This window comes from Schistocerca nitens, chromosome 6 (assembly GCF_023898315.1).
Source record: "Schistocerca nitens isolate TAMUIC-IGC-003100 chromosome 6, iqSchNite1.1, whole genome shotgun sequence".
In the NCBI taxonomy this organism is placed as follows: Eukaryota; Metazoa; Arthropoda; class Insecta; order Orthoptera; family Acrididae; genus Schistocerca; species Schistocerca nitens.
In genome coordinates, this window is record NC_064619.1 from 560,149,859 (window position 1) to 561,146,303 (window position 996,445).

General features: G+C 42.9%; 2 protein-coding genes, 1 non-coding gene and 1 pseudogene across 5 annotated transcripts; all 4 read left to right on the forward strand.

Moving 5' to 3' along the window:
* The first annotated feature begins 261,784 nt into the window (after positions 1-261,784).
* Positions 261,785-261,902, forward strand: LOC126263992 (5S ribosomal RNA; annotated as a pseudogene).
* A 67,891-nt stretch (positions 261,903-329,793) lies between these two features.
* LOC126262391 (venom dipeptidyl peptidase 4-like) lies at positions 329,794-935,239 on the forward strand. Of its 3 annotated transcripts, none has more exons than XM_049959000.1 (16): positions 329,794-329,939; positions 858,210-858,438; positions 877,780-877,874; positions 879,152-879,226; positions 879,811-879,863; positions 879,999-880,210; positions 882,958-883,127; positions 890,827-890,921; positions 891,009-891,132; positions 896,748-896,983; positions 901,094-901,319; positions 917,288-917,469; positions 930,585-930,779; positions 930,893-931,053; positions 933,223-933,434; positions 934,512-935,238. In XM_049959000.1, the coding sequence occupies exons 1-16, from the start codon at positions 329,853-329,855 to the stop codon at positions 934,605-934,607; spliced, it is 2,448 nt and encodes an 815-aa protein (XP_049814957.1). In that variant the 5' UTR covers positions 329,794-329,852; the 3' UTR covers positions 934,608-935,238. The 3 variants fall into 3 exon arrangements, with proteins under 3 accessions (XP_049814957.1, XP_049814956.1, XP_049814958.1); XM_049958999.1 differs by lacking the exon at positions 329,794-329,939 and adding an exon at positions 745,667-745,787 and having other exon boundaries at positions 934,512-935,239; XM_049959001.1 differs by lacking the exon at positions 329,794-329,939 and adding an exon at positions 830,102-830,369.
* Positions 585,205-585,279, forward strand: Trnas-uga (transfer RNA serine (anticodon UGA)). Its single transcript has one exon. It is a non-coding gene; the product is annotated as a tRNA-Ser (tRNA).
* Positions 935,240-963,811: 28,572 nt separating the features above from the next.
* On the forward strand, positions 963,812-965,927 carry LOC126263465 (dynein axonemal assembly factor 1-like). The gene is made up of 3 exons (XM_049960557.1): positions 963,812-964,766; positions 964,885-965,097; positions 965,275-965,927. The coding sequence occupies exons 1-3, from the start codon at positions 963,812-963,814 to the stop codon at positions 965,925-965,927; spliced, it is 1,821 nt and encodes a 606-aa protein (XP_049816514.1).
* The last annotated feature ends 30,518 nt before the right edge of the window (positions 965,928-996,445 follow it).

A 996,445-nucleotide genomic window follows, 5' to 3' on the forward strand; every position in this document is an offset into this window, starting at 1 on the left:
CGCAGGGTATCATACGGGAGAAGGGCAAGTTGAGTTTCGCATGAGCGATGCTATCTAATACCATGATGATTCGTGGACACAAATATATACAGGGTGTAAATTTTAAGTTAGCAAACCAGAATAACTCGAAAAATAATCTACACACAAAAAAAAGTATAGAATCAAAAGTTGATTATTTTCGAGGGGGACATCTGCTGGTGCTAAAATTAGCCCGCCACCCCAGCCCCCACGGCAACTCTCGCTGACAACAAGATCCCCAGATCTGCTCCCAATAGAGCATCTTTGGGACCAACACGAACTCCATTGCAGTACCAGTATCCAGGATACCCAGAAACACTTAAAAACATTGTGGGCCAGCTTCCCTCAGGAGAGAATACGACGGCCTTATGACGCCCTACCCAGCCGAATCGGTGCATTCATCCGGGCCAGACGGGGGTGCAACTAAAAAGTGGGCTCATACCGAAGTTCTTTGAAAATATGAATCGAGCTTGATATCACTGAAATAACATCACAAGCCCTCAAGTTGTGAAGCTTCCTTTTTTTTTTATCTTCGCCTTCTACACTGAAGAGCCAAAGAAACTGGCGCACCTGCTAATATGGTGTAGGGCCCCCGCGAGCACGCAGAACTGCCGCAAGACGACGTGGCATGGACTTGACTAATGCTTGAAGTAATGCTGTACGGAATTGACACCATGAAAATCCTGCAGGGCTGTCCATAAATCCGTAAGAGTACGAGGGCGTGGAGATCTCTTCTGAACAGCACGCTGCCATGTATCCCAGATATGTTCAATACTGTTCATTTCAGGGGAGTACGGTGGCCAGCGGAAGTGTTTAAACTCAGAAGAGTGTTCCTGGAGACACTCTGTAGCAATTCTGGACGTGTGGAGTGTCGCATTGTCTTGCTGGAATTACCAAAGTCCGTCGAAACGCACAATGGACATGAATGGATGCAGATGATCAGACATGATGCTTACGTACGTGTCACCTGTCAAAGTCGTATCTGCTGTAGACATATCAGGGGTGTCATGTCATTCCAACTGCATACGCCCCACACAATTACAGAGCATCGACAGGTTTGAACAGTCTCCTGCTGAAATGCAAGGTCCATTGATTCATGAGGTTGTCTCCACACCCATACATGTCCGTCCGCTCGATACAATTTGAAAGGAGACTCGTCCGACCAGGCAACATTTTTCCAGTCATCAACAGTCCAACGTCGGTCTTGATGGGCCCAGGCCAAGCGCTAAGCTTTGCGTCGTGCACGAATGGGTCTTCGGCTCCAAAGTCCATATCGCTGATGTTTCTTTCAGTCGTTCGCACGCTGAGACGTGTTGATTGCCCAGCATTGAAATCTGCAGCAATTTGAGGAAGGGTTGCACTTCCGTCACGTTGAACGATTCTCTTCAGTCGTCGTTGGTCCCGTTCTTGCAGTATCTTTTTCCGGCCACAGTGATGTAGGAGTTTTGATGTTTTACCGGATTCCTGATATTAACGGTACACTCGTGAAATGGTAGTACGGGGAAATCCCCACTTCATCGCTAACTCGGAGATGCTGTGTCCCATCGCTCGTACGCCGACTAGAACACCAAGTGCAAACTCACTTAAATCTCGATAACCTGCCATTTTAGCAGCAATAACCAGATAATTGTTATCTTATATAGGCGTTGCCGACCGCAGCGCAGGATTCTGCCTGTTTACATATCTCTGCATATGAATACGCATGGCTGTACCAGTTTCTTTGGCGCTTCAATGTATATGCTTTTTTTTCAGGCAGTGTAACTTCCCGCCTCGTGTTTGTTACTATGAATTGGAGAACGAATGAAATCCTTTTCATTGCAATGGATTTAACATTTAAACAACGTGAACTCAAAATTACCCCCAAATCGTGTCATTATGCTAGTGTTAAGTTACCCATTTTGTAGCCTAGCTTCCTTCAACATTATCTGTATGCTTAATGTCGCTCTACGTTATTTGGCGGCTGTAACATCCGATCTACGTTTTTGGCGGACAGTACAAATTAATCTGTAGGAAGGGAGTGCAGTCAAAATGACTAATTAGTAATTACAGATTGTTTATTGAGAAACGGTGCTTTTAGGCTGTACACAGCATATTTTAAATGTAGCTGTCCCGTTCGCGAACATATCGATAACAGCTGTTGTCAGACGTACCTGCAAGCAAATAATTTCTGTAACTGTATTGTCATGGCTACCACTTGATGCGTTTGTGGGAGTAAGCAGTGTTGTTCATGACTCGTATTCGAACCCACCTTCTCTAAATTTTAACAGTAAAGCTTTTCGTGCAGCATAGTAACTTCTTCGCACAAGACGTATTATAGTCTTACGTTCCGTCGACGACTAGGTCTTTGGAGACGCAGTACTTGCTCCCACTTTGAGAAGAATGAGGAAGACAAATCGGCCATGTTCTTTTCGAAGAAACTGTCTTAGCATTTGCGATTTATGGAAACCTCAAAGATCAAACCTTGCTCAATTTCTCTGTAGCGTCTCCCATGGAAACTTTGTAGGGAGCGTTGCGGTAAACCGTCGAAGAGGATGTGTATGCTCCACGACAACGCACCAGCTAAATCTGCACAGGACACAACTACATAATTTGCTTCTTTGAGATACCGAATTTTACATCTCAAGCCAGCATTCTACCTACTCTGTGACACCTTTCTTTTTCTCCCAATGAAGAAGCCATTGTGTGGAAGGCATTTCCTGAAGACGGATAAGTGTTTTTCTGGACTGAACGTTCCCTGAATAGCCAAAATGCAGATTTCTACATCTAACGTTCCCACCAAGTTATCATCGATATGATGATGTCTACGGTGAATACTTAAAGTTGTGGTCTCTATTTTAACTGACGTTATCCATAGGATGATGAAACAACACAAAACAACGTTATAACCAAGTAAAACTCGAAAGCACTCTCTCTGGCTAACACCCACGTCTACAGTCACGCAATACGAGCGACTGCAATGCTCGTTTCTCTCTCTGTTTTATAAGTAACTGATCGTTGAAATTGTCCCCCGTGCACAATGAAAACAATGTCACAGTAAGACCAACAGCTTAGGAGCACAGTAAGTTATTTTTACGAGAGGCGTTTTATACCCCACATTATTGCCCACTCTTTTGACTACAAAAGCCTATTTTTGTACATAATCTCCGCTCAGTGTGACGGCCTACGCCACCTTACTGGGACGGCCTGTAAGCCCGCATGGTACCACTGTGTAGGTCGACGTTGGAGCCAAAGTCTTGCTTTGAGTAACCTCCCCATTATCCGCGTACTGCTTCCCGCGGAGTGCGTCCTTCATTGGGTGGATCGCCTCGAATGAGAGTGTCAGCGCGTTCCGATATTGCAGGAGTCAAGGTTGTGTACGGCCGCTTGGCACGCGTGAGATCGGAGTGGTTTGCGCGACCTTGTTGCGATGATGACAAACGCCTCGCCCAACGACTCTCAGTGCTTTTGTTCACTACCAAGTCTCTGTTTGCCGCCAAGGGAAACTCTGTGACAGTTCTCTGCTTGGAACGCAGCTCCGTTACAGACGCCATTTTGAAGGAGACATACAGCGCCTCCACCTATCGCAAGGTTTTTGGTTCAAAATGGTTCAAATGGCTCAGAGCAGTATGGGACTTAACATCTGAGGTCATCAGTCCCCTAGAACTTACAAGGGAACCTCCCCATCGCACCCCCCCTCAGATTTAGTTATAAGTTGGCACAGTGGATAGGCCTTGAAAAACTGAACACAGATCAATCGAGAAAACAGGAAGAAGTTGTGCGGAACTATGAAAAAACTAAGCAAAATATACAAACTGAGTAGTCTGTGTGCAAGATATGCCACAACAAGGACAATGTGAACCCAGGAGCGCCGTGGTCCCGTGGTTAGCGTGAGTTACTGCGGACCGAGAGGTCCTTAGTTCAAGTCGTCCCTCGACCGAAAATTTTACATTCTTTATTTTCGCAAAGTTATGATCTGTCCGTTCGTCCATTGACGTCTCTGTTCACTGTAATAAGTTTAGTGTCTGTGTTTTGCGACCGCACCGCAAAACCGTGCGATTAGTAGACGAAAGGACGTGCCTCTCCAATGGGAACCGAAAACATTTGATCGCAAGCTCATAGGTCAACCGATTCCTCCACAGGAAAACACGTCTGATATATTCTATACGACACTGGTGACGGCATGTGCGTCACATGACAGGAATATGTTGTCGACACACCTAACTTGTACACTTGGTGAATGGGTAAAAAGATTCTTCTACCTTGCCCAATTTAGGTTTTCTTGTGGATGTGATAATCACTCCCAAAAAAGTGTGAAAACATAAGAGTTTGTCACATTAACTGCAACAAATGAATACAACAGTTTCACAGTCGCACAGTTTTCCCTGTGCTCTGTCAAAACATATGTTTTTAACGTTTTCAAATTTTTCCGTGTGTAGACCGTCAAATCCTGCATATGTCCAAGCAAATCTGAACATGTCCTGGAATTTTGGAGAGCGAAGTTGATTATATGTGAGTGCCTGAACTTTGATAATTGTCTGAAAACAAAAAATTAAAATATTCTCTCGAGGGAAGACTTGAACCAAGGACCTCTCGTTCCCCAGCTGCACACGCTAACCACGGGACCACGGCGCTCGTGGGTACACATCCACCTGTGATGTTGCCTATGTTACACATGAACTACTCATTTGTATATTTTGCTTATTTTTTCATAGTTCCACACAACTTCTTCCTGTTTTCTCGATTGATCTGTGTTCAGCTTTTCAAGGCCTATCCACTGTACCAACTTATAACTAATTCTGAGGGGGGTGCGATGGGGAGGTTCCCTTGTTAGAACTACTTAAACCTAACTAACCTAAGGACATCACACACATCCATGCCCGAGGCAGGATTCGAACCTGCAACCGTAGCGGTCGCGTGGTTCCAGACTGAAGCGCCTAGAACCGCTCGGCCACACGGCCGACAAGATTTTTGGCAGACTGGAAATTTTTCCCTGATGCTAAACACAATGTCTTTGCCTGGTTTGTTGAATATTTGACTCTCTTCTTCTGATCAGACTCAAGGCCACTGATATACAGGAATTTATCGACTCTTCCTCATTGCAAGATTGAGATCTGAAGTCTCATATGGGACCCAGGTAAGGACTGTCAGTGCACAAATATCTGCTTGTGATTTTCCAGACAGGTTAAGAACAGAAAATGACGATGAAGAATACGCACTCAAGCCGGTAACAGAATCACCTTATGGAACAACACAGTTGGGAAAACCAAGTAAGGCTACAAAGAAAATAGACTTTAATGCAGACTGCTGTGAGAGTACATTTTAGAGTGTGATAGAGACGAAGCGTTATTTGGTGTAACTTTTTCTTCTTTATTTTCTCCCTTTTTTATTTCATTTTTAAAGTTTAAGAGTTAGCAAAGAGAATATGTTTCGCATCTCACGACTAATTTTATTATGTCTACAGTTTTCTATTTAACAAAATTCGGACAGATGACGTTCATATATAAAAAACCTGAACAGACATTCCTACTCCCTTTGTCAGAAAAGTTCCACAACAGTTTTTTTTTTAATTTCCGAGTCTTCATTTCTATAAAGGAATAAATGTTTTTATGTTGCCTGGTAGTGTGCGCCCTTGAAATGACCTTGTCATGTTTCCGTGGAAACTCAATAGGTGGCGGGGTTATGATTAGCATCAGATTGATGCTAACTGAGAGCAAAGAGTGAACATTGAGTTCTGCGTTATGCTTGGGAAAACGCCTAGTGGAACGTGGACTATGATTAAGCAACCATAGGCAGATGAGGGACTTTCGAGAAGTACACTCCTGGAAATGGAAAAAAGAACACATTGACACCGGTGTGTCAGACCCACCACACTTGCTCCGGACACTGCGAGAGGGCTGTACAAGCAATGATCACACGCACGGCACAGCGGACACACCAGGACCCGCGGTGTTGGCCGTCGAATGGCGCTAGCTGCGCAGCATTTGTGCACCGCCGCCGTCAGTGGCAGCCAGTTTGCCGTGGCATACGGAGCTCCATCGCAGTCTTTAACACTGGTAGCATGCCGCGACAGCGTGGACGTGAACCGTATGTGCAGTTGACGGACTTTGAGCGAGGGCGTATAGTGGGCATGCGGGAGGCCGGGTGGACGTACCGCCGAATTGCTCAACACGTGGGGCGTGAGGTCTCCACAGTACATCGATGTTGTCGCCAGTGGTCGGCGGAAGGTGCACGTGCCCGTCGACCTGGGACCGGACCGCAGCGACGCACGGATGCACGCCAAGACCGTAGGATCCTACGCAGTGCCGTAGGGGACCGCACCGCCACTTCCCAGCAAATTAGGGACACTGTTGCTCCTGGGGTATCGGCGAGGACCATTCGCAACCGTCTCCATGAAGCTGGGCTACGGTCCCGCACACCGTTAGGCCGTCTTCCGCTCACGCCCCCACATCGTGCAGCCCGCCTCCAGTGGTGTCGCGACAGGCGTGAATGGAGGGACGAATGGAGACGTGTCGTCTTCAGCGATGAGAGTCGCTTCTGCCTTGGTGCCAATGGTGGTCGTATGCGTGTTTGGCGCCGTGCAGGTGAGCGCCACAATCAGGACTGCATACGACCGAGGCACACAGGGCCAACACCCGGCATCATGGTGTGGGGAGCGATCTCCTACACTGGCCGTACACCACTGGTGATCGTCGAGGGGACACTGAATAGTGCACGGTACATCCAAACCGTCATCGAACCCATCGTTCTACCATTCCTAGACCGGCAAGGGAACTTGCTGTTCGAACAGGACAATGCACGTCCGCATGTATCCCGTGCCACCCAACGTGCTCTAGAAGGTGTAAGTCAACTACCCTGGCCAGCAAGATCTCCGGATCTGTCCCCCATTGAGCATGTTTGGGACTTGATGAAGCGTCGTCTCACGCGGTCTGCACGTCCAGCACGAACGCTGGTCCAACTGAGGCGCCAGGTGGAAATGGCATGGCAAGCCGTTCCACAGGACTACATCCAGCATCTCTACGATCGTCTCCATGGGAGAATAGCAGCCTGCATTGCTGCGAAAGGTGGATATACACTGTACTAGTGCCGACATTGTGCATGCTCTGTTGCCTGTGTGTATGTGCCTGTGGTTCTGTCAGTGTGATCATGTGATGTATCTGACCCCAGGAATGTGTCAATAAAGTTTCCCCTTCCTGGGACAATGAATTCACGGTGTTCTTATTTCAATTTCCAGGAGTGTATTTTCGAATGGCACAAAAGGTTTCGTGAAGGCAAAGATTCAGTGCAAGAAGATCCCAGAGCTGGTTGCCCGTCTACAGAACATACCGATGCAAACGTAGAGAGTATAAGGTAGTCATTGCAAGAAGACCATCATGTAACTGTGTGTGCAATACCAGCAGTACTTAAGTTGAATCGCGGTGTGTGTCATAAGATTTTATGCGAAGGTTTAGAGAAATGGAAACTTAATGCAAAACTCGTTCCTAACACGCTAATAGATGAACAGAGAAAGGGAAGCCACTGAGACTGGCAACACGAATGTGCATTTCGTGGAACTGTTTCAGCGTCACGATCGGCCTCATCTTAATACAGCCGTCAGGCGTAATAACATGAGACTTGGGGGTGCGCTGATGACAGAAGGCATGAGTCACATTTCAGTGGTGTCGGTGGAGTCTATCAGCAGGACGGGTTTCACTAAACATGGCCTGCACCTCAACAGGTATGGGAAGGGGAGGTTGGCAAAACTTATAGGTGACGGCATAGGTGGGGGTGGTGGGATCACTCATGGGAAAATTCCGGTAGTTGTGGATGTTAGCGCTGTACCTTTTTTAGATTGAAGTCAGCTGATAGGTATTCCTGCTTAAGGGAAGTGTCCCTAACAAAGAAACCACTTTCTACAAAGCTTGGGTATCCGATTAATGAGGGAATTAGTATATTTCATCAAAATATACAAGGTATTAGAGATAAAGTTAGTGAACTGCTTATAGATGTTGACTCTGAAATTATTGGTATATCTGAACACTTCTTAAATAAGGAGATAATTCAGAGGCTTCCTTTACCAGGATACAGGTTGGCTGGCAGCTTTTCTAGGAGCTCTTTGCGGTGTGGGGGAGTAGCCATGTATGTGAAAAACGGTATCCCATTTGAGTCAATTGATGTTTCAAAGTACTGCACTGAAAAGGTGTTTGAATGTTGTGCAGGTGTGGTTAAATTTAGTGGAGCTAAACTTCTTACTGTTCTTATTTATAGATCCCCAGACCCCGATTTCACAACATATTTGCTAAAGCTAGAGGAGGTTCTTGGTTCACTTTATAGGAAATACAAAAAGTTAGTTATATGTGGTGACTTCAATATTAATTGTATAAGTGATTGTGCAAGGAAAAGGATGCTGGTAGACCTCCTTAATTCATATAATCTCATGCAAACCGTATTCTTTCCAACGAGAGTGCAAGGGAACAGTAGAACAACCATAGACAATATTTTTGTTCATTCGTCATTATTAGAAGGGCATTCTGTTAGCAAAAAGGTGAATGGCCTTTCAGATCATGATGCACAAATTTTAAGTCTAAAAGATTTTTGTGCTGCAACACATGTTAAATATAGTTACCAACTTTTTAGGAAAGCTGATCCAGTTGCTGTACAGACTTTTTTAAACCTTATCAAGGAACAAGAGTGGCAAGATGTTTATAGTGCTGATACAGTAGACGATAAATATAATGCTTTCCTCAAGACTTTTCTCGTGCTCTTTGAAAGTTGCTTTCCGTTAGAACGTTCAAAACAGGGTACTAGCACAAACAGGCAGCCTGGGTGGCTGACTAAAGGGATAAGAATATCTTGTAGAACAAAGTGGCAATTATATCAAAACGTTAGAAACAGTCACAATCTAAATGCAGCAGCCCATTACAAACAGTATTGTAAGGTGCTTCAAAAAGTTATTAGGAAGGCAAAAAGTATGTGGTATGCAGATAGAATAGCTAAGTCTCAGGATAAAATTAAAACCATATGGTCAGTCGTAAAGAAAGTGGCTGGTCAGCAGAGACAGATCGAGCATATAGAATCAGTGCGTAGTGGGGATGTCCGTGGTACTGATAAGTCGCATATATGTACAGTACTTAATAATCACTTTCTGAATATAGCAGGTGAACTAAATAGAAACCTAGTCCCAACAGGGAATCATATAGCGCTCTTAGAAAAAAGTGTTCCGAGACTGTTACCTGAAATGCTCCTCCATGATACTGACAAGAGGGAGATTGAGTTAATAATTAAATCACTAAAGACAAAGAACTCTCATGGATATGACGGGGTATCTAGCAGAATACTGAAGTATTGTTCCACGTATGTTAGCTCAGTACTTAGCCATATCTGTAACTTTTCCTTTAGGAGTGGTCGGTTTCCTGACTGATTAAAGTACTCGGTAGTGAAGCCATTTTATAAAAAGGGAGACAGGGATAATGTTGACAATTATAGACCTATTTCTATGCCATCGGTGTTTGCTAAAGTTATCGAGAGCGTTGTATATACAAGGTTACTGCAGCATTTAAATTCACATAATTTGCTGTCAAATGTACAGTTTGGTTTTAGAAATGGCTTAACAACTGAAAATGCTATAGTCTCTTTTCTCTGTGAGGTTTTGGACGGATTAAATAAAAGGTTGCGAACTTTAGGTGTTTTCTTTGATTTAACGAAGGCTTTTGACTGTGTTGACCACAAAATATTACTGCAGAAGTTGGAACATTATGGAGTAAGGGGAGTAGCTTACAATTATTTCGCCTCCTACTTTAAGAACAGAAAGCAGAAGGTAATCCTCTGCAATATTGAGAGTGGTAATGATGTTCAGTCCCAATGGGGCATTGTTAAATGGGGCGTTCCCCAAGGGTCGGTGCTGGGGCCACTGCTGTTTCTTATTTATATAAATGATATGCCTTCTAGTATTACAGGTGATTCAAAAATATTTCTGTTTGCTGATGACACCACCTTGGTAGTGAAGGATCTTGTGTGTAATATTGAAACATTATCAAATAATGTAGTTCATGATATAAGTTCGTGGCTTGTGGAAAATAGTTTGATGCTAAATCACAGTAAGACTCAGTTTTTACAGTTTCTAACTCACAATTCAACAAGAACTGACATTTTAATCAGACAGAATGGGCATGTTATAAGCGAGACGGAACAGTTCAAGTTCCTAGGCGTATGGATAGATAGTAAGCTGTTGTGGAAAGCCCATGTTCAGGATCTTGTTCAGAAACTAAATGCCGCTTTATTTACCATTAGAACAGTATCTGAAATAAGTGACATTTCAACACGAAAAGTAGTATACTTCGCATATTTTCATACGCTTATGTCATATGGTATTATTTTTTGGGGTAATTCTTCTGATTCAAAAAGGGTATTTTTGGCTCAAAAACGGGCTGTTCGAGCTATGTATGGTGTAAGTTCGGAAACCTCTTGTCGACCCCTATTCAATAGTCTGGGAATTTTGACATTGCCCTCACAGTATGTATTTTCTTTAATGTCGTTTGTTGTTAGCAATATTGGCTTATTCCCAAGAGTTAGCAGCTTTCACTCAGTTAATACTAGGCAGAAATCAAATCTGCATGTGGAATGCACTTCCTTGACTCTTGTGCAGAAAGGAGTGCAGTATTCTGCTGCATCCATTTTCAATAAGCTACCACAAGAACTCAAAAACCTTAGCAGTAGCCCAAACACTTTTAAGTCTAAACTGAAGAGTTTCCTCATGGCTCACTCCTTCTATTCTGTTGAGGAGCTCCTGGAAGAGCTAAAAAATTAAGCAAATTCCAGTGTTACATTCTTGATTTTCTTTATTTAAACTAACGACTTGTCGCCTGAATATGTTTCTTATATTTCATATCATCTGTTTCTACAATCGTGTTATAATTTCATGTATTGACTCGTTCCATGACCATGGAGACTTCTCCTAAATGTGGTCCCACGGAACAATAAATAAATAAATAAAAAATTAAAAAAAGAATTGCTGCTGAACTGCTCTATAGAACCAGACGTGATCCGACATTTCCGTCAAAGATTATTGTTGGGGATGAAAGTTGGTGCTACGAAGCATGACCCTCATACGAAGCTTCCAAGTGGTTAACGGCGGAATCCTGGAGCACCAGCCTCAAAAAAAGACAACCTTCGAGAACAAAGACAATGTTGATCGCACTCTTTGACAGCAAAGGATTACTTCATCTTGAGACTGTTCCTCCACATCAATCAGTGAAGAAAACTCTTTATATCGAAGTCCTGAAACGTTTGCGACCTCGCCGCTCTGATTTATGGCATTCTCAGGTCTCGTTCTTACTGCATGACAACGCAAGACCCCATACTGCTTTATCTGTTAGCGAGTGTCTGGCCAGACATTCTGTTTATGCCATCCCACATCCGCCATATTCACCGGACCTCTCCCCCTGCGATTTTTTCTTGTTTCCGCGGGTGAAAAGGCGATTGAAAGGAAAGCTTCATCAAGATACCGCAGACTCCCAACTGCTGTGACATATGAGGTTACAAGCATAACAATTGAAAATTTCCCTGCTTGCTTTCAAGACCTCCAAAAACGTTGGCAACTGTGTGTAGATAGGCAAGGGACTACTTCGATAGGACCAAGAATCATTATTTGCCAAGTGCAAATTTCTATTTTAAATAAAATCTGTCCTGGAACTCTGCTGACAAAGGGAGTATTATCAACATGAATATTACATGTTCACTTTCTTGTATGCATGTGAAAGTCTTAATTTTTGAAAAAATCAAATCCTGTAGCAGCTGTCCCAATTTTACTGTTTTATTTTCTGTAACTTACACCTAAAATCAGCTAGAACAATATATTAACACAGAATAAAGATGTTCTGCAGGAATCCCTAAATCGTTTTTCAAAATATTGCGTATTGGTGGATACAAAATTAATTTGTCTTTTTAGTATTGTTATTATTATTATGAATTCCTTTCTTATTGTAAATAATTTGAAGGGCGTTTTGGTAATGGTTAAGCTAATCTTCAACATTTCTGAAACATTGTAATCATTGTATTTCACTACAATGAAAGAGACAGTTTTAAAAAAGTGTCTCATTTGGTAGAGTACTTGCCCAACAAAGGTGAAGGTCTGAGGTTAGAGTCCCAGCCTGCTACGCAATTTTCATCTGCCAGGAAGTTTGAAGGCCATGTTTTCTATTGGAATAATATGTATTGTATTTAACTGGGGACCTAGAAATGACGGAGAGGCTTCGTTCCCGCCGTAGCCTCAGTGGTACACAACCCTACAATAGGCTGCTGCAGGCAAGGGACTACTTCGATAGGACCGAGAATCATTATTTGCCAAGTGCAAATTTCTATTTTAAATAAAATCTGTCCTGGAACTCTGCTGACAGAGGGAGTATTATGAACATGAATATTACATGTTCACTTTCTTGTATGCACGTGAAATTCTTAATTTTCGAAAAAGATCAAATCCTGTAGCAGCTGTCCCAATTTTCTGTAACTTACACCCAAAATCAGCTAAAGCAATATATTAACACAGAGTAAAGATGTTCTGCAGGAATCCCTAAATCGTTTTTCAAAATATTGCGTATTGGTGGATGGAAAATTGATTTGTCTTTTTAGTATTGTTATTATTATTAATTCCTTTCTTATTGTAAATAATTTGAAGGGCGTTTTGGTAATGGTTAAGCTAATCTTCAACATTTCTGAAACATTGTAATCATTGTATTTCACTACAATGAAAGAGACAGTTTTAAAAAAGTGTCTCATTTGGTAGAGTACTTGCCCAACAAAGGTGAAGGTCTGAGGTTAGAGTCCCAGCCTGCTACGCAATTTTCATCTGCCAGGAAGTTTGAAGGCCATGTTTTCTATTGGAATAATACGTATTGTATTGAACTGGGGACCTAGAAATGACGGAGAGGCTTCGTTCCCGCCGTGGCCTCAGTGGTACACAACCCTACAATAGGCTGCTGCAGTCCACTCAACTCTCCGCCGGCCCACACCCAGTAGACACCCCCCCCCCCCCCCCCAAGGAACGTTTCACGCCAGACGTGTGGAATAGTAATTAATAACAACTTGAATGCTTTTTTGCAGTAAATTTAATCAGTGGGCATAACTGGGTATTGTAATGCTGTTGTTAAAATATCTACATCTGCATACTTTTTCTTTAAGACGATCTAAAGTAGGCACTGGTTATAATTCTTAATTCACAGAGCTGTGTGTTGAAAATTTCCCGTTTACCGTTGAGTTACACCCAGATACAGTTCCGTAACATGTCACTAAATGGAAACAAGCGGAATATGTTAACTTAGCTGTTTGATTCTCTGACATGAATTGCGTGTGTGAATTTCTTATGACCTTAACCAAAATGTGCGCTAAAGCTTTTAAAAGGATCTATCTTAATAGTTAACTTAAATCGAGATACCCCTTAATATGTATAATTTAAGCCATTATAATCTTATTTCTACAAACTGTAAGAGGTTATTTAAACAAAAAATTATTTTAAAGACTGTTTTACAATTTCTCCTTTCGCAGTATGCCTCCTTGCATAAATTACAGTAACTGAGTGATGCAAAAAACTAATTCTACTTTTTCTTTTTATTAAACAGATTTGTGTAGAAGAAGGAAACCTGAAACTTCCTGGCAGAATAAAACTGTGAGCCAGACCGAGACTCGAACTCGGGGCCTTTGTCTTTCGCGGGCAACTGCTTTAGCATCTGAGCTACCCAAGCACGACACACCACCCGTCCTCACAGCTGGTAGTTGGTCCTCAGATGGTAGAGCACTTGCCCGCGAAAGGCAAAGGTCCCTAGTTCGAGTCTCGGTCCGGCGCACAGTTTTAATCTGCCAGGATGTTTCATATCAGCGCACACTCCACTGCAGAGTGAAAATCTCATTCTAGAAGGAAACGTGATTTACACATTTTTGTGGCACAACGATTTGTGTGAAGAGGCTATTAATAGATCAGGAGTTTACATTGATGAATCTACTGACATTCCCTTCACACAATTATTTTCTTTTAACGAAATTCAGCTCACGTTTATGGAGGAAAACGACGACAAATGCAAACGAAAGGAGTCATGGTGAGGATGTGTTGTAAGAAACGGCACTAATTCTTTTCCTCATAGACTTCAAAATTTCGCCTTAATGCAGCACTAAATATGAATTCCATAATCGGTCACCACCACGCACAACCAGTAGTATGCCTCACATTAAAACATAATTTGATTACATGAAAGCAGTGAACAGAGTCCCAGATCCACGGAAGTTGTTAAATCGAGTCCAGGAGCCCGCCTGCCACGCTGCGTTGCACTCTCGCTGTGTTGTGTTACGTCGGAGACTCTTTTTAACTGCCGCCGGCTGTCCCGTTATTAGCGGACACCAGACCGGAGACTCCCCTACAGCGGCGCTAAAGTCTATAAACTGTCTTTATCGCCCAGTTAATGCTTCGTTAATGGGTCGTAAGAGCCGCAGTAACACCATCTCTCCTCCTTTAATAGAAATTCTTTAATTTGGGAAGGAGAAATATATCCGAGGCGTTTTCCTTTTTGTGCCAAATATTGGTCTGACTCGCTGGGAACTCTGTAGACTGGAAATAACAAACTTTTAATTCGATACAAATTCCACTTCTTAATACAGCAAATGTTCTTGCATCACTTTTATTCCGTCCCCTTTCCAAAGGATTTTCCTGTGCTATCTATTATTTTTCTCTAGTGTATTTCTATTCGTTTAATTCCTCATGTGTCTTAAGAAACTTTATCAGTTTTACCTGCTATAAGTGCTCCAGACTCGGCAGTTACCTTCTTTCTTCTAACTCAGCCATTGTTTCGCTGTTCCACCATAGATTTTTTTGATGCTTTTCTCTGTTTCTGTCGCTTGCCAGCTATCTTCCTCACTTCTACAGAACTGGTCAAACATGCATCATCTAGATATAGAGAGCAGACCAGAGCCCCATCGGCAAAATTACCGAGGATGTTATGGCATATGCTTTCATATTCTGATATAAGGTATCAGTACTCTCCAATAGCTCGATACAGAGTAAAAATACAATTATGATTTATTCCCTCTGTTACTGAGAAAATGCCTCCACAACACTCAAAAAAGCCAGTATCACCAATCCACCAAAATGTACAACCCAAAACACAGACTACTGGCACACGTACACTTTCATCACAGCATATTCACTGTGTTGTGTCAGTGAGTCAGTGTACAGTACAGTACATAAAAAATACAGAACGGTTCAAAATGCCGACTGCAAAACCACCGCATTCTGTCCAGCGGCACATCATCGATTTCATTATACGCTCAAGAAAGGTGTAGTACTTCGGGAGAGACAATTTTAGCAACCACGTCCGTAATCTCGTAAATTAGGTTCTTCACAATCTCTCAGAAGAAGAAGCCCGTCAGTGAAACGTCTGCTGACCGTGCCGGCAATGGAGAAAGACACCAGCTACCAACTCATTGTTGCCCAAACTGTATGTACATCAGAATGAGATTTTCACTCTGCAGCGGAGTGTGCACTAATATGAAACTTCCTCGCAGATTAAAGTGCTCTACCGTCTGAGCTACCCAAGCACGACTCACGACCCGTCCTCACAGCTTCAATTCTGCCAGTATCTCGTCTCCCACCTTCCAAACTTCACAAAAGTTCTCTTGCGAACCTTGCAGAACTAGCACTCCTGGAAGAAAGGATATTGCGGAGACATGGCTTAGCCACAGCCTGGGGTTGTTTCCAGAATGAGATTTTCACTCTGCAGCGGAGTGTGCACGTTTATGAAACTTCCTGGCAGATTAAAACTATGTGCTGGTAGAGCACTTGGTCCCGAGTTCGAGTCTCGGTCCGGCACATAGTTTTAAACTGCCAGGACGTTTCTGTATGTACATCGGTCCGGCTCCTAACATCGAGTAAAACACACACCGACCCCCTTCATGCTGAAACCAAATAAACCTACGAATTATCAAAAAATGTTCAAATGTGTGTTAAATCTTATGGGACTTAACTGCTAAGATCATCAGTCCCTAAGTTTACACATTACTTAACCTAAATTATCCTAAGGACAAACACACACACCCATGCTCGAGGGAGGACTCGAACCTCAGCCGGGACCAGCCGCACAGTCCATGACTGCAGTGCCTAGACCGCTCGGCTAATCCTGCGCGGCTACGAACTATCAAAAGCACAGCTAAGAATTGTTCGGGATATGTTGAGGGAACGTACTGTACACGACGTCATCCAGTTTATCGGTAAAAGCTTAAAAGTTCAATCACATAATCTTTGAAAATACCACCCCTCATAATCACACTGAACTTGTGCTGATAGGATCAACACACCAGTGGGTGTGGACTAATCATACTGTTCAACACTCCTACTGTTGTAAACATGGCTAGTTTGTAAAGAGCGCCAATCCACATTTTCGAAAAAAGTTTGACGCGGTGCCCGTCTGCAGACTTACCGAGAGTACGAGCATACCAGATCCGTGAGTGGTTCGAAGACTTCTTGAGTAATAGAACCGATACATTGTCCTGGTTGCCAAGTGTTCATTACAGACGATTATACCGTCAGGATTGCCCCAGGGAACTATAATAGGACCGCTCTTGTTCTGTACATACATAACAAAAAAATGGTTCAAATGGCTCTGAGCACTATGGGACTCAACTGCTGAGGTCATTAGTCCCCTAGAACTTAGAACTAGTTAAACCTAACTAACCTACGGACATCACAAACATCCATGCCCGAGGCAGGATTCGAACCTGCGACCGTAGCGGTCCTGCGGTTCCAGACTGCAGCGCCTTTAACCGCACGGCCACTTTGGCCGGCCATACATAACAGATTTGATGGACTGAGTGAACAACAATTTCGTGAGAAGATCCCGCTGCAACGTGAAATGCCTTTGTTTTAATGGTGCCCTATCATGTCCGTGACACTCCGCTATTTCTCGATAATACAAAACGTGCTGTTCTACTTTGAAATACAATTTCTTTTTGTTCTTTCCAATTTAAGTGAGTCGTATTTGTAATTCCTCGGTACATAGTTAAAATTACGGCCTTTAGATTCGGTTGATTTAACCTATAACCGAAGTTCGACCCCTTTAGCACTCATGTGGATGCTCTTCACATTTTTAATTATTTAGGGTCAATTTCCAATTTTCGCACGACACAGATATCTTTTCTAAATCGTTCTGCAATTTGTTTCGGTCTTATAATGTCTTTACTAGACAATAAACGACAGTGTCATCTGCAAAAAACCTAAGACTGCTGTTCAGATTGTCTCCAGAACTGTGTATATACATAAGGAACAGCAGAGGGCTTATAACACTACCTTGGGAAACGCCAGGAATCGCTTGTGTTTGACTCGATGACTTTCCATCAGTTTCTACGAACTGTGACCTGTTTCACGGGAAATCACGTATCCAGAGGCATAACCGAGACGATATTCCATAAGCACACAATCTGATTACGGCCGCCTGTGAGGTCCAGTGTCAAAAGCCTTAATCTAAAAATGGGAAATCAATTTGCAGTCCCTTGCTGATAGCACTGTACACTTCGTATGAGTAAAGAGTTGAGTTTCACAAAAATTATGTTTTCTAAATTCTTGTTGACTTTATGTCAATAGACCGTTCTCTTCGAGGTAATTCATAATGCCTGAATACAATATATGTTCTAAAATCCTGCTGCATGCCGACGTTAATGATATGGACCTATAAACTTAGTGGATTACTCCTGCTGCCTTTCTTGAATATTGGTGTCACCTGTGCAACTTTCCAGTCTTCGGATACTGATCTTTCGTCGAGCGAGCGGTTGTGTATGCCTGTTAAGCATGGAGATATTGTATCGGAATACTCTGAAAGGAATCTAACTGGTATTCTGTCTGGACCGGAAGACTTTCTTTTATTAAGCGATTTAAGTTGCTTCGCTACTCCGAGGATTTCTACTTGTAAGCTACACTTGTTGGCAGCTGTTCTTGATTCGAATTCTGGAATAGTTACTTCGTCTTCTTCGGTGAAGGAATTGCGGAAGGGTGTGTTTAGTAACTCTGCGGTTCTAGGCGCTACAGTCTGGAACCGAGCGATCGCTCCGGTCGCAGGTTCGAATCCTGCCTCGGGCATGGATGTATGTGATGTCCTCAGGTTAGTTAGGTTTAATTAGTTCTAAGTTCTAGGCGACTGATGACCTCAGAAGTTAAGTCGCATAGTGCTCAGAGCCATTTGAACCTTTTTTTCATCCAGCAGTTGTCAACACTGCTGGTGATAGAAAGGAACGCACTACCTTAAAAATCATTATCACCCCTGTGGCCAACATGAGAGCACGTTGCAGAGCATACATTGACCATACACTCTAATAAAAACTATGTCCCGCCGTTTGTTATGTTGGCCGGCCGCTGTGACCGATCGGTTCTAGGCGCTTCAACCGGAACCGCGCTACTACTACCGATACAGGTTCGAATCCTACCTCGGGCATGGATGTGTGTGATGTGCTTAGGTTAGTTAGGCTTAAGTAGTTCTAAGTGTAGGGGACTGATAACCTCAGATGTTAAGTCCCATAGGGCATAGAGCCATTAGATCCTTTTTCTTTCAAGGGACCATCATTAATCACAGTGATATCAGTGTAATTACTGTCTTTGAATATAATATCATTTCTGTTCGCCTAATTGCTACTTCTTTGAGTTACCTTCTATAGTGCACTGTATTGTAGCTCCTCTTTCTAAGTTTCGTTGAACAGTGTTAGCTGGCAGTGACACATGACGCGAAAGTTATCTCGTCCTTATGTTTTGCACACCAGTGTAGATGCACAAGTAAATTGCTGCCAGAACCGATTTGCAAACTCCACTAGTGATGAGTATTCTGGCTGCAGTGCCTACACCTTCTGTGGATGATAGGGGTGTTGTTCAAATAAGAGTCTCAAGATAGTTATCTGATTTGTGTTTAGAACTGGTGCAACGCACCGATTAATGGTGGCACAGTTGTCATACACCACGTGTAACACATTCGCTTTCAGTTCGTTTGTTGCGGCATCTCTCACAAGCCAGTACATGTTGCATTCTAACACGGAAGGATCTAGTTCCTAGTAGGCGCTTATGTGCAGATGCAAAAGTACTGTGATATGATTCCCGTCGCTGTGGGAACAGTTCAGCATACGGTCTTTGTGCCGTTCTGCCATGTTTTCGGTGAACCCATACATGAAGTTGGTCGACCAAGTCTCCACCAGTTGCAAAAAAAAAAAAAAAAAAAAAAAAAAAAAAAAAAAAAAAAAAAAAACCACACACACACACACACACACACACACACACACACAGAGCACCTAGAACGACTAGAGATAGGGCCTTCATAGTCACAGGTTATGTGCATTAGTATGTTCTACAGAAATGTAGCACCACAATCCAGCGTGGACCCTGATGACTTGTTCCATGCGTGACAGCATTGACGCGTATAAGGCGCGAAAGGCGTCCGGTGTTATAGCCACCAACGCTGCTCTCGTCTGGTTCCAAAGTCCATCTGTGGTGGTTGGGATTGGGTCGGCGCTGCTCCTGTCGTTTCACCATATCCCACACATTTTCATTTGGTGACAAATCTGGTGATCTGGCTGGCCAGGGGAAAAAGGCTGACATCTTGTGACACCAAGAAGGCACGTTCTGGTGCAGCAACACGTGGTCGTGCGTTATCTTTCTGCAGTGCCTTGTGTTGTGCAGTGTAGAGGTATAGCTACGGATTGCAGGAAGTCATTCACGTAGGTCACACTGGTCACTGTCCCCTGGACATGCAGTAACTAAGATTTGTGGTCGTACTTAGTAGCACCCCACATCACAAGGCCTCTAGTTGGCGCTGTATGTCTTCTGCGAAAGAACTCATTGTGGTTCCGCTCCCCCTGTCTGCGGCGAACAAAAATGCGGTCATCATTTTCAAACTAATGCAACCTGGATTCGTCAGAAATTATTGTTTCATGCCATTCCTCTCCCCAGTGGCGTCGTTCCATACAACACTGCCGTCTAGCATGTTTCTGCTCACTCGCCAAATGTAGGCGGAGAAGTGGACGACGTGCACATAACCCACATCGTAATAAACGGCGACAGACTGTCGCCCCTGATAGTGTACGATGTGTGACACTGTTTCACTGTTCGACCAGAGCCGAGGAGGACGCAGATTTGTCCTGCAATGTCATTCGGATGAGGTGTCTATCTCGTCGGGGGGTGGTCTGGGTGGTGCGGCCTGACCCATCTCACCAACGGCCATCCCTAAACCGGTCTCCACAGATCCGTTGCACTGCCGAAACATTTCGTCTCTCACGAACAGCGATTCCCCGGGTGGATGAATCATATTCTCTCATGCCAATAATGTGCTACTTCTAAGCATAGAACCATGGCGGTATGGTTCGCGCATACGTCTGCGAGGCATCCTGCACGTCTGCTCAAGCCACATTGGTCCATTTACCTTCGGTTTACAGTGACAACGAGAGCCGCAGGCACATTTTACCGGTAGGCGCCGCGATATCGATGTTGACCTAGAACCCGCATTCCGGCATGGTTCGAATGCTAGTAATTTTTGCAGAACATACAATTATACCTGTCCTGTGAATATGAATGTCCTTTCTCTAGTCGTTCAAGGTGCTCTGTTTCTTTCTGAACATGAGTGTATTAACGTAGAGCTAAACTGCTTGAAAATCAATCCAAGACAGAACCGAGCAGTATTAAGCGCGAACTATAAAGTAGGCATTGCTGTTGTCAACAGTAGCTAAGTACCGTGAATGAGTGGAACAAGTTTGTTTCCAAACATCAGACACAGGGCATACCGTCTACATCTGCCCTGCTGTGCAGGTAAATTTCAGAGCAGTACAAATAAAGAGGTAAATATGGGTAATAAAGTGAAACGAAACTGAGGTTTGCCGTGAAAGGACCAGCGAAAACGACAGGTTCCTCGTACCAAGATACTGTGAAAATATCACGGACCAGCCTCCGAAATTTTGTCCGTGCAGCTAGCGTTAAACCTGGATGCTCATAGATACACCAGTCCCAGCTGTTCTTTCGTTTCACAATCCCACCGGCAAGTTATCAGCAACATATAATACGTAGAAGTTGGAAGTCCGTGACGCACAGACTGTGATCAGGCACTAGGAGGGGGAGGGTGGCGAGCCGGACGCCTGTTACTCCCAAAAAGATCTCCGGCAGTCATTTGATAGCAGGATGAGCGGTTTTGGTGCCGTCCGTTATAGTATACTTCTGAAAAGAATCAGAGGAACACCTGTATCAACGACCTGTGTGTTAAATCTATTTTTATACAGGCGGTACCTGGGGTCTTATTGCAAAGCCTGAGACCTTCGCTTTCAACGTGACTAAAGTCATTGACGATGTATCGGCTGTGTTACGCGCTACAGTATCATCAATGATCGCTCAGGAGAAAGTGAGTTCCGGTTCCCAGTGTTCCCTAGTGGTGTACACGGAAGGTGTTTGTCATTTGTGGACGTTGTGTGCAACCAAGCACATACATTACGAAATCTTGCAAAGGCTGTCTGTTTGATCCAAGAAGACTGGACTTTCCTTCGTGTTGCTGTGCAGATGTGAACTCCTCTCCACGCGCCATCCACAGGTTGTCGAGATGCTACAGAGAGACAGGGCAGTACGCGGTGACGTTGGATAAGGTTGCTGATACACTACGTGAAGACGATTATATAGCTATCTCTGCAGTAGGACGTCGTACGGCTATCGGCGGGGCACTGCACGACGATCTCAAAAGGGCCACTGTGAGGAACAGGTTACGAGAAACGACCTTACTACCACGATATCCTGTTCGAGTACTCCGCTTGCTACATCATAATCTAGCAGCTCGCCTCAGTTCTGCCTTTCTGATGTCAACTGCTGACTTCGTCATTGGCGAAACCTTTTCCTAAGAAACCAGTCTAGATTTCTTCTGACGCAAGGTGACAGTCATGTTCGTGTGTGGAGACGCCTTGGTGAGCGGTACCTACCAAATGATGTTCAGAAAATCGACAGATTCGGCCAACGTTCTGTGGTAAGGTGGGCAGGCTTCAGTGCTGACTGCCGTTTGGATCTTGTCGTTGTTCGTAGTCGCCTTACTGCCAGGCTGTACATCGAACAGATCCTGATGGATCATGTGGTGTCTGCTGCGTTGGTGGTGGTTCTGAATTCCTGCCCATGCAAGATAATTCCAGAGCCTATGCTGCGGGCGTCACCTGGGATGTCTTTCAAAACATGGACACTAAACTAATGAAATGGACAGCGGTGAGTCCCGACCTAAATAGCACCGAGCATGTGTAGGACATGCTTGGCAGACATGTTCGTAGCCGTCCTGTCCCACCACAGAATTTTAAGTACCCTTACAGGCTCTCATTGAAGAATGAGAATGAATACCACCGCAGACAAACGGAGCAAGCCAAATTGGTGTGTCAGGCGTTGATACATGCTCAGGGAGGGCATGTACATTTTTTAAGCTCTCACAGTCCAATAAAAAACACACAGGATGACGGGATGAACGATTGCTTCCCAACACCTGTTGGACTTTTCAGTTCTTGTAATGCAAATTAATGAGGATAAGATGATCTTTTGTTGCGTACTTAATTTGTGAATGGTCAGGGTATAATTTGCTAACATACGTAGTCCTCAGTTATTTAAATATTCGTAGATGTCTAGTTAAGCTGGCTAGGTCGCATAAAAAGTCATACAAGGAAGAATGACTTTATTCATCATGAAGTACGCAAGACACGTTTCGGGATTATCTCCATCTTCAGAAGTCCAAGTGGAAAGACAGAACAAGGACAAGAGCGTTATCGATTGTAGACGGAACATGAGATGACAGGTAGGCTTTACTAGAATGCTCGGAAGCCTCTTACATGACATTATGTAATGTTACAGCTTTGTTCCTCGAGTATTGCCCAGTGGAGTATGCCTAGTGCCCAAAGTCATGTTCCCCTGATTCTTTTGAACAGTGTATAATCTTCATCAGATTTTTTTTATCGTTCACTCGTTGGAATCCGTCGGATCTTCAACCGTCTGCTGTAACACTATATTTCAAAGGCTTCTAATATTTTTTCTTTCTTTCTTCCTCGTGTCCATATTTCGCACTGAATCAGAGCGATGCTGCAGACATAGCTTTTCATTAATCTTTTTCTGTTTTCAAGGTTATATTTTGGGGTGCTTGAAGAATTGCTCTTCATAGGGAGCCTCTTTTGCCTTGTGCGATGCCTGCTACACTGTTGTTGTTTCTTATAGACTATCTCCTTTATCTGTTATAGACTGCTAGCTATTAAAATAGCAACACCAGGGGGGGGGGTGGATAATAAGCAACGAAATTTTACTTATTGTGCTTATAAAGTATAGTACAAAGTACATATGATTAAATTTGTAGGTCATTTCTGGATGTAAACTGTGAAAAGTTTAGTACAAAGAAAAGCCATCTCAGGCAGATGGGCATCGATTCGAACTGCAGCTCCACCTATACGTCAGAGTTCATCAATCACTGTGTCTGGTAAGCAGTGGGATGCCAGTCTCTGAGCAACCAGTGAGCGGATGTTTTCAGTTGGTGGGAGACCTATAGAACGTGCTGGCTAGGGAAGCAGTGTATTGAGGTGGGTCAGGACGGCACGAGATCCTGCGGTCTTGCAGTATCTAGTTGACAGATAACTTCACAGAGACCTAGAAGATAGCGCACAGCCATTGGCATTAACACATCATCATAAACATAACACTCGCTGTCCAAACCACCGGCGGTGCAAACCACAGATGGGAAAGTATGGATGATGAACGAAGTCCACCAACGTCTCTCATCCTCACAGCCGGCCGCCATACATGGGTACTGTACGCGGGAACCGACAACTGTGGTGCCACAGATGTGTCCAGTGTAGTCGCTGGACACTGCCGCATGAAGGGACGCCGCAACAACAGTTACCGTGCTGTGGTGAGTCCGTGGTGCTCCAGACGCCGTCTCATTGTCCGTGTGGGCCCTTGTCTTGCTGGAAACTTGCCCATTTTTGACTCAAGGTGCGTGACGTGGCTGTGCTACACTGTGCGGCGGACCGAGTGATTAGTCTGTCCTCTCGGGCGGTACTCGTGTGGCACTGTTGGGATCCTGTATGACGTTATGGCCCACCAGAACACACCCATTCGTTATTCACATGACAGTCGTGGTATAGCAACCAACAAGAGCAGTAATATCATAGAATGATAAACCACTGCCTCGATACGCCACAATACTGCCGCCGTCGAATTGCAACATTTTCTGATAGGTGTTTGTCTTTTTATACGGGTCAGAACACAGTTGCTGAAACAACGAAAAAAACACGACAAATTTAAACGAATGAAAAATCTCCAACATTGCCAATCTTCTACAGAAGCTCGAAATTTAGCGCGGACTTCAATACTAGATGCTTATAATAGTTTCCATAACGAAATTTCGTCTCAAAACCTGACAGAAAGTCCAAAGAGATTCTGGTTGTATGTGAAGTATGCGAACGGCATGACAGAATCAATGCCTTCTCTGCGCCATAGTAATGGAAATACTATCGACGGCAGAGCTGCCAACGCAGAGTTACTAAACACAGCCTTCCGAAATTCCTTCACCAAAAAGGACGAAGTAAATATTCCAGAGTCCGAATCAAGAACAACTGCCAACATGGGTCACGTAGAAGTAGATACCCTCGGAGTAGTGAAACAACTTAAATCCCTTAACAAAAGCAAGTCTTCCGGTACAGACTGTATACCGATTAGGTTCCGTGCAGAGTATGCTGATGCAATAGCTCCATACTTAACAATCATGCACAACCACTCGCTCGACGAAACCATACGTACCTAAAGACTGTCGCTCAGATCACACCAATATTGAAGAAAGGCAACAGGATAATCCACTACACTACAGGTCCACATCATTAAAGTCGATATGCAGCAGGATTTTGGAACATATAGTGTAGCCTCCCAAAAGAAAAATAATTATAATATTCACATTTAGTGTAACCTCCCAACAGAAAAATCTCGTTTAAGTTCCCAATAGATAAATTTTTTCCAATAATGAAATTTCAAATTTTAATGCGACCTTCCATTAAAGACTGACTGCATATCGAGATCAATAAGTTTTGACGTCAACAGCGCTGCGTCATGGCCCTGTGGAATCATCCCTAATAAACTGAAAAATTCTTACCTCACAATAATGTCGCCGGATAACGCTATCTACATATATGCTCCTATAAGAAATTTTTGGCACAGCCCAGTGCAATGCTGGCCACTAGACTTTCATTTCCAGGAAAACAACTGATTTTCTTTTGCTTAATCAGTATGAGTATGCACAGAAAAAATTCGTAAAATCTTTAAACTCAGATAAATGACTGGTAAAAGTTTTCTACAGAACAAAGGTTATTATTGCAACATTTCTGCAAGGAATTACATGGGACTTTAATATTACAATTGTGGTTATATCAGTTGTGGCAATTAACATATGCGCGCGGCAACAAAGAACAACAATATATTTTTTTCTTTTACCTTATAGCACATCCCTCAGTCACCGCCATCGTTCTGCACGACCGGCCCAACACAAGTCAACCGCGACACTGCTCTGTCCGAACTCCAGAACTCAAGTGCTCTGTGCGAGCTACAAAACACGACTGCTCTTCGCGAGCTACTAAACTCGACTTACTGCCAACACTGCTCTGACCTGCGATTCTACTGTAGCATAGATATTCCATATCGCAGGCAGCGCGTGAGCAGTCCATCGAAATTACATCTGGTCAAGTGCGCTAGCGAATAGTAATGAACCCCTAATGAACCTCTTACAATACTGTTTTCTAACATTATGAATTACTTAGAAGAATACGGTCTATTGACACACAGTCAACAAGAATTTGGAAAACATCGTTCTTGTGAAACACAACTAGCTCTTTACTCACACGAAGTGATGAGTGCCTTTGACAAGAGAATTCAATTTGATTCCGTCTTTCTAGATTTTCAGAAAGCTTTGACACTGTGCCTCACAAGCGGCTTGTAGTGAAATTGCGTGCTTGTGGAATATCGTCTCAGTTATGTGACTGGATTTGTGAATTCCTGTCATATAGGTCACAATTCGTAGTAACTGACGGAAAGTCATTGAGTAAAACAGAAGTCATTTCCAGCGTTCTCCAAGGTAGTGTTATAGGCCCTATGCTGCTCCGTATCTATACAAACGATTTAGGGGGCCATCTGAGCAGCCGTCTTAAATTGTTTGCAATTGATGCTGTCGTTTATTGACTAGCAAAGTCGTTAGATGATCAAAGCAAATTGCAAAAGATTTAGAAAAGACATCTGTATGGTGCAAAAATTGGCAATTGACCCTAAATAACGAAAAGTGTGAATCATCCATATGAGTGCTAAAAGGAATCCCTTAAACTTGGTTACACGATAGATCAGTCAAATCTGAAGGCCATACATTCAACTAAATACATAGGAATTACAATTACGAAAAACTTAAATTGGAAGAACACATAGAAAATGTTGTGGGGGCGGCTAACCAAAATCTGCGTTTTATTGGCAAGACACTTATAAAATGTAATAGATCTACTAAAGAGACTGCCTATACTACGCTTGTCCGTCCTCTTTTAGAATGCAGCTGCGCGGTGTGGGATCCTTACCAGATAGGATTCTCGGAATACATAAAAAAGTTCAAAGGAGGGCATCACGTTTTGTATTATCACGAAATAGGGAAGAGAGTGTCACTGAAATGATACAGGATTTGGGGTGGACATCATTAAAACAAAGGCGTTTTTCGTTGCGGAGAAATTTTCTCACGAAATTTCAGTCACCGACTTTCTCCTCCGAATGCGAAAATATTTTTTTTTTGACGCCGACCTACATACGGAGTAACGGTCGTCATAATAAAATAAGGGAAATCAAAGATCGCTCGCAAAGATATAGGTATTCGTTTTTTCCGCACGCTGTACGAGATTGGATTAATAGAGAACTGTTGTGAAGGTGGTTCGGTGAACCCTCTGCCAGGTACTTAAATGTGATTTTGATAGTATCTTTTACATCAGTGAAACGGGGTAGCAATTTATTTAAAGGTTTCATTACGTCAGATAGCGAAAGTAGAAATAAATGTTGAGAGTCATCAGGTTTTAAAACTTTGGTGGAATAGTACAGTATATGCGCCACATTGTTCTGTTCATTCAATAACTTTGTCTCCAAAAAGCCAAGTGTAAAAAAGCCTAAATAGTTCTAAAGTTGGCAAGGTGCGTATAGGACTCCCGCATTAAGGCTTCGGAACAAAGCTAATTATGTGTATAGACAGTTCATCCGTTCCGGGAATCGAGACCCTCGATCATTTTTTCCTTTTATCGATATTCATACAAGTATTCTATCGGCCCCAGGGATTCAAAGTCTTTCGAAAATGTTTTAATTTCAAGTTTTGATAACAAGTGACCAAAGAATTTTTTTCGTGTGATATAATTACAAATTAAGAATTTTCTGATTTTATTTTCCTTTACTTGAACTTTGAAACCTTACTTCTTGCAAAATTTCATGATTCTACGTCAACAGGAAGTGCCCTATAGGTTTTAATGAGTGACTTTTGGAGGACAAATTTTACCTTCGCGAGCGGCCATTATGCATGCACCTGCGCACAATATTCGAAGAGGGAGCGAAACTCCACATAGGTCGTTCGTTCACGTAGCGGCAGTCTTTGCGCATACGTCTCCGCGCCAATTTTTAGTATGAAGTTAGAGATGTGATTTAGCAATGTCCAGTGCAAAACGCTCACCTGAAGGTAACTGAATGGTTGTGAGCCGAAATGTCGAGGCAAGAAGTCGACGTAATCCGGTTGCAGTCCCGAAACGTAATTGAATATATCATATGAAGCTAACAGAATTGGAAGTGAGACACTAGTAGACGCTTCCTTCTATTAGTGGGGTAAAATAACTGATGACGGCAGGAGTAAAGAGGATATAAACTCAGATTTTCAACGCAAAAAAAAGAAAAAATTCTGAAAAAGACAAATATGTCAGTATCAAATACGAATTTGAGTGTTACAGATTCTTTTCTCAAAATATTTGCATGATGTTTAGCCTTGCATGGATGTGGAACGCAGAGGTTAGCCAGTACAGACAAGAAGTAAGTAGAGGTTTTTGAAACATTAGACGGGGAGGTACAGTAACTAATGAACACGTACTGAATCGAATTGGAGATTAAAGAGCTTTATTGCACAACTTGACTAAATGAAGGGATACTTTGATAAAATACAACCTGAGGTATGAATTTTGGAGGGAAGCGTGGAAGACAAAGACTGTAGAGAGAGACTGTGGCCAGGCTACAGTAACCAAGGTCAAGCGGGTGTAGTTCGCAGTAGTTAAGCGGAGATGAAGAAACTTTCACGGGATAATCTAGCATGCAGAGCTGCATCACATTAGCTTCTGCCTGAAGGTCACAATAACAAAAACGACAACAACGTGTTTGCATTATACATATTTCAAGACTACAGGCTGTTTCCTGTTGAATATTGTACGTAATACATTTATCAGTGCAGTATTTAAACCCAAGTTCCGTTTGTTTTTTTACAGGTAAGCCGTGTAACATCAAGTTACATCAAGCAGTACTAAAGCCAGTCTACCTATTCACCAATGACAGGTATGAAGAGTTTATAAATATGTTTTACATTTTTAGCAATACAGTAGAGTCCCGTTAATCCGAACTAATTGGGACCGGAGCTTGTTCGGATTACCGATTTGTTCGGATTAGCCGGAATTACGGTGACGAGTTTCTAGAATGAAGTATACCAAGCAGATAAGTAGGTACACCTTGGTAACAAATGGGAACAAGTGTAGGAGAAATGGCTCACTCTCACTCCCTGCCCTTGTTGTTGTGCACTGTTGAGACCTTTGTAGTGTCTGAGGTGAGTGCACTGCAAGTTGGCTCGCAAAGCGCTTGGTTACGTTAGTTATCGATCGCTGGCACGCGTAATAGTTGCACTGTATTCGTTCAGGTGTACTGGTGTACGTATTTTCGTCACGAGTAAATGGAAACGTACAACGTTAACTCTCAAAGAAAAACTGAGTGCTTTGAAGCGGATAGACAATGGTGAGAATGTATCTAAACTGGCAACCGAACTGGGTGTCGGTAAAGCAACCATTTGTGATTGGAAGACGAACCGAGAGAAGCTTGATCAGTCCTGTGCAACTTCTTCGGGAAAAACAATCGAAATTCGGCAGACTTTGAAAGAGTCCCAGTACGATAAAATGTATGAAGCTCTTTTCCTTTGGTTTACGCAGGAAAGAGAAAGGGGAATTCCTCTGAGTGGAGCATTGGTTCAGGAGAAGGCTGTTTACCTGAGCAAGTTAATGAATGATGATGAGTCTTTTAGTGCGATTACGGGTTGGTTGGACAGATTCAAAAAACGTCATGAAATCCGTCAGCTAACAATTACTGGATAGAAGCTTTCTTCTGACCGTGATGCAGCGAAGGAATACTTGGGTGAGTTTGAAAAAAAAAAGATGCCGGCCGGTGTGGCCGTGCGGTTAAAGGCGCTTCAGTCTGGAACCGCGTGACCGCTACGGTCGCAGGTTCGAATCCTGCCTCGGGCATGGATGTGTGTGATGTCCTTAGGTTAGTTAGGTTTAATTAGTTCTAAGTTCTAGGCGACTGATGACCTCAGAAGTTGAGTCGCATAGTGCTCAGAGCCATTTGAACCATTTTTTTTTAAATGATAAGAGAGGGAAAGTATTGTCCCCAACAAATTTATAACGCTGACGATACTGGCCTCAATTTTAGGGCATTGCCAACAAAAAGCCTGGCATCAAAAGCAGAAAACCATGCTCCTGGTTTTAAAAAGAGCAAAAAGGTGTGGCTTTATCAGCGTGTAGCAACACTGCTGGTAATCAGTAACTGCCTTTAATGCTGATCGGCAAATCTGCTAGGCCCAGAGCTTTTGAAAACTCCAACATGAAGTCCTTACCCGTATATCGAAACAAAAAAAAAAAAAAAAAAAAAGAGCGTGGATGGATGGTAAGCTGTTCAAAGAATTGTTTTTTATTTGCGTATTAATTTGAAATTACACTGATTACGTAATTTCCTCCCTTTTTCCTCACCCATGCACTTAACAGATTTACAACGTCTTATAGTATAATGCCACTATAGTGAAATGTACCTGTCACTTTTGAAACGAAGATGGCCAGAGATCTCTTCAGTGAAGATGGACACCATGCTCGAGCCCCTATGGGAGTCGGTAAAATGCCGCGAGTAATGTGGACAAGATGAGAATTTGGTCTGGCAGGAGGCGTGCTATGGTAGTCTGCGCAGTTGTGTCCGGATGACGCAGTGGGCAACGCATCTGCCTGTTAAGCAGGAGACCTGGGGTCGAATCCCAGTCTGGCACTGATTTTCTACTTTCCCTGTTGATTTGAATTAACATCCGTTCATAGTCAATGTCTGTAAGTCCTTTGTGTCTCATCAAATACATAAATTCGTAACGGAGATATGTTAGTTTATGATGACAGCGTATTATACTTTCCTGCCTGCTTTGGGAACATATTGTGCTACTATTTTTCCTTGACATTTTTCTGGTAACAACTTCCAGTCCCCATCAAAATGAAATGTTCGACTCCATTAACTACCTGAATAATTTATGTCTCATCATATATTCTTTCAATTTCGTTGGCATTTCCAGAGAGCGTTGGAGTAAAAACATGTACTACCGTGGTGGATATCGGCTTTGTGTCTGTCTTGGCTACGATAATGCGTTCACTGTGACGTATTTAACCGTATTCCTGTTTTCTTATTGATTATTAGCTCTAGCTCTGCATTACCCATATTTGCTTATGTATTTGTAACCCTGTACTGCCTGGCCAGAGGTCCTGTTCGTCCTGCAATGCAATTAGCAATTCCCGCTATATTTGTCTTCAACTTATCCATTTCTCTTAAGGGATCTCTAACATTCTACTCTCTCTCTCCTACATGTAGAATTCCAGTTTTGTTTTTCCTCATGACGACATTCTCCTGAGTAGTTGCTGCCCGGAGATCCGAATGCGCGGCTATCTTGTCACTGGAATACTTTACTCAAGAGGATGCCATCATTATTGAGTCATACAGTAGTGCTGTTTGCTCTCGAGGAAATAAAGCGACTGTAGTTTCCTGTTATTTTCAGTCTTTCAGGTCATACTGGCTATTGTTTCAAGCACAGATCGATCATTAATACTGTTGCCCCTGAAACACCTGAAGAGGCTGCTGCCCCTCTACAGGAACCATATGTTTCTATGACCTCTCCATAATATCCCTTCGATGTGGTTATACGTATGGCATGTCTATTGCATCGTAGAGGCACATAACCCAATCCACCTTGACAAGGTCCATAGTTAAAGCAGGCAATGTCAAATTAATAGTACGAATGCAAATGGCGGGTTGAGATTTAACTGAAGAATTCTCATGATGGAGGAGGTGGCTTACAAAACCCTAGTTCGATCGGCACTTGAGTATTGCTTCTCACGTCTTCGACCTTAGCAAGTACCATTGGCAGAGGAAACAGAGAAGATCCAAAAGAGGAACGCGATCCATCATGGTTTTGGTAATGCCCATCCAAGTCCAGTAGCAGATGCCGCAAAAAAGGTGAGGTATATCGCAGTGTTGTCGCAGTGGTTAGTTAGCACACTGGACTCGCATTAGGGAGAACAACGGTTCAAACCTGCATCCGGCCATCCAGATCTAGGTTTTTCGTGATTTCCCTAAATTGCTCCAGGCGAATGCCGAGATGGTTCTTTGAAAGGACACTGCCGATTTCTTTCCCCATCCTTGACACAATCCGAGCTTCTGCTCCGTCCCTAATGACCTCGATGCCGACGGGATGTTAAACCCAATCTTCCTTCCTTCTTTCTTTGCTGTGTAGTTTGCCGTTAAAATTCCGAGAGCGTACGTTCCTAAAAACCAAAATACTGCTCCCTCATACACGTACCCCGTGAAAAGACCACAAAGGATAAGTTAGTGAGACTTGGGCTCACACGGAGACCTACAAGCATTTACGGCTCAAAGACATAAGCAAGGGGGCGGGTGAATTGGCCACACGGCCCTGTAAGGAGACTTGCGGAGTATTTATGTAGACCTCGAAGCAGTCGCTGTCAACTAATTGGTTTTATAGTTTTCATTTATCGCAGTATCAGTCACCGTAACTGAACATTCCACATGTCTGACTACCACATGTACCTCAGAGGCTTTGGCTGTTGATCCGAAATATTACCAAAAATTTTTATTTCTGTTGAGGGCAGCTGAGAACTTACTGAAGAAGAAGTGTCGCTTCCGGATTTCAAAGGCTCTCGTTAGAATTCGGAAGAGCTGAAATCTCATTTCCTGTTGGTTCAATGCTGTCGTCATTTGCTATGTTAAGACAAAAATGGAAGCAACGATTAATCGGTAGGAAGAGTCCCTTCCGGTAGTTGAATAACTAGTAATTAAGTGGTATCGACCGGTATTGAACGCTTTCTGTTCAATGCCAACGATAGCTAGCTCACAGCACTGTGTTTAGAGAGACTGCGTCTACGAACGAGAAGTGACAAGCGAAGATAACCAGCACTGAAATGTTGTAATTGTGTTTGAAATAATCTTCTTTTATCAACCTGTTAGTCTGTTATCTGCTAGATAAAGTTGGAAGTCATTGGGGGACATTCAGTACTGATCAATGTATTTCTATTTCTATCAATTCGGCTTCTTCCTTCGGCTACCGCCACAAAATTCTTCTGAGTACGTGAATAGTACTGGATCTCTTCCTTCCAAGCTACCGTTTGTTTCGTCTGTATGTTATCTTCGGTATTCGCACTTCCGGTGTAATTTTTCCAGTTGTTTGTCTCTCGTTTCCTAGCTCTGCTAAAACCAATTATTTCTTACTATTGTTCTGAATAGTGCGTATTTTTCAGAAATTTATCTTCTTGTATTCGTTTTATTCAGAGAAAAAAAAATAGAGAACTAGACTTGGAATATCGAGACGTTATTTAATCTTTTCAGAGCACAGCAGTTTAGCCTATTCAAAGGTTCGACAGGAGCGATGCAAAGACTTGCGTGGGACATGGTTAGATCATGACACTTATGGATATGAATTGGGTACTTTTATTGCAAGATTAGTTCTCCTGTATTCTTAAGAGCTCTGTCTCTTATAACGCTTCTGTCAATGCGGCATTAGACTGTGACCGTATCTTCCTCTTCTGATATCACATAAAACTTCAGAAAACCAAGTGAGGTCTTGAAAATTAATTGAGAACTCACTTAATACGAAAATATCCTTTTCTGTCTATCGTTATCCAGACACTTTGGTACTTATTGTTAATTAATAAACTCTGATCGTCAAACTCACGTCCATCGATATACAGTTTTATTCTTCATTGTCTGAAAAGTTTGGTCAAAACAGAGAATGTATTTATAAGTAATACCGGATCTTAAATTTCCCGCTGGCAGAACGTTCTGTGTCAGCGGAGTGCTGCTAATGTATTGTTTGGTAGACAGGTGGCAGCACTCATCGCGAACTAGAGAGCTGCACCGTCTGCACACTGTTAGTGCCGCATTCTGTCCGCCGTTCGTGGAACCTGTGACAGCGGTCTATTCCACATTCCCTTTTATGTGCTATGCACAGTAAGATATGTTTAAATGGATATGAGTAAATCGCACCCCGTATTCAAACACGGAAACGTCAAGCATCAGAGACAAATATCCGCCTGAATTATTCGTAAAATACATGAACGTAACAGGTTCTCTTAAGAAATCAAATATTATTTTAACTTCCGTTATGTACTTAATCTGTGAAGTTTCTCAAACGCAGTGCGATGACGAGACGGCAAAGTTGACTGCAGATAACGAGCTATTACCAGAGAAACAACGTAGTTTTACGGAAGATAATTTTAATTCCGGAGATTAGTTAACCGAAAAGAAGTGGTATGAAAATATTTATTCTCGAGGGTGGCATCCTTCTACGTGACAGTGAAAAAACATGGACATCTCAGCTGCCTTACAGTAATAATACCACACTAGCAATAACAAACATATGCAGTTACACCCTTCCGGTGGGGTAAATAGCAGTTATAGTGTACCAGACTATGCATACGGAAATTAATTTCATCTACTTTACCAAACTTATTCTTAGTATTCTCCACAATTACTGCACTTCGGAAAAATGTCGCAGGATATGTCACCTTCCATATCGCAGTCCGAATACAGACAAAAAACCTTTGGAACGATGGAAATGTGACGTTCCAGAACTCTAGCAATGAGTAGCTGCACGCAAGGAAAATCCAATGAAACTGGCTTGAAAGAGGTCATAAAACCCTAAAAGGAATGCAAAGTTATAGGAAATTTGTTTAGATACAATAACTTTTTAACATGCAGATTGTTAGTGTGGTCTTCAGTCCGAAGACTGGTTTGATGTAGCCCATCACGGTTGTCTAATCTGTGTAAGCTTCTTCATCAGTGAATGGCAACTCTGCAACCTACATCTATCAGAGCATGCTTACTGCAGTCAAACCAAGAAAGACGACTGAGGAAGATGTTTTGTCGATCACAATGTGGCAAAATTATCAGGAAAGGAAGAGGGCAGCTCAGAAAATAAAGAGTCGTTGCACCAACAATTCACAGCCTTAAGAAGAGGAAGAAGATGATGAAAGTAACGATGATACTTAAACAGTATTGAAAAGCTAAATGGGATTAACAACACAGAACCGAATTACGATAAGTTTGCAGTCAGTATATACACAATGTGATCAAAAGTATCGGGACACCCCCAAAAACATACGTATTTCATATTAGGTGCATTGTGCTGCCACCTACTGCCAGGTACTCGATATCAGCGACCTCATTAGACATAGTGAGAGAGCAAAATGAAGCGCTCCGCGGAACTCACGGACTTCGAACGTGGTGAGGTGATTGGGTGTCACTTGTGACATACGTCTGTACGCGAGATTTCCACACTCCTTAACATGCCTAGGTCCACTGCTCCCGATGTGATAGTGAAGTGGAAACGTGAAGGGACACGTAAAGCACAAAAGCGTACAGGCCGACCTAGTCTGTTGACTGACAGAGACCACCGATAGTTGAAGAGGTTCGTAATGTGTAATAGGCAGACATCTATCCAGACCATCACGCAGGATTTCCAAATTGCATCTGAATCCACTGGAAGTACTATTACAGTTAGGCGGGAGGTGATAAAACTTGGATTTCATGGTTTAGCGGCTGCTCATAAGCCACTCATCACCCCGGTAAATGCGAAACGACGTCTCGCTTGGTGTAAGAAGCGTAAACATTGGACGACTGAAAAGTGGAAAAACGTTATCTGGAGAGACGAATTACGGTACACATTGTTGCGATCCAATGGCAAGGTGTGGTTAAGGCGAATGCCCGGTGAACGTCATCTGCCAGCGTGTGTAGTGCCAACTGTAAAATTCGGAGGCTGTAGTGTTATGGTGTTGTCGTGTTTTTCATGGAGGGGGCTTGCACCCCTCGTTGTTTTGCGTGGCACTATCACAGCACAGCCCTACATTTATGTTTTAGGCACCTTTTTGCTTCCCACTATCGGAGAGCAATTCGGGGATGGTGATTGCATCTTTCAACACGATCGAGCACCTATTCATAATGCACGGCCTGTGGCGGAATGATTATACGACAATAACATCCCTCCAATGGACTGGACTGCACAGAGTCCTGATCTGAATCCTACAGATCACCTTTGGTATGTTTTGGAACGCCGACTTCGTGCCAGGCCTGACCGAGCGACATCGATACCTCTCCTTAGCGCAGCACTCCGTGAAGAATGGGCTGCCATTCCCTAAGAAATCTTCCAGCACCTGACTGAACGTATGCCTGCAAGAGAGGAAGCTGTCATTAAGGCTAAGGGTGGACCAACACCATACTGAATTCCAGCGTTACCGATGGAGGAAGTCACGAACTTGTCATTTTCAGCCAAGTGTCCGGATAATTTTGATCACATAGTGTAGAACATATCATATCGTTATAAATATTTCCGTGTTCTCATTACGCACTTCCAGTGTCAGTTGGATATGAGATTATTTTTTAATCAATTTTTAGAGATTCCGTACATATTATAAAAATGTATGCAAGTATGTTTATGTATCTATGTACGTTCCACATCTCCTCCTAAACCAATGGACTAATTCCAACCAAACTTGGTATACATATACTTTGCTATCAGGCACGAATAGCTGTAGGTATAAGAGCCACCTACCTACGAATGGGGTGGCGATGGGGATAAAAAAGTATAGTAGGACGCGAAAAGTGAATTACTGACTTGATTCACCCAGTATTTGAAAAGGAGAGCACTTAGCGACTTGCAACAAACTTTACACATAATTTCAAACCTTAACGAAGTTTTTTCTCGCTGGCAGCTCCTTAAAAATGATGAATGGACAAAAGTTTGTCGATTACTGCTTTTTCGCTGTTCATTTAGTAGAAGCGCCGCGTGAGGCATAACGTTATAATTTATTATTTCTTTACTACTAACTGTATTCGCGGCGCATTTTGCATACAGCATGCACATATAGCATTGAATGTAACTGCAAAATTATTTCATTGTACAACGTGTAGTTTAGGAGATATGACTTAATTAACAATGAGATACGTGAAAAATTGCCGCATCATCTATTACTTCTGTACTACTAACTCTTTTCGCTATAAATGTCGGAGGTAGTAACTACCTATATCGCTTAATGGACCTACAATATTCAGTAATTGTACGACAGATAGTTCATAAGAAATGCCGTCATAAATAGTAAGAAGTGTGGAAAATTGCCGCATCGTGCATGACGTGTAAATTTGTTACTTCGTTGCTACTAACTCAATTCGCAACAATAGTATCCACATGTGCCGTTGAATCTACGTACAAAATTGTATCAATGTAAGACTCATACTCCAGAATTTTTTAATGGTATGGCTAGGCCCCCAACCCCCCCCCCCCCCCCTCCCCACCCCCCACTCCCCGTCTGGCAGATCGTTCGCCGGGCGCCGGTCTTTCAATTTGATGGCACTTCGGCAGCCTGCAGTCGATGAGGATGACAGGATGATGATGGGGACAGCACAACACCCAGTCCCTGGGCGGAGAAAATTCCGCGACCCAGCCGGGAATCGAACCCTGGCCCAGAGAATTGACAATCCGTCACGCTGACAATTTTTTTTTTTTTGTCATTTTGTTCGATATAGTTCGTTGCGTTTGGTCTGGGCGGACGTCACAAGACATCCGTTAAAGTTGATCGTTGATTCCTTGACTAAGTTTTTTTTTATTACATAGGGCACGCAGCCCTCTGGCCGAACACGCTGAGCTACCGTGCCGGCAAACCATTCTGCTGCCTGGGGCGGACATAGTTTAGACGATATGATGTAATAAACATTAAGTACAAGGCTGGAAGCTGCGTGGCACGTGCCTGGACGCACAGCTACAAGTACGAGTAATTACCTGGGCAACGCCACATTTCTCTGCTTGTAATGCATAAACCTTATGGAATGTAAGTAACACAGCTTCGTCATTTGTAGTCCGTCGCACAACAGATGCTTGCGTTCTGCTCTGTGGAGCTTAGGCCCTCGACCTGAGACGTACTCTGCATCAGCTTTATGTCCAAACAGTAACAGTACTTTCTGAAAATGGAAAAATACAAAATGTAAGGAGACATATACTGAGCTTTATGATAAAGAAAAAGTATCACCACTTCCATGTTTAGATTATTCTTACTATCGAATTCGGTTATGTATAATCCTCCTAAAGTGTAAACCCTGGAATGTTTCATCTAGGTGCACATACAGGTTGATTCTTATTAGCGTTTAAAAAACCCCCGAAGCGACGAAGATGACGATGAGACAAATAATTTAATGTAAGATACATGGGGTCGCAAACGTCAGGAAACACCCGAAAAGTGGATAATATGTGACATCACCAGATGACGTACCTAGCCCCGCATACAGTGGTTGAGCTCATTAGTCTGTTGCGCTTGATCTTCACAATCCAAGTCAAGTACCCAAATTGGTATGGTTCCAGGCCTACATGCATGACTATAGAGCGTTAGGCTCAGGGTTCGAATCGTGCTTGTGGCAGGAAGTATCTTTTCTCATTTGGTTAGACAATTTGTGTTTACACTAAGGTAATATTTATTATTTCATTCAGCTGTCTCGCGGTCCCCGCTGTTTTACTGAAAAGTTCAGTCCAACAAAAAATAGCGTATTGCGTCACAAGTAAATGATTATAAGCTTCCGAGCTTCATCGCTACTAGTAAATAACCTACGTCTTCTATACTAAATGAAGCCCGTAAACAAAAAAAGAAGGGACAAAAAGAAAGAAAAGCAAAATAAGAAAAGCTTTAGCCTCGCTACAGCGAGAACGATAATTTTGCAACTTCCTTCATTTACAACAGATCACATTTACAAAAGGTGTTCAAAAAAATAATAGCCTAGCGGAGCGATGTGTAGCATTGTCGCCTATAGGCGAGGGTAGAATCGACAACAGTAATCGCTGCAAATATGGCGAGGTACGTCATTTGGTGATGTCACATGTTCAACTTTTTTTTGGGGGGGAGGGGGGATGTATTTCCGGACATTTGCGGCCCCATGTGTTTTATATCAAATTATTTGCCTCAGTCTACGTCGCTTCGGTTTTTTTTTTTTAATGTTAATAAGAATCAGTCTGTATAGAATGTTACAGAAAAATAAAGTAACAAGACTTTGTAAAAACGTTTGACAATTTAAGCAAGTAAAATCTGAAGATTTGTAAAAATATTTTCTAGCCTCGAGCTCTCACTCTCAGCGATTCTGAGTTTTTAAATCTCTGCTCAGAACTCATGTTGTATGCGAGGATCATACCACTGTTTGGGCATTACGAATAGTCAGCGCTGAAGGGTGAATACTAGGTTCCAGAACACCATTTCAAGTGTGAAGTTATTTGTTTCCAAGGGATGCAAGCGGACAAAGGCATATTATGGAGACGCAAGCAGCACGTCAGCTACTTTCTATTTCTATTGCAAACTATGAATGAACTATTAAGATTTTTATTACTGTTGCCGTAATTTTTTTCACTTTTATTACTTCACAGAAAAATCAGACAAATAATAACATTATGTGTAAACTTAGTAACGATCTTTATCTTTAATTATTTGGAATGAAAAATCCGGTTTCAGACAAATGTATATCATTTTTTTAATGGTAATTTGAATACAATTGATTTCTTTACTGACAAAACCTAAAATCTTCTTCCGAAAAATTCAAATGAACGGTTTAGATAGTGCGCAAAACACAATATTTAACTGGGACAGTTACATGACGTTAGCTACAATTTCAATAACGAATGTATCCACTCGCCAATATTTATAATTCAGTCTGTTCATAAATACTCGTTCTGTTATGTGTCCATCAGTAAGTTGACTCATTTCATCAGAAAGAATATGATTGAAAGACGACACCAGTCTTTGAGAAGCCACAAAAATCCCTGTAAAACTTTTTTTAATGAAATTTTTTTTAAAAACCAAAAATTTTAGTATAGCTGCTTTGGCAAATTGATATATCGGTTTTATAACTGACCAATAAAACATAACAATACCTGTTATAACAGGTACCAAACAAATACCGATTATTAAAAACTAAAATACGGGTATCGGTTTTAAAATGGCGGTTTTTCCCACCTCTAACAGTGGGTGAAACTTATCAACATCAGCACAATGTGGCAGCTCTACGGGTCTAACGTTAATGAGTGACTGGATGTGGCATAACTGACAAAACTTGAGACCTCTCTTCCCTGTCGAAATGAGGCCATTACCTAGAGGCAGTGCTGCAATGTATTTACCTGATGTCTCCTGCGGTTCCTAATTTTTTTGGCTGTGTACTTACGTTTGTCAACAGAAACCGACAACAAAGATGTTAAGATCTCTCCGAGCAAACTTTATTGTCATTCTACCGGTGTGTAAGTTGTGTGGTTATTTAAGTGTTGTGTAGAGCTAGAACTGCGAAGGTACAAGTGCTTTTTAAAATGCACTCATGTTGAGAAAAAGCAGAACACCTTGAACGACTAAGGATAGAACGTTCATATTCACAGGACGTGTACATTAGTATGTTCTGCAGAAATGATTAGCATTTGAACCATGTCGTTTGGCCCATTAAAGGTCAACATGGATTTCGCGGCGCAGCATCGCCTACCGGTAAACATACCTGCGGCTCTCGTTGTCGCTATAAACCGTAGGTAAAGGACCAGTGTGACTTAAGCAGACGTACAAGACGCCTCGTTGACGTATGCGCGAACCGTACCGTCAGATCAGTGATTCTGAAAGAGGGCGCATTATTGGCATGAGAGAATATGATGCATCCATGCGGGGAAATTGCTGCTAGTGTGGGACTAAGTGTTTCGGTATTGCAACAGGTGTCGACCGAATGATTCACGGAAGGCCGTAGAACTTTAAGAGATGTGTCAGGCCGCACCACCCAAACTATCCCCCGAGAAGATACGTCATCTGAATGGCATTGCAGGACAGATCTGCGTCCTTCTCGGCGCTGGCGCAACAGTGGATCAGTGTACACTATCAGGGTTGACAGTCCGTCGCCGTTTATCACGCCTTGGGTCACGTGCTCATCGCCCACCTCTCCACCTACCTTTGACGAAGGTGCAGAAACGTAGTAAATAGCAATGGTGTATGGAACGACGTCACTGGGGACAGGAATGGCATCAGATAGCGTTTATGGACGAACCCAATTTCTGTTTGTTTGAAAATTATGGCCGCATTTTGGTTCACGGCAGACAAGGGGAGCGGCATCACAGTGACTGCTTTCGCACAAGACATACAGCACCAACTCAGAGCGTTGCAGAGTGGAGTGCTATTGGATACAGCCACAAATCACAGTTGCTGCGTGTAGAGGGCACTACGACCAGCGTGACCTACGTGTATGACATCCTGCAACCCATAGCCGTATCCTTGCAGCACAACACCTCAGACGCCATTTTTCTGCAAGACAATGCACGACCACATGTTGTTGCACGAACACGTGCCTTGTTGGTGTTACAGTATGTCAGCCTATTGCCATGGCCCGTCAGCTCACCAGACTCGTGGCCAATCGAAAACGTGTGGTACATAGTGAAACGACGGGTGCAGCGCTGTGACCCATGCCACCCACCACAGATGAACTTGGGAACCAGGTGAATGCAGCATGGATGGCTATACCACAGGACTCCATTCGACCTGATACGCGTCGATTAGATTAGATATACTTCCATTCCAATTGATCCGTGGTGAGGAGGTCCTCCAGGATGTAGAACATGTCAGAAAAACAATAATACATGACAAATATTTACAAGTGAAACTGAGAGGCACCCACATGCCTTGCTCATACTGTGGCATCAAGCACTCAGGCCTGCAAGATGAGTGGTCTGCCAAGCGAGTGGATTCATTCTTAATTTATCGAGTAACATGAACTCTCGTATCTTACTATTTAGTTACAAATTATCCTCCTGTATGAATAACACGCAACGGAAACACGCATCTGACTATCAGTAATTTACAGAACTCTGACTGTACACTACGCACTGGCAATACCACATTTACTTTTTGTCTTTTATTTAACGGCTTTTGTTTACACGTGGCCACCGCACTGAATATGAATGGCGCACACATTATAAATTCGGGACATCATGGCAACATACAATTCGAAGGGACAGTCCACCAATCTTTTTCTTTTCACTATCTTATTTATTCCGATAAATTCTCTAACTTAAACACACAAATTCTATAACCTACAACAATAACACATGAGAAATTCCGCCCAGTGGGCATGGCTTTACATAGGTGAATCTCTAAATTATGGTCTCGTAATTTATTTAACGCTACAGTGCACTTTCTGGATAGGATGGTGGATCTTTTATTATCTCTCACACTTCGACTCTCACAATCATCATCACGAAACTATCCTCCAGACCGAGCGGTACAGAAGGAACAGCATAACCCACAAATCTTTTGAAACTACCTTGCTACTCTCCCATGCAAACCACACATACCCAAATTACATGACACACATCACACTGCAATAAGAAATATAAAACACTAAATAGTCACAACACTATCACTTTCAGCTTTCCCACTTCAATTAATATTTATCCCAGTTTCACACGACACTGCCCCACTTTGTAATTCTACTTTCCTACTATGAACTCTGGAGATGTATGCACGTCTTCCTGTGCAATGCAAGCCAAGTGGCGTTGCTGGATAGACGGCCGACTCACCTTGCTTCTCTCTCAGAGTTTGAATCTAGCGTCACACGGAATCATATCACGCAAAGTAATATTAAGAACGTATTCATCACACACGCGAGTCCTCAACTGATACCATGGACGAGTACTTCTCTTTATCCTTTGTCTCATACACAGATTGAGACTCACACAGTACTCACCACGTGGAAGTACTCGTCTCTAATTTCAAGTCCTGTACACGCCATTTCTTAAATATCTCAGCTTATGGTACACACGCTATTTCTTAAATATTTCAACTTATTGTACACACGCTAGTAATTCAGCTTAACTTAAGCACACGGAAGTATTTCAACTTAGTGCTACACGTGGTTTCATTGTGACCGTTGGTCACTTCCGAAGATTACTACAATCCCATTAATATTACCTGCCTGACATTTAATTCTCCCCACAAAAGTTCCTGAGATAGAGAAATTATTATTTCAAACTACTCTTAAATATTCCACATGCATACCATGTCTCCACTCTTTCGTCATCACGGAGCACAACTAAACAGGTCTTAACAGCACAAGATCCAGCGGCAGAGTGCTGAAACATGGCCGTTCTCTAGGTCCTCTCACACCTCTGTCGAAGTGGGGGAGCACCTTGCTACCGTATTGGTCAGTCACATTTCAGGCGCTCAAAGCTCAGGTAAATTTCATCTCTTTGGTCCCACCAAAGGTGGCCAAAGGATCGTCTCAAAGATGATCATATATTCACATTCACTATCTGCGGTTAGCAGACGACCATACATTCATTCATTTCACAGATCTCACCAAACTGGATGTAGGGATTTATTTTGTGGGAGTGCACATGTGATCAATTAAATAAATAAATTGTCATTCCTTCCCACACTTGTATCCGGCTTCGCTGTATTAATTGAAATTGAGTTATTTTTTACACAAGAAATGTGTTGTTCTGACAAAAATAATGAAGTAAGTTGTACCTATTTTCAACGTCGGGCGGTACTGTACCCTTTCAAAACAAATAAGCTAATGTACCTTCCACAGGTCCCAAGTGGAATGATCGCCATTTTTAAATGAACACTATATGAAAGAATCATTTTACAAACACTAATGCAGTGAATTTAAAATTAAAAAAAAGTTTTTGTTTATAAGGTAATAAACATATAATAGAACTACTATAATACTTATTTACAATGAACACATTACTGCACTGAAATGGTGCAGAAGTTAGATTGTACTTAGACACACACACACACACTTATTTACAGTGTAAGACGTATGCTTTGCCGGCGATGGGAGAGGCATGGCAGAGTCTCTGACCAGAGAGTAGTATGTCGTTAGTTGTTGCTTGTCGCTAGTCTGCGCTTGTCTGCACGAGTCGACAGTAGTAGTCTTGAGTAGTCTGTGTGAGTCGGCGGGAGTCGGCGCGTGTCGGCTGTCAGCTCTGCTCGGGACTCTGGTCAGGACTCTGCAGGATGGGTATTATTGTAGAAGGTAAAGAAGCAGCCTTGCGCATATCTAATAATGTATGTTAATTGTCATTTAATTTGTTCCAAAAAAAATGCCCCAATAATAATTTTTACAATATAAAGTAACTTTTTTAAAGAAAAGCATTCATTTCAATTTAAAGAATATTTCCAATGCATGATCATTCCTTCCAAGAATCAAAAAAAATGTACGCCAGCATTGCATGAAGCTGTGTCGAAAATTATTTTGTAAGAGCAGATATATTTGCAGTTTTTATTGAGGTAAGAATTTTTGCTTTTTTATTCAGAATACAGGGCCGAAGGGCAGCGCTGCTGTCCTCATAAAATTTATCAGGTTACTAATTTGGTTTTTATTATTATTTTTGGATTTACGAATTCAATTTTGAGGTTACTTTAAATGTGAATGCATTTCAGCATAGACATCATAAATGGGAACTAATTTTGTTCAGAGGTTACAATATTAGAAAAATTCATTTAATTATTAATTTTGTGGGGAGTTTACGCTTGGTTCATGGTTCATGGTTTCATATAAAAATTCTGTGGGGAGGTTACACTTGGCGACATCCGGCCAGGATCGTATTTCTTTGTGAATCTTCTGATAAGTAGTCATATATCTGCTCTTATTTACTTAAACGTAGTTTGCATCTGGCGCAGCGCATTTACTAATTTGTCACTCTTTCTTTCACAGATCATCGGCAATTTGTTGCTCTTTGTTGTAATTGTGTTTGTTGCATTTTGCATTGTCCTTGTTTCATTTGTGCTTAATTTTGATTAGTGAAAATGCCGCGAAAAACTGTTAACAGTACATCGCGATGTGTAATGAGCGAAATAACCGACTCTAATAATTTGACCGATAATATTTGCGACACTCAGTGTAATGATGACAATTCTCCATTTACAGGCAATCAGTGCGTACTGATCACTAGTAATGATTTTAATGCTAATGATGAGCAAACAAACTCAGTTGTGTCCTCTGTTAATTTAAAGACAACTGATGACGCGGTACGTTCTCTTACAATGAACGCTGCCCAGTTTAACACACCCGGTTTGCAAAATTTGCATAGTGAACAGATGAATTTTCTTAACGAAAATGAACAGTATACTCAAAATAGGACAGATTTATTTGATTCCGAGGTAGTGACTAACAGTGCACATCCGATTGGGAAACCTTTTTGAGAATCACAGAATGACCAAATGCTTACACAAAACGTGACAATTGCATGTACGCCATCAAACAGCACAGAGAATAGAGTAGATAATATTGGGTTGGATCAAATTATGGCACTATTGCTACAACATAGTGCAAATTTCAAACAACTTAATGAAAATAATGGAAATCTCAAACATCAGCTTAATGAAAACTCCACACAACAGAGTGAAAGACAAGACTTCAATCACAAACAACTTAGTGAACAGAACAAACAGCTTAATGAAAATCTCAAACGAGTTAATGAAAAATGCGACAAACTTAATGAATCGTGCAAACGACTTAATGAAAAATATGACAGGTCGATCAAACAATTTAATGAAAGTTTAAGCAGCCGAACGAAAAACACGACAACGTTAATGAACAGAACAAACAACTTTGTGAACAGGTTACAGCTGTTACCGTGCAACGTCATGATACTAAAGAACAATTACGTAACGAAATTAAGGCTTGTGCTAGTAACAGTAGTGATGAAATTAGATCTGTTGCACAAGAATTAGGTAATAGACATGCAGACATAACAGAATCACTTAGAGATGAAATTAATGCAGTCACTGACCAATGTTCAGAAAACGCAATACAGATACGCCACGAGTTTAATTTAAAGTCACCATAACTTTCACACACTCTGGATACGGAAATTGATAAAAAGTTGAACAACAGATCAACCAAATTGACGAACGTATTAAAGTGACAAAAATGAGAAATGTTTCAGTCACTAACACGTCACAGCATACGGCACATTGCGAACATTTGTCACACTCACAGAGCCAGTATAATTTATGTAATTTACAGAGAGTACGTGACTTAGATTCCGAACAATCACAGACAAACAGATTCTCATGCAATCCTGAACCTGTTCACACATTCAGAGACGATAACGTTGATTACGAGCAATTTTTATCCGTAGAAAAATATAAGGTATTTGAAAATGACAGAGTACAGGTACACGCTTTGAACTGGATACGTCGATTTATTTTTGTACTTTTATCAGCATTGCCTGTAATGCAGAAACTAAAATTAGCTTGGATACAGCAATTTGTTTTTGAATTTTCACCGCCATTGCCTGTAATGCAGAAACTAAAATTTATTTGTAGCGCGTAACTGACCTCAGGGGATTCATTACGCTTTGATGAATATGTGCCATAGCGTGCACAGGGCCCCGAGCCGTAGTAGTGCTGTTTCATCTTTAGTTTTCTGCACTGCTGCCTTCTCTTCTACTATCCTTTATATCTATTAAAACAGCTCTTCAACTATCGCTCTACTTAGAATTAAGAAAAGTGTAAAGAAAACCTGATACGACAAGTTTTACCGAAAGTGACAGTTTTCATTAGACGCTCCAGAAATAACTACCAGCCTAATTTAAATATCAGAGAAAATTTTAATCATCAGTATGTACAAAATTTTCAGCAGTCGCAAACACATTTTGGTAACAATAGACGTTTTTCTCCGCAACAGCATGAAAACCAACCGGCTAGCATACCTAACCAACAATGTAATGTACAAGGTCAACCAAGCTTTAATGTTTCGCCGCGTGCACGTATAGCATCAGCTCCAACAAATAGTAACGCACAGCAACAAGGGAATCACTACGTACAGAAAACACATCATTTTAACTCGTATCGCAGTGCACCGTATAGAAATGACTATCAGGACAGACGTAAAAATAATGAGCACAATTTTCAACGTACATTTAATAACAGTCGGTCTTATCAGCAGCAAGAACATCAGCAACAACATATTATCATGAATGAACCAGACAGTAGGTATCATCCCGAACGTAATTCGTCAGGAAGAAATAACAGAACAGTTCAAATAGTGGAAATGCCACGGTATCCTCCTGAAAACAATAACACGTCAGATAGAATTTGACTAGATACAGTACAGGTTGCATCTTCCAGCAACGTAAGCAATACTTCAGATACACAGAATCTTGTTCACGAAAATGTTATTTGAAACATGCCTTGTTGAATGCACTACTTTTATCGCACCCAGATCTTACCAGGAATTTTTCCATTGCTACCGACAGTTCTAACACCGCTTTAGGCGTACACATTTTTCAGGAAATTGAAGAAGATGGCACTACAGTAATTAAAAACATCGCTTTTGCAAGTCGCATTCTGTCACCTGCTAAACGCAATTATTCTGTTACAGAACTTGAAACATTATGTGTTGTATGGGCTTTTACGAGATTTCGGCATTTTCTTTATGGAAGACATACCACCGTTTACACAGACCGTAGAGGGATATAGTTTTTAATTTCGGCTAAATTTACACACGACAGATTAAGTAGATGGAAACTTTATTTGCAGGTATTTAATTTTACAATTGTTCACATTCCCGGCTTACAAAATATTGTAGCAGACGCACTATCCCGTTCTCTTAACAACAATCAGCAAGACATCGCAACCAACTTCTGCAAAGCAAATTTCAGCGTCATGTACATTCAACAAGTTGCATTTGAAAATTTCATTTCGTCGTCATTACAAGACATAGCACAAGAGCAAAGTAAAGACAACGTGTGGAAAGAAATTAAACCCCTTTGGCAAGATAGGAATAATGTTACCATTAGAAATCAGTACACTGTACGCAATAACATTCTGTTTCGCCGCTCTCATCCTGACAGCAACAATTGGTTATTGTGTATTCCTGACGAACTTGTTAACAAATTAATCTGGTATACTCATTTAAGTTACGCACATTACGGAGCCAGAAAACGTTTTCTTATACTGAGACAGAACTGTTATTTTGCCAACATGGAGAAACGTATACGACGAGTTTTAGCGTCATGTAAAATCTGCCAGAAAGCTAAATCAGACACGACTTCACATGTTCCTCCGTTACAGCCCATTGTACCTGTTAAATTGAGACATATGGCCGCTGTAGACATTTTTGGTCCGATTCCCAGAACTAATAGAGGTTTTTGCTACATCTTTGTCGCTGTTGAACTCACTTTAAAATTTGTTACCTTCACTCCATTACGCAAAGCTACTGCTGAAACTGTTTTGAAAGCATTTGTAAAACATTTTTTATTTCATGTAGGGCATGTGTTGAAAGTAATTTCCGACAATGGATCACAGTTTCGATCTGCTATATGGACACGTATGTTGCGAGCTAGAAACATTTCTCCGATCTATATATCCAGGTACCATGTTTCTTCGAACCCTTGTGAACGATTAATGAGAGAAATTGGTAAACTGTGTAGAATATACTGCCATAAAAAAACATATTGATTGGGACACATACATACTCTCATTCCAGGATGTAATTAATTCCATACCAAATGAATCTACTATGCTATCTCCGTCTGTTATATTGAAAAATGTTGAACCACCTAACAAAATTAAAGAATTAGTAACCTTTCCTACATCTCGTCGACTACGACACCATGAAATAATTGACATTGCGCTGAACAACATCAAACGTGCCGAGAATTAGTAACCTTTCCTACATCTCGTCGACTACGACACCATGAAATAATTGACATTGCGCTGAACAACATCAAACGTGCCGCAGAGCGCCGGAGAAGACAGCAAAAACAGGTTTGTATACGCCGTGACTTTCACATTGGACAGAAGATATTAGTACGTACACACTATTTATCCAACAGAGGAAAGAGTAGATGCAGTAAATTTGAGCTTCTATACGCAGGTCCATATTGAATTCGCAGCATTCCTCACCCCAATATAGTACACGTCGAAACTTTGAGAACCAGAAAAACCATTGGGAACCACCACGTCTCCAACATCAAACCTTTTATTGAATGAACATACTTTATGATTTATCACACTGTAATGCCATTTCCTAATATTTTTATGACCACTTATGCAATAATATTCACATGAACACTTACTGATGATTATCGTATTTCTTCTTGGCAAGTGCCCGGCAAGGTAAGGTTAGCAGGTCGCTTTTCTTGTCGTTACACATCAGACTGTGCATATTTTTCCAGATGAACTTACACATTTTATGACCACTTATGCAATTATATTTATGTGATAACTTACTGATGATTATCGTATTTTTTCTTGGCAAGTGCCCGGCAAGGTAAGGTTAGCAGGTCGCTCTTCTTGTCGTTACACATCAGACCGTGCATATTTTCCAGATAAACTTACGTATCTTATGAATAATTATGCAATTCTATCTAGTGACATATTAATTTTATTAAATTCTCTCTCCATTAAAGTCTACAATTCTCGCCTCTATTAACTACACAACATACAAGCTAAACACAAAGAGGGTCACATTTCTTGTCGTTATATATCAGACCGTATGCATATTTTCCATTTTTCATGTATATATGATTGTTTTCCTGTTTTGTTTGTATGCACTATGAAATATTTAAGATATAACAAACACCAGTTGACTTTGACATTTTTGCATTATGATATCTCAACATCGTGACTATTTTACATTTTTTTTTTTTTTTGCTGCTACATTGTGATACTCAGTGTACATTTTTTTTTTTGCACCTGCACACTGTCTATGTTTTATGACATATTACGTTTTCTGTCATGCTATGCTGTATGCTCAATTATGTTACTATAAACCAGTTCTTATTTAGTGGGTATATGATTTAAATGCAAGACATTAATCTTTGTTCATCATTTTCAGAAAGAAATAACGTGTAAAAGAAATAAATTAAACAGAAATGGGAATTTCACCTTCGGAATGAGGGAAAGAAGATGCAATACCTCGTGACGAAGGGTAAATGGATCAGAATTAACAAGCATTAACAAGAATATACTATACACATCGTAGAATAGCAGTCTTAACTAATTTTTTCTTTCAGAATACGAGGCGATTGATGCAGGCTGTCAGACAGAACTACACATCTTAGTTTTAGTGATGAAATATGCTTGAAATAAGGAATAGTTGTATAATGAATAATGAAGTGCCTTTTTTGCAGATGATAATGGATGGTGATGAATAATGATGAAAAATATGCTAATATGGATAATGAAGTTTTTCTTTACAAGTGTTGATAATAATGGAGTTATGATGATATGGATCATGAAGTTTTTTCTTTGCAGATGAGGATAATGTTGAAGTTTATGTATTTATGCTATGTAGTTATTTAAGTATTTGTTGCAGTTCGTTTTGACTGTATGTCTTATGTCGCATGGTATGATGACTGAAGGTTTTGGAAAGGACAGCTAGAGAAAATATATATTTTATACACATTTCACTACCTGTTAATTCGAAGTTCACTACTTTTCAGCATAATATGCGTTTCTTCTTTCAGTTTAATAATCCATTTTGTATTTTTTGCAGAAGAAATTATTCATGAAATTAATGTGCTATAAGCAGTTGTCCATTAAACCTATGTCATTTATGAATGTGATCACATATACTCTACTTGTTTCATAACCTTGCTACAGCTGACTCATGACGAACGACGTTACACATCAAATATTGTTATGCCCCAGTAATTAATTATCGATCTCAACGCAATGCATAGCTAGCACAAAAACAAAAAAGGAGTTCTGAGTAATTCTGAGTAATGTTTCTAGTCACAGACATTGAATAATAGTTACAGTATGTTACATTTTCAATACGTTCTAAGTCACTGGAATGATCATTTCTGAGTAACATCTCATTTGAATGATGAATTCTGAGTAATACTGAATAATGTTTTCTAGTCACAGACCTTGAATAATAGTTATAGTATGTTACATTTTCAATATGTCCTATGTCACTGGAGTGATCAGTTCTGAGTAATACTGAATGATGCTTTGTAATAATGCATAAATACTATGCCCATAATTTCTGTAAATAATATTTTGTTATACTCTATAAATGCTATGCCAATAATTGACTCTCATTTTGAATGGTAACTTCTGAATAATACTGAATAATGTTTTGCAAAACTATATGAATACCTTGTAACTGGCCAATGAGTGCCAATAATTATTTTTAAATATGTCATATGTCACTTGAATGATGAAAAATGTTTTGTACTATTCAATACTTGCTATATGGTTTGTAACTGGTCAATGAATGCCAATAATTATTTTAAATATGTCGTATGTCACTTGAATGATGAAAAATGTTTTGTACTATTCAATACTTGCTATATATTTTGTAACTGGACAATGAGTGCCAATGATTACTATAACTAAGTGAATTATGTTAATACTATGCCATTCATTAGCTCCTGTTTTGAATGATGACTTCTGATGGTTTGTAACTGGCCAATGAGTGCCAATGTTCTCTGTAAACAGATAATTTATGAACATTATTCTGTAATAGTTTATACATGGTACAGAAATGTTCAGTAACTGGGCGATGAGTGCCACCAATTACTCAAATCAGTTGTTAGGCTAGTGTAATTCTCAATGAAGACTAGTATGTGACTTAATGTCCTTCACCTTCTGACCTAATTACCAGAAATTACTGCAATATCCGTTTGTCCTGTCTATCCTCATGATCATGGAACACTATATTTGGTTTTTGCACTAATTCTACGTTGGTGTACCTTGCAAGAACGTGGTGTTGACACGACATGCTGTCCACCACCTTGAGCGATGGAGATGTTATTATGGTCTCACTGTTTGGTGTGCCTAATGTACTACCAAAATGATAACATGGAATATTATTACGACATTTTAGTGTCTTGGCTACACTGATTAATACTTCAAGGAAAAAAACTTCAGATTGTCTCACTTGGTGTTGTGCTTCTGTAGAAAGATATGGACTTTCAGTGCAGCTGCGTGCAACCTAAAGTGCTACAACCATGATGCAATCCTTCCCATTCCTTTCCTAGTTCTTGTAAAATGGTAAACACTTATACAATGCGTTTAAATTCTTGTAAAATGATAAAGACATATAGAGTGCGTGTGCACTTCATTTCATTTGTTAACAAGATCAGCTGTCCTAAATATGCTAAAGACTTATACTGTGCGTGTTTACTTTATTTCACTCCATGATATATTATGTAAAAATGCTAAAGACTTCTACAGTGCGTGTGCACTTTATTTCACTCCTTGACATGTTTATTTGTTGTAAAAATGCTAAAGAGTTTTACAGTGCATGTGCACTTTATGCCATTTGTTAATATGATTTGTACTCAATACGTATAAATTTTGTGATTTCCTGATATGTTCTGTACTACAGTGCGTGTGCACTTTTGTCATTTGTTAATATGATTTGTACTCATTGTGTATGTATACATTTTGTCTTTGCTTGATATGTTCAGTACTCAGTGCATGTGCAATATATTTTATTTCATGTTCTGCACCTATATATATGTATATATTCTGTGATTGTAAAGTTAGTTAATTAGGAAAAATTTGTTGCTCATGGCAAGTCCAATTGACTCACAATCGCTGCCAAATTTTTGCCCCCACAGTGGAGGGTTATGTAAGACGTATGCTTTGCCGGCGATGGGCGAGGCATGGCATAGTCTCTGACCAGAGAGTAGTATGTCGTTAGTTGTTGCTTGTCGCTAGTCTGCGCTTGTCTGCACGAGTCGACAGTAGTAGTCTTGAGTAGTCTGTGTGAGTCGGCGGGAGTCGGCGCGTGTCGGCTGTGTGCTCTGCTCGGGACTCTGGTCAGGACTCTGCAGGATGGGTATTATTGTAGAAGGTAAAGAAGCAGCCTTGCGCATATCTAATAATGTATGTTAATTGTCATTTAATTTGTTCCAAAAAAATGCCCCAATAATAATATTTACAATATAAAGTAACTTTTTTAAATAAAAGCATTCATTTCAATTTAAAGAATATTTCCAATGCATGATCATTCCTTCCAAGAATCAAAAAAAAAAAAAAAATATACGCCAGCATTGCACGAAGCTGTGTCGAAAATTATTATGTAAGAGCAGATATATTTGCAGTTTTTATTGAGGTAAGAATTTTTGCTTTTTTATTCAGAATACAGGGCCGAAGGGCAGCGCTGCTGTCCTCATAAAATTTATCAGGTTGCTAATTTGGTTTTTATTATTATTTTTGGATTTACGAATTCAATTTTGAGGTTACTTTAAATGTGAATGCATTTCAGCATAGACATCATAAATGGGAGCTAATTTTGTTCAGAGGTTACAATATTAGAAAAATTCATTTAATTATTAATTTTGTGGGGAGTTTACGCTTGGTTCATGGTTCATGGTTTCATATAAAAATTCTGTGGGGAGGTTACAACAGTGAACACATTACTGCACTGAAATGGTGCAAAAGTTACATCAGTTGGTTCTACTGAGAAATTCATCAATAGAGTAGGAGGAGTTGGCCATCAATAAATCCCCTAGGCTTCTCTTAAACTGAATTTCATTGGTTGTTAAGCTTTTCATGGCTACTGGCAAGTTATTGAAAATGTGTGTTGCTGAATAATGCACACCTTTTTGTGCATAAGTTAGTGACTTTATATCCTTGTGAAGATTATTCTTATTTCTAGTATAGAACTGAGCTGTTGGTTTGAAAACGTGATATATTTTTAATGACAAATTTCATTAAGAAATAAATATATTGGGAAGCAGCAGTTAGTATCCCTAGTTCCCTAAACAAGCTTCTGCAGGACGTCCTTGAGTTCACATCACACATAACTCTTACTGAACGTTTTTGTGCCCGGAAAACTTTAGCTTGTCTTGATGAATTACCCCAAAAAATAATCCCATATGACATTATGGAATGAAAGTAAGCATAGTACGCCAGCTTTTTCATTTTTATATCCTCTATGTCTGAAACAATTCGCATTGCAAACAGAGATTTGTTAAGACGCTTCAGCAGTTCTGTGATGTTCTCCTCCCAGATGAATTTATTATCAGGCTGTAATCCCAAGAATTTAACACTGTCCACTTCTTCTATCTGCTTGTCATCGTATGTTAGGCATATACTCGTGGGACACCCCTTACAAGTTCTGAACTACATGTAGTGTGTTTTTTCAAAGTTTAGTGACAAAGAATTGGCTAGGAACCAGTGACTAATGACCATAAATATTTTATTAGCCGATCTTTCTAAGACTACACTTGATTTGCTATTTATTGCAATGTTTGTATCATCGGCAAACAAAAGAAACTTGGCATCTGGTAATGTTACTGATGAAAGGTCATTGATATACGCAAGAAAAAGTAAGAGCCCTAAAATGGAACCTTGTGAGACCCCACATGTAATTAGTTCCCAGTTGGGTGATGTCTCTTTCCTAATAACACCCTTTGTTTCCTGACAGAGGTATAAGATTTGAACCATACCATCACGCATGGAACAGGTTAGCAAGGCCCATAGCAGACCTTCTGCCTACTAGGTAACAGGACACAAGCTGAACCGAGGTGATTGAAATGCTAATCATTTTTGCTGAACATACTAATGTACATGTTCTGTGAATATGAAAGTCCTATCTCTAGTCGTTCCAGGTGTTCTGTTTTTTTCTGAACATGAGTGTATGTAACGAGTGAAACGCTTTGGAAGTCGCGGTTTTAGATCAAGGTCGGAGTCGCGTCAGCGTTCGCCGTTAAAATGGGTGTTTCCTTTACGCATCCAGAGTTCAAAGGAGCTGGCCTGAGAGGCCTTGCAATGGAAGGGAAAAGGGACCGTTACGTGCTTTATACGGTGCAAATTGGAGAGAACAAGTTAACGAGGCTGTCCGGCGCGGGGGCGGGGGGACTGCTTGCAGTTAGTGTACCGTAACAGGTAGAGCTAACTTTTGCGATAGGGAAGGCAGCTGATCCCATTTCCACTGTACGTGCCGTATTAACGGCCATTGACCTGGAACACTGGGCGGCGTGATTGCGTCTTTTAGACGGTTTCCCCACGCCCCTTTAAGCAAATATCGAGCTGACTCGCCTAAATGTAGCAGACGCGTTGGATGCAGTGGCTACTAACCGAGGCAGTACAGAAGGAAATTAAAGAGCTATTTCTATGCTAACTGCCCATATGTGGTGTATGTTAACGTTCTTTGATGGTACAAAAATTTTGTTAGTAGATTTTTAAGTTATTGCTTTATTTGTACAAAAATGCCATTACCACGGAACTTCCTACCTAGTTACTATAAAGTCCGAACAAACACTGCTTCGGAAATAAATCAGAGTTAGCCTGCATCACTATAATGAATAACAAGTCAATACTACAGCTCCCATTAGACGTCATCGCGACAGCGTAAAATTCAACACAAAAGAGAAGTCAATCATGGAGACTCCATAGTACCAAAACTGTTCTCAGTTGCCCTACACGAAGTTTTGAGATACGAAGACGGCGAAAACGATAAACGATTATGTGTTGACGGGACATTATTGATTCACCATCGTTTAGCTGATTACGTTGCACAGTTTGCTAATATTTCAGATAAACTTCAGCAAGAAATGAAGGATCTTAATAGAGCTAATTTGATAATTGGTCTTTAACTCAATTATAAACGACATAATCTATGCACCTAAGTGACTATGCCGAAAACCGAACTGAATAACAGTTGCTGGTTGCCTATCTAACGGCATCAAGGGGCAACACAAATTTGGTTTTCAGTATTTCACGTAATTATTGAACGACTTTAAAAACTTAGCCCAACTTTTGTCATAGCCTGCTCGTTAAGAGGTATAATCTTACGTCAAAACTTTCACGCGAGCAGAACAGTATTACCGTTAGAAGCCGCTTGTCTGTCTCTAGGCTCTATAACTGAAGGCGCGCAAATACCTGGACTTGATTCATCCACCATTCGAGGATCTGAGCACTTATCCACTTCCAACAAACTTTATACATAATTTCAAACGTTTATGAAACTTTTGTCACTTACACCCGTACAAAATGATGAAAGGAGGAAAGTGTGTCATTTACTACGTTTTCCCTATTCATGTAGTAAAACTACAGCATCAGATATGATGTTTTAATTTATTATATCTTTATTACTGATTCTATTAGCAACACAGTTTCCACACAGTATCCACATATACCACTTAATGTACGTGCAATATTATATCACTGTGCGACACATAATTCAGTACCTATGACGTCATAGACATTTAGATGCCTCCAAAACTAGCGTCTGCTTAAAATGGCCCGCAGTAAAACTGCAACATGAGGCTTGAGGTTTTAATTTATTACTTTTGTACTAGTAATCTATTCGCAACACAATTTTGAGACAATATCATACATTACTGAATGCAACTGAGAAATTATATCAATGCACGACACATACTTCAGGAGATAGCAGTCATAAACATTGAGATATATGAAAAACTTTTTTTTGCTTCAAATGGAGCGCAAATTACCCAAGCTATACTCATGTAGTGTTTCGTAATGAGACAACTTAGCGACTTCCATCAAACATTAAGCGTAATTTCAAACGTTTCCTCAACTTTTTCTCGCTTATATACTTAATGTTGAATGTTCAACACATAGCTCAGTTGTACAGTAATCAGACGTTTGAACCTGTTTTATAAATAGGAGTTCGATTCATTAAAGAATCAAGTGTCTACTGGTGTATAACCGATACATCGAGAAGAAAACAGCACAAGTCGAGAACGAAACCCTAGAACATGTTTATTACTTTTGTATTTACGCCAGTTTAAGAATGCTAGTGGCTGGACAGCAAAGAAGTAACCGGAAAAATACAAATTGCTTGCTGTTGGCAAAGTGATGAGTTTTTCCGAAACAAAGTTCCCGGCTAACGTGAAATGGAAAGTTTACAATCAGTGTGTACGAGAGAGAGTCAACCGAAAATCTTAAAGTCGTAAACATTTCAAAAAATGGTTCAAATGGCTCTGAGCACTATGGGACATAACATCTATGGTCATCAGTCCCCTAGAACTTAGAACTACTTAAACCTAACTAAGCTAAGGACATCACACAACACCCAGTCATCACGAGGCAGAGAAAATCCCTGACCCCGCCGGGAATCGAACCCGGGCGCGGGAAGCGAGAACGCTACCGCACGACCACGAGCTGCGGACTCGTAAACATTTGATTTACCGTGCCATTGCTCCGCAAGTTGGCAGTACAATTTCACGTGTTTTATATGAACGTCCAACAGGTGGCAAGCGGAACGCTGCGAGAATACAAGTTTCGATCTGGGATGGGAAAAACGGACCGATTAATTCGGAATAACCGCTATTTTTTGGTATCTGTCTGCTACCGGTTATAATAAGTGTTTTTAATTTTTACTAATGACTGAGTAAGGAAACCGAAATTTTAATTATTCGTAGCAGCTGTGCTAAAATTGTTCGTTTCTAAATAAACTGTTTTTAAATAACGAGTAATTTTTATTCGTAAAATTTACATTGATGTGAAATTTTCCGTTATTAGAGAAAACGGTAAAAGCCATCAGAGCTCTTTTAATAACAATGCCAACAGAAACGAGCAAAAAATATATGACAAAGGAATTGGTACAGCATTGCTGAGACAATAATATACCTATTACCATGAGGTGTGATCTATTGGATGCATCGCGAGTACACGCCCTATTTGGCCTATATGGTAGTTTCTCGCTATCGTCGTCGGACATCAGTTGTATTACAGAATGGCACCATCCCTAGGCTGGAAGTTTTCACGAAGTGCTGTATCACTGAAGCACAACGCTTGATTTAATTTAAATGATTAAAAACGTGAGGAGCCACAGCAAACTTGTAACGTAATAGTTAGCAATAAAATCAGGAAGCAGCTTATCTGCTGCTTGTGTCTACATAACATGCCTTTATTTACTTGTAGCCCTCAAAAATGGACGAATTAACATTAAAAATAGAACCCTTCAACGTCAGTTTTCATTTTTTAGCACTCACTACTCGTAATGTCCAGTTAGCGGTATGACCCCCGATTACAAAATGATTTTTAATCAGAGTTACAAAAAATTAGAATCAATAGAAGGATACTGATGATTTTGTGTACTAACCAACCACTTATCACTTTCCTAGAAAAGCAGCGAATGGTGGACGTAATAATTTTTCTTTTATTAATCTACTGAATTTAACATTTTGATTCTACACATCTTAAAACCAAGGGAGTCAAAATTTTTCAGTCTTTGTTCGATTTCTACGTTTAGTACAGGAATTAACGGAAATAAAAAACTGAAATTCGTTTCTTTTCAGAAACCATTTATTTTCAGCGGTTTGAATAGTCTGGTTAAATTGGCATTGAAAAAACGATATAACCTAAAACCGGTTGTTTTAGCGATAACTGCCATCCCTAGTTTACGTAGGGATAGAAAATACCGACCGGTTAAAACAGATACCAGTATTTCAGTTCTCAATAACCAGAATTTTTCTGTATTTCTTTGGTCTTGGCTACAAAGGGTGTCTTTTTCTTATTGTTTACTAACAACGGAGTAAAAAACCGTAATAACCATTAGCCATAGCAGCAGTGCTAAAATTTTTCGTTTTAAAAATAGTAATGTTTATTAGTGAAATTTCCATTGCTTTGTAATGTTGTGTTATTGCAGAAAATGGCAAAAGCGATCAGAGCTATTTTAATAAAATCGACTACTGAAACAAGGAACAAGAACGTGACATATGAATCTGTATAGCATTGCTGAGACTGTGTTGTACCTGTTTTCCTTTTCTATCTGGAAGCTGTGATCCTTTCGTATTTTGAGAGCAGTGTACAAGCTGTATGCAGGGTTGTAGCCCAGAAATATTTATCGTTGGTATGAGGTTATGTTCCTTCAGGTCTGATGAAACGAGTCGACTTACTGATCAACATTTTATACAATGAGTATTTATGAACATAGTAGACAATAAATATTGCCCAGTGGGTTATTTCATTACTGAAATTTTGACTGCTGTCAGGTAAATGTTTCTGGTAAATGTTCTATTTTTCTGCTATCGAAATTATTCATTTGAATTTTTTGAAGCACCATTTTTAGTTTTGTCATCGGAAAAATCAGTTGCATTCTTATTCCTGTCAAAAAGTAAATAAACGTATTTGACCACAAAATCGGTTTTTCACTCGCAACAATTAAAGAAAAAAAACAGGACAAATTATTCCTCTGCCATATCTATAAAATAAAATAATGGAAAGGTAGTTAAGGCAATAGCAATAAATTAATAGTAGTAACCTAACAATTCATTCATTGTTTGTAACAGAAATTGAAAGTACCTGACTTGCTGCCTGCGTCTACTTAGTATGCCTTTATCTGTTTGTGGCCCTTGCAAACGGACAGCTTAACACGAAAAACAGAGTTCTTCAAACTCAGTTTTCATCCTTTAACACTGAATATTAGTAATTCCCAAACAGTACTGTGGTCCTCGATTACAACATGATTTTGGAGCAGAGTTTCAAAAAATTGGGATCAACAGGAGAATACCACTGATTTCTTATAGCATGTAACCCTCATTACTTTACTTGAATAACAACGAACAGTTTATGAATTATGTCTTCTTTTATTTACCTATTTTATTTACCATTTTGATTAGAGGTGTCTTGAAACTTATAATGGAAAAGTCTAAGGGATTCCTACCATTTTTCACTCATTGTTCGATGTCTACGTCTACAACCGGAAATGATAGCAATAAAAAGACAAAAATCGGTTATTTCAGAAAACGGTTGTTATGAATGGCTTTAACAGTCAGTTTAAACTGGAGGCAAAAAAAAGGTGTAACCGAGAACCGTTTGTTTCAGCGATAACCGCCATCCCTACTTTACAGTGGCTACGCGGTTTGCGCCATGAACAGAACAGTACAGCGTTCGTCGTTCGTTTTGTGAGCAGCAGGGGCACGGCATCTATTGGAATGCATCGGCGACTCAGTGTGCAGTATCATGATGCATGTTTATCACTATGGTTCGTGTACGAGTGGAGCAAGAAGTTATCAAATGGCGTGACTTGCGGCAGATGCTTTCCCCCCAGGTCAGGCACACCGCGTTATGGAATCCACACTGAAGTGAAAAAAGTCATGGGACACCCCATAGTATCGTGTCGGACCTCCTTATGCCCGGCGTAGTGTAGTAACTCGGAATATTGAGACATTTCTCCTCGATAACCGTTCATAATTGCGAAATCATTGCCAGTAGAGGATTTCGTGCAAGAACTGACCTCTCTATTACGTCCCATATATGTTCGATGAGATTCATGTCGGACGATATGGGTGGCTAAATTATTAGTGCGAATTGTCCAGATTACAACTTGGGTCCACGGTTTCGTGGGTTGTGCCAAACACCCGAACCCTACCGTCGTCTCTTCGCAATGATATCGGGACTCATCTGGCCAGGCCACTGTCACCCAGTCGTCTGCGATCGACCCGCTATGTGGGTCCATGGTTTCGTGGGTTCTGCCAAACACACGAACCCTACCGTCGTCTCTTCACAATGATATCGGGACTCATCTGGCCAGGCCACTGTCACCCAGTCGTCTGGGATCGAACCGCTATGTGGGTCCATGGTTTCGTGGGTTCTGCCAAACACCCGAACCCTACCGTCGTCTCTTCGCAATGATATCAGGACTCATCTGGCCAGGCCACTGTCACCCAGTCGTCTGGGATCGAACTGCTATGTGGGTCCATGGTTTCGTGGGTTCTGCCAAACACCCGAACCCTACCGTCGTCTCTTCGCAATGATATTGGGACTCATCTGGCCAGGCCACTGTCACCCAGTCGTCTGCGATCGACCCGCTATGTGGGTCCATGGTTTCGTGGGTTCTGCCAAACACACAAACCCTACCGTCGTCTCTTCACAATGATATCGGGACTCATCTGGCCAGGCCACTGTCACCCAGTCGTCTGGGATCGAACCGCTATGTGGGTCCATGGTTTCGTGGGTTCTGCCAAACACCCGAACCCTACCGTCGTCTCTTCGCAATGATATCAGGACTCATCTGGCCAGGCCACTGTCACCCAGTCGTCTGGGATCGAACTGCTATGTGGGTCCATGGTTTCGTGGGTTCTGCCAAACACCCGAACCCTACCGTCGTCTCTTCGCAATGATATTGGGACTCATCTGGCCAGGCCACTGTCACCCAGGCGTCTGGGATCGAACCACTATGTGGGTCCATGGTTTCGTGGGTTCTGCCAAACACCCGAACCCTACCGTCGTCTCTCCGCAATGATATCGGGACTCATCTGGCCAAGCCACTGTCACCCAGTCGTCTGGGATCGAACCGCTATGTGGGTCCATGGTTTCGTGGGTTCTGCCAAACACCCGAACCCTACCGTCGTCTCTTCGCAATGATATCGGGACTCATCTGGCCAGGCCACTGTCACCCAGTCGTCTGGGATCGAACCGCTATGTGGGTCCATGGTTTCGTGGGTTCTGCCAAACACTCGAACCCTACCGTCGTCTCTTCGCAATGGTATCGGGACTCATCTGGCCAGGCCACTGTCACCCAGTCGTCTGGGATCGAACCGCTATGTGGGTCCATGGTTTCGTGGGTTCTGCCAAACACACGAACCCTACCGTCGTCTCTTCGCAATGATATCGGGACTCATCTGGCCAGGCCACTGTCACCCAGTCGTCTGGGATTGAACCGCTATGTGGGTCCATGGTTTGGTGGGTTCTGCCAAACACCCGAACCCTACCGTCGTCTCTTCACAATGATATCGGGACTCATCTGGCCAGGCCACTGTCACCCAGTCGTCTGGGATTGAACCGCTATGTGGGTCCATGGTTTGGTGGGTTCTGCCAAACACCCGAACCCTACCGTCGTCTCTTCGCAATGATATCAGGACTCATCTGGCCAGGCCACTGTCACCCAGTCGTCTGGGATCGAACCGCTATGTGGGTCCATGGATTCGTGGGTTCTGCCAAACACCCGAACTCTACTGTCGTCTCTTCGCAATGATATTGGGACTCATCTGGCCAGGCCACTGTCACCCAGTCGTCTGGGATCGAACCACTATGTGGGTCCATGGTTTCGTGGGTTCTGCCAAACACCCGAACACTACCGTCGTCTCTTCGCAATGATATCGGGACTCATCTGGCCAGGCCACTGTCACCCAGTCGTCTGGGATTGAACCGCTATGTGGGTCCATGGTTTGGTGGGTTCTGCCAAACACCCGAACCCTACCGTCGTCTCTTCGCAATGATATCGGGACTCATCTGGCCAGGCCACTGTCACCCAGTCGTCTGGGATCGAACCGCTATGTGGGTCCATGGTTTCGTGGGTTCTGCCAAACACTCGAACCCTACCGTCATCTCTTCGCAATGGTATCGGGACTCATCTGGCCAGGCCACTGTCACCCAGTCGTCTGGGATCGAACCGCTATGTGGGTCCATGGTTTCGTGGGTTCTGCCAAACACCCGAACCCTACCGTCGTCTCTTCGCAATGATATCGGGACTCATCTGGCCAGGCCACTGTCACCCAGTCGTCTGGGATTGAACCGCTATGTGGGTCCATGGTTTGGTGGGTTCTGCCAAACACCCGAACCCTACCGTCGTCTCTTCACAGTGACATCGGGACTCATCTGGCCGAGCCACTGTCACCCAGTCGTCTGGGATTGAACCGCTATGTGGGTCCATGGTTTCGTGGGTTCTGCCAAACACTCGAACCCTACCGTCGTCTCTTCGCAATGGTATCGGGACTCATCTGGCCAGGCCACTGTCACCCAGTCGTCTGGGATTGAACCGCTATGTGGGTCCATGGTTTGGTGGGTTCTGCCAAACACCCGAACTCTACCGTCGTCTCTTCGCAATGATATTGGGACTCATCTGGCCAGGCCACTGTCACCCAGTCGTCTGGGATCGAACCACTATGTGGGTCCATGGTTTCGTGGGTTCTGCCAAACACCCGAACCCTACCGTCGTCTCTTCGCAATGATATCGGGACTCATCTGGCCAGGCCACTGTCACCCAGTCGTCTGGGATTGAACCGCTATGTGGGTCCATGGTTTGGTGGGTTCTGCCAAACACCCGAACCCTACCGTCGTCTCTTCGCAATGATATCGGGACTCATCTGGCCAGGCCACTGTCACCCAGTCGTCTGGGATCGAACCGCTATGTGGGTCCATGGTTTCGTGGGTTCTGCCAAACACTCGAACCCTACCGTCGTCTCTTCGTAATGGTATCGGGACTCATCTGGCCAGGCCACTGTCACCCAGTCGTCTGGGATCGAACCGCTATGTGGGTCCATGGTTTCGTGGGTTCTGCCAAACACCTGAACCCTACCGTCGTCTCTTCGCAATGATATCGGGACTCATCTGGCCAGGCCACTGTCACCCAGTCATCTGGGATTGAACCGCTATGTGGGTCCATGGTTTGGTGGGTTCTGCCAAACACCCGAACCCTACCGTCGTCTCTTCACAATGACATCAGGACTCATCTGGCCAAGCCACTGTCACCCAGTCGTCTGGGATTGAACCGCTATGTGGGTCCATGGTTTCGTGGGTTCTGCCAAACACTCGAACCCTACCGTCGTCTCTTCGCAATGGTATCGGGACTCATCTGGCCAGGCCACTGTCACCCAGTCGTCTGGGAACGAACCGCTATGTGGGTCCATGGTTTCGTGGGTTCTGCCAAACACCCGAACCCTACCGTCGTCTCTTCGCAATGATATCGGGACTCATCTGGCCAGGCCACTGTCACCCAGTCGTCTGGGATTGAACCGCTATGTGGGTCCATGGTTTGGTGGGTTCTGCCAAACACCCGAACCCTACCGTCGTCTCTTCGCAATGATATCGGGACTCATCTGGCCAGGCCACTGTCACCCAGTCGTCTGGGATTGAACCGCTATGTGGGTCCATGGTTTGGTGGGTTCTGCCAAACACTCGAACCCTACCGTCGTCTCTTCGCAATGATATTGGGACTCATCTGGCCAGGCCACTGTCACCCAGTCGTCTGCGATCGAACCGATATGTGGGTCCATGGTTTCGTGGGTTCTGCCAAACACCCGAACCCTACCGTCGTCTCTTCGCAATGATATCGGGACTCATCTGGCCAGGCCACTGTCACCCAGTCGTCTGGGATCGAACCGCTATGTGGGTCCATGGTTTCGTGGGTTCTGCCAAACACTCGAACCCTACCGTCGTCTCTTCGCAATGGTATCGGGACTCATCTGGCCAGGCCACTGTCACCCAGTCGTCTGGGATCGAACCACTATGTGGGTCCATGGTTTCGTGGGTTCTGCCAAACACTCGAACCCTACCGTCGTCTCTCCGCAATGATATCGGGACTCATCTGGCCAAGCCACTGTCACCCAGTCGTCTGGGATCGAACCGCTATGTGGGTCCATGGTTTCGTGGGTTCTGCCAAACACCCGAACCCTACCGTCGTCTCTTCGCAATGATATCGGGACTCATCTGGCCAGGCCACTGTCACCCAGTCGTCTGGGATCGAACCGCTATGTGGGTCCATGGTTTCGTGGGTTCTGCCAAACACTCGAACCCTACCGTCGTCTCTTCGCAATGGTATCGGGACTCATCTGGCCAGGCCACTGTCACCCAGTCGTCTGGGATCGAACCGCTATGTGGGTCCATGGTTTCGTGGGTTCTGCCAAACACTCGAACCCTACCGTCGTCTCTTCGCAATGATATCGGGACTCATCTGGCCAGGCCACTGTCACCCAGTCGTCTGGGATTGAACCGCTATGTGGGTCCATGGTTTGGTGGGTTCTGCCAAACACCCGAACCCTACCGTCGTCTCTTCACAATGACATCGGGACTCATCTGGCCAGGCCACTGTCACCCAGTCGTCTGGGATCGAACCGCTATGTGGGTCCATGGTTTCGTGGGTTCTGCCAAACACCCGAACCCTACCGTCGTCTCTTCGCAATGATATCAGGACTCATCTGGCCAGGCCACTGTCACCCAGTCGTCTGGGATCGAACCGCTATGTGGGTCCATGGATTCGTGGGTTCTGCCAAACACCCGAACTCTACCGTCGTCTCTTCGCAATGATATTGGGACTCATCTGGCCAGGCCACTGTCACCCAGTCGTCTGGGATCGAACCACTATGTGGGTCCATGGTTTCGTGGGTTCTGCCAAACACCCGAACCCTACCGTCGTCTCTTCGCAATGATATCGGGACTCACCTGGCCAGGCCACTGTCACCCAGTCGTCTGGGATCGAACCGCTATGGTCCCGAGCACAGAGGACTCCTTGCAGGCGATGTCGTGCTGTTAGTAAAGGCAGTCGCGTCTGCTCTCTGCTGCCATAGCCCATTATCGCCACATTTCGCCGCACTGTCCTAATGGATACGTCCGTTGTACGTCCCATACTGATCCCTGAGGTTGTTACACGCAGTATTGCTTGTCTGTTAGCACTGACAACTCTACGCAAACGCCGCTGCTTCGGTCGTTAAGTGAAGGCCGTTGGTCAGTGTGTTGTGCGTGGTGAGAGGCAGTGTCTGAAATTTGGTGTTGGCACACTCTTGATACGGTGGATCTCGGAATACTGAATTGCCTTACGATTTCGCAGATGGATTATACCATGCGTCTAGCTCCAACTACCATTCCGCATTCAAGTTCTAATTCTCGTGGTGCGGCCGTAATCACTTCGGAAACCTTTTCACATGAATCACCTAAGTACAAATGACAGCTACGCCAGTGTACTATCCTTTTATACCTTGCGTACCCCGTACTACTGCCATCTGCATATGTATATATCTCAATCCCATGACTTTGTCACCTGAGTGTCATGCAGCAGCTGAAGCCATAGCGTTCGACAACCGTCGTGTGACGTTGGACGAAACAGCAGCTAATGTGAACAGCAGTCATGGCTCCGCACATCAAATTATTGCTTAGGTATTGCAACGTGTCCGTCGGAGGGTTGCACTGACTCCGGAACTGAAAGAGCATTGCCTTTACGTCGCGCTTTGAAGCAGCAGTCGATGGCTTCATTGCGAGAGTAATGGGACAGCAGCCGACAGTATAACTATGAATTCTGCCACCTCCACGATCTACGGTAAATTCTTCTTCTTTCTCTTGTTCCTTTGTCCTGCATCGCCGCAGCGTTGGCAAGATAATTAACTGATTTAACACGGTTAATTTGATGGGTGGTCGGATGCCCTGCCGGCCGGAGTGCCCAACGGTTCTAGGCGCTACAGTCTGGAGCCGAGCGACCGCTACGGTCGCAGGTTCGAATCCTGTCTCGGGCATGGATGTGTGTGATGTCCTTAGGTTAGTTACGTTTAGTTAGTTCTAAGTTCTAGGCGACTGATGACCTCAGAAGTTAAGTCGCATAGTGCTCAGAGCCATTTGAACCAATCGGATGCCCTTCCTGTCGTTAGCCCTTTACCTCAACCCCTCCCCACTCCGCCACCCTCCCCCGTTAAGGGACGGAATATGCGGTACCCCAATTGTAACGAAATAGTGGTTCTAAAGTACATTGGCAATTTCATATTTAGTCGCGAACACAAAATTATTGTGACTCAAAACTACATTACATGGGTTGTAACATCTTCAGGAGACTAAGCTAGCATACACTACCAGCAACCCTAAAAGAAGAGAGCGTCATTACTCATCAACAAAATCCAAGAAGATCCCGGCGCAACTAACTTCAGATAAGTGTCCTCTAACTCTTTTTTTCTGACAAACTAGGTGGAATAGGTTATGCTGACTCCCTTCTGGGATGAACGATACGTTATCTTGGAAAACTACACACATGAGAGAAACATCACCAGTGCATCATATTTTAATTTGTTGAAAATTCGTCTTTGGCCTGCAGTCAGATCAAATCGATGTGAATATCAGACTGCAGGTGTCACTTTCCAACATGACAATAGTCGAACTCATATTGCCTAGCCATAAGTTGCAACCATATTGCACATTCATTTTGACGTTCTTCCGCATTCGCCATAACCTCCAGACCATGCTTCAAATAACTACTACACACAATGAAACTCAAAGAGGCGATGGGAGAAAAGAAATATTGTGGACATGAAGAGGTGGACTAGGAGGTGCTCAAGTAGCTGCCCACACGGCCACAAGAATTTTTTTCCAGAGGAATTCATTCGCTTCTTGAGTGCTGGAGGGAGTGTGTTGAACGTCAGAGAGATTACAGTGAAAAATCATACACTTGTGTTCCGTTTTTGTTCAATAAAGCATGTGTAAAAAAAAATAACTGATGTTTTCATTTGCCTCAATCTCACATTGACTTACGGTAATGAGCAAACAATAAAAACATTGAGGGTTATTTAAGCAGAAACTGACATATGAAATTTGAGGATTAACAGGAAGGAATATTGGAGTTTAACGTATCGACGAAGACGACGTCGTTAGAGACAAATTTGTCGCTGAGGATCGGAAGTCATGGGAAGGATATCAGCCGTGTCATTTTAGAATGACTCATATCGGCATTTGCCGTAAGCGATTTAAGAAATTCACGGAAAACCTAAATCTGGACTGCCGGACGGAGAATCGAGCCCCGGCCCTCCGGAATGCACTTCAGTGTCTTAATCTTTGTGCCGCGTGCTGCGCAGGAATTACTACGTGAGACGGAAAAAGTATAAAGCAGCTTAATTACAAGGTAGAGTGGAGGATGTAGTTGTGGCAATAATGAAAATGAAATATGAGTTGCGTAGGACATACAGGGTGAAACCAAACTCAACTGACAAGATCTGAGGTTGTTCAGGGATATTTTCTGGATATTCTGGTATAGGTACCAGTGGTCTCCTGTGGCTCGTTAGAGAGCAATTATTGCATTGCGTTTGATTTATTACCTGCATTCATATTTTTATCTGTGTCACACTGAAAATATCTCCATAACATAGTGCGACATTAGGGCTTCGTTTAGTATTGATTCTTATACAAATATTGATTCTTGTCAAACAGACAGGAAAAAATGAAAAACCCTTTACCAAATAAGTCGAAAAATTCTATTGTTTGGTAGTAGAATGGCCTACACTGATAATTCTTCAGTCTTAACGATAACATATGTGACCGTGCTTTACCAAACTATGCCACTAAATGGCTAAACCGGACACCCAATTCTAGTTGCGGGCTGCCTATCTAAAGTCTTCCATGGGCAAAAAAAAATGACTTACAGTATTTCATATAATATTGACCGAATTTAAAAATTTAAAATGCTATCACGATCTAATTCTTACTAAAGATTTAGAGCAATGATTATAATCATCCCGAGATTGAGATTGAGTGAATTCAACGAATTTCAACCAACTTTACACATAATTTCAAAAATTTTTCTCGCTGACACCGCTCAAAAAATAATGACTGGAAACAGTTCATCACTTACTAGATTTTCATTGTTCATGCGGTATAACTTCAACATGAGGTATGCCTTTTTCACTAGTCCATGTAGGAGTGATGCAAAACTAGTAAAACCATCACAATTAGGAGTTTACGTTTTCAATCATAAAAATTTTACACGCCCAACGTCAAATATTTAACAGATTAACTCATTTGTATAGTAATCGAATATTTGAGTTGTATTATGCGTCGGGGTTCGATTATTTGAAGTCTCAGACGTGTGTGTGTGTGGGGGGGGGGGGGGGGAGAGGAGTGCACTGATATCCTATATTCCAGGTAAATCACACAATTAAAAAAAAACAATATTTCATTTACGGAATCCGTGTTTCCTCACTTCTTCTTAATATTCTTATCCTATACAAAACTAACGTAAGCGAAATTTTTTTAGTTGCTTTTAGGAGTAATAATACACAGCACGTAAGAACAAAAACGAACACGAACTTCTCCTCACAGCAACCACAGTGATCAAAACAATCAGACATGTAAACGTACAAGACACTACAAAGCCGATCTATAGAAGCGATCTGTTTTAAATAATACTACTAAAATGGACGTAACACACACTGTTGCTGCCCTATCTCTTCTGTATTAAAGGTAATGTCCTTACTTACTGACCGAATGACTCACCATTGTCCAGCACAAACTGCTAAGGACAGAAGCTTGAAATCTGGAGAAAACATTAATCTTATACTGTAGGCATCCCTTTGTAAAAAAGTAGGTGTTCAGAATTTTTGGAAATTCAACCACTAAGGGGGTAAAACAGTGGGTGAAAGATCATTATTAAAGTATTTCTTTTTAAGGCTACATCAATGAAAATTGGTATTTGACTTCTAGATTAGAAACGAAAATTGCATGTTTCATTGTTTTTGGAAATTCAGCTCCTAAGGGGGTGAAATAGTGGATGAACATTTTTATGAAAATATTCCTTGATGATTTTGTGTTTGACTTCTCAGTTACAGTAAAGAAATAGGTGTTTCGATGCTTTTAGAAATTCAGCTCCTAAAGGTGTGAAATAGGGGATGAAACTTTACGGAAATATTTCATTACGAAAGCATTTTTGGAACTAAATCACGGAAAATTTGTATGTAGCTCACCGCTTAGAAATTTAATTAAACGGCCGCGGAGTGTCCTTATGGTTAGAGGCGCCATGTCACGAATCGTGCGGCCTCTCCCGCGGAAGGTTCGAGTCCTCCCTCGGGCATGGGTGTGCGTGTTGACCTTAGCGTAAGTTAGGTTAAGTTATTTTAAGTAGTGTGTAAGTCGAGAGACCGATGACCTCAGCAGTTTGGCAGTTCGGCAGTTTAGTCCCTTAGGAATTCACACACACATTTTTGAACAGAAATTTAATAAATACGTGTTCCAGTGGTTTTGTTTTTTTCTTTTTTCAGCCCGCAAGAGGGTGAAATAGGAGATAAAAATTTCTATGAAAATATTTAGCTTTATTAGAACGTATTTAAAGCTAAGTCTATGAAAACTGCTATTTGACTTCTAAAGCAATATATATTAGGGGATGAAAGTTTTTATGGAAATATCACCACGAAAATTCAAAAGGCAGGATTAACAAAGACCTGTAACTGCAGCTACCAAAATCTCTTTTTGGTCAGAAGTACATTGGGACAAGACCATTCTTCTATGACGTTAATTAGTGTGAAAAGTTTAGAACAAGTTGCAGTGTGTGAACATAACAATTCGCTAACAGAAGTTGCGAGGCGCCGGGGCTAGCAGTGTATTTAACACTAAATTCTTCTGGAATCTACATATGTAAATGATGGTCTAAGCCCCTCCCCCCCCCCCCTATTCTAACTCCGACTTTTGCTGCTGCACATGGATTAAAAAGTTACGCGAACTAACTGTAATCAACCCTGCAAGTGGAGTAGAAAAGAGTTTGGCACCTGCAATAATTTAATTTGATAAATAAGTTAAATAAAGGAAGGTTTCATTAACGTAGTGAGAAATGATAGGGTTGCTCTACCGATTAACAGAATGAAAGTTCTGTCCAAAATAACAATATGATTTATTAAGACTAAACACAAAATAATAAACAAAAACACATGAAACATTTACAATACATCAAATTGGCTCAAATTGGATACTCAAACAAACGCTGTGAAGGTGAAGTTGTCCCTAAACTAGATCGTGACGTTTATGACGAAGTGGTATGTGGAGCCAATTCCTTGCCACTCAAATCCTAAGAGAGACACACCGCTAACCCAACATTAATTGCTGCTACATTAGTGGGAACTCAGACAATGAACACCCAAGATAGAACAAAGTTAGAAAAGACGAACAGGCGCGCTCTGCTGAGCTCTGATTATCTCCTACCAAAAATGCCTGCTTTGCCGGTGCTGCGGACGTACATTACCTAGCTGTCTTCTTAGCTGCAAGGACACGATCTGGCGTACTGGAAGCGATGGCTGGTTGCTTCGACGTCCCGTCGTGGTGGTGATAATGTCGCGAGTATAGCCCGAAACAAATTATCCTGGCCTGGTTGTTCCAGACTAAAGACTTCCTAGCAATACAAATGCGCCTCTGAGGGAGACGAAGAAGGCTCGCCACACAATCACTGACGGTACAGGGGCAGACGAGTACAGCTTGTCTTCCATTGCATTTAGCGGTCCTATACAAGAGACGCTTATCGGACAACCATTAATCAGAAAACCTTTTCTGCTGTGTATCACTGTTAACGTATAATCGACACTGCCGGAAAAACAAACGCGAAAAAGTCGAAACTTCAGCAACTTCGTCAAACAGTTACAATTAAATAAAAGTATATTAGACAGCCAACGGAAGGCAGGCTGACCCGCGCAGCGAAAGCTCAGTCTTGTAACCTACTTCGACTACCCCTAGAGCACCCGTACAGGCCGAACACCGAACATTCCCGCCCCCACGACAGTGGCCGTGGTTAAACGTTCCAATCAACAACTCGAAAACCGGCGGAAAATTCCACTCTATTGCCGGAGCACTACCTTTCCACCAATGGAGATTCTTGGCGCCAATTTCTGCGCTGATTTTGCTACGTCACGGAGCTATGCCCTGAGCAAGCCAATCATAGTTACTATTTTGCAGAAAGCGCGGGAATTTTCCCGCCACAATTGCCTGGGTACACAAGTCATTCCCACGCCTCGCTGGTAGCCCGCCAGAAAGTGTTTTCGCTAAGTTTCTGCGAAGTAACGGAACCTCTAGCCCAGCCGCTACTTCAGGCCCCTCCGTGCGTGTCTTTTGACAATGTCGGCGTCTGGAAAGCATTCACTCGACTCCCTCACACCCGTCGGCTTACCCTTTCAGGATCAGCAGAGCCCGCCTGTCACCGGACCACCTGGGTGACGAGAGACACTGCGTGGGAAGTCCGCGTGTGAAGGAATAGCAACTTTTCACCGCATGCAATTAGAGAGGAAAATCGTAAGATAGAAATATGAGAGGGGGCTCATGCCACCTCTCAAAGTACAAAATAAAGCCCCTACGGAGACAACACAGTCTACGCTAGCGAAGCAGCGGATGCTAGGCTAGTTATTTGTAAAATGAAGAAAAACAACCATGAATACATTGCAGAACGCACTTCAAGGTGAACAGCCTTGATACGTTTGAAGTGAAAATTTCCACGGTATGCGCTCTATATCTTGTTTGGAGACGAACTTGTTCCGTTTACTCACGGTACTTAAAAGTGGCAACAAAGCCTACTTCATTCTCCGTCCTCAGATTTGCTTTCAGTACATCTGTTTCGCGTTTGTTTTTCCGGCAGTGTCGATTATACGTTAACAGTGATACACAGCAGAAAAGGTTTTCTGATTAATGGTTGTCCGATAAGCGTCTCTTGTATAGGACCGCTAAATGCAATGGACGACAAGCTGTACTCGTCTGCCCCTCCAGCGATGGCAAACATATCGAAGTACTTTTGGGTCTGAGAATTGCGGAGTTGTACGTTTTGGTGGTCGCATATTGCGGTACGTTTCACTATCGTGAAGGTGGTTCCATAGAACCAGCGGTAATTGGTACAAGGGCACTTCAGAAACTATATTACACATTATTAGGGCAGGCTAAGTAACTCTTATTGAATGCTGCACTACACTTCAAAGTGACAAGGAAACATGTCACTATTTTTCCACACGGTCACAAATTCTCTATAAGCAGCAGTCGGAAAGCTCTACCAATCGTTCTGTTCATCGACGACAGAAATCCGTTTCTTGTTCAAGTAGCCATTACATAAACGCTGTGTGAACATCGTCATCGTTCGAAAATCTATCGCCCCCTCCCCCTCCATATTTTTTCAGCTGGCCGAAAAGATGGAAATCGCATGGTGCAAGATTTGAAATTTCCCGATCAGCATCATCCATGTTTCTGCGGCCTTAGGCAAACTGTTGGCACCATTTCACTTTGGCTGGATGCGACATCACATTTGGTCGACATGCCGCCACAATTTCACGGTGAAGCGGCGTGCAATTTTGACGTTTTTCCCACAAGAATCGTGCTGTTCCGGGCACTTCAACTTCAGGGCATTTCACCAGTAGCCACGCCGTTTCACACTCACAGCATGTGTGATGCATGTGTTATCTCTACCGCAGAGGAACTGTCTCTGCATGACATCCTGAACATATACTCTCTTCTCACAATCCACCACTCTTGTTGCGCAATGGTCTTAGCGTTGGACGACATGTCTTACTTTCTGAAATCAGTAAGTACACTCATGTTCAGAAAAAAAGACAGAACACCTTGAACGACTAGAGATAGGACGTTCATATGCACGGAAATGAATTCTGCAGAAATGATTAGTATTTCAGTCACGTCGGTTCAGCTTCTGTCCTGTAGCCTAGTAGGCAGGGGGTCCGCCTTGGGCCCTGATAACTTGTCCGATGAGTGATGGCATCGACGCATATCAGGCGCAAATGGCGTTCTGTGGTATAGCCTTCCGTGCTGCATTCACCTGGTTGCAAAGTTCAACTGCAGTGATTGGCATTGGTTCACAGCGCTGCACCCGTCGTTTCACCGTATCCCACACATCTTCGACTGGCGACAAGCCGAGTGATCTGGCGGGCCACGACAATAGGCTGACATCCTGTGACACCGAGAACGCACTTGTTCGTGCAGCAACACCTGGTAGTGCTTTGTCTTGCTGAAAAATGGCGTCTCGGGTGTCGTGCAGAAAGAGTATGATGTCGCTCCCACTGTCTGCGGTGAACCAAAATGTGGCCTTCATTTTCAAACAAACAGAACCTGGATTCGTCCTGAAACACTATCTAATGCCATTCCTGTCCCCAGTCATGTCGTTCCATACACCATTGTCGTCTAGAATGTTTTCGCACATTCTTCGAAGGTAGGAGGAGAACTGGACGACACACACATAACCCCTACGGTAATAGCCGGCCGAAGTAGCCGAGCGTTTCTAGGCGCTACAGTCTGGAACCGCGCGACCGCTACGGTCGCAGGTTCGAATCCTGCCTCGGGCATGGATGTGTGTGATGTCCTTGGGTTAGTTAGGTTTGAGTACTTCTAAGAACTAGGGGACTGATGACCTCAGAAGTTAAGTCCCATAGTGCTCAGAGCCATTTGAACCTACGGTAATAAACGACGACAGACTGTCACCCCTATTGTGGACATGGTGTTGCGCCAGAGCCGAGGAGGACGTAGATCTGTCCTGCAATGCTTATCGAATGAGGTGCCGATCTTCTCCGGGTTGGTCTGGGTGGTGCGAGCTGACGTATCCCATCGTGTCCTGCGGCCTTCGGTGAACCATTCTGCACACACCCGTTGCACTGCCGAAACACTGCGTCCTACACGAGCAGAAATTTCCCAGGCGGGTGCATCACATTCTCTCATGCCAACAAAGCGCCCTCTTTCGAACGCCGAAATTACTGATTTGACGGTACGGGTCGCGAATACGTCTGCGAGGCATACTGCACGTCTGCTCAATTTCCACTGATCCATTACCTTCGGTTTATAGTGAAAACAGAGCCGCAGGTACATTCCACCGGTAGGTGGTGTTGCGCCGCGATATCGATGTTGACCTTGAACCACCTGCCGACATGGTTCAAACGCTAATCAGTTCTGTAGAACACACCAATGTACTTGTCGTGTTAATATGAACGTCCTGGCTTTAGTCGTTCGAGGTGTTCTGCCTTTGTTGAACATGGGTGTAATACCAAATCGAAAAAAAATCATAATTACGTTACTACTCTGTAATGAAAGACCGGTGACCGCGAGCGCTTACACCAAATACTCTATATGTTCAGGATGTGTAGCCAGACGAATGGAAAAATGGTTCAAATGGCTCTGAGCACTATGGGACTCAACTGCTGTGGTCATAAGTCCCCTAGAACTTAGAACTACTTAAACCTAACTAACCTAAGGACAGCACACAACACCCAGCCATCACGAGGCAGAGAAAATCCCTGACCCCGCCGGGAATCGAACCCGGGAACCCGGGCGTGGGAAGCGAGAACGCTACCGCACGACCACGAGATGCGGGCCCAGACGAATGGAAAGAGTCTTCAATATTCCATGGAATTATTCCGATGGAATCCAAGAGTCGATAACAGAAAGAGATGAAGACCTAAGGACATGTCGTAACGCGACGTGGGTAGTGACATAATTAATTCAAAAGCACACTCTAGTATCAGAGATACCACCGGACTTTTGGTCATCCGTTTCTTGGTACATGAGCATCTGCGTACAGGAGTGGCACGGCGACGGGATCAAGCTGATATTTCTTACATCTCTATGGTGAAGGCAGTGCAAAATGACTCGGATGTTAGGCTAAGGACGTAGATAGGGTAATGATTGGGGAAATGAGACTCTTGGTTGGCTTGATTGTCTGCTTTTCACCGCTTCTTCATATATTAGCAAGGAACATCGAGAAGAGCACAGACACTGGTTTATAAAAACATAGATGAAACTCACTAGATTCTCCAAACAATTACCAGAGCAAATAGCCACCCCGGCTTATAACTTTATTTAGATTCGGGTGTACATAGTAATCTATGGTACTACAGACCACAGACTATGAAGGCAGCAGATTCTATTGCTTTAATCCAACCCTTAGGTTCAAGTACTCGTCACACTTAGACACTGGACTCGCATTCGGGAGGACGACGGTTCAATCCCGCGTCCGGCCATCCTGATTTAGGTTTTCCCTGATTTCCCTAAATCGTTCCAGGCAAATGCCGAGATGGTTCCTTTCAAAGGGCACGGCCGACTTCCTACCCCGTCCTTCCCTAAGCCGATGAGACCCATGACCTCGCTGTCTGGTCTACTTCCCCAACAACCCAATCCTACCCAACTCGTCACACTGTTAGTTACACACAGTCATTGGTACACGTGCACAAATTTTCGGTGGAAACTAACCACCCTAGTCCAGAGATAAGTACAGGTAAGCTTTTGGAAGTCCCTGGTAGTGCACAAACTTAACTGAGTCTGACTGCTCACTTATACAGTAATTGCTTAGGCTCCTTAATCCGAGTTGTCTGTCGCTGAATCTCTTCTTTTAATTGGAACTCTTGAATTCTGTCGAAATCTCTCCTACTTGGAATTTGAGAGCATCTATACATGAAGTTGGAGCTGCCTGTCTATGGATCAACGTAGCTGCGTAGCTTTTTATCAGTGTGCGTGAAATATGCGGTTTCTCACTGTGTATGACTTCTTAATGGACTGACGAAAGTGGGTTGCACTGTGCGCCCTCTAGCTAAGTTACAAGACTTACAGCCAATATTCAAAATTGGCTTTTTTTCGTTTTATTGGCAACCTTTCATGATTTCATCTTTACAGAAGTAAGGTTACATGTCATTTTGAACTCAAGCAGGAGTCACACTCTGTCAGCAGCTGTTCATGGTGGTGACTGTGGCGACGATATTGACTGCGGAAGCTGCAATGGACACAAGCAACGGTGTTCACCTGCAGATGAAGCGCACCAGGATATTTGCTACTTTTCAGAGCATGGGTACACGTGCCTTGAGTGTGGACGTTTTGTTTACTCCCTCCAGAGACAGGTGCCGATGACTGCTGGCTGTTGACTTATCGCGCCAAAAATAAGTCGCCTTTGCGCTCCGCTCCCTGAGAAATGCCTGCGGTGCTGCACTCCAGCGCTCGAATATGTACCGGGCTACTCTGTTCTGTCAAGAAAGTGGCCGTATCGTTGAAGTACTGTCCGATTTCAGACAACGATACATTACGCAGCCGCAGAACATAACGTCTTCGGTTACAGAAAATTTTTGTGTTTATTAAATCACCCGGTTTATTTTGGACCCTGTGGGATCATCATCGGGTACAAATCATTTACTTCGTTATTTTCGTTTGCTGTTGAGTGAGAAACTTAGATGTTGTGAGAAAGTTAGATGTTAAATTCAGAAATTCAGATATGCTTGGAAATAAACATGTTGTCAACGAGATAGAAAACTATTTTGGTATTATGTTAATACCCTATAACTGTGAATTTTAAAATTTGGAGAATAGTTTCAGTTCGACATCACTACTTTTTTCAGCAGACGAACGGGGGCGCCAGGGCAGCCCACTGTCTCCCTTGGAGGTCAAACTTTTTATGAAGGATTTTGAGGAGGAAGTGCTTGAATCAGCCCTCACAACAATAATTGTATTTTGGAGGTACGTGGACCATACTTTCATAGTGTGGTCTCATGGAGAAGTAAATTGATGGAGTTTCTTCACCACCTCATCTCCATTCATAGCAACATTCGGTTCACTGTGGAAATAGAGAAAACTGATTGTCTGCCTTTCTTGGATGTCTTGGTTAGACGAAAGAATGATGCCTCTCTGGGTCACTTAGTGTATCGTAAGTCCTCTGATACTGATTTCTATTTGCAAGCGTCAAGTTGTTATCATCCTTGGCAGACAATGAGTGTGCTTAAAACTACCATACACAGAGCTCACACTGCATGAGATCCAGTTAGTTTGCCTAGAGAGCTCACCCACCTAAAGACAGTGTTAGAAAATGGGTATTCCACCTAGCAGATTAACTGGGCACTACCAGTTACAATCAAGAACCAGGAAGTGGATGAAAAGGAGAACACATCGACAAAATCTTTACTTTTCTTCCTTTTATGGGCCACATTTAGTTTAAAATAGCAAGGATCCTCTGTAAATTTGAGGAGAAAGTGGTTTTCCGTCCACCATCTAATATTACAGACCTTCTTCGATCAATGAAGGACGACTTGTTATTGAGGAAGGCCGGAATTTACAGAATATGTGGTATGGCTTACATAGGACAGATCACACACACTGTTAAAGAGTGCTGACTGATCTTCAACGTTGCACTCGCCTTTTGAAACCAAGGAAATCCTCTAATGCCGAACACTATTTCCACTGGACATTCGATGGAGTATGATAAGACTATGATTCTGACCACAGTAACATCTTTTTGGGATTCCATTATTAAACAATCCGTGGAAATACGTGTGGCGGAAAAGCTGATGAACTGTCAAGAGTGTCTACTAGGTGAACACTGCATGGAAACCCATGATCTCCACAATATGTTCTAATCGCAGACGGAGTGTGCCAACGGCCGCGAAGTCAGAAATGCAGAGGACAGCTGAGTTCGCGGTTCCACCAGCGAGGGCATTGCCGCCGGGAAGTGTGGTCCGTCTGTCAACTTGATCTTGACGAATGAGCGGAATACTGCAGCGCGCTTTATATTGCGGAAAGGAGCACGTTTTAGTCAGTTTTCGATGGCTCATCTGAAGATGACTTGCAGGTGTCCAGTCGGAATGTCTTGGGATGAATTAAAGGACGACCGCTGCAACACCGAAATTTGTTTGAAACCCCTACATCTGTTGGCGCAAATGAAAACATACTTCCATAAAATCACAAAGCCTGAAACGTTAAATGAACGAACAGATCTCGCTAGCCATGGTTATTTTAATAATTTTAAAGATTTATTTTAAATTTACTACCTTTTTTTGAGTCATCATGCTTCTGATTAGTTTGATGCGGCCCGTGACAAATTCCTCTCCTGTGCCAGCCTCTTCATCTCACAGTAGCACATGTAACCAAACGCCTTACTTATTTGCTGGATACATTCCAGTCTCTATCTTTTATACAGTGTTTACCATAGATTACCAGATGTCCTACCATCTTGTCCGTTCTTCTTGTCAGTGTGTTCCATGTACTCCTTTGCTCTCTAGTTCTGCGCAGAACCTCCTCATTCCTTAACTTATCAGTCCAAATAATCTTCAACGTTCGTCTGTAGCACCACATCTCAAATGCTTCGATCCTCTTCCGTTCCGGTTTTCCCTCAGTCCATGTTTCACTATCATGCAAAACGTACATTCTCACACATTTCTTCCTCAAATTAAGCCCTATGTTTGATACAAGTAGACTTCTCTTGGCCGGGAGTGCCCCTTATGCCACTGCTATTCTGCATTATGATGTCCTCCTTGCTGACCATCAATCCTGAAGTTAAGTTTCTCGCTGTTCTCACTTCTGCTACTTCTCGCTACTTTCGTCTTTCTTCATTTTACTCTCAGTCCATACTCTTTACTCATTACATTGTCCTTTACATTCAGCCCATCATGTAATTCTTCTTCACTCTCACTGAAGATAGTAATGTCATCATCAAATCGTATCACTGATACCATTTCGCATTTTAATTCCACTCTTGAACCTATCTTTTACTTCCATCATTGCTTCTTCGATGTATAGATTGAACAGTAGGACGGAAAGACAACATCCCTGTCTTGCATCCTTTTTAATCCGAGTACTTCGTTCTTGGTCTTCCACTATTAATATTTCCTCTTGTTTCTTCTGCATATTGAATATAACCCATCTCCCTACAGCTTGCCCCTATTTTCCTCAGACCGTCTAACATCTTGCTCTACTGCGATCGTCTAACGCTTTTTCCAGGTCGACAAATCCCGTGAACGTGTCTTGATTGTCTTTAGTCTTGCTTCCACTATTAACCACAACGTTAGAATTGCCTCTCTGATGCCTTTACCTTTTCTATAGCCAAACTAATCCTAATCTATCACATTTTCAATTTTGTTTTCCACTCTTCTGTATATTATTCTTGTCAGCAGCTAGGATGCATGAGTTGTTAAGCTGATTGTGCGGTAACTGTCGCACTTGTCAGCTCCTGCAGTCTTCGGAATTATGTAGATGATATTTTTCGGAAAGTTAGACTCATATATTCTACACACCAAAGTGAATAGTCGTTTTGTTGCCACTTCCCCGAATGATTTTAGAAATTCTGATGGAATATTATCTATCCCTTCTGCCTTATTTGACCTTAAGTCTTCCAAAGCTCTTTTAAATTCTGGTTTTAATACTGGATGTCTATCTCTTCTAAGTCTACTTCTGCCTCTTCTTCTATCACTTCAGACAAATCTTCCCCCTCAAGAGGCCTTCAGTGTCTTCTTTCCACGTATCCGCTCTCTCCTCTGCATTTAACAGTGCAATTCCCGTTCCTTTCTTAATGTTACTTTTAATTTCACTCAAGGTTGTTTAGACTTTTCTATATTCTGAGTCAGTCTTTCGAACAATCGTTTGTTTTACGATTTCATTACATTTTTCCTGGAGCCTTTTCGTGTTAGCTTCCCTACACTTTCTGTTTATTTCATTCCTCAGCGACTTATATTTCTGTATTCCTGAATTTCCCTGAACATTTTTTTACTTCCTTCTGTCATCGATCAACTGAAGTATTTCGTGTGTTATCCACGGTTTCTTCGTAGTTACCTTCTTTGCAACTGAGTTTTTTTCCCAACTTCCGGGATTCCTCTTTTTAGAGATGTCCTTTCCTCTCCAATAGTACTGCTTACTGAACTATTCCTTATTGCAGTATCTATAGCCTTAGGGAACATCAAGCGAGTTTCATTCCTTAGTACTTACGCATCCCACTTCTTTGCGCATTGATTCTTCCCGAGTAGTCTCTTAAACTTCAGCCTGCTCTTCATCGCTTCCAGATTGTGATCTGAGTCTATATGTGCCACTGAGTATGACGTACAACCCGATATCTGATTTCAGAATCTCATGATGTAATCTAACTGAAATCCTCCCGTATCTCCTGGCCTTTTCTAAGTATGCTTCCCCCTCTTGTGGTTCTTGAACAGAGTATTCACTATTACTAGCTGAAATTTATTACAGAAGTCAATTACTCTTTCTTCTCTCTCATTCCTTGCCCCAACCCCATATTCTCCTGTAACCCTTTCCTCTACTCTTCCCCTACAACCGCATCCCAGTCCCCCATGGCTATTAGATTTTCGTCATCCTTCTCGTACTGAGTTACATGTTCAATATCCGTATACACTTTTTCCATCTCTTCACCTTCAGCTTGCGTCATCGGCATATGTATCTGAACTATCGTTGTCGGTGTTGGTTTGCTATCGATTTAGATGAGAATAACCCTATCACTGAACTGTTTACACACACTCTCTGCGGTACCTTCCTATTCATAACGAATCCTAGTCCTGTCATACCGTTTTCTGCTGTTATTGATATTACCCTATACTCATCTGACCAGAAATGCACGTCATTTTTCCGTTGTACTTCGGTAACATGTATTAATTCTAGATTGAGTATTTGTGTTTCCCTTTTCAGATTTTATGCCTTCCCTACCATGTTCAAGCTACTGACATTCCAAACCACGACTCGTAGAACGTTATCCTTTCGTTGATTCTTGAATCTTTTTCTCATGATAGCCCCCGCCCCCTTGGCAAACCCTCCTAGAGAGACGAATGGAGAGGGGGGGGGTGGCTATTCCGGAATATTTTGCCAATGGAGAGATTATCATGACACTATTTCAATTACAGACCAGATGTCATGTGGATATTCATCATGGTCTTTAATGCAGTGGTTTCCATTGCCTTATGCATCCTCATGCCGTTGATCATAGCTGATTCTTCTGCCTTTAGGGGCAGTTTCCCACCCTATGGGCGAGAGAGTATCCTGAACCTCTGTCCTCTCATCCGCCCTCTTTGACAATGAGGGTGACTCCTTATGCCGGAAGTCTTCGGCTGCCAATGCCGATTTTTATTCAAAATTTAAGGGTGGCAAGGTTTGAACCCGGGACCGATGATGTTTTGATTACTAAACACAGACGCTACTACTTTTTTTGATCACATTTTTTTCGTTGTTGTTAGTTGCATTTGTTCGGGTCGGACGTCCTATGACACCCGTTCAAGTTGTTCGTTGATCCATTCACTTAGGTTGTTTTTTTTTTGTTTTTTTTTACAGAGCGCAGCTAAGTCTTTGACCGAACACACTGAGCTACCGTGTTTGACACCCATAGACCACGGGTGCTTTAGTGACTTATTTATCAAATTACTTTATCACTCTGGTATCCGCCACTACACAATAAGCTTCATCTTTTTTCGCCTCGTATTAATACTGTACCTGTGTAGAGTTTTGAACTTCACTCTAAATGACGCGACGGATAATTACGGAATGCATAAATAAACGTTTAGTGACATTACAGCGTTAAAAATCTTCTTCATGAGTCTTCGGTAACTTTTACACTGTTTTTCGTCTTATTTTCCATTCTCTGATTCGTGAATTTCTAAATTTAACATATAACCTTCTCACAATAGGAATGTACATTTCGCATCGCTTCTCTCAAGAGAAAACGTCAATAATGTATTAAAAATGATTTGCAGCTGATAATGGACCAACAGGTTCCGAAGTGCATCGTGTGATTTAATAAAACGTGAAAATTTCTGTAACTGAAAATGTTATCATTCATATTCTTGTGTGGGTAGTGAAACAGTCACTCCACAGTTGTAAAATATGGATAAAACTACAGAGAACACTTATTACTGCTATTATTATTTTAATGTTGTGGCACCTTATTTACCGTCATTCACCTTCTTGCTTCCCAGTAAGTGTTGTTAAGTCTGAATTACAATCACTTAATTTGGTACACCGTTTTAAAGGTTATTATTTCGTGAGGCACAGAATACACTCTGGATACGAGAGGATAGAGGTTTCCAGTAGTAGACTGTTGCACCTGAACCCGCGCCACGAGATACTATACTCTCTCCCTCTCTTTGCGTTTTGTTGTTATTGTTAGTAGTGTTAAGTATATTAAGTATTACATGCGGCCCAAATATACTTTTGTTCCATTATGGCCCAGGTAAGCTAAAAGGCTGTGCACCTTTGATGTAAGCCGTAGAGAGATGGTATCCACTTAACAGCAATTATTATTCTGTTGTTGGACTTCTTTAACTTGAATGATTTTTGGATATTGTGTTGTGGGGCGGCGAGTAGGAAATTTGTCAATTTTATGTTGTTAATATAAATGTTTGGTTTGTAGAATGTAAAACCAGTTCGTATTATTTAGAATGTTATTTATGCTGTCTTTCGCCGTTCTCAACACTGGCTCTCTAACTACAATATTGGCAACCAGAAAGTGATTAGCAAAACGTGAAGCCTGTAATTAGAATTATTAGTGCCCACTTCATCTGAGAATACATTTATAGTTACAGCTTATAGCTCTGAGGAATTAGGAGATTGCCTGGGATTTATAATCAAAAACGGTCGTGAAAAAACGTTCTGTATTCTGAAAGTCACAGATGGAAACAAATGAATCCACACAATCTAACTAACAGAGCAGTTCAGAGTCTAATGCGCTGATGCAACTATAAATGTCCAAATTAAATGTTTAAATGAATGCTCGCCAAAATTTGATGATTAGGTTCATCAAACGCCACGCTAAATAATGGTAGAATGTTTGTCCCGCGGCGGCACGTGAAAATACGACATACGCAAACTGAAGATAGATAATTGAAGTCAACCCAGAATTAACACTTCACTCGATAATGATTTCATGGTTACGCGTATCCCGAGTAACTTAATACGGCATCCGAGGCTGTTTGTAGCAATGATACAGACGCGACGCGACTCCCGACACAGATGGCGTGCTATTCAGCGTCTGGAGAGAACTGGGGCCTTCCTTCCTCGCGCAGCGTTCTTATATATAAAGCCGCGGTGCGGACGGCTATAAGGGAACGCCTGATCAAATCGGCTCTCCCAACTAGCCGCTGGGCTAGTAATGCATCACATTAAGTTACCAAATAAATCATAGCTTCTTTTGCTGATGGCCGATGAAGCTCTCAATTTAAATGTGAATTCAACACACAGGTAAGTAATCATAATAAAAGTTTGACGTGGCTAAGTTAAATATTTTGGGCGAGAGAATTAATTTAATTACACTGCAGGCAGTAGACGAACTCTGAACTGGCCCTTTGGAGATACGCTATCGCTATAGTTTTATAGGTATTCAAATGAAACTTCTCACATCCTTATGGTTATAGCGGATCTCCATTCTACTTAAATATAAACATCCTAGCCTTATTTATTAGCCTACATAATCTACCTTGCTTCCTTAATTTTTAAGACAAAAACCAGAAAATCATGAATTTCAACTAAAATCTTAATTTGTGAGATCCAGAAGACTGTTTCTATTAAATATTTATGAAAAAGGAATCTAATTATAAATTTTGAAGTCTCTAGCTCTTTTCTGTTGCGCCAATGATTTTTACAGAAAAACGTCCAAATTTCGAAATTGGTTAAAGTTATTGAACTGATATTCAACACATATTAATTTAGTATTACTCCTGACATGCTAGAAACATTTTAGATTATTTACTTGATTTTTATAGTATTGCGCAACATTTATGACGTCAGAGCTAGTTACAGCGGACTGGCTGGCACACAATGGAAAGACTGATGTGAATTTACTAAGGCGTGAGTAGGCTGCTTCCCTACAGTGTGTTGATAACTGTTGATATTGCTGCTCTGGAATCACAAAATATGACTGATTCCCCGGATGCGTGTAAATAGTTGTTTCGCTGACTTATTGCAGTTCTGATGGCATCAGCTTCACCTTCAAAAGGCCGGCCGAAGTGGCCGTGCGGTTAAAGGCGCTGCAGTCTGGAACCGCAAGACCGCTACGGTCGCAGGTTCGAATCCTGCCTCGGGCATGGATGTTTGTGATGTCCTTAGGTTAGTTAGGTTTAACTAGTTCTAAGTTCTAGGGGACTAATGACCTCAGCAGTTGAGTCCCATAGTGCTCAGAGCCATCTTTTTTTCACCTTCAAAATTTAAGCGATGTGATCCTAAATTCTGATAGAAGGAGAAACTTTTGTTGTATTTTCTACGCAAACATTTCCTTCTTTTTCCATTAAAGAGGTATCTTTGTAGAAGTCTAGATTTATTGTTTCCAATGCTGCAGCTCATTATTAATTTATGTCCCATTTTTTAATTATTATCCATTACGTCTAGTTTTGTTGTATTTGAAGAAACATAATTGGAGAAAGTTGAAAAACAAAAACTTCAGCATCAGTTTTTGGCTGCTTATATTGAAATCTTATGACTCCTACAATTTGGATGAAGCCGATCTATGTTTTCAACTGCCTAGATTGCTATTATGTGAATCTTTAAATAGCAGCCATTTAATATAATTTGGTTGCTGAGTCAGTTTCTCACACTGAAGCGGGGCTTTTGAATACTTATTTTAGTAGCTTCTAATCCAGTAGGAATTGTCATGGATATTAAATTGATTTTATTTACACAGTTGTAATTCTTAATGTTTCTTTCTGGACTCTCTCTAACATGTTAATACTCCTCGTTGGTGCTGTCACAAGTGGTTCGCTACCATATGTTAAAACAGATCTTACGTAAGTTCTGTAAGTGTTGTTGAGCACTTTTCTTCAATGTGCCCATTTACCACCGGCTAATCTCTCCAGTAGGTTGAGTCAGCTTTTTTTTTTGCTTTCTCAGTATTTTTATTTCAGTTTATCTGTCAGTTTAATATGTAACCTATAATACTTAGGGTATTTATTCTGCTGTATATCTCCCCTCCCCCTCACCCCCCCCCCCCCCTGCCCTAGATTTGGAGTTACGTTTGGATGAAAGTGACAAAGGATATGTTTGATAGTAGGCTTTCAGAGGTTTTATTCCTATAAGGTTTTCATCTGACCATTCTTCAAGGCGACTTATCCCTTGATTAATTTTATTTGATAATTCCTTCCTTTCGTTGATTATTGATGAAATCCAAATAACAAGATCATCTGCATACAGAGTAGCTAGTACTTTATCTGTCGTAGATACGTATGAGGAGAGATCGTTGCTGGAAGTATTAAATAACATCGTACTGGTCACAGCACCTTGAAAACTCCCTTCTAGGATTTTACATAACGGATTATTTATCTCTGTTGCACATAACCTTTATTGTGTGATGTCACACATCCAGTGTAATAGTTTCCAAGAAATGTTTAAGTGCCATAGATTTCTAGCAATTTTGCTCTCCATGTATTATCATACACTTTTTTTAAAATCAACATATAATGCCTGGGAATTTTTGTTGTTATTCAAAGCATCCTTTACGTCTTCAAAGATGTTTAAAATCTGATTTGTGATTGAACTGAATTTTCTAAATCCTTGTTAGTTCACAGAGAGAATGTTCCCTGTTTCAAGATACGTCGGCAATCAAGAATATATCATCTTCTCCATAGTTGCAGCTGATATGCTGGTTAAAGCTATGGGTCTGTAATGGTCAAATTATTGCTTGTTTTCTTGGTTTTAATGTTGATAAATGATGGTCATTTTCCAGATGGCGGGTACGTGTGATTTCCGCATTTGGTTCATTAAATCCAGTACTGCTTGCAGTTGGACCAAGGCGTTTTAAGAACTCAGAAATGAATTATCTAGTCCAGATTTCTTCCAATGCTTGAAACTTAGTCACTTGTATATGTTTTTCTAAAGTGAAGTCATCATGAAATAATTTGTTGCATGTATCTAACCATATTTATCTGCATTTGTTTGCCCTTTCCTTTAAACCGTTTAAACATACATTTAGATTGAAAATATAGTTTATTGAAGGCCTTTGCTATACATTGGCCTGTGCATTATTTGCTGTAAATATTACGTACCGTTATTGGTTCCTGTTTTCTAGATGCATATTTCTCAAGTTTTCCAATGAATTTGTGTACGTTTCCAAAGTCTTTTCTGCACTCAAAGTTTTTAATGAATTTGTTAAAAGCACATCTTTTGCGTTCATTTATTGTCTCTTCAAATTTTATTACTATCTTTCTGCATTCTACCATGTCGGTTTTTTCTCCTGTTGATTCAGCTTTCATCCTTGTACTGTCTCTGTGTTTTCAGTTTTGCTAATGTGTCATTCCAGAAAGGCCTATATCTTTATTGTTTTCATTTGGAAATACCGCTTTTGGCTGGCTCAAAGATGCTATTACACAGATTGTAACACAGATTGCTAGTAAGCTCACGCAGGAGAAGAGAAACTGAAATAAATCTGAAATTTATCATGAGTATCTGTGGTACTCTAATCAAAATGTTGCCCTCCAGAAGTCTAAGATTATGTACATTTTTATCACTATGTCACGCTATTTTTATAACTGTTGAGGAGGTTTGTCACTTAAAATTCATACTTGGATATAATGTGTATTTTATCCATAGCACTTTGATGTTGTAACACATGGTTCATTACTCCATTTTGAAGTTGTAACATATCTGCTTCCAGACATAAGATTAAATTGCATTTAGTGGCACGCCAGCAAAGTAACTAATAAAATAAGTAATAGACACAGAGGCACATCACAGCTAATTATCTATCTTAACTTTGAATGTGTTCTTTGCTAGAAATTAGAGCAGCTGATTTCTGCCGCAGTCTCATGTGGAAGTCTAGTAGTTTGCACATGAGGTGAAGCGGTTATTTGCTTTAAGTACGATGTTTTCTATAGAAATTCAGATGCATTATTCCACGTCTAGACGAACATAAGAATTCTTCTTTCGACTTATGCCATAGCACGTAGTGCATATAGCGTACTGCTTATGAATAAGTAAGTAATACTGCCTCTACGAAATGTAAACACAATTACATTTATGTTTAATGATATTCCACAGTGTATATATTTTAATGTAATACTCGCCCATGTTCATTTGTTTTTGTAGGTGCTGGAAAATGATTTAGAGTCGAAATTTGGCAATCGTACTACAGACAAACGTTAATTTACAGTCTACTAAAAGCAGTGTTTTCCTTCACAATTATTTTGGAGGCTGTGGATCCATATATAAATAAAATATCTACAAAGTGTTCTAAACCGATTGAAAAATTTCACAAACACGAGTAAAAAGCAGAAAATAATTTGTTTAAATGAAATTCAATTTTTAATATACCACGTTAGAAATCGGACTAAAAATATAAGACAAAAATCTTCTGGCACCGCACAGATCCGTAAGACCATACAGATAACACTGAAAGTTTGTGATTGTGAATTTTTTAATAGTTTTGAAAATACTTTTAAGATTTAGAACAAAAAACTTTGGTCGCATTAATGGGTGAATAGTTCATCTTCTTAGTATTATCTACTGCAAGCACCCGACGTTCTCCGTTTTAAATCTTACAAGTATATTCATAGTCATTAAAAATTCACAATAACAAATTTTCAGAATTTTCTGTAAGGGGTTATTAGGAATCTGAAATTTCCTGCCAGATTAAAACTGCGTGCTAGTCCGAGACTCGAACTCGGGAGTCTCGGCCCGGCACACAGGTTTAATAATCCAGGACGTTTCATTTCCGCCCACGCTCCGCTGAAGAGTGAAAAATATCATTGTGGAAACATCCCCTAGGCTGTGGCTAAGCCATATCTCCGCAATATGCTTTCTTCCAGGAGTGCTAGTTCTGCAAGATTCGCATAAGAGCTTCCGTGAAGTTTGGAAGGTAGGAGACGAGGTACTGGCAGAATTGAAGCTATGAGGACGGATCGTGAGTCGTGCTTGGGTAGCTCAGACGGTGGAGCACTTGGCCGCGAAAGGCAAAGGACCCGAGTTCGAGTATCCGTCGGGCACACAGTTTTAATCTGTCAGGAAGTTTCATTTCAGCGCACACTCCGCTGCAGAGTGAAAATCTCATTCTGTTTAGGTGTTTGAAAACGCGGTGTATTAATAATTGTTGTTGTTGTAGTCTTCAGTCCTGAGACTGGTTTGATGCAGCTCTCCATGCTACTCTATCCTGTGCAAGCTTCTTCATCTCCCAGTACCTACTGCAACCTACATCCTTCTGAATCTGCTTAGTGTATTCATCTCTTGGTCTCCCTCTACGATTTTTACCCTCCACACTGCCTCCAATACTAAATTTGAGATCCCTTGATGCCTCAGAACATGTCCTACCAACCGATCCATTGTTCTGGTCAAGCTGTGCCACAAACTTCTCTTCTCCCCAATCCTATTCAATACTTCCTCATTAGTTACGTGATCTACCCATCTAATCTTCAGCATTCTTCTGTAGCACCACATTTCGAAAGCTTCTATTCTCTTCTTGTCCAAACTATTTATCGTCCATGTTTCACTTCCATACATGGCTACACTCCAAACAAATACTTTCAGAAATGACTTCCTGACACTTAAATCTATACTCGATGTTAACAAATTTCTCTTCTTCAGAAACGCTTTCCTTGCCATTGCCAGTCTACATTTTATATCCTCTCTACTTCGACCATCATCAGTTATTTTGCTAACCAAATAGCAAAACTCCTTTACTACTTTAAGTGTCTCATTTCCTAATTTAATTCCCTCAGCATCACCCTACTTAATTCGACTACATTCAATTATCCTCGTTTTGCTTTTGTTGATGTTCATCTTATATCCTCCTTTCAAGACGCTGTCCATTCCATTCAACTGCTCTTCCAAGTCCTTTGCTGTCTCTGACAGAATTACAATGTCATCGGCGAACCTCAAAGTTTTTATTTCTTCTCCATGGATCTTAATACCTACTCCGAATTTTTCTTTTGTTTTCTTTACTGCTTGCTCAATATACAGATTGAATAACATCGGGGAGAGGCTACAACCCCGTCTTACTCCCTTCCCAACAACTGCTTCCCTTTCATGTCCCTCGACTCTTATAACTGCCATCTGGTTTCTGTACAAATTGTAAATAGCCTTTCGCTCCCTGTATTTTACCCCTGCCACCTATAGAATTTGAAAGAGAGTTTTCCAGTCAACATTGTCAAGTTTTCTCTAAGTCTACAAATGCTAGAAACGTAGGTTTGCCTTTCCTTAATCTTTCTTCTAAGGTAACTCGTAAGGTTAGTATTGCCTCACGTGTTCCAACATTTCTACGGAATCCAAACTGATCTTCCGCGAGGTCCGCTTCTACCAGTTTTTCCATTCGTCTGTAAAGAATTCGTGTTAGTATTTTGCAGCTGTGGTTTATTAAACTGATTGTTCGGTAATTTTCACATCTGTCAACACCTGCTTTCTTTGGGATTGGAATTATTATATTCTTCTTGAAGTCTGAGGGTATTTCGCCTGTTTCATACATCTTGCTCACCAGATGGTAGAGTTTTGTCAGGACTGGCTCTCCCAAGGCCGTCAGTAGTTCCAATGGAATGTTGTCTACTCCGGGGGCCTTGTTTCGACTCAGGTCTTTCAGTGCTCTGTCAAACTCTTCACGCAGTATCGTATCTCCCATTTCATCTTCATCTACATCCTCTTCCATTTCCATAATATTGTCCTCAATTACATCGCCCTTGTATAGACCCTCTATATACTCCTTCCACCTTTCTGGTTGGTTGGTTGGTTGGTTTTTTGGGGAAGGAGACCAGACAGCGAGGTCATCAGTCTCATCGGATTAGGGAAGGGCGGGGAAGGAAGTCGGCCGTGCCCTTTGAAAGGAACCATCCCGGCATTTGCCTGGAGCGATTTAGGGAAATCACGGAAAACCTAAATCAGGATGGCCGGACGCGGGATTGAACCGTCGTCCTCCCGAATGCGAGTCCAGTGTCTAACCACTGCGCCACCTCGCTCGGTCACCTTTCTGCTTTCCCTTGTTTCCTTAGAACTGGGTTTCCATCTCAGCTCTTGATGTTCATACAAGTGGTTCACTTCTCTCCAAAGGTCTCTTTAATTTTCCTGTAGGGAGTATCTATCTTACCCCTAGTGAGATAAGCCTCTACATCTTTACATTTGTCCTCTAGCCAGCCCTGCTTGGCCATTTTGCACTTCCTGTCGATCTCATTTTTGAGACGTTTGTATTCCTTTTTGCCTGCTTTATTTACTGCATTTTTATATTTTCTTCTTTCATCAATTAAATTCAATATTTCTTCTGTTACCCAAGGATTTCTACTAGCCCTTGTCTTTTTACCTACTTGATCCTCTGCTGCCTTCATTACTTCATCCCTCAAAGCTACCCATTCTTCTTCTACTGTATCTCTTTCCCCCAGTCCTGTCAATTGTTCCCTTATGCTCTCCCTGAAACTCTGTACAACCTCTGGTTCTTTCAGTTTATCCAGGTCCCATCTCCTTAAGTTCCCACCTTTTTGCAGTTTCTTCAGTTTTAATCTACAGGTCATAACCAATAGATTGTGGTCAGAGTCCACATCTGACCTTGGAAATGTCTTACAATTTAAAACCTGGTTCCTAAGTCTCTGTCTTACCATTATATAATCTATCTGATACCTTTTAGTATCTCCAGGGTTCTTCCATGTATAAAACCTTCTTTCATGATTCTTAAACCAAGTGTTAGCTATGATTAAGTTGTGCTCTGTGCAAAATTCTACCAGGCGGCTTCCTCTTTCATTTCTTAGCCCCAATCCATATTCACCTACTAAGTTTCCTTCTCTCCCTTTTCCTACTTCCGAATTCCAGTCACCCATGACTATTAAATTTTCATCACCCTTCACTATCTGAATAATATCTTTTATTTCATCATACATTTCTTCAATTTCTTCGTCATCTGCAGAGCTAGTTGGCATATAAACTTGTACTACTGTAGTAGACATGGGCTTCGTATCTATGTTGGCCACAATAATGCGTTCACTATGCTGTTTGTAGTAGCTTACCCGCATTCCTATTTTCCTATTCATTATTAAACCTACTCCTGCATTACCCCTAATTGATTTTGTATTTATAACCCTGTAGTCACCTGACCAAAAGTCTTGTTGCTCCTGCCACCGAACTTCACTAATTCCCACTATATCTAACTTTAACCCATCCATTTCCCTTTTGAAATTTTCTAACCTACCTGCCCGATTAAGTGATCTGACATTCCACGCTCCGATCCGTAGAACGCCAGTTTTCTTTCTCCTGATAACGACGTCCTCTTGTGTGGTCCCCGCCCGGAGATCCGAATGGGGGACTATTTTACCTCCGGAATATTTTACCCAAGAGGACGCCATCATTATTTAATCATACAGTAAAGCTGCATGCCCTCGGGAAAAATTACGGCCGTTGTTTCCCCTTGCTTTCAGCCGTTCGCAGTACCAGCACAGCAAGGCCGTTTTGGTTAATGTTACAAGGCCAGATCAGTCAATCATCCAGACTGTTGCCCTTGCAACTACTGAAAAGGCTGCTGCCCCTCTTCAGGAACCACACGTTTGTCTGGCCTCTCAACAGATACCCCTCCGTTGTGGTTGCACCTACGGTACGGCTATCTGTATCGCTGAGGCACGCAAGCCTCCCCACCAACGGCAAGGTCCATGGTTCATGGGGGGAGGTAATAATTGTTATTTATTCAAATTATGTTTATTGTTTCTATGCGATTCACCTTTAATGACATCAAATTTACATGAATTCAATTTCTCTCCCTATTCTAGATATTGATTCCATTTTGCCTTCTTCAAGTTCCAGCTACTTTGTCGTAATGTACTTCGTGAGTTTTTGTCTTTATTTTGTATCAGAATGTTGGAAATTGTCATATGGTGTCCACTGCCAGAGTCAACAATTATTTTCCTGGTTACATCAGATGCAATAGCAAAAGATTCCGAACTTAAATTTGGATCTGTTGTATTACCATTATAATGTATGTAAGAAGGTATCTCACTGGAGTTATGAATAGTTCTATCACATTCGAAGATATGCATTGTTCAATAGCTTAACCAGCTCCACTATATCTTCATAATCGAGTGAGCATTATGATAACCACTAATCAGTGTTTTAGGAGAAATCAGGTTTGTTGTTTGGAGGATTTCATAGGCCTTAAACAACGAAATGCTGACTATATATGCATACTTATGTTTTAAAAACTTCTCATTTATCCCGTAGATTTCTAAACCTTCTCTGTGGCCGGACTCTCCACACCTCTAACAACAAACTGAGTTGTCGTTAGAGGTTTCTAGAGTCGACGTCCAAAGAAAAGGTTTAGAAAGCTACGAAAACCAGCTGAAATTAGTGATCCTGTAATAGCACAGACGCTTAGATGAGTTATCTGGCTACATGCCAATGAGGCACCGAAACCAGCAGTCAAATAAAATAATAAAATTTATTTTCTTCAAGTCTTTCACCATCCGCATTTCCACTCTATTTACACAAGATGGAACTACAGAAACTTTATTAAGGTAGTCATGGTCTGCATATGACTACCAAAGCCTCCGCGTCTGATCCTGTCATCCATCCGGCAATCTTGCAGGAGTATATGGACACAGTTGCCACTTTCTTTTGTAAAATCTTCACCACAGTGCTCTGAGGTGTGCCCCCTCCTTTAGAAGAACAACCCGTCCTTTCCGCGGACTGCGCTGAAATGCTGTACGCACGGTATCAAAAGTGTTGTGAGTCACTCCACGTCTACCGCTTCTTGCCTTGCCGTCAACACCGGCAGTCTCTTTAAACTTTTCATGCTGTCCTTTAAAGCTCTTGACATCCAGCGGATCTCGAACGCAGTCACTTTGCAAATGTCGCTGAACTGTTAACAGGCGATTGTGTTTAATGAAACCACAAAACACATTGTGCTTCCTCCCTCGCAGATGCCATTATGACAGCAGCACTCCTAAATTAAGGTGCCTGTAACAAAAGAGAGAGTAAATATATCAGTACTGTTGAGTTGAGAGCAAATGTAGAAATTTATCCACAAAAACTTTATGAATTGAGATACTACAGTGCGCAAGAAAATTAAAAGATCACATTTTCGAAATAGTGTAACTATCTCCCATTATGACGTATAAATTTAATATTTTGTTCAAAGATGACTACAACCTTCATCTGTTATGGTACAAAAGCGACGCAGCCCTCGGCCTTGGCCATTCAAACACAAAGGCGTCGATAGATGCAAAATAAAGAAATAACAAGAATAGGGCCACAGTTCAGAAGTTGATGTGAACAGTCGCAACTCTGTCCTACGAGACCATGCACGTTTCACACTATGGTAAGGTCGTCACACCACCTCCTACCCTTTCACATATGGTAAGGTTGTCACACCACTTACCCATGTTTCACGCTTCCTTTGACGCCTCAGCAATGGTTAGAACCGTGACAACTAGCGTTGAAATCACGCGGTTTCCTTATGGTTGGCTCAGGAAAACATTTCAGACACACCGCCGCTCAGAATCGACAAAAAAAAGAAATCTCAAGAGGTTGGCATAAAGGGCGTCAGTGAAGCCACCTCTTCGTTTGGGGTGTTGATTCCTACACTTTTCGCATACGAGAACGACAGTTCCCAGTGTGATGAGAAACAGGACGCCGTTCTTGACAACGTTAGACACTGCTGCCAATCTCCGACCGTTTCTACCTTACTCTAAGGATATATTGAGGCTGTAAGCCACTGAATGTCATCTAATCCCGTTGGAGTGTAATGTGACCGCAATTTTTTCTCTGTTGTACAGCTTGGAATCACTAGGGATTGTCAAAAGACATTCGACGAAATTTGAAGGTCATCTGAAGCAGCTAAGGGTTCGCACGCTTTTCCATCCTTCCTTTTAAACCCCCTCCTATGGTTTGATCACAGACAGGGGGTCAGGGGGATGCAACATTAAGATATGCGTGAATAGAATGGCAAAGGATCCCTCCAAGACCTCCCAGTTCGGTAACATCCTCGGTGCGACCCACATACCTTCTTTGAGCACGTTGTAAATGTACCTGTCAGAAACTTGAGCACACTTTCAGCCTCATGGCTCCTCTAGCGCCTGAAGCATAGGCAACCTATTCGACAATTCTCAGGTGATGTTTGCTTGCCTTCAGGCGCTAGAGCAGGCGCAAGGGCAGGATCTGTGTCGAAATTTCTAACAGGTACGTACGTAATGTGCTCAACTACAGTGTTTATGTGGCAACGAGGGTGTTGCCAAACTGGGACGGCCTTAGAGAAACCCTTTGCCGGCTTATTGATGCACATCTAAATGTTGCAGCTCCTCCCCCCTCCCTATCACCATGATCACGCCATACATTTCGTCAAATGGTTTTTAATGGTCTCTCGTGGTTCCAGCCTGTATACGAAAGCAAAACTCACGTCGCACTATACTGCAAAGCAGTCGAATCACGTTCGGTGGGGTAGCAGCCCCATAATATTCTTGGAGTAGGGTTGAAACGCCCAGAGGGTGGCAGCAATGTCGAACGTTGTCAAGAACGCCGTCGTATTGCTTATCGTTTTAGAACGCAAAATGTATGTGAATCAACGCCCCAAGGAAAGGAGCGCTTTCATTAATGCCATTTACGCCACTTCTTGAAGCCTTTTTGTGTCGGTTGTGAGCGGCGATGTGTCTGAAATGTTTTTCTTAGCCACCCACAAGAAAACTGCGTGATTTCAAAGTTGGTTGTCGTGGTTCTGACCTGAATGAAATGAATGTCGTGTGACGAGGGCCTCCCGTCGGGTAGACCGTTCGCCGGATGCAAGGTTTTCGATTTGACGCCACTTCGGCGCCTTGCGCGTCGATGGGGATGAAATGATGATGATTGGGACAACACAACACCCAGTCCCTGAGCGGAGAAAAGAAGGCGTGAAATTGGGTGAGAGGGGCTGTGGCGACCTTCCCATCGTGTGACACGTGCACGTGGCGTTGAGCGGAATTTTGGTGAAATTTGGCGCCAGTGTGACACCAGTAATCCATCTTACAACTCACATTATCATCTGAACTGTGGCTTTTTTCCGTGTGTCGACGCCTTGCTGTCTGAAACGCCGCCGTCTCCGAGCGAGACGTCGAAGAGCGTCACACTTTTGTATCATAACAGAGGAAGGTTGAGCCAAATTTCAAACTTATGCCTCGGAGTGGGAGACAGATACGGAATTTCGCAAAAGTTATCCCTTAATTTTGCTAAGCAGTGTATTTTCAACGAACCACACAGCTGTATCTATCATAGTTTCTTAAAGATATTTTTTTGTAATCAGGGAAAGACTTTATGTTCACGCTGTACGTTCACTATGACAACTTTTGCTGTAGCAATGACTTATCGGCAATAGTTGCCTCTGAAAGTGGAATGTACCATTATTTAATCCAAGCGGAAGTTTTGTGTCAAATCAGGGAGCTAACAGTTAAACGGAGGAAGAGCTAACCAGATGGAAAGAACTTGATGTGGCTGATTCAAGTGTAAATAAAACGTATTGTTTGTGAGGAAACTGGAGTGTTTCATTTAGGTGCGATTGTCTAATTTCAAATGTTTTAACTGGTATCCTGAGCTTTATTTCTTTGTTGAGATAGCCGCGAACATTGATGTAAGGCATTTAGATGTTGAACGGAAACTGTAGCGGTTCCGCGTATCCGTCCTATTTTTTTTTTAATTCTTTATCTACACAATACAATGAAAACAATATGAAGATACAAAACAACCCACCACCTTAATAATTAGTGGGTCTACATATTATACTACACATTTTACAGCATTGTTACATTTCATTTTTCCGTCCTATTTGTCGTGACTTGGAATTTGTCAGGGGGCACTGGATTGATGTGGGGTAGGTATTGCTTGTTAGAGCGTCATTCTTTCACTTTATGTTGCGGGTTGCAGAGAGGATGGCGTCCCCTATTATAAACCGCCTCACTGATGCGGTCCGCCGATTAACAGTCTCTTCGCCGACAACAGGGCTGTTCTGTACAATTATGTCGCGTAACGTAGCGGGGATCGCGTGTGCGGCGGCTACCTTGAATGCCTGCGGCGTGGCACGACCGTGATTTCGCGACGTCGCGCTGTTGTAAGCAGCAGGAGTGGACTGGTACGCGACACATGCTCTTAATCTTTCGAGAAATTTCATTGCAACATACACTTCGTTGCAGAGGAAAAAGCTTCGTACTACATAAGAATAAAAGAGCTCTGGAAGACTTGAGATCAAAAAAGGCAGAATAGATTGATAACACTCCATCGGAACTTCTAAAATTATTGGAGGAAATGGCAATCAAACGACTATTCAAGTTGGTGTGTAGAATCTGTAAGACTGGTGTGGCGGAACCGGTTTATAGTATTTCGTGACTTTACTTACCTATAAACGATATTTCAGGTAGATCAAAAAAAAAATTAAGACCAGTTACCTATCGTCAGCGTAACAATTCGTTTGATCTCGAAAATGATTATCCCGGCTAATATTTTTCACTTTGCTAAAGAAATCTTCACTTGACGTTGTGTAGAAATGTTGTCTGTAAAGTCGTGTGAGTGGCACTAAATTGCATATCATTTATCAGATTTTACACAACTGTTACTTAAGATGGAAGCACTTTTCTCTAGCAAAAGGAACGTTTAGTCACAAAATACTACCCGCGCACAACACTGACGTATGTCTCCTATTAAAATATTTCATGTAAATCGTCCGAAATAATTAGGCTTCATACATCAGCAAGTAAGAAATTGATATTACGTAACGTGCTGTGAGCACTGTATTTAAGGATTCAATCTGAGTTGAATTCTGTCTTTTAAAATAGATTCGGGACCACTGGTGCACATTTATTTCCATTCATTTATATCTAACAACATTTATGTTTGTTAAAATTCTCGATTCAAAACTGCCGCGGAGACATTTTTGCTAAGATGGCGGCAGACAGACGATAGTCAATTTGTCTATTGTTATTCTCGATTTATGTTATCAAGGTAATATATTTAGATAAAACTCTTTAAGCCTTTTATTTCTATTATTTAGCATTTAAAATCATTGTCAATGATAAATACCGTCATATTTTTTATACCAGCTACTAGTAAACTCCGCTGTAAGTTAGCGCTAACGGCTTGCGCAGCTCACACGTCTCACGTCCGAACAGTTCATCGGTTAACACAGGAAGAACAGCTGAACCACAATTATCACAGATAACAAAAAAAGGATTATAATTGTCGTTGTCCATGAGTGTAGTTCTCTGATAATAGTTTTAATTCACACAGAAATTAAATTATTACAGAAATAATGAAATAATTATCGTCATTTTTACACGATACACTCTTTTATACGTAGTATCGATAATATGTTGAAGTTTGTACACTTATTTCATTTTAAAATCTCGTGGCTAGAACATACTGTCGTGGATATTACACTGGCAACGTGCCTTTCGGAAAAATATCATCCACAGAATTCCGAAGATAGCAAAGGCGGATAAGTACGAGAATTATCGCACAATCAACTTAACAGCTGAGGCATGAACTTAACACCTCCAGCATCCAAATTGCTAAGAAGAATAATATACAGAAGACTGGAAAAGCAAAGTAAGGATCCGTAAGATGACGAACACCTTGACTTTAGGAAATGTACAGGCACCAGAGACGCAGTTCTGACTTTGCGCTTGATAATGAAAGCAAGATACGCTCATAGAGTCTGTCGATCCAGAAAAAAGCATTCGACAATGTAAAAGCGTGCAAGATGTTCAAACTTTTGAAAGAAATAGGAGTAAGCTGTAGGGATAGACGGGTAAAATGCGATGTGTACAAGAGCCAAGAGAGAACAAGAAGACGAAAAACAAAGATATCGCCCACATACTGTGGCTGATATTGTTTCTGATATTTTTGTAAATTTTATTGAATTACAGTTTTTTAAAAGTAATCTGCAGATTTCAAATAAAATTATCTTTTATGAAAGGTATATGAATATCTCGATAATTTCATACAATGATAAGAAAGAAGAACCAGTTTCTGTCACTAACCTTTTTGTCACTATTCATTCCAAATTAGTGTTTGCAATTGAACATGAGAATAACAGAAGTATAATTTTTCTCGATTTGACAATGTCGAATTGTAATGGTAAATATCGTTTCACAATTTACAGAAAGCCAACTGCATCTGATATTGTCATAAATGTGTCATCTTCCACCCACTTCCGTATAAAAAATATTTTTCCGATCTAATAAATAAATAAATATACGATTCAAAGACAGTTGACATTGCCCCTTGAACCCATTGATATCCAGAGAGAATTACTTATTTTAAAGCAAATTACCACAGCCAATCATTTCAGTAGTGATATTGTTGGCACTTTATTTCATAAACTGCACCTGTCCCAGAGAACCTCTGAAGCTGCTAATAGAAAATTATGAGGGGACTACCAGGGGACCCGTGCGAAACTTTCACACTTTTATACTTTTAAATAATGACGCATTTGGAATAAGTGTAGTCGTTCGGATAAGGGCGGATGTGGGGATGAAGAGAAAAATCTTTAAAAATGAACCGAACGATGCGAAATAATAATGATGAATCTATAATACATCCTTGTACGTACATTTCCATGCACATAATTTTGAACAAAATTCTTTATCGAGCACGACAATACCTCGGTGAAAACGATATTTGACGTAAGAACGTACTCTTCATATACTTTTTGTTTTTAATTTTCGTTAAGGGGACAAAAATATTAGTTGATTAGTTACCATTGGAAACGCTACATACAGTTTAACGTGAGTAAAGACGGGATTTGATAAATACAATCCTATTGTTTGATGCGTTTGTTCCTCTGACTTTTTTATAATGATAGCTAATTTTCGACTGTAATATTTACATCTACCTTCTGTTGAAAATAAGTTTAATGAGAAGTAAGTATACAGGGTGAGTCACCTAACGTTACCGCTGGATATATGTCGTAAACCACATCAAATACTGGCGAACCGATTCCACAGACCGAACGTGAGGAGAGGGGCTAGTGTAATTGTTTAATACAAACCATACAAAAATGCACGAAAGTATGTTTTTTTAACACCTACGTTTTTTTAAATGGAACCCCGTTAGTTTTGTTAGCACATCTGAACATATAAACAAATACGTAATAAGTGCCGTTTGTTGCATTGTAAAATGTTAATTACATCCGGAGATATTGTAACCTAAAGTTGACGCTTGAGTACCACTCTTCCGTTGTTCGATCGTGTGTATCGGAGAGCACCGAATTACGTAGGGATCCAAAGGGAACCGTGATGGACCTTAGGTACAGAAGAGACTGGAACAGCACATTACGTCCACATGCTAACACCTTTTTATTGGTCTTTTTCACTGACGCACATGTACATTACCATGAGGGGTGAGGTACACGTACACACGTGGTTTCCGTTTTCAGTTACGGAGTGGAATAGAGTGTGTCCAGACATGTCAGGCCAATAGATGTTCAATGTGGTGGCCATTATTTGCTGCACACAATTGCGATCTCTGGCGTAATGAATGTCGTACACGCCGCAGTACATCTGGTGTAATGTCGCCGCAGGCTGCCGCAATACGTTGTTTCATATCCTCTGAGGTTGTAGACACATCACGGTACACATTCTCCTTTAACGTACCCCACAGAAAGAAGTCCAGAGGTGTAAGATCAGGAGAACTGGCTGGCCTATTTATGCGTCCTCCACGTCCTATGAAACGCCAGTCGAACATCCTGTCAAGGGTCAGCCTAGTGTTAATTGCGGAATGTGCAGGTGCACCATCATGCTGATACCACATACGTCGACGCGTTTCCTGTGGGACATTTTCGAGCAACGTTGGCAGATCGTTCTGTAGAAACGCGACGTATGTTGCAGTGCTCTCAGATACACACGATCGAACAGCGGAGGAGTGGTACCCAAGCGTCAACTTTAGGTTACAATTTCTCCGGATGGATTTAACATTTTACAATGCAACAAACGGCACTGATTACGTATTTGTTTATATGTTCAGTTGTGCTAACAAAACTAACGGGGTTCCATTTAAAAAAACGTAGGTTTGTGTTAAAAAACATACTTCCGTGCATTTTTGTATGGTTTGTATTAAACAATTACACTAGCCCCTCTCCTCACGTTCGGTCTGTGGAATCGGTTCGTCAGTATTTGATGTGGTTTACGAAATGTATCCAGCGGTAACGTTAGGTGACTCACCCTGTATAAAGAAGTGAAGCAAATAAATACGAAATATATAGGTTACAACGCACTGTTCGCTACTCGCCTGGTACATTCGCTAACGTCACAATACCCTCTAACTGTATTTTGAGATTTTAATTACACTTCGCACTTTATGTAAGCACGTTAGACCTTAGTAACAATACGTAGATCACAATTTAAGGTGACAATGACAAGTAATCTAGTATGTTCATGGTTTCGGAAAGTACATTCGTTTAGAAAAGTCAACTTGGGCGACAAGCAGAGGTAATGGATAACAACAGTGGTCACGGTTATTATCTATGATAATATTGCGTAGAAGTTATGCAGTTAACAAATACTTTAAAACAAGCAAAGTGGTATTTGTAATAAGATAATATGGAAAGAGAATCTTTTATCCGTGATTAATAATTTAGCTTCGTAGAATATACCCTTTTGTCCAAAATATTTAAAAGTCTCTTATTTTAAAGTCTTCCATAAATAGTAAGTTTCAGCGCAAATTTGGTATGCAATGTCAGAATCTGGTTCAATAACCAGTGTAACAATACCTCATTCATCCCTGCTGAATTAAATTGTGTCGAGGAAAACGGGTGTTGCCTTGAGAAATGATATATATGATTTCAAACAAAACAAACAGGTTAATTAAAAATACTGAAGTGACCATTGCGTTCACTACTAATAATCTGCTGCAAACTAGGCTGAGGCACACGACTGACAAGTGCAATGATAATTGTTTGAATTCAGATGCATATTAAATACTTTGACAAGTAATATATTGGCCATTCAAGGAGAAACTTCGCTTTGTACCTTACGGAAAGGTGATCTCTGGGCCATTTTCTGTACCTCACCTTCCCAGGATAGCAAATGGGAAGTTGTGGTACAGAAAATGACCCAGAGATCACCATTGTGTGTGTGTGTGTGTGTGTGTGTGTGTGTGTGTGTGTGTGTGTGTGTGTGTGTGTAGTGAGTGAAGTGTTATGAAACAATGTGGTTATAGTGTATGCAGTGACTGATAGTGTGATATGAGTGAACAGTGTGGCATTACATCATTTAATAAGTTATTTGTAAAAAAAGTATTGCTTACCGGGTGTAAATCTAATGATTGCCTCTAACTAGAAATCTGTATATGTATGTGTATACGAATTAGCTTATTTTAAATTGGTCTTAACTTGTAAATACTTTGACATGTCTTATATCCTTGTAAAAAGAGATCTACGGATGAATAAAGCTACTACTACTGCTACTACTGGCCGGCCGCGGTGGCCGAGGGGTTCTAGGCGCTTCAGTCCGGAACCGCACGACTACTACGGTCGCAGGTTCGAATCCTGCCTCGGGCATGGATGTGTGTGATGTCCTTAGGTTAGTTAGGTTTAAGTAGTTCTACGTTCTAGGGGACTGATGACCTCAGATGTTAAGTCCGATAGTGCTCAGAGCCACTTAAACCATTTTGAACTGCTACTATTACTACTAACATATAGTAGGCGCCCTTCGCAACAAATCACTATTCGGTTACCATTTGACTCAGAATAAGTATTCAGAAGCTTCCATCTCCAACAGCTCGAGAATTCTTCGTAACGTACTAACGCAACTACTTAATCCCCTTGAGCAGACGGAAATTTATGGACATTTTAAAAATAAATCGCTATCGTTGTTGAACGAACAGCTTGATTTCAGGGAAGTTACTTCTTTGAACTTTTGACGATTTACTATAAGACTGTTGCAGCCTTCTCACTGTAATTTTATAATAAAGAAATCTAGAGCTGCATTCATTACCACTCACAGTCGGAACCGAGACAGGTAGTTAAGATTAATATTGCTGTACGTATTATCGTGCCACAGTTATACCCATGGATGCCCACTTAAATAAATACTCTTTTTTAAAATTTTTTTTAGGATTTGAGAGATTTTAATATAAACACTAAATGATTTGACAAACTGTTTTCTGTAACAGTCAATAATTCTTTCACTGCTGCAACTAATGCATAGTTTACACATACTAAAAGCGCTTGTTTTGTTACATGATTTTCTGTCGCCAGTAAACGTGGTGACGATATATCTTTTTCTGGATGGCCTTACTTTCATGTTATTTCATACAGAAATTTATTTACAGGGCATTTACTACTTTCATTATAGGGAACATTTCGTGTAATACTGAATAGTACGGAGAGACCCTGAAGCCAGAACTAGTCAAAGTTTTATAACCAAGTTCTTTGGCAGCAGTGTAAAGATTTTGCACGTGATCGCTTCAGTTGTTTCTTCTGACCACTGGAGGCCGAATTGTGGCAGTCAGTTTATTCGCTGCTATCGTCTATCTGCGCTGAAACATGACGATGGACTGCCAAACCATCGGATAGCTACCGCCTCCTCAGCGTTCCGTCCTCTGCCACGGCGTCACTGATGAACATCGCTGGAGCGTGATTACGGATACACGGAATGCATTGGTATGGTAACCAGTACAGCCACCTCTGTTAGAACTACTTTCGACGAGAACACAAAAATGGCCGCAGAGGGCAGAGTACACATTAAACCGATCAAATCATGTCTGTCACTAGTTTTCTTTATTTTAAATATATTATGACAGCATTGGTGTGAACCATTATAAGTACAGTTTTTGTATATATTTTATATCTGTCTTTCTTGTAAATTTCAACCATAGCATTTAGTGCAGAATAACTCAAATAATAAGTCGAGAATTTTTGTCAGTGAATGTCGTATGCGGTGGGCAGAGCTTACAGGATATATTCTCGAGCAGTGCTGCTCTTTGTGTAGAAATGGTTCAAATGGCTCTGAGCAGTATGGGACTTAACTTCTGAGGTCATCAGTCCCCTAGAACTTAGAACTACTTAAACCTAACTAACCTAAGGACATCACACACATCCATGCCCAAGGCAGGATTCTAACCTGCGACCGTAGCGGTCGCTCAGCTCCAGACCGTAGCGCCTAGAACCGCTCGGCTTGTGTAGAAATCCCTCTGAATATGTATTACCATAGAATTGCAGTGCTTACGGCCTGAAAATGGCCTAAATTATAGACCGAAAAAAGGTTGCCACCACAATAAAATGTTTTAATACAATGCTAATAACAATAAGTTTACATTAATGTTTAGTATATCACTGTAACAGAACTTCCAATAAATTGCAAATCAAATAGGTATATAATTTGTAAACGCTCGTCCCAAAATTTAAGATCACAATAATTGATTTAAGAACTATTGTAGCAAATACCTCTTACACCACTGACTGGGTCATAATTGACACGATATGAAGTCGAAAAGTGCACTGACCATTATTAGAATATATCTTAGCACTACGACTGTAAACACAGGTCTGCAAGCTATGGCTACATAATGGGAGAATGCTATAATTTTTTAATCAGTCGTTTAGGATAGCGATTCCTCATATTAATTTGTTTTCCTTAATTGTGAGTCTTTCCACATTCTTGCTTTACTCAGTTTCCTGTCGTTTTTGCAGTGGACTCGAGAACCTGATGCAGGATGCGCAGGATTGTCGCTATCAGCCGGTATGGTTGTTCAGCCTGCGAGTGGTTGCCTTTTACGGCTAAAATTGTACTTACAGCAAACCAGTCTGCGCTCGTAGTGCATGGAATGAGACACAGAGGAATGAGATATGGCACTGCGGTACAGAGACCTTCGAGCCACGTAGAGAGTGCTGCAGGAAGTGAAGCCGTGTCAGTAGGCCTGCTTGTGTAGTCGGCTCATGAGCCAAGGAGCATGGCCAAAGCGGCCAGTCGACGTCGCCCGCCAGCAAGGTGACGTTATACCCACTCGGCAGCTTCTCGCTCTAGGGCCCTGGCCGAGTACTAGGCTCCCATTTGCCTGCTGTTCATCACTGCTGGTCTTATTCGATCTCTATGCTATAGGTCCCAGGAAACTTTTACGTGGTTACAGTGGTTTCACGGTCATTGTAGCACACATATGTAATTGTATCGGATTAGATTTTTCAAACTACTGTACGCTATGGCAGACTATCATAAGTAAGCGTAGAATACTGTAGTTCTCCTAGTGGCCTTGTTCAGTTAAAATCATAACCACATTACCTGTAAGTTAGGAGTGCTGCATACCTATCAGGCGTTACTTCAATTCGATCGCTTTGTTTGTTTATGTGCTCAGTGCGTTACCCTATCTCCTAGAAACCGGAAGCGGCGAACCGCCTGGAAACTGAGTGAGGATGTCACTCCTCTCTGTTACTTGAAAGTAATTCAGGCTTTATTCGAAAGTTGTTGCTTTGTAACGTGAAACGAAGGGATGTTGTAGTAAAATTTTTTAAAAAAATGTAGATTCATCATACAGCGCTTGAAAACAATTTCCTATTAAAAAGGTAAAATAAGGGAAAATGTGAGACAAAAACCCATCAGACATCACCAAAATACTTTGCCGAGCTTGAATAAAACGTGTTTCTGTTATTCGTAAACAGCTTTCGCAGTGATCAACAGTAACAGCAAAACTTTCTATTGAGCACAAAACAAGAGCAATAATTTTATAGATTTTCTAATGTTCGTGGATGTATACTGTACTTGCAGCAAAAGTAATTTAGGTTAGATAAAAGCACAGAAGTTACGCGATCAGCAATTTTTTTACTTATAACATACATTTTATTATTTGTAAGGATATAAAATACACACTAGACTAACAATGAACAATGTGCGGTTCTAATTATGTGGAGAACAAGCAAAGAAACAAAAAACCAGAGAACATGTCGGCTCCCTGTTTCTCTCTCACACATTCAATTATGTTTTTTCCCTACCAGTGCTACCAATATTACCAATAATCATACCATTTACTAAGTCATTTACGTGCTGTGCCAAAACAACAGAACCCTAGTTTTGGTAGAGCGCAACTCTATAAGGAATCTATAAGAATGCAGATATACCATATGAGTTTTCCGAAAAAAAATCCACAATATCCTGTAAATAACAAGGGTAAGCAAATGCCCGCACAGCTAAACAGCGCATACAGCCGAAGAGCTGAGAAGAATAATGTACAAGAAAATGGAAACTGAAATCGCAGGAGTTTTCGGTGAATATCAGTCTGTCTATGGGAAAGGTAAAGGCACCAGAGATTCACTTCTAACTTTGCTCTTGATCATGGAAACAAGACTTAAGAAAACTCAAGACTCCACCAAGGTCTATGTTGAAGTCTAGGAAGAGCATTGTATACTCAATACCTGTGCTATATATATATATCAGCCTAGAAAAAAAATTGCTCTGAGCACTATGCGACTTAACTTCTGAGGTCAACAGTCGCCTAGAACTTGGAACTAATTAAACCTAACTAACCTAAGGACATCACACACATCCATGCCCGAGGCAGGATTCGAACCTGCGACCGTAGCGGTCGCTCGGCTCCACACTGTAGCGCCTAGAACCGCACGGCCACACCGGCCGGCCAGCCTAGAAAGATGGAGAAAAACTGTGGGCAGCCAAGATACTGTTAAGTCATATCCAAGCGCCCGCCCGGTAAGCAGCGCTCTCTAACACACTGCTTCCCGAGCGGGAAGGCGTGCCGATCCCCGGCACGAATCCGCCCAGCGGATTAGTGTCGAGGTCCGGTGTGCCGGCCAGCCTGTGGATGGTTTTTAAGGCGGTTTTCAATCTGCTTCGAAGAATGCGGGCTGGTTCCCCTTATTCCGCCTCAGTTACACTATGTCGGCGATTGCTGCGCAAACACTGTCTCCATGTACGCATACACCATAATTTACCACGCCAACATTAGGGGTTACGCTCGTCACGTGTGAGACGTTCCTAGTGGGCTCCACTGGGAGCTGAACCACACAATAACCCTGGTGTGGGGCGGCGGTGGGGTGAGTGGACTGTTGTGGGCTTGTGAATTACTGAGGGCTACGGCGGGGACGAAGCCTCTCCGTCGATTCTAGGTCTCCAGTTCAATACAATACAATACATATCCGAACAACGTAAACCTACCAGAACTGCGATTGCAGTTGGATACAACTTGGGCTGGACCACATGGAAATCGTTGAATAGGTTACGAACAGACATTGGCAAATCTAAGGACAACCTTATGAAACGGGATAATTATAAGGGCAGTCAAATGAAAACGGGACAGGTAGAAAAAAAAACTTTATTATTTCAAAAGGAATCGCCATAACTGTTAATACATGTATTCCACTGTGAGACAAGACAGATAATGACTTCATGGAAAAACGTTTCCAGTTGTCTGCTGAACCATCATTGTACACGGCTCTCCACCTCTCCGTCCGAAGCACGAATATCTTTCTCTAGGGCTACAAAAGCATAGAAATCGCATGGAGGGAGATCGGAACTGTGTGGAAGATGTGTGAGGGCTTCCCAGCGATACTTCTGCAGCCTCTTCAAAATAACTTTGACAAGCCGTCGGTCTGCCCAGTAAGATGTGGACGCCTGGGTACAATCTGTACGCAACTACAAACATTCCTCCATAAAGATATTGACTACCTTGTCTCACTGAGGGATAAATATATTGACAGTTGAAGTGATTATTTTTGAAATGTTTCCTTCAGACAGTTGTCAGCAGGAGAGATATGTTTCAGGAAATTTATGACACTTAGCTGCATTAGAAAAATGTATTAATTTGCTACCGGGTTCGGTAACTATCATCTGCCACCTGAATCAAAGTTAGGAAACAGAAATGACAATGAAACCGGATGTGTAAAACGTCATAAAGACGTTAATTACCATAAAATTGGCTACTGCAAGTCACATGTTAGTTATGTTGACACACACAGTCGTATTCACTGTGAGTCTCATGATTAATAATATGGGAGAACAATACTTTTCATGCATCAGCAACTTCTCATGGAAACTCGCCATAAGTGGTCAGGACATAGCATGACAAGCTAAAGCACTTTCAACCTCGAAGACAACACCAAGAAATTGTCCAGTCGATGTAAATCATGACATACAATGATAATTTTAAGATAAAAACCACCATAATTACAATAATTACAGTATAGTCATAAGTAAAAAATGTACGAAAACCACAAGCGTCAATATCAAAAACAGCTTTTTTACTGCTGTCCTTTTCGTAAGCATTACATGACACATGACAATAATGTAAATAATGTGCCGCCTGTGATAAAAACTTTGAACCGAAATTAAAACAAGGTTGTCAAATCCTAGGTAAAAGGTATAAATCACTGTATCACATGTGCCATCAGAAAGGGACACAAGAACAAATCTTAATCATTCAGATTTCCAGTATACCAATGAGAAGCTACATCAACGTGGAAATAAGAAAACCAGGGTTAAACACTACAAGGTACACAGTGTTACAACTCAATAACTTAATGCAGGCTACCTTACTGATAGTATACAAAATATCTGTCAATAAAAACATTATTTCATGTCCATATGCGTGGCTGAAATAGTGAAGTACACACGCCTAACTTATAGCCAAACAGGAGTTAAATGGAATACATTTACTCAGAAGGATCATTACACAATACCTAAATGTGCGAGATCAATATGGAACATCAGACAAATAACTAGTGAGCTTATAAAAGTTATTGACTGGAAGGAAGGATCTGGGTGATCAGGTTTAAGCAATTTGACATAGTACTGAATGGGATAAATACCTGACCAATAAACGAATAGCTAAACAATATAAAATCAAAAATATAAAAACAGTTTTCAGCCACTACAACCTACTGACGCTTTTGCATAACTACCCACAGCAGAGACGAAAATACCTCAGCTCCAACAGAGCGTACAGCCACAACAAAGAAATTATAAAACGTCTCCTGCTTTAATGGAGGGACGTGAGTGGGTAATATAACTCATCAAGGTATCTGTAATGGTATCAAAAGTAATAAAACAATAATCAAGAAATAAAATGAGGGTAGTATACGTACCTGATACCAGACAAGTTTAAATAATCAGAAAGCAATCCTATAAAAAGTACTGCACAATATACTGCTTCAATGTTCCACATTCTTAAATTGTGATTCTTCAGTGACTATGAGGCCCATCAATAGGGGGCTCGTAGAAAGGGGGGCTGAGCTCACGGCACCCCCCCCCCCTTGCGCTGACTAGTGCTGACCTCTGTACAGGAACAAACCGTTTGCAGTGGTATTGGGCACATTCGTCCTGGAATCTCATTGACGGCACTATAATTTTCTTCCGTGATGAGTCCCACTTCGAACTGAGCCAGATGACCAGTGAAGGCGCCACGGACAGCATTGGGATACCAACCTGGCTGTCGACCGCCATCCGGCCCGATGATCAGGAGTGTCGGTCTGGGGTGCCATTTCATTTCACAGCAGGACTCCCTTGGTTGTCGTGCGCGACGCCTTAGAGCACAGCAGTACGCGACGATACCGTACACGTTACCGACTTTCTTAATTTTTGAAGCTCTTTCTCTTGAATAAATCATCTATTTTCCCTGAAACTGTAATGGTTTGTTTGTCTGTACATGCACATCACACATACCGATTTTCATCTTTTTTTTTCATAATTTCAACATTTGCAAGAACCAAGGGGAAAATGAGAATGACAGATAAAGAACAAAGTTCTCGGATGAAAAAATGAAAGAGAGCATAAGACAAAAATGAAATATGTCCCTCCTTCCATGCAGCTTGTATATCGTAGAAGCAATGACGGAAGTAAAGGAAAGATCCAGGAGTGAGATTAAAATTCAGGGAGAGAATATCAGTTATACGATTTCTTGATGACATCGGTATCTCCACTGAATGTGAAGAAGAATTACAGGATACACTGCATGAAAGAAACAGCCTACTAAGCACAGAATATGGACTGCGCGTAAACCGAAGAAAGCCGAAAGTAATGAGCAGTAACAAAACGAGGCCGCACACAGCTGAGACTCCTGCAGTGTTGGAACGTGCGGGCACTCTACGAGGTGCATTCAAGTTCTAAGGCCTCCGATTTTTTCTCTAATTAACTACTCACCCGAAATCGATGAAACTGGCGTTACTTCTCGACGTAATCGCCCTGCAGACGTACACGTTTTTCACAACGCTGACGCCAGGATTCCATGGCAGCGGCGAAGGCTACTTTAGGAATCTGTTTTGACCACTGGAAAATCGCTGAGGCAATAGCAGCACGGCTGGTGAATGTGCGGCCACGGAGAGTGTTGTGTCTAGACCATACAGCCCAGACACAATGCTGTAGCCGATAGGGTCCTCAAGTCTAACGCAGACGGGCGTGAAGTCTGGAACATGAAACCTATAAATGCACTAAAGAAAAGTACGTAGCGTTTTTAATACTTATCTTTTAATTAGTCCTTGGAATACATCTCTCTTGAATATTAGTAAGCTATAAGCACTGATACAAATGACGCCTTGCTAGGTAGTAGCTATGGACTAAGCTGAAGGCTATTCAATCTGTCTCTCGGCAAATGAGAGGAAGGCTTCGTACGTCTGGTCGCAAGCTATGTCTTCCGTACAATTGGGGCGAGGTCTAGTCCGTGTCTTGTGACCTGCCATGTGGTGGCGCTAGGTTTGCGGTCACACAGTGGCGACACGCGGGTCCGACATGTACTAAGGACCGCGGCCGATTTAAGTTACCACCTAGCAAGTGTGGTGTCTAGCGGTGACACCACAGAGAGTGTCTTTCATTGTTGGAAAAAGCCAAAAGTCACTAGGAGCCAGGTCAGGTGAGTAGGGAGCATGAGGAATCACTTCAAAGTTGTTATCACGAAGAAACTGTTGCATAACGTTAGCTCGATGTACGGGTGCGTTGTCTCGGTGAAACAGCACACGCGCAGCCCTTCCCCGACGTTTTTGTTGCAGTGCAGGAAGGAATTTGTTCTTCAAAACATGTTCGTAGGATGCACCTATTACCGTAGTGTCCTTTGGAACGCAATGGGTAAGGATTACGCCCTCGCTGTCCCAGAACATGGACACCATCATTTTTTCAGCAATGGCGGTCACCCGAAATTTTTTGGTGGCGGTGAATCTGTGTGCTTCCATTGAGCTGACTGGCGCTTTGTTTCTGGATTGAGAAATGGCATCCACGTCTCATCCATTGTCACAACCGACGAAAAGTAAGTCCCATTCATGCTGTCGTTGCGCGTCAACATTGCTTGGCAACATGCCACACGGGCAGCCATGTGGTCGTCCGTCAGTCAGCATTCGTGGCACCCACCTGGATAACACTTTTCGCATTTTCAGGTCGTCATGCAGGATTGTGTGCACAGAACCCACAGAAATGCCAACTCTGGAGGCGATCTATTCAACAGTCATTCGGCGATCCCCCAAAACAATTCTCTCCACTTTCTCGATCATGTCGTCAGACCGTGTTGTGCGAGCCCAAGGTTGTTTCGGTTTTTTGTCACCCGATGTTCTGCCTTCATTAAACTGTCGCACCCACGAACGCACTTTCGACACATCCATAACTCCATCACCACATGTTTCCTTCAACTGTCGATGAATTTCAATTGGTTTCACACCACGCAAATTCAGAAAACGAATGATTGCACGCTGTTCAAGTAAGGAAAACGTCGCCATTTTAAGTATTTAAAACAGTTCTCATTCCCGCCGCCGGCGGTAGAATTCCATCTGCCATACGGTGCTGCCATCTCTGGGACGTATTGACAATGAACGCGGCCTCATTTTAAAACAATGCGCATGTTTCTATCTCTTTCCAGTCCAGAGAAAAAAATCGGAGGCCTTAGAACTTGAATGCACCTCGTAGTTCGAGGTGATCGCCGGATCACAAGCAAACGCCTCGCTGCAAAGTGGGGAGGGTACTGATGCAGCAAGACTTTGGCTCCGACGTCGGCCAGTGGAGTGGTACCGTGCGGGCGTAAAGGCCCTCCAGTAAGGTGACATAAGGAAGTCACATTGAACGGAGATTATGTTGAAAAAAAAGGGTTTTGTAGGCAAAATAGTGGGAAATAATATAGTGTATTGGAATACTGAATAAACCCAACCCGCTTTCAGGAAAAAAGTGTTGAATTACTTTTTGAGCGCTCTCGTATGTTTGGAATACGTCATTGTGTCTACGTCTGGTAAAACCGGAAACGAAGCGAAACCAAGCGTTTTTGTGGAGTTACAGGAAGATGCTAAAAATTGAATGGAATGATAAGATAAGAAACATGGACTTCTCAGAATAGTCAGGGAATGGAATTGGTGGTAGAAGGGACAGGATGATATAACGTATAGCTCCGCGAAACAGATTCCATGGTACTAGAGGGGGCCGCAAAGGGAAAAATGTTCAGGGGTAGATATAGATTTGAATATACCCAACAAATAATTGAGAATGTTGGTTGTGAGTGCTGCAGTGAAAAGAAGTGGTTGGGAAAGCAGAGGAAGTAGTGGCGGACCGCATAAAACCAGTCAGATGACTCAGAAGACTAACGACACATAAAAAAGAGGGAAGGAGTGAGACGCACACACACACACACACACACACACACACACACACACACACACACACACACACAGAGAGAGAGAGAGAGAGAGAGAGAGATGTATCATCGAGCGACCAGCAATGGTTTAAAAATTTCTTCTCTATTTATGGGATTCAAAATCCGCGATAGCTTTCTACAGATCCGACTGGGCACGCCTATTAGTAGTACGCGACACAAATCTTACACGACTGAAGAACATTCCATAAGAAATCGCACTGCTGGTTTGTAAGTAGTCTCTCTTACAGAAGAACCTCATTTCCGGAAGTGGCCGCAAAAGAATCCATCTATCCTGTTGGTCTACTCTCAAGCAAGACCGGCATTCTTGTAAATCCCTCGTTCTCCACAAGAATTTGTAACAGATGACGTTCCATTTCAATCTCAACAATACATGGTTCTTGCGGACATCAGGTTTTCACTGTGGTTTTAATTTTGCGATAGGTCGGAAGCTGAAAAAAAAAAGTTGCCCAGGTATTTTGGCTTCGTAAACTCTCCCGGCGTAATAATTGGTTCTATTCAGGTCGGGTCTCCAGCCGGATTATATCGTCATCGGGACACAATATTTCGGCGGTCCACCTGGCCGCCATCTTCAGGTGAGTAGGCAGCCCACTAACTCGCCGGAACTAAAATCAAACACGTCGCGGCGGCTCCTTTATATACCGACCGTGGGTCCACAGCGCATGCGCGTACATAACTGACTTCTAGCGCGGCCGTGAAAGCTCGCGGAAACGATAAATCGGTACCAAACACTACTGACAACTTTTGGTGACCGAAACAAGAATCGTTGTTTCTTAATGTCAGACAGAACAGGGTTCCAACTCTTGGTGAAAGGATACCAATGGGTATCATAAGATAACCGGATTTCAATGGCTTCTTTCACTACACAGTCCTAATACCGCGTCGCAGGGGCAACCACTTGTGTCTCATCGTACAACAGTTTATGTCCTTCAGAAAGACAATGTTCCTCCACTGCACATGTTTCTGGCTGAAAGAAACACGTGTGGCGATGATGCTACACGCCACGATCCTGGACCGTACGAATCGTTTGTCCAATGTAGGCTTTCCCGCAACGGCAGGGAATCTAGTAGACCTCGGGCTTTCTCATACCCAAATCATCCTTCACTGAGCCTAGCAGAGCTCTGGTCCTAGTTGGCGGACGGAATACACTTTTAATATCAAATTTCTTCAGAATTATTACTATTTTTGAAGATATGTTCCCCGCAAAAGGTAGGAATACCACTGATTTGTTTGTATCTTCTGTTGGTTCCCGTGAAGATCCAGTCTGTAGAGTACAACGGATCTGATTGTCAATGTAACCATTCTGCTTGAACACAGCTTTTAGATGATCCAGTTCTAGTGTAAAACTACCTGCACCTGAGATGGCCTAAGCTTTGTTTATCAATGTGCATAGGACCACACTGCGCTAGTTCGATGGATGACAGCTTGATGCATGAACATATAGGTCTGTATGCGTGGGCTTACGATAAACACTATGTCCTAATGTCCCATCATCCCTTCTGTAGACCAAGACATCTAAAAGCGGAAGTTTTCCATCCTTTTCAACTTCCATCGTGAACTTAATAGTGCGATGCAGACAATTGAAATAATCTAGGCTCTGAGCACTATGGGACTTAACATCTGAGGTCATCAGTCCCCTAGAACTTAGAACTACTTAAACCTAACTAACCTAAGGACATCACACACATCCATGCCCGAGGTAGGATTCGAACCTGCGACCGTAGCGGTCGCGCGGTTCCGGACTGACGCGCCTAGAACCGCTCGGCCACACCGGCCGGCGAAATAATCTAGGAAACGATCTACAGCTTCCCTCCCATGTGGCCATACCAAAAACGTATCATCGACGTATCTCCAGAAACAATTTGGTTTTAAGAACGCCGTCTTCAGTGCCATGTCCCCAAAATTTTCCATATCAAACTTGCGACTATGGGGAGATAATGGACTCCTCATAGCCACTCCGTCATTCTGTTCAAAGTATTTGACATTTAATAAAAAATACGTCGACGTCAACACATGGCGACAAATCTTAGTTGTTACTTCGTACAATTTTTCACCAGTTAACTGCAAAGAATCATCAAGAGGAACTCTTGTAAACAGAGACACAACATAAAAACTAACGAACAGATCCGTGATTGCAGTAAATTTCTTTTTCAGATTACACTCGAAATAGCGCCCTTTGGACTTAACCTAAAATGCCTACATTCGAAAAAATGAATTAATCTCTGTCGATACGCGATTGTCGGGCATACATTTTCTGCCACTGATTACGAGCGTGAAATACTTTTTACAGAATTCTTCTATGGTAGAAGATTGTCATATGACACGTCTCTACTTTAATTCAAAAAGTATATACAGTGACCTACATGCGAGTGGGGAGTACTTCATGTGCGACTGTCATCGGTGCCAGTCACTGCCGTTCCAGTCGCGAGTACCGCACGACCTCATTTCTCCAGCGACAACGATAGAGTGCTGCTTGAACAGGAGTAAGTTCTTTCGCACACTTCAACCAGAATCGTATGCACTCACGCCCGTTTGGAGCAGCTGTAGTTGATTTGTAATCGCAATGTCATTTACGTCGCCGGCCGCGGTGGTCTCGCGGTTCTGGGCGCGCAGTCCGGAACCGTGCGACTGCTACGGTCGCAGGTTCGAATCCTGCCTCGGGCATGGATGTGTGTGATGTCCTTAGGTTAGTTAGGTTTAAGTAGTTCTAAGTTCTAGGGGACTGATGACCACAGCAGTTGAGTCCCATAGTGCTCAGAGCCATTTGAACCATTTTTTTCATTTACGTCGATATCTGAAATTTTGGTGATCTTGTAATAGTTGAAACGGGGAATCGTAATCAATCTTCGCCAGTGAAGTCATTTGGGAGCATGTAATTTAGTATTTTGACATGTTCAGTGCCATTATGTATTTCAATGTCAATATTGCTGCTGGCTGACAGGACGGATTACTTGGACCCGTTTCCTGACTTACCTTAAAGTCAAAACATTTTAGTATTGCCGTCAAAACGGAAGACAGACTTTCGAATTCGTTAGACCAATCTTAGTCTTGCAGTAAAAATGTTGTTTGAGGCAGCACTGTTAGAATTGTTTGTGATTGTCGCAAAGATTTATTTCCCTTTTTTATTTATTTAGTAGTTGGTTTTCACTCGCTTCTCTAGTGATTTTTTTTAGGACTATATCTTCTTCATTGGGTCATGTAGGTAGCGAGAACTATTAATCGTTATCATCATCTTCATCTTCTTTTTCTTGTTCTTGTTCGTCCCAACAATGCTTAGGTCTTAATGATCTGTTCCGGCTTCGTATGATTTATTCCCATCTTTTCTTTGTTCTTCAAATACTTCTTCTTCCGACTGGCTTGTATCTACTTCCTACTGTTGATAGTCTTCTTTTGCTCATACGTCCTAGATAGTCTTTCCACTTGATTATGTAGCTGTATTTTTTCGTTTAGGCTAGACATTTTCAACTCATCTCTTCATTTCTAAATGGATCTCGTTTAGAACATCCGGTTGCAGACCTTAGAAATGTCATTGGCGCTGTCTTTGGGCGTCTTTCATATCTGTCATTATCCGTCACTCACCTCTATAAAGCAGCATTGTCAGCCATTAGATTATAAAACCTGAGATGGTGTTCTTCCACGTTTTGTTTTTTATTGTCACTTGGAACTTATTTGATATCTATGTCTCTGTACTCGTCGAGCCGCGCAGGGTAGCCGCATGGTCTGAGGCGTCCTGTCACGATTCGCACTGCTCCCCCACGTCAGAGGTTCGAGTCCTCCCTCGGGCATGTGTGTGTGTGTGTGTGTGTGTGTGTTGTCCTTAGAGTAAGTAGTATGTAAGCCTAGGGACCGATGACCTCAGCAGTTTGGTCCCATAAGATCTTACCACAAATTTCCAAATTGTAACCGTCGAAAGATATATTATATGCAAGGTAGCTGAATTTAGAGATTTGTTCAGTTTGTGGCGTAATGAGTGGTGCTCTGGCGTTTCTGGGGTTTCCTCTTAAAAAAATCATATCCTTTGTTTTAGTTATAGAAACTGCGCTGGAAGTGTAAATCGTCACATGCAAGTGTACGAGTGGTGTCATTTAGTATATGCAAGTGTTAGAGAGAGACTATATCATTGTCTTACCCTTTGGCATATAATTACGAAGGCTGTTTTTTTTTTTTTAGGAAAAAGGAAAAAAGGCTGATTGGTGGCTAAATTAAAACCACAGTGAAAATCTGAATAAACTTGGCAGATATGTTGCACAGTGTCTCTAGAATGCCCGTTGAGCGCGTCACGTCGCACTTCACATTTCTGAGTGCACAGTAAGCAAGTAAAGGTGTCTAGAACAACAGAGAGTTCCACAAAGTGTGAAGTGCATGCTGTCATGCGGTTTCTTCATGCCGAGGGGTTCTGGCTGATTTCGTGCAGCCTACATAACGTAACTGTCATGCTTGACAGTAAAGTACTCCAATGGTGCAGGAACTCTGAAGCAGGACGCATAGACGCTCGTGATGCAAGCGGTCGGGGAAGGAAGCGTGTCAACCGATGATAACTGTTCAGCAAGTGGCTCAGGCGATTTGATAAAATCATTTACGAAGGTCTGAGAAGAAAGAAGAATGTGGTCATCATGAATTTTCCTTCTTCATGACAATTGATGGTCGCGCAATGCAGCTCCAACAAAGATGCTCCTGCAGCGTTTTCCGTGGGAAGCGTTTCGTTTGATCAACCACCATAGAGTAACGACTTCGCTGCCTCTGATTTTCAACTCTTTGCTCACATGAACCGCTGACTATCAGGACAGCATTTTGGCACTGACAACGAGCTGCAGACCAGGGTAGAGAAGCGGCTCCCTTCTGTGACGAGGGTGTTGAAAAGTTAGTAAAACGCTACGATAAATATCTAACTCGGAGCAGCGACTATGTAGAGAAATAGCTGGGAGGTGTAGCTAACTGCTGCAAACAAAACATTTTTTATTTTCATTGTGGTATCCACTTCGCGATCGATCGGTCCTCGAAAAAAAAAAAAAAAGGGAATAGCACTCTAATACCTGCTGTTCGTTGTTCAAACACAGGCTCTTTATTTCTGACATAAGATATTTAGGGTATCTATCTCTTTGTAAAATTTCACGTCCTATCCTCTCTTTTACGTTGTCGAAATTTCAAAATCAACGAAAGCAATATATGTCGGAAGGGTATATTCTCACCGGCTATTTGAAATTATATTTATTTTGTGTATATTATTTGAGCAGGATCTTTCTTTCCTGAACCCATTTTGAGCTTCATATAACTTGGCCTCTGCTATGTGTTGCAAACGAGTGTTAAGCATCTTAGCATACATGTTATATCATGTTTTCAAGGTACCTATTTCTCTGCAATCATAAAACACGATTTCTTTTGCAGATATCAACCATTCTTTTGTTCCCTTGAGGGCTAATGGTGAAAAAAAAGAGCATTTTGCCATGCTTTGTCACTTTGGTTCACTCTCAATTGTTGGTAGTATTCCCGTTGTGTAGGAAGCCGTCTCATGTTGGAGCTTTCGTGCTGCCGTGCCTGCGTTTTTTCACTCGATATTTCGTAAGTTCTCTCTTACGTTTAGGCATTGAAAAGTTAAATTTTCTAACTCACAAAATATCACGTTAATAAACCTCGCTTAAACAATCGCTTTGAGATTTCATTCATTAATAAAGTAATCGAACAGAACTCCACTTTGTAAACTCTCAAGTAACCGAAACTTCTAGAACATAGCATTGGGGATTTATAGTCACCTAGATCTTTATAAAATATCACGATTCCGATCGAAGAACATTTGATAATACTGCTGAAATGTACAGTACATTCTAAAACTGTCCCAGAGTTTCTAGAATTTTTGAGAACATCCAATAACAATCTCAAAATTTATAGAACCTTTCATAACTTACCTGTAACATCCATAACATTCAGAATCATTTGAAAGCTCTCTTTAAATTCACAGAAAATCTGTAAAAGGTATCGGTTACTTCACTTCGTTTTCACCTTTTTAATCTTGTAAGATTAAGAGACACAGCTGCGTCACCGACCACTTGCTACCCGTAACTTACACAAGATCCAAACCATCCAACTCAGACTCCCTTATGCAGAATGTGACATACAGGGCAACAACACAGCCAGAAGTGAGGAGATGTGGATGATTGGGGAGATAAACCACTCCTTATAGACGTACGTGTTTACTTTGATTTATGTATAGATTAATTTTGTTGTTTTTCAAATGTGATTCTGTTCCACACACTTTCCTACCATATGCTGCTGTTCGCGTACCTGTTATTTCTGTGTTATATACTCCTGTTTTTAAATTTCCTCATCTCTTACTGACTAGATTTTTCGCCCACGTCATTCTACTTCACTGTCTTCCTTGCTCCTCCCACCTTTCTCAGTCCTCTCTAGAAACTGTAGGCAACGATCAAACAGCATGTTGGTTTACGTGTGCCAACACGTAAAGAGTTGTTACCGAGTGCGAATTTACTTTGCTGCCAAAGGATGTTGCTGTGGCTACAATTAACGGAATTACTCCGCCAGCTCTGGCCAAACAGTACACCGAAGGAGGGAAATTATTGCGTCCCTGTTTTGTTTACCTTCAGCGAAGCTAGAGAAATAGCAGTAATAGCGCTGCTCCCTGCTACAGAAACCTGCTTCCGGTGATTCTATGTTTGATTGGACCGGGTGGCGTGTACGACTTTGTTCCCACTGTCAATAAAGGCAGCGTTTTCCCACGGTCCGGATTCGGCACTCCGTGTTTTGTTTGCTGCGCCAACTGTGTGCTGCGGCAGACGGAGCCGCAGCACTCCACAGTGTGGCCTTGTGGGCTGCCGTTCCACGCTGTACGCTTTGGTCGAAGGTCGTGGTTTCTCACCAGGACGGTTTTTCTGACCACGGATGATTAAAAAAAAAAACTGGAGTACCTTACAAACAGGTCGAAGATTTCATTTCCATTTGAACTCATGTGGCTCAATGGCCTGCTGCAAGTCTTTCAACTGGACGCCACTTCGGCTACTTGCGTGTCCCTAACCTACCCCAGTTTTCCAACCGGGGAAAGGGGACCACAGTTTAAAGTGAAACCCGAAGCACGTGTCGTTTGTGGCGTTTCCCCTCAACGTTGAGAGATGAAGGATCGGTTAAAGCGAAAACTGAAAAATTCCATGATCCGAGAGAGAATCGATCCCGCGACCTCTCGTTTTCCAGTCAAGCGCTTTACCGCGAGACCACCAGGCTCTACACTACGCATTCAATTTTTTGTCCTTTGCTTTGCTTCCCTGGTGGAGATTACACTGCTCCACACAAAGCGCGAATACCGTGTTCTACACTCATGCTCATAAATTAAGGATAATTGCAGAATGTGATGCCACATAACGTGGCACTACACAAAACTGTCGCTAATATCAGAAGCACATAGGGAACACACACGACACAGATCTGTAAGTCCACGGTATTTGTGTTAAGTTGAGGTAACCGTTCCGAAACACATGTGCTACAAAACGCCACTGTTTCCTGCGCATGTATCCCGACATCAATATGAGATGTGATCACCACACATACACAAGCCGCACAACGGGTTGGCATACTCTGAATCAGGTGGTCGAGCAGCTGCTGCGGTATAGCCTCCCATTCTTGCACCAGTGCCTGTCGGAGCTCCTGAAGTGTCGTAGGGGTTTGAAGACGTGCAGCAATACTTCGACCGAGAGCATCCCAGACGGGCTCGATGGGGTTTAGGGCTGGAGAACAGGCAGGCTACTCCATTCGCCTGATATCTTCTGTTTCAAGGTACTCCTCCACCACGGCAGCTCGGTTGGGCCGTGCGTTATCATCCATCAGGAGGAAGGTGGGATCCATTGCACCCCTTAAAAGGCGGACATACTGGTGCAAAATGACGTCTTGATACACCTGACCTGTTACAATTCCTCTGTCAAAGACATGCAGGGATGTACGTGCACCAATCATAATCCCGCCCCACACCATCAAACCACGACCTCCATACAGGTCCCTTTTAAGGACATTAAGGGATTGGTATATCTGGTTCCTGGTTCCGCCAGATGAAAACCCGTCGAGAATCACTGTTCAGACTATACCTGCACTCGTCCGTGAACAAACCTAGGACCACTGTTCCAGTGACCATGTACTGTGTTCTTGACACCAGGCTTTACGTGCTCTCCTGTGACCAGGGGTCAGTGGAATTCACCTTGCTGGTCTCCGCGTGAATAAACCATGTCTATTCAGTCGTCTGTAGACTGTATGTCTGGAGACAATTCGTGGCTGAGGTAAGGTCCCGACCAAGGCTACCTGCAATACTCTTTGGCTGTCTGTGGGCACTGATGGTGAGATATCGGTCTTCTTGTGGTGTTTTACACTGTGGACGTCCCGTACTGTAGCGCCTGGACACGTTTCCTGTACGCTGGAATCGTTCCCATAATCTTGAGATCACACTTTTTTGGCACACGGAGGGCCTGTGCTACGACCTGCTGTGTTTGACCAGCCTCCAGTCGCCCTAGTATTCTACCCCACATAACGTCATTAATATGTGTTCTTTGAGCCATTTTCAACACTCAGTCACCATTAGTACGTCTGAAAACGTCTGCACACTTACTCGCTGCGCCGTACTCTGACATGCACCAACACACTTCAGAGTATATGGACTGCTGCCAGCGCCACCATGCGACGACCGCAGGTCAAATGCACCGAATGGTCATACCCTGAGGTGATTTAAACCCGCAAACCGCCCACCAGAGCGTTGTTTCACCATGTATCAGCATTATCCTTAATTTATGAGCATGAGTTTAGAATGTGGCAGCATAGAATAATTCGAATAAAAAATTCCACACTGCAGGACAAGGTGATTTTACTGACACAAGTAGTTCATAATTGTAAGAATGTACGATAACAAATTGAAACCAAAAGAAACAACCTATTATAATAAAGGGCGTCCAAACAGCCGCGTCAAACCACAGAGGACCCCCTCTGGAGGCAACGCAGTCGCATGTCCTCGCATGTAAACGATCATAAAGGTGCCGAATGCCATCCCGCATCTTGCAAACTTTGTTACAATTTGGCAATGGTTCTTGTAGGCTCTCAAGAACGAGTAAGTTCCAAATTCACCATGTCCCACACATGATAAGTTAGCGAGTGATCTGCTGATTTTTCTGGCCAGGAATCTCATTGACTGGAGTAGAATTATCTTCAGTGATGAATCCCGCTTCGAACTGTGCCCCGAAGACAGGGAAAACGTGTCTAGGTATGCGCCAACAGCGGTGGGTACCAACCTGACTCGCCCGCCATACGGCTCAATAATCAGGAGTGATGGTCTCGGGTGACATTTCTTTTCACAGTAAGACTCATTAGGCTGTCATCCGCGGCAGCCTTACAGCACAGTGATACATCAACGATATTTTAAGCCACGGTTTGGGGTCCTTTATGGCAATCCATTCTGGGTTTACATTTCGGCAAGATAATGCCCGCCCGCACAGGGCGAGAGTATCTACTGCTTGTCTACGTGTTCGCCAAGCCCTGCTCTGCCAGTAAGGTCGCAGGATCTCTCCCCAATTGAGACCGTTTGTAGGATTATGAGCACGACCTTCCAGCCAGTGCGATATTTTGACGACGCAACACGTCAATTGGACAGAATTAGGCCGATAACGCTCAGGAGTACACCCAACGAATTCATCAATCAATACCAAGCCGAATAACTGTTGCATAAGGGACTGAGGTGGACTGATGCGTTACTGACTTGCTTAATTTGTGAAGCTCTTCCTGCCGAATAAATCACAAAATTTTTCTGAAACTGTATTCATTGTTTGTCTGTACATGTACATCCCATCTACTGGTTTCCGTAGATAATTCCTTCATGGTGAGTCTTTTTTTTTTTACCTTCATTCATTACATGTTCCGGCTTGTACCATCTGCTGAAGCAGACCTTTGAAATCAGACACAGGAACCCACGATCAAAATAAGTGACTAACGTGCAACGTTTTCACCTTTCGTCCATCATTCCATTTGTTCAACGATCACTCTTCAGCTTATAGGATAATAATCAAAAAATTCAGTTTACACTTACTTATGGAATACTTTGAATACGTCACTTTGGAAAAGCAGTTAATTTAATACTCATTTCTGTCTAATTCCTTGCTCATAGGGTGCTACCGTTCGCGCACTGCGCCGAACTGCCACGTAAGTGCATGCAACTGACCGATGACAGTACCACTGCACTGAAGCGCTTGCTTTTCAAATTATCTATGTCCGATTTCAGTAATATCTTACCTTTTTGCAATTTCTTCAGTTTCATTCTAAAGTTTGTAACCAATAAATTGTGACCAGAGTCTTTATCTGCCCCTGATAGTTTCTTACAATTTAAAAATTGCTTCCGAAATCTCTGTCGTTCCATTCTATAATCAAGCTGAAACCTTCCGGTGTGACCTGGTCTCTTCCACGTACATAGCCTTCTTTCATGATTCTTAAACCAAGTGTAAGTGATGATTAAATTATGCTCCGTGCAAAATTCTACCAGGCGGCTTTCACTTTCATTCCTTTTCCCCAGTGCTTATTCACATACTATCTTTCCTTCTCTTCCTTTTCCTACTATCGAATTCCATTTCCACGTCGCAATTAAATTTTCGTTTCCCTTAACTATATGAATTATTTCCTTCTCCACATTATATATTTTTTCTCTCTCTTCATCATATGACGAGCCAGTTGGCATATTAACTTGTACTACTGTAGTGGGTGTGGACTTAGTTTCTATCTTGGGTATGATAATACGTTCAATAAGCCGTTCATAGTAGCTTACCCGCATTCCTGTTTTCTTATTCATTATTAAACCCACTCGTACATTACCCCTATGCGACATTGTATCTGTAACCCTGTTTCACCTGACCATAAGACCTTTCCTTCTGCCAACGAACTATAAAAACTAAATTTTAACGTTTATTATTATAATTCTTATAACTGTTCACTTTTTATGCAGTTATAAATATACCTAATGGCAGTATTGAACTTTAAGCTGTAGCTTTTTAAGAATGTAGTTAACTATCTTAAGATGACTTGCCAATCATGAAACATCTAGAATAAATAAATAATGATTACAACTATATCGTCACCTAAAGATAACGTATAGGGAATTTTTAAACCTTCGTTTCGAGACGACGCTGTTACTCGGCAAATAATCCTATAAAATGTTACCAGCTAGGTGAAAGTAAGTTTGCGGATATGTAACCCCTTCTAAAGCTGTACTGACGAAGGCGATGTCCCTTCCCTGCATCTTGAACGCTTAGGCTACGGAAGCCTCTTGAAGAGTCTCGGTTACAGGAAATTACGCCCCTGGTGTGCCTGCCGCTTCCGCCACAATTAATGAGCATACAATTATTCTCCAAATCATAGCCCTGATCGGGAAATTTACTACTATGAAATACCGTTTCCTAAGAGACTGGATATTGGTACCATGTCTTCAGTCCTTCGCATATGCACTTGGGGCATTGGCTCAAATATCTTCAGGAACTAGGTGGGAATGAAGTCCAAACCAACAAAATCTCTTCCTACAACAGCTAGAAAATTTTTGTAGGTGTTTGTGGTTAATGTAAAAGTACAGGGTGTCCCACTCAAACCTCCCTGGTTCCAAGGACTCAGGAGATAAAAACCACAGAGCATCTCAAAGAATTTATATTCCCGCATCATAAGTGCCAAGTATTGTCGCCAGAGTGCAGCATGGTCGCATGAAGTGAAAATGGCGACTCCACAGCAGTGTGTGCAAGCAGTAGTGTGATTTGCAGAAGCAAAATCGCCGATTACTGTGCAAAGAAATTATCGTTGTGTGTACGAATGTGATCCACCTGATGTGAAAACAATTAAGGAATAGTATAGGAAGTTTCTGGCAACAGGAAGTGCTCTGAAACATTCTGGCAGTGCAGATGGAGTTTCAGAAGAGACAGTGGAGGACATCAGACAAACGCTTCTCAGAAGCCTACGTAAGTCAATTCGTCAATCATCTAGGCAACTTGATGTACTTCGATCAACATTGCATCGTGTAGTTCACCAGCGTCTTCATATGTGTACCTAAAAGTGCAAATTCTGCAACATCTGATGCCGACAACAATTTGCCGCAGATATGCTGCAGCGTATTGATAAGGATGCCAGCTTCCTGGAAAGATGTTTATTCTCAGATGAGGCAACCTTTCATCTATCAGGAAGGGGCATTAGGTATAATTTCGGATTTGGGGTTCCCAAAACCCGCACGTTTCATTGAACATGTTCATGATAGCCCTAAACTAAATGTCTGGTGCGGGCTAATGCACGACAGCATTGTTGGACCGTTCTTCTTTGCGGAACAAACAGTGAATGAGTCAGTGTATCTGGACACATTGGAGCAGTCTGTGTACCCTTAGATACAAGACTTGCAACCCAACATCACCTTTCAACAAGATGGAGCTCCGCCGCATTGGTCAACGGCTGTTTGCAAGTTCTTGGTTAGGAAATTTCCCAATCGTTGGATCGGGCGCGGAGGTTCCATTGCCCGGCCACCACGTTCATCTGACATTACGCCGCTTGATTTCTTCATGTGGGGATTCGTGAAGGACCGCGTGTATGCGACCAAAGTGGACGATATTCCTACGTTGCGACATCCTATCACTAATGCGATTGCAATATTATCAGAGGAAATGTTACAAAGAACTTGGCAAGAAATTGAATATAGACTCTATATTCTTCGTGCTACAGATGGTTCACATGTAGAGGTGTACTGATGATAAATAAATTTTTTGAGATGCTCTACCATGTGGTGCATTTTTCATTGTCCTACCTGCTGTGGTTTTTTTCCTGGGTCTTTGAAATCAGGCAAGTTTGAGTGGGACACCCTGTATAATCCAAAACCCAAATGCCATTGCTGAGACACAGGATCTCTGCAAATTCGCAATGCACCGCTATCGACAGATGGTGTTTTTGGACACTCTTGTTAGCCACCTTTATTATATTTTCAAATTATTTAAAATGCCTGTTGCTTGTAGAGCTTTAACTCTCAACCTACCGAAGCATTATCACGTACGTTCTAGACATTTTTATTCGGAACTGTCCGTTCCAAGTAGTAACAGTTATTCTAGGAACGTTCCGTAAAAGCGCTGTTTGTTAATGTTACCTGTTTACAGGTCCCAAACTGATACCTTTGACATCTCCACTAAATCCCTCGCAAGGAACTTTGTCACCCTGATGACTCTGTCACTCTCGACACTCTTCATCTGACCGTCTGTCGCGCAGCACGTTTGGATCCCGTAAACGTTTCGTTAAGAATAGCATTAGGTGCTTTTGATGTTGTGTATGGTCTTTTTCCACTGTAAATTCAGGGATTAAAATATGCTCTGTCCACTTTGCGCGCAAGAAGGAACAAAGGTTGTCTTGACAGAGGCATGACAAAATTTTTACAGTACGTTACACTGAAATGCACATTTGAAAGTTATCTAAATAAATAAAATTATATTGAAAGTTATCTAGATGAATAAAAATGTAGACTGAATGAAAGCAAAGCTGCACTGTGATAGTGATTAATTGTCGTAATGAAAAGGGAAGCCTTTCATACTGTAAATGTTAGCGATCTGACTGCAAGAACTTTGAACGTTATATATTTCCTTAATAATTAGCCTGGACATGAAACCTAGAGTTATTGGCTTCGGAAAATTAATCACAAAAACTGTCTCTGAATAACATAAGTTGGTCCTGATTGAATAAATAAAATACATCATAATATTTTCTTCTTACCTGGATAAGGCATTGCTGTACTGCTCTGTCTTGAGCGCCGCTAAGCTAAAGCTGCAAATTACTGCATCTCTGTTAATTGCAAATCAAACTGTTTATCGAACATACTTGGTTGGACGATCCATTAAAAAGAATTATAAGCGAATGGTTGGTAAGAAAATGAAATATGCGCATAAATGACAACACTAAGTTTTTTGTATTATGTGAAAAAGTACTCAAGGCAAATTTTACATTTAATGAACTTCTTAACATTCAAACAATACACTTTCTATCTCTCAAATCTAGCAAGTCTCAGTACAACAACCAAGTTAGTCCGATGGCGCAGCTATAGTGAAAAAAAAGCAACATCATTATAACATTTAACTGATATTCCATTAGACTTCCTGATTCACAAAAAATAAATTAATAAATTGAGACTCCAAATTTGAAATATGATATTGCCATTGCTTCCTCGCTCTGGCACAGCAAAACATTGTCTGCATCCTTACACAAACACTGCTTAATATTGTCAGCCTAACTCTAACACAGCTGAACTTCGACTGCTCTCTAACAAAGCCAAATATGCTCTGTCTGTCTGCCTGCTCCACTACACCATCGCGCAGCCCAGCGTTACTAGCTGAACTTCTGCGGTACAGATTACAACATCGCTGCTCGCCCACCGTCGATCCAGATACCATAAGTATACATGACACCTATCACAGTGTGATAAAAAGTAGTGATAGCCCATCAGTTCATGATGTTCAGTTAGCAACATTGAAAGGAATCAAGATTGGGTCATACTGCAAAGTACTGAACAAAAGTTTGAGAGATATGAGTCTACTTGCAACGGACCTTGAAGAGAAACTTGGCAGGAAGTCTACAATACAGCCGCGCGGGATTATCCGAGCGGTCTTAGGCGCTGCAGTCGTGGACTGTGCGGCAGATCCCGGCGGAGGTTCGAGTCTTCCCTCGGGCATGCATGTGTGTGTTTGTCCTTAGGATAATTTAGGTTAAGTAGTGTGTAAGCTTAGTGACTGATGACCTCAGCAGTTAAGTCCCATAAGATTTCACACACATTTGAACTTTTTCTGCAATACAAACAACTTGAACGACATATGTAATACGTTTCTTCAATCCTGTTATCATGTTCTTTGATAACTCCCTCCGATTAAAAAACAGCAGGCAGACAAGCAGTACTAATAAAACAAACCGAATGGAATAACGGATGGGATTAGAATAACATGCAGGAAGAAAGAAGAGTTGTCTGACATTATGACAGGAAGTCAGAGTTCGGTAAGAGAATTTCAGTACAGACAATACAATAAAGTGCTGAGGAATGTTATCAGGCAGAAGAGAATTAGTAGCTCTCAGAATAAAATTAAATCTATACGGTCAGTTGTGAAAGAGAGTGGGTGCTCGACACGCCTCTCTTGTATGAGAATGAAGCTGTTAGTGATCCACCAGAGTTGTGGAAAATATTTAATAATCATTTTTTGTCGAGGTCGACACGTTAAATCAAAATTTTATTTGTATAAGTAAATATATAGAACTCTTGAAAGCTGGTGTTCCGAGTTCACTACATCAAATGCAGCAACAAAAAATAAGCAAAGATGAAATTAAATAAATTATTACGTCATTTACGAGTGAAGACTCCCAAGGGTATGATGAAGTTTCAAGTAGCATTATGAAGATTAGCGCCCTGTACGTTAGTTGTGTAGTCAGTCACCTGTGCAATGTGTCTTTCAAATGTGGTTAGTTTACTGACAGATTAAAATACTTTCAATGAAACTACTTTACAAAAAGTTGCTGTAGTTCGATCTTGTGTGATGGTATGGGACTGCGGCTGGCCAGATAAGTTATCTGTTTGTTGCTCTTATTGTAGGGGCCATTATAACCAACCGACTTCCGTAGACTTCTAACTTCTCAGTCAATGTGGACCCTTCACGCCTCTATCGCGTTATAGTGGTCCCTTCAGTAATACAGACGACTAGATGACTTGCGTAGCTTCGTGTATAGGAGTCTGAAGATGGTGCGAATGAGGCACTGAAACTGGTAGCTAAATAAAATTATTAAATAAAATTATGGCTGGTGGTATCTTTATTCTTCAAGACTTCTAAAAAAGGTTCTGAGAGAGAATATAGGCAATCATCTGCCATTTTCGTTGCTACCAGTGTTTCCAAAGTTCTTCAGAAAATAATTTATAGGAGAGTAGTTGAACGTCCCAGTTCACGTAACTTGCCGTCAGTCTCGCAGTTTGGTTTCAGCAAAGAGTTACCCACAGAAAGTGCAACTTCTCCCTTTGCGTATAAGGCCCTATCGGGGCTAAACGATAGGTCGAGGACAGTAGATATTTTCTTTGATTTAACACAAGCATTTATTGTGTACTTCTGCATAAGTTGAAACATTATGGAATTACGGAAAAATCTCAACAATGGTTCACTTCCTATGCGGGAAGACGGAACCAGAAATTTGTGCTCTAGTGTCAACAAACAGGGAAGAGGTTCGAATATGACAAGGGTCACGTGAATTGCAGGTGCCACAGGGGTCTCCTCTGGATTCATTGTCTTTCTTGATGTATGTCAATGATCTGCCACTGAACATGACAGCGAAGTCAAAAAAAATCTCTTTAAAAATGACAAAAGTCCTCTCGTGAAATATATGGAATGTAATATAAATGATGTACGGTAATCAGTAACATCAGCTCCTGGATTTCAGAGAACAGATTAATGCTTAACTGCAACAAAACGCATTGCATGTAGTTTTTGGCACGCCAGTCTTGTAAACGCGGAATTTCATTGACCCAAGCTGATCAAACAGTGAGTGAATTCGACCATTAGAAATTCTTAGGATAGAGGGTGTAAGGAAGAGTTTTTTTTTTTGAAGTATTCATTCACGATACTATGCACAAACTGAATACTGCTACCTCCGCTAAAAAGAGTGACTTCCACTACCTCTGACACTAAATCGCGCAGCCTTGTTCCCTTTTTTTCAGTGTCACCATTTCGTGACAGGGAACCGGCAACCGTATTACATTTCTTAAAACGTTTATTAACGGTTTTGTCAGCAATTGCTGTATTTATACTAGGTGACTAGTTTCAAACCTTAAAGGTTCATTTTCAAGCCTGGCCTAGTGAAGCTGCGCTGACATGCCTGAACTTAATAATAAACATCAAAGTCGCAACGGATGCTTTATAAATGTTTGCAGAATGAATGTCCCAATACACACGTTGCTCTTACTATGTCAAAATCAGGAGAGGTAAGAGGCATGTATGGATTATCGCATCATTATGCAAACATTTATAAAGCGTGTATTGGAATTTTGATGTTTACTATTAAGATCAGTCACTTTCAGTGCAGCCTCAGTAGGCCAAGCTTGAAAATGAACCTGTACGGTTCGAAACTAGTTGCCTTGTATAAAAACTACAATCGTTGACAGAATCGTTAATAAACGCTTGTTTACTTTATTTCCTTTCACTGTGGACACAGGCCTTGGTGGCCTTCGGATTTGCAGGAAAGGACCTAGATGGAAGGACTGGACTCCAAGGGTTCTCTCTTCAATCACATTCACCGTTCGATAAAAATATGAACACGTCTTTATTACATAAATAACAAGTGGCAGCAAGTGAGAAGAGCAATTGATTAATAACAAAACTGAAAGGACCCACTAAAATTGTTAACTGAACCAGTTCTGACAACAAGAAAACAATTTAAAGCCGCACAATATTGTTCCTTAAAACTAACAAGAAACAAGAAAAAATAATCTTTTAATAACAGCACAACATGTCTCCAAAGAGGTTAAAACCAACAAACAGTATAACACTCATGAAATAATTGCCTTTATGAGGGTACTAACACGGAAAGCATTTACGGCCACAGTTTCTTAAGTATTCAATGTTAATTCAGGAAATAAGTGTTCTTCCCAAAAACAAACAAGTAATTACTTAGAAAAAATGCAGAGAGGCCCTAATAATAAGTAATTGGCACCAACTTGCCAAGAAAAAAATTGAAAACCTTCAATATTAACATTTTACTTTTGAGGAAACTGACAATTTGAACAACTTCTTTCGCTTATACACTATAACAGGAGACACACGACGATCTAACAGATATTATTTGTAAAGTTCCAAGTTTTATCTTAAAAATTACTTTAGATGGGCGTTACGAAGCTCCAGCGCCTATGATTATTGATGAGGACGTTGCTTGTTTGCGTTGTATTTGCGTAATTCCATGCAACAGAACGACATGTTTTTGCGACTGTGTATTCATGTGACCAAGATTAGCTCTTTGTTCATATCGTGTCTTAGAATATCCGAGGTTCAACATCTTTTTTCAAGTTACTTTCCCACTTTCTGAATAGATCGGACTTTAAAGCATATCGAGTTATTTTTTTCTGATTTTTGTGAATGTGTGGTACTGTACACTTACATGGTCCATGACAGGAAATTGTATCTGCTATTCACAAAGTTTCGTATTTGTTTTCTGAATTATAACTGAAGTTATTATAAAATTTATCGCGAATTATTTTCTTTTTGGAGTTACTTTTAATTCTAAGAATTTTTATGCCCATTACCGCATGTGCACTCTTATCCTTTGTTCATACTATAGTTGAATTCTTTTATCTTGGCGGCTCGCGCATGCCCGCCCAGAGGCGGGAGATTGCTGCGTTGCCAGTTGCACACGACGCACGCGCCAAGAGAAGCAGCGCCATAGTATAGTTCGCAAGCTTACGTTTAGGGGGGAGCGCGCAGTTTATGAAGTAAAGCCACCACGGCCGCATTAACCCTTTCGCTGCTACAGATACGTGCTCCCCGCATTCCGCGCTGTGCGCGATTTTGTCACTGCACTGCTCGCCTGTGCTGACACATGGTGTTTCCGACTGCTTTGACACACTTATCATTCGATTCCACAAAAACTATTTGCCCCAAAAATTAGATTTTTTCACATCTTCTTGACTGATACCTTCCCCCCATTTCCTTTGACTGATTGAAGTGCTTTAAAATAAAGCCAAACGCGCCCGGTGTAAATAAAACTTTTATTATAGTCGCGAAAGGCGGAATATTTCCCAATATTACATACGACACCTATGTGGTACTTAAATTAAATGAGATATTGTTATACAGTAAATTTTATATGAAATTTAGGTACCTTGTCCACATTTCATTCTCAACATTGTGGCAACTAAAATCGACCATACGGAAAGTATACGGTATGGACTTTTACCTCTGCAAACTCTTCAAAATTTCGTGCAATGGTTTACTACATTTAATGCTGCACAATAACTGGGTTGAACATCGAAACAAAATTAAGTCATTTATGGGGGGAAGGTATCAGTCAAGAAGATGTGTAAAAATCTAAATTTAGGGCCAAATAGTTTTTGTGAAATCGAATGATAAGTGTGTCAAAGCAGTGGGAACACCATGTGTCTGCACAGGCGAACAGTGCAGTGATGACAAAATCGCGCACAGCGCGGAATGCGGGGAGCACGTGACTGCAGCAGCGAAAGGGTTAATGAAGATAAAAAGCACTAGAAATTTCAAAAAATTGCATTCAAACGAATAAAATTCGTGAAGTAAGACACTTCGATGTTGTTTTTAAATAAAGAGAGTATTTAGCATCGCACTAGGTTTGAACTCATTACTTTTCGCTTACTAACCCAACGCCTTAACCGTCACGCTAGCGCAGCTCGTACTGCAATGTCTCTCCATAAGGACTATAACAGGTCACGCAAAATTCTGACAAACACTGTTGGTATGCCTATGAATTACTCGCACTTCGTCGAAGTACAATAGGAAATAAACAATTACTGCTATTCTTTATTGCGAAAAAGCGGTTCGTGAAATTGATACAAACACTTTTCCTTGCTATCGCCTGAATTAAGAGTCTTATTGCTTGTTTGGTTTAATTAATTAATAGAAAATGAAGCAATTGGTATAAATAATGGTTTTTCCAAACTTTCAGAAAACAAAGTCTGCTATCAAGACATTGCTTTTGTTCTATTACTTTATTTATGACTGAACGTTTCTAAAACTGAAGACACTCGTCCGTGCTCTGCTCTGCAGTCGAGATCTGGCAACGTCGTTCTCTGTTCATTGACTGACTGTATTTTTTGATGTCAGATGCGCAGAACGAACCTAAACTCGGCCGCCAACATAAATGACGCACACTTTAGTGGCAAGAGCGAGTACAACGAATTTAAAAGTCAGCTGTATTCAGCACACATAGTACACTCATCAAAAAAAAGTTTTGCATCATCCTGGTTCCTAGAACTGCTGAAAATAGACGTTGACAGTGGATAATATACTTCAGACACAGTTCCTTTGAATGTTCGGAGATGTCACTTAATCCACTCAGATTCGACGGAGGGGGTACGACAGCAGATCAGTTCCAGTCATTCCACCAGGAAGGACGTACACGGCTCGTGTTGTCTGTAGTTCAACCGTGTCTGGACGGTCAATTCCGCGGTTCGATCGCGTCCGCATTGTTACTTTGTGCCAGGAAGGGCTCTCAACAAGGAAAGTGTCCAGGCGTCTCGGAGACAACCAAGGCGATATTATTCGGACATGGAGGAGGTACAGAGAGACGGAAACTGTAGATGACATACCTCGCTCAGGCCTCTCAGTGGCTACTACTGCAGTGGATGACCGCTACCTACGGATTATGGCTTGGAGGTACCCTGGCAGCAACGCCACCATGTTGAATAATGCTTTACGTGCAGCCACAGGACGTCGTGTTACGACTCAAACTGTGCGCAAAAGGCTGCATGATGTGCAACCTCACTCCCGACATCCATGGCGAGGTCCATCTTTGCAACCACGACACCATGCAGCGCGATGCAGATGGGCCCAGCAACATGCCGAATGGACCGCTCAGGATTGGCATCACGTTCTCTTGAGCGATGAGGGTCGCATATGCCTTCAACCAGACAATCGTCGGTATTGGGGTGGCATTATGTGGGGCCGACGTACGCCGCTGGTGGTCATGGAAGGCGGCGTACCGGCTGTACGATACGTGAATGCCAACCTCTGACCGATAGAGCAACCATATCGGCAGCGTATTGGCGAGCCATTCGACTTCATGGACGACAGTTGGCACTCCCAGCGTGCACATCTTATGAATGACTTCCTTCAGGATAACGACATCGCTCGACTAGAGTAACGAGCATGTTCTCCAGACATGAACCCTATCGAATATGCCTGGGATAGATTGAAAGGGTGTTTATGGACGACGTGAGCCACCAATCACTCTGAGGGATCTGCGCCGAATCGCCGTTGAGGAGTGGCACAATCTGGACGAACAGGGCCTTGATGAACTTGTGGACAGTATGCCACAATGAATACAGGCTTCCATCAAGGCAACAGGACGTGCTACTGGGTATTAGAGGTACCGGTGTGTACAGCAATCAGGACCCCCACCTCTGAAGGTCTTGCTGTAGGGTAATATAACATGCAACGTGTGGTTTTCATGAGCAACAAAAAGGGCGGAAATGATGTTTATGTTGATCTCTATTTCTATTTTCTATACAGGTTCCGGAACTCTCTGTACCGAGGTGATGCTAAACAGTTTTTGATGTGTGTATTTTCTTCTTTTATACGCAATTTTCAGCCAAACAACAAAGTGTGAGCAGCAGAGAACTGCAAGATACCTGCTGCAGCAATGAATACATTGAGTCTTTGCATTTTGGGGAACCACTTTCCTGTCATTAGGTATTAGGACACAAAGTGCACTTACACCTGCGTAGTAGGAGAAGCCGGGGTAGGGCGCAATCATGGGGCAGAACGGAACTACGTGTTTAGTTTGGCTGATAAGTGACGCACTCTAGAGTCACTTTCAGGAACTATTATCGAAGCGACAAGGTTCAAAATGGTTCAAATGGCTCTGAGCACTATGGGACTTAACATCTGAGGTCATCAGTCACCTAGAACTTAGAACTACTTAAACCTAACTAACCTAAGGACATCACACACATCCATGCCCGAGGCAGTATTCGAACCCTCGACCGTAGCGGTCGCGCGGCACCAGACTGAAGCGCCTAGAGCTGCTCGGCCACAACCGGCCGGCGAAGCGACAAGGAAAGCAAGATGCCATTGTAGAAGAGTTTGTATTTGATTGTTGTGCCAGGAACGCGTTTGTGTTTGTTTTCCACGTACATATTGCAATATTAGTAACTTTTTGTCAGCAGTGGAAGCCAAGACTCTTTTTCTACTTACTTTTTTTACTTAAAATCTCAAAACGCGTGTTAGGCCCTTTAATTTAGTGCGTTTAGAGGACGCTTATTTTTCAGAGCACTGTACCTAACCTGACAGGCGGACCGAGGTTCCATTCTGCTCCATGTAGCATACCATTCTTTCCTAGTGTTTATTTTTTAGTATTCATATTTATTGTGACACTTCGAAAACAGATTACAATATTTTCAGGTTTTTCATAGTGATGCTACTGACAACGCAAAACTATCTGCAGGAAACATGGAAGGGGCAGCGGCAGCTACTGTGAAAAAACAAATGGGTTTAGGGAAGCGAGTTGGTTGTTCATAAAACAACTTCAGAGAGCAGTTCAGAGTAAACTTCAAAATGAAACTTTTCAAACTGTCAAGTCAAGAGAAAAATTTTGTCGTGTTTTCTGGAAAGAACAAGAGCCAGAACTTGTCGGTTATTTGAAAGACATGCTTGGCAGATTGTTTGGATTGGCAACGAAGGAGTTCAGAGCGTTAGCTTTTCAACTGACAGAAAATACTGGATGACTCAGTTCCTTTCGAGGCATTTGACATTCTGCCACTAGTAAACTTACATGCTTACAGATCTTTTGTGAATTTTAGAATATACGATTAGATTTTAAAGTTAAAATTGTAATAAAATGTAAGTTCGTAATAGCCCTTACACTATCTTCAAGTTACGAATCTGGCTCCGTAATGCCTCAGGCTTGGGGATAACAGAACAATTTTCAACCTTTTTTTAAATTTTTTGTCGTGTTTACCTATTTAAAGTATATATTAAAAGTCACACAGAATTTTTTTTTTAGCTTTACCTTTGCCATTTTAATCGAACTACGGATATTTTAATGCTGGCGTTTTCGTCCTGCCCCGGGTTCCCCTACGCGTCTTGCTTATAAGGAGAGACACATTTACACGGATAGTTGTACTAGGACGGTTGAAGATCTTGGCTGCAATTTATCTTCCTTTAATTTGTGTTAAAAGTACCTTTATGTATTACACTGCACAAGGTATGTTTGCTAAGTACCTCATATTTCATTAACTGTTGTCAGAACGCGTTGTTGTTCATTCGTGAGTCAAGTTTCATGCAAAGGGAAATATTTTCAGAGCGTTAGTACCGGAGTTAAAACTTGCTATGCACTCAGGTTAGATTATAGCAATATATAGAATACGCAGTTAACTATGTTCTGATATTAAAAGTTTTATATATGGGGTTACAGCGTACACAACATTCAAGACTCTTTGTTGATGGACTAGAGCCAGTAAACCACCAGATTTTGACTAATTCCTGTTGTAGGTGTTCAGTAGGAAAACTAGCTGATGGAATTGGCTGATAATACACGTCTTTGTCCTCTACTCCTTCCAGTCTTTCTTCTGCTGAAGCCCATTCTGTAGGGATGCTTTTCCCATACTTACAATTGCTCTGCTAATCAGAAGCAGAATTCAACAAAATTCTTGTGAGTGGGTGACCACAGCGTGAGGTGATAAAATCAACAATGTTTCCCCTGCTGTTGCAGGCAACCTACCACATTAGCCGAAAAGGAGTATAACATTTAGGGCTACTTGGCCACGTAAAAACTATAATGTTGCGCATTATGGTTTCAGTTTCAATATTGCGTAAGATATTGTATAGTGGTCACGAGCTAATATGTGGCTCCTCACTTGGACACGTCTCCACGTCTCATTGGTTTATCGTGACATAGTCTTTGACTAGCAGAAAATGAGGGACAGAGACTCGAATGCAGCTTGACAAATGTCGTCGCGTCCGCTGTGAAGAGCTGTCCTGAAGTTCGTGGACTAAGAAAAAGTGAGTTCAATTCTCAGGATGTTTATTACTGATCCATTGACATCAAATGTTGTTTGCATTGCTATCAACGAGCGAGAGCGGTCGTAATTCAAGCATTACTGATCGTGGTCTGAGCAAAAATGTTTTTACTGCTCAGGATATTTATTTTAATACTTTATGATTCAACCTTAAATTTATTCGTTTTAATGATTGGGGTATGCGTTTAGACAATGAAATCAAATCAAACGATCACTCATGTGAGGAAACTACATTGTAAAATCATTTAGAAGTGTGTAGCAGGAGGTACTGGAGATTGTATCAGTTTTTGTAAATGTTGCTACCAGCATCGTAACGGTGGAATAAATTCCTTAAAAATTTTCGCACTCATTACTGGAAGGTACGCCTGCACATTCCTGTAACAGCTGGTACCACGACGTTGCGTGATCTTGTGCGAGAGTGACTCTGCTTTAGTAGACGCTTGGTGTAATATCAGAACCTAGGCAACGTGAGGATGATGTTGTTTATGTCCACCTACTAATCCCATATGCCCTGTTCAAGTTGTTACGACCATCCACACTCTAATGACGACTTTTAAGTAGAGCTCATGCAGCAGGTATTTCATCGTCTCGTGATACGCACACAGTAGGAAGAATTTTACTGAAATGGTCATCGACGTCGAAAGCGTATGCTCTTATGTAAGAAGAGTTGTTTTGTATCGTAATACTGCGGTTAACAACCGTAGTTGTAAATCAGAGCTTGCTCCAACTAAGGTTGACAACCTTCGAAAGTCAAAAATGGAAAGGTCTTTTAGGAAAAAAATTCCACCGTCCTGCTCAAAAAGGCAGGAAAAGGCTACATCGGATTCGGTGGGTAGTCAACTAGAAGACAGCAACGAATCGGAGCGTTTGCAACCATCAAAAAGCACACTAAAATACAAAAAGAAGATTAAACATGAGCAAATAAATTATATAGCAACACACAACATAAACTCGCCACTTCACGCCGGAAAACTCAAGTAGCTCACAGATGAACTAAATAAACAAAAAATTTTAATAACAGGGATCCAAGAAATGAGAAACACCACAGAGGAACCATTCGAATCACAATGATACATAATTTATAATGGGAAACCAGGACCGAGGGCAATGAAACAATGTCCCCAGTTTGAAACATAAAAATAATAGATTCAGTAACGGATTTCCAAGCAGTATCACCAAGAATTGCGACTCTAAGCTTTAAAACAATGAATAAAACCTGTACAATAATAAATGCTCATGCCCCAACAAATGAAAAAAATTGTCTAACAAAGACAAAGGAAGAGGTAGATAAATTTTGGGACCTACTAGAACAAACTGTGAACAGAGTAAATAAAAAGAATGTAAAAATCTTACTGGGAGATTTCAATGCTCAGTTGGGAAAAGAAAGGAAATATAAAGATATAACTGGAAAATTGAGTCCACATAAATTTACAAACAAAAACGGTCAAAGACTTGTAGAGCTCAGCAGAGAACACAACCTTATATCTAAAACAACATACTTTAAGAGGAAGCCAAGTAAACTTAACACATGGAAACATCCAGACTGGAGGAAGGGGGAGTGGCACCTAGACCATGTCTGTACGGACAAAAATTTTCATAAGGAGATCCACAATGTTAAAGTACTGAGAGGAGTAGACACAGGCTCAGACCATTATATAGTTAAAATTAAAATCAAATTCACTCCGTTCAAGAAGAGGACCAGAAAAAATAATAAAATGAAAAGGAGGTTTGACCAACATCAGCTAATTAAAAATAATAAATACCAAAAAATAACTCAAATCATCAAATTAACATATGATCTAGAACAACTAGTGCATAATCTTAAAAAAGAAGCAGAGAATCTAGCTCCCTTGAACTCCCGAAGGAAACATGCATGGTGGACATCAGAATGTGACAAATTCCATGAAGATAGACACCAAGCATGGTTAAAGTTTCAAACACATAAAACTGATGATAATGCCATTAACCTAAAAAATGAAAGAAAAAAATTCCCACAAAATATTACCAGAATCAAGAGAGGATTCCATAAAGATATTATAAACTCTATAGAAGATAATTATCATAAAACCAACTCCAGGAACTACTTTAAAATCTTTGGGAAACAACTACAACACTATGAGGCCTCTACACCAATACTTAAAGATGAAGATGGAAGAATGACACACAGTAACAAGGAAAATGCAGAAATCATGGCAAAAGCGAGGAACCCAAAGAACCCTTACAAATCAACATAAATACCCCAATAAAAACCAAACCTAACAAACTAGACCCTCCAACTTTCCAAGAAGTAGAAAAAATTCTTAAAGAACAAAACAATTATAAGGTATGTGGAGAAGATCAGGTTTTTGTTGAAATGTGGAAATATGGAAGTGACACAGTCAAGACCTCCTTACACATGGCTCTAACAAAACAGCTATCATCTACCCACTACACAAAAAGGGAGATAAGAGCAATCCAGACAACTACAGAGAAATCTCTCTCCTAGATTGCACATACAAAATTCTATCCAAGATCCTATATGAAAGAATCAAGGAGCAATTAGAACAGGAGTTAGGGGAATATCAGGGAGGTTTCAGACCATGGAGAAGCTGTGCAGAGCAGATAATTAGTTTAAAATTGATTATGGCATGCTACAAGAAACGGAACAAACCTCTGGAAATAACATTTGTAGATTTTAAGAAGGCATATGACTGTCTCCACTGACCTTCAGTATTAAAACTTTTAAGAAATCTAGGACTCCATCCAAAACTAATTAAAATAATACAACTCACTCTAACCAACACCAAATCAAAAGTGAAGTTTAGAGGAGAAATTTCGGAACCATTCCTCATAAAAAAAAGGCTTAAGACAAGGTGACTGCCTATCACCATTACTGTTCAACTGTGCACTGGAATACATAATGAGAGAATTGTGGTGTCACCGCCAGACACCACACTTGCTAGGTGGTAGCTTTAAATCGGCCGCGGTCCATTAGTACATGTCGGACCCGCGTGTCGCTACTGACAGTGATCGCAGACCGAGCGCCACCACACGGCAGGTCTCGAGAGACTTACTAGCACTCGCCCCAGTTGTACGGACGACGTAGCTAGCGATGCACACTGACGAAGCCTCGCTCATTTGCAGAGCCGATAGTTAGAATAGCCTTCAGCTAAGTCAATGGCTACGACCTAGCAAGGCGCCATTAGCATTACGTAGCTTGTATCTAAAGAGTCTCACTTGTATCGTCAAGAGCGATGTACCACAAGGATGGATTAAAGTTAAGTATTCCAGGAGCTACGTACTTTTCTTTATAGCATTCATTACGTATCCTGTTTCAGACCTATCTACTAGCCTGCGTGAGTTAACGCGTGCCGTTCGGCTACTTCCGAGTGGCGTGGCTTTGTTACGCCACAACAAGAATGGTACAAGGACAATCCAAAGATGATAAGAACTGGAAGTGCAAAAGATGATATTAGCTTAAACTGCTTAGGATTCGCTGATGATGTTGCTCTCCTAGCCAACACCGTTCAAGAAGCCAGGCAACAAGTGAAATCACTACAAGAAACAGCGGAGAAAGTAGGCCTTACATTTCATTTGAAAAAACGGAGATTGTGCTAACTGATCCACCATTTGCAAACAAAATTACAATAGGAGAACAGGAAATCAAAATTGTTGATAAATTTAAATATTTAGGCGAAATAATAACATACAATCTAAATGAGAAGCCATCATGGCAGAAAGGAATAAAAAAACTGAACTACACAAATTACATTACCAAAACTACATACAACAAAAAAAGCCTATCTATAGATGCAAAATTAAAACACTATAAAACAGATACACAACCAGAAATAACGTATGCAGCTGATACTATCTTCAAAACAACTAATACAGCAGAAATTGACAGAATACTAAAAATAGAAAGAAGAATAATTAGGACATGTATAAATAAACTGTATAAAATAAATGGACATTGGAGAATAGCATCAAATGAAACAGTATATAAGAAAATGGAACCCGTCATGAGCACGATCAGGAAGAAACGCATCTCATTCTTTGGACATCTGATGAGGACTCCAGAAAACAGAATTAGTAAAAAAATAATCCAAAAATTGTGGAATAGCAAGAGTGACTTCAAATGGATCACAGAAATTAAGGAAGATATAAAAGAACTCCAAATTACAGTAGATGACCTAAAAAACAAGACAGAGAAAACCAGAATACTGCAAGAGCCGCAAACCGGACTACAAATGAAAATCAGTAAAAGGAGTACAGGAAGAGTGGTCTCAGATGAAGAAAGAAAGAAAATATCTGAAAGAATGAAGAAATATTGGGCAGACAGAAGAGCAAAACACCTTTCATATAAGAATAGACTCTAATAATTATATTACCTAAATATCATATTAAGTTATTGTTGAGCCAAGTTGTATCCCTGTGTAACAACTTGTTTACAACTTTGTATTTTTGACTAGAGTGGTCCAATGAAGGCCATGAAATAAATAATAATAAAATAATAAAAATAACTGGGAGGATAAGAGTACTTAGACTGGAAAAATCTCAGCACCAAGAAGATGTGCCACATAAACGAAAGTTGGTATGTGGCTGAGCGGTTCTAGGCTCTTCAGTCAGGAACCGCGCTGCTGCTACGGTCGCAGGTTCGAATCCTGCCTCGGGCATGGATGTGTATCATGTCATTAGGTTAGTTAGGTTTAAGTAGTTCTAAATCAAGGGGACTGATGACCTCAGATGTTAAGTCCCATAGTGCTTAGAGCCATTTGAACCATTTTTGATAGTTGGTAGGCGTCTTTCTACATCTGGAAGATGACACCTGTTCAAATTTCGCGCCAGATGCATAAGAGTGGCACTAGCAGCGACGGTATAAGGATGTAAATCAAGTTTACTTTAAATACAGCTTGTAACGGTTGAGAGTGGTAGTTATCTTTGAGATTGGACTTGGTGAGTTGATGTCAGTCGAGAATGCAACAAAGACGACAATATCAACACCTCACCGAGTTTGAACGAGGTCGTGTAATATGGCTACGAGAAGCTGGGCGTTCCTTCTGTGATACTGCAGAAAGACTTGGCAGGAATTTAGCACTGCACATGATTGCTGGCAGCGGCAGTCACGAGAATGTTCGACCGCAAGAAGACCGGGGTCCGGACCACCACGTGACACTACCAACAGGAAAGACCTTCGTGCTCGGCGTATAGCTGTGTCGCATCGTACTGCACCTGGAGCAGCAGTCTGAGCCGCAGCTGGCACCACAGTGACACAACGAACTGTTAGAAATCGGTTACTTCAAGAACAGCTCCGAGACCGACGCCCTGTAACGTGCATTTCATTCACCCCAAACGACCACCAGCTGCGACTTCCGTGGTGTCAAGCGAGAGCTCGTTGGAGGGTAGGGTACAGGTCTGTTGTGTTTTCTGATGAATGGTTGCACCTCGGTGCTAGTGATGGCTGTGTGTTTGTTAGAAGGAGGCCAGTTAAGGCCCTGCACCTAACCTGTTTGCGTGCTAGACATCCTGGACCTAAATCTGGAGTCATTGTCTGAGGTGCGATTTCGTATGAAAGCAGGAGCACTCTCGTCGCTATAACACACACCCTGACTGCAAAACTGTACGTGAATCCGGTGATTCGACCGGTTGTTCTGCAACAGGGAGGGTGTGGGGGGTGTTTTCCAACAGGATAACGCTCGCCCACATACCGCTTTAGTAGCGCAACATGCTCTGCAGAGCGTTTACGTGTTGCCTTGGGCTGCACGATAACCAGATCTGTGTCCAATCGAACACGTATAGGACATCATAGGACGACAACTTCAGCGTCATCCACAAACAAAATTCACCGTCCTTGTATTGACCAACCAAATGTAAAGGATTGAACTCCATGTACGTTTGCATGTTTGTATTCAACATTCTGGCGGTTACAACGGCTACTGATGTACCAGAATTTCACGTTTGCAATGGCTTGTCCTGCGCTTACATTAATCAGTGATCCTGCGATATTAATCACTCATATACACCCATGTTCAGAATGAACGGAACACCTTCAACGAATAGAGACGGGACGTTCATATTCACAGGACTTGTACATTAGTATGTCCTGCAGCAATGATTAGCATTTGCACCATGTCGGAACGAGCGTTCAAGGTCAACATCGATATCGCGGCGCAACTCCACCTACCGGTAAAATGTGCCTGTGGATCTAGCTGTCGCTATAAACCTAATGAAATGGATCAATGTGAAACGCAGACCTGCAGGATGCCCCGCAGACGCATGTGTGAATCGTACCGTCAAATCGGTAAATTTCAAAGAGGAATGTGATGCATCCATCCGGGAAACTGCTGCTCCTGTGGGGCGAAGTACAGGGTGATTCAAAAAGAATACCACAACTTTAAAAATGTGTATTTAATGAAAGAAACATAATATAACCTTCTGTTGTACATCATTACAAAGAGTATTTAAAAAGGTTTTTTTTCACTCAAAAACAAGTTCAGAGATGTTCAATATGGCCCCCTCCAGACACACGAGCAATATCAACCCGATACTCCAACTCGTTCCACACTCTCTGTAGCATATCAGGCGTAACAGTTTGGATAGCTGCTGTTATTTCTCGTTTCAAATCATCAATGGTGGCTGGGAGAGGTGGCCGAAACACCATATCCTTAACATACCCCCATAAGAAAAAATCGCAGGGGGTAAGATCAGGGCTTCTTGGAGGCCAGTGATGAAGTGCTCTGTCACGGGCTGCCTGGCGGCCGATCCATCGCCTCGGATAGTTGACGTTCTGGTAGTTACGGACAGATAAGTGCCAATGTGGTGGCGCTCCATCCTGCTGAAATATGAATTGTTGTGCTTCTTGTTCGAGCTGAGGGAACAGCCAATTCTCTAACATCTCCAGATACTGTAGTCCAGTTACAGTAGCACCTTCGAAGAAAAAGGGACCAAAAACTTTATTGGCTGAAATACCAACGTTTAATACACCACCTATCAGGAGGTTTAACACCATACTTCGTTCGAAATGCACGCTGAACAACTGTCGTCGATTCACTTCTGCCGTACTCAATAACACAAAAAGCTTTCTGTTGAGCGGTCGCCATCTTAGCATCAACTGACGCTGACGCCTAGTCAACAGCGCCTCAAGCGAACAAATGTACAACTAAATGAAACTTTATAGCTCCCTTAATTCGCCGACAGATGGTGCTTAGCTCTGCCTTTTGTTGTTGCAGAGTTTTAAATTCCTAAATTTGTGGTATTCTTTTTGAATCACCCTGTATTTCTGCACTGCGACGGATGTGTGAGGAATGATTCACTGAAGGCGGAAGAATACGACGAGATGGGTCGGGTCGCAAAACGCAGCCCCCCCCCCCCACCCACCCCTTCCACGAGAAGATCAACACCTCATCCGACTGGCACTGCAGGACAGATCTGTATTCTCCTCCTCTCTGACCCAACAGTGGAACATCGCACAGTATCAGGTATGACAGCCCGTCGACGTTTTTCACGGTATGAGTTACGTGAGCACTATCTTTGACGAACGTGAAAAAACTTGCTACACGGCAGTGGTGTATAGAACGACGTCACTGGGCACAGGAATGGCGTCAGATAGTGTTTGTAGACGAATGCAGGTTCTGCTTGTTTGAAAACGATGGCCGCATTTTGATTCGCCGCAGACAGGGGGAGCTGCATCACAGCGACTGCATTAGCACAAGACATACAGAGCCAACACATGACCTTACGGTGTGGGATGCTGTTGGGTACAGCCACAAATCACAGTTGTTGGGTGCCCAGGCACAGTTACAAGTGTCACCTACGTGGATGACATCCTGCGACCCGTAACCATGCCCTTTCTGCACAACGTACGCCATTTATCAGCAAGACAAAGCACGACTACATGTTGCTGCACGAACACGTGCCTTTTTGGTATCACAGGATATCAGCATTTTGTCCTGGCCCACTAGATCACCAGCGCTGTGACCCAATGCCAACCACCACAGATGAACTTTGGAACCAGCTGAATGCAGCGTGGATGGCTATACCATAAGACGCCATTCGCGCCTTATACGCATCTATGCTATTATCACGCGCGGAACAAGATATCAGGACCCATGGCAGACTCTGCTCCTACTAAGCAACACGACACATGCTGAAACGAAGTGTTTTTTTTTTCTGAACACGGGTGTATACTACCTATACAAATGTTTTCCCGCAATTTCTTTACTCCTACATTAATTACTTTTGGGTTTTGCGACTTTTTTCCATCTGTGTACTTAGGAACAAGAATCCAAGTGAGTAAAGATAGCATCCGCGTTTTTTTATGAAACTGGCTGTAACAATCAGTTCACCTGGAAATAAGAAATGCTTAGTAAACAAGTAGCTGTTATTGGTTATCAGATATTAATAATGAAATTAACGTATTTTGGCGTAACTGAATCATTCATTATCATTGAGGTAACTTCTTTTTTAAGAGTGGAAATTATGGAACTAGAAATACCTATCTGTCTTCCAGATACACCATACTTCACATAAATTAAAATAACAGTAGTAAATTATATTATATAGGAGCTAAAGAAGATCTATGCTGATGGAATTTATTCAGTGAAAGAGATCTGCTGTTGAAATAAGGATAAATCACTGGTCCATGTTATTGCTGTGTCATCATATAGACCACTCGTCACTATCATGATTTTGTAGAATGTCAGTATTATTTACTCCATTTGCCCAGTAGTCTACTAAGATACCATATGTGTGTTTAATGTCTTATATACACCTGAAATTCTCAAGAGGACAGTCGGTAAATAAACTAGGAAAGATGCAGCAATTACACACTACTAAACTACGGCTGAAACGAGCCGCCTACATGGCAGTGAATATTCGATTTTACAAGGGTGGGATGAAAAGTAATGCCTCCAAAATTTTTATGTAAAAGCTCTATAGGCTTGCTAAAAATAAAACAAATTTTATAAAAAATTCTATATCTTCAGTCTTCATATCCACATATTTATTTCTCAACATAGTCACCTTGGCTACGAACACATTACAAACTTCCAACTTTCAATTGTAATCATGACTTTGATAAAAATGGCAAAGGTAATGTTAATCAGAACACTGGGAGAAGTTGTGATCTAAACAGCAATAGAAGTATTCATTTTTCACAAGACAAAACGAAGGATAAAGAAACGGCACACAAACATTTTTTTTATTGGACAAACGCTTTCAATGATATGCGGTCTATGGTGACAAAGTGACCAGGTGGAGATCAATACACGACACTAACCAGAACTAATCGCTTTACCTGACTACATACATGCGAATCCATGGTGTGGCCCAAAGACTGCGCTACTATCAATCATCTGTACTCTACTATTCCGTAAAGAAAAATGTGGTGCCACCGCCAGACACCACACTTGCTAGGTGGTAGCTTTAAATCGGCCGCGGTCCATTAGTACATGTCGGACCCGCGTGTCGCCACTGACAGTGATCGCAGACCGAGCGCCACCACACGGCAGGTCTCGAGAGACTTACTAGCACTCGCTCCAGTTGTACGAACGACGTAGCTAGCGATGCACACTGACGAAGCCTCGCTCATTTGCAGAGCCGATAGTTAGAATAGCCTTCAGCTAAGTCAATGGCTACGACCTAGCAAGGCGCCATTAGCATTACATAGCTTGTATCTAAAGAGTCACTTGTATCGCCAAGAGCGATGTACCACAAGGATGGATTAAAGTTAAGTAATCCAGGAGCTGCGTACTTTTCTTTATAGCATTCATTACGTATCCAGTTTCAGACCTATCTACTAGCCTGCGTGAGATAACGCGTGCCTTTCGGCTACTTCCGAGTGGCGTGGCTGTCTTGTTACGCCACAACAAAAAATATAGTTCCAAAGAACAGGGTGCTGAGAAGCATATATTGGAGCCCTATGCCGTAGCAGCGAATACTTTAACCTCCTGCTGGTCAGGGCACCACACCACGATGCGTTCGGTAACTAGTCACGGACGGCAGCAATCTGTTATTAATGGCGCGCGGTCGAAAAAATGCAAGTACGCGGTCTTATGTTCGGCTAATTCGGAACGCAGGTACTTTCCTATGAGCCTCTGAAACCCCGGTGGCTTCCAGTGTGCAGGTGGACCCGTTTGCTGGTCTGCCAAACGAATTTGACTCCGTGACATGACTATGCGTGACGGAATACGTAAAACGTTTAGACAGCCGACTCAAAACAAATATGTACAACCACGCATCATTCGTTGTGTGCGTGATGCTGGAAGCAGTACCTCTGACGGTTCAGATGATGACTGGCACAGGCTCTAAGTGGCACACGAGTCAAGGACACAAGTCTCAACATTTAGGTAAAGACCTGCAGTTCTTTGCTAGCGAAGCACCAGTACAAGAGTGTCCTCTTCTCTTTCTCTCAGCTATCCTCGCCAGGTCGGTAGCATAGCACATTTATATCTTAGACTACTCCCACTTTAGCACAAGCCAATCACGAGCTGGAGTGCGGCACTCGAAGCTAGGAGACTGCCCCTTACTCTACACAGACTTGACAAATCAGTAACTTTAAAAATTAATTGGGAGAAAAGGAAAGAAGATTCAGGTTGCCGGCCGCGGTGGTCTCGCGGTTAAGGCGCTCAGTCCGGAACCGCGCGACTGCTACGGTAGCAGGTTCGAATCCTGCCTCGGGCATGGATGTGTGTGATGTCCTTAGGTTAGTTAGGTTTAAGTAGTTCTAAGTTCTATGGGACTGATGACCTCAGATGTTAAGTCCCATAGTGCTCACAGCCATTTGAACCATGACCTGGATGGAACCACAGCCCTCCATAGAAAGATCGTTATCTCCCCTGTTGCCTTCATTTCGAACTTTCGAAAGAACGGCCATAAACTCGCTAAAAGCCTCGTGCCCTCACAAATATGTTTTGTAGCAGAGTCTGAGCCAGCCAGGGGGACCGAGCAGTTCTAGGCGCTTCAGTCTGGAACCGCGCGACCGTTACGGTCGCAGGTTCGAATCCTGCATCGGGCATAGATGTTTGTGACGTCCTTAGGTTAGTTAGGTTTAAGTAGTTCTAAGTTCTAGGGGACTGATAACCTCAGATGTTAAGTCCCATAGTGCTCAGAGCCATTTTTGAAGCAGTCTGGATGTCTGGGCGCCACTGACCTGTCCCACAGAAATTTGCAGAAACACACAGTCGTCTCATCGGCTTCCTGCCGAACAAGGGCCCGTCTTCTGCTTTATTGCCGGTCATCAATGCTCTGCCCATAGCAGTGGCGACTCCTCGGCGCTAGTCAGCCTATCTGGACGCGGCCGCTGACTGACTGGCGCCATCCAACGTGTCTGCACAATGAGACTGAGGGTCTGCACAGTCTGCAAACGTTTTTACCCAGGTTCCACCGAAAAAACGCTCCCCTAGTCCTCAGCCGCCGTACGCCTTTACTGCAGTCATTTCAATCGGCACCCTATCCATTTGAATGCAGGTAAAGCTTACCGCTATTCACTAGGGCACACAAGCAAGAGCGTTAACTACTGCCAACCATTTCATCATATGAATGAAGTCAGGTCGCATCCAGATATAGCAACCAAGTAATAAAGATCAACTTCCCTAAGAACAAAGTGCAGCATAACACCATATCAGAAGTGAAAGTGTCCTGTAATCTCTCAATTTCTCCAAACGAGATGAGGAAAGACAGTATATTTGTGTTTCTACGAAAATGCCTGTAACAAGCTGTTTACCTTCACTACAGAATGTTTGGCTTTGTTGACGGAAACACAGAACTTCACTCTTTTTGCACCACTTCATCACTATCAAAGTCAAGTCCTCGGAGGTATTCTCTAAGTTTTGGAAACAGATGGCCAAGTCGGAATTGTATGGAGGATGATCAATGACAGCGAACTCAAGGCGTCGGATTATTGCAGGTGTCACAACTCTCCTGTTTGGTCTTGCACTGTCATGCTAAATAAGATGGTGCTCCATGTGTGGATGAACTGTCCGAATTCGAAACTCGATTACACACCGTCATATTATAAACTGCAATTCAGAGCCCTCTAGCGACAGAGGGGCTACAAAAATGTAGAAAGAAAGCTAAGACAGCTGACCACAAACTGGAGCGTCGTCTTCTCTGAAATAACTTAGGGAAACGGGCTCGAGTGGCATGGAAAAGACGGCAGGTGTGATCAGGCAACGTTTTTTTTTATTTATTTATTCTACATCAGAGCCTGTTAGCAAGTGTTCAACGTACACAGTATTTTCTCACTACTATTCTACAATCACACTAGTTTACAAATAAAGTAATCATTTTATCTATATTACTACTGTTACTTCTGCCTCCATCAGCATTTATTTCTTCTATGTCTACTGCATTTGCAACTGTCATAACCTCTACTACAGTGAGAGGTCAACAGTCATGGGAAAGCACTGGATGCGACGTCTGTATCGAGAACACTGTATGTGACGTCGGTATCGGCTGTTGAAGCATCTGCGCTATATTACCCTTCATACCATTCTAGTAGAAATACCGCGCGAGGTGGTGCAGTGGTTAGCACTCTGAGGTCATACTGGGGAGGCCGGCCGGGGTGGCCGAGCGGTTCTAGGCGCTACAGTCTGGAACCGCGCGACCGCTACGGTCGCAGGTTCGAATCCTGCCTCGGGCATGGATGTGTGTGATGTCCTTAGGTTAGTTAGGTTTAAGTAGTTCTAAGTTCTAGGGGACTGATGACCTCAGATGTTAAGTCCCATAGTGCTCAGAGCCATTTGAACCATTTCATACTGGGGAGTCCGACGGTTCAATCCGAGTTCGGTCATTCACATTAAAATTTTCCGTTATTTTCCTAAATCCCTCATAGCGAATGCTGGGATAGTTTCTTAGGAAGGACACGACAGATTTCTTTCCCCATCCTTCACCAATACGAATTTGTGCTCCATCTCTAATGACATCGCTGTCGAATGTACGCCGAACTCTAATCTTCATTCCTTTTCCTTTACTAGTAGATATGAGTTCCAGATATTCCACCCATATTCAGTTTGGCTGTGATCTGACGCAGGGCAGACCGGTAATCGCCCCGAATGGCTATGCAGAGGCGACGTGACGTGAACACGCGACTGTTTACGCAAGTGATAACATTGCCTCAGCGTTATTAAGAAATTACCCTAGAAACTACCGTCCTCGTAAACCCGAATTCTTGCATAAGCTCCGGTATACTATAACCCATGTGTCTTGCACCAGTTACCATCCCGCGTTCAAAGTCGGTTAGCTCGCGACGTGCCGTTTTGTTCACTACCCACCTGTATGTGACAGCCTACTCAGATGACGTGCATACACTCACGCGCACTACACTAGACTACACGGCACATCTTCAGATGAAAAAAATCGCTCTCGTCACTGGTGGTCACTCACTTTAAAATTATAGATCATCAACCCTTACCGTGCTAAACTAAGCACTACTGGCTGCTTAAGAACAGGTTTTGTTTCGGATCTTCCTCACGGTTACTCCTTGGGTACCTCGGTTTCGTGCAATGTTTGTACCACTTTAGCGCAGACATTATAACGAGTGAATGTGTGGGTGTCTAATTTTGTCGTAGTTGATTTCTACGAGGCGTAAACATATAAAAGAATGTGGTGGTTATAATCTAAAACTGCTTCATCGGTATTACACATCCACGAGGATCTCCTCAGCACGGATCTATGGAACGAAAAACTAATCTAATCTATGCTATCTCAGTTCTTATTCTTCAAACAGAGAATAAACTGAAATTCCTTAAAGTTTAGCTTTCTCTTTTCACATAACATTACCTTGAGCGTATCATCACGTCACATTGCTCATCACACGTGGGGAAAATGAGCTCTTTAATTTCATGTGTCATAGTTCGAAGATATACGTAGACGCGAGCCATTAGTTCCTTCTTGTTCCTTTAATACCTTTCCTTCAATAAAATAGAAATGACTTTTGTAATGGCTACCTGTTAATGTTCTCGAATTATCTACCCCGGTATGGGCGAAATAACCGAAAATTATTATAATATTTTGTGATAAACATTTAAAGCTTTGTCAAAGTAAGGAAATTCGCCAATTATCTTCTGATGATAAAGCTCCTTCAAACAAAATCCTGTTTTATGCCGTAATGACTGCCAACAATCAAGTAATGCAGATGCGCTGAAGGCGTTGTTATTGATAGCAAATATTGTTAATTAATCTAGTATATGGCAGGGGATACTATTTCACTCGAGTGAAAAACGTTTAGGATTAACAATACTTAAAATATTTTCACACTGACTCACAGATAATACACCTTACAGACCTCAGCAGATAACAGCGACCGGGCGTTTTGCACAATACCAATACAGCTCATACCAGACAATTGATATCGGCGCTCTTTTCTTTATAGAAATATTGATGTTATCTGTTGCTGTACGTTGTCACTGTTTGCCATTGGGTCTTTGACCTTAGGACTCTTTATACTTGACGCAATAGGACAGTATTTACTTTCATTTATGGCATTCCAGGAGACTGTACGAGATGTGACTTTACGACAGCTTTTATAACGAATTGGGCTATGTGACTTTCAGAGTCGAGTGTACGCTGGTTTAATCCAAGATGCTGTTATTATTCATCTGGAGGTTTGTATTATGTCGTGGAGTCCACAATTAACATGAGGAGATGCTGGTCGAAGAAACAGACTTGGTGACATTTATTAAATCTGGAATAAATGGTATTGATCGCGATGATCTGAAGTGTTTCATACTGGTGTTATTTTCTCACTATCGTACCTTTTAACAATATTTACCTCTCTATTACTACCGAGGACGTAGCGAATAACACATGGAAGGCAAACCTGACATTTTTAACGTTATAAGTAGTCACTCCAGTGGTCGGATCCTGAAATTTATCTGAGAGAAATCTCACAGGGTGGTCAGTTATGGAACTTGCGGCTTTTTAAACTTGTCACGCGAGCAACTGCGAGGCTGACGACGCGTCCGAGATACTAATAACTGATTCGGGAACCGATTAATAAGACCTTGGCTAACAGCTGCGCAATTACGTCTTGTTGCCAGATTGCGTGCGTACAAAAGTTGGAGCCCTTCGGCCGCAGCAGAGACTTGTTTCACGAGAGCGCGCAGCCCTGGGGTGAGTGGAGATCAAGATTTTTACTACACGTAGTCACGACCCTGAATATTCACAGGCCGAGAGAAACGTGGACTCTGCCTCATCCTCACGGTTTAGGCTTACTACGAATTAACCCAACAAGTTTTTACTATCGCTTCCTGCTGGAAATACAAACATTTCCCCAGAACTGGAGAAAACATTGCTAGTGAACTGAAAGTAACTGACATGTCTTTAATCCCGTGTTATTAAAAGGTATCTGAACTCCTGGATTTCACTTTATTATAACCAACTACCAGAGCTAGTGAGAAGCGTACAGTTACCTATAGAGGATGGTTCCAGACCGTTTGAACAGAGACTATAAAATGATAATACCAAAATCTTACGAATTTTATGTTATTTGCGACGCGTTACGATGAGATAGTGCTCGTCCTAACCAACTACATAAGAATATAAAAAATTTACTGTCGTGACTATTAATTAAGCTGAAATACTCTACCTATTCTGTATTGAAACAACTGTCAATAGCCTATTTATTTCTACGAAGCATGGTTTAAAAACTCAGAAGTCTGTAAACTTATCTCTAGTTCTCAACCAATCAATTAAGTGTTAAAAATACCAATGGCCTTGCCGCAATGGTAACACCGATTCCCGTCAGCTCACTGAAGTTAAGCACTGTCGGAGTGGGCTAGCACTAGGATGGGTGACCATCCAGTCTGCCGAGCGTTGTTGGCAAGCGGGGTGCACTCAGCCCTTGTGCGGCAAACTGAGGAGCTACTTGATCGAGAAGTAGCGGATCCGGCAGAGCGGGGTTTTGACCGCATGCCCTCCATATTCGCAGTCAGTGACGCCTGTGGACTGAGGATGACACGGCGGCCGGTCGGTAGCGTTGGGCCTTCATGGCCTGTTCGGGTGGAGGTTTTTTAGTTTAATTTAAGTGTTACAAATAGCGTGGTTATCAGTCCGACCATTGTTTTAAGCATCGCCATGCTGTACTAAGCTGGACCATACGAAATATCTGTCTTCCATCCAGTCAGTTATGGGGAATCTAACATGGAATTTGAAACACTGTGCAGCTCTATTTTTTTACTGACAAAAATTATTACCAATCATAAAAGCAGCGGTAACTGAATGAAGAAACAATATTTCGATACATCAGATGTCAATTTCAATTTCTGTTACATTCTTATCGACCAACTGCTATTATGTAACAACTCCAAATTCTCTCGTGCCTTTGACAGTACCCCTTCATCTTCTCTCCATGTTGTATTTTTCTTTCTTCTGTCCACGTTGTTACTGTTTTCTAATTTTATTTACTTTGAATGCCTCCAGAATTTGGCATTTTACTCTCAGAAATATCTCTTTGATATTTCCAGTTCTTTGATGTTATTTCATTGTAGATGCTTGCTTAATTATGTACTCCGTGCTATGGTTCACTCTTTTTTCAAGAAGTACTGGAATATATGCTTCATTGATCTATTGTCATTCACCGAGCGAGGTGGCGCAGTGGTTAGACACTGGACTCGCATTCGGGAGGACGACGGTTCAATCCCGCGTCCGGCCATCCTGATTTAGGTTTTCCGTGATTTCCCTAAATCGCTCCAGGTAAATGCCGGGATGGTTCCTTTCAAAGGGCACGGCCGACTTCCTTCCCCATCCTTCCCTAATCCGATGAGACCGATGACCTCGCTGTCTGGTCTCCTTCCCCACAACAACCAACCAACCATCTATTGTCATTCATTCAGTAGAAATTTCCATTGCCATTCATTTTTCCGTTACTTCCAACATTTTCTGTATATTTTGGCAGATATCCTCACTACTGCTTATTTTCCAACTGCTACTTTTAATCTTCCAGGAAGTCCCAAGCATTTCTTGTTGTATATATTTTCCTCTAAGATATATCAATCCCAATTATTCTCATGAAACCAGTTATCATCTTTCTTATTTTATTGCTCAGTATTTATGTTTGTTTTTGCTCATTTTTTATGTAGGCATTTTCTTCCTTGATATTGTCAAAAAAAATGGTTCAAATGGCTCTGAGCACTATGGGACTTAACTGCTGTGGTCATCAGTCCCCTAGAACTTAGAACTACTTAAACCTAACTAACCTAAGGACATCACACACATCCATGCCCGAGGCAGGATTCGAACCTGCGACCGTAGCAATGGCGCGGTTCCAGACTGTAGCGCCTAGAACCGCTCGGCCACCACGGCCGGCCTTGATATTGTCTTCCGTGTGTTTACTGACGGACTGTCGAGCAATCATGGCTTCAGATTGGTTAAAAGCTAAACAGACTACCTACTGTCGACTAATTCGTACTAAAATCGAGAGATAGGTTGTCAGGTAAAGATTAGGTAAAAAGGTTAATTCAAGATCAAGAACTTTTTCCGTGTACGTAGTGTAGATTGAGATAATAATACCGACTGATGAGCTCTAATTTAATTGTTAATAGTCCACTCTGGAAGACGCAATAATCGAATTTTCGGTTTCTCGTTTGTTTCAAATAATAATGCACCTGAAGTGGTAGCAAGCTTCCATCAGTTTGAAAAAATGGTTCAAATAGCTCTGAGCACTATGGGGTTTAACTTCGAAGGTCATGAGTCCCCTAGAACTTAGAACTACTTAAACCTAACTAACCTAAGGACATCACACACACCCATGCCCGAGGCAGGATTCAAACCTGCGACCGTAGCGGTCGCGCGGTTCCAGACTGTAGCGCCTAGAACCGCTCGGCAACCCCGGCCGGCATCAGTTTGAAGGAAAGTAAAGTAACGTTTGGTACCGCTCAAAACGTACTCCGCCGTGATAAGAGAAAGGGAAGTTTTGATTTAATTGAATTCATCACGAGAGCAGAGATCACTCGCGTTACAGCTCCACATGACACTGCAGAGAGGTTTGAAATTTAATTCGGAATATTGGCACATGTTCTGTCGATCGGATACTGGACGCCACGATATCGTTTTTTTTTTTTTTTTTTTTTTTTTCCAACAGAAGTCCGCTGATGAGAACTTGCTCCGTTTTCCCGTGTTCGAGTGAATATAGCAAACTCTTGCTCTTAAGCCGTCCTCACACGGGACGAATTACCTGACGTGAGCTTTGTGACTGATTTTCTGTTATTTCACACTGAGGAGCCACTGCCGCGCGTGAAAGACAGCGTAAGTCCTGCAATGCTTCTGCAACTTGGCTACGAAACGCTGAACCAATGAGAGACAAGAACGCGCTCTACGTCACAAGCAGAACACGGAGCAATTTCGTTATTTTCAGTTGATGACCGTATTTGGTGGGTTTTAGATAATAACTTACGTCCCATGAATTTTACTTCAACTGCTATTCAGAAAAACTACGAAATGCGAAATAAAATAAACTGTTGCTTTATGCTCCAGTTGCCTGTAATCACCTGGTAAATGGGCAAACTGAGTTAACGTGTAACACATAACAGTAAATGGGTAATTGTAAAGTGATGACGGAAAATAGGTGTGGGAAATGGGTGATAGTAAATGTGTAACACTAAAAGGGTAACAGTAAATGGGTAACGGATGCTGTCTAACCATTCAACCGTGTGCCTGGTGAAGACGTTCTTCGGTACCCCCATTTAAGTGAAAAACGCGCTGGAATCAGTATGGACATACTACTGACAACAGTGCTGATATTGCTTTGGTTCAGGATGGTCACGGGACGATGAGTATGCCTGTGCGACATTATGGAACTGCAGGTAGCGACTAAGAGTCATTGAGGGGGAGGAAGGTGGGGAGGGAGGAAAGTGGAAGGATGGTATGCAGTGAGGAGTTGTGACTGGAGCTGGAAAAAAGGGTACATCTCAGCAGAGATTTCATTTTTGTGTAGTTGGAGTGGACTAAGTTCTGACAAGGGAACCTCCCCATTGCACCCCCCTCAGATTTAGTTATAAATTGACACAGTGGATAGGCCTTGAAAAACTGAACACAGATCAATCGAGAAAACAGGAAGAAGTTGTGTGGAACTATGAAAAAATAAACAAAATATACAAACTGAGTAGTCCAAGTGTAACATATCCAACATCAAGGACTATATAACTCGAAGAGCGCCGTGGTCGCGTGGTTAGAGTGAGCAACTGCGTAACGAGAGGTCTTTGGTTCGAGTCCTCCCTCGAGCTAAAATTTTACTTACTTTATTTTCGCAAAGTTACGATCTGACCGTTCATTCATTGACGTCTCTGTTCACTGTAATAAGTTTAGTGTCTGTGTTTTGCGACCGCACCACAAAACCGTGCGATTAGTAGACGAAAGGACGTGCCTCTCCAATAGGAACCGAAAACATTTGATCGCAAATTCATAGGTCAACCGATTCCTCCACAGGAAAACACGTCTGAAATATTCTATACGTCACTGGTGACGGCATGTGCGTCACATGACAGGAATATGTTGTCGACCCACCTAACTTGCACACTTGGCGAATGGGTAAAAAGATTCTTCTACCTTGCCCGATTTAGGTTTTCTTGTGGATGTGATAATCACTCCCAAAAAAGTGATGAAAACATTGAGTTTGTCACATTAACGGCAACAAATGAATGCAACAGTTTCACAGTCGCACAGTTTTCCCTGTGCTCTGTCAAAACAAACGTTTTCAAGTTTTTCCGTGTGTAGACCGTCAAATCCTGCATGTGTCCAAGCAAATCTGAACATGTCCTGGAATTTTGGAGAGCAAAGTTGATCATGTCTGAGTGCATGAACTTTGATAATTGTCTGAAAATAAAAAATTAAAACTTTTCACTCGAGGGAGGGTTGAACCAGGGACCTTCCGGTCCGTAGCTGCTCAGGGTAACCACGGGACCACGGTGCTCCTCAGTGAACAGGTACCTTGATGTTGCATATCTTACACACGGACTACTCAGTTTGTATATTTTGCTTATTTTTTTCATAGTTCCATACAACTTCTTCCTGTTTTCTCGATTGATCTGTGTTCAGTTTTACATGGCCTATCCCTGTGCCAACTTATAACTAAATCTGAGGGGGGTGCGTGGGGAGGTTCCCTTGTGAGGAAGAGGATGGATAAGGCACGAAGGTGCACGGAGTGTTGTAAATGGATTAGTGGTGCTGCAGGGTTGATAGTTGGTGGATAGGATACTAGGTGCTGTGACTGTTTCTGCGGGTAGTGTACTGGATTCGAAGATGCTCAAAGGAGACAAGAGGGTGTGGGAAGTAGATGAGTTGATATAGAATGAGGGTTAAGGAAGGTAGGGGGACGCGGATGGCGCAGCGAAGTGCATATCCTTTCAGAGTTTCAAGGGTGTGGTTGAATTTAGGGGAAACGGAGATCCAGCAGTGTTTCCATATGTTACGATGGTGTGGAAGAGTGAGTGATTTATAGGTGAGGATAATGGTTTCAGTGTGTATACCCCAGATACAGCCTGTTGGTTGTTTTAGCAGTTTTAGTCGTTTCTGGTTCTGAGTTGGGTGGTTAGGATGTGTACACTTCGGTTTAGTTTACTGTGTTGCTGTGTTAGTGAGAGGGATGGTTTGGTTGTAACTGGAGAGGTGGAAATATTAACTACTTCTTTAATTATTTTTATTAAACACTGACTTGCAGAATTTTCCCTGACAAAGACGACTCAGACTTAATCTATTCATTTATTACCCACAATATTCAAGCCCAACGTAGTCTGACTGCTATACATTGACAACATGACTTCCCATAATTAATACAAAAGAATGGCCCTGAATTGCAAGAAATCCTAACAACAATACAAATCCAAAAAATATAAAATTAAATAAATATGAAACTACCTCGAACTCTGTCAATTGCCTAAACTCATTTCAATCACGAATCCCAACAGTGCAAACCCCATTCTTTTTCATAAGTCACTTACCTCAAAGAAAATCTTCATAACACGAACTACAGCAATTACAGCAAGTAGCAACTACGCCAGCTAAATAAAAAAATTCTAACTACTATAGACATTAACTACTAGGAGGCATATGGTTAGCGAAAGAAATATTTTGTTCAGGAGCAAACAATGTATTTAGAAAATTTTACTTTATTCATGTGACATCCAGTTCCAAAAATTATATAGTTGTCAATAATTCCACTTCCCAAACATTATCAACCAAATATCCATCATCATGCATTTCCTCGCGTGTTTTCTTATAAACACATCATTTCATCTCAATTTACACTGCGTGCCCTACCAACACAGTGTCTCCACTAAGAATATCATGTCCATACACTTCTGTATCCACTCGCTAACTGCTAGTCCGTCCAACCACAGAACCTCTTGCCGAAGGCACAGGGCGCTGTCAGCGATATTAACACGGTCCATAGCGCTGCCAACATACAAACAGGCTACTTACAATCTGAACGATAGGAACGGCGAGTTGTGCGACCAAAGATGGTTGGCTGGCTTTTCAGCAGGTGAAGTTTCCACTTATTGTACCACTCAACCAGGAGATCAAGTGAACTTGGAGGCATGGGAGAGTTAGAAGGTGTGGTGAGTAGCTAGGTAAGCACCTAAATTACTGTTTTACCTAACTTCGATGTTATCACTGTTCCCAGTCAAATGAATGAAACTGGAGTGTTCAATGCCTGCTGTGACCTCACCATTATGCCGAAGTTTGTTGGTCGAATGCGCCCATATCTGAACACTTCTGTTGCGGAGTGACCATCTTGAAAGCCGAAACGAAGTGCTTTTGTTTCACTTTCAAACAGCATTAGGGAACCCAGCGAGCGATAAGTGATTAGCACTACGATTGGCTGACTCCAGTCAAAGCTTTAACCTCGCAGTGAAAGACTCTTGCACATCCCTGTTTGGGCTAACACTGATACGGACGTCTAGTGAACGACTGCGAATCAATAACTGAGCAACGCATAATGCAGTTTCGCGGCGTATGAAAGGAACTCCCTACAAAGCTATCGCCCGTCAAAGTAATCTCGCTATCGGGTACTATTTGATTCTTTTTTTATTGTTATATTATGCTGCGCCTGCCCACTATAATTATCCATTTTGAGGAAATGTTCAATTCCTATTGACTTCACTCTTTTATTTCCTTTTTGCCTGCGGGAGTTGTATGGATCAGCGTCACACTAAACCCACATCCATCTTGTTTCAGATCTTCCTGACGTTAAGGTGAATGCTAGGATGGCATTTTTGATAAAGAAGCCGCTGATTTCTTTCATCATCTTAGATCTTTGTCCACTTCATCTCTCTGCTCTGTTCTAATAACGTCATCGCTAAAAGCTTGCTGAGATCTACTTACTGTTTATTGCAAACTGGCATTAAATAGAGACCCCAGCAATAATGTAGAATCCCGAATGTAACACTCCAGTGGATATACTTAACTTGTAGTCCTCCCTTTTTTTATGATTGCAGGTCCACGATTTCATATGTAAGTTGCAATAATCTTGGGTTTATTATTCTGCACGTAAACCAAACCATGAGATCGATGCAGTAAACGATTGCCGTATCCAGCTTCTTCAGTGAATCATTGTTGCCACCTTCACCCTAATTAGATAAGATGCAGCGCCAAGTTGCAAACATACGCGTGTCCGTCGTCTGCGAAAGCAGTTACCAAGACTCCCACTACAGACGTCTACGTAGGCTCTACTGCCAAGGAGAACCCCCTTCCTCTGAAGCTGCTACATTTTTTTCTAGTAACGTAATTCCCATGGCGTCAGAGAAGCCCTACGTCATGATTACGTTGATGGCTACTATACAGATACTTCAGTGTCTCCAAATGACATTTACAGTCCCTCACAAACTAGCTGTTCTGATCGCTTGCAAATTGTATTTATAATGTCTGGATTGAAGCGGGAGAAAAAAAGAAGATTGGGTTTAACGTCCCGTCGACATCGAGGTCATCAGAGACGGAGCACAAGCTCGAATTGTGTCAAGAATGAGGAAGGAAACTGGCCGTACCCTTTCAAAGGAAACATCCCGGCATTTGCCTGGAGTGATTTGGGGATATAATGGAAAACTAAATCTGGATAGCCGGACGCGGGTTTGAATCGTCATCCTACCGAGAGCTAGTCCATTGTACTAACCACTGTGCCACCTCGCTCGGTGATGGAATCGTGTTGAAAATGGTGGAAATGGGTGAAAACTTACAAGATAAAAAATCATTAAAATTGCAGAATAAAAATCTAACAGAATGTCGTACAGAACTGTACATGTTGTACGATTCCGTTTTATCAAAGGATTGCAAAACTTTATTCGGATTTTGCTTAAGTCAAGTATTATGAAAGTTAATAACATCTCTTCATCGATGTTTTAATAAAACATTAGTAATGGAAACATCATCTTCTAAATGAAACTAGCGAGGTATTTTGACTTCCTCTTTCCATTGAAAAACAATTGATTCAATTGTCTTGTCTACAAAAGCGTCAAAATTACAATAAGCAGTGCTCTCATATCAATTTTTGCAGGATTAGATGAAAAAAGCCATCCCTCTCAAAACCTGTTACATTACTCTGAAGAAGGGACGGTTCGGTCTTCCAATACACGTTAGTAAATCTGACGACAATTTTTAAAGGACGAACCAAATAAGAAACTTTAATCACATGAAGAAAGGTAACAAAATAAACATAAGTAAAGGGATCAATATGAAAATGGACAGATAATTTCAAGCGTTTTTGTGTAGTGGCCGAAAGTACCTTGTCAGAAGCAACTTTAATTAGGTAGAATTTGGGTTGTGATGAACAAAGCGATTTTAATATCAAGCTGTCGATTTGGAAAAGATAGAGTGATTACAATCGCCTCAGATTCGTAAAAAGCCTGGCGAGGTCAAACTAAAATGAGGACAATACAACCAAGTTCGGCTGCCGTTGGACCGATACTAGAAATCAGTCACATGCTGTACCTTGCTCACTGTTTTGGAGACGCCATTGAATTTCATCTTATTTTGTTGTTGCCATACTACAACGTGCGTGTTACGGCAGTACGCTGTTTCAGGGCAATGCCACACTGAAGATTTATCACAAACACGTCAGTCTCGATACGAGTTGTTACAATTAAAGGTCATCAGGTTACCTTCCATTCGGAAAGCGGGTGCACTCAGCGACTGTTATATGGCTTATAAATTATAGAGTGCAGCAATCAGTCGTCCTTTTTTAGATTTTATTACGCATATCCAGATTTCGGCTAGTGGCTAGCCATTCTCAATGCACTATCTTCTATTCTCGATGCACTAATATCACTGACGCACGAACAACAGGGACTTTCACGCATCGAGAATAGAAAATAGTGCATTGAGAATGGCTAGCCACTAGCGAAATCTGGATTTGCGTAATAAAATCTAAAGAAGTACGACTGATTGCTGCACTCTATAAATTATAAAAATAAAAAAAATTAAAGGTCAGTTACAAACATCGGCAGTAAAAGTGTGGAGGAGATCCTAAGATAAACTATAATAATGTATACATTCCTGTTTGTGTACGGATTGTTGGACTTCGTTAACCCTGTAATAGAAGTATGTTCTGCAATAATCGATGTTATTTACATTTAATATCACGCTCTCTCAGGAATGACGTTCTTCGATTTTGTGACTTCAGTCTGATTAAAAAACGAAAGATGACATTTCTTGCTTGTCACAATCATCTATATGCTTCTCCGGATGTGTCGCGATTTCCGAAGATGTGGTTCGGCAGGAATATAAGAGTAAAGATTAAATCGCTGCGAGTGAAGTGAGTAGCTGCGACATTTATATTGTTGCTTGTCGCAGATATTTAGTTGCAATCGAATCCGTAACAACTCCTTCGTAAACTAGACGGTCAAGACAAAGCGCCATTAAGGGAGGGATGTTACATAACCTGAACCCCAGCCAAACGCTATTGTAGCGTCCTCAGTTCATTAGCTTGTCGATTTGGGTAGAATTATATCACATTGTTCTTCAAGTACACTACTGGCCATTAAAATTGCTACACCAAGAAGAAATGCAAATGATAAATGGGTATTCATTGGACAAATACATTATACTAGAACTGACATGTGATTAAATTTTCACGCAATCTGGGTGCATAGATCCTGAGAAACCAGTTCCCAGAACAACCACCTCTGGCCGTAATAACTGCCTTGATACGCCTGGGCATTGAGTCAAACCGAGCTTGGATGTCGTGTGCAGGTACAGCTCCCCATGCAGCTTCAACACGAAACCACAGTTCATCAAGAGTAGTGACTGGCGCATTGTGACGAGCCAGTTGCTCGTCCACCATTGACCAGACGTTTTCAATTGGTGAGAGAGCTGGCCAGGGCAGCAGTCGAACATTTTCTGTACCCAGAAAGGCCTGTACAGGGCCTGCAACATGCGATCGTGCATTATCCTACTGAAATGTTGGGTTTCGCAGGATTCGATTGAAGGGTAGAGCCACAGGTCGTAACACATCTGAAATGTAACATCCACTGTTCAAAGTGCCGTCAATGCGAACAAGAGGTGACAGAGACGTGTAACCAATGGCATCCCATACCATCACGCCGGGTGATACGCCAGTATGGCGATGACGAATGCACGCTTGCAATGTGCGTTCACCGCGATGTCGCCAAACACGGATGCGACCATCATGATGCTGTAAACAGGACCTGGATTCATCCGAAAAAATGACGTTTTGCCATTCGTGCACCCAGGTTCGTCGTTGACTACACCATCTCAGGCGCTCCTGTCGGTGATGCGGCGTCAAGGGTACCGCAGCCATGGTCTCCGAGCTGATAGTCCATGCTGTTGCAAACGTCGTCGAACTGTTCGTGCAGATGGTTGTTGTCTTGGAAAGGTCCCCCTCTGTTGACTCAGGGATCTAGACGTGGCTGCACGATCCGTTACAGCCATGCGGATAAGATGCCTGTCATCTCGGCTGCTAGTGATACGAGGCCGTTGGGGTCCAGCACGGCGTTCCATATTACCCTCCTGAACCCACCGATTCCATATTCTGCTAACACTCATTTTATCTCGACCAACGCGAGCAGCAATGTGGCGATACGATAAACGCAATCGCGATAGGCTACAATCCGACCTTCATTAAAGTCGGAAACGTGACGGTACGCATGTCTCCTCCTTACACGAGGCATCACAACAACGTTTCACCAGACAACACCGGTCAACTGCTGTTTGTGTATGAGAAATCGGTTGGAAACTTTCCTCATGTCAGCACGTTGTAGGTGTCGCCACCGGCGCCAACCTTGTGTGAATGCTCTGTAAAGCTAAACATTTGCATATCACAGCTTCTTCTTCCTGTCGGCTAAATTTCGCGTCTGTAGCACGTCATCTTCGTGGTGTAGCAATTTTAATGGCCAGTAGTGTATTTCTTAGGGAGATCTAGCCTTCCCTACCACCTGGTATCTCAACAACCACTCCTCACTCGTCGTTTAGCGAAAACACACCGACGGAAAAAAGTTGCAACATCAATAAATAATTAGTGTATACTACAGATTTTTCGGGAATACGTTTGTAAGTGATTAACAGTGCAAGATCATAGGTTAATGTGGGCGCAAAATAAGCCATTGCAAATGCAAAGTGCTGGTACATTAATAGCAGGTGTAGCAGCCAGAACGTTGAATGCAAGCATGGAAACGGGCATGCATTGTGTTGTACTGGTGCCGCTTGTCAGGTTGTTGGATGGAGCACCACGCATGTTGCAAATGGTCGGTCAGTACTGCTTGTGGATGGCGCTGGAGCTGTCGTCCGATGATGTCTCATGTGTGCTCTATTGGAGACAAATCTGGTGATCGAGGAGGCCAAGGCAACATGTCGACACTTTGCTGAACACGTTGCGCTACAACAGCAGTATGTGGAAGAGCGTTATCCTGTTGGAAAATACCGCCTGGGTTGCATTTCATAAATAGCAGCACAACAGTTCGAATCACTGGACTGACTTACAATTCTGCGGTGAGGGTGCGTGGTATAACCATGAGTGCTCCTGCTGTCAAACTAAATCGCACTTCATACCATAACTCCAGATGTAGGTTCAGTGTCTAGCATGCAGACATGTTGGTTTCCACCCCTCTATGGCCTCCCGCTAACCAACACACGGCCATCACTGGCACCGAGGCGGAACCAGATTTCATCAGAAAACACAACAGACGTCCACCCTTACCTCGAATGAGATGTAGCTTGACACCACTGGCGTCGCAAACGGCGATGGTTTGAGGTCAGTGGAATGCACGGTAGAGGGTGTCTGGCTCGGAGCTGTCCTCGAAATAACCGATGTGTAACGGTTCGTCATGTCACTGTGGTGTCAACTGCTACTCAAGCTGCTGCTGCAGATGCAATACGATGCGCCAGAGACATACGTCGAACTCGATGGTCTTCCCTTTCGGTAGTGCCACGTGGCCGTCCGGACTCCGGTCGTCTTGCGACCGTACAATCTCGTAATCAAAGTTGCCAACACTCACGTGCAGTGGCTACATGGCTGCCACGTCTTTCTTCGGTGTCGTAGAAGGAACATCCAGCTCCTCGTAGCCCTATTACACGGCGTCGTTCAAACTCACAAGGGGAGGCCGCCAATTGTGAAATTCAGATTCGATTCATACTGCGCATAATAAAAGCTCATGGCCAGAGGTGTAATGTGGCAAAGCACCAAGATGCACTTCTCAGCCGTTGTCGAGAAAATCGACAGCTAAAAGAAACCGTTGCGTTGTAATACTCTCTACGATTAATAGTTTTCTACAGCGTCGTGGCGCAGCGGTAAGCGCCCGGGTTCGTAATCCGAAGGTCACCGGATCGAGTCTCGCGCCATGCAATTTTTTTTATTATTAGTTTTTTGCAATTTTTATATATATATATATATATATATATATATATATATATATATATATATATATATATATATATATATATATATATATATACGAGGCCTGTTCAGAAAGTAAGCTCCGATTGATTGCCAAATTGAAACCACAGTGAACATCAGAAATGTTTTACTTGTAACAATTAGCTACACCTTTCAGCTACGTCTCTACGTAGTCGCCGTTCTGACTTAGGCTTTTGTCATAGCGTTGTACCAACTTTTCAATAGCCTCATCATAGAAGGCAGCCGCCAGTGCTTTCCGCCAATTCTCCACGCTGGCCTACACCTCGTTGTCTGTGTCAAAATGTTGTCTTCAAAGACAGCGCTTCATGTGACCAGAGATGAAACTCAGGGGGAGACAATTGCAGACTGTATTGTGGGTAATCTAACATTTCCATTTGAAAATGATGCAGGAGCATCTTCATTGCCCCTGCAGAATGCGGCTGAGAATTGTCTTGAAGAAGAAACAGCACGACAGTTATGTAATGTTAGCTGCATAGCTTCAAGCGAAATTTCTCACCAGGCTCTCGTACTTGGCGGCAGACACTATTTTCTAGACATCTTTACGCACTCACTGCGAGCTCAGAAATGAGAAGAGCGACGTGATGCTAACTGGGGTTATACTAGAGACACTACCCAACACATCTGTGCAAAGCTTTATCGGATTTTCATAGTCGTTTACATTTCGCGACCGATCGGAGCTTACTTTCTGAACGCCCCTCGTATATATATACTATTAATGAATTGCTTATGCATGTTGGTGAAGGTGGATCGCTCTCCAATTGTACTGCCTCCATTTTTCCTTTTTTTTAACAGGGTGTACCAAAGCTCTCCCGTCCGCACTGATTTTCGACGATGTTATAAGCTGCGCTAGGGCCCGCATCTACCTTCTTTCGAAGTTAGCAGACAACTACGCTGTTATGCGGCGGCTCGTTTCGGCCCATTCAACATCTGTCCTTCAAGTGTAACGAGCGAGTAACGGAGTTTATATTTCATTCCATGCCGCAGAAAATTTGTGTTCGTGGGGTCTCTATTCTAATTCGAACGTTTGACTTACGCTATACGTATTCGTTTTGGAATACCGTTTCTACGTCTTGCGTTAACTATATATGGTTAACATTATGAAGACAATTAATAACATTTGTGAAATACAACTTTCTTTGCGGAAAACATAATGATGTTCGAAGTCGCCAGTTTTCCCACGACAAACGACTTTCAACAACTTATTATATGCGTAATTGTTGCAACTGATTGCCGGGATATATATATATATATATATATATATATATATATATATATGTATATATATATATATGAATTACAAAAAACAAATACTAAAAAAAAGGTTCCATGGCGCGAGATTCGATCCGGCGACCTTCGGATTACAAACCCGAGTGCTTACCGCGGCGCCACGACGCTGTGGAAAGTTATTAATCGTAGAGAGTATTTCACCGCAGCGGTTTCTTTTAACTGTCGATTTTCTCGACAACGGCTGAGAAGTGCATCTTGGTGCTTTGCCACATTACACCTCTGGCCATGAACTTTTATTATGCACAGTATGAACCGAATCTGAATTTCACAATTGGCGGCCTCCCCTTGTCAGTGAGGTGTTGATAAAGGCCCTTGTCAGTCTTGACTAACATCAACTCACCACGTCCAATCCCAAAGGTAACTAACGCTCACGACCATTACAGTGTGTATTTAAAACAAACGTATTTCTATCCTGATAGTTACGCAACTAGATTCATTCTCATGCGACTGACGCGAAATTTTAATAGACATCACCTTTCAGATTAAAAACACGCCTACCAACTTTCGTTTATGTCGCACAACTCCTTCGTGATGCTGCGATTTTTTCCGTCAGTTTATTTCCAGTTATCTACTGTCAGTCGCGTACATAACTGTGCAGATCCCGAGGAGAATGACGTCAGCATGCCACTGTAGTTTCCAGGAGAAACTATAACGTCGACTGGTAGTGAATCCGACGCTTCCACCCGGGCAGGGAGGTGCGGTCCGCGGACATTGAAGCTCTGGGCGTGGCAGCAGCTCAGAATAGCGGCCCACGCTGCCCTGCCCTGCCCTCGCAAGTTGGCGACCCTGTCCGCCAGTCGCCTGCTAGCGAATAACGGCGGCGCCTGCCAACGGCTGCAGGTGGATGGAGACTCGCTTTGTTCCCCTTAACCGGATGCTCAGAACTGCCTGTTAGGAGGCTTTGGCGCAGCCGGAGCAGCCTATTGACGGATAATTGGATTCGTCTGGTCCATTGCCCGCGGGGTACGCCTCCTGCAGAGTCCGTTACGCGTATACAAAGCATCGTTATTCTAAAAATAATGACGCCAGTATCAGTCTCAAACCAAGAATAAAATTTTTCTCTAATGAGCCACGATATTTTCCCGGTCTCAACTCGCCGTCAGATGTGCATTCGTATTTACGAACACACAAATGATGTGTGACTGTCAAGTGACAGTGCTCGATGAAACGTGGGCCATACATGGTAAGAGCTGCTACAATATAGTGCCTAACGTAGCTGAAAGAAATACGCAAAGAGAGGAACAGAAATGGCACTTTTATTCAAAGACAAGAAATACACTGAAGTCACCGTTATTGACGGTGGTCCTTTGGACGCTGCAAAAGGCGCTGTATAGTTCTTAACAAGGTTTGTGATTGCCAGGAACTGCAACGGATCCCCTACAACATGCTTCCACGCTGGCCACAAGGCTGGCAAGGAATTCTTGGGGTAGGGATCATCATTCCTCCAACAGTGCGGTTGTTAACGCTGGGTGGTCGTTGGTGCCTGTGGAAGTGCTGCAGCAGGTCTCCCCAACTCCTCCCACGCGTGATGGAAATCGGGGGAACGAGTAGGCCAGTCCATTCTCCGAACGGCCCCTCGTTTCGAGAACTCCTCCACCTACGCTGTTAGATGCGGTCGCCCACCGTCATCATAAAAATGAAGCCAGGTCGAAAGCATCCCTGAAAAGGCGAACGTGGAGAAGGAGTACAGTGACATAATAACGTTGACCGGTGAGTTACTGTGTTCAAAGATTTTGTTAGTACGCCCATGTAACATTATTCCTCCCCACGTCGTAATACCTATACGACCAAACTGATCAAGTTTGGCTCACCAGAGTACATACATTTAAAGTCCCCGCCGCGTTTTTCAGTCTGTGTGTCAAGACTAATCTTAGGAACGAACATAGCGATTCTGATAACACGGTGGTCTAGCGGTTCTAGGCGCTCAGTCCGGAGCCGCGCGACCGCTACGGTCGCAGGTTCGAATCCTGCCTCGGGCATGGATGTGTGTGATGTCCTTAGGTTAGTTAGGTTTAAGTAGTTCTAAGTTCTAGGGGACTAATGACCACAGATGTTGAGTCCCATAGTGCTCAGAGCCAATTTGATTCTGATAACATTTTCGCTAGTAAATAAACTAATTAATGAAGGAGATTTGTGTGCATGATTTTTTACTGCTACACCAGGCAACTCCTCTAGCCGTACATACTTAGTGCGACCTGTGCGAACCTGAGGCGGGTCAGTGATATACAGCGCGTAAATTTTATGTTGACAGACCAGAATAACTCGAAAAATAAGCTTGACACGAAAAAATGTCTAAAATACAAAGTTGATTATTTTCAAGGGGGACATCTGCTGGTGCTAAAATTAGCCCACCCACCCAGCCCCCTGGGGGTGGGGCGGGAGACAACTTTAAAATTTCAAATGGGAACCCCCATTCTTCATTGCAGAATCAGATTCTACATAAAAAATTACGTACATTTTGTCTTAAACATTTGTTTTGATTCTTGGTAGTTGGCGCTGTAATTCAAGAAAATACATTTTCTCATATTTACTTGGGAAATGGTTACGGATAAATAAAAAATACTTATTACTTCGTAAATTTTGATTCACTAAACCTAAAACTCTCCATCTCTCCCCATAGGGTGTGGTTTGAGAGAGAGGAATTAGAGTTTTACAAATGCTGAAGGTTCGTGAGTGAGTTAGTTTTTTAGGTAATGAGTTCATTCGTTAGTAATTAGGATGTTTGGTTAGTTAGTTAGCTAGTCAGATGATTTGTTTGATAATTAAAAGTTGTGTGGCCTCATGACCACGAAACAAAAAAAACTTATCCGAATCTGCGGAAAAAATTAATGTTTGAGTCAACATTTGTAAAACTCTAATTCCTCTCTCTCAAATCCCACCCTATGGGGAGAGATGGACAATTTTAGTTTCAGCGAATCAAAATTTACGAAGTAAATAAGTATTTTTTATTTATCTGTAACCATTTCCAACGCAAAAATGAGAACATGGATTTTCTTGAATTACAGCGCCAACTGCCAAGAATCAAAACAAATGTTTAAGACAAAATGTACGTAGTTTTTTTATGTAGAATCTGATTCTGCAATAAAAAATTGAGGTTCCCATTTGAAATTTTAAAATTGCCTCCCGCTCCACCCTCAGGGGGATTGGGTGGCGGACTAATTTTAGCACCAGCGGATGTCCCCCTCGAAAATAATCAACTTTGGATTCTACACATTTTTTCGTGTGAAGCTTACTTTTCGAGTTATTCTGGTTTGTCAACATAAAATTGACACCCTATATATTATATGGGGGATAGACAAAAACACAGATACACCCAAAATACAACGCATTACCATACCTAATATGGTGTAGGAAACTCACTGACATTCAAAACAGCTTCCGATCGTCTCGGATTGGATAAATACAGGTCGTGTGTGGATAGCAACGACATGTTATACCATGCTTCCTGTAAAACAGTGGCAACTGCACGTAACAATGATAAAGATTAATAGCGATCACGCAACCTTCTCTCCGAAGCAGACCACAAAGACTCAATAATATTGAGATCTGGTGAATTTAGTGGCCAGGGGAGATGCGACAGTTCATCCTCGTGCTCACAAAACCAGTCGTTGGCGATGCGAGCTGTCTCAACAGCGACCTTCTCGTCTTTGAAAACAGCATTAACTTTGTTGAACGAACCATGAGATGGATCTTGACACCAAAAATGATCACTTGATCCTTGCAAATATTGCGAACTTACAAAATAATCATGGAACACATGGAATACCACGATTTGCCTACCCAATCACAGCCATGTTTCACTCTCAGTATGTAAACTCGACCAGAAGTTAAAAACAGTGCAAAACAAGACTCATCCTGTGCTGGCGTAAGCTGTCGCCGGCGCACTAGTCGGCAAAGATGAAGCGGAGATCAATCAGAAGGTGCTGGATCAAGCACGCCTATCACGAGAGAGGCCAGAGACATACTCACAAGCAACACGCTGCCAACGCCCTCTCGACAGCAAGTACTTAGGCCGCCGCCGCTGACCGGAGGGCCTCACTCACTCACTCACTCGCTCACCCAGTTTGGCGTCTGTCAGTTTACTCGCAGAGTGGGTTTAGTTCGTCGCAGGCTACGGCAGCACATAGCGACCAGATTAGTGACTACAACTGGACTACTACTGATGAGCTTCTACCACAAGTTACGTAACAAAATGGTTCAAATGGCTCTGAGCACTATGGGACTTTACTGCTGAGGTCATCAGTCCCCTAGAACTTAGAACTACTTAAACCTAACTAACCTAAAGACATCACACACATCCATGCCCGACGCAAGATTCGAACCTGCGACCGTAGCGGTCGCGCAGTTCCAGACTGAAGCGCCTAGAACCGCTCGGCCACTCTGGCCGGCGTTACTTAACACTATTCAGGTTAAGTAACTGTTCCAGTTCATATAAATAAAGAACCGTATTAATCCACGTGAGCATTTGTGTTGCAGAAAGAGGGTACTGGCCACCCATAACAACATCCTCTCCCTTTCCCCCTTGTGGAACAAGACTACACATCCGACCAAATGACTCTTCCATTGTTCCACAGGTCCAGCTTTTATGGCTTCGGCAATACGTTTTCCTATTACGGGCACTTGCATCATGGATGAGTAGCTTTGGAATTCCAGGTCGCCTTGTAATTCCCTGCGTACGGAGCTGCCTTGTGTTGTTTTGGTACCGACGGGGTCCGCGAGTGCGCCATTCAGTTCTGCAGTGACTTTGGCAGTTGTCCTCTTGTTTCTCGTCACAAACCCGTTCACTGACCGTCCGTCGCGGTCACTCATCACGCACTTTCGTCCGCGTTGTGACTTCGCGAATTATGTTTTTCAGCTTCTTCTATATTCGGTAAATATCTTCGATTCTGTACCTCTTGCAACAGCAAACACTTCGGCTACTTTGGTTACGGAAGCACTCACCAAACGGGTACCGACACTTTGCCCATGTTGGAATTCACTTAAGTCCGGCATAACGCACTCTAAGTACTCGGAATAGTGTTCTGTCGACGACTGATAGTTGCAGCGTGCTGAGAACGTGGCACAGGCGCCGTTCGTGATGAAATACAGCAGCGCAACCTGCTGGCTTGGCTAGCGTCTTGATGTCTGTTCAAGCAAGCAATTGGTGTTTCCAGATTTTGTCCAATGCCTGTATATTTTAGATGAGATCAAACTGTTATACTGTTCATCTCATACAATTTCAGGGACCTGTTAAATATTTTAATTCTGTTTTCTCCCTGATAATGTGTGAAAGTGTACTCCAAACGATATACACTATGTGATCAAAAGTATCCGGACACCTGGCTGAAAATGACTTACATGTTCGTGGCGCCCTCCATCGGTAATGTTGGAATTCAGTATGGTGTTGGCCCACCCATAGCGTTGATGACAGCTTCCACTGTCGCAGGCATACGTTCAAACAGGTGTTGGAAGCTTTCTTGTGGAATGGCTGCCCATTCTTCACTGCGTGCTGCATTGAGGAGAGATATCAATGTCGGTCGGTGAGACCTGGAACGAAGTCGGAGTTCCAAAACATCCCAAAGCTGTTCTATAGGTTTCGGGTCAGGACTCTGTGCAGACCACTCTGTTACAGATATGTTATTGTCGTGTAACCACTCCGCCACTGGCCGTGCATTATGAACAGATGCTTGATCGTGTTGAAAGATGCGATTGTCATCCCCGAATTGCTCTTCAACAGTGGGAAGCAAGAAGGCGCTTAAAACATCAATGTAGGCCTGTGCTGTAATAGTGCCACATAAAACAACAAGGGGTGCAAGCCCCCTCCATGGAAAACACGACCACACTATAACTCCACTATAACTCCACCCTCTCTGAAGTTTACTGTTGGCACTACACACGCTGGCAGATGACGTTCACCTGGCATTTGCCATACCCACAACCTGCCATCGGATCGCCACATTATGTACCGTGATTCGTCCCTCCACACAACGTTTTTCCACTGTTCAGTCGTCCGATGTTTACGCTCCTTACACCAAGCGAGGCGTCGTTTGGCATTTACCGGCGTGATGTGTGGCTTATGAGCAGCAGCACGATCATGAAATCCAAGTTTTCTCACCTCCCGCCTAACTGTCATAGTATCTGCAGTGGATCCCGATGCAGTTTGGAATTCCTGTGTGATGGTCTGGATAGATATCTGCCTATTACACATTACGACATAATAGAAGGGAGAACCGATAGAGGTACTCAGGGTACCCTCCGCCACACACCGTCAGGTGGCTTGCGGAGTATGGATGTAGATACGATCCTCTTCAACTGTCGGCAGTCTCTGTCAGTCAACAGATGAGGTCGGCCTGTACCCTTTTGTGCTTCACGTTTCCACTTCACTAAACAGTGGACCTATGGATGCTGAGGAGTGTGGAAATCGCGCGTACAGACGTATGACACAAGTGACACGTAATCACCTGACTACGTTCGAAGTTCGTGAGTTCTGCAGAGCACCCCATTCTGCTCTCTCACGATGTCTAATGACTAGTAAGGTCGCTGATATGGAGTACCTGGCAGTAGGTGCCAGCACAATGCACCTAATATGAAAAACGTATGTTTTTGGGAGTGTCCGGATACTTTTGATCCCATAGTGTATAGTCTTTTTCATAGCTCCGCTAATGACAGAGATGTGGATACGAACTTCACTTTTCAAAATGGGACCATATTAATTTCTATTGCTAATATAGTAGTTCTAAAAGAGACGAATTCGGCTAGTTTCGGAGTTAGTACAAAATTCAGAACTTGGGATTTATCTGTTCTAAACGTGAAACCGTTTCCTGTCTTCCGAGTAAGATCGGGATTTCATACGCAGATAAGAAAATACGTCATGTTGGATAAAAAGGAAATATTGTGTTGCGCGATAACGATATAAATGGGACACAGAAGAAATATAGTGCCGTGTCTAACAAAGATAACAAACCAGCGAAAGTGTAAAAAATTGTTACTCGAAGGGCGCTGGAATGCCGCACGGAGGGTAAGGAGAAAGCCTGCAACAAAATAGGTGTTCTTGCATCTGTTCCTCATAATCTTAGCCATTATCTTGAAAGTTGGACGTCTATGATTCTTCTGTGTGCATATACAAACTCTGAGTCTGAATTATTACTATCACCAGTAGCAGTGAGCGAGCAGTTGTCGGGGGAGTCGGAACTGGTCGGACGCATGGTGCGGGGGAGAGAAGCCGAGCGACATCCTTAGATGTCACGTCTTTGATTTCCAGTTAGTGTGTCGACGCAATCAGTTAGTGTGTAAACATAGCGGCACAACCAAGTGTCATTAGTATCAGTTTTAAACTAAACTTTTCTCCACTATCCCTCTCTTGTAATCAGACTCTCTCATCTGCGTCGTCGTAACTGCCGTCTGCTTCACGTCTGCTGTGCAGCGAGCTACGTTAATTTAAGTATTAGCTGTATTTTTCTTACATGTCACTTCTTCTTCCGTGTGTTTTTGCTTTTAGGAAGCTTTGTCGAGTGCTAGTAATAGTGTTCCATAGATTTCGTGTTTGTTTTGAATACAGTCAGAGTGTCCCTTTAGTCAACCATAGTGCCAGTAGTACTAGTGTTTGTTTTCTATACAGTCCAGAGACAGGTTGTGCTATTTTCATTGTTTTCTACAGGAAGTGTCTAGCAACCACAGTTTAGTCAACAATTAGCCGCCTTTAGCGAATTAGCAGTCTAGTTAAAAATTGATTAACTCTCTACAGTAAATTGATTTCTTAGGATGGATAGGATGTGTGACTGCTGTGTAAGGACGCAGGAGGAGCTGCCCACTGCTCGCGAACAGCTGAACGTGTCGATGGCCGCGGTCAGCCGTCTTCAGGCTGCTGCCTCGGAGTGTAGCGGCAGTGGGGAGACTGGTGCGTCGCATGGTACACCCCAGGTGTTACATGCTTCACCCACTGTCCCTACTGTCGAGACATCTTCGCGGGTACCGGGCGCCGTTGGGCCACCCTCTCCCCAAGGGGAGTGGCGGGTTCAGCGGCGTTCGCGGCGCACGAGGCGGAGGGTCAATGTGGAGGCTGGCCGTGTGGCATCGCCCGCTCTGCCTGTGAGTGGAGGTGTGGCCGCTCCTTCAGCAAGGTCCGAGCAGGCACACTGGGGGAGGGGTTTATTAGTTATTGGGAGCTCCAACGTTAGGCGAGTGATGGACCCCCTTAGGGAAATAGCGGAAAGGTCGGGGAAGAAGGCCAGTGTTCACTCTGTCTGCTTGCCGGGGGTCTCATCCGAGATGTGGAGGAGGCCCTGCCGGCGGCGATAGAGAGCACTGGGTGCACCCGACTGCAAATTGTTGCTCACGTCGGCACCAATGACTCCTGCCGTCTGGGTTCAGAGGTCATCCTCAGTTCGTACAGGCGGTTGGCGGAATTGGTGGAAGCGGCTACAAGGGTAGCGGAGTACGTGTGGAGTGCACGTGTGGATTTTTAGGTTAGAGAATTCCGTCCCTAGGCCCGACAAGACGCCACCTGAGACGGGGTAAGGTAGGAGTAGGCAAAATGCAACAGGGAATAACAATATTAATGTGCTAATAGTAAACTGCAGGAGCGTCTATAGAAATGTCCCAGAACTGCTCTCATTAATAAACGGTCACAATGCCCATATAGTACTAGGGACAGAAAGTTGGCTGAAACCAGACGTAAATAGTAATGAAATCCTCAACTCAGATTGGAATGTATACCGCAGAGACAGGCTGGACAGTGAAGGGGGAGGCGTGTTTATAGCGATAATAAGTGCAATAGTATCGAAGGAAATTGACGGAGATCCGAAATGTGAAAAAATTTGGGTGAAGGTCACGGTTAAAGCAGGCTCAGACATGGTAATTGGATGGCTCTATGGGCCCCCTGTCTCAGCAGCTGTTGGATAATTTGGAAAATATTTCGAGTAGATTACCCCACCATGTTATAGTTCTGGGTGGAGATTTTAATTTGCCGGATATAGACTGGGAGACTCAAACGTTCATAACGGGTGGCAGGGACAAAGAATCCAGTGAAATTTTTTTAAGTGCTTTATCTGAAAACTACCTTGAGCAGTTAAACAGAGAACTGACTCGTGGCGATAACATATTAGACCTTCTGGTGACAAACAGACCCGAACTATTTGAAACAGTTAACGCAGAACAGGGAATCAGTGATAATAAAGCGTTTACTGCATCGATGATTTCAGCCGTAAATAGAAATATTAAAAAAGGTAGGAAGATTTTTCTGTTTAGCAAAAGTGACAAAAAGCAGATTACCGAGTACCTGACGGCTCAACACAAATGTTTTGTCTCAAGTACAGATAGTGTTGAGGATCAGTGGACAAAGTTCAAAACCATCGTACAATATGCGTTAGATGAGTATGTGCCAAGTAAGATCGTAAGACATGGAAAAGAGCCACCGTGGTACAACACCGAATTAGAAAACTGCTGCGGAAACAAACGGAACTTCACAGCAAACATAAACATAGCCAAAGCCTTGCAGACAAACAAAAATTACGTGAAGCGAAATGTAGTGTGAGGAGGGCTATGGGAAAGGCGTTCAATGAATTTGAAAGTAAAGTTCTATGTACTGACTTGGCAGAAAATCCTAAGAAATTTTGGTCTTATGTCAAAGCGGTAGGTTGATCAAAACAAAATGTCCAGACACTTTGTGACCAAAATGGTACTGAAACAGAGGATGACAGACTAAAGCCGAAATACTAAATGTCTTTTTCCAAAGCTGTTTCACAGAGGAAGACTGCACTGTAGTTCCTTCTCTAGATTGTCGCACAGATGACAAAATGGTAGATATCGAAATAGACGACAGAGGGATAGAGAAACAATTAAAATCGCTCAAAAGAGGAAAGGCCGCTGGGCCTGATGGGATACCAATTCGATTTTACACAGAGTATGCGAAGGGACTTGCCCCCCTTCTTGCAGCGGTGTACCGTAGGTCTCTAGAAGAGCGTAGCGTTCCAAAGGATTGGAAAAGGGCACATGTCATCCCCGTTTTCAAGAAGGGGCGTCGAAAAGATGTGCAGAACTATAGACCTATATCTCTAACGTCGATCAGTTGTAGAATTTTGGAACACGTATTATGTTCGAGTATAATGACTTTTCTGGAGACTAGAAATCTACTCTGTAGGAATCAGTATGGGTTTCGAAAAAGACGATCGTGTGAAACCCAGCTCGCGCTTTTCGTCCACGAGACTCAGAGGGCCATAGACACGGGTTCACAGGTAAATGCCGTGTTTCTTGACTTCCGCAAGGCGTTCGATACAGTTCCCCACAGTTGTTTAATGAACAAAGTAAGAGCATAGGGACTATCAGACCAATTATGTGATTGGATTGAAGAGTTCCTAGATAACAGAACGCAGCATGTCATTCTCAATGGAGAGAAGTCTTCCGAAGTAAGAGTGATTTCAGGTGTGCCGCAGGGGAGTGTCATAGGACCGTTGCTATTCACAATATACATAAATGACCTTGTGGATGACATCGGAAGTGCACTGAGGCTTTTTGCAGATGATGCTGTGGTGTATCGTGAGGTTGTAACAATGGAAAATTATACTGAAATGCAGGAGGATCTGCAGCGAATTGACGCATGGTGCAGGGAATGGCAATTGAATCTCAATGTAGACAAGTGTAATGTGCTGCGAATACATAGAAAGATAGATCCCGTATCATTTAGCTACAAAATAGCAGATCACCAACTGGAAGCAGTTAATTCCATAAATTATCTGGGAGTACGCATTAGGAGTGATTTAAAATGGAATGATCATATAAAGTTGATCGTCGGTAAAGCAGATGCCAGACTGAGATTCATTGGAAGAATCCTAAGGAAATGCAATCCGAAAACAAAGGAAGTAGGTTACAGTACGCTTGTTCGTCCACTGCTTGAATACTGCTCAGCAGTGTGGGATCCGTACCAGATAGGGTTGATAGAAGAGATAGAGAAGATCCAACGGAGAACAGCGCGCTTCGTTACAGGATCATTTAGTAATCGCAAAAGCGTTACGGAGATGATAGATAAACTCCAGTGGAAGACTCTGCAGGAGAGACGCTCAGTAGCTCGGTACGGGCTTCTGTTAAAGTTTCGAGAACATACCTTCATCGAAGAGTCAAGCAGTATATTGCTCCCTCCTACGTATATTTCGCGAAGAGACCATGAGGATAAAATCAGAGAGATTAGAGTCCACACAGAAGCATACCGACAATCCTTCTTTCCGCGAACAATACGAGACTGGAATAGAAGGGTACTCAAGGTACCCTCCGCCACACACCGTCAGGTGGATTGCGGAGTATGGATGTAGATGTAGATGCGTCAGGCTGGAGCACCTCACCAGCCTGACATGACAGTTCCGGATAAAAACAAGAATTTCCTCGTAAAGCGTGTTCAAAACTGACAAATCGTAAGTTCTGAATATTGTAATTTCCCCGAAACTAGTTATGGATTTTGAAGAGTTCAATTCAGGTAAATCAGTCTCTTTTGGAACTAAGATACTAGCGCCAGAAATTACTATACTTCCATTTGAAAAAGTGAAGTTGCTACCAACAGACTGCAATTAATACAGCTATGAAAAGAACCTGCGCGTCGTTTAGTGAGGAGTTTTTTACAGCTTGACTGTGTGAAAACAGAATCAAGATATTTTAAAGGGTCCAAGAGATGTTTGAGGTAAACTGTTGCTAGCGCGTGACGCGATAAAGTAAAATGGTCATCAGTCCGGAGATTGTTTTGAACTCTACAGTGCTGTACTAGATATGCTCCTGTTGGAGGTGATGTGTCATTGCCGTCTTCCGATCTTTGAGGTGACTTACCCAGCCAATTATAGGCGGACTACCAACTTAATGTGGATTCCGAACCACGATTCTAGTCCGCATTCTCCACATCAACAAACGTTGCCAGAGGTAAAATACACTCCTGGAAATGGAAAAAAGAACACATTGACACCGGTGTGTCAGACCCACCATACTTGCTCCGGACACTGCGAGAGGGCTGTACAAGCAATGATCACACGCACGGCACAGCGGACACACCAGGAACCGCGGTGTTGGCCGTCGAATGGCGCTAGCTGCGCAGCATTTGTGCACCGCCGCCGTCAGTGTCAGCCAGTTTGCCGTGGCATACGGAGCTCCATCGCAGTCTTTAACACTGGTAGCATGCCGCGACAGCGTGGACGTGAACCGTATGTGCAGTTGACGGACTTTGAGCGAGGGCGTATAGTGGGCATGCGGGAGGCCGGGTGGACGTACCGCCGAATTGCTCAACACGTGGGGCGTGAGGTCTCCACAGTACATCGATGTTGTCGCCAGTGGTCGGCGGAAGGTGCACGTGCCCGTCGACCTGGGACCGGACCGCAGCGACGCACGGATGCACGCCAAGACCGTAGGATCCTACGCAGTGCCGTAGGGGACCGCACCGCCACTTCCCAGCAAATTAGGGACACTGTTGCTCCTGGGGTATCGGCGAGGACCATTCGCAACCGTCTCCACGAAGCTGGGATACGGTCCCGCACACCGTTAGGCCGTCTTCCGCTCACGCCCCAACATCGTGCAGCCCGCCTCCAGTGGTGTCGCGACAGGCGTGAATGGAGGGACGAATGGAGACGTGTCGTCTTCAGCGATGAGAGTCGCTTCTGCCTTGGTGCCAATGATGGTCGTATGAGTGTTTGCGCCGTGCAGGTGAGCGCCACAATCAGGACTGCATACGACCGAGGCACACAGGGCCAACACCCGGCATCATGGTGTGGGGAGCGATCTCCTACACTGGCCGTCCACCACTGGTGATCGTCGAGGGGACACTGAATACTGCACGGTACATCCAAACCGTCATCGAACCCATCGTTCTACCATTCCTAGACCGGCAAGGGAACTTGCTGTTCCAACAGGACAATGCACGTCCGCATGTATCCCGTGCCACCCAACGTGCTCTAGAAGGTGTACGTCAACTACCCTGGCCAGCAAGATCTCCGGATCTGTCCCCCATTGAGCATGTTTGGGACTGGATGAAGCGTCGTCTCACGCGGTCTGCACGTCCAGCACGAACGCTGGTCCAACTGAGGCGCCAGGTGGAAATGACATGGCAAGCCGTTCCACAGGACTACATCCAGCATCTCTACGATCGTCTCCATGGGAGAATAGCAGCCTGCATTGCTGCGAAAGGTGGATATACACTGTACTAGTGCCGACATTGTGCATGCTCTGTTGCCTGTGCCTATGTGCCTGTGGTTCTGTCAGTGTGATCATGTGATGTATCTGACCCCAGGAATGTGTCAATAAAGTTTCCCCTTCCTGGGACAATGAATTCACGGTGTTCTTATTTCAATTTCCAGGAGTGTAAATGGTTTGCGACAAATAACAGCGCCTGTCAACGCGACGAGGGACGAGGAGATCGAATCCTCCCAGAAGATTAACGTCGAGGAGTCGATGTGCTGGCCAGACTGTATGTGGTTTATAAGCGTTTTTCCGCATCCCAGTAAGTGAATATTGAACTGGTTCCTATGTGTTCCGTGTCAGATACACGCTACGCAAACATTTAGAACACTTTCTCCCACTTATACCCAAATTTACTCTAGACCCATACCGAACGGTTCACTGCTTCCATCGTGGCGAGAGGGACAGGTGGGGGGAGGGGGGATGAATAAGAGACTGATGACCTTAGTTGTTTCGTCTGCTTCAAAACCCAATCAGCATAAGCAGTAAGCGACAGAGGAAAGTCCTAAGATCGACCAGGGACTGAACTCAAGACCTTTCGATATGTAGACTGGCACTCACTTTTTTCTCATCATCTTTCTTCCAATATGTTTCTTCTTCATTTATCGTCAGTAGTTCTGTGCAGAAGTCGCATGCCACATCTCAGATTCCATCGATGAAAACCTCACTCAGTTATTTTGTTTTATCACATAGGGTGCCCAGTCCCCTGACCAAACGCGCTGAGCTACAGTGCCCACTCTTAAAACTGACAAATTCTTTGTTCGGCCGAGATTTAATCGCGCTTAGATTGCTATGGGCTGACTCCTGAGAACAGGCATCTCGGAGACGACCAAAATGGTTGGCTCTTCTTGTGCTAATGTCGTGAGCATCTGTGGAAAGCGGTTGAAGGGCGGTGAAATCACAAGTATTCCAAAAGGAGTTGGGCGTCCACACCACTCCACTCCTCAACATAGAACGTGGATGTCGGAGGCTTGCCCACTCCATGAAGCAGGATAGGTGGCGATCTGTGGTAGGTCTGACATCAAGATACAATGCTGGTACGGGCACAAGTGTTTCTGAGCCGACCGTTCTGTGCACGCTGTTGAACGTAGAGTCCCCATAGCAGACGAAGCAAATGTCTTTCTGTTTTGACCCAACGACATCGTGAATTACGAATGCAGTGGACACGGGATCATCGAATCGGATCTTCGATCATTAGAAACCGGTCTCTTTGTCGAATGAATCACACTTCTTGTTACACCAGGTCGATAGTCGAGTCTGGATATGCCGCCATCTGTGCGAACAGCTTGCTCGAGACATGCACTGCAATACCAATGGAGACTGGCGATGAGTTTTGTGCTATGCACGACATTCACTTCGGCTTCCATGGGGCTTATGGCAGTAATCTAAGGCACCGTGACAGCTGTAGACTACGTAAATATTATTGCACGCCACTTGCATCCCTTCATGCTTTGTGTTCTCCAATCGCAATGATTCTCCCAGCTTGATAACTGTCCCTGTCACAACGCCATAATCATGCTGCTGTTGTTTTGAAGAGCATGACAGTGAACTCACGTTGACGTATTGGCCACCAAATAGTCTGATCTGAACCCGATGAAACACCTTCGGGACGGTATCGACCGCGAGTTCCGGACCCACAAATCACCAGCCGGTAAATTACAAGAATTGTGCGTAGACATCTGGTGCCATATACCTGCACGGACCTACCAACGACTTGTCTAAGCCATGCCATACAGCATCGCTGCTGCTATAAGTTCCTAAGGTGGCCCGACACGCTGTTCAGCATGTCCCCATGATGTGTTTTGGCCCACCGACGTATGTGTAACAACTCTATAATGGTTTCACTTGGCACTCACCGGCAGTAGAAATATGTATCATACGAACCAAAGTCAGTGAACTTTCTGTGTTTCTATCCTTTATTTAAATAATTACCAACGATATTTCATCCAAGATAACGTTGGAAGCTGAAGAAGTGAATTAAAATTTATGCTGCGGCCGGGACTCGAACCCGAGTTTTCTTGCTTACTAGGTAGATATGTTAAACATTACACCACCACAGCATTATGGTCAGCACATCTGCGGGAACTACGCAAGTCAAATACTCCCCCCCCCCCCCCAACACAAACTCTAATTCACATCTCCGCTTATATTGTCTCTACTACCAGGGCTCTCCGACATTGGCATAGCACCCCAGCATTGGACGTAATGGGGAAGTGCTGTACTACATGTGAAAGCATAGATCTTAAATTAAATTTTCCCTGAGACATTTAAGTCTAATTTATCTACGATAGCGTTGGAAACTGAAGAAGTGAATTAAAATTTGTGTTTCATTCGAGTAATTACCACTTACATGCTGAGACCATCCAGCATTGTTGCTGCCGTATCAGTTACGAATGATCACCATTTACTAACAAGGGAACCTCCCCATCGCACCCCCCTCAGATTTAGTTATAAGTTGGCACAGGGATAGGCCTTGAAAAACTGAACGCAGATCAATCGAGAAAACAGGAAGAAGTTGTGTGGAACTATGAAAAAAATAAGCAAAATATACAAACTGAGTAGTCCATGCGCAAGGTAGGCAACATCAATGAGAGCGTTGGCTTACGACCGCCGTGGTCCCGTGGTTAGCGTGAGCAGCTGTGGAACGACAGGTCCTTGGTTCAAATCTTCTCTCGGGTGAAAATTTTAATTTTTTATTTTCAGATAATTATCAAAGTTCAGGCACTCACACATAATCAACTTCGCTCTCCAAAATTCCAGGACATGTTCAGATTTGCTTGGACATATACAGAATTTGACGGTCTACGCACGGAAACATTTGAAAACGTAAAAAACATATGTTTTGACAGAGCACAGGGAAAACTGTGCGACTGTGAAACTGTTGCATTCATTTGTTGCCGTTTATGTGACAAACTCAATGTTTCATCACTTTTTTTGGAGTGATTATCACATCCACAAGAAAACCTAAATCGGGCAAGGTAGAAGAATCTTTTTACCCATTCGCCAAGTGTGCAAGTTAGGTGGGTCGACAACATATTCCTGTCATGTGACGCACATGCCGTCACCAGTGTCGTAAAGAATATATCAGACGTGTTTTCCTGTGGAGGAATCGGTTGACCTATGACCTTGCGATCAAATGTTTTCGGTTCCTATTGGAGAGGAACGTCCTTTCGTCTACTAATCGCACGGTTTTGCGGTGCGGTCGCAAAACAGAGACACTAAACTTATTACAGTGAACAGAGACGTCAATGAATGAACGGACAGATCGTAACTTTGCGAAAATAAAGAAAGTAAAATTTTCACTCGAGGGAGGACTCGAACCAAGGACCTTTCGTTCCGCAGTTGCTCACTCTAACCACGAGACTATGGCGCTCATCGGCTAATATTCTCCTTTATGTTGCCTATCTTGCACATTGACTACTCAGTTTGTATATTTTGCTTATTTTTTCATAGTTCCACACAACCTCTTCCTGTTTTCTCGATTGATCTGTGTTCAGTTTTTCAAGGCCTATTCACTGTGTCAATTTATAACTAAATCTGAGGGGGGTGCGATGGGGAGGTTCCCTTGTCAGTACAATGGTGTGCACAAAACCTGAGTCTCCAATAAACGTTAAGGCCGCCTCGATAGCTGAGTGGTCGCCGGCACTGTAGCTCAGCGTGTTCGGTCAGAGAGCTAGTTGGCCACTGTAATAAAAAACTGAGTGACAGGATCAACAACGAACTTGAGCGGATGTTATGTGACGTCCGCAACGACCAAACACAACGAACAAAATGAAAAAAGAAAAAGTTGTCAGCGCAGTGGAATGCCATGCACGGGGCAAGGTTCGATTTCCAGCTGGGTCGGAGATTTTCTCCGTTTGAGGACTGACTGTTGTATTGGTTTCATCATTTCATCCTCATCGACGTGCAAAACGCCGAAGTGGTGTCAGCTAAAAAGACTTTCAACAGGCCGCCGGGCTTCCCGCAGGTGGGGCTCCCAGCCTGCCCTCATACACAATAATTATTATCATTAAACCCTAAGAAGTTAAAGATCATCTTTTTTTTTTTCTTTTTCTTTTCTTTTCTTTTTTTTTTTTTTTTTTTTTTTTTTTTGGATCATCAGACTGGTTTGATACTGCCCGCCACGAATTATGTTCCTGTGCCAACCTCTTCATCTCAGAGTAACACATGCAGTCTACGCCCTCAATTATTTCCTGGGAGTATCCCAATCTCTTTCTTACTCTAAAGTTTTTTACCCTCCACAGCTCCCTCTAATACCATGGAAGCTACTCCGAGATGTGTTAACAGATGTTCTATTACCCTGTTCCTTCTGTCAGTGTTTTCTGTATATTCCTTTCCTCGTACATGTTGTAGAGAACTTCCTCATTCCGTACCATATCAGTCAACCTAATTGTCAACGCTCTCCTGTAGCTCCACATTTCAGATGCTCCTATTCTCTTCTTTTACGGTCTTCCCACAGTCCATATCTCACTGCCATACAACGCTGTGCTCAAAACGTACTTTCTCAGAAATTTCTTCCTCAGATTAAGGCTTATGTTTGATACTAGTAGACTTCTCTTGGCAAGGAGTCCCTTTTTGCCATTGCTAGTCTGCTTTTGTTGTCCTTCCTGCTCCGTCCGTCATTGGTTATTTTGCTGCCTAGGTAGCAGAATCCCTTAACTTCATCTACTTCGTGACCATCAACCCTGATATTAAATTTCTCGCTTTTCTCATTTCTGCTATTTCTCATTACTTTCGTCTTTCTTCGGTTTACTCTCAATCCTTATTCTGTACTGATTAGACTGTTGTGTGTGAGTTCCTAACGGACCAAATTGCTGAGGTCATCGGTACCTAAACTTGCACACTACTTAAACTAACTTACGCTAAGGACAACAAATACCCCCATGCCCGAGGAAGGACTCGAACCTTTGGCGGGACGGGCCGCGCAATTCGTGACATGGCGCCCTAAAGCGCGTGGCCACTCCGATCATTCCATTAAACTGTTCATTCTACTTAGCGTATCATGTAATTCTTATTTACTTTCACCCAGAACAGCAATGTCATCAGCGAATCGTATCACTGATATCCTTTCAACTTGAATTTTAATTCAACTCCTGAACCTTTCTTTTATTTCCATCACTGTTTCTTCGATGTACAGACTGAACAGTAGGGGTTAATGACTACATCCCTGTCTTGCACCATTTTTAATGCGAGCAATTTGTTCTTAATCGTCCACTCTTATTATCCCCTCTTCGCTCTTGTATATATCTTATATTACCCGTCCCTCTCTAAAGCTTACCCCTATTTTTCTCAGAATTTCAAACAACTTGCACCAGTTTACATTGCAGAATGATTTTTCTAGGTCGACAAATCCTATGAACGAGTCTGGATTTTTCTTTAGTCTTGTTTCCATTATCAGCCGCAATGTCAGAATTGCCTCTCTGGTGCCTTTACCTTTCCTAAAGCCAAATTGATCCTCATCCAACACATCCTCCATTTTCTTTTGCATTCTTCTGTATATTATTCTTGTCAGCGACTTGGATGCATGAGCTACTAAACTGATTGTGCGATGATTCTCGTACTTGTCAGTTCTTGCAGTCTTCGGAACTGTGTGGATGATATTTTTCCGGAAGTCAGATGGTACATCGTCAGACTCATATAAACTACACACCAACATAAATACTCGTTTTGTTGCCACTTCCCCCCAATGGTTTTACAAATTCTGATGGAATGTTATCTATCTCTTCTGACCTTTTTGAAATTAAGTCCTCCATAGCTCTCTTAAATTCTAATACTGGATCCCATATCTCTTCTAAATCGACTCCTGTTTCTTCTTCCATCACATTACACATATCTTTCCCCTCATATAGGCCTTCAGTGTACTCCTTCCACCTATCCGCTCTCTCCTTTGCATTTAACAGTGGAATTCCCGTTGCACTCTTAACGTTACCACCATTGCTTTTAATTTCACAGATGGTTGTTTTGACTTTCCTATATGCTGAATCAGTTCTTCCGTCAATCATCACTTTTTCAATTTCTTTCCCTTTTTCTTCATGCAGCCATTTCGTCTTAGCTTCCCTGCACTTGCTATTTATTTCATTCCTCAGCCACTTCTATTTCTGCATTCCTTAATTTCCCTGTTCATTTTTGTGCTTCCTTCTTTCATCGACGAACTGAAGTATTTCTTCTGTTACTCATGATTTCTTCGCAAGTACTTCTTTGTACCTATGTTTTTCTTTCCAACTTCTTTGATTGACCTTTTTAAAGATGCCCATTCCTCTTCAACTGTACTCTCTACTGACCTATTCCTTATTGCTATATCTATAAACTTAGAGAACTTCAAGCGTATCTCGTCATTCCCTAGTAATTCCGTATCTCATTTCTTTGGGTATTGATTCTTCCTGACTAATCTCTTAAACGTCAGCCTACTCTTCATCACTACTACATTGTGACCTGAGTCTATATCTTCTCCTGGGTTCACCTTACAATCCAGTATCTGATTTTGGTATCTCCGTCTGACCATGAGAGAATCTAACTGAAATATTCCAATATCACCCAGCCTTTTCCAACTATATCCCCTCCTCTTGTGGTTCTTGAACAGAGTATTCACTATTACTACCCGAAATTTATTACAGAACTCCAATAGCCTTTCTCCTCTCTCATTCTTTGTCCCAAGTCCATATTCTATTGTAACCTTTTCTTCTGCTCCTTCCCCTACAACTGTGTTCCAGTCCCCCATGATTATTACATTTTTTTTCTCACTTTACGTACTGTATTACCCTGTGAATACCCTCACATACTTTCTCTATCTCTTCATCTTCAGGCTGCGATATCGGCATGTATACTTGAACTATTGTTGTCATTGCTGGTTTGCTGTCGACTCTGAACTTTCGCAGTAACATACTCTCGGCCCTACCTTTCTATGCGTAACGACTCTTATTCCCGTCAGACAATCTTCTGCTGCAGTTGATATTACTCTGTACTCATCTGACCAGAAATCCTTGTCTTCTTTCCAAATCACTACACTGACACCCACTATGTGCAGACTGGGACTTAGCATTTACCTTTACAGATTTTGTAGCTTCCCTAGCGTGTTAAAGCCTCTAACATTCCACGGCCCAACTCATAGAACGTTATCCTTTCGTTGGTTATTTAATCTTTTTCTCATTGCCACCTCCCCCTTGGAAGTCCGCTCCCGGAGATCCGAATGGGGGACTCTTCCGGAATCTTTGGCCAATGCAGAGATCATCACACTTTTTCAGTTGCAGGCCACATCTCCTGTGGATACACCTTATGTGTCTTTAATGCTGGTTTCCATTGGCTTCTGCATCCTCCTGCCGTTGATTATTGCTGATTCTTCCGCCTTTAGGGGCAGATTCCCACCCCAAGGACAGGAGAGTGCGGTAGATCTCTGTCTGCTTGTCCGTCCGCTTTGACAAGGACGTTGGCAGAACGAGGATGACGTCTCATGCAGGAAGACTTCGGCACCCAATGCTGATTATTAAGCAGAATTTAAGCCGAGGCGGGTATCGAACGCAGGACCTAAGACGTTTTGATTACTAGCCAAACACGATACCCTAGACGCGGGTGTGAACTTCGTATCACGCCGAAAGGAAATAAGCGGACATTTAGTGAAACAGTTCCTCTAATTTATGAGAGTTCTAGAAAATTCTTTGAAGATATCGAACAGGAGAATTTTAATATTTTTTTATTTATAAGTATGCAAGTATAACATAAAATTCAAGCAAAATTACAAGCACTTCGCTCCCTATCTCTGCTTAAACCTAAAATTTCCAAATTTACTCTAGAGATAACATTTATTGGATTGTAGAAATAACTATACAAAATTTCTTAATTCTATCCTTAATAGATTCTGAGAATAAATACTCAAAAATATAATTTTCACGAAATGCAATTTAAATTTCAACCTAACGCTTTCTTCTCATGACACATCTTCATGACGCCTCGGATTTGCAGTCAGGGTCCTCTTTCCCCTCAATGTTTCTTTTCCACTTTATTGTTTTCTGCCTTCTTTACTTTATGTGGTCATCAACTGACTTATCAATTGCAGAGAGACGCTGTAAATCTATTTTTCTCAAGATGTCTTGAGTTAAATTTCCTATCTTAAAGGCCATTATCTCCGATTTCTTCATCTTCGCCACATTTCCATCATTAAATGCAAGAACTGCTTCATAAGATGCAATTCTGGCAACTGTAGCAGATGAGAAGATGGTTTTAGGCCATAGTTTCCATATGAGTGAATTTAGAGACTAATTCGTATTCTGGGCTTTGCCATGAACATTCTTTTTTACAAGTTTAGATCGACCAGAAACCTGTAAATGGGCTTGACAACATCCAGGATACAATTTGAAAGCCTCTCCTTGTGAGTATTAGGGGTTGTTATATCTCTAAGCCAGTATTTACTGTACTGTTACTTCAAAAAGTGGACGTGGCAGAAAAGGTCGCGTCACACATTTAAATATTTTCCAGGCACTTCGAGTGTGATTTCATTATTGAAACTTCGGGAACTTATTGTTCGTGACTTCTATTAAAAGAAAAAAAGCTGAAATTTGACATTTGAGGTCAGTTTCATGTACGTCCACCCTCACCCCTCTTAAAGGTAGCAGAAGGCGAATCACCTACCACAAAAAATTGTTGCTGTATTTAGGTGGTGTGCTTGCACGATTGAGACTAATCTTTTTGTTGGGCGAATACTACTATGAAAAATAGGATAGGCAACACAATAAATAAACATTAATCATTTATTAACATAAAATACAGTAGGACCGGCTTAAGAATTTCTGCAGAAAAACATTTTTGTACAAACATTAAAAACGTACCGAAATTTACGAAGACAGATAAAGATTAAAAAATTCAAATATTTTGCTGACATAATCCAAGAAAATGGTATGAAAAAAGCTGCTACAGAGGAAAGGGTATGTAAAATGGGAACGGAATATGGTGTCACTAAAGAATTTTATAATAAAAAATGCCTATCTAAAAATGCAAAAATAAAGCATTATAATACAATAGTGAAGGCAAGATGCACATATGCAAGCGAATGTCTGGCAGAAACTAAACTATGGAAAGTTGGAAATTACGTAATAATGATGAAATTTTTCTTAAGACAGAAACATATCACAAGTAATTAGAAAAATAAGACCAGTGCTTTTGGACACTTACATTAAACGCAAGGTAGTATCTTGACGGAAAAAAGATCTTCAAATATTTGTCAGATAAGGTCAACGAGTTGTACCTATGAAAAAAATTAAATAAGAGCTGAAGAAACAACTGACAGAGAAGTGTTTAGAGAAAAATATTGAATATGGAATGATTCGAAGGTGAGAGAGCGAATAAAACTGATCTGAAGTGGCCAGAAGACAGGAAGAAAGATCATAGAGAACAGTCGATAGTGGGAGAAAAGAAGGGAACAACGAATAAGAAACTGAGATTGACACGTGGTCCTATCTGAGAATAAATAAAATATACAAGATACATATTCGTCGTCAGTTTGATGGACAGACGTGACACTGATGTAAAATATATGAAAATTGTTCTCAGTCATGACTAAATAATTTAATAGTTTAGTTTGGACTGCTGTTAATTTGTAGTTCAGGCTCATAATGTGATAAATACTTAAAGACACACTATTAACTAGCCAATAATCACTCACTGATAGTTGCTGGGCTACCGTAGATTGGCGACAACTGTGGCAGTTTCTTTGGCGACTGTGGCGGTTTCTTTGGCGACTCGCCAGTAACTGGAACTGGTTGGTAACTTAAATTGGCCTGCAAATGACCAGTAACTTGAACACTGGAATTGATCTGCAAGTGGTCAGTAATCGCATGGTAACTCGAGCTTTTTGGCAGGGGACTGAGCGGAGGTGTGTGGCCACTTTTATCTGCGATCAGTGGGTGAATTCTCATCTGCGTTCTATTTGACGAAAAATAGGAAATAGCCTGTGGTTTCAGTAGCGGGACATAACTAGCGGGAGATAGATTGAACTATTTTAATATTATGTGGTGGAAGCGTAATAAGTTTCCTGTTACGTGTGCCATCCTTGTGGTGACTGATCGATATTCCCCGGTGCCACTCTGGAGAATATCCGGCTGAAGGTGCCGTCTGTGGTAATACCTGTGTACCTTATGTGACGGTATTCATTGCAGTATCCAACGGCCCTACCAAAAAAACAGTAAAAGATCTCGGTATAGTCTTATATGAGCGTCTTATATGCAGGAAGTCTTTCTTGGTTGGAAGCAGTCCAAAAATCTGGAAAAAATTTCCTACCTCGAATGTAACGAAAATACTAGAGTCTTTAGTCATAGCACATATTTAATAGTGTAATGCAGTTTAGTATTGCAAAAATAACTCAAGCTCCACACTACTCAAACTGCCTACGAATGTTTCTGTACATAATTTGTAATACTGGTATTTGCTTGTTTAATACTTTCTATGCTTTATTAGGATGTATGTGATCACATAGGCGAACTGACTTTTTCAGTGTCTTTTTGCTTTCTTTTTTGCAGGTGTGTGCCATACTGAGCTCCTGCCTGCTTGGTCAGTTACTGGCTTCTGTGTTTGATACCGCCTGTTCCTTGGGTATCTGTAAGTAGCTACAACAACACAATGATTAAACATTTCTGACAGAATGAAACTGTCTGATTGCACAGGACTCGAACCCGGAATTTTGTCGTTCATTCAGACGACCGAGTAAAATTTTAAAGTAATAGGATTACTCACACATCTGCAAACAACAGCTGTGCATTCACGACAAGATTTTAGCTTTACCTGCTGTTATCAATATAGCTTCCGTCTCGTCATTACCAGCGCTTTCGCTCTCTCGAACTGTGAACCAGAATCTCTGTCGCGTTGTTAGCTTTTTTCAACCCTATCTATCGCTCCTTTCTTCCTTCCATCTCACATGCTAATCTTACTCTTTCGTTCATTACCCTTTCCTCTGACCAGTCAATTCCTTGTCATCTTCTGATTCCTTCTATACCGTTGCATACGTTGGTCTCGACTGTCATTATATTCGATAACAATGTAACGAGGAAATTGCTTAACAGAGTAACAATTAAAGAGACATTTCTGAAATTACAGGTGCTAATAATCATTTTAAAACGTATTTTCACTGTAGAAATATTACTGCTTATGGAGCACAAAAAGCAAAAGTTAGATGCTGGCAGCGTAAGCTACGATAAAATTCTGTAATAAAGGTAATAATACATCGTGGTGGGATGGGCTATGTAAAACTGCCTACTGTGTCGTATCGTCTTGTAAAGAGATATCCTGGCTGGGTAAACTATGTAGAACGTATCTATGGTACTCTGTAAATAAACTTCATCCAAAAAATGATTCAAATGGCTCTGAGCACTGTGGGACTTAACATCTGAGGTCATCAGTCCCCTAGAACTTAGAACTACCTACACCTAACTAATCTAAGGACATCACACACATCCATGCCCGAGGCACGATTCGAACCTGCGACTGTAGCAGTCGCGTGGTTCCAGACTGAAGCGCCTAGAACCGACCGGCCTGGTTTGAACCTGATAATACTTCTAGTAAAACGCATCAGAAAAAGTTCTCACTCGGATCAAGCAATGGAAAAATCACAGTGCAACATCTACTTTTATCATGAAAATCTACCTCGATATTAAGTAAGGATTTCATGGGATCATAACATATAGGACCTGGGATGTTTTTAAGTATTCCATTAAAATATCTTATTTGTGAAGCCTGATTGATCTGACTGAACATACACAAGAAAGTGCTCTCTACGACATAATGTACATGCATGGTCCTAACTTAAAATAAAAATAAATTTGCCAATGCATCAACTGTGAATAGTTAACCCTTCACAGAGTACATATATTATTGCGCAGGACATAATGGTTTGGTTCATGAATATGTACACAAAGACACATGGGGTCTAGGATGGAAAGTAATGAAATAACATTATCTTTCATTCATTAAAAAAAAGAAGTTATTCTTCGCTACCGATGACGGCTACCATGCCTACTGCATATTCAGCGGAGAACTCATGGCTCAACACTAAGCATATGACAGTAAATTACATATCACAAAGACAAAACAAAAATCACCTACACAAGTACGTAGTCATTCTACTATGGAAGTTTAGATCTACCAATGCTTAACAAGCAACTGTATTTCGATTAATTCTGTGTATCATTCAGCTTAATGTATACATTGTATGCACAAAGAAAATTGTTCTGTTCCACGAGAAAAATCAACCTAAATTTGGAAACTTTCAAATTGTTACAAGACAGTTTTTCTGGAAAGTCTCACAGCATATGCAGTTTAGTAATGAAACTTCCATTTGATCGAAATAATTTATATCGATTAAACTGATATGCCGCAGTACTAGTGATTGTAGGTAAATAACTAACGCAGTCTTGCTATTCTCTTTCTTTTTGTGTATATTTGCATACTGCGTAGCTGTGGGAAAATGGTGCAAGCACCCAGGATGATAAGTGACGTGGACCTGCTAGAATCCGTAAGAGAGCCGCCCTCAGTGCCCGATTCCTGGAAGGCTTAAGGGGGAGGACTGAGAGCCACTGGCCATCAGCCAGCAGCTTCTGCTGTGTGGAACTGCAGCGGTACATCAGGCCATTGTATAGACACACAGATAGCAACTCCTGCAGAGAAAACGCCTGTTGAAAACATTTTACGGTCAGGAAATGGAGTGAAGAGACTCGCCTTTTTAGAGGCCGGAGCACCTTTGTACTCGCGATGTAGAAAGCTGGCCGTTTCCCCAGAAAAACACAGAAAACTAAAGATAAACATCTAAATGATGTGTAGAGGACGCTCAGTCCTGAGCCCTTGAAAACATGAGAGACCATCGAATGCTTTGACTTTGCAAAAAACGATGTTTATTTGAGGTAAAACCTGCCAGTATTGGGTAACATGAATAAATTCTAAGTTAGAAATAGACACTGAACAGTGACGAGGCAGAGCACATCATTGGCTAAGAAATTTCATGTATATAAATGCAAAAATTGAAAGTATTACGACACACTATCTTCGTCTACAGGTAGCGAGTGGCAACATAAATAGGAATTACTTAATAAAGCAGCAAAATATACGAGATGGTTCTCACGGATCCGTCTCAGTTTATATTATTATTACCATTATTATTATTATCATTAGATTTTACTGAAGGGCTGTGCATCTTGTAATGTTACCTCACGATAATGATGTCTGGCTAGATGTAAGAGAGTGCGTAAAGCCTCTAATCTTTCCAGTTCAAATAAATGCATAAATAAGTAAATAAATAACGGTATTGCGGAGCAAAAGCTCCATCTTCAGATCTTAAAAGTTGAAATCGAAACTCCTAGTTATGGTTTTCTTATTATATTGACAGATACGTAAGTAAGTTGTGAAATAAAATAATGCAGAATCGTGGCGAACGGTGTGGAATGATGATGTAAGAGGGAGGTGCAAATATTAGACAGAGTGGTGGAAATACTCCGGGGAAAGATTTGCGTGCTGAGGTACTGGTGTGGATGACTTCAATATTTAGAATCTGTTTCATATAGGGGATTTTAAAACAAAAGCGTCGAAAATTTTTAGAACTGTTGCTAAAAATTGTTTCTGACAATGGTGGAATTGTTACGCATTGCTAAAACTCAACATAAGCATCACCATTACCGGACAGCATTCATGAAAGGATGTGGATGTTTGCGACATACTTTTGCAGATAATCCAAAGGTACGTTTCCAAAAACTTGGTGAATTCGCTCCTGCAGTTCGTGAGCCCAATGGTCTTGCAAGTTATGTCCGTTTTCTAAACCACAGAATAAATTGTTTCTGCAGTATCATTTTTGATCAGCAGGCGGTGGGAAACAGACAAAAAAAAATACTAAACAATTTCTATGTAAAAACAGCACAGTGGTAAACATAAACGTGAAGTAATTTATGTACGTATGAAGACCTCATGATGTATACCCAGAGTTGCGAGTAATTTACCATGCAGTGGCACACACTAACATTGCTGAAACTACAGTACAGCAAATCTAGAGCCACACAACTTACTACGGGCTACTACACTAAGATTAATGTTTAACTACACTGCTATGACACAGAAAGATATCAAATTTCTCAGTCAATCTTTGGACCTAGCAATAATACAGCGACTACGCTCTCAGCCGTTCCTATGAACAAGAGTTCATTTCTCAGAAAAGATTCTTTTCCGAACCCATATTGAAACTGACTTGTTTTTCTTATTTCGGTGAGTATTAGCATATCACGAAGGTCATTTGACATCCGATACCAAGAACACATTTCGACTGAAAATTCAAGAGTATCCTACAGTGAAGAATTTCAGCTCACCTTTATGAAAGTAAGTAGTGTCCCAAACGAAATAAAAAACCCCGACGACCTGATACGAACAACTTAGGGGTACGAAAATCATCTTAGAGCCACTGACGAAACATAGACAGCAAGTCACGCACACCAGACACTGTCAGTCATTCGACAGAATGCAAATGTAGTAGATTGTTCTCGTTGTTCGAAAAGGACTGATTCCACAGAGCTGAACAGTACTGCTCATTGTGTTGTACTTCAAGAATCATTTGGTTCAAATGGCTCTGAGCACTATGGGACTTAACATCTGAGGTCATCAGTCCCCTAGAACTTAGAACAACGTAACTAATCTAAGGACATCACAAACATTCATGCCCGAGGCAGGATTCGAACCTGCGACCATAGCAGTCTCACGGTTCCGGACTGAAGCGCCGCTCGGCCACTCAGGCCGGCTCAATAATCATTTGATTCGGTGCGATACGCCTGTTATATCACAACCCATCTGAAAGCTACAGGGCGCTGTTAAGACCAGCTGAATACTATCAGAAAGCTATACATTACATATTTCCACATGTGCATCTTCATCCGTATGCAACAATTGCTGCCACTCATCCCCCCACGCTACACACACATACACACCCGCATTCAGGAGTAGTCGGATTCAAATCAACGTATAACCACGATGGTTTTTCCTTTCCCATCCGGGTTTAGTCTGAACTTGTACTCCGTCCCCTAATTCTTCGCCGTTGATGAGGTGCTAGACTCTAGTTTTCCTTCCTTTCCTCCTTTCTCTTATTGCCGTCTTATCTACCAGCACTTACAAGGTACACAAGTTCCAAAATTAGCTCTCACGTCCAGTCCATCACGCCACGTATCTCTCCCTCACTAACTCACACCTCAACCATTTCTCTCCATGTATCTCTACTCTGCAATACTTTATTTTGTCTCTCTTAACTGTACATTAATAATAAGGCCCATCAATGTAATAGCTAATTACATCCGATGGCAGTTTTAAGCAAACAGTTTAGTACTGTAGTGAAACAAATATCACTTGTTATTGGCGGGAATTCCCGTCACGCGATTCAGAAAAGTTCGTCGGAAGTTCGGCCCACATATTGTCACACTGATTTATTTTTTTTATCTAAGAGATCTCTTAATGTACAGATATTAGTGTACACATTCCTTGTGACCGATTGTTCCTGACAATATTATCCCCCATTCCCTAATACCTGAATCACATTACAAATAAATATTTATATCAATCACAACCACTGCAAATGAACAGAATGAGTATAGTATTTATTAATCTCAAAATGTTAGTGGCGCGGTTTGCTCTTTCTCGGATCCAGAGTAATAGCACGTGCGATGCATCAGCGTCCTTGGACATAATCGTGGTTTGGTCCCACAGAACTTACCACAAATTTCCAAACATAGTCCTGGAGACAACTTACTCGGAACACTTTAATGTTCTTACAAGGGGACAGCGCCTATTCGTCATTTTGTCCAGATTCATGTTATATGCAGGGGTTGACCAGAAATGAAAGAGACAGAACTGGAAACTCCAGATGGTCAAGCGTTTAGAAAAAAAAATAGCATTTCTGCCACGGGTCGGGCGATGCATGAGCCATATCAGGATAGTTTCCAACCAGCGGTTGGTGCAGCGAGAAGCGTTACAGAACTGTAATCCGAGGGTCGTGGAGTAGGGTCCCTATACGAATACTTTCTTATTTTCAATTTTTTATGTTACTTACACTGCAGGTAAACCAGAATAATACTCAATATACTTTTCTTATTAAGATCTTCGTAAAACGCAAGAGAGGAATAGTGAAAGGAAAATTTGGGAAGGAAAATAAATTTCCGAGAAAGAATTGTCCTTACAGAGTCCACTGGGACTCTGCAAATACCTTTCCATGAAGGTTTCATTTTGACTTTCGAGCAGTGTTACACGTTGTTTGCTGCCAAACTGTGCAATGAGAGAGAACCTTTTATACACACATCAAAAAAAGTTTTGCATCATCCCGGTTCCCAGAACTCCTGAAGATAGACGTTTACTGTGGATATTGTATCACAGACACAGTCCCTTTAACTGTTCAGAGATGTCACTAAGCCCGCCAAAAGATGTAAACAACAATGCATGAGCAGCGTCTATGAGACGGAGGGTGTCCGACAGCCGAACAGTTCCAGTCATTCCGCCAGGAAGGAGGTACGCGGCTCTTATTGTCTGTAGTTCAACCATGCCTAGACAGTCAATACCGCGGTTCGATCGCGTCCGCATTGTTACTTTGTGCCAGGAAGGGCTCTCAACAAGAGAAGTTTCCAGGCGTCTCGGAGTGACCCAAAGCGATGTTGTTCGGGCATGGAGGAGATACAGAGAGACAGGGTCGATGACATGCCTTGGTCAGGCCGCCCATGGGTTACTACTGCAGTGGATGACCGCTACCTACGGATTATGACTCGGAGGAAACCTGACAGCAACGCCACCATGTTGAATAATGCTTTTCGTACAGCCACAGGACGTCGTGTTACGACTCAAACTGTGCGCGATAGACTGCACGATGCGCAACTTCACTCCCGATGTCCATGGCGAGGTCCATCTTTGCAACCACGACACCACGCAGCGCGATACAGATCGGCCCAGCATCATGCCGAATGGACCACTCAGGATTGCCATCACGTTCTCTTCACCGATGAGTGTCGCATATGCCTTCAACCAGACAATCGTCCGAGACGTGTTTGGAGGCAACCCCATCAGGCTGAGCCCCTTAGACACACTGCCCGGCAAGTGCAGCAACTGTTTTGGGGTGGCATTATGCGGGGTCCACGTACGCCGCTGTTGGTCATGGGAGGCGCCGTAACGGCTGCAAGATACATCAACGCCATCCTCTGACAGATAGTGCAACCATATCGGCAGCATGTTGCCGAGGCATTCGTATTCATGGACGAAAATTCACGCCCCCATCTTGCACATCTTGTGAATGACTTCCTTCAGGATAACGACATCTCTCGACTAGAGTGGCCAGTTTGTTCTCCAGACATGAACCCGAACATGTCTGGGATAGATTGAAAAGGGCTGTTTATGGACGACGTGGCCCACCAACCACTCTGAGAGATATACGCCGAAACGCCGTTGAGGAGTGGAACAATCTGGACTGACAGTGCTTTGATGAATTTGTGGATAGTATTCCACGATGAATAGAGGCATGCATCAATGGAAGAGGAAGTGCTGCTGGTATTAGAGGTACCGGTGTGTACAGCAATCTGGACCACCACCTCTGAATGTCTCGCTGTATGGTGGTACAACATGCAATGTGTGGTTTTCATGAGAAATAAAAAAGGCGGAAATGATGTTTACGTTGATCTCTCTTCCAATTTCCTGTACAGGTTCTGGAATTTTCGGAACCGAGATGATGCAAAAAATTTTTTTGATGTGTGTATATGTAAACCAAGTCTGTTTTTATACAGAAACAGACATGTACGAGGGGTGTTTCTTAAGTAAGTACCGTTTTGAAATTAAAAAAAGACGTGCTAAGATATCTCAATTTTATTTTTACATGAAAACCTGTACCTTAATCAACTTTTATACATAATTTCCGTCAATATTGAGGCACTTGTCATAACTTTGTACCAGTTTTTGAATACCCTTCTCATAGAAGTCTGCCGCCTGACTTAACCATTGCATCACCACTGTTTTGAATTCGTCATCGTCATGAAGACGCTGACCACCCAGGTGTTTCTTCAAGTGCAGGAACGGATGGTAGTCACTGGGCGCAAGATCGAGGCTGTACGGAGGATGACCTAGAGTTGTGATGAGATCTTTGGTCTGATTCGCACCATGCGGACGGGCATTGTCTTGCAGCAAAACGATGCCTTTTGCTCAACTTCCATGGACAGTTGTTTTGATTCTGCTGAGACGCAGGCCACCCATGTTTCATCGCTCGTAACAATTTGGCTTAAGAAATCATCACCGTCGTTTGTGGTACCACTCAAGGGAAGTCAATGCACTGTCTATACGAGAAACATTAGGAAAGTCATTCCGCAAGGAGGAAATCGTAAAGTGTCTGTTTTCTCTCACCTTATTGTCCACTTCCTACACCAAACTTTCATTAACGACCGAAGGACGACCACTCCGTTGTTGATCATGCACATTTGTGCGGCCATCTTTAAATGCCCTCACCCACTTTCTTACCATTCCATCACTCATAATGTTTTCTCCGTAAACTGCACACATCTCACGATGAATATCGATCGCTTTTAGGCCTTTAGCACTAAGAAATCTTATGACAGCCCGTACTTCACAGTCCGCAGGACTCACGATTATCGGAGGCATCTTAAACACTCAGTACCCAACGTAAACAAGGAAGAATCAGACTGTAATGGCGTCAGTGCGTAGATTAAGGTACAGGCTTTCATGTAAAAATAAAATTATTGAAATATCTTAGCACGTCTTTTTTACTTTCAAAACGGTACTTACTTAAAAAACACGCCTCGTTATTGTAGAAACGCGACGTTGCTAACGTGTACAAGAGGACTAGAATATTACTGATCCCCCCCCCCTCCCCCCCTGTTTCTACGATAACCCCATGTCGTGCAAATCATCAACTGCAATATAATAAAAGGATCTAATTTTATGTGTGAAGTTCTCGTGTACACCTTATATAATCCTTTCGTGAAAATTTATTTTCGGAGTCCTCGTGGATGCTGTAATTTCAGTCCTTTCTTGGAAATTTATCTGCAGTCCCAAATTTTCCTTCGCGTTTCCTTCAGTGGCTTTGGTGAAAGCAACGTAAAAATTCAGAACGGTAGGAAAAAGTTACCGCTTAGGGACACGACCCCACGACGCTCAGATGAGGGTACGACCCCACTGCACTCGGATTACAGCTCTGAACCCTTTCCGCTGCGACAAACCTAGCCTACAAATTACCCTAACGTAAATTACCCTGTCGCTTTCATTTCTGACCGAGCCCTGCAAATACCATAAATTTGGACGAAATCTGTGAACACGAGTAGGCGGAGCCCCCTTGCTAGCGAAAATACCAGCACAGCATGTGAATTACTCTGCTTACTTTCCTTTAATTATGTCGATAAGTTAGTTCACTGCGGAAGCTGCACATAACTCTCAAGTGTGTGTCAATCGAGCTACTTTTTTGACCTGGGCGTTGAAAAACCTTTCATTGTCGTGTATATAGTTAAGAGCCGAAATACTTGTTACCGTTACACTGCTTTGACGGCCATGCCGGCGACCTTGCGGCGACCTCGGAAGCGGCCGAACCGGTCCATCTCGGAAACGGCGTCGTTGCGTTAGGGCAGCCTGCAGCAACCGCGTAGGCAGGTGTGGAGACGTACGACGGCGAGTACGGCGTGTGTTTATGTTTACTTTTAGGACGGCACCGCGCTCAGTTACATGTGGGTGTAGGGCGTATTCGCATTTACCCCTGCAAACACACGAGACTCAGATGAAAACTGCAGGGAGCATCGACTGCTCTGTGCACACACTAACAAGCACCTACTACATGTTTTCTTACTGTAGAAGGAGGGAGGGAGGGATGGAGGGACGGAGAGAGAGGGGGGAAGAAGGGGGAGAGAGGGAGAGAGGGAGAGAGAGAGAGAGAGAGAGAGAGAGAGAGAGAGAGAGAGAGAGACCTGCACGACTGCTTTAACTGTACTGGCTATGTTTCTCTCCAGCAACACCACTTTGCAGTATATATTAAACGAACACCAAGAATCCTACCATTACCCCTTTAGCCTGCAGGTTACAAGAAACCCCTGCGGCCACTGTTCGAACAAGCAGCGGGCATGTGTGCTACACTACCAAACAACACATCGGACTACCGCAATGAGGAAAAAACCGGGTCCAAAAGCTGGCTCTTATCCTGGATATCCACTGGGGCCATATTCGTCCGACTAACAGGTTCTCTGCCTGGTCGTACAACTGTAGCCGACCGCTGAAGCTCGTTCAAATGTTCGAGTATGTGGTCCTCTGGGACCAAACTGCTGAGGTCATCAGTCCCTAGACTTACACACTACTTAAACTAACTTATGCTAATAACACCACTCACACCCATGTCCGAGGGAGGACTCGAACCTCCGGCGGGAGGGGCCGCGCAATCCGTGACGTGGCGTCTCAAACCGCGCGGCCACTCCGCTTAGCGAAGCTCGTTCACTGCAGCAGAATGTAGCATCTGTAACATCCGGCGCACGGTAGCCAAGCAGTCAGTCGCGGGGTAATTGAACTGAAGACATACCCGATGAGACCCGCCCCACTGTCGAAACTTAGACCAATGCGAACAATTTGAACTGGTGTCTTTCTAAGATCCGACATGTCATAGAATGTATTGGAATTGATAAGCCTGATGATGCTGACATTATACCCAAATCTATATGCTGGTTATATAAATCGTAACTGGACCAGCATCTGCATTCACTTGCAGCTAACAAATGGTTCAAATGGCTTTGAGCAGTATGGGACTTAACATCTGAGGTCATCAGTCCCCTAGAACTTAGAACTACTTAAACCTAAGTAACCTAAGGACATCACAAACATCCATGCCCGAGGCAGGATTCGAACCTGCGATCGTAGCGGTCTCTCGGTTCCAGACTGACGCGCCTAGAACCGCACGGCCACACACGCCGGCTGCAGCTAACACAATCGCGAGAAAGATATGCTTCTGTTAGAGAGAATCGCGGTGTCAGTATAGCGTATTCCATACGATATAAATATGACGTTCTTTTGCTCCGGGAACGAATGAAAGCGATTTGAATACTTCAGAGAAAACTAGTTACGTAGGGTGAACGTATGATTAAAGGTGTTCTCTGTTTTTATTTGAAAAACAGTTTTTAGAACTTTTTGCCGGCCGCGGTGGTCTCGCGGTTCTAGGCGCGCAGTCCGGAACCGCGCGACTGCTACGGTCGCAGGTTCGAATCCTGCCTCGGGCATGGATGTGTGTGATGTCCTTAGGTTAGTTAGGTTTAACTAGTTCTAAGTTCTAGGGGACTGATGACCTAAGATGTTAAGTCCCATAGTGCTCAGAGCCATTTGAACCATTTTTTTAGAACTTTTTAAGGTCTTATTGAATGGAGTGTTTGCATTCGGAATTTGATGTAGAAAAAGAACAGAGAATTCAATAGAGAACTATCACGACATGTAGTTTTTTCAAGCCCTGTACTGTTTCTATCACCACGCCGCACTAAGATGATCTGACAGGCGTAGGCAAGAGGGAGTTGTGGAGTGCCCTTAGATTCTTCCCAGTTTCGATTTTAAATACAGTTTCTGGAATTTTTTTAAACATATATTTGGTACCGGGGTTGCGTAGACAAGAGCTTGAAATGCCCCCATAAATGAAAGTCAAGAGGGTTGAGGACAGGAGACCGTGGAGGCTATGGGATTGGTCCGCCTCTACCAATCCATCGGTCACCGAATCTGTTGTTGAGAAGCGTACGAATACTTCGACTGAAATGTGCAGGAGCTCCATCGTGCATGAACCACATGTTGTGTCATACTTGTAAAGGCATATGTTCTAGCAGCACAGGTAGACTATCCCGTATGAAATCACGATAACGTGCTCCATTTAGCTTAGGTGGAAGAACATGGGGCCCAATCAAGACATCACCAACAATGCCTGCCCAAACGTTCACAGAAAATCTGTGTTGATGACGTGATTGCATAATTGCGTGCGGATTCTCGTCAACCCACATATGTTGATTGTGAAAATTTACAATTTGATCACGTTGGAATGAAGCCTCATCCGTAAAGAGAACATTTGCACTGAAATGAGGATTGACACATTGTTGGATGAACCATTCGCAGAAGTGTACCCGTGGAGGCCAATCAGCTGCTGATTGTGCCTGCACACGTTGTACATGGTACGGAAACAACTGGTTCTCTCGTAGCACTCTCCATACAGCGATGTGGTCAACGTTACCTTGTACAGCAGCAACTTCTCTGACGCTGACATTAGGGTTATCGTCAACTGCACGAAGAATTGCCTCGTCCATTGCAGGTGTTCTCGTCGTTCTAGGTCTTCCCCAGTCGCGAGCCATAGGCTCGAATGTTCCATGCTCCCTAAGACGCCGATCAATTGCTTCGAACGTCTTCCTGTAGGGACACCTTCGTTCTGGAAATCTGTTTCGATACAAACGTACCGCGCCACGGCTATTGCCCCGTGCTAATCCATACATCAAAGGGGCATCTGCCAACTCCGCATTTGTAAACATTGCACTGACTGCAAAACCACGCTCGTGATGAACACTAACCTGTTGATGCTACGTACTGATGTGCTCGATGCTAGTACTGTAGAGCAATGAGTCGCATGTCAACACAAGCACTGAAGTCAACATTACCTTCCTTCAATTGGGCCAACTGGCGGTGAATCGAGGAAGTACAGTACATACTGACGAAACTAAAATAAGCTCTAACATGGAAATTAAGCGTTTCCGGACACATGTCCACATAACATCTTTTCTTTATTTCTGTGTGAGGAATGTGTCCTGAAAGTTTGGCCGTACCTTTTTGTAACACCCTGTATATACAGGGTGAGTCACCTAACATGACCGCTGGATATATTTCGTAAGCCGGCCGCGGTGGTCTAGCGGTTCTAGGCGCTCAGTCCGGAGTCGCGCGACTGCTACGGTCGCAGGTTCGAATCCTGCCTCGGGCATGTATGTGTGTGATGTCCTTAGGTTAGTTAGGTTTAAATAGTTCTAAGTTCTAGGGGACCGATGACCATAAATGTTAAGTCCCATAGTGCTCAGAGCCATTTGAACCATTTTTATATTTCGTAAACCACATCAAATACTGACGAATCGATTCCATAGACCGAACGTGACGAGAGGGGCTAGTGTAATTGGTTAATACAAACCATACAAAAATGCACGAAAGTATGTTTTTTTTAACACAAACCTACGTTTTTTTAAATGGAACCCCGTTAGTTTTGTTAGCACATCTGAACATATAAACAAATACGTAATCAGTGCCGTTTGTTGCATTGTAAAATGTTAATTACATCCGGAGATATTGTAACCTAAAGTTGACGCTTGAGTACCACTCCTCCGCTGTTCGATCGTGTGTGTCGGAGAGCACCGAATTACGTAGGGATCCAAAGGGAACCGTGATGGACCTTAGGTACAGAAGAGACTAGAACAGCACATTACGTCCACATGCTAACACCTTTTTATTGGTCTGTTTCACTGACGCACATGTACATTACCATGAGGGGTGAGGTACACGTACACACGTGGTTTCCGTTTTCAGTTACGGAGTGAAATAGAGTGTGTCCCGACATGTCAGGCCAATAGATGTTCAATGAGGTGGCCATCATTTGCTGCACACAATTGCAATCTCTGGCGTAATGAAGGTCGTACACGTCGCAGTACATCTGGTGTAATGTCGCCGCAGGCTGCCACAATACGTTGTTTTATATCCTCTGGGGTTGTAGGCACATCACGGTACACATTCTCCTTTAACGTACCCACAGAAAGAAGTCCAGAGGTGTAAGATCAGGAGAATGGGCTGGCCAATTTATGCGTCCTCTACGTTCTATGAAACGCCCGTCCAACATCCTGTCAAGGGTCAGCCTAGTGTTAATTGCGGAATGTGCAGGTGCACCATCATACTGATACCACATACGTCGACGCGTTTCCAGTGGGACATTTTCGAGCAACGTTGGCAGATCATTCTGTAGAAACGCGATGTATGTTGCAGCTGTTTGGGCCCCTGCAATGAAGTGAGGACCAATGAGGTGGTCGCCAATGATTCGGCATCATACATTTACAGTCCACGGTCGCTTTCGCTCTACCTGTCTGAGCCAGCGAGGATTGTCCACGGACCAGTAATGCATGTTCCGTAGATTCACTGCCCCGTAGTTTGTGAAACCCGCCTCATCATTAAACAGGTAGAACTGCAACGCATTCTCTGTTAATGCCCATTGACAGAATTGCACTCGATGATTAAAGTCATCACCATGTAATTGCTGATGTAGCGACACATGAAACGGGTGAAAGCGGTGACGATGCAGTATGCGGATGACACTACTTTGATTCAGTCCACCGGCTCTCGCAATGTCCCGTGTACTCATGTGTGGGTTCATGGCAACAGCAGCTAACACACCAACTGTACCCGCTTCTCCTGTGACCGGCCTGTTACGGACCCGTTTGCGTGCTACGACCATACCTGTTGCATACAGTTGGTGGTAGATGTTTTGCAATGTGCGGCACGTCGGATTCTCTCTGTCCGGGTACCGATCTACATACACCCTGCAGGCTTCAGCTGCATTTCGTCGACACTCGCCATAGATGAGTATCATCTCCGCCTTTTCAGAGTTCGAATACACCATGGTCACAGTTCCTACGACACTACACTATCACAGACGTCTGGTAACACGGTGTACTACAGTTGGTCTGCGTGCGGAGACGAATGCAGAATAACAATAGCAGCAAGCGCTACATGCGGACACTGCGACAGGTAGACCAAACCACAACAGTGCACTACAGCCACACGCGTAAACACGGTCGTCGTGTTAAACATGACCCTGCAGATGCTGCTCGCCGACCGTGGCCCTTGTTTGTTACAACACGCAACTGAACGTCGGAGGTTTCAAGCGTCAACTTTAGGTTACAATATCTCCGGATGTAATTAACATTTTACAATGCAACAAACGGCACTGATTACGTATTTGTTTATATGTTCAGATGTGCTAACAAAACTAACGGGGTTCCATTTAAAAAAACGTAGGTTTGTGTTAAAAAACATACTTCCGTGCATTTTTTTATGGTTTGTATTGACCAATTACACTAGCCCCTCTCCTCACGTTCGGTCTGTGGAATCGATTCGTCAGTATTTGATGTGGTTTACGAAATATATCCAGCGGCAACGTTAGGTGACTCACCCTGTATAGTTGAGGCTCACCGGCCACTTGACCGTCTTCTTCCTCTGTAGGACGCACAAACAGTGCCCGAACTCTTACGGGAATCGGCAACGCGCCGCGAGTAATGAGTGTAATGGGCGAGGGCACTACGAATGTAGTGCGGGACCATACGTTGAGAATGTGGGTTACGCGGGAGGCGTGCCAGAGATAAATCCCTGCAGTCGCGCTATCCTCTGTCAGCTCGGTGGCTCAGATGGATAGAGCGTCTGCCATGTAAGCAGGAGATCCCGGATTCGAGTCCCGATCGGGGCACACATTTTCATCTATCCTCGTTGACGTATGTCAACGCCTGTAAGCAGATAAGGGTGTTCATTTCATTGTAATTTCATTCTAACGAGCTGCATGGTCACCGATGGTATCTGTTCCGAAAGAAAAGATACCATCTCAGTATATAAATAGTGCACTGATTAGGACCGCGCCACGACAGGAGCGATAGCTGCAAGAAGTGAATAAAAGAGCCGGTCCTGCCAGCCTAGGTCTGACATTAGTGGACAGTATAGGCACAGTGGTAGACCGACACTCGCAGATCAGATATTAATGACGTGTGTCAAACTAGCAGGAACATCGCATATAGCCAAGGACTCTGAATTACACTCCTGGAAATTGAAATAAGAACACCGTGAATTCATTGTCCCAGGAAGGGGAAACTTTATTGACACATTCCTGGGGTCAGATACATCACATGATCACACTGACAGAACCACAGGCACATAGACACAGGCAACAGAGCATGCACAATGTCGGCACTAGTACAGTGTATATCCACTTTTCGCAGCAATGCAGGCTGCTATTCTCCCATGGAGACGATCGTAGAGATGCTGGATGTAGTCCTGTGGAACGGCTTGCCATGCCATTTCCACCTGGCGCCTCAGTTGGACCAGCGTTCGTGCTGGACGTGCTGACCGCGTGAGACGACGCTTCATCCAGTCCCAAACATTCTCAATGGGGGACAGATCCGGAGATCTTGCTGGCCAGGGCAGTTGACTTACACCTTCTAGAGCACGTTGGGTGGCACGGGATACATGCGGACGTGCATTGTCCTGTTGGAACAGCAAGTTCCCTTGCCGGTCTAGGAATGGTAGAACGATGGGTTCGATGACGGTTTCGATCTACCGTGCACTATTCAGTGTCCCCTCGACGATCACCAGTGGTGTACGGCCAGTGTAGGAGATCGCTCCCCACACCATGATGCCGGGTGTTGGCCCTGTGTGCCTCGGTCGTATGCAGTCCTGATTGTGGCGCTCACCTGCGCGGCGCCAAACACGCATACGACCATCATTGGCACCAAGGCAGAAGCGACTCTCATCGCTGAAGACGACACGTCTCCATTCGTCCCTCCATTCACGCCTGTCGCGACACCACTGGAGGCGGGCTGCACGATGTTGGGGCGTGAGCGGAAGACGGCCTAACGGTGTGCGGGACCGTAGCCCAGCTTCATGGAGACGGTTGCGAATGGTCCTCGCCGATACCCCAGGAGCAACAGTGTCCCTAATTTGCTGGGAAGTGGCGGTGCGGTCCCCTACGGCACTGCGTAGGATCCTACGGTCTTGGCGTGCATCCGTGCGTCGCTGCGGTCCGGTCCCAGGTCGACGGGCACGTCCACCTTCCGCCGACCACTGGCGACAACATCGATGTACTGTGGAGACCTCACGCCCCACGTGTTGAGCAATTCGGCGGTACGTCCACCCGGCCTCCCGCATGCCCACTATACGCCCTCGCTCAAAGTCCGTCAACTGCACATACGGTTCACGTCCACGCTGTCGCGGCATGCTACCAGTGTTAAAGACTGCGATGGAGCTCCGTATGCCACGGCAAACTGGCTGACACTGACGGCGGCGGTGCACAAATGCTGCGCAGCTAGCGCCATTCGACGGCCAACACCGCGGTTCCTGGTGTGTCCGCTGTGCCGTGCGTGTGATCATTGCTTGTACAGCCCTCTCGCAGTGTCCGGAGCAAGTATGGTGGGTCTGACACACCGGTGTCAATGTGTTCTTTTTTCCATTTCCAGGAGTGTATATTGCATGTCGCCCATCGTTTGCGACTACATTTTGTACATTGAAGTTAAGTATTGTTAAATCTGCTTTATAGACATAAAACTACTAATTTTATTTGCTTGAATTGTTTTATAGCATTCCGAGAAGGCAGCATCCTTTAAGGCACCCTATACGAGTCGAGTGCGCAAGACCCAAGAGAAAATACACTTCACTCCAAATTTTTACAAACAGAATGAGTCCATTCATTGAAAGAAAATGAATGAACCGAACTGTATCAATGAATTACGGACATTAAATCATTACAGAACGATTCCTGCGCAGATTTTACTGTTCACAGCACAACATCCGAAAACAAATAAAAACAGCAACTGAGCGGTGGCATTTTTACCAACAGTAAGAAGGTCACAAAAATTGTTTTTCTGTCGGAAAAAAATGGAGCTTTTACGTTCACGATTTCTCCGGGGCGAGCTCGTGGTACAAGTAGATTTTGTGTCGACTCAGCAAACATAATGGCTTATCTGCCGGCTCTCAGAACTCCTTAACGCTGGGATGCCAGCTCATTGTAGAGGCGCGAGAGCAGATTAAATTTTGCTGTCGGAAGGCGCCTCAACCGTCATTTAATAAAGTCGCCCGTTCCTTTAGTTTAGCTGACACGGACAGCGTTGTCACATCTTGTTACTGGCCACTTCCTTGTTTTCGAGTCCTATCGAATATCTGACGCAAATATCGTGAAATCCCGCAATGCAGCCGAGCTGATGAAATGTCTTTCAATAAATATACATACAGACAGACAGACAAACAGAAACACACCCACACACACACACACACGCACACACACACGCACCTACACACACACACACACACACACACACACACACACACACACACACACACACACAAATAGGGCCCGTTGCTTAGCACGCGCAAACTTTATGCCCTGCATATAGCTTTTTTTTCTTAAAACGAATTTTTATGTTGTTTATGAACAGCAACGTCATCTAAACGTTTCAGCCTCGTTAAGGTCACATAAGCACGGTTTTTTCCGCATGTACTTCTGACGAAAGCTGGAGCCAGAGATCTTTGTTAATCCTGCCTTTTGAGTTATTGTCGAATTATTTTCATATAAACTTTCACTCCCTAACACAAATTTATATACAACTCAGATACCAATTTTCATACACTTAGCTTTAAATGTATTTTAATATAACGAAATATTTTTATAACGTTTCATCTCCTATGCACCCCCTCAGCGGATGTGTTTCCAAAAACGCTTAACCCCTATTTTTTTATTTGTAACCGAGAAGGGAAGTATCACTTTTCATAGATTTAGCTTTAAAAATGCTTTTGTAGTTCTTATTAATGATTTTTCTTTAAAAAAAAAAAGGTTTCAGCTACTATTTCACTCCTATGGCGATTAAATTTCAAAAAATGCTGAAACAGGTATTTCTTTATTTCTGGCCGAGAAACCAGACACCAATTTTTGTAGTTCTAGCTAAAAACTTGCTTTAATAGCTACATATTTTCAAAAATTTTTCATTCTCTGTTTCACCCGCTTAAGGATGGACTTTTAAAATCTCTCTTCTTAAACGATGCCTACAGTAATAGGTCAACACCTTCTCCAAATTTCAACCTATTTCAAGCCCCTGTCCTTAGTGGTTTGGGGATGGACAGTGATGAGTCAGTCACTCCAGTCGGGAAATCTCCTTATAATGGGGCATCACGTGGCCGACTTCATAGACCTAATGACGTTATCATCGCCGGCCGAAGTGGCCGAGCGGTTCTAGGCGCTTCAGTCTGGAACCGCGCGACCGCTACGGTCGCAGGTTCGAATCCTGCCTCGGGCATGGATGTGTGTGACGTCCTTAGGTTAGTTAGGTTTAAGTAGTTCTAAGTTCTAAGGGACTGATGACCATAGATGTTAAGTCCCATAGTGCTCAGAGCCATTTGAACCATTTGACGTTATCATCCTTATCAGTGACGTCATGGATGACATCATCAATGACCTTGTTATGACTACCTTGCACGCTTTAGTGGGTACAGGAGCGAGGAACAGATGCCGTTCATGAACACAAAATTCAGATGTTAATTTATTCCACATCTGATATCAAACAGATAAAATAATACGTAGCTTTGTTGCCGTAGTTGCAGCGTCAGTCACTAACAGTAGCTCTGAACGTTGAAATGTATACAGATACCAGAGATTTACAAATCAGTCTTCAGTACGATCATTATTCAGTAGATCACGAGGCCTGGCCACTTTGGTACTCTGTAAATGTTATTCAACTGGGGAACACACAGAAAAGGCTCAGTGCATGAATGTTCGAAGTGAAGTATACCCGCCGTTGGAGCTCCAGAGAGGGTATGCTTGCATCTCATTGGCAGCGGCGTAAACGTTGGTGGCAGCTCCCTCGTGCCGTAGTGGTGGCTGTAATAAACGCGGCGGCGTGGCTGGAGGCGCGCGTATTTGAAAGTGAGGCCGCTCGGATAGCCACTGATACCGCAATCAAGAACTGATGACATCACCAGTGATGTCATCATCCTTGTCAGTGGGAAGCCACAACCCTCCCTACTTCCAGCCAATCATAGTGCAGTGTTAACCCAGGATGCCAGAAATAGTCCAATTGCATACGTGCAAAATTAATAAACCCTTTCCCCATCTCCAGCTAATACACAAAAAAAAATCCTAGATGGTGGAAAAAGCGCAAGTTGTGTTAACGAGAAATTTAAAACCCTTCCCTCGTCTTATGGAAAGAGGGGTCAATTGTGTTCTTTATAACCTCTCCTCCCTCTTCTCTTTTCCAACCAGTCACACCGTAGGCTTAAAATAGCGTCATATTACATTTTATTTTTGACATTACACTCAAAGTGATGCCCCCCTCCCTATCTCAAGAAAATCATAGTGAAGTATTTAAAAAAAATTCAAGATATGTTGGAAACAGATCAATTGAGCGCTCCCCCTCATGTTTTCCCAATCAGTCGGAGCGTAGTATTTAAATGATGTGTAAAAATGGCACTAGATATGTTGTAAATTTACGTAACCTTCACTTGAGAGTCAAAGATAATCATTATTTACTTTAAAGTCAGAGATGTTCAACTTTAATGTCTCATTATTTCCTTCAGAATCAAAGATAATCATTATTTCCAGCATAAAACGGTGTCAAGTTATTTGTATGTACTATAACTCTACATCCCTCCTCTCTCCAGCGCGTATTAAAAATCCAAAATGATTGACTAATGGTGTGCGCGCCTCCTCCAGATAAACGCTAATCACTAAAGGGTAAACGCTAAATGCTGAACATTTAATGGTAAAAGTGTGAAGTTATTAACATGAATACTATAAGAAATCAGCTAAATTTCGATTACGCGATAAGTCACACAAGTCTGAGGGCTGTAAATTCAACTAAATACTTAGGGATTACAATTACAAATAACCTAAATTGGAACGACCACACAGATAATATTGTGGGTAGAGCAAACTAAAGACTGCGATTCATTGGCAGAACACTTAGAAGGTGCAACAGGTCTACCAAAGAGACTGCTTACACTACGCTTGTCCGCCATATTCTGAAGTATTGTTGTGCGGTGTGGGATCCGCATCAGGTGGGACTGACGGATGTCATCGAAAAAGTAGAAAGAAGGGCAGCTCGTTTTGTTTTACTACGAAATAGGGGAGATAGTGTCACAGACATGATACATGAATTGGAGTGGCAATAACTAAAACAAAGGCGTTTTTCGTTGCGATGGGATCTTCTCATGAAATTTCAATCACCAGTTTTCTCCTCCGATTGCGAAAACATTCTTTTGGCACCCACTTACGTAGGGAGAAATGATCATCACGATAAAATAAGAGAAATAAGGGCACTCACAGAAAAATGTAAGTGCTCGTTTTTCCCGCGTGCCGTTCGAGAGTGGAACGGTAGAGAGACAGCATGAAGGTGGTTTATTGAACCCTTTACCAGGCACTTTACTGTGAATAGCAGAGTAATCACGAAGATGTAGATGTAAACGCTAAATGATGAATGCTAAACAACAAACGCTAAATGATAAATACTAAATGGCAAAGCTAAATGGTAAAAACTAAATGCTAAGTGCTAGATGGTAAACCATCAAATACTAAATGATAAGTGCTAAACGTTAAACACTTGACAGTAAACACGAAATATTATATGCTAAACATTAAAAGATAAACGCTAAATGGCAAACCCTAAACGCTAAATGCCAAAAACTTAAACGGTAAATGCTAAATGGTAAATGCTAAATGCTAAACACTAAACACTAAACACTAGACGCCTAACAGTAAACGTTTAACGTTAAATGTTAAATGGTAGACAGTAAACGGTAAACTCTAAACATTGGACGGGATGCGCTAAACGGTAAACAAAGCGATTCCGAAAGGCCTCTTTAACTGGAGCAGCGTACCGTTACTTTCGACAGAAATCTGCTAGCAACAAAATCACTTGCTGTTCGTATCAAACTCTGCAGTTCCTGGCAGTCCTATACTGTTAGCAGTATCCCATGGACTCTCTTCATTTCAGCATGGCCGTCTGAAACGCAAGCGATATCTAATTCATATTTCTGCACTTCACTAAGGACAGCGCTATTGATTCTCTATCGTGGCATAATTTTCCTCTAATAACTCTCAGCATGTGTTACATTCATTATCAGTTCGTGGACTTTCGCATCAAGTCTTTCCACGTACCCATCACTTCAATTTTGTCCATGACTGGATGTGAGGTCGTGGCTGTAGTTAGCTTGAATGCTAAACTGTAGGCTCAACCATCATTCACAATGCAAAAGCAAACCAGTTCTTATTCGTTTTGAATATGCATACCTTCATAATCAGAAATATATTGACAAAAAAACCTTCTGAGCGTGGAGAACAGTAAGGTTAGTCCCCCTCTTTTGTTGTTGTTGCAAACTTCAGGCCGCAAACTAGTTTGATGCAGATTTCCTCGCTACTCTACCCTGTGCAAGCCTCTACATCGCCGAATAATTTCTGCAGCCAACACCCATTTGAATGTTTCACATCCACACAGGGCCGCAGTCCGGACAAATACCTTGAGAAACGACTTCCTATCACTTAAATTTATATTATGTGTTAACAAATTTCTTTTATTCAGAGACGCTTTTCTTGTCACTGCCATTCTATATTGTACATCCTTTCTTTTTTGTCCATCATTAATTATTTTCTGTCCAAACAACAGCTTGTAGTTCCTCATTTTCTAATCTAATTTCCTCAGTATCACCTGATTTAATTCGACAGTATTCCATGACCCTTATATTGCTTTCGTTAATGTTCATATTATATTCTCCTTTTAGGAATTGTGCATTCCTTTCAACAATTCTTTTCCCTGAACATTATTGCTTCTTAAAATTTTTCTTTGGTTTCCTTTTTCGGCTTACTCAATGTGCAGATTGAATAACATCAGGGTTAGGCTACAACTCTGTCTTCTTCCTTCTCAATCACTGTTTCCCTCTCATGTCCTTCAACCCTTAATAACTACAGTCTGGTTAACGCACAAGTTGCAACTAACCTTTCACTCTCTGTATTTCACATCTGCTACCTTCAGAATTTCGAAGTATCTATTGACTAAAGCTTTATGTATCTACAAACACTACATGTAGGTTTACCTTTCTTTAACCTCCCTTCCAAGATAAAACATAGTGTAAGTACTGTCTCCGTATTCCTACATTTCTCCAGAATTCAATTATTTCCGAGGTCGGCTTCTGACAATTTATCCGTTCTTCCACAAATAAGTCGTGTCAGCCTTTCGTAAACAAGACTTATTGAACTAACAGTCCGATAATAATCGCATTTGATAGCACCTGCTTTCCTTTGGAATTGGAATTGTTACAGTCTTCTTAATGTCTGAGAGTATCTCGCCTGTCTAATATGTCTTGCACACCAAGCGGAACAGTTTTGTCGTGGCCGGCTCTGCCAAGGTTATCAGTAGTTCCGAGGGAATGTCTACTCCAGGGTCCTTGTTTCGACTTAGGTCTTGCAGTGCTCTGTCAAATTCTGCTCGCAGTATGATATCTGATATCTTGTCTTCATCTACCTCCTCTTCCCTTTCTCCAATATTGCCTTCAAGTTAATTTCCCTCGTACAGCCCCTCTATGTACGCGTTCCACCTTCCAGCTGCCCCTTCTATGTTTAGTAATGGTTCTTCACCTCAGCTCTTGGTATTCATACAGTTGCTTCTCTTTTCTCCAAAAACGTCTTTAACTTCCCTATAGGCGGTATCTATTTTTCCCGTAGCTATACATGTATCTATAGCCTTTCATTTGTCCTCTGTCCACCCCTGGTAGCTGAGTGGTCAGTGCGACGGAATGTCGCACCTACCGGCCCGGGTTCGATTCCTGGCTGGGTCGGAGATTTTCTCCGCCCAGGGACTGGGTTTGTGTTGTCTTATTCATCATAATTTCATCCACATCGACACGCAAGTCGCCGAAGTGGCGTCAACTCGAAAGACTTCTATCAGGCGAACGGTCAACCCGACGGGAGGCCCTAGCCACACGGCACATCCATTTGTCCTCTAGCCATTCCTGTTTACCCATTTTGGACTTTCTGGCAGTCTCATTTTTTAAACGTCCTTACTGTGTTCACTTTCGGTTTCTTCACTTGCTCATCGTCTGCGCAGGATATACTCCTGTTTTATCTATTGACCACGGTCTTTCAGCCTGAAAGTTTCAGTAGAAGTGAATGGAGGATGTAGACGCCTTCATCGTGTTAGTATTATAGTCTGTTAAATCTGTTATTGCCTTCGAGTCACAGCATTTGTTAGCATCTGCCGCGTGCTGCAGAATATGCATTTTCTTAGAAGCCTGATGGCTTGCTGCAAAGTCTCAGAAGTGACCCCCAGTGCAGGCAGTGGGCAGGTTCGTGCCAAGGACGGCAGCGCAGCGAACTGGGTCACTGCAACGCAGGGAGGTCACCGGTTGTGTTCTCACACAATGACTGCATCCCACGAGGTCCGCCGCGGAACATGTGCAACGATACCAGCTCGTAAATGGCAACCTCTCAGGAAGAACGGTATGTAATCCGTAGCTCATTAAAAATTCCGTTAACATCTCTGTATCGATCTGGAATCGGTGTGTACTTTACCCTGCAGTCCCTCTCCTCTGTTATAGGTATCCGTAATGTATCGAGGCTTCCTCACTATGTCACTTGAAGCTCTGCATGTGGTCTTGGGAATATACCCGACAGACTACAGTACCAGATATCGAGCCGCAGCTCATTGGTTCAAGGTGGGTCAAGATAACTACCATCAACACTAGAAGGAAGAAGAGATAATCGCTATGTAAAGAGATGGCAGGTAACGGGGATGGGATAGCAGTGACGAGGACCGGAGACTTTACACCTTATCCATCAACATCAGCAATAAGTCATATCAACCCAGGCAACGGGACGAGGGAGAAGGCGAGACAGACACAAGCAACAGTACGAACGATGATGACAACTTCGTTGACCAACTTGCCTAGTACATAGAAGTAGGTACATAACCCCCCCCCCCCCCCCCCGTCGCAACATCACCGCACACCTCCGCTGAGCTTTGGTAGCGGGAGTCTAACCTCACCTCTAATCTTTCCTGTCATCTCTGATCCTCCTTTCGTCATGTAGTATAGCTTTTAACCGATCGAGGTGGCGCAGTGGCTAGCACACTGGACTCGCATTCGGGAGGACGACGGTTCAATCCCGCGTCCGGCCTTCCTGATTTAGTTTTTCCGTGATTTCCCTAAATCGCTCCAGGCAAATGCCGGGATGGTTCATTTGAAATGGCACGGCCGACTTCCTTCCCCGTTCTTTCCTAATCCAATGAAACCGATGACCTCGCTGTCTGGTCTCCTCCCCCAAACAACCCAACCCCATATAGCTTTTCTTTGGAACTCACTATCATTTCTTCTATTTTTTATTGCTGAAAACAATATTTACTTGTAATATTGAACAACTTTTGGAACTTCCACGAACTATTTCTAAAACACTAGGTAACAGGTCTTTAAATGGGCAATGAATGATGTTAAAAATATTCATAATGTGTTAAAAACGACTGAGACTAACACAGATCATTTTTTTGGAAGGCTTTGATTCCCGTAACGAATTTCTCCCCTGCGTCGGTCTCTTTATCATAAAGTAGACTTTCACCCAACACCTTCAATTATTTATTTGACATGTTCCAATTTATGTCTTCCTCTACCGTTTTTATCCTCTCTAGAGCGCTGTTAACATGAAAGTTGTTCCCTACTATCTTAACACAGTCCCATTTTCCTGTCCCTTCTTTTACTCAGTAAAGCGCATCGTGTTCTGGAACAAGTACGGCATGCTGCTCATTTACTTCCTGCCCAGAGGTGAAACACTGAACGCTGACCATTATTGTGAAACAGTGCGGAAATTGCAGTGGGCCATTCGAAACAAGGGGCGTGGAACGCTCAATGCATGTTGTAATGGTTCTTTATTTACGTGACCATTACGGCACTCCAACCCCAGTTCTCGATACCAGTAATATCGTAATACTTTTCTGCGAAGTAACAGAAATATTTTTGTGACAATATTCACATATGGTTTTATTAATGTATATGGCACTCCAATGTATCGATATATTATAGTGATATGGTTGTTGTGTGTATTCATTTCTGTGAGACTGTCATTATCTTTGACATACTTGTAACCGTTTTGGCGCGAATGGGCACAGAGCAGTGCTTGTTACACTTCGCAGAAGTTGTTATTTCGCTTTGTAAAATAACAGTCAAGTCTTGTGTTTGGTTAAAGTGGAAATTAAATATATGAAGATTGATACAAAACTGTTTTCTTGATGATGTGACAATTAACAAGAAGTATATGTGAATTTACAAGAAGTTTAATAAAAATGTGGATCGTGAACACCAAGTCAAAAATTATTTCTACCATACCATTGTTCTGATCTGGGATTGTTTGATCATTAAGAATTTCCTGAAAAACGCATTTGTTAGGTCTTCAAATATTGCTAAAATACAGACCGGGACCTTCTAACAGTCAAAGTGGAATCACCCTAGAATCAACAAATGAGCCATAACAACTTCGACGAAATCTACGTGGGAATCCATTCAAGATAAGTGTCAAAATTAATGATTTTTTTACAGTGACTTCATTATTTCCAGTCTGACGATACCATCCACAGTCAATAACTTTGTTGTTGCCCGATAAAGCGAACATATGCTGCGTGAGCAACATTATTAATCTGATTTCTAACCTACTTTGCAAGTGGTGGTACTGTTAGAATGTGTTGTGTTGATACGTAACATTGCTCACCCACATACGACTCGACGGGCACAAGTGTTCTGAAGCAGTTCGGCCGGCATCTGTTCGATCGTCCACTGTACAGTTCTGATCCTGCTGCCAGCGATTTCCATCTTTTCGTGTCCAGAAAGAAATGTCTGTCCTCCGGTCAGCATTTACACAACGACGAAGAACTGAAGACGCCTGACACACCGCTGTTCCCATTTCCAGGCAGACTTCCACGGCACATCAGTACAATAGTTTATCCCTAGATATGATTAATGTCTCATTTCTGGTGTGATTCTGTTGAAAGTAGATGGAAACTGAGTTTCTGGATGATCCTCGTATATTTCAGTCGCTATCTTTGCTTACAGTGTTTGCCCTCTAGTATCAAGAAAGTTATTTGCAGATGGCTTATCACAGATCCTATAATCCTGTCCGATCCTCTAGTTAATTTTTTTCACATATTCCTTTTTCCCTGATTCTGCGTAGGACCTACTCCTTCTCCAATCATATTTCAAAACTTCGATTCCCTTCTTTTGTGGTTTTTCCCACAGCGCATGATTTACGTCAGTGCTGCGTTCCAGACATGCAGAGAAATTTCCTGTTGAAATGAAGGTTTCTGTTCGATACTACTAGGCTTTTCTTAGCGAGGAATGCTCCCTTTGCCTGTGCTACTACGCTTCTTAATTCCTTCTTTCCTCGTCCAGAATATCTTATTTGGACTACAAAGTAAAGCGTTCGTCTTTCTTATTACTTTTAATTCATATTCGTGCTCAATAGATTGTAGATGCCATTTAATGTGGGGTCCTGCCCACTCGTCTCGTATAGAGTGCCTAAAGCATGCTGCGTCTTCGTAATGCTATACAACAATTGAAGCAAATCACATTAACAATTTTTATTACAATACAGAAGATAGACAAGACTTTTTTACGAGAACGTGTCCCAAGCGATGGGCGACATGCAAATAGTCTATGTCTTTCTCTGTATACTATGTCCATACAAGCAATTGATACGGATCACTAATAACTGCTATCGCAGTGCTCTCCTAGTGCCGGTCTAGTAGTGTGCGGCCGAGGCTGGAAGGAGCGGCGATTATATTCTCTTCTTGTAGAGGCCACTCCTGCCGTTGTGCGGTCCTAGTCAGCGCACCATTGGCCGACGTCGTCTCACAGCCTTCTCTGCTCTTGTGTTCTCCATCTTCGAGCCGGCGCTTGTCGATACGCCGGAACATTTAACACCTCCGGTAATTCTTTCACACTTTCACAGAAGATTGCAGTGTCAGAAGCGAATCTTTTCACTGATATCCTTTCAGCTGAATTTTAATCCCGTCTCTGAATCCCTTCTGTGTTTTTCGGACGTACACAGAAAACAGCATTTTTTAAATCTCTTATTGCTTCATTCTTGTTCCTTCTACGCTATTTTACACTACTGGCCATTAAAATTGCTACACCAAGAAGAAATGCAGATGATAAACGGGTATTCATTGGACAAATATATTATACTAGAACTGACATGTGATTACATTTTCACGCAATTTGGGTGCATAGATCCTGAGAAATCAGTACCCATAACAATCACCTCTGGCCGTAATAACGGCCTTGATACGCCTGGGCATTGAGTCAAACAGAACATGGATGGCGTGTACAGGTACAGCTGCCCATGCAGGCTCAACACGATACCACAGATCATCAAGATAGTGACTGGCATATTGTGACGAGGCAGTTGCTCGGCCACAATTGACCAGACGTTTTCAATTGGTGACAGATCCGGAGAATGTGCTGGCCAAGGCAGCAGTCCAACATTTTCTGTATCCAGAAAGGCCCGTACAGGACCTGTAACATGCGGTCGTGCATTATCCTGCTGAAATGTAGGGTTTCGCAGGGATCGAATGAAGGGTAGAGCCACGGGTCGTAATACATCTGAAATGTAGCGTCCACTGTTCAAAGTGCCGTCAGTGCGAACAGGAGGTAACAGAGACGTGTAACCAATGGCACGCCGGGTGATATACCAGTATGGCGATGACGAATACACGCTTCCAATGTGCGTACACCGCGAGGTCACCAAACACGGATGCGACCATCATGATGCTATAAACAGAACCTGGATTCATCCGAAAAAATTACGTTTTGCCATTCGTGCACCCAGGTTCGTCGTTGAGTACGTCCCCCTCTGTTGACTCAGGGATCGAGACGTGGCTGCACGATCCATTACAGCCATGCGGATAAGATGCCTGTCATCTCGACTGCTAGTGATACGAGGCCGTTGGGATCCAGCACGACGTTCCGTATTACCCTCCGGAACTCACCGATTCCATATTGTGCTAACAGTCATTGGATCTCGACCAACGCGAGCAGCAATGTCGCGATACGATAAACCGCAATCGCGATATGTTACCATCCGACCTTTATCAAAGTCGGAAACGTGATGGTATGCATTTCTCCTCCTTACACGAGGCATCACAACAACGTTTCACCAGGCAACGTCGGTCAACTGCTGTTTGTGTATGAGAAATCGGTTGGAAACTTTCCTCATGTCAGCACGTTGTAGGTGTCGCCACAGGCGCCAACCTTTTGTGAATGCTCTGAAAAGCTAATCATTTGCATATCACAGCATCTTCTTCCTGTCGGTTAAATTTCGTATCTGTAACACGTCATCTTCGTGGTGTAGCGATTTTAATGGGCAGTAGTGTACTTGTATTTATTTGCCTTTGCCTACAGACTGTCCTATTTTTCTGTGGATTTCTAACATCGTTCTCAACTTTACATTGTCGAACGCGTGTGCTACGTCGACAGGTGGTGTAAAGGTGTCTTGATTTCTTTTAAGCCAGACTTCCATTATCAAGCGTACCTTCAGAACTGCCTCCCTGCTATTTTCCCATTCAGGAGGTTAAACTGATCATAAGGAAATCTATAACTTCCATACTAGCTGTAGTAATAAGCAGGTTTGACATTTTCGTAAAGAAATGCAATAGCAGTATATGGAATATGAAGGACAGTTCAAGTTATTAGAGTACAGAGAGCGGCATTTTGTTCGTAGGATGGATGCAGATGGAGGGGCATAGAATTTTTATTAAAAAGTCCGGTTTCAAGGTAGCGTCGTGCGCCCTTGGAGGCGCGCCTCGTCTGTGGCCAGAGGGAGCGGAGTATCTGGGCGTGGCCGACGTCACCTGTGCCGCTCCTTACGTAAGCCACCAGACTGGGCGTGGCGCGGGTCAGGGTCGTGACGTGGTTACCTGATCTTAGCCGATCGTAGCCCCCCCCCCTCCACCTCCCCCACCTCCTCACACCTTGACCGTGTCCTTGAGGGAGACGCCGCAAGCTAGGGGATCACGCGTACCCGATGCTCTGGAAGACTTCATCTCGCCACACGTCGCGCTCCACCCTGAGGTCGGCATGTTGCTCCAGGAAGAGGTGTGGTAGTCGCTGTCACCGACACCGCTACAGCACTTAATTAACTGCGCTCTTGTTGAGCCCTTACTTCAAACAAATCTGACTGTCTATGATGACATTCACGTCATCAGATACTGCTCGTTGTTCCGGTAGCCCGCAAACGTAATAGTCATAATACTCCTTTTTGAAGCCATTTAGACTATTTTTTATTGTATTACTTATTTATTTAGCGACATGTTTCGAAGGTTAAGCCTCATCATCAGGCTAATTGGCATTACAAAAACAACTTTACAATAAGTCATACTGATACTACATAGTCTTTTCGTAAATGCTGTGGTCATCCTGAGGAAGAAGAAAGAGAAAACTTAGTAAGAGGGGATGTCAAGATGGACCACTGCACTACAGAACTGTTTGTGATCGCTTTTCCATGTTACTGCCATGTTACTGTCATGTTAGTGACAATTTCGTGAACAGTGACCAAGAGAGCCACGGAAATGGATACACCACAACACAACGAGACTGCCACGTCAGAGGAACAAAGTGAGTGACCGTTACACAACATTTTCGTGCAAATATTCAGTCCAGCTTCCACAGTGACATCGCCTCTTACTAACTTTTCTCTTCTTCCACAGGATGACCACAGCATTTACGAAAAGACTATGTAATATCAGTATGACCTTATTGTAAAGTTGTTTTCGTAATGTCATTTAGCCTGAAGATGAGGTTTAACCCTCGAAACATGTCGCTAAATAAATAACACAATAGATTACAAATTTTGTGACTGGTAGCGGTAATTTAAAAAAAAAAAACTTTACATAATACTCCTGTCCGTCCCCGGTAGCTGAGTGGTCAGCGCGACAGAATGTCAATCCTAAGGGCCCGGGTTCAGTTCCCGGCTGGGTTGGAGATTTTCTCCACTCAGGGGCTGGGTGTTGTGTTGTCCTAATCATCATCATCATCATCTCATTCCCATCGACGCGCAAGTCGACGAAGTGGCGTCAAATCGAAAGACTTGCACCCGGCGAACGGTCTACCCGACGGGAGGCTCTAGTCACACGACATTTACATTTTATAATGCTCCTTAGCCGAAATTTGTTGACAAGGATGGCGTTGATTAACGTACAAGAGGTGGACAAAAGTACTGGAACTCCAAAAACAATTTCATTACCGCACGCAAAGTGGTGTAGGAAAACAGTTGGCATTTAGAATAGATTATGTCGTCTCGGAATGGATAAATACGGGCCCTGTTTGTTTTTAAGGGAATCTTGTATCGTTTTTCCTGCAAAATAGTGGCAGGTCTAGTTAGTGATGATGGAGGTGAATAGCGATGACGAGCAGACCACAAAAGCTCATTAATATTGACATCTGGTGCTCAGGGATATGCGAAAATTCATCCTCATACTCACGAAGCCGGTCCTGGACGATGCGAGCTATGTTAAGAGGGATCCTGTTGTCTTGGAATACCATTGGGATGGACCTGATCAGCCGAAATGGTCACGTAATCCTTGGCTGTAATGCGACCTTGGAGAGTAACAGCGGGAGCCATGGAGTTCCACATTATGCCTGCCAAAATCATCACCGAACCTCCGCCACGTTTCACTCTTTGGACGTAAACTCGGCCACAAGTTACAAACGAGTGAAATAAGATTCATCCTACGAAATAACATTCTTCCATTGTTCCCAGTTTTATGGCTTCAGTACCACGTTTGCTGCTACGGACTTTTGCATCACTGGTGAAATGTTTCGGACTTCCAGCTCGCCCTGCAGTTCCCTGCTTATGGCTATCCCTCCGTATTGTTTTGGTGCTGACAGCGTCGGTGAGTGCGAAATTCAGTTCTGCAGACTTTTGTAGCAGGCGTACTCTTATTTTTCGTGGTAATCCTCTTCAATGACACTCTGACGAAATCACCGAACACACAATTACGTCCGCGGTGTGACTAGGCAGATGTTTTCCCGTTTTCCCTGAATACGGTATAAATCTATGACACGGTGCCTCCTGAAACAGCAAACACTTTGGCTATCTTAGTTATGGAAGCATAGATAGTACGAGCACGAATAATTTTCCCACGACAGAATTCACTTAGTTCCGACATGATGCACTCACAGCTACACTGAACGCTGTTCTGGTCACGAGTGACACTCGCAACGTATTGAGGGCACTGCACAGATACCGTTCGTGATAAAATACGAGTAGAAAAGCGCGACCTGCAGGCATGGCTAACATCTGCATTTGCGTTTAAGCGTTTGTTTTCCACGATGTTTCCATTTTTTGTCCAGTCACTATTAACACTTCGTTTTCCACGATATACCAAGTGTGCAGGACCTCAACTACCCGCTACTGCTAATTTTGGTAGCACGGCACCGCCACACTTCAGGCAGCGTACATGCGCTAAAGGTCTTTGTCCAATCCCACAATTTGACTTAATTACAACGGTAAGTATATTAGTCGCACCTTAAGAGAACAGACTGTGTAGAACTGACATAACTCATGGCGTGTTTGTGTGTGTGTGTGTGTGTGTGTGTGTGTGTGTGTGTGTGAGGCGCCGGTTTGAGTGGCCGAGCGGTTCTAGACGCTACAGTCTGGAACCGCGGGACCGCTACGGTCGCAGGTTCGAATCCTGCCTTGGACATGGATGTGTGTGATGTCCTTAGATTAGTTAGGTTTAACTAGTTCTAAGTTCTGGGGGAATGATGACCTCTGAAGTTAAGTCCCATAGTGCTCAGAGCCATTTGAACCATTTTTTGTGTGTGTGACTTTTACGGATTCAGTAGAGTAAGATGGATCGGCGTGAAAATGCGACAGAATCGAAGAAAGAAGCTATCGCGTTTGGACGAGCCTATGACCGCACCGTAATTAAAATTTCCAGATTTGTCTCGAAAACTGGCAGAAAATCCAAAGAGATTCTGGTCGTATGTAAAGTATGTTAGGGGAAAGACACAACCAACGCCTTCTCTGCCCGATAGCAATGGAAATACTATCGATGACAGTGCTACTAAAGCAGAGTTACTAAACACGGCCTTCCGAAATTCCTTCACCAAAGAAGACGAAGTAAATGTTCCAGAGTTAGAATCAAGAACATCTGACACCATGAGTAACTTAGAAGTAGATATCCTCGGAGTGGTGAAACAAGTTAAATCGCTTAATAAAAGCAAGTTTTACGATCCAGACTAAATACCAATTAGGCTCCTTTCAGAATATGCTGATGCAATGGCTCCATACTTAACAGTCATATACAGTCGTTCGCTCGATGAAAGATCCTTACCCAGACTGGAAAGTTGCACAGGCCACACCAATATTCAAAAAAGGCACTAGCAGTAATCAACTAAACTACAGGCCCACATCATTAACGTCGATATGCAGCAGGATTTTGGAACATATATTGTGTCTGAATGTTATGAGTTACCTCGAAGTGAACGGTCTATCTACACACAGTCAACTCGGATTTACAAAACGTCGTTTTTGTAAAACACAACTAGCTCTTTACGCACACAAAATGTTGAGTATGTTGACAAGAGATTTCAAATAGATTCCATATTTCTAGATTTCCAGAACGCGTTTGACAGTGTACCACTCATGCGGCTTGTAGTGAAATTGCGTGCTTATGGAATATAATCTCAGTTGTGTGACTAGATTCGTGATTTCCTGTCAGAGAGGTCACAGTTCGTAGTAAATGACGGAAAATCATCGAGTAAAACAAAAGTGATTTCCCGCGTTCCCCAGGATGGTGTTATAGTGCCTCTGCTGTTCCTAACCTATATAAATGATTTAGGAGACAAACTGAGCAGCCGTCTTAGGTTATTTGCAGATGATGCTGTCGTTTATTGTCTAGTAAAGTCATCAGAAAATCAAAACAAATTGCAAAACGGTTTAGAAAAGATATCTGAATGGTGCGAAAATCGGCAATTGAAGCTAAATAACGAAAAGTGTGAGGTCATCCTCATGAGTGCTAACAAGAATCCGTTAAACCTCGGTTACACGATAAATCAATCAAATCTAAATGTCGTAAATTCAACTAAATACCTAGAAATGTATAATTATGAACAACTTAAATTGGAAGGAACACACAAAAAATGTTGTGGGAAAGACAAACCAAAGACTGCGTTTTATTGGCAAGACAATTAGAAAATGTAACAGATCTGCTAAAGAGACTGCCTACACTACGCTTGTCCGTCCTCTTTCGGAGTACTGCTGCACGGTTTTGGTCCTTACCAAGTACGATAAACGGAGTACATCGAAAAAGTTCAAATACGAGCAACACGTTTTGTATTATCGCGAAACAGGGGAGAGTGTGTCACGGACATAATACAGCGCTTAGGGTTAACATAATTAAAACAAAGGCGTTTTTCGTTGCGGAGAAATCTTCTCACGAAATTTCAATCACCAACTTTCTCCTCCGAATGCGAAAATATTTCGTTGACCCCGATCTACATAGGGAGAAACGCTCATCGTAATAAAATAAGGGAAATCAGAGCTCAGACGGGGAGATATAGGTGTTCGTTTCTTCCGCACGCTGTTCGACATTGGAATAATAGAGAATTATTATGAAGGTGGTTCGGTGAAACCTCTTTCAGTCACTTAAGTGTGATCTGCAAGTATCAATGTATATGTAGTTGTAGATGCATCAACGCAGTCTGCCCAGTGTGTCTACATGAGGAATCGTATACCGTTCTGAACCGTGTAGCCCGGCGTGACAACGTGGTCATATGAAGATTCCTACTGACAGATACTAGAGATGAATGTCACATCTTGTCAACGACGATGGACTGAGGTTCTATAAGTTATCGGATATCCATTTCAAGCAGTTTCTGAGCCAACACTGCGAAGGAAACTGAATCAGGTGTCTCGCAGATCCTCGTTGCTCATAGCGGCACATATTTAGTGTACGAGACGTCACAGAAATTGGACGCTATCTAACGAGACTTTAGTGTGCGCGACACGTCTAATTTGCCTCTTTCCTAATGATTCAAGGTTTAGAGAGTGCCGACAGTCCAATGAGGCGTTTAACGCGCTGTGTATGGAGATTTATGCAGTTAAGGCTGGAGCTGGCACTGTGATTATGTGGCTGTGTTTTCTTACCGTTACATGAGTCCAAAGATTCAGGTTACGCTGAACACGAACAAGGATTTCTTTAACAGTATCGTTGACAAAGCGCTATCCATGTTTCTACTTCTTCATAGTGAGTATGTTGTCAACTCTCCCATGTTCCAAGATGCGAACAGCCATGTGCGCATATACGTTCATGGTTTGACGAACAGTAAATTACCCGACCTTAATCCCACAGAAAATGTCTGCGATTATTTGTAACAGTGGCCGAAACGTTGTAATCACCATCCCCATAATTTTTTGTTTCTACACGATCTAATAGTCAATGAGTTACTTCAGTTAGGTATGGCATACTTAAACTAAGTGCTGGACTCTCTTCCTCGCCGAGTTGAGGAGGATAGAAATGATGTTATACTATGTTAAAGTGATCCATATCAACCCTCAGCACTCCTATATTAGGAAACAATTTCTGTCAAGTGTTGACAACCTCGAAACTAAATTAAAAGGCACAAATCTGACAAAACTGATCTCTGCCTTGTAACAATTCCATTACTCCCACAAGTAGAAGTTTTTGAAACCATCTACACGGTGATGTTGGTTAGGGTCGCAGGTAGCACACCATCCAGCATTTCACCGAGGTCAGACAACTGATTGTCAGATAGTTGCAAGATCTGGTCTCTCGATTGGGAACAAAGGCGTTAACAATCTTTGTTCAACTTCCACGTAGTTCTCTGTCACCTCTTGTGTAATCTCAGGAAAAAAGTATCTATAGGGTAACAGTTCAAAGATATAATCATAAAGTCTGGCCATGTGCTTTGCGCTGTTGACGTATTGGCTTGTATGTAAACTGGGTACTTTCCTGCATCCCATAATTTTGATACAGTTGTTGTATAACGTTGACCTGGATAAAATTTGTCATGATTCGACACATGTTCTCCAATAAATTTTTTTACTGTCGATGGTCTCTTTTTGAACGAAATTGGTAGGTTTACTGTACTGATATACAGCTGTTGTAACCAATAATGATTTTTTCAAAAACATGGAAAAGCTGTAAATGATAGTCTGCTTAAAGTAAATTAATGTTTCATCTGACAGTCTTTATTTTGGTTTGCTCAGTTGGACTGAAAAAAAAGCAGAATAATTGTCTGAAGGTCTGCCTCAGAGCCATGGAACGTAAGCCAACTTTACCATCCGCGACTTCAGTCAAAAAGAACCTTGAGTTTCGGTTCATGCTGCATATGCGAAACAGTGTATGATAGGTGTGGAATCGTAAGCGTACAAGAACACAGATATAAAATGAGATGGACTGCTGGGGAAACGCCGGCCGCTGGTGGCCGAGCGGTTCTGGCGCTACAGTCTGGAACCGCGCGACCGCTACGGTCGCAGGTTCGAATCCTGCCTCGGGCATGGATGTGTGTGTTGTCCTTAGGTTAGTTAGGTTTAAGTAGTTCTAAGTTCTAGGGGACTTATGACCTCAGCAGTTGAGTCCCATAGTGCTCAGAGCCATTTGAACCATTTTTTGCTGGGGAAACAGGACAAACGGAAACGAACTGGAAGCGCTTTAACAAAATCAGACAACACCAACAGGAGCAAAATGGGGAGGTGTCGTGTGACGGAAGTAATAAATTAAAGTTTGAAGGCCACATTGCCGCAGCACTGAAAAGCATGAGAGAGGCGCTCACGTGGAATGAAGTGTATAGACGCCTAGGAATGCGCGTGGGAAAATAAGTTCCCCAGTGACCGCATGAGCTTGTGAAATCGCTCTTTTATCTGGCCTGTGCGACTGTTTTCTCTGTTTTCTGGTGTAAGAAAAATTCGTGAAATAACAAGTTTGTTATTCACGCGTAACCAGATACCGTGTAATCGTTTTTTTATGGCGTTTCATATAAAGTTTCTAAGGCTGACCTTAGAGTGATTATGTAATCATTTGTATTTATTTTTCTACTTCAGTTCTACAAATCACGCGACGTAGGAACATTCCAGCACAACCTTTGTTGTTCTTGTCGACTACCAACTAATCACGATTACATGCATTTGTTTCGCTACCCGCCTTTGAATCCGATGAAACTCGCATTCGGGAGGACGACGGTTCAATCCCGTCTCCGGCCATCCTGATTTAGGTTTTCCGTGATTTCCCTAAATCGTTTCAGGCAAATGCCGGGATGGTTCCTTTGAAAGGGCACGGCCGATTTCCTTCCCAATCCTTCCTTAACCCGAGCTTACGCTCCGTCTCTAATGACCTCGTTGTCGACGGGACGTTAAACACTAACCACCACCACCACCACCACCACCACCACCGATGAAACTGAAACTGTCCTTTATTAAACACTGACAGACTACAGTCATTTGCATCGAAATCTCGCTCAGATTTCTTTCACATCGACTGAGAACCAGTGTATTCGTGATTTTTGAGAAAGATACGTAAAGATTTCTGTTATTCTAGCGATGTACACTTCCCCACATGTAATTCGCAATCATTGTATGCCGCCTGTCGAATGGTACGCTTTTCAAAGATTCTATTTACAGTCGTTCATTTTCAGAATATACAAATTAGCCAGTAGCATTAAAGTAAAATATTATGTGGAATATTTTTTCTTTCGTTACCAAGCACTGAAGATTTCCTCGTACCCGGCCGCTGTGATCGAGCGGTTCTAGGCGCTTCAGTCCGGAACCGAGCGACTGATGACCTCAGCAGTTAAGTCCCATAGTGCTCAGAGCCACTCACATTACCAATCTTGCTACGTCTTGCTCCACGAAGGACATGGCCACGCACGCATGCGACTTCAAATTGAGCACCACGGTTGTAAAATCGCCCAGTGTCATAGTACAATCCCCATCACTTTATCCTCCGCTGTGCAGCTCGCCACCAAATTTTCGCCTCACGCGGCGAAATCACCTACTGCAGAACCAGCAGCCCAAAAAGGACAGAAAGAATACTCCTGTGAAAACTTTTTATGTCCCTCCAGCCAATAAACGTCTGAAATATCATCTGACAACTGCAGAGGCTCCAAGAAATCAAACAAAGGCAAACGGTCTTCTTGGCTAAATTGGAGGTCCTCTTCAACGGTGTCGCCGAGTGATACCCACATCCGGCCGACCTCCATGACGCCGTGCGAACCGCCAACCGTTTTTCTGTACTGGGCTCCACTGACGGACCGAGACAGAATGCTGACGCCTCTGTAGATCTCATGCAGTAGGATCTTCCAGCCTCTGCACCCTGTAGCAGAGAATCTTCGAAGGCTGGCACTCGACAGCGGCCGAGGTGAAGCCCTTTCATTTTATTTCCTCCTCCCCTTTCCCTGTTATGACTCTCCTACAGTGGAATGTTCGTGGTCTTAGATCCAACCAGGAGGAATTATGGCTGCTGTTGGAATTTGTAACAACCACTTGTTCTCTGACTTCAGGAAACAAAATTGCGTCCTCACTACCACATTGACATCTCGCATTTTTTCCCTGTCCCACATTGATCTTCCCCTCATGGAGGCGTCATGTTGCTCATTTGGGATGACGTTCATAGTCAAACCGTCTCCCTGAACACCCATCTGCAAGCTGTTGCAGTCTGCGTTTTTCCGTCCTCGCTTCACCTTTTCGCTTTGTACCATTTACATCCCTCCATCATTCAGTGTCACAGGGCAGACTTCCTCCAGCTCATTGGACAACTCCCTGACCCCCTTTTGCTGCTCGGTGACTTTAACGCATACCATCCCCTTTCGGGCTCTCAGAACCTGTCTGAGAGGTGCCCTCTTGCCTGACCTTCTCAGCCAACTCAGTCTCATCAGCTTTAACACTGGAGCACCCACGTTCCTTTCAGACTCCCTGCACAGTTATTCCCATTTGGATCTCTCGTTCTGCATTGCCCAGCTTGCCCATCGTCTCGAGTGGTCCGCTCTCTCTGACACGCACTCAAGATACCATTTCCCAAGAGCTATCCGTTTGCTGACTCCTACCCGCCCTACGTGAAAATGAAACTGGCAGCTTTATAAGGCCAGTTGGAGGCTTTACTGCTCCCTGACGACCTTCGACGAACAACTTTTCCCCATTTGTGATGACCAGGTAGAACACCTTACAAACGTTATCCTCACCGCCGCAGAACGTTCCTCGCACTTCATCTTTACCATGCTGTGGCCCAGTCCCTTCGTTTAATGAGGCGTGCTGCGACTGGATTCACGCAGAGACGTGCTCTCCGCGTTTTTAACCGTCATCCTATGATGGCGAACTGTATTCGTTGTAAACAATTGTGTGCGCACTGTCGTCGCGTTCTTCAGGGTAGCAAAAAAGCTAGCTGGATTTCATTCACTAGTTCCTTTAATGGTTCCACATTCTTCCGTCGTGTGGACCAACATCTGACCGCTCTCTGGGACTAAGGCCCATTCCCGAATTTTCGGCATGGCCGTAGCAGATGATTTCATTGTGGACCCTATTGCTATCTCCAATACCTTGAGCAGCTATTTTGCGGAGATTTCGAGTTCATCTTCAGCGTTGTCTCGATCTTCTTTACTCGTGGAGCATCGACAACAGCTTCTAGTTTTCCACTGACAAAACCGTTTATATGAATTTCTAGGGGTGCAATGGGTTTCTTCCACTGTCTTTACATCTTGGGCCTGTTGCTCTTCTGTCGTTGAAACTACAAAATTCCTGGAGCTCAAGGTCGATAGGAAACTTTTTTGGTCCTTCCATGTGTCTTATTTGGCTGCCAGCTGTACCCGGGCCCTCAGTGTTGTATGTGTCCTCAGTGGTACTCCTCTGTTTGTACCGATACCTTGTCCGTTCGAAACTAGACAATGGGTGTTTATGCATTTGCTCGTCCATCCATCTTACGCCGTCTCAATACAGTCCATCGTCATGGTATCCGGTTGGCCACTGGCTCCTTTTACGTTAGCCCAGTTGAGAGTCTGTATACAGAACCTGCATATCGACGTGTTGTTCACTTCGGCGGCTACGCATACCGTTTGTCTGCCATGCCACCCATTCTATGCCACTTTCTTCGATGACTCCTTTGACCGACAGTGTGGGGCGCATCCCTCCTCTATTACCTATCTGGAGTTCACTTTCAGCTGTTGCTCCAGCAGCTTTACTTCATGCTACCTGCCACTTTCCCAGTGGGTGTGAACCCCTCACCACCTTCGCTTCGTGTGGCGGCCCGTGCACACCTTGGACTTCATTCGCTTGCGAAGGACACTACTGCAGACTCGCTCTATCGCTATAAGTTTCTCGCCCTTTGCACAGAACTTTGTATACAGGGATGGCTCTCAGACTGACCGTGGTGTCAGGTGTACCTTCGTCATTGGCATCTACGATTTTCGGAATCGGCTTCCGGAAAACTGCTCAATATTTACAGCGGAGCTCTTCGCCCTGTATCAGGCCACGGATACATTCGGCGAAACAGGCTTCTCAATTGTGTCATTTGCTCCGACTCTTTCAGAGCCCCTATGTGCTGTACACCATCTATTCCTTAGTGCAACGGGTCCAGGAAAGCTTTCACTTTCTCACTCTTGATGGAGCCACTGTGATGTTTCTGTGGGTCCCTGATCACGTCGGTCTGACGGGAAACGAGACCGATGATGCTGCTGCCAAGATTGCAGTTCTCGTACGTCGGCCCGCTAGTTCTTCCATTCCCTCCGATGGTCTCTGTGTTGCCGTCTGTCAGCAGGTGGCGTTACTTGGGTATCACCGCTGGTCTTCCCTTCATGGGAATTAAACCTCTGCCAGCGGCTTGGCCGACCTCCTCTCGTCCCTCTCGCTGCGAGATTATTTTAGCTACGTTGCGCATTGGCCACTGTCGTTTTAGCCATCGCCATTTTTTAAGTGGTGTTCCATACCACGTTGTGCTCATTGTCATCAACCTTTGACGGTTCGCCTTTTCCTGACGGAATGCCCTTTTTGTAACCACTTACGTTCTAAGATTTTAAACATGGCTGAAACAGCAACTGTTGAAATTCTTCACGGTAAATGATGACAACCAAAGCTGTTGCAGGATAAAGATTTATTAAAATTCTTGACCACGGTTTCGGTATATCTAAATATACCTTCATCAGAAGTAAAATACACTAAAATCACATCCTGTAGTGCAGATTCATAAAACGTTTGTGACAAAGGCGCCGTCAGTAGTTAAAACAGATGATACTATTACCAATAGGATATTATTGTTTTCTTGGTCGCCGTAGAAAAAATATCGGTAGACGTCCATCGGAGAATGAAAAACGTGCATGTGGAAGCATATATGTCGAAAATAAGCGTTGCGGAATGTTGAGCCAAGTTCGTGCAGGTCGCGATTCGAAACAAGACGCCTCCACATCGCAAGTGTAACGCAGAAGTTACACCATCTCTAGTGGGTGACCCTCGGGCTACCGCTCTTTAGTTTTGATCTCTCCCAATGCAACTGCCACACATTCGGTCCCTTAAAAAAAGCCTTGAAGGGTCGACGATTCCCGTCGGACGAGGATGTACAGCAGGCAGTTGCGGACTTCCTCCTTCAGCAGCAAGCGATGTTTTAACCAGAGGGATAGCTTCAACCTGGCGCCTCGACGGGATGCTTACCACAATGCTTGTGGCGATTTTTCCTGATCAGCATACCGATTCTGGACTATACGCCCTTCGAACGGATACTTTTTCATCGACCTTGTATAAAGGCTATGGTTCCTCTCTGCTTTCAGCTCTTCTCTGTACCAACATAGCAAGACCATGTTGACTGATGTTACAAGGCCAGATCATCCATCCTCTAGATTGTTGTCTCTAGTTTGTGAAAAGGCTGCTGCTCCTCTTCAGGAACCATATATTAAATTGCCTCTCCATGTATATCCTTCCGGTGTGGTAGCGCCTACCTTACAACTATCAGTATCGTTGAGGAACGCAAGCCACCTCACCACAGTAAGGCCAATGGTGCCGCAAATGACAAGCATTTCTTACAAGTGCGCTTTGTCCCCATTAACTCCTTCCAGTCACGCGAAAGTCGTTCCCCGATGTCTTGACACATTTCCTATAACCCCTTTCTTTTTCTCCGCGGTTCTGCGAAGAAGCGTCCATATTATTATCATTCCACTCATCTGTCAGCATACTACTGTAACACAATCTCTCAAACGCTCCAATTCTTTCCTTATCCGGTGCTCTTGCAATCCAGGACTCACTTCCACAGAAATCTGTGCTCCGTAGTTACACTCTGAGACTTCTTTCTCATATTAAAGTCTGTGCTAGTTGCCAATCGACCTTCAATTCTCGGGTGATTCTCACTTTGCACTTGCTAATTTGCTTCTTTATTCACCTTGCCTGCAATATTTTGCTGATTGCTTCATTTCGCCTACTATGTCAAGTTTGCATCTATTTCTCATCTCTGCTGCTCCGTAACAATTACGTCCTTCTTTGAATTATTCTCACTCCATATTTTGCGCTCATTGAACTGCAAATTTCATTCATCAGATTTTGTAATTGTTCCTCATTTTCACATAGGATAACAGTGTCATCAGCGAATCTTATCAGTGATATCCTTTCACCATTTTAAATTCAGTCCTTATCCTCTCTTTCATTTACGCCATTGCTTCTTCGATGTACAGGTTGAACAGTAGTGGAGAAACACTGCGACCCTGCCTTCCGTACTTTTTAGTCCGCACATTTTTCTCTTGGTCTTTAATTCTTGTCCCGTTTTGGTTCGAGTAGGTATGGTGTATTTTTCGTCATTTCGTATGGTACATACGCACATTCCTCAAACTGCAAATATTTAGCTCTTTATTATGAGTACTGAAATTTTGTGGTGGACTTCTTTACATCCTGTTTACGAAGATGTGCTGAAAAGTAATTCCTCCGAATTTTTTATTTTGTTCTAAAGATCAGCTGATCTCTCGCATATTACTTGGTCGACTTTCCTGCTTCGATGACGCAAATTGCAACACTCTACCACTAGAGGGCTCATAATTGCAGCGTGAAACACGGCGGTGCCTAATTTAACTGTGTCGGTGTACTGCGAGACGCTCAGAAGACAGAAAGCACCAATTAAAAAAAGTTCGCCCCCTCCCCTTCGGCGTTAGAATGCCAGGCTACACACGAGCGCTATGACATCTACAATAATCCTACATCTTGGAATCATTGTCATCGATCATACTCCATATAGTCTCGACTAGGCCCCATGTGATTTTCATGGGGCACTTTCGAGGAATTCGCTTTGATAGTGATGAAGTGGTGCAAGCAGAGGTAAGGTTGTGGCCCCATCAACAGAGTCAAACATTCTACACTAACGTTATCAACAAACTGATCTATCGTTGACAGAAATGTGTTCGTCGCCAGGGTGACTATGTTGAGACACAAATACGTAGACACGAAAAAATATTGAAATGTGTGTGAAATCTTATGGGACTTAACTGCTAAGGTCATCAGTCCCTAAGCTGACACACTACTTAACCTAAATTATCCTAAGGACAAACACACACACCCATGCCCGAAGGAGGACTCGAACCTCCGCCGGGACCAGCCGCACAGTCCAGACTGCAGCGCCTCAGACCGCTTGGCTAATCCTGCGTGGCACGTAGACACGAAGAATCAAGTATAACGTTAATGAAGTTTCTTTTTTTGAAAAAAGCTTTAAGAGTTTTCACAAAAAAAATCAGAGGCATTACTTTTCAGCATGCTCTCGTCCGTGCCTACCGACTGAGAAGGTGTTCATATGCGAAACTATTTTTTTGGCTTTTATGCCACAATGACCGGGAACATGACATAGCCGTAGACGTATAACAAGTTTTCATTTTAGGACTGGATGGGTATAGAATGACGTGGAGTGTTGGAAGGTGTGCGTGTAAATTTTTGTTGGAATTTTTCTTGTTTTGGATGTCTGGTGTCGCGCTTGTAAAGACTGAGTTGCTTAGACATACGCACGCAGCCTCGGCAGAGAAGGGGCGCTGTACAGGGATGAGTTACAGGAGATATTTGTTCTGCGAAGACGCGTGCCAAATTTATCGATTGATCACGAGGAGAGGAGAGGAGAGGAGACAGACAATAGAACTTTCGAGTTAGATGTTAACAGTCGAGTTTTGGTTTAGTAGTAGTAAGCAGCAAACATTGGAGATTTTTGGGAATTGTGTTACGGTTTAATAGAAGATTTGTTGTAGAGGGAAAAAGAATTGGATTACAGGTAATGATTAAGTTTCTTTTATTTGCGGCAGAGGTTTGATAATGCAGAATTCTTGATTAGTCAGACTTCCAGATTAGGAATCTCTTTGCTTTTCAATAGTTTGTTAGGATTTATCTATCGTTGTGAGAGAAATTGATTTAAGAATTAGTTTTTGAAATTTTGTTTGAGCTATGAATATACATGTGAAGAAGTTTAATTTTTGTAATTCTTCGATAATAGTTACTTGACTTCAGAGAAAGCTTAACTATCATGGAAGTTTCATTAAATGTTATTAAGTCAAATACTTTGATATTGCTATTGAGTTCATTTAACCCAGAGTCAAGCTCCACATCCCAATTTTCAATTTATTTAAATCCCTTATCAAAAATTATGAACGAATAGTTACAGCAATGATTTTAGGGAACGCATTTCAGCTTTGCGTGTCTCAACAGTTAGATAAATTATTATTGGCTTTTCAGTCTTGAGCATACTCCAGTTTAATTGAAGAGAATTTTTTCACTAGGTGCGTTTCGCTTTTATTTATGAACCATCTTCCATGGGTACTGGTGTTTCTTTTCATATTCTCCAAACCATTGCTTCTTCCCTCCTTGCTAGCAGCTGTTGATGTCGAAAGACGTCGTTTCACGTATAAACTTGGCAGTGCAGAGTGAAAAAAAAAACACATAACTTCATATCGATTTACAAAGGTGAATAGCCCAAAATTCAGGGCAAGAAATACTACAGATTGGCGAAAACTGCCAAGCATATATATGAAACGAAGTCTTTCGACATCAGCCGCTGCTAGCAAGGAGGGAAGAAGCAGTGGTTTGGAGAGAATGTAAAGACAAGCCAATAACCACGGAAGATGCTTTGTAAATAAAAGCGAAAGGCGACTGGTGAAAAATTCTCTTTAATTAAAATGCAGTAAGTTGAGTACGAGAAAACCATTAATGACTGATTTAACAGCTACTGCGGGAGATGGCCATGCAAAAAAACTTGTATAACGTCAGTTAGATTTTGCAACTCTATTATCGAGACGCGCTATAGCTACATTCGTACAATTATACAGAATGGATTACAGGTAATGATTAAGTTTCTTTACTTGCGACAGCGGTTTGATAATGCCGAATTCTTGATTCGTCAGACTTCCAGATTAAGAATCTCTTTGCTTTTAAATATTTTGTTAGGATTTATCGATCGTTGTGAGATAAATTGATTTAAGAATTAGTTTTTGAAATTTTGTTTGCACCGCGTTATCCAGTGCGACTCAGGTAAGCCAAACAGTGTAAAAACAGATTATTTGTTTAATTAAATTTCACAGAGAGCAACTTTAGTGTCCAAGTAATCAGTTTTTCACCAAAGTTCATAGATTTTGTGGTAACAAGAAGTTCCAGCCGGCCGTTGCGGACGAGCGGTTCTAGGTTCTTCAGTCTGGAATCGCGCGACCGCTACGGTCGCAGGCTCGAATCCTGCCTCGGGCATGGATGTGTGTGATGTCCTTATGTTAGTTACGTTTAAGTAGTTCTAAGTTCTAGGGGATTGATGACCTCAGAAGTTAAGTCCTACAGTGCTCAGAGCCATTTGAACCATTTTGAACAAGTTCTAGATGTTGTTGTTGTGGTCTTCAGTCCAGAGACTGGTTTGATGCAGCTCTCCATGCTACTCTATCCTGTGCAAGCTTCTTCATCTCCCAGTACCTACTGCATCCTTCTCAATCTGCTTAGTGTATTCATCTCTTGGTGTCCCTCTACGATTTTTACCCTCCACGCTGCCCTCCAATACTAAATTAGTGATCCCTTGATGCCTCAGAATATGCCCTGCCAACCAACCCCTTCTTCTAGTCAAGTTGTGCCACAAATTTCTCTTCTCTCCAGTTCTATTCAATACCTCCTCATTAGTTATGTGATCTACCCATCTAATCTTCAGCATTCTTCTGTAGCACCACATTTCGAAAGCTTCTATTCTCTTCTTGTCTGGACTATTTATCGTCCACCTTCCACTTCCATACATGGCTACAGTCCATACAAATACTTTCAGAAACGACTTCCTGATACTGAAACCTATACTCGATGTTAACAAATTTCTCTTCTTTCCTTGCCATTGCCAGTCTACATTTTATATCCTCTCCGACTATCATCAGTTATTTTCCTCCCCAGTTCCAGATAGGGCCTTATTTTCTTAGAATTCTCGCAGCTAGATTTCTCTGTGTATTCTCGCAGTTTAATTTTGTTACCACAGTTAGCGTTACGTAAGCTATTAGCTGTTAATTCTGGTATGTGTACCATTCAAAACAGGAGGCCCGAAGCTTAGCATCCAATTTAACGTTAAAAACACAATCAACGTTACAGATCCACGTTCACTAAAATAAATCTGAGTGTGAAAGACAGAATTTTTATCATATTCCGCCGGAGAAAGCTCAATACTTCATAATTCTGGACTGTATATGAACGTGAAGGAAACTAAGGTGGTGGGGTCTCCAGTCAGTAACTTAACGAAACCCACTAAGCATTACCGTAGTGGTTCCCTTTGTGGTGGTGAGAGATCTTCCGATCGATGCTGCGGTGAACGGATGCGTTGAACGTGAAGGTTTCCGTCGGCCGAGGCTGTTCTAATTCCCCGGCGGATCGTGCTGCACGCCATCTTGGGCAAAGGTCGCCCCCCGGCCTGCCTGTTCCGCGACCGCTTTCCTCTGCGTGTGCACCCATCGCTAAGCGGGCGCCTCTCAGAGCATATAGCAAGGCCGGGTCGAATATCTTATAACAAGTAGGAGCACTGCAGAAGTAATTTTAGCACTGTCGTTAACAATAGCGGATGGAACTCCGATAAAAAAGGAATTATACATCGCATATAATGGCAAGACAGAGATTTAGGAACCAGGTTTTAAATTGTAAGACATTTCCAGGGGCAGATGTGGATTCTTACCACAATCTATTGGTTACGAACTGCAGATTGAAACTGAAGAAACTGCAAAAAGGTGGGAATTTAAGGAGATGGGACCTGGATAAACTGAAAGAATCAGAGGTTGTAGAGAGTTTCAGGGAGAGCATAAGAGAACAATTGACAGGAATGGGGGAAAGAAATACAGTAGAAGAAGAATGGGTAGCTCTGAGGGATGAAGTAGTGAAGGCAGCAGAGGATCAAGTAGGTAAAAAGACGAGGGCTAATAGAAATCCTTGGGTAACAAGAAATATTGAATTTAATTGATGAAAGGAGAAAATATAAAAATGCAGTAAATGAAGCAGGCAAAAGGGCATACAAACGTCTCAAAAATGAGATCGACAGAAAGTGCAAAATGGCTAAGCAGGGATGGCTAGAGGACAAATGTAAGGATGTAGAGGCTTGTCTCACTAGGGGTAAGATAGATACTGCCTACAGGAAAATTAAAGAGACCTTTGGAGAGAAGAAAACCACTTGTATGAATATCAAGAGCTCAGATGGCAACCCAGTTCTAAGCAAAGAAGGGAAGGCAGAAAGGTGGAAGGAGTATATAGAGGGTTTCTACAAGGGCGATGTACTTGAGGACAATATTATGGAAATGGAAGAGGATGTAGATGAAGATGAAATGGGAGATAAGATACTGCGTGAAGAGTTTGACAGAGCACTGAAAGACCTGAGTCGAAACAAGGCCCCGGGAGTAGACAACATTCCATTAGAACTACTGATGGCCTTGGGAGAGCCAGTCATGACAAAACTGTATCATCTGGTGAGCAAGATGTATGAGACAGGCGAAATACCCACAGACTTCGAGAAGAATATAATAATTCCAATACCAAAGAAAGCAGGTGTTGACAGATGTGAAAATTACCGAACTATCAGTTTAATAAGTCACAGCTGCAAAATACTAACGCGAATTCTTTACAGACGAATGGAAAAACTGGTAGAAGCCGACCTCGGGGAAGATCAGTTTGGATTCCGTAGAAATGTTGGAACACGTGAGGCAATACTAACCTTACGACTTATCTTAGAAGAAAGATTAAGAAAAGGCAAACCTACGTTTCTAGAATTTGTAGACTTAGAGAAAGCTTTTGACAACGTTAACTGGAATACTCTCTTTCAAATTCTGAAGGTGGCAGGGGTAAAATACAGGGAGCGAAAGGCTATTTACAATTTGTACAGAAACCAGATGGCAGTGTAAGAGTCGAGGGGCATGAAAGGGAAGCAGTGGTTGGGAAAGGAGTGAGACAGGGTTGTAGCCTCTCCCCGATGTTATTCAATCTGTATATTGAGCAAGCAGTAAAGGAAACAAAAGAAAAATTCGGAGTAGGTATTAAAATTCATGGAGAAGAAGTAAAAACTTTGAGGTTCGCCGATGACATTGTAATTCTGTCAGAGACAGCAAAGGACTTGGAAGAGCAGTTGAACGGAATGGACAGTATCTTGAAAGGAGGATATAAGATGAACATCAACAAAAGCAAAACGAGGATAATGGAATGTAGTCAAATTAAATCGGGTGATGCTGAGGGAATTAGATTAGGAAATGAGACACTTAAAGTAGTAAAGGAGTTTTTCTATTTAGGGAGTAAAATAACTGATGTGGTCGAAGTAGAGAGGATATAAAATGTAGACTGGCAATGGCAAGGAAATCGTTTCTGAAGAAGAGAAATTTGTTAACATCGAGTATAGATTTAAGTGTCAGGAAGTCGTTTCTGAAAGTATTTGTATGGAGTGTAGCCATGTATGGAAGTGAAACATGGACGATAACCAGTTTGGACAAGAAGAGAATAGAAGCTTTCGAAATGTGGTGCTACAGAAGAATGCTGAAGATAAGGTGGGTAGATCACGTAACTAATGAGGAGGTATTGAATAGGATTGGGGAGAAGAGGAGTTTGTGGCACAACTTGACTAGAAGAAGGGATCGGTTGGTAGAACATGTTTTGAGGCATCAAGGGATCACAAATTTAGCACTGGAGGGCAGCGTGGAGGGTAAAAATCGTAGAGGAAGACCAAGAGATCAATACAGTAAGCAGATTCAGAAGGATGTAGGTTGCAGTAGGTACTGGGTGATGAAGAAGCTTGCACAGGATAGAGTAGCATGGAGAGCTGCATCAAACCAGTCTCAGGACTGAAGACCACAACAACAACAACAACAACATCGCATTCATAGATTTGAATAAGGCTTTTGATAGTGTGGAATGGAAGAAAATACAACTTTTTTTATTCATTTATTTTGAAGCAGATGGATCCAGTTAGCACAGACGGAATGCTGCAAAAGGCCAACCTTAGGAAAGATGTGAGGCAGCGTTGCTCATTGTTAGCCTTAATACCGATATTTAATTTGTACGTCTTCCCCCAGCGTGGGGGCAGAAAGTGAAAGTGATAAGATTCGCTGTTTACGTAGCTATGCTCGCCTACAGTGAACAGGAATTGAGTCAGATGCTTTATGAATGTGTGCTGCCTAGTGACTATCCCTTCCCCTCCTAACCCCCACTGTTGTGCAGGTTAGGTTTTTACTTTTTTCTGTCGGACTGGCTTCCAACAGACTAGCTTCCAACCGTCCTGCAACGATTGTGCACGTTATGCGCTTCTATTTCTCTTGTTTATGATGCCATTCGGCGACAATACTTTTCATCGCGGCACATGTGATAAGAGTTTTGTTGAAAGGAAGGTTCATGCCGTCGCCGGATCAGTATCTCGCAATTACGTTAAACTGAGTTGTTTCGGCGATTTACAGGGTATTATTGTTTGGAAAGAAGTATTTAATGTTATACTGCGGGCATTTATTAGTAATCTCTGGAATCTCTCTATGCATACGATTTTGCCTTAAATACATGAACTAGCACGTTTGTGTTTACTACACAGATTTAGCCTTGAATGGTCGCGCTGCTGTGCTCGAGCTATTTGTGACTTTTTTGTACATTTTTTAATAGGAAGACTTTGTTCTGACTTGAGTGGCTCTTTCTCAGTGTTTACTTCACTTCATAGATCTTCAATTTTCAGCTGTTGGCTTCTCTATAGAGAACACTGACGTTAAAACCAGACTGCGAATAAGAACATTATGGATCTTGTTAAGTTTAGACTGTCTCTCGAAGTGTCTCTTTTCCTGCTCAGACAAAAAGGAGAGGGCGGAAGTGTGGTTCAAATGGTTCAAATGTTTCTGAGCACTATGGGACCTAACATCTGAGGTCATCAGTTCCCTAGAACTTAGAACTACTTAAACCTAACTAACCTAAGGACATCACACACATCCATGCCCGAGGCAGGATTCGAACCTGCGACCGTAGCGGTCGCGCGGTTCCAGACTGAAGCGCCTAGAACCGCTTGGCCACAAAGGCCGGCGCAGAAGTGTGTGAGGCACTGTTAGAACTTGAGTTAGACACCCCAAAAAAGGCAAAATAGACTAACCTCACCCAAAACAGTGTAGACAGGGGATACGACGAGCAGTAGCCCACAGTGGATGACATTTTGTCACCACAAAATCGTCAATATGAATGTACTAAAACAAAATGCATAAAATACAATCAGTGTCTCTATCCTGCAACGGGAAAGGGTTGTTTAAAACTTTCATAAAAAGTGGAGCAGTCTGTATCATACCTTTGTATTGCAAAGTTATAAATTCGTTGTGATTATTATTCTTTTTGCCATAAAATGTGAGTTGTAAAGTACATAACGTATTGCTAGAATTTTTGGTAGAAGTGAAATAAGAAAGCAGTTTTATTCGTTACTGTTCGTCATAATATCAGTTTCATCTCACTAGGACAGATAATAGTTAAGTTTAAATAAAACCTGATCCCACAATATCGTGTTAGTGCTTTTCCCATTGACAGTTTAGTGAAAATTTTTTTTGATCTTTTTCCGTCCTGTAATAGGCCAAAATATTCAGAGAATTCAACCAAATTCGCCAATTCCTTAAAAAAGTTTTCAGATTGGAAATGGCTATTATACACACATACACAAAGAGGAAACAAAGGTAATAGAGTGTGCAGTAGGTGTGGCAAAATGTTAAACTTTGACAAAAGTCTCTTCAAACAGTCGAGGCGGGTTTCTAGTTTTTTAATATATTAACCAACGATTGCTGTCGCGCTGCGATGTTGAAGGTTCTCTTCAAACAGTCTACGAATTTTGCTATCCTACAAAGAAGAAATATGTGACGCTGCGTGGTAGCGAGGATTGTATAACGCAAAAGGGCCTTCTAAAAAAAATTTAAAAAATAAATAAAAAACCAGCTCTTTACATCCAGTGCTATAAATTTTGAGATGAGAGAAATGTTTGGAGCACAGGTCTGTAAGAGTGACTGCGAAGCGTGGATAATGGGGAATGCAGTAAGGAACGATATGAAGCCTCTGGAACGTGGCGCTACAGGAAGCTGTTGAAGGTCAGGTGAATTAATCGGGTAAGGAATGGAAGATATTTCGCAGTGAATCAACGATAAAACGTTCCTATTAAAGACATATTTAATCGAAGAGATGAATGATTGCATACATGTCAGAGCCTGAGTCTTTCCGAAAACTGCGGGTGAAGGGATGGTAGAAGAAAAGAAATGCAGAGGCATGTGTGGATACGAATACATAAGGTAAATCCTCGAAGACGTCGGACGCAGCAGTTAGGCTCCAAATATGAGGATAGCCAGCAAGCGACAGCAACTGAGAACATCAAACAAAGCTTAGGGTTTGTCACCAGTACAATTAAAAAATACCCCTCCAGTTTGAAAGCGAACAATCAGTAAACACAACGCGAGACTAAAAACCAGAACAAAACGTTACGTAACTGACAAGATCGCCAGCCACGTTTTTACATTAGAATTTGTTGCGTAACGCATTTTTACAAAAAAGAAAAGACAATAAGGAAAATTCGTGCATAAGGAGAAATAACTCTCGTCGTATGATGTTCTTACCAAAATCTATTTATTTCTAAAAGAACTTTCGGCAAGGCGATCATTACGGATGGATCACAAACTTAAATGCGCCACTGGTCAAAATCAGCCGTACGAGGTACTAATGTGGTTTACGAAAAATTACACCAGTTCATTGAATCAGCTGACTTCCCGCGTATCATCCAAAGCGTTTTTAGCAACTTCGTTTTTTATTCCTTTTCCTCTTCTTGCTTCATTACGCTCTTTACTTGATGCAAACACGATGAATATTTTTTCCTCGTCGTAGATCGGGAACTTGTTATACGTCCGGGTGAGCTTCTCTATGCCACAAGGTCAACAGTATCTAAGGGGAGGAATAACCTGAGTGGCAGGTTTCTCAATACTGTTTGCATTGGCCAGCGTTTTGACTTTTCCGGCGTGATTGACACGAAACATGCTTATAGAAGTCCAGCTGGGATAAGGATTCCATTCTCTTACACTACGTTCAGTCGTTCGATGCCAATCATCAGCATATGTGTAAAGAGACGCAATCGGTATTCAAAGTGATACCAGGAAATACAGTGACGGAAAAAATAGGAGTACATTTGTCTAGTAAAGTATTTTAGTGATTAACATTGCAAGATCACATGTTAAAGTAATCGCTAGATAAGCAATTACAAATGTGAAATGCCGCTACGTTAACAACCGGTGTAGCCATCAGAATGTTGAATGCAAGCAAGCAGACGTGGATACAGTGTCTTGTATAGGTGCCGGATTTCAGTTTGTGGGACGGAGTTCCATGCCTGCTACACTTGGTCGGTTAATACAGGAACGGTGAATACTGGTTGTGAATGATGCTGCAGTTGTCATCAGGTGATGTCCCATGTGTGTCCGATTGGAAACAGATCTGGTGATCGATAACGCCAGGCCAACATGTAGACACTCTGTAGAGCGGTATGTGGGCGAGCGTTATCCTGTTAGAAAACACGCAATGGAATGCTGTTCACGAATGGCAGCATAACAGGTCGAATCACCAGACCGGCGTACAAATTTGCAGTCAGGGTATGTTGAATAACCGTGAGAGTGCTCCTGCTGTCATGCGAAATCGCACCCAAGATCATGACTCCAGGTGCAGGTCAAGTGTGTCTAGCTGGCAGACACGTTGGTTGCAGGCCCTCAACTGGCCCCTTCTAACCAACACTCGGCCATCACTGGAGCCGAGGCGGGAGCAGCTTTCATCGGAAATCACAACAGACCTCCACCCTGACCTCAAATAATTTCTCACTTGACACCACTGAAGTCGTAAATAGTGGTGGTTTAGGGTCAGTGGAATGCACGCTACAGGGCGTCTGGCTCGGAGCTGTCCTTGAAGTAACAGATATGTGACAGTTCGTTGTGTCACTGTGGTGCCAACTGCTACTCACAAGGGAACCTCCCCATCGCACCCCCCTCAGATTTAGTTATAAGTTGGCACAGTGGATAGGCCTTGAAAAACTGAACACACATCAATCGAGAAAACAGGAAGAAGTTGTGTGATACTATGAAAAAATGAGCAAAATATATAAACTGAGTAGTCAATGCGGAAGATAGGCAACATCAAGGCTAGTGTGACCTCAGGAGCGCCGTGGTCCCGTGGTTAGCGTGAGCAGCTGCGGAACGAGAGGTCCTTGGTTCAAGTCTTCCCTCGAGTGAAAAGTTTAATTTTTTATTTTCAGTTTATGTGACAAACTATTATGTTTTCATCAGTTTTTTGGGAGTGATTATCACATCCACAAGAAAACCTAAATCGGTCAAGGTAGAAGAATCTTTTTACCCATTCGCCAAGTGTATAAGTTAGGTGGGTCGACAACAAATTCCTGTCATGTGACGCACATGCCGTCACCAGTGTCTTATAGAATATATCAGACGTGTTTTTCTGTGGAGGAATCGGTTGACCTATGACCTTGCGATCAAATGTTTTCGGTTCCCATTGGAGGGGCACGTCCTTTCGTCTACTGATCGCACGGTTTTGCGGTGCGGTCGCAAAACACAGACACTGAACTTATTACAGTGAACAGTGACGTCAATGAACGAACGGACAGATCATAACTTTGCGAAAATAAAGAAAGTAAATTTTTCACTCGAGGTATGACTTGAACCAAGGACCTCTCGCTTCGTAGCTGCTCACGCTAACCACGGGACTACGGCGATACTGTGCCTACGCTCTCCTTGATATTGCCTATGTTGCATATGGACTACTCTGTTTGTATATTTTGCTTATTTGTTCATAGTTCCACACAACTTCTTCCTGTTTTCTCGATTGATCTTTGTTCAGTTTTTCAAGGCCTATCCACTGTGCCAACTTATAACTAAATCTGAGGGGGGTGCGATGGGGAGGTTCCCTTGTCAGGCTGCTGCTGCAGATGCAGAACGATGCGCCAGAGTCATACGCCGAAGACGATGGTCTTCCCCCTCGGTAGCGACACGTAGCCGTTCAGAGCCCGTTCTTCCTAGCGTACATTCTCATGACCACCGCTGCCAGCAATCATCTACAGTGACTACATTTCTGCCAGGTCTTTCTGGAATAATGCATAAGGAACATCCAGCTTCTCGTAGCTCTGTTACACGACCTCCTTCAAACTCAGTGAGAGGTTGTTGATAATGACATCTTTGTCGTCTTAAAGGCATTCTTGACTAACATCAACTCACCACGTCCAATTTCAAACGTAACTAACGTTCGCAACCGTTCCAGCTTGTATTTAAAGCAAACCTGAATTGCATCCTGATAGTGACGCTACAAGCGCCACTCTTGTGGCACTCGCGCTAAATTTTAATAGACATCATCTTTCAGATGTAGGATCACACCTACCAAATTTCGTTTATGTTTACAACTCCCTTCTGCTGTTGCAATTTTTTTCCGTGAGTGTACGTGTAGAGAGATGCAGTCGGTTACTGGAAGTGACACCAGGAAATACGTAGTGTATTTCTTCACTATGTTTTTGTATTTAAATGGACTTGTCGGCAACTATTAAACTATATGAAAAAAACGTAAATTCGTTACAAACTACGGCGTGCACACACTTTATTCAACATGTAAACATCACTACAGATATTCGGATTTAGGTCATGACATGTTCGATATGCCTGCCATCGTTGGCGATGATGTGGCACACACCAGTAGCGAAATTCTACACGACACGCTGCAGCTTCGGAACATCGATGCTGTCGATGACCTCCGGAATGACTGGTTTCAGCTCAGCAGTGGTTTTGGGATTATTGCTGTACACTTTAATATAGCCCCAAAAAAAGGTGTCGCATGTGTTCAAATCTGGAAAATACGACGGCCAATCGAGGTCCATGGCAGTATCCTCTGGGTACCCCAGAGTCAGAATGCAGTCTCCAAAGGCTCCTCCAGGACATAAAAAACTCTCCTGCTTCGATGGGTCGAGCTCCGTCAGGCGTGAACCACATCTTGTCGAAAGAAGGGTCACTTTGGATAATGGGGATGAAATCATTTTACAAAATCTTCACGTACCGTTCGGTAGTCAAATTCTTGATTTTTAGAACACTTGGACCGGTTGTCTTCAGCTTGAACTCTTCCGCAAACTTCCTTTGAGACGCAGTTGGGCTGTTACTGCTAGTGTATCAGGCCTTCACGAGCGCTGTACGCTGACATTTTCGCATGCAAATGGCCGACAACAAAACGGCGCGCGCGCATTCGCGTACTAATTCCCATCATGCCCCGCGGCCAACCGTGCAGTTTGAACATCCTTACGCAAACCGTTCAGAAGTTACGACGATTTTATTTCATATAGTTCAGTAATTGTCACCCTGAATAATGGGCTGGCGTTGGTTGAGATGGGAAGCCAGTGGGCATTCAGGTAAACGAGTGTGGGGAATAGACCAAAAAGCGACTGGCCAGTGTATGACACCAGAAGTCGTTATTCCAGCGACCGGATTCGATCGGAATGGCGCTAACGTTTCTGTCACTGCACTCACGTTGGACGAGCAGGTCGTTGTCTTGTAGCGTATGGTATTACATTCTGCACCACATGAAAAGGTGGCTTCTCAAAATGATACGACTGTAATCTCTAGCCAAAAGATCACTAATGCAGCTATGGAGTCCGATGCGAATCTTCAGCAGGTATCTCCAGCGTGCGTTGTTGCGACACAGCCACCTATTCAGGTGGCAAGATCAGAAGATTCGCTGCGACTCTGCGTTCTACATCTGGCCCACTGGATGCATTCCTATCTTTCTGTGCTGCTTGTTACCATTAACAAGCTTCAAAACTATGAAATCCCTTAGCTGCTGCTGGTTTCACAGTGCTGTCATAGCTAGTTCTACCTTGGCATTTAATTTTCACCTAAGTTACATGTAACAATTTCATAGCTTCTCTGATAATGTCAAAGGAACGTAATCTAAGTCTTACGTAAGATCTTTGCCTGTACATTTTCCATTCTCCTTTCTTACAGCGCTCGAAGCTCCTAGTTGACGGCATCGTTTCGCAGTGAACTCATCGGCTCTGTATGAGGCGTGACACCGGAATGAGGCGCCTTAAACCGACTATAAGTGTCCGCAACTGTACCTTCAACCCAAAGTGCAGTTTTTATTTATCCTGTTCAGATATCTTTACAAAACGTAAGTGGATGAAGAATATATGATTCTCAGCATGCGGAGCAGGGACTGTGTTCCCATTTAATGCCGGCAGCATGTGGTATTCGTGATAACTTACTTCGTGGCTCACTTTCTTCTCCAGAATGATTCAGTGAACTGTTATATATAAGAAAAATCCTTTTTGTCTTATAATCAACAAACAGTTTCCAACTTTTTAGTTTTTTCCGCTAAGCCCTACTACACAAAGGAAACCGACCGAGCCGTAAGTCTCTTCATATTCACGTAATGGACCATTTTTAAACATCCACTCATCTACTTTTTTAATTTACTTTCTAACGACATTTAGATGTCCTAACAAGAATTGTCAGCATTAATTTTAATGTACTTTGCAGTTATCAATACGTTGCGTATTACACTTCGAGGTTTAAAATGGGCCACATGAAATACGCAAAACTAGTTGCAGCACAGCAAAATTGTGTAACGGCTTTTTGGTGGTATCTGTAAAATAAAGTAAGTAACAATTCATCAAGAGTGTTACCACATTATCTTGTTAAAAACATTCGTACATGAAATACGCAAAACTAGTTGCAGCACAGTAAAATTGTGTAACGGCTTTTTGGTGGTATCTGTAAAACGTAGTAAGTAACAATTCATCAAGAGTGTTACCACATTATCTTGTTAAAAACATTCATACATAAAATTTAAATACTAGATCTTCTGTTTTCACAATCACATAACACAAGAATTTACCGTCTTTTGTTGCAGGTACGTGGCTTTCATTTCCGTCCTCATGGAACGCCAACAAAGGTATGACATTAGAACAAGACTTAGATACGTAAAATGCTCGGAAATGCATTTGCGGTTTGGTAAACAATTATAATTCCACATCAGATTTTACTAGCCCGAACTGCAGCCTATGATCTACAATTTCTGACCGCTTAACTCCTGTTTTCCCTTTGTTATTCTATCAGTTTACTGCAGACAGAGCCCTTATGATAGAAGCACTATATTAAAGGCGAATGTATGTATGTCACAAAAATAGATTGCTTCATGACGGGAGAAGGATGACAATTACCGTAACCTTACTTTTAAAAACCAACCCTTCACTCATGAAATAAGATCGTACCTAGGTTTTTAGCTAGAAAGTGGTGGGGGGGGGGGGGGGGGAAAGCTGAGAGTTAGGGAGGGGGCGATGTGGAGGCAACTCGTTTTCGTTTCACGAGAACGACGGTTAAAATCTCCTGCGCGGCGATCCAGTTTTAGATACTCTGTGAATTCCTTAAATCGCTTAAAGCAAGAGGCGGGATGGTTCCTTTGAAAGGCCATGCCAAATTCCTTCCCCATTATTCTGCATTCCGAGCTTCTGCTTCCTGTGATGGCCCGGTTTACGACGGGACGTTGAACTCTTAATCTTCCTTCGTTTCATGTTCGTTTCGCGGTGAGTGACACAATAGTTGACCTTCCTCGATAATAGTTGTGGGTACAGTTGCCACCAGTCTATTCCTTTAAATATCTGGCTTTCTCCAAGCTAAATAATACGTCTATACATTTGGCGGGGCAGGACGCAAGTATGGTTTCAAAAAACACAGAGAAGAACGTCTGGAGACGCCCCGAATGCCGGTGGGATACGAACGATTGTCGCCCCCCATAGAACCAGACAACCAGGACTGATGGTCTGGGACGCCGTTTCATTTCACAGCAGCACTCCTTTCGTTGTCATCTGCGGCAGCCTTACAGCACAGCTATAGGCAGACAGTATTCTACGCCCTGTTTTGTCGTCCTTCATGGCAACCCATCCTGGGATTACATTTCAGCAAGATAGTGCCCGCCAACACACGGCGAGAGTTTCTACTGCTTGTCTTAATGCTTGCTAAACCGTATCTTGGCCAGAAAGTTCGTCGAATCGCTCCCTAACAACGTTCGGAGCATTATGCATAGGGGTGTCCAACCAGCTCGGGATTTTGACGATCTAACGTGCTAATTGGACAGAATTTGGCACGATATCCCTTAGGATGAGATGCAACAACTGTATCAATTAATCCCAAGACGGGTAACAGCTTGCATAAGGACCAGAGATGGACCAGTGCGTTATTGACTTGCTTAACTTGTGAAGCTGAACGCTGGTATGCTACAATTGTAGTGTAAACCATCTGCAGAAGCCACATTATTGCAACCTTTCTGCTCATCGTCCAAGCAGACATTAAAGCAGAAAATCTGAAAAATTAATGTATTAAAAACGAAAAAAATCTATATTTTATTAGATAAAATTAATGATCTAAGCGTGATGATGAATGATTGCAATCTTCATGCAGTACAGTTTTAAGGAGCAGATGTTGCTGATGGCTTTCATTAATTAAAACTGGTGACGTAGACGTCATGACGAATGATTGTTGTGTTGGCGCAGTTGGTGTTTTTACCCTGCAGAGTATGTTGATGTTTGAGCTGCTACGATTATACTGGAAGTACACTGCCCATCCAAAAAGTTCCGAGACTGATTTACTTCCTGGTGCTTAATCGACGTCAGGGCAGTAACTGCGGTGACAATTTAAATTAACAGCAGCTGTAAACAACAGAAGTGCATTCGACCTGTCTGCTGTGAGCAGGCGGTGTTAAGTACAGGACGAGCGCTCGTAATATGTCAGCGTGGTTGTCACAAACCGCAGTGAGGAAACGAAAGGAATCAAGTGTTAAAGACATTCTCCGGGACGTTCTGAAAAAGGGAAAAGTGGGTAAAGATTGTCCCGCATACTTTGACTATCGAACAATAACAACGACGCATGAACGCCTGCCGTGGCTTGATTGAAATGAGAAACGCGGACAACTCATTTCTGGAAGAAGATCGTCACGGGTGACGGGGCTATCGATACGAACCTACAACAAAACAAGAAGATGCAGAATGGGCCTCTGATGGTTTTCCAGGACCGAAGAAGGTACGAATGTGACGCGCGAGTTGAACAGCATCCCTATGAAGCACTTTTCTGACGGTTTCACATGTTTGTACGAACGTTCTGTGCGCTGTACTCAAATTGAGGGAAGACTACGTACAACATCTGAAGAGTTAAAACCACTGTCTTAACTTTTCTCTATTTTTCTTATTAACCCAGTCCCGCAACTTTTTGCACTGACGGGGTAGTCTATCTGCGGCTTGGTGAATAGCTCCGGGTAAACAGAAGGATGAAGTGGGATTCAGGCAGGAATACGCCACCCGCGTAATAACAGTTACAAATTAACGGTAAGGAACCATCTTGCATATATGTTGACAGAATGTCTCATAAAATGACTCCCTATACAGATCGGAAAAGGCAAGGCTCCTGTACCTCTGTATTTGGGGAAAAAAAAAAGAAAACTATTGGTATGCATCTGACTCTTCTAACCATTCTGCCGTAACCTGCGACACTGACAAGTTTCTGATGACTCAAACATTTTCCCAGTATATTAAGTATATACACTCCTGGAAATTGAAATAACAACACCGTGAATTCATTGTCCCAGGAAGGGGAAACTTTATTGACACATTCCTGGGGTCAGATACATCACATGATCACACTGACAGAACCACAGGCACATAGACACAGGCAACAGAGCATGCACAATTTCGGCACTAGTACAGTGTATATCCACCTTTCGCAGCAATGCAGGCTGCTATTCTCCCATGGAGACGATCGTAGAGATGCTGGATGTAGTCCTGTGGAACGGCTTGCCATGCCATTTCCACCTGGCGCCTCAGTTGGACCAGCGTTCGTGCTGGACGTGCAGACCGCGTGAGACGACGCTTCATCCAGTCCCAAACATGCTCAATGGGGGACAGATCCGGAGATCTTGCTGGCCAGGGTAGTTGACTTACACCTTCTAGAGCACGTTGGGTGGCACGGGATACATGCGGACGTGCATTGTCCTGTTGGAACAGCAAGTTCCCTTGCCGGTCTAGGAATGGTAGAACGATGGGTTCGATGACGGTTTGGATGTACCGTGCACTATTCAGTGTCCCCTCGACGATCACCAGTGGTGTACGGCCAGTGTAGGAGATCGCTCCCCACACCATGATGCCGGGTGTTGGCCCTGTGTGCCTCGGTCGTATGCAGTCCTGATTGTGGCGCTCACCTGCACGGCGCCAAACACGCATACGACCATCATTGGCACCAAGGCAGAAGCGACTCTCATCGCTGAAGACGACACGTCTCCATTCGTCCCTCCATTCACGCCTGTCGCGACACCACTGGAGGCGGGCTGCACGATGTTGGGGCGTGAGCGGAAGACGGCCTAACGGTGTGCGGGACCGTAGCCCAGCTTCATGGAGACGGTTGCGAATGGTCCTCGCCGATACCCCAGGAGCAACAGTGTCCCTAATTTGCTGGGAAGTGGCGGTGCGGTCCCCTACGGCACTGCGTAGGATCCTACGGTCTTGGCGTGCATCCGTGCGTCGCTGCGGTCCGGTCCCAGGTCGACGGGCACGTGCACCTTCCGCCGACCACTGGCGACAACATCGATGTACTGTGGAAACCTCACGCCCCACGTGTTGAGCAATTCGGCGGTACGTCCACCCGGCCTCCCGCATGCCCACTACACGCCCTCGCTCAAAGTCCGTCAACTGCACATACGGTTCACGTCCACGCTGTCGCGGCATGCTACCAGTGTTAAAGACTGCGATGGAGCTCCGTATGCCACGGCAAACTGGCTGACACTGACGGCGGCGGTGCACAAATGCTGCGCAGCTAGCGCCATTCGACGGCCAACACCGCGGTTCCTGGTGTGTCCGCTGTGCCGTGCGTGTGATCATTGCTTGTACAGCCCTCTCGCAGTGTCCGGAGCAAGTATGGTGGGTCTGACACACCGGTGTCAATGTGTTCTTTTTTCCATTTCCAGGAGTGTATTTATCACTCTTTCAGTACCCTATCTTGCTCTAAAATGTTACTAGCAGTAGAGGTAGACGGAATTAAGGAAGATTAGGGCTTAAACTCCAGTGACAAAGAGGTCATTACAAACTAGAGCAGAGCACTGCATTTATGGGGTGCATAGAAGACGTAGCCTATTCTGGCTATGAAAGTAGCAACGCTGTACAAGGGAAGTACAAATCAAGTGCAGCGCTGGATGTTTTTACAGTGGACAGACAGGAATGTGTCTAGGTATAAGGTACAGTAAGCATGGGTATAAGGCACATTAACAATTACAAGTTAGTAGTTGCAATTCATTTGTATTACACTTCAGTGTAATTGAAAACATTGACATGACATACTTCACGCTCACAATAAAAGCCTCCAACTACGTACGTTATAAACGACTGAAATATTAAAGCATTAAGATGAAATCTGACTAGGTCCCCAATAAAAAAAATTAGACATTGACGACAAAAAAATGAGCTTCAAAAGGAAAAGCCTCTTTCTTAAACCATTTTAACTTACGGTGGACTCACCTTAGAAACTGAACTAACAGAAAAGATGTATCTATATTTCCCTCTCTATTAAGAAAGCAAACGTGTAATGTAATTACATCGAAACTCCTAAAAATTATAAACAATAAACTTCTTTGTTTTGAAAGCCACTTACCTAAATCACAAAGCAGTCCACTGCTAAAATCGTTCTGTTAAAAAAAAAACATTGTTATCAGTTACTAAAGATTCCAGACAAATTATACAGCAATATTTGTTCTCACTTGGCTCAGCCATACAGTTACGAGAACACCAGTTACGGTACGTACGCCAGCACTCGCCAATCCCTCCCCCTCCACCACTACTCGAAGGTCGTTTGAAATTCTTGTTTATCTTCGTCTTTGGGGAACAATCATTGTACCATGGAATGAACCTTATCAGCCAAAATGGTTACATAATCCTTTGCAATAACGTGATCTTGGAGAGTAACCATGGGGATCCATGGAATAAAACCTTGTGGCTGCCCAAACCATCGTCGAAACCCTGCTATGTTTCACTCTTGGGACGTAAAGCCGGTCAGAGGCTAGAAACAGTGTGCAACAAGACTCAACCAACCAAATTACTTCGACTGCTTCCTGGTCCAGGTTTTATGACTTCTGTACCATGTTTCTGTTACGATCATTTTCTTAACTGATGTGGGTTGTTCTGGAATTCCAGTTCACCCTATAATTCCCTTCTTATGGAGTTCCCTCCGTGTTATTTTTGAGCTGACGGTGTATGCGAGTGTGACATTCAGTTCTGCAATGACTTTTACAGCTGTCGTCCTCTTATTCCTTGTCACAGTCCTCTTCATCTGCGTTGTGACTTAAGCGGATAATATTTTTACGCTTTCCCTGTATGTGGTAGTACTTCCGATACGGCGTTTCTCGAAACACGAAACATCTGGGATACAGTGGTTACAGAAGCAGCCAGCATACGACCATCAACAATTTGCCCACTTTCCTATTCACATAGTTCCGACTCAATGCACTTACAGCTAGACAAAATACTGTCCTGACCTCGAATGACACTCATAACGTATTGAGTACATTGCACGGATGCCGTTGGTGGTAAAATCCAACAGAACACTCAGCAGGCTTGTCTATCATCCTCATTTATGTTCAAGCATGTATTTCTCACGGTTTTTCCATTATTTTTCCAACACCTGTACCTTCAGTAACGCTTACTAAACGCAGTATCCATATACAGCGTCTGGAATATTAATGATCGAGGTACGCAATTTTAATGGTGTCTTTTCGTATGTTCAGCCGACTTATCGATTACATTTTATGCACAATATTTCGATGATTGTTTCAGCAGTCTTCTCCAGGTTCTGCGAACTGTGTTTTTATGTACTCTTGGACCCGTACGACACCCCCCCTCTTTTTTTTTTGCGCATCTTTCATTTTCGTCTTCTGAGAGTTCTTTTCAGATAAACATCCCAGTGGACTAGAGGTGTGGCGGATGGCTTTCTAACTGGGGACATTTGCGATCGGGGTTCCAATTCCGATTTTCGCCTGACAACCAACGGAAACCCGTCCCAGTGAAAAATTTAATCAATACTCGCATCTAGCTCGCTCGATACTGGTGACCTCCCTGCTGCTCGGGAGTAAGGTAATGACTATTTGGTAGCACGAGAACACTCACTTGAGAGCGATTCGACTGGAATTGTAGCGGACAGGAAATCGACGAAGTGTTATAATGAATGAAACGCAATGAAAACAGCATGCATGACAAGGACCCGTTTCGTGAAGACATTTTGTCACCATCATAATATTTTGGCCTTCATATTTTCTAGCCCTCTTGCTGACATTCGCTTGGGCAGACTGGCATTGGCCCCTTAATACCTTAATAAATTTCTGCTTGAAAGAAAAAATAAAAAGATCATGTTTTATGATCAGTAGTGAAGTTCTATACAGCACATGAGGTCAAATCTAAGCAATACCTGTCAGGTATAATTGAGTTTGTCACATACTTGCAACAACAGCTATTTGAGAAATTGAACGTCGACAACACTTTATGCAGTAAAAGATTTTTATTCCATATTTTGATAATACGTTGATTAGGTTCACGTGATTAAAAATAAAAAATACATGGTGGCATACATTTTAAGTAACTATATGTAATACAATGTTATTCGTTAATTTTTTTCACATACAGTTTACTTAAACGAATGGAAAGTGTTTCATATTGGCCGGAGCGCCGTATCTTAGCAAAGGCACAAGTATTTGGCAGGCAGATCCGCCATAGAAATAGCCGCCCTCTGCACAGAGTTAATAGAGCACGTCTGTGGCTCAAAAATGTTCAAATGTGTGTGAATCTTGTGGGACTTAACTACTAAGGTAATCAGTCCCTAAGCTTACACACTACTTAATGTAAATTATCGTAAGTACAACCACACATACCATTGCCCGAGGGAGGACTCGAACCTCCGCCGGGACCGTATGCACACACATCAGTGTGTTGGCTTTTTTTTTTTTTTTTTTTTTTTTTTCCTGCATCGAACAGTCTACCCACAAACGCGTCACAAACTTTGATCTGATGTTTTCCTCATGGCCATAACTGCACCATTAAATGGACTATGCCAGTCAGTGTAGACTATCAAATGGCTCTGAGCACTATGGGACTTAACATCTGTGGTCATCAGTCCCCTAGAACTTAGAACTACTAAAACCTAACTAACCTATGGACATCACACACATCCATGCCTGAGGCAGGATTCGAACCTGCGACCGTAGTGGTCACGCGGTTCCAGACTGAAGCGCCTAGAACCGCACGGCCACAACGGCCGGCAGTGTAGACTATCCATTTTGCGTCCACTAGTCTACATTTCAACACGTGACCTGCTGCCAAGGGGAAAATAAGCATTAATGACTTGTTCTTGCCGCTTGTACTTGGAGGTACAAACCAGCCTATAAATATACTACTCCTCAAAACTATAATTATTAGTCTGCAGATGAAGTGATTACCGGTCTAATGTTGTTCAGTACAGCGTTCTCTGTCACCAGCATAAATATCTGCAGTTATTCGTGTTACATTCTATATATGTCCCGGAAATGTTGCGACAAGAATATGTACCTTTTTCTGGAAAAGTCGTCTAACGACGCTACAGGGTGTCTAAGTTATACGTGCCGGCGCCTGGCACTGGACCACGCCTTAAGCAAATGGTTCTAATGGCTCTGAGCACTATGGTACTTAACATCTGTGGTCATCAGTCCCCTAGAACTTAGAAATACTTAAACCTAACTAACCTAAGGACATCACACACATCCATGCCCGAGGCAGGATTAGAACCTGCGACCGTAGCGGTCGCGCGGTTCCAGACTGAAGTGCCTAGAACCGCTCGGCCACATCGGCCGGCCCACCCCTTAAGCAACAAACGTGACTTTGTACATTGACGGTCTATAGGCGGATCGTCTCGCAATGTTGTTTATTATTCAGAGAGCAGCCTCCAGCCAAGCAAAAGCAGCAACAGGGAAGTGAACCACTGTGTGACATTTTACGAGATCCTAATCAGTTTCAAATTATGTAGTCTCATCTGTGTACTTTTTCAGTTTACTTTATGAATCACTGCGTATTAATCTAATTTACTTGGTACAGTTCTTGTGTTTTCATTAGTATCTGTAATAGAGTTCTGTAACGTGTGTCGACAGTCGTTTGTCTGTGTAGTGTAGTTTTCCACCGTCTTTAGTATGAACGGCTGCTTGTCGCTGCAGTTGATAGGCATCACTGTTGCTGACCGGCCGTAGGGATCCAACGTACGTCCAGCACGATCCATGAGTCCGCCCATCTGTCCGCACCGCTGGCCAGCCCGGTTACTGCTCGCAGTTAGGTTGATCCCTCATTCGCGGTGGAGTGAAAGGTTGCCAGGGCGTGGCAGGCTGCGAAATACGAGGGCAGTTCAATAAGTAATGCAACACATTTTTTTTCTTGGCCAATTTTGGTTGAAAAAACCGGAAATTTCTTGTGGAATATTTTCAAACATTCCCGCTTCGTCTCGCATAGTTTCATTGACTTCCGACAGGTGGCAGCGCTGTACGGAGCTGTTAAAATGGCGTCTGTAACGGATGTGCGTTGCAAACAACGGGCAGTGATCGAGTTTCTTTTAGCGGAAAACCAGGGCATCTCAGATATTCATAGGCGCTTGCAGAATGTCTACGGTGATCTGGCAGTGGACAAAAGCACGGTGAGTCGTTGGGCAAAGCGTGTGTCATCATCGCCGCAAGGTCAAGCAAGACTGTCTGATCTCCCGCGTGCGGGCCGGCCGTGCACAGCTGTGACTCCTGCAATGGCGGAGCGTGCGAACACACTCGTTCGAGATGATCGACGGATCACCATCAAACAACTCAGTGCTCAATTTGACATCTCTGTTGCTAGTGCTGTCACAATTGTTCACCAGTTGGGATATTCAAAGGTTTGTTCCCGCTGGGTCCCTCGTTGTCTAACCGAACACCATAAAGAGCAAAGGAGAACCATCTGTGCGGAATTGCTTGCTCGTCATGTGGCTGAGAGTGACAGTTTCTTGTCAAAGATTGTTACAGGCGATGAAAGATGGGTTCATCACTTCGAACCTGAAACAAAACGGCAATCAATGGAGTGGCGCCACACCCACTCCCCTACCAAGAAAAAGTTTAAAGCCATACCCTCAGCCGGTAAAGTCAGGGTTACAGTCTTCTGGGACGCTGAAGGGGTTATTCTGTTCGATGTCCTTCCCCATGGTCAAATGATCAACTCTGAAATGTATTGTGCTACTCTTCAGAAATTGAAGAAACGACTTCAGCGTGTTCGTAGGCACAGAAATCTGAACGAACTTCTCCTTCTTCATGACAACGCAAGACCTCACACAAGTCTTCGCACCCGAGAGGAGCTCACAAAACTTCAGTGGACTGTTCTTCCTCACGCACCCTACAGCCCCGATCTCGCACCGTCGGATTTCCACATGTTTGGCCCAATGAAGGACGCAATTCGTGGGAGGCACTACGCGGATGATGAAGAAGTTATTGATGCAGTACGACGTTGGCTCCGACATCGACCAGTGGAATGGTACCGTGCAGGCATACAGGCCCTCATTTCAAGGTGGCGTAAGGCCGTAGCATTGAATGGAGATTACGTTGAAAAATAGTGTTGTGTAGCTAAAAGATTGGGGAATAACCTCGTGTATTTCAATGCTGAATAAAACAACCCCTGTTTCAGAAAAAAATGTGTTGCATTACTTATTGAACTGCCCTCATACTTCTGTGGGGGCAAAACTTAAGGCTTCCCCAGTTAGTCTGAAGACAGGTCCCAGCTGCTGTCTGTGGCTGACAACTTACTTCAGAAAGACGCATTAGTTTGTCCTGTTTCAGAGGAAACCTCTCAGCCTGCAAGATCGGAGCAGTTACAGTGGATGGCATTATTGGTAGTTGGGATCTCCAATGTTAGGTCGTGTTATGGGGCCCCTTAAGGACATGGCTCCCAAGGAGGGGAAGAAAGCAACTGTGTGCTCTGTGTGCATACCAGGTGGAGACATTCCAGACGTGGAAAGGGTCCTTCCGGATGCAATGAAGAGTGCAGTACGTAGCCAACGCAGGTGCTGGTTCACGTCGGTAGCAACAGTGTGTCACTTTGGATCGGAAGTGATTCTTTCTGGTTTTGAGCAGCTACCTGAAGTAGTGAAGGCTGCCAGTCGTGCTTGCAAGATGAAAACAGATCTCACCTTTTCCACCATAGTCGACAGGACCCATTGCAGATCTCTGTTACAGAGTGGAGGGCCTGAATCAGAGGCTCGCACGATTCTGCGAAAGTGTAGGCTGAAGATTCCTCGACTTGCGCCATAGGGTGGTGGGGTTACGGGTTCCCCTAAATACATCAGGAGTCCATTATACACAAGAGGCGGCTACACGGATAGCAGGGCCTTTGTGGCGTAGACTGGACGCTTTTTTAGGTTTGAGGGTCTCGGGGAAAGGGCTTCATACTCAAAGGGTGCAGGTCGAACATAGAAAGAATGCAGATCTAGGAACCTTCGGTGTAACAGTTGTAAATTATTGTACTTGCGCTGGGAAAGTATCAAAGATCCAAGCATTAATAGAGAACAAGGATGCTCAAATCGGTATAGGCGCTAAAAGGTGGTTAAACCTCAAGATAAGTTCAGCCGAAATTTTGGCGAACGACCTAACAGTCGTCAGAAAGGACAGGCTAAATACAGTTGACAGTTGCGTGTTTGTTACTAAAAAAAAAAATGGCTCTGAGCACTATGGGACTTAACATCTATGGTCATCAGTCCCCTAGAACTTAGAACTACTTAAACCTAACTAACCTAAGGACAGCACACAACACCCAGTCATCACGGGGCAGAGAAAATCCCTGACCCCGCCGGGAATCGAACCCGGGAACCTGGGCGTGTTTGTTACTGTATACGTAGTTTATCTCGTAGCGCAATTGAAAGAGATAGCTCCTGTAAGTTAGCATAGGTAGACATCATTCTTAGCAGCCGGAATAAAATAACAGCTGGATCGTTTACTGACCTCCCAGATCCGTTGATACGATTGCGGAAATGTTAAAAGAAAACTTGAGTCAAATTTCAGATAAGTACCATACTCATACAATAGTAGTTGATGGTGACCTTAATTTACCCTTGATATGTTGGTGAAAATACATGTTTAAATCGGGAGGTACGCATAAAACGTCTTACAAAATTATGCTAAACGCAATTTTTTTAAAATTATTTCGAGCAGTTAGTTCAGGAGCCCACTCGAATAGTAAACTGTTGTGAAAACATACTCGACCTCTTAGCAACAAATAATCCTTAGCTAATAACGAACATAGAAACGGTTGCAGGAATTAGTGAGCACAGGGTTGTCGTAGCGGAACTGAATCCTAAATCCACAAAAAATAAAAGAAAAATATATCTTTTCAAAAAATCGGATTAAATTTCGCTTGACGCGAATTTAGACTCCTTCCAAATTAACAATGTAGGTGTAGGCCAGATGTGGTTTGAATTCAGAGAAATGGTATCGACATCAATTGAGAGCTGCATATGAAATAAATTAACAAAAGACAAAGTTGACCCCCAGGACCAAAAGAGGTCAGAACACTGTTGCAGAACGCAAAATCCCGAAGATTGGGGATCTTTCACGGAAGCTCAAAATTTTCATGGACTTCAATGCGAGATGCCTATAATAGTTTCCACAACGAAACTTTTGTCGAACCTGGCAGAAAATCCAAAGAGATCCTGGTCGTATGTAAAGGATGCTAGAGGCAAGACACAATCAATGCCGTCTCTGCGCGATACCAATGAAAGTATTATAGAATGACAGTGCTGCTAAAGCAGAGCTACTAAACACAATTTTCCGAAATTCCTTCACCAAAGAAGACGAAGTAAATATTCCAGAATTTTGAATCAAAAACTTTTGCCAGCATCAGTAACTTAGAAGCAGATATCCTCGGAGTAGTCATGCAACTTAAATCATTTAATAAAAATAAGTCTTCCGGTGTAGACTGTATACCAGTTAGCGTCCTTCCATAGTATGCTGATGAAATACCCACACCTAACAATCATATGCAAGCGTTCTCTCGACGAAAGATCCGTACCCAAAGACTGGAAAGTTGCACAGGTCGCACCAATATTCAAGAAAATCAATAGGAGTAATGCACTAAATTGCAGGCCCATATCTTATCGTCGATATGCAGCAGGATTTTGGAACATATACTGTGTTCTTAGATTATGAATGACCACGAAGAAAACGATCTATTGACACACAGTCAACACGGATTTAGAAAACGTTGTTCTTGTGAAACACAACTAGCTTTTACTCACAGAAAGTGTTGAGTGCTATCGACAAGGGATTTCAAATTGATTCCGTATTCTAAATTTCGATGCTTGTAACAAAACTGTGTGTTTATAGAATAACATCCCAGTTATGCAATTGGATTCGTGATTTCTTTTCAGATAGCCCACAGTTCATAGTAACGGACTGAAATCCATTGATTAAAACAGAAGTGATTTTTATATGTAAGCTATTTAAGTGACAATCTGAACAGCCGTCTTAGGTTGTTAGCAGATGATGCTATCGTTTATCATCTAGTAAAATCATCAGAAGATCAAAACCAATTGCAATACGATTATACGATTTAGATAAATTATCTGTATGGTGAGAAAATTGGCAGTTGATCCTAAATAATGAAAAGTGTGAGGTCATCCATATGATTACATAAAGGAAACCATTCGACTTTGGTCACACGACAGATCAAATAAATCTAAACTTTGGTCACACGATAGATCAATTAAATCTAAAGGCCGTAAATTCAGCTAAATACCTAGGAGCTACAATTACGAACAACTTAAATTGGAAAGAACCCCAAGAAAACGTTCTGGGAGAGACGAACAAAAAACTGCGTTTTATTGGCAGAACACTTAGAAGATGCAACAGATCTACTGAAGAGACTGACTACGCTACGATCGCCTGTCATATTTTGGAGTACTGATGCACGGTGTGGGATTCTTACCAGATGGGACCAACGGAGTACGTTGCGAAAGTTCAGAGAAGTGCAGCACGTACTGCATTATTGATAAATATAGGACAGAGTGTAATGGACATGATACATGATTTGGGATGGAAATCATTAAAACAAAGGCGTTTTACATTGTGGCAGGATCTTCTCACGAAATTTCAGACACCAGTTACCTGCTGCAAATGTGAAAATATTGTGTTGACGTCGACTTACATATGGAGAAACCATCATCAATAAAAGAAGGGAAATCAGAGCTCGCACGGAAAGATATAGATGTTCTTTTCTTCCGTACGCTGTTGGAGATTGGGATACTAGAGAATTATTGTGAAGGTGGTTCGATGAACCCTTTGCCAGGCACTTAAGTGTGATCTGCAGAGTATCCATGTAGATGTAGATGTGAATGGCTAATGTTCCTATCCCCGATTTGTTTCTCAGACACTCTCTTCAACTCCTCTAAGTTTATTGCAACGTTTCTGGATGTATATACAATGGGTGTTAAGGTTATAAGTGCAGAAATTGTGAGCATTGGTACCTTATGCGTACCCACTTAATTGTTTTAGTTGTTTTTTTTCCCTGCGCCCAACAGTCTTCCCGTAAACACAAATTTCACTACCAAATGTTTTCTGCAAGGTCATTAACTGTGCCACCAAGTGGACTCTGCCTGTCTGTGTAGACTAAGCGTGCTGTGTCCGCTCTTTTAACACCTACCTGCTGCCCAGGGGAAACGAAGTGTTGAATGCCTTGCTCTTGCCGCATGTACTTGGAGGTAGTAACAATTTAAAAACATATTACTCTAAATATCTACAATTAGTCTGCAAATGAAGTAAATGCTGATGTAATGTTGTTCAGATCACCGTCCTCAGTCACCAATAGAAATATCGGCACTTATATATAAAGAACACAATTGGTCACTGAAGTACTGTGGTGCTACAAATCAACGAAAATATTTGCTTTCATTTCACTTGATTTTATCTCTTGCTTGCACCGACGAAGGGTGACAAAGGGCTGAAGAAGCGTGATTTAAACATAAAATATTTTCGAATTAACTTACACATGCAACTGGTTTATTACATCAAAATTTGATTTACGACACCTCACAGATGCTATAGAGCAATTAAATGACTTTCAGAAGTAAACTTTCCTCTGTATCTAACTGTAATTGTCCTAACATTGACGATAGCTTCTATTGTGTGTGTGTGTGTGTGTGTGTGTGTGTGTGTGTGTGTGTGTGTGTGTGTGTCGCGATCAGCAAGTCGTTCTCAATCTAAAAACACACAAATTAGAATAAAGTAGTGCATCGCTGGAGCATGTCCTTTTTACGTAGATCCTGTTTTGCTGTAGGCTTTCTGGCAGGTCTAGGAATAGAGATGGTCTCCTGATTTAGGCCATCAGTCCTCAAATTAAAAGAGCGGAGCCACCATAAACAAAATGAAAATATGAACTATTATACAACCCAATATACCATAACCCCCATTCCAAAACTTGCAAATACGATACTGCAGTGCCTATGTTATTCTGAATTACGATGCGAAGATCATTTGGACGTGCATACATGTGCAAAGGAACAGGCGCTGCGCCGACTACAGCCGTTATGAAATACATTAAATGTATTCCCGGTTGCGAATATGGACAACCATCAGCTGCAGAATGGAATGACTACAGTGAAAATTTGTAGCGGATCGGGACTCGAACCCGGATTTCCAGCTTATCGCAAGTGGTCGCCTTACCAGTTGGCTATCAGTGCACGACTATCGTACACTACAAGCCATTAAAATTGCTACAGCAAGAAGATAACGTGCTACAGACGCGAAATTTAACCGACAGGAAGAAGATGCTGTGATATGCAAATGATTAGCCTTTCAGAGCATTCAAACAAGATTGGCGCCGGTGGCGACACCTACAATGTGCTGACATGAGGAAAGTTTCCAACCGATTTCTCATACACAAACAGCAGTTGACCGGCGTCGCCTGGTGAAACGTTGTTGTGATGCCTCGTGTAAGGAGGAGAAATGCGTACCATCACGTTTCCGACTTTGATAAAGGTCGGATTGAAGCCTATCGCGATTGCGGTTTATCGTATCGCGACATTGCTGCTCGCGTTCGTCGAGACACAATAACTGTTAGCAGAATCTGGAATCGGTGGGTTCAGAAGGGTAATACGGAACGCCGTGCTGGATCCCAACGGCCTCGTATCACTAGCAGGCATCTTATGCGCATGGCTGTAACGGATCGTGCACCCACGTCTCGATCCCTGAGTCAACATATGGGGACGTTTACAAGACAACAACCATCTGCACGAACAGCTCCACGACGTTTGCAGCAACCTGGGCTATCAGCTCGCAGACCCTGGCTGCGGTTACCCTTGACGCTGCATCACAGACAGGAGCGCCTGAGATGGTGTACTCAACGACGAACCTGGCTGCACGAATGGCAAAACGTCATTTTGCCAGATGAATCCAGGTTCTGTTTACAACATCATGATGGTCGCATCCGTGTTTGGCGACATCGCGGTGAACGCACGTTGGAAGCGTGTATTCGTCATCGCCATACTGGCGTGTCAACCGGGGTGATGGTATGGGGTGCCATTGGTTACACGTCTCGGTCACCTCTTGTTCATTTTGACGGCACTTTGAACAGTGGACGTTACGTTTCAGATGTGTTACGACCCTTGGCTCTACCCTTCATTCGATCCCTGCGAAACCCTACACTTCAGCGGGATAACTACCGCATGCTGCAGATACTGTACGGGCCTTTCTTGACACAGAAAATGTTCGACTGCTGCCCTGGCCAGCACATTCTCCAGATTTCTCACCAACTGAAAACGGTTGGTCAATGGTGGCCGAGCAACTGGCTCGTCACAATACGCCAGTCACTATTCTTGATGAACTGTGGTATCGTGTTGAAGCTGTATGGGCAGCTGTACCTGTACACGCCATCCTAGCTCTGTTTGACTCAATGCCCAGACGTATCACGGCCGTTATTACGGCCAGAGGTGGTTGTTCTGGGTACTGATTTCTCAGGATCTATGCACCCAAATTGCGTGGAAATGTAATCACATGTCAGTTCTAGTATAACATATTTGTCCAATGAGTACCCGTTTATCATCTGCATTTCTTCTTGGTGTAGCAATGGCCAGTAGTGTACATGCGCAAACTTCCATATGTGGTCAACATACGTCTATGACCTGTACTCGTACATCCATTATGTATATTCCCGGAACTTTGTATCGAAATTCAGAATAGGCAATCTGGTATTTATCCACCGACACTGGGCAAGCGACTTTCAAGTAAAATATCTCACCTGTACGGGAGTATACGTAATGGATGTTCCAGTACAGATTGTAGACGCATGGTTGAAGATATACGGAAGTTCGGGTCGGGCCGTGAGTCGTGCACGGATAGCTAAACGGTAAGGCAACCGCTCGTGACAAGCGGGAAATCCAGATTCTAGTCCAGGTCCAGCACAAATTTTCTCTGTCGTCATTCCACTCTTCAGCTGATGGTTGTCGATATTCGCAGTTGCGAATACATTTACTGTAAAACTTACTAATCTCCGGGCTTAAGGCCGTGCCAAACATGGATCCGAATGAAGTTACATAGGCGCTCTTTCAAACACTGAAATGAACAACAACGGGGGAATGTAGTCCGTGCACCTACAGGCGTGTGTGAGTACACAATGTGACTCCTGAATAAAGGCTGAGACTTACGACTGCTGCATACACACCCGTCAGGCCCGTGCCAACTCGCCTTTACTCGCGGGTCACATTGTGCACTCACACATGCCTGTAGGTGCACGGACTATATACCCCTGTTTTCTTTCATTTCAGTGTTTGAAAGACCCCCTAACCAATTTTATGTGAATCCATGTTTGACATTGCCTTAAGCACGGACGTTTGTATGTTTTGGAATTGGGATTGTGGGATGTTGGATCGAATAATAGTTTATATTTTCACTTTATTTACGGTGGTTCCGCTCTTTTATTTTGGGGGCGGGTGTCCTTTTACGTAGGTGATGTTCTGCTAGAGAATTTCCGGCAGTCCTAGGAATTGAAAGGGATTCCTGTTTTATGCCATGTACCAGGGATGAACGATTTTAACCTAACTTAACTTCTTTATTCGACTTTTAGGGGTCCACATTTCATGTACGTATCTGGTTTTTTTTCATTTGAATTTTAGTATAAGTTTCCCTTAGTTTTTTTTAATGTTAAGAATTTGAATAGGCGTCATTATTTATTTACAACTTTGCAGATGCACCTGGCAACGGCCTTGCCGCAGTGGATACACCGGTTCCCGTCAGATCACCGAAGTTAAGCTCTGTCGGGTGTGGCCAGCCCTTGTATGGGTGACCATCCGGGCCACCATGCGCTGTTGCCATTTTTCGGGGTGCACTCAGCCTCCTGATGCCAATTGAGGAGCTACTCGACAGAATAGTAGCGGCTCTGGTCACAGAAAACCATCAAAACGACCGGGAGAGCGGTGTGCTGACCACTCGCTCCTCCTATCTGCATCCTCAGCTGAGGTTGATATGGCGGTCGGATGGTCCCGATGGGCCACTTGTGGCCTATTGACGGAGTGCGTTTGCAGATGCACCTGAAGAAGGGATACTGGTCCTGAAAATGGGTTGTGCTTTCCTTATAGGAAATGAAAAATTTTACAACTGTAGCGAATCTTATTGCTGATGATATATGCAGATGCTAGCCAAACCTGCTGGTTGCCCTGTTGCATTCGACCACGAACAGCACCCGTGCTGTGTCCTCAGTAAGTTGTATCAGTCGTGCTCAGAACAATGTTCTGTGTACTTGTGCGTGTGTCATGTCGGATGTAAGTACATCCGAGCGTGGGCAAACTCCTGACGGTCGTAAGGCCGGTCCTTCCGTTACCAAGGTAGCCGAAGTGTTCTGTGTTTCCCAAGGCATCGTGTCGAAGATTTATGCAGCATACAGGGAAAGTGGAAAAACATCATCCATTACGTCACCACGCGTAAGAAAGTGAGTGTTGAGTGACGGTGACGGATGGTCATTGAAGAGTATTGTGACAAAAAATAAGGAGACGAGAACTGCAAAAGTCACTGCAGAACTGAAAGTCGCACTCGCGAATCCTGTCAAAAACAAAACGAAACGAAGGGAGCTTCAGAAACATGGAATTGCAGAGCGAGTTCGACTTCCAAAACCACGTATCAGTGATCCAAATGCGCGTACTAACAGGAAAACGTGGTACTGAAGCCATTAAAATCTAGACTGTGGACCAATGGAAGAATGAAAGAAGATTCATCCGATCAAGTGACACACTGTTCCAAACTTCTGGCCGAGTTTACGTCCCACGAGTAAAACATAGCGGGGAGTTGGTGATGATTTGGCTAGCCACATCGTCGTATTCCAAGGCACCACGGTTACTCTGTAAGATCGCATTACTGGCAAGGATTATTTGAGCATTTCAGCTGATCGGGTCCATCCCATAGTACAATCTTTGTTCCCCAATGGTGACGCTGTGTTCCAAAGACAGCAGGGTCGCTGTTCCCACAGCTCTCATCGCCCAGGAATGGTTCTGTGAGCACGAGGATGAATTGTCGCATCTCCCGTAGCCAGCACAGTCACCCGACGTCAATGTTATTGAGCCTTCGTAGTCTACTTTGGAGAGAGGGATGCGTGACTGCTTCTTACTTCCATCGTCATTACCTGAACTTGCCACTATTTTGCAAGAAAAGTTGTGTAAGATTCGACTTATAACCGTACAGGATCTGTTTTTGTCCATTTCGAGACAACAGGTTGCTGTTTTGAATACCTACGGTTTTTCTACACAGTGTTAGGCATGGTAATGTGTTGTATTAGTTGTGTTTCTATGTTTTTCTGTTTACAGAGACAACCAGTGTCCCTAAATTGTCGATAACAACACAAAATGATCTTTTAACATAGCGGTTATGTCGGTAATTCCTTTAGATGAAATTTTCACTGTTGTAACACACAAACATCTCGCATGTTACAACACACAAAACTCTTTTCTTGCTTTGTCGCCATTTTGTCAAAGCACTGAACTCGTAACGCCAACTGATGGACACCACGCAAACTCGGTGAAGTTACGGTTCTATACATGCATTAGTCATACACTCATACTAGAGATATCCCCGGGTGTGGGACCTACTTTTGGAAACCATCTATAGGGTGACAGGTTAGTCTCCCAAGCAGCACGCCCTGGAGCCATTTATCCTGGTGGGCCCTCACTTGCGAGTAATCGACGAAAAAATTTCGGAATTTCGCGTTTCTATGTAGACCCCTTGAAAACAGCATTATTATGCAGAGTGATGGCATAGAATAGTGGTTAGGATACATTCTTGACATGCAGAAGGTTCTGCGTTCGAGTCCTAACAGGTGTTTCGGAATCTTTCATTTTAAAATCATTATCGAAATGACTTAGACCACTATTTTTATTCTATTAACTTGTTAAAGTATATTTCCTTATTATTCGCGATCCTTGGTAACATTATTTTAAACATTCTTTTTACTTTTCCTTAGCTCTCATTTATTCTTCCTATCATTAATTTTTCAATTCGAATCCTTGTGCATGTGCTTTAAACTATTTTTATTTATCTATCACAATATTTGTTCAAATATGCTGATCTGTCGCTTAAAAAACAAAAGACGACATAATCTCTTTCTGTTAATTGTGCAGTCCAGTCAAAAATGTTTTCTGTGTTGCACGATGTAAAGTTTTTTTGGATGATAATTGTCACACAAACATTAAAAATATGCTCTTGCTGCACTATGGACAAAAAGTGTAGATGTCGATTTAAATGAAAGAAGGGATTATAAGTAAAACAAAGTTCAAACAAAATGAGAAGCAAATAATCAATGCATTAATATGGATGAAAATATAATACTTTAAAATGGAAGATATTAAATCTAAATTAATACATAAAAGTAACATAAATCACATGCACATGGTTACAATATGAAAAAAGAATGACAGGAAGATGAAATGAAAACTAATGAAAAGGTTAGTTCGGTGTTTAAATGAACGTGACAAAGGATTTAAAATAAAAAATTTTCATTGAAACTAGTTAATTGAATAAAACTAGAAATCAAAGTCATTTCGATAAAGATTTAAAAATGATAAATTTCGAAGCACCTATTAGGATTTAAACTCACAACCTTCTATCCACTGGACTACGCCATCACTCTTCATAACTTTAAGGGTCTATAACGGATCAAATAAATAGTTGCAACTATTAATGTTCCAGTCCTCGTACATAAAGCGTTTTTGTCACGTCGTTTATTTGCGCTGCTACCGAACATCAAACCGTATACCACCGACAAACGTGCTCCTGCTTTCTTTTACTCCTGTTACATGTACATATCGGAAACACAGCGCAAGTGCATCTTTGCGGCCACTAATTGGAAAACGTGGTACTGAAGTCATTAAAACCTAGACTATGGACCAGTGGAATAATAAAACAAGATTTATCCGATTAAGTGACACACTGTTTCAAACTTCTGGCCAAGTTTACGTCCCACGAGTGCAACATGGCGAGGAGTTGGTGATGATTTGGCTAGCTACATCGTGAGCACGAGGACGAATTGTCGCGTCTCCCGTAGCCAGCACAGTCATCTGCCTGCTGTGGAGAGTGGGATACGTGACTGCTCTACGTGACTGCTATCTACTTCCATCGTCATAATCTTAAGTTGCCACTATTTTGCAAGAAAAGTTGTGTAAGATTCTGCTGAAAACCGTACGGGAGCTGTTTTTATCCATTTCGAGACAACAGGATGCTTTTTCGAATTCCTACGGTTTTCCTACACCGTGTTAGGCATGGTATTGTGTTGTATTTGTGGCGTTTCAGTATTTTTGTCTTCCTCTGTAGCTACACATGTTATAAACTACAGTCCGTCGTCGAATTTTTCTCTCTGTATGTGAAGGGTTATCTCAGGAACTATGGCATGGAATTTGAAATGATTTTCCCTCATAGACAGGCTGATTCAAGGAGAAGTTTTCTGACTGTCATTGCACATTATAAATAAGACGTCCGGCCATAGATGTTTAGTGTTACCCGTGCAAAGCCGAACTGGGTCGCTAGCTGTGCATAAAATGGAATCGGCGACTCGGTTTAACACATGAAAGCACGCCGTTAATGAGTCACACCGAAAACGTGAGAGACCGAGTACGAACTTTTGTTTGTTCCTGCCATACGTTCTTACAGCACTTACTGGCACTGTGGTGTCTCTGTCTGCACCAAAAGCAAATGGTTTTAAGATATTTTTAATAGTTTGAGAAGGTTCGTTTTTCTCCATTTTTTAAGGGTACGCGAAGCAAGTTTCACTCTCCCGTAGTTTCCACATTCACATGTATCTCCATTGTATTCATAGCAAGGCACTACACCATATTTCAGGCCACTTCTGAATAGATATGTGCGCCATGTGACGCCGTCTACTACGAAGAGTTTCCACATTTCGTCAGCTACTTGATTCGTCCCCATATTCTGTGGCTACATGATGTTTCTGTTTGAGAAACTTATTTTCGGCAGAGCATTTTCTCAGTCTGGCTCTATCACACGCAGACATATGCGTGATAAATGATAAATTTCGAAGCACCTATTAGGATTTAAACTCACAACCTTCTATCCACTGGACTACGCCATCACTCTTCATAACTTTAAGGGTCTATAACGGATCAAATAAATAGTTGCAACTATTAATGTTCCAGTCCTCGTACATAAAGCGTTTTTGTCACGTCGTTTATTTGCGCTGCTACCGAACATCAAACCGTATACCACCGACAAACGTGCTCCTGCTTTCTTTTACTCCTGTTACATGTACATATCGGAAACACAGCGCAAGTGCATCTTTGCGGCCACTAATTGGAAAACGTGGTACTGAAGTCATTAAAACCTAGACTATGGACCAGTGGAATAATAAAACAAGATTTATCCGATTAAGTGACACACTGTTTCAAACTTCTGGCCAAGTTTACGTCCCACGAGTGCAACATGGCGAGGAGTTGGTGATGATTTGGCTAGCTACATCGTGAGCACGAGGACGAATTGTCGCGTCTCCCGTAGCCAGCACAGTCATCTGCCTGCTGTGGAGAGTGGGATACGTGACTGCTCTACGTGACTGCTATCTACTTCCATCGTCATAATCTTAAGTTGCCACTATTTTGCAAGAAAAGTTGTGTAAGATTCTGCTGAAAACCGTACGGGAGCTGTTTTTATCCATTTCGAGACAACAGGATGCTTTTTCGAATTCCTACGGTTTTCCTACACCGTGTTAGGCATGGTATTGTGTTGTATTTGTGGCGTTTCAGTATTTTTGTCTTCCTCTGTAGCTACACATGTTATAAACTACAGTCCGTCGTCGAATTTTTCTCTCTGTATGTGAAGGGTTATCTCAGGAACTATGGCATGGAATTTGAAATGATTTTCCCTCATAGACAGGCTGATTCAAGGAGAAGTTTTCTGACTGTCATTGCACATTATAAATAAGACGTCCGGCCATAGATGTTTAGTGTTACCCGTGCAAAGCCGAACTGGGTCGCTAGCTGTGCATAAAATGGAATCGGCGACTCGGTTTAACACATGAAAGCACGCCGTTAATGAGTCACACCGAAAACGTGAGAGACCGAGTACGAACTTTTGTTTGTTCCTGCCATACGTTCTTACAGCACTTACTGGCACTGTGGTGTCTCTGTCTGCACCAAAAGCAAATGGTTTTAAGATATTTTTAATAGTTTGAGAAGGTTCGTTTTTCTCCATTTTTTAAGGGTACGCGAAGCAAGTTTCACTCTCCCGTAGTTTCCACATTCACATGTATCTCCATTGTATTCATAGCAAGGCACTACACCATATTTCAGGCCACTTCTGAATAGATATGTGCGCCATGTGACGCCGTCTACTACGAAGAGTTTCCACATTTCGTCAGCTACTTGATTCGTCCCCATATTCTGTGGCTACATGATGTTTCTGTTTGAGAAACTTATTTTCGGCAGAGCATTTTCTCAGTCTGGCTCTATCACACGCAGACATATGCGTGATAAATGATAAATTTCGAAGCACCTATTAGGATTTAAACTCACAACCTTCTATCCACTGGACTACGCCATCACTCTTCATAACTTTAAGGGTCTATAACGGATCAAATAAATAGTTGCAACTATTAATGTTCCAGTCCTCGTACATAAAGCGTTTTTGTCACGTCGTTTATTTGCGCTGCTACCGAACATCAAACCGTATACCACCGACAAACGTGCTCCTGCTTTCTTTTACTCCTGTTACATGTACATATCGGAAACACAGCGCAAGTGCATCTTTGCGGCCACTAATTGGAAAACGTGGTACTGAAGTCATTAAAACCTAGACTATGGACCAGTGGAATAATAAAACAAGATTTATCCGATTAAGTGACACACTGTTTCAAACTTCTGGCCAAGTTTACGTCCCACGAGTGCAACATGGCGAGGAGTTGGTGATGATTTGGCTAGCTACATCGTGAGCACGAGGACGAATTGTCGCGTCTCCCGTAGCCAGCACAGTCATCTGCCTGCTGTGGAGAGTGGGATACGTGACTGCTCTACGTGACTGCTATCTACTTCCATCGTCATAATCTTAAGTTGCCACTATTTTGCAAGAAAAGTTGTGTAAGATTCTGCTGAAAACCGTACGGGAGCTGTTTTTATCCATTTCGAGACAACAGGATGCTTTTTCGAATTCCTACGGTTTTCCTACACCGTGTTAGGCATGGTATTGTGTTGTATTTGTGGCGTTTCAGTATTTTTGTCTTCCTCTGTAGCTACACATGTTATAAACTACAGTCCGTCGTCGAATTTTTCTCTCTGTATGTGAAGGGTTATCTCAGGAACTATGGCATGGAATTTGAAATGATTTTCCCTCATAGACAGGCTGATTCAAGGAGAAGTTTTCTGACTGTCATTGCACATTATAAATAAGACGTCCGGCCATAGATGTTTAGTGTTACCCGTGCAAAGCCGAACTGGGTCGCTAGCTGTGCATAAAATGGAATCGGCGACTCGGTTTAACACATGAAAGCACGCCGTTAATGAGTCACACCGAAAACGTGAGAGACCGAGTACGAACTTTTGTTTGTTCCTGCCATACGTTCTTACAGCACTTACTGGCACTGTGGTGTCTCTGTCTGCACCAAAAGCAAATGGTTTTAAGATATTTTTAATAGTTTGAGAAGGTTCGTTTTTCTCCATTTTTTAAGGGTACGCGAAGCAAGTTTCACTCTCCCGTAGTTTCCACATTCACATGTATCTCCATTGTATTCATAGCAAGGCACTACACCATATTTCAGGCCACTTCTGAATAGATATGTGCGCCATGTGACGCCGTCTACTACGAAGAGTTTCCACATTTCGTCAGCTACTTGATTCGTCCCCATATTCTGTGGCTACATGATGTTTCTGTTTGAGAAACTTATTTTCGGCAGAGCATTTTCTCAGTCTGGCTCTATCACACGCAGACATATGCTGCCTACTAAGTATAGTGTCAACAGTTTCACGTTTCCACTTAACCGACTACTCTTCACTGCCTGATCTTGGCGAAAAACTGACCTTTGCCGTCCCATAAAAGAGAAAACTCTTGTGCCTACAGTCTTCTTACAGCTGATGCGCTCTTCTAGGCATATGTTCTTTTCAAAAACATCGTTTTACATCATTGCACCCTCCGCCTTTCATCACTAATCGTGCTGCTCAAAAACTATGGCGACTTCCGATACTCTCATCACGTAGGTTACGAATACCTAATGTTTGTCAGCCAAATGGCGTTGCGTTGCGTTGCACCTGTCCGCAGTAATACTTTACGCTTTCTAAAGCAAGTGCTAGGTTGTCCTTAATTGGAACGAGGTGAATTGCAGCTTTCCAGGCTCTCAAGATGCCCCAGCTATTTTACTATCGCAATTATTATCATGAAAATAATTTCTGAGGGACAATTTCTCTTTTATCTGTTAGCGAGCATCTTCGCAGTATACGTAAGAATGACAGTACGCACTATTTCTTGCAGTGATGCTGGCCAGAGAATATGATTGAATGTAACACTTAGACTGTATTCTTAAACTGGTAGTGAATTCTACGTAGCGTGCATCTCAGCACATCGAAGAGGTACATCATCCCGAATAAAGCTCTTCCTTAACGAAACTGTTCGCATAAGTATCTGGAATATGTACAAGTTTTCATCACTTCCACTTACTGTAATACACCCAAGAGCAAAGGAAAATCGTACACCAGCCAAATATCGTATAAGCCCCACGCGAGCACGCAGAAGACCGCAACACGACGTGGTATGGAATTGACTAAAGTCTGAAGTAGTGCTACAGGGAATTGACACCATGAATCCTGCAGGGCTGTCCATAAATCCGCAAGAGTACGAGGGGGTGGAGATTTCTTCTGAGCAGCACGTTGGAAGGCATCCCAAATATGCCCAATAATGTTCATATCTGAAGAGTCTGGTGGCCAGCGGAAGTGTTAGAAAAGTTTTCCTGGAGCCTCACTGTAGAAATTCTGGACTGTTGGGTTTCGCATTGTCCTGCTGGAATTTCCCAAATCCGTCGGGATGCACAATGCACATGAACGGGTGCAGGTGATCAGACAGGATGCTTATGTACGTGTTACCTTTCAGAGTCGTATCTAGATGTACCAAGAGTCCCATATAACTCCAACTGCGCACGCCCCACACTGTTACATAACCTCTACCAGCTTGAACAGTCTCTTGCTGACATGCAGGGTTCATGGACTCGTGAGGTTTTCCCCATACCCGTACACGTCCATCCTCTCGATACAATTTAAAACGAGACAAGTCCGACCAGGCAACATGTTTCCATTCGTCAATAGTCCAATGTCAGTGTTGACGATCCAGGCGAGGCGTAAAACTTTGTCGTGCAGCTTTCGCCTCCGAACACACATATCGGTGATTTTTCGTTGAATGGTTCGCACGCTGACGCTTGTCGATGGCCCAGCATTGAAATCTGCAGTAGTTTAGTTAAGGGTTGCTCTTCTGTCACGTTGAACTATTCTGTTCAGTTGACGTTGCTCTTGTTCTTGCATGATCTTTTTCCGGCCGCAGCGATGTCGGAGATTTGATGTTTTACCAGTTTCCTGATATTCACGGTACACTCGTGAAACTGTCGTACGGGAAAATCCCCACTTCATCGTTACCTTGGAGATGCTATCTCATTACTCGTGCGCTGACTATAACATCACGTTCAAACCCACTTAAATCTTGATAACCAGCTATTGTAGCAGCAGTAACCGATCTAACAACTGCGCCAGACACTTGTCTTATATAGGCGTTGCCGAACGCAGCGCCGTATTCTGCCTGTTTACATATCTTTGTAGTTGAATACGCATAGTTATACAAGTTTCTTTGGCACTTCAGTGAAATTTTCACTGTATTTTACTTTTGTTGTTAATGTTGAATTCTAGTGCTGGGTCTGAAATGTCTATGTTTGTGGTTTTCAAAAAATGGTTCAAATGGCTCTGAGCACTATGGGACTCAACTGCTGTGGTCATAAGTCCCCTAGAACTTAGAACTACTTGAACCTAACTAACCTAAGGACATCACACACATCCATGCCCGAGGCAGGATTCGAACCTGCGACCGTAGCAGTCGCACGGTTCCGGACTGCGCGCCTAGAACCGCGAGACCACCGCGGCCGGCTTTTGGTTTTCAATACATTCTATGAGTATTTGCCTGGCCGATAACAAATATCCACGGTATCTTGGAGCTACATTTAACAAAACGCTGTCATTTAAACAGCATGAAACAAAGACTGTATGTAAATTGATTTCAAAATTCTGCAAAGATAACGCAATACCGCATGGAGTTTTGACCCTTGGCCTTGTCTACTCAGCGACAGAAAATTCGAGCCCTGCCAGGAAAAACAGTAGCCACATGGAGCCAGTACATGCGCAACCAAATCAGACAATGCGGATTGTTACTGGTACAATTAAGTCCACATTAGTGTATTAGTTACCTGCCCTGAGCCACATGCGACCACCTAACCCTTCCGTTGCGTCTCACCCAGTCGCCGCTGCGCTGAGAATCTACATCTTTACTACACAGCTCACTGTGCGGTGTACACCGAGATGACAAAAGTCGTGGGACAGCAATGTGCACATAAACAGATGTCGGTAGTACCGTATACTTGAGGTATAAAATGGCAGTGCATCGACGGAGCTGTCATTTGTACCCAGGTGGTTCATGTGAAAAGGGTTCCGACGTGATTATGGCCGCACAACGTTAATTAACAGACTTTGCACGCTGAATGGTATTTGGAGCTAGACGCATGGGACATTTCATTTAGGAAATCGTTAGGGAATTCATTATTCCCAGACCTACCCATAACGACCGAGAACAACGGCGTTTGCGTAGAGTTGCCATTTCAACCAGACAAGTAACATTGAGTGAAATAGCAGCAGAAATCCATCTGGAACGTATGACGAACGTTTCCGTTTGGACAGTGCGGCGAAATCTGGCGTTAACGGACTGTGGCAGCAGACGACCGATGCGAGTGCTTTGCTGACACCTGCTGCGCCTCTCCGAAGCTCGTGGCCATACTTGCTGGATCCTAGACGACTGGAAAATCGTGGCCTGGTCAGATGACTTCCGATTTCAGCTGGTACGAGCTGACAGTTGTCAACGAGGCGCTATACAAGCTGCTGGGAGCTCCGTAATGGTGTGGGCCGTGTTTATACGGACTGTACTGAGTCCTCAGGTCCAATTGAACCGATCATTGACTGGAAATGGTTATGGTCGGCTACTTGAAGACCATTTGCCGACATTCATGGACTTCATGTTCCCAAACCACGATGGATTTTTTATGGATGACAATGCACCAAGTCACCAGGCCACAATCATTTCCCATTGGTTTAGAGAACCCCCTGAAAAACTCGAGCGGATTATTTGGCCATCCAGATCATCCGACACGAGTCTCATCGAAGATCTGTGGAGCATAATCGAGAGGTCAGTTCGTGCATAAAGTCTCGCACCGCCAACACTTTCGCGATTATGGGCGGCTGTAAAGGCAACATGGCTCAGTATTTCTGCGGATGCCTTCCAACGATTTGTTGAGAACATGCCACAACGAGTTGCTGCACTACGCCTCGAAAATGAGATGCGACACAGGAGTAGGGGGTATCTTATGACTTTTCTCACCTCGGTGTATAGCAGAGGGTGCTTTATCTACCACTGTCACTTTCCCCCTATCCTCTTCAAGTTGGGAGTAGTGCGTGGGAAGACTTCAAAATGGTTCAAATGACTCTGAGCACTGTGGGACTTAACATCTGAGGTCATCAGTCCCCTAGAACTTAGAACTTCTTAAACCTAACTAACCTAAGGACATCACACACAAGATTCGAACCTGCGACCGTAGCGGTCGCGCGGTTCCAGACTGAAGCGCCTAGAACCGCTCGGCCATAGCGGACGGCGCAGGAAGACTGTGTGAGCCCGAATCTCTGTAATTGTACCTCATTGCCCCCTAGCGAGATGTACTTACGAGAAAGCTATGTATAGGTTGACTCTCCCACCTGACGAAAATTTTAATAGAAAATCACACCATGTTGCACAACACCTCTTTTGTATAGTCTGTCACTGGATCTGAATGATCATCTCCTTGACGCTTTCGCGCTTACTAAACGAAACAGTGACAAAACTCGCTGCTTTTCTTTGGATCTTGTTTCCTCTAGCCATACAGGGCTAGTGCAGCTGATTCTTTCGTTTTCAGAGCTCCGTAGTATTGCCATCGGATCGCCAGATTGTGTACCAATATTCGTCACTCCACACAACGTTTTTCCACTGTTCAATCGTCCAGTGTTTAAGCTCCGTACACCAAGTGAGGCCTCGTTTGGCATTCACCGACGTGATGTGTGCCTTATGTGCAGCCGTTCGACCATGAAATCCAAGTTTTCTCACCTCCCGCCTAACTGTCGTAGTACTTGCAGTGGATCTTGATGCAGTTTGGAATTCCTGTGTGATGGTCTGCCTATTACACGTTACGGCCCTCTTCAACAGTCGGCGGTCTCTCTGTCAACAGACGAGGTCAGCCTGTACGCTTTTGTGCTGCACGTCTCCCTCCACGTTTCCACTTCACTATCACATCGGAAACAGAGGACCTAGGGGTGTTTAGGAGTGTGGAAATCTCGCGTACAGACGTATGACACAAGTGACACTCAATCACCTGACCACGTTCGAAGTCTGTGAGTTCCGCGGAGCGCCTCATTCTGATCTCTCACGATGTCCAGTAACTAGTGGGGTCGCTGATATGGAGTACTTAGCAGTAGGTGGCAGCACAATGCACCTAATACGAAAAACGTATGTTTTTGGGAGTGTCCGGATACTTTTGATCGCGTAGTGTATATAGTAAATTTGATTGAAATCGTCCCAGGGATTAAGGATGAGCTTTTTATCCGTTGCGTTGCCAGCATACGCATGTATCAAATTTATTTCACATATATTTAAAACATTTCACACGTATTTGTTCACATATTTCGCCTGTTGTCTGGAGCATTTCGCCCTGCGGTTTCATTTTCAGGCAGCTCAGTGTTTATGACATTGTATCTCCTAAACTAAGTGCTGCACAATGTCATAATTTTGCAGGTACATCCAGAGTTATAAGTGGCTACTGTCTGCGAAATGTGTTGTGACTAGAGTTAGTAGTAAAAAAGTGAGTAATGATGCGGGGGTTTTTAACGCGTATTGTGTTTATGACGTCATATCTCCCAAACTAATGTTCGTTCAGTGACGTAATTTTTTGAATTTTGTATACAAAATGTTACACTAATACAGTTAGTAGAAAAGAAGTAATAAATTAAAACGTCATGCTACATGGTGACCGTCTAATTGAACAACAAAAAATGTAGTAAGCCATAAACGTTTTACTTTTCAGCATTTTGAAGGGCGTCTTCAGTGATAAAAAGTTTCTTAAACGTTTGAAATTGTGTATAAAGTTTGTTGCAAGTATATAAGTACTTTCATTCTCAAATGCTGGGTGACATGGGTATTCTCCCGTTGTGGGCTACACTGCTTTTTCAGCCCCCCCCCCCCCCCCCCCCCCCCCCCGCATTTTGATAGGTGGGTGGTTCTTACGCCTACAGTGACTGTTTCCAGACAGTAAATGATATATGTACTTAGACTGGTTGAAATCGGTCCAATGATTAAGGAGGAGATGTGGAATATAGATGCATACATATAAACGTACATCCATGTTTATAATTTGTATGGATTATGTTAAACTGTTTCACAGTGATACACAGAATACTTCCCTCGATTTAACAGTGAAATCGCTTTTGCTCTCTTAATGTTGACGCCTTTACGTCTCAACTACCTGCTACGGTACGTACTGTATTATCGCAGTATCTACAGCCTCGAAGAATTTCGAACGCATATTCGTCCTATCTTCAGTATCTCAATTCGTTGTCCTTTGATTGCTCATCACGATCCTCTAAAACATCAATCCACTCTTTATTGAAACTAAATTATGGTCTGACTCTGCATTTTTACCTGCTTGCCTTATAATCTTTCCGATTTAGGAACTTATGGCTCACTGTGATGTGAAATGGCTGGTATCTTCCTGAGTCTCCTGACCTCTCCTTGTGATTTTGAACAGCGTAGAAACAGTTAGCTTCTTGAGGGGATTGTCCTGATCCTCTTCAGGAAGTACACTAAGTACGCAATCCGCGAAAAGGGCACGATGGAGTTTATATCAAAATTGCCACTTTAGTCTCCAAAAGGAGTGGACTTCCTCTTATCCTTTATATTGTGGCCTGATAATTGTAGAGTTGTTGACAGTCCCAAATAATTTCTCGCCTTCCATCAGTTAGTATGTCAACTCGGCAGCGCTATTGTTGGTGAACCATTCTTTTGTGATGAACTATTCCTTTACATTGTCGTCAAAGTCCATTAGAATCCAATTTTTTACTTCAATAAATTTTCTTCAGAGCGGTTCATTGTCGTTATCACAGTTGAGACACAGGTACAGGAGGATCATGACGAACGCCTGCCATCTACTCTCGGCTCTCAGCGAACAGTTTAAAGTTTCATAGATCCATAAAAATTCCCAACTTCCATCACTGGCATTAGTTTCAACAACAAACAAATTTTCGGTTAATAGAAATATATTTAAATTATCAATACAAGAAGAAAATACATACTTCGGACATTTCACTAAGCTACTGTATTGGCTAGTGTTTGGTGATACACTGTGTACCTGAATAGCTGAAACGTTTAATTCGTTGCACAGAATCAAGGAAATTAGCAACCCTTTCCCATTCAGATCTACATACATCAGGAAAATACATATACATTGGCAGGCTTTGTATCAAATACATGAGATTCAGTGTCCTTAAAATGTCGCAGAATGGTTGACACATTCTAGAAAAATGCGCCTCGGAGACAGGATGAAAGACAAGGTTAGCCTGCATCAAGCATTCGCATCACACACTGTCTTGGCACTTGCTCTGGAGCTGTTGGAACAAAATGGACACGCCCTTTGCGATTGGCGGCCTGGAACCAATGCTTTTACTGGGAGGCGATGTATGTCTCATTCTATTGAAAGAAATAAAAAAAAAGTGAAAGCCAAGATAATGTAGCCAACTTTATGAAAGGGAAAATTGGCTCACTTCTTCGGTGATGGTGTCCGAAAATTGTTATCAGAAACCGTAAACATTACTTTTTGTTTTGTTTTGTTTTAAGGTGTAAAACAATTGCGTGAAGTTAATGTAATAGTATGTCACCCGTCTTTTAAAAGAAATATGACATTTTTTGTAATGCATGATTTTTTTAAAAGGATTTAGCTAGAGGTGAAAGAGTAAAATAAAAAAAGGGTCTTAATGATATTAGACGTCCAGAATAGTCGTGGTCCGGTTAACCTGCAGAGAATAACGAAGTGTACACTATTAGTAACGAAAGTTTGAAAAACTATCTTCAATGCTATTGGTATGTATAAGAGAACTGTATTATCAAAGAAGAGAATTAAATTTACACTTGATGAAATAATAAATATGAGCCTCGGACACGGTTCTCAAGACTTCAATGGTAGTTATAAAAACCTTTGCTACGCGCATGTCTTCACAATATCCGAAACTGAAAACTTTTTATTTGAAAATAAAAACACCTTGCTAACAGTTCTTGCAAACATTAAGACTCAGATATTTATATTGTATAACTCAGCTTGTTTTAATTCCCACGTACTTTGTAAAGAGCTAGTTGCTCATACTATTGTGTTTTTCTTAGATATTAAGCTACAATTTCGTAGTGCACATGAGCATTATCATACTTGACTATTTGTACATGCATGATTCTTAACCACAGATGTTAGATGGTTAAAGGAAATTCGTCACAGATTAACCGTGGTACTTCTATGCTATTCAACGAGCCAGTTGCTCACAAAGATTCGAATTTCTTTATTAATAATCTCTTTTATAGTAGATTCCCGAACTTTTATCAGCCTGTACTTATGTACTGTTAAGAATGTGTTGTGTTATTATGGCCAATTGCCATAACAATCCTGCCAAATTCTTCAGAAGGAGGCAGCAGGGTTATGAAAAGTATATACACAGGACAAATTAATTCAAGTTTTCTAGGAAAATATTATATTGAACCAGAGATGGTCAAATGTGGTATCGATTGTGTAGCAGCGTAACTGCTCATTAGCGATCGCTGATTCAAGGTGTTACGGATAATGTGTTAGAGTAACTTTAGATCGACAGATGTATGTAGGACTCTTATGTGTAAAGACATGATGTTGTATGTGATGTGTGCTGGCTATATCCTTACTTGCTACGGGCAGTAATGATTTTTTATTTGCAAGATACTATGACGATTGCTAACTTTAAAAGGAATCTCAACAGAAGCTGGAATTAATTAAGGTAAAGAAAGTTATTTTGTTACTAACGCAATGCGCGTATTCTTAAGTGATGGCTGAGACAATGTTAGAACTCACATCCAATAATTTTGTAAAATTAATTGTTAATGTATAATCAGTTTATTGAGATTGTTAATTGTGAGCATTATTAATTTTCAAAGAGTCGAAATACATGTTTTAAAGTTGGTGCTCTGTTGTTCCGTACCCCAAGACAGTACCAATTCCCAGATCCATGTCATTTATCTTTAACTATTTTTCTCAATAAGTTACTGTCTCAGTCATATTCGATTTAATTAAATTGTATCCTAAGCAACAGCCTTGCACAATAGCTGTTTGATAACTATACAATTTAAAGTAGTAACAGAGAGCAGTGCGAAGAGCGTTACGATTGCGCAGATAAGGGTAAGAAATTTTATTAATCCAGGGATGGCATTTATTAAGCACAGAGACCATTATTATCAAATTGATCAAGTTTTGTTTTATAACTAGAGCCAATTTCAGATCAATAGTGTTGCATCAGATTCAGTTTTTGTGTTACGTAAATTCATGGAGTTTTGGTTTGGTTTTTTTGAAAGTTTACATTCTCGCAGCGAAATTAAATTTACATTCTCGCATTCAGAAATGTTTAGTACAGAGCAAAGCGGATAAGCGGCGAGATAAAATACACGTTCACATGTAATTCCCGTTCAAACAGTTGTGTTTCACACCACGGTCAGCTACGTAATTACGCCACCCTCGGGCTCGAGAACGCTCTCAACAGCAAGGTGTCAACACAGGCGAAAAAATGGCCACAACGCAGTTTATGTGACGTGTAAGGTGTATTAAAAATGTCATGTTGGGCACCTAGTTTTACCACAATTCTTCCCAATGCCACAGTGGACGAGTCACAGTGACACCCTCTCTTACCGTCATTTGACCCCTTCGTTTAACGCCTCTGCGATGGTGGTCACAACCGCGCCGCCCAGCATAATCACGCGGTTTTCTAATGAGTGGCCGAGGAAAATATTCCAGACTCACCGCCGCTTAGAATTGGCACAAAAATGCGGCAGAGGGATCAGTGAAGCCACTCCGTTTCCCTGGGCCGTTGACTCCCACACAGTTGGCGTTAAAACGACAGTTCACAGTGCGTCGAGCAACAAGAAGAAGTTCTTCACACAACCTTTGACACTTTTGACATCCTCGGGCGCTTCAATTCTTCTCTAACGACATTGTGAGGCTGCATCGCCATCGAACGTGATCGCACCCTTTTGGAGCACAGGGCGATCGCAATTTTTGCTCTCGTGTACGTTGGAACCACTAGGGACCGTTCAGAAGCACTCTATGAAATTTGGACGTTATCTAATCGCGAGGAGATACGACACTGACACAAATGTGAATGAAACTGAAAAGGGTACCTCTAAGACAATCCCAGTCCGGCAAAACCTTAGTTGCCACCTGCCTACCTTTATTAAAAAATTTAAAAATATATCTGTACAAACAGAACCCGGGATAAGAGTACCAGACGCCCGTAGCCAGGTTATGCTGCTGCTGCTGGCCGTTGTGGCCGAGCGGTTCTAGGCGCTTCAGTCCGGCACCACGCGGCTGCTACTGTCGCATGTTCGAATCCTGCCTCTGGCATGGATGTGTGTGATGTCCTTAGGTTAGTTAGTTTTACGTAGTTCTAAGTTCTAGGGGACTGATGACGCCAGAAGTTAAGTCCCATAGTGCTTAGAACCATTTGAACCAAGATCCTCCTGCTCTTTCCAACTACAGTGTTGCCCTTGAGCCTGACAGTGGGCCATGCGGGATCAGAGGGTTTTCAAGGGGCTGCCTGCTTGCAGGTACCCAGTATTTAGTCACAGTTCCTGCCTGTCGAAGTATATTTTTAAAATTCTTAATAAAAGTGGGTGAGTTGTACCTAGGGTTTTCCCAAACTGGGGTATCTTAGAGGGCCCTTTGCCATTTTATTCAAGCATGTGCCAACGTCGCATACCTCCACGATCATGCCACAGGAGGATACAAGATAGGAGTGCTGAGAAGGAACCGCCCGACCGCTACCGTCGCAGGTTCGAATCCTGCCCTGGGCATGGATGTGTGTGATGTCCTTAGGTTGGTTAGGTTTAAGTGCCATAGTGCTCAGAGCCATTTGAACCATTTTTTAGTGCTGAAAAAGCGTAAGCATCCTTAGCTGCTTCGGATCACGTTAAAATTTCGTCGAATGGTTTGAGCGGTCCCCAATGGTTCCGGGCTGTACAGGAGAGAAAATATTGCGCTCCATACGGATGTGTTCACGTTCAATGGTAATGCAACACCACAATGTCCTTAGAAAAGCGTTGAAACGCACGAGGGTGTCAGCAGTGCCAGAGGTTGTGAAGAACGTCGACCGTGAAATGTGTGGTAGTCAACACTCTAGGGAGAGAGGATGTTTCATTAACGCCCTTTAGTCCACCCCCTGCGGCGTTTTTGTGCCGATTCTGAGCGGCAGTGCGTCTGGAATTTTCGTCGGCCACTCACAAGAAAACTGCGTGATTTCAACGCTGGGCGCCACGGTTCTGACCTCCATCGCAGAGGCGTCAAAACAAGGGGTGAACTGTAAGTAAGATGGGTGTTTGGCGGTCTTCCTATTGTGTGACACGTCCACGATGGCATTTAGCAGAACTGTGGTGAAATTTGGTTCAATGGGGCATCATTAACCTATCTTACACGTCGCATGAACCTCTGTACTGTTCCTTGTTTTCTTTTTTTTTCCCTGTATTGTTATCTTAAACACCTGTACATCAGGTGGACTGGCCGCAGCATCCTAGCTGCTCTTCAGCCACAGATTTGACAATGAGAAAACAGAAAGAAGACACATAAAAGACTGAACAAATTGGCGGGCGAAAAACAGTAGACACAGAATACAAAAAACACAAAGCCGTTCACACTCGAAGAAAAACACACTAAAAACTGTCGGCACAGCGCACAAACACTGACGACTTCGACGGCACAGGTGAACGTAGGAACGTGACGGCGAACACTAAACACAAAGACGATGGCATACACACGAGAAACTGATGGCGATGATCTCCAGCACGCGAATGTCCACGTAACGTGTGCGAGTCCGGGGACCTGCCAAGAGGGGAAGAAGGGGGGAGGATGGAGGGAGAGGGGAGAGCAAAGATGCCAATGGCAGAGGAGATGGTAGGAGGAGTGGAAGTATGGGGGTAGGGGAAGCCCGGGCGAGGAGTGGGGAGAAAGGGAGGAGGGAGGGAAGGGGGAGAGAAGGGAGATAGGGTGCCCATAGGAACAAACGTAGGAAGAGGGAGGGAGGATCAAAGTTGGTAGGAGGGGTAGATGGAGGGTAGGAGGGCATCATCAGGGAGGGGGAGGTGGCGGAAGCCATCTAGGGAGAGGGTATGGAGAGTGGAAAGATAGAGAGCGGGTGGGATGTGGAAATACAGGCACGGCAGCAGACGGGGGCGGGAGAGGTTGGGAGAGAGCAGCGGGTGAGGAGGATCGAGTTTACAGGAGGTGTAGAGGATCCATATCCGTTCGAGGAAGAGGAGGTGGGGCTACGGAATAAGGTCGTACAGCATCCGCGTGGGGGGAGGGAAAATGGCTCTGAGCACTATGGGACTCAACTGCTGTGGTCATAAGTCCCCTAGAACTTAGAACTACTTAAACCTAACTAACCTAAGGACAGCACACAACACCCAGCCATCACGAGGCAGAGAAAATCCCTGACCCCGCCGGGAATCGAACCCGGGAACCCGGGCGTGGGAAGCGAGAACGCTACCGCACGACCACGAGATGCGGGCGGGGGGAGGGAAGATGGATGCGATAGGCGACGCGAAGAGCATGGCGTTCTAGGATCTGAAGGGATTTGTAAAAGGTAGGGGGGGCGGAGATCCAGGCAGGGTGGGTGTAGCAAAGGATAAGGCGAATGAGGGATTTGTAGGTATGGAGGATGGTGGAGGGGTCCACACCCCATGTACGGCCGGAAAGGAGCTTGAGGAGACAGAGTCGGGAGTGTGCCTTGGCTTGGATCGTCCGGAGGTGGGGGGTCCAAGAGAGGCGACGGTCGAGGGTGACACCAAGATATTTAAGGGTGGGGGTGAGGGCGATAGGACAGCCATAGATGATGTAGAAATCGAGGAGGCGGAAGGAAGGGGTGCTTTTGCCTACAATGATCGCCTGGGTTTTGGAAGGATTCCTTGTTTTCGAATGTGTCAGCTATTTGAAGCGAGGGGTCTCGAAAAAGGGATCCCTTATTTCTGTTGCGCAGTGTATATTATTTCGATTTCTGGAATCAGTCTCGAGGTGCTCAGCAGCAGACTTCGGACCAAACGCATTCTCTAACAAATTAACGGGAAAACTGAAGACTAAAATCAACAGTATTGATTTTATCATGAATGCGATGAACAATTCCAGTAAAGTTCCACGTCACATCAGAGATAAGGTGAAAAGGTAAGATGAACTATGGAAACACACGACGACGAAAACGAATTTATATGCACTGTCAATCATGCACGTTACGGAGGCAGAGTTAAATAGATAACTGCACAAAAGACATCTAGAAACATTAATTTAATGCTGGTGAAATTTTACCAAAGTACCTTGTCATATAAACACAAACATTATGTTAACAAACACTTTCTTCTCGTAGTTGCATAGTGTTGTTCCAAGAATAAATACCCAGCATTCAGATACGTTGTTGGAATGATTGCCAACGATCGAAAGTAACTGCCTTGTCTGCTGAAGCTGTACCAGTGACTTGAATATTTAAAAATGTGTCTAGAGGTCAGCGTATTTCCTACCCAGTCTCTGTTTCCTGAACTTGGACGTTGTCATACAAGTAAAATGTGATTGTAATACCAAGAACAGATTTCAATCCTTTATTATAGACAGACTGTGAAACATAAAAACATACCGCGCACGTAGCTGGATAGAGTAAGGTTCAAAGTTTTATGTTCGAACAAACACTCACCGTGACTGCCATGCGTTGCTCGGGAAACATCGAAACGGTAGTCGATTTACCTCCACACCCGAATCACTAGGTCCCTGTTATTCAATCGACAGCTCCAACAATTCGATTTCTCAGATCCTGAAGAGCCACTGCAACACGTAGACCAAAGACTGTCTTTTATGTGCCCCCACACGAGAAAGTCGCAAGGTATAAGGTCTGGTGACTTGGGAGGCCAAACCAATTAACAAGATCTTTTTACCCACCTCCTTCAATCGGACGTTGTGGGATGGTGTTGTGAAGATAACGCCGCACTTTAAGATGAAAATGGCCGCGTGGTCTAGGGCACCTTGCCACGGTTCGCGCGGCTCCCTCCGTCGGAGGTTCGAGTCCTCCCTCGGGCATGGGTGTGCGTGTTGTTCTTAGCATAAGTTAGTTTAAGTAGGGCGTAAGTCTAGGGACCGATGACCTCAGCAGTTTTGTCCTTTAGGAATTCACACACATTTTTGTCCTGGTTTGGCATTCCTGTCACAGTTTCCTCCGCAAATAAAAAGGCCCATAAACTTTGTGAACAGAAACGACACAAAACACACCACTTTCAGTGATTTCTTTCTTTTTGCACGGCGACGATGTGCTTTTGTGACCCTCCAAGTTCTTATATTATGGCGGTTTACTTTACCGGATAAATGGAAAGTCCATTCGTCCGCAGAAGTGAGTCGTTCGTCTGCCATATTCTGGAAAATTGACTTGCATAATCCGTACTTTCTAGTTATGATCGCCGGAACGCAATTGCTGAAGTTAAATGCAGCTTGTAAGGCTTCATATGCAGGTTCTGTAGTTTCAAAACACGCCACGCCGTTGTTTGAGGAAGTCGAAGTTCTCGGCCTGTCAGTCCTGTGGACCTCCGATGGCTGCGGGTGTTCCGCATCTCGGAAACGCTCGACGTTTTCATCAGACGCACGTGGCCGACTAGTTCTCTTCCCTTTGCATGTGCAACCAGCTCCCAAGAATTTTTCATGCCAGTCGTAAGTCGGGTTGTGCACGGGCGGCGTCTTTGCTGAATCGGCAGTGGAATGCACGTTTCACTTATGAATTGACTTCTCGCAAATTCCAGCACACAAAAATGATGGTGTAGACGCTATGTTTCTACAAACAAGCAACAGCCCAGCTGGGTAAAAACTCTGAACCTTGCTCCATCCAGCGACATGCCCAAAATGTTACGATCTTTTACAGTTTGTCCGTAGTAAACAATTGCAATCTGTTCTTTCCTTTTGGTGTCACCCTATAGAATGAAAAATGGAGTAAAAGGTAATTTACTCCTCAAATACGAAAAACTTCACAATCTATAGCAACCTAGCGAGGTGACGCAGCGGTTAGCACACTGGACTCACATTCGGGAGGACGACCGTTCAAAACCGCGTCCAGCCATCCTGATTTAGGTTTTCCGCGATTTCCCTAAATCGCTTCAGGCAAATGTCTGGATGGTTACTATTTTCAGGGCACGGCCGACTTCCTTCACCTTCCTTCCCTAATCCGATGGGACCGATGACCTCGCTGTTTGGTTCCCTCCCTCGAATCAAGCGATCTGCAGCAAAGACTGTTACGACACTGAATGAGTGAGCTGTTAGTACAAGATGCTCAGAGAGATCGCCGCTTTCATAAGCAAGTTCCCAGGATTTCTAATACTCTCCTTTTTCAGATTAAATTGTTGCAGATTTTGAACTGATTCAATTTCAAGAAATAACTCCTCCACAGGTACATATTATTTCTTTACTTATTGTGTCACAGTTGACTTCAGGAACAAAGAATTTTTATTAAGTCATTCGTATTAGCTGGCATACATACGAATTGGATCACATCCAACATGTTTCACCATTGGTCAAGTTTAAAATAAGAAGTGTTTGCGGTACAGGGTGAAGTGGGCTGAGGGTGTTCTCTCATGAAATAAGTAACTGTGCTAGGTTTCTTCTGTTTATATGTATTGTCCAGTTTAGCAGAGGAATAGTTTCAGTGTTGCTGCTGTTTTGTTCATTTGTTGCTTGAATATTTGCACCATTCCCTTTTCTTTGGCGTTACTCGGTGGATGGAATGGTAATGTGAATACGTGTTCGATGTCTTTCTTCCTTAAGAACTCTTTGAAATGATTTCATGTAAACTGCGGTCTGCTGTCCTTAACAGTCCTTTGTCAATTGTATCTCAGTTGGCACTCGGGTGGTGATAAACTGTGTGGAAAATTAGGCAGTTTGTCTAGTAGCTCTACCACAAGGATGTTAAAAAGAACTCCGCAAAGTCTAACACTCCCGGCGGTGACTGGGTCTGTGTCACGATGCGAGTATTCCCGGTAATGCAGACTGATGTGCAGATTGACATACAGTCACAGCTTCTATACATACCTGTCAGCAAAACTGTTCCTAGTCAACGGCTTTTTTATTGTGTTTTCTTTCTGGTTATGCGCTAACGACTTCTGTGTAGTTTTCATAGGGTCTGCTGTCGTCGTTTCTCCAGAATCATCAACCGATGCTGTTCTAGATATGGTGTCAATATCCACACTTCATTAACTAAAAGTAGTTGGAGATTTTGTGCAAAGAAGAAGCACAGCGCTGGTTCAACAGATGCATGGTCTGGCTATCTCTGATGCGCCCGCTGATCACTGACGTTAGAATACAGTCTTTGTTGATGCCTAGAGTGACTTTATATTACTGGGAAGTCATCTGATGCTTGTTGCAGTCCTATATTTGATTTGAAATAGGTAATCTACTTTGCATCCAGTGCTTAGTATCACGCAGTTAGAAGTCTGAATGGAATATTCGCATCATGGTAAACATCTATTCAAAAAACGTGCTATATTATTATTATTATTAGTTTCGTCTATTATTTTCATTATCGTATTATTGTTAATTATCATTCTCTTTATTTTATCATTATTATTACCATTACCATTTTTTATATTATTATTATTCTTGTCAATGTTTTTGTAACATTTTTGGTATGTGCTGTTCCTGGTCAAATGTAATAGAGGTGCTTAAGGCTCTAATCTGGTCAGGCTAAACAAGAAATAAATAAATAATAAATAACATTTAGCGGTAACAGAAGCAAGTATTGTGTGTGCGTGTGTGTGTAATTGAGGTGTTGCATCCGTGCCTCATCTACCCACTGCTACGAGTGCAGTTGCATAATCACGAGTTCTTTAACCTTTGCACTCATGTCTGTGAAGCTGCAGTCAACCAGAAGTATGGTTGAAACTGGTACCTACTATACTCGAAATTTACAAGAACATGAGATGATCAGCGATACATGAGTATAAATACCGACCTGAAGTGTAATTTTTGCTGAAACCTCTGCGAAATGATGTGCAGTTTAGACAAGTGGCTGCCGGTACATCCCGGAAAAGAAATGCACATGCTCTGCCAGAACACACTGATCTAATCCCTCAAGAGCGTCTCCAAAGAAACTAAATGTGACTGACACTGATAGTTGTTTTAATTAGTATGTTATATCACAAACCGTCTCAGTTTAGAAATCATTGTTCAAAAGGGATGGAACAAGATAATTTATAACTATTCACCTCCAGACCTAACTACGACGACCATCCGACAAATCTTGCAGTGGTTGGTGACCAGTACCCGACGCCAATGATACAGGTTTCATTCCACGTGTTCCTTTTTCTTCAGATCAGGGTGGAACCATCTGCTCCTGACATTAATATTTTTTTTTACTTTATGTCATTTAATTTTGGTAATAGTATATGCACTACAGTTATTATAAATAGCCACTTCATTATTTAAATCGAAACCTCATTATTCACTGCGTAGGTTCTCAAATGGTGGAATAATAATACAATTAGTTCATATGGAAATATTTTCTTTAAGGAAATGTTAGTGATGTACCTGTTATACACGCAAACCACGTGAAGGTGAAATTTTCAGTGACCAACTAGTTGTTTACATTCTTCAGGTTGTCCTGGCATTCTTTTGACATCTTAAGGTGTCGGTTGTTCTTCTGGACATTGTCGTCGATGCACAGTATTTCGACAACGAGATTCGTTGCCTTCAGAGGTGCTACCCAAGACTGCTGTTGTGCGTGAACTGTCAGTCTCTGTTTATCTACTAGAAGACAAACATCAGGTAATAAATCAGTCGCTTGTTAGAACGTCATCTAATTTGCAGTTAGTCATATGAAATGTGGAAATGGGAAACAATATAAGTGCAATTTTTTCACGAAACACACTTTCTGTGCTCTTGTGTTGTCGTTACTCTGTTGCATGTACCTAGATTTGATCCAGATGCCAGACCGTGGAAAAAGTCTTTGAAACATGCATAAGTAGATGGCGCACCGTCTTTGTGCCAAAATTGTGCTTCCCTCCGGAGTTCCAAAATTTGAAAGATATGTCTATAGTTCTACTAACTAAAAACTTTTTGCTGTATTCCTGTACTTGTATTACCCCAGTGCCTCATTATCAATGGCATTTGAAACAAAAACTTTCTTCCTGTTATTTTGTTGAAAACCGACATTTTTGAGACCGTAACAATGTTAGTAATGTTGTCTACTTACACAAAATAGCGCCGTTATTGTTGTCAAACCCAAAAGTGCATCTTCAGGCTTCGACCATCATGCATAGCCCATGGTTCTGTAGCTTTCTGTCTTCGCTGTTTTTCTTGATAGAGCCAGAATTTATCTCGAAATCTTTCTTTCTTTGGTCTCGAGTTTCTTCGTCAGTTCTTTCTGCTTCATTTTAAGAATATCTGCCGAATATAGAGTGGTGTCTAAGTCAGGCGTTTAAGGATATCCATCTCTATCGTAGATGCCTTTAGTTAGTTGCTAGGTCATTTCCATTTTTTTAAAAAGCGTGACACGAAAGCTTCTTTCTTTGAAATGTTAGGGTCTATCTGCTCACGTAAATATTTCAACTTTTTTGCCTGTTTAATATTTTCTAGTACGATCTCCAGTTCTACCCGAAAATGCGTCTTCTCAAGTGTTATCTGAAGGCCGACTTCGCTGCCCGTGCCTTCAGTTGTTTGTTTTGCCGCCGTATGCATGGAGTAAGAGACCTTTGGAGATAAGAGAACGACTTGTATGAATATCAAGAGCTCAGATGGAAACCCAGTTCTAAGCAAAGAAGGGAAAGCAGAAAGGTGGAAGGAGTATATAGAGGGTCTATACAAGGGCGATGTACTTGAGGACAATTTTATGGAAATGGAAGAGGATGCAGATGAAGATGAAATGGGAGATATGATACTGCGTGAAGAGTTTGACAGAGCACTGAAAGACCTGAGTCGAAACAAGGCCCCCGGAGTAGACAACATTCCATTGGAACTACTGACGGCCTTGGGAGAGCCAGTCCTGACAAAACTCTACCATCTGGTGAGCAAGATGTATGAAACAGGCGAAATGCCCTCAGACTTCAAGAAGAATATAATCATCCCAATCCCAAAGAAAGCAGGTGTTGACAGATGTGAAAATTACCGAACTATCAGTTTAATAAGTCACAGCTGCAAAATACTAACACGAATTCATTACAGACGAATGGAGAAACTAGCAGAAGCCGACCTCGGGGAAGATCAGTTTGGATTCCGTAGAAACACTGGAACACGTGAGGCAATACTGACCTTACAACTTATCTTAGAAGAAAGATTAAGGAAAGGCAAACCTACGTTTCTAGCATTTGTAGACTTAGAGAAAGCTTTTGACAATGTTGACTGGAATACTCTCTTTCAAATTCTAAAGGTGGCAGGGGTGAAATACAGGGAGTGAAAGGCTATTTACAATTTGTACAGAAACCACATGGCAGTTATAAGAGTCGAGGGACATGAAAGGGAATCAGTGGTTGGGAAGGGAGTAAGACAGGGATGTAGCCTCTCCCCGATGTTGTTCAATCTGTATATTGAGCAAGCAGTAAAGGAAACAAAAGAAAAATTCGGAGTAGGTATTAAAATTCATGGAGAAGAAATAAAAACTTTGAGGTTCGCCGATGACATTGTAATTCTGTCAGAGACAGCAAAGGACTTGGAAGAGCAGTTGAATGGAATGGACAGTGTCTTGAAAGGAGGATATAAGATGAACATCAACAAAAGCAAAACAAGGATAATGGAATGTAGTCTAATTAAGTCGGGTGATGCTGAGGGAATTAGATTAGGAAATGAGACACTTAAAGTAGTAAAGGAGTTTTGCTATTTGGGGAGCAAAATAACTGATGATGGTCGAAGTAGAGAGGATATAAAATGTAGACTGGCAATGGCAAGGAAAGCGTTTCTGAAGAAGAGAAATTTGTTAACATCGAGTATAGATTTAAGTGTCAGGAAGTCATTTCTGAAAGTATTTGTATGGAGTGTAGCCATGTATGGAAGTGAAACATGGACGATAAATAGTTTGGACAAGAAGAGAATAGAAGCTTTCGAAATGTGGTGCTACAGAAGAATGCTGAAGATTAGATGGGTAGATCACATAACTAATGAGGAAGTATTGAATAGGATCGGGGAGAAGAGACGTTTGTGGCACTACTTGACCAGAAGAAGGGATCGGTTGGTAGGACATGTTCTGAGGCATCAAGGGATCACCAATTTAGTATTGGAGGGCTGCGTGGAGGGTAAAAATCGTAGAGGGAGACCAAGAGATGAATACACTAAGCAGATTCAGAAGGATGTAGGTTGCAGTAGGTACTGGGAGATGAAAAAGCTTGACAGGATAGAGTAGCATGGAGAGCTGCATCAAACCAGTCTCAGGACTGAAGACAACAACAACAACAACATGTATGGAGTCTGAAAAGAATACTAGATAATCGGCGGGGGCCAGACAGTCCATAGTAAGACACTACTTTTGATTAAACAGCATATTCTACTACTGACGGTAGTGAAGCAGGATGGTTTTAATTCACGAGGTGATCTACGGGAGACAGATGATTTTCAGATGGACAGTAGTATGTTGTTTTTTAATGAAAAAATCTTTTATATACAGGGTGGTCCATTGATCGTGATCACGAAATAAGCGTCAAACGAAAACACTACAAAGAACGAAACTTGTCTAGCTTGAAGGGGGAAACCAGATGGCGCTATGCTTGGCCCGCTAGATGGCGATCCCATGGGTCAAACGGATATTAACTGCGTTTTTTTGAATAGGAACCCCCATTTTTATTACATATTCGTGTAGTACGTAAAGAAATATGAATATTTTGGTTGGACCACTTTTTTCGCTTTGTGATGGATGGCGCTGTAATAGTCACAAACATATTGCTCACAGTTTTAGACGAACAGTTGGTAACAGGTAGATTTTTTTAAATTAAAATACAGAGCGTAGGTACGTATGAACATTTTATTTTGGTTGTTCCAGTGTGATACATGTACCTTTGTGAACTTATCATTTCTGAGAACGCATACTGTTACAGCGTGATTACCTGTAAATACCACATTAATGCAATAAATGCTCAAAATGATGTCCGTCAACCTCAATGCGTTTGGCAATACGTGTAACGACATTCCTCTCAACAGCAAGTAGTTCGCCTTCCGTAATGTTCGCACATGCATTGACAATGGGCTGACGCATGTTGTCAGGCGTTGTCGGTGGACCACGATAGCAAATATTCTTCAACTTTCCCCAAAGAAAGAAATCCGGGACGTCAGATCAGGTGAAGGTGCGGGCCATGGTATGGTGCTTCGACGACCAATCCACCTGTAATGAAATATGCTATTCAATATCGCTTCAACCGCACGTGAGCTATGTGCCTGACATCCATCATGTTGGAAGTACATCGCCATTCTGTCATGGAGTGAAATATTTTGTAGTAACATCGGCAGAACATTACGTAGGAAATCAGCATACATTGCACCATTTAGATTGCCATCGATAAAATGGGAGCCAATTATCCTTCCTCCCATAATGCCGCATCATACATTAAACCGCCAAGGTCGCTGATGTTCCACTTGCCGCAGCCATCGTGGATTTTCCGTTGCCCAATAGTGGATATTATGTCGGTTTAGGTTACCGCTGTTGGTGAATGACGCTTCGTCGCTAAATAGAACGCGTGCAAAAAATCTGTCATCATCCCGTAGTTTCTCTTGTGCCCAGTGGCAGATCTGTACACGACGTTCAAAGTCGTCGCCATGCAATTCCTGGTGCATAGAAATATGGTACGGGTGCAATCGATGTTGATGTAGCGTTCTCAACACCGACGTTTTTGAGATTCCCGATTCTCGCGCAACTTGTCTGCTACTGATGTGCGGATTAGCCGCGACAGCAGCTAAAACACGTACTTGGGCAACATCATTTGTTGCAGTTCGTGGTTGACGTTTCAAATGTGGCTGAACAATTCCTGTTTCCTTAAATAACGTAACTATCCGGCGAGCGGTCCGGACACTTGGATGATGTCGTCCAGGATACCGAACAGCATACGTAGCACACGCGCGTTGGGGATTTTGATCACAATAGCCATACATCAACACGATATCGACCTTTTCCGCAATTGGTAAACGGTCCATTTTAACACGGGTAATGTGTCACGAAGCAAATACTGTCCGCACTGGCGGAATGTTACGTGATACCACGTACTTATACGTTTGTGACTATTACAGCGCCATCTATCACAAAGCGAAAAACGTGGTCCAACTAAAACATTCATATTTCTTTACGTACTACGCGAATATGCAATAAAAAATGGGGGTTCCTATTTCAAAAAAACGCAGTTGATATCCGTTTGACCTATGGCAGCGCCATCTAGCGGGCCAAGCATAGCGCCATCTGGTTTCCCCCTTTAAAAAAAAAAAAAAAATGGCTCTGAGCACTATGGGACTCAACTGCTGAGGTCATTAGTCCCCTAGAACTTAGAACTAGTTAAACCTAACTAACCTAAGGACATCACAAACATCCATGCCCGAGGCAGGATTCGAACCTGCGACCGTAGCGGTCTCGCGGTTCCAGACTGCAGCGCCTTTAACCGCACGGCCACTTCGGCCGGCTGTTTCCCCCTTCAAGCTAGACAAATTTCGTTCTTTGTAGTTTTTTCGTTTGACGCTTAATTCGTGAGATATTTGGCCCGGTCACTATCAATGGGCCGGCCGTGGTGGCCGAGCAGTTCTAGGCGCTTCAGTCTGGACCGCGCGACCGCTATGGTCGCAGGTTCGAATCCTGCCTCGGGCATGGATGTGTGTGATATCCTTAGGTTAGTTAGGTTTAAGAAGTTCTAATTTCTAGGGGACTGATGACCTCAGAAGTTAAGTCCCATTATGTTCAGAGCCATTTGATCAATGGACTACCCTGTATACAACGTCAAAGGTTTATATTTTCTATTTGATTAACATGGTCACTCACGAAAAATTGTGCTATCCAAATGGTGGCCCTCCTATCGAGTACAATTTTCAACTCTGTTAGAAAATATTAATAGCTCAGGCCAACATGCGTTGGTAAATCAAAGCCCCCGCATCTTTAATGACAGCTTTCAATTTCATTAAACTTTGAGTTTGTTAATACAGACACGTTCTTTCAAATATCCCGATAAGACAAAAATCACAAAGTGAATATGTTTGGTGACTTTTGTGTCCAAGCCACGTCACCAAAATGAGAAACGGAGCGTCCAGGAAAAATTGAAAAATTGCCATGGACACCTTTGCAGTGTTGCACCATCATGCTGAAAATAAACTCTCCTCGTGTTTATCCGTCGCGTACGCGCTTCTGGTAGAAAGAACATATTCAGCAGGTGTACGTAACGTTTGGAGTTCTCTGTTACTATTATGCTGTCTTCTTAAAAAAAATACACCAATAACAGCTACGGCACACCACACTGCCATATGCGAGAAGTGAAGATGTCTTCGATCAACTACGAAACACGATTAAGCAACCCAGAAACAACAGTTCTGTATATCTGACCCTTTTCAGTGGAAACGCGCGTCACCACTCGTAAATACTATTATATTTGACTCTGATGAATATGATATACGTCTGGAATTTTAAATCCAAATGTAATATTTTGCCGGCCGGTGTGGCCGAGCGGTTCTAGGCGCTTCAGTCTGGAGCCGCGCGACCGCTAAGGTCGCAGGTTCGAATCCTGCTTCGGGCATGGATGTGTGTGATGTCCTTAGGTTAGTTAGGTTTAAGTAGTTCTAGGTTCTAGGGGGCTGATGACCTCAGATGTTAAGTCTCATAGTGCTCAGAGACATTTGAACCATTTTTGTAATATTTTACCTTACACACTCGCTGATTGTCTCAGACTCTTGGTGACTGCCTCACTCACAATGCCGATGTTTTCAGCTCTCCTCACTTTTTCATCGGCACCTTTCAACTTCATAAAAATATTTTTTGTTGCTCTGTGAGCCGCAATCCATACTAGGATCGTACTGCGAAATGCAGCTTTGTCGTTATAATGACAACGAAATATACGACACACTCAGCATTTACGACGAAGATATTGGAAGCCATACGCGATTTTCTACCGTCCACTGTTTCATTGCTACTGAAATGCTCTTCTTGATGCCTCAAGAGGAACAGATGACCGAAACCGGTAGTAAATAAAGATTTATTTTATGGGCCGCTATGGCGGTTTGGTATCCCCGCCAGGTTCGTGTATGTCGGCCGAGAACTTGTTCATGTTCGAGAGTTGGAACGATCCGCGACTCTACGGTAAGCGGCGTAAGTGTCGCCTACCTTGGGCAGTGCCTGTGAGGCACGGCAGTGAAACTCATACAGGGATTTCCAGTGAAACGACCTTGGTTCGTTGCCAGGCCACGTGGAGCGCTGCAAGTTTGTCAGTCCCTCGGTGCCTCTTCTTATTGGCTGATTTAAAGTCTTCCATAATTTTGATTCAGGTCCAAAAAAATGTATCCACTGTTTAAAAGTCCATAACTTGCAAACTAATTGACGGAGTTGTCTCATTTTTGGCTGAAGTGTAGCTGAAAGTCCAACTTAAAGATATCACTGTAGGTGCTCGAAATGGTCACCATTGACATCGACACACAAACGATGCCGCCGAACCGCAGCACGAACTACTGACTGCAACGTGTTCAGTTGGATATTTGCACATGAATGTACGATGGATTCTGGAAGTTCATCCAATGTGCGTGGCTTTTGTGGATAAATGATGTCCTTTAGTGTTCCCCACAGGTAAAAGTCCAGAGGAGTTTCGTCTGGGGAACGTGGTGAATACTCCACAGCACCTCTATGGCTTATCGATCTTCCTGGTAGATTTTCGTCGATATACGTCCTAACACGATTTTGGTATTGGGCTGGGGTACCATCGTGTTGAAAGTAAACTCTCCCGTCTCCATACAAGTCTCTGATGGCAGGTAAAATGGATGTCTGAAGCTTGTGAAGGTACACCTCACCGGTAACTGTGCCGTCAAAGAAGAATGGCCCAATCAAGCCCCGGTAAGACAACCCACACCACACATTTACTCCTGGCAAATTCACGGCTGTGCTACATGGACGTTCGGATCTTCGGCTGCCCAGTAGATGCAATTGTGGCGATTTACTGTATCATTGAGTTTGAACTGTGCCTCATCGGACCACACAATCACCTCTGCAAACTCTTCATCGTTGCGCACCATGTTAGTAAACCACTCGCAGTACTCCATTCTACGATCTGGGTCGTCCTCGTTCATTGCGTGTAGCAATCGTGGGATGTAGCACTTCCACTTTGCTGTCTTCAAAATTCGCCGAACACTTGAGCGACTCTCTGCAGTTTCACGGGCACACTGTCTCAGACTTCTGTGGTGAGCGAGTGAATTGTTGTAACACGCGACGGGAGTTACCTGGACTTATTACTGTTACAAGTCGTCCAGATCGTTGTTTGTGTACATCTTTAACACAGCCTTCGGCTTCTAATTTTGTCGAATGCGACAAATCGTTAAACGTGTCGGTGGCTCTGTTTGATACTCATTTCGCCATTGCCGTTGAACCTCATTAATGTCTTCTTACTTAAAATACCACTTCAAAACTGACTTCCTTTCATCGAATGTAAACCTTGCGCCAGCCATGTTTACTCGAGAAACTAGGTGCAACTAAGAACAAAACACTATCTGGCGACTGTCATCTGACAAAACAAAACAACGCAATACAACGCTTGTGTGGCGATTGCCGGAACTACAAACTATTACACTACCAAAGATGAGACAACTCCGTCAATTAGTTTGCCAATTATGGACTTTTAAACAGTGGATACATTTTTTGGACCCCTCTGTGCTTACGAATCTATATGTGAATCGCTCGATTTAAATGCGTTCTAAGTATATTGTCTTTATTCTACTTTATTTTTGTTTGCAACCGTTTTCTGTAGTTTCCTGCATTTAATGGCTAACGTATTAGCAGCTTTCGTCATGATAGGTATTCAGCTTTAATACATCCTGCCATGAAATGAGTATATAATTCTGCTTTGAATGGTGTTGCTTCTCGCAACAGAGTGCGACGCATTTCACTACGATTTGCATAATATGGATGTAGATGTAGATGGGTATGCTTCATAGTATTAGTGACTAAACCATACTTCCTCATAAATACTACAGTAGTTATGCAAATGTGTTCAAACGTTACTAACAGGTACTACCAAGAAGGCATTGTAGGAGACATTAATTTAGTAGAGTTATTCTCTCATTGCAGTGAAAATTTCGAGACCTCCATTAACACACATACAGTGCATTCAAATCGAGGAATTCACACAAGAATTCGTAAGCAGCAACAAATAGAGATGAGTCCACAAAATACCATGCAACGAATTTAGCTTCTGTTTTATACGAATCAGAAACAAAGGTGGAGTCACTTACCCCACCTAGTACTGTGTTATGGATGCGAGCAGACATTAAGGAGATCTACAATACACACAAGAAGATCTTAATGACGAACAGACAGAAGTAAATCTTGCTTCTGTGTAACGTGATGTCACATGATTTTTAGGTTTTGACAAGTGCTAACGCGCAGCTGTTTCCACTTTATGATGGCCACATAGTCGAAATTGCAGTATTGGATTTACAAACAACTAATTTTACAGTCAAATGGTGACCTCGATCTCACTTAGAAGATCTTGCATGGCCGTGAACCGCAGCTACGAGTTGTTAATCGCCTGGCATTGAACTTCGAATACGGGTAAATATGGCGCGAAAATCCGTATTCTTGCTTTGCGAAATACGCGTATTCTTGATAATATTTTTCATTTATAGTTTATGGGTGGTGTGGTGTGCGTACTGTAAGACCTTCGGTACACACACCATCAGATTATTTGACTTGTCGCTCTAGAAAAGGAGGCGAGTGTCAGCAATATGTCTCGTGGTCTTATCGTGGCGTGTTTATCTTCTGCCGTTAGGTCAGACGATAGAAATGCCACTTGCACGCCTAGAGGAGCAGATTGACGGTGACCAACTTTAAACAGAACTTGATTAATTTTTACACACATTTATTAAAATAATAACAATCATAAAAATAACTTAACTTGGTTCTGGATGCTATTTACAATTGACAATCTGAAGTTTCTTTGGTCTTGGTATGTTAATCTTATTCTCACATATCTCTGATACTTGACAAAGCGTCTATACATTTATCTTCATGGCTATGTACAGGAATATGATAATCTTATTAGGCGCAGACTGAAACTTGACTATAGGCTAATGCAGACTAATGCAGACTGACTAATCGGAGGTCTGTACACTCGTTATAATACCTCGAGCGTTCAGGTATCACTGCGCGAGTGTGATCCATGAGGAAAAAAGGTCCTACGTTAGCAGCAATCTCATTGGCTGCGTTACATATTAATACGCGGATCGGCGGAAGCAGAATTTGGTCCGTCTCTAAGACAGCGCCATCTCGTAGTGCGGAGACGGACGAGCACTGCGCCTGCGCTGTTGTGCTTAGCGGGGCGCGCTCTAGTGGGGAAGTTGTGTACGCGCTGACTACGCGGAACTATGTACACAACAGGTGGGCCTCATAATCTGGTGGTAAACTGGGTACTTGTAAAAGTTTTTGTAGCCTTATAAAATAATACAGGATGGGGCAAATAAAAGTGGCCCAGAGAATTGGATACGATTGGACATGAATGTACGGCAGCATTAAAAGATGAGGAAAAAACCTGCAGTTACTTCTAACGGGATGGAGCAACTGCCCATACAGCCGGACGAACCTTGGACGCCGGCCGAAGTGGCCGTGCGGTTCTAGGCGCTGCTGCAGTCTGGAACCGCGACACCGCTACGGTCGCAGGTTCGAATCCTGCCTCGGGCATGGATGTGTGTGATGTCCTTAGGTTAGTTAGGTTTAACTAGTTCTAAGTTCTAGGGGACTAATGACCTCAGAAGTTGAGTCCCATAGTGCTCAGAGCCATTTTTTTGAACCTTGGACACATTTACACAATCTTCACGCCTGACAGAATTGTTATCAGAGGTCAGTCTGGTCGCAGATCTAGCTGGCCACCCAGGCCACCTGATATGCCAGGGTGTGATTACTTCGTGTGGGGAGCCAATACTAAGAAGTATTGCAAAAACCCTCGTAGTCTTTAAGAACTGCAGCAGAACATTTCGGATGAGATTGCAGCAATTCCAACAGTTCAGTTTCATCGCCTTCAGCAACTTGCTGTCCAGGGCCCATATATGCCAAGAGATGAATGGTGGTCACTTTCAGCATCTGCTATAGTCAGGTTAATACTGTATTTCCTTTCCTCTGCTATGCTTCTTTGCAACCTTCAACGTTGTTCTCCGAGACGCTTTTGTTTGCCCCACCCTGTATTGCTTTGTGTGGTGTCACCGCCAGACACCACACTTGCTAGGTGGTAGCTTAAATCGGCCGCGGTCCATTAGTACATGTCGGACCCGCGTGTCGCCACTGGGTGATCGCAGACCGAGCGCCACCACACGGCAGGTCTCGAGAAACGTACGAGAACTCGCCCCAGTTGTACGACGACGTTGCTAGCGACTGTACGGACGAAGCCTTTGCTCTCATTTGCCGAGAGACAGAATAGCCTTCAGCTAAGTTAATGGCTACGACTTAGCAAGGCGCCATTAGCCTTACATAGTTTGATAGTTATCGTATGAAATGTCTCATCAAGAATGCTGTATTCACAACAAGGATAAATAAAAGTTAAGTATTCGAGGAGCTGCATACTTTTCTTATTAGAATTCACTACTTATCCTGTTCCAGAATTCACGCCCGTCTGCGTTAGATAGCGTGCATTTCGGCCTCCTCTATCTACAAGGTGTTGGCACATTCACCAACACATCACTTTGTAAGGCTACAAAAACATTTCCACGTAACCATTTTTCCACCAGACTACGAGGCCCACCCATAAAATATAAATGAAAAATATTATCACGTAATACGCGTATTTCGCAAGGCAAGAATACGGATTTTAGAGTCATATTTTCCCGTATTCGAAGTTCAATGATAGGCCACTAGGAGCGCTACTGTCGTTCTGTTTTCGAATCGTAACACGGGCATTGCACTTCTTATCTGCCCTTCCAACTCCTTTGCTGTCTCTGACAGCATAACAGTCTTATCAGAAAAGACCAAAGTTTTTATTTCTTCTTTCTGGTTTTAATTCCTTCCCCACATCTTCCCTTGGTTTCCTTTTCTTCTTTCTCAGTGTACAGAGTAAATAACGTGAGGCAGAGGGTAGAATCCTGTTGCGCTCCACTCTCAACTACTGCTTCTACTTCAGGTCATTTGACCTATATAATTGCAGTCTGGTTTTTATACAAGTTGTATGCAACTTTTCGGTGCCTGTATTTTATTCCTGCTACCTACAGAATTTCTGCCATTTTTCCATATTTTACAAGTTGTGACGCATTCATGAAAAGATTGCAGCGATCCAGGAAATTATTTGCTTTATTGTAATTACACTCTTGGATCAAAATGTTTATTTATAATCAGTTCATTAATTTTGGTAGGTAATGATCATCTTCAGACCTAGAAAATGTAAGAGCATTTATAAATAAACTAATGGCTATACGAATTTAAAGCAGAAAACAACTATAAAACCACTGTACAACATATCAACATATCAATATCTCAATGAAAACGTGTTACATTACACATATCACGCTATTACTTGTGATGGTGCACTCAAATCATTAGCCATTTCTGCTTCGTCAAACAAATAAACATTGTGATGCAAGGCTGGAATTACAATAAAGCAAATTTCTTACCTATCTTATATGATAAATGATTGTGTCAGTGCTGCCTTGCGTATTCCTACATCTCTCGGGAACCCAAACTGATCTTTCCGTTGGTTGGCTTATACAGTTCTGTAAATAATTCTTGTCAGTATTTTGCAACTACGAATTATGAAACTGATAGTTCGATGGTATTCACGTCTATCAGCATCTGCGTTCTTTGGAATTGAAATTATATTACAGTCTTCTCGAAGTCTGAGGCTACTTCAGCTGTCTTTTATACCTTGCACACGGAGTGAAATAGTTTTGTCGTGATAGGATCTCGCAAGAATCTCAGATTCAGTCAGAAACGTTCCTTCGTTAGCACAGATACTATCGGATCAAAGGTAACCGCATACCACTATGTAATGCGAAATTGACCACTAGATGTCCCGAGGGCAGACCCACCAGTATAAAAAGAAGTATGGAGTACTGTGTTGCACTTAGGGAAGTAGTAAAGGCTCAGTGACTTGGATGTCGCCTGAATAACAAATGAGTCAGGCACATTTCAATCCTTTTAAAGTTATCTAACGTGACCCTCGGTAACGTGATTGGAGGTGGAAAACGAAGGAGCAAGCACAACTAAACCAAAATCAGGCAAACCTCATGTGCTGGCGGACAGGGACGTTGAGCATTGCGCAGGGCGGTTGTAAAAAATCATTTGGAATCAACGAACCACTCGTGGATTCCGATATATTACTAACAGACCAGCCCGAATAACCACTTTCTTTCTTCTTTCTTTCTTTTGCTACTGCCTTTATCCTGCATTGCGCGCAGGGTCAGCAGGGTTAAGTACGGATTTGGCATGGTTAAATTTAAGGGGTGGCCGGATGCCCTTCCTGCCGCCACCCCATACCCCCCGGGACGGAGTTAGTGTACCCCAGCTGTCTGCGTCTAGTGTAAATCGTGAAATAGTGTGAATGTGTTTCAAATGTCTGCGAGTCGTGTAACTGAGGCGGGACGTGGGGACCAGCCCGGTATTCACCTAGTAGGATGTGGAAAACCGCCTAAAAACCACATCCAGGCTGGCTGGCACACCGGCCGTCGTCGTTAATCCGCCGGGCGGATTTGATCTGTGGCCGGCGCGCCTACCCAAGTCCAGGAAGCAGCGCGTTAGCGCTTCCGGCAGCCAAAACAACCACTGTGCGTATGAAATTAAACCAACTGAAAAATGATTTAGACAAGACATCAGTAAGGTGCCAAACGTGACAATTTACTCTAAATAATGAAAAGTATGAAGTCATTCACATGACTGTTGAAAGGAATCCTCTAAACTTCTGCTACACGACACACAGCACGAATCTAAGGGCTGTCAATTCGGCTAAATACCTACAGATTACAATTTCTAACAACTTAAATTGGAAGGATTACATAGACAATGTTGTAGGTGTGGCGAATCAAAGATTGAGTTATACTGAAGAGGCATCAAATCCACTAAAAGGATTGGCTACATTACGCTTGTCCGTTCTCTGCTACAGTACTGCTGTGCGGTGTGCGACCGTTACCACTTACGATTGACGGAGGACATCGGAAAAGTTAAGGTAAGGGCAGCTCGTTTCCACTATGGCGAAACAGGGGAGAGAGTGTCACGGACATGATGCACGATTTCGGATGGCAACCATTAAAACAACGGCATTTTTCGTTGAGGCGAAATCTTTTCACGAAAGTTTAGTCACCATCTTTCTCCTCCGAATGCGAAAATATTCTGTTGACGCTCATCTACATAGGAAGAGATGTCCAGCGAAATGAAATAAGAGAAATCAGCGCTTGCACGAAAAAATTTAGATGTTCGTTTTTCACGCGGACTACTCGATAGAGAAACGATATGAAAGAGATTTGATGAACCCTCTGACAGCTAAGCGTGAATTGTAGATTACTTATGTAGATGTAGATATAGATGCAGAATGGGGTGCAATAGTTGAACAACTCGTCATAAGCCACGCATTTCTGTAATCGGTAGCAAGCGACGCTTAAGGGGGAGTAAAGAGAGCCACCGCTGGATAGTAGATGACTGGAAATGAGTACTTTGAAGTGGTGAATCGTGCTATAGCTTGTCGTAATGCATGGAAACGTTTGGGTATGGCGAATGCCTGGACAACGTTATCTGCAATCTCGTATAGTGCCAACAGAGAAGAGCGCAGGAAGGGGTGTTGAGCTGTGGGGGTGTTTTTCGTGGTTAGTGTGTGGTTCACTTATCGCGCTTAAGAAAACGCTAAATGCGGAAGAACGTGAGTATCTTTTACATTGCGTCTGTATACTATAGAGTAGGCCTGTTCGCCGATCTGTTTGTGCGAGCTGACTCGCACTCACGCTGTAGCAGTGAGCAGCCGGCGTGTAGTAGGCTGGGAGGAGGAGGGGAGCGGCGAAGGGGAATCGGAAAACGGCAGCTCGGCACGAGAAACTGCTGTCAACGAGTGTATTCTACGGCCGCTGATAGCTCTACGAAAATCTATTGCTTCACGGTAGCTAATTAATGCCTTGGGCAAATTTATTTCCTAAAACTGTTGCACCGATGAGAAATTGTAGTGAAATGAAGCTTACTTTTCTTTTAATCGATGAAGCAAAGAACGTGGTACAGCTAAGTTCGAAATTCGATGTGTGTTACAACTGATGCAGGCTTGTGACGAATATCGTTTCCCAAGGAAGATTAAATTAACATCAGAGTGTGTTTCGGGAGTATTTTATTCACATTTTAAACTCAGACACACTGCATGTCAATGAATACGACTTCTTTTACTTTTCAGTGTCTTGTACCACTTTCTTAGCACTGCTAAGTCAAAGATACCTTTTTCTAATTGAGGTCCGTCACTGACCTTCTGTGAGTAAATTTCGTTGTTTTCGTCGCGGAAAAAAGTTGCTCGTACAAAAATGTAGATCTAAACACCACAATAATCATAGCTGCAAACCCATAGAGGTGTGGAAAATTATGCAGAAACAAAGTTTTAAACGAATCAACGAGATGCATGTCATTATGGAACTTATTACTCAACTGCCTGTCACACTTTACGGCATAAAGTCCACCGCTGTCACGCCAGTCGGGAACAAAAGAGGAGAGACGGCTGTGAGAAGAAGTGAGCCAATCGCACGCTGATCGACCTCCCTTCCAGGACGACAATGCGACAGCACCGGCCCCAAGGTGAAGAAGACATAAGCGCCTCGCCCGACTGGTGACGGCCCAGTTGGATAGCAGCTTTAAGATTAGCCCCTTCGATTGCAGTTCAGGACATACTTTTGTCAGTTAGAGATCAGCATTCACTGCAAAGACTGATTATTTCGTATGACGCCCTTTGTTTCAACATATCTGTGTAATTGCCAAAGATAAGTATTGTATTTGATTAATTGTAATAAAACTCATTAATATACGAGTTGTTTGATTGTTTGTCTAGCGAACCGAGTTGTGTGTGTGTGAAATCTTATGGGACTTAACTGCTAAGGTCATCAGTCCCTAAGCTTACACACTACTTAACCTAAATTATCCTAAGGACAGATACACACACACACCCATGCCCGAGGGAGGACTCGAACCTCCGCCGGGACCAGCCGCACAGTCCGTGACTGCGAACCTAGTTGTCAGGATTCCTAGACACAACAACACTGCAGGTCTATAAGCTCAAAATATAGCTAGGCTTCCTACACTGACGTTTTATAAATGGAGACTAATTTGTCTGACCGTCGCTTGGAAGTTCCTAACCGGGCCATAGTGCTGCTTTTCATGAATTTTAAAAGAGCGACTTCACTTTTAGCACTGCGCCATTAAGTATATACGCTTGTAATTGAAACTACGGCCAACTTAACGTATTGCCATACATTCCTCTGAAGACAGCGTACAGTTTGCACTTCTCCTGCGCTCTTAATGACTTCTGACAGCCGCATTTTATCGCAGTGGCTCGCTACCCAAGCAGCGAGCGTGCATGAGCTCTCGTGTTCGCCTAGCCCCTTATGAACAGGTCTGCACCAGAGGAACAGTTCAGAGCCGATGATTGTATGGTCATGAAAATGCATCCTGAAACAAAGCAGTATCTCGACATAAAAGTTTTCTGGGTATGGTACCGCGTCATAGTGTAAAAACTACTACTGCTGGAGAAAAACCAACGTTTAAGCCACGGTTGCAGCGGCCTTCTTGGTTTTTCTCCAGCAGCAGTAGTTTTTACATTATAACGCGGTACCATACCCAGACAACTTTTATGTCGACTGACTCTGGCCGCGGAAGCCTACGCAATGGTTTTTGGACGATGACATTCCTGAAATGAGCTGTCCTACCCAGAGTCCTGACCTAAAAACAATGGCACACCTTTGGCATGAGTTAGAAAGTAGACTTCGCTCCAAACGGCAGTTCCCAACGTCATGACCTTCTCTAGTGCCGGTGCTTGTGGAAGAATGCACCTCCCATTTCTCCGCAGACATTCAGACCTAACTGAAAGCGTCCCCCAGCAGAGCTGAATCCGTCATGAAGTCGAAGGATGGACACACCCCACATTAATGGCCACTAATGCGTGCCCGGATACTTTTGATCAGGTATTATAAGTAGCCATACGGACACCAGGGGAGAAGTGCTCCTATTGGAGTACAAAAAATGCTGATATGTTCCTGTTTATTTAAATGGCTCTGATTGAAAGTAGGGTACCAGCTGCCTCATTCTACCTTTCCCAGCATCTTTAAAAATTTTCCCAAAAATTTTGGCGTGCGAACATATTCTCGCAGTTTGTAACATGCAGCTCACCTCAAACTCTGAAAAGCTCCCCTAATGGTAAGACACCGACACCCACTAGACCATCACTACAATTCGCTCATACCCATTCACTCCCAATTTCCCTTTCTCACACATTCAGCCCAACTCATTGTCATAATCTCTACGTGTCTCTCTGTCATTGCCTATTGTCTCACAGCCACAATCTCCTTCATTCTGTCCTACTACTACACTCACTGTCACTGTCTCCTCTTGCTGTCTCATACTGCTAATACCTCATTCTTTCCTTCCTACTACTGCTGTCTCTTCTCACTGTCGCTATTTCTCTGTTCCTCGCTGTCATTAGTTGGTTGGTTGGTTTGTTGATTTCGGAGAGAGGACCAGACAACGAGGTCATCGGTCCCATCGGATTAGGGAAGGATGGGGAAGGGAGTCGACCGTGCCCTTTCAAAGCAACCACCTCAGCATTTGCCTGAACTGATGTACGGAAATGAAGGAAAACCTAAATCACGATGGCCGGACGCGGCTTTGAAGCGTCGTCCTCCCGAATTCGAGTCCAGTGTGCGAATCGCGGCGCTACCTCGCTCGGTCCGCTGTCATTCTCACAAGGGAACCTTCCCACCGCACCCCCCTCAGATTTAGTTACAAGATGGCACAGTGGATAGGCCTTGAAAAACTGAACACAGATCAATCGAGAAAACAGGAAGAAGTTGTGGGGAACTATGAAAAAAATAAGCAAAATATACAAACTGAATAGTCCATGCGCAAGATAGGCAACATCAAGGAGTTTATGAGCTCAGCAGCGCTGCGGTCCCGTGGTTAGCGTGAGCAGCTGCGGAATCAGAGGTCATTGGTTCAAGCCGGCCGAAGTGGCCGTGCGGTTAAAGGCGCTGCAGTCTGGAACCGCAAGACCGCTACGGTCGCAGGTTCGAATCCTGCCTCGGGCATGGATGTTTGTGATGTCCTTAGGTTAGTTAGGTTTAACTAGTTCTAAGTTCTAGGGGACTAATGACCTCAGCAGTTGAGTCCCATAGTGCTCAGAGCCATTTGAACCATTTCATTGGTTCAAGTCTTCCCTCGAGTGAGAAGTTTAATTTTTTATTTTCAGTTTATATGTGACAAACTCTTATGTTTTCATCACTTTTTTGGGAGTGATTATCACTGTTCGACATGGGTTCTATTTCTGATATTAAAGTATGTGCTTCTAGACCATTTTACCGTGGGAAATTCAAATATGTAAACAAAAAATCGTTGTCAGGGATACTTTTTATGTAATATGTATATATATATATATATATATATATATATATATATATATGTATATTCACAATTCATGGCAAACACAGAGATGTTTTGGAGAAATACGGGTATGTTGCCGCATCCAGTAGTGATAGAACGTGATAATTTCTTGTGCAACAGCAGGTGGGAAGAATCAGACATCATTAGGTTACCCCCACCACACCTATGTCATTAAGACCACCTGAAACATCTCATTAACTCGAACGGCGACAGCCGGTCGCTGCCTCGGCAGTAAAGCTTCACGCCTCCTAGGGGCAGGGGCATCGAGTTTACAACAGTGGTGTTAGCCGCAGTTTGTGTCAGTCTTAACGAGTGGGTGTTTTGGCTGACAAGTAACTGTCTGTCGTATTTCCGAGAACGGATGAATTTTTTAATTCCTGTGTGTAAACTGATTGAGCCTGGTGCTGAAGGTAAAACGACTGCTTGTTTTTACACATCAGCGTTCCTCTAGTTCCCTACTATTAAGTTAATACAGGTGTATTACCAAAGCGGTATTTTTAAATTTGCAGAAATGCCACGTCATCGTGGATGTCGATATAAGCCGGACAACTTCTGCTACATTTGTGGGAAGTTCGCTTTTGCTAGAAATAGGAAGAAAATTTCTTCAGTCATAAAGAAAGCATACAAACATTACTTTGGACTAGAGGTGGAGACCAAGATAAAGAATGGGCACCACATTTCTGTTGTGCTACATGTTACTGCAAACTAATTCAGTGGTGGAAAGGTAAAGAGAATGTGGCGATGTTTGCTGTTCCCATGGTGTGGAGGAAGCCTAAGGATCATGTTACTGATTGTTATTTCTGTCTAACAAAAATTCAGGGTTTTACAAACAAAAAGTCGAAGAGGCACATTGTTTACCCAGATCTGCCTTCAGCGAGAATGCCAGTGCGGCATTCGGACAACCTTCCAGTACCTTCAAAAGCTCGAGATCAAATTCCGAGTGGCAGTGAAATAAGTAGTACTGAAGAAATCACAGATGAAGATTCTTTATATCACTGCACAAGTGAGTCATCGCCACATTTGTTAACACAGGCAGATTTAAATGATTTAGTGCGTGATCTAGGGCTAAGTAAACAAAAGGCGCAGCTGCTTGGTTCAAGATTACAAGAGTATAATCTACTGCACCAAAGTACTAAAATCAGTGTGTTCAGGCACAGAGAACATGACTTTATTTCTTATTTTTCAACTGACGAAGCACTGACATTTTGCAATGATGTGGCTGGCCTGATGAAAGTGCTGAACTTCACTTATATTTCACAGGAGTGAAGACTTTTCATAGATGCATCGAAAACAAGTCTGAAGGGTATTTTGCTCCATAACGGAAATAAAATACTCTCTGTTCCAGTAGCTTACGCTAGTTTGACAAAAGAGAATTACGAATTCGTACAAAGGATGCTAAATTCATTAAAATACAATGAACGCAAATGGAAAATATGTGCAGATTTCAAGGTAATTGCTATGGTACTGGAAATGCAACAAGGCTACATAAAGTATGCCTGTTTTCTTTGCGAGTGGGATAGTCGAGACCGAAATTCTCACTTCGTGAAAAAGAAATGGCCTAGGCGGAGATGGAAAGTTGGCGAAAGTCTGGTAGCTCCTGAATACATACTACTTCCACCGCTTCACATCAAACTTGGCCTGATGAAACAATTCGTGAAGGCCATGGATCCAACAGGCTGTGGGTTTGCATATCTAGCTACCAAATTCTCCCGTCTTTCAGCTCCAAAAATAAAGGAAGGTGTATTTGTGGGCTCACAAATCAGGGAGCTGCAGAAAGATGCAAATTTTGAAGCATGTTTAACTGATAAAGAAAAAACCGCATGGGACTGTTTCAAGATGGTGTCGGAAAACTTCCTCGGAAGAAAAAGAGCTACTAACTACAAAGCAATTGTGAAGGATATGATCAAAGCAGATCAGGATTTGGGGTGCAATATGTCTTTGAAGGTACATATGATGGACTCTCATCTGGACTACTTCACAGAGAGTTGTAGTGACGTATCACATGAACATGGGGAAAGATTCCATAAAGACATTTCTACCATAGAAAGGCGCTATGAAGGGAAGTGGGTACCTTCTATGTTAGCAGATTATTGCTGGAATATCATTCGAGAGAAGAAAGATTCACAATACAAGAGAAAAAAGTGATGTGCATTACAAGGCAGTTGTTTGTCAATTTTCTGCAAAAAAATGGTTCAAATGGTTCTGAGCACTATGGGACTCAACTGCTGAGGTCATTAGTCCCCTAGAACTTAGAACTAGTTAAACCTAACTAGCCTAAGGACATCACACACATCCATGCCCGAGGCAGGATTCGAACCTGCGACCGTAGCGGTCTCGCGGTTCCAGACTGCAGCGCCAGAACCGCGCGGCCACTTCGGCCGGCAATTTTCTGCAATTTCTCATGTCAAATAAATGCTTCAAAGTGTATACACATAGGTTAATGTGTTATATGTTAGATCCCACCCTCCATTAATGTGATGAACTTATAACATCATAAAGATGTGCATTTGTTTGTCGAATTTCACCTCACGTTTGCTGCACTATATCAGAAACTGAAAAGAGAAATAAAATTGCGATTACTAATAAACTATCCCTGACAGAATAAAACCAAAAACAGTTTTCAATTCAGCACTCAAAATACAACTAGGATCACAATATTTTTTATCAGAAATAGAAAAAAAGTTTTTTTTTGTAGAACAGTGTTATCACATCCACAAGAAAACCTATATCGGGCAAGATAGAAGAATCTTTTTAGCCATTCGCCAAGTGTACAAGTTAGGTGGGTCGACAACATATTCCTGTCATGTGACGCACATGCCGTCACCAGTGCCGTGTAGAATATATCAGACGTGTTTTCCTGTGGAGGAATCGGTTGACCTATTATCTTGCGATCAAATGTTTTCGGTTCCCATTGGAGAGGCACGTCCTTTCGTCTACTAATCGCACGGTTTTGCGGTAAGGTCGCAAAACACAGACACTAAACTTATCACAGTGAACAGAGACGTCAAAGAAAGAACGGACAGATCATAACTTTCCGAAAATAAACTATTCACTCGAGGGAAGACTTGAACCAAGGACCTCTCGTTCCGCAGCTGCTCACGCTAACCACAGGACCACGGCGCTCCTGAGCTCACATTCCCCTTGATGTTGCTATCTTGCACATGGACTACTCAGTTTGTATATTTTGCTTATTTTTTCATAGTTCCACACAACGTCTTCCTGTTTTCTCGATTGATCTGTGTTCAGTTTTTCAAGGCCTATCCACTGTGCCAACTTATAACTAAATCTGAGGGGGGGGGGGGTGCGATGGTGAGGTTCCCTTGTCAGATACTGTCTCTCTCATTATCACCACCTCTCACTCACTTCCATTTTCTTTTTCTCTTTGTTATCCTTCCCAACACCCCCCCCCCCCCCCCTGGCACTGTCACCTTCACTCTTTTTCTAGCACTGTTCTGACACTGTCAGATATATTCCACTGTATAAATATCTTCAACATTTAACGGCACTGTCAGCTACTGTATAAATATTAATTTCAATTTTAATAACCAACAGTCTCAGTTGCACCTTTTACCTAGAATTTACCTAGGTTTCAATCGGGATAACCCATTCGTCTTCAGAATAACAGTAACTACCGTTTGTCCATAGTGGACATCGTCAAGCTAAACCTACAAAACCATAAATTATCGTCAGACTGTAAAAACTTATCTGAAACTGCCTCGGCCCCACTTCGCGACCGCGATGCAGCAGCCACGAGTGCTGTACTGGAAATGACCGTAGCGTCATGAGGCCCGCCTAGGCGGACACAATACCTTGCGCCTGCGCATAAACTGTATGATAGTTACTTGTTGGGACAAGACGCAAACTTAACTCCTGATTTATGAATTTATTAGTAAAGTGAAATAAAAGGTATAGGTGAGGAAAAGGGCGTATACGGTATCATTTGCATAACGTACTTAGGTCGACTGTCTTAACATTGAAACGTCCCCTTAAAAAAATGATACACGACTGTGCTTAAACTGACACACAATATTTTTAGCGCAACGCAATCTGACTTTCAAAAAATCCCTACGAAAGAATGGCCCTGACTAACATTAAACTATACCTTTCACAAATCACTAAATCACTTACCTCACAATAATCTTCGTTTCTCGCACTACTGCAATACAGCAAGCGCCACTACTGCCAGCTAAATAAAAGATTCAAACTATGGAAGGCACTAACTACTGATAGGGATAGTTAGAAAATGAAAGATATTAATAGAGAACAAACAATGTATTTACCTTGATATCATCATATATAAATATAGCAGTTCATGACAAATTTCAAAACTCCGCCATCTCTCTCCCCACATCCACCACTGCTGGCGGTTCACCTCCAACTGCGCAACGCTACGCGCTGTTCACAGCCAGCTGCCTAACGCTACAATGGCGAGTATTACAACAATGCAAAGCAGCCACAGACTGCACACAGCACAGCCAGTGATTTTCATACAGAGGTGGCGTTACCAATAAAAAAACCTAAACAGCCTACTTACATAGCCCCCATGCTCCCCACAAAAAATTTTACAAAATTTTTTGGGCACTGGCCAATACATATTTGTTAAAATTTTTCATAATCGTAATTACAATAACAAAGAAATCAAATGCACACACTTATTGATACAATGTTGGTCAAAAGCTAAAATTTTCTCACAGTCCATAAAGACAGTCCTGATCATTCATCACATTGCAGTGTGTTTCTCAAAGTCTGAGCAGTAAAAGAAAATGCACACGGAAGTAGGGGATTTCTATGCAGTCTTGAAGAAGTAGCGTTGTCCTTCCAATGGAAAGACAGTGCTGACTCTTGACATGCTGACAGGGAATGGGCCACAACAGAGTAAACCCACAGCAGAGTCAGTCGACGTTTTGAAGAATATTGGTAGTTAGGTCATCACAGAGCTGACCCACTGCAGTCCTGGCAGAGATTACAGTATTGGTGCAGACCCACTGCAGTCCTTGTAGAAATAATGGTAATGGTGGGCCATCAAAGATGCAGACCCACTGTAGTTCTTGTAGAGACAATGGTAATGGTGGGCCATCAAAGATGCCGACCCACTGTAGTCCTTGTAGAGACGGCCAGCAACCATCTGTTGCGACTGTGCAGGTGCACAATCACCATCGAAGAATCTTGCAGACAATATAGCAAGTCCATAAACCACCACTTGTGCACTCACAATTTTTTTGGAATGTCCTTAGAACCAGCAATGCTGTTAACCAGTCCCTTGCTGAATTATTAACACATGTGCAAACACTAACAGTCCCTACTTCTCACATATTGTCCTTATACTATGACCAACAGAAATGTGTGCAGTGAAATGTAACTTACAAGTTAATAATATGATGAACTGGTGTCAATTACAATTGTATAACATAAGAATACAATTACAAAGGTACAAAATACATCATTAAAGAACATAACAATGCAGATAACATTCGTAATAAAACAGGCTTTACAAAAGAATAGAAATAGACATATACGTCAGTGTTACAGGAATTATGACAAGAGTACATACATAAAAGATCAGAATAACTTTCGAAACATCAACTTCACACATGAGCATTAACACAAAACAGAATAAATAATGTCTAAACATCTTTACAAAGTAAATAACATATTATTAATGCCAATTGTATTTGAGGATAACAGTATTCCTCATCATAGTGAATGTAACTTAGTATTAGAAGAGAAAAAAGTTCTATGAAACAGTACACAGAGACAGGAAGAAAACAAATACGCAAGGGTACACAAACACATAGGGGGATAACACAATGGAAAGGACAGGGTTCGTTTTCAGTGTAACTTTTGGTACTGCAGTATTTTGCGAACAAAACCTTTTTTGTTCTTGGAGATCTCCCTTCGTTCATCATTATTCCCAAAAAGTCCTATCTGTACCTCTTTTCTGTATTCTAACCATATTTCTTTCAAAATAAATATGGCTCATTGTACAATACTCATTTAATCCCAAATCGTTTTCATATAACTTTCAAAGCATTCTTTCCATATTCTCCATAGTTAGGTTCTTATATAGTCTACCCCCTCTTAAGCTAACTTAAATCTACTGAGCTCAGATATTAAACTAAGGGACGAGGCAATGCAGCAGCACTAAACAATTAACACAAACAGCAATGACAAAAAAAATGGAAATTTGCAAAGCAAGCTACAGTAAATCTAAATTACCAAGCAATTCACATTACAACTAACATGAGGCAATGCGCAGCAAACAAGAAAAATTAATCTGGCTTAGTAGAGTAACACAAATTAAAATTCAGTAGCACTATGCCTGGCAAACAGCAGCAGAAAATGAAAAACTTATACCTAAACATGACAAAGTTCAAGCAGAAAAAATATTACACTGAAAATGGCCATATCTAATACCTATGTCACATCTTAACACTAGAGTGATGCATCACAATTTATTCTACAAAAGAAATTAACAAGTACTTGAAAAGAAAACGATGATTGCAGTTCCTGTGAAGGTAAATGTCTTTTTGTGCTCCCTCATTTTTTTTGAAAAAATTATTATTTACTCGATCTGTAGACAGAAAATATTTATATTAGTACATCTATAAAATTTTATTTTTACCAATGCTGCAGTGCAGCTAGAAACTATATATCAAATGAAATAAGCAATTACGCAAACCAAAGCATAAAAATATCATTCAATAGTCATGTGACATTTCGTAAGTCAGTAGCTCTCAACTCTCGTAGAAAGACACTTGTCATTATCAGGTTTGCAGATGTAAGAATATTTCCCATCAACTCATAATCATTTCAGTAAGTAGCACAAAGTACGATATGTTTCCAAGTAATGAGCGTGTCGTATTTGCGATGCTTTCTACAAAGGAATGTCAGAAGCGAGGTTAATGGCCTCTTTTTTTTTCTCCACCTAACGGCTTTTTCTCCAGGTGGCTGGCACAGTTGGCCGCTCAAGATGCATTACGTCAAGGTCACTTACCTTTCTTACCGAAATATTTACGACAACAGTTTCCGCTACAGTGGCAGTCTCGTATAAAAATATTTCACAGGTCAAGAATTTGCGTTGGAAACGTGTAGAAACAAAATCCTATAAATATAACGGTGTCCCATAAATTTTCGTCGGCATTGTAATACATTCACGCATTTACACGCACTTCATAACTCTTAAAGTACGATTCTTGGTTTCCAACAACCTTTTCCACAAATCAGGGTTCCTAGCCACTACTCATTATTCCTTACCTTATTCGTCGACACTTCTTCAATATTTTATGATAACAGATACGTAGCATACTCAAATAACTCATATAGCATCAGCTTATTGATCATAAACATACCGCAACAGCATAATACACATAGTCATCGTACTAATAACATCATAACACCTCAGTCAACTCTCAAAATCGTCGTAGCTTCCTCCAATAATTTCAAAACCTAAAAAAAATTCTCTGCTCATTTCAATAGTATCATCAACTTCAAACGTACCTTAAAAATCATGATCTCATACCAAATACATCATTCAAAGCTCTCATAGTATCACAATGGTTCTGAAAAAATATGAACAGTTTACAAAGTACAGACAAAATACAATTTCATAAGTGTGAAGGTATCCAACTGTGTAATTGCGTAAACATCTGTCACTGACGTAGTAAAAAAAATGTTTGTCTCTCAGTTAAATGATCTGATAGCTGTGTAATACTGTGTTGGAGAAATATGGTACTGATGTGTAAAGTTGTATAAGCAAATACCATATTAGCTAGGGCTCCTTGTGTTTGCCACACACATGGTACACAAAGTAAGCGTGTACCCCCCTGAGGATTAATGTAATTATACCCTCAGGTGTTACAGATTACAGCAACGGAATGAAATATATCATAGAAAACTTTCTTTGTAATTCAAAAATCTTGAAAAATAAATGGCTTAAGTACAAAATTAATCACTCAAATACGTGTACTGTAACGCTAAACTGTGCGTCTTGTAACATAATCTCTGTGGAAGTGTCGTAGTTATCGTCCTCCGAAAGCTAAGTTCTGCAGATGTCAATGTACTTACCTCATGATAAACAAAAATGAAATGCTTTGCGTATAAATATCGTAGTTATTACGCTTATTGTTGTGATGAAGAAAGAACTGTACTGTAACGTATTGTTGTGCTACGGAAAACCCTGTCTCATTGTAGCTATACTACAAAAGTTACTACTAAAATCTGTTTTACTTTCCAGAAGAATTCAGAAAATCTGTGCAGATATAAAACAGAAACACTGCAAAAGCAACATTGTAAATTGTCACTCATTAGTAGCGTCGTGATATAGTCGCGTAACTGTCAAATAAACTAACCACTGTGTCATCTGGTATCTCTCAAAAAACACCTTGAATCCATAATGTATTTTCAAGTAAACCAAAATGTTGCACTAAAATCTCATTACCAGTACTGGTAAATGTTCTAAATATGTAAGCCTTATAGTCGTTACATAATCATGCAACTAACAAGCAAGAATGTACACACACAATAACACTGTGTCGTCTGTTCACAATAACAATGCATTCGTAATTTCTGTTTAAATAAGTTCTCTTGGTTCTTGACTGGATATTTAACTTCAAACATTGTTGCATGTTAACAGTTTCTTAAGTCTTACAAAGCATACTAGAAATGTGAAGTGAAAAGTTTTACGGCAAAGACAAAGTTAAAAAACAGATTATCTCTCAATAAGCGGCTTTATATGTGAAGTGTGGTGTAATCCTTTAGTCTTCATAGTACTCAGAGTTTGAACTTGAATGCAATTGTCATGCGGTATACGTCGGTAAAGAATACTGGAATTTTTCTCAAGGTTAGCGTCTATGTTATTTTTCTTGGAGCCAGCCGGCGCACCTGGCTGCCTGCGGAGAGAGTCGTTGTCTGTTTCTTTGTTGGCGCGCGTCGTTATTGGGATTAGGAGACCTAACTTCTACAAATTCGCCTTGCCGAGAGGGCCCTGCCCTGTTTAAATCCCGCCAGTTCTGATGCAATTCAGGTCTGTCGTTACGAATATATCATCTGTCGTCATGTCGGTAGGTTGCGTAGTTTCTTCCTTGTCCGTCACGTGGTGGAGAATTTCTCCCTGAATCGTAACTGCGCGCTGGACCGTTGCGTCTAAAGTTATTCTGTCTCCCGTAATAATATTTATTTTGGTTCCCATATTGTCTGTTTCTCTGATTGTCTCTGTAATAGTCATTACCACGGAGAGGTGATCTTTCCCTGTAATTATTACTACTCTGCCAACGGTTGTCATACGGGTGGTGTCTGTTTTGGTCACGATTTACGTTATAAGAATAGCCTTGTCGTGTATTATTTCTGTCATCGCGGAATTGTGACAGATGTGACCTGTAATTGTTGTGCTCGTGCGTTCCGCGATTGTCAGTGTCAATTTCCAGTTCTTGTAAGAGTCCTTGAAAAGCTTCAATGTCGTCTTTGCAACGTCCTGCCAAAATAATATGTCGTAGATGTTCAGGCAGTTTGATTAAGCAAATGCGGATGAGTTCTGAGGGGCTGTATGGGTTTGAAAGATACTGATTCTTGTGTAACATGTCTTCAAAATATTTCACAAGACTGGAAAATTCCGATTGTTCGAAACGTTTCATCATTATGATGCTATGTTTTACTCGGTCTTGTGTGGCTTGAGACCAATATGCTGAGAGGAAGGCATGGTAAAATTCTCCTTCACTGTGGCAATCGTGAATGACCGATCGCATTCTTACAGCTGGTTCATTCTCCAAGTAGCCACACATAAATTCTAATCTGTGTTCTAACGACCAGTTGGGAGGAAAACAATGAGAGAATTGATGGAGCCACGCTTGTGGATGAATGTCGTTGGCAGAATTCTTAAACGTTTTGAATTTACGTGTAGTAATGAACAGCTTATAGTCAAAATCATGTCGGCGAGTCGCATATCGGTCATTGTTAGGTCGTGTCGGCCGTTCCATCTCAAAATTCGGTGCACATTGCCAGTTTCTTTCATAACTTCCGAAGTGCCCTGTGTTGTTATTTTGTGTCTGTTCCGTATTTCTATTTCCCTCTTCCCGTACTGGAGCGTGAGTGTCCTCTGAAATATGTAATTCTTGTATTACTTGTGCCAAATGATCTTGTACTTCCCGGATTTCTCTTTTGTACTGTGTATTGATTTGATTTTGATTTTGTTTGAATTTTCTAATTTGTTCATACACTTGTGTGTCAGTGAAGGCTACAGGTCTTGTGTCATTCAGATCATCATCTACCTTTGTAGATAAGTTAGTGACCTGATCCGAAAGTTTGGCTACTTTCTCCGATAGTGAACACATTTCCTCAGTGTGTTTTTCTGAACCAAGTTTCAGAGTGTCCATTTGTGTTGAAATCGAATCTACTGTGTCCTTCAAGTTTTCCTGAGTTTTTGCAAGTTGCGTAACCGAATCGGTAGATGCAACTGAGTCAATTTTAGCTTGCAAGGTCTCATGATTTTCATGAACAATAATTTGCAGTTCTTTTATGGCTGCTTCGTGATTCTGTAGTTCATTTTCATGACGCGAAAAAATATGTTGGAAATGCTCACAAATTTGTGTTTTTACGTCATTACAGACTTTTTGACATTTCGATTCAATGTGATGTAACTCAGTAGTTAAATCCTCACGTGTTTGTTCAAGAGTTTGCTCCAATGAGTCTAAATTTTGAAGATTTTGTTCCATTGCGTCTAACTGTTGCTGTGTTTGTCTCTGGTGTTGTTCCATTGTGTCTAACGTTTTAAGATTTTGTTCCACTGTGTCTAACTTTCGAAGATTTTGTTCCATTGTGTCTAACTTTTGAAGCTTTTGTTGTGTTTGTCCCATTTGTTGTATTAATTGTAATAACAATGCACTGGTGTCTGGAACATGTTCCTCAGTGCTTTTCGGCAGTGAAATTGCACCGGAAACGTTCACATTTTGACAAGCAGAAAATGTGTCTTGACTTATTTGAGAAAACGGTGAGGATCCAAAACCTGAATCTACAGTATTTGCAAAATTGTGTCCTGTCATTTCGGATTCCTGAGGCGAGCTGTTGCCGACCGATCGATCGATAATGCTTTCCTCTTCACTAATTGTTTCACTGCCTACACCATTGTTTGCCGCCCGCTCCATTTCCCTATGCACAATTACCAAATTACTACTTTGAACATTAGTTAATTCATTACTCTGCGGCGCTAACACACTGGTTTCGTCTTCGCTGTCATTTCTCAATTTACTTTGGAGCCTAGTGTTACGTTTCTCACACGCCATTATTGTCACAATATTTCACACGACAACACAGAAAACCACAATTTGAAGAGCAAAATAAGAAAACACATTAACATAGCACTCAAAATAATATCTAGTTAATTGCAGCTGCGAAATACTTGGTGCAAATCTACATGCATGCCACAACTGTTTTACTGCACAACAATGAAAAACTACAACTACAAAGGAAATTCTCTCTATAATTACGCGCTAGCAATAAACAAAAGCTACACTAATTACACAAACTACAAGAAAAAAAAAATCAGAAGAGTCCAGTGAGGTATCCTCGGCTTTGGGTCGACATATGAAACGTCCCCTTAAAACAATGATACACGACTGTGCTTAAACTGACACACAATATTTTTAGCGCAACGCAATCTGACTTTCAAAAAATCCCTACGAAAGAATGGCCCTGACTAACATTAAACTATACCTTTCACAAATCACTAAATCACTTACCTCACAATAATCTTCGTTTCTCGCACTACTGCAATACAGCAAGCGCCACTACTGCCAGCTAAATAAAAGATTCAAACTATGGAAGGCACTAACTACTGATAGGGATAGTTAGCAAATGAAAGATATTAATAGAGAACAAACAATGTATTTACCTTGATATCGTCATATATAAATATAGCAGTTCATGACAAATTTCAAAACTCCGCCATCTCTCTCCCCACATCCACCACTGCTGGCGGCTCACCTCCAACTGCGCAACGCTACGCGCTGTTCACAGCCAGCTGCCTAACGCTACAATGGCGAGTATTACAACAATGCAAAGCAGCCACAGACTGCACACAGCACAGCCAGTGATTTTCATACAGAGGTGGCGTTACCAATAAAAAAACCTAAACAGCCTACTTACAACATTTATGAAGTATTCGTTGGTCATGATATGCTTACAAGGTATGGCCTGTCTAGGAAGACTTATCTGAAGCTGCCTCGGCCCCACTTCGCGACCGCGATGCAGCAGCCACGAGTGCTGTACTGGAAATGACCGTAGCGTCATGAGGCCCGCCTATGCGGACACAATACCTTGCGCCTGCGCATAAACTGTATGATAGTTACTTGTTGGGACAAGACGCAAACTTAACTCCTGATCTATGAATTTATTAGTAAAGTGAAATAAAAGGTATAGGTGAGGAAAGGGGCGTATACGGTATCCTTTGCAGAACTTACTTAGGTCGACTGTCTTAACATTTATGAAGTATTCGTTGGTCATGATATGCTTACAAGGTATGGCCTGTCTAGGAAGATTTTTGTGCTTAAGCACAAGTTTAATCACCTAAAAAGAACTTATGAGTGGGAAGGATAATATAAAGCCAAAGTCGTCATTATTATGACTAGGTCTAGAAATTTTTAAGACGTAATTGTTAAGCACTTGCTTAGCTAGTGTTACATCGCATGAACATCCTATTGACTTAGCACACAAATGGTCATGATTGAACTTATGAACAATTCTATATCTAATCTGTAACATCCGGCAATACGGGCCATATAAAATAGATGGTCAATATTCAAGATTAGTATATTTGACCTGAAATGGTCTAGAATCAAGTCAAAAACTAATGCACGTGCCTGATTGAGCTTGACGAAGTTATGGTTATGATTTGCAGAAAACACTATAATAGGGGATAATGTGGCGGCAATGGGGTACTCAATGGAGGTTGTAACGCCGGAAATGCATATCCTTCTATTTCCATCTATTGTACTATAAATTTTTTTCCTTATTTTGTTACCTGAATATATGACATTTCTGTGCCTGTATAAATTGTAATTGTTTTACTATTTGTATATATATGCATTTATGTCGATGTATAATTGATTTGTTGTGTAAAGATTATTTGTATTTATACGCTGGGTCTGGCCTAGGGAAAACTATACTATCGAACGAATACATCGATAGGTCGTGTGGAGAACGAAAGTGTGTAGGATCTTTGGTAGTGTGAACTCTGCCGCGTGGAGCGCGGGCAGAGAGAGAGAGTCTGGCGGGAGTAGCGAGTGGAGCAGGTGTGTTGAGTGACGCTCCCGCGAGTTGCCCGTTTCGTCTGGTGACCTTGTCGAGAAGAAGGCGCGCCAGCATCCAGCTTCTGCAACAGCGACGGCCGACAATGAATGACTGTCGCCACCTCCTCGATCAACGACTTCATACCTTCAATCAACCAACAAGGAAGACTAAAAGCACGTAAAGTTTCAGAACTGTATGGCAGACCTCAGCTTTTCAAACTGTTCCATTTGCCTCGCAAAATTACAGCAACTTAGCATGAACCTTTGTTGCTCATTGTCCCAATTGCATTACCAAGCAGGGTCCCTTCCTTTTCCGAAATGAATCCGAGTGTCGTTGAAATTCAGACGCCAGCATTAAAGTACAATCATTCCATTTCACTGCTTTAATTTCAAAGTTCAGTTTAAGTATTCATAGCTGGCTACAATATTTAGATTACACAAGCACAAATTAAGAGTGCGAGTTTTGTTACCGTATTTTAGCTTACCTGTGACTGCAGCTCAGCTTGGTACGTACTAAATTTTACTTTTGTTAATTGTTCAGAATCATTTAATTCAAGTTCAAAGCTAAATCTCTTATTTCTAAATTGCGTAGCTTCAAGTAGCTTTTGAAATGATTGTTGAGGTAGTCAAAGACTAACCGTATTTTACTGAATTTCGATGTGCTTAAGAAAGAAAGCTTCATATTAATTTCAGTCACTAAATTAACTTTCAATTTTCCGGTTTTATTAATTCTTTTGCTAAATTAAGTCAGAGTGCAGCGAAATTTATTACTTCTGACAAACTTTCAGTTTTCACACTACACGTGTCAACCTTCAGTTGCCACGCTTCTAGTGCTAATTATATGTGTAATAACCTTTCTTTTTCAGTTACTATAGTAATTGTCCATAGGACTGGCGACCGTAATTTCCCCCAAATCTCAAATATCTAATTACCGCTAGTTAATTGTTGACGTAACGGCCGCACATTTACTTTCTTTATTAACTTTACCCATTTTCAAAATTAATTTCCACCAGTTTCATTTGCAGTTTTCCTTTCATTTAGATGTAACCCTTTCCTCCCTCTTTAGCGACAGATTAACTTCGGTGACGATTGCTTTTCCCAAATTTCCATTAGGTACACGCGGTTTAATTTTTCACTGTCATTAAGGTCGATAAGTGAGGGGAGGTTACAAGGTGATCCACAAACATACTGTAAAAACTGTGTGTGGACCACTGCGATCATAATTCGGGCCTGGTGACAGCGGAATGGCAGCGGAACTATGTTTAAAGCTAAAGTGTGACTTGGCAAACATCGCTCCAGTCAACACACTTAAAATAATTGACCGACATAGGTCAATATGTACGTAAAGAACTAGTTTAAATTATGGGAGGATGACTGGAAAATGGTTAAATTATGATGTGATTTGGCGAGCAACGCTCGAAGGACACTTTTAAGCGCCATTGAGTAACATCAATTCTAACTGATCCGTCTAGTCTGAACCAAAACTTCGTATCCAGCTGATTGTGACAAGGTGACGTTACCTCTCGTGATACTTATATGGATATGACTGCCATTAATTAAGTTAGTAAGAAGTTGTGTATGAATAGGTGATGGGATCACTGCTATCATATACACATAGTATTGACCACAATCGGTCATATTGACGGATTATGTGGTAGCACCTATAATCTGTAAAGGAGTAGTAACTTCGTGATTGTCATTCCGGTTACTATACGTACATGCTATTGACCGACGAAGTTTTATACACTAATTAAATCAAGTGTTGAAACCGTTCTTAACTCTAGAACGTGTATACCGAATATCGTTTGACCATCTGTGTGCATGTTGAAACGTCCCCTTTGAACAATTGTACATGACTGTGCTTAAACTGATACACAATATTCTTTACCGCAACACAATCTGACTTTCAATAATCCCTACAAAAGAATGGCCCTGACTAACATTAACCTATACCTTTCACAAATCACTTACCTCACCAAAAATCTTCGTTACTCGAACTACTGCAATACAGCGAGCGCCACTACTGCCAGCTAAATAAAAGATTCAAACTACTGATAGGCATAGTTAGCAAATGAAATATTTTGATAGAGAACAAACAATGTATTTAACTTAATAGTCATAATTGACATCCAGTCTTACAAATTTCAAAACTCCGCCATCTCTCTCCCCACATCCGCCACTGCTGGCGGCTCACCTCCAACTGCGCAACGCTACGCGCTGTTCAGAGCCAGCTGCCTAACACTACAATGGCGAGTATTACAACAATGCAAAGCAGCCACAGACTGCACACAGCACAGCCAGTGATTTTCATACAGAGGTGGCGTTACCAATAAAAAAACCTAAACAGCCTACTTACATAGCCCCCATGCTACCCACAAAAAATTTTACAAATTTTTTTTTGGGCACTGGCCAATACATATTTGTTAAAATTTTTTTTCACAATTACAATAACAAAGAAATCAAATGCACACACTTATTGATACAATGTTGGTCAAAAGCTAAAATTTTCTCACAGTCCATAAAGACAGTCCTGATCGTTGAATTGCAGTGTTTTTCTCAAAGACTGAGCAGTGAAAGACAATGCACACAGACGTAGTGGATTTCCATGCAGTATTGAAGTAGTAGTGTTGTCCTTCCAACGGAAAGACAGTGCTGACTCGACATGCAGACAGGTAATGGGCCACAACAGAGTAAACCCACAGCAGAGTCAGTCGACGTTTTGAAGAACATTGGTAGGTAGGTCATCACAGAGTAGACCCACTGTAGTCCTGGTAGAGATTACGGTATTGGTGGGCCACCAGAGGCGCAGACCCACTGCAGTCCTGGTGGTAATGGTGGGCCATCAAAGATGCAGACCCACTGCAGTCCTTGTAGAGATAATGGTAATGGTGGGTCATCAAAGATGGAGACCCAATGTAGTCCTTGTAGAGACGGCCAGCAGCCATCTGTTGCGACTGTGCAGGTGCACAATCACCATCGAAGAGTCTTGCGGATAATGTAGCAAGTCCATAACCACCACTTGTGCACTCACAAAGTTTTTGGAATTGTCCTCAGAACCAGCAATGCTGTTATCCAGTCCCTTGCTGAATTATTAACACACGTGCAACTACTAACAGTCCCTACTTCTCACATATTGTCCATATACTATGACCAACAGAAACGTGTGCAGTGAAATGGAACTTACAAGTTACTTAATTTGATGACCTGGTGTCAATTACAATTTTATAACCTAAGAATACAATTACAAAGGTACAAAATACATCATTAAAGAACATAACAATACAGAGAACATTTGTAATACAGGCTTTACAAAAGAATCGAAATAACATATACGTCAGTGTTACAGGAATTATGACATGAGTACATACATAAAAGATCAGAATAACTTTCGAAACATCAACTTCACACATGAGCATTAAAACAAAACAGAATAAATAATGTCTAAACATCTTTACAAAGAAAATAACATATTATCAGAAAAATTCTACAACATAACTCTTATTAGCTAAACACATAAAGATAGGAAAAACACAAATATACAAGAGTACACAACACATAGTGGGATAACACAAGGAAAGGACAGGGTTTCTTTTACTACAGTATTTTGCAAACAAAACTTTCTTTACTTCTCGGAGATCTCCCTTCGTTCATCATTATTCCCAAAAAGTCCTATCTATACCTGCTTTCTGTATTCTATTCATATTTCTTTCAAAATAATTATTTCTCAGTGCACAATACTCATTTTTGCCAACTCTGTTTCATATAACCTCTCAATGCATTCTTTCCCTATTCTTCATAGTCAGTTTCTTATATAGTCTACCCCCTCTTAACTTAAATCTACTGAGCTCAGATGCTAAACTAATGGGCGAGGCAATGCAGCAGCACAAAACAAGTAACACAAACATCAATGACAAAAAATACAAAAGGCGAAGCAAGCATCATAAATTACAACTAATATAAGGCAATGAGCAGCAAACAAGAAAAATAAATCAGTAGTAAACTGGCTTAGCAGAGTAATACAAAGTCAAATTCAATAACATTATGCCTGGCAAACAGCAGCAGAAAATAAAATAACTTCTACCTAAACATGACATAGCTAAAGCAGAAAAAATAATACACTAAAGATAACAATGCAGATAAGGGAAATGTATATTCACATCTTAATATCTATGTCATTAAAGTGGTGCACCACAAAAACTAATTCTACAAAAAAATTACTAAGTACTAGAAAAGAAAATTATGTATGCAGTTCCTGTGAAGGTAAATGTCTTTTTGTGCTCCCTCATTTGTTTGAAAAAAATTATTATTTACTCGATCTGTAGACAGAAAATATTTGTATTAGTACATCTATAAAATTTTATTTTAACCAATGCTGCAGTGCAGCTAGAAACTAGATATTAAACAAAATGAGTAAACAAATACATAAAGCAAGCCATATGGCATTTCTCTCAATTAGCAAGACAATAGCTGTGAAATGTGTAATCATATGTTTTCAAGTTCAACCGTGTCGTTTTTGCGATGCTCTCTACAAAGGAACGTCAATAGCGAGGATAATGTCCTCCCCTTTTTTTTCTACCTGTGCCGCTGAAAAGGGCTCGCAATAATGGCTTTTTCTCCAGGCGTCTGACACAGCTGGGTGCCCGCGACGCATTACGTGCAGGTGGTCACTTAACTTTCGTACGGAAATATTGATGACTGCAGTTTCCGCTACAGTGGCAGTCTCATATAAAAATATTTCACAGGTCAAGAATTAGCGTTGCAAATATGTAGAAACAAAATCCTATAAATATAAGTGTCCAAAAAAAATATTCGTCAGCATTGTGATACAGTCACACATTTACACACATTTCATAACTCTTAAAGTATGATTCTTGGTTTCCAACATCCTTTTTCACAAGTCAGAGTCCCTAAACGCTATTCATTACTCCTTACCTTATTATACATATACATATTCGTCGACACTTCAATATTTCATTGTAACATACGTAGCATAATCAGATTCCTCATATAGAATCATCTCATTGATAATAAACATACCTCAACAACATAATACACATCGTCGCCGTAATAATAACATCATAACACCTCAGTCAAATCTCAAAAACGTTGTAGCTTTCTGCAATAATTTTAAAACCTAAAAAAATTCTCTGCTCATGTCAAATGTGTCATCTACCTCAAATGTACTTTAAAATCATGCTCCCTTACCAAATATATCATTCAAAGCTCTCATAGTATCACAATGGTTCCAAAAAAATATGAACAGTTCACAAAGTACTGACAAAATGCAATTTCATACATGTGAAGTTATTCAATTGTGAAATTGTGTAAACATGAAGTTATCCAACGGTGTAGTTACGTAAACATCTGTCACTGACGTAGTAAAAAAAAAAATGTTTATCTCTCAGTTTCATGATCAGATAGCTGTGTAATTTGTGTGTTAGAGAAATATGGTACCGATGTGTAAAGTTGTATAAGCAAATACCATATTAGCTAGGGTTCCTTGTGGTTGCCACACACATGGTACACAAAGTAAGCGTGTACCCCCCTGAGGATTAATGTAATTATACCCTCAGGTGTTACAGATTATTGCAATGGAATTAAATGTATCACGGAAAACTTTCTTTGTAATTCAAAAACCTTTAAAAATAAATGTTTTAAGTATAAAATTAATCACTCAAATACGTGTACTGTAGCGTTAAACTGTGCGTCTTGTTGCAACCTAATCTCTGTGGAAGTGTCGTAGTTATCGTCCTCCGAAAGCTAAGTTCTGCAGAAGTCAATGTACTTACCTCATGATAAACAAAAGTGAAATGCTTTGCGTATAGATATCTTAGTTATTACGCTTATAGGCGTGATAAAGAAAGTACTGTACAGTAACGTATTGTTGTGCCACGGAAAAGGCTGTCTCATTGTTGCTATACCACAAAAGTTACTACTAAAACATGTTTTATTTTCCAGAATAATTCAGAAAAGCTGTGCAGATATAAAACAGATACACCGCAAAAACAACATTGTAAATTGTCACTCATTAGTAGCGTCGTGATAAAACCGTGTAGTTGTCACATAAACTAACCACTGTGTCATCTGGTATCTCACAGAAAGTACTTTAAATCCAGAATGTATTTTCAAGTAAACCAAAATGTTACATTAAAATCTCATTAGCAGTACTGGTAAATGTTGTAAGTATGCGAGCCTTATAGTCGTTACGTGATCGTGCAACTAACAAGCAAGAATGTACACACACAATAACACTGTGTCGTCTGTTCACTATAACAATGCACTCGTAAATACTGTCTAAATAAGTTCTCTTGGATCTTGACTGGATAGTTAACTTCAAACATTGTTGAATGTTAACAGTTTCTAAGTCTGACAAAGCATATTAGTGATGTAAAGTGAAAAGTTATATGGCAAAGACAAAGTTAAAAAGCAGATTATCTTTCAATAAACGGTTTTACATGTGAAATGTGGTGTAAACCTTTACTCTTCCTAGGTATACGTCGGTAAACAATACTGGAATTTTTCTCAAGGTTAGCGTCTATGTTGTTTTTCTCTGAGCCAGCCGGCGCACGTGGTTGCCTGCGGTGCGAGTCATTGTCTGTTTCTTTGTTGGCGCGCGTCGTTATTGGGATTAGGAGACCTAACTTCTACAAATTCACCTTGTCGAGAGGGCCCTGCTCTGTTTGAATCCCGCCAGTTCTGATGCAATTCAGGTCTGTCGTTACGATCATATCGTCTGTCGTCATGTCGGTAGATTCCATAGTTACTTTCTTGTCGGTCACATGGTGGAGAACTTCTCCCTGAATCGTAAGTGCGCGCTGGTCCGTTGCGTCTAAAGTTATTCTGTCTCCCTTGATAATATTTATTTTGGTTCCAATATTGTCTGTTTCTCTGATTGTCTCTGTGATAGTCATTACCGCGGAGAGGTGATCTTTCCCTGTAATTATTACTACTCTGCCAACGGTTGTCATACGGGTGGTGTCTGTTTTGGTCACGATTTGTGTTGTGAGAATAGCCTTGTCATGGCCAGTTATTATTTCTTTCATCGCGGAATTGCGACGGATGTGACTTGTAATTGTTGTGTTCCTGTTTTCGCGTTCCGCGATTGTCAGTGTCAATTTCCAATTCTTGTAACAGTCCCTGAAAAGCTTCAATGTTATCTTTGCAACGTCCTGCCAAAATAATATGTCGTAAATGTTCAGGTAATTTGATTAAGCAAATGCGGATGAGTTCTGAGGGGCTGTATGGGTTTGACAGGTACTGATTCTTGTGCAACATGTCTTCAAAATATTTCACAAGACTGGAAAATTCAGATTGTTCGAAATGTTTCATCATTATGATGCTATGTTTTACTCGGTCTTGTGTAGCTTGAGACCAATATGCTGAGAGGAAGGCATGGTAAAATTCTCCTTCACTATGACAATCGTGAATGACCGAATGCATTCTTACAGCTGGTTCATTCACTAAATAGCCACACATAAATTCTAATCTGTGTTCTAACGACCAGTTGGGAGGAAAACAATGAGAGAATTGATGAAGCCACGCTTGTGGATGAATGTCGTTGGCAGAATTCTTAAACGTTTTGAATTTACGTGTAGTAATGAACAGCTTATAGTCAAAATCATCGTGTCGGCGAGTAGCATATCGGTCATTGTTACGTCGTGTCGGCGGTTCCATCTCAAAATTCGGTGCACATTGCCAATTTCTTTCATAATTTCCGAAGTGCCCTGTGTTATTATTTTGTGGTTGTTCCGTATTTCTATTTCCCTCTTCCCGTGTTGGAGCGCGAGTGTCCTCTGAAATACGTAATTCTTGTATTACCTGTGTCAGATGATCTTGTACTTCCCGGATTTCTCTTTGGTGTTGATTCAGATTTTGTTTCAGTTTCCTAATTTGTTCGCACTCTTCTGTGTCATTAAAGACTACCGGTTTTGTGTCGTTCAGATTATCATCTACCTTCGTAGATAAATTAGTGAACTGATCCGAAAGTTCGGCTACTTTCTCCGATAGTGTACTTATTTCCTCAGTGTATTTTTCTGAACCAAGTTTCAGAGTATCTACTGTGTCCTTTAAATTTTCTTGTGTTTTTGCAAGTTGCGTAACCGAATCGGTTGATGCCACTGAGTCAATTTTAGCCGACAAGGTCTCATGATTTTCATGAACAATGGTTTGCAGTTCTTTTATGGCTGCTTCGTGATTCTGTAATACATTTTCATGCCGCAAAGAAATAGGTTGAAAATGCTCACAAATTTGTGTTTTTACATCATTACAGATTTTTTGACATTTCGATTCAATATTATGTAACTCGGTAGTTGAATCTTCACGTGTTTGTTCAAGCTTATTTTCCACTGTGTCTAACTTTTGAAGCTTTTGTTCCATTGCGTCTAACTGTTGCTGTGTTTGTCTCTGGTGTTGTTCCATTGTGTCTAACTTTTGAAGCTTTTGCTGTGTTTCTCTCTGGTGTTGTTCCATTGTGTCTAACTTTTGTAGCTTTTGCTGTGTTTGACTCTGATTTTGTTCCATTTGTTTCTGATTTTGTTCAAGCGTTGTGTCTAACTTTTGAAGATTTTGTTCCATTGTGTCTAATTTTTCAAGCTTTTGTCCCATTTGTTGCATTAATTGTAATAACAATGCACTGGTGTCTGAAACACGTTCCTCAGTGCTTTTCGGCAGTGAAGTTGCACCGGCAACATTCACATTTTGACAAGCAGAAAATGTGCCTTGACTTATTTGAGAAAACGGTGACGACCCAAATCCTGAATCCACAGCATTTCCGAGATTGTTTCCTGTCATTTCGGATTCCTGAGGCGAGCTGTCGCCGACCGATCTATCGATAATGCTTCCCTGCTCACTATTTGTTTCACTGTCTACGCCATTGTTTACCGCCCGCTCCATTTCCCTATGCACAGTTACCAAATTACTACTTTGAATATTAGTTAATTCATTACACGGTGGCGCTAACACACTGCTTTCGTCTTCGCTGTCATTTCTCAATTTACTTTGGAGCCTAGTGTTACGTTTTTCACACGCCATTATTGTCACAGTATTTCACACGACAACACAGCAAAACACAATTTGAAGAGCAAAAATAAGAGAACACATTAACATAACACTGAAAATAATATCTAGTTAATTGCAGCTGCGAAATACTTGGTGCAAATCTACATGCATGCCACAACTGTTTTACTGTACAACAATGAAAAACTACAACTACAAAGGAGATTCTCTCTACAATTACGCACTAGCAATAAACAAAATCTACACTAATTACACAAACTATAAGAAAAAATAAGAAGATTCCAGTGAGGTATCCTGGCAGGGTCGCCATATGAAATGTCCCCTTTTGAACAAATTTACACGACTGTGCTTAAACTGATACACAATATTCTTTACCGCAACACAATCTGACTTTCAATAATCCCTACAAAAGAATGGCCCTGACTAACATTAACCTATACCTTTCACAAATCACTTACCTCACCAAAAATCTTCATTACTCGAACTACTGCAATACAGCGAGCGCCACTACTGCCAGCTAAATAAAAGATTCAAACTACTGATAGGCATAGTTAGCAAATGAAATATTTTGATAGAGAACAAACAATCTATTTACCTTAATAGTCATAATTGACATCCAGTCTTACAAATTTCAAAACTCCGCCATCTCTCTCCCCACATCCGCCACTGCTGGCGGCTCACCTCCAACTGCGCAACGCTACGCGCTGTTCAGAGCCAGCTGCCTAACACTACAATGGCGAGTATTACAACAACGCAAAGCAGCCACAGACTGCACACAGCACAGCCAGTGATTTTCATACAGAGGTGGCGTTACCAATAAAAAAACCTAAACAGCCTACTTACAATGTCAAGGTGTTCAATACGCCAAATATTAACCATTTGCCCTGCTACCCTATATAATAATGAACAGAGATGGTCAACCGCTATTCGGTATGCACTGTATCTAGGAAACGGATGAAGATATCAAGAAAATTTTCGAGGTTACTCCAGGTCGGAATCTTAGGAATATATCATAAAAATTTTAGCCATTTCAAGTGCATACCCGTCTTGGAAACCTCGGTTGGGTTATGGTCCGCTAGTGATGGTGAAAACATGGGCAAAACTCTTTTTTGGAGGCTTTTTCGAGGAACCGCCCATGAACTAATGATGCCTCCGTAAGTTCTATCAATCTCACCGTAGACCACATCAAATACAAAAAGAACCAACAGATTTGCTCCATTTAGTTATCAGGAGGAAGTGTGTAATATTCATACTTTGACCCTATAATGTAGGACAGTTACAGTACGACGAGTCTACTGTTGGGTATGCAAATGGTCCCTAGCTCGAGGGCTATCACAGCACTTGGCCCTACCTTTTCATCACCAGCGGTACCTGAGGTATGAGCACAGAGAAATACTGTCTTTATGCGCGGCATTTTAGAACATACACTACTGGCCATGAAAATTGCTACACCAAGAAGAAATGCAGATGATAAACGGGTATTCATTGGACAAATATATTATACTAGAACTGACATGTGATTACATTTTCACGCAGTTTGTTTGCATAGATCCTGAGAAATCAGTACCCAGAACAACCACCTCTGGCCGTAATAACGGCCATGATACGCCTGGGCATTGAGTCAAACAGAGCTTGGATGGCGTGTACAGATACAAGCTGCCCATGCTGCTTCAACACGATACCACAGATCATCAAGAGTAGTGAGTGGCGTACTGTGACGAGCCAGTTGCTCGGCCACCATTGACCAGACGTTTTCAGTTGGTGAGAGATCTGGAGAATGAGCTGGCCTGGGCAGCAGTAGAACATTTTCTGTAGGCAGAAAGGCCCGTACAGAACCTGCAACATGCGGTCGTGCATTATCCTGCTGAAATGTAGGGTTTCGCAGGGATCGAATGAAGCCCACGGGTCGTAACACATCTGAAATGTAACGTCCACTGTTCAAAGTGCCGTCAATGCGAACAAGAGGTGACCGAGACGTGTAACCAATCGCACCCCGTACCATTACGCCAGTATGGCGGTGGCGAATATACGCTTCCAGTGTGCGTTCACCGCGATGTCGCCAAAAACGGATCCATCCATCATGATGCTTTAAACAGAACCTGGATTCATCCGAAAAAATGACGTTTTGCCATTCGTGCACCCAGGTTCGTCGTTGAGTACACCATCGCAGGCGCTCCTGTCTGTGATGCAGCGTCAAGGGTAACCGCAGCCATGGTCTTCGAGCTGATAGTCCATGCTGCTGCAAACGTCGTCTAACTGTTCGTGCAGATGGTTGTTGTCTTGCAAACGTCCTCATGTGTTGACTCAGGGATCGAGACGCGGCTGCAAGATCCGTTACAGCCATACGGATAAGATGCCTGGCATCTCGACTGGTAGTGACACGAGGCCGTAGGGATCCAGCACGGCGTTCCGTATTGCCCTCCTGAACCCACCGATTCCATATTCTCTTAACAGTCATTGGATCTCGACCAACGCGAGCAGCATTGTCGCGATACGATAAACCGCAATCGCGATAGGCTACAATCCGACCTTTATCAAAGTCGGAAACGTGATAGTACGCATTTCTCCTCGTTACACGAGGCATAACAACAACGTTTCACCAGATAACGCCGGTCAACTGCTGTTTGTGTATGCGAAATCGGTTGGTAACTTCCCTCAAGTCAGCACGTTGTAGGTGTCGCCACCGGCGCCAACATTGTGTGAATGCTCTGAAAAGTTAATCATTTGCATATCACAGCATCTTCTTCCTGTCGGTCAAATTTCGCGTCTGTAGCACGTCATCTTCGTGGTGTAGCAATTTAAAGGCCAGTAGTGTATTAGGTACAGAAACCGTCGCATGCGTACGGATAATGTGGACTGGGACGAGCCAAGTACTGATGAAAGGAGGAGGAGCATAGGAGTGTCGGCAGTGGCCGCGCTCCGCTGCTGCCGGCCTGCTCGCGTTGGCGTGTCGCGTGGCGAGGAGCGGCGGCAGCAACAGGAGAGCGCGACCACTTTCACCGCCGCGGAGTGGCGAGGCGACGGTGGCTGCCGATCCGCTCGCTGGAGGCGCGCCGGTCGCCAGGTGGGAGCGGCTGCCGTCCGCCCAGGCCCGGCCAGTGTCGCGCCAGACGCCGACGCGAGAGGACGTGTGTGTGGAGTGATCCGCGGAACAGGAGCCATGGTCAACGAGAACCGCACCGCCTCGCAGGGGACGCGCGCCAACCGCGGCTCCGCCGACGCCATCGAGATGGGCAACAGCTTCCAGGTGAGCGCGCCTCCTACGCGAACCAGAACCGTTTTCCCATACTCCACTCGCGTATGTAAAGCGCGAAGAATGGTTACCGGTAACTCTCCGTAAAGCCCAGATTTCTGCAACTTAACCGTAGTGGTAATACTGTGAAGTGCGTGGCAGAGGGTACTTTCCATTGTACCACATCTACACCTACAGTTCGCAAGGCAGCTGACGGTGTGTGGCGGAGAGTACTGGCAGTGGCGGACAAGGTCCGGGCCAGCAAAACTAAATGCGGCCTCCGATTTGCATGTAATTTGATGTCAATTTAATGACGTTTTTGTGAAAAATTATTAATATGGAGATAACTGCTGACAAAAAATTCAAGTATTTATGATTTGTGTACTCTACGCTCTAGTACAGTGGTTCCCAACAGGTGGGGGTCCGCGAGCTATGCCAGATGGGTCCGCAAGATGCTATTACAATAAGAAATATATTAAATATATTTCATATGATAACAGCTTTTTTGTTTTGGCCCCTCTATATTTTGTCACTAATGAATATGTCACTGTTTTTTCTAAGTGCCAAAAATAGAAAACGTATGAAAAGACTCTTAATTTGGCTTTTTTTTAGGTTCTTTATACTGTGATGTGACAAGGTACCAATCATGCTCGATGAGGGGGTCCTCGAGAAATTTTTGTTGGGAACCCCTGCTCTAGTAACTCAAATATACATACTTGAAGATTCAGGTGCGAACATTACAAAACGAATCAGTATTTACCGCAACAACCATCAGTTGGTAAAGAAATAATAAATATCAGAGTAAGAAAATGACCTTGTACGGTTATAAGACCAACTACTTTCGTAACCTTGGTACCAGGCGTAATTATTACTGATATCATAGTACATATTTTCGTGCCTTTATTTTACTAAAATTCACAATAACGTCGTTAACATCTATATTTCTTCAAACTTTTCTTTCGACTGATGAAATTGACAGAATGGCTAGTCGTTCTTGACTCATCGTAGAGCGAAGACAATTTTTTATTGTTTTTAGTTTAGAAAACCTGGAGCATGATGCGACTGAGACACTTTTTTTTAAGGTGTGAGCCCCTCCACGCTCGCACAAGCATGGTGACCAACTCAAAAGGTCTACTGTCACCTCTGCGTTGTTAGTATTTAGAATCGAGGAGATCGCAGGAGCGAGGAACTGCGATGTTATCCGTACGTCTGGGTAGGGTTACCCATTAATACGGGCGCATCTGGGTGATAGAAGTGGTCCCAATTGGTCAAGAAGCATTGGACTGTATGTGGTATACATGGGAATGATTCGCTAAAATCTTACGTTGCTCGCGCGGATGACACTCGCCATCCACATGACTTTCCCACTCAATTTTGTCTGACAGGGCTGGACTGAGTTCGCGCCATTTTCAGTATCTTTCTGTTAAGTCTCCGGCTGTTAGCTCCAATCATTGTTGTCTTTCAGTTACGAAAGATACATTGTTTATGAAACATTATTATAGTCCGGAGGACACTTGTCGTCCGCGCGACCTCTGCTGCCTCAATCTGAAACAAAGTAAGTCTGTACTACTTTATTGCTTTCCTAGATTCAATCGATCTTTCATGTGCGTAAATTTAGACGTATTGAAACTGATTGCAGTTACCTTCCATGTTACCTTGTATTCTCTTTGTTTTTAAATTGTGGAAGAAATGTCAAAGGCAAAAAACCTGGGACAGAATTTAGTAGAGATCCTAATGTATGGTTGGAATGCTTCAATGAGCTGAGTGATGAAGATGCTCACAGTGATAGCGCTGACTCAGAGACTGAGGATTGTGTTCATGAAAGCGGTCATGATTCAGGAACAGAACAAAAAGTGTCATTAAATGATTAATATGAATCACAGGAAGAAGTAACTCAAGAGGACGCATTTTTTAGGGAAAGATGGACTAACTATACGGAGGTAAAATAAATATCCTACCAGTATCAGAAGCAGATCTTGCAATTTTATTACGCATTTGCCAGGACCAAAAAATCAAACTCGTATAAAAAAACACAGAAATAGAAATTCTGAATTTGTTCTTGGATGAAAACATAATAAGCATTATCGCAACATGCACTAATATATACATGAATTAAGTTCGTGGTAACTTCTCTAGGGAAAGGGACCCTAAAGAACCGATAGAGGTCAGAGCTTTCATTGGTTTGCTTTATCTAAGTGGATCCTTGAGATGTTCTAGGAAGAGTATATCGAAATTGTAGGATAACTCAAAGAGAAACGGACTTGAATCATGTTATTTATGGATAAGTGAAAACAGATTCAGGTTTCTGGTGAGATATCTGAAGTTTGATAATATCCGTGATAGAGGTGTTCACAGAGAGATTGACAAGTTGGCTGCTATCAGAGCTATCAGAGAGGTACTTGAACTATTCACGAACAATTGCCAAAAATATTTTTCACCTAATAAATACCTTACTGTTGACGAACAGCGTTTGGTATTTTGAGGAAACTGCCCGTTCAGGCAATATATTCCTAGCAAACCAGCAAAGTCTTTGGTTGATGTCAAAACAGCTTACACTCTGAATTTAGAACCGTACGTCGGTAAGCAACAAGAGGGACCATGTAATGTCAGTAATTCAGCTGAAGATATTGTTCTTCGAATGGTCAATCTGTTTCAAACGTTAGAATATATTTCACTGTGTACAAATATAAATGTAGTATATATATATTTAAGAAAAAAATCATAAAACCAGTCATTAAGGCCGTTAAAGTGTACGAATAGACCACTTGCTTTGTGGATGACACCAGTCATCCGCGCGAGTGACGATGTCACGAATTTTCGCGCGAGTAACGGAGGGTTAATACTAAACTGAAGGATTTCTTGGGCTATCCACCTAGCAGCAACGCCCACACTCTTGTCGGTTGCACATAGATGCCTACGATACATTTTTATTTTTTGCAGCACCTGCTCCTTATCAAACTCATCGTAAATTTCTACCAGGTTCTCCAGTGCTACAACCAGAACGTTCCATGTAGAATAACTGCATCTAGTACACGCACGGTTAGCATTCTAGTTTTTAAGTTTCATGGAACGTTTTGCTGAAAATCTGAACACACCCATTGACAACTGCCATGGCCTTATAATAGGTAAGTAGCTACCTACGTTTATAGTATGCGTACGTAAGAGACCTCTAAGTGCAAACTGTCTCTTATTTGCTGAACCCATTTTGGTTATGTTAAGTTTGATTAAAAATGGTTCGGTTGTGAGGGGGAGGAGGCTGGGTCCGGGGTTCCAAATATCGAAATTTGGAGGACACAAGATCGGAGGCCTGGGGAGGATCTCCCACTCCCCTCCCCCCGTTAGTCCGCCACGCCACTCGCTACTGTTGGCAGAACTATCTGATCCCTCATACCTGTTACATTCACGTATGGTGCGTGGGAAGAATGACTGTCGATGAAACTTCTTATTACACTACTGGCCATTAAAATTGCTACACCAAGAAAAAATGCAGATGATAAACGGGTATTCATTGGACGAATATATTATAGTAGAACTGACATGTTATTACATTTTCACGCAATTTGGGTGCATACATCCTGAGAAATCAGTACCCAGAACAGCCACCTCTGGCCGTCCGCAGCTCGTGTGGTCGTGCGGTAGCGTTCCCGCTTCCCGCGCCCGGGTTCCCGGGTTCGATTCCCGGCGGGGTCAGGGATTTTCTCTGCCTCGTGATGACTGGGTGTTGTGTGATGCCCTTAGGTTAGTTAGGTTTAAGTAGTTATAAGTTCTAGGGGAGTGATGACCATAGATGTTAAGTCCCATAGTGCTCAGAGCCATTTGAAAGTCGGAAACGTGATGGTTCGCATTTCTCCTCCTTACATGAGGCATCACAACAACGTTTCACCAGGCAACGCCGGTCAACTGCTGTTTGTGTATGAGAAATCGGTTGGAAACTTTCCTCATGTCAGCACGTTGTAGGTGTCGCCACCGGCGCCAACCTTGTGTGAATGCTCTGAAAAGCTAATCATTTGCATATCACGGTATCTTCTTCCTGTCAGTTAAATTTCGCGTCTGTAGCACGTCATCTTCGTGGTGTAGCAATTTTAATGGCCAGTAGTGTAGTTCTAATCGCTCGAATTTTCTTGTTGAGGTCATCCGAGAGACGTATGAGGAATTAATATGTTGTCCAGCTCTTCTCAGAACGTACTCTCTCGGAATTTCAATAGTAAACCTCTCCGTCACGCACAACGTCTCTCTTGTAACGTCTCCCACTGGAATTTTTTTAACATCTCCGTAACGCTCTTCCGTCGGCTAAACAACCCCGTGACGAAGCGTACCGCTCTTCGTTGGATCTCGTCTACTTCTTCCATTAATACAACATAGTGAGGGTCTCACACTGATAAGTAGTACCGAAGAATTGGTCGAACGAGGGTTTAAGTCACATCTCGCATTTCCTTATGATTTTTCCTATGAATCTGTCTGACATCCGCTGTTTCTGAAACTTGTTTTATGTGGTCATTCATCTTAAGGTCCTTCCGGATGATTTCAGAAAAAAAAAAACAGTCTTGGTTCCTAACTTATGTAATATCAGTGAAGCGTTTCACCCTTTACGTGCATCACCAGATTGCGTAAAAGCAGCTGGATGTGTAACCCATCCGTCATAGTAACTGTTACAGTTAGTTGCTGTAGTGCTTTGTCACAGTGGAAAGGAATAATTTTTTGTCCTTCCAGATGGTCACTCCTAGATATTTCACGGCCGTTTCTGTTCCCAGCAGTTTTTCACCGAGTGTACAGTATCAAAGTAGTGGATATATTCTATGTTTACGTTGACTGTCAACCGCCAGTCCGTGCACCGTTCATCAGTCCTCTGCAGGGCTTTCTGTAGTTCGCCACAGCCTTCTGAGGTTGCTATCCTTGTGTGGACAACTGCACCATCTGCGACGCTCTCCCACGAACCAACAAACCTGTGACCTTTCATGCGACACTTCTCTCTATACGTTCGATATTCCCTGTTAGGTCTGTTTGGTATGGGACCCATACTGGAGCAATGATCCAGAACGGCTCGCATGAGTGAATTGTGAGCAGTCTCCTTAGTAGACTTACTGTATTTTCCCAAGTTCCTTTTCAATAAACAGAAGTGCGCCATGTTTTACCTGCGACTGAGCCTATGTGTGGATTTCATTTAATTTACCCGCTAACTGTTACACCTAGTTATTTTTGCAACTTGGCCGATTCCGATTGTGACTCATTGCTATTTTAGTGATAGAACACTACATTTTTGCGTATTGTGAACTGATCAGTATCACATTTACCCATCTCTGGACTGCTTTGAAATCTTATCAAGATGTGACTGCGTATTTATGTAGCTTTTTGCAGACAATACTTCGATAGCTACATCATTTGCAAAAAGTCTGAGGTTACTGTCAGTAGAGGAGGATGTTATAAAGGGTGTAACAAAAAACTTAATGCCAGATCTTTCAGGAAACATTCCTCACACATAGAGGAAGAAAATGTATTTCATGCACACAGATCTGGAAAAGGTTTATTTCCATGTCATAGCTGAGTTTCTACACCTCAACTCATTAATCACACATTGGTGAACAGCACGTTAGCAGCGGGGGGACAAGCTATGTTCTGGCAGATTTTGTTAGTGCAGGTTGTCTACATCAGAGGCAGGTATGCACCCAGGGGCAAACCTATTATTCTCCTTTGATTGACAGGTACTTAACCTATTGTTCTCCTTTGATTGACAAGTACATAACCTATTGTTCTGTTATGTGCTTTTCCATGTCACCCCCATTTCCTTTGATTGACAGGAAATGGGAGTGACATGGAAAAGCACTTAACAGAAATACAGATTAAGTACCTGTCAATCAAAGGAGAACAATAGGTTTGCCCCTGAGTGCAAACCTGCCCCTGATGTAGGCAACCTGCAGTAACAAAATGTGCCGGAACATAGCTTGTCCCCCTATTCACATTTTCACATTTACACTAAGGTGAAGGTTGACACGTTATTGAATGAATCATTTGCAGAATTGTCCCCATGCAGGTGAACCAGCTGCTGATAGTGCCTGAAAACGCTGTACATGGTACTGATACCAGTCTCTATAAAGTGGTAAACATTACTTGCCGTAGGTAATTGTCTTACGCTGACACGAGAATTGTTGTCAACTGCGCGAAGAAGTTCCTCCTCCAGTTGGGGAGTCCTTGTCCTTCTATGCCTTTCCAGGGGCGAGCAGTAGACTTAAATATCCCATGCCTCCCAAGCAGACTATCAGTTGGCCTCCTGCCGGGGCACTGGCGTTCTGGAAATCACTCCCGACACAAATGCTGAATGCCCCGGCCATTAGCACTGGCCAGTCCATACAGCAAATGAGCATCTGCCAACTCAGCATTTGACTATGGTTGCTTTGCTCTTTACTGGAAACCAAGCTGTGAGGTACACTGCACAACTGATGCTATCTGCTTGATGCCAGTAGAACTGTGAAATAAGTCACAAGCAATGAAGTGAGTTCCACGTCAACATCACTTTCGTTCAGTTATGGCAATAAATACTGACGGTGAACCTAAGAATTAAAACTTACTCTACATTCTAACCAAACGTTTACATTTCCATTTCATGTTTAAAAAAAGTGTCACGTAATGCTCATACATAATGTTTCAGGTGTTACCCATGATTAAAGTCATTGTGTATAGACGTAGATAATGAGCCCTAACATGGAAATGAAGCGTTTCCGGAGCTATGTCCACTTAACACATTTTATTCTTCTATATGTGAGGAAAGTTCCTGAACGTTTGGCTATATCCTTCTGCTATATACTATATTTTTCTTGGCGCAACAGGAAACGTCGGCTCTCGTTGTTTTGTAAGGAAATCATCTAGAGTCTTCTTGTAGAGTTCGCTGAGGAAATCTGTGGCGCTCTCCTAATGTCTAAACATATATCTCACGAATCGAGATGCTACTGTATCGCGTTTTCTTTATCTATTCCATTAATCTACCTTGTTAAGTGCAAGACCGACCAAAAATACTGAAGAATTAGTCGAATGAAGTTTTCACAAAAGGCGTGTATCGGGAGTGCATGTACACTTGGGATTACCGCAATAAATGTCCTTTCTAGCATTAGCCGTAGATACAGACAGTTAATCTTAATTGTTTGATGTTTATGACTGATTCTAGTGACTGATCATCGCTCGTGTAGTTAAAATCCTATAAAGACAATTTATACCCAGAGAGTTAAGTTTATTGCGCTGCGGGTCAGATGCATGTCCTTGGACCAAGTGCTTATAATGTGCAAGTGCTCCTGTGTTTCATGTCGAGTTTCGAAGAACGTTATCTCGCTACGCACTCAGCAGCGTCACCTATGAAGAGCATTAGAACATTGCAATTGTATACTGGTTTATCTGTATAATATTGTAATATGTAGTGGTGCAAGAAACTTTTCGGCAATTTCTCTCAGCAGTAAATGACATATTGGAGCCTTTCCGATTAGCTCTCTAAATAAACATCCTGTTGTGTTAAATATAAGAAAATCCTGCTGCGCCAGTTTAACATTAGATTGTGAGCTAACGTGACGAAAGTAGATACAACATTTGGCCCGACACAACGAACGCCCTTCCTTGATCAAATCAGACACTCTCCCGTGAGAGAGAGAGAGATTCAGATTCTGCTGACTTGAAAACCAGCTTATTTGCCAACTACAAGAGAGAAAAATTTATACCGAGTCAGACCTCTGTCCATCTGGAGATTTTTACAGGCATAACATATATTAACAGTCAACAAGAATTGTATGACTAGTCGGGGATCGAACGCTGAGCCTTTAGTTTATTGATGTGGCGCTTCTGTACCTTACCTACTGGCCATGGAAAACTTCGAAATTACATTAGGCCTTGTGTAAACGAAAGCGAGCATCACCATGAGCCGGAAACTTGGTTTTCTTCATGCTGAATGTGTTCCAGATGGACGATTTGTTTACCATGACGATTCAGATATTCAAATAATATTAATAAATATGTTACGTATAAATAATATTTGATGTTTGTGACAAATATGAAATGCCATGAAAGTTAAGTCAAAAAGATTAATATGATCTGTATCTGAATATAGGCTTTACATTTCAATGAAGATATCTTCTTAGGTTATCAGCTGGATAACAAGGAATATGAAAAGTGAGCTACTCGTTACTTGGTAACACGTAAAGATATATATTTGTGACTTTTTATTTTCGCTGGAGGGAGGGGAGTGGATGTCCTTGCTGAAACGGGTGTTTGGGAAAATGTTTCCTGTATCCTTAGGGGAGACAGCACCGATCGAAAGCAGAAAAAATGCTCTAAATATGTCTCTGGGAGCATACGCTTGTTGGGATTTTGCTTTGTTCGGAATGGTCAGGGCTCAGCAGCGTTGACGTTCATACCTGTTGACGTTAACTCTCATTAGTCTTTCTTGTTTCTATATTAACCGGTAGTCCCCTTATTTCGAACCTGTTGTACCGTCGCCTCCTACATCCTGAATGAGAAAACAATGTTTATCAGTTCTATGTCTGCCGTATAATGATAGGCATTCAGAATTTTAAAAAGTCAGACATAGAGAACCACAAGTTGTGATAATGGGCCTTGTGTTGTTTCTAGTACACATAAACGATCTTCCACATGAATTCGGAAGATTTTGTACCTTTGTGCAGATCGTACAAAAATGGGAATAAAAAATGGTACTGTCCTCTTACCGAAAAGGCAGCTAATTAAATACTCGAAAATATCAACAGAGGTTCAACGCACGTAGATTATTGCTGAATTTTGACACAATACATACATTTCAGTACTTCTCATAGTGCTCCACGATCTATAACAATAAATTTCTCAAACAATGAAACACAATGTTCAAAGTTTTAAGTTTTTCCAACTGTAGATAGATCAAGACATTAACTGAAACTTCCTGGCAGATCAAAACTGTGTGCCCGACCGAGACTCGAACTCGGGACCTCTGCCTTTCGCGGGCAAGTGCTCTACCACTTGAGCTACCCAAGCACGACTCACGCCCGGTCTCTGCAAGGTTCGCAGGAGAGCTTCTGTAAAGTTTGGAAGGCAGGAGACGAGATACTGGTAGAAGTAAAGCTGTGAGACCGGGCGTGAGTCGTGCTTCGGTAGCTCAGTTGGTAGAGCACTTGCCCGCGAAAGGCAAAGGTCACGAGTTCGAGTCTCGGTCGGGCACACAGTTTCGATCTGCCAGGAAGTTTCATATCAGCGCACACTCCGCTGCAGAGTGAAAATCTCATTCTGAAGATATTAATTGCAAAACCCGCTTCCTAGAGTTAAGCGCCTTGGTTCAGCCCTGTTTACAATACGTATGGTTACTGCTATAGACGACTTAAAAATGAAGAAACTAGATTATTCTGCCTATTTCCCTTCACTAATGGGCTATGAAATTATTTTCTGAAGAAATTCAAGTTGCAAAGGTAGTTATCTCACAATACAGAAGCATGTTCTGAGAATTATTTTCTGGAAAAAATTCAGAAGCGTGTTCTTAGAATTACGTCTGGTGTTAATCCAATAACACACTGCCGTTATCTCTACAGAAAAAACTTTGTGTTTTGACAACTGCGTCACAAAATAGCCTACAAAATGAAAAGTCCAGGATGGAATAAGATCGGTATTATGAAAAGGACAGAATACTACTCACCGCATAGAGGAGACGCCGAAGCGCCGACAGGCACAATGGAAACAGTGGGGACACAATGCTCAGACGCAGCAGGTGTGTGTGTGTGTGTGTGTGTGTGTGTGTGTTTGTGTGTGCGCGCGCGCGCGAGCCATATTATGACAACAATATTATGAGAAGGATACACTGCTACTCCCCACAAAGAGCAGTCGAGTCGCCGATAGGCGCAATGAAAAGATTATTAAACATTTACTCTTCCGGTCAAAAGCCCTTATTTGTAAATAGGAAGTCGGGTTTGATCATAATTCTTCTTTGTTAAGGATGCAACTTCTACGTAGTTCAGAAATCATCTTCTGCTCAGTTTGGAAGAGCACAGAGAAAAGAAGACACGGAATGATAAGCATAAATTAAGAAAACAAGCGGAGAGAGAATTCAAGCTTCGTCAGCTGAGAGGCCGTTAGAAGCGGAGTTTCAAGATAACCGGACGAGGAAACGCCCGTGGCCTTCATGGAGCCTTCAGCCTGGCGACATCCGAAATTCCAGACAAGAAAACGTTGGAGACTAAATTAAAACTAGTGATGGAAAATTCAGCTCTGTTCCTTCCGAATTCGAGTCAGTGACTTAACCGTGCGACACGTCTGACAGTCTCAAAGAGAGAAACGTGCGCCGAGGCAAGACTGGTTAATTGATTGGTAAGATACCAGAAGCCACATGCAAAGAAAAAAGTCCTTTTTTAATCCAAAACCGTCACTCAAAACCTTTTTCTCACGATCTCCGGGATTTTAATCGTTCTCCGGAAGCCTGAAGCAACTGAAAATCCTGTAAAATTCAGGTTTTTTTTCCGTCTTCTGACTATTTGATACGGCCCACTACTGATTCCTGCCCTGTGTCAGCCTGTTCATCTCAGAGTAGCACGACGTCAACAATTATTTGTTGGTTATATTACTCTCTCTTTCTTCCTCTACAGTTTTCATCCTCTACAGTTTCTTCAAGTGCCATGGAAGTTATTGCTTGATGTCTTAACACATGTTATAACGCTCTGTCCCTTCCTGTCAGTGTATTCCACTTGCTTCTCTCCTCGTAGATGTTGCGGGAACTCCTCATTTCAAATCTACATCCATACTCCGCAAGCGATCATGCGGTCCGTGGCGGAGGGTACCCTGTACTACTATTATGTTATATTAACTGGGTACCTAGAAACGACGGAGAGTCTCCGTCCCCGCCGCAGCCGCAGTGGTCCACAACCCCTCGACGACTGCTGCAGTCCACTTCACCCCTCCGCCGCCCCACACCGAACCCAGGGTTATTGTGCGGTTCGGTCCCCGGTGGACCCCCCCCCCCCCCCCCCCCCCAGGGAACGTCTCACACCATACGAGTGTAACCCCTATGTTTCCGTGGTAGAGTAATGGTGGTGTACGCGTATGTGGAGAACTTTTTTGCGCATCAATCGCCGACATAGTGTAGCTGAGGCGGAGTAAGGGGAACCAGCCCGCATTCGCCGAGGCAGATGGAAAACCGCCTAAAAACCATCCACAGACTGGGCGGCTCACCGGACCTCGATACAAGTCCGCCGTGCGGATTTGTGCCGGGGACCAGGCGCTCCTTCCCGCTCCGAAAAGCCGTGCGTTAGACCGCCCGGCTAACCGAGCGGGCCTGTACTACTATTAGTCCTTTCCCTCTTTGTTCCACTCACAAATAGAGCGAGGAGAAAAAGACTGTCTATTTGCCTCCTTATGAACCCTAATTTCTCTTATCTTTGCGGTCCTTGCGCGAAATGTATGCTGACGGAAATACACTCCTGGAAATGGAAAAAAGAACACATTGACACCGGTGTGTCAGACCCACCATACTTGCTCTGGACACTGCGAGAGGGCTGTACAAGCAATGATCACACGCACGGCACAGCGGACACACCAGGAACCGCGGTGTTGGCCGTCGAATGGCGCTAGCTGCGCAGCATTTGTGCACCGCCGCCGTCAGTGTCAGCCAGTTTGCCGTGGCATACGGAGCTCCATCGCAGTCTTTAACACTGATAGCATGCCGCGACAGCGTGGACGTGAACCGTATGTGCAGTTGACGGACTTTGAGCGAGGGCGTATAGTGGGCATGCGGGAGGCCGGGTGGACGTACCGCCGAATTGCTCAACACGTGGGGCGTGAGGTCTCCACAGTACATCGATGTTGTCGCCAGTGGTCGGCGGAAGGTGCACGTGCCCGTCGACCTGGGACCGGACCGCAGCGACGCACGGATGCACGCCAAGACCGTAGGATCCTACGCAGTGCCGTAGGGGACCGCACCGCCACTTCCCAGCAAATTAGGGACACTGTTGCTCCTGGGGTATCGGCGAGGACCATTCGCAACCGTCTCCATGAAGCTGGGCTACGGTCCCGCACACCGTTAGGCCGTCTTCCGCTCACGCCCCAACATCGTGCAGCCCGCCTCCAGTGGTGTCGCGACAGGCGTGAATGGAGGGACGAATGGAGACGTGTCGTCTTCAGCGATGAGAGTCGCTTCTGCCTCGGTGCCAATGATGGTCGTATGCGTGTTTGGCGCCGTGCAGGTGAGCGCCACAATCAGGACTGCATACGACCGAGGCACACAGGGCCAACACCCGGCATCATGGTGTGGGGAGCGATCTCCTACACTGGCCGTACACCACTGGTGATCGTCGAGGGGACACTGAATAGTGCACGGTACATCCAAACCGTCATCGAACCCATCGTTCTACCATTCCTAGACCGGCAAGGGAACTTGCTGTTCCAACAGGACAATGCACGTCCGCATGTATCCCGTGCCACCCAACGTGCTCTAGAAGGTGTAAGTCAACTACCCTGGCCAGCAAGATCTCCGGATCTGTCCCCCATTGAGCATGTTTGGGACTGCATGAAGCGTCGTCTCACGCGGTCTGCACGTCCAGCACGAACGCTGGTCCAACTGAGGCGCCAGGTGGAAATGGCATGGCAAGCCGTTCCACAGGACTACATCCTGCATCTCTACGATCGTCTCCATGGGAGAATAGCAGCCTGCATTGCTGCGAAAGGTGGATATACACTGTACTAGTGCCGACATTGTGCATGCTCTGTTGCCTGTGTCTATGTTACTGTGGTTCTGTCAGTGTGATCATGTGATGTATCTGACCCCAGGAATGTGTCAATAAAGTTTCCCCTTCCTGGGACAATGAATTCACGGTGTTCTCATTTCAATTTCCAGGAGTGTAGATTCGTTCTGCAGTTAGCTTCAACTGGCGATTCTTTAAATTTTCTCTTTAATGTTCCTCGAAAAGAACGTCGCCTTCCCTCCAGGGATTCCCATTTGAATTTCCGAAGCATCTCCGTAAAACCTGCGTGTTGTCTGAACCTACTGATAACAAATGAAGCAGCCCGCTTCTGAGCTGCTTCGATGTATTCCTTTAAGCCGACGTGATGCGGATCCCAGATACTCGAGCAGTACTCCACAACAGGTCGCACTAGTCTCCTATATGCGTTCTCCTTTACAGATGGACTATACTTTCCTAAAACTCTCCCAATAAACCGAAGTCGACAATTCACCTTCCCCACTTACAATCCTTACATGCTCGTTCATATCGCTTCGCAACATTACGCCCATATATTTAAACGACGTGACTATGTCCAGCAGCATATTACGGGTTTGTTAGCCCTACTCATCGCCATTAACTTACATTTTTCTACATTTAGAGCTAGCTCCCATTCATAACACCAGCTAGAAAATTTATCTAAATCGTCTTGTATCCTCCTCTAGTCCCTCGACGATGACACCTTCCCTTATACCATAGCATCTTCAGTAGAATTGGACCTACTAGATTTCCGCCTGCCCTGAACGCCAGATCATTTATGTACGAGGGCAGTTCAATAAGTAATGCAACACATTTTTTTTCTCGGCCAATTTTGGTTGAAAAAACCGGAAATTTCTTGTGGAATATTTTCAAACATTCCCGCTTCGTCTCATATAGTTTCATTGACTTCCGACAGGTGGCAGCGCTGTACGGAGCTGTTAAAATGGCGTCTGTAACGGATGTGCGTTGCAAACGACGGGCAGTGATCGAGTTTCTTTTGGCGGAAAACCAGGGCATCTCAGATATTCATAGGCGCTTGCAGAATGTCTACGGTGATCTGGTAGTGGACAAAAGCACGGTGAGTCGTTGGGCAAAGCGTGTGTCATCATCGCCGCAAGGTCAAGCAAGACTGTCTGATCTCCCGCGTGCGGGCCGGCCGTGCACAGCTGTGACTCCTGCAATGGTGGAGCGTGCGAACACACTCGTTCGAGATGATCGACGGATCGCCATCAAACAACTCAGTGCTTAACTTGACATCTCTGTTGATAGTGCTGTCACTACTGTTCACCAGTTGGGATATTCAAAGGTTTGTTCCCGCTGGGTCCCTCGTTGTCTAACCGAACACCATAAAGAGCAAAGGAGAACCATCTGTGCGGAACTGCTTGCTCGTCATGTGGCTGAGGGTGACAATTTCTTGTCAATGATTGTTACAGGCGATGAAACATGTGTTCATCACTTCGAACCTGAAACAAAACGGCAATCAATGGAGTGGCGCCACACCCACTCCCCTACCAAGAAAAAGTTTAAAGCCATACCCTCAGCCGGTAAAGTCATGGTTACAGTCTTCTGGGACGCTGAAGGGGTTATTCTGTTCGATGTCCTTCCCCATGGTCAAACGATCAACTCTGAAGTGTATTGTGCTACTCTTCAGAAATTCAAGAAACGACTTCAGCGTGTTCGTAGGCACAAAAATCTGAACGAACTTCTCCTTCTTCATGACAACGCAAGACCTCACACAAGTCTTCGCACCCGAGAGGAGCTCACAAAACTTCAGTGGACTGTTCTTCCTCATGCACCCTACAGCCCCGATCTCGCACCGTCGGATTTCCGTATGTTTGGCCCAATGAAGGACGCAATCCGTGGGAGGCACTACGCGGATGATGAAGAAGTTATTGATGCAGTACGACGTTGGCTCCGACATCGACCAGTGGAATGGTACCGTGCAGGCATACAGGCCCTCATTTCAAGGTGGCGTAAGGCCGTAGCATTGAATGGAGATTACGTTGAAAAATAGTGTTGTGTAGCTAAAAGATTGGGGAATAACCTGGTGTATTTCAATGCTGAATAAAACAACCCCTGTTTCAGAAAAAAAAATGTGTTGCATTACTTATTGAACTGCCCTCGTACATTTAAAATAATAGCGGTCCTGTCACACTTCCCTGGGGCACTCTTGACGATATCCTTCTCTCCGAACACTCGCCGTTGAGAACAACGTATTGGTTTCCATTACTTAAGAAGTCTTCGAGACACATGTCTGGGAACCTACTGCGTATGCTCGTACCTTCGTTAACACTCTGCAGTGGGGCACCGTATCGAATACTTTTCTTATTAGTGAACCTTAATTCAATGTCCCTCTGTAGCATTATACCTCAAACGCTTTCTTCCTCAACTAAGTAGAGTTATTCTGACCAGCAGTATCCTGTTTGCCTGGCGATTACTTTATGATACTTGAATAAAGAAGCAGCTGCATCAGACAAAACACAGTAGAGCTGTAGGTACCTAACCGACAGAAGCAGCAGAACCAGCAGAAAACTTAGAGACTTTACTATGCGGACTTATACTTCTTGGCTGTCAAGTCTGTCTGGTTGGCCAAATTTTCTGCAAGCTTTCACTGACTCTCTTTTTTGATAACGAGAGAAAAGTCATGTCGACTTGTGTCGCTAAACCATTTAATCGTGAAGTTTACAAACCGAATTGGTGAAATTGTGTTGGCGCTATAAGTAGTGTAGGTGAGAAAAGTAGCTAAACTTGAGTGAATGTGCATGCTCATATTACGGACTTTCTCAACATTTCGCAACCTCGTGAAGCTGTCACATTTCCGTCCCAGCTGTCGTCCTTGGGATCTCTCTCAACCGCAAACTCGTTAGTTTGCTTTCTGCTACGATCAAATAAGAATAAACGTGCCGTGTCTGTAGTTGCCGTCGGCTGTTTCAGAAAAGTTCTGAATATGACCAAATGCAAGGAAACCATCGAACTTAACTGGCCTACGAACTCATAGACATAGACGGCCCAGCGATACCATTTAACAGTAAAAGTCAATGCTGATTCGTTGCAGTTCGTAGCGGTATCCCGTCTGATTTTGTAATATGAGTCAAAACATTCCTGAGTGAATTGCACTGTTGTTCATCTCAATATCGCAGTGCTGACTAGGTGCACCGATGCAACACTCGGTATATACTCTCAATAATCTTAATCACTCGAATACGCCATTAGTAGTCAGTAAAACCCTCTCGGTTTTCAAAGCTGTATCACTTCAGTTAAAATTAACGAGTTTTCGACAGCTGTCAACGTTCTCGCCTTCGTGTGTGAAAACCGCTGCCGCTCTTGTACGTGGCGTAATTTCCTGCCTCCACGAAACAACGAAGACGAGATTGTTACTTCTCGAACGATACTGTTTTGCCAGATGGTGCATTGGCTGCAATAGCTACCGCAAACTACGTATAATGATAACTGTTGTGGTTGGCAGGAGAGCCAACACCGGGTAATTAGAGGAAGCCGAAAGGCACGCGTTTTAGCTCACGCAGGCTGGCGTGAGGTCTGGAACAGGACAAGGTAATTAGAATTTAGAAAAACGGACGTAGCTGGTGGAATACTTAACTTTAATCCACAAATGGTGAACGTCGCTCTTGACGTTACATGATTCACAGTATCAATAGTAACTGGTACTGGCACCTTGCTAGGTCGTAGCAAATGACGTAGCTGAAGGCTATGCTAACTATCGTCTCGGCAAATGAGAGCGTATTTTGTCAGTGAACCATCGCCAGCAAAGTCGGTTGTACAACTGGGGCGAGTGCTAGGAAGTCTCTCTAGACCTGCCGTGTGGCGGCGCTCGGTCTGCAATCACTGATAGTGGCGACACGCGGGTCCGACGTATACTAACGGACCGCGGCCGATTTAAAGGCTACCACCTAGCAAGTGTGGTGTCTGGCGGTGACACCACAATAACTTAAGCGAAAACCAGTTACATTCACAAACGATTTGATTTGTTTTTTAACAACACATTCTGGCAGACCAAAGATCAAAATGTCCATAGTACAATCCCCGTTTCGTTTCAGGAATTTTTTTCGCCACTTGATAACACTTTCACCATCTTTCTAATGAAAGTCCTAATTCTATTCCACGGTGAGTCCAATTCTATCGCTAGGTCGCGCTCTGCTCCCTGCTTGGAGCAGTGTTCACAGTTCAGACGCAGGTGATACTGGTTCGTGTGTAGCACGGCGGAGTGGTATTACGACCAACTTCTGCGTGGGTAACTGATCATCTTGATAATTTTTTTCACTGTCATTTTAGAACAGAAGCAGTGTCCGGAAATTACAGTTACGGCATTTGGTGGGGTCACTGACTTCGAATAATCACTGTGTAGTGACCGCGCACTACGTCTGAGGTGTTGTTCTTATACACTCCTGGAAATTGAAATAAGAACACCGTGAATTCATTGTCCCAGGAAGGGGAAACTTTATTGACACATTCCTGGGGTCAGATACATCACATGATCACACTGACAGAACCACAGGCACATAGACACAGGCAACAGAGCATGCACAATGTCGGCACTAGTACAGTGTATATCCACCTTTCGCAGCAATGCAGGCTGCTATTCTCCCATGGAGACGATCGTAGAGATGCTGGATGTAGTCCTGTGGAACGGCTTGCCATGCCATTTCCACCTGGCGCCTCAGTTGGACCAGCGTTCGTGCTGGACGTGCAGACCGCGTGAGACGACGCTTCATCCAGTCCCAAACATGCTCAATGGGGGACAGATCCGGAGATCTTGCTGGCCAGGTTAGTTGACTTACACCTTCTAGAGCACGTTGGGTGGCACGGGATACATGCGGACGTGCATTGTCCTGTTGGAACAGCAAGTTCCCTTGCCGGTCTAGGAATGGTAGAACGATGGGTTCGATGACGGTTTGGATGTACCGTGCACTATTCAGTGTCCCCTCGACGATCACCAGTGGTGTACGGCCAGTGTAGGAGATCGCTCCCCACACCATGATGCCGGGTGTTGGCCCTGTGTGCCTCGGTCGTATGCAGTCCTGATTGTGGCGCTCACCTGCACGGCGCCAAACACGCATACGACCATCATTGTCACCAAGGCAGAAGCGACTCTCATCGCTGAAGACGACACGTCTCCATTCGTCCCTCCATTCACGCCTGTCGCGACACCACTGGAGGCGGGCTGCACGATGTTGGGGCGTGAGCGGAAGACGGCCTAACGGTGTGCGGGACCGTAGCCCAGCTTCATGGAGACGGTTGCGAATGGTCCTCGCCGATACCCCAGGAACAACAGTGTCCCTAATTTGCTGGGAAGTGGCGGTGCGGTCCCCTACGGCACTGCGTAGGATCCTACGGTTTTGGCGTGCATCCGTGCGTCGCTGCGGTCCGGTCCCAGGTCGACGGGCACGTGCACCTTCCGCCGACCACTGGCGACAACATCGATGTACTGTGGAGACCTCACGCCCCACGTGTTGAGCAATTCGGCGGTACGTCCACCCGGCCTCCCGCATGCCCACTATACGCCCTCGCTCAAAGTCCGTCAACTGCACATACGGTTCACGTCCACGCTGTCGCGGCATGCTACCAGTGTTAAAGACTGCGATGGAGCTCCGTATGCCACGGCAAACTGGCTGACACTGACGGCGGCGGTGCACAAATGCTGCGCAGCTAGCGCCATTCGACGGCCAACACCGCGGTTCCAGGTGTGTCCGCTGTGCCGTGCGTGTGATCATTGCTTGTACAGCCCTCTCGCAGTGTCCGGAGCAAGTATGGTGGGTCTGACACACCGGTGTCAATGTGTTCTTTTTTCCATTTCCAGGAGTGTATTTTAAAGACTAGAGACGGTCCCTTAAAGAAGGCCTTGAAGAGCCGACGGTTGTTGTCGGACGAGGATGAGCAGCAGGAGTTAAGGACTTCCTTCACGTAGCAGGACACAGTGTTTTACTAAACGGGCATCTTCAGCCTGGTGTGTTGATGGGACGATTGACCCAATGCTCACGGCCATTTTGGCTGATTGGCATACGGTTTCTGGACTGTACCGCCTTCGAACGAAAACTTTTTGATCGCTCCTTACATCACGAGCTTATTAACAGTGCATAACAATAACACACACACACACTTTTTACGGATTCAGTTATTTGGCAGCACGTGTTCAGTACGAGTTTCCAAAATGCGTGGTACTTGAGATGACAATGGTTTCCGCACGAGCCTCGCTAAGTAGGGTATTCACTGTGCAGAAGCGAGACTAAAGGCCTGGCCACACGCTACCATTTGTCTGTCGAAAAGTGCCTGCGCTAACACAGATCTTCTCGGTTTCCGTGCTTCCTCACGGTTAAGGCTTCGCGTCTACTGCCTGCTCACTACCTTGTCGCCCCAGCCTACGATTTCCATCTTCATGGCACGTAAACTGACGAATTAAGCCAACATTAAGTAATTATAATTACAGTGTGTCTACTCTTTCTAAATCTTCATAATAGAGGAAATGTCAATATAGTCAATAGCTGCAATACCTCTTTTGAAAAACGTGAATTGGCCTGCGACACAAGGTACACTATGTGATCAAAAGTATCCGGAAACCCCTAAAAACAAACGTTTTTCATATTACGTGCATTGTGCTGCCACCTACTGCCAGGCACTCCATATCAGTGACCTCAGTAGTCATTAGACATCGTCAGAGATCAGAATACAGCGCTCCACGGAACTCACGGACTATAACGTGGTCAGGTGATTGGGTGTCACTTGAATCATACGTCTGGACTGTACCGCCTTCGAACGGAAGCTTTTTGAGATTTCCACACTCCTAGGTCCACTGGTTCCGATGTGACAGTGAAGTGGAAATGTGAAAGGAGACGTACAGCACAAAAGCGTACGGGCCGACCTCGTCTGCTGGCTGATAGACACAGCCGACAGTTGAAGAGGGTCGTAATATCTAATAGCCAGACATCTATCCAGACCACCACACAGGAATTCCAAACTGCATCAGGATCCACTGCAAGTATTGGCGGGAGGTGAGAAAACTTGGATTTCATGATCGAGTGGTTGCTCATAAGCCAAACATCACGCCGGTAAATACCAAACCACGTCTCGCTTGGTGTACGGAGCGTAAACACTTGACTACTGAACAGTGGAAAAACGTTGTGTGGAGTGACGAATCACGGTACACAATGTGGCGATCCGATGGCAGGGTGTGGGTAAGCCGAATGCCCGGTGAACGTCATCTGCCAGCGTGTGTAGTACAAACAGTAAAATTCGGAAGCGGTGATGTTATGGTGTAGTCATGTTTTTCATCGAGGGGACTTGCACCCCTAGTTGCTTTGAGTGGCACTATCACAGCACAGGCCTACATTAATGTTTTAAGTACCTTCTTTCTTTCCACCGTTGAAGAGCAATTCGAGGAGGCGACTTCCTTTCAACACGATCGAGTATCTGTTCATAATGCACGGCCTGTGGCGGAGTGGTTATACGACAGTAACATCCCTGTAATGGACTGGCCTGCGCAGAGTCCTGACCTGAATCCTATAGAACACGTTTAAGATGTTTTGGAACGCGAAATTCGTGCAAGGCTGCACCAACCGACATCGATACCTCTCCTCAGCGCAGCACTCCGTGAAGAATGGGCTGCCATTGCCCAAGAAACCTTCCAGCACCTGATTGAACGTATGCCTGCGAGAGTCATCAAAGCTAAGTGAGGGCCAACAGCATATAAAATTCCAGCATTATCAACGGAGGGCGCCACGAACTTGCAAGTCATTTTCAGCCAGGTGTTCGGATACTTTTGATCACATAGAGTACGTTCTACCGTCTCAGTACTGTGACTACTACAGCATTCCATCAGACTATGTTACCTTACAGGTAAACGATTTCTTGGGTCGACGATAGTGACGTGGGCGCACTGCACGTTTCAAGCAGATCATCTGTATAAAGAAAAACAGATACTTTCACACACACTAGGCTCTAATGTCTTTGTCTCGGGCACACTGTTGCAGAATTAAATAAAAAATAATTCCCACGTCCCGTTGCGACAAAAGCTTTCAGAAGATTTTACTTGCTACTAAGGGAAAGGTCCAAATTGGCAATATCAACTTCCATTAACAGTTCGCGTGGTATTTGGCTGAAAAGAACTGAGTCTTCTATGGGTCAGAAAGAGGAATAGTCTGCTCTGTCTTTAGGCGAGAAAATGAAATGTACACTGCCTGACAAAAAAGAACGACGCATCCTGTTGGAAAGGAGGAAATGAAACGAAACTTCACGCGTTTAAAGGTGATAACACAATCGAGTCTTTTGAAAGGACTTGGCAGTATGAGGCCACTTTTCAGTACGATATTGCACCGGCTCTGGCCCGGAGGCATGCATTGATTCGGTTGGAAACAGTATCATAAAGCCATTGCATTCGCTCCTGGAGCAAGTTGGCCCACAACTGTTGTACCTAGTATTTGATATCCTCGATTCTGGCTCTGAAATGTAGTTAATGTCTTAGCTGGTCCCACACATCGGAGACAGACCTGCGGATCTTGCTAGCCACAGGAGTACCTCAACGTCAAGCAGACAGTTCATAAAGACACCACCTTGTGTGGACGAACATTGTACTTTTGAAAAATGGCACTATAATAGTATACGTAACGCATGAGGGCTAAGGATAACCGTGAGGTACCATCGTGCCATCAGAGTTCCCTCAGTACCACCACCAGCCGTGACCTAAAGTCATACTCGATGGCTCCCCACAACAGGAGTCTCACCTCTGTGCCTCGCCAAATTGTTAGAAGAGTGGGACCTCTCCCATGGCCGTCGCTATACTCGTCGATGATGGCCGTTCGGGGCAGTCCAGAACCGCCATTCATCGTTGAACACAGTGCGACGCCATTCATCAGCAGTCCATGCTTCTTAATTGCGGCACCACTCCAGACGCAGCCGTTTGTGCAGTGTTAACATCAGCATGGTACATTAATTCCTTAGTCCAGTTAGCTGCTAGTCACCGACCTATGGTGCGGGATGACGCGGAATGTTGTTGCGATTCCATCACTTGTTCTCGGATGGCAGGCACAGGTGTGACGAGATTATTACGCGCCTAGTGCACAATACGGTGAACCTTCCTTATCGTGGTCAGACGCGGTCAACCGAAACCTTGACAACGAGTATGCCTGTTCTAACGCTCCCATGCAATCCAACATCGGGTCGTTGTCAAATACGAATGCCCTACAGATTTCGACTAGTCGACCAAACCGAGACCTACGAAGAGATACCTTTCAAACTGTTTCAGGTGCTGATAACGCTGTCTCTCAGGAGTACGCGGCTCCTCCATATCCTTCAACATCTGATACTGTTCACGTCCCTAACATGCCCTATCAGGCGTGGTAACAAACAACACCGAACACCAACTACACTAATGCACACTGTTGAGCTTCCTACCCGTCATTAGGAAATGCAACTCTAATCAATTACATACCTGCCGATGTATAACAGTATAATGTTACATTGACATCTGACTGCCCGCATCTCGTGGTCGTGCGGTAGCGTTCTCGCTTCCCACGCCCGGGTTCCCGGGTTCGATTCCCGGCGGGGTCAGGGATTTTCTCTGCCTCGTGATGGCTGGGTGTTGTGTGATGTCCTTAGGTTAGTTATGTTTAAGTAGTTCTAAGTTCTAGCGGACTGATGACCATAGATGTTAAGTCCCATAGTGCTCAGAGCCATTTGAACATCTGACTATATCTTCTGGGCACTTCACTTTTTTTTTCGGCATTGCCTTTCCTTCTGTGGCCACGAAATCATCCCTGAGACCTAATATCCAGTCCACTGTAACCAATCCTGTTCCTTTCTTACCCAGTGAAGGCTTGAACCCATTCTTTAACTACGTGACGTCTATAACCTGCATTCTGTCTCTAGGCCCTTCGCAAAGCTCATCCTCGATTCTCTCTCATCCCACTCCCCTCCAGTCATATAAGCATCCAAATACCGCACATACAAAACGTTACCAGGAGTCCGCAGGAACATCATCCTTCCTGATTTTCAAGACTATGGCGTAACGAGTCTAGGGATAAACATTTGGCTGGAACTGAACATAGCGGGCCGCGGTGGTCGTGCGGTTCTAGGCGCTCCAGTCCGGAGCCGCGCTGCTGCTTAGGTCGCAGGTTCGAATCCTGCCTCGGGCATGGATGTGTGTGATGTCCTTAGGTTAGTTAGGTTTAAGTAGTTCTAAGTTCTAGGAGACTGATGACCACAGCAGTTGAGTCCCATAGTGCTCAGAGCCATTTGCACCATTTTTTTGGAACTGAACATTACAAGCCGTTAATGTTTGTTGAGCGGTCTGCAAGTGCGACCAGGACGCCCTTAAAATGGAAGATTTAACGAGTCTTGGGAGAATCCCGATGCAGCAGTGGAACACAAGTATTTTTTTTTTTTGAGTAAATATGAACAAAATGCTAAAGGCTGGAAATGGTTTGCACCGAGCAAGTACGGTGAGGGCCTACGAACAATCAGAGATTAGCAGGAGCTAGCGACTGGGTTCTGCCGGTATGGCGTGTACAGGCGCTCGCAGATCGGCCACGCTGGCCCACAGGTAGCTGAACACAAAGTAATGGGTTACGGCAGACATAGCACACGCTTTAACAACCTCAAACGAGGCCAGAAAAACTGGCGCGGTAAATGCAACAGCACTAAGTCAATAAGCTGCGTGCAATACATCGTGTAAAAAAATTAGTAGCTGCAATCATACACATATTTCCAATCAAATCATTCATGACACGCAATATACCTTATGACCTGTAATGGCATTGCACAGTAGCCATCATCGCGACAAACAACGAATATTGCATTATAATTAAATGTCTCCCTGAGACATTTAAGTCCCTTTTTGTTATTTACGATAATGATCGAAGCAGATGAAATGAATTAAAATCTGTGCTGCGGCCCGGACTCGAACCCAGGGCTTCTTGCTTGCTAGGCGGAAATGATCTATAAGATCACCAATGGTACAAGAACGCCCCTTTATGTCCAATGCTGGGGTGCTTGCCAATATCGAAGAGCCCTGGCAGTAGTGACAATATGTAAGGGAAATATGAATTGAAGTTTGTGTTGGGGAGGGTACTCACCTTAGGTAGTTCGTGCAGCATTGTTGACCATCGTATTGCGGTGGTGTAATGGTTAGCATTTCTGCCTAGCAAGCAAGAAGACCCGGTTCGAGTCCCGGCCGCAGCACAAATTCATTTCGTAGAATATTACATTGTTGTTAAATATTCTACAATATTAAGTTTATTTATCTGAGGCTAACAAACCAGACCGTTCTCCACACTTACACTGACAGTATGAAGCAGTATGCAGCTATAAGAGAATAGATTTATTATTCGAGGATCATTGCTGACTATAATATAAAAGAGAGGCGCTAGAAACGCAAATATGTCGATGTTAATCAAATACGTAATAAAAAATTACAGGAATTGGTGTCAGCAGACACACCATGATATAACCTGTCGATGAGAATACCTATTTTAGTTATATAATCATTTGCGTAGCAATGGTGGGTCTTTTGGATGTTTGTCCAAGTGTTGAACGAAGTGTGTAACTTAGTTGGGATCTGCTCGAGCCCCATTCGTTGAAGTGTTATGACGCTTGTGGAGGAAGAGGTGCGCTTGGGAGCAGGAGGGACGGAAGAGGAGCAGTTCGAGACATCGTTCGAGAAGGAGAGAAGCTAGTTTCCCTGGTATCCGAGAGTACGGCAGAGCAGTGATTTTATTTATGTAGACACAGTTTGGATCGCTTATCGGATCTTGGTTATGGGCATTTAAAACTGCGGGTGAGGGAATTTATGTATCGAGTGCACGGCGCGGCTTGATCGTAATGGGAATTCTGTTGTCTTCCGCAACACTCTAGATAATTAAAGCGTTGTTGACATACTTCAACAATTAATTTTATTACGTACAAAACCGCTTGTAGGTCCATCATTCAGTAGGAGTTTGGACCATACTGGATAAACGATATGCTCTTAAAAGTTAAATTTGAGGTGTTGCCTCGTGATGACTGGGTGTTGTGTGATGTCCTTAGGTTTGTTAGATTTAAGTAGTTCTAAGTTCTAGGGGACTGATGACCATAGATGTTAAGTCCCATAGTGCTCAGAGCCATTTGAACCATTTGAGGTGTTGCCTAAGGTTATTGCAAATATTTTTCTGTTTATGTTCATTAATTTACAATTCGCGTAACATGTCTACCTCCAATTATTCGACCGCAGGATCACATTTTAGCTAAATATTTGGCAAATACAGCAACAGGGCGTAAAGCAGATCGTGTGCAGCTCGTGTCTAGGACATTTACGAGCGAAGCTTTATTCAGAGCCTACATTTGCCGCCGGCCGAAGTGGCCGTGCGGTTAAAGGCGCTGCAGTCTGGAACCGCAAGACCGCTACGGTCGCAGGTTCGAATCCTGCCTCGGGCATGGATGTTTGTGATGTCCTTAGGTTAGTTAGGTTTAACTAGTTCTAAGTTCTAGGGGACTAATGACCTCAGCAGTTGAGTCCCATAGTGCTCAGAGCCATTTGAACCATTTTAGCCTACATTTGCCGCTCTGTCTAATTATACGTAGAGCAGTAACGTATCAAGACAGCACATATTACTTTATAAAGTTCATACCATCAGTTCCATTCCTATAAATGTATATTTTTACCTACTTTAATTGTTTTAAACGAAGGCTGTTGTCCGGCAACATTGTCATTGGCAACCCCTGTCCCCTATTATTTCGAGAACGTAAGAAAAGGATGAATGAAAAACAATTGGTATATTGAGCAAATATTCATATGTTGTGTTAATAATTCTATTTCTGACGATGAGTGAATTGTTTGCTTTTCCCTGCCGATCACTATTTTCTTAACTTTTCACCCTGCACAGACATGGCTGGTTTCTTTTAATACTTCCGTATTCCGCATTAAAGTCTCGATAGTGTAACAGGCACTGGATCCAGCCCACGGTACGTTTCACCCGCCAGCTCTATCAAATCTGCTGCGATCTCCGGTCCACACGCAACAACTTAGCGTGTGGACCGGCATTAAGCTGACGTGTCTACCTGTAGCATGCATTTCGCGAGAGGCAAGTTGGCTCACACTAAAATCTCAAGTGCAGCAAGTATCTGTCCCAACCACACACCTTGCCGATTGCAGCTTCACAGAGCCACGTGCCAAGGTCAAAGGACTCATGATTGTGCAACTGCTCTCGGCGCCGCTAATGCATTAAGATCGGTTGCAAGGCTGCAGAAGGAAACGCCCCCCCCCCCCCCCCACACACACACATGTTTAGAAAAAAAAAAACCAGAACACATTGAACGACTAGAGACAGGACGTTCATATCCACAGGACATATACATTACCATGTTCTGCAGAAATGATTAGCATTTCAGTCACCTTGGTTTAGCATGCCTAGTAGGCATAGATTCCGCCATGAGCCCTAGTAACTTGTTCCATGCGTGATGGCATCGACACATGTAAGACGCGAATGGCGTCCTGTGGTATAGCCATCCATGCTGCATCCATCTAGTTGCAAGGCTCATCTGTGGTAGTCGGCATTGGGTCACACCTGTCGTTTCACCATATCCCATACATTTTTCGTTGTCGACAAGTCTGGTGATCTGGCGGGCCAGGCCAAACTGCTGACATCCTGCGACACCAAGAACGCATGTGTTCTTGCAGCAAAAGGTGATCGTGCATTGTCTTGCTGAAAAATTGCGTCTGGGGTGTTGTGTAGAAAAGATACGGCTACAGGTTGCAGGATGTCATTCATTTAGGTCACATCGGTCACAGTGCCCTGGACACGCACCAACTTTGATTTGTGGTTGTATCCAGAAGAACTCCAAATCCATAAGGCCTTCAACTGGCGCTATGTCTCTTGCGAGTGCAGTCACCGTAATGGTGCTCCTTCTGTCTGCAGCGAATCAAAATGCGGCCATCATTTTTAAACTGTCAGAACCTGGATTCGTCCTGAAACGCTACCCGATGCCATTCCTGTCTCCAGTGACGTCGTTCCATACACCATTGCCGTCTAGTATGTTCCTGCACATTCGTCAAAGATAGGCGGAGAAGTGCGCTGGCGAAACACTTCGTCCAACACGAGCAGCAATTTGGCGGATGGGTGAATCACATTCTCTCATACCAATAATGCATCCTCCTTCAAACCCACTGATTTGACGGCACAATTCGCGCATACGTCTGCGAGGCATCCTGCACGTCTGCTCAAGTCACATTCATCCATTACCTTTGGTTTATAGCGACAACCAGAGCCGCAGACTCATTTACCGGTAGGTGATGTTACGTTGCGTTACCGATGGTGACCTTGAAGCCACAGGCCGACATGGTTCAAATCTAATCATTTCTGCAGAACATACTAATGTACATGTCCTGTGAACATGAACGTCCTATCCCTGGTCGTTCAAGGCGTTCTGTTTTTTCTGAACATGATTATGAAGATGTAGCATATTTCTGCTACAACATGGAAAAGCAATCGTACAGGTATGTGCAAAGCCATTCACATTGCCTTCTACCAGTGTAAAATTTTGTACATGGCTTCACTTTCAGAGACCGTGAATAGTTACAATTAAAAGAAAACATTCCTCGGTCACTAATTTTTAACGAATTTACCGGGCTTCAACACTGCTAGGAGTGTCTTCCTCAGAATTTAAACCAAAGAATGGTCTATAACATGATCACAGAATTATGACTAAAAACGTGTGATACAAATTATAAGTACGGAATTATCGTGAAAGACTGGCAGTACTTAAATGTCATTTATAAAATAATAAATATGCCAAAAGGGCATTAGTCACAAAGATATTTAAGATAAAAAACTGTGACGGCGAGCCACTAAGGGCTGCTCGTTACTTGCATGGTGCAGGTTGTAAACGGAATACAACCTTGGCATTATTATTATATAAATGACATAAGTACTGCCAGTCTTTCACGATAATTCCGTGCTTATAATTTGTATCATACGTTTTTAGTCATAATTCTGTGACCATGTTATAGACCATTCTTTGATTTAAATTCTGAGGAAGACGCTCCTAGCAGTGTTGAAACCCGGTAAATTCGTTAAAAATTAGTGAACGAGGGCTGTTTTCTATTAATTGTTCTACCAGTGTGCTTCAAATTCATGTCTCGCCATGCGCGTGCCTCTCGCAGATCGACCTTGAGACACATCAGCACTGTATTTTCTTGTCAGACGCGCCATGCTACCGACGACAAAAGTTTTTCTTAAAGTGTAATATCTTGTCTGGTCCCAACTTTGACACTCACACGAAATGAAGCTCCCGTTATGAGTTTCAACCTTCTGAGTCTGCAAACAAAGATAATTCATCCGTGATTTCCACACTCGTACCAAAACAAAGCAATGATAGTAGCCATTCCAACCTTCTGCAAAGTATCCAAATGCGTGAACACAGTACAAATAAGGTATGACTTCAGTTTCTTCCACACTGGAGCAACCAGGGAAGGTGTGTTCCTAGCTTCCATTGTGCAAAGGTAAAACTAAAACGTAAAAGTATTTTACAAACTTACCACAATACCGCTGGATCCGTTACATCTGATATATGAGCTACACTTACCCAGAACTGTGAATACGGTTTACAGTAACAACAGTAACAGAGGTTTCATGCATGGACAATAACAAAGAAATGTACCCTCACTTGTTTCCTGCAAAGAGCTTGCATAGAAGAGGTATGTTTCGCAGTAGCAATATTGGCAAGTGCTCTTATCTCTTAAGATATGAATTTTAGAGTCCACGTTTACTGAATGTCATACCTAACAGCCCGGGTTCAATTTCCGGCTGGGTCGGAGATTTTCTCCGCTCAGGGACTGGGTGTTGTGTTGTCCTTATCATAATCATTTCATCCCCATAGACACGCAAGTCGCCGAAGTGGCGTCAACTCGAAAGACTTGCACCAGGCGAACGGTCTACCCGACGGGAGGCCCTATCCACACGGCATTTCCATCTCAAATGCTTCGATTCTTTTCAGTTGCGGTTTTCCCATAGTCCATGTTTCGCTACCACACTATTAAGTGCTCCAAACGTATATTCTCAAATATTTCTTCCTCAAATTAAGTCCTGTGTTTGTATTAGCAGACTTCTCTGGCCGGAACACCCTTTTTGCTATTGCTAGTCTGCTTTTATGCCGTCCTTGCTTCGTCTGTCACGGGTTATTTTGCTCCCTAGGTAGCAGAATACCTTAACCTCATCTACTTCGCGATCACTCCTGATGTTAAGTTTCTCGCTGTTGTCATTACTTTCGTCTGTCTTCGATTTACGCTCAGTCTATGCTCTGTAGTTATTAGACTTTTCATTCGATTCAACACATCCTGTTATTATTCTTCACTTACACTGACGATAGCAATGTCATCAGCGAATTTTATGACTGATATTCTTTCCCTATCAACTTTAATCTCATTCTTGAAGCTTTCTTTTATTTGAAATTACAATGAAATCCAGACCTTTAGCTGCTTACTTGAAAATGTGTTCCCCGACCGGGACTCGAACCCGGGATCTCCTGCTTACATGACAGACGGTCTATCTGACCGAGCCATCCAGGTCACGGAGGATAGTGCGACTGCAGGGACTTATGTCTGGCATGCTCACCGTGAGACCCACACTTCCAACTTATAGTTCACACACTAAATTTGTAGTGTCCCTGCCCACTGAACATGATCATTGGCCGGTAAGCCTTATTTATATGAAGATGGTATCTGTTCTTTCGGACATGTTCGGAAGAACAGGTACCATCTTCATATTTCTTTCATTTGGCTCATTGCTTCTTCGATGAATAAATTGAACAGTAAGGGCAAAAGACTACATTTCTGTCTTACACCCTTTTTAATCCGAGAATTTCGTTCTAGGTCCTGTTCGCTCTTGGCTTTGTACACGTTGTATAGCACTCATCTTTCCCTATAGCTTACTTATCTTGCAGCATTTGACATTATTGAACGCTTTTTCCAGGTCGACAAATCCTAAGAACGTGCCTTGTTTTTATCCATTATCAAGCGAAATGTCACAGTTGCCTCTCTGGTGCGGTTACCTATCCTAAAGCCAAACTGATTGTCATTTAACAAATCATCAATCGTCTTTTCCATTCTTCCGTGTATTATTCTTGTCAGCAACTTCGATGCATGAGCCGTTAAACTGATTGTGCGATAGTCCTCGTACTTGTCAGCGTCCAAATTAGTTTGTATATAACTTTTTGAGTCGCTTGTGTGCTCAAGAAGCTTTGCACAAACCGATGTCCGCCTGGGAGATTTTCTTTTTTTCTGGTGCCGAATAACAGGAGGCTTCCGCGACACATTTCTCGCGCTCCCCTTTTTTTTGTGGCAAGCTTGCTGTGTGACGTAAGGCAAGGTCACGTTTTTTAGCGTGTTCACAGTGACGCATGGCGCATACCAGCGGCGTTCCCTACTGTGCTGTGCAATAGTTGTTTATTATTCGGAGGCGCTGGCCTGTGTGTACCACAGTGGGCGACGCTCGTGGAAATCCGTCTCAAGAGAGCAATGCGTACTCTTGCGGTGTGCGCACTTCTAGAGTGCTTCAGGGTAGACTAAGCATGGGAAAACCGTCCGCTTAAAGCCGATACCGGTATTTTACATCTGAATAACAGGTATTTTTCGGCATTTGTTCGATCTCGGCTATAACGTCTTTTTTTCATTTTTTACTAATAACCGGGTAAAAAAACTGGCATATCCCGCTTGCCATAGCAGCAGTGCTAAAATTTTTGGTTTTTAAATAAAATTTTCTTTAAAGATCAGTAAATATATTCGCAAAATCTCAATTCCTTTGGCATATTGGATTGTCATAGAAATTGAGAAAGGCGATCAGCACTATTTTAATAAGAACTAGCAACAAATACATGACGTAAGAATCAGTACAGCTTTGCAGGGACAATAACGCAGCTTTTGCCATGTGGAGTGGTGCCTAAGACGGTACACGTGTACCTACTGTGTGCAAGACTTGGCCCCCACCTGGTCTATACCGGTCAGGTTGTTTCTTGCTGCGATCCTCGGACTTCAGTTACATTGCAGAGAGGTACCATGCATAGTTTGGAAGTATTTTACGTAATGCAGTAGCAATGATATTCAATGCCCCTTTCACTTTAAAAGATTAAAAAGTGAAGGCACTACAAACTTGTGACATCATATGAGGAGAAAGCATCCACAATGTCCCTGGGAAGGTAAGTCAAATTTCATTGATATACCTACAATTTTATTGACGTACTATAAATCTCTGGAATGGTAAGAGAACTCTACGAGATGAAAAAGTAATACTATTGATACAGGAAAGTCACCAACTTGCGACTTTTGGCTGTCGTTGCCACCGGGCCCGTCTCCTTCACCCTCACAATCTTTGCTCTGGACAATGAGGCCGATTTCTACCACAATCTCAACCCCACATCGCTCGTGATCTCCCACTCTTTCACCTTCACTACATTTTTTTCAATCTTTGTTCGAAGTTTACGTTTATTACTGAAAACAATAACAATAAATAAACTGAAAATCGGTTATTGCAGAAACCGGTTAGTTCGAGCTGTTTTAACAATCGGGTTCGACTGGAGATCAAAAGAACCGGTGTAACCGAAAACAGGTTGTTTCAGCGATAAAAGCAATCCCTAGCGTAGATCCACAGTCAATGAACAGTAAAAGTTCGCGGAACAAGTCGTGGAAAGGCGGAGAGAGTTTAGCTTACAGACTCGTACTGCATTTATTTATTTATTTATTTTGAAGAGGCTTCAGAACTAGTAGAAACAGTTAATGAGAGAGACACATTCCAAGGTATCTGGCAGGAATTCATCAAAATGCGAGGTGAAACGAGACTCGGTGTAGCCTCCAGTAAAAACGAATCAAGTTCTGAACCAAAGGTTTACTCCCGACAAATATTTATTCAGCCTGATCATATCGGTAATATATAGCCTTCTTACGACATAATTTGATATGTATGTTGACATTATTCAGGAAAAATGCGAGATTTAATCAGAACAAAAATGTCATCACAATGGTGGATGGTGAGGATGATGATGATGATGATGATATGTTTTCTGAAGGCGACACTCCTGCAACTGAATCTAGTGTGTAATAAACTCACTACGCCAGTGCCAACATGGAAATCGGAATTCGTGACTCTTTGATGGAGTGCATAGAATACCTCAAAGGTATGAATTAACAGCATATCAATATGAGTTGACTAGTCATTGGATATTTGAGTAACAAGTCCATCAGGAACAGTTCAAACCGTCTGTAGCTGCCCAAGTCGACTGCTGATGTGGTTGTGAAGTGGAACCGCGGAGGAACAACAGCAGCTAAAACGAAATCAGACATACCACATGGACTGACGGACAGGAACCCTCGAGCAATGCGGACGGCGATTGTAAAAAATCTTCATCAGTCCACATAGCACAATGACTGTGCATTTAAAACGAATGGGTTACAGTGGCCGAGCACCTTCTAACAAGCTACACTTTTCTACAGTTACTGCTAAGCAACATTCCAGGTGGTGTACAGACCTACGTCACTGGACAATGGTCGATTGGAAACGAGTGATTTTCAGTGATGGGTCAGGCTATACTCGCTGGCAATCAGTCAGAGGGTTTTGGGTTTGGCGAATGCCTGGAGAACTTTACCGGGTATCATTTGCAGTATGAACAGTGAGGTACGGCGGAGGTGGTGCTACGGTATGTGACTCTTTTTTTATGTCGCCCCCGTAACGCTTAAGAAAACGTTAAATGCGGAAGGTTGTGAAGCCATTTTACAGCACTGTGTATTGTATACATTAAAGGAGCAGTTCGGGGACGATGACTGGTGGTTGTTCGTATCGGCATGCGACAGCACCTAACGTTTACTGCTGAGTAGCTGAAGTTCGGAACAGCAGCCCATATGAGCAAACCTGTTGCGCCTTTACCTGAGGTTACTCGCACTTCAGGTAATGGGGCTATGCGCGGTTCTGTTTGAAAAGAACAGGTCGATGTAGTCATGAGGTTGAGCCGCACACCTATGCTTTCATGCCCCACAGCTAATTCGCTGCAAATAATAACCAGTACATGTAGTACTGCACTCAAATAGCCTATGCATTGGCTGGAATTGCGAATTGATAAAATACACAGAAATATAAAACAAAAGATACAGAAATAATTTAATACCAATAATTGTACCATCTGGTGAGCAAGATGTATGAAACAGGCGAAATATCCTCAGACATCAAGAAGAATATAATAAATCCAATCCAAAAGAAAGCAGGTGCTGACAGATGTGAAAATTACCGAACTATCAGTTTAATAAGCCATGGCTGCAAAATACCAACACGGATTCTTTACAGACTAATGGAAAAATTGGTAGAAGCCGACCTCGGGGAAGAACAGTTTAGATTCCGTAGAAATGGTGGAACACGTGAGGCGATACTGACCCTACCACTTATCTTAGAAGGTAGACTAAGGAAAGGCAAACCTGCGTTTCTAACATTTGTAGACTTAGAGAAAACGTTTGACAATGTTGACTGGAATACTCTCTTTCAAATACCGAAGGTAGCAGGGGTAAAATACAGGGAGCGAAAGGCTATTTGAAATTTGTACAGAAAGCAGATGACAGTTGTAAGAGTCGAGGGGCATGAAAGGGAAGCAGTGGTCGGGAAGGGAGTGAGACAGGGTTGTAGCCTCTCCCCGATGTTATTCAATCTGTATATTTAGCAAGTAGGAATTAAAATCCATGGAGAACGAATAAAAACTTTCAGGTTCGCCGATGACATTGTAATTCTGTCAGAGACAGCAAAGGACTTGGAAGAGCAGTTGATCGGAATGGACAGTGTCTTGAAAGGAGGATATTAGATGAACAAAAGCAAAACGAAGATAATGGAATGTAGTCGAATGAAATCGGATGATGCTGAGGGAATTAGATTAGGAAATGAGACACTTAAAGTAGTAAATGAGTTTTGCTATTTGGGGAGCAAAATAACTTATGATGGTCGAAGTAGAGAGGATATAAAATGTAGACCGGCAATGGCAAGGAAAGCGTTTCTGAAGAAGAGAAATTTTTTAACATCGAGTATAGATTTAAGTGTCAGGAAATCGTTTCTGAAAGTATTTGTATGGAGTGTAGCCATGTATGGAAGTGAAAAGTGAACGATAAATAGTTTAGACAAGAAGAGAATAGCAGCTTTCCTAATGTGGTGCTACAGAAGAATGCTAAAGATTAGATGGATAAATCACATAATTAATGAGACGATATTGATCAGAATTGGGGAGAAGAGAAAATTGTGGCACAGCTTGGCAAGATAGTGTATGCATACAGTGTGATTCTTATTAATGTTTAAAAAACCCCGACGCGAAATAGATGACACTGAGACAAGTAATTTAATACAAGTCACAAGGGACTGCAAATGTGAATGACAAATGTTGAACATTTGACGTCACCAGATGACGTACATCCCCCCATGTGCAGCGGTGCGGCCCGGACTATCGGTCCGTTGCAATCGTTCATCCCAGCCCAAGTCAAGTTTTCACGTCTGTGTATCTCCGGGCCTACGTGCGCGGCTATAGCGCGAGGAGATCAGGGCTCGATTCTTCAGTCTGGCAGGCAGTATTTTCTTTTTTGCATTGTGTCAAAAAGTTATGTGTTTACACTGAGATACTGCTCATTAGCAGGTGTCGCAGCTTCTGCTAGTTAACTGCAAAGTACGGTACAACAAAAACCTACCACATTGTTTCAGAAGTAAGTATGTATAAGGTTGCCGAACTGTATCGTTACCAGTAACTAACCTACATGTTCTTTGCTAAATAAAGTCTGTAAATAAAAAAGAAACAAGGGGCAAAAGGAAACAAGCATAAAGTTAGGAAAGTCTTTGCTTGGCTAGAGCAAGGACAATCATTTTGTAACTTCTGCCTTTACAACTGGGCACATTTACAAAAGGTGTGCGCCCGCATCTCGTGGTCGTGCGGTAGCGTTCTCGCTTCCCACGCCCGGGTTCCCGGGTTCGATTCCCGGCGGGGTCAGGGATTTTCTCTGCCTCGTGATGGCTGGGTGTTGTGTGCTGTCCTTAGGTTAGTTAGGTTTAAGTAGTTCTAAGTTCTAGGGGACTTATGACCACAGCAGTTGAGTCCCATAGTGCTCAGAGCCATTTGAACAAAAGGTGTGCAAAAACAGAGTAGTCTATTGCCCCCTGCCGGAAATGGTAGGATAGACAACCCTAATCGCTGCACATGTGGCGAGGTACGTTATTTCGTGATGTCACATGTTCAACATTTATCGGCAATTTTTTGTGTATTTTCCGACGTTTGCGGCCCGATGTGTTTCATATTAAATCGTAGGGAGCACATTGTGCTCATGTGGGAGCGATCTAGATGCATCTAAAACAATAAACTGGCAGCCAACATCGCAGTAATTCTTTTTATTCCATGATTACCGGTTTTGGCGAAACTAAAGCCGCCATCATTGGATCTAGGGTGGACAGAAAACACTATAAAAGTGGGCTTGGATTCCACCTATATAACAAGTATACATATAAATTTAGTTACATACCCTAGGACACATACAGATTACAACAACAAGGCAAACAATGGTGATATTAATAGTTGCCTATAACACGCAGACCTTACAAAATTGTCGGAACTAGAATATAGGCGTCCAAAGGAGATGGCATTATAAATGTTTAGTGTCTCCATCACATACAAGCGCAAGCTAGGTACTACCGCAACTCCGACTCTGCTCTTACACTACAGGCCGCGTCGCGAGATGGCGCTATCAGAAGAGGCGCCAATGAATGTCACAGCTCGCGTCACAACAGGCTCTGCGTGTGTGGTAACACTACGTCACTAGGGCTTGTACATAAGTCTAGAGGTGACTGTATCACGTAAACATACACAAAACTTATGAAAGCTGCAGACCTACACAATTGCACATCTGCCTGGTCACATATACGACATACCGAAAAGCAAATGCAAATTTCATGAGAAATAACCACCATTGTTTACCTTGATGTTGTAACCTGTATGGGTCCCAAGGTATGTAACTAAATTTATATGTATACATGTTACATAAGTGGAATCCAAGCCCACTTTAATAGGGTTTTCTGTCCTCCCTAGACCCGATGATGGCGTCTTTAGTTTCGCCGAAACCGGTAATCATGAAATAAAAAGAATTCCTGCGATCGTGGCTACCAGTTTATTGTTATACTAAATTATTTGCCTCAGCGTCATCTACATCACATATTTTTAAACTTTAATAAGAACATTATAATGACTCCACAACTTACTGTGAAGCACGTGGCAGAGGGTATTTCGTATCAGTACATGGATTTGCTCTGTTGTTTCATTCGCCGTCTGGTCGAGGGAGAAATGACTATATACCTCGGACGTGCCCCAATCTCTCGTATCTTATTCTCATGCCCCTTACACAGGACATCAATGACAGCAGCGCACAGTTTTCCTCCTTCTTCGACGGATTCTCATTTAAGTTCCTCGATAATTGCTATTACACTTTGATGTAGGGTGTACCCAACCACTTACGATCCTAGCAGCGCAACTTTTTTGATAAAGATTTTCGATGTGATTTCCCAGAACCTTTCTAACAAATCAAAGCTTTCCATTCAAATTCACTAGTACTGATTTTACGCCATAGTAAATGTGTCTGTTCGTTTGTTCAAAATCATAAGTGTCTGAAAGTTCTTCACACGTTGCTTCGAAATTTTGACACAGCGTTGCATTCGAATACGCGCGTGTTTTTATACAGTTATTTTTAATATATGCTATATATATAGGGGAACACAAGTTCTCTGAAGTTGCGACATTGTCGTGGATTAAAATAGTGATCCAGGAAGTGTAGAATTAATTTCTTTTATTCCCACCGCTGATGACAAATTATAAAACAGACCTGAAGATGTTCAGCCGGCCGAAGTGGCCGTCCGGTTAAAGGCGCTGCAGTCTGGAACCGCAAGACCGCTACGGTCGCAGGTTCGAATCCTGCCTCGGGCATGGATGTTTGTGATGTCCTTAGGTTAGTTAGGTTTAACTAGTTCTAAGTTCTAGGGGACTAATGACCTCAGCAGTTGAGTCCCATAGTGCTCAGAGCCATTTGAACCATTTTTGAACCTGAAGATGTTCATTGTTTACTGAAACCCGAAATCTAAAGACCAAAGGTTTTTTGAATAAAAGGGAAACGTTATTACAAAAAATTACGAAAATTTCTTGACTGATGTATTTCAGATTTCTGCACAATACTCTAATTAACGTTCGGACAAACCAAGGCTATATATATATATATATATATATATATATATATATATATATATATATATATAAAACCATACATATTATAAAAAATGTGTTTATCTTCTCCTAAAACAACGGACCAATTTCAAGCAAATTTGGTACTCATATCAACAGGGTTTACATATAATTCCATACGCTCAAGAAACTTTTTGTCGCTGACAATCCCCACAGAATAATGCCAAGAAAATTTTTTATCGTTTATAACATTTTCTTTGTTGACGCAGTAAGACAGCAGCATCAGGCATGACATTTTAATTTGTTACTTCTTTCCTATTAAGTCTGTGCGCAACACATTTCGCAGATAGTATATACATGTGCCACTGAATGTACCTACAAAAAAAAATCTATCATTGTACGACACACTGTTCAGAAGATATGGCGTTATAAACATTGAGCAGTGTGAAAACGAGACACCAGGGCGAAATGTAATATAGATACAGGTGAAATATGTGCACAAATAAGTGTGAAATATGTTAATTATATGTCAAACATATGTGACATGCGCATACGGGGGCAAAGTCACTGGGAAAAGCTCTTCTTAAACCGCTGTACATGTTTCAAGCTCAGTTGGTGCACATATTACTTACTATCTGGAAAGAAGTACTATAAGGGTAAGAATCAACAGCTTCACATTGAAGTGGAGGTGATAACGTGTACAGAGAAGGGGGAAGGAAATGGACAGACAAGAAGGGGGGGGGGGAGGAGAGGGACATAGATTGGAGAGGAGGAGGAGATGGAGAGATAGAGGCTAAGGGGAAATGGACAACGGAAAAGAAGGGATGTAGAGAGGGGGGGGGGAAGAGGAGGAGATGGACAGAGAGAGGGGGAAGGACGGGCGGGACTAATAGAAGACCAGAAATACGTACCTAGGCACTGTTGTATACTTAGTTAATATACATTTAAATTTATAATAGTGGAGCGTGTGCAAGCAAGAAAGTTGTATTTTTGGCTTATCGGCTTACGATTAGAATACTACAACAGAATCTGAATTTTCAATAACAATAAACATGGCTGAAGGTCAGAGAGGGGGAAGAGGAGATGGACAGAGAGCTGGAAGGATATATACAAAATAAGCGGAAAGGAGGACATGGACAGAGAGGGGGACATGACGAGATGGACATAGATAAGGGTAGGAGGTGATCGGGAGATAGAAGGGGGAAGGAGGAGGAGATGCATTGGAAATGAAATGAGCGTTTGGCATTATTGGCCGGGAGGCCCCTTGCGGGGCAGGTCCGGCCGCCTCAGTGCAGGTCTTATTACATTCGACGCCACATTGGGCGACCTGCGCGCCGGATGGGAACGAAATGATGATGAAAACAGCACAATACCCAGTCCGTGAGCGGAGTAAATACCCGACCCAGCCGGGAATCGAACCCGGGCCCGTAGGACGGCAATCCGTCACGCTCACCACTCAGCTATCGGGAGGATACAACCGTACCAATGAAACTTCCTGGCAGATTAAAACTGTGTGCCGGACCGAGACTCGAACTCGGGACCTTTGCCTTTCGCCGTCAAGTGCTCTACCAATTGAGCTACCCAAGCACGACTCACGCCCCGTCCTCACATCTTTACTTCTGCCAGTGCCTCGTCTCCTACCTTCCAAAATTCACAGAAGCTCAAGGTTCGCTGGGAGCTTCTGTGAAGTTTGGAAGGTAGGAGACGATGTATTGGCAGAAGTAAAGATGTGAGGACGGAGCGTGAGTCGTGCTTGGGTAGCTCAATTGGTAGAGCACTTGATGGCGAAAGGCAAAGGTCCCGAGTTCGAGTCTCGGTCCGGCACACAGTTTTAGTCTGCCAGGAAGTTTCATATCAGCGCCCACTCCGCTGCAGAGTGAAAATCTCAAACCGTACCAATGTTTGACCATAACGTATTCAATAACGGAACTAGCGCCTCTGGTACTGAAAAGCAAGACATAAGGCTTCTCAAAACAAACAATGCACCAGAGCCTGGCGGAATTCTTATCGGATGTTACATTGGCACGGAAACCTAAAGGAATTTGAAAGTACGTTTCTAGGCGGCGAGGAATTCGGTTTAGTCTTTTTAGGCTTTGTGGACCAGTCTTGCGATGTAGTAAGAAAGTACAGCCTCAGTAGGCAGACGCTCATATATGGACGTGCAGCCATTAGCTAGCTGGAGATGATGTTCGATAAAAAACCAAACTTGGCGAGGTTCAGTGAAAGACAATAAATTATGTTTGCTGTCGAGGAAACTTGAAGAGGCTTTTATCTGTGCGTTGTAACACTACGCTACTGCGCACGATACTTATTAAAGCCTGTACTATGCTAAGTTGACGGGCTTCACCTTATAAGAAAGGATTTTGGTATATATGTTGACCGCGTGTACCAGAATGGAGGCAAAATCAGACTTTCACCCACTCAGTAACAACAATGATACGTCAAGCAAGTCTGAAGTGCAACTACACGTTAGGACGGACAAGAAACGACACAGCAGATGCTACCAAATTGTTAATAATACGGTCGCCAGCCTAATTAGGCATTAATTGAGTTTCTTCCCTTTACAAGTTAAAGTACGTGTATGCAAAACAACACGTAATAACACTGCATAATATGGTAAATTTTAGGACCAGAAAATCTACTGAACTAATAATTTCACTTTCTGTACTAATATGGACAAGCCATAAATACACAACAATATACGCCGGCCGGTGTGGCCATGCGGTTAAAGGCGCTTCAGTCTGGAACCGCGTGACCGCTACGGTCGCAGGTTCGAATCCTGCCTCGGGCATGGATGTGTGTGATGTCCTTAGGTTAGTTAGGTTTAATTAGTTCTAAGTTCTAGGCGACTGATGACCTCAGAAGTTGAGTCGCATAGTGCTCAGAGCCATTTTTGAACCACAACAATATACTATAATGTTTACTACAAACTTCGTACAGTCTATTGATCTGATTAAAATCGGGCATAGGTTACCCTAGAAATAGCACTTTAGAAACACACATACAATGTCAATTTTGAAAAAGGTAAAACACTAATAACTTTTGGTTTTATCTCGACTTTAACTTTGCTGGTCAAATCAGTTCAGTACATTTCAGTATTTACATGAATAGAAAAGAAAAGGGGGGGGGGGGGAGACCCTGAAACTGTTATGATCACTGTACTGAAATTTTTGATTATCGAAATCGTTAAGTACTCAAGATTTCCAGTATATGAGTTACTACTCTTTTTGTCTTACTTCTTGCTCATTTAACTACCATTATTTTTATCAGAAATTAATTAGCCTTCATTACTAAACCAATTTCAACATTATCTTCCAACTTTGTCAGACCTATATTCTTTACTTGTATATTCATAAACAATAAAGTTCCTTAAACATCATTCTAGCATAGATAGGTCTGCAGGTAATTCTTATTAACATAAACTTTAAATCTTCATTTCGGGACACTCGGATTGCACAACATGTGGAAAGGACCCTGTCTAGGTTAGTGATGAGGATAATTAAATGATGGGACAGTTCTGGTAAAAGTTAAGTTGTTATTGAACAGTCAGGAACAAAAGTAACACTGGTCCACACGAATACAGTACTAAAAGTTTCAACCTGTTCGTGTCGATGCGGCGGTTGGCGGACGGCGAGATGGCGAGGCGCAAAGCACACATACAATCACAGCTATGGCTCTTGATGTATCGGCACTTTGCTTCTTCTTAGCGTCGCAATACATTTCCATTTAGTGCCTATGGAATATAGCCATGCCGTATAGTCGTCGGAAACGGTACATCCGAGGCTCAATGAAATCACGTTTTCCAGGAGAGCCTCCTCGATCTAGAGCGTGTTTCTCAGACCGATGCCCAACTCCGACTACTACTGCTGAGCCCGTTATGCCGTACAGCGCCCGTGTGCATTTTCCCGCGCTCGCCTACCATCCACCTTTTACCGCTCCCCTACAGACAGGGTATTCACCCGAGGTTTTGCATTCTACATATCCTAATACATTGCCTACGTATGGACCAGACGCACAATTACAACTTTGACGTCTTACAATAGTTTCAACGTTTCTTACATTTCAATTCTGTTATAATATTGCTTGAAATTTGACATAAATATTAATATTCACCTCGAAAATTGTTTACAGTTTCTTTAACATAATGGCAAGAAAAGAAAAAGAAATGAAATCAGAACATCGATTACACTAATTTATCGAAAATCAGAAGAAAAAAATTATTATATGTACAATAGTATAGCGTTGGTGTTGTTACAGCGTGTGTGCAATTTTTCCATTTTCTGACTTATCTGCAATCATGCTTCATTTATGGAGTGTTAGAAACCAGTTGTTTACGGTCTAGCGATTATTTGTTGGGCTAGTTTAAACAACCTAGTGGTGTGATCTGACAGTATTCTGAGAGCAGTTGAATTGCTACATTGCATTTATCACTTACATAGGAGTAACGACAATTTTTATCCGTTTTGGAAATGTGGAGCCCCTCCACGACCGAACTTGAATGGTGAGTTTCACAGAAACTTCTTCTGTCACTTCGCGTTCTCCGGAAATCGCAGGGTGCGGGTCTATGGTATTGTGCTTATGCCTGAGTGCCATCAGGGACACAGTACAGCGAAACTAGTAGCGGTAAGTTGCAGAGGGGGAAAAATACCACGATAAGCCGTGTAAAAAGGAAGAAAACCATCTGTGACAAGTTGTTCCAGTGGCAGGTACTGCTCTTGGCGGAATCATACTCCTAAAAGAGATGGTTCATGCAACGATTATTTGTTGTAAGGAAGATACCGTTCTTACTTGGCACCTCGTGGGCGAACCACAGCGGTTTCGGTCCTGAAACACGCCTATGGTCAATTTGATTTATAAAATAAATTGCTCAGTGTAAATCGTCGAGTGGGGTTGGTTTGTGATGTGTGTGTGTTGTCAGTTTACTTACGGCAGCGAGTTGTTTGGCTGTTTAGTTGCAGCTGACAGAGGTAGGCAGACTAGCTGTGATGGGTGTCACCTAATTTCTCAAGCTTAGCACGTGAAGGGGTAATTCGAATGTCTCGAGTTCCTTTAGAGTAGTCTGCAAAGTTTCTTGAGTAACTTCAGGATGGTCTGGAGACGGAATCCGTCGTGCTTGTGTTTCGTGGAGCATTGCTGACGTTTCGTAAAAGCTTGTTTCAAATGACATGCAGGCGGTGCAGACGGGTTGGAGCTACATATCCGCTGACTAGGACAGCGTACGGTGGGTGCACAAAAATATGAAAACACCAAGAACACAACACATTACCATGCCTAATACGAAGAAAACCTTTGGCATTCAAAACATCTTCAAGTCGTCTCAGAATGAATAAGTACAGGTTCTGTATGATTTTCAGGGGAATCGTTTCAGTGGCTGCTGGTATTCCTTTTCGTTGGTGGGGCCCATGTAAAAAGTCAAACTTTATTAAGGAATTTTGCTAATTGTTGTTATGCAGCCTTCACTTTTGTTATTTATGTCAGAGGAAAGGAATCTTTCAACGGATTTCTTTCCCTGTGCAGGTGCCGCAGTATAACGACAAAGTAAGTTTCACACGTAATACGTGTGTTTCATCTGCCTGCGCAGAAACAAAAGTGGCAGTTCTTGAATGTAAGCTTCATACATGCTGTCTAAAAGTTCATTTTGTATAGTGTGTAACGTATATTCACAGCTGGAGGTACTAGAGCTGTTTAAAGGGTCATCTGACACACCGTCAATGTTTATAGAAGATATAACAAATCTATGAAATTACTCGAGCCCTTAGTATTAACTAATAAGTCAAGAACTCTACTACTCTTTGATATGTGTCTATTCTTCGAACCTGGTTCATTATGTTTCTGAATCTACATTTTATCTCGCTGAAACAATCTGAGCAGCAATGTGAACGGTCCCAAAGATTTTGTATTTACAAGCATTTTCTAAATGAAGTCCACTTTCCCTAAATGTCTTAGTTCGATCACTTAAAAGTTTTAGATCCTTACAGCTGGCCACTCACTTTTAACCACAGTGTTTTGCAGAACAGAGTGTTGCAGAAAGTTGTGTTCTTTTTTTCGGTGCAGGGTAGCTCCGCGGTGTGGGGTGTCTTGTCACGGTTCACGCGGCTCCCCCCGTCTTCGGTTCGAGTCCTCCCTCGGGCATGTGTGTGTGTGTGTGTGTGTGTGTGTGTGTGTGTGTGTGTGTGTGAGTGTGTGTGTTGTCCTAGCGTAAGTTACTTAAGTTAGATTAAGTAGTGTGTAAGTCTAGGGACCGGTGACCTCAGCAGTTTGGTCTCATGGAATCTTCCCACAAAATGGTTCAAATGGTTCTAAGCACTATGGGACTTATCTGAGGTCATCAGTCCGCTAAGCTTAGAACTACTTAAACCTAACTAACCTAAGGACATCACAAACATCGATGCCCGAGGCAGGATTCAAACGTGCGACCGTAGCAGCAGTGCAGTTCCGGACTGAAGCGCCTAGAACCGCTCGGCCACAACGGCCGGCTGCTTACCACAAACTTCCAAATTCTTTCCATCAGGTTGAGACATTAGGCAACCTTTTGGTTGATGTGCATCTTACAACTAGATTCCTATCTTCTCTTCCATACTTTAATAAATTAAAGGATTTTCTTAGCAAACAATTTATTAATTTTAGAATCATTGTGAGAAGGAGTTTCAACCACACTGCTCCAAAATACGGAATACTACTGAGAGATGGCCACTTTTTGCTGTTTTTTACGTTTCCCATCGACGTATGGTAAGGTAAGGTAAGGTAAGATGCAGTGAAAATTGAGCTACGGGCCTAAGTCGACTGGCGCAAGACACTGTGTAGAGAGGGGAACAAGTGGGGAAGCGATAACGTGACAAAGACAGCAGGGTTAGCTGAGGTGCAGGGAAGGAGAGGTGTGAGTAAGCTGGTCCGCCCTTTGGGACTGCTCTGTGTGGCAGCAAGCACGCACGCACACGCGCGCGCGCACACACATGCAACACTACAAACGCCAACAGCATTTCAATTCCTCCACACCAACACGAAACAAATAAACATTGCACAGCCACAACAACACGCAATTAGGGGCGCAAACTGTGCTATGCAAACTAATTGTGACAACAGCGAAAGAAATAAGCGTGTTGCCTCAACACAAACAAAGGAAAAGAACACAACAACTTCAAAAACTGTAAGTAGCATGCTAAATAAAACTATCCATGGTGATTCTCAGTCGGAATTGCATAACAAATAAAAATGAAATAACGCTTGCGTAAGAGACCTAAACCCACTTGCATAACCACCCAATTGCGTCAAGTGAGGTATCAAACAAATGCATGCATCAACTTTATTTCCAGATGCACTATAAAAGTAGAACTTTCAGACTTAGCATAAATAAACAACTTAGAATGTCTGAACTGAGTGATACATGTCTCAAGTCTCTACTGTATGCAAACCACACCGTTTTAATCTGCCAGGAATTTTCACTTTCCGCTTACACTGTGTGGAAAATTGGAAATTTGTGGCAAGGTCTTATGGGACCAAACTGGTGAGGTCATCAGTCCCCAAGCCTACACACTATTTAATCTAACTAAAACTAACTTAGGCTAAGGAAGACACACACACCCATGCCCGAAAGAGGACTCGAACCTCCGACAGGGAAACACTGTCTGGATTGGAGAGAAATTCCGCCTTATGCAAGACACCTTTGTAGTTTTGTTTTTCATTCAACGTTTCAGCACGTTTTGTGCTATCTTCAGTGGTTTTTTTTGTTTATTTTCAGTCCGCAAAATTGTTGTTACATGTTAACGTTTGAAGAAACTTTAGGTACAAAATATTTAGATTTGTAAAATGAACGATTACTGTCGAATATTTTACGGTGGTTTGGGAACAGTACAGACTTAAGACATTTATCATTCAGTTCAGACATTCTAAGTTGTTTATTTATGCTAAGTCTGAAAGTTCTACTTTTATAGTGCATCTGGAAATAAAGTTGATGCATGCAATTGTTTGATACCTCAATTGACGCAATTGTATGGTTATGCAAGTGGGTTTAGGTCTCTTATGCAAGCGTTATTTCATTTTTATTTGTTATGCATTTCCGACTGAGAATCACCATGCATAGTTTTATTTAGCATGTTACTTACAGTTTTTGAAGTTGTTGTGTTCTTTTCCTTTGTTTACTTCGAGGCAACACGCTTATTTCTTTCGCTATTGCCACAATTTGTTTGCCTAGCACAGTTCCCGCCACTAATTGCTCAAAAATGGTTCAAATGGCTCTGAGCACTATGGGACTTAACATCTATGGTCTTCAGTCCCCTAGAACTTAGAACTACTTAAACCTAACTAACCTAAGGACATCACACACATCCATGCCCGAGGCAGGATTCGAACCTGCGACCGTAGCAATCGCGCGGCTCCGGACTGAGCGCCTAGAACCGCTAGACCACCGCGGCCGGCCACTAATTGCGTGTTGCTGTGGCTGTGCAATGTTTATTTGTTTCGTGGTGGTGCGGGGGATTTGAAATGTTGTTGGCGTTTGTAGCGTTGTGTGTGTGTGTGTGTGTGTGTGTGTGTGTGTGTGTGCGTGCGTGCTTGCTGCCACACAGAGCGGTCCCAAAGGACAGACCAGCTTACTCACACCTGCAGTTACTCACCCTGCACCTCAGCTAACACTGCCGTCTTTGTCAAGTTATCACTTCCACACTTGTTCCCCTCTCTACACAGTGTCTTGCGCCAGCCGACTTAGGCCCGTAGCTCAATTTTCACCTACATTTTACCTTACCTTACCATACGTCGACGGGAAACGTCAAAAACAGCAAAAAGTGGACACTCCGCTGCAGAGTGAAATTCTCATTGTAAGTGGAAGGTGGTGTGGTGTTGGGGTGAACGTCTGGTAACCGATGGTGGATGCCGCGGTTACAGGCCTCGTGAGATTGGCGGAAAGGGGTCAGTGCTTCACACAAGACCTCCTCCCCCCCCCCACTCCTTTTGCGTAACTGTCAATCCTAACGTAATTTTTGACAGACTATAGTGTCCAACAGGCGGTCTCTTTTAGAGATAAGCTATAATTTCCTAGAATTCCCCCAACAAAACGGAGCGAAACATTCCACTTTAACACAATTTCCACTTCGCGAAGTGACTGCCAACAATACAAACAAAAAAAGAGAAGAAAGCCGGCAATATGCGACTCCTCGATTACCCATCTGTTTCCGCTAGAGGCTTGCTGCAACGCCTGGCGGGCCTCGCCCCCCCCCCCCTCCCTCGTCACTGTGACTGGCGGGTCTTCACGGTGCGGTACGACGTGTCAGCGCTCGATGGCTGGTGCCCCGTTCGCTCGCTCGCTAGCGCGCGACGCGTTTACGTAATGAGGCCGTCACCGCGTGGACTGGCGCGCCGTCACCGCCGCGGCTGCTGCGTGGCAGACGCGCGGCACTGCACGGGGCTAGGCTGTGCGGGCTTTACGGGCCTTTCTCTTGTTTGTGGCTGTGGGTCGCCCAGCCAAGGCCGCAGCACCCTTTGTGTGCGCGCGCCTCTACTCCACTGCGTGCCGGAACAAGAGCGCCGCGCATTAGACCGCGTCTACACCTGTCGGGAAAAGAAGTGCGAGCGCGCGCGCGCAAAAGTGGTTCAACGTATTCTTAATGCCTTGTTTACTGGCTGCAATAGAATAACAAGTATGTGAGAGGGCTGGGCCCTGTACGGCCAACTCTCTCAAGTCATTATTTACCAACCATCACGCGACTGCTACGGTCGCAGGTTCGAATCCTGCCTCGGGCATGGATGTGTGTGATGTCCTTAGGTTAGTTAGGTTTAAGTAGTTCTAAGTTCTAGGGGACTAATGACCACAGATGTTAAGTCCCATAGTGCTCAGAGCCATTTGAACCAACCATCAACGCACACTGCTGGCCTCTAAAATTGCCACATAGTAAAGAACAGCAATGGACTGTGCGGCTGATCCCGGCGGAGGTTCGACTCCTCCCTAGGGCATGGGTGTGTGTGTTTGTCCTTAGGATAATTTAGGTTAAGTAGTGCGTAAGCTTAGGGACTCATGACCTTAGCAGTTAAGTCCCATAAGATTTCACACACATTTGAACATTTTTTTTGAAAGAACAGCAATGATCTACATTGAGCTTGGATCCGCAGCAGCGATAGATTAAGTGATTTGAAAATGCAAGTTTAAAGGGACGTGAGGCACGAATTACACGCGTTCGGCCATCTTGATTGTAACGAAACTGGTTACATGGGGAGACAGTGAAAGTTTGCTAGGGCGAAAACTTTCAACATCGAAAAGAGATTATTTGATTTTAACAAAAAAACCTCAAAAATTTGTTGTTGTTCTTGTCTTCCATAGACATCAAGAAACGTGTGATCATGGGTATGTTGCTTACTGATCACATTCACCTCCACCAATCAAAGAATTACTTTGAGACAAAGTCAATTGTTTACTGGCTCTGAGCACTATGGGACTCAACTGCTGTGGTCATTAGTCCCCTAGAACTTAGAACTACTTAAACCTAACTAACCTAAGGACATCACACACATCCATGCCCGAGGCAGGATTCGAACCTGCGACCGAATTGTTTACTGCTAGAACAGTTTCCAAAACATTACACTTTAGTAATTACTTCCGCAGTGACACTTATATAGTTTAGTTGATTTCTTATACGTATCTTGCTGCACTGTCGGGACAGTGTGTCTAAGGCGACCAGCCTGACTGGATTGCCTCCAAACACGTCTCCGACGATTGTGTGGTTAAAGGCATATGCGACAGTCATCGGTGAAGAGAACGTGATGCCAAACCTGACCGGTCCATTCGGCATGTTGTTGGGCCCATCTGTACCGCGCTGCATGTTGTCGTGATTGCAAAGACTGACCTCGCCATGGACGTCGGGAGTGAAGTTGCGCATCGTGCAGCCTATTGCGCACAGTTTGAGTCGTAACACGACATCCTGTGGCTGCTTGAAAAACACTATTCAACATGGTGGCGTTGCTGTCATGGTTGCTCCGAGCCATAATCCGTAGGTAGCGGTCATCCACTGCAGTAGTAGCACTTGGGCGGCCTACCTCTCATTATCTCCTCCATGTCCGAACAACGTCGCTTCGGTTCAGTCCTGGACGCCTGGACACTTTCCTTGTTGAGACCACTTCCTGGCAGAAAGTAACAATGCGAACGCGATCGAATCACGGTACTGACCGTCTAGGCATGACTGAACTACAGAAAACACGAGCAGTGTACCTCCTTCCTGGTGGAATGACTGGAACTGATCGGCTGTCGGATCCCCTCCGTCTAATAGGAGCTACTCATGCATGGTTGTTTACATCTTTGGGCGGGTTTAGTGACATCTCTGAAGAGTCAAAGGGACTGTGTCTGTGATGCAATATCCACAGTCAACGGCTATCTTCAGGGGTTCTAGGAACCGGGGTGAACTTCTTTTGATGTGTGTATTTGTTACTTTTCTTTGAACGCTGTTAATCGTATTGTAGGTGCAGAAATCTGAAATACACTGCTCTGAATCTGCCGCATTGGGCTATATTGCTTCTCCAGAGTCAGTGAAGCTTTGCATCAAGGTGGCGAGAACACCTTCACTTGTGCACGTTTTAACTACGTGACGTAATTGCTTTACAGACCAAATACATACGGATTTGACAACAATGTGCACGGTTTACGGCGTACACGGCTAGTCCTTACCACTCAACTAAACGTTTATGTCAATGCCAGCAGATGGTAGAAGAGTGCACCAAACTTTTATCCACGTTCGCTTGGCATAAACCCCGCTAGGCGTTAGCACACTCCACAGATATGCCAATTCACTCACTACATAGCAAAATTAGATCGGACATATGAAATAGTTAAACTGATAGAAAAACCTGTTTTTTGGGATTCTGGATAAGATATAGACACTGAGTTTCGGATTTTATCATATCGTAATCCATTCGAGGCGCTAAGAACCATAAAACACATCATCGAGACTGTAGCATTTATTCACGCTCCTGAGATCTGTTGCTTTTATGGTGGGTCAGGTTTATCTGTACAGTAGGCCTACATTGTACGCATATCTGAACACTCACGAAAACCTGTCTCACTGGTTTGTCTCATATTCACTTAAAGACAGTGTGCTTTTGACCATTATGGAAAAAAATTGGAAATTTGTGGTATGGTCTTATGGGACCAAACTGCTAAGGTCATCGGTCCCTAAGCTTACACACTATTTAATCTAACTTGAACTAATTTACGCTAAGAACGACACGAACACCCATGCCTGAGGGAGAATTTGAACCTCCGGGGGGGGGGGGGGGGGGAGCCCCGCGGACCGTGACAAGACACCTCCACCCGCGCGGGTGATCGTTATGGCTCTCAGCTCCTCATTCTAGTCTCGTGACCTTGTTGGTAGATAATACTATTTCAATTTACTAGTTTCTGCAAACGGCGGTTTGTGTTTAGAGTTGGTTGTTTATTGTACAGGAATCAGCTTTCAAGTGCAGTGTCAACATGAACTCTGTTGAACCTGTCTTAAGCACAAACAGAAAAGAAAATTACGGGGAAAAGTTAGGTGCAAAGGAAATAGGGTCTCCCAGACGAGATATGCTCTCTGAGAAAGTGACGAGATCAAATAAGCGTGACTCAAGCGATTATTTAAGGAAGACGAAGAATAGTAAGCTTAAGTAGTTGTGTGGGTGCAACGTGAAAATGCCTGATTTTCAGCCCGGAAGCTAATTTGTTAACTAATACATGAATTAGAGAATTTGTACATTTTTCCGAAAAAATAAAAAAAGCTCGAAAACCCCGACTTACACAAAAATGCGAAACGGAAAGTAGCGAAAGCTTAAACGTTATTTCGTTCTTGCCATAACTATGCTTAATTACGCACAAAGGCAGAGTGGTTCTAGGCGCTACAAAATGGTTCAAATGGCTCTGAGCACTATGGGACTCAACTGCTGAGGGCATTAGTCCCCTAGAACTTAGAACTAGTTAAACCTAACTAACCTAAGGACATCACAAACATCCATGCCCGAGGCAGGATTCGAACCTGCGACCGTAGCGGTCTTGCGGTTCCAGACTGCAGCGCCTTTAACCGCACGGCCACTTCGGCCGACTCTAGGCGCTACAGTCTGGAACCGTGCGACCGCTACGGTCGCAGGTTCGAATTCTGCCTCGGGCATGGATGCGTGTGATGTCCTTAGGTTAGTTAGGTTTAAGTAGTTCTAAGTTCTAGGGGACATTACCTCAGAAGTTAAGTCCCATAGTGCTCAGAGCCATTTGAACCATTTTTTCGCACAAAACAATAGAATTCCACAAAAATAACTCTTCCTTTTTTCCAGACGTTGTGCATATGATTATTATTGACAGCGGCTGAAGTTGTATAAATATGATGATAAACGTAACTGTTATACAGCACGTGCTATTAATTTCGCCCTTTCGTAATTGTCTGAATTTAAAAATTGTGAACCCACAGAATGTATATCTACGAACCGTTACTGGCACTATCCGTAGCGTGCAAGTTTTTACGAAGTGCAGTATCACTGAAGTATAGTTCTCCATTTGCTTTAAAAGATTAACAATGGGGCGAGCCACAACGTATTTGTGGCTTAATATAAGAATAAAGTTCATTCATAAGAAAACAGTTCATTCACAGTTTGCAATAAGAATAGAAAGCAGCTGATAGCTTCCTGTGTGTACAGGTCATGCCTTTATCCGCTTGTAGCCGTTAAGGACGGACAAATTAACACCAAAAATACAGCTCTTCGGTCTCAGTTTTTACTCTTTAGCACTGACTATTCGTAATGTCAAATAGTGGTATGATCCCCGATTACAACATGATTTTTGAGCAGAGTGTCAAAAAATTAGAGTCAATAGGAGAATACTAGGGTTTTTTTTGTAGTAGCCAACCACTTATCACTTCTAGAGAAAAGCAGCAAACGGTGAACGGTATGTTTTCCTTTATTCGTTTATTTAATTTAATATTTTGAGCCTATTTATCTTAAAACTGAAGAAGTCAAAATTTTTCAATCTTTGTTCCTAGGAAATAATAGCAATAAAAAACCGAAAATAGGTTATTTCAGGAATCGCTTATTTTGAGCGGTTTTACTAGCCCGATTAAACAAAGAAGATATAACCGGAAACCAGTTGTTTCAATTATAACCGCCATTCCTACCATGAAGTCCAACATCACACCACTGTCACATCCGAATACTCCACAAATCTGAAAAGTGCACGAATCGACCAGGCGGCAAAAGCAGACCCACAATGAGGCCCCTTTCAAACTCCTCAGCAATGTTCTATAGCACCACATTTCAAAAGTTTCTATTCTCTTCTTAACTGTACTGCTTATCGTCCTCGTTTTACTTGCATACAAGCACTAATACTTCAGAGAATACTTCTAATACTTAAATTTATATTAGATGTTAACAGATTGCTCTTTTTCAGAAACTGTTTTCTTGCTATAGCCAATAGTCATAACGCAGTCACTGGCACACACGCATACACGACACCTCCGCGTCCTTCACAGAGATCAGTCAACATCTGACGCTGTTGTATACCCTACCAGGTCTGGTAATAACGTTAAACAGAAACAACACTAACGCACCTGGTGGCCGTTTTGCATACCACAGCCAATTGAAACACTAAACCATTCAGTACCCGCCCATGGTACATACTTGTAAAAAGTTACATTGGAGTACTGTCATGTGTTCTGGGTTTTTCAGTTTCTTTGCGAGACAATGTAGTATCAGTGAAATATTCAGGTTTTGCATAAAGTACACAAAGGTAACGAAAGGAAGTGATGAAGGAGATAGAATTTTAAGCCCGTCTAAGGGACCTATCTGGTAGATACTGTGGCGTCGATAGTTAGCCGGCCGGAGTGGCCGAGCGGTTCTAGGCGCTACAGTCTGGAGCCGCGCGACCGCTACGGTCGCAGGATCGAATCCTGCCTCGGGCATGGATGTGTGTGATGTCCTTAGGTTAGTTAGGTTTAAGCATCGACGCGCAAGTCGCCGAAGTGACTTCAAATCGAAAGAATTGCACCAGGCGAGCGGTCTACCCGACGGGAGGCCCTCGTCACACGCCGTTATTATAGGTTTAAGTAGTTCTACGTTCTAGGGGACCGATGACCTCAGCAGTTAAGTCCCATAGTGCTCAGAGCCATTCGAACCATTTTTTTTGTCGATAGTTACGGTGCCACTACGTAGGTACTACGAGAGAAGACGAACTATGCCGACCACAGCAACCTCTGGCCGACGCTGTGCAGCTCAACGAGTGCCGTCTGGATTTCCGCCCATTTCATGAAGAACAGACGGCCTGGAAATATAGCTTCTACTACGGAGTGGGCTAGCTTGATATTGAGACTTTGTATTAGTTACTTTCAGTTAAAGTTTGGACAGCAACGAGGATTAAACACCAACGTGCTCAAGCTAGCCAAAGTTATGTATGCATTTGATATTTACTTGTGTTTTTGACTCTGTTAAAAGTGTTTAAGTTACATGCAGTACCGAAGAGCTTCACCTCTCCTGCTCCTACTTGCTTCCTTCACTCTCGGCCTATATTACAGAAGCCTATCCAGGCGGATTACAAAAGATACTATATAGCAGGGCCTGTGTTATTGCGAATTAAGATTCAGTGTCCTTTGGACATGCATGCACATCGTATTTATCCTTCGACACAATGCAAGCGACTCCCAAGCAAAATGTCTCACATGCCCGGGAATATACATAGTGGATGTGAGAGCGCAGGTAGGAGACGCATGGTTGACGTCGTATGGAAGTTTGGGTCTGGTCCTGAGTCGTACACGGATAGCTGAATGGTAAGGGGACCGCTCGCGATAAGCGGGAAATCTGGGTTCGGGTCCCGGTTCAAAATGGTTCAAATGGCTCTGAGCACTATGGGACTTAACAGCTGAGGCCATCAGTCCCCTAGAACTTAGAACTACTTAAACCTAACTAACCTAAGGACATCACACACATCCATGCCCGAGGCAGGATTCAAATGGTTCAAATGGCTCTGAGCACTATGCGACTTAACTTCTGAGGTCATCAGTCGCCTAGAACTTAGAACTAATTAAACCTAACTAACCTAAGGACATCACACACATCCATGCCCGAGGCAGGATTCGAACCTGCAACCGTAGCGGTCACGCGGTTCCAGACTGAAGCGCCTTTAACCGCACGGCCACACCGGCCGGCGCAGGATTCGAACCTGCGACCCTGCGACCGTAGCGGTTGCGCGGTTCGAGACTGAAGCGCCTAGAACCGCTCGGCCACACCAGCCGGCTCGGGCCCCGGTCCGGCACACATTTTCCCTATCATCATTCCATTGTGCAGGTGATGGTTGTCCGTATTCGCAACTGCCAATACATTTCATGGAACCTGATAGAGTTCTGAACGAACGAGAAGACTTGCGAAATGGAAAATTTCAAGACAACTTTGGACCTTTTGTGCGACGAGGCGTTGCACGACTGTAGGATTTCGTCACTATGCTGACACACACCCATGTCCGCAATAGAGAGGACCGTGAAGCTATGTAATCAGAAGCCAGCTGCAAGCATTTTATTTTTCTCGACTGGTAATTTATACACCTTGGCCATTTTATCTAACCCATCCGTCAGTTTTAACTCTGCATCAAGGAAGTTCATGGTCATATACTGTTCATGACACCTGTGTGGATCATCTCTGTATGTCGAGTACAGCCGCGCGGGGTAGCCGCACTGTCTAGGAGTCTTGTCACCGTCCGCGCGGCTCCCCCCGTCGGCGGTTAGAGCCCTCCCTCGGGCATAGGTGTGTGTGTTGTCCTTAGCGTAAGTTAGTGTAAGTTAGATTAAGTAGTGCGTAAGCTTAGGGACCAATGACCTTAGCAGTTTGGTCCCATAAGACCTTACCACAAATTTCCAAATTTTTTTGTCGAATACATCATCCCCGTACGTCTGCTGTGTAGTTTTGCATAAACACTTTGTAACAGCATTATGTGTAGTGCAAGGCCCATACAAATCAGTGTGCGGTCATAACGAGTAAGCCGCGTACAAGTGTCACGTGGAAATATATATGCTTTTAAATGTATGACGTCGTCCCTTATTAATGATGCTCGTAATACTCAGTTTTATTACGACGAAATTTATAATCTCTAGGACAATGACAGTGTATGACATTCAAGTATAACATAATGTGCCACCGGTGAGTTTTTGTAACTTTTTTTATTAATTGTAGCACATTGGATCTTATGATTTGTTACTGCTTTTAATTTTTAATCGATTGTTAATAATCGAAGTACGTATTGATTCCGTTTGTCAGGGTACTTCAAAATGGTCTAACACCGAACATTTTACAATATTGCTGTTCTCTAATGGTGCAAGGTGCCGCAAGGGTGCAGCAGCGAGTGGTTACTGTCACTGTAGGTAAGAATTTCTACGTGGCCCTCCACACAGAGGGATGGCCGAACGAGAGCAGAAGTAGGGGAGATATTTATTGTTCTTTGTGGAGGACCGGCGTGACCGCCAAGCCGCTCGGCCGCACTTGTGTCTCACAATGTTGTGTTAAACATACAGTCCACTGTTTCCAACCATGTATTTTTATTTTCAACCGCCTTTCCTTTGCAACGAGTGTAAGCATTCGTCTGAGCTGTGGAAAGAGCGAGGCGACGCAGATGTACCGTGCTTTTCTTGCAGCTGCCCACTAGCACACGAACAAGGAGAGGACGGCAGCTGTAAGGATAGAAAATAACAAAATTTTATTTGCTGTCCCCATCCGTGTTAACCAACATGGATTCCGAAAACTTCGATAACGAGAAACCGGACTCGTTCTTTTTTACCATGGCGACCTCAAAGACACGGATCGGGGCAGTCATGGTAGATGCCGTATGGTGTGTTGCGACCGTTGTGTTCGCGTCGTATACTATTGACCGGGCAACAAACAAATGAAAACCACAGACTTTTCCCAGATGGTGCAGTTATCTATTAAAACAAACCAACAAACAAACACCGTCCGAATAGACATCGAAGGCCCAACGGTACCGACCGGCCGCAATATCATCCTCAGCTCCTTAATAGTCACCGGATGAGGATACGGAGGGTCATGTGGTCAGCACACCGCTCTCCTGGCCGTGTGTCAGTTTTCGTGACCTGGAGCCGCTACTTCCCAGTCAAGTAGCTCCTCAGTCACAACGGCTGAGTGCACCCTGCTTGCCAACAGCACTCGGCAGACCCTGACGGTTTGCCATGTATTTGAAAAAAAAAAAAAAAAAGCTGCACTAACATCAGTTTGATCTTGATGAGATTCTGATATGGTGAAATGATCATTAATGTGTTTTAAATATTCAGAAATTTAAACTAATGCACTTTACTAAATAAAAAAGTGTGGTCACCTTTGACTACAACATCAATAAGTACCAATTGGACACCGACAACACAACATATATGAATGCAATAATTTGTAGAAAGATAAAATGGAACGATTAGTCATAGGTAAACCAAATGGTACGGTTTGGTTCATTGGTTGGATACTAAGAAAATGCAATCAGTGTATCAAGGAGATTACTTGCAGAATACTCATTCGACGCGTCCTATAATATTGCACCGGTATGTGGGACCCGTACCGAATACGACTTCCAGGAGATATTCACCAAATGGTCTTAACTCTACATGACTAGTGATACAGAGATGCTGAAAAATATGACTGGCAGACTCTTGAAGATATACGAACGCTATCCCATGAAAGCCTGCTTAGGAAGTTTCAAAACCAGTTATAAGTAGGGAATAAGGAATATACTGCAACCCTCAAAGTATCTCTCCTTTTTTAGAGACCGCGAGAACAAGATCAGAATAATTAGAGAGCACATAGAGACGTTCTGGCAAGCATTCTTCACGTGTTCCATGTGTGGATGAAATGTGAAGCAGTCATAATAAGTGACACAATCAGAAGTACCCTCTGCCATGCACTTTACAGTGGATTGCGTAGTATAGAAGGTGTTAGGGATATAGGTACAGGTATTGTGATACTTGGAACCTTAATATGTACCCACTACAATGAATTAGTTGTTTTTTCCCTGCAGCCTTCCCACAGAACAAACTTCCAATTTACTATATGATGTTTTCTGCACAGTTACAACTGCGCCACGAAGTGAACTTCAGTACCTGATCTTCTGTTCAGGGGAAAATGAAAAGTAATGGCTTGGTTGTGCCGCTTACAGCTGGAGGTACTAGCCAACCTAAAAACACCCTATTCGTAATAACTATAGTTATTAGTCTGCAACTCAAGTAGATACTGGTGTAACGTTATTCTGTAACTGCAATCAGTCATCGGTAGAAATATCTGCACATATTCACCTAAAACCATGTAGGCGTAAATATACAGTCTAGCAGAAACAATAAAAGATAAAATTTGTAGGTGATTTGGAACAATGGCTCTAACGCTGCAAGGCATCAAACTGTGCTTGGATGACAGATCCTGACTGTCTCCACTCTATGTAGGAGTTCAGCAATCATAGTCGCTGGCGAGTGTCAGCGAGGCTGTCTCTCGGAAACTCGAGACAGATGTTGTCAGTGGTTGTGATATCTGAATAATGTGCTGGTCAGGGCAACAGTCGATCACCCACTGTATCGAGGAAGGTCAGGACAAGACAAGTTATATGGTGCTGTCTTGTGTTATCTCGTTGAAAAATAACTTCAAAGATACCTCGAAGATAGGGAAAAGTCACATGTGAGGATTCTAAAATGCCCGCATCTCGTGGTCGTGCGGTAGCGTTCTCGCTTCCCACGCCCGGGTTCCCGGGTTCGGTTCCCGGCGGGGTCAGGGATTTTCTCTGCCTCGTGATGGCTGGGTGTTGTGTGCTGTCCTTAGGTTAGTTAGGTTTAAGTAGTTCTAAGTTCTAGGGGACTGATGACCATAGATGTTAAGCCCCATAGTGCTCAGACCCATTTGAACCATTTTTTGATCTACCCAATGGCGTCCAATAACATCAGATTAACTGTTGACCCATATGACGATGACGAATTCAATATGGCGACTTTCATTATCTTCAGAGACTGGGCCACTTGGTGCCACTCTTGTGTTAAATGCTTCTGTTGGCCGCACAGCTGTCAGGGCGCCTCTTTGTGCTGTCACGTTAAGGGGAGCCGCAACTGGTCACCGTGCTTAACACTCGGCGGTGTTCCAAACGTCGTCGCACTAGAGGGCCTATACAAGGTGGTCAGAAACAGACCGAAAAGCTTGTAAGGATGATGCAGAGTAGTTGCGATTAAGAAATAATTATTAAGAAAACTATTCTTTATGTTGTGCCGTTTGCGACTCAATTAGTATCGAAGTTAGCCAATCAGGCCATGTTGTTGTTGTGTTGTTGTGGTCTTCAGTCCTGAGACTGGTTTGATGCAGCTCTCCATGCTACTCTATCCTGTGCAAGCTTCTTCATCTCCCAGTACCTACTGCAACCTACATCCTTCTGCATCTGCTTAGTGTATTCATCTCTTGGTCTCCCTCTACGATTTTTACCCTCCACACTGCCCTCCAATACTAAATTTGTGATCCCTTGATGCCTCAGAACATGTCCTCCCAACCGATCCCTTCTTCAAGCTGTGCCACAAACTTCTCTTCTCCCCAATCCTATTCAATACTTCCTCATTAGTTATGTGATCTACTCATCTAATCTTCAGCGTTCTTCTGTAGCACCACATTTCGGAAGCTTCTATCCTCTTCTTGTCCAAACTATTTATCGTCCATGTTTCACTTCCATACATGGCTACACTCCATACAAATACTTTCAGAAATGACTTCCTGACACTTAAATCTATACTCGATGTTAACAAATTTCTCTTCTTCAGAAGCGCTTTCCTTGCCATTGCCAGTCTACATTTTATATCCTCTCTACTTCTACCATCATCAGTTATTTTGCTCCCAAAATAGCAAAACTCCTTTACTACTTTAAGTGTCTCATTTCCTAATCTAATTCCCTCAGCATCACCCGACTTAATTCGACTACATTCCATTATCCTCGTTTTGCTTTTGTTGGTGTCCATCTTATATCCTCCTTTCAAGACGCTATCCATTCCATTCAACTGCTCTTCCAAGTCCTTTGTTGTCTCTGACAGAATTACAATGTCATCGGCGAACCTCAAAGTTTTTATTTCTTCTCCATGGATTTTAACACCTACTCCGAATTTTTCTTTTGTTTCCTTTACTGCTTGCTCAATATACAGACTGAATAACATCCGGGCCGGCCGGAGTGGCCGTGCGGGTCTAGGCGCTGCAGTCTGGAGCCGGGCGACCGCTACGGTCGCAGGTTCGAATCCTGCCTCGGGCATGGATGTGTGTGATGTCCTTAGGTTAGTTAGGTTTAATTAGTTCTAAGTTCTAGGCGACTGATGACCTTAGAAGTTAAGTCGCATAGTGCTCAGAGCCATTTTTGAATAACATCGGGGAGAGGCTACAACCCTGTCTTACTCCCTTCCCAACCACTGCTTCCCTTTCATGTCCCTCGACTCTTATAACTGCCATCTGGGTTCTGTACAAATTGTAAATAGCCTTTCGCTCCCTGTATTTTACCCCTGCCACCTTTAGAATTTGAAAGAGAGTATTCCAGTCAACATTGTCGAAAGCTTTCTCTAAGTCTACAAATGCTAGAAACGTAGGTTTGCCTTTCCTTAATCTTTCTTCTAAGATAAGTCGTAAGGTCAGTATTGCCTCACGTGTTCCAACATTTCTACGGAATCCAAACTGATCTTCCCCGTGGTCGGCTTCTACCAGTTTTTCCATTCGTCTGTAAAGAATTCGTGTTAGTATTTTGCAGCTGTGGCTTATTAAACTGATTGTTCGGTAATTTTCACATCTGTCAACACCTGCTTTCTTTGGGATTGGAATTATTATATTCTTCTTGAAGTCTGAGGGTATTTCGCCTGTCTCATACGTCTTGTTCACCTGATGGTAGGGTTTTGTCATGACTGGCTCTCCCAAGGCCGTCAGTAGTTTCAATGGAATGTTGTCTACTCCGGGGGCCTTGCTTCGACTCAGGTCTTTCAGTGAATCAGGCCATTGCGCGAACAAATTCAAGCGGACCGACAGATACAGTTATTAGTATAAGTTATTCTCGTAGCGTGGATGGAGCGCAAGACACTACTCAGCCTTTGACTTGGGTTCGATCGTTGCTACCGTCCCACGTCAAAATTTTATATCTCTCTCTTGTTCAGTTTTAGGAAACCAGACGAACAACAAGTTTGGCGACACTACCTCTAGCGGGGCACTTGAATTTCCGCGCGCTATGGCCTGATTAGCTAATTTCAGTACTAATTCACTCGGAAACGGCGCAACATATCGAACTTTTTTAAAAGTTATTTCTCAGCACAACCTACCCTGCAACACCCTTTCAAGCTTTTCAGATTCTTTCTGACCACGCTGTATACAGAGAGACTGTGACCAAGGTGAGGTCGGACGTGACTGGCTTGATCAGCTGCGGTGCCGTGTTTATGCCACGGATCTATCTCATGTTCGCACTGCTTTCAAAAAAAAAAAAAAAAAAAAAAAAATCATATGGCTCTAAACACTATGGGACTTAACATCTGAGGACATCAGTCCCAGAACTACTTAAACGTAACTAATCTAAGGGCATCACACACATCCATGCCCGAGGCAGGATTCGAAGCTGCGACCGTAGCAGCAGCACGGTTCCGGACTGGCACAGATTTCCGGAGTTGGAACATTGCTTTCAAAACCCTTGAAAATCACGTCTACGCAGTCTGTATGTATTTCTACTTTGGTCAGACAGCTGGTTGTGGAGATCTTACGCCTGTGATCATAAGTACGAGCTTTCACCTGAAGAGAGCACTTTACGGACTGGCTCTCGTCGATTTTATTTATATTTATAGGATTTGGAAGTATGTCTCCACTCCCCAGGCATAAATTTCCTAAAGCAATGCGACACAGTTCTAATGAGGAAGAGCCCGAATAAAATCACCTTTCAAGATTCGACGATTTCAAGCGGTGCTAAATACAGACATTTCGTGATCACGTACTGAGTCGCCGGTAGCCAAATGCATGACGTCGTAGTCAAGTCTGATGAGAGAGGAGTCCATGGTTCGAATCTCATTTATGGCAATTTTTTGTTTTTTATTTGAATTCTATATTTATTGCCAAATGGAAATTGTAATAAGTAAATACTGAATCGTTATTTTATAATGAAAATGACATCTTTCCGTTTTTAACTACTAGTCGATGAAATAAATTACAACTAAATACAGACATGCGACCGGACTTAAATATATCAAAAACTCTGGTGGATTTCACTCGCTCGTATGTTTTACGGAACGGAGCAAAAGGAGACGATATAAAATACACACGAAAAAATACGTTTGCAGTTGACTAGCTGGTCTATCTGTAAATACTGTCTAGCCTCTCGGATCTCTTTTACACAAGCAAACGTTATTAGATGACTCCTGTGACTGATGCCTATTACGATGGTTGTTTGCTCTTTGCATCACTCACAGTAACTCTCAGAGCTTTACGCGACTATTTTGGTTCGTTCCAGTGAAAATCATTCGCTGCACCTAGTATCAGGAAGTACAGATTTTTTGATGCACAATAGTTCCTTAAAATTTCGTTCACACTATCATTAAACTTTACGAAGCCTCCAACTGTTAGTACTTGCTAATAACGAAAAGTTTCAGTCTCAGTTTTAATACGACGTGTTGTTACTTTTTGTTCACTTCGATTTGTCTTACTGCGTTGATTCCGTACAACCGGCTGACACACAGAATCACTTCACTAACCATGAATAACAACAGCGGTGGTGGGGCACCGTGACTGCTCTCCAAAGCGACCAGTGAGCGCTTGTAAGGGAGTGACAAACGTTAGCTTCTGACACACCGCGCCATATTTGATATTTCATGATAAGCTTTGGCTTTTGCGGAACGGTGGACTAGTGTGCAATGCGAGGGAATGCGGGAGCATATCCCATCCAGTAGCATCCACCGTACCAAGATAGGTTTGCCAGGTAGTGTCGGAGAGATAACGCAGGATAGAACCTCACCCTCCATGAGATTGCAGCCGACCCAGGATCAACGACCTCAGGACAAGGCGGGGGCTTTCACCGTTGGAGTGCGGTGCGGGTCGGCTTGAGGTGTGGAGTCCGTCCGCTCACCTGTGTTGCCGACTCATTGGTCAATCAGCCACAGAAGACGCCTGTGGCCAGTCGGGCTTTCCCTCAGGTTGCGTCATCACCCAGTAGCCCAACAAGTGGTTATCGAGTTGACGTTAATACACTACTGACCATTAAAATTGCTACACCAAGAAGATATGCAGATGATAAACGGGTATTCATTGAACTAATATATTATACTAGAACTGACATGTGATTACATTTTCACGCAATTTGGGTGCATAGATCCTGAGAAATCAGTACCCAGAACAACCACCTCTGGCCGTAATAAAGGCCTAGATACGCCTGGGCATTGAGTCAAACAGAGCTTGGATGGCGTGTACACGTACAGCTGCCCATGCAGCTTCAACACGATACCACAGTTCGTCAAGAGTAGTGACTGGCGTATTGTGACGAGCCAGTTGCTCGGCCACCATTGACCAGACGTTTCAATTGGTGAGAGATCTGGAGAATCTGCTGGCCAGGGCAGCAGTCGAACATTTTCTGTATCCGGAAAGGCCCGTACAGGACCTGCAACATGCGGTCGCGCATTATCCTGCTGAAATGTAGGGTTTCGCAGGGATCGAATGAAGGGTAGAGCCACGGGTCGTAACACATCTGAAATGTAACGTCCACTGTTCAAAGTGACGTCAGGTGACAAAGACGTGTAACCATTGGCACGCCATACCAACACGCTGGGTGATACGCCAGTATGGCGACGACGAATACACGCTTCCAATGTGCGTTCACCGCGATGTCGCCAAACACCGATGTGACCATCACGATGCTGTAAACAGAACGTGGATTCATCTGAAAAAATGACGTTTTGCCATTCGTGCACCCAGGTTCGTCGTTGAGTACACCATCGCAGGCGCTCCTGTCTGTGAGGCAGCGTCAAGGGTAACCCGAGCCATGGTATCCGAGCTGATAGTCCATGCTGCTGCAAACGTCGTCGAACTGTTCGTGCAGATGGTTGTTGTCTTGCAAACGTTCCCATCTGTTGACTCGAGGATCGAGACGTGGCAGCACGATCCGTTACAGCCATGCGGATAAGATGCCTGTCATCTCAACTGCTAGTGATACGAGGCTGTTGGGATCCAGCACAGCGTTCCGTATTACCCTCCTGAACGTACCGATTCCATATTCTGCTAACAGTCGTTCGATCTCGAACAACGGGAGCAGCAATGTCGCGACACGATAAACCGCAATTGCGATAGGCTACAATCCGACCTTTATCAAAGTCGGAAACGAGATGGTACGCATTCCTCCTCCTTACACGAGGCATCACAACAACGTTTCACCAGGCAACGCCGGTCAACTGCTGTTTGTGTATGAGAAATCGGTTGGAAACTTTCCTCATTCCAGCACGTTGTAGGTGTCACCACCGGCGCCAACCTTGTGTGAATGCTCTGAAAAGTTAATCATTTGCATATCGCAGCACCTTCTTCCTGTCGGTCAAATGTCGCCTCTGTAGTACGTCATCTTCGTGGTGCAGCAATTTTAATGGCCAGTAGTGTAATATCGACGTGTGACGGCAGCTACAGCTACATCAACATACACTCCACAAGACACTGTTCAGCGCTCGGTGGACGGTACTTCGTACCAATATTAGCGATTTTCTGCCGTGTTCCATTATTGTATCGTGCGAACCAAAAATGACCAGATACCTGTGTGTTGTTACGGTCTTCATTCCGATCCTCGTTTGAAGAAGGTCTCCGTGCTAATCTATCCTGTCAAAGCCTCTTCATCTCCTCATAAAGCTGCTACTTTTATCTATTTGAACCTCCATACTCGTCGCCCTCTACAACTTTGACCACTCCTTCCCCCACCCCACCCCACACCCACATACATACACATCCTACCATCGTCAATCTGACCATTTCTTGATGGTTCAGGATGCATCCTATCGGTCGATGCCATCTTGTCAAGTTGAGGATCCTATCAACCGATGCCATCCTCTCAAGTTGAGCCGTAATTTTCTTTCCCAATTCGATTCAGTAACTCATCTGTTATTCGATCTACACACCTAATCCTCAGCAATGTTCTATAGCACCACATTTCAAAAGTTTCTATTCTCTTCTTAACTGCACTGCTTATCGTCCTCGTTTTACTTGCATACAAGCACTAATACTTCAGAGAATACTTCTAGTACTTAAATTTATATTAGATGTTAACAGATTGCTCTTTTTCAGAAACTGTTTTCTTGCTATAGCCAATAGTCATTTTACGTCCTCGCCGCTTTGGCCATCATCAGTTGTTATGCTGACCACTAAGCAAAACTTTTCTACTACTTTTAGTGTCTCATTTCCTAATCGAATTCTCTCAGCATCGGCAGATTCAATCTGACTACATTCCGTGACCGTTGCTTTACTTTCGTTGACGTTCTATCCACTCCGTTCACCTGCTCTTTTAACATCGTTATAGCATCTCTGACACAATTACAATAACGAAAGCGAATTTCAAAGCTTTTAATTTCCTCTGCCTGAACTTTAATTTTCTTTCTACATTTCCCCTTGGTTTTCTTCACACCCTGTTCAACGAACAGATTGAAAAACATCGGGGATAGACTACAAGCTTGTCTAACTTGCTTCCCACCTACAGCTTCCCTTTCATGTCTAACTGTTATAACTGAAGCCTGGTCTCTGCACAAGCTGTAAATAATTTTTTGCTCCCTGTATTTTGTCCTTGCTACCTTCAAACTTACGTTTGCCTTTTTTCAGCCTATCTTCTACGATAATTCTTAGGGTCAGAATCGCCTCGCGTGTTCCTACGTCTCTCTGGAACCCAAACTGGTCTTCGCCGAGTTCCGGCTCTACTAGGTTTCAGATCGGGCTTTACTAGCTTTCCGTTCTTCCGTAAATAGGTTGTCAATATTTTGCATCCATGATTCATTAAACTGATGGCTCGACAATATTCACCCCTTTCAGCCCCTGTCTTCTCTGGAACTGGAATGATTATATTCTTCTTGAAGGCTGAGGGTATTTCGTCTGTCTGATATATATTGCACACTACGTTTAGTTTTCTCATGGCTAGCTTTCCCAATTATCTCAATAATTTTGAGGGTATGTCGTCTACTCCAAAGGTCTTGTTTCCACTTAGGTCTTTCAGTATTCTGTAAAATACCTCTCATAGTATCGTATCTCGCAAGTCATCTTCACATGCTTCCTCTGCCCTTTCTTTATAATATTTCCTCCAAATTCATTTGCAGTGTATAGCCTCTCTATATATTTCTTCCAATTTTCAGCCTTGCCTTAATTTTTGAACACATTTTTATGGTGACAAAATACGTTCTCTGTGGAATATTTTAAAATTAAAATTAAAACTTTTTTGGTCGTAGTAGAACATTTATTAAAAATGGCAATTGGTTTTGGTCAAATACCGACAATCTTCAGACCATATGGACGAATGGACGTATCACGGATAAACGTACGTTAACTGTTACGCAGCGGTTGACGTTCGTGCATCCATGATACCTGCTCCGTTCACCGCCACCACTTGTCATCATAGTGCATACCTCCCGGAGATCGTCGTTATTTGACCGAAGCCGGTTGCCAATTTTAATAAATGTTCTATTGCGATCAAGACTGTTTCAGTTTCTTTGCTTATTATTGTGTCATATATTGACGACATAATGACTTGTATTTTGCTACGCTTGAGGCTATTTAGAGCCATCAAGCGCAATCCAAGGTAGGAAATCAGTCACACAATGCAGAGAGCAGGCAAAAGTGGTAGCGCTTAGGCTACCGGAGATAAATAGTAACACTACAACCTTGGAAATGGCAGACGCTCTATGCAGCTGTCCCAGGGGAGTAGTTGCACTTCACAGAATTAGGGTAATTCCGTCCGCCGCCTAGTCGCTGACGTAATGTGTCACTGTAGAAGATGGCAATGAAAAGGCCTTCTTAGTAAAGGCAGCAAACTTGTTACTTGCACCTGAAAACTGCAACTTCAGTGGGTTTACACTACCACAGTCACCACCCAAAGAAGGGAGCAGGACAGGGCGAAATGATGGAAAACACTATTGTTGCTGTCCATAATAGGAGTGGCAGCGAAGCTTAGCTTTCAGCTGAACGCTGTTGATACCAAACTTGGAGTTTGTTAACGTAAAATCCAAAAGCATCCCTACCTACCGGGTAGGAGTAGGGGAGAAATAAAAATATTGTTGGCTAGAGGCACCCTGGAGGTGCAGAGCGACTCGCAAGATTGGCTGAAGCCTGTTAAGTGCCGTTGGATTGGTGGGTCGACTATAGGAAGGGAGAAATAGTGCGCGGACACGGTTCTTTAAAATCCCGTATTTTTGTATGCAGAGAGAGTTCGCAGTCGGATCACTGGGGCGCCCACTCCATGTCGCTTGTGGACAGCCTCGGTAAGCTCCGACATCTCTGTTTTTCTCACTTGGAGTGCTGCTCTATAGTTTATGCTTAAAGTGCTGCTAGTGTTCGCTACTTCTGTTACCACCTGCCCCCGTGCCTTCAGTTTCTGACTTCTGTTGTGCAGCCAACTGCCTCCTTTGCTTTTTCTAATGTTTAGAATTAGCCTTCAGCGTAGTAGTTAGTCTGACAACAAATAAATAGTGTTAATCAGACCCATGAATTCCATGAGTCTCCTGCTCCGGCAAGCATCCTGTCCATTCACAACAACCGCGTCTATCGTAGGTGCCCTGTGAGACTGTTTGGCGCTGATCCAATGTATCAACCTGCCTTCACTGGGAATTCATCTCTCTGCATTTGCTTCTCACCGCTCGGAAATTGGAGACTGCCCACAAACCCCCTAACTTCCCTCTATTCTGTGTCAGGACACGACAACTGGCTTGCCATCTGAGCTCCTGATATTCACACAGTTACTTCTGTTTTTTATAAAGGTCTCTCCTAATTCATTTTATTTGAGTTGTTCTTTTTGTGAGTGAGGAGATATGTGATCCGTTGATTAAAAAACATTTGTGGATAAAAATTCTGTCAAGATCGCAAATTTTCTTTATTAATTACCGGTTTTGGTTCACTGACACGCCTTCTTCAAATCTTGAGCAGTTTTATAGGCACATTTATGTTGTTCTTTAACACTGTCAATAGGAAGATACGCGAAGCGTTGTAGAAAACTGCCCAGGATCTGAAGATTGCTCGTCAGCGAGCCGAAATCAAAGAAAATTTCCAATCTTGAGGTACGATTTTTATCCAGACATGTTTCATTTAATTTGAGTTTAGTAGAGGCTACCTGATGTATGCTCAAATTTGTACTAAGCATCATACAGTGATTGCGGAGATTAGGACGTCAGTTAAAATCTTACTTCTCTTTATCTTTATACTGGTTGTTGTATGCAAATCTTTCTGCAATTTTCGCGAATGGAGAGTCACAGACTGAAGCGCCGCCTGAGAATCTTTTTTTTTTCCACAGCGTAGCGAAGTCACTTCCAGCACTCACGAGGAGAACACAAAGTGCCATAACCCGCTTTCCCAGAAACTTTGCTTAGTGGAAGAAGGGTCAAAAGAAGCGAACACGTGTCTCGGCTTATCCGTAGATACTCGACCGTTTCTGAGGAAGCAACGATCAAAGTTGTCGACGTAATCTCAGCCGAAACGGTGGCACAGTGACTAGCGTCACGGCCTCTCACTTTTGCGTCTCATGTTTGAAACCCGATCATTGTTTACATTTACCTCATTTTATTTTATTTTAATTTCTCTATCCATGCCCGTTGAAGGTTACTACACAAATGCTTCTTGTCGAGTTAGGTGATGCAAGGGCGTTATATTAACTGTAGAATTACATTTAAAGATTAAAAACAGTCTTGATCGCAACTTTTTATTTTTATTGGAGTGACTGGTTTCGATTCTATTTAAGAACCATCTTCAGACTCCAGCAGTTATTCCAGCGTCGAGGGTCGGCACAACTTGCTCCACGGAGTCCACCCACCGTTCTGGAGCTTGAAGATGGTTCTTAAATAAAATCGAAACCGGTCACTCCAATAAAAATAAAAAGTTGCGATCAAGACTGTCTTTAATCTTTAAATTTAATTTTAAAGATCGCTAATAATGTTTTCAAAAATTTTATGTAAAATTACAACTGGGATTCACAATAAGTGTCATACATTTATGATATAAGATATGTGTGTAGACTTGTAGAGTGTTTACGGGAGTTATGATCCGTTCAAATTCTCATTTTCTTGTATTTCATTCTTAAAGCAATTCTTATATTAACCCTTATATTTTATTCTTATGCTTATTCTACAAGAAGATTTGGTGCATTCCCTCGGACGATGCCGGCCGGGGTGGCCGAGCGGTTCTAGGCGCTTCAGTCTGGAATCGCGCAACCGCTACGGTCGCAGGTTCGAATCCTGCCTCAGGCATGGATGTGTGTGATGCCCTTAGGTTAGTTGGGTTTAAGTAGTTCTAAGTTCTAGGGGACTGATGACCTCAGATGTTAAGTCCCATAGTGCTCAGAGCCATTTGAACTATTTGAACCTCGGACGATACCGATCGTAGAAACATTAGAAATACAGAATTTCCGAACACCGCGAACATCGCGCGACGGCAGGTTTGCCACTGTGATATTTCTTCGTATGAATCTTAGTCGGGAAAGAAACGTCGTTACCATCGTTGAAGATTTCACATTTTGGGAATACTTTCGCGGCAGTTCACTCATGACAGATCACTTGCAGTCGACTATAAATCTAGATATACTACAGGAATTTCATCGAGAACAATTTTAAATAATTTTCTCATTCATTTATTGTTTTTTCTTTTTTTAAAAAAAATTATTATTCCCTAGAATACAGTCAGTAGACGAATAACGACAACGTTATTTCAATATACACTGGAAAACATTCGAAGAGTTATCTTCTACGGACGTGGGTAAATAAACGAAATATAAAAATAAAATTAATAATTGGGTTTCTGACACGGCAAGCGTGAAGCCGCAACGTTAGCCACTACGCCACCGCTTTATTTGAGCTTTGTGCTCGCTAAAAAGGACATAAGGTACCTGAGAAGCTTTGACAGTCGTTTTCTCACGAATAGTCAAGTATCTACGGATAACTCGAACACGTTTTCGCTTATTTTGAATTGGGGAATCAGTTTATGGCAGTTGCCGTGTTCGCCTCGTCAGGAGCGACCACCCTTTGTACCAGGGTCCAGGTACCGGAACGTCCAGTACGGCCGAGCGTATAAGCCGCTTGCCACAGTATTGTCTGAGACCTAACATACCGCTGCGGACAAACTCCGAGCGGTCGTCATGCCATTTTTCGCACGAAGTGTGGTCCAGTGACTTCCCAGTAAATCGGATAACGTAGCAGTAGAATATTTCGGACGAGTCGCTGAGCTTAGCGAGCCTGCGCAGCGAGGCTTAACTGTTTGACAAAAGGAGTTTGTTTCAGGTTGGAAGGTCCTTGCCAGAAGCGAGTGGTGTGAAGCGTCGAACACCCTGTGGGACCGTGAGAAACAGCCAGGCCTAGGCCTAAGTCTTCACACGGCACAGCCGAGGAAGTTTGTGGAAAATACAGGAGACACTTTGTATTGTATTGTATGTTAACCGGGGACCTAGAAACGACGGAGAGGCACCGTCCCCGCCGCAGCCGCAGTGGTCCACAACCCCACGACGACTACCACAGTCCACTTCACCCCTCCGCCGCCCCACATCGAACCACTCTTTCTGGGTTATTGTGCGGTTCGGCTCCCGTTGGAAGTTTTTGTGTATTGTGTCTCCGGATAGACAAATATTCAAAAGCTTGTAGCAACTAAAGACTTAGTGAAATACCACTTGACGCTAAACGAATGACATCTGCGCAACTATAAACGTATAAACACAGTTGAGAATGTGAACTATCACCTGAAACCTATTGCGTGTCCTACAGAATACTCGTCTTTCTCTTTGTTTGCCCACTACTTTTGTATGGCATTTTTCATAATAGCTGCACTGTTGTAACAATTTATTCACGGCATTCCTCTCGTCATAACTTGAATATGTGTTCATTCTGGTTTCTCCTGTTGACATTCGTCGTAACTGTCTTATGACCTAAGGGCGTAAATTTCGCAGTAAATACTACACAAATTTGTTTCTGTTTCTTACGAAGTTGCAATTAAATTGCCTAAGCGTTGCAGCTTCTAGTACAGAACTGTATTGTTGAACACAATAAAACTGTTTAATGTACATTTAATACCACTTAACAAAACTTCTGTCATTAAAAACAACCAAGTTTATGACACAAGTTTACCACATATTATGAACTAAAAACTTACAGTTTGCTTACGACACAAAACATTCTGCAAATACCTCCGTTCCTAAAACGAATACACAACACAGACACGGGTATTTACGGAGAACTGGTTTTCCGTCAAGCAATTATGCATCGCGGTGTTCTTGTTTTACTGCACTCGTTTGACCTTCCTCAGCCACATTCGCTTTTGCTTCATAACAAAGTGGTTCCAATTTAGGAATTACGAGTAGCATAAGCAGTTCATCATTCGCTTAGCGGTGTGTTTCGTTAATAATCTGATGGTTTAGTGGAACAGTTCCACCACCACTGGGTCATCCTTGTTCCGTTTACTGAACTTCCGCTCAGGTGCATTTAAATTCAGTGAAGAAAGCACGTGAATCGCTGGCAAGCTAGAGACACCAAGTGACATGAATGTTACATGAAACCGAATATTTCCAATTCATCCTACAAAACTCAGTTCTGTAAAGAGTGTGATACAGTTAGAAAGTTCTTTTTTTTCTTCAAATGTCAGTGATTATTAAAACCTAAATAAATTTCTGTTTTACACAAACAAAATGTTACTTGCTTACGGAAAAGTTTAATTGCGTTTGACATTTAAAGAAGAAATTCCTGCATCTACACATTTATTATACACGACTGAATGGAACGTTGGCTGACACCGACCATTAAGCAATACAAACAGTATCAGAATTAAAGATTATTCACAGCGCATTAACGCAGATGGCAATTTATTTATTTCAGAATGGAACCTCGTTGATCCAAGGCACCAGTTCTTCCCGGCTCTCTTTTCGTTGACGACTTTGCTATTTATTGCAGCTCCCAGCGGCCGTGTCTCCTGCAACGCTGTCTTCAGCGTTGTCTGGACCGTCTCTATTCGTGGAGTGTCACAAATGGTTTCCGCTTTTCTGCTACCAAATCGGTTTGCGTCAACTTCTGGCGGTACAAGGCGTTTCTTCTACCGTCCTTAAGACTGGATCAAAATGCTCTCCCGTCCGTGGATGCAACGAAGTTCTTAGAGCTTACGTTCGATAGGGCACTCAGTTGGTCTCCCCACGTGTCTTACCTGGCTGCACGCTGCACCTGGTCCCTCAATGTCCTTCGTGTATTGCGTGGTACTTCTTGAGCAGCTGACTGGACTGTCCTCCTCCGCCTCTATCGATCTCTTGTCAGCTCCAAGTTGGATTATGGATGCATTGTCTACTCCTCTGCACGGCCGTGTATCTTACGCCGTCTAAATACAATCCACCATTTGGGGATCCGTCTCGTCACTGGTGCCTTCTGTACTAGCCCAGTTGAGAGTCTATACGCAGAAGCCGGTGAATTACCACTGTCATACCGGCGCGACATCCTACTCAGTAGGTATGCGTGTCGGCTTTCTTCCATGCCAGGCCACCCAACCTTTGACCCCTTTTTTTTCTTTTTTGATGACATTCTTGACCGTCAATACGAAATGTACGTTTCTTCTCTGCGGACTCCCGGCGACCGCTTTCGTCAACTGCTTCAGCAGCTGTAGTTCACATTTCCTGCCACTTTCCGAACGGGTGAGAGCCCTTCACCACCTTGGCTTCAGGCACAGGTTTGTGTTCAATTTAACCTCAGCTCGTTCCCGAAGAATTCAACTCCCTAGCTGACCTATCGAACTTCGCTCACAACTTGTCGATACCATATTTTTGTACACTGATGGTTCGAAGTCCGCCCACGGCGTTGGCTGTGCTTTTGTCGCGGGGATGATAAGTTTCAACACCGGTTCATCGAGCGGTGCACAATTTTTACCGCAGAGCTTCTTGCCCTCTATCAGGCTGTTCACTACGTCTAGAGGCACCAGCTCTCTGGCTGTGTGATCTGCTCTGACTCCCTCAGTGCTCTTCAGAGTCTGGATAATTCAGATCCAGACTACCCCATCGTTCGACGGATCCAGGACTGCCTCCATTTTTTTCCCGAATGGGGGAGCCCAAGTGATGTTCATGTGGGTACCTGGCCATGTTGGTGTGCCTGGGAATGACGCTGCTGACGCTGCAGCCAAAGCCGTCGGCCCGCCTCTTACTCTGTTCCATCGCAAGATATTCGTAACTTTCTCTATCGGCGTATCACGTCACTTTGGCATGACCACTGGTGCTCCCTTCATGGGAACAAACTCTGCAGTGAAACCTCCCCCAACAGCCTGGTCGTCTTCCTCCCGGCCGTCTCGCCGTGAGGAAGTAATGTTAGCTCGGTTGCGAATAGGGCATTGCCGCTTTAGTGACCACCACTTTTTGAGTGGCGACCCTGCACCCAGCTGTCCTTTCTGTAGCCAGCCATTAACAGTCAGACATTTTCTGATCTTCTGCCCCTATTTTAGTCACTTACGTCTCAGGGTCGGGCTGCCGCCCGCTTTGTCGAACATTTTAGCGGACGACGTGCGAGCTGTGGCTCGCGTTTTAATTTTTTTAAATGCAGTAATATGACAAAAGAGATTTGATTTCTACCTGGTAACGCCGGTGTCTTGTCGACGTCTTTTAGATACCCTTCCGTAACGTCTTGATGTTTTGGACTTGTTTTATCTTTCTTTCTGTATTGGAATTTGAAACGACTTTTTACCCTCGCAGTCCCAGCATTCTATTGTTCTATATTGGGCGCTTCTGACCTTAGATGTTTTGCGCTCTAAACCCCCCCCCCCACCCTCCCCCCCAAAAAAGGCACCAGTTCACTCTGCCATCTTCATTACATTACATGGCATTTTTTGCGACGCGTGTAGGAGTCGACACAATCTTTTATCAGCATAGATTGAATTGTTGCTATTGGTCTTGGCAAGAGATAGGTGACACGGCCTTTATAAGGCCAAAGAAAAAGATCAGTTGGATTGAGGTCAGGAAATGTTGATTGTATGGTAAGTGGACCATGTGCTGAAAGCAGAGAAAAGTCGCCAACCAGTCTGTGTCCGTATTTCACACAACCAATGAAGTTGTACGCCACACTCCTGTGGACAGAGTGTCGGTTGACAATGGAGGTATGCCGGCCGCGGTGGTCTAGCGGTTCTGGCGCTACAGTCCGGAACCGCGGGACTGCTACGGTCGCAGGTTCGAATCCTGCCTCGGGCATAGGCCGGCCGCGGTGGTCTCGCGGTTCTAGGCGCGCAGTCCGGAACCGTGCGACTGCTACGGTCGCAGGTTCGAATCCTGCCTCGGGCATGGATGTGTATGATGTCCTTAGGTTAGTTAGGTTTAAGTAGTTCTAAGTTCTAGGGGACTGATAACCACAGCAGTTGAGTCCCATAGTGCTCAGAGCCATTTGAACCATTTGAACCTCGGGCATGGGTGTGTGTGATGTCCTTAGGTTAGTTAGGTTTAAGTAGTTCTAAGTTCTAGGGGACTTATGACCTAAGATGTTGAGTCCCATAGTGCTCAGAGCCTTTTGAACCATTTTTGAACAATGGAGGTATACACGAGACAGTTCGTACATCTGTCTCCTCTGCAAGAAAAGTAATGAGATGTCAGGTGACAACATCGAACATTAACTGTTGTTTTATGACACACTATTCCTCAAAAGCATGCGTTTCCGCACATGTTTATTAATAGAAGAAAATCGCATTTTTTAGGAAATGTTCATCCTTCTCCAAATGTAAAGGGTTCTCTGCAGAATAATTCCTCCACTTTTTGGTTTAATTAACTGCAGTAATTGCAGTCGGTATGGATAAATTTGAAGACATTTCCAACAGTTCTCGCGCAGTTTCTAACAATTGCTGGGACATTATTTGAACGAACTTCTGTGGCGAATGCTCAAACACCTGTTGTCTACATTTTTCTCCGTGAAGTTTTTGCACCAACTTCGTCATGACGGCCAAGGAGATATGTCTTCACCGTATTGTGTTCCATGGTTTATCAGAATCTGCGACTCTGATCAGTTGTCAACATAACACTTCATAGAATGAACAGTATTCTTTCTTGAGCTGATACCATTATGGTACGTGGTAATGCAACACATTTTTCCGGAAACCAAGTCGCTTTCATTCATGATTCCAATATACCACATTATTGCCCACTCTTGTGGCTACAAAAACCAATTTTTCAACATAATCTGCGTTCAGTGCGACGGCCTTACGCTACTTTACTGGGAGGGCTTATATGCCCTCGTGGGACAACTCTATTGGTCAACGTCGGAGTCAACATTCTGCTGCGTCAATAACCTCCCCATCATCCACGCACTGCTTCCTGTGGAGCGCATCCTTCATTGGGCCAAACAGGTGCGAGATGCGGGCTGTAGGGTGAATGAGAAAGAACAGTCCAGTGAAGTTTTCTGAGCTCTCTCGGTTGCACAGACTTGTGTGAGGCCTTACATCGTCATGGAGAACAAGTTCGTTTGCATTTTGTGGCGACGAACACGCTGACGTCGTTTCTAAATGGCTTTGAGCACTATGGGTCTTAACATCTGGGGTCATCGTTCCCCTAGACTTAGAACTACTTAAACTTAACTAACCTAAGGACATCACACACATCCATGACCGAGGCAAGATTCGAACCTGTGACAGTAGCAGCAGCGCGGTTCCGAACTGAAGCGCCTAGAACCGCTCGGTCACAGCGGCTGGCTGAAGTCGTTTCTGCATTTCCTGAGGGTGGCATAAAACGCTTCGGGGTCGATCGTTGTACCATGAGGGAGGACATCAGACAGAAAATAACCACTTCAGTCCCAGTAGACCGATGCCATTACTCTACTGGCTGAAGATGCAGCTTTGATCTTTTTCTTCGGAGGAGAGGTGGTGAGGCGCCACTCCGTGGATTGTCGCCTGTGATGATGTTCGACAAAAAAATTTTGCGATCAGTCTCGTAACGCTCAGGTAATTCCGGCATATGGTCCTTAGTTACTCTTGATCTGTCAGCTGTCGAGGAAACCAGCGGGCACACACCTTTGAGTAACCCAACTGGTGGACGAGTGTGTCAGCACACCAACAGAGACGTCCAGTGAAGCAGCAAGATGTTCCATTGTGATCCGTCGATTACCTCGAATAAGGGTGTCCCCACGCCCCAACATTGCGGGAGTTAACAGCTGTGTGCGGCGAGCCGGCACGCGGGAGATCGGACAGGTTAGCACCACCTTGTTGCGATGATGATTCACGTCTCGCCCAACGACTCGCCTTGCTTTTGTTCACTGCCAGGTCTGTTTTCTGCCAAGAGAAACTCAGCGACATCTCTCTGCGTCGAACGCACCTCCTTTACAGACGTCATTGTGAAAGTTAACGTGTAGCGTCGACACCTATCTCAACTTCATGAAACTATAGCTGCTGAAGAGGGATTGCTTCGTGATATCTCACAACAAATTCCGCATTTTTCCACCAAAATTAGTCGAGAAAAAGTGTGTTGTGTTATTTATTGAATGCCCCTCATATATTCCTTGTACCTTGCGCCCCCCGCCCCCCCCCCCCCCCCCCCACACACACACACACACAAAGCCGTTTCAGTTTTTGCAGCAGAGCCTTCATCCTTTTGTTACTCTACTACTCCATGAAGGTGTTTAATATTTTATGGGGCATCTTGTGTTACGTGAACGCAGCACCCGACAGAAGCCTAGCCATTAACTGCGGACCGGAAAAACACAGATAGCAGTGGCGTCGCAGTAGAAGTAGACCGGTAAGGAAAGTACCCAGGCAGGTGGAAAATATCTTATCTGGAAAGATAAATACTAAGTGAAGCATGCTAAACGGGGAAGTTGGTGTCACTAGTGAACGGCGAACGGACTCCAGTCTAGTGCAGAAAAGTGTTTGACGAAGAAGGCATAATTACGTGCAAAGGGGAATGGAAAACTAAATGATTGAAGCACTGTATACAGTACGAGATCATAAAACAGTTACCAGACGGCATCTAGTGCAAATCAATTCACTATAATCACTTTTAGTTATGATAGTGGTTGATACAATAAGCATCGAATGAAAATTGTGTTTGAGAAAGATATTGTAGGCATAAGATCTAGGCTAAATCAAATGGATTCATATAGTAAAGTAGCAAATTATTTCTACATTTATTCCCACATGTTAATAGCGGAGGAGTTACTACGAAGAAACGAGAAGTATACTATTATCATGTACCACATTCCCAAAATGAATAGATAACATCATTTGCCTGTAACCACTATGAAGTGTTCACCAATAAACTTCTAACAACAGTATTAAAATAAATGTCGTGGGTCGCTAATGGTATCATCTCAAACGTAATTGCTTCATTTCCGTGAACTCGCCAGATTGCGTGGTGACCCTGAAGAATGAGAATTTTTGTATTCGTTGCTACCGCCAGTAAAAATGTCTGCTTCTTATTGACATAAATTTTTCATTTATCTGCTAAACTAAACTTCACTGCTTCATTACAGAAGTTTTCATTATATTTATTCACTGATCTTGAGTGGCACCAGCTTCAAAGCATAACGATAAAGATATAAACAACTTTTATGTTAGTTAGGGACGTTACAAAATTTTATAGCATGTTTTCCTACGCAAGTCTTCTCCTGGTTCCCCCACATCACGATTTCCACATTTTGCCCTCCTTGCGACTTTCTGCCGAGGGTGAAGACTCCTTGCTTAAATTGCGATCCATCGTCATATCCAATAAATGATTCAGAGAGGTCACAATTATTTTTTAAAAATTAGTATTATACTTAAAATTCGTACCTGTACATAAAAGAAGGTTGTATACTTGGAAGAATCCTGGAGATACTAAAAGGTATCAGATAGATTATATAATGGTAAGACAGAGATTTAGGAACCAGGTTTTAAATTGTAAGACATTTCCAGGGGCAGATGTGGATTCTGACCACAATCTATTGGTTATGAACTGCAGATTGAAACTGAAGAAACTGCAAAAAGGTGGGAATTTAAGGAGATGGGACCTGGATAAACTGAAAGAACCAGAGGTTGTAGAGAGTTTCAGGGAGAGCATAAGGGAACAATTGACAGGAATGAGGGAAAGAAATACAGTAGAAGAAGAATGGGTAGCTCTGAGAGATGAAGTAGTGAAGGCAGCAGACGATCAAGTAGGTAAAAAGGCGAGGGCTAATAGAAATCCTTGGGTAACAGAAGAAATATTGAATTTAATTGATGAAAGGAGAAAATATAAAAATGCAGTAAATGAAGCAGGCAAAAAGGAATACAAACGTCCCAAAAATGAGATCGACAGGAAGTGCAAAATGGCTAAGCAGGGATGGCTAGAGGACAAATGTAAGGATGTAGAGGCCTGTCTCACTAGGGGTAAGATAGATACTGCCTACAGGAAAATTAAAGAGACCTTTGGAGAGAAGAGAACCACTTGTATGAACATCAAGAGTTCAGATGGCAACCCAGTTCTAAGCAAAGAAGGGAAGGCAGAAAGGTGGAAGGAGTGTATAGAGGGTCTATACAGGGGTGATGTTCTTGAGGACAATATTATGGAAATGGAAGAGGATGTAGATGAAGACGAAAAGGGAGATAAGATACCGCGTGAAGAGTTTGACAGAGCACTGAAAGACCTGAGTCGAAACAAGGCCCCGGGAGTAGACAACATTCCATTAGAACTACTGATGGCCTTGGGAGAGCCAGTCATGACAAAACTCTACCATCTGGTGAGCAAGATGTATGAGACAGGCGAAATTCCCTCAGACTTCAAGAAGAATATAATAATTCCAATCCCAAAGAAAGCAGGTGTTGACAGATGTGAAAATTACCGAACTATCAGTTTAATAAGTCACAGCTGCAAAATACTATCGCGAATTCTTTACAGACGAATGGAAAAACTGGTAGAAGCGGACCTCGGGGAAGATCAGTTTGGATTCCGTAGAAATGTTGGAACACGTGAGGCAATACTGACCCTACGACTTATCTTAGAAGAAAAATTAAGAAAAGGCAAACCTACGTTTCTAGCATTTGTAGACTTAGAGAAAGCTTTTGACAATGTTAACTGGAATACTCTCTTTCAAATTCTGAAGGTGACAGGGGTAAAATACAGGGAGCGAAAGGCTATTTACAATTTGTACAGAAACCAGATGGCAGTTATAAGAGTCGAGGGGCATGAAAGGGAAGCAGTGGTTGGGAAAGGAGTGAGACAGGGTTGTAGCCTCTCCCCGATGTTATTCAATCTGTATATTGAGCAAGCAGTAAAGGAAACAAAAGAAAAGTTGGGAGTAGGTATTAAAATTCATGGAGAAGAAGTAAAAACTTTGAGGTTCGCCGACGACATTGTAATTCTGTCAGAGACAGCAAAGGACTTGGAAGAGCAGTTGAACAGAATGGACAGTGTCTTGAAAGGAGGATATAAGATGAATATCAACAAAAGCAAAACGGGGATAATGGAATGTAGTCAAATTAAATCGGGTGATGCTGAGGGAATTAGATTAGGAAATGAGACACTTAAAGTAGTAAAGGAGTTTTGCTATTTAGGGAGTAAAATAACTGATGATGGTCGAAGTAGAGAGGATATAAAATGTAGACTGGCAATGGCAAAGAAATCGTTTCTGAAGAAGAGAAATTTGTTAACATCGAGTATAGATTTAAGTGTCAGGAAGTCGTTTCTGAAAGTATTTGTATGGAGTGTAGCCATGTATGGAAGTGAAACATGGACGATAACTAGTTTGGACAAGAAGAGAATAGAAGCTTTCGAAATGTGGTGCTACAGAAGAATGCTGAAGATAAGGTGGGTAGATCACGTAACTAATGAGGAGGTATTGAATAGGATTGGGGAGAAGAGAAGTTTGTGGCACAACTTGACTAGAAGAAGGGATCGGTTGGTAGGACATGTTGTGAGGCATCAAGGGATCACAAATTTAGCATTGGAGGGCAGCGTGGAGGGTAAAAATCGTAGAGGGAGACCAAGAGATGAATACACTAAGCAGATTCAGAAGGATGTAGGTTGCAGTAGGTACTGGGAGATGAAGAAGCTTGCACAGGATAGAGTAGCATGGAGAGCTGCATCAAACCAGTCTCAGGACTGAAGACCACAACAACAACAACAAATCTGGACAGTTGCGAAGATCAGACCAATACAAAAAAAGAAAAAGAAGTTATCTGCTGAATTAAAGAAACATATCACTGACAGCGATATGTAGCAGTGTTTTAGAAGATACACTGTGTTCCAACATTATAAACTGCCTTGATGAAAACTGTTGGCATTCAGAAAGCACGGAATCGAAAAATATTGTTCTTATGAGATATAACTGTCTCTCTACTGAGCGCTGTCGACAGGGAATATCAAGTTGATCCCATATTTCTATATTTCCAGAAGACATTTGACACCGAACCTCAGAAGAGGCTTTTCGCGAGAGCGACGAGTACCGTCTCAGTTGCGCAACCGGCTTCGTGATTTCCTGTCAGAATGGTCACGGTTCGTAGTTCATCGCAAGTCGTCTCCTGACACCGGTGTGACATCAGTGGTTCCGCAACGATGTGGTTATAGACCCTCTGCTGATCTGCATCTACGCTGCCTGAGAACAAAAGCTGAAGCACCCAGAAGAGGAGGTGGAAACAACATGAAACTCCACTGGTTGAGAGGAAATGGGTAGTTATTTTAGTGATTACAAACTCGAGTTAAATTTACAAAGAGCTTTGCAGCATAAGCCCACCTATCAGAATCACGCCGCACTCTGTTCTGGATGCATGCACTGGATCGGATGGAAAGCTGTCGTATCGTCCCCTTAAGCAAGCTGGCCCACAGCTATTGTAACGGATCCTTGACATCTTGTATACTGGTGCTGAGTCGCAGTTGACATCCTAGCTGGTCCCACACACTTTCTATCGGGATCAGATATGTCTATCTTGCCGGGCACGGGAGCTCCACAATAACACACAGACATTTCATGCAGGGCGTTTCCGTAAGAGCATGCAAAAATTTAACAGGGCATGAAACGTCTCCTTTGAAAAATTAAAAGTGACTGTGCTGGTAAACTTCTACGTTATTTGATTTTCAAACAGCTGAGCAAAAGTGAACGTACTCAGACAGTTCTCTCTTTACTTATTCTGATCATCACTAAACTGACACACAATATTTTTAGCGCAACGCAATCTGACTTTCAATAATCCCTGCAAAAGAATGGCCCTGACTAACAATAACCTGTACCTTTCATGAATCACTTACCTCACAAAAATCTTTGTTACTCGAACTAATGCAATACAGCGAGCGCCAATACTGCCAGATAAATAAAAGATTCTAACTACTGAAGGCACTAACTACTGATAGGCATAGTTAGCAAACGAAAGACTTTGATAGAGAACAAACAATGTATTTACCATAATAATGTTCAAAAGTCATCAAATGTATATCTATCAATTCTTGACATCCATCTTTACAAATTTCCTTTTTCTGGCGGACACACGTCCAGATCGACCTCTCAAAACTTGGGCGTCTCTCTCTCTCTTTCCACATCCGCCACTGCTGGCGGCTCACCTCAAACTGCCCAACGCTACGTGCTGTTCACATCCAACTGCCCAACACTATACTAGCGAATATTCCAACAATGAGTCCATCCAGCCACATACTGCACACATCCCTGTCAGCGATTTTCATATAGAGCACTACGTGGCTTCACCAACATAAAAACCTAAACAGCCTACTTACAGGCATAGAGGATGCTCCACTGAACAGTTTCAGGTACGGAATCTGCGGTCGGAGAAGCTAGCTTAAGAAGATAATAGGAATAAAATCACGTTACTGTGTGCTTTTTTATTTACATTAATTACAGTTAACTGCAAATATCATCACTGACTCAATGAATGTACCATTTGTACTGTATCTTACAAAATGTGCTGAAATTGCCGGCCATCAACGTCAATGCAAGCATGTCATGGCTGAAGAAGATTCTGACGCACCCTAACAAACATCCCTGGTGTGTTTCGAATCACATCACAGGCAGGTACAGTTCTGGCAGCCAATTCCATCTCTGTATCCACTGGGGTCTCATACACAAGTGCCTTTAGATACCCCCATACGAAATAGTCAAGGGTTCAGGTCAGGTGACCTCATAGGCCATGGAATGGAACCTACCATTACAGTCCAGCGAACAGGGAATACTGCATTGAGATGCTTGCGGCTATACACACTGAAGTGAGGCGGCGCATGAACAGCCATGGAGACGTTCTCCAAGAACTCAGAACTCTTTGCGCGAACCTCAAGTGCAGGTGACCATTGAGACTTCATAGTAGACTGGCTCGTCCTCCTTGTTTCCTTGCAGGAAATAAAAAATGTGCATCTAAATAAACAGCACAGTATGTATGAACTTGTACGCATGTTAGTAAATGATAATTAATTGAAACCCTCAGCTGCCGACTGGTGTTGCTGATATACCTCGATGGGGACAGCTGAAAATGTGTACCCCGACCGGGACCCGAACCCGGGACCTCCTGTATACATGGCAGACGCTCTATCCATCTGAGCCACCGAGGACACAAATGAATAGCGTGACTGCAGGGACTTATCCCTTGCACGCGTCCCGTGAGACCCACATTTCCAACTTTCCACAATCTACATACGTAATGTTCCTAATAGATATTTGCCCATTCACTCATTACTGGTGCCAACTAAGATGACGATTCCAGTAAGAGTTCGGGAAACCTGTGCGCATTCGCACAGACGAAGGTCAAAGGCCAGGTAGCCTTTAACTATATATATATATATATATATATATATATATATATATAGTAACTGTTCCTGAAAGAACAGATACCAATGATCACCGTGCAGCTTCTCTAGAATAAATGATAATTAATTGAAACCCTCAGCTGCAGACTGTCCGGTTCGGGTCCCGGTCGAGGCACACATTTTCAGCTGTCCCCATCGAGGTATATCAACAACACCAGTCTGCAGCTGAGGGTTTCAATTAATTATCATTTATTCTAGAGAAGCTGCACGGTGATCATTGGTATCTGTTCTTTCGGGAACAGTTACTATCTTTATATAAACGCATGTTAGTTGTAAATAAGCGGGAAAAGAATAATGCTAGACAAAGAGGTAGACAAGTTTACTTCCATATCTGTTTAAGCTGGCTTCTCCGACCCCAGATTTCGTACCTCGAACTGTTCAGTGGAGCATTCTCTATGTCCCGTTACATTTTAGCATTCTCTTACGGTAACACACAGTAGAGACACATGCCACTCGTGGACGAGCATTGTCATGTTGAAAATCAGCACCACGATACTGTCCCATGAAAGGTAGAAAATTAGCAGGCAGGATGTCCATGACACCGCTGTGTCGTCAGAGACCGCTCAAGGACTATCAGCCTTCCTCGATGGCTCCCCGCACCATGGCGCCAAAACACTGGGAGAATGGGACCTCTCCCTAAGTCGCCGTCATACCCGCCGTTGATAATCTGAAGCCAGTGCAGATCCACGTCATTCATGAGCAGTCCATGCTTCCTGTTCACAGCACCACTCCAAGCTCGGCCGTTGTGTTGTGGTGTTAACGGCAGCCTACTTGTGGAACTGTAATTCCCTAGTCCGGCTGTTGATAATCTCCGACCAACGACGCGAAATGCAGAATGTTGCGGGGAGTCCGTTACATTTTTCTCGGATAGCAAGAGCAGGTTTGAGGGGTTACAGTGTGCCTGCCGTACAATACGACTTCCTTGTGGCGGTCAGACGTGGTCGACCGAAACTATGACGAAAGTGTACCTGCCCTCACGTTTCGGTGCAGTCCTCTAAAGGATCACTGTCACAAATCCATACTCCATAGATCTCGATATTGCACGATTCGATCAGCCACCCAAATGGAGACTAAGCTTTCCAACTCTGCCATGTCCTGTTAACGCTGTCTCACAGAACTACGCAGTATTTCCGTATCTTTCATAGTGATCACCTTCAACCACCACAAACCAACCAACCAACCAACCACCAACCACAGTGATCACTCAACATCTGAGGCTGCTCACGTCACTTATATTAACCCATCAAGCCTGGTATCAGCAACAAACATGAGAACGTGATCAACACTGGTGGATTCTCGTGGCCGTCATACCTGTTGCAGAGAATTGCAATTCTAATCATTTACTTACCGCCGGAAGGTGTATACGTGTGCGAAGTAACATTAATATAAGTTCAATTCCTCTGGATGCTTCAGTTTTTTTCGTCAGGCAGTGAGTGTAAACAATTTACGAGAAAAATGAGCAGTTCTCTTAGATTGTTTGCAAAATATGCTACCGTTTACCGTCAAAAGAAAAAAAAAAGCACTCTGCCGTCAAGCCACGAGTGATCTAATGGGAGCATCCGACCGCCGCGTCGTCCTCAGTGGAGGATGCGTATAGGAGGGGCGTGGGGTCAGCACACCGCTCTCCCGGTCGTTACGATGGTATTCTTGACCGAAGCCGCTACTATTCGGTCGAGTAGCTCCTCTATTGGCATCACGAGGCTGAGTGCACCCCGAAAAATTGCATCAGCGCATGGCGGCCTGGATGGCCACCCATCCAAGTGCCGACCACGCCCGACAGCGCTTAACTTCGGTGATCTCACGGGAACCGGTGTATCCACTACGGCAAGGCCGTTGCTAAAATGGTCAGAGGACCAATACGAATTCCAAAATGATTTAGACTAGCAATCTGTCTGTGTGGAGCGCAAAGTGGCAATAGACACTAAATAATAAACGGTGCGAGGTCATGGACTCTAAAAAAATCATTTGCACTTCAGTTAAACGATATATCACACTAATTTAATGGCTGCTCATTCAGTCACTAAATAGCTAGAGATTACAATTACGGACAACTTAAACTGGAAGCACCACATTGAAAAGGTGCGTTTCTGACTGAACGCTTAGAAGACGCAACAAATCCATTAAAGAGACCACCTACACTGCGCTTGTTCGCCCTCTTCTGGAGTGTTTCTGCGCGGTATGGGATCCTTACCAGACAGGATTGATTGGGGACATCGAAATAGTTAAAAAAAACTGCAGTTTGTGAATCTCAGAATGGTCATGTTGGATTTCATTCGGTATATTTAGATGTCCTGCATGTACTTCAGTTCCTCAGTTTTGCTGTTATTTCAAGACATATGTCATTGGCTTTTAACCTTTTCCCGATATCCATATATGTACTGATTGACTTAACTGTGACAGTTTCTTGTGGCTGTTAGCATTAGCTCTCATGGCGTCATACACCTTGAGCGTCGAATCTAATTTTGCTTTCGCCATCGCGACGTCCAAGCTAGGGTCTTGCAACAATTCGCTGAATCTCCTCGAAAGTCACTATTACTGGAAATATACGCATTAACAGTTTCCCTTACTTAACTCGTATTACAGGTATGGGAAACTATTGTTCCTTTTTTCCACACAAAGTTTTCTCACTCGTTAGCCAGCACATCAAAAGTGAAATCTCTGCCAGATTTATCTGTAATCATACAATGTATTTACTGCATCATCATCGTCAGCAGCAGCAACAGCCACACTTGTTTGAAATCCAGCACTTAGTGAAAGCCTACATTTTTTTCTGTTTTTATCTATGCCCCATATCATCCCCCTCCTTGTTTTATAATTTAAACTGCCCGGCTTCCATTGAGGCGTCTTTTCGGTCTTATCCTGTATCCAGAAAAGAATTTCCTTGTTCTATGTCCCACACATCCGCCGGGCATCATTTATTGGTAACTACTTTTTCTTTACCGTCATACTGAGCAGTTCCACATCAATCTGCTGCCAGTTCATTGATTTGTTTTCTTGTCTCTCGCAGTAATCTCCAACGCGCATCTCTCCTTTCGTCAACAAGCAATCTTCAGTTTATGTGTGTGTGTGTGTGTGTGTGTGTGTGTGTGTGTGAATTCCTAAGGGACCAAACTGCTGAGGTCATCGGTCCCTGGACATATACACTACTGAAACTAACTTATGCTAAGAACAACACACACACCCATGCCCGAGGGAGGACTCGAACCTCCGGCGGGAGGGGCAGCGGAATCCAGTACATGGCGCCTCTATCCGCTCGGCCACTCCGCGCGGATCAGTTTTTGTGTGGCCCATGTTTCACTGCCGTAACTCAAAACTGGCAATACACACTGGTGGTAAGCTTTCCTTTTCAGGCTTAACATAAACTTAGTTATGAACATCCTATTTAGTTTACCAAAAGCACATCACGTCAGTTTTACTTTCCTGTTTACTTTTTGTTTACCAAAGCTCATCAGTTGGTTTTATTACTACGTTCTTAATTTTACATCAACATCTACATACATACTCCGCAATCCACCATACGGTGCATATCTGCCACTATTATGTCCCTGCCCTGTTCCACTCGCATATCGAGCGAGAGGACAAAAGACTGAATATATGCTGCCGTACGAGCCTTGATTTCTCTTGTCTTCGCGGTCCTCACACGAATTGCACGTTGGTGGCAGAAGAAACGTTCTGCAGTCTATCGCACAAGTCGGTTGTCTAAACTTTCTCAACAATCTTTTTAACTGATTCAGCTGTGGGTTCACTGTGAAGCATTGTACAAGGTGGTCAGAAACAGTCCGAAAAACTTGCACAATACATTGTGCTGAGAAATACATGTTAAGAAAAATATTCGATACGTTGCGCCGAGTTAGTTAACATTGAAGTTACTCAATCAGGCAGTTGCGGGCGCAAATTCAAGCGGCCCGCCAGGTATAGGTCAGTTGTTCTCATAGCGTACATGATAGCGCACCATACTGCTCAGCTTTTGGCTCGGGTTCGATTCTTACAACCGTTCGATGGTCAACTTTTATATCGCTGTGTTGTTTGATTTTAGGAAACCAAACGAAGAACCAGTTTGGCGACACCGTCTCTGGTTATTGACGAAGCACCTTTGAACAATGCGTGCCACGTGTGGTCGCGCATTATCCTGTTGAAATATGGCTGTGGCCGATCCCTGAAGGTAAGGAAGGACAACTGGCTCCAGCACCTCGGATATGTAGCGCCGGCTATTTAAAGTACCGGCAATGCGTACTAGAGGCGTGCGAGAGTAATATCCAATACCGCCCCATACCATAATACCCGGTGCAAGACCAGTGTGGCGATGCATAATGCAGCTGTCCAGCATCCTCTCTCCACGGTGTCTCCACACTCGAATCCGACCATCGTGGTGCTGCAGACAGAAGCGTGCCTCGTCAGTAAAGACAACGTCATTCCATTCTGCCGTCCACATCCATCTGTCATCACACCATTGGCGACGGAGACGTCTGTGGTTCTGCGTCAATGGTAGACGAAGCAATGGACGTCTTGCGGACAGACCACTCTGCTGTAAACGGCGTCGAATGGTACGCGCAGACACTGGATGATGCGTTACAGACGCATTGTGTCACTGAGCGATCCGTCATTGCCATGCGCACAATTTGCCTATCAGCACGTGCAGTGGTGCACCGAGGTGAATGCGATCGACCACGTCGGTCCGTCGTACCCTCCTGCATCCAACGGTCACATATCCGCATTACAGTTGTTTGGTTTCGTCCAACACGACTAGCGATTTCTCTGTATGATAATCCACAATCTCGGTAAGCCACTATCCTTCCTCTGTCGAACTCGGATACTTGATCAAAAGATGTTCGCTGTTGTCTACGAGGCATAACTGATCGTCTTGTGAAACAACCACAAGGTAAACACACGTGCCGAACGTACACTCGTCGAAATCGCCAAGCCTTAAATGGCGCTATGAGGTGGCGCCACAGGCGCGCGTGATGTGCGTCTGCGCTGAAATTCTAATAGGTTGCATATCTCATCGCTGCAAACCCATGGTGTAAATTTCACTTGATTCGGATGCTTCCTTCAGGGTGTTGCATTTACGGTGGCCAGCAGTGTATATAACAGTTCATGATATCTAGTATTACAAATTTATTCTTTCTGGCGGACACACGTCCAGATCCTCCGCTCTTAAAATTCTGCCATCTGTCTCCTCACATCCACCACTGCTGGCGGCTCACCTTCAACTGCGCAACGCTACGCGCTGTTCACATCCAACTGCCCAACAGTACAATAGCGAATATTCCAACAATGCCAACCAGCCACAGACTGCACACAGCGCAGCCAGTGATTTGCATATAGAGCGCTACGTGGCGTTACCAGCATAAAAACCGAAACAGCCTACTTACACACTTTTCTGCTTGTTTAACAAAATTTCTAGTTTCTTTACGACCTATGTTTCGAGTTAAAGCCTATTTTCCAGAGGACAACTGATTCCAAAGATGGCAACCAAGGAAAGATAAACATATCTCAGCTTCTTAGTCTATAATTTCTCGGCTACAACCATTAAAGTTACCTCTGTTGACTATTTTGACACTGTTTTGTTTATATTGTACAGCCTCATGTCATTCATTACGACTGCATTTACTCTAACTGTCAATAATCGTGTAGTGGAGTATATCTTTGTGCCAGGAACCGGTATCTGCATTGTTACCTATTTGTGACTCAGACAATTACGCATTCCCGTGTTCGTGGGTGTATTACAGTGAGCATTTTAGTAAGTCGAGAACTGATAGATTAAGAAGCTGATATTGTTTCATTTGCTTGGTTGCCATCTCTGGAATCACCTGTGTACTAGGAAATGGTGTTACAACTGGAAATAACAACATTCTGTAAACAAGCCAAAAAAGTGTTTCTTTTAGTTTTTCAATTATGTTCGGCGAAAAGAATATCTGCTTTCCTCAATGGATCGCCATTTGAATTCACGGAGCATTTCCGTAATACGTGTTGATCTAACCCATCGATAATAAATGCAGGCGCATGCCTCTGAATTGCTTCGATGCCTTCCTTTAATCTGACGTTGTGAGGATCCCAAACACTAAAGCAATGTTCAAGAACTGATCTACTTTATAGGTAAGATACATTCTCCTATAATTCTCCAGACAAACCGACGTCTACTATTCGTTCCCTACATATTCGTTTCATTTCATGTCACTTTGCGACGTTACACCTCTCTAATGACGTGATCGTTTGTTTTTTTCTTTGTGACGTGTTCATTTATCATTATTTCAGCCGGAACTCTGGACTAAATATATTTACTTACCTCAAGTGGAATCATTATTTTTCATTTGTACATCTCACACCAATTTCAAGCCAACGTGGTTTATTAACTATACTGTAACATACACTCCTGGAAATTGAAATAAGAACACCGTGAATTCATTGTCCCAGGAAGGGGAAACTTTATTGACACATTCCTGGGGTCAGATACATCACATGATCACACTGACAGAACCACAGGCACATAGACACAGGCAACAGAGCATGCACAATGTCGGCACTAGTACAGTGTATATCCACCTTTCGCAGCAATGCAGGCTGCTATTCTCCCATGGAGACGATCGTAGAGATGCTGGATGTAGTCCTGTGGAACGGCTTGCCATGCCATTTCCACCTGGCGCCTCAGTTGGACCAGCGTTCGTGCTGGACGTGCAGACCGCGTGAGACGACGCTTCATCCAGTCCCAAACATGCTCAATGGGGGACAGATCCGGAGATCTTGCTGGCCAGGGTAGTTGACCTACACCTTCTAGAGCACGTTGGGTGGCACGGGATACATGCGGACGTGCATTGTCCTGTTGGAACAGCAAGTTCCCTTGCCGGTCTAGGAATGGTAGAACGATGGGTTCGATGACGGTTTGGATGTACCGTGCACTATTCAGTGTCCCCTCGACGATCACCAGTGGTGTACGGCCAGTGTAGGAGATCGCTCCCCACACCATGATGCCGGGTGTTGGCCCTGTGTGCCTCGGTCGTATGCAGTCCTGATTGTGGCGCTCACCTGCACGGCGCCAAACACGCATACGACCATCATTGGCACCAAGGCAGAAGCGACTCTCATCGCTGAAGACGACACGTCTCCATTCGTCCCTCCATTCACGCCTGTCGCGACACCACTGGAGGCGGGCTGCACGATGTTGGGGCGTGAGCGGAAGACGGCCTAACGGTGTGCGGGACCGTAGCCCAGCTTCATGGAGACGGTTGCGAATGGTCCTCGCCGATACCCCAGGAGCAACAGTGTCCCTAATTTGCTGGGAAGTGGCGGTGCGGTCCCCTACGGCACTGCGTAGGATCCTACGGTCTTGGCGTCCATCCGTGCGTCGCTGCGGTCCGGTCCCAGGTCGACGGGCACGTGCACCTTCCGCCGACCACTGGCGACAACATCGATGTACTGTGGAGACCTCACGCCCCACGTGTTGAGCAATTCGGCGGTACGTCCACCCGGCCTCCCGCATGCCCACTATACGCCCTCGCTCAAAGTCCGTCAACTGCACATACGGTTCACGTCCACGCTGTCGCGGCATGCTACCAGTGTTAAAGACTGCGATGGAGCTCCGTATGCCACGGCAAACTGGCTGACACTGACGGCGGCGGTGCACAAATGCTGCGCAGCTAGCGCCATTCGACGGCCAACACCGCGGTTCCTGGTGTGTCCGCTGTGCCGTGCGTGTGATCATTGCTTGTACAGCCCTCTCGCAGTGTCCGGAGCAAGTATGGTGGGTCTGACACACCGGTGTCAATGTGTTCTTTTTTCCATTTCCAGGAGTGTATAAACAAGGTTCAAAATGGTTCAAATGGCTCTGAGCAATATGGGACTTAATTTCTGAGGTCATCAGTCCCCTAGAACTTAGAACTACTTAAACCTAACTAACCTAAGGACATCACACACATCCACGCCCGAGGCAGGATTCGAACCTGCGAGCCGGCCGGTGTGACCCTGCGGTTCTAGGCGCTTCAGTCTGGAACCGCGTGACCGCTACGGACGCAGGTTCGAATCCTGCCTCGGGCATGGATGTGTGTGATGTCCTTAGGTTAGTTAGGTTTAAGTTCTAGGGGACTGATGACCATAGATGTTAGGCCTCATAGTGCTCAGACCGTAGCGGTCGCGCAGTTCCAGACTGTAGCGCCTAGAACCGCTGGGCCACCCCGGCCGGCTATAAACAAGGAATTCGCAATAATGATACATTTGAAACCCTCATGGAAACATGAAGCAGTATAGCGTTTTGCAAGTATTCAGCAGCTGTTTCTTAAACTGCACTGCAACTGCATCTTTGTTATCAAATATTGTTCCGGTTTATTTAATATTCCTTAATCTTTCTCTATACTAAGGAAGATCGTTTTTTACTTACTATACGCGATACGTCAGTGATGCTTTTAAAATTACTGTAACGCTCTCTATATTCGCCTATTTATTTATATTCTATGAACGGAATACAATTGCACGATTTCTCCTACTCAAACTATCCTGCTCTCTCTCTCTCTCTCTCTCTCTCTCTCTCTCTCTCTCTTTCTCTCTGTCTTTCTCTCTCTTTCTCTCTCTCTCTCTCTCTCTCTCTCTCTCTCTCTCCCTCTCTCCAAAGATAGTACTCTCAAAAGTGCTACGATTCTCTTTGAGTAAATTGCTCGTTTGCTGCAGTGACTACGGCAGTTCGCTGCTCCTGACCTGCCGTCTTCTGAGGTTTAATAAGTTTCGGACAGAGTAAATCCGGCCACAGCATTTCTCTTCTGTTGTACCCTGAGGCTCACTCTCTACAGCGCACCCGGAAAGTTGCAGCGCGGTCACGTACTGATGGAGGCACTTTCAGCCCGCTTTTGCGCTGGTCACTTCTTGCGCCGAACGCCGTTCCGAGGCGTGATCGGGGATTAAGTTTGCCACCCACACGCCGTTCTCTAGGCTGGTTGGACTCAACGAGTGCCGTTACAGGAAAGCGTCGCCAGCCAGCCCTTACTGAAATAGCGAAAAGGCGCGCTAGAGCTAGTAACGGGCAACCTACATTCGTCAGCACAAATAGCATCAGTGTTCGTCAAGATTATTTCTGTTCTGTTCAAACGTGACAAATAAGTTCAATTACGAACACCTAGTGCGTAAGGTACTGAGTCAGGCCAAAGACTTACACATTCACGTGCCACCCGCCGACGACCACAGTTGAAGGTTCATCAAGATATTTGTTACATGTCATTACGATAAATCTGCACTCTTGTCCAGTAAAAACGGGCCCAGAAGCGACCCATTAGCTAAATAATTGCAAATGTATCGTTACGAGGAACCACTGACTTCAAAAATGGCTCTGAGCACTATGGGACTCAACTGCTAAGGTCATTAGTCCCCTAGAACTTAGAACTAGTTAAACCTAACTAACCTAAGGACATCACAAACATCCATGCCCGAGGCAGGATTCGAACCTGCGACCGTAGCGGTCTTGCGGTTCCAGACTGCAGCGCCTTTAACCGCACGGCCACTTCGGCCGGCCCACTGACTTCAGTACGAAATAATCTCCCAATTATTTCAAATGGTTCAAATGGCTCTGAGCACTATGCGACTTAACGACAGAGATCATCACTCGCCTAGAACTTAGAACTAATTAAACCTAACTAACCTAAGGACATCACACACATCATGCCCGAGGCAGGATTCGAACCTGCGACCGTAGCGGTCGCTCGGTTCCAGATTGCAGTGCCTAGAACCGCACGGCCACTCCGGCCGGCTCCCAATTAGTACAAGTCTCTCTGAAATGTAAACCTTCAGTCCGGAACCGCGCTGCTGCTACGATCGCAGGTTCGAATCCTGCCTCGTGCGTGGATCTGTGTGATGTCCTTAGGTTAGTTAGGTTTAAGTAGTTCTAAGTCTAGGGGACTGATGACCTCAGATGTTAAGTACCATAGTGCTTAGATCCATTTGAACCATTTTTAATAAGTAAACTTTTTGATTAAGTCCACATGCAACTGTACTAAAATTCCACTCAAAGCAAATGAAGGAAGAGCGTAACCGTACTGGCTGCGTCGCAGTATTCCAATGGTTCAAATGGCTGTGAGCACTATGGAACTTAACATCTGAGGTCATCAATCCGCTAGACTTAGAACTACTTAAACCTAACTAACCTAAGGACATCACACACATCCATGCCCGAGCAGGATTCGAACCTGCGACCGTAGCAGTCGCGCGGTTCCGTGCTGAAGCGCCTAGAACCGCTCGGCCACCGCGGCTGGTGCAGCATTCCCACCCAAGACCTTGCAGTTACACAGAACTTTGGACATTTGTACTCTTTCAAACGCAATAATCAACAGAATGCGCGTTCTTACTGTGCTCAGACAATGGCAGATGCCTCAGCCAATGAGAGATCGTCCTGTCACTCCCTCCTGCCTCCCACCTGCCGTCCACAACATTTATTGCTACCACAGTTTCATAATTTACACACAATTCTAACAACGCTTTGTCTGGAACATGTTAGAAAGGATAGGCTCTATTAACTGACGTTGTCTCATCGTTTTCTTTGGGCCTTTGTGCTACCTTGTTACTATGGATTTGGCGGTGTTAGTGTCACAGGGTGGCCAGATGCCCTTCCTGTGGCCACCACAACCCCCACGGGACGTAATTAGTGTAACCCTGCTGTCTGCGTCTAGTGTAATCCATGAAATAGTGCGAACGTTTTCAAATGTGTGCGAGGCGTGTAACTGAGACAGAACGTGGGGACCAGCCCAGTATTCACCTAATGGGATGTGGAAAACCGCCTTAAAACCACATCCAGCCTGGCTGACACACAGGCCGCCGTCGTTAATCCGCCGGGCGGACTCGATCCGGGGCCAGCGCGCTTACCCGAGTCCAGGAAGCAGCGCATTAGCGCTCTCGGCTACACTCGTGGGTACTATTAACTGACGTTTTGTTTTAAATACTTACTTCTCATATTAAATTAACAATATCAACAGGCATACTTCTTCTTATCTACATCTACATTTACATAGTGAAAACCACTGTAACAAATGGTACTTCCCACATTGTATCACTTAAATGGTTCAAATGGCTCTGAGCACTGTGGGACTTAACATCTGTGGTCATCAGTCCCCTATAACTTAGAATTACTTAAACGTAGCTAGCCTAAGGACATCACACACATCCATGCCCGAAGCAGGATTCGAACCTGCGACCCTAGCAGTCGGGCGGTTCCAGACTGAAGCGCCTAGAACTGCTCGCCCACCACGGCCGGCTGTACCACTTACTAGGGCTTTTACCACCTGCATGAAAGTACTGAACATGGGGAGAATGATTGTTTAGATGCCTCCGAGCGCCCTGTAGTTACGTTAAACTTGTGTTCACGTTTCGTACGGAAGCGTTACGTTGAGAGTTGTAGTATATTTGTAGTCATCACTAAATAGTGGTTCTTGAAATTTTGTAAGTAGGCTTTCACTGGATAGTTTCCGTCCGTCTTCAGGCATCTGTCAGTTTGGATCTTTAAGAGTCTCTGTGAAGCTCCTCCATGGGCCAAACAAACCTGTCACCGTTCGTGATGCCTTTCTCTGTGAACGTTCAGTATCCCCCTGTCAGTGCTATTCGCTATGGGTCCAACACACACGAGCATTATTCTAAGGCCCACAAGTGTTTTGTAACAGGTTCCTTTGTACACAAACTTCGTTTCCATAGTATTCCACCAATGAAGTCGGCCACTTGCTTTACCTGCGACTGAGAATATGTCATCGTTCCATTTCACAACTCTACAAATTTCTGCATCAAGGTATTTGTACGAGTTCCAACTGTGACTCATTGATGTTGTAGTCATAGGATACTACGTTTTATTCGTTTTGTAAAGAGCAAAATTTTACCTTTTCTGAACATTTAAAGCAAATTACCAATTTTTGCAGCACTTTGCAATGTTATCAAGAACTGAATGAATATGTGTGCAGCTTTTTGCAGGCAGTACTTTATTATAGACTAGTTGAGTACCCGTCGTTGCCCGGGTCTGTATTTATTTCAATTCCACCAGTCCATTTCCCCCCTCCACCTCTCTCCATCTCCTCCGCCCTCCTTTCTGTCCACCTCGTTCCCTCCACCCCTCACTGTCTGTCCGTCTTCTCCCGCCCCTCTCTCTTTCGGTCTGCTACTCCCGCTGTAGTGGACTGACAAGGCAGCCAGTCCACAGAGACGGGTAGCCGAGAGGGCACACGTACACACACGCCGACTGGCGCGAATTCGGGAACAGGATTCGTAATGAATGTGATAAAGAAAAGAACGTAGCTACTAGAACACTTAACTTTTATATCGTCCTTTGGTATACAGCATTCTTGATGATACAAGTGAGACTATCTTGAGATACATGCAATGGTACAAATGGCGCCTTGCTAGGTCGTAGCCATTAACTTAGCTGAAGGCTATTCTAACGTCGTCGTACAACTGGGTCGAGTGCTAGTACGTCTCTCGAGACCTGCCGTGTGGTGGCGCTCGATCTAAATCCTGACAGTGGCGACACGCGGGTCCGACATGTACTAATGGACCGCGGCCGATTTAAGCTACCACCTAGCAAGTGTGGTGTCTGGCGGTGACACCACACCCGCCTCACTTTGTCCATCTCGTTCTGCCCCCCTCTCTGTCCATCTTCTCTTTCCTTTCTATGTCCATCTCCTCCTCCTCCCCCTCCTCCTCTCTGTCGTAGCACATTCACCGACATACGTATCGGGAATACTTAGTACCAAAGAAGTAATAAATTTAAACGTCATGACGTCATGCCTGACGCGACAGTCTTATTGCACGACCAGCGAAAAAGTAGCAAGTGACGGACTTTTTTCCTTTCACAGTTTTTTTAGGGATTGTAAACGAGAAAGTTTCTTAAAGGTTTGAAATTAGTTGTAAAGTTTTATGCAAGTCACAAAGTGCTTTCATTCTCAAATACTGGATGGATTAAATCAGGGTATTCACGCATCGTGGCCTACATTTCTTGTTCACACTCACACCGCTCCCCTCCCCTCCCCCAGTTTGATATGTAGGCACCCCACAGCGATTGGTTCCAGACAGTGACTGGTATATGCATCAAGTTTGCTTGAAATCGTTCAGGTGGTTTCGAAGGATATGTGGCACACATTTTTATAATACGTTTGGCTATTTTTTTCCGTAATCTGATTTTGATGAAATAAAGCCTATACGGTGCCCAAATCTATACTCAAGTTACCTGCGAAAACCGCATGAAAATTCGTGTAGTAGTTTTGGAGACCAATGTGTTCAAATAGACAGACAGAAAAGAAAATTTTATTAAAACTTGAAATTACGATATTTTCTCCGTGATTAGATTTTGATGAAATAAAGCCTATACGTTGCCCCAAGCTACGCTGAAGTTACCATTGAAAACCGCACAAAAAGCCATCTAGTTGTTTTGGATATAAAAGTGTTCAAAGACGGAGCCGCGCGACTGCTACGGTCGCAGGTTCGAATCGTGCCTCGGGCATGGATGTGTGTGATGTCCTTCGGTTAGTTAGGTTTAAGTAGTTCTAAGTTCTAGGGGACTGATGACCATAGATGTTAAGTCCCATAGTGCTCAGAGCCATTTGAACCATTTTTTGTGTTCAAAGACAAGCATATAGACGCGACGCTTTCATACCAGGGTTGGAACTTTAATAGTGGCAACTATTTATGTACAGCTCGTACAAAATAGATACGTGTTTCAAAGTTTTGCTGACCTTCAGAGTAGTCACCAGCATTGTGTATAACCCGTTGCCAGCGATGTGCAAGTCGTAGGATACTCTTAGCAGTGCCAGTTGGGTTGACAGTTTGAGCGGCGTAGTCTATTGCCCGACGAATTTGCAGCAGTTCTGAAGCGAATGCCGTGAAGTGTTTCCTTCATTTTAGAAATCGCGTTGAACTTACGAGGGCTTAAGTCGGGGGAGTGCAGTGGGTGGTACAGGACTTAGCAGCCCCCTCAGTCAAACAAATCAGTAACAGCTTGCACTGTACGTGCTTGTGCATTGTCTTGCAAAATGATGGTCAGGTCCTGCAGAAAGTGTCATCACTTCTGTCTCTGTGCTGTTCATTTTTGGAACACAACCTACGACCAGCTTAGAAGTGATGACACTTTCTGCACGAACTGACCATCATTTTGCAGGACAATGCTCAAGCACGTACAGTGCAAGCTGTTACTGATTTGTTTGACTGATGGGACTGCTAAGTGCATTACCACCTACTGCACTCCCTGACTTTAGCCCTCGTGAGTTCAACTCGATTTCTAAACCGAAGGAAACACTTCACGGCATTCGTTTCAAAACTGCTACAAGTTCGTCGGGCAATAGACAGCGCCGCTCGAACTGTCAACATAACTGGCACTGCTAAAAGTATCCTACGACTTCCACCTTGCTGGCAACGGGTTATATATAATGCTGGTGACTACTTTGAAGGCCAGTAAAACTTTAAAACACGTATCTATTTTGTACGAACTGTAAATTAATAGTTGCCACTATTAAAGTTCCAACCCTCGAAGTTTCGTTATTAGTACAGATAACTGCATGACCTGTGAAAAGTTTGAGGGTACTATTAATATCGTCTCTAAGGTCATTAATATGCAAGATGAGCAGTAAGCGTCCCAGCACACTTGTTGGTTTTGCTTAACACCTAAATTATGGCAGACAATATCATTCAGAGCGTTTCGCTCTTTATTTCAGAGATACGACACGTTTTGTGGCCGGCATTTTCATTCTCCGCAGAGCTCTTTATTTCTGTATAAATGTGTGTACTGGCAACTTCACTGACTGCTCGCCCGTGTCAAGCAGCTAGAGACGTGGGCACTGCAAATCACCGAAGCATGCCATACAAATAATTAACTTAGTGCCTATGAAGCCAGAATACCCTTTACACAGTAGAATTAATTGCGCACTACTTCGTCACATTGCAATACTACTACTTTTTCTATAAACTCTGCCGGGAGCTGTGGCCGAGCGGTTGTAGGTGCTTCAGTCCGGAACCGCGCTGCTGCTACGGTCGCAGGTTCGAATCCTGCCTCGGGCATGGATATGTGTGATGTCCTTAGGTTAGTTAGGTTTAAGTAGTTTAAGTCTAGGGGACTGATGACCTCACATGTTAAGTCCCATAGTGCTTAGAGCCATTTGAACCATTTTTTCTATAACCTGTCTGTTGGTTTGAACCTAACAGTGCTTGTCTCTGAGGGGAATTCTAGAGAGCTTTGCCCGACGGCGATAAATTTGGCGGGGCCGAAACTGGACTTCCGTGTGCCAGAAAGATAACTTCGTTTGTGTCCGTTCCCAGTGCTGGCGTCACACGCCACTCACAAAAAAAAAGTCGGCGGTAAAAATTTGTACGGAAAACGTAACAAAGTTGTGTTCTTATAAAAGGATTCTATTTTAAAATTTAACTTAACTGCTATTCGTCAAAAGATAAATGTTTCTATTTAAGTAACGGAATCACGAAACCAGCAAAACCGCCGTAAATTTTCGGTCAGCCGAGCATCTTTGAGCCACAAATAACATTACATGACGTTAACGGAAGGTTCCTTCACGTAGGGTACGTCAATACTATCACTTTACGTGAATGGACCCTTCTTTAACCTGATGTAATGTTATTCGTGGCTCGAATATGATCTCCTGACCGTCACACCGTTATTTAAATACTCTCTAAAACAAAAGAAAAACCACGCACCACTAAGGAGTTACGCAAATTGGTCACAAATTGATACTCTTACAGGTATCGAGGAAAAGTGCGAAATTGGAAACTTTGGAAGTTGATGACTAAATGTGTGACGCTGCAGCGCAATTTCACCGTGCATCTGGCAAGGATAGGAAACCGGGGACACATCGGTAGCAAAGCATAAGGCCTTCGCGAATTGCATCCCGTGTACTCAGTTGGACAGTAACTATGACCCGCAGAGAGGTGCATGAACCATATAAGTAGATGTCAGCATTTGAGAGAGGACGTGTAGTTGGAGTCAAAGAAGCCGGTTGAAGTAACCGCCGAATCACATTCTAATAGGAGAAAATCCACTGTTCGATGGGGTTGGCAGGAATGGATGAACTTTGCCCGAACACAACGCCAAGAAGGAAGAGGTCCACCTAGAGACGATACAACGAAAGAACGGAGAAATCGTCAGATAGGCCCCGGATTCACCATTAGCAGCGATCCGACATGTAACTCGTGCATCAGTGATCAAAAGGACCTTTAATAGGGGACTCACACAAAGGGGCTAGAGTTCAGGGTGCAAGGGGCGCCGACTACCGTTGATCTCTTTTCACCAACAAGCCCGTTTGCAATGGTGTCCGTCACAATCAGTCTAGCATCTCATTGACTGAAATAGCATTGTTCCTCTGCGAACTGAGCCCCGATGACCAGGGAATACTAGTCTGGAGACGCCTCGGATGGTAGTGGGAGCTCGTCTTCGTACCTGCCAGAACCTACCTTGGCCATCAAGGTCGCTGGATCTCGTCCCAACTGAGAACGTTTGGAGCATTATGGGCAGGGCCCTCCAACCAGCTCGGAACGTTGACGATCTGACGCACCAATCGGACAGAATTTGTCACGATGTCCCTCAGGAGAACATCCAACAATTCTGTCAATCAGCGCCAAGCCGAATAACTGCTTGCATAGAGGCCAGCAGTGGACCAACTCGTTATTGACTTGCTCAATTTGTGAAGCCGTTTCCCTAGAATACATCATTTATTTTGCTTAAAATGTAATCATTTGTTTGACTATATATGTATATCACATTCACTGATTTCCACCCCATTCGGATAATTCTTTCACGTTGCGTCTTTCTTTTCTTGGGGTAGTGTTCATTGAAGCTGTGCAGCACGATTTCCAGAAAAAAATACTACACGCGCAAACAAAGTTGACACTCGGCACAGTGGCTGATGGGAGCGACCGTAAAGGCAGTTCCCATTTGCAGTCGCCCCATCAGCCACCGCGCCGAGTGTCAACTTTGTTTGCGCGAACAATAAATGTCCGTGCAAGCTGAAGACTAACATTCGTACACGACTCATACGAACGAGTTTTAGAGAAATGGCTAAGGATGTCAGATGGTTGATACGATCATAGCTGCTTCTTCCGTTGTTTCTATTAGCGACACAGATTGCTGAGACAGGTGCTGTTGTCATTTTCCTTGATTTGGACGGCTTGGCTGGAGGGCGGCAGCACTTAAAACAGGTTTCTCGCTGTCAGTGCCACGCTGCTGGATGTGGTGGCTGCTCCCTTAGGACTTCGCTCGTGTCCAAGTAGACGCTGCCACTGTGCAGCCGTGGATGAATTCTGGCCCTGGTAGGAAGGTGAAGGAAGCTTGAGGACTGCTTCTGGCAATAAAATACGAATCTCACAGCGCAGAAGTGATCTCCGAGCACACTGAAGTCATCGACATGTCGTCTGGGCGAAAATCACGTTTTCGATAGTAGGTGCCGTAAAAAATGTATCTTCTGTAACGAATGAAAGCACGATGAGTTGGGTTTATCTTCCGATCGGAAACGATAGCCTTAGAATCAAGAGCGCAATGAAAAATTACCAAAATTCGATAATCCAGTATCTACAGACAAATCTACCTTATTTAATCAAGTGCGTGCTGCGCTTCAGCATCACGCTGAGTTACGGAAAACATACTATGATAAACATTGAACTTAACTCGTTACGTATCGAGTTGGAGAAAACATTGAAACGTCCCCTTATTAACAATTATACAAGACTGTGCTTATCCTGACACACAATATTTTGTTAGCGCAACGCAATCTGACTTTCAATAATCCCTACAAAAGAATGGGCCCTGACTAACATTAAACTATACCTTTCACAAATCACTTACCTCACAAAAATCTTCTCTACTCAAGCTACTGCAATACAGCGAGCGCCACTACTGCCAGCTAAATAAAAGATTCAAAGTACTCAATAGTCATAATATATATATAGCAGTTCATGACAAATTTCAAAACTCCGCCATCTCTCTCCCCACATCCACCACTGCTGGCGGCTCACCTCCAACTGCGTAACGCTACGCGCTGCTCACATCCAGCTGCCGCTGCCCAACACTACAATGGCAGACAACAATGCAAACTAACCACAGACTGCACACAGCACAGCCAGTGATTTTCATACAGAGGTGACGTTACCAATAAAAAAACCTAAACAGCCTACTTACATAGCCCCCATGCTCCCCACAAAAAATTTTACAAATTGTTTTGGACAGTAGCCAATAATGATTTGATAAATTTTTTTTTATAATTACAATAAGAAAGATATCAAATGCACACACTTCTTGATACAATGTTGGTCAAAAGCTAAAATTTTCTCACAGTCCATAAAGACAAAAATGGTTCAAATGGCTCTGAGCACTATGGGACTTAACAGCTATGGTCATCAGTCCCCTAGAACTTAGAACTACTTAAACCTAACTAACCTAAGGACATCACACAACACCCAGCCATCACGAGGCAGAGAAAATCCCTGACCCCGCCGGGAATCGAACCCAGGAACCCGGGCATGGGAAGCGAGAACGCTACCGCACGACCACGAGATGCGGGCCCATAAAGACAGTCCTGATCATTCATCACAGTAACATTGCAGTGTTTTTCTCAAAGTCTGAGCAGTAAAAGAAAATGCACACAGAAGTAGTGGATTTCCATGCAATCTTGAAGAAGTAGTGTTGTCCTTCCAACGGAAAGACTGTGCTGACTCTTGACATGCAGAGAGGTATTGGTCCAAATGGTTCAAATGGCTCTGAGCACTATGGGACTCAACTTCTGAGGTCATTAGTCCCCTAGAACTTAGAACTAGTTAAACCTAACTAACCTAAGGACATCACACACATCCATGCCCGAGGCAGGATTCGAACCTGCGACCGTAGCGGTCTTGCGGTTCCAGACTGCAGCGCCTTTAACCGCACGGCCACTTTGGCCGGCTATTGGTCCACAACAGAGCAAACCCACAGCAGAGTCAGTCGAAATTTTGAACAGTATTGGTAGGTAGGTCATCACAGAGCAGACCCACTGTAGTCCTGGTAGAGATTACAGTATTGGTGGGCCACCAGAGGCGCAGACCCACTGCAGTCCTTGTAGAAATAATGGTACTGGTGAGTCAGCAAAGACGCAGACCCACTGTAGTCCTTGTAGAAATAATGGTATTGGTGGGTCATCAAAGGTGCAGACCCACTGTAGTCCTTGTAGAGACGGCCGGCAGCCATCTGTTGCAAATATGCAGGTGCACAATCACCATCGAAGAGTCTTGCGGACAATATAGCAAGTCCATAAACCACCACTTGTGCACTCACAAAGTTTTTTAATTGTCCTTAGAACAAGCAATGCTGTTATCCAGTCCCTTACTGAATTATTAACACACGTGCAAACACTAACAGTCCCTACTTCTCACATATTGTCCATATACTATGACCAACTGAAACGTGTGCAGTGAAATGTAACTTACAAGTTACTTAATTTGATGAAATGGTGTCAATTACGATTTTATAACATGAGAATACAATTACAAAGGTACAAAATACATGATTAAATAACATAACAATACAGATAACATTTGTAGTAAAACAGGCTTTACAAAAGAATAGAAATAGACATATACATCGTGTGACAGGAATTATAAGTACCTACATAAAAGATCAGAATAACTATATTAGTACATATATTAAATTTTATTTTAACCAATGCTGCAGTGCAGCTAGAAACTAGATATTAAAGAAAATGAGCAAATATGTACAAAGGAAGGCATGAAACATCATTCATTAGCCATATGGCATTTCATAAGGTAGTAAAAAATTCTCTCAATTCTCGAGAAAGACGGTTGTCATAATCAGGTGTGCAAATGTAAGTATCTTTCCAAGTAAAGAGCGTGTCGTATTTGCGATGCTTTCTACAAAGGAATGTCAATAGCGAGGATAATGGCCTCTTTTTTTTTTTACACCTAATGGCTTTCTTTTGTCAGACGACTACCTCTCAGCTGGGCGCCCAAAACGCATTACGTGCAGGTGGTCACTTAACTTTCTTACCGAAATATTTACGACACCAGTTTCCGCTACAGTGGCAGTCTCATATAAAAAATTTCACAGGTGAATAATTTGTGTTGCAAATGTGTAGAAACAAAATCCTATGAATATAACAGTGTCCAAAAAATTTTCGCCAGCATTGTGATACATTCACGCATATACACACATTTCATAACTCTTAAAGTACGATTCTTGGTTTCCAACAACCTTTTTCACAAACCAGAGTCCCTAACCACTACTCATTATTCCTTACCTTATTCGTTGACACTTCTTCAATATTTCATCATAACAGATACGTAGCATAATCAAATAACTCATATAGCATCAGCTTACTGATCATAAACATACCGCAACAGCATAATACACATAGTTATCATAACAATACCATAACACCTCAGCCAAACCTCAAAAATGTCGTAGCATTCTGCAATAATTTCAAAACCTAAAAAAATTCTCTGCTCATTTCAATAGTGTCATCAACCTCAAACATACTTTAAATATCATGATCCCATACCAAACACATCATTCAAAGCTCTCATAGTATCACAATGGTTCTGAAAAAATATGAACAGTTCACAAAGTACAGACAAAAATACAATTTCATAAGTGTGAAGTTATCCAACTGTGTAATTACGTAAATATCTGTCACTGATGTAGTAAAAAAAAATTTCTTTCTCTGTTAAATGATCAGATAGCTGTGTAATTCTGTGTTAGAGAAATATGGTACCGATGTGTAAAGTTGTGTAAGCAAATACCATATTAGCTAGGGCTCCTTGTGCTTGCCAAACACATGGTACACAAAGTAAGCGTGTACCCCCCTGAGGATTAATGTAATTATACCCTCAGGTGTTACAGATTACAGCAGTGGAATGAAATGTATCACGGAAAACCTTTGTATCATTGTACTCCAAATATCTTTAAAAATAAATGATTTAAGTGCAAAATTAATCACTCAAATACGTGTACTGTAGCGCTAAACTGTGCATCTTGTTGCAACATAATCTCTGTGGAAGTATCGTAGTTATCGTCCTCCGAAAGCTAATTTCTGCAGAAGCCAATGTACTTACCTCATGATACACCAAATTTCAAGTAAACCAAAATGTTGCGTTAAAATCTCATTAGCAGTACTGGTAAATGTTCTAAGTATGTGAGCCTTATAGTCTTTATGTAATCGTGCAACTAACAAGCAAGAATGTACAAATAAAAACATTGTGTCGTCTGTTCACTATAACAATGCATTCATAATTACTTGTCTAAGTTCCCTTGGTTCTTGACTGGATATTTAACTTCAAACATTGTTGCATGTCAACAGATTCTAAGTCTGACAAAGCATACTGGTAATGTAAAGTGAAAAATGTTATAGCCAAGACTAAGTTAAAAAGCAGATTATCTTTCAATAAACGGTTTTACATGTGAAATGTGGTGTAAACCTTTACTCTTCCCAGTACGCAGACTTTCAACTGAAAAGCAATTGTCATGTTTTATACGTCAGTGACGAATGCTAAATCTTTTCTCAAGGTTAGCATCTGTGTTATTTTTCTCTGAGCCAGCCGGCGCAGGTGGCTGCCTGTGGTGCGGGTCATTGTCTGTTTCTTTGTTGGCGCGCGTCGTTATTGGGATTAGGAGACCGAACTTCAAATTCGCCTTGCCGAGAGGGCCCAGCTCTGTTAGAATCCCGCCAGTTCTGATGAAATTCACGTCTGTCGTTATGTCGGTAGTTCCTGTAGTTTCTTTCTTGTCGGTTAAGTGGTGGAGAATTTCTCCCTGAATCGTAACTGCGCGCTGAACTGTTGCGTCTGAAGTTATTCTGTCTCCCTTGATAATAATTGTTTTTGTTCCCATATTGTCTGTTTCTATGGTTGTCTCTGTCACTTTCATTACTATGGAAATGCGATCTTTCTCTGTAACTATTACTCTGCTAACGGTTGTCATACGGGTGGTGTCTGTTTTGGTCACGATATGTGTTGTGAGAATAGCCTTGTCGTGTCCAGTTATTATTTCTTTCATCGCGGAATTGTGACAGATGTAACCTGTAATTGTTGTGCTCCTGCGTTCCGCGATGGTCAGTGTCAATTTCCAGTTCTTGTAACAGTCCCTGAAAAGCTTCAGTGTCGTCTTTGCAACGTCCTTCTAAAATAATATGTCGTAAATGTTCAGGTAATTTGATTAAGCAAATGCGGATGAGTTCTGAGGGGCTGTATGGGTTTGAAAGATACTGATTCTTATGCAACATGTCTTCAAAATATTTGACAAGACTGGAAAATTCAGATTGTTCGAAGTGTTTCATCATCATGATGCTATGTTTTACTCGGTCTTGTGTAGCTTGAGACCAATATGCTGAGAGGAAGGCAAGGTAAAATTCTCCTTCACTGTGACAATCGTGAATGACGGATCGCATTCTTACAGCTGGTTCATTCTCTAAGTAGCCACACATAAATTCTAATCTGTGCTCTAATGACCAGTTGGGAGGAAAACAATGAGAGAATTGATGGAGCCATGCTTGTGGATGAATGTCGTTGCCAGAATTCTTAAATGTTTTGAATTTATGTGTAGTAATGAACAGCTTATAGTCAAAGTCATCATGTCGGCGAGTCGCATATCGGTCATTGTTAGGTCGTGTCGGCCGTTCCATCTCAAAATTCGGTGCACATTGCCAATTTCTTTCATAACTTCCGAAATGCCCTGTGTTATTATTTTGCGGCTTTTCCGTATTTCTATGTCCCTCTTCCCGTGTTGGAGCGCAAGTGTCCTCTGAAATTTGTAATTTTTGTATTACTTGTGCCAACTGATCTTGTACTTCCCGGATTTCTCTTTTGTACTGTATATTGATTTGATTTTGATTGAATTTCCTAATTTGTTCGCACTCTTCTGTGTCATTAAAGACTACCGGTTTTGTGTCATTCAGATTATCATCTACCTTCGTAGATAAATTAGTGAACTGATCCGAAAGTTCGGCTACTTTCTCCGATAGTGTACTTATTTCCTCAGTGTGTTTTTCTGAACCAAGTTTCAGAGTATCTACTGTGTCCTTTAAGTTTTCCTGAGTTTTTGCAAGTTGCGTAACCGAATCGGTAGATGCAACTGAGTCAAATTTAGCTTGCAAGGTCTCATGATTTTCATGAACAATACTTTGCAGTTCTTTTATGGCTGCTTCGTGATTCTGTAATGCATTTTCATGCCGCAAAAAAATAGGTTGAAAATGCTCACAAATTTGTGTTTTTACGTCATTACAGGCTTTTTGACATTTCGATTCAATGTTATGTAACTCAGTAGTTAAATCTTCACGTGTTTGTTCAAGAGTTTGTTCCAATGAGTCTAACTTTTGAAGCTGTTGCTGTGTTTGTCTCTGATTTTGTTCCACCGTGTCTAACTTTTGAAGATTTTGTTCCATTTGTTGCATTAACTGTAATAACAATGCACTGGTGTCTGAAACATGTTCCTCAGTGCTTTTCGGCAGTGAATTTGCACCAGCAACATTCACATTTTGACAAGCGGAAAATGTGTCTTGACTCATTTGAGAAAACGGTGAGAACCCAAAACCTGAGTCTACAGTATTTGCAATATTGTGTTCTGACATTCCCGATTCCTGAGGCGAGCTGTTGCCGACCGATCGATCGATAATGCTTCCCTGTTCACTACCTGTTTCACTGTCTACACCATTATTTGACGCCCGCTCCATTTCCCTATGCACAGTTACCAAATGACTACTTTGAATGTCTGTTAATTCACTACACAGTGGTGCTGGCAAGCTACGCTCGTCGTCACTATTATTGCTCAGTTTACTTTGGAGCCTAGTGTTACGTTTTTCACACGCCATTATTGTCACAATATGTCACACGATAACACAGAAAAGCACAATTTGAAGAGCAAAAATAAGAGAACACATTAACATAACACTGAAAATAATATCTAGTTAATTACAGCTGCGAAATACTTGGTGCAAATCTACATGCATACCACAACTGTTTTACTGTAGAACAATGAAAGACTGCAACTACAAAGGAGATTTTCTCTACAATTACGCGCTAGCAATAAACAAAAGCTACACTAATTACAAGAAAAAATCAGAAGAATCCAGTGAGGTATCCTCGGCTAAGGGTCGACATATGAAACGTCCCCTTATTAACAATTATACAAGACTTTGCTTATCCTGACACACAATATTTTGTTAGCACAACGCAATCTGACTTTCAATAATCCCTACAAAAGAATGGGCCCTGACTAACATTAAACTATACCTTTCACAAATCACTTACCTCACAAAAATCTTCGCTACTCAAGCTACTGCAATACAGCGAGCGCCACTACTGCCAGCTAAATAAAAGATTCAAAGTACTCAATAGTCATAATATATATAGCAGTTCATGACAAATTTCAAAACTCCGCCATCTCTCTCCCCACATCCACCACTGCTGGCGGCTCATCTCCAACTGCGCAACGCTACGCGCTGTTCACAGCCAGCTGCCGCTGCCCAACACTACAATGGCAGACAACAATGCAAACTAGCCACAGACTGCACACAGCACAGCCAGTGATTTTCATACAGAGGTGGCGTTACCAATAAAAAACCTAAACAGCCTACTTACAACATTATGTTAAGATCTCATCTGAAATCATCTGCCATGAAAAGGTTAAACAAAAAGTGGCATTTGAAATATGAAGGTCCTTTCAGAATAGTGAAAATACCTCATCCTGGAAGTTATGTTCTGTCTAATCATAAGGGTGTGAACAAAGGCATGTATAGTCACCAAATTTAAGAATGGCCTAGTTTCACTGCCATGTCTATAACGTTCATCGCTAAATCAATCATAATATAGCATAACAATAATATTACGAAATCTGTACAATCTTTACTTTTTGTTTTTCTTCTGATGCGACGCTCGGAGAGTGGGCAAACAGTGCGTCTGGGAGAAAGATGGGAAGGAATATGGCCGTGTCCTTTTCGAAAGAACCAGCCTGGAATTTGTGTTAAACGCTTTAGGGAAGCCATAGTAAAACTAAATCTGGATGGCTGGAGGTGAAGTTGTACCGCTATCTTCGAGAATGCAAGGCTTGCCTTCTCGGTAGCGTCCTCTAAAATCAGGCTATTACCGTGTCATTACGTTTCCTTCTTACAGATTCTAAGTTGGCTCCTCATTTCTCGATAAATTTGAGTTCTTGATGCCTCCACAATATCTTCAATTATCTTCCTCCATGGATTCCATCAGTCTTTTTCTTCATAAATTTTACTATCAGCCATTTGAAAAACGTCATCTGGGGACGAATAAACCAGTCACCTGAATTCTCTAAGCTTTTACTTGAGAGTGCTCACTGCTTTCTCAATGAAAAGGCTTAACAAACACGATGATGTGGAACAACCTTGTCTTACTTCAATTCTAAGTTTTGCTTTTGACTATCAAACATTAATTTCTACTAGGGTCAGACAAAAAGTAATGCCTTCTATTTTTTAAAGAAATTGTCAAGCATTTCAAATGAAATTACACAGTTACAACGTGATCTGGGGACGAACAAACCAGTCACCTGCATTCTCTAATCTTTGGCTGTGAGGATGCTCACTGCCTTCTCAATAAAAAGGCTTAACAAACACGATGCCATGGAACAACTTCGTTATACTTCAATTCTAAGTTTTGCTTTCGACTATCAAACATTAATTTCTACCAGGGAAAGTCAAAAAGTAATGCATCCCATTTTTTTTAAAAAAAAAGTCAAGCATTTCAAATGAAATTACACAGGTTGAAAACAATAACATTGGCGATCAATTTGACTTTTCAGCATAATATTTGCCCATTTCCACAGTTTTGGTCCATCTCTTAACAAGGACATGTATTCTAGTGTGGTAAAACGTAAGGTCCCGGTTGCAGAGCCAATGACGCACGGGTGCTTTCTTGGCGTTACCATCTTCAAAGTTAATCCCACGTTAAGCTTTTTTTTAGCAGCTGGAACAGATGGAGGTCTGATGGTGCCAGGTTAGAGAATGAGGCAAGTCTTCTCAAACAAGTTTCACAATCTCTTCAGTGGTTGGACGACTGGTGTGTTGTCTTTCATTGTCATGCAGAAGCACAGTATCCGCATGGCTGTTGTTGGGCGTACTCACTGAAGTTGCTTTAAGCTATTTGAGGGTTTTGACGTATTGGGGAGAATTTATTGTGCATCCCTGCTCGAAAAAATCAACCATAGTCACACCATCTATATCTGAGAATACTTGGTCAATAACTTTCCCTGGCGATCGCACAGTTTTGAACTTTTTCTTCTTCGGTATGTTTCTGTGATGCCAGTACATCGACTGCCTCTTCGATTCTGGTTCAGAAAAATCAGTTCATGTTTCGTCTCCGGTCACAGTTTTTTTCCAGAAACTCTTCTTCCTATATCCGGAAGCATTGAAAGGATTGGGAGGCAATTGCTTTTCTTGTCTTTTTATTCTGGTCTGTTAACATTCTTGTTACCCAAGTTGCAGAAGCCTTTGAATATCCTAGTTGCTAAATAGTCATCATCACATTGTCTTAACTGAAGGAGGAAATGCCACACAAATGATCTGCAGTCACCCGGCGGGTGCTACGAATGATGTCAACCGCTTCCCGTCAGCCAGTGGCGTTTGCCCTCCAGTTTCGTTACAGCGACGAATATATCGCCTATAAAAGTACTGATGCACATTGCTGCATCACCGTACACATTTCTCTGTTACGTAAGAGCGCGAATGGGCGTTTCACTTTCTGCGTTCAAGAATTCTATCACAGAACGTCAAAATGCATCACCGTTCACATTCATCAGTCTTGCATGAGGGCGAATTGGCGTTTCACCTTCTGCAGTCAAATATTCTATCACGGAACGTTGTCTAATACGAACATTTTGCAAGCTACTGCAGCACTGGCATCTGTTGACGCAGAAAGTTACTGCTGCAGTGTACTGGAGAGGAGCGTTGTGGAACAGAGCCAAATTCAAATTTTTAACGAACTTCATTGTAGAAGAAAAAATAGGCGGCGTTACTTTTTCACTGACACTCGTAAACTCACACTGTGGTCCCTTCATATTCAATATCATTATCCCAATCTTTCTAACGTCAGGAAGCACCTTGGGGTGTCGTCCTGTCAGATGTCTCTTGTAAACAATGAAGGCCATGACCACAACAAATTAACAGTGTTAAATGCTGTCTCATACTTGTTTTGTATCACATTAACGCAACAGCCATTGTCTTACGATGTACCGATGCTACGTTCATCTGCCGCCTCACCGTGACTGTCTTGTTGATCTGACGAACGTGATAGATACACCTAAATGTCAGGAAACCGCTACAGATAAATCGTGAGACTTGGAGTATGAATTTTCACTATCTCAGATTACGTCTCGTCGTAACGACCCCCACTTCTCATAAAGACTGCCAAAAACCACTGAAAATCAATCTATTGAACAAAATGACGTTACAGATTCATCACAAATTCCAAGCGACCTTGAAACAGCAACGCCGTTGCAGCCAGCGGCTAATTCCTTTACGAAACGCCTCTTCGGTTGTAAACAAAACGTTTCACTCTTAATATCTTCCTCGTTTCAGACACGGTTTCGTCTACGAGAAGATAAAACAAGTCCGCAGATGTGGTACTGCGCCATTAACATACCTCACTGATTGCATAAAAAGCCTCTGCAGACGTTAACAGCAGTGCCGTTGTTTTAGCTGCTGCATGCTTCTGTTATCACACTACTAATGTGATACATATTCCAGCAGTTTGAGTAAGGCCACAGACATCGTTCCGCCAGAAAGCGAATAAGACGCGCTTTCAGTGCTCGCCCTTGTAGGCTGTCTGTAATTTTATCCATATCTGACATTTCAAAGACGGAAATTTAGAAGTAGATTCAAAACTTGAAACTAGTCGTTATCGAAGTCGTGATGCATTTTAGCAGAATACTTCTGTCGCTGGGCCACCTAAAGAAAACGTATGATAAAATTCTCGGATGTCTTAATAAATATTTTTTGTCAGTCTAATTTGATTATCTTTTGCATTTCACTATAGTAGACAAAGAGATCATAAATATTCACTGTTAAAGATGTATTTCAAAAATATAAACGTATGTAATCGGCCCAGTCGAAGAGAGTGGTTTCCTTCGTTGAACCAGGCTCTTTCCTTGAATGGGCTGTAGTGTAACAGTTGTTAATTATTACACATATAAATGTCAATACATTGCATATTTTTCATTTTTATGAGTTTTTTGCTGAGATCTGAAAACGATCAACATATTTTCGAAACCAAAGGGGGCTAAAATACGAGGGTTGGAAGTTAAATAGTGGCAACTATTGATTCACGACCGATACAAATAAGTTACATGTTTGCACCTGTTACTGTCCTTCAAAGTAGTCACCAGCGTTGGGTAGAACCCGTTGCCAGCGATTTGGAAGGCGTATTATATCGTTAGCAGAGCCTGTTCTGTTGATGGTGCGAATGGAGCGGTCTACTGCCTGTCGAATCTCTGCAGCAGCTCTGAAGCGAATGCCACCAAGTGGTTCCTTCATCTTCGGAATCAAATCAAAGTCACAAGTACTTAAGTCCGGGGAGTATGGTGGATGGTACAGTACTTCCCAGTCCCATCGACAGAATAGAGCAGCCACGCGTATTGTCCTGCAAAATGATGGGTGGGTTGCGCAGAAAGTGTCGCCGTTTCTTTCGCAAAGCTGGTCGCACGTGATGCTCCAAAAACCAACAGTAACACTGTGCATTGACGGTCTGCCGCGGAGGAACGTAATGCGTTAGGATAACACAATCACAGTCGTTCGTTAGTCCGCTCGCTTACAAGTGACAGTTTTTCCCTTGATTGTGCGCAGGCCGGTGACGTGGGCCGGGCGAGTCCATTTGCTCGGAGGTAAGGTAAGTATGTCAACAACGTGTGCTATCAGCGACAATAGTAGATTCCACTGCATAGTGTCTCCTCAGCAGTGTTGCCACTAGTTTAAAAAAAACCGCATTTGGCTGAGTGTCAAAACACAAACTTCTACAAAACATGTAGTAAAAACCATTGTTTAAATATTGTGCGCAGTGGCCTACTTAGGGCTAAGATTAGACAGAATTCGAGGTGAATCATAAAGGCTACTCGCACTGCATCACTTAAAAATACCTAGTCTTCGTGCACATCACTTTATTTTCTGAATATGACAGAATGGTGAGAATTTCTCGCACTTTCCAATGACGCCTGCAGAAATTTAATCACTACTACGACATTAATATCAACAATTAATACTAGCCAGTTACATGAACATAGTGCAGATCGTCTTCGTCGGACGACTCACTGCCAAGGTGGCGAATATTTGGCAACACGACGCACACTTAATGACCAGTAGTAAGTGCCTATTGTCAATATCCACAGAGAAACAAATCCAGCCGGCCGCTGTGGCCGAGCGGTTCTAGGCGCTACAGTCTGGAACCACTCGACCGCTACGGTCGCAGGTTCGAATCCTGCCTCGGGCATGGATGTGTGTGATGTCCTTAGGTTAGTTAGGTTTAAGTAGTTCTAAGTTCTAGGGGACTGGTGACCTCAGATGTTAAGTTCCATGGTGCTCAGAGCCATTTGAACCAATTTGAAACAAATCCAGCCCATTCATGGCAACCTCACGCTACGTACGAATGCTAAAGGTAAGTTTAGTAGCCTGGCGAGTCCTGTTGATCCGAACTGGTAGTTCCGTAGAGAGATTCAAATTAGCTTTCTGTGCGTTCTCTGTCATGACTAATCATATACATATTGTCATGAGTCTAATGCGTCGAGTAAAGTCCACTTAATCCGCTTATATCTTCTAGTTTTCCAGTTTTCCGAAAAGTTTGTGTATTAATCTCGGAAGAGAAACTGTCAATCATTTCGTTGCCCTGCCTTCAAGCGTATCACCGGTGCAGTTGCTTTCGGCTACGATAAATGTACTTCTCTCTATACAATTACACTCATAAAAAAGTTAAGCGTATTTTCAGATTACCCACCAACAGACGCTATGAATTTTCGTTTTGTGTTTATGTAGGAAGGTGGTTGCGTACATAAGCGAACTCGTTGGTCGTTGCCACTTTGCCTCATGAGGGGTAGTCATGACTTATAAGCAAACGCATTACACCAGCTGAGTTCTTGTGAATGCACAGTTGTCCGTGTGCCTCCTAGTGCAGCACGATGCCTTCGGAACAGGCTCTCCATGGCAAATGTATCAAAATCATCACGCTGTTGGGACAAAACATGGGACACGTTGACATTGCTAATAATGTTCACGTTAATCAAAGTGTTGCCTCCAGACTGTGGAAAAGGTTCCAGGAAATGCATTCAATAGCGACTCGACACCGCGGAGGTCGTCCACGCAAAACTACAGCAGCTCAGGACCGATACGTAACGACATCTGCACGGAGACACCTTACAAAGACGGCGACTACTCTGCATCGCGAACTTAGAGAGGCCACACGGGTTACCGTAAGAACCCAAACTGTGCGCAACGGACTCCATGATGGACGGTTGTACAGCCGAAGATCCCTCAAGACAGGACCACTCCGTCCACATCACAGGGTGCTCGTGTAAGATGGGCGAGAGCACATGAACATTGGACACGAGACCAATGGACCTAAACACTATTCACAGACGAAGTGCGAATTGGGCTGCACACTCACAACTCTGTTCGCATAAGGACGCGAACAGGGGAGCGCAATCATCCCTCAATGACTGTGGAATGTCACCAACAATCCGATGGCCTTATCCTGTTCTGGGCAGGCCGCACACCACTCGTTCCAACAACTCTGTTCACATAAGGAAGCGAATAGGGGAACGCAATCACCCTTCAATGACTGTGGAAATTCACCAGTAATCCGGTGGCTCAGTCCCATTCTGGGCAAGAATCATGGATGGCCGCCGCCGCACACCTCTCTTTCCAATCGAAGGCATCACGACTGTTCCAGTGTATGAAAACAACGTTCTCCGACCCAAAGTCAATGGTTTTGCAGAGACTGTAGGGGAAGGGTTCTCTCTACAGGATAACGCCCGACCTCATCATGCTCGCAGTGTGTGTCGGTATCTGACAGGACGTGGGATGCGAAGAATGGATAGGCCAGCATGCTCACCGGATATGAACTGCATGGGGCTTGCTCGTCGTCAACATCCTCCATTAACAATTGAAGCTCTCTGGAGTGCTACCATTGAGGAGTGAGGCAATAAGAGGCCTGCAGTGAGTTGGTGCTGAGCATGCCCCGTCGCATTAGAGTGCTTGAGGGTTCGTTGAGGTCCTACACGTTATTGAACAGTGCACTGAACACACTATTTTATGTCTTTGGATGTTGTGGGAAATTGAAGCTTTTTGTTTATTCAAATAAGTTTCCTTTCTCGTTTCGTAGTCGGTTCAAAGGGAAGGTTGTTTGTCATTCTGTATTATCAAAGAATACGGTATAAGACATCTATCTCATTTCAAGATAGGAGAGCCAATTATTATGCTTAACTTTTTTTGATGGGTGTATACGTGTGGTGTCTGTCCTTTCGGATGTGTACAAAAGTACGGACGCAACACACATAATTGCATAGATGCACCTTGATGGCCGGCCGCTGTGGCCGAGCGGTTCTAGGCGCTTTAGTCTGGAACCGTGCTGCTGCTACGGTCGCAGGTTCGAATCCTGCCTCGAGGACGGATGTGTGTGATGTCCTTAGGTTAGTTAGGTTTAAGTAGTACTAAGTCTAGGGGACTGATGACCTCCAATGTTAAGTCCCATGGTGATCAGAGCTATTTGAATCAATTTTTGAATTCCTTGATGGGTGATACAACTAATTCAATGCGGATGCATATCATAGTTCGTCCCCTTACGGGAAGTCAGTAAGGCTGCGAGCAAAACGGAAAAATGAACGGGGTCATAACGCCAGTGGTGAGCTGTACATGGGAATTTGAGTCGGACGGCAAGCGTTCCCGGATGGCCGAGGCGGTCAAGGCGAAGAATTCATGGTCGAGTCCTGATCCGGTCACAAATTTTCAAATGCAGCTGTTGAATTTTTTCAACCCTCACAGGAGCTAAGCCACACAAATTTTCACTCTGTTTCATTGGCGGTGAAGATGCTCAAAAACAATTATACAATAAAGAAAAAGCGACTTCTTTATTTACGAAACTACTCAAACATGATCCAATTTGTCGACAGTTTATCTAATCCTATGGGACAAGTCACGGCTCGACGAATCAAAGGTGCATTTGACTGAAGGTGCGGGGTCATACAACTCCTTCGAGTCCAGATAGTTGTGAACCGGCGGCGTTAATTGCCAGTGGCAATGTCTTGCGCTTGATGTCTAAGAAATAGGCAAGAAGTTTCAGTCAAAGCTAGGGTACATTCGTGGCCTACTAGCACAGTGTAACGCACTAGCTTGCGATACAGGGAGGTGACCAGATCGAGATCGGATCCACAGGACGGATTATCGACTGTTAGTGTGGTACTACGGCCGGTCTTAGTGTGTTTTTTAGGTGGTTTTTCCCGTTCGCAGTTAAAATGCGATAACAAAGGGGACACATATTGGGTATTATTAACCGCTTCAGCTGTATTTAGCCCTCGATGGTTTTGACTATCAGAAACTCATGTAAGAGACTTCGGTGAAAGTAGAATCAATGGGCGTAGTGATGTTTGCGGCACTTTGTGCAAATTTGTTCGAATTTATCGGTTCATAATGGGGCGTTCATCTAGAAGTCATGTTAGTGATAGATATCTAGAATGTTCGAATGTTGAAATGTGTGTGAATTCCTAAGGGACCAAACTGCTGAGGTCATAGGTCCGTAGTCTTAGACACTACTTAAACTAACTTATGCTAAGAACGACACATACACCCATGCCCGAGGGAGGACTCGAATCTCCGGCGGGAGGGGACGCGCAGTCCGTGACATGACGCCTTAAACCGCGCGGCCAATCCACGCGACGATAGGAAAAAAAAATGCTGTTAACTGTTGTAAAACACAGCATGATAACTGTGGTAGGTGTTAAAACATTAACATAAGTAGTCACCCTTTCCCTCATTTACTGCTTAACATTTGTTTTTTGTTCTCCAGATATGCAGCTGTTGTTGTGTGTCGAAATCCCTAATTCCTTTCCTCCACGTAACGACGCGAAAGGGCCTCAAGTGTCTCGTTTCCACACCATGGCCTGTGATTTTGCGTCTCTCGTATCATCCATTACCCACTTCCATGTAGGGAACGTTTTACTGTGACTTTTTTTAAAATTTTCAGCACTATATATTTCTTAGCTACTTTTCTCAGAATTTTTCTAACATACGATCAAACTTTCCGGGCTGTTGACATGCATTACGGTAAATTGGGCTTGTGATATTCGTGTCTAGGATTTTCTTGTATTGTAGAGGTAAGAATCGTGTACGCTATAGAAATTGTGATACTAGGTAGTTGTAAAATCTTATTTAATTTGGACAGCCATAATAAAATTTTTTCCTGGTCTGATACGTTAACTTCAGTGTTTGCAGTCATGCATACCACGGAAATAAAAAGAAGAAAAAATGCTGGTTTTAAAGCCATTGCAAAGTATAATTTGAAAAGAATGAGAGATAAAGAGCATCCTTTCTCATTATCGTGTTAGTTATTTCCATTAGATATGTATCATCTCTTTTTTGTATGTATGTATGTTTCTGAGTGTCTGTATAGGACCCCAAATGCCTTAATCAAAGAACGTAAGTCTCTACGAATAAGGACGAACCATATGACATTGTTAACAGGTTTGAGTCGGTGCATACAGTATTTGTAGAATATTGCAGAAAGGGGGTAGAACTGTAGAAAGAATTTGCCAGAAGTGGAATAACAACTGCAGTTATCACGTTGAACAGGAAGAAACTGAAACGTTTGTGCGATACGTCGCCGGCCGCGGTGGTCTAGCGGTTCTGGCGCTGCAGTCCGGAACCGCGGACTGCTACGGTCGCAGGTTCGAATCCTGCCTCCGGCATGGATGTGTGTGATGTCCTTAGGTTAGTTAGGTTTAAGTAGTTCTAAGTTCTAGAGGACTTATGACCTAAGATGTTGAGTCCCATAGTGCTCAGAGCCATTTGAACCATTTTTTTTGCGATACCTCACAGTATACCATGCTTTACAGTGAAAAATTTAGTGAACAAGTCGTAGAGCAGCAGGGGTCATACTACCAAAAGTGAAACCACAAAATTTATCATAAAAACTGGAGCATAAAATTTACAGCCCAAACAGTATTTCAAATGGCTAAACGAAAAATCAGTATTAGGGTAATAAGTCCTACTAGTTCCGTTAAAACAGATAAGGATCTTCCCGCCTGTCTGAGGGCCGCAAGTAAAAAGCGAGAAAACTACACTATATATTTTGAATGAACGATACTACGCATGCTATTTTAACCATTTCGTTGGAAAATCATCCATCTTCAGGTAAAAGATTATTTGATAGTTTACTCATTGTCACTTTTCTGCTGATACTGATATTTTATTTGAATGCTTTCATATTTTATGCGAATGTCTTCCTATACTGCGCCCACATCAAGAGTCAACAAGTGTATTCTGCCGAAACTCTGCTCCGTGCACAACCACATAGCTTTTTGACCTGTGTAATAACTCAGAGAGCACCGTCATTGTACCATAAATTAAATTTATTCACCTCCATGAAAAGCATATGAAGCGGCGTCACATTCGTTTTTGAGGGATGCCGATGAGTTTCAACAACCCTCCGGTGACCTGGCATAGAGTGGAGCAGAGTGCGGCGCACTATTGCTTGTGAAGTGCAGAGGTGCAGGTGACGTCACATCAGCTCCCGACAGCATCGCCCTAGCACCCGCACTATGTTAATGTGGGCCAGGTGTGTTTTAAAATCTAATTACATAAACACACACCCATCAACAGCCCGCGTAGTTTTGCATATGCCGCTGGTCACGAAATGGGAACTTATTATACAGTCGACGATTTGGCTCGTTGATTAAAACATTGGACACGTACTGGTGAGAAGCAGAGTTCGGATCTCCGTACTGCCCTAAATTTGCTACGGGTTCTCTAAATCACTTGGGACGAACGACAGGGCGATTCCTTGGAGAACTGGCACTTTTCGCTTTCTGTCGTTGTGCGTTCTGAACTAGTGCTCCACCTGTAACGAAATCGACATCGGCGGTACTTTCTGCGAACTGATAATGAATGGTATTTGGCCTCCGTTTAATGACACCGTTGGGTCACATTAACAGCGGAAACTTTTTAACCATTTTTACTCGTACGCGGCATGCTGTTTCCATAATCTCACTCACTTATGGACCACTACTTTTTTTTACCTGTTAACTTCCAAAATTTGGGACTTACGGCAACTGCCTAGTGTGTAATTAATCGGTGACGATATGTCATAATTATGATAATGGTAAGCGATATACATGCCACTGATCGAATAGCCGGCCGGTGTGGCCGTGCGGTTAAAGGCGCTTCAGTCTGGAACCGCGTGACCGCTACGGTCGCAGGTTCGAATCCTGCCTCGGGCATGGATGTGTGTGATGTCCTTAGGTTAGTTAGGTTTAATTAGTTCTAAGTTCTAGGCGACTGATGACCTCAGAAGTTAAGTCGCATAGTGCTCAGAGCCATTTGAACCATTTTTGAACTGATCGAATAAGAGGAAATAACACCTGTTTCCAGTCGGCAGCGATTCCATTATTATTATTCTTATTATTTATTATTCTTAAACGGGAATTAAGACTGTCGTGTCGTCCGAACAAGGCACAGCCAGGGCAAAAGCACCACAGTCGCAGGGGTGCGAGCTGGCGCCAGTGCCATAGAGACTCGCCACTTACGCGAGGTCTACCAGCGGCATGGGCGGCGCTGAGGATGAAGATATCGACTTCACCTCGGCCAATTGCCGGCCGAGTACAATCCGCCAATGAACGGACGACAACGGACAAAGCCTACCCGGAAATGGAAGAGCAGCTCTCGCGCTCTTGGTTATAGATCATTGTCCAGGGCTGACTTAGATAAGGAATGTCGTTTAGTGAAGTCTTAGAAGTGAACAGATAGTTGTTGTAAATTGCATTTGCTACGTACTGTGAAGTTTACCCACGATCATTTGTACTTAGCCATTGAGAACCTTTTTCGTGTTATATTACAGTGCTGTGGGCTTCATTATTCAACAAGTCACAAAGATAAGTAAACTTACTATCTCATTTGTGTGACTTTGTTCCTGATTTGTTGGAGTGTTGTAGAGCATTTCTCCTATCCTGTTACCTGACCCTGCGGCATAGCTGTGTAACAGTGGTAGGGAGAAATTCTCTGCCGCTGGTCTCGGCGGAGGCTCGAGTCCTCCCTCGGGCATGGGTGTGTGTATTTGTCCTTAGGATAATTTAGGTTAAGTAGTGTGTAAGCTTAGGGACAGATGACCTTAGCAGTTAAGTCCCATAAGATTTCACACACATTTGAACATTTATTTTGAGAAATTCTCTAAGCGGTGTACTGCACCAGAAGCCGTTTCACGAACTCACAAACTCGGCTTACCGTAACAACAGCGTCAACTCGACATCCACAACAGTAGCGACTTGGCCTTTACAAAACTGGCGACGAGGATTTACAAAAAAAGATTAAGTTATTTAACAGCAAACGTGAAGATTTCCGTAAGTATCGAAAAATGAAAAATGCAACACGGGAATAAACGGGATGGCAAAATGGTTAAATGGAGAATATGTTCAACATCAGCTCATTTCCAAGATGCTAATTAGATTTTCCTTTATCTTTAGTATTAATTCACAGCAGAGGCCTTGCAGTATTCATTTTCAGTACCAATATGAAATGTAAGTACGCTCTGACGGTCACCTGTGTTGCTGGCGACACCAGGAGCAACACTTTATATGAACCATTCGAATTCTAGTATGCCTTACTAGTGAAGGAGGTAGCAATGAAAAATATCTTATTTGATTCAGTTGCGGGCTCTTGATGAAATACTGAATACTGTGTTAACTACATGAAACACTTTTTGAAAGAATACACTGCCATTTAACTGTATACTATACGTTTTCTTCTGGACAACGCTACTTTGGGCTGACTTTTTTAAATACGAAGTGTTACTGCTCTAAGAACACCACACCCGATAATGGCGTAAAAGCTGAAATATAGATTTTACATAAGAAAACTACAGTAATACACAGTCAAATGCCTGTGTATTCTTTCAAAACATGCTGTAGGACTGCGGCTTAGCACCATCGAAAACTTTTACACTTTGTCTCAAAAAAAATTATTGTTTGTGTACAACCTATGTTTCTGTTGTAAGCTCATTTTTCAACCTTCAGTTGATTCCAAAGATGGCAACCTATTAAGGTAAGCACATGTCAGTATTGGAACAACACCGATTCTATTCCAAAGTCCGCCATCTTGAATGACGTCATCACTGCCATCTTGGATAACGGTACTTTGGAATAGAATTGGTGTTGTTCCAATACTCATGTCAACCTCTTAATCAATCAGTTCTCAAGTTAAATTGTAAAATTTATCTCTCAGCAGGCCGGAGTGGCCGTGCGGTTCTGGGCGCTGCAGTCTGGAACCGAGTGACCGCTACGGTCGCAGGTTCGAATCCTGCCTCGGGCATGGATGTGTGTGATGTCCTTAGGTTAGTTAGGTTTAATTAGTTCTAAGTTCTAGGCGACTGATGACCTTAGAAGTTAATTCGCATAGTGCTCAGAGCCAACCAAAATTTATCTCTGGTGAATATTGTGACGCAGTTAAGTTTGTATTACACTAATTTATGACATTCACGAGGACAGAATTCACAGTAGTAATGAATAAATGTACGTTGGAGTAGTTATGGGTACATTAATCGGTATTTGTGTAATTACCCATTTATGAATGAGTGTGCCAAGGTTCTTTTCTATGTAGGAGTTGTAACATTATCTAAAATGGATGAATAATTCATCTGAGTGTACTCTGAATGTGTTCTCACTATATTTTAGGTGTTGTATTCCAAAATACTGGACTTCAGCGAGGATGATGGCAGCTGCTAAGAATGGATTATATACGTAGCAAGTAGTTTAAATGCTACTTTCGCCACGATAAATAGGACGAGAGGCGGAGTCGTTAGCTCTGTGTCTTGACGGCCGCGACCTTCAGCTGCTAGCCGACTTCGCTCTGAGTCTCTCCCACCTCGAGCTCTGTCAAAGGTCGAGAAATGGACGCGGTTCTCTCACTTTCACACAGTGTAGCGTGGCAGAGTAGCCTCGTGCAAACCGCCCGCGAGTAGCCACTGAGAGAAACACAGCTTTCTCTTTCTGCGCCACCCACACCGCTGCAGTGACTTTCGTCTCCTAGGTCCTGAACGACACAGAGCACGAATACAGTGCATTGTATGGAGAGGATTTGCGGACCCCATCCCAATACAGTTCGAGCACTTTACGTTTTGTGCATTACCTTCAAATATAGCTGTTTCGTTCGTTTGAAGCGGAGCCATTCTACGCTTTTATAACACGTATATCCTCTGTTATGACTATCGCAAAACTATCTCTACAACAACAAATATAGATTTCACTGAATTGGATTTTTTCTCCCATCGGTTGATATTTAATTTCCTTGCTCTTTACCGGCGACTGTGAGCTGCCTAAGTATCGGTATTCCATTCAACCAAGCAGTTCTAAATACAACTAATGTGAGATAAAAATTTAAGAATGATGAATACTTACCTACCATTTAATGAGCACCAAAACATCGTTTACATTTATGATCTTCCAAATTGCTGATTGGCAATACTGTCTTTGTTTAAAACGGTCGTGATGAGAGATTTTAAAAAAAGTGGACTACACTGTAGAAAGGTTTCCATTGACTAGAGATATTTTACGAGAGGGATTGGCTGACTGGTTATGAGGTTGGTAAAGTGCACACACAACGGGGTCGGGAATATTTGGATGTGGAGTACGTGTTGCAATGAGGCAAGTTCTGTAGTAGGACACTGGAGTTTGGTTAAAGAGGAAGGAAGGGCCTACGCGTACGAATTGGTCGTGGTTAAATGTAGTAACGCGAGATGCAATATTGACCCTACGACTCAATTTATGTCGGTTAAAGAAAGGCAAACCTGCGGTTATAGCATTGTAGGTATAGTTGGCAACGGTTGTGAGGAGACATACTTTGAGGGTGGATTTCATAGTGTGGGAAATTGTTGAAATTCCGTTGAGCGCTGATGCAGAATGTGTCTAGTTGTATGGGGGAAGTGTAGGTATAGGTGGAGGGGTGCAATTAGTGGGTTGTTCTAATCTGACTTCCGGGATTCATAGATGTTTTTTGTGGTCGAGAAGTGAGAGGAAGTTGATAAATTGACTAACTGATGAATAATATATATAGGTAAGGATAGGTGGGTACAGAAAGTTACGCATGAATGTATGGCGTTTGTAAATTTAGCGTAAATGCCGGCAGCAGTGTTGGTAGTGGAGACGGTATGTAGTGGAGACGGTATGTCAGTTGAAGTCTTTTTTGCTTGTGAATGTGGTGGAGGGAATCGTCTCAGTGTTAATATATTTAGTTGGTGTGGTTCTTCAGCTAGATGGGTAATAGCCGGTGTTTCCATGTTGATTTACTGTTGGTTGTTAGTTCAAGGTATGTAGTATTTAAAACAGTCTTCGACAGCAAAGTTGTTCTTTTGTGTTATAACTGGTCTCGATCTAGATGATCATCATCAGATATTTCCAGAATGAGATTTTCACCCTGCAGCGGAGTGTCCGCTGATATGAAACTTCCTGGCAGATTAAAACTTTGTGCCGGACCGAGACTCGAACTCGGTCCCGAGTTCGAGTCCTCGGTCCGCACACAGTTTTAATCTGCCAGGAACTTTTTTCATCAAATATGTCTCTCGCTAAACCAGTTACAAAACATTAAAAATCTTTAGCCAAGGTAGGCATCCTTAAAAGATAAAAACATAGTACAACAATAATGAATATAAATGATCCGCAGTGCAAGGTCAACGTTAGCAAACGGTGCACCAGAGCGGTTTGGACAAACATGAAGGCATGAACCGGCCGTGGTCTACTCGAAGGAACCACCCCGACTTTCGCCAGGTGTGATTTAGAGAAATCAAGGTAACCCCAATCAGAAAGATTGGAAGCGGATTTGAAGTCTACTGGTCCCAAGTAGTAATACAATGTCATAAGTACACCACTTCGTTGGGTACGTTAAATGTGTGTCGCGATTTCGCTTATGCCAGTTGAAACACCCTTTTTTCTTCAATGAGAATACAATTACAGTTATTCCATAATTACATGAGATGCAGCCCAAGGCAACTTGATTATTCGAAGGAGCCCTGCCAACTTGCCTGCTTGTAGTTTCCAAGTAGATGTTCCGCTTTATATTCATACATTCCATAGCTTTAGTTACAGTGGACGCATTGAGCTGATATTTGAATAAATGTGAATCTGAGAAGTTTGTCATATGTCTCCACTAGTGGCGTTACTAAATTAGCTGATGCCCAGGGCACTCTTCAAAATTGCATCCTCTCCTCACCGTGCCTGCCGGTATCTCGTCATTGTCCATTTCCAGCGCTGCTTCAATTGTTGCTTATTGAGACCTGCACGACTTCGTCGAAATAACATAAAAAGTAGTCATTTTAATAATACTTGTCATCACCGTTGCTTGGCCAGTTTATTTATTGAGATCAACACATTTTTACATTGATGATGAAGTACACATTTGAATTGTTCGAAATTGCTTTGCTTGCTACAATAGCACGATTCTCATTGTTCAATTGCCGCTGAGTCCAAAATCGTAATATCAAACAGCAAACACAAAGTATAATCTTTACCGTTACATTGTCTCACTTAAACTTGTTAATATAACGAGCCTGACTAATTCTAGCAGCCAAAGATTAGAAACAAGCTTGTCCGTTGCATTGAAAGGTAGCACTTATGGAAATGTTGTTCAGCACAGTCCAATTCCATCTCCTCGTGATTTCCTTCCATACATCTCGGCCCTCTTACCATTTCTTTTATTACTTTCGCATTTTACGCCATTAAAGCGGGGAAAGAATTTTCTAGAGGCCTTCAGAATAACTAAAGAACTGACACTAGGACGCTGTCTGTCTTTCGGACTCTTGAAGATGTATGTGCAGAAGGCACTGGATCTGTGGTGCAGAAAGTGTATGGGCATTAAGACTGAAGTAGGGAACCAGTGAATGTACACACTTTTGTTCGCTGACGATCACTTCGTTGCTGCAAACGGCGAAGAGGATATATTTTACATGCTTAGGAAGTTGTTGGAAGGGTATAAAAAGTGGGGATTGAAAGTTAATTTTGAGAAGACGGAATACCTAGCTCCGACTTTGGTGGACATCATGTTAAAGTGTGTATGAACGTAAGTACAATGATAGGATACTATCATGTGATTGAAGATTGGACAGAGATATACAACAACGGATCATGGGGTAAAGTTCAAATGGTTCAAATGGCTCTGAGCACTATGGGACTTTACTTCTGAGGTCATCAGTCCCCTAGAACTTAGAACTACTTAAACCTAACTAACCTAACGATATCACACACACCCATACCCGAGGCAGGATTCGAACCTGCGACCGTAGCGGTCGCGCAGTTCGAGACTATAGCGCCTAGAACCGCTCGGCCACCCCGGCCGGCCATGGGTAAAGGGTGGGTATCCAAAATATTGAACCCTGTGCTTTGGTCCACAGAAATGAGTTTAAAGATTGAAATTCATTTATACAAATGCATCGTGGAACCAGTAAAAAGGTAAAAGAATGCGTGCTGGGATCTCAGAGAGAGAAATAAAAACAGACATAGAGTTTTAAATGGGCCACTTGAGGAGAGCATGTAGAATTTTCCGACTTGGCCACGCAAGTTACGAGGAAGTAAGATAAAGGATGCAGACTCATTGTAGTACTACGGATAGAATAGAAGAATGACTGATAGGTGGTTTAGGAAATGTCAAAAGTATAGAAAAAGAAAGATGGCCGAAGAGAATACCTTCATAGCAACCTCGTGGAAGCAGAAGAAGAGGAACCAACGGAAAAGGTGGATAAGGGTATCCAAGAAGTGATGGAGAGAAGAGGAATCGAAGAGGACGAGGAGGAATGACGAGAGGCGTCTGACGACAGAGATGCGGGATGCAGGATGCGGGGATAGCTGTAGGACGCCCGCACCAAGAGGAGGATTATTTTCGCCGATCACATAACTGCATCCACGTGGCGCACCGGATATACTCCAATTACGCCCCTGGTTCCCACGTAGCAATGGAATGAAAATACCAACAGACAATGAAATGTTTCTTGAGCCACTTACGACATGATGCGGAAAGTCTCTCTGAATCTTCTTGAACCTGTTACTCTGGAACTCAGTGCGTAATCTGCAGATGCTCCGCGCTGGTTTTCTTATAGAGAATACACAGGGCGTATCACCATTAACAGCGAAATCGTGTTAACTCACTCTTTCTTCGCTAGAACAACAGTATCATTGTAGAACATACACAATAATGTACTTTTCATTCATAATAGTGGAAACTGACATGGGCAAGGAATTTGGTAGAAGCAGAAACGTAACACTAAACAAGGGACCTGTCTCGCGGTTCTAGGCGCGCAGTCCGGAACCGTGCGACCGCTACGGTCGCAGGTTCGAATCCTGCCTCGGGCATGGATGTGTGTGATGTCCTTAGGTTAGTTAGGTTTAAGTAGTTCTAAGTTCTAGGGGACTGATGACCATAGATGTTAAGTCCCATAGTGCTCAGAGCCATTTGAACCATTTTTTTGTTGTATGGATGGTTTGCAGCTGTTCAGGAAGAATCCGCAGGGCTTTAAGCGTCGTTTCGTCACTGTGGATGAAACATGGATACATTAGTATACTCCCGAGACCAAACAACAATCTAAACAATGGGTTACCAAGGGAGAATCTGCACCAAAAAAAGGCGAATTTGTGTGAATCGGCCGGAAAGGTTATGGTGGCTGTCTTTTGGGATTCGCAAGGGATAATCCTCATAGAGTGTCTGGAAGAGGGTAAAACTATTACAGGTGCATATTATTCATCGTTATTGGACCGTTTGAAAACCGAGCTGCAAGAAAAACGCCGGCGACTGGACCGCAAAAAAAGTCCTTTTCCATCACGACAATGCCCCAGCACAAACCTCAGCAGTTGTGGTCGCAAAATTAATGGAAATAGGATTCCAGCTCGTTTCACATCCCCCTTATTATCCAGACTTGGCTTCCTCGGACTACTATTTGTTCCCCAGTTTGAAGAAATGGCTGGTGGGACAAAGATTTTATTCAAACGAGGAGGTCATTGCAGCAACTATTAGCTATTTTGCAGACTTGGACAATTCTTACTATTCGGAAGGGATCAACAAATTAGAACAGCGATGGACGAATTGTATAAGTCTAATAGGAGACTATGTCGAAAAATAAAAAAGGTTTAACCCAAACATGTAAGTAGCTTTTTAGATTTGCACGGACTTTTCAAACGCCCCTCGTACAAATGTATTTGAAATGTAAGCTTTTCGATCAAATCCCCATCTAATAGGGCTCATATTTCACCCACAGCCTACCTTAACAGATCATACAATGTTGTTTGTATTCAGACTGAAGTGATGAATGAAAACTTGTATCAAGGCCGGGATTCGAATCCGGGTCGCCTCCTCACTAGGCGGATGCGCTAACCACTACGCAACCCTGGCACAGTGGCTTTGCACAACCGCATAGAGTACCATAGCGGGCCTACTCCCTTCAACCTAAATTCCCATCCACACCTAAGCCCGCTTGATATTCACCCTAATAATGGTTCAAATGGCTCTGAGCACTATGGGTCTTAACATCTACGGTCATCAGTCCCCTAGAACTTAGAACTACTTAAACCTAACTAACCTGCCCGAGGCAGGATTCGAACCTGCGACCATAGTGGTCACGAGGTTCCAGACTGAAGCGCCTAGAACCGCACGGCCACACGGCCGGCTCACCCTAATACCAAGCGGTCTTAGATGGCATTGCAGTGGCTCTCCAAACTTACTGGAATAGCATCTCAGTACCGAACGATCGTCGCTGCAGTCTACATATGTCAGGTGTCCCAAACCACGCCGATAAACTATAGGGACAGGTTCCTTATACGGAAATAACTAAAAATTGCCTAGTAAACTTTGGCTCTAAACTTCATATTTCAGTAGGTATGAGCACTTGTTCATCTTCGCAAGTGTGGTACACATATCTTCTTCTCAACAAGTGCTCATAGCTCTTAAGGTATGCATTATAGAGTCCTTGGTTACTTAATTGTTTTCTTGTTTTAATGTAAGAAACCTGTCTCTAAAGATTGTCTCGCTTTTTTTTTGGGGGGGGGGGGGAGACATTCTGTGTACATCATAGGTGTCTGAGACTTAGAAAGGTCTCTGGAACCACAGTTTCTTGCTTAAAACAACTACACTTGGGTTTCAGGGAGGATGCTCCGTTACATTGGATGCTGTGGTGATATTCCTATACAGTTAGAGAGCCCCTGCAGTGCTGTTAGAGTTTAGGGAGAATAACAAGTGGGCTGATTGTGGAGGAAGTCATGCTAGGGTAGTCCGTGCAGTTGTGCAAAGCGCCTGTGGCAGGGTGACGTAGTGGTTAGCGCATCTGCCTTCTGAGCAAGAGACCCAGTTTCGAATCCCGGCCTTGATACAAATTTTCATTCGTCGCTTCAGTCTGTTTATATTTACAACATACATGTTTTAGACTTGAAAAGGTCATTGGAAGCGTATATTTTCATTGAAGTACAATGCTGCTTCAGCATGTTTCTTGTTACAATATACTGTACACTCGTTCTCTTTGATGTTGTTCCACGTCTAGTCCTCCCATTCGGCTGCAGTACTGCACTCGTCTTTGCAGCGAGTTACGAATTCTTTCAAACACTCCCCGGATTATCTCGTAAACCCTGACAAGTCTGTACGCTTCGCTGTTAGTTTTTCGTCCTTATCAGTGAGAGTGCTACAGGAGAATGCAGATGAATGAAGTTAAGTGGTCTTGAAGTTGAGGATACACGTCCAACTCGACGGATTCATCTTCGTTGCTGGTAGCGCATTATATGTCGTCCTACATCAGCAGCAAAATATAAAAAAATCAGGCGACTGCCACATTCCCCAAATATGGGCCACGGTGAAATATGAGCTCAATGAACTGAAAACTCAATTGAAAAGTTTACATTTTATACAGGGTTTTACAAAAAGGTACGGCCAAACTTTCAGGAAACATTCCTCACACACAAAGAAAGAGGATATGTTATGTGGACATGTGTCCGGAAACGCTTACTTTCCATGTTAGAGCTCATTTTATTACTTCTCGTCAAATCACATTAATCATGGAATGGAAACACACTGCAACAGAACGTACCAGCGTGACTTCAAACACTTTGTTACAGGAAATGTTCAAAATGTCCTCCGTTAGCGAGGATACATGCATCCACCCTCCGTCGCATGGAATCCCTGATGCGCTGATGCAGCCCTGGAGAATGGCGTATTGTATCACAGCCGTCCACAATACGAGCACGAAGAGTCTCTACATTTGGTACCGGGGTTGCGTAGACAAGAGCTTTCAAATTCCCCCATAAATGAAAGTCAAGAGGGTTGAGGTCAGGAGAGCGTGGAGGCCATGGAATTGGTCCGCCTCTACCAATCCATCGGTCACCGAATCTGTTGAGAAGCGTACGAACACTTCGACTGAAATGTGCAGGAGCTCCATCGTGCATGAACCACACGTTGTGCCGTACTTGTAAAGGCACATGTTCTAGCAGCACAGGTAGAGTATCCCGTATGAAATCATGATAACGTGCTCCATTGAGCGTAGGTGGAAGAACATGGGGCCCAATCAAGACATCACCTGCCCAAACGTTCACAGAAAATCTATGTTGATGACGTGATTGCACAATTGCGTGCGGATTCTCGTCAGCCCACACATGTTGATTGTGGAAATTTACTATTTGATCACGTTGGAATGAAGCCTCATCCGTAAAGAGAACATTTGCACTGAAATGAGGATTGACACATTGTTGGATGAACCATTCGCAGAAGTGTACCCGTGGAGGCCAATCAGCTGCTGATAGTGCCTGCACACGCTGTACGTGGTACGGAAACAACTGGTTCTCCCGTAGCACTCTCCATACAGTGACGTGGTCAACGTTAACTTGTACAGCAGCAACTTCTCTGACGCCGACATTAGGGTTATCGTCAACTGCACGAAGAATTGCTTCATCCACTGCAGGTGTCCTCGTCGTTCTAGGTCTTCCCCAGTCGCGAGTCATAGGCTGGAATGTTCCGTGCTCCCTAAGACGCCGATGAATTGCCACGGCTATTGCCCCGTGCTAATCCATACATCAAATGGGCATCTGCCAACTCCGCATTTGTAAACATTGCACTGACTGCAAAACCACGTTCGTGATGAACACTAACCTGTTGATGCTACGTACTGATCTACTTGATGCTAGTACTGTAGAGCAATGAGTCGCATGTCAACACAAGCACCGAAGTCAACATTACCTTCCTTCAATTGGGCCAACTGGCGGTGAATCGAGGAAGTACAGTACATACTGACGAAACTAAAATGAGCTCTAACATGGAAATTAAGCGTTTCCGGACACATGTCCACATAACATCTTTTCTTTATGTGTGTGTGAGGAATGTTTCCTGAAAGTTTGGCCATACCTTTTTGTAACACTTGGTACTAACTAGGAAAATGTTTCATACTGATGTCAGTGAATAACGCGGAGACTTTTTGAAGGCACACAACGCGCACGGTGCGCCCACAACGGCTGTCCATAGTAGTCCCTATCACAAAAAAGAGCCAAATAAAACTAATTTCGTAATACCGACCACAGACTCTGGTTACTACAAAATTTCGGGTAATCGATAATCATCTCAGACCAGACGTATCATGAATTTAAGACATAAAACTTAATCGATCATTGTATGCAATTAGATAAATTTTCCCCGGCCAACGCATACCACCGATGGATTGCCCAAATAGAGAATCATGGAACGGAGGGGGCGACGTAATTTCCCATGTTCACCATTTGTTTAATGTATAAAGCAAAAGTTCCTGGTACTTTGAAACTTCTTTATTAAAATTCTTTTCTGCTTCTATTGCTCAATGAAATGGGAAATTGTAGCCTCTACGTTATTTGATTCTGAAACAGCTGAGTAAAATTGAACGTACTGAGCCTACTTTCTCTTCACTTTTTTTATTATCATCTCAACACTGACCCACAATATTCTAGCGCAACGCAATCTGACTGCTCAACAAAATTACAACCTGACTTCAAATAATTCATTCAAAAGAATGGCCCTGACTAAAAAAATATCTTAACAATAACCTATACATTTCACTAATAACTTAACTCACAAAAATCTTCATTACGCGAACTACTGCAATACAACGAGCGTCAATACTGCCAGCTAAATAAAAGATTCTAACTACTAAAGCCACTCACTACTAAAAGGCATGTGGTTAGCAAAGGAAAGATTTTGTTGCAAACCAAATAATGTATTTTTACCTTAATAATCTGACATACAGTTCAGGCACGAATCTAAATCGTCATTGACATCCAGTACAAAGATATATAATCATGAATAATTTTCAATCTCCAAGTCGGATACTTCCTGGTCGTTAGCCTACGCTAACACTTCAGACCTCAACCCTCCATCAATGCTAACTTCTCACACTTAACATCCATCACTGCTGGCTGTTCACCTCCAACTGCCCAACAGTACTTCCATCTCTGGTGGCGACTAACTTCCAACTGCCCAACACTACCAGCGATTAACCTCCAACAACAAGTCCGACCAGCCACAGAGTCTCTTATAAAGAAAGCGCAGTCAGAGATCCAATGCAAAGCGCTACACAGCGCTGCCAACACGGAAGCAGCCCACTTACAAATTACATTTGAATTAAAGTTGAAGCCACGCAGTAGCGGAGGCATACCAGTTCCTCCCTCGCTCGGGGAACTGGCGTCCAAACAGGTGTCCCAACTTTAAAGTCAAAGAGACTGTGCCGCCCGCGGAAGCGAAGCTACACCAACGGTTCGTTTCGTCCTTCTTTCATCGTGGTTGGAGTAACCTATAATAGTTACCAATGGGCACACATTATGGTGCGGCACCTGAGTTTGCAAATAGCACAGAGACTGACTTTTCAACCCATTCGGTTGCTGAACTCGGACGAGTACACATCGCTGATATATCCAAGCCATCCATACTGTGGATCCTTTCTGTAAAACACTGTGACAGGCTACTTCGCATTTGTGTGTCTTCCTGCAGTATACATTGTCCAGTCACATTAATGTAGCCACCAACTATGTTTTCAACGTGAAATAAGCACTCACAGACGGCAGGTGTCCGCACTAGCACTGAGGGGTATACAAAACCCGTCGAGGGAACGTGGAAAGCAGCTCAGTCGCTGTCGCAGTGCGGAAACGGAGTGGTATATCTGGCGTTCAAAAGGGAATGGTAACTGGTTGTCAGGTCAAGGTTTGAAGCATTTCCGAAACGGCTAAGTTTATAAACTACTTGCAATTGAAGTATATCGTGCATGACAAAATGGCACTATCCAAAACCAGCGCCGAAACCGACACGGGCCATAGGTGTTATTGGTGAACGACGGCTACGGATATATGTACGGGCGAACAGATGTACAACTGTTGGGCAACTGACCGCCAAGGCGAACCAAGGGGTATCAACAGCGCCTCATCAACGGACCGACTAGCGAATTGACCGCCAAGATGAACCAAGAGGCTACCAACAGTGCCTCATCAACGACCGACTAGCGAACTGACCGCCAAGATGAACCAAGAGGCTACCAACAGCGCCTCATCAACGACCGACCAGCGAACTGACCGCCAAGATGAACCAAGAGGCTACCAACAGTACCTCTCATCAACGACCGACTAGCGAACTGACCACCAAGATGAACTAAGACGCTACCAACAGTGCCCCATCAACGACCGACTATCGAACTTGCCTGCGTATGATCCTCTGCAGTTGGCGCCTGCTTCGTGCACCCTTGCTGACCGCTGCTCATCGGCGACGATAGTTGGAATTTGGATGTCAATATCGAAACTGGAGACCTACTGATTGGCGGTAGGCGCCCCTTTCGACAGATGGGCGCTGGCACGTACGGTGGGAGAGGTCTGGAAGCAAACCCCCTGCAGCAATTGTCAGAAGTGTCCAGGCTGGAGGAGAGAGCGTTATGGTCTGGGGAAAGTTTTCTTGAATTTCCTGGATGATTTCGTCATTCTGGTAGGAACAATGGAGCAACAAATGTAGGGATCTATCCTTGGGGACCTTGTCTATCCCCTACATGCAGTTTGTTTCTCCTCGGCGCGCTGGAATCTACCAGCAGGACAATGCAACTTGTCACACAGCTCGTAGTGTATGTGCGTGGCTCGAAGAGCACCAGTAGGAGTTAACCGTACTCCTCTGGCCACCAAACTCCCTGGATAACCTCGATAGGGCAGTTCCCACGGCACTGGAGTCGGTGAAGCTTTTCAGAATCTCATTGATTCTCTTCCTACAGGCCTCACAGTGGTCCGCTCTGCAAAAGGATTTTGGCAGATGATTACATTGTGACTTGACAGTGTTTATTCAAATTCAATCATAGTTAGTCGCTATCATTGTTGTATAGCTTTCCCACCGTCCTTATTTCTTTGGATTAAAGAATCAATTAGGCGATGAAACATCTGCCAATAGAAGTCCGACGTCTTTACGGCCAATGAGCAGCGGACTGGCAGCTGACTGCTGCTTCAGTCTAATAGGGAAACTACTGTATGACAGGCAGCGATTTTCCCAGCTTCATTCATCTCGTTCAACCACAGACCAGCCACTACAAGTGGTGGCGCGTCAGCTGATATTCACAATTGTCTCGCAGACGGTTAGTTTGCTGATCCATGTGTGCTGGTAGTTTTTGCTTCTATTGTCATACGCTTTCAACCCTGGTTGTTAAATGTATCTTGTATGAACTTTTTTTTCGTTTTAGGCACAAAACGGCCACGCTGGTCCTTTAATCTCTTCCTGTGTAAACTCTCGGGCTGAGTGGATGTTTCCTTAGTGACAGTTCTCCGATAGGATTTCAGACAGCGGCACACTTGCTGCCTAGAACAGGTTCGGATGGGAGCGACCTCGACGCGCCGCGGAGGCGAACACTTGCCAGCTGAGCAAGCTGTAGGCGCTCTTGCGTCAGCTGCGCGCTGCTCCCAGCCGATACGCTATGCCAGCTGCTACAGTTGTCACTGTTCTCTCACCATATGCTGCAAACATGGCTGCTTACGAAAAGATTTTTATACTTCACTTCAGTCGTCCGTCTCTTTGCAACGAGGTACTTTTTCTGTTGATATGAAAACTGGAGCTCAGTAAATAAGCGAACACGGCCGAAAACTAATGGGAGCAGTAACAAACTAAAAGTCAGCATTACCCACTGGGAGACAAGTAGTTGTCATATGCTCCTCCAATACCGCCGTTCAGTGACAGGGGATGATAAGGGGTCGGCAGGTAAGGGATTCAATTTCCAATGAAACGTAACTAGGTAGGTGCGTGCGTTGGCAGGTGACGGAATAATATCGGTGTGCTCCGACACGCGTGGAGAAATAATACACTTTTGCACCGTGAGCAATTGAAGAAATATTAGAACATCTTGTCGAACACACCTGTGTCCTTTCCTTATAAAGAGTTTTAAAGTTTTGTAATACTGGGAAGTACTAAGCAATTAGTGTCTCCACCTCTCTCTCTCTCTCTCTCTCTCTCCCTCCCTCTCCCTCTCCCTCTCCCTCTCCCTCCTTCCCTCTCCGGAAATGACTGTTATAACGATATTGCTGGTTGTAATATAAACTGAAATCTATCTGAAGGAATGGGTGTGGTGCTGTATGGTAAATTTCCGTTACTGTGGTAGTCGAGACCAATGTTTATAAAAGTCCTCGATACTAACTGCCATGTGAGTTATGAAATCCATGTGATAACATACGAATAATTATTTCGTTCATTTCTTTTTAGCTGTACACAAGCAAAACACTCATGTTTTTTTAATATATAAGATCGTCATTACATCATTAATTTTAAATCAGAGGAAGTAATTGAAAACAAACGGGACAACTAATGATTCTAATAACACTTTAATTTTGTTCTGCATATCAGATACGTAGTATTGTCTTTTAAACACGTAGAAATTGTCGAAATTTTAGTTATGATGTTTCACGTTAAACTTTATTATTGTGCATTTAGTCATCAGTCTTCTGACTGTAATACGGTAGTTAGTTTTACTAAAAACATTTTACTTAAAGAAATGTGGTGAAACTGCAGTACCTACAAAGTATGTGTTGCCTAAAGATTTTACACAGCTGAAAGCTGTTTTGTTAAACTTGACGTAACTCAACTGAATCATCCGTTTCTCCACTTCTTCCAAAAGATAAGTTGTTTGAAAAGCTATTGATGATAAAAACTTCCACATTCTAGAATATTCTTTTGTAAAATTAAATAAAGTTTGGATAACCAAGGCTGTCTTCCCGTAACCCCGCTTCTTTGGTCTCTAAAAATTTGTACCTTTGTCAAAATTAATGTACTAAATACAAAATTATCTTAATTAGCAACTTCCTCTGTTGTGTTGGCAGAAGAGCCAACACCGTGTTACTAGTGGGGGCCGAAATGCACGCGCTTTAGCTCACGCAGGCTGGCGTGAGTAGGGAAGAACTATACTGACGTGAGGTCTGGAACATGACAAGGAATGAGAATTCAGAAAGCGGACATAATTAGTTTGATTCTTAACTTTAATCCATTAATGATGAACGTCGCTCTTGACGGTACATGATTCACAATTTTATCTGTTCAGAATACATTCAGTAACTCAATATGGCGCCTTGCTAGGTCGTAGCAAATGACGTAGCTGAAGGCTATGCTAAACTGTCGTCTCTGCAAATGAGAACGTATGTAGACAGTGATCCATTGCTAGCAAAGTCGGCTGTACAACTGGGGCGAGTGCTAGGGAGTCTCTCTAGACTAGACCTGCCGTGTGGCGGCGCTCGGTCTGCAATCACTGATAGTGGCGACACGCGGGTCCGACGTATACTAACGGACCGCGGCCGATTTAAAGGCTACCACCTAGCAAGTGTGTTGTCTGGCGGTGACACCACATCCTCATTCTCACGGGAAATGTGAGACTATGCATATTGTCGTTGCACACCATTTCCCCGAGTCTGTGTTTAGCTTTTGATACGTAAAGACGCTATGCCAGTCGGTCCTCAGTTAACTTACTGCTTGAGAGATGCTATGCCACTCGTCCGAAGATTTTTGTCATCTGTCTCACTTGTCTTTAGAAGCGTAATAAATAACTAAAAAAGCGAATAAATGTGATTCAGTCATCGTGTAACAAACAAGATCTTAGACAACGAACAGGAAGCAAGAGAGAGAGATAAGTAAAATACATTTTGATTGTAGTGACGTGCCGGCCGGTGTGGCCGTGCGGTTAAAGGCGCTTCAGTCTGGAACCGCGTGACCGCTGCGGTCGCAGGTTCGAATCCTGCCTCGGGCATGGATGTGTGTGATGTCCTTAGGTTAGTTAGGTTTAATTCGTTCTAAGTTCTAGGCGACTGATGACCTCAGAAGTTAAGTCGCATAGTGCTCAGAGCCATTTTTGTAGTGACGTACTTGTATAATGTCTGTGGAGATGTAACAAAGAACGTGAGCAGAGCGCACGATACCCAACACCACGCCACCATAATGAAACTGGCACGGTCGTAGCGTGGTCCATGTCGCAAGTGCTACGCGTTGGGTGGCATTTCTCTCCTAGACCACCACCCAGCGCGGCCGAGACTGCGGTGTCATAACACCGTCACTTGAACTGCTTGTGGCTTCTCTTGTAACCGCTGACGACCTTTTTCTTTCCTCCCTCGACATTCTACTGTTGAGACACACACTTCTCTCTCTCTCTCTCTCTCTCTCCCTCTCCCTCTCCCTCTCCCTCTCTCTGGCAAAGAGAATTTTTCAACTTCATCATCTGTTTTAAATATGGTAATATGTAATTATGCTGTGTCCAGTGCTCAGAATAGTCAACAGGTAATCCTGTTTACCTTTTGAGGCGTAAACTTAACAAGAAGCAAGAAGATATGTCAACCAACTAACGAGAATTGAGCCAGATAGCTTCCTCGACAACAGTCGGTATTTCTTCAGGTGAACGCTCTAATTTTCAAAACACAAATGGAAGAGACGTGGCAGTGCATAAAATCATCAATTCGTGAGCGCGGCAACTTCAGTGAGGAACCAAAAGGCGAGGTATGCAGAAAGACAATAAACAGCGCAAACAAGCACCATCACCCGACCAAAAAATAACTTCAGACGTTATCCTTGGTACAGTATTATTTAACAGCGAGCGAGCAAGTACTGGTAACTCCGTCTCTCTCCTATTTAACCGGAACCAGAATCTCTGCCTGCCACTTAAATTTAATGAGACAGTGTTATTAAGTTGTTTACGGTGTGTATCTCTTTCTTCATACCTCTTCTTTTGGTTCCTAGTTGATGCTGAAATTCACAGCGAACTCTCGTTTCATTTGTGCCTTGAAGATGGCGGTCGAAATATAAGCTGCAGTCCTGAGTTACTTGAGCATGTTAGCTACGTTGGGAACAGTTAGTTTCACGATAAGATATGTATTTTCCAAAGTTGTATTATTTGCAATAAAAAATACAGTACCGTATATAAACAATACGTAGTAGTTTTCTACGAATTTTTAGCCAAAATCCTGGAAGTAATACTGGTAATTGAAAGTCCATTGATATCTCATTCCTTACACTTAAGAAATACGTGTATAAAACTGAAACTATTGGCGGCTACATTCACAATAAAAATATTAAAAAATATATTTTGACTGTGTCTAGTAAATATCATTGGCTCTTGAATGAAACAATGAAAAGTCTTTAAATGACATCCTGAACATTACAGACGCTACATAGATCTTGGGTGACATCATGGTCACGAAAGCGAATATTATGAGCTATATGTATGTACACACACACTCTCTCTCTCACACACACACACACATCAAAAAAGTTTTCCATCACCCTGGTTCCCAGAGCTCCTGAATATAGACGTTGACTGTGGATATTGTACCACAGACACAGTCCCTTTGATTGTTCAGAGATGTCACTAAACCCGCCCAAAGATGTAAACAACCACTCATGAGAAGCGCCTATTAGACGGAGGGGGTCCAACAGCCGATAAGTTCCAGTCATTCCACCAGGAACGAGGTACACGGCTCATGTCTGTAGTTCAACCATGCCTAAAAGGTCAATACCGCGGTTCGATCGCGTCCGCATTGTCGCTTTGTTCCAGGAAGGGCTCTTAACGAAGGAAGTGTCCAGGCGTCTCGGGGTAGACCAAAGTGATATTGTTCGGACATGGAGAAGATACAGAGAGACAAGAACTGTCGATGAAATGCCTCGCTCAGGCCGCCCAAGGGCGACTACTGCAGTGGATGACCGCTACCTACGGATTATGTCGCGGAGGAACCCTGACAGCATCGCCACCATGTTGAAAAATGCTTTTCGTGTGGAGACAGGACGTCGTGTTACGACTCAAACTGTGCGCGATAGGCTGCATGATGCGGAACATCACTCCTGATGTCCATGGCGATGTCCATCTTTGCAATCACGACACCATACAGTGCGGTACAAATGGGACCCACCAACATGCCGAATGGACCGCTCAAGATAGGCATCACGTTCACCGATGAGTGTCGCATATGGCTTCAACCAGACAATCGTCGGAGACGTGTTTAGAGGCAACCCAGGCTGAACGCCTTAGACACATTGTACAGCGAGTGCAGCGACGTTTTCTGCGGTTCTGGGATGGCATTATGTAGGGCCGACGTACGCCGCTGGTGGTCATGGAAGGCGCCGTAACGGCTGTACGATACACGAATGCCCATCCTCCGACCGATAGTGCAACAATATCGGCAGCATATTGGCGAGGAACTCGTCTTCCTGGACGACAATTCGCCCCGCGATAGTGCACATCATTTGAATGACTCCCTTCAGGATAGCGACATCCTCGACTAGAGTGGCCATCATGTTCTCCAGGCATGAACCCTATCGACCATGCCTGGGATAGATTGAAAAGGGCTGTTTATGGACGACTTTACCCAACAACCACTCTGAGGGATCTATGTCGAATCGCTGTTGAGGAGTGGGACAATCTGGACCAACAGTGCCTTGATGCTGCGACGAATACAGGCATGCATTAATGAAAGAGGACGTGCTACTGGTTATTAGAGGTACTGGTGCGTACAGCAATCTGGACCACCACCTGTGAAGTTCTCGCTGTGTGGTGGTACAACACGCAATGTGTGGTTTTCATGAGCAATAGAAAGGGCGGAAATGATGTTTATGTTGATCTCTATCCCAATTTTCTGTACAGGTTCCCGAACTCTCGAAACCGAGGTGATGCAAAACTTCTTTTGATGTGTGTGTGTGTGTGTGTGTGTGTGTGTGTGTGTGTGTGTGTGTGTGTGTCTGTGTTTGTGTATAGATATATACTCCTCGCATCAGTTAAATTATCTCGGCAGAATGAAACCTTACATTTATTGGACGATAATACTAAATTGTTGCTTCAAGACGTTACATTTCTTTGAAAGGGCACGGCCGATTTCCTTCCCAATCCCTCCCTAACCCGAGCTTGCGCTCCGTCTCTAATGACCTCGTTGTCGACGGGACGTTAAACACTAACCACCAACCACCGTTACATTTCTATTTCAAGAAACGTAGCGTGGATTCTCAAGTTCAGTGGAAACATTGTTAGTGTACCATGTTGTAAGGCCTATGATCAGATCTCCAGTCAATTGACAGTAACTACTGGACACACATGTATCATAACGCCTGCACTCGCCCTCCCCCCCTCCCTCCCCCCCCCCCCCCGGGCCCCATGAATATGTACAAACTTAACTTACAAATGGGTATACAGTTCACGACTTCCCGCGACAGCTATAAATGTCCTCCATGAGAACTCAATTGTATGTACTGTTTAAGTTGTGCTGTCTGAAGAAATAATAGGACGTACCATCCCATCGAGGTTAGACAAGGGTGGGGAATCTAATCGGCTACTTTACAGGGTGGTTATAACTAAACTATCGCTACTGGAGCCAGTGTAGACGAGAAATTATTTACCATATAGGGGTGTGTATGTATTGTGTATTGAACTGGGGACCTACAAACGACGGAGATGCTCCGTCCCCGCTGTAGCCCTCAGTGGTTCACAACCCAACATCAGGCTACAGCAGTCCACTCACCCCACTGCTGCCCCACACCGAACCCAGAGTTATTGTGCGGTTCAGCCCCCAGTGCCCCCCCCCCCCCCCCCCTAGGAACGTCTAACATCAGAAGAGTATAACCCCAAATGTTTTCGTGGTAGAGTAAATATGGTGTATGCGTACGTGGAACAGTGTTTGCGCAGCAATCGCAGACATAGTGAAACTGAGGCGGAATAAAGGGAACCAGCTCGCATTCGTCGGCGCAGATGGAAAACCGCCTTAAAAACCATCCAGAGGCTGGCCGGCACACCGGACCTCGACACTAATCCGCCGGGTGGATTCGTGCCGGGGTATAGGTACTCAACTATAAGTGTGTACTCTTCAGCCTGTGCGCTGGAGTATTTGCGTTGTCAGTAGCGCTAGTGTCAAGACTTGCCGTTAGGCGCCGGTACTGCTACGATGACGTAGAAGGAACTCGACCCGCAAGGACCAAGGACATGCAACGTGAACGGCCCACGTTATTCGTCAACACGTGATCCCTGCTCTACGGCAGAGACGGTAGAGACTGTTTTGATGCGATGCGCGATGGAGCTCCACCTCACATTGCTCGAGAGGTCTCTCGGTTACTCAGTAACGCATTTGCAGGAAACCGAATCATTGGCCGGTCGTTCCAAACTGCTTGGCCACCGCGATCACCTGATTTGAACCCTTGTGATTATCTAAGAACAGGGTTTATCAGCGGGACACTAACACGTTGGAGGCTGAAGGTGAGTATAGCGATGGAGGTAGCCAACATCCCACCCGAGATGTTTCGGACAGCAGTAGAGCAATCTCTTGTGCGGTTCCAGGCTGCCGTGGATGCAGATGTTTGTCACATTGAGCAATGTTTGTAACCTGGAACGTGAAGATGGTACTAGTTAACAGATGTTACCCTCTCATGTGGAGATGAAGATGTGTGTCTCTCAGCGGTTTATTCGTTACGTATTTTCCACATCTTTTTACAGATGTTTCCACAAAGTTTCATTTTCCTACGAATACTCATTTTTAGGAGGCCCTCGCAACTAGTGAAAGTTTAATTATAACCACCTCGTATTTTTTAAGGGAATCGTCCTGTATTTGCCTTCAAACTGTTTAAGAAAATCAGAGGGAATAGAAACTGGGATTGGCAAGTGAAGACTGGAAATCAATTATTTCCTATTGTAAAACCATTGCGCCACGTTACAGTGTATTATGGAATGAATTTTATTGAATGAAAAAAAGAAAGCTTCTGACATGATGTATGAATCTTACGTTACTACCGAGCGAGGTGGCGCAGTGGTTAGCACACTGGACTCGCATTCGGGAGGACGACGGTTCAATCCCGTCTCCGGCCATCCTGATTTAGGTTTTCCGTGATTTCCCTAAATCGCTTCAGGCAAATGCCGGGATGGTTCCTTTGAAAGGGCACGGCCGATTTCCTTCCCAACCCTTCCCTAACCCGAGCTTGCGCTCCGTCTCTAATGACCTCGTTGTCGACGGGACGTTAAACACTAACCACCACCACCACCACCACCACCATCTTACGTTACTGCGTTAACAAAAGTACGAATGACTCAGTTTTACCTTGCACACTTGAATTTTCGTTTTTCCGCATACTTCTTGTAATGTGTATTTATAAAACGAGGCTACAAAGACAGGAAAGAGTGTATCATGCGAGATACTGGTGCCCTAGTCACCTCGAGAGATGCTGCAGTTGCAGGAGGTACCTCATGCTTGTTTTGATCTGACGGTTAGCAATAACGGGGAAACCAGAGATCGTTCGAAGGACCAGTATTCTTTATGACCTCATGTGACATTTAATTTTGTGGGAGAGGTACTGGATACTTGCGTACTATGCTATAACGGATTTAGAGACGGATATCTTTGGTAAGTGTGCGTTTTGCGAGCGGGGAATGTGGATGTTAACGAAGAGCATCGATCATTTCTAATAAATAATTCGATTGGCTGGACTCGAAACCAATTATGACATGTTCAGAGATATTTTTTGTAGAGTACCAGAGAAGACAAGAGATTTTTGTTATATAGTAGGAGACTGTTGCTTCGCTAATGTTAAACACTTCAATTTACGCTCAAAATTTGGAGCGTAAGAGATGACCCTGTTGCTGTAGTTACTTGCATAAGTAAGATTTGTTCTCTTTTTGTCCTTACATTGTGAAATGTTCAGTTTAATGTGGCAGGCATTATTGATTGTACAGGGTATTGTAAATAATAAAGCTGTGAAGCCCTTTTTTCTAATTTTTGTTGTAACTTGCAACTGTAGTTTATGAACTTCAGATTTGCTAGACAACTGAAAATTGTGGCATCGTGATGATGATCTGGTGTAGAAACAGGTCGTTGATTACATATATATTTTCATACATGAGCATCATAAAATAATTATTGGCTGTTGATGACCATCTTATATTTAAATTAGTATGTATATTGTAGTTTGCTACAATGAAATGCATTGTTTGTAACTCACAAATGTCCTTAATTTACTTAAATTATCTCCCTCAGCTGAATACCATAATCAATTCATCATGACGTAAATGAGTTGGCCATATAACAACCAAATAAAAGTATACATAAGGGTTAAGACCTAATCGTTTCTCTTGAATTTACCCATAGAAAAATATGTCGGACATTCAGCACCGCACGTGGATATATAGTAATTACCTCCAGCTTTCACTAACAAACTGAAGCGCCAAACAAACCGGTATAGGCATGCGTATTCAAATAAAGAGATGTGTAAACAGGAAGAATACGGCACTACGGGCGGCAACGCCTATATAAGACAATAAGTCTCTGGCGCAATTACTAGATCGGTTATTGCTGCCACAATGGTAGGTTATCAAGGTTTAAGTGAGTTTGAACGTGGTGCTACAGTCGGCGCACGAGCGATGGGAACAGCATTTCAGAGGTAGCGATGAAGTGGTAATTTTCCAGTACAACCATTTCACGAGTGTACAGTGAATATCAGGATTCCGGTAAAACATCAGATCTCCGACATCGCTGCGGCCAGGAAAAAGATCCTGCAAGAACAGGACCAACGACAACAGAAGAGAATCGTTCAACGTGGCTGAAGTGCAACCTTTCCGCAAATTGCTGCAAATTTCAATGCTGGGCTATCAACAAGTGTCAGCGTGTGGAACGTTCGGCGAAACATCATCGATACGTGCTTTCGGAGTCGAAGCCCCACTCTTGTACCCTTGATGACCGCACGACACAAAGCTTTACGCCTCGCTTGCGCTCGTCAGCACCGACATTGGACTGTTGATGGCTGGAAACATGTTGCCTGGTCGGACGAGTCGTCTTTCACATTGAACCGAGCGGATGGACGTGTACGGATATGGAGACAACCTCATGAACCGATGGCCCCTGCATGTCAGCAGGGGACTGTTCAAGCTGGTAAAGGCTCTGTAGTAGTGTGGGGCGTGTGCACTTGGAGTGATATGGGACCCTTGATACGTCTAGGTACGAGTATGACAGGTGAAATGTACGTAAGCATCCTGTCTGATAACCTGCATCCATTCATGTCCGTTGTGCATTCCAACGGACTTGGACAATTCTAGCAGGACAGCTCGTCCAGAATTGCTACAGAGCGCCTCCAGGCACACTCTTCTGAGTTTAAACACTTCCGCTGGCCTCCAGACTCCAAAGACATGAAGATTATTGAGCATATCTGGGATGCCTTGCAACGTGCTGCTCAGTCGAGATCTCCACCCCTTACGGACTTACGGACAGCCCTGCATGATTCATTGTGTCACTTCCCTCCAGCACTACTTCAGAAATTAGTCGAGTACCTACACGACATTAGGCAGGTGTACCAGTTTCTTTGGCTCTTCAGTGGATATCCCTTCGTGGATAACGACTCTCTCTTTCCGTCGCTATATGCTAAGATAACTTGAACTAAACTTTCAACCTGTATTATGGAATTTTCTTTTTCATCCTAGTTTACGTCTTTTGGCCATCTAACGACATTCCTCTTGTAGCCGCTGCTTCTTCTCTGTAATGCCCCCATTCTGTCTATGCACGGGTGCCTCCAAGCGTTACCGGCACATACAAAATAACATAGAGTAAAAACTTGGCCAGTTCTTCTACATACGGATAACTTTGTGAAATGCAACAAGTGAGAAATTACAAAACAGACTACTCAGTTAAAAATTTCTTCTGCGTCAGTATTCCTGTCTTTACATTAGTCCTCCAGGACAGTGTAATAAATAAAAGCAATTACATTCACATAGAATTTTGTTCCATTAGAACGAAATAAGTTCTCTACTCAACCAAATTCCGTTTTACGGACACTGTATTCGTCACGGGACTGCAACCGTACGCCATTTGTTTATCCATTCGCTTGTGCACTTGTGATGTTTCCCTGAGCAGGAGAACCACTTAATGCCCAATCGATATCGGTACTATTGGTCACGGACGGACAACTCACATCAACAAAACTGGGAAAATGAATCCGATGTGGCGTGGTTCACGAAACCAACCCAGCATCCGTATCAGGCGCCCCTTATCCTGCTGAAGGCGAATGACTCAGCCAAAGCGTCAAAACGCTTCCGTCCCTGGGAGTGGCACCACTTCCTCTAGCGTTTAGTGTTCCCTTTTACCTAACTGTCTCCTACTTCTGCCACTAAATGGGAACTGCTACTACGCCCTCCATAGGGGAGACATTTCTCGAACACAAGCTGGCAAATTTACCCATAACAGCATCACACTTTCACAGAGCAACAATCTGCGAGGCATGACAGCAAAACAACTATTGTTGGTTACTGTTCATTTCATTTGAGCGAGCTCCGTGTACAATTGAAGCAGCCCATTTTATGATCTGTCTTACAGGTTTCGCCTGGACGTATTATGAAACATTCTCACTGACCTGAAATATACAGACATTTACTGTATATTCTGTACTTTTCGAGTGCAATTTTAATAGCGTGTAAATATTTTTTCCATCCTGTTCTGTGATGCTACCACGTGTTGAATGTGATCGTTTAATGTGATGATTCAAATGGTTCAAATGGCTCTGAGCACTATGGGACTTAACATCTATGGTCATCAGTCCCCTAGAACTTAGAACTACTTAAACCTAACTAACTTAAGGACAGCACACAACACCCAGCCATCACGAGGCAGAGAAAATCCCTGACCTCGCAGGGAATCGAACCCGGGAACCCGGGCGTGGGAAGCGAGAACGCTACCGCACGACCACGAGATGCGGGCGTTTAATGTGATCAACCATTTAATTGCTTATAAGTTGGGTGTTATAGTGTAGGAATTTCAACTGCTGGCCATTAAAATTGGAACAGTGTGAAAGTGCTGTGCAATAAACGTCCAGTTGCCATTAAGTGTACTAAGTGATTGGATATGCAAACGATACGCATTTCAGTGCAACCGCGCAAAGTAGGTAGGTGTAACACAATCTACAATCTGTGTATAAGGAACGATTGTGCAACGGGTTTCTCATCCGAAAATCGTATTTGAATGTTTGTGTTTTTGTAAGAAAAATCTCTACCAGCACATGCTTGTCTTCTAGATGCGGCAGGGTCGTGGCCTATCTAGATAGCAGTTAGTGTTGCGCGATACTGCTGCTCCCGTTGGTCGAAAGGACAGACCTACGCATTTATATTACTGATTCGCCTCAGTGGGCAAAGGATCCACCTTCTTCTCTGTGGATGCACAAATACAGCCGACCACCTGCGGGAATCTCAAGGTAGTGAGCATGGAGCAAACGGAAGGGGACTGAGGATAAGTTCCGTTCCGCGGGAGTGTGGGTCGGCTGTGAGACGAACCGATATAGTCTGCGCAGCTGCGAGAACACTGTGTCCCGGATGGCGATGTGCATAACCCACCTGCCCAGTAAGCAGGAGATCCCAGGTTCCATTCCCAGTCCGCTACACATTTTTATTCATCGCTGCTGATTCCGCGTAATGTCCCGATGCTAGCTGCCATCAGTATTCCCTTCCATTTCCTTTCTTCTACCCCCCCCCCCCCTTAAATTTACATGTATTCACTCATCAAGAGGTATAGGGTACTTCCCATTGGCCTAGAATCGTTAAATTTGGCAAAAAAGGAAGGTTACACAGTACAACCAACGAAAAAATCCGAACTCTGTAAATTTGTATTTAAATAATACGCATAAAAATTTTTGTCATTTCACTTCTGACTCCGTTTCTTCGTCAGTTAAGCCCTCTTTTTCTTAGAAACTGGTGTACGTATCGAGCTGAAATTTGTGACATTTTAAGTTCTATGGTCCCTCGGCGGTGTAAAAAATCGAAGCTCTGAAGTCAATGCAGTCAAAAGATATGGCAATTTATGTCACTTATGTTGATACGTGCAAACTCATCCATCAGAACATATTGTGTACCTACCTTTGGCATAGAATCATGAAATTTGGTAATAAGCAAAGATTCACAGTAAATTCAAAGGTGCGCAGCTCGTGGTCGTGCGGTAGCGTTCGCGCTTCCCACGCCCGGGTTCTCGGGTTCGATTCCCTGCGGGGTCAGGGATTTTCTCTGCCTCGTGATGACTGGGTGTTGTGTGATGTCCTTAGGTTAGTTAGGTTTAAGTAGTTCTAAGTTCTAGGGGACTGATGACCATAGATGTTAAGTCCCATAGTGCTCAGAGTCAGAGCCAAATTCAAAGGAAAAATCCTTAAATTGTAAATCTGTACTTATATCATATGAAACAAATTTTTGTTATTTGTTATCAGACTGTCTGTCCGTTGGTCTGTTAAAAACCCTTTGCTCAGGAACAGGTGGAAGTATTAAGTGGAAATTTGGCAGATACTAAGATATACAGTCTTTTGGCGATGTAGTAAACGTTAGCTTCTAAGTCAATGCAGTCGAAAGGTACGGCCACTTACGTCCCATATTTTGATCCTCACAAACTCGCTCATCAAAAGCTACGGGACCTACAGGAAAACCTACAGGACCTTTGCTCTATAATGATCAAATTTGGCAAGAAGTAAGGTTTTACAGTACAAGTAAAGGAAAAATATCCGAAAATTTTTAATTTCTAATCGCATAACACGATATATTTCTTTTGTCGTTTGTTGTCCGACGTGAAACTTGGAATTAAAAGAATCAGTAGTTCTGCATTCAAGCTGGCTGGGTCGCAACGGTAAAAGTCAAACATCAGACAAGGAATGACTTCATTGCTGCTATGGTGCTTTTCGGAATTTAGCCATCAACAGCTATCCAGGAGCGCTTACTGCACATAGATATGCCGTTTCAGATTGTGTGTGAAACAAACATTCGCAGACTGGTTTGGAATTCCGAGACGCGTCATGTGAGGCATAATGTCATACCTTGTTTTACTTTTACCATTGCGACCCAGTCAGTCTGAATGGAGAACTATTGATTATTATAATAACGGTAGCCTGCCTCCTGCATGACTTTGTCACGTTTACGTCATTGAAATTAAAACATTTTCGAAAAGCTTGGAATCCACGGGACCGGTATCTTACCAGTATCAACGTCGCTAACACGCAAAAATTGTCGAAATTGTCGATTCCCAGAATGAATGAATTGCCTTTATACATCGTTACGTTTGTACCGACACTGCGTGCGCGAGTCCTACTCGCTCCTGGCCACTTTTTTTTTTTTTTTAGAACTACTTGTTATTCACCTCTCCTTGAAACAAGATAATTCGTATATGAAGATAATAACTGTTCCCGAAAGAACAGATACCATTGATGACCGTGCAGCTTCTCTAGAATAAATGATAATTAATCGAAACCCTCAGCTGCCGACGTGTTTTTGATGTACCTCAATGGGGACAGATGAAAATGTGTGGCCCCACCGGGACTCGAACTTGGGATATCCGGCTTACATGGCAGACGCTCTATCCACCTGAACCACCGAGGACACAGATGAACAACGTGACTGCAGAGACTTATCCCTTGCACGCTTCCCGTGAGACCCACATTCCCAACTGTCAACAATCTACAATCGTAATGTTCCTAATAGATATTTTCCCATCTACTCACTACTCGCACCTACTAAGGTGATGATTCCCGTAAGAGTTTGGGCAGCCTGTGCGCATTCGCACAGACGAAGGTCAATGGCCGGGTAAGCGTGCAAGGGATACGTCCCTGAATCGCGCAATTCATCTGTGTCCTCGGTGGCTCGGATGGACAGAGCGTCTGCCATGTAAGCAGGATATCCAGGATTCGAGTCCCTGTCGGGGCACACATTTTCAGCTGTCCCCATTGAGGTATACCAACAACACCTGTCGGCAGCAGAGGGTTTCGATTAATTATCATTTTAAGATGCAACGGCCTTGCCGCAGTGGATACACCGGTTCCCGTGAGATCACCAAAGTTCAGCGCTGCTGGGCGTGGTCGGCACTTGGATGGGTGTCCATCCGGGCCGCAATGCGCTGTAGTCATTTTTCGGGGTGTACTCAGCCTCGTGATACCAATTGAGGAGCTACTCGACCAGATAGTAGCAGCTTCGGTCAAGAATACCATCTTACGACCGGGAGAGCGGTGTGCTGACCCCACGCCCCTCCGCATCCTCCACCGAGGAAGACACGGCGGTCGGATGGTCCCAGTAGGCCACTCGTGGCCTGAAGACGGAGTGCTTTATCATTATACGTTATTCGTCCCTAAAGTAGTTCACAACCATAGTCATGGTTCGTGCATAGTCGAAAAGGCTGAGAAAGCCTGTAAGTGAAGTAGCTCAAACACGGAGACGGAGTCAAAAAATTCATATAACTGTCAGAGATCTACGTCAGTCACCTATTTCGAGTTGAGCTAAACCACTCAAAACGATAGACTGAGAGAGAAAGATTCATACAGACGACGAGCCGTTGAGACTAGTTTCATTGCGTTATTTCATTATACTGAAGAAAGGGAGTTCGGGAAGAAACTTGTGAAAACCAGTCGGTTGTCCCGTCAGTAGGTGTGACGCGCCAGAGAGCGCGGCGCGGGACAGGTTAGATAACCCAGTGTATCCTGCTACGAGAAGTGACACGTCTGCTAATTTGTTTGAGAGACCTATATGTGCAAGGATTCGATGTGTGTCTGTGTGTAAACTTCGAAACATGATTCTACAGGGTGAAAAGTATTTAAACCGACAAACTCTGGGAGGTTCTAGGGGACATAAAAACAAATATTTTTCCCTAATGTCATTTTTTCCTATGAGGATTATTTAAACCGGTGGAGGCCGTATTACGATCTTCAGTTGTTCGAGGCGGTATTACGATCTTCAGTTGTTAGAGGCCGTATTACGCTCTTCAGTTGTAGGCAACTGCTGTCCACCAGTGTAGTAGTGCATTGTCTCTGTTTATTAATGTAGTGATACACCTGGAGTGCGTACACTGATACGGTTGGTGCGTACTACGTAGCGCACCACAACGGACAAGCTGCACAGCGGGCTTATCGACAACAATATCCTAATCGCCGTATCCCGCATCATACGACCTTTTCTGCTCTGTACCAACGTCTGCATGAGACCGGGTCATTTTGCAGATTACCTGGACAGGGACACCGTCGCATGGTAAGAACGCTGCTGTCTTTCAGCATGTGGAGCGGGATCCTTCAATCAGCACTCGTGCAACTGCACGTAACATGGGGACGAATGAGACGAATGTAAGAACAGTCCTTCGAGAGCAATTGTTACGTTCATTTTACTTACAGCGTGTCCACAACCTGGAACCAGTTGATTATCCACCCAGAGCACAGTTTTAGCAGTGGTATTTGGAACAGTGTGAAATGCATCCTACATTTCCAAATTTCCAACCTCTGTGTTGTTTACCGATGAAGCAACGTGGGGGGGGGGGGGGGGTGATGGAGTCTTCAACATGCACAATTCGCATGTTTGGAGTGAGGATAACCCACATGCCGCAGTTACTAGCGCTCATCAAGTGCGGTTCTTCGTTAATGTGTGGGTCGGTGTTGTTGGGGACTGTTTAATTGGGCCGTATCTGCTACCTAGTTGTTGTCTCTTGGTCATAAAAAATGGAAAAGTGTTACTTGGTTTAATTAATTTGCCGCCAGCGAAATCTTCCTCTGCCGGTTTAAAAACTCCTCATGGGAAAAAATGACTTTAGGGAAAAATATTTGTTTTGATGTCTCCTACAACGTCCCAGAGTTTGTCGGTTAAAATACTTTTCACCTTGTATATTTATTTTCCTTAGGGGTCGTGGGATTGATATGAAACTAGCACGTGGGACGCGGGTAAACCAACGGCCTGTGGTGCAGGTAGCGGCGACCGGCGCCGCACATGAGAGCAGAGCGAAGCGCGGCAGGGAGAGCGGGAGCTCGCACACAGCTCAGCGGGACATCCTGTTTTGGGAGAGACAGTCAGTGAGCGAGCGAGCCGCGGCTGCGATCCCGCCCGGCACTCTGCAGAGTGTGCGCCGAACCGCGACCCGCGCCAGAGGGGGCGTGGATACACAGCAGCCGCTCTAGCCGACAGCTGCCGGCGTCGCAGCACGAGAGCCGCGAACGCGTACCTCACAGCGCACGGCTGATGTTTACAAAAAAAAAAAAAAAAATGTCATTTCGAAACGTCCCCTTAAAAAAAATATAAATGACTGTGCTTAAACTGAAACACAATATTTTTTTTAGCACAACGCAATCTGACTTTCAATAATCCCTACAAAAGAATGGCCCTGACTAACATTAACCTATCCCTTTCATGAATCACTTACCTCACAAAAATCTTCGTTACTCGAACTACTGCAATACTGCGAGCGCCAATACTGCCAGCTAAATAAAAGATTCTGACTACTGAAGGCACTAACTACTGATAGGCATAGTTAGCAAATGAAAGATTTTGATAGAGAACAAACAATGTATTTACCTGAATAGTGTTCAAAAGTCATAATATGTATATCAGTTCATGACATCCAGTCTTACAAATTTACTGTCTCTGATGGACACACGTCCAGATCATCCGCTCTCAAAACTCCGCCATCTCTCTCCCCACATTCACCACTGCTGGCGGCTCACCTCCAACTGCGCTACTAATGATGGGGAGCTAGTGAATGAGTCGTTCAAATGAACACTTCACTCCAGTGAAGTGTGAACTAACCACTCAATTTCAATGAACTGGCACTTCAAACTCTTCACAGATAGCACACTCCACACTTTTGTCTAGTTCACTCACTCTCTTCCACTCTCCCTTTTCCACTACATCGGCGCTACGTCACTCATTCTCCATTCACTTCAGTCCTCCCTCTACTGCCTGTCGACGAATCGCGCGGTGAAATACACTTAGAGCAACAGTTGCACTTTGCTTTCCCATCACCTAAACCGGCGAAGAAACCCCAAATTTCACTACTTTTAGGCGATCGTGAGTTGCTAGCCATTGTATAAGCGTGAACAGAAACAAAAACTGCTTTCCGAACAAAATAATGAGGGATTTTACCTGAAATCGTACCAATGACTACAGGTGACAGTTTACGTTTTGAATTTAGAGGGTTATTATTCTCAACAAAAATAAAATATACAGGAAAACTTCTGAATAATTACGTAACGTAGGTATATAGACTTTGTGACAGTGGTAAACATACTCATTCCATTTTTGATTAAATTTTAAAAGGAACATAAAATTGGACTGCATTTCGTTGGTAGCCCTAGTTTTCAGTCCATGAATAAAACAAATAAGGTTTCACTTGGTAGATGAAGACTTATTTTGGCGCTTCATGAGAAAATGTCGAGCAAGATTAAACGTAATACCTTCTTTATATGTGACAGGCTTCTCTGTTTATCTTTCCTTTGTCCCCTTCGACCATGCTCTATTTAAGTTAACTCACGTCAGACGCTGTAAGACGCAAAACGTTGCGTGCACGTTACTGCAAAGTTCGGCCATCTGTTGGTAAAATTATGAAGTATTACGAAGCTTTATTGTAAGAGCGAGGCGAAGCGAGCGTAGCCGCGGCTGAGCGGCGAACTGGGCAACTTCGCCAGGCTTCCGTACTTCATGAATGAACTACTTCATTTGAATGCTTCACGGCTAAGAGTGAAATGAATGAAGTAGTTCACGGGAATGAACGAGTTCGACCCATCTCTATGCGCAACGCTACGCGCTGTTAACAGCCAACTGCCCAACACTACAATAGCAAATTCGAACGATGCCACCCAGCCACAGACTGCACACAGCATAGCCAGTCATTTTCATACAGAGCGCTACGTGGCGGTGGCGTTACCAATATAAGAACCTAAACAGCCTAATTACAATTTTTACAAAACACCAAGAACTACTGATAAAATAAGGCTTAATTTGCAAACATTTCGAAACGATCATCGATCAACAGATAAGTGTTTGCGGTTTACACTGTGGGACAAAAGTTACGTGAGAGCGATATGCACTTACAGAGATTGCGGTAGTATCGCGAACGCAAGGTATAAAGGGACAGTGCATTGATAGAGTTGTCATTTGTACTCAGGTGATTCATGGGACAAGGTATTCGACGTGATTATGGCTGCGCGACTGGAGTTAACAGACTTCGAACGCGAAATGGTAGTTGGAGTTAAACACATTGGGCATTCTATTGCGGACATTTGTGGAGAATTAAAGTACCGGGTGATCAAAAAGTCAGTATAAATTTGAAAACTTAATAAACCACGGAATAATGTAGATAGAGAGGTAAGAATTCACACACATGCTTGGAATGACATGGGATTTTATTAGAACCAAAAAAAAAGTATTGAAAGATCTCTTGCGCGCGTCGTTTGGTGATGATCGTGTGCTCAGCCGCCACATTCGTCATGCTTGGCCTCCCAGGTCCCCAGACCTCAGTCCGTGCGATTATTGGCTTTGGGGTTACCTGAAGTCGCAAGTGTATCCTGATCGACCGACATCTCTAGGTATGCTGAAAGAGAACATCCGACGCCAATGCCTCGCCATAACACCGGACATGCTTTACTGTGCTGTTCACAACATTATTCCTCGACTACAGCTATTGTTGAGGAATGATGGCGGACATATTGAGCATTTCCTGTAAATAACATCATCTTTGCTTTGTCTTACTTTGTTATGCTGCCAGCCGGTGTGGCCAAGCGGTTCTAGGCGCTACAGTCTGGAACCACGCGACCGCTACGGTCGCAGGTTAAAATCCTGCCTCGGGCATGGATGTGTGTGATGTCCTTAGGTCAGTTAGGTTTAAGTAGTTCTAAGTTCTAGGGGACGGATGACCTCAGCAGTTAAGTCCCACACTGCTCAGAGCCATTTGAATCATTTTTGTTATGCTAATTATTGCTATTCTGATGAGATGAAGCGCCATCTGTCGGACATTTTTTGAACGTTTGTATTTTTTTGATTCTAATAAAACCCGTATCATTCCAAGCATGTGTGTCAATTTGTACCTCTCTATCTACATTATTCCGTGATATATTCAGTTTTCAAATTTGCAGTCACTTTTTGATCACCCGGTTTGTGCCTATAATACCTAATTTCATACATGACAACGGACGACGCAGTGTTCGATGGCCTTCACTTAACGACTGAGAGCAGCGGTGTTTGCGTGGAGTTGTCAATACTAACAGACAAACAACACTGCTTCAAAAAACTGCAGAAATAAATGTGCGACATGCGGCGAACGTATCCGTTAGGACAGTGCGCCGAAATTTGCTGTTCATGGGGTATGCCAGCAGGCGACCAATGCGAATGCCTTTGCTAACAGCATCAGTTGGTTGCCTGGCTGGCTGGCTCGTTGATCTGGGGGAGAGGACCAGACAGCGAGGTCACCGTCCCCATCGGGTTAGGGAAGGATGGGAAAGGAAGTCGGCTGTGCCCTTTCAAAGGAACCATCCCGGCATTTGCCTGACGCGTTTTAGGGAATCACGGAAAACCTAAACCAGGATGGCCGGACGGGGGTTTTGTTGTGTTGGCAGAAGTGCCAACACCGTGTTGCTAGAGGAGGCCGAAATGCACGCGTTTAAGCTCACGCAGGCTGGCGTGAGGTCTGGAACAGTTAAAGGAGTTGATTCTAGTAAATAAAGTACGGAGCTTCTGGAATACTTAACTTTAATCCATAATTGCAGAACATCGCTCTTGATCATACATGAATTACAATCTCAATATAAACTGGTAATGGCGCCTTGCTAGGTCGTAGCAAATGACGTAGCTGAAGGCTATGCTAACTATCGTCTCGGCTAATGAGAGCGTAATTTGTCAGTGAACCATTCCTAGCAAAGTCGGCTCTACAACTGGGGCGAGTGCTAGGACGTCTCTCTAGACCTGCCGTGTGGTGGCGCTCGGTCTGCAATCACTGACAGTGGCGACACGCGGGTCCGACGTATACTAACGGACCGCGGCCGATTTAAAGGCTACCACCTAGCAAGTGTGGTGTCTGGCGGTGACACCACAGGTTTGAACCGTCGTCCTCCCGAATGCGATTCCAGTGTGCCAACGACTGCGCCACGGCGATCTGTTGGCATCATCTGCAGCACATCTCCTGGGCTCGTGACCATACCGGTTGGACCCTACACGACTGGCCAGATGAGTCCCGATTTCAGTTTTTACGAGCTGATGGCAGCATTCGAGTGCGATGTAGATCCCAAGAGCCATGGACCCAAGTTGTAAGCAGGGCACTTTGCGTGCTGGTTGTGGCTCCATAATGGTGTGGGCCGTGTTTACATGGAAAGGAATGCGTCTTATGGTCCAACCGAAGCGATCATTGACTGGAGCCGGCCGTTGCGGCCGAGCGGTTCTAGGCGCTTCAGTCTGGAACCGAGTAACCGCTACGGTCGCTGGTTCAAATCCTGCCTCGGGCATGGATGTGTGTGTCATTAGGTTGGTTAGGTTTAAGTAGTTCTAAGTTTTAGGGGACTGATGACCTTAGATTGTAAGTCCAATAGTGCTCAGAGTCATTTGAACCATCATTGACTGGAAATGGTTACGTTCAGCTACTTGGAGAACATTTGCAAGCATACATCGATTTTTATGTATGACAAAGCGCCATGTCACCGGCCCACAGTTGTTCGCGATTGGTTTGGAGAGCATTCTGGATAATTCGAATGGCTTGGCCACCCAGATCGCCCGACATGAACCCCATTGCAAATTTATGGGACATCTAGAAGTCAGTTCCTGCATAAAATCCTGCACCGGCAACAGGGGTACCATGGCTCAGTATTTCTGCAGGGGCTTCCAACGACTTGTTGGATCCATGCAACATCGAGTTTCTGCATTAAGCCGAGAAAAAGGACGTCCAACACGACATTACCATGACTTTTGGCCACTTCAATGTATATCGTCTAGTATGCAGTCAATAGGAAAACTAAAATTAGTACTTGCTACTCTAAATTACCGCAAAATTTGAATATTCCGCCCAAACAATCACCAGCACAAACTTCCGCTGCTAGGCCGACACATCCGCATACCCCTAAGCAGCGCGGAAATGAAATGAAATGATCGCATGGCATTTATTGGCCGGGATATCCCCTTCGGGTTCGGCCGCTGTATTGCAAGTCTTTTTAGTTGACGCCACTTCGGCGACTTGTGTGTCAATGATGATGGACACACAACAGCCAGTCCTCTGCTGGCAATGGAACCCGGGCCCCCTTGCTTGGTAGGCGGTAACGCTACCGCTGCACTACGGAGGCGGACAGCGCGGAATTAACCGCTAGAAGTCACGAGAGGTGGACCTACCCATATAAATGGTGGCGGGGAATCAATGTGTTGTCGGCAGAGAAGAGTGAGAAAAGTGCTATCAGCAATCCAGCTAACATAGTCACTATGCTTATGGAGTTAAAAAGAACGGGGTACATAGGTCAGGCAGCTCCTTATAACCCACTCATTTCTGTGTCGAGTGCTAAGCGACGCTTGAAGTGGTGTAAACAACGACAGCACTGGACAGTGGATTAATGGAAATTCGTGATTTGAAGTGATTAATCGCGTTAAATTCTGAGACAACTGGATGGAAGAGGGACTATATCTGGCCTCTTGCTACACACCTAACCTACTTCTCCAATGAACTTGCAGCCAACAGAACGCAATATTTTAAAATTCTTGTTCTAATTCTTTTCCTCAACAATATTATGCGCTCCACGACCCCAATTTACTTCCTTTGTTCAATGCTGTCACCGTCCAGATGCTAGCGATTATCTTCCCCTGCTCTGAGATGTCATTTATTTATTTATTTATTTATTTATTTATTTAACCTGATCAGATTAGGGCCATCAGGCCCTCTCTTACATCGGACCAGTGTTCCACACATGCAGCATTTCACACATCAGAGTTACATCATGAACATAGTTTAAATGAGAAAATTAGCTTACTCTAGTGACAATATGAATAAAGAGTAGTGACTAAGACCTAATAAAGTAAATGCGGAAGTATTTTTACAACAGTTGCTATACATACAGATTATGATAAAAGCAATAATAATAACAGTAAAACAAAAAAAAATCAAATAATAATGATAAACATGACTAAGACATAATAAAGTAAATGCTGGCAGTATTTTTACATCACGTGCTATACATACAGATTATGGTGAAAGCAATAATAATAACAGTAAAAAAAATCAAATAATAATGACAAACATGGGAAAGATTGGCAATAGTAATGAAGGTTTGTGCAGATGTACATTAATATCTTGGTGTGTAAAGTAGATGTTTACTAGTATAGCGAGTTTTGGGTAAGGGAGGTTTAAGGAGGGGGAAAGAGGGAACTAATGAGGTGAAGTGCACTCATGTACAGAGGATGGCATTACTGTTGCTTAAGTAGATACGTCATTAACTGTTTTTTGAAGCCGGTCATGTTTTTAAGTTCTCTAACATAACGAGGGAGGTTATTCCAGAGTCGGGTTCCCGCTACTGTAAAGGACTTGGAGAAGGTGACTGAGTGATGCAGTGGAACGGAGAGGATTTTATTATGATGGGAACGTGTGTTTCTGTCATGTTGTTCCGACATGAGTGTTAGGGACGAGGAGAGATATGAGGGACAGTGTACATTTATAAGGCAGTAGATGAGACAGAGTGTATGGAAATCTCTGCGTTTGTCTGCACGCAGCCAGGACAATTTTGCATATGCTGGTGAAATGTGATCAAAAAGTCGAACGTCACAGATATATCGGACGCAGGCATTCGTGACCAGTTCTAGACGTCGGGAATTTTCCTGAGAGAGGCCTTGTAGGATAATATCGCTGTAGTCAATGATTGGGAGTATAAGCGTTTGTACTAATTTCTTTTTCAGATCGAAAGGGAAGAGTTTTTTATATTTTTGTAGGACATGAAGGGATGCTGATGCTTTTTTGCACACTGCAGTTACGTGCTCTGTCCAATTTAGATTTTCATCTATTATTACTCCCAAACTCTTTGCTGAGGGAGAGAATTTAATATTTGTTCCATTTAGGATAAGAGGTGGTACGGATTCCCGATGTTTTGGGCTAATGAGCTTAGAGTGACCAACAAGTACCGCTTGGGTTTTAGATGGGTTTAGTTTTAGACCTATGTCCTGTGCCCATTTTGACAGTGCATCGAGGTCAGTATTGAAATTTTCAATAGCTTTCTTGAGATTGCTTGGTTTCGCACTTAGATACAACTGAAGGTCATCAGCATACATATGGTATTTGCAATAGGTCAGGACCGATGACACATCATTGACATAAAGAGAGAAGAGTATAGGACCTAATACTGAGCCTTGGGGAACGCCTGACACTACCTGCCGCCATTGTGATTTTATATTCCCAGACAGGACGCGTTGCTGACGAGACGTCATGTATGAGCGAAACCATTGCACTGCGCTTGGTGAGAAATTTAGACCGCTAAGTTTGGCTAGTAAGATGTCGAAGTCGACAGTATCAAATGCTTTGCTGAAATCTAAGAAGCAAATGATAGTCGTTTCTTGTCTGTCCATGGCAAGTTTCAGGTCATCTGTCACCTTTATCAGAGCGGATGTGGTGCTTCGATGTTTACGGAAACCTGATTGGTATTCGTCTAGTAGGTTGTTAGTAGTTAGGTAGTTGGTGAGCTGGTCATGAACTATATACTCTAAGGCCTTTGATAGAGCAGGAAGAAGGCAGATGGGGCGGTAGTCAGAGGGTGCTGTGGCGATGTCCTTTTTAGGCAGTGGCTTAATTTGTCCCAGTTTCCAGGCCTCAGGGAAAACACTTGTGATTAATGAATCGTTGAAAATGTCTGTTATAGAGGGCAGTAGTTGGTCAATAATAAGTTTTACCATCTGGATAGTCATACCATCATGTCCAGTAGATGCTGATCTAATCCGCATTATGGCTTTCTTGACAGTACTGCAAGTGACGTGCTGCAGATAGAATTTTTCTTTGCTACAGTCGTTCATCCCCATGAAGTAATCAATGATTTTCTGTTTTTTTTGCGGATCAATTTTGGTTGCAGGTAATGTGAAGAATCGGTTTAGTTCTTCAGCTGGGACGATGGGATTTTCTGCAACTTTTATTTTGCCTAAACCGAGACTACGGAGATTTTTCCACAGGATAGCTGGTCTACATCTATTGTCAGCTAATGTACGGGCATGTCTGAGATTAGCGTTTCTCACCGCTTGACTGACTTTGTTTCGTTTCTGCTTGTATACAGCGTGATTTTCTGGTGTAGGGTGCATCTTGTATGCTCGATGTGCAGCATCTCTGAGATTCATGAGCTGTTTTAGTTCATCAGTCAGCCAAGGTGCAGGTTGCATTTTTACTTTTCTGGTCTTTATTGGAGCATATTTGTCATATAGTTGAGTAATTTTGTTAGTGAAATCGTGGAGTTTGTCGTTTATGTCCATGAGAGGAGTAGAGGTCATCCCCCAAACTATTTCTTGTGCCTCAGTTTCGAGTTCAGGCAAATTTATGCGTTTGAGGTCTCGGTATGTAGACAGTTTTTGTTTCTTTCTAGGGCATTCTAGTGAATACGTCATGGAAATGATGTCATGGGCAGACATGCCAGGCGCAGATATTTGAGAGGTGCGGATTATTCTGTTCGGAGATTTCGTTGCGAATATATCTATGAAAGTGTGACTGGTAGTCGTGTGATGAGTAGGTGCCAGCTGAAGTAGCGTCATATTTGAGGAAGAAAGCATCCTCTTAAATTTCCCAGTGGAAGGACTATTGCACAGAAAATTAATGTTAGTGTCACCAGCTATAATTACATGTTCATATGACGATTCGAGACTAGAGAGGGCAGTTTCGAAGCAGGCGAGCCCACCTACTTTAGGAGGTTTGTAAAGGACACATATTAAGCACTTTCTGTTAAGTGATTTGATCTCTATGAACATATATTCCACTTGTTTATCCACATTGTTGTCGGATGTGTGTAGTACTGTAGGTGACAAATCAGTGTGTATGTACGCCCCTACTCCGCCCCCTCGTCTGTTGCATCTGTCGTGCCTGAGAAAGATATAGCCATCTAGGTTTACGGAAGTTGTAGGAATACTTGGTTTGAGCCAAGTCTCTGACAAAAGTATTACGTGTATATCAGCAGTTTGAAATATATGTCTGAACTCGTCGAAGTGAGCTGGCAGAGACTGGACATTTGCATGTGCAATATGCAGCTTGGTGCGTTCGGGTGTTGATTGCCCGAGGAGGCTGCCTACAGATGTTTGCGGGTCGTGGTTGGCGGTAACAAGAGGGTCTGTCATGAGGAATGCGGAAGGCGTGTGAAGGAGAGGGGGGTGAGGGAGTGTCCTCCCAGCTCTGTGCAGTGAAAGCGGCCGGGAGGGGGAGGGGGTAGGTCCCCGGGGAGACAACGGGATCTGCGGCCAAGGTCAGCGAGGTCTGCAACGGTTCTGGAAGTAGCCGTGGGCTGGCAGGGGAAGGAATTTCGCTAAACACAACGGGAGTAATCTGCACGTTATGACAGAGTGTGATATTAATTGCACTTATGAGGATAACAACTAAAGTATGATGGTGGGTTGCTAATTAAGGATGGAAGTGAGACTACCTTATGTAATAATTAACAAAATTACATGAGAAAAACAATTAAAAATGAAAATAGTTATGTGGAGAAACGAAAAGTTGATAATACAAATAATAACAAATATTACACGAGAAAAAATAATTAGAGATAAAAAAAATAGTTATGTAGAGAAACGAACAATTTGATAATACATTAGTTACGATATGGTTGACAGTGTAAACAATATAAACATACAGGTTAGTGGCAGCAAGGTTAGACATGATTTAGCTTCTAAAGCACAGGCTTTCGAGTTCATTAACACTGCAAATTGTTTTCTTTCCGTTTTCGGTCTTAACCATTATCCTGCCGTCATTTGTCCATACGTTATGTAGCCCAAATTTCGAAATCGCGCTCTTCAAAATGTTTAGTCTTTCAGAGGTCGGATCCTCGCGTACTGTCAGACCCGACTTCGCGAGATTCTTCTTTGCTCTGAAGATTTCAGATCTTTTCCTATACGACATAAATTTCACTATTATAGGTCTTGGTTTTGTAGAACCTGGCGACTTACGACCCACTCTATGACTTCTGTCAATGTCACTCAGAGTCACCTGCACGCCTAGCTTTTCTTGGACAAGGTTTATCACAAGTTCATCTGTGTTCTCTCTGCTGCTCTCTGGAATGCCGAACAGTCTGAGATTATTGCGTCTCTGATATTGTTCGAGCTCGTCCGTCTTCTCGATCAGTTTCTGTTCGAGCAGTCGTACCTTCTCCTCGCTTGCTTTTAACGATGTGTCCAGCGCACGGATCTCGCTCGCACTCGCCTCCAGAGTTTTCTGTATTTTGTCCGTTACTGCTGCAGTGACGGCATCAGTGATGGTTTGAACAACGAGCCCGAGCGTCTCCTTAGCCTGCAGCGCGGCACTCACCTCAGCCTTCACGAGAGCGGCGATGTCAGCGATCCCGGGCGGAGCGACCGCAACTCCCGGTGTGGACTCCACGCCTGCGCTGTCGCCGGCCTGGCCGTTGGCTGCACTGCGCGTTGTTCGGCGATTTTCCATTTTTAGTGCGATTCCGTGTAATTGGTGCTCAGTATGTGATGTAAAATACGACACTCGGCAGTATATATACGGCTTTAGTATATGTAGACTAGCCTAAATGCTTAAAACACCTCCAGATTTCACGTAAACTTGCGAGCCAAGCTAACGCACGTCACTCACTCGCCGCCATGTTGAACTCCTTTATGAAAATATATTGGCATTATATTTTGTTATCAACGCATACCCAAAACTTTCTCTGTCACATACTAAGGATCCCGATACAGGCTCTCAGCAAAATCATTAACATCAAATATTTGCGAAAACGATGGGGCTTTCAATAAGTAATGCAACACATTTTTTTCTGAAAAGAGGTAGGTTTTATTCAGCGTTCCAACACATCCATCTCCATTCTTTTCGCCACAAAACACTATTCTTCAACTGCCGAGAATTCTTCCGGGTTGTATGGCTATGGTACATGGAACTCTTCTATCCCTGACGTTTCGTCCAAAGCTACGTTGGAGATCTTCGGAGGTGCTCCTGGTTGTCCAACGTAGCTTTGGACGAAACGTCAGGGATAGAAGAGTTCCATGGACCACGGCCATACAACCCGGAAGAATTCTCGGCAGCTGAAACATCCGGTCGTGAAAGCCTTGATTGTTTGACTATTCTTCAATATGTTCTCCGTTCAGTGCGACGGTGTAACGCCACCTTACGGAGAGGGTCTGTATGCCCGCATGGTACCACTCTACTGGTCGACTTCGAAATTAACGTCTTGCCGCGTCAGTAACCTCCCCATCATCCACGTGCTGCTTCCCGTGGAAAGCATCCTTCATGAGCCAAACAGATGAAAGGTGCGAGATCCAGGTTGTAAGGTGGGTGAAGATGAACAGTCGAACTTGTGTGAGGCCTTGCGTAGTCGTGGAGAAGTTCGTTTGCATTTTTCTGGCGACGAATACGCTGGAGCCTTTCTTCACTTTACTGATGGTAGCACTACACACGTCAGAATTGATGGTCCGATATGAGGGAGGATATAAAACAGAATAAACCCTTCAGAGTGCCAGAAGACAGTCGTCATGACTGTACGGCCCTTGGATGCGACTTTGAAACTTCTCTTCGGAGGAGAGGTGGCGTGGCGCCATACCCTGTATTGCCGTTTTGTTTTCGGTTCGAAGTGATGAACCCATATTTCATCGTCTGTGGCGATGTTCTACAAAAAATAGTCACGGTTCAGCCTCGTAACGCACAAGCAATTCCGCATAGAGATCTTTCGTTGCTCTTTATGGTCTTCTGTTAGGTGGCGGGGAACCCACTGGGCACACACCTTTGAGTACAACTGATAGACGAGTGTGCCAACACAGAGATGTCCAGTTGTGAAGCAAGGTGTTTGTGATCCGTCGATCTCCTCGAATAAGTGTGTCCGCACGTTCCGATATGGCAGGACTCACAGCAATGTCCTTCCGGCCGGTACGCAGGAGATCGACCTTCTTGCGATGGCGACAGACGCCTCGCCCAACGACTCGCCTTACTTTTGTTCATTGCCAGGTCTCCGTAGGCATCCTGCAAGCGCCTCTGAATATCTGCGATGCTTTGGTTTTTCCGCCAAAAGAAACTCGGTGAGACATCTTGAAAGGTGGCTACACTGAGCCACAGCGCCAGAGATCGCGCTAGAGAGTATTGTTCCGCCGCCTCCACTGGCAGTGATTATTGAGAACTCGTAGTAGTCAGTGCTTGGGGAGAGCTCGTGGTAGTCAGTGCTGAGATGTCGTAGTGAGGAGTGTTTGTTGAGATGAGCTAGTAGGCAGTGCTTGCTGAGATGTGATTCTGAAAAGTTCTTGTTGAGATGTGATAGTAGCGAGTCGGTGTGGAGAGATTGTAATGTCTAGAGTGCTTTTCATCAATATAAATTAAGGTAACAAACTACTTTTCTTTTCTTTCTCATTATTTCAATGTCCTGAATAATGCGTCATTACAGGTTCAGTCAACAAAGCATCTGGCTTGTGTTCTTGTATTAGAGTGTATTTCTGGTTTTCTTGAGTAATTATGGTATTTCTATTTTCTTTAATTAATTCAGTATAAATGATATTTAAAATTTCTTGTGTTGTTGAAGAAGAACCGTGCCAGATGCGTACGTTGAGTCATACTTCCACACACAGAACAGTTACACTTGTGCTTTGGTTTCGTAGGTTTTATAGTTGCTGGGGACTTAATTAATTAATTAATTGTGTTAATGAAAATTTCCATTGCATTCTTTGTTATTGTTCTATGCAGTCAGATAGCGTAATAATACTAGTCAGGGCCAACCGTTACGAGACTTCGTAACTGAACAGACAGCTACTAAAGCAAAAAATTAAAATTATTTGCATTTTTTTTAATTAAGCCCCCATGCACGTTGTAAATTTAACTCTGAAAAATTTTGTACTCTCACGCGATCTTTTTCTTCCCGTTCTCTGTCCTGTTCCTCTTGTCTAATTATTCAGGACATTGAAATAATGAGAAAGAAAAGAAAAGTAGTTTGTTACCTTAATTTATATTGATGAAAAGCACTCTAGACATTACAATCTCTCCACACCGACTCGCTACTATCACATCTCAACAAGAACTTTTCAGAATCACATCTCAGCAAGCACTGCCTACTAGCTCATCTCAACAAACACTCCTCACTACGACATCTCAGCACTGACTACCACGAGCTCTCCCCAAGCACTGACTACTACGAGTTCTCAATAATCACTGCCAGTGGAGGCGGCGGAACAATACTCTCTAGCGCGATCTTTGGCGCTGTGGCTCAGTGTAGCCACCTTTCAATCTATGCTTGGAGCGCACCTCCATTAAAGACGTCATCTTGAAGGATACTTATGGCGCCGACACCTATCGCAACTTCTTGAAATTATAGGAACTCAAGCAGGAATATTTTCGCGATGAATTCCACATTTTTTCCACAAATGGCTAAAAAAACTTGTTGCATTAGTTACTGAATAGCCCTCGCAGTTTCGTTTCTCCTGTAGTCGGTGACAGAGAACAAGACTGATCACTCGCTACCACAACAGGCGGCGCCACATACCTGCAGCAAGTAGCGAGCACACCGCAACGGGGTGGAACCACGGCCTCCTCGGCGACGTCACGTCACATCACATGGGGTGATCCTATGCTCTCCGGAGCGAGATCAAACTGCCCCACAGTGACAAGAAGTCACTGCGTATTCAGTCTACTTGCTTACAACCTACTCGCCGGCCGAGATCTTGGGCCACCTTTCTTGTTTAGCTGGATTTTTCATTACAGTCTGACGGACTAGTGCTTGACTCATTGACTTTAAGTATCATAATGTACAATCATTGGGCAACAGCCGCAAGCCAGGATCTAGTGTTGTCCGTCAATTTCTCAACCTGCACCGAGATTACAGCAATCGTTTTTCTTAAAGAACAAGGACGACAACTATCCCATGAAAGCCTACTTCAGAAGTTTCTAGAATTATGAGATCCCCTGCTATACCCGCAGGACAGGACAGATAGTTTAATTTGTGGAAAGGGGCCAAAATGAGTGGCTGTCAGTTGCACTCGAACATACTACTTTATTCATTTGACAAACATTACAAGGGTAAATATAACATTAAAAAACAGAGCAAGCCGAACATTAATTTTAGAACTTAATTCCCGGCTAAATGCGCCATTCAATCTCACGCCTCAAGGACAAAACAACATTAATTATAATCCGCTAGAAGCCATACATAAACAACAACAAGGACAAATAAGAAAGACAGCACATCAAACGACGCTCTGAAGTTTCCAAGGGTCGGTCTGGAATTCAAACACTAACGCTCGCTTAGGTGAGACAGGCAGTCGGCCCAACAAATTCTCAATCCTACGGCAACCCAACCGACAGACAGTCAACGGACCAAGCGACAGGATAACTTTCACTCCACCTGACCAGCACACAACAGGGAGTTCAATGGAACAACGAGAAGGTATCGGCGCCCACAACGAATTACACATTCAGCTGCCAAACTACAGGCCGTGCTGGACAGCCACAACACGACGAGGAAAGTACACTGCCGGCCGAAGTGGCCGTGCGGTTAAAGGCGCTGCAGTCTGGAACCGCAAGACCGCTACGGTCGCAGGTTCGAATCCTGCCTCGGGCATGGATGTTTGTGATGTCCTTCGGTTAGTTAGGTTTAACTAGTTCTAAGTTCTAGGGGACTAATGACCTCAGCAGTTGAGTCCCATAGTGCTCAGAGCCATTTGAACCATTTGAAAGTACACTGCCTGAATTTACGTCAACGGCCAGGGCAGGTAACCGGAACGTTAACGGCCACAAGACAGAAGACTCCGCTGGTACACTTCAATTCAAAATAATCAAGTTGAGTTACAATCCACAGGAGGGCGGCTAGAATTTCGCCAACTTGATAACACATGTTGTTTCTCGCGGGAAGGTCCCAACAGCCCACAACGAAATTCAAACGATACAATGTGAACAATTTGGGATGCCTGGTAGATTAAGTAAAGACTCAACTTTCGTGTCCGGGATAGGTGAGCCACGGACCTCGTAGCAATGGGAACAGCCCCTCACACTCCGACCGCGCGTGGACCCCGCCAGCGAAGCGGCCAGACACGCGCCACGAAGACTTCCTCACCGCTCCAGGCCAACCGACCAACTCCCAGGTCCGGAAACGGTGAAAGGACCAAATATACGTCGGCCGATGAGACGACCAACCGAACGACCAACCGACGACCCTCCCGCTCCAATCACTCTCCGTCAGACGGTTCATGTGTGACGCCAGCAGTCGGCGAGCACTGGCTGTCGCCGCCTCACAGGCGCTCCGTCCCGACTTCACTGCTGCTGCGTCCCGACTGCATTGCTGGTCCGTCTCCAACTGACTGCCAGACACACGACCACCCGGAAATACTATCGTTAGCTCCAGAGATGGTACGACAGTGCACTTATCGATACGCGCTGCTGCTGCCGCTCACGGGGAAGTAAGGCAAGAAGTTAGTGACGCCAGTAAATGGAATAAGAAAACGAGGCGGCAGTACCGTAATCGGAGATAACAAACAATAAATGGCCTGAACACAAGCCGTGCACGGCTCAAATTACTTTTAAATTATGAGCCTGGGATACGCTGCAGCCTCCAACATATCGCTCCCGCAGCAATCGTGAAGAAAAGATTAGACTAACATCAGCGCTCACAGAGGCATTTAAGCAATCACTCTGGAACGGGAAAAAGCCCTAATAACTGGTACAGTGGGATGTACCCTCTGCCACGCACTTCACAGTGGCTTTGCCGAGTACATAGGGTGGTCAGAAGCACTCTGAAAAGCTTGTAATGGTGCTGCAGGGTAGGTTCAATACGTCGAGCCGTTTCCGAGTTAATTACCACTGAAGTTAGCCAATCAGAACGTTGCGCGCGAAAATTCAAGTGTCCCGCCAGAGAAGGCGTTTCCAAACGTGTTGTTCGTTGTGTTTCATAAATCCGAACAAGAGGGCGATGCAAAAATTGGAGATAGACGTGGGACGGTAGTATGGTTCAAATGGCTCTGAGCACTATGGGACTTAACATCTACGGTCATCAGTCCCCTAGAACTTAGAACTACTTAAACCTAACTAACCTAAGGACATAACACAACACCCAGTCATCACGAGGCAGAGAAAATCCCTGACCCCGCCGGGAATCGAACCCGGGGACCCGGGCGTGGGAAACGAGAACGCTACCGCACGACCACGAGCTGCGGACGGATGGTAGTATGGATCGAACACAAGCCAAAGGCTGAGCAATCTCGTGTGCTATCGTCTACACTACGTAAAGGCGGACCGCTTAAATTTGCCCTCGCAACGACCTCCTTGTTAACATCAATGCAAAGTAACTTGCAAACGGAGAAAAATATCGATTTTTAATAACAATTATTTCTCAAGATTACCCACCCTGCAACACCCTTACAAACTTTTCCAAACCGTTTCTGACCACTCTGTATGTGCAAGTGTAGACAAAGGGAATGGGCAACGGCCTTGCCGCAGTGGATACACCGGTTCCTGTGAGATCACCAAAGTTAAGCGCTGTCGGGCGTGGTCGGCACTTGGATGGGTGACCATCCAGGCCGCCATGCTTTGTCATTTTTTGGGGTGCACTCAGCCTCGTGATGCCAATTGAGGAGCTATTCGACCGAATAGTAGCGGCTTCGATCAAGAACACCATCATTACGACCGGGAGAGCGGTGTGCTGACCTCACGCCCATCCTATCCGCATCCTCCACTGAGGATGACACGGCGGTCGGATGGTCCCGATGGGCGACTTGTGGCCTGTAGACGGAGTGTTTCTTTTTTCAGTTCTCACACTGATGAATTGTAATATATTCCTCACTACATGACATGTAGTTTGTTGTCAAAGTAACATTAACTACAGAGATATTACTATGTCTTCTTTATTTTAGAAAAAAATAGTAGTTTCCGTTTCTTGTACTGTAAATCAGCTGCGTTCGAAATCTGGTAAGTCGTTTCGGAAACATTATAATATCTAATGTCTGTTTCCATCATAAAACTGACTGCAGTCCTACGAGGAATTTCGTGATATCATATGGAACTGTCGCAGAGGCGTGACGGGTCGCTCTAAGGCTAACTGAAAATTAAGAATAGAAGACGGACAACATGAAAAGCTACATCTCTGCCCACTCGTTTCCTCTTCATCCGATGCGACGTATTGCGGTATTTTGGGTATGAAATAACAGCAACAAAAGACTGATTGCATTTTTGTGTTCAAAACAGCGAAGTCCTACTCATTTAATTTCGAAGAATGAAGCTCAGTTATGTTCTTCAGCAGAAAATACTGCAGTTGCACTCCAAAACGATTTATTTTTTATTTTTACAAATATCTCTGTAATTAATACTACTTTGATATGAAATAGTACGCCAATTAGTAGGGAACATCAGACAGTTCATATGGTTGAAAACAATTACCAAAGCTTATATGGTTCTGTAAAAATACCCTGTATGTTGATCGAAACTAAAACTCTTCAATAAATGAAAGACAGAGAAGCACAAGGACCATATCCTCTTGTATACATTTCAGTGGTTTGCAGAGTATGGCTTTAGGTGTAAAGGAAATCATTTATTAAAAATGGTATAAATTTTACGTACTGTTTTGTACATGGGGCAGCAAGAGTTAAAAAAGTACGCTGTTAATATTTAGGAATCTTCAAACCGTTATTTTTAGTAAAAAAAGGTCATAGGAATTAATTGGATTCACAGTGAATGAAGAGCCAATTCAGCAGTCTTTTACTGGGAACACTACCGGCTTCGCACCGTTAGAAGCGCGTCCTCAGGTAATGCACTATTAACTGAAATACAGCCTTTTAGAAAAGGATGTGATAAAGAAGGGAAAAAATTATAAAAATTCATAAAAATATTTGTCAAGCGTGGAAAAAACGTGAAAAAGTTTTTAAAGACCATTACTCGCATTATTAGCGCTCAAACAACCGAGAAGCTACGATTTCCCATCTGTTAGTAGTAAATCGAAAATGTTAATACATTATGGGCTGTTGCCAGTAGTAACATTGGCATGAAGCACCAATAGATGAATGTCAGACTGGACACGTGGGCTGATAACATTTAGTATTAAAAAAAATTATTACTGCCATTAAAATTTATGGCTAAAGCGAGTAAAACACTTAATGTTCGCAGTATGTAACGTCTGCAGGTTCTACAAAAGTAAATAATAGCAGCCTACAAGAAGTGCTAACGCACTCAAGAATCGCTCACCATTAAGCAACTTTGAAAATGACGACTGTTTACTGTTTGTTACGCCAACGCTACAAACTGGTAATTGTTGATGGTGGTGTACTGGAAGCTCAGATAGGCAAACATTCATCCCGAGTTCGATATCATGAATCATGTGATTTCCTATGACGAAAAATTGTGAAAATGAATTGTAAAAGAGTACGTGTACTTCTGACACCAATTGTGAATGTATATGATCCCACTTCTGACACTAATGTTATTAAAACAGTTGGTAGAGCACTTGCCCGCGCAAGGCAAAGGTCCCGAGTTCGAGTCTCGGTCCGGCACACAGTTTTAATCTGCCAGGAAGTTTCATATCAGCGCACACTCCGCTGCAGAGTGAGAATTTCATTCTAGAAGCATCCCCCAGGCTGTGGCTAAGCCATGTCTCCGCAATATCCCTTCTTTCAGTTCTGCAAGGTTCGCAGGAGAGCTTCTGTAAAGTTTGGAAGGTAGGAGACGAGGTACTGGCAGAAATAAAGCTGTGAGGACGTGAGTCGTGCTTGGGTAGCTCAGTTGGTAGAGCACTTTCCCGCGAAAGGCAAAGGTCCCGAGTTCGTGTCTCGGTCCGGCACACAGTTTTAATCTGCCAGGAAGTTTCATATCAGCGCACACTCCGCTGTAGAGTGAAAATTTCATTCTAGACTAATGTTATTGTATAAAATGGCAGGGAATGGCGAAGAAGGTTGTTAAATATGTCTGGAGGCGGCAGTGTGCACGAGGTCGAGTGGTCAGGATTTAATAGTGGGCATCCAGGGCTGCCGTTAAATGACAAAACAGGAAATTAAGTACAATAAAGAAGATACATTTCAATATACGGAGCACAGAGGGCGCGCCTAGGGTCGGAAGTTAGCAGGTTTAGGCCAGTCTAGGAGGTCGAACAATTAATTAAAATGGGCAAAGGAAGGGAAAGCGGTTCGTGTTAACTTACGTTGGTGGCCGGTCGTGAAAAGCAGAGCCAGATTCTCTACCTTCCAAAAAAACGTCCGCTCTGCTCGAAGTCTGGATTACAAGAGAGAGAAGCAAGTGTGTTTTGTACCGCAGGACGCTCCGGCGTCCGCACACGTGATCGGTATCTCGCGCACGCTATTGGCTAAAATCAATGGCGTGAATTCGCTAGCAGTTTCAGCAGAGGGCTCATGGCGTCTCCTGTCAGCAGTTTTAACTGGACAGAACTGCTTCGGTTTTGAAAGACAAGCGACTTGTGTCACGTAGACACGGCGTGAATTAGTCTGGGAGAAAACTTGTAAAGATTCCACTGATCCTTTGAAATAAATTACTTAAACCAATTCCCTAAAACATTCCTTGACTGGCTGCCATCCTGTACAGAATGAAGATATGGTAAGGAACCGGTTGCAATATACACTGAGGTGACAAAAGTCGTGGGATACCTCCTAATATCATGTGGAACCTCTTTTTGCCCGGCCTGGAGCAGCAACCCGACATGGAATGGACTCAACAAGTCGTTGGAAGTCCCTGAGTAAATATTGAGGCACGTCGCCTCTGTAGCGATCCATACCTGTGAAAGTGTTGCCGGTGCAGGTTTTTATGCACGAACCGACCTCTACATTATGTCCCGTAAATGTTCAATGGGATTCATGCCGTGCGATCTGGGTGGTCTCATCATTCGCTCGAGTTGTACAAAATGTTCTTCAAACCAGTCGCGAACAATTGCTGCCCGGTGACATGGTGCATTGTCAACCGTAAAAATGTCATCGTTGAATGGCTGCAAATGGTCTTCAAGTAGGCGAACACAACAATTTCCAGTCAATTATCGGTTCACGTGGACCAGAAGATCCAGTCCATTTCATGTAAATACAGCCGACACCATTATGGAATTACCATCAGCTTGCACAGTGCCTTGTTGACAACTTGGGTTAACGGTTTCGTGGGGTCTCCACCGCACTTGAACGCGACCATCAGCTCTTACCAACTGAAATAGGGTCATGTTTGACTAGGCCACGGTTTTCCAGACGTCTAGGCCCAACAGGCACGGTCATGAGCCCAGGAGATGCTCTCCAACCAATGTCGTGCTTACAGTAGAGGCACTCGCATCGGTCGTTTGCTGCCATAGTCAGTTAACGGCAAACTTTGGCACACTGTGCTAACGGGTACATTCGTCGTACGTCCCACATTTATTTCTGCGGTTATTTGACGCAGTGTTGCTTGTCTGTTAGTAATGACAACTCTACGCAAACGCCGCTGCTCTCAGTCGTTAAGTGAAGGCCGCTGGCCACTGCGTTGTCCGTGGTGAGAGATAATTCCTGAAATTTTGTACTCTCGGCACACTCTTTACACTGTGGATCTCGAAATACTGAATTCTGTAACGATTTCGGAAATGGAATGTACGATGCGTCTAGCTCCAGCTACCATTCCGCGTTCAAAGTCGGTTAATTCCCGTCGTACGGCCATAATGAAGTCAGAAACCTTTCCACATGATCCACCTGAGTACAAATGACAGCTCCGGCAATGCACTGCCCTTTTATACCTACTGCCATTTGTATATGAGCATCCCATGATTTACGTCACCTTAGTTTATTTGACCGACCTTTGTGTTAAACCAGCGGCGAGTGGCAACAGTGAACGTAAAGTTAGTTACCAAGGGTATTTTTGCAGAGACGCTCCCATAAAAGTATAAACTAATTAAAAGTATTTCTATAGTGGGTGGTTGTTCTGACAGACGCGAAAGCAGTGCGGGAAACATCCGTGCTGCAGCTGCTGTAGGGGGCGTGCGGTGGACTGGGTCTTGAGCATCTGAACAGGAATCGGGCTTGGATTATGGCACTGAAGAACCGCACATTCATTTTAATGAACAGGATGCACCTGTAACGGTGCGTAAACGGTTGTTCCCAGTAAAGGACTACAAAAGAGTTAAAATCGGTTTAAAGCGTCTTCATACACTATGAATCCCATCAATTCACAATACCTTTTTTAGTAAGAAACTGAATGCTCTTAAATATTCAGGTATTAATTTTAAAATCACTTCACTCCATTACTACCTCAGTAAACTGTAGCAGCAACCGTAATAGACGATAAGAACAGAAAAAACAGTCTTGATTGCTCAAGATAGGCGATTTAATCTTCACTTGAGACGCGTTTCGCCTGTTCTAGGCATCATCAAACAATTTGGGGAAATTACAAATTGGTGTAAGTATAAAGTGCTATTAAAGGCAATAATAAATGAATATATTGAAAATAATAAGAGGAATTCAAACACCGAGTGGACTACGGAGCAAAGGGCCACAGCTGTGTTTCGGGGAATGGTGAAGAGTATAAATTTCTACTCATAAAATATTGCACCATGACTGAGCTTACCGATAGAAATGCTTGGTTAATAGTAACCGAGGCGTCCCGGCGGAGGTTCGAGTCCTGCCTCGGGCATGGGTGTGTGTGTTTGTCCGTAGGATAATTTAGGTTAAGTAGTGTGTAAGCTTAGGGAGTGATGACCTTAGCAGTTAAGTCCCATAAGATTTCACACACATTTGAACATTTTGAAGTAACCGAGGCGCCGAACGTAAGTACGAGTCCCATAGAATTGGGAGATAACAGCCAGACAGCCACTGGCAATGCTTCATTACATCACCGATAGCATTCTTCCTACTAGTAACTGAGGCGTCAAACGTGATTAAGTCACAAAGAACTTCGTATTAATTTTTTTCGTCTCGCCGAATAGTAATTCCATTCGAACAGCAGGTATTGCAAGCGAACAGCTGAAGACTCGCACACGGGGTAATGGGAATGTCACCAGAGCTTTGCGGACGCAAGGTCGCATCGCTGGCAGAAATGGTTTGTATCGAACAGGGGGTGACCTGGCCGTCGCGTGGCGGGGTTACTGGCAGTCGCGCTAAACCCTCCGTGACAGCCGTGACCCAGGCAGCGGCAGCGGCGGCGGCAGCGCAAACAGCCGTCAGTCAACACGATGATATGTTTGTCCTCCGCACGGGTGTTTGCCCAGTCGTTACCCGCCATGTGTCCAGTCGGGCGTGCACTCCGGGAACCCCACCAGCGAAAGCAACCAGCTATTGCGTTGCCACCTACCAGTCGATATCAGACATGTTTGTTTATTTATTTAATCTGCTATAATTACATCTCGTCGGCCATGTCATGCACAGGTAGGGCTACCAGATGTCTCGGTTTTCAGATTAAAGATATCGGCGTTCCGAAAAATACTTGCGGAACGGCAGTTTGTCCCGGATTTCAGATTTCAGTAAAATAGCCCCATACTATTTTCTCCAGATTCATACGTACATCTCCAGCTGTTAAACTAAACATTAAATTGTTGTTACCGCAGCTGACCGAGTCCCTTAAGTAATAACCGAGCGAGGAGGCGCAGTGGTTAGGCACTGGACTCGCATTCGGGAGGACGACGGTTCAATCCCACGTCCGGCCATCCTGATTTAGGTTTTCCGTGATTTTCCCTAAATCGCTCCAGGCAAATGCCGGGATGGTTCCTTTCAAAGGGCACGGCCGACTTCCTTCCCCGTCCTTCCCTAATCCGATGAGACCGATGACCTCGCTGTCTGGTCTCCTTCCCCAAAACAATCAACCTTAAGTAATAACGCTGCTGAGTTTCCATTGTCCCTTCTCTCACTTCAGTTTAAGACTTGGACCAAAAATATGATTCTATTTCTCTGTCTCAGTGACATCGCGGTTAATTTGTTTTATTAAAGAGTTTCATCGTTTCAAGTGAACTCAGAATGCCAAAGAAGTAGTGTTCATTCCAGGAAAAAAGTTCAGAAAAATGGTTATTCATAAAACGATGGAGAACGGAGTATGAAGTAGAATGTGTAATATGTGTCATGCTTCCATTGCATATGGTTATACACTAAAGAGCCAAACAAACTGGTACACCTGCCTAATATCGTGCAGGGTCCCCGCGAGCACGCAGAAATGCCGCAAGACGACGTGGCATGCCATCGACTAATGTCTGAAGTAATGTTGGAGGGAACTGACACCATGAATCCAGTAGGGCTGTCCATAAATCCGTAAGAGTGCGAGGGGATGGAGGTCTCTTCAGAACAGCACGGTTGCAAGGCATGCCAGATATGCTCAATAATGTTCATGTGTGTAGAATTTGGTGGCCAGCGGAAGTGTTTGAACTCAGAAGAGTCTTCCTGGAGCCACTCTGTAGCAATTCTGGTCGTGTGGGATGTCGCATTGACCTGCTGGAATTGCCCAAGTTCGTTGGTAAGCACAATGGGCATGAGTGGATGCAAGTGATCAGGTAGAATGCTTACGTACGTTTCACCTGTCAGAGTCGTATCTAGACGTATCAGGGGTCTCGTATCACTCCCACTGCATATGCCCCACACCATTACAGAAACTCCATCAGCTTGAACACCTTCTGCTGACATGTAGGTCCATGGGTTCATGAGGTTGTCTCCATACCCGTTATGTTTTGTTAACCGGGGACCTAGAGGCTCCGTCCCCGCCGCAGCCGCTGGGTTCCACTTCACCCCTCCGCCGCCCCACACCGAACCGAGGGTTATTGCGCGGTTCGGCCCCCGGTGGACCCCCAGGGAACGTGTCACACCAGACGAGTGTAACCCCTATGTACGCGTGGTAGAGTAATGGTTGTGTACGCGTACGTTGAGAACTTGTTTGCACAGCTATCGCCGACATAGTATAGCTGAGGCGGAATAAGGGGAACCAGCCCGCATTCGCCGAGGCAGATGGAAAACCGCCTAAAAACCATCCACAGACTGCCGGCTCACCGGACCTCGACACAAATCCACCGGGCGGATTCGTGCCGGGGACCGGCGCTCCTTCCCGCCCGGAAAGCGTTAGACAGCACAGCCAACCGGGCGGGTCCTCCATACACGTCCATCCGCTCCATACAATGTGAAACACGACTCATCCGACCAGGCAACATGTTTACAGCCAGCAACAGTTCTATGTCGGTGCTGACGGGCGCAGACGAAGCGTAAAGCTTTGTGCGTGCAGTCATCAAGGGTACACGAGTAGGCCTTCGGCTCCGAAAGCCCATATCGATGATGTTTCCCTTGAAAGGTTCGCAAGGTGACACTTGTTGATGGCCCAGCATCGAAATATGCAGCAGTGTGCGGAAGGGTTGCGCTTCCGTCACGTTGAACGATTCTCTTCAGTCGTTGTTGGTCCCGTTCTTGCAGGATCTTTTTCCGGCCGCCGCGATGTCGGAGATTTGATGTTTTACCGGATTCCTGATAGTCACGGTACACTCGTGAAATGGTTTTACGGGAAAATCCCCACTTCATCACTACCTCTGAGATGCTGTTCCCATCGCCTGTGCGCCGACTATAACACCACGTTCAAACTCAGTTAAACCTTGATAACCTGCCATTGTAGCAGTAGTAACCATCTGACAACTGCGACAGACACTTGTTATCATATATATGCGTTACCGACCGCAGCGCCATCTTCTGTCTGTTTACATATCTCTGCATTTGAATGTGCATGCCTATACCAGTTACTTTGGCGCTTCATCTGTAATTGAAGAGCAGCTACTCACAGAGATCCAGTATGGGAAAGAAATTTGGTAGATATGCTAACGAGTTAATGCGGAACTTATTTATACGGAAAAATTTTTTTTGCTGATTTGGGCATCAGCCACTATGAGCTTCAGACCTTACCCATTAGATATCCACTATATCATTTATGTCTCATATAAACAGTAAAAGCCTTATAACGTTCTTGGGGCACTCCTGAAGTTACTTTTACATCTCTCCATTTCAGTCCCGTTAAAAACGGTGCGTTGCATCAGCCACAAAGTCCAGAATCTCATAATGAGTATGGTCCGATATCCCATAAGTTCCTAACGACAGAACGGGACTGTGTGGAATGCCGCGGGGAGGTCAAGGAAAACAGCACTGACCTTGTTTTCGTTGTACACGGGACTCTGGATCTGGTGGGCGAACAGAAAAAGCAGAGTTCTAGATCATCTGTACCTGCGGAGTCCGTACTTATTTTTATAGAGGAGATTTTGGTTCTTGTATAGAATAGCGGGACCATAATGAGAGTCCGCAGCTCGTGGTCGTGCGGTAGCGTTCACGCTTCTCACGCCCGGGTTCCCGCGTTCGATTCCCGGCGGGGTCAGAGATTTTATCTGCATCGTGGTGAGTGGGTGTTATGTGATGTCCTTAGGTTAGTTACGTTTAAGTGGTTCTAAGTTCTAGGGGACTGATGACCATAGATGTTAAGTCCCATAGTGCTCAGAGCCATTTGAACCATTTTGAACCATAATGAGATTCTCACTCTGCAGCGGAGTGTGCGCTGATATGAAACTTCCTGGCAGATTAAAACTGTGTGCCGGACCGAGACTCGAACTCAGGACCTTTGCCTTCCGCGGGCAGGTGCTCTACCCGTTTAGCTATCCCATCATGACTCACGCCCCGTCCTCACAGCTTCAGTTCCGCCAGTATCTCGTCTCCTACTTTCCAAACTTCTGTTTTTCCAGTTTTAATCTGCCAGGAAGTTTCAAAACGAGGGTCGATCAGCAGGTTGGTTTTATTTAGGATTCCAATACATCGTATTATTCCTCACTCTCTCATCTACATAACCTCCGTTCAGTGCGACGGCCTTACGCCACATTACTGGGAGGGCCACTATGCCTATATGGTACCACTCTACTGGTCGACGTCGAAGCCAGCGTCTTGCTGCATCAATAACCTCCCCATCATCCAGGTACTGCTTCCCGCGAAGTGCATCCTTCATTGGCCCAAACAGAACAAATTCGTGGACGCGGTATCCGGGCTGTAGTGTGGTTGAGAAACAACAGTCCAATGAAGTTTTGTGAGCTCCTCCCGTGTGCGCAGACTTAAGTGAAGCCTTGCGTTGTCGTGGAGACTGAGAAGTCCGTTTGCATTATTGTGGCGACGAACACGCTGAAGTCGTTTCCTGAGTGTACCACAGTGCGCTTCAGAGTTAATCGTTGCACCATGAGGGAGGATATCAAACAGGGTAATCCCTTCAGAGTCCCAGAAGATTGTTGTCACGACTTTACCGACTGAAAGTGCAGCTTCGAACCTTTTCTTCAGAGGAGAGGCGCCACAGACCACTCCGTGGATTGACGTTTTGTTTCCAGCCCGAAGTGATGAACCTCTGTTTCATAGCCGGTGACGATGTCCGACAAAACATCATCACGCTCAGTCTCGTAACGCGCAAACGATTTCGCGCAGAGGTCATTTGTTGCTCTTCATGGTCCACTGCTTGTCAGAGAAAAACCAAGTGGGCACACACCTTTGAGTACCCCAGCTGGTGGACGAATGTGTCAGCACTACTGATGGAGATGTCCAGTTGAACAGCGATGTGTTTGACTGTGATCCGGCGATCACCTCCAGTAAGAGTGTCCGCACGTCCCAACTTTGCAGGACTGACAGCTGTGTGCGGTCGGCCGGCGTGCGGGAGATCGGACAAGTTTGCGCGACGTTTTTGCGATAGTGGTAGTCGCCTCGCCCAACGACTCAATGTACTTATGATCACCGCCAGATCTCAGTGTACATTTTTTTTCAGGCGCCAACGAATATCTGCGATGCACTGGTTTTCCACCAAAAGAACTTCAGTGACAGTTCTCTGTTTGGAACGCAACTCCGTTAGAGACGTCATTTTGAAGTCTACGTATGGCGGGCGACGCCACCTATCGGAACTTAATGAAACTACAGGGGTTGAAGCAGGAATATTTCGCGGTGTCTCACAACCATTTTCGCATTTTTTCAACCGAGAAAGAGCGTGTTGCATTAATTATTGAACGCCTCTCGTGTTAATGCGAGAACATAAAACCTGTTCCATAATTGTACAACAGATAGTCGTCAGCGATATATGCCTATAATTACCTGCATCTATTCAACGACGCTTCTTGAAGGCGTGTCGTAGAAGACAGCGAAACCTTTCAGAACCGTTCGGACGTTTTTTGAATAGGAGCGACACTCCATTATCCGACAAGTACTGGCGCGTGTAAGTACAGATCAGTTGAAAGTTAACAGTTGCTGACTTGATAACTTTGCAAAATTTTAACACTTTCTCGCTAAATGTTCTTTCATTAACTACGTGTTGACCCAGGATGCTGGCACTTATGTTCATGCGCATTTTCTAAAGGAAAGGAACCCGCTGCAGAGTTCGTTAAAATGTTTCTGATACCATTACACACGAGGGGACTTCAAAGAGCAAGTAACGCATTATTATGGCAGGCCAAGTGATTTTTATTGAATGCTGCATTACACTTCAAAGTGACAGAGATATAGGGCACTATTTTTCAACATAGTCACCAGGAATATGTAAACAACGGTCGAAATCTTCTAGCAAATGGTTCGATTCCACTACGATGCACATTGTGGTCACGGAACCATTCGAGAGCCGCCGTGATGTGAACAAACTCAGCGTTGGAAAATCTCTTTCCCGCATGTGTTCTTTCAGATTTCCGGAAACGTGGAAGTAGGGTGTTGCTAGATCTGGACTTTCTGATCACCATCATACACGTCTGTGTGGCCTTGATCAAGCATTGGCACCATTTCAGTACGACTGGAAGCGATACTGCATTAGGCCCGTATACCATCAAAATTTTACGGTGAATCTGTGTGCCAATATAGACGTCTTTCTCACAAGAATACACTATTGGTCACTAAAATTGCTACACCACGAAGACGACGTGCTACAGACGCGAAATTTATCCGACAGGAAGAAGATGTTGTGATATGCCAATTATTAGCTTTTCAGAACATTCACACAAGGTTGGTGCCGGTGGCGACACCTACAACGTGCTGACATGAGGAAAGTTTCCAACCGATTTCTCATACACTAACAGCACTTGACTGTCATTTGCCTGGTGAAACGTTGTCGTGATGCCACGTGTAAGGAGGAGAAATGCGTACCATCACGTTTCCGACTTTGATAAAGGTCGAATGTAGCCTATCGCGATTGCGGTTTATCGTATCGCGACATTGCTACTCGCGTTGGTCGAGATGCAATGACTGTTAGCAGAATATAGAATCGGTGGGTTCAGGAGGGTAATACGGAACGCCGTGCTGGATCCCAATGGCCTCGTACCACTAGCAGTCGAGATGACAGGCATCTTATCCGCATGGCTGTAACGGATCGTGCAGCCACGTCTCGATCCCTGAGTCAACAGATGGGGACGTTTGCAAGACAACAACCATATGCACGAACAGTTCGACGACGTTTGCAGCAGCATGGACTATCAGCTCGGAGACCATGGCTGCGGTTACCCTTGACGCTGCCTCACAGACAGGAGCGCCTGCGATGGTGTACTCAACGACAAACCTGGGTGCTCGAATGGCAAAACGTCATTTTTTCGGATAAATCCAGGTTCTGTTTACAGCATCATGATGGTCGCATCCGTGTTTGGCGACATCGTGGTGAACGCACATTGGAAGCGTGTATTCGTCATCAGCTGGCCGGAGTGGCCGAGCGGTTAAAGGCGCTACAGTCTGGAACCGCACGACCGCTACGGTCGCAGGTTCGAATCCTGCCTCGGGCATGGATGTGTGTGATGTCCGTAGGTTAGTTAGGTTTAAGTAGTTCTAAGTTCTAGGGGACTTATGACCACAGCAGTTGAGTCCCATAGTGCTCAGAGCCATTTGAACCATTTGTATTCGTCATCGCCATACTGGCGTATCACCTGGTGTGATGGTATGGGGTGCCATTGGTTACACGTTTCGGTCACCTCTTGTTCGCATTGACGGCACTTTCAACAGTGGACGTTACATTTCAGATGTGTTACGATCCGTGGCTCTACCCTTCATTCGATCCCTGCGAAACCCTACATTTCAGCAGGATAACGCACGAACGCATGTTGCAGGTCCTGTACGGGCCTTTCTGGATACAGAAAATGTACGACTGCTGCCCTGTCCAGCACATTCTCCAGATCTCTCACCAATTGAAAACGTCTGGTCAATGGTGGCCGAGCAACTAGCTCGTCACAATACGCCAGTCATTACTCCTGATGAACTGTGGTATCGTGTTGAAGCTGCATGGGCAGCTGTACCTGTATACGCCATCCAAGCTCTGTTTGACTCAATGCCCAGGCGTATCAAGGCCGTTATTACGGACAGAGGTGGTTGTTCTGGGTACTGATTTCTCAGGATCTATGCACCCAAATTGCGTGAAAATGTAATCACATGTCAGTTCTAGTATAACATATTTGTCCAATGAATACCCGTTTATCATCTGCATTTCTTCTTGGTGTCTAAATTTTAATGGCCAGTAGTGTATGATGTCCCGTGTACCTCGACTTTTTAGTACATTTCCAGTTGCCGCTCCGTTGGTGTCGCACCTGTTATCCGTACCGCAGTTGGATTGTCTCTGCAGCAAACCCGGAACATATACTGTTTTCTGACAATTTGCCACTCTTCTTGGGCAAAGGACTTAGTGTGGAACGCCGTGTGTAATTTACTTTCAGAAGTCCCAATGTACAGTCAAACAAAAACTAAATCCTTTATAATATAATCTTGGTCCAATGTTTCCACTCTGTAACTTGAATTTATAATAATTAAATTATATTGTGGTTTTTTCATTTTCAGTTCTTTCTGTAATAAATTGTCTACTGTATCACAGTAATACGTTCATAATAATCCCAGCATTGCCGGAGTGGCCGAGCGGTTCTAGGCGCTACAGTCTGGAACTGCGCGGCCGCTACGATCGCAGGTTCGAATCCTGCCTCGGGCATGGATGTGTGTGATGTCCTTAGGTTAGTTAGGTTTAAGTAGTTCTAAGTTCTAGGGGACTGATGACCACAGCAGTTAAGTCCCATAGTGCTCAGAGCCAGCCAGTCCCAGCATTATATAACATCCAGTACTCGTAATTACAGTAAGTGTGGAACTCTGTCACATTTGCTTTTTCTTTTTCAATTTATTTTATTTTATTTTTTGTATTCTCCCTAGAGTCGTACCGTGATCACAAGGTGCGCTTTGTGGACCTACAGTCACCAGCTGTTTCAGTTCACTACGTTGACTCCGTCTGCAGGACGCAAGTTTGCAAAACAGCGTTTCCTAACAGGCTGAATTAATAGCTCCATCATAATGAAATGTGTCTCGGTCAAAGGAAAAGAGCAATAAACTGCGCTCGAGATGATGGCCTCAAAGTACTTTTTATTCCCTTTTCCTTCAGTATTACGTAATAATAATAATAATAATAATAATAATAATAATAATAATGTCTTCCCTAGGAAGGAGACGATATGCACAGAAGAAATGTAAGGTCAGATAACTCTGCCGGGCTACGACGAGTTACGTCGTACCAGTTAATTACGCATGTCTAAAATTTTATAATCATGTCCTCTTTGTTCCTCCTACGTGAACCACGATGCTCCTTAAGATCCATTAGTTTGATGTAAACGTCATTGAACTTTCACAGTCGAATATGATGGAGCAATTTTCTTCCTGTTATTTGGGTACCGGATCATCTTATCAGCGTCTGAATCTGCCAAGAATGCTACTGACGACAGACATCAGCACTCACATGGCAAGAATTAGTATAGAGTACATACGATGTGAGATTTACAAACGTTACCAAATTTTCTAAGGTTACAAAAATAAATATATAAAAAATATAAAAAATTAAAGAGCCAAGTAAAAGCAAACTAAAAAATACTCCAGAATATAATGTTCCGCTTTACTTTCATCGTCTGAGCTATAAAATGAACAAATATCAATTTTCTGCGTTGCTGAATACGTTGAAAATGCGGACATGTTTGTCAAGTATGCTTAAATGCACTCTTTTTTTGCATTTATTACATATCTTACTTTAAATTATCAAACCACATATCCAAAACTCCTTAAATTTACCTGGGGATGTGTAATGTGTTTTGGGAGAGGTAGAAAATGTTTTATGGAGTAAAGGTCACATAAGACTTCAGACGCTAGCCTAATGCAACCCCTTGTCGCGAAACGCACATCAGATTTTTTGTAATGAACTTTCTCTCGTTACAGGTAAATATAAGGCCTGTACAGCTCGCCCTTCTCGGACTAATGGCCACAAGACAACGTTCTGGTAAGTGCGTGTAAACAAGTCATATCCCATTTTTTATACATCCGCTGAGTGGAAAGTGGGACACTCACATACCGCGGGCAGGTTCTATGTTCCCTGTCAAAGAATAAGACTTCAGCAAACGAGTTAGGGTGAAAAGTAGCAAAACTTGGTGGAGAGCTTATAACCGGTAACTATGGAACACAATGATGAAACATGCAGTTATAGTGAGACAATGGTTTCACGCTTACCCTACGTGGCATCCTTATCACTGACTGATCGTCGTTGCCGCCACTACCACAGTCGTTTCCAACATCACCATCGTCATTATCAACAGATTTAACTGGATTCAACGATGATCATCCGACTTAAACATATATTTTAATTTATTGAATTTGTGAAACCTTACATATTTACTGTTGTGGAATCCGCAACAAGTAAGATTATTTAGAAATAGTATTATTCTGCATTTAGCCAATCTTTTCAATGGATTCCCATTCCTCATATCCATTTTCAAGTTACTTTACGAATATTTTGAGGAGCGAAAAGTGGAAGGATATGAGAATACCAACGATGCCCAGCTTCTTGCAGAGGCGCATGAGTAGCTTCAGTTATCAGTTTTGCGTTCTGCAGTTGACAGGTCTTAACAGCCCACAGCGTTACGAGTTTACTAATAGAACCGCCTTAAAGGCTTCACACTAATCTGCAAGAGACTAAATACTCTGTAAGACAAGAAAAGCGACTCACCACGAAGGAATTATGCGAATGGGACGGAAATGGGCAAAAGTGATTTATCTGTACAGACAAATGATTACAATTTCAACGGAATTAGATGATTTATCCAAGAGAAATAGCTTCACAAGTTGAGCAAGTAAATAACGCGTTGATCCACATCAGGTCCTTATGCAAGCAGTTTGGCTTGGCATTGATTGAAAGAGTTGTTGAATGTACTCCCGAGTGATATCGTGCCCAATTCAGCCGAATTTGTTGGGCGGTAGGGTCTGGCCCGTGGTCTAGGAGTAGCGTCTTTGGTTAATAATCAAAATGTCTTCGAATGCCGCCGCTGCTTAAATTCTGATTAATAATCAGCAATGGCGGTCGAACACTTCCAGCAAAAGAACTCACTCTCATTCTGCCAGCGGCCTTGTCAAAGAGGGCGGGGGAGCGGACAGAGGTTCAGGGGGGTGGGGAACTGCCCCTAAAGGCGGAAGAATCAGCAATGATCAACGGCATGAGGATGCAGAAGGCAATGGAAACCACTGCATTAAATACACGTAACGTGTATCCACAGGACATGTAAACTGTAATTGAAGAAGCGTCACGATGATCTCTCCATTGGCAAAAGATTCCGGAATAGCCCCCCCATTCGGATCTCCGGGAGGGGACTGCCAACGGGGAGGTTACCATGAGAAAAAGATTGAATAATCAACGGAATGGTAATGTTCTACGAGTCGGGGCGTAGAATGTCAGAAGCTTGCACGTGATAGGGAAACTAGAAAATCTGAAAAGGGAAATGCAAAGGCTCGATCTAGGTATAGTAGGGGACGGTGAAGTGAGGTGGAAAGAAGACAAGGATTTCTTGTCAGGTCAATATAGGGTAATATCAACAGCAGCAGAAAATGGTATAGCCGGCCGCTGGTGGCCGAGCGGTTCTGGCGCTACAGTCTGGAACCGCGCGACCGCTACGGTCGCAGTTTCGAATCCTGCCTCGGGCATGGCTGTGTGTGTTGTACGTAGGTTAGTTAGGTTTAAGTAGTTCTAAGTTCTAGGGGACTTACGACCTCAGCAGTTGAGTCCCATAGTGCTCAGAGCCATTTTTTTGAAAATGGTATAACGGGAGTGGGTTTCTTTGTGAATAGGAAGGTAGGGCAGAGAGTGTGTTCCCATGAACGGTTCAGTGACAGGTTTGTTCTTATAAGAATCGACAACAAACCACACCGACAACGATAGTTCAGGTATAAATGCCAACGTCGCAAGCTGAAGATGAAGAGATAGAGAAAGTGTATGAGGGTATTGAAAGGGCAATATAGTATTTAAAGAGAGGTCAAAAACTAACAGTCATGGGGGACTGGAATGCAGTTGTAGGGGAAGAAGTAGAAGGTTAGAGAAGAATATGGGCTTGGGACAAAGAATGAGAGAGGAGAAATACTAATTGAGTTCTGTAACAAGTTTCAGCTAGTAATAGTGAATACTCTGTTCAGGTATCACAAGAGGAGGAGGTATACTCGGGAAAGGAAAGTTAGATTACATCATGGTCACACAGAGATTCCGATATACTGGATTGTAAGGAGTACCCAGGAGCAGATCACAATATAGTAGTGATGAAGAGTAGGCTGAAGTTTAAAACATTAGTCGGGAAGAATCAATACGCAAGGCAGTGGGATAGGGAAGTGCTAAGGAATGACGAGATACGGTTGAAGTTTTCTAAGGCTACAGATACAGCAATAGGGAATAGCTCAGTAGGCAGTACAGTTGAAGAGGAATGGACATCTCTAGAAAGGACCATCACAGAAGTTGGGAAGGAAAACATAGGTACAAAGAAGGTAGCTACGAAGAAAACATGGGTAACAGAAGAAATACTTCATTTGATCGATGAAAGGAAAAAGTACAAAAACGGTCTGAGAAACTCAGGAATACGGATATACGAGTACAAGTCGCTGAGGAATGAAATAAATAGGAAGTCAGGGAAGCTACGATGAAATGGCTGCAAGAAAAATGTGAAGACATCGAAAAAGATATGATTGTCGGAAGGACAGACTCAGCATACAGGAAAGTCAAAACAACCTTTGGTGACATTAAAAGCAACGGTGGTAACATTAAGAGTGCAACGGGAATTCCACTGTTAAATGCAGAGGAGAGAGCAGATAGGTGGAAAGAATACATTGAAAGCCTCTATGAGGGTGAAGATTTGTCTGATGTGATAGACGAAGAAGCAGGAGTCGATTTAGAAGAGATAGGGGATCCAGTATTAGAATCGGAATTTAAAAGAGCTTTGGAGGACTTACGGTCAAATAAGGCAGAAGGGATAGATAACATTCCATCAGAATTTCTAAAATCATTGGGGGAAGTGGCAACAAAACGACTATTCACCTTGGTGTGTAGAGTATATGAGTCTGGTGACATACCATCTGACTTTCGGAAAAGCATCATCCACACAATTCCGAAGACGGCAAGAGCTGACAAGTGTGAGAATTATCGCACAATCGGCTTAACAGCTCATGCATCGAAGCTGCTTACAAGAATAATATACAGAAGAATGGAAAAGAAAATTGAGAATGCGCTAGGTGACGATCAGTTTGGCTTTAGGAAAAGTAATGGGACGAGAGAGGCAATTCTGACGTTACGGCTAGTAATAGAAGCAAGGTTCAAGAAAAATCAGTACAATGTTAAATGGTGCAAAATGCTAGAAATTCTGAAAAAAGTAGGGGGTAAACTATAGGGAGAGACGGGTAATATACAATGTGTACAACAACCAAGAGGGAATAATAAGAGTGGACGACCCAGAACGAGGTGCTCGTATTAAAAAGGGTTTAAGACAAGGATGTAGCCTTTCGCCCCTACTCTTCAATCTGTACATCGAGGAAGCAATGATGGAAATAAAAGAAAGGTTTGGGACTGGAATTAAAATTTAAGTTGAAAGGGTATCAATGATACAGTTCGCTGATGACATTGCTATCTTGAGTGAAAGTGAAGAATAATTACATGATCTGCTGAACGGAATAAACGGTCTAATGAGTACTGAGTATAGATTGAGAGTAAATCGAAGAAAGACGGAGGTAATGAGAAGTAGTAGAAATGAGAACAGCGAGAAACTTAACATCAGGATTGATGGTCACGAAGTAGATGAAGTTAAAGAATTCTGCTACCTAGGCAGTAAAATAACCAATGCCGGACGGAGCAAGGAGAACATCAAAAGCAGACTAGCAATGGCAAAATGGCATTCCTGGCCAAGAGAAGTCCACTGATACCAGATATCGGCCTTAATTTGAGGAAGAAATTTCTGAGGATGTACGTCTGGAGTACAGCATTGTATGGTAGTGAAACATGGACTGTGGGAAAACTGGAATAGAACAGAATCTAAGCATTTGAGATGTGGTGCTACAGACAAATGTTGAAAATTAGATGGACTGATAAGGTAACGAATGAGGAGGTTCTGCACAGAATCAGAGAGGAAAACAATGATGATGAGAAGGAACAGGATGATAGGACATCTGTTAAGGCATGAGGGGGTGACTTTCATGGTACTAGAGGTAGCTGTAGAGGGCAAAAACTGCAGAGGAAGACATAGATTGGAATACATCCAGAAAATAATTGAAGACGTAGGTTGCAAGTGCTACTCTGAGATGAAGAGGTTAGTACAGGAGAGGAATTCGAGGCGAGCTGCACCAAACCAGTCAGAAGACTGATGACCCAAAAAAAGGGCCTGGTAAGCACGAAGACAAGCAGCAGAAACTCTCGCTGTGTGTGGGTGGGCACTGTCTTGATGAAATGTAAGCCCAGGGTGGTCTGCCATGAACGACAACAAAACAGGGCGTAGACTATCGTTGATGTCCCGCTGTACTGTAAGGTGCCGCGGGCGACAATCAAAGGGGTCCTGCAATGAGATGAAATGGCACCCCAAACCATGACTCCTGGTTGACGGGCTGTATGGTGGGCGACGAGTCATGTTGGTATCCCACCACTGTCGGTAGCGTCTGCAGACATGCCTTCCCACTGCTGTCCGTAGCGTCTGCAGACATGCCTTCCCACCGCTGCCCGTAGCGTCTGCAGACATGCCTTCCCACTGCTGTCCATAGCGTCTGCAGACATGCCTTCCCACCACTGTCCGTAGAATCTGCAGACATGCCTTCCCACCGCTGTCCGTAGCGTCTGCAGACATGCCTTCCCACCGCTGTCCGTAGCGTCTGCAGACATGCCTTCCCACCGCTGCCCGTAGCGTCTGCAGACATGCCTTCCCACTGCTGTCCATAGCGTCTGCAGACATGCCTTCCCACCACTGTCCGTATCGTCTGCAGACATGCCTTCCCACCGCTGTCCGTAGCGTCTGCAGACATGCCTTCCCACCGCTGTCCGTAGCGTCTGCAGACATGCCTTCCCGCCGCTGTCCGTAGCGTCTGCAGACATGCCATCCCACCGCTGCCCGTAGCGTCTGCAGACATGCATTCCCACCGCTGTCCATATCGTCTGCAGACATGCCTTCCCACCGCTGTCCGTAGCGTCTGCAGACATGCCTTCCCACCGCTGTCCGTAGCGTCTGCAGACATGCCTTCCCACCGCTGTCCGTAGCGTCTGCAGACATGCCTTCCCACCGCTGTCCGTAGCGTCTGCAGACATGCCATCCCACCGCTGTCCGTAGCGTCTGCAGACATGCCTTCCCACCGCTGTCCGTAGCGTCTGCAGACATGCCTTCCCACCGCTGTCCATAGCGTCTGCAGACATGCCATCCCACCGCTGTCCGTAGCGTCTGCAGACATGCCTTCCCACCGCTGTCCGTAGCATCTGCAGACATGCCTTCCCACCGCTGTCCGTAGCGTCTGCAGACATGCCTTCCCACCGCTGTCCGTAGCGTCTGCAGACATGTCTTCACTGATCATCAGGGCTCAGCTCGAAGTGGGACTTCCTTCTTGACACTGTGTTTAGCAGTGGTTCAACCGTTCCTGCCAGCATCGTCAAATAGTTGCAACGCACCAATTTAAATGTCGAGAGAGACGCCGATTACTCCAGCCGGTATCTCTGAGCCCAACTACACGTTCCCTCTCAGTTGCTGACATCTGCATAAACTGGCCACGCGCTTGTCTGCGAGGCGTAGTTAATGTCCAGCTGAGTACACGCTATGAGGTTCGCAAAAACTTTGTGCCCCGGTACTGATATGTCCCTTGTTTACTATTGTTGACACCTGCGCAATGATACTGCACTGCAGCATCACACATTCATTCATCGCCCGCCTAAGTTTACAATTTAGCATTTTCCATCAACATCCGTATGGATACCAATTTGTGACCAATCTCGATTACTCTTTCGTGATACGTCGTATTTTTTTGGTTTGTTTTTATTATTTTATTTTTACAGCAGGGGTTGAAATGCAAAGAAACTATCTCAAATACGGCTCGATTCATGAAATCGTTTTACATTTTCTTTCTTTCAATGCAGACGTTGAGCAAAATACAAGAGCCGTCTAGAAAGTAAAAAGCTATTGTGCCCCTCGCCCGGCATCGATTCTCCACCACCGCCATCGCAAACGTGCCAGTTAGCTCCTTGTCCCGTTTCAGTGTGAGCTGGGTTTTGTTGCCGAGCGATCACTCCTCTTTGTTTTGTAACGTTTCGAAGCGGCGGCACCTATGGATAATCCCCCAGATGCCAAGTGCGTAGTGTCAAACATTTTCTGAGAGCACAAAATGTCTGGCCTATCAAAATTTTTAGGTAAATAAAGAATATTTATGGTGATAGTGCAATTGACAGGTCGTCTGTGTCTTCTGTGAAGAAATAGAGTACTGTGTTTAATTAAGAAAGAACCAGCGTGCCGATGAAGATCGGAATGGGAGTCATTACGGCATCAGCACGAACACTGCAAGAACTTTGAGGTCTTACGTGGCAGCAAATGCTTTTCATTTATTCCCGAAATTAAATGTGTTTTTGGGTGGAAAACTATTTGCAAACAAGGTAGACCTCAAACAGACAGTGACTCTGGCGGTAGAGGAGTACAGCATGGGAATTAAAAAATTAGTCCCAGGTTACAGTAAGTCCCTTTGACAACTATGGCGACTACATTGAAAAATGGAGTTTTTTTTGTGTTTTGGTCATCAGTCTACTGACTGCTTTGATGCAGCCCGCCACGAATTCCTTTCCTGTGCTAACCTCTTCATCTCAGAGTAGCACTTGCAACCTAAGTCCTCAATTATTTGCTTGACGTATTCCAATCTCTGTCTTCCTCTACAGTTTTTGCCCTCTACAGCTCTCTCTAGATAGTACAATGGAAGTCATTCCCTCATGTCTTAGCAGATGTCCTATCATCCTGTCCCTTCTCCTTATCAGTGTTTTCCACATATTCCTTTCCTCTCCGATTCTGCGTAGAACCTCCTCATTCCTTACCTTATCAGTCCACCTAATTTTCAACATTCGTCTATAGCACCACGTCTCAAATGCTTCGATTCTCTTCTGTTCCGGTTTTCCACAGTCCATGTTTCACTACCATACAATGCTGTACTCCAGACGTACATCCTCAGAAATTTCTTCCTCAAAATAAGGCCGTTATTTGATATTAGTAGACTTCTCTTGGCCAGAAATGCCTTTTTTGCCATACCGAGTCTGCTTTTGATGTCCTCCTAGCTCCGTCCGTCATTGGTTATTTTACTGCCTAGGTAGCAGAATTCCTTAACTTCATTGACTTCGTGACCATCAATCCTGATGTTAAGTCTCTCGCTGTTCTCATTTCTACTACTTCTCATTACCTTCGTCTTTCTCCGATTTACTCTCAAACCATACTGTGTACTCATTAGACTGTTCATTCCGTTCAGCAGATCGTTTAATTCTTCTTCACTTTCACTCAGGATAGCAATGTCATCAACGAATCGTATCATTGATATCCTTTCACCTTGTATTTTAATTCCACTCCTGAACCTTTCTTTTATTTCCATCATTGCTTCCTCGATGTACAGATTGAAGAGTAGGGGCGAAAGGTTACAGCCTTGTCTTACACCCTTCTTAATACGAGCACTTCGTTCTTGATCGTCCACTCTTATTATTCCCTCTTGGTTGTTGTACATATTGTATATGACTCGTCTCTCCCTATAGCTTACCCCTACTTTTTTCAGAATCTCGAACAGCTTGCACCATTTTATATTGTCGAACGCTTTTTCCAGGTCGACAAATCCTATGAACGTGTCTTGATTTTTCTTTAGCCTTGCTTCCATTATTAGCCGTAACGTCAGAATTGCCTCTCTCGTCCCTTTACTTTTCCTAAAGCCAAACTGATCGTCACCTAGCGCATTCTCAATTTTCTTTTCCATTCTTCTGTATATTATTCTTGTAAGCAGCTTCGATACATGAGCTGTTAAGCTGATTGTGCGATAATTGTGTGGATGATGCTTTTCCGAAAGTCAGATGGTATGTCGCCAGACTGATATATTCTACACACCAACGTGAATAGTCGTTTTGTTGCCACTTCCCCCAATGATTTTAGAAATTCTGATGGATTGTTATCTATCCCTTCTGCCTTATTTGACCGTAAGTCCTCCAAAGCTCTTTTAAATTCCGATTCTAATACTGGATCCCCTATCTCTTCTAAATCGACTCCTGTTTCTTCTTCTATCACATCAGACAAATCTTCACCCTCATAGAGGCTTTCAATGTATTCTTTCCACCTATCTGCTCTCTCCTCTGCATTTAACAGTGGAATTCCCGTTGCACTCTTAATGTTACCACCGTTGCTTTTAATGTCACCAAAGGTTGTTTAGACTTTCCTGTATGCTGAGTCTGTCCTTCCGACACTCATATCTTTTTCGATGTCTTCACATTTTTCCTGCAGCCATTTCGTCTTAGCTTCCCTGCACTTCCTGTTTATTTCATTCCTCAGCGACTTGTATTTCTGTATTCCTGATTTTCGCGGAACATGTTTGTACTTCCTCCTTTCATCAATCAACTGAAGTATTTCTTCTGTTACCTATGGTTTCTTCGCAGCTACCTTCTTTGTACCTATGTTTTCCTTCCCAACTTCTGTGATGGCGCTTTTTAGAGATGTCCATTCCTCTTCAACTGTACTGCCTACTGCGCTATTCCTTATTGCTGTATCTATAGCGTTAGAGAACTTAAAATGTATCTCGTCATTCCTTAGTACGTCCGTATCCCACTTCTTTGCGTATTGATTCTTCCTGACTAAAGTCTTGAACTTCAGCCTACTCTTCATCACCACTATATTGTGATCTGAGTCTATATCTGCTCCTGGGTACGCCTTACAATCCAGTATCTGATTTCGGAATCTCTGTCTGACCATGATGTAATGTAATTGAAATCTTCCCGTATCTCCCGGCCTTTTCCAAGTATACCTCCTGCTCTTGTGATTCTTGAACAGGGTATTCGCTATTACTAGCTGAAACTTATTACAGAACTCAATTAGTCTTTCTCCTCTTTCATTCCTTGTCCCAAGCCCATATTCTCCTGTAACCTTTTCTTCTACTCATTCCCCTACAACTGCATTCCAGTCGCCCAAGACTATTAGATTTTCGTCCCCCTTTACATACTGCATTACCCTTTCAATATCCGCATACACTTTCTCTATCAGTTCATCTTCAGCTTGCGACGTCGGCATGTATACTTGAACTATCGTTGTCGGTGTTGGAGTTACATACTAGAATTTTGTAAATAATTTTTGTGTTGATTATCTTATGTTTTTATTTAGTTATGAGAAACGTTCTTTACTTTCTGGACGACCCTCATAACGTGACCTCTGGGATGTAAACACTTCGTTTCGGAGCCTGTGCCGGTCGTTGTGGCCGGACGGTTCTAGGCGCTTCAGTCCTTAACCGCGCAGCTGCTACGGCCGCAGGTTCGAATCCTGCCTCGGGCATGGATGTGTGTGATGTTCTTAAGTTAGTTAGGTTTAAGTAGTTCTAAGTCTAGGGGACTGATGACCTCAGATGTTAAGTCCCATGGTGCTTAGAGCCATTAGAACCATTCGGAGCCCGTTTCCCTTCTTATCCAAAGCGCCTTGGCTTTTTTCCTTGAACTACATCATCTCTGAAAGTGTTATATGACAGTACATTTACGGTCGTTGTGGTAGTTTGTCAGATAAAGAAAACTTGATCTGCTAGAACTACTGTTAAACAGAAAGATTTTTCTGAATAATTTGTTAATTGAACAAACTGAGTTTAGCACTAACAGTTTTTTGACCAATTCCTTAAGTCTATTTTTTCCTAAAGAAGTAAAAATTTAACAGTTATATCAATTTTACAACAAAGGATCACATCTGATGTCCGTAGAAGAAAATTGTTCTGCAAATGACATCTATTTACAAATAATAATGTAACATATTTATACCGTCTTAGAAATAGCAACATCTGTGTATATGTGAAAATTTTGTCCCTTTGCATTTTGATATTCTTTGATTTGTTCGAATTTTACTGGAAAATTTGCTGCGGAACTAATAGTTTTTATATGTACGTAAATATGTCTACACATGCGCTGCCTAGAACCTATTAACTACTACTGGAAACAATATGTTACTCTCCTCTTCGTCTTAATTTTGTAAAAATTGTAGTCACAATGTGCCACCGTGTAACACAGGCCTACCCATGTACTCTTAACAGGACCATTGTCTTCAGAAAATGATTTAAACTGATTAGGCACCGGACGATGATACCCCAAGGCTCGATAAGTTTCATATATTGAAATAAGAAGCACAATTTGTGACTGAAGACATTTTAATTTCCCTTTTTTACGGAAGTAATGCAACTATGGCAGCAATACTGACGACGAAGGACAAAAAGAATCATTATTCTTAACCGGCGCTGGGGTTTAGTGGTCAGCAAGTCGTCTCTTGCGTGCAAGTTCACGTTTTCAAATCTAGTTGGGGCTCGGACTTATTTTTCAGGTTCAGAAATATGCTGTGAGCTGCGTACTTACGTAATGCACAATGTAAAAGAGCGTAAGAAAACCTTTAGCGTACTCCGGACACATTTACTCCACGTGTTTTGCTTCCAAATTACTTGTAATGGCGTAGAGACGGAAATATTGCTATTAAGCTGTCCTTTAATATGGCACCAGAGGAAAAAGCAATAATGTTATTATTTTTCTCGATTTCTCACAATTTTGATACTTCGTTAATTTTCTGCTGTCTTTCCCTGCTTTCTTATAATTAAATCTATTAAACTGTTAATAAATGAACTTGTGGCACATTGAATTGTGATACTGTATTGTTTAGATGAGTAATACTGCAACAATAGTGTATTTTGGTGTGTGTGTGAGGGGGGGGGGAGGGGGGGGGGGGGAGGAAGCGATGGACGCAGTACATTACTCACCAAACAAGCTAAGCTGACCCTTGTATTATGCATATGACGTGCAGAATTTTGTAACGATATGTGAACAAATATGTGTTAATAGTCCCCGAGAAGAGGCAGAAAGAGTGGAAACATTTTATAGTGCTGTGAACTTTGATTCAAAAGATCCGTTAAGATTCCCGGTTGATGTCCGAACGGAATGGTAGATGAGAAGCACTAGAACGATATGCTTTGTACAGCACTCCAGTCGTTAATTCTCTCTCCACCCCACCCCACCCCCCCTTTCTTTCTTCCCTCTCCCTCCCTCCCTTCCTCTCTCTCTCTCTCTCTCTCTCTCTCTCTCTCTCTCTCTCTCTCTGCCTGCCCCCCTCACTCCCTCGAGCCACAGTCAGCCCATTCGCGGCCAGAACGTTTGCTGAGCTCGCCTTCGCTCGCCGAGATTGCCTCGCGAATACTCAGCGGCTCTGTTACGGCTTCATCGGCAGTAAGCTCTGCCGTATGCGCGGCGACGATACAGTTTCCTCCGCCACGATGACGAGAGCAACTGAACTATATTTAGCTCTGCATGGGATCCACAAGCGTGCATAGAAACACAAACTTGAAGTGGAAACCGCTGACGTATTTTGGTAATTTGTTATGGGAAGCTGGTAGGTTTGAAACAAGGAACTCTTCTCCTCTTTTGTTTTTTTGTTATCTAAGATATGTGCGAAGAGAATTTATTATGAAGATTCGAGAAGTTAAAGAGGAGGCATCTAAACCTCGTACTCCGTTGGAAAAATGTGACAAAAGAAGCATTAACGCTTAAGGCATTATTAGTGTGGATAGCAGATAGAATGGCATTAAACAAAGTGTAGTAAATGCAGCTTTAAACTTACGAGGATTGAAATCACGCACCCATAAATAATAGAAGACACTCTGAAGTCAATAAAGAAAACAACAGAAATGTAATTGTCGAAAGAGAATAGCAACAGTACAGGTCAGTCAAAAATTAACCGGGAATTCAGGAAAGTTGAATAAGAATGGATGGACGATAGATGTGCTGAGACAGATTCAGAATTGAATCAAGACTGCGCACTGCGTGCTGAACGCAGAATAATAAAAGAAGATTGGAAGGAGCATAGATCGACGAGCAGATTGATTAGTTGTGAAACATGTGATTCGGTAACTGAAAACAGAAAGTAAACCGATGTAATGGAAACAATACTTTGAGAAGCTTTACAGTTATCCATAATAAATTCCGTCAATTAAAAACGAGGACACAGTACACGAAGATGATACGAGAGATACAACCCTTGTCTCTGAATTTTAAAACGCCTTATACGAACTATAAAGGAACAGATGTTCAGATACTGGTGAAGTAACAAGCGGAACACTTACGGGAATGAGGTCATCCACTGCGGTAGTAGCCCTTGGGCGGCCTGAGCGAGGCATGTCTTCTAAAGTTACTGTCTCTCTCTCTATCTCCTCCACGTCCGAATAAATCCCTTTGGTTCACTCCGAGACGCCTGTAAACTTCAGTTGTTGAGAGCCCTTCCTGGCACGAAGTAACAATGCGGACGCGATCGAACCGCGGTATTGACCGTCTAGGCATGGTTGAACTACAGACAAAACGAGCCGTGTACCTCCTTTACGGTGGAATGACTGGTGCAGATAGGCTGGCTGGCCCCCTCCGTCTAATAGGCGCTGCTCATGCATGATTGTTTCCATCTTTGGGCGGATTTAGTGACGTCTCTGAACAGTCAAAGGGACTGTGACTGTGATACAATATCCACAGTCAACATCTATCTTCAGGAGTTCTGGGAACCGAGGTGATGCAAAAATTTTTTGATGTGTGTATGTCGAGTATGTCCACAAGCCGCGCCGTTCTGTTTGTGTGCATACAGGACACATATCAGCTAGCACCCACTTCAGTTCATTGAAAATCCGACTCAAGCCCTGTCCATTTTCAGCGACCACTGACGTTTCATCTGCAGAACGTATCACACTGGTTTTCTGAGCGTGATGGACATATCACAGATCGAGGTAAGCATTTAGCTCCCTAACAGCCTGTTCAAGACAGTGATGACAAAGAGCAACGCTGGCTTACAGTTTTCCTGGTTTTGGCCATTCCTGCAGTGCTATGACTTGAGCGTGCCTACGTAAAGAGAATGGTTTACCGTTCTACGTCTGTTCTTTGTAGTATACTGCCTGACAATAAAATCTTTTATTCCATTCCACATTGTCAAACTCCTTCTCCACACCTATTACTTCCACGAATTTCCTTGTACAGGGGGTCTCAAACCTTTTGGGTCAAATTGAAACATATGATAATGAGTCTACAACCCATTATGTTGAGACAGGGAACCCATGGTCGGTAATGCATATTCATTATGTTATGGACGTACACAGCGTACACCGCAAAACAACAGAGTGACTCATAGTAACTGTTCAAAGTGACGACCGCCAGTCTCAATGCATGCATGGAAAAGGCACATGAAATACTGCCGCACTCTCTCAAATATCCTTGGTATCTGTTGTATCAGGAGACACAGGCATATTGGACCCTAGAAACCAAGTCTTCATCCGTTTCTACGGGGATTTCATACACCAACGTCTTGCCGTAACCGCAGAGGAAAAAGTCCAGAGGTGAGATCCGGTGATCGCGCCGCCTGTGCGGTTGGACCTTCTATTCCAATCCAACAACGTGGGTACGCGTTGTTCAGGTCCTCGCGGACATCAACACCGAAGTGGGCTGGTGCACCGTCGTGTTGAAACCATATCCGCCGGCCGGGGTGGCCGAGCGGTTCTAGGCGCTACAGTCTGGAACCGCGCGACCGCTACGGTCGCAGGTTCGAATCCTGCCTCGGGCATGGATGTCCTTGCATTGCATGTTGTACTACCATACAGTGAGACCTTCAGAGGTGGTGGTCCAGATTGCTGTACACGCCGGTACCTCTAGTACCCAGTAGCACGTCCTCTTGCATTAATGTATGCCTCTCTCTATTCATCGTGGCATGCTATCCAGAAGTTCATCAAGGCACTGTTGGTCCAGATTGTCCCACTCCTCAACGGCGATTCGGCGTAGATCCCTCAGAGTGGTTGGTGGGTCACGTCGTCCATAAACAGTCCTTTTCAATCTACCCCAGACATGTATGATAGGGTTCATGTTTGGAGAACATGCTGGCCACTCTAGTCGAGCGATGTCGTTATCCTGAAGGAAGTTATTCACAAGATGTAAACGATGGGGGCGCGAATTGTGGTCCATGAAAACGAATGCCTCGCCAATAGAATGCCGTTATGATTGCACTATCGGTCGGAGGATGGCATTCACGTAGCGTACAGCCGTTACGGCACCTTCGATGACCACCAGCGCCCCACATAATGCCACCCCAAAACAACAGAGAACCGTCACCTTGCTGCACTCGCTGGACAGTGTGATTAAGGCGTTCAGCCTGACTGGGTTGCCTCCAAATACGTTTCCGACGATTGTCTGGTTGAAGGCATATGCGACACTCATCGGTGAAGAGAACGCGATGCCGATTCTGGGCGGTCCATTCTGCACGTTGTTGAGCCCGTTTGTACCGCGCTTCATGGTGTCATGGTTGCAAAGATGGACCTCGCCATGGACGTCGAGAGTGGAGTTTCCGTATCGTGCACCATATTGCACACAGTTTGAGTTGTAACACGACGTGCTGTGGCTGCAGGAAAAGCATTATTCAACATGGTGGCGTTGCTGTCAGGGTACCTCCGAGCCGTAATCAAGCCAGATACATGGTTGATAAGGTAAATAAAAAGCATACGGTGTTAGCGTTAGAAACCCACAGCAGTAGCGTTGCTGAAAGAGTCAGTGGCGATTAGCGCTACTCTTCGTCAAAAATTCCCATTCTATCGGAATTAACGGTCTATTTCCAGTGGTCGAGATCTTGGTATCTGAAGAACTGCTTTGTATTCCTGGTGCAGTTCACCTGCGACGCTACAAAGTTTCTAGATCCCAGCATATAAAAAAATCTATGTACAGCGATCGACGTTGGAAATTGATCCCGAACTAGCAGTTAATAATCCGTGACAACTCGAAACGAAATGCAGAATTCTAGCCTCTTGATACAGTCGTCTTGTCATCGCGAAGGAATGCTTGCAACATCGGGAATATTTTCTGGCTTCATGTGCAGACTTTGGTTCGGAACACGCCGTATCGATCGCGGGATAACGTTACGTTTACTGTTTGCCCGTGTTGTGAATATCTTAGCACTCAGTTCAAGCGTGGCTCTCGACATTTCCATCTGTTGCGGCTGGACCGTTTGCATAAGCTAGCGAATTCCACGAATCTCCGATTCATAAATAATTTGATTGTGACGGAGCGACTGTCAGTTGAAATGGCGGTGGAATGTACTGTCCATCGGAATGATCAATTCACACTTCGAAATTTACAGCAAATGAAGTGATTGTTCCTCTGTAATGGTATCACAATTGTTTTGACGAATAAGCAACAGCGCTACATTGCCTTTACGCGTTACCCTCGCAATATTCAAAACTGTGAAACATTTTTCTGCCCATAAACCTTGAAACTGTTTTAATCTGTTGTAATTTTTGGAAAATGTCTGAAATCTTCCCTTTCTTTCTGAATAGCCTCGTAAATTGAGATTTACCAGCGCAACATTATTTCTCTAATGTGTACACTGCAGTACCGCGAAGTCTGTAGCATTTATTCAGATCTACATCTATTGGGTTGATGCAGAAGTTCGTGGGGTTTTTCCATAAGTTTAGTAATAAACGCAACACATAAACAAAACAGAGACTTTATCATCAATAATACACTACGCGGCCATTAAAATTGCTACGCCATGAAGATGACGTGCTACAGACGCGAAATTTAAGCGACAGGAAAAAGATGCTGTGATGTGCAAATGATTAGCTTTTCAGAGCATTTACACAAGGCTGGCGACGGTGCCCATTCCTACAATTTCTCATACACAAACAGCAGTTGACCGGCGTTGCCTGGTGAAACGTTGGTTTGATGCCTCGTGTAACGAGGAGAAAAGCGTACAATCACGTTTCCGACTTTGATAAAGGTCGGGTTGTAGCCTATCGCGATTGCGGTTTATCGTATCGCGACATTGCTGCTCGCGCTGGTCGACATCCAATGACTGTTAGCAGAATATGGAATCGGTGTGTTCAGGAGGGTAATACGGAACGCCGTGCTGGATCCCAACGGCCTCCTATCACTAGCAGTCGAGATGACAGGCATCTTATCCGCATGGCTGTAACGGATCGTGCACCACGTCTCGATCCCTGAGTCAACAGGTGGGGACGTTTGCAAGGCAACAACCATCTCCACGAACAGTTCGACGACGTTCGCAGCAGCATGGACTATTTACCCTTGACGCTGCATCACAGACAGGAGCCCCTGCAATGGTGTACTCAACGACAAACCTGGGTGCACGAATGGCAAAACGTCATTTTTTCGAATGAATCCAGGTTCTGTTTACAGCATCATGATGGTCGCATCCGTGTTTGGCGACATCGCGGTGAACGCACATTGGAAGCGTGTATTCGTCATCGCCATACTGGCGTATCACCCACCGTGATGGTATGGGGTGCCATTGGTTACACGTCTCGGTCACCTCTTGTTCGCACTGACGGCACTTTCAACAGTGGACGTTACATTTCAGATGTGTTACGACCCATGGCTCTACCCTGCATTCGATCCCTGCGAAACCCTACATTTCAGCAGGATAATGCACGACCGCATGTTGCAGGTCCTGTACGGGCCTTTCTGGATACAGAAAATGATCGACTGCTGCCCTGGCCAGTACATTCTCCAGATCTCTCACCAATTGAAATCGGGTGGTCAAAGATGGTCGAGCAACTGGTTCGTCACAATACGCCAGTCACTACTCTTGATGAACTGTGGCATCGTGTTGAAGCTGCATGGGCAGCTATACCTGCACACGCCATTCAAGCTCTGTTTGACTCAATGCCCAGGCGTATCAAGGCCGTTATTACGGCCAGAGATGGTTGTTCTGGGTACTGATTTCTCAGGATCTATGCACCCAAATTGCGTGAAAATGTAATCACATGTCAGTTCTAGTATAATATATTTGTCCAATGAATACCCGTTTATCATCTGCATTTCTTCTTGGTGTAGCATTTTTAATGGCCAGTAGTGTGTATTCTCCTTCAGTGTTTACAACACATCTCAACGCTGGGGTAACTTTCCGATTCCGCGACTGTAGAAATCACTTGGTACTCAGGCGGAGAACTTCTATGTCCGGAGCGCATTGTCATCCGTAAAGGAAGTTCGTTGAAGGTTGTTCGTTAGAGAGCGAAAGGTGAAAACTTGAGGGTGCAAGATGGGGTGAATGAGGTGGGTGCAGAGTGACTTCCCAACTCAATTCCTGTGAAGTTTTTTGTCGTCAGCCCAGCAGAATGCGGGCCAGCATTGTCGGAGTGACATCGCTTCACGCAGTCTTCCTGGTCATTGTTCTTGGACTGCGTCTGCAGGACTTGTCAGATAGTTACACCTCGGGGCAGCAATTCGTAGTACACCATAGCGTCGCTGTACCACCAGATGCTTAACATTATCTTTTGTGGAAGCGCTGCTCTTTGTACGGGTGCTTTGTTTGGACTACCACTCCCTTCTTTTCCTTACATTAGCATAAAGACACCATTTCCCGACGCCACTGATGATACAGGATACGAATGGTCGGTATTGCTCACGAACCAATTGAGTACGAGCAAGCAGAGATGCACAAGTGGGCACTGGCTGGTTTTTGTGATTTTGGCTTACAGCACACGGTACCCATACACCCGATTTTTGAACCTTCCCCATTGCATGCAAATGTCGCACGATGGTGTCGCATTTGCCAGTTCTCGTGTACAATGACGCGGATCATTGTGGATTAATGCGTTTAAACGTTCTTCATCAAACCCTCGGTGGTCTTCTTGAACGTGGAGAGCCACTAATGTCAAAACGATCGTCTTGCCGTGCTCTGTCCATTAGCATTGTCGCCAACACGGGGAAAACATTTTTGGCTGCCTCCGTTGCTGTGACCCCTCTACTGAACTCAAATAGTTGAATATGACGGAAATGTTCCATTTTCTCCAGTTGTCACTCCATTTTCTAGTGTCCACAGCTCCAATAACTAAATCCATATCGCGAAATGACAACACGTTAACTGAAATAGCAACAGTAAAGTACCAAAAAAAGGCAATCGATGAATAAACCCATAGAAATCGGAATACCAACATGCGATACAAAAGCGCTACGAGAATGAGATTTTCACTCTCCAGCGGAGTGTGCGCTGATATGAAACTTCCTGGCAGATTAAAACTGTGTGCCGGACCGAGACTCAAACTTGGGACCTTTGCCTTTCGCGGACAAGTGCTCTACCAACTGAGCTATCCAAGCACGACTCACACCCCGGCGTCACAGCTTTATTTCTGTCAGTATCTCGTCTCCTACCTTTACAGAAGCTCTCCTGCGAACCTTGCAGAACTAGCACTCCTCAAAGAAAGGATATTGCGAAGACATGGGTTAGCCACAGCCTGGGGGATGTTTCCAGAATGACATTTTCACTCTGCAGCGGATTCTGCGCTGATATGAATCTTCCTGGCAGATTAAAACTGTGTGCCGCCTTTCTTTCAGGAGTGCTAGTTCTGCAAGGTTTACAGGAGAGCTTCTGTAAAGTTTGAAAGGTAGGAGACGAGATACTGGCAGAAGTAAAACTGTGAGTCCGGGGTGTGAGTCGTGCTTGGCTAGCTCAGTCGGTAGAGTACTTGCCCGCGAAAGGCAAAGGTCCTGAGTTCGAGTCTCGGTCCGGCACTCAGTTTTAATCTTCCAGGAAGTTACAAAAGCGCTACGAACTTATACACCAATCTAATAAGTCTGCGCCACGCTCTTCAGATACACACACACACACATTACATCCAATACTAAAGTGAATCTCCACAGCACTTGAAAATGTAAATAAATTCCCCAAGCGCGTCATCCTACGCATGAAAATACGTGGTTGGAACTGGACTTCATTATTTGAATCGAATATATTTTTATTATAATTGACTCCTTCGCAGTAAATATAATGTCAGCTTTTTTACATTTATTGCGATCAAGGCAGATTTAGTAAAAAATAAATTGAATTAGTTAGATCACGGGATCCAAGTGAGTGTCAAATTTCGTGATATTGTATTTACGTCTCAAACGCTACTTGCCTCTTCAATCCTTGTCGCTTTTGTAATGGCCAGCAGTGAGCCGCTAGCCAAGGAGTTTGTCATTCAGCTCCGGGAAGTGTGGTCCCGTCAGTTCATTCCGGGCCTTCCCGCAGCCTGTGACGCGACAGCCGCAGACAACACGAAAGCCGTGCAGCAGGAAACGTCAGCTGCAATTTCCGCCGCAGTACGTGTTGTCCGGCGGAGGCGCTACCTTTGTCGTCTCACACTTTGCTCAGATCTCCACTTTTCTCCTGTGCGCAAGCGCTATTCGACTTTTTCTAAAGCAGTCGTCGCATAAAATTCTCTCGGTTCTGAAGCCGAGTCAGATTAAAGCAGAAGCTCAGTTCCTTCCAAGTTTTGTACCACATTCATCGTCAGTGGATTGGCTGCTAGGATCAATGTCTGCCTTTCATATCTTGTCGTTCTGATTTACTGCGTGTGAGGATGGGCTCCAAGTGCCTCAGAGCAGGAAACAGCTTTAGAGATGCGGGTACATTGCAGAGTGGACGGTGATATAGACAAACGAGAAGGCCGGCCGGAGTGGCCGAGCGGTTCTAGGCGCTACAGTCTGGAACCGCGCGACTGCTACGGTCGCAGGTTCGAATCCTGCCTCGGGCATGGATGTGTGTGATGTCCTTAGGTTAGTTAGGTTTAAGTAGTTCTAAGTTCTAGGGGACTGATGACCTCAGAAGTTAAGTCCCTTTGTGCTCAGAGCCATTTGAATCAAACGAGAAGCCTCTCACATATGAGCAGGGACAGAAAAGTACCCAACATTTAGAAGAGAGAGAGTGCGTATTTAGGAAGTATGATGTGAAATGGGAAGTACTGATTCTTGCAGATAATAATAAAAGGCTTATGTACTGGAAGAAAGAGGACATGTTAGTTGTGAAACACCAGGAAATTGTCGTGAAGGTATTCTGTCGCTGGTGACCGCCTGCTTAGCTGATTGGTACCGTGCTTGTCTACCATGCAGGGGGCCCAGGTTCGATTCCCGTCCGGGTTGGAGTTTTTCTCCGTTCGTGGACGGGGTGTTATGTTGTCCTCATCATCACTGACACGCAAGTAGCCCAATGTGGCGTCACCTGAACCCCCCTGCGGGTTCGGGGGTAAGAATAGGCCCGTGGTATTCCTGCCTGTCGTAAGAGGCGACTAAAAGGAGTCTCAAATGTTTCGGCCTTGTGATGGTCCCCTCTCGGGTTTGACCTCCATCTTTCTAAATTCTTCCGAAGAGCGAGCCAATTGGGGAAGGGCGCCTTACATGGTGCACTGTATCCGTCGTGCATTGAGACCTTTCGCCGGCTTTCTCGTCGTTGCATTGGTGTCCCGCTCGTTTTCCATCTATTGGGCGAGGATACGTCCCTGGGTGCGATTACCACACTGCACTGTGCAGTGTTGCTTTTAGCTGCGACGACGACCTTACACACTTTTGCACCTAAGATCCAGCACGGTAGCCAGTCCGTTGTGGTGGGGCCGCCATGTACCCTGTTGGTTGTAGCCCCCTGACAACACAGGGATCGCTCTACTGATGCCTGCGCCGTTTACTCCCCATGTATGCCAAGGAGTAGATGCCCATCTCCCTGGGGCATCAGGACTCCCGGCAATGGCCATCCTGCCAGGTGGCCCTTGCTGTGGCTGGGTGGCGCCCATGGGGAGGGCCCTTGGTCGGAGTAGGTGGCATCAGGGTGGATGACACGCAATGAAGCGTGGTACATCATTTCTTGCTGGTGGCCAGACACCAGCAGTCTCTAAGCGTTCGAGGGCTCATTTTAAAGCTAACGGTTATGTCCCCAAATCGTTCCCATCCCTGGCCACACCATGGGAGGAACGAAAGGCAATGAATCACAGTGACATGTATTCGCCCAGGTATCTCGTCTGTACCAGAGCTGATGGGGAATCCTTTGTATCCGTGAAGCCTCAGTTCTTTGTAGAGCATTTAGAGGACAAGTTTGGGGAGGTGGAGGGCTTGTCCAAAATGCTCTCTGGGTCAGTTTTGAAAAAAACGGCATCCTCCGCCCAGTCACGCAGGTTACTTGCTTGTGACAAGTTGGGGGATGTTAACGTTACCATCACACCACATAAGAGTTTAAATATGGTCCAGGGTGTTTTTTCCATAGGAACCTACTTTTGCAGTCTGATGACGAGCTGCGCGCCAACTTAGAGCGTAGAGGTGTTCATTTCTTCCGGCGCGTTCATCGGGGTCCGAGGGACAATCAGGTTGCTACCGGTGCCTTCATCTTGGCCTTCGAGGGTGATACATAACCGGAGAAGGTCAAGGTGATGGTCTACCGTTGTGACGTCAAGCCCTATATCCCTCCCCCGATGCGGTGCTTTAAGTGCTGGAAGTTCGGCCATACGTCTTCCCGCTGTACTTCCAGCCTCACATGTCGAGATTGCGGACGCCCATCTCATCCCGATACTCCATGTGCCCCGCCTCCCATCTGTGTCAACTGTGGCGAGCCTCATTCACCTTGCTCGCCAGACTGCAGGATCTTACAGAAAGAACGCAAAATCATGGAATATAAGACCCTGGACCGGCTGACTTACACTGAGGCTAAGCGGAAATTTGAACGGCTACATCCCGTGCGCATGATGTCATCTTATGCCTCCACTGTCACTCCTGCTCCAGCTCCTTTAGCTGCACCACAAACAGTCAGCTCTCAAAGTCAACCTCACCTGCCCCCTTGACGATGGGGGCCCCTTCTCTCGCTGTTGCTCCCACATCATCTACCTCGGGAGCAGCACCCACTAAACCACCGGGGACACCAGTCCCCACGTCTAAGCCCGAGAAGCGTAACCTCTCTTCGGCTTCTCTCGTTCGGAAGGGATCCCTTGGGTCACTCCCTTCCCAGGTTCCTACCGGCGGCACAGCAGACACCAACCAGTGGCTGAAGAAGCCACAGGTTGCTGGTCGTCGAGCTTCGCGATCATCTTCAATCCCGGAGACTGACTCCAATAAGCCCTCTCAACAACGGCAACCAAAGGAACAGCGAGAGAAAACGACATTGAAGATCCGTAAGACCAAGGCACCTGCGATGGCACCTACTCCACCGCTACCTACACGCTCTGCGTCTGAGGATGAGGTGGAGATTCTTGCGTCCGCTGAGGACCTCGATCTCGCCGGTCCCTCAGACGCAATGGATAGCACTTGCACGGGTGCTCCATCGGAGGCAGCAGGTGACCCAGCGGCGTAATCTGCCTTCCCAGTCCCGTCACACCTTTCTCAGACATGGACAATACCATCCTCCAGTGGAACTGCAGCGGTTTCTTCCATCATCTAGCTGAGCTCCAACAACTTATCAGCCTTCACCCTTTCTTCTGCATTGCTCTTCAGGAAACTTGGTTTCCAGCAATGCGAACCCCCTCCCTCCGTGGCTATCGGGGTTATTATAAGAACTGGGCAGCTTATGACAGGGTGTCTGGTGCCGTCTGCATCTATGTCCTTAACTCTCTTCACAGCGAGTCTGTCCCTCTACAAACACATTTAGAAGCTGTCGCTGTTCGGGTGTGGACGCCACAGGCTGTTACCGTCTGCAGTCTTTACCTTCCACTGGATGGTGATGTCGCGCAGCATGACCTGGCTGCGCTGATAGCCCAATTGCCGCCACCTTTCTTGTTACTGGGCGACTTCAACGCCCATAATCCTCTGTGGGGTGGGGCAGTGGCAACAGGTCGAGGCGCCACCATTGAGCGTTTTTAATTTTAAATGTTGGTGCAGTCACTCACTTCAGCATGGTGCATGGCACGTACTCTGCCATCGACCTTTCGATCTGCAGCCCTAGCCTCTTACCTTCTGTCCAATGGAGAGTGCATGACGACCTGTGTGGTAGTGACTACTTTCCGATCTTTCTGTCACTGCCACAGCGTCACTCTTCTGGGCGCCCTAGCAGATGGTCTATGAATAAGGCTCACTGGGTCTTGTTCTCCTCCATTGCCGCTATTGAGCCTCTCTCTAATGCTGCCATTGATGCGGTGGTTCACTCCGTCACCACCGTCATCGTTACTGCCGCAGAATCTTCAATTCCCCGTTCTTCTGGGTCCCCTCGGAGGAGGACTGTGCCTTGGTGGTCGCCTGAGATCGCTGAGGCGATTAAACATCGCCGGCGGGCGCTACAGCGTCACAAGCGACATCCCTGCATTGAACACCTCATCACCTTCAAACGGCTGCGTGAGCGGGCCCGCCACCTTATCCGCCAAAGCAAGCAGGAGTGCTGGGAGCGGTATGTGTCCACCATTGGCCTCCATGTCTGTCCATCGCAGGTCTGGGCCAAGATCCGACGCCTCTATGGCTATCGGACCCCTGTCAGCGTCCCTGCGCTCTCACTGAATGGAGCAGTTTGTACAGACTCCGACGAAATTGCCAACAGCTTGGCAGAGCATTTTGCTCTGAGTTGCGCTTCTTCCAATTACCCACTGGCCTTTTTCTCCATTAAAGGATGGATGGAACGTCGGAGCCTTTCTTTTCGAACCCACCATCCGGAATCCTACAATGTTCCATTCACTGAGTGGGAATTTCACAGTGCCCTCGCCGCTTGTCCTGATACCGCTCCTGGGCCAGATAGCATCCACTCTCAGATGCTGAAACACCTTTCAGTGGACTGCCAGCGACGGCTCCTCGACCTTTACAACCGTATTTGGGTCGAGGGTGAGTTTCCGTCGCAATGGCGGGAAAGTATTGTTATCCCCATTCTGAAACCAGGCAAGAACCCTTTGGAGGTGGACAGCTACCGTCCCATTAGTCTCACCAACGTTCTTTGGAAGTTGCTTGAACGGATGGTGAGCCGGCGGTTGAACTGGGTACTGGAGTCTCGGGGCCTTCTGGCTCCATCTAAGGGTGGGTTCCGTAAAGGCCGCTCCGCCGCCGACAATCTGGTGAGCTTGGAGTCGGCCATCCGTACTGCCTTTGCCCGCCGTCAGCACCTGGTCGCTGTCTTTTTCGACATGCGGAAGGCGTACGAGACGACATGGCGTCATCACATCCTTTCTACGCTTCACGGATGGGGTCTTCGGGGCCCTCTGCCGATCTTTATCTGCAATTTTCTGTCGTATCGTACCTTCCGCGTGCAAGTCGCGACCTCCTATAGTTCCTTCCGAGTCCAGGAGAACGGGGTACCACAGGGATCTGTCCTCAGTGTCTACCTGTTTTTAATTGCAATAAACGGGCTCGCTGCAGCGGTGGGAAATTCTGTCTCCGTTTCCCTGTATGCTGCCGACTTCTGCCTTTACTACAGCTCTATTGGCATTGCAGCTGCTGAACGTCAGCTACAGGGCGCTATCCGTAAGGCGCAGTTTTGGGCTGTAGCTCATTGGTTCCAGTTTTCGGCAGCCAAGACCTGCGTTATGCATTTCTGCCGGCGACGCACTGATCACCCGGAGCCGCGGCTGTATCTTGACGGCGAACTTCTTGCTGTGGTGGAGACACATAGGTTTTTGGATGTGGTTTTTGATGCCCAGTTGACTTGGCTGCCTCATATTCGGCAGCTTAAACAGATGTGTTTGTGGCATCTAAATGCTCTGCGATGCTTGAGCCACACCCGCTGGGGCGCCGACCGATCTACCCTGTTACGGCTCTACCAGGCGTTAATCCAGCCCCGTCTGGATTATGGGAGCCTGGCTTATGGCTCAGCATCCCCATCTGCGTTGCGGGTGCTGGACCCAATCCTCCACAGCGGGATACGCCTTGCCACTGGTGCTTTCCGTACCAACCCTGTGGACAGCATACTAGTGGAGGCAGGTGTCCCTCCACTACGGTTACGGCGCCAACGTTTGCTGGCCGCTTATGCTGCCCATGTTTTCAGCTTGCCCGGGCATCCTAACTATCGGCTACTATTCCAACAGTCGCACGGCCGTCTTCCAGACCGTCGGCCCAGGGCTGGATGTACGATCGCGGTCCGCGTCCGAGAGCTTCTCTCCGGGCTTGGGGCTTTACCTCTTCCGCCTCCTTTCCGGGCACCTCTGCGTACACCCCCGTGGTGTGTGCCTCACCCTCGCCTTCAGCTGGAATTGGCACAGGGCCCGAAGGACTCAGTCCCTCCGGAGGCCTTCCACCGCCGCTTTCTTTCCATCCTCGCAACGTATCAGGGCTCTGGCGTTGTTTACACTGACGGCTCGATGGTTGCTGGTCGTGCCGGTTATGCGCTAACTCTAGGGGACCATTCCGAACAACGTTCATTGTCGGCTGGCTGCAGCGTTTACACTGCTGAGCTGGTCGCCATCTTTCGTACCCTACAGTACATCCGCTCCTGCTCAGGTGAGTACTTCGTGATCTGTAGCGATTCCCTGAGTAGTTTACGAGCTCTCGACCAGTGTTTCCCTCGTTCTCGTCTGGTTATGGCTATCCAGGAGTCCCTGCATACTCTTGCCCGTTGCGGCCGCTCTGTGGTCTTTGTGTGGACCCCAGGCCATGTTGGGATACCCGGCAATGAAAATGTTGACCGCCTGGCTAAAGAGGCCACCAGTGCACCATCTCTGGCCTCCCGGCGACTGATTTGCGGGCAATCTTACGCCGAAAAATTTTCGACATATGGTACACTGAATAGCGCAACCTGCCCATGCCGAACAAGCTTCGCCCTATCAAGGCGACGACGACTGTGTGGCGGTTGTTCATGAGGGTCTCCCGCCAGGAGTCTGTTGTCCTCTGCCTGCTGCGCATTGGGCACACTCGGCTGACGCACGGCCACTTACTGCGCCGTGAGGACCCACCTCTGTGTCGCTGCGGCTCCGTTTTATCTGTGGTCCACATTTTGTTGGAGTGTCGCCTTTTAGCTGTGCTCAGGCAGACGTTAGCGCTGCCTGATACGCTCCCTGCCCTTTTAACTGATGATCCTGCTATGGCTGGCTTAGTTTTGCGTTTTACTCGGGCAGGGGGTTTTTATCATTTACTCTTAGTGTTTATGTTTTATTTTCTTGTTTTGTGTTGATTCTGGCCTTTGGCCTACGGTTTTTAAACTGAGTTTTTAATGTGTTCTCGGTGGTTGGCTTTTCCTCTTTTATCTCTATGATCGGCCAACTACCTTCACACTCTGTGTGATTTCAATTTGTTTCGTCTGATCTCTGTGTGAGTCTTTCTTGCCCTGTGTCATCTGCCATCTTTCCTGTTGTTCGTTTTTATTCTCTTTGGGTGGTTTTAGTTTTTTGGAAAAAGGGACCGATGACCGTCGCAGTCTGGTCCCTTTGATCTCCCAAACCAACCAACCAACCAACCGTCACCTGAAGTACGATTTGCACCAGGCGGCCGAAGTTGACTGGACGGGACCTCCCGGCCAATAATGCTACACGATGATTTCATTCCATTTCTGTCGGTGGTAGGAGCCGCGGGAAATCGAGACACTATGGAAAATGTAAAACAAAACTCGATAGTGGATATCCGTGGAAGAAGAAAATGGACTGATTGGAGCGTAATGTTCCTATATCCTGACATGTCGCAGTTGATCACTGTTCTTGACACTTTTGTGTGACTACATAGCGATCACTGAATTATCGATAATAATGCAGAAAACTGGTAAATTGTATCTACATGTAAAGAGTTATATTTGCCTACCGATAATATTTTTATGAATTACTAGCGAATCCGGCAATGCCTCGCAGTTGCTAAATATGTATGGGAATTGGATGTACATCCTAATCTTCTTCCCCTCCCCCACTATTCCTCTCCTCCTGCCCCCTCCCTTCGTCCAGCACCACCACCACCACCACCACCACATCCACATCCTCCTCCTCCTCCTATCTCTGTCCATCATCTTCATCCCAGTTCCTGTACATCCTTATCCCACACTCCCTCTATTCATCTCCTTCTCCCTCACCTCTGTGTCCATATCTTACTTCCCCTTCTTTACATCCATTTCTTCCCTCCTTCCTTGTTCATCTACTCCTCCCCCCCCCCTCCTTTCGAACGTATGTATTGATACTGAAAACGGAACTTTGATTGGGAATATAAGACAGAATGAATGGGTAAACCAGCATATGATACAACCTTATCGAGATGCTGAATTTGTGGGGATAGTAGCTTTAATGACAATATTTCATATAGCGTTGACCTACGAACAGGCGGGTTTAAAAAAATTACCATAAACACAACTTTGACTGCGAGAAGGAAAACAAAATCTCACATTTTCACAGCACAGCTTAGAATGTTCTTTCTTGCAGCCGACTTAACAGAAAATGTTTATTGTATAATTACTAGATTTGCTTCCAAACGCTGTCTATGTTCTTCGTCGGTCTCATTGACTCGGCGAACATGCAACTGGCTTGCGTTGCGCTTACGCTGATCGATATTTCGGCTCCTCACTTATGGCATCTTTCCTAAAAAAATAAACCATGAACTGAAATAAACTGAATATTTGCAACACACCAAATTACCACGAACTGACATCGATCCAATCTTCGCAACACACCAAAGATATGATCACCACCGACAACACACTGAAATTTTACTGTCAGTTGTATTCTTTTTCGCAAAATATCTATATTCAGTGCGGAACTTGTTGTTGTTATGAAAACATACGACAGTAGAATTGTCAAATTGGACGTGACTTTTTTTTCTTTTTTTATGAAAGCATGCGACAGCAGAAATGTCCAACCACCTGTCACATTTCCTTCATCGAGATTTTCATACAAAAATACTATCCAAATTTTCGACTTTTCCGGTGGATTTTCCAAAAATTTTCTTTCATACAAACCTTTTCGTGGCAATTATGGACACAATTAAAAGAATCGGGCAAATCGGTCGACCATTCTCGATCTTTCATACATGTGGTAACTGATTTTTATTTGTATACATATCGCTGTCGTTCGCTCTGCGCACCCACTCGACGTACTATGTGACTCAGACACAATTGGTCAGAAGTTAAGTCTCATAGTACTCAGAGCCCGAGCCACAATTTGTCAAATGGTTTAAATGGATCTGAGCACTATGGGACTTAACATCTGAGGTCATCAGTCCCCTAGAACTTAGAACTACTTAAACCTAACTAACCTAAGGATATCACACATATCCATGCCCGAGGCAGGATTCGAACCTGCGACCGTAAGAGTCGCGCGTTTCTGGACTGAAGCGCTTAGAACCGCTCGCCCACAAAACATTTTGTGATTTGTAATTACTTCGTTCAATGATGAGCCAAAACATTACGAACATCTGCTTAATAGTTAGTTTGTCCGTCTTTGGAGTGAAATACATCACTAACTCTGCGTATCATGGATCCGGAAGTTTGTTGGTAGGTTTTTGGAGGTATGTGGCATTAAATGTCTACGCACCGGTAATGTAATTCGCGTAAATACCGGGTCCTTTGTTTGTGTACGCGGTGTTGATGACCGATAGCGACCCAGGTGGTTCCCTATGATTTAGATGAGGCGAATTTGGTCCCCGAGACATCGATGTGAGTGCACTACAATGCTCTTCACTGCAGCACGGTTCTGGCTGGTGAAAGATGACATCAAGCATAAGGTATGCAGGTGGTTCGCAGCTGTCACCGTGCCTTCGATTGCTACCACACGCCCTATGCAAGCGCACTTTCCGAGCCACCGTTCACCTCGCTGACGACGATTGTAAAGACGACCATCGACCTAGTGCATCAAAAATGAGATTCCGCCGAAGAGCCGACATGTTTCCATTGATCGACGGTCGAATCTCGATTGTCCCGTTCGCATTGCAATCGTAACTGATGGTACCGTTGGGTCAACATGCGAACACGAAGGGGTGGTCACTTGCAGAGCTCCATGTTCAACAGTGTACTCCGAAACACTTGTGCGTGCACCAACACTGTGCTCTTTCGGCAGAGATGCCACAGATCACCATCTACCCTGCTTTACAGACCAGACAAGCCTTCGAACCCCACCTTCTGTGGAGAGTCGTGGATATTCAACCATTCAGCGCCTCATGGTAGTTTCACTGCCCTTCTAGGTCTTTCCATAGTTGCTCACGACAGTAGCACGTGAACATTCTACCAGCTTCGTCGTTTTAGACATATTCGTTCACAGGATGTGCTTAGTTATAAACTGCCGCTTATTTCCATCGATTTTCCGATTTGCAGCCCATATTTTCTCTAGGATGATCTCCAGTCCGTGTCTGCGCCGCTTACCTACAGCGTCACTTGCCCGTAACGCCACCAGGCGGCATCCGATGTCGCGCTGGGCAGTGGTCATAATGTTTTGGCTCATCAGTGGTTAGCCTTTAATGCCCACGCCAAAGATGGTTCTGAATTTTTGCACTAAATCAACCGATTTACTCACTATGATTGGCCGATTGGGAAAGAATGAACGGGTAACTGAAGTGGCGGGAAGCGGAGTAATGAAGCATCGACGCTAGTATTGAGCGGGCGTCTCAAAGGGCGTTACTCGTGCAAAAGAATGGTATCATCATCTGGCCCTATCGAGTGAAGGGACGCCAACAGATAGCGTATTCTGTGTGTGACGTCCAAACAGCGGTTGCAGAGGCGTACAAAGGAATCACTAATGAAAAGCCAGGTTTCCGCCGCTGCTGCTGGCGCTGCTCTGAGGATGAAAGGCGGCGAGGCTGGCTGGGTATTAAGAGGGCGTCTCATCGTAGTTGGTAGGTCGGTGAGCACCGCTATCGCTGTCTAACTGTTCTGTCGCGGAAAGTCCTCCTGCCAGAGAAAACTATCACGTCGTCTCTGCAGCCACCTATTTTGGTTAGTTCATATATTGTAAGTAGACTGTTTAGATTTTTATGATGGTAATGCCACGTAGTGCTCTGTATGAAAATCGCTGACTGCGCTGTGTGCAGTCTGTGGCTGTTGGACTCATCGTTGGAATATTCGCTAGTGTAGTGTTGGGCAGTTGGATGTGGACAGCGCGTAGCGTTGGGCAGTTGGAGGTTCAAATGGTTCTGAGCACTATGGGACTTAACTTCTGAGGTCATCAGTCCCCTAGAACTTAGAACTACTTAAACCTAACTAACCTAAGGACATCACACACATCCATGCCCGAGGCAGGATTCGAACCTGCGACCGTAGCGGTCGCGCGGTGCCAGACTGTAGCTCCTAGAACCGCTCGACCAAAACGGCCGGCCAGTTGGAGGTGACCCGCCAGCAGGGGTGGATGGGGTGAGAGTGATGCTAGAGTTTTGAGAGGTTACTATGTGAGCACGATGTGGACGGGTGTCCGTCAACAAAAAGGAAATTTATTTAATTGGATGGTATAAAATTATATGTATATTATGACTTTTGAACGCTATTAAGGTAAATACATTGTTTGTTCTGTATCAAAATCTTTCATTTGCCAATTATGCCTATCAGTAGTTAGTGCCTTCAGTAGTTAAAATCTTTTATTTAGCTGGCAGTATTGGCGCTCGCTGTATTGCAGCGGTAACGAAGATTTTTGTGAGGTAAGTGATTCATGAAAGGTATAGGTTATTGTTAGTCACGGCCATTCTTTTGTAGGAATTATTGAAAGTCAGATTGCGTTGCGCTAAAAATATTGTGAGAGAATAAATAAAGAGAAAACTGTCTGATTATGTTGAGTTTTGGTCAGCTGTTTGGAAATCAAATAACGTAGAAGTTTACCAGCACAGTCATTCACAATTTTTCAAAGGGGACGTTTCGGTATATATATCTATTTTTAGCCTAAAATAGTCTAAAATGTTAAGTGTACAATGCTGTTTAGCACTGATAGTCATAGTTTTAACTGCTGCACTGCTCAGAGCTCCATAAAAGTGCGGTCGGGATAGAGGTCCTATAAGGATGTAACAAAAATTTACGGCACACATTGAAGGACACAAAGGACACATTCCTCACACGGAGACGAAGGAATTATGTTGTATGAACTTGAGTCTGAAAATGCTTTGTTAACATGTTACAACTCATTTTCTGCAACTCATAAATCATGGGAAACACACAAGAACAGAACTTTTTTACCTGTCCCTTTTGACATGCGACGTACGTCATTGCTTGTTTACAGGTGATATGAACTGTTGCAGGGATCAGCACGAACGTTGCAAGTGCATAGGTTACTACGTAGAGTTATTCACGGTTTTGGCTCGTTCAATGGCAGTGTACACAAATGCAGAGATGGCAGATCCACATTTGGTGTGCGGATTAGCTGACGGCAATGACGTTAGCGCTCAACGTGTTGGATCTTGCCCACTAGTCTCGTATAGGGTGCAGCGTTCTCGGAATGCTGTACAACAGTTCAAGCAAATAACATTAGTAGTTTTATGTCTGTAAAGCAAATTGACAATAATTAACTTTGGAGTTACATCGGTATCGCAAGTGACATGCAAACAGTAATAGTCTTCGCTATAGACAAAGTCTAAGTAAGCACTTGATACGGATCACTAAAATCTGCTCTATGAGTGCCGGTCTACAACCGTCCACAATGTCCACATACGGAGCCCATCTGACCGGCTGGCAGGAGCGGCGCTTATTTTCACTCCTTGCAAATGGCGCTCCTGGCACGACGCGGTCCATGTCAGGGGGATATTTGCCGACGTTTCCTCACTGCGTCCTCTGGTCTTCCGTTCTTCATCTTCGTTGCCGTGCTTGCCTTTACGCCAGAACACAACCTTTCTACTGGGAGAGGTTTCCAGGACGAAGGTGCCCCGACCTGCAGATCTAAACCCACTGGACTTTCATTTGTGGGAGCATTTAAGACGCTCCGGAAAGGTTCAAAATCATGAAAAGTCCAATTTTTACTTTTTTGCGTTTTCTGAATCTGCAGACTATTACCTTTTAATAGATATATAATTTATTCAATTCCGAAGACTACAACTATTTTTAAATTTTTTTTTGAAATGTGTTCTACATGGGCGTGACCCACTGTGGCGCTGTTAAACTGCTGTCAAATGGTGTTATTATTAACGTCCGTGTTCATCAGGTACATTTTAGTGATGTGAGATAATGTATGTGTTGTGGCTAACCTGTGATGGTTCAGTACATATCGCTGGTGTGATTGTCGATTGTTTCATGTTTATTTACTCTGTCGTTATCTCAAAAATATTCGTAATTAATTCTGTTTCTTGAGTCTCTGTTTTGTTGAAGTATAATAATGAGTAAAAGTAAAGTTATTAGAAATCCTCTGAAGGCTTTTAAGAAAAGGAGAAATGTTGGAAAGCCAAAGGTATTTAGAAATATGGGAATGAAGATAGGTTCTAACATGGTACGAGCGATGCTTGCTTTAGACAAGGTGGTGGTGGTGGTTAGTGTTTAACGTCCCGTCGACAACGAGGTCATTAGAGACGGAGCGCAAGCTCGGGTTAGGGAAGGATTGGGAAGGAAATCGGCCGTGCCCTTTCAAAGGAACCATCCCGGCATTTGCCTGAAACGATTTAGGGAAATCACGGAAAACCTAAATCAGGATGGCCGGAGACGGGATTGAACCGTCGTCCTCCCGAATGCGAGTCCAGTGTGCTAACCACTGCGCCACCTCGCTCGGTTTGCTTTAGACAAGGAACGCCTTCGGGCTGCAGACAGGGCTGTAAAGAGTCCAGAAATACAAGCAAGAGTAAACAGGAGGAGGAACAAGAGGAAGCTGGAGGAGGAGTTTGCAGAGGATGAAGATAATCCATCCTATGGACCTGGAATGCACTAAAAAGTTAATCCAATCTTTGTCGCTCGATTCCCAAAACTTTTATTTTCTCATACTAATTACATGTTTTCTAAGGATCTTCCAAACATATTTGTTTCAAACTTTCAGTAAATGTTACACAGTACCTTCTGCATAATTTAACACAGCCTTTTTCCAAAAAACTATATATTTTTGAATATATAAATAAAAAATTGCAAAAAAATGTTGTGAATTTTCATTACAATTGAAAAAAAAATCATCTTTAATAACTGAACTAAAATTTTGTAAAATCCCTGTGTTAAGTTGTAGCCCATATTCCAATAAATAATCTGTTAAAAGTTCAACTTCCTACCTCAAATACTTTGTGAGGAAAGATGTAATTTATAAGCGTTATTTTAACATTGCAAATATAGGGCGTTCCGGAGCCCCTTAAAAGCGCTTATATATGAGACCCCAGTACAAGATTTTCTGAGTCTCCGTGCCCTTATTATGGAATGCTGCGAAACCATCCGCAATACTCCAGCGCATCCCAGATTCACTATGACAGTGGGTTGATGCATGTATCAATAATGCCCACGAATTGCATATTCAACATCTCCTATGAGAAGGAGTTGCATGTGGTATGCTGGTGCGTTCGGTGCGTGTGGGTTTCCTATGATTAATGAGTTGGAGAAAATGAGTTGTAACATAGAAACAAAGCTTTTCACGACCCATGTTTGGTTCAAATGGCTCTGAGCACTATGGGACTTAACAGCTGAGGTCATCAGTCCCCTAGAACTTAGAACTACTTAAACCTAACTAACCTAAGGACATCACACACATCCATGCCCGAGGCAGGATTCGAACCTGCGACCGTAGCGGTCGCGCGGTTCCAGACTGTAGCGCCTAGAACCGCTCGGCCACCTCGGCCGGCGACCCATGTTTATATAACAGTTTCTTCGTCTAAGTATGCGAAATGTGTCCTGCAATTTGTGGCGTACAGTTTTGTTACACCCTGTATAATAGTCTGAATCATCCGCCATGTTTTTCTGTCCCCAGCTCGTGGTATAGCGGCTAGCGTTGCTGCCTCTGGATCACGGGGTCCGGGGTTCGATTCCCGAGCGGGTTGGGGATTTTCTCTGCCCGGGGACTGGGTGTTTGTATAGTCCTCATCATTTCATCGTCATCATCATTCGTGACAGTGGCAAAGCTGTATTGTGTAATAATTGGGACTTCGTAAGGGCGCTGATGACCGCGCCTCACAAACCAAACATCAGCGCCGTGTTTTCCCCAACTCTGAGGATTTGGCAATGTTAACTTGTGGTTGGTTGACCTATTCAACAAACTCTTTCCCATATTTCTTGTGAAATATTTTATGTTTAAAGTATGAAGCGTACCAGACAGTAATTAATGTGTACAGAAATATTTAGAATGCCGTTTTCATATTACAGAAGTACTGAAGTGTAATTCTATACGTCTATAGGAATGTAGACCATGAACTAGAATGGTAATTCGTAAATATCACCAAACAGCAATAGTAAATTTTATATATCGGTATTCAAGCTGTTATTAAATGCCTTTATCGTGAACACAAAAAGACAGAAAATTTATTGCTCGTTGAATTGTGGTCAAAACTTCATTCTTTGAAGGTTATGGTACTTGCGTAGGTTCCCTCAAGATGACTTATCCGCTGTAAAAAATCTCTTAATTACCTTTTGTCCTACCTCACCTAAACAAGAAATGGGGTTAAGTATTATTCAGTCTTGAGCCGTACACGGCTCGCGTTTATCCCATTTATTGTTTGGCATCTTCTGTTATGGTACTGCCATCTCGTTTTCTTATTCCATTTACTGGCGTCATTAACTTCCTGCCTTACTTGCCCGCGAGCGGCAGCAGCAGCGCGTATCGATAAGTGCACTGTCGTACCATCTCTGGAGCGACAAATAGTATTTCCGGGTCGTCGTGTGTCTTGCAGTCAGTTCGGGACGGACCAGCTGTGCAGTAGGGACGCAACAGCAGTGAAGTCGAGGGACAGAGCGCCCGTGAGGCGCCGACAGCCAGTGCTCGCCGACTGCTGCCGACACACATGAACTGTCCGACGGAGGGAGATTGGAGCGGGACGACCGTTGGTTGGTCGTTCAGATGGTCGTCTCATCGGCTGACGTATACTTGGTCCTTCCACCGTTTCCGGGCCTGGGTAGGTGGTCGGTTGGCCTGGAGCAGGGAGGAAATCTCCGCGGACCATAATTTGGCCGGGCCCATTGGCGGCCTCTATGCGGTGTCGGGGTGTGTGGTGCTGTTCCCATTGCTACGAGGTTCGTGGCTCACCGATCCTGGACATGAAAGTTGAGTCTTGACTTAATCTACCAGCAAGTCACGACTGTTCACATTGTGTCGTTTGGATTTTGTTGTCGGCTGTTGGGATAGTCCCGCGAGCAACGTGTGTTTTCAAGTTGGCAAATTTTAGCCACCCTCCGGTGGAGTTTAGCTGTATTTCGTTATAAGTGCACCAGCGGACTCTTCTGCCTTGTGGCCGATAACGTTCCTGTTACCTGCCCTGGCTGTTGACGTAAATTCAGGCAGTGTGTTACCCTCATCGTGTTGTCGCTATACAGGATGGTGTCTAGTTTGACAGCTCGATGTATAATTGGTTGTGGGCGCCAATACCTTCTACGTTGTTCCATTGAACTCCCTGTTGTGTGCTGGTCGGGTGAAGTGGAAGTTATCTTGTCAGTGGGTCCGTTGACTGTCTGTCGGTTGGGTTGTCGACGGATCGACAATGGTTGGGCTGACTGCCTGTCTCTCCTAAGCGAGCGTTAGTATTTGAATTCCAGGCCGACTCTCGGAACTTCTGAGCACCCTTGGGTGTACTGCTTTTTCTTGTTCGTTCTTGTTGTTTGTACTTGTATGGCTTCTAGCCGATTTTTAGATCGTTAGATTGTTTTGCCCTTAAGGCGTCAGATAGTTTGGGCCTTTAGCCTAATTTAAGAACTGTTTTATGTAAAGCCTTTGGCATTTTTAAAATGAATGTTATTGAGTCTTAAGTGTTGGGCCTTCAGCCGATTTTGAATTTAAGTTGTTTGCTCTTAAAATGTCAGAATCTTTGGGCCTTCAGCCTAATTAAGGAACTGTTTTAAGATAAGGCTTTGCCTTTTAAATTTCTGATTTTGGTTGAGCTTTAAGTTATTGGCTTTCAGCCGTTTTTAAATTAAAGCGGTCTTGCCCTTAAGGCATGAGATTGTACGGCGCATTCAGCCGCTAATTAAGTTCCAAAACTAAACCTGTTTTTTTTTTTTTTTTTTAATATTGGCTTTTGTAATGCTTGATCAAATAAACGGTTGTATGTTCGAGTATAACTGACAGCCGCTTATTTTGGTCCCTTTCCACAACTTAAACTACCTGTCCTGTCCTGCGGGTTTAGCAGGGCGTATCAAGTTTGTGTACGTATATTAATGCTAACGATGTATAAATACATCACAATAAATATTCGTCTCCAATTTTCCAATTGCGTAAATATCTCAGTAATCGAAAAGTTTTGAGACGAAGTACTTCTGTGTAGTCTTAGACTGCGGGAAGAAACGCAATTCTGTACAACTGGTTTCATGTTTGTAACAGCGTTTATTAGTATACACTTAAAATACGCGATACACAATTGAGCACCAGGTCTTGCTTCCTAGTTGTCTGTCCAGCGATTTTTGACCCATCCTGTTCTTTGTTAAAGGTCACTTGGAAATCTAAACACGTGAATACCATTTTTGCAGTGGTTAGTGCAGTTTAGAGCTGAGCAGCCACCTACATTCGCGACTAGTTCTTAGATACAATTAATTAGAAATCTCCACTCGCGTCGTTTTTCGTATGCAAAAATATATGAATGTCCTCTACTTTGGGGAGAGCATGGCGGACATTTCAGCATAGGTTATAAGAGTCTTAGACTGGACGATCTGCACTCCACTGCCCACCTAGCTCTCCGGGGATACTGCTCAAGTTTTTGAGCGATGCTCAATTAAAACTGTCACGTGACGATTGATTATTACTCCGGTACAGTTCTCGAACCGTAGTACACCACTCAAAACAGTTATTCACTCTACTTAAATCGGTAGACTGGAGTTCTCGTTAATAAATTGCTTTATTTTCCCTCTCAGTTACACAACAAATGATATTTCTTGTGATGCTGTCATAAGATAGGTCTGTCCAGAGATTTCAGACAAGAGAGTGCTTGAAATATACATTGACGTGCTGCAGTGTATATTCTCTTCTACAGCGTTATTCATTATGGTTCTACGAATGTTCTGTCTGGCATATTCGTTGGCGCTGCAGTTGATTATGAGGTCTCCCTGCACTTGCTCAGAGGTCACGACATTGGCTCCTGCACCCCAATGCTACCCGTTGTCCATCGAATATCTCGAACAGCACGTGGACAAAACCAGAGACAAATATATACAATACATAAGTGAAACATGAGTTCTTATAAAAACATCATAGAACATGGATTAATACCAGAAATAACGCTAAAACTCTACACGTTTACTCACTCATATACATCATCAATTGAACAGAAATTTCAGCATGAGAAATTCACGCGTATTCCCAGTTTTTAAGTCTCAAGATTTCTGCACCATTTCAATATGAGCAGCTCGTACTAGCTCTCCAAAATCTATAGCGCTCCGCAGCGGGCAGTGCGCGCTTTTAAAAAAGTGACAAGTATTTTTTTTTCAGGATGCTTTAGTCAGTGCGTAATGAATTATTGATGTGTCACTATGCCTGTTCGCTGTGAGGAAACTATTCCTGCAGTAATATTCTACGTTCGTCGGTGAAGAAATGAAAATGACAATGGTTGCTTTAAAAAATAGTGAAATACATAGAAAGGCACCCTTGCGAAGTACCTCTTCTCCTTCCCTGCAGCAGATTCCGTGCCTATGGCTTCTTTCCTGCTGCAGCCGGCGCGTCCGGTGCTCGCGTGTTCCAGCACAACCACCGGAACCGGGGACCGCTAAGGACTGCTTCTTTGCAGAAACCTCGTGGCCCTCTGGTCTTCCCGTACCGCATCCGCTCTCTCAGTTTCTTCCACATACTAGATTTCACTGGTTTCAAAAGTTTTTCACAAAGTTTCAAAAGAAACTCAGACACACTAAATTTTTCTATTTCTTTAAGTGCAACATTATCTCGTTTGTAAGAAACTTTTCGAACTAACCACAAAGTAATGGCTGTACTATATTACGAGAATCGTGACAGGTCACTTCATCTATACGTTTATAAACTGAAGTCCACTGCTGCGTTTTTCTTGTATCTCTACGTGAAACGCAGCTATTGCATTAACGTCCGAGTAAGATTGTATTGTAAGTGTGAATTATTTAATCTGTCACTTGAGTATTAAGAAAACTCACTGAATCTCTTTTTGTATTTGTTTACCTTGAGGAGCCTGCATTCACCAGCACTGAATATCTACACTGCGTAAAGGCTGCTTGTTGGTGAAGCCATTATCTTCACACTGCTGCGCCCTAATAAAGAAACAGGGTGTCGGAGTATTTGTGTCAGCACGGAGCACTGTGTGAATGTTCAGTGGGTTTAATTGTGTTGTAACAGGACATGCAATTACGGTAATTATAAACTCATGCAAAATTGCAAGGACCGTGGAGCAGGATTCTGCTAACTCATCATCGTTCATACATCCCTGTAACTTATGGTGACAAGAGTCGTTAGATTAGATTAGATTAGTACTTGTTCCATAGATCATGAATACGACACTTCGTAATGATGTGGAACGCGTCAGGTTAATAAAAGGTGTCTGTACAAGAGATTACATTACACAAAATATTACATGACAATATTTTTAATTTATATGTATGGGGGGTTGGGGAAATTACCCACTTACTATATCCAAAAATTCATCTGATGAGTAGAAGGAGTTGCCATTAAGAAATTCTTTTAATTTCCTTTTAAATGTTATATGCCTATCTGTCAGACTTTTGATGTTATTAGTTAAGTGACCAAAGGCTTTTGTGGCAGCATAATTTACCCCCTTCTGAGCCAAAGTTAGATTTAACCTTGAGTAGTGAAGATCATCCTTCCTGCTAGTGTTGTAGCCATGTACACTGCTATTACTTTTGAATTAATTCGGATTGTTAATAACAAAATTCATAAGTGAATACATATATTGTGAGGCTACAGTGAAGATCTCTAGCTCTTTAAATAAGTGTCTGCAAGATGATCTTGGAGGAGCTCCAGCAATTATTCTGATTACACGCTTTTGTGCAATGAACACTCTTTTACTCAGTGATGAGTTATCCCAGAATATGATGCCATACAAAAGCAGAGAATGAAAATAGGCCTGGTAAGCTAATTTACTGAGATGTATATCGCCAAAATTTGCAATGACCCTAATAGCATAAGCAGCTGAACTTAAACGTTTCAGCAGATCTTCAGTGTGTTTTTTTCCAGTTCAACACCTCATCAATGCATACACCTAGAAATTTTGAGTATTCTACCTTAGCTACCGATTTCTGATGTACGAAATATGGAATTCAGGAGCGATAATACAAATTAAACACACACACGCACACACACACACACACACACACAGGCAACATTAATAAAACCGACAAACAGCAGGGACGGATTTCTTACTGGAAATGGAGGAAAGAAAGTCCTATGACCATGTGTCTGGAAATGGACTGTGTACGTGCAACGACAACATATCGCCCGGAACACAGTACAGACGCTGCATCGCATGTTCGTCACAGCAGATGTTAGTGCCGTCTGTGGGATGCAGCGCAGGCGTTTACACGTCGCGTCATGGATTGCCGCACTCTTTCGCATGTTCCGACCTCTCTCCGAAAAGCGTCACAGGCGTCGTGAGCACGCTGTTGCAGGGTCTGCGCATTAGGAAACGGTTCAGCATACACAACGCTTTTCAGACGCCCCCAGACGTAGAAATCCAGTCTGGTGATCTAGCAGGCTATGCTACGAGGCCTCCACGATCTATCAAACGTCCCAAGATGTTTTTGAGGTGACAGCGTGCTATAATGCGGAAGTGGGATAGTGCTCCATCATGCAGAAACTACATAACGTGTTATATTGCCAAAGGCACAATATAAAGCAATCCAGGCGCAGTATTCCGCAGGAAGTCCAGGTACATTCTTCTGTCGAGGCGTCGTGGAATAATAGTCTAACCATTTTAACAATGTGGCCACCGAGAATCCCTGCCCACACACTGACGCTGAACCGATGCTGATGAAACGTCTCGACCATTCCCAGGGAATTGTCTGTAGCTCACAGATGACTGTTAAACAGATTGATGGTGCCAGTCCTGGTAAAGATTCCTTTGTCGGTAATGACGACTAAACCCAGAAATCCTATAATTGTGGTGGACTGGTGCAAAAACTCGTTCACGTAGAGGGAAATCCGCTGGTGATCATACTTGCATCCGTTGCAGGCGATAGAAATAGTAGCTGTTGTCATGCAGGATACACACAATCGTACATTGGCCCACACCTTGTTGCAGGGCCACTTGTCTGGAGCTTGTCCTAGGGTTGGTCTCAGTATCCCGTAGAACCCGGTCATCCGAATGTGGTGTACGGACAGTCCGCCGCTCTCCTGAACGTTTGTCTGTGTGGAAGGATCCATGATCTCACAAATGCCCAAAAAGGGCTCTAAATGTGGTGTGATGTGGTTGGTGCCTGTGAGGATACATGTTTTGATACAGCCACGCTGCCTTTCGACCGTTTCCATCTGTTTGGCCGTGCACAAACACCATCTCTGTTTGTTCCCGATATGAATACCGGACCATTCTGCTGCTTATAGTACGCTGCGTCAATCACAACAACCTGCAACATACAAGGAACACACAGCACGCGATCAGAGGAAGTGTCATTCGTCAGCGCCATCTACCGTGCCAACAAAGTACTTCCGGACACATGTCCTAAGGACCTTTTTCCTTTGCAGTTTTTCGCTTTTATTAATGTTCACCCTGCATATAACAGTTCACAATCCCAAATAATGTCCTTAGCAATCGTTATAGTTTACTCGGCCACATTAGCTGTATTTCATTACGTTGCAGTTTCTCGCAAATGGCTTTCTGTAACACAATGCAGAAATAATATCGATCTCTTTCATGCACCGATTTCTAATGCTCAGCTAGAAGCTCCTCCGAATATTGTCACTTTTTACTTCAGGAAGTAGCACTCGTTCAGTGTCCTTAGAACGCTAAGCTAACTTTTTTTCAAACCATTGTTACAACATCTGTGGAAAATCTGTACCGCGTAGTGTAAGCTTACACAAAATATTAAAAAAAATTAGAGGTTCTTAACAAACTCACAGTTTTTGAATCCTGAGTTCAAGCACATACCCACATACATTTGAAATAAAGTTTGCTGGGGCGTGGGGGTTGGGCATACTGTCTGTTTTTCTTATCTGATGTGCTACTGTAGAGACTTTGGTGCGGTTTTCACTAATAGACAGGCTCATTCACGAGGGAGGTTTGTGTATTTAAGGGGAGGTTTACTATCTTTGGTCTGAAAAAAGCATGTTCTTTGAGAATTTTTTTCTCGGGGTGTGTTATAGATATCAATGGCAAATTTGGTCAAAATGTTTATTGATATTTCCTCTACAATTTTCGACCGGAAATGTCGATGAGCAAAGGCGGGCAGTTTCGTCGGAACGGAACAAAATTTCGATGTAGACCTCCACGCGCGGTATGTCACAGGCCAGCCGGCTTGTCTGAAATCAAAACTGAGTTGACGTTATCGAAACATATAAGCTTCTTTAGGAGTTGCACCTCGCTTAAGTTATTTGAACCATAGGAAACAAAATGGCGGCCAATTAAAAAAAACACGATTTGTTTTTCATCGATTTTTCGACTTTGTCGGCCAAGTAAAAATATTTATAGTTGATGGATCGGAATAAAAGTGGTACATCTCCTAGACAATTTAGTTAGCTTCTTCGGAAACAAAGAATCATGCCAATCGGTTCAGTAGATTGAAGTTACCATATTGCGCAGCAAAAAAGAATTTCGAGGAAAACGCGTTTGAAGTTTTGACTACACATAAATGCAATATTATGCAGCTTAAGTTGAATCTGCTATTCCGGGTTCCATAAACTAGTCCTTCCTCTTCCTGATAGAGGGCGTTCTACTCGATCTGGGCCATCCTGCGCTGCTCCAGAGCCGCTCGTGCGGCCGGTGACAAGCGGTTTTCTCCCGCTTGAATCTGGTGGTCGTCCGAATGCTTGGCGAACTGCGTCGAATAGAGTCCCAGAGTGACGTCCATCGTTGTCATGGTCTTCAGAATTGCTGAATACCCGTCGTCGAAGCTGCTCACTGCCAGGAAAGTCGCAATCTCCACAATCTTCGCACCAGAATGCAGATGCTTGGGGGCTAACTTCCAAACATTCCAACTTTCATTTGAATTTTGTGTGTTTCCTCCCAAGCACCGGTACAATAACTCGTTCTCTGAAAGAAAAAAACGGGTGCGTAAAAAAGGGCGATTTCAGACAGGTGCATTTTTTTGTTGAAGCGCGAATAACAAACATTTCCGTTCCGTATTCGGAAAAACCGTTTCAAGGGTGGATTCTATACGCTTTCATGGATCCAAAAATGCAATTTAAAGAAAATCGATTTTTTGAACCAAAAGATAGTAAACCTCCCCTTAAGTAATTCTTGTAAATTGGCTTAACTATGATTAATGTCTTGTGCAGTGTTCTTCTATCTATACAGGTTGTCCCAGATGCAGGGATGCACAGTATTCAGGGATAAGACAGGAACGATCACTCAGGAGAAAGAAATCTGTGAAACAAGGGCTGTAAAACGCATAAATTCAGAGCTACGATCACTTATTCACCTTCGCTACTGTGAAACACATCTCTTCTACTGAAAAAGTTATATATAACTGTATGCCACTTAACAAAGAATCTTAACTCATTTCATAAAAAACTGAGCTTTATTCTGGCGTCACCAAGAAGAGACTGAGTACAATTTTACACACAGTCATTACGTTCATTATTCATTCCTTTGTTTCATTATAGCATTACAAGTGCCGCAGGAGATGTGCTATGGATTCAGCTTTGTTGTTGTCTTCGGAGTGATAAACTCGTGGGGAGTGGTAAACTCGTGCCATTAGCTCTGCACGTAGTACATGTAACGACCAAAAAAGGAAAAAAAACGCTTTCTAAAGATGTAAATAATGTTATAATGCAGTAATTAAATTAATTACATAAGTATGATACATCGTGTTAGCGGCAAAGTGCTCGGTAATACTACGCAACGTATACATCACAACTACTACACTAATTAAATAAGAACAGTATTACAATTAAATCATTAAACAATTAGTCACGTCGTTTAGGCGGGAAATGTTCTCGATACCAATTTCTATAATTTTGATCTTGAGGAGCGCATTACGTCGTGAGCTTTTTTTTTTTTTTTTTTGCAATTATTTCACTTTCGTTTGAAACGGAAAAATGATCAAGATTTTCGTGTCGTGTTCTCTGTTTGCTCCAGTTTCTCAACCGTTCTTTTTCCCTCTCCTCCTCCCTTACCCCTTCTTTGTAATTACACGAGTTGGCCTGCTGTGCTACCAATTATTTCCGTCTTTTACCCGCCAGTCAGAGGGAGACACGACTGTCCACAATTCTGCAGCCCGCATTAAATTCTTCCGGTGAACGACGGCGTCCGACACGACGAGTCCGTGGAGCTTTGGTCTCTGCCGAAATAAAGGCCACCCTTGAGCGGCCTTTCTCATTTCTCGTGGTCTTATTGTGTGCCGGCCGGGCGCTGGGCTTCCCCATAATTACTAGGGCTCACACGAGTTATTTTTCAGAAGCAGGAAATTCTTTGTTTCTGCCATGAACGAAATCCTGTGCAACGCACTGGAGCCGAATTTTGAGATAATTACGTTCTCTGTAATGGTCAGCCATTTGTCTGGTAAGAGAATTGTCCATTTGACGAATGTGCGCAATTTTCAGTCGGTTAATCTTTGCTTGTTCGGCCAGGAGAAAGATCATTAAGAACTTCACGCTTGTGAAAACTTTCGGGGAAATGTGGAGAAATCTCTTACAATACATCAGTAGCGTTTCTGAGTCCGTCACATTGACTCCAGTCACTTAAAATAAGTTACAAGAAAGTAATATCGCGGAACATAACTGGCTATATAGCGCTCTCTCTCTCTCTCTCTCTCTCTCTCTCTCTCTTCCGGCAATTTTAGCACTATCTTTCTCACGTTGCTGTGAAAATCTTCCTTCACTTTATAACTTTCGTACGTTCTTCAGTGTATTAAACCAAAACTGTCAATTATTTCTCCGTTCACATTGTTTCCTTGAAGATCAAAGTTTCACAAAGTAAATGGAAATGCCATTTAAGCAGTTTCTATAAACTGTTGCTAAAATAGAGTAAAATGAAATTTCCCATTTGTGAAAATAAATTCACTCAAATTTGTCTAACTGCTTTCATGCTCTTAGTTTAACTAAATTCAAACGAACTCTCATGAAAACTTTTAATTTTCTGTGTTATCGTTACATATGTTCTTATCATTACGCTTTCGTACGATACTCCATCACAGGTTTATGTAATGACTCAACAGAATTTATTTTACAAATAACCCTATAGGTCGGACAACAACAGCTACCAGTTCGCACATAATGTCAAGGACAATCAAACAGTTCAAAATCAGAGATGTAAAATAGATTATATCAAAATTGAGTTTAAGTCCCAATCCGCAATAGATGTTTATTGGTTTTTTTTTCACTGTATGGCGATCGGTTTCATAACGTGGAGCTATATCCTCAGGTCATATCAAACTAAAACGTTATAGCGCTGTAACGTGTAGTTCTATGTGACGCAAGCCAATATATTTAAGTATGTTGACGACTCCCAAGGATTGAGTGTCTTTTAATTTTTTGTTACTCCTGAGGATTTTGGCGACGGTTTCATCCTATCATACGTGGTTTGTCGTGTGCTGTCCGGGCTCGTCTTTTGACTGTTTTTTGGAGATGTATTAGTGATCATGCAGGGTTGGATCGGATACCCATCTACCGTTTCATCAAGGGTTTTACCGAGGCATGGCATGTTTTTACGTGCAGATGTATCTTGTCATTCGTGGCACATGACATATTAGTTTTATGTAACCAGAAGATATGCCTCCAGGATATGAAACCGGTCGTCATACAGTGAAAACACAATGAAACAGGTATTGTTGATTTGGACTTTCGCTCAGTTTTAATATAAACTATTTTACCATCTCTTATTTTAAATTGTTTAATTGTCCTTCACATTATGTAGAAAATTTTTGTGCTAGTGAGCCGTCCAGGTTTCGCTCAGGTAGCACTAAGTCTTTATAGCCGGACAATTCGCCTGGCGTAGATGTAATAAAGTAGCCCTTACACACAAACCTTCGTGGTGAATCAGTCTATTACTTAAAAGTGTATCAAAACCCTACAGTTATTCCTGAGGTTAGCCTTCACATACAGACAGAAGCATCCGGAAGGGGGGGGAGGGAAGGGGGGAAGGAGCTGTTACTGTAATGTATGTATACATATCAGTAGCTTATGACTGTCATGCAAAACCAAAGAAAACATAATACGTACAGCTATGCTTGTGGACTCCACACTATTGCAAATAAATCACTAGGAATGCAAAGTCTTTATGAGTATTGCACGTGAGCGTTTGCTGGAGTGCCAAACTACAAATCCAAATTACGAAAATCCCGTGTCTGTCGTTTCCAGTTAACTTGCTCGGCATTAACCTGATACGACCCGTTGCGCACGGGAAAAATAGATAATGGGGTTCGGAGGCCCTCTTTAAAATGTAGATCCCGCTATTAGTCTCCTTATGAGCTAGTTGTTGTATCGAAGAAGGACAATAGGACAATGACTAGTAATTCTTCTTGACCGATGACACATGGTTAATAGAATTACAACATTCATGGAATATTCCGTCCGTAACCGGAGAAAAATCAAGTTTACATTGAAGTTAGGAGGAAAGACATTCAACTTCTCAGAGCTTACCATTGGCAACAGCAAGTGAAAACATTGTTTTGTTGAAATACATAGCAAAGTAACTTCTACAGCCACAGTATTACGTTATCAATGCCACAAAGAAAATCAGATTTTGAGAATTAATCAAAACGATTAAAGAAATCGGATACGGCAATGATTATAGTTTTACCCTAATCGACAACATACTTAATAAAGAAGAGATACAGGATAACAGCGCTTCTATAACCTCCTCAGGGGCCACCAAATCACACTGACAACAGATGGGTCCCCATACTAATTTAAGTAGGATTTCACAGGTACCTACCAGCAAACTAAAATCCACGAAATATGTACCAGCTTTCTATACTAGGTTTATAGTTGCCCACGTTCTCTTCAACACCACAGACGTCGATCAGGTAGAGTCACAACTACTAAAATATCTTGACGTGAAAGGAGTTGGAGACTGAAAAAGAAAGGTTTCACCTTCGCTGAACATGCTGTGATTGAATATCATTCTTACTATAGTAATTTTGAGTGATCGATACGGACAGTGAAGAAAAAAATAAATAAACAGCTATTGCGTATTTGGACTTAAACTCAATTCTAATATAGGCTATTTTACCAACTCTGATTTTAAACTGTTTGAAAAATAACGTTATTTAAAATTCTGGCTATCGCTAAGCACAAACACAGAATCCTCACTTAATCGTTAATGTGTAATACAGTTCCAGTATTCACTCTTGGTAAAGTAGGAGCAGCCAGTTAATATTTTTCTCACCTTAAGATAACATGCTTTTTATATATCCCCATCCACATCCCATTGACTCCTTTCTACCCCTTGCCCCCCTCCTTCGTTTATACCTGTTGATATTGTCCCAGTACTCGTGAACATTCTTATAGTTTCAATCTTTCAGTATAATATAACATAAGGTTTATTTGTTTACAGCTTGTCTAAGTATTTGTGCTTGTAGTTTCCGTATAGAGACAGTCTTAATCGGTCACGTATCTTTCTGAAAACAATTTTTGTGCGGCTATAAACTCTCGTTGATGTTATGTGGACTATCTCTTGTTTGAGGTGGCCATTAAAACCATAAGCTATTCACAACCAACTATAAAATAAATATTATGGAACATCAGCACTGCGTACCTCAGTTTTTAATAGCATTATAAGTAAACACTCGATTCATTAAACCAAATCAAATTAAGACAGAAAATTTATATTGTGTGATATGTAAAACTTCCTACGCGTGGTGGAAATATTTCAGGAACGTTGGTCATTGGCGAACATCAATCGCAGGCCGCTGTTTATTTGTTACTTACAGTTAGTGCTGTACTTTAAGACTTTACACTAATCATATTCCAGACATGTTCAGTCAACGACAGTGCAGTAACGGAGGATTTTGTGATGTTGTGGACAATGTAAGGATCCGGTTACTGCTGTGTAGCTGACATTGCCGCGAGAACCAGATAAATTGTTTGATTCATCTTGGATCGATTTTTAATGCCAGAGAAAAAGTATTTATCAGATAAATCTTATCAGTCAATGCGGAAGTGGAGACAATGGCAGCGACAGACTTCACATCCGAATTAGCAGGTGGCAATGCTGTTGTGCTTAATATGTTAACTGTTTCCCCGAAACTTACGGAGACAATGGACAAGAGTGGTGGGGGACTATATCACTACAATCAAATACTAATATCTAATCATTTGCTACTATAAATGCAATTGTTTTATTCTTCCATACTTTACAAAAACGGTCAGAAGAGCACAGGTCAGCTGCAACTTCCCACCGTAAGTTATTCAGGAACTGCAGTAGACATCAATTACGGAATAGTGTTTAACGATGGAGGGTTAAGTTCATACACAAGGCAACTGAATCAAGCATCAGAAAAAATATCGACTAGCACAAAGGTAATAGAATTATCTATGCCTAAAGGTTGTGCAGTCTGAAATACGAGAAAAAAGGTCATATTTCTTCATGACGAGTCACACCGGTAAGGCTCCTGACGTTGTGGCCAAAGTCTGGCGTGATGTCCAGGAAGAACACCAGCGGGGCACAAGTGTCGTGACTCCGATTTAACGTCCACGATCGCTTCTAGAAACTCCTACCATTTCGGAACGCCAACAGATGATGTCCTCTACTGTGCTACCATGAAATCATATCCGCAGAACGTTCGTGGTCACCATCGTACGGGACCCGTGAAAAATCAGAGCTAAAAAGGAGCATAATGAAATGAGCGGTTGAGAGCGACTCATGTCAGATTTGCAGTTTTATTACCGCGCTCCTCGAGGAGTTACGTAAGGAATCCTGCCCTCCATCATGTTCTGACGCCACCACAACTGCTGGAAAGCTGCTGGTGACACCCTCGTTTCTTTCTGCAGCATCAGCGGAGATGAATCTGCTTTCTAAAGCTGGTAGAGGCGTATTTGCTATGGGGCCTCACGTCATTTCTTTTTAATGGAAATGTGCCAGGAGGACCCGCGCGTGAACGTCGTTTCGTGCGTATTCTGGCGTGCCCAAGAAATACGAGGATTCTGAAATGAACTGTGACTCGTCTTACTTAATCACTTATACGAAATTGAGATGATGGCTGTACATAAACCCGTAAGACATGTCTCCAGTTCCTCTGAAGCTTACTCGTATGGTGAGACGAATTTTGGTCCTTAGCATTGCCAGGACATTAGCCTGTCAGTTTATATGAACTATTCACCAAACATTTAATTTTAATGTAAGTCATGTTATAACCCGGTCCTCAGTCACTCTAAAAATCTATTAATAACCATACACGCCTCGTTCTCTGGACTTCTTAGAGAAATGAAGCTTCTGGCCTACATGTCTTCGGGCATGCCTTGTCGGAATAATATCATTTGGAGGTAAATGAAAAGGAAGATTGTTTTATACAGTGTCCAAAATTTGTTATAAAAATAAAAAATAAAGTATTTCTTGCGAAATCCCGTTGGATAGAATTGGGGAACCTTTATTCTCCTCTGTCTTTATGTAGAGTGTATGCCACATCAATCTTCTATTTACTTCTTAGTTCGGTGAATTAACTAAATTCGCTTTGCCTGATTGTAGCGTATACTTTGCAGCACGTGCTTTCCTTGCATCGGCTGCTTTCGTTTCTGCAAGCTCCCAGCAAGTTTCAACATTTCACTGAAGAAAGCCGTATATTGTAGTGTCAGCAAGAGTTCGAGATATAAAGATAACTTTCGTTTGCTTTTAGTAATTTTGAAATAGAATGTGTTTACAATATGCTGTAAAATGCTAACATACCCCATACTATCGTACAAATGGTTGTTTATTTCATCCCAACGATACGGCGATACGTTTTTCGATGTAGCACTGGATTTACATTCGACAGCGAGTTATACTTTAACAGTCACAAGATAGAATACAAGGGGAAGAACAGTGAAGACGAAGAGGAGGAATGTGATGCAGAGATGCAGTTCCACAGAGGAAGGCCCTATCGTCGCAAGCAATATGTCGTCACTAATAGCGAGGAAGATTCTTGCCATGCATTTGCCTCAGATGATGAACAAAACCCGAAATTGTAGTTGCAGATGTAGGTTGCCTGGGTGTTACGATTCCGCATTTGTACAGTGAAGTAAATGCAAAATATATGTTTCGCAGGAAAAAATCGTTTCTGCAATTCCATAAAAACAGCAGACTCTATACATATTATAAAAGTGTGTGTTGTGTGTGTGTGTGTGTGTGTGTGTGTGTGTTTACACCTGTTCCAGAACTCCTATATAAGTCGATTTGAACCAAACTTGACACACACGTTACTTAGTGTCTGGAAAGAAATACTGTGGAAATAGGAACCAACAACCTCCTTCTGGGATGCAGGTGATAACATGGAGAGGGGCAGAGAGAGAGAGAGAGAGAGAGAGAGAGAGAGAGAGATAGATATAGATAGAGAGAGAGAGAGAGAGAGAGAGATGAGGAAACGGACAAGGAGCGGGAAGGTGAAGATGACCAGAGATATAGGGAAGCAGAAGATGGACGGAAAGAGGGGAGGAGGAAAGTGACAGAGGAAAGGAACAGGGGAACATGGACAATGAGAGGGATGAGGAGGAGATAGGGGGGGTAGGAGGAGTTGTACAGAGGGGGAAGGTACAGAGGGGAGGAAAGGAACAGGGGAACATGGACAGTGAGAGGGATGGGGAGGAGATAGGGGGGGTAGGAGGAGTTGTACAGAGGGGGAAGGTACAGAGGGGAGGAGGAGTAAATGGACAGAGAGAAGAGGAAGAAGTACATGGACAGAGACTTTGGAGGGGGGGGGGATGAAGGAAGTGGAGAGAGAGAGAGAGAGAGAGAGAGAGAGAGAGAGAGTGAGAGGGTAGAATGAGATGGATAGACATACACAAACGCACACACAAATGCATACACGAACAGACCACAGATACTTCAATAGTGACACTCATAAGTTTGGCAATAGCATTCGATCTTTGGCAAAAACATTTGACAGTCGGCAACAGAAACCAAAACATTGCTTTAAAACAAGCGTTCAGTGCACAGTGTTGTGGAATGGGGAAAAAAACCGCAAACTGGCGTTCATAAGAAGGAGAACAACACCAAAAATGCAACAGGAGCGTAATATGTAGGAAATTGTCCACGCAACCTGTAAGTACAGTTCAAAACATTACTACTTAATAGGAAATACCAACCACCAGAACTGTTTATAACCTATAGGCACAATGACAAAAATGTAAATAAAATAGCTAACATATGTACATATTCCAGGCCACTGATGATGCCTTGCAGGAAATAAAGGCGAAACGCGTATGGCACTAAAATTGTGTTTTATTCAGTTGCTGTCAGACGGTCCATAAGTAAAAATTATTAATATACCGTAATATTACACGCAACTGAGGAAGACAGGACTATAAAAGTTGAAGATATCTTTCTCCTCTTAGAGAAGCTTATTCTTGAAGTTTTCTCCTTGAAAACCACTCTAGCAGTTTACTGGTGTAGATAGTATGCAGATGCTGCACAGCTGGTTAATAGACCCTGCGAGCTCGGTGAAATCTCGTTGTCTCTGGCGTGGCGAATTGAATGAGAAGAAGCGTCGCTGAATATCTCTAAAGATAGTCGTTTCCCGCAAGCGATCTGTCACCGCCACATGTTTATGGAAGAACTTGTAAGTTTCCGACTATGTGTCTCTGTATGAAATTTAGCGCATATTTACCTCCCCCTGTATAAAAAGTCAAAATATTACCAAAAAATATACCCACGAACTGTTATCCGACTTAAACTCGTATGCTAACCTTTAACTAAACGGAAACGAATTTCAACTGTAACTGGTCTGGATACAACTTGTCTTTATATTTAATGCACAACTGAAGTAAAATAATTATCTGGCCCTAATCAAAATTTCAACTTACCTCGCGTCTTGACAACATTGTTTCAGATTTCTCTCAAGCACAACAGCAAACTACAAGCAGGCAGCGGCTAAGCTAGATTTCTGTTTTTAAATAAAGTTTTTAGATAACATTCGATATGTTGCATACCATATACTGCAGTGTGGTAATGCGTAGTGATAAACCTTCTTCAAACAGTGGTATAGAGTAAGTAACTGTTCCTGTGAACTATTATTCCAAGACAACGATTTTAGAATGAAGTATGTATTCAAAAAGACAGATTAAATCTTCGGGAGATCTTCACACGTAACATTGGTCTTAACAATACTACGCTTAACAAAGTGAATAATGATTAACGACGGTGAGTCAAATGAAAACCTTAAATATTTTTTAAAAATGTTATTTATTGTCCAGAAGTGGTACAAAGCTGTATCACTTTTCAAAATAATCTCCCCCACGTTCAATGAAAGTCCTCCAGCGCTTACAAAGTGCATAAATTCGTTTAGAAAAAAAAATCTTTAGGTAGTGCGCGAAACCACTCATGCACCGCATGGCGTACCTCTTCATCAGAACGGAACTTCTTTCCTCCCATTGCGTCTTTGAGTGGTCCAGACATATGGAGACCACTTGGTGATGAGATATGGCGCCATTCCTTGCTCGCTCTCTTCTTTTCCGGTTGGTGGAAGTGAACCCAGGTTTCGTCCCCAGTAACGATTCTTGCAAGGTAGCCATCACCTTCTCGTTCAAAGCGCCGAAGAAGTTCTTCACAAGCATCAACACGTCGTTCTCTCAATTCAGGAGCCAGCGGCCGTGGCGCCCATCTTGCAACACTCTGTGAAACTGGAGTACATCATGCACAATGTGGTGTGCTGACCCATGACTAATCTGCAAACATGCTGCAATGTCATTCAGTGTCACTCGGCGGTTTTCCTTCACTATGGCTTCTACTGCTGTAGTGTTCTGTGGAGTCACAACTCGTTGTGCCTGACTGGACGAAGAGCATCTTCCACTGAAGTCACACCATTTGTGAAGTTCCTACTCCATTCGTAGACTTACTGCTTTGACAAACATGCAGCACCGTACTGAACCTTCATCCGTCGATTAATTTCAGTAAGTTTCACACCTTCGCTACGCAAAAACCGAATATCAGAATGCTGTTCTTCCCTGGTGCAAGTCGCAAGTGGGGCTGTCATCTTTATATTGATACTGCGACGGTATGTGTGTGCATCTGCACTATGCTGCCACCTACAGGCCATTCTGCACTCTGTTTGCAGCACACTTACCAACTTACAGGATAACGGCGCGAAATTTCGATTTGTTATAACAAATTTAAGGTTTTCATTTGACTCACCCTCATAAAAAGGGTATAATGTTAACATAGAATTTATATAAAACCAAACACCTTAGTCATCTGATATGTTAATGCATTGACTCAGGGAAGTGGCGTGCTCTTTCTCTCAGCTAGCTCTGAGCAAGTGAACGAAGTTAACTAGCTGACAATAATCATTCCGACAAACTAACTGCGCCGTGCTGGAGTCTTATCTCAAACTTCTCTTAAAAAGAGTTATTCAAAATTTATGTTGTTTTCGCCTTTGAATATATACATCATATTCATCCTTGCTGTCCTTTACAATAACTCTTTCTTCATCTAACCGATACAATCACAAGTCAACACAGCACTACTGAATACGTCCATCAGCTACCATACTTCATGCGCCAGACAGCACAGAAGCAAAGACTGTACCTCAAGAAGAGCAGATATTCGGAATGAGATTTTCACTCTGCAGCGGAGTGTGCGCTGATATGAAACTTCCTGGCAGATTAAAACTGTGTTCCGGACAGAGACTCGAACTCGGGACCTTCGCCTTTCACGTGCAAGTGCTCTACCATGGTTTTTTTTCCCCTCGATATAGTTCGTTGCGTTTGGTCTGGTCGGACATCACAAGACATCCGTTCAAGTTGATTCCTTGACTCAGTTTTTTTATTACAGGGAGCAGGTACCGTGCCGGCGCCATCTGAGCTACCCAAGCACGACTCACGACCCGTCCTCACAGCTGTGCCAGTACTTGGTCTCCCACCTTCCAAACTTCACAGCTCTCCTACAGACCTTGCAGAACTAGCCCTCCTGGAAGAAAGGATACTGAGGAGGCATGGCTTAGCCACAGTCTGGGGGATGTTTGCAGAATGAAATTTTTCACCCTGCAGCGGTGTATGCACTGATATGAAACTTACTGACAGATTAAAACGGTGTGCCTGAGCGAGACTTGAACTCGGAACGTTTGACTTTCGTGGGAAACCATAACACCTAACAGCTTCACAGAAGCAGTTTTAATCTGCCAGGAAGGTTCAAGAGGAAATACTGTTTAACAATAACATCACTTGCTGTCTCTCTGATATGCACACCGATAACTTACAGAAATGACATGCCCACCTTACAGACACACTGTAAAGATATACACGGTGGCGCACGAAATGTGTTACCATTTTGTTTTTGAATATAAACTGTATTGTCAAGTCAATCTGAAAGGAACATATACTACAATGAAGAGCCGTCCATGGAGATTTTTTCCAACTCAGCACATGCTCAATATGTCCACCATTTCGTTTCCTAACTTCCTTCAAACGAACACTGAAGTTAGTGATTACCCTACGGCATATGTCTTCCGTAATTTCACTGCAAGCTTGAAGAATAAGTCTTCTGAGCTCCATTAAATCATGTGGACGTTTCGGGAAAATTTTTTCCTTTAGGTACCCCCAAAGAAAAAAGTCACGTGGATTGAGGTCTGGATTATTGGGGGGTCAATTTTGTCCGTCATTGAAGCGACCTGGAAACCTGAGTGAAATGATCCGCATGTCGAAATGCTGGTGTAAAACCTCCAACAGAGTGTTTGCACTATGTGGCCTTGCTCCATCTTGCATGAACCACTGCGTGTTGAAGGGCAAGGCAGTAGCAAGAAGCTGTGGAATGAAGCTATTGTGAAGCATGCTCAAATAATGCTCGCTGTTCACAGTTTCTTCAAAGAAAAAGGGTCCAATAAGTCCGTGACTGGAAATTGCTGTCCACGCTGTAATCCTCGGAGCATAATGTTGTCGTTCATGAAGCACTAGTGGGTTTTCAGTGGCCCAAAAGCGTCCATTTTCTTTGTTAACCACACCGTCTAAATGAAAATGCGCCTCGTCTGAAAACCAAAGGTTGTTGAGAGTTTCTTTCCTATCTTCCGCCCAATGAGCAAACAGTAGGCTCTGCTGCTTGTGTTCTTCAGTGAGCTTCTGTGCACAGGTCATCTTGTATGGGTACATACGGAGGTCACTTTTAAGAATGCGTTGAACGGAGCGTCTGGATATTCCCAGTTGCACTGCTGCCTTTCTGCACGATTTCCCGGGACTTCTCTGTACAGCAACTCGTACCGCGAACAAACAGGCTTAGGCCCAGGTCGCTTCGCTGCCAATACTGTTCCTTCCTGTAGAAATTTATCTTACAACATGTGAATGGTCTTCTTGAAAGGAACCCATCGTGTGTTAAACTGTTGTCGAAAGCGCCTCTTGAGTCACAACAAGGCTTTTCGTTTCATGGAAAAGTAACACAATTGCCGATCGTTGCTGTGTCGTCAGTCTTCCATTGTCAGCCATTGCTGCTTACTAGTCTCCTAGCGGCAGTATCGTGAATTATACGTCATTTCGTAACTCATTTGTTTTTCCAAGCTCTGCTGGTACTGCTGTGGAGATCCCAGCGGGATATCTAACGTGCGTCGTAAATTGTGAAAGAAGCAATTGGTAACACATTTCGCGCACCACTCTGTAGATGCAGAATGAAAGATGGGCGATTTAACGATCGCTCCCATGATATGTGTAAAGCCGGGTTCACACACGCAACGAAAGTATCACCACAAGTCAAGTCATTCTGGAGTGGCGCTGTGAGCTACCGTTCACACAGGACGCCACAAATTCTTCGTAATTGCGCAGCTTGCAAAATGGCGTCACCTGTCTCAGCTGATTAAACGGCTGTGCATATTACTAAATAAGATGTTTTGCGAACATAATAAATGTAAAATATTACTTACCAAAGTGTTTCTCGTCTCTCTTGTCTCGACTACATGTTTTAAGAACCGGTCTGCAGCTTCAAACCAAGCAAGGCTGGGTTTATAAATACCGTCTGTAGACGCACCACACTTAAGTGATTTCAGTACTTTTTTATGTTCATTCACGTAAGCATTTCGAATGCTTCGAATTTTTAATTTTGTTGTAGCTACATCAATTCCAGGTACATATTCACGCATACTGTTTACTATTTCAATTAATGCAGCATCTCTCAAATTTCTGTCTTTGTATGATTAGCTTTTGTGGTTCCAAAAGCATTCTCGTTCTTGATACACCTCCAAGAATCTCATAATTGTTGCTGTTGGCCACTTTTTCGACATATTAATAGCAAACGCACAAACAAAAGCACTATCTGCGAACGAATACGCATTAGAAAGGTTTGAATCCAGCCGCGAGGTAGCAATCGAATGACGTTATTCGATTGTGGAGAAGGCAAAATGACGCAACAAAGTAGAACCAAGTTCATCTTTTTGTGGCGTGACAAAAGTTGCGCTTCTTAAATGGCGCCACCGAAAACTAGGAGTTTACACATGCAACTACAAAGCAACTGCAGTTCGCCATTTTTTTTTTTTTTTTTTTTTTTTTTTTGCGATGGCTGGGGTTCTAGCTCCTTAGGAGCTTGGTCCCCCGTGTGTGCAGGATAGGTTTTTCTTAATTGGGGGCTCCGTTTATTTATTAACAAAAACAAATATTTGGGTCTCCATTTTCGGCGCTTTGGGACTCACTGTGGGCACTTTCGCCCTTTAGTGGTCCTGATTTGATGGTGGTTGATTTGAGTTGCCTTGGGTATCTATTGGTTGCTTTTGATATTTTCTTCCCTGTTGCCTTGTTTCTTGGATTCTTCTTGTCTGTGTTCTTTCGTCACTCTTCTCGGTTCCTCAGTTGGTGCTTACTATTGGTGGTTCCTAATGATTGATAGAGGTACCTTGACTTTGTGCCAGGCGGTTGGTTCCACCGTGGTAATGTCTTCGAGCCTGTTGTTCGTAGGTCTGAGTCTCTCTCTTTTGTTGCCTGTGTGAACCCGGCTTAAGGCGCTCTGCTGGTGGCACTTTCACGCGAGGCCCGCGGCCCACGGCAGGCAGCTACTGCGCGACGCGTTCCCCTGGGGGCCAGCTTTCGCTTTCACCCCGGCGCGGCGCGCCGCGGCCCGCTCGGCACTGAGCTCCGCGCCTGGTCGCTGACGCGGCCTCGCTGCGGAAGAGCGCGCCCGCTTCCGCATCGAGCTGCTGCTGCCGCCGCCGCCGCCTCCGGCCGCTAACCGGTTACTCCAGGCCTCTTTTGGACCGACCGCGTTCCTTCACAGCTCTCCGCTCCGCAAGCAGACAGCCGCCGGGGCAAAATATAGGTCGCGAGACTTTCTATAGCTCCGTACTCACCAGTGAGGCGTTAGCCTGCAAAGACATCGACACGTTTTGATACTACTAGGGCTGATGGGAGCGTCTTCTTTCCTTAGAGCCAATTTGCACATTCATTTTAACGCACAACAAGAGGAGGAGGAGGAAAAAGTGTTAACGTCCCGTCGACAACAAGGTCATTACAGACGGAGCAGCCGGCCGGTGTGGCCGTGCGGTTAAAGGCGCTTCAGTCTGGAACCGCGTGACCGCTACGGTCGCAGGTTCGAATCCTGCCTCGGGCATGGATGTGTGTGATGTCCTTAGGTTAGTTAGGTTTAATTAGTTCTAAGTTCTAGGCGACTGATGACCTCAGAAGTTAAGTCGCATAGTGCTCAGAACCATTTGAACCATTTTTTTGAACAGGGAAGAATGGGGAAGGAAATGGGGAAGAATGGGGAAGGAAATCGGCCCTGCCCTTTCAAAGGAACCACCCGGAATTTAGGAAAATTACGGAAAACCTAAATCAAGGTGGCAGGACGCGTGTTTGAGCCGTTATCCTCCCGAGTGCTGGGTGACGCAAAAGTAACCGCGGAGTTTCGGCGACTGCCTAAACTCGTGGTATGCTGCACCGAACCGAAGGCAAGTTTAGACCGTCACATCAAAGATATGAGAACATCACTATGTAATGTGGCATTGACCACTAAGTCTCACTGTAAAAGGAGACCGGGGAAGTGTTGTGTCGTCCAGGAGAGCTCAGGGGCTTCGCCGTAGACTAGTCATTGGATGTCACCCGAGTAACAAACCCGTTAGGGATATTGCAACCCTTTCTAAAGCTTTTTTGAGGTTTTATGAATGCTAGTATGGACGCTGTAAAAATACATGGAAATCACAAGCTGTATTGTGAGACGTGGGACTTAGGGAAAGCAGGACAAGGTGTGGACAGGGCCTAATCAGTTACCGTTGGTTGCACAGTGTAGTGTGCGTACTGTAGGAATTCAGCACACACACCATCAGATTATTTGACTTGTCGCTCTAACGAAGTAGGCGAGTGTCAGCAATATGTCTCGTGGTCTTATCGTGGCGTGTTTATCTTCTGCCGTTAGGTCAGACGATAGAAATGCCACATGCACGCTTAGAGTAGCAGATGGACAGTGACCAACTTTAAACAGAACTTGATTAATTTTCACACACATTTATTAAAATAATAACAAGCATAAAAAATACTTAACTTGGTTCTGGATGCTATTTACAATTGACAGTCTGAAGTTCCTTTGGTATTGGTACGTTAATCTTATTCTCACATATATCTCTGATACTTGACAAAAGTGTCTATACATTTATCTTCATGGCCATGTACAGGAATATGGTCATCTTATTTGGCGCAGACTGAAACTCGACTATAGACTGGTACAGACAAATGTAGAACTCGTACAGACTGGTGCAGACAAATGCAGACTGACTAATCGGAGGTCTGTACACTCGTTATAATACCTCACGCGTTCATGTATCACTGCGCGAGTGTGATCTGCGAAGAGAAAAGGTTCTACGTTAGCAGCAGTCTCATTGCCTGTGTTACATGTTAATACGTGGATCGGCGGAAGCAGAATTTGGTCCGTCTCTATGGCAGCGCCATCTCATAGTGCGGAGACGGACGAGCGCTGCGCCTGCGATGTTGTGCTTAGCGGGGCGCGCTGTAGTGGTAAAGTTGTGTACGCGCTGACTATGCTGAACTATGTACACAACAATAACTTTGGGAAACGAAAGCATGTCATTATGTAATTAGTTCTGCCAAGTATAAATATAGATCCCTCTGTCTGCACGGTAGCTTCCTTTCACGCTTATTTATTGCGATAGAAACAGTCCATCACCATGAGAGCAACAAGAAAGGAACGATGTAAAGAGAATGTGAATGTGCGCTAATCATTTCTTTTTTTCACTGCATTTGTGGCTACTTTAATTACTACAACTGCATGCCCAAAAGACAATAAGGAAAGAAGAAATGGGTATGTGAATGTTTGAAAAGAAGAACGGCATACTCCATATTAATTTACTCTCTAAAATCCGATATCCCTTGCGGCGAAACATTAGTTAATAAAGTGTAGCGGGACAATGTTTAAAACATGACTGAAAGTATCATAAACAAAGATAAGAACATCTATGATTGACATGTCATCTAAAGTCGACAAACAACTTTAAAATGTTAGAAATACGGAAATGAAGTAATACAGAATGCTCTGCTTGTAACGTACGTTGTTGTTCTACGTTGTTTAGCTCAGGTATTTACAGGGTCACCGAGAAAGCATCCTAGGTTGTGGAGAGTATAAATATAGATCCCTCTGGCTGTACGGTAGCTTCCTGGACTGGGGTAAAATGGGGAAGGAAATCGGCCGTGCCCTTTCAAAAGAACCATCCCGGAATTTGCCTGAAACGATTTAGAAAAATCACGGAAAACCTAAATCAACGTGGCAGGACGCGTGTTTGAGCCGTTATCCCCCCGAATGCTCGGTGACGCAAGAGTCCGCGGAGTTGCGGCGACTGCCTACACTCGTTATCTCCATCCTGCTGTGGTACGCTGCACCGAACCGAAGGCAAGTTTACACTGTCACATCAAAGATATGAGAACATCACTATGTAATGTGGCATTGACCACTAGGTCTCACGAGAAAAATGGTTCAAATTGCTCTGAGGACTATGGGACTTTACATCTGAGGTCATCAGTCCGCTAGAACTTAGAACCACTTAAACCTAACTAACCTAAGGACATCACACACATCCATGCCCGAGGCGGGATTCGAACCTGCGACCGTAGCGATCGCGCGGTTCCAGACTACAGCGCCTAGAACCGCTCGGCCACACCAGCCAGCTAGGTCTCACGAGAGGCGGACCCGGCACTGCAAAAGGAGACCGGGGGAAGTCTTAAGAAAGCGTATTGCAGCTTCGTCAGCAACTGTGATAAACTAATATTTTGAAGAATCAGCCTCAGTTGCACAAATTTTCTGTTCTTTACCTGGTTTCGGCTAAATTAATCCTGCCTTCTTCAGAAGCATAACATTACTATAACATGCCTGAGCAAGGCACTGTCAACATCAAATTAAAACCTATAGTACCGTCGTACCATGTTTCCCTTCGACATAGTACCACGGTAGTATAGGTTTTAATTCGATGTTCATTGTGCCTTACTCAGGCATGTTATAGTAATTTTATGCTTCTGAAGAAGGCTAGATTAATTTAGCCGAAACCTGGTAAAGACCAGAAAATTTGTGCAACTGAGACTGATTCTTCAAAATATTAGACCGGGGGAAGTATTGTGTCGTCAGTGGAGGAGCTGTAACAACAGAATGGGCCGGTCAGGAGAGCTCAGTCACTTCGAACGTGGAGCAGTCACTGGTTGTCACCTGAGTAACAAAACCATTAGGGATATTTCAACGCTTTCTGGGGCTTTTTGGAGGTTTTATCAAAACTAGTGTGGATGCTACAAAAATATATGGAAATCACAAGATGTATAGTGACCACTTTCCCTGTTTAATCGTTTCGATTTATACGTCATCAAAAAGTTAATCAAGGTTTCGGAGAGCAAGTCATACATAGGTATGGTATCATCTATCTTATCCATAAGACAATGAGATTTGCATTGTCTTATGGATAAAACAGATGACTGCATACTTACATATGACGTGTTCACCTAAACTTTGATTAACCTGATGACGATGTTCAAATCAAAACGCGGAATTAAAGAGAGTAGTCACTACACAACCTGCGTGAGCGGCTCCTGTTCGTGCCGTTTAGTGCTTGGCATCTTGTCTTTGCGGTACTGCCGTCCCGTTTCTTATTCGATTTACTGGCGTCACTAAGTTGCTGGCTTGCCTGCCCGTGAGTGACAGCAGCAGCGCTTATCGATAATAGCACTGCCGTACTATCTTTGGAGCGACCGCCAGTATTTCCGGGTCGTCGTGTGTCGAGAGTGCAGTCCGGATGGAGCTCCAGTAAGGTCTGCACAGCCAGCACTCGCCGACCGCTGGCGACACACATGCACTGTTCGGGGGAAGGAGATTTGAGCGGGGACGACCGTGGTTGGTTGTTCGGTCGGTCGTCTCATCGGACGATATGTATTTGGTCGCCGACCGCTTCTGGGTTCTCCGCGCGTGTCGACTTGTGATTCGTCCTTTGTACTACAGTCACTGGTTTTAGAATCGTTCGAGTTGTTTGTGGAAGTGTTTCCACGGAACCGTGTGTAGCTTGTGGTTTTGACTGATCAGTTATTGTGATGTTTCTCTGCGTGTTGGAGGCAGTCGATCGGTTGCGACAGAGCAGCGAGTGTGTGTTTCCTCGCTGTGTTGATGGTCTCCGGCACGGCCTGTAGTTCGACAGCTTGGTGTTGTTCTCCTTTTCTCTTTGAGTGTTTATTGTGCCTTGACTGTGTTTATATGCCAATTGTTAAGACATAATCCTGCTGCGATCCTCGTCTTCACTGGTACTTTTGGTTGTCGAGCTGTTGGTCGGGTGGAACGGAATTGATTAGGCGGTTGGTTGATTCGTCAGCTGTCCGTAGGTCGTGGTGCAACCCGATTGTGTAGTGATACGCTTGGCTGTCTGTCTCACCTAAACCGTGGTTAGAGTTTCCTCCCCAGGCCGACCCTTGGAGCACTTCTGAGCACCACTGGTTGTTGTTTGTGATTGTCTTTTTATTAGGTCGTAGGTACTGTGCCAGGCCTTCAGCTGTGTATTAATATTGTCTGTTTTATGTTTAGTATATGGCCTTCACCCGAACGTCATAACAACTTTAAGATTAGGCCTTCAGCCGTGTTTCATTTACAATTCTTGTTGCTCTGTATTTAGGCCTTCAGCCGCGTTTGTTTCAGTATCTGTAGCTTTAATATGTAAATCCTTGTCTGTAAGGTTTCTCTTTAATTATGTTGAATTCTTGAAACGTTCTGTAAATTGTTATCTTAAGGTTGTCTTTGATTATTCTTGAGTAATTGCTTGGGCCTTCAGCCGACAAAGATGTTTTTCTGTTGTGCTGTGTAAAGGCCTATGTGTAAAGTCTCTCTTTTATTATGTAAAGAAAATTTTTTAAATTGGGCTTTCAGCCAATGAATTAACTTGAATTTTCCTTAATATGGCCTTGAGCGGGAATTTGTAAATGCGTGGCTTTTAGCTGATCTGAAATATTATTTCGGTCTTTAGCCGAAAAGATACTGTAATTTTACTTAACCCTTTGTTGCCTGACGGTACTTAAAAGAACCAGTAAGTTTTGACTCTCATTATTTTCTCGTGGTGCAGTTTCGTGACCGGATAGCCTGTCGGTACGTAACAGTAACTCTGCTCTACTGTTTCATAGATCTTATTGTGCAATACATAGACCTCTCTGGCGGTCAGAGCTTGAAATTGTTTTATGCGCGCTGCTGTGAAAACAGAAGATTGTATGTGCTTATTTCCATGGTGTTGCCTGAATTTATGCGCAATTTATTGAAACTTCCGTTGAGTTTTCCATTGTACGTACCTACCTACATGTTTTTTTTTATAATAGTTTCAAGCATTACGTTACAAGTGAATGAGATAAAGTGGAAAATAGAAAACGGACTTATTAGTACCGTCAGGTTGTGCGAACACTTTATTGTAGCAACAATGCGTTACCTCTCACTAGTTGTTCTGTCCACTTTTTCTCACACAGAAATCCGTAAATACATTTGCCTGTGGAACAATTAGAAAAAACAAGAAAGGTTTGCCAGGGAATTTACCTAAAGAAAAATGTCTAAATCAAATCACAGAGTGTCATCTTTAGACCTAACAGTATTTCAATGGAAGGAAAATAAAGTAGTGTATTTTGCGTCAAACTTCCATGGCACTGAACAGAGCGTAGTGACAAGAAAACAGAAAGATGGAACTAGTATGACTATACCATGTCCATTTATTGTATGTGATTACAATAAAAACATTGGTGGTGTGGATCATGTAGACAGATTACGTTCAACTTATGGTCTTGACAAGCGATCAAAGAAATGGTGGCACCGTCTCTTCAGGGGAGCAATAGAAATTGCTTTTGTCAATGCTTACGTCATTTTCAGTGATTTCCATGGGGCACTGCCACTGCTGGAATTCAGGTGTGCTGTGACACTGGGGCTAATGAATGAACGGCAAGTGCCAAATCTCAAAAAGAGAAACTATGGTAAAGATGAAATAACTCTCCCAAAGAGAAGGAAGGATAACTTTTCTGTTCTGAAGGATGTACGTCTTGGCAACCGAGGAAACCATTTTGTGGTGTTCAGTTGTAAAAGAGGACTACGCGAAATGTGTGCGAAAAATAAAATTCAGTCGTGACCATATTCACAATGTAGTACATGTAAAGTGTATTTGTGCTGCAATGAAAAAAACAACTGTTTCCTACAATTTCATGAGGTATCACTAAATATGTGATATGTATATACTGTCAAAAATGTATAGCTAAGTTACTATGTACTGTGAAGTTGCTCTAGAATAAATTTATGCGAAACTTAAAGAAAAATTCAGAAATATCATATTTCTGTTAATTAATTTTCTAATGTAAAAATATTTAATAGTTATGTGGAATAAAGTACAAGTTATAAAAATTGGAGCATGTTGTGATTCTGTCCATGGAGTCTGACGGTACTTCTGAGTACCAGGAGAGAAAAAAGTTGTGAAAAATAAAATTTTACAAAAAATCCTACCGTCATTTGAGGCCACAGTAGCATAAATTCTGCAAAGAAATTGTTAAAAAGTAAATTTTTTCTTATGTCAGGAAACAAAGGGTTAAGTAAGGCCTTCAGCCGTTACTCTAAATCCTGGTATTCTAAAAGCAATCATTTAAACTTCTGGAGAAGTTACTTGGTCCCTCAGCCGTGAACTGGTCTTTTTTGTTTGAAAGAGAAAACTGTGCATTGGTTTAAGGAATAAAGTTGAGTGTTATCTTGTATAACTAACAGTAATTGACCTTGGCCCCTTTCCACAACCTGATCCGCTCTATCCTGCGAAACCAGATTTCACTGTGACTTCCATAAATTTTTATAGCGTCCATAACAGCACTGATACAAGCTTCAAATTACCGAGCGCGATGGCGCAGTGGCTAGCACACTAGACTCGCATTCGGGAGGACGGTGGTTCAGACCAGTGTCCGATCATCCTGATTCAGGTTTTCCACGGATTCCCTAAATCGCTTCAGGCAGATGCCGGGATCGTCATTTTTCAAAGGGCACGGCCGGCTTCCTTACCAATCCTTCCCGTCCTTCCCTAATCCCGTAGGACTGATGACCTCGCAGTTTGGTCCCATCCCCCGTATCAACCCGACAACCAGCCTTCAAATTCCATAAAAAGGGCGCATACCACTTACGTGACTTAATGTCACACCTGTTGGCTTTCTAAAACTGCCCATGTCGATTGTTGGCTATGTGACTCAAGTGGAAACGCGAAGGAACAAGCACAGCTGAAGCAAGACCAGGCGGACATCATGTACAGGCTGACAGACACCGTGAAGCACAGCGTAGGGTGGTCGTAAAAATCGCATGAAATCAGCGTAAGGAATCCATTGTGCTACCAGCAGACCACCTAGCACAGTGACTGTGCGTAGCGAGTAAAAAAGAAAAAGAAATGTGCAGTGGTCGAACAGCTCCCCATAAGCCAGCGGTCAATCATAAGCGACGCGTGAGGCGGTGTAAAGAACAGTGCTACTGAACAGTGGGTGACTAAATGGATAATTTGGTGTAATGAATCACGCTATAACCTGTAGTAAATACCTGACATCTTTTGTAGTGAACAACAGCGAAACACCGAGGAGGTGGTGTTACAGTATGGGGCAGTTATCGTAGTTTGGTTGAGGTCCCCATATTGCCCTTAAGAAATCGCTAAACGCTGAAGTATATTTACACATTGCACAGCATTGTTTACTACGTCAATAGAGGGATTGAACGAGGAGGATGATCGTAGAGGTACGACAATGCACTCTGTCAGAGAGTAGCATATTTGTGTCACTGGTTTGTGGACAATAAGATTACTGAAGTAGACTAGCCTGCCAAGAGTTTCAACCTGAACCACACCGAACGTCTTTGCGACGAGTCGACTTCACTCCAGACCACACCGTCCGACATCACTAACCTCTCAGGTTTCGGCTTGTCAAGAAGAACGGGCTGCCATTCCTACGCAGACATCAGACACTTAATACAACCTTGTCGCTGGGATGATACTATCCTTCGTAAGGGCAAAGAATGGACACCTCAAACATTAATGCCCATTAACAGGTGTCTGGATACTTTCTATCAGAGTACGCCCTCGTATAGTGAAGAGAACTGTAAATATCACAGAGTCCACGGCGCGCTGGCAAAGTGATTCGGGAAGAAATAACGTAAAATATGGTAACTTAGTTCAAAGATCACGTGAGTTTCTTTTTGGCATCAGAAATAAAGATTACGACAACAGGAAAGAACAAGGTACAGCATCAAACGAAATCTTCTGGATGTTAAGAGTGTAGCCTGCAGATCACACGTGCAGGTAATTAAAAAGAAAATAAAAACACCATGTTCGAAGTACTGTCGAGAAAGGCTTGTAATTGAGACCTCAAAGGGAACTGTGCTAGAAGTGAGGATACGTATGCAAGCGAAGTACAGTCTGAGCCGTACTGCGGCTCGCGTTGGTGCTGTTTGTAGGTTTCCGCCCTCAGTTGGAGGCCAGACGGTATCATTTAGTTGCCGTGATTGCTTCTCGTGTTGACTGGCGCCACTCGGTTTCACAACCGTTGCTGTCCGCTAGTGACAGCAGCGGCAGTTATCGGTAAGTAGTAACTGTTGCCCTATCTTTGGGGCGACGTCGTCGTATTTTTTACGGGTCGTGTGAGTGGGCTAGTTCGGTTGGGGACTCAGGAGGAGCCAGGTCCGCGCAGTGTCAGAACACGCCGGGACCTCTGGCGGCACGCATGGACTGCCGGGTGGCAGGGCTGTGGTCACGAGGGTGCGCGACCTCGTGGTTAACCGGATCCAGCAAGCTTTAAAATGAATGTATTTCAATCCAAGTAGAGAAACCTCCACCATTGTCATATCTCGCGATTCTCCAGTGACTTGGGTTCGTTTTGCTGCTCGTAGTGTCGCCAAGGAGAAGAGCAGCGAGTGGAGTGCTTGGGGAAGGCGGATCTGATTAGCTTTCCTCGACTTCTTGTTACTGTTTACTGCGTTCAACTTGTTAAAATTTGTTAAGTTCAACCAGCGGTAATTTTTCTTGCCTGGTGGCCGCTAGCGCCCCAGTTACCTGCCCTGGGGTTAGTGTATGTAACGGCAGGGTACGTTTTCTCGCCTTGCCGCTGCTGTCCTGTAAGGTGTGTGGTTTTGACAGCTTTCTTGATTGTAGGCCGGTGGGTGATTCTTCTACTCTGGTGGTAGTGGTTCCTTTCTCGTTCCGGGCACTGTAACACAGTATTCTGGGGATGTAGTGCATTTTATTTATCGGACGTCAGGTAGCTTCAGCAAGATTATCGTTAGTTATTCGTTAGACTGACACTAGTCTGAGTTACCATCTTGTGAAGTGTATTCAACTCATGGGTGCCTATCTCATCGCTCGCGAAAGTGTTTGTTGCCGTACCTTCTCAGAGGTCGATTCCTGGAGCATCGTCTGTGGCCTCTCGGTTCTTGTAAGACTTGTGTTTAAAAGGAGGTCTGATGGCCAGTAGTTCAGTGTAACGCTCCTTCAGCCCACGCCTTCTGCGGGTATAATCTGCCTCACTACCCTTTAAGGAACTTAGGTACTGGTCCTTATGTTTTATTATTGTATTATTTATTACTATACCTTGTAATGGCTACATTAAATATTATATATGTCTAGTTAATAGTTATGGTCGCCTTCTGGAATAAATCTAGCAGTGTAGTGTTTTTTGGATGTTAAGGGTTGTGGTACAAAGTTTACCAGCATATTATTTCACCCATTTGGTGACCAGTTGCTTGTTTTTTAATTAACCTTTGCTACTGTATTTGCTGTTTTACAGCAGGTTTCTAATTTTTTTTATATTATTGCCGCTCCTGGCGTGTAAGGCCTTCAGCCGTGATTGTAGTCATTTGCCTTAAAATTCTAATTTGGTATTTGTATTTTAGCAGTAAGCTTTAAAACCTTATTTACTGCCATTCCTGGCGTCTGATGCCTTCTGCTTACCTTTAATATTTCAATACCTGTAACTTGTTATTTGCAACGAGTTCTTAAAGAATTGTTAATTTATTGCCGTTCTTGCGTGTAAGGCCTTGAGCCGTGATTGTGGTCACTTGCCTTTAATATTTCAATACCTGTAATTTGTAAGTTGCAGCGAGTTTTAAACAATTCGTAATTTATTGCCATTCCTGGCGTGTAAGGCCTTGTGCCCAGATCACAGTGGCTTGCTTTTAAAACATTATCTGCTGTATCTGCATTTTATAGTGATTTGCTAAATTGTAACGCACTGAAAACAGTATTATTTACACAGTTGTTTATTCCTTCATTAATAGCGTGTGGTATTCTTTTTATTTATTGTTGAGTCTGGAATTACTGTTTTAAAAATAAACGTGTGTTACTGTAAAAGGCAACCAATAGTAACTGATTACGGCCCCGTCCACAATCGTAACCAAATCCTGCCTTCGCTTGACTACCGGGTTTGTCTTTTTTACAGACTTTCATTCAGCAGCGGCATGGAATCTGAGAGTAGCTGGTAATTTCTCGAGAAAAGGGATTACGGCGTCTTTCTTCGTTAGTTTCTGTTGAACAAGTTCTAGTACGAATCGGTAATTACATTCACTCATCTTTACGAGGAGCGTTCAATAAATAATGTAAAACAGATTGGTTTTATTCGGGATTCCAACGAACAATATTATTCCCCTCTCTCTTGGCTACAATACCCTATATTTGAACACAGTCTCCATTCAATGCGACAGCCTTACGCCACGCCACTTTACTCGGAGGGCCTTTATGCCCGCATGGTAGCCCCCTTGTCCCCGCATGGTAGCCCTCTACTGGACGACCTCGAAGCCAACGTGGCGCTGCGTCATCAGCCTCCCGAGCATCCACGTACTGCTTCCCATGGAGTAATCCTTCATTGGGCCAAACAGATTGAAGTCGAAACGTGTGAGATACCTGCTCTAGAGTGGACGAGGATGAACAGTCCAACGAAGTTTAGTGACCTCCTCTAGGGGGCGCACAATTGTGACGTCTTGTGCTGCCATAGAGAAGAAGAAGTTCGTTTGCATTTTTGTGGCGACGAACACGCTGAAGTTATCTCTTCAATTTCCTGAGGGTGGCACAGAACACATCCTCTACTGTGCGCAGTCCACAATATTGTAAAATGTGTTAATATCTTTCCGCCTTTAGTGTTTTCTTAAGCGAAATATGGGGATCACATCCAAGCCACGGAAAACACCCCCATGCATTAACACCATGTCCTCTGTACTTTACTGTCGGCGCTACACAAACCCTTCCATTGGATTGCCACAAGGTAGAGAGTCACACATCACTCCAAATTACCAGTTTCCACTCATCTACATGCCAGTGGCCTCGCTTTTTACCCCACCCCTATTTTGCTCGGAACTGACTTCAGAAATATTTGGCTAATGAAGAGCTGCTTTACCATTGTACCCCATTGTTTTTAACTCCCTAAGCATAATAATTGTGACAGATGGACTACAGATAGAAATTTGGAACTCACGAGTGATTCCTGATGCTAGTTTAATGTGATTTCTTACAAACAGCCTCCGAAATTCTCGATAGCCTCAGCCAGCAGTTTATGAGGTCTGCCTAGTCCTTGTTTAGCTATGGTTGTTCCCCCACGTTTGTACTTCAGAATCACATAGCAAACAGTCAACTTTAGAGCTGAAATGTCATAAGGATTAGAATGTTCCTCATGGATTTACTATTCAGGTGCCATTCAATAACAAGTTCACGTTCGAAATCACTGAGCTCTTCTGACTACCCATTGAGCTTTTGCTGCTTCTCTACTGACACCGCAATACACCTGGCCTCCTTTTATGTCTGAGGGACCACTTCTCGTGACTTCTAGTGATCAACTTTGCATTACATAGGGGTGTCTAGATACTTCTGATCAGATAGTGCATAATATAGTGGATACAGAGCAAGCAAGCATAGCAGCTTTCCTGTTAGCACTCGACACCATCACGGCTTGCCCTCTGTGTGTGAAGTACTGATGTGCTCTTCCTGTCGCCTTTAACCACACGCGACTAATCACTTTCGCTTTACACTCGGGTGACAAAAGCCCTGGAATGGCGTGATAGCGGTAGTATCGCGTGCACAAGGTATAGAAGGGCAGTGCATCGGCGGAGCTCTCATTTATACTGAGGTGATCCACGTGAAAAGATTTCGCTGCGATTATGACCGTATGGCGGGAATCAAGGCTTTGAACGAGGAGCGGTAGTTGGAATTAGACGCATGGGACATTCAGTTTCGGATGTCGTTAGGGAATTCAGTATTACGAGAAGTCAAGAGTGCACCAAGAATACTAAACTTCAGGCATTATCTACACAATGAACAACACAGTCGCTGACGGCATTCCCGTAACGAATGAGAGCAACGTCGTTTGCGTGGAGCTGTCAGTGGTAACAGACAAGCAACAGTGCGTATAATGACCGCAGAAATCTAACGTATCCGTTAGGACAGTGCGGCCAAATTTGGCGTTAATGGGCTATGACAGCAGACGACCGACGCGAGTGTCTTTGATATCTACATCTACATGATTACACTGCAATTCACATTTAAGTGTTTGTCAGAGGGTTCATCGAACCACAATCGTACCATCTCTCTACCATTCCACTCCCGAACAGCGCGCGGGGAAAACAAACACCTAAACCTTTCTGTTCGAGCTCTGATTTCTCTTATTTTATTTTGATGATCATTCCTACCTATGTAGGTTGGGCTCAACAAAATATTTTCGCATTCGGAAGAGAAAGTTGGTGACTGAAATTTCGTAAATAGATCTCGCCGCGACGAAAAACGTCTTTGCTTTAATGACTTCCATCACAACTCGCGTATCATATCTGCCACACTCCCCTATTACGTGATAATACAAAACGAGCTGCCCTTTTTTGCACTCTTTCGATGTCCTCTGTCAATCCCACCTGGTAAGGATCCCACACCGCGCAGCAATATTCTAACAGAGGACGAACGAGTGTAGTGTAAGCTGTCTCTTTAGTGGACTTGTTGCATCTTCTAAGTATCCTGCCAATGAAACGCAACCTTTGGCTTGCCTTCCCCTCGATATTATCAATATGGTCTTTCCAACTGAAGTTGTTCGTAATTTTAACACCCACGTACTTAGTTGAATTGACAGCCTTGAGAATTGTACTATTTATCGAGTAATCGAATTCCAACGGTTTTCTTTTGGAAATCATATGGATCACCTCACACTTTTTGTTATTTAGCGTCAACTGCCACCTTCCACACCATACAGCAATCTTTTCTAAATCGCTTTGCAACTGATACTGGTCTTCGGATGACCTTACTAGACGGTAAATAACAGCATCATCTGCGAACAACCTAAGAGAACTGCTCAGATTGTCACCCAGGTCATTTATATAGATCAGGAACAGCAGAGGACCCAGGACGCTTCCCTGGGGAACACCTGATATCACTTCAATTTTACTCGATGATTTGCCGTCTATTACTACGAACTGCTACCTTCCTGACAGGAAATCACGAATCCAGTCGCACAACTGAGACGATACCCCATAGGCCCGCAGCTTGATTAGAAGTCGCTTGTGAGGATCGGTGTCAAAAGCTTTCCGGAAATCTAGAAATACGGGACCAACTTGAGATCCCCTGTCGATAGCGGCCATTACTTCGTGCGAATAAAGAGCTAGCTGCGTTGCACAAGAACGATGTTTTCTGAAACCATGCTGATTACGTATCAATAGATCGTTCCCTTCGAGGTGATTCATAATGTTTGAATACAATATATGCTCCAAAACCCTACTGCAAACCGACGTTAGTGATATAGGTCTGTAGTTCGATGGATTACTCCTACTACCCTTCTTAAACACTGGTACGACCTGCCCAATTTTCCAATCTGTAGGTGCAGATCTATCGGTGAGCGAGCGGTTTCGTATGATTGCTAAGTAGCAGCGTAATCTGAAAGGAACCTAATCGGTATACAATCTGGACCTGAAGACTTGCCCGTATCAAGCGATTTGAGTTGCTTCGCAACCCCTAAGGTATCTACTTCCAAGAAACTCATGCTAGCAGCTGTTCGTGTTTCAAATTCTGGAATATTCCATTCGTTTTCCTTGGTGAAGGAATTTCGGAAAACTGCGTTCAATAACTCCGCTGTAGCGGCACAGTCGTCGGTAACAGTACCATCGGCACTGCGCAGCGAAGGTATTGACTGCGTCTTGCCCCTTGTGTACCTTACATACGACCAGAATTTCTTCGGATTTTCTACCAAATTTCGAGACAATGTTTCGTTATGGAACCTATTAAAGGCATCTCGCATTGAAGTCCGTGCCAAATTCCGCGCGTCTGTAAATTTTAGCCAATCTTCGGGATTTCGCGTTCTTCTGAACTTCGCATGCTTTTTCCGTTGCCTCGGCAACAACGTTCGGACCTGTTTTGTGTACCATGGGGGATCAGTTCCATCTCTTACCAATTTATGAGGAATGAATCTCTCAATTGCTGCTGCTACTATATCTTTGAATTTGAGCCACATCTCGTCTACATTTGCATAGTCAGTTCGGAAGGAATGGAGATTGTCTCTTAGGAAGGCCTCTAGTGACACTTTATCCGCTTTTTTAAATAAAATTATTTTGCACAACATCGCCTGCAGCCCCTCTTCTGGGCCCGTGACCATGCGGTTTGGACACTAGACGACTGGAAAACCGTGGCCTAGTCAGATGAGTCCCGATTTCAGTTGGTAAGAGCTGATGGTAGGTTTCGAGTGTGGCGCGGACCCCATGATGTCGTCTACTTGGAGACCACTTAGTAGCTCATGAGGTCCAACACCATATTAGAAGGTATCCCATGACTTTTGTCACCTCGACATAGTGCAAACTCAAACTTTGATGCGCACTTTGAGGTTACGGGAAAATGGGTATTTAAAGCCGGTGCACAGGGAACGACGCGGATGTTGTGCGTTCAGTAAATTGTCGCATATCTTGTACGTCCATACGTCATAGTTTCAATCTACTGCTGGACCCCATCTGTCGCTATAGAAAAGGACATTTTAGCAGCAAGCGGCTACCCTCTCGCTAAGAATCTTTCAGTTCCGGGCAGTAACTAGTACTGGAGGAAATTCTTCAATGAAGCGAGCCCGCAACTTGACTTGGGGAAAAAAAAAAATGAAAACAACTTGCCAGAGGCAGTGAAAATGATCTAAATGGTCGAGACAGTGACTTCTTAGGCAACAGCAGTTTTCATTTATTAATTTCCTTCCCGAGTTGCAGGGCGAACCTGTTGAAATTATTTGCTAAGGAAGTGGATGCATACAAATACCTGTTGACGCTGGTTGTTCCTCGCGTTGCATTTCTTCTGATAGCTAGCCAAAGAAGCTGCTATACCTAGCGCTTGTGTTGATATTTACTTACCATTCAGACTTCTTGCATCGAATAAAAATGGAAGTAAAGTTCCAGTGGGAAGAGGAATAGGAAATGACGTGAATGAGGGAATGTTTTATGGGTGCGTTCAAACCCACATACTTCGTTTTTCTTCATTTCGTAACGTGTCAGCACACCGCAGAGCTATCTCTGCAATATTTCGGATGAGATCCCATCACAGCAGCTTCCCTGCTCATTCACACCGTATGAAACTCAGAAATTCAGTCACCTGTGACTGTAGTAATTCAGATGTTGGGGGTAATAACCATTTAATCTTACTTTTCCCGAGTTCCAGGAACATAGAAAATGTCTCCTCTCAAAACAAAAAGCTTGCAGTACCATTCTCCATAAGTATCACTGGTCTTCATAAGGAATGATAAACCAGTTCTTCGACGTTTGATAGTATTTACTCTAGTAAATTCTTAAAAAATTTAAAAAAATTTAAAATTTAAAAATTTAAATAAAAATTTAAAAAATTTAAAAAAAATTTAAAAATTTTAAAAAGTTTAAAAAAATTTAAAATCTTACCAAGAATTTTTTGAGAACATTCTGTCACGAGTTTTACTGGTTAATTATAAAGTTTTTTGCATCTCTGTGAGTTGTGTCTTCACAAACCTGATTGTGAACATTTTTTTGTAGAAAAAAAAATTACTTCCGTATGTAGAAATTATGAAACTTTCCCTTTTCTGATGATAGTGGGGAAACATTAAACAATAACTTTAAAGTAACCTGTTTACTCCTATGTTAAATAAGCAATATTTTAGTACTTATTGAAGACTACATGGCGTTATTCTTGATGGCTAAATAGTGCAATCATGCTGAAGGCATAAGGAAATCGAAAGCTATCCTGTTCTCGCTGCGATCACTCACATCACAATGACACATTTGAAAGCTTTTGCACCTTCTTAATTACTGGTTCGCAACATTTCGTGTTGACTTGTCTGGGCTCACGAACCCTCCTGCAGTATGTATGCTGTGGTAGCTGTACGATTTGCCACTGCTGCCCTTACAATACAATGGTCCTGAAGGGCTTCTTTGCTGCGTGGACGTCCAGAACCTCGTCTACGGGTGCGAGAATATTCACGTGACTACTGATACCAGGATCGTTGGACAACTGACTCAGCACATCCAACTTGTGTGGCAGTTCTCCAAAAGGCCCTTCCACAGGCCACAGTTTGATCCTTTTCAGACTCACTCAGTTGGCTGTATCAAACACGAGTATGTCTCCGTGGCATGGTTGCCCTCTTGCTTCACACGTTTGCTCCACACTGAGCCTTCCGGCTGTGAGCATCCCCTATTAAAGGATAGACACAGACGTCGCTCTGATAGCTGTACCACTACGCTATCTACTGGCGGACAACGTTGAAACAATTATCAGTACATATAATATCCCAAATGCATATCATAGGATCAAAATCGACGTCTTCCTAGATGTACTATTTTTTCAGGCACTGGGTTTACAAATGTGCACAAAATATTTTTGCCTATGTGCCTCTGAAATGGCTTCCTTATAGTTAGTTGTTTGTCTTCCTCGGACACGGTGACTGGGTAGTTACTTGATAGCAGGAAGCCATTAAGCTTGAAGCCTGTAGTCGTTATCTTTATCGACATTACATTCATTCAGTTGCTCCCGGACTTTCCTACTATAAACGTTATATTCTTCGGCTAGCATACGTACAAAGATTTGTATCTTGATCAAAAGCTTGGTCTTCCGCCGTCCCACATTTCACACGTGTGTGGCATTTGCGCTCTTTATTAATTTCTTTAATTATCTGTATAAATTTTGCCAAAGCTACACTTCACTTCGTAGATTCCCGCAGTGCGATTCTGATTCAGCGTATTGGTTTTATATTAAAGAATTTTTTTATTTGCGCGTACTGAAAAATGTAGTATAAAAAAAGTTTCAGACAGGACTAAGCTGCTATCTTCAGATCCACAGAACACGAGTGCTGACGTAAGAATTGGGGTGAGAGGAAGACAGATGGAACAGTGAGTACCAGTTCAGTGAGAAACTGAGTCAGTTTAATAGGAAGATAATCTTATTGGCTGCCGACAAAGTAGCCAGCGCACCAAAATAGTTAGATTCGTTTATTAATATTTGATGAACTACTATTCGGCTTTGTCTACCATGCTGAATGCACTTTCAATAGCGAGCTTTAATCCACTTATTTTAGATCTCAGTTTTGTAACAGTATTCATTAACATTAGAATAACCATATTCAGACGAAGCATTTCCTGCACCTTCGGCACGGTTTGATCCGCGTTACTGGCCGCACAATTACGATCTCGGATGAGCGACACATAAGACTGAATTCGAATAAAGCGACCCGCTGCGTAAAGCAGAGAAGAGCAGTGTAACAGTGCATATAACATGTTTTCTACAAGACTTAATGTAATACTGTTGTGACAGATTCTTATATGAACGTTGAAACGTGTCACTGAGATCGAACATACGCAAAACATTTTGTTTGCGGTTTGTAGCTTTATATGTAAATACACTGACGAAAAAGAGTCACAACACCAGAAAATAATTAATGTAGACTACTGAAATTTCGGGAATACATTAGTCTAGCCAACATATTGAAGTGATTAATATTGCGAGATAACAGGTTAATGAAAGCGTGAAATAAGCCATTGCAAATGTTTTCGCTTCTACATTAATAACCGATGAAACAGCCAGAATGTTGAATGCAAGCACGCAAATGTGCACCCATTGTGTTATACAGGTGCGGATGTCAGTTTGTGGGCTGGAGGACCATGGCTATTCCACTTGGTCGGCCAATACAGGGATGATTAGCGCTGTCTGAATGATGAAACGCCTGGTTAAATCCGCAGGACAGAACAGGCAGTTGGAATTGTGGAAAGGGGCAAAACATGAGCGGCTGTCAATTACACTCGAACACATATAACTTTATTTAGTTGCCCAAACATTACATAGCAAATTTCCGACCTTAACAATTGACTGAATATATCACACAATCTTATAGCTTAAGGGCACAACCTCTTTAATTTTAAAACGGCTGAAGGCCTTTGATTTAAAAACACAACTACAATAAATTTTTAAAGGCAGAAGGCCCAAAGCTTTATCCTTAAATAATTTTAAAAAAGGAGGCTCAAGGCCCAAACAATCTAAGACTTAACAAGTAAGGAATTTTAGTTTTAAGACGGCTGAAAGCCCATGATCGAACAAAAAAAACTATAATGAATTTTCAAAAGGAAGAAGGCTCAAAGCTTTATCAAAAAAAATTTAAATGAGGCTGAAGGCCCAAACAATGCAAGACTTGACAAGTAAGGAACTTTCAAGTTTAAAACGGCTGAAGGCCCATTATTTAAAACCCAACTAAAAGCATACAAATTCAAACCATCGGCTATGAGCCATTAAAACACACAGTCAAACACTAATAAGAAAAGGTAGTACAGCTAGCGGCACTCAGAAGTTTCCAGGGGTCGGTCTGCACTTGAAATATTAACGTTCGCTTTGGGGAGACAGGTAGTCGGCCCAACTATATCCGATGCGCCGGCAACCCAACCAAGAGACAGTCAAGGGACCCACCGACAAGACGACTTGCTTTCCACCCGACCAGTACACCTCCAATGCCAACTCGAAAAAGGCGTAGTGTGCATAAGTTGTCAAAACTACACACACGTGTTGGACAGCGACAACACGGTGAGGAAAGGACACTGCCTGAATTTCACGTCAGCGGCCAGGGCAGGTAACTGGAACGCTAACGGCCACAAGGCGAAAAATTCCGCTGGTGGACTTGGACTTCAAATAACCAAAATACAGTTAAACTCCACCGGATGGTGGCCAAACTTTCGCCAACTCGAACACTCGCTGTTGCTCACGGGAATACCCCCAACAGCCAACCATGAAAACCAACGGCACAATGTAAACAGACTGGCTTCGGTAATTAAACCACCATTCAACTTTGATGTCCTGGATCGGTGAGCCACGAACCTCGTAGCAATCGGAACAGCTGCCTCACACTCCGACACTGCGTAGAGACCGCCAGCGGGCCCGGCCCACTGCGCCGCGCGGAGATTCCCTGGCTGGTCCACACCAACCGACCGACTGCCGCACACCGGCTAGCCAGAAACTATAAGCACCAGACCAAAGATAGTACAAGGTGCGATTATCGATACACACCGCAGATGCCACACGTAGAAAGAGGGAGAACCACGGCATAACCGCAATAACAGTGGGAAACCGACTGCAGAGTAACAGTCAAGGTTTAAACCAACGCATAAGCCGGGACCAGCAGGGCTCAAATGACTCTGGAAACTTCCTGGTAGATTAAAACTGTGTGCCGAACCGAGACTCGAACTCGGGACCTTTGCCTTTCGCGGTCAAGTGCTCTACCATCTGAGCTACCCAAGCACGACTCACGCCCCGTCCTCACAGCTTTACTTCTGCCAGTATCTCGTCTCCTACCTTCCAAACTTTACAGAAGCTCTCCCGCGAACCTTGCAGAACTAGCACTCCTGGAAGAAAGGATATTGCGGAGACATGGCTTAGCCACAGCCTGGGGGATGTTTCCAGAATGAGATTTTCACTCTGCAGAGGAGTGTGCGCTGATATGAAACTTTCTGGCAGATTAAAACTCTGTGCCGGACCGAGACTCGAACTCGGGACCTTTGCCTTTTGCGGGCAAGTGCTCCACCAACTGAGCTACCCAACCACGACTCACGCCCCGTCCTCACAGCTTTACTTCTGCCAGTATCTCGACTCCTACCTTCCAAACTTTACAGAAGCTCTCTTGCGAACCCTGCAGAACTAGCACTGGCAGAAGTAAAGCTGTGAGGACGGGGCGTGAGTCGTGCTTGGGTAGCTCAGTTGGTAGAGCACTTGCCCGTGAAAGGCAAAGGTCCCGAGTTCGAGTCTCGGTCCGGCACACAGTTTTAATCTGCCAGGAAGTTTCATATCAGCGCACACTCTGCTGCAAAGTGAAAATCTCATTCTGGACTCTGGAGTTGTCATCCGACGATGTCCCATATGTGGTCGATTGGAGATAGTTCCGGTGATAGAGCAGACCATAACAGCATGTCGATACACTGTAGAGAATGTTCGGTTACAACGGCGGTATGTGGGTGAGTGTTACCCTGTTGGAAAAACACCTCCTGGCATGCTGTTCACGAATGGCAGCACAACAGATTGGCGTGCAAATTTGCAGTCAGGATGCGTTGGATAACCACGGTGGCGCTCCTGCTGTCATACGAAATCGCAACCCAGACCCTAGCTTAAAGCGTAGGTCCGGAGTGTCTTGCACGCAGACACGTTGGTTGCAGGTCCTCCTAACCAACAGATGGCCATCACTGTCAGCGAGGCAGAACTAGCTTTCATCAGAATCACAACAGACCACCACGTTGTCCTCGAATGAGGTCTCGCTCAACACCGCTGAAGTAGGAAATGGCGATGGTTTGGCTGCAGTGGAATACATGCTGCAGGGCTGTCCTTGAAGCAAGCGATTTGTAACAGTTTGTTGTGTCACTGTGATCCTAACTGCTGGTCAGATTGCTGCTGCAGATGTAGTACGATGCACCAGAGCCGTACACCGAACACGATGGTCTTCCCTCTCGCTAGTGTCACGTGGTTATCTGGAGCCAGGTCTTGCGACCGTATTTTCTCGTGACCATTGCTGTCAGAAATCATATACAGTGGCTACATTTCTGCCAAGTGTTTCTGGAATATCGCGGAAGGAACATCCAGCCTCTCGTATCCCTATTACACGACCTTGTTCAAGCTCGGTGAGGTGATGATAATGGCGTCTTTGCCGCCTTAACGGTATTCTTGACTTACATCAACTCACCACGTCCAATCGCAAAGGTAACTAAGGCTCACGACCATTTCTGCGTGTATTTAAAGCAAACCTGATTTGCATCCTCATAGCGGCGCTACTAGCGCCACTTGTAATGGTACTTGACTTACGTAACCATTGCGGCACCTCACCTCAACCTCTCGATACCAGCAATATTCTACTGTGTTTCTGTAAAGTAGTTAACATATTTCTGAGACAACATTCAGATTTGATTTGTTTAATGTAGAGGTACTTTGATACATCGATATGTTTATATTGCAATGATATTATTCTTATGTGTATTCTTTCTTTTGTCACTATGATCTTTGACGTACTTGTAACTCTGATTTTTTGGGCGCGTAAGCCCTTATTAGGGAGTCAAGTCTTGGTCGTCATGTTGAAAAGACACAAATTGTAGTCAGTTTATGAAATGTGAACTTTATCAGTGAGGAAGATATTTTCAAGTATGTTTTATATTGTGAAGTGATGTTGCAACAAAAGTAACAAAAAAGAAGTGTAACTTAAATTCGGAGTGCTGATTACTTTTTTACATCACCGTTGTCCTAACTTGCAAAAGTCTAATCTTCAAGAATGGTTTATGAAACACATCTATAAAACTTTTGAATATCGCAGAATAACACCTAGGCCTCTTTGCATCCGAGCTTGGAATCATCACCACCTAGATTTTCGACGATTGAGCCATGAGTTCACAGCGAGACCAGCGTGGGAAACACGAAAAGATGAGTGCCTAGTTTATCCATTATTTCATTAAATGACTTTATTAACTGTGCTCTAATGACATCTGCCACATAATATAACTTTGTTGTTGCCTGAAAATACAGTATTTAGCAGCGTGAGCAACACTACAATCATAATTAATTTTTGACCTTTGTTGTGGTAGGGTTGTTAGACACTCTTATGCGAATGGCTCGAAATTTGAATAAACATCTTTCAGACACAGAAACACGCCTACTAACTTTCGTTTATGACGCACAACTCCGTTTTGTGATTTTTTTTTTTCGACAGTGTAAAAAGTTCTTAATTTGGAAGTTATCTGACAATTCAGCTGAATCAAAAGCCTTTATCACCTCATTCGTTATTCTACAACCTCCCACCAAGAGCAATAAATATGAAGATGGTTACGGCTAACCGGCCATTGACCTTCTGTGCTGGATGCACACGCATTGCCCGAACTCTTACGGGGCTCCGTAAGATTGTCTGCCGCGAGTAATGAGTGTAATGGGCAGGGGCTCTACGCATGTAGTGTGTGGGCGTCAAGTTGGGAATGTGGGTCCCACGGGGAGCGTGCAAGTGATAAATCCCTGCAGTCCTCTGTACCCTCGGTGGCTCAGATGGGTAGAGCGTCTGTTATGTAAGCAGGATATCCCAGGTTCGAGTCACGGTTGGGGCATACATTTTCAACTGCCCCGATGATGTATATCAACGCCTTTCGACAGCTTGGGGGTCTTGATTTAATTATCATTTCAAGAGCAACGAACTCGCAATATGAGCTCTACATCTGTGCTCGGACAACTGCATCTATACAGGATATTAGTTCAGCGAACTGTAGCGGAATTTCTATGTTCTGCCTTGTGCGGAAGAACATGACTAGGGCCCTTGCACTTCCTGTTTTTCCAGTACAAATGGAAACAGTTGCATACCATTTGTGCTGGCGCAATGGTGGGAAAAAGAAGGAAGAATCAATGTGGTGAATGAGTGTTGATTTGGAAACAGACTATTATCGCCGTTTTCGATACTTAGCTCAGTGAACATCTGACTCTGCTTCCCTCCCCCTTCTTCCTTTCGTACCGCCGTGATAAAATCCTGCTTACAGAAGTACACTAAAATATTCGCATTTCTGAAGTAGTCGCACTGTGTTGCACCAATACGTCTACCGAAGTGCAACCTTCGGCATATAGCCCTCTTACAGTATCGCTCACTTTCTGGAAATAGCACAGTGGTGGGGCAATCTGGAGCGCAGGACAGATTAGCCTCAGCCCTCGGAATGCGACCGGTCTAGTCTCTGATGGAGGCGCCGGGTAGTACTATAAACAATGAATGTCCCTGATAGGCTCGATAATGTGGATCGCTGACTGCGCGCGACCGCAGAGCCAAAGATACTGTACTTCTTTGTTGGAGTATGAAAGCGCTGGGCTCACAGTTGTAGGTAGCTGTCTGTGAGGGAAAGACGACCGAGTAGGCAGTTTCTGTGGTGTGCTGTGTGAAGCCACCAAGAATTAAATTAATGTAGATATGTCAATATTGTTGAATCTGGAAGCAGAAGTCTTCAGGCATATAAAGTAAATATTTAAACAATGATGATTTCTAGAATGAGATTTTCACTCTGCAGCGGAGTGTGCGCTGATATGAAACTTCCTGGCAGATTAAAATTGTGTGCCCGACCGAGACTCGAACTCGGGACCTTTGCCTTTTAATGATGATTTCTGTTTTTGCCAGCGCGTTAGTCTAGATGAGTTGGCGGATAACTTGCAACTGTTGAATAACACCAGAAGGTATGTAAACGATTTTGATAAAGCAACTAGTTAAATGCTATTTTGTCGAAAGTCGACATGTTGAGAAACGTCGCTGTTGTACTAAAGGTTTATAATTTATAAAAAACAGCTACCAGACACATGTGGCTGGTAGCTGTTTTTTATAAACTAGTTAAATATTTCATTTTTGTAATGAATTTAAGATTTGTTAACAGAGTTGATGATTTTCATTTATGTTGGATTAATGTAGTTAGATAATACTTGTTTAAATCTCATTGTTTGTGAATCAATTGCGATAATGTAACTTCAATTATCAGATGTTTCTGAAAAGACAAACTTAACTTACAATATAATTTTGCTAAAAAAATTGAGTGTCAGTAATTCGCCATAATTAGTACCGCCTCCCAGTCCAGGTCATATATTTATAAAAACAAGTTGAGTTTTCTCAAATCTTCTCGTTTACCATCCAAACGAATTTCATGTGCATTTGAAGTATTACGGCCAGCATTGCACACTGCTGGGCCTGGAGTTAGCATTTGTATTACTTGTGAGAGACCAGGATATATCACGTTACTCCGTTGCTGCTCTAGAGTTAAGATAATTTAATTTATTTGTTATGTGCACAGGGACCAAAGTTATCAGTTTTGGACAGGGCAGATGCTTCAGTGCATAAGGGGCTGAATGTCTTTTGTAGTGACTGTATTTCGTTATTTTTATTTGAAGTTGCATTGTTCAATCAATTCGTGTAAAGTTTTGCTAGCAACAACCCAGAGTAGGCACAGCATTTGCAGTTACAACACGACAATTAGAGTTCAATACTCATTCCACAATCCAGACTTCATGCAACGTAATCGTAAAGTTTCTCATTTCACATTTTTAAAGAACGTTACAACAGCTACAGGCCTCTAGTTATTGACTTAGGAGTATTGAGACATTTAACACACTCTCGCAGATCAAAGAGGCTGGCGGCCTGTATTTACACTTACGTAATAGTGTAGCAGTGTAGAGGATTAATCTCAGTCCGTCAAAAACCGCTTCCGGGTAGCAACACGTCTGGAAAATTTTCTCGCGCTCCGCAGACCGCTAAGTGTGTAAATTCTGGCCACTGCTGCGAGTGATATTTTGCTCCACATCACGTAAACTCCAAGTACAGACGAAAAGAATTTTTCGGTCTGTCACTAAAGTAATCGTATCTGCGCAACTCTTATTTACAGTGTGAACATTTGAAAAATGTATTACCCACCTAGCAAGGTTACAAAGATGCTTTAAATACGCATTACTTAATGCCCTTCGGCCCATAAGTGTGTCATCTACTACCGGCGACAGTGATGAGCCTGCAGGTCACCGAAAGATCATACCTCAGATTCTTTTTATTATTTAAAATAGCTCGCCTGCAATTCGACAAATTCACAAATGTCTGGGGCAGTTTTACCATGATTGATGTCAATAATATCTGCTACTGCAATGCTAGTAAATAAAGTTTTGACGTCGAAGATCACCAGAATTTGTCACTAATTTCTTCTTCGTAATATTTTGTCTTTAAGTTTTCAATCTTTCACAAAAGTGTTTGTTTTTCTGACTAGACGCCGCAGTTTCACAGAAAATTTATTTACTTAGAAGTAAGGGAGATAATTCTGGTCACCGAGAAAATTTACCTTCAACGAAAACGGCCACGAAATCCTGCAAACTTACACATTTATTGTACAATTCGGGACGAATTCCAAAAATGCAAGCCGGCTGCTGTGGCCGAGCGGTTCTAGGCGCTTCAGTCCGGAACCGCGCTGCTGCTACGGTCGCAGGTTCGAATCCTGCCTCGGGCATGGATGTGTGTGATGTCCGTAGGTTAGTTAGGTTTAAGTTGTTCTAAGTCTAGGAGACTGATGACCTCAGATGTTAGGGCCCATAGTGCTTAGAGCCAACCAAAAATGCACGAGTTAAATAATAAATCAAAGAACGAAGCTATTGTATACTTAAAGTGAAGAGCTGAACAGTCCGTTTCCAAGTCGTCTTCTGGAATGCTAATGAATCCGTGGCAGAGTTCCGGGTGTAGTCCAGGTGAATAGCAATCCGTCGGAGTTCAGCGTGATGAGTCTGCGTTATACAGGAAGCGTATTCAACAGCGAACGTGCCTCGTGCTTGCTGCTTGCCGGTTTTATAGCCATTAGGAGCGTGGTCAAATTACCGTGTGATGTTGCTTACTGATATGGCCTCTGCTGTAACAAATTCTGCACACTTAGGGTCGACTCAACTAAGAGTTAGTCACTTCCGCATTAGCCCTCCACCTAAGGAATCGTAATGTAACTTCTCTCTCTCTCTTTCTCTTTCTCTCATTTTTATACTGTCGATCTCTTTGGTCCATAATTCACATTTGTAACTTCCAGAAAATCAAACATGACGAATAACCTTTCTTAAAAGTCTGCTCCCCACACAACGTTCACAACTGGCAGCTTCACACTACAAAACTCCATGCCTAGTTCGTCGACTGCTTTTGTCAGCAGCAGCTCCCGAAAATTATTCAATATTCGGCCTTTCAGTCAATCAGCGCTTAGTTGACACACTGATTGGCCTTATGCTTCAATAACGAACCAATTGACTAGTTGCGGCCCTCGTCCACCAATTTTACGTCCATGCTAGGCGTTTCCTCCAGCCATGATCTTCCGTTATATTTATGCCATAACGAGCATATATATGATGTCACACAAATCCCTGTGACGCTTAGACTAAATGAAAATCTTCTGCAAAAGCGATAATCAGGCAAGCAATCACTCTAAAAGCCATCTAGTCTTTAAATTCACTTCAGTTTTTATTTCCTGAATAGCTGGCCATCCACCATCTTCGCTGCAATAGTAGATTGGAAAAGGGAAACACAAAAATGTTCAGGAGTAGACAGGAATACGAGTACAGCAGTATGTCACATACAAAAAAAAAAAAAACACGAAGTGCAGGGAAGCTAAAGGGAAATGGCTGCAAGAATAATGCGAAGAAATAGAAAAGGGAGTCATCCTCTTAATGACAGATTCAGCATATAGATAAAAATCAAAAGGCGTTAATATTAAGAGGAAAGGGGGAATTCCATTAATCAACGACGGGGCCAGAGCGGATCCATGGAAAGAGAACATTTAATGTCTCTACAAGGGGGGAAAATTGTCTGATGGCGTGGTAGAAGAGGAAACCGGAGTCCATGTAAAGACATATGGGATCCAGTATCAGAGTTTAACAGAATTTTGGAAAGTTTGAGACCAAAAAAAGACAAAAATATAGGTAACATCCCTTCGGAATTTCTAAAATCATTGGAGGAAGTAGCAACCAAACGACTATTCAAGTTGCTGTTTAAAAGCTACGGGACTGGACATACACCATCAGACGTTCGAAAAATATCATCTGCACAATCCCGAACATAGAAACGGCATATAAGTGCAAAAACTATCGCACGATCAGCATAGCAGCTCATGCATCAAAGTGGCGGACAAGAATAATTTACAGAAGAATGGAAAAGAAAAATGAGAATCTGTTAGATGACGATCAATACTGGCTTTAAGAAAGATAAGCCACCAGGGAGGCAGTTGTGATGTTATGCGTGGTAATGGAAGCAGGCGTTAACAAAAACCCAGACATATTCATAGAATTCGTCCAGACAGAAAAGCGTTCGACAAAGCAAAATGGTGTAAAATTTTCGAAATTCTCAGGAAGGCATGAGCAGGCTGTAGGGGAAGACGGGTGAATACATCAAGTACAAGGACCAAGCGAGAAAAATAAGAACAGAAGACGAGGAACGATGTACACGAATAGAAAGGATGGAAGGGATGTAATCTTTCGCCCCTACTGTTCAATCTGTGCATCGGAGAAGCAATGACGGAAGTAACTACTAGATTCAAAGTGGGATTAACAGAGGGTGAAGGGATATCATTTATAAAATAAACTGATGACATAATTATGCTCAATGAAGAAATGGAGCACCTGTTGAGTTTACAGCAGAATGAGGAAAGTAATGAGAAGTAGCAGAACTGAAATTAGTGATGAACATAATACCACTATTGTGGCCCACCGAGTAGAGTTACCTTGCTACCTTGGAAGCTGAAATACACGTGACTGACGAAGCCAGGACGACATAAAAAGCACACACAAAAGCAGACACAACACCACAGATATTCATTCAATATAACCCATTAACATCGCTGGTAGAATCGTCAATAAGCAGATGTAACCATACAGTATCGCTAATCATCTGATACAATTGCTGTCACGCAATTTCAATTGGAAATTAAGTTTATTTCCGACTATTGTTAGTGAAATGTCAAGGAACACATAATTGGTTACTACTATAACAACACAAAAGAACAGAATCAGTAAACAAATAGACAGAAGTAGAAATAACAAAATAGCTGATCAACTGTCACAACTGCTGTCACAGTGTCAACTGTTGTTGTTGTTGTTGTTGTTGTTGTTGTCTTCAGTCCAAAGACTGATTCGATGCAGCTCTCCATGCTACTCTATCCTGTGCAAACCTCTTCATTTCCGAGTTACTACTGCAACGAACATTCTTCTGAATCTGCTTAGTGTATTCAACTATTTATCTCCCTCTACGATTTTTACCTCCACGCTTCCCTCCAGTACTAAACTCGTGATCCTTTGATGCCTCAGAACGTGTCCTCCCAACCGATCACTTCTTCTAACCAAGTTGTGCCACAAGTTCCTCTTTGACTACCACTAAAAGAAAAGTCAGAAGTACTAGGAAACTGGTTATTATTGCTACATTAACGTGAAACATAATCAGTAACAAATAGACAGCAACACAAACAACAATATTGCATGGAAGACAGGACTTGAAAAAGTATATAAAATCATATGATTCATAAATAATTCAATTTTAATACAACAAACGTACCAAAATTTATAAGATGTTCTATTACAGATAACCTGATGAAAGCTGTATAGGTTAAATAGGCCTACAGTTAGAAAGAAAACTAATGTTCTTACCAGCGAACCTGGTTATACAAAATTTATTATGTATGCGCATAGTTTTAAAAAAGACAGTGACGTGAGCGACCGATATAAGAGGAACAGCACGGCCACACATTTGGCGATACACTGTGGTTAGTTTCGTATCGGGGTGATGTTGCGCAGTGGCCACTTCTTAAGACTGTAAATGAGTCAGACCGTTAAATTCAAACTCGGTGGAGAAGAAAAATATGTCACAGGCCTGATGCAGAAATCGACAGTACCAAGAAACCTGACCGAGGTTACTGTGACCACAGCAAACCAAGTTGCAGCATGTAGGTAAATTCTCTGTGCATAGTAAAACCTTGGAGCAATTTCTCCCACGCTCACCGGATTTCTGTTGCTGTTCAACCTTGCAAAAAGGGTCGAATCTATGCCCTTCCATCGAGGCAATTTCTTTGAATAGCTCTACGGTTAATGTGAGCGATTACTGTTCTCGATAAATCAAGGTATCGGATTAATCTGTCAACCGTCCCTTTTAATCATTCGTTTCAGCTAACTGTAAAAGTACAGTCGGAGGAAGTAGTCAATAAGCAACAGGTTATTAATTAGTCACAGGTGGACACCAAAGAATACGGGAAGTGAGGGCGTTACCATGGTCTGGAATGTTCTTATCGTGGACGTCCTGCTAATTGCGTCAACTGCAGACAGGCTAAGCTAGTGCTCTAGCAGAACGTTTAATTATGTATACAATACGTCTAATTGTGATTACGAGCGATGATAAAACGGAATGCATTAAAACCAAAAGCAAATAGGTCATACTTGTTAGGAACCAATTTCAGTCCTTTTCTTGGCAAAAAGAAACGAAAAGAAAAGCACTTTCAGTAACTACCTGTTTCTTCTGTTCCAGGTGAGTTCGCCAACTACTCTGCTACAAGAGCTAATAAGTTTCGAAGCAACGACTAAAAGGCGCTCTCCGGAGATGGGTGAGGATTTCACTCATAAGTACTTCAATCTTTAACACATCAGGCAACAAAAGGCGTATTCAGGCTTCTTGCTAAAAACCCAATTCAGTGAAACAATGCTCACGAAAAGTGTTTATATTGAATGTGATGGAGCCAGTGCAACACATTACTGCTACAAGACCCGGTTTTCGTGAATTTATTTGACAAACAGGTCTAGAATTAAACAGGAGATTCATATCCTCCTTTAGGTATTCTATCACAGCATGCCTCTAAGTAAGTACTGATTCGTAGTGGAGGCCCGAGGACTTTGATCGAACGACATCCAAATGGTTCTTTCGGATACAGCTGCGACAGGTAACAGGTTTGAGAAAGTACCAGTAAAAAAGGAAGGTTGGGTTTAATGTCCCGTCGACATCGATGTCATTAGAGATGGAGCATAAGCTCGGACTGTGTCAGGGATGGGAAAGATTTTCGGTCTTGTCCTTTCAAAGGAACCATCCCGGCATTTGTCTAAAGCTATTTAAGGAAATCACGGAAAACATAAATCTGGACAGGCAGATGCGGACTTGAACCGTCGTCCTCCCGAAAGCGATTCCAGTGTTCTGACCACTGCGTCGCCTCGCTCGGTAGTAGCGGTAAATGTAGTTGTCGTATGTATGGTTTCCTGTAGTGCACGGACTCCTGCCGAAGTTAGTGGGCAGCATATTCTGGATTGTATCATACCACTGTTTCAGATTCATTTTTTAGCCAGAGATTAACCATCACGTTTAACTGAATCATCTGATTACTATCTGAACATTTCTCTTTTGAGACATCATAAAGTCACAGCTTCTCAATTAATTTTTATCACTTGTTCATTGGATTGAAAATGGTTTTTTGTTGTCTACAGTATCTACCTCTACCCAAATTATTTATTTTATTCAAACCATTGTCATCTTATTTCCCATTAATACAAGCAGGAGAGCTAATGACCATTCCGTTTATGAACAACGGAATCACTATCATAGTCCTCGTAATCATCACCATTGAAGAAGAAACGTTCGTGTAAGAGCTGTCTTGCAACAGAGGCTCGTTGGGTAATGCAGGACTTGCCGTGGTAGTCGCGGTTGATAGTACTAAAAAATCATAGCAGTAGATATAGTCGATGTCACCCGACGGCACTTGGTATAATCTCATCTGCCGTTTATTTATCGCGACTCTTCAGAACGGATTCTGAAGCATGTAAGCATGACTCCAAAACGAACACTGAATCGTATTGCGAGGTCGCAGTGGCCGTCAAACATATTATTCCTTACGAAAATAACACTGTTCATTCATCGCGGCCGGCCGCGGTGGCCGTGCGGTTCTGGCGCTGTAGTCCGGAACCGCGGGGCTGCTACGGTCGCAGGTTCGAATCCTGCCTCGGGCATGGGTGATGTCCTTAGGTTAGTTAGGTTTAAGTAGTTCTAAGTTCTAGGGGACTGATGACCTCAGATGTTGAGTCTCATAGTGCTCAGAGCAATCTGAACCATTCATCGCGGATGGGCCAGTGAATTTGGCAGAAGTCTGAACACATGCCCAGGTGGTCCAATGATGATTACATTTCGTCCTGCTACATTTTATGGCCACGCGGAGTGGCCCCGCAGTTTGAGATGCCATGTCACGGACTGCACGGTGTCTCCCACCGGACGTTCGAGTCCTCCTTCGGGCATGGGTGTGTGTGGTGTTCTTAGCATAAGTTAGTTTAAATTAGTTTAAGTAGTATGTAAGTCTAGGGACCGATGACCTAAGCAGTTTGGTCCCTTTTGAATTCACACACACACACACACACACACACACACACACACACACCGGCCGGTGTAGCCGTGCGCTTCTAGGCGCTTCAGTTTGGAACCGCCTGACCGCTACGGTCGCAGGTTCGAATCCTGCCTCGGGCATGGATGTGTGTGATGTCCTTAGGTTAGTTAGGTTTAAGTAGTTCCAAGTTCTAGGGGACTGATGACCTCAGATGTTGAGTCCCATAGTGCTCAGAGCCATTTGAACCATTTGAACACACACACACACACACACACACACACACATTAAATTTTCTATGTTGTCTTCACTGGCCTGGTTTCTGCTTTGTAACGACCATTTCAAACCAAGGCCATGAAGAGGATTCCTTTCGCAGAGCGAAGGTGCGTTGTTCTGTACCTCTGCTAGATCGCCTCGTGGGAAGATTACTCGTACAGCAACGCAGCTTGGCGGGAAACCGCGTCCACAGGGGCATCGCAGTATGGGAGGAGAGCAAGATCTGAGTAACACACCGACCTAAGTGAGGCGGTGGCTGGAGTACTCCTGGAGCATTCCTGGAGCTACTCCTCCCTTGCGCAAAGTATGGCTACGTCGCTAGCACATATTATCATTTACACCCTTTCTCTTCGATTTTAATCCAACTTTCATTCTTTACTGTTGTTCCTAGCTTCTTCAATGTATACGTTGAATAACTGAGAAAGATTGCATCCCTACCTTACCTCCTTTTCAATCAAGTACTTTTGTCTTATTGTCCCCTCTTGGTTATCGTGTATATTGTGTATCACCCGTCTCCCTCTAACTTCCTTACCTATTTATCTGAGGATTTCAAACATCCTATACCACTTTACATTGTCAAACACTTTCCTTAGTTCGATAAATCCTGCGAAAGTGTTTCGATTTTTCCTATGTCGGGTCTCCATAGTGAAGTACGTCACCCTCGTGCCTTACCTGAATCAATGTATACTGCAGCTGTTCATCTACATCTACATCTACATTTATACTCCGCAAGACACCCAACGGTGTGTGGCGGAGGGCACTTCACGTGCCACTGTCATTACCTCCCTTTTCTATTCCAGTCGCGTACGGTTCGCGGAAAGAACGACTGCCGGAAAGCCTCCGTGCGCGCTCGAATCTCTCTAATTTTACATTCGTGATCTCCTCGGGAGGTATAAGTAGGAGGAAGCAATATATTCGATACCTCATCCAGAAACGCACCCTCTCGAAACCTGGACAACAAGCTACACCGCGATGCAGAGCGCCTCTCTTGCAGTCTGCCACTTGAGTTTATTAAATATCTCCGTAACGCTGTCACGGTTACCAAATAACCCTGTGACGAAACGCGCCGCTCTTCTTTGGATCTTCTCTATCTCCTCCGTCAACCCGATCTGGTACGGATCCCACACTGATGAGCAATACTCAAGTATAGGTCGAACGAGTGTTCTGTAAGCCACCTCCTTTGTTGATGGACTACATTTTCTAAGCACTCTCCCAATGAATCTCAACCTGGTACCCGCCTTACCAACAATTAATTTTATATTATCATTCCACTTCAAATCGTTCCGCACGCATACTCCCAGATATTTTACAGAAGTAACTGCTACCAGTGTTTGTTCCGCTATCATATAATCATACAATAAAGGATCCTTCTTTCTATGTATTCGCAATACATTACATTTGTCTATGTTAAGGGACAGTTGCCACTCCCTGCACCAAGTGCCTATCCGCTGCAGATCTTCCTGCATTTCGCTACAATTTTCTAACGCTGCAACTTCTCTGTATACTACAGCATCATTCGCGAAAAGCCGCATGGAACTTCCGACACTATCTACTAGGTCATTTATATATATTGTGAAAAGCAATGGTCCCATAACACTCCCCTGTGGCACGCCAGAGGTTACTTTAACTCCTGTAGACGTCTCTCCATTGATAACAACATGCTGTGTTCTGTTTGCTAAAAACTCTTCAATCCAGCCACACAGCTGGTCTGATATTCCGTAGGTTCTTACTTTGTTTATCAGGTGACAGTGCGGAACTGTATCGAACGCCTTCTGGAAGTCAAGAAAAATAGCATCTACCTGGGAGCCGGTATCTAATATTTTCTGGGTCTCGTGAACAAATAAAGCGAGTTGGGTCTCACACGATCGCTGTTTACGGAATCCATGTTGATTCCTACAGAGTAGATTCTGGGTTTCCAAAAACGGCATGATACTCGAGCAAAAAACATGTTCTAAAATTCTACAACAGATCGACGTCAGAGATATAGGTCTATAGTTTTGCGCATCTGCTCGACGACCCTTCTTGAAGACTGGGACTACCTGTGCTCTTTTCCAATCATTTGGAACCCTCCGTTCCTCTAGAGACTTGCGGTACACTGCTGTTAGAAGGGGGGCAAGTTCTTTCGCGTACTCTGTGTACAGTCGAACTGGTATCCCGTCAGGTCCAGTGGACTTTCCTCTGTTGAGTGATTCCAGTTGCTTTTCTATTCCTTGGACACTTACTTCGATGTCAGCCATTTTTTCGTTTGTGCGAGAATTTAGAGAAGGAACTGCAGTGCGGTCTTCCTCTGTGAAACAGCTTTGGAAAAAGGTGTTTAGTATTTCAGCTTTACGCGTGTCATCCTCTGTTTCAATGCCATCATCATCCCGGAGTGTCTGGATATGCTGTTTCGAGCCACTTACTGATTTAACGTAAGACCAGAACTTCCTAGGATTTTCTGTCAAGTCGGTACATAGAATTTTACTTTCGAATTCACTGAACGCTTCACGCATAGCCCTCCTTACGCTAACTTTGACATCGTTTAGCTTCTGTTTGTCTGAGAGGTTTTGGCTGTGTTTGAACTTGGAGTGAAGCTCTCTTTGCTTTCGCAGTAGTTTCCTAACTTTGTTGTTGTACCACGGTGCTAATAAGCAAGCGAGGGATATGCAACAGCAGATAAGCGCCGTATTCCTATTCTAAATAACGTGCACTCTGTTCCGACCTCGGACGTGTGGAGATTTCCGGGAATGAGTTCTCAGTCGGTGGACCGTGCTAGGTCAGGTAGCTATGAATAAATTTCCTCTCTCTGCTGCAAAGCGAGAGCAGTTCTAGAGGAAGCTGAAAGAGCAAGAAATACGAAAGTGTAAGTTAATCTGAGAAAAGCAACTGAGATACCACAACGAACAATAAATCTGAAAAGATAAACACCATGACGAGTAACAAGCACAAACTTACAAAAAAGCATACGAAACCTGTTTGCCGTGATCGGCAGTACTCCCTAAGGTCGGAAGCCGTGTTACAGAGACTCGCTAAAAATCCTTAAGGTTAATTAGAAATACATTACTGTTTCATATTCCACAATAAGATGTTGTTGTTGTTGTTGATGTTGTGGTCTAAGTCTGAAGACTGGTTTATTACCTCTCCACACTACTCTATCCTGCGCAAGCTACTTAATCTTAGAATAATTACTCCAACCTACGCCCACTCAAACTGCTTACTGTATTCACATTTTGGTCTCCGTCTACAATTTTTATACCCCACACTTCCCTGCATTACCAAATTAACAATTCCTTAATGTTTCATGACGTGTCCTATCAACGGATCCCTCCTTTTAATCAAGTTTCGCTTTCCTCTCCACTTTGATTCACTGCCTCCTCATTATAGAATGAAACACCAAGTTTACTGAAACTAGTCATTTTTTATTTACATACACGACGAGTTTCGAAGGTTTAAATTTCCATCGCCAGGTGGTTTTACGTGTGTTAGTATGAGTTATGTGTGTGTTGTGTTATGATTTTGGGGTAAGTGGTGCCACTGTCTCCAGTCGACACAGGTTCCATTCTCTGTCGTAACATCACATGTAAACTGTCATATTTTGTAAACAAAGAAGTCATAACACAACACACACTTATTTGTCACTTACACATGAAAATCTGCCAGATGATGGAGGTTTAAACCTTCGAAACGTGTCGTGGGTATAAATAAACCGTGTCTGTTACCAGGAAACTTACTGTTCGATATCAATAACAGTCGCGGTAACGCCTAACCTAAAATGTTCGCATTTAACCTCCTCATTCATTACTCGATCTATCTGTATAGTCTTCAGCATTATTCTGTAGCAGTACATTTTAAAAGAGTCTATTCCCTTCTTGTCTGAAATGTTTTGCCGTATAAAGCTACACTCCATATAAATACCTACAGAAAAGACATCCTAACACCTACATTTATATCTCATGTTAGCAAATTCCTCTTTTTCAGAAATGTTTATGGAGCTATAGACATTCTGCATTTTATATCCTTTCTACTTCCACCATCATCATCTACTGTTTCTAATGTCTCAGTTCCTAATTTAATACCTTCAATATCGTCTGATTTAATTCGACTACATTCTGTTACTCTTGTTGTATTTTTGTTGACTTCCATCTTAAAACCTCTATTGAAGACCTTAGTCGTTCAATTCGACTACTCGTTTAAGTCCATTGCTGACGCTAACACAATTATAACGTCATAAGAAAAATTCCAAGGTTTTATTTATTCTTCCTGATTTTATTTCCCTCTTCAAATTTCCCTTCGTTTCCTTTACTGCTTGTTTTGTGTACGGACTGAATAACATAGGGTGTAGGTTACCGCCCTGCATCATTCCCTTCCCAACTATTGCTTCCATTTCATGTCCTTAGGCTCTTACAAGTGCAGTTGATTTCCGTACAAGCTGTATACAACGTTCCGATCAGTTATTTTTTTCCAGCTCCCTTCACAATTTCAAACAGCGTATTTCAGTCAACGTTGTCAAAAGCTTTCTCCAAAGCTTTTCTCTATACCATCTCCTAAGATTAATCGGAAGGTTAGTATTGGCTTATATCTTGCTACATTTCTCCAGAACTCAATCTGATTTTTACGCTGATTTTATACCAGTTTTCTTGCGCTTCTGCAAATAAATTGTGTCAGTATTTTGCATCTACGACTTACTAAACTGATGGCTCAGTAATACTCACATCCGTCAACACTTGCCCTCTCTGGAATAGGAACCACTATATTCTACTTTTAAATCCGAAGGTGTTTTGGCTGTTTTATGTATCGCATGTATCGTGCTTACCAGGTGAAACTGTTTTGTCATGACTGCCTCTCCCAAGGACCTCAATAATTCTGAGGGGATTTCGTCTACACCAGGGGCCTTGTTTCGACTTAGGTCTTCCAGTGCTCTGTTAAATTCTCCTCCAAACTTATTTTCATCTATATCTTTTTCTGTAACATTGCCTCAAAGTTCGTTTCTCTCTTTTTTCCCCCTCTACATATTCCTTGCGTTGGTCCCTCTCCCCTCTCTCCTTTAAATCGCCCAATCTTTTACCTTTCCCTTCTTTGTTTAGTACTGGATTGCCGTCTGAACGCTGGCTCTTAACACTCATACAGCAGCTTCTCTTTTCTCTAAATGTCTCTTTAATTTTCTTATAGGTGGCATCTATCCTTACTCCACTTATGCACGCTTCTACAGCCTTGCATTTGTCGTCTAGCCATCCTCGTGGTGACCATAGCGGCTAACAGTATGCTGTGCCATGTAGCGACAATTTTGCTGACGATTGGCAGTTTTAAGTCAGTTCCAATGTTACGGTTTGAATATCTTCTTAAGAAGTATTTTATGTGACGATAACATTTTGCTCATAAATCTGTTCGTTTGTTACTACATGTAATTTTTTGGATTTTCTGAAGAAGACACCCATAATCTGTGTCGAAACCAGGTTAAACTAAAAATCTTGTTGCAACTGGTTGGTTGTATTACACAATTCTTTTTTTTTTCGGGTTAAAAGGCTCACAGATCGAAACTGCCACAATGTTGTAACCAGTCGTCTTTATTATATAAATCAAATTTATTTTTTAATTGATCATTACTCTTCATGAATACTGCTCACATGTCTGACCAATAACAGTTACGTTCTACGTTACAAAAACTGTAGTTATAGAACATGAATTGTTCAAAAAACAGTGTGTATTCCAACATTATCGGACAGATTGAAGTTAGAACGCAAAAAAATGCGATGATAAGTCAATTATTATCCGCAAAGCAGTTTTATTGCAATCAACTAGGAAACTTACGAGAACATCATTTTTCGACATAGTCTCCTTGAGTTTCAACGCACTGGTCCATTGTTGTACAAGCTTCCTGGTGCCCTCATAAAAAAAGGTTCTCGGTTGAGCTGCGAGCCAGGAATGCACCGCTTCTCTCTCTGCTTCGTTCGAGGCAAATCGACGGCCCCTTAATGTCTGTTTGAGTGGACCAAACAAGTGACAGTCAGAAGGGGCAAACTCGGAACTATATGGGGGATAATCCAATACTTCCAATTTGAGTTTCTGGAGCGTTTCAGCAGTGTGGGTAGCAGTATGCGGACGGGCATTGTCGTGCAACAACACACCTTTTCACAGTAATCCTCGGCGTTTGATTCGAATTGCAGGCTTTAGCCTGGTAGTAAGCATCTCACTGTAAAAAAATGGCTCTCAGCACTATAGGACTTAACATCTATGGTCATCAGTCCCCCAGAACTTAGAACTACTTAAACCTAACTAACCTAAGGACTTCACACAACACCCAGTCATCACGAGGCAGAGAAAATTCCTGACCCCGATGGGAATCGAACCCGGGAACCCGGGCGCGGGAATCTCACTGAAACGTACAATGGTTATTATTGTGCCCCTTTCCTCATAATGTTCCAGTACTGGACCTTGTGCGTCCCAAAGAACCGTAAGCATCAATTTTCCTGCGGACGGATGGTTCTTGAACTTTTTCTTGTACGGCGAATTTGGATATTTCCATTCCATACTCCGCCGTTTACTCTCCGGCTCGTAATGATGAGTCCATGTTTCGTCACCAGTAATGATCCTGTCTAAGAAGTTGTCCCCTTCGTTACCATAGCGATCCAAATGTTTTTTGCAGATGTCCAAGCGCGTTTGTTTATGCAACTGTGTGAGTTGTTTTGGGACCCATCTTGTACAAACTTTATGAAACTCAACTGTGTTGTGGATGATTTCATAGGCAGAACCGTGAATAATTTGCAAACGATGTGCCACTTCGTCAATAGTTAATCGTCTGTCCAAGATAATCATTTCACGTCAACGCTCAATGGTTCCTTCATTTGAGGCGGCAAACGGTCGTCCGGCTGCTTTATCGTGCGTAACACCTGTGCGACCATTCCGGAATTTTTCAATCCATTCGTAGACACTCCGTTGTGGCAAAACACTGTTCCCGCACTGTACTCAAAGTCTTCGACGAATTTCGGCCCCTGATACGCCTTCCGACCACAAAAAAACAGATCACTGAACGTTGCTCTTCTTTGGTGCAAATAGACAGCGGAGGAGCCAAGATTAACAGCTCGGCAGGGATAACGAAACTAACCTAGCAGCTTGAAAATTGCAAAGATATAACAACAAATAGACAAAGCATGCGTCATCAACGTAAAACGACAGTACTACCAAAATAAACAAAAATATAACTAAATTGCGGATAATAATTGACTTACCCTCGTACTACAGGACTAGTACGCGGTCTCTTGAACCTGAGTATTCCAACAAAAAACTCTACCGACTGCAGCAACTAGATAACACAACTATAGGCTGTTGAATGAAGATACTTGTCATACATCAGACCGCAACTTTACCAAATCTCCATTCTTTGACTGCCATTTTCTACCTAAATTTTGTTGCAGACACTTTTGTACTGTTACTAGGTAAGGAATAGTGCTGTGACATCCGAGAGCGCAGATTTTAATTCATTGTGGGTTCGGGAACGGTAATGGTCAAATAACACTTCCAACATCTATTGCAAAGCGAAAAGTAATTAGGTTGGAAGCAGGGGACAAGCCTGCTGGAGTGGAATGCAGATCCACAATTTGAGTATACAATAAAAAATTTGAAAAACCAATATGCAAACACTTGTAACAAAACAATTACAGAATAATGCTATCATAAGCAATGGGTGGTCTACTCATGTTATAGAATTAATGGAAACAAAATTTTTTAAAAAAATACTACCCATTTAAGCAAACAGTTCTTGAATGTGTGCAAGATAAACAGCCTTATGGCCTATAACTTTAATAAAAACAGCATAACTGCTACATAGAATTAACTTCAGAGTTAAAATTTAAAAACTTAACTACTGATGTAAGTAAAATGAACTAATTTTGACCCAGAAAAAATTATAGCCCCTTAAGAATGTCCGTACGGTAACACAGTTTATAGCAAGCTGGAAGCTTTCAAACTATTCAAATGTAAATTGTCTTAACAGCAAAAGTCTCTATGACAATTGAGCAGCCTGGTTAATAACCAAAGAATTTGCAGCTTACAGAGAAAAGCACAACAATAAATATGGGGTGGTAATTACATAACGCAGTAGCCTGGAGAGAGTAAGCCCAAATTAGCACAATATTGACCTTTGGCGTTGAACATCGGCATCGCGTCTTAATTTCGTGCGCGAGACCACGCCAGAACAACAACCAGCACGGCTATACACTGACAACAGCTTCTGTAACACAAAAACAACATTAATATGCTGTTAATTTAAACAAATCACCACAACAGTAAAATACAGGATCATCGAGGTAGAAAACAAATGGAGATCAGTTTCGGCTCATAGTTTCTTAAATTCGGTATTTCGCAATAAACTGCAACTACAGTTGATGTTAATTCTGTCGTTAAGATAGCTTGGATCAAATTAACATTCATAACAGTTAATATGTAGAGCCACTCAAGACTTTAACCTTGTAAAAGACGAATACTTGCCCACAGTTTTTAACTGCTGAGAATACCGCCGTTTGACGGCACAAGGTTTTCAACAAATTACAACCGTCCACAGGCAGAAAGTGACACAGTAAAATCCAACTTAAGCTTTAGGACGCAAACGAGGAATTCATTGACAAATCATTAAAGTAGCAATTCACTCACATAAGATACAAATTCGCCGAACAGCAGCTACAACTGACAGCAGTCAACAACTGATAGCAAAATCAATCAGGGCACATTTCAGTTACTTCCACTCGCGATTAACGATGATGCAAACTCAATATTCAAAGCGATTTAGAAGAACACCCCTCGAACAAATAGAATGGTCACACGGAGCAATTACGGTTTAGGAAAGATCCACCAGACAGATATCTCACCATTTGAAAATTAATCCCGGGGGCTGCCGTAGATGTGCAAGCCAGGCCAAACTCGGGGGATTTCGTCACAGCGTAAAGGCGGAACTAATCTTGAAAGTGCTTGTGTTTACTGGTCACTGAAGCCACAGGCGCTGCAATGACAACACCAGTGCGGCAAAGAAATACCCCACAAGCCAACTGATCCCATTGCAATAATACACCGTGCAGACTCGCTCCGTCTTCCTTTTTCCCGTGCAGAGCGCCGGCCCCTACATATCAAAAAAAGTGGGCGCTCGCCAACCAGCGCGCCGCAAAGCAAATCATTTAGACAGGAAAAACTCCGCGAAAGCAAGAGCATCGCAGGACGTCACGACACAAAAATATCGCACATAAATACAACGAGGATATATACTGAAGAGCCAAAGAACCTGGTACACCTGCCTAATATCGTGTAGGGCCCCTGCCATCACGCAGAAGTGTTGCAACACGGCGTGGCATGGACTCGAATAATGTTTGAAGTATTGTGGAGGGAACTGACACCATGAATCCTGCAGGGCTGTCCATAAAGCCGTAAGAGTACGAGGGGGTGGAGATCTCTTCATCAGCAGGTTGCAAGGCATCTCAGATATGCTCAATAATGTTCATGTCTGAAGAGTTTTGTGGCCAGCGGAAGTGTTTAAACCCAGGAGAACGTTCCTGGACCCACTCTGTAGCAATTTTGAACGTGTGGGGTGTCGCATTGTCCTGCTGGAATTGCCCGTCGGAATGCACAATGGACACGAATGGATGCAAGTGATCAGACAGGATGCTTACGTACGTGTCACCTGTCAGAGTCGTATCTACACGTATCAGGGGTCCCCTGTCACTCTGTAACCTCCCCCTCACTTATCGACCTTAATGACAGTGAAAAATTAAACCGCGTGTACCTAAAGGAAATTTGGGAAAAGCAATCGTCACCGAAGTTAATCTGTCGGTAAAGAGGGAGGAAAGGGTTACATTTAAATGGAAGGAAAAATGCAAATGAAATTGGTGGAAATTAATTTTGAAAAGGGGTAAAGTTAATAAAGAAAGTAAATGTACGGTCGTTACGTTAACAATTAATTGGCGTTAATTAGATATTTGAGATTTGGGGAAAATTACGGTCGCCAGTCCCATGGACAACTAGTATAATAACTGAAAATGAAAGATTAATGCACATATATTTAGCACTAAAAGCGTGGCAACTGAAGGTTGACACGTGTTGTGTGAAAACTGAATGTTTGTCAGAAGTAATAAATTTCGCTACACTCTCACTTAATTTAGCAAACAATTAATAAAACCGGAAAATTTCAAGTTAATTTAATGACTGAAATTAATAGCGAACTTTGTTTCTGAAGCACTACGAAATTCAATAAAATAAGGTTAGTCTTCAGCTACCTCAACAACCATTTCAAAAGCTATATGAATCTACGCAATTTAGAAATAAGAGATTTAACTTTGAACTTGAATTAAATGATTCTGAACAATTAACAATAGTAAAATTTAGTAAGTACCAAGCTGAGCTGCAGTCACAGGTAAGCTAAAATATGGTAACAAAACTCGCACTCTTAATTTGTGCTTGTGTAATCTAACTATTGTAGCCAGCTATGAATACTTAAAGTGAACTTTGAAATTAAAGCAGTGAAATGGAATTATGCTGGCGTTTGAATTTCAACGACACTCGGGTTCATTTCGGAAAAGGAAGGGACCCTGCTTGGTAATGCGATTGGGACAATGAGCAACAAAGGTTCATGCTAAGTTGCTGTAATTTTGCGAGACAAATGGAACAATTTGAAAAGCTGAGGTCTGCCATACAGATCTGAAACTTTACGTGCTTTTAGTCTTCCTTGTTGGTTGATTGAAGGTTTGAAGCCGTCGATCGAGGAGGTGGCGACAGTCACTCATTGTCGGCCGTCGCTGTTGCAGAAGCTGGATGTTGGCGCGCCTTCTTCTCGACACGGTCACCAGACGAAACGGGCTCTTGATGTGCGCCAGCTAATGCTTCCCGTCCGCGACACCGTGTCAGAAACTATCATGGCAAGTCGAGCGTAATTACATGCTGCCAAACCCCGAAAGCGCGGCAACTCGCGAGAGCGTCACACAACACACCTGCTCCACCGCCCTACTCCAGCCAGACTCTTTCTGCCCACGCTCCACACGGCAGAGTTAACACTACCAAAGATCCTAAACACTTTGGTTCTCCATACGACCTATCGATGTAATCGTTCGATAGCATAGTTTTCCCTAGGCCAGACCCAGCGTAAAAATACAAACAATATTTACAAAACAAACCAACTATACATCGACATAAATGCATATATATATATATATATATATATATATATATATATATAGTAAAACAATTACAATATATAAAGACACAGAAATGTCATATCTTCAGGTAATAAAATAAGGAAAAAAATTTATAGTACAGTAGATGGAAATAGGAGGATATGCATTTCCGGCGTTACAACTCCAAGTGCACACGCCGCACACCATTACAGAGCCTCCGCCAGCCTGAACCGTCCCCTGCTGACATGCAGGGTCCATGGATTCATGAGATTGTCTCCATATCCGTAGACGTCCATCCGCTCGATACAATCTGAAACGAGACTCGTCCTACCAGGCAACATGATTCCAGTCAACAAACCAATGTCGGCGTTGACAGGCCTAGGCAAGGCGTGCGGCTTTGTGTCATGCAGTCATGAAGGATACACGAATGGGCCTCGCACTTGTTGGTGGCCCAGCATTGAAATCTGCAGCAATTTGCGGAAAGATTGCCCTTTTGTCACGCTGAACGATTCTCTTCAGTCGTAGTTGGTCCCGTTCTTGCAGGACCCTTTTCTAGCCGCAGCGATGTCGGAGATTTGATGTTTTACCGGATTCCTGATATTCACGGTTCACCCGTGAAATGGTCATACGGAAAAACCCTCACTTCATCGCTACCTCGGAGATGCTGTCTCTCATCGCTCGTGCGCCGATTGTAACGGCACGTTCAAACTTCTTGATAACCTGCCATTGTATCAGCAGTAACCGATCTGACAACTGCACCAAACACTTATTGTCTTACACAGGCGTTCCCATCCGCAGCGCCGTATCCTGCATTTTTACATATCTTTGTATTATAATACGCATACCTATACCAGTTTCTTTGGCGCATCAGTGTTCTATGATGTGCGTTATGGAGTCAGGCAGGGACGTGTCCCTCTGTACTGTACGGCCAAGGTCGTCCGGGAGTACGTGGCACCGTCATCAGCGTAATAATCTTTTGGGTGCGCCATATTAGCGCGGTAAGGGGCCATCAAGAGGCCCGGCACGCCGTGTGTGGAGACCGCCCGCCTAGACATGACGGGGAGCTGCCAGTAGCGCCCCGACACACACGCCGCGCACACATGGCCCTCGCCGCGCTGGTGCTCGCTATCGACGCGAATGTCTGCTCCGCTGCGGAGGTGAAACACGTGAGTAGTTCACAGCTAAGATATACGACGCGACTTTGGTGCCAGGCCAAGTAACTTCTGTCGAATCCTGCACTACACTTCAAAGTTGCACAGTTACATGAGACTGTTTTGCAACTTGCCAACGGTCTTGCCGCAGTGGTAACACCTGTGCCCGTCAGATCAAGCTGCCGGGCTTGGCTAGCACTTGTATGGGTGACTTTCCGGTCTGCGGAGCGCTGTTGACGAGCGGGGTGCACTCAGCCCTTGTGAGGCAAACTGGGCAGCTACATTACTGGCCATTAAATTTGCTACACCAAGAAGAAGTGCAGATGATAAACGGGTATTCATTGGAAAATATATTATACTAGAACTGACATGTGATTACATTTTCACGCAATTTCGGTGCATAGATCCTGAGAAATCAGTACCCAAAACAACCACCTCTGGCCGTACAGGTAGAGGTGCCCATGCAGCTTCAACACGATACCACAGTTCATCAAGAGTAGTGACTGGCGTATTGTGACGAGCCAGTTGCTCGGCCACCATTGACCAGACGTTTTCAATTGGTGAGAGATCTGGAGAATGTGCTGGCCAGGGCAGCAGTCGAACATTTTCTGTATCCAGAAAGGCCCGTACAGGACCTGCAACATGCGGTCGTGCATTATCCTGCTGAAATGTACGGTTTCGCAGGGATCGAATGAAGGGTAGAGTCACGGGTCGTAACACATCTGAAATGTAACGTCCACTGTTCAAAGTGCCGTCAATGCGGACAGGAGGTGACCGAAACGTGTAACCAATGGCACCCCATACCATAACGCCGGGTGATATGCCAGTATGGCAATGACGAATACACGCTTCCAATGTGCGTTCACTGCGGTGTCGCCAAACACGGATGCGACCATCATGATGCTGTAAACAGAACCTGGATCCATTCGAAAAAACGACGTTTTGCCATTCGTGGACCCACGTTCGTCGTTGAGTACACCATCGCAGGCGCTCCTGTCTGTGATGCAGCGTCAAGGGTATCCGCAGCCATGGTCTCCGAGCTGACAGTCCATGCTGCTGCAAACGTCGTCGAACTGTTCATGCAGATGGTTGTTGTCTTGCAAACGTACCCATCTGTTGATTCAGGGATCGAGACGTGGCTACACGATCCGTTACAGTCAAGCGGATAAGGTGCCTGTCATCGCGACTGCTAGTGATACGAGGCCGTTGGGATCCAGCACGGCGTTCCGTATTACCTTCCTGAACCCACCGATTCCATATTCTGCTAACAGTCATTGGATCTCGACCAACGCGAGCAGCAATGTCGCAATACGATAAACCGCAATCGCGATAGGCTACAATCCGAGCTTTATCAAAGTCGGAAACGTGATGGTATGCATTTCTCCTCCTTACACGAGGCATCACAACAACGTTTCACCAGCCAACGCCGGTTAACTGCTGTTTGTGTATGAGAAATCGGTTGGAAACTTTCCTCATGTCAGCACGTCGTAGGTGTCGTCACCTGCGCCAACCTGCTCTGAAAAGCTAATCATTTGCATATCACAGCATCTTCTTCCTGTCGGTTAAATTTCTCGTCTGTAGCACGTCATCTTCGTGGTGTAGCAATTTTAATGGCCAATAGTGTACTTGATTGAGAAGTAGTACCTCCGGTCACGAAAAGTGACTATGGCCGGGGGAGCGGTGTGCTGACTACACCCCCTTCCATATCCAATTTCAGTGACAGCTACAGGCTGAGGATAACACGGCGGTCTTTCAGTACCGGTAGAGTCTTATGTGACCTGTTCGGATGGAGTCTTAAAAAAAGGACAGTGTGACCAAGTCGCCGTAAACAGCGGTCGAAACAGTCTACCAATCATTAAATTCCTTGACGATATACGAGGGGCGTTCAGAAAGTAAGCTCCGATCGGTCGCGAAATGGAAACGACTATGAAAATCCGATAAAGCTTTGCACAGATGTGTTGGGTAGTGTCTCTAGTATAACCCCAGTTAGCATCACGTCGCTCTTCTCATTTCTGAGCTCGCAGTGAGTGCGTAAAGATGTCTAGAAAATAGTGTCGCCGCCAAGTACGAGGGCTTGGTGAGAAATTTCGCCTGAAGCTATGCAGCTAACATTACATAACTGTCGTGCTGTTTCTTCTTCAAGACAATTCTCAGCCGCATTCTGCAGGGGTGTAAGTAGGCTGTTTAGGTTTTTTTTATTGGTAACGCCACCTCTGTATAAAAATCACTGGCTGTGCTGTGTGCAGTCTGTGGCTGCTTTTCATTGTTGTAATACTCGCCATTGTAGTGTTAGGCAGCTGGCTGTGAACAGCGCGTAGCGTTGGGCAGTTGGAGGTGAGCCGCCAGCAGTGGTGGATGTGGGGAGAGAGATGGCGGAGTTTTGAAATTTGTCATGAACTGCTATATTTATATATGATGATATCAAGGTAAATACATTGTTTGTTCTCTATTAATATCTTTCGTTTGCTAACTATCCCTATCAGTAGTTAGTGCCTTCCATAGTTTGAATCTTTTATTTAGCTGGCAGTAGTGGCGCTCGCTGTATTGCAGTAGTGGGAGTAACCAAGATTTTTGTGAGGTAAGTGATTTGTGAAAAGTACAGGTTAATGTTAGTCAGGGCCATTCTCTTGTAGAGATTATTGAAAGTCAGATTGCGTTGCGCTAACAATATTGTGCGTCAGTTTAAGCACAGTCGTATGTATAAATTGTTCGAAAGGGGACGTTTCATATGTCGACCCTTAGCCTAGGATACCTCACTGGAATCTTCTGATTTTTTTTCTTGTAGTTTGTGTAATTAGTGTAGATTTTGTTTATTGCTAGCGCGTAATTGTAGAGAGAATCTCCTTTGTAGTTGCAGTCTTTCATTGTTGTACAGTAAAACAGGTGTGGCACGCATGTAGATTTGCACCAAGTATTTCGCAGCTGCAATTAACTAGATATTATTTTCAGTGTTATGTTAATGTGTTCTCTTATTTTTGCTCTTCAAATTGTGTTTTTCTGTGTTGTCGTGTGAAATACTGTGACAATAATGGCGTGTGAAAAACGTAATACTAGGCTCCAAAGTAAACTGCGAAATGACAGTGAAAACGAAAGCAGTGTGTTAGCGCCACCGAGTAATGAATTAACTGATGTTCAAAGTAATAATTTGGTAATTGTGCATAGGGAAATGGAGCGGGCGGCAAACAATGGCGTAGACAGTGAAACAATTAGTGAGCAGGGAAGCATTATCGATCGGTCGGTCGGCAACAGCTCGCCCCAGGAATCCGAAATGACAGGACACAATTTCGCAAATACTGTAGATTCAGGTTTTGGGTCATCACCGTTTTCTCAAATAAGTCAAAACACATTTTCTGCTTGTCAAAATGTGAATGTTGCCGGTGCAAATGCACTGCCGAAAAGTGTAGAGAAACAGATTCCAGACACTAACACATTATTATTGCAATTAATGCAGCAAATGAAACAAAATCAGAGTCAAACACAGCAACAGTTAGACGCGATGGGACAAAATCTTCAAAAGTTAGACACAACGCTTGAACAAAATCAGAAACAAATGGGACAAAATCTTCAAAAGTTAGACACAATGGAACAACACCAGAGACAAACACAGCAACAGTTAGACGCAATGGAACAAAATCTTCAAAAGTTAGACACCACACTTGAACAAACACGTGAGGATTTAACTAATGAGTTACATCACATTGAATCGAAATGTCAAAAAGTCTGTAACGACGTAAAAACACAAATTTGTGAGCATTTTCAACCTATTTTTTCGCGGCATGAAAATGCACTACAGAATCACGAAGCAGCCATAAAAGAACTGCAAACTACTGTTCATGAAAATCACGAGACCTTGCAAGCTAAATTTGACTCAGTTGCATCTACCGATTCGGTTACGCAACTTGCAAAAACTCAGGAAAACTTGAAGGACACAGTAGATTCGATTTCAACACAAATGGACACTCTGAAACTTGGTTCAGAAAAACACACTGAGTAAATGTGTTCACTATCGGAGAAAGTAGCCGAACTTTCGGATCAGGTCACTAACTTATCTACAAAGGTAGATGATGATCTGAATGACACAAGACCTGTAGCCTTCACTGACACAGAAGAGTATGAACAAATTAGAAAATTCAAACAAAATCAAAATCAAATCAATACACAGTACAAAAGAGAAATCCGGGAAGTACAAGATCAGTTGACGCAGGTAATACAAGAATTACATATTTCAGAGGACACTCGCGCTCCAGTACGGGAAGAGGGACATAGAAATACGGAACAACCACAAAATAATAACACAGGACATTTCGGAAATTATGAAAGAAATTGGCAAGGCGCATTGGATTTTGAGATGGAACCGCCGACACGACGTAACAATGACCGATATGCTACTCGCCGACACGATGATTTTGACTATAAGCTGTTTATTACTACACGCAAATTTAAAACATTTAAGAATTCTGGCAACGACATTCATCCACAAGCGTGGCTCCATCAATTCTCTCATTGTTTTCCTCCCAACTGGTCATTAGAACACAGATTAGAATTTATGTGTGGCTATTTAGAGAATGAACCAGCTGTAAGAATGCGATCGGTCATTCACGATTGCCACAGCGAAGGAGAATTTTATCATGCCTTCCTCTCAGCATATTGGTCTCAAGCCACACAAAACCGAGTAAAACATGGCATCATAATGATGAAACATTTCGAACAATCTGAATTCTCCAGTCTTGTGAAATATTTTGAAGACATGTTGCACAAGAATCAGTACCTGTCAAACCCATACAGCCCCTCAGAACTCATCCGCATTTGCTTAATCAAACTGCCTGAACATTTACGACATATTATTTTGGCAGGACGTTGCAAAGACGACATTGAAGCATTTCAAGGACTCTTACAAGAACTGGAAATTGACACTGACAATCGCGGAACGCACGAGCACAACCATTACAGATCACATCCGTCGCAATTCCGCGATGAAAGAAATAATAACTGGACGCGACAAGGCTATTCTCAAAACACAAATCGTGACCGAAACAGACACCACCCGTATAACAACCGTTGGCAGAGTAGTAATAATTACAGGGAAAGATCACCTCTCCGCGGTAATGACTATCACAGAGACAATCAGAGAAACAGGCAATATGGGAACCAAAACAATTATTATTACGAGAGACAGAATAACTTTAGACGCAACGGTCCAGCACGCAGTTACGATTCAGGGAGAAATTCTCCACCACTTGACCGACAAGGAAGAAACTACGGAACCTACCGACATGACGACAGACGATATATTCGTACAGACAGACCTGAAATGTATCAGAACTGGCGGGATTTAAACAGAGCTGGGCCCTCTGGGCAACGTGAATTTGTAGAAGCTAGGTCTCCTAATCCCAATAACGACGCGCGCCAACAAAGGGACAGACAATGACCCGCACAGCAGGCAGCCGCGTGCGCCAGCTGGCTCAGAGAAAAATAACATAGACGCTAACCTTGAGAAAAATTCCAGTATTCTTTACCGACGTATACCGCACGATAATTGCATTCAAGTTCAAACTCTGAGTACTAGGAAGAGCAAAGGTTTACACCACATTTCACACGTAAAACCGTTTATTGAAAGATAATCTGCTTTTTTTTAATGCAACATTTTGGTTTACTTGCAAGTACATTATGGATTCAAGGTGCTTTCTGAGAGATACCAGGTGACACAGCGGTTAGTTTATTTGACAGCTACACGACTATATCACGACACTACTAATTTGTGACACAATTCACCTTGTTGCTTTTGCGGTGTATCTGTTTTATATCTGCACAGTTTTTCTGAATTCTTCTGGAAAGTAAAACATGTTTTAGTAGTAACTTTTGTGGTATAGCTACAAGGAGACAGCCTTTTCCGTAGCACAACAATACGTTACAACACAGTACTTTCCTCATCACGGCAATTAGCGTAATAACTAAGATATCTATACGCAAAGCATTTCACTTTTGTGTATCATGAGGTAAGTACATTGACTTCTGCAGAACTTAGCTTTCGGAGGACGATAACTACGACACTTCCACAGAATTATCTTACAGCAAGACGCACATTTAGCGCTACAGGACACGCATTTGAGAGATTAATTTTGTACTTAAGCCATTTATTTTTCAAGATTTTTGAATTACAAAGAAAGTTTTCCGTGATACATTTCATTCCGTTGCTGTAATCTGTAACACCTGAGGGTATAATTACATTAATCCTCAGGGGGGTACACGCCTACTTTGTGTACCATGTGTGTGGCAACCACAAGGAACCCTAGCTAATATGGTATTTGCTTATACAACTTTACACATCGGTACCATATTTCTCTAACACATAAATTACACAGCTATCCGATTATTTAACAAAGAAACAAACATTTATTTTACTGCATCAGTGACACATGTTTACGCAATTACACAGTTGGATAACTTCACACTTATGAAACTGTATTTTGTCTGTACTTTGTAAACTGTTCATATTTTTTCGGAACCATGGTGGTACTATGAGAGCTTTGAATGATGTATTTGGTATGGGATCATAATTTTTAAAGTACGTTTGAGGTAGATGACACCATTGAAATGAGCAGAGAATTTTTTTTTAGGTTTTGATATTATTGCAGAAAGCTACGACGATTGAGAGATTTGACTGAGGTGTTATGATGTTATTTTTACGACGATGATGTGTATTATGCTGTTGAGATATGTTTATGATCAATAAGATGATGCTACCGTATATGAGGAATTTGATTATGCTACGGATTTCTAAGATGAAATATTGAAGACGTGTCGACGAATATGTATATGTGTAATAAAGTAAGGAATAATGAGTAGTGGTTAGGGAAAAAGGATGTTGGAAACCAAGAATCGTACTTTAAGAGTTATGAAATGTGTGTAAATGCGTGAATGTACCACAATGCCTACGAAAATTTTTCGGACACTGTTATATTCATACGATTTTGTTTCTACAGATTTGTAACGCAAATTCTTAACCTATGAAATTTTTATATGAGCCTGTCGCTGTAGCGAAAACTGCTGTCGTAAATATTTCGTTAAGAAAGGTAAGTGACCGTGAAGTAATTCGTTGTGAGCGGGCAGGTGTGCCAGCCGCCTTGAGAAAAAGCCATTAGTGTGTGGCGCAGGTGGAGAAGAAGAAGAAAAAAAAAAGGGGAGGCCATTATCCTCGCTATTGACGTTCCTTTGTAGAAAGCATCGCAAATGCGACACGCTCATTACTTGGAAACATATCGTACTTTCTGATATTTACTGAAATGCCTAATGAAATGACAAGAAATAGTTTGTCTACACACCTGATTATGACTACTGTCCTTCTAGATGAGATATTTTTTTACTACTTATGAAATGCCACACGGCTATTGAACGTTGTTCTTATGCTTTGCTTTGTACATAGTAGCTTATTTCATTTGATATCTAGTTTCCAGCTGTGTTGCAGCATGGATTTTATATAAAAAAAAACATTCATTTGCTAATGTGAACACTTTCTGTCAACAGATCTATTAAATAATTATTTTATGACCCACATTCTTCGAAAAAGGAGCTCTTGGAATGGAAAGAACAATAAGAAGGGACTAATAACAGGAACTGCATATATAATTTTCTTTTCAACTACTTGGTAATTTTTTTTTCGTAGAGTAAGTTTTTCTGATGCATCACTGTAGTGTTAAGATGTGACATAAGTTTTAAACATGGCCATTTTTACTGTAATATTTTTTCTGCTTGAGCTATGTCATGTTTAGGTATAAGTTGCTGCTGTTTGCCAGGCATAGTGTTATTGAATTTGACTTTGTATTATTCTGTTAAGCCAGTTTGACTAATGATTTATTTTTATTGTTGCTGCACAGTGCCTTAGATTAGTTGTAATATTACAATTGCTTTGCTAATTTCTTAATGCTGCTTGCTTCGCAAATCTGCGTTTTTTTTCATTGCTGTTTATATTAATTGTTTTATGCGATGCTGCATTGCCTCGTCCCTTAGTTTAGCATCTGAGCTCAGTAGATTTAAGTTAGCTTAAGAGGGGGTAGACTATATAAGAAACTAACTATGATGGATTGGAAGAAATGCATTGAGAAGCTTAAAGAAAATGCTTTGGCCAAAAAAAAAAAAGGGTATTTTGAAAGAGGATATGAACCAAAAAAAGTAGGGTTTAGGGACAACAGATATAGGTAGGATTTTCTTGGAAATAAATAATGAGTTAAGAAATATGTGAAATAAATACAGAAAGCATGCTTGGATAGGATTTTTTTGGTGGAAGCAAAGGTTGAAATAAGACGAAAGATCTATGGAATGAAGTTTTGGGTTGGACTGCAGTACCAAAAGTTACACTGAAAACGAACCGTGTCCTTTCCATTGTGTTATCCCACTCATGTGTTTGTGTACCCTTGTGTATTTGTTTTCTTCCTGTCTTTGTGTAGTTTCATAGAATTTTTTTCTTCTAATACTCAGCTACATTCACTATGATGAGGAATACTGTTATCCTCAAATATAATTGATATTAATAATATGTTATTTAACTTGTAAATATGCTTAGATATTATTTATTATGTTCTGTTTTAATGCTCATGTGTAAAGTTGATGTTTCAAAAGCTATTCTGATCTTTTATGTATGTACTCATGTCATAATTCCTGTAACATTGATGTATATGTTTATTTCTATTGTGTTGTAAAGCCTGTACTACAAATGTTATCTGTATTGTTATGTTCTTTAATGATGTATTTTGTACCTTTGTAATTGTACTCTCATGTTATAATATTGTAATTGACACCAGTTCTTCAAATTAAGTATCATTTCACTGCACACGCTTCTGTTGATCATAGTATATGGACAATATGTGAGAAGTAGAGACTGTTAGTGTTTACAAGTGTGTTAATAATTCAGCAAGGGACTGGATCACAGCATTGCTGGTTCTAAAGACAATTCCAAAAACTTTGTGAGTGCACAAGTGGTGGTTATGGACTTGCTACATTATCTGCAAGACTCTTCAATGGTGATTGTGCACCTGCACAGTCGCAGCAGATGGCTGCTGGCCATCTCTACAAGGACTACAGTGGGTCTATACCTTTGATGATCCATCAATACCATTATTTCTACAAGGACTGCACTGGGTCTGCACCTCTGGTGGCCCACCAATACCGTAATCTCTACCAGGACTACAGTGGGTCTGCTCTGTGATGACCTACCCACCAATACTCTTCAAAACTTCGACTGACTCCGCTGTGGGTTTGCTCTGTTGTGGCCCATTACCTGTCAGCATGTCAAGAGTCAGCACTGTCTTTCCGTTGGAAGGCCAACGCTACTTCTTCAAGACTGCATGGAAATCCACTACTTCCGTGTGCATTTTCTTTTACTGCTCAGACTTTGAGAAAAACACTGCTATTTTACCGTCATGAACGATCAGGACTGTCTTTATGGACTGTGAGAAAATTTGAGCTTTTGACCAACATTGTATCAATAAGTGTGTGCATTTGATTTCTTTGTTATGGTAATTGTGAAAAAAAATTTTAACAAATATGTATTGGCCAGTGCCCAAACAAATTTTGTAAAATTTTTTGTGGGGAGCATGGGGGCTATGTAAGTAGGCTGTTTAGGTTTTTTTTATTGGTAACGCCACCTCTGTATAAAAATCACTGGCTGTGCTGTGTGCAGTCTGTGGCTGCTTTTCATTGTTGTAATACTCGCCATTGTAGTGTTAGGCAGCTGGCTGTGAACAGCGCGTAGCGTTGGGCAGTTGGAGGTGAGCCGCCAGCAGTGGTGGATGTGGGGAGAGAGATGGCGGAGTTTTGAAATTTGTCATGAACTGCTATATTTATATATGATGATACCAAGGTAAATACATTGTTTGTTCTCTATTAATATCTTTCATTTGCTAACTATCCCTATCAGTAGTTAGTGCCTTCCATAGTTTGAATCTTTTATTTAGCTGGCAGTAGTGGCGCTCGCTGTATTGCAGTAGTGGGAGTAACCAAGATTTTTGTGAGGTAAGTGATTTGTGAAAAGTACAGGTTAATGTTAGTCAGGGCCATTCTCTTGTAGAGATTATTGAAAGTCAGATTGCGTTGCGCTAACAATATTGTGCGTCAGTTTAAGCACAGTCGTGTGTATAATTGTTCCAAAGGGGACGTTTCAGGGGCAATGAAGATGCTCCTGCATCGTTTTCAAATGGAAATGTGAGATTACCCACAATACAGTCCGCAATTGTCTCCCCCTGGGTTTCATCTCTGGTCACATGAACCGCTGTCTTTGAAGACAACATTTTGACACAGACAACGAGGTGTAGGCCAGCGTGGAGAATTGGCGGAAAGCACTGGCGGCTGCCTTCTATGATGAGGCTATTGAAAAGTTGGTACAACGCTATGACAAAAGTCTAAGTCAGAACGGCGACTACGTAGAGAAGTAGCTGAGAGGTGTAGCTAATTGTTACAAGTAAAACATTTCTGATGTTCACTGTGGTTTCAATTTGGCAATCAATCGGAGCTTACTTTCTGAACAGGCCTCGTACATCCGCTCCTTGATGATGCAGCCGTACGAGAAGCGCAGCGTTAACGGCCTCAGCGTTGGAAAATCTCTCGCACTCCCATCCCACCCCATGAAGTTGTTTCAGATTGCGGAAATGATGGAAATCATACGAAGCAAAATCTGGAGAGTATGACGGATGATTCCACACCTCCCATCGAAAACGGTGATGTAAAGGTTGCATTGTCGTACAGGAGAACAATGCCTTCCCTTAATTTTTTTCTGCCTCTTGTTCTTTATGGCGATGCGCAGCGATGTAAGTGTAGCACAGTACGAGTCGGTTTTAACACTCTCTGTACCAGGCCTATTTTATGCACCCGTCCCTAGAAACCGGGCAATTTTACCAATATTAAAAAAATTACTGCATCAAATCTACTGTTTGGATTGTGGCAAATTTGGTACCATCTTGAAGCTGCACATTTCTACTTTAATTCTGAGTGAAAGAAACTACTTTACAATGCACAGCTTTAAGGTACAGTTATAGAAATCACTTAGATGTTTTAAGAATTTAGAAAAAGTCATACGAATAAGGGAATACAATTGTGATTTATTTTTAACCAAAATTGTGGCACTACATTACATGTTTCTGATAGTATACAGTATTACATATAAATTTCACACAGAATCATATTGTTTTTTAGTGTGGAAAATTTTAAAGCAAGGTTCCAGGCAGAGTGCAACGCCACACTGTTCACATTCGTATCGTGTCTCTTTGCGAGAAGCCTTGCCACTCTGTTTCTTGCTCCTGGAACTGCACACGTGACACACACGAGCAGCATACTTCTTAGTAGTTGCAGGTATGTGCTGCAAAAAATGTCTCTTTGTTAGCCGACCTACAGTTCCTTCATTTCTTGGAATGAATTCAAGTGTGTCGTCTTCAACAAGCTGAACTGCAAGCACTGTTATAAAGTCTGTTATTGTAATATTCTTCCTGTGCACTGCATTGTACAGCCAAAATGCATTTGATACTCCCATAAGCAGCAAATGGAAATATAATTTTCGCCACCATTTCACAGTTCTGTGCTGGAACGGATTGTACTGCAGGCGTTGGTCTCCAATATCCACTCCAATTTTATTGAGGTTGTAATCAAGTACATGAAGTGGTTTCAATACTACAGACCCATTTCTCTTAGTATGCGTACCAAATGTTGCTTGATGCCTTGTAGACAATGTATACACATCTCTCTTATCTTTCCACTTCATTGCCAATACATTATCTTTACGCCGAAAAGACATTTCGCCCTTTTTCAGCTTAGCAGATACTAAATCTTTAGGCAATCCTTTCCTGGATTTGTTCACAGTACCAACAGCTCCAGTGCCTTTCTCTGCCAGTTGCTGAAATAGCTCTGGACTGGAATAAAATCGATCTAAATACACAGTGTGGCCTTTGTTCAGCAAGCTGCTGTCAGACAACAATCGCAAAATAACCGCAGACGAAGAATTGTCAACAATATGCTTACCAGCATAAACTTCAAAATTTACAACATAGCCACTACTGGCTTCAGCAACAGCATATACTTTCAGTCCATACTTATGAGGCTTATTTTGCATGTAAACACGGAAACTCACACGACCTCGAAATGGGCAAATTCCTTCATCAATTGTCACTTTTTCTGAGGGACGATATGCCTGGATACATCGCTCCTTCAAATTATTATAATATGGCAAAACTTTGTAAAGTGGATGAAATCCATCTTCGCCTGGTTTTTTCTGATTTGAATTGTCAACAAGATGCAAGCATGACAGTATCTGAGTGAAACGCAAACGGCTCATGACATGGGGACAAAAGTTACAACTAAGAACAGGATTAGTGCTCCAATGGTCCGCAATTTTTGGCTTTTTCGAAACACACATGTGGAAAATAATACCCAAGAAACGCCTCATCTCACTTATAGTCACTGGCTTCCACGAACTCAAAACTGAATGGGGCTTCAGATTATTTCCTCTTCTTTTCTTCTGTATTGTCTGTGATGCATACAAATTTGTCTGTCTCTTGAGTTCATTTACGTCACTGTCAGTAAGGAACACTTTACTGCAATCCAGTACAGAACTCGACTCATCAATATCCACTAGTATCTGCCTGGGTGTCGTGTTGACAGGCAGAGGTCGGTAGGTGTCAACTGCAGTCCACTCACTGTCTTTCGGATACGGCACAGCTGCTGGATTTGAAGCAACACCTTCAACATCATTCTCGTCTTCATCTGAAGACAAACTGTCATCAATCTCGTCTTCTAAAAAGAATATCACATTATGTGTAACTACATACATCGTTTACACATGTTCAACAGATATGTGCGTACTGCACAATTACGTGGAAAATTCGGAAATACGTACCTTCAAACACACCATTGCATTCAGAATCGTCTGAATCACTCTCTACATTATCCAGAGTGTCGCTATGATTGATCAAATCCGCAATTTCTGCGTCTGATAAACCGCGCCGAAACATGATGACAAACAACTGAATGATATACAGACTGAGAACGCAAAGATAAGTTTTAACATGAATTACAGCGCTGCCGTGACATCTATGGACGCATTTTGTTAATAAACATCTGAAAAACGTATAGCGCTGGCCAAACCCGTAGAAATAACGTTGCAGTGTTTTGAATGAAATTAAATGTAGCGGCCCGTAAATTTTACGGGCTTGGTGATTTTCGCGCGATCCCAGGCCCGTAAATTTTACGGGCTTGGCGCTTAGAGTGTTAATGGTTGTTACCTTTGCTATATACCAGTGCTTCCCAACCTGGCGGTAATTACCCCCTGAGGGGTAAAATTAAATTTTCTGAAAAGTAAAAACCAAACGATTCGATTCTGTTTCAGTCACGAAACTAAATTATTTGCAAAAGTTCATTACTATTATCACAATTTTGTAAGACGCTAATATTGATTATATAAATTATCAATAATTACTTTTTCGCAAATGGTTCAAATGGCTCTGAGTACTATGGGACTTAACATCTGAGGTCGTCAGCCCCCTAGAACTTAGAACTACTTAAACCTAACTACCCTAAGAACATCACACACATCCATGCCCGAGGCAGGGTTCGAACCTGCGACCGTAGCGGTCGCGCGGTTGCAGACTGACGCGCCTAGAACCGCTCGGCCACTCCGGCCGGCACTTTTTCTCAATTAGTAGCATTAATGCGGGGGAGGTTACAGGTTTCTCATAGAGTTCACCCTTTACACACGTATGTTGTACTTTGTCCCGTACACTGCTGATGATGAAATTGAGACGCATACGTGACAAATGCTAAATATCTCAAGAAAATGTTTGCTTCATTACTGGCTTTGAAACGAAGAAATGAATTGACAGCAAGATCAAATGGTTCAGAGGACTATGGGACTTAACATCTGAGGTCATCAGTCCTCTAGAACTTAGAACTACTTAAACCTAACTAACCTAAGGACATCACACACATCCATGCCCGAGGCAGGATTCGAACCTGCGACCGTAGCAGTTACGCGGTTCCGGACTGAAGCGCCTAGAGCCGCTCGGCCACCGCGGCCGGCAGACAGCAAGACACAGCAATAACTACATAAGACTGTACACGTTATTATAACTAGACTGGTTAGACACAAAGCATTAACAGCCTGAACTCGTTCAATTTCTGCCACTTCAGAAGTAAGGAGTCCAGGATTCAAATGATTCACGAACAGTAAGTATGGGGCACACATCTGAACTTGTTTCATTTTAAATGGGATTGCAGTGAACAAGTCAATCAAGTGTCGCAGTGGAGAGTAGTAATGCAGGGGAAGATGTTTTGTAGCAAGTTTATACTCTCGCTGTGGATAGTTAGCTTTCTTATCTGAGAAGAAGTTGTGGGTAGCACTTGCGATACAACACGAATTCGTTCGTCATTCATTCTAACACAAGAGCCCCCCCCCCCCCCTCTCCCCCCACATACACACACAGACACACAAATTATCAATCATCTTTCATCATTTTAAAAATAAAAGTGTATAAAGAAAAGTCTTTGATTACAGCTTAGTTAGCTGCTAAAGTTGGTAATAATGAAGGAGGGGGTGGAGAGGAACAGTTAGTAGCTAATGTCTGATTGCACTCAGGGGTGATGGTCTAAGAAAAGTTGGGACGACTGTTACGAACTCTACGTACACAATTCATTCACAATCGAAGAAACCGGTGGCCATAATCTTCCCTGCCGATGGCGGAAATTTGCATTTCCTTCTTCCTTCGTGGAGGCGGGCAGGTATCTCTGCATGCCATAGACGCTCTCTTCGTTGCAGGAGGGAAATGATGTACCAACGTTTCATCGGCCGCAATGATGTCGCTTAGGAAATCATTGCCTTCCACGGAGGATCACTCTAGGAAGTGCAGAGACGCCATAAACGTTTCTCCTTTGCGTGTGGTGCTGGGACAATGACAGTGGAACAGTGCTCGAGTCCAATTTCCGATACTGCAGGCGATCTCGGACGATGCGCATCTGCCGCTCTGTGACTGCTGCGAATCACTTCCTCGATTGCCTGGACATTGCCGTCTGTCGCCGTTGTCGAGGGCCTTCCTCTCTGGTAAGCAAAACCCACGTCTGTGCGGCTTTGACCAAATTGCTGGCTCTATTTCACGACAGCTGGACACCACAGCGTGTTTGGTCCATACACTACCAGAATTTCACCGTATATCTGTGTGCAGTTCAGACATTTTGCCCATACGAACTGTACTGTCAGACGCACTTCACCTTTGGAGTACATCAATATGTGGAAACCAATCTATGATCGCAAATATTTGTTTTATTTAATGATACGTTTCGATTGTTGTGATCATCATCAGATTAATCTTAAAAAGTAATGTGCATATTTATGAGTAAGAGGATAATGACAAGCCACAACATTATAAGTAGTAGTGTTGATACATATTTTCTGAGAAGCATCTAACAAATAAATAATACTCTGAAACTGCGGATTAGACACAAGATAGGTAACAAACGTTATAAATTTTCAAATTCGAGTCTCTCTAAAATACATTGCTACATTATGAAAAATTATGCATTGAACATACTGATTGAAAATTAATATTTTTAGGGAACATCCGCTGGCACGGAATAAAACTGCAGTTGGACAACATCTGACTGAAGAGAATCATACGGTAACCGACATAGACTACATTATGCAAGTCGTACGCACCGCACCCAAGGGCCGCCTATTGATGGTTTTGGAAAAAATAGAGATCTACGGGGATAAGGAACACCACCCCACAAAACTGAATTAACAAAGCGAATTTACACCGAACGGCTATCTTTCACTGACAGGCTAATGACAGGCTAATGTAGTTTTCGCATGTCCTGGTGTCCTAACTCTGTCCATTTGTTTTCTGCTCTGGCTACTCGCTGCCCACATTCTCTTGGCTTCGGTTTCGCGAATTCGTTGTGCCTGTGGCTTTTTTCGTGTTGCAAGATGCTGCTTCAATTAACTTCGTAATGTATTATACACGTCGCAGATTCCCATTTGAGAGCTAGCATTTATAATCATTTTAACTAATATTTTACTGCTAACCCGTTTTTTAATTATATTTTTCACTCATCCTGTTGTGGTTCACATTGAACGTTAAACATCGTATGTCTGCTTTGTAACACGCCATTGTAAACAGTGTTTACAGTCGTCAGCGGCACTTAGCGGCCAAGCCCCTTCAGCAGTTTGTACTGCAGCTCTAAGCAGTGTGTGCTAACGACGCCCCTACTTCATAAACTATTAGTGTTTTTTATTATTATTATTGTATTTCGCCAAAAGTGACTATAAATCTTACTTACGTCTTTTATTACTTTCAAGGAGACAGGGATGTTGTTTGTTAGATTATTCTCTGATAATGTGAATCAATGCTACTACTTGAAATGTTAATTTATAGCAATGCTCTTCCTCAAAAATATGCACATTCTTTTTTAGATCTATCTTATAGTAAATAAAACAAATATTTGCGATCATAGCGTGGTGTTCTCCAAATATCGTGGAGCCACAGGAAAGTCGGCAACGCGAATCGATACCACAGACGTTAGCGAGGGCTCGCTGCAACCCGCAACAATGTATGGGAGGCACTCTTGAAGACCATGCTTCCTCCCTCAGCTCAGCAGCGCCCTCACCCTGAGGTCAATTTAGTGCCGAGCTAGCAAGAGCTCTACTCCAGTTCCAGACTTAAGTTTCAGTAGTAGTAAGCCCGTGTTCGTGGAGTTTCAGATGGATGTATACTATTGTGTAGATCTAACATTGCACGTCAAGGGAAGAGGATATAATTGTTTGCAGGTGAGGCTATAGTAGTCACTGACAATTGTGAACTATCCACATCTCCAGCTGTTAAACTAAATATTAAATTGTTGTTACCGCAGCTGACCGAGTCCCTTAAGTAATAACCGAGCGAGGTGGCGCAGTGGTTAGCATACTGGACTCGCATTCGGGAGGACGACGGTTCAATCCCGTCTCCGGCCATCCTGATTTAGGTTTTCCGTGATTTCCCTAAATCGCTTCAGGCAAATGCCGGGATGGTTCCTTTGAAAGGGCACGGCCGATTTCCTTCCCCATCCTTCCCTCACCCGAGCTTGCGCTCCGTCTCTAATGACCTCGTTGTCGACGGGACGTTAAACACTAATCTCCTCCCCCACTCCTGTGACAAAGTAGTGTGTCAAAGTTAAGTAACTCGTTTATTCATTTATCTGATAAAGTGAACTAATATTTCATCAGTTTCATCTGATGAGCCTTCTCCCAGCGCAATCAAAGAACCCACAGCTGTGGCCTGGCGAAAGAGGTTTCGCCCAGTCAGGACACATAGACTGTTTGATTTCGACATATTAAGGCGCTGCAGTCATGGACTGTGCGGCTGATCCCGGCGGAGGTTCGAGTACTCCCTCGGGCATGGGTGTGTGTGTGTGTGTGTGTGTGTGTGTGTGTTTGTCCTTAGGATAATTTAGGTTAAGTAGTGTGTAAGCTTAGGGACTGATGACCTCAGCAGTTAAGTCCCATAAGATTTCACACGCATTTGAACACTCGACATATTGTGAAACTTTGCATCGCTGTTATATTCAAGGTAACCATGTCACCTTGCATTTGGAACATATTTCCAGTTGCCGAGTCATATCACTCCCACCGCGCGGTGTACTTCTTATTTGTGTACCCCCTCTGACTATGTGCCAGTCTCATTGCGCAATGGTCTTAGCCTGGGGACAATATGTGTAACTTAACTTGATGATGTTCCTAGATGTAATATCCAACTGTGACTCCCGTGAGCGCTATTTCGATTCTCGTGTTCCGCTGCATAGAGACTGCCGGCCATTTCTCCCTGGCTTCAGTGCTTGGAACATGGGCTGAATTACCGGTACTACCAGGGATTTTTCCTTGTGTGGAGGACAGTAACGGTCTGCACTGAATCTCAGACGGTCAGTTGAGAAAGCACTTGAATGAGAACTATCGGTTCAAAGATCTGGAAAGCTGGCAACGGCAGGGGGTAAGGTAAGCTGACCCCCATGCTCCTCCATACTGCATCCGATTGACGTCATATGGTAGATGTTCACACAGCCAACGGCCGCAATCGCGGGCCTACTTGTTTTCCGCTTGATATAAGTCTCTCTGCAATTGTGTCAAATGCATTTTCTGTATCGCGCTGCTTACCTGTACATTACCTGTCTACACTCATGCCCATAAAGTAAGGATAATTGAAGAATGTGGTGCCACACAACGCGGCACTACACAAAACTGGCGCTAATAGCATAGACACATAGGGAACGCACGCTACACAGATCTGTAAGTCCACGGTATTGGTGATAAGTTGAGAAAACCGTCCCGAAACACATGTGCTACAAAACGCCAATGTTTCCTGCGCATGTAACCAGACATCAATATGGGATATGATGACCATGCACACGTAGACAGGCCGCAAAACGGGCTGGCATACTATGGATCAGGTGGTCGAGCAGCTGCTGGGGTATAGCCTCCCATTCTTGCACCGGTGCCTGTCGGAACTCCTGAAGTGTCCTAAGGGTTTGAAGACGTGCAGCGATACGTCGACCGAGAGCATCCCAGACGTGCTCGATGGTGTTTAGGTCTGGAGAACAAGTAGCCCACTCCATTCGCCTGATATCTTCTGTTTCATGGTACTCCTTCACGATGGCAGCTCGGTGGGGCCGTGCGTTATCATCCATCAAGAGGAAGGTGGGACCCACTGCAGCCCTGCAAAGGCGGACATACTGATGTAAAATGACGTCCCGATACACCTGACCTGTTACAGTTCCTCTGTTCCGGTCATAATCCCACCCCACACCATCAAACCACGACCTCCATACAGGTCCCTTACAAGGACATTAAGGGATGGTATCTGGTTCCTGGTTCACGCCAGATGAAAACTCGGCGAGAATCACTGTTCAGACTATACCTGGACTCGTCCGTGAACGTAACCTGGGACCACTGTTCCAATGACCATGTACTGCGTTCTTGGCACCAGGCTTTACGGGATCTGCTATGACCAGGGGTCAGTGGAATGCAGCTTGCAGGTCTCTGGGCAACTGTGTGTCTGGAGGCAACTGTTCGAGTGGTTGCGGTATGGTCCCGAGCAAGGCTAGCTGCGTACTCCGTGGCCGTCTGCGAGCACTGATGGTGAGATATCGGTCTTCTCTTATGTTGTGTTGGCAGAAGAGCCAACACCGTGTTACGAATGGAGACCGAAATGCACGCGTTTTAGCTCATGCAGGCTGGCGTGAGCAGGGAAGAACTATACTGACGTGAGGTCTGGAACAATGACAAGGAATTAGAATTTAGAAAGCGGGCGTACTTAATTTGATACTTAACTTTAATCCATTAATGATGAACGTCGCTCTTGACGGTACGTGATTCACAATATTATATGTTCAGAATACATTCTTTAAGAAAATGGCGCCTTGCTAGGTCGTAGCAAATGACGTAGCTGAAGGCTATGCTAAACTGTCGTCTCTGCAATTGAGAGCGTCTGTAGACAGTGAACCATCGCTAGCAAAGTCGGCTGTACAATTGGGGCGAGTGCTAGGGAGTCTCTCTAGACTAGACCTGCCGTGTGGCGGCGCTCGGTCTGCAATCACTGATAGTGGCGACACGCGGGTCCGACGTATACTAACGGACCGCGGTCGATTTGAAGGCTACCACCTAACAAGTGCGGTGTCTGGCGGTGACACCACATTGTACACTGTGGACGTCCCGTACTTTAGAGCCTGGACACGTTTCCTGTCTGCTGGAATCGTTGCCATAATCTTGAGATCACACTTTGTGGCACACGGAGGGCTCGTGCTACGACCTGCTGTGTTTGACCAGCCTCCAGTCGCCCTAGTATTCTACCCCTCATATCGTCATCAATATGTGTTCTTTGAGCAATTTTCAACACACAGTCACCATTAGCACGTCTGAAAACGTCTGCACACTTACTCGCTGCACCGTACTCTGACATGCACCAACACACATCTGTGTATGTGGATTGCTGCCAGCGCCACCGTGCGACGAGCAAAGGTCAAATGCACCGCATTGTCACACCCCGAGGTGATTTAAACCCCGCAAACCGCCCACCAGAGCGTTGTTTCACCACTTACCAGCATTATCCTTAATTTATGAGCACTAGTGTATATACACAGAGGTGACGAAAGACATGAGATAGCGTTATGGACACATGCAGATGGGAGTAGTATCGCGTATACAAGGTATAAAAGAGCAGTGCATTGGCGGAGCTGTCGTTTGTACAATGTGACTCATCCGAAAGATTTTCAACGTGATTATTGCCGCACGACAGATATTAACAGACTTTGAAAGATTTGGAGTAAGACGCGTAGGACATTCCATTTGGGAAATCGTTAGGAAATTTTGTTTTCTGAGATCTGCTGTGACAAGAGTATGCCGAGAATACCAGATTTCAGGCGTTGCCTCTCACCATGGACAACGCAGTGGCCGAGGGCCTTCACTTGACGACGGAGAGCAACGGCGTTTGCGTAAAACTGTCAGTGTTAACAGAGAAGCGCATCTCCTGACCTCGTGACCATATCGGCTGGACCCCCGTAGACGACTTAATAACTGTGGCCTGGCCAATGAGTTCCAATTTCAGTTGGTAAAAGCTGATGGTAGGGTTCGAGTGTGGCATAGATCCCACGGAGCCAAGGATCCAATTTGTCAAGAAGGCACAGTGTAAGCTGGTGCTGGCTCCTTGATGTGGGCTGCGCTTACATGGAATGGACTGGATCCTCTGGTGCAACTGACCCGATCATTGCATGGAAATGGTTGTGTTCGACTATTCTGAGACCATTGCAGCCATTCATGGACTTCATGTTACCAAACAAATGGTTCAAATTGCTTTAAGCACTATGGGACTTAACATCTGAGTCCATCAGTCCCCTAGAACTTAGAACTACTTAAACCTAACTAACCTAAGGACATTACACACATCCATGCCCGAGGCAGGATTCGAACCTGCGACCGTAGCGGCAGCGCGGTTCCGGACTGAAGTGGCTAGAACCGCTCGGCCACAGCTGCCGGCTATCAAACAACGATAGTATTTTTATGGGTGACAGTGTCAAGTCACCGGACCGCAGTAGTCGCGGTTGGTTTTGTACAACATCCTGGACAATTCGAGCGAATGATTTGGCCACCCAGATCGCCCGACATGAATCCTGCACCGGCAACATTTTCGCAACTATGGATGGCTACAGGGAGAATAGCTCAATATTTCTGCAGGGACTGCCATCGACTTGTTGAATCCATGCGACGTTGAGTTGCTGCACTACACCGTACACAATATTAGGAAGTATCCTATGACTTTGTCACCTCAGTGTAAACTAAATTATATGTGACCGAATGTCACTCATCAGATGTTTCCCAGCTATCCTCGCTATCTACCTGTGTTCTGTCTTCATCTGAAGTAGGGTCTGTTCTGAGGTATCAGTGCATAGAGCACGATTCCCACCATTGTAGGCGGAATATTTAATATTATATATAGACGAATGCTAGGGCAGGAGCACAGGTACTGTAACATTGTCTTAATCATTCACCTAAAGAAAAAATGAAATTCTAATTTCTACTTAGTAACGTAACTGCACTTCACCGTTAATCTGAATCTTATATCTGTTTAAGAGAATTTATTGTGTTTGAAAAAAACCATAAGGTTGGCGTCCACAATTGATTCCAGTGGAAGGTATATTTTAGTTAAATACTATTCGCCTTCTCGCAGCAAAATAAGGCATGAGAGAACGGCCCGCATCTCGTGGTCGTGCGGTAGCGTTCTCGCTTCCCACGCCCGGGTTCCCGGGTTCGATTTCCGGCGGGGTCAGGGATTTTCTCTGCCTCGAGATGGCTGGGTGTTGTGTGCTGTCCTTAGGTTAGTTAGGTTTAAGTAGTTCTAAGTTCTCGGGGACTTATGACCACAGCAGTTGAGTCCCATAGTGCTCAGAGCCATTTGAACCATGAGAGAACCTGTATTTCATATTTATGTTGTTCCATTATTATTTCTAAATAATTAACATTCTTTTGACGCTTTAATAGAACAATCATTACTTGAAAAGCTATAAAAATGAATAATTAATGTTTTGGTAATACAGAGAGTGTTTTTTCGGACTTTACAAACCTCACACTTTTCACGTTTTTCAGTATTTATGGCGCTTGCTTTACTTCATTCGTCATAATATTGACGTAGTGATTCATTACTTTATAGCTCTCATTCGATTTTGATATTGAGGCGAGTAATACAAGATCAATTATTATGAATATAAGAATATCTCTCTTGCTTGTTCCAAGTTGCTCATCATTTGCAAAAAAAGAAAAAAAAAGTGTTAAGTAGTCCATTCTATAGAGGGTGTAGGTAACGGATTTATCGAGTCATCTCCCACCGAACGCTGCGGCGCATCAGCAAGACTGCGGGCTATCATTTGGGAGGTCGACGGTTCAAATCTCCGTTCGTCCGTCCAGATTTAAGAGCCCGACACTTTCACTAAATCTTGCTGAACAGATACCAAGATTGTTCGAATGGAAAGGACACAGAGGAGCTGCTTTACCAGCCTTACTTCAACTGAGTTTGTATTACATCTCTGATAACATCGTAGTTGATAGTACGCTAAACTCTGACCTTACTTTTTTCCTAACAATTATCTCCTTTGTTTCTTCTCGGTGTTGTAGGTCATCGTAAAATGCTTATTTCCAGTGTGCTGCTTCTGCCTCGAATTGCAACCTCTTGCTTTTCCTAGCATCAGTTTATATACCATTTGACCCACAAATGATGCTACCCTTTAATTTGCAGTGACAATAGGGATTTTTGGAGACTCGCCAACGCATTGTGAAAATCTGTTCACTGGGGAATTTTTTTCTGCCGAATCTGTTCTGGCGGGTCAATGTGCCGTAAAAGTCAGAATTCTGGTACTGGATATTTTCAGAAGCCAGATGCTACTGCGGTTTCTTAAAGTGACGAGTGTAAATACACAAACGCATGCAGGCATCTGACACGCAGTCTGGTCGGTCTCTCTCTCTCTCTCTCTCTCTCTCTCTCTCTCTCTCACACACACACACACATACACACAAATTGGCGGTCAAGCACCTCCATTCGTTTCGTACATTTTTCAAATTCGGTTTCGGCTGTGAAACAGCCGACTGAAACACATGGTACTGAGAACATTTTTTCCTACAAGTATGAGAGTTAAAAGTGAACAGCGACTAATTGAATCAGCAGTTGTTGACAACGAACTATCAGTAAAAGTACAGGCTGGCCTTCTCCAAATTGCAAGCACAGTACGGTACTGGCCATTAAAATTGCTGCACCACGAAGATGACATACTACAGACCCGAAATTTAACAGACAGGAAGAAGATGCTGTGATATGCAAATGATTAGCTTTTCAGAGCATTCACACAAGGTTGGCGCCGGTGGCGACACCTACAACGTGCTGACATGAGCAAAGTTTCCAACCGATTTCTCATACACAAACAGCAGTTGACAGGTGTTGCCTGGTGAAACGTTGTTGTGATGCCTCGTGTAAGGAGGACAAATGCGTACCATCATGTTTCTGACTTTGATAAAGGTCGGTTTGTAGCCTATCGCGATTGCGGTTTATCGTATCGCGACATTGCTGCTCGCGTTGGTCGAGATCCAATGACTGTTAGCAGAATATGGAATCGGTGGGTTCAGGAGGGTAATACGGATCCCAACGGCCTCGTATCACTAGCAGTCGCGATGACAGGCATCTTATCCGCATGGCAGGAACGGATCGTGTAGCCACGTCTCGATCCCTGAGTCAACAAATGGGGACGTTTGCAAGACAACAACCATCTGCACGAACAGTTCGACGACGTTTGCAGCAGCATGGACTGTCAGCTCGGAGACCATGGCTGCGGATACCCTTGACGCTGCATCACAGACAGGAGCGCCTGCGATGGTGTACTCAACGACGAACGTGGGTGCACGAATGGCAAAACGCCGTTTTTTCGAATGGATCCAGGTTCTGTTTACAGCATCATGATGGTCGCATCCGTGTTTGGCGACACCGCAGTGAACGCACATTGGAAGCGTGTATTCGTCATCGTCATACTGGCGTATCACCCGGCATGATGGTACGGGGTGCATTGGTTACAAGTCTCGGTCACCTCCTGTCCGCATTGACGGCACTTTGAACAGTGGACGTTACATTTCAGATGTGTTACGACCCGTGACTGTACCCTTCATTCGATCACTGCGAAACCCTATAGTTCAGCAGGATAATGCACGACCACATGTTGCAGGTCCCCTACGGGCCTTTCTGGATACAGAAAATGTTCGACTGCTGCCCTGGCCAGCACATGCTCCAGATCTCTCACCAATTGAAAACGTCTGGTCAATGGTGGCCGAGCAAGTGGCTCGTCACAATACGCCAGTTACTACTCTTGATGAACTGTGGTATCGTGTTGAAGCTGCATGGGCAGCTGTACCTATACACTTCATCCAAGCTCTGTTTGACTCAATGCCCAGGGGTATCAAGGCCGTTATTACGTCCAGAGGTGGTTGTTCTGGGTACTGATTTCTCAGGATCTATGCACCCAAATTGTAATCACATGTCAGTTCTAGTATAATATATTTGTCTAATGAATACCCGTTTATCATCTGCATTTCTTCTTGGTGTTCTAATTTTAATGGCCAGTAGAGTAGCTGTGAGAACAGGTATGCATCATACCACGTAGCGTTAAAGGTTTGGATACGGAATATTCAGCGGTGCAAAACCCGACTAGTACTCTTCACATCCGTCAAGTACATCTAATGAAAACGTAATGCCTTCAGACACGCTCCATCTGCCACACCTTTGCAAGTGAATCGCTAATGAGGCGGCCAAGGTACGCGCTGCTGACATACTGGTACGGGCTTCCTCTCGCTTTTTCCGACAGGTGGGCGTTGCCCGGAAAATCCAGGAGCGATACCGCCCTTCAGAGGAATGATGCTGGGTCACGTGAAAAATTCTAAAGTGGTGCGTGTCGTTATTTCGAGCTGTGCCACAGAGAATACTTTCACGCTCAGGTGTGACGGCTTGCTTTTAACGTCATTAACTTACTGATTCGCCGCTGTCAGTGGAGAGGAGATAGTGGATGGTAACAGCGAAGTGTTCAAGAGTGTAATGAGTGGGTGATGATTTAAACAGGGAAAGAGTTCCATTTAGTGGTGAATGGAGTTGCGAATTATTCCACTGATGTTACACGTAAAAGTGCTATGTTGCAGCTGTTTCTCAGTTTCTATATACGACCTTAACAGCTCTAATCACACACAGCCAGACTTTGCAAACAGAAAAGAAAGAAGCTTACTATTTTATCTGTGGGATGACGTTTTAAAGACGCCATAATACATGGTCGGCCTTGTGAGACTGCTAGGACATAATTGCAAAATGAAAATTTTTCCCCCAAAAAATTACGTAAGAAACCAGAGGGGCATTGATTTATTTTGATGAGCTCTAGATGCATCACACTAAGTGATACCAAACTCAGAGCCAGAAAAGATTTAATTGTTGTAATCAAATGAAACGAAATGATTCCAGAGACCTTTTGAAGTCTCAAACATCTATGATGTAATAGGCAGACTCTTGCGACGAATAAAAATTAGTTCCAGGGCCTTGGTGCAAATTTTCATTCATCTTATCAGTCTGCATATACAGGATGACTCACTTAAAACTTGCACCTCAAGCATTGTGGAAATCGAAAGAGCTATTGATGTGCGGTTTTTATAGAATGGATTGGTATCAGGGGATCGTAATGTTAGCCAATCAATAGATCGTAATAACACTTAGAAAGTGTATTTTTTGTGCAAACATACACTTTTCTAAATGGAACAATGGTTATTGACATATAAAAACTAGAAGTAAGGTAAGTTAGAAGGTCGGTGGTGTTCGTTGCAGGATTCTAGTGCGAATCGTTTGCGAGATATCGTATCTTGAAAAGTTCCCACACTGGTACTTGCACAATACCTGTGGTAGCGCACACTAAAGAACAAGGTTTCCCGTGATTTCCCTAAATCGCTCCAGGCAAATGCCGGGATGGTTCCTTTGAAAGGGCACGGCCAACTTCCTTCCCTGATCCGACGAGACCGATGACCTCGCTGTCTGGTCTCTTCCCCCAAACAACCCAGCCAACCCCCTAAAGAACAACATAAGTGCACACACTAGTTACATGGATTCTGACCAGTTAGGAGACAACTGACCATCACAGATTGAGTTCAGAATGACCACCGGCAACGTCACTACACGCTTCCAGTGTGGTAGGGAGCGACTGCTGCACACAAGTTGGCATTTCAGCGGATACGTCGGAGCAGGCTGCAGCAATACGTCGTTGCATATCATTGAGTGTAGTTGGTATGTCCTTGCAGACAGCGTCTTTCAGTTTCCTCCGCAGAAAAATATCTACAGGCGACAAATCAGGGGAACGGGCCGGCTAAGGTACAGGTCCTCTGCGTCCATTCCAATGAATCGAAAACAATTCGTGAACACATGCTGTAGTACTTTGTGCACTATGGACAGCCATCATGTTGGTACCAGATGTTTCTCCTAGTCTGCAGAAGAACGTCTTTTAGCATCCGTGAAAAATGGTCTGCTAGGAGGCTGCTTGTACTTGTGCGCGTTCAGTCTTCCCTCTATGAAACACGGGCCTATGAGCTGATTGTTTCAACATCCCACACCACACTCCATGTACGCTTACGTTCCACCTGACGAAGCCAACGGGAATTGTCAACAGATTAATAGTGTATGTTTCGGCGGTTTACCTGGCCACGGTTGGAAAATGTGGCTTCATCACTAAACAAGAAACATGATACATCGGGAGTATCCTGTTTAATGCCCACGTACATAAATCAAGGCAATTATCATAGTCGTTTCCATGTAACTCTTGATAGGGAGAGATGTGACAGGAATTGAACTTACGTCGATGGAGAATGCGTAGGACACTTCCCGGACTCATGCTACTCCTCGTGCGATTGTGTGGTACCTAAAGTATAGGTCAGCTGCAACAGCAGCAAAATCATTAATTTCCCCTTCTTACAACATCAGTTGCTTCCTTCTGTTACGTTGTCTGGATGTTACACTACCACTATTACGTACCTTGTTGAAGAGGTTGATGAATAATAGCCGAAAAGGTTGACGTCTATTGGGATATCTTGCCGCATACACCGTACCAGGACAAATTGCGTTTTTCCTACAGCATGAGAATGTCGTCTTTTTCTGTACTGGTAAATCCCATAGTCCACTCAAGACCTACTGCTTGGGATGTCATACACTGACTGACTAGCAAGTCGCAGTGATCTCAAGGAACGCACAAGAACACTGTAAGTTCAAATGGTTCAAATGGCTCTGAGCACTATGGGACTTAACATCTATGGTCATCAGTCCCCTAGAACTTAGAACTACTTAAACCTAACTAACCTAAGGACAGCACACAACACCCAGCCATCACGAGGCAGAGAAAATCCCTGACCCCGCCGGGAATCGAACCCGGGAACCCGGGCGTGGGAAGCGAGAACGCTACCGCACGACCACGAGATGCGGGCTACACTGTAAGTGAACATAAGAACATCGTAACCAGCAGCTACACAGGTTCAATGGCACAAACAAAAGTCAGTTGAAAACTTTTCATAATACGATATCTCACAACGACTCGCACTAGACTCCTAGAACAAACACCACTGGCGTTCTAATTTACCCTACTTTTAGTGTGTTAATGTCGATAGCCATTATTCCATTTAAAAAAATTATTGTTTACACAAAAAATACACTTTGTTAGTATTATTATAATCTATTTATTGGCTAACAATACGAGCTCCTTACTACCAACCCAGACTGTGCAAACCGCAATCAATAGTATTTTCCATTTCTCTGTGGTACATGATTCACCGTGTATTCTTAAAAAGTTCTCTGAAACCATGTAGTTTCATTTGATTACAGCGCCTTTGGCTGGGTTTCAGGCGGGGTCTTCCGTTTCGTTCGATGCTGAGATGCTATTCTAATATGGTTAGAGAGCATCTATAATGCTATTCGAGTTTATGGGGTATACCAAGTGAGGTGAGGCGTGAACGGAAGTTTTGACTGAGGAGCGAGGCGTGCTAGTATAGTTCGTGCAGTTGTGCAAAGCCAATTTGCCAGGGTCGCGTAGCGGTTAGCGCATCTGCTTAGTGAGCGCGGGACCCAGGTTCGAATCCGGCCCTGCCACAAATTCTCATTCGCCGCATCAGTCTGCCTTTATTTTTGTGCCTCATACCGTATGTTCAACGCACCAGATTTCAAGAGAAACACTTTAAACCCCGCTCCCGAAACCTTTTACAACAGAGTCATATACGTACGAACGTATATGGAATATTGAAAATAGCTAACCATGTCGTAGGCTAAAATTCTTTGTGGACTACATAGTAACCATCTATTGTGTTAAGTGAGTGGGGGAAGCTATATTCCTCTACAATAAATAAAAAGTTTAATTACAGGCACTGGAGAAATAACCGTTTTGAGCCAACATCAGCCATCTGCAGGCTAATAGAATCTTCCGCAGACAAAGTAATATTAACCATAAATTCCATGTAAATAAATTTCTACATTACGTTCTCTGTGGCTGTACACAGAAACTGAAAGAAAAACAACGTTAACGCAAATCACAGAACACAAAAACCACCACATGTAGTAACAACGTATACGTATAAAGTCTTGCCCTTTTTTTTCAAATTTCAGAATACTTTCTTAAAAATTCAGTGTTATATATGTACACGTAGAAAACAGAAATTTTGTTTTTATTTAATAGAAAATCAAAAACCCTCTGACGATGATGTAACTTCAGCGTGACATCTTTGGGTAAAAAAAAGAAAAATTGTTTGGTCATGGCGGATCCCATTCAAAGATAATACGTACGCAGATACTCACAAGACCATCAACCTCAACATGAATTTAATTTATTTGTTCAAATTTGGCACACATCCTAGATTTTAAAAAAAATGGAGATCTTATTCTAGGAAAGGAAAAGTAGTGTTTTTCACATGTCATAAACATTTAAATTTTGCTGGAAAACGTTCACCGTCCTAAATATTGTACGCTGTCAGCTCAAACAATTTCGGTACTAGATTAATAAAAAGTGTACAGAAGTTAAAATGGTGGATTTAATGCTTCAGGTGTTCTACATAGTGTTCCCTCTCCTGCCCCCCCCCTCCCACCCTCCCCTCCTCCCTTCCTCCAGCTGAGTACAACGCACAGAACGTTCATACAACTACGTGAAACTGTCAGACTAATCCTTCTTTGGGATGATCAACTCGCGTCGCATTGGCTTGAATGTCGGTTACGCCGTCAAAGTGTTGACCCTACGTGTGAATTTCTGTACTTTACCGCTTAATAGTAGGTTAGAACTGATAACGCCAAATTTGGTCACCCACGATGATTTTTTCCAGACAAGAATTGCTCGAATCTGGCATTTCAATCAGGTTGCGGCAGCCGTCTCCACGTCGTTGCTTTTGTTCGGGTTCATCGTGTGCGGGACAAACTTTGCACTTATTTTTCTCTTTATCAACACATTCTAGAGACTCTGTATGTCATCAATTAAGATAGATTAATCATGCATCTGTTTTTGTTCCTCCTGCTTTCCTTGTCTTCCGATATAGTTATTTTGAACCCTGCGTACCTTGTATTGGCTCATGTTGTGGCCACTGGACTGCATCTATTTGTCAGTTGGCTATTCAGAGTGAACACAACTCTACAGATGTAATATCCGAGGATGAACGAATATTTTCTGAGTATTTTAATGAATGGACCCGGTGTCTGTGGTGGTTCGTTGCAGAGTAGCAGAATTTCATTTGGTTTTTTGATCCCATCCATCTTTTTTTTTATGTTGCACTGAAACGGTGTGCTCTGTGTGTCCCATTTGGAAACAAATTGTTTCATTCCCTCCGGTATTTGCTGTTGGCAACAGTAATGCTACTTTGCTGTTTATATGTAGACACCCACGAGTAAGCTGTTCCTGGCCATGCGAAGTATGCTTGGACACCCGATCTGGAAGAGTGATGAACGGTTTGGGCAACAATGAACTGGTCGCACTTGTCTTGCTCCATACATGACTCAAATGGACCTTTCTTCTGGGGACAATGTGAAGGGCCTAGTTTACGAAACTCAGATCCATAATCACATGAACATGGTTGCTAGCATTGTCGTAGCCATGGAAGCAGTACGTAAAACTCCTGGAATTCTTGAGCGTGTTAGACAGTCGCTGGTGGGTCGCTGTACGCTCTGTGGTTATCTGCTGGTCGACATTCTGAACAGCACCTGTACATTAAGAGTTCTGCATTTGTTACGTACTGTGCTATATTGTACTGTGACAAAACACACTGAGCATACTCTGATAAGAGTACGTGTTTCGTCTGAATGTTGACACATTCTTAGGTGTTTTCTGTTCTACAGTATCATCATTTCATACTGTCACATTTCTCACTGTTGTGAAGCTATTTTGACAGAAACAAAGGTAATTAGGGCAGGAAACCGAATAAAGCATAATTACGTTATTATTCTGTAACGAGCCACCGCAGACCACGAGCACCACCAGTTAGAAAGTCGAGGCGCGCTCGTGTGGCGTCACGCAGAGCGCGCTAGGATTGGCGAGGCGCTGCGCTGATAGAATCGAGGCGCACCTCATGCAATCTTTCTCAAACGATTTTTACTGCATCTGTTTGTTAAAAAATGGTTCCTACGTTACTTGTAGCTTTGTATCTAAGCTTCATGGTAAAGTGCCCATTATCTCGCTAATGGTCGTAATTGTTGTGATGTCTACTTTTATCTAAGACACTGTGCGAAATTGAACAAGTTTGCACTGAAAAATAGGGATCGCTATGGTTTTTCATTTGGTTCATATTATACCATACGTTGTTGCATATGAAATTTAACTAACATGCTAAATTTTTCTTTAGACTTGGGAGGATGTCTGTATCTGTCTATAGTCTCTGGGTTTTATGTAGGGCGTTCACTTCCGACTGCACGCGCGCGAGAATGAAACATTCATAACATACCCCATATCTCGTAAATCGTTCGAGATATCAAAAGGGGTTTTGAGGCAAATAATAGCACGCAAAGAGGAGGGCATTAAGCCAGATAGCTAACATGTGGATCCTTCTTATCTGTGGCGACTTAGCAGAAGATATAGTTTTTTTTTTCTTTCTTTGTTCAGAGCAGTACTGTAATTTTTAAGAGTCATTAACAGCTAGTGGAAAGAGAATTTGACAATATCAGAAATATGAGGTTCTTTTCTTATGTTCCAATAAATCGACACAACGAGGTTTCCGTAAGTTATTGACTCCTCTGGTCGCCAATTGCTTGTTTAATAAAACATTCTGTTTCAGGCTAGCACCTATGTTTTAATCATCATCATTACTATTTTCTCTTTATCTTCATATACACGAAGATAGCTGAAGTTTGTGTGTTTTTGTCTCCATTGACAAAGGACGTGCAAAACTTCGAACACTTAGAACCGCACGAAATGGTGCTTAGAACATAGATCGCACATACCAGTCGAAACAAAACTGCGCGTCTTACAACGAGAGCCATTTGCATGATCACCTATCCACGGTCAATGAGAGGTACTTTGGTAACGCGGTGAAACAAATTATCGGTATAAAAGGACCGAAAACACAGAAATTTCAATGTCTTGACTTGTTGCTATTTTCCTCTCCGCTTAAAATACACTGCCTGACATAGAAACTAAAGCACACAGAAGGGAAGGAGGAAACGAAATGAAACTTCTCAGGCTGAGAGGATATGAATGTTGCTTCAGTGATTGCAAACTCTAGTCAAATTTACAGTGAACTTTGTAGCATGAATCCCCTTCTAAATTACACGTTGCACCCTCTCTGGCCTGGATGCACGCTCTAATTAGGTCGGGAAAAGTGTCAAAAGGAGCTGCAGCTTCTCCTGAGGTAAAATCGCCCCTAAATGTTGTAAATGGTCCTTGGTATCATGGATACTGGATCTGGAACAGAGTTGAAGTCCGAGCTGAACCCACGCATGTTCTTTCTGGAATAAATGCAGCTGGCTAGGGGAAAATCTCAACACCACGCAGTCGGTTGATAAAGATACGTAGTACATGTGACCAAGCACAGTATTATTGAAAAGTGGCACCACCAAACTGTCGCATGGGAGCTGACACATGAGGACGCAGGATGTCCGTTATGTACGATTTCCCCTTAGAGTTCAGTTAGTCACTACCAGCCTTGACCCACAGTCATACCAGATGGCTCCCTACACCATGACACTAGGAGAAACAACACTGTACGTTTCGAAAACATTCGAAGACTGGCACCTCTCCCCTGGTTGCCATCGTACTCTCCCACGATGATCTACCGGGATGATGCAAAACCGTGGTTCATAACTGAACACATTTGCGTCCCTGTACAACACCACTTCAAACGCAGCCGTTCGTTTTCTTGTGCTGACGACAGCCAACACATGGGATAAATTCCATAATATGGCTGCTGCTCGTCTCAGATCAGTGGTGCAGAATCACATAGTATGGTGCAGGGAATCCATTACCTGTTTTCGGATGGCAGGAGCCGATGCGAAGGGGTTACTATGTTCATGGTGCACTACATGGCGATCCTCCGTTGTGGTGGTCAGATGGGGTCGACTGAAACGTTGATGATTATGCCTGCTCTCAGGTTCACATGCAGTCCAACACTGGATCACTGTCACATCTGACTGCCCCACAAATCGGGATACAGCACGATTTGACTATCTGTCCAAATGGATAACTACGGTGAGGTCCCATTCAAGGTCTGCCAGGTGCTGATACAGTGTCTCACACGAGTACACGGTACACTAGGTGATCAAAAGTATACGGACCCCCAAAAACATACGTTTCTCATATTAGGTGCATTCTGCTGCCACCTAGTGCCAGATACTCCATATCAGCGACCTCAGTAGTCATTAGACATCGTGAGAGAGCAGAATGGGCGCTCCGCGGAACTCACAGACTTCGAACGTGGTCAGGTGATTGGGTGTCAGTTGTGTCATACGTCTGTACGTGAGATTTCCACACTCCTAAACATCACTAAGTCCACTGTTTCCGATGTGATAGTGAAGTGGAAACGTGAAGGTACACGTACAGCACAAAAGCGTACAGGCCGACCTCGTCTATTGACTAACAGACACCGCCGACAGTTGAAGAGGGTCGTAATGTGTAACAGGCAAACATCTATCCAGACCATCACACAGGAATTCCAAACTGCATCAGGATCCACTGCAAGTACTATAACAGGCGGGAGGTGAGAAAACTTGGATTTCATGGTTGAGCGGCTGCTCATAAGCCACACATCACGCCGATAAATGCGAAACGAGGCCTCGCTTGGTGTAAGGAGCGTAATCATTGGACGATTGAAGAGTGGAAAAACGTTTTGCGGAGTGACGAATTACGGTACACGGTATGTGGCGATCCGATGCCAGGGTGTGGGTATGGCGAATGCCCAGTGAAAGTCATCTGCCAGCGTGTGTAGTGCCAATAGTAAAATTCGGAGGCGGTGGTGCTATGGTGTGGTCGTGTTTTTCATGGAGGGGGCTTGCACACCTTGTTGTTATGCGTGGCACTATCACAGCACAGACCTACATTGATGTTTTAAGCACTTTCCTGCTTCCCGCTGTTGAAGAGAAATTCGAGGATGGCGATTGCATCTTTCAACAAATTGACTGCCCTGCACAGAGTCCTGACCTGTATCCTATAGTACACCTTTGGGATGTTTTGGAATGCCGACTTCGTGCCAGGCCTCACCGACCGCCATCGATGCCTCTCCTCAGTGCAGCACTCCGTGCTGCCATTCCCCAAGAAACCTTCCAGCACCCGACTAAACGTATCCCTGCGAGAGTGGAAGCTGTCATCAAGACTAAGGGTGGGCCAACACCATATTAAATTCCAGCATTATCGATGGAGGGCGCCACGAACTTTTAAGTCATTTTCAGCCAATGTCCGGATATTTTTCATCATGTAGTGTATCTCTGAGTCCTTCGTTGTGATCATTCAACATATGACACTATTCAGTCCTGGCAGGCATGATAAAAACCCTAAACGCGAGCAACACCAATGCACTCTGGTGGCTGTTCCACCTGTCACAGAGATTTGCTAGTCTAATCATTTACATACCCGTTTATGGTGTCCTTGTACGAAGTTACATTAGCATGCGACCATGTCTTCTGGGTGCTTCACCTTTTTGTCTGACAGTGTAATTACTCTATCTGAACAAAAAACTTTCTCTACTGACCTGATAGTGTCTTCCAAGTGCAGGTGTGGGATTTCAGTGTAGTGGTCCAAGCGAAAGAGAACAGAACAGTATGCCCATCTGACAAAAGCCACTTTTCCACGTTTAGCGTTGCTTCAACCTTCAAATAGTCCAATATCATAATTTGAAGATGTAATTAGACTGGCGTCTATGATGGACTACTTGAATGCAGAAATCACGCCGAATGTGACAAGTGGCTTAAGTCAGAGCTGCATAGTGATCAGTTCCACTTTACTTATACCGCTTCATTGAAATCCCACACTTGCACCTTGAAGACTGAATAACTTCGCAACACCATCAGGCTAGTAGAAACAATTTCTTGTTCAGATGGCGTAATTACTTTCAAGCAGTGTGAAAGATATAAGTAAGAAGTCACGACATCCAAACAAGTGTCCTATTAGAACGATATTGTTTCTTCGTCATACCAAAGTTCCTTCTTTATACTATGAATAGGTGAACGATCAAATATCTCTCGTGGTAAGACGCTTTTGCATCCGAATATTCATACTACTGTTATTGGGATGAGCGTTCGAAAACATATACTTCCGCAGTAAGAAGAAAATTCGTATTTTTGAAAACACTTGTATCATGTCAGAAAATTTTACATTTATTCTAAACAACACACGCTGTAATAAATGACAAAATGTAACAACAGAGGTTCGTTATTATTATGTGCAACTACAACGTCAGAAGATATTCCAACGCTCTCAGCTGAATAGAAACCAGTAGCAGGAGAAACAATTAGCAGAAAGGTCTTGAGCACCTAAGAAGAAAAAGTCCCGTTTGTATTCCTGCAGCAACTCGGCGGTCTTTTCATTTACTGGAATAGCGCGTGACAGAGCCCCACTAGTAACAAAACGTACCTGATCCACATCTCCGTCTCTCGCGTTCCGGGACGTAAATAGCTCGCTGCTGCCGCTCTAGACGGCACTCTATAATAACAATGACCGAACCAAACCCTTCATAATTTCTTAGGAACTTCGCAGAGGTAAGACATACGAAGTACAGTCGAGTTATAACACGTACGATTTTTTTTCTCAGGACTGGAAACATATATAAAAACGCGATTTGTTTTAAAATACGCGTTGGATCGTTGTGAATGCACGATGGTGATGGCAGCACAAAATGCCACACGCAACTCTAGCGGTAGTGGCAAGAATGAGGCCAGTTTTTTGAAATTTAAAATAGCGACGTTTTCATTACAAGATCAGTTTCGTTTTCTCCGTTTTCGTGGTGTGACTTAAATTGAAATTCATCGCCAGTTGAGTGAGACATATGATGATGGTGTCATGATGTGTCTAATTACGCTCGTGGATCTGACAGTTCAAAGAAAACAGAACGTCATATGGCAACAAACCAAGACGAGCTCAATCTCGGCCTCGCACCAGCCCGTATGACGACATTATTGAGAGAGTGCAGAATGTCATTTCCGTGGATAGCCGAATGAGTGTGGAACACATCGCCTCCGAAGTTGGTATTTCTGTGGGGTCTGCATAAACAATCCTGCACGAAGCCTTCAGAATGCTGAAAGAGTCCTTCAGGTGGGTTCCACGAATACTGACGGATGACCACAAGGCTGTGTGCTTTGCATGTTGGCGGGCAATGTTGACTCGTGATGCTGGCATGAATGGGAGTTTCTTTTCATCGGTAATGGCAATGGTTGAGAAATGGAAGCGCCAGATAGCTCAATGGAAGCGCAGACAATCACCACAACAAAAATTTCGGCTAAGTGCCAGTGCTGCAAAAAATATAGTGGCCATGTTCTGGAACAGCGATGGCATAATCCTTACTCATTGCGTTCCAAACGGCACTACGGTGACAAGTGCACCCTACCAAGATGTTTTAAAGAACAAGCTCCTTCCAGGATTGCGTAAAAACAGCCGGAAAAGGTTTGACGTGTGCTCTTTCACCAATACAATGCGAAAGCGACGCTGCAGTTTATTCCCGACAACAACTTTCAAGTAATTTCTCATGCTCCGTACTTACCTGACCTGGCTCCTAACGACTTTCGGCTGTTTCCAACGATGAAAGACGCATTCCGTGGTCGCATATTCTCTGGCACGCCGCTGTTGCATCAGAGATTTTCCAGTGGTCAAGCCAGACTCCCAAAAAAGCGTTCGCAACGGTAATTGAAACACGTCATTGACGTTGTGAAAAATGTGTACGGGTACAGAGAGATTACTTCGAGAAGGAAGAAGAGTTTCACAATTTTCGAATGATTAGTTTGTGAAAAAAAATTCGGAAGTGTTATAATTTCAATGCACTTCGTATATCCGATGATTTAAAGGGGACAGCAGTTTTTCCTTAAGACAGATCGGCGAAAATTTCTCTAGAAATGCAGTTACTGTCTACTGATACTTCGCGACGCTGTCTGAGTTCACTTTGTATTTCTATGTTAATAATAATTCGTGTTTCACAATACTTCTCTGAAAAACGATTTGTGCGGTTGTTCTGCTGTTTACATACCAAATGTTTGTATCGTCGATAACCGTCTCGCTAATTAAACACCTCGAAAATCTTACTTCTGTAGAAGAGCTGAGCTGCTTAACTTTCAAGTTCTTTTTATTTAATTTTCATAATCTCGAGACAACACAATGACGCAAAATGAACAACGTATTGACATAAGAACTAGTTCTTTAAAGATTATCTATTTTGAATATTCAGGGACTAAATCAGTTTGAAGTACGGTATCTACTTTTGAGTCCTAATTATATTTGATGGAAGCATTCCTCTCTCCATAACTAAGATAAAATTTCTGTAGTCATCATTAGGCAATCAGACAGCTCAACCAAAGCTTCCTTATTCTAGACATTAGCTCCAAGCTAAGGTACTATCAAAAAAGCGTTTGTCCTTCATCCATGAGCGTGAAAATCTGAATAACAACAAGCACAATAGAAATTACGTAGGTATACACTGCAAGTAATATATTGTAAGCATACTGTTGGGTTGGCAGAAGAGCCAACACCGTGTTACTAGTGGAGGCGGAAATGCACGAGTTTTAGCTCACGCAGGCTGGCGTGAGGAGGGAAGGACTATACTGACGTGAGGTCTGTAACATGACAATGAATGAGAATTGAGAAAGCGGTCGTAATTAGTTTGATACTTAACTTTAATCCATTAATGATGAACGTCGCTCTTGACGGTACATGATTCACAATATTATCTGTTCAAAATTCATTCTAATTACTGAATATGGCGCCTTGCTAGGTCGTAGCAAATGACGTAGCTGAAGGCTATGCTAAACTGTCGTCTCTGCAAATGAGAGCGTATGTAGACAGTGAACCATCGGTAGCAAAGTCGGCTGTACAACTGGGGCGAGTGCTAGGGAGTCTCTCTAGACTAGACCTGCCGTGTGGCGGCGCTCGGTCTGCAATCACTGATAGTGGCGACACGCGGGTCCGACGTATACTAACGGACCGCGGCCGATTTAAAGGCTACCACCTAACAAGTGTGGTGTCTGGCGGTGACACCACACATACAACCCACATTGACCGTAAACAGTTGTAAAAATATGTAGCATTTTACTCATCATAGAATTCTGTAACTGAAGAATTTAAAATATCTTCCAAATAGCTTTAATGTATTATGGCTCTGAGCACTATGGGACACAACTGCTGTCGTCATTAGTCTCCTAGAACTTAGAACTACTTAAACCTAACTAACCTAAGGACATCACACACATCCATGCCCGAGGCAGGATTCGAACCTGCTACCGTAGCAGTCGCACGGTTCCGGACTGCGCGCCTAGAACCGCGAGACCACCGCGGCCGGCTTTAATGTATTATACAGTACTTACATATGTATACGCGAAACATTTACAAATGCTGCACAAAGCGCAACCTCGTATCTATCAATAACGCAAACTGTAGGAAATGGCGGGAACTGCTTATGACGGCCTCTATTCGCGTTCCTTCATTTGATTCTATACTCAGTACCGAAAAAGGACATTATGGCTTCGAAGGTACACTGTCCTCTAGGAACAACATTCCCCTACAGATATCACACCGGTGTTGATAACCACCTCCAAGCGCAATAAGCTTCGCTGAAAACAATCTTGCAGGATAAAATCGTTGTAATCAAAAACGGGATGAATAAACATTTGTACAAGTTTCTTTTTGATGTCCGTGAGGAAGATATTTTTGCATGTTTGTAGGGCGTGGAGAGATGCTGATGCCTTTTATGCCCCTGGCAAAGGTAGTAACAATGAGAAGGTCCACTGTTTGTGAGTATTGTGCTGCTGGAGTTTCGATCATTAATTAGGACTTAACAACAGACGCAGAGTTCAGCAAGATCCATCATGGATAAGCAACAGGCCACGTGCGAACAGGACTCGCGCTCTTAAAGTTGCGTATAAACTTAATTATGTATACAAAAAGGAATCGAGAATCTCGCCCCTGTTTGCCCGATATCGGCATAGATATTGGCAAGATATCGCTCCCAAGGATACCAAGACTTTCGAGAGTGCTTTAATGTGAAGTTTGACATCAGATAAATGACAAAATAAATATTTTTTCGTGTGATATAATCATAAATTAACAGTTCTATGATTTTTTTTTCTCGTATTGTGAAACCTTGCTTCAAGGCAAATTTCGTGATTCTACGTCAAAGCCTATAGGTTTTCATAAGTGAGTTTTCGAGCATCAAAATAAGTGACTTAAATGACAGTATTTTTTGGCTGCATTAAATTAGAAACTCACGTTTGTTGGACTGCCAAGGGACTGTAGTCCGTGACACAAATTTCATTGACGTCTACCCGTTCCTGGAAAAAAAGGGATCTTAACAGGCGGACGGACAGACAGATAGTCAGAAAGCAAATGTCAGTTTTTTCGTGTGACATAATAACAAATTAACAATTTTCCGATATTTTCTCCTTCACTTGATCAGTGAAACCCTGTTTTCTCGCCAAATTTCATGATTCTACGTCAACAAGAAGTACCCTATAGGTTTTGATGAGTGAGTTTGCGAGCATCAAAATTTGTGACACAAAGGTTCGTATCTTTTAATTTTATTGACTTACAAGCTAAAGTTTATTGGATCACTAAGGGGCCATACACCTTTGCACATGACAGATGTCAACTTGGAAAGTCTACCCATTCCTGAGAAAAAGGGGTGTTAACAGAGGGTCAAAAAAATTTGTTTTGCGTGGTGTAACTACGAATTAACAATTTTCTATTCTTTTGTTTGGTTGTACTGTGAATTCTTGTTTCTTGCTAAATTCCATGACTGCAGGACAAGTGGAAAGTGATGGTGGTAAGTTTGTATGGGACCAAACTGCTGAGATCATCGGTCCCTAGGCGTATACACTACTTAGTCTAACTTGCAATCGAACCTACGAAGGGGGGGGGGGGGGGGGAGCCGCGCGAGCAATGACAAGGCGCCCACGACCGCGTGGCTACCCCGCGCGGCCAAATTGAAAGTATCCTATAGGTTTTGACGAGTGACTTTGCGAGTATCAAAATACGTGACATAAGTGACCATATGTTTTGATTGCATTGACTTAGAAGCTAACGTTTATTACACCGCCATTTCAACTTGAAAGGTCTACCTGTTCCTGAGAAAAAGTGTCTTGAACAGTCGGGCAGGTAGATTGATAGACAACAAAGTGATCTCATAAGGGTTAAGTTTTTACCGACTGAGGTATGGAACCCTAAATAACATAAATAAGGAATTGTGATCGTCACGGCCGGCCGGTGTGACCGTGCGGTTCTAGGCGCTTCAGTCTGGAACCGCGTGACCGCTCCGGTCGCAGGTTCGAATCCTGTATCGGGCATGGATGTGTATTTTGTCCTTAGGTTAGTAAGGTTTAAGTAGTTCTAAGTTATAGGGGACTGATGACCACAGATGTTAAGCCCCATAGTGTTCAGAGCCATTTGAATCATTTTTTTGATCGTCAAGGAATACTCCTCACGTAAACAATCTAAACCATAATGTGCGTCTGCGAATAAGAAGACGCAGTTACAAGGGGAGTACAAATAGTAGGCTTAATCTGGGGTTAAAATATGACTCTTTACCTAGCTGGCTAATTAGTTTCTCTGTCGAATATATGAGACAGCTAAGAGGTGGCGACGAAAGGGCTTGTCGGGTCCCAAAAGCCGTGACATCAAAACTCCCGCCATCAGAGACGGGGAATTGTTGTTTGGAAGAGAACGGGATCTCGTTAAATCTGTTTGATGTTTCGTGAAATTCGAAGTTCTCGGCGAACATTCGTTCACTCGGCGTCGTCGCCCTGGAGCGCTCGCACAGCGGCAGGAAGTTGTCGCTGGGGGCACGTATTCATGCTGATGTGCACGAGGAAAATTGCGTCGTTATCTCGGAGTTTTCACATCTGGCAGAGAAGTTCCGCCAGTACCAGATCTCCACGCACAAGTAGGTAAGAAGCCTGAGGAGGGGCACTGAATGTCTGTAACAGAGAAAAATTCCTGCACATACACCTTACGTGGCTTTCGGGGCCAGCTTCGATAGGTACTTTGGGTTTTATGCAATTACTGGTTTCCAGTGCAGCGTGATGGCTTTCTGACTAGGTGACAGACTCTAAATCCGGTGGTACGGGATTCAGTCCCCAAAAAAGGTCAAAGTAGTTTTTATTTCCGAGCAGATATCCTGCTCTCCACTTCGGCCAGTGCTCCACGTACATGCAAAACTCAGGCTGTAGCGTGGTGTGGATTTCAGGGAAACGATGGCTTGGTCAGCCAGTCGACGGGCCGCAAGTAGGGAAGGGCGTATCGCCTCCAGGACCGCAGTAGAAAGCACTGTGGGTTAGTTCGTCACCAAATGTTTTTACTGACACGAGTACAGCAAGATAAGGTAATGTTTCGGATCACGAACAAGGTGCGAAAGATATGTTTCTCCGTGTCGAAAAGTAGCTGCAAGCCGTCCAACGAACTTGCAGACGACATGATGTATGTCGAGAAAAACGGCAACAACTGTAAAATCATGCTTTGACGTATAGAAAATAAGAATCAAACCACTGATGATGGCGATATGTGTCGCTGAAACTATTTTAGAGGAATAAATAAATAAGCAAAAAAAAAGTGTTTTGCATCAAGGCGGACAAACACATATTGTTGCTATTGTATACAAACACGGACCAGTGTAAGAGTTTCGAGATAAAATTATTAGTATATGAAATCCTGTTTATTGTTATGCAGTTCCTTCAGTTTTCCTACTGCAATTGAATGTCTTTACGATTGGATAAAGGATTTCCTAGTGCGTAGAACTCAACGTGTCTTTCTGAAAGGAACTTCAGGCGAACTCCAGAGAATATTACATAGAGTGACCCACGGGAAATGTACATTTTCAATTGCCCACCCTGCTAAGATGTAGATGTACTCGCGTCTTCTACTGCATTTAATCTGACCTACATAGTATGCCACTCAGTCCAGTATGCAAGATTGGCCAGTGCAAGTGCTTATTGAGGCAGTGGAGGAGGTAGTTAGTTACATGTTCCATAGATCATTTCAACGATTCATTTATCGAAATGATGTGGAACGAGTCAACACAGACATTGGACTGTGGATGACTGGAAACATGTTGCCTGGTCGGACGAGTCTTGTTTCACATTGTATCGAGCGGAAGGACCTGTACGTGTACAGAGACAACCTCAAGACTCCATGGACCCTCCATATCAGCAGCTGACTGTTCAGACTGGTGGAGGCTCTGTAATGCTGTGCGGTATGTGCAGTTGGAGTGATATGGGACCCCTGATATGTCTAGATACGACTCTGACAGGTGACACGTACGTAAGCAGTCTGTCTGATCACTTGCATCCATTCATGTCCATTGTCCATTCCGACGGACTTGGGCAATTCCAGCAGGACAATGCGAAGCCCCACACGTCCATAATTGCTACAGAGTGGCTCCAGGAACACTGTTCTGAGTTTAAACACTTCCACTGACCACCAAACTCCCCAGGCATGAGCATCATTGAGCATATCTGGGATGCCTTGCATCGTGCTGTTCAGAAGAGATCTCCGTCCCCTAGTACTCATGAGAATTTATGGACAGCCCTGCAGGATTCATGGTGTCTATTCCCTCCAGCACTACTTCAGACATTAGTCCAGTCGATGCCACGTCGTGGTGCGGCACTTATACGTGCTCGCGAAGGCCCTACACGATCGATATTAGGCAGGTGTACCAGTTTCTTTGGCTCTTCAGTATATATTCCCGTACAGGTGAGACATTTTACTTGAAACTCGCTTGCCCGGTTTTGGCATGCATGTCCAAAGAAACAGGCGATGTGGTGACTGCAGCCGTTATGAAATACAGTGTAATCGGTCGGTGTGGCCGAGCGGTTCTAGGCGCTTCAATTTGGAACCGCGCTATCGCTACAGTCGCAGGTTCTAATCCTGCCTCGGGCATGGATGTGTGTGGTGTCCTTAGGTTATTTAGGCTTAAGTAGTTCTAAGTTCTAGGGGACTGATGACCTCAGATGATAAGTCCCATAGTGCTCAGAGCCATTTGAACCATTTTTTGAAATACATTGTATTGCAATTTCGAATGTTGACTTTCAATTAAAATATGTCACCTGTACAGGAATGTACATAATGAATGTTCGAGTACACGTTGTAGATGAGTGGATGGCGATATAAGGAAGTTTGGGACTGGTCCCTGTAGTCGCACTATCCTCTGTGCCCTCGGTGGCTCAGATGGATAGAGCGTCTGCCATGTAAGCAAGAGATCCCGGGTTCGAATCTCAGTCGGGGCACACATTTTTTACCTGTCCCGTCCCCGTTGATATATGTCAACGCCCGTCAGCAGCTGAAGATCTTAATATATAATTCTAATTTTAATGTAATTGTTTCAATCGAGTGAAGCAGGAAACAACAGGCAATTGTCTAACTACCCCTACGCCCAACCCGACCTTCCCCTTCTGGTAGAAATCGTCCATCTGAGCTAGCTCTCCGTCTCTAATAACCTCAACGATGGTGGGAGCGAAACATATCACGTCCTCTTTCAGACTGCTGGTGCCAGATTTCGTATCCGAGAGGGACTGCGAAGAGTATCGAGAGTTCTTTCCTTTCGTCCCGCCGGGATTAATTTGATTGAGTCTCCATCCGGAGCCTTAATCTCACTGCTGTCTGCCTTTCGTTCCAAAGTCTTCCACTCGCCATTCTCTTCCCTTTTGTGCAAAGCACTCTTTGTCGGAGCAGACTGGTCGATGGTATTTTCGATGATCAAGGGGGTGACGTCTTGTGCAGCATATTGAACAGAAGGACGGTTCGCGGAATACGCAGTGTCAGTTTCTGGTACTCGAGAAAACTTCAGATGACTCGTGGCAGTAAGAGAAACAAAAGTGACGAAGTCAGGAGTTGTCTTCTTGCCACTTCGAAGTGTGCGACATTTGTAAGTGTTCGTATAATAATTTATTATTTCTTATTTCGTTTGGATGTATGAAAAATATTCACATTACCGGATTCCACGATTACAAGTCATCTTTAGATGTGCTTAGTCCACTAAAAATCTTCGTACAGATGTATAAACAAATACAGTTAAGTACTTTGAACATGATGAAGTCATTTAACGTTTCAACGAATCAACGTCATATCATCACAAGATAAATTTTTTCTAGGCCTGACAGGTACATTGCGACTTGATTCAAACGTGCCAAGCAGGGAACAAAGAAAGATGCACTAGCCAGAGTGCCCCCACATGATAAGTCTTTTTTCCTGTGACGATATGATGTAGATTCAATGAAATGTTAAATAACTTCATGATTTTCAAAGTGCCTAACTATATTTGTTTATATACCCGTACGAAGCTTTTTTGTGCATTAAGAACATCTGAAGATGGCAACTATTTGGCGGGCCCGGCAATGGAAATATTTTTTATGTACCTAAGCATTCTGATGTAATGAATTATACAAACATTTACAATAGATGTTCTAAATACAAGCATGGAGGAATTTCCAAGTAATAAACCTCATACTTCACTCGGGAAACGGCAAAAATGAACACTGTTATGCTCCATTGTTGGATCGTTTGAAACTTGCGTTGCCTGAAAAAAAAGACCAAGTTGGCACGCAAAAAAGTACTTTTTACCAGGATAATGCTTCATTCCGCACATTAGTAATATCGATGGCGAAAGTGTATGAACTGGGCTTTGAACTGATTACTCATTCCCCCTCATTAATCAGACTTAGACCCAATGACTTCTTCCTGTTGCCTAACTCGAAACTTTGTCTTGCTGGGAAAATTTTCATCAGATGAGTAAGTGATAGTTGCAGTCAAGTTTTGCAGAGTTTGACAGAACCTGTTTTTCCGATGGGATGAAAAATGGTTCAAATGGCTCTGAGCACTATGCGACTTAACTTCTGTGGTCATCAGTCGCCTAGAACTTAGAACTAATTAAACCTAACTAACCTAAGGACATCACACACATCCATGCCCGAGGCAGGATTCGACCCTGCGACCGTAGCGGTCGCTCGGCTCCAGACTGTAGCGCCTAGAACCGCACGGCCACTCCGGCCTGCCCGATGGGATGAAAAAGCTTTACCAAGTGTATATTCCTCAAAGGAGACTACGTGGAGAAGTAGGGTGAGTTGTTTACGAAACAATCATTTTTTCTTGCTTTTTACCAGAGTTCTCAAACCACCCTCGTAGAATTGCACTCAATGCCGTGTAAAATACGTGCTTCCATATTTATTGTGAAAACATGTGACATCCTTTCCATGAAGCTAAATCCCTACGACGGCAACGTCATTACAGTCTGAGCACAAACTAGAACTGAACAAGTACGGGACGGATTATATGTCGCGGTCGCCATTCGCCGAAGATAATTTAAGGAAACAACATAAAACCTACATTTGGGTTTTCAGACTGCGAGCTGTACTTCTGAATTAGTCACCACACTAGTTCATAATTACAAAAAGCTTACATTTTTGTTATCACCTACGTTCGAATATTGCCCAGTTAATTTGTACAACCTCCCTCCAGCTCCCATCTGCTTTACACTGCGTCATTATAGTGTCTCTCTGTTTGCAACTCAAGAAACGGATAATATTAACAGTACTTTAAACAAACTTTTTTTTGAGTGGAAAGATGCGAGCCGCGCGGGATTAGCCGAGCGGTCCCTCGGGTGTGGGTGTGTGTGTTTGTCCTTATGATAATTTTAGGTTAAGTAGTGTGTAAGCTTAGGCTGTTGGGTTGTTTTGGGGAGGAGACCAGACAGCGAGGTCATCGGTCTCATCGGATTAGGGAAGGACGGGGAAGGAAGTCGGCTGTGCCCTTTCAAAGGAACCATCCCGGCATTTGCCTGGAGCGATTTAGGGAAATCACGGAAAACCTAAATTAGAATGGCCGGACGCGGGATTGAACCGTCGTCCTCCCGAATGCGAGTCCAGTGTTGTAAGCTTAGGGACTGATGACCTTAGCAGTTAAGTCCCATAAGATTTCACACACATATGAACATTTTTTTGAAAGCTGCGACGTAAGTGAATTTGCACACACAGGCCGCTGCAACTTTGTAAGAGCTGTTATGGGTAAATGATTAAAATGGCTGTATTATGCTCCTTGGAAAATAAACGCTTCAGTGGAGTTTTTGTGAAGAACCATTTGCGTCTCGTGAATTTTGTTTCTGTGCCTGAGGTTCATTCTATATTATGGGAAACGCTGTCGTTAAACATGTAAAATATAAGCAGAAAGTCACAAAAACAATGAGCCGTATCGGCTCTTATTATTGTGTGTGTGTGTGTGTGTGTGTGTGTGTGTGTGGTTACGCCGTTTGGTTGTTACCCAGCAATGGTTTCACGCATGGCCCCCAACAGTACTTTTCGCGCAACTTAAGTTGACACTCGCAGTCAGGAACCGTGCGACTGCTACGGTCGCAGGTTCGAATCCTGCCTCGGGCATGGATGTGTGTTATGTCCTTAGGTTAGTTAGGTTTAAGTAGTTCTAAGTTCTAGGGGACTGATGACCACAGCAGTTGAGTCCCATAGTGCTCAGAGCCATTTGAACCTTTTTTTTTTTTTTTTTTTTTGACACTCGGTGCGGTAGTTCCTGGGAGCGAGCGTAAAGGCGATCCCATCAACCACTGCACCGAATATCAACTTAGTTTGCTCGAATAGAACTTGTGGGGCGAAGCCACGTACCTCGAATCCCGGGCTGACAGCCGATCTGATGACGCGTATCTCTCGTCCTGTGCCGAGTCTTTCTTTCTGGAGGTCAAGAAGTAAGGTTCCAGCGCCGAATCCATTCCGAGCGGACAAGCTGATTGGGCGCCTTCAGAACAGCGTATGCTCGAGTGCACGACGCAGGCGTCAGTTTTCGTGACAGGAATATGCATTTCATCTCATCCAACAGAACAAATAAAGCATGTAGTAAGACGAATTACACATGAAGATGGACCCACAGGGTCCGAAATGCATCGTGTACTGAATAAAACACGAAAAATTGTGACTGAAGGCGTTTTTTAACTCTTATTATTCCACCCTCGAACAGCACGCGAAAAAAACGAGCATCTGTATCTTCCCGTACCAGCTCTGATTTCCCTTATTTTATTATGACGATCGTTTCTCCTTATGTAGTTCGGCGTCAATAAAATATTTTCGCATTGAGAGGAGAAAATTAGTGATGGAAATTTCGTGAGCCGATCCAGCCGCAATGAGAAAGATCTTTGTTTTAATGATGTCCATCCCAAATCCTGTATCGTGTCCGTGACACTCTCTCCCACATTTCTCGATAATAAATAACGTGTTGCCCTCTTTTGTATCCCGCCTGGGAGGCGGCGCGTGGGTAAGGAACAGGAATAGGAAAAGGTACTAATCTCTCGGGAATGCAAATACGGTTTAAGCACCTTTACTAGTGGATAAACATATGCAAACAGATTACATAACTTTGTACGTAGGTGCGATGCTGAAGCGAAGTGTCCTGGCTGGCTGCACCTGATGAAATGGGCGAGACTGTAGCGATGCTCGTAGAGCTCTCCAGCGCCGGCTAGAGGGCGCTGTCGTCGGTGTCTGTCGTAGTGCCAATCTAAGCAGTGGCATCGTAGCTATCGACACCACACCCTCCTTTGGATTTTCTCGATCTACGCCGTTAGTCTTATCTGGTAAGGACTCCACACCTCGCATCAGCACTCCAAAAGAGGACGGACAAGCGCAGTGTAGGCATTCTCTTTACTAGATCTATTGCGCCTTTTAAGTGTTCTGCCAATAAAACGCAGTCTTTGGTTTGCATTCTTCACAACATTTTATATGTTGTCTTTCCAATTTAAATTGTTTGTAATTGTTATTGTTATGTATTTAGTTGAATTTTCTGGAGAGGGTAGGCCTGCACGAATTATTCCTGTACTTGAAGATGTAATGCTGGAACAGTGGAGCACCCTCCAGGAATCTCGACAAGGAGACTTGCCACACAAATTGCTGGAATGAGCCACAGTAGTGTTTGGAGAATAATGCATTGCAGTGCAGTGTGTCCGTACCACCTCCAATGAGTTCAGTGTCTTACTGAGGCGGACTTTGGTCCTAGACTAATGTTCTGTCAGTGGATGCAACTAGAACCTGTAGACAACCCTATGGCTGACAATAACATCTTATTTACAGATAAAGCAGGATTCACTTGTGATCGTGTGTTTAATTATAACAGTTATCACAATTGGAGGCATCTAGCCTCCAACCCACATGCTGTGCATGAGTCTCCACATCGGCGACGTTTCTACTGAGTGTGCGGTTAAGGGTACTAAGTGATCGTCTTATTGGAGCGTACATGTTACCAAACAGACTAATGGACAATTACCTTTGGTTTCTGCTGCTTCATCTAGCAGGATTGCTTGAGGATGTTCTCTTACAACGACGCTAGAGGATGTGGTACATGTGTGATGGGGCACAGGCATATTTTGCTGCTACGGTAAGACGACATCTAAAAAGCTACGGTATCGCCAGAGATGGATCGGGCGAGGAGGAACTGTACCGTGCCCTCCAAGGTCACCTGATCTGAACCCCATGGATTTCTGTGTTTGGGGTCACTTTAAAGACACAGTGTACGCCACGGTTGAAGAATTGGAGCAGAGTCTTGTCATTGGCTGTCAAAAATTTCGAAATCGTCCAGTTGTGTTTGAAAGGATTCCAGACTCATTGTGGTGACGGGTACAGGCGTGAACCCGGGTATAAGGACGACACGTTGAGCACTTCCTTTAACTACAAGTACTGTCATGTAACTCTTGTGGTGTTCATTTAAAACACCTGCACCTCTACCAATGTATCCGTAATAACTTTTCTTAATGATGTACAGTACTGTTACCTTTTGATAACTTGAATGACTTTTAAGTGGGACCAAGTTAGTGGTTGACAGCCGGTGTGGCCGAGCGGTTCTAGGCGCTTCAGTCTGGAACCGCGCAACAGCTACGGTCACAGGTTCGAATCCTGCCTTGGGCATGGATGTGTGTGATGTCCTTGGGTTAGTTAAGTTTAAGTAGATCTGAGTTCTAGGGGACTGATGACCTCCGATGTTAAGTCCCATAGTGCTTAGAGCAATTTCAACCATTTTTGAACAACCACAAAGGCGCAATTATCTCGTAATAGTTCGTTTGCGGACCTATGTTTACGGAGACTTTTTTGCTTCTTGTATCGTGTACTTTCAACTGTATGACTTTACGGCATTACATGTGATACAACCTGTATAACATATGCAATAATAAATGCACAATTATTGTATCAAGGTTTGAACTAACAAAGTTGTGGTTATGGTTTTTGTTTCAGGTAAGTGTCCTCGGAGCTGAGGCAACTAATGGTACTGTGGAATGGTGGCTGAATGGGTACGTCTCATGCTGAAAACCTGAGGGACCATGGTTCGGCTGTCGGTCAGTTCTTGCAATTTTTCAGTAACTTCCCGAAATTTTACTCTATGACAGCGTTTCGTGTACGTATTAATGCCAATCTTTAAAACCATAGACGGAGATCGAGGTTTGAGTAAGTTGGATCAGTGGGTATAGGTTGTAACAGCTGTGCAAAGACGATGTTTCCACAAAAGAGATAGCGTAGATAGCTGCATAAAACCAGTAATCGGACTGGAGACAACAACAACAGATTGTGTGACTCCTTAGAGCAGTGGCCGTAAAATATTTTTGCTGAGGAGCTAACACTGACATTGTGGGGCGGCATCTCAAACAGCATATGTAGTGATCTTATTAATAAAAATACTCTACATAAATTAGTATGTTATGAGTCCCCAACAGACTAGCTATAGTAAGAGCGATAAGTTAACTGCCGGCCCTTATGTAGTAATAGTCATAAGTCGGCGTCTTTCGGAACAGTGTGTGTAGATTATTACAAATTCTGCCACCATCAGCGGATCAAACTTGTGGCACAGTAATTACCTGATGAGAGGTTGTTGTGTTGTCTGTCGAAGTGGGTGATTAATTTCAGTTATATGTAAATGTGTGATCCAATAGTAGACAAGATCATAAATGTTTACTAAATGTATTGAATGTTATTTTTCTTCTACTCATTGCGATGTATTCCATCAGCCTTGATTTAATTTCATACTCCTTGCTACAAAAATATACCGCATTTGAAACTGTAAAGACCGTCCGTATAATGTGGACTCATGAATGTGGATTACTGAAGATTTCTAAACTACTCCCTGCTGCGCCTACTGTACAAGAAATTTGGCACCTCCAGTTGTGCATGTTACAACGGCGCGTTCAATATTTAAGCCCTTCTTATGCAGATATATATTTCTTTCTGTCAGACATGTGTGTACCACAGCAAACAATGATACGAACACATCGCAGAGAAAACCGGATACGTTCTCGCTTCCTGCGCCCAGGTTCCCGGGTTCGATTCCCGGCGCCGGCCGCGGTGGTCTAGCGGTTCTGGCGCTGCAGTCCGGAACCGCGGGACTGCTACGGTCGCAGGTTCGAATCCTGCCTCGGGCATGGGTGTGTGTGATGTCCTTAGGTTAGTTAGGTTTAAGTAGTTCTAAGTTCTAGGGGACTTATGACCTAAGATGTTGAGTCCCACAGTGCTCAGAGCCATTTGAACCATTTCGATTCCCGGCGAGGTCAGGGATTTTCTCTGCCTCGTGATGACTGGGTGTTGTGTTAGTTAGGTTTAAATAGTTCTAAGTTCTAGGGGACTAATCACCATAGCTGTTAAGTCCCATAGTGCTCTGTACCATTTGAACGATTTTTGAAAACCGGATAAGAGTTGAAAGAAAGAAGAAAAAGCCGAACGGTTTTGTTTCGAAGCATACCTACATTTCTGTTACGTCCACTATTGTACGGCTTATGTCTTGAGCGTATATTTGTATTTTCTTCTTGTTTCCTACAGATGACTGTAGCTTACAGCTGAAACATTGACCGCAAATCCTGACTGGGGTGAATTATCCTTCCCACCTGAGTACAGCTTCATATACCTACTGCTGATAGACACTCAAGAGCCACATAACCTGCCTAATACCGTCTAGGGCGCCCTCGAGCACGCAGAAGTGCCGCAACACGACGTGGCATGAACTCGACCAATGTCTGAAGTGGTGCTGCAGGGATCTGAGACCATGAATCCTGCAGGGCGGTCCATAAATAAAGAGTATGAGGGAGTGGAGATCTCTTCTGAACAGCACATTGCAAGGCATCCCAGATATGCTCAATAATGTTCATGTCTCGGGAGTTTGGTGGTCAGCGGAAGCGTTTGAACTCAGAAGAGCATTCCTGGAGCCATTCTGTAGCAATTCTGGACTTACGAGGTGTCGCATTGTCCTGCCGGAACTGCCCACGTCCGTTGGAATACACAATGAACATGAATGGATGCAGGTGATCAGACAGGATGCTTACGTACGTGTTACCTATCAGAGTCGTATCTAGACGTATCAGAGGTCCCATATCACTCCAACTGCACACGCCCCATACCATTACGGAAGTGTTTAAACTCAGAAGAGTATTCCTAGAGCTATTCTGTAGTAATTCTGGATCACGAGGTGTCGCATTGTCCTGCTGGAACTGCCCACGTCCGTTGGAATACACAATGAACATGAATGGAAGTAGGTGATCATACAGTATGCTTACGTACGTGATACCTATCACAGCCGTATCTAGACATATCAGAGGTCCCATATCACTCCAACTGCACACGCCCCATACCATTAAGGAGCCTCCACCAGCTTAACAGTCCCCTACTGAGATGCAGGGTCCATGGATTCATGAGGTTGTCTCCATACCCGTTCTCGTCCATCCACTCGATACAATTAGAAACGAGACTCGTCCGAGCATGCAACATGTTTCAAGTCATCAACAGTCGAATGTCGATGTTGACCGGCACAGGTGAGGCGTAAAGCCTTGTATCGTGCTGTCATCGAGGGTACACGAGTCGGCCTTCGGATCCGAAAGCCCATATGGATGATGTTTCATTGTACGGTTCGCATGCTGACACTTGTTATTGGCCCAGCATTGAAATCTGCAGCAATTTTCGGAAGGGTTGCACTTCTGTCGTCGTCGGTCTCATTCTTGCAAGATGTTTCTACGGTCGCAGCGAAGTCGGTGATTTGATTTTCTACTGGATTCCTGATATTCACGGAACACTCGTGAAATGTCGTACAGGAAATTCCCCATTTCATCGCTACCTCGGAGGTGGTGTGTCGCATCGCTCGTGCACCGACTATAACACCACGTTCGAACTCACTTATGTCTTGATAATCTGCCATTGTAGGAGCAGTAACCGATCTAAGAACTGCGCCAGACACTTGTTGTCTCATACAGACGTTGCCGACCGTAGCGCTGTATTCTGCCTGTTTACATATCTATGTATTTGAATATGCATGCCTATATCAGTTTCTTTGGCGCGTCAGTGCATATTGCTAATTGTCGGTAATGTTCAATATAGTCATGTTGTAAAATCTGAAATTTTAAATCACTTCACCCCCCCCCCCCCACACTCACACACACGGTCAATACATATACTATCTTACAAAAAAGTGAATTACCCACAAGGCATCGGTCGGACTGTCAATGTAGCTTCGTACACGTACACACCATCAGCGGATATGTAAACGATTTACAGATTAATTCTCTGTGACAGGTAGAACGGCAGCCAGAGTGCGTTAGTGTTCTTCACGTTTAGTGTTGTTGGCAGGCCTGGTAGGGCATACAGCGGCGCGTACAGCGTCAGACGATGAGTTATCTTTGTGAAGGCCATAGAGATGCTGCGTACTCAGCACCTGACACAGATTGTAAGTAACGTCGCTGCGGTCTCCATTTGGCTGGATTGTCGATACGTGCCATATCCAGTACTCCGGAGCACTCTAATGTTACAGTGGCCCCATGTTGAACTGCTTGGGATCGTGAGGGGTCGCATACTTTTTGTGAATGTCCCGGACGATAACGTCTGACCACTACAAGGGAGGACCGCGGTATTGTGCACCAAACACATCGTAACCCCTCCACACCTGCGCCTTCCTTCCGAGAAAAAGCAGTGAGCTTCCTGCAGCTTTACGTATCATCCGTTGCACTGGTCGGTGACTAGCAGCAGCTGGACAAGAAAATTGCCGCCCCATGCGTAGGCTATCCTTAATAACACACACAAACGACTGTGTTTGAAGTGGTACACTCACCGGGAAGCACGGAGTGTTGATGAATGGCGTTCAGCGACGAATCACGCTTCGGCACTTCCCCGAATGACCATTGTCGGCGACTATGACGCTGGAACGGGGAGATGTCCCATTCGTCCAAAGCGCTGGAGCAGCACAGCGATGTTACAGTGGCGTTATGATGTAGGGAGCCATCGGGTAGGACTTCAGGTCACGGCTGGTGGTGACTGAGGGAACTCTGACGGCACAACGGTACGTCACGATCATCCTGCGTCCTCATGTGTTAACTCTCATGCGACAGTATCGTGGTGCCATTCTTCAACACGACAATGCTCGTTTACACATGGCTCGTATGTCCATGAACTATGTGCTTAACGTACTTCCCCGGCCAGCGAGAACACCAGATCCGTTACCAATAGGACTTGTGTGGGACCAGTTCGCCGGCCTGGGTGACCGAGCGGTTCTAGGCGCTACAGTCAGGAACCGCGCGACCGCTAAGGTCGCAGGTTCGAATCATGCCTCGGGCATGAATGTGTGTGATGTCGTTAGGTTAGTTAGGTTTAAGTAGTTCTAAGTTCTAGGGGACTGATGACCTCAGATGTTAAGTCCCATAGTGCTCAGAGCCATTTGAACCATTTGGGACCAGTTCGAACGTCAACTCCGCCCCAGTGACAGAGTCCAGGATATCAAGGACCAGTTACAACACCTGCGGGCCAGCTTGCTTCAGGAGAGGATACAACGACCGTATCACACCATTCTCAACCGAATAGCGCGTACATCCATGTCAGATGGGATGCAACGTCATACTGATAAGTGGGTTCATACTGCCAAGTTCGTATCATAACATGACAGAAATAAAACGGGACAGATATGCGAAACTATGAATAAAAGTAAGGGAAAGTTAATTCAGTGGTCAAGTTCGAAATGTGGATCAGCATTTTTCACTTATAAATAACGCTTCCTGAAACGAATTTAGTAATCAGATCTTCGTCTTGTGGTGAAGCTCACTTTTTATCCGTATTTGCGTTACATACAGAGAGTTCGGAAACTTCTGTTACAAACTTCTAGGACTTTTACAGGGAAGTTAGTATATAATATTTTGAATCAGGACCTATCTGCGGAAGCGTACCGTTTGCGTGCTACAGTCGTTTGAAAAAATGTGTGCTAGATAGGTATGTACAAGGATAGTCACGATGGGGGATGGATATGTCTGATCAGCTTATGTCAGTTGACGTCTATATCACCTCTCTGACCTGTTTCGAGTCTCATTCACGTGTCTGTGAGTATTAGAGCAATATGGTTGAGTATACGTTTGTAGAATACACAGACATGATCCTCCTGAATGGCGGAACTCACGATAATGTAAGAGCTGCTCGTCGCCTTTATCAAGATCATTCTCCCCAATGTCCGACTCCACCGCATACCCTTTTCGCCACAATCAAGCAAAGGCTTCGAGAAAGGGTACAGGTGCTCCAACGAGACGTTGCACACCCGAACTGGAAGTGGCCCTACTGCATCTCATTGAAGAGAACCCGTCAACGAATACACGAGCAATTTCTCCCGCTATTAACGATTGAAATTGTAAAACAATTGATGTACGGGGTTACGCTTAATTAATTACTTGTGAAAGTGGTCGCGTTACCAACATATTTTCAAATGATTGTTGCACGGGAACGGTACGTTTCCGGACGTGGGTTCCAATTCAAGACATTATCTACTCATTCCCTGTAAGTACAGAAGTTCGTAACGGGAATTCCTGAACACTCTGCATTTGAAAGCAAATAGTTTTTCATAACTTTCTCTTTTTATTTCTGTCATGATATACTTTAAGCAAAAACCAGGATGCTCGTTCGAACATTTGTTTTTTATAAATTCAAGAGAGAATGCACGGGACATTTTGAAATTTACTTATAACAGACACAGATGTAACTTATACGAAACTGCAAGGCTGACCGAGATTTCGTCGCGCACCTAACTTTTTTTTTTTTTTTGGCCTTACAGGTCCAGCGTGCAGACACATAGTGGAAGGTTAATGTGGACTGTTCAGGATACTTATGGCGTACAGAACTTTTCTACAGGCTTTGATGGAGCGTCATCATAAGGTGCACATTTATTTATTTTTCTCTAATATCGTAGCCGATATCGCTGTGAACTTAGAAAGACGCCGGTTCGGACGCTACTAACGTCTCCATTAGACCACGCGAGGCACCAGCGGGGACTGAGATGGGCGCGATCTCAAGTGAGCCAGCATTACCGGAGTTACGACCTCAGGCGAGCCGCTTTAAATAGCCGGGGCACAGCTCGTGCGATTCGGCACTGCAGTGTGCAGAATGGAGCTCTCAGCAACGCGAAATCGTGGTATCTTTTATTCGTGCCTGCCCTGTTATATTGCGAACGCTAGAGATCAGAAACTGAGCGAGTGCGAGTCTAATGCTGCGGGTTTCATACTTCACAAGTCATGACGTCTCTGTTACATTAGTGCTAACAGGCTTCCATCGTTCCCGCTGTAGTTTCACGAGTATGATAAGTCTAAGAACCATGGTTCTGCGGTCACTTCATACTCGTCAACTCGTTCTCTCTTACTGATGAAAGCAGGCGTGATAGGACAGTCGTGACTTCTTATTAGTACGCAAGATAAGAATACGATATTGTTGCAGTGAAGTAGCATTCACAAGGCGAAACGAGTCACAGTCAGGATCAGATGGTCTAACGAAGTTATGTTTAGTGAGTCTGTGGAGGGTGTAAGACGAAAATTAGTTGATGCTGAGTACACAGTTGCATATGTGTTACATTACAGCACGAGTGATATCTGGATTAAGTCCCACGCTATAGTCTATGCTTCAGACGAAAACATACAAATTTCGTCCAATGAAAACAAAATAGTTGTATTTTTCTATTTTCCACCTTGATCATAAGTAAAGAAAACTGGACACAGCAACGCCACTGTTATATCCCCGTCACCAATAAGGACGCTGTTTCTGTATTCCTTTGGTCATGGCAGCTTGCGTTTATGGGCTAATAGTGACTTTTATAGCTAAGCCTATGGTTAGTTTCCGTAAATTTCTCGAAGATTGTTACAAATTCATTTTGATAATGAATCAGAATTTATCATCATCTTTCCTGGCACTGTGGTCGGAGACTTGGTACCTCCTCGAAATTGTATGTTTGTCAGCGTAATTGTTAGACTCTTTTCTTAAAATATTACGTTGACAAACAAACGCTTTCGAGGCGTTGCCGAGTCCCTGTATATGTACCGTAGCACCGCCCAGACCCGCGTTGGCTGCTATCGCCACGCGGCAGCGCTGCTCAGTAACTGCTGCTGGAGTACTGGCTTTCCTTCGCGTTTTAATGTCCCTGTTAATACAAACCGATATAACAAATATCACATTAGATCAATATGGGCGATCGAGTGTGCGCGAAACATTCCGCATTTTGCTCGTAATGGGAAACAAACCAACACTTTCTGTCTGCATTTGGCGTCGCATGAATGGCTTCATGAGCGATATTTGTTTGGGACGACTCCAGTTACAAACTGCATAAGACAGATTGCAAATATCTGCCGAAACACCACAAAAAATGTGTCTGGCGACTCTCAAAAGAGACACCCCGCGTATATATACCTAATGGTTGCTTAGGTCATTTAGGCAGGTCGGGCATTTTGTGACATTTCAGTTTGCACCTGAAGATGTCTGTAATGCCTAAATCTTGATTTTGTGAATAAATTAATGGTAATTTACAGTCAAATGGCGGAAATTTCTTTCAAAATGGTTGCTCATGCAGCGTTAACGCTGCGAGTCCACGGTTATACTTGCCAATTCGCGTACTCTGAGCGAGTCGAGGCCACCTGTATCCGACAATAGACGGAAGTGATAAATGGGCAACGGCGGAGACTCACGAGTCCAGCCTACGAGCACACGGAGACAGCGAGTTCGGAGACTCGCTAGTGAGTTTAAAGCGAGTATACGGAGCTCATTTCCGATTCACTCCTGCGCTCTCCTCGCAGTTATAATGTTCAAGTGGGTCATTCAATAAATAATACAGCGCTGCCTGACAATAAAAGTGAATCACCCAGAACACTTCGACGGAAGTCAATATAGCTTCATACACGTAGACACCATCGGTGGATATGTAAATGATTGTTGTTGTTGTGGTCTTCAGTCCAGAGACTGGTTTGATGCAGCTCTCCATGCTACTCTATCCTGTGCAAGCTTCTTCATCTCCCAGTAACTACTGCAACCTACATCCTTCTGAAGCTGCTTAGTGTATTCGTCTCTTGGTCTCCCTCTACGATTTTTACCCTCCACGCGGCCCTCCAATACTAAAATGGTGATCTCTTGACGCCTCAGGACATGTCCTACCAACCTATCCCTTCTTCTAGTCAAGTTGTGCCACAAACTCCTCCCCAATTCTATTCAATACCTCCTCATTAGTTACGTGATCTACCCACCTAATCTTCAACATTCTTCTGTAGCATCACATTTCGAAAGCTTCTATTCTATTCTTGTCCAAACTATTTATCGTCCATGTTTCACTTCCATACATGGCTACACTCCATACAAATACTTTCAGAAACGACTTCCTGACACTTAAATCTATACTCGATTTAACAAATTTCTCTTCTTCAGAAACGCTTTCCTCGCCGTTGCCAGCCTACATTTTGTATCCTCTCTACTTCGACAATCATCAATTATTTTGCTCCACAAATAGCAAAACTCCTTTACTACTTTAACTGTCTCATTTCCTAATCTAATTCCCATAGCATCACCCGACTTAATTGATGTTCCTCTTGTATCTTCCTTCAAGACACTGTCCATTCCGTTCAACTGCTCTTCCAAGCCCTTTGCTGTCTCTGACAGAATTACAATGTCATCGGCGAACCTCAAAGTTTTTATTTCTTCTCCATGGATTTTAATACCTACTCCGAATTTTTCTTTTGTTACCTTTACTGCTTGCTCAATATACAAATTGAATAACATCGGGGTAGGCTACAACCCTGTCTCACTCCCCTTCCAACCACTGATTCCCTTTCATGCCCCTCGACTCTTATAACTGCCATCTGGTTTCTGTACAAATTTTAAATAGCCTTCCGCTCCCTGTATTTTACCCCTGCCACCTTCAGAAATGTAAATGATTACAGTTTCAATTCTGTGTGGCGAGAAGACTGGCTGTAAAAGTGCAAGGCCTGGTATTATATATGAAGGGCGTTAATAGCCACAGATTGACTGCTCACTGTGCAGGTCACGGAGATGCTGTGTACTCAAGTGATACATCGTAATCTACACCTTAAGGAGATTAAAACGAACATCGAGTTATGTCTCCGTTTGGCCAGCTGGTCGAATCGTGGAGCATTTGGATGTGACAGTGGCGTGCTGCATGTTTCAAGCCACCGTTCATCTCGACGACGGCGTTTGTGGAGACGACCATCGATCTAGTGTAGCAAAAATGTGATTCACCCGAAGAGCCGACACTTTTCCATTGATCGACGATCGAATCCCGATGGTTCCGCCCCCACTGCAGTCGAAATTTACGATGTCGTTGGGTCAACGTGTGAACACGTAAGGGGTGGTCTGCTGCGGAGCTCCACGTTCAACAACAAACAAACCTCCGAAACCCACGTTCTGTGAAGAGTCGTGGGAGTCTAACCCTTTAGCTCCTAGTGGTAGTTTCACTATCCTCCAACCTCTTTCCGGAAATGATCCCAACACTGAACAGTGGACCAGTGGACAGTGGACCAGTTTCGCCATTATCGAGATACTCGTTCACGGGCTCTGCGTAATAATAATCTGCCGTTTGTCAAAGTCGCTTGTCCCAATGGATTTCCCCGACTGCAGCCCATATCTTCCGTAGGATGATCCGCCGTCCGTATCTGCTCCACTCACATAGTTTTGATACAGTGTCACGTGCACGCAAAGCCACCAGGTGGCATCCAACGTTGCGGAGGGCAGTGGCCATAATGGTTTAGGCTATCAGTGTGTACAACCGTTAGAATGCAAACCAAACAAATACTTCAAAAGGTGTATACCTGCAGACTGAAACGATGAATGAGTCCCCCGTTTCGTTCGATGCTGAGGTGCTATTGAAAAAGTTGGGGGCCTCTGCAAGGATGTTCGAATTGAGAGGAAATACCGAGTGGGCTGTGACGTGATTGGAAATTTGAAGTGAGGAGAGAGACATATTAGAATAGTCCATGCAACTGTTACGGCAAGAAAAACGAATTACTGCAGATGACGTGTCACTGAGCACACTTGTACTGTGCGTGCACTACACGTGAGGTGCCTAATTGTTTCCACTGCCCTGTGTGGAATACATAAGTTCTTATACAGTTCAATAACCTGCTGTCTTCATGATGATGATGTCCCCAGCGCAGAAAACAGCACGCAGGTCGTGGATTCTTTTTCTTGAGGCTGAAATTAATTTTGCAAGGAACTGCTGCTACGAATAAACTATAACTCATTTGGGTTGCCACTCGCGTTTTTATTGATATATACACGAGAAACTATTCTTGATCACAACGTATTGAACATATATTTCCACAGTCATTATATCTGGCTAAAATAACATGAAATACATCCTGCCACAGACAACATGTCTGTCTACTGGAACCGTCAGACTTGGAGAATAGCCGGCCGAAGTGGCCGTGCGGTTCTAGGCGCTGCAGTCTGGAACCGCGAGACCGCTACGGTCGCAGGTTCGAATCCTGCCTCGGGCATGGATGTGTGTGATGTCCTTAGGTTAGTTAGGTTTAACTAGTTCTAAGTTATAGGGGACTAATGACCTTAGAAGTTGAGTCCCATAGTACTCAGAGCCATTTGAACCATTTTGTGAACTTGGAGAATAAAATTACGTGAATCAAATACTACTATTATAGACAACATGTCTGTTCCTAGCGACGGTCGGAACTGTAGTAAATAAAATTGCATGAAACAAATACTGCTATAACAGACAACATGTCTGTCTACTGGAACGGTCAGAACTGGAGAGCCGGACTGCCCGAGACACTTCGCGCGCCAAGCCAGCAAGGCGTGACCCGAACGCCACCGAAGTGCATCGGCAGTAATATCGTGTCTTTTGTTTTAGTAATACTTTGATTTTAATAATTTTAAAATGACTGATTGATAGCTGGCTGTTGAGAGATGTTTATTTAAAAAATGAAAGAATTTGGATGACAGGTTTAATTAATAATAGCAACTAAAGTTTAACGTTTTGGCGCCCTACCGCCGAACACAGCAGCCAATCACAGAGCAGCAGCATCATGCAGGCGGTCTTTCTCACGGGCATGGTACCGAATCTAACATCTGTCACCGGTACCTCATCCCACATTGCGTCATCTCTATGCTTCTTGCATCTCCACTGCCCTGGGAACAGCTTCCTGAAGCCTAATATGATGACTGAATAAGCCAGAAATATTACACTGTGCAAAGCCACTGTGCCAGGCTGGCGTAGTAGTTAGCGCACGCATCTACTGAGCAAGCAACTCGGGTTCAAATCCCGGCCTTGGTACAAAGTTTGATTCGTTGCTTCAGTCTGCATATATACATCATAGGTGTTTAAGACTTGAAAAGGTTCCTGGAATCTAATAGTTCCATTTGACTTCAAAAGGTGTTAAGCAAAATAAAATGAGTAAGTTCAATGTTCGTAAATTCTACGATCAGTTTCCGTTGTATATGATAAGTATAGTGGACATGCATACGTGATGTCCTCCATATTCTTGTATGTGAAACACAGATACTTGTAGAAATTCTGCCTGTGCTTGTTGAAACATTACGTTCTACCAACTGTATAATGTCTTCTACTTCATCCATAGATTCTTATTTTGCACGTTCAGATGAAATATTACCGCTGGGCACTGTTCCAGTCTCAAGCAGTTTAGGGAAAAAAAACCTCTTGACTCTGGTAGTCTGCAGTTTTGAAATTATCTGACGCATTCTCTACAGCACTACTTAAACTAACTTATGCTAAGAACAACACACATACTCATGCCCGAGGGAGGACTCGAACTCCGGCGAGAGGGGCCGGCGCACCGTGACATGGTGCTTCAAACAGCGCGGCCACTCCGCGCGGCACGTCCGACATGCTTAATCGTTACAGCAGAGTTGTCCAGCAAATCAGAGTCACAATCACAGTTGAAAAATTCAGTTATGTAAACTTAATCCGACTTGACAACTCGAACTTGAAAACAAACATTACAATCGGTAAATAAACCCATAGCAATCGAAAAACTAACAGGCCAAATAGAAAATTTCTCTCTGTAAAAAGCTGTATCTCTGTAACCAATAAATGCTGTACACACGCTATAAGGATGTTCTATTGAAATTAACGTATACTACATCCTCCTTAAATATTTACTACTTCTTCTGAAACATCTTGTACACACTATCGGCAATGGCAGGGATTACCTTGACCGAAAGCTATTAATGCCGAGTACGCTGATTAAAATTTCATTATTGTTTGAGCTTATTACCCGTACAAAAAAGCCATTCCTACAGATGAAGAATGGGGTGAATACGTGATGGCCGCTGGGTCTGATGTTACTGGAAGTTTTCAGGTGGAAATCATAAGACAGTATATATAGAGCACGCAAACTGGCTGCTTCTCGCAATCTTTTCAACTTCGAGAAAGATCGAATCGTTGGCATGAGGGACACGAGAAAACCATACCGACGGATCGCGCAGAATTTGTCTACGTGCACTGATTGTAAAACTAGCAGTGACGAGATGGACTCAGGAAAACAGCGTGGTGAAAAGAGTCAGCATAGGTCCTTTAAGAAGGACTACACCACGAGAAGATTCCAATATTGTCTGATCTGTTCTGACGAATAGATGTATAAGAGCAGCCGAAATCCGGCTAGGGATGAAATTTACCCGCTTAGTTCTGTTTTGTATTAGTTCCACGCACTTGAGCAATATTGTAAAACTGATCACACGATTATTTTGTAAGAAATCTACTTTGTAGACTAACGGTATATCTGGGTATTTGTGAGAGTTGACTGATCCATTTCGACTCATTTTAATCATAGAATAACAGATTTTAGCGTTTTATAAAGTTCAGAACTTAACACGTTCAAACATTTACAGTCCCTAGTCTACGCCTAAAGTTACTACTACATTTGTCGATGACATCGTACCCAAGATACAACTTTCCTCTACGTTAACGGGATGAAGTCACAAAATAAAGAAATAAAAACAGCAAGTGAGAAACGTAGACAGAACTGTGACAACGTGTGTTGACGATGTGACACTGTAGGAAGCCGTTGGCGGGTCGCTGGCTGCAACTGTACTGCTATTTCGCGTAGTGCACTCCCCCTGCGAGGTAGACCTCCTGCCGCGCGGCTGAATTCTGCGCGGCCGTAATTGTAATTCCCCGCCAGTGCTCGGCGGCGTCTGACCTTGCCCGCCGCGATGCGCTTTCGCTTTCACGCGCTTTCCACTGTAGAAAGGAGACGTCGCAGCGCCGGCCCGCTACTCCATTCTGCATCGCGTGAGCGTGCAGAGAAAGTCTCCGACCCGGTACGGGATCAGCCGCTCTACGCCCACTTCTTTCTCTTCCCTTCTCGCAGTAACTTGATCTGAGAAAAGACGGGAAGGAAGATTGAAGTTTAACCTCCCGTCGACGACTAGATCATTAGAGACGGAGCACAAGTTTCGTTTGGGAAAATGTGGGGAAGGGACTCGACCGTTCCTTTCCATTGGAACTTCACCTTACGCAATTCAGTGAAATCGCGTAAAACCTACATCTGGATGCCCGGGTGGAGATTTGAACTCCTGTCACCCGAAAATGAGTCCAGTGTCTTACCATCGCCCCACTTTTCTCTGTGTCATCATTCTCTTTGGGGCACCCATGCGTCACAACTTGTAGGTAATGGTGATGAGATGGTTTTATTGACTGAGGGTAGGGGGGGGGGGGGGGGCAACCATTATGAGGCAGATGTTCAGTGTTTTGTGTCACATAACAGCGATTACAAGTTCGAACTATGTGACAGTGGTGAATTACGAGCTCAAACACAATTAGATATCTGAAACAAAATGACCTCCATACCAGTCAGCGTGGATACCGAACCCGTTGATCATGAGAAGCTCAACTTGCGCTTTTCTCTCACAACACCCTGAAAGCTATGGATCAACACAGTCATGTAGGGGCAGTACTGTTTGGTTTCCGAAAAGCATTTGACTCGGCACCAAACAAACGATTATTAACTGACGTACGATTAGACGTGGTATCAAAGAAAATTTTTGGCTAGATTGAGTATTTCTTGGTAGGCAAGACGGCGTATGTTATCTTGGATGAATGGAAGGTCATCGGCAGAAAAGTAGCTTCAGGCGTGTCTCAAAACAGTGTGTTGCGTCCCTTGTTCATATTGTGTATCAATTACCTTTTAATATTTTTTGTGGTATTCAAAAAATTTAAAAAACCTCTCTCACACCGGCCTGATTTAGCTTCACTGATCAGGACAGTAAAAACATGCGTATGTTAAGGGAATTTTCATTCACAAAGCAGGCTTATCGCATTCACACAGTTCAATACTGTGCTATCCTGATTAAATTGAGCTTAACTTAAATTCCATAAGGCAGTGAAGCAATTTCGAAGTCTCGGTGCGACGAAAATTGTCAGTCGATCTCCTGAAAACATGTGTAATAATTATTAACACTCGGTGATCACATGGGGAAGACCGGAGATCTGCTGGTAAGACCGTGTTAGCCTATTTATTTGAAGTAACTGGATATCTTGAGCATACAAAACGGCAGGTTCGTCCAGTGTAAATCAGACGTTCCCCACTGATCCCGTGCAACACACCGTAGTAAGCAGACACTGTCAATAATAATCGGTTAAATAATACGCGAACACACTTTAGTTTAGTTCATGTATTAAATTCCTTCTCAAACAGAATCTCATCAAGATGGCGACTAGCTCAACAATACATACATATACATCCTCCTTCTTTCACGGCTAATCGGCAAGGCCTTCATTCTTTTCATAAGAGAAAACATAGATAGCAGAGAAGCTATTCCATGGAATAAATGGACGCTCCAAGGAATAATAGGGCTTGAAACTACTTTGCATTGATAATCATCGTATATTAAAGTTTATGAATCGGTAAGATAAGAAGAGATATTTCGAGATATGTACTGAGTTATACAATTTCTAAAATTTCTGAAAATATCGCGGAGAGACCGCTGCAAGAGACATTACAACCTGACAAACAGTATTAATAGTAATCAAACTTATGCAGATGAGGCTGTTATTTATAATGTATCATCTGAGGAAAGCTTCACAGATATGCAGACCGATCTTGATAAGATTTCAGAGTGACGCAAAACAGGTTACCTGTTTTAAATGTTCAGAAGGGTAAAATTGTGCATTTCACAAAACGCTGAAAAGTTATGACCCGTAATCACAATATGAATGAGTTACAACTGAGATCATACAACTCGCACGGCTACCTGGTTGTAACAGATTGCAGGGCTTTGTAACGGAATCATGGCGAAGGCTCAGTCGTAGCTGAAGCAGGTGGCACTCTTTGGTTCATTGACGGGAAATGGACCACGCTCTTTCGAAAGAACTATCCCGGTATTCTACTTAAGCGGTTTAGGGAAATCGTGGAACAGCTAACCTCTACAACCGGCTGGGAATCATTAGATGGCCCCCAGAAGCACTTTCAGGCGTTTGGCGCCAATACGTATCATCCTACTTTTTCCAACATGCGTCAAAGTAAAGGTGTTACAGTGCTGAAGGAATATTAAGAACATTCGTGGTTTAGATAACTTCTAAAATGATTCTTCAGGTGTTTTCTTTAGCAAAAATTATGTAACTAATTACACTGTCACTGCATTTATTAGCTAGCAGTTCGGCTTTAGAATGTCACTCGAAGGGAATAAGTCATTGAATAAATTCATACTGCAGCTTCCCGTCGGCAGTATCTTACTCCTTCATTGGACTGTGTTTTCATAACTTTAATGTGAGATGAGTCAAAGCATTGTTATTCAGTTTTCTGAAACTAAGACAAAAAATCTCAGCCGCTGGAAAAGCACTCTTTCATACTCAGTGCTACGTCTTCTTTGACTTCACTGACGCCTTGCAGATGCTCTATTGCGCTGCATCCACTTATCCAACCAGACTGCTGCTTTGCCCGATGAAAATGTGAAACTCTTTCAACACGGCTGATGACAATTTTAGTGAACAACTTCGCGTACATTAAGGGGGGGGGGGAGATCAAAAAGTCTGTCAGCTTTTCTGTCTGTCTGCTTTACAGCAGAATATTACACTGTATAAACTCTTTCCCAAACAGCTGTATTCTGTACCGTTCGGCTCATTCGTAGTATAGTAGATTTTGGAGTAGTATGACTCCATTTCGGGCACCTGGCAGAGATAAATGGTGTCATTGAGTTTGTTAGCAACCTTGTGGTTCGCTAAACAGCTGCCAACCTACTGTGCATGCCTTCCATAACTCATGTGTTGCTGCTGTTGGTGGTGGTGGTGGTGGTGGTGGTGGTGGACGTGGTCTCCAGTCCGAAGACTGGTTTGAAGCAGATCTCCACATACTGCCAATTACAGAAGTGTTCCACTTTTCTTTCGCACGTTATTTCTATTTCAGTTTTCTCCTGCTGTTATCATTTCTATTGAAACAGCATCACCTGGCGAATTTCTTTTGATTATATTCGTTATGCAGGTAATCGACACATCGCACACACAAAAAAGTGTGTTGTTTATAGCAGTCATGCGCTCATAATGCTTTCCCCGTTCAGTGGAGCATGTACGAACTCGTTTTACCATGTTTGGGACCATTTTGTGGACCACATTGACACTTATCTTGTTAACTTTCTTTGTTATGTTAACCCTTAGTTCCGCCAATGCGAGAATCTTCCTTTACGATAGTCTTAGAGGAAAACGCCTGGAGACATTGCAGCGGGAAAACATGAGGGTCATAATACTTTGGAGATTATTCAATTGCCAAAACATTGACTACTAAATGAATTGTTTCATTAGGTGTGTGACAAGCGGTGCCGTTCTACTGCAACCAACAATAATTTTCATATGCTTCAAGAAGCGAAATAAACTTTTAATGTATAAAATCGTCTCGGTTTTCAAGCCGCGTCTGTTCGAATAAAACTCTCGAGCTTTCGATGCTTATCTCCGCCACCGTCGTCAGGAATGAAAACCACTGACTGCCGTGGCTGGTACGGTTTCCCGCTTATATAGGCGTGACTGCAGCCTTTGGCACCAGTCAGATGGGGAAGGCGAGTTGGGCAGCTCCGCCCCCCGCCGCCGGCAGGCGAGCGACGGGCCGGGGCCACGTTTGAAACAGCCGCTCCCGCCTCCCTACAAGCGTCAAGTACAGGTCTTTGCTTTCTTTCGACGTGCTTATCCTGCCCCCACGCCGTACTAAGTGTCAATCCGTGGTCTTTGTTAAAATTATTGCTGTTTATTCTGATCTCAGCCGCCTCCATTATAACGGAGTCCCAATAGATTGATGCCTGAGCCAAGACTCCCGTGTTTTCAAACTGTATTTTGTGTCCATCTTCCAGGAAATGTTCAGCTATGGCCGACATATCGAGATCCCTTTGTTTTGTAGCTTGTGCTAGGTACAACGCTGTACAACTGTGCCCTTTGTCTGAACTATATAGGTGCTGCCGCATTTGCAAGAGACACCATACACATCGGGCACACTATGTCGTGTTTAATAGGGCACAGCATATCTCGTATCTTGCGGCCGGCCAGAATACTGTTCTCGGTCCATGTCTCTGCAGCACACGTTCTAACTTGCTGCTCGTTGCCCCACAGTATGGCAGGAAAGCAGCCGCCTAGACCTCTTCTGCAGATGCACAAGCCGTCCTCCTTCGGTGGCACCTGAAAGCGTTGCAATGCCTCTCTAGCTATAACCATTCTCTCTGAACACGTCTCTGAAGTGCTGTAATTCATATTGTGGATAGTTGTCAGAAATAACATTTGCTCTGTGTACTAACGTGTTCAGGACCGTGCCCTCGGAGTCTTTCGCGACGCCATATATGAATAAAACGTCCTCGGTTTTCAAGCCACGTCAATTCGAATAAAATCCTCGAGCTTTCGATGACCATCTCCGCCATCGTCGTTAGGAGTTCACTGACTGCCGGGGCTAATACGGTTTCTCGCTTATATAGGCATGATGACATCATCAGCAGCCAATCAGATAGACCCAATGTGGCGCGCGCGAGCGTAAGTCGACCCGGGCAGCTAGCGGAGCTATTGCCCGTGGCAGCACCGGTGACGTCAGGTGGCGCCAGGGGTAGGCGCCACTTTTGAAACTGCCGCTCCCGCGTCGCGCATCTGTCTCTGCTTTCTTTCGATGTCCAACGCCCGCCGCCATGCCCTGCTGAGTGTGTACCACTGGTATCTGTTGAAATTGTTGTTTAAACGAATCTCGACTGCTTTCTTTACAATGGAGTCCCAATATGTAGATGCATGAGCCAACACTTTTGTATTTTCGTACTGTATTTTAATTCCGTTTTCTAGGCAATGCTCTTCTATGGCCACTTGTCAAGGTCCCTTTGTTTTATACGGCACTTGTGCTCAGTACAACGCCCCGTAACCGTGCGAATTGTTAGTTCGATATACATACTGCCACATTCACAGGGTACACCGTACACTCGAACAGCAATGTCGTCTTTAACAGGGCGCAACGTATCTCGTATCTTGGGGGCGGGCCGGAACACTGGTCGTAGCCCATGGTTCTGCAGCAGACGTCCTAATTTGTTGATATTTGCTCCACAGTATGGCAGGAATCCAGTTCGTTTGGCCTCTTCTACTGATTCACCAGGTGTCTTCCGTCGGCGGCCCTTGAAAGCGTTTGCGATGTCTCTTTTGCTGTATCCTTTTTCCCCGAAAACACGTTTTAAGTTCTGCAATTCAGACTGCAGGTGGTCGTCGTCAGAGATAATCTTGGCTCTATGAACCAAAGTGTTCGAGACCGATTTCTTGTGTAGAGGGTGGTGGAAACTATTAGCGTTCAAGCACCGATCAGTGTGTGTTGGTTTCCGGTAGACTGAATGACCAAGCTGACCTCCTGCCTTCCGATCAACCAAAACATCCAAGAATGGTAGCTTGCGGTGCTTCAGCATCTCGACGGTAAATTTAATGTTGGGATGGACACCATTCATGTGATCGACGTATCTTCACCATGAGGCCATATCAGGAAGGTGTTATCAACGTATCGTAGAAAGCAAGACGGCCGTAATGTCGCAGTTTGCAGAGCCTGCTCCTCAAAGTGCTCCACGAAGAAACTGCGACATTACGGCCGTCTTGCTTTCTACGATACGTTGATGACACCTTCCTGATATGGCCTGATGGTGAAGATACACTACAGCAGTTGGGTCTATCTGATTGGCTGCTGATGATGTCATCATGCCTATATAAGCGAGAAACCGTAGCAGCCCAGGCAGTCAGCGAACTCCTGACGACGATGGTGGAGATGGTCATCGAAAGCTCGAGGATTTTATTCGAACTGACGCGGCTTGAAAACCGTTTTATTCGTGTTCAGGACCGCTTTTTTGTGTACAGGGCAGTGAAAACCATCGGAGTTCAAGTATCTATCAGTGCGCGTCGGTTTCCTGCACAGTGAATGACCAAACCAGTCTCCTGCCTTCCGCTCAACTATAACAGACGTGTCGTCTCGAAATACTCCAAGGACACATAAGCTGTTAAATAATGTTTTGGTACACAACACTGTTCGGCGACGCTATACGACGCACCACAGTCAGGTTTTTTGACAAAGCAAGGTGTTTTCATAGAATGACATGCGGATTTACGGTTGACCAAATTCCTGTGTTTTGACTATTCACGTATCCACTAAGGTAAAATCATACCTCGTTAGAGAATAAAATACGGTACAGTGCTGCGATTCGATGGATGTCACCAAATGACCGAAATCGTGTACAGTACAGCAGACGTTTTTCCTCAGTTCCTGCACAGCTGCGCGAAATTTTCACTTCTGCATCACTTTTTGAGCACTATCGTACGAAACCTGAAACTGGACATCCTGTACTCAGATATTTTGGAAGCGATGGCAGCACAACATTTCTTTCCCCAGCCAGTATGCGTCTGTCAAAATGGCCGGTTTCCTGGTTTTCATCCTCTCTTGATCTCGTTTTTGTCGAACTGTTCGGCAGTCGGCACACGGCACCTGGATATGTCCCACGAAATCTTGAGAAAACGGCATGTATATCAAGATGAATTGCGTAGTACTGCAGATGTAATGTTATCTGTGCACGTTACATTACGGTAAGTACGCATTTGTACACAGAATCGAGCGATTGTCTACAGACACTGTGGAGGGGCTGTCCGTAGACGTGTGGCTAGACAGTGTATATAAATAGTCTAGATTTTTGTCTCGTGCACACACCTGAATGCCTTGTTCCTCGATATTTGCTAAGTATGGCTGACCTTGTCGGAATCGCGGCTTTTGCAGTGATAATAGTCAGTAGTGAAACTAATCGAATAGATACGTCGGTGGAAACGTGAGCTGTTTGCGGAAGGGCCGCGTTTCGGCTGTAATTTACTTTCGAATTTGAAAATAGAAGACAGCACTCTTTTTCAATATCACTCACTGACACTTAATATTTTTTGGCCACCTGTTCGATAAACAACTTCTTCTTGTTATGGTTTTTATGTTCAGAGTTACTAACTTTCCACTAGCAGGATGCCACATCTTGATAAGTGACGTTTAACGATAAGGAAAACAAATTGTATTATCACGAAATATGAGAGAGTGTGTCACAGAAATGATACAGGATTTGGGATGGACATCATTAAAAGAAAGGCGTGTTTCATTGCGACGGAATCTTCTCACGAAATTCCAATCACCAACTTTCTACTCCGAATGCGAAAATATTTTGTTGATACCGACTTACATAGGGAGGAACGATCACAAAGATAAAATAAGGGAAATCAGAGCTCGTGCGGAAAGATATAGGTGTTCATTCTTCCCGCGCGCTATACGAGATTGGAATAATAGAGAATTGTGAAGATGGTTCGATGAACCCAAATGTGATGTGCAGAGTATCCATGTAGATGTAGATGAAAAATAATAAAAAAGCCGATGTTACGTTTTCGACGGCGCAAGGAGAATAACTGGAGGCCGTGTCTACCAACATGTCCACACTACACAATATTAGGCAACATTTTCTAAGAATCGTCTCATGTCTCCCATTTAAAACGGGAGGCCCAGGCTCTGCGTTTGTTCCAAGAGCGTGTCTACATACAAGAAATGTCTCTCTCAGATGTCTCTATACAAAATCGTTGTACTGTCTGTAGACTCTATCCGGATACAAAAATCGCTCGAGACTGTGGAGGGGCTGTCGGTAGACATGTGGCTAGACAGTGCATATAAATACACTCCTGTAAATTGAAATAAGAACACCGTGAATTCATTGTCCCAGGAAGGGGAAACTTTATTGACACATTCCTGGGGTCAGATACATCACATGATCACACTGACAGAACCACAGGCACATAGACACAGGCAACAGAGCATGCACAATGTCGGCACTAGTACAGTGTATATCCACCTTTCGCAGCAATGCAGGCTGCTATTCTCCCATGGAGACGATCGTAGAGATGCTGGATGTAGTCCTGTGGAACGGCTTGCCATGCCATTTCCACCTGGCGCCTCAGTTGGACCAGCGTTCGTGCTGGACGTGCAGACCGCGTGAGACGACGCTTCATCCAGTCCCAAACATGCTCAATGGGGGACAGATCCGGAGATCTTGCTGGCCAGGGTAGTTGACTTACACCTTCTAGAGCACGTTGGGTGGCACGGGATACATGCGGACGTGCATTGTCCTGTTGGAACAGCAAGTTCCCTTGCCGGTCTAGGAATGGTAGAACGATGGGTTCGATGACGGTTTGGATGTACCGTGCACTATTCAGTGTCCCCTCGACGATCACCAGTGGTGTACGGCCAGTGTAGGAGATCGCTCCCCACACCATGATGCCGGGTGTTGGCCCTGTGTGCCTCGGTCGTATGCAGTCCTGATTGTGGCGCTCACCTGCACGGCGCCAAACACGCATACGACCATCATTGGCACCAAGGCAGAAGCGACTCTCATCGCTGAAGACGACACGTCTCCATTCGTCCCTCCATTCACGCCTGTCGCGACACCACTGGAGGCGGGCTGCACGATGTTGGGGCGTGAGCGGAAGACGGCCTAACGGTGTGCGGGACCGTAGCCCAGCTTCATGGAGACGGTTGCGAATGGTCCTCGCCGATACCCCAGGAGCAACAGTGTCCCTAATTTGCTGGGAAGTGGCGGTGCGGTCCCCTACGGCACTGCGTAGGATCCTACGGTCTTGGCGTGCATCCGTGCGTCGCTGCGGTCCGGTCCCAGGTCGACGGGCACGTGCACCTTCCGCCGACCACTGGCGACAACATCGATGTACTGTGGAGACCTCACGCCCCACGTGTTGAGCAATTCGGCGGTACGTCCACCCGGCCTCCCGCATGCCCACTATACGCCCTCGCTCAAAGTCTGTCAACTGCACATACGGTTCACGTCCACGCTGTCGCGGCATGCTACCAGTGTTAAAGACTGCGATGGAGCTCCGTATGCCACGGCAAACTGGGTGACACTGACGGCGGCGGTGCACAAATGCTGCGCAGCTAGCGCCATTCGACGGCCAACACCGCGGTTCCTGGTTTGTCCGCTGTGCCGTGCGTGTGATCATTGCTTGTACAGCCCTCTCGCAGTGTCCGGAGCAAGTATGGTGGGTCTGACACACCGGTGTCAATGTGTTCTTTTTTCCGTTTCCAGGAGTGTAGTCTAGATATTTTGTCTCGTGTACGCACTTGATTGCTTTGTTCCTCGATATTTGCTAAGTATGGCTGACCTTGTCGGGATCGCGGCTTTTGCAGTGATAATATTTCTATTGTCTGTAGACTCTGTCCGGATACAAAAATCGCTCGACTTTGTATACTAGTGTGTACAAGGCCTTAGAGTCTCCTTTCTGCTAGGTTATACTGTGGTGCTGTCTTGCGGTAGCTGATTGAACGAATACAATGCAACTCGTATGTATTTTCATGTGCGCAGCTTTTCGATCTTATTGTAACTTTATACTCTGGCAGAAAAACATGACACGGCATGGAATAAAAGTTAAAAACAAACTTGTACTAGGAAAATAATTTATATTCGAACACAGGCAGTATTTCTGGCAAGCAAAAGTGTCAGTTTGCTACTGCACGAATAACATCAGTACAAGGAGCAGCGTATCAGAGACATTGTTGTTGTCGAGTGGTAATCTTAACTTTCAATCGTTTGCAGATTCGAATTTCTACAGCGTGAGAAAAAAAGAGATAACAGGACCGCAAAGCAAGGATGTGAGAAACTTCGACTCTTTCCTCTGTAGCAATCAGTAAATCGCCGCTGAGCGCCACAGAAATTCTGTATACTGTTAAAAACAATAAATCAAATTCTACTCTCTTAAATTTGTCTTCAAATTTCTGAGTAATTCACCAACCCTTCGTCGTATGACTCAAAAACGCTTCTCCAGGCTCCAACGTATAGTAAAAATTTATAATTCTTTTTCTGTTAAAAATCATTTTCCGTCTTCTCCACAAGATTAAGTGTAGGCCAACTCAGAAAAACTTTGTCATTAGCTTTAAGGCTTCACGAAATATTTGCTGATGTTAAAAGCTTTGTACATTAGAAAGAATAGTCAATCTGATAAACTGGATTCAACTCGAAACCATTCGTTTCATCTGTATTACGACAAGTCTCAAGGGAAAAACAGGGAGAAGATGTCATCGTTGCTTGGACGATGGCCTTCAGTACCATACGGGTTGTGACCAGTATTCGACACCGCTGACCGTCTTCAAAACGTCACAGATTCTTCACGTGCTCAGTCGTAAGAATGAGAGAAATAGAATGTCACCTAAGGAAATCATTTTAGCATATGATACATTGGGTTGGCGATTGTAGTAGCGAGTGTGATACATAATTTCCTGATACTACAGTGTTACTCTGTTAATAATGCTATCTACGAGCTGTGTAAGGAATTAAGGTCGTCCTTGTACAGAACGCTGCTTTCAGTGTGACGAGTTACGGCATGCCGCCTGCGAGCATCACAAAAAACGTGCAGTCACAGTGCCCGCAGGAAAGACAAATAGGTCTGTCCGTCCACCTAAAGATATAGCACCACAACACACAGGCACTGTCTGGTCCAAAGGCATCTTTTTTACCCTTCCACGTGATGGATGTCAAATAAAAAGCGGATTCCCGTTATTTTTCAAGCTGCATCAAAACTTGCCCGTGCGGAAAACTGCCCTCAGGTGATCTGCGGTGGACGATACGTGTTGGCGTACCAAATGCAAACTCTGTCCTCATGTCGAAATATGAGCGGCACAGTCAGCCATTAGAAAGGGGTCTGCGCTTAGAACTCAGTGATGTCATCCTTCAGGGGACAAAACGTTGGAAATACTATAACTTCGCCCCGTAGTTCCTCGGTTACATAATAAGCAAATCAGTGGCAAGGGTCCGTTGATGACCTCGGCTGTCCTGTGTTGAATCTCCTTGATCCCCAACCTTCCGTTATAAATTGTCGCCAGACTCTATGAATGAAAGGCTAATGTACATCTCATCCTCTGGTTTCTTGTATGCAGCTTCCATAATTTCTAAATTGCCATAAATCCAGCCGAGGATGACTAAAATTTATTAATCAGGTAGTTAATTTCCGTCAACGATGACCATCTTCAGACCTGAGTACATATTGTATTGATCGAAATTAATTACCTGGTTAATAAATTTCTGTGATCCATGACTGAATTTATAAGTAAATAAATAAATGCCTTTACAAACTAATCACCTAATATTTGCCACGACATAAAAACATCTATATATAAATGTTTCATATTCACTGTATACTATTGTTTTTGTGATAGAAACTATCTTAGCTTTTAAGTTTCTTTGGATTGATGTAAAAAATGATTGTGAAAGTGTTAAGTTGTGATGTACTTCTCAATGTGCTCTGTGTGCCAGACAACGAAATTACCAACAAAAATATAAGTAAATGCAGTAACGAAATGACTAATCATGCTTATCACAGTGTACACAGTGTACCATATTTACGAGGGGCCGGCCGCTGTGACCGAGCGGTTCTAGGCGCCTCAGTCCGGAACCGCGGGACTGCTACGGTCGCAGGTTCGAATCCTGCCTCGGGCATGGATGTGTGTGATGTCCTTAGGTTAGTTATGTTTAAGTAGTTCTAAATCTAGGGGACTGATGACCTCAGATGTTAAGCCCCATAGTGCTCAGAGGCATTTGAACCATTTTTTTTTTTTTATTTACGAGGGCTGTTCGGAAAGTAAGGTCCGATCTGTCGAGAAATGAAAACCACATTGAAAACCAGCAAGGTTTCATTTGCAACAGTTGGCTGTGCCTTCCAGCTATGTCTCTACATAGTCACTGCTCCGACTTATACATTTATCTAGCATTGTACCAAATGTCAAATACCCTCGTCACAGAAGGTAGCCGCCTGTGCTTACAGCGAATTTTCTTCGCTGATCTGCAGCTTGCTGTCGGTGCCATAAAGTTGTCTTCATAGCCAGTGGTTCACGTGAACAGAGATGAAAATAAGAAGGAGCCAATTTCGGGCTGTATGGTGGGTGATGAAACACTTCCCGTCAAAAGCGCTGCAGGAGCGTCCTCATTGCCCTGCAGTGTGAGGCCAAGAATTGTCATGAAGAAGGAAACCCATGGCAGTTACGTTGTGTGAGTTGCATGAAAGCAGGAGAAATCTCTCACAGATACACATACTTGGCGGGAGACACTATTTTCTAGGCATCTTCACGTGCTCAATGTGGCTCAGAAGTGATAAGAGCGAAATGACGCGATCGACTGGTATATCAGAGACACTGTTCAACACATCTATGCAAAGCTTCATGCTGTTTTCACTGTGGTTTCCATTTCGAGATCGATCGGACCTTACTTTCCGAATAGCCCTAGTATCTTCGTGAACAGGATTCTCTCGACACATAACCTCACCGGCACACGCAGCAAAGGAAATTAAACTCACTTCATGTCAATTACAATGTAAAAGTGACTGTAAATGCACCGGACGATAGCAGCATTCTGGCGAAACGAGTCTTGCTAATAAAATATTAGCAACAAGTGACCATCTTACAATACAGTATTAGCCTTAAAATAACATCCATAAAACATGAATAAATTTAAGTTTGAAAAATAGATATTTCCTGGATCTCTGTGGTACCTAATTGTGAATATGTCAAAACTTGTGATTGCAGAATTTCATTCATAGAATATACAATTCGCTTAAGTATTGAAGCGGATTTTTTTATTCTATTAATATGTTCCTCAGTTGCGAATGGCGCCTGGTCAAATACTTTATCTAGAATTTCAGATGTACGCCTGTGCAGATGACATAAGTGGGCACAGGACCTAAGATTTACGTGCAATTGTTTCGCGAGGCACCACAGTGGTGACACCCACCTCAGCTTTCCCATTAGGTAGTTTGTTTCTTCATGTATTTGTCATATCTGCCACTTTTCCCTAACTTATGGATCTGAGTGAAGTAAAATGATTACCTGTCGAATCTATGTGCTGGTCATCCTGTCTACAAAAAGAGGAAAAAATAAAAGCATCTCCTGTAAAATAATGAAGAGAACAGAATCGTTAATTATTCTACAGTGATTTTCAGACGTACGGAAAGGCCGCATGAGGAAAATTAGACCTGAAATCGGACAACCTGTCTCCCATTATTGACTACAGTTTGCTGCTCACTTTTTTGTTGTTCTGTCGATGGCGTCAATAGGAAGCCCTGAAAGTTAGGCTACCCAGTACACACAGAAGCAACTTGGGTTACCCGCACAGCTCCATTACGGATCCTATTCCGTATCACTTTCTAGCTCTCTCCCCAGGTACACCCTTCTACCTCTTTCTCTCCCTCTCACTCTCCCTCTCTCCCCCTTCACCCCTCCTCTCCTCTCTCTCTCTCTCTCTGTCTCTCTGTCTCTCCCCCCCCCCCTCCCCCGCCCCACAAACAAGTGTGCGCGCATAGCTCGTCTAACGTAGATATGCTAATGACCATTAAAGTTGCAACACCAGGAAGGATATCAGCTAACGACATTTTCCTTTTCATACACGGAACTGCCACGTCTTACAGCCACGATGGTTCCGACCTGACTGGGCGTCGAATCAAATTGATAGCTAGACTAATATAGATGCATCATTCCATGCTGTTTCAACTCTATGCCGGAGTTCATCAGTCTTAGTGGCTCATGAGTAGTGGCGTGCAAGTAACTCGGCAACCATGACCAGATGTATTCACTGGGTGTGGGGGTCTGAAGAACATGCTGGCCTGGACAACAGTGGAATACACTTTGTTTCGAGATAAGTCAGGACACTTAGGGTCATATGCGATTTTGCACTATCTCGTTGAAAGATATCGGTCAGAGACTTGAAGATAGAGCACAGCTATTGGTCTTAACCCATCATAACTGTCCAAATTACGGGCTACGCGAAACAGAAATTCTGAAAGCACAACTTTTGGAAGCGGCGTAGACTGAGACACAAGAAGCCAGGTGATAAGAATTATATTATCCTCTCACTTATAGTGTCTTCTTTACTTCAAGGAGAAGGCTTATGGTCTGTTCGGCCTTCACAAAAACCACTTTTTCCTTGGTCTTCCTGTATCTCGCTTTCTCCTACAGGTCTATAGCATATTACGTGTCTGACTCTTCTCTCTGTCCTCAGTCTTTCAATATGCTTCTTTCATTTTGTCATCCCGTTTTCTATTCTGTAGTTCATCCAATGGCAATCCACATCATCACGTCAGGTGCTAGGCTCATACTATGGTGGTTATTACAATATGGCAAAGTTTGTTTTTCTCGAAGCTTCCACACTCTATAAGGAACCTGTCGGTGTGCCTGTGTGCCCATGTCTGTCACGTATCGGAGAATACGATACTCGCATTAAATTCATGACACGATCCAACGGAATCAAAATCGTAACTTCGTATTTCTTGTATTTGTGATAACACAACTTAGTTTTATACTTTTCATAAACAGAAATAAAACATCGAATTAACATCACATTTATTTTTCAGAAAACATTATTACTTTTATATAAATCAAATTTAATTCCAAATTTTAATCACATTAGAAATTGTTAATTTTTGTCTATAATTTATTCTGTATAATAATATGACAATATTTGTAAAATAAGTATTAAATGGTGTATGAAATTATTTGGATGCAAAATACCGATTTATTATAATATCGCTGAAATGCAACGCCTCGTATCTTTGTATTTCTCGTCGAATAAGTAGTAGCAGTTGTTAAGCAGCTGTCATGGAATGATAGATGGTCTTTTACGGCATTGGCGCGATAAGTTGTAATGAAATGGTTAATTTCAGATGAGTGGATCGTACGAAATGGAGACGTACTCTTGAAATTTTACTGAAATATAAGATGGAAAATTTGAAAGAAGTTATAATGAAATTTAATCATGCAATATCCAAATTGTCAAACTTAAAAAAAAAAGTAATCATACCGCCAAGAAATTATTATTTTCTGCGAGCCATGGTTTTAACGAGCCAGATTATCGACAAGTTGCAATAACTACCAGCTGAGTACATTTTGTTTTAATTATTATTTCTGACTTCCATCCCACTGAAAATGGCTGCACTCAACTAGAGCTAATATTCCCAGAAAAAATTGTATGTGAATAATGATTGGTTTTTAGAAGTAACATGGAGGGATTCGTGATAACGTAGATCCGTCCATTGTGATGCTGAACTCAGAAACTCAACCAGAGGAGACGTGGTGGGTCTCTTAGTGTCCAATGTAGATTTCAAGAAGGCGCAGCCATGGTAGCTGTGCTGACGGTGCGTAGTTGGCCAGACAACGCAACGATGTCTGCATAGATTACTCACTTTGCAGCAAACAAGCCTATTCCTTGACGCAGGATAAATGATGTGGCTGTATGTCCTACATTGCCGAGGGGGACTGTTGAGACTATACCAGGCGCTGGTGCTGAGTATAGCCCCCCCCCGCCCCTCCCGCTCCATAGGACCTCTCGATTCCATATTCATATGACAATCATGGGATACCGACCAAAGATAGCAGCAATATCACAGAGGCATGACATGATTTTCTAACAAACCAACATTCAGATGCGATTTATGAATGAGAAAAATCCGCTGCTTAATGTTGCCTTATATGCACACTGTAGATGGAGTTACTCCTAACTGTTTCCTGCTGTTGCGTTAAAATGGTAAACATTCACATATTCAAGCATGTAGTACACTTATGCCAGTTTCAAATTTGTTGCATACCCCCTTATGGTACTGTCTTCATGGTGTTGCATTTTTTTATTGCCAACAGTGTACCTTAATCCGCCGCCCTCTCAGTAAATTTCGATGTCAGTCAGTGTTTCATCTCCAAGGACTTCGATCTAGACGTGATGTTAAATTGTAACAACCGTTCGTTCTTTATTGTTCTTCCGGCGATTGCGTCAATAGGAAGCCCTGGAAGCTAGGCTACCCGGTACACACAAATGTAACTTGGATTGCATCCACAGCTCAATTGTGGATCCTATTCTACATCACTTCTGGCTCCCTCTCGCCAGGTAAACCACTACTCCCTACTTTTTTCTCTATTGACTGTCATGACCTAAATGTATTTTAAGGATAATGCAATTAAAGCTGTAGATCTACGTTTGTGTTTTGCGGTAGCTGTACTTCATATAATAGCCCAAGTCTAACGTTCATCTATACTTTCATCTTGTTGAATTACACAAATCAAAAAAAGTTTTGCACCACCCCAGTTCCCGGAACGCCTGAGGATAGACGTTGACTGTCGATATTGTATCACAGACACTGTCCCTTTGACTGCTCATAGATGTCACTAAACCCGTCCAAAGATGTAAACAACCATGCATGAGAAGCGCCTATTAAACAGAGGGTTCCGACAACCGCTCAGTTCCAGTTATTCCACCTCGAAGGAGGTACACGGCTTGTGGATTCGCAACTTCACTCCCGATGTCCATGGCGAGGTCCATCTTTGCAACCGCGACACCATGCAGATGGGCCCAACAACATGCCGAATGGACCGCTCAGGATGGGCATCACGTACTCTTCACCGATGAGTGTCCTATATACCTTCGACTAGACAATCGTCGGAGACGTGTTTGGAGACAACCGGTCAGGCTGAACGCCTTAGACAGACTGTCCAGCGAGTGCAGCAAGGTGGAGGTTCCCTGCTGTTTTGGGGTGACATTATGCGTACCCCGCTGGTGGTTATGGAAGGCGCCGTAACGGCTGTATGATACGTGAATGCCATCCTCTGACCGATAGTGGAGCCATATCGGCAGCATATTGGCGAGGGACTCGTCTTCATGGACGACAATTCGCATCTCTATCATGCACATATTGTGAATGACTTCCTTCAGGATAAGGACATCTCTCGACTAGAGTGGCCAACTTGTTCTCCAGACATGAATCCTATCGAACATGCCTGGGATAGATTGAAAAGGGCTGTTTGTGGACGACGTGACCCACCAACCACTCTTGAGGGATCTACGCCGAATCGCCGTTGAGGAGTGGAACAGTCTGGTCCAACAGTGCCTTCATGCACTTTTGGATAGTATGCCACGACGAATACAGGCATGCATCAATGCAAGAAGACGTGCTACTGGGTATTAGAGGTACCGGTGTGTACAGCAATCTGAACGAGCACCTCTGAAGGTCTCGCTGTATGGTGGTACAACATGCAATGTGTGGTTTTCATGAGCAATAAAAAGGGTGGAAATGATGTTTATGTTGATCTCTATTCCAATTTTCTGTACAGGTTCTGGAACTCTCGGAACAGAGGTGATGCAAAACTTTTTTTGATGTGTGTATATTACCACATACTTCTCTGTTTGTTATCGTTTGGATAACCAACATAGTGGATGAAGTAACTTGTACACAGCTGACTTCACTTTCCAAGCATACTATAAAAAGCTCCGTCTTTAGGCCTCAAGTGGCCCTTCCGGGACCGTCCGGCCGCCGTGTCATCTTCCGAGGAGGATGCGGATAAGGAGGGGCGTGTGGTCAGCACACCGCACTCCCGACCGTTAGGACGGTATTCTTGGACCGAAGCCGCTACTAATCGGTCGAGTAGCTCCTCAATTGGCATCACGAGGCTGAGTGCACCCCGAAAAATGGCAACAGCACATGGCGGCGGGATGGTGACCCATCCAAGCGCCGGCCACGCCCGACAGCGCTTAACTTCGGTGATCTCACGGGAACCGGTGTAGCCACTGCGGCAAGGCCGTTGCCCAAGCATACTATAACCAATATAAATACTTTGTGTAAAATTGTAAGGATTTAATACCTATAAATTAGAGACAAGTGATGAGGATAATAGATGTTAATGCTGTTACTTGCATTGCTAATGTGGTGCTACTATATCAAAATTAGAAACAATGAGTTTAAAAACGCAAAGATAAAAGGAGCTGAAACCTTTAACAAAAAAATTAATGAATCTATTGTTCGATACCTTGTGAGCAGGGATATTACACTCCTGGAAATTGAAATAAGAACACCGTGAATTCATTGTCCCAGGAAGGGGAAACTTTATTGACACATTCCTGGGGTCAGATACATCACATGATCACACTGACAGAACCACAGGCACATAGACACAGGCAACAGAGCATGCACAATGTCGGCACTAGTACAGTGTATATCCACCTTTCGCAGCAATGCAGGCTGCTATTCTCCCATGGAGACGATCGTAGAGATGCTGGATGTAGTCCTGTGGAACGGCTTGCCATGCCATTTCCACCTGGCACCTCAGTGGGACCAGCGTTCGTGCTGGACGTGCAGACCGCGTGAGACGACGCTTCATCCAGTCCCAAATATTCTCAATGGGGGACAGATCCGGAGATCTTGCTGGCCAGGGTAGTTGACTTACACCTTCTAGAGCACGTTGGGTGGCACGGGATACATGCGGACGTGCATTGTCCTGTTGGAACAGCAAGTTCCCTTGCCGGTCTAGGAATGGTAGAACGATGGGTTCGATGACGGTTTGGATGTACCGTGCACTATTCAGTGTCCCCTCGACGATCACCAGTGGTGTACGGCCAGTGTAGGAGATCGCTCCCCACACCATGATGCCGGGTGTTGGCCCTGTGTGCCTCGGTCGTATGCAGTCCTGATTGTGGCGCTCATCTGCACGGCGCCAAACACGCATACGACCATCATTGGCACCAAGGCAGAAGCGACTCTCATCGCTGAAGACGACACGTCTCCATTCGTCCCTCCATTCACGCCTGTCGCGACACCACTGGAGGCGGGCTGCACGATGTTGGGGCGTGAGCGGAAGACGGCCTAACGGTGTGCGGGACCGTAGCCCGGCTTCATGGAGACGGTTGCGAATGGTCCTCGCCGATACCCCAGGAGCAACAGTGTCCCTAATTTGCTGGGAAGTGGCGGTGCGGTCCCCTACGGCACTGCGTAGGATCCTACGGTCTTGGCGTGCATCCGTGCGTCGCTGCGGTCCGGTCCCAGGTCGACGGGCACGTGCACCTTCCGCCGACCACTGGCGACAACATCGATGTACTGTGGAGACCTCACGCCCCACGTGTTGAGCAATTCGGCGGTACGTCCACCCGGCCTCCCGCATGCCCACTATACGCCCTCGCTCAAAGTCCGTCAACTGCACATACGGTTCACGTCCACGCTGTCGCGGCATGCTACCAGTGTTAAAGACTGCGATGGAGCTCCGTATGCCACGGCAAACTGGCTGACACTGATGGCGGCGGTGCACAAATGCTGCGCAGCTAGCGCCATTCGACGGCCAACACCGCGGTTCCTGGTGTGTCCGCTGTGCCGTGCGTGTGATCATTGCTTGTACAGCCCTCTCGCAGTGTCCGGAGCAAGTATGGTGGGTCTGACACACCGGTGACAATGTGTTCTTTTTTCCATTTCCAGGAGTGTATATCAACGTTGACAGTGATGTAATTGTCTGACAACGGCAGTCCACTGGATGAAATCCACAGAGTTGCGTTTTCGATGACAGCCCTTACCGTGGTTTGGACTCAGCTATGGTTTGATGCTAACGAGTTGATCTGTACAGGTGTATGCTTACATAAACTTGCATCAGTTGCAGGAGAGTATTTTCTACAACCTCAGGGGATAGCCATGGGCAGTCCGCTTGCCATGATGAGGGTGGACCTCTTCAAGGAACTCTTGCTTATACCCCAGTGTAAGTAGCACATTTGTCAGTTGGCTACAAGCGTGGATAAACTATATGGGTTCCTGCAACATACGCTGCTTCAGCATTGAATTAGGTAAGGATGAACAGTTATTATTCCTAGACGTACCACTGAGGCGGACGTTGGCTTCGGCAAAGTATACATCGCAAATACACACGACACACACACACACACACACACACACACACACACACACACACACACACACACACACACACACACACACGGAAGACCTGTCGTCCGCCATAGAAGAGAGGTGTCCCGAAGGCTTGGTTAAAAAGATGACACGACGATACTTTTGGAAAACGCACTGAATGATTTTTAGTGAGTGTGGCTACTATTGTACAAATTATTAGCAATGTTTACGTAAATGGCAAATAGAGAAAATCAACTGTAAAATGGGCTTTGTGGGAGAAAAGCTCAGTAATAATGACTATTAATTAGTGCTTGCAGTTGAGCGGCATCTGCTTGGCACTCGATAACAAAACAAAATTAATTTTTAAATAATTTCTTTTCGAAATCTGACTATGGCTGTAGCTGCTTCTTCATTTGTATTAATTGTCGAAATAAGTATCCACACTCGAAAATTTATCACACGTCATTTTTAATTACGAAACATATATTAGCCAAACTGATACGATGAATTATTACCCTGTACGTTTTACTACTGAATTAATTACATCAGAATAGGAAGCATTACTTTATAAAAATTGGGGAAAATTAAGGAAATTTTGCTAACTACACAAAAATGATTGCACATATTACTTTAGATTTATTAAGAAACAATCACTATTTAATTTTAATAGAAAATAAATAGCACATAACTTGTGGCTATGAGAGCCTGCTTTTATTGCCAGTCTGTCGCCAAAGCCTCTGTGTTAGCAGCGTTTTATTTGTTGGATGGATTCCCAGGTTCTGTCGCTACAATGCCTGGCGGTGCCGATAATTTGTCGAATTTATAGTTGATGACACCAGTTCGTTAATACGTCCATTCCAGGCGGTGTTCCGACTACTGCTCTGTTGATTTTATTACTGTTGGAAATTTATTATCGCACCACTCCTATTGTCAAACGTGTACAACGTGAATACGCCCCACGCTGTTAATTACTGAGTATAACTGGGTGTGCACTGTCACAGTCGGTACTAATCACGATACCGTAATTGTTTACTTGATTATACCACACAATCACAAACCTTTTTAACTTTAATTCCCGATGTAGAGAGCGCTGTCCGAGTATTGATGTACTCAACGGCGAACTTGAAGGGAAACAACTTCTCAGACAAGATCGCATTTGTAAAGCCTTATTTACGATTTCTGGTTTTCGGTAAACCATCATTTGATCTGTGAACAGTGTACGTAAAGTATAAGGCATATTACATTATAAAAATAGCATACAAGTCAGGAATATACACTCCTGGAAACTGAAATAAGAACACCGTGAATTCATTGTCCCAGGAAGGGGAAACTTTATTGACACATTCCTGGGGTCAGATACATCACATGATCACACTGACAGAACCACAGGCACATAGACACAGGCAACAGAGCATGCACAATGTCGGCACTAGTACAGTGTATATCCACCTTTCGCAGCAATGCAGGCTGCTATTCTCCCATGGAGACGATCGTAGAGATGCTGGATGTAGTCCTGTGGAACGGCTTGCCATGCCATTTCCACCTGGCGCCTCAGTTGGACCAGCGTTCGTGCTGGACGTGCAGACCGCGTGAGACGACGCTTCATCCAGTCCCAAACATGCTCAATGGGGGACAGATCCGGAGATCTTGCTGGCCAGGGTAGTTGACTTACACCTTCTAGAGCACGTTGGGTGGCACGGGATACATGCGGACGTGCATTGTCCTGTTGGAACAGCAAGTTCCCTTGCCGGTCTAGGAATGGTAGAACGATGGGTTCGATGACGGTTTGGATGTACCGTGCACTATTCAGTGTCCCCTCGACGATCACCAGTGGTGTACGGCCAGTGTAGGAGATCGCTCCCCACACCATGATGCCGGGTGTTGGCCCTCTGTGCCTCGGTCGTATGCAGTCCTGATTGTGGCGCTCACCTGCACGGCGCCAAACACGCATACGACCATCATTGGCACCAAGGCAGAAGCGACTCTCATCGCTGAAGACGACACGTCTCCATTCGTCCCTCCATTCACGCCTGTCGCGACACCACTGGAGGCGGGCTGCACGATGTTGGGGCGTGAGCGGAAGACGGCCTAACGGTGTGCGGGACCGTAGCCCAGCTTCATGGAGACGGTTGCGAATGGTCCTCGCCGATACCCCAGGAGCAACAGTGTCCCTAATTTGCTGGGAAGTGGCGGTGCGGTCCCCTACGGCACTGCGTAGGATCCTACGGTCTTGGCGTGCATCCGTGCGTCGCTGCGGTCCGGTCCCAGGTCGACGGGCACGTGCACCTTCCGCCGACCACTGGCGACAACATCGATGTACTGTGGAGGCCTCACGCCCCACGTGTTGAGCAATTCGGCGGTACGTCCACCCGGCCTCCCGCATGCCCACTATACGCCCTCGCTCAAAGTCCGTCAACTGCACATACGGTTCACGTCCACGCTGTCGCGGCATGCTACCAGTGGTAAAGGCTGCGATGGAGCTCCGTATGCCACGGCAAACTGGCTGACACTGACGGCGGCGGTGCACAAATGCTGCGCAGCTAGCGCCATTCGACGGCCAACACCGCGGTTCCTGGTGTGTCCGCTGTGCCGTGCGTGTGATCATTGCTTGTACAGCCCTCTCGCAGTGTCCGGAGCAAGTATGGTGGGTCTGACACACCGGTGTCAATGTGTTCTTTTTTCCATTTCCAGGAGTGTAGTACATAGGGTGAATTATTATTACCCGTACCTCGATAAAGATTAATACAAGTCCCCAATTAGAGCTGCAAATGTACTCCGTATCTTACATAGCCGGATACTTGACGTAACATGAACTGGCATAGCAAAGTTGAACCAGTATTTACAATATGTTCGGCCAAGTGCATCAGTTCCGTATTACAAGTCAGGGGTGCATCACTGATACATGATCGCCGCTGAAATGGTGCGTGGCGACAGTTACTAGAGATGATTTTGACATTTGGTGCCCCTAATTTCAATATTAAAATATTTGTACGTCCTACACCCATCGTCTGCCATTTTTTAAAGCTGAAAGTCACGATACTCTTTCAGGGTAGTGGACAGAATACAATAAAATCTTGGAAACCTAGCGGTGGAAGTTCGGCTCGCACATACACTCCTGGAAATGGAAAAAAGAACACATTGACACCGGTGTGTCAGACCCACCATACTTGCTCCGGACACTGCGAGAGGGCTGTACAAGCAATGATTACACGCACGGCACAGCGGACACACCAGGAACCGCGGTGTTGGCCGTCGAATGGCGCTAGCTGCGCAGCATTTGTGCACCGCCGCCGTCAGTGTCAGCCAGTTTGCCGTGGCATACGGAGCTCCATCGCAGTCTTTAACACTGGTAGCATGCCGCGACAGCGTGGACGTGAACCGTATGTGCAGTTGACGGACTTTGAGCGAGGGCGTATAGTGGGCATGCGGGAGGCCGGGTGGACGTACCGCCGAATTGCTCAACACGTGGGGCGTGAGGTCTCCACAGTACATCGATGTTGTCGCCAGTGGTCGGCGGAAGGTGCACGTGCCCGTCGACCTGGGACCGGACCGCAGCGACGCACGGATGCACGCCAAGACCTTAGGATCCTACGCAGTGCCGTAGGGGACCGCACCGCCACTTCCCAGCAAATTAGGGACACTGTTGCTCCTGTGGTATCGGCGAGGACCATTCGCAACCGTCTCCATGAAGCCGGGCTACGGTCCCGCACACCGTTAGGCCGTCTTCCGCTCACGCCCCAACATCGTGCAGCCCGCCTCCAGTGGTGTCGCGACAGGCGTGAATGGAGGGACGAATGGAGACGTGTCGTCTTCAGCGATGAGAGTCGCTTCTGCCTTGGTGCCAATGATGGTCGTATGCGTGTTTGGCGTCGTGCAGGTGAGCGCCACAATCAGGACTGCATACGACCGAGGCACACAGGGCCAACACCCGGCATCATGGTGTGGGGACGATCTCCTACACTGGCCGTACACCACTGGTGATCGTCGAGGGGACACTGAATAGTGCACGGTACATCCAAACCGTCATCGAACCCATCGTTCTACCATTCCTAGACCGGCAAGGGAACTTGCTGTTCCAACAGGACAATGCACGTCCGCATGTATCCCGTGCCACCCAACGTGCTCTAGAAGGTGTAAGTCAACTACCCTGGCCAGCAAGATCTCCGGATCTGTCCCCCATTGAGCATGTTTGGGACTGGATGAAGCGTCGTCTCACGCGGTCTGCACGTCCAGCACGAACGCTGGTCCAACTGAGGCGCCAGGTGGAAATGGCATGGCAAGCCGTTCCACAGGACTACATCCAGCATCTCTACGATCGTCTCCATGGGAGAATAGCAGCCTGCATTGCTGCGAAAGGTGGATATACGCTGTACTAGTGCCGACATTGTGCATGCTCTGTTGCCTGTGTCTATGTGCCTGTGGTTCTGTCAGTGTGATCATGTGATGTATCTGACCCCAGGAATGTGTCAATAAAATTTCCCCTTCCTGGGACAATGAATTCACGGTGTTCTTATTTCAGATTTCCAGGAGTGTATAAATGCGACTTCTCAGATCGGCTTTATTCCCCACACCGAATCGCAGAGGATGTTTACACTGAACAGCCATCACATTGTACCAGATGTCACCTGATGGTGTTGGGGCCACATGACGCGGTTTTAAGAACGTAAGCTGAGTAGAGACGGATGGTCGCACACCCTAGCGAAGGTGTTGGCTGCAAATGGGAAAATCCATTGGGATAAGCAACTTTGCCAAAGAGCAGATTCTTTTCACGCAGAGCCTGTGAATGATTATCTCACAAATCGTGAAGCTAGTCGCATGTTCACTTGCTACTGTCGTGAGCAACTACGGAAAGAAGTAGAAGAACAGTGAAACTACCACTAGGTGCTAAATGGTTGGACGTCCATTACTCTTCACAGAACGTGGGGCTCAGAGCCTTGGCTGCTCCGTAAGGCAGGATAGATGGTGATCTCTCACATCTCTGCCGTAAGAGCACAATGCTGATACACGCACAAGTGTTTCAGAGCACACAGTTGATCGTACATTGTTGAACAAGGAGCTCCGCAGCAGGCCATCCGTACATGTTCAGATGATGATACAAGGACATCATCAATTACGATTGCAGTGGCCACGGTACCTTCGGGATTCGACCCTCAAAAAATGGCTCTAAGCACTATGGGACTTAACATCCGATGTCATCAACCCCCTAAACTTAGAACTCCTTAAACCTATCATACCTAAGGACATCACACACATCCATGCCCGAGGCAGGATTCGAAACTGCGACCATAGCGGTCGCGCGGTTCCGGACTGAAGCGCCTAGAACCGCTCGGCCACCGCGGCTGGCAATTCGACCGTCGATCAATGAAAACGTGTCGGTTCTTTGGGCGAATCACATTTTTGCTACACTAGGTCGATGGTCGTCTGCACAAACGCTGTCATCAAGATGATTCAAATGGCTCTGAGCACTATGGGACTTAACTTCTGAGGTCATCAGTCCCCCAGAACTTAGAACTCCTTAAACCTAACTTACCTAAGGACATCACACACATCCATGCCCGAGGCAGGATTCGAACCTGCGACCGTAGCGGTCGCGCGGTTCCAGACTGTAGCGCCTAGAACCCGCTCGGCCACCAAACCCTTGTCATCAAGGTAACGGCCGCTTGAAATGTGCAGCGCGCCGCGGACGCAGGTTGGTGGGAGCTGTAATATGCTACGGGAGACATTCTACTGCGCTTGCATGGGACCTGCGATAGTAATCGAAGACACGCTGTCAGTTACGAACCACCTGCATCCCTTCATGCTTTATGTCTTCCCCGACAGCGATGTTATCTTTCAGCAATACAGGGTGATTCAAAAAGAATACCACAACTTTAAAAATGTGTATTTAATGAAAGAAACATAATATAACCTTCTGTTATACATCATTACAAAGAGTATTTAAAAAGGTTTTTTTCCACTCAAAAACAAGTTCAGAGATGTTCAATATGGCCCCCTCCAGACACTCGAGCAATATCAACCCGATACTCGTTCCACACTCTCTGTAGCATATCAGGCGTAACAGTTTGGATAGCTGCTGTTATTTCTCGTTTCAAATCATCAATGGTGGCTGGGAGAGGTGGCCGAAACACCATATCCTTAACATACCCCCATAAGAAAAAATCGCAGGGGGTAAGATCAGGGCTTCTTGGAGGCCAGTGATGAAGTGCTCTGTCACGGGCTGCCTGGCGGCCGATCCATCGCCTCGGGTAGTTGACGTTCAGGTAGTTACGGACAGATAAGTGCCAATGTGGTGGCGCTCCATCCTGCTGAAATATGAATTGTTGTGCTGAGGGAACAGCCAATTCTCTAACATCTCCAGATACTGTAGTCCAGTTACAGTAGCACCTTCGAAGAAAAAGGGACCAAAAACTTTATTGGCTGAAATGGCACAGAAAACGTTCACCTTAGGCGAGTCACGTTCATACTGAGTTGTTTCCTGCGGATTCTCAGTGCCCCATATACATACATTGTGACGGTTGACTTTCCCGTTAGTGTGGAAAGTTGCTTCATCACTAAACACAATCTTTGAAACGAAAGATTCATCTGTTTCCATTTGAGCAAGGATAAAATCACAGAAATCGATTCTTTTAATCTTATCAGCTGCAGACAGTGCTTGAACCAATTTCAGACGATAAGGTTTCATAACTAACCTTTTTCGTAGGACTCTCCATACAGTTGATTGTGGAATTTGCAGCTCTCTGCTAGCTCTGCGAGTCGATTTTCCTGGGCTGCGAACAAATGCTGCTACATTTTCATCACTCGTTCTCGTCCGTCCAGAACTTTTCCCTTTGCACAAACACACATTCTCTGTAAACTGTTTATACCAACGTTTAATACACCACCTATCAGGAGGTTTAACACCATACTTCGTTCGAAATGCACGCTGAACAACTGTCGTCGATTCACTTCTGCCGTACTCAATAACACAAAAAGCTTTCTGTTGAGCGGTCGCCATCTTAGCATCAACTGACGCTGACGCCTAGTCAACAGCGCCTCAAGCGAACAAATGTACAACTAAATGAAACTTTATAGCTCCCTTAATTCGCCGACAGATAGTGCTTAGCTCTGCCTTTTGTCGTTGCAGAGTTTTAAATTCCTAAAGTTGTGGTATTCTTTTTGAATCACCCTGTATAATTGCCCGTGTCTCGGAGCGATAATCGTGCTACAGTGGTTTGAGGACCATTACAGTGAACTCAAGTTGATGTCTCAGCGACCAAATTTGGCTGAGATAAAACCTAAGGAACCTACGTGGGTCGCTATCGGGCGTGTACGTAAATCAGCGACCTCTTCCTTACGCGAATTACATGACCTGTGCTTAGACATTTAATACCACATACTGTAAGTAGGTTGTTTAGGTTTTTATGTTGGTAACGCCACGTAGCGCTCTGTATGAAAATCGCTGACTGTGCTGTGTGCAGTCTGTGGCTGGTTAGAATTGTTGGAATATTCGCTATTTTAGTGTTGGGCAGTTGGGTGTGAACAGCGCGTAGCGTTGCGCAGTTGGAGGTGAGCCGCCAGCAATGGTGGATGTGGGGAGAGAGACGGCAGCAGAATAAGTAAAGAGAGAAATGTCTGAGTACGTTCAGTTCTGCTCAGCTGTTTGAAAATCAAATAACGTAAGAGGTTTATCAGCACAGTAATTCATTAATTTTTCTGAGGGGATGTTTCATATGGCGACCCTGCCTACCAATATTTTTCAAAACTTCGACTGACTCTGTTGTGGGTTTGCTCTGTTGTGGCCCATTACCTGTGTGCATGTCAAGAGACAGCACTGTCTTTCCGTTGGAAGGACTACTTCTTCAAGACTACATGGAAATCCACTACATCCGTGTGCATTTTCTTTTACTGCTCAGCCTTTGAGAAAAAAAAAGAAAACTGGAATTACCATTGTGAGGAATGATCAGGACTGTCTTTATGAGAACAATTTTGCTTTTGACCAACATTGCATCAATAAGTGTGTGCATTTGATTTCTTTGTTATTGTAATTATGAAAAATTTTATCAAATCATTATTGGCCACTGCCCAAAAAATTTGTGAAATTTTTTGTGGGGAGCATGGGGGCTATGTAAGTAGGCTGTTTAGGTTTTTATGTTGGTAACGCCACGTGGCGCTCAGTATGAAAATCACTGACTGTGCTGTGTGCGTCTGTGGCTGGTTAATATTGTTGGAATATGCGGACAGTTGGATGTGAACAGCGCGTAGCGTTGCGCAGTTGGAGGTGAGCCGCAAGCAGTGGTGGATGGGGAGAGAGATGGCAGAATTTTAAGAGCAGACGATCTGGACGTGTGTTCGCCAGAAGGAGTAAATTTGTAATACTGGATATCATGAACTGATATATATATGTTATCACTTTTGAACATTATTAAGGTAAATACATTGTTTGTTCTCTATCAAAATCTTTCATTTACTGACTATGCCTATCAGTAGTTAGTGCCTTCAGTAGTTAGAATCTTTTATTTAGCTGGCAGTATTGGCGCTCGCTGTATTGCAGTAGTTCGAGTAGCGAAGATTTTTGTGAGGTAAGTGCCTCGTGAAAGATATAGGTTACTGTTAGTCAGGGCCATTCTTTTGTAAGGATTATTGAAAGTCAGATTGCGTTGTGCTAAAAAATATTGTGTGTCAGTTTAGTGTTGATCAGAATAAGTAAAGAGAGAAATGTCTGAAAATCAAATAACGTAAGAGGGTTTATCAGCACAGTAATTCATTAATTTTTCTAAGGGGATGTTTCAATACCTCCACAAACCTAACAACAAATTGTAGTACCGATGGTGCGAAGAATCGTTGCTGTACTGCATTCCAAAGATGGGCTAACAAGCTATTAAGCAGGTGGCCATAACCTTTTGGCCTCATCAGATTACATTGCCACATATCGATGCATAAATGCATTCATAAACATTCAAACTAAAATATCAAAGGCAGCAAACTTTCGTTCAGTACAAGTTGTCAGGATGTTTGATGCGTGTGTGTGGATAAGATCTGCTTTCCTGCACAGGAGACACTGATGTTTGTACAACTTCTGAATGGTCTGCCTCTGCATTCGACTCGTCGCCAAACCCTGCTGTAATTGGCAGCATTGATGTCCATTTCCGTGATTAGCTGCCTCCGATCGACTGTGTGAAGCAATCAGCATTCTGTGTACCCGCGTGCGTCCAAAAAGCGAGAGTGCGCTAATTCGCTTTCGTACACAGACCACACAGCGAACAGCTGCTATAGGATGCAGTCCCTAATTCATTGGTCAATGCGCATCAGCTCTGGTTGGCACGAAGGATTGTGCAACAGAATATCTGTTACACAGTCCATTGTTCTTCTAAGTGTGTCCGAATTTTCATACACCGGTCTGATATTTCATGCTTCTTGGGCAAAATTTCAGAATTAAAAAATGTTTGATTAAAAAAACCAGTCAAATGGTCCGTGAAATGGTTTTTATAACAGACCAGAGAAACATTTGACACGCCTTTAAATCACACTCGAAATCTTTTGAAGGGAGCACATTGTGCTAATGTGGAAGCTATCTAGATGCTTTTGAAACAATAAACTGGTAGCCAAGATCGCAGGAATTCTTTTTATTCCATGATTACTGGTTTCGGCGAAACTAAAGCCGCCGTCATCGGATCTAGGGAGGACAGAAAACACTATGAAAGTGGGCTTGGATTCCACTTATATAACATGCATACATATAAATTTAGTTACATACCTTAGGACAAAATGGCTCTGAGCACTATGGGACTCAACTGCTGAGGTCATTAGTCCCCTAGAACTTAGAACTAGTTAAACCTAACTAACCTAAGGACATCTCAAACATCCATGCCCAAGACAGGATTCGAACCTGCGACCGTAGCGGCCTTGCGGTTCCAGACTGCAGCGCCTTTAACCGCACGGCCACTTCGGCCGGCTACCTTAGGACACATACAGGTTATAACATCAAGGCAAACAATGGTGATATTAATAGTTGCCTATAACACGCAGTTATTCAGTCTGTATATTGAGCAAGCAGTGAAGGAAACAAAAGAAAAATTCGGAGTAGGTATTAAAATCCATGGAGAAGAAATAAAAACTTTGAGGTTTGCCGATGACATTGTAATTCAGTCAGAGACAGCAAAGGACTTGAAAGAGCAGTTGAACGGAATGGATAGTGTCTTGAAAGGAGGATATAAGATGAACATCAACAAAAGCAACACGAGGATAATGGAATGTAGTCGAATTAAGTCGGGTGATGCTGAGGGAATTAGATTAGGAAATGAGACACTTAAAGTAGTAAAGGAGTTTTCCTATTTGGGGAGCAAAATAACTGATGGTGGTCGAAGTAGAGAGGATATAAAATGTAGACTGGCAATGGCAAGGAAAGCGTTTCTGAAGAAGAGAAATTTGTTAACATCGAGTATTGATTTAAGTGTCAGGAAGTCGTTCCTAAAAGTATTTGTATGGAGTGTAGCCATGTATGGAAGTGAAACATGGACGACAAATAGTTTGGACAAGAAGAGGATAGAAGCTTTCGAAATGTGGTGCTAAAGAAGAATGCTGAAGATTAGATGGGTAGATCACATAACTAATGAGGAGGTATTGAATAGGATTAGGGAGAAGAAACATTTGTGGCAAAACTTGACTAGAAGACGGGATCGGTTGGTAGGACATGTTCTGAGGCATTAAGGGATCATCAATTTAGTACTGGAGGGCAGCGTGGAGGGTAAAAATCGTAGAGGGAGACCACGAGATGAATACACTAAGCAGATTCAGAAGGATGTAGGTTGCAGTAGTTACTGGGAGATGAAGAAGCTTGCACAGGATAGAGTAGCATGGAGAGCTGCATCAAACCAGTCTCAGGACTGAAGATCACAACAACAACATAACACGCAGGCCTTACAAAATGGTTCAAATGGCTCTGAGCACTATGGGACTTAACATCTGAGGTCATCAGTCCCCTAGAACTTAAAACTACTTAAACCTGCCCGAGGCAGGATTCGAACCTGCGACCGTAGCGGTCGCGCGGTTCCAGACTGAAGCGCCTAGAACCACTCGGCCATCCAGGCCGGCCCTTACAAAATTGTCGTAAGTAGCACATAGGCGTCCAAAGGAGATGGCATTATAAATGTTAAGTGTCTCCATCACATAAAAGCGCAAGCTAGGTACTACCGCAGCTCCGGCTCTGTTCTTACACTACAGGCCGCGTCGCGAGATGGCGCTACCAGAAGAGGCGACAATGAATGTCACAGCCAACGTCTGGTCACATATACGACATATTGAAATGCAAATGCAAATTTCATGAGAATGTGCCCAGACAGATGTGCAATTGTGTAGGTCTGCAGCTTTCATAAGTTTTGTATATGTCTACGTGATACAGTCACCTCTAGACTTATGTACAAGCCCTAGTGACGTAGTGTTACCACACACGCAGAGCCTGTTGTGACGCGAGCTGCGACATTCATTGTCGCCTCTTCTGCTAGCGCCATCTCGCGACGCGGCCTGTAGTTTAAGAACAGAGCCGGAGTTGCAGTAGTACCTAGCTTGCACTTGAATGTGATGGAGACACTTAACATTTATAATGCCATCTCCTTTGGACGCCTATATTCTAGTTCCGACAATTTTGTAAGGTCTGCGTGTTATAGGCAACTATTAATATCACCATTGTTTGCCTTGATGTTGTAACCTGTATGTGTCCTAAGGTATGTAACTAAATTTATATGTATACATGTTATATAAGTGGACTCCAAGCCCACATTTATAGTGTTTTCTGTCCTCCCTAGATCCGATGACGGCGGCTTTAGTTTCGCCGAAACCGGAATAAAAAGAATTCCTGCGATCTTCGCTACCAGCTTATTGTTTTACACTCGAAATCATCTGTAGCAGTAGTGTCTCAAGATCACACAACGGCAGACTACTCGGTCTGCATAATCCATTACATAAATATCCTCTAATACTCTTTAAAATTCGAAGTTAAAAATCGCACTATAAATTTTACATCGCAGTTCATTTGCTGTACATGATTTCTAAATCATTCAAAGCGCGACTGTTTCTTTGATCTATTTTACTTCTTACTGTAATAAAACTCATTTCACGAAACATTTGGTCTTTTTCAGGTTTTTTCTCCGTGTTTATGCAACGTACCCTCCCAGTAATAATGTGAATACAGATGTACATTACGATTTGAGAGCAACACTTAACGCTTCTGGTTATTTAGTCAATGTCTTCTCTTTTATCTAATGTAAGTTAGTTTACTACAGTAGTGGAAATGAGTATAAAGGCAGGTTCAAATGGCTCTGAGCACTATGGGACTTAACTTCTGAGGTCATTAGTCCCCTAGAACTTAGAACTGCTTAAACCTAACTAACCTAAGGACATCACACACATCCATGCCCGATGCAGGATTCGAACCTGCGGTTCCAGACTGTAGCGCCTGGAGCCGCTCGGCCACTCCGGCCGGCGTACAAAGGCACTCACTGTCCGGTTGTGTTATTGCATTGTACTTTTTTCCGACCTCCGTTCTTCCTAATTACCTCAAAAATTTTCTTTGGCATTGATTTTGTTAGAGCTTGTAGTTCTGGGAGTGAAACTGTCGCCTATTTTTCTCATTTCGCTTTTTTGCAGCTTACATAGGCCTCAAATAGCCTTTCATTGCGATAAACACGCTCTGCAAGTATTCCACAAAGGTTTACCACAGGGTTCAAAAATGGTTCAAATGGCTCTGAGCACTATGGGACTCAACTGCTGAGGTCATTAGTCCCCTAGAACTTAGAACTAGTTAAACCTAACGAACCTAAGGACATCACACACATCCATGCCCGAGGCAGGATTCGAACCTGCGACCGTAGCAGTCGCGCGGTTCCGAACTGCGCGCCTAGAACCGCTAGACCACCGCGGCCGGCCACAGGGTTCAAATCCGGGCCACGCGCAGATCAGGATAAGACATCGATGTCTTTATCTTCAAACCTGCAGTTAGCAAAACTATACACAGATGCATTATTTTGTTGAAATATTAAACTTTCGTCCCCTAAGTTCTAATCAACGCTGTTTCTAACATCTCAGTGTACATGTTAGAGATCATTCGGGCGTTCAGCCAAGCAATGTGTGATTTACTTTTAGCGCCGAAGGCTGCCCAAATCATAACACTTCCACGACCAAAATTTCTCCTTATTCTTACCTGCTGCATTATTTTGTTGAAATATTAAACTTTCGTCCCCTAAGTTATAATCAGTGCTGTTTCTAACATCTCAGTGTACATGTTAGAGGTCATTCGGGCGTTCAGCCAAGGAATGTGTGATTTACTTTTAGCGCCGAAGGCTGCCCAAATCATAACACTTCCATGACCAAAATTTCTCCTTATTCTTACCTGCTGCTCTATTCTCAGATTATGCCAATAATATTGAAATCCATCCTGCCCATCTAAATTAAACTTCTTCTCATTATCAAAATCATCTTATCCCATTCTGAAGTCCAAGACTGATGTTTTTCAGAAGACTCCAAACTAGCCTGTTTACGTCAAGGTGTTAATTTGGGTTTCTGCAGTCGTTTCTTAAATGCAAGATGTTTGTCATGTGAGAAAATTTGCCGTGCCCGTCTGCCAGCTACTGGCAACTGTAAATCAGTAACACGCTGAGAAGAATAACGGTTTGCAGCCCTAACTTTGCGCAAAAGAAGCCCTTTCTATGCCTCACATAATTTTCTACTTTACCCATATTTTCTGTTTCGTCCACATCGTGCGCCCAATCTAACGAAATTATGAGTCAAGTTCACCTTCTTGGCAATTGGACGGTTAAAGTGTCCCATTTCCTTGTACATACATATTTGTTCTTTAATCACATGATAACTGTTTTCCGCGTAGCATTGTCACAATTGTGGTTTATGTACATCATCTACTCTCACTAATGGTGTCTGTTTCCTACGTACAGTAAAAAACGTACGCACACACTAACAGAATGCCTTTAGACCCAGTTGCACCCTTTACCACCTGCATAGTTGACTTCTTGTTATAGCCTATACTGTATTACTGACACAAAATGCGATGCCATTTGATTTCATTTGGCGATATACTGGATTGCATACTACTGCATATACATTGTGCACAATTATTCCAACCTTAACGTTTATTTTTCTGCAAATATCTATGCCTTTATACTGATTCCAATTACTGTATTACGAAGTTGTCGTCAAAAGCTTGCTTCAAAATTGATAAAAAAGGAGAAGTGTCTAAAAACCTCCGTACACGCCCTAAAAACTTTTACCTCATTTACAAGATTTTTACGCGGTTTCTGTGAAGAAAGAAGTATGATTCGTAGGTAGTCTATCTGCAACATCAGTTCTCTATATTTATCCGAGAAGTTTTCACGAGGGCAACGTCGAGTATATTCCAACGGTTTCCATGCAGGTTTGTTTAACATATTCCTTATGCTTTAGAGTGGTTACACTAGTTACTTTACTAGTAGCTCGTCTGACGTCTTACTTCAATCGGACATCGCAGGATCCCCCACATTCGACTAATACTCTAGAATAAATCGTACTAGCGTCTTACATGCGGTTTCCTTAACTAATACACTGCACTTACCTAGAATTCTCCCAATAATTCGAAGTACTGCATGTTTACCTGTTCTATTCAGTACATGAAGCAAGCAAAAAGGAATACAAACGTCTCAAAAATGAGATCGACAGGAAGTGCAAAATGGCTAAGCAGGGATGGCTAGAGGACAAATGTAAGGATGTAGAGGCTTATCTCACTATGGGTAAGATAGATACTGCCTACAAGAAAATTAAAGAGACCTTTGGAGAAAAGAGAGCCACTTGTATGAATATCAAGAGCTCAGATGGAAACCCAGTTCTAAGCAAAGAAGGTTGGTTCAAATGGTTCTGAGCACTATGGAACTTAACATCTGTGGTCATCAGTCCACTAGAACTTAGAACTACTTAAACCTAACTAACCTAAGGATATCACACACATCCATGCCCAAGGCAGGATTCGAACCTGCGACCGCAGCAGTCGCGCGGTTCCGGACTCCGCGCCTAGAACCGCTAGACCACCGCGGCCGGCAAGCAAAGAAGGGAAAGCAGAAATGTGGAAGGAGTATATAGAGGGTCTACACAAGGGCGATGTACTTGAGGACAATATTATGGAAATGGAAGAGGATGTAGATGAAGATGAAATGGGAGATACGATACTGCGTGAAGAGTTTGACAGAGCACTGAAAGACCTGAGTCGAAACAAGGCCCCGGGAGTAGACAACATTCCATTGGAACTACTGACGGCCTTGGGAGAGCCAGTCCTGACAAAACTCTACCATCTGGTGAGCAAGATGTATGAGACAGGCGAAATACCCTCAGACTTCAAGAAGAACATAATAATTCCAATCCCAAAGAAAGCAGGTGTTGACAGATGTGAAAATTACCGAACTATCAGTTTAATAAGTCACAGCTGCAAAATACTAACGCGAATTCTTTACAGACGTATGGAAAAACTGGTAGAAGCCGACCTCTGGGAAGATCAGTTTGGATTCCGCAGAAATGTTGGAACACGTGAGGCAATACTGACCCTACGACGTATCTTAGAAAATAGATTAACGAAAGGCAAACCTACATTTCTAGCATTTGTAGACTTAGAGAAAGCTTTTGACAATGTTAACTGGAATACTCTCTTTCAAATTGTAAAGGTGGCAGGGGTAAAATACAGGGAGCGAAAGGCTATTTTCAATTTGTACAGAAACCAGATGGCAGTTATAAGAGCCGAGGGGGCATGAAAGGGAAGCAGCGGTTGGGAAGGGAGTGAGACAGGGTTGTAGCCTGTCCCCGATGTTATTTAATCTGTATATTGAGCAAGCAGTACAGGAAACAAAAGAAAAATCTGGAGTAGGTATTAAAGTTTTGGTAAACATTTTTGGAATACAATGATCAATAGATTATTATATTTTGGCTAAAGTTCAGTCTTGATCACACCATTTATGTTTCAATGATATAGGTAACCGGTTTCGGTTATTTTTATATAACCATCATCAGACCTGTGGATTAATTTTAGGAAATACTAGAAACCAATCTTTAAATAAAATGAAAGTGTCTAATGACGTCAAAATTTAACAAGATAAAATAAAATTAATTATACCCATGGCTCCCTTAGGATGGTAGGCGGAGCTCTCCTCAGCTGCTACGAAGACATACATAATGCGGAACATACGCTTGGCTGCTACCCTACTGCTATAGAAAATTTTGCTATGAAAACTACAGTTAAAGTAAGACGATTCTACAGCATTCAACAAAGATGCCATCGTGATGTAGGCGACTCGGTATAATCGATATATACCACAACTCCAAGGACTTTCACATCTTTGATGTAACTGACACTGTAATAGTATTAAGGTTGCCCATAGAGGGCACAACTATTACACATCGTAGTTTACTGTCTTTATGTAAAATATAAATAAGCTGTACACATGCTAACTATCTGTTAATCAGACATTTTAAATGAATCAATTTTATGTTATTAGTGTATTTCCTACTTTTATACTTTGACGATGGGCCGGCCGAAGTGGCCGTGCGGTTAAAGGCGCTGCAGTCTGGAACCGCAAGACCGTTGCGGTCGCAGGTTCGAATCCTGCCTCGGGCATGGATGTGTGTGATGTCCTTAGGTTAGTTAGGTTTAACTAGTTCTAAGTTCTAGGGGACTAATGACCTCAGCAGTTGAGTCCCATAGTGCTCAGAGCCATACTTTGACGATGGAGTCATATTATGAACGCTGATTGGCAGTTGTGAAGTAGTGTGACAGGAAGTAGGCGGAGCCTCTGCATATTTAAGCTCGTGCTCAGCACTCATAACCATCAGTTAACTTCGTAGCAGCTGAGGAGAGCTCCGCCTACCATCCTCAGGGAGCCATGGGTATAATTAATTTTATTTTATCTTGTTAAATTTTGACGTCATTAGACACTTTCATTTTATTTAAAGATTGGTTTCTAGTATTTCCTAAAATTAATCCACAGGTCTGATGATGGTTATGTAAAAATAAACGAAACCGGTTACCTATATCATTGAAACATAAATTGTGTGATCAAGACTGAACTTTAGTCAAGAAAAAAATATAGGTATTAAAGTCCATGGAGAAGAAATAAAAACGTTGAGGTTCGCCGATGACATTGTAATTCTGTCAGAGACAGCAAAGGACTTGGAAGAGCAGTTGAACGGAATAGACAGTGTCTTGAAAGGAGGATATAAGATGAACATCAACAAAAGCAAAACGAGGATAATGGAATGTAGTCGAATTAAGTCGGGTGATGCTGAGGGAATTAAATTAGGAAATGAGACACTTAAAGTAGTAAAGGAGTTTTGCTATTTGGGGAGCAAAATAACTGATGATGGTCGAAGTAGAGAGGATATAAAATGTAGACTGGCAATGACAAGGAAAGCGTTTCTGAAGAAGAGAAATTTGTTAACATCGAGTATAGATTTAAGTGTCAGGAAGTCGTTCTGAAAGTATTTGTATGGAGTGTAGCCATGTATGGAAGTGAAACATGGACGATAAATAGTTTGGACATGAAGAGAATAGAAGCTTTCGAAACGTGGTGCTACAGAAGAATGCTGAAGATTAGATGGGTAGATCACGTAACTAATGAGGAGGTATTGAATAGAATAGGGGAGAAGAGGAGTTTGTGGCACAACTTGACAAGAAGAAGGGACCGGTTGGTAGGACATGTTCTGAGGCATCAAGGCATAACAAATTTAGCATTGGAGGGCAGCGTGGAGGGTAAAAATCGTAGAGGGAGACCAAGAGATGAATACACTAAGCAGATTCAGAAGGATGTATGTTGCAGTAGGTACTGGGAGATGAAGGAGCTTGCACACCTAGAGTAGCATGGAGAGCTGCATCAAATCAGTCTCAGGACTGAAGACAAGAACAACAACAATATTTACCTGCCGAGCTACTGTTATTAAATGTTAGTTCCATTTTATTTTTCTCAGTAATGTTACCCATAGACAAAACGTGACAGAGTCCACAAGTTGACCGCTAATTCAATGTGATAGTGTCGGATATCACACCATAAATTGACGCCAAAGTGACGGAGCTGAAACAGGATCTACTGTCTAAGACTCCCTTAGTATCTTGAATGTTGTCAGTGACACGACGGTTGAACAATGGAAAAATCTAGTATCGCTTGTGCGTCGCAAAGAAATATCATAGGTAAGTAAATTATGATCCGAACTCTTTACGGTAGATTTTACTAGTGGTGAAGGTCGGTTTGTGGCTGTGGCTACGTATGAGGGGTGTTCAATAAGAAATGGAACACATTTTTTTATTGTAAGTAAGTTTGTTTTATTCAGGATTTCAGTACACCATATTGTTCCCCACTCTTTTCGCCAAAAAACCCTATTTTTCAGCCTGATCTCCGTTCAATGCGAGGGCCTGACGCCACCTTACGGGGGTACCATTCTACTGGTCGACGTTGGAACCAACGCCTTACTGCATCGATAACCTCCCCAATGTTCCATATACTGCTTCCTGCACAGCTAGTTCTCCGTTATTCTGTATGATTTGTTAGCCGACGAGAAACCCAGCAGGCATGAACACCTGTGAGCACCCCATCTGATGGGCGAGTGTGTCAGCACTACCAACTGAAACGCCCTGCTGAGCAGCGAGGTATTTGATCGTGAGCTGTCGACCACCTCGAATGAGAGTGTCCGCACGTTCCAACGCTGCAGGAGTCACAGCTGTGTGAAGTCGCCCGACACGCGGGAGATCGGACAGGTTTGCGCGACTTTGTTGAGATGATGACAGACGCCTCCCCCAACGACTCAACGTGCTTTTGTTCACTGCCAGGTCTCCTGCAAGCGCCTATGAATGTCTGCGATGCTCTGGTTTTCCGCCAAAAGAAACTCAGTGACAGCTCTCTGCTTGGAACGCACCTCCGTTACAGACATCATTTTGAAGGCCACGTATAGCGCCGCCACCTGTCGGAACTTCACGAAACCGTAGGGGCTGAAGCAGGAATATTCCGCAACGGCCCACTACAAATTCCGCCATTTTTTCAACCGAAACTGACCGAGGAAAAAATATATTGCATTACTTATTGAACGCCCCTCGTAACTAAGCTGTAATCGTCAAAATCAAAGAACCCTTCGTCAAGAGAATGGAAATCAGCAAGCTAGGTTCAACACTAATTCTTTCTTTGGATTTTCCTCTTGACCAAACAGTGAACAAACAGGTTCGCAGAAGAGCTTCTGTGAAGTTTGGAAGGTAGGAGACGAGGTACTGGCAGAATTGAAACCGTGAGGACGGGTCGTGAGTTATGTTTGGGTAACTCAGTTTGTAGAGCACTTGGCCGCGAAAGGCAAAGGTCCCGAGTTCAAGTCTCGGTCCGGCACACAGTTTTAATCCGCCAGGAAGTTTCAGTCAACAAAGAACTCTAATGTGAGTTTCAAAGGCGTCTGTGAGGTTAGATGAAGAGAACACGACCAAAGAAGTGACGCACAAACTGCGCAATCCACTATGACCATGAAGGGCCTTCGTCGTTCATAGGGCTTCGTGACAAAACAAGAATCAAAGCAATACGTGACATGACCTTCTACTTCGATCTGGTCTTCCTTGGTAAATCTATCTTATCAGAGATATCGACTGGATTCTGTTGTTCTCTGTCCAGCGCTGCTTCCTTAACCTGCTCGTAACATCAATTATTTTTTAGGTCATCCAGCATTCCAAACGGCCTTTTCCTTCATATTTTGCATGCAATGTTTCCTTCGATGAATGTTTATTTCAGGCAATGTTTTCGGATATACGCCTCATTATCATTTCAACCAGTCTTCTCTCCTCTCGTAATCTTTGAAGTATTTATTCTTTCCTCATTCTACTTTCAATATTTTTCTCCACTTCCTCGTTTCAGAATTACCACAATAATTTTATTCTTTCTTTTTCACTGCCCTTGTTTGACTACCGTTAGTACTGTAATCCAGACAAAATATTTGGCTAATCCCTTTCTTAACTGTATCGGAATCCTTTTTGCTGTCGGTAACCTACAACATTCCCATAAGACGTTGCATCAATAAAAAATGGACTACTTATTTCCTCCATTTTCCGATACCAAGATACTTAAGTACAGAAGAGATCGATCTTGTTCCAAATGCTTTAATTCTAATTATATTTTGATGGAAGTTTGTTATATCCTGAACGCTCCCGCACCAATTGAAGAACGATTAGAGTTTAATTTCCCGTCGACAACGAGATCATTAGAGACGGAACACAAGTTCGGATTAGGGAACAGCCGTAATGTTCAGAAACACCATCAGTAGTGTCCTGTATGACACAGACACGTCGTTTAAATACTTGGATGTAACGTTGCAAAGCAATACGAAGTGGAACGAGCATATGAGGATTGTGGCAGGAAGGGCGATTGGTCGATTTCGGTTTATTGGGAGAATTCTGGAACAGTGTGGTTCATCTGTAAAGGAGATCGCATGTAGGACGATAGCGCGATCTATTATTGAGTATTACTCGTGTGTCTTAGATCCGTACCAGGCCGAATTAAAGGAAAACATAGAAACTCGCTGTTAGATTTGTTACCGGTAGGCTTGAACAACACGCAAGTGTTACGGAGGTGCTTCGGGAACTCATATGGGAATCGCTGGAGGGAAGACGAAGTTCTTTTCCGAGGAAATTTAGGCAACCGGAATTTGAAGCTGACTCCAGAAACGATTCTACTGCCGTGAACATACATTTCAAGTGGAGACCACAAAGATAAGCTTCAAGAAATTAGGGCTCATACGGATGCATAAGGATAGTCGTTTCTGCCTCGCTCTGAGTCGGACAGGAAAGGAATGATTATCAGTGGTACAGGGTACCCTCCACCACGCACCGTAGGGCAAGGAAATCATCTGTGCACTTTCTAACGAACCATCCCGGCATTTACCATAAGTGATACAGGAAAATCACGGAAAACCTGAATCTGAGTGGGATTTGAACCACCGTCCTCCTGAATATAATCCAGTGTACTAATCACTGCGCCACCTCGCTCGTTAAAGTTTATGTTCGTATCCTGTACATAGTCATCGCAAAAGATGCTACATTTCTTTTAGGGCGTTTTCTTCATTGGCTGCCAGTATTTTTCGATGAGCAGGGTAACAACTGCAACGTTGAGCTTTTACGAAAGCTGAGGACGTTTTAATATTTGAAATTAACGTTGACACGTGATCTTCCACGTAAAAATGATCCTGTGTTCCAAGTTCCAGTTGTGATAAGTGTAATAAAACTGGTAGCCAGAGTCCAACATATTGTTCTTCGAAAAGCTGTACATGTCTGGAAATCCTTCTTGAAGAAAAATATAGTCACCTATATTTCTCTTTGTGCGTGCTGGTGTGATTTAAGCATTTATAATTCGCTCTGAGTGGAAGGACGCTTGGTTGCATGACGCTTATCTCTCTCGCGCTGGAGCTTTTACTGCTTCTATTCAAATTCCACGATTTTACTCTACAGGTGCAATAGCGCAGTCAGCTGTGACAAATGCCTCTTCCTAATCGTGAGAAGTGCGAATGTTCCTAGCACTTGGCCTGTGAATTTTCTGACACGTGTCGCTCCCCAATGCGATGCGATCGTTTCGATTTCACACCATTTCGGCGGCTTCCGTATCAAATTCCCTGCCTATTTGCTCTAGCAGCTTTTCATTTCACAGCACGACGCTGAGGATACCCCATTTCGAATAATCTCGCCTCACATAATTCCCAGCTTGTCACAAGGATTCTATTCCTCCATCCAGGTTAGTTGCACGTTGTGCTAAACACAAGACCACCGAAGCGGACTCGTAATTGTATTCCCGCACGTACTTAAAATAATGAAGATCAGCCTTCCAGTTTCCTAATTCAACGGACGCTACAGTAATGTGCAAAGTATTATAGAACAAAAGAATATCAACTTCCGTTAAATCGCGCAAGAATCTGGGGAAATTAGCTAGCATTTGAATACAGCAGTAGTAGTTTGCCTCGAATTCAAACACATCAGTTATTTACATAGGCACTACGTTGTATGAATTGTAACTATTGTGTAACGATCACCTGCAGCAAAAAGCCAGTTGAAAACTTCAGTTTTCTGTGAGAACACGTATGTTGTTGTTGTTGTGGTCTTCAGTCCTGAGACTGATTTGATGCAGCTCTCCATGCTACTCTATCCTGTGCAAGCTTCTTCATCTCCCAGTACCTACTGCAACCTACATCATTCTGAATCTGCTTAGTGTATTCATCTCCTGGTATCCCTCTACGATTTTTACCCTTCACGCTGCCCTCCAATAGCAAATTGGTGATTCTTTGATGCCTCAGAACATGTCCTACCAACCGATCCCTTCTTCTAGTAAAGTTGTGCCACAAACTCCACTTCTCCCCAGTTCTGTTCAGTACCTCCTCATTAGTTATGTGATCTACCCATCTAATCTTCAGCATTCATCTGTAGCACCACATTTCGAAAGCTTCTATTCTCTTCTTGTCCAAACTATTTATCGTCCATGTTTCACTTCCATACGTGGCTACACTCCATACAAATACTTTCAGAAACGACTTCCTGACACTTAAATCTATACTCGATGTTAACAAATTTCTCTTCTTCAGAAACGCTTTCCTTGCCATTGCCAGTCTACATTTTATATCCTCTCTACTTCGACCATCATCAGTTATTTTGCTCCCCAAATATCAAAACTCCTTTACTACTTAAGCATCTCATTTTCTAATCTCATTCCCTCAGCATCACCTGATTCAATTAGACTACATTCCGTTATCCCCATTATCCTCGTTTTGCTTTTGTTGATGTTCATCTTATATCCTCCTTTCAAGACACTGTCTATTCCGTTCAACTGCTCTTCCAAGTCCTTTGCTGTCTCTGACAGAACTACTAGTCATCGGCGAAGCTCAAAGTTTTTACTTCTTCCCCATGGATTTTGATACCAACTCCGAATTTTTCTTTTGTTTCCTGCTTTACTGCTTGCTCAATATACAGATTGAATTACATCGGGGAGAGGCTACAACCCTGTCTCACTCCCTTCCCAACCACTGCTTCGCTTTCATGTCCCTCGACTATTATAACTGCCATCTGGTTTCTGTACAAATTGTAAATAGCCTTTTGCTCCCTGTATTTTACCCCTGCCACATTTAGAATTTGAAAGAGAGTATTCCATTCAATATTGTGAAAAGCTTTCTCTAAGTCTACAAATGCTAGAAACGTAGGTTTGCATTTCCTTAATCTTTCTTCTTAGATATGTATAAGAACACGTATAAGACTCGATTATAAACTACTTTGGTATTCTAGTGTTTGTAATCCTAACGAAGTCGGGTGAAACGACTAAATCGAAGAAATTTGAAAGCGTGTAACATGACTTCGAACTGACCAACCCAGTCTATACGGGATTCCTAAGCAGATGTTCAGGGGATTTAAATGAAGATCTTGGGCATAAAAGCGGCATCCTTCTCGCCAAAGAGTGTCGAGCAAATACAGAGACCCGAGATAGACTGTAAAACGATTCTAGAACCTCCACTGATGGAATGTGGTTCAGGCACTGTCCGTAAGAACAAGTTAAGAGCTTCTTCAAAGATTCCATTCGTTAGTGGAACATCCGGTATGAAATACTGTATGTGGCACTCACGGTGCATACCGTTCAAGACAATAAAGTAACCATATTATTTAGGAAGGTAACTTTGGACTTTAAGATGGGATTCGAGAGCCTCTGAAAAAAAAAAAAAGAAACTGTATGCAGAAACAGTGTGTGCTACGACCTGTAACGAAAACTTTTCCAAGAAACGAAACGGTTAGATGTTGCATATAAAGGCAAAGACTGTGGCACGGTATAGGTTCACAAATGTTGTTACGTAAACGTCGCGGAACTTTTGCAGCAATCCTCAGTGTATTTAGCACGTAACCGTACCTTTTTTTACCAAAGAGTTTCACTGCAAATTATGGTGGACACCACATCACAGTAGTCATGATTGGAAGACCTCTAGAATCTCAGATAAAATTGATAGTTTCTTTTTCATAAAAACATAAATATTACTCCTTTAGCAACGACAGGCAAAGCAGGTAGAGAGGGAACAGGTGGGAACGACAGAGAGAGTAGGAAGAGAACGAGTTATCACTTGAAAGGGTACAGCTATAAGCCTGATCCGTAGTGAAGTTATAAAGTGCTAAGAAAAAGATTTTAGATTTTTTTAACATCCTCTCTACGGAGCAGTAGTGACATATGCGAATAGATGGCCCAATTCTACGAACTTGTGCGTCCTGAGAAGGACTTTTTGGTTGTTTGCTCTGCATTCTATGACCGTCTAACAATACCACCACTTGCAAAGTAGGTTAGAAATTAGATTAATAATGTTGTTCACGCAGCATATGTTCGCTTTATCGGGCAACAACAAAGTTATTGACTGTGGATGGTATCGTCAGAATGGAAATAATGAAGTCACAGTAAAAAAGTCATTAATTTTGGCACTTATCTTGAATGGATTCCCACGTAGATTTCGTCGAAGTTCTTATGGCTCATCTTGTTGATTCTAAGGTGCTTGAACTTTGACTGCTAGAAGGTCCAGATCTGTATTTTAGCAATATTTGAAGACCTATCAAATGCTTTTTTCAGGATATTCTTAATGATCAAACAATCCCAAATCAGAACAATGGTATGGTAGAAATAATTTTTTACTTGGTGTTCACGATCCACCTTCTTATTAAATTTCTTGTAAATTCACATGTACTTCTTCTTAATTGTCACATCATCAAGAAAACAGTTTTGTATCAATCTTCATGCATTTAATTTCCACTTTAACCAAACACAAGACTTCACTGTTCTTTTACAAAGCGAAATAACAACTTAACTTCTGCAAAGTGAAACAAAGACTGCTCTATGCGCATTCGCGCCAAAACGGTTACAAGTAAGTCAAAGATTACGACAGTCTCACAGAAATGAATACACACAAGAACCATATCACTGTAATATATCGATACATCGGGGTACCTATACATTAATAAAACCAAATGTGAATATTGTCACAAAAATATGTCTGTTACTTCGCAGAAAAGTAGTAGGATATTACTGGTATCGAGAACTGGGGTTGAGTGCCGTAATGGTCACTTAAATAAAGAACCATTACAACCGGGAGGCCTTTTCGGGCAGTTAGGTCTCATCCTGTTGTTGTTACTCATTTAGCACCACCCAGGAGGCACGTGTGACTTAGGGTATGTCACGTACGCGAGTAACCTAGCCCCTGTTACTTCAGCATTCAACCATTCGGAACAGACACTCTGACTATAAACCAGAAGTTAAAACTCCGAGGCCAAACCTTGAAGTACTGCAACACACCGAAGTACCTCGGAATAACACTCGATAGGTCCCTAACTTTGCGACAACATCTCTCCAACGTGGCCGCAAAAGTGAAGACCCGTAATAATATAATTCAGAAGCTTGCTGGTACCTCCTGGGGTTGCAGCGCTCAAACTCTAAGATCAGCTACTTTGGCACTATCATACTCTGTCGCTGAATACTGTTGTCCAACTTGGGTGAACAGTGCTCACTGTAGCAAGATAAATGCGCAACTCAACCAGACAATGCGACTTATCACAGGGTGCGTACGTAGCACTCAAACTGCATGGCTACCGGTTTTAAGTAACATCCAACCTCCAGCTCTACGAAGATCAGATGCTCTCCTGAAGACCTGGAGAAACATTCAGAAGAACCCCCCAGCTACCCGTACACAGCGATATATTAGTAGCAAAACATCAGCGTCTGAAGTCAAGAAAGCCACCTTGGCGAACTGCACGACATCTTGAAGCCTCCGACTTTAACATCAACGAAGTATGGAGTAGTCAGTGGGAAGAATCGTCAGTGTTCAACGGTCATCTGGTTGAAAAGCCTTCCATGCGAGTTCCAGGTTTCACACTCCCCAGACGCCAGTGGAGAACCATCAACCGCATCCGCACAGGACAAGGGAACTGTGGATATCTAAAGCACAAGTGGGGCTGGGCAACATTTCCAGATTGTGTCTGTGGAGCTGCCCTGCAAACAATTAATCACATTGTTGGTGAATGCCCGAAACGAGCCTTAGGGGGGATCAATAAATGACATCCACTATACATCACCTGAAGGGCTCAACTGGATCAACAGATTGGACTTAGAAATCTAAGAACTTGTGTAATGTGTAGATAATTTAGCATACTACTTTGAACATTTGATTCTGTACATGTATTTTGCTTGTCATTCCGTATCATTCCTTACACTGTATACTCTTAAAATTATGTATTTGATCCAAGCTCTGTATCATCATACGATAAATAAATAGTAATAGTAGTAGTGACATGACGATAACATGCTCGATTACTATAAGAATTAACACTGAACCCATCTATTGCCTTATTTTCGAAGAGAATAATTTGGGAAAACGTAGATCAGAATTGCCGTGAAGGAGAACCCGGGTTCCATGTAGGCACAGTTTCATCATTTCACAGTACGCCGTCTCAGCGATCAATCTCCTGCCATTCCTTGCATTTGTGGTGACGATAAACATGCAGTTTCACGTAGTAGCACCACCCTGCGGTGTAGGATGCGCCGAAGCAAAATCCTGTAGCTATATAGACGTCGGGTAGCACACAAAGTTTGGTTAAACTGCTACGGCCCATCTATAAGGACGTGTGTTTAGGGAAGGAGGTCAGTGAAACATGCAGTTTCACGTAGTAGCACCACCCTGCGGTGTAGGATGCGCCGAAGCAAAATCCTGTAGCTATATAGACGTCGGGTAGCACACAAAGTTTGGTTAAACTGCTACGGCCCATCGATAAGGACGTGTGTTTAGGGAAGGAGGTCAGTGAAACATGCAGTTTCACGTAGTAGCACCACCCTGCGGTGTAGGATGCGCCGAAGCAAAATCCTGTAGCTATATAGACGTCGGGTAGCACACAAAGTTTGGTTAAACTGCTACGGCCCATCGACAAGGACGTGTGTTTAGGGAAGGAGGTCAATGAAACATGCAGTTTCACGTAGTAGCACCACCCTGCGGTGTAGGATGCGCCGAAGCAAAATCCTGTAGCTATATAGACGTCGGGTAGCACACAAAGTTTGGTTAAACTGCTACGGCCCATCGATAAGGACGTGTGTTTAGGGAAGGAGGTCAGTGAAACATGCAGTTTCACGTAGTAGCACCACCCTGCGGTGTAGGATGCGCCGAAGCAAAATCCTGTAGCTATATAGACGTCGGGTAGCACACAAAGTTTGGTTAAACTGCTACGGCCCATCGATAAGGACGTGTGTTTAGGGAAGGAGGTCAGTGAAACATGCAGTTTCACGTAGTAGCACCACCCTGCGGTGTAGGATGCGCCGAAGCAAAATCCTGTAGCTATATAGACGTCGGGTAGCACACAAAGTTTGGTTAAACTGCTACGGCCCATCTATAAGGACGTGTGTTTAGGGAAGGAGGTCAGTGAAACATGCAGTTTCACGTAGTAGCACCACCCTGCGGTGTAGGATGCGCCGAAGCAAAATCCTGTAGCTATATAGACGTCGGGTAGCACACAAAGTTTGGTTAAACTGCTACGGCCCATCGACAAGGACGTGTGTTTAGGGAAGGAGGTCAGTGAAACATGCAGTTTCACGTAGTAGCACCACCCTGCGGTGTAGGATGCGCCGAAGCAAAATCCTGTAGCTATATAGACGTCGGGTAGCACACAAAGTTTGGTTAAACTGCTACGGCCCATCGATAAGGACGTGTGTTTAGGGAAGGAGGTCAGTGAAACATGCAGTTTCACGTAGTAGCACCACCCTGCGGTGTAGGATGCGCCGAAGCAAAATCCTGTAGCTATATAGACGTCGGGTAGCACACAAAGTTTGGTTAAACTGCTACGGCCCATCGATAAGGACGTGTGTTTAGGGAAGGAGGTCAGTGAAACATGCAGTTTCACGTAGTAGCACCACCCTGCGGTGTAGGATGCGCCGAAGCAAAATCCTGTAGCTATATAGACGTCGGGTAGCACACAAAGTTTGGTTAAACTGCTACGGCCCATCTATAAGGACGTGTGTTTAGGGAAGGAGGTCAGTGAAACATGCAGTTTCACGTAGTAGCACCACCCTGCGGTGTAGGATGCGCCGAAGCAAAATCCTGTAGCTATATAGACGTCGGGTAGCACACAAAGTTTGGTTAAACTGCTACGGCCCATCGACAAGGACGTGTGTTTAGGGAAGGAGGTCAGTGAAACATGCAGTTTCACGTAGTAGCACCACCCTGCGGTGTAGGATGCGCCGAAGCAAAATCCTGTAGCTATATAGACGTCGGGTAGCACACAAAGTTTGGTTAAACTGCTACGGCCCATCGATAAGGACGTGTGTTTAGGGAAGGAGGTCAGTGAAACATGCAGTTTCACGTAGTAGCACCACCCTGCGGTGTAGGATGCGCCGAAGCAAAATCCTGTAGCTATATAGACGTCGGGTAGCACACAAAGTTTGGTTAAACTGCTACGGCCCATCGATAAGGACGTGTGTTTAGGGAAGGAGGTCAGTGAAACATGCAGTTTCACGTAGTAGCACCACCCTGCGGTGTAGGATGCGCCGAAGCAAAATCCTGTAGCTATATAGACGTCGGGTAGCACACAAAGTTTGGTTAAACTGCTACGGCCCATCGATAAGGACGTGTGTTTAGGGAAGGAGGTCAGTGAAACATGCAGTTTCACGTAGTAGCACCACCCTGCGGTGTAGGATGCGCCGAAGCAAAATCCTGTAGCTATATAGACGTCGGGTAGCACACAAAGTTTGGTTAAACTGCTACGGCCCATCGATAAGGACGTGTGTTTAGGGAAGGAGGTCAGTGAAACATGCAGTTTCACGTAGTAGCACCACCCTGCGGTGTAGGATGCGCCGAAGCAAAATCCTGTAGCTATATAGACGTCGGGTAGCACACAAAGTTTGGTTAAACTGCTACGGCCCATCGATAAGGACGTGTGTTTAGGGAAGGAGGTCAGTGAAACATGCAGTTTCACGTAGTAGCACCACCCTGCGGTGTAGGATGCGCCGAAGCAAAATCCTGTAGCTATATAGACGTCGGGTAGCACACAAAGTTTGGTTAAACTGCTACGGCCCATCGATAAGGACGTGTGTTTAGGGAAGGAGGTCAGTGAAACATGCAGTTTCACGTAGTAGCACCACCCTGCGGTGTAGGATGCGCCGAAGCAAAATCCTGTAGCTATATAGACGTCGGGTAGCACACAAAGTTTGGTTAAACTGCTACGGCCCATCGATAAGGACGTGTGTTTAGGGAAGGAGGTCAGTGAAACATGCAGTTTCACGTAGTAGCACCACCCTGCGGTGTAGGATGCGCCGAAGCAAAATCCTGTAGCTATATAGACGTCGGGTAGCACACAAAGTTTGGTTAAACTGCTACGGCCCATCGATAAGGACGTGTGTTTAGGGAAGGAGGTCAGTGAAACATGCAGTTTCACGTAGTAGCACCACCCTGCGGTGTAGGATGCGCCGAAGCAAAATCCTGTAGCTATATAGACGTCGGGTAGCACACAAAGTTTGGTTAAACTGCTACGGCCCATCGATAAGGACGTGTGTTTAGGGAAGGAGGTCAGTGAAACATGCAGTTTCACGTAGTAGCACCACCCTGCGGTGTAGGATGCGCCGAAGCAAAATCCTGTAGCTATATAGACGTCGGGTAGCACACAAAGTTTGGTTAAACTGCTACGGCCCATCGATAAGGACGTGTGTTTAGGGAAGGAGGTCAGTGAAACATGCAGTTTCACGTAGTAGCACCACCCTGCGGTGTAGGATGCGCCGAAGCAAAATCCTGTAGCTATATAGACGTCGGGTAGCACACAAAGTTTGGTTAAACTGCTACGGCCCATCGATAAGGACGTGTGTTTAGGGAAGGAGGTCAGTGAAACATGCAGTTTCACGTAGTAGCACCACCCTGCGGTGTAGGATGCGCCGAAGCAAAATCCTGTAGCTATATAGACGTCGGGTAGCACACAAAGTTTGGTTAAACTGCTACGGCCCATCGATAAGGACGTGTGTTTAGGGAAGGAGGTCAGTGAAACATGCAGTTTCACGTAGTAGCACCACCCTGCGGTGTAGGATGCGCCGAAGCAAAATCCTGTAGCTATATAGACGTCGGGTAGCACACAAAGTTTGGTTAAACTGCTACGGCCCATCGATAAGGACGTGTGTTTAGGGAAGGAGGTCAGTGAAACATGCAGTTTCACGTAGTAGCACCACCCTGCGGTGTAGGATGCGCCGAAGCAAAATCCTGTAGCTATATAGACGTCGGGTAGCACACAAAGTTTGGTTAAACTGCTACGGCCCATCGATAAGGACGTGTGTTTAGGGAAGGAGGTCAGTGAAACATGCAGTTTCACGTAGTAGCACCACCCTGCGGTGTAGGATGCGCCGAAGCAAAATCCTGTAGCTATATAGACGTCGGGTAGCACACAAAGTTTGGTTAAACTGCTACGGCCCATCGATAAGGACGTGTGTTTAGGGAAGGAGGTCAGTGAAACATGCAGTTTCACGTAGTAGCACCACCCTGCGGTGTAGGATGCGCCGAAGCAAAATCCTGTAGCTATATAGACGTCGGGTAGCACACAAAGTTTGGTTAAACTGCTACGGCCCATCGATAAGGACGTGTGTTTAGGGAAGGAGGTCAGTGAAACATGCAGTTTCACGTAGTAGCACCACCCTGCGGTGTAGGATGCGCCGAAGCAAAATCCTGTAGCTATATAGACGTCGGGTAGCACACAAAGTTTGGTTAAACTGCTACGGCCCATCGATAAGGACGTGTGTTTAGGGAAGGAGGTCAGTGAAACATGCAGTTTCACGTAGTAGCACCACCCTGCGGTGTAGGATGCGCCGAAGCAAAATCCTGTAGCTATATAGACGTCGGGTAGCACACAAAGTTTGGTTAAACTGCTACGGCCCATCGATAAGGACGTGTGTTTAGGGAAGGAGGTCAGTGAAACATGCAGTTTCACGTAGTAGCACCACCCTGCGGTGTAGGATGCGCCGAAGCAAAATCCTGTAGCTATATAGACGTCGGGTAGCACACAAAGTTTGGTTAAACTGCTACGGCCCATCGATAAGGACGTGTGTTTAGGGAAGGAGGTCAGTGAAACATGCAGTTTCACGTAGTAGCACCACCCTGCGGTGTAGGATGCGCCGAAGCAAAATCCTGTAGCTATATAGACGTCGGGTAGCACACAAAGTTTGGTTAAACTGCTACGGCCCATCGATAAGGACGTGTGTTTAGGGAAGGAGGTCAGTGAAACATGCAGTTTCACGTAGTAGCACCACCCTGCGGTGTAGGATGCGCCGAAGCAAAATCCTGTAGCTATATAGACGTCGGGTAGCACACAAAGTTTGGTTAAACTGCTACGGCCCATCGATAAGGACGTGTGTTTAGGGAAGGAGGTCAGTGAAACATGCAGTTTCACGTAGTAGCACCACCCTGCGGTGTAGGATGCGCCGAAGCAAAATCCTGTAGCTATATAGACGTCGGGTAGCACACAAAGTTTGGTTAAACTGCTACGGCCCATCGATAAGGACGTGTGTTTAGGGAAGGAGGTCAGTGAAACATGCAGTTTCACGTAGTAGCACCACCCTGCGGTGTAGGATGCGCCGAAGCAAAATCCTGTAGCTATATAGACGTCGGGTAGCACACAAAGTTTGGTTAAACTGCTACGGCCCATCGATAAGGACGTGTGTTTAGGGAAGGAGGTCAGTGAAACATGCAGTTTCACGTAGTAGCACCACCCTGCGGTGTAGGATGCGCCGAAGCAAAATCCTGTAGCTATATAGACGTCGGGTAGCACACAAAGTTTGGTTAAACTGCTACGGCCCATCGATAAGGACGTGTGTTTAGGGAAGGAGGTCAGTGAAACATGCAGTTTCACGTAGTAGCACCACCCTGCGGTGTAGGATGCGCCGAAGCAAAATCCTGTAGCTATATAGACGTCGGGTAGCACACAAAGTTTGGTTAAACTGCTACGGCCCATCGATAAGGACGTGTGTTTAGGGAAGGAGGTCAGTGAAACATGCAGTTTCACGTAGTAGCACCACCCTGCGGTGTAGGATGCGCCGAAGCAAAATCCTGTAGCTATATAGACGTCGGGTAGCACACAAAGTTTGGTTAAACTGCTACGGCCCATCGATAAGGACGTGTGTTTAGGGAAGGAGGTCAGTGAAACATGCAGTTTCACGTAGTAGCACCACCCTGCGGTGTAGGATGCGCCGAAGCAAAATCCTGTAGCTATATAGACGTCGGGTAGCACACAAAGTTTGGTTAAACTGCTACGGCCCATCGATAAGGACGTGTGTTTAGGGAAGGAGGTCAGTGAAACATGCAGTTTCACGTAGTAGCACCACCCTGCGGTGTAGGATGCGCCGAAGCAAAATCCTGTAGCTATATAGACGTCGGGTAGCACACAAAGTTTGGTTAAACTGCTACGGCCCATCGATAAGGACGTGTGTTTAGGGAAGGAGGTCAGTGAAACATGCAGTTTCACGTAGTAGCACCACCCTGCGGTGTAGGATGCGCCGAAGCAAAATCCTGTAGCTATATAGACGTCGGGTAGCACACAAAGTTTGGTTAAACTGCTACGGCCCATCGATAAGGACGTGTGTTTAGGGAAGGAGGTCAGTGAAACATGCAGTTTCACGTAGTAGCACCACCCTGCGGTGTAGGATGCGCCGAAGCAAAATCCTGTAGCTATATAGACGTCGGGTAGCACACAAAGTTTGGTTAAACTGCTACGGCCCATCGATAAGGACGTGTGTTTAGGGAAGGAGGTCAGTGAAACATGCAGTTTCACGTAGTAGCACCACCCTGCGGTGTAGGATGCGCCGAAGCAAAATCCTGTAGCTATATAGACGTCGGGTAGCACACAAAGTTTGGTTAAACTGCTACGGCCCATCGATAAGGACGTGTGTTTAGGGAAGGAGGTCAGTGAAACATGCAGTTTCACGTAGTAGCACCACCCTGCGGTGTAGGATGCGCCGAAGCAAAATCCTGTAGCTATATAGACGTCGGGTAGCACACAAAGTTTGGTTAAACTGCTACGGCCCATCGATAAGGACGTGTGTTTAGGGAAGGAGGTCAGTGAAACATGCAGTTTCACGTAGTAGCACCACCCTGCGGTGTAGGATGCGCCGAAGCAAAATCCTGTAGCTATATAGACGTCGGGTAGCACACAAAGTTTGGTTAAACTGCTACGGCCCATCGATAAGGACGTGTGTTTAGGGAAGGAGGTCAGTGAAACATGCAGTTTCACGTAGTAGCACCACCCTGCGGTGTAGGATGCGCCGAAGCAAAATCCTGTAGCTATATAGACGTCGGGTAGCACACAAAGTTTGGTTAAACTGCTACGGCCCATCGATAAGGACGTGTGTTTAGGGAAGGAGGTCAGTGAAACATGCAGTTTCACGTAGTAGCACCACCCTGCGGTGTAGGATGCGCCGAAGCAAAATCCTGTAGCTATATAGACGTCGGGTAGCACACAAAGTTTGGTTAAACTGCTACGGCCCATCGATAAGGACGTGTGTTTAGGGAAGGAGGTCAGTGAAACATGCAGTTTCACGTAGTAGCACCACCCTGCGGTGTAGGATGCGCCGAAGCAAAATCCTGTAGCTATATAGACGTCGGGTAGCACACAAAGTTTGGTTAAACTGCTACGGCCCATCGATAAGGACGTGTGTTTAGGGAAGGAGGTCAGTGAAACATGCAGTTTCACGTAGTAGCACCACCCTGCGGTGTAGGATGCGCCGAAGCAAAATCCTGTAGCTATATAGACGTCGGGTAGCACACAAAGTTTGGTTAAACTGCTACGGCCCATCGATAAGGACGTGTGTTTAGGGAAGGAGGTCAGTGAAACATGCAGTTTCACGTAGTAGCACCACCCTGCGGTGTAGGATGCGCCGAAGCAAAATCCTGTAGCTATATAGACGTCGGGTAGCACACAAAGTTTGGTTAAACTGCTACGGCCCATCGATAAGGACGTGTGTTTAGGGAAGGAGGTCAGTGAAACATGCAGTTTCACGTAGTAGCACCACCCTGCGGTGTAGGATGCGCCGAAGCAAAATCCTGTAGCTATATAGACGTCGGGTAGCACACAAAGTTTGGTTAAACTGCTACGGCCCATCGATAAGGACGTGTGTTTAGGGAAGGAGGTCAGTGAAACATGCAGTTTCACGTAGTAGCACCACCCTGCGGTGTAGGATGCGCCGAAGCAAAATCCTGTAGCTATATAGACGTCGGGTAGCACACAAAGTTTGGTTAAACTGCTACGGCCCATCGATAAGGACGTGTGTTTAGGGAAGGAGGTCAGTGAAACATGCAGTTTCACGTAGTAGCACCACCCTGCGGTGTAGGATGCGCCGAAGCAAAATCCTGTAGCTATATAGACGTCGGGTAGCACACAAAGTTTGGTTAAACTGCTACGGCCCATCGATAAGGACGTGTGTTTAGGGAAGGAGGTCAGTGAAACATGCAGTTTCACGTAGTAGCACCACCCTGCGGTGTAGGATGCGCCGAAGCAAAATCCTGTAGCTATATAGACGTCGGGTAGCACACAAAGTTTGGTTAAACTGCTACGGCCCATCGATAAGGACGTGTGTTTAGGGAAGGAGGTCAGTGAAACATGCAGTTTCACGTAGTAGCACCACCCTGCGGTGTAGGATGCGCCGAAGCAAAATCCTGTAGCTATATAGACGTCGGGTAGCACACAAAGTTTGGTTAAACTGCTACGGCCCATCGATAAGGACGTGTGTTTAGGGAAGGAGGTCAGTGAAACATGCAGTTTCACGTAGTAGCACCACCCTGCGGTGTAGGATGCGCCGAAGCAAAATCCTGTAGCTATATAGACGTCGGGTAGCACACAAAGTTTGGTTAAACTGCTACGGCCCATCGATAAGGACGTGTGTTTAGGGAAGGAGGTCAGTGAAACATGCAGTTTCACGTAGTAGCACCACCCTGCGGTGTAGGATGCGCCGAAGCAAAATCCTGTAGCTATATAGACGTCGGGTAGCACACAAAGTTTGGTTAAACTGCTACGGCCCATCGATAAGGACGTGTGTTTAGGGAAGGAGGTCAGTGAAACATGCAGTTTCACGTAGTAGCACCACCCTGCGGTGTAGGATGCGCCGAAGCAAAATCCTGTAGCTATATAGACGTCGGGTAGCACACAAAGTTTGGTTAAACTGCTACGGCCCATCGATAAGGACGTGTGTTTAGGGAAGGAGGTCAGTGAAACATGCAGTTTCACGTAGTAGCACCACCCTGCGGTGTAGGATGCGCCGAAGCAAAATCCTGTAGCTATATAGACGTCGGGTAGCACACAAAGTTTGGTTAAACTGCTACGGCCCATCGATAAGGACGTGTGTTTAGGGAAGGAGGTCAGTGAAACATGCAGTTTCACGTAGTAGCACCACCCTGCGGTGTAGGATGCGCCGAAGCAAAATCCTGTAGCTATATAGACGTCGGGTAGCACACAAAGTTTGGTTAAACTGCTACGGCCCATCGATAAGGACGTGTGTTTAGGGAAGGAGGTCAGTGAAACATGCAGTTTCACGTAGTAGCACCACCCTGCGGTGTAGGATGCGCCGAAGCAAAATCCTGTAGCTATATAGACGTCGGGTAGCACACAAAGTTTGGTTAAACTGCTACGGCCCATCGATAAGGACGTGTGTTTAGGGAAGGAGGTCAGTGAAACATGCAGTTTCACGTAGTAGCACCACCCTGCGGTGTAGGATGCGCCGAAGCAAAATCCTGTAGCTATATAGACGTCGGGTAGCACACAAAGTTTGGTTAAACTGCTACGGCCCATCGATAAGGACGTGTGTTTAGGGAAGGAGGTCAGTGAAACATGCAGTTTCACGTAGTAGCACCACCCTGCGGTGTAGGATGCGCCGAAGCAAAATCCTGTAGCTATATAGACGTCGGGTAGCACACAAAGTTTGGTTAAACTGCTACGGCCCATCGATAAGGACGTGTGTTTAGGGAAGGAGGTCAGTGAAACATGCAGTTTCACGTAGTAGCACCACCCTGCGGTGTAGGATGCGCCGAAGCAAAATCCTGTAGCTATATAGACGTCGGGTAGCACACAAAGTTTGGTTAAACTGCTACGGCCCATCGATAAGGACGTGTGTTTAGGGAAGGAGGTCAGTGAAACATGCAGTTTCACGTAGTAGCACCACCCTGCGGTGTAGGATGCGCCGAAGCAAAATCCTGTAGCTATATAGACGTCGGGTAGCACACAAAGTTTGGTTAAACTGCTACGGCCCATCGATAAGGACGTGTGTTTAGGGAAGGAGGTCAGTGAAACATGCAGTTTCACGTAGTAGCACCACCCTGCGGTGTAGGATGCGCCGAAGCAAAATCCTGTAGCTATATAGACGTCGGGTAGCACACAAAGTTTGGTTAAACTGCTACGGCCCATCGATAAGGACGTGTGTTTAGGGAAGGAGGTCAGTGAAACATGCAGTTTCACGTAGTAGCACCACCCTGCGGTGTAGGATGCGCCGAAGCAAAATCCTGTAGCTATATAGACGTCGGGTAGCACACAAAGTTTGGTTAAACTGCTACGGCCCATCGATAAGGACGTGTGTTTAGGGAAGGAGGTCAGTGAAACATGCAGTTTCACGTAGTAGCACCACCCTGCGGTGTAGGATGCGCCGAAGCAAAATCCTGTAGCTATATAGACGTCGGGTAGCACACAAAGTTTGGTTAAACTGCTACGGCCCATCGATAAGGACGTGTGTTTAGGGAAGGAGGTCAGTGAAACATGCAGTTTCACGTAGTAGCACCACCCTGCGGTGTAGGATGCGCCGAAGCAAAATCCTGTAGCTATATAGACGTCGGGTAGCACACAAAGTTTGGTTAAACTGCTACGGCCCATCGATAAGGACGTGTGTTTAGGGAAGGAGGTCAGTGAAACATGCAGTTTCACGTAGTAGCACCACCCTGCGGTGTAGGATGCGCCGAAGCAAAATCCTGTAGCTATATAGACGTCGGGTAGCACACAAAGTTTGGTTAAACTGCTACGGCCCATCGATAAGGACGTGTGTTTAGGGAAGGAGGTCAGTGAAACATGCAGTTTCACGTAGTAGCACCACCCTGCGGTGTAGGATGCGCCGAAGCAAAATCCTGTAGCTATATAGACGTCGGGTAGCACACAAAGTTTGGTTAAACTGCTACGGCCCATCGATAAGGACGTGTGTTTAGGGAAGGAGGTCAGTGAAACATGCAGTTTCACGTAGTAGCACCACCCTGCGGTGTAGGATGCGCCGAAGCAAAATCCTGTAGCTATATAGACGTCGGGTAGCACACAAAGTTTGGTTAAACTGCTACGGCCCATCGATAAGGACGTGTGTTTAGGGAAGGAGGTCAGTGAAACATGCAGTTTCACGTAGTAGCACCACCCTGCGGTGTAGGATGCGCCGAAGCAAAATCCTGTAGCTATATAGACGTCGGGTAGCACACAAAGTTTGGTTAAACTGCTACGGCCCATCGATAAGGACGTGTGTTTAGGGAAGGAGGTCAGTGAAACATGCAGTTTCACGTAGTAGCACCACCCTGCGGTGTAGGATGCGCCGAAGCAAAATCCTGTAGCTATATAGACGTCGGGTAGCACACAAAGTTTGGTTAAACTGCTACGGCCCATCGATAAGGACGTGTGTTTAGGGAAGGAGGTCAGTGAAACATGCAGTTTCACGTAGTAGCACCACCCTGCGGTGTAGGATGCGCCGAAGCAAAATCCTGTAGCTATATAGACGTCGGGTAGCACACAAAGTTTGGTTAAACTGCTACGGCCCATCGATAAGGACGTGTGTTTAGGGAAGGAGGTCAGTGAAACATGCAGTTTCACGTAGTAGCACCACCCTGCGGTGTAGGATGCGCCGAAGCAAAATCCTGTAGCTATATAGACGTCGGGTAGCACACAAAGTTTGGTTAAACTGCTACGGCCCATCGATAAGGACGTGTGTTTAGGGAAGGAGGTCAGTGAAACATGCAGTTTCACGTAGTAGCACCACCCTGCGGTGTAGGATGCGCCGAAGCAAAATCCTGTAGCTATATAGACGTCGGGTAGCACACAAAGTTTGGTTAAACTGCTACGGCCCATCGATAAGGACGTGTGTTTAGGGAAGGAGGTCAGTGAAACATGCAGTTTCACGTAGTAGCACCACCCTGCGGTGTAGGATGCGCCGAAGCAAAATCCTGTAGCTATATAGACGTCGGGTAGCACACAAAGTTTGGTTAAACTGCTACGGCCCATCGATAAGGACGTGTGTTTAGGGAAGGAGGTCAGTGAAACATGCAGTTTCACGTAGTAGCACCACCCTGCGGTGTAGGATGCGCCGAAGCAAAATCCTGTAGCTATATAGACGTCGGGTAGCACACAAAGTTTGGTTAAACTGCTACGGCCCATCGATAAGGACGTGTGTTTAGGGAAGGAGGTCAGTGAAACATGCAGTTTCACGTAGTAGCACCACCCTGCGGTGTAGGATGCGCCGAAGCAAAATCCTGTAGCTATATAGACGTCGGGTAGCACACAAAGTTTGGTTAAACTGCTACGGCCCATCGATAAGGACGTGTGTTTAGGGAAGGAGGTCAGTGAAACATGCAGTTTCACGTAGTAGCACCACCCTGCGGTGTAGGATGCGCCGAAGCAAAATCCTGTAGCTATATAGACGTCGGGTAGCGCACAAAGTTTGGTTAAACTGCTACGGCCCATCGACAAGGACGTGTGTTTAGGGAAGGAGGTCAGTGAGACTCATCTTCTTCATCCGCACGTTGCATGGCTCCGCTCGGAGTGAGCTTAGTGATAAGTGTCTTGATCAAACACTAGAAATGGAAGCGAGTAAAGTAGAGCACAATGGGATGGGCACCGCCCTTCCGAGTGCTGGGTACATTCTTTGTAACTGATACACTACTGGCCATTAAAATTTCTACACCAACAAGAAATGCAGATGATAAACGGGTATTCATTGGACAAATACATCGTACTAGAACTGACATGTGATTACATTTTCACGCATTTTTGGTGCATAGATCCTGAGATATAAGTACCCAGAACAACCTCCTCTGGCCGTAACAACGGCCTTGATACGCCTGGGCATTGAGTCAAACAGAGCTTGGACGCCGTGTACAGGTACAGCTGCCCATGCAGCTTCAACACGATACCACAGTTCATCAAGAGTAGTGACTGGCGTATTGTGACGAGCCAGTTGCTCGGCCACTATTGACCAGACGTTTTCAATTGGTGAGAGATCAAAAAGTAACAGTAAAGTAACTTGAAATTAGGCTTTAAAAATTATACATTTTTCAAAATGACATTAAAATATTTTATTATTGTTAATGGTTTTTAATGATTCTGTGTTCCTTAGTTTAAATTGTTCGTTAAGCAACTTTACGTCTTAGTTTTAAGCTGATATTCTGAATAATTACAATGATTATAAAATAATTTCACAAAAAAACTGCCTTATCCCATTCCGTCCCGTGGGTGCGGAGGGAGGGGATATGTGCAAGCATTTCTCCGAAAAACATAAACGCCCAGTTTTAACAGAGTTTCAAGTAAAAACGTTAGATTATAACTCAAAATGATTTGTTATTCCTTTAAGAATCATTTTTGTGTGTCCTCTTTTATTTAAAAAAAATTGTTAACCGTTAAGTATCCCGTTGCGGCCCGAGTTCCCCTCAACGTAGCCTTAGAGACTAACAGTGTTGTAACATTGGCATGACTACACTAATCCGTATGTCGTATCAGGGAAATCATGGTTTCCGGACCTATGTTTGTTAGAGTTGTTTACTTGTTTTATCGTCATTGACCCACCCCTTCCGCGTGTGTCTATAATAACCGGCCAGAAAAAGGGGCAAGCAGGAAAGGTGCAAATGGGATGCATCAAATTATGAATATTGCAAATACACAATTACCAGTTTGTTACATTGCTGTTTTACACCCAGCCATGTTTGTTATTTACGATTTCGAAGTCTTTTGTGGCTACATCTTCAGCCACTTAGACAATCAAAATTATATACATCCGGACGTGCATCTTGTTGCTGTACACAGCATCGTCTATTGTCGGAAAGTCTTATACTTGTTGTTTGTGATTACACAACGTCATTCTCCGCGGTACTTTCTAGGCGATATGCTACATTTCGTGATGCAGTTCCAACCGCAAATCTTAGCGCATACCGGAGATTATGTACGCTGATGAGCCAAAGCATTATGACCAGTGGCCATCATGATATTGGATGCCGCTTGGTGTCGTCGTTGCGGGTACGTAACATAAGTATGAAATGGGAAAGACATGGACTGGGCAATCACCCTAGCGAAGATACGGGGGAAATCCATTGAGATTATCGACTTTGACAAAGTGCAGATTATTATTACGCAGAGACTCTGAACGAGTATCTCGAAAACAGCGAAGCTGGTCGAATGTCACAGGCTACTGTTGTCAGCATCTACGGAAAGAGATAGAAGAACAGTCAAACTAAGTGGTTGGACGTCCACGACTCTTCACAGAACGTGGGGTTCGGAGGGTTGTCTGTGGTGTACGCACAAGTGTTTCGGAGCATACCGTTCATCGCACATTGTTGAACATGGAGCTCCGTAGCAGGCCATCCCTACGTGCTCAGATGTTGACCCAACGTCATCGCCAGTTACGATTGCAGTGGACAAGGGACCATCGGGATCTGACTGTCGATCAATGGAGAAAACGTGTCGGCTCTTCGGTGAATCACAGTTTCGCTACACTAGGTCGGTGCTGGTCTCCACAAGCGCCTCCGTCGAGATGAGCGGCGGATCGAAATGTGCAGCGCGCCACGGACGCAGGCTGGCGTGATCAGTATTATGTTATGGGAGACGTTCTCCTGCGCTTGCATGGGACCTGTGGTAGTAATCGAAGACACGCTGACAGCTGCGAACCACCTGCATCCCTTCATCCTTGAAGTCTTCCCCGACAGCGATGTCTCCTTTCAGCAGTATAATTATTCGTCTCCCGGAGCCAGAACTGTGCTCATGGTCTGAGGAGCATTATAGTGAACTCACGTTGATGTGTAGGCGACTAAATTCGCCTGATGTAAATACGATGGAACTCATCTGGATTGCTATTGGGCGCCATCGCGGCATACGCAAATCAGCAGCCCATTATTTTCGCGTATTACATGACCTGTAGGTAGACATGTAATGCCACACGCCTCCTTAAATCTACCACAAAAGTGTCAGATCCCTGAGACGCAAAGTCGGTGATGTACTAGGGTGAGTCAAATGAAAATCTTAAATTTGTAATAACTTCGCGCCGTTATCCTGTAAGTTGGTAAGCGTGCTACAAACAGCTTGCAGAATGGCCTGTAGGTGGCAGCATAGTGAAGATGCACACATGCCGTCGCAGTATCAGTATCAAGATGGCTGTCCTACCTGCGACTTACACCAGGGAAGAACAGCATTCAGTTATTCGGTTTTTGTGTAGTAATGTTGTGAAACCTATTGTAATTCATCGACGAATGAAGGTTCAGTATGGTGATGGATGTTTGTCACAACAGCAAGTCTAGGAATGGAGCAGGAAGTTCGCAAATGGTGTGACTTCAGTGGAAGACGCTCCTCGTCCAGGTCAGGCACAACGAGTTGTGACCATAGAACATTTCAGAAGTTGAAGCCATAGTGAAGGAAAACCGCCGAGTGACACTGAATGACGTTGCAGCATGTTTACAGATTATTCATGGGTCAGCACACCACATTGTGCATGATGTGCTCCAGTTTCACAAAGTGTCTGCAAGATGGGTGCCATGGCAGCTGACTTCTGAAATGAGAGAACGACGTGTTGATGTTTGTGAAATCTTCTTCGGCGCTTTGAACAAGAAGGTGATGGCTTCCTTGCAAGAATCTTTACTGGGGACGAAACGTGGGCTCACTTCCACCAAGCCGGCCGGGGTGGCCGAGCGGTTCTAGGCGCTACAGTTTGGAACCGCCCGACCGCTACGGTCGCAGGTTCGAATCCTGCCTCGGGCATGGATGTGTGTGATGTCTTTAGGTTACTTAGGTGTAAGTAGTTCTAAGTTCTAGGGGACTGATGACCTCAGAAGTTAAGTTCCATAGTGCTCAGAGCCATTTGAACCATTTGAACTTCCACCAACCGGAAACGAAGAGAGCGATCAAGGAATGGCGCCATTCCTCATCACAAAGTGATTTCCATATGTTTGGATCACTCAAAGACGCAAAGGGAGGAAAGAAGTTCCGTTCTGATGAAGAGGAACGACACGCGGTGAATGAGTGGTTGCGCGGACTACCAAAAGAATTTGTTTCTAAAAGTATTTATGCACTTTGTAAGCGCTGGAGGACTTGCATTGCGCGTGGGGGAGATTATGTTGAAAAGTGATACAGCTTTGTACAACTTCTGAACAATAAATAATATTTTAAAAAATATTTCAGTTTTTCATTTGACTCACCCACCTATTTTGTTCCAAAGACGGACAAACAAGCTATGAAGCTTGTGGTCGTAATGTTTTTTCTCGTCGTAGTAGATGTGATGCTGAACAAAAACGATGGCACAGTTAAAAGGTCATTCACTGGTGTTTCTGCAACAGCGGCCGCAGCTGCAGTAAAGGAGGCGTCGTGAGTCAGACGGGGAGCAGTCGTGCACTATCTCGGCACGGAGTTAATAGAAACAGAGTCACCCAGCTAGACAAACAGGCGAACCGCGCTCCAAGCTCCCTAGCTCCCTACTTAGCAATCATATACAACCGCTAGCTCACCGATAGATCTGTATCTACAGACTGGAAAATTGCGCAGGTCGCACCAGTGTTTAAGAAGGGTAGTGGAAGTAATCCATCGACCTACAGACCTGTATCATTGACGTAGGTTTGCAGTAGGGTTTTGGAGCATATATTGTATTCATTTGAATCACCTCGAAGGGAACGATCTATTGATACGTAATCAGCATGGTTTCAGAAAACATCGTTCTTGTGCAACGCAGCTAGCTCTTTATTCGCACGAAGTAATGGCCGCTAACGACAGGGGATCTCAAGTTGATCCCGTATTTCTAGATTTCCGGAAAGCTTTTGACACCGATCCTCACAAGCGACTTCTAATCAAGCTGCGGGCCTATGGGGTATCGTCTCAGTTGTGCGACTGGATTCGTGATTTCCTGTCAGGAAGGTCACAGTTCGTAGTAATAGACGGCAAATCATCGAGTAAAACTGAAGTGATATCAGGTGTTCTCCAGGGAAGCGTCCTGGGACCTCTGCTGTTCCTGATCAATATAAATGACCTGGGTGACAATCTGAGTAGTTCTCCTAGGTTGTTCACAGATGATGCTGTAATTTACCGTCTAGTAAGGTCATCCGAAGACCAGTATCAGTTGCAAAGCGATTTAGAAAAGATTGCTGTATGGTGTGGCAGGTGGCAGTTGACGCTAAATAACGAAAAGTGTGAGGTGATCCACATGAGTTCCAAAAGAAATTCGTTGGAATTCGATTACTCGATAAATAGTACAATTTTCAAGGCTGTCAATTCAACTAAGTATCTGCGTGTTAAAATTACGAACAACTTCAGTTGGAAAGACCACATAGATAATATTGTGGGGAAGGCGAGCCAAAGGTTGCGTTTCATTGGCAGGACACTTAGAAGATGCAACAAGTCCACTAAAGAGACAGCTTACACTACACTCGTTCGTCCTCTGCTAGAATATTGCTGGGCGGTGTGGGATCCTTACCAGGTGGGATTGACGGAGGACATCGAAAGGGTGCAAAAAATGGCAGCTCGTTTTGTATTATCACGTAATAGGGGAGAGAGTGTGGCAGATGTGATACGCGAGTTAGGATGGAAGTCATTAAAGCAAAGACGTTTTTCGTCGCGCCGAGATCTATTTACGAAATTTCAATCACCAACTTTCTCTTCCGAATGCGAAAATATTTTGTTGAGCCCAACCTACATAGGTAGGAATGATCATCAAAATAAAATAAGAGAAATCAGAGCTCGAACAGAAAGCTTTAGGTGTTCGTTTTCCCGCGCGCTGTTCGGGAGTGGACTGGTAGAGAGATGGTATGATTGTGGTTCGATGAACCCTCTGCCAAGCACTTAAATGTGAATTGCAGAGTAATCATGTAGATGTAGAAGTTCGAGCGCAGTTGTGAGAGCACTTCGGGCACTGCCTACGTAGTTAAACGTTACACGTCGCTGAGGACTACCTTGTTCCAGACTCAGCAATTTTCGAAAATCAATCATTTAATAAAGGAAGACGTAACACAAATTTCATCTCCCTTTAATGACAGAGAAACGTGTTTGCCAATTCAAAACTTACTGCCACTCAATCAAAAAGATTTGTTTGGAACTAAAATGAAAACTTGGTAATATATACTCAAAGACAAAAACAACGACGCACCACGAAGTGTTTACCCGAATGGGACGGAAATCGGAAATGTTATTTTCATTTTCATACAAACAAATGATTATAACTTCAAAAAAGATGGATCATTTATTCAAAAGAAACTATTACGTTGGACAGACAGATAGACCCATTAAAGAACACATGCTACGGTAAAAATGGGGAAAATGAGTACAATTCCACGTTTGCTGAACATCTATTGCCCTTAGAGCATACGCCACGTAAACTGGATGACGTAGAATTGCTACCCGAAGTGACTAAGGGTTATAAACTGGACCTGTTCGAGGAAATGGAAATTTTCAATCTCAGAAAGATGGATTTATTCTTAACGAACAGGTGCAGCTCAGAAACAAAAATTGTTCGGATAGTTTCAAACCCCTCTTGCTCTAACTTAATATACACTACTGGCCATTAAAATTACTACACCACGAAGATGTGCTACAGGCGCGAAATTTAACCAAGAAGATGCTGTGATATGCAAACGATTAGCTTTTCAGTGTATTCACACAAGGTTGGCGCCAGTGGCGACACCTAAAACGTGCTGACATGAGGAAAGTTTCCAACCGATTTCTCATACACAAACAGCAGTTGACCGGCGTTGCCTGGTAAAACGTTGTTGTGATGCCTCGTGTAAGGAGGAGAAATGCATACCATCACGTTTCCGACTTTGACAAAGGTCGGATTGTAACCTATCGCGATTGCGGTTTATCGCATCGCGACATTGCTGCTCGCGTTGGTCGAGATCCAATGACTGTTAGCAGAATATGGAATCGGTGGGTCCAGGAGGGTAATACGGAACGCCGTGCTCGATCACAACGGCCTCGTATCACTAGCAGTCGAGATGAAAGGCATGTTATCCACATGGCTGTAACTGATCGTGCAGCCACGTCTCGATCCCTGAGTCAACAGATGGGGACGTTTGCAACACAACAACCATCTGCACGAACAATTCGACGACGTTTGCAGCAGCATGGACTATCAGCTCGGAGACCATGGCTCAGGTTACCCTTGACGCTGCATCACAGACAGGAGCGCCTGCAATGGTGTACTCAACGACGAACCTGGGTGCTCGAATGGAAAAACGCCATTTTTTCGGATGAATCCAGGTTCTGTTTACAGCATCATGACGGTCGCATCAGTGTTTGGCGACATCGCGGTGAACGCACATTGGAAGCGTGTATTCGTCATCGCCATACTGGCGTATCACCCGGCTTGATGCTATCGGGTGCCATTGGTTACACGTCTCGGTCACCTCTTGTTCGCATTGAGGGCACTTTGAACAGTGAACGTTACTTTTCAGATGTGTTATGTCCCGTGGCTCCACCCTTCATTCGGTCCCGGTGAAACCGTACATTTCAGCAGGTTAATGCACGATCGCATGTTGCAGGTCCTGTACGGGCCTTTCTGGATACAGAAAATGTTCGACTGCTGCCCTGGCCAGCACATTCTACAGATCTCACACCAACTGAAAACGTCTGGTCAATGGTGGCCGAGCAACTGGCTCGTCACAATACGCCAGTCACTACTCTTGATGAACTGTGGTCTCGTGTTGAAGCTGCATTGGCAGCTGTACCGGTACACGACATCCAAGCTCTGTTTGACTCAATACCCAGGCGTATCAAGGCCGTTATTACGGCCAGAGGTGGTTGTTCTGGGTACTGATTTCTCGGGATCTATGCACCCATATTGCGTGAAAATGTAATCACATGTCAGTTCTAGTATAATATATTTGTCCAATGAATACCCGTTTATCATCTGCATTTCTTCTTCTTACTGTAGCAATTTTAATGGCCAGTAGTGTAGTTTGGCTGTCTGGAAGCTAGTTTTCTAGTCTGTTGATGCTGGTGAGATGCTCCTTTCCTGTCTTTTGGGATTTTACGTATTTTTTATGATTATTGTTCGAGGTTCTCGATTTGTATGTGTGGTTTAAATGATTCTGTTATGTTTTTTATCCATGACGACATATGTTTTCGATTTACTAAAACATTTTGTTCGTTTCCGCTAGTATGTATCCTTGTCTTTAATTCGCACTCGATTCTCGCTCATAGCACTAGTGCCCTCTCTCGTTACATGTGTTCCTTAGTGCAAGCTTCATCTGCTTGACACTCGGACACAGGCAAATTGGTGTTCATATTTTGTATTGTATGTAGGTGTTTTAAATGGTTCTGATATGTTTTATTTATTAAGACACACTGTTTGAATTAGCACAACCTTCAAAATTTTGACGCGCATGAGTATGTATCCCTCGGTTTTAATGTGCACGAGTGTCTCGCGCATACCACAAGTGCCTTCTCTCGGTGAAACTGCCTGCCCTAGTGCTTCCACACTCTCTTCACGCTAGTTCACAGGCTAAGTACTGATAATATACCGTGTTCGCTTCGACCATCTCTTCATAATTATGCTGTACAGATGGAGGTGATATTACACTCGTATTTTTATCTACTGGCATGATTGTTTCGTGCATCTCCATTGCAGAATGTGATTTTAGTAAGTGACTAAAAGTTTTAGTAATTATCATGGTTACTTAAAGCTATAAGTGTTTGTTTTTTCTTCTATCTCAGTTATGTTTCCAAGGTTTTTGCTAAAGAAGGTGTCTTCCTATTCAGGTGTATTTTTGCTTCTGATGAAAGTACAGGGTGATTCAAAAAGAATACCACAACTTTAAAAATGTGTATTTAATGAAAGAAACATAATATAACCCTCTGTTATACATCATTACAAAGAGTATTTAAAAAGGTTTTTTTTTCACTCAAAAACAAGTTCAGAGATGTTCAATATGGCCCCCTCCAGACACACGAGCAATATCAACCCGATACTCCAACTCGTTCCACACTCTCTGTAGCATATCAGGCGTAACAGTTTGGATAGCTGCTGTTATTTCTCGTTTCAAATCATCAATGGTGGCTGGGAGAGGTGGCCGAAACACCATATTCTTAACATACCCCCATAAGAAAAAATCGCAGGGGGTAAGATCAGGGCTTCTTGGAGGCCAGTGATGAAGTGCTCTGTCACGGGCTGCCTGGCGGCCGATCCATCGCCTCGGGTAGTTGACGTTCAGGTTTCATAACTAACCTTTTTCGTAGGTTCAAATGGCTCTGAGCACTATGGGACTCAACTGCTGTGGTCATAAGTCCCCTAGAACTTAGAACTACTTAAACCTAACTAACCTAAGGACAGCACGCAACACCCAGCCATCACGAGGCGAGAAAATCCCTGACCCCGCCGGGAATCGAACCCGGGAACCCGGGCGTGGGAAGCGAGAACGCTACCGCACGACCACGAGATGCGGGGCCCTTTTTCGTAGGACTCTCCATACAGTTTATTGTGGAATTTGCAGCTCTCTGCTAGCTCTGCGAGTCGATTTTTCTGGGCTGCGAACAAATGCTTGCTGGATGCGTGCTACATTTTCATCACTCGTTCTCGGCCGTCCAGAACTTTTCCCTTTGCACAAACACCCATTCTCTGTAAACTGTTTATACCAACGTTTAATACACCACCTATCAGGAGGTTTAACACCATACTTCGTTCGAAATGCACGCTGAACAACTGTCGTCGATTCACTTCTGCCGTACTCAATAACACAAAAAGCTTTCTGTTGAGCGGTCGCCATCTTAGCATCAACTGACGCTGACGCCTAGTCAACAGCGCCTCAAGCGAACAAATGTACAACTAAATGAAACTTTATAGCTCCCTTAATTCGCCGACAGATAGTGCTTAGCTCTGCCTTTTGTCGTTGCAAGAGTTTTAAATTCCTAAAGTTGTGGTATTCTTTTTGAATCACCCTGTATATTTAGATATACCGAAATCGTGGTCAAGGATTTCAATAAATCTTTATCATCCAACTGTTTGGCTCTTAACATTTACCATGAAGATCAAAAGAAAGAGCTTCACAAACTGAGCAAGTCAGTAACGAGTTGGTCCACCTCTGGCCTTTGTGTTAGCATACATTCGTCTCGGCAATGATTGAAAGGGCTGTTAGATGTCCTCCTGAGGGATATCGTGCCAAATTCTGTCCAATTGGCCCGTTGGATAGTCAATATCCCGAGCAGGATAGAGGGCGCTGTCCATAATGCTCCAAACATTCTCAGCTGGGGACAGATCTGGCGACATTGCTGGCCTAGGTAGAGTTTGACAAGCACGTGTGCAGGCGAGCAATACCTTACTGAAATGTAAACACAGGGTGACTTCCAATAAATGGCAGCAAAGCGAGGCGTAGAACATCGTCGATGTACCGCTGTGACGTAAGGGAACCGTGCACGACAGCTAAAGGGGCCCTGCTATGAAAATAAACGGCATCCCAGAACACCACTCATGGCTGTCGGGCCATACGGCGGGTGACAGTCAGTCTGGTTTCACACCACTGTCTGGGGCGTCTCCGCTGAAGACAATTCTATTTCAGTCAATGAGATTTCAGGCCGAATACGTGACTAGAGACGCATGGACAGCGGTGGGATACCAACCCCAGTGTCGCCATACATACAGCTCGCCGGCCGCGGTGGCCGTGCGGTTCTGGCGCTGCAGTCCGGAACCGCGGGACTGCTACGGTCGCAGGTTCGAATCCTGCCTCGGGCATGGGTGTGCGTGATGTCCTTAGGTTAGTTAGGTTTAAGTAGTTCTAAGTTCTAGGGGACTTATGACCTAAGATGTTGAGTCCCACAGTGCTCAGAGCCATTTGAACCATTTTGAACATACAGCTACCGATGTCCGGGGCGTCTCGAGACACGTCTTTGGCCTGCAATCCCACTGACTGGAGTAGTTTTGAGTGATGAGTTCCGCTCCGAACTTATCCTCGGTGACCAGCGAAGACGTGTATGGTGACTGTCGCCCTCCATTTGACCCAACCAGGAGTGATGGTCCGGAACGGCATTTATTTTCATAGCGGGTCCGCTTTGGTTCTCACGAGCGGCACCCTAACATTATAACACATCGGTACGTCGACGATATGACACGTCCCGATTTGTTGCCCTTCATGTCAAGCCATCCTGGGCTTACATTTCAGCAAGATAATGCCCGCCCGCACACGGCGAGAGTTTCCTCTGCTTGTCTTCATGCTTGCCAGACCCTACCTTAGTCAACAGGATCTCCGCATCTATCCCCAACAGAGAACCTTTGGAACATTATGGACAGCGTCGCCAACCAGCTCGAGATTTTGACGATCTAACTCGTCAATTGGACAGAATTTGACACGATATCCCTTAGGAGGACAACCGACAACTCTGTCAATCATATGAAGATGGTAACTGTTCTTTCGGACATGTCCGAAAGAACATACACCATCTTCATATAGTTAAGGCTAACCGACCATTGACCTTCTTCTGTGCAGATGCACACGCATTGTCCAAACACTTACCGGACTCGGTAAGACTGTCTGCCGCGAGTAATGAGTGTAGTGGGCAGGGGCACTACGAATGTAGTCTGTGGACATTAAGTTGGGAATGTGGGTCTCGCGGGGAGCGTGCAAGGGATAAATCCCTGCAGTCGCACTATTCTCTGTGCCCACGGTGGCTCAGATGGATAGAGCGTCTGCCATGTAAGAAGGAGATCCTGGGATCGAGTCCCGGTCGGCCCACACATTTTCAACTGTCCCCATGATGTATATCAACACCTGTCGGCAGCTTAGGGTCTTGATTTCATTATCGTTTCACTCTCTCAATCAGTGCCAAGCCGAATAACTTCATGCACAAGGGCCAGAGTTGGAGCAACGCGTTATTGACTTGCTCAGTTTGTGCAGTTCTTTCTTCTGAATAAATAATCCAAAAAATGGTTCAAATGGCTCTGAGCACTATGTGACTTAACAGCTGAGGTCATCAGTCCCCTAGAACGTAGAACTACTTAAACCTAACTAACCTAAGGACATCACACACATCCATGCCCGAGGCAGGATTCGAACCTGCGACCGTAGCGGTCGCGCGATTCCAGACTGAAGCGCCTAGAACCGCTCGGCCACCCGGCCGGCAATAAATAATCTAATTTTTCTGAAATTGTAAACATTTCTTTGCCTGTAAATGTGCATCACATCTACCAGTTTCCATCCCATTCAATTTTTTTCTTCGACCGTATTACTCGCCACCTTAAAAAGAGCACTGTGATCGCTCTGGAGCGCTGTAAATGGTGGGGAACTGGCGCCAAGCAGTCATGCGACCCTCCAACTCTGACGTGTGTCACGACGGCAAAGTGGTGTGTACGTGCCTGTCGGTTCTGTGCAACCTGCGCAGTGGTATGTGTCGATGAGAAGATGTTACATAAAGGCAGAAAGGAACTATAGTATTATGGTGTCTTCCTGACCTCATCGTAAGTGAAATTGCCTGTTTTGTTGGTGTAGCAATACAGATTGTCTAACGTGTCTACAAGGAATGGTGTACCACTTGCAGCCATGTAACAGGTCATAATAACATTGGTCATAGCAAGCACCTAATCGACAGTCGCCAGAGACGTGTCACATCTTGTCAATGACAATCGGTTTCATATCGTAAAAGAATTGCTGCTATAATTGAATGCAACTTTATCTCAGTCGGATTCCTAGCTAACATAGCGAAGGAAACTGCATTCAGTGCAAATTTGGAGTGCGTACCGCACAAGAGGCCATTCCTAGCAGTTGTATTCAACAGGCCCAACAACACAGAAATTAAACTGGACAACAAACGACTGTAGGCTTTCGTCTCCCAGACAGTCGCGATTTTGCCTCTGTTGAAATAATTTAAGACGCCGAGTGCACTGACATCCTAATGAGGTGCATATCTCGCAGTGAGTGGAGGTTGTAGTTCAGACCGGAGGTGGTTCCGTCATGTTTGGCGGTGTTTTTCGTACCAAGACTTGCGCCCAGTTATTCAAGCTGCGCTGAACATGGATAAGGCTCTTTATTTCAACACTCTCAGTGACAAATGTTGGTCTTTCTTCTATGCAGGTAAGCTTTTGACGGTCCCGTCTTTAAAGATGACGACAGCAATGTTGAGAAGGTTGAAGGCACACGTTCCCGGCTTCACAATCACTCAGGCAGCTTGTTGCACTCGACTGCTCTTGAAATCATCTGATCTTAACCCAACGAAAATGTCTGCTGCTGTTGTGACACCGGGCGAAACGAAGCAATCAACATTCCGGCAATCTTGTCTCTCTGCGGGATTTAATTTACAAATTGGCTTCAGCTGTATGTGGTATACCTGAAGAGACTTGTGGAGTCTTCCTCGCCGACTTGCAGTTATCAGTTAGGCCCATTAGCCAGAAATATAGGGAATTTCTACCATCTTTATCTCTAAACGGCGCAAATATCAACTTCTCTTCTTCAGCAAAGAGTCTAGGAATAACAATGGATGAAAATCTAAATTGGACTGAGCACGTAACTGCAGTGTGCAAGATGGCATCAGCATCTCTCCATGCCCTATAAAAATATGAAAAGCTCTACCCTCTTGACCTGAAAAAGGAAGTTGTACTAACGCTTACACTTCCAATTATTGATTACAGCAATGCTATCCTGCAACGCCTTTCCCAGGAAACCTCAGGCGCCTGTACCTGGTTATGGATGCCTGTGTTCGTTATGTCTCTGGTGATCGACTCTTTGCTCACATTTTACCATCGTATGCACAGCTATCATGGCGATGTGCAGACAAGCAAAGTGATTTCCATACCCTCTGTATTCCCTACTGTCTTATTGATGAACACTGTCCCTCATATCTCTCCCCGGCCTTAACTTTCTTGTCTGAACTTGATAGGAGGGACACCCACTCCCATCAAAGTAAAATCCCTGTTCCACTCTATCGTTCAGCCACCTTCTCGAGTCATTCTCAGTAGCAGGGATCCGACTGTGGAATAACCCTCCTCGTTATAAAAGAGAACTGAATAACATCGCCAACTTCAGAAGTCAGTTAATGAAATATCTACTGTGGCAACAATAAGGATTACCATTGTCCCTGTATGCACTCGTTACCCTTGTACAAACCTCTTTCCAACCTAATCTTCCTCATTTACCAGTAATCTTTGCAGAAGCTGTCTCCTTAAATTTCCTGTCCTTAGAATTCAACACCTCATAAAATATCTGTTTTGTACACGTTTAAATTCTTTTTACATCTGCACTACATTATTGTTATTATTTTTATTATTACTCTTACCACTATTAGTGACAGCAGCTGCAGTAGTACGAGTATTGCCTGTATCAACTTTAGTACACTACTGGCCATAAAAATTGCTACACTACGAAGATGACGTGCTACAGACGCGCAATTTAACCGACAGGAAGAAGATGCTGTGATATGCAAATGATTAGCTTTTCAGAGCATTCACACAAGGTTGGCGCCGGTGGCGACACCTACAACGTGCTGACATGAAGAAAGTTTACAACCGATTTCTCATACACAAACAGCAGTTGACCGACGTTGCCTGGTGAAACGTTGTTGTGATGCCTCGTGTAAGGAGGAGAAATGCGTACCATCACGTTTCCGACTTTGATAAAGGTCGGATTGTAGCCTATCGCGATTGCGGTTTATCGTATCGCGACATTGCTGCTCGCGTTGGTCGAGATCCAATGACTGTTAGCAGAATATGGAATCGGAGGGTTCAGGAGGGTAATACGGAACGCTGTGCTGGATCCCGACAGCCTCGTATCACTAGCAGTTGAGATGACAGGCATCTTATCCGCATGGCTGTAACGGATCGTGCTGCCACGTCTCGATCCTCGAGTCAACAGATGGGAACGTTTGCAAGACAACAACCATCTGCACGAACAGTTCGACGACGTTTGCAGCAGCATGGACTATCAGCTCGGATACCATGGCTGCGGTTACCCTAGACGCTGCATCACAGACAGCAGCGCCTGCGATGGTGTACTCAACGACGAACCTGGGTGCACGAATGGCAAAACGTCATTTTTTCAGATGAATCCACGTTCTGTTTACTGCATCGTGATGGTCGCATCCGTGTTTGGCGACCTCGTGGCGTACGCATATTGGAAGCGTGTATTCGTCATCGCCATACTGGCGTATCACCCGGCGTGATGGTATGGGGTGCCATTGGTTACACGTCTCGGTCGCCTCTTGTTCGAATTGACGCCACTTTGAGCAGTGGACGTTACATTTCAGATGTGTCACGACCCGTGGCTCTACCCTTCATTCGATCCCAACGAAAGCTTACATTTCAGCACGACAATACACGACCGCATGTTGCAGGTCCTGTACGGGCCTTTCTGGATACAGAAAATATTCGACTGCTGCCCTGGCCAGCACATCCTCCAGATCTCTCACCAACTGAAAACGTCTGGGCAATGGTGGCCGAGCAACTGGCTCGTCACAATACGCCAGTCACTACTCTTGATGAACTGCGGTATCGTGTTGAAGCTGCATGGGCAGCTGTACCTGTACACGCCATCCAAGCTCTGTTGACTCAATGCCCATGCTTATCCTGGTCGTTATTACGACCAGAGGTGGTTGTTCTGGGTACTGATTTCTCAGGATCTATGCAACTAAACTGCGTGAAAATGTAATCACATGTCAGTTCTAGTATAATATATTTGTCCAATGAATACCTGTTTATCATCTGCATTTCTTCTTGGTGTAGCAATTTTAATGGCTAGTAGTGTACTTCATAGTCAGTATAATTTAATCACACTGCTACTTCAGACACTCATATCGTATTAGTTCTAGTTGTCGTATTAAAACTATTATTTCTATAGGTAACCGTGATTTAAAAAACATATAGTATGTGTGAAACCCAGGTCCGATGTAAGAGGGGGTCTGATAAGGTTAAATAAATAAAAAATAAAGACGGTCTTACACGATATTAGTCGACGCCTCCTAGTCTTTTTTTTCCGGTGAGCTTATTAGGAGTAATCATTGGGATATCCATTAGTGCAGACTGCTTAATGAAGTGGAACTGCATAGACAGAATAATACAGGCGAATGTGAAGTCCATTTGAATACGAGTGCACGTCTCAACAAGTCAAGTTACTTGCTACAAACGCCAAGATAATGTATTACCTTCGTAATTACCTTGTTGATTTTAATGGCACAGATAGTATAACAATGGCGTTAACTGCTGAGACCTCTGGCGGCGGCACTATTACGCCGCGGACCTTGACGGGCGCTGAAGCGACGAGCGGTGACGTGGGTGGCGCGCTGTAAACCTGTTCTGTTCGGGCTCGCTATCGGCCTAGGTCTCGGTCTCTGCTCAGGGGGCCGACTCCGATGGCGCGGGCACAGCCGGGGGTGGGGGGCAAGTGCGCCGGCTGTCACGCCGCCTGCGTGCCGCCTCCAGTGCCGGCGCGACCGCTGCTCGGGATGGTCAAGTACTCGCCGGAGCCCCTGGTGTCGCTCTGGCGAATGCCGGACCTGGGATTCGAGTTCCTGGACCACACCTCTGCGCATGCGCTGTACGCGGCTCCCGTCCAGGTAGGCGCTGCCACGCCACGCGTCAAGGGCACACCGGAGAGAGTCGTGTGGCATTGTTGACATGGAGTGGGGGTAGCGGAACAGCTGTTCCACCGCCTGGACCAGCTGTTCCACCGCCTGATTTGTAAGGCTCCGTTGCTTGACTCCTCCACACAACCCGCCTCCGTAGCAGTCGCTAACGCTCGTCTGGCCAGTGGCGCTCGCGTACTACACCTACATCTACATTTGTACTCCGCAAGCCACCCAACTGTGCGTGGCGGAGGGCACTTAACGTGCCACTGCATTACCTCCATTTCCTGTTCGAGTCGCGTATGGTTCTCGGGAAGAACGACTGCCGGAAAGCCTCCGTGCGCGCTCGAATCTCTCTAATTTTACATTCGTGATCTCCTCGGGAGGTATAAGTAGGGGGAAGCAATATATTCGATACCTCATCCAGAAACGCACCCTCTTGAAACCTGGCCAGCAAGCTACACCGCGATTCAGAGCGCCTCTCTTGCAGAGTCTACCACTTGAGTTTGCCAAACATCTCCGTAACGCTATCACGCTTACCAAATAACCCTGTGACGAAACGCGCCACTCTTCTTTGGATCTTCTCTATCTCCTCCGTCAACCCGACCTGGTACGGATCCCACACTGATGAGCAATACTCAAGTATAGGTCGCACGAGTGTTTTGTAAGTGTGGTGTGCGTACTGTAAGACCTTCGGTACACACACCATCAGATTATTTGACTTGTCGCTCTAACGAAGTAGGCGAGCGTCAGCAATATGTCTCGTGGTCTTGTCTCGTGTTTGTCTTCTGCCGTTAGGTCAGACAATAGAAATGCCACTTGCACACTTAGAGTAGCAGATTGACGGTGACCAACTTTCAACAGAACTTGATTAATTTTCACACACATTTATTAAAATAATATCAAGCATAAAAATAACTTAACTTGGTTCTGGATGCTATTTACAATTGACAATCTGAAGTTCCTTTGGTCTTGGTACGTTAATCTTATTAGGCGCAGACTGAAACTTGACAATAGACTGGTACAGACTAATGCAGACTGGGGCAGACGAATGCAGATTGGTGCAGACAAATGCAGATTGACTAATCGGAGGTCTGTACACTCGTTATAATTCCTCGCGCGCTCAGGTATCACTGCGCGAGTGTGATCCGCGAGGAGAAAAGGATCTACGTTAGCAGCAATCTCATTGGCTGCGAGACATATTAGTACGCAGATCGGCGGAAGCAGAATTTGGTCTGTCTCTAAGACAGCGCCATCTCGTAGTGCGGAGACGGACGAGCGCTGCGCCTGCGCTGTTGTGCTTAGCGGGGCGCGCTCTATTGGGGAAGTTGTGTACGCGCTGACTACGCGGAACTATGTACATAACAGTACGTCACCTCCTTTGTTGATGGACTACATTTCCTAAGGACTCTCCCAATGAATCTCAACCTGGTACCCGCCTTACCAACAATTAATTTTGCCGGCCGCGGTGGTCTCGCGGTTCTAGGCGCGCAGTCCGGAACCGTGCGACCGCTACGTCGCAGGTTCGAATCCTGCCTCGGGCATGGATGTGTGTGATGTCCTTAGGTTAGTTAGGTTTAAGTAGTTCTAAGTTCTAGGGGACTGATAACCACAGCAGTTGAGTCCCATAGTGCTCAGAGCCAACAATTAATTTTATATGATCATTCCACTTCAAATCGTTCCGCAGGCATACTCCCAGATATTTTACAGAAGTAACTGCTACCAGTGTTTGTTCCGCTATCATATAAATATACAATAAAGGATCCTTCTTTCTATGTATTCGCAATATATTACATATGTCTATGTTAAGGGTCAGTTGCACTCCCTGCACCAAGTGCCTATCCGCTGCAGATCTTCCTGCATTTCGCTGCAATTTTCTAATGCTGCAACTTCTCTGTATACTACAGCATCATCCGCGAAAAGCCGCATGGAACTATCTACTAGGTCATTTATATATATTGTGAAAAGCAATGGTCCCATAACACTCCCCTGTGGCACGCCAGAAGTTACTTTAACGTCTGTAGACGTCTCTCCATTGAGAAAAACATGTTGTGTTCTGTTTGCTAAAAACTCTTCAATCCAGCCACACAGCTGGTCTGATATTCCGTAGGCTCTTACTTTGTTTATCGGGCGACAGTGCGGAACTGTATCGAACGCCTTCCGGAAGTCAAGGAAAATAGCATCTACCTGGGAGCCTGTATCTAATATTTTCTGGGTCTCATGAACAAATAAAGCGAGTTGGGTCTCACGCGATCGTTGTTTCCGGAATCCATGTTGATTCCTACAGAGTAGATTCTGGGTTTCCAGAAACGACATGATACGCGAGCAAAAAATATGTTCTAAAATTCTGCAACAGATCGACGTCAGAGTTATAGGTCTATAGTTTTGCGCATCTGCTCGACGACCATTCTTGAAGACTGGGACTACCCTGTGCTCTTTTCCAATCATTTGGAACTTTCCGTTCCTCTAGAGACTTGCGGTACACGGCTGTTAGACCGGGGGCAAGTTCGTTCGCGTACTGTGTGTAGAATCGAATTGGTATCCCGTCAGGTCCAGTGGACTTTCCTCTGTTGAGTGATTCCAGTACTAGTGCTGGAAGAAACTTTCTCCGCCTGTATTTGGCTGACGAGGGGACGAGAGGTGGTGACGTAAATTTCCTGACAACCAGGCTCTGTACCAGTGTCCTGGATAATATTCCATGCCTCCTGAGTCTTACGGAGTGTCGGCATGAGAGACTGATCATGGTGATACGCCCGTCGGTTGGGGACGTTAAGCTCGGCGAAATCCTTGGTTCTATCCGGAACAAATAGGCTGTATCCTGGCTCTGGGACCTCGCCGTCTTACTTCTCTCGTAACCTACAACAAAAACACGTCACCGCACTGTACACACTTCCATTACAACCACCCACACTAAAAAGAAACACCTCAGACAATAACTCTCAAACAACGGGAGGAAACTGTCATTGAGCACCGCTTTCAGATTAGGCAGCTAAAGCTACCACTCGGTGTTCCGAAACATACGACTCTTTCCTTCTTTCATCTACATCCGGTGCGTTAAAGTGCATCATAACATTTCCACATTATGGGTGAGGGCCAATTCTTCTCGTTGCTGTTGTTGTGGTTTGATGCAGCTCTCCATGCTACTCTATCCTGTGCAAACTTCATCTCCCAGTACCTACTGCAACCTACATCCTTCTGAATCTGCTTAGTGTATTCATCTCTTGGCCTCCCTCTACGATTTTTACCCTCCAAGCTGCCCTCCAATACTAAATTGGTGATCCCTTGATGCCTCAGAACATGTCCTACCAACCGGTCCCTTCTTCTTGTCAAGTTGTGCCACAAACTCCTCTTCTCCCCAATTCTATTCAATACCTCCTCATTAGTTATGTGATCTACCCATCTAATCTTCAGCATTCTTCTGTTGCACCACATTTCGAAAGCTTCTATTCTCTTCTTGTCCAAACTAGTTATCATCCATGTTTCACTTCCATACATGGCTACACTCCATACAAATACTTTCAGAAACGACCCCCTGACACTCAAATCCATACTCGATGTTATCAAATTTTTCTTCTTCAGAAACGCTTTTCTTGCCATTGCCAGTCTACATTTTATATCCTCTCCACTTCGACCATCATCAGTTATTTTGATCCCCAAATAGCAAAATTCCTTTACTACTTTAAGTGTCTCATTTCCTAATCTAATTCCCTCAGCATCACCCGACTTAATTCGACTACATTCCATTATCCTCGTTTTACTTTTGTTCATGTTCATCTTATACCCTCCTTTCAAAACACTGTCCATTCCGTTCAACTGCTCTTGCAGGTCCTTTGCTGTCTCTGACAGAATTACAATGTCATCGGCGAACCTCAAAGTTTTTATTTCTTCTCCATGGATTTTAATACCTAGTCCATACTTTTGTTTCCTTTACTGCTTGCTCAATATACAGATTGAATAACATTGGGGATAGGCTACAACCCTGTCTCACTCCCTTCCCAACCACTGCTTCCCTTTCATGTTCCTCGGCTCTTATAACTGCCTTCTGGTTTCTGTACAAATTATAAATAGCCTTTCGATCCCTGTTTTTTCCTCCTGCCACCTTCAGAATTTGAAAGAGAGTATTCCAGTCAACATTGTCAAAAGCTTTCTCGAAGTCTACAAATGCTAGAAACGTATGTTTGTCTTTCCTTAATCTTTCAATTCTTCGCACTTTGTCAATAATACAACTACTACACATGTACATCTTCAGGCAGTTTTGTAAAATATACCGTACTTATGTTATCGGGGACCACAGGAAAGATTATTATTGTAATATCGAGTTTCTAGTTACGACCTCCCTACTTCTGAAATATTCCCTCGCTTACATTTATGATATCTATTTGCGACGTCGTTACATCGTCATTTATCTGCCGTTGTCCGCCCCCGGTAGCTGAGTGGTCAGCGCGACAGAATGCCAATCCTAAGGGCCCGGGTTCGATTCCCGGCTGGGTCGGAGATTTTCTCCGCGCAGGGATATCGTGTTGTTTTGTCCTCCTCCTCATCATCATTTCATCCCCATCGACGCGCAAGTCGTCGAAGTGGCTTCAAATCGAAAGACTGACACCCGGCGAACGGTCTACCCGACGGGAGGCCCTAGTCACACGACATTTCATATCTACCGTTTATAATAAACAGTAAGCAAGCTGTCCATCTTATTTATAGGTGTGTTCACAGGCCACGTATAAATAACAATATCAACGTCTGATCGATCTCTCTCTTCTTGGTTCGTTGTGTCTTGACGGTTTAAGTCCACATCTAAATTGATCGCCACGCAGCATTTCAGATATTCACGGGTTCTCTTACCACCTGAGTATGCATATTTCTCTGTCAGAGGCCTCCTCTCTCCATACTCCCTCACCAGTCCACTAGCAACATGAAACAACAGGGAGTTAGATTAGAAAATAAGACACCGTAAGTGATAGTCGAGGTTTGCTATTTATGGAGAAAAATAACTGACAGAGCCGTGACGTGCATGATCCTCTCTTATGTCGTGAGTAATTATTTAGCAGTTAGAAAGTCGGGCACGCCCTGAGCAAACCTGTCCAAGCTTTTGGCTATACCTGTCCCAGGCACCACCTTTTCCCTCATACATTGGTCATTTTCACTGTTACTGAACACGGATGGAACACAAGGCTTCGAGGTACTAGACTGATCCAATTCCACCGCAGACGAGTGTAACATGGCTGACTTCTGTTCACAGTATCATGTGCTACGACGGAGGCGTTGTGCGCCATGCAGACGCTTACTTTTAAAATTGCAAGACAGTATGCTCCAAGAAGTGACCGACAACATATTGATGCCACCCACACACATCGTGCGAAACGACTAGATCGAGAAACTAGAGAAAATCGATGTAATACGGACTAAGGTGCATTACCGGCTATTGCCCTTCCCGTGCCTCATTCCCGAAAGAAACAGAAAAACAGGGAAATTTTAGTGGTACCGGTAGCACTCCTCGCGACAAACGGAAAGGTGCTTTCCGGCGTAGGTGCAGGGTACTCTCAAAACGATTCATTAGACTTCTCAATACTATATCGTCGACATTACTAAACATAGAAACGTTGAGTAATTTTTGACGTATGTAAAGCACAACAGTGTTTTTCTTTCCAAAAGAACTATCCGATATTACAAGGAATAACTTTTACCTGAACGCACATACATATAACACTGATTTATCTTTTACCATTACATTCAAGGAAGTTTTCATTTACTTTTCACAAATGTTCAGTATGCATTTCATTAGATATGTTTACGCTGCGGGCGCTTCTGCTGGCCTGTTTATTTGTACTTTGAGGAGTCACTGCGTGATGTATTCAAGTCATCTGATGGCGACTTGCTAAGAAGTAGAAACCGGAAATGGCACCATATATTTGACGTAAAGCTGCTTTATGTAATTAAAAAATATGTCAGTTATTTTTCGCCGTAAATAGGAAACTTCGTCTACTACTTACGGTGCCTTATTTCCTAATCTGATTCCCTCTGCATCGACTGATTCTTTTTTTACTCCATCTATTCTGTTCAACTATTCTTCCAGCCGCGCGGGATTAGCCGAGCGGTCTAAGACGCTGCAGTCATGGACTGTGCGGCTGGTCCCGGCGGAGGTTCTAGTCCTCCCTGGTGCATGGGTGTGTGTGTTTGTCCTCAGGATAATTTAGGTTAAGTAGTGTGTAAGCTTAGGTACTGATGACCTTAGCAGTCAAGTCCCATAAGCTTTCACACACACATTTGTCTATTCTTCCAAGTCTTTTACCGTCTCTGACAGAATTAGTGTCATCGGCGAACCTAAGAATTTTTATTTTTTCTTCTTAAGCTTTAAATTCTTTTCCAGATTTTTCCTTTGTTTCCTTTACTACTTGATGTATGTAAGAACTGAATAACATGAGGGATAGGACGCGTTCTTGTCTCACTCTCTACTGAATTACTGCCTTCTCCCCTAGGTGTTAAGTCCCATAGTGCTCAGAGCCATTTGCCTTCTCCCATTTCGTGTCTTTTAACTCTTACAATTGCAGGCTGGTTTCTGTATAAGCTGTACATAACATTTCGCTTCCCGTATTTGGAAAAAGTGTATACTTCACCACTGTCGGAAGCTTTTGTAGGTCCAAAACTGCTACAGATAAAAGTTTGCCTTTCTTCAACCTATCTTCTAAGATAAGGTTCAATACCGCCTCGAGTGTTCGTTTATACTGGAACCCTAGCTGATCTGCTTCCAGGTCGGCTTCTGGCAGTCCTTCCAGTCATCTGTCTGTAATTAGTGTTAAATTTTACAAACAGAAATTATTAAACTGATAACTGATGGTTGGTAATACATCTGCCGCCATACTGCCTTGCCTGCCGCCGCTTTTAACACCATTCTGCTCGTGGCACGGTTCTTTACCGCCCCTTCATTTTCACTGTGAACTACCGCTTTAACACGTTTGTTTTGATAATTAGATGTGGATAATGGCTCTAAGACAGTTACATTTCCGATATGAGTTGTTTAAACGAATCTCTATCAGCTGAGGATGTGTCTTCAGTCAACGTGAAAACGATCGTGACTGTCAATAAAAGTATTTTACAGCCAATGCGGATCGTATCATTCAAAATCTGGAAATCCGGCTGCGGTTGCACGCAATTTAAAACATTATGTAATACATTAGAGTGCCCCACACTGTATCTGGAGCAGTTTAATGACGATAACAAGGATAGTGCCTTTTTCCAGATCAGAGAGTTTTAGGCTGACAGAGGAGCAGAAGGAAGGAGCGACAGTTTGCAACGGGCGTATCATCGTGAAACTGGACGTTGATCTGTTTACTGATCCGTCCGTCTTCCAGGGCTGTCACTAATGGGCTGCTGACGTCACACGGCACATTCCCCGTTATACTCGCCAAGAGCAGGAATCAGTAGTGGGGTACATAAAGCTTTGACGCAGGTCTAACTTCACTTTGCTCAAGGCACGAGGGTGATTCAAAATGCATCAAGGCCTATCTGGAAAAACGTATTTCGCAGACAGTTACAATGACATTATGTTTATGACATATTAAGAACTACTCTGGAGGACGTTGTTATCATGAGAAAGAAAACTGGCGTTCTACGAATCAGAGCGTGGAGTGTCAGAACCCTTAATCGGGAGGACGACGGTTCAATCCCGCGTCCGGCCATCCTGATTTAGGTTTTCCGTGATTTCCCTAAATCGCTCCAGGCAAATGCCGGGATGGTTCCTTTCAAAGGGCACGGCCGACTTCCTTCCCCGTCCTTCCCTAATCCGATGAGACCGATGACCTCGCTGTCTGGTCTCCTTCCCCAAACCAACCAACCAACCTTAATCGGGCAGGTAGGTTAGAAAATTTAAAAAGAAAGGAAATAGATAGGCTAAAGTTAGATATAATGGGAATTAGTGAAGTTCGGTGTCAGGAGGAAAAACACGTCTGGTCAGATGAATACAGTGTTATAAATAAAAAATCAAATAAAGGTTATGCCGGAATAGGTTTAATGGTCAAATGGTTCAAATGGCTCTGAGCACTATGGGACTTAACATCGGAGGTCACCAGTCCCCTAGAACTTCGAACTACTTAAACCTAACTAACCTAAGGACATCACACACATCCATGCCCGAGGCAGGATTCGAACCTGTGACCGTAACAGTCGCGCGGTTCCACACTGAAGCGCCTAGAACCGCTCGGCCACCGCGGCCGGCAGTAGGATTAATAATGAATTAAAAAATAGGAGCGTGGATAACCTACTACGAACAGCATAGTGAACGCATTATTGTAGCTAAGATATACATGAATCCCGTACCTGCCACAGTAGTACAAGTTTATATGCCAACTAGCTACGCATATGATAAACAGCTCGAAGAAATGCATGACGCGATAAAAGCAATTATTCAGATTGTTAAGGGAAAGTAAAATTTAATAGTCATGGGGGACTGAAATTGGATAGCAGGAAAAGGAAGAGCAGGAAAAGTAGTAGGTGAGTATGGACTTGGGGTAAAGAATGAAAGAGGAAGCCATCTGGTATAATTTTGCACAGAGCGTAACTTAATCATAACTAACACTGGTTTAGGGTACGTCGAAGAGGCCTGGAGACACTGGAAAGTTTCATATAGATTATGTAATCGTAAGAAAGAGAGTTGGGAACCAGGTTTTAAATTGTAAGATATTTGCATGGGCAGATGTGGACTCTGACCACGATTTATTGCTTATGAACTGTAGATTAAAACTGGAGAATCTGCAAAAAGGTAGGAATTTAAGGAGTTGGGACGCGGATAAATTGAAAGACCCAGAGGTTGGATAGAGGTTCAGAGAGAGCATTAGGGAACGATTGACAAGAACAGGTGAAAGGAATATAGCAGAAGAAGAATGGGTAGCTTTGAGAGATGAAATAGTGAAGGCAGCAGAGGATCAAGTAGGTAAAAAGACGAGGCCTAGTAGAAATCCTTAGGGTGACAGAAGAAATATTGAATTTAATTGACGAAAGCAGAAAATATAAAAATGAAGTAAATGAAGAAGGCAAAAAGGAATACAAACGTCTCAAAAATGAGATCGACAGGAAGTGAAAAATGGCTAAGCAGGGATGGCTAGAGGACAAATCTAAGGATGTAGAGGCTTATCCCACTAGGGGTAAGATAGATACTGCCTACAGGAAAATTAAAGAGACCTTTAGAGAAAAGAGAACCACTTGTATGAATATCAAGAGCTCAGATGGAAACCCAGTTCTAAGCAAAGAAGGGAAAGCAGAAAGGTGGAAGGAATATATAGAGGGTCTATTCAAGGGCGATGTACTTCAGGGCAATGTTATAGAAATGGAAGAGGATGTAGATGAAGATGAAGTGGGAGATATGATACTGCGTGAAGAGTTTGATAGAGCACTGAAAGACCTAAGTCGAAACAAGGGCCCGGGAGTAGACAACATTCCATTAGAACTACTGACAGCCTTGGGAGAGCCAGTCCTGACAAAACTGTACCACCTGGTGAGCGAAAGGTATGAGACAGGCGAAATTCCCTCAGACCTCAAGAAGAATATAATAATTCCAATCCCAAAGAAAGCAGGTGTTGACAGATGTGAAAATTACCGAACTGTCAGTTTAATAAGTCACGACTGCAAAATACTAACGCGAATTCTTTACTGATGAATGGAAAAACTGGTAGTAGCCGACCTCGGGGAAGATCAGTTTGGATTCCGCAGAAATGTTGGAATACGTCAAGCAATACTGACCCTACGACGTGTCTTAGAAAATAGATCAAGGAAAGGCAAACCTACGTTTCTAGCATTTGTAGACTTAGAGAAAGCTTTTGACAATGTTGACTGGAAGACTCTCTTTGAAATTGTGAACGAGGGAGGGGTAAAGTACCGCGAGCGAAAGGCTATTCACACTTCATACAGAAACCAGATGGCAGTTATAAGAGTCGAGGCACATGAAAGGGAAGCAGTGGTTGGGAAGGGAGTGAGACAGGGGTGTAACCTCTCCCCAATGTTATTCAATCTGTATATTGAGCAAGTAGTAAAGGTAACAAATCAAAAATTTGGAATAGGAATTAAAATCCATGGAGAAGAAATAACAACTTTGAGGTTTGCCGATGACATAGCAATTCTGCCAGAGGCAGCAGAGGACCTGGAAGAGTAGTTGAACGGAATGTACAGTGTCTTGAAAGGAGAATATAAGATGAACATCAACAAAAGCAAAAGGGCGATAATGGAATGTAGTCGAATTAAATCAGGTGATGCTAAGGGAATTAGATTAGGGAAGGAGACACTTAAACTAGTAAATGAGTTTTGATATTTCGGGAGCAAAATATTTGATGATGGTCGAGTAGATAGGATATAAAATGTAGAACGGCGATGGATCCATGTATGAAACTGAAACGTGGACAAAATATTTTAGACTAGAAGAGAATAGCTTTCGAAATGTGGTGCTACAGAAGAATGCTGAAGATTAGATGGGTAGACCAAGTAGCTAATGAGGGGGTACTGAATAGAATTGGGAAGAAGAGGAATTTGTAGCACAACTTGACAAGAAGAAGGGATCGTATGGTAGGACACGTCCTGAGGCATCAAGTGATCACAAAGTTAGTATTGGAGGGAAGCGTGAAGGGTAAAAATCGTGGATGAAGGCCAAGAGATGAATACACTAAGCAGATTCAGGATGTAGATTACAGTAGTTGCTCGGAGATGAAGAGGCTTGCACAGGACAGAGTAGCAGAGAGAGCTGCATCAGACCAGTCTCTGGACTAAAGACAACGGCAACAACAACAACAACATCTCACTGCCAGTACATTACGATATAACTGCTTTATTGTCAATTATTAGATTGGTGCATACGTTCGTAACGTTTTAGTTTCGAACGTTGGTATTCCGGTTGCTGTGGGTTTATTTATCAGAAAATGGTTCAAATGGCTCTGAGCGCTGTGGAACTTAACATCTGAAGACATCAGTCCCCTGGAACTTAGCGCGACTGCTACGGTCGCAGGTTCGAATCCTGCCTCGGACATGGACGTGTGTGATGTCCTTAGGTTAGTTAGGTTTAAGTAGTTCTAAGTTCTAGGGGACTGATGACCACAGAAGTCCCATAGTGCTCAGAGCCATTTGAACCAACCCTGGAACTTATAACGACTTAAACCTATCTAACCTAAGGACATCACACACATTCACGCCCGAGGCAGGATTCGAACCTGCGATCGTAGCGGTCACGCGGTTCCAAACTGAAGCGCCTAAACCGCTCGACCACAGCGGCCGGCGAAATCGCGACTGGGGTTTGGTCTGTTGCTGACGGTTCCAGATCGTGAAAAGGCTTTTTTGGGGGTTTTCTCAAGAACGTGCCATAAATTAACGCAAATGCATCATTCATTCATCTACGGGTATACCCGTCAGTTTAATTAAATCACGAGTTTATCACGGATATACCCGTTATCAATCAGTTTATTTAATCTTTACGTGCGTATTTTACTTACACAAGTAAAGCAAATTTGAATCTCTGTATGATGGAAACGAATAAAGATATCAAGAATACTTTCAAGGTAGTTAGAGTTCGGAATCTTAAGTACACATCGTAAAAATATTATCCATTTGTTGTCTACAGCCGTGTTGGTATCTTCGGCTGAGCTTTGGTCCGCTGGTCGCGAAAATGTAATAAAAAAAATAATTTTGGGGGTTTCCAAGGAATCACCCATGAACTAATCGTGTCTCCATATGTCCTATCAAGCCCACGGAAGACCACGTCAAACGCAAAAAGAACCTACCGATTTCCTCCATTTGTCTTAGCGGGAGGAAGAGTGTACACACTTCGACCGTGTGCTGTAGGATAGTAACATTAAGACTATCCTTCTGTTGATTACACAAATGGTCCCTAGCCCAAGGGCTATTCAAAACACTTGACCACACTTTTTTATCACCAATATAAGCCCAGATATGAGCACCGGAAAATCCCGTTTTTATGCGCGGCGTTACGGAACATAAGGGTAAGCACGTCGTGGCATGCAGATCGATATGTTATGCTGCTAGTAGTGTAGAACTGCTTGCGGTGGCGTATGTAGATTTTCATCGAGCAGTTTTTTTTTACGTTAGGTACCTAGCTGAAGAAAGGAAAATATGGATTTAAAGTCCCGTCGACATGTCATTATAGGTGGAAAATAAGCTCGGATTGGTAAAGGATGGAGAAGGAAACCGGCCGTGACCTTTTTAAGGAACGATCCCACCATTTGCCTTAAACGATACAGGAAAACCTAAATCTGGATGATTGGGCAGGGATTTGAACAGTTTTTAGCAGTTTTTAGCTAGATGCTTATTTTGGCTATTTGTGCAGAAAGAATCCTAAATGAGATTTTTCAAAGAATTCCGTTTTCCATGCGCCTCAAGTGGCTTACAATAGGACCCGTACCTACTGATCATTACCGATTACGACCAGATTTATGGTATATACATGGCTTGGCCAGAAATAAAAATGACCGAAGCGGTAGCTCCAGATGGCCAAGTATTTAGAAATATTGCATTTTTGGCAGGCCATTCTATCATAGCTTCTAAACAGCGGCCGAAGTACAAAACGGTAATCCGGGGGGTCGTGGCGTTGAGTCTCTATGAAAAAGCTTGTTTAATTATTTATTATCAGCTTTTACGTTACTTTCACTGCAAATGAACGGAAATAATGCTCAATGCACCGTATTTATTAATATTTTCATAAAATGCGCGAAAACGAAAGGCAAAGGAAAATTTGGGATTGGAAATAAATTCCCAAGAAAGGATTTTACTTACAGCGTCCAGGAGAACTTTGCAAATAACTTTCCAGGAAGGAGTTGTAATTAAAGCAGAGAGGACTTCGTATTCCGTTAGTTTCATTCTGACCTTCGAGCAACACCCGTCAGCTGCATGCGAACGATAGGATGCCGCGAAAATTACTGACCCCCTTTTTTACGATAAATGCCACACAGCACATGTAATTCAACAACAGTAAAGTAATTAAAAAATATCTAATTTTTATGTACGAAATTCTCGTGTAATACATACAATCCCTCCTTGAAAATTTGTTTTCAATCCCAAATGCTGTCTCTGGCATAAAGCAATAATACCATTGCTTTGGTCTAGATTTTAAACAAGAGCTGGGCATCATTGTGCTGTACATGGTGGACGTGAGAACTGATACTTGTAAACAGGAAGTGTTTGTTGTAAATGACAACAGCGACCACGATTGTTGCGTGACAATAGCGCAAATTTTATCTCGCACTCTTAAAATTCCTCTGGCAATCATTGCGCAAACAGGAACGTAGAATCAATCATCTTGGGGTTGAAGCTCATTTTTCCCGTGTTTACTTTAACAAGTCATATGTTTTTGGATAGGGTCCGCCTTTAGCAAAACACAATTTTGTTTTTTAACCCAAACATGTTTCACTGCAGTTGTATCATCTTCAGTGGGCTTTTATTTTATGGCTGTTAAAGATAAAGAATGTTCTTTGCTGTTTGTATACATGTAAATATTAGTTTTTAAATCATAATTACGGATATTTTAAAAAACACATAAAATTATGACTCATACCTTTTTACCACATGGTGTGGTTTTCAATATGTATTATGTTTCTACAGCAACTGTTTTGTTTCACAGTTTGTCATCTGCAACCACTTACACCTTAAAGTAAATAAATTATTTAAGCAAAAATTACAATTTGAAAATTTTTATGGCTATGCCTGAAATTAGTTAATTCTGTGTGCCCACTGAAGATGCTGCAATTGCAGTGAAATATGTTTGGGTTAAAAAACAAAATTGTGTTTCGTAGAAGCATAACAAGCAGGTTCTTCTCATTTGCGTACACTAATTACTTGATATTCCACCTGTGGAAAATTTCATAATGAGTGAGATCCGTCGGTTGCGCCTGCTACAAGATATGGCTTACCCTTGCAGGGATTCACTAACTGGTGAGGTAGACAGTGGTAATGTCGTTATGCGTAAAAAATAACTAAAAGAAGAAAATTTAAAATAAATATTAATAAATCATAAAGTATGGGGTTGTATTACTAACCGCTTTCAACTCTTATACATACCTGCTGAGAACGTATATTCTAGAGCTAATGATGAGCACATCTGAAGCGTGTGCTCAAAACATGAAGATTGTCTTCGTCTTGTGTTCACTACTGCCTATTTCCAACAAGTTCACGTTGTCAACCATTAATCTCATCAGTGAGTAGATAAAGTGCAAAAATATCTAGCTTCTTAAATAGATGCGTGTTTTATGTGCGTCATGTATGACTTAAAAGATAAATTACGTCACTTTCAGAGAGGGTCTGGTGGCCGAGAAAAAGCATTCAACAGCGTAACGGAGAGAGTGCGTGTTTGCACTGATGGAGAGAGTAGGAATTTGTTTTCTTTTCATTAATAACTTGCTGGTCGGTCGATCGCTACGCCTGGCAGGTAAATAAGAGAAGTGTAACCTTATAATTACAGTAAGCAAAAGTTTTGCGATTGGTTGCCTGCTGCCTCTGGACACCCCAGCTACGAGAGCCGCGCTCGGTTGCAGACTTATTTATAACTGATTACATAAACAGTAAATATATCCATGTAAATCAGTCCGACAGTGGAGTAAAACCTACTGTCTCGAATTCGTTTTCGGGTGTTCAGAAAGTGGTTACTTATATAACAAAGGGCACTTATCGATAAATTTTCTTAGCTGACGGTTCTTTTTACAGTTTATTTGTCAAATTGTCGCCAGTGAATATAAAAGTGACACGCACACATTCAAACACACATTTTATGCCACGTGGCATGCACATTGTTGTGACGATGTAGTGTCACTGTCCTATTTAGATATTTTTGTTGCTTTCTAGCAGACGAGGCTAATGATGGAGCCTGTATTGACAACTAGGAAGATGATGATGACAGCGAGAACAATAAGACGACACTGCCGATTAGTACGACGACGATGGTGTTGCGACGGCGATAGTGTGTCGGTTATGGTGGCAGTGGTGATGTGATAGTTGGGTTTTTAAAGCGACTCCATGGCGGTGCTGACGTGGAAGATCATTGCGATGATAGCGACAGTAATGGACTCACTGGACAGATAGGGCAGGCTATTCTCAAGAGCGCCGTCGATCATTTTGGAGCAGGAAGCAGTTTAACAATTTGAGTGCCACCAATGCGAAAAAATATATAATTTTAAAATTTTTCACATAATTAACCCTTACCATGGTAAGCAACGAATACAAGAAATTCGCAAAAAATAAACAATAAGTTGCTTCTAAATGTAAAATCTGGCGACTGCCGTTCCCACTTGCGTAATGCCAAGTCAGCCGCCGCAACACGACCTATCCAGAGACGTGGCAACGTCTTAGTCAGGTAATCTCGTATACAGTATTGTGGAAGGGTGCCGCCTAGTTTGAAATATGAAGTTTCCACTATCAATTTCAGGTTGTGGCATGAACCACAATAGCAGCATTTCGAGGTAGGTGATACCAAAGACAGCCCTCTCAGTGAAAAAGATGGGTCCGTAGACTTGTCCTGTTGCACACAGGGCAGAACACGTTAACTTTCTCGGAATCTCGGACGTGTTCGACTGTTGCATCTGGAATATTTGTACCCATACGCATATGTTGTGTTCATTGGCCTATCCCGACAAAAGAAAATTCTCTTCGTCACTGAAGATTAATGTGCTTGCAAAGTCGACATTTTCAAGATAGAACTGCAGATGGCGCATTTTTTCATCATGGCTTATGGCTTCCAGGAGCTGCAGTTTGTACAGTTTCATCCTTAATCGCTTACGAATGATTTTCGCACTGTTAGGTGAGGCATGTTGAATTCAGTCCTAGTTCGATAATAGGCTTGTGGGACTTCGCAGCATCACGTCCTTCACACAGTTCACTGGCTGCTCTGACACGCCCAGTAGGCCAGAACGCTTCACAATTAATCATCCTCCTAGAGTTTCTTCTCCTACTTCTCTATACTGTTGTAAATTAGTGGTGACCTATAGACTTTCCATGTAAGGCTTTTTGCACACTCATTACCGATTTACAAAGGGATATCGATTTTTTAAAATATTTCATGGACTTTATAATTACCCTGTACAGGAAACAAAGACACTTCGCAAAAGAAAGATTGTAGGATTTCTACAAAAATGTATCTATAAAAAATATTGAATATTCTTTTTTAAAAACTTGCTCCTCGTATAACGTGTGCTTTAGATATGGTATTCAGCTGCTGAGCAATACTGGTAGGCCATGTGTTGGGCATGTGAACAGCTTAGTGAAACAAAACTTTAAATTTAGTTAAGTACTGAGTTTGAAATAATGAAGACTAATCTAGTTTTATGCCAAAACTAACGAATTTTGTACTCTGTGAAAATTATTTAACTGAAACTCAATACTGAAGTACATTACGAAAGCTGCGTGACACGAAGTGCAATTTCTGATTTGAAATGTCTACAAAAATAAAATACTGCTCTAATCAGAAGAAAAATAACTGTTTGAGATAACTACACTGTTCACTGTAAATTAATCTGCTTATTTAGCCCAACACCTGAAAATTTTGACAATGTACTGCTTCCTCGTAAGAATGGAAAGTGAAATACGTGCTAAAACAAAAGTAACTTACCTCATGCTCAGCACGTTGTTTTGCGTCTGGTGCACTGACCTCGAAAGCAAACAGAAATCAGCAGATGCAACAGTTAAAAGAAAAATAAACAACTCGCAACAAAATTTGTTTTGTGCTTAGCAGAAACAATCTGTGGCTACGTGTGACGTAAAGGTGCAGTGCACACACGACAAAATATTCAAAAACTTTACTAAGAATGATGGAGGGGCCTTTTACTTTAACGAAAGTCGTTCTTGAGAAATGAAACTCTGATTGTTGTAAAAAAGAGACTGTAAAATATAAGAAGACGTTAATAATTACGAAATTCTCTCAATACAAAAATTACAGATATTTACACTAATTGCATTATTTGAGACACAATGAAAACCAAGACCACATTAACTCTAATCATGAACATTATTCGTTATCTGTGAGACAAAGATTTCCTTGAACTAATAGTTCTGACCAAACATTTCATTCTTGCGCATCCCTTGGTTACTTCGAAAAATTTGTCCATAAATCTTCATCAGTAGAATCATTAACATAAGGTTTACAAACAAGTTTTCATCTCCATAATAAAGTATTCCATATAATTTCTCCCAGATTCACAAATATCGAATCTCCTTCTCTAAAAACTCAACTGCTTGCTACTACGCCTCAAATAAGAATGCCCCAGCGCTGCGGGTGACCAAGCGAACCACAGATTACATTCAACACAGACTCAAGGATCTTATCCAATATTCATGCAGCGCGCCGATCTATCTTTGTTCCAGTACAGTGCAGGTGAATTATTTACTATGCAGAAAACATAGCCTTGCGACCTCGAACGGGTCTTTGCTTTGTGGGAGAAATACACTACTGGCCATTAAAATTGCTACACCACGAAGATGACGTGTTACAGACGCGAAATTTAACCGACAGGGAGAAGATGCTGTGATATTCAAATGATTAGCTAGTCAGAGCACTCACACGAGGTTGGCGCCGGTGGCGACACCTACAACGTGCTGACATGAGCAAAGTTTCCAACCGATTTCTCATACACAAACAGCAGTTGACCGGCATTGCCTGGTGAAACTTTGTTGTGATGCCTCGTGTAAGGAGGAGAAATGCGTACCATCACGTTTCCGACTTTGATAAAGGTCGGATTGTAGCCTATCGCGATTGCGGTTTATCGTTTCGCGACATGGGTGCTCGCGTCGGTCGAGATCCAATGACTGTTAGCAGAATATGGAATCGGAGGGTTCAGGAGGGTAATACGGAACGCAGTGCTGGATCCCAATGGCCTCGTATCACTAGCAGTCGGGATGACAGGCATGTTATCGGAATGGCTGTAACGGATCGTGCAGCCACGTCTCGATCCCTGACTCAACAGATGGGGACGTTTACAAGACGACAACCATCTGCACGAACAGTTCGACGACGTTTGCAGCAGTATGGACTATCAGCTCTGAGACCATGGCTGCGGTTACCCTTGACGCTGCCTCACAGACAGGAGCGCCTGCGATGGTGTACTCAACGACAAACCTGAGTGCACGAATGGCAAAACGTCATTTTTTCAGGTGATTCCAGGTTCTGTTTACAGCATCACGATGGTCGCATCCGTGTTTGGCGACATCGCGGTGAACGCACATTGGAAGCGTGTATTCGTCATCGCCATACTGGCGTATCACCCGGCGTGATGGTATGGAGTGCCATTGGTTACACGTCTAGGTCACCTCTTGTTCGCATTGACGGTACTTTGAACAGTGGACGTTACATTTCAGATGTGTTACGACTCGTGGCTCTACCCTTCATTCGATCCCTGCGAAACTCTACATTTCAGCAGGATAATGCACGACCGCATGTTGCAGGTCCTGTACGGGCCTTTCTGGGTACAGAAAATGTCCGACTGCTGCCCTGGCCAGCACATTCTCCAGATCTCTGACCAATTGAAAGCGTCTGGTCAATGGTGGCCGAGCAACTGGCTCGTCACAATACGCCAGTCACTACTCTTGATGAACTGTGGTATCGTGTTGAAGCTGCATGGGCAGCTGTACATGTACACGCCATCCAAGCTCTGTTTGACTCAATGCCCAGGCGTCTCAATGCCGCTATTAGGTTAGAGGTGGTTGTTCTGGGTACTGATTCTCACGATCTATGCACCCGAAATGCGTGAAAATGTAATAACATGTCTGTTCTAGTATAATATATTTGTCCAATGAATACCCGTTTATCATCTGCATTTCTTCAAGGGGAGGCCGCCAATTGTGAAATTCAGATTCGATTCATACTGCGCATAATAAAAGCTCATGGCCAGAGGTGTAATGTGGCAAAGCACCAAGATGCACTTCTCGGGTTCGTAATCCGAAGGTCGCCGGATCGAATCCCGCGCTATGCAACTTTTTTTTATTATTTGTTTTTTTGTAATTCAAATGTATACACACACACATTATATATAATTCCCGGCAATCAGTTGCAACAATTATGCATATAATAAGTTGTTGAAAGAAGACGTAGAAACGATATTCCGAAACGAATACGTATATTGTAAGTCGAACGTTCGAATTAGAATAGAGACCCCACGAACACAAATTTGCTGTGGCAGGTATGAAATATAAACTCCGTTACTCGCTCGCTGCACTTGAAGGACAGATGTTGAATGGGCCGAAACGAGCCGCCGCATAACAGCGTAGTTGCCTGCTAACTTCGAAAGAAGGTAGAAGCGGTCCCTAGCGCAACTTATAACATCGTCGAAAATCAGTGCGTACGTGAGAGCTTTGGTACATCCTGTTAAACAAACGGAAAAATGGAGACGGCACAATTGGAGAGCGATCCGGGCCCTTCGCATGAAAGTAATGTGATCGAAGAATATTCTATACACAGTGAAGTGGCGAAACAACTATTGAAAGATGCGTTGGTGTATTTTGAAAGCCTCCTTCGTAACAGTAATCGCATCGCAGCAGAACCGTCATCATCAATCAACGAAGAAGCCATGGTAATTGGGGAAGAAATGTTCCAGAATACGCTGCAAATGCTCGCCGAAAAAACCCTCGTTCATGATGAGGAACTGATAGACATTAATGAAATCGACGATAATAATGCCTACGAAGTCGTTGAAACGAGTCCCATTGCCAAAGAATCATCAGACGAATACGAGCCGGACGAGAAGAAAAAAAAAGGGTACGATTATATTTCTCTGGACTACAAAATTAGAGCTGTAAATCTGGCCAAAGAACATCCAGGCTGGAGTCTCAAAACTCTACAAAAAAAGGGGTGCTCTCGTTTGACAAATATGGGCTATTTATCCAGGAGGGAAGAGCAAATCAAACGTGGCGGTAGCAAATTTGATATATATTGTACCATCGATTCATGGGTGCATGATCGCTTCGTAGAAGCTCGACAAAACTTCCAGCAAGTTACTACCAGAAACCTGTAGCAGTGGGCCTTGGGCGCTGCAAGTCAGTTCCCAGATTTCAACTTCAAAGCTTCAAAAACATGGGTCACCGAATTTAAAAAGAAGCATGGTATTCGGCAACGGAAAATCACAAAATTTGTTTCCCGGAAAGAGACGGCTACCCAAGACGAAATTTTGGCCGCAGCGGACACATTTCGGATCCAGACGCGAACGTTGATAACTAACTTCGACAAAGATTTCGTAATTAATACTGATCAAACAGGTACGTAAAGAGCTGTTCACAAATGTCATATGACATGATGATAGAATATGATAATCTGATATATGATTGACAACACAGATTTCGTATATTTCTTATATAAACTATATTTTTATATTTTGTTTGTCAGGGTGCCAGTACCAGTCCACGTTCAGCAGAACTCTCGCCGAAAAAGGGTCAAAGGCTGTCCTGGTAACCCGACACGACATGAACAAGGTGACGCATTCGTATACGGCACAATATTCAATCACGATGTCTGGACGAGTCTCGCCTCTTGTTTTCGTATGCCTCCAAGAGTCCACAGGTACGTTTGGACCCAGAGTACAGAAGACAGTCGACGAGTACGCCAAGAAGTATACCAACGTTGTTATTACATCCTCCAAATCCGGTAAACTAACAATGGGTTTGTTCATGGACTTCTTGCGTAATGCTTTGCAACCATACGTACAAAAGAAAGAGTTTCTCCTTCTGATCGACTCTTGGAGTGGGCAAACGAACTCGGCGTTATACGATGAGACGTTCCAGGACGATAAGAAGTTACCAACGTGCACTATAAAAGTCATTCCTCCAAAGTGCACTCCTCTCGTCCAACCGTGTGACGTTTATTTTTACCGGCAGGTAAAAAATTTGATCAAGCGCCTTCAAAATTGTGCTTTTTTAATCGAGCAAAACCGTGACATCAACTCCAGAGACGATTGTATAAAAATCCAATCCATCGTCCACCACCAATTGTCTTCTCCGATTTTTGCCAATATGATACGATACGCGTGGTATGCATCAAACCTGACGAACGATAGAACAATTTTTCAGAATGTCAATCAGGTGTGTTTCCCAACAGGTAATTTAAAAAACAATTGTTCTTGTAAAAACGCATCGTTTATCAGATGTGCTCGATGTCGTGCTGTTTTCTGTTTTCCATGTTTCTATGATAACTATCGCCGGCCGAAGTGGCCGTGCGGTTAAAGGCGCTGCAGTCTGGAACCGCAAGACCGCTACGGTCGCAGGTTCGAATCCTGCCTCGGGCATGGATGTTTGTGATGTCCTTAGGTTAGTTAGGTTTAACTAGTTCTAAGTTCTAGGGGACTAATGACCTCAGCAGTTGAGTCCCATAGTGCTCAGAGCCATTTGAACCATTTTTATGATAACTATCACTCTGGTTTGTGCGATACTCCAGCTACTTCTGGTCACTAATTGTTCATGATGTGCGAGTGTATACCGAACTTTTCAATAAATTGTATCCACTTGAATATTATTTGTGATATTGTGTTTCATTTCAAGTATTATTTTTCCACGACAAACGACTTTCAACAACTTATTATATGCATAATTGTTGCAACTGATTGCCGGGAATTATATATAATGTGTGTGTGTGTGTGTGTGTGTGTGTGTGTGTGTGTGTGTGTGTGTACATTTGAATTACAAAAAAACAAATAATTAAAAAAAAGTTGCATAGCGCAACCTTCGGATTACGAACCCGAGCGCTTACTGCTGCGCCACGACGCTGTAGAAAATTATTAATCGTAGAGAGTATTGCACCGCAGCGGCAGCGCAGCGACAGTTAAATGTCGATTTTCTCAACAACGGCTGAGAAGTGCATCTTGGTGATTTGCCACATTACACCTCTGGCCATGAGCTTTTATTATGCGCAGTATGAATCGAATCTGAATTTCACAATTGGCGGCCTCCCCTTGTTAGTGTAGCAATTTTAATGGCCAGTAGTGTATCACACTAGTAATTCTCAAACACGTTTAACATGTATTCGGCACTGTTTTACTGCACTAGGTTGCCGAGCATCAAATCTCGAATGAGAGAATGGGGCTGACTCGGTGGGGGAGTTGGCCCCAATAGGCAGCTTATTTTGCTTTTAGTTTCTTTGTTTTTTTTTCAGTTTTCTCGGTTTTTTTTCAGTTTCCTCGGTTTGTAAACTGCCGTTTCCGACTTCCTTACATCAACTACGGTATTGCACGAAGTAACTGAGCAAATAGCGTCAATGCTCGAGTACATTTTGCTGTGTTACACCGCATTGTTTATTTTGTACTATTACGTTCTTACCAGTGTCTCTCCCAACAGCGATTCTTCAAAGAATCGTCCAGTGACATGTATGGATGTGTTGCGAGTAGAATTCATAGTAATAAACTGTTATGCCCGAAACTAAAGTTCTTCTGCATGAGCAGCGAAAATATAGCGAGCGATAAACTTTTTTCTTTTCTCGTTTTGCGAGAGGTTTAAGCAAGAAAGAAATTCGAAAGGTTTAAAATTGCACCTGAAGTTTGTTCGAAGTCGCTAAGTGCTTCCACTCTCAAATACTGGATTAATATAATATGCAGTCTGAGTGGTTTGCGCGCCTCGAGTTTCGCTGCCTGAAGACATATACATGGTGTCTAATTTTAATATTTCATTTATTATGGTTAACTTTCAACATAAGATTATATTTCTTAAAGATTAGATGATGAGAGCAGTTTAAAATTTTAAATTCGGTCAATAATTATATGGAATACTGAAAAAAAATTTTTGTGTTGCCCCTGAGCCTTTGGACAGGAAGCCTAAAACTGTGATTGACTGAGGTTTACAACCGTTTGGTGATATAGATTTCTAGTAGTTTTTGCCTCACTATATCTGTACTAGTCACTTTTCAACACTTATACGTTGAGCCTGAGTGTTGTGTATTTCCAATTACTTCTTTTGGATTTCTCTGAGTGGGAAGAAGATTTTTTTTCTCTTATAGTGAAAAACGGTTTGCCATGATACGTCGCTTATAACTGTACAACACCGGCGCTCCCCGTTCTTGCCTGTAATAGTAAACTCAAAAATTTTTAAAAAGGGTCATTATTCACGATGTAACTATAATACTACGCTCTGTTGCAGATGACGAGGATCTGAAAATGACAGGTGATGAGCGGAAGTTGGACTGGCTAAATAGTAAAACGTACTTTAAAAACTACAAAAGTGATAACTAAGTGTTCCTAGCAGAATATAGAAAACACCGTTCAGCATCCTTGAAGAGCAGAGAAAACTCAACTGAAGTACAAAATCCCAATTAGGACGAAATGCTACTTTCAGTTGTGTGCAACAGAAGGCCTTAAGGAAGCGGATATAAAGTTGTTACGCGATGAACAGTACAGACTGTCTGCACACGAAGAACTGGTGGAAAGAAGTAACAACTCTCACAGATTTTGTAATAAATAACGTTTGGCGTACATAACGGTCACAATTGAGAGATCCGGAGCAAAAAGATTCGAGACATTGTTAATAAATGTTGACAATATGGAGGAAATTGTTTCTCTAAATGCTACTTCATTCCAAATCGCATAAACTCATACAATAAAGAGGAAACTGGAATAACAATTGTACAAGATCTGTGCACAATACTCTCCAACTGCACAAGTTCTGAAGTACTTTTATGAGCGAAAATTCAGTTTTCTTCACTAACATTACATCTGTTACTAATTAGTGCCCAGCTGTGGTTATATGTGCTCATTCTTAGAACAAAAACTTTCGCAAACCCCTTCGCTGTTGCTGCTGTCCGCCTTTGGAACAAACTACCCGCGCTCTGGCCACAGTTCAGTGAATTTTTGCTTTTAAAAAGAAGGCGGAGTTCTTCCTTGTGCCACCCTCATAACGTTTCCCCAAAAATCAACGTATGTGGCCAATTTTCCCTCTGTCATATAGTATAGCCAATACTCCTGCTTTCTCCGTTGTGCTTCTTTCTTCTTGGTTCTTGCCGCAAACCATTCGCCTATGGAGCATGAAAAGATTGAAGTGAGTACCCTCCGCCACACACCGCAAGGTAGGTAACAGAGTGTATATGTAGGTGGCGATGCAGGTGCTTCTCTTTCTCTTTCTCTCTGAGTCACGCCACTTCCTTTTCCCTTATATTCACTAACCGTATGCTATCACGTCCCTCTGCCTCTCCCCTCCAACTCTCCCCTCTCACGCCATCGCCACTGCCCTCTCTACTATTGTAATTTTTAATTTCTAAATGTAGCATTGCATGCTCATCGTAATACATACACTACTGACCATTAAAATTGCTACACCACGAAGATGACGTGCTACAGACGCGAAATTTAACCGACAGGAAGAAAATGCTGTGATATGCAAATGATTAGCTTTTCAGAGCATTCACACAACTTTGGCGGCGGTGGCGATATCTACAATGTTTCCAACCGATTTCTCATACACCAACACCAGTTGACCGGCGTTGCCTGGTCAAACGTTGTTGTGATGCCTCGTGTAAGGAGGAGAAATGCGTATCATCACGTTTCCGACTTTGATAAAGGTCGGATTGTAGCCTATCGTGATTGCGGTTTATCGTATCGCGACATTGCTGCTCGCGTTGTTCGAGATCCAATGACAGTTAGCAGAATATGGAATCGGTGGGTTCAGGAGGGTAATACGGAACGCAGTGATGGATCCAAACGGCCTCGTATCACTAGCAGTCGAGATGAAGGCATCTTGTCCGCATGGCTGTAACGGATCGTTCAGCCACGTCTCGATCCCTGACTCAACAGATGGGGACGTTTGCAAGATAACCATCTGCACGAACAGTTCGACGACGTTTGCAGCAGCATGGACTATCAGCTCGGAGACCATGGCTGCGGTTACCCTTGACGCTGCCTCACAGACAGGAGCGCCTGCGATGGTGTACTCAACGACGAACCTGGGTGCACGAATGGCAAAACGTCATTTTTTCGGATGAATCCAGGTTCTGTTTACAGGATCATCAAGGTCGCATCGTGTTTGGCGACATCGCGGTGAATGCACATTGGAAGCGTGTATTCGTCATCGCCATACTGGCGTATCACCTGGCGTGATGGTATGGGGTGCCATTGGTTACACGTCTCGGTCACCTCTTGTTCGCAGTGACGGCACTTTGAACAGTGGACGTTACATTTCAGATGTGTTCCGATCCGTGGCTCTTCCCTTCAAACGATCCCTGCGAAACCCCACATTTCAGCAGGATAATGCACGACCGCATGTTGCAGGTCCTGTACGGGCCTTTCTGGATACAGAAAATGTTCGACTGTTGCCCTGGCCAGCACATTCTCCAGATCTCTGACCAATTGAAAACGTCTGGTCAATGGTGGCCGAGCAACTGGCTCGTCACAATACGCCAGTCACTACTCTTGATGAACTGTGGCATCGTGTTGAAGCTGCATGGGCAGCTGTACTTGTACACGGCATCCAAGCTCTGTTTGACTCAATGCCCAGGCGTATCAAGGGCGTTATTACGGCCAGAGGTGGTTGTTCTGGGTACTGATTTCTCAGGATCTATGCACCCGAAATGCGTGAAAATGTAATCACATGTCAGTTGTAGTATAATATATTTGTCCAATGAATACTCGTTTATCATCTGCATTTCTTCTTGGAGTAGCAATTTTAATGGCCAGTAGTGTATAGTGAAAAATATGTAGTGTGCCTGGTTAGATGTAACAGAGAACCTGGTCTTATCCATAGCAAATAAACCAATAAATAAAAAATACTTTATCTTTTTAGATTTAGTATCCTATTTCACAGTTTGAAAAACGTTAGAAACCAGCTTGCTGGAATTACTTTGTCGGGTTGGGAAATGACCGGTAGCTGTAGATGAACATTTCCTTTTTATTTATATATTTTCCCGTACATCGTAAATCTGTGAAAACTCCTCCGAAAAAACTAGAAAGAATTATGTACAAGTAAATAATACACTTCTGACGTGACGAAAGTCGTGGGATATCTCCTAATATCGTGTCGGACCTCCTTTTTCCCAAAGTAGTGCAGCAACTCTAAGTGGCATCGACTCAACAAGTCGTTGGAAGTCCCCTGCAGGAATATTGAGCCATACTGCCTCTAAAGTCATCCATAATTGCGAAAGAGTTGCCGCTGAAGGATTTTGTGCACGAGCTGACCTCACGATTATGTTCCATAAATGTTCCATAGGATTCACATCGGGCGATCTGGGTGGCCAAATCATTCGCTCAAATTGTTCAGAATGTTCTTCAGACAAGTCGCGAATAATTGAGGCCCGATGACGTGGCACATTATCACCCATATGAAATTCCATCGTTATTCGAGAACATGAAGTCCACGAATGACTGCAAATGGTCTACCAAGTATCTCAGCATAACCATTTGCAGCCAATAATATTGATTCACTTGGACCAGGGGACCCAGCCCATGTAAACACAGGCCACCATTATGGAGCCACCACCATGTTACACAGTATGTTCTTGACAACTTGGGTTCATGGCTTCGTGGCGTATGCGCCACATTCGAACCCCACCATCAGCTCTTACCAACTGAAATCGGGACTCATCTGACTAGGCACGGCTGTCCAGTCGTGTAGGGTCCATCTAAATGATCACGAACCCTTGAGAGGCGCCGCAGGGGATGTCGTGCTGTTAGCAAAGGCACTCGCGTCGGTAGTCTGATGCCATAGCCCATTAACGCCACATTTCGCCGCACTGTCCCAAGGGATACTTTCGTCGTACGTCCCACATTGACTTCTGCGGCTATTTCACGCAGTGTTGCTTGTCTCTTAGCAACGACAACTCCGCGCAACGGCCGCTGCTCTTGGTCGGTAAGTGAAATGCCTCAAATGGCTCTGAGCACTATGGAACTTAGCATCTGAGGTCACCAGTCCCCTAGACTTAGAACTACTTAAACCTAACTAACCTCAGGGCACCACACACATCCATGCCCGAAGCAGGATTCGAACCTGCGCCCGTAGCAGCAGCGCGGTTCCGGACTGAAGCGCCTAGAACCGCTCGGCCACAGCAGGCCGGCCGGTAAGTGAAGGCCGTCGATCATTGCGTTGTCCACGGTGAGAGATAATGCTGGAAAACTTGGTATTCTTGGCACTCTCTTCACATTTTGGATCTAGGAATATTGAATTCCATAACGATTTCTGAAATAGAAATCTCATACGTCTAGCCCCAACTATCATTCCGGATTCAAAGTTCGTTAATCCTCGTCGTGCGGCTATGATCACGTCAGAAACACTTTGACAAGAATCAGCTGAGGACAAATGATACCTCGCCCAATGCAGTTCCCTTTTATACCTCGTTGTCCGCGATACTACCGCCATCAGTATATGTGCGTACCGCTATCCCATGACTTTTGTCACTCTACGGAAATTTTGTTGTTAACTGTTCACAGTAAAATTTGAAAGTACTTAGCCTACTGCTATTCCCCAATTCTCGCCTGTAATTTCTGAGTAAATGTGAAGTGTCTTTTAACAGAAAAAAGGGGAATATCCAGACGGATGCGTAACAATGTCCGGTCATCGTACCTCTCGGCAGATGTCTCCCCTGCCCCCCCCCCCCTTCCACCCACCGACTTCCCCGCCCTCACTCCACGTGCCACGTATGATGGGATGACAAATCTGCAGCCGAACCGACGCTACAAACGTGCTCCCGAGGCAAAACACGAGGCAATGTTCCGTGGCGGCAAAGAAACACTCGACAGGGGTACTTACCTGTTACACTATCTGCCTTCTGTTCATACCACATCTTCGCAAGTGCCAGCTGTGGCGTTTATCGAACCTCCTCACTCAAAGTGAAGGGGCTGCTACAGAATGGTGTGTATAAAGTGAAGAGGAAAAAAAATGGCTCTGAGCACTATCGGACCTAACTTCTGAGGTCATCAGTCCCCTAGACTTAGAACTACTTAAACCTAACTAACCTCAGGGCACCACACACATCCATGCCCGAAGCAGGATTCGAACCTGCGCCCGTAGCAGCAGCGCGGTTCCGGACTGAAGCGCCTAGAACCGCTCGGCCACAGCAGGCCGGCCGGTAAGTGAAGGCCGTCGGTCATTGCGTTGTCCACGGTGAGAGATAATGCTGGAAAACTTGGTATTCTTGGCACTCTCTTCACATTTTGGATCTAGGAATATTGAATTCCATAACGATTTCTGAAATAGAAATCTCATACGTCTAGCCCCAACTATCATTCCGGATTCAAAGTTCGTTAATCCTCGTCGTGCGGCTATGATCACGTCAGAAACACTTTGACAAGAATCAGCTGAGGACAAATGATACCTCGCCCAATGCAGTTCCCTTTTATACCTCGTTGTCCGCGATACTACCGCCATCAGTATATGTGCGTACCGCTATCCCATGACTTTTGTCACTCTACGGAAATTTTGTTGTTAACTGTGCACAGTAAAATTTGAAAGTACTTAGCCTACTGCTATTCCCCAATTCTCGCCTGTAATTTCTGAGTAAATGTGAAGTGTCTTTTAACAGAAAAAAGGGGAATATCCAGACGGATGCGTAACAATGTCCGGTCATCGTACCTCTCGGCAGATGTCTCCCCTGCCCCCCCCCCCCTTCCACCCACCGACTTCCCCGCCCTCACTCCACGTGCCACGTATGATGGGATGACAAATCTGCAGCCGAACCGACGCTACAAACGTGCTCCCGAGGCAAAACACGAGGCAATGTTCCGTGGCGGCAAAGAAACACTCGACAGGGGTACTTACCTGTTACACTATCTGCCTTCTGTTCATACCACATCTTCGCAAGTGCCAGCTGTGGCGTTTATCGAACCTCCTCACTCAAAGTGAAGGGGCTGCTACAGAATGGTGTGTATAAAGTGAAGAGGAAAAAAAAATGGCTCTGAGCACTATCGGACCTAACTTCTGAGGTCATCAGTCCCCTAGAACTTAGAACTACTTAAACCTAACTTACCTAAGGACATCACACACATCCATGCCCGAGGCAGGAATCGAACCTGCGACTGTAGCGGTCGCGCGGTACCAGACTGTAGCGCCTAGAACCGCTCGGCCACTCCGGCCGGCGAAGAGGAAACCCTAGAACATTTAGTTCTAAACTGCCTCGAAGCATCGCTTTATTCACACACGGCATCATGCAAATAGTAAGAGCTTGTTCTTCTTGTTCAAATTCCGAACGGTTACGAAATTAATGCCACAGTGGAAATCCGATGAAGCGTTGCGTAGTTGCGTTGGGCACTGCCTCTAGTATGCCCGTCAATCGCGTCACGTCGGACTTCTTAGTGAAGTGAGTGCTGTCATTCGATTTCTTCATGCTGAGGTTTTCCCCCGAAATTCATGCAGCCCATATAACGTAACGCTCACGCTTGACAACGAAGTGCTGCGACGGTGCAGGAACTTTGAACCAGAACGTACAGGTGGTTCAAATGTTCAGATGTGTGTGAAATCTTATGGAACTTAACTGCTAAGGTCATCAGTCCCTAAGCTTACACACTACTTAACCTAAATCATCCTAAGGACAAACACACACACCCATGCCTGAGGGAGGACTCGAACCTCCTCCGGGATCAGCCACACAGTCCATGACTGCAGCGCTCCAGACCGCTCGGCTAATCCCGCGCGGCGTAGTGGTGGTAATGATGCAGACGGTCGAGGAAGGAAGAGAGTGTCAACAGATTATAGTGTTCAGGAAGTGGATCACTCGATTAGAGAAAGTCGTTAACGAAGGGCAGTTCACAACAAGTGAAGAAGAATTTCGTCATCAGTCATTGTCCTTCATGACAATGTTCGGCCGCGCACTGCAGCTGCGACGAAGACGCTCCACCAGCGTTTTTGATAGTAAGCTCGGGCTTGGCTTCCTCTGAATTTCATCTTTTGCTCACACGAACCGCTGGTTATGAGGGCAGCATTTTAGCGCAAACGAGCTGCAGACTAGCTTAGAGAACCGGAGGGAAAGCACGGGCGGCTGCCTTCTATGATGAAGGTATTACAAAGTTGGAACCATGCTGCGACAAATGCTTAAGTCGGAGGGGCGAGCATGTAGAGAAGTTGCTGGAAGGTGTTTTAAATCTTGCAAATAAATCGTTACTAATTTTCACTGTGGTTTCCATTTCGCTACCAATCGTAACTTGAAAAATACAGTAGCCCTTGTTCTCCTATATTTCAGAAAGGCGTTCGACGTTGTACCACATTGTCGACTGATAACCAGTGTACAGGATATATCATACTTAACAGAGAAAACTGACACGAGTGATAGAATATGATAACAGAATCGGAAACTTTCTAGTAACACCGATCCCCAAACGAGCCGTTTGTGACCTACAGTGCCTGTCAAAAACAGGATAAACACTCATAAGACACGTTCGGATGTTAATGTAGCTCCGGTACACACCATCAGCGGGATATGTTAAAGGCAAGACCTGCAATTTTCTATGACTGATAGAGCGACCACCGCGTGCCTTCTGTTGGTTGTATTTAGTGTTGTTACCTGGCCTGGTAAGGTATATAAGGAGCGTGATCGGCGTCAGATGTACTCGTAGAGTGATGTGTGAAGGACAAGGAAATGAATCGTACTCCTGTTCAAATGGTTCAAATGGCTCTAAGCCTTCACTTAACATCTGAGGTCATCAGTCACCTAGACTTAGAACTACGTAAACTTAACTAATCCAAGGGCATCACACACATCGATGCTCGAGGCAGGATTCAAACCTGCGACCGTAGCAGCCGCGTTGTTCCGGACTGAAGCGTCTAGAACCGCTCGGCCATGTACTCCTATGAGACGACATTATCAGCACCTGACAGAGAGTGAAACTGACCTCATTGTGCGTGTCCATTTTGTCAGTTGGTCGAATCGTACACTATCCAGATTTGTTTGGCAGTCGGATGTGGCAGTGTCCCCGATTGAAGACTGCTTGGGAACGTGAGGGTAGGCGTAATCGTCGTCAAGGTTCCGGTAGGCCAAGCCTGACCAGCGCAAGGGAAAATCGCGGTATTGTGCACCAAGCACATCGCAGCCCCTTCACTTCTGCACCTATCATCCGAGAAAAACCAACGGACTCTGTCCAACATTCTGTGCCATCCAGCACCTCTGGTTGAAGACTAGCAGCCGCCGGACTAGGGAATTGTTGTCCTTTGCGTACGCTTCCATCAACACCCACCATAACGGCTGCGTTTGGAGTGGTGCCGTGAATGGGAAGCATGGACTGCTGATGAATGGCTCACATAGAGTTCAGTGATGAATCGCCATCGTGCACTACCCTGGATGACCATCGTTGGCGAGTATGGCGGTGAATTTGTGAGAGGTACCACTCTTCCAACGTTTAGGAGAGGCATAGCGGTGCTACTCCTGGGATCATGGTCCCATCGGACAGGCCATGGTTGGTAGTGACTGAGGGAACTGTGACAGCACAAAGATATACCGCGGACACCCTGCGTCCTGATGTTACATTTCGCGCGACAGCATCATTGTGCTATTTTTCAACAGGTCACTGCTCATCCTCAAATGGCACGAGTTTGTATGAACTGTCTGAGTGACGTTGAGATACTCCCACGGCCAGCAAGATCCACTGATCTGTCCCCCACAGAGAATGTGTGAGACCAGCTCGGATGTCAACTCTGTCCCATTGCCAGTATCGACGATATCAAGGACTAGTTACGACCGTTGTGCGCCAGACGATGCAACAGCTTCCCAACTGAACTAGTAATGCTTGTAGGCCAGAGAGGGGTGCAACATCATTCTGAAAAGTGGGTCAGTATTAGTTCAAATGGCTCTGAGCACTATGGGACTTAACATCTGTGGTCATCAGTCCCCTAGAACTTAGAACTACTTAAACCTAACTAACCTAAGGACATCACACACATCCATGCCCGAGGCAGGATTCGAACCTGCGACCGTAGCGGTCATTTGTCAGGCAGTGTATTTGGGACCTTACTGTAGGGCTGTATGGACTCCGACAGTATACATCAGTCTCCATACGATGAATTTGGCCTCAAGGCGCCCATCGTTACTATGTAACAACAGTACAAACCCTCCAGCATGGTGATGTACGGAGGAGATGGGCAAGGGAACACTTGGAATGGACCAAGGATCAACGGTGCCGAAGTGTCCTCAGCGACGTGTCTGGAACTGTCTGACAGCTGATGACCGCCATACAAGAGAACATAGTCGGCGAGGTATCAAGGAAGGTCATAGACATGACGTCCCACGGGTGCTGTTGTGGTTTGGCCGGTTTCGTACAAGGATTCAAAGGAGATCTCAGACCTGCAGCCACACAGGTTCAGTTGTGGTTTGCCCGGTTTCATGTAAGGAAACTGTACGCCCCTCGTCGCTATGGAGGCCAATTGAAGGCTATGCAGTATCTGGAAATAATCGTACAAACTAAGGCCCAGCCCTGCAGTCCGTATTTCGGCAACAGCTTCATCCGTAAAGATCATATTGCCCGTGCATACGACGCCCGCATCTGAACACCTTCCTCCAGGAGTGAGTAACCAGTGGATCGCCTGACATGAGCCCAAATAATCGTGTGTGGGACTGAAACGTGCCGTGTATCTTGCATGGCGATGAAGCAACACGGTATCGACTGATACCGAGCAGCATATTTTCATTTCACAGCGGTCCAAAGATATGCACTTTTTTATTTCACTGCTGTGCAACGGTGTGCACTTTCGAACAGATTACGTTTACTTTTATAGGGCTAGTTCTTTAGTTCCCTGCTCTCCTTGAATTTAAATCCAACCACGTTTTCAGATATGCATTTGAAGCAAAAACATTTTGAGCATTCTATATAGAATACACAGCTCATTCGACGTTGCGAAGGATTTTTTTTTCTAATTTTCTGACTGTAGTCGGTCGAAAGTACTGAGATCATGATAATGATGATAGATTGAAACTGTCTGCAGAAGTACGTGATTCATCTCAGGATTGTTGGTGGTTGAATACGACATTCATTGTTGCTGTTATTGTTGTAGTGGTCTTCAGTCCGAAGGCTTGTTTGATGCAGCCCTGCATGCTAGTCTGCACTGTGCAAGCGTCCTTATCTCTGCATAACTACCGCAACCAACATCCATTTGAACCTGCTTACTGCATTTAAACCTTAGTCTCCCTCTTTTAGTGATTTACGCCATAAATTTATTTTCCCCGCAATTAAATTCAGTGCCTCCTCATTTGTTACTCGTTCTACCCATTTCATCATCTCATGTTCAGCAGTCTTCTGTAGTACCGCGTTTCAGGCTCTTCTATCTCCTTCTTGTCTGAATTGCCTATCGTCCACGTTTCACTTCCGTACAAAGCTGCACTGCGGTTAAGCACCTTCAGAAAAGACTTCCTACACTTTAATTTATATTAGATATTAACAAAGTCCTCTTTTTCGAAAACTACTTTCTTGCTGTTGCCAGACTGCATTTTATATCTTCAGTACTTCGACAACCAACAGTTCGCACACAAATAACAGACTCATCTACTACTTTTAGTACCTCATTTCCTAATCTAATTTCCTCAGTAACGCCTGATCTTATTCGACTATTAATTCATAATCATAGTTTTACTTCTGTTGATATTAATCTTATAATATCTTTTCAAGACGCTGCCCATTCCATTCAGCTGCTGTTCCAAGTCCTTATCCATCTCTGACAGAATTACAATTTCATACACAGTCCGCAAAGCTTTTATTACTTCTCCCTGAACTTTAATTCCCTTTCCAAAGTTCTCCTTGTTTTCCTTCACAGCTTGCTGAATGTGCAGATCGAATGACATCGAGGATAGGCTGCAACCCAGTCTCACTCCCTTCTCACCTACGGCTTTACTTTCATGTCCTGCAACTCTTTTAACTGTAGTCCGATTTCTGTGCAAGCTGTAAAAAACTTTTCGCTCTCTGTATTTTAATCCTGCTGTCTTTAAATTTTCAAAGGCTATAGTCTAGTCCACATTGTCAAAAGCTATAGAGAAAGCTACATGTACTTTAAACGTAGGTTTGACTTTCTTCAGCCAATCAGTGGGATCAGTATTGCCTAGCGTGTTCCTACATATCTTTGGAACCCAAACTGATCTTCCCTAAATTCAGCCTCTTCCAGTTTTTCCATTCTTGAGTAACTAATCCTTGTCAGTATTTGGAACCATAATTTATTAAACTGATGGTTCGCTAGTATTCGCACCTGTGAGCATCAGCCTTCTATGGAAATACTTACTACTTTCTTTTTGAAGTCTGAGAGTATTTCGCCTGTCTTGTGTATCTTGCACATCAAGTGGAATGGTTTTGTCATGGCTGCCTCTTCCAAGGGTCTCAGTAATTCTGAGGGAATCTCGTCTACTCCACGGGCCCTGTTTCAACTTAGGTTTTTCAGTGCTCTGTCAAATTCTCCTCCCAACTCATCTTCAACTATTTCTTTTTCCCTTTCAGTAATGTTGCCTTAATGCTCTTTTCTCTTCTATAGCACCTCTACATACACCTTCCACCTTTCAGCTTTCCCTTCTTTGCTTTTGGTACTGTCTTGAAATCTGAGCTTTTGACATTCACACTGCTGCTTCGCTTTTCTCCAAAAGTCTCGTTCATTTTCTTCTAGGCAGCATCTATTTTCCCCAGTTATGCATGCTTCCACATCCTTGTATTTCTCGTCTAGCCATTTATGCTTTGCTGTTTTGCACTTTCTATCAATCTCATTTCTTCTGTATTCCACTTTCGTCTGTTTCTTGTGTTGCGTTTTTATATTTTCTCCTTTCGTCAAAATCAGTATCTCCTGAGTTACCCAAGGATTTCTACTAAGCCCTTTTTACCTCCACTGTCTTCCTTATTTCGTCTCTCAAACCCACACATTCGTTTTCTATGGTATTTCTTTCTCCTGTTTCAGTCAAACATTGCCTAATACTCCCTCTGAAACCCTCAACATCCTCTGGTTCGTTCAGTTTATACAAGCCCCATCTCCTTAACTGAAATGTCATACATTTAAAATCTGGTTTCACAGTCTATGGCTTCCGATCCTACTGTGTCCCCAGTTCTTTTCCTAGTACACAAACTTGTTTCACGGTTCTTAAACCAAGTGTTAGCGATGATTAAATTACACTTTGTGCAGAATTGTAGCACGCGGCTTCTGATTTCATTCCTTTCCCCCAATCCATGTATTCCATTTATATTTCATTCTCTTCCTGTTCCTACTACCGAATCCATCACCTATCATCACAATTACATTTTCTTCTCTTTAACCACATTCTTTCAGTCTCTTCATCGTCTGCGGAGCTAGTTGGTGTATAAACCTGTAATACAGCAGGGGTTGTTGGCTTCGTGTGTATCTTGGCTATGATAATAGTAGCTAATGTTCATATTACCTTTCGCGCATTCCCCATTTCTTTTTCATTATTAGGCCTTCTCCTCATTACCCCTACTGGACTTAGTGTTAATAACCGTGTACTGACCTGACCTGATGTCCTCTCCCTCCTGCCACCGCAGTTCACTCATACCACTTTATCTAACTCCAGTCTGTCCATTTTCACATTTAAATTCTGTAACTTACCTACCCAATTAAGGGATGTAATATTCCCATTCCTACCCGTAGAATGCCAGTCATGTTTTTGCTGATAACGACTCTCCTGAGCAGTAACCTGCAGCAGATCTGGACGGAGGACTGTTTTAGCTCCTGCACGTTCTAGCCAAGAAGATGCCACCATCATTGAGCCACACAGCATGCAGTGGAGCTACACGCTCTCCGGGTGGGTCGGGGGGTGTAGGGGTAGGGAGGAGGGTGGAGAATTGCGCCTGTATGTATTTTCTCCTGGCAGTCCAGACACGTTTCTTCATACTTCCACAAATGATTTCTGTTAATCCTGATCGTCATTCCATACCGCTGAAGAAGTTCATTTATTATCAGCCATTCCGCCCCTCAGTGGCTTGCCATTTGACTGTGGTGGTGCGCAAAGTTTGCTTCTCAATGTCCCAGGAGCGAGGCCATCCTCCTTTGAACATATTGTAAACAGAAGAGCCAACCTTGAGCTCTGTGTATCTGCTATCGACAGATGAAAATCGCAGCCTTCTACACAGTGTAGTTTCAGAGATACTCATATATAAAGAGATGCGTGTCCAAAATTAGTAGCTTCACAGTTACGCAAGTAATGAGATAAAATGAAAAATAAAGTACTTCTAAGGTTTATACGGAGATAAATTGCACACAATTTTACGCGGAAGAACAGCATTATTCGTCTTGTTTTGATAATTATTTAAGTAAAAATCAATTTTTAATCCACCACCTTTTAAATCTGACTAAAATGTTTAAAATTATTTCTCCTAGCCCCGTACAGATTCCTAACCCTATACAAAAATGCATGAAAACCAGTGACTGTGAATTTTTAATCGCTATCAAAATCATGTTGAGGTTGAAGCTCTTCTGTGCATGTTTTCTATACAAGTAGATTTGTTTTTAGAGGGGGCCCACCTAGAGCAAAACATAATTTTCTTTTTCTCATACGTGTTTCGCTGAAGCTATAGCATGACCTGAGTGTTTTAAGTTACAGCATCCTCAGGGCGCCTTAAGTCACAGCAACATCATTGAGCTTTAATAGTAAGAAAATAAAAGCCAACTGATGATGCTGTAATTTCAGTGAACCATGTATGGAAAATAAGTGAAAAGACAAAATTGTGTTTTGCTCAAGGTAGACCCCGTCCAAAAAAAAAAAAGCTATGAAAATACTAGTAAGTCTTAAAAAGAAACGCGTGGGGCTTATGCAACAGCTAATAGTAAGCAGGTTTTTCCGCGCTATTTTCATAGCTATTAAAAATTCACAAATTTTGAGGACAGTATGTACGGGGCTAGTAATCTATAGGGCTAGAAGATATCATTTTATACTTTACAGTTCGATGTACAGTGCTATTCTGAATGATGGATCCATTTTCAAAAATTCGTATGTATTCAAGTACAAATCCAAAATGAACAAGCTTCATACCAATGAAAAGAGGAAGTTTCAAAGTCTTTGCCGGGCGGTGATAGTTTCAGAAGAGGCCGGCAGAGTTCGCGCGGCAACAGGGCCTTCATTCCGTTTCACTGTCAGTTGTGAGAGAGATGGCGACTGTGGATCACAAGGTATTCGGCGTTCTCAAGTTTACGAAAAGCGAGTCGCAAATTGCAGTGCAGCGGGAATTTCGTATCAAATCCGGTATTCAACCACCAACTCGCAAAAGCATTAGCCGACGGCCAAAGCCGTTGGTTTAAGCAATTTAAACAGATTGGGACTGTGTGCAAAGAAAAAAGCACAGGCCGACCGTGTGTGTCAAGAGGATCATCTCTGACGGATTCAAGAAAGTTTTAAACACAAAATAAAAACTTCGAAACTTCCTCTTTTCATTGGTATAAAGCTTGTTCATTTTGGATTTGTTCTTGAATAAATACGAAGTTTTGAAAATGGATCCATCATTTAGAATAACCGTGTAGTGACGGCGTGTATTAAAAATTCCTTTTTATTTACGTAATTATTTTCTGATTTTCAGTCTTGAGTGTGTGAAATTTCTCAACCCGCTTCAAAGTTTTTGATAAGATTACAACAGACACATACGACAAAATTTCAGGTTTATTTCAGTGTCTCTTCACCTGAGTCAATCAATATATTGCTTCCTCCTACGTACATCTGGCGAAAAGACCGAGAAGCTAAAAATTAGATATTCGAGTTCGCATGGAGGCTTACCAGCAATAATTCTTTCTGCGAACCATTCGCGACTGGAGCAGGACAAGAAAGCGAGTTAATATTGAACTGAGATATGTTGAAAGTTTCAGGTCTCTAGCTCATCGGGAAATAAGTTTAAAATTAATTGTAAAATTTGTGCAGCACGAACATACAAAAAAAAGGAAGAGATCTGAAAAAAACATAGTAAAATATAGAAAATTTCAAATTTTTGCTTGCATAATTCCCTGAATGTCCAGCTGACATTTCTGCTGCTTAATACAAAACCAGCCCGTGATGATCATTCTGATGCTTCGTACCAAGTTACCATTCGTACAGATATGTAGCTGCACAATACTACATTTCTGAAATAGGCTTCGAATAACAATTGCGTCTGCCAAGTCAACGTGTTTCGCAACGTCAATGCGTTCTCTTAAAACGCACCTACTCGCAGCCCCACAGAGATCTCAACTGCGGGTCTTCTGCTGGCTCTCTGCTGAAACACACTTTAGAACAACCTCTCTCCACGTCGAGCGCGGAAATGAGATTCCCAGGGATCAAAGGCTGCGACAAATTGTGTCTCATGAACCCGCACCTCTCCGGACTAGGACAAACGCCTCAGAGGATGCAGAGACAGGAACGAAGACCGTAGCATTCTGAAGCGTGCGAACTGCAAAGAAGACACGAGGAGGTGAACTGTGTCATAGCAGACAGTAAATGTTATTAAAGGGAGATTTGTAGTGCGTGTTCGATAACGACAGAAAAGTTAGTAATGTCATAAATTACCAGAGAACGATAAAACGACTCACCAGGAAATCCTGTTTAATAACAAGTTCTACTGCGTGGTTATAATTTCTGAAGTCCCATGTGGGCTGTAATTATCGTATGGCAGCGAAACGTAGTACATGTGCTAATGCGTCAAAGTGGAACCAATTTATGCTGAAAAAAAAGTTCCAGTTGTGACCACGAGATGCAAATCTAGCTCTGTATGACAGTATTAAGTCCACCCTGTCATTTGACAAGCCATAATGTGAGTGAACAGTATGGTTATCGAGAAGGAAGACCGTGCACTGCTAGTGAAACTGTTGTCTGTGAACGGCAGTAATTGCAGTGTTGCACTGAGAGAGAATCACCGACTGGAAGGTCTGAAGAGGGGCCTGATGTCGTTAAATGGTTCAAAGAAGAAATTGGAAAAGACAGGTAAGGCTGGTGTGGCACCTGGAAGAGGAAGGGATCCTATCCCGGTGTAAATTATTGACGAGGTTGCTGTAGCTTTAACTGACCATGCAGTATGCCCCCGGTTAGTGTTAGTGCTCATGCAGTGCCACTACATTTGCCCACCCCATGGTCAACCGTACGGAAAGTTTTGCTACATATTTTACACTGATACCCGTACAAGATCCAGACGGTTCAGCAACTGAAACCTCATGATCAGCAGCAACATTCGTTAGTGTTTAGTGCTCGTGCAGTGCCACTACAGTTGTCCACCCCATGGTCAACCGTACGGAAACTTTTGCGACATATTTTACACTGATACCCGTACAAGATCCAGACGGTTCAGCAACTGAAACCTCATGATCAGCAAAACATTCGTTAGTGTTTAGTGCTCGTGCAGTGCCACTACAGTTGTCCACCCCATGGTCAACCGTACGGAAAGTTTTGCTACATATTTTACACTGATACCCGTACAAGATCCAGACGGTTCAGCAACTGAAACCTCATGATCAGCAGCAACATTCGTTAGTGTTTAGTGCTCGTGCAGTGCCACTACAGTTGTCCACCCCATGGTCAACCGTACGGAAACTTTTGCGACATATTTTACACTGATACCCGTACAAGATCCAGACGGTTCAGCAACTGAAACCTCATGATCAGCAGCAACATTCGTTAGTGTTTAGTGCTCGTGCAGTGCCACTACAGTTGTCCACCCCATGGTCAACCATACGGAAAGTTTTGCTACATATTTTACACTGATACCCGTACAAGATCCAGACGGTTCAGCAACTGAAACCTCATGATCAGCAGCAACGTTCGTTAGTGTTTAGTGCTCGTGCAGTGCCACTACATTTGCCCACCCCATGGTTAACCGTACGGAAAGTTTTACTACATATTTTACACTGATACCCGTACAAGATCCAGACGGTTCAGCAACTGAAACCTCATGATCAGCAGCAACATTCGTTAGTGTTTAGTGCTCGTGCAGTGCCACTACAGTTGTCCACCCCATGGTCAACCGTGCGGAAAGTTTTGCTACATATTTTACACTGATACCCGTACAAGATCCAGACGGTTCAGCAACTGAAACCTCATGATCAGCAGCAACGTTCGTTAGTGTTTAGTGCTCGTGCAGGGCCACTACAGTTGTCCACCCCATGTCAACAGTACGGACAGTTTTGCGACATATTTCACACTGATACCCGTACAAGATCCAGACGGTTCAGCAACTGAAACCTCATGATCAGCAGCATCGATCGTTAGTGTTTAGTGCTCGTGCAGTGCCGCTACAGTTGTCCACCCCATGGTCAACCGTACGGAAAGTTTTGCGACATATTTCACACTGATACCCGTACAAGATCCAGACGGTTCAGCAACTGAAACCTCATGATCAGCAGCAACGTTCGTTAGTGTTTAGTGCTCGTGCAGTGCCACTACAGTTGTCCACCCCATGGTCAACAGTACGGAAAGTTTTGCGACATATTTCACACTGATACCCATACAAGATCCAGACGGTTCAGCAACTGAAACCTCATGATCCGTAGCAACGTTCTGAATTCGCTCTTCGGTTTCCGGCACGGATCGAAGTTGATGACGTGTGGCCAGGCAATATTCTATGAAGTAACGAGGCACTTTTCCGCTACGGGAAGCAATGAATACACGAAAATGCCGAATTTTTGTTACTGTTAAATCGTGTCGTGCACGAAGAGCTATTGGCTTCGCTGTATGTGACTGTTTTGTGGATTCATAAACACCTTTATTCTCGGCCTGTCCTTCTTTGAAGATTCAAATGGTTCAAATGGCTCTGAGCACTATGGGACTTAACATCTATGGTCATCAGTCCCCTAGAACTTAGAACTACTTAAACCTAACTAACCTAAGGACAGCACACAACACCCAGTCATCACGAGGCAGAGAAAATCCCTGACCCCGCCGGGAATCGAACCCGGGAACCCGGGCGCGGGAAGCGAGAACGCTACTGCACGACCACGAGCTGCGGACCCTTCTTTGAAGAGAATACACCCAGAGGGACTATTAGGTGCACCATCATGTCTGCATGTTATCGAGACTTCCTTCTACGGCATGTGATTCCTGCTTTGGACGAGCGCAACTGTGTGGAAACCACTGTTTTCATGCAAACATGGTTCAGCACGTCATGTCGTGAAAGATATGCTTAATGCAATCTTCCACGAACGCGTTATCTCCAGAGGTTCTAAAAGAACGTGTTTAACAGGGACAAGTTAAGTCTCAAGCTGCTAAGTAGGCCAGTATGCAGGAACATGGTGCTCACATGCCACACGAACTGCTGCGAGCAACTGTTGATCACGTCGTTTTACGGATGCAGGTCTCGTCGACATTTCCGGTATTATTGAAGAAATTTTATAAGCGGCGGTTAGTAATAAAACTAAATTACACCTTCCTCGCTTGTTTGACCTTTTCTGCCCTCGTCCCGTTACTAATCCATTACACATGGTAACATTATAGGTGTTGATTTGCAGCTGGTGGTCATTATTAGTACTAATTTTTTTCAGCGTAAATCGGTTCCGCATTGACGCATTAGCGTACCTACCAAGCTCCTCTGTCATACGATAACTACAGCCCACACTGTACCTGTATGAGTAACTGCGCCTTAATTATAACCACTAAGTATATTTACGAATTATGTTTGGTTGTTAGGAGCAAACTTGGGGAGACAACTCTGAGAATGATGAATCGTTACTTTTGTAATGAGCTCAGTTTAACGTAGACTCCATTCCACAGTGCAACATTTCGATGTTCATATTAGCAAGTCTATGCCAAAGGTGAAAGAAGCGGTAAGTGACCGAAGCAAATCGTTAAACTGATTGGGTACTGCACTTCAAATCTTTGGATTTGTAGTCTGCCCCTTCCCCACTGAGCAACCAAGTAACATTAATTTGGAATAAAAGACATGTTGGAATAATTGTATGTTTGCATGAACCAACTTGAAACGAAAATCAGTACTCGAACCATTACTGGTGTATGTTGCAAATACAGGGTGGTACATTGATAGTGACCGGGCCAAATATCTCACGAATAAAGCGTTAAACGAAAAAACTACAAAGAACGATACTTGTCTAGCTTGAAGGGGGAAACCAGGTGGCGCTATGGTTGGCGCGCTAGATGGCGCTGCCATAGGTCAAATGGATATCAACTGCGTTTTTTTTTAAATAGGAATCCCCTTTTTACTACCTATTCGTGTAGTACGTAAATAAATATGAATGTTTTAGTTGGGACACTTTTTTCGCTTTGTGATAGATGGCGCTGTAATAGTCACAAACATATCGCTCACAATTTTAGACGAACAGTTGCTAACAGGTAGGTTTTTTATATTAAAATACAGAACGTAGGTACGTTTGAACATTTTATTTCGGTTGTTCCAATGTGGTACATGTACCTTTGTGAACTTATCATTTCTGAGAACGCATGCTGTTACAGCGTGATTACCTGCAAATACCACATTAATGCAATAAATGCTCAAAATGATGTCCGTCAACCTCAATGCATTTGGCAATACGTGTAACGACATTCGTCTCAACAGCGAGTAGTTCGCCTTCCGTAATGTTCGCACAGGCATTGACAATGCGCTACGCATGTTATCAGGCGTTGTCGGTGGATCACGATAGCAAATATCCTTCAACTTTCCCCACAGAAAGAAATCCGGGGACGTCAGATCCGGTGAACGTGCGGGCCATGGTATGGTGCTTCGACGACCAATCCACCTGTCATGAAATATGCTATTCAATACCGCTTCAACCGCACGCGAGCTATGTGCTGGACATCCATCATGTTGGAAGTATATCGCCATTCTGTCATGCAGTGAAACATCTTACAGTAACATCGGTAGAACATTACGTAGGAAATCAGCATACATTGCACCATTTAGATTGACATCGATAAAATGGGGGCCAATTATCCTTCCTCCCATAATGCCGCACCATACATTAACCCGCCAAGGTCGCTGATGTTCCACTTGTCGCAGCCGTCGTGGATTTTCCGTTGCCCAATAGTGCATATTATGCCGGTTTTCGTTCCCGCTGTTGGTAAATGACGCTTCGTCGCTAAACGCGTGCAAAACATCTGTCATCGTCCCGTAATTTCTCTTGTGCCCAGTGGCAGAACTGTATACTTGAGATCCCGATTCTCGCGCAATATTGTCTGCTACTGATGCGCGGATTAGCCGCGACAATAGCTAAAACACCTATTTGCGCATCACCATTTGTTGCAGGTCGTGGTTGACGTTTCACATGTGGCTGAACACTTCCTGTTTCTTTAAATAACGTAACTAACCAGCGAACGGTCCGGACACTTGGATGATGTCCAGGATAAGGAGCAGCATACATAGCGCACGCCCGTAGGGCATTTTGATCACAACAGCCATACATCAACACGATATCGACCTTTTCCGCAATTGGTAAACGGTCCATTTTAACACGGGTAATGTATCACGAAGCAAATACCGTCGGCGCTGGCGGAATGTTACGTGATACCACGTACTTATACTTTTGTGACTATTACAGCGCCATCTATCACAAAGCGAATAAAAGTGGTCCAACTAAAACATTCATATTTCTTTACGTACTACACGAATATGTAATAAAAATGGGGGTTCCTATTTTTAAGAAAACGCAGCTGATATCCGTTTGACCTATGGCAGCGCCATCTAGCGGGCCAACCATAGATAGCGCCATCTGGTTTCCCGCTTCAAGCTAGACGAGTTTCGTTCTTTGTAGTTTTTTCGTTTGATGCTTATTTTGTGGCCCGGTCACTATCAATGGACCAACCTGTATACTGCATACATTTTAATTTTCCTTTAACTAAGAGAAAAGTCATTATTTTTCCCATTACTATTCCATTCTTCGGATACTAATAATGTGCTGTTTCTTGCTATACAATGAAATTACTCATTACTTGGCATCGCTCCCAACATCACAAATATCGAAACAAAAGTCTCGACACTTACTCTTAACAGCAATACTTGAACGGACTGCCTACGCAAAGTGAGGGGTTTGTCTCTGATACGGAGTATCTTCACAAATATGTGGTTGGCCCGAGGAATATTTAACTGATAGAACCCGGCCGTAATACTGGACGCTGAATGTTCCTCAGAAACGGAAGCAGCATCGCGTTTGCCCAAGTGAAGCAATGTTTTCAAAAGACACAAACGCGTTATCAGATATGATCAGCACTAAAAGACTGTTCGCTGACCGTGCCGTTGCATCCAGGAACGTATCCTCGTTGGACGGTCGTAAGGAAATGCAGAGAGACATAGAAAATATTTCCACGTGGTGTAACGAGTGGCAGCTGTCTGTAAATGTGGGTAAATGTAAGAGAATGCATATAACAAAGAGAAAAAACCCGTGTAGTATATGATTAGTTCAACGCTCGCCTCTTTGCTCACGTTGAGTGTAAGATCCGCGTAGATGTGTCTTGTTTCCCTTTAATGGAATTTTTTCGTTGTTCACAGATGGCAACACCTTCTAAACTATTCACGCTAATTAAGGCCATAGAAGCTGGTCTTTTCCGAGTGTACTTCTGACCAAAAGAGCGACTCAGGTAGCCGGAGTCCGATATTTTTGTTAATCCTGCGGCCGGCTGGTGTGGCCGAACGGTTCTAGGCGATTCAGTCTGGAACCGCGCGACCGCTACGGTCGCAGGTTCGAATTCTGCCTCGGGCATGGATGTGTGTGATGTCCTTAGGTTAGTTAGGTTTAACTAGTTCTAAGTCCTAGGGGACTGATGACCTCAGATGTTAAGTGCCATAGTGCTCAGAGCCATTTTTGAGTATACTGACTATTAAATCTTATTTGTTAAGTCGTATTTTTCGCTAATCCTGCCTTTTGAGTTGTGGTGATATTTCTCTAGAAAGTCTCATCCCTAACATATTTCTTTATTTCCAATCAAGAAGTGAAATGCCATTTTTCATAAATTTAGCTTTAGAAATATTTTCATGTACCGAACTATTTTCTTAAAAATTTTCATCCCCTATTCCAATCCCTTACAGGCTGACTTTCCAAAAACAATGTAATACGTATTTTTTAATGATAATTAATGTAAACACTCAGCTGCCGACAGATGTCCATGGGGACAGATGAAAATGTGTGTCCCGATCGGGACTCGAACCCGAGATCTGCATACATGGCAGACGCTCTATCCATCTTTTTTTTTTTTTTTTAATCCCATTTTGCTCGTTTTCGTTCGTTGTATCTGCACAGGGCAGACGTCGCAAGACACCCGTTTCACTTCGTCCTTGATCCATTAACTCAGTTTTTTTATTACAGAGGGTAGCAAACCCTCTGACCGAACACGCTGAGCTACCGTGCTGGCTATCCATCTGAGCCACCAAAAACACAGATAAATAGCTCGACTGCACGCTTCCCGTGAGACCCACATTCCCAACTGTCCACAATCTACATACGTAATGTACCTAACAGATATTTGCCCATCCACTTATTACTCGCCCATACTAAAGTGGCGATTCCCGTAAGAGTTCGGGCAACCCTTGCGCATTCGCACGAAAGTCAATGGCTGGGTAACCTTTTACTATATATATGAAGTTAGCAACTGTTCTCGAAAGAACAGACACCATTGAAGACAATTATAATTTATTCTATAGAAGCTGCACGGTCGTCAATGGTATCTGTTCTTTCGAGAACAGTTACTATCTTCATATACGTATTTTTGTATCTCTAACTGACAAGACAGGTACTGGTTTTCATAGATGTAGCTTCAAAAATGCTCTACTAGTTCTTTTACAATCATTTATTTTTTAAAAACTGCACTGCTGATTCATACCTTAGGGATTAAATTTCCAAAAATATTGAAATACGTATTTCTGACCGAGAATCGGAATACCAATTTTTGTTGTTCTAGATCCAAAATTGCCTTAACAGCGACAGATTTTCAGAAAACCTTTCACCCCTTATTTCATTCCGTTAGGACTTGAATTTCGAAATATGCCTTCTTAAAAGATGTCTACGGTATAAAATCGACACCTTCTCCAAAGGTCAAGTTTCTATCTTTAGCGGTTTGAGCTGAGCGATGATGAGTCAGTTATGACATTTCCTTTTGTGTATAGCGACTGTAACAAAAGTGGTGATCGCCTTGAGCACGTCACATCATATAAGTATTTAGGGGTAACACTAAGAACCGATATGAAATGGGACGATCTCGTAAATTAGTATTACGGAAGGCGAATTGCAGACCAAATTTGTTGCCGGCCGTTGCGGCCGAGCGGTTCTAGGCGCTACAGTCTGGAACCGCGCGACCGCTACGGTCGCAGGTTCGAATCTTGCCTCGGGCATGGATGTGTGTGATGTCCTTAGATTAGGTAGGTTTTAGTAGTTCTAAGTTCTAGGCGACCGATGGCCTCAGCTGTTAAGTCCCATAGTGCTCAGAGGCATTTGATTTTTGAACCACATTTGTTGGAAGGTTCTGGGGAAATACACTACATCTGTGCATACTGCACTCTACTACGGTCTTTTCCGAAGTATTGTTCTGGTGTTTGGAATCCTATTCAAATAGGTATGACACATGACATCGGATGAATTAAGAGACGCGATGCTACAACTGTAACAGGTCGGTATAGCTCATACCAAAGTACATCGGTATGCAAAACTTAAGGACGAAAGTAACGTTTGCATGATGTGACAGTTCTAAGTAGCGTAGCTCTTTGAAACACTGACTATACATAGACAGACCTGCTATAAAATAGATTGATGATCTCAGATGTGAAGTCCCATAGTGCTTAGAGCCATTTTGCTATAATATAGAGGAGATAACTGAAAGAAATATCCAATGAGACGGACAGAAAATGGTTCAAATGGCTCTGAGGACTATGAGACTTAACATCTGAGGTCATAAGTCCTCTAGAACTAAGAACTACTTAAACCTAAGGACATCACACTCATCCATGCCCGAGGCAGGATTCGAACCTGCGAGCGTAGCGGTCGCGCGGTTCCAGACTGAAGCGCCTAGAACCGCTCCGCCGCAACGGCCGGCCAGACGGACAGAAACGACACTATTATTCAAAGGAATTAATTACGCAGAAGTCTCCGCGATTTACGATGGTCGCCAGGACATCACAAAAGACGAGACATGGTTCTTAATGAGATGGGTAATCACGGACAGCAATGTATGCGACAAGGTTGGTATAGAGTTCTTATCGTAGGCCGTTTCATTCTTCCACCAGCGCGGTTGATAACTGCTGGACGCATGTATACGTTCTGCAGTACGCCTCCCAGAAATCATACTTTTACCAGAGCCAATAACTATATAGATTCACCGCGATTCTTGGGGGTCTCCTCAACATTGCAGACGCTGGCACATGGTTCTCAAGTATCCCACACGTGCTCGATTGGATTTAACTCGAGGGAACGGCAAGATCAAACCATTCACCGAATACCCTTTCGTTCCAATAGCTCCTCCATCTGCACACTTCGATGGGGTCGCGCATTTTCATCTGTAAAAGCTAAGTCAGGGCCGAATGCACATGGAAAACCTGCTTGTGAGAAAAGAGTACAGTAGCGCTGACCGGTGAGTGTCCCACGTTCAAGATTGGGAGTTCAGTACTACCATGGAACATAATCCCGCCCCACACCCTAACACCTGGACCATTGTAACGAGCTCCTGTACTGCTGGACGTGAACACATGATACACCCAGGAACATTATCGAACCTGGTCGTTTTCGTGGCCTAGTTGTTATGGTATGGGGAGGTATAATGTTGCATGGGCATACTGAACTCCAAGTCTTTGAGAACGGTAATGAAATCTGGTAAGCAGGACAGAGCGGAGCAGACTGTGGTTGCGGAAAGGGGCCAAAATCAGATACTCACGTAGAAGTTCGGCTGAGGGCCACATACTGAACATAGAACAACTCAAGGCTTAAGGCCTGGATAATAAAGAATTCAAATGTAGCCAAATCTGCCTTTTAAAATTACTTTTAAACAAATCAGTCTTGAAAGCTTAATTTAAGTCGGCTGAAGGCGTTATTTTAAAATTAAAATCAAGTAAACTAATAGACGGCTGAAGGCCTCGCACAGTACTTCAGACTAAAGGTAAATTACCATCTAAAACCAACAGAACAGGTGGTGCTCAGAAGTGTTCCAATGGTTGGCCTGAGGAGGTAACTCTAACGTAAGGTTAGGTGAGAGAGGCAGCCAAAAGTAAGATTAAATACAAAATTGTTGAGGCTTTCGTGGCCACTTGTTGACAAACTGCCTATTGGCTTCTGTCTCGGGTTCTTCGGCCGACGTTCATCTAATGATTTTTCTGACGTTTCGCCAGCACGAGTGGCTGGCATTGTCAAAGCTTCACCCTCCATTGCCGGTGGTGTTCACCACCGGCAATGGAGGGTGAAGCTTTGACAATGCCAGCCACTCGTGCTGGCGAAACGTCAGAAAAATCATTAGATGAACGTCGGCCGAAGAACCCGAGACAGAAGCCAATAGGCAGTTTGTTAAGATTAAATAATCGGATGGCAAGCCGACCCAGGGACGGCTGAAGGACCGACCAACAACCTAATCAGTTCCCTTCCGCCTGACCAGCGGCACGACAACGGAAAATGTCAGCGAGGACGAAGATACCAGCGGCACTCCGTCTTCAAGTATTGGCGTCTAAATACAGCCAAGGCCCAATAACCACTCAAAAATATGAACAACACCAAAGGCCGTCGAACTACACGCCGTGCCGGACAGCATCAACACGGCGAGGAAGTACACACTCGCTGCTCTGTCCCAACCGACCGACTGCCTACTGAAGTATGCAGACAGCATTAACATAATGCTCAGTCAAAATAACACGAGCCAGACACAGTTCCACGAAAACACTTCCACAAGAACTCGAATAATCGTAAAAGCAATCACTGTGTATCAGATACATTATATAATGGTAGGACAGAGACATAGGAACCAGGTTTTAAATTGTAAGACATTTCCAGGGGCAGATGTCGAATCTGACCACAATCCATTGGTTATGAACTGTAGATTAAAACTGAAGAAACTGCAAAAAGGTCGGAATTTAAGGAGATGGGACCTGGATAAACTGACTAAACCAGAGGTTGTACAGAGTTTCAGGGAGAGCATAAGGGAACAATTGACAAGAATGGGGGAAAGAAATACAGTAGCAGAAGAATGGGTAGCTCTGAGGGATGAAGTAGGGAAGGCAGCAGAGGATCAAGTAGGTAAAAAGATGAGGGCTAGTAGAAATCATTGGGTAACAGAAGAAATAGTAAATTTAATTGATGAAAGGAGAAAATATAAAAACGCAGTAAATTAAGCAGCCAAAAGGAATACAAACGTCTCAAAAATGAGATCGACAGGAAGTGAAAAATGGCTAAGCAGGGATGGCTAGAGGACAAATGTAAGGATGTAGAGGCTTATCTCACTAGGGGTAAGATAGATACTGCCTACAGGAAAATTAAAGAGACCTTTGGAGAAAAGAGAGCTACTTGTATGAATGTCAAGAGCTCAGATGGAAACCCAGTTCTAAGCAAAGAAGGGAAAGAAGAAAGGTGGAAGGAATATATAGAGGGTCTATACAAGGGCGATGTACTTGAGGACAATATATGGAAATGAAAGAGGATGTAGATGAAGATGAAATGGGAGATACGATACTGCGTGAAGAGTTTGACAGAGCACTGGAAGACCTGAGTCGAAACAAGGCCCCGGGAGTAGACAACATTCCATTACAACTACTGACGGCCTTGGGAGAGCCAGTCCTGACAAAACTCTACCATCTGGTGAGCAAAATGTATGAGACAGGCGAAATACGCTCAGACTTCAAGAAGAATATAATAATTCCAATCCCAAAGAAAGCAGGTGTTGACAGATGTGAAAATTACCGAACTATCAGTTTAATAAGTCACAGCTGCAAAATACTAACGTGAATTCTTTACAGACGAATGGAAAAACTGGTAGAAGCCGATCTCTGGGAAGATCAGTTTGGATTCCGCAGAAATGTTGGAACACGTGAGGCAATACTGACCCTACGACTTATCTTAGAAAATAGATTAAGGAAAGGCAAACTTACATTTCTAGCATTTGAAGACTTGGAGAAAGCTTTTGACAATGTTGACTGGAATACTCTCTTTCAAATTCTAAAGGTGGCAGGGGTAAAATACAGGGAGCGAAAGGCTATTTACAATTTGTACAGAAACCAGATGGCAGTTATAAGAGTCGAGGGGCATGAAAGGGAAGCAGTGGTTGGGAAAGGAGTGAGACAAGGTTGTAGCCTCTCCCCGATGTTATTCAATCTGTATATTGAGCAAGCAGTAAAGGAAACAAAAGAAACATTCTGAGTAGGTATTAAAGTCCATGGAGAAGAAATAAAAACGTTGAGGTTCGCCGATGAAAATGTAATTTTGTCAGAGACAGAAAAGGACTTGGAAGAGCAGTTGAACGGAATGGACAGTGTCTTGATAGGAGGATATAAGATGAACATCGACAAAAGCAAAACGGGGATAATGGAATGTAGTCGAATTAAGTGGGGTGATGCTGAGGGAATTAGATTAGGAAATGAGACACTTAAAGTGGTAAAGGAGTTTTGCTATTTGGGGAGCAACATAACTGATGATGGTCGAAGTAGAGAAGATATAAAATATAGACTGGCAATGGCAAGGAAAGCGTTTCTGAAGAAGAGAAATTTGTTGACATCGAGTATAGATTTAAATTTCAGGAAGTCGTTTCTGAAAGTGTTTGTATGGAGTGTAGCCATGTATGGAAGTGAAACATGGACGATAAATAGTTTAGACAGGAAGAGAATAGAAGCTTTCGAAATGTGGTGCTACAGAAGAATGCTGAAGATTAGATGGGTATATCACATAACTAATGAGGAGGTATTGAATAGAATTGGGGAGGAGTTTGTGGCACAACTTGACAAGAAGAAGGGACCGGTTGGTAGGACATGTTCTGAGGCATCAAGGGATCACAAATTTAGCATTGGATGGCAGCGTGGAGGGTAAAAATCGTAGAGGGAGACCAAGAGATGAATACACTAAGCAGATTCAGAAGGATGTAGGTTGCAGTAAGTACTGGGAGATGATGAAGCTTGCACAGGATAGAGTAACATGGAGAGCTGCATCAAACCAGTCTTAGGACTGAAGACAACAACAACGTGGACAAGAAGGTCGAATCGCAAATCGACACACGCAGAGTCTCCATAAGCGGTCGGCGACCAAATACACGTCGCCCGATGAGGCTACCGACCGAACGACCAACCAACGGTCGTTCCCACTCCAGTCTCCTTTCGTCGAACAGTACATGTGTGTCGCCAGCGGTCGGCGAGTACTGGTTGTCCGCACCTCACTGGCGCTCCGTGCCAACTAAACTCCGACACACGACGAGCCGGAAATACTAGCGGTCGCTTCAAAAATAATACGGCAGTGCTCTTATCGAGACGCGCTGCTGCTGCCACTCACGGGGAGGCAAGCCAGCAACTTAGTGACGTCTCTAAATCGAATAAGACACGAGAAGACATTTCCGAAAAGACAAGCTGTCAAGCAAGAAACGGAGTGAACACGAGCCGCACACGGCTCAGGTACACTTCCCGATCACCGTTATTGTGACACTGTACTCTTTCCGCATTCGTCTCTTGTCAGGAATGTATTCGGCCCTGACTTCATTTTTTGGATGACAACGAGTGACTGCAGCGAACAGCGCAGTGGAGGGGCTCTTGGAATGAGACGATATTCGGCGAGTGGACTGGCCTCCTCGTTCCACAGAGTTAAATTCCATTAAGCACGTGTGGGATTAATGGCTCTGACCACTATGGGACTCAACTGCTGTGGTTATCAGTCCCCTAGAACTTAGAACTACTTAAACCTAACTAACCTAAGGACATCACACACATCCATGCCCGAGGCAGGATTCGAACCTGCGACCGTAGCAGTCGCACGGTTCCGGACTGCGCGCCTAGAACCGCGAGACCACCGCGGCCGGCACGTGTGGGATACTTTGGGGAGACGCACTGCACCAACGAGAATCCAGCAGCTGTGAATCGCGCTAGTGGAGGAATGGAATGCCGTACCACGAGAACGAGTGGCGTGAAAGGTAAGCATTGATTGGGAAGGGAGTGAGACAGGGCTGTAGCCTGTCCCCGATGTTATTCAATCTGTATATTGAGCAAGCAGTAGAGGAAACAAAAGAAAAATTTGGAGTGGGAATTAAAATCCACGGAGAAGAAATAAAAACTTTGAGGTTTGCAGATGACTTCGTAATTCTGTCAGAGACAGCAAAGGACCTGGAAGAGCAGTTGAACGGAATGGACAGTGTCTTGGAAGGATGATGTAAGATGAACATCAACAAAAGCAAAACGAGGATAATGGAATGTAGTCGAATTAAATCAGGTGATGCTGAGGAAATTAGGTTAGGAAATGAGACACTTAAAGCAGTAGATGAGTTTTGCTATTTGGGGAGCAAAATAACTGGTGATGGTCGAAGTAGAGAGGATATAAAATGTAGACTGGCATTGGCAAGGAAAGCGTTTCTGAAGAAGAGAAATTTGCTAACATCGAGTACAGATTTAAGTGTCAGGAAGTCGTTTCTGAAAGTATTTGTATGGAGTGATAAATAGTTTAGACAAGAAGAGAATAGAAGCTTTCGAAATGCTTTGCTACAGAAGAATGCTGAAGATTAGATGGGTAGATCACATAACTAATGAGGAGGTATTGAACAGAACTGGAGAGAAGAGAAATTTGTGCCACAACTTGACTAGAAGAAGGGATCGGTTGGTAGGGCATATTCTAAGGCAGCAAGGGATCACCAATTTAGTATTGGAGGGCAGCGTGGACGGTAAAAAATGGTTCAAATGGCTCTGAGCACTATGGGACTCAACTGCTGAGGTCATTAGTCCCCTAGAACTTAGAACTAGTTAAACCTAACTAACCTAAGGACATCACAAACATCCATGCCCGAGGCAGGATTCGAACCTGCGACCGTAGCGGTCTTGCGGTTCCAGACTGCAGCGCCTTTAACCGCACGGCCACTTCGGCCGGCGTGGACGGTAAAAATCGTAGAGGGAGACCAAGAGATGAATACACTAAGCAGATTCAGAAGGATGTAGGTTGCAGAGATAATTGGAGATTAAGAAGCTTGCACAGGATAGAGTAGCATGGAGAGCTGCATCAAACCAGCTTCGGGACAGAGGCAACGACAGCAACATATGAGGTAAGGGGCGAGTCGTCGCGCCTTGAAAATATTCTGGGGTCGGAGGAAGCAGTGACCACACGGGTCCCTCGGCAGGCCGACCACGTGGTGCCGGATGCTGGCCGAAGCAAGAGGGGTCCAGTCGCGTGGCTGGGAATTCCATGATGACACTGTGTTGATGAAGGTGACACTCCGGGAGTGCCAAAGATGGCGGAATTCATGAAACTTTAATGGCAGACATTTCACAGTTCGTATAGAAATTAACAGTAGCCAAAAGAATCATGACACCTCAAAAAGAAACATGTACATTACTATTATTTTAACGACGATTTTGATGGTGTAATCAGATTTTCAATATCTTTCTTAGTTTAAAGTTTAGTACCAACGAATTTCTTCCGATTTCGTCGATCTAAGTGTCTTTAGAAAGCTATTAGTGTAAACCTAAATTGGTATGAATTACAGGCATGTAACTTGAATAGTACATGAGTTATTGGAGGTCAAAGTGGCCGATTACTGTCGCTCGCGTCAGGCCATAAGTACTCCACAGTTACTCGAAAAAACGGTAGCAGCATTATTGTAAATATGTTTATTCATCTATGTCTTTGTTTATATCCGATATATACTATTCTTAAAGAGATTGGTTAAATATTTACTGTGTTTTAGAAAGCACAGCGATATTAGGCTACTGACCTACCCTTTGTTGCTATTCCTTTGATGTATGTTTAATTTGTTTATGTATTTAATAATGTACGTTAGAGCGTGTTTATGGTCCAGCAGTAGGAATATTTATTTAATTTCAAGTTATTTAAATGTAAATCCAGTGTTTTATGTTTGTGAGTGTGCATTGGCTTGAACACATGGCGGGAGCGCTCTAGCCAATCACAGCGCTCGTGAATGGGGAGACTCGATGGAAGATGGAATTGGGAGAGAACGGCGCAGAACACGGGAGTGCGAGACAGTTCAACGCGACGAACGCGCGGAGTCGCAGGAAAGACTTGGAGTGGAGCAGTTTGCGCGTGGTCGCAGGTGATAGAAATATTTCGCAGTGCCGACTTGTAAACTTGTGAGATTTCCGAGGTTTCTACAGTTTTGCAGAAATATACCGCATTCTTAAAAATACTTCTACTATCGTACCAATCATTTAAAGTCGTTAAGATAGTACCTGCAGATTTTATTTAACTGCAATCTTTCATTTATAAATTTATATGTTACTTTCATAACTCGCGATTGTCGAGTGATAGAAACCTTCGACCATTCGATTCATGTGTGTATTCTTATCGTATACTGTAGACTCAGCAGTATTTGGCCTGTAATGCGGCAACTACATATCCCAGCCCCTAGACAACGAAAACAGCCAAAACTTTTAAAATTTCAACGTTGAATCGGAGGGTACGTAGTTGAGGGCCACCACACCATTTCATTCATTATTATTTGAAAGCCCGCAAACAACAACCACGAGAACTGCTTATTAACGTTGTGGCTAGCATGGCAGCACGTTTCACAGTTTAGTGGTCAAACATGCAATTGAGAATGATTTTACGCCATCTGTAGCGTCGAGGGGACCGTCGTGAATCACAGTGACTTCAGTCTAATTATTGTCTTTGAATAAAAGTATCATTTCTGTTCGTCTAATTGAATATCTCTTTCGGTTCCCTTCTGTAGAGCACTGTAGTACTTCTTTCTCTATGATCCAAGTTTTGTCGAGCTATGTTACTTGGCAGTGACGCATCACGCCAATGTTACTTTCGTCCCTGAGTTCTGGATACAAATGTGTATGTGTTAAATGTACAGGGCGGTGAGAAACAGTCTGTAAAGTTGTAATGGTGCTGCAGCGTAGGCTATAATGAGAAATAATCTTTAAGAAAAAAATTCGTTGCGTTGCACCGTTGCAGAGTAAATTAGCAAAGAAGTTAGCCAATCAGGCCATTGCGCTTGCAAAGGCAAGTGGCCCGCCAGAGACATGATTTCCATAAACCGAACATGAGGGCGATACAAAAGTTGGACATGGGATGGTAAATGGAAATGTCGTGTGGCTAGGGCCTCCCGTCGGGTAGACCGTTCGCCTGGTGCAGGTCTTTCGATTTGACGCCACTTCGGCGACCTGCGCGTCGATGGGGATGAAATGATGATGATTAGGACAACACAACACCCAGTCCCTGGGCGGAGAAAATTTCCGACCCAGCCGGGAATCGAACCCGGGCCATTAGGATTGACAATCTGTCACGCTGACCACTCAGCTACCGGGTCGGATGGTAATGAGGCTCGAACCCGACCCTAAGGCTCAGGAGTCTCGTGCGCTATCATCTACACTAATTGAATCTGGCGCGCCAGTCGAATTTTCGCGCGTCACGTGAAACTTGAATCTATGTGTGTGTACAGTGTAGAGTGTAAGTGCACGAAACTCATTACCGAAAAATTTGATTACTGAAGTCCTGTACTGCGCAGTCGAGTGAACAGTGGTGCGTTGCCTGACGTCACAGTGCACAGTTTTTCAACATCTCAAGAAATACGCCAAAGTAAAACCGATACAGAATTACACATCAAATGAACTGCTGAATTTTGTCTGAATAAATTATCCAAATTACTTCAAATATGGTTCAAATGGCTCTGAGCACTATGGGACTTAACATCTATGGTCATATGTCCCCTAGAACTTAGAACTACTTAAACCTAACCAACCTAAGGACATCACACACATCAATGCCCGAGGCAGGATTCGAACCTGCGACGGTAGCAGTCGCGCGACTCCGGACTGAGCGCCTAGAACCGCTAGACCACCGCGGCCGGCTCCAAATTACTTCAATTCCACTGCAGATTTACGACCCTAACATGCGAAACCAAACTCAGAATACGAAAAATGTTTTAACTTGCATATATCACACAGTTCACTGAACTGTACTTTGTGTAACAAGAAAATATCCTCCAGCCTCAAAGTAAGCTATCTAATCTCATCACTGATTAAATGTATAATGACATTGTTCTGTATGTATAGTGTAACTGTATGACTATGGCTGTGAATTATTCTTGCACTTACCTCGGTACAATAAAACTTTTCTCTCGAAATTGGAGCACAGTAAATTAAAATGGTAAACTAAAAATGACATTCAGAAATGAGTGTATCGCCAAGTGCAATGCGGACACTTACTGGTTCTGGTAACAATTGTAACAGGTTACTATTCAAAATTTTACTCTACACAAAAGATTAACCTACCAAAAATTATCTGTATTCTTTCACTAATTGTGTGTGTGTCGGAAGGGGGGGGGGGGGGGGCAGTGGTAAGCAGTCCATGAGATATGTTTCAACAAAATTTACAATTAATTTTACCACTAACTACGCGCAAGTATGCAAAGCTGCGGATTTACCTCGAATCACACCGAGCGATATGTCGCAGTGGTTAGCACACTGGACTCACATTCGGTAAGACGACGGCTCAAATCCGCGTCCGGCCACCCTGATCTAGGTTTTCCGTCATTTCCCTAAATCGCTTCAAGCAAATGCCGGGATGGTTCCTTTGAAAGAGCACGACTGACTTCCTTCCCCATCCTTAGTCCAATGGGACCGATGACCTCGCTGTTTGCCGGCCGAAGTGGCCGAGCGGTTCTAAGCGCTACAGTTTGGAACCGCACGACCGCTACGGTCGCAGGTTCGAATCCTGCCTCGGGCATGGATGTGTGTTGTTGTGTCTAGTTCATACCGTCCAGACACAACGAGGTAGCAGATAGGCACGCAAGGCTAACGCAGACGGGCGTGAATTCTGAAACAGGATACTGGATGAAAACTATAAAGAAAAGAATGGAGCTTCTCATATACTTAACTTTAATGAATCCTTGGAATACATCTCTCTTGAAGATTCGTTAGCTATAAGCACTGATACAACTGGCGCCTTGCTAGGTAGTAGCTATGGACTAAGCTGAAGGCTATTCAATCTGTCTCTCGGCAAATGAGAGGAAAGCTTCGTACGTCTGGTCGCAAGCTATGTCGTCCGTACAACTGGGGCGAGGTCATGTCCGTGTCTTGTGACCTGCCATGTGGTGGCGCTAGGTTTGCGATTACACAGTGGCGACACGCGGGTCCGACATGTACTACAGGACCGCGGCCGATTTAAGTTACCACCTAGCAAGTGTGGTGTCTAGCGGTGACACCACATTCCTCCCCCGCAAATCGGCGAACGGTCGTGAGATAAGGCTTCCGCCCGCCGTGGGGAGGACCCCATGTTGACGTATGCGATGAGGTGGGGAGCCTAACAACAGGCGAGGCTGTGCCACCCGCACCCGGCCATTCGGTCCGAGGGGAGCTAGGAAACGCCTGCAAACCTAGTCCAGGGTGCACGTCAACATGAGGTGTATGCGCACGTAATGAGACAAGAGGGGCCGAAGGGTCGACCTCCATGTGGTCGGAGCACCCGACGGGCGAAGACGACATCTGGTCCGGAGCGGGCAAGAGGTCCATGGCGGAGGACGGCTGGTCACGGGAAGCGAGCGGCGGCGCCTGACCCAGGGAGGCGCGTGGCGGCCGCAGCGAAGCGTCCCCTGCGGGCGGCGCCGGCGGCGGCTGCGGCGGCGGCGGCGCGACGCCATGAGGCAAAATGGAAGGCAGCGTCGGTAACACCTGGGGATGAGGCGAGCCAGTAGATGGGTCCCCAAGGCGCTGACCGGACGGCTCCGTCGCTGAAAGCAGACGGGGAGCGGCAGAACCCAGGCGACGACAGAGGCGCAGCTGATTGAGATGCCGACGCACCTCACCAGAGGCCCCCAAAACCAAATACATCGCGCGGCCGAGGCAGTGAAGAATGCGCCCTGCGAGCCAACGCTGTGAACCGCGATAGTTGCGATAATAGACAACGTCGCCAGGAGCAAAAGCAGGAGTCTGCCGCTGCACAGGAACCTGATGCGGCGGATGCAGCAAAGACATCAGGGTGCGATGAGATCGACCATGGAGCAATTCAGCCGGCGAGCGGCCATCGCGGGGCTGAGAGCGATACGAAGACAAAAAGAGCAACAAAGCGTCCTCCCGAGAATGCGATTCTTTCAATTTCAACATCTGTGACTTGAAAGTCCGGACCAATCGTTCAGCGGCACCGTTTGACTGAGGCGAAAACGGCGCGGACGTCAGATGTTGAATACCATTGGCCTTGCAGAATGACTGAAATTCTGCGGACATGAATTGTGGGCCATTGTCGGAAACAATAGTCTGCGGAAGACCCTCAATGCAAAAGATAGCAGACAAGGCTTGGATTGTGGCAGAAGACGTCGTGGAAGACATCCGGACAACAAAAGGAAAATTACTGAAAGCATCGACCACAACCAACCATCGAGCATTCCAGAATGGACCAGCAAAATCGATGTGCAAGCGTTGCCAAGGGGAAGTGGCTTTCGGCCATGCAAAGAATTTCCGCGGCGGTGCGGATTGTTGTTCGGCACACGCCACGCAAGAGGAGCACATATTGGTAATCGCAGCATCTATTCCGAACCAAGTACAGTGCTGACGAGCAAGTTGTTTCGTACGCACTATACCCCAATGTCCTTGGTGAAGAAGCTTTAAGACAGAGGACTGTAACGAACGTGGGACCACGACTCTGGACTGATCATTATCGGAACGCAACAACAAAACACCACGTCGTACAAAAAGTCTCTCCTTGTGAGCAAAAAAACGGCGAACCAAAGGATCCTCGATCCGTGACTTTGACAAGGGCCATTGCGTAGCAACAAAACGCAAAACAGTAGCAAGGACAGGGTCAGCAGCTGTGGCTGTAGCTACACGACGAAAATCAATCGGAAACGATGCGACCACGTCATCGGTTTCCGAATCAATGAACATGCAAGCAAGTTCGGAAGAATCGAATGCTTTATCCTCAGCAACAGGCAAACGGGACAACGCATCAGCGTTTCCGTGCTGAGCAGTGGACCGATACAAGATATCGTAGCGGTACTGCGAGAGAAAAAGTGACCAGCGAATGAATTTCTGCGCTGTACGTGGAGGTACAGGCTTGTTCGGATGAAAAAGCGATGTCAAAGGTTTGTGGTCCGTGATGATTGTAAAGTGACGACCATACAAGAAGTCATGGAACTTTGTAACACCAAACACGAGAGCTAAAGCTTCTTTCTCTATCTGTGAATAATTTCTTTGCGCAGAGGAGAGCAATTTGGACGCAAAGGCAATAGGGCGATCATGCGAGCCATCCTTGTGCGCAAGCACAGCACCGATCCCGAAATCCGATGCATCTACCATCAACAAAAGGGGTTTTCGGGGATCGAATGGCGTAAGGCAAGTATTTGAAAGTAACGCCGATATCAACTGGCGAAAGGCGCGTTCGCATTCCGTCGTCCAGACGAACGGAACACCTTTACGGCGTAAGCGATGAAGCGGAGCTGAAATGGAAGAAGCATTGCGCACAAACTTTGCATAATAATTAATTTTACCCAGCACACTCTGTAGTTGTTTTAAATTCTGCGGAGCAGGTAAATCCTGTATGGCACGGAGGTGCTCTGGACTCGGATGGATACCTTGGGCATTTATGACATGCCCCAGGTAGGGTAAGTCCCGAGCAAAAAACACACATTTGTCCTTCCTCAAGCGAAGACCATTTTGACGCAAGACCTGAAATAATGTTCGGAGATTTTGCAAATGTTCGGCTTCTGTCTGTCCTGAGATCACAATATCGTCCAGATAGTTCGCAGCAGTAGGGACCGACGCACAAATAGTTTGTAAATATTGCTGAAACAAAGCAGGGGCGGATGCACACCCGAATGGCAGTCTTTTGAAGCGATACAAGCCAAGATGCGTGTTAACCACTAAGACGCGCTGGGATTCTTCGTCCACAGGTATTTGCAAGTACGCATCCGCTAGGTCCAATTTGGAAAAATATTTTCCCGGGCACAGTTTGTCAAAAAGATCTTCCGGGCGGGGCAAAGGAAAAGTAGCAGTCACAAGTTGTGGATTCACAGTTGCCTTGAAGTCCACACAAAGTCTCAATTTTCCGGAAGGTTTTGGCAAAATTACTGAGGGTGAGGCCCAGAGAGAAGCCTGCACACGTTCAATTACCTTGAGATTCTAAATTGTGCAATGTTCTTGCGACCTCATCACGCAATGCGTGGGGAACATTGCGTGCTCTGAAAAATTTCGGTTGCGCGTTGTCTTTCAATTCTAAATGTGCTTCTTAGTTCTTAGCGCAACCAAGGCGCGGTGCAAAAATGTCTGCAAAGTCTTCACAAAGACGAGAAACACTGGCGGAAGGCACAGTCTGATTCACTGATAGGACCTGATTTACTATAGACATATTAAACAATTGAAACAAATCTAAACCAAACAAGTTCACTGCAGAAGTAGAACGAAGAACGTAAAATGATACAAGTTTTGTTTGTCCCTTGTATGTTGCAAGAAGGCTGCACTGTCCTAACACAGGGATCGGCTGTCCTGAGTAACTAGTTAACTTAACATTTGCGGCACGCAATGGCGGTTGGCCCAGTTGTTTGTACGTGTCGTGATTGAGCAATGAAACTGCAGCTCCGGTATCGAGCTGGAATGGTATCACTTTGCCTTCAAAGTCTAAGTCCACAAAAAGTTTATTGTCCTGCGGACGACAAGAGCGACTGTCACGTGCAATTTGAACGGAGACAGGTACAGAAGCACTTGCGACTTTACGGGATTTCCGGCGATGTCGACGCACACGTTTTGTGGTGGGACGAACACAGTCACTGTTAGCTAAAGTGTCACTGGACGGGTGGGAATGAACCACATGAATGGCCATGGGTGAAGGTCCACGAGCCCGATTGTCCTGGGTTCGAGTCCGGCGCGAAGCAAAGGGCCTGGAATTATTGTGATTGTCTGATCTAAGCTTTTTCTGGCAAACACTTTGAACATGTCCTTTCTTTCGACAGTAAAAGCAAATAGCTTGGCGTGACGGGCAATTTTCACGCGAATGTCTAGTTGCACACCGCGGGCATGATTTCACTGCAGTTGCTTGCTTACGCGGCGCACGTGTTTGCAAGGTAGGCTGCCGCTGCTGCGAAGACGGGCGCGAGGGCCGTTTAGCGTCCCGTGCAGCGGGCCCGGCGGGCCGGTCAATGTGACACATTACTGGCGAAGTTTCAAATGATGCCTGAGCAAAGTCAAGTGTGTCTTGCCTATCCAATATGTCTATCACTTGTTGAAGGGAGGGATTAACTAGTTTCAAAATCTGTTCCCGTATGCGAACATCAGAAACGTTCTGTGCTATTGCATCACGCACCATAGTGTCTGAATAAGGAAGTCCACAGCCACATTCAAAGGCACACTCCCTAGTAAGTCCTTGCAAAGTTGCGACCCACTCCCTATTAGTCTGACCGGCCGTACGTTTTGTACGAAAGAACGTATACCGTTTTGCAACTACATTTACTGTTTCTTTGAAATAGGCATCTAAAGCAGACAAAATTTCTTCGTAGGACAGAGTTGCTACGTCGCGTCGGGGAAACAATTTCACAATCACACGGTAGGTAGACACACCGACACAAGAAAGCAAAAACGGCTGCCGCTCTTTACCTTGTATTCTGTAGGCTGCTAGATGGAAGTTGAACTGGCGAGACCACTCGTGCCAGGTCTCATCGGCCGCCACGTATGGCCGAAAGGGAGGTGCAACAGCGTTTTGTGGCAGCGGTAGCGAAGAAGCGGCGGCTGCCGCATCGTTTTGCAGCGCACGTTGACCCTGGACGAGCTGTCCAAGGGCTTCCAGTAACGCCTGCGTCTGCTGATTCTGCAAGCGAAAAAATTCGGACAGTACATCTGGAGATTGTGGCGAAGCCATGACACAAGCGAATTAATACAAACTCTTTTGCTCGTCGCCAAATAATGTTGTGTCTAGTTCATACCGTCCAGACACAACGAGGTAGCAGATAGGCACGCAAGGCTAACGCAGACGGGCGTGAATTCTGAAACAGGATACTGGATGAAAACTATAAAGAAAAGAATGGAGCTTCTCATATACTTAACTTTAATGAATCCTTGGAATACATCTCTCTTGAAGATTCGTTAGCTATAAGCACTGATACAACTGGCGCCTTGCTAGGTAGTAGCTATGGACTAAGCTGAAGGCTATTCAATCTGTCTCTCGGCAAATGAGAGGAAAGCTTCGTACGTCTGGTCGCAAGCTATGTCGTCCGTACAACTGGGGCGAGGTCATGTCCGTGTCTTGTGACCTGCCATGTGGTGGCGCTAGGTTTGCGATTACACAGTGGCGACACGCGGGTCCGACATGTACTACAGGACCGCGGCCGATTTAAGTTACCACCTAGCAAGTGTGGTGTCTAGCGGTGACACCACATGTGTTATGTCCTTAGGTTAGGTTTAAGTAGTTCTAAGTTCTAGGGGACTGATGACAGCAGTTAAGTCCCATAGTGCTCAGAGCCATTTGAACCATTTGAACCTCGCTGTTTGGGCCGCTCCCCCAAATCAACCATCCAACCTTGAACCACATTTCTTCACAAAAGTTTTTTTTTAAATCAATAAATACTCTCATCACTAACGTACTCAATCATTTTCAATTAATCTATATTCGATATTTAGCAGCTGAGTTCCAGATAAAAATTTTGTCACCATTCAGTTTCACGTTTGCTGCTCAACACAACTCGACTAATAATAACGCTCTCTCACTCTATGAACACTCTCAGGTAGAGATGGTGTAACGGCACAACCAAAGATCTCGGGTCAGCGTGGCTTGCTCTCAGATGTTTACATATCGATATATGAAAGTAAGAAGTTAACATTTTTGTAATGACCAATATGAGAGGCACACCTCACTGACATTTTGATAGGCTAACTTCAGTACGAATTAACTCGAAAAACGAGCAACGTATCGAACTTTTTTCTTAATAATTATTTATCATCACAACCTTCCCTGCAACACCCTTACAAGCTTTTCAGACTGCTTCTGACCACCCTGTATGTGACTGATCCTTAACAGACCTAAAGTGGAGCCGTGGTTGTCAATGGTAATGTTGTTCGTTTACCACTAGAAATATCGCCCGACGTGGGACAGTGATTACCATATACGGTGTTTGCGGCTTTTTACCAAATGACGCCAGCAGCAGCCTGGTCGACGAAAGAGTACCTGGAAAGGCAGCGGAGACCGTGCGTCGCGAAGGCCGGCGGCTAGTCGTGCAGTTCCCCAGTCAGCGACGTCCTTGCTCAGGACACCGACGTCCTTGCTCAGGACGTAGGATTTCCCTGCTGTGCGGCGCCCGACACGTACCGTGGCGCCACACGACGTCCCGTGTCGCAATTACCGACCTAATTGTCGCGGCGTATCTTTCCCTCCGCGTCTTATCTCCGCCACCAGTTCCTAGAGCCAGTTCTATATCTCTCCGTGTCACTTCTTAAAAAGAGCGCCTCTTAATACTTTGTGGTCTGTAAAACTGCTGTGATTAATACCTTGCTTATCCGAGGTATTCTCCCAAGGGCAGTTTGGTTGTGTCAGTCCGGTGCAACAGACACATTGGCTAATATCAATGACTCAACTTGTTGCCCAAATTACACTTTTCCTTACAAAAGCTATTCGTGACTTTTGGTACCATATTGTATTATTAATTACGGTTAATGACAAAGTGTGTGGTTTGAGAATAGGCGTGTCAGGCCAAAACCCGTAACCACTGCAGCAAAATTTCGTATAGATGAAACTGAGACGGACGAAATAAAAAATTATCCAGTTTCCTCAGTGATTGACACCTTCATACGAAACCGGTTAGAAATCTAAATATTCGCCAATGCAGAAAAAGGGAACACAGAAAAAAGAAAAAAGAATCCGTCTAATTGGCGGTGTTCTGCAGGTACGAAGTTCGAATGTCCGATTGCTCATGGGCGACCATATGATTACATTTAGGGAGGGAGAGGAGAGAGAGCGCTTAAGAATAACCCTTAACTTATTCTTGAGTGTAATGTGATAAAGGCTAAAATGTAGAAAAACTTAATAGGTACCCACTGATAATTTTTAATCAAACAACTAGTACCATATTTTACAATTTTGAGTTCCATAAAAAATCCAAATTTCTGTTCTGTTGGGCACTTCTATACATTATAAAATTAAGAACAAATTCTGTACGCCAGTTTCCTTTATTGATACAGAAAGTACTACTTACTTAAAAAATTAGAGACATGTTCAAGTTTTGGACAATAATGGGGCGGGAACGGTAATTACACTAATAGACATACTGAGGATTTCGCTTGTGTTTATAAAACTTATCTATGGTTAAGTAAAACAGGACATATTGCGTTGGTGCATAAGTTCGTAGCGTTTTCCCATAAGTACAGGGCTATTACAAATGATTGAAGCGATTTCATAAATTCACTGTAGCTCATTCATTGACATATGGTCACGACACACTACAGATACGTAGAAAAACTCATAAAGTTTTGTTCGGCAGAAGCCGCACTTCAGGTTTCTGCCGCCAAAGCGCTCGAGAGCGCAGTGAGACAAAATGGCGACAGGAGCCGAGAAAGCGTATATCGTGCTTGAAATGCACTCACATCAGTCAGTCATAACAGTGCAACGACACTTCAGGACGAAGTTCAACAAAGATCCACCAACTGCTAACTCCATTCGGCGATGGTATGCGCAGTTTAAAGCTTCTGGATGCCTCTGTAAGGGGAAATCAACGGGTCAGCCTGCAGTGAGCGAAGAAACGGTTGAACGCGTGCGGCCAAGTTTCACGCGTAGCCCGCAGAAGTCGACGAATAAAGCAAGCAGGGAGCTAAACGTACCACAGGATGGTGCTCCACCGCACTTCCATCATGATGTTCGGCATTTATTAAACAGGAGATTGGAAAACCGATGGATCGGTCGTGGTGGAGATCATGATCAGCAATTCATGTCATGGCCTCCACGCTCTCCCGACTTAACCCCATGCAATTTCTTTCTGTGGGGTTATGTGAAAGATTGTGTTTAAGCCTCCTCTACCAAGAAACGTGCCAGAACTGCGAGCTCGCATCAACGATGCTTTCGAACTCATTGATGGGGACATGCTGCGCCGAGTGTGGGAGGAACTTGATTATCGGCTTGATGTCTGCCGGATCACTAAAGGGGCACATATCGAACATTTGTGAATGCCTAAAAAAACTTTTTGAGTTTTTGTATGTGTGTGCAAAGCATTGTGAAAATATCTCAAATAATAAAGTTATTGTAGAGCTGTGAAATCGCTTCAATCATTTGTAATAACCCTGTATAATAAACACAACAGCTACGCATAACACAGACCGAGCGAGGTGGCGCAGTGGCTAGCACACCACATTCACATTCGGGAGGCCGACGGTTCTATCCCGCGTCCGGCCATCCTGATTCAGGTTTTCCATGATTTCCCTAAATCGCTCCAGGAAAATGCCGGGATGGTTCCTTCGAAAGGGCATGGCCGACCTCCTTCCCCGTCCTTCCCCAATCCGATGAGACCGATGACCTTGCTGTCTGGTCTCCTCCCCCAAAACAACCCCAACCCCATAACACAGACTTGAGCCGTCAGTAATATATTCTCGTTCACTATTGACAACAGTATACCAACGCTGGGGTAGCTGTTCGATTGCGTGACTATAGAAATCATGCGATGCTGAGGCGAAGAACTCGTCAAGCCATGTTCGGAGAGCATTTTCATCCGGAGACGAAGTTCCTTGAAGCTTGTTCGATAGACAGCGGAAAAGATGAAAATCTAAGGGCGCAAGATCAAGTGAATAAGGTCAGTGCGGAATAACTTCCCAACATAACTTCTGGATAGTGTTTTTCGTCAGTCTAGCAGATCGGGCGGGTGTCATTGTGGAGTAGCATCACTTCACGCCGTGTTCCTGATCGTTGATTTTGGACTGCTTCTGCAAGACATCTCAGTTGTTGATAATAAATGTCAGCTGTGATGATTGCACCTCGATGAAGCAATTTGTAGTATATCACACCGTCGCTGTTTCACCATATACATAACAATACCTTTCGTGGATCCGCGCAGGTCTTTCTACAGGGAGTCGTTACTTTGTTTCGGCTCATAATTCCCCTCCTTTCCTTACGTTAGCATAAAGACACCATTTCTCGTCACCAATAATGATACAGGATAAGAATGGTCGGGTTGTTCACAAGCAAATTGATGACGAGTAAGCAGAGGTGAACATATGGCCACCCGCTGATTTTTGTGATTTTGGCTTAGGGCATACATTACCCACACACACGATTTTTTAGCCTTCCCCATTTCATGCAAATGACAAACGATGATGGAATGATCATAGTTTATTACATTTGCCAGTTCTCACGTACATTGACGTGGATCGTTGTGCATTAATGCGTTTAAACGATCTTCGTCAAACCCTGAAGTTCTTCTTGAACGTGGAGGGTCACTAATGTCAAAATGATCCTCTTTAAAATGAGAAAGACATTTTCTTGCCACGGTTTGTCCAATGGCATTATCGACATACATGGCGCGAATATTTCTGGCTGCCTCCGTTGCTGTCGCCCCTCTATTGCACTCAAAACAGAAGCATATGTCGTAAATGTTCCTGTTTCTCCACTTGGTGCTGCAGTTTCTAGCGTCCATGGCTCCACTCACTATCCTTAAATGACGATATGTAAACTCAAGCAGCAACAGTGAACTACACATAAAAGATGACAGTCAGTAAACAAACTCACAGCAACCGGAGTACTAACATGCAAAACAAAAACATTACGAAGTTACGCAACAACTACTAGTTCTTCGTAGCCGTTCATAAGTATTCAAAAACAAGCGTTATCTTCAGCTTGTCTTTTGTTAATAGTACGACATATCCTGATTTAATTATACGCTGCCCAAGAAAAAAATCGGACCACCCACAAGGGAAACATCAAACGAAAAGAAATGAGACTTCACGGGTTGAGAGAGTATGTGCTGTAATTTCAGTTATTACAAAATCGAGTCAAATTCACAAAGAATTTGACAGTGTCCGCCACGCATATATCAGTATGTCGCTGCAACCCCTCTGGCCTGGATGCTTACACTGATGCGGTGGAGAAGGGTGTCACAAAGCCGCGTATGCTCCCCTGGGGAAAGTTAACTCTCAGCTGTCGTAAGTGACTGACATTGGGACGGAGTTGACATCCGACATACCGGACAAGGCGTGATAACAACACTAAACACGACCACACGAATGCAGTCAATCGACCGTTCTATCTACTGCAGAGAACTGCAATTATAATAATCTAAATAGCCGCCGATGATGTTTACTTGTACTAACTGACATCCAATCATGTCTTCTGTCGGTTTCATTGTTTTTTTCCAGGCAATGTAGTTTTCCATGAAGATGTCCCTCAAAATTTGATTATATCTCTAATTTTATAGTTGCGTAGTATTCCTGCATCACCTAAGAAAGCCGGCCTTGTGGCCGTGCGGTTCTAGGCGCTTCAGTCTGGAACCGCGTGACCGCTACGGTCGCAGGTTCGAATCCTGCCTCGGGCATGGATGTGTGTGATGTCCTTAGGTTAGTTAGGTTTAAGTAGTTCTAAGTTCTAGGGGACTGATGACCACAGATGTTAAGTCCCATAGTGCTCAGAGCCATTTGAACCATTTGAACCATCACCTAAGAAAACTGACAAAGTATTTCTTATTATGTGTGTTTTATGTGAATAAATGTGTCAAATAGAACAGAAACTGAATTTTTCTATAACATTATAAAATATGCTACTAGTTATGCAATTAAAAATCATCAATCGGTGCCGCTAACGATTATTTTTTTGTTAATTTCAGTATTTTATACAGCCCAGCCTTGAGTAGATTAAAGATTGTGGCTAAGTGAAGCGGGAGACAGCTGTGCTTTATGGCTGTATGGTGCAGCAGCACCTAAAGCCAAATTAATCAAAAAATAAAAAAAATTAAAAAAATTGTGCGTGGATCTGTGGAATTGCTAGTCTGTCCTCAGCTTTATTCTTTGGTCACATTGGATCTTTACGCAGCTGTTTCACATCTTAAGTGCACTGACTGGGTGTAAACCGTATGAACAGTAACATTTCTGCTGTGTTTTATGTAAACTGTAGATAGAGGAGAAGAAAAGCAGAGAAAGGGAAAATGGAAAAGAAAGGTAAACGGAAAAATGAAAGAAAAAGAAACGAGAAAGGAAAGGGAACGGAACTGTTGATGTAATCTGCATCGGAACTTATGCGCAATCAGCGGCGACGAGTCAAAATGTGTGCAGGGCTGGGATTTGAACCCGGGATCTCCTTTTTACGATGCACTTGCGTTAACGACTGCACCATCTGGACATAGTGTTCGTCCCACTTGCGTGAACTACCTGGTATGCCTCTCGGCTAACGCATTTTTTTCACCTAGTGCCACCGACCGGCCCACAGTGCTTGTCCATGTCCGAAAGAACAGACGTTACGCATTCACATAATTTCTGTTACGAAGTGCAAAGCATGACGAACGGTAGCACGTGTGAGTTCGCTGCAGTCGTTGTGTCTATAGCGCCTAGCTCTGGGTAACTATTTTTGCCCTATGACCCATATCGTGCCCGTCACGTCGTTTGCTTTTTGTACGGATTGCTTTTTAATCCGAAATTAGTTGTCTAACTAATAAGAGGTCTTGATAAACATAGCGTGGCCAAGGGAAAAAACACATTTTCGCTTGGCCGCCTTGCCAGGATGTGGATGTGCTCGCGCCATCTACCTCATTTAATCGGATCCACATATTATGCCATGCAGTTCAGTATCGAACATTTTACAGTGCAGGTGTCTTTTGAGGCAATGGAGTAGTTCTGTCGTGAGCAGAGGGTTGAGGCTGCCAAACGCGCAGAGCGCCGTGGAAGATATCGTCATTTCCGTGTTCCAAAGGGAAGATAATAAAACAGTGGCGTGAGACGGATTCTGTAACCAATGTGGAATATAAGCAGCGTCGTTTGATAGTATAACGACGAGTTTCTGCTGTTCTGCAACTATGTCCGCAGCGACCTGTCCGTTGCCATTCCAAAAAATTACAAACGGCGATTCTAGAAGTCGGTCAAGAGGAGGGGGGGGGTTTGGGGGAATGCAATATCGCTTAACAAAAGAAGAGTTGGGGCCCTCCACCAACAAATTGGTAAAATTTGTTGTTGCTTAAAGTAGTTTGTTTTGGAGTTCAGGGTAAAAAATGTGTATTAATAAATAATAAGACGCCCATTTTAAGTTAAATGACATTTATTGGTTTCGATAATATTTGCCGCTAATATTCTGTTGTTAATATGTGTTTGAAATACATTGCAACCTATATTGCTACATAATTATAAAAAAATGATTGAATCTGTTGGAATAATATATTCGCTGATTTCTGAAGTCATTTTATCCAGTGTAGTATGATACTCCTTGGCGGGGGGGTGGGTGGAGGCTATAGCCCCCCCCTCCCCTGCCACCGCCCCTGATTACAAATCCCTCGTACATCGTTTAAAGCAGTGCCGACCACGGCGTGCCAGTTATCACGCGTGCAGGGGTGCGGGCTGGCAAATACCCGGTCTCTCTCGGCTTTGCTCGTTCCTTTCCGGAAGTACCCGGAACAGTCCGGCATGTCATTCAGCATTGCGCTGTGGCATTTTCTGGTCGGCACAGCCCTCTTCCAGTTCTACACCAGTGTCGTGTGAGCGCTGTTTATCCTTTGCTAGTTCTTTGTGGGTATGGAGGACGTTCACAGGTCTAGTGGCTGTTCGCACAAATAAAGGCACTCTAGCAATCTATCGTGACAAGCCTTTAAAACTGAATGGGAGTGGCAGAAGAGAGGGACGAGAATTCTCATTATATATTGTATAGTCGCATAAGCGACGGGTATCGAAAGTCTGCTCTGAAACGAGATTACAATACCATGCATTATGAATTTAAAGACGTAGTTGGCAATGAAAGAGCAAAAGATCGACAGACGGGATTCGCTGTTCTCTTCATCAAGAAGTGCTTGTATTAAATTTGCGAGTATGGAGCACGTGAAGAAATTGGTGCTGCGAATAGTAAAATTTCTGAAGTCGCACACATTATTCCGCGGTCAGTTGCAACAATTTTCGATGGAACTGTACGAAGAGTATGGAGACTTTAAATATTACTTCAAAGTACATGGGCCAAGTCAAGGAGCTTGGCTGGAACGGTTCAAAACTCGCTATTTTTGAATCTATGAAGGAAAAAGGAGTGCAGGGACGGAAATTAGAATATCCGGAATGGATTGCAGACCGGTCACCGTAAGACACTGCAAAGAGAGAAACAACTTAGTTCTGATTTGTTGGGGATGCATTTAAAGAGAAAATCGCGTCGTGGAAGAAACACATCCTGACAAACACAGCCCAGTTCTCTAAGCTCACTGGCGTTAAAGAAAAAGCGAGATCTGAAGGATTCATTGTGGCCTTGAAAGAATTATGAGAATAGTTTCCTATACGTTTTGAGGACACTGTCAGTCTAACATCTGTTTTCGAGACCTTTTGCCGTTTCAGTTGAGAGCAACCCTGTGCATGTGCAGGTGTAACTGACTTATGTGCGAGGTAATTCCCGTTTTAAAGATAAATACCATTCAGAGTAATACTCATCCGGACGTTTACATTGCTTTCTTCAGGTAGAGTTTCTACGTCTCTATAATGAGGTTGCAAAGTTTGTGCAATATTTCGAATAACATACGTGTGTGAAAGACTTTGTCTTCGATTATAAAACTAAGTAAGTTACGATTACGTGACAACATGGGTGCAAAAATCTGTAAAATTGTCTGTGGCTGTGTGCCGACAGGTGATACCAAATAAAAATTATATGTCTTCACGTGCCATAACTAATTAATTAATACTGAAAACTTGATTCATTTTTTATCTACGATGTTGAGAAATCTGAAATATAAAACTAAAAAAAAAAAACAGCAACAGCCGGCCAGAGAATGTCAGTTCCGAGCGGTTTGGGGCCATGATTAGCAATTTCTTCATTCCATAGCTGCAGGTACATTGCTGTTTAAACGCAAGATTCGATTGCAACCCATACGTCCCGTAATTGAATGACTTGAATGGAGAGAAGTCTTCCGAAGTAAGAGTGATTTCAGGTGTGCCGCAGGGGAGTGTCGTAGGACCGTTGCTATTCACAATATACATAAATGACCTTGTGGATCACATCGGAAGTTCACTGAGGCTTTTTGCGGATGATGCTGTGGTATATCGAGAGGTTGTAACAATGGAAAATTGTACTCAAATGCAGGGATCTGCAGCGAATTGACGCATGGTGCAGGGAATGGCAATTGAATCTCAATGTAGACAAGTGTAATGTGCTGCGAATACATAGAAAGAAAGATCCTTTATCATTTAGCTACAATAAAGCAGGTCAGCAACTGGAAGCAGTTAATTCCATAAATTATCTGGGAGTACGCATTAGCAGTGATTTAAAATGGAATGATCATATAAAGTTAATCGTTGGTAAAGCTGGACAGAATTGACGGGGATGATCCATTTCTGACAAATTTTGATATGTCTGATGAGGCAAATCAGACATTTTTCCTGAAAACTATGTAAGTGTATCATTTTATTTTTTGATTTATTACGTTTTTATATGGCTTCATTATGCAAATGTTTGTCAGAACTTCGTCTTCTCCACAATAACACAGCAAATTAATGCAGCATCAATGTCTCATATCTTGTCATACTTCTGTAGTTTTACAATGAATGTTACTGGTTTTGCCAGACATTTATTTAACTACTGTTTACAATTGCTAATACAAAATCATGGTAATTTAAGAATTGGTCAGTCACATGTGTTCGCTGACTTCACTATTTTAAAGAGTGCCACAAGACGCTTCTGTCAAGCAAACTTAAATAATTGTTTAAGCAATATTTAACGACAATCTTATCATCTAATGTGAACGCATTTGCGCAAGAATGCTGGCTTATTTATTTATGAACAACCTATAATTTATATTTATTGTAAAAGATGTGAATGTGACCGAATGTTTATAACATTTCTTTTATTTAAATCTTGTTGCAGTATATAAGCTTAGTGCAGAAACTGGTCACGTTGAGTCAAATCATGTATGTAGAACTTAAGAACGATGTATTTTTGGTGGGGATGGACTTCAGCCGACTGAAAAGTAGGTAATGGCGGAACACCACTAGAAACGAATGGAGACAGACTTTATTTTCGAGTTTTGCGTTCAAGGGTGCGATTCTGGCACTTTTCGTTTAGAAGAAGACACTTTTAGATTTATGCTTCAAGAAGGCAGACCTGCCTGTGGTAGCGAGTTGTATTTGATTGTGTAAGTGATTGATTCTGGGCACCGAACGGCCGCTAAAATACTCTTACCTTTTTACGATTAAATTACGGAATTGAGAACAGACAGAGTATGTGTTTCTACTCGATATCTCACATGTGTTAGTTTGTAAATCATTTTGTCGAACTCTCAACTATTTTGAGCAGATGAATATTTCGATTATTGTGATCACGAAATGGACTGCATTTAAGAAGAGTATTTCGGTCTGTGTTATACTTCAATGTCGTAGGACCATTTTCCGTTTATTTTAGCTTCATTTTCTTAAACAGATATTATTCAGCATAATTCTCTGTGAACAACATCACTACAGGCGTTAGGACAGAACCCTTTTTTATTATTCATGTACCTGTTCTTTAAAATGTCTTTATTTTATTAATTCGCTATTCTAGCCAAGCATAGACTATGTTACTGCAGGATCACAGCTACAGCTTATTACTTGCAGTGAAGTAGCTGCTGGGTATGAAAGTAGACGTGGGCAGCTTGACCCTACGACTACATCGAGCTATTAATTTTAAACACAGATGCACGTTGCTCAGTTAGCTAAGGTACGGGTAACATGACATGAGGTAAAGTCGCAATTGATTTGCTCGTTTGGAGCTACTGGTTAGGGAGCAGGGGCGATTCTAGAAGTCGGTCAAGGAGGGGGCTAATGTGTGTGTGTGTGGGGGGGGGGGGGGGGGGGTTGGGGAAATGGAATATCGCTTAACAAAAAGGAGGGTTTGGGTCCTTTAAGGACAAATTGGCAAAATTTAGTGTTGCTTAAAGTAGTTTTTGGTAACTGTTTTGGACTTCAGGGTAAAAAATGTGTTTTAATAGATAATAAGACGCCTATTTCAAGTTAAATGATACTTATTGGTTTACATAGTAAGCTATTTTCCACTCTTATTCTTTTGTTAAAATGTGTTTGAAATACATTGTAATCTATATTACTACATAATTATTAAAAAATGATCGAATCTGTTGGAGTAATATATTCGCTGATTTCTGAAGTCATTTTATCCAGTGTAATATGATACTCCATTGGGGGGGGGGGGGCTATAGCCCCCATAGCTCCCCCCTTGCCACCACCCCTGTTAGGGAGCAACTACTCAGGAGAGAACAGTTAGGTAATGTCGTAATATCATGAAATGATTGGGAAAAGAAGAAGTCTATAATACCTAGGGATCTCACTAGAAGGGAGAAAAACTAGAGGAGAAAATCAGCATGGCAAGTCAACCAAAGGGAAAAACTGAAGAAACAGATATTAGTAATGAAGTCCAAAGCGAGAAAAAAAACGTCGTAATGAGATGATGATAAAAATATTGGCACAACGCTTTTAAGTATCTATTTTAGTCCTATCTGGGTTCAGTTGCAATAAAATAGAAGCAAAGCAATAAAAAACTGTTCAGCAAAATTAAAGACACGCGCGGAAAAACGAACTAACCCAAGAATGTAAAAACTCTATGGATAAGTGTAGCCATCTGTTGCTGGATACGGGAACTATCAAAACTGAATTGGTCTCACCTCTAAATATCTCTTAGGGGTGAGACCAATGTCAATTTTGATAGTTCCCCGTACCCAGCAGCAGATGGTAACACTTATATCTAAGCTTTTACAATTGAGGGTTAGCCCGTTTTTCCGCGCACGTCTTCAACTGCTGATGAAGATCTTTGATAGCTGGCAGCGCTTTTTTGCCATAGAGACGTATAAAAAAACCGCGTTACGTGACAGGCTGCGGTAGACGCGCGAAGCAACCGCTCAGAGCCCACTACAACTGTCAGACTCTAATATAGCCCTCATCCTAAGTCAGTTTATTACTTTTCGCGTACTTTGTTCCGCTTTAAGGCTTAACGTTGATTTTATGGTAGCCTATATTTAAGTTTACTGTTTGTAATACTAGGCACTCAAAATATCGCTCAATATTTAAGGAAAGGGAAGACATACACAATGATTTTGAATCAGTTTTATTTCAACACAAGGCATAGAGCTTTAAACAGACAGAGTTTACAGTTTATACGATATTTGGAGGTACGTACGTATTACACGTTGACTAGATAACAATGTGATTGACAGAAATGATTTTGTGGTGGCCTGTACTTAAGTTTACTGTTGGTAATACTAAGCGCTCAAAATATTGCTCAATATTTAAGGAAAGGGACGACATCCACAATGGCTTTGAATCAGTTTTATTTCAACACAAGGCAGAGAGCTTTAAACAGATAGAGTTTACATTTTATACGATCTTTGGAGGCACGTACATATTACACGTGGACCAGAGTAACAATGTGATTGACAGTAATTTGTTCAAGGGACAGCTACTATAGGAAAAAAGGAACAGGGAATGAGACTAGTCTCGCTTTCTGTTCATTTCAACGTTGACTCATCGCTGTGATGCCTCAATGGCTAGTTACCTCAGTCAGTTGCAGACAATGCCGCAGGCCAAGAGTGGAACAGTGTGATTTGCTTACTTTGTCCGTTTTGTTTCTCTGTCCGGCTTGTTTATTTCACGCAACAGAATGTCAGAAACCGGTTGTGAAAATCCGAGGGAAATTGGTGAGGCTGTTACTACGCCGCTAAGGAAAACTAATACGTGGAGCAGAGGAACGTGCCCGGAAATGAAGTACACACCTGCTACTGTTGTAGCCATGTCATGCGCTCTGGCCAAGGCGAACTGCAAACATCTCCACCTTCCATGTTCGATTGTCAATCAGTTTCTTCTTTTGATCGAGATGCATATGCCATATTCTGTAATTTGTAAATTGAGTGTATACTTGGGTTTAATTGGGCATCGGCGTTGAATAATAAGTATAAAATTCCCTTGCTGAAGCAGAGCTAATGATTAACGAGTGCGATCTGCTAAAACTTTCAGTGATTACGTTCCAAAGTAGACATATTATTGACAAAAATAAGTATCTGGTTATTTTACTGAATGTGATAATTTCTTTAAAGCTTTTTATTTTCCAAATGCTTTTTGCTGGTAACCAGCGAAAATATTTTCCGCTTATGTTGTAATACAGAGTAGCCACAGGAAGTACTGCAGTACATTTTCATTTGGTTAATGTGAGGTCTAGCATACATTTATACCAACATAACTTACAGATAACTGTTTTACAAACATTCTCATTATCGAAAACAAGTTTATTTCTTAAAAAATTACGTCACAAAACGGTTTCCATTTTTCGCGGAAGCTCCTCCAAACGTTCTTGATCATTCCTTGAGGAATTGTCTCTATATCTTCCCGGATTGCGGTTTTCATCGTATCAATATTGTGGACTCGCCATGAGAAAACTGTGTTCTTGAGATAATCCGATGGGAAAAGAAATCAAGGCCTGGAAGACCTTGGTGGAATGCTGTCAGCTGAGATATCGTTTGTTGAAATTGCATGAGGGTGTAAAAGTTGTTGATTCAGAGGTTCAGTGTGAAGATGTTTAGTCCCTGTGAATTATTAACTTCTGAAGTTGCAAAGATACTGAAAACATTGTTGAGTCACTGGAAGCACCTCATTTATCTGAGATCAGAGAAGTATTCGGATTTACTTTATTATGTAATTGATATTCACTGTGGAATTTCTAAGAGCTGTAGCTTAGCCATCTTTCAGATTGTCTCAAAGTCCGTCATTGGTGGAGCACTCCGCATTCTGGTAAGTGACCGACCGCCGTATAAGTTCCCCGTACAAGTTTATACCCGCTTGCTTCTACTCGCTCCACCTCGGCACCTGGGGCAGGGCCTTACCGGTCGCTTCTCCCGGATAGTCGCTTGGTTGCTTCATACTTTGAACTGATCTTAAAATCTCATTTCCTGACCCCCGCCTGTGTGTTCTTCCTTTGGCTATTGTCTGCGATACGATCGACTCTGAGACGAAAGGGTCTTTCTTTACCCTGGAACTGATGGAATCGTCTCTCCGTAATCCTCATAAATGTGTTGTGGTCGGAGACTACAAGACTGACTTACCAGGAGAGAATTTTCCCATGACGGCCAGTGTTTCCAACATAGACCGCAGAAAAATTTCTTAAAAACGCTGTACGCAAGAGCAGGCAATGGCCAGTGAGAAGACCTTCATTCTGCTGCTAATTCCGGTTGGCTGATAGGCCTGTGTGTTAAATGATTTCGTGGAGTGGTCTGAAGCTGGCTAAATCGACGACTCAGCCTGCAACCTTCACGGCGTGTAGCGAAGTAGTGTGCGCTCTGAGGCGGAGGTGGTAGTTTCGTTGCGTGCTTTTGAAGTCGGGAACAGTTGATTCTTCGTGATCAACCACGTTCTTTACTGCAACACGGAACAGAGGATCCGAAGCGCGTTCTTTGGCGCGGGCGTGGAATTGCGCTTAGGCACTTCCCTGTTTTTCTCGGCGATGTTGCGGATTAGTGAGCATGGCCTTGTCTGGCAAGGAGAGAGAGCCCGGAGCAGAGCGTGTAGAAAATAGCTACCTGGAGACCAGATAAAAGTGACGGACACGACTACGGTTAATTCATGCCAATAAATTTAGTTTGTTTCCGTGCGTAGGCCTGCTTGAGTGATATTGTGGCTTTCCTGATTGACTTTATTCTTTACTGTGCTTCGAAACTGCTAAATACGAGCGGAAATTGGATGCACATCATGAATTCTCCACTCTCTCTGCCTATCTCCTCCTGCCCCTCTCTCCATCTATGTCTTGCTCCTCCCCTCCCCACTCTCTGCACATCACCTCCTTCCCCGTCTCTATGTCTGTTTCCTCCCTTCCTCACCCGTCCTCTTACCCCTCTCTCTCTCACGTAACCTTGTTCATTGTTATAGCAAACTAAATCTTCATTGGGAGTTGAACTCGTTTAAAGTGAATGCGTAAATCGGTTGGGATCATTGTTACATTGGATATGAGAGAGACTTCTTTCGCTGCTGGATCTGTAAGGATAGTAGCTACCAGTATTGTGCACAGTTTTGATCTGTAAGTGGGTAGAATTACAAAGTTTCAGATGATTCAGATTCAGTATTACTAGCAGTACTAATAGTAACGGCAAGGAAGAAAACAAAACAGCACATTGTCCTATATACAATTATTATTGAATTTTTATACAAGGAGGATATATATATATATATATATATATATATATATATATATATATATATATATATATATATATATATATATATATATATATATATATATATATATATATATATATATAGGGTTATTACAAATGATTGAAGCGATTTCACAGCTCTACAATAAGTTTATTATTTGAGATATTTTCACAATGCTTTGCACACACATACAAAAACTCAAAAAGTTCTTTTAGGCATTCACAAATGTTCGATATGTGCCCCTTCAGTGATTCGGCAGACATCAAGCCGATAATCAAGTTCCTCCCACACTCGGCGCAGCATGTCCCCATCAATGAGTTCGAAAGCATCGTTGATGCGAGCTCGCAGTTCTGGCACGTTTCTTGGTAGAGGAGGTTTAAACACTGAATCTTTCACATAACCCCACAGAAAGAAATCACATGGGGTTAAGCCGGGAGAGCGTGGAGGCCATGACATGAATTGCTGATCATGATCTCCACCACGACCGATCCATCGGTTTTCCAATCTCCTGTTTAAGAAATGCCGAACATCATGATGGAAGTGCGGTCAAGCACCATCCTGTTGAAAGATGAAGTCGGCGCTGTCGGTCTCCAGTTGTGGCATGAGCCAATTTTCCAGCATGTCCAGATACACGTGTCCTGTAACTTTTTTTTCGCAGAAGAAAAAGGGGCTGAAAACTTTAAACTGTGAGGTTGCACAAAACACGTTAACTTTTGGTGAATTGCGAATCTGCTGCACGAATGCGTGAGGATTCTCTACCACCCATATTCGCACATTGTGTCTGTTCACTTCACCATTAAGAAAAAATGTTGCTTCATCACTGAAAACAAGTTTCGCACTGAACGCATCCTCTTCCATGAGCTATTGCAACCGCGCCGAAAATTCAAAGCGTTTGACTTTGTCATCGGGTGTCAGGGCTTGTAGCAATTGTAAACGGTAAGGCTTCTGCTTTAGCCTTTTCCGTAAGATTTTCCAAACCGTCGGCTGTGGTACGTTTAGCTCCCTGCTTGCTTTATTCGTCGACTTCCGCGGGCTACGCGTGAAACTTGCCCGCACGCGTTCAACCGTTTCTTCGCTCACTGCAGGCCGACCCGTTGATTTCCCCTTACAGAGGCATCCAGAAGCTTTAAACTGCGCATACCATCGCCGAATGGAGTTAGCAGTTGGTGTATTTTTGTTGAACTTCGTCCTGAAGTGTCGTTGCACTGTTATGACTGACTGATGTGAGTGCATTTCAAGCACGACATACGCTTTCTCAGCTCCTGTCGCCATTTTGTCTCACTGCGGTCTCGAGCGCTTTGGCGGCAGAAACCTGAAGTGCGGCTTCAGCCGAACAAAACTTTATGAGTTTTTCTACGTATCTGTAGTGTGTCGTGACCATATGTCAATGAATGGAGCTACAGTGAATTTATGAAATCGCTTCAATCATTTGTAATAGCCCTGTATATACAGGGTGAGTCACCTAACGTTACCGCTGGATATATTTCGTAAACCACATCAAATACTGACGAATCGATTCCACAGACCGAACGTGAGGAGAGGGGCTAGTGTAATTGGTTAATACAAACCATAAAAAAAATGCACGGAAGTATGTTTTTTAACACAAACCTACGTTTTTTTTAAATGGAACCCCGTTAGTTTTGTTAGCACATCTGAACATATAAACAAATACGTAATCAGTGCCGTTTGTTGCATTGTAAAATGTTAATACATCCGGAGATATTGTAACCTAAAGTTGACGCTTGAAACCTCCGACGTTCAGTTGTGTGTTTTAACAAACACGGGCCACGGTCGGCGAGCAGCATCTGCAGGGACATGGTAACGATGACGACCGTGTTTACGAGTGTGGCTGTAGTGCACTGTTGTGGTTTGGTCTAGCTGTCGCAGTGTCCGCATGTAGCGCTTGCTGCTATTGTTATTCTGCATTCCTCTCCGCACGCAGACCAACTGTAGTACACCGTGTTACCAGACGTCTGTGATAGTGTAGTGTTGTAGGAACTGTGACCATGGTGTATTCGAATATATATATATATATATATATATATATATATATATATATAGGGTGTTTCAAAAATGACCGGTATATTTGAAACGGCAATAAAAACTAAACGAGCAGCGATAGAAATACACCGTTTGTTGCAATATGCTTGGGACAACAGTACATTTTCAGGCGGACAAACTTTCGAAATTACAGTAGTTACAATTTTCAACAACAGATGGCGCTGCAAGTGATGTGAAAGATATAGAAGACAACGCAGTCTGTGGGTGCGCCATTCTGTACGTCGTCTTTCTACTGTAAGCGTGTGCTGTTCACAACGTGCAAGTGTGCTGTAGACAACATGGTTTATTCCTTAGAACAGAGGATTTTTCTGGTTGGAATTCCACCGCCTAGAACACAGTGTTGTTGCAACAAGACGAAGTTTTCAACGGAGGTTTAATGTAACCAAAGGACCGAAAAGCGATACAATAAAGGATCTGTTTGAAAAATTTCAACGGACTGGGAATGTGACGGATGAACGTACTGGAAAGGTAGGGCGACCGCGTACGGCAACCACAGAGGGCAACGCGCAGCTAGTGCAGCAGGTGATCCAACAGCGGCCTCGTGTTTCCGTTCGCCGTGTTGCAGCTGCGGTCCAAATGACGCCAACGTCCACGTATCGTCTCATGCGCCAGAGTTTACACCTCTATCCATACAAAATTCAAATGCGGCAACCCCTCAGCGCCGCTACCATTGCTGCACGAGAGACATTCGCTAACGATATAGTGCACAGTATTGATGACGGCGATATGCATGTGGGCAGCATTTGGTTTACTGACGAAGCTTATTGTTACCTGGACGGCGTCGTCAATAAACAGAACTGGCGCATTTGGGGAACCGAAAAGCCCCATGTTGCAGTCCCATCGTCCCTGCATCCTCAAAAAGTACTGGTCTGGGCCGCCATGTCTTCCAAAGGGCCGGCCGAAGTGGCTGTGCGGTTAAAGGCGCTGCAGTCTGGAACCGCATGACCGCTACGGTCGCAGGTTCGAATCCTGCCTCGGGCATGGATGTGTGTGATGTCCTTAGGTTAGTTAGGTTTAACTAGTTCTAAGTTCTAGGGGACTAATGACCTCAGCAGTTGAGTCCCATAGTGCTCAAAGCCATTTGAACCATTTCTTCCAAAGGAATCATTGGCCCATTTTTCAGATCCGAAACGATTACTGCATCACGCTATCTGGACATTCTTCGTGAATTTGTGGCGGTACAAACTGCCTTAGACGACACTGCGAACACCTCGTGGTTTATGCAAGATGGTGCCCGGCCACATCGCACGGCCGACGTCTTTAATTTCCTGAATGAATATTTCGATGATCGTGTGACTGTTTTGGGCTATCCGAAACATACAGGAGGCGGCGTGGATTGGCCTCCCTATTCGCCAGACATGAACCCCTGTGACTTCTTTCTGTGGGGACACTTGAAAGACCAGGTGTACCGCCAGAATCCAGAAACAATTGAACAGCTGAAGCAGTACATCTCATCTGCATGTGAAGCCATTCCGCCAGACACGTTGTCAAAGGTTTCGGGTAATTTCATTCAGAGACTACGCCATATTATTGCTACGCATGGTGGATATGTGGAAAATATCGTACTATAGAGTTTCCCAGACCGCAGCGCCATCTGTTGTTGAAAATTGTAACTACTGTAATTTCGAAAGTTTGTCTGCCTGAAAATGTACTGTTGTCTCAAGCATATTGCAACAAACGGTGTATTTCTATCGCTGCTCGTTTAGTTTTTATTGCCGTTTCAAATATACCGGTCATTTTTGAAACACCATATATATATATATATATATATATATATATATATATATGTGTGTGTGTGTGTGTGTGAAATAATTTGTCTAATGGTTTACGTGCCTTCCTATCGTACTTCAAACTAACTGCAAGAAATAAAACGAAACCGCACATTTTCAAAGCACAGAACACCATTTTCTCCTCCCAAACGATTTTAACAACAAAACCTGGACACTATTCTTTAAAAAAGAATATAGTTCATGTTAATCTGAATGTTTATTACTGTCTCGTGTGAAAATTTTAAATAAACGGCCAAGAACTTTTCGAGATTTTTGTAACAACGTTTCCTATTTATGTATTACATATATATTTATATATTACATATATTTAAAAATATATATATGGCCTATGTCCTTCCGAATGTTCATTAGAGTATCGTGTAAAAAAGTGAAGAGAATTTGTCAAGAACTTCTTGAGATTTTTAGCAACAGCGTTTCCCACTTATATATTACATATATATTTATAAGTTTATTATATTGTAAATATAATTATAGTTTATGTCCGTCCGAATGTTCGTTACAGTATCGTGCAAAGACCTGAAGTGAATCGAAGAGCTTTCAAGGTTTCTGGTAACAACGTTTTCCTTTTGTATATTACATATACTATATGTATTAAAACATGTAGTCTGCATCCATCGCCAGCCGGGGTGGCCGAGCGGTTGTAGGCGCTACAGTCTGGACCGCGCGACCGCTACGATCGCAGGTTCGAATCCTGCCTCGGGCATGGATGTGTGTGATGACCTTAGGTTAGTTAGGTTTAAGTAGTTCTAAGTTCTAGGGGACTGATGACCTCAGAAGTTAAGTCCCATAGTGCTCAGAGCCATTTGAACCATTTTTTTCTGTATCCATCCAAATATTCACTTGAGTATCGTTTAAAAACCTGAAGTAAATTGGTCAAGAACTTTTCGGGATTTTTGGTAACAAAATACATTTTAAATATATATTTGTATATTGTATATATTAAGTCAATTAATAGCCTATATCCGTTCGAATATTCATTATAGTATCGCGTAAAAATTTAGGTCGAGCACTTTTGATTTTTGGTAAGCATGATTTTATATAGTAGTACAGATTCCTATTTTATTGCAGTTGTGGTTATCGGCTAGAACTGCTAATGGCCAGGCGGTGTGTGACATGTTAGCGGTGTACATATTCCTGACCAGTGGCCGGATCACGGAATCTATTCTGAAAGTCGTTAGACAGCTACAATGCTTTTAATTATTGACTTTGGAGTTGTGAAAAGTTAAACGCTGTCTCGCGGGGCAAAGCGCGGCTGGTGACCCTTATTTAAACTAAGCTGATAACGTAATATAGAAGTAGCTGTGGCATGGCATATATTGGTCAAACTATCAGGACCGTGGAGGACCGATGTACTGAGCATAAACGGCACACACGATTACAGCAGCCAAGTAGATCTGCTATTGCTGAACATTGCTTGGATATTGGTCACCCCGTGCTATAACAACACCGAGATATTGGACTGCACATCCAGCTTTGGGACAGTGTTATTAAGGAGGCAGTCGAGATTAAATAAGCGAGCAACCTTGTAACAGGGATGGAGGTTTTTGTTTAAACTCTGTTTGGAATCCTGCTCTCTTCCGTGCCAAAAAACAGAGGGATAGAATTAATGTTACCTGCCCTGTTAGTTCGTAGTCTCACTATCGATATCTCTGACTTTGGTCATCTTTGGTGGCACTAGTGTTCAGTGTATGTTATCTTTCCTGCATCAGTCTAAGAACCAAGGTTTTAAATTTGCCTGTACTTCGCCTGTCCGTTGCAGTTTGCCTTGAAAATGGCGGGGTGTACTCCCGCCGAAATATCGGCGGTCGCTGAAAATATTACCTGGTGAATACCCGTCAGTTGTTTGAAAAAAGTTTGAAGATAATGTTTGTTTACATTAGCATGATAGTGCACCCCGACCCCGTCGTAAACCAAAATGGTGTGAGGTAATGGTTGTGGTCCGTAACATTCCTTATACAGACTAGCCTGCCCAGAATCCCGACTGAAACCTAATGGTACACCGTCGGGTCGAACATCACTACATTCTGTGGTTTCGGGTCTTGCGGAACAATAGGCTGCCATTCCTCCAGACATTCAGGCACCTCATTGGAAATGTCCCAACAGTGTTCAAGTCGTCAAAAAGCGTCAACCAAGTGGCCGGCTAAGGTGTGATAGGTCCGTTTTCCTGTTCAAAATTAGTGTTTTTTTATCCAGGGAGACATTTCTGTGACGTGTTTGGAGATTTACTGCATTGATGTAAATATTTTATGTAAACTGGTATCTTTTTTGTTTTATTATTTGCTACTTCAACATTCCCCCCGATTTTTAAATTATTTTTCCTTCAAGATACTCAAACTGTTGTATCCCCTAGACTTTTCCGTATTTTGTCTCTGTGTAATAGTGGTCTATTATTATTTATATTAATATAAGCGAAGAAACAATAGAGACTAGAGTACATGAGTACATAAAATGGAGAGGACATTCCATATGACAAAATAACATATAACAAAAAATCTTTGTCCTGGAAAGCAAAACTAAGACATTACCAAACAATGGTAAGCCTGGAACACTGTATGCAACGGAAAAATTTAAACTAACAAGATTTGGGGACCTTGAAAACTGGAAAAAGTTAAAGAATTTTAAGGAAAATATCGGGACATAAAAGTAACAGTAATGCTGAATCCAAATTAAGATCAGAGAGCTGTATTTGAAAATGGTAGCGTTAACTGCTGCGATGAGGAAAAAAAGAATAGTGTTTCGTGGACACATATTCGTAAATGATGATAACGGACAAACCAAGCAGATCGACAATAGTAAACATGACTTACTTAAATTGGCAAACATATGAAAAACACTGGAATTAGAATGGACATAGTAGATAACAGAATACTTTTTAGAGAAGCAACACAAAAGTAGGATTTCAGCAACGAAAGAGATTAGGAAGGCTGGAAACAGAAACACTAAACACTGTGAAGAAAAGCCAAAGCTGGTTTATCGTATCCTAAGAACGAGTTATTCGAATAAATACGAGCAAAGAAACTGTAACGTGAAGCAGTAGGAAAATTAGTTCTTTGGATTATATTTATGAGGCTTAACAATTAACAGTGATACGTTCACATGTAATTAGCGTTTCTTTTTGCTAACTATGTACTCTGGAGAGAACTGGTAACCGCTACCATCCAGTAGAATGTCAGCTGAACTGGCTGCTGTTTGTTACGCGTTCGCGTCACTGATAAGACACGTTGCGTAAGGAAGTTCCGCTTAAGCAGCGGAGAGATCATAAGCCTAAATGAAGCGGGGCATTTGCCAGTGACAGTGGAGCGGCAAACTTGGTTTCTTGACCGGTAGCAAGGACTAAATGCGCCCTTGGGGCCTCACCGCCCGCCGTGCATCGGCAAACGCTTCTCCAAACTCAGTGGCCACTTCCGAAAGACGACCCTGGCCGCGCAGAAGCATATAGCAGTGTCTCTCAGCGAACTCCTCAGTTCTCAATGGAGCCGACGTTCTGCGACTGTGAATCGTGTAATGCGACCACGGACAACCCGCCACTCAAGGGGGACTTCAGGGTAAGTATTCTGATTCGCGTAGCGTACGTTGCCTCGATGGATACACCATCGTATAGCGTCATATCTATGCTTTATTAAGTTCTGTGCACAACCGCTGGGAGCGCTGCTGCGCTTCAGTATGTTCGTAAAATAAGGTCTCTGCTTATTCAACTTTTTCCACAATCCGCGTAGCATTCGCTTCCACTCTACAGTGTGTAGTTATATTTTGTTATCGCCTAGTTCTCCTTCCTTCAATATTCGTAACTAACAAGTTGATTGATGGATGATGATTTGTGCTCTCTCGCAAAGTTTATATTACCACTGCATTTGTTGTGTCTGTCGCGAAACTTCCGATACTTTTCACTGCCACCGACGTATGACAGGAGGAGAAAAAAAAAAGAGTGCAGACACGACGTGGCGCGCTATTCGAATTGTGCTTCTATCTTTTGTTGTCTGTAATGTCTGCTTTCCGTATGTTATGAGATGGCTCACGATTTTCTCGTGAAATCGAGATATCGCAGGAATGTTGTAAAACAGTGCGTCGCCAATGGACTAGTAAAGTGTAAACAGAAATGTTATCACAAGATGAGACGCATCCTTTGAAAGAAGACAGCCGACAGGTGAGACTCGAAGTGACAGAGGAATCATTTTAAAGTCAGTTATGAAACAAATCCATCCGCATATTTTTTTGAGCTCAGCCAATCGAAAAAATTTAATATCTCTTATACTGGGTAGCATGTAATAGTGTTGCCTGCCTTGAAATATTGTTTACTCTTACAGACTTATCTCTGACGGAGCGCGGGTTCTAGTTTAGCTTGGACGGTGACAATGTGCTTGTAATTTGCCGAAGCGAACAAATGTACGAAATAATGCATCAGGCAGCAGATTACTCTGTAGCCTGTATAGCCCAGGGTCACATCTGCTCCATATTTAAAACACTTTCCATTAATAAATAACTAAGATACTAAGTTATTTCCCAAAAATTATATAGAAATCTGAGACGAGCGTTTTGGTGCATAATGTGTACTTACAACGAATGTATGACGAAAAATCCAAGTGGAGCAGGCGACCCTACGTAATTCCTACCTCATAATTACATAACTGGAAACAAATTCTGGATCCTCTTACCTAGACGTTAACAATGCAAGGATCAACGATAATTAGTTAATATGCGTACAGCCAACCGTAATTTTCTGTTAAGTTTGTCATTGTTCTCCATCCCATTCATCTGTTTTACAGAAACCGTCTTTGGTACATATATTTAATAACTGCGACTGAGATAACATTCTCTGCAATATGCCTAGACTGGCTATGCCGCCCACACTACCGCACTATTAGGTCGAAGAACCAGTCACTTATTTAATAGATTTCAATAGACTTTTGATTTTCAGAAAACGCAGGCCAGCGAAATCAAGCGCGCGGAAGTTAATCAGACCTCCAGCTGTGTCAGAAACTTCAAATTCGATCTGCGACCACAGTTATTGCGTGATAAATCAGATAATTTTCATGTTCTTATGTATCTGACATTTAGTGCTAAGCTACTAAAAACAGAAATGGCTTTCCTTTCTTACAGGAATTAGGTGTAAATGTTATGCGGAATGTTACAGGAGCAGGTTAAAAGACATAAATTTTACCGTTTAGCCCCATTTCAGATTGTAGATTTTTATTTTTTATCATTCCCAGGTATCTACTATGTTATGTTTTTCGAATTATGAATTGCTGTCAAAAAAATTTATTATTATGATCCATATCATCGATAAGTTCTCCAGGTTTGAACAGGTTTATTCGCGTACACAAATACTGTATATTTCTTGAAGATGGAACAGTGAATACTTTTATTTAGAATCGAAATTATTCTTGAACCATCGTCTAATAGACCTGATAACCACACACTAACGTGACTACAATCAACATTAGGAACATTGTTAGCTAAACCAAGCAAAACTGCACAGTGCTTAGGACTTGCAGTCTTATTCGCAAGGAGCCGTTACTTCGTCATTATGATTTAAATTTCTGTGGTTTCACTAAATTGATTCAGGCCAAATCGAGATTGTTGCTCCAACAAGGCACTGGGCGATTCTTTTCTCCATTTTTGTTTCTTTGTACCAGTACTTTGCCTTTAAAAGTTTGAGTGCTGACGGGACGTTTCAAACACGTGCGGGGCGCTGATAACCTAGGTGTTGAGTGTCCGTAAGCTCCAAACACACACTCAAACACGAGCTCTCCTTCGACTGAGACTGGGTCTCTTCGAAAAGCAGACCGAAGTCTGCGAAACCGATGTGGGTGTTGTGCGCATGTCTATCACCAACAATTCCTGATTTACAGTAATTTATTCGGATAGCAGCTCAAAATAAGTCACGGGCTGTTGGCAGAGTGCACATCACGTGCATGTGCGTACCTGCTGTTTCGTCTCGACTTGCATATGTTTATTATTCAGTTCATGCCTTATTTAGGTTTGTTACTTGAATGTAGTTCCAACATCCATTTTTATTTCCCCATTCTATCTATAAAAAGTTCTTACACAAAGTATCAAAATTTTTGCTAACGTCTTAAAAGAAACAGAACAAAGTGATTAAAAATGAACGTTATGGTAGAAAGTACCTTCGTTACGAGTAGAAAATAATCATAAGGGATGTATCTGTTTATTTAAATATTGACTTACCATGCAAAATTCATAAGGAATATTGTACATTAGAATACTGTATGTAGCGCGGCAGCAGTGTGTATTAGATTTTACTGCCTACAAGGCAACGTGTAGCTGAACATATGAAAACAACATTTTCTAAATTTATTTTCTTGATAACTATCTTCAATTCTAAATTGTTTCTTACAATCATCTAATACCAAAAAAGTATTATTTTCACTGTTCCTTAACCAATCTAACACTTTTATGTCGGCCGGCCGCGGTGGCCGAGCTGTTCTAATCGCTTCAGTCCGGAACCGCGTGACTGCTACGGTCACAGGTTCGAATCCTGCCTCGGGCATGGATGTTCGTGATGTCCTTAGGTTGGTCAGGTTTAAGTAGTTCTAAGTTCTAGGGGACTGATGATCTCAGATGTTAAGTCCAATAGTGCTCAGAGGCCGGCCGAAGTGGCCGTGCGGCTCTAGGCGCTGCAGTCTGGAACCGCGAGACCGCTACGGTCGTAGGTTCGAATCCTGCCTCGGGCATGGATGTGTATGATGTCCTTAGGTTAGTTAGGTTTAACTAGTTCTAAGTTCTAGGGGACTAATGACCTCAGACGTTGAGTCCCATAGTGCTCAGAGCCATTTGAACCAGTGATCAGAGCCATTTGTACCATTTGAACTTTTACGTCGCCGGCCTTGATTTCCGAGAGGGTTGAGAGAATCTTAAGCAGCTTCTCGTGAAGAATCTGAGGAGTTTCTCCGTGCAGTGCACCTATCGCTCCATGAAAATACGCTCCCTGCTACTGTATCTCACAGCTTAAAATACGAAAAAATAATTATTCTTTCTTCTGTTTAGGGGCGAACCATACTTTATGCCGGCATTTGCTTTATGTGGTATAGGGATATCACAGAAAACCTAAACCAGTAAGGCCGAGCAAGTTTTTGAATCGTCGCTGTATGCCCCACTGTTTTTAACAAGTGCGCCACCTCGATTGTCATAGTCGCCACTTGTGTGACGATTCGCGACGAGTGAACGGGCTGGTGTTCACACACGCAGCTATCTTGCACTCATTCGCTGATGCTCTGACACAGTAACCTACTGCCCCTGCATGCAGAAACTTTCGTTGCTCTCCAGTAATGTCAGCTGTAAAATGGTTCAAATGGCTCTAAGCACTATGGGACCTAACATCTGAGGTCATCAGTCCCCTAGAACTTAGAACTACTTAAACCTAACTAACCTAAGGACATCACACACATCCATGCCCGAGGCAGGATTCGAACCTGCGACCGTAGCGGTCTAACGGTTCCAGACTGTAGCGCCTAGAACCGCACGGCCACTCCGGCCGGATAACCTAAGGACATCACACACATCCATGCCCGAGGCAGGATTCGAACCTGCGACCGTAGCGGTCGTGCCGTTTCAGACTGTAGCGCCTAGAAGCGCTCGGCAACTCCGGCCGGCTTTGTTGACGGAGCCACAACCTCAACTGTGCTTGCGCCGCTTCATCACTATCAAAGTAAGGTCTCCTTTTTTTTTTTTTTTGGCAGATTATGAAAATTTGATAGGGCCAAGTCGGGATAGTATGGGGGATGAGCGATGACAGTGAACTGAAGGAATGGGATTGTTGCACATGTCGCAACCCTCGTGTGTTGTCTGACGTTGTCGTGCTGAAAGAGAGGCTGTTCCGTGTGTGGACAAACTCAGTTTCAATTGTCTGGGAATCTCGCAGTACATTGACATAGTTACGTTACATACCACCAAGTTACACGCTACAGCTCGGAGCCCTCTAGCGGCAGATGGTTGCAACTTCCGTCGGCGAAGCAGTAAACTCGACCGAATAATATGCATTACGTGTAATACCTCAACTGTTGTGTTGGCAGAAGAGCCAACACCGTGTTACTAGAGGAGATCGAAATGCACGTGTTTTAGCTCACGCAGCTGGCGTGAGGAGGGAAGAACTATACTCACGTGAGGTCTGGAACATGACAAGGAATTAGAATTCAGAAAGCGGACGTAATTAGTTTGATACTTAACTTTAATCCATTAATGATGAACGTCGCTCTTGACGGTACATGATTCACAATATTGTCTGTTCAGAATACATTCAGAGTTACTGAATATGGCGCCTTGCTAGGTCGTAGCATATGACGTAGCTGAAGGCTATGCTAAACTGCCGTCTCGGCAAATGAGAGCGTATGTAGACAGTGAACCATCGCTAGCAAAGTCGGCTGTACAACTGGGGCGAGTGCTAGGGAGTCTCTCTAGGCTAGACCTGCCGTGTGGCGGCGCTCGGTCTGCAATCACTGATAGTGGCGACACGCGGGTCCGACGTATACTAACGGACCGCGGCCGATTTAAAGGCTACCACCTAGCAAGTGACACCACATCAACCGATCTGGAGAACAGAATAAAAAAATGTTAGACGTTACTTCTCACCACTCCGTCATATACGTTATAGGAAATGTGCCAAATCAAGGCATTGTATAGAACACCTAGGCAATGTATAAAATGCGTAGAACTTTTTGGCAAAGTGTTCAATTTGATTTCAACTTAACACTTATTCTAGGAAATATATAAACTGCCTATGTATTTTATAAAATACGAAAAGGACATAGGCAAAGTATAAAGCTGCCATGACATAACATGTCCAAACGAGAAACTTGTACATTTATTGAAAATTGAATTACACATGAAAATTATCGCAAAGTGCGTTTCTGAAAATTGGCTTATTCTGAAGTAGATGTGTTGTAACAGTTTTTTTAAGAATTACTAATATGTAATAAACAACGGAAAAACTGTTTAACAGTAGTTACAAATGTCTAATAAACACTAAAAACCCACCGCCCGAACAGGCTGTGAAGGCCCAACGGCACCGACCGGCCGCCGTGTCATCCTCAGTCCTTAGGCGTCAACGGATGCGGATAGTGCGGATACGGAGCGGCATGTAGTCAGCACACCGCTCTCTCGGCCATTGACAGGTTTCGTAACACGTGCCGCCACTTCTCAGTCAAGTAGCTCCTTAAATGACCTCACAAGGGCTGAGAGCACCCCGCTTGCCAGCAGCACTCGGCGGACCCAGACGATGACCCATCCAAGCGCTAGCCAAGCCCGACAGTGCTTAATTTCAGTGATCTGATGGGAACCGGTGTTACCACTGCGGCAAGGCCTGGGTAGTAAACAACAACTGAAACTAAACTATCAGTTCTTACATACTTCGAGGCTGTACTTCTTGAACTCCAACCGAACAGAAATAAACTGTTATAACAAGGATATCTTACGACCTTGTAACCATCAGAATATTGTAATTATCATTCCTTCCTACTTTACCTTAAACGTAACCAGCTTTTTATTGAGCGTCCAAGCGAAATATAGAAAAATATGCATTTCACACCCTGCCTTAACGATTTTTGAGATTCTATGTACTGCCTAGGCATTTGATAAAATGCTAGATTTCACAGTTTGCCGGTAATATATACACAAACTCTCACAAAATTATAGTTGTTTATTTACGCTCCCACCCAACAGTTCTTCGTATCAAACAAAACAGCATCAGCGCCATATCAAGCCCCATCTATCTAATCAAATGTTCGCATCACTATCTAAATGGTTCAAATGGCTCTGAGCACTATGGGACTTAACATCTGAGGTCATCAGTCCCCTAGAACTTAGTACTTAAACCTAACTAAACTAAGCACATCACACACATCCATGCCCGAGGCAGGATTCGAACCTGCGACCGTTTTACTATTAAATATTTTTAATTGCAAAGTGTCACTTGTAGGACCAATGTTTAAACACGCACCGAGTAACCCCTACGGGCAACCGTGAAGTTTTTATTTTATTTTTGTTGTTACTGCTACAGGTTAGGGACGCCCAGCTGCGAGGCTAGATAACACAGTACTGTAGCTAAGTTACAAGCACTGTCTAAGTAAATGTATCCAGACAAACATGTGTAATGCTAGATGTGTATATGCAGACTGAAGCAACAAATGAAAATTTGTACCCAGGCTGGGATTTTAATAAATTTACATTCGTCCCTTCAGTCTGCTTATACAGGGTGTTCAAAAAAACTGTCGAATACTTTGAGAGGTGGTAGTACTCATCGAAACAAGAAAAGGAAGTCCAATAAACTTGGGTCCGGAAACGTATACTTTCTGAGATAAATACATGTTTATACGAAGGGCTGCGTGGCACTTGGTTGCGTATATTAGTACAGTCGTTGCACCTTTAGGTGGTCTATAGCCAGTTGTGTGTTGGAGTTGTGTAGTAGGCTAAGTTAGTTTTCGTCGTGTCTGTGTGCCTTACTATACGCACTGTCAACTTTGGGTAAGTATCATGGTGTTTTACCTTCTTCCAAACGCTGATTCAAATGGCTCTGAGCACTATGGGACTTAACATCTGTGGTCATCAGTCCCCTAGAACTTAGAACTACTTAAACCTAACTAACATAAGGACATCACACACATCCATGCCCGAGGCAGGATTCGAACCTGCGACCGTAGCAGTCGCGCAGTTCCGGACTGAACGCTGATTCACTTATTTGTTTGCCGGCCAGGGTGGCCGAGCGGTTCTGGAACTGCGCGACCGCTACGGTCGCAGGTTCGAATCCTGCTTCGGGCATGGGTGTGTGTGATGTCCTTAGGTTAGTTAGGTTTAAGTAGTTCTAAGTTCTAGGGGACTGATGACCTCAGAAGTTAAGTCCCATAGTGCTCAGAGCCATTTGAACCATTTGAACTTATTTGTTTACAGTTATTGTCCTGTTTGTACCTACAGATCGTGTAGTACGTTTACATTTTCTCTCTTCCACCACTTGTTAGCAATGTAAGCGCACAACTCGACAAGCAAAATGGCAGATACGATATTTTGCAATGGTTTAGCAAATGGGCGTAGCCTGCAAGCCCGTGCCCTCTACGACGGGAAACATGCACAGCGCAGAGTGGCCTCTGATAAGCTGTTCGGTAAACTTTTCCAAAGTCTCAGGGACACACGTACGCCTGCACATCCCACATCTGAAGACCGACTGTGGAAGGCCCCGCGCCGGCCTCTGTGGCCGAGCGGTTCTAGGCGCTCCAGTCTGGAAGCGCGACCGCTACGGTCGTAGGTTGGAATCCTGCCTCGGGCACGGATGCGTGTGTGATGTCCTTAGGTTACTTAGGTTTAAGTAGTTCTAAGTTATAGGGGACTGATGACCTCAGATGTTAAGTCCCATAGTGCTCAGAGCCATTTGAACCATTTGAAGGCCTCGCATAGTTTGCACGGCTGACATGGAGGTTCGTGTGCTACGTTCGCTGAAAGAAACCCCTGGAACAACGTGCGACGTTAGCAGCAACAGAAGGCGTGTCTCGCTCTCTAATTTGGGGGGGGGGGGGGGGGGGGATACTTCATGAACAATTGCTGTACCCATATAATCTACAGCGCGTTCGGGCCATACGGCCACAGGATCATATCATAATGCAGACGGCGGTTGTGGGAGTTTGGAAATGGATTTAATTATCTTCTTCTTTGCATTTCCAACTCACACTTCTGTCTTTTACCCGCTTCTTTAATTAGCCAATGCTAACTCCCTTTTATACAAACTAATTATTACTTCTCTCCTTACTGCTACACTTTATTAAAGTGTTCATATTATTGTCTTATGTCTTCATTCCTCTGCCTGTCTGGCAGAATTCATCTTTACTCTTCCGCTGGAACTTCCTTTAACCCCTCCATATACTCTCTTTTTTTTTTTTTTTTTTCTTTGGCGAGGGGACCAGTTTTTACATGCATACAGTGCTGTAGACGTTGCCTTTGTCTTGAGAACTTTTGGCACATTGCCATTTCTTGCGTTAATCCTTAAATGTTCTGCCTGTCTTACATCACATACACTGAGGTGACAAGTCACGGGAGAGCGATATCCAAATAAACATATGGCCTTCCACAGTCAGTCGTCGGATGTGGGATTTGCATGCGTACGTGTGTCCCTCAGACTTGTAAAAGTTTACCGAACAGCTTATCAGAGGGCACTCTGCGCTGTGCATGTTTTCCGCCATAGAGGGCACGGGCTTGCAGGCTATGCCCATTTGCTAAACAACTGTAAAATATCGTATCCGCCATTTCACTTGTCGAGTAGTAGGCTTCCATTGCTAACAAGTGGTGGAAGAGAGAAAATGTAAATTTACTACACGATCTGAAGGTACAAACAGGGCAATAACCTCAAACAAATAAGTGAATCAGAGTTTGGAAGAAGGTAAAACACCATGATACTTACCCAGAGTTGACAGTACGTACAATAAGGCACACAAACACGACGAAAACTAACTTAGTCTAGAACACGACTCGAACCACACAACTGACTATAGACCACCTTAAGGTGCAACGACTGTCCTAATATCCGCAACAAAGAGTCACGCAGCCCATCCTATAAACACGTGTTTATCTCGGGAAGTATACGTTTCCGGACCCAAGTTTATTGGACTTACTTTTTTTGTTTCGATGAGTACTACCACCTCTCAAAGTATTCAACAGTTTTTTTGAACACCCTGTATAAGCAGACTGAAGCGACGAATGTAAATTTATTAAAATCCCAGCCTGGGTACAAATTTTCATTCGTTGCTTCGGGTATAAAAGTTCAGTGCATTGATGGAACTGTCATTTGTACTAAGGTGACTCATGTGGAAAGGTTTTCGACGTGATTATGGCAGCACGACGGAAATTAACAGACTCTGAACGCGGAATGGTAGCTGGAGCTAGATGCATGGGACATTCAATTTCCGTAATCATCAGGGAATTCGATACAACGAAAACTAACTTAGTCTAGAGCACGACTCGAATCACACAACTGACTATAGACCGCCTAAAGGTGCAACGACTGTGCTAATATCCGCAACCAAGAGCCACGCAGCCCTTCCTGTAAACACGTATTTATCTCAGATGGTATACGTTTCCGGACCCAAGTTTATTGGACTTACTTTTCTTGTTTCGATGAGTACTACCACCTCTCACTTAGCGACCGAGCAGCAGCGTTTGCACAGAGTTTTCAGCACTAACGTATGACCTGCCCGGCTAGCCACGCGGTCTAACGCGCTGCTTCCCGAGTGGGAAGGCGTGCCGGTCCCCGGCACGAATCCGCCCGGCGGTTTAGTGTCGTGGTCCGGTGTGCTGGCCAGCCTGTGGGTGGTTTTTAAGGCGGTTTTCCATCTGCCTCGACGAATGCGAGCTGGTTCCCCTTATTCCGCCTCATTACACTATGTCAGAGATTACTGCACAAACACAGTCTCCATGTATGCGTACACCATAATTACTCTACCACACAATCATTTGGGGTTTCACTCGTCTGATATGAGACCTTCTTGGGGAGGGGGGGGGGGGGCGAACCGCACAATAACAATAATCAATAATCCTGGGTTCGGTGTGGGGAGGCGGTGGGGTGAGTGGACTGCTGTAGCCTGTTGTGGGGTTGTGAACCACTGAGAGCTATGGCGGGCAACCCAGTGGTACGTTCAACGAAAGTATCCATTGGGACAATACGGCGAAACGTGGCATTAATGGGTTATGGCAGCAGACGACCGATTCGATTGCTTTTTGCTAGCAGCACGACTTCCCCTGCAGCGCATCTCCTGGGCTCGTGAACGTATCGGTTGGACCGTCGATGACTGGAAAGCCGTGGCCTGGTTAGATGAGTCCTGATTTGAATTCATAAGAGCTGATAGTAGGGTGGCGCAGACCCCACAAAGCCATGGACCGATGTCCATAAGGCACTGTACAAGCTGTTGGTAGCTCGATAATGGTGTGGGCTGTGTTTATTTGGAGTGGACTGGTTTCACTGGTCCAACTGAACCGACCATGGGCTGGAAACGGTTATGTTCAGCTACTTGGAGACCATTTGTAGCCATTCATGAACTCCACATATCACCAGGCCACAGTTGTTCGTGATTGGTTTGAAGAACATTCTCGACAATTCGAGGGAATGATTTGGCTATCCAGATTGCCCTACATGAATCCCATCGAACATTTGTAGGACAGAATCGAGAGGTCAATTCGCACAAAATCCTACACCAGCATCACTTTCGCAATTATGTGCGGCTGTAGAGGCAGGATGGCTCACTATTTCTGCACGAGACTTGCATCTTGTTGAGTCCATGCCACGTCGAGTTGCTGCGGTACGCCGGGCAAAAGGATGTTCGGCACAATGTTAGGAGATATCGCATGACTTCCGTCACCTCAGTGTATACCGAAATCTGTGGAATTTTTTTCTCCATGTTGTTGAGGTGAGTTGAAATCTTGGCGGCGTTGTGGGTATTAAAATATGATACCTGTTCTATGAATTAGTTACTAGTGGGTGTATTTGTTCCACTCGTATGAACTCATCTGAAAACCACGACTTCCGCCATTTTTCTTTAATGATGTATTTTTACGTGCCAGATTCGATTAGTAAAGCGCCGTTTGGTCATATTCAGTTTAGTGTATGATGTTCAGTAAATGTCACCGTGTTGTATATTTATTACAGTCTAACGCTATGTTTTAGCTCGAAATCTCATTCTTTTAGAATATCGTCAACAGTTTTTAATTTAAAAAAAAATGAATGTACAGCCACTTCCTGTATTCATTTTTTTTTCATTCGTCTGTATCTACATCTATAATCTAACCACCTTACGGTATGACGCGGAGGGTACTTTGGTAGCACTGTCAGTGGCGTTTCCCCCTTTCCTGGAAGGACGATTGGCTTCCTTGTTAGCTCAAATCTCTAACTTTACCTTCATGGCCTGTTCGCGAGATATACGTAGAAGGAAGCAACATATCGGCTGGTTCTTTTGGGTAACGAAAGCTTTCGGAACGTCAACGGTGAACCACACCGTGACGCAGAACGTGTGTTGGCAGCGCCTGCCACCGGAGTTGGCCGAGCACATCTGTGACACTTCCACACTTACTAAATGAAGCTATAATGAAACGCGATGCTCTTCTCTGGAACTTCTCTGTTTCGTTTATAAATTCCAACCGGTGCGGATCCCAGACGACGAGCAATATTCAGGCATTGGTCGAACGAGGGTATTGTGAGTTGCCTACATTTTGGGCATGGCTATCGGTTACTCCACAACTTTTCGATTTCATTTGACAAGACAACGGTGGCCATGCGTTGATGAAATTAACGTCTACACGTTTTTGATCATTTTATCTCTATGCGTTTTTTGTCTCATCGCTTAGCTACGGTCAAAAGGAAGTGTGTGTTTAATGTTAACTTGCAAAAGAAATACATATTTTTAAACTATCGAACGACATCAACATTGAACGTGTTTATTGCACACTATGTACTAGAATTTGCTGTCGCATATAGAGGACAGAGTGATACTAGAGATTACGTGAAAACAGATAAACATAAGATTGCTATTAATGTTACTGATTCACCAATCGTAAGAATTTTTTTAAGGCCCAAGGTGGGAACAAGAGTTAATCTCGAGAGTGTTGCTAAAGAGGCTACATCCTCATCCCACATTCCTACACGCGAACACAATTTCTAAAAGGAAGTCATACCTAGCGAAAAATACGACTTAACAAATAAGATTTAATAGTCAGTATACTCAAAAATGGCTCTGAGCACTATGGAACTTAACATCTGTGGTCATCCGTCCCCTAGAACTTAGAACTACTTAAACCTAACTAATCTAAGGACATCACACACATCCATGCCCTAGGCAGGATTCGAACCTGCGACCGTAGCGGTCACGCGGTTCCAGACTGAAGCGCCTAGAACCGCACGGCCATACCGGCTGGCTAGTCAGTATACTATTAAGACCTTTAAGCAATTTCAAAAATATGTTCTGTGTTGGTCCTAAAAAGATATGTGTCCTGGGCTGGGCCGAAAAAGTGTAATAAGCCTCGTGGCAATGTATGTCTGCCTCGAACATTGTAGTTTGAGGTTGAGGTTGACGACTGCATCTCTTTCTGTAAGTTAAAAAAAAAGGAAAAAAAAGACTTTTGTTTGCATTCCACGTTTTACTGTAGGTCATCATGTAACTGGATACATACATCACTTTACAGGCAATCAGGTAGCGTATAAGGTAGCAAAGGACTGGAGTTTCAAACCAACTGATGTCAGCTTTTGCTTACACGTGGTACAACTACCAGAAAATGTCACCTGGGATACCAAAAGCAATGAAAATCTATTGGATGAAATGTGGAAAACTGGGTTTTCGTTTAACTACCGTAGTTAGCTAATAATTGTCAAAGGAATATTGGTGCTAATTCGAAGTGACGTTCTCTGAAGAGTAGAACTTGTTCTGAGTAAAACGAGGGGGTACCAGATAATTGGTTAGATTTTTTTTAAAAAAGAGAGAGAGAGAGAGAGAGAAATGTGTAGTGAACTAGACTGTTCGAGAAGAATATTCGATTGATACTTCTGAAAATTTTGCTTCATTGACGACCCCCTTATAATACGTTTGTAATAAAACTATGTTTACGGTATTTTTAACGATAACAGTCGATTACAAGGATTAAAATTTTGGCTTTACTTTTCTTAAGATGCTAATTTCAGTAAGAGAATCAGTGCGATATTCTCGTGGGCCACTTGCGTGTCTCAAGGTATTGACGACAGTGGAACGATAACGACGACCAGTTCGCAAGACGTCTGTTCGCGGTATCCAGTAGTTCCGACTGCGCGGGAAACCGCTTGATAATTTGCCCCATCGGTCTTCCGGCGCCGATAGCGCACGCGCAGCCGCGCCTTCAGTGTCCGTCGCGGAGGACCGCTAAGCGGTATAAAACATTGGGGGCGGCTCTCCGGCACTACAGTACACCGAACGACCGGACAAGACGTTTGAACTCGGCATCGACAGTGAGTTTCTTACGCACAGCTCGGGTTACTGTTGTGTTAGCGGAATTACGCCACCACTCGACGCCGTCCAAGCGTTCCGCGGACTGACCACCCGATGCGCCCGGACAGGTAGCATGAAACTTAGCACCTGCGCGCCTTCATTCGTGCCCGACGACAGTACCTAAGGTCGCAGATCCTCAATAACCATTCGGCGTGTGTATTACCTGGAAAATTACCGCGAGTGGACCTTTTCACGTGTTCGGAAAACTGCCAGAACTGAATCAAATTAAAAGTTTATTATATCATTTGGAATGTGTTTATATAGTCCTGCTTGTACTTTGAACCAATATTAACTGATGGAGTCTAGGCTACGAACGTTAAAGGTACCGTAACAGTTAAACTAAATGACAAGTTTGTGACTGATCATTCGCAAGGTGTGACTAGTGTTAATCCTCTATTAGTTCGTCTTCTTCTTCTTCTTCTTCTTCTTCTTCTTCTTCTCCCCCTCTCTGTTCATCTCCTCCTCCCCTTCTCTGTCCATTTCCATCTCATACTCTCCTCTGTCTCTATCTCTCTCTTCCTACCACACCCTTCTCTGTCCATAACCGCCACACCAATAGGAAGTTGGCGGTTCTTATCCCACAGTATTTCTTTCCAGATAGTAAGAAACATACGAATAAAGTTTGGTTGAAATCTACTCAGGAGTTTAGGAGGAGCTTTTTACCCACAGTTTCACGCTTGTACACACCTGTCACGTATATTTAACATATTTCACACATATTTGTACACGTATTTGACCTTTATTTCTAGCGAATGTCCCCCTACAGTTTTGCTTTCACTTAGCTCAATTTTTATGATATCTTATCTCGTGAAGTACGAGTCGTACAATGATAAAAATTTTGCAGTTACATACAGCAGCATATGTGAATATTGTCTGCATCATGTACTGGAATTAGTAGTAAAGAAGTCATAAATTAAAACGACATGCATGATGCGGCAGTTTCTCACGCGCCTCTGTGTTTATGATGTCCTATTTCCAGAACAGTGTGTAGTACAATGATATCATTTTGCAGCTACATTCAGTTGTAGATGTAAATAGTGTCTGCAAAATGTGTGTCGAAAAGAATTAGTAGCAAATATCAAATAAGTTAAAACGTCATGCCTGATTTTTAGTGCATGAACAGCGAAAATGTAGTACCGATAAACATTTTTCCTTTCGTCATTTTGTGGGAGGTGTCAGCGAGTAAAAGTTTCGTACATGTTTGAAATTATGTGTGAAGTTTGTTCCAAGTGACTAAGTTCTCTCATTCTCAAATACAGGATGAACGAACTCTGGGTATGTGCGCGTCATGGACTACTCCTCTTTTACACCCAACCCCCACCCCTTTGATAAGTAGATGGTTCTTAAGACCACAGCCGCTTCTTTCCAGACAGTAAGTGATATGTGTACTTAAGTTTGGTTCGAGTTGATCCCGTAGGTTAGGAGGAAATGTGGAACTGCTAACATTTTTACAAAATGTATCGATTGAGTGAAAACAGTCTTAAAACCCAGGCATTTACTTGTTGATTCTTCAGTTCAGGAGAATAGCTACCGATATAATTTATTGCTGATAGCGAGTGCTGACTTATTTGATGTGTGAATGAGCATTCTTCCCTGTTGCTGCCGAGCATCACTATCAGTTCTGGGAACATCTAAATTTCTTGACCTTCAGCCCTGCGTTAATAAAGCTCCATTCTATGAAGAAAACTGCCAACTTCATCTTGCGCTGTCAAAATATTCGCCACATTTCCTTACAAGCCTGAAAATCCCAGACGTCATTACAGCTGCTAGTTATTTGATCATCTTTGCGTTTTCTGGTTCAGTTTATTTCCTCTAGGTCTGTGGTTTCCCAAAGATTCTACTAAGTAATCCGCAAGATATGCCACTGTGGAAATAAATATTTTATCTATTATTTTCACATGTAAGTGTTTCTCGACTTTCGTCCTCGCCGTTTCTAGAGACAAAGCAGTTTCTTGTCGAAGCTCGAACACTCTACGTCGCAGCTTCTCGTGTGGTAGCTACAGGAGCTCTGTGTGGAACAAGGGCACATCGAATTTGGCTGCCAGCCTCTTTTCACAACTCTGTGAGAACTCTTGTGTTCGCTGCACACCCTCGGATGTGGCTTACGATCTACACTTCTTGAGTGAGTACGTTCAACAAATCAAGTGGATGTATTTTCACCACCAAAGCATAGCGATGTATAATGCAGTTGCTGCATAACGTTGTATAACGCAATGGCTAAACGCTGCATTCGGAGCAACATCTTTCACCAGTGTGTCGAATCCAGAGCGAACGCCCAATATGGAATGTGCTAGTCTGTGCATACACCTACCAGCTTCAACTAATGCATCTCATTTTCCTCAACAAAATTCTTCAGCGATTGGAAAACACATTCGCAGCGTGAAGTAGTATTCAATGATTCCGAGAACAAGTACACTATGTCATAAAAAGTACCCGGACAGCCCCAAAAACGTATGTTTTTCATATTAGGTGCATTGTGCTGCCACCTACTGCCAGGTACTCCACATCAGCGACCTCAGTAATCGTTAGACATCGTGAGAGAGCAGAATGTGGCGCTCCGCGGAACTCACGGTCAGGTGATTGGGTGTCACTTGTTTCACATGTCTCTACGCGAGATTTTCACACTCCTAAACATCCCTAGCTCCACTGTTTCCGATTTGGTAGTGAAGTGGAAACGTGAAGGGACACGTACAGCACGAAAGCGTACAGGTCGACCTCGTCTGTTGACTGACAGAGACCGCCGACAGTTGAAGAGGGTCGTAATGTGTAATAGGCAGACATCTATCCAGACTATCAAACAGGAATTCCAAACTGCATCAGGATCCACTGCAAGTACTATGACAGTTAGACGGGAGGTGAGAAAAATTGGATTTCATGGTCGAGGGACTGCTCATAAGCCACACGTCACGCCGGTAAATGCCAAACGACGCCTCGCTTGGTGTAAGGAGCGTAAACAGTGGAAAAACGTTGTGTGGAGTGACGAATCACGGTACACAATGTGGCGATCCTATGGCAGGGTGTCGGTATGGCGATTGCCCAGTGAACGTCATCTGCCAGCATGTAGTTCCAACAGTAAAATTCAGAGGCGGTGGTGTTGTGGTGTGGTCGTGTTTTTCGTGGAGGGCACTATCACAGCACAGGCCTACATTGATTTTTTAAGCACCTTCTTGCTTCCCACTGTTGAAGAGCAATTCAGGAATTGCGATTGCATCTTTCAACACGATCGAGCACCTGTTCATAAAGCACGGCCTATGGCGGAGTGATTACACTACAATAACATCCCTGTAATAGACTGTCTTGCATAGAGTGCTGACCAGAATCCTATAGAACACCTTTGAGATGTTCTGCAACGCCGACTTCGTGCCAGGCCTCACCGAACGACATCGAAACCTCTCGTCAGTGCAGCACTCCATGAAGAATGGGCTGCCATTCCCCAAGAAACCTTCCAGCACCTGATTGAACGTATGCCTGCGAGAGTGGAAACTGTCGTCAAGGCTAATGGTGGGCCAACACCATATTGAATTCCAGCATCACCGACAGAGGGCGCCACGAACTCGTAAGTCATTTTCAGCCGGGTGTCGGATACTTTTGATCACATAGTGTATTTTCTTCCCCCATGAACCATGGACCTTGCCGTTGGTGGGGAGGCTTGCGTGCCTCAGCGATACAGATGGCCGTACCGTAGGTGCAACCACAACGGAGGGGTATCTGTTGAGAGGCCAGACAAACATGTGGTTCCTGAAGAGGGGCAACAGCCTTTTCAGTAGTTGCAGGGGCAACAGTCTGGATGATTGACTGATCTGGCCTTGTAACATTAACCAAAACGGCCTTGCTGTGCTGGTACTGCGAACGGCTGAAAGCAAGGGGAAACTACAGCCGTAATTTTTCCCGAGGACATGCAGCTTTACTTTATGATTAAATGATGATGGCGTCCTCTTGGGTAAAATATTCCGGAGGTAAAATAGTCCCCCAATCGCATCTCCGGGCGGGGACTACTCAAGAGGACGTCGTTATCAGGAGAAAGAAAACTGGCGTTCTACGGATCGGAGCGTGGAATGTCAGATCCCTTAATCGGGCAGGTAGGTTAGAAAATTTAAAAAGGGAAATGGATAGGTTAAAGTTAGATATAGTGGGAATTAGTGAAGTTCAGGTGATTACAGGGTTATAAATACAAAATCAAATAGGGATAATGCAGGAGTAGGTTTAATAATGAATAAAAAAAATAGGAGTGCGGGTTAGCTACTACAAACAGCATAGTGAACGCATTATTGTGGCCAAGATAGACACAAAGCCCATGCCTACTACAGTAGTACAAGTTTATATGCCAACTAGCTCTGCAGATGATGAAGAAATTGATGAAATGTATGACGAAATAAAAGAAATTATTCAGGTAGTGAAGGGAGACGAAAATTTAATAGTCATGGGTGACTGGAATTCGTCAGTAGGAAAAGGGAGAGAAGAAAACATAGTAGGTGAATATGGATTGGGGGGAAGAAATGAAAGAGGAAACCGCCTTGTAGAATTTTGCACAGAGCATAACTTAATCATAGCTAACACTTGGTTGAAGAATCATAAAAGAAGGTTGTATACCTGGAAGAATCTTGGAGATACTAAAAGGTATCAGATAGATTATATAATGGTAAGACTGAGATTTAGGAACCAGGTTTTAAATTGAAAGACATTTCCATGGGCAGATGTGGATTCTGACCACAATCTATTGGTTATGAACTGCAGATTGAAACTGAAGAAACTGCAAAAAGGTGGGAATTTAAGGAGATGGGCCTGGATAAACTGAAAGAACCAGAGGTTGTAGAGAGTTTCAGGGAGAGCATAAGGGAACAATGGACAGGAATTGGGGAAAGAAATACAGTAGCAGAAGAATGGGTAGCTCTGAGGGATGAAGTAGTGAAGGCAGCAGAGGATCAAGTAGGTAAAAAGACGAGGGCTAATAGAAATCCTTGGGTAACAGAAGAAATATTGAATTTAATTGATGAAAGGAGAAAATATAAAAATGCAGTAAATGAAGCAGGCAAAAAGGAATACAAACGTCTCAAAAATGAGATCGACAGGAAGTGCAAAATGGCTAAGCAGGGATGGCTAGAGGACAAATGTAAGGATGTAGAGGCTTGTCTCACTAGGGGTAAGATAGATACTGCCTACAGGAAAATTAAAGAGACCTTTGGAGAGAAGAAAACCACTTGTATGAATATCAAGAGCTCAGATGGCAACCCAGTTCTAAGCAAAGAAGGGAAGGCAGAAAGGTGGAAGGAGTATATAGAGGGTTTATACAAGGGCGATGTACTTGAGGACAATATTATGGAAATGGAAGAGGATGTAGATGAAGATGAAATGGGAGATAAGATACTGCGTGAAGAGTTTGACAGAGCACTGAAAGACCTGAGCCGAAACAAGGCCCCGGGAGTAGACAACATTCCATTAGAACTACTGATGGCCTTGGGAGAGCCAGTCATGACAAAACTCTACCATCTGGTGAGCAAGATGTATGAGACAGGCGAAATACCCACAGACTTCAAGAAGAATATAATAATTCCAATCCCAAAGAAAGCAGGTGTTCACAGATGTGAAAATTACCGAACTATCGGTTTAATAAGTCACAGCTGCAAAATACTAACGCAAATTCTTTACAGACGAATGGAAAAACTGGTAGAAGCGGACCTCGGGGAAGATCAGTTTGGATTCCGTAGAAATGTTGGAACATGTGAGGCAATACTAACCTTATGACTTATATTAGAAGAACGATTAAGAAAAGGCAAACCTACGTTTCTAGCATTTGTAGACTTATAGAAAGCTTTCGACAACTGGAATACTCTCTTTCAAATTCTGAAGGTGGCAGGGGTAAAATACAAGGAGCGGAAGGCTATTTACAATTTGTACAGAAACCAGATGGCAGTTATAAGAGTCGAGGGGCATGAAAGGGAAGCAGTGGTTGGGAAGGAGTGAGACAGGGTTGTAGCCTCTCCCCGATGTTATTCAATCTGTATATTGAGCAAGCAGTAAAGGAAACAAAAGAAAAATTCGGAGTAGGTATTAAAATTCATGGAGAAGAAGTAAAAACTTTGAGGTTCGCCGATGATATTGTAATTTTGTCAGAGACAGCAAAGGACTTGGAAGAGCAGTTGAACGGAATGGACAGTGTCTTGAAAGGAGGATATAAGATGAACAACAACAAAAGCAAAACGAGGATAATGGAATGTAGTCGAATTAAGTCGGGTGATGTTGAGGGGATTAGATTAGGAAATGAGACACTTAAAGTAGTAAAGGAGTTTTGCTATTTAGGGAGTAAAATAACTGATGATGGTCGAAGTAGAGAGGATATAAAATGTAGACTGGCAATGGCAAGGAAATCGTTTCTGAAGAAGAGAAATTTGTTAACATCGAGTATAGATTTAAGTGTCAGGAAGTCGTTTCTGAAAGTCTTTGTATGGAGTGTAGCCATGTATGGAAGTGAAACATGGACTATAAATAGTTTGGACAAGAAGGGAATAGAAGCTTTCGAAATGTGGTGCTACAGAAGAATGCTGAAGATAAGGTGGGTATATCACATAACTAATGAGGAGGTATTGAATAGGATTGGGGAGAAGAGAAGTTTGTGGCACAACTTGACTAGAAGAAGGGATCGGTTGGTAGGACATGTTTTGAGGCATCAAGGGACCACAAATTTAGCATTGGAGGGCAGCGTGGAGTGTAAAAATCGTAGAGGGAGACCAAGAGATCAATACACTAAGCAGATTCAGAAGGATGTAGGTTGCAGTAGGTACTGGGAGATGAAGAAGCTTGCACAGGATAGAGTAGCATGGAGAGCTGCATCAAACCAGTCTCAGGACTGAAGACCACAACAACAACAACAGTGTATTTTTCTTTCACGCCGTTGCCATTTACGTATCTGACATAGACAAGCAACATCCGTCGATTCATCTAAGGCCTGAATTAAGCTGTAGAAGTTCTTTGACACATCTCTTAGAAAAGTCAGTACCACACGTGAGAAAAGTACCCCAGTACCGTGGCAAAGATTCCGTAAAACGTCTTTCATAAAAGATGTTTGACAAAGATCTTTTACAATGTGATATGGGCCTAACTGCAGTGCAGAGAATGACTTGATCCTATTTCACTGAGTACCATACCCAAAGTGTTCAAACGCATGCCCTCGATACGACTTATGATTGTATTGTAAGAAATGGATCTCTTGTTTATCTTTTCCACATTTTGCTCTGTAAGAAGTAGCATCACCGCATCTAGTGAGCAAGGCTTGATGGGATCCTTTCCTATCGTATGAGATTTCTTGGTTTCAGCGATTCGGTATGAAGCTTCAGAATCAGCTTCAGTTGGCAGCAAAAAGGAGCCTGATGAATCCATGCATGAACTTTTCAATGCAGGTTCTCTGAGTTTGAAGAACTCCATGTCTTTTCCAGCGAATCCTGCATGACTTCCTTCAAAGGGGGTCTTTTTCATTCGTTGGGGTTCTTATCCCCTGCTGTTAGCACTTTACTGCACAGAACACACTGGGGCTTTCCATTAGCATCATCAAGTCTCGTAGTAGAACGCCCTGCAGAAAATCTTCTTTGTAGTATCTTTTTTCAGAGTACGAGAACTTAAGAACAATAAACACATCCTAATGCGTTTCCAAAAAAAGGATGTCGCGAAAATGTAACATTATTAGTCCAGAATATAATTAAACTGATTTAGTATATTGATGAGTTTGGGGTTGCGTATATTTGCAACCGATTTAACGCAATTTATGTTTTGCCATACACGTTTTGCCTCAGTTTATTGTGAAGCACCTTCAGTAGTCTACCAGTATGTATACATTTATGTGCTGATCACGCCATTTATTTATGTGTAAACGGATGTATACTCGAAACCATCAATATGGTATTGCTATTTTTTTCATCTTAAGGTTGAGACGGATTCCAACATTGTGTTTTGTATTACCCGGCAAAGAAAAACCTGGCCAGGATAGCAGAATCATGTTTACAACAGGGGAACGAGAGACGGAGATAACAAAAGCGTACGTTCCAGCAGCCTTAAGCCTAGTACGCAGTGGGACACAATGCTGCCAGTCGTCGCAAAGCTGCAACTTAAATGACTCCGCGATATTCTCTTGGGCCGTGACTTTGCATACTTAATCTGGTGCTTGTAGGACAGTGTTTTGCCGGCATTTTGAATCCTAACCTAAGTGGGATTCTCAGGCTCAACGTTGCGGAAGATTGCCAGTGTGCACGTGCGTCAGCAACAAACAAGTGAAAATCGCGGGCGTCGCCATACGGACTACAGCGTAAGAAGTCACAACATCCCATATATTTCACTAACAGCTTTCTGTTCACAGGAATGGTGGACCGATGACTGCCTGCATTCGCTTTATGGCAGTGTGTTCTCATGAACCCTCGCAATACCAAGGTGCAGAGGTTTTTTTTTTTTTTTGGGAGGGGGGGGGGGTGCTTTATGCCCACCTTTTGGAACTATTGTTAGTTAATCATGTTCTTTACATTCTGAAATTCTGAAAAATATGTTCATCGTTCTTAATGATTTCTTACACCAGATTTCGTAATTGTTTTAAAATTTATCAGTAAAACTTAACGCAAAAATTTAAATTTTAGCAGTGAAAGTGATTTTTTGCAACAAATATTATAGTCATATTTTCAGGTTCAGAATCCTTCTTACACATCTATATATATTTAAAAAACATGTTGTGAATGAAAATGAAGGATAATTAGCGAAAACTGTAGTTTTAGAAAATTCGTCTTGCTGTGAATTTGAAACCGTCCGCTCGAACGTGGAAAGTGCGCTCACTTAGGTAGGATTTGAGGACCCGGACTTGTGACACCCGTATCCCCAGTGCAAGAAGCTTGTTCAGGAGGCCGTTATGCCACACGCTGTCGAATGCCTTGGACACCTCGAGAAGTTCTGCCCCAAGGTACTCTCTACAGTATAGTGTTCCCATTGCCTGCTCAAGCAACCTAAGGAGCTGTTGTTGGGTTGGTGGTGATGATCGTTCGGGGCGATCATCTACCGGCATTACACTAGAAAATGTCAGTTCTATTCGGAATGCGACTGTGAAAGATCGTAGGATACAAACCACTACATCCGTAATATCGCGGGATTATCATACGGCACATGTCAGCGGATTTTGTCAGAAAACTTGAATATGAGATGGATTGATGCAAAGTTCGTGCCACGACGATCAGGAACAGTATCACATGAATGTCTGCAGGAAATAGAAAGAACTGCTTAACTCCGATTTTCTTTCTAAGTCAATGATAAAATGTGCTTCAATTTCTAAAAAGGTAAGTCAATGATAAAATGTGCTTCAATTTCTAAAAAGGAAGGCGCTGCCCAGTTTCAGGACATTTCTCCAGTCTTCAGATGTATATTAAAATGTGAGTTCACAAAGGATGCATAACTAAGGTTGGCATAACCAAAACCTTAGTTATGAATCGTTTGTGGACTTATATTTTAATATGCACCTGAAGATGGGACAGATGTTCAAAAGTGGGTAGTAATTCCCTTTTTAGAAATAAATAATTTTTACAGTTGTAGCGGATTTTATTGTTGACAACTAATAGCAGTTGTGGATGTCCCGTAAAGATATGTCTTTCTAAGTTCGTTGCAGGTGACGAAAACTGAGTTTTTGGGTAGACCTGAAACTAAAAGCAGTCATCCCTGTGCAAGAGCCCAGATATCTATTGATCAGTTCCTTCGATACCGACAGGATTATCCAAGATAAATTTGAGAATCGTGGTCAGACGATTAATGTAGAATTCTATCTCGATGTTCTAAGACGGCTAAGGGAAGGAGGAAACGTCCAGAGAAGTGGCGCAGGACTGATTGGGTCTTCCACCACAAGAATGAGAGGCCACATACAGCCTTCATCGTGGAGCAGTTTTTTGCAAAAAACAACACGACGGTTCTTCCTCATCCACTTTCTTCACCCGACTTGGCTGAATGCGTTTTTTTTTTTTTTTCTCTTTACCAAGATGAAAATGAAGTTTAAGGGGGCGACGATTTGACAAGATAGGTCAGATTCAAACGGAATCGCAAGTGGCGCTGAACACAATGACTAAAAACGAGTTTCAGGATGCATTCCGTTCGTGAGTGAAACGCTACGATCGGTGTCTTAGATCCCAAGGGGCTAGTTTGAAGGTGTGCCGCAGGGGTCCGTTCTCGGTCCCTTGCTGTACACGTCTGACCCAGAGTCGAGCGTGTGCTTTACGCAGATGACAGCGCTCTTTGCTGCACAGCCTCAGTGGGCACATAATGAGGCGTCATCTGCTAGATACATGCGAAAATCTTGGATCTTGGAAGACCAAACGGCAACTCAAGATGAATGCAGCTAAAAACCAAGCCCTGGTCATCACCAGGAAAGAGCTTCCTGCAGATTTAGTACCGTTTCATATCATGGGAGGCCCCATCCCATGGTCACGAACAGGGAAATACCTCGGCGTGACCCTAGATCGGCACATGAACTGAAGACCTCACGTCCGCGAAGTAAGAGGAGAAGCGTTGGGTCGCCTACGCACGTTTTACCCAGTCTTAAACCCAACGGGGACGCTATCCACACAGTGGATAAACACTATATCTGGCACTTATTAGGCCCGTTATAGAGTACGCTTCTATGGTATGGTGCATTGCTGCCAACATCTACATTGAAAAACTACAGAAAGTGAAGAACAAAGCTCTACGCCTTGCTCTGCACCTACCTAGATGCTTCCCCACTAAGGAGCTTCACGAGCAGGCTGGCGTTCCAATGCTAAAGGACCACATCAAACAGACTGCCCACCAATTCTATGAAGAGGCGCAGCGGTCTGAAAACCCATTAATAGCCTATCTGGGCATCCAGACACATTGGCACCCGACCACAAAGCGGCCGGAACTGTTACGTGAATCAAGCGCGCAAGGTTAATAAAACAAGAATGACACATTGAGCAGACATACCAAAAAGAGAAGAATTAAAAATTCAAACGAATAGAGGAGTTAAGTAGGTAAACACTAAAGTCAAGTGAGTGAACCGTCAACAGATATTCGACCATTTTTAAAACGTTTAAACCAGTCGGACGTTTGTGTCTGGCCCAAGGCGTCACTACCAAACATTTGCACTAACATTTTGTGCGTTTCTGCGGCTGTTTTACCTAGTCTAAGACAGAACTTGATACAGTAACGCAGTTCTCTCAGGTCGGTCAGTGCAAAACTACAAACAAAAGCAAAGGTCACGGTAAAAATTTTCCCACTAACAGTCAACACGTCCACTTTATGACCACCTAGTTGATAGCCGGTATGTCCACTTTTCGCATGGATAAGACCGGCGACACTTCGTGGCATGGAAGAAGTGAGAGCTGGGTAGGTCACTGGAGGGAGTTAGAGCCACATCTGCACACAGAAGTCGTGAATTCCGGGGAGCTCTGGCGCCATGTTGAATCGCAACCCAAATGTGTTCGATCGCGTTCAGATCTGGCGACCGGGGGGACCACCACATCAATTGGAACTCGCCACTGCGTTCCTCGAACCACTCCATCATACTCCTGGCCTTGTGACATGGCGCATTATCTTGTTGAAAAAGGCTACTGCTGTAGTGAAAAGTGACCGTCGTGAAGGGGTGTACGTGGTCTGCAACCAGTATACGATACCCCTTGGTCGTCACAGTGCCTCGCACGAGCTCCACTGGAACCACGGATTCCCACGTGAACGTACCCAGAGCATAATGGAGCGGCCGCCAGCTTGTCTCTGTCCCGCAACACAGGTGTCAAGTTGTTGTCCCCCTGGAAGACCAAGTATTCGTGCTCTCCCATTGGCTTGATAAAGAAGGCACTGGGATTCACCAGACCATGCAATGCTCTGCCACTGTGCCAACGTCCACTGCAGGTGGTCAAGTGCCCATTTCAGTCGTAGTTGCCGATGTCACGGAGTTAGCACTGTCACATGCACGCGTCGTCGGCTGCAGAGGAATTTTCAGCGCACTGTGTGTTCTCCACACTTGTACCCTGCCCATCATTAAAGTCTGATGTTAGTTGTGCCACTGACCGCTGCCTGTCTTGTTCTACTGGTCTGCCCAGCCTACGATGTCAGACACCTGTAATGAGGGGCCGGCCGGTGTGGCCTTGCGGTTCTAGGCGCGTCAGTCTGGAACCGCGTGACCGCTACTGTCGCAGGTTCGAATCCTGCCTCGGGCGCGGATGTGTGTGATGTCCTTAGGTTGGTTAGGTTTAAGTAGTTCTACGTTCTAGGGGACTGATGACCACAGATGTTAAGTCCCATAGTGCTCAGACCCATTTGAACCATTTTTTTGTAATGAGGGGTGGTCGCCTAACGCCACTAGGCTGAATGTGGTTTCACGACATGTTGAAGATACTCACCACAGCACTCCTCACACACCTGACAAGTCATGCACTTTCCGGAATGCTCGTGTCGAGCCTCCAGGCCGTCACAATCAGCTAGATTTCTTGCGATCCCCATTCTACACATGGACAGCACGCTCGCTGATACTAGATGCACCGTGCGTGTGTATGACTAGCAGTTATTCCTTGCCAAGCGACGCTGCTATCGCCTGGACAGGTTTATGCCGTTAGTAGGTCGGTGGTCACAATGTTCTAGCTGATTGGTGTAGATCGAAGCCGCTAGGCATAATGGTGTATAACACAGCTCCAAACGGCATTTGGTTGTACCAACGTTTGTCAGTACGGGTCACACAAGTGTCGGGAACCTTTGGATAGCACCTCCTACACTACTGGTCATTAAAATTGTTACACCACGAAGATGACGTGCTACAGACGCGAAATTTAACCGACAGGAAGAAGATGCTGTGATATGCAAATGAGTAGCTTTTCAGACTTTCACACAAGGTTGGCTCCGGTGGCGACACCTACAACGTGCTGACATGAGGGAAGTTTCCAGCCGATTTCTCATACACGAACTGCAGTTGACCGGCGTTGCCAGGTGAAACGTTGTTGTGATGCCTCGTGTAAGGAGGAGAAACGCGTACCATCATGTTTCTAACTTTGATAAAGGTCGGATTGTAGCCTATCACGATTGCGGTTTATCGTATCGCGACATTGCTGCTCGCGTTGGTGGAGATCCAATGACTGTTAGCAAAATATGGAATCGGTGGGTTCAGGAGGGTATTACGGAACGCCGTGCTGGATCCCAACAGCCTCGTATCACTAGCAGTCGAGATGACAGGCATGTTATCGGAATGGCTGTAACGGATCGTGCAGCCACGTCTCAATCCCTGAGTCAACAGATGAGGACGTTTGCAAGACAACAACCATCTGCACGAACAGTTCTACGACGTTTGCAGCAGTATGGACTGTCAGCTCGGAGACCGTGGCTGCGGTTACCCTTGACGCTGCATCACAGACAGGCGCGCCTGCGATGGTGTACTCGACGACGAACCAGGGTGCACGAACGGCAAAACGTCATTTTTTCGGATGAATCCAAGTTCTGTTTACAGCATCATGATGGTGGCATCCGCGTTTGGCGACATCGCAGTAAACGCACATTGGAAGTATGTATTCGTCATAGCCATACTGGCGTATCACCCGGTGTGATGGTATGGGGTGACATTGGTTACTCGTTTCGGTCACCTGTTGTTCGAATTGACGGCACTTTGAACAGTGGACGTTACATTTCAGATGTGTTACGACCCGTGGCTCTACCCTTCATTCGATCCTTGCGAAACCCTACATTTCAGCAGAATAATGCACGACCGCACGTTGCATGTCCTGTACGGGCCTTTCTGGATACAGAAAATGTTCGACTGCTGCCCTGGCCAGCACATTCTCCAGATCTCACACCAATTGAAAACGTCTGGTCAATGATGGCCGAGCAAGTGGCTCGTCACAATAGGCCAGTCACTACTCTTGATGAACTGTGGTATCGTGTTGAAGCTGCATGGGCAGCTGTACCTGTACACGCCATCCAAGCTCTGTTTGACTCAATGCCCAGGCGTATCAAGGCCGTTATTACGGCCAGAGGTGGTTTGTTCTGGGTACTGATTTCTCAGGATCTATACAACCAAACTGCGTGAAAATGTAATCACATGTTAGTTCTAGTATAATAGATTGCCAGTGCTAACTCCGTGACCTCGGACAAATATAAACAACCCGTTTATCATCTGCATTTCTTCTTGGTGTAGCAATTTTAATGGTCAGTAGTGTATGTTATTACTATCATGTCTCTCTCGTCCTCCAAAACTGACTTTGGCACTGATGCCTCCAAATCCAATGCATTTCTTTACGTCAGTATTTGAATCGTTTAAAACGTGTACAGAAATTCGCTTCGCGGCGCTCGGCGGGACGCGGTAGTAAATCGTTCGTGTGCAAAGAGAACAGCCGCTCTCGTAAAACGGGCGTAAGAGCGCGTGTTGTGTGGTGCTTGCAGGAGCTGGTGTCGCGGCGCGGGCGGCGCGGATGGCGGTCGCTGGTGGCGGCTGTGGCGGTGGCGGCGCTGGTGCTCGCGCTCGTGGTGGCGGGCGCCGTGCTGCTCGCCAGTGCCGGCGACACGTCCACTGCGCAGGCGCAGCAGGGCCCCGCCGAGCAGGGGGTGCCTCTAGAGGACGTGCTGGGCGGCCGGCTCTCCGCCGCGCCCGCCAACGCCTCCTGGATCTCAGGTAGGGCACACGCCTAGCCTGCCCAGTCCAGAGTACTCAACTGGATATAAATGGCAGCAAGAAAAAAGCAAAAATCAGAAGTGGAGTGAGTAGAGTTGTAGGCTACCGTAGACTGTCATAAGTAAGCATAGTCCACAGTGGCTTTCCCAGTTAGCCATTTTCTTCCACGGGACCTTTGTCCCGCTCCAACGCGGGGTCGGCTTTGTTATTACGGATGTGGCAGTGTTAATTGCAGCGGGTGGCCTGATGCCCTTCCTGACGCCACCCCGAACCCCCTGTTGTGTACATAGTTCCGCGTAGTCAGCTCATACACAACTTTCCCGCTAGAGCGCGCCCCGCTAAGCACAACAGCGCAGGTGCAGCGCTCGTCCGTCTCCGCATTACGAGATGGCGCTGCCTTAGACACGGACCAAATTCTGCTTCCGCCAATCCGCGTATTAATATGTAATGCAGTCAATGAGATTGCCGCTAACGTAGAACCTTTTCTCCTCGCGGATCACACTCGCGCAGTGATACATGAATTCGCGAGGTATTATAACGAGTGTACAGACCTCCGATTAGTCAGTCTGCATTTGTCTGCACCACTCTGTACCAGTCTACATTAGTCTGTACCAGTCTATAGTCAAGTTTCAGTCTGCGCCTAATAAGATTACCATATTCCTGTACATAGCCAAGAAGATAAATCAATAGACACTTTGTCAAGTATCAGAGATATGTGAGAATAAGATTAACGTACCAAGACCAAAGGAACTTCAGACTGTCAGTTGTAAACAGCATCCAGAATCAAGTTATGTAATGTCTATGCTTTTTATTATTTTAATAAATGTGTGTGAAAATTAATCAAGTTCAATAAATGTGTGTGAAAATTAATCAAGTTCTGTTTAAAGTTGGTCACCGTCAATCTGCTACTCTAACCGTGCAAGTGGCATTTCTATCATCTGACCTAACGGCAAAACGCTACAATAAGACCACAAGACATATTGCTGACACTCGCCTACTTCGTTAGAGCCAAAAGTCAAATAATCTGATGGTGTGTGTACCGAAGGTCTTACAGTACGCACACCACACCCCCCCGGGACGGTAGTAGTGTACCCCAGCTGTCTGCGTCTGGTGTAAGTCATGAAATGGTGCAAACGTTTTCAAATGTCTGTGAAGCGGAACTTGGTGACCAGCCCGGCATTCACCTAGCGGGATGTGGAAAACCGCCTAAAAACCACATCCGGGCTGGCCGGCATACCGGCCCTCTTCGTTAATCCGCCGGGCAGATTCGATCCTTGGCCGGCGCGCCTACCCCAGTCCAGGAACCAGCGCATTAGCACTCTCGGGTGCCCTGGCGGATTCCCAGTTAGCTATTCTAGATACGATTCTACCCGCATTGCCTGTACCTTAAGTTTGTTGCATACCCATCGGACGTTACCTCATTTCGATCACTTTGTTTATACATGCAATCAGTGTCCCCTCGAAACCAGAAGCGTTGAACCGTCTAGAAAATGATTGAGGATATACAACATGTGATCAAAAAATTAATAGGAATTATTTTAATTTAGTAGGCTTTATATGAGGCGTGTTTTTTTAAAATAAGTACGGTTTTGAAATTAAAAAAAGACGTGCAAAGATATCTCAATAATTTTATTTTTACATGAAAACCTGCACCTTAATCTACTTTTCTACATAATTTCCGTCAATATTGAAGCACCTGTCATAACGTTGTACCAGTTTTTGAATACCCTCCTCGTAGAAGTCTACCACCTGACTTGTTAACCTCTGCATCACCACTGTTTCGACTTCGTCATCGTCTTGAAGACGCTGACCGCCCAGGTGTTTCTTCAAGTGCAAGAACAGATGGTAGTTACTGGGCGCAAGATCGGGGCTGAACGGAGGATGATGTAGAGTTTCCCATCGAAAAGATGTGATGAGATCTTTGGTCTGATTCGCCACATGCGGACGGGCATTGTCTTGCAGCAAAACGATGCCTTTGCTCTACTTGCCACGTCTTTTGCTCTGAACTGAACGGCGCAGATTGTGCAGTGTCTTACAGTAAGCTGCTGCATTGATTGTCTCATTACGAGGCAGGAATTCCACAAGCAATACTCCTTTTCTGTCCCAAAGAACTGTGCACATGATTTTCCGGGCAGAAATTGTTTGCTTAAGATTAACTTTTCTGAGTGAATCTGAATGCCGCCATTCGATGGACTGTTGCTTCGATTCTGGTGTGACGTAGGCCACCCATGTTTCATCGCCCGCAACAATTTGGCTTAAGAAGTCATCACCGTCGTTGTGGTACCGCTCAAGGAAAGTCAATGCACTGTCTAAACGTTTTGTTTTGTACATCCGTCAATATTTTCGGTACCCAATGTGTGCACAACGTTCGGTAATTCAAGTGCTCGGTCACAATGCCATACAAAACACTACGAGAAACATCAGGAAAGTCATCCCGCAAGGAGTAAATCGTAAAGCTTCTGTTTTCTCTCACCTTATTGTCCACTTTCTGCAGCAAACTTTCATTAACGACAAAAGAACGTCCACTTCGTTCTTCATCATGCACATTTGTGCGGCCATCTCACCCACTTTCTTACCATTCCATCACTCATAATGTTTTCTCCGTAAACTGCACAGATCTCCCGATGAATAGCGATCGCCTTTAGGCCTTTAGCACTAAGAAATCTTACTACTGCCCGTACTTCACAGTCAGCGGGGCTCAAGATTATCGGAGGCATCTTTAACACTCAGTACACAACGTAAACAAGGAAGAATCAGTGCGTAGATGAAGGTACAGGCTTTCATGTAAAAATAAAATTATTGAGATATCTTAGCAAGTCTATTGTAATTTCAAAACAGTACTTACTTAAAAAACACGTCTCGTGCATCCGATTTTCAATATTTTTTCATCTTCTTGGTACATATATTAATGGTGTACATCATCATTTTCAGCTGTTTTGAATACTTAGTTTATTGCTGGCAGTCGAAAAGATTATACGTGTTTTAGAGTGCTTGACGAATTTTTACTTTGGAAAGAGATGGATCAGAGAATTTACATTAAATTTGGCTTGAAAAATGGAATAAAGCACAGTACCGCATTGCATATGTTGACTGTGGCATATGGTGGATCTACTATGAGTTCAACAGTTTATCAGTGGTATAAGCGTTTCATAGAGGAGCCGAGAAGACACTGAAAACGACGACTGTCCTGGAGGCCCTAGCACATCAATTACTGATCACAAAGTGGAAGAAGTAAGGCAAGTGATTATGGAAAATCACCGAATCACCATAAGTGATGATATCGGCATATCCTTTGTCTCAAGCCAAGCAATTTTTTCAGATGTTTGGGCATGAAACGTGAAGCAGCAAAGTTTCTTTTCCGAAATAGTTGAATTTCGGCCACAAACGACATCGCATAGGCATCGCTCAGGAATCTCTGTATGAAGTCGACAACAATCAAAAACGTCTAAGGAAGGTTATAATAGCTGACAGAACATGGGTATATGGGTATCGGGCGGTCCTATAACAATTACTAGCAGACGTAAACGAAGTTGTCGCTAGACTTGTTTATGCTTCAGGAGCCTCATTATCGAAGTTAGAAACCCAATGCTAAAGGAAAGCTTTTCACCTCCATGCTATGGGTACAATGTTGTTCAATGCTGAATATCAGCTTGTTCACACTGTTGTCGCAGATAAGATTAAAAGTGCAAATGCTCTCGCTGATGGACTGACAGACGTGTCCGGACACCAGGTGATTAATTTCATTGCCATGACGCCAGAACCCTTTTTTTCCAAGAGCATTCGTCCTGGTGAACGTAGAAAAACATCACAATTATTGATATAAAGTATAGAATGGACTAACGCTGAATGATGTGTGGTTCTAGTTATGTGCTAAACACACAAACAAAAAAACATAGAAAAGTTCTCGGTTCGCAGTTTCTGTCTTACACATTCAGTAACGTTTATTTCCCTACTGATAATCCTATCATTTACTACGTCATTTATTTACTGTTCCAAAACTACCGAACCATTGTTTTGGTAGAGCGCAACTCTCGGAGTGAAACAGAGATGTCCTCTACCACCTTACTTTCACAACAATATTTTCAGTAAGGAGACAATAACAACAATGAAAGAAAAGATGATTGGATTCAAAATTAATGGTATGCATATGCACTTCATCAGACTTATTGATAACATTGCAACAGATGCCGATTCAAGGAAGGAACCGAATAAAATTCTTAGGATCTTAATTCGATAGATAACAGAACTAAAAGCAGAAATAAATAACAAGAAGACAAAAGGTATGCTTATAGACAAGAAAGAAGGCGGAGGTAAGATTGGCATAAGAATAGACCGTGAACTACTCAAGGAAGTAACCGAATTTTGATATCTCATTAGCAATGGTGAGGAAAACGATATAGGGTTTTCAAAATGAGCTAGACACTTTAAAGTGACTGTAAAAAATGTCGGTATTGAGGTAAGGTATTATATGATTATGTGTTTGGAAACGGAAACTCAAGACGTTTTTTGTAAAGACGTTCTGTGTGATTCAGTTCTGCAAGAGCAGGTCCACTAACGCAGTGCATCGGAAATCCAGGAGCTCATTTAACAAGTCTCCACCTACCATACAGTTCATTTATGAATGGGAATAGAAGTTTAATACAGGAAATTTTCATAAAGACAAAAGCAATGGGCGGCCATCACCATCTGAGGAACAAGGTGAATGCATCAAGGAAACGTTCCTCAGAAATTTGCATCAAGGAAACGTTCCTCAGAAGTTTACAAAAGTCAGCGTCTTGGGCCAGTTGCCACATAGGAACTCCACAGCCAACTATTTGGAGAGTGCTGAGAAAACGTCAGCAAATGAAACCGTATCAGACTTAGCTACTCCAAGCCATTACACATGACTTAAAATTTGCAAAAACAGTTTTGCATTGATATGCAATTGCGGCCTCACTCTTGCAGAACTAAATCAAGCAAAATGCCTTCTTCAGTAAGCTAGCAGCCATGATGCGGGCGAAAATTGTAACAAAAAAGACTTAGTGAGTTGATGGTTCCATACGTACACTGACACGTCAAAGAAACTGGTATAGGCATGCGTATTCAAATACAGAGATAAGTAAACAGGCAGAATATGGCGCTGCGGTCAGCAACGCCTATAAAAGACAAGTGTCTGGCGCAGTTCTTAGATCGGTTACTGCTGCTACGACGGCAGGTTATCAAGATTTAAGTGAGTTTGAACGTGGTGTTATAGGCGGCAACAAATGATGGAACACAACATCTCTAAGGTAGCGATGAAGTGGGGATTTTCCCGTACGACTATTTCACGAGTGTACCTGAATATCAGGAATCCGGTAAAACATCAAGTCTCTGACATTGCTGTGGCGGGAAAAAGATCCTGCAAGGAGGGGGTCAACGACGACTGAAGAGTATCGTTCAGTGTGACGGAAGTGCAACTCTTCCACAAATTGCTGCGGATTTCAATGCTGGGCCATCAACAAGTGTCAGCGTGCGAACCATTCAATGAAACATCATCGATATGGGCTTTTGGAGCTGAAGGCCCACTCGTGTACCGTTGATGACTGCACGACACGTAGCCTTACGCTCGCCTGGGCCCATCAACACTGACATTGGACTGTTGATGACTAGAAACAGGTTGCCTGGTCGGTCGAGTCGCATTTCAAATTGTTTCGAGTGGATGGACGAGTACGGGTATGGAGACAACCTCATGAATACATGGACCTTACATGTCAGCAAGGGACTGTTCAAGCTGGTGGAGGCTCTGTAATGGTGTAGGGCGTGTGCAGTTGGAATGATAGGGGACCCCTGATACATCTAGATGCGACTCCGGCAGGTGACACGTACATAAGCATCCTGTCTGATCACCTGCATCCATTCATGTCCATTGTGCATTCCGACGGACTTGGACCAATCTAGCACGACAATGCGACACCCCATCGTCCAGAATTGCTACAGAGTGACTCCAGGAACACTCTTCTGAGTTTAAACACTTTCGCTGCCCACCAGACTCCCCAGACATGAACATTATTGAGCATATATGGGGTGCCTTGCAACGTGTTGTTCGCAAGAGATCTCCACCCCCTCGTAATCTTACGGATTTATGGACAGCCCTGCAGGATTCATGGTGTCAATGCCCTCCAACACTACTTCAAACATTAGTTGAGTCCATGCCACATCGTGCCGCAGCACTTCTGCGTGCTTGCGGGGGGCCTTCACGAGATAAGGCAGGTGTACCACTTTCTTGGACTCTTCAGTGTATAATCATATGATATACTGCATCAATACAAGAATTTTTTACAGTCATTGTAAAGTGTCTATATAATTTTGAATAAACCTATAGATGTCTGATGGGAATAAAGATTAGAACAGCACTAGCCAAGAACTCCTTCCAAAATAAGAACAATTTCCTGTTGAATAAGCACATAAGCGTCCAAAAACGATTTCTATAAAAACTTTTCTATGGGGTGTCTTGACGTACAGATGTGAAACTTGAACGTTAGCAAAGAATGAGATAGCTCACCTCAAAGCTGCAGAAATGTGGTGCTGGAGGAGAATTACAATAACTGGCTGGACTGACACAATGCTTCTGCAAGAAATAGAAGAGAAGAAAGAATTACTGAAAGTTACATGTAAATGCCAAGTCAAACTCACTGGACACTTAATTAGACAATATATTCTTTTACAAAACAGTTTGAAGACAAGACTGGAGGAATAAAAATGAGAGGTCTACTGAAAACATACTAGTTTAAAAATACATTTTTGAAGGCAAGATTGCAGGGAGGAAAATGAGAGGATGATCAAGGATATCCTATTTAAAAAATACGGTCAGTAAGATGGAATGTTCTCCCTACGTGGAGATATGGTGATGAAGAGGACTGCAGAAGAGGGGAAGCTGTGGCTGGGTAGGCAATGCTTAGCCTTTTGCAAGGAGTAGTAGTTTCAGATACATTCCAGATTATTCACTTTTTCACACTATACACCAGTTCTTTAATATGCACTATAAATGAATGCAAGGAAGGAAGATTAGTGGTTAATGTCCCCTTGACATCAAGATCATTACAAATGGAACACAAGCTTGGAATGTTTCAAAGGAACCAACTTGGCATTCCCTAGGAATGATTTGGAGAAATCACAAAAAAAACCTAAGTCTGGATGGACGGATTTGAACAATCATCCTTCTGAATGCAACTCCATTATGCCAAGCACGTGAGGTAGTACATGGTTCACAAATAAAATGGATCACAAATGAAAGTCTAATTCACTGAGATCATGGAAATTTGGAGATCAGCTGGCAGTGCTAAGTCAAACAGTTCACTTTCCTTGAAAATAAATATGAAAAGCTTGGTGAATGGCCCTGCTATCATGAAGAGGGGCTTTGTAACGCATAAATGGCATATTTTTTACTCTTTGAGAATATATGAGTTGTATGTGCTGCAATTAAAGGAACAGATGATCCAGGTGAAATCAATGTAGATTAGCTGATGTGAAATAATGTCAATGAAAACTGGTTGGAACTTATGAACCCAAAATGACTAACAAATATTTATACTGGGTATGGACCTGAACCTGAATTTCCTGCTTTCCATGATAAACAGTTGCCTTAACTATTAGCCTATCTGAACTTACATCCAACAGATTGAGCTAACGTAACTATAGAGCAGAGAAGACAGTAGAAAACACAAATATTTAGCATCTGTTAGTTATGCAGGAAAGACGCTTCAGTGTTCATTAGATCTGACCTCCTGTAACATGTGCTTGAAACTGTACTGAAATTTGGTGTTGGGATGGAACTAATGAATGAAGTTAGGAAAATTTGGGTTTAAATGCAAACATTTTACGCTAGGCTTTACTATGACTGTTTACTTTTATCAGTCACCATCTATTCATTGCAATGGCTTAAACCTCCCATCATTGGGTTTCTAATGGTCACAGGCTCCTTTTTCAGTTTGCCACATCACATACTGTAGAAACTAACGTCCTCGCAAATAACATTAGATGCAATTTGTAAGAGTTCAAGAGAGTGAAGATGGGATGTAGATATCATATTTGCTTCTTCAGTTTTTACAAACTGCTTGTGGTGTAACATGACGAAAAACGGAATCTGTCACCACAGTAAACAGTATGAAAGATTACACCAAAGTTGTAAATACAGCACATACATGTTGCATTAATTCACATTAATACACCCAAAGATGGAGGTTTAAACCTCTGAAATGCTTAGTAGAAATAAAATAAATTGTGACGTAACAGTAAACTTGTTTCAACCAAAATTTGAGTTTAATGTCTCATTGAAGATGAGGCCAGTGGACATGGAACACAAACTCAGATTACAGAAGGAAGTCACTCATTTCTTTTCTAGGGAATTATCGTGGCACTGACCTTGAGTGATTTAGTGCAACCATGGAAAATCTAAATCTGTGTGGCCAAACAGGGGGTTGAACCACCTTCTTCCCAACTATGACTCTGATGTGATACCACTTCCCCACCTCTACTGTATAAAAGATCTTCTATCAATTAGCCAACTGGAATATTGCCTAAAAAGTGGCAATTTTTTGTAAACCATTGCAAAAGCCAGGTTCATAATCAAACTGTTTGCTCATGATCTGCCATTTGCAAAGTTTGGACCTGTGGATGACACAGGTATGACAACTCTTTATTCCACAGTCACTAAATACTCTTGATATTGTTATATATTTGTCTTGCCAAATTCTTGTACTTACAAATGGGTTCTCGGAGAGAAGTAATAAACTTTCTTCATCTCACTTCAGCTATAGCCCATGACATTTAGTGTTAGCATTAAGAACCCTGTGAAATAGTTCCTTGTGTGCACTTGAACATTCATCCATTGAGCATTAGTTTGAAATACATTAAGCCCCAGACGAGCTGACTACAGCTACAGTTTACACTTTGACTAAAGCAAATAAATTATCATCCCAACTAACAACTGATGAAGTATTAGTTCTTAAACCTCTAACACGCCATATGAACCCTATGTTTGGAGAGTATTTTACCAAATGTTTTCCAACTCAGTGACTCGTTATTGTGTGTCCAACGTACTAATACAAGATTCTATAATTGATGCTGTTCCAAAGATTTGTATCTGTGATTGTTGTACTATTGTGTTTATCTAGGTTTGCTGGCTTGTTGGTGCCAATTTAGCTGGTGCATCAGCAACAGCAGTTGCACACACAGTGTCATGGCTAGGCCTCGCATTCTTAGGTGCTGAAATCAGTAAATTATTTAAGCTTGTGTGACAAAAGGTAAAAATATTTAACTATAATTTAGTTTATTTGTGTCAATATGAACAATACACAATCCTCACAAATTCATTTTATGCTACACCTTACTGATTGCTGGAAAATTACAGTAAACAGTGAGATCCATTCTCAAGTTACCCATCACAAATGATGGACAGTTATACCAAAACACTGCCTTATACAGTGAAAACATGCACACCACGTCACACAATGTTAGTCTGTTGAATTTTTAGCAGGGAATGTTGCTCATGTCCACAACAGTATCATCCTCATGCTGGCCATCTGACACATTTGCAACTTTGTCCATAATTTGAAACCTGTTATTGTTTTCAAACACACATCTGAATTGATTTTGTAACATTTGTGGTGTAGTTCACACTGTTTAGTTTTCTTTCAATGTCATGAAAGTGCTGAACTCTGTCTGACTGAAAGAGTACTGCCATTTCAAGTTTGTCACTGAGCTGCTAAGAAAACACAAGTATATATGCCAAGTAATTTTCTAACACTGTGTCACGTAACATTTCCTGAAGTATTCCAATCAAAGTTGTATCACCTTTGTCCATTACATTAACTACTCAAGCAAAATCATCAATATTTCCTGCATAATACTGGGCTGCAGTGAACCAAGTTTCCCACTATTCTTTTATTGGGATGGGTAGCAGGAGATAGGAGGAAATTAGTGGTGACTGTTGTCTCTAATAAGGAAAGCACTATTGCAGGTGACAGCTGAGCTTCATATGCAAGTAGAGAAAATAATGATATAGAAAAGTGTGTGATAGGACTTGCATGGGCAAAAAAATCATGGTAAAGCTGTTGTTGCAAAACCTCTTGTAAACTAGGTATGTTCAAAGAATGTAATTCATTGACACAGAAGCTTGAAACAACTAACAACAAATTTAACTCTGATTTGCTTACATTAGTATTACAATGTTCCCTAGTGCCTGACAAGTTTAGATGAACACAAGGGAAAGCATACAGTTGTAAAATAACAGTATTATGTAAAACCCATATGGTAGTGTTTTGATGCATAAAAGAATGGCACACTACCCCAGCATTAGCAATATGCCCATGGAGTGTTCACTTTGTAAAACGCAAGAATCACCAGGATGCAGAACACATTTCAGTATCTATAGATCAGTCAACGAATTGGCAGGGAGATAGGCTTTCTGCTTTTCTTTGCTAATGAATTTATGTTCACATATTTTGAAAAATTTGGTCACAGTCACTGTAACCAGTTTTGTAACTAAAGTGAAGTACTGAAGCTATATGCTTCATTATCAAAGATCTAAGCTATGATGGCCTACCAATATACGGGACTCCAGTTACCATGGGAATCACTCATACACTACTGGCCATTAAAATTGCTACACAAAGAAGAAATGCAGATGATAAACAGGTATTAATTGGACAAATATATTATACTACAATTGACATGTGATTACATTTTCAGCAATATGGGTGCATAGATTCACAGGAATTAGTACCCACAACAACCATCTCTGGCCGTAATAATGGCCTTGATACGCCTGGGCATTAAGTCAAACAGAGCTTGGATGGCGTGTACAGGTACAGCTGCCCATGCAGCTTCAACACAATTCCACAATTCATCAAGAGTAGTGACTGGCGTATTGTGACGAGCCAGCTGCTCGGCCACCATTTACCAGACGTTTGCAATTGGTGAGAGATCTGGAGAATGTGCTGACCAGGGCAGCAGTCGAACATTTTCTGGATCCAGAAAGGCTCCTACAGGACCTGCAACATGCAGTCGTGCATTATCCTGCTGAAATGTAGGGTTTCGCAGGGATTGAATGAGGAGTAGAGCCACGGGTCGTAACACATCTGAAATGTAACGTCCACTGTTCAAAGTGCTGTCAATGCGAACAAGAGGTGACCGAGACGTATAACCAATGGCACCCCATACCATCACGCCGGGTGATACGCTAGTATGGCGATGATGAAAACACGCTTCCAATGTGCGTTCACCACGATGTTGCCAAACTGGATGTGACCATCATGATGCTGTAAACAGAACCTGGATTCATCCGAAAAAATGACATTTTGTCATTCGTGCACCCAGGTTCGTCATTGAGTACACCATCGCAAGCACTCCTGTCTGTGATGCACCGTCAAGGGTAACCACAGTCATGGTCTCCGAGCTGATAGACCATGCTGCTGCAAACATCGTCAAACTGTTCGTGCAGATGGTTGTTGTCTTGCAAACGTCCCCATCTGTTGACTCAAGGATCGAGACGTGGCAGCACGATCCATTACAGCCATGCGGATAAGATGCCTGTCATCTCAACTGCTAGTGATACAAGGGCATTGGGATCCAGCACGGCATTCCGTAATACCCTCCTGAACCCACCAATTCCAACAGTCATTGGATCTCAACCAACGCGAGCAGCAATGTCGCGATACGATAAACCGCAATCGTGATAGGCTACAATCCAACCTTTACCAAGGTTGGAAATGTGATGGTACACATTTCTCCTCCTTACATGAGGCATCACAACAACATTTCACCAGGCAATGTCAGTCAACTGCTGTTTGTGGATGAGAAATTGGTTGGAAACTTTCCTCATGTCAGCACATTGTAGGTGTTGCCACCGGCGCCAACCTTGTGTGAATGCTCTGAAAAGCTAGTCATTTGCATATCACGGCATCTTCTTCCTGTTGGTTAAATTTCGCGTCTGTAGCACGTCATCTTCGTGGTGTAGCAATTTTAATGGCCAGTAGTGTATTTAACAAGTAGGTGTCAGGTAAAAAATTAATCTGAGGAAAGGGATCCTTCTCACTCTATTCAGTTATCAGATGATAAGGACTACTCGCATTATGATGTGTGTTTATTCAAATACTGATAAACTGGCACACCATTACATTGATTTGTTGAAAATGGATGATACTCAAAAATATACCCATATGGAAAATAAGTAAATGTGTTTGTGTAGATAGCTAGCATCAGAGTTACATCATCTTTCCAAAAATACAATGGGGTTCATAAACCCAGACTATGGAGGTTTTGTATTAGTGCCCGCATCTCGTGGTCGTGCGGTAGCGTTCTCGCTTCCCACGCCCGGGTTCCCGGGTTCGATTCCCGGCGGGGTCAGGGATTTTCTCTGCCTCGTGATGGCTGGGTGTTGTGTGCTGTCCTTAGGTTAGTTAGGTTTAAGTAGTTCTACGTTCTAGGGGACTGATGACCATAGATGTTAAGTCCCATAGTGCTCAGAGCCATAGTGCTCAGAGCCATTTTTGTATTAGTCCGCTTGGTCATGCCCACCCGAAGTGATAATGAGTAAAGGTGGCCTTCTCATTATGCGGTGTGAATGGCCTGGCCTTACTTTTTAAATTCCCCCAATCTATCCTTCTGCACTATCCGAGGAAGAAACTATTAGTTCTGAACACCAGCAAGTGCGTTACTTTTATATGAGTCTATCAGCAGTACTATGCGTTACCCCTCCTGGATGTGGTTACTAGTCAGCTATTCTGTCTCAAATTTATTAGTTTTCTTGACAGTTTTATTTATTTCAATCTTTATCTGATTTCAACAATTCTTAATCACTTCTCATCCTGCCAAGACCAAGTTATTTTCTAGATGCTTCAAAAAATATTCCATCAGTGTGAGCTTCCTTTTAGTATGGGTTTCCCATTGGCATCTCCCCTCCCCTATTATTTCTAGAAACTGTTAATTTTGACTATTTTCACTTATTTTTGAACATTTTAAATTAATAGTTTACACATGATTGTGTAAAACCGCTGAAATATTATGAATAAGAGGGCGCAAGTAATCCATGTGAAAAGGAACGTATGAGATCAAATGAGACCATGAACAATGATACTGGGAAATGAGAGTGACATAAATACCAACAGTCCTGTTCGGTACAGTGGTAAACCTACAACTGATGCATACTGGCATAATATTAACACATCACATCATGGAATGATGAAAACTTTTTTTTTTCATTGCTGCACTGTTCACATTGTTGGGTTTACATAGAAGGGCTATACTTCAGCATGTAGCTTACAAAAGTATGCCAATTTTGCACATTTCAGGTAACACATACAGACAAGGAAACAGAAATGTTAATGCAATATATGGCCTATATGTTTCATCAAAATAATTTGAAAGCATGAAGTTTTTCATAATTTATTTATTTCATTTTAAAGTCATTGAAAGAACCACCTGTATTATAACAAATTGTGTTTTAGGGTGAGTTTATGATTGTTGTTGCAGTGTTAGGTAGAGATCAAGGCATAATTCTTCCAAGTGTAGACCTTGAGGATGTTTTGGATGAAAGATTTGAACCTGAAAGTAATGAGGGTTTCAACAGCACTTGGGTTTCAGGTGAGATGAAACTAATCACTATATGGGTTACATGCTTCTATTGCTTTTTGCTCTTCTGGGGATGACTCCAGTGTCACCCTATGAGGCTGCTGTTTGAATGAGAGTGTATGACAATCTCAGCATGGACACGGCATGAGTTATTGCAGTTTTCTTGTAAGATCAAAGACCTTTTATATATATATATATATATATATGGTATACAAAGGCATATTATTAGTAACCAGGATAATACTATTCATAAAAACTGAATTATGCATCTCTTTGTTTACAGTAAACATTTTGACTGAAAATGTCTAATCAGTACTGTAGCGCATGACAGAAGACAAAAATATGATAATTCCACACAGTACAGAAAGAATAGGAAAATGCTTCTGCATCTACGTCTACACTCTGCAAACCATCATGAGGTGAATGGCAATGGATATGTCCCATTATTCCAGTTAGAGTTTCTTCCTCTTCAATTCACGTATGGAGTGTGGGAAGAATGATTGTTTGAATGCCTCTGTGTGTGCAGTAATTATTATTATGTTATCCTCACGATTACTGTGTAAGAGATATAAAGGGAGTTGTAGTACATTCCTAGAGTAATCATTTAAAGCTGGTTCTTGAAACTTTGTTAACAGACTTTCCTGGATACTTTACATCTGTCTTCAAGAGTCTTCCAGTTGATTTCCTTCAATATCTCTGTGACACTTTCCCACAGATTAAACAAACCTGTGACCATTTGTGTATCCATTCAATATCCCCAGTTAGTCCTATCTGGTACAGGTCCCACACACTTGAACAATATTCTAGAACCAGTCACACAAGTGATTGTAAGCAATCTCCTTTGTAGATTGATTGCACTTCCCACGTATTCTACCAATAAACTGAAGTCTATCACCTGCTTTACCCAAGATTGAACCTATGTGATGACTTCATTTCATATCCATACAAAGTGTTGCACCCAGGTATTTGTATGAGTTGGCTGATTCCAACAGTGACTCATTGACTTCTCTTTGTCTGTCTTAGGTGCTATACATTTGCAGAATTCCATGGCATAACAGTGTTTCAAAATCTTTGTCACAAAGTGCTTTTCTTACTTCTATTTTATGTAGTTCACAGACTAATATAGTCAGCCACATACTACATATATTACATATGATTTTGCATGAGACACAATCATCATGATATGGAACAAATCAATGTTAGCAACAACAAGTAGATGTGTTGCTGTTGTACACTACATAACCAGGTGGTTTGTACAGATTTATTCACTACTAGTATGTAAAAGCAGTTATCTAGAAGAATATTTTTCAGGTATTTTTCTCTGTGATAAAGCCAATTAAATTTTGATACAGACATGCAAAATTCCTTACTCTAAAACGAAAAATTATTATATACATCACTAAAACTGTCCAATCTCCAAAAATAAAAATAGTAGTTTATTTTCTGTTTGACCTTCTGTATTTTTGCACCAAATTTTGATTCATTGTGAACTGCCATTTCAAGCAATCTGTAATTAAAAATAAAAATTTGTTCTTTTATTAAAATGTTATGAGTCAGCCCTTGGTAATTAACATTCATATTTTTTACTAAATATGGCACCCAAATAAACAAAAACAGCTGTTGCTGCTAGTGAGATTTGAACGAGCAACTTACGATTATCAGAGTTTCACCCTACACATTCAGCTACCAAAGATTATATTAATTGGTTACAATTTTTTATACTTAACAGTGTTCACAAATCTTCTAAACTAGGACTTGCATCATACAGCCTTAGGAAATTGTTGTCGGGGCAACGACGTTAAAATCCTAAGAGTTGATGAAAATCGAAGGGGGGCAGCCTGTAAGGTGCCTTGTTAATTACTGCTTGTCAGGCTGGGTCCCTTACCAGTTACAATTAGTAGAGGTAACAGAGAAGAGCCACAGAAAGATGGCACATTTCCTTGTAAGTTCACTTAGGAAGCACAAGAATGTCATTTACGTGCTCGCTGAATACTAGTGGCAGATATAGCAGGAGCAGCCAGTGTTCATCATGGAGAGGTTTACTGTAAAACTTCCAAGAGCATCCTTTATAAATAAGGTTAAATAAGGTCACACAACATCTTACTCCCATCCACATAATTACATCTCTTGAAATGATCATGGCTATAAAATCATGCAAATTCAAGCTTTAGACTGTTGTTATTCCCGAAACACCATTCATGAATGGAATAGGAAGGGCAGAGGAGGCAGAATGATAATTACACTCAAAATACCTTCAACTACAAAATGTAAGTACAATTGTAGATGTAGAAAACACACAAATATGATTGTGTCAATATTATACTCTCCTTTCCATGCCAGAATAAGGGTGAATCATGAAGCATGCACACTATTTTTTATTTTTTGAGTTACATTTATGAATGATTGATACAAGCTGTCAAGAGACAGCACATCTACTCTTGTTCATAAAGAAAGAATGCAAGAACTCCTATCGCTAGCACAGTAGTTGCAATGGAATTCAAATTGATTCCTGTGTGACCCCTTACAGGTTCTGAAAGGGACTATTTGTGATTTATTTTAGTACTCAAGCTTCTTGCACTTTTCTGGGAGAGAATAGTCTAATTTAGACTGAGAAAGTGCTTTACAATATGTCTTCCAGAACAAATGAAAGCTCTTGGCATGCTTTGTACAATGCATGTGCTACTCAAATTAAAGAAAGAAGAAAATAACTATACATATTTTTACCTCGTTTGGTTGCAGTGCAGTAACTGGGAAGCTACTCCAAATATTTAAAAGAGCATTTGCAGTGCAACTGAGTTCGTTCTTATCACATGATAATCTGCACATTAGGACATCTCGTTTAAAATAATTCCAATAAAAAGTAAATTAGCATTAATTACAGTCATTAATTATTATTAACTATTTATCATACATTATAATGACACAAAGGACAACAGCTGCTACAATGGACACAAATAAAATTCCGTAAATAAATGATCATTCGTTTTCAGTCATAGCTATGTCTTACTTTACGTAGTTACTTATTTTAAGGCAAACATTGAGCAGATGTCAGGTTATACTGAGCAGTGAGATAATGCAGGAAAACATGGTTCTATGTATACATGCATAAAAAATGAGTGAGTCTTCAGTTGCCAAAATATACCTCATATTTTGATTACATCATGCTGCTAATTGAAATACTATACAATTCAAATGGAAGACTGCTGAATGGATAGTTATTAATGTATGATCAGGAAGAAACCAGCATGTTTATGCAGCATGCCTTGCTGTATATTTTTGCATGCACTACGTTCTCTGGAATTTTATTTTCAGATGAGGAAGTCGGCTTAATTTCCAACACTGGAATGCATTTTTAAGGACATTCTCAATTTATTTGTCACACACACGCATGTATGTGCCCCCCCCCCCCCCCTCCACACACACACACACACACACACTGTATTTTATGACTCTCAAGATGGAGAAGCTGTAGAATGAGTGAAATTCAATGAACACAGAATGTGGATTATCCTACAATGGTAGCACATACCCATTACACAAAATAAACCTGTTGCATGATGATAATCACTCTTATTTTATCCTGATAACATGTGCTCTGCAGTACCAAAATAGTTGTACTTAGATTATTTAGTGGACTGCATAAGGGTATTGATTGTAGGAGCTATATTAGACTCAGACAGGATATCTATCAACATTATCATGTACTGTCTGACAAGATTTAATGAACACTGTTTTACTTCATAGTAAAGAATCCTTGTATCTCAGCATTATTGAATGTGCAATAAAAGTGTACATAATTTTCTTCAGTTTTGCTTACAGTATTTTTAATTTCTGATGTAACTTAGAATTTTTGGATTACAAATGGCAATAGTAAAATATTATATTATTTATGCTTGTGTTAACTTTCACCAAATGGCTATCAGGCTTAAAGTTTAACATATAATCAATGTGAGGTTGTTAGATATGGAACTCTATTTTGGGTTAGATGAGAATGAGGGAAAAGAATATGCTATGGTTTTGCTCAAAGAACCATCACAACATTTGATCCACATGATGTAAGGAATTAATGGAAACTTAATACAAGTGTTTGTGACATATTTCTATATTTGAAATAGTCTTTTCATTAATACACTGGTATTTCAAATTGCTTAACTGCCATCTGTTCATGCAGTTATGGCATTCAGCATCAACTTTTGTCATTCTCTGAATATATGATTTTTTTAAATTTATCAGTATGGATTATATATCAGGAATACCCACACAGTGTCCAAATACATGAGCTTCCCACACATATTCTGAGTTTAATTTAGCACTGAACACATTTGCACTCAGTCTGTGCAGCAAACTTATGCACAGGTGATGACTAGGCATCATTCACTTAATGAATCCTTAATTCTTATTAGTATAAGCCAATTGAACAAATACTTCATGTAATAACTTTGTAGGGTTGTGGGCCCCTATTGGGGAGGATACCTACCATGGTCTTGTGGCAAGACCCATCCCAGCATTCACATGAGCTAGGTAAGTATCAGAAGCAATAAGCAGGGTTGGTCATTATGTGATTAAAACTCTGTTTCTCCAATGTATGAGTTCATTGTCATTAACCACTGTGCCTAGTTGCTTGATGGGTCTCAAACAAATAAGTTGTGATACAGATGTTCCTACTAACAAAACTGATCCAAGTAGCATACTTTGCAACTGAATGGTAAAACATGTTACTGGTCACTGTTTTATGACATTCCTTATGAGTTGGTAACTAAATAGTGGTCATTCCCACATAGAAAGTTGTACAGCAGTTGCAAAATTGATACACAAACATGGTCTATTTCACAAGTGATGGGATAGAACACGCTGATTACAAAACTGGAACTGTATGTGGTTGGCAGATAGGTAGGCTACAACTTGCATCTAGGTTTTTGCATGGGTATGACACCTGGGGCATGGTATCAGAAGCAAGAGTAGCATAAGCATGGACAAGATTACTGTTTGTTTGGTGATCAGCATGATAAGGCTTTGGGAGGCTACAAGGAATTTTGGAAAAAATATTTCTTTTTCCATAGTGTGATTAAAGGTGATTAAAGATCTGTGAGTGGTGAATTTCTGATCCACAGCTACCCAACAAAGGGGCTTTCTTAATCAGATATATATGTGTGAGTGTTAATTCCTTTTTGTATCAGAAACTAGTTTCTTGGTGTAAACTTGCTAGCTGTTAAAATACCATTATGTTGTGTCATATTCATCAAGATGGGGTAACTATAAGACATTGTACATGTAATGAAGGATAGAATAATTTCAGGTTCAATCATCCATTTGTGAAATATATTATTTCTGTAATACTGTGAAACTTTCTCCGAAAGGTTATTGTCCATTCCTACCACATCCTTCTCAGAACTAGGTTCTGTCTCTTATGTAAATACTACAACATTACAAGAAATAAACTTATTAAACATACAGTATTGTGTACAAAGTACAAAATTAGACAATATTTCATTGTCACTCCCCACATGATAATGTAACCTGAGTCCAGCCCCAGAAGTTTATTTACTGTGAAAAATGCAGAAATGTTTTATGACTTTAAGCTTTACACTTTTATGTATAGTATTCAAGTAATTTGAGAGCAGAAGTTTCATATAACCAAAGAAACAAGTAGTTACAGTGTTTAATAATTTTTACTTCACATACTATGTAAGAAAATTCATACCCATTTGCAAAACAAAAACAATGACTTATATTTGATGCCTATTTTTGTTTTAGACAGTGAACTGCTATACAAAGACCCACTGGGACAGATAATTATTTTTGATGTTGCAAAGCAAAAGAAGACTGAACTACTTGGGGACAATTTTGCAGTAAGTATAAATTTATATTGAAGTTTATATTTATACATTTGTGATGTAAAAGACAACACTGGATGTTTGTGAAAAACTATGCAGTCAGTCATCGCAGTACATTCAAAGCCATTTTGTGTTACTGCAACTGTGCAACTTGCTTCTCCTTTGACTCTGTGTAATCACAGTTTTGCATTCTACATGTAAGTAAGTTCAGTGTATACACATTCATACCTTATTCATCCTAACTTACAATCTCATTTTCCCATACTGTGCTTAGCACATTTGCAACAAGTGAGTGTGGTGTATTGGTCCTCCTATGTTGGGTTTCCTGCAGATCCCCCAAATCATTTCAGGTAAGTGTTGGAAAGGTTCCCTCAAACAGGTCATGTTCAATCCTGCCCCCCCCCCCCCTTGCTTTTACCCTGCTTATCTAACTTGAGTTTTTACTTAATTTCTAATGATTCCAATGTCAATGGAATCTTAGACCATCCTGTTGCACTTGCATCAAACACATTTCTTGTCACCAGTGATCACATTGGCACTCTCCAAATCATGCATGATTGTTCTCCACTTTTAAATCCTCTATATGGTGTCATCTTCACTTTTATGTTTTTATCAAACTGACAGTGAGCAACAATACATCAACTTAAAAAATCACTGCATTTTACATCAAGCATTCTACCTTTTACATCCATGGTTTTTATAACCTTTTACAACTCATTTTATTGGTTTGAAGGCAGAACAGCTAACTTATTTTGCACGTATGCTTCCTGTTGTTTTACAGTGTTATGGTCTTGGTGACGCAGAAAAAATAAATGCAGTATTTATTCATTTAATGAGAGCAACAACATTGGCTAAACTAGATAACTGGATATCTTGCAGGGTCATCTTCAAAGTTCGCGAAAATTTTCTCTCACAGTGAGATCTACAGAATTTGATGAATGACCAATGAATTCTATAACTACAGTGTACTGTAGTGAAATTCATTCGCAGAAAACACTGAACATTACATTCATGTTTGTCAGTTCCACCCAGAACATGAGAGTGAAATAATAAATGCAGAAATATTCAAATTATTTTAGCATGTACAAAACTGTCTGTGTTAAAATCTCAATTTTATATTCTGCTTGGGCATGCTGCATTGTCTGTGTAAGCTGTTCCTTTTTCAGTTTCTGTTGTACTCATTAAATGTATCAATATACTAAAATATATTTTTCATATTGCAGATTAAATTGTTCGTTCATGTGGGTTCTACAGAACCTGAAATGCTTCATGTAAGTAATTCTTGGTTGCAGGTGCAGTACCCAACATTGCATCTTGAATTGTCTGAGGATCAGAAATATCTTTTAATTTCCAGCAACCATTCAAAGGTAACAATACCATCCTTTTTTGCCATTTACATGTAGATACTTTTACAATTTTGAAACATTCTTCAGAAAATCAACTTGTTGATACCTTGATACTTTCAAGATAAGTCTTAATTGATTTCACACTTGGGTAACTCACGAGTGATTCAATATATGTATATAATAGAGGGAAACATTCCATGTGGGTAAAATATATATAAAAAACAAAGATGCTGTGACTTACCAAATGAGAAAGCGCTGGTAGATAGACACAATAAAAAACACACAAATTTCAAGCTTTCGCAACCCAAGGTTGCTTCATCAGGAAAGAGGGAAGGAGAGGGAAAGACGAAAGGATGTGGGTTTTAAGGGAGAGGGTAAGGAGTCATTCCAATCCCGGGAGCGGAAAGACTTACCTTGGGGGAAAAAAGGACGGGTATACACTCGCACACACAACACACACACACATATCCATCCACACATATAAAGTGAAAAGTATTTCATTTTTTTAAAATTACACTGATATCATCAATGTTATGTCTTTTCTATGTAAATATTCCAATTTTTCAACTTAAAAATGTTTATTTTATCATCTATTCTGCTTTCAGCTATTCAGACATACCTACTTGGCCCAGTATGAAATCATCAATATAGAGAAGAAGTAAGTTTATAAAACAGGCACTGCTGAATTGCTGTTTGATGGAAGTTTACTAAGTAGTAATTAACCATTATGCTCACATGTAAAATTTCTCATACAAATGTTTTCTTTTCTCAAGTTTCTCCCTCTCTGTTGCAGAACAAAAATGCCTCTAGTAAATAGTGAGGGACTATTAGACAACAAGGTGTTGCAGCTTGTTGTGTGGGCACCCACTGGAAATGCACTTGTTTATGTTTACCACAATAACATATATTACCGCCCAACAGCTGAACTTGCTAGAGAGTTTAAGCTTACCACCACAGGTAGCTTTGGATCAATTTATCATGGTACACCAGACTGGGTATATGAAGGTAAGGAAGATAATCTAGCTTTTATTGGCACACCGATGCTGGAAATGTTTTATTATGCAGCAACAGATATTCTTAGGTGCAAATACTCAATGGATATTATATAAGAGTTCACCTTTCATGAAGCAGATGACAGAATCAGATAAGATAAATATTTTTGGATGGAAATAGACAAATAGTATCTACAAAAGAAAAAGAAGGAATAAAACAATGTGTTTGGCAGAATAGACAAGCTACAAAATTACATCTAAGTGACAGAATTCTACCACACTTCATGCTAATGCATGTGGCTGCCATCTTGTTTATGGTCCCCATGGAGAATCAGCATAAGTAGATAACCATAGATATGCTACAGAATATTACTTGTGTTCTGTCTAAGATAGCTTTCGAGCATTTTGCTTGTTATGAAGATCCATTCATACGCCAACTTCAGCAATATCAACTGTGCTGGTCCACTTAAATAATTTCTTAAAATAATTACCCAACCACTGAGGTGTAATGTAGCAAGCAGCATGTATACAAAGTCACAAAAAGAGCATAAATTCCCCCAATAATTCGGACTGTTATGAGAACTTGTAAGAAAAGTCATCTTTTCTCACAAAAGATATTCATAATAAAGCTCAGTAAAACTGTATGCGGAAAGAGATTCAAATATCCTAGTTTGCTCATTAAAATCTATATAATCACACAAAACTTTTCCTTTTGTAAGTTATGTTACAACACACTTCTTATTTTTAAAGCTATACTTGACACTATTTAATAAAACTGAACTGACATTTTGATACTTTTATTTTAAAAAGAGGCAGAAAATCTGTGTGTCTGCTGGACAGTAAAACTTAGACAATCCACATTTATTGTTGCATCCTGCCACAGACAACACTAAAAATTCTAATGTGATGGCTGTCTCTCTTGCACTTAACTGTTTAAGTTACCACATGGCAACTTAAGGAACTGTAAACTGCCTTAAAAAAAAAAAAAAAGGTGAAGCATCCAGCATGAAACTTCACAGGTTCAGAAAGTGTGTGGTGTTATTGCAATGATTACAAAATCAAGTCACCTTTTCAAAGAACTTGACAGTATGTGTCAGTTTATCAGTATGATATCACATGTCCTCCGACTTAGTGCATGATCTGATTCAGTTGAGAAAGGCATCATAAAGCCATTGTATCATTTCCTGCTGTAAACTGGCTGGCAACTGTTGTATCCAGTCTATGATCATGCACACAGTTCGTATAGATGCTTGCCTTGTGTGGATGAGCACTGTCCTGTTGAAAAATAGTACCACAATACTGTTGATTGAGAAGTAACACATGAGGACACAGGATGTTCAGGACCTATGTTGTGTTATCAGAATTTGCAGTCACTACCGGAATTTGTGCAGTGACCTGAAGTCATACTCGATGACTCCCCACAGCATGATGCTAGTAGTAATAATGCTATGCCTCCCAAAAAAACATTGGAAGAATTGGATCTCTCCAAACAACAATGGTCATCTGGAGTAGTGCCAAACTTCAGTTCGTTGCTGAACACAATGTGGCAGCATTCGTCAGCAGTCCACAGTTTTCGGTTATAGCTCCACTCCAAACAAAGCTATTTATGTTATTGTATTAACAGCAGCCTATGCTTGGGACAATAACGCCCCAGTTAAGCTGCTACTAGTCTCCGACCAATGGTGCAGGATGACACAGAATGTTGCAAGAAGTCTATTACTTGTTCTTAGATGGCAAGACCAGATGCGAAGATGCACAATGTGCTTTGTGTAACAATACAGTGATCCTCCCTGGCTGGGACCTCAACAACGAGTATGCCTGCCCTCACATTACCATGCAGTCACATCCAAACAGCCCACAAATCTTCACATTGCATTTTAATATATTCTGAAGCAACATTATAAGGAAGTGTAAGCAGCATATATCATTTATTTAGAGCATCTCAGACCCCATGTTATCAAAATTGCAAAGCCTTGGCACATCTGATAGCTCCCTCTGTAGCTTGCTATTTCGGTGTTTTGCCTATGACACTTGTGCACTGTGACAAATGTTGTTACAGAAAAGCACAAGAGTCAGTATCTTGTTTTCAGCAGCTACCTTGCTGTTACAAGTTGAGATCTGATTTTCCATTGTTTGACTAATGAGACATTAAGGCATTGCCTGATTCAGTAGACTTACCAGAAACTGTGGTGAAAGCCACAGCATATTTTATGAAATGTCTCCTAAATTTAGGCCGTGTGTCTGACAGATTTACCCCCACATATTAATAGTGAACATTCATACAGGACAATGTTGGAAGTATAGAATTTTGCTCTAGTTTGTCAGCAAGAAACAGAAAATGAATATTCTACATTCCTTGAAGTTTTGGCAAAAATTAAAGTTCTTGGCTCTGAGTAGACTTCTGATCCTCACATTAGTACTTTGATCATACTGCCAATGAACAATCAATGTCTCTAGAATCATACCCATTGCTTAATGTGTTTCAATCAGACATATGTAACTTGCATTTCATTGCCGAAATAATAATTTTTCTCATTTCTTAAAAATGCTACCAAACTTTTTATTCTCAACATGCACAATTTTAGCAAACTCGCATTCTCTTTTCTGTTGTAGGAAATAGTATTAGTTTAACTGATTATATGCATTTACTTAGCTGTTTCGTTTTGTCCCCAAAAGGGAACTTATTTTTTTGTTATTAACATAATGTTACTGGAACTGGATTTGCAATTACTGAATTTAACCTTTCTTTTTTTTTTTCAGAGGAAGTCCTTGCATCAAATAAAGCACTCTGGTTTTCTCCAGATGGGAAGAAATTGGCTTATGCAACATTTAATGATAGTTTAACACGTGTTATGACAATTCCATACTACGGATCTCCTGCAAATCTGGAGTTCCAGTACACAAGAGCTGTCAATGTACGATACCCAAAGGTGATTACCAGTTCTCCAAAACAGCAAAGCTACTGTAATCTCATAAATGTAACATTAGTCATTAATTGGGAAATATTGAGGCACATTTCTTGAAAGTTTCATTTTCAGCTTTCCATAAGCTAATGATGGTAGCTGACAATTTCCTGATGCTTTACATGATAATCAAATATTTTCATTACATTTATATGATATCATCACTATCATTACTTATACTACAAACTGAAACATGCAGACTATAGTGCCAAGTGTGTTATGTATAGTATAACATTCACCTTTGTCTCTCCCAGTTCTCATAACAGATGGCTCCCTTTCCTCCTGGGGTCTGAGTGATCTACCTCCTTTCTAACATCACTAATCTAAATCAGCCCATCCCAATTTTCTTCTCAAGAAAGAAACTAATGGCCACAATAGCTAGGATAGTTCCTCATACTTTTACATGTGTGCATAATAATGAAGTAAACGTGAAATCAGGTAGCTCTCTTTAGGTTATGTATACATGGGGTGTTCATTTTAACTGGAGACATTGAAATATCTCAAAAACTACACATTGGGTAAAAAAATTATAATTCTAATTTGCTTGTCTCGGCGGGGGACATCCAATGTACCACACTTGACCTGTCGCTCTACCTTGTGCTTGAGTGGCAGGGGCCAATTTTCAAATATTCAATGGGAATCCCCATTTTTTATAGCAGATCGCAACTCTACAGAAAAATCTATGTACATTTTGTCTGAAGCATTATCTTCATTTCATCACAGATGGCATTGTAATTGAAGGAATAGAGATGGGTACATAATCGTAATTTATGACAATGGCACATGGGTCCCCACCTCTATGCTGTGAGGGTAGGACAGGCTAGTATTTCATAACATCTAATTGGAAGTCCCATTTGCAACATTGTATTCCTCTGACGTTGAACAGAGGACTACCCAATGCGCCACCATGGCCATGTAGCGAACTACGACGTGTAGTAACAGGCAATACATTGTGACCAGAGCTCACATACCATGCAGACATAGAACAGGTAGCAGCTCTAAACAGTGCAATCCTTGTGTAGTGTTCATTGCCTGCATGTCTACCTATCATTTGGAGAACAGACAGGCAAGTGGACAATGAATGTTGCAAACCCAGAAGAAAAAATTGAAATGATCCTGATTTACTGAAAATGTAGGAGAAATGTTGAGGCTGGTGTTGCCTTGTATGCCAAGCATTTCCCAAGGGAAAGCTCCCTCTTGTTTATTCTTTTACAAGGTGGTGGATGCCTTTATGTCTGATGGTAGCATACAGAATGGCAAAAAGAAATGAAGCAAATGTGTTACACGAGAAGCTCATGAAAGAGCTGTACTAGCAGCAGTGCACCACAACCCAAGGATAAGTGCCTGGAAATAACACTGCGATTCTGGTGTGTCCATATGAAGTTTTTGTCACAATAGTGCATCATCATAAGTATCATCCTTACCAAGTGTCACTGCATCAAGTACTCCATGGTGTCAATTTCCATAACCGGGTAGTGTTTGTGAAGGGCACATCAACAAAGTCAAACAACCACCACATTTTTTTAATAATTAAATGTTTCCCTGAGACATTTAAGTCTCTTTTTATTATCTACAATAATGATCGAAGCAGACTAAATGAATTAAAATTTGTGCTGTGGCCGGGACTCGAACCTGGGTCTTCTTGCTTGCTAGGCAGAAATATAAGGGAAAAATGAATTGAAGTTTGTGCTGGGGAGGGCACTCAGTTTAGGTGGTTCATGCAACAATGTTGACCATCGTACTGTGATGGTGTAATGGTTAACATTTCTGCCTAGCAAGCAAGAAGACCCTGGTTTGAGTCCCGGCCCAGCACAAATTTTAATTAATTTCGTCTGCTTTGATCATTACCCACACATTTGTTGCTGAGGTACTATTTTCCAATGAGTCTACATTTACAAACCATGGTAGTGTTAACTGACATAACATGCATTATTGGAGTATGGACAATCCCCACTGATAATGGCAAGTTGACCATCAACATCCTTGGCCAGTAAATGTATGGTGTGGCATCATGGGAAACAAACTCATTGGTCTGTATTTTACTGAAGGCACATTGAATGGAGGCAAATATTGAACATTTTTGGGAGAGGAACTATTGGTACTACTGCATGATGTCGCCCTGAATGTTCAACAGCGTATATGGTTTCAGCATCACAGTTGCCCGGTGCATTACACAATTGAAGCACGGTAGCTATTACACTGTGTTTACACTGGTCTGTGGGTTGGCAGAGGTGACCCTGTTAATTGGTCTACTAGGTCACTGGATTTGGCATCACCGGATTTCTTTCTGTGAGGAAAAGGTGAGGCTTACTAGCAAGTGCCAACAGGCCATGAAGACATGGTCAACCGCATCAGAAATGTCTGTGCTGACATTCCCACAAAAATGCTTATATCCTTTGTGCAGTCATTTGAAAAATGGATCACTAAGTGTACTGGAGCTGGTGGTAGTACATTTGAACACTTACTCTAATTGGAAAAGTAGAGTAGCATTCACCTCGAGCCATGGCCACAGTGGCATGTTGAGTAGTCTCCTATTCAATGTGTTGGAGGAACACAACATTGTGAATGAGATTTCCAATTAGAAGTTATGAAATACTGGCCTGTCCTGCCCTTGCAGCATGGAGGAGGGGTCCCATGTACCATTGGATATTCAAGCCATCACAAATTACAAATGAGCTCTCATTTCTATTCCTCTGATTATGGTGCCATCTGTGGCAAAATGAAGAAAATGATTCAGAGAAAACATGTACATTTTGCTGTAGAATCATAATCTGAAGGAAAAAAAATATTTCAAAGCTGCCATCCATCCATGGGGTGGAGTGATAGGTCAAATGTGGTGTCATTGGATGTCCCCATCTGAGACAAACAAATTGCAATTATAACTTATTTTGATCCAATGAGTAATATTCAAGATATTTCAATGTCTTCAGTTAAAATGAACGACATGTATGTATGTATTTAATCTGTGTGTGTGTGTGTGTGTGTGTGTGTGTTGTGTGCAAAGTGAAAAAAATTTGTTTTTGTTTTGCTGTAAGGGAAAATTGGTCAACAGGACACAGTCATGTTCATATGTTGCTAAACTACAAATATATACAACAGAAACACTGCAGTTAATTTATGCTGCAAACAGCTAGACTGGAAACAAAACAGGCACAAATCAAAGAGAATCAGATGAAAACGACAACAGAAGAACTTTCTCAAAGGTACTCAAATGTGTCAAAAAAGTGAATAAGTGGCTTAATTGTTAGTCTCCACATCATTATTAAGGAACAAGTAAACCACTGCAGTCAGAAATAAGCAAATTTTTAAGGTTGGAGAAACACTTCATTGCAGATATTCAAGTTTTAGAAAGATGTCTCCACTATTAAAAGCTCCCCCAGCTCCACAAAAAAGCTTTAGACATAATAAAGATTAGAGTTTTAGGTCCTAAACTTGACTCCCCATTGCTAGGGATGATATTTCAGTAGGTACATCATCACAATCAGCCACAGTGGCAGCTGTATGTCTGTATAACAAAAAATCCAGCTCTTCAAGGACTTCATGTGGTATTTTTACACTTACAGGCTAATAAATGTACTTCTTAATAATGTTTGTCATCTGTCTATACTAATAATAAATCTGTAAAACTGTCATGTTTGTCTCTTTGAAAACACATCTCCAAAACTACTAGACAGTTCTTAATGGGGGTTTTCACAGGTAATTTGAGAATAGCTTGGGCACTATATGGGCTTCATTCCATGAAGACTGAACCATGGGGAAAAAAAGATATCACAGTTGAAAGTTTTAGCCATAAAAATTGTGTAAATGTGAAAATAACCCTGTTACATTTTCAGGAGTAACCAGCTGAACTGTTTTCAATGGCATTTGGTATGGAGATAGCTTGAATCCTGAGGATGAACACAGGCTGCTTTATAAAGTGTGTGGTACAGGATACTAATTAATTTCAAGAATAATGTATGAATTAGGAAAAAAATATTTACTCTTTGAAAATCTATTAATTCTTTGACTCTTGATCTTTATCGTATTAGTGGCAATGCTTTTCTGGGTTGATATATGTTACTTGATACAATTTGAAGTAATGAATACAATACTTATATAATCTTAATCATGTTTAATCTATACTTCTACAATATTTGTTGCATAATGTACACCTTGTATAACGTATAGTTAATTCAATACCATGATTCATAGATGAGCACTCCTGCCCATACCCCTCTGTATGCACTGCTTGGCACTGCACATGCATCGTGTGTTAGGTCAGCTTGGCTTGAGGGGCAGGGGGGGGGGGTAGGATTGGGATTGGGGGGGGGGGGACAGGGAAGGAAGAGGGAAGGGTGCACATACTTATCCAAATAGGCAGAGACCTAAGGGTAGTTGATGTTATCACACGTACAGTAGCTTACTTATTCATCATCACTCATCATAACAAAACTACTGATATGTGAGTACAGGCATGGGCAATAGCAAGTTAATAATAAGAATGAATTTAGGGTGAACTGTGAAATTCACAGCCACAGTACTAGAACTAAAAGTAAAAGTAATTTCTCTGCATTGGATTCGGAATGGATTATTATATTCTGGTGCAAAAGGTTGACATTTTTTGACAGGAAACACATTTCTCAATACCCTTTTGACCTTTTTTTCACTGAGGGAGTTGATGCAGTGGTAAGGCAATGAACTCATTAATGGTGTACTTCCAGACTGGTTAGAGTCCTTACAGGCAGTACACATATCAGCATAACTTCCAGCATTTGAAGAACATGACAGTCAGTCATTGAAATATTATGCATAACAAAACAGTAACAACAACTTAGATAAACACTCAAAAGTGCACCATTAATCAATCACTCTGAGAAAACCTGAGATATCACATCAGCAGACTCATATTCAGGAGAGCGTCATTTGGAATCCTCAGCTGGTTATCCAGATTTAGACTTTTGCTTAACCCTTTCAGTGCTGTGGACATATATACATGTCCTCCTCTGCTGCTGCACAGGTACGGTGCACGTGTATACATGCACCTCTTGGGGTTTCCTACAGTGCTACTGACATCTGTACGTATTCTGAACCACCGAACTCTCACTGCTGTGGATGAGTTACTTCCATATGTTGGCAAACAAAAAGTTTCAAATATTTATCATACAACACATGTGCCTCAATGTGTGCTGTCATTTGCAAAAAATAAAGAACTTCATTTCAGTATCTTGAACCACTTATGAAATATGATGATTGTCATGGCCAAATAGACCCAGTTCACAGAGACAGAAATGTGTTGCATGAGACTGTCTGTGGGATATAAAAATCCATCGCTCAAGAACAAAATGAGATATCATTCTATTCTCAATTTTAAATAAAATTTTGATATATTATCTAGATGTCATACACAGTGATGTATAAGCATAAAATCAACCATGTGCAAAGTTTACACAGTGCATTTTTACCTCTGTAAACTCTTTAAAATAGCATGCAATGTATTACTTAATTTTATGCAGCACAGTAACTATACAAATAATACAAAGCAATTCAGTCCTTTATTGAGTGAAGATATCACACTGTAAAATGTGGGGAAGCATCAAATTTTTTCAGCAAATAGCTTTCTTAAAATCAGATGATAAGTATTTCACAGTGGCTGGAATGCCATTTCTCAGCCCTGATATCAGCATTTTCTGAAAAGTACAGCCACAACAAAGCTGTGTTCAGCATGGAAAGCAGAGAGCATGTATGTAGCTGCGAAAGAGTTAAAGTGAATTCTGAAATAGATCCAATCAAAGGGCATGGTTGATTCACTTCTCCATTCATACCCATTCTGATTTATTTCAGTCTCTAATGACCTTATTGTTGATGGAATATTAAACCTCAGTCTTCCTTTCCTTTTTTGGTGGCAGCTGGAAGGGCTATGTTGACTCAGACAATCTGCAACTACCTGATCAACTTGGCCTCAATGTACCTATTACGAACAAAAGTACAAAACTCTGGCATTGCAGTGTGTAAATGAGGATAGTAAAGAAACACTTGAAACAAAAGTTGGCTCAGTATCATCATTCTGTCTTTACCAATGTGTGCACAATTTGTCCAAAGCTCAATGTGCATTGTACAAGAGAATGAAAGCAGTCAGGGCCAATAAACATCTTATGTATGGAGTCCTATGAGGTCAGCAAGGAGGTTGGTCAGTCATGTTTTGGATAGCTACTATGCCTTCCATCGTTATCAAGGATGAGTTGAGCATTGTACAGCTACCCTGCACCAGATTTTGATTTCAAAAATGTGCCCTTTCAAATGGATTGCCATTATTTTGGTTATTGCTTTGTTTTTGTTTCACAGTTAAGCTGTAAGTCTTATTCTTTCCTTCCCTGCTGCCTTGAATACGTGTTCATAGATACACAGATGTTGCAACAATTTTTGTCATCATTTTTGTTGTAACGGTGCCTGGAACGGTCGCGGGGTAGTAGTGACAGAAACGCGCGGGACCTGCGGAGCGGCCCGCGAACAACAACACAATGGGAGAGGACAGACATGACCAAAGGAGCACCTTATGACACAACAAGAACAGACAACAGAGTAACGAACCAAAATGAGACAACCACATCCACTGGAATAGAAACACGAAGTCAATACGCTGTCTGAGACGATATGTACTGAGACGCAACACAATGTTAGACTGCTGGCTGAGCACAAAGCAGGCGCTTAAGTATGCTATCGGGGGTGCCGCTATTGGCTGCTGGGACCACGTGTTTCACTGTGGCGCCCTCACACTAAAAGTGGGCCAGGAGGCGCGCGCCGCCACAGCTTATGGCACAACGGTGCAGAGACCTCTATGGGTCTCCGACGTCCATGACGTCTGGTGTGGATTCAAATTCCGCGGCGCGCGGTATCAGAATTTTATATAATGAGTGTTAGAAACAGTATAGTATCGTGTTGCAACATGTATCAGCTGATCGTAGAGTTCAAACTTGTAAGCACCGGGAAAAGTTAGATGAGGAAGCGGAATCGAACTATACCAATAAATATTCTCCTACCAGTTTCATTCAGTATTTAAAATAACCCTCAATCTTAATGATTATTTGTTAACTGATTGACTTTTTGCATTCTGAGAATATTTGAGTGTTCTAATAAACAGAAGAATTATGTCTTTGAAACATGGACGTCCACTGAAAACTAACAAAAATTTCAGAAATTGAATAAACTGAAGAATTAAGTCTTTGTTATACTTTTATTTTTTAAACAGATAACTGGTTTTGACTTTACTTCTATCTTTATATTTTAAAAAGGACAGTGATGCACATGGCAATAGATGTAAATGTCATCCATCTCATCTATGAGTACACATTAGGTGAATTATTGTTCTTTTTAAGATCTGATGAAAACTCTAAGATAAAAACCAGTTATCTGTTCAAATAAACCAAAATATGACTAAGACTGTGAAATCCTCAGTTTATTTATTTGACACTCCTGCAAAGGTCCAAGTGACCTCATTTAATTTTTTGAAAAAAAAATGGAACATTATTGCAATCCATAGCATGTAAAGTTTCCATATAGGAAACACTGTTTAGTGAAGAAACAGAACATTCAAGTCCCCATAGCATAAAACTCATGTTGCATGTGTTCTGTATTTGCTAAATAATATAAAAATCAGTCATTCTCATTGTATTTGTTTTACCTCTTCCAGCCTGGAACGCCAAATCCAACTGTATCATTGACTGTTGTACAACTAGATGGCTTCAGTGCTTTTGATATACCTCCACCAAAAGAATTGGCAAACAGGTAAAACAGGAAATGGTGTACATGAATGTCATCATAAAACAAACAATATGTTCTGATAAACTATTTTTTTCTTTCTCTTTGAAACAGTGAGCCAATATTAACAGCTGTGTCCTGGGCTAACAGTAATGAGGTGTCTGCTGTTTGGATGAACAGGGTGCAAAATGAAGCAGCAATAGTTGTATGCAGCACAGTGGACTTCTCTTGTAAAAATGTAAGCTGGCACCAATAATATTTAGAGCATTATATAAATTTTTTGATGTGAACATCAAATTTTTAACATATTTTCATGAATTTGCTGTGTTACTCTACATTTTTCCTCCTCCCTCATTAAAATTTAATCTACTACAGAGGTTGGCAAGAGAGATGGGAAGAAGAGTTGCATTTGGCACATAAAATAAAAGTGAGGTCAAAAATGTGCAATTAAATAATAAGTATAAAATTATCTGCATTGAGGGAAATAGAGATTTTAAAAACAGGAGACAAAGGGTACAGTAAAGTAAAGATAGTCATTCAAGCTATGCTTGAAAGGTATAAGACGAATTGGTATACAGTGAACTTAATTCAAATAACTCTTCATTTCTTGGAGGGAGAAGAAAAAAGGAGGTACATAAAAAGAATAAAAAAGGACAGAAATTCTCACTGAGGGAAGTAACTGAATGTCAGTAGTAGAAGAAAGAAAAGAAAACTCTTAAAGCTAAATAAAACTAAATAATTTCTGCATAATATGGGAACTGCAATAAACTGTTGGGTGAAAAACTGTTATTTGTGTGTGTGTGTGTGTGTGTGTGTGTGTGTGTGTGTGTGTGTAAGTGACAAGTCTGATGCAAACGCAAATTTTTACTTTTCCATATATAACAGACTTTATCACAAGTCTGATATAAAATAAAATGACTATGTTATTATCATGCACATGATTGCTACATTACGTTTGATGATTTTACATTATAAGGTTTCAATTCAATTGCTGAAGAATTAATTTACAGAGTAAAAACTGCAATCCATCAGAAATGACTTAAGGTCTTTTGAAAAAACAAGCTTTCTTCCTTTCATGATGTTGTTACGAACACGTTATACAATTACATACCTCCACGAAGAACACTTTTCTGATAGGTTGACGTTCTGGTGTAGGAGACATGGATGTTATTGCCATTTCTTGTTCCATGACTGTGCACAGAGCTGTTTTGCTAATATGCATTGAAAATTCCTAAATATTCTCTTGTAAAAAATAAATAATTTCAAATAAGTACAGGCATGGAGTGTTCAGTATCTTCCATGTTGGGAAAAGAGGGTGACATGAATATTGTTCCTTTACATTGCATATGATTCTGATAGCTTGTTTTTGGGCTTTGAATATGGCTTGACTACGAGGTGCATTCTCCCAGAATATTGTTCTATACCTAACTGCTGACTGGAAGTGTGTGTGATGTTCTTGTGTTACTGTTTCTCTGTTACAGCTTGAGTTAAGTATCCATACCATGTAACAGACTGATGACAGTTTAGCTGTAAGAACTTTAACATGTGTGTTCCATTTTAGGTCACTCTGCAGATTTATTCCTAGGAATTTCACATCATCAACCAATTTTAAACTTTCGCTATTCATTTTCAGTGAGTGGTCATCTTGTTGCTTAGGGTGGTATAAATGAAAAGTTCATGGCGGCCATTTTTTGGTGATTATGAAAAGTTTATTTTTTTCAAACCAGTGTGTTAGCTCCAGCAATGATGTATGTATAGATGTTTGAAGGTCTTTTCGGTTTAATCCTGTAATCAAAATACAGGTGACATCAGCAAATAAAGTTTTCTGTTTGGCGTGGACAGTTTCATTCAGGTCATCTATATACAAACAAAAGAGGAATGGACCTAAAGTCAACCCTTGTCACAACCATATTTTACTGTAGCTTTTTCTGATGTGAATGTTGTTGTTCTTGTAACATTTCCAGGGATTTTATCCAGTTTAAGAACAACTTTTGGTTGTTGGTTAGTAAGATATGACCTAAGCCACTCATTTGGAATACCTCTAATTTCCTTTCTTTCCAATTTATATAATAGAATAGAGTGATCTGTAATATCAAATGCTTTGGATAGGTTAAAGAAGATTCCAGTAGCCATTTCTTTTTCACCTATAGCTTTTAGGATTGCATGCAGTAATTTGAAGACTGCTGTGGTTGTGGATCTTGATTGCCTTAAAACCATGCTGATGATTTGACAGCAACGAGTTTTTGTTAATAAACTGTAGCAGTCCATTGTAAAAAAGCTTCTCAAAGATCTTTGTTGCAGTACTATTCATTAATGTAGAGTTCTGTGTTAGGTATACAGTGTGTTCATGTATATCCTGTTGGCAACTTGCAGGTGGTTTTCTTGAAGTTCAGGAGTCACCAACTCCTTTCCTACTCCTTGTACAAATACATCTTGAGGATTTATGACGAACCTGAATTCTCATATTTATTACAACAACTTAATTAATTTTCATAAATAAGATTTATTTTGTCTTTTCCTGGAGCCCATACCACCTTCTTTTGAGTTAGCTTCCATCTAGCTGAAGACCGTTTCTGTACATCAATAGACGTGTTACCTTTTGCCACAAATTCCACATGAAATATTCCTTGCCTTATATCCTACACATCTGTGGTAATACTTCTATATGGATTATGATTCACTGCCTACAGTAGGTCAGTTCACATAAAAAAGTAGCCACTCTAATTGTTCCATAAGCATAAAAAAATCTATCTTGCTCTGAACTGCATCAGTTGACCTCACAATCTCAAAATTGTGTTTGAAGATTAAGTTCACCATGTATATTATTCTCCCCAACTAACCCACAGAGTTTGCCAAACCCTCCTATCATGTTTGACATTTTAGCCAGGCCCTACACCTCCTCAGTCTATTTTCTCAGAATTTCACCGAGTGAGGTGGCGCAGTGGTTAGCACATTTGCATTCGGAAGGACGACAGTTCAATCCCGCATCCAGCAGTCCTGATTTAGGTCTTCTGTGATTTCCCTAAATCACTCCAGGCAAATGCCAGGATGGTTCCTTTGAAAGGGCATTGCCAACTTCCTTCCCCGTCCTTCCCTAATCTGATGAGGCCGATGACCTCACTGTCTTGTTGCCTCCCACACAACAACCCAACCAAACCCTCTCAGAATTTAATGGTTGTGATTGTGACATTTCCCTCAGCAATGCTTGTGTTATGCACTCTCCTATTGCTTGCTCCAACCTTATTACATCAAAAAGTATACTAACTAATTACAACCATTGTTTAGATTTGTGTGTTGGCATGACAATCATTAAGCTCTTGGTAAAGATGAATGGTGGATAGAAGGGCACATTTTAAGTTTTTATGCATTATTTTGGTACAAATCATTATATCCTTTCTGAAAATATTCATCTTTAAATTTAAACACTTTTGCATGCATTTGAACAAATCCTGGTTAAATTTTTTCCACTCTAATGTTGGTATCTTAAAAATGTAGTTTTAGAAGGATTCAACAGATTATGTAATGAAAATTAGAGTCCACTCATGTCTGGTTTGATGGAACAAAATTAAGTTTTTAGGCAGTAAATCACATGAATATGGGCAATGTGACATTTAATTAATATTTTCCTCCTCCACATAATAAATTATTTGACATGTTGTTTGACAGTTGGTATCGTTATAAAGAAGAACTGAGCAACATTTTCACCCATTTTTCTGGGTTTCATTGATGCTTTTTGGCAGACAAATAGTTGTGCCCCATTCAGCATTAACTGTCCTTTGATCCTCTAAAACAATAGTTGTGACATGCTAGTGTAAACAAACAAACAAGAAGTTTTCTCAATGAACCCTTTTTGTTGGTTTCAGTTTATCACAGAGCACCCCAAAAGTCATTGCTGTTTAGTTTCTGCCTCATAAGAATAAATCAAATATGTCTCCAGTTATAACCTTGTATTGCGTTTCCTTGTTCAAATTTTTTGAGAACTTTGTTCGTCGACTGACTTGAGCCTGTCTTTTATGCTTTCATCAAATTGTGTGGAATCTGTTAGGAACAGATCTTTTTCACAGCTAAATTTTCATGCAAAATTGAATGTACTGTATCTTCGATATGCCTAAGGATGTTTTATCTCGTAGCAAGTCCCATACACATCCTCTTCAGTAGTACCGCACACAGTGCCCGTGTTTCTATTTTGAACAAAAATTGATCTGGTTGGTCTTCACAAAATTCATCATTTCCACACTCATGACCACAAAAAAATTCTGCAAGTCAATTGTAAATAATATTTTCTGAAGACGATTAATTAACAAAAGCAATTTGTTGTTCAGGTAAGTCTGTATGAATATCATAAACAATTATCCAATGAAAACCTTTAGCTGAAATTCCATTTTTTCGCAACACTGTTTCTTTAAATTCTCACTGAAAGCAAACAACGTGGCTTCTTTCTGAGCTACAGTTGTTTTAACTATTAGAAATTTTAAAACAATCGCAGTGTAATGTCACACTAGTACCATCTAGTCTTCATTTCCAAAAACTTAAAAGAGTATCCTCCTAGAGATAAATAATCTTTAGTGTTAATGTAAATACAGTTGCAGATAATAAGCTGTAGAGCTACATCTCAGTTTTGCTACATCATGTCGGAAATTTTGATCCTTCCTAGTAGCACCAGTCTCGCAGAACTTTTCAGATAATAATCTTATGTACAGCATGTATCTGGTTCTCATGTCCACCTGGCTTCAACTTGCATAAATCCTTTTTCTACACTTCTCTCTTCCATATTTTGTGATTTCTGTTGTTTTTCTTTGGTTTTTGTCTTTTTAAGTTCACTTTTTTCTCCTTTTTACTACTGTATATTTGTCTCATGTTGTTGTTGTTGTTGTTGTTGTTGTGATCCTCAGACTGAAGACTAACTTGTTCCATGCTAGTCTAGCCTTTAAGCCTCTTTGTCTCTGCATATGTACTAGATCATATGCATTTGAACCAACCTTCTTACTGTATCCATGCCTAGGCCTCTCTATACTTTTTTTATTGAGGTGTTGGCAAGAGGTGGTGGTCATGTGTGTGTGTGTGTGTGTGTGTGTGTGTGTGAGAGAGAGAGAGAGAGAGAGAGAGAGAGAGAGAGAGGGGGAAAGAGACTGCAGTGAACGAAGGCGTTTTGGCAAAGAGCTCACATGTTTAGCAGTCTCTTTTTTGTGCCCTCTGTGTCTAAACATCTCCTCTATGTTGTGAGTCACAATTAAGCTAAAGCTTCCTTCAACTCAGACTGAATTTTAATACCACAGTGCCTTGCTAGGTATTGTTCTATTGGATACAGTTTGCTTTTGCCTTCTTCTGCTCTTCCAACTGCCTTATCCAGCTTGTTACATGCAGACCATAGATGTGGAATTTGAACCATGGTGCAACCTAAAATTTTTCACAAATACAAAGCATTAGCAGAATTGAAATAAGCAATAAGTAAATTAAAGAACCCTAAGACTGTCAAAGGACTGAATCTTGGATCTTCATATTTTTTTCTTCTTGACATTTACCCACTTACACACTGTAAGCAAACAGGTGAATATTTGACCCATACCTAAAAATTCCTCAGTTCTATTTGGTGAGCAAAGTCATGAATTGATTTGTCTGTACATATAATTGTCTTTTGTTTTTGAATAATAAAAATCTGTAAATTCAAAAGTTACGATCTCTTTCCAAATTTTGTACATGTGTTATGTACTACTTCATCTTTCTTTACAATATTTTACGTTTAGTAGTACAGTCATTCATTCATTCTCACTTCATCTGAACTGCTGCTGTGATGGAACAATGAAGTTATATTGCATTATACATATTAATAACACAATGTTTTCTTTGTTTCAGATATTAGAAATGAAAGAACCTAAAGGATGGATAGACCTTTTTGTGCCACCTAAATTTTTTGATAATGGTGATAAAATGATTATAATATTGCCACAAGAGGAAGATGAGAAAAATGGTGCCTTTCGCCACATAACTTTAGTAGACAGAAATTTTGTTCCTCCTAAAATGACAGCTCTAACTACAGGAAAATTTGTGGTAACGGAAATTCTGGCTTGGGACACAACAACAAGAACCATGTAAGATTTTTATCATTTACATTATTTGATACAAGTCATTATATTGTGTCAGGCTAAATAGCTAAATAGCAGTGAAATACAGAATGGTTCATTGATGATATAAATTATTAATTCCTTCACCACCTGACAAGTGGAGTCAGTGTTTGTGTCTCTATACAGCTATCTCATTCATTCTTGCACACACACACACACACACACACACACACACACACACACACACACAAAGTTACGTATTAATGACCTTACAGACAAAATTAATTGTTGGAAACAAGTATGTCATTTTCTTTGCTGACACCTTGTATAGCAATTTGTTGTTTTTTCATCTTAGGTCTGTTTTGTACGTATATCACTGAATAAATTAATAACTGAATAACCTGTGTTCCTGGAAACAGAGTCTACATGAATTTAATTCATCAGAGCCAATTTTCTAATCTGCCAAAGGATTAATTGGTGTCAATATCCAATATTAACAGTAACCTCAGACTTTTGCAGATGATGCAGTTATCTACAATAAAGTACTGTCTGAAGAAAGTTGCACAAATATTTAGTTGGACTCTGACAACATTTCAGTTTGGTGCAGGGACTAGTAAATTGCTTTTAATGTTCATAATTATAAAAGTGTGCATTTCACAAAATGAAAAAAAAAAATATTTTATGATTATACTATCAGTGAGTCTCAACCGGAATCAGTCAACTCATAGAAATACCTTGGTGTAACGATTTGTAGGGATATGAAATGGAATGATCACATAGGTTCAGACACAGGTAAATTGGGTGGCTTGCTTTGGTCCATTGGTTCATAGAGGAAGAAGGGCAGCATGAATGATCACAGGTGTGTTTGACTTATGGGGGAGTGTCACAAAGGTGCTGAAGAAAACGAACTGGCAAACACTCGAAGTTAAATGCAAACTATCCCAAGGAAGCCTACTTACAAAGTTTCAAGAACCAGGTTTATATGATGAATCTAGGAATACACTATAAGGTTAGACTAACTGCAGCATGCACAGAGGGGTTGAAACTATTCTTCCCACATTCCATATGTGAATGAGGCAGGAAGAAATCCTAATAACTGATACAATGGGAAGTAGCTCTGCTATGCAGGTCACATGATTTGCAGACTACGGATGTATGTGTAGATGTAAATAATTCGTGTCACCTAGAACACAAGATCAGAAATGTAATGAAAAAGAATAAGTGTAAATAAAACAAAAATTATTACAGGCCAGTTCATCAATATAAATGTCTGATCAGTACTGAAAAAAGAGATATGGTTAAAAGTGCAGTGATAGAAAACTCAAACAAACCATGTGCATCTAACAATATCTGCCAAAGAAAACGATTTCATATAGTGCTATATTGAAATAATCAGTAGAGCAGTGAAATAAGATTTTAAGGGAACTTTTCCTTTTCATCATGAGTGAAACTTAGCTGATCTCCCAGCACAAGCACAAGTAACTAGCTAAGCTATTGTGTTATATATCAGAAAGTAAGCATAAAATTGAGTTGTCTACTTTTTCTTTGTAAATTTAAACTTTAAGCCAATGTAGTTGCTGCACACAGGAACAGTGGAGACTTTCTGGCAACAAACGTACCTGAACTCTTCAATTCAGTGGCTGTAATGAAGGGCCATCACCACGAGAGTATTATGGCATCATTCATTATTAGTATTTAATAAAAATTTAAGAACAGGAGGAAGATATTTATGCTTAAGAAGTGCAGAAACAAAGTAACTGAAAATCTCCTGAGAATTACACAGAAAAATAGCAGCTCTGAGTAGTAGTTACTGGATGATTTATGGTTTAAATTCAGAAACATTGTAGAACACATGTGAGGAAGGTTCCTGACATAGAAGGTAGTAAAAGTGGGGAAAACCCATCATTGATAGGCCCCTATATCTCTAATGACGTAATTGCAAGCACTGAATCCTAATCTTCCATCCTTCCTTTTCAAAGACAATAATTTCTTTGAGGGAGGTGGGAGGGAGGAGGAGCACTTCCCCTGCTCTTTGCTGGGTACTCCCCTGAAACAAAGTTGCAAAATCCTCATTCAGCTAATTCTTCAGTATTTTTCATCAATCATTCATAAATGTAGGAGCTTTATCAAGTAAGATTAGCAAAAGAGATAGAGAAGAATCAAGATGACCTGTGAACTTCATTGTTGGTTTGAGTAATCTGTGCAAGAGTATCAAAGGTACACTCAACAAACTCCAGTGGATAAACTACAAGAAAGGCGCTCACTGTGTGTTGTGTTAAATTCTAAGGGCCCACATTCCAGAACAAGTAAAAAAAAAAAAAAAAAAAACGAACCTATATTGTCCTCTGTCTCATGTAATGACCCTGAGGCCAAAATTAGATTAATACAGACATGAGGTATCAATGATATTTCTTCCTGCACACCAGTTGCAAATGGATAAGGAAGGGGGGGGGGGGAATTTATTCAGTTACACCATTTACCCTTCTGACTTGTGGAGCACAGATATACAGGGTGTTACAAAAAGGTACAGCCAGACTTTCAGGAAACATTCCTCACACACAAATAAAGAAAAGATGTTATGTGGACATGTGTTCGGAAATGCTTAATTTCCATGTTAGAGCTCATTTTAGTTTCGTCCACCTACACTCAATGGAGCACGTTATCATGGTTTCATACGGGATACTCTACCTGTGCTGCTAGAACATGTGCCTTTACAAGTACGACACAACATGTGGTTCATGCACGATGGAGCTCCTGCACATTTCAGTCGATGTGTTTGTACGCTTCTAAACAACAGATTCGGTGACCGATGGATTGGTAGAGGCAGACCAATTCCATGGCCTCCACGCTCTCCTGACCTCAACCCTCTTGACTTTCATTTATGGGGGCATTTGAAAGCTCTTGTCTACGCAACCCTGGTACCAAATGTAGAGACTCTTCGTGCTCGTATTGTGGACGGCTGTGATACAATACGCCATTCTCCAGGGCTGCATCAGCTCAGCAGGGATTCCATGAGACGGAGGGTGGATGAATGTATCCTCGCTAATGGAGGACATTTCGAACATTTCCTGTAACAAAGTGTTTGAAGTCATGCTGGTACATTCTGTTGCTGTGTGTTTCCATTCCATGATTAATGTGATTTGAAGAAAAGTAAGAAAATGAGCTCTAACATGGAAAGTAAACGTTTCCAGACACATGTCCACATAACATATTTTCTTTCTTTGTGTGTGAGGAATGTTTCCTGAAAGTTTGGCCGTACCTTTTTGTAACACCCTGTATATGTAGATGTAGAAATGCGGAAACATTTGTTGTCACTGACTAGACTTGGATACTGATGGAGCGCAATAATCATCAAATTGTAAGTTACACTTCAGTGCCAATGAGTGCGAATCATTTCAGTTTCTTGGATTTGAAATAACTTGAAAAAGTGAAGAAGTTGGACAAGCAAGTCTCTCCTATGCTCTTTGAAGAAAGCATAACATGTCATAAAGTCTGCCTTTCTCTCAATTTTTCATTTTTGTGCAGATAACTGCCAAATAATGAGAAGCTAACAGTAAACAATAGTTACTGCCACATTGTAAATGTCCACAACTGAGTACCTATCCAAGAATATAAGGGAGACTGAAGATATACTACTGGCAATATTCTCGAAGGCTGCTGAGAGAATAATTAAAAATTATGAGTTACAAGGCCTAGTTAGATTAAAAAAAAAAAAAACAGATTTTTTTCGTGTTTTACAACAACACAAAGTACCATCTGCCAAACAACAGTAATTTAAAATCACATTGGTTACATTTTGAATGCCCAACATTTTCAACATATCATCTAACTGTCAGTGTCTTTAAATTATCTGGATAATCTTCTAGAGGGAAAAAGGACCACAAAGAAAGCAGTTGTCAAAAAGTCTTTGACCAACTCCTTCGATTCAGACACCAATAGCTACAAAAATAAAGCAGTATTACTGAATTCAAATCTTATTAGGAGTTGTGTTACATAAAAGAATGATGCCTGTTGTTCAACATCTTACTAGGAAATCTAACACTTAATGTGAAAGTACTTAAAACAGTAATAATTGCAGTATTAGCAATACAGAATAATTCACATTTGAAAGGGAGTCTTTTATATTCATTTTTGCAGCTTTTATCTGGCAAATCAAGAGGAAGATCCTGGAGTTTCACATCTGTACAGTGTCTCAGATAGCACAGAAGCAAAAGAACTGCCGAAGTGTTTATCGTGCAATGCCAAAACGAGAGATGGCAATGAATTATGCTTGTACAACAAGGCAGCATTTAGCAAGAAAAATTCATACTACATGTTAAATTGTGCTGGTCCTGACATTCCAGAAGCTAGCATTTACAGCAAGGTTTGTGTCTGAGTCTTTGAAATATTATTATTCTTTTTGAAATATCTACTTGAAAATAAACTATCTAACTGGAGCAGGCATATACAAATTAATGATATACTATACATATTCATCCACTATCTGCTGTTTTTAAATAGCTCTTAAACTATTCTATCTATGTGATTGTTAAATAATGTCACTTTATTATTCTTTTTTTTTGCTGTTTTCATTTCAGTGTTTCCATGTGCTCATAATTTGAGCAGCATCTTCACTTTTTTTTATATAAAAGAAATGAACATGTTTTAAATACATTCCCTATGACTTTAAAATATATTGTTGTCAACATACACAGTACTGATCATACAATCAAGGCTTTTATGGTCATTTGGATTAGCTCCTGGCAAATTTTCCAAGTTGTATGGCCATGGTCCTTGAAACTTTTTCGTTTCTGATGTTTCGTCCAGATCTGTGTTGGGCATCTTCAGAGGTGTTCCTGGTTCCAGTACGTCTTGCCAACTGATGTGTCAAACTTTGGATGATGTATTGTAAATATTGCGGGAAATGCATTTCATAGAAGCTTACTCAGGACTGGCAGAGGTAATTCTCCTCAAAGAAAAAACTTAACTGTTGTACTGTCATCTGTCAAAGATAAAATTTATCTATCAATTCTATAGAATTACTATCCATGTATCACTAGTTTCATGGCTTCTACTTTCTGTTAAAATTATCCTCATGTTTATATATTTTGATGGCTTCTCTGTATAGCCATGGATAATAGTATGTCATTGAAGATAAAATTGTTATTTCGGAAAACTTCACTTTATTATTTCCCTGATGAAGAGCAGCTGATTTCTCTACTTTCCCAAGTTGGTGAAGACTTTTGTGTTCCTTCACCCATATATTCATGCTTTCCTTGATAGTTCCAGTGTAGACCTTACCACAAGTGCATAGAATTTTATGTACTCCACTTGCCAGCAGAGGAGGGCATTTATCCTTTATGGATCTGAGTGCTTCCCAGAACCCATGAAACATAGTAATACGTGGACAACAGCTCTACAGATTTGTTACATAAGTTTTATCTTTGACAGATGAGAGTTTGATAGATTAGTTTTATCTCTGACAATGATTATCTTGGCCAATCACAGGTAAACTTCTATCATACCCCTTTTTCACAGTACTTATGTTGCTCTCTGTTGTCTGACCTGTCAGTCAGTAAGACCCAGTGGAACCAGGAGCAACTATGAAGATGTGCAGCGCAGCTCTGGACAAAATTTCAGGAATGAAAAGGTTTCCTGGACCACAACCATAAGACCCGTAAGATCCATCAGCGGCTAATACACAGTAATATCAACAAAAAACATTGTCTATTTGATGCACAGCCAAGGCACCCTGCTAGAATGTATTTAGGAAGAGGATGATTGAAATGTCAATAAAGAAAAGACATATTTTTATTTTTTGTAAATTTGTTGTTTCAGCCCATTCAAAGTTTTCATCTACACTATATTTAATTTTTTGGGTCTCAAACAATATTAGCAGTGATAGTAGTAACAATTCATCAAACAAAATTACAAATAGAATTTATATTTGTGCTATGTAAAACAGATATTCTTATTAGTGCCTACTTTTGGAGTGTACGTCTAACCACAAAATGCTGAAAAAATAAGTTATTTTCACCCAAATTCTTCCAAGTATGTGACCATTTCATGATGTTAACTACTTCAACCTTTTGGTCACTGGTGGTCTCAATCAGTGGACTAAAGCTTATATTGAAAACTGTCTATAAACTTGTTGGAAAATACATCCATTTATTTAACTTTAAAAAATAATTTCTAATATACTCAATGAAACCACTCATTATCAGAATTATTTGTTGGGCTAAATAATCATTTACCGAGTAAAAACATTGTTCAAGTAGAAATTTTTTATATTCTACCTTCAGTCTGTTTTCATCTTCTAACTTTCTGATGTAGGCTGGCAGTATCTTGCAGAGTTTTGTACCCATATGGCTCACACGCCTTTGTGTGTGTGTTCCTTTTGTTTGCTGAGTATGGAGTGCTGTGCTATTTCGAGCATTGTAGTTATGCAAGTTGGCATTTGTCTGAAAATCTGCAAGGTGGGCTCTAACATATAAAACACATTTGTATATATATAAGGAAGGCATTGTTAGAACTTTAAGCCTGTTGAATAAGGGTTTGAATTGCGTCTGTGGATGACTGTGTGCTATTATTCAGATAGCCCTCTTCTGTAACAGAAAGATTTGTTTTAGACAGCAAGTGATGGAACCCCAAAATATTATTCCGTATGTTGCAAGAGACTGAAAATAGCCAAAATATGCCATCCTGGCACCCTCTGCAGTACAAAAATTTGCAATAAACTTAAGAGCAAAACAAACTGAGTTAAGTTCTGCATAAGTTTCATTACATGATCATTAAAATTAAGATTTTCATCTACATGAATCCCCAGCAATTTTGTTGATGCCACTCTGTCTGTGGCCTTGCCACCCAACAACAGATCAAAATTTACATTTTGACACATTTTCCCAAACTGCATATAATTTGTTTTATTTGTATTTAATGTCAACCAGTTTGCACTGAACCAAGTGTGGACATTCTTAATTACTTGATCAGTAGTTGTTTGCAGCATTTGCTTTGGTGCGCCTATTATCACACTAGTGTCATCTGCGAATAGTATGGCCTTTGCTACTCCATCTGAGGTGTGAAAGCCATTTATGTAGACAAGGAACAATAAGGGACCTAGAATACTGCCTTGCGGCACTCTTATTTCCACATTTTTGCATCTGACACTAAATTTATTTTGTGGTTGGAGTAGTCCTACAATCCGTATTCTGTTTTGTAGGTATGATTCAAACTGCTTTTTCTCTGTCCCATGAATGCTTCCAGTTTTTCTAAAAGAATGCCATGATTGACAGTATCAAATGCTTTGGAGAGATCTAAATTTATTCCTAATAAGCTGTTGTCTTTTTCTAGATTTTTGATTATTTTTTCAGTGTAGCACATAAAAGGGTGTATGTCAACTTTGAAGCCTACTGCAATCAAAAAGTCAACATACATTTTTGGTTAATATTTTGAGATGTTGTAATGAAAGAACAAAATTCATTAATCTTCATCCTTAGTGAATAGTTTTATATGCCTTTCAAACTAGCAAAAGGTGCTGTTACATAGCTGAGGACTGATCATTGCACAATACCCATACAATGAAGAAAACAGCTATAAGTCTTGTCTAGCTGGGCTGTTATTTTTCAAGCTACAAGTTCATCCTCACTCACCTTGTTTCTTGTTTCGTAATCTTCTGGGAACATTACAGTAACGAAATCAAATTTCAGAACATGTAATACATTGTATCCCATTTTAATAATATACCTACACCCTGACACACAATATGTCATTTGCCCATATGTGAATGAATGCAATATCCACAAAGAAGGGTGGTGCTATGTTTAAGACACTGGATTCACATTTGGGAGGATGATGGTTCAAATCATTGTTCAGCCCTCCAAATTTAACTTTTCTATAGTTTTCCTAAATTGCTGGCAAATACCAAGATGTTACCTTTGAAAAGGACATGGCCAATTTTCTTTGCTACTCATCTCCACTCTGAGTCTGTGCTCCACTTGTAACGGCCTAGTTGTTGACAATATATTAGCCCTAACCCTCCTTCCATCCTTCTTCTTTTCCTTCAAACTTCTCATAATCTTCTAAATGTAGTAAAGCTATATGAACCTTATACATGCTGCCAGCATGTTAAAATAAAGACACAGTTATGTAGATCATAAATTATTTACATAAATGTCTTTTATATGTCTCGGGCATTAAACAGCAACATATAAACTATCATGGGATCAAGAAACAAACTGGTATCCACTACAATATCACATGATTCAGTGAATTAAACATTATGCCAGTTCAGTCAAATTAATTCTATATATTATATTATAATATATCAGTGAATTAATCACATGTGAACTCTCTGACATTTGTTATCTTTGCTGCTGAAATAATTTAAGTTCAACGCGTTTCCTTTTTAGCTTCTTTTAACAAACATTCTTGCGTGCATTTGTAGAGAACAAAAAGTTGATTCTGTACATTCTAAAGCTAATGCAATTATTTATGTGGATAAAGTAGAAGCCCACATAATTGGTTACCCTATCTAAGAACTTTCATGCCTGTCCACAAATGGCAATTTTGACAAACAGCAGAAATACAGGTGAAGACAATAAGCAATGAACGGCAAAGTATTCCATGCTATTGCTGATAAAATTAGCAAATGCCATGAGGACATAAATATTTTGGAGCTTGTTGTACTGTCAAATATGAACATGAAGCCCATGCAGTACAACAAAAACAGCATTAATTCTGCCTTGCCCACATATCACAGCACAGTGAACATTTTTCCCAAGAGAGAAGCAGCTGAGATAAGTACTCTCATGCCACAACAGTGTGTAATGACAAGCCCTATAACAGAGCTGAAGCAATCCATCCATCAGTTTCAGCAGTTTGCCTCCAATTATGGGCACCACTATTTAAGTCCACCCAACAGCAAGCATGGTTTACAGTAATGGAGAACATATTTTGGTAGCAACGTATGATAAATAACCATGAACAATGCAACTTCATGACAAGTAATTTGGACCAGAAAACACAAGAGTGGGCCCCCTGCAGGCCCGGGAGTTAGAATAGGCTCAAGGTATTCCTGCTTGTCATAAGAACTGACTAAAAGGAGTCTCACACCTTTCGACCTTTATGAGCTGGTCCCCTGTAGGGTTTGACCTCCATTTTTCAAAACTTTCCCAAAGAGTGAGCCAACTGCGGAAGGGCGTCTTACATGATGCATAGTGTCCATCGTGCATTGAGATATTTGGCCCACTTCCTTGTCGAGGCATTGCAGTCCCGCTCATCCTCCATCTCTTGGGTGAGGACACCTTCCTGGGTGAATTATCCTCCACCCACTATGCAGTGTCATTTTCTGTGCCAACAATGACCATGGAATTCTTTGCACCTCATATTCAGCACGATAGCGAGTCCATTGTGGTAGACCTTCCATGTACCCTGTTGGTTGTAGCCTCCTGACAACACAGGGGTCACTCTGCTGATATCTGCGCTGTTAACTCCCCATGTATGCCAAGGAGTAGATTCCCGTCACCCTGGGGCACTGGGACTCCCAGCAATGGCCATCCTGCCATGTAGCCTTTGCTACGGCCAGGTGGCACTCATGGGGAGGGCTCTTGGTCGGAGTGGGTGGCATCAGGGCGGATGATGCGTGATGAAGCATGCCATGTCATCACTTGCTGGTGATCTAACACCAGTAGTCTCTAAGCACTCCAAGTCTCAGTACAATGCAAGGAAGTATGATCCTAAATCGTTCCCCTCCCTGGCCACACCGTGTGACAAATGACAGTCTAAGGATGGCAGCAAACCTCGTATGTATGAGAACTGATGGGGACGCCTTTGTTTTGATAAAGCCACAGTTTTTTGTACAGGACAAGTTTGGGGAGGTGGAGAGCTTGTCCAAAATCCGCTCTGGGCCAGTCTTGATAAAAACAGTATCCTCTGCCCAGTCACGGACTTTACTCACTTGTAACAAGTTGGGAGATGTTTCTGTTACCATCAAGCCACATAAGAGCTTAAATATGGTACAGGGTATTATCTTCCACAGGGACCTTCTTTTGCAGTCTGATGACAGGCTGCACACCAATTTAGAAGGGCGAGGTGTTCATTTCGTGCAGCGCGTCCATCGGGGTCCAAGGGGTAATAAGGTTGCCACCGGTGCCTTCATCTTGGCTTTTGAGGGTGACACCTTCCCTGAGAAGGTCAAGGTGATCATTTACCACTGTGATGTCAAGCCATATATCCCTACCCCGATGTGAAGCTTTAAGTGCAGGAAGTTCAGCCATATGTCTTCCCACTGTACTTCCAGTGTCATATGTCGAGACTGTGGACGTCCATCACATCCCAATAATCCATGTGCCCCACCTCTCATCTGTGTCAGCTGCAGAGAGCATCATTCCACTTTGCTCACCAGACTGCAGGATTTTACAGGAAGATAGGAAAATCATGGAATACAAGGCCCGGGCCAACTGATCTACACTGAGGGTAAGAGAAAATATGAGTGCCTACATCCTGTAGCCATGACCTCCTCATACACCGCCGCTACGAGAACAGTTGTTGCCTCATCACAGTCGGCTCTCAAAGCCCCCTTGATGGTGGGGGGCACTTACCCTCCATGTTACTCCCACACCACCTACCTCAGGAACACTGCCACCCCCCCTCCCCCCAACCATCAGGGACACCAGTCCCCACTTCTCAGCCGAAGAAGCGTAAGTCGTCTTTGGCTCCTCTCGCCAGGAATAGGTCCCTTTGGTCACTCCTTTCCCAGGTTTCTGCTAATGGTTAAGAAGATGCCCGCCAGTGGCTGAAGTGCCCAAAAGCAGCTGGTCGTAGGACTTCAAGATCATCCTCAGTCCTGGCGCAGCGAGAAAAGTCCAAAAAGAAGACCCCTAAGACCAAGGAAATTTCGGTGGCACCCACACCACCGCTACTTACAAGCTCTACGTCTGGGTATAAGGTGGAGATTCTAGTGTCCACTGAGGTCATAGATCTTGCAAGACCCTCAGACGCAATGGATATAGACTGCTCAGGCAATAAGTCGGTGGCACCAAGTGACCCTGAGGTGTAAACTGCTTGAATATTCCATGCGTTCTCAGTCTCAGGATGACGTCATCCTCCAGTGGAATTGTGGCGGTTTTCTCCACTGCCTGGCTGAGCTATAGAAACTGTTAAGCTTTACACCTACTTTCTGCATTGGCCTCCAAGAAACCTGGTTCCCGGCAATGTCGACCCAGGAACCGTAGAGACTATAATCGAGTGTCAGGTGGAGTTTTACATTTATGTCCTAAACTCACTCTGTAGTGAAACTGTGCCCCTTCAAACCCCTCTTCAAGCCCATAACCCCTTGTGGGTGACGCCATGCTTATTAGCCAAGAAGTCGAAACTTTATTACCCTACTTCGACCTCTGCCTTTTAAGTACTGGGGCCGCCACACATTTCAGTGTGGCTCGTGGCTGTTACTTAGCCATTGATTTGTCCATTTGTAGCCCAGGACTTCTCCCATCTGTCCACTGGAGAACACATGACGAACTATGTGATAGTGACCACTTCCCCATCCTCCTGTCACTGCCCCGGCATCAGGCCCATGGACGCCTGTCCAGATGGACTTTAAACAAGGCAGATGGGGAAATTTTCACCTCTGTGGTCACTGTTGACTCTTCCCCCACACAGTAACATCGATGTGGTGGTTGAGCAGGTGACTACAACAATCATTACTGCGGCAGAAAATGCGATCCCTCGCTCTTTAGGGTGACCCTGGCAAAAGGCGGTCCCTTGGTGGTCGCCGGAAGTCACTGAGGCAATTAAGGAGTGTTGGCGAGCTCTACAGTGGCACAAGTGGCACACTTCCCTGGAGCACCTCATAGCCTTCAAGTGGCTCTGTACCCGCATTCACCAGCTTATCGGAAGATGGAGGCAGGAGTGTTGGGAGAGATATGTCTCCACCATTGGGCGTCATACATCACCTTCCCAAGTCTGGACGAAGATCAGATGTCTTTTTGAGTAAGATCAGATGTCCTTTTGAGTACCAGACACCAACAGTGTACCTGTCATTAACATCATTGGCATGTTATCTACTGACGCAAATGTGATTGCTGATCACTTTGCTGACCACTATGCTCAAGCCTCTGCATTGGAGAACTATCCCCTAGCCTTTTGCACCCTCAAACGGCGGATGGAAAGGAAAGTCCTCTCATTCGCTACACGCCACAGTGAACCCTATAACGCCCTATTTACAGAGTGGGAGCTCCTCAGTGCCCTTGCGCATTGCCCCGACACAGCTACTGGGCCAGATCAGATCCACAGTCAGATGATTAAACATCTCTCGTCTGACTACAAGCAACATCTCCTCGTCATCTTCAATTGGATCTGGCGCCATGGCATCTTTCCATTGCAGTGGCGGGAAAGCACCATGATTCTGCTGCTTAAATCTGGTAAAAACCCACTTGATGTGGATAACTATTGGCCCATCAGCCTCACCAATGTTCTTTGTAAGCTGCTGGAACGTATGGTGTGTCAGCGGTTTGGTTGGGTCCTGAAGCCATGTGGCCTGCTTTCTCCATGTCAGGGTGGCTTCTGCCATGGTCACTCTACCACTGATAATCTTGTGTCCCTCGAGTCTGCCATCCGAACAGCCTTTTCCAGACACCAACACCTGGTTGCCATCTTTTTTGATTTATGAAAAGTATATGACACCACCTGGCGACATCATATCCTTGCCACATTATACGAGTGGGGTCTCTGAGGCTCACTCCTGATTTTATCCAAAATTTCCTGTCGCTTCATACTTTTCATGTCCAGCTTGGTATCTCCCATAGTTCCCCCCATATCCAGGAGAATGGGGTCCCACAGGGCCATTAACAGTCCAGCAGCAGCTGTAGGCCCATCCGTCTCACCTTCTCTGTATGCAGACAACTTCTGCATTTCGAACTGCTCCACCAGTACTGGTGTTGCTGAGCAGTACCTACAGAGATTCGTCCACAAGGCAGTTCTGAGCTCTAGCCCATGGTTTCCAGTTTTTGGCTGCAAAGTTGTGTGTTATGCATTTCTGTTGGCATCATACCATTCATCCGGAACCAGAACTTTACCTTAATGATGATCCACTCACCATAATGGAGACATATTGATTCTTAGGACTGGTTTTTGATGCCCGATTGACTTGGCTTCCCCATTTCCGACAGCTTAAGTGGAAGTGCTGGCAGCACCTCAATGCCCTCCTACCTGAGCAACACGCAGATTGCTGTATGCTGCTGCAGCTCTACAGAGCCCTTGTTCAATCCCGCCTTGACTATGGGAGTGTGGTTTATGGTTCAGCGGCACCCTCAGCATTGGGTTTTCTCAACCCAATACACCACTGTGGCGTTCACCTAGCGACAGGAGCTTTTAGGGCCGAGTCCAGTGACCAGCGTCCTGGTGGAGGCTGGAGTCCCTCCATTGCAGGTTAGGCATGCACAATTGCTCTCCAGTTACGTTGCATGTGTTCATCATTCTCCTGCACATCTGAATTACCATCTCCTTTTCCCACCCACAGTGGTTCATCTCCCTCATTGGCGGCCCAGGTCAGGGCTTACAATTGCAGTTTGTGTGCGATCCCTTCTCTCCGAACTGGAGTCCTTGCCTTTACCACCTATACTCAAGGTTCATTTACAAACGCCTCCATGGTGTACACCTAGGCCACGGCTTTGCCTGGACATACCACATGGCCCTAAGGACTCAGTTAACCCTGCGACTCTCCATTGTCAAAAAAAATGACTCTGAGCACTATGTGACTTAACATCTGAGGTCATCAGTGCCCTAGAATTTAGAACTACTTAAACCTAACTAACCTAAGGACATCAAACACATCCATGGCCGAGGCAGGATTCAAACCTGCAACCGTAGCGGTCACATGGTTTCAGACTGTAGCGCCTAGAACCGCTCGGCCACTCCAGCTGGCCTCTCAACTGTCACTTCCTCTCGATTGTCAACATTTACTGGGGCCATGAAGTGGTTTACACCGATGGCTCAATGGTTGATGGTCACATTGGCTTTGCCTATGTTCATGGAGGACATGAAAGAACAGCACTCCTTGCCAGATGGCTGCAGTGTTTTCACTGCAGAGCTGGTGGCCATATCTTGGCTCTTGAGCACATCCACTCATGCTGAGGTGAGTGATTTCTCCTGTGTACTGACTCCTTGAGCCTACAAACTATCGACCAGTGCTACCCTTGTCATCCTTTGGTTGTGACCATCCAGGAGTCCATCTATGCCCTGGAATGGTCAATCATTCAGCGGTGTTTATCTGGGCCGCAGGTCACATAGGAATCACAGGCAATGAACATTCCGACAGGCTGGTCAAACAGGCCATGCGGAAACTGCTTATGGAGTCTCTGAAACTGATCTGCATTCAGTATTATGCCACAAGGTTTTGTGGCTTTGGGAGATGGAATGGCATAACCTCAGTATGGACAACAAGCTGTGTGCCATTAAGGAAACTATGAATGTGTGGAAGACCTCTGTGTGCACCTCTTACAGGGACTCTGTGGTTCTCTGTGAGCTCCGCACTGGCCATATGTGGCTGACACATGGTTACCTCCTATGTTGTGAGGACCCACCTCGGTGTCACTATGGCTCATGAATGATTATCATCCATCTCTTCCTGGACTGCCCACTTTTAGCCGCTCTGCGGCGGACATTTAACTTTCCCGGCACCCTACCTTCGGTGTTGGGTGACAATGCCACAACAGCAGCTTTAGTTTTACATTTTATTTGTGAGGGTGAGTTTTATCACTTGCTCTAAGTTTTAGCACATATCCTTTGTCCCTGTGTGTCCTCCACTCTAGTGCTTTCAGGGTGGAGGTTTTAATGTGTTGCAGAGTGGCTGGCTTTTCCTTTTTATCCTCATTGTCAGCCAGCCATGGTAATCTGCTTTCTTGTTTTAACCTCTTCTACCTATTTCTTGTGTCTTTGTGGTTTTCTTGTCTCCTTTTGTCCATTTAATTGTTTGTTGCCCTTCAGTCAGTGTTGGGTTTTTCCTTTCATTCTGTTTTGTGTTGTAAGTCTCATTGTCTTATTATCACCCTTGTGGCATTGTTTCCTTCTGAACAAGGGACCGATGACATTGCAGTTTGGTCCCTTCCACCCTCTTTTAACCCACCCGACCAACCAACCACAACAGTGGTGCCAACGATGGTGCCAGACTTTACAGTGCACCTGCCACCATGTGGAGCTTACAACAAACTGAAAGATGAGCTCATATCCCACTATACAAATTCCACCTATCTCAGTGTAAGGCAAGTACTACACCAGGAGAAACAGGGTGACAAGCCCCATCAGAGTTCTGGTGAGATCTTTGTAATTTAGTGATCAGCCCCACAGTGTCCAGTGATTTGTTACTACACAGTTGGCAGTAACAACTGTTGACACAAGTATGGATGGCATTGGTGGTATACAATGATAAGTCACACAAAAAATTACTGCAAGTTGCTGATAGGGTCTACGAAACACTTCAGGTGTCTGCAACAATTGCCATAACATTGGTGGACCACTGCTGACCAGGCTTAACTGAGACAATGACTCCAGATTCCGCAGCTATCACATCACAATACCTGTTGAGCATTTCCAATGAAATCTGAAGCTTAAGAACCACGGTGGAAGCACTGGCAACACTGATGTGCACGCAGCAGCAATGACATGGCTGTAGCAGTTGAACTCAGGACCATTTGAAGAGCTCCCATAGTGTTTGCTGTTGCAACAAGCATGTTGGCCAACACTCAATAAAGTGTACTTCACCATGCAGTTACTCACATAACCAGTGCATCCACAGTAGCAGTATAGTGTCTACCCACTGTCAGCAGAAGCCACCTCGACATGCACATTCAACAACGTCAAGAAGATTGTAAGTGGCAGACAGGCATACAGGAACGATGTTCCTTGTAGACACTAGCTCTGATATCAACACACTGCCTGTCAGCAATGTGCCAGACAACAAACCGGATATACAAATACGGTTGAAGGCAGTCAACAACTCTGCAATCAACACCTATGGATACAAATAGTTCACTTGTTTCTCTAGGCATTTGTACTTAGTGATATCTCTCAACCTATTTTCAGTACTGACTTCCTCGCAAACTTTGTTCTAGCAGTTGACCTACAAGGTACATGACTACTGAGTTCAGTCGACAAGAGTGCAGTATCAGGGGCCAGAGACCACCCTGTTTACAGTGTGTTAAAGAGAATCGACAATGCATGCACCTCCAACAAACATAGTACAATTACAACATAGAAGCCTTCTGAGAACCACACAACTACAGCATCAAGAAAATGCAGGTATACATTCTCTGTAATGATGTCAACACAATAGAACTACACTCGGACAACCCGTCCCACTATGTGCACACAGAATTGCACCTGAGTGCTTAACAGAGACAAAGGCAATTTTTGAGGAATTGTTGCAGACTGAAATCATTTATTGGTCTGACAGCACTTGCCTTTGTCCCTACATCTTTTCCACAAGACAGGTAGCTCATGAGGTTTGGTGATTACCAGACCTTAAATGCAAGAATGATACCAGACCAGTATCTGGTCTCCAACGTAGGGGACTTCACATGCACACCTGCTGGTGTAAAGGATTTTAGTGTCCTTGATTGTAAAGAAGCATAGAACAAGATACCAGTAGTGACTGGACTGTTTGACCATGGAAAAGTATTACATGAAAACAAATGCATTATTGGGATGACTCAAGTCACCTTCCTAGGCCATACTGTTTCAGCTGACAGCATTTGCCTGTTGGCAGAGAAGATTGAAGCACTACAGTCTCTGCCAAATCCAGCAGATTACCAGCAACTGAGATCATTCCTGGGTATGGACTATTGTTGCCGCCATCACCTCCCAGTAATGGTGGTTGTACAGACACTGCTCACAGATTCTCTCAAGGTTTGTGACGCCACTGTACATAGACCTGTTAAGTGGACACACAAAACGGACAAGGCATCCCATGACCTCCAGGTGAGCTTCAGTCAAGCAGTGTTACTCGCTCACCTGTTGTCTCATGCACACCTGGCTATAGCCATCTAAGCAAGTCAGTCATAATCGGAGCAGCACTCTAAAACGTTTTGACAAGCTTAATAGAAGTGGTGTGCATGAAGTAGAGAGCTGTTAGTAAACTACAAGGCAGTCAGATACTTCAGACATCAAATAGAAGCTCGACCAGTGACTGTTTTTACAGATCATAAATCCGTTACTTTGGCATTCAAGAACTTCAGTGGCGAGTCAGTGTCAACATACTAAGCTTGTAAGCCAGTTTATTTCAGACATTCAACATATTAAAGGTGCTGAAAATTTAGTGACTGACTACTTTTCTCATATTTGTGGTGTGGTGGAGACTGTAGACTACTGTTACGGAGAAGGCACTTGTTACGACTTCTGCACCACTTGTTACAGCTTCTCTCCACTTGTTAGCAGCCGACACAGTGGCTGCACCAAAGACTGAGATGGCATGGAGTTTTACAATTATTTATTGAACTTTCTTTACAATTTCTCCCTCATCGTTGCTGCCCAGCCCTGCGGATCTCTCCGCCTGGCTGTTGCTGTGTAGATTCTCCAACAGTGTGTGCAACGCATGCCACTGAACGCACTCGGCAGCCTCAGGCCACCAGTGCTCCGCTGAAGCCAGGATGCCCTGTGGTTGAGATGAACTCATCCACACACCGTGGGGCCAGCTGCTGACGCCTGCTGCACCGGCGGCTGGGAAGCCGTCAGTCGCGATGTCTGCAAGGTCCCGTCATGGACGGACCACACGCTGTGGGGCTGGGTTGCCGTGAGGTCCGGACGTCAGTCCCTGGCGGCACCTGTGACCAAGACCACGCTGCGGCCGGTCCTGCTGGAAGTTCTCGCTGTAGTTAGTCAGCCATGGTGCCGACCAAACTTGGGCCAACCCCCAGAGGTGAAGTTGACATCTGGCAGCAAACGGATGACTCCTGCGAGCTGGAACAGACTTCCGAAATCGTCACCTACAAAGACTGAACATTCGGACACAGACCACATCCGTCCTCAGATCTGAACTGCTTCCTAATGGCTTCTGTCTGTTGCTGCCTGCACTCCATTATTTATATCCAGCAGGAGGACGTTTTTTACCCTTTTGTTATTACTCCCGCAGTATACTGCAGCATAACTTAGTGTGCTGGCCACACTTCCCCTTACTCAGCACTCTCCAGGCTTTGCTCGGTTCTCGGTCTGCGTGTGTCCTTGCATCAGCTTGTTGGTAGACTGCTACTGTCAGCAAGGCTATCTGTGCCATACTTACTTTGCAATGCCTCGGTCACCGGCTGCCTCTGTTTTGCCATTCTCCACTGCATGAAGCAACACTTACGACATGTGGCCAGAACACTACAGAGGACTCACAGCACAGCAGGCCACAGATCCACAGTAACAACAGTTTTTGAGTTACTTATCTACAGAGCTACACCTCAACTAGATCACTATGCCCAACTCTATGTTGAAACTGTGGTGTGACATATCCCAGAACAAGCCAAGCCCATATATTTCACAGAAGTGCCGCAAGACAGCCATCGACCGCATCTGTGGCTCTCATCAGGGGACAATGCTATGGTCAGATTTTTTTATGGACCACTTTGTGTGGCCTTCCCTGAAGGAAGACGCATGCATGTGGGCACATTTCAGCATACTGTGCCAACAGAGCAAATTTTGTCACCTCTTACATGCTGATGGGAACTTCCTAGGTGCACCAGCTAGATTCGCCCATGTTCACAGCAATCTCATTGGCCCTCTTCCACCATTGGATGTATAACAGATACATGTTCATGGCCACAGATAGGTACACATGGTACGGAGAGGCAACCCTGAGTGCTGACATCTCAGCAGAAACTATGAAAAAAATATTTATGTGAACATGGATTGCACATTTTGGCTACCCTCTACAAGTTACAACTAATCAAAGTTGCCAATCTGTCCCCACTTGTTCCATGAAATAGCCAAAATCTGTAGCTTCTGTAACACCATACAACTGGCTGTCACCCCCCTAGTATGGTAGAATGGTGGCAAAGACCCTTGAAGGTATCACTAATGTGCCACCAAGAAAAGTGGATGGAGGAACTTCATTTAGTCCTCTTAGGCCTCTGAATGGCATACAAACTGGATATTGATGGCCAAAATTGTTTATGGTTAGCCTCTACACAGTCCAGCAGATTGCTTATTGCCAGCACCGCTATCTGACATAGTGGAACTTCACAGTTAGTGCAGCAGTTAAAACACCACTGCACCAATATCCATGGCCTGCTCCTTATCAGCATGTGCACAAAGACTTACACAGCTGTTTGCATGTGGTGCTGTGTACAGATTCAAGTCAGATTGCCACTACAGCCACCATACACCAGCCCTTTCCCAGTGTTGAGTAGAGGGAATCACACCGTGGACATCCTATGTGATGGAACTCCTTTGAAAGTATCCATCAGACTTGTCAAACTGGCATGAATTTTGTGCTCAATGGTACTGGATACCTCATCAACACATCACAGTACAGCCACTGGATCATAACTCCCAGACACCAACCAATCCTGCCTCACAACTTGTGGATATACCTGCGCTGCAACTGATAGTGTTGCCATCACCATGACATCTGACCCACACAGGAGCCTGTTGGTGAATAAGGTTTAAGTGCCAGAGCATCCTGGATGGTCCACACTGTATGAGGGGTTGTGTGGCAGTGATGCGTTTTTGTACTTTTACACTATGAGAATATCAAGATGTCCACGTGAAGTCTCTGATATGCTTAGTTTAGTTGTCTTTCCTGCAATAATTTAAGTTCTGTGCATTTCCTTTTAGTTTCTTTTATTGAATGTTTTTGTATGCATTTTCAGTATGTCTAAAGGTATGTGCAAATATTTATACGGATAAAATAAGAGGCCACATTATATTTATAGAGCTCAAGTTGACATGTTCCAGCCAGTTTAAGATTTTCTTTTTGTTTGTGAAATGTGTTTGGTGTGGGGCACTGTATGACTAAATAAGAATTGTTGCAAGTCAACGTGGACCCCAACAGTGCTGATATAAATTTTATGATACTGAAGTGTGACAGGTGTGTGAATAGCACCTGAAATCGACAATGTAGCTGATCCCTCTGCCAGACTTTGCCCAACATTCCACATTACAGTCATATTTTCTGCATCTCCACACTGGAACTTAGTACTTAAGGTTGCTATCTACAATGGCAGGTTACATCATTGATGTATAACATGTTTATGTTATTTATTTTAACCAAAGTATGTAATTACTGAATTCCATGATCTGCATGATTTTAAGTGGAGTATTATTTCTTCAAAAACACAATATCTGAGCTTACTATAATGTTTTTTTTTTTTCACCTTTAAGGACAGCAAGAAGGTCATGGTATGGGAAAGTAATGAAGAAATACGGAAACTGCTGCAACACAAATCACTGCCATCAGTGCGTCACTTACAGGTTGAGGTACCAGGAGGATTCAAAGCTCAAGTTCAAATGTGGCTCCCACCTAACATAGATAGGAAGCAGAAATATCCATTGCTGATAAATGTGTAAGTACAGCCTTTGCGGCAGAACTCTATTGATGTTTTTGTATGCATTTTCGGTAAATCTAAAGATATGTGCAAATATATCTAAAAACAAAGATGATGTGACTTACCAAACAAAAGTGCTGGCAGGTCGATAGACACACAAACAAACACAAACATACACACAAAATTCAAGCTTTCGCAACCAACGGTTGCTTCGTCAGGAAAGAGGGAAGGAGAGGGAAAGACCAAAAGGATGTGGGTTTTAAAGGAGAGGGTAAGGAGTCATTCCAATCCCGGGAGCGGAAAGACCTACCTTAGGGGGAAAAAAGGACAGGTATACACTCGCACACACACACATATCCATCCGCACATACACAGACACAAGCAGACATTTGTAAAGGCAAAGAGTTTGGGCAGAGATGTCAGTCGAGGCGGAAGTACAGAGGCAAAGATGTTGTTGAATGACAGGTGAGGTATGAGCGGCGGCAACTTGAAATTAGTGGGGGTTGAGGCCTAGTGGGTAAGGAGAAGAGAGGATATACTGAAGGGCAAGTTCCCATCTCCGAAGTTATGACAGGTTGGTGTTAGTGGGAAGTATCCAGATAACCCGGACAGTGTAACACTGTGCCAAAATGTGCTGGCCGTGCACCAAGGCGTATTTAGCCACAGGGTGATCCTCATTACCAACAAACACTGTCTGCCTGTGTCCATTCATGCAAATGGACAGTTTGTTGCTGGTCATTCCCACATAGAAAGCTTCACAGTGTAGGCAGGTCAGTTGGTAAATCACGTGGGTGCTTTCACACGTGGCTCTGCCTTTGATCGTGTACACCTTCCGGGTTACAAGACTGGAGTAGGTGGTGGTGGGAGGGTGCATGGGACAGGTTTTACACCGGGAGCGGTTACAAACGTAGGAGCCAGAGGGTAGGGAAGGTGGTTTGGGGATTTCATAGGGATTAGTTCATCGCTATGAAATCCCAAAACCACCTTCCCTACCCTCTAGCTCCTACCCTTGTAACTGTCCCCGGTGTAAAACCTGTCCCATGCACCCTCCCACCACCACCTACTCCAGTCCTGTAACCCGGAAGGTGTACACGATCAAAGGCAGAGCCACATGTGAAAGCACCCACGTGATTTACCAACTGACCTGCCTACACTGTGAAGCTTTCTATGTGGGAATGACCAGCAACAAACTGTCCATTCGCTTGAGTAGACACAGGCAGACAGTGTTTGTTGGTAATGAAGATCACCCTGTGGCTAAACATGCCTTGGTGCACAGCCAGCACATCTTGGCACAGTGTTACACCGTCCGGGTTATCTGGATACTTCCCACTAACACCAACCTGTCATAACTCCGGAGATGGGAACGTGCCCTTCAGTATATCCTCTCTTCTCCTTACCCACCAGGCCTCAACCTCCGCTAATTTCAAGTGCCGCCGCTCATACCTCACCTGTCATTCAACAACATCTTTGCCTCTGTACTTCCACCTCAACTGACATCTCTGCCCAAACTCTTTGCCTTTACAAATGTCTGCTTGTGTCTGTGTATGTGCGGATGGATATGTGTGTGTGTGCGCGAGTGTATACCTGTCCTTTTCCCCCCTAAGGTAGGTCTTTCCGCTCCCGGGATTGGAATGACTCCTTACCCTCTCCTTTAAAACCCACATCCTTTTGGTCTTTCCCTCTCCTTCCCTCTTTCCTGACGAAGCAACCGTTGGTTGCGAAAGCTTGAATTTTGTGTGTATGTTTGTGTTTGTTTGTGTGTCTATCGACCCGCCAACGCTTTCGTTTGGTAAGTCACATCATCTTCGTTTTTAGATATATTTTTCCCACGTGGAATGTTTCCCTCTATTATATACATATCGGTATGTGCAAATATTTATACGGATAAAATAAGAGGCCACATCTATGAACTCATAGAGATCCTGGAACTCATATTGTCACACAATTACTTCCTGTTCAACAACAAGTTTCACATTCAGGAAGATGGACTGGCAATGGGTAGTAGTCTTGCAGGCTCGCTAGCAGACATAGATATCAATAACCTTGAAAATAACTTTTTCAGGTCCCAAACCCAACTAAAAGATAAGCTGCTTTATTACAAACGCTATGTTGATGACACACTCATTCTGTTCAATGGACCAACAGAAGAAATAGATAATCTAGCCAAAGAACTTAATAAAATACACAATAAAATCCAATTCACAGTAGAACATGAAACACCAGAAGGCATTAACTATCTTGATCTAACAATCTCAAATAAAAATCAGAAGCATAAATTTCAAATTTTCAGAAAGCCAACAACCACCAATGTTACCATACACAAATCCTCTTGCCATCCAGACCAACATAAAAAAGCATTCTTCAGAACAATGGTTAATCGCATGCTTAAAATCCCAATGGACACAAATGAAAGACAAAAAGAAACAGAAATTATTAAATCAATTGCCTCCACCAATGGGTACAACCCTGCAATAATAGATAAACTAATCCATACAGCAAAACTAAATCAACCAACTGCTGAATAACCACCCACAAACAAGAAAACCACATTTGTTAGCCTGCCCTTCCTAGGGAAGATTTCTCACCAAATTGCCAACCTCTTCAAGGCATACAACATAAAAATAAGTTTCTTCACCAACAACAAAATACAAAATAAAATCATACACAGCACCAAAACCACTATACAACAATATCAAAAGTCAGGTGTGTACAAGCTCACTTGCAACTCATGTCCAAGCTTCTACATTGGACAAACTGGTAGAAGCTTCACAACAAGATTTAAAGAACACATGGATGCACTCCGTCTTAACAACCTGAACAAGTCCAGCTTTGCCTCACATCTTGCCCAATACAATCATTCTGCAAACAACATAGAACAGAATCTCCGGATACTACATTTTGCCAACAAAGGCACAATACTTGACCTTCTTGAAGAAATTGAAATCTTTATCTACACAAATACAGCACCTGACTACCTACTCAATGATCAAACTGAACTGAGAAACAAATTTTTCCTTCAGAACTTTGAAGATCTACTAGTTCAAAACAAGTAACCACCCAACGAACCCTACACCGCCTCCCCAACCCCCCCCCCCCCCCCCCCCACTCCCAATGACCCACCCCCTCCCTCTCCTTACATCCTAACCACACCGGTGTCAATGTAATATACTACCACAGAATAAGACATGTACCATATCTCTAAATGTTAAAGCCCTCCATTGCTAACATAAATCAGTACTTTATACATATTAATTCTAGCTGGAACAAACAGAAGCTGCCTTTACCAATATCCCAGATCACTCTAATGTTAGAATAAAAACGTCATCAGTTAAAGAATTTTTGTTCATGATTTTTAAAATATTAAATATACAGCCATACAAACAGCTTTAATCCATTACAATCACTATAACTCTTATACATATACCCTTAGCTAAAATAACCAGAATCTGCTCTTGACAATACTCCAGATCACGTTAACATAACAACAGAAATAAGCCAACAGTTCCTCTGAAGATTTGTTATTAATTTAAATATACAGGTCCTAGTCATACAGACAGCTGCACCTCACTGCAGATACAATAACTCCGTATTATTGATTTCTTGGGATTCATGTTAATGCCAAACATGATAATTGCTATTAAAAAAAAAAAGAAAAAAAAAACTGCCTGTAACATACAAGTAGAAATAACATATCAATCACCTGAAATTTGTTCTTGTAGTAATTTATTATTATTTTATCTAGTGCTCTCATGTTATCGCCATTCTGATAAAAAAAAAAAAAAAAAAAAAAAAGAGAGAGAGAGAGAAACTTGCCCTTATATCAACTTTAACACATGTAAAGAACAACAAATTACATCTTCGTACAAAGTAGGCTATGCCATATCTCTCTGTCAGGATCTTTGTTACAAGCAACAGTTGTAAAGCGCATGCTGGATGCTGGTAAAGTGTCACTGTCAAAGTGTAAACTAATATAGTTCATGTGAAAGTGTTCTGGACATCAAAATGGAGGCAGATAGATACGAAAAAAGCCGCCTATACTGTCGCAGTAAGTAAAAACTAAATTTACATCCATATCGACAGATAAGCTATAGTCATGGCGATACATTAAAGTGTGACCCATCTTTCTGCCATAGAACCAGCACCTAGCATTATGCTACTACCAGTAATGATGTAACTTCCCGGATCCTCCCGAAATCATCTGAAGATGAACCTGAAAGGGTTCGAAAACCGGTTCATGTAATAAAGCATTATTATTGAAAAAAAGTGACTGGTTGCAGTTGTGTATAACTTATTTACATTTAATGTACAGTCACGGTTCTAAAATATCTGTAATGGATAAGCATAATCTATTGATGTTATTTTGTTTTGGGATCAAAATGTGACCCAGCTTTCATCACCTGTCACAACATCATACATTACTGATGTTGATGCGATTATCACCATACACAGCATTTATTCTTCTGTGGATCTTGGTTGTAGGCACATTCTGTGCAGTTAGAAACTTGATTATAGCACATTGTTTCTCAGGCACCGACATAGTTATCACCATGTTACACGCAACAATTTGGAGCCCTCTAGTGGCAGAGGGTTACAACTTGTGTCAGCAAAGTGGAAAAGTAGACAGATTAATATGCATGACATGTAATACCTCACCCAATATTGAGAACAGAAGAAAAAAATTCTGATGAATTACTTTTCAGCACATCCTCGTAGTTTGCTTTTATGAGGTAGGACAAGTGGTCAGCTGTGGCTTTGATGAAGGAACCATTGCCTGAAATGGCTTAGAAAAACCTAAATCAGGTTGGCTGTACAGAACTGGAAAAGCAAAATGGCACGGCAAAAGCAAATATTCCCTAAAAGCAAGTATTCCTTATCTGTGTTGTATTTTCCATAAAATTACCATGCAATCAAAGTTTCAGTTGTACCAATAGTCTTAGCACTAATAAAAAAATTCACTGTGGGCAACTTCACAATGTGTATAATTCAACAGTGCTATACACAAAACTTCTTGCTGTGAATGGCCCATCTAGCTTTACCACTAACTTAATGTTTGCATGACTATTAGTCTCAAATGGATAATTTGGTAGAGAAAAGGTTACATTACAAGGAAACAGATTGGCTGGCCCATAACTGCCTTCGGGAGGCAAAATTCCTGATGCAGTTAACTGAAACATTTAAAATAGAACACAGCAATCCTAGCTATCGAAACTTAATATTGTTTCTTTGGGGAGGAAAGAGGAAATTACTGAGAAGTATTGGAAAGGTAGAGTAAGTCACTTAGAGGTTGAGAACAAACCACCTTTTGACAATAAACAATCCCAAATATGAAATTAATATTGAAGTCTCCAAAAATAATGAGTCTCAAGTTAAGACTCCATAACCTTATTAATAATCTCCCTACCTGTTTGCCTGAACTTAAGATATGTCTTGTAATAGCTTGATCAGACAGTGAAAAGCCCAGGATGAAATAACAGCAACAAAACAGGATAAATTGCTTCTCACCAATGAGAGCAGTTGCTGACTGGCAGACAAGCACATTTAAAGTTCAGGGTGATTATGATTGAAGTTTCAGTTTCAAAAAGCTGTAGAAAATGAACCACTGCTCAGAATGATGTCAAATTTTAATGGAATTTGTTATAGAAGAAGGGCGAAATGTTATGGAGAGAAAAATTAACAAAAATTCTACCACTAGATGGCAGTGTCAGTGGCAGAATATGCAAAATGTAAGATACGTGGTACACAGCTGTTCCTCAGTTTTCATAAAAAATGCTCAGCATTACTGTCTCTATGCAAGATCACATGCTGCTGGCAAAGCTCGTTTGTACAAGAATGGTGACTATGCCAGTAGCTCTGCAGAAGTACCAGACACTCAAGCATGTGGAAAATGGTGTTTGTCCACTGTCTACCAAGGACCTGGAAAGAATAAATATGAAATTAAAAAAAGACAGGTTTGTTTTAAGTGGAGTGTGGGAGAGGCAGGATGTGACGTCAGTAGATGATGCAGGAGTAGTCAAGTGGTGTTATGCAAAGATGTTGTACACCAGGAATTGTCCAAACTTTGGACATGACAGTGTGTATGGTGCATAAAATTTTAAGAAATGTCCTGCATTGCTGTCTATACAAAATTCAGAAGATGCTTCTTGCTGACCTTCCAGTGAGACAAACGTTTTCTCTAGAATTTCTTACTTGTGTGGAAGTGGATGATGAATGGCCATGGAACATTCGTTGGACAGACAAAACCCATTTCCTTCTCCAAGGACCTGTCAATTACACAGAATTTTAGATTTTTTTTTTTTTTTTTTTTTTTTTTTTTTTTTTTTTTTTTTTTTTTTTTTAGCAGATGGGTCGTGCACATTGTGCACAGTATCACAGTCTGGTTGGTTTAATGTGTAACTCACACCATAGCCATCATACTGCACATCATCTGTCATTTGGAGCCAAACCCCATTTATGTTACAACACTTACAGCGCCATCTAGTGGGGAAAATTTTCGTTGAATTTTTTGTCATTGAATGGCAGCCCATTCTTCCTTAAGAGTCAAAACCAGAGAAGGTAGTTATGTTGGATGCTGGGGTCTGGAACCAAGTTGACGTTCTCACTCGTGCCAAAGGTGTTCTATTGAGTTCAGGTCAGTCCACTTCAAGAATTTTACTGTTCACAAACAAATGTCTCACAGAAGTTATATTATGACAAGGTGCATTGTCATACTAATACAGTGGTCACAATGCCCAAACTGTTCCTCTACTGCATGAAGTAAATAATGTTGTAAAATTTGTTGATATCATTCCGCATTTAGTGTTTTCCTATGCACAATAAGGAGCTCGCACCCTAACCCCTAAGTACACCCCATACCGTATTACCAGTTCCTCCATACTTCACTTTTGGCACTGCACATGATGGCAGGTAATGTTCTTGAGGGATTTGCCAAAGCCAAACCCTTCCAGGGGATATCCACAGGCTATACCATGATTCATCACTCCAAATCACTTGTTTCCAGTCATCCACTGTCCAATGACGCCACTCTTTATACCACCTCAAGTGTCACTTAGAACTGTCTACAGAAATCTGTGGCTTCTGAGGAGCTGCTCAACAATTTTATTCCATTCTGTTTTAACTCCCTATGCACAATCAAGATGCTTGATGGACTGCTGGTAGCACTTCCAAACTCACAAGTGATTCCTTCTGATGATTTCATACAATTTTTTTACAACCACCCTCTGCAGTGCTCAACAGTCCCTGTTCAATAGTACATGAGATCTCCCTAGCCTTGCCTTAGCCATGACATTCCTTCCCTTGTCCACTTCACATCGCATCAACCACATTCAACTTAAAGAGCTTTACAAGGGCTGAAATGTTCCTGATAGATCTGATACTCAGGTGACATCCTATGACCAGCTCAGATTCAAAGCCCTGGCTAATCCATTCTGCTGCTACTGCTTTTCTTATGACAACCCAGTACTCCCCACCTCAATTTATACTGGCAGGATTTCTTCTCATGTCATCTTGTCGTCAATTTCGCATTATATAGTGGCGTCTGGATATTTCTGATTAGATTGTGTGTGCACATTTTTCTCTACCCAAAGAAGAATTTAACCCAATTGCTTTACCTACTTTTAAATGTGTCTCTCTGTGACACAGTAATTCCACTATGTGGTGAGTAGGCACCTGTCCTATTTCATTGCTGTTACTAGTAATAGCTTGCACATTTCCAAATCTATTGTGGACCACACCAACATTTTCTCCTACAGTGTTTCCACATATGTTTGACTGTCACTCGAATTTTCCAACATTCATAATATCCCATATAATATTCCACAAAGCAAATGAAGGGCACAAAATGTATAGCTGACAAGAACCTGAAATTATTGTCACAATGTCTAAAAAATTTAAAAAAATTAAAACTTGCAGTAATGTAATATCTGATTTCAAACTAATATGAATTTTTAAATGTAATTGGGCTTGTATGAAGAATTCAACACTTGACATTGTATCTATGAAGAGTCTTAAATCAGGAAATGTCTTTGATTTCAATGTTGTTGTTGTGGTCTTCAGTCCTGAGACTGGTTTGATGCAGCTCTCCATGCTACTCTATCCTGAACAAGCTTCTTCATCTCCCAGTACATACTGCAGCCTACATCCTTCAGAATCTGCTTAGTATATTCATCGCTTGGTCTCCCTCTATGATTTTTACCCTCTACACTGCCCACCAATGCTAAATTTGTGATCCTCTGACGCCTCAGAACATGTCCTACCAACCGGTCCCTACTTCTTGTCAAGTTGTACCACAAACTCCTCTTCTCCCCCAATTCTATTCAATACCTCCTCATTAGTTATGTGATCTACCCATCTAATCTTCAGCATTCTTCTGTAGCACCACATTTCGAAAGTTTCTATTCTCTTCTTGTCCAAACTATTTATCATCCATGTTTCACTTCCATACATGGCTACACTACATACAAATACTTTCAGAAACGACTTCCTCACCTTTAAATCTATACTCGATGTTAACAAATTTATCTTCTTCAGAAACGGTTTCCTTGCCATTGCCAGTCTACATTTTTATCCTCCCTACTTTGAGCATCATCAGTTATGTTGCTCCCCAAATAGCAAAACTCCTTTACTACTTTAAGTGTCTCATTTCCTAATCTAATTCCTTCAGCATCACCCGACTTAATTCGACTACATTCCATTATCCTGGTTTTGCTTTTGTTGATATTCATCTTATATCCTTCTTTCAAGACACTGTCCATTCTGATCATCTGCTCTTCCAAGTCCTATGCTGTCTCTGACAGTGCTCTATCACACTCTTCACGCAGTATCATATCTCCCATTTAATCTTCATCTACATCCTTTTCCCTTTCTATAACATTGCCCTCAAGTACATTGCCCTTGTATAGTCCCTCTATATACTCCTTTCACCTTTCTGCTTTCCCTTCTTTGCTTAGAACTGGGTTTCTATCTGAGCTCTTGGTATTCATACAAGTGGTTCTCTTTTCTCCAAAGGTCTCTTTAATTGTCCTGTAGGCAGTATCTATCTTACCCCTAGTGAGATAAGCCTCTACATCCTTACATTTGCCTTCTAGCCATGCCTGCTTAGCCATTTTGCACTTCCTGTCGATCTCATTTTTGAGACATTTGTATTCTTTTTTGCCTGCTTCATTTACTGCATTTTTATATGTACTTATATATTTCAATATGAAATATTTATTTAATGCGAAATATTGTGTACTATAACCATGTATGTACCTTGTTTTGGAGTTGTTGTTTGTTGTTGTTGTTGTCTTCAGTCCTGAGACTGGTTTGATGCAGCTCTCCATGCTACTCTATTCTGTGCAAGCTTCTTCATCTCCCAGTTACTGCAACCTACATCCTTCTGAATCTGCTTAGTGGATTCATCTCTTGGACTCCGTCTACAATTTTTACCCTCCACGCTGCCCTCCAACACTAAATACACTCCTTGAAATGGAAAAAAGAACACATTGACACCGGTGTGTCAGACCCACCATACTTGCTCCGGACACTGCGAGAGGGCTGTACAAGCAATGATCACACGCACGGCACAGCGGACACACCAGGAACCGCGGTGTTGGCCGTCGAATGGCGCTAGCTGCGCAGCATTTGTGCACCGCCGCCGTCAGTGTCAGCCAGTTTGCCATGGGATACGGAGCTCCATCGCAGTCTTTAACACTGGTAGCATGCCACGACAGCATGGACGTGAACCATATGTGCAGTTGACGGACTTTGAGCGAGGGCGTATAGTGGGCATGCGGGAGGCCGGGTGGACGTACCGCCGAATTGCTCAACACGTGGGGCGTGAGGTCTCCACAGTACATCGATGTTGTCGCCAGTGGTCGGTGGAAGGTGCACGTGCCCGTTCGACCTGGGACCGGACCGCAGCGACACACGGATGCACGCCAAGACCGTAGGATCCTACGCAGTGCCGTAGGGGACCGCACCGCCACTTCCCAGCAAATTAGGGACACTGTTGCTCCTGGGGTATCGGCGAGGACCATTCGTAACTGTCTCCATGAAGCTGGGCTACGGTCCCGCACACCGTTAGGCCGTTTTCCGCTCACGCCCCAACATCGTGCAGCCCGCCTCCAGTGGTGTCGCGACAGGCGTGAATGGAGGGACGAATGGAGACGTGTCGTCTTCAGCGATGAGAGTCACTTCTGCCTTGGTGCCAATGATGGTCGTATGCGTGTTTGGCACCGTGCAGGTGAGCGCCACAATCAGGACTGCATACGACCGAGGCACACAGGGCCAACACCCGGCATCATGGTGTGGGGAGCGATCTCCTACACTGGCCGTACACCACTGGTGATCGTCGAGGGGACACTGAATAGTGCACGGTACATCCAAATCATCATCGAACCCATTGTTCTACCATTCCTAGACCGGCAAGGGAACTTGCTGTTCCAACAGGACAATGCACGTCCGCATGTATCCCGTGCCACCCAACGTGCTCTAGAAGGTGTAAGTCAACTACCCTGGCCAGCAAGATCTCCGGATCTGTCCCCCATTGAGCATGTTTGGGACTGGATGAAGCGTCGTCTCACGCGGTCTGCACGCCCAGCACGAACGCTGGTCCAACTGAGGCGCCAGGTGGAAATGGCATGGCAAGCTGTTCCACAGGACTACATCCAGCATCTCTACGATCGTCTCCATGGGAGAATAGCAGCCTGCATTGCTGCGAAAGGTGGATATACACTGTACTAGTGCCGACATTGTGCATGCTCTGTTGCCTGTGTCTATGTGCCTGTGGTTCTGTCAGTGTGATCATGTGATGTATCTGACCCCAGGAATGTGTCAATAAAGTTTCCCCTTCCTGGGACAATGAATTCACGGTGTTCTTATTTCAATTTCCAGGAGTGTATGTGATCCCGTGATGCCTCAGAACATGTCCTACCAACGGGTCCCTTCTTCTTGTCAAGTTGTGCCACAAACTCCTCTTCTCCCCAATTCTATTCAATACCTCCTCATTAGTTATGTGATCTACCCATCTAATCTTCAGCATTCTTCTGTAGCACCACATTTCGAAAGCTTCTATTCTCTTCTTGTCCAAACTATTTATCGTCCATGTTTCACTTCCATACATGGCTAAACTCCATACAAATACTTTCAGAAACGACTTCCTCACCCTTAAATCTATACTCGATGTTAACAAATTTCTCTTCTTCAGAAACACTTTCCTTGCCACTGCCAGTCTACATTTTATATCCTCTCTAATTCGAACATCATCAGTTATCTTACTCCCCAAATAGCAAAACTCCTTTACTACTTCAAGTGTCTCATTTCCTAATCTAATTCCCTCAGCATCACCTGACTTAATTTGACTACATTCCATTATCCTCATTTTGCTTTTGTTGATGTTCATCTTATATCCTCCTTTCAAGACACTGTCCATTCCGTTCAACTGCTCTTCCAAGTCCTTTGCTGTCTCTGACAGAAACAGAATTACAATGTCATCGGCGAACCTCAACATTTTTATTTCTTCTCCATGGACTTTAATACCTACTCCGAATTTTTCTTTAGTTTCCTTTAATGCTTGCTCAATATACAGATTGAATAACATCGGGGACAGGCTACAACCCTGTCTCACTCCCTTCCCAACCACTGCTTCCCTTTCATGCCCCTCGACTCTTATAACTGCCATCTGGTTTCTGTACAAATTGTAAATAGCCTTTCGCTCCCTGTATTTTACCCCTGCCACCTTTAGAATTTGAAAGAGAGTATTCCAGTCAACATTGTCAAAAGCTTTCTCTAAGTCTACAAATGCTAGAAATGTAGGTTTGCCTTTCCTTAATCTATTTTCTAAGATAAGTCGTAGGGCCAGTATTGCCTCACATGTTCCAACATTTCTGCGGAATCCAAACTGATCCTCACCGAGGTCAGCTTCTACCAGTTTTTCCATTCGTCTGTAAAGAATTCACGTTAGTATTTTGCAGCTGTGACTTATTAAACTGATAGTTCGGTAATTTTCACATCTGTCAACACCTGCTTTCTTTGGGATTGGAATTATTATATTCTTCTTGAAGTCTGAGGGTATTTCACCTGTCTCATACATCTTACTCACCAGATGGTAGAGTATTGTTAGGACTGGTTCTCCCAACGCCGTCAGTAGTTCCAATGGAATGTCTACTCCCGGGGCCTTGTTTCGACTCAGGTCTTTCAGTGCTCTGTCAAACTCTTCACGCAGTATCGTACCTCCCATTTCATCTTCATCTACATCCTCTTCCATTTCCATAATATTGTCCTCAAGTACATCGCCCTTGTATAGACCCTCTGTATACTCCTTCCACCTTTCTGCTTTCCCTTATTTGCTTAGAACTGGGTTTCCATCTGAGCTCTTGATATTCATACAAGTGGCTCTCTTTTCTCCAAAGGTCTCTTTAATTTTCCTGTAGGCAGTATCTATCTTACCCCTAGTGAGATAAGCCTCTACATCCTTACATTTGTCCTCTAGCCATCCCTGCTTAGCCATTTTGCACTTCCTGTCGATCTCATTTTTGAGACGCTTGTATTCCTTTTTGCCTGCTTCATTTACTGCGTTTTTATATTTTCTCCTTTCATCAATTAAATTCAATATTTCTTCTGTTACCCAAGGATTTCTACTAGCCCTCGTTTTTTTACCTACTTGATCCTCTGCTGCCTTCACTACTTCATCCCTCAGAGCTACCCATTCTTCTTCTACTGTATTTCTTTCCCCCATTCCTGTGAATTGTTCCCTTATGCTCTCCCTGAACCTCTGTACAACCTCTGGTTTAGTCAGATTATCTGGATCCCATCTCCTTAAATTCCCACCTTTTTGCAGTTTATTCAGTTTTAATCTACAGTTCATAACCAATATATTGTGGTCAGAGTCCACATCTGGCCCTGGAAATGTCTTACAATTTAAAACCTGGTTCCTAAATCTTTGTTTTACCATTATATAATCTATCTGATACATTCTAGTGTCTCCAGGATTCTTCCATGTATACAACCTTCTTTTATGATTCTTGAACCAAGTGTTAGCTAGTTTTGGAGTATCAGAGCAAGTAAATTCACTCCCAAAGAGAAAAGAAAAAGATATGGATTATCAATGTGCATGTAAGTTTAAATAAGTAATGTTACTGTATTGTTTTCCATTTCAGCTATGGGGGTCCAGATTCATTTCAAGTCACAAAACGATTCAGTATTGACTGGAGTACATATCTGACAGTGAACAGAAGTATTATTTATGCTGCAATCGATGGTCGTGGTTCTGGATTGAAAGGGAATAAAATGTTGTTTGCTGGCTATCGTCGACTAGGAACGGTTGAAATTGAAGACCAATTAAGTGTTACAAAGTAAGTACAGGTATTAACAATAAGGCTATAGTTACTCAAACTGCTTTTGAAATTGAGTGTGAAATTGTTCCTACAAAAGTAATCTTAAATATTTTCCTTTCCTTGTCCTGCAGATACATACAGGACAACTTCGATTTTGTTGATAAAAATCGAACAGGTATCTGGGGCTGGAGCTATGGAGGCTATAGCACTGGTATGGCATTAGCAACAGACCAAGAGGGTGTGTTCAAATGTGGAATTGCTGTGGCACCTGTAACAGACTGGGCATATTATGGTAAGAAAATCACGATTACTCTATCAAAACACTTACATTTAGTATAGTGAATGGTGAAGTAGAAGTAACAAAATACCATGGACAACCATGGGAACATCAAATTATAATGAAAGGATTATGTTTACAGTTTTTCTCAAGCTGCAAAAATAAAGTAAGTTACGAGGCGTGTTTTTTAAGTAAGAAATTAAAAAAAGACGTGCTAAGATATCTCAATAATTTTATTATTACATGAAAGCCTGTTCCTTAATCTACTTTTCTACATAATTTCCGTCAATATTAAGGCACTTGTCATAATGTTGTACCAGTTTTTGAAACTCTCCTCATAGAAGTCTTCCACCTGACTTGTTAACCACTGCATCATCACTGTTTTGACTTCATCATCGTCTTGAAGATGCTGACTGCCCAGGTGTTTCTTCAAGTGCAGAATCGGATGGTAGTCACTGGGCACAAGATCGGGGCAGTATGGAGGATGATCTAGAGTTTCCCATCGAAGAGAAGTGAAGAGATCTTTGGCCTGATTCACCACATGCAGACGGGCATTGTCTTACAGCAAAACAATGCCCTTGCTCAACTTCCATGGACTGTTGCTTTGATTCTGTTGTGATGTAGGCCACCTATGTTTCATCGCCCATTACAATTTGGCTTAAGAAATCATCACCGTTGTTGTGGTACCACTCAAGGAAAGTCAATGCACTGTCTAAACATTTGGTTTTCTGTACATCCATCAACATTTTTGGTACCCAACATGTGCACAGTTTTTGGTAATTCAACTGCTTGGTCACAATGCCATACAAAACACTACAAGAAACATTAGGAAAGTCATCCTGCAAGGAGGAAATCATAAAGCGTCTGTTTTCTCTCACATTATTGTCCACTTCCTGCACCAAACTTTCATTAACAACCGAAGGACGCCCACTCCGTTGTTCATCATGCACATTTGTGCGGCCATCTTTAAATGCTCTCACCCACTTTCTTACCATTCCATCACTCAATGTTTTCTCCATAAACTGCACAGATCTCCCATGAATATTGATTGCTTTTAGGCCTTTAGCACTAAGAAATCTTATAACAGCCCGTACTTCACAGTCGGTGGGACTCACGATTATCGGAGGCATCTTAAACACTCAGTACACAACGTAAATAAGGAAGAATCAGACTGTAATGGCGTCAGTGAATATATTAAGGTACAGGCTTTCATGTACAAATAAAATTATTGAGATATCTTAACATGTCTTTTTTTAATTTCAAAATGGTACTTACTTAAAAAACACCCCTCGTATTTAATGTTATTGTGCTATAAGCTTCTGTTGAGTTTAAGAGCTGGTGCTGAGGAAATTAATTCACTTGATTACTACTCACATCTTCTTGGAGCTGTTTTATTGGTGTACTGTGGACCTGAGAAAGTATTACCCACATTTCAATTAATGGCCAGTTAAGAGTATGGTCATGCCATGGATGGCAAAAAGGAAAGAAAGGGTTTAATGTTCTCTTGAAGAGAACGTTTTCAGAGATAGAGCAGAAGATAAGATTGGAAAAGGATAAGAGAGAAATTCAGCCAAGTCATTTCTACTGAAATCATCCCAGCATTCACTTCAAGTCATTTAGGCAAAGAGAATGTAAATCTACATGGTCAGATACAGGGAAATGAACCACACTCCTCCACTCAAATGTGCCACCTTGCTTGGTCAGTTGATGTCACTGATCCTCCCTTCCTGCTGATTTATTAGCGCATAACAGGTGATGTTTGTTTGAAATAAGGAGATAACCACAGACTACTCCCAGAAATAAGTTATTTTTGTTCTGATATAGCTCCATAAAACATCATTTAGTCATGCTCTTCCTTTTAGACTCTTGCTCGCCTATGTGAAATATGAAAGCTTTAGTTTTTAATGGATTTGGCTTGAGAAAATCCAGACTGTAGTGCTGAGTGAGGTTTGTAAGTGGTTCAGTCAAACCAGTGTCATCTCACACATCCAGAGATTCATTAGTTAATCTTATATGAAGATGTTAAACTGAGTGGGCACATAATTTTTTAGGATGTGATCATCTTTTTTTATTAAGTCTCAATTTTGTGATCTGACACTTACATGTAATATAATTTCTCTTTTAATTTGGTCATTGTTGTTGTTATAATTTAAAAATTCATTTTCTTCTTTCTCATTCTTCTAGATACAATTTATACAGAACGATACATGGGGTTACCAACTGTAGATGACAATCTAGAAGGATATGTAGCTTCACAACTGATAAACAAAGTTGACAATTTTAGGAATAAAATGTTTTTCTTAGTTCATGGCACACTGGATGATAATGTACACTACCAACAGTCGATGATGCTATCCAAGGCACTGGAACACAAGGATATTCTTTTCAGGCAACAGGTAAAAGTCATTGCATAAAGTATGGATTTTTTCATATATTGCTTTAATGTTTATTACTGAAAATAATTTAGGGACAAGAAACCATCTGTAGTGCAAACAAACCATCATACAGTGTGAACTACACTGAATAATTTGTGGAGAAGTATACATTTTGCCCTCTGTATTTGAACATGAAAGAAAGGACAGATATTAATATGATTGCTGAATGGCTTTAACAGACAGAAAAAAAGATGAGACTGCTCTCATTGCTATGGAACTATCTGTTGCATAGCATATTAGGGCGCAGCTGTTTTTTGACCTTGAACTGTATTCTTACACTGTGATAAGCTTCATAAATTATGATTGTTTCAGACATTGGCACTGGTTTATTACAGATGCATTTTATGGAAAATGTAAACTATGAAGTGTTCAAAAAAGAACATAGCCTTATGCTCCAAATTAGTGTACTTATCAAATGTATTCAATGAGTGGTGGTTACCTGTAAAAGGGACCGATGATCTCAGAAGTTTGGTCCCATAGGAACTTACAACAAATTTCCAAATTTACCTGTAAAGTGAGACAAATTTGAGCTCAACTATGTCTCTATCTGTTCTTTTCACAACTCAAAACATTTAGACAAGGCATCTAATTTTTGGTGAGCTTGCACAGGAGTTCTGCAATTTTTGCCTTGTGATGGAGTACAAGAATATGTCTGTAATAAACTACTCATCTACTGTCACTGGGCTGATCAGTTTGTTTGAAATTTATCACAGGAAACAGTGCAAGATCAAAAAATAATCAAACACTGATCTGCCACACCAAATAGTTCCTTAATAATTTGAGTAGTCTTTTTTTATTTCTGTTTATGTAGTACACTACTTACAGGCCATCAGCCTTAGTACATATCTTTGAGTCCACCAATTAATGGTTCCCCATTATATTTCAAGTAGTTTTTATTTACGGAAGCTGTACATGTATACTGAACACACATGAAATTTAGGCGATGTACTTCATGCAGAACTCTTCCTATTTGCAAAGAATCTTTCACAATGCATGATGTGGTAAAAGGAGAATTCAACTCTTTTTCATTTTTGACAGAGTTATCCAGATGAAGAACATGGACTGTCTGGTGTGAGGCCTCATCTGTACCACACACTTGAAGACTTTCTGGAGGAGTGTTTCAATTTAAAGTGAGGCAGCATGTTTGACCTCAGTTGCTCAACCTGAACTGAATAAGCCCCATAGGAAAGCCTAAATTTATCAGAAACTCTGAGCAGTCATGAGATGTTTTTGGGACTATTTCAGTGTACTGGTTAATAGCTTGGAGGAAAAGGTGCATGTTGTGTTTACTAATTACTTGAATGTTGTGAGAACTAGTCAGAAACTTCTGTACGTGTTTTGGGACGGATCTCATAATCAGTACAAGTTTGAAACTGATGTAAGTTACTTTATTTTCATAACACCAAATTTGTTGTATTGAAGCAGAATGTGTGGACTCGATCAATATTCTTTGTATCCTTGCAAATTAAGGTGGTGTACAGTGTGTGGCTTCATCTGTGTCAAGAACTTGATTATTTTGTTTTGTGGACATGTTAATATTATTTGGATCAAAAGAGCAGCTCACAGGAATTTCATTTACTCATTTATATTGTACAGTAAAGAATGGCAGCTGGTATCAACATGACATCACGTAAACATAATCATCATCATCATCATAAGTACACAGCACTTGTGAACTATTTATATGAACAAATGTTGTAAAATTAAATGTACATAATAATTTTTATGTTGTGTGTATATGTTTATGAAATATATGATAATCTTTATTACAGAAATTTATTTTTGTTACTAATATATAAATGAAAACTTGATGAATAAACTGACTGAATCAAAACTAAGTATTGTAGTAGTTCACAAAATTTTGTTAACAGCATTTACATTAGGTATTGTTGTTCATCCAGTCCTTTTTTCACAGAATGAAGTGTATACTGCACCAAAGGTACATTAATCAAAAAAGTAGTTTGGTTATAGGGCCGCTAATACCTATATCTGATGACTGCTGCTCTTCACTGTGTTGTATCGAAAAGAGAACAGCACCCATAGAATGAAAGACAAGAACAGACAATGTGAAAATAAAATATGTAACCACTAATGAGAAAGAAGTGCTGTTGTTTAATGCAGCTCTGAACACGAAAATGTTCATGCACACTCATCTGCGTTCATGCCACAAAACTGAGCTAGCAGATCTATCTACACTGATGACGCTGCAGATGGGTGCAGCTGAAACAAAGTAATCTGTATAAACTGCAGACATTGTATGGGTCACTGTTAACATGTTGCAGACAGGTGTTTCGCATGACGAATGACTAAATAAAAAGATTCATGTCATATTTATTTTATTTCTGTAAGTTATCATACCAATGAGAATTGGCAGCAAAATATAGTGTCTAGACACAGTATCCTTGGTAACAATCTTTTAAAAACAACCAACTTAAAAAAACTCTACACAAAAGGAAACCAACAGATCTATGATTTAACGCTGCCAAAACATGAATGAATTGATCGCAAACAAATCATTGATCACCCTTTTAAAAGACTTGGCAAAACATAACATAGTCTCACACTTCTTAGAATTAAGCTTGTTAATATATTACTTTCACAAGCATATACAGACATCTGAAAGACTTTCAGAAATATTGTAAAAAAAAGTAAACTTTAAAAAAGACATTTGACATTTGACTAATGCCACCCACTAAAACATTACCAAGACTAACAAATCATTAATTGAATAAGTTTAGGTACTTTTTAATAAAAAAAAAAAAGAAATTAAATGTAACTTATAAGTCATTTCTAATATTGTGGCAGCACCCAATAGTCAATTGTATGCTTCTCCAACCCAAGTGCTGCTCCCAAATGTCTGGTGCAGAAATCAAGGCGGTTCCTAAACTACAGATTGACAGGCTTAATCATGCAAAAGCCTCATTTATACAACACCAGCACAAATGAAAGTTAATACAAGCACGCAAACAAACATTCCTATGAACAAGTATTTACACTGGAGGGTAAACAAGTGAATATGAGAGAATTAACATGCAGGTATGTTAACCCTATGGAAGGTGAGTTGTTGTTGCCTTGGCCCAAAATTATTCCATGGTTTAGTGACAAAATTTGGAAAATGTTGAGGAAGCAGAGATTGTTGCATTCGTGTTGCATAAGAATGTGGAAATGTCAACACACAAAAGTTAGTAAAAATATGTTCGTCTATAAAAAATCGATGCATAAGCATACAATGGTTTGCACCATCATATCTTAGATCTCCGTGCAGGGACTAAGCAAGAGGACGTCGTTATCAGGAGAAAGAAAACTGGCATTCTACGGATCGGAGCATGGAATGTCAGATCCCTTAATCGGGCAGGTAGGATAGAAAATTTAAAAAGGGACATGGATAGGTTAAAGTTAGATATAGTGGATATTAGCGAAGTTCAGTGGCAGGAGTAACAAGACTTTTGGTCAGGTGATTACAGGGTTATAAATACAAAATCAAATAGGGGTAATGCAGGAGTAGGTTTAATAATGAATAAAAAAATAGGAGTGCGGGCAAGCTACTACAAACAGCATAGTGAATGCCTTATTGTGGCCAAGATAAACGTGAAGCCCATGCCTTCTACAGCAGTACAAGTTTATATGTCAACTACCTCTGCAGATGACAAAGAAATTGAAGAAATGTATGATGAGATAAAAGAAATTATTCAGATAGTGAAGAGAGACGAAAATTTAATAGTCATGGGTGACTGGAAGTCGATAATAGAAACAGGAAGAGAAGGAAACGCAGTAGAAATGAAAGAGGAAGCCGCCTGGTAGACTTTTGCACAGAGTATAACTCAATCATAGCTAACACTTGGTTCAAGAATCATGAAAGGAGGTTGTATACATGGAAGAAGCCTGGAGATACTAGAAGGTATCAGAGATACTAGAAGGTAAGACAGAGATTTAGGAACCAGGTTTTAAATTGTAAGACATTTCCAGGGGCAGATGTGGACTCTGACCACAATCTTCTGGTCATGAACTGTAGATTAAAACTGAAGAAACTGCAAAAAGGTGGGAATTTAAGGAGATGGGACCTGGATAAACTGACTAAACAAGAGGTTGTACAGAGTTTCACGGAGAGCATAAGGGTACAATTGATAAGAATCGGGGAAAGAAATACAGTAGAAGCAAAATGGGTAGCTTTGAGGGATGAAGTAGTGAAGGCAGGAGAAGATCAAGTAGGTAAAAAGATGAGGGCTAGTAGGAATCCTTGGGTAACAGAAGAAATGTTGAATTTAATTGATGAAAGGAGAAAATATAAAAAAGCAGTAAATGAAGCAGGCAAAAAAGGAATACAAACGTTGCAAAAATGATATTGACAGGAAGTGCAAAATGACTTGGCAGGGATGGCTAGAGGACAAATGTAAGGACAAAGAGCCTTATCTCACTAGGGGTAAGATAGATACTGCCTACAGGAAAATTAGAGAGACCTTTGAAGAAAAGAGAACCATTTGAATGAATATCAAGAGCTCAGATGGAAACCCAGTTCTAAGCAAATAAGGGAAAGCAGAAAGGTGGAAGGAGTATATAGAGGGTCTATACAAGGGTGATGTACTTGAGGATAATATTACGGAAGTGGAAGAGGATGTAGATGAAGATGAAATGGAAGATATGATACTGCATGAAGAATTTGACAGAGCACTGAAAGACGTAAGTCGAAACAAGGCCCCGGGAGTAGACAACATTCCATTAGAACTACTGACAGCCTTGAGGGAGCCAGTCCTGACAAAACTCTACCATCCGGGGAGCAAAATGTATGAGACAGGCAAAATACCCTCAGACTTCAAGAAGAATATAATAATTCCAATCCCAAAGAAAGCAGGTGTTGACAGATGTGAAAATTACCGAACTATCAGTTTAATAAGTCACAGCTGCAAAATACTAACGCGAATTCTTTACAGACGAATGGAAAAACTGGTAGAAGCCGACGTCGGGGAAGATCAGTTTGGATTCCATAGAAATATTGGAGCATGTGAGGCAACACTGACCCTACAACTTATCTTAGAAGCTAGATTAAGAAAAGACAAACATACATTTCTAGCATTTGTAGACTTAGAGAAAGCTTTTGACAATATTGACTGGAATACTATCTTTCAAATTCTGAAGGTGGCAGGGGTAAAATACTGGGAGCAAAAGGCTATTTACAATTTGTACAGAAACCAGATGGCAGTTATAAGAGATGAGGAACATGAAAGGGAAGCAGTGGTTGGGAAGGGAATGAGACAGGGTTGTAGCCTCTCCCTGATGTTATTCAATCTGTATATTGAGCAAGCAGTAAAGGAAACAAAAGAAAAATTTGGTGTAGGTATTAAAACCCATGGAGAAGAAATAAAAACGTTGAGGTTCGCCGATGACATTGTAATTCTGTCAGAGACAGCAAAGGACTTGGAAGAGCAGTTGAACGGAATGGACAGTGTCTTGAAAAGAGGGTATAAGATGAACATCAACAAAACCAAAACAAGGATAATGGAATGTAGTCGAATTAAGTCACGTGATGCTGAGGGCATTAGATTAGGAAATGAGACACTTAAAGTAGTAAAGGAGTTTTGCTATTTGGGGAGCAAAATAACTGATGATGGTCGAAGTAGAGAGGATATAAAATGTAGACTGGCAATGGCAAGGAAAGCGTTTCTGAAGAAGATAAATTTGTTAACATCGAGTATAGATTTAAAGGTGAGGAAGTCGTTTCTGAAAGTATTTGTATGGAGTGGAGCCATGTATGGAAGTGAAACATGGATGATAAACAGTTTGGACAAGAAGAGAATAGAAGCTTTCGAAATGTGGTGCTACAGAAGAATGCTGAAGATTAGATGGGTAGAACACATAACTAATGAGGAGGTATTGAATAGAATTGGGGAAAAGAGGAGTTTGTGGCATAACTTGACTAGAAGAAGGGATTGGTTGGTAGGACATGTTCTGAGGCATCTAGGGATCACCAATTTAGTATTGGAAGGCAGCATGGAGGGTAAAAATTGTAGAGGGAGTCCTAGAGATGAATCCACTAAGCAGATTCAGAAGGTTGTAGGCTGCAGTACGTACTGGGAGATGAAGAAGCTTGCACAGGATAGAGTAGCATGGAGAGCTGCATCAAAACAGTCTCAGGACTGAAGACCACAACAACAACAACATCTTAGCAAAAAACCTTATTTGGGGACCTGAGAAAGTCTTGGTCCTACATAAAATCACTAAGCAGGTCAAAGGTCTGGTGTGGCAATAGAAAACAGCTAAAGGAAAACTGAAGTAAGTATCATATTTAAGAACTTATTCATGCATTAGGGTCATATAGACATATCATTATTTGATTGCTATACACACTCTCGTACAGAAGACATACTAACAGACATCCGTGGCATAGATAAGTAAGTGAAAGCACTGAAAACAAATAAGTTTCAAGGTACCAGTGGAATCACAATTTAGTTTTACAGAGAGTATTCTACAACATAGGTCCCTTACTTAGCTTGCATTTATAGTGAATCTCTTACCCAGCACAAAGTCCCAAGTGACTGGAAAAGTGCAGGTGACTCCTGAATATAAGAGGGGAGAAAGATTGGACCCATAAAATTGCAGACCAACATCCTTAACCTTGGTTGCTGCAGAAATCTTGAACATATTCCATGTTTGTATACAATAAATTTCCTTGCAACAGGAAAGCTCTTATCCACAAACCAGCATAGATTTAGAAAGCATCACTCATGCAAAAAGCAGCTTTCCCTATGGATGGAGGGCAACAGGCACATTGCCCATTCCTAGATTTCCACAAAGCATTTGACACAACACCCAACTACAGACTGTTATTGAAGGTCTGAACATATGGAACACTTTTCCCAGATAGATCAATGACTCAAAGACTTCTTAAGTAGTAGAACTCACTATGTTGTCCTTGACAGCAAGTATTCATCAGAGACAAGGGGGGATTGTTCCAGAGACATATGGTATGATTACTAATTCTCTGTGTATGTAAATGCTCTGATGGCAGGGGTGACAGGGAGTCTGTAACTGTTTGCTGATGACCCTGTAGTGCACAGGAAATTATTGTCATTGAATTACAGTAGGAGGATATAGGAAGACTTAGACTGAGTTTCTATTTGGTATCATGAATAGCAGCTTGTCCTAAATGTAAAAAAGTTAAGTTAATACAAATGAGTAGGGAAAAAACATCCACTAATATTCGAATACAATATTAGTGGTGTGCTGGGGAGTGTTAGTGACTGATGACTGCTGTATTTAGCTAGTGTGGCAATGTTTTGCCTGCTTGAGCAACATTTGTTCTAGTCCTATTACTCCATGCAGCTTCACCTAACTGTGCCACCTTAACACTCCCTTATTAGATTGATGCATATATCTAACCTTGCAACTCTTGTGATTTACCTCAGGGTCCAGCTATGCTGTGCCCTGATCTTCCTCGGCATCAAACTTCTTTCCTCCATGCAGATTTCTACAAGTGAGGTGGCTATAAAACAAAACACTGCTTCTCCACTTAAATAAAATGTAGAGTGGTTCCAGTTAACTCTGTATATTGCCACAAACTGTCACAAAAGATTACATGATACATGGAAACCAACTTATACGACTGTTTCAAAGACCTCTTGTTAACATTCTGTCTGTGAATAGTATATGACAACACTCACTTATATACATCATAGTCACCTTCCTTGGTGCCGGAGATCTTTCATGGTACCAGAGCTTCTTCATTCCTCTTTGCTTCACGGAGATTACAAATGCTCTCCAGCGTGTAGACTCCACATCTCTTGAGTAATACTTCCCCACAGCATGTGACCTGATGTTTACAAACTAATTATGATAACGCACATCTTTACTCTGAGTTCTATATTTGATGTATGAGGTACATGCCCTTCCATGAATGGCATGGATCACTACAACTGCATGACATGATCACATTGATTAAACATCTGCACATAATGTCGCAAAGCAATATGAAATAGAACAAGCACATAAGAATAGTAGAAGGGTAAATCAATGGTGTACTTTGGTTTGTGAGTTGTAAGCACTTCACTGCACTTATGTGTATGTTTTTAAACTGTACTTATAGTAGACCTGTGTAGGTTGCACAGGTGTCAAAAAATGTTCCATAACTATGTCTAGCACACAACTGGTTGTCATTCTACAGTTCTTAAGTTCCATTCAACAATTTAGAATAATGTTGAACACACATGCCAACAAATGCCTTGGCCTGATAATAGTAAGTAGATACCTATGTGTATAGTTTGCATCCATGTGGGGCATTGAACTCTAAACTGCCTCTTACTGATCATATTTTGGCTCTCTGGTTATCCTCATCAGTCAAAAAGTGTATGGATCATAGGGGCAGTCCACTTACCGTAACCTCACACATACAGACGTGCAGTTGCAGGTATCTAGCTGCCATTACCCATCACAAACTATGGCCATCCTTTGAACATCAGTACACCAGGCTCAAGTTATGTCTGATGGAGACAACCTTGCAGTGGCTCTGGGACACCTACAATCTATGTTGAAAAATAATGGATATTCACCACATCAGATCAGCACAGCTCTAAGGAAGAAGAAACTGACCACCCACAAGGTTAAGAGGAGAGGCAGCAGCTCATATCCAGTGTGTTCCTCCCATGTTGTGGTTTTCAGTCCTGAGACTGGTTTGATGCAGCTCTCCATGCTACTCTATCCTGTGCAAGCTTCTTCATCTCCCAGTACTTACTGCAACCTACATCCTTCTGAATCTGCTTAGTGGATTCATCTCTTGGTCTCCCTCTGCGATTTTTACCCTCCACACTGCCCTCCAATGCTAAATTTGTGATCCTCTGATGCCTCAGAACATGTCCTACCAACCGGTCCCTTCTTCTTGTCAAGTTGTGCCACAAACTCCTCTTCTCCCCCAATTCTATTCAATACCTCCTCATTAGTTATGTGATCTACCCATCTAATCTTCAGCATTCTTCTGTAGCACCACATTTCGAAAGCTTCTATTCTCTTCTTGTCCAAACAATTTATCGTCCACGTTTCACTTCCATACATGGCTACACTCCATACAAATACTTTCAGAAACGAGTTCCTCACCTTTAAATCTATACTCGATGTTAACAAATTTTTCTTCTTCAGAAACGCTTTCCTTGCCTTTGCCAGTCTACATTTTATATCCTCTCTACTTTGACCATCATCAGTTATTTTGCTCCCCAAATAGCAAAACTCCTTTACTACTTTAAGTGTCTCATTTCCTAATCTAATAAACGACTTCCCCCTACACGTTCAACACTCCGAACCAGTGCTATTTGCAGATGACACAAGCATATTAATTGAAGGTGAAAATGAAATGGCTTTAAGTTTAAATGCTAAAGTCACAAGTGAAAATGTCTCAGGGTGGTTTATGAGGAATAAATTACTGATAAACCCTCAAAAAACAGTCATCTTACACTTCCATACACAACAAAATAAAAACCCATTAAAACCAAACATGTCAATGGAAAACCAAAGAATTAACAGTGTCACTGAAGCAAAATTTCTTGGCATCTACTTACAAGACAATCTTAAATGGAATTCCCACATCACTTCATTAAATTCTAAACTATCCAAAATGACTTATGCGATGAGGATTATATGGAACAACACAAGTCCTGAAACAGTTAGAGCTGTGTATTACACTTGCATACACTCCCTATTAAGATATGGCATCATATTCTGGGGAAATTCTCCTCATTGCATAACCACATTCCGGAAACAAAAAAAGATTGTGAGGGTAATGAAAAATGCCAACATCCGAAAATCATGCAAACCATTCTTTAAAGAACTGGGGATTCTACCCCTACCATGTATCTATATACTAGAAGTTGTAATGTTCCTAAAAAAAAGCATGCTAAAAAATGGAAATGTATTTATTCAAAATAAATCTGTACATGAACACCATACAAGGGCAAATAGTGACATACACAGACATCATTGTTATACCACACTGTGCAAGAAATGTGTATATCACTCAGGTTCACATTTGTTTAATAAGCTGCCAAGTAACCTAAAGGCCATAAACAAAATCCATAGCTTTAAAAAATCTCTAACATGATATCTCTTGGAAAATTGTTTTTACTCAGTAACACAGTATCTTGAAAAATAAGTTGGTTGTAACAATACAAAAATGTAATGTAACAATATAGCAATATAAAAATGTAACAATTTATAAATGTAATGTATACACCAATGTAACAGTATATTAATGTAATATCATTTTGTCCAACATCTAAGGTATGGTATATGTACCACAAAGATTCAGGACGTAAATAAATAAATAAATAAATAAAATGCCCTCAGCATCATGCGACTTAATTCGACTACATTCCATCATCCTCGTTTTGGTTTTGTTGATGTTCAGCTTATACCCTCCTTTCAAGACACTGTCCATTCCGTTCAACTGCTCTTCCAAGTCCTTTGCTGTCTCTGACAGAAACAGAATTACAATGTCATCGGCGAACCTCAACGTTTTTATTTCTTCTCCATGGACATTAATACCTACTCCGAATTTTTCTTTTGTTTCCTTTACTGCTTGTTCAATATACAGATTGAATAACATCAGGGAGAGGCTACAACCCTAGTCTCACTCCTTTCCCAACTACTGCTTCCCTTTCATTTCCCTCATCTCATAACTGCCATCTTGTTTCTGTACAAATTGTAAATAGCCTTTTGCTCCCTGTATTTTACCCCTGCCACCTTCAGAATTTGAAAGATAGTATTCCAGCCAACATTGTTAAAAGCTTTCTCTAAGTCTACAAATACTAAAAAAGTAGGTTTGCCTTTCCTTAATCTTTCTTCTAAGATAAGTCATGAGGTTAGTATTGCCTCACATGTTCCAACATTTCTACGGAATCCAAACTGATCTTCCCCGAGGTCGGCTTCTACCAGTTTTTCCATTCGTCTGTAAAGAATTCGCATTAGTATTTTGCAGCTGTGACTTATTAAACTGATAGTTTGGTAATTTTCACATCTGTCAACACCTGCTTTCTTTGGGATTGTAATTATTATGTTCTTCTTGAAGTCTGAGGCTATTTCACCTGTCTCATACATCTAGCTCACCAGATGGTAGAGTTTTGTCGGGACTGGCTCTCCCGAGGCCATCAGTAGTTCTAATGGAATGTTGTCTACTCCCGGGGTCTTGTTTCGACTCAGATCTTTCAGTGCTCTGTCAAACTCTTCACTCAGTATCATATCTTCCATTTCATTTTCATCTACATCCGCTTCCATTCCCATAATATTGTCCTCGAGTACATCGCCCTTTTATAGACTCTCTCTATATACTCCTTCCACCTTTCTGCTTTCCCTTCTTTCCTTAGAACTGGGTTTCCATCTGAGCTCTTGATATTCACACAAGTGGTCCTCTTTTCTCCAAAGGTCTCTCTAATTTTCCTGTAGGCAGTATCTATCTTACCCCTAGTGAGATAAGGCTTTACATCCTTACATTTGTCCTCTAGCCATCCCTTCTTAGCCATTTTGCACTTCCTGTCAATCTCATTTTTGAGACGTTTGTATTCCTTTTTGCCTGCTTCATTTACTGCATTTTTATATTTTCTCCTTTCATCAATTAATTTCAATATTTCTTCTGTTACCCAAGGATTTCTACTAGCCCTCGTCTTTTTACCTACTTGATCCTCTGCTGCCTTCACTACTTCATCCCTGAGAGCTACCCATTCTTCTTCTACTGTATTTCTTTCCCCATTCCTGTCGATTGTTCCCTTATGCTCTCCCTGAAACTCTGTACAACCTCCGGTTCTTTCAGTCTATCCAGGTCCCATCTCCTTAAATTCCCATCTTTTTGCAGTTTCTTCAGTTTTAATCTACAGTTCATAACCAATAGATTGTGGTCACAGTCCACATCTGCCCCTCGAAATGTATTGCAATTTAAAACCTGGTTCCTAAAACTCTGTCTTACCATTCTATAATCTATCTGATACCTACCGGTATCTTCAGGATTCTTCCATGTATACAACCTTCTTTCATTAGATTAGATTAGATTTACTTTCATTCCAATTGATCCGTAGTGAGGAGGTCCTCCAGGATGTGGAACATGTCAGACATGATTCTTGAACCAAGTGTTAGCTATGATTAAGATATGCTCTGTGCAAAATTCTACCAGGCGGCTTCCTCTTTCATTTCTTAACCCCAATCCATATTCACCTACTATGTTTCCTTGTCTCCCTTTTCCTACTCTCGAATTCCAATCACCCATGACTATTAAATTTTCGCCTCTCTTCACTATCTGGATAATTTCTTTTATCTCATCATACATTTCATCAATTTCTTCATCCTCTGTAGAGCTAGTTGGCATATAAACTTGTACTGCTGTAGTAGGTATGGGCTTTGTGTCTATCTTAGCCACAATAATGCGTTCACTATGCTGTTTGTAGTAGCTTACCCGCACTCCTATTTTTTTATTCATTATTAAACCTACTCCTGCATTACCTCTATTTGATTTATGTCAGCAATATTTCATTGGTATTAGGCAGAATGTGAAAGAAACATTATGTCAAAGTAATTTTCCATCTACATACAAAGGCTTGTGCTCTTCTTGGTTTGGCAAAAGACAATATGGGATTGTGGAGGGCTGGAATTACAGAATACATTGCCAGTGTGTTAAAGCCTACATTGTGGATGGTTAGACAATGCACCCCAGGAAGTCAGTCTTAGCTAAGCATTATATCTTCATAGGGAACTCCATGGATTATTCTGCCATGGAAATCTCGGCCTTGATGAGATCCTTTAGGGATTCACTTATTAAGGAACCGGTGGAAATACATTTGGCTGAAGATCTTACTCCTCGTGATGGTGGCTTTCAACTGGATAAGGCATGGGACCTGGTGATTTCTTTATCATCTTTGGAAAGAAAACACTTTGTGACTAGTGACATGTCTAGCAACAGTTGATTACATTAATTTGACATTAGTATTTTCACTGCATGAGTTAGCATGCATGTAGTATCACCATTACACAAGCACCTGCAGGGTGTAAAACTTGACAGTAGTCACTCATATAGTGGCTGCCTTTGCATATTCACCTCTGCACTAAATTTTGGTATAAAGTTAACAATGTGAACTAACAATCTCCAGTGCAAAACATTCACCTAAAGATGGATGAATGGTTGTTAGCCAAAATATCATGTTAAGAAATTTACGTCATGTGGCTGCAATTTCAAACTTTCATAGAATACTCTTTATGCCGGGAATATTTCAAGAATCATAATATTTATTTGCTTGAGAAAAAATATACATACAAAAATCCAAATATATAGAATGTTATGGCATAAAGTCAGCACCGGCATGCCAGTCGGAAACGATAGGGAGGACAAGGCTATGAGAAGAGGTCAGCAAATCACAGGCTGACCATCTCCTTCCAGGACAACAACGTAACAGCAACAGCCCCTAGGTGAAGAGGACATAAGCACCGCGACCGACTGGTGGCAGCCAATTGCAAAAGCAGCGTCAACATTAGCCACTTCTTCCGGAATCTTTATGTAGCACACACTTGTGTTTGTCTGTTCTGAAGAAGACTGATTATTTTGCAGGTGGCCCTTTGCTTGAATAGGAGTTTTTTGATTGTTTCTCTAGCGAAATGCGTATGCAAGATTCCTAGACACAACATAGAACACAGTATACAGCTCCTAATTATTTCATCTTTAGTGTCTTTTTTTCGGTGTCACATAAAATCCACAACTATTTTTTCATAGTTTACTTTCTTGTTTATGTATGTTGTTTCTTTGTCCAGATATTCCAGAATGTAAATAACTTCTAGCTTTTGGATAATTGAAGACTGGAAGTGGGAAACCCTCAATGTGTCAAAAATAGATATTTAGCAAAATGGGAAAAACTTAAAGAATTTACACTACAAACAATTCGTATTTAATGAAATATATATTCTAATATTTGACATTGTTGTTAACATTTCACCCAAAGACATTTTAAAAAGGAACATTTGGTATTGAGCACAGACTCACATAAAACTTAAACATTTCTTTCAGATCTGGCAGTAGTTGCACAGTACAAAAAAACTCAAAATTACTAAGAAACGTTATTAAGCTTCCAATAACAGACTTATGGCAATACGGAATGTAGTGAAGTAGAGGCAGGACAACCAGCCACAGAGCAACACAACAATACTATTGAACTGAACAGAAGGGCTATAAAAGATAAGTCACAGGTAGAAAATGTAAACAATAATCACTTCTTAAATATAGTAGAAAGCATCGGGACAAACAGTTCAAGAGCAAAATCACAGTAATATGTTGTAAATGTAACTTTAATTAAATTCAGTCATATGAATGTATCACCAACTTCTTCAATGAAATTAAGAAAACTATACATTCTCTCAAAAATAGAAGCTCATCTGGTTTTGGTAGTGTTTCCGACTGAGTACAAAAAATTGTTCCCATGTAATGAGGTCAGTCTTATCTGAAATATGTAACGCATCACTAACCCAAGGCATTTTTCCAGAGAGACTGAAATATGCCATTGTTAAACCTTTATTTTAGAAAGGTGATAAGAGAGATGTCAATAACTACCAACCTGTCTCACTGCTGACATCATTGGCTAAATTTGTGAGAAGGTGATTTATTCTAGAATATCTCACCTTAGCAACAATAACAGTATCCTTAGCAAATCACATTTTGAGTTTCAGAAGGATTGCTGTACTGAGAACGCCATTTACATGTTTGCTAACCATATTTTACAAGCATTAAATTATGAAAAAGCAGCAGTTTGTGTTTTCTGCGACCTTTCTAAGGCATTTGACTGTGTGAATCACTGTATTCGCCTAGATAGTAAGTGGCTCCGTGAAAAACATGTACACTGCCGATATAAAGTGCATCTTATGCAGTGAAAGACTTTTTAATGGTTTCAGACTATGTTCAGCGAGTCAAAAATGGATTCATTCAAAATGCATCTCGAGTTCTGCTGCGGTAAGCGCAAAATGTGACTGTGGTGTAATTGGCTGTTGTTTGCGATCGATGTGCTTATCAAAACAAGATACTGTGCGAGAAGAAAACGTTGTTTCCACATTAGAACAGGATTTATTGTACGCTAAAGAGTATATACATAATTTGGAAACAGTGATTAGTGATCTCAAACAAAAACAAAAAGTGGAAAACGAGCCTTTTCTTAGGCCTAAAATAAACAGGCGTGTGAAACAAAGTGGAAATCGTTTCGAACTAAAAACAAGGAATAAATATGAGCTGCTAGACACGTATGAAGAGACGAACAACCAGGGACATAAGAGAAATGAATACACGTCTCTAGGGCATACTCTGAAGAGTGAAGAAAACACTAAATTTTCGCAAAATGGTTCACGAAGTGAGAGTAAGGGCGATGTTTACATTTTTTCAGCTAGCCACGGAAGAGGCTTAGCAGGTAAAATGGCCACTATGCAAAATAAACGAAAAGTAAGTGGAACCACCAAGCCTGGGGCTCCTCTACGAGAAGTGCTAAAAAACTGTGAAACATCAGTAACAAAAGGTTCGAAATGTGTCATTATTGGGGGAGGTAACGACGTTTATAGAAACGAAAGTGTCAATGCAACAAGGGCTCTACGTGAAACCTTAGGGAAAATTACACATTCAGATGTATATGTTGTAAGCATTCCACAAAGACACGACTTGATGGAAGCTTCATGCGTAAATAAAGAAATTATTCGAACAAATAGAAAATTTAGAAAGATCTGTAGCAGTTTCGCCAATGTAACATTTATTGATGCAACAAGCTCTCAGAGAGATCACTTTACAAAGCATGGGTTGCACAGAAACAATTTTGGTAAAACAATTCTGTGCAAAGAAATATTAGAAAAAATTGACAAACCACAAGAACAGATACATCCACCCATAACACTGCCAGTGAAGGAAGAAAAGGAAGAGTCACCACTTTGCCCTATAAAGGAAAAATCAGTGTTATTACCAGCAGAAGAACCAGTGTTGTCACCTCCAGAAGAAGAAGTTGTGACACCACCAGCTGAAGAAGAAGCACCACCTTCAGAGATCCTGCAGCCAAGATATGGGAGAGGAGAGAGAAGAAAGAAACAGCTAAAGGACCAGGATTTTGTATACAATGAAGCCAGCAGCAGCCGACCAATTCACAAGAGGCAACCACCTGCGAGAAGTCAGGATTTTTGTTGGCCCCAGATCAGCAACAGCACACCATAACAGACATGGGGATCAACAATCTGACAAGCACACCACTCGTAGGTAATGTAAAAAATATAAACTATGATTCAAAGTCAAACTGTATCCAGATAAACAAAAAGGGAGATAATATGCTGACATTACTTCAAGTTAATATTTGTTGTATTAGAAATAAGATGTTAGAATTGGAACATTTCTGTAAGATTAAGAACGTTGATGTAATATGTGTATGTGAGCATTGGTTAGTTGCAAATGAGGTAGATATGTTTGTACCTCAAGGATACGTCACTGCAGACATAATGTGCAGAAAGCAGAGGCGAAATGGTGGGGCTGGGATCTTTATCAGAGATAATTTCAACTTTACAAAAATAGATGTATCATCTTACTGTACAGAGTTAGATGCAGAATTTAGTTGTATAAAAATGACTGATGAAAATCTAATAATTGTAAGCCTATACAGATCTCCCAATGGCAACATTGATACATTTTTTGAAAGATTTGAACTACTGGTTAGAAAAATACTAATGCATAAAACAAAGATTGCCATATGTGGTGATCTTAATATAGAAATGGTAAACACAAGTAATGAGCCCTCAAGAACTTTTCTTAATTTATTAAGGTCCCTTAATCTGTACTGTACCATCCAGTGTCCAACATGTAAAAATTCATGCATAGACAATATTATTGTGAATTTTCCCCGTGGCAGCTACACTGTTAGCCTTGCAAATGGGTGCTTTGCAGACCACGACCCATTGCTTCTCAATCTCTTTAGTAAGCAACCAAATTCCACTAGTGTGCACAATATGACATGGGTAAGAAGACAAAAAGAAGAATACATTATGTCATTTATTCGTATACTAGAGGATGCAAGTTGGGACTTTGTCTATAAGTGTTCATCTGAGAAGTCTGATGTTGAAACTACCTTTGAAAACTTCCTTAAAAATTATACAGAATTATGGTATTCATGCTCACCACTAATTAAAACCAACTCTTCTGGAACATATAAAAATAAAAAGCTGGAATGGTACACAGACGAACTGGTCCAGATAAGAAAAAACATGCTCGTACTATACACAGCATATAAAAATGCATGTAAACAAAAATCAGAGCAGGAGGGCACCTTTTATGCAGCATACCAAAAATGTAAAAAATTCTACAAACTTAAGCTGATACAGACAAAAAAGGCTGCTTATGAAGGGTACATAGAAGGTGCAACAAACAAGTGCAAGGCAGCATGGCAGATTGTAGCACAAGAAAATCCCACACGTCACACACATGAAACTCAGCTCACTCCAAGGGAACTAAATGACTACTTCATTAGCTCAATTAAAGAAATTGAAAGTAAGATAGAAAAAACAGATACATCTGCAAGCGATTTACTTAATGCCCTTCCACCAGTAGATCATGTCTTTAACTGGTATAGTATCACACCTGCTCAGATTAAAAGAACAGTCACAAAATTTTCAAATTCTAAAAGTATGGACTGCTACTGGCTCTCCAATTACATAGTAAAAAAAACTGTAGACTCGATCGCTAAACCGTTGGCATTCATATTTAATAAATGTTTACAGTCAGGAGTGTTTCCCGACTCCCTCAAAATTTCCAAAGTTATTCCAGTGTTTAAAAAGGGTGACAAACATCTTCCTAAAAGTTATCGCCCAATCTCAATTGTGCCAATATTTTCTAAAGTATTTGAGTCACTTATGTACACTCAATTAAGTAGCTATTTTGAGACACACAACCTTTTGAGCAATAGTCAGTTCGGATTCCGACAGGGCAGAAATACCACTGCGGCCATCCTGGAAATTGTTGACCAGACATTAACAGCCTTTGAAGACCGGAATATGGTGTCACTTGTCTTGTGTGATCTGAGCAAAGCTTTTGACTGCATTCCCTTTGGCACCCTGGTTGCAAAACTAGAATTTTATGGTGTATGTAACCCAGCATTAGCAGTAATAGAGTCATATCTTCATAATAGAAGACAGTTTGTCTCAGTTAAAAATAATTACTCCCCTGTAGCAGCAGTTAGTACTGGTGTACCACAGGGCTCGGTTCTGGGACCCTTCTTCTTCATCATAGCCATCAATGACCTACCTCATCACATAAATAGTACTACCATATGCTATGCAGATGACACAACCCTCCTCACCTCACATCAGAACATCTCAGCTTTGGACAATAACACACAGGAATCACTCAAATCAGCCATCCACTGGTTCACATCCAATAAATTACTGTGTAACTCAGAGAAAACACAACAGCTTCTCTTAGGGTTACCCAAAACCATAGAAAACAAAACTATAAAACTATTAGGAATGCATATTGATTCCAAACTGAACTGGGAAGATCACGTAAATCAGGTTTGCAAAAAGCTTTCAAGAGTCTCCTATCTCCTTTGGAAACTTAGGGACATGATTAGCATGAACTTTCTGAGAACAATGTACTGTGGACTCTTCCAGTCACATATTACATATGGCCTTCTCATATGGGGGCACAGCTCTCACAGTAACAAAATTTTGTTGATGCAGAAAAGAATGCTGCGCATAATGTGTAAAGTCGGTCCCACGGAGCACTGTCGTCCTCTCTTTATAAGGCTAAGACTGTTGACCATTGTAAACTTGTATATTTATATCTGTGTGTTACACATTAAAAACAATGGTATGGAAGGTGTTGTCAGGGAAGAAATTCATAACTACAACACTAGAAGGAAGGCAGATTATGATATACCAAGACACAGACTAACAAAAAGTAGTAACTCACACAAAGTGAATACCTTAAAAATATTCAACAAACTACCGCAATCTGCTCGGGACATGCCCACAAAAATTCTTAAACAAAATTTGTACAATTGGTTATCTGACAATCCATTTTATTCTATGCAAGAATATTATGATCTGAGTAGCACAGAGATAAACCTGTAATTGCATAATTAACTTAATTAACTACTATATATACTGTTACAAAATATTTCATATCTAATACCTTTGTATTTCAACTGTGTTAGGTAACTACTTTATTTGCCAGTGTTATGATGTGTTGCGTAACTACTGTGTTTGCTACTACAATGTAACTCATTTTTGGTACCTTTGTATGTATCTGAAACAAGAATATGTATTAAGCATTGTAGTCACCTGCTTAAGGTTTATGTTATTTGTAAGTTACTCATATGCTAATTATATCTATGCCTTATATACAGTGTCTGGAATATTAATATTATTTTATGTACTGACGAAGCCTATTTCATCTTGCATGATCAATGGCTAATAAAGAATCTTGAATCTTGAATCTTGAATCTTGAATCATTTTATAGGACTGGTGGTATAGCCAACCAATGAATAATGCCACATTTAACCAAAAAAATGAAGAAAGTTGTACATAGTAATTCAAGCAATATGGTCCAGTTTCATAATTCTGACAAGAGAGAAATCACGTATGGGGTTCCCCAAGGTTCAGTCTCAAGTCCACTACTGTTCCTCATAGATGTAGACGATTTTCCGTCTAGTACACAAGAAGCACAAAAAAATTATAAATGTTCGGAATGTAGCGGTATGTGTATATTAATTTGCGATGTGAATGTATAATAACTCGTTCCACATCATTACGATCTACCATGTAAAATTATCCATGGAACATATTACTAATGAACTGTAATGCCGTGCTACTTAGCCAAGGAATCGCTGAATGTCCACTCAAGTTCTTACACTCTGATATCACTTACAAAAAGATTCGTAAAATGTTCAACACTTCTCATCAAGAAACGGAATCATAACAATAGGTCCATTTTTTTCTTTTCATTCACTTTGCTTGACAGTGGAAGTTGGGAAACATTTCCTAAGGACGGCAGGTCATTGAAGTTCTGTCCGTTTTCGAATGCAGAAATCTCAGTCCAGTGCGCTTTATCAAAATGAGTTTTCGTTACACGCTTGCCTTTCTTGTCTGAATTGAAACGTATTACTGAAGCTTTCGTTATCTTTAGTTTGCTGGTAGTAATAAGGTATGTATTGGCTACGGAAACCAGATCGCAGAAATCACCTTCATCCTTGTTGATCACTATAACAGGTTTTTTCACTCTAGCTGTGGCTACCATATTTTCTAGTTCTTTAGGCACCATGCATTTGACATTCTTTTTCCTTTTCTCTGTAATACCTAAAGTCTCGATCGGAAGGCATTAACTGTGACCAGACACGGAAAACTTGATTTCAACACTTTCTGCCGGCCGAAGTGGCCGTGCGGTTAAAGGCGCTGCAGTCTGGAACCGCAAGACCGCTACGGTCGCAGGTTCGAATCCTGCCTCGGGCATGGATGTTTGTGATGTCCTTAGGTTAGTTAGGTTTAACTAGTTCTAAGTTCTAGGGGACTAATGACCTCAGCAGTTGAGTCCCATAGTGCTCAGAGCCATTTTTTTTTTTTTCAACACTTTCTGGAACAAGCAACATTAAAGCTATCAACATGATACAATTTTTTCCGGTCTGACACAGTTGTCACACTACAAAATGAGTTTACACAATATTCAAAGTGCTACAATGGTATGAGCTTGCACCATTCACAGGTTACAGCAATCATTGCCTTTAGGCACTGAGCACTATGGGACTTAACATCTGAGGTCATCAGTCCCCTAGAACTTAGAACCACTTAAACATAACTAACCTAAGGACATCACACACATCCATGGCCGAAGCAGGATTCGAACCTGCGACCGTAGGGGTCGCGTGGTTCCAGACTGAAGCGCCTAGAACCGTTCGGCCACAAGGGCCGGCATTGCCTTTAGGCACTTGACATGTTCACCATGGCGCTGGCGATGGAACATCCGTCCTCCTACATCTATCGGGCATCTTGTGAACTAAAAGGAAACTTTTGTGGTGCTTCCAACCTTTCCCATGTTATTCGCATTAGCACACACAACATGAAAAATCTGACATTGTACAATTTTGGCACTTTCTGCGTTTTCCAATTCGAGTCTTCAGTTGGTCTCTCTTGTGAGGGAACACTCGTACCATAGGAAAATCATTAAAACAAGTCCTTGTTGGACGTTTGAAACGTGTCAGGAAAACAAATCTAACAATAAAATGAAGCTTAAGAGATGCCGAAGTGGCCGTGCTGTTAAAGGCGGTGCAGTCTGGAACCGCAAGACCGCTACGGTCGCAGGTTCGAATCCTGCCTCGGGCATGGATGTTTGTGATGTCCTTAGGTTAGTTAGGTTTAACTAGTTCTAAGTTCTAGGGGACTAATGACCTCAGCAGTTGAGTCCCATAGTGCTCAGAGCCATTTGAATTTTTGAAGATTAAGAAAACGCAACAGCACAAAACCCATTATCACAATATGAATTTGACAATAATTAATTATAACTTCCGTTGTCAGCAGATGACGCAACCGTACTGTTTGTGCGCATCCGCAGTTTTCAACATATTGCGAATTTCCTATTTTCGGCACAGTCAATAGGTCATTGACGGCACTCCCGACGTGTTCCTCAGCTGATATAAAAACAATAGCACGTGCCGCATACCCGCCACAAGTAGTCGGTTTTGACCAGGGCGTCGCTCGTGCAAAACAGAGCAGTTTCGTGTTGAAGTGTTTTTGTGATTCCCAATAATAATAATAATAATATCATCCTCAATAGTATGTTCGTGGTGTACAAAAACACACGTTTGAAACATTTTCTCAATTCTTCAAAAATTTTAAATAGTTAAAGAAGTTACTGTTGGTATGTAAGGAATATTGTATTTATCTATATATATTGCTCCTTACGTCTACATCTACATCCATACTCCGCAAGCCACCTGACGGTGTGTGGCGGAGGGTACCCTGAGTACCTCTATCGGTTCTCTCTTCTATTCCAGTCTACATCTACATCTACATTTATACTCCGCAAGCCACCCAACGGTGTGTGGCGGAGGGCACTTTACGTGCCACTGTCATTACCTCCCTTTTCTGTTCCAGTCGCGTATGGTTCGTGGGAAGAACGACTGTCCGAAAGCCTCCGTGCGCGCTCGAATCTCTCTAATTTTACATTCGTGATCTCCTCGGGAGGTATAAGTAGGGGGAAGCAATATATTCGATACCTCATCCAGAAACGCACCCTCTCGAAACCTGGACAGCAAGCTACACCGCGATGCAGAGCGCCTCTCTTGCAGAGTCTGCCACTTGAGTTTGCTTAACATCTCCGTAACGCTATCACGGTTACCAAATAACCCTGTGACGAAACGCGCCGCTCTTCTTTGAATCTTCTCTATCTCCTCCGTCAACCCGATCTGGTACGGATCCCACACTGTTGAGCAATACTCAAGTATAGGTCCAACGAGTGTTTTGTAAGCCACCTCCTTTGTTGATGGACTACATTTTCTAAGGACTCTCCCAATGAATCTCAAGCTGGCACCCGCCTTACCAACAATTAATTTTATATGATCATTCCATTTCAAATCGTTCCGCACGCATACTCCCAGATATTTTACAGAAGTAACTGCTACCAGTGTTTGTTCCGCTATCATATAATCATACAATAAAGGATCCTTCTTTCTATGTATTAGCAATACATTAAATTTGTCTATGTTAAGGGTCAGTTGCCACTCCCTGCACCAAGTGCCTATCCGCTGCAGATCTTCCTGCATTTCGCTACAATTTTGTAATGCTGCAACTTCTCTGTATACTACAGCATCATCCGCGAAAAGCCGCATGGAACTTCAGACACTATCTACTAGGTCATATATATATATTGTGAAAAGCAATGGTCCCATAACACTCCCCTGTGGCACGCCAGAGGTTACTTTAACGTCCGTAGACGTCTCTCCATTGAGAACAACATGATGTGTTCTGTTTGCTAAAAACTCTTCAATCCAGCCACACAGCTGGTCTGATATTCCGCAGGCTCTTACTTTATCAGGCGACAGTGCGGAACTGTATTGAACACCTTCCGGAAATCAAGGAAAATAGCATCTACCTGGGAGCCTGTATCTAATATTTTCTGGGTCTCATGAACAAATAAAGCGAGTTGGGTCTCACACGATCGCTGTTTCCGGAATCCATATTGATTCCTACAGAGTAGATTCTGGGTTTCCAAAAACGACATGATACTCGAGCAAAAAACATGTTCCACAATTCTACAACAGATCGACGTCAGAGATATAGGTCTATAGTTTTGCGCATCTGCTCGACGACCCTTCTTGAAGACTGGGACTACCTGTGCTCTTTTCCAATCATTTGGAACCTTCCGTTCCTCTAGAGACTTGCAATACACGGCTGTCAGAAGGGGGGCAAGTTCTTTCCCGTACTCTGTGTAGAAACGAATTGGTATCCCGTCAGGTCCAGTGGTCTTTCCTCTGTTGAGTGATTCCAGTTGCTTTTCTATTCCTTGGACACTTATTTCGATGTCAGCCATTTTTTCGTTTGTGCGAGGATTTAGAGAAGGAACTGCAGTGCGGTCTTCCTCTGTGAAACAGCTTTGGTAAAAGGTGTTTTAGTATTTCAGCTTTACGCGTGTCATCCTCTGTTTCAATGCCATCATCATCCTGGAGTGTCTGGATATGCTGTTTCGAGCCACTTACTGATTTAACGTAAGACCAGAACTTCCTAGGATTTTCTGTTAAGTCGGTAAATAGAATTTTACTTTCGAATTCACTGAACGCTTCACGCATAGCCCTCCTTACGCTAACTTTGACATCGTTTAGGTTCTGTTTGTCTGAGAGGTTTTCGCTGCGTTTAAACTTGGAGTGAAGCTCTCTTTGCTTTCACAGTAGCTTCCTAACTTTGTTGTTGAACCACGGTGGGTTTTTCACGTCCCTCACAGTTTTACTCGACACGTACCTGTCTAAAACGCATTTTACAATTGCCTTAAACTTTTTCCATAAACACTCAACACTGTCAGTGTCGGAACAGAAATTTTCGTTTTGATCTGTTAGGTAGTCTGAAATCTGCCTTCTATTACTCTTGCTAAATAGATAAACCTTCCTCCCTTTTTTTATATTCCTATTGTTCGTGGAAAGAAGGATTGTCGGTATGTTTCTGTGTGGGCTCTAATCTCTCTGATTTTATCCTCATGGTCTCTTCGCGAGATATACGTAGGAGGGAGCAATATACTGCTTGACTCCTCGGTGAAGGTATGTTCTCGAAACTTTAACAAAAGCCCGTACCGAGCTACTGAGCGTCACTCCTGCAGAGTCTTCCACTGGAGTTTATCTATCATCTCCGTAACACTTTCGCGATTACTAAATGATCCTGTAATGAAGCGCGCTGCTCTCCGTTGGATCTTCTCTATGTCTTCTATCAACCCTATCTGGTACGGATCCCACACTGCTGAGCAGTATTCAAGCAGTGGGCGAACAAGAGTACTGTAACCTACTTCCTTTGTTTTCGGATTGTATTTCCTTAGGATTCTTCCAATGAATCTCAGTCTGGCATCTGCTTTACCGACGATCAACTTTATATGATCTTTCCATTTTAAATCACTCCTAATGCGTACTCCCAGATAATTTATGGAATTAACTGCTTCCAGTGCTGACCCGCTATTTTGTAGCTAAATGATAAGGGATCTATCTTTCTATGTATTCGCAGCACATTACACTTGTCTACAATGAGATTCGATTGCCATTCCCTGCACCATGCGTCAATTCGCTGCGGATCCTCCTGCATTTCAGTACAATTTTCCATTGTTACAACCTCTCGATACACCACAGCATCATTTGCAAAAAGCCTCAGTGAACTTCCGATGTCATCCACAAGGTCATTTATGTATATTGTGAATAGCAATGGTCCTATGACACTCCCCTGCGGCACACCTGAAATCACTCTTACTTTGGAAGACTTCTCTCCATTGAGAATGACATGCTGCGTTCTGTTATCTAGGAACTCTTCAATCCAATCACACAATTGGTCTGATAGTCCATATGCCCTTACTTTGTTCATTAAACGACTGTGGGGAACTGTATCGAACGCCTTGGCGGAAGTCAAGAAACACGGCATCTACCTGTGAACCCGTGTCTATGGCCCTCTGAGTCTCGTGGACGAATAGCGCGAGCTGGGTTTCACACGACCGTCTTTTTCGAAACCCATGCTGATTCCTACAGAGTAGATTTCTAGTCTCCAGAAAAGTCATTATGTTCGACGTCCCTTCTTGAAAACGGGGATGACCTGTTCCCTTTTCCAATCCTTTGGAACGCTACGCTCTTCTAGAGACCTACGGTACACCGCTGCCAGAAGGGGGGCAAGTTCCTTCACGTACTCTGTGTAAAATCGAACTGGTATCCCATCATGTCCGGCGGCCTTTCCTCTTTTGAGCGATTTTAATTGTTTCTCTATCCCTCTGTCGTCTATTTCGATATCTACCATTTTGTCATTTGTGCGACAATCTAGAGAAGGAACTACTGTGCAGTCTTCCTCTGTGAAACAGCTTTGGAAAAAGACATTTAGTATTTCGCCCTTTAGTCTGTCATACTCTGTTTCAGTACCATTTTGGTCACAGAGTGTCTGGACATTTTGTTTTGATCCACCTACCGCTTTGACATAAGACCAAAATTTCTTAGGATTTTCGGTCAAGTCAGTACATAGAACTTTACTTTCGAATTCACTGATCGCCTCTCGCATAGCCCTCTTCACACTACATTCCGCTTCGCGTAATTTTTGTTTGTCTGCAAGGATTTGGCTATGTTTATATTTGTTGTGAAGGTCCCTTTGCTTCCGCAGCAGTTTTCTAACTCGGTTGTTGTACCACGGTGGCTCTTTTCCATTTGGAAGGACCGTCATATATAAAACGTACGTTGTATTCCTGCACCAACATTTAGTTGTGACTGCTTTCAGTCGCCGACTGACTGACCGCCTCGTAAACAAACGGAGGTAGTGACAATAGAGCGTCGTGTCGCGTTGCACTAGACTTCCGAACTGTACTTCAGGCAGTTTCAAGCGCGAAATCCATAGGTATAATGTCCTATTTCATAATTGTTTTTCGACAACTTCCAGTTCTCGTTGGTAGCTGATATTTTTCTTACGGAAGTTTTGAAAAATTGACTGACAGTAGGAGAAAAAAAAAAAAAACAGAGAGAGAGTCGACATGACGAGTCTCACCTTTTCCTCGTGAATTCATGTGCCAATGGTCACTGAAAACAATGTCTTACAGACTTCAAATATACATACACAGATTTTATTGCGAAAAATATTGAAATAAGTAAAAATGTAACATCAGTAGTTCGCTAAAAATAAAATAATTTATTTATTTTCATTTAATTATGGTATATAATATGTTGATAGTATGACTACTTTTAATCTATTTTGTAAGAAAATATTGATGCTCGATTGTTGAATAATATTTATTTACTTAAAATTTTTGTTGGGAGTTTTATGAGATTTAGTCTAACGAAATTCAGTTTTCTGATTATAGACGAAATTGAGCAATGGGAGTTAATTTTCTGATGTATTTTGGCTGCAGCTCCGTAGCCTTCTGGGCTCAAACTGTGGAAAACGATGACACAAATTTGAGCTATTGTTTTCAATTTTCAATAAAAAAAAACATATGCAGAATCTCGCTCTTGACCACCGCCAGGTACTTTTTCTCTGGTGTCTAGGTAGATACTGGCAGTTTCGTTTTTTCAGTGTGTAGATAAAGTGGCGAAACAAATACAGCTCACCATATATTTTGTATGACGCCCATTGTCAATAGAATGCGTCAGTTTGTTTCCCGTTACAAACAAAGTTATTTATAAGGTGACGTTTTACGTGCCCATTCGACAGAGCGAGCCCATGTTAGTCTATTGCTGTATTCGTTATATGGATATGTATAGTGGTTTATATAAATATATATGCTGGTTTACATAAACAAATAAATATTAACAGGGATGGTAAACCAGTACTCCAACAGCAGCGCCCTGGCCTGTGCTGACTTGCCATGGATGTCACCGTCCCGAAAAACAAATTAAAAACAATTCAAAATCCCAAACATCCCAGAAAGAGATTAAAAATAGTCCAGTCCCCCTATTGTTCTACAAAACTAATTAAAAATAGCTACAACCCCCGATGCCAACCAAAGTTTCTGGGTATTTTTCCTTCCTCACCCTCAGAATGTCCCACCCACTCTATGTGATCAAAAGTATCTGGACACATGGTTGAAAACGACTTAAAAGTTCATGGCGCCCTCCATCGGTAATGCTGGAATTCAATATTGTTGGCCCACCCTTAGCCTTGATGACAGCTTCCACTCTCGCAGGCATACGTTCAATAAGGTACTGGAAGGTTCCTTGGAGAATGGCAGCCCATTCTTCACGGAGTGCTGCACTGAGGAGAGTTGTTGATGTCAATCGGTGAGTCCTGGAACGTAGTCGGCGTTCCAGAATATCCCAAAGGTGTTCTGCAGGATTCAGGTCAGGACTCTGTGCAGGCCAGTCAATTACAGGGATGTTCTTGTCGTGTAACCACTCCGCGACGGGCCGTGCATTATGAACAGGTGCTTGATCATGTTGAAAGATGCAATCGCCACCCCCGAATTGCTCTTCAGCAGTGGGAAGCAAGAAGGTACTCATAATGCACGGCCCGTCGCGGAGTGGTTACACGACAAGAACATCCCTGTAATTGACTGGCCTGCACAGAGTCCTGACCTGAATCCTGCAGAACACTCACACGAGGACTCATCCACTTTCTCACTGGTCATGGACCCTATCCGACATACTTATGTCGGTTTGGGAAAAGGGCAACCCCCGAGTGTGACTGTGGCGCGGCGGAAGGAACTCCCGAACATGTGGTTTTCGAGTGCCCTCTCTTCAATGACGTGGCGACAACATAGAGACAGACTTCCATACAACGAGACATACGACCTTCTAAGACAAGAAGACACTTTCCATACCCTGAATGCTCTGGCAGAAGAGGTATCGCGAAAAGTTTTAATAGAGTACTTGAGGAATCAAGAGTAAATACCAAATTCTCAACCAACCAACCGATTAAGACCTGATCCCAATCCCATACCGCCTGTGCGTGGAATGGCCGACCTCCATTAGTTGGAAACCACCACGTATGGGATCAGGGGGATGGGATCAATCACACCGATTATGACAAGCACCAATTATGACGTAGGTTAAGTTAGTAGAGTAGGACTTAGATTAGAATACTAACATAGGGAACTGCAGCGATTACTAACTTTGGCCGGCCCAGTGCCAGGGGCACGCTCCTCGGGATTAGCTCGAGGAGCCTGGCCACTCCAAGTAGGTTTGTACTTACTGGCACACCTGTGACGCTGCAGTTAGTAGTCATTTCTAGGTTAGACGTAGGTAAAATTAAACTGCCCATTGCACCGTAGGAAATTAACACCAGCTTAGGAACTTAAAAAGTAGTAGTTCACTAATATAAATTGTAGGTAAATTAAAGTGTCCATTGTTACTGTAGGAATTCAACACCAGCTTAGAAACTTAAAAGTAGCTCACTAACACAAATTGTAATATTAGCTGCAAATTTTTAGACTTATGTAACAATTATGGCCCACTAATCATGTTAGGAGGTGGGCTAAATATGTATAATTAATATTGTGTTAATAAAGATTTAAAAAAAAAAGGTACTTAAAACCAATATAGGCCTGTGCTGTGATAGTGCAAGTCCCCTCCATGAAAAACGAGACCATACCATAACACCACCACCTCCGAGTTTTACTGTTGGCACTATACACGTTGGCACCATGCCCGCACCCTGCCATCGGATCACACATTGTATACCGTGATTCGTCTCTCCACACAACGTTTTTCCACTGTTCAATCGTCCATTGTTTACGCTCCTTACACCAAGTGAGGCGTCGTTTTGCATTTACCGGTGTGATGTGTGGCTTATGAGCAGCCGCTCGACCACGAAATCCAAGTTTTCTCACCTCCCACATAACTGTCATAGTACTTGCAGTGGATCCTGATGCAATTTGGAATTCCTTTGCGATGGTCTGGATAGATGTCTGCCTATTACACATACCACCCTCTTCAACTGTTGGCAGTCTCTGTCAGTCAACAGACGAGGTCGCCCTTGCGCTTTTGTGCTGTATGGGTCCCTTACGTTTTCACTTCACTATCAAATCAGAAACAGTGGACCTAGGGATGTTTCGGAATGTCGAAATCTCGTGCACAGACATAAGACACAAGTGACACAGTGGACCTAGGGATATTTCAGAGTGTAGAAATTTCGCGTACAGACGTATGACACAAGTGACACCCAATCACTTGACCACGTTCGAAGTCTGTGAGTTCCGCGGAGCGGGGATTCCGCTGTCAATGTCTAATGACTACTGACTACTGAGGTCGCTGATATTGAGTAGCTGGCAGTAGGTGACAGCACAATGCTCCTAATATGAAAAACGTATGTTTTTGGGGGTGTCCGGATGCTTTTGATCACAGAGTGTATACATTCCTAACTGGACTGTTTTCTTTTTTTTTACGTGGGCTCTGTGTATTAGAATTCCGATTTCTTTCGTGTACATCACATAAAAAAGATTCAGTTATAAACTTGCAATCTAAGGGCTTAGCACGATGATTAACGTATCCTAAAATCAAAAGACAAAAGGTTGTGGTGTCCAAATACTTTTAAACTGGCAGTATATTTACCGGTTTATGTTTATCAGCTCCGTATTTTTATAAATAAAATTAGAAGATTTGCAGTGAAAATCGTATCATACTAATTAATTTCACACAACTTTCAGCATTCCAAGGGTAAGTTAAGCGAAGGCGAGCAGTAAAGTCCTTGAAAACTCAGATTCCAATCCTGTCACACGGAACCAGTCATACATAAGACTAAACAGTTGTTCATTTTGGGAAACTCCATTGCGGTACCGTACATAACAGATCTTTGACAGAAGTACGATATTTTATTTAAGTTGTCTAGATCTGACATCTTTTCATTGTTACTGATAAATTTAATGCGTAAGAACATTGTGAAAACAAACGAATTTTCTGTCTAACTATAACACTTTTTTTTAAGTTCTTTAAAGCTCTATCTTCATTCCATTCTTACTCAGTTCGTTCTGTATAGATTTTATGTCTCGCGTGTTTGCCGAAAAGTCGGTCTTCTGTGCTTATTGACTGAGCACTTTCTTCCAGATGACGCTTGTTTCCGATACCGGTACGCTGTTGTCGGGGAACGTGATATCAATTGTTTTAAACACACTACCGCGAAGCAGTGCAGTATCCGTTTCATAGAGTGAGTAATTATAATCCGGTGGTGGTGTTTCGCTATGGATGGAAGTGGAGACATAGTAGTACAGGTTCGCCAAGATAATGAACCGCGAATGACAAAAAAGTCTCTGCGAAAAATCTGCACGGACAACAACTTGTATGTGACGCCGCATTTAAATGATGTTTTGTATCTACATTACAAAGGCTTCAGTAAAATAGAGAACCTAGAAGAATACACTGGGCTGAAATGTCTCTGGTTGCAAAATAATGACATTGAGAAGATTGAGAATCTCGAAAATCAAACAAATTTGAAAAGTCTTTTTTTGCACTACAATTTAATTGAGAAAATCGAAAATTTGGAAGTGCTTCAGGAGTTAGATACAGTGGATTTGAGCCACAATTCAATCCGAAAATTAGAAACTATAGACGCTCTGCCAGTGCTTGACTCTCTGTACATAACACATAACAAGCTTCAAACAGTTGAAGACATAGAAATTCTGACAAAATGTAAGCAGCTGAGTGTTTTGGACTTGTCTTTCAATCATTTGGACAGTCCCGACATTGTTAATGTGCTTGGTGCCATGGAAAACCTTCGAGTTCTTACGCTGACAGGAAACCCTGTACTCAAACAGCTTTCTCCATACAGAAAGTTAATAATAATAAACTGCAAACATTTATTACATCTAGATGAACGCCCGGTATTTGATAAAGACAGAGCATGCACAGAAGCATGGTTTGCAGGTGGGGAGGAAGCAGAAAAGAAACTAATGGAAAGATTTATACAAGAAGATAGAGATATATGCCTAAGAAGTGCTTTGGAACTTATACAAATGCGTGATAGGAAAATTGCAGAGAGGGCTGCACAACTAGCCGATGACACACTACAGTGTGTTTCATTACTGTTTTCAGAATATTCCCAGTTACCCAACACACAATTACAAATTACAGCCAGTCATTCTAATGATGTCAAAAGTAACTACACAAATGCACAGAAAACTGGGGAAAGTATTCAAGGTAAAATAGATAATAAGGCATTATATAAACAAATTTTAGACAGTAAAATACAAGTAACTAAGTGCAGCATGTTATGGAAGTCTCATACAAAAATGAAATGCTGTCTATTCTGTTTCAGACCTTGGAAAGCAAACAGTGCCAGAAAAGACTCATGATGCAGAGCTCTCGCAATGTGCAGCCTCCGAGAACAACAGCTGTGAATTTAGTTTGAATGCCATTACTGCTGGGGATAAAGGCACCTATGAAAGCTACAACAAAGAAACTGCAGTGCTTAGAGAACAGGAAAATCTTCATAATTTAGGACAATGTGAATTAGAAACAGATAACTATTGTAAAAATACACTTGAAGTGGATGGATATAGAACCTGTGTGCATGAGAGAATCAAAATACATGACACTTGTGTAAACAACACAGATTGTACACAGACTTGGGCAGAAAATAATTGCACAGATAGTCTAGTTTGTCTGACTGATACCCATCATGATCATCAAATATTTTTTTCTTCAGTTTGTGGTCAGAAGGTCTCTGTACCCACTGAGGAGCAAATGTTCTACAGTGCGTACATAGACAACACAGTGGAAAAACAGGAGGAGAGTGGCAGTGATACCAGAGAAGGCAAATATAAGAACTTCACCTACGACAATTGTGAAAATGCAATAGCTTGTGATTGCAGAACAGAACATGCTGTTAAATGTAATGCAAAAATAACTGCTCATGGTCTTTCAAGTGACAAACAATTTACAGTACACAAAGCAGCAAAAAACATAGCATGCAACCTAAGCACTTCCTCATCTGAAAGTAATAGCTGTAATATAGAAAAAGAGCTTGCATTGCACGACAGAGAGAGAATGGTGCTTGACAAGCAGATGAAACCAGACTGTTTGAACACTGGGGTGTTGCAAAACGAAGGTGAAAAGAGCCCACAGTCTGACTGTTATAACACAGATTTAACTCACAAAGCAGTTGCACCAACCTCTGAGGAAAATCTATTAATGTACAATGGGAATAAATTAACAGGTGTAGACATGGCAGAACGATTATTAAGTCAACAGTCTGCATACAATCCTCAAGAAGATAATATTGCAGATGATCATGGTGATGATAGAACACTGGGTTCGGGGAACAGTAAAGATGAAACTGTTGTGCTACAGAAACAATAGGTTCAGATTGTGTTTCTTCATTTAGTTATGGATAACATTCTGCAGGAACCAAATTTTTCACTGCACATCTGTTACTTATGATGGGTGCATATCAAGTGAAACGAGAAACCTCATAAAACACAATGTGCCAATTCTAATTAATGTATATGCCTCTGATGAATTTGCTCTTACCTTAAATAAGAAAGCAGAGGTTTCTGAATCAGACTATTCTGTCTTCTCATTAAATAAAGAAAGACATATATGAAAGTGACCCAGAAAGCTACTAATGTAACAGATCCTACCAAGAATCTTGCACTGCTCCCTCCATCAAAGAATGTATGCAAGAAGACAATCTCAATAATCAGCCTTAGATTTTTGGAAATACTGCAATTAGTGTCAAACCATTTGAGTAGCCAGACTGTCTTAATGACAGGAAGTCGTAATAAAATATAGAGTGTAACTATTCAGATTTGGCTTCACATTAAACCTACATATTTTTGGACAAAGAAAAAAAAACTGAAAATACATAATATACTTGAGCATTTTTTTTAATTATACTTTTTTACAGTTTACCAAATAACCATTGTTCTACATTCATCATTCCCAAACACTTTGATTAAAAGCTCCGTAAAGATGGATGACTGTATTCTGCATTGCTGTTTTGTTTGGTAGTTTTACACATATAACTTAGCCCCTGCAAAATTAATTTTCATGTACATGGCAACAATGTTAACTGAAAGCGAGAACACTTAAATTTAGACCACATTTGGTACCTTACATTTATATGTTATTAATGCTATTACTTTACCATAATTCTTAGCTTTTGGATGAGTACTGGTGTATTGCTGTATGAAAACATTTACAGATAACAGACTTAAACTGTCTATCTGATTGTAACATCCTATTACAATTAAGAGAATTTCTTTCTCAGTGTGATGAGAATGAATAGTAAAGTGTTTATATTAATATGCTCACATGTGAAAGGCTGATGTCTTCATCTGTGAACCAGCTGTATTTTACTGTCTGTCTCTCTGCACAGTAATTTTCTGCCTTAAAATCAAATAGACAAAATACTGCTGTTATTTCAAATAGTTGCTGATATGGCTACTGAAGATTCATGTATTGACAGTGTGGTGGTAACATTCATATGACCTCCATTATTTGATACCATTTTATATTTAGTGTTAATTTATCATCATAATACAAGTGCCAGAAAAAAAAGTTTTAAGTGTGAACTATATGTCTTCCACTAGATTGTTCAGTCTCTTGTAATTCACAGTTCTTATTCACACGCTGACTTCATCTATATCTCCTTCTATACTTTGCAAACCACTGCGAGGTGCATGGCTAGGGGAGATCTCTTTGTACCAGTTAATAGTGTCTCTTTCTGTTCCGTTCACACAAAGCATGGGAAAAATTGTGAACTGTTTTATTCATCTCATAATGTACATTTGCAATCCATTTGGATTGTGTACAGGAGACATGTCAAAAATTTATAAAACATTTACAATGATTTTTACATTAATAAATAATAGCACTATAATAAATAACAACACTATAACGATAACACATTGTACCCAGCTCAAATTTCCAGTTTGTCCCGCATGAATTCATCCACTGAGTAATAATTAATGTATATGCCTCTGATAGCTTTCTTTTAAGTGAACCTTGACTCATCTGCATCAACTTGTTCCCTTTTAATTTATTACAAATTTTCATTCCCATGTATTGAGGTCCCTGGGCATACAGTCTGAGGTGGTGGGTGGGGAGCATAAAATTTTCTTCATTTCTGGCATCATGTGAATGGACAAAATGGTTTCCCTCAAATAATTCACGTCTGGTGTACAAAAATATAATAAACTCATATATGTATAATGATGGCAGAATCAATATTTTAAGTTTTCTAAATAATGGTCGAGATGGTTCTTTGTGATTTGCAGTGCACATATTTCATATGATTTTTTTCTGTATTTTTGGTATCCGCACTATGTTTGTCGAGTTACCCCAAAATACAATCCCATACCTAATAATGGATTCATAGTAGCTTTTATATGCTACTTTTTGTGTGTCCATGTCAATTGCAGTTGACAATATTTGCATTGCAAATGCAAAGCTGCTCAGTTTGTTTGCCAGGTATTCAATGTGTGCCTGCCAGCCCAAATTTTTATCTACATTTAAACCTAAGAATTTGACCTTGGTTGTTGTGTACAATCTTAATCTGCTCACATTTTGACTGTTTGGTTCTAAACTGCATCACGTGAGTCTTAGATATGTTTAGATTCAACCCATTTAGCAGAAACCAAGAGTCTAAGGTACTGAGGGTACTGATCGCAGATCTGGGAATTTTTTCCGAGTCCTGATCTTCAACTAAGACAGAAGTATCATCTGCGAACAGAACTGAGGGGGACTGATATTTAATGGTAAGTCATTAACATAAATGAGAAATAGGACTGGACCTAATATGGAGCCTTGTGGAACACCCTGAGATATTTTTCTTCCAGTCAGAAAAACAGTATGTGGAATTTGAAGAAATGCTAACTCTTTGCTTTCTGTTGGATAAGTAGGATTTAAGCCATTGTAGGGCACTGCCGCTAAAGCCACACTTTTCAAATTTGTAGACAAACAATGCATGGTTTATGGAATCAAACGCCTTTGTGAGGTCGCTGAAAATTTCTGCCATCTTATTGCTCTTGTCTAATGATGTGCTTATTTTCTGAATGAAACTGTTTACTGCATCAATGGTGTTTTTACCCTGCTGAAAACCAAATTGATTGTTTAGAATAACAGAATATTTTTCAATGAAGTTTTGGATTTGTGTAACAGCAGGTTTTTCAAATATTTTAGATAGGACTGGGAGAATCAAGATAGGATGATAATTTCCCATGATCTCTCTTGATCCCTTCTTGAAGAGTGGTTTGACTTCAGCATATTTCAGAACCTGTGGGAAACAGCCCTCTTCAAAACACTGATTTATTATCTGAGCTAGTGGGTTTGCAATTCTACTGTGTACCACTTTAATAATTTTGGTGGGTATTCCATCCCGACCTGCAGATTTTTTGTTTCTTAATGTTAGAATAGCATTTTATACATCCCCCACAGAAACTTTTGAGAATTTTGTAAAGTTTTCAGAGTTTTCGCCTAGGCCAAAGGAATTTACTTTGTTGTAATAGTCTGTTACATCTACATCAGACTTTGCTACATTTATAAAGAATTCATTGAAGTACTCTGGTATTTGAGTTGGATTTACAATAGCATTTCCTTCAATGTCAACTTTTGAAATTTCTTGGTTACAGGCTTTAACACCTAACTCAGATTTAATGACAGACCACACAGCCTTTGTCTTATTTTTATGATTTAAAATTAGCCTGTTATTTGCCAGTTGTTTTACTCCCTTGAAAACTCTTTTAAATATGGTTTTAATGAAATCAATATCTTTATTATATTTTAGTTCTGTGTGCAGTTGCCTTTTCATTACACTGGAAATTTTTATGCCCTGGGTAATCCACTTTACTGTATTTGTTATTTTACTGCTGCACATTAATTGCTTTAGCAGGTCACCTGCGGAAAAGACCACCATAATTGACAATATTATTATGGAGCTTCAGAATGAACTGAGGCATAAAAGAACCTTAACAATTATACCAGCAACAGTGAAAAACAAAATTCTGGAGTTTGTTATCACTCAGGCAAAATTAGAAGGGCAGAACGACCAGTTAAGTAAAGAAAATGACAATTTACATAAAGAATTAGCTAACAGCAATGCATCAGACGCACTGGAATGAATTCACTGTCTGGAATCAGAAATAACCAATCTCAAATCAGTAAATCAAAGATTAAGGACAGAAGGTAAGTCAACTCCACTGTCCTTTGCAGCAGCTGGCTCAGCTTCAAAACCAAAGAGCAAAGCAGAACAACACATACAGCAAACCAAAGCAAAACAGTCAAGTGTTCTCTTCTTCAGATCAGAAAACAATCAAGACGCAAGTGAAACAATCTCTAAAACAAACAATCCCAGAAAATACAAAGTAAAAATAAAAGTATTTAGAATCACAGGAAACTCAGACATCTTAGAAATGGAAACACTAGCAGATAAAAGGAAAATCATAGAAAATACAATCCAACTAAAAGATATTAGGAGGGAAGAGCCAAGGAAATTCAAACCTCTCCTCGCAGTGTATCAGGTTGCAACTACTTTAACTTATCAGGACATCGTGGAGCTACTATATGAGATCAACTTAAGTGAATACATATCTAATGAAGAGTTCTACTAGGAGGTCAAAATAAAATTCAAAACAGACCCAAAAGGTAAACAAACAGTTAATAACATCCTGGAAGTCACTCCAAGGGTTCATCTTCTGCTGCTGCAAAGGGAAATAGTCTATATTCAGTTCAAGTTCTTATACATAAGAGATTTTGTGACTGTTCAGGAATGCTTCAATTGCTGCGACCTACGTCACCTATCAAAATGTTGTGATATAGAACCAGTCTGTGGAAAATGTGTGAAACCAGACCACAAGAAGTTAGAATGCTGAGAGGAAGCCACAGCTGGAGTATACCATGCAAATATAGGAACAGGCTTTTTATAAGGCAGGGGGACCTGATCGTTCTACCTACAAGCAATTTGTATGAGAGGCAAATAGAGTGCAATGAAAATGACATTACCAACAACATTCACTGAAACAGAGTACACCTACAATGATCAGACACTAAAGCCCTCCTAAAATAATGGTACAGATATGCAAAGAAACAACACTTGCAAGCTTAAACATAAGTTTCCACCAACTAAAATGAGAGATTGGCAGTGTGCAGTCACCCGGCAACAAAATGTGGATAGCACAATTAACAGATCTAGAAATGAACAATCTTACATTGCTGCAAACATTTAACATAACACAGCAAAGATATTTTAACATCACTGATTATGTAGATGACATGTGTGCAGGGAGTCATTGACTACCTTGTAGGAAGACAGATAAAAACACAAAATGTTCCAGTGGGAAATCTTCCAGACTGGACTTCTGCTATGAGTGGAAGAGCTGGAAGAGGAAGGTTTCTGCCAGTGTAGTGGGGAATATAACAAAACAACCAGAAAACAAACACAAAAGGATGCCCTACGGTACTTCAGTGATACCAACACATATTCATCTCACAACACAGAAAAACAAGGAACAGATATTGACACGCCAGTACAAGAAACACAAAAAAGTTCACTAGGTCAAAACACATCATTAAAATTACATTCAGAATATGACCCTAGCAAGTTCAGTGTGTACATAAAGCCCATACATTTTACATGTGGTGGCAGCACACACAGCACAAACACACAGGGAAATAGCCACAAAAAAACACTCAGTTGCCAAATAACCTTGGGATAGGCAAACAATACTACAAAAACAGAGATACTGGAAGTTCAATGCTAAATAGAAACAATCTACCTAATAATACAGTTAAAAATACTTCATCCACACACAATTCGCAGTGTACACAAACAACAAGGGAAGACAAATGTTTCACAGAACATGCACAGAAACCATAACAACACAATAATATGATACCTGATTATGATAGTTTTGAGAGTAACTTATGCATAAGCAGGTTGGGAAACAGGGAAATTTTTCAGACAGCTCTGTGTTTGATGTAATGCCTCAATCACCCAAAATAGGAAAAAATATGTTTCCCTACAACATAGCAGACTGACAGAATGATACTTGGGATAGAGAACTGGCCAACCACCCATCGTGAGCTTTGCAGACTCTTAGGACAAGCATGCGCATGAAGAGGTGTATGTTTAAACATAGATAAAGTTTATAAGGACTTTGTCAGGGTAAATGGGCACATTTATTACGACCCCAGATAGACAACAACTGAGTGCTACTAGATACCCCCTGCTGTGAAGAGCATACAACTAAACTGCAATAGCAGCACTTTGGTTGAAGTGGATCTGGATAGACACCTGAATGAAGTACAGTCAGATATAATCTGTCTTGAAAAGCCAGATATGCATGGCAGGAGACTTACAGGCCTTCCCAAACAGGTCATCACAATTACCAGGACCTTATTTGCCACTGCTGCAATTGTAATAATGAACTTAAATTACACAGTCACAAAAACAACAAAACTTGGTTCTGAACATGTAACAACAGCTGAAATTACTCACGGATGCGAATCTTGGATTAGCACATCCATGTATGCACAGTATTCATGTGACATAGAGCCCTTTGCTGACCAAATAAGATATATAGCACAATTTTCTAGGGACGAAATATTACTCATTCTTAGTGACATCAATGCACGGTTGACTCTATGGCACTCAATAAAAAAATGAATGCAGCCTCTTTGTTCTAAACAAAAAAAACAGGACAAATGCCTACATATTGCAACAATGCAGGAGGAACGAGAAATATTGACATCTCCTAGTAAATGTGAAATCCATAATACATGTCAACAAATGGGAAGTACTAGAAAATGCAACACACAGTAGCCATAGCAACATAGTCATCTACCTAAACACATACACATACACATACACAAACACACAAACTTCACATCAACAAAAACAATGACTTCTAAACAAGCCTGACTGGCAAAAGTTAAGGTGGTTGAAGAATTTTCCCTCCATATAGTCTATGGTAGCATAGACTATAAAACTCACATTCTGATGAACCTACTTCAAAAATCACAACAATTAAATATCCCAAAGACCAAGTGTGCACCGAAACAGAAACTCCCCTGGTCCAATGAGTTAAAACTAAGGAAAGATGCTAGAGGCAAATGGAAACATTACAAAAAAGCAAAATCAGCACAAGAGAGGGAGGGAAGATTGCAACTATACCGTGATGCAAAGCAAAAATATGAAAACAAATTATACAAGAACAGACAGGATCACTAGAACAATTTTATCAAAATTCAGCTACAAAAGTACCATCAGCTCTTAGTTGCACAGACAACACTGCTACAAGGGGCTGCACATGTTCAGCAACATCATACAGACCCAAAGATAAATGGATCACATGTACGCAAATGGCCCTGTTACTGTCCCATTTGTCCAATAAGAGGTAGTGTTAGCAATAAAACTATTAAAGAATAAGAAGACTTCCGGTCCAGATGGTATACATTCAGAAACATTAAAATACTGTTGCACAGGTCTCCCCCCCCCCCCCCCCCCTTTCTGACAGTTACTGAATGAAGCACTGCTGCAAGGTAGGGTCCCTGCCATGTGGGAAACAATGAACATAATAATCATCCAAAAATTGGAGGATCAGGACCCAACAGACCCAAAGAGCTACAGGCCCATCTGCCTCTTTAACACTTTGGCTAAGGTGCAAGAGAGGCTCCAGTGTAATTGATAACAGTCATACAGGATGCTCTTCAACCTTCATCCACACCAGTAGCCTTTTAGAATGATGCAGTTAACCACACACTGGAAATTATATAAGACTCACAAGAAAAATATGGAGTAGCAATAGCAATTGATATAGCAGGTGCCTTTGACAGTCTCTGGTGGCCTGTCTTGTTTGCAAGGGTATGAGATGTGCAGATACCAAGTCCTATACAGCAGATTACTTAACTGCTGAAAAGATAGAGTGGTGCAATGACAAGCAGGAACACAAAAAGCTATCGAGAAAACAAAAGTATGCCCAGAAGGCTCAATCTGTGGGCCAATTTTCTGGGATATTGCCGTAAAACCAATCTGGACGAAGATGATAGGGTGAAGAGTATAGTAACCTATGCTGATGACTTCCTAGTAGTAATAACTGGCAAACCTGAGAGTGCAACTTGAAAGCAAGGTTACACAACTCATAAAATTAAGTGACTGGTGCAGCCATAACAACCTCACAACTGCAGCAAACAAGACAGCATATTTACTGATCAAAGGGGCCTTGCTGAGAAACCCCACGATTAGGATGAACAACACTAGCATACAAAGGAAAATAACCACAAGATACCTAGGGATAAACCTCAATGAAAAATTGACATTCAATGAGCACATAAGACTTACAACTGAAAAAGCTACAATACTAATGCACAAACTCGCCACACTAAACTAATCTCACTACAGACTACCACTGCAGACACTGTGAATGTATCATACAGGCCTCTTTGAATCTATAATGTGTTTTGAGGCAAGTGCGTGGGCACATCGACTGTCACTCATGATCCAAAAATCCATTGTGAGGCGTGGACAAAGAGGTGTATTGCTCAGAATGTCAGGGGCATGTCACACCATATCCACGGAAACCCTATGTGTTTTACTTGCAACATACCCTATTGGCACAATCATTAGACACAGTGCGGCAGTATACTGGCTCAAAAGGGGTAGACTGGATAAGATACATGACATAACAGGGTATAATATTACAGATAATTGTCAATTAAATCTTTGGAAGACTGAGACACGGCAAAAAGAATGAGAAATGTGACAGGGGCCATTGGGTTTTCTCCTTCTTCCCAGACATCTGGAAATGGTTGAGGCTCAGATACATTGACCCAAGTTGCAGTACGGCACATTTCCTGACAGACCACGGGCCTTACCTTACACATCTGCAGCACTTTGGCCTTATGCAAAGTGATATGTGTGAATGTGGGTAACATGGATCCCCTGAACACATAACACTAAAATGTGGCATACCCCCACACATACTGTTGACGTCAGAAATTGAAGACATACGGCAAGTTTTAAGAGGCCTAGGTAACTGGAGCATGCTTAGTCGCACCACTGATGAAATATGAAGAATGCTACCCAAGATTTATAAGTAACAATGACCATGTACAACATCATGACTTGAAACACACCTACACCACAACATGATGGATGGAGCAACAGAGATTCAAACACTGATACTGAAACAGATGAACGTAAAGACACAGATAATGAAGGAACACTCTAATGTGATCAGATACATATACAGCATAGTAGTAGATCAGATGACTGCAACAATACTACAAGCAATACATACATGGAATTTAGAAATAAGTTACAAATAAATAGAACAACGAATTTTCCTGTTTGTACAAGTAAAGCAAGTAATTATTTAGTACAAGTAAAACAAGTAGTTATTTAGTTGTTTGGATCATTATTTTCAAACATGTAATTGTGTAATTTGTGAAATGTATCAGATGCAAACTGTAAAACATGTGAACTTTATAAAATTGTGCATAAACATACATATGCAGTATAATGAGTTGTAAATACACAAACAGAAGTGCACAACATAGATAGAAGCACCCTTCGGGGAGAGTCGCCTTCTGAGGCTCCTCTCCTGCTTACGGGGCAGTTAAGTTGAATAGGCAACTGTAGTAATAAATAGTACTGTTGTAACTTATATACACATTATGTAGAGTTAATATCATGACATACATATGTACAGTAGCAGCTAGCTATAGTAGAATAGAATATACTCATGGTGTTTACCAAAGCCCTCCCACTTGAAATAGCTACGTAAAGCAACATCTTTTGCTGCCTAAATCTTTCCTTTTATGTATTATTTTCTTTTTAAGAATATAATAATTTTTTTATTCCTTCTTTTCTTCCATTCCTGAATTGTACAAGCAAACAATCCACTATAGTTACCAGGGTGGTGATTCACTCTGTAATGTTATCCTTTACATAGTTTAGTTATCTTCACTTCACTATTTTTCAGATATTTGTCAACTGGGATGTCTTTCAATGCGCTGCCACACTCCTTTCAGATAGATCTAATCACAGTCGCACAATATGTGTATGAAACATGTGCTACAATATAGGAAATCCTGAGTTGTGTACACCTGCCTCCTCCTACTACACAACACATGTATGACAAATGGAATTTTCTGAATTGTGTGGGGGCCACTGACAGTAAGCGTATCAGGGATGAACGTCCTTCTCATTCTGAGTCAATGTACCACGATGTACAAAAACAGTCCCTCACCAAAAATTTACAAAAAGTGAGATACTGACATCACCTATAAATAGAATGATGAACTGCATGTCTATGGTACTAGTTTCACCAAAACAATTCCACATTACAAAATACTGGTTTTAAGTAAATTCATGTTCTACAAAAACAGTTCTTTTTCTACAAGAATGGCCCTTGTCTATGGATGTTTTTGTTGGAAATGTTGGCTATTCTGATAACCAAGAAGACTGCCTCCATTTCAAGAGTTACTCAATTCCGTTGTTGGTTTTGTTACATTATTCTGCTATGAATTGTACATTTACACATCCTTTTCAACACAGATAGTGAGGCTAAGGGTGCAAGAAAGCATGCAAACAAGAAAGAAGAAATGATTGCAGATGCAAAAGTAAACGGACAAAGTCATATTAATCATGTTGGAAAGATGGTATAAGAAAAACTATTTGTTTTGCATTTCCTTGCCAAAAGCATGCAATGTTTGAATATAATTCTTCACTATTGTGTTTAGCTTTACAAATAACAAAATTAAAATAACTTTAAATAACATGTAGTAACTTATTTTCATTGTTGCCTTTAGGTGCATCTGATACAAGTTCTTTGTAAGAATAAATGCATATCAATGTGAGAAATCTTCATGGAGTTCTTCAAGATGCCAGTTAAAAATGTCCCAGGAGTGTTATTTAGCTGGTTCAATTACAATGGATGCTTTCAGTGCAGGAGAGAAATGAAAGGTAAATGGAAATGCAAAGTACAGCCACTTGTCATCGTTCTTCTACAAGGTAAGGATTAATGAAAATGGCAGTCCCACAGATGTACCCAAATGTTGAAATGCCTTTTTAGTTTTTCAGTAGATTACAAGCCACATCAAAGGTACATTCAATCCTCTTTAGTCTCTGGCAGTCCATCACCTAAAGATAAGAGAAGATCCCATGGACGTGTCCTGAGGATATAGAGAACTTGGTTGTTGAAAATTACTCAATCAGAGATGCTTCAGACTGCAGACATTTACTAGAAACGTGGAGTATTAATGCAATGCATACCATGTTTCTTGAGATGTATTAGGTAAATATTCCAAACAAGTTATATTCAGCTGCTTTTTCTTAAATGTTTAATATTAAGTTCAGAATACCTATGTCTGACATATGTACACTTTGTGACATTCTAAAGGTGAAAATTCAGTCATCATATTCTGGCAAAGCAACCAGTGTGAGGGAGGAGGAGTTGCATCTCTGAAAAACAGAAATGTTTCAGGAAACAAGGAAACTGAAACAGCGAACTCACAATTTTATGCTAGACCCTTATGGCATTCTGTTTTTTGGATACACAGTTTCTATGACAATAACACATCTCTATACATGTGTCATGAGGGGCCTGGGAAATGGGGTCTAAGCAAGGTGACATCACATCTTTTCCATTACATTAGAAATATGAAAAACAAGGGAGATGGTCTACCCTTGGCATCCAATAGGGGTTCCTGGCAAGAATAAGAACTATAGTTCCTGTATCTGTTGGTGCACTGTTTGAAAATGTTCAATATGATCACTACATGTTCCCAGTTAGGGGTCATTCATACCTTCCCAATGATCAGGACTTTGCACTATCTGTAAGGGAAAAACCGTGGAGAATGTAGATACTCCATAGCAGTGGAATGACACAATGGTATCATGTCATAAGAAACCAAGCCTCTTGAAGCTTTAAGTGTTGCACAAGAAAATATTTTGAATGTAAAGGACCACCTCCTCAGCTGAAGAAGCTTAATGTGTACAGGGTAGATAGGCAACATCCACTTGCAGCTGTGAGAGACACTTATACTGGGCCATTGAGAATATGAATCATATGGCGCAAGGAACATGTGCTTTCAGAACTTAATTTTCCCTGGCTGAGTACAGGATGATCTGATATCAATGGTGCAGTAATGAATGATTTGCCAAGTATGTGTCCTGTATTAACAGATAAAGGAATGAAATTTTCTTAATTCTTTTATAAAAGTAACAATGGACAGTGCTTGCACTAATGAGGCAGATAATAGCAGTGATGAAGAGCCATGAACGAAAAACTGGAAAAAATTATATGAGGCAATTTTTCATGTTTTAGCATTGCTCAGTTATGTTGTAACACTAAAAATTAACCCAATTCAGTTATGGTATAACATTACAAATTAACACAAAGTTAGCCGGCCGAAGTGGCCGTGCGGTTAAAGGCGCTGCAGTCTGGAACCGCAAGACCGCTACGGTCGCAGGTTCGAATCCTGCCTCGGGCATGGATGTTTGTGATGTCCTTCGGTTAGTTAGGTTTAACTAGTTCTAAGTTCTAGGGGACTAATGACCTCAGCAGTTGAGTCCCATAGTGCTCAGAGCCATTTGAACCATTTTTTAACACAAAGTTATTAAAGAATATACTGGAAATTCTTCTTTTCTCTTTCAAAAAAGAACTTATGTCCCATGGTTTTCTTACAAAAACAGCTCATGTCATTACATAATCATGTTTACTACAGTATATCTTGGTCATAATCAATCAGGAATAAACTTACTCAAAGGTTAAAATATAGGTTTGATAGTCTAGTTATGGTATAATGTAATACATTTTAACTGTCTGAAAACTGTGGGTTGCTAGAAAGTTTTTTCTGCATTCTGAAAAATTATATGGAATGGACAAGTCCTGTTTTTGTAAAAAGCCTTTCAATTACAATTTTGTCTTTTTTCATTTGCTTGACTAGCTGTAGCTGACTAACTGCAAATTAACAGCAATTGACCTTGGAGGTGATGACAAACAATCAGATGCCAAGACATTTAGGGAAACTGATCTGTACAATAATATTTAGAATGTTCTGCAAAACTGGCAACCACCAAAGGAACTAGGTGGCACATTAGTGAAAGTCCCTTCAGTGTTGATTGAAAATGAAGCCTTTCCCCTATCGAAAAATTTAATGCATCCATTTCCTGGACTGTCACTGAGTGAGGAAGAAAGGTTTGAAAACCAGAGAGCTTAACGACAGAAGGCATGGTAATATGCAAGACAGAGATTACTATTAAAACAACATCGTGCATGAGTTGATAAGTGTGAGAAGCTAAGTGCATTGTACGTAACAGAGGTGGGAGGGGGCAGTGAAAAATAGATGGGAAAGACAATGAATGATGTAGAAAACTAAAACAGAGTGAAGGAAAGAGTAGTTACAGTGAAGAAAGGCTGACACAGAGGAAATTAACGTAAACTAAGATCAGGTGGGTGGTGAGAACCACGGACATGTTGTAGTGCTAGTTACCACCTGCGAAGTTCTGAGAAACCGGTGTCTGGGGAAAGAATCCAGACAGTGTGTGCAGTGAAACAGGTGCCGATATCACGAATATCATGTTGTAGAGCAGGCTCTGGAACAGGATATTGTGAGTTGGCAGTATATATCCTCTTCCTATGTCCATTCATCCTAATTGACAATTTGTCATGCCGATGTAGAAGGCTGAACAGTGTTTACATAATAGCTGGTATATGACATGTCATTTCACAGTTGTCTCTTTCTGTGATAGTATATGTTTTGCAAATTACAGGGCTATTATAGATCGTGATAGGAAGGTGCATAGGGCAAGTCTTTCAGTGGGGACAGTCACAGGTGTAGGAGCCATAGTGTAGGGAGATGGGTGCAGAAGGAGCATGGGGTCTGACAAAAATATTTCAGAATATAGCCCTGTAGCTGGTAAAATATATACTGTCAAAGGAAGAGCCACCTGCAAAACAACACGTCATATACCAGCTGTTATGTAAACACTATTGAGCCTTCTACATCGGCATGACTACCACCAAATTATCAGTCAGGATGAATGGGCATAGGCAGAGGGTATATATGGGCAACTTGCAATAGCCTGTTGCAGAGCATGCTCTACAACATGACATTCGTGACCTCAGCACCTGTTTCACCACACGTGCCATCTGAATTATTCCCCAAGACAGAACTCCACAGGAGGGAACTACAACATGTCCTTGGTTCTCGCCACCCACCTGGCCTCAATTTACATTAATTTCTTCCGTCTCAGCCTTTCTTCACTGTAACTACTCTTTGCTTCACTCTGTTTTCGTTTTCTACCTTTTTCATTGTCTTTACCGCCTATTTTTCACTGCCCCCCCCCCCTCCCACCTCTGTTACGTACAATGCACTTAACTTCTCACTATTATTAACTCGTACACAATGTTTTAGTAGTAATCTCTGTCTTGCATATTACCCTATCTTCCACCTCTAAGCTCTCAGGGTTTCAAATCTTGTCCCCAACAATTAGTCTTTCTTTTTCATCCTGTACGGTAGTCTCCCCTGACCTGCGGTTCTGAGTGACTTTCCCAAAATGTACCACTTTTCCTAGACCTCTCCAGTCCTTTGCCTTCACCCTTCTTCCTGCCCCTTCAACTCTTCTGCCAGAAGGAGGCACTGGCTCGGAAAGTTTGCTAATCACAACAGTCTTTTGTGTGTGTTCTGCCACCACTTCGTGAGTAGATTATTTATCTATCCAATTAAATTAAGTTTTAGGGAATTATATACAGAAGTTTCTGTTGATCTGTTTTTTTTTTTTTTCTAAAAAGCAGAGTGTCTTTTCTACATTATTCTTTCAAAATTTTTTTGAGAAACAAGACAACTTTGGTGAAGGTGTGTAACTTTTTACGTCATAAGGATCACTGTTGTTATATAATGGTTTTTATTATTGATAGATTAAGTACTCTAGGGAGAGTACCAGCGATGAAAGAAGAATTAATTATATCAATGAGCGGAAGAAATAATATTTTCTGTGTTTAATTACTTTATCAGAAATGCCATCTGCACCACAGGAAAATTTATATTTTAGTTTGCTGCTTGCATTCTCTGCCTCTTATACTGTTATAGTATATGAAAATATAGTTTTAGGATTTACAGAGATGTGATGATTAACCTTTATATGACTGATTTTTTATAAGATTTTGTACCAAACTTGTGTGGTGGCTACTGAATATAGTGACAATTTGTAAAGAATCATTCACAGTTTTTCCCTTGCTTTTAAGAACAATGTTGATGTTTTTTCTTTGTTTCTTTTTACGTTTGTATTTAACACATTCCAAACTGATTTCATTTTTTCCTTCCCATGTTTCTGTTGGTGTATGAATTGTTGCTTAATTTTTTTGCTGCTGTAATGACATTCTTGTACACTTTTCTGAACAGTTTACATAGTGTTTCAGAGCTGGATTTTGCCTAGCTGAATTAATTAAATTTCTGAGTTGCTCTGAAGATTTTCTTATCCCCTGTGTTACCAAGTTAAATCTTTTAAAGGTGTACATCACAGAGAAATGTATATACAGCATGAGTAGGTATTAAAAATCGAATTAAATATTACATCTATATCTACATTACATGTTATATTGTAACAGAAAATATGTAATTACCTCATATGTACCTGTAATGTGTTATCTTGTTTTCTTTATTGTACTTTTGTTGTATATGTACTGAATTTAAGCTTTGATGTAGCAATAATGTGACATGGTAAATGCAGTCAGAATACAAATGTTCATCTGCCATGGTCTGTCTGCCTATAAAACTGTATGATGCATACTGTTCTCTCATCTGAAAATTATGAGCTGAGTCCATGGGCAAAGAATGAATGAATGCACAAATAAATAAATTCCATCAGGAGGGAAGGAAGCAAAACCTCTGCAGTTTTTCTTTGAAAGTAAACATAGATTTATCTTCCTTAAACATACTTAGAAGTGCTTCGTGTCTGCCACTACCAGTATCTGAAATATAAGGCTAGCAGCTGTTGACATGGTAAACAATTAGTCCCCAGTTGTTCAGAACAATAGTGTAAGTGCTAGCCTTATTTCAGGTTACCATATGTTGCTTGTCAGTCATTAGTGTTCTGCTTTTAAATTTACCCCTTACTTGTAACGAGACACCAGAGAAAAGCTTTAACTAATGTGCTGCATTGGTATGTGGAAAGTTTGGGAATAATGCCAAGGATTGCTGAAGCTGCATTTCAGCGTTTAGCACACTACTCCCATAAAAATTTAGACACTTCAATTTTTCTTTACCTGCACCACTTTGCTTCCTTCATAAAAATTAGTGTGCTCATGATGCCAAATAATCCTATATGAACACCAAAGGCGTGCATCCTTGCTATAACTTAACAGGTGAAACATGGGCACTGATTATTTGCACAAAAAATAAAAAACACAGCATCCATAGGATTGGCACACTATATTTGTTCTCTCACGTTCTCTTCCATTCCCTCTGGTGTAAACCATTTTATAAGGGAATAGTTGTGGACACTGCTGTGAATGTTCATTAGCTTCCATTTGCAACATTACCATCCGTATTGAGCACACGTGTCCCTTTGTGCTTACTGGAAGAATCAGATGCAGGTGGATTATACTGAAAAAGTGCTTAATTTCTAAAATTTCTTCAACCAAACAAACCTGCTTCCCTCACCCCCCTACCACAGAAATCAGAAGTTTCCAATATTGTTACAACATTTTTTACAATATACTGTTGCAAAAGTCGTGTTTTTAAAACATAATTTCTTATAATCAAAACAATAAAACCACAAGATTTAATACAAACTACAGGTACTACCATCTGTATCTGTAGCATTGTCACTTTGCACCCATATTCTGCTCCCATTTACTGTACTGGTAATCCAAGATAAGTTGACCATTGACCTATAGTCTAACAAGGGTGCGGGACAGAGAAAGAGGAAAAGATCTTGATGCCACGGGCAAAAAAACGTGAGTGAAAGGAGGTTTACGTATTGGCTTGATAGGCTAACAGCTTTTAGATGTGCATGCCCCATGCACATACGGCTTGAATTATGACACAAAGAAACAAGATTTTTTGAATGCACATTATACTGATGCTCACGTTCAAACTCCCTTTACATTATTTATTTCTCATTAACACACTTAACATGAGACCTTGCAATGCTACTAGATCACTGAGGTAGCTGGCAGTCATGAAGGAAAGGCAATATTGTTCGGACAGTATATCATGCCATTTTTAGGTGAGGGTGTTTTGATCTATGGTTGCTGAAGTTACTGGTAGACATCAGGCCTGTCCCACCACTATTGCAGTACTGCCAACCATTATCGAAAGCCTCATGTATTCTCCACTTTGTTTTGATTTTTGTTGTACATTGCTAGCCTCAAATTTTGAAATGAGTGAAGAAACTGCTCCAGATCCACCATGGCATTTGAGTACGGCTACCGTGACCCCTAAAAGGAAAGGGAAATTCATAGTATGAAGTAGTGGGCATAAAAGACAATGTGCTGGAAGATGGAAAAGGATCACGAAAAGCTCCTGCATCCTATATCTCAGGCCCATAAGAGGGATGCCACATACACTGGCAAAAGTGTACAAACCCTAGACAGGATCACAAAGTTAGCAAGCTCTCATCCAGGCGAATTGCCTGGCATTATAGAGAAGAAAAAGTCAATTTTCGTTCTAATTTGTACTGCAGAAGAATAATGTTGTTTATATTTGACAATGCTGTCAACTAGGCAGCTATTAGGTTCGAATTATTTTACTCTTATTTTGTTTCACTTAAGGAAGGGGCATAGTCATTTTCAAGAAGAAGTCAGCGTCTTCAATAAATTAGTTATAAATTACAAGAAATACAATTTTGGAGTTCTACACATAACAGAAAATAGTTCCTAGCATGGCAAAACTTCTTCCAGGGCTTTGTGAGAGCATAAATTGGAGATAGGGCAGTACGTTATTAAAAAGTTTGCTGATACTGATGGGATTCATATGGAAATTTGTAATGAACAAACTAACTCACTTGCTAGAATGTGAGGACATTCTTCTTTGGCTGTCTTGGTTCTTTGCACACGTGGGGAGTGTTTGGGAAGGTCAACAAAACTTTTTTTGTCTTGATGAGCCGCGGACTGGCAGCAATCTAATATCCGCCAAACGGTAGCAGAGACCACGAGATGTATTGGGTGTTGTGAGAGGGGAAGTGCCTCCAGAAGGACGATAGTGGCAAATGTTGCCGCGAAAAACGGATTTGTGAAGCAAGAAGAGCTTAAGTTTTGGGCGAAATCGACGCAAGGAGATTATTATGGCCAAATGATTTCTGAGAATTTCGAGAAGTGGTTTTCGGAGATGGTACTCCCAAATCTTCTGCCCAATTCTATCATTTTTATGGACAGTGTGTCGTATCACTATAGGCCGGTGGACGAAACACCATCAATGTACTACCCAACAGAGGCGACGACAGAATGGAAAGTTAGATTTAACGACAGCATGACAAGGACTGAACTGTATGCTCGGGTGCAGGCAAATAAGGCAAATAAAAAGAAGATTTCAGTAGACAAACTGGCTAAGAGTGTAGGCCATATTGGGTTTCGCATGCTTCCATGCAGTTGTAGTCTCAACGCAACTGAACTTTCATGCGCGAAAATTAAATGTTACGTAAGGGAGCAGAGCGTCTCTGGAGGCATGTCTGCAGCTAATCTCAAGAAACTAACAGACAATGCTTTCAGTTCTGCCACTCCAAACCACTGGTAATAGTAGTAGAAAAGTGCTAGAGGTGGCGCATAGTTTCAGGAGGCGTGATAATGTAATGCAAAATGGCAATAAACGACATTATAATACGTGCTAATGACTCTTGTGATGACTCATCTAATACAGACACAGCGGAGCATGACAGCTCATCCCATACGGACACAGCTGATAATGATCTTCACGTACCGATATGGCCGACAGTGACCGTGAAAGTGACTGATATAAAGCGCCAAACATTTTCATGCAATATGTAAATGTTATATATATTTAATTACATTGGTCTTATATCAAACATCGTGTTGATCTATAATTATCCTATCATTTCTGATAACCTTTACGCACTTTGTAGTAATAGATATCTTCACTTGTCCCAGCATTACTATAACTAGGGTTGGCTGCCCTGCCACATGAGGGTGACGGGGTTTGTCACCCCGTACCTCTCTCCGAAACTGTAAAGGCCGTTGTGCTCGTTTGTTTACACTCGCCGCAGACTGCAAATGAGGTTGACGGCTGCGTCTTTATCGTGTTCGGTTAATAATGATAATAATGATAATAATACTGTATTCAACATAGAATTATTCATTGTATATATTAATATGCATTGATCAAATCTTCGTAACGAAGCCAAACAAATTTTGGTTGTATTGTAATTCTCTGAGGTTGCTCGCACTCGTAAACAAAAGACAGTCAACACGAAGGTTACGGATACATACTGATCACAACTTCTTGTTGTTGTTGTTCTGATGTTCAGACCTGAGACTGGTTTGATGCAGCTCTCCATGCTACTCTATCCTGTGCAAGCTTCTTCATCTCCCAGTACCTACTGCAGACTACATCCTTCTGAATCTGCTTAGTGTATTCATCTCTTGGTCTCCCTCTACGATTTTTACCCTCCACGCTGCCCTCCAATACTAAATTGGTGATCCAAGCTCCTCTTCTCCCCAATTCTATTCAATACCTCCTCATTAGTTATGTGATCTACCCATCTAATCTTCAGCATTCTTCTGTAGCACCACATTTCGAAAGATTCTATTCTCTTCTTGTCTAAAATATTTATCGTCCGTGTTTCACTTCCATACATGGCTACACTCCATACAAATACTTTCAGAGACGACTTCCTGACATTTAAATCTATACTCGATGTTAACAAATTTTTCTTCTTCAGAAACGCTTTCCTTGCCATTGTCAGTCTACATTTTATAGCCTCTCTACTTCGACCATCATCAGTTATTTGGTCCCCAAATAGCAAAACTCCTTTACTACTTTAAGTGCCTCATTCCCTAATCTAATTCCCTCAGCATCACCCGACTTAATTCGACTACATTCCACTATCCTCGGTTTGCTTTTGTTGATGTTCATCTTATACCCTCCTTTCAAGATGCTGTCCATTCCGTTCAACTGCATTTCCACGTACTTTGCTGTCTCTGACAGAATTACAATGTCATCGGCAAACCTCAAAGTTTTTATTTCTTCTCCATGGATTTTAATACCCACTCCGAACTTTTCTTTTGTTTCCTTTATTGCTTGCTCAATATACAGATTGAATAACATTGGGGATAGGCAACAACCCTGTCTCACTCCCTTCCCAACCACTGGTTCCCTTTCATACCCCTATACTCTTATAACTGCCGTCTGCTTTCTGTACAAATTGTAAATAGCCTTTCGCTCCCTGTATTTTACCCCTGCCACCTTTAGAATTTGAAAGAGAGTATTCCAGTCAACATTGTCAAAAGCTTTCTCTAAGTCTACAAATGCTAGAAATGTAGGTTTGCCTTTCCTTAATCTTTCTTCTAAGATAAGTCGTAGGGTGAGTATTACCTCACGTGTTCCAACATTTCTACGGAATCCAAACTGATCTTCCCCGAGGTCGGCTACTATCAGTTTTTCCATTCATCTGTAAAGAATTCGCGTTAGTATTTTGCAGCTGTGACATATTAAACTCATAGTTCGGTAATTTTCACATCTGTCAACACCTGCTTTCTTTGAGATTGGAATTATTATATTCTTCTTGAAGTCTGAGGGTATTTCGCCTGTCTCATACACCTTGCTCACCAGATGGTAGAGTTTTGTCAAAACTGGTTCTCCCAAGGCTGTCAGTAGTTCTAATGGAACGTTGTCCACTCCGGGGGACTTGTTTCGACTCAGATCTTTCAGTGCTCTGTCAAACTCTTCACTCAGTATCATATCTTCCATTTCATTTTCATCTACATCTGCTTCCATTCCCATAATATTGCCCTCAAGTACATTGCCCTTGTATAGACCCTCTATATACTCCTTCCACCTTCCTGCTTTCCCTTCTTTGCTTAGAACTGGGTTTCCATCTGAGACTTGATATTCATGCAAGTGGTTCTCTTTTCTCCAAAGGTGACTTTAATTTTCCTGTAGGCAGTATCTATCTTAACCCTAGTGAGATAAGCCTCTGCATCCTTACATTTGTCCTCTAGCCATCCCTGCTTAGCCATTTTGCACTTCCTGTCGATATCATTTTTGAGCCTTTTGTATTCCTTTTTGCCTACTTCATTTACTACATTTTGATATTTTCTCCTTTCATCAATTAAATTCAATATTTCTTCTGTTACCCAAGGGTTTCTACTAGCCCTAGTCTTTTTACCTACTTGATCCTCTGCTGCCTTCACTACTTCATCCCTCAAAGCTACCCATGCTTCTTCTACTGTATTTCTTTCCCCCATTCCTGTCAATTGTTCCCTTATGCACTCCCTGAAACTCTGTACAACCTCTGGTTCTTTCAGTTTATCCAGGTCCCATCTCCTTACATTCCCACGTTTTTGCAGTTTCTTCAGTTTTAATCTACAGTTCATAACCAATAGATTGTGGTCAGAGTCCACATCTGCCCCTGGAAATGTCTTACAATTCAAAACCTGGTTCCTAAATCTCCGTCTTACCATTATATAATCTATCTGATACCTTTTAGTATCTCCAGGGTTCTTCCATGTATACAACCTTCTTTCATGATTTTAAACCAAGTGTTAGCTACAATTAAGTTATGCTCTGCGCAAAATTCTACCAGACGGCTTCCTCTTTCATTTCTTAGCCCCAAACCATATTCACCTACTATGTTTCCTTCTCTCCTTTTTCCTACTCTTGAATTCCAGTCACCCATGACTATTAAATTTTCGTCTCCCTTCACTACCTGAATAATTTCTTTTGTCTCATCATACATTTCATCAATTTCTTCATCATCTGCAGACGCAGTTGGCATATAAACTTGTACTACTGTAGTAGGCGTTGGCTTCGTGTCTATCTTGGCCACAATATTGCGTTCACTATGCTGTTTGTAGTAGCTTACCCCACTCCTATTTTTTTTATTCATTATTAAACCTACTCCTGCATTACCCCTATTTGATTTTGTATTTATAACCCTGTATTCACCTGACCAAAAGTCTTGTTCCTCCTGCCACCGAACTTCACTAATTCCCACTATATCTAACTTTAACCTATCCTTTTCCCTTTTTAAATTTTCTAACCTACCTGCCCAATTGAGGGATCTGACATTCCACACTCCGATCCACAGAACGCCAGTTTTCTTTCTCCTGATAACAATGTCCTCTTGTGTAGTCCCCGCCCGGAGATCCGAATGGGGGACTATTTTACCTCTGGAATATTTTACCCAAGAGGACGCCATCATCATTTAATCATACAGTAAAGCTGCAGGAGGAAGCCCACAAGAGACATAGAGGTATGACCTTATTTAAGTCGGCACAGCAGAGAAATATACAACAAGTTATTTACAACTTTAAAATAATCCACTAGAATGTACAGGGCTTGAGCAAGAAATATGAACAATTAGACGTGCTTGTAAATGAAACTGTGTCTGATGTGCTTGGTATCAGTGAACACTGGCTATCTGATGCCAAATTAGAACTTTTTAAACCTCTAAACATGGTACTAGTTAATAAGTTTTACAGATCTACTATCAGAGGTGGGGGTATGTCAATGTATGTAAAAAGCACATTTGATTTTAATTCTGTAAATGTAAGTAAATATTCATTAGAAGGAACAATTGAATTTTGTGCAGCATGTATAAAGGTACCAAATGATGAAATTTATGTTATATGTTTATACAGACCGCCAGATGGAAACTTCGAAGTTTTCTTAACAAAGTTTTGTGACATGATAGAGAATGTTTTTGTATCACACCTGAACAAGTTAGTAATTATAGGAGACTTCAACATAAATGTATTAACAGATAAGTTACACACTAGACAATTCAAGAATACTCTGCTTGAATATAATGTAAGATACCTGATAAACACTGCAACCAGGGAGACTGAAACGTGCCAGTCTGCAATAGATAACATAATCACTGGTATTTGTCTTTACAATCGTACATCTTCTGTTATTATAAGTGCTTTGTCAGACCACCACGCAGTAGAACTAAGTGTGCACATAAAAAAGGTTCCTACACACAATTGCTATACATATATTAGGATGAATACAGACCAAAATATAACTCAGCTGAATAATATGCTAAGGCATGTGGACTGGAACAGTGTTCTAACGACACTTCATAGTTATGGCAAATTCTCAAGTGAACTGTTCTACATTCTTAACCAAGCCTGCCCATTAATAAAAAGGAGAATTCAGCCACATGCTGTAACCCAAAACTGGATATCAAGCTCGGTCACGGTAGCTAGAGAAAAAGTAAGATGGTATGAGTATGCTATGTTAAATGACTTGAGCAATAAAAAATTAAAAGAAAAGTTCAAAAAGTATCAGAAATACTACGTAGACCTCCTAATTTCGGAAAAGACAGAAACATTTTGAAAGTGTCATTCAGAGCTCAAATAATATCTCCAAAACATCATGGTCACTAGTAAATAGAGAAATAGGTAAATCTGAGAAACACAACTGAAAATCACTTACTGATGAACAGCACAATAGAAACTGATCAGAATAAGACGGCAGATCTATTTAACAATTACTTTGCCTCTGTTGGCTCCAGCATAAACAATCAGCGTAAAAATCATACATACAAATTCAGAGGAACACCAGTGTCAGGAAGTATATTTTTGATGCCAACAAGTAAAGAAGAAATAATTAAAATAGTGAGTAGCTCAAAGAATTCCCATGCAGCAGGATATGATGGTCTTAGTCTGGACACTTTTAAGAAATGTATACATAAAATTGCATCATCTTTATCAACAGCTATCAACTCTCATATGGAAGATGGTATATTTCCAGATGAGTTGAAAATTGCTCGAGTTGAGCCTATTTTTAAAAAAGGAAACAGGAATCTAGTAGAAAACTTTCGACCCATTTCTGTCCTTCCAATAATATCCAAAATCTTTGAGAAAATAATATACATAAGAACCTGGAACTTCCTGGTATGTAAAGTGATTTCTAAGGGGCAGTGTGGGTTTGTCAAGGGGTCTTCCACTATTACAGCAGCATCCAACTTAATCAAAGGTGTCACTCAAGCAATAGATAATAAAGAACATTTCTGGACTTACATAAAGCATTTGACTGTGTTGATACGACCATATTGCTGGACAAACTGTGGAACTGTGGCATTCGAGGCACAGCCCATAATCTGATGCTGTCCTACTTGACAAATAGGAAGCAGTTTATGTCTATTAGCACTACAGAGGGAGCATACAAATCAAACACCACTGACATAAATTTTGGTATTCCACAGGGGTCAATATTAGGACCACTTCTTTTTATTATTTATGTTAATGATATTCAGTCCATAACAAACCATGCAACAGCTATCTTATATGCAGATGATACCACGTTAATATGCTGCAATCTAAGCTATTCGCAGCTTGAAGTAGAATCCAATACTGCAGCAGGCTTAATTATGCAGTATTTTAATGAAAACAAACTAAAATTAAACACAAATAAATCTGTCTATATTGAATTTGATCTTCGGAGGCAAAAAACTCATGAAAACCAAATCTTAATGGGTGACAAATACATTAAAAAACAATACTCGACCAAATTTCTTGGCCTGACACTTGATGCGGAGTTAAACTGGTCTGATCATATGAATGATATTTGTAAAAAGCTAAGTACTACCACATATGTCCTAAGAAAACTGACACCTTTTTGTAACTTCACCACTCTGAGGCAAATATATTTTGCGCTATTTGAATCCCATCTAAGTTATGGGATAGAGGTATGGGGATCCAGCAGTAAAGGTAATATGAAAAGTGTAGTTATCTTACAAAAGAAGGCACTTAGAATTATGGGAAAGAAATGTGCCAGGGAGTCCTGCAGAAATTTGTTTAAAGAATTTAAAATACTAACTGTTCATAACCTGTATGCGCTGAAGATAATCATTATGGCAGTAAACAGTAACAAAACACTTAATAAAGAAATACACGATCACAACACTAGAAGTAGAGAGAGACCCCACATCATCTCTCACAGAACAACACTCTATGAGAAAAGCCCTCACTATGCAGGCGTAAAACTACTGAATTGCTTCCATCCTACTATCTCCAAATTGCCCATTACAAAACTAAAAACGAAATTAAAATTATGGCTCCTAAACAATCCTGTATATTCAATAGATGAGTTTCTAGATTTAGTAAACTCATATGATGGAAGACCATCTATCTCAAAATATATGTAATCTCAGATCTTAGACTGTGTCACAAACTGTAAATATTTTAATGTCAGATATGAATACTATGTCACAAACTGTAGATTCCTTAATCTAAGTATGGCAATAACAATTTTTTAAATATAGTCCATATATGTAATTCTGTTCTCTCAACTAAATTTAGAAAAAAGTTGTGTAGATAAAAGTGCCAGCCAATAATATGTAACCCTAGTAAGTAAGGCTCTGACTTATCCAGAAGACTGGAACAAAAAAAACCTTTTTTTGTAATCAGTTGATGTTGGATCAAAATAAATAAATAAATAAATAAATAAAAGATCACTGGTGCCGTCACAATGGCAAATTATACTTTCGATAAAATATAGGGGCACTACTTTAAATTCCCGGTGCCGAATTGTTCCAGTGAGTTAAAAAAATGTCCTGGAGCTTATCGGAACGCCGTTCTAGCCGAAATGAAGCCCTACATCTAACAGCTCACGTGCTACGTTCATAGCTGCGAGCAACATACTTTTGAGTGACGCAAGGTCCTCTCGGCTCTTAACTCTCAAGCGTGTAAGCACCATCACAGAGAGCGGGGAATTCCAAGGCGCAGGGACGCCAATGCTTGCTTCCTCGCAAGCAGTAATGCTTACATGTTTTCTGGCTAACAAAGTTAAGTTGCGTCCACACGATGCCTTTTTCGTGTTCAACTTTGCACATGGCATTTTTGAGTGTGTAATTTCTTGGAAATGGAGGCCGTGCGTAATAAGGCGCATTGCTACCAGCATTCGGTGGGAATCACTGCGCTTTTTAGCAGACGACAGGTAGCTGAAGCCCATGTGTGTTTGGCCGATATTACTCTATCACATTTCTTTGTCAAACTTGGTATATCAAATATCTATGTCGAAGAAATTCGAGACTATAATAGGGACGTTTGTCAAATCTAGCCTTTCGTCAAAGAAATATGATCAAATCCACAGCCTCCCCGTTGATTTAATCTTCAACATTGTTCGTCTCTGTTCACTACAATGTGAAATGTGACCACTTGGACCGCTGCAGCTATATGACGTCTGTGTAGTGTGTTTGTAAACATGGCTTCAAATGTGAGACCAGTGTTGGTTGGTACTAGAGATGGGCCAACTGAAACACCTAACTGTTTCGAAACAAATGAAACAGTACAATGTAATGTTTCGAAACGCTGTTTCGAAACAGTGAAACAGTTTGTGTTTTGTAATAGTATAGGCCTTCACATTATATCATCTTGAGTGTCTGCTGTATAAATATTGTCATAAAAACACAAATGAGGTGCGAGACCGCCAATCATATAACAGAAAGTATGAAAGTTTCACTTAGGCGTCTTTGCAGTTCCATATTTCCTCAGACTAAATATGTTTGGCATAACAGATTTTGCCAAATTCGTTTCGCTGTATTCTAATGCATAATTTTGATAGGTTTTATGAGTGATAATCTGTATTTGCTCTTGAAAAGGCATATCGTGAGATATAATTTATTGAGATAACATTCTGGGAAGCGAGGCACTGAATTAACATTTACGAGTGTGCCACTCACACTTTTATTACTCACAGTTAAATTTTCCATTGTTTGTCACACAGAGCAGGATGCAAAGTGACTGATGCACACAGATCAAAAAATCACCATAACAGACTGGAGGATATAGCACAATGGTCAAGTATGGCCGTTTCTCATCAAACATTCACAAGTTAGCTGGATACATCTCATAGTAAGCACACTTGATAGAATTGGAATTTCAAGGTAACTGAAATGCAGAGATAGGTATGTTTCTTTGAAGTATAAAATCCAGACTAAAATTTAAAACAATTCATAGAGTGTAATGCCTTTGTGATGCCTGTATCATGGCAGATCTGTCTCTACACCACTTATAGTTCTTGCTAAAGAAGTTAGTTTGAGGTACAGGTAGATGGAGTTTGCCTCAAGAACTCATAGCAAGCAGATGTATTACCATTTTATTATAAACTTCACCAGGAAATCAGAGATGAAGTTACGTTGCTGTTGAAATGCGATTTTTATCACAGTGTCTGAACGCCAAAAACAAAAGTATCGAAGTACCATTGTTGATTGGCCTGAGAATTATTTATCATACACAAGTTCAAGATGCCTATAGTGTAATAACCAAACACAGCACATTTACAAAAATAAACTGACAAACATATACATACACAAATCAGATAATTATTCTCAAACACATGAATGAATAAATAACATACTAAAAAAATTTAAACTCACTGAATGGTGAGCAAAAACGTGTCTTCTGTGTGCAACAAATTTGAGAAAAATGTTCTTGTAAGGTAGCTACATGCACACTTTTGTGGACTAAACAAAATACAATCAAATATAAATTCAGTGCACTCTGTCCAGAGAAGAACAAAATCAATTGAAATTTTACTGTTTCATTTCTGAATAGATCTGCTGTACCTATTCTAAGTTGTAGTTTAGAAATATCATTTATGATACTTTTTCGCTTGAAAGACGGGATCGTCTGTCTATTATTGTTTGCCCCTGCCTTGAAAATATGCGTTCACATGGAACAGAGGTGGCCATAATACAAAGACGTCGTTTCATTATTTCAAACAATGTAGGAAACAACACGATTTTCTTTCCACCAGAGCAATAGATCTTGTGATCTGTGTATCAGTGGCATCTTCATATATTTATCAAGCTCGACTGTACTTGCAGCACGTGGCTTGTCTACACTTTGGATCAAGCCACCTACAGTTTGGTCAAAATCTGCCAAATGTTGCCATTGCTAGAGGTGAATGTGCTCACCACAACTGGTTTTGCTGGTGGTGGATTTTCTGTAGAACACCGAGTGGGTTTCTGTCGTATTGCACAGCACTTGTTAATTATGGCATCTTTTGTTTCTTTTAATCGATGCCCAGTTTTTGGAAAACCATGCTCCCTGAAGCGAGGGTCCAATAATGTTGTTTCACAAGCAATTGCTTTATCTGCAAACTTTTGAACGAGGCGGGTACAGATCCCGTCATCAAGTTTAGCAGTTACTGTATTAGTGGCTTCATTGGTGTGATCTGAGTTTTTCAGTCTCAGGCAATGACTTTGTAAATCTTTGCTTAATAAGACAACGTTTGACAAGGTTACATTTCTTTCACTGTCAATTTCTGTTGTGACTTGTTCAAAAGGAGATAGTGTTTCACAAGATTTTTCAATAACTGACCAATCTGCACTGGACAGTTTTGTTTGTGAATCACACTGAGGATGGCGAGAGTGCTTTGCAAAGGCTCTTTGATTTTCAAAAGCCTGTCAAGCATGTCATATGTGGAATTCCATCTCGCAAGGCAATCTTGTTTTGGTGTTAAAATAGGGAAGCTTGCTTCTGAATGTTGTGTAATTTCTCAAGTGCTTGAGGACTTCTTTTGAAAAATTCCACTATTGACTTCACTTTTGCCCTTGTGTCTGTAATTGTTCAAGGCTTGCTTGCACAATTAAATTCCCTTTATTTGCAGAACAAGGTACATGCCACCATTTGCACATCATCACTGCCTTCACCATATTAGGTGCATTATCTGTAGTGCAAGCTACAATTTTATTGGTAATACCCCAAGTTGAATTCACATTTCCTAATTCACTGGAAATGTTTTCTGCTGTATGCTTGTCATGGAATTTAAAACTAGATAACAAATATTACTTCAGATTGCAGTTTTCATCAATAAAGTGAACAGTCACTGCAATATAATTCTCATTTTTCACAAATGTCGATATATCAGTTGTAATGCAGATGTAGGATGCAGCTTGCACTGCAGATATTACTCGCACCAGTGTGCTGTCGAACACTTGAGAGAGTAAACTGTGGGAGAGTGTTTTTCTACTGGGAGGTACATAGTTTTCATTTAATAAATAAGTCATTTTTCTAAACTCTACCCAGCTAGCACTCAAGCTTATTTCAAGGTGGGTATTGAGTTTAGGTTCAGTTGAAAATTCAAGATTGAAAAATCAACCTGTTACACAGCTTATTTCAGGGTGGATATTGAGTTTAGGTTCAGTTGAAAATTCAAGATTGAAAAATCAACCTGTTACACAGTTTACATCAAGCTGTAAAAATTTAGCTTGTATTAAAATAATTTCCCTGGAAGGCTGTACAGCAGATGCGCGTGCAGCACAGCTTCCATAGATGTCCACGGGAAGTGCCACAAGCGTTTATAAGCCTTGCACTGACTCTGCTAGTTTTACGGCCATTTTACCTTTGTGACACGCGTTAATGATTGTTGACTGTTGTGAAGTTTGTTATATACTGGAAAATAGTTCGGTAAGTGTGTGGCGTCTCGTGCCTTACTGCTACACCGGGTCTGAAGAGGATATATAGTGTATTATAGGTATGTTGGTGCATTTTTCTCTAGTGGTACGTTAATATTACAAATGTTAAATACTATTATGGAACCTAAAGAAATATCATATTCTTTTACATAGAAAAATTGAGCCTGGATGAAAGTGAAATGGATTACCAGCTAAGAATACATATTACAAGTTGTTCAGCAAAAAGAGATCATTTTAAACTAGCTCTCTAGTACGTGGCACCAATAAATTAAAACTTAATGTTATTTTTATAATCTCGCCTTTTTGTATATATCGCCCTATTACATTTGTTTACTTGTAAGTACTCGCGTCTGCACGCCATGAATGAATAATCGTGAAGTGCGAAAAGTTTCTTTATGAATACAAATAGTAATGACATGATGAACGGGAAAAAGTACATCAAGAACCAGTCGCTACATAGGTGTCAGTCTTTTATATTTACGTAGCTTTGACTGCTCTTCAATTGCGATAATATGAAATTTCTTCCCGTTAGTATGACACTCTTGCACAAAGTAAACATGCTCAAAAAATTCAAGTCAAATAAGTCTTAAAGTTGGGGCAACAGTAAAATCAGAGTTGCAGTCTGTTATTACGCCATCAGTCTTGAGAGATTTTGTTGAAGCTGTTAATTCTTTCTGTGGTGATGGACACAAAATTTCTTGTGACTCATGCTTGGCAAAAGTTAAGCATATTCATAATAAGCGTAACATTACTTTTCATATTTAGGTTGATCAGTTTCAACTTTTTACATTTGTTATGTTTAGGTGTGGCTAACATTTTCTTTTACCTGTTACAGGATCATTATACCAGCAGAAGTCAGCGAAATTTGATCCTGCTCTGGTCTGTGTGCTGGGGCCGGAGGGGCGTCAGACTAATTAAATTTTGAAATAAAACAATTTTAAACACTTTGAAAATAAAAAATTTTAAACACAAATGTCTTGATAATTTTTTCACACCATTTCCATTCTGATATTTATTTAATTAATTAATTAGGTTCAATGAATTCAGATTAATAATTATATAGCTTAAAACAAGCCGTAAATACCAGGCTGTATTCCACGTGTGTAGATACAGCTGGAGCCAAACTTGATAAGTCAAGCTTGAAATATAGCTTGAACTCTGCCAACTTTGATGTTTGTTTCAAGCTTGAATCCAACTAACAGGCCTGAATATTCCAGCTTTGATCAAGCTTATATACTTGAACTTTACATCTGGAAACAAGTTTGAAACC

Excerpts from the sequence above, each read along its gene's own strand:
- LOC126262391 (XM_049958999.1), top strand. The coding sequence starts at position 745,677 with ATGGTCAAGTACTCGCCGGAGCCCCTGGTGTCGCTCTGGCGAATGCCG. Across the intron at positions 880,211-882,957 it reads ACCAGACTGGGTATATGAAG|AGGAAGTCCTTGCATCAAAT; the intron begins GTAAGGAAGATA and ends TTTTTTTTTCAG. Across the intron at positions 896,984-901,093 it reads GACACAACAACAAGAACCAT|CTTTTATCTGGCAAATCAAG; the intron begins GTAAGATTTTTA and ends TCATTTTTGCAG.
- LOC126263465 (XM_049960557.1), top strand. The coding sequence starts at position 963,812 with ATGGATGGAAGTGGAGACATAGTAGTACAGGTTCGCCAAGATAATGAA. Across the intron at positions 964,767-964,884 it reads AACTGGGGAAAGTATTCAAG|ACCTTGGAAAGCAAACAGTG; the intron begins GTAAAATAGATA and ends ATTCTGTTTCAG. Across the intron at positions 965,098-965,274 it reads ATTAGAAACAGATAACTATT|TTTGTGGTCAGAAGGTCTCT; the intron begins GTAAAAATACAC and ends TTTTTTCTTCAG.